Genomic DNA, 1,061,867 nt, shown 5'->3' with positions numbered 1-1,061,867 from the left:
CACAGAACTGCATTTTATTTTATTGAACTACCCCTTAAGGAATCACGAGTTTATATTACAAGCCCAACCTTCAGTTCAGGAGAGAACTGTGCTCTTTTTGCAGGACTACAGAGTTAAAGAATTTACTGAATGTGAGTATGGATGTTAAGTGTGACATCTCTCCATCAGGCAGTTTGGTCTGGGTTTGAATCCTGCCTCTAGTACTATCTTAGACACATTCTTGTTCCAGATAAACCTCTACTTCTTCATCTGGACTAGACTCTCCCCTAGACTTAATAAATCTCAATCTCCAGGGGTGGAGTCTGGACATGTGTGTTTTTAACAAGATCATAATGATTCTGATTATGATGGCAATACTACTAATAATAACTAACATTTATCAAGTGTTTTCTCGTGTCCTTATAGTTAATCTTTCATTCATATGAGTGGGGTACTGTTGTTATTTCCACTTTACAGATGGGGAAACTGAGATATGGGAAAGTTAACTGTCTTCCTGAAGGTTACTGTCTAGCAAGTGGAGGTTTGAACTTGGGCAGTTGGATACTGGATCCTTCCTTTTGTACACCAAAGGGCATTTGTTTATTTCAAAAGAGGAATAGGATTATAGTATTCAGAATTTCCTCAAACTTATTTGACCATGAACTCTCCCAACCTCCCCTTTAGGAGCATTTCTTGGAGTTCATATTTCAAAGAATACACCTGGAAAAGCATCTTGTCTGATTGAGGCTGAGAGAGAGAGAGAGAGAGAGAGAGTGAGTGTCAGTCAAGAGTTCCCAAGGTTATAAAGCTGCAAGTACTGATAAGAGTCATTAGTTAATCCTTACTTACAAGGAGGTGGTCTGTGACCTTTGGCAAATGCCTGAGTTCCTTTGCTCTGTAGTTAAGCAGCCAGAAAATTAGGTAAAGAGTTACATGTCATTATAAACATGTTTTTGCACACTTATGCTCCCATAAAAAACTGTGCATGGATGTTTATAGCAGCTTTATTTGTAATAGCCAAAACAACCCAGAGTTTTCCAATGGGTGAATGGTTAGAAAAACTGTGGTATATCCATACCATGGAATACTACTCAGCGATTAAAAAAAAGAACAAACTATGGATACATGCAACAACCTAGATAAATTCCAGATAATTAGGCTGAATGAAAAAGCTAATCTGAAAAGGTTTTGTACCATATGATTCAATTTATAAAACATTCTTGAAATGACAAAATTATAGAAATGGAGAGCAGATTAGTGGTTTCCAGGGGTTCAGGAGGGGATTGGTGATGGGGGAGGGAATTGTGTTTGTGGCTATACAAAGGCAACATCAGAAATCCTTGTGAGGATGGAAATGCTCTGTGTCATGACCGTACAGATGTCAGTATCTTGGTTGTGAAATTGTGCAACAGCTTTGCAAGATGTTACCATTGGAGGAAATTGGGTAAAGGGCACAATGGAATCTCTCTGTATCATTTCTTACAGCTGCATGTGAAGCTACAATTATCTCAGAATAAAAATAAGAGTATAATTTTAAAAAGCAAACTTGCGCTGCTGTGTCTGAACTGAAATCTCCTGGACCAAATTATCCATGCTAATTAAAATCATGAATAAAAGTATTTGTGGACACACAGTAATCATCATTCATCACTGAAAAGGAAGTAACTTTAAGTTGTAGATATGTATTTGTATTTTATTGTCTTTTTGGAAGAAGGCCAATGTAGATAATCATTGAGTATTTCTAAATACGAAAAAGCAAGTAACTGAACCAAGCTTGACTTTACCTTAGAAAAAGAATAATTTAAATAAGGTCCAGAGGTGATTAAAGTTGTGTACCAGAATTTAATACATCTCATGGAGAAATGGGAAAGATAGACTTCACTCATAAATATACAACTTAGAGAAGATTCACATATATAATCACCTGCTCCCTTCTCCCTCACTTACTAGTCTCTGCAGATGCTTCCAGGAAAGCCACTGAAACAAATTGTGGTTGGGGTTTATACCCAGGTTTAAAAGTGGAGGAGGGGAAAGTAGGTTTAAGAGCAAGAATGAAGCTTATTCTAAAGTTTTTGCCCCTGGTAGCCTTTGCTAAGCTTCAGAGAGCTGACTTCAAATAGACTATCAAGCATAGATAGTCTGCCTGTTGCTAGGGGTAATATTTATTTCCTCATTCTTCACATTTCCACAGAGTGTAGAGAATTTCCATTCCCCTGTCCAGGAGGGAAAGGCAACCTCCCCCACTCACTCCATCCTGGGGAAAGAGGAGTGACTCATGGGCAAATTTCTTTATATCTGTGTTTCTTTGATTTCAGCCAAATCCTGAGCTTTCTGAGGTAGGCTACAGGAAAGCCTGAAGCTGTCCACCTCTGCCTTGGACTTGGGTAATAAGCAAGTCCATCTAATTTAGAGGTAGGGTATTTGGTAGCCCATTGTGGTCACATACCCTCTAATCCAGCTTTTTGTCAGTAATAAAGCTAATTTTTTTTTGAACCATTATCTGGATTCTATGTCTCTCAGTTCCAAACAGGGGAAGAATCCCCCCAACCAGACTCTAAGGAAACACAAAATACCTTTCTAGAATCCTATAAAGTTAGAACTGAAGAATATATTTCAGATAAGTCCACCACTCTATTTGAAGCACCTCTAGTAAAAAATAAGTTCATTAATGGCCACAAGTTTTTTTTGGGGGGAGGAGGGAGAGTGAAGGGAGGTTATTATGATGTATACTACATATGCAGTAAAGCACAGAAGACATAAATATACAGGTCAATTAATTATCTACAAAGTGAACACCCATGTAACTACCAGCTAGGTTAGGGAGTAGACCACAACAAGCATCCCCAAAGCCCCAGTGTTTTCCTTCACAATCACTATCCTCTTCTTCCCTTACAAAGTTAACAACAAACTGATGTTTTAGCATCTAAGTCTGTACCCTTAAACATTATAGTTTTGTCTGGTTTTTTGAAATTTATATTAAATGGAACTATACAGTATTTTGCTCTATATTAACTGCTTTTATTTTGCTCTATACTGACTGCTTTTGTTCTGTATTATATTTCTGAGATGCATGTCTATTGTTGCATATAGCTGTGCTTTATTCATATCCTTTGCTGTAGAGAATCCCATTGTTTGAATAAACAACTTACCATTCCACTGTCTAAATGGATATTTGCATTGATTCCAGTGTTTTACTATTACAAATAATGCTGCTCTGAACATTCTTGTATATATTTTCTTGGTGTTCATGTGCTTGAATTTCTGTTATTTCTGGAGTGGAATTACTGGTAGTTGTTTAGTGGTATCTCATTGTGGTTTTAACTTGCATTTCCCTGATTACAAATGAAGTTGAGCACCTTTACATACAGTTATTGGTTAATTAAATATCTTCTTGTGTTCAGTACCATTCAAATTTCTTGCCCATTTTTCTAACGTGTTGTTGGAGCATGTATATATTCTTATATTGTTGATATGAATCCTTGTCAGTTCTATGTGTTGCAGATATCTTTCCCCCTCTATGACTTGCCTTTCACTCTCTTAATGGTATCTTTTGATAAACAAAGGATCTTAATCTTAGTGTATTCAAATTTATCATTATTTTCCTTTATGATTGTTGATTTTTTTATATATACCTCAAAGTCATGAAGATATTACCCTATATTAACTTGTAGAAGCGATTGAGTTGTTTTGCCTTTTACGTTTTGTTCTACTGTCCGTGTGGAATTGCCCTGTTGGTTATTAGGTGCGGTGGGTGTAAGTTTCTTACCAGGTGGACATCTAATTGTCGCTTGTGAGACTGTGTTTCCCTCCACTATTCTGCAGTATGCCACCTCTGTTGTAAATTAAGTGTTTGTGTTCCTGTGGGTCTGTTTCTGGGCTTTGTATTCTTTTCCATTGGTGTATTTGTCTGTCTTTGCACCAATAACTCACTGTCTTGTTTACCATCACCTTGATGTTCTTCAAGAATATTTTGGCAATTCTTGATTTTTTGCATTCCCATATAAATTTTAGGGCCAGCTTGTGAAGTTCAAAAACAACAACAAAATACTGGAGAGTTTCAATTTTGCTTAGGATGGAGAAGACTGGAAAGAACATCGTACCCACCCTTACAATAAGAAAAAACTGTATGATCTACAAAATCATAACTTTTAATTAAACTGACCAGAGAACCTAAGTTACAGTGCAACGTAGTAGCCTGAAATGTAAGGAAAGACAGAGCCCTCCAAGGAGAGACAGGATGTAAGGATTTCCCCATCTTTGGCAGAGCACAGACGAAAGACATCAAGCTCCCTACAAACAGGTAAGACAAATTCAGTGAAAAAGTTTTAACACATTGCTAAAAGTTGAGTGTGGATAACAGGAGAATCTAGAACCCCTGGAAGCTACTAACAGAAGGGGAGTTTACACCCCCTTATAGACTTTTCTCTATGGACTTCACTGGGTACCTAAGAGAAGATTTGAGCATGGGGTAGGGTACTGAAAAAAGCTTTTCTTAGTGTATAGGCCTGGAGGAGGAGAGCAGTTGCTTCTGTGAGAAAAACAGAGCCCTGCCTGACCTCCCTTCCCTGTGGAACAAATACTGTAAGTCACTGGGGGAGGGCAGCAAATCTTGTTGTCATCAGATGAAGACCCATTATGACTGGGGAGAGGAAACAGAAGGAATAGGAAGAGAAAGACATCCTGGCCCCAGGGACCATTAAAAATATCCTGTCCTTGGGGAGGAGGAGGACCACTGAGAAAGCCCAATGACCAAGGCTCAGGGACACAGGACTTGCCCAAAGCTGAGGCTGAGCCAGGACAACTAAGAACCCACTGCCCCACAGCAAGCTAGCAAGCACTAAGTATCAAGCAACAGCAGTCTATTATTGGAGGAGGGAGCAAAAATGTGAATAGAGAAGGTCAAAAGCTAAGGGTAGAGCAGGAACAATAAGAAAAAATCCTTTGGCAACTCCATCCTTCAACTTAAGCACAAGGTAATACCAGAGAGATCTGAAGCCAGTGGTGCACTTTAACCATAACAAGAAAACCTAAATAAGATCAACTCCTGATGAAACTGACTCAGTGCTGCACCTTAAGTTTCTAGCAAAATAAGAGGCATGCCCATTTTCAGCTATAAATGCTATTTACCTCAGTCTTTACTGTCCTACTCGTGATAACCAGTATTTAATGAAAGAATTATAAAACATAAAAAGCAAGAAAAATAAACCCCCTACTTGATAGATAAAACATTTAACAGAACCAGACACAGAGATGACTCAGATGTTGGTACTATCAAATAAGGACTTTTAAATGGCCAATTAGTATGTTAAAGGGGCTAATGGAAAAAGTGAACAACAAGCTTAATTAGATGAGGAATTTCACAGAGAGACGGAAACTGTAAGAAGAAATAAAATAGAAATGCTAGAAATTTAAAAACAGGGAAGAAGAATACCTTTGGGCTGGTTAGTAAACTTGACACAAATGAAGGAAGTGTTGATGAACTTGGAAGATAGGTAAACAGGAAGTACCCAAATTGAAGTACGAAGAGTATAAACAGTTTAAAACACGCATACACACAAGTAAGAGCTGGGGATAAATTGTATCTCATAAGGAGAAGAGGAAGAGAGGGACCTTGGGACAGAAAATATATTTAAAGAGATAACTGCTAAGAATTCTCTAAATAAAATAAAATTTATTAAACTAGGGAATTAACAAAACTCAGAAAGTTCCAAGTGGGATTTTAAAAACCTAGATATATCATATTAAAACTGCTGGAAAAACAAGGATGAGAAAATCTCAAAGGCAGTCAGTGAAAACAAGTCACACTTTTTTCAGACAAAAGCTAAGAGAATTCATTAATAGCAGACTTTGCTGCAATAAATGCTATATAGGAAGTTCTTAAAGCAGAAGGAATAGAATACCAGATAGAAATTTTGATCTGTACAAAGAAATGAAGAAGATCTCTGAAAATGGTTAAAAATAAATATAAAAAAATACTTATTGACTTGTTTCTGATCATTTTAAAAGACAGTTGACTGCCTACTACTACTAACATTTTAAAAAATGAGGTTAAATAATAAGCCAGTAGTAGAGATAAAATGGAATCCTAAGTACGTAATCCAAAAGCAAGCAGAAATCGAAGTATAAAAGGAATGAAGAACAGTTAGAATGAATAGAAAACAGCTAGCAAGATGAGGATTTTAATCCAAACATATTGATAATTACAATGAATATAAATGTTCAAAACAGACTAATCAGAGATTGTCAGAGTGGATAGAAGAGCGAGACCCAACTCTATATTGTCTAAAAAAAATTCATTCTAAATATAAAGACACAAATAGATTAAAAGGAGTAGATAGAAAAGATATACAGTGTGAACATTCATCAGAAGAAAGGTGGAGTGGCTATAGTAGTATCAGGTACGGCAGATTTTAGAATAAGGAACGTTACCAGGAATGAAGAAGGATGCTCACTAAAAAAGAAATAACTTTAATGTCATAAATCACCAAAGGAAATGTATGTTGTAGTTGTAAATTGACAAAGTAAACTCCAGTCCCACATGCCATCACTGGCAAAATCTACCCAACATTTAAAGAAGAAATAATGCCAGTTCTACATGAACGCTTCCAAAATATAGAAGAGGAGGGAGCACTTCCCAACTCATTTTTTGAAGCCAGCATTATCCTAATACCCAAACCAGACAAAGACAGTACAAGAAAACCACAAATACTCCTCGTGGGCATAGATACAAAAATCCTCAGCAAAATATTATTGAATTGAATCCAGCATTATATAGAAAGGGTAATGCATTGTGACCAAGGGGGTCATTTTCCTGGGAATGCAGGGTTGGTTCAACATTTGAAAATCAATCAGTGTAAACAGCAGATTAAAGAAAAAAAGAAACTGAAGGACAGACCAAGGAAGAAACACCATATGTTTCTCTAAAAGATGTAGAAAAAGTGTATGACAAAATTCAGCATTTTGGGTAAAAATTCTCAGCAATGTGGGAATAAAAGACAACTTTTTCACTCTTATAGAAGGCATCCACAAAAAATTTGCGCTTAACATCTTAACTAATGGTGAAAGACTGCTTTCCTCCTAAGAAAAGGAACAAGGCAAGGTTCTCCAGGCTCACCACTTTTATTCAGTATTGTACTGGAGGTCATGTCAGTGGAATAGAAAAAGAAATAAAAGCATACATATTGGAAAGGAAGCAATAAAGCTGTGTCTTTTCACAAGTAACATGATTGTCTATGGAGAAAATCTCCCAAAATATACACAAAAGTAACTAGAACTAATAAGTAAATTTAGTAAAGTTGTAGTAAACAAAGTCAATATACAAAAATGAATTTTATTTTTATATATTAGCAGTGAACAATTGGAATTTGAAATGAAAATAGTACAGTTTATAATAGCACAAAACACGTAATATTTAAATATAAATCTAATAAGATATGTGCAAGATCTGCTATGCTGACATACAAAACACTAATGAAAGAAATCAAAGAAAACTTAAATGGTGGGAGATATCATGTTTATTGTTTGGAAGACTCAGTATTGTTAAAATATCTATTCTCCCCAAATTGATCCATATCCAATGCAATCCCAATCAAAATCCCAGGAGACTCATTTGTTGAAACTGACAACTTGATTCTAAAATTTATATGGAACTAAAGAGGGTCTAGGAGAGCCAAAACAGTTTCCAAAAAGGAAAATTAAAGTCAGAGGACTTACAGTACTTGATTTAAGATTTATAAAGCTACAGTAATCAAGACAGTGTGGTATTGGTATAAGATAGATAGATCCATGGAACAGAATAAAGTGTTCAGAAATAGACATATACAGATATGACAACTTGATTTTCAAGAAAAGTACCAAGGCAATTCAATGAGGAATAGATCATCTTTTCAGCAATTGTGGTCAGCTAGACATCTTTTTACAAAGAAATGAACCTTGCCTTGTACCTTACACATCTACAAAAATAAAATCGAAATGGATCATATACCGAAATGTAAAAACTAAAGCTATGGAACTTCTAAAAGGAAAACATAGGAGAAAAATCTTCATGATCTTGAGTTAGGCAAAGACTGCTTAATTAGGGCACAGAAAATCGCTATAAATCTATAAAAGAAAAAGTTAATAAATTGTACTTCAGAAATTTAAAACAGCTGTTGGAAGAACATAATTAAGAAAATTAAAAGGAAATTTACAGACTAGGAGAAAATATTTGTAAAACATATCTGACAAAGAATTTGTATCTAAACTATATAAAGAACTCTTACAACCCATTAATAAGAAGACAAAAACTCCAATTTTAAAATGGGCAGATAATGTGACTAGAGACTTTACCAAAGAAGATATACCATTGAAAAGTAGCATGAAAAATACTCAACACCTTTAGTCATTAGGGAAATGCAAACAAAACAAAATAAAAAACCCACAATGAGATACCACTACACAGCTATAAAAATGGCTACAATGAAAAAGACTGACCACACCAAGGGTCGATGATGATGTGAATCCACTGGAACTTTCATACACTGTTGGTGGGAATGTAAAATAGTACATTTACATTTGGAAGACAGTCTGGCACATTCTTAAAAAGTTAAAGATGCACTTACCATTACAATCGAACTCTTCTGCTCCTAGATATTTATCCAAGAGAAACAAATATATATCCACATGAAGACTTACATACAAATATTCCTAGCGACTTAATTTTATATTTTCCAAATGCTGAAAAGAACTCACATGTCCACCAAGAGGTGAATGGATAAACCAAATTGTCTGTAACTATGCAATAGAATACTTCTTAGCAATAAAGTAGAATGAATTATTAAATCTTAAAATGAATTATTAAATCTTGAGAGTGAATTATTAAAATGAATTATTAGCTCTTAAAATAATAGTGCTGAATGAATGAGGCAGACAAAAAGGGTACAACCTGTGTGATTCTATGTACATACAATTATAGAAAATGCATACTTTACTAGACAAAGTAGATCAGTGGTTGCCTGGAGATGGGTACTGGGAGAGAAAGGGTATGGAGAGAGAGCGAGATTAAAAAGGAAATGAGGAAACTTTGGGAAGTAATGGAATGGTCATTAACTTGATTATGGTGAAGTTTTCACAGGTATATACCTAGATCAAAGCTCATCAAGTTGTGCACTTTAAATATGTTCAGTTTATTGTGCATCAGTTCTACTTCAATAAGGTTAGTAAAAAAAAGAATGATGTATTCATGAATTGATTTCTGATATTGGATTATACTTTCCAGAATAGTATTTTTATAAGAAGATAACCCTTTTTAAATGCCTGAAATGTCACAGTTTCCATGTATAGTTGTTTTCAAATCCCTTTTTCAAAGTCTCTCTTCGTTTTTTTAACTAAAGATACCTTTTTGAACAACTAGATGAGCATTGTCTCTTCCTTGTGCCAGTCTGAATGACTACTGATGTTTGGAGTTCAGATGGAAACTTGAAGCATAATCAGTTCAATAATTTGCTTTCTTTTCTTACTTTTGGCACATCTGCTTGTATGACCTGAAGCAGCAAATTGTTTTCACATTTAAAGCTATTTTTAAATAATTTGGCTTGAAGTCTATATAGAGTATAGTATAGAACTTGGTCATATACCACTTTTCTAATCAGAAACTCTTATTTGAATAACAACATTTAAACCCAATCTTCAGTTTAAAGTATATCAATGCTTTGAAAACCTTGTTAAAGTCTGAAATTAGATGGCCTATATAAATATTGATGTGCCATACTTTCAACTTATTAATTGAAAAGTAGCTGACTTTTATTCCCAGGAATGTCAGGTTTATAACAACCGATAACTTGATTAATACATAAAGGATGTTTAAAACAAAAGAATATCCTTTAATTTAAAAAGAAGACAAAAAGTGGTTGTGTTTTTGAAGATTTTTGCAACCTACTTTCCTAGTCTTTATTATTTTTAATCTTTTGTAGATATTTTAAAGTTCTGTAGTTGTTACTTTTTGTTTTAGCCCATTTATACCCCATGCCTTTAGTAATTTTAATACTATAGGTTAGTTTGGATCTCTACAATAACATCAGTTGTCTTTTACAAATTGAATGTATCAAGCAATAATGATTTTTTTTGTTGTTATTTATTTTGAAATATAAAATAGGAACAATAAATTATCTTTAACTCTGTTTCAAGCATTAAAAAAACATTTTGTAGAATATGGGTGTTGCAGCTGTTGAACTGTTGTTTAAACATTATTTCTCACACTGTGCCTAATGGATTTAATTATGGTTCACACACTTGTTTCTTTATCATCTCTTCAGATGGAAGACTATACAGATACATTGTAAACCACCATGAGAATGTGCTATTAGGCTGTCTTTGTGGATGAAAGTTTCTAAATATGTTGTAAAAGTTCCTTGCAAATAAATTCCATTAACTACTGGCTTTCTCTTGTAGTTCACTAATCTAGTTACTTACCGAGATCAAGTACAAAAGAAAGCCAACGTATTCAAACTAAAAGGCCTTATTGTGACTGGACCCAAAGGTCAACAATAGTGATTAGTCTAAAATCCATTTAACATTGAGAAGAACCAATCAAAAATATTTCTTCAACTGTTTCCCAGCCCATACTTGTCCATAGGGAGCTTCTACTTTAATTGAGGACACTAAACCATCACAAAGTAAATGTTAAAATGAATAAGAGCCGAACTCTAAGTACATTAGTAGTTTTAGGGAAATGGGTTGGAGAAAGAAGATCTGGAATCAGGTTTGAAGAATAGGGGATTAAACAGGAGGAAATAATATGAGCAAAGAAATGGGTGTAAGTGGGCGGAATATAGTGTCTCCTGGGGAGCTGTGGGAAAACTAGCCTACTTAGAGATGTAGTTTCATATTTGGATGCCATGGGTAATAGGATAATAGGATGGGAAAAACTGATCAGATTACAGAGGGCCTTGAATGACATGAAGTGCAGTTCGACCTTGACACAGCAAGCAGTCATAAGATTTTAAAAATATATTTTTATCTATAATACATGCCTTCCAGACAAAATTTTAAAGGTATAAAAAGACATTCCATGAAAAATAATTCTCCCTTTTAACAGAGCCTAACAAACTGATTTCAAAATTTACGTGAAGAGTAAAGATCCAAGAATAGCTAAGAAACTCCTGAAGAAGAAGAAAAATAAGCAGGAAGACAAGGAGGCCAACTTGTCCTACCAGATATCAAGACACTATAAACTGACAGTAATTAACACAGTGTTAATAAAAGGTAGAAAATTGACAAATAGAGAACCTAGAAACAGTGTGTGCATATTTGAATATATGATTTACGACAAAATGAGTATTGCAGATCATTGGGGAAACAGTGCTGAGACAGAAAAAATTGGATCCCTACCTTATGCCATATAAAAATCAATTTTAGGGCTTCCCTGGTGGCGCAGTGGTTGAGAGTCCGCCTGCCGATGCAGGGGACACGGGTTCGTGCCCCGGTCCGCGAAGATCCCACATGCCGTGGAGCAGCTGGGCCCGCGAGCCTTGGACGCTGAGCCTGCACGTCCGGAGCCTGTGCTCCGCAACGGGAGAGGCCACAACAGTGAGAGGCCCGCCTACCGCAAAAAAAAAATCAATTTTAAAAGTAAAAATTTTTAATTTTGCAGAAAATATAGGACTTTGTGACCTTAGGAATGTAGAATCTCTTAAACAAATACAAAAGAAAAGAAAAGATTGATAAATTTGTCATTACGTTAAAATTAAGAATGTCTCTTTGGTAAAGGACATCATATAGAAATTGAGGAGATAAACTGGAAACTGAGAGAACATATTGCAGCGCCTATAACTAGTTATTCCTAAGAATTCAAGAATTCCTACAAATCAGTAAGAAAATTTAAAAAGGATAGCTTAATTGAAAACTAGACAGTAGAAACAAAACAGGCATTTCACAGAAGAGAAAACATGAATGGCCAGTAAACATAAGAGAAGCAGCTCAGTCCCAGTAGTAATCAGGAAAATGCAAATCAAAACCAATGAGAGGCCACTTATATTCACTGGATTGTAAAACTTAAGAAGTCTTATAAACCAAGTATTAGAAGGGACATATCCTAGACATTGGTGGTAAAACGGTAAACAACCACTTTGAAGAACACTTTGTTATAATATTACAGTCACATAACCTACTACTCTGTTCTTGGTATTTCCTAGAGGATTTCTTGCACATGTGCACCAGAAGACATATAAGAGTGTTCATAGCAGCACTGTTCGGAGTAGCAAAAACCTGCAAATAACCCAAATGTCTGGCAATAGAAGAATGGATAAATTCATTGTAGTGTAGTCACACAGTAGAATATTCTGCAGCAGTGATAATGAATGAACTACAACTACTTTTCAAAAATGGATGAATCTTAGAAACATAATGTGCAAAAATGGCAAGTTACAGAAGACTTTACAGTATGGAGATCCTATTTCAGCAACACCTTTGCAAAGACATAAAACTCAAAAACAAGCAAAACCAACTAATTTCTGATTTAGCAATATAAACATATATGATAAAATTTTCTTAGAAACTCATAGGAATGATAAACATTAAAATCAGGGAAGAGTTACTTTTAGGGTGAGAGACAGGGGAGTGAGGCATGAAAGGAACACAAAGGTAAATACAGTGTTGGTAAACTAGTTTGTTTTTTTTAACTTGGGAGGATGGGTGGAGTCACTGATATTGTTTTGTTTCTTGTACATATTCACTTGTACATATTCTTTTGTGTGTATGATGTAACCTTAAAAATATCATTTGTAGAAAAAAATGTATTTCCTCCTTCTACTCAGTCAACCACCCATTTCCCTTCCACAGAGCCTTGTTAAATAAATTGTGGAACATCCCTATAGTGGAGTATCATGCAGCTTATGAAAGAGAATAAAGGCACCTCCATATGTTCTGAAATGGAATGATCCCTGGGTTATGTTGTTAAAAAGTACGTGGAAAGCTACAACCTGCATTAAAACATACACACATGCATACGTGTTTGTGCATGTATGTGTCAGCTATCTCTGTCAGGTAACGAAGAAACTGGCTCTCATAAGTTCTTGACTCTGGAAGTGACTTATGGAAGCCATATTTTTAAAAGGTTGATCCAGCCACATATAGGAAATGAGGGCTGTGGTGATGGGCTGGGGATACGAGGGAGGGGAATTCAGTAACAAAATCTGGGAAAATAGGGAGACCAGCTGGAAAACCATCACAGGAAGAGCTCCCTAAGGGAACCAGGGCTGGAGAAGGGTGATGGAAGAGCATGAGGAAGTGAAATGTGTATTTTGGCTCCGTAAATGATTTAGCAGTTCATTCTGCCTAGTTGCTGTTGCCAAAACCCAACAGTCTAAAAAGTCATGTGAAACTACATTTTTAATCTATTGAATGCAACTTATTTTATTATCCTATTTCTGACCTGTTAAATTCAAGGTGTGGTCATGGAATGTCACAGCCCAAATAGATGGTCTTAAAAAGATTTTGTGGAATCACCTTTTACATTAAAGCCACAGAGGGAGAAATCTCCATAAAGTCTGAAGTTCTTCCTGATTTACTCTGTATAAACTATATTTTGATCTTTCATCCTGAGAAGGACTTAATTGACAAGTCTATGGTGGGATTATACAAATGTTTGCCTACTAATGTGCCCTTTGTAGCAATGGCAAAAATACCCTCCTAACTGGATATTCTAAGAAAAAGTACTTTTAAGGCAGAAAGTATTATATTATTCTCTTGGCACCTATAATTAAATTTAATGAAAATGTTATAAACTTTTTCTTCTACCCAATCACATTGTATGAATTTTTGCGTATGTATCATATGTATCCACAGTTATGAATTGATTTTTCTTAAATTGCCCCATCCATGATTGGCATGCCCATATTTTTACTAATTTTTAGTGGAACCTGCTGGCAATCTAAAATAAAATAGTCCTATCCACTTTTTCTTCTTACCCTCTTCTTATGCTTCTTTTCTTCTGCACTTCTTGCCATCATTACTCTTCTTACACTTGCTGTTTTAGTCAAAATGAAGCCAGGAGCTAGTTGTGTGTAGACATATTGATTGTAGTGTTGTGTGTGTGACTCTCCGCTGTCCTGTTTTCCTGAACCTCGGATGGAGTCATCACTCTCACCAGTACAAATCAATTACTTCTTGTTGAAGTACCTGAGTCTTTGAACATCTGTTGTCCTTTACATCATTGATGGGACTCAGAAGAGATTCACTTGAAGTTTTCTTTCTCTCACACCACAGGGATTTTCTAAAACTTGTGTTATTTTCTGTGGCCCAGAGATTGTTTCATTTTCCTGCAAGAGGAGGAAAAAAAGGGATCTAAGTGCTTCCTGTGATTGCATAAAGTTTATTTTAGGAACAAAAATCTGTGCTCTTTTTTTTCTATTACGCCCAATTTTCCTTGCTGAAGAATTTATAGGGAATGTTGGGTGATGTTTGTTCCTTTTTTGCACCAAGGAAATGTTTCTTTTACTGATTAGAAAGTTTTAAAATAAATATCCTATGACCCTCTAGTTAAAATGTTTTGTGGAGGGAAAAAACATTGTTCTAAGTCTATCTCTTTACTCTTTAATTAGCATTCAGACTATTGCTTGAAACAGTTAGCATTATTTAGTTTCCCTCTGCACTAACCAATTTTTATAAATAGTATGCATAAAATCACCAATAAACAAAAATATCAAAACTTTTTATTAGTTTATGCCTTTTTATGGTGAGGAGAGAGTTTTTACTGTCTTGAATTAGTGAGTAATTGTTTTCTGTTGAACCAGGAGGATTCCTTATCCTTTCTAGGGAGGAATTTTCATATAAACAAGCTTTTTGTATTTATCTAAAGCTTCCAATTAACTACATTTTACAATGAATATAAAAAATGAAGATTCATAATAACCACTTCCTGTTAGTAAAGAATAGGACACAGGAGCTATTTAGTCAAGTTGCCTTTTTATAAAATGAAATATTGAAAGGATGGGAAAATATGCCACCTAAGTGTTTAGGCGGGAACCTGTATAATCCACTTGTATTTCTGAATGATGGCTTTATTGCCATGCTTTTGGGAACGCTTCAGTGTCCTGAGCTTTTAGAAACAAGTGTGTATGTGACTTACTTGTACATTTTCTGAGACCATATTTTCCAAATGTAGAATAGCTGCTGCCACTTCAGTTTTGGTTTCACTTCACAACTCTGTTAATAAAACTCCTTGTTGCAAGCTAATTTTCCTTTACAATTCATAGCAACCCTAACATGCTACTATTTTAAACAATAAATGAAGGAGATATCAGTTCCCATGTAAATAAGAACATTAGTCACCATCTCCAAAACTGGTTTGAGGAAGGAGGAGAGGGTAGATTTCCTGATGATGTGAGAGACCTAACTGTGAGAATAATTCCTTTTGATAGTCAATTTATCTGTGCAGGAAAGTAGCTTACCAACATGAATTTCTTTCCCTTTATTTTTTCATATATTGGTAAGCCTAAGGTACCCATTTCCTCGGATAGAAGAAATAGATAGGTTTGGGAAGTTCAATAAATTTGCCTAGGTAAGATTGTTAAAGAAAAATAAACCCAAAGAAACTCAGGAATCATGATAAGCTTTTATTAGCTGGAACAGTCCATAGTATTAAGTGGATATCAACTGATGGAGGTAAGATTCTACTCGCATTGCCCTACATTACCCATCAGAATTTCTTTGCTTTACCCTCTGGAGTACTAGATATGAATTTGAAGGGAAATTGTAATTGAAACAACTATACCAGATAAATTAGAATAACCGTAAGTGACATTCTTGTTGAATTAAATATTAGTCAAGGTATAATTTTGACTCATTTCTTTTATTCATTTACTGTTACCCTCCTCTGAAAGATTTATTTTAGAGCTTTAAAGAAATATTTGCTTTCTCCCTACTCCATTGCTCTTTTTAAAGAATAAAGATTGGGGGAAGCCCTCGAGAGAGGTACGCATCTGGGAGGAATAAGGAGTTTGCCTCTTGATTTCCCCACTGTGGAGAGTAGCGGGGAGGAAGTGTGGAGTGCTTGAATTGATTAAGTTTGCTAGGCCATCTGGTCATCAGGAAAAGGCTGTGTTTTCAATTTCACAGTGAATGAGGAGTTTATTAAAGAAGGAGAGTGTTTAGTTTAAGAAAGCAAGGAATCATATTTTGTGTCTGCCACTAAGAGCTTCAGCTTGGTTAATGTAAAAAGAAGGGTCACCTGTGGACAACTCTGCTCATCAGTGTGACTCTGTAATGATGCTGTTGTCTGTATTACTAGGGAGAACTTGAAGACAATGGTTTGGGAAGATGAGCAAACATGCAAGGGTGGCCACTTGGAATGGAGTTATTCCAGTCCCCTAAGGTCTCTCCCCACCACCATACAATCTTTATGGAGGGAAGAAAATGAGCCAAAGGGGTGAATTTTTCTCAGGCCAAAGAAAGAAATCAGAGCTCCTGGTTCCTTAAAGTTCACTGCCAGAGTCTCTGATCCAGATATCAGTTGCAAAGCCATGAATCAACTGTAATTGAATAACATCCATCCACTCCTCTATTTATTGAACTACTTTATGCTTTAAAAGTTAAAACGAGGCTCATGTTTTATTTACCACTTTTTAGATAAAGTACTAAGTTCAAGAGAGGCTATAGTGGGGGAAATCAAGAATAGGAAAAGAAATCAAGGCAGAAAGCATGTCTCTGCACTAAACGTTGAGATTCGAAGTCTGGCAATGGGCAAGGGCCTGCAGATAATGAAGAGCTTAGAGGTGAGTCCATCTGTTGCCACCTGTTATCATCTTTGCAAGTAATTAATACAGTTCTCTGATGCTACCTGAATTATCAATAAATCTTGAAAGCTCAAATCCTGGGATGTGATTTGGATTGATCAGCCTGAAAGTTTTTAAAGGATTTGTGGAACTTGCAGTTCCACAGAAAAGTGCAGTTTGTTTCATTCAAGGTACAGCTAATTACTGAGTATAGGAAGAAATTTTCCTGACCTTTTAAGAGACTGTTGCCCAGATGGTCTTGGGTTTATTAGGTGTGCTTGTCAAGGTGAGAATTCTTTTTGATTTCATTTGAAGCTGCCAGTATGAATGGGGTGGGGGGAGGGCGAGGAGTGGATTGCCCTTCCAAGAAGGGCAAGAAGAATGGAATGTGCAAAGGCTTGAAGACTGAGAGTTTAGTCTTCCACACCACGGATGAGAAAGTCAGGGTGGCTGAGGCTGGGCTGGCCCGGGGCTGAGCAGAGGTGAGCCAGCAAGGGGCGAAGGGCCAGGTCATGAAGGGCTTCCTGCCATTCCCTAGAGGTGATAAGGAGCCATTGGAATGTGAGCAGGCAGCCCTCCCTGTCTGCTGGCACCCCGGCTCGCAGTCTTCTCTCTCCATTCTCCCACGCTCATTTAGTGCACTGCCTCAGGGTGCATGTGGGCAGACAGCCCACAGACGCACCTGCACCTCATTCTCTGCCTCCACTCTCCTGACTTTGTTCTCATTCAGATCTGCTCTGCATCTGAACTCTGAAACTCCCCTAACTGTGAATTTAGTAATTTACCATTCTTCCTCTTCCCACGTTCTGTTACCTTTACTGAACTTGGCTCACATGCTGATGGAGGCTGGCAAGTCCAAAATCTGCAGGGTGGGCTGGTAGGCTGGAGACCCATGGAAAACTCTGATGTTGCAGTTCAAGTCCAAAGGCTGTGTATTGGCAGAATTCCTTCTCGCTTGGGGGAGGTCAGTCTTTTGTTCTATTAAGGCCTTCAACTGATTGGCTAAGGCCCACCCACGTTATGGAGGGCAATCTGCTTTACTTAAAGTTTACTGATTTAAATGTTAATCTCATCTGAAAACACCCTCACAGAAACATCCAGAATAACGTTTGACCAAATAAATGGGCACCATGGCTCAGCCAAGTTGAAACAGAAATCACCCTCACACCTTCTTTTCTTCTCCAATCTAGACCTACACAGTAAATGTTCATTTGCTCCTCCCTCACTCCCTTATGTTGTATAACCACTGTACCCTACTTCGTTCATGGCAAAGCTTTTATCACTTCTGCAGTTGGCTCCCTCTCCTGAAGCTGCTCAGCAGCACTGTAGGAAACCACACACTCAAGTGTAAGGCTGCTACACTCAGTGTGTGGTTTCCAGCTTCAACGGGGTCCCCGGGGTTGCTGGGTGCTGCTTGTGTGTCCCTGGTCAACTCCCTTTCCATTCCCACGGAGGCTATTTCAGACATCTACAGTGCTGGGGAATCTCTTACCCATCCCAGTCTCTCTTCCTCCGCAGATGAGCTTACCTGTTACAACACAGTGGAATCGTGGATTTTGAGCATGAACCACCCCAACTTGCTGCTCTGCTCCCTGTCTGAACCACCTGAACGATCTTGGCTTGCCCAATAACAGAATCCTGGGAGCAGGTAAAGACCCCAACAGGCATTCACACTTTGTCCTCAGAATTCATCCAGAGCAGCTCTGCCTCTTCTCACTTTTGACTTTCCTGGTGCTTTGACTCCCTGCCCCACATCTCCACTCTATAACTGTCGTTTTCCAGCTTGTCTCTTTAACCAGTGGCTTAGTTTGAACTCAACTTGCTGGCTTTGACCTTCACACTTCTCAAGGTCACGTGTTCTGGTGGCTGCTGTATTCAGGGAGGAAGGAGGTGGCAGTGGCTGGAGAGGCCTGCATTCAATTCCTGTCCTGAGACTCCGCTAGACAGCATGGTAGCCAGGACTGCAGAGTCTCTCAGGACTTTGGTGGCGCTACATGGAACATGACATCCTGTAGTTCTCACTACTAGTCTCTCAGCAGCCAGCCAATACTTGCAGCAATTATCAGTCTCCAAGGGGACTTCCTGACAGCTTCTGGTGTACCAGTGTACCAAGAAGCCATTGAAAAAAACTATGTCAGTACAGAGGGTCTCTGTGGAAGGGGACATGCAGTTTGGATCTCTTCCAGACACACATGACCCATATAGGCCAGAAATGGTTAGCTCACTACCTAGGACTCTTTGAAGGACAGAGAGCATTACCACCTCCTCCTGACTTCCCCTGCCTCCTCACGGTGGTCCATTCCATCTTTCAACTTGCCTCACCTGCTAAATGTCCACTTTCAACTACTATATCTGACCCAACAACTCAGGGTGGTAAACCAAATAGGATTTAGAAATGGTAGGACATGGTGTCTAGATGTGGTCGGGCAGATGGCACCAGTCATGGAAAGATGGCAGTAGGAAGAGAAACAGGGTATTGTAGGAGGAGGATGGTAACTGGTTTTGGCCATGTTAAGTCTCAGGTGCCTGTGGAGCATGTGTAACCATTGTAACGTCTTGAGGGGTTTTTATTAGGCCTTGAATATACAGCCTGACTTACTCCCTTCCCTCGAGGCTACATGAGTTCACATTTCATCTTACAGGTTGCTAAAGCAAAAGGAACAGTACTGATCACCTAATCCCAGTCATTTAAACGAGGGGATTTATTATGTGTAACTGAAAAACCCTGTTACAGCAGGAATTACATACACACATCAGAGATAGGTCCCAGCTTGTGGCAGTGACAGCCATCTCTCAGTTTTTGTCCTGTAATCTCTCGTCATCTTTGCCCAGCAGTTGGTGGTCTGAGGTTCATCCATAATGAAGAGACTCAGGTGCTAGTGAGCCAATAGTGAAGTATTGGAATACACCTCTGTAGTTACTGACTACCCATTTTATTCTTTGGGTCAAATGCATAGCTTCTGCAGAACTATTAAGGTTTCTCAAAAAGACCTCTGCGTGTATATTCATAAGTTAATCCAAGCAAGTAATAAAATTGCTCCTTCAAATGCTAGCCAGCAAGCGGAGAATGTAGTGAGGACAGCTCCTAACTGCACTGCTGGCATCTGGGAGGATCATAATTGTCATCTGCTATTTGCAACATTGGTTGGCATCAGAAACAGGCATGGAAGAAAACGTTTGCTGATACAGTCTCCTGAGTCTATCTCTAGATGGAGAAGCCAGCTCATTTCCCGTATAAAGGCCCACTCTTAAAAGGCCATTTCATGAATTCATGATGGCAAATGCTGTGTGTGTGTGGGTGTGTGTGTATGTGTGTGAGAAGACCTTGCAGACCTCTTTACCATCAGAATGATAGTGTCAGGAAGGCAGCTCTGTGTCCAGCCTGGAGCTCAGAAGGGAGACTGGGCTTCAGACAGAGCTTTGGGAGTCATTACATACTGGTGGAGGTTGGAGCATTTTTTTCTTTCTTAGGTACCTTTTATATTCTTCAGCTCCCAAATTCCATAATTTCAGTATTAGAAATTTATACTCTCCTTAACTGTGCAAAGATTCAGCAGACATGTGACTCTTTAAGGAGTATTGAGTTTTTCTTCCATTATCACAGTTGTGAACAACCACTGCTGTAGGATATAAGTAACTTTTTTAAGTGGAAAAATAAAGGGAGGGAACAGTGTCAAATTTTAAAAGCGGAATATTTTTATTAATTTCAGAAAGATTAGAGAGGTTTCTAAATGTCTCACAAGACGGAAATCCTTGAAAAGTTTGCAGTCACCAAAAAGAGAGTCAATAGAATGCAGAGAAAAATGGGCAAGTCAATTGTCCTACTTTTTAAATACTAAAGTAAATCTAAAGGCACACCCAAGTACAGAATTACAGAGAACTAAATGAATGACTGAATGGATGAATGTATGAGTCAGTAAGTTCTCCTTGAGAGTAAGTTAAGCTCTTTGGGATGTCTCTTATCTTTCTCAACCTACTTACAAATGAATGGATGTTGCTTCTTTAGTGCCTGAGGGTCTTCCATTACTTCTAATCCCAAAATAAAAAATGATAGGTCCAATATCCCTATTAATTCATTAGTTAATGCTGCATTATTTCATCAGGTACCACCAAGGAACTGCTGTCAGTCACCCAGTTTTCTTTTTTCTTTTTCTCTAATGTATAGAGCTGCTCTAGATAATATATGCTTTTCATCAGATTATACTGATCTGCAAGAGAGGTAGTTTCCCCGGGCCAGGAGACCAAACTTTCAAGGTTGGTGGCAGTAGATCTTACAATGATGAAACCAAATATGTTTTGCTGAGAATATTGATAAAACCATTCATTTTTACTGAGGGCTTTTCACACTGATAGATGGTCAAATACAAGAAGCAAAATAAATGTGGATGATCCTGGCATTACTGCTGCTGGCACTTTTTTATTACTTTAATATTTTTCTGTAGAGTCACTAGGTGTGTATGGGTGCCAAACTGCATTTAATTTTCCTGTGCCTCCCAGAATTGCACTTGTTAGTTTTAGGTACTATATCTTAAAGGAAAAGATATTTTTCTATGTGAAGATGTGGTGCTTCAACTAGATAATGACTGCTGCTTTCTAAATACATTAGTTTAATGAGATAGGCAGATTAATTGAAATTTGGAATTATTGAAACCTTCTTAAACAAAATTTTTATAATTTCCTGCCTTAATAAATTATATTCAGTATAATCTTTTTATTTTCCTTTGATTAATCTGGATTTTTGTCTTGCTTCAGGGTATAAAGGATCATTTATACTTCTATTATACATGTATTATATATATATATGTATGTGTGTGTGTGTGTGTGTGTGTGTGTGTGTGTGTGTGTGTACATACATAGAGGGAGAAGGTAATTTCCCTCTCTTTATTTTCAGGGTCTAGCCCCAGAATTGCATTTAAAACAATAGCTAAAATCCTTCTTTGTCCATTTGTTTTCTTCTGGTTGTCTCTTTAATCCAAGGGCTAACTGAGTACTGCCCCAAATTCAGTTTCAGTGGGAATTTAATTATTTAAAAGGTTTTAAAATCACTGTTGATCCTTTTTTCAAATTTCAGTTGGAAGTCGTACATTTTAATAAGATATGCTTACATTGCTGACAAAGCCAAGCAAATGATTGTCCCCTGAGTTCTAGAAAGCAAGTATTTTAAAGCAAAATCCTAAGTTAGATTACCTTAGATTTGCATTTATCTGCTGGTGGAATGCTATAATCATCTCCAGTCTTTCTCCTAACTCTTCATTCATTGTTCAGGCAATGAATATTTATCGAGTGTCTGCAGCCTGTCAGACAGCATGTGAGATGCTGAGGAACACATAGATGGCAATCCACAATCTTGCTTTCAGTGTACTTATATAAAAGCTAGTGAGACTTCAGGCAGGGATTCTCTCTTCAGCATCACTGGCTGATAGAATCAAGGCTAGATTTCAAGTTGATTGTTCTCAGTCAATAAAACAAAATTTTAGCAGCCTTCCTGAAAATTTCAAATTCTCTGTCTGCAAAAGTTTACGGGAGGCTTCAACAGACGATGGAATGAGATCAATGGTTTTCAAACTCTAGCTTGCCTGGAATTACTGGAGGGTTTGTTAAAACACACATCGCTGGGCCCTACCCCAGAGGTTCTGATTCAGTAGGTCTGGGGTTGGAGGGAGGGGGGTGGTTTGCGTTTCTAAGAAGTCCCCAAGTGATGCAGATGATGCTGGTTTGGGGGCTACACTTTGAGACCCACTGGTCTAAAGTATTTTCTTCCTTAACAGACTATCCTTCTGGTGATGACCTTGACGTTAATAGTAATAAAGATAGAATAGCTCACACTTAGTGAGTTCTTGTGTGTGTCAGGTATTTTGCCCTTTACATCCATCATTACATTCATTTCTCACACAACTTAATGAAATAGTTGTGATCACTACCCTCATTCTATAGATGAGGAAACAAACGTTTGGAAAGGTTAATTAATTTGCCCCATGTCACAGAGCTAGTAAGTGACCAAGGCCAGGATTTGAACTTAAGTCTTTCTGACACACGTCTGTGTTCCAGCCGCCATGCTGTTCTGCCTTCCTGTGATGGCCATCACACCTGGGCAGTGACAGTGCAGTCATAATCTCCTTGGGAGACACCAAAGAGACATCTATCAGACCTGTCTCCACGTGTGCCTGCACCTGGGGGACTCTGAGCAGACGGCTCTGTGAGCTGTCATGGGAAAGAGATAGCAAAACTTCCTTTAGTCATTTATTCTAGTGGCTAATAAGCTTTTTGCAATGGGAAATTTTCTTTTTAACTGGATGCAATGTTTCCATTTTACAGATTTTAAAAGTCTTTAAATCACCAAGAATTAGATGACCGTAGCACAGTAGTACACTCAGTTGAATTGACCACAGCTCTAGGTGAAACAGGATTTGACAGTGAGGGCTAGAACAAGGTTCGCTTTTTCCAGAAAGTCATACACCCCTTTTCCAATCCTCATGCACTTACAACCTTTTTCAAAAGGTGTCTGTGGGGCTTCCCTCGTGGCGCAGTGGTTGAGAGTCCGCCTGCCGATGCAGGGGACGCAGGTTTGTGCCCCGGTCCGGGAAGATCCCACATGCCGCGGAGCGGCTGGGCCCGTGAGCCATGGCCGCTGAGCCTGCACGTCCGGAGCCTGTGCTCCACAACAGGAGAGGGCCACAACAGTGAGAAGCCCGCGTACCGCAAAAAACAAACAAACAAACAAACAAAAATGGTGTCTGTGAAATTAGTTTGAGATTTCCTAACCTGTCTGAGTTAAAGTACTTTTTGCATAGCTCCTGACTTAAAAATAATAATTATCCAGTATTATTAATTAATAGTTCTCTCTAGGAGGGTCCAGTGATATTTCCCACACGGTAAGGAGAATCCATAAATGTGCTGGTGGTTCATCAGCCTACTGGGAAGGGCCACCTTGCTTCCTGCTTGCTTCCCCAACATTGTAGAGGAATTCCCCCCATCTCCTAACCTCGCATCAGGCTCTTCTCCCACCCACAGAGGGTGGAGAGCCCTTTCAGGTGGGCTATTATAATAATAATATGGTATTATTATTATAAAACACAGATACAGAAAACAACATAAAACGATTGTATGACAATTATTCCGAGATGAACATTCTTGTCAAGTCAATAAATAGGACTTTGTCACCCACTGTGATGGTTAATTTTATGTGTCACCTTGACTGGGCTAAGGGATGTCCAGATAGCTGGTAAAACATGATGTATTTCTGAGTGTGTCTATGAGGAGGGTGCCTCTGAAAGAAATTAGTATTTGGATCAGTAGACTGAGTGAAGAAGATTGCCCTTACCAATGCTCATTTTAAAAATCTGATGTGTCTTTAAGTCCTTTTCAACTTACAGATTGCCTTTCTATCCCTTTCTTTTCCTTAAAATTTATGTATTCCAGGCCATATGACCTTTAGAGTTTCCCCCAATCTGGCATCATCCAGTCCATTTAGAGCCTGAATAGAACAAAAAGGTAGAGGAAGGACAACTTTGCTCTCTGCTTAAGCTGAGACACCCATCTTCTCCTGCCCTCAGACGTTGGAGCTCCTGATTCGTAGGCTTTGGGACTCAGACTCGGACTTATACCATCGGTCCCCAGATTCTCAGGCCTTCAGACTCACGCTGGGTTATACCACTGGCTTTTCTGTTCTCCAGCTTGCAGATGGCAGATCGTGGGACTTCTCGGCCTCCACAATCTCGTGAGTCAATTCCTGTAATCAATCTATAGATAGATAGGTAGATAGATTTGTATGTATGTATCTATAAATATCTTGTTGGTTCTGTTTTCTGAAGAACCCTGACTAATACACCCACCCAGAAGTCCCACCTTCCCCACAAAAGTAACCATATCCTGACTTTATTATAATCACTTCGCTGTATTTTTTAGTGTTCTCCTGCATATGTGCATCCTTAGCACTATAGTTTAGTCTTGCTTATTTAAAAAATTCAGTGTGTCTTTAAGTCTCTTTTAACTTATAGATTTCCTCTCTGTCCCTTTCTTTTCCTTAAAATCTGTACACAAGAATTCAGGCCATTTGATCTTTAGAGTTTCCCCAAATCTGGATTGTGCTGATTGCAGTCTCTTGGTGCAGTGCAACATGTTCCCATGTCCTCTGTATTTCCTGAAAATTGGCGACTGGATCCAGACCCTGGATCAGACTCACTTTGGCAAGATTTTAGGTGGTATTTGGTCAGATCATAGAAGGCACGTGATATCTGGTTGTCTCTCTTTTAATGATAGGAACAACTTTGATGCTTAATGTGTACATTCTTTAACTCATTAGATTTGCAAAATGATGCTATTTTAATTCTATGCTTTCTTTCCATTTATTAGTTGGAATACATTTATAAAGAGATTCTTCATTATTATTGATTAATCAATGGTATAGTTCATGTAGGGAAAGAAAGATAAATGTGTGTTTCTTTCCCTTCATTTACTAATTCTCATGAATTAGTTCCCTGTCATACCTCAAAGTTGCCCAATTCATTTTTTAAGAGATCATTTAAGAACTTATGGATTTAAACATAATTATTTGCTTAAATACATTGCATTTATTATTACTGAAACTCAAATTATCACATCTATATCAAATCATCACATTATACCTGGAATTTACCATTTCTCTAATGAGCCCCAGGTTCTTTTAGTGAGAAATTACGTTTTAAAACCATATCTAGTGTTAGGGATGCTCAGTCTTTGTGTCTAGGCCTTTTCAGCAAACACAGCTAGGAAAGGTATGTGTCTGTAGATACATATATACATCTATGCATATATTTGCATCTACTTTCCCCCATTTTTTCATAGTTGCACTTTGTCTACAGTGTTTCTTAGCCCTCACACAGTATTTGTTCCACAGGTAAAATATACTATGTGTAATGTCCACTGTCAGTCCTTATATTAGTGCCATGCTAGCCATCTTGGTTGTCCGAAGCTCATTCTCAGGAAAGGGTCTTAGGAATAGTATTCCTTGAGTCCTTGCATGTTGCCAAGTTTGTCTGTACCGTTTATACTTGAAAATGAGTTTTGCTGGATATTAAATCCTTGATTCATACTTTCTTTCTTTGACTATTTTACTCTACTTCCTTCTGGGAAAAAGCATTGCTGTGGGGAAAAAAAAAAACTAGGGCTTCCCTGGTGGCGCAGTGTTTGAGAGTCCGCCTGCCGATGCAGGGGACACGGGTTCGTGCCCCGGTCCGGGAAGATCCCACATGCCGCGGAGCGGCTAGGCCCGTGAGCCATGGCCGCTGAGCCCGCGCGTCCGGAGCCTGTGCTCCGCAACGGGAGAGGCCACAACAGTGAGAGGCCCGCGTACCGCAAAAAAAAACAAAAACAAAAACTAATGGCAATTTCATTTTCTTTCCCTTATAATTCATGTATTATTTTTTCTAGGTGCCCAAACAATTTTCCCTTCCTGTTCCTCCCCTTCCCTTCCAGATACGGCCTCATATTGGGTTGATCATTTGGGGTTGATATTCTCAGGTACATAGTGTGTTTTTTTCCGTATATATTTCAAATATATGGTTTTTATTTTTTGTTTTTTTAAAATTTATTTTATTGAAGTATAGTTGATTTACAGTGTTGTTTTAATTTCTGCTGTACAGCAGAGTGATTCAGTTATACATATATATATATATATATATATATATATATATATATATATATATATAACATTCTTTTCCATTATGGTTTATCCCAGGATATTGAATATAGTTCCCTGTGCTATACAGTAGGACCTTGCTATTTATCCATTCTATATATAATGTTTTTTTATTTTAGAAGATTTTTTTTCTTGAGTTATAGTTTTTAGTATTTTTTCTTTCAATTTGGCTTCTCTTCTGAAGGGACTCTTACCTATACATTCAAGCTCCCTTGTATATCTTTAATATTTCTCATTTTCTGTTGAACTCTTCAGAGTTTCCCACAATCTGGCATCATCTAGATTCTTTTTGCTTTTTAACATGTTTCTCCTTAGCACATTTTGTTTCTCTTAGGGCATTATTGTGTATTTGTTCTTAGATTCCTTCTAGTTTACTCTTCATTTCTGAAATGATTTTCTCTTTTGTTTCTAATTTGTGTGATTTCTCTCACCTCATTTCTGAGTTTTTCTAACTTTGATTTTTTTTTCAAGTCTTCTATCATCTTCTTAATGTCTTTGAACTCATTTTAAACTCATTTATTAGGTTACAATTTTGTTCTATCAGTATATTGTGGACATGTCTTTCTGGCTTGCTTTCCTTGCCTGTGGGATGCTATTGAGTTCATTATTTTCTTTTTCCTTATGATAATTTGTATGGTATCTACCTTGATATTTTTCTATAGCTCATTTTTAGTGAAATTAGTTTTTCTCAACTTTAGAATGAGGTGGGGGCTCAGCAAAGTGTTTCTTACTTCACAGAGCCCCTCTTTTGTTGATTTTGTGTAGTGTTCAAATATGTAGCAGCTTGTTCTCTCAGCTTTCTTGGCTCGGTTTCCCTCCCCTACTTTGGTCTGAACTTTCTCTTTCCTTTGGCTCTGTTATCCCTATTCTGCTCAATTTTGATTGCACTCCCAGCAGCTCCTCCCTAGTATGGGTCCCGTCCTAGAAGGGAGCCCTGATTTCACAGGGGCCCCTTCTGTCCTTCTTACTTCAGGCCCCTTGCACTCACTTGCTATTAGTGAAGGTAAAACCTCCCAGTTTTAGTTGCTGTTCTCAAATTGGTCCTCCATATTTTCCAGTGATACCTATAGACTATATTGTGGTTTTTCTGTTCTTGGTCAGAAGCCCCATTGCTTCCCTCTTCTTCCTCCTGCACAGATGGGCTACCATGCAGGTCTTACGAGTGTTGGTTTGTCTCCACCCATTTATATTTTGGGGTTCATGGGGATACTTTGTTATCTAGTTTTGTTTTAAATGTTGTCCATGGTTGTTTGGTTTTGCTGTTTTCCAGAATCATGCCCTACCAAGGAGCTCTTGATCAATTTTTCCCCAGTTTCCTTCTCCCTGGGAGCAGGGAGAACCATTTTAACCTCCTTGGTGAAGATATTTGAAAGTGCTTTTGATGGAGGACTCTCTCTTCTCCTCAGCCTGCCCAAGCCCTCTTTATTCTCCCTGGGCAGGTTTTAGCAGGATGGAGGGGAAAACAGGTATGCTTTATAGCTTCACAGTGTGACAGGATACTTGGAACATTTTTCCTGTCTTGCTCTCCATAGGACTGAACCAAAAGGTGACTGAGAGCAGAATGTTTCAGAGATGAAAGCTGTTTCTGTTCCAATTGAAGCTTTAGTGACTCATTCTTAAATAGGAGGAACTCATTTAAAATACAGCTTTTCGGGGGCCGATATTATGCTTCCAGACAGAGCCAGGCACCACTAGGGGAAACCAGCACTGTGGCCAGAGAAGCATTTTTAATGCTTCTATTCACATGGTGAAAATTGGAGAGGTCTACGATTTTAACTCTATTCTGAAGACCAGTTTTGTGAGTATAAAATCTTAGCCGCCCACCCAAGGTGGCTTTCCTCACTCTTGCTTCTGGAAGAAGGCAGGTTGTATGACTATGTCAGCTCTCCTTCCTCCCTGCCTGGCAGGCCCCGTGCCCTCCTTGGGTCAGTGAAGGACCGTCAACTCTCCAGGCTCTGCAGTTTTTCTGTGCAGGTGCTGGGCATCCTTGGAAGTCCAAGCGCTGTCCTGCTTGGGGCCATCGCTCACAGCTAGGGCTCCTTGCGAGTTTCAGACCAGGCAGAGGCCCCCTTTGATTGGCATTTCTTTTATTAGCTGGGAACCTGCAAACAATCAGCCCTTCTACCGCATGCCAGCATTCGATGTTTGGCTGGAAAGTGTCTCTTGGTGACCTTTATTTGCATTGGCCTGCAGATAATGGTAAATTTCCTTAGTGAGCAGGAGGTGGGAGGAGGTAAAGGGCATATGTGAAGCCTAAGTATTAACTATGAGGACTAAGTATAGGATGTGCAGCCTGCACTGGCCACCTCAGTTCCGCTGCCCTTTACGAAGGGGACAGTGACTGTATCATTAACCTCACCCTGGCCAAGCACCACCGCAGGCGTCCTTACAAGTTGAAAGAATTTAGAGATCATACAGCAAGTGTCCTTCAAAGGTCCCTAAATCAGGAGGCCACACCTGGTAACTGTGGAAGAGATAAAGCTTTGCTGTATAGGAGAGGCTGCCAACGGGCAGCCTGCAGATGAGTTTTGTTTGGGCTTCAGAGAATTAAAAAAAATTTTTTTAATTAGTTGTCATCATTTAAATATCAGGAGACTTCATGTTTGTTCGTTTGATTTTTTAAGTCAATTGCTGACTTCTCTTAGAGAAACCAGAGATCTGGCCGCAATTGGCTGGAACTGAGTGGCAGCTGCCCTAACATGGGCCTGGGAGCATCTTGTTGCCATAGTCCCCTCTCTCTCCTCCACCATCGTTTTTGCTCTTTCTTCTGGATTATTCTCATCAGAATACAAACCTAATGTTATCTCTCTGTTTAAAAAGCCTGTTCTTGACTCCGCTTCTCCTGCTGCTGCTCCCTCCCGTTTCTTTCCCCCTCTTTGCAGCACAGACTCCTCAAAAAAGTTGTTCACATTCATACTTTCCATCCCCCGCTCCCATTCCCTCTGCCAAGCTCTGCAGTCAAGCCCTGGGCCCTCAGTCTCCACCACAACGCAGCAAGGTCACCAATGACACCATGTCTCATGTTTCCTCCAAGTCAACCCATGAGCCTCCTGTGATGCTGGCCCTCGGGTCCTCTCTGCCTCCGGTGCTCACTCTGCTCACCTGCCCTCCAGGTTCTACACCCCTTGAACTTTCCTCTCCCTACAGCCTGTTTTCTAGGACAGACTTAGGTCTCTGCCCACGGATCTCACCTGCCTCCACAACCCCCTCATGATTGCCTTCAGCGCCGTAGCTTTAAAAAGCATCTATGTGCTGAGTCCTAAGTGTGTGTCTCCACCTCAGGCCTTGGCCTGAACTGCAGTCGTAGATGCCCTGCCTCCCTGACCCCTTGTCTTGATGTCTCATAGATGTCTCTTACTGGCACATCCACACTGAGTTCTGGTCTTTCTTCTTTGCCAGCTATCTTCCATGCATCTCTCCATGTTCACTCTTCACCTTCCCCCACTCTCTCCTGCTCTCTGCCCTGTGAGAGTGACTTGTATGGCTATTCCATTCTCTGGCTTCAAGTTGGGTTCTGCCAAGGCAATCACAGCAGGAGATCAGGGCAGAGAGTTGAGTGACATTAGGGTGTTTATTCCTCAGGGTCACACAGGGCTGGGTACATCCTTCTATCAAAAGCAAGTGAACACACTAATTCAAAAAGATATAGGCACCCCAGTGTTCACATCATTATTTACAATAGCCAAGATATGGAAGCAGCCTAAATGCCCATAGACAGATGAATGGATAAGGATGTTTTATATATACATATACACATACACACACAATGGAATATTACTCAGCAATAAAAAAGAATGAAATCTCGCCATTGTGACAACATGAGTGGACCTGGAGAGTATTATGCTTAGTGAAGTAAGTCAGACAAAGACAAGTACTATAAGTGTTCACTGTATGTGGCATCTAAAAAACAAAACAAATGAAAAACTATAACAAAACACAAACAGACTCACAGATAACTAGTGGTTACCAGAGGAGAAAGGGGTAGGGGTGGGAAAAACAGGTGAATGGCCTTAAGAGGTACAGACTACCCATTATAAAATAAGTATATCACAGGGATATAATGTACAGCACGGGGAATATAGTTAACATTTTATAATAACTTGGTATGGTATGTAATCTATAAAAATATCAAATCACTCTTTATATACCTGAACCTAATACAATAGTCTAAGACAATATTGTAAGCTAACATTACTTCAGTTTTTAAACTAAGTAATTCAATACAGACATTTCCACATGATTCTGTCCTTTCTGGCTCTGGTAACTGACCCCTTCAGGCCTAGGGCCAGTCACCGCCCCACTGTTTACTAGGCATAGAGCATCATACTCTCACTGTGTTTTCCGTATACCCTTGCCCACACCTTTGTAAACAGTCCCTCCATTAAGCCCTCCGTGAATTACTCTAATTTGAGTATGCCATCTGTTTCCTGCTGGGACCTTGATTGTACCTCCTGTTGTTGCCCTTTTTATTTGAAGACGATGTTATTGAGAGTGACCATCCTTTGTGTGAAGACAGAAAGGCAGACGTGTGTCCGTTATTTTACTTTATTATTTTTTTAACATCGCTATTGGAGTATAATTATTTTACAATGGTGCACTACTTTCTGCTTTATAACAAAGTGAATCAGCTATACATATACATATATCCCCACATCTCCTCCCTCTTGCGTCTCCCTCCCACCCTCACTATCCCACCCCTCTAGGTCATCACAAAGCATTGAACTGATCTCCCTGTGCTATGCAGCTCCTTCCCACTAGCTATCTGTTTTACATTTGGTAGTATATATATGTCCAAGCCACTCTCTCACTTCGTCCCAGCTTACCCTTCCCCCTCCCCGTGTCCTCAAGTCCATTCTCTACATCTGTGTCTTTATTCCTGTCCTGCCCCTAGGTTCTTCAGAACCCTTTTTGTTTTGTTTTGTTTAGATTCCATATATATGTGTTAGCATATGGTATTTGTTTATCTATTTCTGACTTCCTTCACTCTGTATGACAGACTTTAGGTCCATCCACCTCTCTACAAATAACTCAATTTCGTTTCTTTTTATGGCTGAGTAATATTCCATTATATATATGTGCCACATCTTCTTTATCCATTCATCTGTCAATGGACACTTAGGTTGCTTCCATATCCTGGCTGTTGTAAATAGAGCTGCAGTGAATATTGTGGTACATGACTCTCTTTGAATTATGGTTTTCTCAGGGTACATGCCCAGTAGTGGGATTGCTGGGTCATATGGTAGTTCTATTTTTAGTTTTTTAAGGAACATCCATACTGTTCTCCATAGTGGTTGTATCAATTTACATTCCCACCAACAGTGCAAGAGGGTTCCCTTTTCTCCACACCCTCTCCAGCATTTACTATTTGTAGATTTTTTTCATGATGGCCATTCTGACTGGTGTGAGGTGATATCTCATTGTAGTTTTGATTTGCATTTCTCGAATGATTAGTGCTGTTGAGCATCTTTTCATGTGTTTGTTGGCAATCTGTATATCTTCTTTGGAGAAATGTCTATTTAGATCTTCTGCCCATTTTTGAATTGGGTTGTTTGTTTTTCTGATATTGATTGTTTTTTTGATATTAAGCTGCATGAGCTGCTTGTAAGTTTTGGAGATTAATCCTTTGTCAGTTGCTTCATTTACAAATATTTTCTCCCATTCTGAGGGTTGTCTTTTGGTCTTGTTTATGGTTTCCTCTGCTGTACAAAAGCTTTTAAGTTTCATTAGGTCCCATTTGTTTATTTTTTTTTAATTTCCATTTCTCTAGGAGGTGGGTCATAAAGGATCTTGCTGTGATTTATGTCATAGAGTGTTCTGCCTATGTTCTCCTCTAAGAGTTTTATACTGTCTGACCTTACATTTAGGTCTGTACTCCATTTTGAATTTATTTTTGTGTATGGTGTTAGGGAGTGTTGTAATTTCATTCTTTTACATGTAGTGGTCCAGTTTTCCCAGCACCACTTATTGAAAAGGCTCTCTTTTCTCCATTGTATATTCTTGCCTCCTTTATCAAAGATAAGGTGACCATATATGCATGCATTTATCTCTGGGCTTTCTATCCTGTTCCATTGATCTACATTTCTGTTTTTGTGCCAGTACCATACTGTCTTGATTACTGTAGCTTTGTAGTATAATCTGAAGTCCAGGAGCCTGATTGCTCCGGCTCCATTTTTCCTTCTCAAGATTGCTTTGGCTATTCGGGGTCTTTTGTGTTTCCATTCAAATTCTGAAATTTTTTGTTCTAGTTCTGTGAAAAATGCCAGTGGTAGTTTGATAGGGATTGCACTGAATCTGTTGATTGCTTTGGGTAGTAGAGTCATTTTCACAATGTTGAATCTTCCAATCCAAGAACATGGTATATCTCTCCATCTGTTTGTACCATCTTTAATTTCTTTCATCAGTGTTACAGTTTTCTGCATACAGGTCTTTTGTCTCCTTAGGTAGGTTTATTCCTAGGTATTTTATTCTTTTTGTTGCAATGGTAAATGGGAGTGTTTCCTTAACTTCTGTTTCACATTTTTCATCATTAGTGTATAGGAATGCAAGAGATTTCTGTGCATTAATTTTGTATCCTGCTACTTTACCAAATTCATTGATTAGCTCTCCTAGTTTTCTGGTAGCATCTTTAGGATTCTCTATGTGTAGTATGTCATCTGCAAACAGTGACCGTTTTACTTCTTCTTTTCTGATTTGGATTCCTCTTACTTCTTTTTCTTCTCTGATTGCTGTAGCTAAAACTTCCAAAACTATATTGATTAACAGTGGTGAGAGTGGACAACCTTGTCTTGTTCCTGATCTTAGTGGAAATGGTTTCAGTTTTTCACCACTGAGAAAGATGTTGGCTGTGGGTTTGTCATATATGGCCTTTATTATGTTGAGGTTAAGTTCCCTCTATACCTACTTTCTGGAGAGTTTTTATCATAAATGGGTATTGAATTTTGTCGAAAGCTTTCTCTGCATCTCTTGAGATGATCGTATGGTTTTTCTCCTCCAGTTTGTTAATATGGTGTATCACATTGATTAATTTGCATATATTGAAGAATCCTTGCATTCCTGGGATAACCCCAACATGATCATGGTGTATGATCCTTTTAATGTGCTGTTGGATTCTGTTTGCTAGTATTTTGTTGAGGATTTTTGCATCTATGTTCATCAGTGATACTGGCCTGTAGTTTTCTTTCTTTGTGACATCGTTGTCTGGCTTTGGTATCAGGCTGATGGTGGCCTCGTAGAATGAGTTTGGGAGTGTTCTTGCCTCTGCTGTATTTTGGAGGAGTTTGAGAATGATGGATGTTAGCTCTTCTCTAAATGTTTCATAGAAATTTGCCTGTGAAGCCATCTGGTCCTGGACTTTTATATGTTAGAAGATTTTTAATCACCATTTCTATTTCAGTGCTTGTGATTCGTCTGCTTATATTTTCTGTTTCTTCCTGGTTCAGTCTCGGAAGGTTTTGCTTTTCTAAGAATTTGTCCATTTCTAACAGGTTGTCCATTTTATTGGCATAGAGTTGCTTGTAGTAATCTCTCATGATCCTTTGTATTTCTGCAGTGTCAGTTTTTACGTCTCCTTTTTCATTTCTAATTCTATTGAGTTGAGACTTCTCCCTTTTTTTCTTGATGAGTCTGGCTAATGGTTTATCAACTTTGTTTATCTTCTCAGAGAACCAGCTTTTAGTTTTATTGATCTTTGCTTTTTTATTCTTTGTTTCTTTTTCATTTATTTCTGATCTGATCTTTATGATTTCTTTCCGTCTGCTAACTTTGGGGTTTTTTTTTTGTTCTTCTTTCTCTAATTGCTTTAGGTGTAAGGTTAGTTTGTTTATTTGAGATTTTTCTTGTTTCTTGAGGTAGGATTGTATTGCCATAAAGTTCCCTCTTAGAACTGCTTTTGCTGCATCCTGTAGGTTTTGGATCGTCGTGTTTTCATTGTCATTTGTTTCTAGGTATTTTTTGATTTCCTCTTTGATTTCTTCAGAGATCTCTTGGTTATTAAGTAGTGTATTGTTTAGCCTCCATGTGTTTGTATTTTTTCCTGTAAATGATATCTAGTCTCATAGCGTTGTGGTCAGAAAAGATGCTTGATATGATTTCAATTTTCTTAAATTTACCAAGGCTTGATTTGTGACCCAAGATATGATCTATCCTGGAGAGTGTTCCATGAGCACTTGAGAAGAAAGTATATTCTGTTGTTTTTGGACGGAAAGTCCTATAGATATCAATTAAGTCCACCTTGTTTAATGTATTGTTTAAACCTTGTGTTTCCTTATTTATTTTCATTTTGGATGATGTGCCCATTGGTGAAAGTGGGTGTTAAAATCCCCTACTATGGGGCTTCCCTGGCGGCCAGTGGTTGACAGTCCACCTGCCAATTCAGGGGACGTTGGTTCGTGCCCCGGTCCAGGAAGATCCCACATGCTGCGGAGTGGCTGGGCCCATGAGCCATGGCTGCTGAGCCTGCGCGTCCAGAGCCTGTGCTCTGCAATGGGAGAGGCCCATGTACCACAAAAAAAAAAAATCCCCTACTATGATTGTGTTACTGTCGATTTCCCCTTTTAAGGCTGTTAGCATTTTCCTTATGTATTGAGGTGCTCCTATGTTGGGTGCATAAATATTTACAATTGTTATATCTTCTTCTTGGATTGATCCCTTGATCATTATGTAGTGTCCTTCTTTGTCTCTTGTAATAGTCTTTATTTTGAAGTCTGTTTTGTCTGATATGAGAATTGCTCCTCCAGCTTTCTTTTGATTTCCATTTACATGGAATATCTTTTTCCATCCCCTTGCTTTCAGTCTGTATGTGTCCCTACGTCTGAAGTGGGTCTCTTGTATATAGCATATATACAGGTCTTGTATTTGTATCCATTCAGCCAGTGTATGTCTTTTGGTTGGAGCATTTAATCCATTTACATTTAAGGTAATTATCGATATGTATGTTCCTATTACCATTTTCTTAATTGTTTTGGGTTTATTATTGTAGGTCTTTTCCTTCTCTTTTGTTTCCTGCCTAGAGAAGTTCCTTTAGCATTTGTTGTAAAGGTGGTTTGGTGGTGCTGAATTCTCTTAACTTTTACTTGTCTGTAAAGGTTTTAATTTCTACATCGAATCTGAATGAGATCCGGGCTGGGTAGAGTAACCTTAGTTGGAGTTTTTTCCCTTTCATCACGTTAAATATGTCCTGCCACTCCCTTCTGACTTGCAGAGTTTCTGCTGAAAGATCAGCTGTTAACCTTGTGGCGATTCCCTTGTATGTGATTTGTTGTTTTTCCCTTGCCTCTTTTAATATTTTTTCTTTTTGTTTAATTTTTGATAGTTTGATTAATATGTGTGCCTCGGCGTGTTTCTCCTTGGATTTATCCGGTATGGGACTCTCTTTGCCTCCGGGACTTGATTGACTATTTCCTTTCCCATATTAGGGAAGTTTTCAACTATAATCTGTTCAAATATTTTCTCAGTCCCTTTCGTTTTCTCTTCTCCTCAGACCTCTATAATTCGAATGTTGGTGCATTTAATGTTGTCCCAGAGGTCTCTGAGCCTGTCCTCAATTCTTTTCATTCTTTTTTCTTTATTCTGCTCTGTGGTAGTTATTTCCCCTATTTTATCTTCCGAGTCACTTATCCGTTCCTCTCCCTCAGTTATTCTGCTATTGATACCTTCTAGAGAATTTTTAATTTCTTTTATTCTGTTGTTCATCATTGTTTGCTCTTTAGTTCTTTTACGTACTTGTTAAACATTTCCTGTATTTATTCTATTTCCAAGATTTTGGATCATGTTTACCCTCATTAATCTGAATTCTTTTTTCAGGTAGACTGCCTGTTTCCTCTTCATTTGTTTGGTGTGGTGAGTCTTTACCTTGCTCCTTCATCTGCTGTGTGTTTCTCTGTCTTCTCATTTTGCTTAACTTACTGTGTTTGGGGTCTCCTTTCTCAGGCTGCAGATTCGTAGTTCCCTTTGTTTTTGGTGTCTGCCCCCAGTGGCCAAGGTTTGTTCAATGGGTTTTGTAGGATTCCTAGTGGAGGATCTTGTGCCTGTGTTCTGGTGGATGAGGCTGGATCTTATTTTTCTGGTGGGCAGAACCATGTCCGGTTGTGTGTCTTGGGGTGTCTGTGACCTTATCATGATTTTAGGCAGCCTCTGCTGATGGGTGGGGTTGTGGTCCTGACTTGCTAGCTTTTTGGCATAGGGTGTCTAGCACTGTAGCTTGCTGGTAGTTGAGTGGAGCTGGATCTTAGCGTTGAAATGGAGATCTCTGGGAGAGCTTTCACTGTTTGATATTATGTGGAGCCTGGAGGTCTCTGGTGGATCAGTGTCCTGAACTTGGCCCTTCTGCCTCAGAGGCACAGGCCTGACACTCGGCCAGAGCAGGAAGACGCTGTCAGCCACATGGCTCAGAAGAAAAGGGAGAAAAAAAGAAAGAAAAGAAGAAAATAGAATAAAGCTATTAAAATAAAAAGTAGAAACATTATTAAAAATTAAAAAGTAATTTTAAAAAAAGAAAGAAAGAGAGAAGAGAGGGATTTCCCTTGTGGCACAGTGGTTAAGAATCCGCCTGCCAATGCAGGGGACATGGGTTCAAGCCCTGAGCTGGGAAGACCCCACTTGACGCAGAGCAACTAAGCCCGTGCGCCACAACTACTGAAGCCCACGTGCCTAGAGCCCGTGCTCCACTACAAGAGAAGCCACTGCAATGAGAAGCCCACACACCACAACGAAGAGTAGCCCCTGCTTGCTGCAACTAGAGAAAGCCCACCTGCAGCAGCAAAGACCCAACACAACCAAAAATTAAATTAATTAAAAAAAAAAAAAGAAAGAAGAGAGCAACCAAACCAAAAAAACAAATCCACCAATGATAACAAGCACTAAAAACTATACTAAAAATCTAACAAATAAACAAAAAACGAAATGGACAGACAAGAACCCTAGGACAAATGGTAAAAGCAAAGCTATACAGACTAAATCACACAAAGAAGCATACACATACACACTCACAATAAGAGAAAAAGGAAAAAAAAATATATATATATATATCTTTTGGGAAATCTGAGGTCTTCTGCCAGCGTTCAGAAGGTGTTCTGTAGGAGTTGTTCCACATGTAGACGTATTTCTGATGTATTTGTGGGGAGGAAGGTGATCTCCACATCTTACTTCTCCATCTTGAAGGTTGAGTTCATGTCCATTATTTTAATGTTACACTTTGATGGAAGCTTGAGGGGGAAGCAGAGCGACACAGTCATTCCAGTAAATATCTGTGACTTGTCCTTCACCCAAGAGGATAGATAACAATTCAGAAGTAAATGCAAATGAGATAAAAGAGCATTTATCTTAGAAAATGACTCTGCTACACACTCCATGCCAGTTGCAGACTTACATGGTCCATACCATCTGTGAGAATATAAAATTATGATTCATGGAAACCTTCCAGGAAGTCTGAAACCTACATTCCTACACATATCCAAACATTTTGCCAAGATACCATGTAGTGTAGAAATATTGCATCTTCTTGACCTGAAGAGTGGGCATTGATTTAGCTGCTAGAGACAGAGGAAGCTAGAATCATTATTAACTTATCTATAGACACTGACCAAAGCCATTCAATAAACAAGAGTCCAATGCAAGGATTATGTTTTATTGGTGCCATTGTTTACTCTTGGTGTTAATGCTATCTATATGCTCAGCAAAAACTCAAGCAGGCTCCTAGCTTGTTAATGTTTCATGTTCTTTTTGCATCTGATTGAGTATAAAAGGAAGGACTACAGTAGCTCATCTACTGGTGACGGTTGGAACAACAGGAGAAGAGGAGACTTCCCTCGATGTGAAATTCTGAGATAGGCAGAGATCTTATCTCTAATCTCACATCCACTTCCTGTCCCTTTCCCCTCTCTCAGAACTCCTTTTGCCTCTAACTCTCACAGTTTAAATATAGCCCTGTGTTTTCTTTCTGCAAATAAAACAATTTGATAAATATATTAACATGAAGCATTCAGAGAAAAGACGTATGAACTTTTCCGAGTGCATTTTTGTTTTAAAACTACAAGAAAAACAAAAGAAATAGCAAAGGTAAAACATAGATCAAGATGAAATAAGTATCAGTTATTATATCATTTGTGGGATCAACAGCTATTTTTATGGGCCCAGGTAAAGGAAAATGAAAGCAGAAAGGGAAAATAATCAGAGAGGCAAAGATTTCCATACAAGAGGTTGATTCTACAATTATTTATTCTGGTAGAAATGACAAAAATGTGTTACAGTAAAGAATGGTTCAAGTGTGATATATCCAGGTAATAGTTAAATAAATTGTTGTATGCCCATAAGCACCCATCAAATATCATCTTTTCAAAGTATATTTGAATACTGGCAAACTGTTTAAGATGAAATGTAAGGTGAAAAAAGCAACTATATGTTTAGTATTGTTCCTAATTTGATTATATATGTGTGTGTATTATATATATGTACTCCTATAATAATAGATAAAGAACTAGGAGGGAGTATGCCAAAATGCTAGCAGTGATTATCTCTGAATGACAGGATTTATAGATGATCAATATTTAGTTCTTTATAAGTTCTGTATTTTATAGATTTTTTTTGCAGTAAACATATAAATATGTTAATCATATAATTAAAACTGGGAAAGTTACTCTTTAAAGGAGAGGACATTGATTTATAGAAAGGAACGGTGGAATTTCAGGCAGCAAGGAATGGGCATCTTACTGTGTGTGAGAGCCTTCTATTATATCATACATAACAGACAACAATAATTAACAACAGGTTTCATAGAATAATAATGATGAACCTTTATTGTGTACTTACCATTTGCCAGGCACTATGCATTAGCATACCTTATATTCATTGCTTGTCTTTTAAACCTCTTAACAGTACTATGACGGTAGGTACTAGAATTATCCTGAAGAGACAAGTGAGGTTTAGAGGAGTTAAGTATATTGGTTAGAGTATAACAAACAGCTGTAACATAAACCTGAAGCCTCATTGGATTAACAGAAAGGAAGTTGATCCCTTAATCAAGGAAAGGTTATTTCTGAATCATGTAAAATCTCACTGGCAGCCTCAGTTGATCGAGGGTGGGGTGGAGTTCCCACTCCATCCTTGGCTTCCAAGGTTGTCCTGGATATTCATATCAGGCCAGCAGCCAGGGTGATAGAGGCAATGGAGGACTCTGCAGTTTTTGTGGGCTAGAATTTCCACCTACATTTCAGTGGCCAGAACTCAATCACGTGGTCACCTGTAACTGCAAGGAAGGCTAGGAAATTGAGTCTACCTGCATCCCCAGGAGGAAAGGGAAAGGAGTATGGAGAATGGCCCACTAAGTTCTGCCATGTGATGTATCTTCCTGGGGGTCACATACCAAGTAAGTGGCACAGCAGAGTTTGAATACAGTTGATCCCATTCCAAAGCTGACATCTTAACCACAGAGCCATACATTCGTACTACAGAGGACTTGAAGTTTAAATGCAGTCTCCTGTAGGCATAGGCTTTATAGAGCAGTGGAATCACACTGTCTCTGTAAATGAGATATTCAACTTTATATTTTTTACTTACTTTAGGAGATTTTATTTTGCTTTTTAAAAGTTAGACTCAAAATGAAAAGAGAGGTTGAGGTATGGCCAATGTGAAATACCCAAGAGTGTGACAAATATCCAGGAATTATAGATAGGATGAGCTATGTGCAGTACTTTCAATGGCAATAAGGTAGATTTTAAAAGAGTGTAAAGCAAGGAGAACAGATTGTTATAAACTTATGACAAAGGAAATGAAAAATTGCCTAATGCATATTCTATCAAGAACAGTCTTTAAATAAAAAAGAGCAGGACAAACATAATTAAGAGGGCATTGGAACTGAAGTGCAAAACAACAATGACCAGCAGTTCGTTGTTCTATAAAATGAGTCCCAGGACATCTGTTTCATGGAGATGGACAAGGTGCACACATTTGCCTTCCATTACTCCCAAGAACCAACCAAAATGAAAGTACAGATGTACCAAAAAGAATGAACCCATGACAGGGAAGGGAATGGAACCGGGGAAGAGTTGACAGATGAGAGGCAGGGAAAGGTGATGGCTTAGCACCAGTCGCAGGGATGAGGGAGCCATCTGCCCAGTAGAGAAGGCACTAGGTTGAGAGTCAGCAGGTCCTGTGGAAGCAGGTGTAAGCAGTTGGGGGTTGGGGGCAGGAGGTGGTATATCTATTGAAGGTCTATCTATTGAAGAATCTATTCATGTAAAATTCAAAATGTACCTGACACAAGGTAGAATGTGGAAGGGACTAGGAAAGATGGGAAGTCAAGACAGGATGTTAACCTTTATGTAAAAAGAAATAGAGGTTTGAATATTATTTAATGTTACAGTGGTTACCGTTAGAAAAAGTAAAAAAATATAAAGCATTAGAAAGAGAGGAGAGAGATGGGATAGTATAAGTGAAATCCTTATCTTTCATATCAGAGTCAATAAAATTGCTTATTGAGAAAATAAGAAATAGAAATAATTCTTAATTTTATCCAACAAATTATCCAAAAGAGGTAAAATAACTTCCAAAAGAAAAATATTAAGACAGTTTGCCCTTTGGGTAGTGCCACTGGGAGGTGGAAAAGGGAACAGTAGGTTTTAAGGTCTTCTGCACTATTTGACTTATTCATCTATTATCTTCATGGAAAGTAAAAATCTGTTCAACTCTCTAAATTCCCTTGCTTACTCATACGTAATATTTTCCCACAGAGCCTATTAGAATGTAGATTTCTGCTCTGTTTCCAGATACTATAATTTAGCAGGAGGTTCTAATACAGGAGGTCCATGGGTCATACGTTAGCAACCATGGCTCTAGGCTGTGAGAAATTATGTCCAGTGTCCATGCCAAGATCACAGGTATGAGAGCTGAACCAGTATTCTCTGCTCTCCCTTTCACCACACTTCTTGTGAAATGTGGTGTTCACGTCTAGTCACTTACTTCCTGGAGATGAAAGTGTCTTCAGGGAGGGGTTTGCTAATCTGCGCCCACAGATGAGGCTGAGAAGATGGTGACATCTTGGTGACTTCCCACTTGTCTGTGCCCCCCAGAGAGTCCTGCCACTGCACATGACCACAGAGACACTTTAGTCATTTACAATGAGAAGGTGACTACGACTCAGGCTAGATACTCTGGCCTGACCAGCACACTTTCCTCTTATGGAGAAACCATTTACAGAACCAAAATAAATCTAGAAAGTTGCTTGGTAGATGTGGAATCAGAGTGTATTGGATGAGTAGAATGTTTAATAGAATACAACTCTCATGGCCCACCTAGTAGACCAGCACTTCCCAACCCTAGCTGCACATTACATTCACGAAAGGAGCTTTTCAAAGTACCAACACAGGCTCCACCCTAGACCAATGAGTCAGAATCGAAGGTGGGGTCCGGGCATTGATGTTTATGTTAAGCTCCCCAAGAGATTGTAACTACTGCCAGAGTCGAGAATCACGATGCACAAGAGTCACAGAGCATTGCTGCCACGGTGCCTTAGAGCTCCCTTCCCCCTGATCCACATGGGAGACAAACTAACATCTGTTCCAGGGAAAGACCTAAATGCCTGTAGCTCCACTTTGGTGATTTCCCTTTGGTCCATGACTAGTCCCTTAGCATAACAGGTCCAGAAACTCAATATTGTCTGTAATGCAAGTAAAACCTTGCTTTATGTGTGTTAATTCATTTAATCATCATAGCAACCCTCTGAGGTAGGTACTATAATTATCCACATTTCATAGAGGTGGAAACTGAGGAAACAGAGAGGTTAAATAACTTGTCTAAGGTCACAATGTTGTTAGATGGCAGAGCTGGGATGTGAACCCTGGCGGCCTGGCCCACAGTCTGGACTCTTAATCTTTCTATTTCTTTAAAACCCCCAACTAATACGTGCTTCCTGTTTTGGCTGATGGCCTTGATTATCACTTCACTGGGAAAACCAAAGCAATCAGAAGAGGCCTTCCTCCACTTGCTTCTGCCACCACACTTGCCAGCCTACTGCATACATGACTAGCCTCTCCACTTGTGCAGTAGATCCCATCTCCTCTTGCCAACTCAAGGACATGGTTCCAGCACTTAAACCACTCTCTACTTATCATCAATTATTTTTTCAGTTGGATCTTTCTCACTAGCTGTACACATGTTAGCTGCCATACATATGCTGTTACATCTTTCATGGAAAAAAGAAAATCCCTTCCTTGGTTACATAGTTCCCTCCAGCTGCCACCCAATTTTCCTTCTCTCATTTACAGCAGAGCTCCTCAGAAGAGTCTGTATTTGTCTTCACTTCTTCTCCTGTTCTGTTCCAGTCAGACTTTAGAGCCCTCCCCACCCCCAGCACACACACGTACTCATGAGAGCAGTGCTTATCTGGTGGTTTCTACACTGCCATCTCCAGTGGTCCACTCTGAGTCCGATCCTTCCCCACTTATCAGCAGGGTATGTCAGCATTAGTCACCTCACCTGGAAACTTCTAGGCTCCCACTCTGTCTCAGGTCTGCTCCGCGTTATTGACCATCTACTCCTTTTCAGTCTCATTTGCTGATTCCCCTCACCCCTCTGTTTTCTAAAGCACTGGCATGCCCTTGGCCTGTGTCACTCCATAGGTGACCTTATTCAGCACATTGATGATCCTCAGATTTATATTTCTAAACATCTTCATGACCATGGGGTAGGGAAACATTCTTAAACAGAACATAAAATGTGCTAGTCAAAATGGGAAAGTAGATTAAGTCAAACTGTATTAAAATATAGACTGTAAATTAAAAGACACTATTCAGAGAATGAAAAGGAAAGCCACAGAGAGAAAGGTATTTATAATGGATATTATCTGACAAAGGACCTGTATCTACAGTATATGAATAACTATTACAAACAATAAGAAAAGGATAAATAAAGCAGTAGAAAAATGGGCAAAGGCTTGAACAGCCCAGATAGCTCCCCTAAATTCCAAACTTGAGTATACAACTGCATATTCATGATCTCCATTGACCAGGCATCTTAAATTTAACCCATCCAAAACACTTCCTGCTTCCTGCTTCCTCCCCTCCCTCTCAGCCTGCTCCTCCATCAATAAATGGCAACTCCAGGAGCCAGCTGTACAGGGAAAACCTTTGGAGTCATCCTCTATCACTCTCTTTCTCTTCTATCCCATCTCCAATCTGTATTAGTTCTCTATTGCAACGTCATACCTTAATTTTTGAAGGCTGGGAATCTGGGCACAGGTTAGCTAGGTCTCCAGGATCAGAGTCTATAACGAGGCTATAGTCAAGGTGCTGCCAGGGCTGCAGTCATCTCAAGGCTTGACTGCAGAGGCCCAGTTCCAAGCTCACTCCCGTGGCTGTTGGCAGGCCTCCGGTCCTCACTGGCTGTTAGCTGGAGATGACAGTTTCTTGCCACATGGGCCTCTCCAAGGGAAAAGCGCAATATGCATCTGGATTTCCCCAGAGTTAGCCAGAGAGAGAGAGAGTGAGAGAGGGCAGCTGGACAGAAGTCACATTTTGTAACCTAGTCTTGAAACTGACATACCGTCACTTTTGCCATATTCTTTTCATTAGAAGTGAGTCACTAGGTCCAGCCCACACTCAAGGGGAAGTGAGGATCATTGGGGGCTATCATAGAGGCTGCCAACCACACAATCCAACAGCAGGCTCTGCTCTTTCTAATTCCAAATATGTGCAGAATCCAAGTACTTCTCACCACCTCCGTTGCTGGCACCCTGGTCCACCTGGCTTGTTGCAATAGCCTCTTAAATGGTATCTTTCCACCCTAACGCCTACTACACAGAGACTGTTTGACACACAGTAGTGAGAGTGAGCCTTTGAAAAGATAGTGAGATCATGTTAATCCTCTGCTAAAAAAAAATCTCTGATGTTCCATAAGGACCTACATGCTCTGCTCCTGCCCCAACCTTTTCCCCTACTGCTCCCTGCTTCGCTCATTCTGCTCCAGACACACTGGCCTTTTTGATGTTCCTTGAACACACTAAGCGTGTACCACCTTAGACCCTTTGCATGGGTGTGTTTCCTCTTAGATATCTGCAAGGCTTGGTAAATGTCACCTTTCATTTGAGGCCTTCCCCAAACTCCCTGTATAAAATAGCAACACGCATACCTCCCCACTCCTTTACTCCCTATACCCCTTATCCAGCTTTTATTCTATTCCATAGCACTTACCATCAGTCTTGTTTTATTTGTTTGTTTATTTTCTGTCTCCAGTAGAATTTATTGGCATGTAATAGGAACTCAATAAATATTTATTAAATACGTATGTACATACATGCATGCCCTCGATCAGGTTATACCAAATTCTTGCTCTTCCTATAGCTGGTACTGAACACTTTTGTGTATGTGTGGCACCTTACATACAATCTAACATTTGCATAGTTAACCTCATCCCAGTTGTGCTGAATTCATCATTTAACTCTACTACAAGTGGAAGGGGTGAGTAGGAATGGGGAAGAGGGTAGGAGGAGAGATTGGCTGCTACATCCCTAGCCCTCCACAGCCCCTTCCAACCCACTGGTTCTTCATCCTCTTGTAAAAACCCTTCCTCCCCTGAGCCTCATGGTACCTGTTCATACTTCTGCTTTCTTGATGTCATTTCCACATTCTGTGTTCATCTAAGACCCTAGCCCAGCACCTCCATTCAGACCCAGAGCTCTTGCTCTACCTTTGAAATCCTAAACTCTGGAATATCAATGTTTGACCCCAACCTTCTACTTTTTCAGTTTATTCCCCTTCTATTTGCCCTTGAAACACACCGAGACCTCCACCCTACGCTCCTCCATTTTCAGCCAAACAGTTGTCCCCTTTTGGCTTTATGTCCTCTATCCAGCCTAAACATTTGATTCATCACCTCATTCTGTATAAAGAAGGTGGAGTGGAGTGGTGGAAAACATAGGCTCTGGAGATGCAGACATAGGCTCAAAGCCTGGTTTCACCACATGCTAAATCTTGTGATCTTGGGCAAATTAATTAGTATGTCTGAAACTTACTTTCCTTAAATGAGAATAATAGCTTCCTTATAGGGAGGTTGTGAGGGTCGTAAGAGTTTTGAAGAAGCTCCTAGACAGAACAATAAATGGAAACAATGACTATTGATGACCATTTTTAAATAAGTTAATATTTAGAAATGTTTAGAAGAGTGCCTGGCACATAGTAATTACTATTTAGTGTTTGTTAAATTAATATTTATTTCTATTTCTATCCCATATCATTCATTTTCTTACCTTTCCCTCACTCGCAGAGAACTTCCCAGTTTCTGTTGCTCTAACCTGAGTTCTGTTGAGTCATATCGCACACATGGCAAACTGAGAGCAAAGTCCTGGGCTCCAGCCTCAGCTGTGGCCCAGGGTAGCTCCTCAGTCCCTTCACTGTCCCTCAGCAACGCCCTCTCTCCTTTGCTCAGCAGCTACCTCGGCTCTTCTTTCTCAGATCCAGGGCTCTCCCTTACCATGTCTTCTCTCACATTGAATAGATGTTCTTACCTCCTACTGGGCAGGGAAAAATAGAGGTCTGGTGCCAACAACGTCAACTGTTTGACCCCCTCAGCTATAACTCTCCTTTATTTATACTCGTCCTTACCTCTTACCTCCTACCTGAGGGCTCTGTCTTGTCTGGGCTCCTTGGGAACGCCACACACTCTGCATCTTCGACCTTTTCCTCTTCTCTGCCTGGTTGCTCATCCTGTAGGTATGGAGTCAGTAAAGCACAGTGATTATGCGTGTAACCCTGTACCCAGAACACTCAGGTATGGATCCTGGAGTTGCTGTTGTGACCCTGGACAAGTCATTTAAGCTCATCCTTGTTCAGTTTCCTTCTCTGAAAAGCACTGAGAATAATGGTACCTATCACATTAGGTAGTTGAAAGGAATTCATGCATGTGAAACACTTAGAGCAGCGCCTGGCATACAACAACTTCGCAATAATTGTATGCTATTCTAAGTCATTCCAATCTAAAAAAGCACATGAGACTTTCGTATTTATGTCTTCCCCTAGCAACTGCCTTTCCTTTCCTCCCATCACATTGAAGTCTCTTGAAAAAAAAGTAGCCTTCGATATTTTCTCCCTTATTCTATTGCTTACATTTCCCCCTCTGTTAAAATGCATTGCCCAGTTCTCCCACTGAAATGCGTTTGCTTAGGCCTTGCAAAAACCAGTGTGTGTGTGTGTGTGTGTGTGTGTGTGTGTGTGTGCGCGCGCTTATATTGACCAGTATGAGACATCTGACACTAGACCATTTCTCCCTTCTTCCTATCTCTCTCTTGGCCTTCCAAGGCACCATTTTCTTTTCATTCTCTTATCTCTCTGGCCCAATCTTCTCCTTTTTCCATTCTTATCTTATAAATAGTTGTTGTCCCTGGGTCTCTATCATCAGCCCTGCCTCCTTTTCAGGCTACACATTCTTCTGCAATCCTTCTACCTAAGTCTTCAGTGTTCACTTACATGGAAGGACTCTCAAACTGACTTACAAACTCATCTATCCCAAAGCCTCCTTATAATTTTACTTAGTTGTACTATGGGTACTTCTTAAATTTACCATATCCAAACTTGAACTCTTCATCTCCCCTACCAAACACACTCCCCTTTTCCTACTCCATATCTAAGTAAATGGCACCATCATCTACCTGTTGCCAAAGCCAGAAAATGGAGTATCACCCTCGACAACACCCTGATATTAGATGGCCTTATAGTCTCAGAGATTCTGCTTTCTTGTTACTTCTAAAATCTGTCCCCATCACTCCACTCCTGCTTCCTCTTAGCTAATCTCTCAATGTTCAAATTTCTTGCCAGGATTATTGCAATTCCCTCCTGTTGAAGTCTCCCCTCTTTACTCTCTAGCTGTGCCAATCTTCACTTCACAATTCTGCAGAGATGTTTTTTTAACATACAAATCTGCTTATATTATTCCTTTGCTTACAATTTCCAGTAACTCTTATGAGTAAAACTCAGATTGCTTAGCCTGACGTAAGGCTGTCATGAATGTGCCTCTGCCTGCCCTTCTATCTTTACCTCCTAGATTTCCCCTTTGTGAATCTTATGCAGTTCTCTGAACACATCATTCTCTCTCTTCCTTACCTTCCTGGCTTTGCCGAGAATGTCTTTTCCTGGTTCTCATCCTTTAAGATTCATCCAAGCTTTATCTTCTCCTGGAAGCCTTTCCTGACCAGCTCCAGCCTATGTTAAGTATCTCTTTGATTCAATTAGGAATTAATTGTAGCTAACGATCTATTCAGCTAGCTTTAAAAAAGGAAGAGGGGAGGAACAGGTGCTCATAAAATGATTGGAAGGGTTAGAGGAGCAGGCTCTAGGCTGAGTTTCCAGGGGTGACTCCAAAATTATCACTGCAGAACTGGCCCACCAAGGGATCACTGCCTCTGCAAAGATCTATGTCAGCTGGAAGCTGGTACCCAGGAAGCTGGGGACTGCCACTAAAAAATAAAAAAGCCTCCACACCCATGTTTGTTAGTATAAATGATGGCAGCAGTAACAGGTAACCTCTACATCAGGTACACCTGTGTTCCAAGTCGTTCAGTCTTTGCTTTTGTTTGGCAAAGGCTAAGTCCACACAGGAAAATAGAGCAGCAAGGAAACCGGGAGACGTAGTCCTTAGCTTTCCAGTCTCTAATGCACAGTAAGGTGTACTGGAAGGAGGGTGGAATAGAGTAGAGGGAGGCAGCTTGTATATCTGCCTCTCACTCCTTTATGCGCTCATACCATCATGTACACATTCTGTAGACATACTTACTACTCGTGTTCTACTTAACTGACTACCAGTCTGTCTCTGAACAGGCTGTCTGTCACCTTCTTGAAGGCAAAAAACTATTCTCGTTCATCTCTGAATTGTACCCAGCACGTAGTAGGTTCTCAGTAAATGTTTGTTAACTGAATGAGTGAATAAGAAACTTTATCTTTATCTTAGAAGTCTCCTTTAATCCACCAGCGAACAGCTCCTACTAATTCTGTCTCCAAAATGTCCTTCCAACAAGCTCTTGTCATCTCACCCAGTGCAACAACCTCAGTATTAATTTCTGCCACTTTGTTCTGTTCTGTGGTGTAAACTCCCCATCACCATTGTACTTACCTTTCTAAAATGCAGATCTTTTCATATCGCTCCCCAGTCTAAAAGCTTCCAATGGCCTTTCCTTTAGGAAAAGTACAAATTCCTTAGCATAGCATTCAAAGCCTTCCTCCCTCTGTCCACAGTCTGTTTTCTAGCTTTGGTTCACAACACTCCCTTACACACACTCTGTGCTAATCACTCCCTCAGTGCAGCCAGAATGCCAAGCTTCCGTCCTTTGCTCTAGCTGCTCAATCCTGTTCACCCTTCACCATCTAGCTCAGGTGCCACTTACTTTAGGGAAGTTTTCCATTACCTGCTTTTTATACCTTCACCCTCCAGATCTGACCAGCAGATTATATTCAGATTACCTTCTGTGAAGTTCTGGAGCCGTGGTTGTTTACACTGTGTTGCAGAGGGCTCTGGGGCTCCACGGGGTGGGGGTGTTTCTAGGGCCTCTGAAGGGAGCAGAAGGAGGCTGAGCCCTCATCTCACTTCACCCGCAGCAGCTCTGCTCAGTCTGACCCACGTATAGTGTTTCATATAAGACTTTGTTGAGAAAGGGTTTACATTGCTATGGGGAAAAATATCCCCCAAACTTTAAAAGGCAGTTTCTAAAGGACTTTATACTGTGGGTATGGCAGTCATCCTAATGAATTAAGTTTAATTACACGTGTGCCTGACACTGCATCATGCTCATTTCTGAATCCCCTATGTTCTTAACCTGATAGAGGCAGCCAGTAAGACTGAAGAGATAAGGCGTAGAGAAGACATCATGGTGGACGCAACGTCATGCAGAGCTGTAAGGGAGAAGAAGGTTAGACTTCTACTTCCTCAGAAAAACAAAAAGTGAAAACCGAAGGGGAATATCAGAGAGATGGAAGTTTTAGATCTGTATGAATAATTGCCAATTTGACCTAAGCAGCGATGGACTACCTTGCAAAAGCCTCTCTGCCAGGAATGGCGTAGAAGTGCTCTCAGAGTGAGGATGGTCATCCCACTAGAAGACCTTGCAGGCCCCCTTGACTTCTGGGCCTCCATGATCTTCTGTTTTGTGTCCTCGCTGAGAATACAGATGGCTCGGTGTCTGCATTTTTTGAGACTGTAATATCAGCTGTATTTTTTTTTAAGTTGTAAATGAATTGGTTTGACACTTTTATATTATCAAATTGATTGCTGTCTGTTTCTGACTAAAGAAAGTCCCCTAAGGCCATTTTAGAGAGGCAGTCCCGGAACTGGTATCAGGTGGGAGAGCCAATGCTGTGGCTGAAGCAATGCTGTTGGCATCTTCTGGCCACAGATTTGCTAGGGCAGCACATTTAGAGGAAAATTTATAGCTTCTGCTCCTGAGTAGTAAATGGAAATTTACTTGACTGAGGTAATGGATTGTGGGGGTTCTGTAATTGTCTCTGTGGGTGGCCAGCAGCCCTTTGTCAGCAGCATTAGGAGTCAGGGGTTTACTTTGCTGCCTATTTTGCGTTATACTTTTATTGCAGTTTGATTGAGTTTCCCCACTTGGAGGTTGGGTAATGGTACATTTTATTCCCAGAACAACTAACTTTTTACTAGAAAACAAGAAGATTACTTATTATTTCCACGCCTTGAGATCTTTTGTGTGGTGTGTTTTGGAACATATTGGCAAGCGAGACGAACAAAGACCCTGGGACCTCCACGGTTCTTAGAAAATTTTGACACAGAAACTTAGAAACGTTGAAAGAATTTGTTTGCTCACTTAACTGGACCAAATACCTATCGTTTCTAGAAATGTTTTATAAGATGGAAAAGTACTAGATGTAGCTTGATAATTCTGTTTTATTAATATTATTCTAATTAATTCTTGAATCCCTGGCTAATGTCCTCAGGGAAGAACAGTTAGCACAATTAATTAATTGCACTTCTTTTTACCTTTCTATTTCCAGAGGTGGTTGTTTAAGTACAGGCTTATGGCATAATATTTTTCTTTAATAAGGAGAAATGTTTGATTTCATAAATCTCATAAGGAAAGACTCAAAAAATAAGCTTTGAAGAATATATCTTCATATCAAGACAGGATATCCTCCTTGATCAGTTACTCTTGTGAACAGAAGACTAAGCAGAAGTAAAAATTTGTGAATTATATTATAGATATCAGCTGACACTGATATTAATACTAAACAAGGGCTGGCTTACAGCACAGTACAATTTGTGATAATCACCGTATTTCCTTCTGTAGCTATTGATCCTATATCCTTTAGCCTCTTGTACATATATGCACATGCTCCATGCCTGCTTTCTAATTCTGTTGGCACCATGTTACCTCCAGTTGATAATGGGGCAAAGGAGAAATACCCGTATTTGAAATGCTAGCTGCTGACATGCATATTCTCTCACATCAAACCATTGTCCTGTAGCTAAAGATCCTCTTTGAAATTCTGGCAAACTCATAAGGTATCTTATTTTCTTAAATCTGATGCTACATTAGCAAGATAGTTTAGGTATTCATCATTTTCAGCATGGTGAATAAGAAAGGAATTTATATAATTGTCCATGGCTGAAGCTAACAGGATTAAAAACCCAGATAGTTAAGTGTTACAAGCATATGGCCTGTTTTCACGACTAATCACTTGAGATATGTAAATGGTGCCACCGTAGAAGCAATAGAAGGAAATATAAAAATATGTGATAGTAATTCTGATTCAGAGACGGAATAACCAATTATATTACACAGGATCAGCTCTAAAAGGATCAAGAAACTCCTTGTGTATGGCTAAGGATCAAACAGTGCTTTATTTTATGGACTCAAACAAATAAGTTCAGAAACCAAAGTCCAGGATTAAAAGGACTGTCATAAGAGATGCAGAATGCTTAGCACAGACACAATCTTTGAAGCAAATGTCACAGTTCTAAAAATCGCCTGATAGTGCTGGGCAGCCTTTGAAATTTGGTTCATATGTCAAGCTTGTCAGTACATTACCCATTCTGCCAGAGGCTTAAAATTGGTTCTTTTCTTGGTTCACTTGGGGTGGGGGGAGGGAATGCAAAATTTGTTGCTCATTCATTATACATACAAGGCAACATCTGACCCCTGCTCATTTTTTGTCTGCATTTCTGCCTTCAGAGTATGTTAAATAACCATAGAAATGAACTTTGTGGTTGAAACTTGCTAACCCAAAGGTGAAAATAGATAGGTAGCCCCATTACCCAGGCTGATGTTCAGCTGGGATGCACCAGCTGTTAAAACGCTAAACCCTTCCGTGTTGGTTGGTCAATAGCTACAATCCTGACAGCATCCCCTGCAAGTGCTTTCTGCCCTGGCTGCCCCAGCCCCTCCCCTGGGATGCTCTAGGCCTTTCCATAATCCAGCAACGAAAAGGATAATGCCTGGTTCAGCAGGGCCTCCAGGACCTTGCTGGAGCACCACGTTAAAAGTTTTGAGTAGCATCTCTGCATAGTAAGTCTTTGGAAAGCAGATTTTCAATATGAGACTGCAATGTTTCTCCTCCCCCCCCCCCATATTGAGCAATATAACATTATCCAGTGAGGGTCCATTGTCCAGTTAGCAAGAAAGAGATGGCACACCAAATTAAAATAATCTGTTGAGAGTCTATTTATAAGGGAGCTATTTACAGAGATGTGGGTGTGTGTTGGTGCAGGGTGCAGAGGTCGTGTGGTAACCCAGGACTAGAAGCAGCAAAACTGCCCTCACCCTGGGCCCTAATGGGTGGAGGAGGGGTGGCCATAATACAGATAAGAGAAAGGTGCCTTGAAAGAAGTGACCTTAGGTCAGGGACACAGTCAACCTGAAGGGGTCCTGAAGACAGATTCTGATTTGCCAGGGACAGCTTGAACAGGGGCCCATCTCCTGCGAGTTCCCCATTGGCAGAAGCCAACCAGAAGCTGGGAAGCACAAGAGCCCATTGACACGGTCTATAGGTTATGCCTTTGGGGCGACAGTCAGACTGGAGAGGGTGGTGAGTGGATCTGGAGGAAAGACAACCCAGCCCACTGTCAATCACTGTCCTTCTGCGGAATTTCTCAAAATAGTTCTCATCCCACAGCAAGTGCTCTTTACAAGGAGAAAGATTTAGCTTGTTTCTTTAAATTTATTACATTCAATCAGGAAATGTATCTCTTTTTGTTGTTAACTGACTTCATGCTCCATGTTAATGCTTAGTGCCACATCAAAGCCACAACTCTCAGGTGGATTTTTCACAATAGATCAGGTTTACACAAAATTTCAATATTAGAATGATAAAAAGCAAATAGTTGTGTAATTGTTCAGCAGAGATTCTTGAAAATAAAGTGACAGAAACGCTAACAGGTGTAATTGCTCCCGACGTAGGGCAGGTAATTGTTTATTCTCAGTAAGATTCAGCTGAATCCTTGTGATGTCTTCAAGTGTGCAAACACAACTCTCTTAGCAACTCTGTGGGTGAAAACATGCTATCTTTCTTAGAGAGGTCACAGTTATCTCTGAGCAAACTGACTCATGTTCTTTCCCCATGTAAGAACAGATCCATATTATCTACATATTAAAAGATCAAAAGATAGATTATAGGACAAAGAGAAACTGTAATTTTTTTTTTTGCCTTTGTTCCTTTCCAGTTTCACCTCCAGAATGTTGAGTACACAGTGGTCTTGGTAGGAGTTGGATTTGTACTGCCTGCTATATGCTTCCAGGGTACCACTGTTGTTGCCACATCTACCCGCTTGGTACTTTCAGACTTGAGGGAGCATTAAGGTGGTGGAGCACATGCATGATTAGCCAGCGGTGGGAGAAATGACTGCCAAGGTGTGAGACAGCAAAAATCCTACTGCCCTGAGGACATAGTCAACTAGGAAGTGTTACCACTGCCTAATCCATGTGGGACCCCTGGCCACACTGGGTTGCCTGGACCAGCTACTCCCAGGAGTAACGTCCTTATCCCCACAGTTGGTGACACAGAACAGCTGAGTTCTAGATTCCCTTAGGCAAATTGCTTACCCTCTTGCACGATCATATATGACTTCAAAGGACTTTTGTGAGGACCATTCAGCATGGTGGTGGCCTGCCCTGGCCAGAGGAGCCACTGTTCTTTTAGCCAACAACCTGAATGGCCATTTCTACCCCTTTGTCAGCTGTAGCTTCTGCGCTCATGATGATGTCGGCCCGCCTTGGCACTGAATTAAGGAAATTATAATGTCCTCACCTCCTAAGGATATAATCCAATACAACAATATATGAACAGCTTTGTATCTGGAGATGTATTCTATCCAAAGAGGAGTGGAAAGAAAGTGAGTTTTAAAGTGCTCTGAACATTGGAGGTTTTTTGTTTTTGTTTTAAATGATATGATCAAGTAGGCAGCAAGAAACTTGGATAGTGGAAAAAAAAAAAGATAAGTCGAAGTTCATTTATTAAGTGCCTACTGAATGCCCAGCACTGTTCCAGGTGCTGAAACAGTGATAGACTATGTCTACCTTGGCCTCAAGAAGCACATGGTCTGATAGGAGAGTACATTTTGACTTGGGAACACTAGGGGTAGAGAGTACAGAGGGTTTAGCTGCTAGAGGGAGAGTGGAAACAGGGAAGGTGTCTTAGAAGAGGTGACATCTGAGCTGGACTTTGAAGGATAAATTCTAAGCAGAGGAAACAATCTAGGCAAAGGCATGGGGTGTGATCAACAGCATGGTAGGTTTGGAGAAGGCATAGTGGGAGGGTCTGGATGGCTGGAAGGCCAGGTGCCAGGAGCCTGGACTTTATCCAGTACACAATGGGGAGCCATTGTAGGACCTTAAACCAGGCAGGGACATGGTCAGATTGGCATTTTGTAACCATCAGCCTTGTGTGGGTGTGAGGGATGAACTAAATATTTCTGTTCCAGACATCTGTATTGGACCTTAGCATATATTAAGTGGTTTTCTAATTTGCTTTAATTTAAATTAACAATGAAATTAATTGTGTATCAGTCAGGGTCCAGTCAGGAGACAGAAACCACATCTGTTATTTTAAGAGAGAGAATTTTAATATACAGAATTATTAACTAAGTGTTGCAGGACTGAGAAGACCAAGACTACATTAGGGTATCTTGGGGGTGGTCACTGAAGGAAGTAGCTACCAGCCCAAAGTTTAGAGGAACAAGGGAAGAGGTCAGAATTATTAAAACCTAAAAGCTTTCGATGGTGGTGGTCATGCATTATGAGGCTAGTTCTGTGAGTACTGGAAAAACTGCAAGCTAGAATCAACTCCTGCTACTGGAGTGAACTGTCACCGCCAGGGTGAAGAAGTGAGGCTGGGGAGGCGCTGAGAAGTGGGAGGCAGGCAGAAAGCAAACAGGAAAAAGCAGCCTCCTCCCTTCTGCAGCCTTGCCGTCTCCATCTAGCGCACTCCCCATGTGTCCCCTGCCACCTGCAGAGCCTAATAGGGAGCAACAGGCCAGAGGGTCCCATCCCAGAATCACGAGGCAGAGCACCAAAGGTTGAGTTTATAGCACAGTGGCCATTCCCAGAGTAAACCCCAGTGGACACCAAGAAAGAGGGCAGACATCCTAGAAGCTAAAGATTTCCTAAAACATTCGCAGGTCATCAGTCACCTTTCAGGCTTATTTTCATCGTTACCAGTGAGTTCTGTTTGCTGTCTTTGTGACCTAATTCACGTTTTCTTTACTGTCTTAGGATTTTACTTTTCATCGGACATCCCCCACCCTGATTCTATTATCCTGTAGACCGTGGAACTTTAGGGAGAAGGTGTGAGTGGGTCCAGGCCCCTCAGAAGGTGGGCAGTGCAGTCCTGGGCCTACAGCCTCGTGCCCATCTTCTCAGTCATCTTGCATCATCTGAAGCATTTATGTCATTGATAAAAAAAATCATGCTTCCTTTGGTCCCTTCACTAATGTCCCTGAAAGTGCTTTGATCAGGGCCCTGATCTTTGTAGGCATTTATACTCGTTTATAGAATTAGAATCAGGAGTCCTGATCACGTGAATTGTAAGCATTTGATTTTGTACTGCTGGTATTTTTCTCCAATGGATTTCTACGTGTAAGCCTTGCCTTACCCACTAGGTGACAGTATTCTCGAGGGCAGATCTGTGTGTTAGGTGCGCCTGGATTTGGAGTCCACAGAATTAAGTGCACATCCCAGCTCTGACACTTATTAAGTAATTTAAGCAAGTTATTTAATCTCTCTCAACCTTCATTGCCTCTTCTGCAAAATAGGGGATAGTATCTATTCTTACTGGGTTGTAATGGTGAAATGAAGTGGTATCATAACACAGAATCTGGTATTTAATAGATGTTTAATAACACTTCCTTTCGCCTCCCTTTATCTTATATAACTATTTTAACATATCTCATTATGCTAGGAAGGCAGTAACACTGGTGACCTGACTTAACCGAAATAGAGAAGTTGTGGAATCGTTTTAGGAGAGAATCTGAAATATCTTTATACAATTTCCCTCCTTTCCAGGCATCTAGAACATTGGGTATCCCAATAACAATTAAAAATATTTATAATGGCTGGAAGTTATTTCTAGAGACGAAGGTCGTCTTCAGTGTGTATGGATGTGAGCGGCCGGATACAGTGTCAGAACAATAGCTATTCATTGTGTCGGTTTCAAAGCTGGCACCGGCAAGCTAGTATTCTAGTGTTATTCCCACACAAATAAATCTCAAGCAAAATTTCCATGACCCAATGGATTGGTGTAAACAGCTCATTGCAAGAGCTTTTTACGTCTATCCCCATGTCACTCATTTAAACATTCAGTGCTTCTCAGAGAGTCTTGTAAGCACAGCTTACAAATTAATGATTTTTTTTGTTTAAACAAATGTTCATCAACCCCTACCCTCAGGATTGTGTTTTGTTGCTGAGCACACATGGTAAACAGCTTGGTTCCTTCCACCAGAGCTGTCGATGGGAGATTCAGCCATCAGATAACCCAGGCTGAAGGAAAAGTCCTTAAAAGGTGCCGAAGCGATAACAGGCTGACCGAGGCCTGCAGGCGGCCAGAGGTCCTGACTCCTGGGCCAAAGAATAATGACAGGCTTTTTATTTTTAAGTGGTGGTTAGTATTTGATAGCACTTAATATTTGCAGTGACCTTTACAGCTATTGTTATTAGTTATTCCTCCCACTGGCTCTGAACTAAATGACAAAATTATTTTTACTCAAGTCCACCAACCCTCCCTCTCCTTCCACTCCAGTCACAAGACCTGTGTGGTTCTCAGCACGTTGTGCAGACCTTCGTTTAGATGTCAGCTCCATTTCCTCATGAACAACGATCTCAGTGATAAAGAACATTTTGAAGCAGCCTGAAATGCAGTGCATTTTAATATACTCGTGTAAGCCGGAGCATGTCACTTCTCTGCTTTCAACCCCACAGCGGTTCCTCAGGTCACTTGGTATCAAAGCCGACATCTTGACAATGGCCTGGAAGACCTGCCACCCTCCGCCACTGATTGGGCCTCACCTCTTCCCCTCACCCTCTCCCTAACCTGCTCCAGTCATGGGGGTCTCTTTGCAGTTCCTCCAACCAGGCAGGCTCTTGTCCTGGGCTTTTGCATTGGTTGTATCCTCTGCCTCAAATGTTTCTCCTTCAGATACCTACATGGCTGACTCTCTCACCTCCTTCAAGTCTCTGCTTAGATGTCAAAGAGGTCTCCCCTGCCAGCCTAATTTAAAACTGCAACTATGATCAAGTACTTAAAGCCTTTTAATATACTATATAATTTACTCAACTATAATGTTTACTGTTTATTTTCTCTCCCCCCATAAGACTGTAAAATCCACACAGACAGGGATCTTTGTCTATTTAGTTCACTGCTATGTACCAAGCACCTAGAACAATGCACATAGAAGGCATGTAATAAATATTTGGTGAATGAACAAATACTACCCCTCTGAAGGCCATTGTAATGCAATTTGACCTACAGACTTAGAATGCGTCTCAACATGTGGCTTATCTTTATATTCCTTAGCAATAGTTCCTATGCTTATTTCCCACTCATAACAGACAATTCATTTTGATAGCAATTCTGTAGAGATAAATGAAACACACAGATTCTTAAGGTTGCAAGGAGGTGTAAAATCTCAGTGTTGCAACAAGGAAAAGAGTTTATGGGCATTCTAGCCCAAACACTCATCTATTCTAATCCCATCAGCTCCTGTGCCATGCTGTATTACACTCTCTTTCCATCTTTATAAGGGGATAGAAGGATAAAGGGGTTAAAAGGATAGGTAGGCTCTGCGATTGGGAAGCTCTATCGTCTAATTCTTGTTCCATCAACGTCTACTGCGTGAACAAGTTATTTTAGTCCCCCCCACCCAGTCTCCTCATCTGTAAAATGGTGATAAAAAGTAGTCTCCAGGGCTTCCCTGGCGGCGCAATGGTTGAGAGTCCGCCTGCCAATGCAGGGGACATGGGTTCGTGCCCTGGTCTGGGAGGATCCCACATGCCGCGGAGCGGCTGGGCCTGGAGCCATGGCCGCTGAGCCTGCGCATCCGGAGCCTGTGCTCCGCAATGGGAGAGGCCACAACAGCGAGAGGCCAGCGTACCGCAAAAAAAAAAAAAAAAAAAAAGTAGTCTCCATCTCATGGAGTTTTGTGAGGATTAATGAGCTAAGGCATAGAAAGATATTGGCTTATAATAAGCGTTAAATAAATATTAGCTATTGTTATTAATTCTGATTCTTTTTTTAAGATTTATTTTATTATGTATTTACTTATCTAATTTATTTTTGACTGCGTCGGGTCTTATTGCGGCACGCGGGATCTTCGTTGAGGCCTGAGGGATCTTATGTTGCAGTGCACGGGTTCTTCGTTGTAGCATGCGGGCTTCTCTCTAGTTGTGGCTTACAGGCTCCAGGGTGTGTGGGTTCTGTAGTTGTGGTGTGCAAGTTCCAGAGCAGTGGGCTCTGTAGTTTGTAGCACGTGGGCTCCTAGTTGAGGCATGCGAGCTCGGTAGTTCTGGTTTGCGGGCTTAGTTGCCCTGGGATCTTAGTTCCCTGACCAGGGATCGAACCTGCGTCCCCTGCATTGTAAGGTGGATTCTTTACCACTGGACCACCAGGGAGATCCCAATTCTGATTTTTAGAAAGTTCTTAATGTTGAGCTTAATCAAGTTTTATTGAATAAATACAACTGATTTAACCTATTTTACCAGCTTAGCATGGGGATTAAATATAATAGATATATCCTTTCCCCCTGTTAGTTGCCGGAATATCTTCCTGCTCACACCAGTAGGAAGTCCAAAATCTCTCTCTTAACCCCTGCACTTCCTACCTCTTCTAAACATATAAGAACACCAAGAACACCCTTCATTCATTCCACAAGGGTCAGTCCCGGTTCCAAATGCAGGCAGAGAAAAACTTGGGGAGTCTGCATGGTCTGTTGGTGTTGCTGCCTCTCACCAGGCGGTGACAATGAACTCTGGCTATGCACGGTCCAGCACCACTGCCCACTGCTGCGGGCATTCTCTTCTCACCCTAGAGCCTTTGTGTGGTATGTGTGCTTGGGCTCCAAGGTGGCAGGTCTTTTAGTTCATAGTCTCAGTCACTGTTCTCAAGTCGCTCCCACATCAGAAGGGTGTCTAGTTGCAGCCACGGGCTGTGTTGGAACAAGCCCCCCACACCCCTGCAGGAGTTACCCTGCAGCCCTGCTGGTAACCCAAGACCATCAGACTAGACTGCTCCTTTTCTCATGGTGCGTTTCCCTTTGAGATCTTTGGTTCCTTTCCTCTCAAAGGGTTTCTTACAGGGTCTATCCTAACCCATGAGGGAGATCCTAATAACATCTCCTCTCGGGAGGCTCCTGACCTTTGTGCAGTTGCTCCACCTCTCAGAGATCAGCTCTGCATAACAAGGGGTGTTGCTCGAAGGGGCAGGCTTTGTCAGGCCACAGGTAGCTTTACTAGACTCTCCCTCCAGGCCAATGGGGCACTGGCATCTTACAGCATTGAAAATAAGAGTGACCACTTAATGACTCTGCCTGAACCAGGAAAATCTGTATTTACTTTAGCAGAAAGTTAACTGACATTACCTAGCTAACTAATTTCAGGCTGCGCCTTACCAAACGCCCTGTTACACTTATGTTCACTGGGTCTGGTTCTACTTCTTTAAGTCAGTACAAGCCTCCCCCTCGGTCCCTTTGACAGACTTCACCCCCTAGAAAGTAACTAGGATTCTTTTCTTCTCCACTGGTTCCCCAACTTACGGGGTGATTTTAGGCATGTTTTCTTAACAATAATAACTGATCTTTATTGAGCTTACTGTATGCCAAGCACTGTGCTAAGTACTCTGATGTATTAACTAATTTAGTCTTTGAACAATCCCTTGAGGTAGGTATCATACCCCTCTTCTGTAGATGAGGAAATTGAGGCTTAGGGAGACTGAGTAGCGTGCCCAAGGTCACACAGCTGCTAGAATTTGAACCCAGGCTGTCTGGCTCCAGAGTCCACAGTGATGCAGTGCTGCTTCCCTAATTCAACTTCACAGAACTGTGGTTCTACAAAACAGAGATAATGCTCATCTCGGAATATCATGGTAAGGATCAGATGTCATAAGGTATGAAAAAGGGATTAGTGCAGTGGTTCCATTAGTGCTCAAAAGATGTTCATTTGCCACCTTTTCCCTCCAGTCGAACTGAGCATCTCATATCTTAACTACTTCACATTTTTAAAGTGCCTGACACAGAATGGGTGCTCAGTGGGTGGTAACCCCTCCTGCCATTACAGTCTGTGGTTTGAAGCCCCCTCCCTATCCTGAGTGCTCTCCTCTAGCTCATTAAGATCTTAGACTGTGGCACCCAGAACTACACATGATACACCAGGTGGGCTTGGATAAAGCAGAGTGCGAGGGACAGTCTGCTCCCACGGAGAGCGAGGTCCCTATCAGGCGGTCCCTAAATTATGTCGTATTACCTGCAGTTATTACTTTTTTTAGTTCATCATTTACACTGTCAACAAGTATTGAAATTGCTGTCAGTCAGATCCTGGACATCTCTTTACTTAGGCTGTAACTGATCCACACCTCACTTGGCCTGTCCCTGGGTAATTGATTTTTTCTTTTCCAAAAATGTCCTCTTTTTCTTTCTGATTTCTTAACTACTACATGTTTGTTGGGAAAATGCAGAAAATCACAAAGAAGAAAATTAAAGTCACCGTGAATAGCAGAATCCAGAGATAACCACTATTCATTCTTGCATATATATCTTCCCAGCATATGTTCATGTGTGTATTTCTTTTTTACAAAATTAGGGTCATACTATTCAAAATATATTTTCAGTCTGCCACTTCTCACTATTTCCTCCCAACCTAAGCCACCATCGTCTTTTTCTTAAAATACCGCAAACCTGGGGACTTCCCTGGTGATGCAGTGGTTAAGAATCCACCTGCCAATGCAGGGGACACAGGTTCGATCCCTGGTCCAGGAAGATCCCACATGACATGGAGCATCTAAGCCCGTGCGCCACAACTACTGAGCCTGCGCTCTAGAGCCCACAAGCCACAACTGCTGAGCCCGCGTGCCACAACTACTGAAGCCCGCGCACTCCTAGAGCCTGTGCTCTGCAACAAGAGAAGCCACGGCAATGAGAAGCCTGCGCAAGGCAACTTAGAGCAGCCCCTGCTCGCCGCAACTAGAGAAAGCCCACGCACAACAAAGACCCAACGCAGTCAAAAATAAAAAATTAAATTACAAAATTACCACTAGGGGCTTCCCTGGTGGCGTAGTGGTTGAGAGTCCGCCTGCCGATGCAGGGGACACAGGTTCGTGCCCCGGTCCGGGAGGATCCCACATGCCGCGGAGCGGCTGGGCCCGTGAAGCCATGGCCGCTGAGCCTGCGCGTCCGGAGCCTGTGCTCCGCAACGGGAGAGGCCACAACAGTGAGAGGCCCGCGTACTGCAAAACAAAAACAAAAACAAAACAAAAACAAAAAAATTACCACTAAACTATTAAATTATTATTGCCCAAAATAGGTTTCCCTACTTCCTTTCTTACCCCTACAGTCTGTTCTCCAAAAAGTAGCCAATGTGACCCCGTAAAATCTTAACTCTCTCCTGCTCACAATCTCCAGTGGCTTCCCATGTCACATGAAATAAAACCCCAGAGCTTCCTTTGTCTGGAAGGACCCTGCATGGCGAGGCCTCTCCAAGCCCATGTCCTTCTCCTCTCTGCATTGCACACTGTGCTCCAGCCTCACGTGCTTCCTTCCAATCCAAGCCCCTTCCTGCTTCAAGGCCTTTGCTCTTCCCAGGGCTGCATGTGCTCCAGCCTCACGTGCTTCCTTCCAATCCAAGCCCCTTCCTGCTTCAGGGCCTTTGCTCTTCCCAGGGCTGCATGGCTCCAGCCTCTCATTTCAGTCCCTGATTAGTACCATCCCTCAGAGACCACCTTCCCCAAAGAGTACCTTGGCCTCCATCACCTCCTTTCCCTAACCCTGATTCATTTTCTTCATTGCCTTAATTATCCTTCTGTAACATGATGTTCATGGCCATCATATTCCATCATACATATGTACTATCAATTCCCTATTGTTAGACTTTTAGGCTGTTTTCCTTATTTGGCATTAGCATTTATTATTAATATTTTCTCTTTATAGCTTTCATTTTATAAGATTCCACCATTTCAGCCAGACAAGATAGTTGGGCTCTTGATAACTTCTCCAATCAGGTACTGTTCTAAATGCTTTAATACATACTAATTTAATCTACCTCATCTGGTGAGGTTGATAGTTCTTCCCCTCATTTTCCAGAGGGGGGAATTGAGTCAGAGAGTATAAGTAACTCTGTTAACATCACACAGCTAACAAGGGGTGGAACTAGGATCCAAACACAGGCTCTTTGCTCCCTCAGCTGCCCTCTCAACCCCTCTTCCACCCCACCACTGCCTCCTGGTCTTTCTCCCAGCAGATGTCAGCAAACTTCCTTTGTTCTGCAAGCCAAGACCCCTGTCTGTATAGAGAGGCACTGAAGACCAAGTTCTGTGACATTAAAATCCCTCTACGGACAGATGCTAACCTGTTCTCCAGTCCTCTTGGAGGATTATAGTTGAGCCACTCTGAGTTCTTAATTGTACTGTCACAGAGTCTGTACTTTTCTACCTGGTTCACAAAGAGATTGTGAAGCCTTGTTTGTTACCATTTCCTAAGTGGATAATGTCTGTGGCACAGAGTTACCATTTGAGGAACCCTGTGAGAGGGACGAGGTTGGTGCGACCAGCATTCATCTTCCTGGGTCAACACAAGGCACCGAATCTGTGCTAGAATTTTGCTAACAGTCTCTCATACTTATATTGAAACATTTGCCCCTCTGCAAGTTTCTGGAAGTTCTTCCATGCTTCATAAACTCTTACATATTATCATAGTGCCATTTTTCAGATATTATAATCATGAACTCATGTTCTTTGAGCACCCTGGGGCTGTATATCTTGCCGTTCCTGTTGCAGTGCATATTTGGGAGCACTTAGAGATGCTGCCGAGTCAGAATTCATCGGAGCCTGCAGACTTAAATACGGTGGCAGGTACCCTCCTCCTATCTCCTCACTATCTCAGACTTTAATTTCCCCTTGGCCGTGTTTGTGTTCTCCATTCTGGCTCACAGATCATTCTTCTTGATAGAGAAGATGGAAACAAACTAGGAATTGAGTAACTCTGTATTCACTATATTATGCCTAAGTTACTGGTGTCATCTGCCCCAAGCAGTAGGCGAGCCCTTCTATTGTTCTTTTTCTTGTTCTAAGCGTTGCTGTTCTGTGTGCATTAATCCCAAACCCAGCCTTCCACTTCCCTGACTTGATTCTTTCATTTTATGCCATTCCTTTGTGTCTGCTCTTGGCTGCAAATTCCTCCTTCCTGCCTTTGTAAGTGTCCTTGTAAATACAAACTGATTGGAGACATAGTGATTTCTTTGGATAACTCCCTCTCTTCTTCCTCTCCGGAATTAGGTATGAATAGATCATCAGAATTATATTATGTGGAGCCTTCATTCTTTCCAGAATCAAACTCTATATGATTAGAGTCTCTGACCATGGGATCAGAAAGCATCTAGCCTAGTGCCTTACACATAGGAGGCCTGCAAGAGTGGTAACAGCACAGTAATTGTCACCCTTTGAGTGCTTACCATGACTCAGGCACCATGCTTTACATATCTTATCTCATTTAATTCCCAAATTGACATATGAGGTAGGTCTTGTTATTCACGATGATAGTGAGGAACCTGAGCTACGGGGAGGTGACATTTGCACAGCTGTGAGGGCAGAGCCGTGAGCCTGACTCAGGTATGTACAGACTCCTGAGTGTGTACTTTAACCTCCACATTATGCTGCCCTCTGGGTTTGTTCAGTCCATGGAACCACACCTTCTTTTTGCCCGACTTGTGGAGTTCTGTTTTCCTACACTCACAGGAACACTAGCTGCACATATTCCCTTCTTTGGCTCTTACAATCATGTGATGGCAAGGCCCCTTTCTCTCCAAGTGCCAGTCAGCTCCATTCTGTCAGCCATCTCCTTCTCCCTCGTTGGCCAAAAATAGGTCCAAGCAACAGCTCTCGTCACCGTATCTTTGTCTTTCTATGATATGAGCTTGTCAGCAGAGCAAGGCTTGAGTGAATTAAATGCTCTGCTTCTGGCAGAGTGGAGCTCCTAACAGACTTCTGGATGGCTCTTCCATCATCCCTCAGCCTGGAGAGAACAGGCCCTGATGAGGGAGTGACAGGTGTGCCTGGCCAGGTGGGCCTGAGGGGAACTGACCCTGCATCTTGCTGCCTCCTCACTGAACTTTTCATGCTCTGGGAATAGTACATCGGTTTGAAGCGTTTTCTTCAACTATGATTTACATGCCACCTACTCTCAAAAAGAATGTGAAGTGGTTTACAATAAAACATGTCACAAATAGAGTTAAAGCACATTTTTAAAAGTAGAGGCAGTCAGAGAGAGGTCAGAAATCACTCGGTTTGAATCCCTGACAAGAAGTTTTATGGCACATGAATATATTTGATTAATTCCCCATACAACTGTCTAGGTGTGTGGGGATGGGGAAGGAACTCTGCAGATGGGGAAAACCTAGAACCTCAAGGGCCTGTTCTATACACACAGTCAAAATCAAATGGCATCATGCCTAGTGACGTCCATGGATATACTCGTTAATACCACCTCGTCTCAGGAAGCCTCAGGGGAAGGCAGCAGGGGGGCAATTGCATGGGTTAATCCTAAATTTAGAGTAGCTGATCTGCCCAAGGGTCATAGCCAAGATAATTCATCATTGTCATCGACCAAGGACCACAATAAATTTGTCTTTAAATTTTAATACCTAATTCATATATTACACGGATACAGCTCACACTATCTGTTTATCTCTCTGTTATTATCTTTAAGCAGGGAATTGGTATGAAACATAAAGGAACCTTTTAAAATTACCACACTTCTTCAAGGGAAGCTCATGCTATGGCTTATCTGCTGGGCAAGGTTTCCAGTAGAGAATGGATGAGAGAGGAATGAATGAATGAGTGCCCACATGGACCCACAACACCATGAATCAGTCTCATACTGGCTGTGCCACAAAGAGTTCATTCATTAAGGCTGGGCGTGTCCCCTGGCAGCTCTTCCCATTGTGACAGAGGCTGGCACCAGGGGAGTTGTGAATCAGACTGGCGGGCAGCACCATGACTCAGGACATTGTGGGACAGGGCAAGGAGCTCAGGTACCTTGCTGACCCCCTCCAGACACACACCTTCAACCACCTTGATAGTTTTACTGTGATCGAGTTTATTCTACAGCCAGATGGAAACACAGAGAAGGATCATTGGCAGTGGAGGGCAAGTTCATGAATTTCTATGCCATCAGAGGTGTGACAGCACTCAAAGCTACCAAATGAACCTGAGACCCCTGGTGGGCCTTTTCCTTGTCCCCTACAATTCTATAGGGGCATTTCTATAGTTCACTGAATGGAATCAGTGTGCTAAGACAACCTAGAAACTGAGTGCTGGCCAGGTTTGGTTGAAAACCAAAACAGGCTGAACAATGAAATTATCAGGAAACAGATCTAACTAAAACAATTATTTTAGTTCTTTCTGTTTCCCTAATGTGAAGATTCTAAGTATATAGTTATTTATGGGCGAGGTAGTGGTTATTTATTGTTAGCAAATACTGATATTCTCCTGGGTACAGGAAGTCATTACAAATGGGGATAATTAGACAGGGGAAATGACATTGATAAGTCTGGATGTGGCTATGTTTTGTCAGCTTGATGGAATTTGGTGAGTAATAATTTTTAAAAGTATCTTGTAAGGTTGGATGAAAATATATAATGTAAAAACCTTTGGAGTATTATAGCAAAAGCAATCTCCACAAGTGATTATGTAAATTTACTTGATTTACCTAGTGTTCGTTGACTACCTAGTTGTCCATCCATCCATCCATCCATCTATTCATCCACCCATCCTTCCACCATTCACTCATTCAACACTTATAATGGGCTGATTTGTGTCCCCCCAAAATTTATATGTTGAAGTCCTAACCTCCAATATCTCAGAATGTGACTGTATTTGGAGATACGGTCTTTAAAGAGCTAATTAATTTAAAATGAGATTATTAGTGTGGGCCCTAATCTAATATGACCTGTGTCCTTTTAAAAAGAGGAAATTTAGACAGAAATGTACAAAGGGAAGATCACGTGAGGACACAAGGAGAAGGTGGTCATCTGCAGGCAGAGGAGAGAGGCCTCAGAAGAAACCAACCGTGCTGACACCTTGATCTCAGATTTCTAACCTCCAAAATTGTGAGAAAATACATTTCTGTTGTTTAAATCACATATTTCTGTTGTTTAAGTACTACTTTGTGGCACTTGGTTATGGTAACCCTAGCAAACTACTATAAGCATCTATAATATACCGGGGCCCTGTGCTAGACATGAATAAGATACCTTTTCTGCCTTCGAAGAGCTCCCAGCCTGCTGTGTGCAAAACACTGCTAACTGTTAGGGAAACTATAAGGCTACAGTGATGAATCAGATACTTAGTTTTGTGAGATGTTAACGTTCTATAAACCAAAGCTCTTGCTCCCATCGGTCTGACTATTGGGACTACTAATTGGCATGTGCCTTCATTTTATTTTGAATTCTGACAAAAAATTTTCCAGGGTGAGGGGTCAGCTGGGAGTTAAGTGAAATTTATATCAGCCACAGGAACTAAATACCTGCAGAGGTATGGGAGGTTGTTTCTTTTTTTTTTTTTTTAAATTCACTTGGGATCATTTAGGTATAAAACAATCTTCAGACCATTTCTGCTGCTTTAAACATGTCAGAAAGCTCATTTTCACAGTAAAATCCTGTCTTCCCGGCAGATCTGTTTACTCCCAGCTCCCAGGGCTTTAGCTGATCTCCAGAGTAAGCAGAGGCTACAGCAGTGAACCAGCTGGCACCCTGGTTCACTCAGATTCTGTTTGTGCAGTTACTGTTTACATGGAGCCTCTAACTTAGGGAACAAATCATGACTCAGACCAACGTGGCGGACACAGAGCAGGATTTGGAATGGAACACAGTCACACATTTTAACAAACAGCATGAACCAAACTGTAGAAACATGGAGTTTTTAGAGCTTTAAGAACTTTGGATGTTGTCCAGTCTAAAAAAGAAAATTCCTTGTTTTGTAGAATTGGAGAGACACAGGTGAAGTGTTAAGTGACTTACCTACAGTCAAAAGACTAGCTAGTATCAGCAGTCATGACAAAGTAGTATTTAATATGTTCTTGTATTTGTGTATATGTGTGTGTGTGTGTGTGTATATATATATAATTCAAATTTTCTTGAATAAAAGTGCTTAGAAGAAAAAAAAAAAAAAGACTACCTAACAGCAAAAATGGGATGAAAACCCTTGTCTCTTGCTCCAAGCCCAGCTGTCTTTTCTGCTACTGTAGGTTCAGGTTTGGGAAATTATGCTCCACAGCTAATCCCTTCACAGACACCGTGTCTGTGATTCAGGTGCACTGTTGCCGAATAGAGAGCGCTATCTAGTCCTTGGTTTTGGTCTGAGCAGCTGGGAGTCCTGTTGGTGTGGGAAACCGAGTCAGGCAAGTATAGCCCTCTTTTCTATTCAAAAATAGAGCTGTTTTTTCAACATAACAAATGTGAAAGAAATGGGAAGAAGAAACAAAGGCTTATTAGGCACCAACTATGTGGCAGGCCCTATGCCAGCGCTTCACAGCATCCTTGAGGCAGGTATGGTTATCCCCATATTAAGAGCTCACGGTACCAATGGACAGTTCCAGGATTTGTTCTGTTCCACAGCCTGCGATTCTCCCGCTATTCTACACTGCCTTGCTCAGCATGATTAATAAATGTTATAAGGCTAAACTAAGTTATATTAAGATGTAAAGACACACAAACGGAGTAATATCTGTTAACCTTCAGCTTTTCTCAATCAGTTACTGTTACTGCAGCACTGGTTCAAACTCCAAGCTAAAATGGAAACACCATTGAAGCACATTTTGAACTTCCCTTGGCCAGAAATTTGCCCAGAGTTATATAACTTTGGGGCAGCTTTGCATCAAGAGCAGTTGCTGGAAGCTTTCACTTAACGCTTATAAGGGAGGAGATTCACCATCTGCATGGGGCCTCCTCTCTTGCTTAACAGGTCTGGCTTCTTTCTCAGCCGAGATGCAGATGCCTTCTATGAAGATCATTCTTTTAATCCAGAAAAGTCCTTGGGTACCGTGTCCTGCTCTCATGGTCAGAAATCTGACGGCTTAGGTCTACTGTATATTATTTTTTCTTTCATAGACACATGGGAGAAAGGCAGCAGGGATATATAGTGTGTGTCAGTCTGGCTCACTTAGATTCTGTTTATGTAGTGAATGCTGACATCCCAGGCACCATGTGTTCTCCCAGGCACCATATTAAGTCTTTTCTGTAGATGGTCTCCCTTAAGACTCAGAAAATGTTATGTTGCACTGACCTATTTTGCAGAGGTGTAAACTCATTTAGGAAGATAAAACACCCAGCCAGGTTCACACTGCCATCCAGAAGCAGAGCTGAGCTTCGAAACCAGCCTGTCTGTGAAAAGCCTTGAACTTGCTTTTTTTTTTTTTTTAAAACATCTTTATTGGAGTATAATTGCTTTACAATGGTGTATTAGTTTCTGCTTTATAACAAAGTGAATCAGCTATACATATACATATATCCCCATATCTCCTCCCTCTTGCGTCTCCCTCCCACCCTCCCTATCCCACCCTTCTAGGTGGTCATAAAACACCAAGCTGATCTCCCTGTGCTATGCGGCTGCTTCCCTCTAAGCTATCTCTTTTACATTTGATAGTATATATAAGTCCATGCTACTCTCTCACTTTGTCCCAGCTTACCCTTCCCCCTCCCCGTGTCATCAAGTCCATTCTCTACGTCTGCGACTTTATTCCTGTCCTGCCCCTAGGTTCTTCAGAACCTTTTTTTTCCCTTAGATTCCATATATATGTGTTAGCATATGCTATTTATTTTTCGCTTTCTGACTCACTTCACTCTGTATGGCAGTCTCTAGGTCCATCCACCTCACTGCAAATAACTCAATTTCGTTTCTTTTTATGGCTGAGTAATATTCCATTGTATATATGTGCCACATCTTCTTTATCCATTCATCTGTCGATGGACACTTAGATTGCTTCCATATCCTGGCTACTGTAAATAGAGCTGCAGTGAACATTGTGGTACATGACTCTTTTTGAATTATGGTTTTCTCAGGGTATATGCACAGTAGTGGGATTGCTGGGTCATATGGTAGTTCTATTTTTAGTTTTTTAAGGAACCTTCATACTGTTTTCCATAGTGGCTGTTTCAATTTACATTCCCACCAACAGTGCAAGAGGGTTTGGTTCCCTTTTCTTCACACCCTCTCCAACATTTTTTGTTTGTAGATATTTTGATGATGGCCATTCTGACTTGTGTGAGGTGATATCTCATTGTAGTTTTGATTTGCATTTCTCTAATGATCAGTAATGTTGAGCATCCTTTCTTGTGTTTATTGGCAATCTATATATCTTTTTTTGAGAAATGTCTATTTAGGTCTTCTGCCTAGTTTCGGATTGGGTTGTTTGTTTTTTGATATTGAGCTGCATGAGCTGCTCATAAATTTTGGAGATTACTCCTTTGTCAGTTGCCTCATTTGCAAATATTTTCTCCCATTCTGAGGGTTGTCTTTTCATCTTGTTTACAGTTTCCTTGGCTGTGCAAAAGCTTTTAAGTTTCATTAGGTCCCATTTGTTTATTTTTGTTTTTATTTCCATTTCTCTAGGAGGTGGGTCAAAAAGGATCTTGCTGTGATTTATGTCATAGTGTTCTACCTATGTTCTCCTCTAAGAGTTTTATAGTGTCTGGCCTTACATTTAGGTCTTTAATCCATTTTGATTTTATTTTTGTGTATGGTGTTAGGGAGTGTTGTAATTTCATTCTTTTACATGTAGCTGTCTAGATTTCCCAGTACCACTTATTGAAGAGGCTGTCTTTTCTCCACTGTATATTCTTATGTCCTTTATCAAAGATAAGGCGACCATATGTGCATAGGTTTATCTCTGGGCTTTCTATCCTGTTCCGTTGATCTATATTTCTGATTTTGTGCCAGTACCATACTGTCTTGATTACTGTAGCTTTGTAGTATAGTCTGAAGTCAGGGAGTCTGATTCCTCCAGCTCCATTTTTCCTTCTCAAGATTGCTTTGGCTATTCGGGGTCTTTGGTGCTTCCATACAAATTCTGAAATTTTTTGTTCTAGTTCTGTGAAAAATGCCATTGGTAGGTTGATAGGGATTGCATGGAATCTATAGATTGCTTTGGGTAGTATAATCATTATCACAATGTTGATTCTTCCAATCCAAGAACATGGTATATCTGTCCATCTGTTTGTATCACCTTTAATTTCCTACATCAATGTCCTATAGTTTGCTGCATACAGTCTTTTGTCTCCTTACATAGGTTTATTCCTAGATATTTTATTCTTTTTGTTGCAGTGGTAAATGGGAGTGTTTCCTTAATTTCTCTTTCAGATTTTTCATCATTAGTATATAGGAATGCAAGAGATCTCTGTGCATTAATTTTGTATCCTGCTACTTTACCAAATTCATTGATTAGCTCTAGTAGTTTTCTGGTACCATCTTTAGGATTCCCTATGTATAGTATCATGTCATCTGGAAGCAGTGACAGCTTTACTTCTTCTTTTCTGATTTGGATTCCTTTTATTTCTTTTTCTTCTCTGATTGCTGTGGCTAAAACTTCCAAAACTATGTTGAATAATAGTGGTGAGAGTGGACAACCTTGTCTTGTTCCTGATCTTAGTGGAAATGTTTTCAGTTTTTCACCATTGAGAACGATGTTGGCTGTGGATTTGTCATATATGGCCTTTATTATGTTGAGGAAAGTTCCCTCTGTGCCTACTTTCTGGAGGGTTTTTATCATAAATCGGTGTTGAATTTTGTCGAAAGCTTTTCCTGCATCTATTGAGATGATCATATGGTTTTTCTCCTTCAATTTGTTAATATGGTTTATCACACTGATTGATTTGCTTTACTGAAGAATTCTTGCAATCCTGCAAAGCCCTGAACTTTCAAACCACTGTGCATGCTGCCTCCTGACTCTCTGTTTCTTTGCACATTTCTCTAGCCAGGAGATTTTCTCCACCTGACCATTTATTTTCCATAATTCTTGCTCTTGGAACAGATAATTTTCAAGGTCCCTTTGAGTATTGAAATTCCATGACTGATTAAAGTTATAATTTATGCAGCTTGATTCATTTGCAGTAATGCCCAGGTTCATTTATTACATTAATTCCTCTACTGAAGGTTCCAACAGCTTTTCAGTTTACTTACAGATCTCCTGATGCTATAGAACTCATGCTGCTTTTCCCAGAATAACTTTTAAAACCTGAATTTTAAAAATGTAAGGTTTAAAAACATATCCAAAAGGATTTTATCATGCACGCAACATATCGATTTTCCATATGGACCAAAATAGTCATTTTAAGCCCCGTTCTCTTGGTTGTCTTTCCCTAGTCTCACAGATGCAGTGCTAATTGCTTGCAGCTTCGGGCTCTTTTTAACATGAGGTAACAATTTGAGCGTCTTGGGCTTGAGTGCTGCATTTGTTAGACATGCCAGGCCTGGAATTGGCCCTGGCTCGTCAGGCTGCTGAATCTGCACAGAGGTCAACTCCTCTGAACTTCAAGAAGCTTCCTGGAGAACCTCCTGTTGTGCTCCTCTCAGACATGGTATGAGAGCCAGTGGTGTCACTGGTTCTGCAGCTAGGGCATCTCTTATTCGGACCTGGCAGCTTTCGGTGATGGCCCTTTTAGACCAGCTCCAGCATCTAAATCCTTCTAGTCAAGCTGTGCTTGTAGAGAATGTTTCTGGAAGGGGACGTTTATTCACAGACCTACTGGCTGGACTTGCTCCAGTGTCTGAGTGGCTCTTTGCAGCCAAAGGCATACCCCATTTGGGACACATTTAAAATTCATTCTGACTGGATTGAGGAAGCAAGGAAGACGAAAAAGAAAGGAAATGACAGGATTCTACAGTCACATCTGTAATTAGGGAGCATCAGGGCATAACTTGGGAGAATTTCTGCATCTTGTTTTATTTGCATCTTATCTGTAGCTCTGGTCATTGGAGTCAGACAAGCCTGGTTCCAACCAAGCTCTGCTGCTGATGGCTGTGCAATAATGAAGACATCATTTGACCCCCAAGCCTCAGTTTCCTCATCTGTAAATTGGGATGATCGTACCTCCCCCGTGTGTATGTTGTGAGGACAACATGTAATGATGCTGCTAAAGCTCCCAGGCACCCTGTGCTCCACTGTGCAGCCAGTGCACAGGCAGCAACTACATGACGCTGTTTTTACTCCCCTCCTCCCCTCCCCTACACAGGACACATGCTAGAAAAATAAGGTTCATGCATACTAGCATTTTAGGAGCACTTACACAGGTGTGTGCCATGCGGTGCATGTGTGCTTGATGAGGTTTCCGTAAATCTAACTTTAAGATCATATTTTAGATATACTTAGGGAGTTACAGAAAGGTACCCCAGGGTGGGCTGCTTTAGAAAGACAATAATAACTTTATGAATTAATTTAGGCTTTTTACATATCGTATTTTCACCAAATTAGACAACCCCCTCCCCACCTCACAGTTCCCTAGAGGAACAAAAGCAATGAACAAACAGTGCATGCCTCCTGGGGATGCACAGTCCCTCCTTCTGGGGTTTTCTCCTAAAGGTCACCCCATTCAATGAAGCTGTCAGGGGCTTGCTACTCTTCCCTTATGATAAAGAGACGTAGACCCAGGTCCTAGGCTGGCTAAGACTTGAGCAAGAATGTTGAAGTTGGAGAGTCAAGATGAGTCTGTGTCGGAGGCTTAGCAGAGGGCAAGGAAGCTGCCTGAGGCCACCTGACTCAGGATGGTCCTCGCCTTGCCCCACAGATCATATTCCTAGTAAATCCATGTGAAGATTAGAACTGTAGCCGGCACAAAGTAAGTGATGCTTGTTAACCGTCATTATTACTGCTCCTATTACTATTATAGTGCTTGTTACGAGGCTCTCAGGGATTTGGCTTGGGTTGTCTTTCCGAAATTGTCTTCTGTCTTACAGAATCGAGGGGTGGATTTGGAACCAATAGTTTCACAGCATATGCAGGAGCAATTTGACAGCCTTGGGATTGATTCCACAAGTCATGTGAGACCCTCTGCATCCTCCTTACTCTCCCTAAATAGCCAGGACTAGCTGAGCCCTGGCTGGGTTGTTCAGGTTTACCTGCACGATTGCCGTTTCCTGAGCTGGGTGGAAGTGATGCGCACCTCATTGTGTATTCATCGGATGGGCTGATGGAAATGGGATGCAGCCAGACTGCTAAGACCACACTGTCCTGCATTTAGGCCTCAGAAATCTGATTCCAAGAATGTACATCTTGGTTGGCCTCGGATAGCTGGTTCCCCGCCATCCCCACCGGTGGGCCGCCGCCCGTGTCCCCCGGGGCATGGCGCAGCGCGCCCCGCCGCGCGCTGGGACCGGGGTCCGGTGCTGAGAGCCCTTCATCCTGGGATATGGGGTGCGGCCGGAAAGGCGGCCGCCCCCTCGCCCGTCCGCACGTTCGTGGAGAACCTGGTGCTAAACCATTTGTAGACGACCTGCTTCTGGGTCAGGGTTTCGTAAGTAGCAGAGCAGCTCCCTCACTGCGATCTATTGAAAGTCAGCCCTCGACAGGAGGGTTTGAAAAAAGAGGAAAAATTTTTAAAAAAAAAGAAAAAACAAGAATGTACATCTTGCATTGCAATCTAGATGTCCAGAGGAAAGTTTTGGACAAAATAACCCAGACCCAAGTCTTGATAATTTAAAGCCTGGGTGATATGGGGCACAAAGAGCCCAGAGGAGCTGGCTGGGGAGATGTGGAAGATTCGAGGTGCCAGACGGTTGGCTTCTCTCCAAATGTTTACCACCCTGGTGCCATGGGGCTGTGGGTAGCCCATGTGCTCATTCTCTCCCCTTCTCTCCCCCTCCCTCCTTCTCTCCCCCTCTCTCCTTTTCTCTCCCCTCCTCCTCAGATTTTCCATAGGTTGGAGAAACTTAGGAACCTACTGACCCAGAGCGAGGGTGATGAGACAAATGAAACAGAGGAATCAGACTGACCCTTCCTTGGCTGAGGATACCATGAGGTTTAAGGGCTGGCCCTGGACTTTGAACCCCAGCCTCACCCACCTCTACCTGGGTGTGCCTTTCTTCCCTGGAAGCCTTGGTCCTCTGGATAGAGAATAGCGTGAGGCCTGGGGCCAAATCTCCAGGAAGCAGGAAGACTGTGGCTGCCACTGATTCAGACAGAGCCCACGAGAACAAGGGCTGCTCTTTCCTCTTGGGCTCATGCCCCACCCCCACCCTGCCCTGTGGTACCCAGGCTGCCTGTACTGCTTGGATGCCACAGACTTGCCGGGGGCCTCCTAAGAGACCTCAGAGGCTTGCAGCTGGTGGGACCGTTAGTCAGCGTGTCTCTGAGTTCACCTCCCAGAGGAGAAAGCATATGCTGCTGGGGCCAACGGTGCTCCTCACTGATGTGTCCGCTGCCTAGGCAGTAGTTATTCGGTCTGGCATTGCTTTCTCTTCTTCCTAAAGCATAATATCACGTGGAGTCCTGAGCCCTGAGCCCAGTCTAGCCTCTGGGACACAAGAATTTGTGCTTTTGTAAACCCACAATACTGCAGGTACTGCACAGGGAAGTGATTCTCCAATTCCTACCCTCCCCCAACAACTATGCATCAAACCAGAGGAATGACCTTACAGTGAAAGGAGGGTGTCTTGTGACTGTCACTGCTCCACTTCCTGGGGCCAGCAGCCTGTGGATGGATGGCACCAGAGGCCAAGAGGGTGGCGAGCTGCAGACGTGGGCACCAGTCATGTGGGGCAGGGGGGTGGGCACAGACTGGCACTGCTTGGGCACACCCTCAAAGCCCCGACTTCTCTCCTGTGTCCCCCGACCCACCCCAGCACGCTGCTACCGGGCTCCCAGATGCTGGCCAACCCCCATGGCTCAGTTGCCCCCAGCCACACTTAGGACCCCTTTCCAGGGGTCCTCTTGAACCTATTCCAGGGGCACATGGCAAAGGAAGGCCTTTCATCCAGGGATCTCACACTAACCAAAGGCTTCAAATTTGGATTTAAAAATTTTATCTTCAAAGATATGCTAATAGGACTAAAAGAAGGAAATGATCATCGGCTTTAAACTTCTGCCAGACTTTGGTACCATGCCCATGAATTTTAAAAATAAATTCTGCTATTATATTATGAGTAGGATGATCACACTGCCTTGTGAGTGTGTTTTAAATTTTACACGTGTCACAAGCCTTCATTTATTAAATGTAAATTTCTAAAATATATCACAGTTGTTGAAACCCTATTTGGACATGTCTTTGTTTTCACATGCCTGGAGCCTCAGAGGATGAAAGCATCCTGGGCCTCTCTTGACCATCATCCACTCTCCTCTTGGGGGATTGTGGGAAAAGCTGTCCCCTTTCCACATTTTCATTTTAACCTCAGAAAATCTAAGGTGCATCTCCCTGTTTCATTACAGCAGCTGACCTATAATGGAAGAGGCCTTCAAGCTTTAGGCATGTACAGTTCAGCCCCTTTCTCACTCCATTTTAAACACTGTTTTCTTCCGTACGGTAAGGCTGCCTTACTCACCTGCTTACCAGCTCTGGGGGAATGGCTGGTAATCTTGAATCCCTTAGACAATGGGGTTCAACCATGGCTGCACATTGGAATCAAGGCTGGGGGAATTCAAAAAACTGATGCCTGAGTCCCACCCCTAGAGATTCTGATTTACTTGACATTGGATGTGATCTGGGCATTGGAAATTTTAAATCCTCCCCAGGTGATTTTAATATGTTGCCAAGTTTCAGAAACACTACCCTAAGACCTGCAAGTATTAGCATGCATGAATAACGTGGAGGGGGGTTTGTTAAAAATCAGGTTGCTAGATCCCATCCCCACAGTTTCTGAATCAGTTTCTGGATTGTGCCTGATAGTTTGCATTTCTAACAAGTTCCCAGGTGAAGCGATGCTGCTAGTTCAAGGACTGCATTTTGAGAACCACTATCCTAAAAGAAAGCAAGCCAGGGAGATGGGCTGGGAGGGAAATGCGAGTGAATGCACAAAGATCCAGCTCTTTCTTATTCTCACACTCTGCTGTTGGCTTCAGAGGCAGGAAACCCTAAGCACCATAGCTGCTGCTGTGCAGAAAACCCATGTGGGGTTGAGCTGAGTCCAGAAAGCCAGGGTCTCGGTTGGATAAAGCATGGACCTGCAACAGAGAGTCTGGAGGTCTGGATCAGCTCTGTCCAATGAGAATATCGTGCAAGCCACAAATGTGAGTCACATACATACTTTCATATTTTCTACCCACATTAAAAAGTTAGATATGAACTTTAACTATGTATTTAACCTAATTATCCAAAATCTTGTCATTTTGACATGTCATCAACATAATTATTAGTGAGATAATTTACATTCTTTTTTTCACGCCAAGTCTTTGGCAGGTATGTGTTTTACAGGAGCACATCGCAGTTCGAACTAGCCACCTTTCAGTGGCCACACGTGGACAGTGCAGGTCTGGATACACCAAGTACTGGGGCCATCAGCTTCTGAAGAAGGGCTGATGCATGGGGGTCAGCAGGCGGACCCCTCCTTCCCGCCCCTCCTAGAGCCCCTGGAATCTGTCCTCCGCATCTGAGAATCTTCCTGTGTTCACCATCAGTGCTTCTGGAGAGCGTGAGAGGTGAAGAGGGCCACATCTGGTTTGCAGGGCTTGTTTCTTCATGTCTGTATGTCTGAGGTCAGACTCTAAGAGGCTTTCACAGCCACCTCTCCCCGTTTCCAGACTTAAGCATCGACAGAACGAGCAGAGCCCCTGGGTGTTGGTGGGAGAAGCTGAGGCTTTGGTTAGGGAGAAATGGGTGTCTGAATTAGACTGAGGAAGAGAGCGAAGGGAGAGCTGTGGTTGGCCTGAACAGCCATGAGTGTTCGTTTGAATGCTGCAAGTAGGCGTGAGCTGACACTTCCAGTGCTTTCACTGGCCAGGGAGCCCAGAGCACTGTGGGTTTTTACAGCACTGGGTCGACAGCCATTGTGCTCTTCCCATGGCATGCCGCCCTCTGTCCAGTTGCAGTCATTAACCATGCTGGTACTGAGTGCCTACCGCATGTGCCAGTATACCAGGAAGCCAGTAGACTGTAGTTATTGGGATCACATGCTTTGGAGTCAGGCAGGCCTGAGTTCAAATCCCCACTTTTGCAGTATGATCTTAGGAAGTTTTTTAATCTCTAAACCATAGTTTCTTCATTTGCAAAATGGGGATAATAACACCTATACCTGAGAAATCTTGTGAGGATAAAGTGAGGTGATATATGTCATTTCTGAGCTCAGATCCCAGCTCACAGGCACTCAGTGAACGCCGGGCGGCGGCCGGGACAAGGTGAAGTGAGCAAGGTGCACCGTGTGGAGCTCTCATCACCATCACCATTGTGGCTCTTGAGTTATTACACCATAGTAGGTGCCCCAAGAATTACCAAGCTGCACAAGGCCTGGTCCTTTCTCACCAGGGGCAGAGGGTCCATAAGGGGAGAGAAGATGTACAGATGTGTCGAAGATGAGCTGGGTGTGATGAGTGCCTTAAGAGAGGAAGGAGGAATCACTTCCACCCAAGGGATTTAGAGACTGTGCCCTTGAAGAATGGACGAGAAGTCTACTGGCAGAGATTGAGGGGGAGGACAGTTTATGGAGAGAATGGCTTGATCAAAAGCCCCAGAGGTGAAGGACTGTGCTCAGGGAGTACTGAATGGTTGTGACACTGGTGCACAGAGACAGCTAAAAGGGGTTTGTAAGAGGCTGCTTGCAGCCCATTTGTACGGGACTTATGTGCCAGGCTAAGGAGTTTGGACTGTGTTTGGTAAAAAATAGAAAGCCATAGACAGCAGCCCAGGAGGAAATGACAAAAGTAATGATGAATACTTTTTTCTTTTGAAACAGAGGGGTTTTGAGAGTCAGAGTTTACTGACACTGCCCCGTCAAAATTGAACACAAACTTTCATGCCTTGAGACACAGGTAACTTGTCAATCATGTTATCCATTACCACCCCTTCCCAATCCCACTCCCCAAAGGAACCCTTGTTACCAATGTGGCGGGTAGCCTTCCAGACTTTCCTCTGTACAAAGACAACATATTTTAACCAGAATTGGAGCACAGTGTACTTACTGTTCTGCCATTTACTTTTTTATTGTAACTAACTGCCCATTCCCCCTCCTCCAGCCTCTAGTAACCACCACTCTTCTTCCTATTTTTACAACTTTGGCCACTCTAGGTACCTCATATAGAAGGAATCATACATTATGTGTCCTTTTGTGACTGGCTTATGTCATTTAACATAATGTCTTCAAGGTTCCTCTATGTTATACTATAGAATGTGTCAGAATTTCCTTCCTTTTTAAGGCTGAATAATGTCCCATTGCATGTATATACTACTTTTTGTTTGTCCATTCATCCATTATTGAACACTTAGGTTGCTTTCATCTTCTGGCTCTTGTCTGCTATGGACTTTTAAAATAATATATTGTCGGCATGTTTCCCTGTGAGTTCCTGTAGAGCCAGCTCATTCTTCATGGCTGCCTAATATTCCATTGTATGGAAGTGACTAGTCTAGAATCACACAATCAGCTAGTGGTGTAGTGGGGATTTGAAAACAGTTCTTTTTGGCTCCAAAGGCTGAGCACTTTTCACCACTCCAGGAGACATGATGGATGTGTATGTTTTGAGCCACCGTGTGGCCTGCATGGTGTTAGGCAAGTATAAAATAATGTGGTACCATTTGATTGAGTTCTGAGAGGCTTCTGACAAATGAAGTGATGGGAGTGGGTAGAGGCCAGATCTAGCCCTGAATTAGGAGTCTTCCCACGACAGAGTTATGGCCAATGACACTCAGATTGATTTTCTATTGCTGGAAGGAAGAGAAGGAAGTAAAAGTGATGAGAGAACATAAATAACTTTTAATAAAGCCAGGCAAGACTCTGTGTCTTCCCACGACACAATTACGACCAATTCTCCATGAACGCTGACTTGGGCCCCTCTCAGAGTGGCTCTGGAACAGTAACAAATAGTAGCACATTTAAGCCAGAAGGGGCCTTGCAGTTCATCTGGCCCAACCCTTTGTTCTAGGAGAGGAGGAAACTGGAGCCTGAGAGATGGGCCCCACTACATGCCTGCACCTCAAGGTTGTGGCTGCTGGCTAAGCAAAGTGGTAAGATGCTCCAGAGTGTGTCCCAGCCCAGTTTTATTGACTCATACTCACCCTGTTGATGCTGGAAACTTGTGCATTATTTTTGTTGTTCATTTCTCCCATACACATGCAGCCTGCCAGGCTTTATTAAAAGTTATTTATGTTCTCTGATCACTTCTACTTCCTTCTCTTCCTTCCAGCAATGGAAAATCAATCCGAGTGTCATTAAGAGGATATTCCCTGAAGAAGATTGCTGGGGACAGTGGGTCTGTCACCCAACTTACTTCTTTTCACCGAGCAACTGGAATTTCTTCCACAGGGGATGATCCCCAGTGTTATTTCACTGTCAATTCAGGCAGGCCTCGCGCTGACTTACCAAGTTTTCATCCCGTTGTCTCACTGTCCCTGGCTGATCTGGTCTCTGCACTGATTAATTAGTTTCAAATCCCTTCATATTGGTCTAGTAAAATTGGCTGGTTTAATTCGTGATGGGAAATCCTGAGAATGTTTCATTTCGACTCTGATGAGGGGCACCTTTTTATAATGTCCTGTTGGAGACATCCCTTGGGAGAGAGACATTGTCCTCCATACACTCTCCTGAATTACACAGCAGATGCCGAAACGGTGGTGAGACTCTCCCTGCTGCCAGGTCTGGGTGCTTTTACAACAAGCACTTCTGCCTGTTAATGGGGCAGTTTATCGTGTCCTCTCACCACATGCACCTTGGACCACCATCTTTCCTCTAGAGGTTGTCTGAGCTGCTTCTAAGCATCAACACCTAGCCTGTCCGGGCGGGGCCTGCTTGCTGTCCACCCCTGCTGTCCGGGGCCAGAACAGAGCCACGGTGGCTTCACCAGCCCCAGTGGCATGCTGCTTGATTTATAAATACCTTCTTTTTTTCTACTGGCTGTGATTCCCCCCAGGAGAGGTTGGAGTAAAAGTCCCAAAGTTGAATATTTTCTGTTCTGTCACAAAGAGAAATGGATGAGCAGATATAAGTGGCCTTAAAGGGGAGAAGAGAATTCAGCTAAGAGCCAACCCCATCCTGGATGCAGGACTGATTCATGGCACTCAGCAAGATGCCTTCCGTGGTGTGGTCACTCACTGGCTGGAATTAAATTCTAATAGCTGCTTTCACAATCAGCACCCACGAGGATGCAGGGAGCTTGTTTATTTAACACGATCAGACCACTGTGTCCAGCTAATCTCTACTTGCCTATCTCCCCTAAGATAGCTTTCACAAAGATGTGTAAGCACATTCTAATAATCTTCTTGAAGTCCCTTAAAACCCCCCTGTGAGGCCTGCCCCCACTGGCCAGGCAGTGGATGAGTCGCCCCGTGGTGGGAGGGTTCTCATACATCTCCGTTAGGCAAGGCAAGAGCGGGGCAGCCCAGCCAGAAATGAGCTTCCCCCACAAAGCAGCCTCCCTGTGAGGCAGGGCCCTGGGAGCTGCTGTGCAAGCTGCAGCATTTGGCCCATTCATTTGTCTTCATTAATGTTGCTTATAGCGAGGCCTTTGTCACATATACGATTATGGGAGATTGAATCCTCCTGAATGTGTAAACACAGAGCACCAGTGAGAGGCTCCAGGCAGGCAGCAGCCTGAAAAGGAGCTTTTCTGCTGTTGGACAGATGACATATGCTTTCGGTCCCTAGGGATGGGGGCCACACTGGAGGACCGGGTCTTAAATATCGGGGACTGGCTCTTGTTCCTCGGTCCTTGGCCCCGGGGGCCCACCTCTGCCCACCAGTCACCTCGCGTGACCTCATGTCCTTATCCATTCCTCCCTCCCCTCAGCCACATTCACCAAGTCCACTCAGGTTTCTGCCTTAACATCTCTTAACTCAATCCCTTCCTCTTTCCTCCTCCAGGGTCCTGTCCTCATCTAAGGCCACCATCATCTCGTGGCTGGATTCCTGCGACAGCCTCTTAATCATACTGCCTACCTCTAATCTTGTACCACTCCTCCATTCTCACCCTGCTGCTGTCCTCATCTTTCTGAAATGCAAATCAGTTTGGGTCACTCTCCTTCTCTGGGAGAAGGCCAAACTGCTTCACCTATTCTGCAAGGCTCTTCAGAACAAGGCCCCTGGAAACTTCCAGGCTTCAACCCCATCCCCTTTTTGGGCTATACTTTGTTCCAAGTTTCCTAAACAATTCTACCTTAAGCCTGATATCTTCAGGCTTTTACCTAAAGCAATTTTTTAGTTTTTCAAAAAAAATATTTTTATTAAGGTATAATTGACATATAACATTAGCTTCAGGTGTACAACCTAATGATTCAATATTTGTATACACTGTTAAATAATCACCACAGTAAGTCTAGTTAAGATCTGTCACCATACAAAGTTACAAAAAAGATTTTTCTTGCGGTGAGAACTTTGAAGATTTAGTCTCTTAGCAGCCTTCAAATATGCAGTACAATATTATTGACTGTAATCACCAGGCTATACGTTACATCAACATGACTTACTTATTTTTAGCTTTTAATTCACTTACTCTGCCATTTCTCAGATTAAGCCAGGAGAACATGGGGAGGTGGATTAAATAAAATATCCAAATCACTGCTTTACTAAGTATCATTCTTCTCCAGGGATTGATGTTTCTGTTCTGAGCTGTCATACTCAGGCCACTTTAGGTGCAAGAAAGAGAACAGTCAAGTTACCAGAGGAAAAAAGGGGGAATTTATTAAAGGATATCCCTGAGGGAACCCAGCGAAATCTGGCTTCGGGAAGGGTAGAAACAAGACAGCCCTATGGCCCTGCCAGTCTTTCCCTGTCTCTCTGTCTCTCTGTGTGTCTGTCTCTCTTTCTGTCTTTCTCATCAGCGTCACCTCTCTCCATTCTCTTTACTTTCTCTTGACCAGCTTCCTCTGCACTCATCTTGTACATAACCCAAAATGGCAGCCACATGCCAGGGTCTCCGTGGGCTTCCAGCTTTAGCACCCACCACCCACTACAACTTCCTTTTGTTGGAGAGGGCACGGGCTGGTCCTGAGTCATCTCCCTGAGCCGGGCTGCAGCGGTCCTGGGTCCTGGTGAGCCTGGGGATTGGTTGTCCTTGGCTCAGAACTCTTTCCCGCAATTCTTCCCCGTAGCTTTGACCCAGGGCAGGAGGTTACAAGGGTATCCTGCTTTCTCTGTCAGGGGCAGGGAGCAGAGGCAGATTATCAATGGGAGGCTGTATTAATTTATTACATTAACTGTATTACTAACAAAGTACCATAACAAAGTAATAAAGGAGGCTGTGTTAGTAACAAAGTACCACAAACTGGGTGGCTTAAACAATAGAAATCTGTTGTCTCAGTTCTGGAGGCTCGAAGTCTGAGATCAAGGAGTTGGTAGTGTTGGTTCCTTCTGTGAGGGAAGGATCTGTTCCATGCTATTCTCCTAGTTTCTGGTAGCCTTGAGCATCCCTGGCTTGTATATTGCATTCTCCCTGTGTCTTCACATCATCTGCCTTCTGTACATGTCTGTCTCTGTGTCTTAAGTCTTCCCTTTTATAAGGACACGAGTCATATTGGATTAGGGTCCACCCTAATGACCTCATCTTAATTTGACCTTCTACAAAGACCCTATTTCCAAATAAGGTCACATTCACAGGTACTGGGGGTTAGGACTTCAGCATCTTTTGGGGGGCATAATTCAACCCATAACAGAGGCTAAGGTCAGGGCCAAGAAATATCTCTACTGTTCCTCTCATGGGTCCCCTCAGGAGCTCCCTGGTGAGCCCACTTTGCCAGTCTTCCAGATACAACTAGACACTGCAGTAGAGAGAGACATTAGGTGCAAATTGAGGCCCACACTACAGATAGGAAAAGCCTTGTAAACCCCAAGTAAACACCTTCTACAGGTAAACAATGCCCCACTGAACCCTGGTCAGGAATATAGCTTTTTGGTTTTGTAAGACCTATAAGGAAAGATTATTTATAACCTGGATAGGTCAGTAGCTCTGATGGCAACTGTTAACCTGGCCAATAATAACTACAACAGTAATGCTAATACTGTACACCATGTGTGGTGCCTTAGAATTGTCAAAGTGTTTTCATATCCATTATTTTATTTGTTCCTCACAACAGCTGTGTGAAGTAGGAAGAAGCAGGTTTTCTTTTGTTTCATTTTATTTTACTTTTTTATTGAGGAATAATTGACATATAAAAGTATATTCGTTTCAGGTGTACAAGATGATTTGATATTTGTATATACTGTGAAATGATCACCACCATGGGTCTAGTTAACACCCATCACCATACTTAGTTACAAAAATGTTTTTCTTGTGATGAGAACTTTTAAGATCTACTCTCTTAGCAACTTTCAAATATGCAATACAGTATTATTAACTATGGTCTCCACGCTGTACGTCCCCGTGAATTATTTATTTTACAACCGTAGGTTGGTACTTTTTGACCCCTTTTACCCATTTTGCCCACCGCCAGCCTCTGTCTCTGGCAACCACCAATCTGTTCTCTGTATCTGTGAGCTTCTTTTTTTCTTAAAGATCATATGGTATTTATCTTTCTCTCCTGAATTCTTTAACTTAGCATAATGCCCCCAAAGTTCATCCATGTTGTTGCAAACGGCAAGATTTCATTCTTTTTATGGCTGGATAATATTCTGTTCTGAGTAAATCACATTGTATTTATCCATTTACCCACTGATGGACACTTAGGTTGTTTCCATATCTTGGCTATTGTGAATAATGCTTCAATGAACATGAGGTTGCATAAATCTTTTTGAGTTAATGTTTTCATTTTCTTCAGATAAATACCCAGGAGTGGAAGCGTTGGATTTATATGGTAGTTCTATTTTTAATTTTTGAGGAATCTCCATACTGTTTTCCATAGTGGCTGCCCCAACTTACATTCCCACCAGCAGTGCACAAGAATTCCCTTTTCTCTACATCCTTGCCCACACTTGTTACCTTTTGTCTTTTTGATGATACCCGTTCTGACAGGTGTGAGGTGATAGCTCATTGTGGTTTTGATTTGCATTTCCCTGATTATTAGTGATGTTGAGCATCTTTTTATGTACCAGTGCAGATTTTGGTTATATTATTTCTTTGTGCCTCAGTTTCCTCCTCTGTGAAATGAAGATAGCAATAGCTGCTCAAAGGATCATTGCAAGAGTTAAGTGCATTAATAAATTTGAGCACTGGTACCCTGTAAACGTGATATAATGGATGATGTTTTCATCACCATCATTCATATCACAGTCAGAGAAAGGAGACATGGAGGGTAAGAGTCTCAGCTAAGACTCTCAAACCCACAACCAAGCCAGGGCTGTCCCTCACAGCTCAGGGGCAAGAGGATCAAATGGGTACCTCTGTTAACCCAGAAAGAAGATGCCCCTCCATTCCCACCACCTCTTTCCATCATACCCTAGAGTTACTTTGCTAGAGGCTCATATAATGTCACTTCTTTAAACTGTATTTTCATTTATTTTATTTCCTGTCAGAGCTGTTTTGTTGTTACCAAAATTAAGAAAGCATAAAGAAAATATATTTTAGGTTAAAATAACATGCAACTCTTTAGTTATGCCTATAATATCCAAAGGGCATACAGTGCAATTTTTTGACAGAAAGAGAAAGGGGAAAGGAAAATCATACACCACATGTACGCACACACACACATATTAGAAGACATGTGGGATCTGGAAGATTGTACAAAATTTTTCTTTAGTTTCGGTCTAAAAACTGTCTAGCCCTTTCTATCAAGCCCTCCTCTCTCATTTCCCTCCATCCACATCTCCGGGTCCCAACTGTTGGAGACTTGTTTTTCTCTCTCTCCCCTTTTTGCAGCCTCTTGGCTTCGTCCTGGGATGTCTTAAGTTGGGCTCCTCAGAGGCTGCTGCTGAGATAAGGATCATGTGAAAGAGATTTATTAGGAAGCATTCCCAGGAAAAATTGGCAGGGAGGTTGATCAGGAAGGGAGGTATAGGAAAATATCAAGCGAAGTCCCACAGAGCTGCTCTTGGAGAGAGAGGAGGTCATACTTCAGAGTTGTCTTCATCAGGAAGGGATGGGCAAGGAGCTGGAATATTTTCCACCTAATCAACAGTCATTGGTTGTTAAGTCCTACCCCTCCCCCTTTCCCTCCCCAGGACAGAAATTCCCCATCACTTCCAGCTGTCTGTGTGCAGGCCTGAGGGTGGGCCTTTACATGAGAAGCAGGTGCTGGCTGTTGGGAATGAAGGCACAGCTGAAGCTGGTGTGTATGAAGGTGATAGAGAGATCTGAGGGGAAAGGGGGCAGCTCCATTGGGCGGTTCCTGCCTCCATCCTGTAAGAGGCTGCATGAAGTCCCTTGTGAGCCGGGCTGAGGCAGCTGTAAATCCTTGAGTGGAAAGTCTGCAAAACGATCACCTTTCTGTTGCTTGTGTGCACTGTCTCTTTGGACAAAGCTTTGATGTTTCATGCTACACAGGGTCTGGTTTTTTATTTATTTTACTAAACTCAGTGAAGGGAAAGAAATGCCATGAGTGAAGGTGGGAGAAAATCCCACCAGTCCGCAAACGTGTTTTAGTTCCATGTTACTGATTTTTAAACGAAAATAAGAGACCTCGTGGCCCTGAGGTCTCAGCTGTCCTTGGACGTGTTCCTGATTCAATGTCAGGTGCCCCCTGTAATCGAAGACTCACTCCACATCTTTTTTTTTTCTTTGTCTTCCTCACTCTTCCCTTTCTGTCCAAAATTGGGCTTGGTTTCTTTATTTCCTTCTCCTTTTTTTCTTCTTTGAAAGCTATGGCTTTGCTAGTAAGGGGGGAGATGCTGAGAAAGGTGGGTTGAACCCCCAGCCTAGATCCTTTTCGGGATCAGAGTTTTGAGGTGAGAGGAGAGTTGTGAGATAACCCTCCGTGGCACGGATTAAAGGAAACAGGGAGGAACTTAAGAGAGCGTGCTGTCCGAACTCCACGTGTCAGAGGTAATTTCAGAAAAGACATTCTCCCTAATGAGGGAAGTTGGGTTTCTGGCCTACAGGTGGAGGGTGAGGTGCTTGGCTGGGGCAGGGGGAGTGGGGGCTGCTGGCAGCTGGCGCCTGAGGCAGGGAACTGGGCCACTCACCTCCAGTGCCTCTTGGCAGAAAGGCAAGGTACTTCCTAATGGAAACTGATGAAGCCGGAACTCTGAGAGATAATGAACTGAAACAGTATTCCTCGCTGAAATGAAAGTCAGGGCTGGCGATAATAAATGCAGCTGTCTCTATTGAGCCTAGAAGCTGCACTCTGCGTGGAACTATGTGAAATGAGGCCTTCCTTGTAGAACAACAGATTGTGAGGGGCGGACTCTATGTTTAAATTGCTGTTAAACTGAGCTAAGCAAAGTCAAGCCATAGCCTTCCAACTCAACAGATTTGTCCTGCAAGCAAGGTGCTTGGAAATGTCTAAGAGGCCTGAAGCCTTCTCAAATCTCCTGGCAACCTTTTAAAGGAAACAGTTATAAAATTCCTCCTGCCAGGTAGGATCTTAAGCATCTCAAGGGCAACCTGCAACTATTGTCCAAGGTTGTTTCTCTGAATGGAGGAACATCCTCAAGTCGGAAATTTGTGATATTATGGGTAAACAAAAGAAGACAGAACCCTCAGCTGCAAGAACTTTGGAAGTCTAGAGAGACATTTTTCTGGGCTGGGAAGTATCAACAAAATATCCCAGACTTTAGGACACAGTAAAGAAGGAACTGAAGGAATGTTTGTTCCATAACAAGGTCGGATAACAAGTCTACTGATCCTGAACTCCCAGTATGACTCCCAACATCACTAGCTTTTCTGCTGTGCTGAATGGAAAGAGTTGGGCCTGGATCAGACAGATGTGCTCTTGAGGTAGGATATTTTATTGATTTTTACTCTGATATTTATCTGTATAACACTTGATATTTGCATCGTCGTTCACTAAGTTTTTAACTCCTGCCCTACGTGACTGCCAATAGTATGTGGTCTGTACTTCAGGAAATTTTGTGTAGGTTGGATTTTTTAACTCAATCATAATTTTGATGGTTTAAGGCTATAATAACACCATACATCTCTAAATCACTTCTACAGTTTACAGAGCATTTTAGTATATTTGGTATCAACCGCCACAACATCTTTGTGAGGAAGTGTTGTCATCTCCATTTTCCAGATGCAGGAGCTAAGATTCATGAGGGTGCAGGGGCACACTCAACCTTCCAGGGCTTCCTGGCTTGTGTTCAGAAGTCAGTTCTCCTTACTGCAAATCTTATATTCTTTTTTAAAATTCAGTACTCATTAATTAAATGAATTCCCTTGTAGAATAAGTGCTCATTATGCCAGGTTAATTTTTCTGTTTAATATGTATGTCAACAAATATTTCTTTTTATCATATTATTGTAATGTGAGGTAGACCTATAGTGTATCAGCATTGATACACGGTCAGCATTGAATGAGTATCAACTAAGACTGAAAGAAGGATTATTTTCCCCATGTTATGGGTAAGAGAATGAAACAATAGTAAGGTTAAGTGAATTTCCTAAAGTCTTGGTGAAATGGTAGTATCAGTACTGAGTGTTTCAAGTCTCCTGGTTAGCCCATAAAACACCCCTATCTTTTCTATTCTTGCTTTGATAGACCGGTTATTTGCAATACCCGTAAGAACACTTCCAGTAGAAGCATAATATGTGACCTTACACAAGACTCAAGGGAAGATCCATATGTCTGTGCTTTGAAGGTTACACAGTTTAACAGAACAATTTTAAGAAAAAGAATACAAAATTAGTAAGGGACTCTGAAGATTAAGCTTCATGAGCTTCACAGTAAATCCACCTCTGCCAATAGCTGGCGGGAATGCTCCAGGCTCTCACCACACTCCACCTCCCAGAATTATACTATCCCCATGAGCAGGCATGAATTGATTTTTATCTCCCTTCATTGGTGAGGACACATCCTAGAAAGATGAGGTAAAGCCCCCCACTGAGGACAAAGATATTGAGAGCAGCTGGCCATTTGAAATGCATTCAGGTCTCCAAGGCCAGATAAATTACTTTCCAGGGAACCAAAACAATTGAAATATGTGATTAAGGAACAACTTTTTAACAGTTTTTGAGCAAGTTACCAAGGAATGAATAGCCACAGGTCAGAGGGAGAAATTGGTATCCCCCAAATTTCAGAGGTGGACTCTGCAAACTGCAGCCTAGTGATCTTAACATTAGCCACTGGCAAATTTCTAGAATGGGTTATCTAACAAATAGTTTGTTAAAATGTAGACAGGGGAGACATGATTACCAGGTACTAAGATGGATTTAGCAAAAAGAAATCATCACAAATCAAGTTCATTAACACTTTTTAAACTGAAATATTAAACCCAAAGATCAGGGGAATATGTTTGGGTTTTAGAAGGCTTTTTGGCAGACTTTTTCATGATAGTTTTTCAAACAAGTTGGAGAAATGTGGATTGAACTATGAAATAGTTAAATAGATTGGTTTAGTTGACTGATAGAGTGAGATGAATCAGTGCTGAAGTGAAAGAATTGCCCATTTCTTTTCAGCTCTTGTTCAATGGGGATACAAAGATGAATAAGACAGGGCTACTGCCTTCAAGACTTCAGCAGAGGAAAATGATATATAAGCAACTAGCTATGGTCATTCTGGAGAGGGCTGTACCAAGGATATATATACAGGAAATGGGATGACTGAAGTAGAATCACTGGGGTGGTGGGTGGGAGAGCTTTATGGCAGTTAGCAATGTCAACTGATACAGAGACCATCTTGCAAATTAGTGAGGATTTCAACTGGAGAGGAGATAACTTGGGGAAGGTCATTGAACCAAACGACTTTCAGGTTCTCTTCAAAGGCTAAGCTTCTGAGTTTGTTCATGGTTAAATCACAACAGCTGGTCTCAGCACAGCCAAGCCTGGCCAAAGCTCTGAGCTTACATCTCCACAGCCAGACTGTGGGGCAGGGGAAGCAGAGCTGCTGAGGTAGGTACCAGAGTCAGCTCGGAAACCACATTTATGCTAGGAGCAAAGGACGGGGAAAGAAAGCTTGTTAGCTTGTTCAGATTATTGGGATCCTCCTGAAAGGGAACATATTTGTCTATCTAAAAAATTACAAGCTAAAGGGTCCGGGAATTAAAGGAGGCTTGTGGTCTAGCAAACGAAAGCTGGCGATAGCGGGGGGGAAACCCTCCACTCAGAGAGATTGAATTTATGCTAAAGAGTGCGGAAAACCTCCACATTCTCCTCATTTCAAAGCTTTTTCATGCCACTGAAAAGACTGATTCTGCTTTTCGAAAGAACAGTGTGGGTTATTTATTAATGTTCATAAGAAATATTTCTGTAATGCTACCTCAGGGTTTGAAACCAATCTGGCTGGATGAGGCACATCTAAAGTCTAAAAATCCTAGTAATGTCAGCCTTGTTTCCTGTGCAGAGCATGGTTTAAAATGAAATATTAAGTCATTGAGTCATCTAAGTACCTGGAAACGATTCACATCCGACTGGGAAGAATTTATTAGAAAAACACATCCCAGTCCCCCAGCACAGGAGCCCACAGCTCACCATGCACAGTTGTCAACAGCAGAGTTCTGTTAGGTTCTCTCACTGGCAGCTGTCGTGGCCTAAATCTAAACTCTGACCAGGAATCTTCTCCACACCCCAAAGTCACCGTAACAAGATAGCCACCCCTCCTCAAAATCGTTTATAAATGTCTCTCCCTAGGGGCTCACCCTTTCTCAGATTGACACCCTCCTCTAAGGACAAAAACTGGGCATGTGGTGTGAGCGAAGCCCTTTTCACCAGGCGGTCCCTAATTACGCACGGCCTTTCTCCAGCGCATTCAGCGGCAAAGACCAGCCAGACAATGAACCCATGTTCAGGGCCCTGGATAATGCCGGGCATTTAATGCGGTTGAATATTGCAGCCAGGGCCTTCCTGTTTCCAAACCAGTCAATAGAGGTGCGGGGCCCTGAGTGTGTTTCCCAGCCTTTTGCCATCCCGTGGAAAACAAAGAGGAGTTTGATGTCTGTGCCCTGAATACTTAGCACAAGATGCTGAGGTCCAGCCTTCCCTCTGCACGGCAGTGGAAGGCTGTGGTGCTTGGACAGATCGGGGTAGAGCTCAGTTTGCTAGGCAGCACCACGCGCTGTACTCACAGGTCCACAGAGGGGATGGTCTCAATGTGACTGAAAGGATCTTTGGTCACAAAATAGTTATCTATTTTCCCACATAAATATACAAACATTATACTTCTTTCAGGAACAAAAATATTAGTTGAATTTACCCGTCCATTTTCATACCCTGGCATTCCGTGTTTTATTGGTAAAAACCACCAGTGTTCTTTGAAAATTTAATGAAACAATATTAAATAAATAATCCAGAAGTAGCATAATAAAATGCCAGTACATCCAGGCTGTGACTCTGTTCTGAGAGATGGGTGACGTGTAAATCTTGCTTTCTTTCTATTCAAGGAACTACCCTGCTAGTCTGAACATGTGAAAATCTAGCTGGGATGGGCCTTAGACCTTTGGCTCTTGGTAATAGAAAGAGAATACAGATTTGTACATAGGCAGTCTCTTCATTGTATCCATAATAGCTTGGCAGTCAGATCATTCCCACATTTCGGATGAAAACGGAATGCTATGAATAGCAATAGACTGCGTGAAACCAATGGGCTGGAGTGTGCCGTAAGAGAGAGCTCAATCCATCCCTCTCCCATCCCCCTTCCCCCCACCTTCCATTTGTAAGAAACACTATCCCAAACATCTCAGGCAGCTAAGAATGAAGAGCCACAGAGATGCTATAAAATATGTATGCTTGTGCACCTCCCCAGACCACATCTAGCAAGTACAAAGGACTTGTGTGTTCTTGGCTAGGAATATATAGATGGATGGATAGAATCGATAGATCAGTAGATACAGACAGATAATTACATTATCATTTAATAACTATTTATGGCATGGAGGCCCTTTAAGTAAATAGAGGAAAGCCAAGGTGACAATCCTAGAAATGATCAAGCTATGTTAAATCTTTCAGTTCTTTGAAAATACTCTTCTTTCATTCTCCCTAGCACCCATAACCAGCTAACTCAAGGTCTTATTTTAAGAAACACCAAAGATGTGAAGCATTCCATGATCTCCCAAGCCTAGAAGAAGAGTTGCCCTCGTTCTGTACCCCGTAGCATGCTATTCTCTCCCCGTCAGAGGGTCTTCATTGCCAGTCCGTGTTGTAACTGCTTGTTTAACTATGTTTCCCACTGGCCTATTAGTTCCCCATCTTTCTCACACTTTGATCTCCAGCGCAGATCGTGACACACAGTAGGTTTTCAATAGGCATTTGTTGAATGAATGATCTCACTGTAATTCAAGGTCACCCTACTTTGTAGGGCCAACAAGTATGAATTGTGCCCCTTTTATGTGTGAACACCATGCTCTGTCCTGGTTCTCCTGAGGTCATTGAAGGATATGAGCAGTGGACCTGCTGTCAAATCCTTTGCAGATGAGCCAGACAAATGAGACAATCAGAAGCTCATCAAGAGCCTCTTTGAGCTGCTGATTTCAGCTGAAATTCAGAGAAGCGAGAGAGCATGGGGGCCTAGGAAGTCCTGTGAGGCAAGGAGTGAAGGGGACTGCAGCTGGGCTGGAAGGAGGGGGGGGAACTTGATTAGGCAGAGAGGGTGAGGCGGGCACTGCGGAAAGGAGGAATAAGAAATGGAGGTGGGGATGAGTCTGGCATGAACAGGGAACAGGGAGGAGGCTGGCTTAGCTGGAACAGAAGGTCCAGATTCTCCACGACCTGTAGAAGCTGGAGCTGGATCCTGGAGGATTTGGAAAGCCAGGCAGAGGGGTCTGGGCTCTAGACACTGCATGACAGGATATTGATGTAAAACTTGGAGTGGGAATTTCGTGATAAAAAAAAAGTCGTGAAGGAAGAAAGTCTTATGGTCATGGCAAGGAAAACCTGAAGGGGAGAGAACTGTGCTGAGAAGGCCACACTGTAGCCATTGCAATTACCCAAGAATGAGATGACATGGCCTGGGCTAGGGTGATGCAGGAATATGGGAAGAGAGGAAAAAGAAAACATTTTGGAGAAAGGAATGGCAGGCCGGCCTCAGCTAGAGGCATGTTATGCTTTTCAAAAGCCACAGGTCTGATTCTTCTGAAGGTACAAGTGGCTGCACCCTGGGAACCAGTGGCCAGGGACTGGATGGCCGATGAGGAGGAAGGAGATGGCTTTGGAGGTCATCCTGCTGTCCTGGCGCCCCTCATGGAGGTTGCCGGCCAACCTTCCCTTCCCCAGGGCGGTGCTCCTGTACAGCTTTTACTCACTCCCCTGGCAAGCACAGGGGGGTGACCTTCTCCCGATGGCACCACGCTTCTGTCTTCCAGGCGGCCGTTCAAGGACAGCTACCTTGCAGAGCTTCGAGTGCCTCCAGGACAGAGAACCCAAGCTGTGCTGAAGGCTTAGCTGAGGGCAGGACTGTACCAGGGGTTGCTGGGGAAGAATTCATTTTTAAAAATATGCCAGCCTTTGACTGCCTTCTCTAAGGCCTCAGGGTTCTGCTTTCACACTTCCCTCTAACGGCTTTTCATCGTGGTCTTGACAACCGTCACATGAACGTATTACGTGAAAAGGAAAGGTGCCACTTTTCCAGAATGTGCTCAGGAGGAATAGCCGTTTCCCTTGTGTCCCCGTTCGCAGCTAAGCTCTTGGTCTGGAGAGAACTCGCGGCCTGGTTGCCATGATTTATCATCCTGGTGTCTTTCCCGGACAGCCTGCCTGCTCCCCCAGTTCAGCTTTTCATCATCATTTCGGGGCTGTTTGCTCAGCCTTCACTATTGCTGTTGCAGTTGTGTTTTGGACCTGACCTCCTGGCAAGCCGTGGGCTTGGCTGAGGGAGCTGGCAGAGGCTGAGCCCAAGCTTCTGACGGTGGGAGGAGACAGACACAGGTGTGTGTTTTCTGAGCCAAGAAGGGGATTCACTGAGCAACCAGCTTTGGTGCTTTTCTGGAGCATTCTCCGGTGACCAGGGTCCTCTGTGGTGTGGCTCCCTGCTTCATCTCTCCTTAATTCCAGCTCCCCCTTCAGACTCCCATGCTTTTGTCACCTCCCAAAAAGATGATTATAATTCTCTCCAAATGGTGCTTCGTTTGAAATAAACTCAAAAGCAGCCCTGAGGGCAGGACATAGCTGCCTGCTTCCATTTAGGAGCCAGGGCCCTGGGAGCCAGAGTCCACTCGATCTCCTCCCCGCCGCCCCCTTCACCCCTGGCCTGAGCCTACAGGCTGGGAGGCAGCAGAGAGATGGAGAAGGGGAAAGAGCTTTGGCCTGGATGTCTGGACATCCCGGAGTCCAGAACCATCTCTAACCACCTTCTCCTGTGCTGCCTACTTTATAAGAACAAAACCACCAGCCTCTGTCTTGACCTAGGAGGGATGGATTTAGCTTTACTGATCGTGTATTATGTGTCAAGCTATTTACATACCCTGTTAATCCTCAGGACAGCCCTTAAGAAGTAAATAGTTGTATCCTAAATTTATGGTTGCTCAGAGAGTGAAAATGACTACCTAAGGCTGCACAGCTATTAAGTGCTAAAGCTGGCATCGAGGTCTTCCTAACTTCTCTTATTCCACACTGCCTCTGAGAATGGGTGGGCCAGCCTGTACACTGGCTCTTTCTGACCCGTACTCAAGCATGCTGTTATTGACATAAAAAAAATATGTATATATATATATATATATATATTTATATATATATATACCTTTTGAGTCCCTTCAATGTAAAGCAAGAAAATGCTTCTAGCTTCTCAGAGGAAAAATGCCATAGAAAACTCAACTTAGGTTCATAGTGGTTCTTGACCACCTCTCTTCAGGGCTATTTTGATGACCTTATGCTATGAACCATTGGGCATCATGTTTTCTACTGTCAGCTCAGACAAGTCTTGAACCAGAAGAGCCTGACGGCTGGTCCCAGCTGTCTCCTGTGTGTCAGAGAACTCATCATGCAGGCCTGTCTGGGTTCCAGTTCCTCCACCTCAAAGGAGAAACTGAAACCCATGCCCTACAGAGCTTTGCTGTGAAGATAGCTGCAAACATTTCAGGTTTACAAAGGTGCTACTGACAAGCAAAAAGCTATACCCAGGTACTTTTCTGTTGTCCCCTCCTGGGAAGACAGGAAAAAGATTTTTCCTTTACCAGCTTCCCTTTACTTCTGAAACAAATCCATCCTTCATTGTCCCCGTGTCACCCCTAACCCAGGAGGAGAAGCAGTTTGCTCCATCAGATTGTATAACACTAGCATTTTACACATGGGCAGGCGATCTTGGGGTACAAGCAGCTTATAGCACAGGCATGTCTTCTGTGCAGACTCAATTATTCATGGGGCCTGGTGCAGAATTAATGCTGTCTCCTTCCTCCTTCAATAAACTGGCTGCTCTTCCGGACTCATGCTTTGGGATAACAGACTTTGCCAGGTGATTTGACTTCTTAGCTTAGCCTCTTGGGCCTCTTGGAAAACAGGACCTTTTTCTGTCTGGGTCTCGGATCCAGCCCCAGGACATTCCTTGAGTTAGGCTGAGACTGTTCTACACGCACCCAACAACCTACATAGAAGGCTTGAGCCACACCACGGATCTCAGCCGTCTGTTGGGGCTCCTCCCGGGCCCCGTTCTCGTCTTCCTTAAATGACCTCACACTCTTTCACCGCCCTGTCCTACCTACGCTCCAGCTCAGCCATAACTAATGGCTTATATTATGTCTATCAACACCAACCACCCAGTAATGACCGCATGAAATACAGCGTTGACAAGGATTCTGAAGTTAAGCCTCAGTTTGGTGGGAAAAAATAGCCTAGACTTGATTAGCAGTGTCTGTCACGGGCACGGGAGGAAGGGGGTCAACATGCATGTGAGGTGCTTGCTGTCTCTGCACCAGCATTTTAAGAGCTTGTTTCCCTAGCCTCACATCAAGTGTTTTTGTTCTGTTTTGTTTTATTCTTTATTCAGCTCACATATTTTTCCCTTGGATGTGCAGTACCATTTTCTCCCCTGATAAGAGTAGCGTATTTAAAAGCACACATTTACATTTTATCATAATTGCCCTCCTCAATGCAGTGATTCTTGGAGAAAGCTTACTCTTTTTGCCATTGAGTTCTGTAGAAAACTTTGCTACTAGTAGTTCCCTCCTATTTCCTTGAGAAGTTAGAAAAAAAAATGGGAACATATATTTCATGGAGACAGATACTAGAGATTTATTCACTCACTAAATAAGTCTTTATTGAGTGGTTATTATGTGCCAGAACTTCTAGGCACTAGGATACAGAAAGGAAAATGACACCGACTCTCTCTGCAAGAAGCTCACATTCTGGCCTGGAAAAGCCACATGTTAACAACTGACTATAAACAGATCACAAAGCCTTGCCACCTCTTCTAAGGGAAGCCGCCATGATGTTCCTGGAACTGGAGAATTGTTCTCACCAACTTTCATTTTCTAAACAGGTTAAGCTGTTGAAGGAAGGAAGTTCAGAAGGAAGAACTAACCTCCTCCACGTTGTTATCTATCAGTGAGTCAGTTCCCAGTGTCAAAGTTCCCGTGGTGCCTTTAAAACACTCTCAGGCAAAAACTGCTGAACTGGGCTAATAAATCTGACTGAGGTAGCAACCAGCTATTTGGCAATAGTCCTCAGAACCACCCTGTTCAGCCTGCACAGATTCCGATGCTCAGGAGTTGGCTGCCCATCCTGCATCCTGAGTCAGCTCCGCCCTGGGCTTGAGATCTTCTGGCTGTGCCTCGCACTCCCAGTGTAACCTCACAACCCGGGGCTTCAGATTTCAGGCCTCTTCCTAAAACAGCACTTGTTATTTCCTCACGTGAAGTCCCGTGGCTGACGCCACTGCCCATCTTCAGTGCTGCCTTTTCAGACCAAGCCTGACCTCCTGTCGCTGACTTGGCATGCCCCAAATTCCATTTCCGCTAAGAGTCATTGCACCAGAATGGGTCACCCATGTAGCTGCTAAATGGTGCTAGAGCATGGGATAGGCCTGAATTAGTTTGGCGATATCCAGGTATTTCACATTTGCTTTCATTGTGATTCTGGGCTGAATTTCAGAGCTCATCAACATGTTTGGCAATCCAGAGACTCAGCCTTGGCCTGGAGAAGGCTGAAGCCATCTGTTCTTTTAAGTGATAGAAAGGATGAGACTGAATTAGTTAGAACCAGGGTAACACAGGGAATGCTTTCTGAAGAGCATGACCGGGTAGACATTTTGCTTTGTGTGCTTACGCAGAAATACATAAAACTGTGGGACGCAATTATCAGAAAACTGTTGTCAGAGACAGAAACTGAGTTAGTGGTTGCCAGGGGTTGAGGGATAGAGGATAGGGAAGAATGGCTAACGGTTACAGAGTTTTGGGGAGAGGTGGTAAAAATGTTCTCAAATTAGATAGTGGTAATAATTGCACAATTCTGTGAATACACTAAAACCCACTTACTTGTATACTTTAAAAGGGTGAATTCATGGTTTGTGAAGTATATCTCAATAAAGTTGTTATTTAAAAAAAGAAATCTGTGATGTGTAGCAAAGACAACAACCAATAACCTGGGATACATTTAACAAACACTTGCTCAGCATCTACTATATGCATCAAGCTTTGTCTGAAGCGTGAGAGGCATTCAGAAATGAGACAAACAAGGAGTTTGTAGCTACAAGCAGCCCACAGATGCAATTGAAACTCCTCCTTGCCCACATCTAGGGCTCACCTGGATATTGGTAGCCTAGAGTCAGGTGTAGATACCCGTCCAGCCACAGTGGTCACCTTTGGACTTTCTAACAAGGAAAGACTGCCTGTCTTGGCAACCCTGAAGCCCTTTCATCTCCAAGGAGTGTTGCACTGATGAGCTGGACTAACAAATCTCACTCATTTGTTAGTAATCACAGGAATGGAACAGTTTGTAATGAATTTTTACCTTTCCCTATGCTTGTAGGAGTCATCCAGGCCTTTTTCTAGGGCTCCATAATCAGAGCCCCAGAGCTAATACAAGAAGGAGAATGCTAATACAAGACGTCCTCCCAAGTGGGTGCACTCCTGCAAGGTGGGATTGCCTGGCAGTTCCAAGTCCTTAGTAGGCCACTGTCACCAATTTTCATCCTCACCTTGAGAGGCTAAGTCCGTGGAGTGGCAGTCACGCTCCTGGACAAAGATGAGGCCCTACCTCCACTTCCTCTCTGGGAGACCATGTCTGCCTTGGCAGGGACAGTATGTTATTTATGTGAGATCATTCTCAGCCATGGTACCCAACCACACCTCCATCCACAACCAAAATTAAAAGAGCTTGGAAGCAATCTTCCTGTCCTCCACAGCTTACATTTTCTAACTTCCAGAAATGTCCAACATCTGGCCCTCAGCCTTCCGTCCAAACCAGAGCAAGGCCAGGCCTTGACTGACCCCGCCCCCACCCACCCCCATACCAAATACAACCCACTGTCCAACACCCACCTCTTTCCTGTGGAGCAAAACCAATTATAACCAGATGAGGATTTCCATTTGTGCCGGTGAGCTCTCAGACAGGAGAAGAAAGGGACAACTTTAGAAAGATGTCATCTAGTATGGAGACAGTTACGAGTTCACATCCTGGGAGCCAACTGGCTGTAAACTGAGCCTAGACTCCTGCTCTGAGATACATGTGTACATCCCTCAGGGATGGGAAAGCTATGCAGACAAGCACAGCCCTAGTGGTGTACTTGGAAACTCTAGGAACAGAGAGGAGGGGGGCTGTGGGAGGACAGAAGGACTCAGGGCATCTAGAAACTAGACACTTCCAGTTTGGGGGCTGTCTGGGGAGTTGGGTGGGGCTCATTGCTTCTTCTTTAAGGACTTGGGCTAGGTGGGAAAGCTTACGTGGCAGAGGAGATAGAAATACGAAAGTTCATTTTTATTTTCGATGAAGTGAAACTTCAGCTTAAAAAAATTCTGTCATGACCGTGACCGGAGCCCTTCTCACAGATAAACACAGAAAAGCACCGTTGGCTGTTGCCATCTACCCTCAGGAACTGTGCCTTCAAAACACACTAAGGGGCATTTTGAAGGTCATGAACAGGTCAGGTCCCGTCCAGCTGTCTCATAGGAGAAGAAAACAGGAGAGCAGAATGGGAAGAGTTTAAAATAAGGGGACTCTTAAATAGAGCTATAAAACTGGGTGGCAAACCTAGTCCAAGGGTTAAAAACAAGCTTTTCCTCCAAAGTTTCTATGGCAACTAGATAAAAATCTACAGCAAGAGTGTACTTAATGAAATATTTCTTCTAGATCAACATGTAGCAATAGCTAGTGAAGGCCGACTTTGTGCAGGGATCTAACACAGGTTACATTTTTAGCTGCTTCTGTTTTTTTCCGGCAAGAATTAGGTATGGAGTTTGGTGAGACTCCATTTACTATACACCCTGATATCTCTTTCTCACAGCACAGAGTCTAGAAAGCGGGGGCAGATATGCTGGTGTGGATCCAAATCACCTGGACTGGAGAGAAACCTTCTCCCTCCCTCCTTCCCTGCCCCCACCAACAGTTTGGATTCCTTTGACACACACTCACAGTGTTAATTTGGACATTTAGCATAAATGCTCGTGACTGACTAATTTTATCTGTACATAAAGAATAAACACAATCTGGTGAGGTTAGTTGGGGGCTACTTATGTTTTACGTGATGAAGAAGCAATGAGAATGCTTGGACTTGGAGGCCTTGAAATGGTATTTTAACCTGGTCAGTTATTAGCAGCGGGACTTTGGGCAAATTATTTACCGCGTCCCAATCTCCCATAAAATGGACCTGAGGGAAGTGCCCACCCAAAAGCTGGTTTGAGGATTAAAAGAGGTTAAAATGTATAAACGTGCCTAGCAGCAACTGGTATAGAGTAGGTTTTCAATAACAGCTTATTGAATCTAATTAAATTTCTTTGGCTACAAATCAGTTTCGGGTTCCAGAGGAACTCCACTATGTTTCTCACCAAAAAGATTGAATCCTATATCCTTTCTATTAAGGTGGCTTCTCAGAGAACAATTTTAAGATATGAGATTATTCTAAAAATGGAACACATAATTGGATAATAATAAAAGTGGCTAACACTATTGACACTTATTTTGTGTTAGGCATTGTTCAAAGCGTGGTATATGCATTTGCTTGCAATCCTCACAGAACACTATGTGGTAGGCAATAGTATTATCTGTTTAACCGATGAGGAAATCGAGGCACAGAGAAGTTAAATTCTGGATAATGTCATAGATTATTTAAGTTACCACCACTACCACCATCACTGTCAACACTAACATCTCATGAGCCTGACATTGTGCCAAACACTTTATGTGTATTATTTCATCACATCCTCATAACTTGGTATGACCACCTTACAGATGAGGACAATAAGCCTGTTATACTAAGTAATTAGTCCAAGATCACAAAGATAGTATGTGTTGTAGTCACCATTCAACATCAGCAATCATGCCATCTGTAAATAAAGACAGTGTTGTTTTTTCTTTTCAGATCTTTATGCTTTCTGTTTCTTTTTCTTGCTTTATTGCACTGGTTATGACTTCTTTGTTCAACGATGACTAGAAATGGTAGGAGTGGACACTTTACCTTGTTCCCATCTTAGGGGGAAAGCAGCCAATATTTCACTGCTAAGTATATTTGCTGTAGGTTTTTATAGATGCTGTTTATCACACTCTGGAAAATTCCCTTCTAGTTCTCATTTTTTGAGAATTTTTACCACAAATGAATGTGGGATGTCAAATGCTTTTGTTCCTCTATTAAGATGGTGATATGGCTTTTCTCTTTTATTCTGTTAAAATGATGAATTTCAATGACTGATTTTCAAATATTATGCTAACTTTCAATCTGCAATAAACCCCACTTGGTCATGATGTATTATCCTTTTTGTATTGCTGCGTTTGATTTGCTAGCATTTTATTATGAAGTTTTGTGTCTATAATTCATGAGCTATATTAGTCTGTAATTTTCTTTTCCTGCATGTTATTGTCAAGTATTAGTATCAAGGTTCTTCTGGCCTCAAAAAGGAGTTGAGGAGTATATGCATTAGGGTTCCAGCAGAAAAGAATCTAGTTGGGTAAATATATGTGTATATACATATGTATGTGTGAGTGTGTATGTGAGAGGTAAGAAAGAAAGAAAGAAAGGAAGAAAGAAAAAGAAAAAGAAAGAGGAAGGAAGGAAAGAAAGAAAGAGAAAGAAAGAAAGGAAGGAAGGAAGGAAGGAAGAAAGAAAGAAAGAAAAGAAGGAAGAAAGAAAGATGGCTATATTGCAAGTATTGGCTTATACTTATTGGGTGCTGGGTAGTCAAGTCCAAAATTTGTAGGACAGGCCATAAAGAAGGGCAGTGGGCAGGAGTTGAAGTTTCAGTCCACAGGTAGAATTTTTTCTTCTTCAGGGAAACCTCAGTTCTGCTCTTAAGGTCTTTGTAGCTGATTGGGTCAGGCCTGTCCAAATTAGTGAGGATAATCTCCTTAAAGTCAGCTGATCAGTAGCTGTTGATCACATCTACAAAATACCTTCAGAGTAACACCTAGATTACTGTTTGATTGAATAACTGGGGACTATTGCCTAGTAGAGTTCACATAAAACAGATCATCACAGTCTATCCCTTATCAATGTGACGCTCATATATATCTCCTTAAACTATACTTAATTTCCAAATAAAGACAATAACAAAGCCCTACTTTTGCCTAACATGATACAACTATCCTGTATATAACCAAAAACGCACTGATCCTTTCTCCAAAAGAGGATGAAAAGGTCTTGGGTGATGTTCACTCTTCTCTTCTCCCTGATATCCTATAATTTAAATACTGTTATGTAAAGTTCACTATTAATATATCTATGTTAGATGATATGGTGATAAGAGAGGGGAGAAAACAAACAAAAATATATATATACATAAACATGTTTAATAAAATAAGCAAGAAATACTCATAGCAATTATAGTCCTCATTTCTGTAACTGGTCACATGGTTATAGCTGGTATTTATAATTAGCTTCTTATACTACATTTCCATATTCCTTTTGTTTGCAGCAAGCACCTTAGCTGATTGTGGTTCCTTGCCTCATAGTGTGATCCAGACCTTCATTCCTGAAGGGTCTGTCTGGACCATTAGCAGTTCTGCTTGAATTGGATTGTTCTAGTTTTCCACTGACTTCAATCATATAGCATGGTAGTACTAAGAGACACCCTGAGGGATTCTTATATTCCAGACATTCTCTTCCTTATATCCATTGTGTAGTACCAGCCCAGTTTCCCCTTGATAATCAGGATCAATAACTCTAGCCAGTATAGTAACCCTCTTCTTTGCCTGTTGACTCAGAGGCATGAGGAGTCCAAAGTGGCTGAATGGCAGTTATACCTTCCAGTTCAATAGAATCATTGTTGTGTCTCCTGGTCAAAGCATTTCTCCCTTTGGGACAAAGATCAACAGACCAACAAAGCATTAAATCACAGGGATGGGAAGCAAACATTTTACTGGTGGATCACTAGAGGTAATAGTGAGTGGTGCTACTCCCATTTCCACCCCTTGGTTCTTAGACTCGTGAATTCTGACTGTGGGAGAAACAGCACCACATACTGTATGCTGATTTAAAGCATACATAGCCTCTTGGAGGATATTGCCATAGTCCTGCAAGGTATTGCCACCTAGCCGGCACTGTGACTAAGTTTTCAAAAGGCCATTCCACCACTCTGTCAAGGCAGCTGCTTCAGGATGATGAGGAACATAGTTTGACCAGTGAAATCCATGAGTATGGGCCCATTGCCACATAGCCCATCACTGTGAAGTGAGTCGCTTGATCAGGAGCAATGCGGTGCGGAATACCATGATGATGGATAAGACATCCCGTAAGTCCATGGATGGTGGTTTTGGCAGAAGCATTGCACAGAGGTAAAGCAAATCCATTTCCAGAGTAAGCGTCTATTCCAGTAAGAACAAAGAACTGCCCCTTCCATGATGGAGGTGGTTCATTGTAATCAACTTGCCATCAGATAACCAGCTAATTAGCCTGGGGAATGGTGCCATATCAAGAACTCAGCGCTGCTGCTGGCCGATTGGGTCTTCAACAGTAATTGTATTCAGGTGGGCCTTGGTGAATGGACGTTCATGTTGCTGATCCCATGCATAATCTCCTTCATTGCTACCGTAGCCACTTTATTCATGGCAGGAGTGGCTGGAAAAAGAGGATGACATGTATTGCAGAAAGGGTTATTCTATCCCCTTGGTTATTAAAAAATCCTCCTCACTTAGGTCACCCTTTGGTGAGCATTCACATGGAACACAAATATATTCACTTTATTTGCCCATTCAGAGAAGTCTATCTACATACCTCTTTCTCAGACTTTATTGTCACCAATTTTCCATTCATGTTACTTTCAAGTCCTTACCCATGCAGCCAAACCATTGGCCACAGAACATGAATTACCGTAGACTTGTACCTCTGACCATTTTTCCTTCCAAACAAAATGAGCAACAAAGTGCACTGCTTGAAGTTCTGCCCACTGGAAGGATTTCCCTTCACCACTGTCCCTCGGGGATATCCCAGAAAGGGGCTGTAGTGTTGCAACTATCCACTTTTGAGTGACACATGCATATAGTGCAGAACTATCTGTAAACTAGGCATGAGTCTTCTCTTTCTCAGCCAACTTATTGTAGGGAACTCCCCATGAAGTCATAGGTATGGGCTAGGGGAGAGAAGGTAATGTGGCAGGAGTGGGAACCATGAGTATTTGTGCCACTTCTTCATATAAATTACTTGTGCCTTCAGGATCTACTCAAACCCAATCTTGTATATACCACTTCCATTTGATAATGGAGTGCTTCTGTGCAAACCCAACCTTGGTAGGTCAGACAACACCCAGTTCATGATGGGAAGCTCAGATTGCATAGTAACTTGGTGGTCCATAGTAAGGCCAGTGTGATGTCTTCTGGAAGGGAAAGGTGATCAAGGTACTGTGGACTAAATTAACAGGACTGGAGAGTTGCTATACCACTGAGGTAGGGCAGTGAAGATGTATTGCTGGCTTTGCCCCTGAAAGCCAACTGTTTCTGGTGTTCTTTACTTAACAGGCTTTGAGAAACAGGCATTTGCCAGATCAATAGCTGCATATCAGGTGCCAGGGGGAGTGTTACATTTGCTCAAACAATGAAACTACATCTGGAACAGCAGATGCAATTGGAGTCAGCACTTGGTTAACTTTACAATAATCAATTGTCATTCTCTAAGATCCATTTGGGGGTTATACCTCCTGCTCTGTTCTTTTTCCACAGGATTGCTTTGGCAATTCTGGGCCTTTTATTATACCATATAAATTTTAGGATTATTTGTTCTAGTTATGTGAAAAATCTCATGGGTAGTTTGATAGGGATTGCATTAAATCTGTAGATTGCTTTAGGTAGTATGGCCATTTTAACAATATTAATTCTTCCAATCCAAGAGCATAGAATATCTTTCCATTTCTTTGAATCATCTCCAAATTCCTTTATCAATGTTTTATAGTTCTCAACATATAAGTCTTTGACATCCTTGGTCAGGTTTATTCCTAAGTATTTTTTAATGTGATTTTAAAAGGGATTGTTTTGTTACTTTCCCTTTCTGATATTTCATTGTTAGTGTAAAGAAATGCAACTGATTTCTGTATGTTAATCTTGTATCCTGCTATTTTGCTGAATTCGTTTATCAGTTCTAGTAGTTTTTATGTGAGTCTTTAGGGTGTTCTATGTATGGTATCATGTCATCTGTATATAATGACAATTTTAGCTCTTCTCTTCCAATTTGGATACCTTATATTTCTTTTTCTTGTCTGATTTCTTGTCCTAGCTGTAGCTAGGACCTCCAATACTCCATATGCTCTTGAAGAGAGAGTGTATTCTCAGTTGTTGAGTGTGGTGTTTTCTAAATGGCAACTGCATCTAGTTAGTTGATAATCTTGTTTAAATCTTCCTTGTCCACTCTGATTTTTTAAATTGTTTTATCAGTTGCTGAGAGAAGGGTATCAAAATCCCCAACTATGACTGTCTATTTCTCCCTTTAGTTCTGCCAGTTCTTATTCATAAGTTCTGTAATTAGGTAAGTACACATTTAGAATTTTTATGTCTTCCTGATTTCTCCTTAAGAAATATCCTTTTAAAAAATCTGTGATAATACTCTTTACTTTGTCTGATATTAATGAATCACAGCAGTTTTCTTTTGCTTACTGTTTACATCGTATATATTTTTCCAACCTTTCACTTTAAGTTATCTCTGTGTTTATATATATCAAGTGGATCTCTTCTTGACAGTATTTAGTTGGGTCTCACTTTATAATCTCTCCTTTTTAATTGGAATATTAGTTCATTTATATTAATACGATTATTAGTTTCAAGTATATCATCTCATTTTTTTTTCTAGTTGCCAAATCTGTTTTTTGTTCCCCCTTTCCTGACTTCTTTTGGATTAAAGAAATACTTTTTAGTATGTTAGACCACATGATTGTCGCATAGATCACTGAGTTTTGTTCATTTTTTAACCTATCTTTTATCTCCAGAATGGTTAATTTCTATTTGTCTTTCTTCAAGTTTACTAATAATTTTCATTTCATATATTTGTACTTGTCAGTTTTAGAATTTCCGTTTTATTCTTTTCTGTATTTTTCATCTCTGCAGAGATTTCCCATCTGTGCACTCATTTTAACCATCTTTTAAGTCCTTTGACATATTTGTAGTAGCTCTTTTAAAGTACTTGTCTAATAATTCCAACATCTGGAATATCTTGGTTGTTTTTTTTCTTTTTTTCCCTCCATTTCTTTAGTTTAGGTCATATTTATCTTTTTCTTTGCATGCCTGGTAAATTTTTGTTGTAGCCTGGACATTATGGATGATACATTATAGAGACTCTGGATTATGTGTTGAGTGTTGGGCGTAAAGAGTATTGAGTTTTGTTCTTATGGGTAGTTAAGTCACTGGTAGATACTTTTTGGTTCTGTCAGACTCAGTTTTGTTTTTTGTAAGGGGAGGACTGTTTTGCTTTTGAAGTTAGTCCTTACTCTATGATATGATTCTTACTCTTAAAGTTCTTATTTCTCAAGTAGGAAATGTAATCCTAAAACACAGTCTTTCTCAGGTCTCAACTGAATTCTACTACAGCCCCACCCATACCAAGAACCCATGGTGAATCCCCACACAGACTTTTGGGACCTCCCTTTGCACAGGTTCTTCTCTAGCATCTGCTCTCACGCACTAAATGTTTCAGCAGCCTGGAACTGTAAGCTCTGCCTTCTCTGCTCATTCTGCTTTGTCTCCATCTCCTCATATTATGGCAGAAGTATGCCCAGGGCAGAAAACTGGGGCAATTCTGGGGTTCATTTCATGCTTCCCTTCTCTCGAGAATTGCAGAATTACAAGAATTATAGTCCTATGCTCCCTATTGTTCTTTGCCTGAAAACAGTTGCCTCATATGTCTTGTTCATTGTTATAGTTTATTGCAGTAGGAAGACAAGCCAGGTATCAGTTACTCTGTCATTGTGGGACGCTGAAGTCTCTGAACACATCATCTTAAAACCATTTTGAAATATGGAATGCTCGTATGTGATGTTTGCCAATGAGAAGACCAAGCTTCTGTAAAGAAAAATATGGCTATTTTCTATCTCTTTTAAATGAATATTCATACATCCAATGGCTTAGAAGTATTTACACTTTTTACTTGGTGTGTACCAAATAAAAGATAAAATCAGTTCAACCAATATTTTTGCTAACCCACATATAGGGCCCTGAGAGGCGGAAGAAAAAAAAACCAGAGCCCTAATGTCAAGAAACTTTTAATGTACTAGGAAAGTCAAGTTAAATATGAAGACAAGGCTGAATACAATTACATACTAAGACTTGTTGGAACAAATAGGTGAGACAAGTCTGATTTAACTTCCCCTTCTAGCTGCAGGAGCACCTCAGCATCACACATGCTTCCTCCCCCACAACTAACCTAAGGGTATCAATCTACAGATAATGCTTCGCCAGTGAGATTTCCCTCTAAGGATTTGAATTAAGAGACTCAGCCACTGCAGTCAAATGGTGCTCTGTGAAACTCTATGGAATTATGTTTACTTTCACTCCATCCTGGCTGATCCTCAAGTGGGTATTTTACGCCTCTAAGATGTAGAATCATCTAAGGTAGCACGAGAGCTAAATGAAAATCAGAATACTAGGTTTGAATTCCAGCTTAGCTAATTCCCTTGTGGCCTCCCAGCACCTTGCCTCGCTCTCCCTGTCTGTATAGAGAATGAATATTGAAGGTCTTAGTCCTTGTTTCATATCAGACTATCGTTATAAGAATTAATGAGATCATGTTCATAAGAGGATTTAATATCTGCATTGTGGTAAAATATCAGATTGTAAACCTACCCAGCAATTGTTGCCATAATAATTATAGTAAGCAATAGAGAATCTAAAGAGAGAAGTGGTTTTCTACTTTTGCTGTAATCGTGAGGAAGATTGGGAACTGAGAAGGAGGGGGTAGAGAGATAAAAGCTAGCCTCACTTTGACTTGGATGGCATCTGACTCTCCCTTGGAGGTAGATGGAGATAAGAAGAGTCTCAAGAGGAGTAATTTCCTAATCCTTTACTCTGCATCACCACAGCCTTCTCACTGTCCTCTTTGAGAGAGCTGAAAACATCTCTGTCCTTAATTAAAGCTTTCCTATTTGTTGGGATGAATGGTGACATTTGGTGTAACGGTAGCGCAGGTCAGGTTGAATAATTGCTTTGCTGTAAAGGGATCCTGCAGTAGAAGGATAGACCTGTAAGGATAGTAGAAGGTAGAGCTGTAAGAAACGCAAGACAGGAACAGTATTAAATTTGCAATGGCCAATGAAATGAGGGCTCATTTTGCATGTCTTGGATGATTCGTGTTAATGTACAGGCAGCATTCTGACATACATTGGCAGAAGTATCAGGCAAGCCTGCGTGAGGTGATAATGTTCCCCATGAAGGAAAAAGTAGAGGCCAGAAGGCAACCAACTATCATAAAAGTAATTAATTGTTTTACTTCATAATGGTCTGGCAAGATTGCCTTTAAAAAGATGAATCATACAAATGGGACCATGACGTCACACAGGCTGTCCATTGAGACACAAGAAACTAGTTCCTGCTATAAATTATGACAATGAATTAGTTTTTAAAATGTTTTATGAGGTTAAGAAGTGCAACGTCAAATTATTTTTCCTCCATATCTCATTGCTTTGAATGCCTTTCAGAAGACAGAGGGTAACATTTCCTCTCAAAAATTCTTTCCAAGTTTACTGGCTGTTGCTTTACCAATCAGGTCTTTCTCCAAGGATGGTTTTAGTGCATGATTTTCATGACTCAGCTTAAAATGAACAAGACCCCATTGTTGGCTTTCTTGTTTTTGCACCAGCATTATTGACAAGATCTGCATAACTCTTGGGAAAAGGTCTGTTGTCTAACCAAGCTACTATGGAAACCTGATCCAGGCCATTTAGAAGCCTAATGCCTTTTCCTCTTGAATTGGTGAAAAATTTTGAGGCTGGTAAAACTTCACTCAGAAAATATTCATCAGGGCAGAGGGGTACAGCTTGTTCATTACACTTTGCTTTTCATCTTAAATCAGCTTTGCAAATAGACTGACTGGCCCAGGGTGAGAGACGGGCAGCGCTGCCCAAAGGGTCATTGTAAAAAAGCATGCAGCTTTCACTTATATTATTCCTTACGTTCTGACTGGGCAGGAGCAGAGAGAAGCAAGGGCTTGGCTTCTTTTTTTTTTTTTTTTAAAGCACACCTACATAATTGATAGCTGGAAAAAAATTGTAGATACCTATTTTATATCAATAATTAGCTCTATATGTAAGAAAAAGAGTTGAAACTTTACCTTAAACTTCCAGGTTCTAAAGAGGAGCCCAGAAATGTAGTCTATATTCTGCTCTCTCAGGAGAATCTTCCTCTTCCCACCCCCTTTCTCTAGGTATCACCTGAGAAGGGAAAGAACACACTGGAAGCCAACACCAGGAGTGCCCCAGCTGTGGCTGGTCAAGGACTTTCCTTAATAAATTCTTCAGGCCATTTCCTTTCCCTGTTTATTGCTGAGTATCCTGAGGCCTTAAAAGGGTGGAGGGAGGCTTTACTTTCAGTATCTTTAGGTATAAATCCCATCTCTGTGCAACAAGCCTTGCAAAATTTATAATGTGGTTATTCGTCATTATTTATGATTCATATACACTTAAACTTTATGACAACTCTGACCACAGTCATCTCTCCTGGAACATGGGCCAGAGGGAGAGAGCCATGGGGACGTTTCATGTGAACACTAACAGGATTCCTCACAACGTGACAACCGGGAACCGAGTATCTGTGAGTAACCGTCTCCTTCTTGGGATGTGAGATGCAGGATGAGCCCATGCTGTGCCGGGCAGGATACAGAACCTGAGGAGATCAGAGCCATTTCATATTCTCCTTTCATCCTCCTCAGAGGTGATAATATAATCGCACCATTATCTGAGGTAATTGGGATAACTCAATGCACAGAGTCTACCCCTAATTCTTGCCAATATTTCAAGCTCTTTTTCCTGCCAGATCTTTTATACAGGCTGGAAATTCAGTGCTATTGAGGTTTATGTTTCCCCTACCCTTTTGCTCAAGTTCTGTGATCTTATCAATAATGCTGGTGCACAAACAAAGTGAGGGAAAGAAAAAAAAGCAGGAGTTTGAACAGTCCAATGCTGGATTATCTGCCCTCGGTGAGGTCATTCCTGGCCCAGGGGGTATAGCTGAAGCTGGGGTGTGGTTTGGGCTCCCTCAGATTCCCCTGGGGAGTGTTTCTCCCACAGTTTCCTTTATAGAATCTAAGATACTGGCACAGAGACTTCAAGAAGGTGGTCAGCTTCCTGGCAGATTCAGTGAGAGCTAGATTCTGAGTTGGGTGGAAAGACTATTGGATTATGACATATTAGATTATTAATTGATTCAATCAAAAAATTTTATTGAGTACCTACTATGGGCTGGCCACTGTTCCAGATGCTTAGAATACATTGCTGAACAAAAAAGACAAAAATTCCTGCCCCCATGGAGCTTACATTCTAGTGGAAATAAAACCAATAAAAATAGGCAGAATCAATCATCTTTAATGATAAAGATAAGGGGGACTGGAAGCATTGAAGGGTGCAGTTCTGATTTTAAACAGTATTAGTTAATTAGAGTGACCAGGATAGATCTCATTGAGAAGTGAGGTTTTGAGGAGAGTTGAAGGTGGGGAGGGAGTTCTCCATGGGGCTATATCAGAAGGAAGAGCATCCAGATGGAAGGGACAGATCAGGGGAAGGCCCTTAGGCCTGTTGCAACCTGTTGGTGCATTTGAGGACAGCAAAAGGCCTTGTAGCTGGAGCAGAGTAAGCAAGGGGGAGAGGAGTAGGAGAAAAGGTCAAAAGCAGTGGGGTGGGGCAGAGCAAGTAGCCACTTGCAGGCCATTGGAAGGACTTTGGCTTTTACTCTGCATAAGATGGGCAGCCACTGGACAGTCTGAGCAGAAGAGTGATATAATCTGACCTTGTGCAAGGATAACGCTGGTTACTGTACTAAGCACAGGCTATAGGAGAACGAAGGAGGAAGCAGAGACTGTTGCAGTCATCAAGGTGAGAGATGATGGTGGTTCAGCCCAAAGCGCTAGGAATGGCAGAGTGAAAAGAGAGAGAAAGGGAGGATTCTGGATATATTTGGCTATGAAGGTAAAGCCAGAAAGACCTCCTAATGGGTAGGAGAGTGAGTGAGTGGCTTCTAGTTCTAGGAATAAGTACTATGATAAACATGAGCAGAAGAAAAATCTCAGCGCCCGGTGAGAGTCCCCCAAGACTTGGTTGGCCCTGGGAGCAGCAGTAGTAGTAACAGCAACAGCTCGTGGCTGGGCTGGCTCTGCTTGGTCCTGAGCCCTCTTGGACTTCTGGCCTGTCTTTTCCCTCTTTTATTGGCTACTCCACCCCAGACACCTTCAGGGTAATGTGCCAAAATGATATTAAATGTGCACTCTGCAGTTTATTCAAGTATTTATCCTGCAAATACATATTCAGCACCTGTTCTGTGCCAATTACTGTACCAGATGCTGAGGATAAGAGACTCACAGTCGTGCCTTGGTTTACTCAGCCAGACTGGGATCTCAGCTCAGTGCCTGCTCATCCAATTCCTCCCAAAGATCCTTTGGGATAAGGACTGTTTTTGTCTCTGTTTTACAGATAAGGAAAGTGGAGCTTAGAAAGGTTAAATAACTTTCCAAGGTCACAAAGCTAGTTAGGGGTGAGCTATTATTTGACCTAGGTGTGTCTGACTTAGATGGTTACTTTTAGCCTCTATGTTCTAAAACAGAAGTTGGCAAACTTTTTCTGTAAAGGGCCAGAAAATATTTTAGGCTTTGTGGATCATGTTGTCTTTGTCACAACTACTCTGCCATTGTAGTGAGAAAGCAGCCAAAGACAGTATGTAAACTAGCGGTCCCCAAACTTTTTGACACCAGGGACCGGTTTCGTGGAAGACAGTTTTTCCATGGGGACGGCAGGGGGATGGTTCAGGCAGTAACGTGAGCGATGGGGAGAGATGGGGAGCAGCAGATGAAGCTTCCCTCGTGCTGTGCGGCCCGGCTCCTAACAGGCACTAGTCCTTGGCCCTGATGTAAATGATCGAGCATGGCTGTGTTAGATAAAACTTTACTTATGGACGCTGAAATCTGAATTTCATGTCATGAAATATTATTATTCTGTTGATTTTTTTCCAACCGTTTGAAAATGTAAACCCCATTCTTAGCTCACAGGTCATTAAAAAACAGGCAGCAAGCTGGATTTGGCCCATGGACCATAGTTGTCAACTCATACTCTGAAAGAGAAAGTCTCCTAAAATTGTGGAATTTTCCACACACAATGTGTCCATTAGATTTTGATCCTCATAATTCTGAGATTCAGAGCAGGGGAAACTGAGGCCCAAAGGGGCTATTACTTGCTGAGGGCCACAGAGCAGTGGTGACTGGCCCTGGGCCTGCTGAATGCATTCATGGGCTTCTGTAAGGGTCACTGTCCCGTTGTTTATGGCTGCCTGCTTTCCGTAGAATGCTGAGGGCAACAGTCTCCCAGGAACATCATCAGGGTCCATGCAGGCCTCAGTCTACTTAGCTTAGGGTTCTCAGTAGTAAAATCTTGAGATCAGAAAGGAAAACAAATCCTGGGCTTGACAAGAGACTTAAAGAGGACATGAGAGAGATTAATTACACACCTTTTAAGAGCTTAGCCTCCATCATCTGAGCCAGACAGAATGATTGTCACCTGCCAGTCCCTTTGCTGTGAATTTAGTTGTCTCAGTTTGTTCCCTCTCCAAGTTCAAGCAGTCCTCCCTACTGGTAAGAGAAGCAAACTCCCTAATACAGCATTTCTGGTCTCTGCCCAGGACCTGCCACACAGGCTGCCCTTGTCAGATCTAGAATCTGCCCAAGGCAAAAAAAAAAAAGCTGTGTGACTTTTGATTCCACATGAACTGCAACGTCTTTAACACATGTCATGATTTTTAAGACATTTTTGGGTAAAACTAACTGATTAAAAATCAATCAAAAAATTGAAATGAACCTCCTACTGCCTTTAAAGGGGAATGTAGGAGATAAAAGAGCATTCTTGGAGAAGGAGGAGGATAGAATTTGGGAGGTCAATGGCCTGATCCTTCTAGAAGCTGTCCCTCAAGTGATTTCTGCTGAAATCAGAAATCTGCATCACATCGTAGGTGAGTGGAGCTGGGGAGGGCATTGGCTTATGCCAATGAGCATTGACTCAACCAGTAGAAAAGCCAGAGACTTAGGAACTATTGACCTGGCTTGAAAAGATGATCTGAGATCATCGGACTCCTCTATGGGTAAACTGTGACCGAGAGAGTTGATGGAGGTAAGGCAGTAAACTCAGACCCGGAGCTGTCACGTAGCCCAGTACAAGCCGAAGAGATGAGGAAATCAGGAATCTCCGAGGAGGGGAGAAGTGAAGCGTGGTCGTGTTGGAGTGCTGGAGTCAAGGTCTTCCCAGCCCTGCCATTGAGGTCCTGGCCACCCGCTCCAGTTCTTGCCTCCAGGACACCCAGCCCCAACAAGTAACCTACCAACATTCCTATTGTTGGGTTTTTGTAAGACTCCTTCTTATTAAGGCAAATCCCCTTTACTTGAGATTGCTTGAGTGAGTGTCTGTTCCTATCAACCAGAGGGGTGATACCCAAAACACATGTTCATCTATTTGCTCATTCACTCAATCAATATTTATTTTTAAGTTCTGGGGATCCAGCAGTGAGCAAGACGAAGCTGCTGCTCCTGTGGGCTCGTGTTCTAGTCGGGGTCAGGGAGGGATAAAAGAGGCTAAACAGATAAACAAGTGAATATACTATATCAGATGCTGGTAATTACAACGGAAGAATGTGGAGGAAATGACAGAAGTCCTCACTGAGAAGGTAACATCTGAGTGGAGACCTTAGGAGGTGGGAGAGCCAGTCCCACAAATACCTGGGGGGAGCATTCCAGGCCCAGAGTACAGTGAATGCAAAGGAAGCACATGTTTGGTGTGTCTGAGTATCAGCCACGGGACTCGAGTGGCTGGACTGAGTGAGTGAGGGTGAGAGCCGCAGAAAATGGATCAGAGTTTCCAATTATTATTATTCATTCAATAACCTTTGTTGAACTCTGCTATGTGCTAGGTCTCTTGAAAGTTCTAGAATTAGGAATTAGGGTACAAATGTCTTTTGTCTTCAAAGGCTCCCAGTTTCACTCCAGCCATCTGACACTAAAACAATCTGCAGCTTGTATTTTCCATACTCGAAAACGAAACAAATATATTAGGAGAGATAAAGCGGTCAAGTAATTTGCTTACTTCCTCGGACGAGTATAACGCACGGAAAAAGGTACAGAACTGCAGGGTTGAAACAAGGCTTTAAAGTTTTATTCATCTACTTCTGCCCCTGCCTCCACGGCAGGGGGGGGCGGGTGTGCTCCCAAGTTGCCCCAGAAATGCAGCCCCCTCTCCTGAGCTTTGGAGAGATTCCAATGAGGACTTTCCAAAGCTGTCTTTGGAAATGCCTTCTACAAACCCGACACTGAACTTGTGCTGTGCTGCATAAAAACATAAAGGCTTTCCCCACAAGGTACTGCTGCTACCAAAAATGTTACCAGGTGACCCAATTCCTTCATTCAAATGTTATTTTTAGTGAATGTCAGATAAAGGAAGAGTATCATTATGAAGCCGAGGACAAATCCCCTGCACATGCCTCCTCTTTTCATCTGTACCACCCATGGAGGACAAGAGTGACACCTGGCCAGTCTCTCTCTCTCTCTCTCTCAAGATGATATCTGACCAGATCCCAAAGTAGTCATGCTTCAGCCGAAAGATGAGTCTGCCTTTTCTCTTCCAAAGAAAATCAAAACTGTCCCCCATTTAAGTTCCTAAATGCATAATAACTCTGCTAAGTAACAGACTTGAATATAATTTACCATTTCCCAGAGACAGAAATAACATTAATAACTACCATTTGGATACATCTGCTCCTCAGATTTACAATCAATCTAAAAGATTGTATATTTGTTTCTGTGTCTTCTATGAAAAGTCTAAATGTTGACCTGTGCTCCCTTAAAGAAAATGCATGAAAATGAAGTATTACTAAATCTCCCATCCTGCTCTCATTATAGACAAATCACTATCACTCTTGTGTTTGCTGTACTGCTGTTGGTGGCTCTGTGTGTGTGTGCATGTGTGTGTATGTATATATTTGTGTGTGCAGTTGTGTGTGTGTGTGTGTGATGGTGTATGTGTGTAGGGTTTGGACAATCCACATTAGAAATCTGCTTTCTGTTTGTCCCAGTGAATTTCCATTTTCTGTTCCTTCTTGCAAGCCAAGAAAGGCAAAAAAGAAAGTTTGCTCAATTGTCAGAAACACAGATTCTTGCCATCTGTTTACTAGGGTACAAAAAATGGAATTGCTGAAGATAACACTTAGGATTTGATGAGGGCAACTGGTTTCTTTGGATGAAGTGCAGTGCTAACGTGACCAGGGCACAGGTTCAATCCCTTATGGACCACCTCGAGTCACACACAGATGAGACCTGGCTTCATAGTGTTTCTACCTCCTGAACCTTGACCAGTTGTCCTTTCAGTGTTCACTGTTGCCCACAAATAGGAAACCACATGCAGTGAGTAGAGCTCCATGAAAATTACTACAGAGGAAATAGCTCAAAGAACTGGCCCTGCCAATGGGAAATACCATCTATATGACATAATGACTAAATGACAGAATATTGCCAACACTTGGTGCTTATGTAAATGTAAGGAGCTCAACATCTGTACACTGATATCTTTTTTTTCAGTATGATTAATTTCTTTATAAAACCAGTAAAGCCTAATGATTAAGATCTTGAGGTCCAGAGTCAGAGAACTTTTTTTTTTTGCATTTTTTTAAAATTTAGTTTTTTATTTTATGTTGGGGTATAGTTGATTTACAATGTTGTGTTAGTTTCAGGTGTACAGCAGAGTGACTCAGTTATGCATATACATGTATTCATTCTTTTTCAGAGTCTTTTCCCATATAGGTTATTACAGAAAATTGAATAGAGTTCCCTGTGCTATACAGTAGGTCCTTGTTGATTATGTATTTTATATATAGTAGTGTGTCTGTGTTAATCTCAAACTCTTAGTTTATCCCTTCCCCCAACCTTTCCTTTTTGGTAACCATAAGTTTGTTTCTGAAGTCTGTAAGTCTGTTTCTGTTTTATAAATAAGTTCATTTGTACCATTCTTTTTAGATTCCACATATAAGTGATATATGATTTTTGTCTTTCTCTGACTTACTTCACTTAGTATGATAATCTCTAGGTCCATCCATGTTGCTGCAAATGGCATTTTTAATTCAAAATCCTTCTTCACCTTTTACTAGCTGTGTCATCTTGGACAAATTACTGAACCTCTCTAAGCCTCAATTTCCTATCTGTTAACTAGAGGTTAAATAGTAGCCAGCTCATTATTAACAGGATTATACGAGATGCATGTAATACACTTGGCATACTGTCCCCCACAATCAGCATTCAGGAGCTGTTAGCTGTTGTTATTCAGTGTTATTTGCGTCTGCAGATAATAATGATAGTGCCTACTGCATCAGGCTATTGCAAGCATTAAATGAGATAATCCAGGTGAAGAGCTTAGCACAGTGCCTAAGTCATAGTAAGGGCTCAATAAATGGAGGCCTCCATAATAGTGATAATGATGACAAGGACCAGAGAGGTGAAGTGACTATCTCAAATTCACATAGTTGGTTAGTGGGTGAGTGGGAAATAGAATCTGAGTGCAGTGTCAGTTCTGTACTATGCCTCTATATTAAAATGTGAGCTAAGGGGACTTCCCTGGTGGTCCAGTGGCTAAGGCTCCACACTCCCAATGCAGGGGGCCCAAGTTCGATCCCTGGTCAGGGAACTAGATCCCACATGACGCAACTAAGAGATCGCATGCCACAACTAAGAGTCCACATGCCGCAACTAAGAGTCCACATGCCACAGTGACGATCCCACGTGCCGCAACTAAGACCTGGTGCAGCTAAATAAATAAATAAATAGATACTTTTTTTTTTTATGTGAGCTAAGAACTGGTAATGAATATAATTCTTCCTGAACCTTAATTTCTGTCACCTTAGCACCAGTAGACAGCTTCTTAATATTTGAAAAGTTTGTTTCTCTTCACTTTGGGGAATCCACATTTTTCTAGAACCACATTTCAAACAAAAGTCTCTTGTCCCATTTTTCATATGCTGAAGTAATCAGCTTTTCAATTTTCAATAAATTCAATGGCCATTTTTCATAGACAAAGAGTTTATCACTTCTGGAGAACAGTAGAGAACAACAGAGTCAGGCTAAGATGAGATTCAAAATGACAAATTCCTAAGTATCATAGAAATCCAGAGTCACTTGCAAATAGCAGAAATGGCACATTGTAAACATGCCAGTGTGACATCCTCAAATGCCAAGGGTCTACCCTCCCCATTCATTTCCCAAGATACTGTTCTAGGAAAAATCTTTGGAGAATTTGGAGAAAAGCCTGAAATAGTTTCAAAGAACATTAGCTTTAAACTGTCTCTTGGTATGCAAGTTTCTTACAAGTTCAGATTTAATCAAACTCATTTTTAAAAATTTAAATAAAAAGATATGATAAAGAACACTTATTGTCATAGTTGGTGGTAGAGAAAGAGTTGTTTTAGTCTCACTAATCCATCATGATAGTTGAGATAGTTGCAGCTGGGAAAAGCACATTTCTTCAGTGACCTGAAAGGTTTTTCTTTTCTTCAACAAATCTCATTTGGAATTTTAGACTTCATCATAATTTCTTATATTTAATTATTATTACTTTAGATTCAGACCAATTAATTATTACTTCAGATTCAAGCATTTTTCAAAAGCTATTCTACCTATACTAAGCTGGGTCTTATAGGAGGGCAAGAATAGATTTCATAGGTGGTAAATTTGGGCCTAAATGTCTCTGAGTATTATGGGAATAGACACACTTCTCATTTTGTTGTCCTCAGAACCTTTCTCTCATATTTCATGATAATGAAAATTATTCAAGACATTATAAAGAATGGGAGAGGAGGATAATGGGAAGGGTTGAATGAGAAATCAAGACTTGAGTGGTATCAGATACCAATGAAGTATGTAGCCCGATGGTTGTTTCTTACTATGATTAGATGCCATGGGAGATCAAAATGAAACCCATTCCTCATGTGCACGGTGCACCCCACACTATCCAAACTTTCCTAGAGTTTGGGTAGAAGGGGTGGGAGGTGACACCCCTGCTCTTGATTCCTGCTTCCAGTGGAGTAGTTTATGGGTCATCTGAGCACCTACGTGTGTATTTCTTACTCACTTGGTACTTTCCCACACATGAAACTCAGCACCTTTCACTGCTTAGCACAAAGCAAGTAAAACAACAAAAAGGCCTCACTTGTGACCCTTGTGTGTACAGCAGACTTTATATAAATATGGGGAGATGAAGGGATTTTATAACCCTGAAACATAACTTCAAATTGAATTTAATACACCCCTGAGCTTAAACATCTCTGCTCCTGCCTCCTGAAATGTTTAACCCTCTCCTCTTACCTTTCTCTCCCCTCTTAAAAGCTAATTTCTTCCATTTGCTTATGTATAACCATTTAGCTTTTCCTTTGTTCTGCCTTGCCCTTCCAGATGCTGTATTTAGTCTGTGTAAATGGTCCATCAATGTTTTTTATGCATTCATTTTTTTCCAACAAATATTTATTGAGCACCTATTATGTGCCCACCACTGAGCTAGGCACTGGGTATCCAAAGAGAAGTAAAAGAGATATAGTTCCTATCCTCATGGAACTTAGCAGTCAGTTCTCTACACAAAAGGAATTCTGGTAGCAAAGGTTCTGATAGTAATTCTTTTTAAATCTCACTACATTATAAATTGGCATCTAAGCTTCCTAATTCATCATGTCATCCAATATTCTGTCATCGTGATCATAATTTGGAAATGTGTTAAATCCTCGTGGGAACATGGCAGTGGGCTATTCATGTCCCAAGTAAGTTTTAGTACTTTAAAGTCAACAAAAGGCGAACAGGTCCACAGAGATATTTAAGATGCTAAATCCACTCCTCCACTCCTCCTCTTTCTCCTCATCACCTCGTCCGGTCTCTGCGCTCCCGCTCCGGAACCCACAGCCTTCCCCAGACCATGCCGGGGACTCGGACCCCGCACCCTGAGAGTCTTTCTTAATGGATGTGGTGGCTCGAAGCACCACGACCCGGAGGAGCAGGTTGAAAAACTCCGATAGCAGCACCACTCTGACAAGCTTCATCCTCAGACAGGAGGAAGACAAAATGTAAAAAGCCAACGTCTGCTTCCGGGTCAGCTGAGGGCCGAACACCGGAGAGGAGGTGCACCAGCCCTGAGTGACAGGTGGAGCCCCAACGACGTTGGAACAGCCCTGGGGCTGAGTGGAGGTGAACAACAGGCTCAGGGAGATTTGGGCTGTGCCTGGGTTCACAACCAGCAAGTGCCCGAGGCATCACTTCATCGAGTTCTTCTAACTTTAAACCCTTCTGCTCTCGCAAGTGTCGGATGCCTGCCACAGCCATGTGGCAGACAGGGTCTTAGTGCTACGGCCGGGTGTCAGGCTTGAGCCTCTGAGGTGGGAGATCCAAGTTCAGGACATTGGACCACCAGAGACCTCCACGCCCCATGTAATATCAATTGGCAAGAGCTCTACCAGAGATCTCCATCTCAACACTAAGATCCAGCTCCACTCAATGAGCAGCGAGCTCCATTGCTGGACACCCCATGCCAAACAACTAGCAAGACAGGAACACAACCCCACCCATTAGCAAAGAGGCTGCCTAAAAGCATAATAAGGTCACAGACACCCCAAAACACACCACTGGACACGGTCCTGCCCACTAGAAAGACATGATCCAGCCTTATCCAACAAAACACAGGCACCAGTCCCGTCCACCAGGAAGCCTACACAACCCATTGAACCAACCTTACCCACTGGGGACAGATACCAAAACAACGGGAACTACGAACCTGCAGCCTGCAAAAAGGAGACCCCAAACACAGTAAATTAAGCAAAATTAGAAGACAGAGAAATATGCAGCAGATGAAGGAGCAAGGGAAAAACATTCTCCAGGATAGATTATATCTTGGGTCACAAATCAAGCCTTGGTAAATTTAAGAAGATTGAAATCGTATCAAGTATCTTTTCTGACCACAATGCTATGAGACTAGATATCAATTACAGGATAAAAACTGTGAAAAATACAAATACATGGAGGCTAAACAATATGCTACTAAATAACCAAGAGATCACTGAAGAAATCAAAGAGGAAATCAAAAAATACCTAGAAACAAATGACAATGAAAACACAATGACCCAAAACCCATGGGATGCAGCAAAAGCAGTTCTAACAGAGAAGTTTATAGCAATACAATCCTACCTCAAGAAACAAGAAAAATCTCAAATAATCAACCTAACCTTACACCTAAAGCAATTAGAGAAAGAAGACCAAAACAACCCCTAAGTTAACAGAAGTAAAGAAAACATAAAGATCAGATCAGAAGTAAATGAGAAAGAAATGATGGCAAAGATCAATATAACTAAAAGCTGGTACTTTGAGAAGATAAACAAAATTGATAAACCATCAGCCAGAATCATCAAGAGAAAAAAAGGGAGAAGACTTGGGCTTCCCTGGTGGCGCAGTGGTTGAGAGTCCACCTGCCGATGCAGGGGACATGGGTTCATGCCCCAGTCCGGGAAGATCCAACATGCTGTGGAGCGGCTGGGCCCGTGAGCCATGGCCGCTGAGCCTGTGCGTCTGGAGCCTGTGCTCCGCAACGGGAGAGGCCACAACAGTGAGAGGCCCACATATCGCAAATAAAAAAAAAGGGGGGAGAAGACTCAAATCAACAGAATAAGAAGTGAAAAAAGAGAAGTAACAACTGACACTGCAGAAATACAAAGGACCATGAGAGATTACTACAAGGAACTATATGCCAATAAAATGGACAACCTGGAAGAAATGGACAAATTCTTAGAAAAGCACAACCTTCCAACACTGAACCAGGAAGAAATAGAAAATATAAACAGACCAATCACAAGCATTGAAATTGCAACTGTGATTAAAAATCTTCCAACATACAAAAGCCCAGGACCAGATGGATTCACAGGTAAATTCTATCAAACATTTAGAGAAGAGCTAACACTTATCCTTCTCAAACTCTTTCTAAATATAGCAGAGGGAGGAACACTCCCAAACTCATTCTACGAGGCCACCATCACCCTGATACCAAGACCAGCCAAAGATGTCACAAAGAAAGAAAACTACAGGCCAATATCTCTGTCACAAAGAAAGAAAACTACAGGCATAGATGCAAAAATCCTCAACAAAATACTAGCAAACAGAATCCAGCAGCACATTAAAAGGGTCATACACCATGATCAAATGGGGTTTATCCCAGGAATGCAAGGATTCTTCAATATACACAAATCAATCAATGTAATATACCATATTAACACACCGAAGGATAAAAACCATACGATCATCTCAATAGATGCAGAAAAAGCTTTCAAAAAATTCAACACCCATGTATGATAAAAACACTCCAGAAAGTAGGCATAGAGGGAACTAACCTCAACATAATAAAGGCCATATATGACAAACCCACAGCCAATATCATTCTCAATGGAAAAACTAAAACCATTTGCACTAAGATCAGGAACAAGACAAGGTTGCCTACTCTCACCATTATTATTCAACATAATGGAATATGTTTTAGCCACAGCAATCAGAGATGAAAAAGAAATAAAAGGAATCCAAATTGGAAAAGAAGAAGTAAAGCTGTCACTGTTTGCAGATGACATGATACTATACATAGAGAATCCTAAAGATGCTACCAGAAAACTACTAGAGCTAATCAATGAATTTGGTAAAGTACCAGGATACAAAATTAATGCACAGAAGTCTCTGGCATTCCTGTACACTAATGATGAAGAATCTGAAACAGAAATTAGGGAAACACTCCCATTTACCACTGAAACCAAAAGAATAAAATACCTAGGATAAACCTACATAAAGAGACTAAAGGCCTGTATGCAGAAAACTATAAGACATTGATGAAAGAAATTAAAGATGATGCAAACAGATGGAGAGATATACTATGTACTTGGATTGGAAGTATCAACATTGTGATAATGACTATACTACCCAAAGCATTCTACAGATTCAATGCAATCCCTATCACATTACCAATGGCATTTTTCACAGAACTAGAACAAAAAATTTCAGAATTTGTATGGAAACACAAAAGACCCTGAATAGCCAAAGCAATCTTGAGAACAAAAAATGGAGCTGGAGGAATCAGGCTCCCTGACTTCAGACTATACTACAAAGCTACAGTAATCAAGACAGTATGGTACTGGCACAAAGTCAGAAATATAGATCAATGGAACAGGATAGAAAGCCCAGAGATAAACCCATGCACATATGGTTACCTTATCTTTGATAAAGAATGCCAGAATATCCAATGGAGAAAGACAGCCTCTTCAGTAAGTGGTGCTGGGAAAACTGGACAGCTACATGTAAAAGAATGAAATTACAACACTCCCTAACACCATACACAAAAATAAACTCAAAATGGATTAAAGACCTTAATGTAAGGCCAGACAATGTAAAACTCTTAGAGGAAAACATAGGCAGAACACTCTATGACATAAATCACAGCAAGATCCTTTTTTACCCACCTCCTAGAGAAATGGAAATAAAAACAAAAATAAACAAATGGGACCTAATGAAACTTAAAAGCTTTTGCACAGCAAAGGAAACCATAAACAAGACAAAAAGACAACCCTCAGAATGGAAGAAAGTATTTGTAAATGAAGCAACTGACAAAGGATTAATCTCCAAAATATACAAGCAGCTCATGCAGCTCAATATCAAACAACCCAATTCAAAAATGGGTGGAAGACCTAAATAGACATTTTTCTAAAGTAGACATAAAAATTGCCAACACACACATGAAAAGATGCTCAACATCACTAATTATTAGAGAAATGAAAATCAAAACTACAATGAGGTATCACCTCACACCAGTCAGAATGGCCATCATCAAAAAATTTACAAACCTTAAATGCTGGAGAGGGTGTGGAGAAAAGGGAACCCTCTTGCACTGTTGGTGGGAATGTAAATTGATACAGCCACTATGGAGAACAGTATAGATGTTCCTTAAAAAACTAAAAATAGGACTACCATATGACCCAGGGGTCCCACTACTGGGCATATACCCTGAGAAAACCATAATTCAAGAAGAGTCATGTACCTTAATGTTCACTGCTGCACTGTTTACAATAGCCAGGACATGGAAGCAACCTAAATGTCCATTGACAGATGAATGGATAAAGAAGATGTGACACATATATACAATGGAATATTACTCAGCCATAAAAAGGAATGAAATTGAGTTATTTGTAATGAGGTGGATGGACCTAGTGTCGGTCATACAGAGTGAAGTAAGTCAGAAAGAGAGAAACCAATACCAGATGCTAACGCACATATATGGAATCTAAAAAAATGGTACTGATGCACCTAGTGGCAGGGCAGGAAAAAAGACACAGACGTAGAGAATGGACTTGAGGGCACAGTGGAGGAAGGGGAAGCTGGGACGAAGTGAGAGTGTAGCACTGACATGTATACACCACCAAATGTAAAATGGATGGCTAGTGAGAAGTTGCTGCATAGCACAGGGAGATCAGCTCGGTCCTTTGTGAAAACCTAGAGGGGTGGGATAGAGAAGGTGGGAAGGAGGCTCAAGAGGGACGGGATATGGGGATATATGTATACAAACAGCTGATTCACTTTGTTATACAGCAGAAACTAACACAACATTGTAAAGCAATTATACTCCAATAAAGATATTTTTAAATAAGTTAAAAAAAAATAAAAGATGCTAGATCCAGAGGAGATTATTATGAACCTTCCCTGATGGCGTGGACACAGGCATAGCTGACCTCAGAGCCATCATGAAGATGGAGCAGGAGAAGGAGCCCTGTCATCACCGCCTGCCTTTTTCTATGGAAAAAAAAATACAAGAGAAGTACCCAGGATGTTCCTAGGAATATGGGTCAAAATAAACAATGGATTGTGGACGCATGAAAACAGCATTCTTTAAACATGTTTAGTCCTCAAATTAGAGATCCCTGGGACGTATGAGAGTGCAACAAGTGTGAGGGCCAAGAGTTTGAATTAGCTCAAGGGAGCCCTTTTTCTTCTCTTACAAGTGCCATGCAGGTGCAACTGAAAGCATCCAACTGGGGACAGCTAGAGACATGCAAAATCAGAGTCTAAGCCAGGAGACTCTGGTACTTGGGGCTGGAAAGAAGGGCAGCAGTCAATGGGCAGATTGTGCTGCCTTCTTATCAGGCCCCAGAAGCTAAATAGTGCAGGACTTGTCCAATATGCAGATGGTGAAAGAGCAGATTCTTGTTTTCTACCAATGGCCTCATAACTACCATCAAGTGAAAAGCAATAGCAACAGGCAGACGGTCGGGATTTATTTAGAGCAAGAGGGGTGGAATGGCTCATTTGGGGCCAGGCATCACACAACCAGCCCATACAGCAGCATGCCTGGGTCAGCCCCGCCCAAAAGAACCCAGCTGCTGGCCAGCCTCGGGACACGGATGTGGTAGGTAGTTTTGTTAAATACAGCAGCTTGTGCTTCTCAAATGTTTCTGCTCAGGCATCCTACTTGCCAGAGCACAGACATGCTACTCCCTGGAAGCCTGGCATTGAGCAAACTACTCATGGACGTTGGAAGAGTTTGTTTCACTCTCTCCTTTTATGTTAAAATTATATTAGAATATTATACTCAATATATTGCTTTTTTAAAATATAAAACTATTTAAATTACTAGTTAAGTTGCTTTACGTGTCCCAACCCCCAGATCTTTGGGGAAAACATTTGTATTCTGGGAAGATGGATTTGTTTATCCCTTGGCTACCAGTACCAGGCACATGGCTACCTATTTCCCGGAAGGAGGAAGGTGTATATTCTGGTTTGAGAAATAGAGCATAGTGGAAATGAGTAGCAATGCTGCATATGCTGAGAGAGGGATGAAACTGCTTAAAGGTCATCCCTCCGCACTGCCACCACCACCCCTGCTCCTCCTTTCCGTCCTATGTTCTCATGTTGGTGTCATTTGAAAGTCAGTTCCTGCCAATTCTCAGTCATTTAAGTATGATAAACAACCAAATAGCCACCTCCTTAAGAGACTGAAAAGCTATGCATTATTTAAGCCCACTTGTCTCGGTCTTTCACAGACAGAATCAACACAGCGTCTGTCCTCTCTGGATAAACCTATAAGAAATGTTCTGAGACAGATGATCAAAAATGTTTGGTCATTAACTTCTTCCTTTTTCATTTGGAGTAGAAATAATGGGCATAAAAGAAGATGTGTAATTTCCATCTTTCCTAAAATAGGATGGAAACTGAGATGAAAGTAAAGTAAAATCTAATCCCTTCTCAACTTCATAATATGGCCACTTTGGCACAGGTTATCCACGTGAGAGAGAATTGAGAGATTCCAGTTCTACCTAAAAATACAGGTCTCCAAAGTAAAACAGAATGTGGAGGTAAGTATGCTGGTAAAATTCTAGCCTGTTCCTCAATTAATCTAGATTCAGACACAAGGGAGATTTTGCCTGAACTGCCCATGGCAATTGAGATTGTAAGAGGTTGCCCCAAAACAAGAATGTGAATACAACTGTTTGAGACATATCAAGGCCAGAAGAATAATTGACCGATTCCTTGAAAAACTTGGTTGCAGAAGAAAGGAATCATGACTGTGTTCCTTATTCCATTACTTTTCTCCTCTCTAGTTGGCAATGCCACTTGATCCACCCAGCAAAATCTGGGAGACATTCCACTAAGAGAGAGAGACTACATCTGCATGTGGTAAACGTCCCAAGGAAATCACAATATCTGCTAAAGCTGACGAAAAATGGCTGTTCTTTAACCTAGAGATTTGTCTGCAGCTGAGTGCTAGGCTCTCTCACTTTTTTAAATGAAGCGAGAGATCTCATGGCTCAGGATGGGATTATTTCAGTTTGAAATGTGTCCCACCAAGGGTGGGGCTAGCAGATGAAAATGGTGTCATGAATAGCTGACTTGCCAAAATCCACAGAAAATGAGAACCGGGCAATCAAACTTGAAATCACTTCTGAAATTCCAGCCTTAAAACCGAGAAGGGAGAGTTCATACCCTGTGTTTTGGAAGTTGCCAATGGGACACTGTATTATCAGGAATTGGAGGTATAAAGGAGGCTCCCAGCCCATGCAGCCTCTTCAGGACAGAGTGGGTAGGGGGCTAGTAACACTTAACACTGTAAAGGTAGCTCTACCAACCCTCACCCAAAAGGTAGCTGGGCAGGTATCAACTTTCCTTTTTCCCTTTTGAAACCAAGCGTTTACTTTCAGAGAGAATTTCCAAGGTAACCAAAGAGATTCTACTCACCTAATTTGACATCATACCCAGGAAAACTCTGGGCTGAAAACCTAGAGCTGCAGATCAAGATTGTGAGGGGTCTGTTCTGAGAGCAGCGCTGTTCTGAGTGTGTGTGCAAGAGGTGTGCCAGCCCAGCAGGCCAGTGAGTCAAAAGAAGTTATGGAGTCTTAAAAACCACTGGCAAATATTATATGATATTGCTTATATGTAGGATCTAAAAAAAAAAAAAGATACAAATGAGCTTGTATACAAAACAGAAATAGATCTACAGACATAGGAAAAAAAAAGTTATGGTTACCAAGGGGGGAAGGAGGGAGGGATAAATTAGGAGTTTGGGATTAATATATGCACACTACATATGTAAAATAGATAACCAACAAGGACCTACTGTATAGCACAGGGAACTCTACTCAATATGAAAAAGAATATATGTATAACTGAATGACTTTGCTGTACACCTGAAACTAACACAACATTGTAAATCACCTATACTTCAATTAAAACGAATAAAAAAAACCCACTGGCTGGACCAAGGAGAGAAGACTGGGCTGCCCGCTCCAGCTCGCATCCTCTTAGACGGGGCTTGGGCAGCATTGTGAATGGAAGAGCTCCCGCTGCCCCCAGCCCCGCTTCCAGAGGGAGTCATATGATGAACAAATTCCCACCGGCTTGTTAATGATTCAGTATGTGGTTTGTTGTCTTCTCCCAGGAGACAAGGGCAAGGAATCTCTAATGATGGAATTCCACAGATGCTGGAAGGGCATGTTGGCTGGGGATGGGGCCTTTTCCTCTCCCCTTGGTCCCCACCGCCTTCTCTGAGTATGGGGTCAGCCCACACTCTAAGCTGCAACCTTCTGTTCTGACTTGGGGTTGGCCGTCTGTTTCCCTGACCCCAGGGGATGCCAGTCTTGCCTGCTGAGTGAGTGTCTGTCCTGTATGAAAGAATCCTGTGAGTCTTTGCAAAGGTAAACAGTTACGTAAGGAAAGATAGACTTACTTTAGTCCTAGATCTTATTGAGTGGAGCCTGCAATACCACATGGGGTATTAAAAAATAATGTGGGGATTTGTGCCGTCTCTTCTCTGTTTGTTCTTCTGAGTCATGCTCTAGTTTAAGCAGCAAGAAAGATGATGACCTTTCTCTTCACTCTAAATTAAAGAGCAACTGATGCCTAATGGAAAATTTTGAGAAAGTTGTCATTATGAAACAATTAAATGGCCAGAGAATTTCCTGCAAGGCTTGTTTTTTTTGAGGCGGGGGAGAAAGAGAATTTCAGGGTGAGACACCTGGTGTGGGAGGATGAATCAGGAGGTCCGGGGAAGTGTTAGAACCACAGGGGGACCAACAACAAGCTCCCCTTCTGGCTGTGGTTCTCGGAAATTCCTTGAGATTTTTCTGGACTTTTACCTTGAAGACATGAAGGATACTTTGGACTGTGGGCAGGGCAAGGAAGTTCAAGTTCAGACACTGGAGATTTTTCCTGGCTGTGCTGATAACTTGCTGGGGAACGGCACATTCCGGTTTCTTCCCTCATGTGGAGGTGATAATTCGTGCCCTATATGAGTCTTATAAAACTGTTTGGAAGAGTATGTGGTCAGTTTTGGGGTGATAATCTAGGCTAAACGGTAAAGAGATATGCAGTTAATTCCCAATCTGAAATTGTTTTATTGTGATTCTCTTCCCTGTGCCTGGTTCATGATGCTGTGCACGAGGATGTGTCAGGAAAAGGCAGCAGAAGCAGGTCTCATTGTCTATTTAGTTATTGTTCAAAGCCTTCCTGGGAGGAGGGGGTGGAGACGGCTAATGAATAACCTAAGAGTAGAGAGTATCAAGGAATGTACTGTACAGAAGATGGGTGCTAATCAGTCTCCTCCGCTGAAGCTGCAGAGAGGGAAAAGGAAACTTGTATTAAAGCAAGAGAGATACAGGTTAGACATAATGAAGAACTTGCTGTTAATGAGTATTTTAAGTTGCTGAGCAGGGCAAGTAAAACCATGATCTTGGCCTTGGCCAATATAGAAAACAACGAAGGGACTTCCTGACGGCCCAGTGGTTAGGACTCTGTGCTTTCACTGCTGAAAAAAAGGCAATGAAGTGGGCCAGATTTCCCACAAGGAAAGAGCTCATATCTGAACTATCTGAATAAGTTAAGTCTGCTTTCTGGCATAAGCAGGCTTCCTTTCCTCACAAAGAGCGCTCTAACCCGTGGGCTTGGCAATTTTAGGGTCTCTCCCTTTTTGGAAATGAGAGCCTTTCTCATCACTGTGAAAGTGAACTTACAGTTTCAGGAAAACTGTAGATTTCTTAACTGGGAGAGTTTTTTTCCTCCCTCCCTCTTTCTTTCTTGCTATCTTAAATGTTTTATTCAGTCCATTATACCACCACAGACACAGACTCTTCCCAGGGGGCTATTTCTGCCTCCCATTTATGGAGACTACCAGGTCATATCACTTGTTTTCCATTAACTCAGAGCTCTCAGAAGCTGCTATTAGGCCATTAACTGCTTTACTAGATGCCAACTCCCAAGCCTTCCTCCTCTTCCCTCCAGTCTGGCTACTTCACTGCACTTCCTTCCTCCTATATGCTCCACTGTCCTTCCTGCTTCCCTACATCCTCCTTTTTTTTTACCCTTTCTCTCTCCTCCTGAGAGCAAGCGAGCTTCTTTCTTTCTTTCTTCCTTTCTTTCTTTCTTTCTTCTTTCCTTCTTTCTTTTTTCTTTCTTTCTTTCTTCTTTCTTTCTTTCTTTCTTTCTTTCTTTCCTTCTTTCTCTCTTTTCTTTCTTTCTTTGTTTTCCTCCCTTTCTTCCCTTCTTCCTTTCTTCCTTTCCCCTTCTAAAACATGCTTACTGTACCTTCCAGAGTCATGATTGGAAAAACTAGATTGCTTCTGGAATCTACAATAGGAAGCTTGGCTGAAAATCACTCCTGTGAGGTCCAGGAAAGCCAGAACAGGCATTCAGATTTGTTTATTCATTCAACAGATATTTACTGAGCAGCTACTATGTGCCACATCCCTGAGATTAAAGCTCTCGGCAATCTTTAAACTGAGAGATAGCCTTGCTCATCTGACACATAGGCTTAATCGAAGATTAGAAGATGGACTAAAAAGCCCTTGTGTTATTCCCCAGCTCTGTGTTCATAATCAGTGATTATTGCTACAAAAAAAGGGCAACCAGAGCCTTTTACAAATGTTGCAAACATCCCAATGGCCATACTGGTTTTCCTTGGAATGTCACTAGGATTATGTGTGGTAATTAGTTTCCTTCTTCCCAGCCAAAGCCCCCTTCAGCATAGCAGTGTCTGGCCCTTTCAAACCCTTTGAGCAACCAGTTTCTAGATCATTGTAACCAATTGTTTCCTATGGGCAAACCCTTCTCGACAATGAGCTCATCCTCCTATCAGGGGAAAATACAGCAGCACAATTAATATGTGGGGATAAAAATCGATTACTGTTTTCTGAGTAATGAGCCCTGAGTCCTGGTTTAAAGCTGAATATGCAGTGCAAGAACAAAATATAATTCTTTTCATGAGAACCGACAGACTTTACTTCAAACCAACTATACTTCATTAAAGCTCTGATAAGAGTCTGCAAAGCAGCACAGAAATGTTGCAGCTGTGGGATCTCGGAGAGAAGGAAAGAATCCTTATATTGTTCAAGTATGACACAATGAGTTTGTTATGGAGTCACTCCATCCCAGATATATTCGGATTCAATGCATTAATTCTCCTCGCCTGCCACCAGGGTTCACTTAATGGTGAAAGGGAGGCAGCATCCAATTCTCTTACTTGCTTTAGACTGTAAGGCATTGAGCAACAGAGTTGGAGCTGGGGGGAGGTGCAGAAGCATAAGAAGGATAAACTCCCTCTGAATAAGCGTGCGGGACTAGGAACAACAGTTTGGGCCAATCACATCCAGCCAAGATATGGAGGAGGAAAAGGGACTGGAGGCTGGACAGACCTCCATAGAGGTGGAGGAGGTGACCACCCTTTGTGACTGCATTAGTGACGCTGCCTCTGGACTAGGAATTGGGGGTCAGAGGCTGCTCAGAGACCATCTCCTCCAGGAAGTCTTCTGTAATTCCTCAGGCCAAGTTAGGTGACTCCACTGTGCTCCCCAGGTATCGTAGACAAACTGCTTTATAGTTCTTGCTATCTTCTACCGCAATTGTCTACATTTTCACAGTGGTTGCACCATGGACTTTGGAGAAAGGCTGTTTGGCTCTTTCACCGATTAGCTGTGTGACGTTGGGCAAGTCACTTAACCTACCTGATGCTTGGCTTCCTCGTGCATAAGGATTAGAGGTAATAACACTTCATAGGGAAGATGTAGTAAGTTAGTAAAGGACCTGGCATATACTAATCATTATCACCATTATCATTAATAATATCATCTTTCTCACTTTATCAGAAGTTTCATGTTCAGGGTTTGTATACTAAGAGCTCAGCACATAGGACACTCTCAGTAAAAATCTGTTTGATGGATTTCACAGCAATCTGCCAGCATCCAGTAAGAGGCTAGATGTGCCTCTCATGGGATGGTGATTAAGCCTGGAGAGAACTAAGAGTCAGCAGTGACACAGAGGGGGTCACTTGCTGTTCTATATCTTCGCAGTGGTCAACGAGAAGTGATAGGAATGGCCTTTGCAATGAGGGTTAGGATAGGAAGGACTTCCTGCTGAGGAGATGGTATGCTAAATCCAGAGAATCTTGCACCAGGTACAAGCTCTCTGCCACACCTCAGGTGTGTCCATTTAGAAGGGAGTGACTATTGGAGCATGTGTCCCAGGAAAAGGTCCTTAATAAAGAGCCCAGCATCATGCATGTAGGAAATGGAGCTGTGGGTAACTTTGTACCCTTCTCTGTCTGCACTGCCTTTTATGGGCCTCCAAGGGCAGTGGGGGTCCTCTGGTCCCCTTTGCTGTCCACAGTGTGCCTGTGTGTGGTGTGTACTCCTACAGGGTTGACACTTAGCAAGAATTACTGAAGGGCATTCCCAAGGGAGGAGTCCTCTGTATAAACAGTCAGATTTGATTACATCTGGGATGTACGGGTGTGATCATGTCTAAGGTGAACAAACTAGATAACTAGTTTGCAGCCCTTTGGGTACAGGAAATAATCTGTGTATATGTGCGTGCGTGCGTGTTTGTGTGTGTGTGAGAGAGAGAGAGACAGAGACAGACACAGAGAGATAGAGAGACAAGCGGGTAAGAGGCAAAGAAGAGAAAATCATGGCATTTCTAACCAAATTGTTTCTACAATATTTTCTCCCTTAAATTAGCATAGCTAGTGAAATGAGGAGGTGCTGCTGACTTGGAGATATTTCAGACAGCAGTGTTTCCACCAATTAATCAGAGATGTCATTAAGAAAGAGAATGACTAAAATCTGGTGGTATAATTACTGCTTTCAGCAGCCTTTTTCGAAGAGAGGGACTGGCTCACCTCTGGAATAGGGGACTTCAAAATTAAAGGGGGAGATGTTCATGTGACACGGTGACAAAAGTACAGCTAAGGAGAGGGCATGATAACTGAGCAGGGAATAGAGGGGAAGAACGTCTAATGGGAGTTAGGACATCTGGGTCCTAGTCCAGAATCTGCTACTAACTAATGTGTGATCTTGGGCAAGTCACTTCATTTCTTCAGACTTCAGTTTTTAAATGTGATGGGTCTCTTCCAGTCCTAACGTTCTAACTTATTAAAGCACGAGTATGTACATGTGAAATAGCAAATAAGACAGAGCTCTACTCTTTATATATTCTTGCATATTGGAATTCTGATGCTGCGTTAGTCCATGTTTATCAATGTCTAGACAAACATTCAAATGGGTTATATATTGATTCTCTTTCAGTTTCTTATAATGAAAATTGCTCTATCATCAAAAAGAAGTACAGCTCCCCAGCTCATGGCATTATTTCAAGTAATTACTTCTACGTTTAATTCTTTCATCCAGTTATTTAATAAGCCTTTTTAACACCAACTGTGTGCCTGATGCTGTCCAAAGGAAGATGACACCAAGATTCCTGCACTTAAGAAGCCACCACAAAGTGACAGCCCAGTAAAACATTAGCAGCATCTTGGAATATGTCTCAGGACCTGACCTGCCCACAAATTTTGAAGTGATTATTTACATGAGTATTTCAGCTGAAGACAGCTAATCCAGGGTGTGCCTACCTGCAGCATCAATACTGTGTCAGCCAGGTTTGCATTGACTAAGTATGCCACTTCCTTTGTCCAAGGAACGATGGAAACGTAATGGGGAAGTTCCCACCCAAAGTCTGAGAAGACAGGGTCTGGGATCCTGATAACTTTACAGGGGATGATGGACTTTCCCTTGATCTGGGCTCATCCAGAGTTCCAGCTCCTGACAGGTGGCGATAGTGGGTGATGACTGGAGCCCTGGCATGGAGGATGTCCACTGCACGTTTTCCTGTAAACACTTCTCTACTTCCCTGAGGCTTTTATCAGGCTTCGTGGTCTCTGTGTATTGCAGAAGAGCTCAAATATTTTAACTCAAGGGGTACCAAAAACCAATAAGGAAGTGATCAGCAAAGGGAACACGATGACAGAGGATGCTATGCAGGTACAAGCTTTGTAAATATTTAATAGGAGTTTTTCTTTAACGGCTTCCAACTTAAACCTTTAAATCACTAACCTGATAGTGTGTGTGTAGGAGATGTTTGCTCTGTTCTCCTTTCCTAAGGATTAGGGAGCCCTAAGGGATGGGCAAGAGCTAAGGGTCAGATATGACTCGTGAGAGGAATTGGGCAAATAGTATCTCCCAGCCCTCAGTAGTCCTGGTTTACAAGAATCTTCAGGAACCTCCTAGGCAAAGAATTTGAACTGAGTCCTTTAGCAAACTGCAGGAAAGGGATTTGGAAGAGACAGACGTATCAAATACTGAAGTGCAAGAGCTGTACAGTCCCTGGGAGAAAACTTCTCCTTAGGGGAAGAAAAATTCTGGCACAGCAAGCTGGACTTAGCAAGAGAACTTAAGGATCGAAGAGTAATGAGTCTTGGTTGAGCACAGAGGCCATTATTTGAAGCCACCCTGGCCCAATTATCTCAGTGTTGTATGCTAGCCCTAGAGAGAAGAATAAATAAAACTGGAAAAGCAGTGTCACCGAAGTGTAACACCACAGAGCCCAGACAACTCCACTGCAGCGTGAGGCCTCTCCCCCAACAGAGCTTAACACAAGGAAGAACACCATCTCCCTTCTGTGTGGCCAGGGCACTTGGCAGTGCTCTGCCAGGGCTGTTAGCCTGCAGCGGCAGTGGCTGCCAAAGTTGGGACGGGATGCAAACAGAGGTGTGGTCGTCACAGTGAGCAGTGCCCGATGGAGTCTCAAACACATCCGAGACATTCCCCAGATTCCCAAGAACACCTACAGGGTGAGGGGCTGTGGAGAGGGAATAATGCAGATGGAGTCCTACACAAGCTAGTAAAATTCCATATTAGGGACAAAATTGGTTCATTGATTCCTATAGCCTGGAAACAGTTGGGTCACACTTCTTTGGAAATGTGCTTTTGAGGGGTGTATCAAACACGTCAGGTTCTACTTCAGTTATTCTCAGCCTCACCTGCTTGTTCCAGCTGCTTCAGAAGTAGCCAGCTCTGCGTGGACTCCAATGGGCTTCACACAGCTGCCACCTGACACTGTCTACCCTCATGACTGCATTGTAAGCTGTTCACCTTCCTGGTGCTTCCCTATTGACACAAAGGTGTGGGACCCCCACCCCCCAGGTGCCCATGCATGAGCAACAACCTAGAAGTGCAAGAGAGTTAACAATCCCATGGGTCATACCCTTTGACCAGTGGGAAATGGGAGTTCTCCACCAACGGTGGAGAAATTCTTCCGTCTTTCTCTCCCATCCCAGCACAACATACAATCTTTGAGGTGCAGTTTATGCACGTTCTTGGAGGATGGTCCTATCAGATGGAGCAAGGAGGTGTGGAGAAGAGACACATAGCTTGGCCTATGTGACTGGGCACAAAGTGTGCAGATCTTTGTGTCTCATATTAATGATCACCAAAGAGTATCCACCACAGAGGAGGATTTCAATAACCAGGAGGACCGCTGATTTATCCTGTGGAAATAAGCCAGTGTCTCTCGTCAGCTACCCAGTGCTTGAGCAGTGATCCTGTAAACAGTGTGGCCAAGGTAGCAAGGAGCCTATGCATGGGCCCAAAGTATGGGCTCCCCCTTACCAAGGCTGCTCAAGGCTTCTTGGCAGAAACAGAGACCAGTGTTGATTCCTTGCTATGACACCATTCTTCAGTGAGGCAGCTGGCTACGTCATGGCAGGGCAATCATATTGGTCCCTTCTACCCTGATGGGCAGCACTTCAGGGCTGATACCTACTCTGCATATGGGTTTGTTTTCCCTTCCCATAGTGCCTCCACCGATAGAACCATCTGAGGCCTTTCAGAATGCCTGATACATTGATGTAGTAGCCCTTACAACATTGCATAAGACCAAGAGACCCATTTTACAGCAACAGCAAAAGAGGTGTGACAGTAGGCTCCTAACTACAGGGTCTATCATGTACCCTGTCATCCAGAGGCAGCCAGTCTCATAGAATAGTGGAATAGGCTAGTAAAGTCTCAGCTAAGTTGTCACCTTGGAGAAAACACCCTGCAAAGTTGGAGCACTTTCCTCTGGGCATATAATATATGTGTTGAACCAGCAGCCAATATATGGTGTTATGTTCCCAGTAGTTAGAACACATGGGTCTGGGAAGGAGGCATGGCCTGTCTTATCAGTTCCAGAAACCTTCTTAGTGAATCTATTTTACGTTCCCACAAACAGAATTGTCCAAGTTTAGAGACCCTGGTATTCAGAGGTTTCCCTTGAACTTGAACGGCAACTACAACTGGCTCACTTTGGGTTCCTTATGCTGGTGGATCAGCAAGCAAAGGAAGAGGAGCTGTGGTGGTTCTGTGCAGTGTGAACAGGGGAGAGTACTTCTGAAACCCACAGGATTCATGAAGATGTATTTTGTTGCATCCATAGAAAATGGGTAATGACAGCAATCACAGCCCAAGGGCAAAGCAATAAAAACCTCAGATCCCTTGGGAGTGTAGATCTTGATTATGCTACTAGGCAAGCAATGCAGATCAGTGGCAAAGTGCTGGCCAATGTGATAGAAATCTAAAACGGGAGGTGGAAGAGGGGGATGGTGAATGTCAATTATAGCCTTAGGACCAGCTGCAACTGTAGTACTACATCTTATATCATTAACCCTCTTGCTTTAGAGCTTTTTGAAAATTTCAGCTGCCACCACCTTGAGGGAAATTCTGTGACTGATTAGATTTAGACCTCCCCTTCAGGGAAAAAAAGTGAGAGCATCTTGCTCTTAGGAAAATAGAGGTTCCAGAGTAAACTAAGTGAGCCAGATGACAGAGGGCACAGCAGGCTGCTTGGTACAGGGGTGGGCTGTACTAGACCGTTCTTATCCACCACTTTAGATCTCTCAGTTCCAGCTGTCAAGCAGTGTCACAAAGGCACAACCTGACAACACTTTGCCTCACGTGCGTGCTGTACACCATTTGCCTGTTACTCTGGGACTTCTTTGATACCAAGACATAGACATAGAAATTCACAGCAACCCTCACACTTGTACACCTGGGTGTGCAGGAGAATTAACTCTATGGAGTGAAACTCTTGACCAATGGACCGTGAGAGCAGGGGATAAATTCTTCCCCTACTCTTCCCTAGAGGTACATTGCTGAGACATTGTTTACATGGCTCCATGGAAGATGGTCCTGTGATATCAAACAATCAGTTGTGCTCAGTGGTCGTCAGCTCAGTACACAGCTGGTCTGTGTACTTTTATGCTGTGTACTTCCTTGTATGGGTTCTATCTCCTTTTCTGCCTTACTTCCCTTGTCCTTCACTCCTGATCCTTGGTGTACCCTCCCTAACAATATAGTAGCACATGAACCCTTGCCTCAGGCTCTGCTTTCTAAAGAAACCAGGCTAAGAAAATGTATCTGATGATAGAAAAATAGATAAATATACAAAAGAAATCATCCTCTTCCATGGAGGAAAGATAAGTCAAAATTTAAGCCCAACCATAGATGAACAGTCCACTGTACCAAGTGTCCCCAGTGGGGCTGAGATTTAGACTTGAGTCCTTGGTGTCAGGTAGCAAGAGCTATAGAAGGGCAGTTTATAAGCCTTTTTAAATTGCCATGGGGTACTTCCATTGGAGTTTCAGGATATTTTTATATAGAATTCAAGAGCAGCAAACACTAGTATCAGATTTGGGTTGGCCCAGGGTAACCTTCTAAGAAGGTGAAATTGATCTTTAATGCCTCTGCAGATATATTTTCAGCATCTTGCACTCATGTCCTAAAACCTTCAGTGCTTATGTTTTCTTTTCTTTCTCCCTTATCCCAACATTTTTAGCTACATATTATTTGGAGGTGGTCACTTAAGATTTGCAGTTGAGGGGCTTCCCTGGTGGCGCAGTGGTTGTGAGTCCGCCTGCCGATGCAGGGGACACGGGTTCGTGCCCCGGTCTGGGAGGATCCCACATGCCGCGGAGCGGCTGGTCCCGTGAGCCATGGCTGCTGAGCCTGCGCGTCCGGAGCCTGTGCTCCGCAACGGGAGAGGCCACAACAGTGAGAGGCCCGCGTACCGCCAAAAAAAAAAAAAAAAAGATTTGCAGTTGAATGTTAATAACTAATAGAGTTTAATCTGGTAGTCCTCCTAGCACCCCAGGAGGTTTATATAGAACAATCCCTAAACTCAGAAGACCATGTTTGTAATGGTAGAATTTCTGGCATCAATACTTGGCTGCTATAGGTAGATCTGAGGGTTCCTTAAAAAAATCACATATACAATTCTTACTTTTCATTATGTCTAGGACTTAGTCCAAGCTATTTTCTTTCTGTGTCCTTTCAGATAATGATCTTTAACTATTAGAAGAAAGGGCAAGAAAAGTTAAAAAGCAAAGCAAAACCTTGACTCAGTTTTTTACCACAATATTATTATAAACTGTTTAATAATAAAGTTGAAAGTTAAAAAAATTTTACATGAACGTGCTTATACCTACCACCTAGATTTCTTCCATTAATATTTCACTATACTTGCCTTATGACGTGTCTACATATCTATCCATCCCTCTATCCAACCCAATAATCCATTTTAGTTTTTGATGCATTTCAAAGTAAATTGCAGGCACTCTTCCCCCTAAATACTTCCCTGGCTTGATTTCCTTCTTAAATAGTCTGCAGGTCAGGACAAAGCAAAGAATTCAGCAACTGCTGCTTAAAAACTCATTCATTACTTTGGGAATCAAGGCAAAGTGATACACGTGGATGGAATGAATTCAGTTCCTCCTCCTATTGTCTTTCTAGCAAGGAGGTGACTAAAGCCCTGAATGTGCGTCTCCTGGAAACTTAAAGTCCTGACTTGTCATCTTTGTAGTAAGAAAGAGCCATCAAACATTTCTTACGTAGCCACATGCCATAGTAAAACCAGCTCTCAACTGTTTATTTTAAAGACTCAAGTCATTTTGCAGTGTCTTTGTGTTTATAGGTAAAAGTGTTTGAAGCTATAAATCAGACCTTGAACTAAGTACAAAGTTTGAGTCAGACCAACATAAGTTGTCTGATTGCATTCCTGACCCACACAGATACCCTTTGTGGATAAAAACAAGTCGCCCCGTCTCAATCCTTTCTAACTTCATCTTCCTGACATGGCACCAGCCACTGGGTTGGTGGCTTCTCCACAAAGTGTTCCTTTACAGCTTCAGGAGCAGGGCTCTCCCATGGCCACCTGGCACAGCTCTACTTATTACCACACAGTTGAGCACTTAACTGTTTAACTATCAGTTGTTTAACTATGGGATGATCGTGTCTCACTTCCTGTGTCTAAGTTCTTGGAAGATAAGAAACCTGTCTTCTGAATCTTCTACATTCCTAGGGGGCTTGGCATAGTGCTAGGCACACACCTAGGACTATGGATCTTAAAGTCTTCAGATAGATATATAGATTTTTTTTTTCCTCTCATTAAACTCAATGCATAGTAGACTGTTTGGCCTACTTGCTTCCAAAAAACTGGCTCTGAGTACTTTCCAAGTGCTTCCCTGGGATACATGATCACGGCAATTAATATCAGCAAGAATATTTTCCAGCAAGTCCACAGGCAGTCAGCATGAGCAGGGACTTAGAGACAGGGTTTTTCTGTTTTGGAGCCAGAATTCAGAAATGCTCTGCTTTTCTTGTTTAAAAGAGACCCAGGGTTTTTCTTTTCAACACCCATTTGCACTGACCTCTTTTTCTGGCTTCTCAGTAAAAGGATTAAGGACTCAGGAAGCACTGGAGGCGGGGAGCAAATGGCTTGTTTAGCTGGAGAGGGGGCTTAGGCAAGTCTGACAGTGTGGAGTGGAAAAGCCATGAAGGAGCTTCCTCTATGTCTGGCAGTTCTACAAGCCCAGGTCCCTGTCCAGCTCTGGGTCATCCCAAGATGTGCATGGCAGTACGTCTGTTACGTGTACATTGCATCAAACTATTCCCTCAAGTAAGCACATCCTGGGAGTTAGCAGGACACAGGGTGCTGAAGCACTGGGGCAATTCATCAACTCGTACCTTAACAACCTAAACCATTTATGTTGGCTTCCAGAGGGTCCAGTATCTTCTAAGAATGTAGCCTATGGCAATGTGTTGATCCTTACACATAACACCTTGTGGGTTTAGCTAAAAAACAAATACCCCCATATGCTTAAAAAATGAAAACAGATTCCAGCAATAGATGAATGTGCTTTTCTTTCTTCTAAATTTCCCCAGAGAAACTTCCTTCTCATTCTGACTTTTATGTGATAGAAAAATCATCTATAAATGTACTGGAAATATTGAAAATAATTTCACTGAGGCCCCATGATAAGTGACAGAAACTGAGTCTTACGGCTTGTTCCTGACCTGAGCTGGATTTAATCCCAGAACGCAGGTGGGCTACAAAGTGACCCACTTTTCATTATCCTTGCTTTTACTGTGATTTTGCAGTACTTTCAGCGATGTACAGACTGAAAGAAATCCTTAGGGGCTTATCGTCAAAGTTGGATATAGAAACAGAGATATAAGGCACCCAGCAAGAAACTGATTATCTAGAGAAGAGTGAGTCCCAGAGCTTCTACTTCTGTATTTCTTCCTTCCTCTGTCATTCTACAATATCATTGCCTTCAATGTTTTTCACAATAGTCTTCCCAGGAGTGGTCTGGAAAACAAGGAAGCGTGGAGAACAAACTTTGCCAGAAGAAACATAACCGCACTGAGGGAGAAGAGGTGGGGCAGCTTTATAGTGATCTTGGCAAAGAAGCACCATGTGATATTCAGAGGCCGCTCAGTTCTCCCCCCATGTCCACACATGTGGTGGTCTTGAATTCCCATCAGAGCCTACATGCCATGGTGCCTAAAGATTGCAGAGACCCCTAGGCCACCTCAGACACAGCCTGTGAGTTGCCAGATTGGGACCCCTGCAACTTATTAAGGTGTTTGCATGCAGTGGCCAGCCCTGCAGGAGCCAGGAGGGCCTGTGTATTTTACAGCTCCATCTTGCTCAGATGAAGTAGAGTAATGGGTTAATAACTCCCCCTCCCCAATTAAACCCTAATTCCCTCACAGGAGGCTGTTATCAAGCCCACAGTCAATTTAAGAGAGCTCCCAGAGAGGATTCAAGAAAGTCAGTCTCAGACTGTCAGGAGGGACTCTCCTAAAAGATTTCCACCAGAGGAGGAAGCAGTACATGGTGAACAAAGCCAGAAGAACAGCTGGAGGCAGAGATGGTAGGGCTTAAACCCTGGATTAAATAGTGACAGTATTAGATGGAATTGTTCAGTAGATAGTAACAGAAAATCCACTATGAGAATGTCTATTGTTTACTTAAGAAAACCTTGAGCTAAGCTTTCCAGGTTTGTGTCAGCATCTTCAGAATTCAAGGGTTCTGAGTCATAGTCTTTGCAATTCTCTTGACCTTCCCCTCAGGATCACAAAATGGCTGCCGTAACGCCAGGCATTGTGACCTCACAAAGCCACTTCCAAAGGCAGCTATTAGCACAGATGTTCTTCGTGTGCCTTCTATTGTTTATTAATTATAATCATAACTAACATTTTTAAACGTTTACTATATTTCAGGGACTAGCCTAAGTAATTTCTATGTGTTAACTCCTTTAATTCTACAGCAGATAAGAAAAACCAAAGCAAACCAAACCAAAGCACAGGAAAAACCAAAGAGAGTACAATTAACTTTATCAGGGTCACACAGATAAGAAGTAGTAGAGCTGGGACTCACCCTCTGACAGTTTGTCTCCAGAGCCCTTACAGTGTCAAACTAGCTCCCAATTAGGGAAGAAGAGATTTTCCAGAATCCCCTCAGCAGCCTTACCTTATGCTCCATGGTTTAGATCTGGGTCACATGACCACCCTGGCTGCAAGGGAGGCTGGGAATACAAGTATCTGCCTACTTCAACCCATAGCAAGATAGGGGCTGTGAAAGTCAGTTACATGGCCAACCAAAAGTGTCTGCCGTGGTTGCAAAAGGAACAATGGCCTTTGTCATAGGGGAAAGGTCCTAGTGCACTAAGGGCGTAGGTAAAAGTCTGAGGTCACAGGGTCATTTGGCTTACTGCCGCTGGGGAAGAAAAACAAGCTTCTGGACAAGACCAGCCAGAAATAACAAAAATGCCAGCAGCCTGGTAGTCTTATCTTTCAACCAATCACTGGAGTGTCTATGCATGAGCAGTTCTTATTAAATTATTCATCCTGATTTAATGGGGAGGAAATCAGATGCAACAGGTATGGCTCTTCCTGCTTGTTAAATGGCTTTAAAACAAACTTCCAGATATTGGTCGCCTTGGGGGAAAGCAGCAGGAGGACAAATCAGCTGTATTTTAAGCTAATTACCAAAATGCTACACTAGTACCTGTCAAAGAAGGACATTTGTTCTGGTGTCAGTGGTCATAAAATAAAAATCTGGAAAGAAAAAGAGAATATTACACAAGCAATATGCTTTACATGTACTTTAAAAAAGCCTCTCAAATGCAAGATATAGTCACATCCCAAGTGTTATTGTACCTGCTTGTAAACTCGAGTAGAATCTCATTTTAATAAGCTTAGAGAGACTTCCAAATTGCTACATTAGATCCAAATCTCATTAAACTTGAACCCTATTGTTATAATATACTAAAATATACTGTATTGTTTCCTGGATTTAAAATTCACTTGCACAAAGCAAATGTTAGGTATACAATTCATTTGCAAATGACATGTGGGGGTGAGGTGGAAGAGATGGGTGCCAAAGGACTTGATTGCCTTGTGCCAACGCGTTAGAGCCAGAGAAGGTAAATGATGGTACATCTTTCTGCAATGACTGAAGTTGAATGCAGCACAACATTTTAATGAAATATGACATGTGTTTCAAATGTTAGGTGGTTATGTTTCACAGTTTTATAAATTGTGGTTGTTAGGTTTTGCCCCAATTTCTCTTTCTCCTTTTTGGTCATGAGCTCATTGTATTGGTACTAACAGCTAAAAAAGGATGTAAAATGAGCAAGGTTTTGAAGTGCCGTTATCTATTCAGAAAATAATTAGAGGTTCACTAAAGACAGTCTGTAACTGGAAGATGCTGAGAGCTCACAAAGCAAACCTACCCAGATCCACTCTTGTTTCTCCCTGGCCCTGCAGAGAACCATCACCTCCACTGTCCCTCATCTCCCTGAGCCTCAGTTTTCTCATCTGCAAAATAGGGAACTGGACTCAGTGATCTCTTGGGTTTTTGAAATGCTGAGGTTGTAAAGTTCTATGATTCTGCACACCCTGGGTCAAGATTTAACAGAGACCCCAAATTTGATAAATATCACTAAGCCACAACTGACATGCTTTTTCATATGCTGCTAAGAATATTTAACCGAGTAATAAGGGATACAGTCAATCACACCGTAATAATTTTATATGGTGACAGATGGTTACCAGCCTTGTTGTGATGATCATTTCATAATGTATTTGATTGTCAGATCGCTATGTTGTACACCTGAAGCTAACATAATATTGTATATTAACTATACTTCAATAAAAAGAATGTTTAACAATGCAAACAAAATACTATGTGAAAAGGAAATATCTTCATTCCAAAAATAGATGATTAAGAGGATACATATTTCTAAATGCTTTGTTGCACTGGGATTTTTTCCTCCACACCATTCCCTGTAGGCACACTGACAAATAATGCTAATGCACAAAGCACACTTAAGGCATGGAAATAGCCTTGTTCAGTTGGATGTTAAAATGGCATTCTCCTTACATTTTGCTTTATGAATGGAAGGTTAATGAAATTGTGCATGTTTCAGTTTTCACTCTGCATGTTATTTTGTAATAAGGATGAGACTGTCTTGCCTTTAATCTGGTGTTTTATTAAATTAAATTCATTTCAAAGGAAGGGCTGTTTTATTCTGCTATTCTGTCTTATATTCACAAGCAAGAGGGCATGCTAAATGCTTTCTCTGTTGGTTCTTTTAGGAGTCTCCTGTTTCCAGTGAATGTGATATAAGCCCATATTTAGCACATAGAAGAAAAGTAATATTAATTTCTTTAAATCAAAGGTCTTTAAACTGAGGCAGGAGCTTCCTTTTGGATTTTTATGATTTGTTCTCATCTCACCTAAAAAAAAGAAGACTTAAACATAGGAATCGTTGGGACTTCCCTGGTGGCGCAATGGTCAAGTATCCGCCTGCCAATGCAGGGGACACGGGTTTGCTCCCTGGTCCGGGAAGATCCCACATGCTGCGGAGCAACTGGGCCCGTATGCCACAGCTGCTGAGCCTGTGCTCTGGAGCCCACGAGCCACAACTGCTGAGCCCACGTGCCACAACTACTGAAGCCTGCGCACCCTGGAGCCCGTGCTCTGCAACAGAAGCCACCGCAGTGAGAAGCCCACGCACCGCAGCGAAGAGTAACCCCCGCTCGCCACAACTAGAGAAAGCCTGCGTGCAGCAATGAAGACCCAATGCAACCAAAAATAAATAAATAAATAAAAATAAGAAACATATGAATGGTTAACTCAATGGTTCTCAACTAAGGGCTTAACATATCCTTTAACTCAGTGGTTCTCAGCTGCAGCGTTATTATTGTTGGTGGAACAATATTCGATTTTCATGACTGACCAAGCATTGCAAGGTATCTGGCATTCCTGTCTCCCACTCACTAAATGCCAGAAGCACCCTCCCACCATTTCGACAACCATACTTGCCCCACACACATTACCAAATGCCAACTCCTCTGAAACAGTCCAACGTAGAAATGTCCCTCTGCAGAAAGGAGGTCTGGTAATGAGAGGTTAGTTTTCAAAAGCCCAGAGAGGGTCTGTGTCCACATGTGGAGAATGAGACATTTCATCATTTCAGTCCTCGTCTCCAGTTGACGTACCTTGGTGACTTCATTGCTCCCCAGATGATGACACATATATTAAGAGAAAAAGCATAAGAGAGGATGTTTGAGAATCATATGACTTATAAAACATCGTACACTTTTCCTGGATCTTAAATAAGAATCGAAGCTGGCAACATGTAACTTTATAGGAGATGTAGACTTATTTCTCTTTCATACTCTATGAAGTAGACTGCATGTGGTCCACCATAAAATAACCCTTGAGAAGTAAAGATCCTGCATAATGAGAAACACACCAAGAGAATGAGTGGATTTTGTTTCCATATTCCAGATCCCTCTGTGGTGTCAGCGTTTTGAATTCCAACAAAATTCAACATTTCTGGGTATTGCGTGCTAAATGAGAAGGATTCTCTCTTGGGCCCTGGGAATGTAAAAGATGAATCAGACATGTTCTCTGCTTTTGAGGCTCACAGCTGTGCCTGGGAGACTGACTCTTGGAAAACCAGGATGTAAAATAATAAACACCACCATAGAGGTGTGTTTACGTGCTATCGGAATCAGGAAAAGGGGTAGCTGATTTCACCCAGGCATAGGGGTATGGTGGTGGTGAGAGAAGGCAGAGACTGGCAGCTCCAGGGAAAGCTTCAGAGAAAAGGGGTCAGGTGAGTGGGCCTTAAGGAGAAATGGGCATTTGCCAGGTGGTGATGAGGTGGGGAACAGAATTCCTAGCAGAGAACAGCATATACGTGGTCACAAAAGTGTGAAAGAGAATGGAGAAAATCCAGCGTGTTGAGACCTTAGTGGAAGGATGGTGGAGGGGATGGTATCAGCATCTAGAAGGCCTGATATACCAGGCTAAAAAGTTGGAGCTTAACTCATAGGTAGAAAGAAAGCAATTTAGATTTTTAAGCAGGAAAGTAAAATAATCAGATTTATATGGGGACAGAACTCTAGTGGCAGTATGGAAGATGGATAAATGTAGACAAACTTCAACCAGGGATACCAGTTAAGTGAATTGACTGAATACTTCACTATGAAGCATTCATTCATAAGATTTGAGAAACCAAGTTAATCCACAGCAAATTGAAGGCAGATAATACATTTGAAGATTTTCACCAGGGAAAATGTTCATGATTTGTCCTATTTTCATACTCTGAGTGCTGGCTCCAACCACAGTTTCTTCCTTTCTATACAAGGAAGCATGAAACATTTTCTTACACCAGGACACCATGTTTGTATGATATATTCCCACTGCCAAAGACATAGATGATTGAGTCAGAGATTCACTGTAGGCACCATAAAGAGCCATTGATAGCCTAGGTGGACGGGCTCTGGGTTCTGACCAGTGATGGGTGCCCTTTATTGGGTAAGGGCTACCCAACAGATCCTCTCAGGGTGTCTGAACACAGACATAGACAGAGGCTTGCAGAAAACACAATGGTAAAGAAGCCAAGATACATAGAGAACAGCTCGCACAAGTAGTGAGGAAGAAGAAACCAGGAGGTGCTGAGAAGAACAGAGAGACCATCAGAAGCAGCAGGAAAGAAAGATGCGGGACCAGTGAGGAGGTGAGTCTTGTGGGTGGGGCAGCCAAAGTCCCTCCTGAGAGGTACTCCTGAGCTTCCAGGAATACTGCCCCCAATTCGAGTCCTTTTCATCACCTATGTGATGTTCTAGCTCAGGTTTTTTTCCTGCTGTTTCTTGTTTCCTTGTATCTCTTTAAAAAATTCAAATTAACTGAAAAAACTTGCATATGTCTCTGTTTCTTTCAAACCGAAGGAAACTTTCACATCTCACTGAGTGAGATGGTGGCATTTCTTCACAGTTGATGATGCGAACACCGTTTGCTGATGGCTCACTAAGTGCTGGGCACTGTGACGGGAGCTGTGCGTGCGTGATCTTGCTCGAACCCCACGACAAATCTGTGAGACAGATTCTTCCATTATACCCATTTTACAGAGGAGGAAAGCATCTCAAAAGTGACATAACGTGCCCCTGTCTACATGGCTAGTGAGTGGTAGAACTGGGGTCTGGATTCAGGTCCGTTGGGCTCTAGAACTGGCATTCTTGACAACTGTACCTTTGTGGCAGAGATGGCTGGCTGCTCCCGCCAATTTATATTCCACATTTCCTAACCTCCTTGTCCGGGGGCGGGAGCCATGTGACTCGTTCTTGCCAGTGGAGTATGAACTTTGGTTTTGAGTGTCACCTGTGGGCAGAGAGAGCCTTCTGCACACTCTCCTCTTCTGCCAGCTAAATGCAGATGACAGACGGGGCTCCAGGGAACAACAGAGCCACGGTGTGGAAGAGCCCAGGTCCCTAAGTCATAATATGGAAGAAAATTGCTGAACTGAAACCCTTGTATTGTATTACTGCATAAGCAGGAAATAAACGGAGACTTTGGGGTCTGTTTGTTTCCACAGTCTAACAGCCACACTGCCTCGCCTTCTTGCCTTAGGGGTCAAGAGCAGGGCAGTAAGCTTAAAGCTTGAACCTCTCGTGCCCTGGTAGGTTACCCAGCGTTGCTAAAGGAGCATGGTAACCACCTCAGATTGCACTGCTTTCCCACACCAAGAGTAGCTCCCTCTTTTTATTCAGCATAACAGGAAAACCAGAAGGTGTCAAAAACACGGAGTATGTTTTTAAACACATTGTTCTTACGACTTCTCAAAATCCTTGAAAACTCAGGAAGAAAAAAACAACAGGGCTTTGAGCCTTGGAGCACCTCTCATCTTTCAGAGGCCTCCACTCTAGTCCAACTTATATTTAGATGTCACTCCCTCTTTTACACTTCCACCTGCTAGATCGCAGCCACCTTTGGTGTGAAACCTGGCACCTGTTTGATGGGCTCACAAGAGACGACACAGCTCTTTTCGATAGTAAGCAAAAGAGTACCGGACCTTGGGGACTTCCCTGGTGGCATGGTGGTTAAGAATCCGCCTGCCAATGTAGGGGACACAGGCTCGAGCCCTGGTCAGGGAAGATCCCACATGCCGCAGAGAAACTAATGCCATGCGCCACAACTACTGAGCCAGCGCTCTAGAGCCCACGAGCCATGAGTACTGAAGCCCACGCACCTAGAGACCATGCTCCGCAACAAGAGAAGCCACCGCAATGAGAAGCCTGCGCACCACAACGAAGAGTAGCCCCCGCTCGTCGCAACTAGAAAAAGCCCACGTGCAGCAATGAAGACCCAATGCAGCCAAAAATAAATAAATTAATTAATTAAAGAAAAAAAGAGTAACACACCTGGGAAGAGGCAGCATGACTAGAAAGGAGGAAAGCTAGGAATGTGGAGAGTTCGCCTGTACTCCTATCCAGTTGTGGGCTATGCCACTGATACGGGCGCCTGGGATCCACCCCACAGGGACACTCAAGGGAGACATACAGACCGCACCTCAGAGTTATCTGCCTGGGCGGGTAGAAAGGGAAAGCACTTACCCATGAGTGACCATCCCCCATTGGTCAAGGGTTGCTCAGTGGGGTGTTAATCCCTGAGAACTTCCAGGTTACACATTCCTGGGGGCCAGTTCCAATAGGTATACAACGCTCAGGTGTCAAAAGCAGCCCCACTGAGAGAAGAGAGGCTATGAGGTGGGGCACCAGCAATGTCTGATACAGACCTCAGTGTTAGATAATGCAGGTGGGATTTGAATCCAATACCTTCTAATTCCAGAGTACACTGTCACTGCCCACACACTGGCCTAGGGGAGAGAATACAGGCCTGGAACTTGGAACATCTGCTTCTAGCTCTGGAATTGCTGCTCCTGGCTACTTCACTTAGGCAAACCCTTTAATATCTAGACCTCAGTTTCTTTACCTCTAAAATAGGGATACTGAACTAATTCATTATTTCCCAAAGTGTGTTCAGTGTTACAATAATGTTGCAGAATATTAATTAACAAGTATAGTTGAGAAGAGGGGGTTTTGCGGCCAAATAAGATTGGTAAATGGAGCCAAAGTTATGCAAATTTCTTCCCCAAAGGCTATTTCAGAGTCTTTACAATATATATTATACAAGCTTCTTTATTTGAGAAACATTTCGGAGAACTAGGTTGGTTTTTATGCTGATATTTATTGAGTACTTACTGTTTGCCAGGAATCATGCCAAGAACTTCTCTTGTATTCTTCCAGCCATTCATTTCTTCAGAACAACGTTGGCGAGCTCCTGCTATGTGACCACATTGTTCCTGGCATTGGTGATACCTCCATGAACAAGATAAAGTCCCTGATTTTTACTTGGGAGTAAGGTAAAGAGAAGACAGAGAAGAAACAGGTAAACAAATACGTGAACAAAAAAATCAGCATGCCTCATCTCATATTCTCAACTAGTGCAACAGGGACTATTTTTATCATGTCCATTTTATAAATAATGAGACCAAGGATTAGAGAAGGTCACATTTAAAATCATAGGGGTGGAAATACCAGAACTAGGACTATATGTGCATTAAAGTCTGCTTTAAAAATGTTGTTGGCATCAGGTGAACAGCACTGGATTAATCAGTATCCTGAGTCCAATACACTCCTTGTCATAATCCACATATAGCTCATGCCCATACCCACCGAGGTTGCCACCACTGTGCTGTGTGGTCTTGTCCACCATCCTGAAGGTCAGTGTTCTGCAAAACACCATTGAGAAACAATGCACCAGATAGTCTGGAAGGAGAACCTGTGGCCCTAAAGAGATGAGAAGCAGCAAAAGATTTTGCTCATATACCCAAGTAGAGATCTGGAACTCAAGTGAATGAGAAGTGACAGTTTTGCAAACTACTGCATAGTGTCTTGTGAGTTATGTCTTTCAACAGTTCTGAATAGACTTACATTATTATTCTCTTCTTACCATAACACATTTTTTCTCTATAAGAAATAAATGATGTTTGTGGAAGTTCTTGCAACTTTAATAATCTGAGGAGTGACTTGTCAGTGATAAGCTGATTTTAAAAGCATGTACTTTCTCTTGACACTTTCCTCTGAAGAAAATAAAAAATCCAGGGCCCGATTAATGATCCTTTGGTCTGTGATATCACTATCAGAAAAAATAAAATAGGGAAAGGGGGATTATATTTTCTGTGCATGGCCTACTGAAATGGTCAGGATTGTTGAATGTTAGATACAATGAAATATCCTTTGAAGATATGAACTGTTTATATGTAGATAACATTTCCTTAAATGCTTTGCTATTTTTACCATTGAAAGACCCCTCTTAAAGCTCAATCTAGATCTAATCTGACTTTAAAACTTCCCATATGAAAAGGGCTTGAGAGAGTTATAATTTGTATAAGATCCCCTCAGTAGATGGAAACATCACGTATACACAGCATTATGTTTAAACAATTAAGTGACCAGATTTGAAAAATGAAAAAAGGAAACATTGTTCTTCCTGGAGATTTGCACAGTAAAGAGTTACAAACATAAAAACAACACAGGATAATCTTAGAATGATGAGACCTCAGTCATCTGAGGCCTTTAGGCCACATCCCCACTGGATCTGAAAACTGTAGCAAAATAGTTTCCTCTGCTTGCACTGGTTGACATTCAGCTGGGCCATTTTCTTTGGATGTGCATTAGGGAAAAGAACGGGAACAGGAAAAGGTACAAGAGAGTCAATGCAGTGATCATTCACCATATAGCATGTGGTTTTAAAAGTATATCATCTTGGGCTTCCCTGGTGGCGCAGTGGTTGAGGGTCCGCCTGCCGATGCAGGGGACGCGGGTTTGTGCCCCGGTCCGGGAGGATCCCATATGCTGCGGAGCGGCTGGTCCCGTGGGCCATGGCTGCTGGGCCTGCGCGTCCGGAGCCTGTGCTCCGCAACGGGAGAGGCCACAACAGTGAGAGGCCCGCGTACCGCAAAAAAAAAAAGTATATCATCTTATTTTTAACAGGGTTGAGGCAGGGATCACAGATCTTTGACTTCTGACAGAGACACAGTGAAGGTGACTTAGAATGGGTTTGAGGCCGTGCTGGGAGAATGTCAAAAGCCCCAACATTTTTATGTTGGGGCAAGCCTCAAAACTTAGTTCTCCACTGCCCTATAAGAAAACGTGGTCATCTGTGTCCAACCTTCCTAGAATAACCAAGGTTTCATCAAATGTGAAGTAATGATATAATATTCAAGTAGAAGATGAAGGGAAATGCATCCACTATTCTAAACAGGTCGTAGCAGAAAACTAATTACAGATGATTGAGAAAAGAAAAGGGCAGGGTGTGTGGATAATGAGGCAGAAAAACACATTACAAAGCAAAGTCCATCTCATCTGGTCTTTGAAATTTGATTCAGGATTCCTGAGTCCTCGTTAAGAGGAAGTAAGTGTTAAAGCTGTAATTCTCATCTTGCACAGAAGGAGTCCATTTGCCACCTCTACAAGAATTCTTTGGATACTCATGCAAAGTCAGAAAGAAGAGGACAAACGTTTGCAAAGGAAACACTTGCCTATCTTACTAGAATAAAATCAGAATTAGAACTGCTTTCTAGCAATGACTGGGATAGTAAAGTTCTGGTGTTCTCTGTTTTAGAGGGGATTTAGCCCAACTAGTCCCCCTGAGCTTTGATCCTTTCTACCTCATCATCACCAAACTTAGATACCCCCAGGATCAGAAACCTACCTCTGGTCTGACACAGCCTACATTTTTATGAGGATGACACAAACAGAACACCACCTACTCTGAAAGTCCAAAGGTGGTCATTAGAAGGAACTACTCATGATAGGTATGGGTGGCTAATTTTTTCCCTTCATTAATTCATCAAACCTATGCTGAGCAATTTCCATGTCTCTACTAGGCCTTGGGAACACCAAAGCGAATTACACCTTGTTTTTTGAGAGCTTTCAGTTTAGTGTGTGTGTGTGTGTGTGTGTGTGTGTGTGTGTGTGTGTGTGTGTGAGATAGCTAGGTTAGATCAGTCGCAGGAAACTACAGTATGGTAGTTAATGGGGGAGATACATGGTCTAGGAACACAGAGAAGAGGTGCTTAAGAAAACCTTGGGAAGTTAGTGACACCTTCTACAAGTTGGCAAACAATAACCATTAAAAGAGGATTATGAAAATTGAGTAAAAAATTCCCATATGCGTGCTCTTCTCTTGGTATCCAAGCACACAGAAACCCCTTTTATTTTTTAAAATTTTATTGAAGTATAGTTGATTTTCAATGTTGTGTTTAATTTCTGCTGTACAGAAAAATGACTCAGTTATACATATATATATTCTTTTTCATATTCTTTTCCATTATGGTTTATCATAGGATATTGAATATAGTTCCCTGTGCCATACAGTAGGACCTTGTTTATCCATCCTATATATGGTAGTTTACATCTGCTAATCCCACACTCCCAATCCTTCCCTCCCCTAGCTGACCATCCCTTGGCAACCACAAGTCTGTTCTCTATGTTTGTAAGTCTGTTTTTCTTTTTAATAAATTTATTAATTTTATTTATTTATCTTTGGCTGTGTTGGGTCTTTGTTGCTGTGCTCGGGCTTTCTCTAGTTGCAGCAAGCAGGGGCTACTCTTCGTTGCAGTGCGAGGGCTTCTCGTTGTGGTGGCTTCTCTTGTTGCGGAGCACGGGCTAAAAAACGCGCAGGCTTCAGCAGTTGTGGCTCGTGGGCTCTGGAGCACAGGCTCAGTAGTTGTGGTGCTTGGGTTTAGCTGCTCCTTGGCATGTGGGATCTTCCTGGACCAGGGCTTGAATCCGTGTCCCCTGCATCGGCAGGCAGATTCTTAACCATTGCGCCACCAGGGAAGCCCTGTGAGTCTGTTTTTTGTTTGGTAAGTATGTTCATTTGTGTCATATTTTAGATTCCACATATAAGTGATATCATATAGTATTTGTCTTTCTGACTTAACGTCACTTAGTATTATAAGCTCTATTATAGGTCCATCCATGTTGCTGCAAATGGCATTATTTCATTCTTTTTATGGCTGAGTAATATTCCATTGTGAATATATATACCACATCTTCTTTATGCATTCATCTGTCAATGGACATTTAGATTGATTCCATGTCTTGGCTATTGTAAATAGTGCTGTTGTGAACATAGGGGTGAATGTATCTTTTCAAAGTATAGTTTTGTCTGGGTATATGCCCAGGAGTGGGATTGCTGGACCATATGACAGCTCTAGTTTTAGTTTTTTGAGGAACCTCCATACTGTTTTCCATAGTGGTTGCACCAGTTTACATTCCCAGCAACAGTGTAGGAGGGTTCCCTTTTCTCCACACCCTCTCCAGCATTTATTATTTGTACTTTTTAATGATGGCCATTCTGACTGGTGTGAGGTGGTACCTCATTGCTGTTTTGATTTGCATTTCTCTAATAATTAACCGTGATGAGCGTTTTTTCATGTACCTACTGGCCATCTCTATGTCTTCTTTGGAGAAATGTCTATTTAGGTCTTCTGCCCATTTTTTGATTGGATTGTTTGTTTTTTGTTATCGAATTGTAGGAGCTGTTTGTATATTTTAGAAATTAAGCTCTTGTTGGTTGCATCATTTGCAAATATTTTCTCCCAGTCCATAGCTTCTCTTTTCATTTTCTTTATGCTTTCCTTTGCTATGCAAAAGCTTATAAGTTGATTAGGTCCCATTTGTTTATTTTTGCTTTTATTCCTATTGCCTTGGGAGATGAAACCACTTTCAGGAGTCTACCATATTTCTTTTCCCTGAATGGTGTCACCTTGTGCTGTGGTGGGTTGAACAGCTCTGAGGACCTATTGGTGCCCTGTTAATAGAATGAATGTTTGTGTTCCCTCAAAATTTATATGTTGAAGCTGCACCCCACATTGTGATGGTACTAGGAGGTGGGGCCTTTGGAAGGCTATTAGGATTAGATGAGGTCCTAAGGATGGAGCTTTCATGAATGGGATTAGTGCCCTTAGAAGAGTCATAAGAGAGACGGCTTCGTCTACTCTCGGCCATGGGAGGATACCACGAGAAGGTAGCTGTCTGCAACATGGAAGAGATTTCTCACGAGAATCTGACCATGCCCACACCCTGATCCTGGACTTGCAGCTTCCAGAACAGTGAGAAATAAATTTCTGTTGTGTATAAGTCCCCCAGTCTATGGTATTTTGTTATAGCAGCCTGAGCTGAATATGACATGGCCCCTTGCTTACCTTCATTTAGTCTTACAGGTCACATTGGTCACATGCTGTCTGAATCCTTTTCCAGGCTTGGTACAAAGGCAGTGCTGGGCACAGGTCCAGATAAAGAGCTTGGCCTTCATCATTGTATTTTAACCAAAGCACAGTGTCAGCTTTGTCTCTTTTATTATGCTGATAGCCTGCACTAATCAAATTTAACATTTTGCCCTTCTATTCATTTTCTATAGCTATCATTCCTTTGATACTTCATTACTTACTTTTTCACAGGAAATAGTTTTTGTCCAATGTGGCAGGGGTATGCTGGAGAAGAAGCTGATTGCAAAAGATTTATCTAAGTAGAGAGTCACATAAAATCAGTTACTATCAGTTCAATAAAAATTTGTGTCTGTTATGTGCCAAGTATAGGCAACTTAAATTTGGGGTATATAACTTGTTATATATGCAAATAAATTAGTGGATGGATCGATGGATGGATGGATGGATATGGTTGGAAGAACAGTCAAACTGATAAGGCAGGTGCCTCTGTCCCCTAGAATATCACCAAAAGGAAAACAGTTCACACTCCTAGTGGGATATATGCCATAATTACAGTTGCCATGCTGTCTAAACCAAGACTGCCAAGTGCTGGCATCCTTGTGTAGATAAACTGACAGACTATTTGAAACTGAGATTGCCAGAGAGCTAGAACTTAAGTTCACTCTACGTATAACACAAGACAAAAATAAAATCTTAAAAGAACAAGTCAGTTCTGACCAGGAAAAGAGGGATGTTTACACAAAGGAGTTGATATATGGGTTGGCTGTGAGGGGCGAGCAGGGTTATTCCATCAGGTAACCAAGAAAGGCAAAGTACTGAGGCAAAAAGAACACGTTGCAAAGGGCACAGGGCTGGGTAAGCTGTTATCCAGTGGGCCCAGAGGGTTGGGGTTCTGCCCTGAGGTGCTGGGAGATGGAGCCTGAGAGAAGAACTAGGGTTGCTGGTGAAGGGATTTTTTGCTCCACAGGAAATGAGGAGACAGAGATGAAGTGACACTTTAAACCTAAAATGGGAAGGAGGGCAAGGGAGTCTGACCATGCATCTTGAGCTCCAGGAGGCCAAAAACCATGTCTCCTACCTAGTTCAACAGAATTCCACCAGTAAACATTAGAGCTTAAAGGAAGATTAGAAGTGTCCATCGACAGATGAATGGATAAAGATGTGGCACATATATACAATGGAATATTACTCAGCCATAAAAAGGAACGAAATTGAGCTATTTGTAGTGAGGTGGATGGACCTAGAGTCTGTCATACAGAGTAAAGTAAGTCAGAAAGAGAAAAATAAGTACCATATGCTAACACATATATGTGGAACCTAAGAAAAAAAAGGTTCTGAAGAACCTAGGGGCAGGACAGGAATAAAGACACAGATGTAGAGAACGGACATGAGGACACGGGAAAGGGAAAGGGTAAGCTGAGACAAAGTGAGAGAGTGGCATGGACATATATATATACTACCAAATGTAAAATAGATAGCTAGTATGGAGCAGACACATAGCACAGGGAGATCAGCTCGGTGCTTTGTGTGCACCTAGAGGGGTGAGAGGGAGGTTGGGAGAGAGACACAAGAGGGAGGAGATATGGGTATATATGTATATGTATAGCTGATTCACTTTGTTATAAAGCAGAAACTAACACACTATTGTAAAGCAATTATACTCCAATAAAGATGTTAAAAAAATAAAATAAAATAAAATAGTGAATCAAAAAAAGGAAGATTAGAAGAGCTCTGGCATCTAGTCTACCAGCCCTCATCTCCAAATGAGAAAACCCAATGACTTAAATGACTCACGTAACTACTCAAATGACTGATTTACTACTTAGTGATAAAATCAAGTTTCTGCTTTGCCCTTACTATATCTCTGGCTTTAGGCAAATTACTTAACCTTTCCAAGTCTTAGTTTCCCCACCCATAAATGCATGGTTGTTGTGATGATTCAGTGATAATATAAGTGCTTAGTGACATGCCTGATATGTAGGAAGAACTCAATATTAACAGAAATTATTATGAACAACAAAAATAATAACTACGGTATTATCGAAGTTCCCTGATTCTGTCCAATGCTCATTGGCCAGTAGGGCCCAGTGCTGGCTGATCATCTTAATCACCTGGGGTGTTTTAGACAGTTATAAAGTTTCTGGCCTACCCCAAGCCTACTGAATATGAATCTTGAGATGGTTGGGGTACCTGAGCTTTTGAAAATCTCCCTAAATGTTCCTGAAAATAAGACTAGGATTAGAAACAATTGTCCATATTTACTGCTGTTCAAATACTGCTTTATTTTCTTAGTCTTCAGATAAGAACATGGAATTATCTTTCATAGTTCAGTCCTTTAAAGGTAGGTGTAGGAGCAGGGGGTTAGGGGAGGGGTATTGCACATAATGCTGTGTTCCCAGGAGGTCTCTGCTCCCAAGAAAGGAGGGATTGGACCACAAGATTGGAAATGGGACATTTATCACTGGTGGAAATGATTAATTATGCCCAGTTTTGCACATACATTAGCATGCCTCCTAATATAACATATGCAAATACAACTTTAATAGCATGACTTGTTTGCCAATGTTGAATGCTAACCATAAATAATTTCTATTTTTTGTAGTGTTTAGGAAACTTCAATATGGCACTTGCTGGCAGACAGTTGCTGTCTCCTGGATTTAGCAACATATTAAGTAATCATTACAGAAACATTTTTTCACTTACTACTAACAAAAGAAGTCTAGACAATTTGTGGTTGTCTATGGAAACAGAAGATAGGTAAAGCAGAAATAATTTAAATTTGTGAAAAAAATTTAAAATATGGCCTATAGTTTCCATTTATTTTTTCCTTACTAAGTTTTGGCTAGTACAGAGCAAAATAGGCCTTAGACATTTCACCCCTTCTTTTAGGATCCTAGTTAGTTTTTCTGATGTCATCAACAGCCAACATAAGGTGGGCAATAGAATAGAGAGAGAAAATACCCAGGCGCCCTACTAGCCAGTACCTGGAAATATTAATCCCTGAATAACTACCTATTAATGTCCCCCTCTCCCTGACTTCCTCTCCCCCATGCCATCCCCCAACACCCAGTGTATTGTTCTTAGTCTGTATAGGAATCATAGAAACTCTTGTTTGACCTGCGGATTCCTGGGACCCCACTTTCAGAGTTTTTGATACAGTATATCTAGGGGGTGGGCCTAGAAATCTGCAATAATAACAATACCCTCCCTCCCCAACCAGCCCTGTGATTTTGATGTAGATGGTCCTCAGGACATACTTTGATAAGCACTTCCCTGGGTAATGTAGAGCCTTGAAACTCAGTAGTTCCTGGGCCAGTAGCGTTAACATCACCTGGGAGTTCATTAGAAATGATGAATCTCTGGACCCAGTCCAGGCCTACTCAATCAGAATCTGCATTTCAACAAGATCCCAAGGTGATTCATAGGCACATTTAAGTTTAAAAAGCATTGGTCTAGAGGAGGCATCTTCTTCCTTCTTTGTATGTATGAACCTATTTTTTTACTGAGTCTTCCTCTCCTAAATTACCTGGGATTGCTGGGTTCTCAAGGTGGATCCCCAGACCTACTGAGTCAGAAACTCTGCGGGGAGGGCCCAGCAGCATGTGTCCTAGCAAGCCCTCTGGCCGAGGTCCAGGTAATTTTGATGCATGCCAAAGTTCAAGAACCACTGGCATAGTTGATATTATTGGTCTACATTTTAAAATGAAGTTCACTGGAATACACAGTGTCTTCAGTCGTGTATAACAAATAGGCCAGTGTCACCTGAGGTAGAGCACATCTCACAGACTTTTGCTTTGCATTGTGAATACCCCAGAATCAGTCAATCCTGCAGTGTCTCCTACCTCCTGCTTCACTGGTGAAGAGGATGCTTCAACTAACACAAGTGTTGGAGGCAATCATCTCCTGCAGTAATTAGTGAAATGCCAGGATCTGCGAGCACCCTGGGCAGCTAAGCAGTATTATGGTATCAGGGGATGAGTGGCTCAGACTGTTTGAGTTTCAAATGAAAAATAACTCCCTGATCCAAATACCTTAGCGATTACAAATTAGTATTCTCCATTTTCTGGTGACTGACCCAACTAGAACAACCTGAGTAAAAATACCAAGGTTAGTTGATGCTCAAAATAGAGCCCCTGAACGTGACGTGGGGGCATGATGTGGAGGAAAGGTCAGGGATAATATGATTGGACCACGGAGCAAGTCAATTTAAGCTGAATACATCTACCTTCCTTTCACTCTTGTTTGGACTTTCCAACAGGTTATTATACTCAATGCCTAACCTAATATCAACTAGCTCTGAATTAGAGGCTTTTGTTTCTCTCTCAGGTTCTCGCTCTATGTCATCTGTCTTGGGCTCTCTCTCTGTCTCTTTCCGTGTCTCTGGGTCTCTTCCTCTGTCTGTATCTCTTCATCACACTCTCTTTCTTTCTGTCTCTGACTCTCGCTACCTTCCCATCTCAATCTCTTTAATGAAAAGATGGAGCACACCTCCCAGGGGATTGTGGGAGGGGGAGGGAATTTCAATATGAGCAAAAGCAAAGAGGCTGCCAATAGGTTTTTGTTGGTACTGTTGATTATTTTTTCTGATGTTGGAGAGCTGCATGTTATCCTGATATCTCTGCTCCTTTTTTTTTTTTAATTTGCAAGTGTTTGCTATAGATTATTATCATGTTATTTCTCCATGGGACTAGAGTACTAGTTTATCAAAATGTCAGCATAAAGACCAAAAGTCAAGCAAATTTGCTGCAGTAAGGAGAGGCTGTAAATTTGCTGTCAGTTAAGAAATCCTCTCAAATTCAAAGTGCAAGTCTAGCTGAAAGCATTTTTTAGTAATTGTGACTGAAAGAATGTGAGGTTAACCCAGTGTGTGTGCACTTTGATCTTGTGCCTTGTTAAATTTCTCAGTTTTAATAATAGGGGCCATTATTTATGCTATGATTCCAGGAGCTATGCTATCAGGGAATGCCAAAAATATAAAATCAGGTTCATTTTGCTAATTCATTTGTTGAAACTCCTATCTATCCCCCTTTTATTCTTTTTGAATGTTAATAATGATGCACCCAGGAATAACTTTCTTCTTCAAGTCTTAATTACAGTTTGAGTGAAATAGTGAACCATTTTAACATTGAAAATATTTGGCAAATAAGCCTGATAAGAGAAATCTTTATAAAATTTCTCATTGTGGCCTGGATATAAGCACAAAGAGATGAAGCATGTGGAGAAAGACCTTTACCTCCTTGGAATTTTAAGTCTTTCTGTAATACACAAAGCAGTCATAGAATAGCAGTCCCCAACCTTTTTGGCACGAGGGACCAGTTTCACGGAAGACAATTTTTCCAGGGACGGGGGTGGTGTGGAGTTCAGGCGTTAATGCGAGCCGTGGGGAGTGACGGGGAGCGGCAGATGAAGCCTTGCTGCACGGCCCGGTTCGTAACAGGCCATGGACTGGTACTGGTCTGCAGCCCAGGGGTTGGAGACCCCTGTCGTAGAAGACGAAATAAAAAGACTTCCTCAAATCTAATTATCAAAAAGCAATTCATCTTGCTTGAGTGTTTCAATGAACACATCCCTGAAACCACTTTCTCAGTTTGCTCTCCTGTCTGATGTGTGGATTTGTGTGTGTGTGTGTGTGTGTGCGTGTGCGTGTGTGTGTGTGTGTGATCATTTGGAGAAACCTCAGCATATGGTGGAAAAAATGCTGTTTTGTTAATTTTATGTTTTATTTCTTAATAGCTTACTTCTCTGCAGCAGCTTTAGTAGAATGGTTTAAGCTCGGTCTGACTTTTTTGAGAGTCATCTACTCTGTGACAGTGACTCAGCTGGGTTAGAGCCCAGATGTTTACATGATTGAGGTGTGCACATCGGCTTCAGCTTTTGCCGCTTTTGCAGAGAGCTTACAAACTGTAGGCGCTCAGAATAAGTGGCATCATTTGTGGGCACAAAATGCCCTAAGGGTATGGGAGTGATTTAGAACTCTAGGATTCAGTGGAGAGAAAGTAGGCTAGGGGCTCAGGTGTCTGAGGGAACTGGACCCAGTAGTAGTGCTGAAGTGTGACCCTGGTTGTATCACTTGACCTTAATCCTTTACCTTTAAAATAAGGTGAATACATGCATTTTTCCTTTTCTTGAAATGCTGCAAGTTATCAGGGCAGTATTTGTCAAGCACAAGGAAGTCTTTTCACTTTAAGACAATTATTTTAGGTAATGATTTACAAAAGATTACTTAACACAGGCAGCTTTCATCTAAGATTCTGTGAAAATTGCATGTGTCACAGTGGACATCAGCTCATAACCAAAGGGGTCATTGGCAGAATAACTATTTCATTTCCCTCAAAAGGGAGAGATGAGCTGGGCTCTTTGGAAATTTGGTCTTTTGAAACAAAAGTTGGAATTGTATAAATAACTGAATCAACCATTATTTTGTAGCCGAGGTCAGACGATCATGCCTACATTAGTATTCCCATCAAATGTGCGTACCCTTGGTAAATCAATAAAGCAAAACATAAGTGCTCAACTGAATTTTTCCTATGTAATCACTGTGTTACGCACTGCTGGGTTTCCAGAACCTTAGCTATAGTCCTTACCCTCCAAAGGTTTAGATTTCAGACCTGCACTCTTTAATAGAACTTTCCGTGATGATGGAAATGCTCTCTACCTTTTTGGATGGGCATTTTAATCAAAGACAAAATTAATGCCCATAAAATCATCAGTGACCACCCATAAGGAGGTTTATAAAAAATGTTGTCTTGGACGGAGGGAAACTTGAGCTGAGCCTTGTTGGCTAGGGTAAGACAGAGATGGAAAAGAGAAGAGCGGATGTTCTGGACTAAAGGGATAATAAATCAGTGACCTAGAAACAAGAAGAGCCTGGCGTTGTTACTGAATAGTTAGGAGATCACCTGGACGGGAGCTGGAGGTTCCTGCTAGAGCTGAAGGGGAAAGAACACTGGAAGGGGTGGGAGAGAGGGCACAGAGGGAACGCCTATTCTGTACTAGGCACTTTACACGTGTAATATAATTTAATCCGCACAACCAACTGATGAATAGTTGCTGCTATTATCCTAATTTAATGTCAGGGAAAAGACTCAGGGAAGTTAAACAATTTCCCCCAAGATCCCCAGCTACAGTAGTGAGCCAAGCTTCAGAACCCAGGCAGCTTTCCTCCAGATGCCATACTTTTTAACCGCCTCACTCCACTGCAGTGATTGAGAATTTGAGCTCTGGGATCATCACACTTCTTTCTCTATTAGCGTGTGACAATGGGCATCTATAAAATGGGACAGAAAAAGCGTATCATTTAAGATTGTTGTGCTAGGATTACATAAGATATTTCATGTAGAGCACCTAGCAGTTCCTGGCATATAATAAAGGCTCAATAAACCTTTGCCCAATCTTATTATGTCAGCAATAGACTCGAAAGGCAGCAAAGAAATTAGGGCTTGCTTGAGTAGGCATTAGGCAACCATTGCATCTTCTTGAACTGAGTGTTGACATATTGAAACTATTATAAAAGACAAAGGACAGAAGGAAGGAGGACTGGAATGAAGGAGGCCTCCAAGAGGCAGTTGCAGTCAACTAGATCTGGAGGCTCACATTCAACAGATGAAAGGAATGCAATTTTATTCTTTCCCTAGAAACAAAAATAATATATATTTATTGGGGATAATTTAAACATTTTAGAGGACAAGAAAGAAAATTAAAATCACCCATAATACCACATCTAAGAGATAACCACCATCAATATTTTGGCATATATCCTTCCAGGTTTTTATGTTTGTGCTTGTATGTGTTAATTCATTTTTTAAGTTTGCCATATTCACCTACAGTAAAATTCACACTTTTGGTGTAATGTGGAGTTTTGACAGACACACGCTGTCCTGTTACCACCAGCACAATTAAATTACAAAACAGTTCTAACAACCTCAAAAAAATTCCTTTTGTTGCCCTTATAGTCAACCTCTCCTCTTACTCCCGTCCCCAGCCCCTGGTGACCACTGATCTGTTTTCTCTTCCTATAATTTTGCCTTTTCTGGAATGTCATATAAGCAGGCTTGTACAAGATGTAGTCTTTTGAGTCTGGCTTCTTTCACTTAGCATAAGGCATTTGAGCTTCATCCATGTCGTGTGCATGAACAGTTCATTTCTTTTTATTATTGAGTAAGATTTTATTGTATAGATAGATGTACCACATTTTTTTCCCACTCACCAGAGGTACCTTTGAGTTGTCTCCAGTTTTCAGCAATTTGAATAAAGCCAATTGGAAATAAGTTTTCATTTCTCTTGCATGAATACCTAAGAATGGGGTTGCTAGATCATATGTTAGGTAAAGGTTTAACTTTATAAGAAAATACCAAACTGTTTTCCAGACTTGGGATGAGAAATTTCCAGTCCACACGATTTAACTCTTCTAATTAGCTGATAACCTTTGAAAAGGTCTGTTTGCATCTTTGATGAAATATGAAGAGAAAACTGCTGTAAGTTTTGAAAGCCATTATAAATGCTGAGGCAAAGGAATGGTCATAGACTCCTGAAGTCAAGCTACTCCTCAGGAATCTGGGGAATCGAAAATCTCTATCTTATGATAGTAACTGTAAATAACTTTAACATACAATAGAGTTCTCTGATGTTTGTAAAGAAAGTTCTCTTTCTTCCATTAAAAAATACTTGTGTAGATAGCTATAGATGCAGATTTACACATGCATATACATAGGTTTGAGAAGAGAGAGTCAACAACCTTTTGATAAATTTTATTCTGAAGCATTTTTTATTTTATTTTGAGATGATTTTTCCCTGGATAAGTAAGTTTTCCATTAAAAAAAATAGAAATGTGAGTGTTTTCGACCCTAGAAACATGCATTCAAGAGTAATACACACTAAGTACCCACTTTAGTCTTATTTTTAGAACTCCAAGAATCTGCTTTTCTTCCAAGTTTTATTTTAGAAAACGCAATCTAGTTACTCTTCAGATGCTCATAAAAAAAACGTCATTCATTGCTTTATTTTATAATTGAGTCAGAGCTCAAGATAATGGTAAATCTTGCCCGAAGGCCTCAGGGATACTAAGCATGAAGTTTGGGAGGAGTTTGGTTTTGTTGGTGTCCTTCTTTCCCAGTCTGGGGTTCAGATGAGTCTGTGTCTTTCAAAGTGTTTGCACGAGAGGATGAACTTCAATGTTTGCATCATTTCCCCTGTTTTACACTCTCCTCGCATAGACCACAGCTGAGAGTTTTAGAGAAAAGGCGCTTTCGGCAAGTGCAAAGTGGGATTGTCATGTTGCTACTGGAGCTGTCTGTGAGAGCCAAGAAAATAGGACAGAATAAAAAGGAAGTAAAATAAGTCATAGTGAAACCCTCTCCCTCAGAGGAAGGAAAGCAAACGTTGAAATATTGCTTTTTCCTGGCTGCTTATTAAAGGGGAAATTTGCCTACTGTGTTGGAAGAGTCCTTTATTCATCGTTCTGTTGATGTGAAGCTTCCAACTTGAGGTTTGTTTTTGTATGCACAGCCCATTCTGTTTCTTAAGGTGAACTCTACTGACAGTGAGTATTGAACAGATTCAACGTTTCTCTGATTACAAAAGATGTTGCTTTGTTTTCATCCTTCAATAATTTAAACTGAAACAGTTCAGTTTAAACATGTTTGTGGCAAAGTCCCTTCAAATTTCTGAAATATATGAAGTCATTATTTATATGAGAGTGGAAGTCTTGTTTTTAATATGGATCAGTTTGTTTGAAATAAATGCTATTTGGATAGCTTGTGAAACTTACATAATTTTGTCACTTTCAGAAATGTTTAGGTACAGGGTATTGTAAATTAATTAATATAAAACCCCGAGTTTATAGATATAGAATTGTATATTATGCAATTAATTGCAATTATGCAATTAAATACCCAATGTTCTATTTTCATAAGTCCAAGGTCATTGGTCTAAAATACAATTATATAATTTCTGTTATGATTGCTGGTGATTGGTATAATTCAACTAATTATTGCCTAAACAATGGAAGTTGGCTGGGACTCAAACTGCAACAAATGCTTTTTTATATGAGAAGCACAAGGAAACTTAATACTTTTTCCTTTTATCATTCATTATGTTAGGCTGAAATTAATCATAAATATTGTACTGGGGGGTGTAGAAAGCTTTCCTTATTTTCCAGGATCATCTTTCTTGAATGGGATGGAAGGTAACCCTCCAGAGAAAAATAAATGATTATGTTTAGGGAAACATCACATTGACTGACTAATTGGAAGGATAGCGGAAAAATCCCACAGGAAACGGTCCGAAGCCTGTGACTTTTACAGTCAATGCTCTTCTTAGACAGAGCAAACATTCCTTTTAATGGCATAAAAGTCCATTTAAATTGAAAGTACCATCTGCCCAACCTTATTATCTGACCACAGGGTCAAGAGTAACCATTGCCAGATAAGGAAGTAATAAAATAATAAAATGTCATGAAATATGGAATGAACTTGGGTCTAAATAATAAGAGTACGATTACAAATTAGGGGGCTGCCTTTTGAAAAGGCGCTTGTACTTTGGGGCAACTTAATGTATTACATCATTTATTAAAACCTTCTTAGCCTTTCCAACCTTTCCAGTAGTTTCTTTGTCTATTTTGACCACAAACTTTGAATGAATTGGTGATGAGAGAACTTGGTCATTGTCACTTTCCAGAGGCATAGAGATTTGTGTGAGTACAGATGACACAGAACCGCCACAGCTGAGAATAGAAAAGCTAGGGAAGAAAATAGTGTGCACGATTTAGCTGTGCACCCAAAGATGTTGGGATTTGCACAGGGTTCTTGGAATTCCTTAGCATCTCTACTAGAGCTGAGGAACCCCCTGGTCCCTAGAGGCGAGGGGTATACATACTGTAAAAAGTCTACTGCTGAGGAGGCACTGTGGGGACATCCCAGGGGCCCAGGGTGGGCAACAAGTTTTTTCCACGAACCTCAAGGCAATGAGGTTTTCCCAGTCAAAGTGACAGGATTGAGAATTCCATCTGTCTTATGGTCACTTCCCACAAATTCTAGGTAGAGAGTTGCCCCTTCTTCCCCAACCCCTTGCAAAGAGCTTTATAACTTGGAATATGTTCACAGAGGCTGTTAATGCCATTTCCCCACTTGTTGTATCCTCAATGTCAGAAAATTCCTATTGAAAAGAATGATAGATTGGATAGGGTAAATCTTCCATGCTAGTATCACATTCTAAAATTAATGGTATGCCTTCTGAAGTACTGAATGAAATAAAGTGCCTTTAGTACAGCACAATGCAGCACAAATAAAAACGTTAAGTTCCTTATTTAAATCTCATTTGAATGTTTTATGCTGCTCACCTCAGAGATTGTCTCATCTCGTGGGCAACTAAGGACAAGTAGGCAGAGACAAGCTGACCGTTGTGGAGCTGGACCTTCTGGAAACAAAAGAGGCCTTCTGGAAGGCCATATAGCACACCATTTAAACATGTCAGACCTGGAACCCAGTTGCCTGGGTTAAATTCTTGTTCTGCCACTACCAGCTATGAATCCTCAAGCAAGTTGCTTAACTTCTGTGGATCTCAGTTTCCTCATTTGTGAAATGGAATATATAATTATACCTACCTCAAAGGATTACTGTGAGGATTAACCAAAATCATTCATGTCAAACACTTATAAATTTTAGCTGCCATTATTATGAATTCATTTCTTCTACCTCGATATTCCTTCGTCTGGCATTTCACACACCAGGATTATTCAGAATTATTATTGAGAATGCTTTAGCCTACCAAAATTTTAAATGCCTAAACAACAATCCTAGAGAAAGTTATTTATTCTTTAGATACGGTATAGACACATTTCCAAAAAGGCCTGCTCTCTGGGTTTCCTCAGCACTGATAGAATATCCTTAGACCACAGTTATACCCAAAGTTATTTAAGTGAGCCCAGAACCTCTAAAAAATTAGGCAAATGAAAAATTTGCAGGCCAAGTAGCATTCCAATGATTCTGAACATGATTATAGAAGTTTCTGATCCACTGGGGGCACACTCTTCTCATTTGTCTCAGTAGCGAGAGCTCTGTAGTTCCACCACCCCCTCTTTAGCTCACAGAACTATTCCTTCATTTTTGAAGATGCAGTAAAATGTGAAGGCGGAAGGTGCTTGAGCACCTACGTAGCCTGGTGCCCACCTGGTCTTTGATGGTTTGTCAGGGGTTTGGTTCTGGAGTTCATATTTTGGGTTATGTGTGGATTAGAGGTTATTGGCTGGAATTTTTTCTAAGCCGGAAAAAATAGTTACTTCGGTTTTTTAGGTCATAGCAGTCATGAATGTCGTTAAAGATTAGTATGGAGTATAAAAAATTGTTTTCCTTAGAATTCTTGATCTAAAAAAGTAAGCTTTTCATTTTAACCTCTGAGCTTACCTTGCAATACAAGTAAATAGACTGCAGCAATATTATACTCCTTAGCTACAGCAGCAAACATTTCATCTTTCTAGGACGCTGCAAAATCATGAACTGAAGAAGTCAAAGTCAATTTATGAACTCTCCAAGATCTTATTAAGGAAAGAGCTAGAAAATAGACAGAAAATGTATATTTATCCTTATGGTACATGTAAAATAATCTCAGTACACTTCCCTAAGTGCCTCTACTGTGCTATGTAGGCTATGTAAGATTATGAATGCATTGAGTTTCCTTAATATGAGGCTTTTGGGAATGTGGTATAATTGAAAGCTTCAGAGATAAAACTAGCATCAATTGAGTTGAAAAGTTCCTTTTTAAATAAGAGCTGTTAAATTATACTGCAAAATGCTGGAGAAAATATTACACACTATCTAAATGTGAAATTAATGTCTCCCTTAACATTGCTATAAGTAGCGCATCTCAACTTGGTTCATAATTGAGAGAATTGTTTCCTTTGTTTCTGGTGATTCAGATTTCCCACGTAATAATATATCTTTTCCTTGTCTCTTTCTGTAACCAAATTCTGCTGCTAGAGTAGTCTGTTTGAACAAGAAAATTAGTGCCTTAGAAAGGTGTTAAGAAGTCACAGAGCTGAGAGGACTATTTCAAGGTAAATATATGACACAATTTTCTGAAAGTGAGCAAGTTTGCTTCATGGTTTTCCTCACTGACTTAGAACCATAGCTCTTTCACCGCGGTCTTCCTTCTCTTTTGTAACTTGTGGTTTCATTTGTGTGACTCATTTCACTTGTTAGGTTTATCTCCATGGATACTAACCATCCAATCAGCCATACTTTGGACATTTAAAAGCAAGATATAAATCAGCAATTCTCAACCTGTGTTTTCAATATCCAAGGGTGTGTTGATGTAAATCAAGGGTTATCTTTAGTTCTTTAAAAGCTAACTCAAAATAGCTTTGGACTTCAAGATGCTACTGAAAACTAGAATGAATGATTGTGCAACAGCTTGTTTTCTAAGATTTGAAATCCAGTTGACCCTCAAACAACATAGGGGTTTGGGGCCCCATTCTCTGCTCAGTGGAAAATCCTCCTATAACTTTACAGTTGACCCTCCGTGTCTGTGGATCTGTATCCAGAGATTCAGCTGTGGATCATTTAGTACTACAGTAGTTACTATTGAAAAAGTCCACATATAAGTGGACTGGCACAGTTCTAACTCATGTTGTTCAAGGGTCTACTGTATATATACTTAAAGAATTCTTAGTATAGCTGTAACTACTTGATTGAAGAAATCAGTTGCTAAGCAAACAACTGAATGGTCTTAAAAATATAACTTGTACTTGCTTCCATTTTTGGATTCCCATTCCCTTCCCTCAAATCCATAATATTTGGAGGCACTGTGTTGATATTATAAAATTTATAGAGAAACTAGACTCTGCTTATTAGATTTCACCATTGAAATGGTTAGGCTCTAGAGGTCATTATCATTTTAAAAATTGGCTTTCTTCAGCCAAATAAAATCATAGATGCCTGATCTTAGAAACTCCTCATTTGTAAAGGAGCAAAGGCCCACAACATTCAAAGGAATTGTTTGAGTTTACCCAACTAGTTAGCAACAGAGTTCTACCCAGCACCTAGGACCCTTCCCACCAGTATTTTATTTTTTTCCCAATATACCAGACTACTATCTCATTGGCACATATCCATACATTTTAGAATAAAGAGAGTGACAAGGCAAGGGAATAAGAAATTGAGAATTAGAAATTTGGTGTAGGGTCTATGACATCGTGTCTCAAAGTATAATCTGATGATCACCTGTATTAATTACTTGGATGCCTGTTTAAAATGTAGATTCCTGGACCCTACCCCAGACCTACTGAATTTCAATCTTCCAGGGGTGGAACCCAGGAATATGCAACTTAAACAAGCTCTCTAGGTAATTTTTCCATGCCCTAATGATATCCTACATGTTTCACTAGAATGTTATTTAAAACATTTTAAAGTGTCATAATAACATAATAGATTCCCGTTTGAGAAATGTGTAAAATTTTGCAGTGGATTCTCAGGAGTGGTGCAGAGGAGACAGGGTGAAAGGGAAGGGCCTTGAGTTTGGGTTTCAGTCCAGGCTCTTCCACTTTTCTGTGTGAGCCTGGTCAGGGCACTTAACTCTCTGAGTCTCCAATTTTTCTTCTTTAAAATAAGAATAACGCCACCCTTGCAGGATTGCTGAGAGAAAATGGATAGAAAATACCTGGCAGGCACTGGGCCTAGCATAGTAGAGGCATGCAGCTATTAATTACTGTCATTACCTAAGCTAATATAACTATTTTTTCCCATGCCTCTTCCCGTCCCATGCAAAGTAGAAATATATTGAATTCTACATTGTTTTAGACTTAGCTACCATCTGTGAGTTATTTCTGCCCTTCACTCCTCCTCCTGTCCTCTGTGGCTCCCTGCCTATCTCTTGGCCATTTCACTGTCCATTAGTCACCTCCACCAGGAGGAAATGGAAAAAAAGAAATTCAATTCAAAACACCTATTTTCCTCATATGTTATTACTTTTACTAAAAGGTTTGGTTTGAGAGAAAGAGGCTGAATCACTGACAAAAATAACAGTTTTTAGTTTTTTTGAGAATTGAGTTTATCTATTTTTTAAATAGTTTCTGTTCCTGCTCTTGTAATGGAAAAGTGGTAGTCATCTACTTGACATGTCCTCATTTGAAAACAGTGATTTTAGTCAAAATTGCATGATAAAGGGATATTTCTAAGTGAATCATCTGAATCTTGTTTCCTTCCTTACATTTTAGGGAAACTGAGAAGATGTGGTTTAGTGAAACTCATTAAGATCCTACTGAGAAGGAACCCGAGTATGAAGCAGGTCAAATTCAATCTCCCAGTCATGCCCTTCAGGCACTGCTGACATGAGTCTCTAGCGTGGCAGAGATGGATTGCATGTGGATGGATTCCTAGATTGCAGAGCTGCTCAGTCAGTATAGCTCACACCTAATGAGAAGGTGCCTGCACAGGGCTGGCAGCCAAGAGCCTAGAGTTTCATGTAAAATGTCCTCGGTTCCTTCAGATCTTCAGGTTTTTCCTCATGAAAAGTTCTTGGTGATAGGCATCTGTTGGTTGGAAAGGAGAGCCACAATCTCAGCTGCAAGAACTGTGAACCTCCAGAGGTGGTAAAACCCAAAGCATCACACAAAGGTGAGTGTAGCAATACGGAATATTTTTCTTAACCATGCTGGTGTGTAGTCAGACTCTGGCAGGAGGGTGGGGGTGGGGTGTGGCTGTCTGGAGCCCTGGTCTTTTCTTCTTCCCACTCTTTACCTATTGCCAGTCCTGGGTCCTGACAGGGTGTCTGATACTGGCCCTCAGGTGGACCAGTGATATGGTTGACATGTGTAGCATGAGTGGTCCACTAGAATAGCATCTTCTTGAGGGTAGGTATTTTTTTGTTTTGTTTTGTTTTTTGTTTTTAATTAGTTTCTTTTTTTAACTTTATTCTAGTAAAGTTGATTTACAGTGTTGTGTTAGTTTCAGGTATACAGCAAAGTGATTCACTTATACAAATATATATATTCTTTTCCATTATGCTTAACCACAGGATATTGAATATAGTTCCTTGTGCTATATGTAGGACCTTGTTGTTTATCCACCCTATATATAATAGTTTGCATCTGCTAATCCCAAATTCTCAACCCATCCTCCCCACGCCCCCTTCCCCCTGGCAACCACAAGTCTGTTCTCTATGTCTGTGAGCCTGTTTCTGTTTCATAGGTAAATTCATTTGTATCATATTTCAGATTCCACATATAAGTGATATCATATAGTATTTTTATAGTATTTTTCTGACTTACTTCAGTTAGTATGATAATCTCTAAGTCCATCCATGTTGCTGCAAATGACTTCATTTCATTCTTTTTTATGCCTGAGTAGTATTCCATTGTATATATGTACTGCTTTTCTTTATCCACTCATCTATTGATGGACATTTAGATTGTTTCTGTGTTGTGGCTTATTGAGGGTAGGTATTTTTGACTGCTTTTTTCACTGCTCTAATCCCAGCACCTAGAACCAGGTCTGGCATAGAGTAGGCACTTAATAAATATTAATTAAATAAATGCATGAATTAATCATCAGGGTTAATAAATGTTGAAGGAAAAGAATGGGGGTGGAGGGGCCTTCAAGATGGTGGAGGAGTAAGAAATGGAGATCACCTTCCTCCCCACAAATACATCAAAAATACATCTACATGTGGAACAACTCCTACAGAACACCTACTGAACACTGGCAGAAGACCTCAGACCTCCCAAAAGGCAAGAAAATCCCCACGTACCTGGGTAGGGCAAAAGAAAAAAGAATAAACAGAGACAAAATAAGAGGGATGGGGACCTGCACCTCTGGGAGTGAGCTGTGAAGGAGAAAAAGTTTCCACAGACTAGGAAGCCCCTTCACTGGGGGTGGGGGTGGGGCAGCTTCAGACCCATGGAGGAGAGAACAGCCACAGGGGTGCAGAGAGCAAAGCGGAGAGATTCCCACACAGAGGATCAGTGCCAACCAGCACTCACCAGCCCGAGAGGCTTGTCTGCTCACCCATTGGGGCAGGGGGATGCTGGGAGCTGAGGCTAGGGCTTCGGAGTTCAGATCGCAGGGAGAGGACTGGGGTTGACTACATGAACACAGCCTGAAGGGGGCTAATGCACCACAGCTAACAGGGAGGGAGTCTGGGAAAAACTCTGGACCTGCCTAAGAAGCAAGAGACCATTGTTTCGGGGTGCATGAGGAGAGGGGATTCAGAGCACCCCCTAAACGAGCTCCAGAGACAAGTGCAAGCTGCAGCTATCTACTTGGACCCCAGAGACAGGCATGAAATGCTAAGGCTGCTGCTGTAGCCACCAAGAAGCCTGTGTGCAAGTGCAGGTCACTATCCACACACCTGCCCCAAGAACCTATGCAGCCCGCCACTGCCAGGGTCCTGTGACCCAGGGACAACTTCCCCAGGAGAACACACAGCTTGCAATGTCACGCCAGCCTCTGCCGCCACAGGCTCGCCCCACATTCCCATTATAACTACCGTACCCCTCCTTCCCCCTGGCCTGAGTGAGCCAGAGCCCCCTAATCAACCACTGCTTTAACCCCGTCCTGCCTGGGAAGGAAGAGAAGCCTGCGGGCAACCTACACACAAAGATGGGGCCAAAACCAAAGCTGAACCCCAGGGGCTGTGCGAACAAAGAAGAGAAAGGGAAATTTCTCCATGCAGCCTCAGGAGCAGCAGATTAAATCCCCATGATAAACTTGAGGTATGCTGCATCTGTGGAATACCTGAATAGACAACGAATCCACCCATAATTAAGGCTGTGGAATTTGTGAGCAACTGTAGACTTGGAGTTTGCTGTCAGAAGCTGACTTGTTTCTGCTTCTTGTTTTCTTAGTATAGTTTTTAGTGCTTGTTATGATTGGTGGATTTGTTTATTGGTTTGGTTGCTCTCTTCTTTTTCTTATTACTTTTTAATTTTAATATTGTTTTAATTTTAATTATTTTATTTTACTTTTTAATTTTTTTCTTTCTTTTTTCTCACTTTTCTTCTGAGCCATGTGGCTGACAGGGTCTTGGTGCTCTGGCCTGGTGTCAGGCCTGAGCCTCTGAGGTAGGAGAGATGAGTTCAGGACATTGGAAAACCAGAGACCTCCCAGGCCCATGTAATATCAATCAGTGAGAACTCTCCCAGAGATCTCCATCTCAACGCTAAGACCCAGATCCACCCAACAGCCAGCAAACTCCAGTGCTGGATGCCCCATGCTAAACAACTAGCAAGATAGGAACACAACACCACCAATTAGCACAGAAGCTGCCTAAAATCATAATAAGTTCACAGACACCCCAAAACACACCACCACATGGAGCCCTGCCCACCAGAAAGACAAGATCCAGCCCCACCAACCAGCACACAAGCACCAGTCCCCTTCACCAGGAAGCCTACACAAGTCACTGAATCAACCTTACCCACTGGGGGCAGACACCAAAAACAAGGGGAACTACAAAACTGCAGCCTGCGAAAATGAGACCCCAAACATGGTAAGTTAAGCAAAATGAGAAGACACAGAAATATGCGGCAGATGAAGGAGCAAGGTAAAAACCCACCAGACCAAACAAGTGAAGAGGAAATAGGCAGTCTACCTGAAAAAGAATTCAGAGTAATGATAGTAAAGATGATCCAAAATCTTGGAAATAGAATAGAGAAAGTACAAAAAAGGCTTAACAAGGACCTAGAAGAAATAAAGAGCAAACAAACAATGATGAACAACACAATAAATGTGATTAAAAATACTCTAGAAGGAATCAATGGCAGAATAAGTGAAGCAGAATGGATAAGTGACCTGGAAGATAAAACAGTAGAAATAACTACTGCAGAGCAGAATAAAGAAAAAAGAATGAAAAGAATTGAGGACAGACTCAGAGACCTCTGGGACAACATTAAATGCACCAACGTTTGAATTATAGGGGTCCCAGAAGAAGAAGAGAAAATGAAAGGGTCTGAGAATATATTTGAAGAGATTATAGTCGAAAAGTTCCCTAACATGGGAAAAGAAATAATCAAGTCCAGGAAGCACAGAGAGCCCCATATAGGATAAATCCAAGGAGAAACATGCCAAGACACATATTAATCAAACTATCAAAACTTAAATACAAATAAAAAATATTAAAAGCAGTAAGAGAAAAGCAACAAATAACATACACGGGAATCCCCATAAGGTTAACAGCTGATCTTTCAGCAGAAACTCTGCAAGCCAGAAGGGAGTGGCAGGACATATTTAAAGTGATGAAAGGGAAAAACCTACAGTCAAGATTGCTCCACCCAGCAAGGATCTAATTCAGATTTGACAGAGAAATTAAAACCTTTACAGACAAGCAAAAGTTAAGAGAATTCAGCACCACCAAACCAGCTTTACAACAAATGCTAAAGGAACTTCTCTAGGCAAGAAACACAAGAGAAGGAAAAGACCTACAATAACAAACCCAAAACAATTAAGAAAATGGTAATAGGAACATACATATCAATAATTACCTTAAATGTAAATGGATTAAATGTTCCAACCAAAAGACATAGACCAGCTGAATAGATACAAAAACAAGACCCATATACAGGCTGTCTAAAAGCGACCTACTTCAGACCTAGGGATACATACAGACTGAAGGTGAGGGGATACAAAAAGATATTCCATGCAAATGGAAATCAAAAGAAAGATGGACTAGCAATTCTCATATCAGACAAAACTGACTTTAAAATAAAGACTATTACAAGAGACAAAGAAGGACACTACATAATGATCAAGGGATCAACCAAGAAGAAGATATAACAATTGTAAATATTTATGCACCCAAGGTAGGAGCACCTCAATACATAAGGTAAATGGTAATAGCCATAAAAGGGGAAATCAACAGTAAGACAATCATAGTAGGGGACTTTAACACCCCACTTTCACCAATGGACAGATCATCCAAAATGAAAATTAAATAAGGAAACACAAGCTTTAAATGACACATTAAACAAGATGGACTTTATTGATATTTGTAGGACATTCCATCCCCAAACAACAGAATACACTTTCTACTAAAGTGCTCATGGAACATTCTCCAGGCTAGATTATATCTTGGGTCACAAATCAAGCCTTGGTAAATGTAAGAAAATTGAAATCATATCAAGTATCTTTTCTGACCACGACGCTCTTAGACTAGGTATCAATTACAGGGAAAAAACTGTAAAAAAAATACAAACACGTGGAGGCTAAACAATATGCTACTAAATAAGCAAGATATCACTGAAGAAGTCAAAGAGGAAATCAAAAAACACCTAGAAACAAATGACAATGAAAACACGATGACCCAAGACCTATGGGATGCAGCAAAAGCAGTTCTAAGAGGGAAGTTTATAGCAATACAGTCCTACCTCAAGAAACAAGAAAAAGCTCAAATAAACAACCTAACCTTACACCTAAAGCAATTAGAGAAAGAAGAGCAAAAAACCCCCAAAGTTAGCAGAAGGAAAGAAGTCATAAAGATCAGATCAGAAATAAATGAAAAAGAAATGAGGGAAATGATGGCAAATATCAATAAAACTAAAAGCTGATTCTTTGAGAAGATAAACAAAATTGATAAACCATTAGCCAGACTCATCAAGATAGAAAGGGAGAAGGCTCAAATCAACAGAATTAGAAATGAAAAAGAAGTAACAACTGACCCTGCAGAAATACAAAGGATCATGAGAGATTACTACAAGCAACTATATGCCAATAAAATGGAAAACCTGGAAGAAATGGACAAATTCGTAGAAAAGCACAACCTTCCAAGACTGAACCAGGAAGAAATAGAAAATATAAACAGACCAATCACAAGTACTGAAATTGAGACTGTGATTAAAAATCTTCCAACAAACAAAAGCCCAGGAGCAGATGGATTCACAGGCAAATTCTATCAAACATTTAAAGAAGGGCTACACCCATCCTTCTCAAACTCTTCCAAAATATAAGAGTGAGGAACACTCCCAAACTCATTCTATGAGGCCACCATCACCCTGATGCCAAAACCAGACAAAGATATCACAAAAAAGGAAAACTATAGGCCAGTATCACTGATGAACATAGATGCAAAAATCTTCAACAAAATACTAGCAAACAGAATCCAACAGCACATTAAAAGGATCATACACCATGACCAAGTGGGGTTTATCCCAGGAATGCAAGGATTCTTCAATATACATAAATCAATCAGGGTCATATACCATATTAACAAACCGAAGGGTAAAAACCATATGATCATCTCAATAGAGGCAGAGAAAGCTTTCGACAAAATTCAACACCGATTTATGATAAAAACCCTGCAGAAGGTAAGCATAGAGGGAACTTTTCTCACATAATAAAGGCCATATATAACAAACCTACAGCCAACATCATTCTCAATGGTGAAAAACTGAAGCCATTTCCTCTAAAATCAGGAACAAGACAAGGAAGTCTGCTCTCAGCAATATTACTATGCAACATAGTTTTGGAAGTTTTAGCCACAGCAATCAGAGAAGAAAAAGAAATAAAAGGAATCCAAATTGGAAAAGAAGAAGTAAAGCTGTCACTGTTTGCAGGTGACATGATACTATATATAGAGAATCCTAAAGATGCTACCAGAAAACTACTAGATCTAATCAATGAAATTGGTAAAGTATCAGGATACAAAATTAATGCACAGAGATCTCTTGCATTCCTATACACTAATGATGAAAAATCTGAAACAGAAATTAAGGAAACACTCCCATTTACCATTGCAATAAAAAGAATATAATAGCTAAGAATAAACCTATGTAAGGAGACAAAAGACTGTATGCAGAAAACTATAGGACACTGATGTAAGAAATTAAAGGTGATACAAACAGATGGACAGATATACTATGTTCTTGGATTGGAAGAATCAACATTGTGATAATGATTATACTGCCCTAAGCAATCTATGGATTCAATGCAATCCCTATCAAACTACCAATGGCATTTTTCACAGAACTAGAACAAAAAATTTCAGAATTTGTATGGAAACACAAAAGACCCCGAATAGCCAAAGCAATCTTTAGAACGAAAAACGGAGCTGGAGGAATCAGGCTCCCAGACTTCAGACTATACTACAAAGCTACAGTAATCAAGACAGTATGGTACTGGCACAAAATCAGAAATATTGATCAATGGAACAGGATAGAAAGCCCAGAGATAACCCTATGCACATATGGTCACCTTATCTTTGATAAAGGATGCAAGAATATACAATGGAGAAAAGACAGCCTCTTCAGTGAGTGGTACTGGGAAATCTAGACCGCTACATGTAAAAGAATGAAATTATAACACTCCCTAACACCATACATAAAAATAAACTCAAAATGGATTAAAGACCTAAATGTAAGGCCAGACACTATAAAACTCTTAGAGGAGAACATAGGCAGAACACTCTATGACATAAATCACAGCAAGATCCTTTTTGACCCACCTCCTAGAGAAATGGAAATAAAAACAAAAATAAACAAATGGGACCTAATGAAACTTAAAAGGTTTTGCACAGCCAAGGAAACTGTAAACAAGATGAAAAGACAACCCTCAGAATGGGAGAAAATATTTTCAAATGAAGCAACTGCCAAAGGATTAATCTCCAAAATATGCAAGCAGCTCATGCAGCTCAATGTCAAAAAAAACCAAACACCCCTACAGATGAACCGGTTTGCAGTGCAGAAATAGAGACACAGATGTATAGAACAAACATATGGACACCAAGGCGGGAAAGTGGTGTGAGGGGGAGGGTGGTGGTGGTGGTGTGATGAATTGGGAGATTGGGATTGACATATATACACTAATATGTAAATTGATAACTAATAAGAACCTGCTGTATAAAAAAATTACTTTAATTTAATTTAAAAAATAAAAGCAACCCAATCCAAAAATGGTCAGAAGACCTAAATAGACATTTCTCCAAAGTAGACATACAGATTGCCAACAAACACATGAAAAGATGCTCAACATCACTAATCATTAGAGAAATGCAAATAAAAACTACAATGAGGTATCACCTCACACCAGTCAGAATGGCCATCATCAAAATATCTACAATCAATAAATGCTGGAGAGGGTGTGGAGAAATGGGAACCCTCTTGCACTGCTGGTGGGAATGTAAATTGATACAGCCACTATGGAGAACAGTATGGAAGTTCCTTAAAAAACTAAAGGTAGAACTACCATACGACCCAGCCATCCCACTACTGAGCATATACCCTGAGAAAACCATAATTCAAAAAGTCATGTACCACAATATTCATTGCAGCACTATTTACAATAGTCAGGACATGGAAGCAACCTAAGTGTCCATCAACAGATGAAAGAATAAAGAAGTTGTGGCACATATGTACAATGGAATATTACTCAACCATAAAAAGAAACAAAATTGAGTTATTTGTAGTGAGGTGGATGTACCTAGAGTCTGTCATACAGAGTGAAGCAAATCAGAAAGAGGAAAACAAATACCGTATGCTAACACAAATATATGGAATCTAAAAAAAGATTTTAAAATGGTTCTGATGAACTTAGGGGCAGGACAGGAATAGACACAGATGTAGAGAATGGACTTGAGGACATGGGGACAGGGAAGGGTAAGCTGGGATGACGTTAGAGAGTATCATTGACATATATACACTACCAAATGTAAAGTAGATAGCTAGTGGGAAGCAGCCGCATAGCACAGGGAGATCAGCTCGGTGCTCTGTGACCCCCTAGAGGGATGGGATAAGGAGGATGGGAGGGATACATAAGAAGGAGGGGATATGGGGATATATGTATGCATATAGCTGATTCACTTTGTTATACAGCAGAAACTAACACAACATTGTAATGCAATTATACTCCAATAATGATGTTAAAAAAATAAATAAATAAAAGTAAAATATATGTTAAAAAAAAGAAGAAGAAGGTGGAAAAATGGGAGGAGGAAATTATGAGGTGATGATTGGCCTGGTTGAGTCAATCTGATCATCTAAAGAGTGTCCTTTGCAGAAAAAAGAAGATACTTCTTTGGTCAAAGGCCCATGAGATTCCTGCTACTGCTAGATCCTCCAAAGTTTTAGGGTCTACCCCTGATAGTATTAATGCTGATGACTGTGTGAATTAGAAAAATAATGATTATAATGATGATGAATAACAACAGCAGCAACTGACGTTATATAGCACTTACACCATGTGGATTATATTTCCCAATCCATTTGTAAACTTAGTGAATGATAGTAAAAGTATAATGGCGTTTTGCCACAGCAGTGTGAGAGCTTACTATAATATGGTATCAAGTCCATTTAGTCACTGGAATGCAATGTTACAAACAGGTCCTAAGGGCAGCAGGCAAGCCTAGTTTCTGTAAAAAGACACTTTGTGTGTGTATGTATGTGTGGGTGGGTGCATGCATATATGTGCATCTAAATACACAAAGCCTACTCAAAATCATTTTAGTGATAACCTTGATTCTGGAAGTTGGGTTGCTAGGTAAAGCTAAGTATAATTTTTACCTTAAGGCCACATCCTTTTATTCAGAGGATGGTTTTCTGGGAAGTTTCCAAAACCACAAATGCAAATGACAGAAGCATCTCTAGAAATTTCCCTTTTAGGTGAATGGCAGTATGCCCACAAACGTAATGTACAGAGTGTACTTTTTTTTTTTTTTTTTTGCGGTTCACGGGCCTCTCACTGTTGTGGCCTCTCCCGTTGCGGAGCATAGGCTCCGGATGCGCAGGCTCAGCGGCCATGGCTCATGGGCCCAGCCCCCCCGCGGCATGCCGGATGCTCCCGGACCGGGGCACGAACCCGTGTCCCCTGCATCGGCAGGCGGACTCTCAACCACTGCGCCACCAGGAAGCTCCAGAGCGTACTTTTAAAAGGAGCCCCTAACCTGGTCTGTATTTTATAGATCTGCTCTGTGATCTTTATTTTGTCATCTTTGTTTGCTGCTTTAACACTTTGGCTCTCAAAGGTACTTTAGTTAAATTCAGTGAAGGCAAACCGAAATGAATGGAATCATTAAATAGATTGTAGTGTCCTTCAGCGTGTCCTTTGTGAAAGGCCATAGGCTTTGGAAGAAGACAGGCTTGGGTGGTTTGGATTCCAGCTCCGCCAGTGGTCACTTGAATGATGTTAGGTAGCTTTCTTAATAATCAGAGTTCTCCACAAAATAGAGAAAGAAATAACCTCTGAGGGTTGTTGTGAGGATCAAGTGAATAATACATACAATAACATCGCATGTGTAAGGCGTATATATACTTACTTCCCTTATTACCTGCTCTTATCAACCCCCTCAGCATCCTGCACAGTGTTGGCTGCTTGGATACCTAAACGTCCACAGAACTAGAGTAAATTAAGAAAAAACCCAGTTTTTCCTCCTGTGTCTTTCTCCTTTATGTTCACACAGAACACTTCACTTCTGGTCACCAAAATGGTCACCAAATGCATGGAGTGTTTTCCCCCACAACAAGGAATTCTCTGTGACACTCAATTCTGGCCCTGTCTTCCTGGAGATAGTGTCATATCCCACAGGTTAAGGGCTCAGTTCCACAAGACAGCTCTCATCTCATTTCAGATGCCAATCGCAAATAGTCGGTCCCCAACTTCTGTGGGGCTTGGCTACGAATCAGAGGTTCCCACTACTTCCATCTTGGCTTTGATTAATTGGCTAGAGCAGCTCACAGAACTCAGGGAAACACTTACTTACATTTACCAGTTTATTAAAGGATACAGATGAACAGCCAGATGGAGAGATATATAGGGCGAGGTCTGGGAGTGTCCCAGATGCAGGAGCTTCTGTGCCTGTGTAGCTGGGGTGCATCACCCTCCTAGCATGGATGTGTTTGCCAACCTGAAAGCTCTCTGAACCTCATACTATTGGGATTTTATGGAGGCTTCCTCATGTAGGCCTGATCAATCATTAACTCCACTTCCAGTCCCTCTCCCCTCTCTAGAGAAGTGGAGGAAGGAGCAGGGCTAAAAATTCCATTTCTAATCATGGCTTGGTCTTTCTGGTGATCAGCCCCCATCCAGGAGTCCACCTGGAGTCACCTCATTAGATCAAAAGACGCTCCTAGTTCTCTTATCACTTAAGAATTTATAAAGGTTTTAGGAGCTCTGTGTCAGAGACTGGGGATGAACGCCAAATATATATTTCTTATTGTAAATCACAGTATCACATGGAGCCTCAGGGCAACCCCTTCTTTCTCTCATAGACTGTTGCAGTTACAGCTAGACATTGTACTTCCAGCCCATTCTCTGCATTGCCACAAGCATTATCTTAAACACACACACACACACACACAATCTTATTCTACTTCCTTCTTAGTTTTCTGCTGCCTTCAGAATGGAGCCTAAGCTCCTTGTTGAAGCATGCAAACCCTCCTCTTCTAGCTGTAGGTCTGTTGACTCATTTCTTGCAGATCCTGAACTGTTTCTTCAACCTTTCCATGCCCTTTTACAACTCTGTGTCTTTGCATATTTTTTTTTCCGGCCTAAAATGCCCTTCCACTCTTCTCTACACAGTGAATATCCACTATGTCTTCTTTAAAGGTAGAGCTCAAATGTTATCTCCTCTATAAATCCTCTCTGGACTGCCTGAAGCCAAGTCGGTCACTCCCCTTTATGCCTTTCTGACTTTAGGTATATCTTTAGGTATATCTTTATTTAGGTATATCTTTATTTTAGCAGTGTCATGCAGTAATTAAAATTCAAACACACTTAGCAATGCCACTTTCTGGATGTGTGACTGGGGGCTCTATTAGCCTTGTTGTTTTCGTTTGCACAATGGAGACAATATTAGTACCTATCAGACAGAATTATTGTTAAGTATTAAATGAGATAATCCATGTTAACCACATAGTACGATGCCTAGAACATGGTCTTTACAGGGCTATCCTTGTTAGGCTGTGAGCTACTTCATTTTTGTATCCCCAGTACCTAGCACAAAGTCTGGATCACAGTAGGTATTTAATATATGTTTGTTGGAAGAAAAGGAGGAAGCAAACAAGCTACATTTCATCTCTATTAACAAAAAACAGAAAGTGTTAAACTGTATTTATGAGGAAGGCTCATTAGCTCTTCTTTCTTTCAACCTTCAGTCAATACTCGGATTTTCAGTTTTACCAGCTATAAAATGCCTACTTCCTGCTCTCCCCCAGAAAGCTTACAGAATATAATATGTAAAAATTACACAGCCTTAATTAAGTCTTCTAGGTACATCTTAGCTATAGAAACTGCTCCAATACTGTCCCCAAAAAGGGAAGAGAAATTAAGAATGCATTTAAACTGTGAAATTAAGGAAACTTGGTAAAATGGAGGTCAGATAAGCCATTCAGTAGCATTTCTAGAGTCCTCCATTTTCTGTATATAGTGTCAACACTTTTGTTTTCAGAAAACTTCACTCTCCCAATTATCAATCCTTTTAAAATTAATTGTTAATAAAATGATACTGTTGTCTTCCTTTACTTAAAATTCGAAACATAATTGTTAAAAACAAATGCCAATTGAGGACGCGGGGAGGGTGAAGGGTAAGCTGGGATGAAGTGAGAGAGTGGCATGGACTTATGTACACTACCAAATGTAAAATAGATAGCTAGTGGGAAGCAGCTGCATAGCACAGGGAGATCAGCTCGGTGCTTTGTGACCACCTAGAGGGGTGGGATAGGGAGGGTGGGAGGGAGGGAGATGCAAGAGGGAAGAGATATGGGAACATATGTATATGTATAACTGATTCACTTTGTTATAAAGCAGAAACTAACACACCAATGTAAAGAAATTATACTCCAATAAAGGTGTTAAAAAAAAAAAAGCCAAGTTTCACCATAATAGCATATTACGGTATAGCAGCCCATTTCCTTCTGTCTGTCTAAAAGTGAGCTTTGGCAGTGGATGGCAAGATTTTGGGGTTCTAGTTCAGGGACAGGTATTAACAAGTGAGTTAATCCAGCCAAGTTTATAATTTACTATCTTAACAGCACTGCTGGTTATTTCTTAGATGCTTTGAAATTTTTAACATTGTTTAATTTTTCTGCAATTCAAGTTCCTCGTTTGCAAAAAGAAAGTAAAAATACCTATGGGAAGATATGAAGGTTAAATGAATAATGTAGATAAAACATCTAACATGGTTCTTTGCATGTAGTAGATGCCTGATAAATGTTATTTTCTTTTTTGTCAGGATTTTGTTTACAGCACCACATTTTATTCAGACTAACCCGCTTAACATACGGTTTACCTCATTATACTGCAAATTCATTCGTGGCAGGAATTATGTTATACTCATCTTTGGATTCCTAGCACCCAGCACACTACTTAACACATAAGAGGTGTTGAATACATAATTATGGAAGGCAGGAAGGAAGGATGGGGGGAAAAAAAGAAAGAAGAAAGGGAGGAGAAGGTGAGAGATGGAGGGAACTAAATACTAGGTAGAGTTGAGTACCATGGAACAAAACCCCCTATATAATTATTCAAGTTATTGTGTTTTAAATATTTGTTTTATCATACTAATTGTAATGTCTAAGAAATTACCAGCACTATAAAAAATAGTTGAATGCTACTTCATACTTTTGAAATGAAAAAAATATATATATATATCTCCTTTTGTTTTTGTTTTTTTGTTTTTTTTGTGGTACGCGGGCCTCTCACTGTTGTGGCCTCTCCTGTTGCGGAGCACAGGCTCCGGACACACAGGCTCAGCGGCCATGGCTCACGGGCTCAGCCGCTCCGCAGCATGTGGGATCTTCCCGGACCGGGGCACGAACCCGTGTCCCCTGCACTGGCAGGCGGACTCTCAACCACTGTGCCACCAGGGAAGCCCCTCCTTTTGTTTTATGCCAATGTTCATGAACAAGCATTACTGAATGAAAATTGATTGTCAAAAATGTAACAAATGTGAGGTGGGCTGTGATTTTGATGGCACGTGTCACTTAGGCCAGCAAAATAAGAGAAGTGTCACCATGTTTCAGGGCTCTTATGTGGCACTTAGAAAACTGCAGGCTGTGACCTAGTCAAGGTGATTTATCACAGGTAAAAAGCATATGTTTTGTGCCTTTTTAGTGATGTGCTTGGCACATATTAAGAAATGATACAATCTGTAGAGTATAAAGTTGCAGTGCATACCAATCAGAGATGTTATGCTTCGGGCTTACATAATTCACTGTTTGAAAATACCTTATCTGAAGAAAACAAAAGAACAAGAATCTGCTACCAAGGTAGTTTTCAGTCTTCTTAAATAGACTTCTAGTACCCCTTCTCTAGTGTGTGCTATGGCCCCTAACCTTCTTTATTTTAGACTTTTTGTTGCTATTCTTTTCTCTTGGTTGACAGTTGATACATACTGTTTTCTTTTTAATTTTGTAAAAAGTTTTAATCATAAAATGTAAACAACATAAAAGTGTAAGTAACAAATTCCTCTTTGCCGTGTCCTTACCCCCCTTCCCTTGCATTCCATCCACTTTCTTCCACAGGTATGCATCTTTCCAAATCTTTACCGTATATTAAATGTATAGATATATGTACATATACGTACACATATACTTTTCACACAAATGGGATCCAGCCATACGTATGTATGTGTGTGTGTGTGTGTGTGTGTGTGTGTGTATATATATATATATATATATATATATATATATAAAATTAAGTGACATGCTTTTTTCATTTAATATCTTAAGACACCTTTTCATGTTAGTACATATAAATACATCTCATTCTAATGGCTGCATAGTATTCCATGCCATGGTTCTAACAAAATTGATTTATCTATTCTTCTTTTAATCAAAATACATCTGTTTTCCCTCTTTTGCAATATAAATAGTATAGCAATTGACATTCTTGTCTATTTATCTTTCCATAGGGTAGAGTCCTAGAAGTAGAATTGCTGTGTTAAAGGGCACACCATTTTTCTGAGTGCCACTTAGAACAGTCTATTGCAACATTTAGTAACCATTGCTATTTGTTTTTTCTTTCCTGTTTTATAGAGGTTGGAAATCTACTCTGGTTTAACCGATCCTTCAAATACATTGAGATGTCAGCATAAAGAAGCTTTTGCTTCTTAAAAAGAAGGGGGAAAGGAAAGATTGTGCCTCTTATGTTAATTTAATCAGGAAGCTTTAATGATGTCTTAATGTTTGGGTTTTCACCATAACAAAGTTTCTTTTAAAGTTGAGTTCAGTTCGTTTTACCTTATTGTTTTATCTTATGCCACATCCAAGAGGAGTTTAACCATTTAAATTGGTAGTCACTTAAAAAAGTTATCTCCCCACAGCATGGATTTGAGCGGGGCAGGCAAATATGGAGTGAAGTGCTTCTCATTAGATTATACGATTGCAATCCAGTTCTACTGAAGCCCTGCAAAATTATTGCTGCCAAATTTAATGTACATTTTCTGTTTTTTGGTTTTGGGGGAACAAATGCTTTCATTATTTCTTTTGTATTGCAGAAAGGGAAGAATCTAAGAATTCTGAAATTTTAAGTGTTGAAAATGAGCAATGTAAGCTACAGCTATACGGATCATGTTTTGAGCTATCTTTTTAAAACGTTATGGAGATTTCTAAGAATGGGGTTATATCACAGCCCCTCAAATGGGAAGTTATGAATAACACTCATAGAGGACTGAGGAACTAGGGCCATAGAGTTCTGGGAAACTATTGGATGATGGTGTTTTGGGGCTGTTTGATCATACCTCCTGGACTCCCTCCTAGAATCTCCTGGTACCCTCCTCCACCTATCCTGACTGCTGTGATCACAAGTGAAATGATTTTCTTTATCATCTTATTGTTAAGCTTCTGCTACAGCTTCAAAAATCAGAAAATTTTAAAGTGGAAAAGGAGTCCTTGGAGACCACTAACTTCTTTCTCTTGTCCTGAAGTAATAAAATTGAGCTGCATTCTAGTGTAATCACAAGTCATCTGTCTTTCCAAATGATTCCTATTGAATTTCTTTCACTTATTTTTTAACTAAAAAAAAAAGTGATGACTAATAAGAACAGAATGAGCAAATCAAACATCTCCCTCTCCATGCCCTCAGCACATGTGCCCATTCCTTGGCCTTTCCCTACTCTGTTCAACATTGCAGTTCCTCCTCTTTATACAGACTCTGGCTGGTTATCACTTCCTTGGTGATGGAAGCCATCCTTTGTATACCCTCACTCCCAGTGGAGAGCATTCTTCTAACATGCTTATCACTATAATCTGATATTTTTCTCCTGTTTGTCTCTCCCATTAAACAGTGAGAATAGATTTGTCTTTATCTTTGTATCTCCAGCACCAAGCACAACATCCAGCACTCAGTATATGTTGGTTAAATGAATGGACGAATTAACAACTGACTGAATAAACCAATTGGATAAACAGTCCTTTCTTAGATGTCATAAATATTTTTCAATCTAGAGGAAGAAGGATGGATTAGAGTTCCCTCTCTACTTTCTGAGTCCGTAAAAGCCATAGTCATTTTACTTAGACGCTTTAAAATATTTGAGTATGGATGATAATCACCTACTTTGGAGAATGACTAGTGCATGATTTGGTGTTTGTTAATGTGCCAGAAGGCATTATGACAGCAATTGTTCATCCATCATTTGGTAATTTGCTGGATTCTTACTTAGCCCATGGAAAGGATTCCAGAGCTTTGTTGTAGAGACCTCTGATCGTCTGGACTGGGCCAAACTGATTCATAAAAATCTGAAATTTTCAGGGCCATATGTACCAAGAAACATTCCAAAATTTGTGTGTGATTGTGTTTAGATTAGATTGCCTTTTTTAAATTTGTCAGATGATGGCCAAAGTGACAAGACCTGTATCAAAACAAAATACGCTGTGAAAACTGCTAAACAGTGGCATTCGGGAAACATGGTTAAGTGTGTGTGCTTTTGTAAAAGTGATTAAAGTGAATCAGGATTAGCAAAAGTTTAGGGTTCAAGATTAGCATAGAAATTAGTTTCTGAACAAGCAGGTTGTCTTGTTTCATTTCATTGCTTCCTGTGTGATTATGTAAAGCTGAAATTAATTTCTGAGCTGTTTTTTAGCCACGAAACCATGCTAGTATTTCTCAACTTTTTATTTGTGTCTGTATCTAGATTCCCATTTTGTGTCCTCCCATCATGCAGTGGCTAACCAAGGGCCTAGCTATACGCTTGTGAATTTCTGACTAGTTGCTTCTGACCCTACCTATCTCATGTAGCACTTTTCAGTTTGTATCTGAACCATTCCTTAATCAGTGTGTTTTTGAGGAAGATCTTTATCCTGCCAAGAACCTGGGAAAGCTTCATGAAGAGATTTCTCAGCAGCCTAGAATTTGCAAGTGCTTAATCAGGGTACAAAGCTTGCTTAAGGTTGGAGAGTTAGTTCCCATGAATGCGTCTATACCCACACAGCAGAGTGACTCTGAAGGGGGCCAACCCCTAACAGGGGCCTGCAGTGTGGACCAGCCATCCTACTTTATTCAGGAATGAGAAGGATAAAAAGAAGGAAGAGTTGTGGTGACAAAAGTCTTAATGCCATACTCCTTAGCTCTATAGAAGTTTTCTGGGTTTAAGGTCCTTCTGTTTTAGGCTCTATTCTTCTCCTTTTCACTGCCAGCTAAACCGCTGCAACTTTATCATGCTTATTTTGACATGGCCTCTTAGATTCTTACTCAATATAATTTTTTATACCTGGGTGAAACGTAAACATACTAAATCCTCTTTAAACTGGTACTGGTTTGTTCTGGACAGTAGTTCTATTGCCCTAAGTTAAAAGCTACTCTTCTTCCCAGTACATTAGGTGCTTAGTTACTCTTAAAACACTGGCTATCCCAAGTTTCTTGGAGTAGAAATCTCTTTATTTCTAGGCTCCCAGTATTTTAAAATAAAAATATTTCCTGTAATTAGGCTTTAAAATGATGGAGCAGTTATGAATAAAATTATTTCTGTGACTACCTAAAATATCCACTAAAAGTTCAAAACGATTAAGAAGAGGATGTGTGCTTGGCACTTAAATATCATATGTTTGTGTATAAAGTCATATTAGTTTTGTACATATACTCACTTCAGGAAAAAACATGGTCAGAAGAGTAAAATAGGGCTTCCCTGGTGGCACAGTGGTTGAGAATCCGTCTACCAATGCAGGGGACATGGGTTTGAGCCCTGGCCCGGGGAAGATCCCACATGCTGCGAAGAAACTGAGCCCGTGTGCCACAACTACTGAGCCTGTGCTCTAGAGCGTGCGAGCCACAACTACCGAAGCCGGTGTGCCTACAGCCCGTGCTCCGCAACAAGAAAAGCCACCCCAATGAGAAGCCCATGCACCACAACAAAGAGTAGCCCCCGCTCACCACAACTAGAGAAAGCCCTCATGCAGCAAGGAAGACCCAACACAGCCAAAAATAAATTAATTAATTTAAAAAAAGAAAAGTAAAATAAATGTTAAAGATAATGCTACAATCACATTATTGAAGAAAAGTGAACATTAAATAGATCTATAAACATTAAAATTAGATTTGATATTTTAAAATTAAAAGGTATTATCATTTGTTGAAATTTACTAGGAACAGCACTTAACAATTTCACTAACTCATTCGCTCTCAAAATTTTCCTGAAATGCTATTTACATAAGCAATAGTAATATTAATATTAAACATTTTATGGTATAGTTCAACTTCAACATTTAAAAAGCATACACAAACCCTGATAGAGTAGCTTCATAGTCTATTAATCAATTACAATCAAATAGCACAAACCAGAAAAATACTGAGTTAATAGTCATCAGCAATTAGGATAGTAATAGTTTTGGAGAAGAAAATTTCCTACAGTGATTATTTCCATAACTTACTCATTGCTGTGAGGAGAGCATTAACACATACTTTTAGCATTCTTTGCAGAAATTATCTTCTAAAGACAGCTCTGTTCTAAACTATGTCACTGACATACTATGTGATTCTTTGGACAGACTTCAATGTTTCCATCTATAATACATGGATAAATATGTTGAAACCTAATTTTGAAGATCCACTGACTAAATGGAATATAAAAAATAAAGCAATGTTTGAAAATAGGCATGCTGCATATTTTTAATGGGTTTACTGAACACAAATGTGCAGGAATATTGAGAAATTTTTGGTGAGAACAACTTCCCTAGCATGAAAAGCATATTAATATTGCCACATGTTGACATTTACAGCCACATATGACATTTAAATCCAGTTGCATATGGTTGCTAAATCAAGGATCTGATATAATCAAAGTTTTAAAGCTCAAAGGATTCTTAAAGAGCAGCTAGTCCAAGCTCCTTATTTTATAGATGAGGAAATTATGTTCAGAATGGAAAACGCATTTGTTCATGTTTTCATGGAGTGACTGCCCATCCAGATCTCCTCAGTTTCAGTTGTTATTTCCCTCAGAGGGCTGACTTTTGTTGGGACCTTTGAAGGTGCATACCAGTGTCTGGAAACTTAACATATAGTGTCCCACAGGTACAATTTTTCAAATGTACATAAATGCTACTGGGATTAACAAAATACATTCATTTTTAAATAATAGGAAAATTCATGATAGTTGTTATTTTTGCTGTTGTCATTTTGTATCTGTCTCATCAATAGATTCTCAAAATACAAAATATCACATGGAAGCCACTGAAAAATTTTGAAGAGAATATGAAAAGTTTGGGAACCATGACACAGTATCCCTTCTCCTATCTATTTATTAAAATTTTGAATGGCTGGAAAGGATAATGATTTATTCATTTGTTATGATGATGATGATGATGACGATGATGATGATGAACTGGGGGAACAGAGGCCCAGATATACTGATGCAAAGATGAGCCTGAAACCAAGGGCTCAGGTAAGCATGCTGATATTGGTATGTACCCTGTGCCACTGGAGCATTATTTACCATGCACTCACACCAAGTGAAAGGCAACCTCCTTATTTTATAGGCATGTTAAGACACACAGAACATTTGATTTTAATGGCATTTTTCACTTGACACTAGTAGTATCATAGTAATATCCACCTAGTCCTTTATCCTGACTTACTAGCAATACTCCTGATTCTGGTTTTCAAGCAACTCTGGAGAAGCCCGAAAACCCCTAAGGTACCTAGCAGTGTCAGGTCTTCCTTCTTTTTAACCTTATGGCAGTGTAAGCTCATTCCCTTTTGTTCATTCTTCACTGCTTCATTTATATGCTTAAAAATAGTTTTCCTTTTCTCAAGCAAAGGAATTCAAGTTACTTCAGCTCTTATGGAGTTTATTTTCCATAAATTAGGGCACTCAGAAGTACTCGTATTAAACTGTGCTCTGTTGAGGAGACAGTGAGTAGCACATCACTAGAGCAAAACACTGCCATGCGTCTGCACACAAGCAGGGTTCAGGAAAACATTCTGAGGCTTTCCCAGAAGAAAGGAGGATCCAGAACACGACCCTTATTACAATTCCACAAACCAACTGAGCATTTGTAGTCAGAACATTCTCAGAGTCTCCTCTATTATATTCTCTGCGTTCCATGTTTGTTTTGATGTATGCACCTCATCCCCATTAACTTTAATGAGTTTTACCTGCAATCAAGAGACTGACCCTTGTATGCGGGGAGCTACCATTCTCTGTATTTCTCAGGAAACAAGACGCCACAGGGGTAGTCTTACATGGGAAGATAACCAAGGTCTTCCTTAAGGCCTCCTTTCCATAGCAGAATCTGTCTCTCTTTGCATTTAAGTGCTCGGAGTCTAAATACACTTTTGCATTTAAAAGAATAACTAAGATTTTTAGGTTAAAAGTTTGGCAACCCAGAAAAACCTAGTTTTTGTTTAAACAATTTGAGAAATAACACACATTGCTAAAGAATTGTGACTATTATTTGTGTTGAATCAACTAATACATGTACAAAATGTTGATATTTTTAATTCTTGGATTTTCAAAATTTATTTAAAAGGGTTAATGTTTAATTATGTTTATTATTTTTCTATACAACTATTACTACTGCTCTTGCTGCTACTACTATTAATATTACCAAGAGGACTTGCTGAATAAGAATTCTGTGTTTTGCTTGTCTTAAAACATCTCCTTTTATCACTTTTCTTGGAATGTCCTGCTAAAAGTTTAGTTACACTGAAGGAAATGGAAACAGTATACGAAGGAGGGATGGCTTTTATGAAATGGAATTTGCGGAATGCCCTCATTTTGGATGAGTTGCAGACTCAAATTCCACAGAAACCCAAATAAAAACAGTTATATGCCAGTTAAAACAAGACTTCACTTGGTCTTGGAATGGTCTCTCTGTCATTTGGTGGTATGGCACTAACCTAAAAACTGCAAAAAAAAAAAAAAAAAGCCATGAGACTACAAATTTGACAGTAGAAGAGAAAAAATGAGTTAGAGTACCTCTAATGATCAGAATCTGAAAATACCATAATTGCAAAAGTAATTTGAACAAGTTAGTTGTTTAGTTAGATTAAGGAGAAATTATTGTCCATTCAAACTTGTCATTCTATAGATGGTTTTATCTATCTTTTTATCTATCTATCTATCAATCTATTTATCTGTCTATGCTTGTCATGTTTAAAAGGACAAATTGTAAATGATGAAGTTATTATAGAATAACAAATTGAAAGACTTGTTTGATCTTCACAGATGTAATATATGGACCTAGTTCTCAGTAAAGATCCAACCCTAGGACATGAAAATGAGTTCATTGCAGGCAGGGGCCATGCCTTTCATGTTTATATTTCTGGTTTGAGCAGAGTCTTTGGCACATAGTTGGTACAAATTGATAGTTGTTGAATGAGAGAGTATATCAAAATAATATTCCAAAGAGATGGTCTTCTTGTTTCAAAACTCTTGTTGATTGTATTCTGTCTGCCAGACAGTGTAATTTTAAGGAATGTTGTGAATGAGAAGACATGATTAGTATGTGCAGCATTAAAAAAGAATCCTCTTCTTAAAAAGTCCAATAAAGTATATGGATAGATAAGAAAGTATATAAGATGATTATGCAAGAAGTATATATGTTAAGTATATTTTTTAGAAAATTACCCAGAGATAGCCACTGTTCATATTTTTATATATTTCCTTTCAGGCTATTTAAGTATTCATATGATTTTTATATTTGAACAAACTTGGAATCATATTGAATTTCCAAAATATGTCAAACTCCACATATATCTCATATATAAAATAATCCAGAGTAAACTAAAAATAATTACCCTATAACCAGCTTACACTTAATATATATCACTTTCAAACAATGAATTCTCAACAAATTTAAACTAAAAGCAAAAACTAAATAAGATTTGAACCAATGTAACAGGACTAGGGGGACTGAGGAGATTTCTAGTTGTCAGCACTCCTAGAGTGTTTCCCCTTTGTATGAAGACTTTCCATTTTCAAATGAGGGCATTTTACTTTAGCAGCTTATACAGTATTTATTCTCAATATCTTAGCAGAGTTTGATAGGCAAGCATTCCCTCTAAGCTGCAGGTGTACATAGTGACATCTGATTTCTGAAAACACCTTGGCAAATACCTATTATTGTGATGATTTAGCTAAAAATACTTATCTGAAAGGTGGGCTGTGGTAGCCAATTACAGCAAGTTAACTGATGAGATGACTGGGCAGGGTGAAGAGTTTTATCCTCAGGTAAATTCAAAGAATTGTCAGCAGCCTGTTCCAATACCAGGTGAACATACAGAATGCTGTCAAAGCCAGAGCTCTTTTACTAGTATTAGGGTGACACTTGGGATGCTTACCACAGTAGCATGAACCCACAGGCCACACTGCAGATGTACACGTAGTAAATCAGAAGAGAGTATCCAAACTGCAGTAGCCTCTTTTCTTTCTAATCCCTAAATTGCCGTGGCACATGATTTCTTTGAGGCCAAGAAGTTGCCTTACACTGCAAAATATTAAAAGGCATGGCAGTATTTCAAGGTATCAAATGAAAAGATCACTTTGAAGTGTTTTAAAATTGTATTCCCTTGGCTTAAAAGAGTTAACTCACTTTCAAAAACACTTACAACTATATACCCTGAGAAAACCATAATTCAAAAAGAGTCATGTACCAAAATGTTCATTGCAGCTCTATTTACAATAGCCCGGAGATGGAAACAACCTAAGTGCCCATCATCGGATGAATGGATAAAGAAGATGTGGCACATATATACAATGGAATATTACTCAGCCATAAAAAGAAACGAAATTGAGCTATTTGTAATGAGGTGGATAGACCTAGAGTCTGTCTTACAAAGTGAAGTAAGTCAGAAAGAGAAAGACAAATACCGTATGCTAACACATATATATGGAATCTAAAAAAAAAAAGAAAGAAAATGGTCAGAAGAACCTAGGGGCAAGATGGGAATAAAGACACAGACCTGCTAGAGAATGGACTTGAGGATACGGGGAGGGGGACGGGTAAGCTGTGACAAAGCGAGAGAGAGGCATGGACATATATACACTACCAAACGTAAGGTAGATAGCTAGTGGGAAGCAGCTGCATAGCACAGGGATATCAGCTCGGTGCTTTGTGACTGCTTGGAGGGGTGGGATAGGGAGGGTGGGAGGGAGGGAGATGCAAGAAGGAAGAGATATGGGAACATATGTATATGTATAACTGATTCACTTTGTTATAAAGCAGAAACTAACACACCATTGTAAAGCAATTATACCCCAATAAAGATGTTAAAAAACAAAACAAAACAAAACAAAACACTTACAACTGAAAGTGAATTAGGCACCAAGGAGAAGAAGGTTAGTTGTAGTAACTCACTTTTTTTTTTTTTTTGCGGTATGCGGGCCTCTCACTGTTGTGGCCTCTCCCGTCGCGGAGCACAGGCTCCGGACGCGCAGGCCCAGCGGCCATGGCTCACGGGCCCAGCCGCTCCACGGCACGCGGGATCCTCCCGGACCGGGGCACGAACCCACGTCCCCTGCATCGGCAGGCGGACTCTCAACCACTGCGCCACCAGGGAAGCCCATAGTAACTCACTTTTGATCAAAATGCCTCAAAAGTTCTGCCCAAGGCTCATGCTATTGAGATAGAGACCCCAATTGCCATGGATCAGGGAGCGTATGACTCAGAGTTTAATAGTCGTTCACCCAGATTTTCTGATAGAATGTGTGTACTGTTTCTATAACAAAATCAAATAGGATAACTGGCATGAAGCCATCCTGTTTAAACAATAAGGAAGGGGAAGGAAAGTAAACAACAGCTATGTATTGCCAATTAAGCAAACTGATTGTAAGAATACCCTAGAAGATAAAATATTTTACTCAATGGTATTGTATTTTTTTACAACATTTTGCAAGCTGGGAGAAAGAAGCATTACAAACATGCAAGGAAGTATTGGGAAATATTAATAAAGTCATTGTTGCATTAAGAAAAAGTCTTAAGGATATTTCTGGGGAAAATTCAATCAGAGAATTTAAGATCCAGGGAGGCCCAACTCAATTATAAGGCTCACAACCCGATTTTAAAATAAGCAAAAGATTTTAATAGATATCTTATCAGAGAAGAGATACCAATGGCTAAAAAGCACATAAATAGATGTTCAACATCATTTGTCATTAGGGAAATGTGAATTCAAATTAGAATAAGATACTATTTCTTACCCATTAGAATGGCTATAATAAAAATGACAGACAATAACAGGTATTGGCCAGATTGTGGAGAAACTAGAACCCTCATACACTGCTGACAGAAATGTAAAATGGTACAACCACTTTGGAAAATATTTGGCATTTTCTTATAACATTAAACATAAATTTATTATATGACCCATCAATTTTACCCATAGGTATCTACCAAAGAGGAATGGAAACATATATCCATGCCAACATTTGTGTGTTCATAGCAGCATTATCCATGGTAGCCAAAAAAGTGCAAACAATCTAAATGCTAACTAACTGGTGAATAGATAAATAAATGTGATATATCCATACAACAGACTACTATTCAGCAATGAAGAGGAAAGGACTACTGATGCGTGCTAAAATATGAATGAACTTCAAAAATATTATAAGTCAAAGAAGCCAGATACATGAGACCACATATTGTATGATTCCATTTATATTAAATGTCCAGAATAGGCAAATCCTTAGAGGTAAAAAGAAGATTAGTGGTTGTCTGGGGCTGAATGTGGAAGCAAGACTGATTGTAAATGGACACAAGGGAGAAAAAACATAGTGAGACCATGAGCAACTGAATAGATTACTAAATAGGATTGTGAGGACCCAGCATTGGCTACTGGATGCCCAGGATGGTACTGCTGATTGGGGGGTGGGGGACAGAGTGATGAATAAATTGTGGGAGTATAAAGAACTGTAAGCTTAGAAACTACAAAGCAACCTTTTGTCAAAGAAGGTTCGGAGAAGCTGACCTAATAACAGGGATGTGGCTGGCTTGTTCTAGGAAACCGGAGGTCCAAACCTAATGAAATAGATTTTAGAGATGGGTTTTGGAGGAATGTAATTAATTTAATTTCATCAGGATGAAGTTTTTTTTTTTGTTTTTTGTTTTGTTTTTCTCTTTGTGGGGAGGGATGAGGTATGGGACCCAGACAAAACCCGCAGGGAAGCTGAGAGTAACAACTTTGTCCTGGGTGTGATGGTGGGTGTAAATTAAGTGTGAAACAGGAAGAAGTGAAGCCTGGTCTATAGGCTAATCCTGCAAAATAATTTCAAACTCAATAATGTTAAAGTGGCAAAGGGACAATTTTATGGATATGGAAACTTCAGAGAGATTCAGTGACTTCTGAAGGTCACACAGAAAGCAGAACCTGAGATAACAAATTCAAGTCTCCTCATCCCCAGTTTGGTGGCCTTTCCACTACAGACTAATTTGTGCCCCAGCATTCCTTTGTACTATAGTTAAGACCATCTTTACCTTTCCTTTAAACTGGTAATCGATTGTACTGTGCTGAGGATATAGTGGAGGAGGAACTCTGCAAGATAAATGTCTGACTTAGAAAAGCAACCCTCATTTCCTTAGGGGTGATAGGAAGAAAAGGTAGCCTAAATGTCAGCAAAGCCACATGGGAAACCATCCAAATGGAACACATTTTATCATAAACCTTGTGGTCCAAAGGGAAATACCAGAGCATGTGGAAAGATCAGTTCGGCTTTATCAGCATTAGAGAAGCTACCTATTGTCTATACCTGAAAGCTTTTCAGCAGAGTCTTAGTGTAGAAACAGAGCTTAAAATCTGTGCCATGAGACCATCAACAATAGAGGCATTGGTATTGGCAGATTTACATAATTTAAAATAAGTCATTAGGGACTTCTCTGGTGGTGCAATGGTTAAGAATCCACCTGCCAATGCAGGGGACATGGGTTTGAACCCTGGTCCAGGAAGATCCCACATGCCGTGGAGCAACTAAGCCCATGCACCACAACTACTGAGCCTGCACTCTAGAGCCCACGAGCCACAACTACTGAGCCCGTGTGCCACAACGACTGAAGCCAGAGCACCCAGAACCCATGTTCTGCAACAAGAGAAACCACCACAATGAGAAGCCTGCAACGAAGAGTAGCCCCTGCTCACCTCAACTAGAGAACGCCTGCGTGCAGCAATGAAGACCCAATGCAGCCAAAAATAAATAAATAATTTAAAAAATAATAATAAAAAAATAAGTCATTAAATATAATAAAATGTATGTTCTTTGCTTGATTTGGTCTGTAAGAACTTTAAAAAAAATTCATCAAAGACAATACAATCTAGTGGTGGAAATAATAGGTTTGCCTAGACCATTTCATTCCCTTACATCAGAGGCTGCTGCAGACAGAAAGAGACAATGCCCAAGGTGGCTTGTAAAAGGCCCAAGAGAAAGTTAAGGGAGAAGGAAAAGAAGATGGAGAATCAAAAAATAAAAAGAAAGGAAGAAGGAGGAAACATCTAAAGTAAGAGTAAGAGGGGGAAAAGAGTGAAGAAAAGAAAAGGGAAGAATAAAAAATAATAAGTAGCTATATATAGTAGGCAGTTCAATTGCTTCAAGACAGTTTACCTTATTCTGCTTTGTACATTGCCTTTTTCTCAATTTTCAACACCAGTATAATCCAAACTTTTATTGCACAAGAAATAATAGGTTCATTTTTTAAAGTTTTAATTGCAGAAAAAGCAAAAAGAATAAAATAAACATTAGCTGTAATATCACCATGTAGATTAAATCTCTAGTAACATGTTAGTCAATAATATCACCATCTTTTCAAAACATTTTCTTTTTTATAAAAATAGAGCTGTGCTTCCTTTCTCACTTTGTAGCCTGATTTTTTCACAGAAAATAAATGAATATCTTTCTACCTCAATAAATACATACTTTCAAAGTATTTTAGGGCTTCCCTGGCAGTCCAGTGGTTAAGATTGCATACTCCCAATGCACGGGGCATGGGTTCGATTCCTGGTCTGGGGAAGATTCCACAAGCCACACAGCGTGGCCAAAATAAATAAATAAATAAAGGGTGTCAAAAATATTTTAAATATTTGCCTCCATTTAAATTTAATTTTAAAGAATTTGATTTATAGGACACATAGAGCTTTTACAAATTTATGAATTATTGCTTTTACTTTTTTATCATGTTTGTAAAATCTCAGAATTCTTTTTTTTTTTTTTTACTTTTTATTCTTCGTTTCTGTGCGTGGGCTTTCTTCTAGTTGCAGCGAGCGGGGGCCACTCTTCATCGCAGTGCGCGGGCCTTTCACTGTCGCGGCCTCTCTTGCTGCGGAGCACAAGCTCCAGACGTGCAGGCTCAGTAGTTGTGGCTCACGGGCCTAGTTGCTCTGCGGCATGTGGGATCTTCCAAGACCAGGGCTCAAACCCGTGTCTCCTGCATTGGCAGGCAGATTCTCAACCACTGCGCCACCAGGGAAACCCTCAGAATTCTTAATGTAAACACTTTTGGGGGAAAGAATAGAAAAGAGTTACTTAACGTCTACTTCTAAGAGAACCAAAGCTAGAAATAATAAAGTATATGCTAGAACCCTGTGCCGGGCTCTGCTGAAGAGAGATGGGAAGACTATTTGGGGAAAGATGAGTATTGTTATTCCTCACTGTGTAATAGGTGTGTATGAAAGAAGCTGTGCATCCATCAGAAAAATCACATTGTTATTTGTGAAGCTTTTTGAAGAAAATGCAGTAGCATGGATTGGTGAGACAAACATTTGCCATCTATTGCAGTTTACAATAACAGAGGAAAATGACAAAGCCTTAATTGTGAAATGATTATACACCTTATCATTGATTTCAGAAACTGCTAGTTGCATTTCTTTAGAATGTTCTCTGATGTTTCGGATCCATGGTTACTTGTCGCTAGTAACTCACATTTACCTACCAGAGAGATGTAATATGGAGAAATGTGGGTTGTGCTTAGGGAAGGACATCTAACTCAACTTTCACAGGCTAATTCATCAATTTCTTTAAATGATTTGTATTTTCCAAAGTGACTATCTCAGCTGTATTTCAAAATATAATCCAAAGCCTTCTGTTGGTAATAAATCCACAGAAATCCATAAAACCTAGAGTGTTTCATATTATTATTATCAAACATTTATTGAGCTTTCTACTAGTTGTATTCTAGTTATTGTATAGGGCCAAACATTCATTTGTGATCCCTACCTAGAGGGGCTCGCAATCTAAATTTGGCCTAAAGAGAGTGGGGATAAGGGATATTCACAAAAATTATGTGTATGGTTAAATAGTCAAGCAATACAAGTTCCTGTTTCCCATTGTAATGATTTACAAATTACAATGGCAACAATCTCAAAGAGAGAATTCAGTTAGCAACCTTTGCAGTTATTTTTTATCTTTATGGGGTTAACCTTACAGGGGTTGATTAAATTCAAGCTGCGATCTTTCATGAAAACTCAATGGAGGGTCCAGATGGTCCAACATTACCTCCTTTTGTGAGAGGAAATAACTTGAAGATTTTTGTCTAATTAAAGTATTTGTGCTGGTTATTCCTTTAAAAGGAGTCTGCATTACAAATAATCTTTATAAAATACTAATTAGTCAAAACTAGAGCTCTGATTTCACTCTTTCAGTTATGTCTGAGAACCAGAGCAGCATGAACATGACATTTTGAAACTAGACTGTGATACCATCTTTGGGATTTCAGTCTGAAAATACAATTCTGAAAAGTCAACAGAACAAGGTTCTGTGGAACAAAATGCCAGGAAGGTCAATGCATTACTTTCCTACTGTTCCAGTCCCATGCTCACAATTACCTTAACTCTTGTCAAAATATTTTCTATGGTAACAGCCAAGACATAATTAGCACCTTTTCTTCATGCTGAAAATATCATTCGTAGCCATAAAACAAATTTGGAGAAAGCTTTTCAGCACCTCAACTCGGCAAATGGCTACTATGGTTATATTGTGGTCATTAGTTATTGGTATTTGCTTGCTAGCGGGAGAAACACTCCATCTTATTCTGCCTTCCCTCCTTCTAATAGCCCTAACTGTATGAGATACAGAGAAAGAGAAAAGTCTAGGGAGAAGGTGGGGATTAGGTGGGGTATGGAAATGAGTTGTGACATTCTATAGGAAATTAGGCAAGAAACAACATTACCATGCTTTGGTTATTTAGTTATTTGCCTTTGTTATTCTCCAACTTCTTTGGGTATTTTGTCTGTAATCAGGTTGATATTCTGAGATAGTTTGTTCTCCAAAAGCCTGTCTTATGTCAGACAGGCAAAAAGTATGGGTCAATTTTGTTATGAATGGAAAGGCCCTTTATTTGGCTTTTCCTATGTTCTTGGTTCAGCCTACAAAAGCCAAAGTAGTTATGATCAGAGATTTCCAGCAGGGGGTGTACCTGCTTCTATAGGGTAAGTTCATTGAAGCCAAATGACATCAAACATCTCAATATGGTATGTAGTGTTACCACTGATGGTAGAAGGTGGAATTTTGATAACATTTTTTATGGCTGTCATCTCTTTTGATCCTAAAAAGACCATGCATATTAATACTTTATTAGGATGTGTTAAAGAACTAGAAACTTGTGGAGAATACTTAAACTAAAAACCTAAAATGCCTGACTGAAATCTTATTCTGCTAATTTTTAAAAAGTAAATGAAGAACAAAGCTTCAGGTGAATTTAATTATCCAGTACAGCAGAACAAGTGCTTAAATTTTTTTTAAGATAAGAAGAGTAGTTGATCTGAGAGGGGTTGGTAATATTTTCTCTCTCTCTCTCTCTCTCTCTCTCTCTTTCTCGCGCGCGCACGTGTGTGTGTGTGTGTGTGTGTGTGTGTGTGTGTAAATGATAAATTACTTATTTTCTCAAAGTTTTTGTTTTGGGTGGGGACCATTGGTGTTTAAAGCAATTTCTCTGAAGGCATGGTTCCTGATCAGTTTTAAAACATGCCATGTTGTCCTTGGGTTTTATTTTCTGCTGTTTATTGCCTTTTATTTGTATATATGTAAGCATTTTTAACCCTAGAACTTTTGCCCCCAATTCCTATTTTCAGATTTTTATGTGTACAGAAAACTGTATGCTTTCTTTTTTGAGAGGAGGCAGGTACTAACATAAAAATGATACAAATTTGTTAGTTATTAAGCAGTTTACCAGTATATTAGTATTAATAAGGAGCAAAGTTGTAAAGTTCCAGACCCCTTAAATCAAGGTGGATGATGCAGGAGGACTAAGAAGTAAAAACAATGCCAGCTATGAAAATTATCTTTTGAAAACCATGACATTTTTCCCCCTACACTTTCTGGTGTCTTCGTTATGAGAAAATGAGATTTCAAAAGTCCTTTTTTTCCTCCAGTATTATGTCCTGACTCTTCAGTATCATGTCCTGTTTTAAAGAAAACAGTATTATGTAAAGAAAGTAACACCTTTAAAAGCCCTGATTTGACTTTGGTTTATATTGATACATGTCCATGGTTATGAAATTTCTGATTATTTAGGAAATAATTTAAAAAGTATCTTTAGGACACCCTATAGTACTTAACATTTCAACCTCAAAATTATGGCTTTGAATTGGCTTCTTGTACTTTTAAGGACTTTTAGTACAAAGGTCAAAAAATGCATTTAAATGCATGAACTTTCCAACCTATACAAGTGGTGTGGCTATGTAAGGCATTAGTACCATGTTTTGATGGATCCACTCTCCGAAATTTCCTCCTCTCCTCTTTTTTCTTCCTTTTCTCTGTATTTTCTTTCATTGCAAGTTTTCTTGAGTGTCCTTTTTCCCCTGCCTATAGTTTGTAACTGAAAGAAATAAGTACCTATGTACCTTACTTATCTGGTACCATTCAGATGCGAGGGAGTGACTGGAGTAATTTTAGTCACACCTTTTTAAACTTAGGGAGCAAGAGACATATAGAGAAATTAAACATCCCTTCTGTTTTTGTCTATTAAGTTTACCTTAGAGAAATATGGAGAATAGAGGGGCAGGGGTGTGGAAGAAATGCACAGAATTTCTGCTGGGATATTGTGACAGATTTACTGACAAATATTTTCTAACAGGTTTTTACCAAAAGGCAGTTTTTGTTTTCCTTTACTGACAGACCGGAAACGTACTTCCGGTTGGAAGCAGCTGCATCATTGTAACACTAAAAAGCAACCTTGGCTAACTTCAGCCCCTTATGTAACATAAGCAATACAGAATAATTTGAATTTCAAAGACTTTTTTTTTATATGTTAACTTTATTGACGACGAACTGTTTTCAAGGCAGGAAATCTATCCCCAAAGAGAAATTCTCCCCCACATTACTTCTTTCTTTTAAACTTAACAAATTGGGGTAGATTTATGTTTTCGCTCATTCATTCTTTCATCTGCTGGCAGCTATTTTAAGACCTCTGTGTAAGACGGATTCTGATGACCTTGGGAAAAATCACAAGACCTCAGTTTCTTCAATGGTAAAAGAAAAGGCATTCTTCCACCGTCCTTTCTCCGCCATTCAATGCCAATGCCCAGATGAGAGATACACCGAAAGCTCAGTGTACCCCCAAACTTGTGAGATTTCCACAAGTCTCAAAAAATATTGAATATACTTAAGGCAGTGTAATAAAAGCCGGGTGGCCGATGGTTCCTAAGGTTGGGCTGGTAGTGGTGTGAACAGGGGTCTTCTGGGCCACCCCAAAATCCGCCCCATGTCTTGGCATCTCGCTCAACTTCCACAAGAACGGACTAAACCGAGGGCCTGCCTCCGTCCTTGTGCGGTGTCGACGGCGAAATGGATTCTTCTTGCTCCCATGGAGTTTTGCTTTTTGGGTGAGTATGGCACCAGGTCCCGGGCGGGTGATGTCTGTAGTTGGCCAGCGATCCCAGGCAGAAAACTGGCTGCACACACAGGAGCATACAGGCAAGTATGTCCCTGAGAACGAGCTTGGGCGCATATTTTCATCTCTTGAATTCTTTAACGCTCTGAGACCGTAGGCTGATTTATCGAGAATCATTCAGTGCCCATGCGATGTTTTGCGGCTAACACAATATCAGGTTCCTTTTCAGTATTGTGGTTTGCTCTCAGTTACGGCCAGAAACCGGAACAGAAGGAAAGGGAGAAAGCAGGAAAGGTTTGGAGACGACCGTGCTCAGGGCGGCATGGTCTGCAGCTTCTAAAGCGTGGAGGATGGGACGGAGGAGGAGCAGAATACGGAGAAAGGGGAAAGCAGAGGAAAAACACTCACGCCAATGGGTAAAAGGGAAAAGGTGAGAAGGAATGGAGTAAGAGAGGGAACCAATGGGTGGGAGGGGCGGAGGAAGAAGGGGGAGGGGCAGAAGCCAATGGGGGAGCCGGGACGCGAGCGAGGACGCGGCCCCGCGCGCTCGCTCCCTCCCTCCTTCTCGGGAGCTCGCGCCTTCCCAGGCTCCCAGGAGACGAGGGCAGGGGCGGGGCCCAGCCGGGCTCGCGGCGCGGGAGGCGTCGCGAGGTGAGGGCGGCGGGGGCGGGGGATTGTGGGGAGGGCCCTGTGGCTGCGCGCGCGCGCGCCCCGTCGAGGCTGCGCCGCCGCTCCGCCCCCGGCCGGGTGTGTGGCAGCGCGCGCGCGCGCGTGCGTTCCGGCGGTGCGCGCCGGGAGAGATGCTGAGGTAAAGTTCGGGAGAGAGGGAGAGATCCGTCAGCGCGAGGGAGCCCGAGTGGCCGCCATTACTGAGCCCGGCGCGGCGGCGGGCGCAGGGGAAGGGGGGAGGGACGGGGCCGCCGCTGGTGGCGGGGAGGGAGGGAGGGTGGGTTACCCGGCCGCGGGAGCCGTAGGGCTTGAGGTTTCGGGGCGTGTGTGTTGGGGAGGGCGGGGGGAGGTGGCTGAAGGGACGCGGCGCACGGTGAGCGCGCCGGGGAAGAGAGACGAGCAGAGAGTGGAGGAGGAGGCGGCGGCGGGAGCGCTCCCCAGGAATGTCGCTGCCGCCGCCACCGCCGGGGCCGCTGCCGTTGAGGAGGAGATGGAGGAGACCGACGGTGTTAGGTAGGACCTTGCGACTCCCCGCTCCTTCGGGCCTGCCGGCTCGCCCCCTCCCCGCCGGGGACCCTTCAGCCGCCCGCTGCCCTCTGTCCCGCTCGGTCGCCGCCGCCGGTTGTAACCAGTTCAAGGGGCTGGGGCCCCGCAGCCGCCGAGGGGAGCCTGGCGCCGCGCTCGGTCCTTGCAGGCCGGGGCGGGGAGCGGCTGCCGCGGGGAGGATACGGGCGGCGTGAAGGGCAGAGAGGCCGTGGGGGTGGGGGGCGCTTTCTCCACAGGTGACGGGGCAGGGGTCGGCGGAGGCCTGGTGGCGGCCGGGGATCGCGCGGGCCCCGCCGGGTGTAGAATCTCGCCCGCCGCCCTCACTTGCTCTGGTCTCGGATGGTGCGTGGGGGAGGAACGTGGCCGTGTCTGTTGCCCGGGTGGCTGCTGTTAACGAGTTCCACCTGGAAGGGGGAGATGGGGTGGGCGCATATTCGCGGAGACACAGTCCTCGTTGCAAACTTGAGCGTCTTTCTGGGGGATCGGCCCTTTCACTTTTTTCCCCTAGCTCCCCCACTTCTCCCTGGGTTCTGTTCACCAATTTCCCGTCTGCTTCTAAAGCTCAGGGTAGGATATGAGAAGTTGCGCTGCGCAACCAAAACACAAGAGTCCTAAGGGTTGATTGCGACTGGGTGAGCCTTTGATACTGAGTTCTCGCTAGAATAACCTCTAGATTCTCCCTGTTTCCACTAAAGAAAAGTATCGGGGTGGGGGTGGGGAGCTGCGCGGGAGCGCGCGCGCACTTATCCACACATAAATACACTCACTCCTTCACACCCTCCCTCTCCAGCGTTACTAGAAATGCAAGTGAGGTGGACGCTCTGGGTGCAGCTGAGGCTGAAAGGTGCTCGGAATTCAAGGCAAACTATCAGGACGTTTAGTAAAATTTCGAGAAAGTTGTAGGGGAGAAGCTCCAGTCTGGGCCCATGCTGAATATATGAGAATTTAAATGTTCTAAATTTAGGCCAAAATAGGCATGCAGATGGTGTGTACGCGCGTTTTTAACTTTAAATTCCCAACGATAATTTGCTTTTGCCTTTGTGATTGGTAGGAAACGACATCATTCTTTAAAAAGTGTTCAGGTATAAAACAGTGAAATACATCGCTATATTTACTGATTTTTGCTTATGCTGTCTTCTACAGGTGTTGGGGGGGCGGGGTTTGTCGACTCCATTTAAATCCAAAACCAGTATTCAATTTGAATAGTATATTAGGGAGTGTTTATTTACATTGATGTTCTCCTTCATTTCAGGGCATATTTCTCTAAGTCTCCATTTAAGATGGTTCTTTTAACAAAAATGTGATCTAGATTCAACTCTTAAGAAAAATATTTAGTTAAGTAAGATACGTTAATAAAATGTGTTTGGAAGTGTTTTGCTGTCAATTCCAGTTTATTTGACTTTAATGTGATAAAACTATACTCTTACTTAGTATTTTTAGATAGATATACTGACCATATAGGTAACCTGCTAGACAGTTTCCAGATTAAGGTTTTGCTTCCATTTTAAATTGCTTTCTCATTTTTGGCTTTTTCATGTGTTCTTTGTAATTGACTCACATTTCTTGTATCTGTGTAGTATCAATAGATCCGAGGAAGAGACTGGTAAATGCAGATCACCAAAAACTTTTATAGGCCTTGGAGCATATGACTAAACATACATGACCGAAAAGCTGGGAATACCTGTGCATTTAACTTTCAAGAAATAGCACTATTGATCAGATGGACTTAAAGCAAAAATTAGAGCAATACAGGTGACTAGATAACAATCGATTTGGTTGTCATGTGTAGGCTACATTTTTTTTTTAACACACCTCAGCATGTCTTATTTTACCATTCTTTGTACGTTAATTGTAAGAGCACTGGGGAATGGGGTGTGTTACACTTTGATATGAGAAAGAATTGTCACAGAATCTGATATCTTTATCAATTTTTTAGCACTCCTCCCCCACATTTAAATTAGCCATTTAGAAATTGTATTGCAAAATTAATATCTTACTTCTGTCACATGGTACTTATCCTAAATGTTTTCAAACCGTGCCCCTACCCCCATCTTTTTATGTTTGAAAGGCAGATTTAAATCTGCACACTTGCTCTTTCGGAGAAAATTATTTTGACCTTGAAAGTTAAGATTTTTTAAGGAATAAAATACTGTACTTGCATTCTTTTTTTGGAATTGAAGTTGTGGCACAGCTTAGAATAATAGTTTTGTAACTCACTTTTAAATTGAAAAAATTATTTCTCAAGAAGAGCTTACTAAACTTTTACTTTTTCATCATTAGCAGAACTTAAGGTAAGTGTTGCCTTTCGTATTCACTTCTTAAATATGAAATGGCATAATAGAGATTTTCTTGATAGCTACAGAATGTTTTAATTTTCACAACTTCAGTTTCCATAGACATTATTTTTAAAACTGTTTATTTGGGCTAATTGTTTCTTTGCCCACTAAGGAAGGATACAGGTAATATAGTTCACTCAAGACGCGCTGTATAGTGTTCTGTTTTAGTAATGTCTTATGTTCCTAAAGGATGTTTGTAAAATACATTTGAAGTACACCAAGGGAATTCGGCTTTTTAAAGAACTGTGAAGAAACTTTATAAAGTGATCCATTATTTGGTGACTTGAGTAATCAAGCTCCTATTTGTTTACATGAAGGTTGTTGATAATTTTCTCAAACTCGGAAAATTAAGAAAAAATAGTTCAGTACTAAGAATTTTAAGTATGAACTTTAATTGGTTTTCAAATTCTGTTCCTTGGATGCCTTATGGATTTTTGCTGGATGTCTTGAGACTTCCTCTGATACCCCACGCTTCAAAACCAGGCAGCCTTTATTTTTGTCTATTAAATGTGTTGTATCAATACTTAAATATAAAAATTCCTTTGAAAAAAGAAATCATCTGCATTAGGAATTTTTTGAAAGCCTCCAATTTGTATTCATTAGTTCAGATTATCTTTTTTGGCACTTACTATATGCCTGGCCTTGGGGGTACCAAGATAAGTTAGTAGTAACTTTACCAGGAGTAAATAGTTACAAGTACTAAGAGATGCGGAAAAGAGAACCACTGTTTCTGTCAGGGCCTCTTTGGGAAACGTTTACAGAAGAAGCATTTGAATTTGGATGTTTTGACTGCAAATAGGAGTTTGAATGTAAGAGAGACAAAAAAGGTTTTTGTTTTTTCATTGTATTTTGGAGGTTGACTGTCCACAATTCCTTAGATTTGCAGTCAGATAAAGTAGGTTGTTAATATTTGGTCATGTCTGTGTGTTTTACTCCTTAGAATTAGACTGTTGGGAAAAAATTATGCATAACTTTGTAATTTTAGGGTTAAAATATGACTGGTATGTTCCATTTGGTTAGATTCTCAAGCTTTTCATCATGAAGAGTTAATGGAAAGGTGAATTTTTATTTTTCTAGGTTCGTATTAGATTTAGTCTATTTTATTATCCCTGACCAGTATTTTATTGAGCAACGAGGCACTGTGAGTGATACAAGGAAATATAAAATATTGCTCCCTTAAAAGAGCTTACAGCTTTGGTGGGGAGTGAGCTTGACAATGTAGGAATAGTTAAATGCCAGTTAGAAGTAGAGTAGAAGAGCCATATACAAGGTAGTACCTATTGATTTAAAAATTGGTGTAAAGGAATTTAGATAAAGGAGATGTCATTTGCAAGTTGCCTAGGATTGGAATGAGTGAGAAAAAAAGACATTTAAGTTAATGACACTGTGGACCCAAAGCATAGGGGAAGTGTGGATAAATTGACAGGTGAGGAGAAAATATAAGGTAAAAATGTAAGAGCATCAGTTTGTATGTTGTGAGCCAAATTGAAGGATTGGGGAAAAGTGTTAACACAAGGTTAATAGGAGGAGTAATCGGGAAATAAACAAATTACATCTTCATTACTGTCCTTGTTATTATATTTGGCATTGTCAAACAGCCTTGGAAAACTCATTCTTTGGCTTCTGTTAAGGTATATAGTTTGTTCTTTTTCTTCCTAGTGATCCAGTATTGTCATCCAGTACTTTATGTTTCTTTCTATACTTGCCTTTCCAGAGTCAGGATAATGTATCTCTTTTTATTTGCTCCTTTATTTTTATTTTGGTTGATTACTAAAGAGAAGGTAGAAAATTAACATTCCTATGATCTGGGAAACAGGTCCAGATTTCTACTCTTCTCTGTAAGTTTGTAACTCTTTGGATGCTTGTTAAAAAGAGTATTAAATAAAATGGTCTCTTAAATAATTTTCTAAAGTTTATGATCTTGAAATTGATGTTACTGATCTTGACTTTGCCTCATTTCATTTCTGTATTTTCATTTGTCTTGGTAATACTGTTACCTGAAACTCAAGTGATAGCACCATCTGTTGCTGAGACTGATTAGTTTTTCTTTAAGAAACATTGACTCATTTGTTTTTATTTCTTTTATCTAGCAGCCAGTCACCAAGATCTTTGTCTTGGACTGCTGTTTTCAGTTCTGTGATAGTTCAGGTGCTTTCAAGCCTCTAGTATATATACATCTCTTGGGCATTGTGCCCTACCAAATCCAGTTTTGTATTCTACGTCTAATCTGGAATGGCTTCTTATTGCTCATTACAAAGTCTAACTCATGTTTGCCCTTGAAGACCTTCCATAGATCTTATATCTTCAGAAATAAATAAGAAATAAGTTTCTACTTTCCAACATGGCAGCTGTGCTCAACCACTCCACCCTAATCACACACCAGGAAGGACTTCTTTTTAAAATCCAAATCCAGTCTGTTTTCAGAGTTTACTCAGATCCTTTAATCTGTTGCAGGGGTCTGCAGATTATAGCCTCTGGGCCAAATCCAGCCTGCTGCCTGTTTTCATTTAATGGCTTTTTACATCTTGAAATGGTTGAGGAAATAGTTAAAAGAATAATATTTTGATATATGTGAAAATTATATGGAATTCAAATTTCATTGTCCATAAATAACCAGTGATCATTTTTGTAAGTATTGTCTATGGCTGTAATATTTACTGTCTGGCCTTTTACAGAAAAAGTTTTCCAAGCCCTAACCTATACCAATATGTACTGATTTTTCATTTCTTTGAAATCCTGTTACATTTATCAGTTCCATAGTATAACACACTGCCTGTGACTCCTCAGCTATGGTACTATATATAAAGCTTCTTAAAAATAGTGGGGAAAGTGTTTTTCAACCTTTAAAAAAAAAATCCATACCTCCTTTTTAGTCTATACCCCTTTTTGAGATTCTTATTTGACCACCTAATGTTCCCATAATTAAGAATATTGTTAAACTTAATACAGTTTGTTTTCCCTCCTGTGTAGCATTATAATAACAAACGTTAAATTATGCCCTTTCCCCCTGCTTTTCAGTTCTTCAAAGTGAGAAGAAAGGACTCAGACCCTGGAAGGGAGCATATTCATAGCCTGGCTTAGTGGACTTCCCTATACATACCTTTGTACCCTCAAAACTTCTGACATAAAGCTAAGCAAATAGTAGCTAAGCACAGTATGTACTTAATGGGTTGCTTACATAGGTTGATGTAAATGAGGTTACTGTTGGTTCTTCTGTTTTCATCACAGAATAAGGAAATGGACTAGGAAGAGTTTAGAATAACTTTGACACCACGTCCTCAGAGACAACATGTTGTTAGAGGGAAGTGTGGATTAAAAACAGGATAGGCAGTTAATCTATCTAGGGAGTAGTTTATATCATTGCTTTTCAAATATTTTCTGCAATGAAACTTTTTCAAACAATAAATCCTTGAAATATCAAAAGGTAAAAATGGATAAAAGCAGAATTACATTTGCTGAGTAGGTTTTGGGGAGATCTCAGAGTACTGCCTACTGAGACCCTTCTGGAAGGTACCCTTCAGGCTTAATGTTTATAAACCCATAATTTGTTAATGAGCAGACTAAAGATCTTGGAAAAAATACTGGACTTTTTATATTAGAATATTCTGCTGTGCTAAACCTTATGGACCCATAATAGTGTGTGATTTTGTTAATTGTGACTGCGAATATGACTTCAAGATTGTCCAGTGGTTTAGGATCTGAGTCTGGAGATTGATTCATTCAGTCATCAAATACTTGAGCACCCACTGTGTGTCAGGCACTGATCTGAGTGCTAGGAATATGGTAAAAAACAAAACAAAATCTCCATCCTAACAGTTTATCCTGAATCTTACCAAGATATGCTTCAATAAAGACTAATTCGTAGGAATGATGACTTTAGCATTCCTTTCACCCTTAAGATAGTGTGCTTATGTGGTACAGACCTTGGTCAAAGAAAACATGGAATATGATTGACTCTCCTACAGGTGTTAACATTGTTTACTTAGCTATCTTTTATATGTTAAAATGACTTTTCCATTTCCTCTTCTAATTTTTATGGCATATATTTGTCATTGAGAATTAGCAACATTAAGAAAAGTGTATTTTAAGGCAATATTATGCCATATTCATCTTTTAGTATACAGTTGATGTTTTTATTCTCAAACTGTTCTCGATAAGTTTACCTAAGATTGTGGAATATATGATCACCTTTGGGCTTGGATCTGCTTCTGTCTTGAATATTTGTTTATTTAAGGGATATTTTCTCTATTTGACTTAAAGAAGATGGAGCACATAATTACAGAGCTGCTTCTGAATAATTAGGTCTTTGAAATGTTTTCTGTAGTAAATAGTTGTGATTTAAAAAAATTTTTAGGTGTCAAAAATAAAAGTTAGATGATTATTCTGGCTGAATACAGGCATACATTTTATTACGCTTCACAGATACTGTGTTTTTGCTCATTCAAGGTTTTTGGCAACCCTGTGTAGAGCAAGTCTATAGACACCATTTTTCTAACAGCATTATTTTTTAGTTAAGGTATGTACATTGTTTTTTTAGACATAATGGTACTGAACACTTAGTAGACTACAGTATAGTGTAAACATAACTTTCATGTGCACTGAGAAACCAAAAAATTCATGTGACTTATGTTATTGTGATACTTGCTTTCTTGTGGTGGTACGTTATTGTGATACTTGCTTTCTTGTGGTGGTCTGCAACCAAACCTGCAATATCTCCGAGGTATGCCTGTACAGTATTATAGATTATAGTTAGTCTTTATTCTGATGGCTTAATTTTTGACAAAAAATTTTGGGACCTTGAATATATGTATATTTTCTCCATAAGTAGCTTTAGAAAATCTTTTAGATTAGTAAATCATGGCACCTATTTATTAAACCTAACATGCTTTACTTTTTTTTTTTTAACCGAAGATTTAAGAACATTTGATTTTAATATTTATTAGCGTTCATGCATTTGTTGAATAGCTACTAGGTGGGAAGGACTGTTCTGGGCTCTTGGGAGCCCAGATGATGGAATGAACAGATTTGTGCCTTTGTGCATCTTTATTAAACCTGGAGTGGGGCAGGGAGAGGGATAGAGTTAATGACAGATAATAAAGAAGTAAGTTGTATAGTAAGTTAGGAGGGTAAGCAAAGGGGAATTTGGGGAGTATTAGGAAAATAAGTGCAAAGGTAGGAACATGTTTGGCTTGTTGAGCGACAGTTCAGGGTTTCTCACTGTGACTGGAATAGAATGAGAATGGAGAGAATAGTATGAGAGTAGGTCAGAGAGTAAGATAGGGCTGGAGAAGGTAGATCTTGTAGAAAGCCATTGAAGGGACTTGGCTTTTATTTTTAGGAGCCACTGGAGAGTTTTGAGCAAAAGAAAGGAAGGATCTGACTTATGTTTTAAAAGAATTACTCTGGCTGCTCTATGAACAGACTGGGGAAGGGGAGCAGGAGTGGAAGCAGAGAAATTAGTATAGAAGGCTTTGGAATAATCCAGAGCCAGAGATGACAGTGGAATGAGATCAGAGTTATAGCAGTAAAAGGTAGTGAAACGCAATAAATTCTGGATGTATTTTGAAGATAGGGCCAGCAAGAATTTCCTGACACAGTATGGTAACTTAAACGTGTAAAATAGTTTTTAAAATATACTTTTTATTGATTAATGAGTGCAACAGTTCTGTGAAAAGGTACAAAACAAAATTTAGTTTAAGTCCAGAATTTATAAGAATCTTTTCAGTTTCCTAGATCCCTTATAGAACTTAAAAACATTTATTTTGCAGAAAACCACTTCATGTTATTAAAACTTCATTAAAAGGAGCATGTTACGTTTGAATGGCTTAAAATTGCTCAGAAAACTTAGTTGTAGAGGTAGCTTCATTGCAGCAGACAACTGTAGGACAGTTCCACTCAAAAATTGTACATTGTCATTAATTTCTGTAAGGATGCTTAATCTAAACATTTCCTTGAAGTGAAAGTTTATAGGATAATCTTAAAGGCAGGATGAGAAACTGATTGCAAACTATTAAAAGCAGCACTACTGCTTAAGAAAGTAGATTGGTCATCAAGAGACTCATCTTAACCCTCTAACTTTGAGTAGGTCATTGTTTTTATCTTGGTTTTTTCATGAGCAAAAATCAGCATGATAGTAGATGTTAGAGAGAACAAGGTATTTTTAGTTATATGAAAATAGTTATGTCAAAAATAGAAAAGAGGGGCTTCCCTGGTGGCGCAGTGGTTGAGAGTCCGTCTGCCGATGCAGGGGACACGGGTTCGTGCCCCGGTCCGGGAAGATCCCACATGCCGCGGAGCCTGTGCGTCCGGAGCCTGTGCTCCGCAATGGGAGAGGCCACAACAGTGAGAGGCCCGCGTACTGCCAAAAAAAAAAAAAAATAGAAAAGATACGTCTGGATTGACATAGTCAAATATTACCATTAAAAATATTTGAAAGGAATTTTCAAATTAAATCAAACAGGCTGCCTATAGACATTGGCCGTTAGCTTATTAGTGGGAACTCAAAACAAAAAAAACCAGAAGGCATTCTTCTTTTCTCAGCACAGCAGAAAAATTACCTTGGTTAGTTAATGAGGGCAGTTTTGACTTGGATAGTGAGGGCCAGTGGATAATTCATGTATGTATAAACTATCCAAGTGTCTGAAAGTAAATTTCTTTATAACCTATTACAGGCAATCTCATGAGAGCTGTCTTTCTCCCTTGGGGTGGTAATAGCGTACTCACTCAAACAAATGGCAAAATCTTTTTGAGGGCAGGATGGCAACAATTTTTTTTTTTCTGGTCTAGGATTTCTGAAACATTTTAAAGATCTGAAAACACTTTTATAAACTTCAGTTTCTGAGTTAAGTAAACCTGTAAATCAAATAAAGAAGACACTGCTCTGATGAAGAGTTGGAGAGAGCAACTATTTATTTGCCCAGTGTTCTTTCCCACCTCTAGATGAAAGAATTTTCCCACCAGAATTTGAAAATCACTATATGGCGACTCATGACATAAACTCTGGATCTGACTTCAGAATACCAGCAGGTAGCCTGCCTGAGAGCATCGTTAGAAAAAAGAATATGGATGTTCCTCACTGTGTCTAATTGGTAGTTTACTGTAAATTTGGTTTGTTAACCATAAATGTCACACAAAGCTACCTTATTTTTAATTTAAACTTCAGTATTTGTAATTCAGAGACTGCCACTAACAAATTAATTAGGATGTGTTGAAGCCTTAGTATTAAAAATTATCCTCAGTATATTAGAGGGGCCTCCCTGGTGGCGCAGTGGTTGGGAGTCCGCCTGCCGATGCAGGGGACACGGGTTCGTGCCCCGGTCCGGGAAGATCCCACATGCCACGGAGCGGCTGGGCCCGTGAGCCATGGCCGATGAGCCTGTGCGTCCGGAGCCTGTGCTCCGCAACGGGAGAGCCCACAGCGGTGAGAGGCCTTCGCACCGCAAAAAAAAAAAAAACAAACACGTAATAGAGGGGTTTTTTTTGTTTGTTAGATAAAAAGCCTTCCAGTTTTCAATGACTGATGAAAGCGTGAAGACTTCATGCCTCCACTCATCTTCATTTACTTTTAAGGCCTATTTCTTTCTGAAACTTTAAAAGTTGATTTTGTGATAGTGTTTTTATTTCTACTCTTATACTGTATAACTTTAGATAGAAAAGATCTCAGTCTTTTGAGGTTTATGCTCTAGGAGAGCATGAATGATTCTTTTCATGTGTTTCGATAAGTATATGTAAAAAATATTAACAAAGATGTGACCGTTATGACAAGGATTAGATTTGTAGTTGAAATTTTTCTGCAATATTCAGTTCCATATGATGTTGTATTGTTACCTTTCTATTAACAGCTTTGTGTCTCTTAAGCTGGAAAGCAGGGGATAGTCTTAAACTTCTTTGAATTGCTCTTAGTTTTCAGAATAGATGTTTGTCTACCAAAGAGTTAATAAAGAGCTATGTGTAGTTCCAGTGTTTGTACTGTTTAATGTAAAAATTCCCCAGAGTAATCACTGGTTATGTTTTCTTTTGATGTACATTTAAAAGGATATCTTCTGCAATTTTTTGCTTGCTTAGTAAGAAAGAAGGATAGACCTTGTATTCCACTGTGTTTTCAATTTTTTTTCTTGTTAGTTATGAATCACTATGCTATTTTCACAAACTAATTTCCCTTTTTATCACTGTTTGTAACTTTGTTATCCAGTTAGTTCACTGTTGTCTTTTCAGTAAATATCCATTAAGTAGCCCAGTTGTTCTTTTATGCAGTTTAGGTAAAGAATGTTAAACTTGGTGCTAAGTGCAAATATTCAGTTTGATCACATTAAGATTTGTAAAAATTTTTACTTAATGAAAGAGAGTTAAGAGCATTGGGTGGGACTGCCCTAATTTCTTATACTGCTAGTTATTGTATATACTGCTACCAGATAAATATTTGTAAGTCACCAGTCTGATCACATCATTTTTAATAAATCTTCAGTAGCTTCCTTGGTTCTAAGAATCAAATTTTAAAAACAGAACTTAGTATTTGTTAAGCATTTTTTTTCTTTGCTAGGCACTTAACATTAAAGAAAAAATTAGTTCTTAAATTTATATAGATAGGCAGCCCTATTTCATAGATGGGGGAACCATGTCTCGAGGTTTAGGGCTTTACTATTGTCATAAAGTAGTAAATACTAGGAGTTGAATTTGAAATCAATTCTATTTACTCATGGTGTTCTGCTACTTATGTTGCTCCTTCAACATGACAATATTTTATTTATTACCGAATTGAAGATAATAAACATTTTGCTTGAATATCAGGTGGCTGATATTGTTAAAATTAATATTTGGTTGAGGCTGATAGGATAAACTTAGAGAATACAAGAATAAATCTGAAATTTTATTTTAAAATATTGTACTAGAAATATTAGAATTTAAATTTCAAGAATAATTTCTCTTTACCATTAGTTGTTAGTATAGCAGATGTGCAGCACAACCTAAATAGATGTTTACTTGCAATTTTGAGGGTAGTGGAGAAGCCACGTATTGGGGGCAGGTAGTGGTTCTTTTCTTACCTTTATTTTTTTCCTCATGGTCTTTTTATTCTTTTATTTTGTCTGGATTGAAGATAATTTTCACATATGTTGATGTACATGACTGGATATTTTCCTTGTGAAATTTTGATGTGGTAGAAATGATGTATTGCTTTTCCTTCAACCTCAAAAGAATGTGAAGAATCTCCAAATAATACCTTCGTAAGAGACTGATTCATTGCTTCCACACAAATAACCTAAATTAAATTACATGCAATTCTTAAAGTTTATTTGATGTTGTTGGTATATCAAATAATTCTAAAAGATTTTCTCAAATATATAATCGTAAAATTCTTTAGCTTTGTGCTACTCAAAATGTGATCTCTTTGTAAATACTCAGAGGGAATAAGTACAGAAATCAAAAACATTTAGAAACAATTTGACAGTAATTTTGTATCTCTTGAATCTAATAAGAAACTGGGACCTAGATTTTTTAAACATTTCATTCATTGTATTTTTAAAAATTGACTTACAGATATGAAATAAAAGGTCCTTAGATCGTTTGAGAAGCATTGATCTAGTTAAATGCTGTCATTATTTGTATTAACTGTTCATTTATATTTCCTTGTTTAAGTATATGAATATCCTTAATTGGTTTTAGGTATAAAATTTGATAGATTTCACAGGAGTATGTTGAAACTTCTTGAAAATTTTTTTCTAAAATTTTGCTAAATTCATATGAAATTCCATTTTAGGGAATAAGTTTTGAGGAACCATGTTACAGAAAGCAGATAGTTTTTTAAAGTTGTGAGAGAGTTGTTCACGCAACTAGTATGTTTTAGTTATCGTCAAACATAGCCAGCCTGCAGTCAGAAAAGGCAGGAAAATTGAGGGAGAGGAAAAGACTAGTTGTTTCCTCAAACTCATAGGAAGAAGTAGAAACAAAATGCACATTTTGTTAAGAGGGTTTTATTTTAAAGTTTGTAAGATCACATTAAAATTTGTATTTAGTTTTTTTTGTTGTTAGATTTGTCTTAAATTTTGAGGTCATCTTGCAATTATAACAGTAAATCATAAACTGTCTTTGGTGATTTCTTAAAATACATGTAACATTGTTAACTTGCCTGATACTTTGTTATGAACATCTTTAATATGTATATAATTCGACATGTGTAATTCATGATTAAGATTTGTCCTTTTTCTCTTTCTAGGAAGATGATCCATATGATCTTGAAGACCTTTCTGCACAGAAATGAGGGAAATACAAAGAACCAAATATCGTTCTGAAATTCGGGATCTGTATTTTGAGATGATTTTATTTTCAGAATGAGAAGTATATCTGGTTATCTTTATGAATGTAGAGACATGACAAGAGAGTTATGATGGCAAAAAACAAAGAGCCTCGCCCCCCATCCTATACCATCAGTGTAGTTGGACTCTCTGGGACTGAAAAAGACAAAGGTAACTGTGGAGTTGGAAAGTCTTGTTTGTGCAATAGATATGTACGCTCAAAAGCAGATGAATATTATCCAGAGCATACTTCTGTGCTTAGCACCATTGACTTTGGAGGACGAGTAGTAAACAATGATCATTTTTTGTACTGGGGTGACATAACACAAAGTGGTGAAGATGGAGTAGAATGCAAAATTCATGTCATTGAACAAACTGAGTTCATTGATGACCAGACTTTCTTGCCTCATCGGAGTACGAATTTGCAACCATATATAAAACGTGCAGCTGCCTCTAAATTGCAGTCAGCAGAAAAACTGATGTACATTTGCACTGATCAACTAGGCTTGGAGCAAGACTTTGAACAGAAGCAAATGCCTGAAGGGAAGCTCAATGTAGATGGATTTTTATTGTGCATTGACGTAAGTCAGGGATGCAATAGGAAGTTTGATGATCAACTTAAATTTGTAAATAACCTTTTTGTCCAACTATCAAAATCAAAAAAACCTGTAATAATAGCAGCAACTAAATGTGATGAATGTGTGGATCATTATCTTAGAGAAGTTCAGGCATTTGCTTCAAACAAAAAGAACCTTCTTGTAGTGGAAACATCTGCACGATTTAATGTCAACATTGAGACATGTTTCACTGCACTGGTACAAATGCTGGATAAAACTCGTGGCAAGCCTAAAATTATTCCCTATCTGGATGCTTATAAAACGCAGAGACAACTTGTTGTCACAGCAACAGATAAGTTTGAAAAACTTGTGCAGACTGTGAGAGATTATCATGCAACTTGGAAAACTGTTAGTAACAAATTGAAAAATCATCCTGATTATGAGGAATACATCAACTTAGAGGGAACAAGAAAGGCCAGAAATACATTCTCAAAACATATAGAACAACTTAAACAGGAACATATAAGAAAAAGAAGAGAAGAATATATAAATACTTTACCAAGAGCTTTTAACACTCTTTTGCCAAACCTAGAAGAGATTGAACATTTGAATTGGTCAGAAGCTTTGAAGGTAATGGAAAAGAGAGCAGATTTTCAGTTATGTTTTGTGGTGCTAGAAAAAACACCTTGGGATGAAACTGACCATATAGACAAAATTAATGATAGACGGATCCCATTTGACCTCCTGAGCACTTTAGAAGCTGAAAAAGTCTATCAGAACCATGTACAACATCTAATATCAGAGAAGAGGAGAGTAGAAATGAAGGAAAAATTCAAGAAGACTTTGGAAAAAATTCAGTTTATTTCACCTGGGCAGCCATGGGAGGAAGTTATGTGCTTTGTTATGGAGGATGAAGCCTTCAAATATATCACTGAGGCTGATAGCAAAGAGGTGTATGGTAGGCATCAGCGAGAAATAGTTGAAAAAGCCAAAGAAGAGTTTCAGGAAATGCTTTTTGAACATTCTGAACTTTTTTATGATTTAGATCTTAATGCAACACCTAGTTCAGATAAAATGAGTGAAATTCATACAGTTTTGAGTGAAGAACCTAGATACAAAGCTTTACAGAAACTTGCACCTGATAGGGAGTCTCTTCTACTTAAGCATATAGGATTTGTTTATCATCCCACTAAAGAAACATGTCTTAGTGGCCAAAACTGTACAGACATTAAAGTAGAGCAGTTACTTGCCAGCAGTCTTTTGCAGTTGGATCATGGCCGCTTACGGTTGTATCATGATAGTACCAATATAGATAAAGTTAACCTTTTCATTTTAGGGAAGGATGGTCTTTCCCAAGAACTAGCAAATGAGATAAGGACACAATCCACTGATGATGAGTATGCCTTAGATGGAAAAATTTATGAACTTGATCTTCGGCCTGTTGATGCCAAGTCGCCTTACTTTTTGAGTCAGTTATGGACTGCTGCCTTTAAACCACATGGGTGCTTCTGTGTATTTAATTCCATTGAGTCACTGAATTTTATTGGGGAATTTATTGGAAAAATAAGAACGGAAGCTTCTCAGATCAGAAAAGATAAGTATATGGCTAACCTTCCATTTACATTAATTCTGGCTAATCAGAGAGATTCTATTAGTAAGAATCTACCAATTCTCAGGCACCAAGGGCAACAGTTGGCAAACAAGTTACAATGTCCTTTTGTAGATGTACCTGCTGGTACATATCCTCGTAAATTTAATGAAACCCAAATAAAGCAAGCTCTAAGAGGAGTATTAGAATCAGTTAAACATAATTTAGATGTGGTGAGCCCGGTTCCCACCAATAAGGATGTATCAGAAGCTGACTTGAGAATTGTCATGTGTGCCATGTGTGGTGATCCATTTAGTGTGGATCTTATTCTTTCACCCTTCCTTGATTCTCATTCTTGCAGTGCTGCTCAAGCTGGACAGAATAATTCCCTAATGCTTGATAAAATCATTGGTGAAAAAAGGAGGCGAATACAGATCACAATATTATCATACCATTCCTCAATTGGAGTAAGGAAAGATGAACTGGTTCATGGGTATATATTAGTTTATTCTGCCAAACGAAAAGCATCAATGGGAATGCTTCGAGCGTTTCTGTCAGAAGTTCAGGACACCATTCCTGTACAGCTGGTGGCAGTTACTGACAGCCAAGCAGACTTTTTTGAAAATGAAGCCATCAAAGAGTTAATGACTGAAGGAGAACACATTGCAACTGAGATCACTGCTAAATTTACAGCACTGTATTCTTTATCTCAGTATCATCGGCAAACTGAGGTGTTTACACTGTTTTTCAGTGATGTTCTAGAGAAAAAAAATATGATAGAAAATTCCTATTTATCTGATAATACAAGGGAATCAACCCATCAAAGTGAAGATGTTTTCCTGCCATCTCCCAGAGACTGTTTTCCCTATAACAACTACCCTGATTCAGATGATGATACAGAAGCACCACCTCCTTATAGTCCAATTGGGGATGATGTACAGTTGCTTCCAACGCCTAGTGACCGTTCCAGATATAGATTAGATTTGGAAGGAAATGAATATCCTATTCACAGCACACCAAACTGTCATGACCATGAACGCAACCATAAAGTGCCTCCACCTATTAAACCTAAACCAGTTGTACCTAAGACAAATGTGAAAAAGTTGGATCCAAACCTTTTAAAAACAATTGAAGCTGGTATTGGTAAAAATCCAAGAAAACAGACCTCCCGGGTGCCTTTGGCACATCCTGAAGATATGGATCCTTCAGATAACTATTCAGAACCCATTGACACAATTTTCAAACAGAAGGGCTATTCTGATGAGATATATGTTGTCCCAGATGATAGTCAGAATCGCATTATTAAAATTCGAAACTCATTTGTGAATAACACCCAAGGAGATGAGGAAAATGGATTTTCTGATAGAATCTCAAAAAGTCATGGGGAACGGAGACCTTCAAAATACAAATACAAATCTAAAACCCTATTTAGTAAAGCCAAGTCATACTACAGAAGAACGCATTCAGATGCAAGTGATGATGAAGCTTTCACCACTTCTAAAACAAAAAGAAAAGGAAGACATCGTGGAAGTGAAGAAGATCCACTTCTTTCTCCTGTTGAAACTTGGAAAGGTGGTATTGATAATCCTGCAATCACTTCAGACCAGGAGTTAGATGATAAGAAAATGAAGAAGAAAACCCACAAAGTAAAAGAAGATAAAAAGGTAAGTTTAATTTATGGTTCATAATGTTTCTAAAGATGTTTGCTTTTGACTTTTAAAAATCATTTTTTAAGAGAATGGATTTGACATCAGTGAGAACTTAGGCTGCCTGTGTCATTCAGTAAATATAATTGACAGCTCTTTTAAATTTTCTGAGTATTTTGTGAGGGCAGATTATTTTTTGTTACCTATTTTATTTACTTGAGCTTTATCTTATTTGGGGTGGAAGTTTGATTTCATATTCTTCAGCATAAAAGTTCTAGCTGAATATGTGTGTTCTCTCTGCAGAAACTCAGATATAAAGTGATTTTGTTCATTTTTTTTCTGTTTGTCTGTAAGCATCCCATTTGTCTGTTTTTCCCTTTTGATCTACCATTTTGCAATATTAATTTGATACATTGACATAGCTTGTTTTATTGTGCTTTGCTTTTTGCGCTTCTCAGGTACTGCATTTTTTTACAAATTGAAGGTTTCTAGCAACCCTGCAACAAGCAAGTCTTCATCAGCACCATTTTTCCAATAGCATTTGCTTACTTACTTGCTTCCATGTTACATTTTGGTAATTCTTGCAATATTCCAAACTCTTAGATTATTATATTTGTTACGGTGATCAGTGATCTTTGATGTTGCTGTTGCAAAAAGATTATAGCTCACTGTCGGCGGCTCAGATGATGGTTAACATTTTTTAGACTAGAAAACTATAGACAAAGATCTGGCAAGATTGATCAGATAAAAAGAGAAGGCATAAATCCTGAGAATGAAAAGGGGAATATAATTACAGATAGATCAGATTAATAAGATAGTAGAGAATACTATCAACAATTTTATGTCAACAAATTTGAAAGTTTAAACAAAGTTAAACTCCTTGACAAGAAAGCTTAGAATAATCCTGTAACTATTAAATAAATCATGAAGTATAGTTACATCTTGCCACAAAAATACCAGGCCCAGGTAATTTTACAGGAGACTTTTTAGGGAACAGATCATTCCAGTGTTCTACAAATCCAGGAAATAGAATAGGAGAATACATTCTTTAATTTATTATCTGGGGGCTTCCCTGGTGGCGCAGTGGTTGAGAGTCCGCCTGCCGATGCAGGGGACACGGGTTCGTGCCCCAGTCCGGGAAGATCCCACATGCCGCGGAGCGGCTGGGCCCGTGAGCAATGGCCACTGGGCCTGCGCGTCTGGAGCCTGTGCTCCGCAACGGGAGAGGCCACAACAGTGAGAGGCCCGCGTACTGCAAAAAAAAAAAAAAAAAAAAATTTATTATCTGAAGTTATCTATTCTTAATTCCAGAACCAGTCACGGGTAATATTAGAAAAGAAAATTATAGTCCCATTTTACTTATGAGTGCACATGCAAAAATTCTAAATAAAGTTCAGATCTACAGACCCTTAACTGCAATTTTGAAATCCAGTAACCTCTGAAAACCAAAAGTTTGTTTAGAACTTGGCAGCGTAATCTGATTTACCCTGTTCTTGGTGGGAAAACCTGACTTGAACTAATGTGTGAGGCTACATATAAGCATTGTCTTATTTAGGGTGAATATCCATATAGTTCACTGCAAGTGTATTAATGTATTTGAATACAGGTACTGACCCACAGTTTGTTGGGGTTGTTACCTAATACACGTTTTTTGTACTGTACAGTAGGGATGATGACTAAAATTTTCTGAATTCTAAAATATCTTACCCTAAGGGTTTTACATAGGGATTGTGAATGTATAATACCAAAAAAAAAAAAAAAAACCAACAATATATATAAAAAGCACTTGATAAAATTTAATTCATGAGAAAGCTACTAAATCATGAACAGATGAGAACTTACTTGAGAAAAGGTATCTATAAATATGCAAACAAGTGAAATCTACAATAAGCATCATCCTAATTAGGGAAATGGATTCCCTTTTCAACCAGGAACAAGACAGAATGTACACACCATCACCACTTCCAGTTGGTATTATACAGAGATCCTAGTTAAAGCAGTAAGATAAGAAAAAAAATTAAAAGGATGAGTATTGGAAAGGAAGAAACAAAATTGTCACTCTTGGCTGATGATATGATTGCCTATGTGAAAGCCAAAAGGGATCTACAGATAAATTATTAGTATTAATAAAAGAGCAAAACAGCTCCATATAAGATCAGTAATCGTCCGTTGCATATCTATACATCAGCAGTAAACAACTAGAAAAAATAATCAGAGGAGACACCGTTTTTAAAAGCATGGCAGATTATCAAGTGCCTGGGAGTAATTGTAACATCATGTGCAAACCTCCGTGTGGTGGTTTTTTTTTTCCGTGTGGAAAAGTATAAAATTTTATTGTAAGACATTAAAGAAGATCTAAGTAAATGGGGTCACTATTGCCTTCCTATCCATGAATATGGCTTATCATAAAGAAGTTATTGCTGTTCAGACTTATCTCTAGATTCAGTGTTGTTTCATTCAAAGTGTCAAAGATTTTTCAAGAAATTCTGCACTGATTCTAATACAAATATGGAAGAGTAAATAGTAAAACCAAATATTGAATAGCCAGGACACTTCTGAAGAAGAAAGGCAGAGGTAGAGTGGTGATGATATATGTGCTTATTCTATCAGATAACGTAAAACTTTAGTATTTAACATAATGTGTTATTGGCTCAGAGACAGGCACATTTACCAGTAAAACAGAACAGAGTGCTCCCAAATACACAGACCTCTGACTTGGAGCTGTCCTTCCAAGCCATGTGAGGCTGTTGAACACTTGAAATGTGGCTAATCTGAATTGGGATATACTGGTCTACAGGGTGAATAAAGGCTTCCCTGAGACTTGTCATTTTGTCAGATCTGATAGATGAATTGGACTTAAGTAGGGGAGTGGTTTGGTGGATGGAAGAATATTTAATGCTGAATGAATAGAATGTGCATATTCTTGAAGGAGGTCACTGTGGCTAGTCATTGATCTAAAGCCGTCATTGGCAAACTTTCTGTAAAGAGCAAGATAATAAATATTTGAGACTTTGAAGGTAATACCTCCTGTATTATAATCGCTCAGATCTGCTGTAAAAAAAAGCAGGCATGGACAACATGTAAGTGAATGAGTATGGCTTCTTTTTATTTATTTATTTTTGGCTGCATTGGGTCTTTGTTGCTGCTTGCGGGCTTTTCTCTAGTTGTGAGCGAGGGCTTCTCTTGTTGCGGAGCACGGGCTCTAGGCACACGGGCTCTAGAGTGCAGGCTCAGTGGTTGTGGCACAGAGGCTTAGTTGCTCCTCAGGATGTGGGATCTTCCCAGGCCAGGGCACGAACCCATGTCCCCTGCATCTGCAGGCGGATTCTTAGCCACTGCGCCACCAGGGAAGCCCAGTATGGCTATTTTTAAAAACAGGCAGCAGGGTGGATTGGTCCCCTAGGCCATAATTTGCTGATACCTGATCTATGGGAGAGAATAATACAAGGAGAGATTTGAGGCTAGGGACTAGATGCAGACCTTTTTAGCACTGTTAGGAATTTTTGTTATTTAGCCTAAGAGTAAATTGAAATTAACAGAGTTAGTGGATCTGAAATCACTGGGTTTCTGTATGGAGTATGGGTTGAGTGATACAGAAGACCAGTAGGCATTTACAGTAGTCTAAGCGAATCGTGATAAAAGCTTTGAATAGTTGGAGTGGGGAGGGAGAGTGGTTTCAATGGATAGAATGGGATGGATTTGAGAAATACTTAAAATATATAAGATTTGGTAATGTATTGCATATGTGGGGGAAGAGTAAAGACGATGAAAGAGATAGGAAAGATATCTCCTTGGTTTCTAGCTTGTGCAGCTTAATCAGTGATGATGCTGTTCCTGACGGAGAGCATTGGAAATTTGCCAGGTTTGGAGTGGAGGGATGGAAATGAAAACTTTTAGAGTTCAAGTGGAGATATCAAATAGGCAGTTAGATATATAGGTCCTCAGAGAAGAGGTCTGAGTTGGAGATATGCATTTAGGAGACAATGAAGTAGAGATGGCAGTAGATGAAATGACCTAGGGAGTGAATGCAGAGGAGTGCCTAACACAGCCTAGACCAATGTTGAATGGCCAAGGATCAGAGAGGATCCTTAAAGGTAGGGAGAGTAAAAATAGACCACTTACCCTTTCTTAGCTCATTCCCTCACCTGTAAATTAGGAATGATAATGTTTCGCTTGGAATTGTGGTAGAAATTGGAACTGTGTGTCTCAAGTGCCTGACATACAGCAGTGTTCAATAAATGCTATTATAGTGTGCTTCAGGCCTGAAATATCCCAGTATACTCTGTCTGTATTTCAGAATAGTCCTTTGACCCATTTGCTGGATTAGTCTCCTGACTCATTTTTAAATTAAATACTCCTGTGATTTCTGATCCTGAATTTATGTACTTCTTCTTCTTCTTCTTCTTTTTTTTTTTTCTAAGAGAAAGTTCATTCTCTTTACCTTCATTCTTTGATTCCAACATGGCAGCTATAGTCTAGGAATATTTTCTCAGGTTCCTTGACGTTGGAAAATTATAACTTTTGGGCATTAGTGGCATCTAAGGAAGGCTCAAAGATCTGTTTCTCTTAATGTGGGCTTTAGTTGTCATTCCTGCCAAGCAGAGAAGGCTTTATGCTTAATTATCTTTTGTTCTATACCCCAAAATGAGTTTAGTGTTAGTTGTGGGAACAAAACCTCTAAGATATTTCTTGATTTGCAAGGATTTTCTTAAGTCATAACCCGTTATAGACATAAATATTTCTATGTAAAGGAAATCTTGCAAAACAATACCTACTTTATAAGTTATTTTGATTTTCTAGTCTATTGCAGTGAAAAAAGGGGTGCTGGTTGTGACCTACTGAATTGACTTTAACTTAACAGGTGCTTGAAAAATAGTGCTTAAGAGAATGAACTGAATGAGAAAATTTGAGTTGTATTGATAAAATTGCCAGTTTTTAACATCCATTCAATGCGATATACTTGTGTTTAAACTAGTTTGTTTTTTCTTCAGTATCCATTTCAGTGCTGTCAGCTTGATTCAGATAGTAAATAGTAGAATACTTTGTGAATTTTGTGGTGCATTAGAATAAGCTGGTATTCTAATGATTTTTTTTGAGCTTTTCTTTAAAATTGTTTTCCTGTCTTATTTCCAGGTCATGAATCTTTTCATCCTCTTATTTATATTAGCAACTACCAACTCCTATTTTACTCTCAAATGTTCCATCCAGTCCTTATTATTTTCTCTGTTTTATTGGTCCCTTCTTATTGAACCCCTCTATCAAATAGTATCTTAGAAGATTCTGCTGCTTTAGCCATTATACTAGGGTTTGGAGCCTGTTTAGGGAAGAATACCAAAATAGGTATGTTTTCTTCAAAAAACTGAAGAGATATCTATATGTATATATTGAGTCGAAGATGTTAATTTAGTATTAGTAGATAGTGAACTGATACCAAGCTATTAATAGGGTAGATCCTTTAGAGTATAGTAAATCTTAAGTTTAGAATTATTTGACTTCTGACTTCTAGAACCTACAGTCTTTATTAAGTAAAATACCTTTTGAAAACACTGTCAACCAAACAGTGGTGACCAGAATTTTCTCTTGATTTATAGATTGTTCATTCCAGATATAAAAGTAATGAAGTATATGAAAGTATGTCTGTGGTGAACTGCTGTTTGTCTGTATCAAAATGTATAAGTTGTAGGGTAAGTTTGCTTTTTATTTTTAGTGTATATCACTTAACCTCTTGACAGTCACTTAACTGACTGTCAGTGTTCACATCTGAGGTTCTTGGAAGAGTTATAATTAAGGCTAAATAAAAATTGGATGGGGCTTCCCTGGTGGCGCAGTGGTTGAGAGTCCGCCTGCCTATGCAGGGGACACGGGTTTGTGCCCGGTCTGGGAAAATACCACATGCCGCGGAGCGGCTGGGCCCGTGAGCCATGGCCGCTGAGCCTGCACATCCTGAGCCTGTGCTCCGCAACGGGAGAGGCCACAACAGTGAGAGGCCTGCGTACCGCAAAAAAAAAAAAAAAAAAAAAAAAAAAAAAAAAAAATTGGATGATTAAAGAGCTTACTGTAGGAAGAGCAGTACTTACAGATCAGATACAGATAGAGTAGTTTGCACTTTGTTTAATGAGCTAAGTCATTTAACAAAGTCTTGAACTGCTCGACAGTTTCAGGTTTTCTATTTTTCACCTATTTTTTGGGGAGTACCTTGGTTAGATTTCTGGGCAGTTGATAATAGGGTGCCCATTATATATGTTATTACTTTGCAGACACTTCCTTAGGGGAGAGAGTGAGGGTCACTTTTATAAAGGAAGTATGATCAGAAGAATGAGAAAACTGCTTTCCCAGATTCCTCAGCCAGCATCTTTTCCAGCCTCATTGCCATGAGTTGGGTCTTATATCCATTCCTGACCAGTAAAGTCTGGCCAGAGTTGGAGAATTATGCTGTTGAATGTAGGCCTGAGCCTTTAGAGCTCTTGGCGAGGTTGGCTTCCCCCAAATTAGGGTAATTTCTAAGGGATGAAAACTGCAGTGTCTAATGCAGGCTAGATTTATATGTTGTTTATAGTTGATCTCCATGGCCTAGCATAGTATGTTGTACTATGATCAGTTGAAGTCAGTAGGAGTATATAGGTTTGTTTTTGTAGTGGTAATGAAAGAACCATTTATGGGTTTTTAAAAATAATTACATTTATTTTGACTCAAGGAAACTGTTGTTTTATTCAACAAGCATCTTACTGAATGCCTTCTATGCCTGAACACTGTCCAAAGCTAAGGATACAGGGATGACTTGGTCATGGGCTCTGCTCTCAGGCATTCAGTCTAGTACATTTGATTTTGGTGAAAATTAAACATATTTTATATTTTCATCAAGGTTAGTAAAACTTCTGGTTCTTTCATATCTCTCATTTCATTTGGAAAGCATTTACTTAGGAGTCTTAGTAACGATTTTTATTGCTTTCATATTGGCTAAATATGTTCTACATCTGACTGATTAGTTCTAAGGTGTTTCTGAAATTTCTCATAAAGTTAAAATTGGTTTCTTTAGTAGCATTTCTGGTGCTGGCGACATCAATTTATGGTATGATGTAAGTGTGGATATATAATGTGAATATTTCTGCCTACATTTCACTATTTGCTGTTTCTTTGAATTTGTTCTGTGCTGTTGGGTTGACCATGATCTGTTACTCTTCAAATTCAGAATGAAATGTAACGAGATGGTTAGTTTTTAAAGTATATTTTGACTGATGTGTTCTAATAAGACTCAGTTTAAATGATTGTGTCAGTGGTATGCTTGTTTTCACTAATTTAAAAGCAAACGTAAATGTCTTCAGTGTGGCTTTCTATTCAAACTTTGTGTTTTTACTTAGTTTTCATAACAGCATGTTGAATGTTTAGCAAAAACTGGCATAGCACAAATTATTGAAATTACTCTTCTGCAGCACATTCATTATATTAATTGTTAGACTATATTTAGTTAATATATCAAGGAGGTACTTTACCTCTATAACATAGAATACTGCGTTCTTACTATAATTTTATATCAATGGGCAATTGTTACTATTCCAAGACTTATAAGTGAGTTTATAGGGTTGTCAATTTTATGTGCTCCAAAAATTTATATACTACAAATCATCCCACTCAAACCTAGAAGAGTTATTTCCACAGTAGGTATAGTTTTATGATTTTCAGCTCTGTAATGTGTTCTTGTCATCTCAGCTGATGTGTTGAAAGAGTCCTCAACAGGGCTTAATCTATGACTGTGTTAAGAGAAACCTCAGCGGAAGGAGGACTGCTTTTTAAAAGTAGTAATATCTGATGTTTACAGTTCTTACAACAGGATATAAGGGTGTGACAAAAGTGATCTTGAGTTAGTATCTAACTTTGTCCATATAAAGGTACACCTTGCATATGTTTGTGTATGTGTGTGTAGTTGTTTTGAGCTTTTTGGAAATTGTTCTTAGCCTTTGAAAATCTGAGGAAAGGTTTGGATATTTTAACTGGAAAAATGCACGTTCACAAAATTTTAGTGGCATTTTAAGGGTGTCATATATACTTTCTAAAGTATATATGGACTCTAGAACCTCTGTTGATATAAGAGAAGAGAAGAACACACTTGAATTTGTCTCATTCTTTACTGATGCTCTGATTTGCAATCTTCAGAGTGACAGAAAGAACCTAACAGATGACATGGGAAGCAAAGGGAGAAATAATGGTTTTAAGAATGAAATGCTGGGTATAATATAAAACTTATTTTGATTTGAATACACTTGAAAAAATATTTTTAGGGAAGTTGGGAAGAAATCACTCATCATTAACTTGAATAGCTAGATGTTTTGCTAGGACCCTCTCCAGGTGACTCCAGGTCTAATTTTTTGTTAGTAAAGTTGTTAATGGCATTAATAAAATGCCTGCCAGGTAGATAATATATGTTGAAATGCTTTATAGGAAGGTGTCATCTTAGAGATGAATCAGTGCAAGAACCAGTTTGTCTGATACATGTATACAAGAACCCAGACCACATTTATTTGCCCTCAGTTATTTTCTCTTCCCTCTTTTCACCTAGTGTTAGGTTAAAGGGTCTGAAAGAGCATTCACAACATCCAGCACCTAACAGCTTTTAGAGAATTAAAAAAAAAAAAAAAAGGATTAAGTAGACCTTCATGGAGTACTGGCACTAAAGACTTCTTTTTTATGTTGATGTGTTATGCTATGGTGTAATACTTATTCTTCCCACATAAAGTAATCACTTTCTAGTAGTTTTATTGCTTTGTAGTTTAATAAGTTTTGTTTTTCTTACTACATTGTAAGCTTTTTGAAGGCAGTTATGATTATCATTCATCTTTGTGTACCGTACAGTAGTGATTCTCTGTCTTGAATTATGTATTGACTTTTTTTTTTTTTAAGTTAAAGTCTCAGACTTCCCAGGGCTATATCTGTAGCCATCTCCCAAACTTGAGTTCTTAGTCCTTGATTTTATTAGCCTAGCGCAATGGTTCTCAACCAGGGTCAGTTTTGACCTGCAGGGAGCATCTGGCAATACCTGGAGACATTTTTGGCTGTCACAACTCAGGTGGGGAATTGCCACTGGTATCTGTTAGATTGAGGCCAAGGATGCTGCTAAACACCCTGCAATTCAAAATGTCAATAATACTGAAGTTGAGAAACCCTGTGTAGCCAAATGTGGTCTTTAATGAAATTCCTGTGAGATTCTAGAAGTCAGTCATACAAGGCTTGTTTGTACTTGCTCATTAGGAAAGGCAGGTTTTTCCTCACAGGTCATAGATATTTCTTCCCTATCCTCACCATGATTGGGTAAGGATGCATTTTCAGGAAGGAGGTACTGTGGGTCAAAGCCACATGCTCTTGCTATTTAACTTGTCTGATCTTTATTCTGCTGCGAAACATGTTGTTTCCATTGTCACAGTCTTAGTTGAGGTTATCATAACTTCTTACTTGGATTATTGCAATGACCTTTTTTTTAAAAAAATCTTTTTAATTTGAGGTAATTGTAGATGGACATACCATTGTAAGAAATGATGCAGAGAGATTCCATGCACCCTTTGCCCAGTTTCCCGCAAAGGTAACATCTTGCAAAACTAGTAAAATATCACAAACAGGGTATTGACATTAATGTGACCTGCAGATACTTTAGTCCCCCAGGTTTGCTTGTACTTGTGACTGTGTGCACGCATGCGTGTGTGTGTGTGTGTGTGTGTGTGTGTACTCTATGCAGATTTTCACACGTGTAGCTTTGTGTATCATATCCTGCACAATACCTAGCATGATGTTATTATGCACATGGTAAATGCTCAGTTCTTACACACTGTTGAAAGTACATTACCTTATATCCAAATGAATTCACATAGAGTTGGCTATTTAATCCTTCTTGTAGTTTTATGATAAGAATCATTATTTTGTATGAATCCTGATTTTATTAGGTTCAGATGCTTAAGCTTAGATACATCTATATAATGACTCCCGTAGTAAAAAAAAAAATTAGGTATAATGAAACTGTTTGCATAACTGGTAAATAAACTAACAGTATTTTGTATGTTTATTAACAGAAATCTTATATGGTAAAGGCTTTCTCTGGTTCTTGTTTATAATTTTGTTTGCTGCTGTTAGTGTTGACTGAGCACCCACCATGTGCCAAGTTATAGGTACTAAAAAGGAAAAGTGGACAGTTTCTAGAGTATTTTGGAAGTCATACCAACAGAGCTTCTTATGCATTCGCTGTGGAGAGTAAGGGAAAATCAAGGCTGATTCATAAATTTATGGTTTAAGCAACTGGGTAGATTTAGATTTACTGAGATAGTGAAGAAGGTTAAGGGTGAAAGGTTTCAGACCAGAGAGACTCAAGACATCTGTTTTGTGCTTTTTATATTATGTTTAAAATATCTATGTTGACATCCCAGTGGAAGTATAAAAGTTAGATTATGAATCTGGTATTCAGAGGAAGACTTATCAGGTTATAAAAGGATTGAAAGTTATGAGTTTAGATAAATTCACGTAAGGACAGAGAATAGCTAGAGAAGAAGGGAGGGGCTCAGAAGTGAGTTTGGGTAGACCAGGAAGACTTGTTGGCAGGTGAAACCAATCCCACTACTGGGCATATACCCTGAGAAAACCATAATTCAAAAAGAATCATGTACCACAACGTTTATTGCAGCTCTATTTACAATAGCCAGGACATGGGAGCAACCTAAGTATCCATCGACACATGAATGGATAAAGAAGATGTGGCACATATATACGATGGAATATTACTCAGCCATAAAAAGAAACGAAATTGGGTTATTTGTAGTGAGGTGGATGGACTGGAAACTCATACAGAGTGAAGTAAGCCAGAAAGAGAAAAACAAATACTGTATGCTAACACACATATATGGAATCTTTAAAAAAAACAAACCAAAAAAAGGGTTATGAAGAACCTAGGGGCAGGACGACAGGAATAAAGATGCAGACATAGAGAATGGACTTGAGGACACGGGGAGGGGGAAGGGTAAGCTGGGATGAAGTGAGAGAGTGGCATGGACTTATATATACTACCAGATGTAAAATAGTGGGAAGCAGCTGCATAGCACAGGGAGATCAGCTCTGTGCTTTGTGACCATCTAGAGGGGTGGGATAGGGAGGATGGGAGGGAGACACAAGAGGGAGGAGATACGGATACGGGGATATATATGTATAGCTGATTCACTTTGTTACAAAGCAGAAACTAACATACCATTGTAAAGCAATTATGCTCCAATGAAGATGTTAAAAAAAAAAGAAAGAAAGAAAGAAAAATGAATCCCTGGTGAGAAAAAGGAAAAACTGGTAAAGAGTAGTGACATGGGAGCCAAGAGAGCAAGTGTTTAAGGAGGAAGTGATCAAGAAAGAATGCTGCTGAGAGCTCAAGAGGAATGAAAAGTTTCTTTTTGATTTGATAGTGTGGAAGTATCTGATCTTGACAAGCAGTTTAGTGGAATGGGAGAGAAAGCCAGATGGAAGCAGGGTGAAGAATGAATGGGATGTGAAAAGTAGAGATAGATGTAGATGACACCTTCAAGAAGTGTTTCTATGAAAGGGAGCAAGATTTGGGTCAGTAGCTAGAGTTCAATAATGGGATCAAAAAAGGGTTTTGTTTTCATGTTTGTTTTTAAAAATGAGAGATATTATATTTGTATATTCATAAGAATGACCCAGGAGAGGGACAGGTTGATGCTATGAAAGAAGAGGCGAGGGGATATTGGCTTGTATGAACAGGGGATACTACAGTCATAGGAAGGAAAACATGAATCAGGGTAGAGATACATAGGTGGGTTGGTTGTAGGTATAAATGAAGAAAAGGGAATTCCTATTTGTCTTTTCCAATGAAATGTGAGTTGAGGACATTAGGAAGAGAGAGGGTAGGTAGTGCTTGTAGTTACATGAGTTTCTTTAATTGTACAACTTCTCAGAATTTTTTAGCATGCTGTGATATGTTGAGAATCTCTTGAGTGTGGGACAGAATATATAGGGCGGGACCAGAGAAAACTCAAATTGGAAGCCATTGGGGAGAAATTTGATTTCCTATTTCTTTCCATTTTGAAAAGAGGATTAAAGTTCATATATCATAGACATAAATTTTTAAATTAATCTGTTTTTGGCTGTGTTGGGTCTTCGTTGCTGCGTGCAGGCTTTCTCTAGTTGTGGCAAGCTGGGACTACTCTTCGTTGTGGTGCGTGGGCTTCTCATTGTGGTGGCTTCTCTTGTTGTGGAGCATGGGCTCTAAGCACACGAGCTTCAGTAGCTATGGCACACAGTCTCAGTAGTTGTAGCTTGCGGGCTCCAGAGCGCAGGCTCAGTAGTTGTGGTGCATGGGCTTAGTTGCTCCACGGCATGTGGGATCTTCCTGGACCAGGGTTCAAACCCATGTCCCCTGCATTGGCAGGTGGATTCTTAACCACTGTGCCACCAGGGAAGTCCCGCATAGACACAATTTTTTAAATCTTGATTTTTTTCTGGTTACACAAGTGATCTTTATCTTTTCAAAAAGTACTTCCTTTACAAAAGGAAATGTACAATTTACAGTGAAAATTCTGTATAACCTCCCCCCAGTCTTTTCTTTCTCTTTCCTTCTATACCCAGCTCTAAATTTAAGGGTATCGTTGTCAATAGTTTGGTATTCGTTTTTAAATTTTTGCTATAATATCAACATAAATGATTTATTTTGATGGAATGGAATTATACTATTTATCCTGTTCTTAAACTGTAACATATATCAGTATATGTAAATCTGTTAAAATCAGCCTTCTTAATTCATCTTTATTATCATTAATTTTGGTGTACTAGATCTTGACAAGGACTAAAGGAGATCATTTAAAATTTCTTATTCTGTTTCCATAGAGGTACATATTTCTGCTATACTTTGTTTCTGCTACTTGGTGGATTGAATTCTAGGTAATTGTAAGTGAGTCTCTTTTGTGTAGTTCAAAGCTTTTTGCTTAGAAGACAGCTGCAATGTTAACCTTGCTCTTGTAAAAACAAAAAAAATCATTATTTTCTCATCATTTTGTTTTCAGTTTTTAGCAGTCTGTTTAAATGGCATGTGGTTAGTTAGTCACGTTTAGTTTTTTGTGTTTTTTTAAATGAATTTATTTATTTGTTTGTTTGTTTTTGGCTGCATTGGATTTTCAATGCTGCGCGAGGGCTTTCTCTAGTTGTGGCAAGCGGGGGCTCCTCTTTGTTGCGGTGCACGAGCTTCTCATTGCGGCGGCTTCTCTTGTTGCGGAGCACAGGCTCTAGGCGCATGGGCTTCAGTAGTTGTGGCACACGGGCTTACTTGGTCTGTGGCATTTGGGACCTTCCCGGACCAGGGTTCGAACCCGTGTCCCCTGCATTGGCAGGCAGATTCTTAACGACTGTGCCACCAGGGAGGTTCTCCTGTTTAGTTTTGTACCAAGTCTGAGAGTCTTTTATAGCTGATCTGATCTTAATCCATTTACATTTATTTTTTAATTTGCTTTTTTCTTGTTATCTATTTTCTTCATCAGCAAAAAGAGAGAGAGAAATAAAGGAACTAATAGTTATTCTTTTTCAGATTCTTTTCCCTTGTAGATTATTACCAAACATTGAGTATAGTTCCCTGTGCTATAAAGTAGGTCCTTGTTGGTTATCTATTTTATATACAGTAGTGTGTATATGTTGATCCCAAGCTCCTAATTTATCCCTCCATGCCCTGTCTCCGCCCGATGATGTTTCATTATGTGTTTAGGATTTCTAGGGCAGTTCGAGAGTGCTATAATTTAAATATTAACTATTACATATTTGAGAACTTAAAAAAAGCTGTAGTTGCTTGTTACACACATTTGGATGACATACTGGCTAAATAAAGAATCTTTGACAAATCTTTTTCCCATGAACATTCACATAGAAGAGTCTTCTGACTTCCCAAGTTTTCGTGAGAACTTTGAGGCTAGCCTGATATTTTCCCTCCTTTGTTGGTCATTGGTTTCTTCTGCCTAGATGCTTTTAAGATTTTTGAAGCTTACTGAGTTCAGCAGCATATGTCTGTAACTTGATGGTTTACTCCTATTTGTGGTGATCATTCAATCTACAAATTAAATTCATTATTTCAGAAGAGACCTCGACTATCTTTGCACTTTTCTCTTTCTCACAAGCAGAATTCCAGAGCATTGGAGTATGTTAATGAACAAAGCAGATAAAAATCCGTGCCCTTGTGTGGAGCTTAAATTGTAGCAAGCGTACACCAAAATAATAATGATGATGATGATATATGAGAAAATTTATATAGTGTTGTGGGTAGGAAAAGCAGTGTAAGAGGGATTAGAAGTACTGGGCAGTAGTTAGAGGAAGACAGGCCATAGATCACAATTTTTAATAGTCCATGTAGGCCTTATTGAGAAGGTAAAGGGAACAGCCAATGCAAAAGTCCTAAGTTAGGAGCATGTGTCACATGCTAAAAAAGCAAGTAAGCTGTGTAACTTACTTGCACAAGGAAGTAAGGAAAGGGAGTAAAATGATGGAGAAAGTAGAGGAAAATGAGGTCAGAATATATAGAAGCCGAGTTCAAAGCACGCTAGATTATATATGGCTTTGAAGGCTGTTATTTGTGGGTCACTGTCATTCTGGGTGCTTTATTGAGAACGGTATGTAGAGAATGGTGGTAGAAGCTGGGAGGATTGATTGAGCAGTCAACGCAGTAATCTACATATGTGAAATGGTGATAGCTGTATGGACCAGGGAATTAGCAGTGAAGATGGTTAAGATCTCATAGATTTGGAAGTAAGGCATGAGAAAATAAGAGGGATCAAAAGTGACTCCAAGATTTTAGCCTGGCAGCTGAAAGGATGGAATTACCAGCAACTGAGATGTAGAAGGCTGAAGGTGGAGCTCATTTTAAGGAAATCATCAGGAGTTCAGTTTTGCATGTTAAGAAAGAAATATCTCTTATACATTCAAGTGAAGAGTCAGGTAGAAGGTTTCAAATGAGTCTGGAGTTCAGGAGAAAGAGCTGAGCTCTTGGGTTAGCAGCATATGGATGACATTACCAAGAGGGTGATTATAGATATTGAGAAAAAAAGGCAGGGACTGAGGCCTGGGGTATTCACAGTATTACAAGGTTGCCGAGGAGGGCCAAGCTAAGGAGACTAATAAGGGGAGAACAAGTGAGATAATAGAGACTAATAAGGGGAGAACAAGTGAGATAATAGAGGTCGTCTCCTAAAGAGAGTGACTGCTGAAAAGTTAAGTAAGATGAGAGCTGAGAACTCACTATTGCAAAACAGTCATTCGTGAACTTAGTAAGAGCAGATTTAGTGGAGTGATGAGAGTGATAAACTAATATAAGTACATATAAGAGGGAATGGAAGGAGAGGAATTGGAGACAGCTAGTATAGATGATTTATATAGAGTTTGTTCTACAAAAGGGAGTAGAATTCTGGAGCAGTAGCTAGCAGAGAGAAGAAGATTAAGACTTCTTTTAAAAATGGGAGCAAAAGTATTTTTTGGCGTGTGTCAAAGAAATGATGCAGTAGAAAAGAGAACTCTGATGATCTTTTCCACTTTTTTCTGATCTTTTCAATCATATTGGTTCTTTTACTAAAGAGGTATTCATTTCTTTAATGGGTTTTTTTCTTCACTTTCTTTACATTTTGCCTCTGGTTGTCTCATTTCTTCTTTAATCTTTTATTTCAAGAATCCCATAATAATTTAAGAGAATAGAGAAGTCCAAAATTTCTTGTTTCCTGGATTTATTCTTTGAAAGCGTCCTCAACTGTTTTTTGCTACTTAAGTTTTCTGCAGTTTGTTGGTTACATATGAAGCAATTGAGGTATTGTTTTTTTCAGTGTTATTGATTGTATCGACAGTATTTATTGAATATTTGAGGATGTTGCTTAGATGCTCTCTTTTGTTGTGTTGCTGATATTGCTGAAGTGGAAGAGCAGATTCTGTAAAGAGCTATTTATATGCCTTTTCCTGGTCCTGTTTACTTATACTAATGATAGTTTTTAATATCCACTGGACACTTAACTGATAACATTGTTTATATTATTTGTGAAATACAGTGTTTATTTTACTGGATATGCTTTTGCAGACATGAGATTTGCCTAAGTGGCCAGGAAGAAAAGACCATGGGTATTTGCATTTAAGCAGAAACTAAGATTTGTATGAATGTAGTAATGAATCAAAAGTTGGATTATCATAAATCAGATCCTGTTTTCCTGCTGGCATAATTATTTATTGGGACCTGCCATTTCTGACTATTGGCTCATCAAAAGCTATAGATATAAATGACCAAATAACCATATGCCTCATCTTTTTCTTGCATTTCAGAGAACCTTGATGGGATTTTATAGCAGTTGTAATCATCTAGCCTTAGTTTAATTTATGAAATAGATTTTAAATTATATAAGTTAATTTGAATTGGTATAAATTTGTAGCTATAGATTAGCAACTCTTAAGTAAGGGTTGTATGTTAGAATAATGTAGAGTTTTTCAAAATTCACATTTCTAAAGAACTCCCTGAAGTGATTCTTATGCTTAAGAACTATCACTTGTAGAAAAAAAGTTATATATGTTTTTATTCATCATAAAAGCTAATATAGGAATGTCTAATTCAAAACTATTTTCCTACATAGAGTTTTCTTTTGCACCACTGTAAATTAGTAGAAAAATTGGTAAAGTCACATAAGCTTTTTATGCTTTTTTTCCCCATATATGTGAACTATAACTTGACTGTCAGGGCAGTTGTATGTTAGTAAATTATCCCTTTATACTTTGCCAGAAATTCCATGCTATAAGCCACTTAGCATTTCATTGCCTCAGATTACTGGTGTAATCTGATCTTGGAGTAACTGCAGAATTAAATAACTGGCCCTTGTAACTTTATGGACTTTGAGGGATGGATATTCCCTGAGCATAAGCCAGAGAAATCTACCCCCAATTTTAGTGAAATATTCAGAGTTTAGTTTGGTTCCTAAAGGGTAATATAAAAAGAGAATTTCTTAAGAGTTGATTGGAACAGTTAGGACTAGCTAGCTTACTTTTCTTACAACTTTGTTTTTTAGGTGTCATTGCAGATTAAGATCTTTTATTCCTGTTGCTCTTGCCATAGGTTAGGCATTTGCTGTTTTCATTAATTTGCTTAAGTGTAATCTTTTTCACCACTGTATTATCTCTCTAAACAAAAACATCCATCTTTGGCTCAGTTTTCACTTTTGTAATCAAATGGTGCAGCTAATAGTTTGCAGGCTGGAAAGCACCTTAGTGCTCCTGAGAAAGAAGAGGACCCAGTCGCTATATCCCTACCTCAGCTTTGAAATTACAATCTCTTCATTTCTACTTTCTTGCACATTGTTCTGTTTTGGTGGTGGTGGTAGTGGAAGGATTGTTTAAGGAGTAAGGAAGGATCCACACTACTTGACTTGGTGGGCTAGGTCTTGAGCCATACCAAGTATTCCAATGCTTTGTTGGTAACATTTCAGACAACTAGTTATATTGTATGTAATCTGTACCTACCAGAGTTTATGTAATCTGTATCATCAGAGTGATAATAGTATATGAAGACTTAGAAGTTGGATTTCATGAGATCTGGAAGTTTGCTAGGTAGAGCAGCCTGAAATTGAAATGAAGAAAGGACTTGATTGATTATGCAGGGTATCAGTTGCATAACTTGGAACTTGGAAGAACACATTGAAAGATCAATCCATCCAAAGGAGAGACTCCTCTGGAAATTAAAATGAGGACTGTTGCTTTAAGCATTGAAAGCTCTGCCTGTGTTCCCTCCCCTGCCCCACACACACTTTTCTGATTAGAAATGGTATGTTTTTATGTGATTTGTAAGTCAGTAACAATACTTACGACAAATATAAATACACCCTACTTAAGGAAGACTGACTCAGAATCTCCTTAAGGGTTGAATTCCAGGCAGTATCTCCTTAGGTTTTTGAAATGTTCGCTCCCTGGTTAAGAACCCATTTTCTCCCAATGCAATATTGAGATTAAACTTTGAAAATTCTTATGTAATTTTGTTTATTATTGTGAAAATGTTTTGTCCATTACTTATAAAAATTATCTTTTTGGGGGTGCTTAATAAAACATTTTTAATAGACTAAATTAACATCTCCTTTCCCACTAGGATGTTATTTTCTTTTATAAAAATTATCTTAATATTTAAGAAATAGAGTCAATAGATAGGAAGAAAATGGGGTAATGATGGGGTTAAAACTCATGGAGTTGCATAGCTTCATTGTATAATCAATAATTAAAGCTATGTTATATTCTTACTAGTATAGCTATGCACAAAAATCTCACTTGGAACTTCCCCAAAGACCAAATAACAAATGCACCAATCAACAGACCACACTGAAACTGTGAATTGAGCATTGCTTACTCCTAGTTTCTCCTTTTCACGTGGCATTGAAAAATGATCTTTTCTAATTTCCTTACCTATCCAGTTTTCTAGTATTTTACAAAGGGAAAAGTTTCTTCTATTCAGTCATTTTTTTGTCTGTTCACTTTTGTCTCTTTCTTTTGGTCACGTTGCTGCTTCTAGCAGAATTTTTTAAATGAACCCAGTATTAATGGACGTTTAGGTTGGATATGGCTTTTAAATATATCTTTTGATACAAAATGTTTATTTACATTGCTTAATACTAATGTTTTTCTGAAGGAAATTAATTTTAATAGTTTTAACTTGAATATGTTTTCTTATAGCAAAAAAAGAAAACTAAGAACTTCAATCCACCAACACGTAGAAATTGGGAAAGTAATTACTTTGGGATGCCCCTCCAGGATCTGGTTACAGCTGAGAAGCCCATACCACTATTTGTTGAAAAATGTGTGGAATTTATTGAAGATACAGGTAGGATAGAAGTATCATTGCAAGAGGTTTGATATAAAATTTCACTTTTGCTACACCAATAGTTTGTCAAATGTTCCTGATTCAAGCTAAAATTTGAAAGAGGTGTATCGTTCTCATTAGGATTGATTATCTTGAGTATTAATTCTAGATGTAACCATCTGATATTTGAAAGCAGTTTTGTTGTTAGCCAGTCATGCTTTTGTTGGACTTCTCTTTATTAAATGGCTAAGTCAAATACTAAAATGTTAAACTTACCTTTTTCTGGAATTTAGAATAACTCAGTTATTAAATTATGCTACTGTTTAATCATAGTTATGATTTAAATCAGTAATTTGAATGTTTGCAACATTTTAAGTCTAATACTATTTTTTAACTCATTTTACACGTGAATTTTTCTTTTAAAAATTCATAGCAATATTTGTGAATGTGCAAGAGGTAGCTTGTGATGTTACTATTTATTCAGCAGCGCTAGCTTAATATGGTTTGTATGGTTTGAGTTGTATTTGTAAGGAGTGTGTAGATATCCTCACTGTTTTAAAAACAAGCCTGCTGTTATGTTTACTTTGATGAAACTATTCAGAAAGTAGTCAGAGTTGGGTTATAAAGGCAGAACATTATGTTTATGTGCATTTAAAATGAATACAAGTTAACCATGAAGCTTCAGTGATTTGAATAGACTCCAAAATGTAATGGTTTGAAAACGTGAGCTAATTTCATTTTAGCTTTATTTATTCTTAATGACCTCTTTTGATAAACAAGTATTGTTTAAAGAATAAACAAGCTAGGATGCCCATGTCCTATCTAAAAAATCAAGCTATTTTTACTTAGGTGTATGTACGCCATACCATTTAATCTTGACTGTCAGCTATGTTCTATACGTACATATTAGGTTGTCCGGTGAGAAGTGCTAACTTTCAGTTTTAATAACGATTGGAATATGGGGCAATACCTGTTATCCACTGGTATTAGAGTTGAAATAGCCTATCTTCTCCCTTAAGTTAATAAATTTTAATTTATAGAGCCTGTATTTGTATATGCCTTTAATCATTTGTTTTTTCCTTCAACAGAAGTATTAGGCAAATTTCTTTATGTATTTCTGTCCATCTTTAGCATAGTAGAAATGCAGAGGTTCTTATAATATTAGCTATCTGCTTTGAGGTAAAAGAAATCTCATTTTCTCTAGTAATATAATTAGGCCTTGTGGATATGACTGAGCAATTCAAAAAGACTTTTCTTTAGTGATTAGAAAATAATAAATTAATAATGGATTGCATTTTGTACATTTATTTTTATAATTAAAAAGTCCCACTTCTTGAATATTTTCATGGTAGTCGAGTGATTTGGCTTGAGGAAAATAAATTCCAAGTGTAAGATAAAATGAAAATTCTAGTTCAATTCTTAGCAACATTTGAATTAGTTCAGTCAACTGGCAGGTAATTTATATATTTAAGTGCTTTGTTAGAAGTATACTTAGGTACCATAAAACCATAAGAATACTTATATAAAGATTAAAGCTAGTTCTTTTGTTGATGTAGTAGTATGTATTATTTTGTTACTGATTAATGCTAATCCATTTTAGCAGAAATTCTCAGTTGTTTAAGAATTGAATATCAGATTCTCATTATGGACTGGAGCAGCCATCTCCATATTTAAGGTTTAACTTGTAATGTAAATATAATCAACACCCTTGTTTAGAGGACTAACCTTCTTTTAAACAACCCTGAAGAAAATATGGTGGAAGTTTTTAAAATCAGCTTTACTGTCATAACTTACATGCAATAAAATTTGCCAATTTTAATTATACAGTATGAGTTTTAATAACTCTGTAGTCATATAAGCACCACTGCAATCAAGAGTTAGAACATTTTTATCACCTCAGAAAGCATCTAGTCTTTTGTCAGGTATGATGTTAGCTCTCAGTTTTTTGTAGATATTCTTTATCAGGTTGAAAAGTATCCTTCTATTTTTTTAAAGAAAGCACTGGCTCTTTTATTTTATTTATTTTTTAAGATTTTTATTTATTTTTTTTCAGTCTGTCGGGTCTTAGTTGCGGCACGTGGGGTCTTCGTTGAGGCACGCGGGATCTTTCTCGTTGCGGTGCTCGGGCTCTTCGTTGTGGTGCTTGGGCTTCTCTCTAGTTGTGGCGTGTAGGTTTTCTCTTCTCTAGTTGTGGCCTGCGGGTTCCAGAGCGCCAGGACTCTTCAGTTTGCAGCACGCTGGCTCTAGTTGAGGCACATGAGCTCAGTAGTTGTGGCATGTGGGCTTTAGTTGCCCTGCAACATCTGGGATCTTAGTTCCCTGACCGGGGATTGAACCCACGTTCCCTGCATTGGAAGGTGGATTCTTTACCATTGGACCACCAGGAAAGTCCCAATCCTTCTATTCTTAGTTTGCTGCATTTTTATCCAAAATGGATGTTGATTTTGTCATGTGGCTTTTCTGCTTCTGTTGATATGATCCTAGAGTTCTTATTAAAGTCTGTTTATGTGGTGAATTATATTAATTGATTTTATTTTTGAGGGTTTTTTTTTTTTTTTTTTTTTGCTGTGGGATCTTCATTGGGTCTTTGTTGCTGTGCAACGGGCTTCTCTTATTGTGGAGCACAGGCTCTAGGCACTCAGGCTTCAGTAGTTGTGACTCATGGGCTCTAGAGCGCAGGCTCAGTAGTTGTGGTGCATGGGCTTAGTTGATCCGCGGCATGTGGGATATTCCTGGGCCAGGGCATGAACCCGTGTCCCCTGTATTGGCAGGTAGAATCTTAAGCACTGTGCCACCAGGGAAACCCCATTAATTGATTTTTAAATGTTGATTTTTAAACTAACCTTGCGTTCCTGGGTTAGTCATACACCATTTGGTCATAATGTTTTATCGCTGGATCCAGTTTGCTAAAATGTTAAGGGTTTCTGTATTCTGAGAAATATTGGTCTATAGTTTTCTTTTCTTGCAGTGTCTTTGTCTGGTTTTGCTATCAGGGTAAACCTGGCATCATAGACTGAGTCTATTTTCTGGAAAAGTTTGTATAGAATGGTAATATTTTTAAATTAAATTTCTGTAGAATTCACCCAGGAAACTATTTGGACCTGGAATCTTGTTTGTGAGGAGGCTTTTAACTATACGTTAAATTCCTTTAATAGATACAGGGCTGTACAGATTTTCAGTTTCTTCAGTAAGCATTGATTGTGTCTTTCAAGGAGTTTGTCCATTTCATTCAAGTTGGCAGAGGTGGTTTATAAAATTCCTTATCATACTTTTAATGTCTGTAGCATCTGTCTTCTCTTTTGTTTTTGGCATTACTGATTTCTTTTTTTTGTCCTCTTGAGAGAGGTTTATCAATTTTCTTGATCTTTCAAAGAACCAACTTTTGGTTTTATTGATTTTCCTCTCTTGTCCATTTCTAAATTCACTGAATTATACTTTTTTTTCTGTTTTCCTTCTTTCTGCTTTCATTTTGTTTCTTTATAGTTTCTTAAAATGGAAGCTAGATAATGATTTTGACCAGTCTTCTACTATAATGTTAAATGTTTTAAAATTTCCTGTAAACATTATTTTAGCTGTGTGCCACTGATCTTGATATGTTGTTTCCATTTTCATTCAGTTCAAAGTACTTTGTAATTTCCCTTTTGACTTTTTAATTTAACTCATTGATTATTAAGAGTGTTTTATTTCTAAATGTTTTCCAGATATCTTTCTGTTATTCATTTCTAGTTTAATTCTGTTGTAGTTGGAAAACAGTTTGATTTCAGTGTAAGTTTATTGAGACTTGTTATTTATAGCCCAGAATGTGGTCTGTTTTGAAGAATGTTCCATGGAGCCTTCAACAGAGTGTTTTTTAAGCTGTTGGGTGAAGGGTTCTATAAATGTCAGGTCAAGTTCTTGAGAGTATTCGTCAAGTCTTGTCTATCCTTACTGATTTTCTTGTTGACTTGTTTTTTTAATCGAATACTATTGAAATCTGAAATCATGATTGAGATTTGTCTGTTTCTCCTTTCAGTTGTGTTAGTTTTTGCTTCATGTGTTTTGAAATTCTTTTAGTTGCACATACATTTAGGATTATGTCTTTTTTTATGAACTGACCTATTATCATTATGAAGCATTCTCCTTGTTCTGAAGCCTCATTTGTCTAAAATTAACATAGCCAATGGTATTTTCTTTTGAGTAGTGTCTATGTGGTATATCTTTTTTCATCCTTTCATTTGTATCTTTATATTTAACATAGTTTCTTGTGGATAGCATATCTGAATCTGACAATCCACTTCTTTTAAGCAGAGCGTTTATTTGATCATTGGCTTTTCATGTAATAATCAGTATAACTGGTTTTAAATCTGCCATCTTGTTTTTATTTTTCTTTTTGTCTCATGTGAACATTATTCCTTTTCTTTTCTTTTCCTGCCTTCTTTTGGATTAACTGAATATTTTTTATTCTATTTTAACTCCAATGCCAGGGATATTAGTTATATTTACCTGTTAGGATTTTTTAGTGGTGCTCTAGAATTTGAAATAATAAAAAGTTCAGAAAGTTAAAAAGGCATCAGTTATCACTTTTATACCATCCTAGTGACTTTGGTTTTTAAATGAATGGACAATGATGTACAGTTTTTACTATGTGGCCACTGGTTTAAAAGATGCTGACTTTATTTTTTCATTCATTTTTGCGGGAAAAGGGGACTTGTGCATAAGGTCAGTCCTGCTCCCTCAGAATCATGTTAAATGTGGCTAACAGTGTGGTACAGAACTGTAGTTAGTTGTGCATTTGTGATTTTTATCACTCTGTTTGTTTAATCACAGTTCATCTTCAGGCAACATTATACCACCATGATATGTAGCTTAAGAACCTTGGACCAGTTCATTTAACCCTCCTATCCCTTGTTCTTTTGTTGTACATTTTAATTTTCCAATATGTTTTAAACATCACAATATATGTTCATAAGTTTTGCTTTAAACAGATAATTATCCTTATTTTTGAAAGATATCACATACTCTACAATTCACCCATTTAAATTGTACAATCCAGTGGTATATTTGTATATTCACAGAGTTGTGTAGCCATCGGCACTTTCAATTTTAGAGCATTTTCATCACTCCCAAAATAAACCCCACCCATTAAGCAGTCACTCCCTCTTCTCCACACCCACCCCCCCTTAACTTTCTGTCTCTATAGATTTACCTGTTCTGGTCTTTTATGACTGGCTTCTTTGATTTAACATAGTGTTTTTTTTTTTTTTTTTTTTTTTTTTCAGTATGCGGGCCTCTCACTGTTGCGGCCTCTCCCGCTGCGGAGCACAGGCTCAGCGGCCATGGCTCACGGGCCCAGCCGCTCCGCGGCACATGGGATCCTCCCAGACCAGGGCACGAACCCGTGTCCCCTGCATCGGCAGGCAGACTCTTAACCACTGCGCCACCAAGGAAGCCCTAACATAGTGTTTTTTAACATCAGTGTTAGCATCTATCAGTACTTCATTCATTTTTATTGTTGAATAATTTTCCATTGATGAACATTTGTGTTGTTTGCCACTTTTTGACTATTGTGAATATTGCTGCTGTGAACCCTCCTGTAAAAGTTTTGTGTGGACACGTTTTTCACTTCTTTTGAGTATATATACCTAAGAGTGGAATTTCTAGATCATATGGTAGCTCTGTGTTTAACCGTTTGAGGAATTTACCAGACAGTCTTCCAAAGTGGCTGCACCATTTTACATTCCCACCAGCAATATGCAAGAGTTCCAGTTTCTCCACATCTTTGCTAACACTTATTTTCTGATTTTTTGATTATAGCCATCCTAGTGGGTATGAAATGCTATCTCATATGGTTTCGATTTGCATTTCCCTGATGACAAATGATGTTGAACATATTTTCAGGTGTTTATTGGCCATTTGTATATCGTCTTTGGAGAAGTATATATTCAGATACTTTACCTTTTTTTTTTTTTTTTTTCCGGTACGCGGGCCTCTCACTGTTGTGGCCTCTCCCGTTGTGGAGCACAGGCTCTGGACAGACGCGCAGGCTCAGCTGCCATGGCTCACGGGCCTAGCCGCTCCGCGGCATGTGGGATCTTCCCAGATCGGGGCACAAACCCGTGTCCCCTGCATCGGCAGGCAGATTCTCAACCACTGCACCACCAGGGAAGCCCCTGGATACTTTACCATTTTTAAATTGAGTTGTTTGTCTTACTGTTGAGTTTAAGAGCTCTTTATATATCCTGGATACAAGTTGCTTTCAATATGACTTGCAAAATTTTTTTCCCCAGATTCCTTATTGGTATCGTTTGAAGCACAAAAGTTGAAAATTTTGATGAAATCCAGTTTTTAAAAAAATTTTGTTACTGTGCACATGGTATCATATCTAAGAAGGTTTTACCAAACCCAAGATCACAAAGATTTATTCCTATATGTTCTTCTAAGAGTTTTTTTGGTTTTAGCTCTTTCATTGAGGTCTATGATCCATTTTGAGTTAATTTTTGTGTATGGCACAAGGAAGGATTCCAGCTTGATTCGTTTGCTTCTTTTTTTTTTTTTTTTTTTTTTGCGATACGCAGGCCTCTCACTGTTGTGGCCTCTCCCATTGCGGAGCACAGGCTCCGGATGCGCAGGCTCAGCGGCCATGGCTCACGGGCCCAGCTGCTCCGCAGCATGTGGGATCTTCCCGGACCGGGGCACGAACCCGTGTCCCCTGCGTCGGCAGGCAGACTCTCAACCACTGCGCCACCAGGGAAGCCCCGATTCGTTTGCTTCTATGTATCCATTGTCCAAGCACCATTTATTGAATTGCCTTGGCATTCTTTTTGAAAATCAATTGACTGTAAATATGAGTACTTCTGCACTTCCACGTATATTCCATTTATCTATATGCCTATCCATTTTTTTAAAATATATTTATTTGGTTGCACTGGGTCTTAGTTGTGGCAGGTGGGCTCCTTAGTTGTGGCTCATTGGCTCCTCAGTTGTGGCATGTGAACTCTTAGTTGCAGCATGTATGTGGGATCTAGTTCCCTGACCTAGAATTGAACCTGGGCCCCCTGCATTGGGAACATGGAGTCTTAACCACTGCACCACCAGGGAAGTCCCTATGCCTATCCTTTTTTGCCAGTACCACTTTGTTTTCATTATTTTAGCTTTCTAGTAAGTTTTGAAATCGAGAAGTGTAGTCTTTCAACTTTGTTCTTCTGATAGTTCTAGGCTGTTGATGGATTTCTTTTTTCTTTTCAGCTTTTTTTAAAAAATATTATTTATTTTTGGCTGCGTTAGGTCTAAGTTGCTATGTGTGGGCTTTCTCTAGTTGTGGCAAGCGGGGGCTACTCTTCATTGCGGTGTGCGAGCTTCTCATTGCAGTGGCTTCTCTTGTTGCGGATCACGGGCTCTAGACACGCGGGCTTCAGTAATTGTGGCACATGGGCTCAGTAGTTGTGGCTTGTGGGCTCTAGAGTGCAGGCTCAGTAGTTGTGGCACACGGGCTTAATTGCTCTGCAGCATGTGGGATCTTCCTGGACCAGGGTGCGAACCTGTATCCCCTGCATTGGCAGGCGGGTAACCACTGCGCCACCAGGGAAGCTCTTCTTTTCAGCTTTTTAAAGACTGCTTCTTGTCTTCTGCATGATATTTAAAAGGAAATCTGCTGCTATTCTTAGCAGTATTCCTCTGTATATGATGTGTTCCCCTTTCTCCCTCGATTCCCAGCTGCTTTTAACATTGTTCTCTCTAGTTTTTAGCAATATTATTAAAAATGTATTTTAGTGTGTGCTTTAAAAAAAAAAACACTTCTGCTTGAGGTTTCTGGAGCTTCTTAGATGTCATGGTTTATAATTTTCAAATTTGCGGCCATTATTGAAATATTTTTTCCTGTTCTGTTTCCCAGTTATGGACTCCAGTTACATGGTATTAGACATCTTAAAATTGTTCCGCAGATTACTGAGACTGTTCATTTTTTTAAACCTTTTTTTCTTTCTGTGTTTCATTTCACCTAGGCTGTGTATCTATTGCTATATCTTCTAGTTCACTGATTTTTTTTTTTTTTTTCCCCTGTATGGTCAAATCTAGAAGTTCCATTTTAAGTCTCTTTTTTATCATTTATCAATATCATGTTGATATTTTCTTTTACATCTTTAAATATACTTATAAAATTTATAATAGCTGTTTTAAGGCCCTTGTTTTATGGATTCTGTCATATTTTATTTCTCGGTCTGTTTATGTTTCTGTTGGCTTTTCCCCTGATTACGGGTTGTGTTTTTCTGCTTCTTTGACTGGCGGTTTTGATTTGACATCAGACATTTTGAATTTTTCATTTTGCGTGGTGAATTTTCTAGTGTTCCTTTAAAGAGTGTTGGATTTGTTTTGTCATGTGTTAAGCCTTTTGTGTATCAGTCTGGTCCTTTCTAGGCTTGCTTGTAAGTTTATTTTGGCAGATCCATGGCAGCTTTTATTCTAGTATTTATTTAGACCTACTTTAAGGTATGAAGACTTCACTTACTGCCCTGCATATTAGAAGGTCTTAAAATCAGCTCTACTTCAATTAAAAAAAAAGTCTTTTGAGAATAGAACTTGGACTAGTCTCAGCCCCTGTCCTCAGAAAGTTTCCTCTCACACACTTGCAGTATTCAACCAAAGACTCCAGTGTCTTTTCTGCATATCTCTGAGGCTTTCTCTATATATCTCTCCCTCTTTTTTTGGTACTCTACCTCACAAATTCTAGACATCTCATCCTTTCTGAACTCCTGTCTCCATATTTTCAACTCTGGTAGGCCAATATGATTCCACCTCTCTGCACTGCTATCTAGTATCTGTTTCCAGGCACTAAATCGGGGCATTCAGACATTTTAATTTATTTGCTGCTTTTTCCTTACAGATCAGTTTTGAGCTGCCTATAGTTCAGTGTCTGAAAACTGTTGTTTCATATAAATTTTACAGTTTTTAGTTGAAGTTGTGATAAGTTCCATTTAGGAAATGACCCTTGAAATATTAGTATAAGTTTTAAGTAGACAGAAAGTGTGGTGGAGAGAGATTGAAAAGAAAGAGTAATAGTCCTCTCTAAGAAACTATTTAGGATAGATAAGGAGTTGAAAGAGGTCTCAAAAATGCCTCTCAGATTCTATATTAGGGTGACCATAGGTGGTACACCATTAATGAAAACAGGAATTATGGTATGAAAAGCAGATTTGACAGTTTGATAATAGATTCATATTATGTACATCTTAAATCTTAAGGTGCCTGTAGGGCAGTGGTCCCCAACTTTTTTGGCCCCAGGGATCGGTTTTGTAGAAGACAATTTTTCCACAGACGGGCAGGGGCACGGTGTCGGGGGGGTGGTTTCAGGATGATTCAAGCACATTACATTTATTGTGCACTTTATTTCTGTTAATATTACATTGTAATATATAATGAAATAATCATACAACTCACCATAATGCAGAATCGGTGGGAGCCCTGAGCTTGTTTTCCTGTAACTAGATGGTCCCACCTGGGGGTATTGGGAGACAGTGACAGCCGAAGTGTGTTGCTTATGGTCCAGTCTACTATGTAAGATGCAGCTTAATGGTCACTTGCCACTCACTGATAGGGTTTTGATATGTTTCTGCAAGCAGCTGATTTATTATGGTCTCTGTGCAGTCAAACCTCTCTGCCGGTGAAAATCTGTATTTGCAGCCGCTCTCCAGCACTGCAGTGGGGAACAGCTGTAAATACAGATGAAGCTTCCCTCACTCGCCCACTGCTCACCTCCTGCTGTGTGGCCTGGTTCTTTAAAAGTTCAAGATTCAATTGAATGTATGGCTGTGGATCTTTGGAAAGTTATTTGGTCTTTTTTTTTTTTTTTTTGCGGTACACGGGCCTCTCACTGTTGTGGCCTCTCCCGTTGCGGAGCACAGGCTCCGGACGCACAAGCTCAGCGGCCATGGGTCACCGGCCTAGCCGCTCCGCGGCATGTGGGATCTTCCCGGACCGGGGCACGAGCCCGTGTCCCCTGCATTGGCAGGCGGACTCTCAACCACTGCACCACCAGGGAAGCCCAGTTATTTGGTCTTAAAATGAGATTTGGGTAATTGTCACTGTATAGATATTAATGTAAACTATGTGCTGATGAAATTCAGGGTGAGCGTAGAGACTGAGAAGAAAAGATCACATTGCAAATAGGCTGTACAAAAGAATGGAGCCCTAAAACACTAAGAAGAAAATTTTTAATAAGAAGGAAGCATGGTTATCAGCTTTGAAGTTACAGGGGTTAGATGACTTAGAATACTTTTTTTTTTTACATTTTTATTCAGGTGAAGTTCATATATTATAAAATTAACCTTTTTTCTTTTTTCTTTGGTACGCGGGCCTCTCACCGCTGCGGCCTCTCCAGCCGCGGAGCACAGGCTCTGGACGCGCAGGCCCAGCAGCCGTGGCCCATGGGCCCAGCCACTCCGCGACACGCGGGATCCTCCCGGACCGGGGCACGAACCCGCGTCCCCCGCATCGGCAGGCGGACTCTCAACCACTGCGCCACCAGGGAAGCCCTAAAATTAACCATTTTAAGGTGTACAGTTCAGTGACATGTAGTACATTTACCATGTTGTACAACCACCGCTTCATCTAGTTCCAAAGATTTTCATCACCCCAAAGAAAACTATACCAATTAAGTGGTTATTCCCTTCCCTTTTCCCCCCTTGCTCCATCCTCTGCCACCATAAACCTACTTTCTGTATTTATGGATTTACTTATTCTGGATCGTTCATATAAATGGAATCACACAATGTGTGACCTTTTGTCTGGCTTCTGTCATTTCGCATAATGTTTTTGAGATTCATCTGTTGTAGCATGTGTCATTGTATGGATATATACTGCATTTTGTTTATTTGTTCACTTGGTGAGCATTTGGTTTGTTTCCACCGTTTCGCTGTTGTGAACAGTGCAGCAGTGAACATTCATGTACAAATATTTGTTTGAATACCTGTTTTCAGTTCTTTTGGGTACATACTTAGGCGTGAAATGGTGGGTTGTATGGTAATTCTATATTTAACTTTTTGAGGAAATGTCAAACTGTTTTCTGCATTTTACATTTCCATCAGTAATGTATAAGGGTTCAAGTTTGTCCACATCCTCCTCAACACATGTTATATTCTGTGTATGTGTTTTATTTATTTTTATTTTTTTATACAGCAGGTTCTTATTAGTTATCTATTTTATACATATTAGTGTATATATGTCAATCCCAATCTCCCAATTCATCCCACCACCACCACTCCCCCACTTTCCCCCCTTGGTGTCTATACATTTGTTCTCTACATCTGTGTCTCTATTTCTGCCTTGCCTTGTTCATCTGTACCATTTTTCTAGATTCCACATATATGTGTTAATATACGATATTTGTTTTTCTGTTTCTGATTCACTTCACTCTGTATGACAGTCTCTAGGTCCATCCACATCTCTACAAATGACCCAATTTCATTCCTTTTTATGGCTGAGTAATATTCCATTGTATATATGTACCACATCTTCTTTATCCATTCATCTGTCGATGGGCATTTAGGTTGGTTCCATGACCTGGCTATTGTAAATAGTGCTGCAGTGAACATTGGGGTGCATGTGTCTTTTTGAATTATGGTTTTCTCTGGGTATATGCCCAGTAGTGGGATTGCTGGGCTCATGTGGTAATTCTATTTTTAATTTTTTAAGGAACCTCCATACTGTTCTCCATAGTGGCTGTATCAATTTACATTCCCACCAACAGTGCAGGAGGGTTCCCTTTTCTCCACACTGTCTCCAGCATTTATTGTTTCTAGATTTTTTGATGATGGCCATTCTGACCGGTATGCGGTGATACCTCATTGTAGTTTTGATTTGCATTTCTCTAATAATTAGTGATGTTGAGCAGCTTTTCATGTGCCTGTTGGCCATCTATATGTCTTCTTTGGAGAAATGTCTATTTAGGTCTTCTGCCCATTTTTGGATTGGGTTGTTTGTTTTTTTAATATTGAGCTGAATGAGCTGTTTATATATTTTGGAGATTAATCCTTTGTCCATTGATTCATTTGCAGATATTTTCTCCCACCCATTCTGAGGGTTGTCTTTTTGTTTTGTTTATAGTTTCCTTTGCTGTACAAAAACTTTTTAAGTTTCACTAGGTCCTGTTTATTTTTGTTTTCATTTCCCTTACTCTAGGAGGTGGGTTAAAAAGGATCTTGCTGTGATTTATGTCAGAGTTTTCTTCCTGTGTTTTCCTCTAAGAGTTTTATAGTGTCCAGTCTTACACTTAGGTCTTTAATCCATTTTGAACTTATTTTTGTGTATGGTGTTAGGGAGTGTTCTAATTTCTTTCTTTTACATGTAGCTGTCCTGTGTGTGTGTGTTTTAATTCTAGCCATCCTATTATTCCTTTTTGATAGGGATTGCATTTTGATCTGTAGATGACTTTGGTAATATTTCCATCTTAACAGTATTAAGTCTTCCAATCCATGAACACTAGATGTTTTTCCATTTATTTAGGTCTTCTTTAATTTCTCTCAACACTGTTTTATAGTTTTCATTGTACAAGTCTTGCATTTCCTTGGCTAAATTTATTCCTAGGTATTTTATTCTTTTGGATGCTGTTATAAACAGAATTATTTTCTTAATTTCATGTTCGGAATGTTTGTTTCTACTATATAGAACTGATTTTCGTGTGATTATCTTTTATCCTGCAACTTTGCTGAAGTTTTTTTTATTAGCTTATTAGTTTTTTGGTGTGTGGGTGTATTTGGGATTTTGTCTGTATATAAGGTCATATCCATTTGTGAATAGGGATAGCTTTACTTCTTCCTTTGAAATTTGGTTGCATTTTATCTCTTTGTCTTGCTCTGGCTTGAACTTCCAGTATAATGTTGAAAAGCTGTGGTGAAAGTAGGCATTGCTGGTATTCCTTACTTTAGAGAAAAACTTTCATTCTTTCACCATTATGTTAGCTCTGAGTTTTTCATAAATGCTCTTTATCGCATCGCAGAAGTTCCCTTCTGTATTAGTTTCCTGGAGTTGCCATAATGAAGTCCCACAGACTGAGTAGCTTAAAACAACAGAAATTTATTTGCCAACAGTCTAAAGGCTGGAAATCTGAAATCAAGATGTCAGCTGGGTCACACTTCATCTGAGACTCTGGGTAGAATCTTTCCTTGCCTCTTTCTGGCTTCTGGTGGTGGCTGTCAATCCTTGGTGTTCTTGGCTTGCAGCAGTGTTAACTCCATTCTTCCTGTGTCTGTCTTCTAAGAAAGACACTAGTCATTGTATTAAGGACTCGCTCTGCTCCAGTATGACGTCATCTTATCTTAGCTAATTACATCTGTGACGACCCTGTTTCCAAATAAGTTCCCCTTCTGAGGTTTTGGGGGGTTGTGACATCAGCGTATCTTTTGGGGAGACAGAGTCAACCCATAAAACCTTTTATTCCTAGTTGAATATTTTTTATCATGAAAAGGATTTTGTGAAATGGTTTTTCTTTCTCAATGGAGTTATCATGTGGGTTTTTTTCTTTCATTCTATTGATGTGGTGAGTTGTATTGATTGTTTTTTTCTTATGTTGAACCACTTTTGCATTCCTGTGATAAGTCCCACTTGCTCATGGTATATAATCTTTTTAATGCTGTTGCGTTCAGTTTACTAGTGTTTTGTTAAAGTTTTTTGCATCTGTATTCATAAAGGATATTGGTCCATAGTTTTTTTTTTTGGTGTCTGTCTGGCTTTAGTATCGGGGTAATACCTCATACAATGAGCTAGGAAGTGTTTCTTCCTTTATCCTTTTATCCTTTAGAATGATATTTTAATGAAAGTTTTCTCTGGTATTAAAAACGTGCTATCTTCAGAATCTTTTGAAGCATTCCTATGTTAGAGACTTTCTAAATTTTTTTCTAGATTTTATAGTTTTTCAATTTCCTGCTTTGTTGTCAGTGTACCTCCTGCTGCTTATAATCTTATTTACTTTTCCAGTTTGCAACTTCTAATCTGCTGTGAGTGAGGAAAACATATGGCAGAGTTAGTTTAAGTTGTGTTTTTGGTTACGTTAAATAGAATCTGGAAAAACAGGAGGTATTCCTCCTATAAAGGAAATAATATATTTTAGTGCAAGGGCTTTGTACATCTTTTTGGCTATTTATAATCCTTTTTGTTTCCATTTTTTCAATTATGACAGGTTAGGTGATCAGATGACCAAGTTCCAGATAGGGGAAGAATTTCTTCACCTATGTATCCTAAAATTTATATTTGCATGTAGATGTAGTTAATCTGGAATGCCCCCACTATTACAAATGGATTATAAAGAAATAAACTATCTGTATAGCCTAGAGGTTATTTTTCTGCTAAAACTCTGTTAGAAGGATGAATGTCTCGGTAAGTTTCTTTAAATATTGGCCTAAAAATTATGTTGTTCCAACACACCAAAATGGATGAAATAAATGAGGTTAAATGGGTAAAACAAATCTTTGTTTTATTGCTAAAATAAAGGTCAGTATAACTTTCTTTTTATTTAAATATATAACTTCCTTTTTATTTGATTGATTTATTTTATTTAAAAGCATTCCCATTTGCTTTTTTGAAGAACTCCTACTAATTTTCATTATTCTGACACTTTTTCACTAAATGTCATTACCTAATGTCTTCTGTACTTCCTTGTCCTACCTATATATATCTCAATCCATTCTTATATTCACTCCTTTGCATACCTCCTCAACCCTGACCATGTTACTCTCTTGGCAAACCTCAACTTTGGTTAAACTAACTCCCTGTCTACTCTGTGGTTGGACCAGAAAGTAGATTATAGCTGTAGAAAAACAAAAAACATGCATTTCGTGTTAAATATGCGACCACAAATCTGAAGTAACCATCCCATATTTTCTTTATTTCTTCACATTTTGAAAACTTTTGAACGTTCAGAAATGTTGCAAGAATAGTATGATTGAGCATCCATATATCTTTCATCTAGATATACCAGTTTGGATGGGGGGCTGGGTTGCCACATTTCTCCCCAGCTTTTTTTTTTTCCCCAAACCATTTGAAAGTTACAGACATCATGGCACTTTGCTCTTAAATCTTTTTGGCATGTGTCTCTTAAGAACAAGGACATTTCCTCCACATAACCACAGTATAAATACCACCTTCAGGAAATGTAACATTGATAAAATACTGTTATTTAATATTTTACTTATAATCAAATTTCCTTCATTGTCCCAATAATGCCCTCTTACAATTTTTTTATTCTTTCACTTTAGGATCCAGTCAAGGCTCGTGCATTGCATTTCTTGTTATGTTTCTTTAGTTTTCTTTAATCTAGAATAGTTCCCTAGCCTTACGTATGTTTTCCTGACACATTCTTTGAAAATTTTAAGTCACTTTTTTGCAGAATGTTCCTGAAGTTTGTCTGATTCCTGGTCAGAGTCAACGTAAACATTTTTGGCTGGAATTCTACACAGGGCTGTTGTGTCTTTCTTTTTTTTTTTTTTTTTTGCGTTACGCGGGCCTCTCACTGCTGCGGCCTCTCCCGCTGCGGAGTGCAGGCTCAGCGGCCATGGCCCACGGGCCCAGCCGCTCCCGCTCCGCGGCACGTGGGATCCTTCCGGACCGGGGCACGAAACCGTGTCCCCTGCATCGGCAGGCGGACTCTCAACCACTGCGCCACCAGGGAAGCCCTGTTGTGTCTTTCTTAATGCATCACACTAGGAGACATATTATTTCCTAAAGGGCTTTTTATGTTGCTTTTGAAATTCTAGGCTTTTAATAACCTTATCCGTGTCAGATAATGCTAAAAGTTGGTATCATTGGCATCTGAATTTAATAATTCAAGTGTGACTTGTTTATTCTTGATCTAGCAAAGAGGAATTATAAATTAGACCTTAAAGCCTTTCTTTAGATAATTTTAGTATGCCTATATCTAGCAGAAATTCCTTAAGGCTTTTTAGTATGTTAATATGTTACCTTTTGTGTTTTCTAGTTTTGAAATAAATTTTTATCTGTTAGCAAGAACATTTTCTTCTTTGAAGTAGTTGGTCATTGGGTTACAGCCAATGCTTTGTTTTGTTTTGTTTTTTAAACACCACAGCCATTAGACCATAATCTCTAAGAGAGGAGGGACCCGCAGCTCCTAAAACTAGGAGGACATGTGAATAAATCCTTTTTTAATAAATGTTTAGAAAATGAACCCTACTTAATTTTAATAATCCTAAGTGTGTGTCCTTGTGCCATTAGTTATACATGAATGATATCTCTTTAAGTCTTTATTTAACAAACTAGAATTAGCATTTATTATTTTTTCCTACAAAAATGCATGACCTTTGCAAAAGATGAGAGAATGGAGGCATGTGTGCTACAGTGTGACTTTTATAATTTACATTTATATCAATTGACTAATTTGTATTGTGCTGAGCTGTTATATCATTAAAAACCCAGGTTTTACATTGTAATAATAGTGGATGATGAAGGTGATACACAATATGCAAGATGCTCTGTGGTTATTCTCAGGAGAAAGCTATGTCAAATACTTTGTTTGTAAGTTAGATTGAAACATACGGAATCGTCATTTTTTTTGTTATTGACAACCAGGTGATTATACCTGTAGCTCTTTTGTTTTTTTAATGGTGAAATTCCAGCAGGAAAATGAATGTGGTGCAAGTCTGAAGAAACACTCTAGCCCTTATCCTTTTTATCCCCAAGGTGAAATAATTAGTAATGTATTCAGCTTTTACTGAATGCTTGCTATTTGTATAGTAAACTTTCGGTATGCTATAAAATAAGTGTGTTGTTTTTTCATTTAATTTTTTAAAAGTATTTATTTATTTATTTAGCCGTGCCCTGTGGCTTATGGGATCTTAGTTCCCCAACCAGGGATTGATCCCTTGCCCCTGCAGTGGAAGCATGGAGCTCTAACCACAGGAATGCCAGGGAATTCCCTGTAGTTTATTCATTTAATTTTCACACCTCTATGGCGTGTGTGTGCATTTACTATCTCTGTTTTACAGAGCAAGAAACTGAGGCCCAGAGAAATTAAGTAATTTGTCTGAGGTCACACATTTAGATTCTAGCCCAGGCTCCACTACGATTATCGCTTACAAGTGATATTTGATAGCCAGGGGTTTTTTTGTTTGTTTGTTTTGATTTGTTTTAAGGAAAGGAACTATCTATTTCGTTACAGCAGGAAAAAAAGTACAGATGAGTCCATAAGGAATAGAACTGAAAAAATCACCTGTGATTTCATGAGTAAGAGATAAGTTTTTCTTCTTCTAAATGTTTACACATTTAAACATATAGCTTTTTCAAAAGGGGAAAATTCAACATGGTTTTGTAATATTTTTAATACATGAGTAAAACTTCATTCCATTTGATAAGATACTTTAGAATTACTTTTTATGACCTATATTTCGTATCTAACATCTTGATAATTATGGTTTATTCAGTAATTCCGTATTTCTGGACATGTCTTGAAACAGTCAATAATGGCACTTATCCTTTTGTTTACATCTATGCTCGCGTTTTTATTTTCTAGGAAACGTGACTAGACATGAAATTGCTATGCCCAACCCCAGTGATAGAAATCATGCAGAGAGAGGAAATCACCTAGCATAAAACAAATGGGGTAGCATGTCAAAAATATTTCCTTTTATATATTGAATGAGACAAACTAATGACCCTGGCTTGCCCAGTTTCTGATTTTAGCAAGTCACTTCACTTTTCTAAGTTTGTTTCCTTATCATTAACGTAAGGCCTCTTGTCTGTTATTTTGAAAATGGAATGAAAACAATGTATGTCATGTTCACGTTATGTATTTTTAAGCATTATATGTAAAGAAAGTAACAAAATGAAAGTTTGGAACACTGTTGTTGCTTTTTCTTGGATATTAAAGAGATACATATATATATATATCTTTAATATAGCTTCCCCCCCATTTTTAAAAATACTGTTTCTGATTGAGGAAAAAAAAATACTGCCTTTAGCCGCCTTATTTCTGTAACATTCTTGTCCCTGAAGTGTCACTTATCATTGCTAAAAGACTCTCGCTCCATTGATGTTACTTCATCCTTATAAGCTTTGATGTATCTATATATGTCTAAATCTTTTTTTTTTTTTTTTTTTTCCTTTTTTTGCGGTTCGCGGGCCTCACTGTTGTGGCCTCTCCCGTTGCGGAGCACGGGCTCCGGACGCGCAGGCTCAGCGGCCATGGCCCACGAGCCCAGCCGCTCTGCGGCATGTGGGATCTTCCCGGACCGGGGCACGAACCTGTGTCCCCTGCATCGGCAGGCAGACTCTCAACCACTGCGCCACCAGGGAAGCCCTATATCTTTTTTTTTTTTTAAAGAAGTTTTAGGTTTATAACAAAATCAAGAGGGAGGTTTAGAGATTTCCCATATACCCCCTATCCCCCCACACATGAAACCCTCCTCACCCCCAATTACCAACATCACTCACCAGAATAGTACGTTTTTTGCCGAGGATGAACCTGCATTGACACATGATAATCACCCAAAGTTCCTAGTGTACATTAGTGTTCACTCTTGATGTTGTACATTCTGTTGGTTTGGACATATGTATAGTGACATATCCATCATTATAATAGCATACAGAGTATTTTCACTGCCCTAAAAATCTTCTGTGCTCTGCCTATTCATCTCTCCCCACCTCCCTCACCCCTGGCAACCATTGATCTTTTTATTGTTTTCATAGTTTTACCTTTTCCACAATGTCATATAGTTGTAATAATCATACAGTATGTACCCTTTTCAGATTGGCTTCTTTCATTTAGTAATACGCATTTGTTTCCTCCATGTCTTCTCATGGTTTAATAACTCATTTCTTTTTTGGCATTGAGTAATATTCCATTGTCTGGATGTACCACAGTTAAATTATCCATTCACCTCCTGAAGAACAGCCTGTATGCTTCCAAGTTTGGGCAGTTATGCAGTAAACATAGCTATAGCTATAAAATAAATGTTATAAACATCTGTGTGCAGATTCTTGTGTAGATATGTTTCCACTTCCTTTGGGTAAAATAACAGGATGATTGCTGGATGGTATGGTAAGAGTACATTTAGTTTTGTTTTTTGGGGTTTTTTTGGGGGTGTTTTTTTTTTTTTTTTGTCCACACTGCACAGCTTGTGGGATCGAACCCAGTCCCCTGGCAGTAGAAGTGTGGAGAGGACATTTAGTTTTGTTAAGAAACTACCAAGCTGTCTTCCAAAGTGTCTGTAGCATTTTGCTTTCCCACCAGCATTGAATGAGAGTTCCTGTTCTCCACATCCTTGTCAGCAATTGGTGTTGTCAGTGTTCTAGATTTTGGCCATTCTAATAGTGGTATCTCATTGTTGTTTTAACTTGCAATTCCCTAGTCACGTGTGATGTGGAGCATCTTTTTATGTTTATTTGCCATCTATAGATCTTCTTTGATAAGGTATCTGTTAAGGTCTTTGCCCCATTTTACAATGGAGTTGTTTTTTTGTTTTTTTTTTTTTTTGTGGTATGCAGGCCTCTCACTGTTGTGGCCTCTCCCTTTGCGGAGCACAGGCTCCGGACACGCAGGCTCAGAGGCCATGGCTCACGGGCCTAGCCGCTCCACGGCATGTGGGATCTTCCCAGACCGGGGCATGAACCCCTGTCCCCTGCATCGGCAGGTGGACTCTCAACCACTGAGCCACCAGGGAAGCCCTGGAGTTTTCTTATTACTGAGTTTTAAGAGTTCTTGGTATATTTTGGATAACAGTCCTTTACCAGATGTGTGTTTTGTAAATATTTACTCCCAGTCTGTGACTAGTCTTCTAATTCTCTTGATGTTGTCTTTCACAGAGCAGAAGTTTTTAATTTTAACGAAGTCCAGCTTATCAATATTTTTTTCACAGATTGTGTCTTTATCTAAAAAGGCATCACCGTAGCCAAGGTCATCTAGGCTTTTTACTATGTTGTCTTCTAGGAATTTTATAGTTCTCCATTTTACATTTAAGTTTGTGATCCATTTTGAGTTCATTTTATGTATATATATATATTTATATATATATATAAAATTGGCTGCGTCGGGTCTTAGTTGCAGCACGCAGGATCTTTTCATTGTGGCATGCATGCTCGCTCTTCGTTGTGGCGTGCAGGCTTCTCTCTAGTTGTGGCACACAGGCTCCAGAGTGCGCGGGCTCAGTAGTTGCGGTGTGTGGGCTTAGTTACCCCACGGTGTGTGGGATCTTAGTTCCCCAACCAGGGATCAAACCCACGTCCCCTGCATTGGAAGGCAGATTCTTAACCACTAGACCACCAGGGAAGTCCCCAGTTTGCGTTCATTTTGTCAAGGGTGAAGGTCTGTGTCTAGATTCATTCTTTTGCATATGAATGTCCTATTTTTCTAGCACCGTTTGTTGAAGAGACTGTTTTTGCTCTGTTCTTATTGCGTTTGCTCCTGTGTCAAAGATTAGTTGACTGTTAATGGGTGTTTATTTCTGGGCTCTCTACTCTGTTCCATTGATCTATTGAATATTTGCCTCTTTTTTCCTCAATACCATATTGTCTTGATTACTGTAGCTTTATAGTAAATCTTAAAGTCATGTAACGTCAATCCTCCAACTTTGTTCTCTTTAAATATTGTCTTGGCTTTAAGTCTTATCCTCTCTATATAAACTCTAGAATCAGTTTGTTGATAACCATAGAATAATTTTCTGGGAATTTGATTGGGGTTGCATTGAATCTGTAGATCAGGTTGGGAAGAACTGACAACCTGACTATTTTGTCTTCCTTTCCATGAACATGTTATATCTCTCCATTTACAGTTAGTTGACCCTTGAACAATGTGGGTTTGAACTGCGTGGGTCCACTTATACCTGGATATTTTTCAATAGTAAATACTATAGTACTACACAATCCATGGTTGGTTGAATCCGTGGATGTGGAGCAACAGTGGATACAGAGGGCCAACTATAAGTTATACATGGATGAACTACTGCATTGTTCAAGGGTCAGTTGCATTTAGTTCTTTGATTTCATTCATCAGTTTTGTAGTTTTTCTTATATAGATCTTGTACATCTTTGTTAGAAAATTCTCATTTTGGGACATGCTAATGTAAGTGGTATTGTGTTTTTAATTTCAAGGTCCATTTATTCCTTGGTATATAAGGGAAGAAGTTGATTTTTGTATCCTGCAACCTTGCTATAATCACTTACTAGTTCAAGGATTTTTTTGGCAGATAGATTTTCTACATAGACAATCATGTCATCTGTGAAAAATGATAGTTTTATGTCTTCTTTCCCAATTTGTATACCTTTGATTTCCTTTTATTGCTTTAGCAAGTACAAGAACTTCCAGTACTTTCAACCAGATGTTGAAAGGTATGGTGAGAGGGGACATCCTAGCCTTGTACCTGATCGTAGTGGGAAAGCTTTGAGTTTCTTTGGGTACTAGACCCTTATCAGATAAATGATTTGCAAATATTTTCTCCCATCTTATAGGTTGTCTTTCTTGATAATGTCCTTTGATGCACAAAAGTTTTCAATATTGTTGAAATCCAATTTATCTTTATTTTGTTTCTCATGTGTTGGTGCTGTATCTAAGAATCCATTGCCAAACCCATTGACATGAAAATGTACTCCTGTGTTTTTTTCTAAGAGTTTTATGGTGTCAGTTCTTACATTTAGTAAGTATTTTCATCAGCAATTAGGACTAATTTTATTTAATTTTTTTATGCTTTGGATTCCTTTTATTTCTTTTTCTTGCCTAATCTAGCTAGAACTCCAGTACAGTGTTTATTAGAAGTAATGAAAGCAAACATCTTTGTTGATCTCTCTGTTTTTCTACCTTTTTATTTTTGTATGCTACTTTTTATTTTGTTTATATCCATTTTACTTTTTATTATTTCCTTTGTCCTATGTAGGTCTCTTTGAGTTTATCCTGTTTTCAGTTCATTGAACTTCAGGTATAGATTTGTAGGTTTCTTTTTCATATTTGGAAGTTTTCAGCCATTATTTTTTCAGATATTCTTCTTTCTCCTTTTCCCCTCTGGGAAAGTTTTTATGCTAGTGTTGGTACGCTTGATGGAGTCCCAGAAGTCTCTTTGGCTCTGTTCATTTTTCTTCATTCTTTCCTCTTTCTGCTCCCTAGACTGGATGATCTCAATTAACCAGTCTTTAAGTTCATTGTTTCTTCTGCCTGCTAAAATCTGCTGTTAAACCTCTATAGTTTATTTTTCATTTTAGTTATTATACTTTTCAGCTCCAGATTTTCTCTTTAGTTCTTTTAATAATTTCTGTGTGTTTATTGATATTCTTCATTTGTTAAGTCATCATTCTCTTGGTTTTCTTTAGTTCTTTGTTCATGGTTTCCTGTAGCTTTTTGTGCACCTTTAAAGATTGATTTAAAGTCTTTGTCTAGTAAGTGCAGTGACTGGGTTTCCTCATGGACAGTTTCTATTAATTTCTTTTTTTTCTACAATGGGCCATACTGGCTTCTTTGCATGCCTCTTAATTTTTTTGTTGAAAATAAGACGTTTTGAATATTTTAACATAGTGAAACATAGGCAAGCCCTTGTGCTCTTTCTTCTGGGAGCCACCAGACAGGTCAAAATATGCAACTACAGTTCTTTGAGAATAAGATCTGTGTTGCTCCCTCTGGCACTTGAAACCTAAACCCAGAGTGCAGGCTGCCTTCCTTATGGTCGTTGCCCGTCTAGAGTGGCAACGGGAATGGTAGGTGGGCAGCTTAAATCTTCTTTCTTCAGCAAGCCTTCTAATGGTGGTTGTAATTTTTTTACTAGATTCCAGAGGTTCTGCAGAAGTTGATTCTGATACTTTTTGGCTGCTCATTAGTTGGTTTTATGGGGGAACCAAGCCCCAAAATTGCTTTCTCTATCTCTTTTGCTGATGTTACTTCCCATGGACATATTAATCTAATTTGTGGATTATCTACACACCTTACTTCCTCTTTACCATTTGTAATCTGTTTTATGACTTCAGTGAAACTCTTGTATCTGTTAGCAACTCAAAGAGAACTTAGACCATTTTAGAACTTAAGATATCAAGAGTTCTGTGTAGTGTAAGGATTAGTTACCTTTCTAATGAAAGAAAAAGGGGTGATGATACTTGGTTCAAACATATTTTAAATTTAGTTTTGGAATATTGGTATAGATTTTTAATACCTATATATTACTTGGAGGCCCAGGATAGATACTTTGGGTGATTTAAGTTAAACTTGTATAATTCACATCTAGATAATTGAGTTGGCTGCTGCTGCTTTTTTTTTTTTAAAGTCACTCATTTATTAGTGAATGGAAGGCAAGATTTTTTATCATGGATGATTAAGCACCTTATAATTTTCATTTAGCAAATAAATGCTTATCACTATGTCAGGGTTTCTCAACCTCAGCATTATTGACATTTTGGGCATTTTTAATTCTTTATTAGGCAGACACTTCAGGAGCCAATCTGTGTGCACTGCTTTTAGTAATCATGTCTTTTTTAACACCTTTAGTTTGGGAGAGTTGCTCAGCTTCTTTTGTTTTTCTTGACTTTGAGACTATCAGACTTTCAGCCACTAGTTTTAGCTTCCGTTGATAATTTTTTTTTAGTCTCTCATTTTTTGTATGTTTATTGGTTGACATTTTACTGTACAAATGAACTTTTTCTTTCTCCTTAATTTGAGGTTACTGTTTCCTCACTATTAGATTCAAATTATGCATTTTTGTTAGAAATACCACCAAAGTAATGTTGTATCCTTCTAAGTGCATCATATCTGTTGGGATAGGATGTTATTTTGTCCCACTGTAGATGATAATAATTTTGGTTATTTGGTGGTGTCTGCCATGCTTCACTGAAGTTAAAACTTTGGATTTAATAACTTTGACACTTTTATCAGTGGATTTTTGCTACCTTTATGACCATGAATTTCTGAATATAAAAAATTAGAATTAACATATTGTCCCATACAAGCACCTTGACATTTGTCCAGGAATAAATTTGACAAATTCTACGTTTCTGGTGATTCTTTTTTTCTCCTTGGGATCAGAACAATACAATGCCTTATCAGATGGAGTCTCTTTCAGAAGTGCTTTCAGAAACTTCCCATTGAACATAGAGATAGGTTTTCGGCTGATGACACAAATATTAGATCTTTTGTTATTGTCACACAAATCCCTGAGGCTCATCATTTTTTTTTTAGTCTAATTTCTTTATGTTCTTTAGATTGGGTAATTTCTACCGATTTGTGTTCAAGTTCATTTATTCATTATCATTACTCTGTCATCACTTTTCTATTATTGATCTCATTCAGTGAATTTGTTGTTTCTGTTACTGTATTTCTAGTTCTAAAATTTCCAGTTAGTTCCTCCTTATATTTCTGTTTCTTTGCTCAAACTTTCTATTGGGAAGTTTGTTTCAAGTGTGTTTATAATTGTTCACTGAAGTGTTTTATGATGCTTTAAAATCCTTGTCAGATAATTCCACAACTGATATCTTTGTATTGGTGTCTGTTAATTGTTTTTTCTCATTCAGGTTGAGACTTTCTTGGTTCTTGGAATGATGAATGATTTTAGTTTTATTATTATTGTATTCTAGACATTTTGGATAGTATGCTGTGAAACCTTGGATCTTATTTAAATCTATTTTAGCAGGCCTCCTCTGACACTGCACCAGCAGGGGAGGTACAGCTGCCTCATTACTACACAGTGGGGCTGGAAGATTGGACTCCCCTCCCCACTTGATCTCTACCAGCCTCTGTTGACTACCATGGTGAAGAGGGGAGGGTACCTCTTACCTCAAGGTGGTAGTAGAAGTTCAGACTTGCCATTCAGTCCTTGCTGACACTCTATAGAGGGGAAGGGGCACCTTTGTTACTGCTGGCAGTGGTAGAATTCTAGTCTCCCTACTTGGTTCCACTGATGTGGATGAGGAGGAGTGGATTCCATGGTGTTTGGCTGGAGTAGGGCAGTAACAGTAAAAAATGTTTTTGCTTCCTAGTCTGCACCTTTCCCAATCCTTTCACTAGAGAGAACTGGCTTTTCTTGTTGGTTTTCTGAGTGGTGTTTTGTTTTTATTTTTATTTTTTTGCCTGTGCTCATTGGTACTTCTGGGTTGCAGGCTTCTCTGTTGCCTGATCTAAGATACGTAAGAAGCAAAAGGAAAACCCAGAGAACTCACTGTGTTGTTGTTCTTCAAATTCTGTGGTTGCTATTCAAATTCACTTTCTCTCCACCTTTCAGAGTCTTTTGACGTTTTTAATATATTGCACTCAGGAATTTTAGCTGTGTTTAGTGGACTAGGAAGAAATGTATCTTATTTTACATGGAACTGGGTAGCCTAAATGGTTTAAAATTAAGGTAGTCCATTAAGAACTTACTTTAAATGAAATGCTCAAGAATATTTTATTCTTAAAAATATTTTACCACCATATTTTCTAAGTCACTAAGATGTACATAAGGTTAAGTATATTCTTTGTTATAGCTATATATTTATGTGTAAAAGTCTATTTATTTCTTTATTCTTTTAGGATTATGTACTGAAGGACTGTACCGTGTTAGTGGGAACAAAACTGATCAAGACAATATTCAAAAGCAGTTTGATCAAGGTAAGAAGATAATTATAGATATATTTATGTATATATTTGATCAAGGTAAGAAGATAATTATAGAAGATAAAATCATTGTTTTATTATTTCCCTCATTGAAATTTCATATGAAAACCTCCTAAGAATATGGATGTTTAGGGGAGAAAGTTTTGAAGTAGTATTGGAAGTATTTAATGGAACAGATACCACAGTCAACAAATGGGAGAGCTATAAATCCATTACCAGAATTAGAGAAGCAATAAATTGAGTTATGATGCATCATCATCTTTGTATATCACAGATTGCACCTATTTAAAGTTGTGATTTAAAAGGTTTTTTTTTTTCCTTCATGATACTGGGCCAACTAACCATAAGGAAGTTTTAAAAAGCTGAATTTCCTACTCATATTAAAGGAAATCTGTATGAGATCAAAGGTTTAAATGCAAAAAATGAAAACTAAGTTCTAGGGAGAAAAACGAGTGAATATATTTATAATCTTGGAGTAAGGAGAGGCCTAAACTTGACATGAAACCTAGAAAGCATGAACAAGATGATAAACTAGACTGCCTAAAAATGTAAAACTTCTGTATGAAATAGTGTATAAAGCAAACAGAATCAGGAGACAAACTGTAAACTTGGTGTGGCTATGGAATTTCTTTGCTAGATTAAGCAATTCATATCAGAAGAAAGCAACCAACAAATATATGAAAATATGCTCAGCTCTGTCAGTTATAAAGAAATAAAAACTAAAACAAAAAGGTTGTATTTATTTTATTATGTGAGTGGAAAAGATTGTTGGTAGGGTGTAGGCAAGCAGGTGTGTTGTATGCTGTTGGTTATGGGTGCTTCAGGTAGCTTTGCTGGAGAAATTCTATTTGTAAATACTTATGTTACAAAAGTCTTTGTGTAAGCATACCAAGATATTTATTGCAGCATTGTTTGTATTTTGTTTTAAAGGTAGGGGGACCAGTCCTGTTTACAAGTAGAATACTAGATAGCCGTATAAAATAATGAAGATTATATGTGTTGAAATGGTAAAATGTTGAGTGGTAAATGGTAAAGTTGAGTGGTGGGTGGGGTGTTTGTGTGTGTGCCTTGCTTTGAAAGACTGGTATTTCATTATTGCATGGTATTTCAAATACCATACATTATTGCATGATATTTCATTTAAAAAAATTGTTAGAAGAACTGTTTAGACTTTAGCAAATTGGTACAATTTCACTTCAGGTAATGAAGGAAGAGTAGTCGTCAGTACCAGGGCCTCTTGAATTAGAGTTTCTGGTTTTGTTTTCTGGTTCTGCCACTTACTGTCTTTGTGGCCTAGTGAGGTTAACTTTTCTAAATCTCAGCTTTTTCATATCTAGAATGGGAGTGATAAGAGTAACTGAGGAATAATGAGATAATGCATATAATGAGTTTTCTGTGCCAGGCACCATGTTAAATGTTCACTGGGTAGCTGTTATTACAAGGAATATAGCCTGCCTAAGGACCTAAGCTTTAGTACATAAAAGTTGTTATCATAACATCTTTATAATATTTTTAAATGAAATAAATCTAAATGTTCAGTAATAGAATATTATGTAAATTTTTATATCTGGGAGAATGTTTTGTAGCCATTAGAATTGCTTATGTAGGGCAGAATGTAAGGATTGGTGATTCTTGGTTAAGGATATATGTGAGTTCTTTGTATTTTTATTATTCTTGCAAATTTTCTGCAAGTTTGAAATTACAATGAAATGTTACCTGCCCCCTCAAAAAGTTTTTAAAAGTTGCTTGTGAAATTTTATTAACCTTGGATAATGCCTTAAAAATTAAATCTAATATAAAATCTATCTATCTATATATTTTTTTTTAATGAGCAGAAAAGGGCTGAAAGGAAACATGCTAAATTATAAACAGTGATTATCTCTTGGTTATGGGAGTAATTTTTTTATTTATCATAAATATTCATTGTATTTATAATAAGGAAAATGTTACTTTTTTAATAGCAAATTAACCTTATGATATACCTTTAATATGTTACATTCTTATTTTTTAAGTCAGAACTTCACTGATAAGTGTTTTATATTAAAATTTTTTAAGTATAAGTTCCCCACCAGGGAACTAGTAGATTTACACTGTAGATTACAATTTATATTGGCTTGCAGTATAATATTGTAGAAAAAACACACAAAAGTGGTCCTGCGATGTGAGAATAATAATGTATATTGAAACAATAAAATAGTGTTCGCCTTTTACCCCTTTTATGTCCAATTAAGCATACTCCATGAGGTATAGTGATTTTGTTTTTTCTTCCAGTTTTATTGAGATATAATTGACATACAGTACTGTATAAGGTGTACAACATAATGATTTGACTTATATATATCATGAAATGATTACCACAGTAAGTTTAGTGAACATCCATCATCCATCAAAACTTGAATTTATATGCATGATTCCTATCTTTTGTCTTTCTGCTTCCTTATGGCCTCTTTTAAATAGCTTATGTGAACAAAATGTTTCAAAAGAAGAGAGATGTCTCATATACTGACAAGCCTAATAGCATTTTTTTATTGTCACAGAAAGTGCTTCTTACTTGGTTTTCTCTTTCCTTATCTATAGTTTGTCAGGCAAACTTATATTAAAACAATGGGGGAGGGATGAATCAGCCTGTGAAGAAAGGTGGTCCATGAGAAGACTTAAATGTCTTTGGATCTACAAGTATCCATTTAACTTACTTCTCCTGTAATAAATTTAAATTTATTATAGTTTTTAATTTTTATTTTTGTCTTATAGATCATAATATCAGTCTAGTATCAATGGAAGTAACAGTAAATGCTGTAGCTGGAGCTCTTAAAGCTTTCTTTGCAGATCTACCAGATCCTTTAATTCCATATTCTCTTCATCCAGAGCTATTGGAAGCAGCAAGTAAGTAAAAGCCTCCTTTTTTTTTTTTTGAGAGGGATGATGATAGTGGGGTTTGTACATTGATTGCTTTGTGTTAAGATCAGTCATGCACTAGAATATGTAGCTAATAAAAATTTAGCTTCTAGAACTGTTTATTAAAGCTCTTTCCCTTTAAATAAATAGTTTTAGCTAGGCTCCTAGATGACTTGGTGCTCTTAGAAGTTAGACCATTATACTAGAAGTTTGAGATTTGTGTTTTTAATTCAAACTCAAAGGCATTGTAAGAAAAAGAAATTAAGTCTTGGGCTTCCCTGCTGGCACAGTGGTTGAGAGTCCGCCTGCCGATGCAGGGGACACGGGTTCGTGCCCCTGTCCGGGAAGATCCCACATGCTGCGGAGCGGCTGGGCCCATGAGCCATGGCCGCTGAGCCTGCGCGTCCAGAGCCTGTGCTCCACAACGGGAGAGGTCACAACAGTGAGAGGCCCACGTACCGCAAAAAAAAAAAAAAAAAGAAATTAAGTCTTCAAATGAATGTATCTGTAATGTATTTTAGTAACATATTAACCTGTGTATGGTCTGTACACGTGTATATAAATATTTTTTAAGTCAAAGAAATTAACTTTGGCCTCATGTCTTAATTCAGTTTTTGAAAAAGTAAGACAGGAAAATGGGTACTCATTCAGTATTGATTCCTACTTGGCATCATCATTCATCCAGATGTTTCTATGAAGCAAATACTCATTTGTTATCTGGAAAATGAGACCAAAGGTCTATTTGAGTATCAGGTAACCTAGTGCTTAATCAACATTGTGTTCTCAATGGCTAAATTTAATGTAGTTTCTAAATATTTCTCTTTAATATTTCCTTTTGATTACAAGTCTTCAAGCTCTGTAGCGTGAGACTACTTATAATACTTATTGTTAAAGTTCTCAGTTAATTTTCTTTTCACTGAAATCCACTTTAGTATATTGTCATAAGATACAGTTGCCTTATACATTCTCTCATATGAAAACTAGGAAAATAGTCCAATTGATAGCTTAGATTTTCTTACGTTTTGGCTATGAACAATAGCCTCAGAACTTCCCTACTTAGGAAATATTGAGGGCTGATTTAGAAATAATATGTGGCAAATGAGAAATTTGTTAGTACTTGGTGTACTACCATGAGTTGGTTGGCAGACTGGCCTCCTCCAGAGGAATCCATTGTTATTTTTGAAGAATGAACTGAATGAGGAAGAGCAGAGCAGTAAGGCACTCTGTCCTCTCCCATTTACAGCAGAGCCACATTTCAGTTATCCTGTTTCATAATTTGTGTAAATTTGCAAAGTAACTGAGCTAAATACTTGTACTGCTTGTGCTACTTGTGAAGAACAATGTTTTATAAGCTAAGTGGATTATAAATAAGTATAATGCTTTAAATCAGGTGTTGGCAAACTGGCCTGTGGGCCAAATTTAGCGTGCCATCAGTTTTCAGAAGGCTTGCAAGCTAAGAATGTTTTTTTACATTTTTAAATGGTTGAAAAAATATTAAAAGAAAATTTTACGAAATATTAAAATTATATGAATTCAGATTTTTAAAGTTCTATTGGATCACAGCCACTCTTGTTACATATTGTCTGTGGCCGCTTTTGTACCACTGCAGAGTTGAGTAGTTTCACCCACAAAGCCTAAAATATTTACTATCTGTAGCATGAATATTAAGACCCTAACAGATTTGTAAGTAATTAGTTAATTCTAAATCAGTATCTAGTTATATAAGTTGCTTAGAGAAATTACTAATATACCATTTCCTATTTTACCACCCCCAGGTTACTTTGATCTTCAGTTATTAGCTTTACTTGTGAAAAGGCTATTGTAAATAGATGGTAGTCTGTTTATTAGCAGGTTCTTTACAACATTTTCTTTGTTTTTGTTTCCCTCTCTTGATATGCTTTATATACATTCTTGATTATCTCATACAATAGGCATAGCAGGAAGCTTTATCAATATTTTTTAATGTTTGTGTTTCACACAAATTCCTCGCTACTTTAATTTTACAGAAATCCCGGATAAAACAGAACGTCTTCATGCACTGAAAGAAATTGTTAAGAAATTTCATCCCGTTAACTATGATGTATTCAGATATGTAATAACACATCTAAACAGGTATTTTTATTTTTCGTTTTTGCAAATAAAATGCACTACAGATTTCAAACACGTAACTTTATAAATTGGGTAATCATAAAATAGAGAAAGATTAATTTAAACATGCAGTTCAATTTTGGTTCTCTAAATTATTTTTTCTGTATTTTTAAAATAGATTTTTCATCAACTTGTTTAAAGAAAGGTATATGACCCTTTTAGTATCTAACATGATTATATAAATAATAAGTGTGGTGAGTACTTTTTTTTTTGTCATTGCTGTTCTTTAACAATTCTCTTCTATAGAATCTTAGAATTTTAGTTATGAAATGACACTTAGATAATTAACCAGATCAACTTGTTTGAAGTTGGAAAGGTTGAGGTTTAAAGAGAGAAATCATATGCTCAAGTGACACATCTTATAACTAGAATCCAAGTTTTATTAAGTGGTTTAATTGCCTCTTCTTTTGTATTGTGTCTCTTTTGTGTATCTTGCTTGTTTTGTTTGGATATTCTTCATAGTGGAATTTTATTAGAAACTTGAATTCATATCACTATCCACCTTGACTGTTACTGAAATGCAGGACATTAATCCTATATCAAAAGCCTTAAATATGTTAAGCTTCAAGTTTATACTTTTTTCTATAAAGATACTCTTCCCAACACCATTTCTTAAATGAAAGGCAATATTAATATTGTATAATAGCGTAAAGCTCAAGACTGTGGAATTAAATAGGCTTGGTTTTGAAACATTTTTAGTTCTGTGGCTTTGGACAAATACTTCACCCTGCCTAAGTCTTGATTTTTCTCAACTATAAGAATGAGAAGAATAATAGCTCACAAAGTTGTTATTGAGACTGAATAGAATCATTAGTATTTGTACTACTTTTTTCAAAAGTCTACTCTTCACAGTATTTTCTACTAACATTTTAACGAACTGAGGTTTGGTTTTTTTAACTAATAATGTCAGTGTCCAAAACAAATACATTTTAGTCTGTACCTCTTAAAAGAGAGTATTAAGCAGTGTTTAAAGTTTTTTTGTTGTTATTAATGTAGCATAAAATTATATTAGCACTTGTAGTAACTCTTCTCTGGGGTCTCCCTCTGTGAGAAAATACCAACATACATAGTATTGCAGTATAATTAGTGGAATTTCCTCTTGAAAATTACCATGCAACGTGGTTCATGATTTAACAGATGTGTACAGGGTACTACAGGAGACCTTACCCAATATGGAATGTAGGGATGGTATATGAACATATTATTGTATTGCCTGATTAAAGTGCTGAAACAAGAATTGGACTTTATTAAAAACAATAGGGAAAAGAGAGAAAGGGAAGAGCATATGCAAAGAATCACAGTGCTAGCCCACCATCAATGTTATATTAAGACACTTAACTGTGTTTGACTCCAGTGATACAACAGTTAATGACAGGCATATTTGGCATGTTGAGGAACAGCAAAAAGGTCTGTGTGGTTTGAGCAGAGTGAAGGATAGGGCAGTACTACCCAGAGTTTAGCCTATTGATTAGCTTTAGTCCTCAAAATATTTTACTGACAAGGAGGTTGCTTTCATGTCTATCACTAAGTGCACTGTTGAGTTCAGCTGACATTTGTGGGCGGGGGGGGGGGGGGGGAGCAAGACTTTGTCAATGAAAAACGCATTGCATGATTGTTACTCTGAATGGTATGGGGAGCCACTAGAGAGTAGAACAGAGAAATAGTATCATCAGACTTAAATTTTAGAACAAACACTCAACTAGTGATTATAATGGATGTACTCTTTGTGCCAGGTACTCTTGTAAATGCTATACAGACATAGCAGTAAATAAAATAATCACATTTCATGGAGCTTTACATTCCAGTATAGGAAATAAACGATAAATATATGTTGGGTGATTGACAGATTGCAAAAATTAATCCATGGAGCTGTTCTTTGGATGTATTTTCTCTCACCTTCCATATTCAGTGAGTTATTGTGTCAAATTAGTTTTTTCTCCTGATTAGTTTTCCTTTTCATTCCTCTGCCACTGCTTTAGTTTAAATTTTATCATTTCTCATTTAGGAAACTCTAGTTTGTCATTGAGCTCTCTTTCTGCCTATTTTTCTTCTTGATTCTCCCTTGATCCTGATGCCAGAATGATCCTTCTAAAAGCTCTTTGTGTAAAGATCACTTACATCCTAAAGGAAAAAAATCTAAATTGTTTATCATTAAGTGGCCTAGTTCTAACTTACTCTGTTAAATCTCCTTTCCTTTTCCACCGTGCAACACCAAGTGCCACTGTATTAATATTAAACTAATAGGACTTAACTGAAAGTATCAATTTGTGCCTGGTCCCTTATCACATCTTAACATGACTGCCTCAGTCTTTCTCAAAATTCAGTCCTCAAAGCAGCAGCATCAGCATCACCTGGGAACTTGTTAGGAATGCCAATTATCAGGCCCCACCCCAGACATAATTATCAATCTGTGTTTTAACAGGCCCTCCAGGAGGTTCTGATACACACTGAGAATCACTGGGGGCGGGGGTTGGTTTGTTTGTTTTTTATGGAAGTATGGTTGATTTACAATGTCATATTAGTTTTCAGGTGTACAGCAAAGTGATTCAGTTATATATATTCTTTTTTTAGATTCTTTTCCATTATAGGTTATTAAAAGCTATTGAATATATTTCCTGTGCTATACAGTATTGTTTATCTATTTTATATATAGTAGTGTTTATCTGTTAATCCCAAACTCCTCATTTATCCCCCACACACCCTTTCACTTTTGGTAACCATAGGTTTGTTTTTTGTGTCTGTGAGAATCTGTTTCTGTTTTGTAAATAAGTTCATTTGTATCTTTTTTTTTTTTTTTTAGATTCCACATATAAGTGATATCATATGGTATTTATCTTTCTCTTTCTGCCTTACTTTGCTTAAAATGATAATCTCTAGGTCCATCCATGTAGCTGCAAATGGCATTATTTCATTCTTTTTTGTGGCTGAGCAATATACCATTGTGTGTGTGTGTGTGTGTGTGTGTGTGTGTGTGTGTGTGTGTGTATGTATATATACCATATCTTCCATATACCACATCTTGTAAGTAGTGCTTCTGTGAACATTGGGGTGCATATATCATTTCAAATTAGAGCTTTCATCTTTTCTGGATATATGCCCAGGAGTGGGATTGCTGGATCATATGGCAACTCTATTTTTCGTTTTTTAAGAAACCACCATACTGTTCTCCATAGTGGCTGCACCAATTTACATTCCCAACAACAGTGTAGGAGGGTTCCCTTTTCTCCACAGCCTCTGCAGCATTTATTATTTGTAGACTTTTTGATGGTGGCCATTCTGAGCAGTCTGTGATGGTATCTCGTTATAGTTTTGATTTGCATTTCTCTAATAACTAGTGATGTTGAATATCTTTTCATGTGCCTGTTGACCATCTATATGTCATCTTTGGAGAAATGTCTATTTAGGTCTTCTGCCCATTTTTTGATTAGGTTGTTTGTTTTTTGATACTGAGCTGTTTGTGTATTCGGAAATTAACCCCTTGTCAGTCACATCCTTTGCAAATATTTTCTCTCCGTAGGTTGTCTTTTCATTTTGTTTATGGTTTCCTTTGCTATGCAAAAGCTTATAAGTTTGATTTGGTCCCAGTTGTTTATTTTTGCTTTTATTTTTGTTGCCTTGGGAGACTGACCTGAGAAAACATTGCTACGATTTATGTCAGAGAATGTTTTCCCTATGTTCGTTAGGGGTTTTATGGTGTCATGTCTTATATTTAAATTTTTAAGCCATTTCGAATTTATTTTTGTATACGATGTGAGAGTGTTCTAACTTCATTGATTTACATACTGCTGTCCAACTTTTCCAACATCATTTGCTGAAGGGACTGTGTTTTCTCCATTGTATATTCTTGCCTCCTTTGTCAAAGATTAATTGACCATAGGTGTGTGGGTTTGTTTCTGGGCGCTCTCTTGTGTTCCAGTGATCCATATGTCTGATTTTGTGCCAGTACCACGCTGTTTTGATTACTATAGCTTTGTAGTATTTGAGAACCACTGTTTTGACTAAATTACTCTTTCTTCCTACTGTTTTACTAACACCCATCACCCTTGGCTCAACTCAGACATTACCTCTTTAAGGACCCTGACCACTGTCATCTAACTGATTTGCTACCTTTCCTTTGTACTTTTTGACTCAACAATTAGATTTGATGTCCATATTCATGTCTTTCAAATCTATGGGTATTTTCAGAACCTATACTTGACTACCACATAGACACACCGGACTGGGCCCCTCTCTATACACTATATTTTAACAGAGGTTGACTTTATTCTGAATATTCTAATTTAGTCTCTTAACAAATGGTAATAACTTTTACCACAGAACACATGTTTTTAGAGCACTTATTTTACCTCAGATGAGCAACTCCTGTGTTTGGGGGTGTGGGTCCTTTGGTTTAGATTTTTAATTTTTTGATATACAAATTCAAATAAAAAATTTTCCTGCTACCTTGCATATTGGGCTGTTTCTTCATGTGTGAATGAGAGGATTGGATAAAATACCTAAAATTTCCTCCCAATTTAATAATTTTGAGTTAAAATTCAAGATTTGCTTCTTATGTTTCTTGCTTATTACAGACAATGGTAGTAGTGCTTGCTCACATATTTAAAAGACTGGATGCAAAATAGTTAACATATGGTCATTTGTAAATTATTTATTGTCAGATCAAAAGAATTTTAAGGTAGAATTTGCTCTGTGAACTGTTGTCATTGAAATTAAATTTGTAACGATGTACAAGTTAGTTAATGATTAAAAAGATTGTTTTTTGGAATACTAGAAACTTGAGTTTTTTGAAAGTTGAAAAGTCTCCCAGTTGGAGGATATGATAGTTTTTCCAAAGTAAAAACCATCTTTGGTTCTCATAAGGAATGGATTTTACTGCTTTTTTCTGTTATTAGAATGTAGTTGAACATGGAATGCACAAGCAGGAAAATGTTTTAAATTTGAAGTTAAGATTTTTAAAAAAGGTAAAACCAAATCATCTGAAATAATATCCAGCTCTCAGATTCTTTAATTGCATTGAGTTTTGACTGGTTTCTAATTGTTTTTTTCCTATCATAATTTCAGGGTCAGTCAGCATAATAAAGTCAACCTAATGACAGCAGACAACTTATCCATCTGTTTTTGGCCAACTTTGATGAGACCTGATTTTGAAAATCGAGAGTTTCTGTCTACCACCAAGATCCATCAATCTGTTGTTGAAACATTCATTCAACAGTGTCAATTTTTCTTTTACAATGGAGAAATTGTGGAAACTGCGAACACTGTGGCTCCTCCACCACCTTCAAACCCAGGACAGTTGGTGGAACCAATGGTACCGCTTCAGTTACCACCACCATTGCAACCTCAGCTGATACAACCACAGTTACAGACGGATCCTCTTGGTATTATATAAGTAGGAAGTGATTGCAGACAGCCTGAAATTGGACAAAAGCAAATCTAGGCATGCATGTTTCAGGGTTCAGTAGTATACTTCATGTTTCTTACAGATAATTCACATTCAAAATAATGAAACATTTTCTCTTTGAACTATATGGTATTCCTTATTCATTTATATTACAAATCTAAGACCATGTGATAAGCATGACTGGAGAGGTTTAATTTTTATAAACAAAAATAGCTATAAAATACAAAGCTGCTGTTGCATGCAACCTTATTGCAATCAGTATATCATTCCTGTGGCATTTTCTGTCACATTATATTGTGAATAAAATTTTTCTATAGAAATTAAATGATTTAAAAACTCACGTATATGAAACATTTAATGCTTTCCAGCCTGCTTTATGGCTGGTTTTGTTATTTGATGTGCTAATTTGAGCAACTTAATTTACTTTTATCAGTCTGTATAGATAACTAAAAGCCCAGTTAAGTATTTTATAATTTCAGGCTACTTATGCCATGCTTGGGATGTTGTTTGAAAGAAAGAAAAGTACACTTAACATATTTCTGCACCTTCATCTTCTAAGTAAACCTGTGGATGATCTGATGGGGGTAAATGGATATATTTCTTGTACACACATACCAAGGACATGCTTGTGGCTAAAGTGAGTTGATAATGTTGTGCAAAGGATAGTTGTCACCAACTCATTTCTTTATAGTCCATGATGAAACAAACATCTTGTATACTGTTAATTCTGTAAACAGATGCATGTTCAAAAGATCTATTATGGTCTTGTAATCTTAATCTAATATATTTTAGATATTTTAATTTTTTCCCTCTTGGGAAATACATTTAGTATAGTGTAGAAAATACTTCATGACATTTTCATATAAGGTTATATAACTTTTCATACATAAACATGAAATTTGTTGTAGAAAATTCTTTAAACCAAACATTTTAATCTAGGACTTCAATTTAAATCTGTCCCTTGAATCTATTTTTATGTGGCCCTTAAAAACATATCCAAAAATCCATTGCTAATATAGCAATAAAAATACTTTGGGTACTGACAGCCTCTTTGGAGTATGTATATATAAAGTTGCATACTTGTATTCATATTCTTTTCTGTGATATGTTGTACTAAAATCCAAAGTGGCTTTTGCACCATTTTTTAAACCAATTTTTTCCTTTGATGTTGGTACCAGATTTGCTGTAAATGACTGCTGCTTTGGAGGTTAAACATTTCGTTAGTGAAGTTACAACCAGAACACGAAATTATGGATAACATTTTCAGAATAAGTGGCATAGGTAAATTTTGTTAGGCTTTATTCAAAATTTGTTCATTATCAAATGATGCCGGTTTTTTCCCCAGAAAGGGAAAAAATGGTTTTTTTTGTTGCTAGGTTATATTTTGTGTAGTAAAGAAAAAATTCTTTGGTCCACATTGTAATCTTCATACTGCAATTTTAAGGTTGTCTTATGTGTACTGTAGTAAATAGATGATTTTGAGATTTGAGGCTCCTAAGAGTTTGATTTACTCCATTTTTTCCTAAAATAAATATTGTCTTTCCCAACTGTTATGTCCTAGGTATTGTACTTCTAATTTTAACTTCAGAATCAAGATGTTGACATGAACCAGGCTGCTGTTGAAGTACATGTATATTATAAATTATCTTATTTGTGTTATACTCTTACATGTTATTATCTTTTCTAAGAAAACAAAGTCCCTATTATTCCTATTGCAAAGCACACAGGAATTAAGAAAGTACAGTAATTTTTAAAAAGAAAAATCTGGTAAATGTAGTATTCTTAACTTGTTCTATATTACTTATACCTATTGTCTATATAGCTTTAATTTATAGCTGTCAGTTTAACATCGGCATGTCTGGCAAAGAAAATTAAACTTTAAGAGTTTTATAAACTGTTTCTAGGTTGCTAAAGAATTTATTTTTCTACTATATATGGTATAGACAAAGCTCAAAACTATGTACAGGAAAAAAGCCTGACTATTTCTTTTGGAAGTAGGCTGAAAAGAGAATTTTCAGAACTGTTCATGTCTTCAGTTCATTTGGTCATAACTTTGCTATTGTAATATGTGAATCCCAGTTTATTTAAGCTATTCTCTTTTATACTGTGTTAATTTAACTTTCATGTGCATTTAGTACAACTTTTGTTATTGAAACTAGCATTTACCATTTTCCACATTTACTACCTTACACCTTCCCAAAAATTTATCTCCACTTTTCTATGCATTCTATAATTGATTTGAAAAGCTTCATAGTGGGTCATTTAAAATTCTACTTTTGGTTCACTTAACAGATAGGTTACAGTTAATCGAAAATTAAAATACGGTTTAAAGCTCAGTCTGTTACACTGAATTGATTGCGTTTGTTTTTGCCAAGGGTTTAGATATGTTTTTAAATATTAGAAAAATAATGCTAAAAACAAAATAATATGATTAAACTTTTTTCTGGTAAGTTACTGGAAGGTTTCACTGTTTAGGGAACTATCATATATGAAACTTCTTAAAGGATGAAAAGAATATTAGGTAGTCTCGTAATTATGCGTAAACATTAAGGCATTATATTTTACAGTTTTAAATAAAATTCCATCTACACACATGTTGCCATCGTTTCATTTAAGCTTCAGTGCTTGTAATTATTACAGTATTGTACTTAACAGTATCTAGATTAGCAATATAAAGAAGCGTAGTGGAATTCTCAAATTTTCAGTAGATATATGGGAAGTCAAATTCTATTCAACAAACACTTATTAGGATATACAATTAATTTTAGAACAAAATTCCAGGCACAACATATTTTCATTTGAAATGGTATTTGTTAGTACTGCTTATTTTTCCAACATTTACAATGTAAATAATGTAGGTAGCAGCAATCTAACTTAGCCAAAAAGCAGCTTTTATTTTCCATACTGTATGTAAATAATGTAGACTTTTTTTTTGAGGTACTGCAGTTTAATTTCTAATATCTCTTAGATAGGAACAAAAAGGAACAATTGGAATAAGAACTTAGGCCTTAGCTTCCATGTGATTTTTAGTTTTTTATACAGTAATAATTGTGATGCTATTTGTCAACTGGATATAAATATATATATATAATTTTAAAAAGTCAAAAGTGCTTTGTTTCTTCGTTTATAATTAATGTAATTTTGTGCTTCACCAACAGGATGCTGCAGTAAATTAAATATCAGTGAAGCTTCTTCTGTATGAAGAATGCTGTGAATAAAACATTAAGAAGCTGTGTAATTTTAAGTTATAGTTGCCTCTAATTTTACCATTTTATTAGTAAAAATCAACTAATATTTTTTCATAAAATAGGAAAATGTTTTTAAAATTGTGATGAAAATTTTATTAGGGAAGTGTATTATTGAGCTTTTACTGTACCCATGAGAGGAGATCTAAAATTTATTCTGGATGTATACATACAGATGAAAATTAATTTTTAAACGTTTAGGAAAACAGGATTGCACAGATTTCTAAGACTCAAATGTTACCTGGAATTTCGAGCTGTGGCTAGACATATTTTGAGCCACTGAAAATATTTTGAAGGCTATTCTAGTTTATAGCAGAGGTGCTAACGTTGAACAACAATATTTTTATTTTCTTCATGGTTTATGAATATTAAGTCAAACTTCTATAGGTATATGTTGTCAGATTCTATGGATCTGGTGAGGTCAGTTTGACCTGAATCATTGTATTTGTTTATCTTGAGTTTAATCCTTTTAATTAAGTTCCTTAATTCTTAGGCTGAACAATTTCTGATTTGTTTCAGAACTTTATGGGACACTTAAAATTTTTTATTGTGTCTGAACTGTTAAAGTTCTTAGCATTTTCAATTTATCAAATGTCTGAAAATAAAATTTTCTAAGGTTTAATAAGGGAAGGAACTACTCTTCAAAATTGATTTGTTATGGTAGGATTTGTGTGTAGTTGAGAAGACTGTACAAGCATTAATGACATCTCATATCCAATATCCAGTCATTAGATGTGATCTTTAAAGCAGTTAAAAATCTACTAACTAAGGAACTTTGGGAATATCCACTATTCAGTTGGTCCTCATCATCATCCTATAAGCATGAGTCCATTTTTTTTTCCCTTACAATATTAGTTTTAACTCTTGGGGTGTGTTTGGGGGGTGGCACTGGGTGGGAAGGATCCACAGTTCTCACATTGTTTAAGTCTTAAAATGTTCAATATTAGTCTGTAGAAATTTTGCAGGCAGTAGGAATGATTTTGAAAAGCTAATCAATGGTAGTCAAAGGTAGGATTTCAGTTATAACTAAGTTTAATGTATAAAATTATAAACCTTGAAATTAATGCAGTGCTGGCAGTTCTGGTTTATTTTTTACTCATCATTAGAAGAGTGCCAAGACCTGCAGTATACGCACTTCTGCTGTAAGTAGTTGTCAAGGAATTTGTACTTTAGAAACGACCTAATACTTGTTTATTCCCACAGTATAGTTTTTCTATTCAGCTTTATTTGCCTCATAAAAATTCATAAATTTATTATGGACTATTTAATAATGGCTTTCTTGTTCTAATAGTTTATCTGATACTTAGTTAAGATTCCCTTAGTGTTAAAACCTATTTTTTCAACTTTCTATTTTGTGTTAAATCTTATTCCAGCACAAGTGATGTTGGATTAGCAATTGATATATTTACTAATTGCTTTACTAATTCATCAAACTTAGTTATGTATCTGTATTCACCAGATCATTTTCTTTTTTTTCTGTCATCTATTTTATACATAGTATCAGTAATGTATATATTATTGATATATATATATACACACACACCCAGATCATTTTCTTATGACCTTGAACTAAATGTTCTGTCCTAACTATTTAGTATTTTTTAGGTCCTTACCAGTTTTTTTTTTTTTTTTTTTTTTGTTGGTACGCGGGCCTTTCACTGTTGTGGCCTCTCCCATTGCGGAGCACAGGCTCCGGACGCGCAGGCTCAGTGGCCATGGCTCACGGGCCCAGCCACTCTGCGGCATGTGGGATCTTCCCGGACCGGGGCACAAACCCGTGTCCCCTGCATCGGCAGGCAGACTCTCAACCACTGCACCACCAGGGAAGCCCCCCCTTACCAGTTTTTAAACTATCTTATCAGTTTCAAATTTGGAGCTCTTAGTTTCCCTTATCTCTAGATTCTTGGTATTTCATTTTATCCAAATAAATGTCTTTGTAGGCTTAGTTGCTCCACGGCATGTGGTATCTTCCCGGACCAGGGCTTGAAACGTGTCCTCTGCATTGGCAGGCGGATTCTTAATCACTGCGTCACCAGGCAAGTCACTATCCAATTCTTCATTGCAAAATGACTTGTAAGTTACTTTAAAATCCACTTAGATAATTATGATCATGGTGAGCAAACTTTTTGGTGAAAGGACAGACAGTAGATGTCTTAGACTTTGTAGGTCATGCAGTCTCTGGCACTACTCAACTCTGCTGTGGTGCAAAAATAACCAGAACAATATAGAAATAAATTAACATGACTGCCTTCTAATAAAACTGTGTTTATAAAAAAAAAAGGCAACAGGCTGGATTTGGTCCACAGAGCTGAGTTGATTGATCCCTGCCTCAGATGGTTAGTAGAATTAGGATCTTCCAAGTTTTATCCATGTGGAATAATGTATGATAGAGTAACACAAAGTAATGTAGGTCAAAGTAAAATTCTATGAAGGATGATGACAGTTGCCCGCTGTTCATGCTGCCTTTTTTCCCAAAGGGGATCATCTTTTTTTAGTCGTAAGTAATGAGAGCTATGTGGAATAGTTTTTTGAAAGATCATAATAAATTATTAAAACGTTGCATCTAGAAGGTAGGAATGATGATATAATTTTATACATCAGAACTGAATTGCTTTCATAGCTTTATTTCTCTTCTTAAGGATAAAGCAATATTTTTGAGGGCAGTAATTGCCATCTCCACACACTATATATTAATCATATATAATCATACATATAATAAATATGTCAATAAGTTGTTACATAGGTTAATGAAGTGGTTAATATTTTTAAACTGCTAACCCTAAAATAAAATCATGTCCATATGGATCTAGAAGTATGTGACCATCATTTAATGGATCATCTCTTCAAACTGTAGATCTCTACTTCTGAAATCTTTTTGGTTGTTTTTAGTCTATATTTAAGTGCTATATGAAGCTTATAATGGCAAATCGTAATAGATTCATACTTAAATTCAAACAAGTTCCTTCAGGTAAAAATAACCTTTCTCAAGTTTTAAGAATGTGCTGGCCTTTGAGTGTTTTTCTGTTTATAGCAATGGTTTCCATACATCAGAATCACTTGTGGGAGCTTTTTAAGAATCAGGCTATCCAGAAGCTAGCCAACTATACAAATCTCTGAAGTGCAAGTGTAACAGATTTATTCCCGGTCATGTGCTTTTGTATTCCATCTAGGGAGGACAAAATGGAGTTTCCAGAAGAAAAATTTCATATGGTAAGGGTTAATTACATAGAAAAAGCCTTGGTATTCAAATTTAAACTCATAACTATATCATGTAGGCTTGATAGTTACTGAGCAATTTTATAATCATCCATTGTAATAATCTAGTTAAAACTAAGCTTTTTAATGGCAGAGATCTGGGCTTGTTAGTAAGGAAATTTTAATGTTATTTCCTAGAAAATTCAAGTATTTACAATTCCTTCTTCCCCTTTTTGTGAATAAAAGGGTTCTATCAAAGAAATAGAGAGGAAAATGATAATAAAGGGAATAGGGCAAGGAATTGGAGGAAAAAGAGTAATTTGTACTATAGAACGTTTTTTAGTGTTCTAACTTTATACATCCTGAATTTTCCAAAGTCGTCATTTTCATTTTTATACCACTTTAATATTTGCCTTACAAACGATGTAGAGGTTCTATTTTCAATGGGATGTAGTAGGTCACAGCAGGTAAAACTACACCATCTAACATATAAAAAAGCAAGATAATTTTCGAAGGCCATATTTTTAAAGGCATCAGTGTGATATGGAAATGACTGACTCTAAAATAGACTTCAGTCTGACAGAGGGGAGAACTATTCAGAGGTTAGTGGAAGATCAAAAACCTTTTTTTTTTTTTTTTTATCTCCCTGATTTCCTTTGCAGTATCAGGGCATAGTCTGGGGATCTGGATTTGGCCCAGGCAGAGGGCCATGTTAAGGGAAAAAGAAACCAGCTATGCTTTTAATGATTGCATAGGGCTGGAGTTACAAAATTGGAGGTTTGAAAGAATAGCCAGTCTTCCTGTCAAGATATTAAATATTGTAGCTTAGAAAGGCTAAAAAAGCTAAGCGGAACATTTCTGACAGGCAGAGCTGAATCCCTTGCAGATTTCTGTACCTCAGAAATGTAATAAGTGGGTTTTTTTGAGAATTCTTTAGGAGGTAGCTGAGCAGCTGAGCAATACTTCTGATGGCCTCCTGTAGGCATAGGTGGGTTTTGAGTTTGGGGGTAATTTACACAGCAATAGCACATCAAAGCACAATTGCACATCAAAGTTCAGAGTGGGGGTATACTTTATGAATGCAGTGATTGTGCATTTCCTTCACTTCCAAGTCACAGTTCCAAGTGTAACAAAATTCACACAGAGTGATATCATATATGTGTACTGAGTGAGAAAGCACTAAGTGCTAGAGTAAATCTCAGTAAATGTCAGAAAACTCCCTGTAATGAAAAATTATATTTGTACCAGATAAGAGAGAGCCTTTGTAAAGAAATCTTTAAAATACATGTCAGAGAACCTGTACTAGACAGAAATTGTATGAGTGTGCTGACTGTGGTAGCTCCTTTAGGAAATATCACAGAAGCAGTGGAATCCAGTGGCTGCTGGACTCAAAAGGGAAAGAAACTGTGTGAGAAACTCTGTGTGTGTGTGTGTGTGTGTGTGTGTGTGTGTGAAGGCTTTTCCAAACAGTGTTTGAATATGACCAGAGTAGTCATGCTTAAGTCACCGTTAATGCAGTGACGGTGGGAAGGGCCTTGGAATGAGTTATAGTGTATATCAATTTATAACTGAAAGAAAATCTGTTTCTTCAAAGTGAGAAAGTCTTACAGAATCAGATGAAATTGCACATTACAGATTTTATATAGCCTAGAAACTATATAAATATATTTGTGAGAGGAACTCTGAGGAGAACAAAATGAAGAAGGATGCATTGAGGAAAGGGCATCTCATTTCACTTAAGTAATAATTCATAATGAGGGAAAACCTACCAGTTTGAAGTATTAGGGTGTGGACCAGCAAACTTATAAAGGGCCAGATGGTAAATATTTTCAGCTTTGTAGTCCAAGAGGGCAAAACCAAAAATATTATATAGACACTTAAGAGAAAACAAATGTCCACAGTATTTCTACTGACAAAAATTAACGTCATTGCATCGCAAATCATTTCCAATTGAAGTTTGGAAGTTCCACAATTGCACAAATATATTTTTAGATATAGAAATTTCCCTTGCAATTTCATCAAGGTCCGAAAAATCCTGCTGGAATTATAGTGTAAGTTTGGAAAGTACATCCAGTGCAAATTTGGAAATGAAGGATTCACTTCTTGTTTTAACTTCTGATAGTACTGAAAGTGTATAAAGCAGCTTGACATTACTTTTGATTCAAACAATGCTAATTGTCATCGAGATGACTTTACTGCAGCATAGATTTTGCATGTAAGAGCTATTTTGCCACCCTCCACAAAAGAAAGAAAAGCATTTTATGTGAACATAACACTCAAGTGGAATTTAAAGGAAAAAAAAAAAGTTACACAAGTTTGTTTCGTTTTGTTTTACCACAGTTCCCACATATCTTCACCCTTATCAAGCCACCTTTTTTCTTACAAAAAGTCAGGTTCCTATATAGTTAGAATATAAATGGCTTCAGTAACAAGAAGGGATTTCCATTTATAATAATGCCAGGTAAGGTCATTTGGACCAACTCTTCAACTTAGGACACTTAGAAAGAAAAAAATGGACAAAATTATTTCAGAAAAATCAATTTGAAGTCCATCAAGAAACTAATAGTGAAGTGAAGATTTGCAGCTAATAGTGAAGATTTGCAGCCAGGAGTTTGGAAAGAAAAGATGCCTAGCTGATAAACCTGTGTTTGGAATCACTTCCCCCTTGGGTTTTTTTGAGAATTCTGTGGGAGGTAGCTGAGCAACTGAGCAACACTTCTGATGGCCTCCTGTAGGCATAGGTGGGCAGAATTTGGAGTTCAAGACCTCAAGTTTGGTGTCCATTACAAAATAAGGCATGTGTGGAGTTAAGGCAACATGTATTAAAAGTAACAGAAACACAAAATTTAAAATATGCTAACTGAGCCCAAGGAGAGAAAAGTCAAGATGGAGATTGCAGCAGATAACTGGGAAAGTACAGAAAAGTACCAAATGGAAGTTAGAGAGCCAAAAAATATATTAATTGAATTTAAGAACGCAAAGGATGGGCTTATAGCAGATTAGACACAGCTGATGATAGAATTCGTGAAAGACTGGTCAGAAGAAAATAGAATAAAATGAGAACTGAAAGAATAAAAATACAGAGAAGAGAGTTTTGTGATAAATTTAATGAACTTCCCAGAAAGAGAAAGAGGTAGAAGGATTATATGAATGGATAATGGCTGAGATCTTTGCACAGCTATCTGAGAGCAAGCAACTGATTCAAAGTTTGTGAATTAACCCCATGCAAGAAAGAAAAAGAAATCCATACTTAAGCATATCATAATAAAGCTGCTGAAAACTGGACAAAAAATTATAAAAGCAACCAGAGAAAAAGAATCACCTTTGAAAGAGTACTGCTTAGACTAAAATCTGCTTTCTTAATCAAAATATTAGAAGCCAAACAACAGTGAAATTATCTTTACCTAAAATTCAGTAACAAAAAATTGAGCCTTTAAGGAATCTCCAGTGGAATGCTGATATGTAGGAAAGAGTGAGAAGAATGAAAAGCAATGAAAAATACCTTGGTAAATCTAATGTTAACAATAATAGTAAAAAAGAGTCTAACATCAAAGTCAATAGAAGGGGGAAAATAAATACTTAATAAAAAGGGGAGAAAAAGAAGAAAGAATAAAGGCAAATAGAACACAAATGTATTATGGTACATTTAGACCCAAATATATTAATAAGTACATTGAATTAAAAAAAATGTTCTAAATGATACGAGAATCAGACTGGATTAAAAAATGATAAAATTGCAAGCATTTACAAGGGCCCCACCAAAAGTCATAAGGATCAGAAATATTAAAAGGAAAAATATTATAAACAACTGATATCTATTAAAATGAATCTGTAACTTCAAAGTTCATGACACACATAGGCCTACGTGGCTTTGCTGGTGAATTTCACCAAATAAGGGAGAAATAACACAAATCTTATATAAAGTCTTTAGTAGAACTGAAAAGGAGGAAATACTTTAACTGATTTTATGAGGCCAACATAATCTTGATAATTAAATTCAACAAGGACATAATTATGGGGCAATCTCATGAATATAAATGCAAAAATCTTAAGTATTTGTATTTAGCAAGATACTAAGAGGGAGAAATAGAGTTGGTTCAACTTTCAAAACTCAGTGACTAATTTGCATTTATGGAATAAGAAAAATATATGATTGTGTCAAAAGATAAAAAGGCATTTTATAAAAATATATCATGCAAATACTCATAGCTGGTATTGCCACGCTATTATCAGACAGTAAAATATAACGCAAAAAGCATTACTAGAGAGAGAACATTTAATAATGATGAAGGGTTTATTCAGCAAGAAGAGATAGCAATTCTAAATTTGGAAGCACCTAATAACATAGCATTAAAATAAATAAAGCAAAAAAGAAATACAAGGAGAGAGAAAAGTTTACAATCCAAGTAGGAGATTAGCACCTCTCTTTCATAGCTGATGGAACAAGCAAATAAAATATCTGAAGGTATCAAAGATTTGAACATGGTAAGCAAACATGACATAATGGACCTATATTACACATGGCACCTAATAATTGTAGATATTTACATGAAATTGTTACAAAATTGGGGCTTCCCTGGTGGCGCAGTGGTTGAGAGTCCGCCTGCCAATGCAGGGGACACGGGTTCATGCCCCGGTCTGGGAAGATCCCACATGCTGCGGAGTGGCTGGGCCTGTGAGCCATGGCCGCTGAGCCTGCGCGTCCGGAGCCTGTGCTCCACAACGGGAGAGGCCACAACAGTGAGAGGCCTGCATACTGCAAAAAAAAAAAAAAAAAATTGCTAACAAAATTGAATATACACTGAACCACAAAGGAAATCTCAATAAATTTCAAAGGATTAAAATCACACAGAGTTTGTTCTCCAGTTACATTAGAATTAAGGTAAAAATCATTAATAATAAGATAAGAAAGTCTCCAAATGTTTGGAAATTAAGCATATACTTCTAAAAGTTCATAGGTGAGAAAGAAATTGAAATGAAACATATTTTGAACTAAAAGATAACGAAAGTAACATCAAATCTCATGGGATGTTAATTGTGGGAGGCTGCTTAGGGCCGTGCTTAGAGGGAGATTTATGGCTTTGAATGCGTTTATTATAAACAGGATTTATAGCTTTCAATGCATGTATTAGGAAACCTAAATTATCAGTACAGAAAAAGAGTAAAAAGTAATGAAGTAGAAAACACACAGAGTAAAGCCACAACTCATATCTTTGTTTGCTTTTTGTTTTTTAATCTTTCCCCAATGTGAAATTTTTTAAATTTTATTTTATTGAAGTATAGTTGATTTACAGTGTTGTGTTAGTTTCAGGTATACAGCAAAGTGATTCATATATATATATATATAAAATCTTTTTCAGATTCTTTTATAAGTTATTACAAAATATTGAGTATAGTTCCCTATGCTATACAGTAGGTCCTTGTTGGTTAACTATTTTATATACAGTAGTGTGTATATGTTAACCACAACTCATATCTTTGAAAAGACAAATAAGCAGAGTTACCTGTATTTTTAGGTATGTGATGGGAAAAGACAGCATGTGGCATTTATGGTATCATTCCCCAACAGAAGTATCACAACAGAGTTTCTTAGGATTTTGAAGCAATCCATGTCATCTGCAACAGAGAACTGCATACTTTTTAGAAAGCTCCTGGCATGCTTATGGGCCATGGAAAAGACAGAAAGCATGATCATGGACTATTAAGTGACCATGTGGCCAGAACTATTTAAGATGAGGTAGGTTCTGTCAAATCCATGAAGTCATCCTGAGGTCAGATGGACCCAGCAGCAATCTATCATAAGATGGAAGAGGCACATCTGTGATTGGGCCTTAGTGGGTCTGGAGGACCCAATTAAGTTGCACAAGCAAGTCATTGTGATCCCCATCTCATCAACTTGTGTTGCCCTAGTGCCTGCTTCTCAGTTCAAAACCATGTGCATATGGTAGCCATGGAAGTACACTGCTCAAATCTTTCAAGAATTGCCTCTAGGATTGCACTCAGCTGACAGTCCTAAGCTGCAGCACTTTCAGAATCCACTGCAGCATTTAAATTCAAGACATACTATCTCTGGGTACCTATAGCCAATGACCAAGTACTGGTGGGATTGGACAGATATTAGGATCTAAATATTTCTGCATTCACCAAGATCCTGTGACTTTGCATTCATCAAGACCATCAGGAATGTTCTTGTGAGAGGGGCACCAAGTATCACTAAAGAGTGTAGTGGTGACTCCTCTCATCTACAGGCTGGAGATGATGGTAGGAAAGGTAGTCACAGAACTGAGCTAATTAATAGCAACAGGAATGATGGCATCCCAAAGCAGGTGGCACACTAAACTGCAAGAAGTCACAAGGCCATAATTACAATGACCTGCAAGGTTGGAGGGGTAATCTCAGAGGCTTGACTAGGGAATTGTGGAGAAGGCTAATAGAACATTTCATCTCTGGGGGCAAAAGAGATGGGCATTCAATAAGGATGCTATTTAACATCTAAAAAACATTTTTTTAACCAAGTATGGAGAAACAAGTGGCCAAAGGCAGCCAGTCCAAAAAAGTTGAAATCCCTTGCTTAGTTCCCTGACCTGTATTCACAACCAGAACCAACTGACTAAAAAGGCGAACAGGTCTCCAGGAGGAAAGATCCTACAACATCTCAGTATATATTATAAGATTTCCTGTCTTTTCCCAAAACGACTGAGGCCCTTTACTCAGGTGATTGTATACTGGAGAAAGAGGAGAACCTTGCATTTCAAAGAATATTAGACACAGGGTCTGAGTTGACCTTTGATACCTAGAGACCCAAAGCATCATCACCACCCCTTCGTTGGAAATTCACTAGTCTGTCCTCTGAAGAAACCAGATGGATCCTGGAGAATGACTGTAGACTATCATAAATTCAACCAAAGGGTGTTATGTAACATTACATAACAGATGTAATGTTAGGCATGATATCATTGATAGAGTATGTTAATAATATACATGTCATGTGGCCATTGATTTGGCAAGTATAAGAATATATTCCAATTGGGAAAGAGAATCAGAAACAGTTTGCTTTCATGAGGAGCAGATGATGTTGATTTAAGTTTTACCTCAGAACTCTGTCAATTCTCTTAACATCTGTTACAATACATTGTGAAGAGATGAAAGTGTCTGGGCATCCCATGATCCATTAGACTGATGTCACACTGATTACGCAGGTGGAGTCCTTGATGAGACGATGCACTCCAGAAGAGGGAGATAAGCCCTTTAAAGATCAGCGAGCTGTCACTTCAGTAGAATTTTTAGGGGTCCAGCGGTCAGGCACGTGCCAGTATATTCCCTCCAAAGTAAGAGAAATTTGCTCCATCTTGCATCCCCTTCTACAAATAGGGAAGTACAGCACCTGGTAGGCCTCTTCTGGCTCTGAATGCAACACATTCTACAGCAGGGTTTTTCAACCTTGGCACTATTAGCACTTTGGACCAATTAATTCTTTGTGTGGGGAGCTATGTTGTGCATTGCAGGCTGTTTAGCAGTATCCCTGGCTTCTACCCAAGTTGATGCCAATAGCACTCCCCCTACTCCAGTCATGAAAATAAAAAGTGGCTCCAGACTTAGCAAATGTTCCCTGGGGAGCAAAATCATCTCTGATTTAGAACCATTGTTATATACCTAGGAATTCTGCTGTCCTATGTACCAAGTGACAGGGAAAGCTGCCAGATTTCAGGGTGGTCCAGAATACAAAACAGCCCAGCAGAAAGTACAAGGTTTGGTATAAGCAAATATACTATACTATCCAGTAGACCCTCTGGTCTTGGAGGGGACAATAGTGGAAATGTAGCGTTTGTTGAAAGTCCTAAAGGGACAATTACAGTGCAGACCCTTGGGGTTCTGGAGCAAGGCCATGCCATCTACAGTGGAAATTCCTGTATCTTTTGAAACAGCTTTTGGCACATTCCTGGGCTCTGGTGGAGAAAGGAATATTTGACTGTGGACACCAAGTGTCCACACTCTGTTGTAGGGAGGAAGGTAGGACACTAAGGGAGATGCTGGATCATTATATGACAAAGGAGGAAGAAACCTTAAAGAACCTCAACATTTCACCATTGAGGAAGCTGAGTCCAGAGACATAACTTTGCCTAAAGTCATCACGAGGTTAGTGGAAACCAAGTTAGGAGTCTTCTACTCCATGTAAGTGAGTATCTCACTTCATAAATTGAAAATGATTGCATTTTCCCTGTGGAATATTCTTACACACAATTCTTGGGTTGTTTAGTACTGTGGCTACAGTGCATTATAGGTTAAAGAGAATTTTGTGGGCCAGTTTGATGTCTTTCTCTTACAGAATGCATTCTGAGTCCCCAAAAACTGACTTACAAAACAAACTTGAACACTGGGAACTTCTTGGTATGTGTGTGAGGTATGGGCTCTCAGGTTTTAGAACAATAAGAGGGAATCCTCCCCCATACTCCTGCCCCTGCCCCATATACTGGGCAACAAACCTTTCTGCCAGGTTACATGGAGCAGCAGTTTTCAATTCTCATTTTGACCAAGACCCAGAGTAAGAGATATTTTTGACATCATGACCCACTGTGTGTATGTGCACACATACACACTCACACATACAACACAGATATGAAAGTTTCCCAAATAGAACTTGCCCTTACCATATGTAATGCTTTCAAATATTTCCTCTATTTTTTTAGTATTGATCGTAACCAACTAATCATAGCTACAATCCTCCTGAGCAGGTAATTTCACAGCCCATTAATAGGCTAGGTCCCAAAGTTAAAACAAAAACAAAACACCAGTGTTGAGAGTTGTAGGCCTAAAAATTCTAGACTCTAAATATAACTTGATAATAATATGTACTCAAAGATTAATTTTTCAGGATTTCCCTGGTGGCACAGTGGTTAGGATTCCACAATCCCAATGCAGGGGGTCCAGGTTCAATCACTGGTCAGGGAACTAGATCCCACATGCATGCCCACCTAAGAGTTCGCATGCCACAACTAAGGCCCAGTGCAACAAAATAAAAAAAAAAAAAGATTAATTTGTAAAATATGAACACTTATTGGAAGTTGGCTGTTTGGATGGAGAATACATTTCACGTTGGGAAATATATCTTTTAAGGTATAAAGCAGGCCAGTCCACAAAACTTTCTTTCCATAAATGTATACACAGGAATAGGACACCAATTGGGCAGCATCTTGGGGTGGGCAGTCAGCCACTTCACTGATGCCCTTATGTTTTCTTCTACAGCCATTTCAAAAACAGGACATTCTCTTTTATAATATAACAGACAAAAAAAATGCTAACCAGCCCCTTGGAAATTATGATAACCCAAAATGCAAAATTTCTTGAAATGGAATTTTTTGGTCCACACAATAGGATTATTAAGTATGTGATGTTTAGAACTTCCTAAACCAGATTCTAGGAGAAGCATTTTCATTGTGTATGAGTTATACCTACTTAGAAACATGTTATCCCTAACACTGAGTAGGAACAGGAACAAGAACTACATAATAGAGCACCTAGAGGCTCTACAATAAACACTTTCTATACAACACTTTCTGTACTGGGCTTAGTAATTCTATGAACAATATTTTTATCCTGCAGCTGAGGAAACTGAGATGCAGATATTTTAAATGTAATTTTCTGAAGACCATGCAAGCTTTATGGTGGATTTGAACCCTGGTTGTTCTGACTACAAAGCCCATGTTCTGCACAGTCTCATCTGCTTCTTAGTCATTTGATTTGTTGATTGGGAAGAAGTGGCCATCCTTTGACAGTCGATCCTTTGAAGAAGTCCATAGTGCTATGAGTTCTTACTGCACCAGGAAGTGTCAGGTAAGCCTGAAAAGCTGACTTTGCTCCAGTTTTGATCAAGATGGAAAAAACTGAACTCCAAAGTCAGTGATGTATCACCTGAAACGTGAATTTCTGAGATTGGACATAATAATATAAAGAAAATTAGGGAATTCCCTGGTGGTCCAGCATGCTTTCACTGCTGTGGGCCCAGGTTTGATCCCTGATGGGAGAACTAAGATCCTGTAGGCTGCGTGGTGCAGCCAAAAAAATAAATAAAAATAAATAAAAATAAGGTCAGAATTCTAAAAAGATATTTTTTATTTTTTATTTTTTTAAGATATTTTTTAAAAAAAGAAAATTAACAATGGTTTCAATAAACTCTAACATAATTTCATACCTTGCATGGTCTTCCACTGTTGATAGGGTACTGATGTTTAGGCCTTTCCCACCCCACTCCCACCCCCAAGTAATATTTCATATGTCTTTCACTATACCATCAGAGGCTTAGCATGAAATATGAGAGTTCAGACAATCCTTCCTTTTCTGGTCAGGAGGAATCCAAACAATCTTGGGAGGATCATCTAAAAGATCACCTCTCTTTGGTGTGAGCCTGAAATTTTTTAGTGAATTTTCAATTTGCACCAGTCCATAACCACATCAATCTGATATGATTGACAATATTTTTCTACGAATTTGTCTCATTCATCTAAACTTTCAAATTTATTGACACTAGTTGTTCATGTTTATTACCCTTTTAATTCCTGCTGTTATCTGTAATATCCCTTCCTCTACATTTTAAACATTGCTTATTTGTACCTCTTCTCTTTTTGTATTGATTAGTCTTGCCAAAGTTTGTTAATTTCATTAGGTTTTTTCCAAAAAATCAAGTTTTTGCTTTATTGGTTCTTTCAAAAATAGGGTCTTTATTTTTTATTTCATTAAATTTTGCTTTTATCGTTATCATTTTCTTCTGGGTTTATTGTGTTGTTTTTATAATTTCTCTGGTTACCTAGATCATTAGTTTTGGAGTTTTTTCATTCCTTTAATGTACATTTAAAGCTATAGGTTTTCCTATATGTAGTACATTAACTGTATTCTACAAATTTTGATACAGAGTTTTTATCATTGTTTATTTTGAAATATTTCCTAATTTCTGTGTATTAGAAGCATTTTTAATATTTTATATACAGAAGATTTATAGTTATGTTTTTGTATGATTTCTAATTTAATTGAAGTTTTTAGAGATCATAGTGTTTCTAAAATTTTTCTTGTCTTGCCATAAAATATGAATTTATTTCATCATAATCAAAGTCAACAAATTGTCCTCTGATTTTTTTAACTAAGAGAAAAGGTTGATGAAAAGAACTTCAGTTGGGGCAGTTCAAAATAGGGATTTCAGCTGGTGCAGCTCACACATGGTAGAATCCTAGAAATCATAATCTTTCTAAAAACACTTTGAAATTAGTTGAGATCTATTTTATGGAAAGTACGTGATCAGTTTTCTTTCCATAGACACTTGGAGAGAAAAGGTGAAGTCTCTACTTCTTGGGTACAATTCGTGTTCTATACCTGTCCTAAATTACACTAAGCTTAGTAAATTGTTGTGCTTTCGATCCTTAATGTTTTTATTGATTTTTTTGTCTATTGCTCTCAATTACTAAGATAAGTGTGTTAAAATCTTTCATATGATGTAGAATTTGCCAGTTTTTCCTTACTTTCTGTCAATTCTTGCTTTAGATAATGTGAAGTTCTTTTTTATGTTCATAAATATTCATGATTATTAAACTTTCTTGGTGAATAATATCATCATTGTATAATGTCTCTTTTATCCCTGTTTATGCTTTTTGCCTTAACATCTATTTTGTTCATTATTAATACAGCTCTGCTGCTTTCTTTGTGTTAGCATTTACTGAGTATGTCTTTTTTTGATCCTTTACTTTCAATCATTGTGTTGAAACTTCATCTCAAACTTTAAATATTTCTCCTGTAAATGGCATAGGGATGGACTTCTTTTTTTTTTTTACCAATTAAATAACATGCTTAGCTTCACTTTCAGCCTTAATTTCTACTACACTTTTTTTTTTTTCCTCCGGTACGCAGGCCTCTCACTGCTGTGGCCTCTCCCACCGCGGAGCACAGACTCCGGATGCAAAGGCCCAGAGGCCGTGGCTCACGGACCCAGCTGCTCTGCAGCATGTGGGATCCTCCTGGACTAGGGCACGAACCCGCGTCCCCTGCATCGGCAGGCGGACCCTCAACCACTGCACCACCAGGGAAGCCCTCTACTACACTTTTTAGCAAGGATGATTGATTTTTTAAAATTAATTATATTTATTTTTTGGCTGCATTGGGTCTTTGTTGCTGCGTGTGGACTTTCTCTAGCTGCGGCGAGCAGGGGCTACTCTTTGTTGCAGTGCGTGGGCTTCTCATTGTTGTGGCTTCTCTTGTTGTGGAGCACGGGCTCTAGGTGCACAGGCTTCAGTAGTTGTAGCACATGGGATCAGTAGTTGTGGCACACGGGCTTAGTTTCTCTGCAGCATGTGGGATCTTCCTGGACCAGGGCTCAAACCCGTGTCCCCTGCCTTGGCAGGCGGATTCTTAACCACTGCACCACCAGGGAAATCCCAGGGATGGACTTCTTTTTAACTTAGGGCAACAGTTTTGTATTTCAGTTGGAAGTTCTATATACTTTTTGTAATCATTTATATACTCAAATTTCTTTTTGTCATCTTATTTTGTGCTTTCCATCTGTTCCACTTTCTCTCCCTCCTTTGTTTCTTGCCTTCTTTTGGCTTTGACTATTTTTGTTTATTCCTTCTCCTCTACTAATTGGAAAATTTTACACTCTATGTCTGTTCTTTCAGCTTTACTCTTAAAATTTTAATATGCTTTCTTTTTTAAAAATATTTAGACTGCCCTGGGTCTTAGTTGCAGCACACAGGATCTTTGTTGTGGCATGGGGGATCTTTACTTATGGCATGCAGGCTTCTTAGTTGTGGCATGCATGTGGGATCTAGTTCCCTGACCAGGGATCGAACCCAGGCCCCCTGCATTGCGAGCATGGAGTCTCAGCCACTGAACCACCAGGGAATTCCCTTAGTTTGCTTTCTTAAATTTTAAAGTTAGTCAATACATTTATTTTTTTCTTGATCATTACAGGAGCTTTTTAACTCTGACCACCCCCACCCACCTATATGTTATTATTTTCTAGTATTTTTTAAAAATTTATAACCATATAAATTAATTCCCATTATTATTTAGCATAGTAAATATTTGTTTTTATTTAATCACATATTTACTATTTTCTTTGCTCACAATTCCTCCTTTTAACTCAGATCTTGTTTCTGGATTTATTTTCATTCTTTCTGGAATATATTCTGTATGACTTCTTTTAGTGAGGATTCTAAGTTTTGGTGTTGGAAAAATATCTTTATTTTGCACTTTTTATTAAAAAATAGTTTTACTAGCTATGCATTTCTAAGTTCACAGTTGATTTTGAAGATATTATTATTCCATTATCTTTTTACTTTCATTGAAGCTGGTGATAAATCTGCTGTCAGTCTAGTAGAGGTTCCTTTGTAGATAATTTGTGTTCTCTGTCTTCCCCTAAGATTATTTTTGTCTTTGGTATTCTGTAGTTTCAATATGATATGTCTAAGTGTGTATTTCTTTTCATTTATACTGCTTGGATTTTTAAAATTTATTGAACATCAGTTCTAAATGTTCTCAATCATTATGTCTTTGAATATTATCTCTTTCCTGTTCTATCTAGTCTTGCCTATTGTTATGGACTTAATGTGTCCCACCAATATCCATATATTGAAACCCTAACCCTCAATGTGGTTATATTTGGAGATAGGGCCTTTATAGAGGTAATTAAGTTTAAATGAGGTCATAAGGGTGAGGTCTTAATCCAGTGGTGTCCTTATAAGAAGCGGAAGAGAGACCAGAACTCACTCTCTCTCTCTACACATACATAGAAGAAAAGCCTTGTGGGGACACAGAGAGAAGGCAGCTATGTACAAGCCAAGAAGAAAGACCCCACAGAAACCAGCCCTGAGAACAACACCTTGATCTTGGACTTCAAGCTTCTAGAACTTTACATATGTTTTAATATCTGTATTAGCATTCTCCAGATAATGACCAATATCCTCCATTTATTTATTTACCTCTACATATGTAACCATTTACAAATCTGGAGAAAGAAAGAGAGAGAGAGAGAGAGAGAGGAGAGAGAAGAGATTTATTGTGAGGAATTGGCTGACATGATCATGTGGGCTAAGAAGTTCCACAATCTGTTGTCTGCAATTAGAGATCCAGGAAAGTGGGTGGTGTAATTCTAGCCTGAGTCTGAAAGCCTAAGAACCAGGGGAGTCAATGGTGTAAATGCCAGTCCAAGATCAGAAGACCAATGTCTCAGTGCAAACAGGCAGGCAGGAAAGGGATAAATCCTCTCTTCTGCTTTTTGTTCTATTCAGTCCCTCACCAGATTGGTTGCTGCCCACCCACATGGGGAGAGCAGTCCACTTTACTGAGACCATTGATTTAAATGCTAATCTCATCTAGGAACACCCTCACAGACACACTCAGAAATAACATTTAATCTGGGCACTCTGTGGTCCAGTTAATTTGACACATAAGATTGACCATCACAATATCTTTGTGCTATTTTCTGATTTTTAGCTCTATCTTCCATTTTAGTTAATTCTCTCTTTAATTATAAACAGTCTGATATCTAACCTGATCATTGAGTTTCTTATCTTAGTTTCATTTTTCATTTTTAGATGTTATGTTTGATTTTTTTTTTTTTTCCGGATCTACCTGATATTTTGATGGTCTCTTTTTCCTTGGGCCTACTCTTAATACTCTCTTGTTTTTTAAAACATAGTCACTACAATCTGGCACCACTTTTTTTTTTTAATGGTCACCACTATGTATTCCTTTGTTTTTTTAATACATTTATTTATTTATTTTATTTTTGGCTGTGTTGGGTCTTCGTTGCTGCTCACGGGCTTTCTCTGGTTGCGCTGAGCAGGGGATACTCTTTGTTGCAGTGCGTAGGCTTCTCACTATGGTGGCTTCTCTTATTGAGCAGCCCGGGCTCTAGGCTCACAGGCTTCAGTAGTTGCAGCACCCAGGCTCAGTAGTTGTGGCTCGTGGGCTCTAGAGCGCAGGCTCATTAGTTGTGGCGCATGGGCTTAGTTGCTCCATGGCATGTGGGATCTTCCCAGACCAGGGCTCAAACCCGTGTCACCTGCATTGGCAGGCAGATTCTTAACCATTGTGCTAGCAGGGAAGTCCCTCTTTTTTTAAAAAAAAATATTTATTTATTTATTTGGTTGCACTGGGTCTTAGTTGCAGCAGGCAGGCTACTTAGTTGCAGTTCTCCAGCTTCTTATTTGTGGCACATGGTCTCCTTATTTGTGGCTTGCAAACTCTCAGTTGTGGCATGCATGTGGGATCTAGCTCCCTGACTAGGGATTGAACTCGGGCCCCCTGCATTGGGAGCTTGGAGTCTTATCCACTGTGCCACCCGGGAAGTCCCATAGCATCACTTTACACTAAACTTTCAGCTTAATATAAATTCTTGCCTGTAACCCAGATGAAGGCAGACTTGTGATTAGGAAATCTTTAGAGAACATTTTCCCAACTCTATTCAGAAATAAGATTGAGACTGGCATATTTCCTAACTATCTTCCTCTATGTGATGGGGTTTTGCCCAAGTTTATCCTTCCATTAGAATGACACCTCTCAAAGTCCCAGCTTTATGCCAGTATCTTATTTTGAATTGCCATTTTATATATGTGTTCCAATTAAACTTTATATATGGACACTGCGATTTGAATTTTATACAACTTTCATGTGTCATAAAATACTATTCTTCTTTGATTTTTTTTCAACTATTAAAAAATGTAAAAATTATTCTTAGGTCATGGGACATATAAAAATAGGTGGTAGGTTGGATTTGGCCCATTGGGTTATAGTTTGACAATCCCTGTTCTATAAGAATGTTTTTAGCAGCAAAATAATCGATACAACCTAAGTATTCTTTATGCAAGAGTGAATAAACTAAAAAACAGTGACATATCAAGGAAAGGAATACTACCCAATAGCTACATGTATTAGCATGGTTAAACATAAAAAATATAATTTCAAGCCAAAACAAAGCAAAAAGTTGCAGAAGGACATTCTAATATGATACAATTTAAATAAAGTTTTAAAATCTGCCAAAGAAGACTATATATTACTTATGGATACATATATATGTGTGTACGGAAAATTATTTTTTAAACTCATGAAAATTGGAATTTAGAGAGAGAGGAAGAATGGCAGCTGAGAGAGATACACAGTGGGTCTAAGATATATCTGTAATGTATTGTTATTTTTGAAAAGTTTGAAGTACGTTGGGCAAATAAGATTTTATATATAGGGTTTTCTTAAATTATTCTCAATACTTGTGTATATGTTTGAAATATTTCATAATTTTAAAAATAATCTAAGATTTCATCTTAAAATTTGTATGGAGACACAAAAGATCCCGAATAGTCAAAGCAGTCTTGAGGGAAAAAAACAGAGCTGGAGGAATCAGACTCCCTGACTTCAGACTATACTACAAAGCTACAGTAATCAAGACAGTATGGTACTGGCACAAAAACAGAAATATAGATCAATGGAACAGGATAGAAAGCCCAGGGATAAACTCACATACCTATGGTCAACTAATCTATGACAAAGGATGCAAGGATATACGATGGAGAAAAGACAGTCTCTTCAATAAGTGGTGCTGGAAACCTGGATAGCTACATGTAAAAGAATGAAATTAGAACACTCCCTAACACCATACACAAAAATAAACTCAAAGTGGGTTAGGGACCTAAATATAAGACCAGACACTATAAATCTCTTAGAGGAAGACATAGGAAGAATACTCTTTGGCATAAATCACAGCAAGATCTTTTATGATCCACCTCCCAGAGTAATGGAAATAAAAACAAAAATAAACAAATAGGGCCCAATGAAACTTCAAAGCTTTTGCACAGCAAAGGAAACCATAACCAAGACAAAAAGACAAGCCTCAGAATGGGAGAAAATATTTTCAAATGAAGCAACTGACAAAGGATTAATCTCCAAAATTACAAGCAGCTCATGCAGCTCAATATCAAAAAAACAAACAGGCCAATCCGAATATGGGCAGAAGACCTAAATAGACATTTCTTCAAAGAAGACATACAGATGGCCAAGAAACACATGAAAAGCTGCTCAACATCGTTACTTATTAGAGAAATGCAAATCAAAACTACAATGAGGTATCACCTCACAGCAGTTAGAACAGGCATCATCAGAAAAATCTACAAACAACAAATGCTGGAGGGGGCGTGGAGAAAATGGAACCGTCTTTCACTGTTGGTGGGAATGTAAATTGATACAGCCACTGTGGAGAACAGTATGGAGGTTCCTTAAAAAACTAAAAATAGACTTACCATATGACCCAGCAATCCCACTACTGGGCATACACCCAGAGAAAACCATAATTCAAAAAGACACATGCACCCCAATATTCATTGCAGCATTATTTACAATAGCCAGGTCACGGTAGCAACCTAAATGCCCATCGACAGACGAATGGATAAAGAAGATGTTGTACATATATACAATGGAATATTACTCAGCCATAAAAGGGAACGAAATTGGGTCATTTGTAGAGATGTGGATGGGTCTAGAGACTGTCATACAGAGTGAAGTATGTCAGAGAAAAACAAATATTGTATATTAACGCATATATGTGCAACCTAGAAAAATGGTACAGATGAACCGGTTTGCAGGGCAGAAATAGAGACATAGATGTAGAGAACAAACATATGGACACCAACGAGGGAAAGTGACATGGGGGTGGTGGTGTGATGAATTGGGAGATTGAGATTGACATATATACACTAATATGTATAAAATGCATAATAAGAACCTGCTGTATAAAAAAATAAATAAAAGACCCTTGCCTTATTCACCACCTGAAAAAAAAATGATCTAAGATTTCATTAGTTTTTATAATATTAACATGGTGTAAAATGCACATCTTGGTTTGGAAGAAAGTTTGGAGAAATGAAAAGAACACTAAACAACTTAGGACAACTTAGTCCTAAGCACTAGACTCTATCAGGAACTAGCCTCAGACAAGAATGTGACCTCAAACAAGTCTTTTCATATCTTTGGGTCCAATAGAAGAAGTTCTATCTGATGAACAGTGTGCCACCTGTTTGAAAACAGTGATATGAAACACCCTAAAAATGCAAGAAGATACATATTTTTTGTTTGTTTGAGACACACACACACACACACACACACACACACACACCCCCCTCATTTTAAGCCTTGTCCATTGTGAAATTTAACACACATACATAAAAAGTGCATAAAATAGTAATGTATACCTTAATCATCATAAAGTCAAACCATGTAGCCACTACTCAGATCCAGAATACTGGCAGCTCCCAGAAAACCCCTGAATGCTCCCCACCCCTCCACCTATGATAATTGCTTCCTGCTTTCCTTTTCAAGGTAATTGTTAGTCTTTTTTTTTTTTTGGCAGCCCCACACAGGGCGATTTCAGTTCCCCAAGCAGCAGTGAAAGCTCTGAGTCCTAACCACTGGACCACCAGGGAACTCCCCTTCAAGGTAATATTTTTATTTGTTTGTTTCAAGATATTATCCTTGATGAAATTTACTGTGACCAGAATTCTTACAGTATTTTGACTCAAAGGTCTTTGGAATGTCTGTGGGCTCAGAGAGAAGGGGACTGGGAAATTCTTTACTAGATTGTTGTTGAGAACTCTCCTTTCTCCTGAAAGGGAAACTCAGGCTTAGGCTGTGCCTTGAATGGCAATATCAGCTGCCCAGATGCCCCACCTCTAGCCTGTACTGTGTGGTGGGCGCTGTTTTGGGCATTGTATATATTTACATCATTTCATCCTTGAAACAGACTTGTGAGAAAACTGAAGTAGTCTCTAAGGTCAAAGAGCCAAAGAGAAAGATAAAGGAAAGAAAAGTTGCACTTAATTCCTAAATATTCAAGACTATTAATTTATTTACATTTTTTCCCAAGGTAAAATGTACAAGGCATAGCCCCAAGTGGCTGATTTGAATTTGCCTCTTTAAAGTATTTGCATAATTGCCATTTACTTTATCTGTGGAGAACTTGAAAAAATAAATTTCCGTGGATCAAAGCATTTTGAACACATTTAGGGCTCACCAAAATTCTTATGAATTATTAAAAATGTATCATGTGTACCTATAGTCAGCTGTACTGTAAATTGCAGCTAATCGATGTTTAGTTGACAAAAGGTGGAATAGTTTGGCTGATTTACTCCTTGGGCTCCTCCTGTTTCACTGGAAAACTCATCTAAACATGTATGTCACAAACTAATTTCAAGACAAAAGCAAAGCCTCAGCTGAATGGTGAAAACAGATAGCCCCGTCCAAAATAGATAGCCCACCTTCCCAGGTAAGACTGGGAAGACTGCCTGTCTGAAGGAAACGGCCATCAATCTAAGTGAATGCTCCAGAAAGACACTTCTAAAAATAAAAGCAGCCTCTCTACAGGAGAAAAGAAATATCACTAGACATTTTGACCGTGGTTTTATCTCATTAAATTGCTGAGTGTAAGCTGAGTTACAAGAAGTAAGATTCAATATATAGTTTCCAAGTGCCTCCTCTGTTTAAGGCACTGTGTGGTGGGCGCCAGAGGACGCAAAAAGGAATGATCTGCCATCCTCACTATTGAGGAGGTTATAATCTAAGGAGAGGTAAACAGCAAGATAACATTATATGAGCAATGTGTGATAAGGCTTATGAGAAAGAAGCAGAGGGGAAATGAACCAAGTTATTTGAGTACCTTTCATAGGCCAGGCATGTTTCATACATCATCTTATTTTAATCTTACAATAAGGTAATGAGGTTGATATTATTCCCAATTCGAGGAACTGTGGGAAAGTACAACCAAACAACTAACCCAGGATCACACTAGTAAATGGCACAGCTGAGATTCAAATCCAGATATGCCTGCCTCAAAACTTGTGTTCCTAACAAGCCCACAGGCCTTAACCATGTGATGGATAGAAAAGAGGTCCTTACTGGCCATGACTCTCAGAATTAGAAAGGAGCCAGGAGGATAAAACATATTAGGGTGACTTCAGACACCATTTATGTGTGCCCTCCAATACATGATTGTATGACTTGGCCTTGTTTTCTTAGCCTAGAATGTAAAACACTTCGGATAGAAGACATGGAGTGAGATTTGATCACAGGCGTTCTTCTGTCTCTGCCATCAACCTCACTCTGCTCAAAAAGATAAAACGAATTGAATTTTATTATTTATTCATGTGAATACTAACACTGTGGATATATTTTCATAAAATAAGAAAAAAAACCCCTCAGCCTCACCATATAAATTGTAGGAATCCATTTTCACTCTTATTACTATTACTATTTATCATTTTGATTCTTAATTGTCCTTTGTTCAGGTGACTATGCAGCCCCAGTTGTCCTTCTCTTTAATTGCTTGCTTTCGCTTGAATACCTGCTTCATGGTTTCTCAAGAGCTATCATCATCGTTATCATCATTATTTTGAAAGGTGAATGAACATAAATGTCGATTTTCATCATGTGTAGACTCCACTGACAATCAGCAAAAGTTTTTCTTTCATATGAATTGTGTAGCTAGAAGATTAGCCCCAAATGGAAAGTTCAGCACTCTCTGGTTTAATTTCAGTTCTGCCAGTGAGCCACTGGGCAGACCACACTGCCCTTTGGCATGGTCTCTGTTTCTAAGCAGGTGACATTAAAGATGCTTGTCACCCATTGTTTTCCCTGAAGTGCTAATAGGGTTTACTAATGAAAGAAAACACCATTTCTCAAAATGATACAAAGCATCATAGAAACTAAAATTACAGGAAATAATTTCACCCACATTTTGGCTTGCACAGGCCTACCTGACTTTGGGAAAGTTGTTTTTAGGACAAGGGTTGATCTACCGTAGTTGAGACTAATACAATTTTAGCTTTTCATCAATGTCAAACAAAGCTAAAACACCAATAGCTAGAATCTCTTTCTGTTCCTCCACTGATGAGAACCAAAATAAACTTTAAGACATCAAGAGCAACAATACTATGGTGTGGTAACAGATGCTTAAACTGGTGAAATCCTGTGGCTCAACTGCATGACTCTAGAACAATTCCAGTGAACTAGTTGCTAAGACTTTAGAGTCTGAAACTTTTATTCCCTATACCGTACATGTTATATGAATGAGGGCTTGGTATGTAGTATGATTTTCATGGGTCATTTCAAGCCAGTAGGTTTTAGAAATCCCCAGTCACTTACTAGTATACCTTCTTAAATATTCAAGCCTTGAGGAGAAAGTGGGAGTTTCCAGTGAAACTGAGGGATGATAGTGGATCTTAACAGTGTGGTGTTCTTTACTTAAATGCACAGTCCATATGCTTTTAATTTATGTGTAATGATTTGGTGAATTGTCAATCTGTCCTTTTTTAAGAGTGTGTGAGAAAATGTACATAAATGTGCACCAGTGAAATAGGCCTTCATGTTCTCATGTTTTGAAAATGTGTTTTCTTCATAGAGTGAGAGCAAAAGTATTTGAGAATTGATATTTGAAATCATAACAGAGCTAAATGTGACATGCAGTTTGACAGGCAAATATGTGATTCACACACCCTGCCTCAGAAATGAGTAAAATGTGGTCAAATATTTCATTTTCCTCATTGCATTTATCACCATCTGAAATTACCCCATTTATTTATTTGAATACTTTTAAAATCTCTGTCTCTTCCACACTCAAGTGAAACTCCATGGTCACTGCTCTATCCCTGGTTCCTAGAACATTACCTGCCACACAATAAGTGCTCAATAACTATTTATTAAATAAAGGAATTAATGTAAGTTGAAAGATATTTAGTGCACTACTTTAGAAGTATATTTATCTATTTCTTTTTTTAAAAAATATTTATTTATTTTTGGCTGTGTTGGGTCTTGCTTGCTGCATATGGGCTTTCTCTAATAGTTGCAGTGAGCAGGGGCTACTCTTTGTTGTGGTGCACGGGCTTCTCATTGTGGTGGCTTTGTTTGTTGCGGAGCATGGGCTCTAGGTGCGCGGGCTTCAGTAGTTGTGGTACACGGGCTCTAGAGCGCAGGCTCAGTAGTTGTGGCGCATGGGTTTAGTCACTTCTTGGCATGTGGGATCTTCCTGGACGAGGGTTCAAACTTGTATCTCCTGCATTCGCAAATGGATTCTTAACCACTGTGCCACCAGGGAAGTGCCGAAAGTATACCTATTAATTCATCTTGATGAAGCCTCCACAAAGGCAGTATCTACCAACTTTACTAAGTGCCTTGTTATTAGATGGGATCAATATATGTCTAGTAAGGGAGTATAGATAAAGTTCCAGGAACACTGGTTAAAAACAGCAAACCCTTCGGCATTAGATTTCAGCAACAATTCTTTTGTTCTTGCTGCTTTCTTCTTTTTTATGGAAGCATGCTTTTTTATTGCAGTATAATTGATAATGGTGAGATGCACACATTTCATGTATATATAGTTGATATGTTTTGACAAATGTATACACCCATATAACCCACATACTGATCAAGATATAGAACTTTACATCATTTCAGAAAGTTCCCCTGTACCACATTCAGTCCATTCCCCATTTCCCTCTCCCCCCTAAGCAATGGCTGTTCTGATTTCTATGACTATTAGGTTAGCATTGCTTGTTCTTAAACTTTATATGAAAGAAGTCATACAAATGTATTCTTTTATGTTTGGCTTCTTTTGTACAGTTTACCTGTAAAATTCATCCAGGCTGCTATGCATATCAGTGATATGATCCTTTTTATTGCTGAGTAGTATTCCATTGTATTAATGTACTACAATTTATCCAGTTTCCTGTTGATGGAAAACATTTGGGCTGTTTCCATTTTGGAACTATTATGAGTAAAGCAGTTGCAAACTTTCTTATACAAATCTTTGTGGACATATGTCTTAATTTCTCACGGACAAATACATGGAAGTGGAATTGATGGTTCACAGTGTCAGTGTATGTTTATCTTTATATGAAACTGCCAAGCAGTTCTTTGAACGTTGTATCATTTTATACTCCCACCAACAATGTATGAGAGTTCTTAGTTGCTCCACATAATTGCCAATATTTGGTATTATCAATCTTTTACATTTTAGCCATTCTAATAGGTATGAAATAGTATTCATTGTGTATTAACTAACAGTTTGCTGATGATTAATGATGTTGAGCATCTTTTTATTTGCTAATTAGCCATTTGTATATCTTTTTTTGTGAAGTGTCTGTTTAAGTCTTTTGGCCACATTTTATTTGGGTTGTTCTTTTTATTGTTGAGTTGTAAGAGTTCCTGATTTATTCTATATACATGTCCTTTTCTGGATATCTCATTGTTAAATATTCCTGAATATTTTCTCCCAGCCTCTAGATTACCTGTTTTTTTTTTAATGGTGTCTTTTTATGAGCAAAAATTTTTAATTTTGATGAAGTCCAGTTATCAACTTTTTAATGGTTTCTGCTTTCTGTGTCCTATCTTAGAAAGCTTTGCTAACCCTAAGGTTGCAAAACTATTTTCCTATTTCCTTTAGAATCTCCATCTCTAATTAATTTTTGTGTATTTAAAAAAAAAAACAAACCTGCGTTTTACCTACCTTTTTAGGAGCTCTCAGAAATGCTAGAACTCTGTGTGACTCTACTGAGGTTCATTAATGAAAACTATTTGATTAAAACAAAAGCTTACTACCTAAAACAGAAAGCTGATTTTAGTTGATAAAACATGCATTCAAATAATTGAGTTATTATTTATTTTATTCAATTATTTTTCGAAAACTGAATTTTATTTTATTTTGCTTAATTTTTTTTAAAGAACTGACCACTAAAGGCAATTCTGAATCACTTGTTTTAATGGAGGACAACATGGGCATAAATCCTGGCTTGGGCCATTTTATTATTGTTTTTTATGGTCACAGGCTTTTTTTTCTTCTGTTTTTTTTTTTCTTGACCACAACAATTATATTACCTTTAATTCACAAGTTATCTTCAGTGGTCTAAAAAACATAACCCAGAACATTTTGGAAGATAAAAATAAGCTGTTGAGACAATTTTTTTCCTTCCTAAGCTAGAAACAGAACACCTAGAGTTGACTGAAGTTTTTCCTCTTATTATGATCTACGTATTGATTGCCCAAGAATTTTTAAATAGTTTATAAAGATTTTCCTGGTTAAAGCTATATTAGGATTCCTCTAATGTTAAATAAAATTATAGAATAAGAAGGAGCGTGGATTTGGATTCTGAGGAAACTGAATTTGAATTCTGGCTTCCCCCAGTCCAATATTATTACCCATATGAATTTACCCAAGGTACATAATTCCTTTGAGCATCAATTTCCTCAGCTGTAGAATGGGATAATACCTACCCCTCAGAATAATTGCAAACATTAAATGCAATCTTGTATGTAAAATGCCTACCAAGTAGTTGGTGCTCAATAACTATGACCCCCTCCTTTTCTATTTCTAATTCTTGAGTTGTCCTCTCAAGAAAAGGACACATATAAAGCTACACAAACTCCAGAAAGTAGATTTTTCTATATCAGCCTATACAGTGTTTCTCAAACTAGGATCTAGAACCTCTTGGAGACTTCAGACAGATTCTCAGGGGTCAGAGGCTTTTCTACAGGATTTTCAAAAGAAACTGTTTATATTTGGATGATTATCCTAAAATATTAAAATAAGCAGAGTCTGAAACTTCTGAATAAGTTATCTTTAGCTTATAACTAAGCATTGCCATAAGATTTCAATATGAATTTGCATTTGCCTTTGCCATTTCAGCTTACTGAACTAAGGGACCATCAATGTGTCAGTGCTGTTTGGTTGGCATGTCCTACTATCTAAATGGCAGCAATGGCCAGTGTCTGCTATTACACTCATGTAGTAATAACGTACATACAAATAACATTTTCAATGATGAAGACTTTAGTTTCTTGTTTTTTTAATAAATCAATACTTTTTCTCATCAAGAAAATGACACGCCACTGAGTATTTACTATTTTGTAGAGGCTAATGAGAAATGAACAGAGGTAGACTGAATAATATTAATGATGCACTTGCACCAAGAGAAAGCCAAATGCTTTCAGGACATTCTATACAAATAAAGATTTAATGGTAATTTGAATATTCTAAATTGAAAACAGAGTGGAAGCAATCATAATAAAATCTGACTTATGATCAATTTTGAAATGGTGTAAATGAGGCATTTTCAGTATCTAACTGCCTCTGTGAAATTCTGCACTCTCAAGCCTCATTCGTGGTAAACATGGCGCTGAGCCTGTTGAAAACCCACGAGGCTTGTGATGCCTGTGTCAGACTTGTTTCTCTGTAGGAACCTGTCTGCCTTGTTTTGGGGGTGAGAGGGTAATTTTGATTATACAGCCTCTTTGTTAATCCTTTTCTCTCTTGCCAACAATTGTTGAAATATTGTCCAAATGGAGTCCCAAGCAGATATAAACAAAACACTGTGAGAAACCTAGTTCCTTCTTTGCCTTCAACAGTCTGTGAGCTCAGGACTGAAATTGAAAAAAAAAAGTTTAAAAAGTATTTCTAGGAGTTTAAAACTAACTTCACATAATCTTGTTCTAAATTTCAGCAAAATTTGATTATGCATTTAGTGCTGATTTCAATTATACTGTTATGCCAACTCCATGTTGAAATAAGTAATACAGCTTTACAGAGTCATCAAGCAAGTATTGCTCACTGCAGAATGTTAATTAGGAGGCCTAATTTTCCGAAACTACCTTATTTCATAGAGTCTCAGCTCCCATCTATTGTGTGCTGTATCCTGATTTCAAAAATGCTACAATATCAAAAAAGTATGTTCCAGTATCTATATAATTTGGTAGTAAACAAAGGTTCAGTTTTTTCAGAACATACTTATGGGAACTAGCATTCTCTGCATTAGTCAAAACACAAAAACAAATTAAGTATAGAACTGAACCTGAGGCTACATCTTTCCACTATCAAATCCAACAGTGGTTATTCAGTTTCAGCCAAACACATTATCATTATCACTGCAATAAATTTGAATTGTATTGATTTGCAGTTGTGTGTTTAATTTGTAAATCTGCTTTGGTTTTAGAGTATGTAACAGCTATAAGCATGAGTTTATACCCAGTTTTATGTTTACACATATTTAAATAACAGTATAATAGAAGTAATTTGGGAATACTGGGAGCCTAGAGAGAATTTATTTTTTTAAAGGGGGTCATGCATATATCACCTGTGAGAAATTCTGCTCTAGTTCTTTAACAGCTCATTGTTCAAAAGTGCCATGACTCTAAAAACATGCGTTTTTGCTATTTCTGTACACATCTGATAATTTAAAGCCATTATAAAGATTTTTCAAATCTTTTTTCAAATCTTTTTTTCTGTCTGTGGTAAACATTTTTCCTCTTTTCAGAATATAAACATTTTTCCTTTTCCTGGCTTAAACATGGTCATCCAGAAGTGTAGCTGACTGAAGGAGCTTACAACTTGTTAGAGACATCAAGCTCATGTCCCAGGAACTCTGACCATCCTTCCAACTATAGATTCCTCTAATCATGTATCCTTTAACAAACTGGTTGTAAGGTTTCTAAAGAGAGTAAGAACATGAAGGGGTTTTGATATATTTCTTCAAATCATAAAATTGAACATCAATTTACTATTTCTTAATAGCTTTGAAGTCAGAAATGCTTATTGGAAAGACAGGCTATTGGAAGAAATACATCAAAGCATATTTTATTTGTAATTGGGAAACTTAACCGGCTGTCATTTTTTGCCTAATTTGGGGGGGGAGAACAGTATATTTTATTACTTTTCAAAAGCTGTGAAAGTAAAGAATTATAACTATAAACACTGAGAAAGAAAGGTTGAGCAATAAATAATCCCTATAGGCTTTCTGTTCCTTTCTCTATTTTTGTTTCAGCAATACCAGAAACTCTTACATGGTTTCACACTACTTTCTTTTTGTACATCATAAAACTGGATACCAATTTTAAAACTTCTCAAAATTACTTATCTTTCACAGGTTTTTACTTCAAACTATTATGTTGTGGAAAGGATAGGACGACCATAGGAAGGAGAAAAAAGAAACAAAACTTCACTTATTCTATAAATATGCCATATTCCTTGTTGAGGGTGCCATTTTAACACAACGCAGGCAAACCTGTGCCCTTCACTTCAATATATGAAGGCTTTCACCTTTGGCCCTCAGTTCACTACGTGTAAGGCTGTAACTTGAGCAGCAGTTAATATCAGAATGTTTTAACACTAACATTCCAGTATTTCTTGCAGGTAGATCTGTCCTGCATGTTTGTAGCATAATAGGGCTAGGGTTAGGGTGTGGGGAAGTATACTTAAGTACAAGAATGATTCTCCAGTTCAGCTCTAACAGTTTAATTCTTCGAATCCATCTCTCAGGCCGAACAGGTGCGCTTCAGCGTGTTCCAGTGGGTTGGAGGCCAGGCTAGAAGGCGGCCTAAGGGATGACACCTGTGAAGGGCGTGGTCACCCATGCTGGCTCCACCCCCCCATCCCAATGACGCCTGCGCAGAATGGACTCAGGTCGAGACACTTGAGCTAATACTCGAAGAGCCCAGGGCGTCCTAGAGTGTGGTGCTGACCGTCATATCTGAGTGGTCAGTCGTTGGGAGGAATCTCCCGGAGAGCTGGACGGTGGGCTTCGCCATTTCAACAAAGCCTCTGGAACTGGCACAAGGCTCCTATGTCATGGGTGAAATATCGGTGACACGTTCCATATTTTGCTGGGAGGACCCGAGCTCGATCCAGAACCCTAGTGACCCAGCGTCCTGGTTGGTGGCCCAGCAAGACAACCGATTCGCAAACCTTAGAGAGATTTGGGAGAGGCGCCGCTTGTTCCAGGCAGGCCGCCAGGGCCGCCTCAATCGCGCCAGCCTGGTGGCCCACTCCGCATCGCGGTCGCCTCAGAGAGCGCGTGTCCAGCTCGCTGGCCGGGTCTTCGAGAGCGCCGCGCTCGCCACTCCCGGCATGCTCCGCGAGCCGAGCGCCTCCGCGGGAGGGCCCACAGCCCGGGACCTGGGGCCCGCGACGGGGCTTCTTACCCAAGGTGCCCCGGGCGCTCATTTGCATGTCCCTCGGAAAGGTAAACCCAACAGGCCTCGCGGTTTAGCTGTCATAGCACCAAATGTGCGAGCCTGCTCGGTGGTTGCGAGACATCAGATTTCCCTAAACGTTCGGCGGTGGCTGGGAATACGCGCATTTCAGTCACCGTAAGCGTAGGAAGCAAGGAACTCCCGTGCCTTATATAGGCTGTAGGGGTAAGGCTGTACTGTGCTCGCTTCGGCAGCACATATACTAAAATTGGAACGATACAGAGAAGATTAGCATGGCCCCTGCGCAAGGATGACACGCAAATTCGTGAAGCGTTCCATATTTTGTGCCCTTCCCCACCATCTGGACACCCTTTGTTCATCAGCTCGTAAAGGAAAAGCTATGGGCCAGAAGCACAACGTCTGGCACTTAATGCTGAAATTAAGTGATTTTCACTGTAGTGATTTTTCACTATGAAAATAATCGTGTAAGGCAATGTATGAAATGTGAATGACGCCGAGTTGTACACCTGGGAATTTACGTGTAAATATGTCGTTTCTACGTATCTTGGAAATGAGAAAATGTCAACTTGCATTTCCTTCATAGAACTTGAAAGTTCTGAAATCGCCTTACTTATGGTCTGTCTCCCTTAACAACACAAACTCCAGAGGCCCAGCTCTTATTCACTATAGACTGACACATGAATCGCTCGATGAGTCCATACCAAATCATTTCTAAATTATTAAATCACTGAATTATTGCGAAGTTAATGAATCCTTGCTAAAGGAAGTAAGCAACAGCAGTGCACAAATCTTGGGCCTACTTTGTGACATTCGTTTGTCGTTTTAGACCGGAGTTCGTACGCTCTCAGACTGAGCTACACAAAAGCAGGGACTGTTAGCAAGGAGTGGTTATACTGGATGAGATCAATATTGGCCGGTGCCTGTGGATCCTAGAGCTCCAGCACCAGTTGAAAACTGGCTAGAAGCAGCAAGCCCATTCTGATCTGCTTTCCTAAGAAGTCATTTTTATCTGATCATTTTATCACTCAAAATGCCGCTTTACCTAAATCGGGTGGATTCTGTGATGGGAAATTTAAGAGAAAAGTTAATTGCCCAAACCAAAAGCAGATTTTAACCAATAGTAACAAGCATTCGACTGCGGACAGCAAGATTATCTAGGCAGTTTAATAATAGAAATGAGACAGGTCGGGCGGCCATCGAGATAGAATCGACCCTGGGAGGAAAAAGTATCCGGTGGCAGAGCCATGCAGGAGGCCTCAGAGCGGTCTTCCAGAGCTGCCTCTCAAAACCCGTTTTTTGTGTTAATCAGCACCGGGGTCGGGACGGTGGGAAAGGGCACAAAATATGGAACGCTTCACGAATTTGCGTGTCATCCTTGCGCAGGGGCCATGCTAATCTTCTCTGTATCGTTCCAATTTTAGTATATGTGCTGCCGAAGCGAGCACAACATAGCTCTTACCCACAGCGTATATAAAGCACGGTGACTCTCGACTCTTTAAGTTACGGTGACTGAACTGAGAGTCTTCCTGGCGATCGCCGAACGTTTAGGAAATTTGATGTCGAGCCCCACTCATGAGGCTCGCACATTTGGTGCTGTAGTCGCTAGACTGCGACGATCTGTCTGGTTCATCTTTCGGAGCGACATGCAAATGAGGGCCCGGGGCACCTTGGGTAAGTGGCTCCGTCGCGGGTCCCAAGTCCGGGGCGTTGGGTCCTCTCGCCGGGGCGCTCGGCCCGCGGAGCATGCCGGGAGTGGCGAGCGCGGAGGCCTGCCCTGCGGGCGGCGGCGTGCCCTGCGCGCGGCGCCCTCAAGGACGCGGCGAACGAGCGGGACCCTCGCGGTGCGTGAGGCTGCCGTGGTGCGGAGTGAGCCGCCTGGGTTGGTGCAGCACTTCAGAGCACGTCGTTTCCCACTTAAAGTTCCTTTGATGAGTACTTGGGAAAAAAAAAAAAAAGTAAACACCCAGCCATAATCACACCTCGAAGAGTTAAGGTAATTCCTTAATGTCACCTAATATTCACTCTACGTTCCAATTTCCTTGTTTTAAAGATGCCTTTTATTGGTGGTTTGTCGTAAGGATCCAAACGAGGTTCAGTGCTCCCACATGGTGTTTGGTTGCTATGCCTCTTAGGTTTCTATTAATCTCCTAAAGCCCCCTCTCCACTCCCGCCCTCCCCCCACCGCCATTTCTCTTCACGCTCTTGATTTGTTGGGGAAACCGGATACTTGCACCATGAAACGTCACATTTCTTTCATTTGGCTTATGTATTACTGACGATGACGTTTAACTTGTTTCTCTATCCTCCATGTTTCTTGAAAGTTTGTAGTTAGATCTAAAGCCATAATTAGGTCCTGGTTTAATTTATTTCTTAAGCTTTAGAGGCCCATTGGTAGGGCGTATCCTTCCTATTGCATCTCAACATAAGGCAGGTAATGTCCGGCTGCACCAGTGGGTTCAGGTGAGGTCAGTAGCCTGATCCCTCCATTATCAAGTTTCTCATACATCTTTCACTTAATGATTTTAGAATACGCTGATGAACGTTGCCCAGGTAGTGGGTCTGGCGGTCTGTTTGTTGGTTTGTTTTTAACCCTTGGCTCATGAGCTATAAGGATGTAAACCCAAGGCCCTTGATGTCCAACTTCTGTACCCCAAGGAAGAAATTGAGAGGAAAAGACCAGGAAAAGAAATGAAGGAAGAGTGTCATTGGTCGTTCAGTCCTTTCCGTGATTTGGTTACATGAGCTAACAAATTGCCTTTCTTGCTTAGGCTGGATTGGAGCCCAGTTTCTGTCTCCTCACTGCTAAGAGGCTCTTATGGAGCCAGCAACGGGTCTCCAGACACCACCTCCCTCACACAGTCTCCTTTTCTTTAGCTACACTTTTCTTGTGTAGAATCAATTGGATAAGAAAAATAGCCCCACCCACCCATATCACTATTTGAAGGCAGGCTGTTTCTTTTCTGGATATTTTCTGAATGTTTTCTGTCAGGCTATACATTTATTGAAGGCCTCACCTAGGAGGACAGTTGCTGGAGGTGTTCAAATTAACATCTTAGATTTCCTTACTCTGTTCTCTCCTTTCTGTTACACAGTTGTCTTTTTTTTCCCCCCAAAACTCTTGTGTTCTCCTACTCTTCTCCTCCTATTTCTTCTTTCTCTATCCTGTCCCTCCTCCCAGCTACATCGAATACCTCACTAACTGAGCATATTTACCCAGTTCACCTTATGCCTTTGTAATCACCCTCATGTTTTCACACTACACATTTGCAGCATTGAAACCCTATTGGCTTCTGCCAAACTACAAAATATTTAAGATCCCATATTTAGATTTTGAAGAAAACAATTCTTGTTCTTATCACCGGTTAAGTATGTGTAAGTCTCCAATTGCTTTTTTACGGGGAGATAGTGATCTTTAAACACATCTTTTGGAAGTCATATAGGAATGTTCTGAGGAAGGTGGCTTTTTAGTTAGATAATCTTTTGCATCTTAAGATCTCACATGAGGAGTCTCACTAGGCATTTTTTAATAAACAGACTTTAGAAAAGGTTGATTTAAAGGATTTTTCTCAACTTATCCGATTTTTTAACAAAAAAAGCGTTTTATTTTTATATACTGGAACATTTGGAGTCTGTTACCATAAATGCTGTCATCATAATAATTCTAACTATTTACATTAGCAGTGGAATAAAACAATCATCTATGTTTTCTTAGTGGTATGTAAAACTGTGGTGCCTCTTACAATCAGTGGCATTATAGATCCAAAGAGATGGAAAATCTCATTTCTGAGAGAAGGAAACTGAGGCTGAGGTAAGTGTGTGGTGATTTCCCTGGGCAGTACTGGCACTGGTCCTACCATCTTCTGAGGCCAAATTCACTTCTCTTTCTACTTTGCAGTATTACTAGGTCATACTTTTTGCAATAGCTTAGAAAAGAATAAAGACTTCAAGCCTGTCATTTTACAGCCACATTTCTGAGTCCTGCTCATTTTACTGCAACAACAGGATAGCACACACTGATAAGTGGAAAATCTACCTTATTCTTTTTCTTTTTATTCACCGAAAGGGAACATTCAGTGATGTGACTCAGTTGAAACAGGCAAAACCCACAAGTCATTTCCTCTTTAGGAATTTTGCTCTAATTAAAAAGAAGAGGAAGCTCAACCAAAATGCTCACATCCTCTTGAACAGGGAACAGATGAGTCACTTAGAACCACAGTATCAGTGACCAGCTTTACCTGGTGTGAAATTGGTGAACTTCAGCTGGGGAACAGAGGTTAGCACCCTGGGCTGCAGTTTGTAATCACCATGAGAGCTTTTTAAAATATAAGTGCCAGAGCCCTCCCCTGAAGGTTCTGATTTAATTGTTCTCCATTTCTCTGAGTCTTTCTACTGAAGAAGCTCATTGGAGTTCCCCACTAGGAACCCTTCCTTTGCTATTCCTTCCCTTTTATGGCCATTCCTCCTTCCCTCATGTTGCACCCATTGACTCCCCAGGACACCTCCTAAATATCCCACCTAGAAAGAACTCCAAGGACCTTTCAGAACTTACTAGTCCTGGGTTTCATCTTTTCAGGGCTTTTCTGGCTAACTCCATAAACTAAAAGGTGATAGAGCAGGGTTTCCCAAACTTGCCGAGAGATAGATTCCCAGAGGATTGGCCAGTGCCAAGGCAAAGGATGATACAGCATATCTCCCAGATGACCTATCTGTGGCTTAAAGGCTACTTTTACTGAAATGAGAAAGTCACTGTGGTAAGGCTGGTGTGAGGTATTTTTGTGCATGGAACCCTTTCATAGCAACCAGCTCCTTTAATTTGTAGTAGCAGATAAATCTCATGTTTTGTTTTATGGGGGGAGTGGGAAGGGGGAAGAGGGGAAAGCATGCACAAGAGACTTATCAGAGATGAGCTTCCTTAATTTCTTGTCCTTATTACAGATTTACTTATATTCACATACATCCCTGTTTCTTCTGTTTTCATGGGAGAGGTGTCTCTTGTATGGGAAAAATTTGTGCCCAAGTGGACAGCTGCATTATCTAGAATCTAGACAATCTCCCAGGGTTATCTGATTAGGGTTATCTGATTCCAAATCTATGGAAACTATCTTAAAACTCTGTAAATTGTAGATAACTGATAGCAATACAAAATAATTCTTGTTTATAGACATGCAAAATCTATCCTTACCAGTAGAGGTTCAGTTGACTTCTCTCTACCACTGTGGAAGAAGCTTGTTTTGCTTCCATTTGCAGATTCATTTCAACATTCCTTTACTCTATATAAGTTTGTGGTTTTTGATTTCTCCTTTGAGCTGGTTACAATGTCTACCTTGTTTCTTCATTGATTAATACATTCAATACAATCTTTAACACATTTTCATTTTATATCTGTATGAGAGGCATGATTTTTACCTTTTTTTTCCCCCAAATGTCTTTTAACAGTTTGGAGGTCTTCTACTGAGTTGCCCAATGGATTCACCTAACAAAACTAGGTATAGTTCTGACCAGAGGAATGCAGCTCATGGGTTGCTTAATGCCCAGACACATCTTTTTTTTGGCTCTCAAAATGACAACTTTACTTTGCTCTGTTTTTCTAGTTTTAATATTGTTCTCTATTAATTTTGTGGTTTGTCTTTGTTGTGCTTACAGCAATGTCATTGCCCACTCTTGGTAGCAACGATTAGGAATTTGGTGTTATGTTCTGACCAGAACATGTGAACGGATTAATGATTTGTAGAGATCTTTTCTCTGTTGGGTGAGAGACAACAGAGAAACTAGTTTGTTAGTCTTGTTTGTTTGCTTATTCATTTATTTGGGCTCCAATAAGTTAAGAATGTTGTATTCCACCAAGAAGGAGAACAGCTCTTTGATATCTGAACCAGTAAATTTTTTGTGCTTCTGTGTTTACTATTGACTCATGACTGAAATTTTAAAATTGAAATCACAAACTCTGTGTCTGTATGTCTATATGTCTGTAATTCCAAAAGGTCTTTACGTCTCGTTGTATGGATGTGTAACGCTTTCCTGAATCCAGATGGTATTATTAGATTATAAAATTTCCTAAATTAAAGAAGTCCTGTTCTGATTGACTTATGAGATAAATAAGTGCTTATTTAAATATAATATTCTTGTAATTCTCAGAAAATAAGGAAGTTGAATTTCTGAGATTTAAAATGTGCCAGATTTAAAAACTATTTTAAAAGAAATCAGCTCAGAATCATTTAAAGAATTCAAGTTCACATAATTTAGGTAAATCCTTGGCAAAGTAGACTTTTTTAATGGTAAGATCCTTGAGGCAGTGCATCAGGATGGGCTTCAGACATTCTTTAACAGAAAGAAGGTCAGGCTCCTCTTCTGAGAGCAGAGCAGGAAGAAACAAGGATGAGAGCAGATGCAGGTGTGCTTTCAGGGGTGTGTATGGAATGGGAATACACAGGGAGATGCTTGATGGATTTCAAGTCTGATGGATTCTCTTTTTAAGAATCTAGGAGGTGAGGGAGCCTGCTGAGGATGAAGGGCTAGGTTTGGGTAGAAGGCCTGGGGAGGGTAGCAAAGGCTTAAGAAAGTATTTCACAAAGTGGAGGAGCTAAGTCACTGATGTACTTTGAGGCGATTTTCGTGGGTACATAGGCAGAGTTGTTTTTTAAAAGTTTAATAGTTTATTTTAATGCAGAGGGTGTTTTTTCATTTTAATAGTTTTGTTTTTAAATGTGTATTGGAAATAAACAATTAGCACATCAAACCTAATATTTTATGGATATTACTTATAAAGCAAAAGTACTGTTTAAAAATTAAGTTAGGGCTTCCCTGGTGGCGAAGTGGTTGAGAGTCCACCTGCCGATGCAGGGGACACGGGTTCATACCCTGGTCTGGGAAGATCCCACATGCCGCGGAGTGGCTGGGCCTGTGAGCCATGGCTGCTGAACCTGCACGTCTGGAGCCTGTGCTCTGCAACGGGAGAGGCCACAACAGTGAGAGGCCCACGTACCGCAAAAAAAAAAAAAATAATAATAATTAAGTTAATTTGAAGAAAGGGATTCAGTTACTATTACCTCAGGGGCTACTTTGATATGGCAAAAATCCCAAAGGTGTACTCAAAAATTTGGGAAAGTTTGATTTAAATAAGATATCCAATAGGGCACTTGGGAAAAGAGGAACAATGTGGGTAAAAAGACTGGTGAGTGGTGCTGAGACCATAGCCACCTGAAATCACAGCTTTTAGCACTGGCTCAGACCATAATTCTTCCCTGAAAAGCCCTCATGCTTTCATGGGGATGTTGCCAGTAACCGCTGAAAAAATAGGATTTGTCAGAATCAAGATAAGCAACATAAACTGAAGAGTAAAACAGTACATTTTTTTTTCTTTTTGGTTTAAAACAACAAATTTGGATTAAGAGCTCTGGTTAAAGGAGCTCCAGAGATGGGCGCAAGCCATGGCTAACAGTGCATACCACACAGATGGACATGAGACGCTAAGGCTGCTGCTGCCACCACCAAGAAGCCTGTGTGCAAGCACAGGTCACTTTCCACACCTCCCCTCCTGGGAGCCTGTGCAGCCCACCACTGCCAGGGTCCCAGGATCCAGGGACAACTTCCCCGGGAGAACACACGGCGCACCTCACGCTGGTGCAATGTCCCGCTGGCCTCTTCCGCCACAGGCTCGCCCCGCACCCCATGCCCCTCCCTCCCCCCAGCCTGAGTGAACCAGAGCCCCTAAATCAGCGGCTCCTTTAACCCCATCCTGTCTGAGAGAAGAACAGACGCCCTCCGGTGACCTACATGCAGGAGCGGGTCCAAATAGAAAGCTGAACCCCGGGAGCTGTGCAAACTAAGAAGAGAAAGGGAAATCTCTCCCAGCAGCCTCAGGAGCAGTGGATTAAATCCCCACAATCAACTTGATATACCCTGCATCAGTGCAATACCTGAATAGACAATGAATCATCCCAAATTGAGGAGGTGGACTTTGAGAGCAAGATTAATTATTTTGTCCCCTTTTCCTCTTTCTTTGAGTGTCTATGTGTATGCTTCTGTGTGAGATTTTGTTTGTATAGCTTTGCTTTCACCATTTCTCCTAGGGTTCTGTCTGTCCAGTTTTTTTTTTTTTTACTTAAAATTTTTTTTCTTAATAATTTTTTATTTTTCATTTTAATAACTTTATTTTATTTTATCTTACTTTATTTTATTTTCTTTTATCCTCTTTCTTTCTTTCTTTCTACTTTTTCTCCTTTTAATTCTGAGCCGTGTGGATGAAAACTCTTGGTGCTGCAGCCAGCAGTCAGTGCTGTGCCTCTGAGGTGGGAGAGCCAACTTCAGGACACTGGTCCACAAGAGACCTCCCAGCTCCACGTAATATCAAATGGCGAAAATCTCCCAGAGATCTCCATCTCAACACCAACACCCAGCTTCACTAAACGACCAGCAAGCTACAGTGCTGGACACCCTATGCCAAGCAGCTAGCAAGACAGGAACACAACCCCACCCATTAGCAGAGAGGCTGCCTAAAATCATAATAAGACCACAGACACCCCAAAACACACCAGCAGATGTGGACCTGCCGACCAGAAAGACAAGATCCAGCCTCATCCACCATAACACAGGCACCAGTACCCTCCACCAGGAAGCCTACACAACCCACTGAACCAACTTTAGCCATTGGGGACAGACACCAAAAACAACGGGAAATACGAACCTGAAACCTGCAAAAAGGAGACTCCAAACACAGTAAGACAAGCAAAATGAGAAGACAGAAAAACACACAGCAGATGAAGGAGCAAGAAAAAAACCCACCAGACCTAAAAAATGAAGAGGAAATAGGCAGTCTACTTGAAAAAGAATTCAGAATAGTGATAGTAAAGATGATCCAAAATCTTGGAAATAGAATAGGGAAAATGCAAGAAACATTTAAGAAGGACCTAGAAGAACTAAAGAGGAAACAAGCAACGATGAACAGCACAATAAATGAAATAAAAAATACTCTAGAAGGGATCAATAGCAGAATAACTGAGGCAGAACGACGGACAAGTGACCTGGAAGATAAAATAGTGGAAATAACTACTGCAGGGCAGAATAAAGAAAAAAGAATGAAAAGAACTGAGGAAGTCTCAGAGACTGCTGGAACAACATTAAACACACCAACATTTGAATTATAGGGGTCCCAGAAGAAGAAGAAAAAAAGAAAGGGACTGAGAAAATATTTTAAGAGATTATAGTTGAAAACTTCCCTAATATGGGAAAGGAAATAGTTAATCAAGTCTAGGAAGCACAGAGAGTCCCATACAGGATAAATCCAAGGAAAAACACGCCAAGACACATATTAATCAAACTGTCAAAAATTAAATACAAAGAAAACATATTAAAAGCAGCAAGGGAAAAACAACAAATAAGACACGAGGGAATCCCCATAAGGTTAACAGCTGATCTTTCAGCAGAAACTCTGCAAGCCAGAAGGGAGTGGCAGGACATATTTAAAGTGATGAAGGAGAAAAACCTACAAACAAGATTACTCTATCCAGCAGGGATTTCATTCAGATTTTTTTTTTTTTTCGGTATGTGGGCCTCTCAGTGTTGTGACCTCTCCCGTTGCGGAGCACAGGCTCTGGACGCGCAGGCTCAGCGGCCATGGCTCACAGGCCCAGTGGCTCCACAGCATGTGGGATCTTCCTAGACCGGGGCACGAACCCATGTCCCCTGCATCAGCAGGCGGACTCTCAACCACTGTGCACCAGGGAAGCCCTCTCATTCAGATTTGATGGAGAAATTAAAACCTCTACAGACAAGCAAAAGCTGAGAGAGTTCAGCACCACCAAACCAGCTTTACAACAAATGCTAAAGGAACTTCTCTAGGCAAGAAACACAAGAGAAGGAAAAGACCTACAATAACAAACCCAAAACAATTAAGAAAATGGGAATAGGAACATACATATTGATAATTACCTTAAATGTAAATGGATTAAATGCTCCCACCAAAAGATACAGACTGGCTGAATGGATACAAAAACAAGACCCATATATATGCTGTATACAAGAGACCCACTTCAGACCTAGAGACACATATAGACTGAAAGTGAGGGGATGAGAAAAGATATTCCATTCAAATGGAAATCAAAAGAAAGCAGGAGTGGCAATTCTCATATCAGACAAAATAGACTTTAAAAAAGACTATTACAAGAGACAAAGAAGGACAGTACATAATGATCAAGGGATCAATCGAAGAAAAAGATATAACAATTGTAAATATTTATGCACCCAACATAGGAGCACCTCAATACATAAGGCAAATACTAACAGCCATAAAAGGGGAAATCAACAGTAACACATTCACAGTAGGGGACATTAACACCCCACTTTCACCAATGGACAGATCATCCAAAATGAAAATAAATAAGGAAACACAAGCTTTAAATGATACATTAAACAAGATGGACTTCATTGATATTTATAGGACATTCCATCCAAAAACATAGAATACACATTTTTCTCAAGTGCTCATGGAACAATATCCAGGATAGATCATATCTTGGGTCACAAATCAAGCCTTGGTAAATTTAAGAAAATTGAAATTGTATCAAGTATCTTTCCCGACCACAATGCTGTCAGACCAGATATCAATTACAGGAAAAGATCTGTAAAAAATACAAACACGTGGAGTCTAAACAATACACTACTTAATAATGAAGTGATCACTGAAAAATTCAAAGAGGAAATCAAAAAATACCTAGAAACAAATGACAATGGAGACACGACAACCCAAAACCTATGGGATGCAGCAAAAGCAGTTCTAAGAAGGAAGTTTATAGTAATACAATCCTACCTTAAGAAGCAGGAAACATCTCGAATAAACAACCTAAACTTGTACCTAAAGCAATTAGAGAAAGAAGAATAAAAAAACCCCAAAGTTAGCAGAAGGAAAGAAATCATAAAGATCAGATCAGAAATAAATGAAAAAGAAATGAAGGAAATGATAGCAAAGATCAATAAAACTAAAGGCTGGTTCTTTGAGAAGATAAACAAAATTGATAAACCATTAGCCAGACTCATCAAGAAAAAATGGGAGAAGACTCAAATCAATAGAATTAGAAAGGAAAAAGGAGAAGTAACAACTGACACTGCAGAAATACAAAAGATCATGAGAGATTACTACAAGCAACTCTATGCCAATAAAATGGACAACCTGGAAGAAATGGACAAATTCTTAGAAATGCACAACCTGCCAAGACTGAATGAGGAAGAAATAGAAAATACTAACAGACCAATCACAAGCACTGAAATTGAAACTGTGATTAAAAATCTTCCAACAACAACAACAACAAAAAAATCTTCCAACAAACAAAAGCCCAGTATCAAATGGCTTCACAGGAGAATTCTATCAAACATTTAGAGAAGATCTAACACCTATCCTTCTCAAACTCTTCCAAAATATAGCAGAGGGAGGAACACTCCCAAACTCATTCTACGAGGCCACCATCACCCTGATACCAAAACCAGACAAGGATGTCACAAAGAAAGAAAGCTACAGGCCAATATCACTGATGAACATAGATGCAAAAATCCTCCACAAAATACTAGCAAAGAGAATCCAACAGCACAGTAAAAGGATCATACACCATGATCAAGTGGGGTTTATTCCAGGAATGCAAGGATTCTTCAATATATGCAAATCAAACAACGTGATACACCATATTAACAAATTGAAGGAGAAAAACCATATGATCATCTCAATAGATGCAGAGAAAGCTTTCAACAAAGTCAACACCCATTTATGATAAAAACCCTGCAGAAAGTAGGCATAGAGGGAACTTTCCTCAACATAATAAAGGCCATATATGACAAACCCACAGCCAACATTGTCCTCAATGGTGAAAAACTGAAAGCATTTCCACTAAGATCAGGAGCAAGACAAGGTTGCCCACTCTCACCACTCTTGTTCAACATAGTTTTGGAAGTTTTAGCCACTGCAATCAGAGAAGAAAAGGAACTAAAAGGAATCCAAATTGGAAAAGAAGAAGTAAAGCTGTCACTGTTTGCAGATGACATGATGCTATACATAGAAAATCCTAAAGATGCTAACAGAAAACTACTAGAGCTAATTAATGAATTTTGTAAAGTAGCAGGATACAAAATTAATGCACAGAAATCTCTGACATTCCTATACACTAATGAAGAAAAATCTGAAAGTGAAATTAAGAAAACACTCCCATTTACCATTGCAACAAAAAGAATAAAATACCTAGGAATAAACCTACCTAAGGAGACAAAAGACCTGTATGCAGAAAACTATAAGACACTGATGAAAGAAATTAAAGATGATACAAATAGATGGAGAGATATACCATGTTCTTGGATGGGAAGAATCAACATTGTGAAAATGACTCTACTCCCCAAAGCAATCTACAGATTCAATGCAATCTCTATCAAACTACCACTGGTATTTTTCACAGAACTAGAACAAAAAATTTCACAATTTGTATGGAAACACAAAAGACCCCGAATAGCCAAAGCAATCTTGAGAACGAAAAATGGAGCTGGAGGAATCAGGCTCCCTGACTTCATACTATACTACAAAGCTACAGTAATAGAGACAGTATGATACTGGCACAAAAACAGAAAGATAGTTCAATGGAACAGGATAGAAAGCCCAGAGATAAACCCATGCACATATGGTCACCTTATCTTTGATAAAGGAGGCAGGAATGTACAGTGGAGAAAGGATAGCCTTTCAATAAGTGGTGCTGGGAAAACTGGACAGGGACATGTAAAAGTATGAGATTAGAACACTCCCTAACACCATCCACAAAAATAAGCTGAAAATGGGTTATAGACCTAAATGTAAGGCCAGAAACTATCAAAGTCTTAGAGGCAAACATAGGCAGAACACTGTGTGACATAAATGACAGCAAGATCCTTTTTGACCCACCTCCTAGAGAAATGGAAATAAAAACAAAAATAAACAAATGGGACCTAATGAAACTTCAAAGCTTTTGCACAGCAAAGGAAACCATAAACAAGACCAAAAGACAACCCTCCGAATGGGAGAAAATATTTGCAAATAAAGCAACTGACAAAGGATTAATCTCCAAAATTTATAAGCAGCTCATGCAGCTCAATATCAAAAAAACAAACAACCCAATCCAAAAATGGGGAGAAGACCTAAATAGACATTTCTCCAAAGAAGATATACAGATTGCCAACAAACACATGAAAGAATGCTCAACATCATTTATCATTAGAGAAATGCAAATCAAAACTACAATGAGATATCATCTCACAACGGTCAGAATGGCCATCATCAAAAAATCTAGAAACAATAAATGCTGGAGAGGGTGTGGAGAAAAGGGAACACTCTTCCACTGTTGGTGGGAATGTCAATTGATACAGCCACTATGGAGAACAGTATGGAGGTTCCTTAAAAAACTACAAATAGAACTACCATATGACCCAGCAATCCCACTACTGGGCATATACCCTGAGAAAACCATAATTCAAAAAGAGTCATGTACCAAAATGTTCATTGCAGCTCTATTTGCAATAGCCAGGAGATGGAAGCAAACTAAGTGTTCATCATTGGATGAATGGATAAAGAAGATGTGGCACATATATACAATGGAATATTACTCAGTCATAAAAAGAAAAGAAATTCAGTTATTTGTAGTGAGGTGGATGGACGTAGAGTTTGTAAAACAGAGTGAAGTAAGTCAGAAAGAGAAAGACAAATACCATATGCTAACCCATATATATTGAATCTAAGGAAAAAAATGTCATGAAGAACTTAGGGGTAGGATGGGAATAAAGACACAGACCTACTAGAGAATGGACTTGAGGATTTGGGGAGGGGGAAGGGTAAGCTGTGACAAAGTGAGAGAGTGGCATGGACATATATACACTACCAAACGTAAAGTAGATAGCTAGTGGGAAGCAGCCACATAGCACAGGGAGTACAGCTCGGTGCTTTGTGACCACCTAGAGGGGTGGGATAGGGAGGGTGGGAGGGAGAGAGACGCAAGAGGGAAGAGATAGGGGAACATATGTATATGTATAACTGATTCACTTTGTTATAAAGCAGAAACTAACACACCATTGTAAAGCAATTATATTCCAATAAAGATGTAAAAAAAATAAAAACAACAAATTTTTTATTCTGCAATTCGGGAGGTCATCAGAAGTCTGACATGGATCTCACTGAGCTAAATCTGTTGGCATGGCTGAATTCTTTTCTGGAAGTTCTAGGGAAGAAGAATCTGTTTCTTCACCTTTTCAGCTTCTAGAGGTCACCTGCATTTTGTGGCCTGTGGCCCCATCCATCATCAAAGCCAGCAATGCCATCTGAGTCCTTCTGCTGCCTTCTCTCTGATTCTCTCCTGCCTCCTTATTCTCCCAGTTGATTCTTGAATTCAGAAATTCCTGCCGATGTTGTTGGGCTTAATGCATATGGGGGAGGAGAGGACAACATATATCACTATGATAGGTCATAGCACAGTCGTAAACTCTTGCTATGGAAACAGGTGAGAGTTGCTAACCAGTAGAGCTAGAGAAGATACTTTTGAGGTGACATTTCACCCGGTGGGCAGGGTTGATGAGAAGCCAAGGGAAGTCACACCATAAAAGCTCAGAGGTGTGGAAGGGCATGATGAGTAGAGGGTGTATGAGATGATCCAAAAGGCCTAACTCAGATGAACTCTTCCTAGCCTTGATGGCTGAATGTTCTTCTAGTCACTAGAGCACTGCATTTTTACTCAAATTATAAAACATTCTTTTTAAACTGTGATACCCTTTCTAGGAGGGCTAAGGCAGGAAGCTGTTATCATTGCTTGGGTTTATTTTTAACCCAATCTGTGAGTTAAAAATAACTGTGAGTGTGGGTCCAGAATAGAGGAGGGAACTTGCCATAAGAGCAGCCAAGTATCTGGAACCTGTGGTTGCCTGTGTGGAGTGTTCTAAGGGGATGTCCTGGGAAAGCAGAGGCCACTGATTAATTAGGGAGGGAAATGAGCGGTTTCTCAGACAGGCTGACTCAATGAGGACCATTCACATATTCATTCATTAAATATCTGTGTCTAGTCTCATGAATGTAGGAAATTCATTTAGTGGTCTACCTAATCCTTTACTTTCTAGGTCTAATAAATTTCAGAAGTCATCAGTGGAAGATGATGATGATGTTTTCATTGAACCTGTACAGCTTCCCAACCTTCTGCACTAGTGGTAGCTGATCAAAGCACCATAACATTTATATCATCAAAAAATTAGGAGCTGCAATGAAATGATTCCACAATTCTTCCTTCCTCAGAAGAATTGGCTTCTCAGAAGGGACGTGTGAGACAATTGTCGTTGGTGATGAAGAGGACATGGAAACAAATCAAGGGCAAGAGAAAAATTCCTCCAATTTTATTGAATGGCGATCTCCTGAAACTAAAACTAGAACCCATGATGTGGATTTCTCCACTTCCAGTTTTTCAAGAAGACCAAGACTGCAGTAGGACCTTTTAATCCTGGTAGAATGGATGTGGCAGGAGACTATTTCAAAATGTAGATTCTGCAGCTCATCATAAACCTGATTCTTGGATCTCCCAGTCAGCATCATTTCCCTGTAATCAGAATCAGCCAAGGGTAGTCTTCAGCAGCCTTGCTTCCTAAACAGATTTTCCAGTCTTCTGCACATTAAACCAGTTTAAGTCTCTTGCGCAAACTGCAAAAAAAGAAGGGATAGATTAATAAAAATAGCTATGTCTTCTCTGATTTATCAGTATTACATATAATGCAAGTATACATTTTTTTTATACTTGGGTATGTTTTTTCTAAACTTATACATGTTTACAGGTCAAGTAAGCTAGCATTACTTCCATTTAATGCTTTGCTTATGAAAAATATAAATTTGTGTTTGACCAAATTAAATCTTTATTCTGATGTACTTTGTTTAATTAGTAATTATATCAGCTTAAAGATAAATTTCCAAGATCTAGGTAAGTTAAATCTTGGATTGGCATTAGATTGGGTTAATTAATGGAAAATCATTGGATACCTAGATCATTTGCAAGTAAGATCGAACACTAAATTATTAAGCATAATTTAAATTTTATATACCTTAGCTTCTTACTTTTATATACTACAGAAAAACCATATCTTTGGTTCATATTAATGAACACGTTCATTTCTACCATTTTGAGAAGTTGTATATGGAATATTCGTGACTGTAGAAAGTTGTGTTATGTGAATTCTTGAGCTCTGCTAGTCTGATAAAATGCTGGGGTGTGACAGTTCACATTATCCACGCCCCCAGTCTTCTATGCAAAATAGAAGTTATTTTGGTTTAAAGTTATAATTATTATCAATGGTTGAGACTACACTGAGAAGCAATATTTTCAGAGAATTATAACTGTGTACATGCTTCTGTGTTTTCAGGAAAAGACTAGTTTTGTCCTAAAGCAGCAGCATGACGTTTTTCATAATATTACCTTGTTTTTCTTTTAATCTCTCTAGTATCTGTAATGAGGTCTCCTCTTTTGTTCCTGATGTTGGTAACTTGTGTTTTCTCTCCTATTTTCTTGATTTGTCTGGCTAGAATTTTATTAATTTTGTTGTATTTTGCCAAAAACTCCCACCAGTTTTGGTTTCTTTTTTTTTTTCTATTGCTTGTTCATTTCTATGTTAATTTCTACTCTTTATTTCCTTCCTTATATTTACTTTAGCTTTAATATACTCTTCTTTCTCTTGTTTCTTATAGTGGAAATTTGGATTATTAATTTTAGACCTTATTTTCTAATAGAAGCATTTAAATTTGCTTCTAGGCAATTTTAGCTGCTGTAGCTGTACCCCACACATTTTTAAAAAAAAAATTTTAAGTATGGTTGATTTACGATGTTGTGTTAATTTCTGCCGTAGAGCAAAGTGACTCAGTTATACACATATATATTCTTTTTCATATTCTTTTCCATTATGGTTTATCACAGGGTATTGTATATAGTTCCCTGTGTTATACAGTAGTGTATATCTATACGCTATACAAGTGTATGGATAATCCATACAAGTTATTGTAATCCATACAAGTTATTGTTTATCCATCCTATATATACTAGTTTGCATCTGCTAATCCCAAACTCCCAATCCTTCCCTTCCCCACTCCCCTCCTCCTCCCCCTTGGCAACCATAAGTCTGTTCTCTTTGTCTGTGGGTCTGTTTCTGTTTCATGGATTTGTTCATTTGTGTTGTATTTTAGATTCTACATATAAGTGATATCATATGCTATTTGTCTTTCTCTTTCTGACTTACTTCGTTTAGTATGATAATCTCTAGGTCTATCCATGTTGCTGAAAATGGCATTATTTCATTCTTTTTTATGGCTAATAGCCCATTGTATATATACACCATCTTTATCCATTCATCTGTCGGTGGACATTTTGGTTGTTTCTGTGTCTTGGCTATTGTAAATAGTGTTTCTGTGAACATAGCAGTGCATTTATCTTTTTGATTTATAGTTTTGTCTGGGTATATGTGCAGGAGTGGGATTGCTGGATCATATGGCAACTCTATTTTTAGCTTTTTGAGGAACCTCCATACTGTTTTCCATAATGGCTGCATCAATTTACATTCCACTAACAGTGTAAGAGGGTTCCCTTTTCTCCACACCCTCTCCACCATTTATTATTTGTAGACTTTTTGGTGATGGCCATTCTGATTGGTGTGAGGTGATACCTCACTGTAGTTTTCTTTTTTTTTTTTTTGGCGGTACGCGGGCCTCTCACTGTTGTGGCCTCTCCTGTTGCGGAGCACAGGCTCCGGATGCGCAGGCTCAGCGGCCATGGCTCACGGGCCCAGCTGCTCCGCGGCATGTGGGATCTTCCCGGACCGGGGCACGAATCCCTGTCCCTTGCATCGGCAGGCGGACTCTCAACCACTGCGCCACCAGAGAAGCCCTCACTGTAGTTTTAATTTGCATTCCTCTAATAATTAGTGATGATGAACATCTTTTCATGTACCTCTTGGCCATCTGTATGTCTTCTTTGGAACAGTGTCTATTTAGGTATTCTGCCCATTTTTTGATTGGGTTGTTTGTTTTTTTGTTATTGAGTTGTTTGAGCCGTTTGTATATTTTGGAAATTAAGCCCTATCAGTTGCATTGTTTGCAGATCTTTTCTTCCATTCTGTAGGTTGTCTTTTCATTTTGTTTATGGTTTCTTTTGCTGTGCAAGAGCTTGTAAGTTTGATTAGGTCCCAGTTGTTTTTTTTCGCTTTTATTTCTATTGCTTTGGGAGACTGACCTGAGAAAACATTGCTACGATTTATGTCAGAGAATGTTGTGCCTATGTTTTCTTCTAGGTGCATTTATCTTTTTGAATTATAGTTTTGTGTCTATAAGACACATACAGTGTCTTATAGACACTATATAGAAGACATATGGTATCATGTCATATTTAAGTCTTTAAGCCATTTTGAGTTCATTTTTTTGTATGATTTGAGTGTCATAACTTCATTGATTTACATGTGGCTGTCCAACTTTTCCAACACCACTTGCTGAAGAGACTGTCTTTTCCCCATTGTATATTCTTGCCTCCTTTGTTGAAGACTAATTGACCATGGGTGTGTGGATTTATTTCTGGGCTGTCTATTCTGTTCCATTGATACCACACTGTTTTGGTTACTGTAGCTTTCTAGTATTGTCTAAAGTCTGGGAGGGTTTTGCCTCCTGCTTTGTTCTTTTCCCTCAAGGATTGCTTTGGCAATTCTGGGTCTTTTATGGTTCCATATAAATTTTAAGATTATTTGTTCTAGGTCTATGAAAAATATCATGTGTAATTTGATAGGGATCACATTAAATCTTTAGGTTGCTTTGGGTAGTATGGCCATTATAGCAATATTAATTCTTCCAATCCAAGAGTATGTTTACCCCACACATTTTAATGTGCTGTGTTTATATTTTCATTTAGTTAAAAATATTTACTTTACTTTTTATCCTTTTTTTCTTTGTCACATGGATCATTTAGATGCTTACTTTTAGTTTCCAAATATTTGGGGGATTTTCTAGATATCTTTGTATTATTTTTAAATTTAACTCCCTTGAGGTATGGTTTCAATTATTTTAAATTTATTGAGACTTGTTCTACAGCCCAGGTTCTATGCCTAGTGAATGTTCCATGTGGGCAGAAAAAGAATGTGCAGTTGTTGGCTGGAGTGTTCTATAAATGTTAATAGGTCAAGTTAGTTGATAATGTTGTTCAAATCATGTATATCCTTGGGACTTCCCTGGTGGCACAGTGGTTAAGAATCTGCCTGCCAATGCAGTGGACACGGTTTCGAGCCCCGGTCCAGGAAGATCCCACGTGCTGAGGGGCAGCTAAGCCTGTGTGCCACAACTACTGAGCCCACATGCCACAACTACTGAAGCCCATGCGTCTAGAGCCCGTGCTATGCAACAAGAGAAGCCACTGCAATGAGAAGCCCGCACAGCACAACAAAGAGTAGCCCTTACTCACCACAACTAGAGAAAGCCTGCGTACAGCAATGAAGACCGAACACAACCAAAAATAAATAAATAAATGAATTAATTTTAAAAATGCTTTATAAAAAAAGAATCATGTATATCCTTACTGATTTTTTGTACTTCTTCCATCAATTATTGAGTGAGGACTGTTGAAGTCTCTAGCTATAATTATGGAGTTTTCTATTTGGTCTTTCAGTTCCAACAGTTTTTGCTTCATATATTTTGAAGCAAATGTTGTTGTTAGCTATATACACATTTAGGATTGCTATGTCTTCCTGAGGAATTGGTCCTGTTATCATTATGAAATGTTCCTCAGTGATCACAACTAGTAAAATTAATCTAGTGGATTTTTGTTGATTTATAGAAACATTTAAAATGGACACACAACTTGTGTTTGGTGAAAGCTACATCCCCTGTATCCTGCTTCAGTTTTTTCCATGGCATCTGTGTCCATCACACAATTTATTTGTTTTTTTTTTTCTATCTTCCCCCACTAGAATAGAACTTCCAAAGAGTAGGACTTCATTTGTTTTGCTCACTGCTGTATCCCAACTACCTGTCACAAAGTCTGACCTCAATAAATACTTTCTGAATGAATTAATGTTTAAAAAAGCTGCAATAGCTATGAGCAGATAATATTCCCATGACGACTCTATCCCATTTACTCCATGGTAAGAAGCCCTCTGCTCACACAGGGCCTATTTCAGAAATAACTTCTACACTCCAGTGTGCTCTCACACTGCCCTTCAGCACAACTAGTGCCACAAAACAGTGTTGCTTTGGGTTCTTAGGGTCTCAGGGAGACGTTAGTAAGATAATTCTTTGTTTTAATTTGCTCTTTGTATCTTTAGTCCTGAATCATTCCAGAATGGTGATTCCAGAATGACAGACACCCAGACTCTGCCCCCCACACCCTGGACCTGTATTATGTGCCTCCAGTCACTCCTTCAGGAGGCTATTCAGGCCCTCATGTAAGGTGGACTTTTGGGCTAGCCTCACTGCTTCCAGGAGTGGCTCTATATATCCCTGGATTGTAGGGTAAGAGTTTGGTTCTTATACCAAGACCCCAACTGTATAAAGCATTTACATTTCACATCTCCTTAGCCACACTGTGGTTTCACTTCCCCCACCAACTCTGTTCCTTCATGCAGCTGAAGGGTTTTGTTTTCCCAGGAAATTTAGCCTTCAAATTCACCAGGAAAACTGAGCCTACCCTGATTGAAATATTTGATAATGTAAACTGCAGATAAAACATCAATCAAGTATTCCTCTCATATTTACTTTTGAAGAGAAAAAAAACCTTTTTAAATTAATTGTGTGTTTCATGTATCATAAAAAGATCCCTGAGCCTGACGGTCAGAGTTCAAATCCCTGCTCCATCCCTTGGACATACACCTTCCTGTGAAGGGAGAAAATAATAGTGTCTGCTCTGCTGGCCTCTGAGGGTTGATGGAAGAATCTATGAGAAATGCTTGGGAAAGTGCCTTGTGCATTGCAAAGCTCTGCAGGTGTGTAAATTGCTGTCGTTGCCATGAGAAGCTTTTTTCAACTTTAAGGTTTGCAGTGATTGAATATTTTTTGCTCATTAATTCAAGAAGAGCATTTGGGTATTTGGATCAGAGGCCTTCACTACATCCTGAACTGCACCTGCCTGCAACTCTTAAACTGGGAGGAATACAACCCAATATCCATTGGCTGTTACCTTGGAAACTAGGACAATTTAAAAACACTGGAAAGGAAATACTGTAACTGGGAGGAAAAGCACACTTGGGGCCAATCACCTTTTTTCTTCCAAAGCTTACAATATTAGACACCTGTGTAAACATTTCTTAATCATTTTTTTAAACCCATAAGTTATTGTTAAATACATGATGAAAATGAGAGAGGGCATAAGATCTTTTCTTACTTTGGGGAAGTTAAGACTTAAAAGTCCTACTACTTGTATCTACTGTATACCTACTATTAGCCTATTGGTTTTCCTTACTGTCTAGGATGCTATCAGCAGGCTCAAGCTGTATTCTTGGTCAGCTGTAGGAGTCCCAATGTAATTATCTAGAACTACAGAGGAAAAAGAAAAACATCCAAGCACCTAATAGAACTTTCTCCACAAACTCCCTCATTCTTGTGATAATGTATAATTCTGGTTCCTGCTAAGCTCACAAACTCCTTTCTTTCTGTATCCTTCGTTGGCTACTCTTTGTGACCCATAACTGTTGAGACACCCCCCCCCCACCGCCTCCTTCCCCCAATGCTTTAGTGCTTGGATCCTGCTTGGATCCTAAGCTCAGCCACTTGAAGTTTGGTCTACAGGGTATACATATCTTATTTCTGGTTCAATGGGGGACACTCCAGTGCCCTCAGTACCTCCCTCCTCTAAATTCATTTAATCCAGATTCCTGGGATTGTGGTTCAGTAGGTCTGGAGGGGAGCCCTGAAATCTGCATTTTAATAGGCACACAGGGGATTCTGATGCAGAGCTCTAAGGGCTACTGTTTGAGTATCACTGTATTCAAATGCTGGCCTGATTTTTATCTTTGATCTTTATCTTTCATCTTAAATTTAATGAGCCTAAAACTAACCTCCACGAATAGATACAGGTTTCTTTTGCCTGTCATCATGCCTGCACCAGTTTTGTAAATGTAATCAGTGTAATCTTTGTTCTTCCATCTTCCCTTCTTTCCTCCTCCCTCCTCCTCCTTCCTTTTTTTCTCAATATTCCAGTCCTTCCCTGTCTGGTTGGCTCCTCCTCCCCAGTCTTCATTCACATTAAATCTCATTCTTAGGGCCATTCCTCTAAATCCCCACCCTCATCAACTCACGCATGGACTACCCAGGTCTTCTAGCCTCTCTCTTTCTGCTCTAATCCTTCTTTCACGTTTTCACCATGTCACTTAGCTATTCAAGAATAAGTAGTATTGCCTGTTTGCCATGTCAGAACTGAACTTCTCTCCCTAGTATTTAATGTTTTCCTTGTTACTCCGAAATTATGTATTTTTATTTTCTGAACTAGTGCCTCAGTCCATTATTTAGACACAATTTCTTTTCTCTTGCCTTTGAATGTGTAGTCTCAAAATATATTCATTGCAAACTTCCATGGACATAGAATTTATTTGTTAGAGAGGAATTTTGATATACAGACTACATTATTATAAATTCCTTCCCATAGGCGAGGTCTAGAGAGGAAACCAAGTGGACTGGTGGACTGATTGAATGAGAACGTTACATTCCTCTATTTTACGGCAGAGTTAAATTTCATTTTTGTGGTTTCCTTAGATTAAATGAATTTCTCTTTGAACTTTGAACTTTTAGAGGGAGTAGATTACCTTTTAATAGGTTGTCTATTGGTAAAATTTTCCTAAAGCTGTTCAGCCAAGATTTTAAGTCAATATATAGATTGTTTTGTACGCCTTAAAAACTATTTTCTGTCCTGAGCAGCTGTACATTTAGTTAAACTGAATCTACTAAGACAAAACTCTGACATGTTTTGAAAATTAGAAACAAGTACTCAGAAAATCAGGAGAGGTAGCTGGTCACTCTCATAACAGGTTTTTTTGTTCTTATTCCAGTGCTTTGATGTCTCTGGTACCCATGCAGTAGCTTATGTTGGAAACGGTTTAAGCACTTGATAAATCACAAATGTTTCTTTTCAGGGCGCTTATCATTGAGGTTGGCTACTGTCCAACACCTTGAGAAAGACTTAACAGTTCTCAACCTCTTTTTACCACAACATAACATCCCTAAGCGATCCCCCTCTTTCTGACAGTAACAGAGGTGTACTGAATTAGTTCTCAGAAGATCTCTCCTTTTCTCCTCTCTGGGTAATGTATTATTTGAAAAAGTTCCTCAGGTGGTTCTGAAACCCCCACCCATTCTGCATTGGGAGTCACAGCTTTCAGATCTCCTAATTGCTCCTTCTTTAATATAACTAAAATTTATTGGCTTGATTTATCAGTTTCTGAAAGATGCATGCTGAAATTTGCCTCTGAATTTATAGTTGTGAAGAAGTTTTCATTGTAGTTCTATCACATTTGCTTTATATAATTAGGTGCTTACAAGTTCAAGATTGTTTCATCTTCCTGGGGTGTTTTCTTTTTCTCCTTATGTAGTATACTACTTTATCCCTGTTAATGTTGACGCATTACCTTTTATATTGTCTGATATTAATATTGCTATGTGTTCTTTCTTTTGGTTAGTATTTGCTTGACATATCTTTATCCATTTCCTTATTTGCAAACCTTTGGTGAGATTTTTAAAAAGTATGTTTTCTGGTAAATAGCATTATTTGAATCTTTAAAAATTGACTTGCTCTCAGGCTTCCCTGGTGGCGCAGTGGTTGAGAGTCCGCCTGCCGATGCAGGGGACACGGGGTTCATGCCCCGGACCGGGAAGATCCCACATGTCGCGGAGCGGCTGGGCCCGTGAGCCGTGGCCGCTGAGCCTGCGCGTCCAGAGCCTGTGCTCCACAACGGGAGAGGCCACAACAGTGAGAGGCCCGCATACAGAAAAAAAAAAAAAAAAAAAAAAAAAAAATTGACTTGGTCTCATCCTATTTTTTAATAAATGGGTTTAATTCAGAGGTCAGCAATCTTTTCCTAGAAAGGACCAGACAGTAAATATTTTTGGCTCTGTGACCCATATAGTCTCTGCTGTAACTACTCAGAAATAGCCACTGACAATACATAAATCAATGCACAGGGCCAGATTTGTCCTGCCAGCTGTAGTTTGCCAACCCTCGGGCTTAGTCCATTTACATTTTTGTGATTGATAATATACCTACATTATTTCTGTCAAATTATTTTATGTTTTCTGTTTACCATCTGTATTACTTAGGGTAGTGCCAGCTGAGGTTACAGATGAACCTGGAAACCTCAGTGGCTTAACATAATAGAAGTATGTATTTTGTTATATAAAAATCCAATCAGTGGCACAGAGGGTATGGTCTGCCCCACACAGTCATTCAGGAATCAAGGTTTCTTCCATCTTGCGGTGCTGCCACTCCCAACATGTAGGTTCCAAGATCACCCTAGAAAGGGAAAGAAAGGGTTAGGCTGCTTCTTAACCACATCAGCCTGAAAGTTATTTATATCACTACTGCTCACATTTTGTTGATGAGAACTAGTCATATGGTTCTACCTAGAAGCAATAGGGGCCTGGGAAATGTAGTTCTTGGCCTGACAGCCACTTCCCAGCAGCAGTTCCTCACTATGGTAGAGGATCACAAATCTTTGGCAGACATCTGGACACTTCTGCTGTAGCCACGCTTTTTCTTTGCTGCTTTTTTTTTTTTCTTTTCTGCTTTCTGTGTGGTTGATTTTTTTTTTCTATTTTCCATTATTCCCTTTGTTGCTTGCAATATATATGATGCATTACTTTTATTTTAGTGGTTGTCCTTAAAGTTTTAACATATATACATAATTTTAAAAATTTCTATAAAGCCTATGTTTATTCAGTATATCTCGTCTCTTCTAGATAAGAAACTAATTTCTTTGTTCCTCTCTTCCTCCTATACCTACACTGCACATATCTTTCTTCATATTGCTGTCTAGGGTTTTATTTAAACCTAACCCTCCCACCCAAATAGTTATTATTTTTATGGGTAAGGATTAAATATACAGTTATTATATTTTTATCAGTTTCTATACGCATTCTTCAGTTTTTTGTTTGTTTCTTTCAGTGAGTCTCTGGGTAGTAAGCACCCCTAGTCTATTAGTTTTTTAAGGAACCTCCATACTGTTCTCCACAGTGGCTGTATCAATTTACATTCCCACCAACAGTGCAAAAGGGTTCTCTTTTCTCCACACCCTCTCCAGCATTTATTGTTTCTAGATTTTTGATGATGGCCATTCTGACTGCTGTGAGGTGATACCTCATTGTAGTTTTGATTTGCATTTCTCTAATGATTAGTGATGTTGAGCATCCTTTCATGTGTTTGTTGGCAATATGTATATCTTCTTTGGAGAAATGTCTATTTAGGTCTTCTGCCCATATTTGGATTGGGTTGTTTGTTTTTTTGATATTGAGCTGCATGAGCTGCTTGTAATTTTGGAGATTAATTCTTTGTCATTTGCTTCATTTGAAAATATTTTCTCCCATTCTCAGGGTTGTCTTTTGGTCTTGTTTATGGTTTCCTTTGCTGTGCAAAAGGTTTTAAGTTTCATTAGGTGCCATTTGTTTATTTTTGTTTTTATTTCCATTTCTCTAGGAGGTGGGTCAAAAAGGATCTTGCTGTGATGTATGTCATAGAGTATTCTGCCTATGCTTTCCTCTAAGACGTGTATAGTGTCTGGCCATACATTTAGGTTTTTGATCCATTTTGAGTTTATTTTTGTGTACAGTGTTAGGGAGTGTTCTAATTGCATTCTTTTACATGTAGCTATCCAGTTTTCCCAGCACCACTTATTGAAAGGCTGTCTTTTCTCCACTGTATTCTTGCCTCCTTTATCAAAAATAAGGTGACCATATGTGTGTGGGTTTATCTCTGGGCTTTCTATCCTGTTCCATTGATCTATATTTCTGATTTTGTGCCAGTACCATACTGTCTTGATTACTGTAGCTTTGTAGTATAGTCTGAAGTCCGGGAGCCTGATTCCTCCAGCTCCATTTTTCTTTCTCAAGATTGCTTTGGATATTCGGGGTCTCCTGTGTTTCCATACAAATTGTGAAATTTTTTGGTCTAGTTCTGTGAAAAATGCCATTGGTAGTTTGATAGGGATTGCATTGAATCTGTAGATTGCTTTGGGTAGTAGAGTCATTTTCACAATGTTGATTCTTCCCATCCAAGAACAATGGTATATCTCTCCATCTGTTTGTATCATCTTTAATTTCTTTCATCAGTGTCTTATAGTTTTCTGCATACAGGTCTTTTGTCTCCTTAGGTAGGTTTATTCCTAGGTATTTTATTCTCTTTGTTGCAATGGTAAATGGCAGTGTTTCCTTAATTGCTACTTTACCAAATTCATTGATTAGCTCTACTAGTTTTCTGGTAGCATATTTAGGATAGTCTATGTATATAGTACCATGTAATCTGCAAAAAGTGACATTTTTACTTCTTCCTTTCTGATTTGGATTCCTTTTATTTCTTTTTCGTCTCTGACTGCTGTGGCTAAAACTTCCAAAACTATGTTGAACAATAGTGGTGAGACTGGACAACCTTGTCTTGTTTCTGATTTTAGAGGAAATGGTTTCAGTTTTTCACCATTGAGAATGATGCTGGCTGTGGGTTTGTCATATATGGCCTTTATTATGTTGAGGTGAGTTCCCTCTATGCCTACTTTCTGGAGGGTTTTTATCATAAATGGGTGTTGAATTTTGTCGAAAGCTTTTTCTGCATCTATTGAGATGATCATACGGTTTTTCTTCTTCAATCTGTCAATCTGGTTTATCACATTGACTGATTTGCGTATATTGAAGGATCCTTGCATTCCTGGGATAAGCCCCACTTGATCATAGTGTGTGATCCTTTTAATGTGCTGTTGGATCCTGTTTGATAGTATTTTGTGGAGGATTTTTGCATCTATGTTCATCAGTGATATTGGTCTGTAGTTTTTTTGTGACATCTTTGTCTGCTTTTTGTATCAGGGTGATGGTGGCCCTGTAGAATGAGTTTGAGAGTGTTCCTCCCTCTGCTATATTTTGGAAGAGTTTGAGAAGGATAGGTGTTAGCTGTTCTCTAAATATTTGATAGAATTCGCCTGTGAAGCCATCTGGTCCTGGACTTTGGTTTGTTGGAAGATTTTTAATCAGAGCCTCAATTTCAGTGCTTGTGATTTGTCTGTTTATATTTTTTATTTCTTCCTGGTTCAGTCTTGGAAGGTTGTGCTTTTCTACAGATTTGTCCATTTCTTCCAGGTTGTCCATTTTATTGGCATATAGAAGCTTGTACTAATCTCTCATGATCCTTCATATTTCTGCAGTGTAAGTTGTTACTTCTCCTTTTTCATTTCTATTGATATGAGTCTTCTCCCTATTTTTCTTGATGAGTCTGGCTAATGGTTTATCAATTTTGTTTATCTTCTCAAAGAACCAGCTTTTAGTTTTATTGATGTTTGCTATCATTTCCTTCATTTCTTTTTCATTTATTTCTGATCTGATCTTTATGATTTCTTTCCTTCTGCTAATTTTGTTTTTTTTAATTCTTCTTTCTCTAATTGCTTTAGGTGTAAGTTTAGGTTGTTTATTTGAGATGTTTCTTGAGGAAGGACTGTATTGCTATAAACTTCCCTCTTAGAACTGCTTTTGCTGCATGCCATAGGTTTTGGGTCGTTGTGTCTCCATTGTCATTTGTTTCTAGGTATTTTTTGATTTCCTCTTTGAGTTCTTCAGTAATCTCTTGGTTATTAAGTAGTGTATTGTTTAGCTTCTATGTGTTTGTGTTTTTTAGAAATTTTTCCCTGTAATTGATATCTGGTTTCATAGCATTGTGGTCGGAAAAGATACTTGATATGATTTCAGTTTTCTTAAATTTACCAAGGCTTGATTTGTGACCCAAGATATGATCTAGCCTGGAGAATGTTCCATGAGCAGTTGAGAAGAAAGTGTATTCTGTTGTTTTTGGATGGAATGTCCTATACGTATCAGTTAAGTCCATCTTGTTTAATGTATCATTTAAAGCTTGTATTTCCTTATTTATTTTCATTTTGGATGATCTGTCCATTGGTGAAAGTGGGGTGTTAAAGTCTCCTACTATGATTGTGTTACTGTCGATTTCCCCTTTTATGGTGGTTAGTATTTGCCTTATGTATTGAGGTGCTCCTACATTGGGTGCATAAATATTTCCAATTCTTATATCTTCTTCTTGGATTGTCCCTTGATCATTATGTACTGTCCTTCTTTGTCTCTTGTAATAGTCTTTGTTTTGACGTCTATTTTGTCTGATAGGAGAATTGCTCCTCCAGCTTTCTTTTGATTTCCATTTGCATGGAATATCTTTTTGCATCCCCTCACTTTCAGTCTGTATGTGTCCCTAGGTCTGCAGTGGGTCTCTTGTAGACAGCATATATGTGGGTCTTGTTTTTGTATCCATTCAGGCAGTCTGTGTCTTTTGGTGGAAGCATTTAATCCATTTACATTTAAGGTAATTATTGATATGTGTGTTCCTATTACTATTTTCTTAATTGTTTTGGGTTTGTTATTGTAGGTCTTTTCCTTCTCTTGTGTTTCCTGCCTAGAGAAGTTCCTTTAGCATTTGTTGTACAACTGGTTTGGTGGTGCTGAATTCTCTTAGCTTTTGCTTGTCTGTAAAGGTTTTAATTTCTCCATTGAATCTGAATGAGATCCTTGCTGGGTAATCTTGGTTGTCGGTTTTTCCCTTTCATCACTTTAAATATGTCTTGCCACTCCCTTCTGGCTTGCAGAGTTTCTGCTGAAAGATCAGCTGTTAACCTTATGGGGATTCTCTTGTATGTTATTTGTTATTTTTTCCTTGCTGCTCTTAATATTTTTCCTTTGTATTTACTTTTTGATAGTTTGATTAATATGTGTCTTGGCATGTTTCTCCTTGGATTTATCCTGTATGGGACTCTCTGTGCTTCCTGAACTTGATTGACTACTTCCTTTTCCATATTAGGGAAGTTTTCTACCATAATCTCTTCAAATATTTTCTCAGTCCTTTTCTCTTTTTCTTCTTCTTCTGGGACCCCTATAATTCTAATGTTGGTGCGTTTAATGTTGTCCCAGAGGTCTCTAAGACTGTTCACACTTCTTTTCATTCTTTTTTCTTTTTTTTGCTCTGCAGTAGTTATTTCCACTATATTATCTTCCCGGTCACTTATCCATTCTTCTGTCTTTATTCTGCTATTGATTACTTCTAAAGAATTTTTAATTTCATTTATTGTGTTGTTCATCATTGTTTGTTTGCTCTTTAGTTCTTCTAGGTCCTTGTTAAATGTTTTTCGTGTTTTCTCCATTGTATTTCCAAGATTTTGGATCATATTTACTATCATTACTCTGAATTCTTTTTCAGGTAGACTGTGTATTTCTTCTTCATTTGTTTGGTCTGGTGGGTTTTTACCTTGCTCCTTCATCTGCTTTGTGTTTCTCTGTCTTCTTATTTTGCTTAACTTACTGTGTTTGGGGTCTCCTTTTCGCAGGCTTCAAGTTTGTAGTTCCCGTTGCTTTTGGTATCTTCCCCCAGTCGCTAAGGTTGGTTCAGTGGGTTGTGTAGGCTTCGTTATGGAGGGGACTAGTGCCTGTGTTCTGTTGGATGAGGCTGGATATTGTGTTTCTGGTGGGCAGGACTGTGTCCGGTGGTGTGTTTTGGGGTGCCTGTGACCTTATTATGATTTTAGGCAGTCATTCTGCTAATGGCTGGGGTTGTGTTCCTTTCTTGCTAGTTGTTTGGCATAGGGTCCAGCACTGTAGCTTGCTGGTCTTTGAGTGCAGCTGGGTGTTAGCGTTGAGATCGAGATCTGTGGGAGAGCTTTCGCTATTTGATATTACGTCAAGCTGGGAGGTGTCTGGTGGACCAATGTCCTGAACTCAGCTCTCCCACCTCAGAGGTACAGGCCTGACACCTGGCTGGAGCACCTAGACCCTGTCAGCCACGTGGCTCAGAAGTAAAGGGAGAAAAAAAGAAAGAAAGAAAGAAAAAATAAATAAAAAGAGATAAAGTTATTAAAATAAAAAAAACATTAAAAAGTAATAGAAAAGAAAGGAAAAGAAAGAAGGGAGAGAGCAACCGAACTAAAAAACAAATCCACCAATGATAACAAGCACTAAAAACTATATTAAAAAAAAAACAAAAACGGACAGACAGAACACTAGGACAAATGGTAAAAGCAAAGATATACAAAATCACAGAAAGACGCATACACATATGCACTCACAAAAAGAGAAAAAGGAAAATATATATATGTATATATATATATAAAAGGAAGAGAGCAAGCAAATCAGTAAACAAATCTACCAATGATAATAAACTCTAAACACTAAACTAAGATAAATGTAAAACCCGAAACCAGTCAGTCGCATGCAGCAAACCCCAAGTCTACAGTTGCTCCCAAAGTCCACTGCCTCAATTTTGGGATGATTTGTTGTCTATTCAGGTATTCCACAGATGCAGGGTACATCAAGTTGATTGTGGGTTTTTAATCCACTGCTCCTGAGGCTGCTGGGAGAGATTTCCTTTTCTCTTCCTTGTTTGCACAGCTCCTGGGGTTCAGCTTTGGATTTGGACCCGCCTCTGCGTGTAGGTTGCCTGAGGGCATCTGGTCTTCACTCAGACAGGACGGGGTTAAAGGAGCAGCTAATTTGGCGGCTCCGGCTCACTCAGTATGGGGTGAAGGAGGTTTACAGAATTCGGGGCGAGCCTGTGGTGGTAGAGACTGGCGTGACATTGCACCAGCCTGAGGTGAGCCTTGTGTTCTCCCCGGGAAGCTGTCCCTGGATCACGGGACCCTGGCAGTGGTGGGCTGCACAGGCTCCCGGGAGGGGAGGTGGGGATAGTGACCTGTACTCGCAGACAGGCTTCTTGGTGGCTGCAGCAGCAGCCTTAGCGTCTCGTGCCCGTCTCTGGGGTCTGCACTGATAGCCACAGCTCGCGCCCGTCTCTGGAGCTCTTTTAAGTAGCGCTCTTAATCCCCTCTCCTCGCGCACCAGGAAACAAAGAGGCAAGAAAAAGTCTCTTGCCTGTTCGGCAGCTCCAGACCTTTTCCCGGACTCACTCCTGGCTAGCCGTGGTGCACTAGCCCCCTTCAGGCTGTGTTCACGCCGCCAGTCCTCTCCCTGCATCAGACCAAAGCCCGAGCCTCAGCTCCCAGCCCCGCCCGCCCCAGCGGGTGAGCAGACAATCCTCTTGGTCCGGTGAGTGCCAGTCGGCCTTCATCCTCTGTGCGGGAATCTCTCCGCTTTCCCCCCCGCCCCCGCACCTCTGTTGCTGTGCTCTCCTCCGTGGCTCCGAAGCTTCCCCTCTCCACCACCCGCAGTCTCTGCCCGCGAAGGGACTTCCTAGTGTGTGGAAACCTTTCCTCCTTCACAGCTCCCTCCCACTGGTGCAGGTCCCGACCCTATTCTTTGTCTCTGTTTTTTCTTTTTTCTTTTGCCCTACCCAGGTACGTGGGGAGTTTCTTGCCTTTTGGGAGGTCTGAGGTCTTCTGTCAGCGTTCAGTAGGTGTTCTGTAGGAGTTGTTCCACGTGTAGATGTATTTCTGATGTATCTGTGGGGAGAAAGGTGATCTCCACGTCTTACTCCTCCGCCATCATGATGGTTGCCCCTTAATACATTCTTTTTATATTTTATCTGTTGCTTTATGTTTGGAGTAGTGGTGAGAGGGTTGTGGTCCAATTCTTCTTCTTTTAGGAACCAATCTCCCCTATTTGAGACCTTTCCCCTATTCCTTTTGATTCCTTCATCGTGATAATACTGCTTTGTCCATTTTCTGTACCTCACATCACTGTTGGATCCCCAAATGCACTCATAGCAAGCAGGCATGCATTGTTCTAGATAATTTTCCTCAGAGACAGGTGGTGGTGAGTGAGCCTGATGACGGGAGTGGGTTGGGTCTCAGTGGCTGTGTCAGAATGAGGTTAGGACATGGCTGGCTTGAGTGTACGTCCTGGTAGGGCCACCATGTTTCTGTCACCCTTGCTCCTCCTAACATCTCTGTCCTTAGCTAGCCTGGCACAGACTGTTGCCCCAACATGCAGAAGGGTGTGAGAAGGCTGACCCAGACATGACACCTGCCATCTTTTCTGTCACTCTGCCTTGAACCTAATTATTTCTAACCCCTGAGCTATGGAATGGGACTGCTCTGTGTTGCTATGCGTTGTGCACTGTACCTGAGCACAAATCATGCCCATGTTTCACCCAAGCTATGCACCCACAGGTCTCTATCTACTCACAGTGAGGGAGGGCCTTCTCATTTACACAAAGATGTCAGTTAGACTATGTTGGCCATACAAGGACTCTTGTATAGTCTCTCTCTGGGCTTCTTGTCATCACCTCAGATAAGATGGTCAGGCTCTAAACTCCTTGTTTATCACCCTTATAGACAAGAGTATTGCTGAACCCCATCCTGGGGATGCTTTCCTACTAGTATGGTGAAGGGAGGGCCAGAGCCTGATACCAAGTTGTTGTGGCACCTGGCTGGCAGCTGGAAGAAACTCCAGAGGCTGGGCTTTTGTCTCGTATTTCAGTATAGACCTGGCAGGTGAGGTACCAGCTTCCCCTTTTATCTGGGTTAGACCTCATTTTTTCCAACAAGTGACACCCTCAGGCTGCCAAGGGGCCAAGGGAGTTCTTGGCCTTTGTTTCCTCCAGGGGCCAGCTTTTTGTGCACACTGCCACTGACCCCCTGGGCCTGGATCTAATCCTGTCTCCCTCTGCACCCTGCCCTCCCTCGCCACAGTTGGGCAGTAGTTTCTGGCCATAAAGCTATTAGAAATTGGCACCAGCAAATGGGTCGCTGGAAACCCAGCCCTTGGTACAAGGAAAGCCATGGTAAACATCACTTTGCAGTGCTGCTGAGATACTCAATATTAAGTAATGTTACAGCCTGACTCCTTTTCAAGGGACCCTTCTGCGCTAGTGCCTAAGGTAGCATAAAAGCATTTGTTTTCCAGAGCCAAAAGCCTGCTTCCTTTAGCTTTTTTGGGTTTTGCTTGCTTTAGCATTCTTGCTACTTTTGCCAGAACTTACTAAGAAATTCCTTCAGGGAAGTTTAGGAGATGACAGAAGGAAGGAGAGGTTCATTTGTAATAGGAGGAAGAACAGTAATTATGAAAAGCACAGAGGAAGCTAGAGAAAGAAAATCAAGGAAAAGAGACTGGGAACAGTCCAATCCGAGGGATTCATGTTGTGGTTGGTAGATTTGGGTTGGGAGTCTCTTTTACAGGAGTGCCTTATGCCAGCCACTGTCCCTGAACCCAGTTTGTAGGGACAAGGGAACAGGATTCAGGGACCATGAAGAATGTGTCTTATAACCAGGGTGCAGGAGCATGGTAGTCAGCCTAGCAAAGCTAACATTTAGAATTATGGAAGCTTTTGATGCACTTTTCTTCTAGGAAGCATTTTACTAGGCCAGACAGTTTACCAATGCAGGGGACAGGAGAGCTGCATTGCTGTTTGGAGGAGGACAGTTCTTCCTTGTGTCCCCTTGTGTGGGACACTGTTTTCAGCTAGGCAGTGAGAGCATTTGAAAGTCTATAGATGTCGTCCGTGATTGTTACGAAGAAAATACCAACCATGGACCCTTGAATACAACAGAGCAGTTGTAGGTACAATTCCTAGAGAATTAAATGGACATGGGTTCCAACATCAATGGAATTTATCAAGTTATCTGTAAAGCAGAATCTCAGGTGGCTGTTTCCACTCAGACCAGAGAAATCAAAGGTAGAGCTATGAATGTCTTTGGTACCATGGGAGAGATGTAGGAATTACACATAAGAAACTAGGAAGCAAAAAAAAAAAAAAAAGAAACTAAGGAGCAGAGAATGTGTTCTTATGATGGCAGCATTCAGAGCGCAGGAAGGGGAAGTTTGTAGGTAGATTATAGACTGTAATGAGGATGGAACTTGAGACCCACCAGAAAACTTTGTTCCCATGAGTGTGGCCATTTGGGATGCTGAGAAGGCAGAGTCTGGGAGAACTTTCTCACATTATGCTCATGCTTTATTCCACATCTGTTTCACTTTCCTATCTACTTATACATTCATTCCTTCTGTCCTACCCCTACCATTTTACCATGTATTCACAGTAATCTTTCCTATCATCATCAAGAGAGCTTCGGCAGTGCTGCCTTCTCTAAGGCATCTTTCTCACCCACTGGAAAAAATAGCGTTCCTGTAATGTGCTGGGGTTTGTGCAGTTCGCATGCATCATCTCATTTCATGGTCCCAGCAAATCCATGAAGTAGTTATAAGAGAACTTTCTGGAAATCTCCAAATGGGGTTTAAGATCCCTGGGTCTGACTATGTAAAGGTGTTTCCATCCCACAGGCACAGAGGGTATTAGTGAATTGTGAGCACTATTTTTTTTTGTGTGTGTGAGCACTATTTTTAAACCATATTGACAAGTGTTGCTACAAGACGATTTTACAAAATCTTCTTTCGCTAGGGGAAAATGAGTAACACATGCTTTATTTAGGCTCCTTTTAGTAAGCAAACATGTCTGGGAGTCAGGTTTGAATCAATGAGTGTCAATAGCAAGTCAGGGAATGTTGGTACCTTTCTAGGCAGGTGTAATGAAATAACATTCCTTGCCAAGGAGGAGCAGGAGTTGAGATTGTTGTAGTATTGAATCCACTGAACAACATACACTGGCTCAGGAGAGACATGAAAGGCTGAGCAATTGATTTCTCAGTAGTGGACCTGAGCTGGCCAATTTGTAGCAAACTTGGTTATTCAAAATATATTTTCCAGCTAAAGACAGATGGACCCTTTGATATGAGATGTTTTGCTGTGCTCAGAGAGCTCATAGCCAAGGCACAGCCAGGCACTGTGAGCAGAGTCAGTTCATTTACCAGAAATCACCCTGATGAAGTGATGGAATCCAGAGCATATGGATTACAGGGAAAGATGGGGGCAGTAAGGGAGCATAGAGATCCTAGGCCTTCTGTTAGGGGTGTTAGAAGATAACTAGTGGGATGTGGGAATAGGAGATGGAGTTGAACATTTGATGCCCTTCATGTGGGGATTATTGGAGAAAGAAATTCTCCCTGACCAAATGATTAAGCCATAGATTCATAGAGCTTGAGTGATAGGTGGAGCTTAAGCAAATAAGCCTCTCATTATGCAGTTGCGAAGCTGAGTCCCCAAGAGATTTGTCCAAGGCCACACAGCCAGGAACGAATAGAATGGGATTCCAATCCATGTCTTCAGACTCTAACTTTACATCCTGTTATATAGAGTTAATTTATTTTTTTAAGGTTCCTGATTCAGTCTGATATGGCCAAATGAGTCTCTTGCTTCTTTTTATGAAGACAGAGACTATAGATCTGCTATTATTTCCTTATTAGCAGCAATGTCAGAAGCTCATAAGAAGTTTACACCCCAGATAATAAACTCCCACTCATGGTCTGAGAGAAAGATTGAAAAAAATTACACAAAAAATATCAAAATCCCAAACTCATTAATGGATCCAATTCTTACTAACATTCCTTTTCCCTCCTACTTCTTTTTATTTTTATGATGGTTTTGGGCTTCCAGGAGTGAATGATGATTTATCTTGAACAAAATAGAATTTGTTCTTGAATCCTGCTGGTGTAAATGCTAAGCTAAATAAATGGAAATAGATAGAAGTCTCAGGAATAAATCAGACTCCTTGCTTAAAAAGCAAGATGTAATTCAGCCCTTTCTTTTTGGTAGGTAAGAAAAAGCCATAGGACTAGAAGTCCATCTCCTTGTCCATATGTAGGCCCTCACTCAAGTTTTTGTTCATTTATCCATTTGTAGCAATACAGGGTTTTCTTCCTCCCTTGCTTCCTTCTTTCCTTGTCTCCATTATCACTCATTTTTGGGAGGGGTCTTTGGAAAGTCAGAAAAAAAATAGAGACTTTGTCAGCACAAAAGTCATGCTATGAAAGGTTGTGAATATTAGCAAGGAAGGATATGTTAGAAGTGGTGTTCCTCTGAGACTCTGAAGGACTTAAAATAATCAGAACTCACAGGACACCGAGAGGCTGACTCACACTCCCCACCCCAGGGGTAGAGCCAGGACTCATGAAGGAAAAACAGGGATGGAAGAAATAAGGGAAACATGGGCAAAGAGATAAAACGGGAGACCAGAGAAAAAAGGACCTCACAAAGTCCACCAAAGACAGGCTCGGCAAGGACTGAGGAGTGACTTGGTTGAAAAAATAAAGGGCCCCATGTGTATTTGTGATCATCTAATCAATGGAAAACATTCATTTTGGTGACAGACTATATACCTAAAGTAAAATATAATTTGCTGTCCAAACTGATACTCTTTAGCAAGTAAAAGGGGCCATTACTTATTATGCGGATACAACAGGTATAATCTGGGATTATCAGGCAAATCAGGACATATGGTTACAGACTTTACCTCTACCCCTTCCAGACCTCATGGGCATAGAGCTAAGAAGTTAGACTTTCACTCATTCAAAGCACAATTATTAAGCCCTGATGTGTCCGGCATCACGCTTGGCACTGAGGGTACAAAGTTGAGCTCTTCTGCTTCTGCAACAGATGAGTAGTTCTTTCTGTGGCTGAGACTTTCATGACTAAAGATCAAGGCAAAACCTTCACAGTCCAGTTAACCAGTCATGACACTTCTCAGCGGGGCTTGTGTATGTGGCTCCCACCTGGTCTCCGGCGTGTTGACGGCTGCACACCCTGAAGCGTGGAGTGAGTGGTGTGGTTTTGCTCTACCTCTGCCCTGCATATGCTGCTTTTAATCAGATGAGCGCTTAATCCTGTAGCGAGTCTTATTACGCCCTTTGCCCTTTCCCATTCCATCTGTTACATGTCTCATTGTCTATCCTCCAAATGGAATAAGCTATATTTTTTCTCAGTCTTATTTTCTTTCCATGTTTGATGTCTTTCAGAAATAGGCCTGGAGCCAAGAATTACGATCAAGCTGAAGTGGGTCTGACTGAGGATTTTAAGTACCTTGAGTTACCTTCCCTAATGCTCCACTTCTCTTACCAGCAAAGCCTCCAATTTTGATGGCTTTTAATGCAGGGTACTGGGGAGCTCTGCAGTTGGTTTCACAGATCTTCCTCTTAGGACTGCCATTACTGTCTCCCCAGGGTGTAAAAGCCTCTTGGGGCACACAGTTATGGTGGCATCCAGTTGGATCGGTAGGTCTGTGTCCCAGCCATGCTGCAGAGCCCAGATATATGCTGATGGATGGATCATAATCTTGTCTCAGTGGGCCTTTCTAATCCTTTTGATCTCTTTGGCTATTTGCTATCTTACTGACCAAATCATTCATACACATCAAAACCAGCTCAACTTGGAAATAGACCTCAGGGCCTCTGTCCTGGGATTAGTAAAAGAATATAGACAAATCTTCCTCAAGGAGCATATTTCTGTTTATTGTAGTTTCTCTCCTTCGCAGATATGATAAGGTTTTACTCTGGAAAAATGAAAAATATTTAAAAGTTGTTGATGGTATGGCAAGTTCCAAATTTGGTTCTCTTTCAGCAAGCACAGCCCCATACACCTGGGCTCTGTCTCTCTTTTGTATTATTTATTTTTGTGTCTGTGTGTTTCCTCCAATTTTAAGGTCATTTGAGGGGAGGCTTCTTGTCTCTCATCTTTCAAGCCCTTCTTCACCCTACCCTACTCCATCCTAGTGCTAAATCCTTTGTTTTCCATATGGAAGGCAATTGATAAATGTTTCCAAACTCAATAAATATTTCTGGCTTGTAAGTCAGTAATTTCCTTATTGATACTTCTTTAGACTGAAAGACTTACTGATAGGTTCTTAGATGGAATGCAGGGGTTAATGTCCTTTGAGTGATAAGGCCAGACCAGAGATGTGGAAAATATGAAAGTCACTCCACGTGCAGTCCTATGGGGGAGATTTTGCTATGCCAGATGCAGAATCTTCAGAGTTCTAGGGATGCAAATAAAACATGAGGTTGATGCCGCATCCAATCTTTTATGACTCTCTTGTTTACTGCTGTTGCTGTCTGACAAACACTCAAACTTACTTTGCAATAGATGGAAGGAAAGGTGTTTTAGACCTAGGAACACAGGTAAACTAAGGCCCAGGACCTGCCTTAAAAGTAGCATCCAGAATCCTTGGTTGGTTCCCAGACCAAATTAGGCTAGTACACGCCCCACCTTGAACTAGACAGGAATCAATCCAGCCTAAAAAACCAAAAGGAATAAGACATAGGGCAAATGGCCACTTGGTTCTCTACATTCTGTTCCTAATTATTGAGTGTTTCAACCCAGGTATAGCATGCTCCCTATCCTATTTGACACTTTCTTGTTGCTTCTCTCTATTAATAGTCATTCGGCTTCTGGTCAGCCAAGGATAATTATGCTCCATTACCACCCCTGGGTAAAACTCTGGTTGCCAGAAATTCTCTTTGTGTTGTATTTGAGAACAATCCAAGTTTCTGCCTCATCGAGGGGGGTGGAGGGGTGGGTCAGGATCGGCCATTATGAACAAATGATGAAAGTTTAAGGCACTAGGAATCTTCACATGAGTTTCCAAGTAGAGAAGTATGGAAGATGTATTATAGTAACTTTCTGTGTTTTGAAAGTAGACCCCCTCTTGTTCAGGGGTGGGTGGTGAGAAACCTGAGATAGTATCTCCCATTTATGTAGTGATAGCCATGAATTTGGAAGGCAGAGAGGTGCCATCCAGGACCAACCACACATGGACATGCAGTGCATGCCCTGCACAAAGCCTGCCTCCAGTCAGTCAGGAGGAGGGTGTGACTTTTTGGTCATTTGTCTGCCCACAGAGGGGATGCCTTTTTGAAATTCTAGTAATACTAAGCCTTCTAGTCATCTACCCACCAAGAAGAAGGAAAACTATCACTAAGATTATGTTTCCATCATAAAATCATATTCTAGCTCGGCAGAGACATAGGATATAGTCTTTTGCTTTTAGATAGTGTTCTTTGCCTAGCTCCATCATTTTGCTGTGTGTGTGCTCAGGGGCAATCCAAAAGGCTATCTATTAAATTTCTTCAGGATGGCTCTTCTCTCTACTCCTTTCCTGAGCTCCAGTATTTTAAACTTAAAACTCCAGTCCTGACTGATGCAACACCACACATAGCTACTAAATGCTGGACTTCAGGCTCCTGGGAAACCCTGGTGATCGATGCCAATTAGTTTGCCATAAGCCACAGCTGAAAAAGCCAACAGGAACTTCGAGCTTTCTAATCTAGGCATAAACAGCCGGGTAGTGCTTCTTTGAAGTTCAGAAATTGGGAGATGGTATGTGGGCCCTGGATTGGGAGAGAAGGGGGTGAAATATTCTGGTAAAAGTAAATATAGGCACAAGCCAGTTGTGTCACGAACAGATAGTTTCTTAGCGTGCCTTGAACTTAAGTTCGAGGAAAGGAACTATATTTCAGGAACTTGAACTTTTTTTTTTTTGCGGTACGCGGGCCTCTCACTGTTGTGGCCTCTCCCGTTGTGGAGCACAGGCTCCGGACGCGCAGGCTCAGCGGCCATGGCTCACGGGCCCGGCCGCTCCGCGGCATGTGGGATCGTCCCGGACCGGGTCACGAATCTGTGTCTCCTGCATCGGCAGGCGGTCGCTCAACCACTGCGCCACCAGGGAAGCCCAGGAACTTGAACTTTAAAACTCAGGGTTAAGAGAAGCAATGAGATTGCAAGTTCCATAGGCATGGGTTATGCCTTACTTATTAAGTGTCTTTGCAGCTGCTAAGGTAGTATTTTACCCTTGGTGGGCACTCAATAAATGTTTATTTAATTGGATTGAGTTTTCTGCAGATAAGGAGGAAATTGGTTGACAATCCTGATTTGGGTATTTTTCAGTCCGTTTTCTCTGTACAATTCTGTGATTCTAGGAAGGCCAGCAGGCAAGAGAACAGCAGGTGTGAAGGTCTGGAAGAGATTCTGTGGGGCTGGAACATGAAATGTGAAGGAATTCTGGTGAGAGATGCGGCTGGAGAGGTATGTGGAGACCAAGTTACGCAGGATATCTTCAGTTGGTTAAGACATTTGGACTTCATCCTAAAAGCAGAATGGAGCTACAGGAGGATTTTTAGTGAAAAGCATGACATGCTTAGATATACATATTAGAAAGATCACTGGGTTCCGCATAAGGATTGGAAGAGTTCAAGTAGGGTCAGGAGACCGGTTGGGAGACTTATCTCAACTTTGGGAAATAATGATTTTTACCTGAACTAGGCTGGTGGTTGTGAGAGTGGAGAAAAGTGGATGGATTCAAGAGAGGATGATGACAGTGTTTGACACTGATTGGATGTGAGGGACCTTGGGTGGGGAGGAGCAAGGAGTGAAGGGTGAGTCCTAGGTCTCTTATATGGGCAATGATAGAAGATGGTGCCATCAACAAGAGAAGAGAGAAAGAGAAATGGCTGTGAGGAGGTGGTAGAGAGAGAAGATGATGAGTTCAGTTTTCTACAGATTGAGTTTGAGGTGCTTGTGGGAGTTTGGTAGTTTCATGAATGGGTCTGAAGTTCTGAAGAGAGATATCAGTTGAGGTACAGGTTTGGGAATATATGCTGTGCCCATGGGAATAGATGAGTTTGTTCAGGGAAATACCAACATTTAGGGCTTGGCAGAAGGAGAGGGATACATAAAGCAACCTAACCGTGAGTGGTCAGAGAGGTAGGCGGCAAACACAGAGAGGTGTACATAGGGGAAAAGAGAATTTAAAGAAAGAGGAAAGGTCCAGCTTCCTTACCTTTAAGTCATCCAATCTCTAGGTTCCCAAATATTTCAAACTACTTTTGGCCAATAGGCCCTAGATTAGAAAAAATGCATATCCAACCACTCCTATGTGAATGATATAGCCTAAGGTCATTGGTCTATTTTATTTAAATATATCTAGGTTCTGTTCCGTCTGAGGATTTTACCTAATGCTAAAGAGAAAGAGAAGAAGTCCTCATCATACAGTGTACAACCACACTAAAGGTAGCCAGCAGGGAAACTGACCTATAAGTACTCTGAGCACATTAAGGTAAGGACATTTTTAAAAACGGTATGTCTTTTGATTATGGTCTAATGTGATGATTGGTGGAACTGGAACTGAAGAGTGACAGGAAATATTAATGGAAGATAACACACAGGCTTTTGGCCTTAGAAAGAGCAATGGGCTATATCTGTTCCCAGAGGGAAAGTTTGATGAGTAATGATCCTGATATACGTTTTAAACATTCTGATGATGACATAATGGGTACTGCTTTTACTCTTTGGACAGCAGATTCTCCTTTGCTGTAGTCGGGTCTATTACTTCAAGTCTGTTTAGAGGGCCACCTGAGGGTACACTGGAAGCATCACGACACCTATATACTTGTTCTAGACAGTGGGTGCTGTAAAACGCATGCTATAAGATAAGTGGGTGCTGTCACATCAGGGCTTGCTTTCCCTACAGAGGGAAGAGCGCCAATCCAAAGGTCTCGCAGGCGTGCTTTCCCAAAACTTCCCACCCCCCAGGTTGCTGATTAAGAGCTGATGATTCACATTTAGATGTCCTTGCACCTCCACTCCCTTCCTAACCATACAAAATTTGAGTCAAGCTTGAACCTTGCTAAGAAAACAGATTTGCCCTTTTTAGTCTTAGCAGCACTGAAGTCTAAAGAGAGACTATGTGGGAAGGCAGATCCTTAGTTCCCTCTTCTCCAGGCTGTTGGAGGAATTTCAGACCTCTGCTTGCCAAAGCACTTTTATGGAGCTCAGATTTTTAAATTTTTTTTTTGTGGGGTGAGGGAATGCCTTCAGTGACTCACTCCCCTCCCCTCTCTGAGCCTCAGTTTTTTCCTCCTAACAGGGGGGTCTGGATTAGGGGATCCTAGAGGGCCCCAAGGCCTAGCCTGTGTCCCCGCCAGCTGGCCCCGCCAGCAGAGAGCTTGTTCTCAGAGAGGCCCTTTCCTGGTGAGCTAAACTGGCCTGAAAGGACTGCTCTATATTTGGACAAGGCAAGTCACAATATGTCAGTTTGCAGAAAGGGAGCTTGTTTGGAGTCGGAACTCCATGGGAAGAGGCTTCTAAGTTGAAAATGCACACACCCTGTGGGATGGGGGGAAGACAGAGAACCCCAGTTGCTCTAAGGGGTCTAGAAATCAGAATGGTTAGAGTTTGCTTGGCCCTGCCAGTGCTTTGCTTGATTCCCTGGCCTCTTCATTTTGTGTTCACCTGCGAAGAGGCCCCTGGCTGAGAGAAGGGTGTCGGAGGTAGATGAACCTAGCTCTGTCCCTTAGTCGTTGTATGATGGTGAGTTGTTGGACTTTCTGCACCTTATTTTCTTTATCTGTTAAATGAGGATGCTTTATAGACCTGGATGAGGAATAAATGAGAAAACATACATAAAACAGCCGTACAGAGTCTGGCATGGGGGGCAGTTACCTCCTTCCGTCCCCAGTCCTCTTCTTCTTTTACCTTTGCTCACATTATTCCCCCCACCTGGACCATTCTCTCCACCTCTCCAAATTTGACTCACTTTCAGTGCTCAGCAAGATCTTTCTGCCTGTCCGAGTGCTCGAGTTCTCCTGCTGCTCCAATCACGTATTACCTGACTTCACATTCTGGTAACTGCCTTCTTTCTTGATACTGTTTTGCTGATTTTTCCCATCTAAACTGCTGCTCCCTGAGGGAAGAAATTTGTCAAATAACAGTTATCTTTCTATAATATCTGGTAAGATGTTGGGGACATAAGCAATATTTGAATGAATGAATACAGAAAGAACTAAGTTACAGGGAGAATGCGGTAGGGGGCAGTATGTACTGTGGTTAAGGTCTGGATGCTGGAATTAGCCTGCCTAGGTTTGAATCCTGGTGTTGCCAGTTATGAGCTTTGCAACTTTAAGAGTTGTTGCATCCGTCTGTCAGTTTTCTCCCTGTATAAACGTAGTGGCAAATACAGTATTTCTCTCCTAGGGTTGTTGTAAAGGTTAAGGTTAGACTTGGAGAGTATTTAGATCAGCGCCTGGCACGTGGTACTATATAAGAACCACCATTATTATTTTAAAGAACATGAGTTTAGGATTAGACAGGCCTGAGTTCAAAGACTGCTGTACTGCTTACTAATTATGTGACCTTGGACAGAAGTTATTCAGTTTCTCTGTGCTCCAATTTCCTTATCTGTAAAATAGGGATGATACGCCTGCCTAATAAGTTGTTGTGAAGACAAAATTAAGAGCCTAGAACACAGTATATGCCTGAGAACTGGTGGCTACTAGAAGCCTGCTTCAGTCTTCTAGAAGCAAGAGTTTGAGGTGACTGCATGAAGAGTCATTGCGGTGGCCTGGGCCCCATTTAGGAAACTGAAAACCTGGGGCTTGCCTTGACTGGGAAGGATTGAGAGAAGAGTCGAAACAGGGGTTGTGGGTACATTGTAGGAAGGAATAGGGAAGCTACTTTGTGCTGGTTGCTAAGCTGTATCACCAAAATCCTGACCAAATTAGGTCATTAGAGATACATTTGGAAGGAGCTAGAGACTTTTGCCTGAGTGAAATTCCGATACAAGTCCATGCATGTCACCTTTCTGCATATCTTTGATTATGTAAGGTGTTTCTCGTGTTTTGTCCTTACGTAGCCAGCTGTGTTACTGTCATGGTGATGCCACAGGCGTGGGTGAGTGGAGACGCGCCGTCCTCTGCTGGCCAAGCGGATCTGTGATTCTTGTTGTCCGGGAAGGTAAAATTTGCCACTTCAGAGCTTGTGTAACTGAGGGGTACCATTTAGCCTCTTCTGACCCCAAGTTGGGACTCTGAGAGTCCTAATTTCTACAGTTTAGTCTATTGATTCTCAGTCCCCAGATCTTATTTGGTGTGCTGAGTGATGGTTTAGGGCCTTAGGAAGTCTATCTCCCCTTAACTTCTGCCAGCAGTAAGAGGCTGACTGTTCTGTACTGTTCAGGGCAGAGGGATCTGAGTGGTTTCAGTCAGGAACCCCACTAGGTCCACTGGCCTTGAAGGGAGGTGTGGGAGAGGAAAAAAAGCAAAGAAGAGGTGGGCAGGGAGGCCTTGGCATTGCTGGCTTCTTCCCCAGATGGCGATGCTGTGTTCACACCATAGGACTAAGGGTTTGAACCTCTCTTCCAGCACCATCTGGATATAAGTTTAGACTTTTCACGATGCAGGCTTCTCACATCCCTTTCTTCTCTGTCCCTCTGTTGCTTCTTTGTTTGAATTTAATGCTGAATTCTGCAATGCAATAAATCCTTTGGTAAGGAGATGTAACACATTTATACCTCAGAATTACAGATTTGCTACATATTTGCTATATTATCTCACCATCTCATCAACATCTTGTGGCTTCGTTGTTAGCAGTGCCAACAACTGGTTTCAAATATCAAGATAAAAGTACCCACTTCCTTTTTTTTCATTACCTCAAAGTTCTTTATGATTACAGTCTTGTTTTTACTCTATTCCGGTGGGAGGACTCTCGATTAACTTCATTGTGCAGAATAAAATTCAGATATGGGGAAGTTCAAAGAAGGCAGTTAATTACATTCAGGTGGTGGGCCTGGCTACCCCAGCTCAGTGGTACTCAAGCTGGCCGTACACCTGAGGATTTTAAAAAGGTACTCTGCTCTGGACCAACCCCAAGCTGATTAAGAATGATAGTCCATTGAGGCGGGAAGGATGGTTTAATCTTTTCAGGTGAATCTAATGGGTAAGCGTGGTTGAGATCTCTGCTGAATTTACTAAGGAAGCAAGACTTTCACAGTTTGGATTAGGAGATCACAGGAATGACTTGTAGCTGAAAATGTTAAGTTAAAACTTGCTTATGCTATTACTTTTCAAACTAGTTAGCATTTTGCATATGAAGGTTTTTGGTTAACTGTAGATTCAAGGCTCTGTCTTTGGGTTTTTCATTTTAAAGAGTAAAACTTCAGGGTAGGACTGGAGGTACTCACGCATTGTTCATCAGTACCTTAAATCATGAATATGTTGGTGTCACCCACCTGTGTTCTCTCTTTGCTTTATGATCGTGTTAAATAACCTAAGTGATTTCCAATGAGGTTAAGCAGAGTCCCTTCAGGGGGCTCTCCAGTCACTTTTTCAGAGTATGCGTTTTCAAACTATACCCCGCGTCTCATCCCCCAGCCTCCTCATTCTGATCTGTTCCCTGCGGTAGACAGCCTTGGTAACTAATGGGAGTATATCTTTTGGGTATGTGAGGGCAGAAGTTAGGTTAAGGGCTACTTTCTTAGAAGTTTCCCCAGCACTCTATTAAGTATGGTATATTTATCCTCGTCTTTAGAGCTTTATGTGGAAATGTCAAGCTAGTTATTGCAAAAGACCTGGTACTGGAAATTCCTTGCATTTAATGTGAAAGTGTGATGCAGCTGTAGTTGGGATGGTGTGTTTTTTAGGGATGGAGTTCAGAGCAAAAGGAAAATGTTCTGTGTAAGACTTGCCCTAAAAAGGCACCTCTGACTGGCTGAGTCCCTCTTGAACCACTTTGGGATCCTTCAAGTTTCTAGCTTGGCTGGGTTGCTTTTGGAGCCAAGGAGAGTTCTAATCATTAGCATTAGTGAATTGTTGCTCATTAGCATTTGTGTGGAGTACCCAAATCACTGCAACAAAAGTGTGAAACCCCAGCTGGTGGTGGGGGGAGGGTGAGCGGGATTGTTTCTTCTTGGATTAATACCAGAGTTATTTCCCTTGGTGCAGATCCATTCTTCCCTGTGTGGGAATGTTTAACATTCATACTGTTAGGTGAGAGTCTCAGTCAGAGAACTTTAAAAAAATACCCATTTTTCTCAATTTATCTTAAAAAACCCACAAACCCAACGAAAGTATACTTCCTCTGTACGATGACTTGTTCAGAAATTTGAAAAGACCTTCTGCTGCGTGAGAGAGCTTTTCCTGCAATGCAGGTCCACCAGTTATTCAAGCAAAGAGTTAACCGAGGTCAGGGAGGCCTCTCTGGCAGCCTGCAAGCTTTGTGCAATAACCAAGCTGGGGGCTGAGAGAGACTGATATTCATTTGTTTGTGTATGAAGCTTTCATTCCCAAAGTCTTAGACATCACATACCAGGAAAGATGACTGTGAAAAGCACGGACAAGCTCAAGTGTTTCCTGGCTGTTCTGGTTGCCTTTGATACATCTAATTCTGCCTGACAGTGTTTGCCGCTTGGTTGTCCAAACAGAATTGTCTTCTTCAGTGGTGACTGAGAATTAATTATTCACATCCAGTCGTCATCATAAATACTCTTATGTGAACCTGTGTCCCTAAATGAGTCTTACAGTAAAATCTTTAGTTTGGAAATCTTCAGTCCTCCCATTTTATTGTACCATGTGTAAGCTTCACCCTGGAATTGCATAGTTTGATGAGGTGTAATGGTCTTTGGTTCTGAGAAACTGTGCAGCGTGGTTGTGCAGAGAGGCCCAGCTAGGAATGTCTCCCAGGAGTTTGAGAGCTCTGTCACTTCCTTTTCCTCCATGGCTCCAAGTTCCTTGGGCCTGGATATAGCAACAGCACCCTCTAGTGTGTGATAGGGTGAGGATGGGCTCCTGTTTAACAAGGTGAGGTGCTTTGGCTTCACTGAGTGAGGTGTGGGAAACAAGGGGCTTGGCATTTATTGAACAGTACAGCTCAGCCTAAATATGCAAAAGCAGCATGTCTTCTAGGTTTTGACAGCTGAGAAAGGAAGATAGAGACAGCAGGAAGATAGGGTTTTAGATTATTTTACAGAGATGTGAAAGCTAAGGAGAGCCAAAGGAGGGAATCCGGAGGTCATTGGGGAAAGGAACTGTTCCTATGAACAGTTTGCTGTTCTTCCAAAGAATTCAAAGCTTGGCCATATGCACGGGGAGGAGGATGGATAGGGCCTGGCCACAGAGACCTTCCATTGCTGACTAAGACTGGGCCTGCATCGGGGCCAGAGCTTTTTTTAGAAAACTGAAATTCCAAACACTCCAAGCAGTGGTTTAAAGGCTACTAAAATGTAAATGACTGTTAGGTATTACCTGACAACAGAGTTTTGATGAAAGGAACTAGACTTAAGTATAACAGGGAGCAAAAAGTGGGTAGAGATGGATTGAGTATAGAGAGAATGGAAGAGGGATGCTTCCATCCTTCATTTTGTTCATCTAGCAAATATTTACTGATGAACTGCTATTCAGTGACAGCTTCTGTTGTAGGTACTGGGTGTGAATTCACACTAGGTGTAAATAAAAGAGAGTCCCTGCCCTCATGGAGTTTATGTTCTTTACAGTTGCCAAGGGGTTCCAGGGCTCAGTCCTCCATGCTTACATTTTTATAATGTGGTCTGTTTACAGGCAGAATGTCATTTGAGGACCTGGAAAGTACCCACTGCTCAAAATTGTGTCTGCTCCAACTGGTCTCTCCTGCAATTTCCAAACCCAAACCCCTTGTTCAACAAAGACATGTTTTCTGAGAGAAGTAACCACGAAGTCAGACACTTTGTCCCCACGCTTGTCGTCTGGTGAAAATGAACAATCTGATGAGACCTGGAGGGATGGGGGTAACTCTGGCACCAGAAAATTGTGGCCTGGGGGAGTGTATTTTTCAGAGCCAGGGTTTCCTCATCAGTGGAAGCAGCTGTATTAATTCCTCTGTCAGATCCTTTCTGGATCTAACATTCTATTTTGCACGGCAGGTAGCATCCTGGAAAGCACAGAGTGTGGTACATCCCTGGGAACACTGGGTAATTGTTTGGGGGTGGGGGCAGGACCGGATTAGACACTGTAAAAAAAAAAAAAAAAAAAGAGGAGAGCATGGAGAAGGAGCATGATTTGACAACCAAATTAAGGCTATTTAAAAATGTTTCTAGGACATATATTCCTGGGTCCAATTTCTGACTAGAAGGTGCCTGCAAGGGAGGGTGGTAGTGTAGGTATGGTTGTTGCAGATTTTTTGGAAGCTCAATTACTGGTACTTTTGAGGATGCTAATGAGTTTTGAAAATTATCTAGAAAACTCATGGCCATAGATCTGACCCCTGAGCTGCAGCTGCTGCTATAAAGAGCTTTATGGTGAAGATGTTCTTGTGGTGTGGAGTGCTTTCCTTTTAACTGCAGATGGAGTACCACAAGCTGATATTCTTTGAATCCTAGAGAGCAAGTGACCTACTTACTTACTATTGTGTCTGAAATATTCAGTTAGAGTATATTTTAGGAAAAACTTTTTCAGTTTGGAACATGGTTTTGCTTTTGTGAAAACACACACCCATAGAGACATAAGATTAGTTTTCTTGGCTGTTCTGACCCACTGTGTCAGGAGTAACTTTGGATACTGTATGACTTCTCTCATTGGAAAGAGGCAATGTAAAATCCATGGGCTTCTTTAGTAAAGACTATTCATAACTATACCTTTATAGGCTCATGTGATGAAGATTAATGAAAGCTTTCGGTTTAGAATGAAAAAATGCACGAGTTATTTGCTAGGCTCTCTAACATCTCGAAGATGTTGATCCTAGTCTTTGCAGTTTATTGGTCAGGCTTTCTTTACCTTGTGGCTTTTCCCTTTGCAAAGAGTTTCAGCCTCTCTGTGGAGTACAGTGTAAATAGGTTTCAAGGTGGAGTGTGGGTGGGACTTTTTTTGCAAACTTTCTTCTTTCAAGACTTTTAAAGAAATCATACACGGGACCAATTGAGAGGCAGAAACCTTGGGTGGCTTTGGAGTTTTCTATGTGTGTGTTCTGCCATCTGCTGGAAAAGGATCACCAAGCTTGGAAAGCTGACCGGCAGTGTGGAAGAGGGTGTGCACTCCTGGTGCCTCCATCCCTCTCTCAGGGCTGGGCAGAGTACACAGCAAAGCTTCTAAAATGCCATGATGTACTTGGTTTTCTGTTGGATCACCTTAACTCACAACCAGAGTTATCTCACAGGGATTTCCCTACCAGTCTGCTGAGCTCAGGTCCAAGTTGCTTTGGGAACCTGCATCACAGTATCCTCTGGCCTCATTCTTCTGGGTATACAGTATGTTGATTGGGATTGCCTTGAAGTACTTTTCATCGGTTTAAAGTGGAAATAAAACAAAACATTCAATCCAAGTCGGGGGTGGGGGCAAGGTGGCTGCCTTCGTAGTGATGTTAGTATAAGAGGGCTAACTGAGCTATTCAGGAAAGATCAGCCCTTTTTCTCTGAGATCATAATCTCCCTCCTTTTTGGTGTTAAAATGCCCTTTTACAAAATGATAGTAATAGATGAGAGTGATCATGTTAAGCATATATTTGCACGGCAAAAGTAAAAGTTAGCAACTGTGAGTCAGTTTCCTAATTCTTTTAAAAAACATTTTCGTGTCTGTGAAATCCCAAAGTCTGGGTTTGCTACTCCCTGTGGTCTCACCTTTTCCTTCATGTGACAACTCGAGTAGAAAAGTAGGGTCAACAATCCTCAGTTGTAGCTTCCATATTTTCCCTGACAAATCCTCCGTGGATTTTTCTGTGCTATGACCCACATAGAAACACAAAAATAATAGTCTGGTAGAATGATGATAACGTCTCCTTACTAACTGGGTCACTGCTTTATAGATGGATTTTGGTCTGTAGTAAATGCTTGGCCTGGTTTCGCACCCCTCTGCATCATTTTCTTCCTCTGGAGTTCTTGATGGAATGTGACCTTCCTGTCTGGATGTGTCTGTGGGACTCCCATGGGGAAGACTTAAGATTTTTGGCAGCCGGATCCTCAAGGCAACTGGGACAGGATGTAAAAGGCCAGCATCCTTGTTTCTTCTTAAAATTTCTCAGAGGCTTATAATCCTTTCGAAAGATTTTAAAATGGTAATATGACATTTTGATATCTAAGATTAGTTAAAGGTTCTAGTAACTGAAGTAATGAAACTGACTTTCTTCTTTATTAAGGGTTATACTTACAGAAACATATGATTTTTTTCCCCAAATGTTTTAAGGCCTAATTCAAATAAAATTATAAAGATTAAAGATAAAAATACAACTGGAGTTACTCTGATTGAGGTAGGTTTGGTATTTGGCTCTGTGGAACCTGAATTGAAAATTGCTATTGTATAAAAACTGAATTGAAATTTATTTCTGAGAAGCTATTTAGCTAAGAGGGCAGATATTTGAGATCTGAGTAGGTGGAGGCTGGGAAAATAAGTTTGTACTGAAGCCAGAGCACATGGTGTCTTCGTTGGAAATATCAATAGATGTTCCCAGAGAATAAACGTTTTTGTATATTTATCTAGAGATAACAAGTGCTTCTGAACGAGCAAGGACATTCAAGATTGCAGGGTATAAGTTTCATATGGGCACACACAGAGGCTTGTGACCTAAAGGCCATGTGAAGAAGGTGGAAAAATCCTCCCCAGTTAAATTTTCATGGGCCAGATTGTTAGAAACATGTCCAAGAAGTGATTTCATAAAACTTTTGAAACTTGGCTTAAAACCCTGGCAGATCTGTATCATCTGGTAAATATTTAGGACTTTGTGTATATTATTTTCAAGGAACGGCAATAAACTATACAAAAAAACTTTCTTCAGCAAAAACAAAACACTGCAGGAATGTTAGCGTTTGAATCAGAATTTTGTTTTTTTTTTCCCAAGGGTAGCTGTGGGGTGGGGGAGAGGGAAAGAGGTCTTATTTCTGATAGAATTAGGTCAATTTAAATTCTCTTTCATTGAAGGTGACTATCAAAGTTTACTATGATTTTCTTGTGAACTTAGCAACACTGGGCATATCATAGCTTCATTTTTTATCACCTGGTAGTTTTTTGCTTTTATTTTTAAAAATTTTCTTGCCTGAAAGAGCTTATGAGATTTCACCATTACCTGCACCTTAAAATCTCAGTATGTAACTCAACAGCAATTGAAAATGTGAATTTTCCTATATAGTAGGAGAATTAAAAAGCAGGAAGGTAGAGTTCAGGAATAATACTCCCAAAAGGGAACAATCAAACATCGAGGCCATGTTCTAGTTTCCTCAGGTCATAGCCTTCTGTTAATGATACCATCTTATATTTCTTTTCCAATGGGATTCACATCTGTTTGTCTTTCACATATCTCCTAAGGCAAATGGCTATAATAATCATGCCCCTATTATATAATTTGGGAAACAGAGTCATAGATGAGGAATTACTTTCCTGTCTCTCTTTTCCTCAATACATTGTTCTATTGTAGTGAGGAAAACACAGATGTCAACCAGTTATATATGCCAAGCACTTTACATGTATTATCTCATTATTTCCTATGAGGTAGGTGTATTTCTATTTTTTTTCTTTCAGATGAGGAAATAGTGGCTTATAGAGATTGAAAAACTTGCTAGAATTTATATAGCTAGTACGTGGCAGAATGGGGAACAGAAACCATTACACCATACTGCCTCTCCAGTAATATGCTACAGAGAAAGCAGCTTCCATAGCCCAATTGAACCCAGCTGTCTATTCCCAGGCTCCCAGCCTGGTACCTTTCTTCATGTCCAGCATTCAGTGAACCAAGGAGTTGATTTAGACCTCCCAGGAAAGGGGTCTGGAGAGGCAACAATGTCCTGCTCTCTAGCTTAGAGTTAGCTGTCACTGATAAGACCTCTCTAAGATGCTTTAAAACAGCATGATAAAAACGTAGTAAATGAATATATGTTCTATGCAAAGGCTCATGAAATAGCAGCTCAGCAATTGCCCAAGGCCTAAGCAGGCAAGCAGGAGGCCTCAAACTGGACATGCCTCCCCAGTGTGTAGGCAGACATCTTCTCACAGGCTGTATTCCCATCCTGGCCTCTTCCCTTTTCTGTTGACTTGGGCAGAGTCCCAACTTTTCCTTACAAAAGATCAAAACTAAGACTTCTTGGCTGTCCAGATCAGATCGTCACTAAGGTTTGGCCGTCTCTCAGAAAAGACAGGCTGGGTTGGCCTGAACTTTCCTCACTTGGCATTTTAGGGAGTTCATACTCCACTGAAGGACCTTAAAACCAACAACTGTCTCCTTCATACTGTAGTAATGGCTTTGACTCAAAAACTGAATGTAGCTGATGCCAAATAAATGGCAACTCAGACGATGCTATCCAGACTCGGCAGCTTTTAACCCATTTATCTTTAGAAACCTAACCCTTCTCTCTCAGACCCAGGCCTGTACAAATGAAATTCTATTTGGGTATAAAGTTTATTCTAAAACTAGCTTTTTGGACTGCTACTGATTTTGAATACTAATGGCCATCTTTGTTACTTTTTTGATTATGAATTTTCTAGAAGGAATAATTTTGTAGAGCACAAGTACTCTGGACCCTGTTTGTGCAGAATTCACTTTAAGGGAATGCCTGACTGTACACTATGTTAGAAGGAGAAAAGACATCTAAGCACTACATTTGTTCCTTTTTTCTTAGTTCTGTGAGCCTGTGAGACTTAGCTCTTCAGTTTCTCCCATGCCTCAAAAATTCAAATCTCAGGGACTTCCCTGGTGGTCCAGTGGTTAAGAATCCACCTTCCAATGCAGGGGACACGGGTTTGATCCCTGGTTGGGAAACTAAGATCCCACATGCCATGGGGCAACTAAGCCTGTGTGCTGTAACTACTGAGCCTGCATGCTCTGGAGCCCGTGTGCCACAACTAGAGAGCCTGTGTGCCGCAACTACTGAGCCCGCGTGCTCTGGAGCCAGCGTGCCACAAGAAGAGAGCCCACGTGCTGCAACGACTGAGCCCATGCGCTCTGGAGCCCACGTGCCACAACTAGAAAGAGGCCCGTGCGTCACAACCAGAGGAGCCCGTGGGCTACAACAAAAGATCCCACATGCCGCAACAAAGATCCTGCGTGCCGCAACTAAGACCCGATGCAGCCAAAATAAATAAAATAAGTTAAAAACAAAAAAGAAAGCAAGCACTAAAATTTCTTTAAAAAAAAAAATTCAAATATCTAAGCTACCCACCACAACAAAATATCACAAGTGCTTTGAGAATTTCAGAGGAGGAAGGGTGTGGTCAGAATGCTGCCTTCTTTTTCCTAGCACAGTCAGACAGCATCTGCTCACTTTCTAATTCACTACAGAAAAACTGACCTTTCATTTTAGCCTCTGCATATTAAGAACATGATTCCTAACATTCCATTCATTACAACAGAAGCCCATTATTGTAAATATCTGGTCTCAGATGTTCATTATAATGCTGTGTTTCCTCTTCTGCTTTCAGAGAGGGAGGTAGTGTCACTTACATCTGGCATATGGGAAAGGGTTAAATAAACAGGGACTCATCAACCAGTTCAGCCCTGGCCCCAAGCAGCAGGTGGTTCTTTTGCTCTTCTCACTAAACTGGGACTTATACAGGAAACAGCCATTGAGGAAGGCAGGTTAAGTAACGTAGCAGTTTTGTAAGGAACATGCATGTAAACCAGAGGATAATCCTTTCATGCCCCAAACATCTTATAAAATAGTGGTGGAACCAGATGTACGGGGTATCCCAAACATGCAGTTTCTGCACTGCAAACATTATCCAGTCATGAGCTGTAGAAGTGTAGCTGGTGATGCCTTGCTTATGTCTTAAACTGAAGAGAATGAGGGGCTCTGCATTTAACAGGTTACATATGCTATCAAAGAAAGCTGTACCCCTTGGCAAAGTGCATCTTCTTTGGGGATCAGGACCTCTAACCCTACAGAGCCGAGAGTGATAAGGATGGGAAACACAGTGACCCCCCGTGGGTCCTTGAGAATGATGGTAAGGTGGGGCCACTCCTGCTTCCATGTCTTGGTTCGCAGACTCATGAATTCTTCCTACTGGGACACAGCACCATATAGATTCAATACTTACACTACATCCTTGGAAGATGGCACTCCATCCTTGCAGAGAATTGCTTCCAAGCTGGTATTTCAGCTATACCTTCAACAGGGCATTCCAATGCTCTGTCATGCCAGTGACTTCTGTCTGGTGCGGTGTGTGATATGACCAGTATATTCCATGGTCATGGGCCTGCTGCACATGTCCTTCATTGTGCAATGGGTTCCTGGTCATATACTGTGTTTTGTGGCCTTCCACGTCTGTGGGATAGGCACACTGTGATTCCTGATAGCGGTGCTGCTTGAGACTCTGCAGATAGTAAAGGCAACCCCATACTCAGAATAGGTGTCTACTCCTGTAAGAATGAGTCATTGGCCCTTGAAGGAGTATAGTCAGCTTGCTGCCAAGTGGCTAGTTGTTCTCCTCAAGGAATAGTGCTATATAGGATGCTCAGCTTTCATCTCTGAGGTTGAAAATTCAGAGATGGCAGTAGCCAGATTGGCCTTGATAAGTGGGGATCATGTTGTTGGGCCCAGGTATACTCTGCCATTGTGGGCCTGTGCCCATCTTGGTAGTTCAGCATGATTGATGGCAAAGGCTGACTCATGTCAGCTGGCCGAGTCATTTTGCCTATTTAATTGCTCAGTGCCTATTCCATGGTGGCACTTACGGCATTAACATGATACAAAAATCTTCACACTTCATTCTCACAATTACATGTCCATTTACATGTATATTTTTGTTTCTGATCTTCTGGTATCTTTTCCTTTCAGGTCCCTGACCAGTCAGCTGTCCCTCTAGCCTTGCCAGTCACTGCAATAATTTTGTTCTCCTGGCTTCTGTGCTGCCACCAGGGCTCAATTGCTTTGGGGCCCCATCAACCCCATCACTGTCAATAAGCCAAGCTTTGTGACTGCCTCTCTTACCATAGGCTCTGGCTTGCAGAGTAGAGCCACTACTGAAGTTCTTAGTGAAGCTGGCTCTCCTCTCCCTAGCAAATTCCTGATGGCCTTGGTCCATGAAGCATCCTCTTGGCTCTCCTAAGAAATACCATCCTCTGGTGAGTCTGTGGTATCACATAATGCATCCATTCCAGTATGCCAGCTTCCCCCAGCCTCTTTATCCCTTCTTCTACTGCTTGCTGTGGCCACGCAAGCATTTCCACTTTCTTTACAATAGGCTATAGTTTTCTCCAGGCTTCTAGGAGCCCCCTAACCGCAAGTTTGCTCCTTTGCTGGTGTCCTTGCCAGGATGTTAAATCCCATGTCCCAAGAGAATGCCCCAAGGCAATTTATTCTTGCTTACACAGTCTTATACTCCTCCTCCTTTGATTAAGCACCCTTAAAATCCAGCCACAGAGGTCCTTCCCCAGACTGTCGGGACATGCTAATTCTGGCAGGTCTTTGCTCTTATCAGCCTTAGCACGTCACCACAGATTATGCCGGAATTTATCTCTAGTTATCAGTTTGGCAGGCAGGGGACAAGTGGGACTACTCCTGAAGGTGGCATGTACTTCTTGTGGCAGAGAGGCCTCTGTAGTGTCTTCCTTCATGGGGGATGTGCTAGCTTCTAACACTGAGTGGTAGGCTCTGCAGGCTCTGAGGGTTTAGGAGAGCATGTAGAGCCATAAGCCTCTGGGGCTTTAACCCAGGTTCCCCTATATGGGTCTCAGGTTTTTCTAATTAGGATTTTTGTGTAATAGACCTGCCTTGGCTAAGCATTTAAATGTTTCTGGAGCTTTGGACTATTCAGCCCTGTGTTTGCTCCTCAGTTGTGTCTATTCTCTCATTATGGGAGAGAAGGGTCTCTTTGTAAACTACCAAAAAGGTTTTCTGATTGTTATACTCAACTGTACTTATACTTTGTTAGAAGGTGCTCTCAAGTTGTTCATTATCCCTCTGCAGGACAATACAATTTAGTAATAGCCAACTGACTCTACTGTCCTTTTATACATTGTTCCCCCCTTACCTTTCAAATGCCTGCTTCTTCTCGGCAAGGGCATTCCCCTCCAATGGGATGTGTTCCCACATCACTACCAGTAACATCTTCAGCAGCTGGCCCACCACCTTGTGCCAGGGACTATCTGTGCCCCACAAACCACCTGGGGTATGCTCTTCTTTAGATGAGGGGTGGTTGATCCAGTCTAAAACTCTCGTCTTACTGCCTGCTTTCTCAGCCCACTCCTGCTACCGATTGTGTCAGTTCATGTTCTCTGGATGTAGATGCCAAAATGGAATTAGAAGTGCAAGGGATTTATAGAGGGAGACACCTGTGAAGGATAAAGGGGTGTAAGAGCCAGAGTAGAAGGGAGAGCCTTTGGATGGCACTGTAAATCTGAAACCAGTGACAGAAGGGAGGGAAGAAAGGAGGAAAGGTTAGGAAGAGCCTGAGACTCAGCACAGCTCTGAGATAGTCTTAGGGGGCAGGTAAGGAACCAGAGTAAAGATTGCCCTTAGAGGCATCCTGCCCGGGCTGGAGTGGGCCTGCCCTAGTGCCCTGCTGTGCACAGTCACTGGCTGAGAGCAGTTCAGGCAGTCTGTGGCCTTGGCTTGAATGCTGGCTCAAAGCCTGGAGGTGCATCTGCTGGAGACTGGCAGCTAACCACATGCCACACAGCAGGGAGATTTGAACAGTGCACCTCATGGCTGCCATCTCCACTTCTCTGTCTGTAGTCTTCCCTATCTTCATGGCAACATATCCTGTTCTTAGGCCAAAATCATGGACTTATGCTTTATTCTTTTCTCTTTTACGTTCTCCACAATCTGTCAGGATAACCTGTGGCCAGACCTTCATATCTTAACTAGAATCTGACCACCTCTCATTACCTTCACTGCTCTCATTGATATGAAGAGACACAGGGAGAAGACAGCTGTCCACAAGCCAAGGGACACCTGAAGCTACCACAAGCTAAGAGCGAGGCCTGGAACAGATCCCTGCCTAGGCCCTTCAGAGGGAGCATGGCCCTGCCAACACCTTGATCCCAGACTTCTGGCCTCCATAACTATGAGACAATGAATTTCTGTTGGTTAAACCACCCAGTTAGTGGTACTATGTTTGTGGCAGCCCTAACAAACGAATACAAATACCATCTCTCATTTGGATTACTGCAAGAGCCTTCCTGTTGATCTGTTTGCTTCAGTCTCTTTTAACAGAGTAGTAAGAAGGATCTCACTTAATGTAAATCAGATTATGTCACTCCTCAGTTCAGAAATCATCCGGAGGATTTCTGTTTTAGAGTAAAAGCCAAAGTCTTTACACAGGCCCACATTACATGTGCTTCCCCTTGCCCACTCTGCTCTAGGTACCTACCTTTAGTTTTCAAGTAGGCCAGGCTCTCCCACATAAAGGCCTTTGCTAAAGCTGTTTCCTCAGACTGCCCTTCCTGCAAAGGACAAGGCTCATTCTCTCACTTCTTCCAAGTCTTTGTTCAGCTGTCACCTTCTTTACCTTGACCACATTGCTTAAAATCACAATCACTCCCTCTGTACACCTGATCCCCTTTAACCTGCTCTATTTTGTTCTTTTTCCATAGCACTTATCAACTAACATAGGATATTGATTATTTCAATTATTTATTACCTGTCTCCCTCCACTAGAATGTAGGCTATGAGGGAAAGGAATTTTTGTTTGTATCCCAAGCAAAATAACAGTGCCTGGTTCCTGGAAGATGCTTAATGTTTGCTGGATAAAGAAATGGGCTTTCCAGGATAGGAAACAGAATAAAATATTATACCGGATAGCCTGGTAGCACAACAAATCCCTCCACAATTTAATACCTGGCTTGCGTCTTGTACCGAGAACTGACCTACCTTCATCCACCTAAGACGTATCAAAAGCATCCTGTGTCAGGCGCAAGATCAAAAAGGAGTAATGTTTGGTCTGTGCCTTCAAGGACTCAGGAGTCTAGTGGCTGGAGGCAAGCAAATGTGTGCCCTAGATTATCTTTTTGTCATCTCTCTTCTCTTTTTTCTTTTTTAAAATATATAGTAGAAGTAAGGCAAGGGGTACTAGTGAGTGATGACAGCCTGGTAGATTTACTTTGCTTCATATAGTCCAAGCAGGCTTTCTTTGAGGGGAACTTGAACCTTATTTCAGGTATCACAGTAGCATTAAAATCTTCCCTCTCCCACCCTGTGTCTAATAAAACAGTATAGGTTTCACATAAAAAGATGTCATTATCTGGACTATAATGATTAACCTATTTTAAAATACAGAGACATTTCTATTAATGAAAAATTATGATCATTATGCAAGTTTCTGACTAATCCTAATTGCTTCCAGGCCAATTTCATGAAAACTTGTAAATGAAAAGTGCCGCTGGCACCGTTATGCAAAAAGAAGCCTTTAAACATGATTTATTTAAGTCTGGTGAATGCAGTGAAAGATAAAAATAAATTAATAATCTGTTCATAATCTTAGGTAAAAAAATAGGTACTTATAGTCCTATTCAAAACTTTTTTTTTTTTAAAGAAGATGTTGGGGGTAGGAGTTTATTAATTAATTTATTTATTTTTGCTGTGTTGGGTCTTCATTTCTGTGTGAGGGCTTTCTCTAGTTGTCGCAAGCGGGGGCCACTCTTCATTGCGGTGCGCGGGCCTCTCACTGTCGTGGCCTCTCTTGTTGCGGAGCACAGGCTCCAGACGCGCAAGCTCAGTAGCTGTGGCTCACGGGCCTACTTGCTCCGCGGCATGTGGGATCCTCCCAGACCAGGGCTTGAACTCATGTCCCCTGAATTAGCAGGCAGATTCTCAACCACTGCGCCACCAGGGAAGCCCCTGTTCAAAACTTTAATTCTCTGAAATGTCTTTCCATAATCTGTCAAAAGATAAAATATTTAAAAACTGTATTTCATTTATTATTATTTATTTACTTTTTTATTGAGGTATAGTTGATTTATAGTATTATATTAGTTTCATGTATATAACCTAGTGATTCAAAATTTTAAAGAATTTTTAAGAAGCAAAAATTTGAGAAGCTTTGCATTTTAATTGAATTATTTTTCTTGAAAGAATATTTTTAGTAGTTCTCGATGTCTTGTCTTTGATGTGACTTAGAAGTCTTGAGTGATTACTCAAGGAAAAAGCAGTGTTTTTGTGTGTGTGTATATTTTTCTGTTTGTCATTTCCTCCTTTATTCAGTGTTTCTTGAGTGACTACTAATATAAAGAATTGTCTACTTTGTATTAATTGCAGTGACTTTAAAGGAAATAGTTTTTGTATCTCTTTTGGCTTAAAATTCTTAGTCTGCAAGAGGGAAAAAGCCTTGTATGTAATTGAATGAGGAAAAGAGTAAACAATGTCAAGAGTTCAAGGTTTAAGAAAAACACCTATATTTCCACCTCTAAATGACAATTACTATTTGATTTAAACTATCAATTTCTCTATTTGTATTCATTCCTATTTTTTTCCCAAAAGAAGAATTGCTACTTTCTTCCTTAATGTGAAAATTTTCATTGATGTTCTTTCCCTCTCTTCAAGATAATTTCTGAAAATATTTTCTTCACGTATATTTCCTTCTCTTATTTTGTGACATTTCCATGTTTTCTATTTTCTAATTAGCCTTTTTATGTGCAAACTATATTTGTTCACTTTTAAATTGTTTATTACCTATATAGTTATTTTCATTTTTCAACTGCTATACCTTTTTTTTTAACCTGAGAAAATAGTTTGGGTTTACTGATTTGGGATGCAATACATTACAATTTTTTCATTAAAATGAATGGAAAAAGTTTTTAAACTTAATGGCTTTTCAGTTTGCAGTCTGTTTTTTAGGAATGAACAGAAGTTCCTAATAGGTATCAGTGTATCAATTTGTGGATCAACCTAAAGCATGTCTGTGGAGTAGATTTGGCCAGCAGGATGCTAGTTAGTGACATTCAATGAAGAATGGCTGCAAAAGTACTGTAAATATGTTAGCGTGCTGAACAAGCTATGGGGGTTATTATTCTAGGCCTTTCAGGGTGCAGGGTGGAGGGTGGTGCTTTTTTCTTTTTAACATCTTTATTGGAGTGTAATTGCTGTACAATGTGGTGTTAAAATCCTCAACAAAATACTAGCAAACAGAATCCAACAGCACATTAAAAGGATCATACACCATGATCAAGTGGGGTTTATCCCAGGAATGCAAAGATTCTTCAATATACACAAATCAATCAATGTGATATACCATATTAACAAATTGAAGGATAAAAACCATATGATAATTGTAATAGATGCAGAAAAAGCTTGTGACAAAATTCAACACCCATTTATGATAAAAACTCTCCAGAAAGTGGGCCTCACATAATAAAGGCCATATATGACGAACCCACAGCCAACGTCATTCTCAATGGTGAAACACTGAAACCATTTCCTCTAAGACAGGAACAAGACAAGGGTGCCCACTGTCACCACTATTATTCAACATAGTTTTGGAAGTTTTAGCCACGGCAGTCAGAGAAGAAAGAGAAATAAAAGGAATCCAGATCGGAAAAGAAGAAAAGCTGTCACTGTTTTTAGATGACATGATACTATACATAGAGAATCCTAAAGATGCTACCAGAAAACTACTAGAGTTAATGAATGAATTTGGTAATGTAGCAGGATACAAAATTAATGCACAGAAATCTCTTGCATTCCTATACAATATTGACAAAAAATCTGAAAGAGAAATTAGGGAAACACTGCCATTTACCATCGCAACAAAAAGAATAAAATACCTAGGAATAAACCTACCTAAGAAGATAAAAGACTTGTATGCAGAAAACTATAAGACATTGATGAAAGAGATTAAAGACAATACAAACAGATGGAGAGATACACCATGTTCTTGGATTGGAAGAATCAACATTGTGAAAATGACTCTACTACCCAAAGCAATCTACAGGTGCAATCCCTTTCAAACTACCAATGGCATTTTTCACAGATCTAACTAGCTTTTAAAAAGCTCTAGAAACTCACCTCAAAATCCCTTGAGTAAATCAAGTTATTCTCAGATTATTGCCCTGGTCCCTTGCCTTTTTTTTTTTTCTTCTTTGGCCTTTTTCTTCAAAGATATCATCCTATTTTTATTTCTCTTTCTTCTGAAATATAGTTAACCTACTTCTTTTTGAAAATTTCTGGATCTCATTGAATTTCTGGATTTGAGGAGTCTTTTAATAGATTTCAGAGTGCTGTCTCATTCATATTATGAGTCTAAGAAAGGTATTCTTTACTCTAAGAAACTTTCTTCTTTCACATTTCTGGATGTTTCCTTTATTTCAGTTCCATCTTGTTTTCCCTTCACTTTTTTGTCTTCTTCCTGGAAGACACAAAAACTTCCTCTTACTGAATTATCATTGGTTTATTTGTAGAGTGATTCCAAGACAAAATGTCAGATTTTTCCTTTCATGTTAGGGAGATACTCCCAACATCTCTTCCTCTCTGGGCCTCTGGTAGGTTCATTTTCATAAATGCCATTTTCTAGTTTTCCTTTAAGAGTATATAAACAGTCACTTCTGTGATTTTCCAGAGTTCGCCTTATCTCTTAAGGGCACCAGATGGCTTACTCCATATTCGCATGTTAGGCTCACTTACTTATGTACCATATTCAAAATGTCAAAACCAAGTGATCTTGGATTGTTTACTTTTGTTATTTTAATTTGTCTGAATTAGACAACTTACCTCCTTCCAGTTAAACTCAAACTCTTAGGCTTCCCTGAATGTTTAATTAAAATTTTTTCTCCAGGTCCTTTTCCAACCTTTTAGCACATCAAGACATTACAATTATGTTTCTGGAATTCTCTTCTCTAGCTAAGTTGAGGGCTTTGGTGGTGTCTCTTTTCCGTGAAAGGCTAGTCCAGTCTCAGACTCCTCAGTTTCAACTTTAATAAAAATTGTTCCAGGGCACTCCCCTGGTGGTCCAGTGGTAAAGAATCCACCTTCCAATTCAGCGGACACAGGTTCGATCCCTGGTCAGGGAACTAAGATGGGGCAACTAAGCCCGCGTGCCACAACTACTGAGCTCACGTGCCTCATCAAGAGAGCCAGCGTGCCACAAACTACAGAGCCCATGCACCCTGGAGCCTGCGCGCCACAGCTAGAGAGAGAAAACCCGTACACTGCAACTAGAGAGAAACCTGAGCAGACTGCACGCTGTAACGAAAACGATCCCACATGCCTCAACAGATATCCTATGTGCCGCAACTAAGACCCGATGCAGCCGAAAGAAAAAAAAAAGAAAAAAAGGAAAATAAATAAAATAACTAAATATTAAAAAAAGAATTGTTCCAAAACACAAATGCTACCCCCCTTCCTCTCCCCTTTCTGTTTGTTAAATTCAGGAGTTGTCTACTCATTCTGACACCGTTTGATTGAAAAACCAGTTCTTGGGAATAAAAGTTTTTATTCACCGTAATGTTTAGGGGTCAAATTATCAGTCAAAATGTGACCAAAAAACATAATGCTCCATCTTCTCATGTTCTTAGCCTTTTCCTTCTTTATAGGATTTATCCTTTAGTATGCTTTTTATTCCTGAAAACTGGCTTGAGAGTCCCTCAGAAAAAAGGATTCATCTTATTATTTTTTGAATTGTGAATCAACTTGTTCTCATTTCAAAAGGATCTTTTCTCCTCACTTTGAGTGATAAAGGTTCAAAAAAATAATTTCTCTGCACACTAAAAATTCGTCTTTAGAATGTAAACGAAAACCACGGTGAGATTCCACTTCATACCCACGGGGATGGCCCAGGCTGGTGGGGAGGGTATAATGGGTATGAGGCTTCTTTTGGGGATCTGAAAATATTCTCAAACTGTGGTGATGGTTGTGTGTATCTGAATATATTAAAAACCATTGAAGTGTGTATTTTAAATGAGTGTATTGTATGGTATATGAATTATATCCCAATAAAATTATTAAAAGAAAAAAATTTTAAACACATTTACTTTTCAGTGATCGATACCACTTTCTCATGAAATGCTTACATATGAGAAATGTTCCTGTGTCTTCTCACCTTAAATTGTTCTCTTTTGCTTAGAAGTCCTGCTCATTCCTCTGGCTAATAATTGCATCTGACAGAATCCCGTCAGTGTTTTTGCTTCTTCCTTTATTAGGCAGACTACTTCCAGTTTAAAGAAAATTTTGCCCTCAACAACCACTAGGGTTCCCTAAGGTATGGTTCATAAAGGAAAGGCAGGACAGGTGCTTGATTCTTTCTTTCTATTTATCAGCTTTACAGATAGTAAGTGGTTCCCTAGCGTGCAACAATGACCAGTGCTTTTTAGGGTCATTATGAACTTAGGGATTTAAACGCATGTGATATATTCTAATCCATTGCAGGTATTATTATCCTTATTGGTGCTTAAATTTTCCCATATTTGCCCAGTAGGAGCATTCACGTTGACTCCTGGGTCTTCTAGATACAACTCCAGTAATGTTTGATGACTTCTTTATTTTCTGGTGTAAAAAATTGCTCTTGGCTCCTCTTTTACATTTTCTGTTCCAGACATGAATTTACCATTTCTCCAAGAAGCCCTGGGGTATTTTAGAGACCACTACCTGGATGCTATGGGTGCTTATTGCTTCTGGTTTCGTCATTATTTCTAGGTCTTTTCAGTAGACAGATACAAGAAATATTTTTTAACATAAGATAAATTATGAATTCATACTGATACTTCTAATTCAAAAAAGAGGGTTTTTACTTAATTTCATTGATCTTAATCCGTACCTTTCTTCTACATCGAAATCTCTTCTTAACACCAATTACTCATTTTCCTTATCCCCCACTAAACACACAGTAGTCCAAGTGTAGCATTATTAATGCTACTCTAACAATGTGATTAGTTGAAAATGTTAGAATTGTTTGAAGTTCTTTTTTGTAATGAGGGTATATGCCAAAATAATGAATAACCAGACACATTACTGTGTTTTCAAGTCACTTGGCATGATTTGTTTCTGGTGGTTATACCACCAACTAGACACACATTTAGGTTCTTTTTTTTTTTTTTTTTTATTTTATTAAGGATATTTTATACTTCTTTTTAATAAGGTATAATGTATATACTGTACAATTTATCCTCTTTAATGTATAGTTCTGCATATTTTGACGAAAGCATAAAATCATGTACCCTGCACTAAAACCAAGATACGGAACAGTCTTATCATCCCCCCGAATTGCCCCAAGCTCCATTACCGTCAACCCCCACTCCAGTTCCCAGCAATTTGAATCTGTTTTTTTGTCCATGTAGTTTTGCTTTTATTCAGAATGTCATATGAATGGAGTCATATAGTATATAGCTTTTTGAGTGTGGATTCAGGATAAAAGTATTGCTTTTTAAAATTTAATTTTTTTTATAATGACATAAAATATTTACATGATTCCACAGTTTAATCAACAGAAGTATATGTAAAGAAATTTGGCTTATTATCCTGTCCTCTTCACTTTATGCCTTTCCTCCCTCTATAGATAGCCATTTTTTTAACATAAATTTATTTATTTATTTATGGCTGTGTTGGGTCTTCATCGTTGGGTCTTCATCATCGGGTCTTCGTTGCTGCATGTGGGCTTTCTCTAGTTGCAGCGAGTGGGGGCTACTCATAGTTGTGGTGTGCAGGCTTATTGTGGTGGCTTCTCTTTGTTGTGGAGCATGGGCTCTAGGTGCACAGGCTTCAGTAGTTGTGGCACGCAGGCTCAGTAGTTGTGGCTCGCGGGCTCTAGAGCACAGGCTCAGTAGTTGTGGTGTATGGGCTTAGTTGATCCACGGTATGTGGGATCTTCTTGGACCAGGGATCGAATCCATGTCCCCTGCATTGGCAGGCGGATTCTTAACCACTGTGCCACCAGGGAAGTCCCTAGATAGCCATTTTTTATTTTTTGATATCTATCTGTCTACCAATCTCATATTTCCCTCTCTCTTCTTAAACAGTTAACATAATATGCACACTTTGCTCAGGTGGGGCATTTTAGTTTAAATTAATTTCAAGGACTCAGAATTAAAAGGGCTTAAGGTTAATAATATATTTGACTAGTCTCTAGTTTTAAATTGGAATTGTATTATAGGTTTGATAAAAAGTAGTAAATCACCCTTTTTTTTTCTTTCTTCCCTCCCTTATTTACCCCCAAATTTTGTTAGGGCCAGTGATGTGTCTGCTGCTGTGGACTTGGAGGGTGGTATTTGTGCTGCAGTTTAGGGTTGGCTAGGATTTCCTGAGCCCTCTATGTCAAAGTGAGCCTTGTGCAAGCTTATGCAGCAAAGAGCAACAGTTATTACTGAGTAGCTACTTGTGCCAGGCATATTCTAGACCTGGGGGATAAGGCTGGAAACAAGTCACTTTCTCTGGCCTATGATCTTACAGTCCTCTGAGAAAGGAAGACAAAGGATGAGGAATGTTTGCCCTATATAAGAGATGGGAGAAGCTGGGGGTTCCTATCTCCTGTGGGGTGGCCAAAGCTTGTCACAAGAGTAGCCAGATGAGGCAGCCATCTACCTTAAGGCCCTCTTTTGCCTTCAAATACCTCACTACCAGGCCTGATCAAAATTTCCATATCTGCAAAACTCATTCCTTGGGGCTACCATTATCTTCAGAAACTTTTGTTTCAATGTAAAAGGAAGGGGCAGCACAGTAATATATTAGATCTCCTTCCATTCTTGCCTAGGGTGTTTAATAGATTTCTAGAAGGTGGAAGGACCCTGAGGAGTATAAATAGAAAGGGTATGGGGAGGACAGCCAGGCGTTAGATTGTAATGAAGCTTAGTTAGCTAACATACAGAATGACAGATAAAAAGATCTCGATAGGTTGGGAGGATGGGCCAGGTATCAACAAGATAAAGTAATATATGGATAAAAGTATATTTCGAATTTTTCATTACAGAGCTAAACATACACACCTGGCCCAGGAGTTGGAGAAGCTGGGGAAGATCCAGGGGAAAGTAGAGCAAGTTGCAGGCCCAGCTGCTGCCGCATGCAAACGAGGTGAGTGAGCAAAGATAAGCAGCAACCTGTGTGAGCTGCAAAATGGTTGCTGCATCATTTCTGCCCAGCAAATCTCCCACAAGAATATTTCTTGTGCTGACCCTCATCAGAAATATATAGGAAAGGGAATTCTGGAAAATGTGGTTCAGCTTAGTTAAGTTGACACATTAAAAAGACACCACAGATAGGTACTATTGTGATTCTGTGGTGGCAAGTAGCAGACTCCAGTCAAGATTAGCTAAGGAAAAAATAACTTGCAAAATACCAGGAGTGACTCATGTAACGCGGAGCAAGAATGTAGCCAGGCCTCTGGAGGGCCTAGGATCAGGTGTGTCTTGCCATAGGCCTGTTTCCTCTGCCCCTTTGACCTTTGGCAAGTACAATATGGTCAGCCTACAGGTTCTAAGCTGTGTCATGGTAACTGGATGAGGCATCCCAAGAGGCTCAGCCTGTTTCTCTGTCTCTCCCTTCTTCCTTCTTCACTATTTCAATTCAGATATTGGTAAATGGACTTTGATTGGTCCAGCTTAGACTTCATGCCTATTCTTGGTCCAATCAGGATAACAGAGTCACACTATACAAAGTGGCTTCAGGACCAGGACCTGCCACTGTGAGGGAAGCAGACAGTTAAGGCGAGTTCACTCATCAGCTAAATTCGTTCTAAAATTTGTCCCTAAGCAAGGTGTTATACCACAGGAGATGCCTAGAGCTCCCTGTGGTTCTGGGTAGTGCCGTGCATCTTTGTTTTCCCCCTTTCTAGTCTTTTCCCTTTTCCCCCTTGCACCACTCAGAGCTCTGATACCCCAGTCCCTCCAGGCCTAGGAAAGCAATCAATGTGTGACCTCCTCACTCCCATTCTGAACTAGAACTATATGCATTTTTAGAGAAATAGGAAAGGGCAATGTAGTATTTAACCTAAGGGAATTAAGGGTAATGCCTGGACCCAAAACAACAACAACAACAGAACCCAGCCAACCAAACAAAACTCCGAAAACCTTTTTAGTAACTAGCCACTTACTTTGATTCTGAGTCAGACAAGCCTTGGATTTTGGAGAAACCAAAGGGGCAACAAGGCATGGAGACTGGGCCAGCAAGAAATCAGCATTGTCATTTGGTTTAGTCCAGATGGCAGTCCTGAAAAGGGTCCTAACATTGAGGCAAATACAAAGATACTATTCACCCTCATCACCACCAAATACTGCTTGTTAAGCAGTTCATTGTTTTGTCTTTACTGAGCGATTGCGTGGAATGATGAACAGCTAGAACCGTTATGACCACTGGTTGGAAACCACCTGAGGAGTAACAAAATAAATTCTGTTCCTCTCTGTGAGTTGTGGAAAGACCAGGGTGAAAAGAACCAATTGTATTGTCTGGACACTAATTCTTACTGATAATTCTTAGTGATAATTGTACTGCTAGTGTTTTCTGGCCTGTTTCTACAGGCCAGATATGCCTATTAAAGCGTTAACAACATGAGCAAGCTGTGAAGTAGATGAATTTTGCAGTCTGTGTCCTATGCCTCCAAACCCAACTCACTCAAGTAAGTTAAGTGCCTCCTATATGGTAAGCATTGTACTACTTTCTAAAACTCTCACTTAAAAACTAAACCCATAAATCCTTAGATTTAGATGGGATTTTAGAAGAGAATGAGACCCACTCTGTCTGGGACTCTCTTCCAGTGACATCAAGTGCTGTACATTCAAAGGCAACACCCTCCATCAGTGATCATCTCTGAATGATAAAAAGCTCTTCCATATATTGTGATGAAGCTTGATTCCTGTTTCTACCCATGGATTATAATCTGTCCCATAGAGAACAGTCTCATTCCCACTTACACATCCCAGCCTCTTAAGGTTTGTAGACTTCCTTCAAGTCTCCTCTAAGGTGAGCATCCTCAGGGTTCTTGGCTGTTTCTTTGATATCACGTGAATGCTCTAGTTGCAACTGTTCCTCTTTGAACGTGATGCTGAGAACAGGACATGGCAATCCGTAAGTGACAAGTTCAGTAGGAGTGTTACACTGGGCTAGTAACATGCTCTGCATTTGTTTTACTAATTATTTTGAACATACTGCGTTTGAGTTAACTAAAACTCCAGGGGGAAGCCAGAGCTCTCCTACTCTACTCCTGCCATTGATTTCTTGAGTTCAAGTGTATTAGCATTATAGTCAAAGAGGGCTCTATTAATTTCTTATTACTGCTTATTAGCACAAATTTGTTATCTCACGGTTCCGTAGGTCACATGTCTCACCTGAGTCTCACTTGGCTAAAATTAAGATGTTAGCAGGGCTTCTTTGCCTTCTGGAGGCTCTCATGGAGAATCCATTTCTCTACCTTTCCAGAGCTAGAGACTGCTCACTTTCCTTGGACTCTGGCCCCCTTCCTCCATCTTCAAAGTCATCAATGTTGCATCTCTGTGCCTTTATTCCATAGTCACATCTCCCTTCAACTCGCCTCTTCTGCCTCCCTCTTTCATTTCTAAGAACTCTTGGAATTACATTGGGCCCACCTGGATAAACCAGGATAATCTATTTTAAGGGTTAGCAATTTTAACTCTATCTGCAACCTTAGTTCCCCTTTGCCATGTAACCTAACATATTTACAGGTTCTGAGGATTAGGATATGGACATATTTGGCGGGCATTATCCTGCCTACCATAAGGGCTACAGCAGCTCCAGAAACCATCTTCCAGCAAAACAACATCCAAAGATATGAGAAGGGTCATCTCTTTTGCATGTCCCCTTTTAAGAAGGAGGGGGGGAAATTTCCTAAAACCTCTTTGCACCCAACACATTTCCCTCATCAACTGGCCAGAATTATGTCACATGGCCATTCCTAACCCAATCACCGGGAAGGAAAATAACTGACCATGATTGGCTTGGGCTACTCAAGATGCATCCTCTGGGGCCGAGGAAGGCCCAGCCTCCCAGGAGGCAAGCAGGCCTCTGACGCCTGAATCAAATTGGGTTTCTGCTAACAAGAAAGAGATGGAAAATGGTTTTTGGGTATTCTTTATCCTATAATGTCACCATGTAATGGCTTTTAGTTATGACCTAGTTAACTGAAGGGGAGAGAGAGAGAGAGAGAGAGAGGGAGAGATGTTTTAAAATTATTTTTGCCTTTTCCCTTCTATGTTGAAGAGAGCACAGAGATGTGAGATATCCAGAGAAAAGCAAGAAAAGTATCAACATATTAAGTATATGGGTGTGTATCTGTAAGGGTTCGTCAGATATATATACCCCCAGCTCCCACAATAATATAAGGTCTCATACCTGTAACAAATCCCTTCATATATGTACATATATATATGTACACATACAGACACACAGGGATTTATTGTAGGGGTGTGACCTTATGTAACTGTGGGAGCTGGTCAGGCAGTCTCTATAATGCTGTCGTCTTCACATTTGAAGTTGGAGCTTGTGGACACAGAGCAGGCAGGGAAGGGAAGATGGCTGTAAAGTAGCCAGTGCAGGAGAGCAAGAGCAAACTGGAACCATAAGCACAAGTGGGATCCCACGAGGATGGACTGAACCCATTTGAATTGATTGTCTCCTTCTTTAACATGGACTGAATCTTACTTGGATTCCAGTATTTCATCTACTCAGGATTTGTTGCTCCTCCTGACTTTTCTTCCCTACATTTGAACTTTTTCCCATTTAGGAACACTGGCAAATTTAAACATTGGAATAGGTAATGTGCATCGATTAGAGGCCTGTATTTTAAGGGCTTTGTTTTCTGGCAGCAGAAAGGGGAAAAGGGTAGTATATTTCAGGTATTATGTCAGTTGGTTCCCTTTGTTTTACCTTTCCTTTGCTGTGCTTATGAGTGATTTAAAAACAAACTCTCTGAGACATTTGTTTCTCTTCAATAAGCAGGAGCCATATATTATACTTTAACAATCCTGGTTACAGTTCATTTTAGGTTTGGCATTTCTTTTTGGTCACTGGATTGAAAGATTAGAGAGGAGTTTTGATATCCTCAGTATAAATTCTCTTGGTAAATGTCAATTATAGTATTTAAGGCTAAGTGGCTATATACTTAACTAGCAGTAATGGTCTCATGAGATAAATACTAGTAAAAAATGTAAAATTATGTTTTATAACTTTATTAACTGTTGATATTTGTTTATTAATAACAGTACCATGTATAGCTTAGGAAGAATTTTGCATAAATTATTCATGTTTGAATTAAAGGGAAGATAATCAAATTTACTGAATCCTCAGAATTTGTCTGGTGCATGCACATGTTCTCATCTCACTAATTCACATTACAGCCCTGTGGAGTAACTCCATGTACAGTGGAGGAAACTGTGCCTTAGAGTGGTCATTTATTTGTCTCGAGTTCTCTGAATTGTAAATGGTGGAGCCAGGATTTGAACAGTTTTATGTGATTCTGAAGCCCATTTTTGTTGTTGTTGTTTAATTAAAAAATTAAGACTGATCTAGTAAGCTTAGGTTTCCTTCGTAAAGTTTGTTATTAATATACCGTAAGATATACACTTGAACACACTGATTTAAAATTACATGAAACAGCAGGATGTCTGTATGTGTGTATATACACACACATATGCACATGTGCACTCATGATCATACACTTTCCTGTTAGGTAGAGTGATTATCTAATCTGACTCTACACTAAGAATAATAATTCTAAAAAAAAAAAAAAATGAATAATAATTCTACGTTAAAAGGGCATGGTGAGGGCTTCCCTGGTGGCGCAGTGGTTGAGAGTCCGCCTGCCGATGCAGGGGACACGGGTTCGTGCCCCGGTCCGGGAAGATCCCACATGCCGCGGAGCGGCTGGGCCTGTGAGCCATGGCCGCTGGGCCTGCGCGTCCGGAGCCTGTGCTCTGCAACAGGAGAGGCCACAACAGTGAGAGGCCCACATACCACAAAAAAAAAAAAAAAAAAGGGCATGGTGAAAAAACGGTGCTTTTCTTTCTTTTTTCCTTTTTCCTTTTTTAAAAGGGAATTACTTATAAGGTGTGTATTTACATACATGAACTATTATATTGGCATTTTATGGTGATATTGTCTGATGATGGCATTATTGCAACCATTATTATCAGCATTCTCATATAATTCTTTTTTTTTAATTAACTTATTTTACTTATATATATTATTTGTTTTTGGCTGCATTGGGTCTTCATCGCTGCACGTGGGCTTTCTGTAGTTGCAGTGAGTGGGAGCTACTCTTCGTAGTGGTGCACAGGCTTCTCATTACAGTGGCTTCTCTTGTTGCGGAGCACAGGCTCTAGGCATGCGGGCTTCAGTAGTTGTGGCGCGTGGGCTCAGTAGTTGTGGCTCGCAGGCTCTAGAGAGCAAGCTCAGTAGTTGCGGCACATGGGCTTAGTTGCCCTGTGGTATGTGGGATCTTCCTGGACCAGGGATCGAACGCATGTCCCCAGCATTGGCAGGTGGATTCTTAACCACTGCACCACCAGGCAAGTCCCAGCATTCTCGTATAATTCTTATTTCAACTCTTTGTATTATATTTAGAATCTGAGAATGAAGAAAAGAACTGACTACCCAAATCATCTTTTTCAAAATTAATCTATTCACTCTTGGAAGTTTCCTTTCCTTGTCCTTCTCTTTGATTTTTTGTTCTGTTGTCTTCAATTACACAGACCTTTGATACAATCAGTAGTCATTAATTTTGAATCACACTTAACAAAATTTACCTTGTAGATAGAAGTAAATATTTTAAGGCCATATGAATTCATATTGCTATTTTTCAAACATGTCCATAAAACATGTTACTTTATTCTGTTTCCCTCTAATTCAGACACAAGCTAGCACTTTTTATATTCTACAAAGACTGAAACATGTTTAGATGAGAATGGACATGCCCATTTCTTCTTCCCTTTTGACATTTGTCTCCAGTGACGTCAAAAGCTCCCATGCCGACCTCTGTTAGTCACACACACCAATTTGGGATTGAATTCAGGCTAGTGTGTATTGGGGAGTGGGGTTCAACAGTGACTTAGGAAAGTGAAGATACAGACCTGCTTCATTGTTTATGGAGGAAGGGAAGTTGGGGAGACAGAAAGAGATGGATTTTATGTGAGTTGCAGAATTGTGACCCCAAAAGCAGCAGTTTGAGGGTAACTCTTTTGGTTTCTCTTCTCCATCTGTTACATGCAAGGACAGAGGTACCATTGATACCCCAATCCAGTGTTCAGGGCAGGGACATCTAGCATCTACTTAAGAGAAGTGTGTGTCAGGCCAGGGACTTTCCTCACTCCCACCCCTTCATGCCATGAGGACTGTGGCACTGGATATTAGACTCTTTCCTTATAGACCCTGTTTCATTTCTAGTCTCCAAACTACCCAGGACTGACTTTCTTGTAGAAACATGAAGAGATTCAAGATTTTTACTTTAAAAGAAGTTAATGTTGTACAACTGTGTGTAATTTCCAGGATCGGAAATTGAATGTAAAATTGTTCAAATGACTTGTCTGTTCACAGCTTTGTCTATCTTCGGTGAATTCTTTGCCAACTATTTCCATAGCCACACTCCTAGATTTTGAAAACAGTTAATTTATCTAGGCAGGAACTTTTCTGGTAGCTTTGTTTCATGGCCAAATCATTCAAACAACTCGACTTAAATATGTTTTGGAAGCTTATTTATAATGAACAACAACACAAAAAAAGTTACAACTTGGCAATGTCTATTAAAATCTACTAAAATAAAAAATATATATAGAAAAGTAGAATATCTAGTAATCACTATGTCAGGAATTTATTCTACTAAAATACTCTGAAAAGTATGCAGTGATACTACTCAGTAAAAGATTGGTGAAATAAAGGCATAAACTTAAAATGGAGCACTATTTAGCTGTTAAAGCAAATGAGATAGATCTATCTCAGCAACTGGAACTACAGCAACTGGAAAAAAGTAAGAGGCAAAGAGTGTATAATATGATCAAATTTTCATCTTAAATATCTACATTTATGTACAAATAGTGCACAGGTATCTTTGTATGTCTATAAGAAAGCTAAATAAAAACACTAAATTGTTATCCTCTGGGGAGATAGGTTTATGGGCCACATTTTCTTTTATATTTCAAAACTGTTTCAATTTTTAATAATTATCACGTGTTCCTTTTGAAATAGAAAACATACTTTAAAAATACCCTGTTTCTTTCCTCTTCACCCCTTTAAAACAAGTCAGGGGGCCCAGTCCTGGCAAGTATTGGGGTCTGTGATCCTAAGAGATCTGATGTATGAAGACTTGGGCCTCCTTTCTCAGTATGATGTTTTGTCTCAAGAGTCTTATCCTGACTGAACCATCAAGCCTAATTAAAAATGGAAAATTCATGGGAGGAGAGGCCTCCCTGCACACCCCAGGGGAGCCATTCTTTCCTGGCTCCCTCTGGATCCTTCCAGTTCATTAGCTAAGAAGGAGTTAGAGGAGATGTCTCTGGCCACAGCTGCTGCCTTCTCGAGTGTCACTCTGATCCGGTGAGCAAAACCCCCCGTGGGAAGCAGCAGGCTCTCAGCAGCCTGCCAGCCCAGCCCGCTGGCTGCCTCCGAAGCAGGCCTGCTGGCTAGGCCTGCCCTCCCTCCGTCTACCCCCTCCTTCCTCTTTAAGCCACTGTGGTACAGATAATCATTAGGAAACAAGGGAATTGAGGGGCTTTATTCTTCCAGGTGGGTGTGCCAGGAGTGAGGCACCCAGACCTTGGGGATTTACTGTGGATATCCCAGGCCTGAGATCTTGGAGATGACCAGAGCCAGTGGCCCTATTTGGGTGAGGAACACTGTGTGCCCCCTGGCAACTGTACTCTACTCTGAGGGGTGTTTAGGAAAGAGAACCATTCTTTGCTGCTCTTCCCTGTGAACATGAGGCCCCCTTTGTGGGGATGCTCTCGCCCTCCCTGTGGCCCAGGAGAAACCCAAGGAAGGACACAAGACTGAGAACAAGAATCTCATTAATTTGAAGGTGGCAGGCAGGATGAGTCACATAGCAGATAATGACATCAGGAACATCTGGAGCCGGTTCTGCTGTGGCGGCAGCCCGCCTGACAATGGAAATGGAGTAGGAAGATAGCGAGAGTCTAGCAGAAGACAGAAAGTTCTGCCCAGAAGGGTCCTTCTCTGCTCCTTAATTCCAGAAGTATGTTTCCATAGATCACGTTCCATCAAAGAAAATCGCAGTTTGGTCATTTCCTGACCATTTACACTAGAGTTTCTGTAGTCTTGGTTCTCTGCCCCCTCTCCTCTCCCCCTTTTACTGATATGATTATATTGACCACAGGGCAGGCAAAACCAAACTAGTTCTATGGAAATAGCCCCTTTTTCCATCTGAGGCCTAATCATTCGACTTTTTTATATCCTAGTAAATTTTTTGCTTTCATATTTTAATAAGAAATCTTGCATATCTTGATTACTTAGATAACTGAAGTGCTTTTCTTGTGTCATTGTAAAATGAAGTATTTTCAAATCATATCTGTGTGTAGCTAATTCAGGTAGGGCAATCTCTGTATTTAGATAGAGATAAATTACACTAAAGAAATTACTGTCAGATTTTTTATTTTCTTTCAAGTCCAGGAATTTGCTGCTTGTGGTAGAGCCCACTGGAACTCACTAATAAATGTGTTCTTTCCTTCCTGGGCACAAAGCTAGACCTCATTTCTCAACCTCTTGTGCTCCTCTTCCAGGCCTGACCCATAAAAGTCTCCTATCACCAAGTCCTACTCTCTTCTCCATTTGTCTGCTGAATGGAGAGATTCAAAGACTAAAGATCAGAATTACAAGATGGAAGAACCTGAATAACTTTGTGGAGCAGAGTCCCTCTAATGACCCACATTGGACTGCGCTCTGAACAAAAAGTAAACTTTTAATGTTCTAAGCCACTGAGTTGTTTTTTTTTTTTTTTTTGCTACAGCAATGTCTCTTCTAATATCTTATTTAAATGAGCTACTTTAAAAAGAGTTCAGAGGTGCTTTCTGTCTACTTTAACTTATTTCCGTGATAGGAAATACTGCAGGAGTATTAATATTCTATGTTGTTAGGTCTCCATTTATAGGCAGAGCTAGTTCATGGCATCAGTAACTCTTTAAAGCAAATTTTGTTTCTTTTTTTAAATAGCAATATCCTATGAAATATTTATGGGCAAGCCCTCAGGCACTGTTTACATTGAGTGCTGTTAGTTTCAAGGACAAAAAGTTGACTTTCCATGTAGCAAGAGTAAACACAAATTAAAATACTCACTTTCTTCAACTGCAACATAGTGGCTGGAGGTAAGGGAGCATTGTTATTACCTCATTTCTAAGATGCCTTCCAGATACAATGTTCTGATCCTCTAAGTTTGCTTGTAACAGAAACTGACTAACTTTTAGTAAAAGAAAAAAAATTTATTGAATAGATTTGCCTAGCTCACACAATAACAAAAAATAAGATCTCACAAGTATAGAAGCCATGGGATCTCAGTTGGAGTAGCTCATGCAAAGTCTCTTTAGCGGCCATCAGAATGATTCAGCTCCATTTATCTTCTATCCAGTATTCCATTTCCTGGCGGAGAGGGTCAGATGTAGATTGTTTACATGCCTACCTCTCAGCCAGGATAGGGTGTCAAGACTGAGAGACCCAGGAGTACCACAAGGAGGGTCAAAGGAGAGCACACCCAAATGAAAAGCAGGACTCCGAGATACCCCTTTAGAAACACAAAAGGTGGTAGCAGGAAAAGTAGAAGCAAGGTTAGATGGCTGTCACTCTCTTTTGCCTGATTGTGTCCTCTGAAGGATCTGGGTCCTCTTTCTTGTCTAATAAATATCTGAAAAGATGATACCAGGTCAACATATAGAACTTTTACAACTGAAGGCATTATTTTTGTAACTAGATGATTGAGTTACCAATCATTAGAATAGTAGTAGGCATTTATCACCTAAAGCCTAAAATATTTTACTTTATTTAGTTGCTTATAATATGAATGAGACTCTTGGGCATCTATTCTGAAAATGTGAGGTATAATCATTGTAAGCACGTGGCACTGTGGGTAATGGCAGTTTTTAATACTATGCTTAAATTAGCGACATTAACAGGGTACAGCCAAATTGAATATTGTATCTTCAGATTGACAGCAACTTTTAAAGTAATTACTTCATTTTAGTAAGAAGCAACATTTGGGCTCATTAGCATCTGAGGTCAAAAGTACAGTGAGTAAATCATGTGAAGCTTGGTTATTGATTCTTGAATCACTGGGCTCTTAATCCATAGTATCGCTAGCTCCTTGTCTGGGTTACATGTGCTCTGTGAAATGCAGTTACATTCATTTTAAAAATTCTATTTGGAAATAATGTTAGACTTACAGAAGAATTTCAATGATAGTACAGAGAGTTCCCATATACCCTTCACCTAGCTTCCTCTAATGTTAACACTTTATGTGTCCATAGTTACAGTCATTATTTGTGGTTAAACATGAACACAGTTATTTAGACTTAACAGAGACAGATTGATGCATTTAAAAACATGGGGTTTTGGATTCTAACAAACTTGGATTTAGGTGCTATATCACACTTACTAGCTACTAGACAATGTCAGACAAGTTACTTGTCTGTAAAAATGGGGTGCCTTCTTTCTTACAAGGTCCTTGTGGGCATAAAAATGGAATCATAAAGTTTTAGTACATGGTAGATCCTTAATAAATGTTCATTTCTTCCTGCACCTCTCATCAATCTTTTTGCCCCTCTCTAAACCTTCCTTCTCCTCCTTCTTTGTTCATATCATTGGATAATGTTACTTGTTTTCTGCTTTTGTGTCTGTCCCCAACCAGGCTGCCTTCCCAATCCTCCAGTTCTGGCATTTTCTGGTGCTGGGGGAGGAGATGGCCTTTTGACCTTAGATGGCCTTTTTGACCTTTTGACCTTAGTATTGCCCAGCCTCTTGCCGATTTAGCTTTAACACTCACCAAGCTGAATTCGAAGTACAAAATGTTTCCACATCACTAACAAGGACATGGAGAAATTATAAGGAAAAAAATGAAACCAACTTTCTGTTACAAAATGTTTGTGAATGTATTGTGTGTGTGTGTGAGTGTATATAGGTGTGTAGGGGGGCAATCAGACAATCAGACAACAATATAAACTCTGAAAAACAACTCAAACTCCCCTTCACTTTAACACTAGAAGGGATGCCTAGTATGTGAAGTTCAACACTCTGGATCCAAATAATCCATTTTAGCCAAGTGGGACTCAGATTCTTAAAGGGCTAATCTACTCTCTAGTCATTTACTCTGATGAATGCCCACAGGGAAGGGAAACAGTACAACACTGGCACCATTTCACCTCTCAAAAAAACCTGCTTAAAACCAGATGCTTGGTAGCCATATGACAGACGCTCCACCCTGAGGAGGGGGCTCCCCTCAGGGACCCAGGAGAGGCACGGGTGATTATGCTGTATGCTTGCTTCTAAGCCTAATGGGCAGGCTGGGAGGGAGAGATGGAGCCCTTAACATCTTGGAGGTGACACCCTCTGAGCCATAAGTGCTCCAAACAGGATTTAGTCTCAGCTCAGCAGCTGTCCCATGGCTGCAGCCTTTTTTTGCCATATGGGGGAGCCGTATTTGGCATGGAATCGGGATCCTCAGGCTGGTGGAAACCCCATTATCTGTGTGAGAGTGTGGGTCAGAGGCCTAATTTGAGAGTGAGGGAGAGAGAGGAGAATAGGCACTGTCACTCTCTAGTTGCCTCTCTTTTTTTTTTTTTTGCCTCTCTTTTTTAAAAAAATTTTTAAAATTTTAATTCCAGGGCTGTTGTTTTGGTCTCCAACCCACAATAGGAGAGGGGCATGAGTGTTCCTTTGTCACCATCAGGGACTATAATAAGGAAAAAACAATAATTAGGGTTGGGCTGGCAAGGAGTTTCTCCAAGAGGAAATGCTTGCCCATGGTGGGTTTTTTCGGAAGTCTAGCATGGGTCATTGGAAGGATCACAAAGTGAAAACATGACCATTTGGTAAAGCAAATGGAAGCCAGATGTGAGGCAAGTAGCATTTCCATAGCAGCTACACACTGGGATTTGTAGCAGTGCAGGAAGCTCAAAGGCTGAGGTCCGGCAGTGTTCTTGCTTGTGGCGGCTGTGGCTGGGATATAGGACCAGGGGCGCCTTCTTTTCCTGAGTGATGTGGGGAGGGCGTGGACAGAAGAGGGATGATCAGTGGCCTAATTTGTTATGGTTAAGGATTGAATCATTAGCAAAAAACGTATTGGATAGTTGAGCTTTGCAGAGGTAGCAGAAACATAATCATTTTGACTAAGAGCTCAGTGTTAGGAATATTCAAGTTTGTGGAAATATGATATGCAGTCTTTCAGAAGAAAAACACTAACATGTCATATCAGTACAACTATATGACCTAGTAGAAAAGTGGTTGACAAATAAGAAACCTGATTTATCGTCTAGGTTCTTTGGCTGATTTGCTTGTTTCTTTTATGTATCAATGGGAATGATAATAATGGTTAACACCTTATAATGATTAGCCAGGTACTTTCTAAACACATATAGGTACTGTTAATGTCCTCTTCATTTTATCATGAAGGAGCTGTGACCTGAGTTAAAGAACATAGCTAGTATCACAGAGTCACCATTTTGATCCTGACTCCAGAGCCTATATGTACAACTCACACACCATACTGTCTACTCTATTTACCCCATAGGGTTTGGCAGTGATGAAATTAGGTAATTGAAAGGAACAGACTAGTTTTGAGATGGCTGACAGAATGGAAAAAGCCTACACTTTGGAGCCTGGTAAAAGTGGATTTGAATCCTCTTATCACCTTGTGACTAGCTGCAAATTACTTAATCTTAATTTTTGGTTCTGTCATTTTAATTGGGAATGGTAATGACTGTTTTGCTGATTGTTGGAAGGTTAGAGATGATGTATATAAAGTGTTCAATTTGTAGTAGGAACTCAAAACTTGGTAACTATCATCATTTGCTCCTACTTTTATATATTAGTCTTGAGAACCAGGACCATGCACATATCTTTACATCCTGCTTTTGTTATAATGGGACTGAGAACAAAGCTGTCACTCAGCTATCAATAACAAAGGCTTATGTTTACTTGGGGCTTACCATGGGCTAGGTGCTGTTCTAGGTTCTCTACATATATTAACTGATGTCACCACCACAAGGTGAAGAAGTTACTCTTAGTGCCCTAATTTTGCAGATGAGGAAGTAACTTGTTCAGAGTCACACAGTTTGTAAGCGACAGAGTTGGGTTTTGAAACCAGGAGTCTGGTTCTTAATTACTATGCTATTAGTCATGGCTTCATAAGATCTCTCATAAGAACTCTATGTTGGAGGAAGAGATAGAGGTTTTATAGTTCAACCTTATGCCCCACAGTGTGAATTACTTGCTTGATATTTCTGAGAGATGCTTATTCAGCCTCTGCTTGTTTATCTTCAGTAATAAGGTGCTCCAGGGCCCAAGGAGGCAACCCTTTCATTTGCTGGGCAACTCTTTGTGAACGTTTTGTAACGTTAAACTGAAAGCAGCTTTGCCTTTTCTTTCTCCATTGATCTTCTAGTTTTTGAGTACCAGAACAAGGTTAGCTCACTCTTCAGCATGACACCTCTTTGCTATTTGAAAACCACTATGTCCTCTTTTGCAAGCCAGCAACTTCAGTTTCCCTCAGTGGTGACTCATTGGCTAACTCGTCCTAGTTGGCCCTCTGACTGTTTCTTTTTATGTGTGGTAGAATAAAACATGACAGTTGCTGTCTGTCAACCGTACATTATTATTTTCTTAAGTAAAGATTGCGTTAGCTTTTTGCACAACCTTATCACACGGTTTGTTCCTACTGGCTTTAGGTAACTGTAACCTCCTGTTTATTAGTCTGCTCAGGCTGCCATAACAAAATATCATAGACTAGGTGGCTTAAACAACAGAAATTTATTTTCTTATGATTCTGGGGGCTAGAAGTTCAAGATAAACGTTCTGGCTGATTTGGTTTCTGGCGAGAACTCTTTTCCTGGCTTGTAGACAGACGCCTTCTCACTGTGTCTTTACATGGCCTTTCCTTGGTGCTTGTGTGTGTGGGGAGAGAGCAAGAGCTTGATGTCTCTACCTCTTTTATAAGTCCCATCGGATTAGGACCCACCCTTATGACCTCATTTAACCTTTGTTACCTCCTGATAGGCCCTAACTCCAAATGCAGTCATATTGGGGAGGGGGGTGATTAGGGCTTCAACATACAGATTTTGGGGGACACAGTTCAGTCCATAGCATCCTATGACCACAGGGTGTAGCTGCGTGCTGGAGACCTGTGATGGAGAACTGAAGGGAAGGGCCATGGCCACTCAATCTTGGCTGCAGGGCAGTGTGGAAAGAGTCAAAACTGCCCTTCTGTCTTCAGGGCTTGTACTCTCTGTCTCTGTAATTCCACTGAGCCACTGAGGTTTCATTTTCTTGGTTTTGAGTAGCTGTGATATGACAAAGTGGTAAAAGAAAGGGAGACAGCTGAAATCTGTTATTGCATCAATAACTCTGAGCTTCAAGCCCAGGGATTTCCCCATCTATCTCATATTGGGCATTTTGCTTTCCTGCCATAGGAAACAGATGCAGAGAGGGCAGGTTGTAAGCCGGAGCCCTTAATCATAGGTCAAAGGGAGCTCTCTCAGGACCTTCGTTGCTGGTAGAATGACTGTGGAGACCTGCCAGAGAAATTCCAGCAGCCTTATAGAGAGGCTTAAGGTAGGGAGACCTACTGCTCCTGGGACTCAGCCTACTTCAGCCTGGAGGAGAGTAAGGACAGGGGAAGCAGGGCATGTCCATTAGGATTCTCTAGATTGCAAGCACTAGAAAAGCCAACCTAAAGTGCCTTAAGTAAGATGAGAATGTATTGCTTCACATAAAGTACACGGGCAGGCTGAGCTTCCAGTGTGGTCTGATCCAGTGCTCACATATTATCACCATGATCAGTCTCTAGGCTTGCTTCGTTTGGGTGTCAGCTTTACTGGCTCACTTTGTGGTTTTATATGCTCTCACTACCAATTCCAGAGGAAGACTAAACATGTTTCCTTGGCTCTGACTGGTTGATGTGCCATTCTGGAAGTAATCAGTGTAGCCACAGGGATGGGATACGTTGTTCTTTAAAGCCAGTCTGGGACTCCCCTGCAGCTAGGGTTGGATTCAATTCCACATGACTGGAGAATAGTGGAGGGTGGTTTCCAAAGGTAATTTTGGATCCTCTTTTCCAAAGGAAAATAAGCTTAAGAGACAAAAACTTTGGATATCTCAGAACTTTTGGAAATGGCTGTTGGGTAGAAACAACAGCTGTTTATTAGAGAGCATTTCTGACATGGTCCCCAAAACAAATCTTCACTCAGTTTTACTGGAATGTCCCTGAGAATTGTAATAAAGTGTCACTTTTTCTTCATACTCTTATTACAGCAACTTTATGTTTTTATATGCTGGAGGTTAGGACTATAGTCCTTTCAAACTTTCTCCCATTTATTTTTTATTATTATTTTTAACATCTTTATTGGAGTATAATTGCTTTACAATGGTGTGTTAGTTTCTGCTTTATAACAAAGTAAATCAGTTATACATATACATATGTTCCCCTATCTCTTCCCTCTTGCGTCTCCCTCCCTCCCACCCTCCCTACCCCACCCCTCTAGGTGGTCACAAAGCACCGAGCTGATCTCTCTGTGCTATGTGGCTGCTTCCCACTAGCTATCTATTTTACATTTGGTAGTGTATATATGTCCATGCCACTCTCTCACTTCGTCCCAGCTTACCCTTCCCCCTCCCCCTATCCTCAAGTCCATGTTCTAGTAGGTCTGTGTCTTTATTCCTGTCTTGCCCCTAGTTTCTTCATGACCTGTTTTTTTTTTTCTTAGATTCCATATATACGTGTTAGCATACGGTATTTGTTTTTCTCTTTCTGACTTACTTCACTCTGTATGACAGACTCTAGGTCCATCCATCTCACTACAAATAACTCAATTTCGTTTCTTTTTATGGCTGAGTAATATTCCATTGTATATATGTGCCACATCTTCTTTATCTATTCATCGGTTGATGGACACTTAGGTTGCTTGCATGTCCTGGCTATTATAAAGAGAGCTGCAATGAAAATTGTGGTACATGACTCTTTTTGAATTATGCTTTTCTCAGGGTATATGCCCAGTAGTGGGATTGCTGGGTCACAAGGTAGTTCTAGTTTTAGTTTTTTAAGGAACCTCCATACTGTTCTCCATAGTGGCTGTATCAATTTACATTCCCACCAACAGTGCAAGAAGTTTCCCTTTTCTCCACACCTTCTCCAGTGTTTTTTTTTTTTTTTTTTTTTTGCGGTACGCAGGCCTCTCACTGTTGTGGCCTCTCCTGATGCGGAGCACAGGCTCTGGATGTGCAGGCTCAGCGGCCATGGCTCAAGGGGCCCAGCCGCTCTACAGCATGTGGGATTTTCCAGGACCGGGGCACGAACCCATGTCCCCTGCATCGGCAGGCAGACTCTCAACCACTGCACCACCAGGGAAGCCCTCCAGCATTTATTGTTTGTAGATTTTCTGATGATGGCCATTCTGACTGCTGTGAGGTGATACCTCATTGTAGTTTTGATTTACATTTCTCTAATGATTAATGATGTTGAGCATTCTTTCATGTGTTTGTTGGTAATCTGTATATTTTCTTTGGAGAAACATCTATATAGGTTTTCTGCCCATTTTTGGATTGGGTTGTTTGTTTTTTTGACATTGATCTGCATGAGCTGCTTGTAAATTTTGGAGATTAATCCTTTGTCATTTGCTTCATTTGCAAATATTTTCTCCCATTCTGAGGGTTGTCTTTTGGTCTTGTTTATGGTTTCCTTTGCTGTGCAAAAGCTTTTATGTTTCATTAGGTCCCATTCGGTTATTTTTGTTTTTATTTCCATTTCTCTAGGAGGTGGGTCAAAAAGGATCTGGCTATGATTTGTGTCATAAAGTGTTCTGCCTATGTTTTCCTCTAAGAGTTTGATAGTGTCTGGCGTTACATTTAGGCCTTTAATCCATTTTGAGTTTATTTTTGTGTATGGTGTTAGGGAATGATCTAATTTCATACTTTTACATGTACCTGTCTAGTTTTCCCAGCACCACTTATTGAAAGGCTGTCTTTTCTCCACTGTATATTCTTGCCTCCTTATCAAAGATAAGGTGACCATATGTGCATGAGTTTATCTCTGGGCTTTCTATCCTGTTCCATTGATCTATATTTCTGGTTTTGTGCCAGTACCATACTGTCTTGATTACTGTAGCTTTGTAGTATAGTCTGAAGTCAGGGAGCCTGATACCTCCAGCTCCATTTCTCATTCTCAAGATTGCTTTGGCTATTCGGGGTCTTTTGTGTTTCCATGCAAATTGTGAAATTTTTTGTTCTAGTTCTGTGAAAAATGCCAGTGGTAGTTTGATAGGGATTGCATTGAATCTGTAGATTGCTTTGGGTAGTAGAGTCATTTTCACAATGTTGATTCTTCAATCCAATAACATGGTATATCTCTGCATCGATTTGTATCATCTTTAATTTCTTTCATCACTGTCTTATAATTTTCTGCATACAGGTCTTTTGTCTCCTTAGGTAGGTTTATTCCTATATATTTTATTCTTTTTGTTGCAATGGTAAATGGGAGTGTTTTCTTAATTTCACTTTCATATTTTTCATCATTAGTGTATAGGAATGCCAGAGATTTCTGTGCATTAATTTTGTATCCTGCTACTTTACCAAATTCATTTATTAGCTCTGTAGTTTTCTGGTAGCATCTTTAGGATTCTCTGTGTATAGTATCATATCATCTGCAGACAGTGACAGCTTTACTTCTTCTTTTCCAATTTGGATTCCTTTTATTTCTTTTTCTTCTCTGATTGCTGTGGCTAAAAATTCCAAAACTATGTTGAATAAGAGTGGTGAGAGTGGGCAACCTTGTCTTGTTCCTGATCTTAGTGGAAATGGTTTCAGTTTTTCACCATTGAGGATGATGTTGGCTATGGGTTTGTCATATATGGCCTTTATTATGTTGAGGTAAGTTCCCGCTATGCGTACCTTCTGCAGGGTTTTTTTATCATAAATGGATGTTGAATTTTGTCAAAAGCTTTCTCTGCATCTATTGAGATGATCATATGGTATTTCTCCTTCAGTTTGTTAATATGGTGTATCACATTGTTTGATTTGCGTATATTGAAGAATCCTTGCATTCCTGGGATAAACCCCACTTGATCATGGTGTATGATCCTTTTAATGGGCTGTTGGATTCTGTTTGCTAGTATTTTGTTGAGGATTTTTGCATCTATGTTTATCAGTGATATTGGCCTGTAGTTTTCTTTCTTTGTGACATCTTTGTCTGGTTTTGGTATCAGGGTGATGGTGGCCTCGTAGAATGAGTTTGGGAGTGTTCCTCCCTGTGCTATATTTTGGAAGAGTTTGAGAAGGATAGGTGTTAGCTCTTCTCTAAATATTTGATAGAATTCGCCTGTGAAGCCATCTGGCCCTGGGCTTTTGTTTGTTGGAAGATGTTTCATCACAGTTTCAATTTCAGTGCTTCTGATTGGTCTGTTCGTATTTTCTATTTCTTCCTGGTTCAGTCTCACAAGGTTGTGCATTTCTAAGAATTTGTCCATTTCTTCCGGGTTGTCCATTTTATTGGCATAGAGTTGCTTGTAGTAATCTCTCATGATCCTTTGTATTTCTGCAGTGTCAGTTGTTACTTCTCCTTTTTCATTTCTAATTCTATTGATTTGCGTCTTCTCCCTTTTTTTCTTGATAAGTCTGGCTAATGGTTTATCAATTTTGTTTATCTTCTCAAAGAACCAGCTTTTAGTTTTATTGATCTTTGCTATCGTTTCCTTCATTTCTTTTTCAATTACTTCTGATCTGATCTTTATGATTTCTTTCCTTATGCTAACTTTGGGGTTTTTCTGTTCTTCTTTCTCTAATTGTTTTAGGTGTAAGTTTAGGTTGTGTATTTGAGATGTTTCTTGTTTCTTGCAGAAGGACTGTATTGCTATAAAGTTCCCTCTTAGAACTGCTTTTGCTGCATCCCATAGGTTTTGGGTCATCCTGTTTTCATTGTCATTTGTTTCTAGGTATTTTTTGATTTCCTCTTTGATTTCTTCAGTGATCTCTTGGTTATTAAGTAGTTTATTGTTTAGCCTCCATGTGTTTGTGTTTTTTAGATTTTTTCCTGTAATTGATATCTAGTCTCATAGCATTGTGGTAGGAAAGGTACTTGATAAGATTTCAATTTTCTTATATTTACCGAGGCTTGATTTGTGACCCAAGATATGATCTAACCTGGAGAATGTTCCATGAGCAGTTGAGAAAAAAGTGTATTCTCTTATTTGGTGATGGAAAGTCCTATAGATATCAATTAAGTCTACCTTGTTTAATGTATCATTTAAAGCTTGTGTTTCCTTATTTATTTTCATTTTGGATGATCTGTCCATTGGTGAAAGTAGGATGTTAAAGTCCCCTACTATGATTGTGTTACTGTCAATTTCCCCTTTTATGGCTGTTAGTATTTGCCTTATGTATTGAGGTGCTCCTATGTTGGGTGCATAAATATTTACAATTGTTATATCTTCTTCTTGGATTGATCCCTTGATCATTATGTAGTGTCCTTCTTTGTCTCTTGTAATAGTCTTTATTTTAAAGTCAATTTTGTCTGATATGAGAATTGCTACTCCAGCTTTCTTTTGGTTTCCATTTGCATGGAATATCTTTTTCTATCCCCTTACTTTCAGTCTGTATGTGTCTCTAGGTCTGAAGTGGGTCTCTTGTCGACCCACTTCATATATACGGGTTTTGTTTTTCTATGCATTCAGCCAGTCTATGTCTTTTGGTTGGAGCATTTAATACATTTACATTTAAGCTGTTTATCGATATGTATGTTCTTATTACCATTTTCTTAATTGTTTTGGGTTTGTTACTATAGGTCTTTTCCTTCTCTTGTGTTTCGTGCCTAGAGAAGTTCCTTTAGCATTTGTTGTAAAGCTGCTTTGGTGTTGCTGATTTCTCTTAGCTTTTGCTTGTCTGTAAAGGTTTTAATTTCTCCATCAAATCTGAATGAGATCCTTGCTGAGTAGAGTAATCTTGGTTGTAGGTTTTTCTCCTTCATCACATTAAATATGTCCTGCCACTCCCTTCTGGCTTGCAGAGTTTCTGCTGAAAGATCAGCTCTTAACCTTATGGGGATTCCCTTGTGTCTTATTTGTTGTTTTTCCCTTGCTGCTTTTTTTTTTTTTTTAAACATCTTTATTGGGGTATAATTGCTTTACAATGGTGTGTTAGTTTCTGCTTTATAACAAAGTGAATCAGGTATACATATACATATGTTCCCATATGTCTTCCCTCTTGCGTTTCCCTCCCTCCCACTCTCCCCATCCCACCCCTCCAGGCTGTCACAAAGCACCGAGTCCCTTGCTGCTTTTAATATTTTTTCTTTGTATTTAAGTTTTGATAGTTTGATTAATATGTGTCTTGGCGTGTTTCTGCTTGAAATTGTCCTGTATGGGACTCTCTGTGCTTCCTGGACTTGATTAACTATTTCCTTTCCCATATTAGGGAAGTTTTCAACTATCATCTCTTCAAATATTTTCTCAGTCCCTTTCTTTTTCTCTTCTTTTCTGGGACCCTGTAATTCAAATGTTGATGCGTTTCATGTTGTCCCAGATGTCTCTGAGCCTGTCCTCAGTTTTTTTCATTCTTTTTTCTTTATTCTTCTCTGCAGTAGTTATTTCCACTATTTTATCTTCCAGGTCACTTATCCGTTCTTCTGCCTCAGTTATTCTGCTATTGATCCCTTCTAGAGAATTTTAAAATTTCATTTCTTGTGTTGTTCGTCATTGTTTGTTTGCTCTTTAGTTCTTGTAGGTCCTTGTTAAACGTTTCTTGTATTTTCTCCTTTCTATTTCCAAGATTCTGGATCATCTTTAGTATCATTATTCTGAATTTTTTTCAGGTAGACTGCCTATTTCCTCTTCATTTGTTAGGTCTGGTGGGTTTTTGTCTTGCTTCTTCATCTTCTGTGTGTTTTTCTCTCTTCTCGTTTTGCTTACGTTACTGTGTTTGGGGTCTCCTTTTTGCAGGCTGCAGGTTCGTAGTTCTTGTTGTTTTTGGTGTCTGTCCCCAGTGGCTAAGGTTGGTTCAGCGAGTGGTGTAGGCTTCCTGGTCTAGGATACTGGTGCCTGTGTTATGGTGGATGAGGCTGGATCTTGACTTTCTGGTGGGCACGTCCACATCTGATGGTGTGTTTTGGGGTGTCTGTGGCCTTATTATGATTTTAGGCAGCCTCTCTACTAATGGAAGGGGTTTTGTTCCTGTCTTTCTAGTTGTTTGGCATACGGTGTCCAGCACTGTAGCTTGCTGGTTGTTGAGTGAAGCTGGGTCTTAGTGCTGAGATGGAGATCTCTGGGAGATTTTCGCTGTTTGATATTACATGGAGCTGGGAGGTGTCTTATGGACCAATGTCCTGAACTTGGCTCTCCCACCTCAGAGGCACAGCCCTGACGCCTGGCTGGAACACGAAGAGCCTTTCATCCACACGGCTCAGAATAAAAGGGAGAAAAAATAGAAAAGGAAGGAAGGAAGGAGGGAGGGAGGGAGGGAGGGAGGGAGGGAGGGAGGGAGGGAGGGAGGGAGGGAGGGAAGGAAGGAAGGAAGGAAGGAAGGAAGGAAGGAGATAAAGTAAAATAAAGTAAAATATAGTTATTAAAATAAAATCTAAAAAATAATAATTATGTTTTTAACAACGTTATTGGAGTATAATTGCTTTACAATGGTGTGTTAGTTTCTGCTTTATAACAAAATGAATCAGTTATACATATACATATGTTCCCATATCTCTTCCCTCTTGCGTCTCCCTCCCTCCCACCCTCCCTACCCCACCCCTCTAGGTGGTCATAAAGCACTGAGCTGATCTCCCTGTGCTATGCGGCAGCTTCCCACTAGCTCTCTACCTTACATATGGTAATGTATATATGTCCATGCCCCTCTGTCACTTCCTCCCAGCTTACCCTTCCCCCACTGCATATCCTCAAGTCCATTCTCTAGTAGGTCTTTGTCTTTATTCCCATCTTGCCCCTAGGTTCTTCATGACTTTTTTTTTTCCTTAGATTCCATATATATGTGTTAGCATATGGTATTTGTTTTTCTCTTTCTGACTTACTTCACTCGTATGACAGACTCTAGGCCCATCCATCTCACTACAAATAATTCAATTTCATTTCTTTTTATGGCTGAGTAATATTCCACTGTTATATATGTGCCACATCTTCTTTATCCATTCATCTGTCAATGGACACTTAGGTTGCTTCCATGTCCTGACTATTGTAAATAGAGCTGCAATGAACATTTTGGTACATGACTCTTTTTGAATTATGGTTTTCTCAGGGTATATGCCCAGTAGTGGGATTGCTGGTTCGTATGGTAGTTCTATTTGTAGTTTTTTAAGGAACCTCCGTACTGTTTTCCATAGTGGCTGTATCAATTTATATTCCCACCAGCAGTGCAAGAGTGTTCCCTTTTCTCCACACCCTCTCCAGCATAAGTAAAAAACAAAATAAAACAAAAACGGACAGAGAGAACCCTAGGGGAAGTGGTAAAAGCAAAGCTATACAGACAAAATCAAACACAGAAGCATACACATACACACTCACAAAAGAGAAAAAGGGATAAAAGTATATATATCTTTGTTCCCAAAGTACACCTCCTCAATTTGGGATGATTCGTTGTCTATTCAGTTATTCCACAGATGCAGGGTACATCAAGTTGATGGTGGAGATTTAATCCGCTGCTCCTGAGGCTGCTGGGAGAGATTTCCCTTTCTCTTCTTTGTTCGCACAGCTCCCGGGATTCAGCTTTGTATTTGGACCTTCGCTCAGACAGGACGGGGTTAAAGGAGCAGCTGATTCGGGAGTTCTGGCTCACTCAGGCTGGGGACAGGGAGGGGTACCGATGTGGGGCGAGCCTGTGGTGCCAGAGGCCGGAGTGATGTTGCACCAGCCTGCGGCTCGCCGTGCGTTCTCCCGGTGAAGTTGTCCCTGGATCCCGGGACCCTGGCAGTGGCAGGCTGCACAGGCTCCCAGGAGCGGAGGTGGGCATAGTGACCTGTACTCGCACACAGGCTTCTTGGTGGCGGCAGCAACAGCCTTAGCGTTCCATGCCCGTCTCTGGGGTCCGTGCTGATAACTGTGGCTCGCGCGCATCTCTGGAGCTCGTTTAAGCGGTGCACTTAATCCCCTCTCCTTGCGCACCAGGAAACAAAGAGGCAAGAAAAAGTCTCTTGCCTCTTCGGCAGCACCAGACCTTTTCCTGGACTCCCTCCCGGCTACGTGGTGCACTGACCCCTTCAGGCTGTGTTCACGCTGCCAGTCCTCTCCCTGCGATCCGACCTCGAAAGCCAAAGCCTCAGCTCCCAGGTGAGCAGACAAGCCTCTCGGGCTGGTGAGTGCTGGTTGGCACCGATCCTCTGTGCGGGAATCTCTCCACTTTGCCCTCAGCACTCCTGTTGCTGCGTTCTCCTCCGTGGCTCCAAAGCTCCCCCGCTCCGCCACCCGCAGTCTCCGCCTGAGAAGGGGCTTCCCAGTGTGTGGAAACCTTTCCTCCTTCACAGCTCCCTCCCACTGGTGCAGGTCTTGTCCCTATCCTTTTGTCTCTGTTTTTTCTTTTTTATTTGCCCTACCCAGGTACGTGGGGAGTTTCTTGGCTTTTGGGAGGTCTGAGGTCTTCTGCCAGCATTCAGTAGGTGTTCTGTAGGAGTTGTTCCACGTGTAGATGTATTTCTGATGTATCTGTGGGGAGGAAGGTGATCTCCACGTCTTACTCTTCCACCATATTGAAGCTCATGCCTCTCCCATTTATTTTTGAGATTTCCCCCATGGTACTGTCATTTGTGCCTATCCATTTAAAAACAAATACTTGTGGAGTGTCTGTGTGTGGAGTGTCTGTATGCCAAGGGATGCTAGATGCTGGGGATGTTGCAGTGAACAAGAGAGAGATGGTTGCTGCCCTCATGGGGCTTTCAGTCTAGTGTTCCAGTCTCCTCATCAAGCCTGTCCATTGCATTATGTGGTATAAGCATCTCTTATCTCCCTGAGGCCATGGCTGCCTTCACTACCACACTAGCTGTGCCCTATTCTTGGGTACAAAGATCAGGATCTCCCCTTAATTCTGCACAGCATGGGAGAGACTGCTGAATGCTGTCATATGTATAAGATGGCACTTGTTACAATTGTCATGAATTATCTTCATATTTATTTGTTTAATATCTTCCAGTCTAGACTAATTATAAAGGTAGTGTCTGTGTCTACCTTATTTGTCATTGTTTTCCCTTGCCTAGCACAGTTTACAGAGCATATTAGGCATTCAAATACCTTGAGAGATCTGTTAGACTGTCAGGTTTAATAGGACTATTTAAGGTGAAGGAATAATGAAACAAACAAACAAAAAATACAAAAAGTATCCTAAAAGTTACTAGGTATGTGTCTTGGTTGGCTCAGGCTGCCATAACAATATATCATAGATTTAGTGGCTTAAACAACAGAAATTTGTTTTCTCACAGTTCTGGAGGCTAAATCCAAGATCAACATGCTGACCAATTCAGTTCCTGATGAGACCTCTCTTCCTGACTTGTAGATGGCTGCCTTCTTGCTATGTCCTCACATGGCAGAGAGAGAGAGAGAGAGAGAGAGAGAGAGAGAGAGAGAGAAAACGTGCTTGCGCTCTCTGGTTTTTCTTCTTATAAGGACACTAATCCTGTTTGATTAGGGTCACACCCTATGACTTCATTTAACTATAATTACCTCCTTATAGGCCCTATCTGCAAATATAATCACATCGAGGGTTAAGGCTTCAACATGGATTTTTGGAGGGGACACAGTTCAATTCATAGCAGTGTTGTTATCTTCAAAGCACATAGCTCCAGAGTACCTTCAGGGACCTTTTAGTGTATACCTGCCTAGTTTTCTGGATGCTTCTATGTGGCAGAGGCCAGCTAACCATACACTGGAGCGCTCTACTTGTAAGAATCTAAGCATACTTCTCCCAAGACCCAAAAAGAGAACAAAGTTCCTCCCCTCCCAGTCTATGGTTGGCTTTCTCTGTCCCTATTTTTTGTCCAAGTCTCTGTCTCATCCTAGTATTGGGAATATCCACTCCCTTTAGGTGAGCCTTTTTTTTCAGTCCATAGCTCCCTTATGAAAAAAAGGAAAAAGAATTTCTAAAGTCTGCTCAAGCTCAACCTAAAGTGAAAACCTTCTCTACCAAAAAGAATACTTATGTTGTAAATTTAAAACACCTACATTTAGGTTATTTCACATTGTTCTCCAAGGAAAATTGGTAGATGTAACCAAGGTACATTTAGATGTTTTTTTCAAAATGAAGGTTCTACCCACTCTGAAGGGAATTCAGGTCCCTGTATCTGGGCAAATAGAAGTGTTTCCAGCACTTAGATGGCAGCCTCTCTTCCACTACCTCTTCCCTTCAGATTTTACCCATCAAGGCTTGGAAAACCTCAGGAGTGGCCAGAAGTCTCATTATACTTACATTGAGTCTGGTACTAAATCACACAGTGCAATATTTTAGTCTTTGAAGCTAGACTTCTGTATCTCTGAACCTTGACGGCTGGAGTAAAGGAAAACTCCTATTCTAAAACTTCCAGAAATGCGTTTTCTCTGTATGTAATGGGTGGAAGTAGGAATAATATATGGAGCATAGTTCTTCTTTTTTCTGAAAGTCCTCTAGGTCAGATAGCTGTAATTAAAAAACCAACTCCTGGTTGCATGAAATAGCCTTGGTTACTGGTAAAGTCAACCAGGTTGACCCTGGAACAATGAGGTGGTTAGAGGCACTGACCCTAAGCACTTGAAAATCTACTATAACTATAGTCGGTCCTCCATATCTGCAGTTCCACATCCATGGATTCAGCCAACTATGGATCATGCAGTACTAAAGTACATATTTAGTGGAAAAAAATCTGCGTGTAAGTGGGCCTGTTTAGTTCAAACCCATGTTGTTCATGGGTCCACTGTACTTCAGGCTGAGTGATGTTTTCTTTAATAACAGAAAATAATGTTTCTTGAAGAAAAGGACAAATTTTTGAAAGTGTGTTTTTCTTTTTCACTGCTATCCTCATTGATTGATTTATCTAGAATTTCTGCGGAGAATACTTGACATGACTAATAAGTGCTCTAAATTAAGAAATCACCTAGGGGCTTTCATGGTGGCGCAGTGGTTAAGAATCTGCTTGCTAATGCAGGGGACACGGGTCTGAGCCCTGGTCCAGGAAGATCCCACATACCGTGGAAGAACTAAACCCGTGCGCCACAACTACTGAGCCTGCGCTCTAGAGCCTACGAGCCACAACTACTGAAGCCCGCGTGCCTGGAGCCCATGCTCCGCAACAAGAGAAGCCACTGCAATGAGAAGCCCTCGCACTGCAATGAAGAGTAGCCCCCTGCTCGCGACAACTAGAGAAAGCCTGCAGCAACGGAAGACCCAACGCAGCCAAAAAAAAAATAAATAAAATCTATTAAAAAAAAAAAAAAGAAACCACCTAGACCATTAACAGCTTAAAAACAAGAAATAAGAGTAAAATATAATTTTCAAATGGTGGAGTTCTGGATATTATCTTTTTGGTAATAATAGTAAAGATAACATTTATATAGTGCTTTAGAGTTTATAAAACATTTGCTAGGTTACCATTAGGTCTGTTTTAGGGCTGAGCACTCTGCTTAAGCCCAAGCTGGTAACCCTGAATCTCATCGTTCAAATAACTAGTGGGTATTTGTGGTGGGGGTGGGAGCATAGTTTTGGTTTTTCCCACCTCCAGCGCTGCCTCTGCTTGTGCTAGGTCACTCCATTCTCTCTGCCCTGCCATTACCTGCCCCAAGCATTTCTAGAGCTTCTGCTGCCTCTGGGACCAAAAAAAGATGAGGGAGTCTTTGCCACCAATGAAGAAAGAGCTGACCATGAGATAACAATGTTACTTGACTGAACGCAAAATTATTAGCTCAGTCCTTGTACTTCTGTATCCATCCTGGCTCACCATCAGCCACTTGGTGGATATTTGCTAGTACACACCCATTTGATGCCACCAGATTCTGTATTTTTCCATTACCTAGCCGAAGGCCGCTGTTGGCAAATGCTGAGCTTGGCAAGTTAGGAATCTGGAGTCAGGAAATCCGTTCCTGGGTGAGCCAAGGGAAATTTCAAGACCTGTAAGCCCTGACCAGCCTTGGAGATGCGGTGATGAGATAGGTGATGGATTTTAAACCATGGACACTTTCTTCCAGTACCATTCCTGGAATTACTGCCCACATGCATCCCCTGCAGAGCAGAAGAGAACCTAAGCTTTCTACCCCTTGGGCTCTCTGCTCAGAAAGCTCTGAGCAAAATTGCTTCTCCGCTTGGGATTCAGCCAAATGGAACCTTCTTTGTGACCTCTGATTTCCTATCACTGAGGAAAGAGGAAAGTGCTGGGTTATGGAGAGCTCATTAGGCCTCTACAGAAAAAGGCTCCTGACTTGTTTGTTCCCAAAGGGCAGATTGTTGCCCTTCATTCCCACGTTGATAAAAATACTGTCTAGTAGTGGTAAGTGAGAGTCTTCCTAATATATCTTATTTTAATTCCTTTGAGTTATTCCATTAGGTTGTTTATTTCTTGTTGTGTTGTCATTTTGATGTGCTGTGTTTCTTTGGCTGTACCGAGTCTGTATACGTGTATTTGGATAGGTGTGCTGATGTCTTCATACATGTATTTGCTAACCAGAGAATGTGTTTTCCCCTTTGGAATTGCTCTTATTGGAAGGATGTTTCTTTATATGTGGTTCATGGTCAAGCTTTGCCCGCTTTTGGCTCTTTGTAATTGTTTTCTTTTTAAATATATACCAGGTATATAGTATTATTATTATTATTTTTTGCTGTACGCGGGCCTCTCACTGCCGTGGCCTCTCCCGTTGCGGAGCACAGGCTCCGGACTCGCAGGCCCAGCAGCCATGGCCCACAAGCCCAGCTGCTCCGCGGCATGTGGGATCCTCCCGGACCGGGGCACGAACCCGCGCCGCCTGCATCGGCAGGCGGACTCTCAACCACCGCGCCACCAGGGAAGCCCCCAGGTATATATTATTAAATAAACTTCCTCCCCCATGTTCCCCAAGGGAATCCATGCATTAAAAACAAGGGCAAAAAGGAGGGAATTCCAATGCATCTATGCTTTTGTTACTTTATCAAACAATAATTAAAATCTTCACCACAAAAAGAAAACCTAGATTGTGAGGATAGATGGGAGAATCCATCTGGTGTTTTAAGTTTATTTTCTTGGCTTCACTGTGGTCGCTCTCCCAACCTCTTCGTCCTTTTCCCCAAAGTACCTGGGACAGACTTGGGCCTCTCTTTCAGGTAGTTATCTAAGCCTTTCTGCTCATTCCCTGACACCCGAAAAACTGACTTCGAATCTGCAGGACTGGAGCCTCTTAAGATGTTGGGGTTTTGAGAGTCAGAGAAGAAGTTTCTAACCAAGGCTGAAGTTTGAGAGCACAGGTGCCTAGGATTCTTTCTCTTGAAGTATTGAATGAATCAGGCTCACCACTGTTCAGAATTCTCCCAGCTTCTTTCTTTAGCATCTTCCCCATTTAACGGTAGCATTGAGTTGCTGCATCTGATAACAGATGACAATTTACAGGACTGGTATGATGAAACCTGTATTTAACATCCATTAGCATTTGAGCTTCCTCAGCTTGCAGGGTTTGCTTAATTTCTTTTGACTTGATGCCTATAAATCAGTGCTTATTTGCATGAGAGACTTTATCTTCTTAGTATGGGGATAGATGATCCACAGTAGAAGAAGGCATAGGCTGGGATAGCATTGCAGTGATTACTGCACTTATTGCTGCCCTTACTACTATTGCTCTGTTATTGTTGCTGCTACCTGCTGCTCTAACAGTGATCCAGCTGATGCTGCTGTGGCTGATTTTGCTCCTACTAGATTGCTTCTTCTGCTGCTGCTACTAGTCACCGTTCACATATTCAGTTCTATGCCAGAAGCTGTAGGGATTTTTAAAAATTCATTATCAAAGCCTTGAAGATGTTTATAGTCTACGTAAGACTAACCTGAGAAAGAATGGCTGGCAAACAAGCACAATATTTACCATTTATTTAGCACTAATATGTGCCAGATGCTTTCTATAATTAACTCATTTCGTTACTTTGACTATTCTAAGAGATAGGTCTTACTGTTAACCCTTTTCAACAAATGAGAACATTATGTTTAGAGAGGGCAAGTAACTTGCCCATGATCACACAGTTAGTGAATGACAGACCTGGGATTTAAACCTAGGTCTGTTGGGCTCTAAAACCTTTGCCATTTTCACTGGGCTGGCCTGTAGACTTTAAATACAGAAAGCACATTCCCCATTATTATCTCAGGGAATCTCACAATAGCCCCCAGAAATGGCAGGGTATGTATCGTGACAAAAACTGAAACACAGAGAAGATGAATGACCCTCAGAGCTAGTTACCAGGACTGAGACTCAAGGCTCTCAATTCCCAGCCCTGTGTTCTGCTTCCCTCTGGAGCCACGGTGTGTTTTACTGACTCTTTTTTTTTTTATAAAGCAACCCTTCAAATTAGCACGGACCCAAAGCCTGAAAATTAGGCCAGGGAAACAAGAGTTCTAGCAGTTATTGAGCTCGTACATCCTTGTAGCCTTGCCATGCCATGCACCTCGTGCAGCCACACTCTTTGATCAGTAGCGTTGTCTTTAAGCACCTTGGTTCCTTGAGCAGCATAGGCACTATAATGTGGAAATAAATGCCTGGGCTGTTCATATTTTCTATTTCTTCAGTCTTGGGAGCTTGTGTCTTTCTAAGAATTTGTTCATTTCTTCTAGGGGGTCCATTTTGTTGGCATATATATATGTTTGTTGTAGTAGTCTCTTATGATCCTTTGTATTTCTGTGGTGTCCATTGTAACTTCTCCTTTTTCATTTCTAATTTTATTCATTTGCACCCTCTCCCTTTTTTTCGTGATGAGTCTGGCTAACGGTTTATCAATTTTATCTTTTCGAAGAACCAGCTTTTAGTTTCATTGATCCTTTCTATTGTTTTCTTCATCTCTATTTCATTTATTTCTGATCTTATCTTTATGCTTTCTTTCCTTGTACTAACTTTGAGTTTTGTTTGTACTTCTTTCTCTAGTTGCTTTAGGTGTAAGGTTAGGTTGCTAATTTGAGATTTTTCTTGTTTCCTGAGGTAAGATTGTATTTCTGTAAACTTCTCTCTTAGAACTGCTTTTGTTGCATCCCATAGGTTTTGGATTGTTGTACTTTATTTTCATTTGTTTCCAGGTAATTTTTGATTCCATCTCGATTTCTTCAGTAGTCCATTGGTTGTTTAATATCATATTGTTTAGCCTCCACATGTTTGTATATTTTACAGTTTTTTTTCTTGTTGTTGATTTCTAATCTCATAGTGTTGTGGTTGGAATAGATGCTTGATATGATTTCAATTTTCTTAAATTTACCGACACTCACTTTGTGGTCCAGCACGTGATCTATCCTGAAGAATGTTCCATGTGCACTTGAGAAGAATGTGTATTCTGCTGCTTTTGGATGGAATGCTTTATAAATATCAATTAAGTCCATCTGCTCCAATGTGTCATTTAAGGCCTGTGTTTCCTTATTGATTTTCTGTCTGGATGATCTGTCCATTGATGAAAGTGGAGTGTTAAAGTCCCCTGCTATTATTGTGTTACTGTCAATTTCCCCTTTTATGGCTGTTAGCATTTGCTTTATGTATTGAGGTGCTCCTGTGTTGGGTGCATATATATTTATGATTGCTATATCTTCTTGGATTGATCTGTTGATCATTATGTAGTATTCTTCTTTGTCTCTTGTAACAGTCTTTATTTTAAAGTCTATTTTGTCTGATGTGAGTATTGCTACTCCAGCTTTCTTTTGAGGTCCATTTGCATGGAATAACTTTTTCCATCCCCTCACTTTCAGTCTGTATGTGTCACTAGATCTGAAGTGTGTCTCTTGTAGACAGCATATATATGGGTCTTGTTTTTGTATCCATTCAGCCCACTTGTGTCTTTTGGTTGGGGCATTTAATCTGTTTATGTTTAAGGTAATTATCAATCTGTATGTTCTTATTGCCATTTTGTTAATTGTTTTGGATTTGTTTTTGTAGGTCTTTTTTCTTAAAAAATAAAATTAGTATCTTACCGTATACCAAATAGGGTATTTGACTAATAATCAGTGACAATATAAATGTCCATCAACAGGAAAATGGATAAATGAATTTTGGGCTTCTCATGAAATGAAATACTTTACAGCAGTTAAAATGAATGTCCTAGAGCTATTTCTGTCTACCTGGATAGATATAAAAAATTTAATGTTGAGCAAAAAACCGCAACTTTATGCAGGACCACCATTACATAAACTTTAAAACCAAATTTACAATACTGCATAATGTATATGGATGCATCAATATCTAGTAAACTTGTGGAAACATGCATAGGAATAATAAAAACTGAGTTTGTAATAGAAAAATGCCTGAGCTAGTGGCTGAATAGTTTAGATCTGGGTATTGCTTTGATCAACAAGAATTTATTGAAAACTTAATACATGCCCATTAGCGTCAGATTATACCAACAAAGTTTTGTTAGGCAAGACTTTTGCAATTGGTAGCCTCTAAAATGTGAGGGGCCAATTGGAAGCTTTTTAAGGCATAGTCTCCTCTTCATGATTTATACACAGCTAATTTATATTGTGGATTATTGGAGTGAGCATGGTCTCTCTTTTCCACTGCTGACTGAATTCTGGGTTGCTGCTGGGGAACCAAGTGGTCAAGGCAAGATGCCTGGAAAGGTCTTTTAATGAGGGAGTGTCTGTGTTCCAGAGATAAATATAAACATTTGGGGGATTATATTCAATATGCTGTGTCTTGGAGGTTAAGAGTACAGGCTCTGTCCAAAATATACGAACAGCTTATACAACTCAATAACAAAAAAGCAAACAACCCAATCAGAAAAGAGGCAGAAGACCTAAATAGACATTTCTCCAAAGAAGACATACAGATGGCCAATAGGCACATGAAAAAATGCTCAACATCGCTAATTATTAGAGAAATGCAAATCATAACTACAATTAGGTACCACCTTACACCAGTTAGAATGGCCATGATCAAAAATCTACGAAAAAAAAAAAATCTACAAATAACAAGTGCTGGAGAGGGTGTGGAGAAAAGGGAACCCTCCTACACTGTTGATGGCAATGTAAATTGGTATAGCCACTATGGAGAACAGCATGGAGGTTCCTCAAAAAACTAAAAATAGAGTTGCCATCTGATCCAGCAATCCTCTCCTGGGCATATATCCAGAGAAAAATAATTATATTATTTTCATATAATTTGAAAAGATACATGCACTCCAGTGTTCACAGCAGCGCTATTTACAATAGCCAAGACATGGAAGTAACCTAAATGTCCATTGACGGGTGAATGCATAAAGAAGATGTGGTATATATACACAATGGAATATTACTCAGCCATAAAGAAGAATAAAATAATGCCATTTGCAGCAACATGGATGGACCTAGAGATAAATATACTAAGTGAAGTAAGTCAGAAAGAGAAAGACAAATACCATATGATATTACATATATGTGGAATCTAAAATATGATGCAGATGAACTTCTTTATGAATAGAAACAGACTCACAGATATAGAAAACAAACTTACGGTTACCGGGCTTCCCTGGTGGCGCAGTGGTTGAGAGTCCGCCTGCCGATGCAGGGGACACGGGTTCGTGCCCCGGTCCGGGAGGATCCCACATGCCGCGTGGGCCCGTGAGCCATGGCCGCTGGGCCTGCGCCTCCGGAGCCTGTGCTCTGCAACGGGAGAGGCCACAACAGTGAGAGGCCCGCGTACCGCAAAGAAAAAAAAAAAAAAACTTACGGTTACCAAAGAGGAAAGGGGAAGGAGAGGGATAAATTGGGAGTATGGGATTAACAGATACATATAATATAAGTAAAATCAGTAAACGATAAGGATTTACTGTGAAGCACAGGGAACTATACTCAATATCCTGTAATAAACCATAATGTAAAAGAATATGAAAAAAATACATATATATATGTATAACTGAATCACTTTGCTGTATGCCAGAAACTAACACAACATTGTAAATCAACTATACTTTAATTAAAAGAAAAAATAGTACAGGCTCTGTAGTCAGTCCACCCACCTGGATTTAAATCCTGGTTCTTCCACTTATAGCAGCAAGATCTTGAGCAACTCTTGGCGCCTCTGTTCCTTATCTGCAAAATGAGACTCAGTACCTTTCTCACAGGATTATTTAATGATTAAATGAATTAATACCTACCCTAACCGTGCCTCTCACATAGTTAGCTATTATAAGAATTATTATAATTTTTCTCTCATTTATTCTTTCTTATTTCTCAAAAAGTAACTCATATTTGACTAAAATATTTGAATCCCTTACTCTGTATACCTTTGCTGTATATATGTCTCCTTAGTAATTTAAGCTGAGAGTATATTTTTATTTATTTATTAAATATTTATTTATTTGGCTGCGCTAGGTCTTAGCTGTAGCATGTGGGAACTTTGTTGCCACGTGCGGGATCTTCGTTGTGTCATGTGGGATCTTCAGTTGTGGCACGTGAACTCTTAGTTGCAGCATGTAGGATCTAGTTCCTCTACCAGGGATCAAACCCAGGCTCCCTGCATTGGGACCGCGGAGTCTTAGCCACTGGACCACCAGGGAAGTCCGAGAGTGTATTTTTAAAAGATAGCTTTTAGATACAAAAAAAAAGGGAGAACTATACCAATTTAGAGATTAATAGAAGAGCCTGTTTCTAGGAATTCCAGATGAGGACATATTATAAAACTCTTAGAAAGATAGCCTTTAGAATATGCCTCTTCCTAGTTTAAAATTCTGAGTGGCTCCACATCCCCCTCACCCCCTAGACTGAGCCCTCTTTAAGGCACATTCAAGATCCTTTCATTCTACTTCTCTTATCTTGCATACTCCCCCTCACCTTCTGTAAGTCAAGTGAACAAGTAAAGTGTGGATCAGAACAAATATGTCACCCTTAGTAGAAAAACTCCGAAGTTCCTGTTCTAGCCACAGGAAGTGCATAGCGATCCTTCATGTACATTAATTATATACTTATACTTCACACAATGCAGCAAAGTTACTCTTAATTATTCACATATGAATTTTTTAGTTCAGCAGTTCTCAATCCTGACTGATCATTAGAATAACCTAGGGGGCTTTGAAAAATACATGTAACATCTCAAATATTATAGTAGTATTTTTCTCCTCATTTAACAGTCCACAGTGGGTGTTTCGGTCGAAGAGCAGTTTTCTTCAACTGATGCTGCAGGGTGGTGCATCCTGGGCACGCAGGGGTTCCACCTCAGTCTCTCTCCCTGGTACCATCTGGTTTGCCAGAACTTTCTTCCCTTCCTCAGCAGAGTTTACCTCTTCTAAGTTCCATTTCTCCATAGAAATAGAATCTGGCTAATCTGATTAATTTGAGCTAATAATAATATTTTACATTTTATAAACACCATACATTGTTAGTATCAATGAAAATGTTAATTAACATCTACTGAGTGTCTGGTATATGCCAAGTACCATGCTAGACACTTCGATTCACACTAGAATGTCAGCTCCCCAAAGACAGAGATTCTGGTCTGTTTGTTGACTGATGCATGCCAAACACCTAGAATGGTGCTCACTAAATATTGGTTGAAAAAATGAATAGATAATCTTAATAATAACATTGAAAGGCAGAATTATTATCCCCATTTCCCAGAGGAAAAATGTGAAGCTTTTGCCCAAGGACATACACTTAAGTGGGAGCAGAGCCTAGAAGAATTCAGGCTCCAAAACCTACATTCCTTCACACCTTTTCCCTTCCTCTGTGCCCCTTTCCCTTCCTGTTGCTTCTCCCCTTCCACTTTCCCCCATTTCCCTTGCTCTTTTCCTCCCCTCTTTTTTCATTCCTCCTTCCCTTTTCCCTGCCCTTTTTTCTCTTCCTCATTCCCCTGTCCCTTTACTTACCTCTCTTCCTCTTTCTTTTCCTCTTTTTCTTCCTTCTCTTTTCCCTTCCAACATTTTCTTTTTCCCTTTACTCAGTTCCTCCTTTCCCTCTTCCTTTCTTATAACACTTACAAATGCGGCATTTGCTACTAGATTCTCATGGCACTGTTAGGTAAGCAGAGCAGTTACTCCTCATTTTACAGTTGGGGACTCTGAGAGAGGTTAATGCCTTGCCCGATTTCCCGTGGCTGTTAGTGGTGGGGCTTCAACCTATTTGTCTTCCCACTCGTCTGCTTAGTGCCTGTCCCACAGCACGCACTGCCTTGCGGGTATCAGTGGCTGCGATGGCAGATGGTGACACCTCTCCTCCAAAACATTCATTAGCTTCCAACTGAGTGGAGTGGATTCTGAGGTAATTTAGGAACCAAAGCAGGTTTGTGAGGGAGACCATGGGGCAGGTGGGGCTTAGACTCTCCTCAGGTCCCACCGTCTGCATGACAGTTACTCATAAGGCTGTCTCCTATGAAGGAGACTCCAAAGCTGATTTCTAAGCCCACCAATACATGGGAGCCCACACAGCATCAGAAACAGTGCCTCAGAATGGTGCCACTTTGGCGGGGGGTGGGGGAGTGGGGTGGTGGTATTTACTTATTTTAAATCAGCACTTGGAGTCCCAGATAGATAAATGGTGCTGGCTCATTTTTACTGTGACACATCATCTTTTTGTTCAGTCTAACTCATCTCTTGTACTATTCGTGATACTCTACAGCACACGACTAACATTTTAAAACCTGAATGGCACATTATTAAAGTGCTGACCAACTACAGCAGGTACTATCTACAGTTATGCCACACTTCTTGGGTGTTTTAAGACATTAAGCCAAGGGCCAGCACACCAACTAAAACAGGTCCTGAAGTATTTTGATCTTTTATTAGTTAGGAAACATACAAGATCTGGGTGTCTTTTTTCTTGTTGGCTAAATTCCGTACAAGATCCGGGTGTCTATTTTCTTGTTGTTGTTATTTTCTCCCTCTATCCCCCAGCTTTATCAAGGTATAGTTGACAAATAAAATTGTAATATATTTAATTTGTACAATGTGATGATTTGCTATACATATACATTGTGAAATGATCACCACAATCAACTTAATTAACACATCTGTCGCTTCACATGGTCACTGGGTTTTTGTTTTTTGGTTTCTTTGGTGACAATGCATAAGGTCTATTGATACACTCTCAGCAGATTTCAAATATACAATACAGAATTATCAACTATAGTCACCATGCTGTACATTACATCCTCAGAACTTACTCATCTTATAATTGAAAGTGTGTACCCTTTGATCAATATCTTCCCCAAGGCCCTGGCAACCACCATTCTATTCTCTATGAGTTAAAAAATTTTTTTTTCAGATTCCATTTATACCATACAGTATTTGTCTCTTTCTCAGGCTTATTACATTTAGCATGATGCCCTCCAGGTTCATCTATGTTGTTACAAATGGCAGTATTTCCTTCCTTTTTATGGCTGAATGTATTTTATGTATACACACACACACACACACACACACACACACACACACACTCATATATGGAATGGGAGATATAAATCCCATATATAGATATCTTCCATAGATTATATATGTCTTCCACATTTTCTTTATCCTTTCATCTTTTGATGGACACTTAGGTTGTTTGTATATTTTGGCTATTGTGAGTAATGCTGAAATGAACATTGGAGGGCAGATATCTCTTTGAGATAGTGATTTCATTTCCTTCGGATATATACCCAGAAGTAGGATTTATGGATCATACGGTAGTTCTATTTTTAATTTTTTGAAGAACCTCCATACTGTTTTCCAGAGTGGCAGTACCAGTTTACATTCCCACGAACAGTGTATAAGGGCTCCCTTTTCTCCACATTCTGGACAATATTTGTTATCTATTGTCTTTTTGATAACAGACATCCTAGTAGGTGTGAAGTGATATCTCATTGTGGTTTTGATTTACATTTTCCTGTTTAGTAAGGTTGAACATCTTTCATATACCTTTTGGCCATTTGTATGTCTTCTTTGGAAAAGTGTCTATTCAGATCCTTTGCCCATTTTTAAATTGGATTGTTGTTTTGCTATGAGTTGTAAGAATTCTTTTATATTTTGGATATTAAACCTTTATTGGATATATGGTTTGCAAATATTTTCTTCTTTCTTGTTTCCTTTGCTATGCAGAAACTTTTTAGTTTGATGTAGTCTCATTTATTTTTGCTTTTGTTGTCTGTACTTTTGATATTGTATCCAGAAAATTACCGCCAAGACCAATATCAAGGAGCTTTTCCCCTATATTTTCTTCTGAGAATTTATGGTTTCAGGTCTTTTCCTTAAGTCTTCAATCCATTTTGAATTTATTTTTGTGTATGATGTAAGATAAGGGCACAATTTCATTCTTCTGCATGTGGATATCCAGTTTTCCCAGCTCCACTTACTGAAGAGGCTATCTTTTCCCATTTTGTGTTCTTGGTGCCTTTGTTGAAAGTTAGTTGACCACATATGCATGGGCTTGTTTTGGGTCTCTCTATTCTGTTCCATTGATCTATGTGTTTTATTTTTATGCCAGTACCACACTGTTTTGCTTTCTATAGCCTTGTATGATAGTTTGAAATCAGGAAGTGTGATGCCTCCAGCTTTGTTCTTCTTGCTCAAGATTGCTTTAGTTATTTGTGATCTTTTTTGGTTCCATGCAAATTTTAGGGTTGTTTTTCTATTTCTGTAAAAAATGCACTGGCATTTTGATAGAGATTAAATTGAATATGAAAATTGCTTTGAGTATTACGGACATTTTAACAATGTTATTTATTCTAATCCATGAATATGGGCTACCTTTCCATTTATGTGTGTCTTCATTAATTCCTTTCATCAATCAGTGTTTTATAATTTTCAGTGTACTTATCTCTCACCTTCCTGGGTTAAATTTACTACTAAGTATTTTATTCTTTTTGACTCCATTGTAAATAGGATTGTTTTCTTAATTTTTCTTTTGTTGTAGGTATATAGAAACACAACTTAGTTTTGAGGAGCTGGAATCTTAATCTGTTTGGGCTGCTATAACAGAAATACCATAGACTGGGTAGTTTATAAAAAACAGACATTAATTTCACATAGTTGTGGAGTCTGGGAAGTCCAAGATCAAGGGGCTGGAAGATTCTGTGTTTGGTGAGAACCCACTTCCTGGTTCATAGACAATGCTCTTTGCTTTGTCCTCACATGGTAAAAGGGGTCAAGGGAGCTTTTTGGGGCCTCTTTTGTAAGGGCGCTAATCCCATTTATGAGCGATCCACCTTCATCACCTGGTCACTTCTCAAAAGTTCCATTTCCTGATACCATTACCTTGGGGGTTAGGATTTCAGCATGAGAATTCTGGAGGGATACACATATTCAGTCCATAGCACCGAGCAAGCACTATAAACATAGAGCTAGGTAAAGCAATGCTTTTATTACTTGACTTTATTGTTTTGTATGTTACCTCAGTGTATTTATTATGGTATATGTTCTTTTTGTGATATGTATACTTATGAATATTTTAGATTTACTTTTATGTTTGTGTCTGTGTAATCTGTTTCAAAAGAATTCCATGAAGCAATAATATGTTGTATTATGGTGAAATGTTTTACAATAAATACATTTTGATAGAGTGTTTAGGCCAGCAGTAAATTAGTACATTTGAAAGTAAAATATTATCACTGGCTAGAGTAAGAGGGAAATATTGGTATTATGTGCAAAAACTCATTCTCACCTATGTTTTCAAGTCAATATGTGTATGTGTTTATATGCATGTATATTTATGATTGACTGGTGGTTTGGGAGTTTCTAATTGCATGTCTTTAGCTGGCCAGGATCAAGTCTCTGAGTTTGACAAACTCATGTAAAGAAGCATTTACTAGGCAATGTACACGACAAGTGTTTGCTACACAACCTACTCTGCTCTGGAAGACTTAGTCTTTGCCTTGAAGATGCTTGAAGTTGTTTCCATGACAGACATGCGTCCAGTTAATGGAATATAAGGCAGCCTGATATAACGACTCAGATGTAAAGCAAAATGGATACTTGTAATTGGCTGAACATTTCAGCTCTCTTGTTTGTTTCATAGCACTCTAGCAAATGAAGATAACTTTACCAATGGTGTGTAACTCTGTACTTTATATAGAGCTGATTTTTAAGAGTACATTTACTAAATTGGATTATTCACTAAAAAAAATGTTTGTACCTTGTAAAACAATCTCTTTTATCAGAGCTACTTGTAACTTTGATTTAGTGAGCCCTTTAACATATTATTTACTGTAGGAATTTTACATATGAAGGTATGATGTAATTTGTTTCTTTTCCATAGAAAAGAATCACTTTTTCTAACTAAAGTTATCTCAGGAAACTCCATATTTCTAGAATGCATTATGCTTATACTGGGTTAGTTATTTTAATGTAAATGAGGGTTAGTTATTTTATTCATGATTTTTCTCAGGTAAGGGGAGGAATCTAGTTTTTTAAAAGACCGTGTGGGCTGAAAATGCTATGTTAATTAAAAGACTCAGTCGTAAATAACTTGAAACAGGTATCATGATCACTATTCCTTCTGTCTCTGATGACACATATTAAATGTTTGTTTGCTGGCTTGTGTTATCATTTTTGGTCAGATTTTCTTAGTAGCAAATTACTTTTTGTTATTTTAGGCAGCAAAAGGAAGGGGAAAAGATTTACACATGTAAGCCTTAGTAAAATCTTATAACATTTCAAACTCTGCTGTGATAAGGAGAAAGCTGTTAGGAAATTTTTCTTTGCCTGGAATGGAAACAATGTTACTTTAACAAAAAAGAAATTAAGAATGACTTGTTAGGGGATTACTTATGCCTAGGAGTGCACTAAAGGTTATGGGGGAATCAAAAGTAGCGGAAGACATTCGTAGTACCCTAAAGAGCTGTTTACTTGAGTAGATAAGATTAAGACCTATGAAAAAATTGAGTACTACAACAGGAAAGCCCCAGAAATGCCAGTGCAAAGTTTAAACAGCACATAAACCCTCATCATATGTTGGTCCTGATATATATATAGGTATTTCCTTTACCTATATAACTCAGCACAACTGGACTTCCACCAGCACATTAAAACCACTTGGTTTTATGTCGAATGCTTTTGTTTGGCATTAAATCTAGTGAAGCAGCAAACCATATTAACTCTAAAGTCGGGCAAGAGAAAATCTTAAATTCAGAAGATGACAGGGAGACCTTTGAAAAGGTTGGGGCCAGTTTCTTTGGCGAAAATCACCCCAAGGTTTGCTTCAGGTTCCAAATTGAGGTGTTCAGTCAGGAGCTAATCCATCCTCCCTGGGCTTTTGGAGGCTTTTTGGCCTTTGCTGATGGGAATTTTGCCTGGGAAAGGACAGAGGAATGGGGCTTAAGCTGATTGGAGTATGTAGTCACTGTCAAGTCCGGGAATGTCCAGGAGAAAAGATGAATAATGCATTGTGCCTTCCTTGTGAGGGGGTCTTGCCAGCTCTGGCCCTGACCCTAACCCTTTGAGGGGTCTCACTGTTCAGTCTCATGCACCACTCCAGAGCCCAAGCTTTTTTTTTTTCTTCCAAGTATGCTTCATGCTAATGGTGCCAATTTATGCCTTACACAGTTTCTTCAATGATTGGATCAGTTAGGACTCTGTTTACTGTGACTGAAACCCCAAAACATACTGGCTGAAGCAGAAAAGGAGCTTTTTGGCTCTTATAACCTACAGAGTCAGAGTAGGGTTGATTTCTGGCCCAAGCAATGTCATCAGAACTCAGTTTCTTTTCTCTCAACTTATCTCAGCCCTCCCTCTGTTGGCTTAGACAGATTCTTCACTCATGAATACAAAATGGATGAGCTACTTCAGATTTGACACCCTTTCAAAACCAGGAGCCAACAGTGATTTCTTTAAAATGTCTCACTGTATCTTATTGGCTTCAGTGGGGTCTCATATCATCTCTGAACTAATTTCTGTATGTCTGGGGATGGAACAAGCTTATTGGCTTAAGACTGAGAGGCATTCTGCATTCCTTGGTTGGATTCCCACCCAAAGCATATAAGTTAGAATGTGGACGAGGTAATGTCTGAGAGGAAATAATAAATCCAAACATTAGCTAACTACAATAATAACTGAGCTTATTATTAATATTATGGTTGCAAATTCTATTCTGATCACCCATGATTAATAATAATATCTGTGTGGTTATCTAAAAAAAGTAGAAGGGATGGTGTGCATTTGACAACAGTAAGAGCCACAAATGACCACTGTAATTTGGTGTCCAAATATTTTTGGCCAACAAATGTTCTCAGAAAGTATATAGTGTACTGATTAAAACAACATCTACAGCCAGCATGGGTATATGGTCATGTAGGCCTGTGGTTAGAGTGCTAGAGTATTTGTATATTTTGTGAATGAAGGTCAATTTTGAAGCCAGAATTCCATAATTGGGCATTGGTGGTAAAGGATTAACTAAACCCCTTCTCCTTCTGCATAAGATTTCAACCTTTGGTTAATTCTGTAGCTCTGTTCTCCTGGAAACCTGAAAATAATAAAATGTCAACAGTATAGCCAAGTAACATTGCTTAGGGTAGAAATGACCCTTGGCTAGTAAGAATGGCCACCTGGAAGTAGGAGAGTTTCCTTGGTAAGGCCCTGACTCTGTTCTCCAAGAGGAGGTGTTTATCCATTCTGCCCATGGCCCTGGCTCTGTCCTCTGGGAGGACCCCTTGTCAAAGTGAGTAGTGAGGGGTAAGCCCGCATTGGTAGCTGTGCAGACCTTGTAAGCCATTTCCTAACCATCTTATTCCAGAGTCCAGAATCTTACTGGACCTACAGGCGAGAGCTAAATAGCCTCCCCTGACTGGGGTGAGTGGGCTGTTAACGACAATATTAACAAAGGTTCCGCTTTTGGTTTCCAAATGCTTTTATAAACATTAGTGCATGCAATCCTCAAAACAACACCACAAATTGAGGATTTGGAGGTAGTGAGAAAGGCCATTAGGAAATTCAAGGTGAATTACTACAGCCCCATTCACACAGCAAGAAAATACTTCATGACTTGCTTCTGCTTTATGGGTCCACTTTTTATTAGGCCATTTTGGGGGCCAGTAATTCAGCCACTTCAGGTTGTTAAAAGTCTGACTTGGCCTCAGAATTGATGAGACATCCATCTCTTCCCACCAAACCAATGACATTTTTCTGGCAAAGGAAACTCATACTGAGAAGCCATATTCAAGTCTGGAACACCTGATCCCACCCTCTTCTCTCCCTTTTATAGAACCATAGATTTCAGTTATGGAAAGGCTTATAATATTGTTATACCGCCATGACTTTCACTCCATCTTCCCCAGTGGCTGAGGGTTTCATCAGAGTGCCTTCAGAGGTCAGATCATAGCAGGTGAGATGGGGCATGGGGTTGAGAAGAGCTCATCAAACTTGGCTCTGGGCTTCTTATCCCCTCTCACCCAGGGCAGCCCAGCTTTGGTCTGTATCATTAGAAGATAGGGTTCCACGACTAACAAAAAACTTGAAAACCATGGTTATTAGCTAAATCCATCATCTCTGCAGGTGAAAAACTTGAGGCCCAGAGAGGTTAATTGATTGACCTGATGTTACACAGATGCTCACTGGAGGAACTGGCATTAACACTTGGGTTTCCTGAATCCCAGATCAGTGCTCTTTACACTGGAGTGGCTGCCTGTTACTTCCCTTGGTGTGGCATGTGGCCTAAGATAAAGGGTGGGAGTCAGGCTCTGCGCATGACTGAGAGCATGGATGACTTGGGCAGGCAGCTTCACATCTTGCTCTTGGCCTCCCAATTCCTCATTAGGTGAAGCAAGAATAATCCTGGCTTTGCATCAGGGAGGGGATGCTCTGTGCATAGCTGATGGTGCACCCTGCTAGGATCTTGGCGTCTTTCAGGCATTTTATCAGCCCCCATTTACCAAGCCACTGCCTGAATTCCTTCTGCTATTTCATCTCCCCATCCCCCATGCTGCTGGTTAACAATGCCATTTAAAATCTCAAGTAGGAGGGGACGACATAATTGTCTCATTAGATTTGGGGGTTTTAGAATGTTGTTCTTCCCCAGAGTTATGCAGATAGTGTGGATGTATGTAGGTCAGCTTGATTCTCTCTCTATCCGCGGTCTGAGAGTATTAAATATGCAAGAGATGGCTGCTTTGTCCATGTCTCCTTCTCCCCAGTTCGCATCACATAATGTTTGTTTCTGCTCAGGAGTGGAAAGAAATGATTGCTTTAGATTTGCTTTTCTTTTACGAACTACAGAAATACCTCACTATGTCTTATCTAAATGTGGCTTTTCACAGTTTCAGCTTTTGTGGGGGGAGGGCTGTGAGTAATTTCCTCCTGTGTGTCTCATTGCCCCATAGAGAGGAAAACAGAACCCCAATGTTTGGAATGCCAGTGATTTGGGAGTTTCTAGCAGGTCTGCCATTTGTTCCAACTACCAGGTTTGGTCCCAGAAAAAGACTCTTGCATTTTGGCTCTGAGTGGTAGGGGTTCTCTGCATGTCAAAGGAAGGGGCCCGAGAAGTTGAAGGTGATGTGGTGTGCCCCCTAGATTCTAAACCTCCTTCCATGTGCCTATCCAATGCTCAAGTGAGAGCTGGGGCTAGTCTGCATGAGAAGGTTCTGTGTCACGTGTCATGTGTCTGGGTTGGTGTCCATCAGTGGAAATGATTAGGACAGACTTTGTTGGTAGGAGTTTGTCCATATTCTGAGAATTAAACCCTATTTTCTTTAGAATTAGAGTCACTTTCTCAGCTGTTTAGATTCCATTTTTAATTTTTTTTCTGTTCCTTGCTTTGTTCTTTTCATCTTTGACAAATGAGAAAAATTCTTTTTAATAACTTTTTAAAAAAGTAATTGAAATGCTGTCCAGAGAGGAAAAAGTAATCAAATTGCCTAACAGAGAAACATTGTCCATTTGAGTTTTTATTTGTTTTAGCACTAAATCTAATTCCCCCCTCCCCTTTTTCTAAGTGTGTAACAACAAAGTAGGAGGTTATTTTTATTTTTTCCAAAATGACTTCAGGGAAATCCCTTTTAAACCTATGGATTTTAGCCCAATGAGGGATCCTCTTCCTTTGATCTAAATTTTGCATATTGTCTGTTTCTTACAGGGCTTCCGTATTGTCTCAGGCTCCACTGGAAATGCAGCAAGGATTCCTAGCACATCCCAGTTGCCATAGCAACAGCAGTCTTTCCCATAATGAGCTGCATCATCTGAACTGATGTCACAGCATCATGCAGCAGGTCAAACAAGGCATCTCCTAGTATTGCATCCTACAGATGTGCTGTAAACATCAAAAGAAGGCGGTGGGAGCAGGAGATGGTGAGTGTTAAATGTCTGGGCCTTAATTTTATGGCTGTTTTCTTGGTTAGTCGGTGTCTGCTAAGGCGGTGATGGGGGGATGTTGTCTGCTTAAAATGGACTAGGGAAAGAAGGGCTGTTTTACCTAAATCTGTTTTCAGGCTGCTGGGTTAAGACAAAGGCCTATAAGAGTCATAGAGGGATCAAAATATGTGGAATTATTCTTGTTCTATCTCTGCCTGTTATTTTTAGTGTTCTCATGGAATTTTTCATAAACATAAGATATTTTTCTATTGCAAAACCCCAAATAGGCTCTAAATTGAGCAGTTCACAGTATTTAAAGATTGTAAAGATACCTATTTCTTTTTTATGGGGAGAGCTCATTGGTCCCCTATTTGTTCTTGTGATTTATGAAATATTAAGTGATTTACAGTAGGAAATTCAGTATTTACCTCGGTTGGGTTTCAGTTTCTTCATGGCAAGGAACGAATGCTGAATAAGCATTTGACATAGCCCTGATGTGAAAGGGGATCTCTTGAATGTTCAAGACAGAATTTTTTAAAAACATAGAGACCCAAACAAAATGAAATTACTTGAGCCTATTGATTTACATCGTAGTCCTTCGACCCGTGTCCTTCATAGTTAGTTGAAAGACTGCCACAATATTTTTTCATCTCTAGCTAATCCTCAAAATAGCTGGAGTTATCTGCAGGCTGACTTGTAACAAGTCTCCTCTCTGCGGCAGTTGCAGTGAAGGGTAACCCTATGGAGAGCCTCTGCAAGTGGCAATGGTGTTGCTACCTCTTGCTTAACTTTAACTAGAATCTGATAAGATGAATAAATAGCAGAGTCCTCAGTGATTGTGGCGAATACAGATCTCTGGGCTCAGTCATAACCTCAACTCAATTCTGAAACTCTATGTAAACACGTATGGTGCTTATTTCAACTCCTAGCTCTGTCTTTAGGCCTCTTCATTATTATTTTTTTTTTTCTAAAAATTATGACCTGACATTATCAGATAAGGAGCAGTGAGTTGTCTTTTGTTTTGGGCAATGGATTTCCCCGGTGCAGCTGATTGCTACTAAGGGAAGGAAAGGAGGAGGTGCATGTCAGTCCAATGGATCAGTGTGTCCACTTGGGATCAGGGAGTGGTCTTTGGCTCACTGCTGCCAAGCTGATAGTTTTTATTTGAAAAGTCGTACAGGAATGAATGGCAACCCTTGAGTTCCTCTTCTTTGAGGCTGTTTATTGAGCCTAAAAGAGATGTATCACAGGAAGCAGGAAAAGCAATACCTCTTGCTAGCTTGGAGTGATTTGTTTTTTTTGTTGTTTTGTGGGTTTTTTTTGCACAGAGTCGAGCCTATTGGTCCCATTAGGCGCTAGCTGGGATGAAAGATCTTGGACTTAATTAGTTTGTTTATACACATCACACACATGCTGCTCTTGGTCCTTTAAGTTTATGTGCCTGACATGCAGCTGTTTGGGATGGGAGGTCAGCTCAGCCTGGCTTTATCGCAGGCACTTAGGAGCATGGGTTCATTGCCTGCTTTTTTTATGTCGTAAAATGTGAACAGAAAGCTCTGCTGGGACTTCTGGGTGTGAATACAGCTAAGTCAGAAGCTCTAAGGTGACAGGGAGGAGTGCTAGATGGTGATGGGGGAGGGGAAAGTGCGTCTAGTGGCTAGATTATGGGTCTGGAAAAAATCACTCAGTGGCCATTGGAATTCATTTAAAGTATTACCTGCAAGGAAAAGCAATGAAGAAAGACTTGCTTTGGTAACATAAATTGCTAGGAATAAAAATAACCAAAGGTAGCATTTTAAGGAGTTTCCTATTTGCTTAATTTTTGTTTCTTTTGTCTAACAGTGCTCTCAGCTGCTTCATCATGGGTGATTTGTACCATTACTGGAAGTCGCAGAAGCCAGATTCCTTAAAGGCAATGATAGGAAAAGTGGAGTCATGCTTTGAGGGTGGGGAAGGCGCTGGAGGGTGTGGGCTGACGCAGTTATCTGGTAGAATCTTCTTCCAGTTTAGAGGAGCCTGTGATCTCTCCTCACCTCTGCAAATGTTCAAAATGCTTTTGTAGTTCCCCAACTTTATGCTTTTGTGCTCTTTTTGCTCTAGGAGAACAAAGCCCTAGTAACGGGAGCTGTCATCCTGGGTGCTCGTTTTCTTTGCAGAGGGCCACAGCCTGTGCTGCTCTCTGATTAGCTGTGTGTCTTAATTACTGGCTAAGGCTATTTCAGTTGTCTTAGTTTAATATATCCCCAAGGGGTGAATGGGGTGTGTGTGTGTATGGGGGAAGGGAGAGATTGCTCTATGGCTGCATTTTGTGGTGTTTCACTGAAACTTTCTAGAATTTAGAGAATTTTGTTTCACAGTGATTAGTGAAAGATCATTAAGATCATATTTATTGTGTGGCCAAGTTTAGACCATGGAAGCCTGACAAGAAACTAACTTCTTCCATGCTTTTGGTTATGGCTTTCTTCACTGAATTACAAAGGTACAAAGAAGTTAATTCTTTGTAGATAACTAGGCCATGGTGGGGTGATAAAAAGAAAAATCATAGTAACAACCACAGCTCTTATTTATTCAATTCTTATTATGTAGTGGCACTGGGCTAAACATTGTATGTAACTTATTCAGCCCTTATAATGACATTATGAGATAGAGAGTAACAATCTCATTTTATAGGAGGATTAAGTTATTATTATTTACATTTTACAGAAACTAAGTTTTAGCCAGGTTACCAAATATGGCTAAGGTCATATAGTTAATAAGTTATTGGACCAGGATTCCAAATCAATGTGATTTGACTGTGATGCCCACCTGCTTACCCACAGTCATCTTAGTTTTAGAACATCTTAACTGTGTATACCATAAGAGCAGTCGTCTTTACTCTATCAAACTCACCCCACCCTTCTCATTGTAATTGGAAAATCAGATTTCACACGTAGAATGAAATCTCATTTACAGCACTAAGATCCATTTTACTACAGGGATGAGCATGGATCTTGGTCAGATCCTACTCTGATCCCGGAGATTAAAGTAATGCAGACTTGATGCTCAGACCTTTTGCCAGTACCCTTGCTTGACATATCTTTCTAGCAGGATCTGAGGATGGGAAACGCTACACGAATGAGTGTGGGCATGATGGAGTTGTAATAAAAGCAGGTCTTACCTGAGTCAGTAATGATTCAAGTTTGTTGTACCTGTCTTACCAGCTACATATGTAGTGCTCTGCTAACTTTAAGACATTTAAATTCCTTGCCAACACCAGCAAGGAATAGAAGAGTAGACTTCTCTTACAGTCAGGAAGGTGTAATCCATCTCATGGGTTAGGAAGATAAAAGAGAGTTATTTTGCTGAGTATTATCAGTGGCTGAATCTAAATGCTGCCTACCTCTGACAAAGTACAAGAATGACCGTCTCTGCAACATCCTGGAAGCCTTGTGTTTGAGGAGAGCTGCTATAGTCATCTCTGCATCATCTTGCCCATCCCCAGCTATCCACGCCCAGTGTCATTATTGGGCCATAAGGGCTGTTCTTTGTTTGACTGTGGGGCTAATGCACACACTGACAGCACATTGATATTGATTCCGGTATGATGAATACTTAGAAATATTATTCCACAGAGCTCATTAGCCATTACTAGGTTCTGGGAAGAAGTTAATCTTTGTCCCAGCCTGTTTCAATGAGGCCCGAGCTCGTGTCTGCATGAGCTACAGGAATTAGAGGCTGACCAGAAAGCAACGGAGTTGCTGGGTGCAGTGACCACAGGAGTTAGGCTCTATTTAGGGAATAAAAAAGACAGTGGAATTTAGGGAAGTTGGTAGTCCTGCTACATGTCTCATGTTTCCTTCTATTTCCAATCCTAGAAACAGGGAATGATAACTTGTTTTGATCCTATGTATTCAATTCAATTTAACACCTATTTATTGAGTATCTACTATGTGCCAGGCAATGTTAGGAACATAGCAGTGGGACAAGACAGATGCAGATCTCTTACCCCACTGCATTCTAGCGGCAGGGGTGGAGGTGCGGAGATAAAAGTAAACAGATAAATTTACAGTGGAATAATTTATTCTCTTTGATGCTGTAATGCTATTTCCATTTACTTCTATTCCAGAGATACACCCATTATCTCTGCACATATGCATATATGGTCTACATGTGGAGGTAAAATTGCTGCATTGAATAATAGGTTTGGTTTTTCTCTTACTTTTTTATATAACATTCATTTTTATTTAACAGCTGCCTTCATTAGATATTCATTGAAAAGAGGTTTACTGTAAGCAATAGGTGCGGGAAAGAGGTTGAGCATCTAGAATTGTTTTATATCAAACTTTCAATACAAATTAAAAAATAAAAATTATTTTGTTCCAGTCAGCAAAGAAAAATAAACTGTGGGCACATCAGACTAGGAAAGAGGAAATGCAATGTTAAGTGAAAAAAAAAGGGGAGCAGTGTGAACTAGCAGAATAGTTCAGTCCAAACTTTTTAAAGATCCTGGAGTTGTTTTCATTTTTCTACCTTGACAGGCTTAAGTCCTGTGATTTTTGCTTGATTTCCATAGAGCACCTCCATCACTTTGGCTTTGGTGGAGCCAAGTAGCTTTGGTTTTTTCTTCTTGAGTTTGGATTCGAATCTTGCTGGGTGTGAACAAAGCCAATTTGGTGACTAGCATTTTGTTTGTATTAAGCTATTCTGAAAAGTATAATTGTAATTAAACAAAAAGCACATGTCTGTCTCAATTGACATAAACCTGACGTATGGAAATATGAAATGTATATGACAGATCAGTTTAAGGGTTTATTTTCATTTTTATGAAAGATATTTTTAATCTTTAAAAACTGTCCAGTAAGCCCTGTAAATGGAACATTCCAGCTAGCATGCTGGTGGAGGTATGTGCCAGTCACCTCCAGCTACAAGCAGCCTATTTATTCACCCTAGTATGCCTTACAAACGTCACTTTAAATGGGAAGCATTTGTCTAAACAATCATATTAACTAATGTATTCAAAACTATGATTGTGGGACTTCCCTGGTGGTCCAGTGGTAGAGTCTGTCTTACAATGGAGAGGATGTGGATTCGATCCCTGGTCGGGGAACTAAGATCCCACATGTTGTGGGGCAACTAAGCCCGTGAACTGCAACTACAGAGGCCACGTGCTCTGGAGCCTGTGCGCCACAACTAGAGAGAAGCCCATGTGCCACAATGAAGACCTGACATAGCCAAAAAATTAAATAAATAAATAAACATGAACAAAAAACAAAACTATGATTATATTTTTAAAAATGTTATTTATTTATTTTCCTTATTTGTTTTTGCTTTTGTTTTCTGGCTGCCTTGTGTCTTAGTTGCAGCACTCGGGATCTTTGTTGAGACGTGCGGGATCTTTTTGTTACAGAGCGCGGTCTGCTCAGGCTTTTCTCTAGTTGTGGCGTGTGGGTTTTCTTTCTGTAGTTGTGGCGCGTGGGCTCCAGGGCATGTGGGCTCTGTAGTTTGTGGCACGCGGGCTTAGTTACCCTGCAGCATGTGGGATCTTAGTTCCCCGACCAGGGATCAAACCTGCGTCTCCTGCATTGGAAGATGGATTCTTTACCGCTGGACCACCAGGGAAGCCCCTCAAAACTATGACGCGTGTGTGAAGGATGTCTGACTTGTGACAGTCACTTGTGGATTGACTGTTCCTCTTTGATGGCAATTGCACATACCCAACTCTATAGATGGGCCACGAATGGGAAGGTTTTTCAGGGGAGTATCACTTTTTATAGGACTTTGGCTATAGCAACAGACTTTTAGGTATTTTGAATTAATAGGGCTGAAGATTTCATTTCCACAAGCACATACCTATCAACACTGAATCCCCCAGTTGGTTTTAAGACTTGGTGAAGACAAAGGAGAGACTTCTTCCCTTGTAAGCCACCAGCCATGTTTTTCTCTGTTCTTTAGCTGTAGGGCATGCTCCAAACTCTTCCAGCCATCTTGCATTTGTTTGCTTTGAGTCACAAGGGGAAGTGGGAAGAGAATGTAGAACCTTTAGAGCAGGGTCTCAAACTGGGTGATTCCTGAGCTTGTTTTGTATAGCTGCAGGGCAGGCTTCATGGGCTGGCAACCTATGTCGCAGCATAGGGCCCTGCGCTGAGAGGGGTCCACACCTTTGCCAGCTTGCAATTCTTAGTAATTTTTGAGCAAGGGGTTCTTCATTTTTATTTTACACTGGACCCTGCAAGTTACCTAGGCAGTTTTGTATGGCCCTTTTGATATAAAAAATTGACACACAAATCTGAGTTTTAAGCTTCTCTTTAAGAATTAGATCATGTGGCTCACTTGGCAAGAGTTGACTGCCTTAGATGGAGCAGTATTCTCCAGTTCATCACGGTCTCCCCGCTACTCCCATCCATTTACCCCCACTGCTGCTGCTTGAACCCTGTGGGTATTTGAGTTTGAGACTTCTATTCCGGAATAATTCAAATGGCAATTGTAGAGCTTAAAAAAAACAGAAGGACCATTGTCAAACAACCCAGAGAAAAGATGCCATGCATAGTAATTTAGAAGCAACCATGGTAATTCACCACCATGCACAGTAGTTCAGTGGCATTTCTTTTATAGGCAATGGGGGGGACATATTACATTGTACCTGAAGATATTTGATAGGTCAGGATTATTTGTCACCATCACTGCTTTCAGGGGAGAAATCAAATGTTCTTTGCAAAGCAAGCTAATTAACCGTCCTGTTGGTTCATTGTTTGTATTAATTTTCCCGCCCTTTGTTTACTACTTGATTACTTTTATCCCCTGCTTTGTTTAACTTTATTTAAATTACACAACATTTTTACGCTGGCTGGGTATTCTTTTAGCGCTGTTTTTTTCCCTCTATTCTTTCTTTCCAGGAGGCTAGGGGCCTATAATTTGAGATTATATTACTGTAGGAAGAGTTCACTTTTTTTTAGCTAAAAAGGGAATTGCAGTCAATATTTATAATGAACCCTTCTCCAGCAAGGGAGCTCCAGCCATGCTAATGTTAATGTTCGTAAGTCCAGATCTGCCATTACTATTTATAATAATGAGATGCTGGTGACAGACTCCTGGACCTTATAGTAGGTGAAGCATTCTCACCCATCATGTCACAGTGAAAAGATACTGTATTAATCTACAGATGTGCAGAGAAATGTTAGAGAATTAACATGAATGATGGTATTTGCTGCACTGGAAAAAGGTTAATTTTTTGGCCGTGTGACAGTAAACAAGGACCTGACAAATCCATGAGGGGCTTTTGTCACATCTTAGAGATGGAGTCTTCTCTAAGGATCAAGCCCTAAGGACTCACAGCTTTACTCTGTACCCTGTAACAATCCTAATGCCCACCATGTCCACCACTGTACAAGCTGTAAAGCCAGCTGTTTCAGATAATTTCATCAGCAGTCAACAATCAACAGATGTGTCAAATGTCTTACCATGTGCAAGACCATGTGCTGAAGAAACACTTTACCAATTAGGACAACCAAAGGCAAGCACATGCATATTACTTGGAGAGCTTGTCATAGATTTAACACTGTGTTTTCTGGGCTCTGCTTATAGACAATTCTGATTAGTTCTCCCCTTGCTCTAGAGGTACTCTGAGATGGGGCTCCAGGTATATCTGGGGCTGCCATCTCATCTTCTATTCTTTTCATTCAATTCCTTGATTTAAATGTTTTTTTCTTAAATAACTCATTACGTTTTCTGGCCCACTCAGAATCTTTGTTTCCCACCCACTCTCAGCTTTTTCAATTTTTAGTGCTCATCCTTTGTTTCTATCCCATCAGTCTCCAATCACTGTAACCTTCTGGGATAGCTGTGAATCCACGAAAATCCTCCCCACCAGCAGCCCCCCAGGCCCCCATCTTCCCTGCTACTGTTTATTCCCATTATATTAGCATAAAAATAGCCCATCTAAAACCAAATGCCACTTCACCTCCCCTTCTGAAGTAATCTGCTTACATTTAGCTTTAAATATTTAATTCAAATATTGCACTGTATTTAACCTGTTTTTTGTTTTGCTGTGAATTAAAAGAGAATGAGTCTAAAACGCATATTAGTCACTCTTCCAGGCAATCTATGTGGGGCATCAACTAGAAATTACCAGAATAGCAGGGCCTTATGTGGTAGTAGACTACATGCAAAATTAAAACAGGTGTACAAATGTAGTTAAAAATTTTTGTCCTTCAGTGTTATTACTACATTGCATTTTCAATTAAAAATAAATAAAAATGGGGGGAGGGGATGGTGAGAAGGTAGGCATCACAGCAAGCCTCCAGAGAGAAACACATTTCTTCAGCCTTGGCTAGGAGTGGCACGCAGCTTATAGAACACTGAGAATATCTGTCTCAGAAGAGCAGCTGCTTGAAAAGAAAGAACAGACCTAAAAATAATGGTAAAAAATAAAAACAACCACAAAACAGGCATGATTGCTCAGAGAACTAATAAAGAATCAGATTGGTAAATTAAAATATTAGAGTTTTCACTAATTTAGTATTAAATAATTTATAACATGATTTTTAAGCATTTGAATTTTGACTAAACTGAAAATGAATATGCTAAGAGACAGAGGACCAAGAAAAAGGTAATGTAACCAGCTTAAGAAGAGACATGTTTCACCATGTTATTTTTTACTTAGAGAGTTTTTCCTTTTGGTCCTTGCTCTGGTTAGTATTATTAGGTTTATTTGTTGTGAAGGTGAATAAACCCATATATTTTGTTTTAATTAAAAAATATATTTTCTTTAAGAAAATAACAAAAATCATGGTCTCTGGCATGATGTTTTTTTCTGGTTCTCAGATGCTAGATCTTAACTCCATCCTTTTATAATTACTACTTACGCTTAATACCCAAACACGAAGTAGTAAAATGAGTGCTGTCAACCATTCTGAGGGGAAAACAAAATGCTCCTTTTCAGAGATACTCTAGAATCTCAGGTAGTGGTGGAAAGGCCACGTTACCAAATTTAAAGTGAATTTTTGCAATGGCTTGTACCAAATGAGAGATCTCTATTCTGGAGTTTGGAATCCTAAAATCCAACAATTTACACATATGTATGTAGACTGATATTCTCTGTGCAGGAGATTAGTGGTGGGGGAGTTGGGTGGGGGGTGGGGGTGGGGGGGGTGGTCCCAAGAAGGAAGCAATAGCTTGCTTCCCTTTTGACTCGTTTGATCTCCTGACACCCTAAACCTAAACAGTAAACAAGAACAGAGCCTGGCAGGGTGGGTTTTGGAGCCGGGCATATTTACATTTGAATCAGCTCTAACATAAGATGATAAGATCTGTGATTTCGAGTTTTTTAGAGTGTCATTTTCCCCATATGTAAAATGAGGAGAATATCCATTTTACAGAATGACATGAAGTAAGTATTTTTATGTAAAGTTACTAGCACAGAGCAGGCATTTGATAAATAAAAGTTATTATTGTTTCGCTATTCACAAGTAGTGGGGTAAGATTATTACTCCCCCAAGAAGAAATTTAATTTCTCAACTTCAACCCTGAAACCAGTGAAATACTTTTCAGAGCTTTTATTAATGGAAAGAAAACCCCTTTAATATATTTTAAATGCTATAATATATTTTAAAGGCACATATATTATCTCACATAATTTCTTTTTCCTGCTTAATTTTTCTCCATGGCATTTATCACCATCTGCAAACTACACATTTTACCATATTGTTTGCTTCCCCTTAGTACAAAGCAAGTTGCACGAGGGCAGAGATTTTTGTCTAATTTTTTTTTAACATCTTTATTGGAGTATAATTGCTTTACAATGGTGTGTTAGTTTCTGCTTTATAACAAAGTGAATCAGTTATACATATACATATGTTCCCATATCTCTTCCCTCTTAGGTCTCCCTCCCTCCCACCCTCCCTATCCCACCCCTCTAGGTGGTCAGAAAGCACCAAGCTGATCTCCCTGTGCTATGAGGCTGCTTCCCTCTAGCTATCTATTTTACATTTGGTAGTGTATATATGTCCATGCCACTCTCTCACTTTGTCACAGCTTACCCTTCCCCCTCCCCCATCCTCAAGTCCATTCTCTAGTAGGTCTGTGTCTTTATTCCCGTCTTGCCCCTAGTTTCTTCATGACCTTTTTTTTTTTCTTAGATTCCACATATATGTGTTAGCATACGGTGTTTGTTTTTCTCTTTCTGACTTACTTCACTCGTATGACAGACTCTAGATCCATCCACCTCACTACAAATATCTCAATTTCGTTTCTTTTTATGGCTGAGTAATATTCCATTGTATATATGTGCCACATCTTCTTTATCCATTCATCCGTTGATGGACACTTAGGTTGCTTCCATGTCCTGGCTATTGTAAATAGAGCTGCAATGAACATTTTGGTACATGACTCTTTTTGAATTACAGTTTTCTCAGGGTATATGCACAGTAGTGAGATTGCTGGGTCGTGTATGGTAGTTCTATTTTTAGTTTTTTAAGGAACCTCCATACTGTTCTCCATAGTGGCTGTATCAATTTACATTCCCACCAACAGTGTAAGAGTGTTCCCTTTTCTCCACACCCTCTCCAGCATTAATTGTTTCTAGATTTTTTGATGATGGCCATTCTGACTGGTATGAGGTGATACCTCATTGTAGTTTTGATTTGCATTTCTCTAATGATTACTGATGTTGAGCATTCTTTCATGTGTTTGTTCACAATCTGTATATCTTCTTTGGAGAAATGTCTATTTAGGTCTTCTGGTCATTTTTGGATTGGGTTGTTTGTTTTTTTTGATATTGAGCTGCATGAGCTGCTTGTAAATTTTTGAGATTAATCCTTTGTCAGTTGCTTCATTTGCAAATATTTTCTCCCATTCTGAGGGTTGTCTTTTGGTCTTGTTTATGGTTTCCTTTGCTGTGCAAAAGCTTTGAAGTTTCATTAGGTCCCATTTGTTTATTTTTGTTTTTATTTCCATTTCTCTAGGAGGTGGGTCAAAAAGGATCTTGCTGTGATTTATATCATGGAGTGTTCTGCCTATGTTTTCCTCTAAGAGTTTGATAGTGTCTGGCCTTACATTTAGGTCTTTAATCCATTTTGAGTTTATTTTTGTGTATGGTGTTAGGGAGTGTTCTAATTTCATTCTTTTACATGTAGCTGTCCAGTTTTCCCAGCACCACTTATTGAAGAGGCTGTCCTTTCTCCACTGTATATTCTTGCCTCCTTTCTATTTTGTTCATTGATGTTTCCTTAGCTCCTAGAATAGTGTCTGGCATGTGGTGGTGCTCGGTAAATTCTTGTTGCACGAATGAACGAATCCACATAACCCTGTGAGAGAGGCAACTTGATTGTATTCAGTATGTAGAAAATGAATTCTCTTTTTCAGTGATGGTTTTCAAGGTTCTGAACACCTTTGAGTGATTCTTGCTATTCCAGATAGCATGTCAGGAAGCCCTTCTGGCTGATGGTTAAGCCATCATACACCATCCAGTATTCTAAATTCTTCCATTGAAAGCAGGGATATTGACCAGGCAGCTCTGATGGGCTTCTCCTCTCCATGGGGTTTCTAAGAGGGAGCTGGAGTTTCCTTGGTCATTTGAAAGATACATCGATTCTTCTACCAGTGGTTGTCTCTTTCTATCTCTTTAGTGAATTTGAGACTCCTTCAGGATCACTTATTTATTCTCCTTGAAATCATGAATTCTGAGCTGTAAATTTCAGATTGATTGATGGATTGGTGGCTTTCAAAGGAATCTTCAAGGAAAGCAAGAGATAGGGAGAATAAGCCATGGCAGTCAACCCTTTCCTATTGCTATAAAAATGCTCTAATGAGAAATAAAGCAAAGCACAGGCACATAACAATACGCTTGCTTGGTCAGAAGAACATACCACTTCATAAATGAAGGAAATAATTAAGATAGCCGATTTCTGCTATATATTTTGAATTAGAGGCAAACTATCTTTTAACAGTGGATATCTATAGCTGAATTTTGTACCAAAGACATATTCTAAATGTCATGCTTTTGAACTATTTCTCAGCCAACAGGTGTGAGATTTTTGTCTTGAAATTCAAACCATTTTGACAGCATCCTATTTTTAGAATGCCTTCCTCTTTTAAAAGGCAAAACAACATCCAAAAGCAATTAGAAAAACATCTTGAGAGAAGGCAGTGTTCTTGTTATACCATAATAATAATGGGCTGAATAAGAAAATGTAATGCTGTTAAATTTATAGTTCACAATGTTTTCATTAATTTTATTTTTAAAAATTTTATTTATTTTTGGCTGCATTGGGTCTTTGTTGCTGCGAGTGGGGGCTCCTCTTCGTTGTGGTGCGCAGGCTTCTCATTGCAGTGGCTTCTCCTGTTGTGGAGCATGGGCTCTAGGTGTGTGGACTTCAGTAGTTGTGGCACATGGGATCGGTAGTTGTGGCTTGCAGGCTCTAGAGTGCAGGCTCAGTAGTTGTGGCACACGGGCTTAGTTGCTCCAAGGCATGTGGGATCTTCCTGGACCAGGACTTGAACCCGTGTTTCCTGCATCGGCAGGCGGTTTCTTAACCTCTGCGCCACCAGGGAAGTCCTATATAGTGTTTTTATTTTATGGTTATGAAACATTTTTAATATATTTACTTTTAGCAACCTCATCATGCTATAGGATAAAAATTATGCCTTATGAAAGTTTCCTTACAGCTGTAATACATGCCATGGCCAGTTGCAGTACACAAGGACATTACTGTGTTCAAATAGCATGCTATTTTGATCTATTTCAAAGAGCCCTGGACTGGAAGTCAGGAACCTGAGTTTTAATTCCTGCTAATATAATCTTTCTGAATTGTAGTTTCCTCCACAGTAAAACAAAAGGTTAAAATAACTGATTTCTGGTTCCTTTTATCTCTAATATTTTATGCCTCACTTAAAGGGTTCTCCCTGTCTTTCAATTGTTCAGCTTTGTCATTTTTCCAAAATGATATTCCATTAGAATATTTTAAACTTGCTTAATTCCCTCATATAGATGAAAACATATTTTAGTTTATACACCATTTAAATTTCACACTTGTGTGTTTCATTAGCTTGTGTTTCACAGTACTCTTGGTGGTTAACCTATAGTCGATACATAAGTTTTCACTTAAACTAACAAATTACTGTCTTTCACAACAAACTTAAAAATTTTTTTTCCAGTTTTATTGAGAAATAATTGACATACATCTCTGTATTAGTTTAAGACATAGAACATGATGGTTTGATTTGTATATATTGTGAAATAATCACTACAGTAGATTCAGCTAACATCTGTCTTCTCATATAGATACAATAAAAAAAGAAGAAGAAAGGAAAAAAATTTTCTCCTTGTGATGAGAACTCCTAGGATTTACTCTCTTAACTTTCCTATATATCATACAGCAATGTTGGCTATAGTTGTCATGCTGTACATTACATCCCTGGTACTTATTTGTCTAATAACTGGACATTTGTACCTTTTGACCACCCTCCTCCAATTCCCTCTCTTCTTACCCCCCTCACAACAAACTTTTATACAGTTCCCTTATCTTGCAAATTCAAATATTTTCTATTTATTCTTTCTCCCTTTTAGCCATAACATGTATTTTCTGTTAATGAGTTGAGTGAAATATTTGGTGCTCCTCTACCCTTTCTATTGGGTGTGGAATTTCTTTAGAAACTCACACTGCTGCTCCAGACATTTCCCCCAAATACCTGTGTATGTGCTTTTATAAGGTCAAACCATGTGGAATTCCCATTTTCGTAGGTCAAAAATGGCCAGATATTTGCAATTTCATGTGGTTCAACCTAATAATTTGTTATTATCATAACAATATCTTTACTATCTTTATAATGCAGTGATGAAGTCAGTCCCTAAATGAGTTAGGGAAGTAGCACAAAGAGCACACCGCAGGGGCTTTAATGAAAGACACATCAGGGATTGAATTCTGCTTTTCTGCTACCAACGATGTGCCTTGGTCAAGTTGCTCAACTTTGCTGAGCTTCCATTTCATTTGTGAAATGGAAATGCTGATGCCTGCCTCATGGGCTTGCTGAGCAGAACGCTCATGGCTCCTAGAATGGTGCCTGATACACGCTTCAAACTCAGTAATGGTCACGATGTTGTTACTAGTAACCATCGTTGTACTCCCGCAATGATAAATATCTAAACGTTTAGCTAGAAAAACAAACAAATTGACCTAAATAGATTAAATGAGAAATGGTTACAAGAAGGAGCAGATTCCTGGGAAGAAGAGTCCTATCTTCTAGGGCCATGTAGACTTTTAACAAGATTCCCGAGGGACATTTTAGGGGAGAATGGGAAGGTTGTCTTTCATGTCATCCTCAAATAACTATTTCTGGAGCAATAATGCCATAATTCATCTGGCATCTGCAAATTTACTTCAAATGTTTTCCTTTTTATATTTTGGTTTTTGAGAGTAACAGTAACAAAGTTCTCTTATGAAAACTATGGACTGTAAAATTGTATTTATTTATAACAAATAGATTTAAAATTTTATTTGTAAAATTCTTTGAGCCAAAAAAAGTCACAGAGTTTAAATGTTCACTAGTATTACATATGTTTTAATGCCCACTAGGTAAGTGAGTTTACTGTTTTATTTAGCCTAAAACAGCTCCCATGAGACGGTGAGTCTGGTCCCAGAGCAGAAGGGACAATCTTTAACTCTCCTCCTTTCCTCTGAATGATCCTGTGCTTGTCGACGGCTTCTCCTGTAGCCATGTGCTGATGACTCATGAATTCAGATTTTTACCCTCTGATTATTTTCCCTGAGATTCAGATTTATATTTCTCCTGCCTTCTGTTTGTGTCCTCCCAAATCTTCCTTGAGTACCTTCACTCTGCACATCTAAAATCTCATTCTCTTCCCCATTCCAAACTTGTTGCTCTTTCTGAATTCCTTGTCTAGAATAAAGCCCCATCAATCCCATCCCTCAGGGCAGAGACTGGGTGTCATCCTTAGCCTTCTGTTTCACCTCTCCCCTCACCCAAGTTCTGCCGAGTCACCAAGTCCTGTAGAGTTTCTAACTCTATGGAATTTGGTGAAAATGAGCTTAGGGTCACCCTAAATAATTTTTTATTGTCTAATAGACTTAGGTCATGCTTCCCCTTTTCTAAACTATAGACCTGATAATTTTAGACTTTCTTTCATGGAAGGCCCTTCCATCCCCATGATCTTTCTAGCTGTGCTCTGAACCTTTTCCAGCTCTGTGAAAGCCTGTGTCCAGGACAACCTCAGGTATCCAGTGTGGCTGGTGTGCTGTGGTGAAGAGGGGGAGAAAATGCACAGTGTCAGCACTGGATGGGGACTCTAACAAATAAGAAATGTGTTATCCTAGATGGAAAAAGTGTGTTATTTTTTTTTCACTTTGAAATAAAAATTTATCTGATCAGAGAGTTCCAAAAGTTGATACATAAAGTTACTACATCTTGGCTCAAGAGGATTACACACTGCTGACTTCAGCACCAGAATGTATTTCTGTTTTGCAGGCTGATTCTCATTTGTCTTTTGAATTAATTCCAATGGACAGGAGCCAGTTTTTTTTTTTTAATTTTTTTCTTATTAGTCATCCATTTTATACACATCAGTGTATACATGTCCATCCCAATCTCCCAGTTCATCACACCCCCCCCCCACCCCCTGCCGCTTTCCCGTCTTGGTGTTCATACGTTTGTTCTCTACTTCTGTGTCTCAATTTTTGCTTCACTTCACTCTGTATGACAATCTCTAGATGCATCCACATCTCTACAAATGACCCAATTTTGTTCCTTTTATGGCTGAGTAATATTCCATTGTATATATTTACCACATCTTCTTTATCCATTCGTCCATTAATGGGCATTTAGGTTGCTTCCGTGTCCTGGCTATTGTAAATAGTGCTGCAGTGAACATTGGGGTGCATGTGTCTTTCTTTTGTCTGTTTGTTTTTGGGTTTTTTTTGCAGTACATGGGCCTCTCACTGTTGTGGCCTCTCCTGTTGCGGAGCACAGGCTCCGGACGCGCAGGCTCAGCGGCCGTGGCTCACTGGCCCAGCCGCTCTGCGGCATGTGGGATCTTCCTGGACCGGGGCACGAGCCCGCGTCCCCTGCATCAGCAGGCGGACTCTCAACCACTGCGCCACCAGGGAGCCCTAATATTAGTTCTTTAAGGAACCTCCATACTGTTCTCCATAGTGGCTGTATCAACTTACATTCCCACCAAAGTGCAAGAGGGTTCCCTTTTCTCCACCTTCTCCAGGAGCCAGTTTTAACTCTGTGGCTCACAACACTGGCATTGTTCACAGTAATATTCAAAAGAGAGCAAATCAGCAACCATTCTTCCCATTGAAGACAACTAGTTCCCTTGAGGAAGGCAGGTGGCATGTTGGTGAGCTGTGATTGGGGTCAGTTAGATCTTCTGAGTTCAGATCCCAGTCACATACTAGCTCTGTACCTAAGGAAAGTTGCCCTTCTGGGCTTTGCTTTTCTTCATAGTACCTGCCTTGTCAAGTATTGTATAGTTCAGGCACAAAGCACCTAGCACAGTGTGTGAGATACTGAAAACTCTCAGGAGTGTTTAGTGGGGGCTGGAGCTATTCATAATGTAAAAACATGACTAACTGGTGGCCAGCCTTGCTGCCTGACCTTGTTTTAGGAGAATTTCTGTTCCAGTCCCAGACCTGTGAGATTTCAGTGGTCAAAGGAGTCTTGTATCAGCATCTTATCCAACTACCCTGCGTCTTCCCTAAATTGGACAGGAACAACCATATCATATGACTGATATTTATACAGATAGTCCTCAGCTTATGATGGGGTTACCCATTGTAAGTTGAAAATATTGTAAATCAAAAAAGCATTTAATACATGTAACCTACTGAACATCATAGCTTGGCCTAGCCTACCTTAAATGTGCTCAGAATACTTACATTAGCCAACAGTTGGGCAAAATCTTCTAACACAAAGCCCATTTTATAATCAAGTGTTGAATATATCATGCAATTTATTGAATACTGTACTGAAAAGCAGAATGGTTGACTGAGTATAGAATGGTTTTAAGTTTATCAGTTGTTTATCCTCTTGCTAGTGTGATGACAAAGCTGCCGCTGCTCACCATCAGAGAGTGTCATACTGCATATCACCAGCCCAGGAAAAGATCAAAATTCAAAATTTGAGGTATAGTTTCTACTGAATGCGCATGCTTTTGCACCATTATAAAGTTGAAAAATCATAAGTTGAACCATCATAACTTGGGGACAGTCTGTATATCAAATTTTATTTTCCTTATGCTTCCTTTCTACACTAATTTGGGGAAAATGTTTCCATAGAAAATTGTTTTGGGCCCAGTGAATAATAACATTTACTGTTAAACTCTCATAATCTTGTCAAGGGAAATTCCACACTTTAAAATGTGCATTTACTTTTCTAATACAGATTCAGTTCACACAATCTTTTGCACCCTCAGGTATTAAAATACTCTAAATAATATTAAATGTTGATTTCACATTTTTCCCACAGACATTGAATAAGTAAGCAGACAAAGAGGTTATGCATCCACTCTCAGGGGACACGATTGCCTAGAGAGGTTTTCCCAGTACAGGTAAAGCTTTGCCTTGGAAATGATTATATGATTTAGCAGTGAGGGGTTAATATTCCTTACACTGTCAGATGTGGTGTAGGCTGGAGCCTCTCAGCTTGAGTTGCCTCCATCACTGAGCTCCAGACATGTCTGGGCATGTCCGCTGAATGTCTGCCCTATGTTGCTGATGATTTAGTGGTCTGTTCTATCAGTAGACAGAGTGTATTGGCACTAGGGTCAGAAGAGATTTCTGAAGAGAACTCATCCTAAGAGAAATGGAGTCTGCCATGATAAGCTCTAATTGCCAAAGGGTGAAGTGACTCTGAGCCCAGTTTGAGGTGGTCACTCCCTGGACTCAGGGCTGAGATCTGTAAAAACTGGGGAGGGGCAAGTGTAGTGTACATAAGAGCTATTCAACTAAAGAATCTGTATCTGATTTGAGCACAAGACCACTGCTTCAGCAGCCTTAGGCAGAGTATATTGTGCAAGAGGGAGAAAAGTGTGTTCCCATCTATCTACAGATGCTCTAACCAGAGGTTTCCAAATTCTCTTGTCAGCCTTATGTGTTAAAAAAAATGTCTAAGCTCTCACTTGTATTAATATATTATTTTATAAAACATACACAAAAGTAAAAATTAAAAAGGATGAAACAAAAATTAAGCAGAAATCTTAACTTTTCTTCATATTCCCAAAGGTTTGTCTTGCATCTCCCATGGGGTGAGCCCCCAACCTGTAGATTATTGCCCAGAGCGTCAGTGAGAGGGGCCTGCTAGTGCCTGGAAATATCAGCTCTTCCTGGCAAAGGTGCCCATGCTGTAATGAGTGTACACACACATTTCATGCTGAAACATCGTGAAATTCTACCCAGTGCTCTTTTTTCAGGGAACTAGACTCTGGTGAGGCAGGTAAGAGAAAGAAACTGGTAAATGTAAGACATTACCAATAATGTGACTCCATCTGTACCCCTGAGCTGGCCAGCCCTGGGGAATCTTGGGTTGTACAGATCAAAAACCCTTCTGAGACAGTATGTCTGTACTGGATTTTAGAGTTTACAGTCAGCTTTTTACACGTAACTCCTCAACAACTCTGTAGGATATGAAGGATGGAAATTGAGAATTTCCTTAAACCAATTTGATCACACCCAATTCTCAGGTTCTTTTTGGAAATCATAGTAGCTACCTAAGAAGTTTGAACTGATAATTAACTACTCTTCCACAACCTTTACCAAGTTGTAATGACTGCAAGCCTCAGACCAAAATTTACCACGCATACAGGTATTTATTAGACAAACATTTATTAACAAAGTAGGCACAAAATATTTCATACAATCCGTTTGATAGGATTAATGAAGTTCCAGCTCTATTTCCTTTTAGGTGCTTCAACTGTATAGTAAAAGCTTTACTTGAGGTAGGATTCTGTGCCCTTTAGTAAGCATCACACAGTCAGAAATTCTTCTGAACCAGTGGTTGAAGACAAAGAGAGATTAGGGATTGAGCCTCAGACAACATCACTAAGGGGCACATCTGAGGATTCTTATTCTTTTCTTCCCGGAAGTGTTTCTACAGTATTTTAACTAACTCACATGTCTTGAATACCTTTAGTTTTTCCAAGGAAAATCCATTTCTAACTTTCAGCTTTCTAAATGACAAAGCAGTGATTGTTGATTGATGTAGGAGTGAGGCTACCCCCTTTTTGATATAATGCTGGCTGGCACGTACCCCCCACCCTCGACTATATTTACCAGATATTACTTTAGCTAAGTCTAGAAATGAAGCTTAAGTTAATTGCCATATGTATATCACACAGATTATACTGAAGTATTTTAAAGTAAATTATAGATTTTGTTAACACTGGGTTACCATCTTACGTTGAAGCTTATAGTCTATGATTTGCTTGAAGTCTCTTTGCTGGTGAGGGGTGGGTCGGAAACTGAACCCAGGTGTAAATGATTCTCAATCCTGCTCTCTCTTTGTAATACCAATGCATCTGACTGTGTGCACTTCCAGTGCTGGCCTCCTGGGATTGAAGCCTTCTGCTCCTTGGCTACTTTTCAGTAAAGTCTAAAGATTAGTTAATAGTAATAACCCAATGTTAGAAAGTAAGGAATTGCTTCTTCTGCTGACCTGGTCCCTCCTGTACTTCCTGAGGAGGGGAAAGATAATCCCCACCAGAATTATGAGGCTTTGCTTCCATTCCCAAAAGGTGGCTTTGGTTGCTCTGGTTCATATAACTCTTTTCCTCAAGGATATTGGGATATGCTTTCCGGGGCCTGGAGGACATTTGTGTGAAGCCACATGGTGGCTGAGGGCCATGACCCAAGGGCAGGGGCTGCTCTGGACAGTGAGATAGAGATGGACTGAGCAGGTTAAGGACCTGGAAGAGACAGCTGGGCGGGATCATGTTGGGAGCAAAAGCAAGAAGTTCAAGGTAGGCCAGACCAGAAGTATTCTAGACGGGAGCCAGGGGATTTTACAGGTTGCAGCCTATGATAGGGATCAATTAGCCTTGCTCAGAAGAATATAGACCTGGGTTAGACCAAAAAAAAAAAAATTAGTACATTCTGAGATACCAAGAGCAAAAAGCAGTTGCCCAAAAGCTAACAGAAACCCAGAATGTTTAGGAAGAAGATCGTGGATGCTGAAAAACTGAGAAGAGTTTTGTCATGTTGGGAAACTTCTGCTTCTTTTTATCTCCTAGCATTCCTCCTGCAGTGCTTTTACCCTGCACTCTATGAGGCTTCTGATGTATCCTAAAGCAGGGTGAATTTTCCACAGTACTTCCCACCCAGCAACTCTGCAGGGCCCAGGTAATGCCCTGAAAGGTGCGAGTGACCCTATATTTTTTAATCATTCCTATTCCTGTGTCCTGAGCCTGCCCATTGGTCCCAGGGTCCTCCCACAGATCCTCCCAGGATCTGTGTCTCCCAGGACACCTCTCTGATTCTCATGACCAGAGGATACCTAGTGGCCACTCTGACTGGCCAGAGTACTTAAGGTAGAGGTTCCCTTTAAGTCACCCCCTTAGAACTCTTGCTATTGGTTATTTAATTCATAAAAGGGACTCTCTAGTACCTATTGCTCAATAAGAATGATGGCATTTGTGGTTTGACACAACAGGAATTGTTTGAAGGGGTTTTTACAGATCTGTTGGACAATAGCCATTTCCATTCCAATGACATTGCAGCATTTCTAAACAACAGTTATTTGGGGCAGGAATTCAGAACTGCACTCTATAGATCCAAAGTGAGTTTGACTTGTATATGGGAGTGATTCTTTTTTAAATGCCCTTGAAATGTTTCATTTAAACTTAAAAATTAAGGGACATCTTTTTCCACAGAAGTCTTTCGATTTTATGGCTCTGTGTAGATGCTAGGATAGGAAAGAAAAAAAGTTTTATGGTCAAAGAATGTAGAATCCTGGGCCAGGGGTGGAGGAATGTCTATTTCTTGGCCTTATGTGTTCCTGAGCCTCAGAAATATAGAAAGATTGGTAGGCCTATTGGGGCTTGATATAATGACTAATGGGATATAATTTTAGTTTAGGATTTGGAAGTTCCAAATTTGTTAAAAATGTACATAATAGTAATAATAATAATAACAATGACAATAATGGCTTTCTTCTGTTTATTGGGTGCTAATTATGTGTCAGGCTCTATGTTAAGAAGTGCTTCACATATGCTAACTTATTAAATCTTCAACAGATTTATTAAAAGGTAGTTGAAGGGACACATTCCGTGCCCAGAGCTTGGTTTCTAAACACCCTTCTTCAATAAAAAGAATAATTTTCTAAGGCTAGGACAGGGATGAGTGTAAACATCATGTAGTATGAGAAAGTAAGGAAGTGCTCACGAAACAAAAGCAAAAGGATGGGGCATGTCAAAGGGGCGCAGGAGGCAAGCTGCAAGAGCGTCTTTTTTTGGGTCCAGCCGCACAGCTTGCAGGATCTTAGTTCCCTCATCAGGGGTTGAACCGGGGCCCCCGGCAGTGAAAGCACCGAGTTCTAACCACCGGACCATCAGGGAATTCCCGAAAGAGCTTCTAATAGCCAAATTTGGAACACTCTGAGCAATAAAATAAACAAATCAGATAGTATTGAGTTATAATCCAAAGTATAAAATAAATATACATGAATGTATGTTAATATAAATAAACAAACGTGAAAAGAGGCACGTCTTCCTTACTGAAGAATTCAAAATAATGTACATTAGTACTCCTATCTCTAGGAATAAGAGCTTAACCCCCCCACCCCCCACCCCCCACCCCCCCGCCACTTAGGGTGGCCTAGACTTGATGGCTCACTTCCAAGGAACAGTACAGAAAAAGAAAATTATGAAGTAAATTTACAGGGGAGAAGTCTGGCAAACACCACTATAGGCAAGTGATGAAGTAACCTTTGCCAGTGATATCATGCCAAAGTCATGTACCCCCGATACTGATGTGATGATAAGGGCACTTCATCTCCATGATAGTCTATCCAAAAACCCATAACCCCATTCTAATCATGAGAGAAACATCAGACAACCCAGATTGGGGGACATTCTATGGAGCAGCTGGCCTGTCTTCTTCAAGACTGTCAAGATCATGAAAAACAAGGAAAGCCTAAGAAACTGTTACAGACCAGAGGAGACCAAGGAGATATGACAACTAAATGCAGTGTGGTACTCTAGATTGGGTCCTGGAACAGAAGAGGACGTTAACGGAAAAACTGGTGAAATCCAAATAAAGTCTGGATTTTAATTAATAGTAATGTACCAAGATCAGCTTTATAGTTTTTACACACGTCCCTTGATAATGTCAGATGTTAAGAAAGGAGGAAACAGTGTGTGGTTGTTGTGGGAACTCTCTGTACTATCTTTGCAGCTTTTCTGTAAATCTAAAATTTTTCCAAAATAAAAAGTTTACTAAGATAGATAAATGAATGAATAAATAGGTGAATAAATAGTCAAAAGTTTAAAGAAATACAGGCTTATTTTTTTTTAAAATCAGAGTATTGTAGAAAATGAAAAGTAAAAATTCCTCTCCTCTCTGAGTAGGAACTCCAAGCCCACCCCATTGCAATCCCAGAGGTAAATATAGTTTAACAATTTGGTATAAATTTTTCCAGATGTCTGCTATGATCTATATGTGCGTACTTTAAAAATGTGTAACTGGAATCTTGCTTTTCATTCTGTCCCATGATTTATTTTTTCTCTACTAAATACGAAACCATGGAATTAGCTTCAAGACAGAATGTAATGATTTTCCAGGTGACTTTTAAATATTCATGAGAGTATTGCTTCCACAGAGGCATTAGCTATCAAGTCTACATCTTACCTAATTTTTAAGCCTTTTAGATGTACTTCTTGTAGATATCTTAGGCCTTTCTAAATTTTAGTTATACTACCCAAGATTATTACCTGCTCTGCTCTAAAAATAGTATTTGGTAATCATGGACTTTTAAGAAACAAAGACTAAGAAAATAAAGTTATTAATGATTTTAAAAAATAGAAATAGGAAAGATGTTGCTAGTTGACCACATTTATGTCATAACTGTAGATGCATGCTAACTGAAGTTGTTAATGATAGAAATTGAATATATTTCTGTATATATGTGTGTGTGTATGTATGTATATGTATATGTGTGTGTATAATTTTAAAGCATTACTTTACTGCTGCCTCAGGTAGGATAAGAATAATAATCTCTGAGCTCAGAGCCAGAGAAATTACTGATCTGAATAAGATTTTCTTTATTTTTACCCTTCTTTTTAACGCAGCCAGAGCTGGGACTTGAACATGGTTCTGTCTTAGCATCTTGCTGCTCTGCCTCCACCCCCACTGGGTAGACTTGCTGTAGAAGCTGTAGAGGGTTACACAGCCATGGGCAGTGGCTCCTGTGCAACCTTGGGGAACTGTGTGTGTGTGTGTGTGTGTGTGTGTGGTGTAGGGGAGTCTTCAGTATGCTCCTCAGGCCTTTTCCTATCATATGTCTGTCCCATTTCCAGCCCACATTGTAACAATCCTTCACTGGTCAGCCTCACTGTGCCATTCCCAACCTCCCATTTCTCAACTAATGGCTGCTATATCCTGCAGAGAAAAGAGAAGATTAATGATAGGAATCTCTCCCATGTCCTACCTGCTTAATACAAATCTATAAGCTGGTACACCCCCTTTTACCTACCTTCTCTTCCTGCTTTTACAGGAAGAGGCAAAATACTGTTAAAAGCATGGATTTTGGAGTCAGAAAGAAATCTACCTGTTCTCTGCTCTGCCACTGTAGCTGTGTGACCTTGAGCACTTTACTTAAAACTTTCCACACTCAATTCCCCATTCTCTGAAATGGGCATAATTACAGTACCCATTTGGTAGTATTAGAAGATAATGCAGGAGAAGCCTCTTTAGCCTGGTGTCTGGCACAGTAAGTACCTGGCGTGGTAAATGGCAATAGTAACTTCTTTCTCTTCAGAAGAAATCCATCTTCCAGGGCTCACCCAGATCTTAAACTGCCCCTATTGCTCCGACTCCTTCCTCTATCTAGAAATATGGTCAAGTCGCGTCTAGGTTAAAAGTAAACAAGAACCAAAAAACCCCTCCTTTGATCCTGCTTTTATTTTCTACTGTTGTTCTGTTTCCCTTTTCTCACTGCCATGCTTTTTAACAGAGACGGATACCCTGCTTCACTTTACATCGGCTCCTGGCCTAAAGTAATCTGGATCCCATGCCCCTTACACAGAAACTGTTCTCACTCAGGTCACCAGTGAGACCCCTGGAAGTGGACATCGGCTTTTGCTCACCTTGCGTGCTTTCCCCTTCTGGTACTGGTGTGCCATCTTGGGAACTGCCTTCCTCTGTGGACCTTGGTGTAACTGTCAGTTCAGGTGCCCTGCTCTCTCGCAGCCCGAGGGGTGGACACAAGACCCCAAGCCAGGCCAAACGGATAAGCACGTCAGGGGAATTGTAGACAGTGGCATTTCCTTTCTGCTACCCCGATCCCCCTGGACATTCTTGTTCCCTGTCTTTTCTATGGACAAATTCTTCAGTTTTTCCTTGGAGTCTGTGATCTTCCTCATATTCTTTCAATGCATTTCTTTTTGCTGACATGAGATAGTTGGTTCTATTTCTTACAGCAAAATAACCCAAACTGACCACAGGTTCTTTGAAGCATCTTTGATACCTCACATGTAGTTAATGCCTCCCACCTCCTTTCGTCCTTGAACCTAGCATATGTCCCCAGTAAAGTTCATATTACTTTACTAGTTTGGAATACATGATTTACAATCATGTATCCATATATTTCTCTTTTCCACTAACATGTGAAGTTCTTGAGGAAAAGGGCCCTATTATATTCGTTTATGTATTTCCAGATCCTAGCATTGTAAGAGCTCTTAGCATATAGTCATTGTTCCCAACAAATATATGTTGACATATGTAGTGTTACTAAAAAAATAAAAATACCACTATGTGATTCACCCAAGGAGTAAGTTTGTTTTAGGGGATGAGAGCAAATTAAGGAGTCTCTCGCATTATAAATTTAGGACAAAATTTTAGCCTCACTTTGAAACATAATTGGACCTCTCTAGTGGAGAAACTAGGTCACAGTACAGTTGTAGTGCTGGGAAAGTGAAATTTATAGGCATTTAAAAAGCTGGTATGAGTTTCTGTATATAAAAGCTCAGCCAACCATGTCTGTTTTAGGATACTATTTTAGCTATATATATTATTATTTTGTATGAAATTGTTCTTTTTCCCCATATCTATAAATGTTTATCTGAGTTGAGGTTAGATTTACTGCAAGTGAAAACTCTTAGAGAAATAGCCAGAAAGTCAGAAATATTTGTGAGTCCTTACTGTGGACTGGTGTTTTAAGAATTTAGAGACAGAGTTACTGGTTGGAGAACAGTCTTACAGCATGAAATAAAATCATAGCTGCTGCTAGCCCATATGGCACCTTTATGCAATTTAGAAAAAGATATCCCTTCCTCAAAACACTTCACTTCCACGTTTAGGGAACTGTCATCATATAGTGATTTTTATGGAATAGGGTGCTTTCCTGCCATCTTCCGGAAAACCACACTAATAAATATGCAAATCTTGATATTTATGATGTGAAGGGCCCCCCTAGAAGTGGTGCCCTTGTTTAATGCGCAGCCTGCATTGTGGTATATATAGCAGCCTTAGCTATGGGATTGTATTTAGCAGTTTCTCCTTGTATGCAGTTTTGCTACCAATTACTTATTGTTCAAACGATGGTGAAAGTTTGCAGATGAAAAACAAAAAGTCTCAGCTACACTGAGGGGGAGAAGAAGCTGACTTTGGGCATAGCCAGGTGACTCTCAGACCATTCATTTTCTCCTACAGAACTGAATCAGAGCACCGAAGAGTGTTATGTTTAGACTGTTGCTTACCTGGCTTGAAAAGTATCATAGCCTCAAGGGTTCCAAAACATCCTGTGCATTAGCTATGGCTCCACAAAAGGTATGCCTTCAGTTGCCAACTTCCTGTTCTAGAACTCTGAGACAGATTTCCAAGTATAAATTTTAGGTTTACGGTAAAACATCACAAATTATGGCCACCATTTGATCTTTGCCACTTCTTACACTCCCTTGCTGTAGAATTTAGAATTCCTGTTCTTAGGCAAATCCTGCAGTTAATGCTCAACATATGAAGCCAGGGAACTATTTGTTCCTTGAATAAAAATGAACATTTGCTTATTTTCTCATAAAGAATGAAGTTTTGGATCTAAAATAATTTGGATATACTTTGCATCCTGTGTTTTTTCCCTCTAGGTTTGTTCTCTGACATGTGTTTTGGGAAGGGGCCTGGGATGCAGTGAACCACAGCAGTTTACTTTAGGTATATTCTGGCTTTTAACCTCCCAAGAGGACCAGCATAACAGGAGAACCATGGTCCCAATAAAGCTGGGAGGTGAACAGAACATTTTGAGGATAGGTACAGGCTGTAGGAGAGCCTGTTTACTTTGGAGCTGGAGTGATGGGTGGGGTTCCCCAGGGGACAGTGGAAAGGGAGAAAAGCTGTGAGATGTGAGTGAGATGGGGAGATGCCTGGGCCAGTTTGTAAAGCCCACTGGGTAAGGATCAATGATCATACAGGCTGTATTTTCAGTGGTGACCAGGGTTGGTAGAGATTTGAATTGGCCTGGGACTGATTGGTCTCAGAGCTCTGCTTTAACATTGCATCAGAGCAGACACCTGCTGAGGCCCCAGGTGCAGAGAAGGTCTAGAAAAACAGCAGCTGGCAGGCCAGCCCTGAAGGTAGGGTTGGCTCAGGGACTGTCCCTGTATGGATGGAGGCTTCCTTCCTGCCAGTAGCTCCGCTGACACTCACTGGATTCTAAGTGCTGGGTAAGATTAAAAGGGCCCTTGCCTCCATAGAGCTGCTAAGAGGAGAGACACATAACAACTATAATAAAAGGAAGAATAAACTGAATGCTGCAACAGAGTCTCTGAACAGACAAAATCCTAAAGGAATGCAGCATAAGGAGCAATTTACCCTCCTGAGAGGAGCTTTCTCCAAGAAGGTGGCCTTACATTTTTTTTTTTTTTTTTTCACCACGCCATGCAGCATGTGGGATCTTAGTTCCCCAGCCAGGGATCGAACCCATGCCCCCTGAGTTGGAAGCACGGAATCTTAACCACTGGACCGCCAGGGAAGTCCAAGAAGGTGGTTGTTAAAAATGAACATCTTTCTGTTTGTTTCTGATTTTTCAAGGAAAATATACTTATTTTAGAAAAATGGAAGTATAAAATACATACAAGAATCAGAAAAAGAAAAGGTGTACTTTAAAAAACTTTTTATTTTGAAATAAACCTAGATTTATAAGAGTAGCAAAGATAGTATGAATGTCCCCATATAACTTTTACCCAGCTTCCTCCAGTGTTACCCTCTGACATAACCATGATATATTTATCAAGACCAAGAAATTAGCATTGATACACTACTATTAACCAAACACTTCCTTTCCTCCAGATTTTCCTGTTTTTTCCATAAATGCCCCTTTTCTGTTCCAGGATCTGATCCAAGACCCCACATTGCATTAAGTCATCACATCTCTTTAGTCTCCTCTAGTCTGTGACAGTTTCTTTGTCTTTGCTTGTCTTATGTGACCTTGATACTTTTGAAGACTAGTCAGGTATTTTCTAAAATGCCCCTCAGTTTTAGTCTGGCTGGTGTTTTCACCTGAATAAAACTAAGATTATGAATTTGGGGGGGAACACCACGGAAGTGATGTCCCCTTCTCATCATGTAAATCAGATTATCAGGTTATCTCATGGTAACTGCACAATTGATTGCTGGTGATTTTAACTTTGATCACGTGGTTAAGGTCGTGGTTGCCAGTAAAGTTACTGTTTCTTCCTTTCCATGCACTATGCCTCAGAAGCAAGTCTCTAAGTTCAGCCACACTCAAGGTGAAGGGACTTGAGCTTCATCTCTTGGAGGGAGGTCTGTCAAAGGATCTGTGGGCATCTGTTAAAAGCATCACAGTCATTAGTAAATTTGGGAGGTGCTATTTTGAGGCTGTGCTAATATCGTTTTTCTCCTGAACAGTTTTCCCCAATGATTTTAGCATTCATCAATGGATCTTGCCTGTAGCAATTATTACTGTGGTATTATAATGGTGATTTTCTATTTCCCTACATTTATTAATTGGAATTTTTGGTAAGGAATATCACTCTTGCCTTTATTTCATTATTCAAGCATTTATTTATATCAGTATAGACTCATAGATGTTTATTTTATACTTTAGGTTGTAATTCAATACTATGGTTATTTGTTACATTGCTCAAATTGTTTCAGCTTTGGCCATTGAATATATATTTTTGAGAAGCTGGGGAAGGTCATCGCAGGCTGAGAACAGTGTGAGTAATGATCTGGTAGGGAAAGAACCTGGTGGGATCAGGGAATGGAGGTTAGGCTCTGCTATACATGGCAGAGGATGAAGGGAATCAGGGTGAGAAACGCCAGCCAGGAGGCCAGTGAGGCCAGCACTGGAAAGAAGGCAGGAAACAGACTAGTTGGCAGCTATTTCAAAGTACAGTAACTAATGAATCGCTGGACCTTTGAAAGGGACGCCATCTAGAGTTTTGTTTTGGATTCTGCTGGGTAAAGTGTGATGTGAGGGACTAATTAGAGTTTTCTTCATTGCTTCTGAAATCTTTCCCCTTCCTGTAGGGGATATTTCCAACTGCAGTTGTAATAAGGATTGGGTTCTTATTGGTTTTTATTAAGTTTTACACTATATATGGCTCAATCTCAGCAGAGACCAGGGCTCACTTAAGCTACAGGGAAAAGCATTTGATTTCTGCTTGTTCATGTGTATCTTTGATGGCTCCTTCCCATTCATTAGGGCCAGTGGGGCGCTGCTGTGCTTCAATGCTTAAAAAAGTTTGATTCCTTTTGGCCAGGCTTGTCTTTGAATTTCACGTCAGTAGGGGGCTTTGCTGTTGGCTGGCTGCAGGAACTTGGGAAAGTCTTTTTCTATCCGAGGTTGCCTTTCTTCAGCACTGAAAGGGAAATAATTTACTTACCTTACAGGTTTGTTGTGAGAGATAGATAAGATGCTTGATTTAAAAAAAAAATCACCAGCATAGTGCTTGGCCTGTTTTTACTCAGTAAATGCTCTGAGAATCAGACTAGAATTGAGAGGGTCCTTGAGGGATTATCTAGTCCATCCTTCTGCCTGGGGACCAGTGTGTGCCCCCAGCATTCAGGTTAAAGTTTCGTATTTTCTTTTCTAATATTTCTAGACATGCGGACTCTACAGTCATCTTCAGCAGTGGTGAAAACATTTATTAATAACCTCCTATATGTTGTATTATATGGTGTGTGTGCATTACAAAGATGAATTAGATAGGTCTTGGGCTCCAACAAGTTACAATATTGTAGGGGACACAGCTGTGTAGACAGTATTAAAATTCAGTACATTAAGTGCTATACTAGGGGTATGAACAAAGTAATGTGTGGGTGCAGTGTGAGAGAAACGAATGAATTCTGGCAGACTTGAGAAAAGCTTCGGGGAGAAGTTGATATTTGAGCTGGGCTTCTATCCAAAATAGGAACTTGCCAGGAAAAGGTATGTGTGTGCACATGCCTCTGTGTGTGTGTGTGTGTGTGTGTGTGTGTGTGTTTGGGGAAGAGAGGGAATAGACAGGTGATGGTGGTGTTCCAGGTAGGGTGGAGAGCACATGCAAAGGCATGGAAGCAGGAACAAACACGGCATGTACCAGTTTAATGTGACCCAAGCGTAAAGTGAGTAGATGGCTGGTTGGGGCAGGTCAATCACAGAGAGGTAGGAAATGGGACTGGAGAGGTGAGTTGGAACCATGCTAAGGAATTGACTTTATCCTATTGAATAGAGAAGTTAGACCTGTGTTTTAGAAAATCACTTTTGCAACAACTTGAAAGGTCAGTCAGTGGTGGGAGGGCTGAAAGTGATGAGCAGGTTGCTGTCATAGGCCAGGTAAGAAAAGACAAGGGCTGGGATGAGGCTGTGACCATGGGGTTGCAGAGCAGAAAAGGGGAAGCCAGTGACTCAGAAGTATATGCCAGGACTTCGGTGGAGTAGGGGAAGAGAGAAAAGGATGAACCAAAGGTGATCCTGAGGTTTGCAGTGTGAATGGCTGAATGGATGGAATATTATCTGAGGTATGGACTGTATAACAGTTTTATTTGTTTACTGCTAGATGCCATGCTCTTCTGGGCACTGGAGTTACCGAGAGAAAACATCATCCCCTGTCTTGAATAATTTACCATCCTAGTGAATAGACAAAAGCACAAAAATCACCAACCAACCAACCAACCAAACCCTACTAGTAACAGGTTGATTATGTACTATGTGCTGTGCGAACACAGGAAAACAAGCATTTAAGTCTACCTAGGGGAGTAGAGAAAGATTTCACAAGGGAGGTACCATTTGAGCTTCCACTAAAAAGATGAATAGATGGTTGCTAGGACGATAAGAGGGAGGAACATCTGGTAGGTAAAAAATAATGAGAGAGGATTGTAGAGGAAACAGCTGGCTTGCCCGTTAGACTGTAAGTGGGGTGAGGGCAGGGGCCATGTCCCTTTTGCTCAGCATCCTATCTCGAATCTGAGTGGTAGAGAGAATAGGAACTGGAGGAAGGGTGGTAGCAGGAGGTCTCTTTACCATGGGGTGAGGATGTAGAGGAAATGAATCTGGATTGTTCTTTGGGAAAAAAAGCTGAGGAGGAAAAGGAAGGTGTGAGAAAGAAGGTGGCAAGTTTTGAGAGAAACTGATGTGGAGAAATGAAGTCGATTTGGACCAGTTTAGTTCAGTCCTCTCTAGGATTCTTCTAGATATCGATGCAGAGAGGCCTTCATTGTAAGCTCCCTTTGCACCCCTTGCTTCTTAACACAACAAGGGCCCTCGGAAAATCTGATTGGATTGTAGGCTATGGATGCTGCCTGGTGGGCAGGGCAGAGTGGTGTACCCCATCTGCTGAAGGGCGGGTGATGGGGGTGGTGGGGAGGAGTGGGATTGTCTAAGTAACTGCTTGTCTCTTTGGCTAAGGTAAGTAGCCATAATTTCTTCTGATCTTTCACACGGGAGGTATTTTCAACTTTTTATTCATTTGGACCATGTCGCCTGCTCTCCATTCCAATACTTCCCATTTTCTGTCTTACCCCCACCTCCCAATGAAGTATAGAAATTTCAAGGGAAAAGAGCTAAGATTTTCAGGGCTTCCCTGGTGGCGCGGTGGTTGGGGGTCTGCCTGCCGATGCGGGGGACGGGGGTTCATGCCCCGGTCCGGGAAGATCCCGCGTGCCGCGGAGCGGCTGGGCCCGTGAGCCATGGCCGCTGGGCCTGCGCGTCCGGAGCCTCTGCTCCACGGCGGGAGAGGCCACAGCAGTGAGAGGCCCGCGTACTGAAAAAAAAAAAAAAGAGAGATAAGATTTCACTTCAAAGAAAGAGTGAAAAGGGGACTTTTTGAATCATTTCCCTCAATTTATATTTCAGAAATCCCAATTGGGAAAACTTTTCTAGATGATAATCAATGACACAAACAGCAAATTATGACAGGCACATTGGCGTCCCAGATTGTTTCCCATTCATTTGTTGCTAAGTGGTAGATTTAGGTTGCCAGAGATGCTTGGACTCTGGCATCAGGTGTTTAAATTATAAGTAGAATTAATGATAGAATGATAAGGAATAATAGAACCAGGGAACAGCTTAGAAATCATCTAGATTCTGGGACAGACTCCATACTTCACAGATGCAGACACTCAGAATGTCCAAGTCACGCGCTCCCGTTATCGCAGGAACCCAGCTAGGCTTGCCTCAAGTCTCCGGGCTGGACTCCCTGCCTGCCTGGCATGTGGCTCTGCTGCGGGTGACTGGATGCAGCTGCATTCCCCTTCCCTGATTGCTTCCAGCTGCTCTGATCTCTCCCTTGATTGTGGAAGCTACAAGGTGGCAGTACCTCTGTCAAATGAGTCATCTCAGGATGGTAGAGTGGGTTATCTAATGATGAAGTCATGGGACAGTAGGGAGAGAGGTTCTCTAGGTCCTAGTCTTCTGCAGCTCAGTAGGCATTTCTATGCTGCTTCTTCATCCTGGGACCTAGTCTTTCCCTTTTGTAGAGCACTCACATGAACACTGCCATCAAGAGGGTCTAATGTCTCACCAGGACTTACTGATGACCCCAGTGAGCCTTCTTTTGAAACCAACCATATAAAGTGCACCTTGTATGGTCAGTTAACCCTCTTGACTACTGATTCCAGTCCTTTCCCACCTCCTCTGAACAGCTTCCTCCAGCTGCCCTGGCCCCCATGGACTCTACTCTCTTCTGTGATCTCCCGTGGGGGCTACTCCTGGGACACCTGTACCCAGGCCAACTGTCAGGAGGGCCTCTGGGCCATAAGTAATCCTCCTGGTCAGCCTTTCCCCTGTCTTCTCAGAACCAGTCCAAACTTTTGCCTCATGCCCCTCAACTTCACCAAGAAGTGGTTGATCATTGGGTAAGAACTCCTCAGCTTCCACACCCAGGCTTGCCTACCACTATTTGCACTCACTGTTTCCTCCTTCCTCAGGGGAGAGGTGTCCCTGCCCTGTCTGCAGTTAGTCTACCCCTCCCCCCTTCCCAGGGCCCTTGCCCACTGATCACCCCCTGTCTATTTCCTCTATCTTCAAACCTCTCTTTCTTTGTTGACTCTTCCCCTCAGGACAACAGTCCCCAACCTTTTTGGCACCAGGGACCAGTTTTGTGAAAGACACTTTTTCCACAGACCGGGGGGAGGGGGAAGTGGTTTCGGGATGATTCAAGCACATTACACTTACTGTGCACTTTATTTCTATTATTATTACATTGTAATATATAATGAAATAATTCGACAGCTCACCGTAATGCAGATCAGTGGGAACCCTGAGCTTGTTTACCTGCAACTAGATGGTCCCACCTGGGGGTACTGGGAGACAGTGACAGCCGAAGTGTGTTGCTTATGGTCCAGTCTACTATGTAAGATGCAGCTTAATGGTCACTTGCCACTCACTGATAGGGTTTTGATATGTTTCTGCAAGCAGCTGATTTATTATGGTCTCTGTGCAGTCAGACCTCTCTGCCGGTGAAAATCTGTATTTGCAGCCGCTCCCCCGTGCCAGCATCACTGCCTCAGCTCCCCCTCAGGTCATCAGGCATTGGATTCTCACAAGGAGTGTGCGACCAAATCTCTTGCGTGCGCAGTTCACAGCAGGGTTCATGCTCCTGTGAGAATCTAATGCCGCCGCTGATCTGACAGGAGGCGGAGCTCAGGTGGTAATGTGAGCGATGAGGGGCGGCTGTAAATACAGATGAAGCTTGGCTCGCTCACCCGCCACTCACCTCCTGTGCGGCCTGGTTCCTAACAGGCTACGGACTGGTACCGGTGGGTTGCGGACCCCTGCCTTAGGATATAAATACCCTCAAAGTCTCTCCCATTAAAAGAAACAGACATGAGCAAAGCCACCCACAACAAACAACGATCCATTGGTCCTGGCCTCCCTCTGCCATCCTACCCTTCCTTGGTTGCCCCCCTCCATGAAGAGCTACCTCTGCTCAGCCCTTATGCCATCACCCCACATCCTGCTTCTGCCATTTGCAGTGGCCTGATGACTGACCACCAGACTTCATTATTTTTTTTGCTAACAAGTCTTTCTTCAGTTAGAACACAGCGCTTGAACTAACCTTGATGCCAGGGGTCCCCAGGAGTTAATTCTTCGTGGGGCAGTCCCTTCTGGGGTCAGAATCCTCTCTGGATGCGTTGTCAGACTGTGGGCTGATAGTCTGTGGCCGATTGTGACTGTGGGTGGAGTAGGGGGATGGCTGTGATCCTTGGCAGATACTCTCTGACTTCAGTCCAAGGTCTTTAGAAAACCATTGTGAGAGCAAGACAATCTGTCCTGAGAATGAAGCCCTTTAATTTTTAGAATGTTGACTTTAACCGGCATTGCATATTATATCTCTTGCTCTGTTTCTTTTCTAACTAGAGAGTGATATCTTTCTCTCTTTACATTTGGATTAGAAAATGCTGTGTGTGTGGGGGTGGTGGTTCTGGGGAGTAGTGGTGGCAAAACTGTAGCAAGCATTTCTATTTACATTTAGTCTGTTTAGTCAAAATGTTAATTATGAACATCGAGGTGTTTAAATCTCAAATTTGTCCCCTAGGAGAAAGAAAGGCTTGTGCAAGGTCATAGCGCAACTCAGAGGAGGCCAAGGGAAAGAAGTTCCAAGGCACACACCAGGGTGCTTTACAAACCAGCCTGACCTCCCTGAGTTCCGGAATAGGTCCTTGAAATGGGCCTGCGTGGTAGCCAAACATAAGGGCATTCTAAAATTCCCTGCAGTGGGCTGCTCCAACTCAAACCATGAATAATTCAGATCTTTTGGAAGCCCTCCTGGGAACAGCGGTCCCACTCCCCTGGGACAGGCTCTTTTGAATGAGAAGGCCTAGCTACTTCTTCTTTCAGCTGGGAATTTCTTTCCTGTCCCACTAAGTCCACAGATCAACAGGGCCTCCAAAACGGAGATCAGTGTCATCAGTTTGTCACCTGGAGTCTTATCTTAGAGTCTGATAAGACATGCATGTTTACACCAGTGACTTGAAGGTTGGGTTAAGGATATGAAGTGGTCAAAAGTATTATGTTCATGGAATTAAGTGGTCGAAAACTCCATCTCCTTGCTTGTTTGTTTTTAAAATTATTAATTACTCAGGAGCTATGAACACAAGTGTTATTAGTTATTATTTATTATGAAGATCAGATCTTTCTTTCTCTTTACCTTGAACTAAAGTGAACAGCTTTTTCTTGTGTTTATTAAAAGTTGACTGCTGATTCCAATATCTTCTTGTATATTTTTGTTGTATTTTTAAACAGGAATGGATTACCATCAACCATTTAATTTTCTCCTCAATGACTGTACTGTTAGTATCCTGCTCTTTAAACCTTGCTTCTTATGCTACTTGAGCAAGCCTGTTTTTCTTCACAGGTGTGTAGAGGGGGACAGGGATGAATTCCCAGCCAGCTGAGTGAGGTATGCATAGGAGTCTTTTGGGGACTTCCCTTCTAATCTGACCAACCTGCTTTAGCTACTTCAATCTCTACTATTTTTTTCTTTGCTACTTATGACTAAAAATAATCTAGTCCAATCTCACACCCCCGCCAAGTCACAATTTGCCTATGAGGAATGCCTCACGGACAACACATTTATTTTCAGGTAGCTTTGACTGCTAAAAAAGCCCAAGCCTCTTGTCCTCTAATTCCTTTCATTGATCCTAGCAGGGCCATACGAAACATGTTTAATATTTCTTCTAGAAATGTGAAGGCAGTTCTCATTTCTTTGTTTCCTCTTTCCCTCTCTTTTCTAGGCTGAACTGTCTCAGTTTCTGTGTTGTAGTCTGTTAACGTCCCTGATTGCTTTCCTCTGAGCAGGCAGGGGCTATGTTTGTATTAACAAATAGTATGCAGGACTAAACCTCACCCACTGCAGTGTGAGGCAGGACTGTCATCCCATTTTATCTTTATACTGTATGTTTAAGATCACATTAGCTTATTTTCACTAATTCAACTGTAATTTATTAGCTGCCTCCCATGTGGTAGACATTGTATTAGGTGCCTGGGTGCTGAGAATATGTATAAATGCTATCCGGAAGCAAACAGACTAGGAAAGAAGGAGAGAGGGAGAGAGCAAGCAAAAATACTTAACTGGAAAGTAAATATGATGAGTATTAGCTTAGGAGAAGTACAGAGTGGTGTGGGCATAAATAATTGGGGGACATTTCGTAACTAGAGGGTTAGGGAGGGCCTCCTAGAGGAAAGACTTTAAAGCAGGGCCCTAAAGGAATTGGGCTAGAGATTAGGGGGAAGAGAGAGGTAGAGCTGTCGGAAGGAGGGGAATGTACCAAGCAGAAGGAAGAACATATGCAAAGGCCTAGAGGTGAGAAGGAACTGAAAGTAGTAAAATCTGAATGAAGGTTAGACTATAAAGAAGAGAAGGCAGAGCTGAAGTGGGAGATAGAGGTAATGCCCACACTGTAGGTTCCTTAAAAGCTAATCAGTCAGCACATGTTTGAGTATATACTATGTGCCAGGCACTTTTCTGATCCCTGGAGTCATGGCAGTAAAGAAAACAGACCAAAAAAAAAAAAATCCCTTCCCTCATGGTATGTACAGTTTAGTGGTATTAAGAAGTTGAAAAGCCTTATCAAAGAATCTGGACTTTAAGGGCAAGGGGAAGCCACTGAAAGGGTTAAGTGGAGGAGTGATGTGGTTAGAATTATGCTGTTTTAAAGATAGGCATATGATTTCACCCACTGGGGGGCACTTTTGAGAGTGAAAGTAATTATTAATAATTATGATAGAACAATAGGTGTAAACTGGGCAAAGCAAGCAAGAAAGATAGGCACCCTTTTAAAATATGGGCAAAAGACCAGAGAGAAGCAAGATTAAAGGCAGAGATTGGCTATTGCAGGGACCAAGGTGAAAGATAGCCAGGACTGGTACCAAGATGTGCAGTGAGGTGGAAGGAAGTGCATGGGTGAGAAGCACTTAGAGGGAGAGACCTGTTGTCCAAAACAGGCAAAGCACAGGAAATGCAGGGTGGCACCAAAAGCCTTCTTCCAAACTGATTAGAACTCAGAAACCAGTAACCATTAGATAAGGTAATTAGATCTGTTACTGATCTCCTGTTGTCCTGTTATCTTGTCTACATCTTGACCAACTGAGTCAAAATTCTTGATGGAATCTATATAGGTATACACATCTATTATGTTTTTCTGAACTGTTTGTCCAGTAAAACTGTTTAAAAACAAATAATTTTAGGGACGGTTAGCCTCATAGAACTTGTTCATAGTGAATGGCCTCTTGATCCTGAGATTGTTGCTTCCTTTTGTTTCAAGTGTTAGCTTATAGTTAGTGCACTAAGTTAATCAGGGTTCTCCAAAGAAACAGAACTGATAGGAGGTGTGTGTGTGTATACACACACACACACACACACACACACACACACACATATACATACATATAAATATACATATATAGATATACATACCTATATATAGATAACTCTTACAGGAATTGGCTCACACAGCTACAGAAGCTGGGAAGTCCCACGATCCGGTGTGTACAAGCAGGAGGAATAGGAAGGCTCATGGTGTGACTCCGTCTAGATCCTAAGGCTTGAGAATTGGGCATTCAGTGGTATAAGGGGCAGTCTGAGTCCAAATGTCCTTGAAACAGGAGCACTGATGTCTGAGGGCAGGAGAAGATGAATGTCCTAGCTCAAGCAGAGAGAGCAGTTTCGCCCTCCCTCTACCTTTTTGTTCTATTCAGTCCCTCAACAGATTGGATGATGTCCACCCATATTGCTAAGGACAATTTTTTTTACTCGGTCTACTGATTCAAATGCTAATATCTTCCAGATACACCGTCACAGATATACCTGGAAAAAATGTTTTACTAGCTATCTGGGCATTCCTTAGCCCAGTCAAGTTGACACATAAAATTAACCATCCCATGCATAATACATGTATAAGATTAAATTAAAGGATCTTTTCCTTGATAAGTGAGGGAGAGAACAATCCATTTTAAGCACCGAGTTTATCTGTTTAGTGGTTGACTTGCTCCAACTATAAATAACAATTCTTTTAGTTGTTCTCAATCCCTTTTTTCTTTTTCTTTAGGTGTGTAAGTTCCCTTTAAATCATAACTCCCTAGAGCAGCTTAACATCAGGCCATTACATGACCATTATTTCTAAGCCAGTATGTTTTGCTCCACTTTGGCCACAGAGAATGTGATGCATGGCATTTTCAGGACAGGGTCAGAAGTTCTGAAATATTGCTATCCATCAAGAGAGGAACTAGTAAAAGACTGAAGGACTGTGGAAAAATCAGCACAAACCAGAAACTGCTGTTAGAGAAGCAAGTTGATACTTAACCTCAGGGAGAAGCATCACTTTCATGCAGAAGGGAGGGACTTTCTTGGTTCCTGACCACCATAACTTTGTGGCTTATAAAGATGATACTGTTGATCTGGTGGTGGTGTTCTAGGTTCTTATGAGGAATGCTTATAAAAATTGTTGCCGAACGTGCTAGATATGCAAAATGCTATTTAAATGCTTAATTACTAGAAGTGAACCCAAATAATGACTGAGTTTGCTTTCCTGCAGACTAGAACTGCTGCTCCCAATACATGACCATTAGCAGAGTTCTGCAGTGTCTCTAATTGCACAGTCCTGAGGCTTAGCCATAAATAACTTACTGATTGATCAGGGAGGAAACCACAAGCCCTATTAGTGCTGGTGAAATGGAAGGTCTAACTTGCGTGAAAGAAATCTTTTACTTTACTGTTAAATGATGGGGAGAAAGGAAGACAGTCTCTTAAAGCTAAAATATATTACTCTTGTAAAGGCTCTCAAAATGTAAACAAACGAGTAAGTGGTTAAAGGTCTGTTTGGGGTTTGTATTTTCTAGGTTTACTGGCATGCAGAGACTGGGGCAGGTTTTATTACCGGAGGGACCTGCTTCATTCTCTGTGTGCAATCCATTTCGTGATTGCATCCCTTTTCTTTGTGCAAGAGGAGGAGGAGTGACTCATGATGACTCCTGGTTTTAGTTTCAGTGAATTCCTGAAGGTGCAAAACTGAGTCAACAAATCTTCTCATTTAACTTCACTCTGGTTTATTTCTTTTGAGGGGATATATTTGCTAGTTTAAATATTAATATTGAAAAGTAGATTATACATTAAACTATGGCAAGAGAACTCCAGAAACATGAAAATTAACTAAGTCCTAGGAAAAAATGCTCATCTTGTTTTCTAGGACCTAAAAGATGTCATAAGCAAGACACATGAGCCATAATCCCTGCCTCTCCTTCCTTCCTGTCAACACAGTGTTTACTGAGCACTGACTTCATTCCTGGCACTATAGTATGTCCTGGGGATAGAGAATCCACCCCCCCACCCCCCTTGTTGTTGCCTCTCCTTGAAGGGGTGACTAACAAACAAATTGCCTTAAGGGAGGATGCGTGTGTGCCTGAGGTGGCCAGCATGCTGGGGGAGCGGCTAACAGCCTGGGAAACAGGGGAGGCTTGTTATGCAAATTAAAATTGTCAGCATTTTGTAAATGCTGTTTGTTAACATTTTTCTTTTACTTTTGATGGGTCCTTTGTGGATTCCTATGATGGTAGAGGAGTTCTGAGTCACTGTTGAAGATTTCTGTAAAGAAATACAGCATTGCCAGGCAGAGGAGGGGGAGTTTTAAATTCAGTGAACCTTTGCACAGGACAAATTTAGTGGATCAGACGGAGTGTTTGTAGTGGGTAAACAGTACTAGTCATCCAAATCAAATGCCATCACAGTGAACCCAGAAACTGTCACATTCTTTTCACTAGAGTAAAACTTCTTTATAATAAATGCATTTGTTAAAAATCATGTTTTTGGTTTTTGGACACTAGAGACAAAGTAGAGGAAATGGCAAGACTCAGATTTTTGGAATCAAGCATTTACTTGTTAAATTGACAAGAATTTTCCTGAGCACAGTGGAAGGAGGGGTTAGGCATGCCCCAAACAAGATTTTGTGTAGTTTGGAGGCTGTTTCTTATGAGAACACAGAGTGATTAGAGGGAAGTGGAATGAGAGGTTGACGTGTTATTACTAATGGTTGCCTGTTACGTTTTAGGGGAAGATAAGAATGTTAGATGGAAACTTTGGTAAAAATTCTGAGGGACTTTTCAGTGTTTCTGTGTCTGATGGTTCTAGTTCTTTATCATACAAAATTTCATTTAAACCTTAAGGGTTTGTTGTTGTTAGCACTTCTAGAAACAGACCAAGCATCAGCTAGTTGTAAGTGTGCTTCTCCTCTCTTGCATGTTGATGTAAAAGTCTTTATAGGAAGAAAAAAAACCTTATTCCTTAATTATAGAAAATAGACTTGAAATGTGTGCAACCCATCTGGATTAAGATAGAACAACTATATATCCTGGTATCATAGTTATTCCTGGTTAAAGATGAGGGGTGATGAGAACAACTGTTTAATGGAACAGAGGACAGAGAGATTGCTACTGAGTGAGGTGAAAGGCTGAGAGAGAGCAATTTACAACTTTGTATAAGAAGTAGCACACTTCTTAGATTGGTGCTCAGTTTAACTCAGAGACGTGTTTTGAGGGCCTATGCTGTTGGGACATGTGTTGGGACTATGCTGGGTATCATGTATACAAAGATTGAGAGACACAGTCCATCAGGAAGCTCCTAGTATGGGTAGGAAAAACACCAACCACAGCTCAACAGTAACTTATTAATACAGCCATCAGTTAATTTTGTCCAGGAGGTCACCTGAGAGGAGATGCTTGTGCTAAGAACAATTAGACATTTTCTAGTTAGAGAAATAATGGAAGGGTCTTCCAGACAAAGAGAAAAGGATGATAAAACCTTGGCCACAGAAGAGTCTATAAGGCATTAGGCCCTTTGACTCATTTGTCTAGAACATAAGGTACAAATCAGGGGGAAGAATGGGAGGCTGGAGTGGTAGATAGGTGCCCAACTGTGATGGGCCCACCTAAGATGTTTGGATGCTATCCTCTAGATCAGGGGTCCCCAATCCCCAGGCTGTGGACGGGTACTGGTCAGCGGCCTGTTAGGAGCCGGGCCGCACAGCAGGAGGTGAGCGTCAGGTAAGAGCGCAGCTTCATCTGCCTCTCCCCACCGCTCCCCATTGCTCGCATCACCACCTGAACCATTCCCCCACCTCGCCAACCAAGTCTGTGGAAAACTTGTCTTCCATGAAACCGGTTCCTGGTGCCAAAAATGTTGGGGACCACTGCAGATGACAGGGAGCCTTCATGATCCTCTGGCCACCAACATTTTATTATGAACAGTTTTAAGACATACAGCAAAGTTGAAAGAATTCTACAATGAGCACTTGTATAACTATCATTCAGATTGGTACTATAAACATTTTACTATACTTGTTTAATCACCTATCTATCCAACCATCCATCCCTTTGTAATCCATCAATCCATTTTATTTTTATGCATTTCAAAACAAATTACAGATTTCAGTACATTCCTCTCTGAATATTTCAACATGAATATCACTAACTAGAATTTGTTATTTAAGGCATTTAATGTAAAATTATATTCTTTATAGGTTTTAAAGTATGAGAATAAGATAATCGACTTTGTTTTTATGAAATATAATGTGAAGAATCAATTGGAAGAGGGAAACAAATTAGAAACCTGCTTCAAAAATCTAAATGAGAGATGCTAAGAATGTAATGAAAGCCTGTAGTAGAAATGGAGAGGTACCAGTTAATTCAAGAATCAGTCCAGAAGTGGCGTCAATGGATCACTTGACCAACTGAATGTAGGGAGGGGAGGAGTGGAGGGCAAAGGCTGGGTTGGGGAAGTATAAAAAGTGAAAGATGGATCCAAGGTTTTCTAGTTTGGATAACTGGGTGTTTGATGATGGGATATGTAATACAGAGGGGAAAAGAGGTTTGGAAGTAGAACAAAAGATAAGTTGAGGCCATCTCTCAAAGAGAGCATTCAGAATAAGTAGAGAACAGGGGCTAAGGTGACCGCTCTGGGGAAAGCCAATATTTAAGGAACAAGAGGAAAATGCTGAGCCCACACGAGAGGCAGAGAGGAATAGTCAAAAGGCTAGGAAGGAAATCAAGCCTCAGATAGACAGACAGACAGACAAAGGTTTATTATGTGTTTACTATATTCCAGGGTTCCTAAGTGGGTTATATTCATGGACTCATTGAATCCTCATAACAACCCTATTTTATAGATGAGGAAATAGGGGAACTCAGGGACAGAAATGTCAAGTAATTTGCTGAAGGTTTTGCAGTTAGTAAGTGGCAGAGCCAGTTTTGAACCTAAGTCATTCAGATTTGTCTTATCATCGTGGCCAAGGAAAGAGGGTATTTCCAGGAGAGTGTAGTCAGAGGGTCCCGGTCCTCCATGATCTGAACCCTAACCTACATTTCCAACTTTGTCTTCTAATTACTCTTCACTTACTCGAGACTGGTCAACTTGAAATGCTCCATGTCTTTACACAAGCTCAAACTCTTCTAGAGCTTCCCAAAGTGTTTTGTAGGCCACTAGTTCCATGAGATGCTCTGTGAAAAAAAGTGTCTTGTGGTCAAATAAGTTTGAGAAATGCTGTCAACTTTATTATCTCGGAAATTTGCGAGTTATGTTAGCCCATCAAAGGTATTGGGAAGTCCTGCTGTAAAGAACCTATTCTAACTTTGTCTATCAGTGCCTCCCAAACGTATTTGAACTTATTTGACCTTGGGACCCATCCCTCTTTTCCTCATAGAAAATCTATAAACTCCCCTCAGAACTAGAATTCTGAAACCCTCCTAGTGAATCAAGACTTTACTTTTCCTCAGGTGGTTTTAAGTGAGATACATGACGTAGCTTTATCTGCTTCTCACTCTTGATGGCCATGGAACACATTCTCCCCTGAAACATCATTGTTTGTGCCCTGCACTCCTCCCAGTGCCCCAGGAGAATGGTGTCCTGGTCTGTTTCATCTTAGGATCTTACATGGGACCTAGCACAGTGCCTTTCATACAGTCATTGTTCCATCAAAATCTATTTGTGGATAAATAAAATGCGCAAAGCACAGAGGAAATTAGTACTTTTTTTCTTAAAATAAAAGTTTTCTTTTAAAAGGACTTTTCTGTTCAAAACATGGATGCAAATTTGGACTCAAACCAGGCTTTTCTTTGAGAATAAGGAGAATGTATGTTTCGAGTTTCAGTTTTCATTTGAACTGTTTGCTCTTGGGTTCAGTTGAGGATTAAACTGAGGAAAGTAACATTTTGCTCATTTCTGTCCTAACTGCATAATGGGATATACTGCGAGGTCTTGGAAACATCACTTTTCTTGAGCAGTATCTGGTCTTGTCAGACTTGGATTTCTTAGTTAAATCAGTGTGTACCTGTACCCTTTGAACTTCCTTACTACTTTGATGTAATTATTTCTCTTGCTCATTCTGACTTACTGTTGGCAACAGACCCACTGGTTTCATTGTTTCATTTGTGAGTCCTTATATATGGACCTTAATCAAGTGTGATGTTGTGTCTGACCTTCCTCCTTTGAATTGTATAACACATTCAGCTATGCCCTGCTCTGTTTTCCCTGTGGGGATAGAAGAGAGACTTTTCTGATGCCCTCCCACTCTCTTTTCTGCATCATACAGCTCACAACTCCCACATGTGGTGAAGTCATTTAGAAGTGTGTGTGTGTGTGTGTGTGTGTGTGTGTGTGTGTGTCAGAGAGAAAGAGAGAGAGAGAGAGAGGGCGGATGTGTGTGTACAAGCCAGGGGAGTCATGCGGAGTGAGACAGACCAGTCATGAGCGTAGGCAGTCACGGGAGCACGGAGATCCCTAGGAAGGGCCTGAGCATTAGGGTAAAATGGCTGCTTTCCTCCTACACATCAACCATGCCTGCATGCAAGTTTTGTTTGCTTATTCCTTAGCTGGATGTCCTACCCCTGGAGCAGGACACCAGAATCCTTGTGAGTTTAGAGGGCTCCGTAGGAGTTTTATTAGCTCACATGCTTGTTTAAGAGCCCCTGATAATCATAATTATTGTTTTAGAATGGGTCTGAGATTTTTTTTATGGAGAAGACAAACCCTTTTTATGGAGTATATTTTTATTTTCAGAGTCTCTTTAACGCCACAAAGAGCACGTTTTTTGAATTTGCATATGTTCGTGTGGTGATGGTACCTTGATAATCATCATTCAGAGAAACAACAGGCCTGGTGGCCACTTTACAGAAAGTTCTAAATTTATTATAGTAAATGATTTGAAATTTAGGAGAGGAAGAGAGACCCAAGAATCAGATCTGGCTCTGTATGGTAAAAGAACATTGTGCTATCAAGAATAATTCTCATCATTTTCCATAGTGATATTATGGTATGCAATTAAAATGGCAATATTTTACATAGAGTGACAAAATTGTATTGTCATGACCACCATATCATAGAGAGAGAAAACATTTAGCATCACTGTTACTAATACTGAAATATTAAGGTCAAGCTTTAGAACGTTTTTAAAGAATGAACAACTATTATGATGTCATCAAAATGGAAAGTGTTGCAAAGGGAAGAAAACACACTTTTGGCTGAATGCACAGGGGATGCTGATGGTATTCATTAAGCATGAAATAATAAGAGGAACAGAATTTCCATCTCCATCCCCTTCCCTATGATATATCTTCTGTGTTTTCAGTGCTCCCTTTGAAGTCAATATATCTTTGCTTTAATCCATTTTTAAAGCTTCCTTTGAAATCAGTGGGAGCTCATGCCTGGAAGAGAGGGAAGTGGCTGAGGATTGGATGCCTGCTGCGGAAGAGGGACCAGCCTAATCGTCACTGGAAAATAATATTTATTGACTGTCCTCATGTGCATGGTCTGTTAGGCTCCACACTAAAGTGACTTTGAAACTGGTCTGATTCATTTCTAATATTACAAAACTAATAAGATGACTGAAAACAGTTGCTTCTTTTTAGGGCAGGGTTTTTGTTTCAAATGACTGGAGAAAAGTGAATATTTTAAATGGAAATAATTCTTTTATCTTGACACTCTCACAAACACTGTTTCACCTAAGTGAATTTTCCAGATAACTGAAACTAATAATTGTCTAATAGACTAATTCCTTCAAGGACAATTGAAGAGTGTAGGATTATTTTCTCCTCTATGCAATTACTTCAGACTGCTTGGCTTTAAAAAGAATTCTCGTTAAAAACTTTGGAGCAACGTAAAAGTAATTTATTTCTCATTCTTCCTGCCTCTTCCTTTACTGCTGCCAGTTGTCCTCTGTAATATAGGTCATGTGTTCTCCGTTTCTATTAGGCTGTCTTACTTTTACATGCAGTTTCCTGAAGAAGGGCCCAGAGGCCTGAAGTAGCTCTATACCTTTCCTACAGGGTGAAACATAAAGATGGTCCCTTCTCTCATTTCCTTTTTCTCTCCCCTTGTCTTTTCCTGCTCTTCATTTTCTGTCCCTCCTCTCCTTGGACCACCTGCCTCTTTTCCTTTCCCTTGTGCTCCACCCCCATGATGTCAGCCCCATCTATGAGCGGGGCGGGGGGGGGGGGGCGGGAGCAGGGGGCCTCTGTCAATGTCTGGCCTGTGAACTTTGGTCACAGGCTTGAGCTTTGCATCTCCGATTGGATCTTGACCTGGATGCCTCTTGGGGCCTCAAACTCAATACTTCAAAGCTGAGCTCAGCAACTCCTGCCAAGATCTTCATTTTCAGTCTCTGTGAGTGGTATCACCTTCCAGCTAGCCTCCATCTAGCCTGAAAATCTGTCAATTGCCCTTGACATTGTCTCCTCCCTATCACTCCACCTCTAATCATTTAGCAAATCCTGTCCTGTCTGCCTTGGGAGTCCAGAATCTGCTCCTTTCCACTCCTCCCTGCCACTATCTCATCTGGTCCCTCAACACATCTTGCCAATGACAGCAGCTGCCTTCTCTCTGGTCACTTTCTTATGCAAACTTGTCTTCACAAGGTTGCAACTTTTCTTCCTAAAGTTGGATGCTGGCCATGTCATTCTCAGACTTAAGAACCACCCCCCGCCCCTTTGCCTCAGCTGAGCATGTAAAGTCTTTTGTAATCTGTCCTGACTCTCTAGCTCCTTTTCTATGTAGTAAGCCCATTGCTCCTGCCACTGAAAATGCTTCTTGATTCACTTGGCAAATGTCTGCATATCCTTCAAGAGTAGGTGGAGTGTCTTTTCTATGAAGCCTTCCCCAGTGTCTTCAGACAGTCTCTTCCCCCTTCTTTGGGTTCCCACCCTCTCTTCTTTCGAGGTGACCTGTGATGGTCTGTTTCTATGTATCTCCTGCACCAGAATGAAAGTTCCTGGAGAGTGCAGTTTATACTTTGTTTCTCTGTCAATTCTCATCCCAATGCCTACCTCAGATCAGGTAAATCAATAAATACTTGGTGAGTGAAGATTCTGAGAAGTCTTTTTCACTTACCTTTGGGCTTGAAGTTATTTTATGCTATTGGAGATGCTTGTTCAGACATTAAAATAATAAAACATTTTAACAGATTCTCCCTTCAGGAGGCATATGTTAGAGAATATATAAATTTTTTTATCTCTTAGAAGGGAAGACAGTGCCCATACACTGAGGATGGTCCAGCAGAAGGACAGAAAGTTCCAGTCCATAGGGATGTCCTTAAACCCTTGTACCATCTCCAGAATAACCTGTTGCTGGAGTCCTTGTTACATGAGAAAAGTAAGCCTCTATCATTAAAACCACTTTTAGTCAGGTATAGAGAGAAGTCATCTGCTTCAGAGTTTCCACTCTCAAGATTTCTGAGAAGATTTCAGCTAAGAGCCTCTAGTGAGAGAGTTTTTTATTGGTGTTTTCAGCAAGACCTATAAATCAAACACACAAATCCTCAAAATCTTATTTTAAAAAAATGATAGTACAGTGGGAGAAACATCCAGCCAAAGTACCTAACTTATGGTAAAAATGAGAAACCTTTTTTTCTTTTAAAGAAATGTAGAAAATATAAATAAGGTCCCCTTACTTGGAGAAATTTGGTTTTAATTTCAGCGATGTTTCTGAGCAATGGTAGAGATAGAAAATTGTCTAATTTAACAATTGAGTGAGAGCATCTGACTTTATTAAATAAATATATAAAGTAGAAGTCTGTTTCAGTTTCATTGTTTGGGCAATTAAAGGAGAGGGAAAATAGGTAAGAGTGATCTGGGGGCAGAGCACAGCCTGCATTAGAGGAAAGGCTGGGAGGGCAGAGCGAGTCCAAGAGAAGAGGAGGTTGTTCCCCTGGTTCCCCCCGGTAACCTTCTCTTTGAGGTCTCTACTTCATCGTCCCTCCCTCCTTTCTAACTTACCTCATCTGGCCCAGACCATCCTCCAACGGCATGTCTATCCAAGGCACTTCAAGTTCTTCTCTCACTGCTTTCTGATTACTCTCTTTCCCCAGCCTCTGCCTCCACACCCTTACCTGCCCAGCGTCTATGGTCCCGCTTAGCTGTGGGATCTCATCTCCTCCCTCCTCTCCCTAGGTGGATGAAATTTCTGCCTGCTCATCTGCAGCTCAGCAGGGTCCTAACTTACCTTTTGGTGTGCTATTTAACCCTCTGGGCCTCAGTATCCTCATCTGTGAAAAGGGGATTACTAACACATACCTCACAAGATTGTGAGTTGCCCAGCAGGTCCTCAACAAACATTCATTTCCCTTCCCTTCTTTGCTTTTTGCTGCTCTTCCCACTTTTTGCTGCTTCACTTCTGCTCTGCTGATACCAGTGCTTTCCTTTCTTCTCACCAACTAAGCCATCAGCTGGGAATTTGTCTCTGGAATTCTGCCTGGAGTCTATGCCTATGTCTGAGAGTAAGGGTTTCAGAGGGAGGCTCTGAGGTACGGACATCTCTGCACCAGCTGCGGAGTCAGACATCAGATTCAGGTCCTTGTCCCACCATGTACTACTGTATGAGCTTTGGGAAGGTTGCATATTCTCTTGGTGGCCTAGTTTCCTCATTTGTAATTTGGGGATAATATTTCTGTTTCTAGGGTTATAGGAAGGATTAAATGAGCTACTTCATGAAAAGTGTTCAGTGTAATACTCAGCACATTGTAAGTGCTTACTAAATAATATAGGTAACAGCAATGTAGAAAATTGTACTGTGCCTTGTGACCAATGGCATGATGTCCTCAATGCTTCAGCTTCATTATCTCATCTCAGAAGGAAAGCATGGCAGGATCCAAGTGGCAGTTACCAGGGCACATCCAGAGCAGGCCCTTGGTAGATGCTTGATGGGGTCCACTGTCTGTGGTGGGTGTGGGAGTGTGTACCAGCTTTGTTTTGTATGGGAAGGAAGCTGTATCAACAGGGAAGCAACTTCTGCATGGATTCTGACCTAAAGCCTCCTTCACTACACAGAACTCACCACCTCTCTGGGCTACAAGCAGCAAGTGTCCATATATTGCTGACGGGAATCACCTGTTGGGGGTGGAGATTACTTTTAACCCATTTCTGGGTGAGCTTAATCAGCATAAATTAGTATTCATGCCTGAAAGACTTCATCATGAATCTTATGCCCAAATATAGCTCAGCAAGTTTACTAGCTTTCTGATCATCAGCTGTGTTGCTCTGCTCATGCCGTCTGTGAGTGTGCAAGAGAGGGAGAGAGAGGAAGGAGAGGTAGAAAGGAGAACTGTGGGGGTGGGCAGGATGAGGGCAAGGGGATGGGGCTGGGGGAGAGGTTGAGAGAGAATATTTATTTGCAGGTTTCACCTTCTGCTGGATTACATTCATATATAATTGGGGAGTTGGGCCCATAATTCAACAATGTCACTGAAAATGAAGATGATACATTTCAACTGCATTTTAAAAGACAGAAATATATATGCTAGACTTTTAGATATACCACAGGAGGAATTTGGCTATATTCCAGAATGTCATTAAAGAGCAGAAAATCTCTCTAGAATTCTAGCATCAGAGCTGGAAAAGATCTCAGTTTAGCTTTTCATTTCCCAGAATCAGAAACTGAAGTAAAATGATGCTAAGAGACTTTGCCAGAGCTCACCAGCTGATCAGAGGCAGAGCAGGGACTAGACACAATTCTGCTGACTGGTATTCTGAGGGCTTCCTGCTGCACCCCGGACAAGTGTGCATACATAAAATGCCAGAAAACTAACAATACCTGAGAGCCTACAGAAAAAAAAAGGATTGGTTGGAATTGAGTTGGAAGCGAAGGCAGGAGAGGCTGCCCTGTTCTGCAGTAGGAACAAGACTGAGGTGAAGATTTTGAGGGAGGGGGGGCCCCCTCAGGTAGCCTGTGATGGAGCAGGGTAGAGTCTTAGTCAAGCGGAGGACTCTGGAGAGAAGAGATACTATCTTCTGCAGAGAAGAGACCTTTGTGGTGACCAAAGGAGTGGTAAGTGAACATGGCTGATATCCTTCATATCTTGACTCATCTGGCTAATGGGAGAGAGAGAGCTGGAGAACACCAGGCATCTCGATGAGGGTGGTTGAAGGAACTGCAGAGAAAGGAAATGCTGGAGGTGCCTGAGATTTATCATTTTGACTCTCCAGTCTTACCTAGTGTTAGTCCTTTGCTTGCTAGCTGTATGTAGATTTTTAGGGCAGTTATATTTTTAGGGCAGCAGCTTCCACACAGACTTTAATGGGGATGTTGTCATTGATTGACACCAGCAAAAGTATGATTCACAAAGTAAAATGCACCCATGTTACAGACTTAAGAACAACCTATGTAAATATTTGCAGAAAGTACTTCCTGGCATCTGTTCTATGCATATTTACATTTACAAACACACATTTATTTTTATACAAATGTGATCAGACTGTACATCTTGTTTTGTAGTTTGCTTTTTTAATGTTTTAAATCATTTTTATTGAATCTACAGATTGAAGAGACAGGTGAAAATCCTGCTTCAAACTTAAACTTTACTTTTATTTTTTTTAAATCAACTTTATTGAAGTATAATTTACATAAATAAAATACATTCATTTAAAATATACAGTTCAGTGAGTTTTGATAAATATAAAGAACTCTTACAATTCAATAATAAGAAAACAAACAACCCAATAAAAATGGGCAAAGAAAGGACACTTTATAAAAGAAGATATTTCTCCATTTAATTCCATCAATTTTGGCTTCTCATAAATTGAAACTCTGTTAGGAGTTTGAAATTGTACAGAATTGTTATATCATCTTCATGAATTGACTCCTTTTTCATTATCATAGTCCCTTTTGCTCCTTGGCATTATTCCTTGTTCTGAAGTCCACTTTGATATTGAAATAGACTCTATTAATTTCTTGTGGTATATCTTTTCCATTCTTTTGATTTTAGCCTGTTTCTATGTTTTATTTTGACAGTATGTAGTTGGGTCTTGGTTTTTAATCTTTGAATTTTAATTGGAATGTTTACCCAATTTATATTCACTGTAATTATTAATATGGTTGTATTTAAGGTTTCTATCTTCATACTTGTTTTTATATTTTTCAGTTTGAAACAAGATTTAAACATTTTTTTTTTTTTTTTGCGGTACGCGGGCCTCTCACTGTTGTGGCCTCTCCTGTTGTGGAGCACAGGCTCCGGACGCGCAAGCTCAGCGGCCGTGGCTCACGGGACCAGCCGCTCTGCGGCATGTGGGATCTTCCCGGACCGGGGCACGAACCCATGTCCCCTGCATCGGCAGGTGGACTCTCAACCACTGCACCACCAGGGAAGCCCGAATTTTTTTTCTTTTTAAACATCTTTATTGGAGTATAATTGCTTCACAATGGTGTGTTAGTTTCTGCTTTATAACAAAGTGAACCAGCTATACATATATATACATCCCCATATCCCCTCCCTCTTGCTTCTCCCTCCCCTCCTCCCTATCCTACCCCTCTAGGTGGTCACAAAACACCGAGCTGTTCTCCCTGTGCTATGCGGCTGCTTCCCACTAGCTATCTATTTTACAATTGGTAGTATATATTGGTCCATGCCACTCTCTCACTTTGTCCCAGCTTACCCTTCCCCCCACCCCGTGTCCTCAAGTCCATCCTCTATGTCTGCGTCTTTATTCCTGTCCTGTCCCTAGGTTCTTCAGAACCTTTTTTTTTTTTTTTACTTTCCATATATGTGTTAGCATAAAGTATTTGCTTTTCTCTTTCTGACCTACTTCACTCTGCATGACAGACTCTAAGCCCATCCATCTCACTACAAATAACTCAATTTCATTTCTTTTTATGGCTGAGAAATATCCCATTGTATATATGTGCCACATCTTCTTTATCCATTCGTCTGTCAATGGACACTTAGGTTGCTTCCATGTCCTGGCTATTGTAAATAGAGCTGCAGTGAACATTGTGGTACATGACTCTTTTTGCATTATGGTATTCTCAGGGTATATGCCCAGTAGTGGGATTGCTGGGTCGTATGGTAGTTCTATTTTTAGTTTTTTAAGGAACCTCCATACTTTTCTCCATAGTGGCTGTATCAACTTACATTCCCACGAACAGTGCAAGAGGGTTCCCTTTTCTTCACACCCTCTCCATCATTTATTGTTTGTAGATTTTTTGATGATGGCCATTCTGACTGCTGTGAAGTGATACCTCATTGTAGTTTTGATTTCCATTTCTCTAATGGTTAGTGATGTTAAGCTTTCTTTCATGTGTTTGTTGGCTATCTGTATATCTTCTTTGGAGAAATGTCTATTTAGGTCTTCTGGCCATTTTTGGATTGGGCTGTTTGTTTTTTTGATATTGATCTGCATGAGCTGCTTGTAAATTTTGGAGATTAATCCTTTGTCAGTTGCTACTTTTGTGAATACTTTCTCACATTCTAAGGGTTGTCTTTTCGTCTTGTTTATGGTTTCCTTTGCTGTGCAAAAGGTTTTAAGTTTCATTAGGTCCCATTTGTTTATTTTTGTTTTTGTTTCCATTTCTCTAGGTGGTGGGTGAGAAAGGATCTTGCTGTTATTTATGTCATAGAGTGTTCTGCCTATGTTTTCCTCTAAGAGTTTTATAGTGTCTGGCCTTACATTTAGGTCTTTAATCCATTTTGAGGTTATTTTTGTGCATGGTGTTAGGGAGTGTTCTAAATTCATTCTTTTACATGTAGCTGTCCAGTTTTCCCAGCACCACTTATTGAAGAGGCTGTCTTTTCTCCATTGTATATTCTTGCCTCCTTTATCAAAAATAAGGTGACTATATGTGTGTGGGTTTATCTCTGGGCTTTCTATACTGTTCCATTGATCTATATTTCTGTTTTTTTTGCCAGTACCATACTGTCTTGATTAATTTAGCTTTGTAGTATAGTCTGAAGTCAGGGAACCTGATTCCTCCAATTCGATTTTTCTTTCTCAAGATTGCTTTGGCTATTCAGGGTCTTCTGTGTTTCCATACAAATTGTGAATTTTTTTGTTCTAGTTCTGTGAAGAATGCCATTGGTAGTTTGATAGGAACTGCACTGAATATGTAGATTGCTTTGGGTAGTAGAGTCATTTTCACAATGTTGATTCTTCCAATCCAAGAACATGGTATATCTCTCCATCTGTTTGTATCAACTTTAATTTCTTTCATCAGTGTCTTATAGTTTTCTGCATACAGGTCTTTTGTCTCCTTAGGTAGGTTTATTCCCAGCTATTTTATTCTTTTTGTTGTAATGGTAAATGGGACTGTTTCCTTAATTTCACTTCCAGATTTTTCATCATTAGTGTATAGGAATGCAAGAGATTTCTGTGCATTAATTTTGTACCCTGATACTTTACCAAATTCATTGATTAGCACTAGTAGTTTTCTGGTAGTGTCTTTAGGATTTTCTATGTATACTATCATATTATCTGCAAACAGTGACAGCTTTACTTCTTCTTTTCCAATTTGGATTCCTTTTATTTCTTTTTCTTCTCTGATTGCTGTGGCTAAAACTTCCAAAACTATGTTGAATAATAGTGGTGATAGTGGACAGCCTTCTCTTGTACCTGATCTTAGTGGAAATGATTTCAGTTTTTCACCATTGAGGATGATGTTGGCTTTGGGTTTGTCATATATGGCCTTTATTATGTTGAGGTAAGTTCCCTCTATGCCTACTTTCTGGAGGTTTTTTTTTTATCATAAATGGGTGTTGAATTTTGTCACAAGTTTTTTCTGCATTTGTTGAGATGATCATATGGTTCTTCTCCTTCAGTTTGTTAATATGGTGTATCACATTGATGGATTTGCATATATTGAAGAATCCTTGCATTCCTGGGATAAACCCCACTTGATCATGGTGTATGATCCTTTTAATGTGCTTTTGGATTCTGTTTGCTAGTATTTTGTAGAGGATTTTTGCATCTATGTTTATCAGCGATATTGGCCTTTAGTTTTCTTTCTTCGTGACATCTTTGTTTGGTTTTGGTATCAGGGTGATGGTGGCCTCGTAGAATGAGTTTGGGAGTTTTCCTCCCTCTACTATATTTTGGAAGAGTTTGAGAAGGATAGATGTTAGCCCTTCTCTAAATGTTTGATAGAATTCGCCTGTGAAGCCATCTGATACTGGGCTTTTGATCGTTGGAAAATTTTTAATCACAGTCTCAATTACAGTGCTTCTTTTTGGTCTGTTTATATTTTCTGTTTCTTCCTGGTTCAGTATTGGAAGCTTGTGCTTTTCTAAGAATTTGTCCATTTCTTCCAAGTTGTCCATTTTATTGGCATATTGTTGCTTGTAGTGATCTCTCTTGTTCCTTTGTATTTCTGTAGTGTCAGTTGTTAGTTTTCCTTTTTCATTTCTAATTCTCTTGATCTGAGTCTTCTCCGTTTTTTTCTTGATGATTCTGGCTAATGGTTTATCAATTTTGTTTATCTTCTCAAAGAACCAGCTTTTAGTTTTAGTGATCTTTGCTATTGTTCCCTTCATTTCTTTTTCATTTATTTCTGATCTGATCTTTATGCTTTCTTTCCTTCTGCTAACTTTGGGGTTTTTTCTTCTTCTTTCTCTAATCGCTTTAGGTGTAAGGTTAGGTTATTTATTTGAGACATTTCTTGTTTCTTGAGGTAGGATTGTATAGCTATACACTTCCCTCTTAGAACTGCTTTTGCTGCATTCCATAGGTTTTGGGTCGTCGTGTTGTCATTGTCATTTGTTTCTAGGTATTTTTTTGATTTCCGTTCTGATTTCTTCAGTGATCTCTTGCTTATTAAGTAGTGTACTGTTTAGCCTCCATGTATTTGTATTTTTTACAGTTTTTTTTCCCTGTAACTGATATCTAGTCTATAGTGTTGTGCTCAGAAAAGATACTTGATACAATTTCAATTTTCCTTAATTTACCAAGGCTTGATTTGTGACCCAAGATATGATCTTTCCTGGAGAATGTTCCATGAGCACTTGAGATGAAAGTGTATTCTGTTGTTTTTGGATGGAATGTCCTATCAATATCAGTAAAGTCCATCTTGTTTAATGTGTCATTTAAAGCTTGTGTTTCCGTATTTATTTTCATTTTGGATGATCTGTCCATTGGTGAAAGTGGGGTGTTAAATTCCCCTACCATTATTGTGTTGCTGTCAGTTTCCCCTTTTATGGCTGTTAGTATTTGCCTTATGTATTGAGGTGCTCCTATGTTGGCTGCATAAATATCTACAATTGTTATATCTTCTTCCTGGATTGATCCCTTGATCACTATTTAGTGTCCTTCTTTGTCTCTTGTAATAGTCTTTATTTTAAAGTCTATTTTGTCTGATATGAGAATTGCTACTCCAGCTTTCTTTTGATTTACATTTACATGGAATATCTTTTTCCATCCCCTCACTTTCAGTCTCTTTGTGTTCCTAGGTCTGACGTGGGTCTCTTGTAGAAACATATATATGGGTCTTGTTTTTGCATCCATTCAGCCAGTCCATGTCTTTTGTTTGGAGTATTTAATCCATTTACATTTAAAGTATTTATCAGTATATATGTTCCTATTCCCATTTTCTTAATTGTTTTGGGTTTGTTATTATAGGTCTTTTCCTTCTCTTGTGTTTCGTGCTTAGAGAAGTTCTTTTAGCATTTGTTGTAAAGCTGGTTTGGTGTTGCTGAATTCTCTTAGCCTTTGCTTGTCTGTAAAGGTTTTAATTTCTGCCTCAAATCTGAATGAGATCCTTGCTGGGTAGAGTAATCTTGGTTGTAGCTTTTTCCCTTTCATCACTTTAAATATGTCCTGCCAGTCCCTTCTGGCTTGCAGAGTTTCTGCTGAAAGATCAGCTGTTAGCTTTATGGGGATTCCCTTGTATGTTATTTTTCCCTTGCTGCTTTTAATATTTTTTCTTTGTATTTAATTTTTGATAGTTTGATTAATATGTGTCTTGGCATGTTTCTCCTTGGATTTATCCTGTATGGGACTCTCTGTGCCTCCTGGACTTGACTAAACTATTTCCTTTCCCATATTAGGGATGTTTTCAACTGTACTCTCTTCAAATATTTTTTCAGACCCTTTCTTTTTCTTCTGGGACCCCTATAATTTGAATGTCGGTGCGTTTAATGTTTGTCCAGAGGTCTCTGAGACTGTCCTCATTTCTTTTCCTTCTTTTTTCTTTATTCTGCTCTGCGATAGTTATTTCCACTGTTTTATCTTCCAGGTCACTTCTCCGTTTTTCTGCCTCAGTTATTCTGCTATTGATTCTTTCTAGAGAATTTTTAATTTCATGTATTGTGTTGTTCAGCATTGTTTGTTTTATCTTTAGTTCTTCTAGGTCCTTGTTAAACGTTTCTTGTATTTTCTCCTTTCTATTTCCAAGATTTTGGATCATCTGTTCCATCATTACTCTGACTTCTTTTTCAAGTAGATTGCCTATTTCCTCTTCACTTGTTTGGTCTGGTGGGTTTTTACCATGCTCATTCATCTGCTGTGTGTTTCTCTGTGTTCTCATTTTGCTTAACTTTCTGTGTTTGGGGTCTCCTTTTTGCAGGCTGCAGGTTCATAGTTCCCGTTGCTTTTGTTGTTTGACACTAGTGGCTAAGGTTGGTTCAGTGGGTTGTGCAGGCTTCCTGGTGGTGGGGACTGGTTCCTGTGTTCTGGAGGAGGAGGCTGGATCTTGTCTTTCTGGTGGGCAGGATCCCATCCGATGGTGTGTTTTGGGGGTGTCTGTGACCTTATTATGAGTTTAGGCAGCCTCTCTGCTAATGGGTGGGGTTATGTTCCTGTCTTTCTAGTTGTTTGGCATAGGGTGTTCTGCACTGTAGCTTGCTAGTCGTTGAGTGGAGCTGGGTCTTAGCGTTGAGGTGGAGATCTCTGGGAGAGCTTTCACCATTTAATATTATGTGGAGCCGGGAGGTGTCTGGTAGACCAGTGTCCTGAACTTGCCTCTCCCACGTCAGAGGCACAGGCCTGAAGCCCGGCTGGAGCACCAAGACCCTGTCAGCCACATGGCTCAGAAGAGAAGGGAGAAAAAAAGAGAGAAAGTAAAAGATAAAAGAAAATAAAGTTATTAAAATAAAAAGTAATAAATAATAAAATATTAATAATAAAAAAATTTTTAATTTAAATTAAAAAATTTAAATTTAATTTAAATATTTAAATTAAAATAATAAAAAAATTTAAATTTAAATAATAAAAAAATAATAAAAATTTAAAATTTAAATTTTTTATTAAATAATAAAAAAATTTAATAATAAAAAAATTTAAAAAAATTTAAATTTAAAAATAATAAAAAAATTTAAAATTAAAAAAAGAAAAAAAAAGGAAAGAAAGAAAGAAGAGAGAAACAAAGAAATCCACCAATGATAACCAGCACTAAAAACTAACTATACTTAAAAAAAAAAAACCAAACAAATTGACAGACAGAACCCTAGGACTAATGGTAAAAGCAAAGCTATACAGACAAAATCACACAAGGAAGTATATACATACACTCATAAAAAGAGAAAAAGGAAAAAAATATATATCGTTTCTCCCAAAGTCCATCATCTCAGTTTGGGATGATTCGTTGTCTATTCAGTTATTCCACAGATGCAGGGTACATCAAGTTGATGGTGGAGATTTAATCCGCTGCTCCTGAGGCTGCTGGGAGAGATTTACCTTTCTCTTCTTTGTTCGCAAAACTCCTGGGGTTCAGCTTTGGATTTGGCCCCGCCTCTGCGTGTAGGTCACCTGAGGGCATCTGTTCTCGCACAGACAGGACAGGGTTAAAGGAGCAGCTGATTAGGGGGCTCTGGCTCACTCAGGCCGGGGGAGGGAGGGGTAAGGATGTGGGGTGAGCTTGCGGAGGCCGGCACGACAGTGCAACAACCTGAGGCGCACCGTGTGTTCTCCCGGGGAAGTTGTCCCTGGATCCCGGGACCCTGGCAGTGGTGGGCTGCACAGGCTCCCGGGAGGGGAGGTGTGGATAGTGACCTGTGCTTGCACACAAGCTTCTTGGTGGCGGCAGCAGCAGCCTTAGCGTTTCACGCCCGTCTCTGGTGTCCATGCTGATAGCCATGGCTCGCTCCCATCTCTGGAGCTCGTTTAGGCGGTGCTGTGAATCCCCTCTCCTCGGCACCCGGAAAAAATGTTCTCTTTCCTCTTAGGCAGGTCCAGACTTTTTCCTGGACTCCCTCCTGGCTAGCTGTGGTGCACTAGCCCCCTTTAGGCTGTGTTCACGCACCCAACCGCAGTCCTCTCCCTGGGGTCTGACCTCCGAAGCCTGAGCCTCAGCTCCCAGCCCCGCCCGTCCCGGCGGCTGAGCAGACAAGCCTCTCGGGCTGAGTGAGTGCTGGTCGGCACTGATCCTCCGTGCGGAAATCTCTCCACTTTGCCCTCCGCACCCCTGTTACTGTGCTCTCCTCCGTGGCTCCTAAGCTTCTCCCCACCATCCCCCTGTCTCTGCCAGTGAAAGGGCTTCTGGTGTGTGGAAAACTTTCCTCCTTCACAGCTCCCTCCCGCTGGTGCGGGAGGTACCATCCCTATTCTTTTGTCTCTTTTTTCTTTTGCCCTACTCAGGTACATGGGGAGTTTCTTGCCTTTTGGGAAGTCTGAGGTCTTCTGCCAGCATTCAGTAGGTGTTCTGTAGGAGTTGTTCCATGTGTAGATGTATTTCTGATGTATTTGTGAGGAGGAAGGTGATCTCCACGTCTCAATCCTCCCCCCATCTTGGAGGTCTCCGTATTTATTTTTCTATTTGCTATAATTATTCTTTTTTAAATGGAAATATAGTTGTCATACGGTATTGTGTTAGTTTCAAGTGTACTGTGTAGTGATTTGACATTTGTGTGCATTATGAAATGATCACCATGATAAGTCTATGTTCTATCCTTTGTTACCTTTTCCCTATTTTCCTGCCTTCTTTTGGGTAGAGTATTTATTATTTTAATATTATTATTTAATGTTACTTAGGAGTGAATATTTATTATTTTACCACCTCTATTTATCTCTTCTATGTTTGCTGTACTGCTTTATTGCTCTAAAGTTTACAATATACATCTTTAACTTACCACAGTTTATCTTCAAAAAATATTATAGTAGTTAATGTGTAATTTAAGATTCTAACAACCTTCAGTTTCTCCCCTCTGACCTTTATGCTATTGTTCTTATACATGTTGCTTCTGTATATGTTGTAAATCCCCAAATACATTGTTATTATTTTTCTTTAAGCAGTCAATTATTTCTTAAAGACGTTTTTTAAATGGGAAAAATATCTTCTATATATATATATATGTGTATATATATATACACATATATACACACATATTTGCTATTTTTAATACTCTGTTTCTTTGTATAGATCCACATTTCTATTGAGTTATTTACCGTTCACCTAAAGAACTTCCTTTAACATTTCTTATAGTACAAGTTTGCTGGTGATAAATTTTCTCAGCTTTTATTTGTCTAAAAAAAATTTTTTAATACCAGTAAAAAAATTTTACTTTTGAAAGATATTTTCACTGGTTGTAGAATTCTGGGTTGACGATGTTCTTTTACACACTAAAAGTGTTATTTAGCTGTCTTCTGCCTTGCAGATTTCTTATAAGAAGACTATGATCATTTTTTGTTTCTTATTTTATAAAGTATCTTTCTTTCCTCTGATTGATTTTAAGATTATTGTTAAAATCCATGTATACATGGATTTTCATCAATTTGATTATGATGTGCCTTTGTGTTTATCCTGCTTGGAGTTCATTGAGTATTTGGGATTTGTGGGTATATATTTTCTGTAAGAGAGAGAAAATTTTCACGATGTCATTATTTTTGATTGTGTTCCAGTCATTATGAAATTTATGTTGTGTGTGCTGGATTTTTTTGTATTCTTTAAAGAGTGTTGAACTTTTTCTAGAAGACGTTAGAGGATTTGCAAATCATTTCAACATTTTAGAGTTTTATTCATAAGCTATTATAGTGCTGGTCTAGAACAGCCTTTACCAAATAGGTAGTTTAGTCCTATTACCAGGGTATGACTCTTATGGAACCTCCCGAATGCCCTGTATGTTCAAGAAAGTTTCTGTACTCTGGCTAGTGGAAGATAGAATAATTCGCAGTTCTATGTGAGCTTTGGGAATTGTTCAGCTTACATCTCTCTTTAATTGCTGTTTCCTAGGAAGTTGACTGACCTTGTGGGGTTTCATCCTATGCATACACAGATTGCATTCAACTAAAAACTCAGAGAGTTCCTATTCGTATTTCTGGAGCTCTTTCTCCTTGTAGTTTTCTCTTCTTTTGTATTCTGCCCTACCAATTTAAGCTTCCATGTCCTCTCCAAACCCCCATTTCTGTCTCCTTAATTCAGTGAGAGACCATCAGCTCTCTTTGGGTTCCCTCTCCCTGCAGTTTTGTCTGGAATTTGCTCCCAGGCAGAAATCTGGGCTTACGGTAGGGCTGATTATCATTTATTTCCCTTTTTCCAAGAGGCAGAGTCATGTTGATGCTTGCAGGCCAATGGCTAAAAACCAGGGCTGAGATGAGGTTGAGTAAAGGTACCAAGGGTACAGAATTTAAGAAGGTACTCTCAGGGCCATGAAAGTGCCTCCTTAAATTTTGAACCCTAAGCATCTTTCCTGCCTCACTCTAGTCCCAGCCCTGATGAGAACAGTTGTCTTATATATTTTATCCAGTTTTCTTGTTATGTATGCTGGGAAAGTGATTCTGAGCTCTGCCAATCCCTCATTGCCCAAAGTGCAAGTCTCCTGTTATCTGCATATTTAACTCAACAATGTGTCATGGACATCATTTTACATCAGAGAATTTAGATATTTACCGCCCTTTAAAATGATTGCCTTGTATTTCATTGTGTAGATAGATTTGAGAAATTATGGAGATTAAAACTCATTTCTTAAGAAGTCTCCTCATATCGATGTGACATTAATGTATTGCTGAAAATAAAATATGTGGGTATACATAGTTTTTTTCATTTAGAAATATGCTTTGTATTGAGTCTGTTAACTAAGAAGCAAGAATAACAGATGGTTTTTCTGTCCACCTCTTGATTTGTTACCTGGATGTGTTGTTAATTCACAGTAGTGGCCTGGAATAAAACGTTTCACTGTAGCAATGTTCAGCATTACATTCTGGAGTGTGGGGTAACCTTAATGATGAATCAAAACCACAGTTTTAAGAGATTGATAAGACATATAAAAATTACTATCTTTAGGATGTCACTCAGCTGTTTTTCTTTCTCATTTAAAAAAATTTTATCAGAGGTAAAGGTGAAATAAAAACACTAAGGTCTATCTAGTATTTAAAACAAATATAAACGGAGACTAGACTGTCTGATATATATTGTCCTCTTTTCAGATTAACAACAAACTAGGTATCCAAAAATCATAGTTTGTTCTAACAACTATAAAAGAAATATAGTTTCCTTTAACTGTCATTTGTAGCTTTCATGGTGCCTTTTAATTTTTGAACCAGATATAGAAATTTTATCATTATCATAATTATTAGAAATTATGTAAAACCAATAAAAAATACCAGAAGGCTATACAGGGAAATGATAAAACATTGATTTGTTTAGATGGTAGGATTTGGGCTGGTATTTCTTTTCTATTTTATTCATTGTTTTTTAATGTAGTTTCCACACTTTCAGAGTAGAAAAGTACATTTCTATATCAAAATTCAATGCAAAACAAAATGGTAGCAAGTTGAATCCAACAATATATAAGAAGGATTATACACCATGACCAAATGGGATTTATCTCAGGTATGCATGGCCAGTTCAACATTTGAAAATCAATTAATGTAGTCCATCACACTAACAGGCTAAAGAAGAAAAATCATATCATATGATTTTTCTTAATAGATGATCATATTAATAGATGCAGAATAAGTATCTGACAAAATGCAACACTCATTTATGATATTAAAAACTCTCGGTGAACTAGGAATAGAGGAGAACTTCCTCAATTTGATAAAGAAAATCTACAAAAACCCTATACCCACATTGTAATGGTGATGGACTAGAAGCCTTCCTGCTAAGATCAGGAACAAGACAAGGATGTCTCCTCTTATCACTCCTTTTCAACATTGTAGTAGAAGTCCTAGCTAATGCAATAACGCAAGCAAAGGATAGAAGAGGCATGCTGAAAGGGAAGTAAGAAATAAAGTAGTCTTTGTTTGTGAGTACTGTGATTATCTATGTAGAAAATCTGAAATGATTTCTTGGAGCTAATAAGTGATTATAGCAAGGTTGCAAAATACAAGATTAATATACAAATGTCCATAAATTTCTTATATACCAGCAGTGAACAAGTGGAATTTGAAAATAAAAATACAATATTGTTTATATTAAGCACCCCCCAAATGAAATTATTACACATAACTCTAACAAAATATGTACAAGATCTGTATGAGAACAAAGAAAAACTAAAAAAATGGAGAGGTCCCATGTACATGGATAGGAAGACCCAATTTTGTCAAGATGTCAGTTCTTCCCAACTTGATCTGTATATACAGTGCAATCCCAATCAGAATCCCAGCAAGTTATTTTCTAGATATTAAAAAACTGATTCTAAAGTTTATATGGAGAGACAAAAGACCCAGAATAGCCAAAACAATATTGAAGGAGAACAAAAGAGAACTGACACTACCTGACTTCAAGACTTACTAAAAAGACCTACTGTAATCAGAACAGTGTGACATTGGTGAAAGAACAGACAAATGGATCAATGGAACAGATAGAGAGTCCAGAAACAGACCCACACAAATATAGTCAACTGATCTTTGACAGAGGAGCAAAGGCAATACAATGGAGCAAAGATATTCTTTTCAACAAATGGTGCTGAAACAACTGGACATCCACATGCAAAAAAAATGAATCGAAACACAGAACTTACACTTTTCACAAAGGTTAACTCAAAAATGGATCTTAGACCTGAGAGGTGGCTTCTGGTGCAACTCAGAATAAACTTCGCCCAGAGCTTTAAAAAAAAGAAAGATCATAGACCTAAAAGTAAAATGTGAAACTATAAAACTCCTAGAAGGTAGCATAGGAGGAAACCTAAATGACCTTGGGTATGGGGATGATTTTTTAGATACAACACTGAAGGTACAGTTCATGAAAGAATTGATAAGCTGAACTTTATTATAATTAAAAACTTCTGCTCTACAAGAGACACTGTCAAGAGAATGAGAAGATAAACTACAGTCTAGGAAAAATATTCACAAAAGACATTTCTGATAAAGGACTGTTATCTAAAATATACAAAGAACTCTTAAAACTCAACAATAAGAAATGAATGACAAAGTGAGAGAGTGGCATGGACATATATACACTACCAAACGTAAAATAGATAGCTAGTGGGAAGCAGCCGCATAGCACAGGGAGATCAGCCCGGTGCTTTGTGACCAACTAGAGGGGTGGGATGGGGAGGGTGGGAGGGAGGGAGACGCAAGAGGGAAGAGATATGGGAATATATGTATATGTATAACTGATTTACTTTGTTATAAAGCAGAAACTAACACACCATTGTAAAGCAATTATACTCCAATAAAGATGTTAAAAAAAAAAAGAAATGAATAACCCAATTTAAAAATGGACAAAAGACTTGAATAGACATGTCACAAAAGAAAATATACAGGTGGCAAATAAGCATATGAAAAGATGCCCAACATCATCATATGTAACCAGGGAACTGCAAATTAAAACAATAGTAAGATATCACTACGTACCTGTTAGAATGGCCAAAATCCAGAATGCTGACAACACTACTAAATACTGATGAAGATATGGAGCAACAGGAACTCTCATTTGTTGCTGGTGGGAATGCAAAATGGTACAGCCACTTTGGAAAACAGTTTGGCAGTTTTTTAGAAAACTAAACTTACTCTTACCATATGATCTAGCAATTGGCTCCTTGATACTTACTAAAAAGAGTTGACAACTTATATCCACCCAAAAACTGGCATATGGATGTATATAGCAGCTTTATTAGTAAGTGACAAAACTTGGAAGCAAACAAAATGTCCTTTAGTAGATGAATGGATAAATAAACTATGATACATACAGACAGTGGATTATTCAGTGCTAAAAAGAAATGAGCTATCAAGCCATGAAAAAATATGAAGAACCTTAAATGCATATTACTAAGTGAAATAAGCCAATCATATGATTCCAACTATATGACATTCTAGAAAAGGCAAAACTGAAAGGATCTCAGTGGTTGCCAAGGGTTAGTGGGGAAGAAGGTATGTATAGGTGGAGCATAGAGGATTTTTAGGACAGTGAAACTATACTGTATGATAGTATAATTGTGGATACATGTCATTATACATTTGTCAAGCTGGTAGAGTGTACATAACTAAGAGTAAAGCTTAATGTAAACTATGGACTTTGGCTGATAAAGATGTAACAGTGTAGCTTCATTGGTAGTAACAAATGTACCACTCTGGTGCAAGATTTTGATACTTGAGGAGATTGTATATATGTGGGAAATCTCTACCTTTAGCTCAATTTTGCTGTGAACCTAAAACCTAAAGTCTATTAAAAATTCAGTGTAACACTGCATAAAATTTCTAAGTATTATAAGGCTAAGTATAAGAGTCTTTGCTTAGTTTTTCTAGAAAGCAGAGCCTAAAACAAGAATTTAAGTGCTTTATGTGACGGTGCAAACCCAGGTGGTGAGGATTGAGAGTGAAAGGGAAATGAAGGAAGGAAAAATGCCAAGCCGTGTGAAGCAAAGCATTGTTGTATTGGCTAGCACTTGGCTAACAGTGAGGAACAGGTCACTCAGCAGGCAGGTGTCCTTAAAGACTTCTCCAGAAGAGATGCAAGAAAGACCTGACCCTTCAAGTATTCCATTGAATCTGAAAGTGAAGGAGCAACCCAGTGCCACTAACCAAGAGAAAGAAAAAAGGAGGTGGTTAAGGGAATATGGAGACATGCAAGTTTCGAGTATATTTGCCAATGCATTAAGCAAGAAAGAATGAGGAAAATGCAGGAAGAAATGGCATCAAAAAGTCAGGAAGGGCAGTAGGCAACTGTTTCAAGGATGCATGATGGAACAGGACATTAATGCTGGAGTTACACCTGGATTTAAATCCATATTCCATCATGTAACAGTTGTGCGATCCAGGGGGAAATTTGATCACCTTTCTAAACATGTTTTCTTCATCTCTGAAAATGAAGTGAATTATCACTTCATAGGGTAGTTTTAAGAAATAAATATATTAACTTAATGAAATTGCTTGGCACTTAATATACATTACTTTCCTCTATTCCAATTCTGTTATTTCATTTCACAAAAGTCCATCATGCCAGTTTTTCCCCAGAATTTGTTTCTAGGGAGATTGGGGCATTAGAGACGGAAGGACTCAATGTTGTTCCCCAACTTTATTGGGAAATGACCCAATAAATTTGAATTCTCCATAGCTTCTTTTGTCCTCAGCCTGGCTAATGCCAAGGGGAAGCTTTCTAATTTTACCGTATCATTGGAAAAAAAGACCAACATGCCTCCTCTTGAAAAGTGAGTCATTTATTCTCAGATTATTTTCTTTAGGTCCAATGTTACAGTCTCTTGACAAAATGTTTTTTATTTTTGGGGGGGGCGCTTATATTGAAAAGGTAACTTAATTAGCTTGTTTGTTAGCTTTTCTCTGGTAGTAAGCCATGAGTAACATAGCTAAATATGGTTCAAAGCTAGAACATTTGGTGTTTTACTGCCTTTGGAAAGTGCAGCTGCAGTTTTATCATCAGTGAAGATAGTTTTCTTTAGTAGTTCAGCATGAGGTTCAGCATTGTCAAAGACAGCTAACTTTACTAGGTGGCCGTTTCTAACTGCTGTGGAGTCTTATTAGTGCATAAAATCTATTTTCATTTATTCCTAATTTATACCTGAATTATAGTTTAGTTTTTACTTTCGGTGGTTAGTTATTTGCTTTACTTATGCTTTTTCTCTTATTTGATGCTCAGTAGTTTGACACCCATTTGGTTCTCAAGTCTTTTCATTTTCATTTTGGAGATGGAAGAATTGTATATACAGGAAAACGGCATCATGGAGGATCTTAGAGCCTACATTCTCAATAGAGGCACTATGACACCCCTGCCCCAGGGGGCGAAAATTGGTTCTTGAAGGGTAAAAATAAAATCGTATTCTTTGGATATTTAAAGCACAGATATACCTAGAGTACATGTAGAGTATATCTGTGGTAGTAAAATTTTATGAGGGGTGATTACAAAAATATGTCTAAAACAGCACCTGAGGGGTGTTGATAATGAAAAACAGGTTGAGAAACACTGATCTAGAGCCAGAAAAGATAATTTTTAAGAGATAAAACTGTGGTATGAACTGAGGGATTCAGAAAAACTGCCTCTGTTAACACTGTGTTATCTATGTTAGTGATCATCACACCATGGAAAAAGCTGACCATGTGAAAATTTGGTTATTATTTACATCTTTCCTTTTACTTTCTAACCTGTTAATGTTTCTTTTGTTTTTGTTTTCTTTCTAGCCTATTAGTTCTTGTAGCTATTCATTATTTTCCAGTGATGATTAAATTATATAAAAAGATCAGAGTTGGGATCCATTGAGTTGTTGGGTAAAGTTTGGAGTTTAGAATCGTCTGTTATGTTACATTCCAACACAAATGAGTGCTTTCTCCTTTTCTCTTATTTCTCAGGCCTATAATATTTCATTAGTTAAAAAAAAAAATTAGAACCATTGGTAACCATCTGGTGTGTCTTTAACCATTCTTTTGAACAGGACTCTCTCATTCTGAATCTCCAGTGCACTTTTTACATCACTTTACTGTCATATGGCCTCGCTTTATAGCCTTTTCCTTAGTGCTATATTACTGTATTTCTTAGCTTCCTAGCTGTATTGTCTTAAGTCCATAGTAACTGGCATTTGGAAGGTGCTCAACAAATATTCAATAATACTTCATTAATTTACCAGAGAGTTAAAATATAACACAAAAGAGAGATACTAGAAATGATGACATAATTTAACATTTATGTGGAATATTTTTCTAGGTGAGATGCTTTACTGTAGGTGAGTGAGGAGCAATTCTGTGCAGTAAAAGGAGGAGCCCTGCCAGGTTTAGGTATGCTTATCTCTGCAACTGGTATTTTTAGAAACGTTTTCCTCTAGGAAATATTAGTTCAGATATTCCAGAATTTGAACAAGCTGTCATATAATTTTCCTCCATCCTTCTGGAGAAAATTTCATCCCCCAAACAAAAGACTTAAACCGTAATCTCTATGAACTGATGTAGAATGGTTTCCTTGGTATAATAAGTGAAAAAAGCAAAGTGTAAATGACCATCTATAGTATGGTACCTTTCATGTAAGAAAGACAGGCAAAAAAGAAAATATTCATTTGTGAAAGAAGAAACACAGGGTGGATAAACCAGAAACAAATGAAACTGGTTATATAGAGAGTGGGGAAGGGAAAAAGTATGTGTGTTTTGGGAGGCATAGGGAGGATGGAAATGGAGTAGATGAAGTGGGTAGTGACTTCTCTGAATATACCTTTTTCTATAGTTCTGACTCTTAGAACCATGTTAATGTTTTATTTACTCAAAAAATCATACAGGATGTGGGGAAACTCAAAATAGAATATAATAATAACAAACAAACCTAACGATTACACATGAATAATGTAACCAGAGTGAATGGGATGGAGAAGGAGAGAATTAATCTAAGCAACTCTGGAAAACCGGTTTTGACTATACATTGTAAGGTGACAGACTAAAAGAACTGCACACAAATAATGCTCTCGGTTAACAGCTTATTTTTTCACAGGGGTGCAGGTTAGCAATTTTAAATCATCAATGGATGCTAAAACTAGTAGACAGAAGTATTTGCATAATCTCAAAGTATATCTCCACGAAATACTTATTAATTTCAAAGAGAAAAATAGTAGCTTTATAATGGAGAAACCCAGTAGACACCCTTTAACCAAATGATCAAAGTTAACATCATCAATAATTGTTGACATATTGACATCATGTCTCCTACTATCATACATTGAGAAAGGTACAATATCAAATCTATGGTATTCTTGCCAAAAATGCATAGCCTGAATTTAATAATGAGCAAACATCGAACAAACCCAAATTGAGGGGCATTCTGCAGAATAACAGGCCAATACTCTTCAAAATTGTCATGGTCATAAAAGAAAAAGACTTAAGAACCAACCGCTCCAGGTTGGAGGAGACTCAGGAGACATGACAGATAAATGCATTGTATGATCTTGAAATGGACCTAGACTGGAAAAAGGACATCAGTGGGGCAAATGGCAAAATTTGAATCAGGTTAATTGATTAGTTAATAAAATTTTATCAATGTTTATTTTCTGATTTTGACAATTGTACTGTGGTTATATAAGATGTTAACATTTGGGGAAATGAAGGGAAGAGTTTACTGGAATTCCTTGTACTATTTTGCAACTCTTTTGTAAATTAAAGTTAAAGTCAAAATGTTTTAAATTTAAATTTAAAAAACTAAAGAAAATTGTAGCAAGGAGAGACTTAAGGACAAATATGGTTTTTAGTTCTCTTCTTGGCTATTGTTATTTCTGGGTATGACTAATAATGATAAAAAGGAAGAAAGTGCTCTTTAAAAATAAGGTACATTCATAAACACTTGAGATTTGTCATATATTTAAAATTTTAACTGGCAGAATGGAATATATGAATAAATAATAGAATGAGGTGTGGAAATTAAGTGGAAAGGACATTTTTTAAAGAGAAAAGAAATCCTGTAGGAAATATCTACCTTTAACCAGGTTCCTCAGGTTTCAATTACTGCATATTTAAAATCAATAATAACCACCAAGCACTCTCATCTACAGTCATGTTAAATGATTATACTTAACACAGGTGCATGAATTCTGCTTATTCAAGTATGAAACTGACAGTTGGTGGTGTAACATTTATTAAAGTGATCTTTGAGCAGTAGATGAAATTGAAAGCCGTTTGATAGTGGAATTTCAGCAGTATTTCTGATGCTCTTCTTCTGAGATCATTTTCTATTATCATCAAGAAAGTTTACTGAGCATTCATGTTGTGTTGTGTGCCACCCACAAGGGATACACTCTTTGCTTGCTTGAGGCAAATATTCTAAACTTCCAAAGATTTAGGAGTCCAAAGGAGTCTGGCAAATATGTTATAACATTAGGGAGATAAAGGTCCAAAACTGGGACCATGGGGTGGTCTTATAGTTCTACAGAGTGAGATGGAACATCAGAGTCAGAGTTTCAAAAAGAATAAAATAAAAAATGTTGTAGGACAGGAAATGTGGGGTCACTGATGCATGATAGCAAACAGACTAAAAAGCAATCAAGGTGACCTACTCTTGGAGAATTTATATTCACATCACACAGTAGTTCTCTTTCCTTCTCTCTTCTCTACACCTGAATGCAAACACATACACATACACACAGATACCCTTGAACTTGGCTGCACCATATTTATTTGTTGCATGTGTCTCTTTTTGCCGGGGTGACTTTTGGTTCTAGTCAACTGAAACATGCAGTTTTCTTAATTTGTATTCTGCTGTTTAGTTGGAGAAGCAATTCCTTTAGATATGGCTTTATTTTTATTTAAAGTGTCTATATTTGCCATTCTTAGAAACTAAAGAAAAAGGAGGAAAAAGACCCCTGTCTCTGAAAAATTGTGAGGCAAAGCAAATCGCACATGTGAAAAATCAGGTGTCTGCTGGATAGCATCATTCATTATAGAGTGGACCCTGGTACAAGTTAGGGTCACCTTAGTTTCTTTTCCATAGCCTTGGTTACCACAAGTTAGGAGTTGACTTAAGGAATTAAGTAGTAACGGCATTAACCTAGAGCTGCTCTCCTCACCTTTTCCAAGCAGGCACTCAGACAGATCCCATTCATATCTACTATATACAACCATAGGAAACCCAGGCATATGTTCTGTCCCCATTAGGCTAAATATAACTCTATTCCCTTTCTTCTCCACCTCTGAAAGCACATGTAAAATGATAGTAATAGGCTTATAGTGATAACGGTGAACCTGCTCTCATTTATTAAGTGGTGAATCATTTGCATATTCTAGTATTTTATTATTAGTAGCAAGTTACTTTCAAAATATCTCAAAACAGTTGTGTTTTGAGCCTCCACACTGAAGTGGAGCATTCTGCCCTGTGCAGGTCTGCTGCTTTGTTTTACAGATGAAATGCTGTGTTATCTCTGTTGACTTATAAGCGTTGGCCAGAAACAACTTTTTTCCCCTTATTTATCTTTCAGAACCTTCCCGGAGTATCACTTCCATCCTTCATATGTCAGGTGGATTTCATTGCTTTGGTGTGTAGTAGTACATTTACAGTGTGGGCACATGTCTATCCACTGCATCCTGCATTGTGTTCATTTGTTCACATATCTGTCTCTCCATTTCACTGTGGGTCCTAGAGATGAGGACCCACCCTCATTGTATCCCCTTTGCTTAACACTGTGCCTGACTTAGAGTTGCTGCTCTAAGTAATGTCTAGTAAGCTATGGAAATAGCTCCAGGTTACATTATTTGTGAGTCAGGTATGTCATTAATTATCTATTGATACAATGTGTATTCCTATCACATTGGGGAAATGGCCAGAAGACCTCAGCTATGTTATAGAGAATTGTATTATTAGGGGTAGGAGAAGAAACAAAAAGCAAATAGTTTCTGTTTTTCACTCAGCTCCTGAGTTTGCCTGTGGGATTTGATAAATTTCCCTCCAGACTAATTACCATTCAATGCTAAGGGCTGGAGTTTGTGGTCTTGGCTTGCCAGCCTCATGATATTTAGCTTTAACTGCCATGTCGAGAACAGATAATTTCCCTTGCTAAGAGGATGTTCTTGGAAATGAGTTGACACCTATCAGTCATTCCTCCTTTCTCCTCCCTAGCTGAACCCTGATTTCTTTTTGACATCCACCCTCTACAGGGGGGTGGGGGGAGCTGACCCTACCCTCAGACGCAGTAATGGGCCTGATTGGTCAATCCTATCCTTCCTGCCAGTAATTGGTTCAGGAATGACTTCATGTTGCAGTTCAGATCCGTGATGAAAGAGAAGAAAGGTGTGTTGGAGACTTCTGGGAAAGCTTTCCCTCACTCTTTTGGGAGTTGCCAGAGGTGAGCCCTCTCTCTTCCACGAGAGGCTTTTGTGTGCCGATGTGAGACTGGGCTGCCACGCCATCTCATTGGCAACCTCAGAGGAGGGCAGAATTAATAGAGTTCTAGGGAAACCAGGCCAGGGCTGGTGGGTTAGATCAACCAGGGAATCTGCCCTATGTTAGTTTTCCAGTTACATGAGCCAATAAATGTTCTCATTGTTTAAGCTAGTTTGATAAGTGTCTGCTGTGACTTGCAGCCAAAAGTGTTATAACTTGTTAACAAAACAAAACAAAAATTCTCTAGTTTTGAAAAGGTGGAAAGTGTAAACAATGCAAGACAGTTTGGCAGGGAGGAGCTTTAAAAAAGTAGTTCCTTTAGACCAGTGATTCTCAAACTTGACCATACATTAGAATCACCTGAAGAACTTGTTAAAACTTCTGCGATTTAGCCCCAGAACTTCTGATTCCTTAGCTCTGGGTGAAGCCTGAGGATTTTCATTTCTAACAAGTTCCCCAGGGGTGCTGATGCTTCTAGTTCAGTGACCACACTTAGAGAATCACTACCTTAGATTTCCAAGTATTCTGCCTTTTCTGCCAGGATATCCAAGAGTCGGGGACAGGGCCATGGTGCCAAGAAATGAGCTCCAGCTGTTTCCGAGGGAGCCACCAAGTGCCTCAAAGCAGGTAAACCCACATAATGGGACAACTTACAATTGTAGTTGTCTTTTCACCTGTTTTTTTTCTTCCAGTTTTATTGAGATATAATTGACATACAGCACTGTATAAGTTTAAGGTACAGCATAATGATTTGACTTACATACATCATGAAATGATTATCACAATAACTTTAGTTAACAGCGTTCATCTCATATAGGTACAAAATTAAAGAAATAGAAAAATATATTTTTCCTTGTGATGAGATGATTGTCTTCCTAAATGAACCATATACTTCATGTGGAGAGGGTTTATGACTTAAATATCTTTGTTCCCCAGAGGATTTAACACACAGCTCTAAACAGGCTGTAGGCACTCACTAACGCTTGATTAACTTACTGGAAGGAAAGCGCTATCTGCCAAGTGTTTGTGGTTTGATGTTTTAAGAGGAGAGTATGTGCAATACAAGGCTAAAACTAACCCAGGATAATGATTATGTAAATAAGAGCTCACCTAGTTGCTAAGAAACTAGCAACTTGTCCTTTAGGGAAACGGCAGCTCTGAGGTCTCCTCTTTGAAGCCTTGGGCTTCTGAACAGGAAATCTAATCACCTGTCACTTTCTACTTTTCACACTAACTACAGAATAAATGTCGGATACTGCTCTACTAGTTTAGCAGCGTTTCTTGTGCCTTCAAATATTTACTCCCTCTGTAGACACATCTACTCCCAGTTTATAATAAAGGAGACCTTTGTGTTGCAGACAGATAACAAACTGACTTTCTAAGAGAAGAAAACCTTCCTGCTCTTTCCGTAGCTTGCCTTCAAATAACTGTTTCTTAAATAAGGAACATAATTGGTGATTGTGCAAGGGCCAGGAGTACTTCTCTGCTTTCTTTCCAAGCAGCAAACGGTGGTCCCAAATGCAGTGAGGCTCTGCCTCTCTCCTGTGATGGAAGGGAATCTGCTGTGGGCAGGTGTGAAACCTTCTCCCTGGCAGGGAGGGAGTCGCTCCTTCCTCCAAGCCTCTGTTTAAAACAGGTGTTTGTTTTCCCTGAGGCAGGGTCAGGCAAGGGCTTCTTGGCTTTAAGTAGCCTTTTGCGGTTCTTTTGGCGTCAGGTTTTGCCAAGTGATTCACACATTCTGGAGATGCACGGAGGAATGTGAAGGAGACGCCTTTCCCTTAGCCAGAAATGGATTAAGACAGAAACATCAAATTTGATGAACATGGTTTGACGCAAACCCTGTGCTTTCCAGCTATCCACTTGATATATACAGGCCTCTCCCATGGTTTCAGGCTTCTGCTAGGCCTGGCCAGCACAAGGGGTGTGGCAGTCTTTGTGAGTAAGTAAGTTTATGATGATTACTAAACTGCAGGCCTTCACAACAGTGTTTCTCCAACACTGGAATTGAATTTGTATTTGGTACAGATTGATGGTACTCTGCAACTTGCATTTTTCCCTTTTTATATTTCTACAAGTTATCAGAAATAAATTTTAAAAGAAATTCTCCTCATTTAGGGAGTCAGAGAAAAAGGCTATAAGTTTGATAAAGAAGACTCACTCTGATAAAAAGAGGTTTGAGTTTAATATGGTACTTTCTGAAATGTTTGCCTTTGTTGTGAAATGCCATAAATATAAATATTAAGCTCTAAGTTTAAACTCTGATAAAGAAGTTCTGCAGAGCAAGGATTTCACAAAGCTTTTCATCAAACATTCCCTCCATATTCTCACAAACATCATTACCAATCATTTAACTACTGCTCAGCTTCTCACCCTGTTACAGCAGGGGACAAGGATAAATCTCTCCATGTTGTGGTAGGCATAGGCATTGGATACCATTTTGGTGATTTTGGTGATTCCTTGCTTAGATCCTCAAATTACAAAATGCTTTATGGGGTGATGAGATTAACCTTAAGCTTCCCTAGCTTCTCTGACAACTTCTATTGCAACCCAGGATGATTTCTGAACGAGGTCATACATTTCTTGTTAAGAATGATAAGAGGTTGGAAATTTCCCTATTATATATCTTTTTCAAATCTGCTTGGTTCTTTTATTTTTTGATAGTATCTTTCTCCTTTCTCATATTTTTAAGTCTTTCTTGACTTCTAAAAATAATTTAAAACCTCCTGTCCTGATAATTCTATTACGTGAAGTTCATATTTGTTCTTTCTGCTGACTTTCAGCCATGGTGACATGTTCCTTCAGGTTTTGTGATTTAGGATTGTGAGCTCTTGTCTGGGAGAACCCCGTGTGACCTGAGATGAGAATGTGTCTTTTTAAAGAGGCTTCCTGTTTTCTTCAGCCAGGACCTCAGGGACAGTGACAATCTGGAAACCAATTTTTATGTTACTTTCTCTGCCTGGGATTTATCATCCTTGCAGGTAGTGTAAACCCATACCTCAAACCCACATGAGGGCAGACCTGTTGTTACAAATTATCAGGGGAGATTTTTTTTTTCCCCTTACAGGTCTGCCTGAGGTAGAGGAGGTTCCTTCTCCTCCCTCTGTAGATAGATCTGTTTTTTAGTCCACCTGTTCTCAGAGAGTATAGCCCTTCTAGGGTCCTGGCTCAACATAAGAATCTTAGTTCTATCACCCCATCTTGTGGCCTCCTCATGTATCATTTACATACAAGCCGCTTTGTCCTTGAGAATGGCAATGACCTCTATCTAGAGTAACAAACTTGAGTACCTGTTTTTCAGATTTCTCTTTATTTTGGGACTTTGGGGGTTTCCTCTCCATTCCTGAGAGAAAAAAGTATCTGTTGTATTTCTGGGCCACCTTTTCAGGCTTGGTTGACTCTGGACTCTAAGAAGCAGTTAGGAACCCTCCTCAGGGAAGCCTCACAACCTGGAAATTCCTTACAATTCCAGGACCCAAGAAAGACTGTAGATTTGAGGATATTTCTCTGGTCAATCTTCATTTAAATGTGAATATCAAGGAGTTTAGAGCCTCCCTAGAATATAGAGGTATGGACTTGGGCAGCCTCTATCTTTCAGCTCTGGCATAATGGAATGAAAACTAGATTTTTTTTTTTTTTTTTTACATCTTTATTGGAGTATAATTGGTTTACAATGGTGTGTTAGTTTCTGCTTTATAACAAAATGAATCAGTTATACATATACATATGTTCCCATATCTCTTCCCTCTTGTGTCTCCCTCCCTCCAACCCTCCCTATCCCACCCCTCCAGGCAGTCACAAAGCACTGAGCTGATCTCCCTGTACTATGCGGCTGCTTCCCATTAGCTATCTACCTTACGTATGGTAGTGTATATATGTCCATGCCTCTCTCTCGCTTTGTCACAGCTCACACTTCCCCCTCCCCATATCCTCAAGTCCATTCTCTAATAGGTCTGTGTCTTTATTCCTGTCTTACCCCTAGGTTCTTCATGACAGTTTTTTCCCCTTAGATTCCATATATATGTATTAGCACATGGTATTTGTCTATCTCTTTCTGACTTACTTCACTCTGTATGACAGACTCTAGGTCTATACACCTCATTACAAATAGCTCAATTTCGTTTCTTTTTATGGCTGAGTAATATTCCATTGTATATATGTGCCACATCTTCTTCATCCATTCATCCGATGATGGACACTTAGGTTGTTTCCATCTCCGGGCTATTGTAAATAGAGCTGTGGTGAACATTTTGGTACATGACTCTTTTTGAATTAGGGTTTTCTCAGGGTATATGCCCAGTAATGGGATAGCTGGGTCATATGGTAGTTCTATTTGTAGTTTTTTAAGGAACCTCCATACTGTTCACCACAGTGGCTGTATGAATTTACATTCCCACCAACAGTGCAAGAGGGTTCCCTTTTCTCCACACCCTCTCCAGCATTTATTGTTTCTAGGTTTTTTGATAATGGCCATTCTGACTTGTGTGAGATGATATCTCATTGTAGTTTTGATTTGCATTTATCTAATGATTAATGAAGTTGAGCATTCGTTCATATGTTTGTTGGAAGTCTGTATATCTTCTTTGGAGAAATGTCTATTTAGGTCTTCTGCCCATTTTTGGATTGGGTTGTTTGTTTTTTTGTTATTTAGCTACATGAGCTGCTTATAAATCTTGGAGATTAATTCTTTGTCAGTTTCTTCATATGCAAATATTTTCTCCCATTCTGAGGGTTGTCTTTTGGTCTTGTTTATGGTTTCTTTTGCTGTGCAAAAGCTTTTAAGTTTCATTAGGTCCCATTTGTTTATTTTTGTTTTTATTTCCATTTCTCTAGGAGGTGGGTCAAAAAGGATCTTGCTGTGATTTATGTCATAGAGTGTTCTGCCTATGTTTTCCTCTAAGAGTTTGATAGTTTCTGGCCTTACATTTAGGTCTTTAATCCATTTTGAGCTTATTTTTGTGTATGGTGTTAGGGAGTGATCTAATCTCATACTTTTACATGTACCTGTCCAATTTTGCCAGCACCACTTATTGAAGAGGCTGTCCTTTCTCCACTGTACATTCCTGCCTCCTTTATCAAAGATAAGGTGACCATATGTGCGTGGATTTATCTCTGGGCTTTCTATCCTGTTCAATTGATCTGTTTTTCTGTTTTTGTGCCAGTACCATACTGTCTTGATTACTGTAGCTTTGTAGTATAGTCAGAAGTCAGGGAGCCTGATTCCTCCAGCTCCGTTTTTCGTTCTCAAGATTGCTTTGGCTATTCGGGGTCTTTTGTGTTTCCATACAAATTGTGAAATTTTTTGTTCTAGTTCTGTGAAAAATACCAGTGGTAGTTTGATAGGGATTGCATTGAATATGTAGATTGCTTTGGGTAGTATAGTCATTTTCACAATGTTGATTCTTCCCATCCAAGAACATGGTATATCTCTCCATCTGTTTGTATCACCTTTAATTTCTTTCATCAGTGTCTTATAATTTTATGCATACAGGTCTTTTGTCTCCTTAGGTAGGTTTATTCCTAGATATATTATTCCTCTTGTTGCAGTGGTAAGTGGGATTTTTTTCTTGATTTCACTTTCAGATTTTTCATTATTAGTGTATAGGAATGCCAGAGATTTCTGTGCATTAATTTTGTATCCTGCTACTTTACCAAATTCATTGATTAGCTCTAGTAGTTTTCTGGTAGCATGTTTAGGATTCCCTATGTATAGTATCATGTCATCTGCAAACAGTGACAGCTTTACTTCTTTTCCGATTTGGATTCCTTTTATTTCCTTTTCTTCTCTGATTTCTGTGGCTAAAACTTCCAAAACTATGTTGAATAAGAGTGGTGAGAGTGGGCAACCTTGTTTTGTTTCTGATCTTAGTGGAAATGCTTTCAGTTTTTCACCATTGAGGACAGTGTTGGCTGTGGGTTTGTCATATATGGCCTTTATTATGTTGAGGAAAGTTCCCTCGAGGCCTACTTTCTGCAGGGTTTTTATCATAAATGGGTTTTGAATTTTGTCAGAAGCTTTCTCTGCATCTATTGAGAGGATCATATGGTTTTTCTCCTTCACTTTGTTAATATGGTTTATCACATTGATTGTTTAGCGTATATTGAAGAATCCTTGCATTCCTGGAATAAACCCCACTTGATCATGGTGTATGATTCTTTTAATGTGCTGTTGGATTCTGTTTGCTAGTATTTTGTGGAGGATTTTTGCATCTATGTTCATCAGTGATATTGGCCTGTAGTTTTCTTTCTTTGTGACATCCTTGTCTGGTTTTGGTATCAAGGTGATGATGGCCTCATAAGAATGAGTTTGGGAGTGTTCCTCCCTCTGCTGTATTTTGGAAGAGTTTGAGAAGGATAGGTATTAGCTCTTCTCTAAATGTTTGATAGAATTCACCTGTGAAGCCGTCTGGTCCTGAGCATTTGTTTGTTGGAAGATTTTTAATCAAGGTTTCAGTTTCAGTGCTTCTGATGGGTCTGCTCATATTTTCTATTTCTTCCTGATTCAGTCTTGGCAGGTTGTGCATTTTTAAGAATCTGTCCATTTCTTCCAGGTTGTCCATTTTATTGGCATAGAGTTGCTTGTAGTAATCTCTCATGATCTTTTGTATTTCTGCAGTGTCAGTAGTTACTTCTCCTTTTTCATTTCTAATACTATTGATTTGAGTCTTCTCCCTTTTTTTCTTGATCAATCTGGCTAATGGTTTATCAATTTTGTTTATCTTCTCAAAGAAACAGCTTTAATTTTATTGATCTTTGCTATCGTTTCCTTCATTTCTTTTTCATTTATTTCTGATCTGATTTTTATGATTTCTTTCCTTCTGCTAACTTTGGGGATTTTTTTTTTGCTCTTTTTTCTCTAATTGCTTTAGGTGCAAGGTTAGGTTGTTTATTCGAGATGTTTCCTGTTTCTTAAGGTAGGATTGTATTGCTATAAACTTCCCTCTTAGAACTGCTTTTGCTGCATCCCATAGATTTTGGGTTGTCGTGTCTCCATTGTCATTTCTTTCTAGGTATTTTTTTATCTCCTCTTTGATTTCTTCAGTGATTACTTTGTTATTAATTAGTGTATTGTTTAGCCTCCATGTGTTTGTATTTTTTACAGAACTTTTCCTGTAATTGATATCTAGTCTCATAGTGTTGTGGTCAGAAAATATACTTGAAACAATTTCAATTTTCTTAAATTTACCAAGGCTTCACTTGTGACCCACGATATGATCTATCATGGAGAATGTTCCATGAGCACTTGAGAAAATGTGTATTCTGTCGTTTTTGGATGGAATGTCCTATAAATATCAACTAAGTCCATCTTGTTTAATATATCATTTAAAGCTTGTGTTTCCTTATTTATTTGCATTTTGGATGATGTGTCCAATGGTGAAAGTGGGGTGTTAAAGTCCCCTACTATGAATGTGTCACTGTCAATTTCCCCTTTTATGGCTGTTAGTATTTGCCTTATGTATTGAGGTGCTCCTATGTTGGGTGCATAAATATTTACAATTGTTATATCTTCTTCTTGGATCGATCCCTTGATCATTATGTAGTGTCCTCCTTTGTCTCTTCTAATAGTCTTTATTTTAAAGTCTATTTTGTCTGATATGAGAATTGCTACTCCAGCTTTCTTTTGGTTTCCATTTGTATGAAATATCTTTTTCCATCCCCTTACTTTCAGTCTGTATGTGTCTCTAGGTCTGAAGTGGGTCTCTTGTAGACAGCAAATATATGGGTCTTGTTTTTGTATCCATTCAGCCAATCTGTGTCTTTTGGTGGGAGCATTTAGTCCATTTACATTTAAGGTAAGTATTGATATGTATGTTCCTATTCATATTTTCTCAATTTTTGGGGGTTCCTTATTGTATGTCTTTTCCTTCTCTTGTTTCTTGCCTAGAGAAGGTCCTTTAGCATTTGTTGTAAAGCTGGTTTGGTGGTGTTGAACTCTCTCAGCTTTTGCTTGTCTGTAAAGGTTTTAATTTTTCCATCAAATCTGAATGCGATCCTTGCTGTGTAGAGTAATCTTGGTTGCAGGTTCTTCTCCTTCATCACTTTCAATATGTCCTGCCAGTCCCTTCTGGCTTGTAGAGTTTCTGCTACAAGATCAGCTGTTAACCTTATAGGGATTCCCTCGTGTGTTATTTGTTGTTTTTCCCTTGCTGCTTTTAATATGTTTTCTTTGTATTTAATTTTTGATAGTTTGATTAATGTGTCTTGGCGTATTTCTCCTTGGATTTATCCTGTATGGGACTCTCTGTGCTTCCTGGACTTGATTAACTATTTGCTTTCCCATATTGGGGAAGTTTTCAACTCTAATCTCTTAAAATATTTTCTTAGTCCCTTTCTTTTTCTCTTCTTCTGGAACCCCTCTAATTCGATTGTTGGTGCGTTTCATGTTGTCCCAGAGGTCTCTGAGACTGCCCTCAGTTCTTTTCATTCTTTTTTCTTTATTCTGCTCTGCAGTAGTTATTTTCACTATTTTATCTTCCAGGTCACTTATCCGTTCTTCTGCCTCAGTTATTCTGCTATTGATCCCTTCTAGATGTGTTGTTCATCATTGTTTGTTTCATCTTTAGTTCTTCTAGGTCCTTGTTAAATGTTTCTTGCCTTTTGTCTATTCTATTTCCAAGATTTTGGATCATCTTTGCTATCATTATTCTGAATTCTTTTTCAGGTAGACTGCCTATTTCCTCCTCATTTGTTAGATCTGGTGGGTTTTTATCTTGCTCCTTCATCTGCTGTGTGTTTTTCTGTCTTCTCATTTTGCTTATCTTACTGTGTTTGGGGTCTCCTTTTTGCAGGCTGCAGGTTCATAGTTCCCGTTGTTTTTGGTGTCTGTCCCCAGTGGCTAAGGTTGGTTCTTTGGGTTGTGTAGGCTTCCTGGTGGAGGGGACTAGTGCCTGTGTTCTGGTGGATGAGGCTGGATCTTGTCTTTCTGGTGGGCAGGTCCACGTCTGGTGGTGTGTTTTGGGGACTTATTATGATTTTAGGCAGCCTCTCTGCTAATGGGTGGGGTTGTGTTCCCATCTTGCTAGTTGTTTGGCATAGGATGTCCAGCACTGTAGCTTGCTGGTCGTTGAGTGAAGCTGGGTGCTGGTGATGAGATGGAGATCTCTGGGAGATTTTTGCCATTTGATGTTATGTGGAGCTGGGAGGTCTCTTGTGAACCAGTGTCCTGAAGTTGGCTCTCCCACTTCAGAAGCACAGCAGTGACTCCTGGCTGCAGCACCAAGAACCTTTCATCCACATGGCTCAGAATAAAAGGGAGAAGAAGTAGAAAGAAAGAATTAGTAGAAGAAAGAAAGAAAGAAAGAAAGAAAGAAAGAAAGAAAGAAAGAAAGAAAGAAAGAAAGAGGAAGGAAGGAAGGAAGGAAGGAAGGGAAAGAAAGAAAGGGAAGGAGGGAGGGAGAGAGGAAAGAAGGAAGGAAGGAGGGAAGGAAGGAAAAAAAGAAGATAAAGTAAAATACAATAAGATTAAATATAATAAAGTTATTAAAATAAAAAAATAATTATTAAGAAAAAAAGAAAAAATATTAAAAAAACAAACAACAAAAAATCAGACCAATAGAACCCTAGGACAAATGGTGGAAGCAAAGCTATACAGACAAAATCTCACACAGAAGCATACACACTCAGAAAAAGAGGAAAAGGGGAAAAAATCATAAATCTTGCTCTCAAAGTCCACCTCCTCAATTTTGGATGATTCGTTGTCTATTCATTTATTCCACAGATGCAGGGTACATCAAGTTGATTGTGGAGCTTTAATCTGCTGCTTCTGAGGCTGCTGGGAGAGATTTCCCTTTCTCTTCTTTGTTCTCACATCTCCCAGGGCCTCAGCTTTGGATTTGGCCCCGCCTCTGCGTGTAGGTCGCCGGAGGGCTTCTGTTGTTCGCTCAGACAAGACGGGGTTAAAGGAGCCGCTGATTCGGGGGCTCTGGCTCACTCAGGCCGGGGGGAGGGAGGGGCACGGAGTGCGGGGCGGGCCTGCGGCGGCAGAGGCCGGTGTGACGTTGCATCAGCCTGAGGCGTGCTGTGCGTTCTCCTGGGGAAGTTGTCCCTGGATCCCGGGACCCTGGCAGTGGTGGGCTGCACAAGCTACCCGGAAGCGGGGTGTAGATAGTGACTTGTGCTTGCACACAGGCTTCTTGATGGCGGCAGCAGCAGCCTTAGCGTCTCATGCCCGTCTCTGGGGTCCGTGCTGATAGCCGCGGCCTGCACATGTCTCTGGAGCTCCTTCAAGCGTTGCTCTTAATCCCCTCTCCTCACGCACCAGGAAACAAAGAGGGAAGAAAAAGTCTCTTGCCTCTTCGGCAGGTCCAGACTTTTCCCCGACTCCCTCCTGGCTAGCCATGGTGTACTAACCCCCTGCAGGCTGCGTTCATGCCGCCAACCCCAGTCCTCTTCTGGTGCTCCGACCAAAGCCTGAGTCTCAACCCCCAGCCCCGCCCTCCCCGGCGGGTGAGCAGACAAGCCTCTTGGGCTGGTGAGTGCCGGTCGGCCCTAATCCTCTGTGCGGAAATCTCTCCACTTTGCTGTCCGCACTTGCTGTGCTCTCCTCCGCGGCTCTGAAGCTTCCCCCTCCGCCATCCGCAGTCTCCGCCCATGAAGGGGTTCCTAGTGTGTGGAAACCTTTCCGCCTTCACAGCTCCCTCCCGCTGGTGCAGGTCCTGTCCCTATTCTTTTGTCTCTGTTTATTCTTTTTTCTTTTGCCCTACGCAGGTACGTGGGGGAGTTTCTTGCCTTTTGGGAGGTCTGAGGTCTTATGCCAGCGTTCAGTAGGTGCAGGAGTTGTTCCACGTGTAGGTGTATTTCTGGTGTATCTGTGGGGAGGAAGGTGATCTTCACGTCTTACTCTTCCGCCATCTTCCCGGAAGCCCCTGAAAATGAGATTTAGAATCAGAAGACCTAAGCTCAGATCTTGACTTTGCTATGTAAAATTGGTTGAGTTAACTTAAATTTCCTGAGCTTCCATTTCTCCATCTGTAAAATGGAGACAGTAATACCTGACAGAGATGCTGTGTAGAGTTAAAGGGTATAGTGAAGGTAAAAAAAAGTTGGAATGGAGCAAGCATTCACAAATACTAGTTGAATATAAGTCTTTGGTCATCTTAATGGTTGTGGTCTGCCTCAGTTGCTGATCCCTCCACCAGTGTCCTGGTCATTGTGGTTGGGAATCAAATACCCGTTCTACTGTAGTCTAAACCGGTGGTTCACAAACTTAGGTGCATCTGAATCACCTGGAATTCTTGTTAAAACACAGATTGCTGTACCCCAGCTCAGGAGATTCTGATTCAGTAAGTCTGAAGCTAGTCCTAATAGTTGCCTAATAGTTGCATCCTTCCCAGGTACCACTGATGGTCTGGGGACTGCACTTTGACAACCACTCACGGTAATCCTGTTCTTCCCACTGGTGCTTGGTTTAGGAAGGGGCACGTGATCTAAATCTGCTGGAAGAGATGTAAGGGGAAGTCAGCCTCAAGCTTCCAGGAAAGATTCCCTCAGTCCTGAGAAAAAGACACAGGAAAGGCTGGTCCTGTTTTTCCTCTGGCCACTGTGTCAGGACATGATATCTAGAATTACTATAGGCATCTTGCTTTCATCCTGAGGATGAAGCCAATCTAGGGTAGAGGGCAGAGCCAAGAGAATCCCAGGGCAGCAGAGCTGGAATCCTGATAGCTCCTCCTTGGCTAGGTACTACCCTGCTTCTGTTATTTATTATGTAAGGTATTGTATAAATGGAAAAAACTTTAAAAATTTAAATACAGTTTGAGTCAGAGTTTTCTGGTTGTTTACAACACCAAATATTCTAAGTGATGTAGCCATTGTATTAGTTTGTTAGTTCTTATTCTTGCTACCCCCAGTTACAGAGTGTCAAATATGAGTTTATTTAAAATTATGCTTTCAGTTCTTTTTTTTCATCTACTAGTTTTCTGTGATACTTTCTTCTCCACTTTACCTCACCCTCCCACCCTCCAATTTTATCCAGTCCTCTGGGGATATACTGTAACACTGTCAAAACTATGAATCTCTTGAAAGGAGGCAACTGCTCCAAACCTGCATCTCCTTTGCACATGTAGGACTGCGGTATCCATTTGTGGTTGAATGCACGATGACAGTTTTACTGGATGTCTTCTTCCTTGTATTCTATTTCTATACATTGTTATTTTTTGGCAAGCCTAGGTAATTAGTAACTTAACCTGTTTCCTTTCAGACATTTTTCTAGTTTCTAGAATTCCCCAATCAAGTCAACATTGATTCTACCAGAATTTCAATTATACCCTGTCCTTCTGTGTGGAATTTTTGCTGGAAAGAATTGCAGCCAGAATCAAGGCCATGTGATGCAAATTCCTGAATCCTGAATCCTGACCAGGGTTGCAAAGAAAAGAAAAAGGGAGCTCTCTAGGGAGCTGAGTCAGTTCAGCACCTCCACATGGCGTCTGAGAAAAGGAACAGTAATTTTTTTCCCCCTTCTTTTTTCTTTTTTTCTTTTTTTTTTTTTTTGTATCTGACTTCTTTCATTCAGAATAATGTTTTTGAAGTTCGTCCGTGTTGTTGCACATATCAGTAGTACCTAACTTTTTTTTTTTTTTTTAAACATCTTTATTGGGGTATAATTGCTTCACAATGGTGTGTTAGTTTCTGCCCTACAACAAAGTGAATCAGCTATACACATACATATGTTCCCACATGTCTTCCCTCTTGCGTCTCCCTACCTCCCACTCTCCCCATCCCACCCTTCCAGGCTGTCACAAAGCACCGAGCTAATATCCCTGTGCCTTGCGGCTGCTTCCCCCTAGCTATCTACCTTACTACGTTTGTTAGTGTGTATATGTCCATGACTCTCTCTCGCCCTGTCAAAGCTCACCCTTCCCCCTCCCCATATCCTTAAGTCCGTTCTCCAGTAGGTCTGTGTCTTTATTCCTATCTTACCCCTAGGTTCTTCATGACATTTTTTTCCCTTAAATTCCATATATATGTGTTAGCATACGGTATTTGTCTTTTTCTTTCTGACTTACTTCACTCTGTATGACAGATTCTAGGTCTATCCATCTCATTACAAATAGCTCAATTGCATTTCTTTTTAAGGCTGAGTAATATTCCATTGTGTATATGTGCCACATCTTCTTTATCCATTCATCCGATGATGGGCGCTTAGGTTGTTTCCATGTCCTGGCTATTGTAAATAGAGCTGCAATGAACATTTTGGTACATGACTCACTTTGAATTTTGGTTTTCTCAGGGTATATGCCAAGTAGTGGGATTGCTGGGTCATATGGTAATTCTATTTGTAGTTTTTTAAGGAACCTCCATACTGTTCTCCACAGTGGCTGAACCAATTCACATTCCCACCAGCAGTGCAAGAGTGTCCCCTTTTCTCCACACCCTCTCCAGCATTTATTGTTTCTAGATTTTTTGATGATGGCCATTCTGACTGGTGTGAGATGATATCTCATTGTAGTTTTGATTTGCATTTCTCTAATGATTAATGATGTTGAGCATTCTTTCATGTGTTTGTTGGCATTCTGTATATCTTCTTTGGAGAAATGTCTATTTAGGTCTTCTGCCCATTTTTGGATGGGGTTGTTTGTTTTTTTGTTATTGAGCTGCATGAGCTGCTTGTAAATTTTTGAGATTAATCCTTTGTCAGTTGCTTCATTTGCAAATGTTTTCTCCCATTCTGAGGGTTGTCTTTTGGTCTTGGTTATGGTTTCCTTTGCTGTGCAAAAGCTTTGAAGTTTCATTAGGTCCCATTTGTTTATTTTTGTTTTTATTTCCATTACTCTAGGAGGTGGGTCAGAAAGGATCTTGCTGTGATTTATGTCATAGAGTGTTCTTCCTATGTTTTCCTCTAAGAGTTTGATAGTTTCTGGCCTTACATTTAGGTCTTTAATCCATTTTGAGCTTATTTTTGTGTATGGTGTTAGGGAGTGATCTAATCTCATACTTTTACATGTACCTGTCCAGTTTTCCCAGCACCATTTATTGAAGAGGCTGTCCTTTCTCCACTGTACATTCCTGCCTCCTTTATCAAAGATAAGGTGTCCATATGTGCGTGGGTTTATCTCTGGGCTTTCTATCCTGTTCCACTGATCTATCTTTCTGTTTTTGTGCCAGTACCATACTGTCTTGATTACTGTTGCTTTGTAATATAGTCTGAAGTCAGGGAGCCTTATTCCTCCAGCTCCTTTTTTCGTTCTAAAGATTGCTTTGGCTATTCGGGGTCTTTTGTGTTTCCATACAAATTGCGAAATTTTTTGTTCTAGTTCTGTGAAAAATGCCAGTGGTAGTTTGATAGGGATTGCATTGAATCTGTAGATTGCTTTGGGTAGTATAGTCATTTTCACAATGTTGATTCTTCCCATCCAAGAACATGGTATATCTCTCCATCTATTTGTATCATCTTTAATTTCTTTCATCAGTGTCTTATAATTTTCTGCATACAGGTCTTTCGTATCCTTAGGTAGGTTTATTCCTAGATATTTTATTCTTTTTGTTGCAATGGTAAATGGGAGTGTTTTCTTGATTTCACTTTCAGATTTTTCATCATTAGTATATAGGAATGCCAGAGATTTCTGTGCATTAATTTTGTATCCTGCTACTTTACCAAATTCATTGATTAGCTCTAGTAGTTTTCTGGTAGCATCTTTAGGATTCTCTATGTATAGTATCATGTCATCTGCAAACAGTGACAGCTTTACTTCTTCTTTTCCGATTTGGATTCCTTTTATGTCCTTTTCTTCTCTGATTGCTGTGGCTAAAACTTCCAAAACTATGTTGAATAAGAGTGGTGAGAGTGGGCAACCTTGTCTTGTTCCTGATCTTAGTGGAAATGCTTTCAGTTTTTCACCATTGAGGATGATGTTTGCTGTGGGCTTGTCATATATGGCTTTTATTATGTTTAGGAAAGTTCCCTCTATGCCTACTTTCTGGAGGGTTTTTATCATAAATGGGTGTTGAATTTTGTCGAAAGCTTTCTCTGCATCTATTGAGATGATCATATGGTTTTTCTCCTTCAATTTGTTAATATGGTTTATCACATTGATAGATTTGCGTATATTGAAGAATCCTTGCATTCCTGGAAAAAACCCCACTTGATCATGGTGTATGATCCTTTTAATGTGCTGTTGGATTCTGTTTGCTAGTATTTTGTTGAGGATTTTTGCATCTATGTTCATCAGTGATATTGGCCTGTAGTTTTCTTTCTTTGTGACATCCTTGTCTGGTTTTGGTATCAAGGTGATGGTGGCTTCGTAGAAGGAATTTGGGAGTGTTCCTCCCTCTGCTATATTTTGGAAGAGTTTGAGAAGGATAGGTGTTAGCTCTTCTCTAAACGTTTGATAGAATTCACCTGTGAAGCCATCTGGTCCTGGGCTTTTGTTTGTTGGAAGGTTTTTAATCACAGTTTCAATTTCAGTGCTTGTGATTGGTCTGTTCATATTTTCTATTTCTTCCTGATTCAGTCTTGGCAGGTTGTGCATTTCTAAGAATTTGTCCATTTCTTCCAGATTGTCCATTTTATTGGCATAGAGTTGCTTGTAGTAATCTCTCATGATTTTTTTTATTTCTGCAGTGTCAGTTGTTACTTCTCCTTTTTCATTTCTAATTCTATTGATTTGAGTCTTCTCCCTTTTTTTCTTGATGAGTCTGGCTAGTGGTTTATCTATTTTGTTTATCTTCTCAAAGAACCAGCTTTTAGTTTTATTGATCTTTGCTATTGTTTCCTTCATTTCTTTTTCATTTATTTCTGATCTGATTTTTATGATTTCTTTCCTTCTGCTAGCTTTGGGGTTTTTTTGTTCTTCTTTCTCTAATTGCTTGAGGTGCAAGGTTAGGTTGTTTATTCGAGATGTTTCCTGCTTCTTAAGGTGGGCTTGTATTGCTATAAACTTCCTCCTTAGAACTGCTTTTGCTGCATCCCATAGGTTTTGGGTCGTTGTGTCTCCATTGTCATTTGTTTCTAGGTATTTTTTTATTTCCTCTTTGATTTCTTCAATGATCACTTCATTATTAAGTAGTGTATTGTTTAGCCTCCATGTGTTTGTATTTTTTACAGATCTTTTCCTGTAATTGATATCTAGTCTCATGGCGTTGGTGTCGGAAAAGATACTTGATACAATTTCAGTTTTCTTAAATTTACCAAGGCTTGATTTGTGACCCAAGATATGATCTATCCTGGAGAATGTTCCATGAGCACTTGAGAAAAATGTGTATTCTGTTGTTTTTGGATGGAGTGTCCTATAAATATCAATTAAGTCCATCTTGTTTAATGTATCATTTAAAGCTTGTGTTTCCTTATTTATTTTCATTTTGGATGATCTGTCCATGGGTGAAAGTGGGGTGTTTAAGTCCCCTACTATGAATGTGTTACTGTTGATCTCCCCTTTTATGGTTGTTAGTATTTGCCTTATGTATTGAGGTGCTCCTATGTTGGGTGCATAAATATTTACAATTGTTATATCTTCTTCTTGGATCGATCCCTTGATCATTATGTAGTGTCCTTCTTTGTCCCTTTTAATAGTCCTTATTTTAAAGTCTATTTTGTCTGATATGAGAATTGCTACTCCAGCTTTCTTTTGGTTTCCATTTGCATGGAATATCTTTTTCCATCCCCTTACTTTCAGTCTGTATGTGTCTCTAGTTCTGAAGTGGGTCTCTTGTAGACAGCATATATAAGGGTCTTGTTTTTGTATCCATTCAGCCAATCTGTGTCTTTTGGTGGGAGCATTTAGTCCATTTACATTTAAGGTAATTATTGATATGTATGTTCCTATTTCCATTTTATATATTGTTTGGGGTTCGCTACTATAGGTCATTTCCTTCTCTTGTGTTTCGTGTCTAGAGAAGTTCCTTTAGCATTTGTTGTAAAGCTGGTTTGGTGGTGCTGAACTCTCTCAGCTTTTGCTTCTCTGTAAAGGTTTTAATTTCTCCATCAAATGTGAATGAGATCCTTGCTGGGTAGAGTAGTCTTGGTTTCAGGCTATTCTCCTTCATCACTTTCAGTACGTCCTGCCACTCCCTTCTGGCTTGTAGGGTTTCTGCTGAGAGATCAGCTGTTAACCTTATGGGGATTCCCTTGTGTGTTATTTGTTGTTTTTCCCTTGCTGCTTTTAATATGCTTTCTTTGTATTTAATTTTTGACAGTTTGATTAATATGTGTCTTGGCGTGTTTCTCCTTGTATTTATCCTGTATGGGACCCTCTGTGCTTCCTGGACTTGATTAACTATTTCCTTTCCCATATTAGGGAAGTTTTCAACTATAATCTCTTCAAATATTTTCTCAGTCCCTTTCTTTCTTTCTTCTTCTTCTGGAACCCCTATAATTCGAATGTTGGTGCGTTTCATGTTGTCCCAGAGGTCTCTGAGACTGTCCTCAGTTCTTTTCATTCTTTTTTCTTTATTCTGCTCTGCAGTAGTTATTTCCACTACTTTATCTTCCAGGTCACTTATCCGTTCTTCTGCCTCAGTTATTCTGCTATTGATCCTATCTAGAGTGATTTTGATTTCATTTATTGCATTGTTCATCGTTGCTTGTTTCATCTTTAGTTCTTGTAGGTCCTTGTTAACTGTTTCTTGCATTTTGTCCATTCTACTTCCAAGATTTCGGATCATCCTTACTATCGTTATTCTGAATTCTTTTTCAGGTAGATTGCCTATTTCCTCTTCATTTGTTAGGTCTGGTGGGTTTTTATCTTGCTCCTTCATCTGCTGTGTGTTTTTCTGTCTTCTCATTTTGCTTATCTTACTGTGTTTGGGGTCTCCTTTTTGCAGGCTGCAGGTTCGTAGTTCCCGTTGTTTTTGATGTCTGTCTCCAGTGGCTAAGGTTGTTTCAGTGGGTTGTGTAGGCTTCCTGGTGGAGGGGACTAGTGCCTGTGTTGTGCTGGATGAGGCTGGATCTTGTCTCTCTAGTGGGCAGGTTCACGTCTAGTGGTGTGTTTTGGGATGTCTGTGGCCTTATTATGATTTTAGGCAGCCTCTCTGCTAATGGGTGGGGTTGTGTTCCTGTTTTGCTAGTTGTTTGGCATAGGTTGTCCAGCACTGTGGCTTGCTGGTCGTTGAGTGAAGCTGGGTGCTGGTGTTAAGATGGAGGTCTCTGGGATATTTCCACCGTTTAATATTATGTGGAGCTGGGAGGTCTCTTGTTGACCAGTGTCCTGAAGTTGGCTCTCCTACCTCAGAGGCAGAGCCCTGACTCCTGGCTGGAGCACCAAGAGCCTTTCATCCACACAGCTCAGAATAAAAGGGAGAAAAAGTAGGGAGAATTAGTAGAAGTATGAGTAAAGAAAGAGGGAAAGGAGGAAAGGAAGGAAGGAAGAAAGAAGCAAAGAAGGAAAGAAAGGAGGGAGGGAGGGAGGGAGGGAGGAAGGAAGGAAGGAGGCAAAGAAGGAAAAAAAGACAGAAAGAAAGATGATACAGTAAAAATAAAATAAAGTATAATATAGTTATTGAATTAAAAAATATTTAGAAAAAAAAAAAAGGGACGGATAGAACCTTAGGACAAATGTTGGAAGCAAAGCTATACAGAGAAAATCTTACACAGAAGCATACACATACACCTTCACAAAAAGAGGTAAAGGGGGAAAAATCATAAATCCTGCTCCCTGAGACCACCTCCTCAATTTGGGGTGATTCGTTGTCTAAAGGAGGGAGGGAAGGAAGGAAAGAAAGAAAGAACGAAGGTAAAGTATAATAAAGTTATTACAATTAAACTTAATTATTAAGAAAAAGAATTTTTAAAAAAAAAGTCATGGACGGATAGAGCCCTAGGACAAATGGTGGAAGCTAGAGTATACAGACTAGATGTCACACAGAAGCATACACGTACACATTCACAAAAAGAGGAAAAGGGAAAAAAATCATAGATCTCGCTCCTAAATTCCACCTTTCAATTTGGGATCATTCCTTGCCTATTCAGGTATTCCACAGATGCAGGGTATATCAAGTTGATTGTGGAGCTTTAATCCGCTGCTTCTGTGGCTGCTGGGAGAGATTTCCCTTTCTCTTCTTTGTTCTCACAGCTCACAGGAGCTCAGCTTTGGATTTGGCCCTGCCTCTGCGTGTAGGTCGCTGGAGGGCGTCTGTTTTTTCGCTCAGACAGGACGGGGTTAAAGGAGCCGCTGATTCGGGGCCTCCGGCTCACTCAGGCCGGGGGTTGGGGGATGGGGGAAGGAGGGGCACTGCGTGCGGGGCGGGCCTGCGGCGGCCGAGGCAGCGTGACATTGCGGCAGAGGCCGGCGTGACGTTGCACCAGCCTGAGGCCCGCCGTGCGCTGTCCCGTGGAAGTTGTCCCTGGATCCCGGGAACCTGGCAGTGGCGGGCTGCACAGGCTCCGCGGAAGAGGGGTGTGGAGAGTGACCTGTGCTCGCACACAGGCCCCTTGGTGGCGGCAGCAGCAGCCTTAGCGTCTCCCGCCCGTCTCTGGGGTCCGCGGTTTTAGCCGCGGCTCGCGCCCGTCTCGGGGGTTTGCGCTTTCAGCCGCGGCTCGCGCCCGTCTCTGGAGTTCCTTTAAGCAGCGCTCTTAAACCCCTCTCCTCGCGCACCAGGAAACAAAGAGGGAAGAAAAAGTCTCTTGCCTCTTCGGCCGGTGCAGGCTTTTCCCCGAACTCCCTCCCGGCTAGTCGTGGTGCACTAACCCCTTCAGGCTATGTTCAAGCCGCCAACCCCAGTCCTCTCCCTGAGCTCCGTCCAAAACCAAAACCCGAGCCTCAGCTCGCAGCCCCGCCCGCCCGGGTTGGTGAGTGCTGGTCGGCACCGATCGTCTGTGCAGGAATCGCCCCGCTTTGCCCTCCGCACCCGTCGCTGTGCACTACTCCGCGGTCCCGAAACTCCCCCCTCTGCCTCCCGCAGTCTCCGCCCGCGGAGGGGCTTCCTAGTGTGTGGAAACTTTTCCTCCTTCACAGCTCCCTCCCACTGGTGCAGGTGCCGTCCTTATTCTTTTGTCTCTGTTTTTTCTTTTGCCCTACCCAGTTACGTGGGGAGTTTCTTGCCTTTTGGGAGGTCTGAGGTCTTCTGCCAGCCTTCAGTAGGAGTTCTGTAGGAGTTGTTCCACGTGTGGATGTATTTCTGGTGTATCCGTGGGGAGGAAGGCGATCTCCGCGTCTTACTCTTCCGCCATCTTCAAGGTCCCCCCTCCCCCTTCTTTTTAATCCTAGTTTGGACAGCTTCTTTATTCAGAACATCAAGGGCTGTTCAAGTTGAATGAAAAGAGTAGGGGCTCCTGGGATTGCTAATGAGTTAGAAAGCCACCTCAGAATCAAAATAAATTGCTATCTGTTGGCTTCTCTGGCCACAAGGGGATGAGTTAAGAGCTGCAAGCCAATTTCTGTTGACAAATGTCCTTATCCTAGTAAACAGTGTGGTGCACCGTCTACTTGGCTTCTGAGAGGAAAGGCCAAGGGCTGCCAGTTGTGTGCTGTCCTCCCAGCAGATAGCTGGGCCGAGGTGAGCACATTGGTACTAATGTGGCAGGAAGCACAGTATCTGGTAGGAGAATGAGGTTCTTAACAATTATAGCTAAAACATAATATTTCTCATAAAAGTAATTTTCTTAGCCTACAAATTCAAGCAAGAGTTAAAAGGAAGAATTCTATTATTTTCTGATATCAAATGCCATTTCTTATTTCCTCTCCAGTCATAATCATTTCTCTAGACCACATCATATTCCAAGTCTTCTTTTAAAGCCTTGCCTGACAACCCAGGCTAGAAGTAATATTCTTTCTTCTGAGTCCCTAGAGAAGTAATGACCATACTCTTATCCTGTCTTATTTTGCAAATTTGACTATGCAGCTCTTTGAAGACAAGGGTATAGAATGTCTTTTCTTATATTCTCCACGCAAGATTCAGCACAGTGCTTTGAAAGTAGAAGTCACCCAATAAATATTGGTTTATTGGTTGATTCTTTTTTTAAAAAAATGAATTATACAGCAATGTAGACATAGAATTCATCTAAGAAGAGAGTTTTCTCACCTAGGGTCTATGGATGGGCATCAGGGCTTCTGCAAACTCCCTGAAATGGAATGCAAGGTAAATGTTTTCTGGGGAGAGGGATCATAGCTGTCAACAGATTCACAAAGGGGTTCTTGATTCCCTCCTAAATAATGAGAATTACTGAACTAGTTTATTCATTTTCTTTTCTCCTGACAAAACTAGGTCCTAATGTCATGTCTATGACTTCACAAATGTTATGGTAGTAAGAGTTCTCTTGGGATACCTCAGTTCCCATTTTTAGTTGTTGTTCCTGAAAGAGAAGTAGAAATTAAATGGAATTCATGTACTGTGATAAAATGATTTTATTTTTTTTGCGGTACGCGGGCCTCTCACTGCTGTGTTCTCTCCTGTTGCGGAGCACAGGCTCTGGACACGCAGGCTTAGTGGCCATGGCTCACGGGCCCAGCCACTCCACGGCATGTGGGATCTTCCTGGACCAGGGCACGAACCCGTGTCCCCTGCATCGGCAGGCGGACTCTCAACCACTGCGCCACCAGGGAAGCCCTGATTTTATTTTTTTTAATTGCACACCAATAAAACGACTGTTTTCCCAAGTTCTAGTGGAGATGGTATGTCTTGGTGGTTAGATGTATGGGCGCTAAGCCAGATGGCCTACACTTGAATCCCAGCTCTGTCACTTACTAGCTGTGTCATCTTGGACAAATCACTTAAACTCTCTGAAGCTCAGTTTCTTCATCCGTAAAATGGGAATAGTGATAGTGATCTAATTCCTGGGATTGCTTTGAAGATTAAATGAGTGAATGCACGTAAAACATTTAAAACAGTGCCTTGCACACATAGTAAGCACGATGTATTAGATGTTTTTATTGCTATTGTTGCTGTTGTTCAACTCTACCTCTCATTTTCATCGATTCAGATTAGTTATGGTAATTGTATCTTCAGTGGCCCTCTCCACCACCAGATTCTCTCCTGAGTAATCACGTTAAAGTCAGATCAGATTGATGAATTGCTTTGCAGAAATCATGTTTTACTCTTTACTAGGTAGAATTCTGTTTTCTTGCTTGAGTTTGCTTGGCACCCTGAGGTCAAGTCCTCACACTGTGAGAGTATTTCAGTCATTGTAAACATTACAAGGCAGATAATAGAGATCCTTTGAATTTCAATGAATGTGCCTTTTCTCCCATAAAATTGTTTTGAAAATTATTAACAAAAGTGTTCCTCATTCTAAGAAAAACTTAGAGTAGAGTCTTTTAGTCATGATTTTAAGTGCTGTTAACTTAGAAATGGATGAAATGAAATGCAGAGGATGTGGACAGATTAAAGTCAGTGCTGCCTGGAATTAATTCTTCCCAATAGCTTTAAGATTAGCCCTTTTAAAATGATGAAAGGTTTTGATTAATCCCAGAATGTATAAATTTAATTTTTAGAGGTGGTATGAGTGGTGAGCTCTTAGTTCCCACTGTTGGGAAAAGCAGAAAAATAATAAAGTGATTTTTGTGGAGGGAGGAGTTGTGCTAAATGAGGCAATTTGTCCAGTGTTATTTTTATGAGGTGACTGGAAAATATTTGAGAAGGGAGGTGATATATAGAGGCTGTGCTGCAGCGATTCCTCAGCTAAGTGCACATCTACTTTTCCCTGAATAGTGAAACTGTAATTAAACAACTGATATCAACTACTCCATTCCCAGGATCCTAAGACCCTATGGAATTAGAATATACATAGTTAAGGAGGAGAAAAATTTCCATTTGAGGTCTAGGATAATGAAGAATTGTGATGGAAATTGGGGTTATAAGGAGTAAGAGTACATATTAGTTAGGGTCTTAGCAGGAAATAGGTGATTTCTACAAACGGGGTAATTTTCAGAGAGTTTAAATAAAACTAAATTTATAAAGGCATGGACAGGGTATAGGGAAATGACAAGGGATAGTCTAGTATCCTCAGGCTACTAAGGGATGAGAGCAGTGCCTGTCCACCCCTGGGTCTGAATTGATGAGATGAGCAGGTAATAATCATAATCCAGAGGGAAGGAGAGGGAGAGGGAGAGAATGAGTGGTCGAGGAGGGGAGAGAGAATGACTTTGGCCAAAGCCAAAGGATGGTGGGAATGTAAACTGGTGTAGCCATTATGGAAAACAGTATGGAGATTCCTTAAAAAAAACTAAAGAGAGAACTTCCATGTGATCCAGCAGTCCCACTTCTGATATATATCTGAAGGAAATGACATCACTATAGCTGTACCCCTATGTCATTGCAGCGTTATTTACAATAGCCAAGATATGGAAAGAGACTAAATGGCCATCTATGGATGAATGGATAAAGAAATGTGGTATATTGGAATACTATACAACGGATTATTATCCAGCCATGAAAAAGAAGGAAATCCTGTCATTTGCGACAACCTGGATGATTCTAGAGGACATTATACTAAGTGAAGTAAGCCAGACACAGATAGACAAATACCGTATAATCTTACTTGTATGAGGTATCTAAAAAAACCTAACTCAGAAAAAGAGTAGAACTGTGGTTGTCAGGGCCAGGGAGGTAGGGAAATGGGGAGATGTTGGTCAAATATATAGTACTAAGTTTCAGTTATGCAAGCTGAATAAGTTCTCGAGATCTGATGTGAAGCATGGTGACTATAGTTAATACTGTATCATATACTTGAGAGTTGCTAAGAGAATAGGTCTTAAGTGTTCACACACACACACACACACACACACACACACACACACAAAGTAAATATGTAAGGTGATGGGTAGGTAAATTCGCTTGATTGGGGAAATCATTTCACAACGTATATATATTTCAAAACAGCATGTTGTGCACCTTCAATATATACAATGCTTATTTGTCAATCACATTTCAATACAGCTTGGGAAAAAAGTTAAAGGATGTTGCCAGACTGGGGCAAGCCTGCAAGGAAGGGAATTGATGAATGCCCAAATCTTGCTCTTCTGCTTTCCTAATCCCCACCAGTGGTCCTGTACGAACCCACTCAGAAGCCAGAGAGCAAGGGAGACTGTTTATGTGCTCCAAAGAGGTAATGGTGTACCTAGCATTTTTGACACCCAGAACAGATAATTTTAAATACCCTTATCCTTGCCCATATAGGACAAAAATTATTTTCATTAATAATCATGCAAATAATCAGTCATAATTATCATTTCATTGATTCACCCTTACATTTTATGAGACGTATAGTTAACAATTAAAAAGAATAAATTACAATTTAAAGTCATTTAAATTCAGTAAAATAGTTCATGTATGATCTTAAGTTTGCATTTATCAAACAAAACATTACAGTTGCACTCTGTTTTACTGCTTTGAATTTTAAACATGAATTAAAAATTCCATGTGACCACACAGAACGGTAGAATCGATGTAACTCAAGTTTTGGTTTTCCTCTCAACAATCACTTTTTCTAATCTACTGTTTGAACAAGAGGTATGTAGTACTCTGGGGGCTAGAGGCAAGAATGCTCTTGTAGCATACACCACTGATTCTAGACCCCTAGAATTTAACTCTGGAAAGAAGTGCCTGTAGCTGGGTCTCTGTATGTCGAGGCTGATGGTATGACTGGAAGCTAATTGAATTAGCTTCCATGTTGAGTACGATGTTTAGTAAAGTCAGAGAGAGAGAGAGAAATAGAGAAAGGGGGGGAAAGGGAGAGGAAATTTGAGGCCTATATACATATTATTAAAACTGTAGCAATTCTTGGTTTTAGATATTTAGCCATGTGTTAATAAAATGCTGATTGACTTTTGGTTGGTTTATTTCTTATTTTCAAATTCTCCAATTCTCCACCAACAATTCACCCCCTTATTGCCTATACCGGGGAGCAGGATAGGAAGTGGATCCAGAGTGGCAGTAGGAACATGTGTCTTGCCCAGGACATTAAGCTATGAATCGAGAGCTTTCTAAGCCAGAGGTAGTGAGCCCTTACATCCATGCTGTTTCTCTCTGATTGGTTTTCTATTCCTTGTGTGTCTACATGAGATTGTCAGGTGTGTTAGCCTCCTATCACAGATTTTGTGACAGCTGTGTATTTGAGGTGAGTGGCTGAGTGGAGTGATTATAACAAAATGGAGGAAGGACCCGATCTCAGGTGGCCTTGGCCTGCAGTGGCTTGAAGCAGGGTTTCAGTTCCTGGCCAGTGATTGAGGTTGGGTCGTGTCAGTGAGAGCACCGAATCCTAGCCACTAGACAAGTGGTCAGTGACAAGGCTCTGGCCCTACAGCTTTGCAGAAAAAGAATTCCCACAAAGATGGAAAGTAGTAAAACAAGTAAAGTATTTATTAGGAGAAAAAAAGAGTACGATACATGTGGATAGACACACGGGCGGGCTCAGAGAGAGTTGTGACCTCGTGGCAGTTTGAATCACTTTTATGGGGCATTTCTTCTGGGTTTCCTTTGGCCAGTCATTTGATTTGCCTGGTATTTGGTATATCTCAGATCTTCCCATGTGTGCACACGCATCTCTTAACCAAGATGGATTCCACAGAAGAGACCTATGGTGGTTAGCATCGCTTAGCTATCACTCTCCTTTTGACCTCCAAGGAGCCTTTCTGTGCATGTGTAGTCGGGGAGATCTCCTGACTTCAAGAATGAGAAATATGTGATCTCTTAGGGCCCAGCCTCCTCTCTCAGTTGTCCTGCTGTTCTCATCTGGGAGTATCCATCCACAGGGAATGAATCTCTAATTGCTTTACCCTGGGGGCACCCATCTACTTCCTGCCTCAGACCCATTATTCTGTATAACAAATAAAAACCTTAGGAACTCTTCTCTTTTTGCTGCAAGACTGCTTCCAAGAGCTTTTGGAAGATGCTTTTCTGGGCTTTGTATGATCGTATCTGCATATTCTTCTCTGGGAGTCTCCATCCCTCACCCAAGTGCCTCCCATTTATCTGCCTTCCTCTTCTTCCTGCTTCTGCAGATTGCTGTTTCCATTCGCTCTCTTGGCTTTCTTCTCCCCACTCCCTTCTTGGCTACCTCTATTTCCTAATTCTTTCTTCACTGGACCAGACCTGAATTTGTCCTGGGAACTTTTAGTAATCTATGGAAAGCTTGTAAAAGGCTTCATGTCTGATGTTCAGTTGCTTAGTAACTCAGAGAACCTCCTGCCAAGTTTATGTTCAGAGAATTAGACAAACCGTCCAGCCCCCGCTGTTTTCGGGCCTGGGCAGCATCAGTTCACCAGCTCAGCTATGTGTGAGGAGATCACCACACAGGCACAGAGAAGAACCTCAGCCACCACAGAGCGTAGAGGGTAGGAGCAGAGGTTGAGCCCACCTTGCCAGGCCTGAAGAGGCGCCTGGGGAGGCTAACACGCACAGAGGTGTGGGCAATGTTGTAGAGTAAGAAAAACTAAATAATCACTGCATGTCGGGGAGGTGGTTTGAGATTCAGAGTTTCTCTACTTCTTCTTTTATTCTACTTTATAATCTATCATTCTCATTTTACTTCCTAGTAGTTTTCAGGAAGCCCATAGTTTTAGATTTAGAGACCCTCTAATAAATGGTGCCAGGTAACCTCAGAGCAATGGCAACCTCCATAGAAACACAAAAACCAAACAAACAAAATCTCCTAGGATTCTGGGTTGTGAGGTACCAACCTGGAGGAAACAAAGCTTCCATAGTGGTAGGTAGGATGAATCTGGGTAAAATATTTGGTTTAATGCCTGTTAGGAGCTGAGGCACCAGCAACACCCCCAGGTCCTAACAAGAATTCCTTGCTGGACTGCAGGTGATACCTACTGTCTGATGATGTGCAGAAAAGTGCTAGAAGAGTGGGCTTCCTCTGGCTGGTGTCAGGAACCTCTGCTACCTGCGTAAATCATTGGCCTTGTAACTCCCCCAAACTGTAACACAGAGGAGGAAGTAAAGCTTCTCAGAAGAGAGCAGCTGCCACAGCATGAGTAAAAAGTAGTATCTGGCACACCATGGTTAGCTGCGGAGTAGGGGAGCAGACTGGCTGGCCGGGACCCAGGATTAATCAAGTGGATGTGAACAGGGAAGGAGGGGGAAAGAACAAAAGTCGACTGAAAGGTACAATCAAAATTTTAATGAGTCTTCAACTGTTGCATTATCTTGTAAAAGTCATTGCATCATTTGCAAATTTAACTTTGAAATGATTGACTTGAATTGGGCTGGAGATATAAAAATTTACAGAAAAGGAAATGGTCTCAGATTAGCAAAATTATTTATAGTAAAATGTTTTCAGCATTCAGGGAAACAGATAGGATGGATTTTGGTGATGGTTTTAACTGTTGGGAGCTCATTGGATTTTCACTTAGGTGAATGAGAAGTCTCTCTAAAGATAAGAATGAGAACTTGGGTGTCTGCTGTACAGTTTTTCCTAAGATTACAAGTAAATTGAGTGTGACAATTTTAGCCTCTTTCGTAATCAGGGATATTAATTATACTCTGCTATAGTTTAAGGTATCTCCAAATAGGTGTATGTAGGGGAGGAAGATGACATTTGTGCCTTTACTCCCATGGCCTTAGAGTAGGAATAAGGATCACTCCTTGGTGAATGGATATTGGTGAAGGGTAGAGGCTCATGTCCATGGAGAGAGGATGATGCTGGTGAAAGGCTGCATGATTAGTTGATATAACCAATCTTACACAAAGAGTCCTTCCCTTTTTTTTTTGAGGTATGCGGGCCTCTCACTGTTGTGGCCTCTCCTGTTGCGGAGCACAGGCTCCGGACGCGCAGGCTCAGCGGCCATGGCTCACGGTCCCAGCCGCTCCGCGGCATGTGGGATCTTTCCGGACCGGGGCACGAACCCGCGTCCCCTGCATCGGCAGGCGGACTCTCAACCACTGCGCCACCAGGGAAGCCCGAGTCCTTCCCTTTTGAAAATGCTAACTACCTAGGTGACTTTGGGTGTGTTTGAAAGGAGTTAGGTACAGGTGGGAAGGGTTTTGGTGGCATGGGTGCACTGTCAGATGTCTTAGGAAGCTTGTTCTACTTCATTTCCTGACACTGCTGAGGCTTAGGGATATTTGGGGGCTTCAAAATACATGGATGAGGGAGGAGCCCAAAACTTTTGAACTGAAACTGATGAATTAGAGAGAAAAATACTTTTTTCTTTAAAGGTTAGACCTTTAAAAGAAGGTTATAAAAGTAGATTTGGGTAGCTTTCTCATTGATTCACAACTGAACCATCTTCTTAAAAAAACAGCAGCCCTTTATGCTTGATCATGTTCCTGGAATCTTGATGTGGTGATTCTTTCCTGGGATAAGACGTTGACAGATGGCTCCCGAGGTTCCTTTCTACTTCAAAATTGTATGGTTCTCATAAAAGCGTTTTTCTTTCTTTTTTAAAAAAGTGTATTTTATTGAAGAATAGTTGATTTACACTGTTGTGTTAATTTCTGCTGTCCAGCAAAGTGATTCAGTTATACTGTACCTATATATATACATTCTAAAAGGATTTTTCTTACATGCAGTGTACTTCACATATTTATATAGCGTAATAGCAAAGGTTTTATTCCCCTTTTAATTTGAAACTGACATTAAAAGTAGTTAACAATGTGAAAGGTAATAACATTCCACATGTTTAAACTGATATTAGATGCACATCTCTTAAAGGTGGCCAGAACCTCAGAGTTATCCTCAGGAGAATTCACCTGATTTACTCACCACTCTTGATCATCATGTATGATGAGATTTTTAGATGATGATGATGATGATTAAGCTAATAAATGTTCCTTGAGTGAGAAAGAACAGACTGTTTAGAATTTTGTAAAATAAACCTCAGTTCATCTCTCATCGACAGATAATATTAATAGTTTTTGTTTTTAATTTTTAAATGTTGGGGGGAGGGATACATTTAACTTTAGATGGTGTTTTTTAGAAAGTGTTTTTACGTTTAGGTCTTATAAAGAACAAAATAATTTTAGTTGAGAAGAATCAAACTACACTATGCTTCCTAAATGGTTAATTAATTCAAACACAGATTACAAGAGTGTCTATATTCACCCATACATAATTTCAAAATATTTAAGAAGGTGATTTGAAGCTCTGGGTATGTGGGAGGGGCATGTCAACTGTGAGTCTCAGTTAAGGCAGTGATTCTCCACCAGGAGTGATTTTGCTCCTAGGAAACATTTGGCACTATCTAAAGACATTTTGATTGTCATCACCGGAGAGGTGGGAGTGCTATTGACATCTGGTGGTGAACATCCTACAATGCACAGTTCAGCTCTTTTTTTTGGCTGCGTTGAGTCTTCATTGCTGTGTGCGGGCTTTTCTATAGTTGCGGCACGCGGGCCCTAGAGCGTGTGGGCTTCAGTAGCAGCGCATGGGCTCAGGATTTGTGGCACACAGACTCTAGGGTGCACAGGCTTCAGTAGTTGTGGCGCGTGGGCTCAATAGTTGTGGCACACGGGCTTAGTTGCTCCACAGCATGTGGGATCTTCCTGGACCAGGCATTGAACCCATGTCCCCTGCATTGGCGGCAGATTTTTAACCACTGCCACCAGGGAAGTCCCAGGTCAGCTCTTTATAATAAAGAATTATCTGTCCCCAAATGTCAATAGTATCAAGGTTGAAAAATCATGCTACAGGGTGATATGAGCCGTTTACTGATGGAATATCCTCCCTCAACAATATCTTTCAGTCTTTCCTTTGGATCTCATCAGATTCCAACCTCCTGACTAGAGGGTTAAGGCCATGCTGATAGCATTCTGGGATCTGAGTGGAAGAATAGATGAGATCTAAACATTAAATAAGTATATGTTGACCTAATTCTTCAGCGTAGGGTATGGTACCTCTGCCTTCAATTGTGTTTGTATCCTGTAGTCCAGAGACTCTTCATTTTACTGTCTCTAGAGAGAGGCAGACTCCCAACAGAGGGAATCTGGGGTTCTAGCAGCGTCTTAAATGGCAAGTAGGATTGATTGCCTTGTTTACAATGAAAGCCTCCAGATTCAAGATTAAGACAAACAAAAGCGCATTGTCTACACCTACTCTCAGCCCATCCTACCATCTTTTCTCTTTAATCAAAGGCATTTGTATTCGTTAAGATATACAGGACCAGACTAAGTAAGGCAGGTTGCCATTTTATACACAGTGTCTCCTGGATTTCTACTGTGGAGGCTATCTAGAGGGCCTTAGGATTGAATATACTGCTTTAAATTGCCTGTCTTTCTTTTTAACAGCTTCTTGTCCTGATCACCCAAAGGTACCATGTAAGGATAGCATTAAGCAAGTAAGGGGTAGTCATAGGGACAAAATAAAAGTTTCAGGGAAAACCATTCTTAAATCTTGTAATTATACAGCCATAGGATGGGGAAATTTCATAGTTATTGAACCACAAATTTCTCTCTTGCCTTCTGCTCCAACTCATCCCCAAACATAACTCAAAGTGAAGTGCCCTGCCAATGTGCTTTCTGCTGAATTTGTCACAGCTCTTGATGACAGAAGAAGCTCTTCAAGTGTTTCCTCATTGACTGATGGGTGAATCCAAGCTGCATGAAACATTGTTGGATTTCTGTGTCTTTATGGAGCATATTCTCATTGTCACAGTTTGGGGTTTGCCTTTATTGAATCTGTCACAGGCAGAAGGATGAGTCCAAAGTAGAAACCTAAATTGACAGGTATCTGCAGAGGATCAAAGGGAAACCTAGACACTGAGCATAAAAAAATGCCAGAAGTTAGTCATAGATTTGGCTAACCAGAATCTAGAATGTCAGATTAAGGGTCCCGGTCTGAAACTAAGAAAATATCAAAAGAGACATACACCTATCAAATGCAGAATGAGAGATTCAAGTTGAAATTAAAAGATAAATAAAATAGAAAACTAAGCAGGACTTGTAGTCTTTTCTTCTTTTAATACTGGTAGATTGCAGTTGGGTCAGGCTGGGCAGGCAGAGGAAGGGACTGCTGAAGTCAAAAGACAAAAGACTTCTTGCTTTTGACTACACGAGGTCTGGAATCCACACTCTTTGTATATAAAGAATACTTGAAGTTTTCCAGAGTAGTGTTCCCCAAAGTGTGTCCCAAGGAGCACAAGTTCTGTTAATGCAGAAAAATGTTTGGAAAATACTGGATTAAACAAAATTAAGTTTCTTTCCGAAGACTCCCAGGGGCTAACGTGTGCTGTGCATCTCCCCTAGGGGAAGTGTGTAAACAGTGTTTCCCAGATGTATTCAACCTCTGAACCCTTTCTTACAAGGACTTTACAGGACCAGTATTATGTAGACCATGTTTTGGGAAATCATGCTCTGGTCACTATCTATGTTCATATAGAATCTCTATGTCTTCTGTTCAGAACATTTGTTCTGCTGGCTGTCAGAGCTTACCTTGTCAAATTTTGCAGCTGAATGAATATATTGATATATTTTATCCCTATTCTCTAGGCATTGTTTATGAAGATGACACAAAGCATTGAGGAAAAATTTGAAGGCCTTTTACTTTATAGCCAAGTTACAAATGAGAGTGACAAAATGAACTTCTGGTAGTTTAGGTCTCTAATTAATCTTACTCCAGGGAGCAGATGACCTTGAATAACTTACCAGACTAATCCACTCACTATGTTAAACTTGCCTCTGTTCAGATAATTAAATTTGGATTATGTTGAGTTTGTAAAAGAAGTAATTATTTTATGTATTTTTTTTTTTTTTTTTGTGGTACGCAGGCCTCTCACTGTTATGGCCTCTCCAGTTGCAGAGCACAAGCTCTGGACGCGCAGGCCCAGCGTCCATGACTCACGGGCCCAGCCGCTCCGCGGCACGCGGGATCCTCCCGGACCGGGGCACGAACCCGCGTCCCCTGCATCAGCAGGCAGACTCCCAACCACTGCGCCACCAGGGAAGCCCAATTTTATGTATTTTTAACCCCTCTCCCCAGTTGAATTTTGAATGGAGGTAATTGATCCAATTACACCCTAAGAATGAGATTTTAAGATATTTTTATCTGTAAATATTTCATGGACACAGAAATATCTGGTGATACTGGAAAAAGAAATAACGACAAGAAGACAAAGGGGTTCAATCTGCATGATGTTGAATTCTTTGGGAGGTGTAATGCAATACATGGGTGTAGAAGACTCTATTAGCCATCGGATGATGTCATCCTACAGTGTTATTGTATGCAATACACATGCATTTCCTAAGGTTTTTAAGGTGATTTTTTTGCACATGTGCTTACCGCAGTGCCTTAACTGAGCAGATACTCAAGTGTTTAAGAATTACCATTGTTATTTTAAGACTTTTGATTACTTTTAGAATAATAAAAAACAATGTTATTTAATTCAAATGACTGCTGCATAGCGTGGTCCCAAGATGCTATTTTAAAATGTTCTGCCCTCATAAAGATAATTATTTTAAATTTCATGGTAAAAGTATGCATGATCACAGAGATCATGTTATACTATAAACCTTGTTATATTTAAATATATATATATAAATCTTGTTATAGTAAAAGAAGGTTAAATATATAAGTGTAAATGTAAAAGGTTATGAGAACCCTGGTAATGATAGTCAGCTTTTTTTTTTTTTTTTTGTACTATAGTCTCAGAAACTTAGTTTAAAAGTATAGTGGGGGCTTCCCTGGTGGCGCAGTGATTGAGAGTCCGCCTGCCAATGCAGGGGACACGGGTTCATGCCCCAGTCCGGGAAGATCCCACATGCTGTGGAGCGGCTGGGCCCGTGAGCCATGGCCACTGAGCCTGCACGTCCGGAGCCTGTGCTCCGCAACAGGAGAGACCACAACAGTGAGAGGTACGCGTACCGCAAAAAAAAAAAAAAAAAGTATAGGGGAGAGACACAAGAGGGAGGGGATATGGGGATATACGTATGCATATAGCTGATTCACTTTGTTATACAGCAGAAACTAACACAACACTGTAAAGCAAATTATATTCCAATAAAGATGTTAACAAAAAAAAAAAAAAGTACAGAGATGTGACCAGGCAGAAGATACTCTCATCTGTGCCCTGAAGATCCTGAAAGGGCCTTAGACTAGGCATTAGTCCCTTGCCAGCCACAATCCATGAGCAGGCCTGTTGGCATAGGGACCAGGCAGGAGAAACTCTCATCTGCATCCCAGGAGAACCTGAAAGGGCCTTATATGTGGCTTTAGCTTCCTCACAGCCACAGTCTGCCAGTCTGCCAACAGTCCTGAGGCTGTAGGGTCCCTGCAGGAGACACTCCCATTTGTGCCCTCAGAGATCCTGAAAGGGCCCTTTACTCCAGTCCCTTCACAGCCTCAGTCTGCTAGCAGTTTTGTTGGCACAGAGACCAGGCAGCAGACACTGCTGTCTGAACTCTTGGAGATCCTGAAAGGGCCCTATACTTGGTTCCAGGCCCTCCCAGCCGCAGTCCATGAGCAGTTACGCTGGCTCAGGGACCAGGTGGGAGACATGTCTGTGCTTCAGGAGATCCTGAAAGGCCCTACACTTGGCTTTAGCCCCTCTAGTCACAGTCAGGGACCAGTCCAGCCTGCTCAGGGACCTGGTGGGAGACACACTGATCCATGCCTCCAGAGGCAGGTCTGCAGACTTCAGTCTTGGCTGTGGAAACTGAAACAGCCCTGGGGCTTGCTTTCAGCCTCTCTCAGCCATGGTCCAGGGTCAGTCTTGCCCACACAGGGACCCATCCAGTGACCAGGCAGCAATCGTCCCGGACACTATACCTGCCACACATCTGGTAATAGATCCACTGTCTGAAGACCCCACTGTGGACCCTGAAGTGGACACTTATCCCAGCACCACCTTACTGAATAAGGTACTAGAGGCAGTTCTAGCCACCTGGGCACCAGGCATGATCCATATCCACCTGAGACCCTGATAACAAGCCTGCCAACCATAGGTCTCACCGCATACCCAGCAACAACCTCATAACCAGCTCCAACCCAGCATAACTGTGATTCTATAGGTAATCCTATCAACCCAAGGAACAGACAGGAGAAGGTATTTTCTTGCTGGAACCAGTCTGTAAAGCCTGGAAGAGGTGTTCAATCCTTTAAATGCACAAAAAACAATGCAAAGCTACGTGGATCATGAAGAGTCAGGCAATATGACACCACCAAAGGAAACCAAAAAAGCTCCAACCACAGGGAAATGAAGATCTATAATTTGCCTGACAAATAATTGAAAATAATCATCTTAAAAAACAATGAAATGCAGGAGAACACAAATAGACAACTAAACAATCTCAGGAAAACAATGCATGAACAAAATGAGCTTAATAAAGAAATAGAGACCATAGAAAAGAATGAAACAGGAATCCTAGAGCTGAACAATGCAATGACAGAACTGAAAAATTCAATGAGAGCTTCAGCAGCAGACTTGATTGTGCAGAAGAAAGAATCAGTGAACTAGAAGACAGGTCATTTAAAATTAGCCAGTTAGAAAACTTTTGTTTCACTTATATATGTATACATATTAGATAAGTGTGTGTTTGTTGGATTGTGATATAAAATGTATTTTATATACATTTTATATCAAATATATTTTATATTTGATATAAAATATATAAAATATATTTTATATCAAAAAAGTTTTCAGGCCATTGTAGTTAAGTTATACTAGCAAATAAAAGCACAAATTAACCTCAAAAAAATTAGCCAGTTAGAGGAACAAAAAGGATAAAAGATGAAAAAGACTGAAGAAAATCTACCTGAATTATGGACATCATCAAACAAATGAACATTCTCATCATGGGAGTCCCAGAAGAAAAAGAGAGAAAGGTCAGAAAGATTAAAGAAAGACATAATAGCTGAAAATTTTCCAAATCTTAGGAAAGATATGAACACTCAGTTACAGGAAGCTCCAAGGATCCCAAATGAGATCCACCCAAAGATTACTTTGAGACACATTACAATTGAATGTTAAAAGTCAAAGAAAGGAGAGGATTTTGAAAGCAGCAAGAGAAAAATGACTTGTCACATACAAGGGAAACCCCATAAGGTTATCAGTGGATTTCTCTGCAGTACTGTGCATTTCAGGAGTGAGTGAGATGATATATTCAAAGTGCTAAAAGAAAAAAATCCTGCCAACCAAGAATACTATATCCCTTTTGCCTTGTAGGCAAAAACTGTCCTTCAGAAATGAAGGAGAAATAAAGACATTCCTCAACAATCAAAAGCTAAGGGAGTTCATCACCACTAGACCTGCTTACAAGAGATGCTAAAGGGAGTTCTTCAAGCTGAAATGAAAGGGCACTAAATAGCAACATGAAAATGTATAAAACTCACTGATGAAGTTAAATATATAGTCAAATTCAGAATACCCTATTAATGTGATGGTGGTGTGTGAAACACTTTTATGTCTCTAGTATAAAAGTTAAAAAACAATAACATTAAAGATAACTATAGCTACAATAATTTGGTAATGGATGTACAACATAAAAAGATGTAAAGTGTGACGTCAGTAGCATGTCTGGCTAAAGGTTTATCAATTTTGTTTATCCTTTCATAGAATAAGATCTTAGTTTCATTGGTCTTTTCTATTGTTTTTTTAGTTTCTATTTTATTCATTTCCACTATCTTTATTATTTCTTTCCATCTACTAACTCTGGGTTTTCTTTATTCTTTTTCTAATTCCTTTAGGTGTAAGGTTAGATTTTTTATTTGAGATTTTCCTTGTTTCCTGATGTAGGCTTGTGTTGTTATAAACTTCCCTCTTAGCTTTTGCTGAGTCCCAAGATTTTGGGTTGTTGTGTTTCCATTTTGACTTTTCTCCAGGTATTTTTTGATTTTCTTCTTTGATTTCCATTGGTTGTTTAGTAACATGTTCTTTAGCCTCCACTTGTTTCCGGTTTTGCAGTCTTTTCTTCCAGTTCATTTCTAGTCTCATATTATCATGGTTGGAAAAAATGCTTGATATGATTTCAATCTTCTTAAACTTACTGAGACTTGTTTTGTGGCCTAGCATGTTATTTGAAAAGAATGTGTATTCTGCTGTTTTGGATAAAGTGTTCTGTATATATTTATTAATTACATCCAGTCTAATGTATCATTTAAGGCTAGTGTTTCCTTATTGATTTTCTATCTGGATGATTTGTCCATCAATTTAAGTGGGGTATTAAAGTCCCCTACTATCATTGTATTACTGTCAGTTTCTCCCTTTATGTTGTGAATATTTGCTTTATGTATTTAGGTACTATGTTGGGTGCATATATATTTATAATTGCTATATCTTCCTGATGTTTGATTCCTTTATTATTATGTAATGTCTTTCTTTGTCTCTTTTTACAAAGTCTTAGACTTTGTTTTAAAGTCTATTTTGTCTTATATATGTATTGTTACCCCAGCTTTCTATTCCTTTCCATTTGCATGGAATACCTTTTCTATCCCCTCACTTTCAGTCTGTGTGTTTCTTTAGATCTGAAGTGAGTCTTTTATAGGCAACATATATATGGGTTTTGTTTTTTTATCCATTCAGCCACTCTGTCATTTACATTTAAAGTAATTATTGATGATTATGTGCTTCCTGTTATTTTATTAATTGATTTCTGGTTATTTTTGTAGTTCTTTTTGTTCCTTTCTTCTTCTTTTGGTGTCTTCCCTTGTGATTTGATGTCTTAATTGTATGCTTGGATTCCTTTCTCTTTTGTGTTGTGTGTGTGTGTGTGTGTGTGTGTGTGTGTGTGTGTGTATTATAGGTTTTTGGTTTGTGGTTACCATGAGGTTCATATATATGATTATTTAAAATTGATGATCTTTTAAGTTTGAGCACATTCTAACCACCCTACAGTTTTACTACCATCTCCATGTTTAATGTTTTTGACATCATATTTTATGTCTTTTTGTTGTGTGTATGCCTTAGCTACTTACTGTGGATATAGTGATTTTACTATTTTTGTGTTTTAACCTTTCTACTAGCTTTATAACTGGTTGATCTAGTACTTTTACTGTATGTTTGCCTTTACCAGTGAGATTTTTCCTTTCACAATATTCTTTTCTTTTCCATTTAGAGAAGTCCCTTTAACATTTCTTGTAAAGCCAGGTTAGTGGTGCTAAACCCTTTTGGCTTTTGCTTTTCTGTAAAACTCTTTATATTTTCTTCAAATCTGAATGATAAGCTTGCCAGGTAGGTTTTAGGTTTTTTCCTTTCATTTTGAATATATTGTACCACTTCCTTCTGGCCTGCAAAGTTTTTGCTGAAAAGCCAGGTGATAATATTATGGAAGTTTCATTGTGTATAGCTAGTTGCATTTCTCTTGCTACTTTCAAGATTCTTTCTTTATCTTTAATTTTTGCCATTTTAATTAGAATGTGTCTTGGTGTGGACCTCTTTGGGTTGATCTTGTTTGGGACTCTGTATGCTTCCTGGACCTGGATGTCTGTTTTCCTTCCCAGGTTAGGGAAGTTTTCAGCTATTTCTTTAAAGAAGTTCTCTGCCCCTTTCTTTCTCTTTTCTCCTTCTGGGACCCCTATGATATGAATGTTAGTATGTTTGATGCTGTCCCAGAGGTCTCTTAAACTATCCTCATTTTTTGAAATTCCTTTTGCATTTTTCTGTTTAGCTTGGGTGGTTTCCACTATCCTGTCTTCCAGATTGCTGATCTGTTCCTCTTTATCATCTAATCTATTGTTGATTTCTTTTAGTGTATATTTTTATTTCAGTTATTGTATTCTTCAGCACTGTTCTTTATATTTTCTAACTCTTTGTTGAAATTCTCACTTGTTCATCTGTTCTTCTCCCAAGTTTGGAAAACATCTTTATATGATCATTACCTTGCACACTTTTTTGGATAGATTGCTTATCTCCACTTTGTTTAGTTCTTTTTCTGAGGTTATGTCTCATTTCTTTGTTTGGAACATAGTCCTCTGTCTCCTCATTTTGCTCAGTTCTCTGTGTTTATTTCAATGTGTTAGGTAAGTTGGTTACATTTCTCAATCTTGGAGAAGTGGCCTCAAGTAGGAGATGTCCTATAGGGCCCAGAAGCACTCCCCTCTGGTCACCAGAGCTATACACTATAGTGTTGCCCTCAATGTGGGATGAGTTTGCCTTTCTATTGTGTTGGGGCTGATTACTGTGGGTGCACTGGTAGGCCAAGCTCTCCCCTGGCCTGATTGGCTGTAAGGTCATGCCTCATGTGGTGGCTTTAGGGTAGGCTTCCTGTGCAGTGGGCTGTGTGGCTTGGCGGTGGGTGAGGCTGGGTCCCCCTGTGGCTGTCTGTGCAGCCCAGAGGGACTAGGGCCTGGTGTTGGCCTGCTGGAGGTTGGGGCTAGGTCCTGCTGCAGCTATATGCATGGCCTTGGGGGCTAGGGGCTGGTGCTTGCTCACTGGAGGTCAGACTTGAGTCCCCATGTGGCTGTCTGCACAGCCTTGGAGGGGGGCCAAGTTTGGGGCTGGTGCTAGTTCACTGGTGAGTTGAGTTATGTCCCTGGTGCTATAGGCTAGAGAGAGGATTCCAAAATGGCACTTGCCAGTGCTGGTGTTATTGTGGTAGAACAGACTCCCCAGAATGGCTGCTCTAAGTGTCTCTGTCTTAAGCGGGGAGTCCCAGTTGCCTCCTGCCTCTCCAGAGGGCTCTCCAAGATCAGCAAGTGGATTGACCCAGACTCTTTTCAAACTATTGCCTCTGTGATGGGACTCAGAGCATGTGAGGTATTGTGTGTGCCCTTTAAGAGTGGAGTCTTTGTTTCCTGTAGCCCTCTTGCTTTCCCAAACAAATCCCGCTGGTTTTCAAAGCTAGATGTCCTGGCTTTGTCTTCCCAGTGCAGGAGCCCTGGCTTGGGGAGCCTGATGTGAGGTTTGGGCCTCTGCATGAGGACTCACTGGGGGTCTCTACAGTTATGATGTTCCTCCCATTTGTGGATAGCTGACCCAGGTATCTGAGTCCTGGCTATACTGTGTCTGCTACCCATCTTATGCTTCCTTCTTTATGTCTTTGGTTGTAGAAGATCTTTTCTGCTAGTCTTCAGGTTGTTCTCATAGTTGCTTTATAAGTAGCTGTGATTTTGGTGTGTCTGTGGAAGGAGGTGAGTTCAGGGTCTTCCTACTCTACCATCTTGGCCACCTCTCTAATATTACTAAAATGTCCATATTACTCAAAGCCATATATAGATTTAATGTGGTCTCTATTAAAATTCCAATGGTATTTTTCACAAAAAATAGAAAAAAAAACTATCCTAAAATTTGTGTGGAACCACAAAAGGCTCTGAATAGTCAAAGCAATCTTGAGAAAGAACAAAAAAGCTGGAGGCATCACAGGTCCTATTTTCAAACTATACTACAAAGATATAGTAATCAAAACAGCATGGTACTGTCATAAAAACAGGCACATAGACCAATGGAATAGAGCATAGAGCTTACAAATAAAACCATGCATGTATGGTCAACTCATATTTGACAAAGGAGCCAGGAATACTCAATTGTGAAGAGAGAGTTTTTGCAGTGTATGGAATGGGAGAAAATATTTGCAAACCATACATTAGATAAGGAGTTAACATCCAAAATATGTAAGAAACTTATACAACTTGATAACAACCCACCCCCTGCAAATAGTCCAATTTAAAAAATGGGCAGAGGACCTGAATAGAGGTTTTTCCAAAGAGATATACAAATGGCCAACGGGTACAAGAAAAGTTGCTCAATGTTACTAATCATCAGGGAAATACAAATCAGAACCACAGTGAGGTATCACTTCACACTTATTAGAATAACTATTCTCAAAGAGACAAGTGGCAACAGGTGCTGGTAAGGATGTGGAGAAAAGGGAACTCTTGTGCACTGTTGATGGGAATATAAATTGATGTAGCTACTATGGAAAACAGTATGAAGGTTCCTCAAAAAATTAAAAATAGAACTACCATATGATCCAGCAATCCTGCTTCTGGGTATATATCTAAAGAAAATGAAATCACAATCTGGAAGAGATATCTCTACCCCCGTGTTTATTGAAACACTGTTCACAATAGCCAGGATATGAGAAAAATCTGTGTTTATCAACAGACAAATGGGTAAATAAAAGGTGGTATATATATATATATATATATATATTCATTCCATGAAAAAGGAAATACTGCCATTTGTGACATGGATGGACCTGAGGGCTAAAAGTCAGACAGGAAAGGCAAATACTGTATGATTTTACTTGTATGTGGAATCTAAAATAAAGCCAAGCTCATAGAAATGGAAAGTAGAATAGTGGTTGTTAGAGAGAAAATCTTCCAGTTATAAGATGATTAGGTCCTGGGAATCTATTGGACAGCCTTGTGACTATAGTTAATAATACTATATCTTAAGTGATCTCACCACAGACACACAAAATCATAATTATGTGAGTTGATGGATGTAACTAACCTTATGTGGTAATCATTTTGCAATATTTCTGTGTATCAAATCATCACATGCACTTAATTGTACACAATTTTATATATCAATTATATCTCAATAAAGCTGGTAAAAAAAGGAAAAAATGGAAAAAAAGTACAGACTTATTCTTTATGTTCAAGATCAGTTTTTCTCCAACCTATTTCTCTTTATAGTTCAGTTGACAAGTAAGTACACACAGAAGCTGCTAGTTCTTCCTTTTTTTTTTTGCAGTACACAGGCCTCTCACTGTTGTGGCCTCTCCCGTTGCGGAGCACAGGCTCCAGACGCGCAGGCTCAGCGGCCATAGCTCACGGGCCTAGCCACTCCACGACATGTGGGATCTTCCTAGACTGGGGCACGAACCCGTGTCCCCTGCATTGGCAGGCAGACTCTCAACCACTGTGCCACCAGGGAAGCCCTGCTAGTTCTTCCTTTCCTAGACCTGAAGTTCCTGGAAGGTGGATGGTAAACAAGTGTTGACTCACTTGTTTTCCATAGCACCAGGAAAGTGTCAAAGTGAGATGCTCATTAAATTCCTTTTTTCTTTAAACTGTGGTATACATAAAACTGTCAGGCCATTATATTCCTCTGCTTCCTTATAAAGCCGTCTAAATCTGTTTTCTTCATGTTATTTTGAGCATTATGGTGGAAGCAAAGAAAAACCATATTCTCTCAGCTGCTTGTGTTACATTATTTAAAAAAATGAAACAAAACTCTCACCTTGTAGACTCCAGTTTAATTAAAGGGTCATTCCAAATACTCTTATTTTGAAAATTGTCGGCTACATATTGAAGAAATATTCTCGATTGTTCATTTCCAAGCGTATGAAGTAACATCTCTTGTTGAAGAAATTCATTCAAAAGACGTTTAATATCCAGATCAAGGAATCATATGGAACTATTAACAATGAGAGGATCAGGGCAAAGGGCACAATGAATAGAAGCTATGACAAGCAGAAGTTGTCTGAGGTTCTTTTGTATTTGGCTGCAAATGACTAAGTAAGACCCAAAATATCTGTGTCATGTGATGTATGATATGATTGTGAAGCATTAACTGAAAAATTATAAACATGCTTTTCTGAGACTATTGGAGAAGGAACTACTGTTTCTGAGTGTCATATCAATTTTAACTATTGGTAAGGAAGATATGAAAAATTAAAATAAAAATCTTAGTCAGTTTTAATGCATCTGAATCACTCTTGGATGACTGCCAGGTACTCATGTGCTCGATGATAAAGTCTTATCCAAGACTTACCTAAGGAGAGCAAGAAGTGAAAGCCTCAGAAATGATGACCTCTCTGGGAAACTGCTGCTCCCTTCCCACACCACAGCTAGACTAGGTTGGTGGTAAGTGATAAAATCTAATGGCTGGAGGGTTTTTGATTTCAACTTAAGCTTTAGCTGTGTTACAGAGGGGAGAGAGTATGGGTTGATCTGTTATAGTATTCATCATTTTGTCCCTTTTACCCCTATGATTTAGAGGAGCCACCTAAATTAAAAAAATAAAATATTTTTTTCTATATGCTGAAAGGAAGATCTGTCAAAACATCTGGTAATATTCAATCTAACAATTTTTAGGGTTGGTGAAGGATCTGCTAGGTTTTTAGGCTTTTAGAGGCTTTTAAGTCATTAGCTCTTACTCAGCACTTTCTATTATTGCTATTTATTTTCTTAGGCAAGAGAATCAATAATTTATTAAGAAAAAGACAAAATTAAATGAATGTGAATTTATGCTAAGCTAGTTCATGCCCCATGCTTTTATTGTCTACCAGCATATACAGAACACTAAATAAATATGGGCTTGTACTATGTATCTGCTTTTCATTAGAAAATATATATTTTATTTTTCCTTGAAGATCCATGATGTAGAATTTTTATTTGTTATAGGAATTATTTTTTAAAACACCAATTCATGTTGGAGCAAGTCATACTTTATCAGACACCCACCTTCAAGTTAGATGACTACATGGGCAGAAACGCTTGACAGTATCTAATGAATTTGATACAAAAATTTTAAAGCAAAATGATGGTAAAATATTTGAAATAAATAGATTCTACCATGCTGAAATTGTTTCTTTGAAAAGTAAATATAGTACCAGACCTTTAATTATTCTTTCTGTAGTAAAGAGCATTCAGAGGGAGGATCTCTGATCACATCAGACCTTTGGATATTAAGAACCTTTGCTGTCTCCATTAGTATTTTTAAATCTGACATCAGAATCTTCTAAAGAAAATCTTTTTTTGCATGTCTGGGAGGTTAGGGTGAGTAGGAAATAACAGTGGATAGGAAATAATGCTTTTGAAAATCCTGGTCTTTATGAGGGTTCATCACCCATAAAATGCTTTCTGTTTATGAAAGAACAGCAGTGTGGGTAGTTATTTGAAGTGTTCTCAAGTTGCAGCATGAGTAGCACAAACAAATGTAATATTAGTTGAAAGATTTGGCTTAAGTTCATTATTTTGTATTTCAGTCTGATTCAGTTGTCTTCAGAAATAAAAGTTATTCACTCCAGAACAAATCTACTCATGGGACAAATAATGAAATAACCTGTAAACTCAGTCACTTAATCACCTGTGGCTTTCATCATGATATCAGATTTAGTTCATAGGAAGACTTATTTCTTAAAGGAATTATTGGACTGACACAAATACAACCTTATTATTGAACTGAATCACAGTAAGCATTTTGTATTTAAAAATATAGTGTTTAAACAAGTGGGTAGGTACAAGTTTAAATTTAGCATTTTAACTGAGTGCCCCATCCAGTCTGGTGACATTCTCTACCCAAAACAAAACAAAACAAAAATAATCATTTTCATAGTCAAATAAGTTTGGGAACTAAGGCACCAAATATTCCTACCCCTTATTTGGAGATTCTCAATATATCAGAGAGTATTAAAGCCCTGTCCCTCAATTAAGAAACACTTTCATTTTTTAATCTAGATATTTTAAAGTTATGTGTTTATACACAAATAGTTGAGAGTCAAGTAGTTTTGGGATTTTAGACAAACAGCAGCCCTTAGACCTTCTTTTCCATTTCCCATTCTCCAGAGGCAACCATTTTTCATCTGTTAGCTGATTCTTTCGTAACTACCTTCATCTTAAAACAACAGAATGGTATGGCTACCTCCTGAGTATTTTTTCTATTTTTTTAATCTATTGAGTTCTCACTATGAAAGATGGGAGTTTATTTAGCTTGTTCCCTGATCCCATCCCTCTCTCTCTCTTACTTTTCTCTCACAGGGGCACACGTGCACATGTGTGCACACACACAATTCTTACCCCCCCAGTTCTTCCTGTAAAATTATGTTGTGATTTGGATTATACCAACATTTAGTGTTTATATTAAGAATATGTAAACGCAATTTTTAGCTAAACCTCATAGAATAATATAATTCCTATTCTATTTTTGTATACCTTTTAACTTTTTTCTAGAGTTTATTGTTGTTGTTTGCTTAGTTTTCTATGTGTTTAATTCAACCCCAATTCTCCACTAGATCAATAAATCTGTTCTTGGTATGTTCATTTGCATCAGGTTTTCTTTCAGTGTCATCTGTTTCTAGAAGTCTTTCTGAGAGCCTTGTGACCTGTTCCAATCTGTGCTGGATGCCTTCCTTGCCCAGGTGTATGGCTGGCATCCTTAGAGTTCTCTTCCTCACCACCCTGGGGTGCTAGATCTCCTGTTTGCTGTGTCTCCTGACTTCCTCTTTCTTGGTTTACTCTTTTTTTTTGGTAGAGTATCTACCAAAGAGACTGGTATCTCTTGAGAAAATGTCTGGAAAATAGTCTCTTATTCTATCCTCACATTTGATTTTTATCAAACTGTATTATTCTCAGTATACAATTATATGCTAGAGTTCTTTTTCCTTCCTTTTTAAAAATTAAAAAAAAATTTTTTTGGCCGTACCTTGCGGCATGCAGGGTTCTTACTTCCTTCATCAGGGATCGAACCCATGCCCTCTGCAGTGGGAAGACTGCCAGGGAAGTCCCCTCTTTTTCCTTCTCGAGGAAAACAATTGTCTTTTAGCTTCCAATGTTGCTCTTATGGAAGGTCACACTCCTGTGTGTCTCTTCCGCTCTCAGTACTGTTCTTCACTTTTGGCATTTCTGATCACCAAATGTGTGGTGGTTTTTCCCACACCAAGCGACTCAGTGATACCAGCTTGGTGTCCTATAATTTAACTGTCTGCCTGAAAATAGTGTCAGATCCCACCTGTTAAGGGCTCAGTCCCACAGGACATCCCCCCTCTCCCTACCCACTTCAGGTACCAATTGCAAATCCAGATTGTTTCCTGTGGATATGACTGACTGGCTGTAAATCACCCCCCTCCTCAGGTTCCCATGACCCCTCCTTAGGTTCGATTAATTTATTAGAGCTACTCACAGAACTGAGGAGAACAGGTTACTTACTAGATTACCAGTTTGTTACAAAGGATATTAAAGAATATGAATGAATAATCAGATAAAGAGGTATATAGGGCAGTGTCTAGAAGGGTCCCGAGCATAGAAGCTTCTGTCTGTGGAGTTTGGGGCATACCACCTACCCAGCATGTGGATGCATTCTCGTTCACCAATCTTGTGGCTCTCCACAGCCTGTCCTTTTGGGCTTTTATGGGGGCTTTATTGCACAGGCATGATTAATTAAATCATTGGCATTGGTGACTGATTCAACCTCCAGCCTCACTCTTCTCCCCAGAGGTTGGGGGGTGGGACCAACAGTTCCAACCTCCTAATCAGGGTTGATTTCCCTGGCAATCAGCCCCCATCCCTTCTGAAAGTCACCTCATTAACATAAACTCAGGTGTGGTTGAAAGGGACTTATAAGAATAACAAGACTCCTTTCACCATTATGGCTCTGGAGCTATTTCAGGAACTGAGGACAAAAGAACAAATACTATAACAAAAGATGCTCTCCTTGCTTTTGTGCTTTGGACTTTCCAAGAGCTTTAGGCGCTGTGTGCCAGAAATGGGGACAAAGACCAAATATATATTTTTATTATAAATCACAGTATCACAGGTGCTGTTGAGAAATCCAAAGCAATCTAAATTATAATTCTTTGTATATACCTCTACCTCTAACCCAAATCTTATTTTCCTAATATTCTGGGATTTCAATAAAGTGCCTTAGTGTGAGTCTATTTTCATACACTAGATGGGTCTTTTTAATGTAGAGACTCACGTCCTTCACTTCTCAAAAGATTTTATTAATGATATTTTCCTTTCTCTTCCCTTTTGCCTTCAGGGACTCCTGTTCTTCAGGTGTTAGACCTCCTGGATTGGTCACTAATTATCTTTCTCTCCTAATTTTTGTCTATTTATCTTTTTCTTTGCTTTCTGTGAGATTTCCTCAACTTTATTTTCAGCCATTGTATTGAGATTTCCCTTTTTGCAATCATGTTTTTATTTTGCCAAATTATTTTTGTTCTATAAATATTTCTTTTAAAAAATAAAATTCTGTTCTTGTTTCATGGATACAATAGCTTATCTCTGATCATTTTTCTTTTTCACCAAAATCATCTTCTCCTTGCATAATCTTTCCTCTAGGTTGAGGTTTTTTGTTTGCTTCCTTTGGGCCTGTTATCCAACTTAGAGTTTTCCCTTCATCTCTGCTAATCCTTGACTGCCTGATCATATTTAAGAGTAGGAGACTAGAAAGCTGATTGAATGCTCTCAGTGCGTGGGTAGGCCTATTGACTGAATGTCATTGTAGGGTGATCTGGATGTGCCAATTTTCATTATCATGTCTTCTTGGACTGATCAGATCTTCTTGGGGGGGTGGTCTCTAGTCTGCTAACTGGAGGATAAAGGCTTAGGAGAGTCAAGTTGTGGAAGGGGACTGGGGATGGTCTCAGCACTCAGAATGCCTATGTTAACTTAATTCACCTATTTTCAAGGTAACTCTATACTCAACTGCCCAGAGTCCCTTAGTCCAGAGACCCTTTGATTGATTCTTTCTGGAGAATAAAGCTCTAGAATTGGAGTGGTACACCTACCCAGCAACACAGAGTAAGGAAAGACCTAGAATTCTAACTGCTTCTAAACATTTTTAAATCAGAATTAATCTTCTCAATGTGTCATTGCCCCTTTACCCAGAGTTAGGCCGAACTTGAGGTTAAGGGTACAGTTCTCCAAGACTGTCTAGTTTGCCCAAGACTTCTGACACCAGCTGCAGGTTCAGGGGTCTCCAGGGCTGTCCTCACATGAGACTAGCTAATGATAAATTTGGAGGTTCTCACAGATTCCTTCAGATTTGATAATTTGATAAATCAACTCACAGAGCTCAGGAAAGTGCTATACTTATAATTATAGTTTTATTATACCAAAAGGGTACAAATCAGAACCAGCCAAAGGAAGAAACACATAGGGTGGAATCTGGGACTGAGAAGTTTCCCAACACAAAGCTTCCATGTCCTTAGGGATGCACTACCTCTTGCCCTTGGTGTGTGACAATACTCATGGGGTATTGCCAACTTTGGAAGTTTGCTTGAGCTTCAGTGTCCTAGTTCTTATTGGGGCTTCATTACTTAGACATGAATGATTGAATCTTTGCCCATGTGGTTGCTCAAAGCCCCAACCCTCTAATTACATGAATGATCTTTCTGTCTGGCTAGCCCCTATCATGCATCACCTTGTTAGTATAGACTATTAGGTGTCATCTGAGGGGCCCACCATGAACAACAAAAATAATCCTATCACTCAGGAAATTCTGAAAGTTTAGAGGTTACCTCTTAGGAGTTGGAACAAAGGCCAGACTTTTTTTTGGGTAAAGTTAATTTTTCACTACATACTTTTCCATCTCCAGTTCCAGAGGTATCTGGTTCCAGCAATTTCAAAATACTTAAAGAATTATGAAGTAAAATCAGGTTGGTTCTTTCCTCTCTGTGCCATTAGTTTAGGATTTTGTTTTCTTGGGTTGGCTAAGGCATTTATCACTCGTTCATCTGATTTTCAGCTTCCAAAACTATTACTATTTTTCCTCCCATTCTTGAGTGTTTATACTTAAAAAAAAACAAAAACAAATTTCAAACTAAAACCACTCTGCAGTAGTGTTAGTGAGGTTTCTGGAGGGAGCCAAATTAGACACATATATTCAGTTGGCTGTCTCTTCCCAGAAGTTGTCTAGCACTCTCAATTTATTTGTCAGGGGCAACTTTTTGTAGAGTACTTATTAATACCTGGTAAATAAACACTGCATTAGCAAACACTTCTATATTGCTTCATTAGTAGAGATAACCAACAAATTTAGGCTTCAGAATCTTTAAAGACAACTTTTCTTTTAGGGCTCATTTCCTTTCTACTTTACATATTGAGGGCACAAAAGCTAAATAGCCCCTTATCATTTATTGACTGGGGATGAGAATATTGGGATAGAGGAGGATCTTTTAACTTCAGTGTTATCTATTTTTACAATGTTTGACTTAATATATATTACTTTTTAATTAATTAAAACTTTTTAGATTAAGAAAAAACATTGCATAAAATGATCCTAAAATTTTTTCCACTTCAAATCTATGATGCTAGGGTTAATGGAGAGCTAAAAATGGAGAACTCTTTTTATATTTAATGGAGTAGGTAGAACAGAGCACAGAACTCCTTTAATCACTCTGATCTAAAAGTCAGACTTCTAGATCTGAATCAGTCTCTCTTTCTGTTTTTGTATGGGCTATAAAGAAGTTTTTAACCTTACATTTTATATTGATGAAGTCTGCCTGGAAAAGAAGATGTTGATTCTCTCATAATGCTGATTTCTCATTTCATTTTCTTGGTAAATAAGAGTTTGTATATTGATTTTTCTGTCTCATTCTAGCAAACAACTGTAATTTTATTTCTCTTCTTTTGCAATCTTTTTAGAGTTCCTGATCCCTGTGAGACTCATTCCAACCTCCATAGTTTGGTGTTCAAAGCCCTCTTATAACATGGCTGCAATTTACCTTATAGCCTTATCTGTTTCCGGTTCCCAGTTCCCATCAAGCTCCCAATTCCTCTCAACACTGAATTATTTGCTGATTCTCCCAACTTCTTGGTATCTTTGTCCATGTATTTCTCCCAGCCTGGAATTCTTTCCCCATCTCCCTTCTCTTTCTGCCCATCTAAATCGTAGCCATTTTTTTGTTTTGTTTTGTTTTTGGCGGTACGCGGGCCTCTCACTATTGTGGCCTCTCCTGTTGCGGAGCACAGGCTCCGGACGCGCAGGCTCAGCGGCCATGGCTCACGGGCCCAGCCGCTCCGCGGCACGCGGGATCTTCCTGGACCGGGGCACGAACCCGTGTCCCCTGCATCGGCAGGTGGACTCTCAACCACTGTGCCACCAGGGAAGCCCAATCATAGCCATTTTTACAAGCTCATCTCAAATATTTCCTTCTTCGGTGAAGGTTCTTCCTTATGTTTCCTCCATCCCGGATTAATGCCATTCCACTGGGGCCTCACAAGGCTTTGCCCACATCCTGCCTATGTAATAGGTTATCAGTAGATGTGTGTGTGTGTGTGTGTGTGTGTGTGTTAGGGGAGAGTGGAGGGAGGGAAATTGTCCCCATTAAATTATAATTTCCTTGAAAGTAAATCTGATGAGTCATAGATATACATAATGCCTTATATATAGTTGATTCTCAGTAATGTCAGTTGATTTGAAATGAATCTTGTTTCATTTTCTTTGTATCAATAGCATTGATAAAAGTAACAACTGTATAAATTATGTATTATTTTTACAAATCCACCCCAAGTGGGGTGATGCAGCCAAATGAATCTCTGAGTGACAGCAGCTGACCACTGTAGTGGTGGAAGGAAGACATGGGAGGTGTGATGACTAACTGAGTCAATCTGGGTGTCCACGCCACAGGAGAAGGATCTGAATAATGCAGGGTGGGGGCGCGTAGTAGGAGGACGGATGGCTTGAGCAAGGAAGATGATTGATGAAGTGTGTTATGGGTGACAGAAGACCCTATGCTCTGGGCAAGGGAGTTAGCAGTGATTGAGGAGAGACCCAGGAGAGGGTGCATGGTCTCTGTGTGATTAACCAGATGTAATCAGCCATTTGCCTGAGGGGACAGCCATACAAAAGGATATAGTAAAGGGGAAAAGTGTTGGGGGGAACATCAGTGATAACACCAAGGTCTTTTAAATTGTAGAAATCTGTCTGGGCCCCTGTATTTACGTGCTGTGTTCACTCCCTTTCCTGCTCCCCAAGCCTGTGCACTTAAAGCTTGAGATTTTTCTTCTCACTGACATCCACTTGCAGGCTGCTCTGTTATGGCAGGAGGATTAGAAAGTGAGCCTAATCTGGGGTTACCACAGATCTCACTTATCAGTGTTACTCCAGATGAGTGCTGGAGGGTGTGGGGCTGGGAGGAGAAGAGGGCCAAGGAGAAGGAGGAATCAGTGATTATGGAAACTTCCTTAGAGCATCTTACAAAAGCCACTCACTCTTTTTTCCCTTAAGTAGATTTAACTTAATATTTTGTAGGAATTCTTCAGCTCTCCTCTTAAAAAGCTTAAAGCCATTTAAAGTTTCCCAACCCTTGACCTCACAAGAGGCCAGAGAGTAAGACAGGCAGCAAGATTTAAAACTAGGTGTTGAATTAGAGCCTCATTCATCTGGGTAGACTGCGACATTTAATTAAGCAATTTATTAAGCTTGTTTTTGTGGGGTTTTTTTTGTAGAGCCCGATTCTAGAGTCCTGGAATCGGATATAGGGTTCACCTCTTGAGTTCATTTATTTTTCCTTAATGCAGTCAAAGCATGAGAGCTAGCCAGAGACAAAATTCAAAACATTCCAGTGGAACTTTTCTTTCCCTTTCAAAATTCAGTCTCTGTGAATAGGTTCTGTGAAGAATGATTATGAGAATATGAAAGAAAAAAAAGAAGCAAGAGAAAAAAGCACACTTAGTGATGCCTAACTTAATTTTCTCTACCCCAGTTTTGTAACATGTCCTTTGTAGCAAGCAGATTCACTAATTTGGCCTGAATTATGCTTTAGTCTCTCATTTTGGGGGGCAGTAAGCAGAGCACAGAAAGATTGAGAGTAAGTATTTAGGTTTGGGGGTGATTTACATGATGATAAGACTACCTCTCAAACTATACACGTGAAGATGCTCTTGTTTGGAAAGAACAGTTTCTTCCTAAGAAAAGAGAGAGGGCTTGAATGCATTTAGCTCAGATTGACTTTGTCAGCTGGTTATGTTACTATAGTACTATTAATTTATTTATACATTTTAAAATTTATCCTGCTTTAGGATTTGCTCAGTCTTGGGGTATACAGTCTTGGTTCTTCTGAACCGTGCCTGACTGTGCTTTGTCTACCCAAATACTCTTTTCCATAGTGATCCTTGTTTTGGCAACTGTCTCCTTTTTCTCAACTCACTTATCACTGCTGCAAAAGCCCAGCCTATAACCTTACAAGCCTGGAGCTTATAGATTAGCTTCCAAATAGGGACAGTGTAGTAGCCCTCTCTTTGCAAGAGATTTAGGCCACTAAGGGCATTTGAAGCTGGTGCCTTACAGACTCACCAGTGTCCTGCTGGCATGAAGCAGCCCTGATACCGGCCTTTATCTTGTTTGGCTACAAGAAGAGAACCCGAGGGGGCAGGAGGAGGAGGAGCCAGGCGCTTAATCCTGAAGGACCTTTAGGGACAAAAGCATTTACAGTGAGTACAGTCAGCTGATTTCCAGCTTTTCTGTCCTTTTATTTAAGAGAGACAATCACAAGAGAAGGGAGAAAGAGGTGGGCAGTTTTGATGGGTGTGTAGCTGCATTTTTTGCTTCCTAGTTTGGTCGAAGAACACGCTCCTGATTTAAATGTCTTATTCAAATTGAATATATTCTGCTAACATCAGGTTTCGACTGAAAATTTGTGGACTGTCAGGGAGGTAGCAGCACCAGTCCTTGGTTAGTAAGCAAGCCATGGTATGTTTCTTCTGTTTCTGTAGGATGATAGAGTGTGGTGAGAAAAGCCTTAGCACAAATTTTTTTTAAAAAACCTTTAAAATCTTTACTGCTTTTGGATTTTGCACCTTAAATGTTGAATCTTCTTTGGGTTTGTGGAAAGGAAAGGATTTGATCTGTGTTATTTTTAACAGCAGCTGGGTTCAAGGTGGTATTATCTCTAATGCTGGAAACGTGGCCACAGATAAGCATTTGATGGGGGCAGAGGGGTGGGTGGAGAATAGGAGGTCATTGGGTTCCAAAAAGCTGGTTGATCCCTCCTCTCATGCAGCTTTGCAGCCAGAGATATAACTGCATGGGTATCTGTATGTACTTGAATCAGTGCTTCATTTGCATGGTCAGAAGTTGTTGTCTACTGGCTTTTTTCTTTTTTTTTCAAATTTCTCTGTGACTAGAAAGGAATCTTATTGCATGGATCCTTGCATAAAAAAAAATAGAAAACTTAGAATTTAGAAGAATATATAGAGTTGTGTTGAATTTCCTACTATTTGTTTGCATTCAAATGGAGTAATTAATTTGATGGGAAAGCAAGCTTGAATAGTCATGATAAGGACAGGAAAAATACACACAAAGATTGTTATTGTAGATCTCTACAATATGAGGCAGTTTTCCTTTAAAGTATAAATTTATCTTGGAAATCAGATGTGCTTTTGTGAAAATCAGAAATACAGGTTGGTTATCCATGGGTGGTACATCTAAATGTGAACTATTGGAATTGAAAATTAAATGTTTATAGTAATTAGTTTCCATGAAAATGGGTAATTAATCAATTGTATGCCACTTCCTGGGCTTGCTATGCTGTTATGACACATACGGTATTCCTTCCCCAGGGACAAAGCTGTATATGAAGGAAAGTAAATAGAAGTTGAAATAAAACTTGAGTAAAGTGTTGCTTTGCTTCACTGTTTCGGGTTATGGAAATTCTCTTGTTTATAGTCTGATCAGCTAAATATGGAAACATCACATGCAGGTTGAAATTTTGTAGATGCAGGTAACTTTTGCCTTGGCAGCTTGAATATAAGGTTTTCTTGCCCTTTACTCATGTGTGATGCACACCAGCTACATTTTTTTTTTTTTTTTTTTTGTGGTACGCGGGCCTCTCAGTGCTATGGCCTCTCCCGTTGCGGAGCACAGGCTCCGGACGCGCAGGCTCAGAGGCCATGGCTCACGGGCCCAGCCGCTCCGCGGCACGTGGGATCTTCCCAGACCGGGGCACGGACCCGTGTCCCCTGCATCAGCAGGCAGACTCCCAACCACTGCGCCACCAGGGAAGCCCCCAGCTACATTTTTGTTTAATGTTTTTATTTTATTCTATTTGTCCTTTGCATATATAACCACATCTGTCTTATCAGTCTTAAGTGCACACTCCCAGAGGGAAGAATCTCCCATATTTATTCCTCTGGAAAGAATTAGCAACATATAATGTGTAAATAATGATTTACAAAATGTGTTTGCATGGTAATAATTTATTTCTTTCCATTCTTTCCATTGAAGCCGTTTGCCTGCTTTGGTGAAATGGAGGTCCATCATTTAGTATCTACATAGCTCTCAGTATAGGTAGGATGCTTCTAATAGCTTAGAAATCTCTGGATAAATAACCCTAGAGCTTAGAAATCTCTGGATAAATAGCCCTAGGTAATTACAGATTCTCATGGTCAGATGGAATCTTATTGATCATTTAGTCCAATTTTGTCATTTTACAGATGAGAAAACTGAGACCCGCAAATGTGGAGCATCTTGTTCCAAACCACACAAAACTGCACTGTGCCTGCCTGGTGCATGGCCTGATAGTATATATAGAAATGTATGTTGGGATATAAATTACATTGAGCCAATTCTTTGGTATGTTCTTTAGTTTACAGTAAGATATGTATTTCAGAGGAGGCCTTGCCTCGATTTAGGGGTTTCAGAGAAAACGCAATGACCAAGCATTGTTTTTCAGTTGTACAGGGCTCTTAGGTAGGGGCTTGGAGCTGAGTGAGTGTGTGGGTGAAGGTGAAACAGTTCATTTCACACTGGCCTGGCACTTAGTTTTCTGGTTTGCTTGAGTCTGGTTTCTTAGAAGAGGGAACCACTGTGACACCAGTGACTTCTTCATTACTAGTTCTTTGACCTTGCACTAAAAACCTTTATTAACCTTTGTGTATCAGATTCCTTCTCTGGGACAGTGATTGTAAATAGTGATTCACCACCCCAGAAGGCAGTGAATTGATTAAAATTTTTAAAGTGCTTTTGGAAATCAGAATCAGAGACTGAGACTAGGGTATGGTTTATTAAGAAGTAGTGTGGTAGCTCACTCTTCCTGGAGTTTCATCCCTCCCAGTGAAATTTTGATATCTTCTAATTGGTTTCAAAAAATAGTCAAGTCTAGTATTATTGTTATTTTAAAGATTGTATGCAAGGGTGGTTAAAAATGTGGGGCATGGATTTCTCCCTCTTGCAATCAGGTGTGGAAAGCTGTTGAAGCCTAAAACCATTCTCTAAGGCAGGTACCAAAGTGATAAACTTACCTTATGACATAATATTTTGGTCTTTGCAAATAACTTTGTTTTCAAAAATTCATCTGTAAACCCCCTTATCATTTAATTTAAAAATAAAATGCTCAAGAAATTGGGGGAGAGGCAGTATGCTACAGCATTAGAAGGCTTCTGAAATAATATATCATGAGAATAACTTATTCTTAAGGCTTTTGTCAATTCAACAAGTCTTTTTATTCCCTGTGCTCATTCCTGTGTGGAAGGTTACATATTCCTAGTCAAACTGGGAGCTTTCTTGACTTTTCCCTTCCACTTTTGTAGGTAAAATAATTTTGCTTTTGTTATTAAGTTAATCTCAAGAATATAAAGAAATATAGCTACTTTCTGACAATCACATTTAATTTCATATTTTGATCAACCGCCTTTCATCTTTGGAGGAATGGGGTTATAAACTAACTTGAATGTATAGAACTAGAAAAAGACTTAGAAAAGGAAAAGAAACCCATTGCCTTGAAGAACTTTCTCTTGAAACTAAAAAGAATGTCTATTTAATGTGTTCAAAGTACAAGATCTTAAAAGTTGTTATTTTATATCAGACTGGTTACAGAAGAAAGATAAATTACATAGCTAGATCATTAGTAAACTAGTCAACTTTATCTTAAAAAGAAACCGTACACTTCATTGGTCAGAACTTAGCCACATGACCACAGTGAGCTCCGATGGAGATAGGGAATGTAGTTTTAAATTCTTGGCAGGAATATGCACAACTGAAAATCAGGAATTTGTTATTAAGGAATGAGGCGAGAATGGATGTTGGGATAGGCAGTACCACACCGTTTTGTGTTCCTATTGAACCAATATAGGAAGGACGCTTCCAATAGCTTAGAAGTCGCTGGATAAATGCTGGGTCTTGGGTCTAGTTGGTAGAAACTCAAAACACCTCTTTCTGTTTTTGTTATGAGCTATGGTTTCTTAATTTAGAAACTTGGCTTAATTTAGAAATCTTGCTTCTTCTGTGAAGTACCATTCCTTTATTTGGGAATCTTGTCTGACTTTTGCTCTCTTTTTTCCTTTTGCCTTTCAGCTGTTTTGGAAAGAAGTAAGGCTTAGACTTCTCCATGTTAACCATGAGCGTGACACTTTCCCCTCTGAGGTCACAGGACCTGGATCCCATGGCTACTGATGCTTCACCCATGGCCATCAACTTGACACCCACTGTGGAGCAGGGTGAGGGAGAAGAGGCGATGAAAGACATGGATTCTGACCAGCAGTACGAAAAGCCACCCCCACTGCATACAGGGGCCGACTGGAAGATTGTCCTCCACTTACCTGAAATTGAGACCTGGCTCCGGATGACCTCAGAGAGGGTCCGAGACCTAACCTATTCAGTCCAGCAGGACTCGGACAGCAAGCATGTGGATGTGCATCTAGTTCAACTAAAGGTAAGGAAGGTCTCTGGGCTCAGGTCCATTCCAGACAGAAGTCTGAAGGTGGCTGTAGTGCCTAGAGCCTGAGTTCTGTAATTCTCAAGGAGAAAGCATCCAAGAAGAAAAACAGAATAACAGGTTTGAAACCATTATTTCTGTAGATAAACATGGGTGGAATTCTTTCCTCGTTTTACTTTGTGGGCTAAACATCTAGAATAAAACTGATCTCAGGGGATAATGCGGAGAAGCGAGGAAAAATGGGGGGTGGCATTTTTGTGCAATGTCATAGAAATCAGTAGTAAAGAATAAAAATATTACAAAAGGTTTAACAAAGACTCTCATAGGTAAAAAATCAAACTGAGCAGTGATTGTATATGTATGTGATTACTAACTTCTGTTGAAGTTGATGCTGCCTTTGTGGCAAACAGTGGGTTCTCGCATGATGGAGAAGGGCGGTGTTCTCCTTTAGAATGAGTACATTCTAAAAGGTACAATACATCATGCAGAACAAAGGTGCTTTTATAACAGCTCATCTAAAGTTTAGACATTAAAAAAATGTGTGTGACTTTTAGAGAGCCGTTAAAAAGCCTGACCGTTGATACTAATGAGACGGAGATGCTAGTAAGGCGTGCTATTAATAGAGATTTTGGCCTAGGAACCCCAAAATACCGTGAATCTTGCCCTGCCATAGCCACTCCTCTCTTCCGGGTCCCCGAGGGAAATACATGCTCAGGTCAATGGTGGGCAAAGCAGGGCAGATTTATAACCAATTAGGACATTGGCCCCAAACCCCAATGTTAATTTCTAGTCAGTTAGATGAGATACTAAGGAGAATTCCTCTACCTCAGCTGGTTCATTTTAAATGATCTGAAACCAAAGACCAGACAGATTCTTGCATCTTAATACTTAAATGACATAAGATGCAGCCATCAGCGTGAGAGGAAAGGACAATTAAGAGAGCGTTATGTGCCCCAAAGCCTAGAGCAGAGCTGGCTTAGCCTTCCCAGGCTGGTTCAGCAGATCCTGGGCCCAGCTGCCCCATGAGAGAGAGTGCCCAAAAAAGGGAAGGAGGGGGTTGAAGAGAGAGAGAAAAAACAAAAGGGCCAGAATGCCAAGGTGGCTGGGCTTCTCCCAGGTTAAGCAGGCCTGGGTGGCCTTCTTTCTTCGGGTTCTTGGGAAGGAGCAAGCATGAAAGGTACTGGAGGTGGCTAGGAGCCCGCTTTAACGGACAGAGCTTTAACGGAATGCCAGCCCGACTGGTTTCCCCACCGTGGCAGCAGGGAGCGGCGTCTCGCAGTTGCTGCAGCACAGTCCCTTTAATCAGAGGAGCAGCTCCCCAGCTCCTCCGGGTTGCAGTGAGATGGGAGTCAGGGGGCTCCGCAGCACCCCACCCCCTCCTCCATTCCCTCTAATGTTGCACTTACTTATGTGGCTCCCTAAAAGAAATACAGGATTGGGTTTGCAAGGAAAGATGACTGTTGCTCTCTAAAATCTTTCAGATCTACACAGAAAAGGTGATAAATGATAAAGGAGAATGGGGGGAATGGAAATATCTTTAGAAGATTCCACTAAAAATGCTAAGGGCACCTGAAAGCAGGGTGTCAACTAACTTCATTTAATTGCATCAATATAGTACTTAAGTGAAAACTTAATTTTAATTCCAAATAGGAATGTAAAAGTTTTTGTACAGTCAACCAGGATTATGTTTAGTGTTGAGAAATCCCCTGTGGGGCAATTTGCTTCTTTTTCTCATTGGAACTGCCTGTCACCTTCTCACCTCACTCAAAAGGCATCTCACTGCCTCCGTTCAGCTCTGTCGCACAGTGTGGTCTGTCTCCCCTGCTGAGAAAGGAGCCCCAGGAGGGCAGGAAGTCAGCACAGTAGTCACATAGTAGTTCATCAATAGCAGCTAAAGGGAAGAAGTGAAATTGTCTTATGTTAATTTAATTCTAGGATTTCTATCATTCCTTTTTTGATGCTTATTTCATCAAGTGACTTAATCAACGTCCTCTGAATGTTCTAGAATATTCTATAATAATAGAGCCCTTCCACATTGAGGCCAAAGTCGACAAACTCTGGTCAGTGAGCTATGGCCTTGTTAACACAAGGGCTTAGTTTTGGTCTCCTAATCTGCTTATTTAAGTTTTCCCTTTATTTGCATAACATTTTTTAATTTAACCAAATAAGCACTTTGATACATTAAAAAAAAAGATTTTAAATACATGTCAGTTCTTCAGATTTCCACACTGATCCACAAGAATAAAGGGGAACTGGGTTACAGAATTTTATATGTGGAATCAAAACAACAGCAAAACAACCTTGTAGAAGCAGCTCTTAAGTTAGGTGTATGGCAAAGCAGAGGGGCAGGCCCAGCCGGGGAAAGGCTAACTATCTCCTATGGGGCATCCCTGCTTGGCTCCATGCCTTGGTGAATTATTCAGTTTATTAATTTACTATGAAAAATAACCATCGCAGGGATGGGAATGCCATGGCTTTAAGGACCATCTAGGCGCACATAATTTCTAAATTTATATATCCATCCCAGTGTTCTCCCAGGAGCCCCAACTGCCTAAGAGACATCTTGTATCTCTAGTGAGCATCTCAAACTGATATGCCCATTGAAAAGCCCTGAATGCCTCCCCGACCCCGTCTTCCCAATTTCGGTAAAAGGCACCACTTTTTTGCCAAGCCAAAGTGTGATTCCATGCCCCACATATATGTCTATTAACAAGTCCTGGGGATCCATCTCCACAATATGCCCTAAATCCATTCACTTCTCCCCTATGCTACTGCTGCCACCCTAGTCAAGCCACATCACTGCTTGCCTGGGCTACTTTTAGAGCTTCTTCTACTACCCTGCAGTTTATTCTCTACACAGCAGCCAGTGGGATCTTTTAAAAATGTAAATCCAGTCATGTAACTCCCTTGCTTCCTGTTGGCTTACAATAAAACCCAAACCTCTTCCTGTGGTTCTGCCCCTGCCTGCTTCTCCTGCCGTGTCTCCTGTTACTTTCCCCTTGTTTATAAAGCTACAAGCGGATTGAAAGTTCAAAAGAAATGTTAGTCTAGTTCTTGCCCCACAGCTTTTCCTGTTTCCTCTGCCTAGCTCTAGCTTTGCCTCGCAGATTCTGGATCCTCATCAAGCCGTCGGCCAGTGGCACAGCCAAGTTCTAATATCTGGATGCACAAACCTGGGAGAAGGTTGAGCAGGGGTTGGGAGCGAGGAGGGGCCTGTGCTCTGCTCCGTGAAAGGCAAGCACAAAAAAGGAGCTACCCTCACCTAACTCGTCTACACGCCTCAGACTCCCTTTCACATTGCTTGTTCTAAATCTTGTCATTACAGTTTTCTCTGCCATCCTGTTGATGTATAACTTAAAAAAAATTAGTTGAGAAATGCTTTGGGAAAATGCTCAGGGTGGGCTCCCCCTCTGGTTTTATATTTAATGTCACTTTCTCAAAGAAGCTATTCCTAACCCCTATGCTTAAAACACCCATCACCTAGTCCATTATTCAGCTCAGTTAATGGCAAAAATTCTTCAGTGCTATTACCATATTTGAAAAAAGGTCTGTCAGTTACTCAAAAGTTAAACATATATATTCCATAAGCTCAGAAATTCCATTCCTAGGTATTTACCCAAGAAAAAGGAAGCATATGTTCATAGAGACTTGTTTAAGAATTTTCATATCAGCTTTATAAATAATAGCAAAAAACTGTCTGAAGCTCAGGTATCCATCAAGAGGAAAATAAATAAGAAAGTTGTGTTATATTTGTACAGATGGATTGCTATTTAGTAATAAAACAGCACGAACTGCAGATATCTGCAACAACATGGGTGAAACTCAAAACAAAAAATATGCAAAAGAGTACATACATCCTGTATCATTCCATTTATGTCAGGTTCTAGAACAGGGAAAACTAATCTGAGGTTAAAAAGAACCAGAACAGTGTGATGAGAGCAAGGAAAAGCAACATAAAAGAATTTGGGGGAGGTGACAGAAATATTTTATGCTTTGATAGATTTTTTTTTTTAATTTTTATTTATTTTTTATATAGCAGGTTCTTATTTATTATCTATTTTATACATATTAGTGTATATATGTCAACCCCAATCTCCCAGTTCTTCCCCCCATCCCCCGCTTTCCCCCCTTGGTGTCCATACGTTTGTTCTCTACATCTGTGTCTTTGTTTCTGCCTTGCAAACTGATTCATCTGTACCATTTTTCTGGATTCCACATACATGCGTTAATATACGATATTTGTTTTTCTCTTTCTGACTTACTTCACTCTGTATGACAGTCTCTAGGTCCATGTCTCTACAAATGACCCAATTTCGTTCCTTTCTGTGGCTGAGTAATATTCCATTGTATATATGTACCACAACTTCTTTATCCATTCATCTGTCGATGGGCATTTAGGTTGCTTCCATGACCTGGCTATTGTAAATAGTGCTGCAATGAACATTGGGGTGCATGTGTCTTTTTGAATTATGGTTTTCTCTGGGTATATGCCCAGTAGTGGGACTGCTGGGTCATATGGTAATTCTATTTTTAGTTCTTTAAGGAACCTCCATACTGTTCTCCATAGTGGCTGTATCAATTTGCAGCCCCACCAACAGTGCAAGAGGGTTCCCTTTCCTCCACACCCTCTCCAGCATTTGTTGTTTGTAGATTTTCTGATGATGCCCATTCTGACTGGTGTGAGGTGATACCTCATTGTAGTTTTGATTTGCATTTCTCTAATAATTAGTGATGTTGAGTAGCTTTTCATGTGCCTCTTGGCCATCTGTATGTCTTCTTTGGAGAAATGTCTATTTAGGTCTTCTGCCCATTTTTGAATTGGGTTGTTTGTTTTTTTAATATTCAGCTGCATGAGCTGTTTATATATTTTTGAGATTAATCCTTTGTCTGTTGATTCGTTTGCAAATATTTTTTCCCATTCTGAGGGTTGTCTTTTTGTCTTGTTTATAGTTTCCTTTACTGTAATGGTTCTTATCACTAGCTTTAATTTCCTTATTTATTTGTATTAGCTCCAAGGACCTCAAATGTCTGATTCTCCACTGTATCCCTGTTGCCTAGGGCAAGGGCTTGGCATTTGATGGAAACCAGTTCATATCTGTGGTTGGATAGATGAGTCCAAATCTGTATGGTCAGTGCCTTCTCTCCCCATAGGCAGGCTTGCACTGGAATTCACAGGAGGAAGCCTTCGTGGTGAGGATTGAATTAGGACAATGGTGTCGGATGAATCAGGCCCAAGTGCATTTGGGACATTACTCTCCCGTCAGGGAGAGTCTGTGAGTGATTCAGAATCTTGGACATCTTGTCTGGGGAGTCTGCCTGGGAGAGTCTATTCTGCCTAGGTAGCTGTGCTGGTCTTCCTCCCATCCCACTTTCTGTTTGACTCCTTCTTTGGCAAGGATTTTGGTCCATGAGCTAGAGGGCCTGGAACTGCTCTTTTTCTTTAAAGGTAACTTTGCTTATCTTCTGGTCATTGTGTTGATCTTAAAGTTTGTTTATCAGAGACTATTCTTACCAACCTTATTTCAAAGTTCTTAGGGGAAGTTTTATTGTAACCCCCAGGGTGAACTACAAACCACTATTATAAAGTTCCCAAAATTGGGGTGGGGGTTGGTGATTGTTCTAGAAAGTGAATAAATAAAAACATCTCAGTTTAAGATTAAAATATGGAAACAATGCGATATATTACACTGTGTAGTTTTTTCCATTATTTTTTAAATAGAAAATGTAATCCACATATTTTGCTTCTTAGCTTCCAGATATTCTTTAGGAGTAAGTATGAGAAGCCAGCTGAACCATTTTTAGAAACTTTCCTTCTCCTCCCCCTTGCCCTTTGGATTCAGAGGCTGTGCTGTGCAGGAAAACCAGACCAAGAACCTAAAAGGGTTTGACTTTAACTGCAACTTCTGGTCTGGATGAATATATCTGGGTGCTAAATAGGCAAATTAGATACCCATGCTTCCTGATTAACAGTCTTCTTAGAGAGAACATTATTTGTATTCCTGGAAACATGATAGCAGGAAAGAGGCAAGGCTTAGACCAGAAGATGTGGCTGGATGCCAGATAGAAGTCTTGAAGTGACTTTGCTGGAATCAGCTCCCCAAATAACCCCCTTGAGATAAATTTCACTCTCCAGGTGAAATTTGTGTCTGTATCTTCGATTTGCGCCTGATTCTCAAAGATAGAACGTTGAACGGAGACTCTGTTTACAAGACGTTCTGACTGGGCTGTACCCAGACTGAGATGTGCCTAACATCTGGAGTTAAATCCAGATACCCAGTGACTCACATGGGGTCTGAAGGGCTTCCTGGGGAAAAGGCTTGAATCCTCTCTACAGTTGGGGTTGTCACATCAGATATGCCTGAAGGACTGAGGACTATGGAAGTCCTGGGATGATGGAGCTCTTGAAAGAGGGTTCACCTTCATCCTGGGGCAAGGAGACTGCCACAGAGCAGAGGGGAGGGGAGTAGTGGTGTGTGATAAAGAGTGTTCCCAGTTCTGGAACCCATCCTGAGCAGCCACCTGGGCAGTGTGGGTACCCAGTGAAGGGAAAGGGCTGTGGGTGTAATGCGGGGGACCTGTCTCAGCTGACTCTCTGCCTGGACTTCTCCCTTGTTCCATAGGTGTAGGAGGGAAAGAATTCTCTGTCTCCCACTGCTGGAGCATAACAAGCTCTGCCTGCTGTGGCAGAGGAGGTACCAAAGTGGCAACTGTAGAGTCCAGGGTCTGGCTGGCTGTGACAGTGAGCGAGAGCTGGGGTTGATCCTTGGGTACATCCAAAACTCACCCTAGGAGTTTCAGAAATTCTTGGTAGTGGGGACTCTGAGTGGAACTAAACTTCTGACATCAACAGTTTGGGGCTTGGAGGATCTGATCTTAATGTTAATAAACTGTGTGTTAAAGCCTGAAACGTTCAATTTATAACATCTTTGAGTAGTTTTCAATTTGTAACGTATCTTAGGTTAAATAAGTACCAGTTTAAGATCAAATACCATTGTTTCTGGGAAAGAGTAAATATTTTCCTCTTTGCTCTTTAGATGGCTGTTTTTCAAGAAGTAGCTCTCAGTGGTTAGTGGTTAGTTGTGAAATCAATATGATGAACTAAAGAGCTAAAACAGTGAAATAGAATTACCTGAAGTAATGATAAATACTATTTTGTGAAACTTGGTTTTAGTTTTATATATATATATGATTCATCATGATGTAAAATTTATGTCTTTCTCTTCTGAGTCAAGCCAGAACATTTTGATAGTTACTGCTTTAGACCGCTCTCAACTTTCCTCAATATCTTTGATATGTATTTTAATTTTGGAACGTCCTATGCAAGTAAGTGTAACTTGGTCCAGTTTTTGCAATGTGATTATTTTGTATTTTTATGGGATCACATGACAAACCCCCACAGTATATTCCAAATCCCAGAAAACTGGAAAATGAAGCCGATTTCTCTGTTGGTGGGTATGAGGATGGTAAATTTTTTTATTTTCCCAAAGCCCAGATTTGTGGCTGGAATCTCTTTTTTGGCTGATGTGTCTTCCTCAGGGTGTATCTTCTCAGGGAATCTGAATACTAGTTGTTAAGTGTCCTGGGAGTATGGGTCAGTACGGTGATTAACAGTGGAAAAGTTTTTCCTATTATTAATGTCTAGGCTGTGTAAGAATATTTGGTATCATGGACCAATAAAAATGGATGAAATAAAAAGAATGTTTAATGTTTGGAAGGCTAATTTTAGATATGTAAGCGACACAATTATGTGAAAAAAATCGATCTTAATTATTGAGTAATAATCTCTCCACCCCTCCCCCTCCCCCCCCACTCCAACTGCTAAATAAATACTTTTTGATTGTTGAATGATTAATATATTTTCATTATGATTTTGGGAGATGATCTAAAAATCTCAGATCAGGCACATGTTTAAAAATATTTATGTGTGAATACTCTTGGTTAAGACTTGGGAAGGGTGACATGGAAAAAATAACTTTGGTAGTTTATGACACATATTATGGAAGATCTTTGGGTATGCATGAACCTTAGCCACATGTGCTAATGTATTTAGAGCTCAGGATGGGAGCATTAATTTACAAGGTGGCCCAACTAGTCTACTAGGTTGTCCAGCTGTGTAATTTTTAAATAGCAATAATAGCATGGAAAATGAGGATTATCATAGACATCACAATTTGAAGGAAACCATGAACACAGGGTATAGAGAAAAAAAATAATATTATTAAAGAATTTGAAAATGAGTTCAATGAGAAAAGTCTGAAGAAAACAGCATTTTGATTAGAGAATTAGATGCTTTTAGACACAGCATCCAATTTGAGTTATTACTACTTTAGTTGTTATGAGGAATCCTGTTTTATTCTATTCCATGACTATGTATCTCTGATGATACATTTGTGTGACTTTGAAATCAGGACAGAAGAAAATAATCAGCATAAAATACATTTCCTCTGATTATTTTGTTGATCGAATACAACCCGATAAACTTAGACTTGTGAATAATTAGCAGATCTTCCTCAGGGAAAGTTAGTCCACACTTATGCTGGAAATCTGAGAGCATGCATATTTCTATGTCTGCCACAAGACCATAAATAAGAATAAGTATTTCATAACTGTTTCATGCGGTTACCCTAAAGTTCAATACATTTTTTTTAACATCTTAATTGGAGTATAATTGCTTTACATTGTTGTGTTAGTTTCTGCTGTATAACAAAGTGAATCAACTATATGTATACATATATCCCCCTCCCTCTTAAGTCTCCCTCCCACACTCCCTATCCCACCCCTCTAGGTGTTCACAAAGTACCGAGCTGATCTCCCTGTGCTATGTGGCTCCTTCCCACTAGCTATCTATTTTACATTTGGTAGTTTATATATGTCCATGCCACTCTTTCACTTCGTCCCAGCTTACCTTTCCCCTCTTTGTCCTTTGTCCCCACTTTGTCCTCAGGTCCCTTCTCTACGTCTGCGTCTTTATTCCTGTCCTGCCCCTAGGTTCTTCAGACCATTTGTTTTTTTTTTTTTTAGATTCCATATATATGTGTTAGCATACGGTATTTGTTTTTCTCTTTCTGACTTGCTTCACTCTGTATGACAGACTCTAGGTCCATCCACCTCACTACAAATAACTCAATTTCTTTTCTTTTTATGACAGAGTAATATTCTATTGTATATATGTGCCACATCTTCTTTATCCATTCATCTGTCGATGGACACTTAGGTTGCTTCCATGTCCTGGCTATTGTAAATAGGGCTGCAGTGAACATTGTGGTACATAACTCTTTTTGAGTTATGGTTTTCTCAGGGTATATGCCCAGTAGTGGGATTGCTGGGTCATATGCTAATTCTATTTTTAGTTTCTTAAGGAACCTCCATACTGTTCTCCATAGTGGCTGTATCAATTTGCAATCCCACCAACAGTGCAAGAGGGTTCCCTTTTCTACACAACCTCTCCAGCATTTGTTGTTTGTAGATATTTTGATGATGGCCATTCTGACTGGTGTGAGGTGATACCTCATTGTAGTGTTGATTTGCATTTCTCTAATAATTACTGATGTTGAGAATCCTTTCATGTGTTTGATGGCAATCTGTATATCTTCTTTGGAAAAATGTCTATTTAGGTCTTCTGGCCATTTTTGAATTGGGTTGTATGTTTTTTGGATACTGAGCTGCATTAGCTGCTTGTATACTTTGGAGATTAATCCTTTGTCAGTTGCTTCGTTTGCAAATATTTTCTCCCATTCTGAGGATTGTCTTTTCGTCTTGTTTATGGTTTCCTTTGCTGTGCAAAAGCTTTTAAATTTCATTAGGTCCCATTTGTTTATTTTTGTCTTTATTTCTATTTCTCTAGGAGGTGGGTCAAAGAGGATCTTGCTGTGATTTATGTCAAAGAGTCTTCTACCTATGTTTTCCTCTAAGAGTTTTATACTGTCTGGCCTTATATTTAGGTCCTTAATCCATTTTGAGTTTATTTTTGTGCATGGTGTTAGGGAGTGTTCTTATTTCATTCTTTTATATGTAGCTGTCCAGTTTTCCCAGCACCACTTATTGAAGAGGCTGTCTTTTTTCCATTGTATATTCTTGCCTCCTTTATCAAAGATAAGGTGACCATATGTGCATGGGTTTATCTCTGGGCTTTCTATACTGTTCCATTGATTTATATTTCTGATTTTGTGCCAGTACCATACTGTCTTGATTACCGTGGCTTTGTAGTATAGTCTGAAGTCAGGGAGCCTGATTCTTCCAGCTCCATCTTTCTTTCTCAAGATTGCTTTGGCTGTTTGGGGTCTTTTGTATTTCTATACAAATTGTGAAATTTTTTGTTCTAGTTCTGTGAAAAATGCCATCGGCAGTTTGATAGGGATTGCATTGAATCTGTAGATTGCTTTGGGTAGTATAGTCATTTTCACAATGTTGATTCTTCCAATCCAAGAACATGGTATATCTCTCCATCTGTTTGTATCGTCTTTTATTTCTTTTATCAATGTCTTATAGTTTTCTACATACAGGTCTTTTGTCTCCTTAGGTGGATTTATTCCTAGGTATTTTATTCTTTTTGTTGCAGTGGTAAATGGCAGTGTTTCCTTAATTTCTCTTTCAAATTTTTCATCATTAGTGTATAGGAATGCAAGAGATTTCTGTGCATTGATGTTGTATCCTGCTACTTTACTAAATTCATTGAATACCTCTATTAGTTTTCTGGTAGCATCTTTAGGATTCTCTATGTATAGTATCAAGTTATCTGTAAACATGACAGTTTTACTTCTTCTTTTCTGACTTGGATTCCTTTTATTTCTTTTTCTTCTCTGATTGCTGTGGCTAAAAATTCCAAAACTATGTTGAATAATATTGGTGACAGTGGGCAACTTTGTCTTTTTCCTGATCTTAGTGGAAATAGTTCCAGTTTTTCACCATTGAGGACGATGTTGGCTGTGGGTTTGTCATATATGGCCTTTATTATGTTGAGGTAAGTTTCCTCTATGCCTGCTTTCTGGAGAGTTTTTATCATTAGTGGGTGTTGAATTTTGTCAAAAGCTTTTTCTGCATCTATTAAGATGATCATATGGTTTTTATCCTTCAATTTGTTAATATGGTGTATCACTCTGATTGATTTGCATATATTGAAGAATCCTTGAATTCCTGCAATAAATCCCACTTGATCATGGTGTATGATCCTTTTAATGTGCTGTTGGATTGTTTGCTAGTATTTTGTTGAGGATTTTTGCATCTATGTTCATCAGTGATATTGGCCTGTAGTTTTCTTTCTTTGTTACATCCTTGTCTGCTTTTTGTATCAGGGTGATGGTGGCCCTGTAGAATGAGTTAGGGAGTGTTCCTCCCTCTGCTATATTTTGGAAGAGTTTGAGAAGGATAGGTGTTAGCTCTTCTCTAAATGTTTGATAGCATTGGCCTGTGAAACCATCTGCTCCTGGGCTTTAGTTTGTTGAAAGACTTAATCACAGTTTCAATTTCAGTGCTTGTGATAGGTCTGTTCATATTTTCTATTTCTTCCTGGTTCAGTCTCAGAAGGTTGTGCTTTTCTGAGAATTTGTCCATTCCAAGTTGTCCATTTTATTGGCATATAGTTGCTTGTAGTAATCTCTCATGATCCTTGTATTTCTGCAGTGTCCGTTGTTACTTCTCCTTTTTCATTTCTAATTCTGTTGATTCGAGTCTTCTCCCTTTTTTTCTTGATGAGTCTGGCTAATGGTTTATCTATTTTGTTTATCTTCTTAAAGAACCAGCTTTTAGTTTTATTGATCTTTGCTATCGTTTCCTTCATTTCTTTTTCATTTATTTCTGATATGATCTTTATGTTTTCTTTCCTTCTGCTAACTTTGGGGTTTTTTTGTTTGTCTTTCTGTAATTGCTTTAGGTGTAAGGTTAAGTTGTTTATTTGAGATTTTTCTTGTTTCTTGAGTAGGACTGTATTATTATAAACGTCCCTCTTAGAACTTCTTTTGCTGCATCCCATAGGTTTTGGGCCGTTATATTTTCATTTTCATTTGTTTCTAGGTATTTTTCGAATTACTCTTTGATTTCTTCAGTGATCTCTTGGTTATTAAGTAGCGTATTGTTTAGCCTCCATGTGTTTGTATTTTTTTACAGTGTTTTTCCTGTAATTGATATCTAGTCTATAGCATTGTGGTCGAAAAGATACTTGATACGATTTCAATTTTCTTAAATTTACCAAGGCTTGATTTGTGACCCAGGATATGATGTATCCTTGAGGATTTTCCATGAGCACTTGAGAAGAAAGTGTATTCTGTTGTTTTTGGATGGAATGTCCTATAAATTCAATTAAGTCCATCTTGTTTAATGTATCATTTAAAGCTTGTGTTTCTTTATTTATTTTCATTTTGGTTGATTTGTCCATTGGTGAAAGTGGGTGTTAAAGTCCCCTACTATTCTTGTGTTACTGTTGACTTCCCCGTGTATATTAGCATGTGCCTTATGTATTGAGGTGCTCCTATGTTGGGTGCATAAATATTTACAATTGTTATATCTTCTTGAATTGATCCCTTGATCGTTATGTAGTGTCCTTCTTTGTCTCTTGTAATAGTCTTTATTTTAAAGTCTATTTTGTCTGATATGAGAATTGCTACTCCAGCTTTCTTTTGCTTTCCTTTTACATGGAATATCTTTTTCCATCCCCTCACTTTCAATCTGCGTGTGTCCCTAGGTCTGAAGTGGGTCTCTTTTAGAGGGCACATATATGGGTCTTGTTTTTGTATCCAGTCAGCCAGTCTATGTCTTTGTTTAGAGCATTTAATCCATTTACATTTAAGGTAATTATCAATATGTGTGTTCCCATTACCATTTCCTTAATTGTTTTGGGTTTGTTATTGGAGGTCTTTTCCTTCTCTTGTGCTTCCTGCCTAGAGAAGTTCCTTTAGCATTTTTTGTAAAGCTGGTTTGGTGGTGCTGAATTCTCTTAGCTTTTGCTTGTCTGTAAAGGTTTTAATTTCTCCATCAAATCTGAATGAGATCCTTGCTGGGTAGAGTAATCTTGGTTGTAGTTTCTTCCATTTCATCACTTTAAATATGTCCTGCCACTCCCTTCTGGTTTTCAGAGTTTCTGCTGAAATATCAGCTGTTAACCTCATGGGGATTCCCTTGTATGTTATTTTTCCCTTGCTGCTTTTAATATTTTTTCTTTGTATTTAATTTTTGATACTTTTATTGATATGTGTCTTGGTGTGTTTTTCCTTGGATTTATCCTGTATGGTACTCTCTGTGCTTCCTGGGCTTGATTGAATATTTCCTTTGCCATATTAGGGAAGTTTTCAACTATAATGTCTTCAAATATTTTCCAAGTCCCTTTCTTTTTCTCTTCTTCTTCTGGGACCCCTATAATTTGAATGTTGGTACATTTAATGTTGTCCCAGAGGTCTCTGTGATTGTCCTCAATTCTCTTCCTTATTTTTTCTTTATTCTGCTCTGCGATAGTTATTTCCTCTGTCTTATCTTCCAGGTCACTTCTCCATTCTTCTGCCTTAGTTAATCTGCTATTGATTTCTTCTAGAGAATTTTTAATTTCATTTATTGTGTTGTTCATCCTTGTTTGTTTGCTGTTTAGTTCTTCTAGGTCCTTGTTAAATGTTTTTTGTATTGTTTCTATTCTATTTCCAAGATTTTGGATCATCTTTACTATCATTACTCTGAATTAGTTTTCAGGTAGACTGCCTATTTTCTCTTCATTTGTTTGGTCTGGTGGGTTTTTACCTTGCTCCTTCATTTGCTGTGTATTTCTGTGTCTTCTCATTTTGCTTAACTTACTGTGTTTGGGGTCTCCTTTTTGCTGGCTGTAGGTTCATAGTTCCTGTTGTTTTTGGTGTCTGTCCCCAGTGGGTAAGGTTGGTTCATTGGGTTGTTTAGGCTTCCTGGTGGAGGGGACTGGTGCCTGTGTTCTGGTTGATGAGGCTGGATTTTGTGTTTCTGGTGGGCAGGACTGCATCCGGTGGTGTGTTTTGTGGTGTCTGTGAACTTTTTATGATTTTAGGCAGCCTCTCTTCTAATGGGTGGGGTTGTGTTCCTGTCTTGCTAGTTATTTGGTATGGGGTATCTATCCCTGGAGTGCTGGTCGTTGAGTGGAGGTGGGTCTTAGTGTTGAGACGGAGGTCTCTGGGAGAACTCTTGCCGATTGATATTACGTGGGGCCGGGAGGTCTCTGGTGGTCCAGCGTCCTGAACTTGGCTCTCCCACCTCAGAGGCTCAGGCCTGACACCCGGCCGGAGCACCAAGCCTCTGTCAGACACACGGCTGTGACAAGTTTCATGAGCCATTAGAAGGGATTTTCCATCCTCTGCAATATCTTGCTAGTACTCCACTTGGTGCTCTGTGGCATAATCAGGAGAAAACTCTGAGTTCCTGGCTTCTCCCTGGGGAGGGAAAGAAAAGACTGAAGTATTCATGCAACTTTCAGACTTTTGGCGGAGGTACGCAGAGGGCTCAATACATGTTTTAAAATGCAATTCCATAAATGTGTTGCAGGTTTCCAGAAGAAATGTATTGAAGCTTAAAGCACAAGGCTTAATAAAGAGTATGTATTTATTTAATAGAATTTTATGGTCTCTGCTTTAATTTTATAAATCAAATGTGGTAATTTTTATTTATCATCAAACTTAGGTTCTATTGTTTGTTTTATTTTGATTTTTATAGATTTATTAGTCAAAGATTGTAAAAAAAAATCTTATTCCAAGCTGAATCTATTTAAGAAGATGAGTATGTTTTCCTTATATCATAACCCCAGCTAGACATTACAGCACAAATTCTAGACTCATAACTATTCTCATTCACAACTAACTTAAAACCAGTGATCCAAAGCCTAGCACACATCTCCTGTCTCAGCTGTAAAGCCTTCCTGGATGCTCTCAGCCCTCCCTGCTCTCTTGCTCCATGATTTAGCACCAGTGTTTGCTATCTTGCGTTCTTATTTGCTTTTTCATATGTTGTTCTCTAATATTCTCAAACAAGTTTAAAAGCTTTTGCCCCCTTTTTATTTTATTAAAAAAATTTTTTTTACAGTAGGTCCTTGTTGGTTATCTGTTTTAAATATAGCAGTGTATACATGTCAATCCCAAACTCCCAATCTACCCCCCCCCCCGCAAAAAAAAGCTTTTTAAGGGAAAGTTCTCCCACTTTTTTGTATAAAAATGCAAACATTTTTGGTCAGCTGATTGACTGAATCCTCATATTATCATTTTAAACTTTCCCTACTCTCTGAGTGGCATTAGCATGCCAGGGAAAAACACAACTTCCTGAGGATATTTCAGTGAAATAGTAAAATGTATTTGTAAGCATTTTAAAATTAGTATAATTGTTCACAGTAGTTTTGGGGTTAGGTCTTGGCCAAGAACAAGCACAATTTTGTTGGAATTAACTCAGAGCAAACTTTGACATTTTCCTTAATAAGAATGAGGTGATGAGAAACCTTAATTAAATCCCCTTGAAAGACAAGATATTCTGGTTAATAAAACCCAAAGTTTGGGCCAAATTAAATTTGTTAAGTCCTACTCAAGTCCTTTACCAGTTCAGTTCTTCTAAATCTCCAGTGTAACACGTATTCATGTTTGAAAGGAAGTGGAATTATGAACCAATTTCATCTTTGACTACTTGGCAGTTTAATGTTCCTTTACACCCATTCTGTGTCCAGGTGAAAGCTGGTATGGAAATATGCTCGCTCGTGACATTCTCTCTAACAGTTCCTAGTGGGAATCTTGGTTTCAAAGGTTAAAATAGGTACAATGACATATTTAAATCCATCAGAAATCTACCCATGCACACTGCTTTTTCTGTAGCAAGGAGAGCAGAGGGGGAAGAACTAGAATCGAAATGCAGACATCTTGATTAATGATGCCCAGGACCAAAGGTCCTCTTGCAAGGGAGGAAAAACATCTGTAAATCAGGTGAAGCTGAGTGGTTTTGTTTGTAGTTGGATAACAGTATCTCAGTGGCAGCTTCTGTTTGTTCTTGGCTGCCTGGAGTAGGACCAAAATCCAGTGTTCAAGTTCTGTCTCTAACCTTATGATATGGCAACACCTCTCTTTTCTGGGTCTCATCTTCTTCATTTATAAAATGAGGGAACCATAGGGCTCCTTCCAGCCATAACATTTTGCAAGGATAACTAGGTATACCCTAAGCAAACTGTAAATTCTGCCAAGTTTGTGGCTTTGATCCTCAGTCTCCTCCTTCTGCATCTGGATAAGAAAACTTCCTTCCTCTTAAATTTCCTCTAATCATTTTCTCTGCTAGTAATAATACTAACCAGCTACCTAGCATTTATGCTTTGCTTTCCTCAAAGTGATTTGTATGTATTTTCTCAGTTAATCCTTACAATAATACTTGGACTTCTGGTGAGGGATGTGAGGTACAGAGAGGTTAATTGACTTGCCTAAGGTCACACAGCTAGAAAGTGGTAGAGCTAGGAATAAAAACTAGGTCTTTCCAATTCTAAAGTCTGTGTTAACCTTTTTTAGATTAGTAATTTCTTTGAGAATGTGCTGAAAACTATAAATCATCTTCACAAGGCATTGCACACACATGCCCATAATATTTTGCATACTATTTCAAGACACCTTTGAAACCCATTCATTGGGACTCCAAGTTAATTCCTGTAGTATACTATATAATGCTGCTTTTTCAGTTCACTTTTTCCTAATTTCAAAATGGGAAGATTCTGAAAGAGAAAGAGATATATTGAAAATGCATACTTGATTCCACAGTCTTATGTTTAGTGGAAAAGAGTCACCTGGATTCTCCTTTGCATTAGGTTTTTGTTTTTTTTTTAAACATACGTGAACATCAGGAGCTTTGAGGGAGCTGCCCAGTCCCAGGTATATGGTAAGATTGCAGGAGAGATCTTCACCTTGAAAAATCAACTTCCCAGTATATTCTTTAATGCCTGAATTCCCTCTGTCCTCCACAAAGGCTTCCTTTCCATAATTGGAGATAAAGCATTAAAAATAAATGTCATTGGGATAAATAATGTTTGGGCTTACATTCACATCAAGAATACCTACCAGAGGCTTTCTTAGAAATGTTTTTTGATGGAGGAGAGGGCTCTGGGCCCGTGAACGGTAGATGGAAGGAAAAGGCTTCCGAAAGAGGCCCTGTTGAAAACTGCCAGTTTTTACCTCAAGTCATATGAATTCAAGCAGAAGAAACTAGATTCTAAACATATTGGTCATAACTACTAAAATGGTTGAAGGTATTCTTAAAGCTGGGTTGAAGCTGTCTTCTAGAGTATATAGGGCATATTGGAATGTCTCAGTCCTTTTTTTTTGGTGGTGGCTCCTTTAGTTTAAGCAGCCTCAAAGATTTCAGAAGCACATAGGGAGTAATGAACACTTGATGCCCCACTGGTATAAACCAGCTTATAATGTTGGAATGGGAGTTCTTCAAATCAGTGACAGTCAGTTGTCATCCCTGCCCTCATGCCTACCCACTTTCTGCTGGCTCAGGGCTGGCGGGAAGTGAGGCTGAGTGGAAAGCCCCCGGGATCTGGAGATGGCAAACCTGGCTCTTAGCCTGTCCCTGCTCCTCACTAGAAGTTAGACACCAAGCGGTTCAGTAATGCCTATGAACCTTATTTTCTTGGATGTAAATATTTATCTCTAAAGGCTAAAGATCAAGTAAGATCATTCTTTAGAAGAACATGGACGTCTCTCAGGTGCTATATAAATGTCCCTAGTCCTGATTATAATTTTGCAGTTCAAACTCTGCTTGCTGCTTTTGTGGCTACGGCAGGGTGAGCTGGCAAGTGTGCGTATGTGTATGTGTGTGAGATTTGTGGCAACTGTGTATACTGCCAATTACAATACACTTTTCTATTATTTGCTTTTTGTCATTAAAGCACAATAAAATATAGCTTTTTTTTTGAGATAAAGCATAGTTTTATTCTTTTACCTGTTGAGGAAGAACATGATCTCTGAGCCTTGTTTTCAAATTATACTATTATTTTACACCCAAATATATTGAAAAAGTATAAAAAAAAAACAAAAATTAAGGGCTTCCCTGGTGGCACAATGGTTGAGCGTCTGCCTGCCGATGCAGGGGACACAGGTTCGTGCCCCAGTTTGGGAAGATCCCACATGCCGCGGAGCGGCTAGGCCCGTGAGCCATGGCCGCTGAGCCTGCGTGTCCGGAGCCTGTGCTCTGCAACGGGAGAGGCCACAACAGTGAGAGGCCCGCGTACCGCAAAAAAAAAAAAAAAAAATTAAGTAAATATAGCCTTTAAAAAAATAAAATATAGCTTTAAGTAACAAGGGCTGCAAGGGGCAGGACATATTTCATTTGACATTCCTAGTTAACAGAATGAAATAAAGAACAAATACTAAAAAAATTTTTTACTGTGTATTAGTACACTGTCTCCCCAAATTTCAAGTGTATAGTACTGAACATACCTAAATCTTTCTCAGAATTAAGGATACTGAAGCTTTTGAGGTAATCATTGGAACATCATTTTCACCAAATAGAGTAATGTAGATTTAGACATAGTAAGAGGTGTATGCTGAACATTTCCTTCTTCCTTCAATATCCTTTTTGGGATTATTTTTTTTCTCCTAAAAAGTAGAATAAGGGGAAGATCCAATTAATTGAGGACCTTAATTAGTTATAGTTTTATTGTTAAGAATGCTACAATTTGGGCCAATTTGTTCTTTAAGAAGGCTTTTTAAAACCCCAAATGTAGGGGAAAAAAAAAGCCTTCTACATGAATATGTTTATTATAGCTTATTTATAATAGCAGAATATTAAGAAAAACACAAATCGGGCAAGTGGTTTCATTATTATATTTCATCTACCTAATAACCTGGTAGTGGAAAAAATTAATTGACTTGAGGGAAAATGTTGCTTTAGTTTGCAAATAGACTGGAATTTGGAAACACCTGTGAATGAACAAACATCCTTCCCGCTTCATGCAGGTCTTAAAAGTCAAGTTAGCCTTTAGCTAGTTTGCATGATTCCCTAAGACTAAGCTTTTTACTGGCTGGCATTTGAGAAAATAAGGTATTTTGTTGCTTCATTACATTTCGATATAATCAAAACTTGTAAGTAGAAGGCATGAGCTTCCTAATCACTACAGATCTATTCAGTGAGTTGAATAATTTATCATCCTTTCAAAAATCTGGCCTTGCTTTCAATGCTCCAGCTTTTATTTTCTGCAGTCTTCCATTTATCACTCTTTCTTTCTGGTCTATTCACCAGAGCTAGCACAAAGGATATAGCTTTCTTGGCATAAAGCTATTTATTTGCTGGTATGTGAAGTATCTAGGAAACTTGCCAAAGTAGCACATTCATGCCCAGGTTTGGAAACCATGCATATAAAACATGGATTGGGATCTCACTCTGCAGGAAGAGCAGCTCCTTTGATAAACCTGCTGTGAACTAATTTATTCCTGTATCTTCTGGTTGTCTCTTAAGTACAGGTTGGTTGATTTGTTGTTGCTATTGATGTTTAAACAAAACATTTAATATTTTTTCTGATTATAAAGCAACACACAGTCATAAAATAAATACCAATGTCTGCTGTGCTGTCTCAATCAATAGCGACTAGCCAAATATGGATATTTAAACTTAAATTAATTAAAATCAAATAAAACTTTTAAAAATTCAGTTCCTTAGCCACACTTTAAGTGTAGTTGGTGGCAACTATATTTGACAGCACAGACGAACATTTCCATAATTGCAGAAGTTCTATTGGACAGTGCTGATTGATGTTTTAACCTCTACTTCCTCCACTCCTTGTCTTTAATTCATGGGTAAGTTGTGGCCTTATTTCCATGTAATTAACTGTATAGCTCTTTGCAATCTTGTTTAATGTTGTGTAGTAATCCACTGCCTGGATGTGCCTTAACTTATTTGCCTAGTCTGCTCTTGATGTACGTATACGTTGCTTCAATTTTTTCACTGTTACAAAAAGTGTTGTGATTATTATCTTTGAGCATATATCTTTTTGTACTCATGTAAAAAAATATTTAAGATTGGTCCATATTGCAGAGCTGCCCTCCAGAGACTGCATTAATAAGTATTCCCTTGGTTGATTATGAGAGAGGCATTCATATCTACTGGGGCAAGTCACTGAACCTCTTAAGTCTCATTTAATTTTTCTATCCAAGATATGAATAATAATACTTACCACTAAACTCACTAGATAGGTTTTAGAAATGAAATAATATTTATGAATACTTTAAACAAATAAAAGGAAAGTGCTACTGTCATGTATGATATTCGTATTATTAAAACATCTGTTGGTTGTAAGGATGGAAGTCAAGAGACCCTTAATCCTCTACAATCTAGTTTAACACCTAAAGTAAGGACTAATGATGGTGGTAGTGGTGGAGAGAACATGACTTGGAATACTTCATCATGGGAAAGGGACCCCTGGCTTCAGAAACATTTTTTTTTATTGTAGGCATAAATACAAAGGTCAGATTTTCTATATAAGGACATTTAGAGAAGTGGGTCTTTTTATGAGATGAAAAGATGCAGATAATACACATTTTTAGATGTTTAAGGAGTTGTTTTTATTTCACATTTCTTTTTTACAATATAATTAAAAAGGCATATAATTATAGATTTGGAATGATAGAGTTATTTTCCCCAACATAAATCCTTTCTTGTATTAAATTGTTTTCTTTCTTTTATTCATTTAAAAATTTGGTCATGTGTTTTTCTTGAATATACAGCAAATGGATGGTGTGTTTTTCTTGAACATGTAGCAGCTGAATGATGTTAATATGAGAATTATCCATTGGAAGAGGGTCTCAGTGTGTTTGCCAAGTTGTCATCGGACATGGTTTACTCAAAGTCCCCAGAAGTACTTCCTTGACAATAAATTTCCTTCTCCTCCCCTTTTTATTGAAGCAAAATTTGTTCACTCCAAAATCTTCTTTTGTGATATTGATGCTGGGAAAAAACAATGATGAGCCTTATAATCCCTGTCGCTTTTATCTCCTTTAGAGTGACTCTGGTCTGTTTTTATCAGTGCTGTCCTATTTTTAAATTACATGACATTTGTAACTTGCCCCAAACCTACTTTGGAAGTACATGAAGTATAAATCCCAGAGATTGAGTTACTGTCCATCTGCCTATAAAAAATGGGTCAGTGGGGGAAGGTGATTGATCAAAGCAGGACAGTCTGGAGCAGCCACATTGATGAGAGGAAGGGATTTTGTTGTTGCCTTTGCCTCATCATTTTTTAAGGGCTGAAGTTTTGTGGGGTTTTGGTTTGTTTTTTTAAGTGGTGGAACAGCATATGTAGAAAAGGGCACAAATACATGCATTTCAAAAATTTACAAGGGGGTAAGGATTAACTTTTTTTTCTTTTTTTTCCCGATACACGGGCGTCTCACTGTTGTGGCCTCTCCCGTTGCGGAGCACAGGCTCCGGACATGCAGGCCCAGTGGCCATGGCTCATGGGCCCAGCCGCTCCGGGGCATGTGGGATCTTCCCGGACCGGGGCACGAACCCGTGTCCCCTGCTTCGGCAGGCGGACTCTCAACCACTGCGCCACCAGGGAAGCCCGGATTAACATTCTTTTAAGATGTGATAAATGCATGAGACTATTTGATTATAAAGCAGGTACAATAATAGTGCTAAGGACAATAGGATCCATGGAAATTGGTCTAGATATTATCACAATGCCTTATATGAAAAGCAGCATTCAGTGGTTTCATTTTAATTCTGAGCAATCTTTGAATGGCATAGTATTTAATTTAGCAAATCTTTCAAAATGAAGAAAAAAGCAGAAATATTGTCTTCACAGAAATGTAGTTCAGTTTTGACTTTAGAAAGAACAGAAAGCAGAGATCAAAATTCTTTTTACAAAAACCAAAACCCAAAATACAGAGTAAAAAACTATCATACTGTGTAAGCAAATCACCAAATACAACTTTCAAGATTTTTTTGTTTCATTATCGAACAACAAAAATAAGTAGCTGGTAGCAATACTTATAAAATAATGTTCTCAAATTGAAACAAATAATTTTGATAGATGTGAAATCTAAATCAACCAAGATTATATTATAGTTAAAAATGGCTTGTCATATGGCTGAGTCAAGATATCTATTTCAAGGGACTTCCCTGGTCCCTATGCTCCCAATGCTGGGGGCCCGGGTTCAGTCCCTGGTCAGGAACTAGATCCCAAAAGCATGCCTCAACTGAGAGTCCGCATGCCACAACTAAAGATCCCGCAGGCCACAACGAAGATCCTGCGTGCCGCAACTAAGAGTCGGTGCAGCCTAAATAAATTTAAAAAAGAAAAAAGAAATCTATTTCAAAATAGGTACCTTAAATTGTCATGTATTTGCCGGTGGCAGACAGGGCTGGTCATGACCAGAGTTAGAGAACTGGATCATGCCCATGGACCTCAAATATAACTCTTAATGGACTTGCTACTTCTTTAGTGCTAATAATTATATGCATTTTAAGCAAAGAAAGATATTGTCTTACCCAAGAGGAGGGAGTATTACATATTAGGAGAAATAATTTTAATATGAAATAAATCAATGATCTTTAACCTATGCTATTGAAAAAAATGATAGTCTTCAAACTACTTTGGAAACTTCAAAAAACCTAATAGATATTATACATTTATCCATGATATGGTTTCAGAAACTGACATTTGTTTTACTGCTTTCTGTCTGAAGTTCTATTAAGCCCATGAGGTAACTAACATCTCTTATCTCATATTGGTCAGGGAGCTCTGAGAAGCAGTTGTATTTGTCATTGAATAAATGGAAAAATAATTTCTAAATAAATTTAATTTTTCCAACAGGCACAGTCTTTCAGAACATGGGGTTTATGGTGGGAAAGGATTGGCTATAGTGAGATAGCTAACAGAAGAGGTTTCTTGGTGAAGACAGGGTTGAGGAACCATTGAATTAATCTACAGAATAGGGCCTTATCATCTACTGAGTAGGACCTGAGGAAATGTAATATAGAATATGCAGGTTTTGATCAAGTGGGGGAGGGGATGGGCCTGAAACTTCCCTGCCAATGAGCATTTTTAGCAATATCAGATGAAGTCATGAAGATTCCAGACTTCATCTGCTTCACATTTTGGCCCTCAAATGGCCTTGGTGTAGAGTGGAGGCAGCTCGAAATTCGAAAGTTGTCTATACTGCAAATATGGTAAAATACCCCTTCCCCTCATTCTTAGCACTAGGCCAGGGCAGGCAAAACTCCAAAATCCCAAACTACTTATTAATCTAGGATCAACTTCAGGACTTCAGCACAGTGCTAGATGAGAGTGAAACCAAACAGAAAGATACTTGTGTGATGACCACACTGGAAATTCTTTCCTGTGTGCTGCAGGGGCTGACATTCTGATAAAGTTCAGATGCCTGGTGAAGCTACAAAGACAGGGCCCGGTCTCTGGACCACATGCTTCTTGTCTACATCATAAACATGCATTTCTGAATTGTTCCTGTTGGCATTTTCATCTCTGTTCGGAGACCATAAACCTTAATTATATAATGGGACCCAAATTATGACAAAATAGAAAATTTAAATGTTTCCCTTATGTTCAGTTGCCTGAAACCTTCCTTTCCCAACTTTTCAAGGCTGACCTGGTCATTATTTTAGCAAATCACAATAATTTACTTTGCGAGGTAGGGATTCCACCCATTTTGCTACAGATATTCACCAGTGATCTAAGTCACATCTTGTTCAATCTGCCTCCTTGATAGCAAGTTAGTGTGAATGAAAACCCTTGGCAAATATATGTTAGTGTATAAAAGAAAGTTAACATGTTCAAGACAATTCTTTTACTACCCTAAAGCTGTATTAACAGTTAAAAGTGTATCAAATTTGTTTTCGTTTTCTAAAAGGAATCCAAAGCAGAGAAAAGTCTACTTAGAAAAGACAGTTCTTCAGATTAGGATAACGAATCTTCATTTCAGTTATGTACATCTTCGTATATAGGTTGATAATTAGGAGCTTAGAGTTGTAATATTGCCCTACTGTTAACTTGAAGCTTATAAATTCCAGGTGTATCACTTTCTTCTTCAGTAAAATAAGGATAAACACTGACTTCATAAAATTCATAGACAATAGTAATGTTAACTACCCTCCACAGTTGATGGAAGCTGTATAATTATCTGTGTTGCTGACGACATACCTAGTTTTGTATACTCTTGGATTAGGACGTTTTCCTATATTATATGTAATTGCAAATGCCCTTAAAAGTATTATTAGTAGCCACAATAGTAATAAAGAAAATGAGCAACAGAAAAGGTTGATTACCATACAAAATTATTATTAAAAAAAGAGAGATGAAGGAGCAGAAAACAAAACAAAGGAACAGATATAACAAAACAGATAACAGAGAACAAGCTAGTGGTTGCCAGAGTGGGGGTGGGGATGGGCAAAATTGGTGAAGGGGATTAGGAGGTACAAACTACCAGTTATAAAATAAATAAGTCACAGGAGTATAATGTATAGCACAGGGAATATAGTCAATAATATAATAATAACTTTGTATGGTGAGCAATCTGTAGAAATATCGAATCACTATGTTGTACATCTGAAACAAATATAATATTGTAAGTCAACTATACTTCAATTAAAAAAAAAAGATAGGAGAATAAGGAGCAGAATAACATCTTTGCTGACAATGAAAGCATGCCAGAAAGATATGCCCACAAAACATGAAAATGATACCTAATATTTCCAACTGAGCCAAAAGCAATTAAGAAAATAATAGAAGCTATGAAGTAAAAACATGAATCAGAATTACAAAACTCAGAAGTATGACTGTTGAAGAGAAGGAAGATTTTAACAGAGGTAAAAAACTCAGGAAAGAATTAGAAATAAAGGAAAAATAATTTTGGGAATAAAGACTTTAAAGAAGGAACACAAGGGCAAATAAACACAACAGCTAATACCTTAAGAAATATGGAATATGGAAAGGAGGAAAGACATTCCTAATAGCCCCGAAACGGAAGTAGCCCAAATACCCATTAACTGGTGAATAAAGAAATTTTCATTTATCCAGAAAGAAATAGTACTTAACAATAAAAAAATGAACTAATTGTACATGTATCAACATGAGTAAATCTCAAAAGTATTACGCTACGTGAAATAAGTCAGACACAAAAAAGACTACATGCTGTGCAATTCCATTTAAATGACATTCTAGAAAAGCCAAAATATAGGGAGTGAAAACAGATCAGTGGTTTGGGAGTTTATGTATGTGGGGAAGGGGGAAGTGATTGACTGCAAAGAGGCATGAGAAAACTTTTGGGGAGATGGGAATGTTCTATATGTTGGAAATGCTCCTAGTTACATTTGCCAAAGCTTGCCAAACTGTATATATAGCTGGCCTTGAACAACATGGGTTTGAACTGAGCAGGTCCACTTATATGCCGATATTTTTCACTAGTAAATGCTCCAGTACTACACCTTCCATGGTTGGTTGAATCCGAGAATGCAGAGGAACTGAGGTTATGGAGGGCTGACTGTAAGTTTTAACCCCCTTGTAGTTCAAGGGTCAACTGTCCTTAAAAAAGATTAATGCAATTGTATGTAAATTACATCTCAGCAAAAATAAAGAAATAAAGAGTTAAAAAGGATTTGAGAAAGAGTAATAGATACAGGTAGATTGCCAAGCAGATTAAACATGCACAGTAAGAATCTCCAAGGAAGAAAATCAAAACATTAGAATAGAATGAATATTAACATCTCTATTTCATGAAAACTTTCTTGAAATAAATTTTAAAATGATTTAAAATTATGTATTGGAAAGGAACTACACATATGAGGGGAAAGAACTCTACCTAGAAAATGAAAAACCTTTGGACTATAAGAAGGAGGAAAAAAATCCTATGGTCATCCAGGCTAAACAACCAAGTCATTAATATGGGAAAGAATGTGATTGTCACTAGATTTTTATCAGCTGATTAAAAAAATTTTTTTTGCCAGAAGACAGTGGAGTAACATGTCTAGGATACTTGGGGAAAGAAGGATTCAGCCAAACAGAACTTCAAGTATAAAGACCACAGATAAATTTGCAAGAAATCAGGGTATGTTGTTTCCTGAGTAGTTACTAAGGAATCTACTGGAGAATATGTGTTAGGTAATCAGAATGACTGGACAAAGGTCCATATAAGAACTGCTGGCAGTAATTTTCACTGGCTGATAAAAGTCACAAAACGAAAGACAACCATATGTAACTCTCTACAAAACTGTACAATACCATCCATAAATTAGTCTTGCCAAAAGAAGAAAAAAGAAAAAGAAAGAAAAAGAAACCTGAATATGATCAAGACTTTAGATCTGACTGTCAATTTCCAGGAAACATGGGGAATAGGGGGATGTGTTAAATAATACCATGGGGTTGCAATCAGCAAAACCCAGACTATGTGAAATGTGAAGCTCTACAGGACAGACAATGCTACTTCTTCAACAGAATTTCCAAGACAGGGAGAGAGATGGAGAGAGAAAACCTATAGATTAATAGAGATGTTAGAGCCATATTAACCAATCAGTGTTGGAACTTGCTTGGATCCTGATTCAAAATTCAAGGTATACAAACAAGATATATACAGGACAATTGAGGAAATATGGACACTGATTGGATACTTTATAATATTAAGGAATTAATTTTTAGGGGTAAAATTATGGTGTGGTAGTTAGGTTTAAAAAGAGGGGTCCTTGTCTTTTAGCAATAAAAGGCAGTCCTCATGAGGTAGGAACCCAAACAATAGCATTTAGAATCTAGGAAGACATGATTTTTCTATTCAGCCACTAATATGAGAGGAACTCTGGTGCCTTGAACAAAGTAGGCACCCCATTAATATTTACAGATGATGTCAATGAAGAGGAAATGAAATGACATACTCAGAAGAGTTAGTTTCATGACAAAAATATTTCCTACTCTGTGCCTTTTGAGGGGTTGGACTCAGTTTTCATCCCTGTCTGCCGTGCTTTCCATATCTAGGCAACGAATACGTCAGAGACTTGTCAGACAATGCCTTGCCCTTTTGTGGACTGAAGGTCAGTCTACCCCATCAGTGTAGCACAGAAACACTAGACTGGGCATTCCTCGAGGGCAGGGACTTCGCTGATTCAAGTTTACATCTGTGTGCTTAGGCACCCTGTAATTATGGGCTGTTGCAGGGTGTCATCGCTCTTGTTCGGATCAAGGTCTCTGCTAGGTCACACAGCTGTGCTACCGTGACTTAAGGCAAAACTGCAGAACAGGACTTTTGTTTATGGTATGTTTTGTTGTCCTACCATCTCTCATCTTTGTTGCTCCATTCTGTCTTCATGGTACTCCACACCCTCATGTTGTTTCCCCCCACCCCCATCAAAGCCCTCGCATAATCACAACAACCTCTAGAGACTTGCCAATCCCCAAGTGCTGGGCATTCTGACTGGACTTGCCCTCTGCTCTAAGAATCCTAAAGCACCTTCATCAACATCATTATTTCTAGGATACTGATCTGAGATTTGTTTAAAGTGACTTGTAATAAGATGTGAATAATAGGCAGGTTTAGTACAAATTAATCTCTGTTTAGTGGAATGTGTAAAACAGATTGTCCTAAACTCTATAGTACTGCTGCTGGAAGAGGTATTAGTTAAGCCTTCTACTAGAAAATTTGCTGATCCCTCCAAAGTACTGCTTTGTCACTCCTTCCTGACTCTTGGGGTTTACCATGAGAACTGATGCAGCTTTGGGGAAGTACTTTCCTGTTCTACCATGAGACCTAGTGCCTGGAAATCATTTTTAGCCATTGTCTGGTAAAGTTCATCAACTTTCTTTGAAGCAGGCCTATGAAACGAATCCAGGAAATCAATAGAGGGTTTTGTGTTGCCCTTAAACATCTCTAAGGGAAGAGATTTTCACAACTTCCTTTGTATGCCAATGTATCACAAACTTTGTGACCACTAAGATTCTCTCATGTAATTTAAGAACAATTAAAAAACATATGCATACAAATGTTCATAAATATTAGGTTATGTGACATATTAAACTATCAGTAGATTGCTATAGTGTTTCCTAGAAGTAGAAAACTTTTGAAACATGTCCATTTATCTCTATAATAAGCTCAGGATCAATTTTGAACTCGATCTGTAAGAAAGTAAGCAAGATTTAATGATAAATCATTAAGAATTGAATCCTGGCAGGGGAAGGTATTTGCTGTACATTTACCGTTTACTTGTATTATAGCACCACCTAGTGTCAACAGAGAAACCAGTTCTCTGCAGCTTTTCAAGCTTTCCTTGCCTTGCTATTTAGCAGAAACAGATGCCTAAAGCATACTCTTGGTCTGTCAGCCAAAGAAATGCTGCTCAAAGATGTCTCTGAGTTATGAAATACAGATTGCGTTGTATGGTTCTGAAATGAAGGATTATGCCTTCAGTTACCTAATGATCAGAATGGACATATTTACTGACATGCATATATGACATTTTAACTCCTTTAAGCCTAATGTCTGTCTTTTTATTTCCTAAGAAAATAGCCTGTAGATGTTGGGAAATTATTGAGTTGCTTTAACTTCAGTTGCTCTTTCAACAAACAAATCTTTAAATAGTGCAACATCAATTCCTGCAAATATATTAATACCATATTAGGTCCAGGGTTAGTACTTTGCGCCGCCACTCCCTTCCTGCTACTCCTGACACAATCTTCACCACTAAAAAGGCTACAGAACATCAGCTGGAGTACTGACGTTTAGAGCTTTGCTACCCAAAGTGTGGTCTGTGGACTGGAAGCTTAGTCAGTGCCTGGGAACCTGCTAGACGTGCAGAATCTCTCCTCCTGCCCCAGACCTACTGAATCAGAGCCTGCAGCTTGGCAAGATCCCCAAGTGACCCATATGCCCTTTAAAAACTGAGAAGCACTGTTTTAGAGACTTAACTCCCACCTGCCCCCACCCCCCACCCCATGAGAGATTGTGAATCAAGCCAAGACTAAGGACTTTCATTATAGTTTTGGATTTACAATATTTTGTTTTTGGAGAAAGTTACATGATTTTCTTATCTGACTCATGATTTATTCCATAGAAATTGTATCATTGCTGTTGTTGGGACTCACATCAGCAACTGAACAAAGAAGGCATAGTTCTTTCCTACCAAATTCATCAGCTTCATCTCTTGGGAAACATAATTAGGGAGCCATTTAAAGCAGCTGAGAGGAAAATTGCCATCTCTGAAATTGGAGGGCATGTAAAAGCTAACAAAATATTTAAGTTTGCTGTGATAGAGAGATTCATAGTTTGAACAGACAGTAGGAGGTGAGGCTTAAATAATTGCTGACAATTGAGGTAGAAAGGAATGCTTAGAAATTGCATTATTAAAGTTGAAAATTTTAAAGCTTGATTTTTCTTAAGCGTTTAAATAGTGCAACGTCAATTCCTGTATCAATTCCAACTATCAAGTAATTTGATACTGGAAACTTATCTAGTAAGTTGAATATAAAAATAAGATAACTTTTTGGTTAATGTTCAATTAGCTCTTAAGTTTAACAAATTATATCATTCACAAATTCAGTTAAATTTCCTAAAACATCTTACCCTATCAATCTGACACCTTAAATGAATACTAGCATAGACTTAGAAGCTTAACTAAGCCAATCTTTCTATGCACTTAGGCAAATTAGAAAATATAATAAACCAAAATTATAACCATAATAAACTAGATCCTTTTATATTAAAAATTAATCAAGTTTTAAATTTTATTAAAATCACAGCAGGTATGAAACATTTCAAATTAAAAGCTTAAGGCAATATTATATTTCAGATTCTTTAAAAGATTTCAAAAACTTTAAATAATGAACAGATATTATCTCAATAATTACAAAACTTAGTACTAAATCTAGCACAAAGTACCATGACTTACGTTATCATCTCTATACTCATTTCTACATTTTCCTAGTGTTTCGTAGTCACACACATAAAGGAAGCAGAAGTTACTTGATCCATGACCAGTTCTTCAATCCAGTTATGGACATGTATAGTACAGTAACACACTGGCCCAGAATGCAAACCTTGGGGGCTACTTTGGAAACCATAGATTAGCATGCTGAACCTTCTCATACATAGTTTAAATCTTCCCTGCCAGTGGGGCAATCCAAGTCCATGGCCATCAGCTGGGATTTAGTTTCACAAGCCAGTGCATCACTTGTCCCTGAGGTATATTTCTATCTTTATTCAATTTTTCTTGTAAACTCTTTCAACATCCTCTCACCCAGTTGGGGTAGATAGAATTGTGTACCCCCTACCAGGGCTGCAGCTAACATCCTTATTGCACAATTAACGTTAATCGAAACCTGCACCCCCATCCAGGGTACAAACTGTCTTTATAGCTTCTTATCTGTTTCATCTGCCTCCGTTTTACCGTGGTTCTGTTGACGTTGCTGACTGGAGTTTGGCCAAGAATGAAACACTGGACATTGCCTTGCTGGACTCCACTGAGCAAGTACGTGTGTCATGCATTCTGGGTTATGACTTGTGTGCTGGCACAATTATTGTGAATAAACCAAGAAAAATAGTCCTAATGAGATTTCTTTCAGACTTCAATATGTGGAGGCTAAGTGGGTTGTTCCTTAAAAGAAACCTGAGGTTTGAGAATGTACTTGTCCTAGTAGGTTGGGTTCCTAGGAAGCAGATTCTGAGGCTCTGAGATTTGCATGTTGGAGGCTTATTGGAATGAACCATTGGGAAAACACCTGAGAGAGGTCAAATCAAGCAGAGGGAGGAGGTGAACCTCAGTGCAGCTGCAATAGAGGCCCTAGTCATTCCTGTGGGGAACTCCATAGAACTGTACCCACTCCTTCCCTGCCACGCTTTATACCTCCCTCCACAGAGCAGACATTGGATGTGGAAAGCTCCCAGGGAAGGGTGTGACCTTGGGTGAGGCAGCTGAGGGCAGTTCCCAGAGAGGGTCTCAGCTGAAAGCAATAAGCAGCCAATGCTGCTTACAGTTGGGGGCATAAGTTTCTTAATCAGAAGTGGTGGGGGAGTATAAATGCTTCCCACAGCTTTTCTCTGTTGTTGTTGTTGTTGTTATTATTAAAGGGCTTGGCCCAGAAAAGATCATGGTCTTTAGCCATGGAACTTAATTCTGGGAGAGGCAATGTAACAGCAGACTGATCTCCGTAATGCAAATGAAAATGCCCCCCTTTGCTGAGAGGCATTGTGGGGAACTCATGAAAACATGGCAGTGATGTTGGCAGGGAGACGGCAACGAAGTTCTCTGAACCAACTGTCTCCTGCAGCTGTGAAAAGACACACAGCCTGGCTGCCAACTGTTGGGCTCATTGTGCTTTGGCTGAATTTAGTTCCTTCTTATGTGAACTTGCAATTCTGTGTTGAAGAAAATTGGTCTGGTCTGCCACCATCTTCATCTCTTAGCAACTGAGAGAGGTTGAAACAACAGCTGGGTAATTTGATACTGGAAACTTAAGGGTTGTGAAATGGAATATAATGGCTGTTGTATTAAAGGGAAAAAAAGAGAGAAAATGATGTAACTCTAATGCATAGAAATGTTGGGAATGCCACATGGGCTACAAAGAGTGAAAATCTAGTTTAAACTGGTTGGACTATTCCTCTCTCAGAATGATTAAAGTTGAGTCCAGAAGCACTCCCAAACACCTATATTTGCCTAAATAGAAATTCCTGTGAAATGTTGGAACTGCAATGTGAAAAACAGTTTCTATGTTCTGCATTTATTTTCTCTAAGGTTGACCTATTGCTTTTTTTACCACAAGTTTTGAAACAATATTTCCAATATAACATAGGTGACAGTTTAGAATTATGTCTTATTTTGCTTTTGGTGGGCAGTGGGTTGAGGACCAGGTGGAGATGGCAGATAATAAGGGTAATAAGGGGTAGTGCTCAGAGGCAGTGATGTGCTGGAAGCCTGCTTTATAGACGGTTCACACTGTCTCCAGGGCGCACACATAACAGGTAATAATGGAATTATGAGTTTGAAAACTAGAAAATGAAAAGCCAAGCGCAATTGTTGATAACAAGTTGTTTTCCCTCTTCCCTGGGGCCAGTAAAGAGACCATCTGATTTTCAAATTAGTAAAGCCAGAATATACAGTGTTTGCTCTCAGAATAAGTCCAATGTCATACTTAATGAAAATTCCGAAGCAGAAAGAGAGAAAGCAAGGGAATGGGGGAAGAAGAGATTGAAATCCCTCATTAATGGGGCAATCTACTTTCTGCTTATGTTCCTATAGGTTCATAATTCAAGCATTTTGCCATTGTTTAGTAAACCTGCCTGGACAAGGTTCATTGAAGGGGTGTGTATTATAGATGAGGGGACTGAAAATCTAGCGCTCTACATGGGAGGTATCTGCCTGGTCTTGTTTCTCAGAATAACTTGTTCATCCACCGCATGTGCAGCTTTCATCCCAGCGCAGGGGGCAGAAAGTCATTGTTTTCTTTGCTTGCTAGTGGTTTACTTCTTTGTTACCTTCTCGTACAGTTGGGTCATGGGTCTACTGCTGCTGGCAATGTGAGCAGCCTTGTCTTTTTTCATCACCACTAAAAGAATTTAATTCCTTCCACGGGAAGTGGTTCCAGTTCCTCAACAAGTGTTTGGTTTTGTGATACAACAACTTTGAAAAGGTGAAGTAAAAATTCGTTGAGAAATACATCCCTTCTTCTTATCCATCCACTTCCTTACCTCCCAGCTCCCCCAAAAGCGCATCCATCCAGTTTACAACAAATGAAGCAGAACCATATGAAATTGCTTTTTTTGTAGGGCATAGGCAGTTAAATATAGGTAATTTCACATGTTTCAACTTCTTTCAACTTGCATATACAAACAAGTTCTCTGGTTAAAAATATACTGACTGTGAATATCGTCCTTAGAATTCTCTGAGGAGAGAAAAACCGCTTCAAGGTAAACAAACTGACAGACAAACTTATTTGTAAAGAACTAAATTCCAGATGGGGCTGGCTTCTAGTTCACAAACAGAAAAGAAATAGGGATTGCATCTTGCAGGAAACGTGCTTCTCCCTGAGGGAGATGAGGATCGAAGTTCTCTATGAGGGATATGTTTCCAGTTTACTTGGTCTTGCATTTAGCTTAAAAATTCTGCTTGGTATTTGCATGTTACTCATTTTCCAAAATTTGTTCTGATTCCAGATCTCTGTTACTTTTCTATAAATTTGTTTATATGTTCTTTGATTTGGAAGATAGGAAGTATATTGGTTCTTTTAGATGAAAATTAACTTTCCATTCATTTGGGAAAGAATTGTGCATTTGTTCACTTCCACAGCTCTGGAACATGCATTCTCAACTTTATATTTTTATTCGAGACATAGGAAGTATATTTGTTTAAATTTTCTCTCGGAAAATGAAGCCAGAGCTACAGCCTGTTGAACATTATACAAAGGAATAGAGATCTCAGTGTAGTACTCTTTTATACTTTACTTTTAATGGTCCATGAATGTATAATTCATCATAGTGAACTTTTATTCAGCACTTACTATATGTCAGATACTATGCATGTACTATCACATTTAATCCTCATCCTATGACATGAGTCCTGGTCCTAACTTAACAAATGAGGGAACTGAGGCATCAAGGTTAAGTTTCTCTCCCAAGGAATCGAAATTGTTAATAGCAATGCTAAGACTGACTTTCAGGCTATCTCTAGACCTACTCTGTTAATTTACTATACCATTCTGCCCTCACACTGACTGCACTGATTCAGACATCCCCCCAAGTCATCATTTTTAGTGAATATTTTTGATGTTGGTTTGTATTTTGAAGGTGACATTTGGGCAAGGTGTCTTGAAGGACTGATGGCAGGTGCATATTGACTCTTCTTTGAGGAGCAAAGCTTCAAAAGAAGCATCTTGTGAATTTCCTCAGTGGGAGATTCAAGGAAAACCAGCTTCTGTTTGCTTAAAACCACTTGCTCGCCTGAATCCTTACCTCATAGTCTGTGAGCCGAGTCTGCAGCCAGAAATCATTTTTAGCTCTTTCACCTAGCCATAAAAATGTTTTAAGCCCACTTTTAACTGCACGGTCTTGTAATTATTATCTACTTTGTGCCTTTAGATTGTACTATTTCTATGCCGAAACAAAAGTTCAATATATTGTTCTTAAACATATTTATATGCCATATTTCCTGGTATCTTATATGATATTTATCAATTCAATAAATACTGCGAGCCTACCACATTTTTCTTGGCATAACAATGAACAAAACTTGACAAAAATTCTGACCTCGAACACTTAACATTCTTGCAGTGATCGTTTTTAAAAGGGTTATCAACAGAAGGCGAGGGAAGGAGGGTAGATCTATAGAATCAACAACTCCTTAGATAGGGTTGAGAGGTCTGGGGAAAAATGCATGGCGCCTCCTTATTCAGGAGCCCCTAAAACCTGCTCAGATTCTACTCAGACAAGAGCAAACAGCAAAATGGGGGCTGGAAGAGGTTTCAGTTGAGCTTCCCTTGTGTAAATTACCTCAAAGATGCATTGTATTAAGCTACTTGCATAGCAGTCTAAGTCTCCTACTGGATTTTAGCCTTATTTCCCACACATAGAATTTAATCTAGCCATACCTTAATTGTGCAGATAAAGATTAAAACCCTTAGATGTTGGACCCCAAGCTGAGGATCATTCTGAATCACAGAGTTAGAAATAATAAAGAGAGAGAAAAAATATTCCATAAGTAGAAGCAGCTGAAAAAGGAAGTTGAGGGTGGGGTTCACAGTTCTCCCGAGGAGTGGCTGAGGCTGGCTGGTTGAAGCTCAGCTCCAAGGCAACTTGGCTTCCATATGTGTGTGAGTGTCTGTCCTGACAAACTAATTTAGTGCCACAATTCAAGACAAGTGTGTATCACAGACTTGCAAGAATGCCTTGTGGCATATTTACTACTTTGGTTCCCAAACTCAGAATTTAGCCAGATCTTTTCAGTAATGAAGCATTTTTATTTATAGAGCTCTTGCTACATATGAAAGGCCATTTAGAGTGGTGGTTAAGGAAGTTGATTCTTGGAGCCCAACTGTCTGGGTTCAAATTCCAGCCCCACCTCTTACACAGCTACAAAAGGCAGTTCACTGTGCCTCATTTTTCTTTTCTGATGGTCATAATAATAGCATCTACCTCATAAGACTGTGATGAATATAAATTAAATAGTATCTGTGAAATGCTTAGAATGATGCCTGGCCATTATAAGCACCATGTAAATGTAGCTGTATGATGAGAGTCTTAGATTTTTCAGTCAATAGGCATGCCTGGCTGGGGTTTAGCATCCACAGTGAATCTTTCACATAGCTGGGCATGACAGATCTAGTGGGCATCAGCCCTAAAAGCCAGAAGCAAACACTGAGACTCAGAGCAAAGACATTTACTGAGCATTGCCATGTATGGAGTTTTGAGTTTTCATATTTAATGATTAAGAGCCAACATCAGTGAATGTTGTTGCCAAGAAGCATCACACACACACACACACACACACACACACACACACACACACACACACACACCCATGTGCCTGCAAGCCAAGTTCCTATGTGATTGCTATCAAATGTGCCAAGAAGACATCACACTCAGATCTCTGAAACCAAGGGATAGGTGTCAGGAAGATGAAGGTCCTTCTGCTAAACAGATGGCTGAACGGTTAAGTAAGTGAATTGTGAGGAGGAAAATTCCAGCCCCCACATGGAGTCAAGACATGAAGCAGCAGCAGCTAAGCTAATAGACCATGGCGACAAGGATTAAAGATGAACTCAATGTCCTCAGAGGGAAAGCCAAGTGAGATAGAAGACACATCAGAGGAGACCTCTGCCATCAGGAAACACAAAAATGTAATTTGATGCCAGAAAGAGATAATTAGCACGTGGAAAACCAGATTTAGCCTGAAGTATATGTCTGCTCAAGGTGCAGGTCAGGGAAAGAAAATGAACATCTCAGGGTAGGTTTTATGGGGAGCTCCCAGGACACACAAACTCCACTGTGATGACTGTGTATGAAGAAAGATGATTATGGCTCTTTTAGAGAGAGAATAATTGGATTAAGATAGAGAATGAGATAGCAGCGTGAACAAGTCTCATTGGTACTAATGGAATTCACCATTCACCATAAGAATTCCTGATTTCTACTATGTTGTCTTTGGTTCAGAATAAAATTAGTATACAGGAAGAAGGAACTAGTCTCAAGTTAGAGAGCATTGAGGAAAATATATTGGGAGGAGAGGATGGGGCTGCCTGCTCCTATTTCCATGAGAATTTGACATGTTAAAGGGTGCCCCAAGGACATGGGGAAAATGCCTTCTGAGAAAGAATTCCATTGGGTTTAGATTTAGGAACATGTAGCTTATATCAGGCAAACATCCACTTCCCACTTTGATTTATTTTTAGCATCACATACAGTTGCTTTTAAAAATCACTTCTATTGGAGCTTCCCTGGTGGTGCAGTGGTTGAGAGTCCGCCTGCCGTTGCAGGGGACGCGGGTTCGTGCCCCGCTCCGGGAGGATCCCATATGCCGCGGAGCAGCTGGGCCCGTGAGCCATGGCCGCTGAGCTTGTGCTCTGCAAGGGGAGAGGCCACAACAGTGAGAGGCCCACGTACTGCGCAAAAAAAAAAAAAAAAAAATCACTTCTGTTATTTCCCCCTGATTATATGAATAATACATATTCTTATAAAAATGAGAAGAAAATAAAAATCATTGTTTCTTTAACTTAATATTATATCCTGAACATTTTCTGTATCATATAGATGGGCCCATATGTTTATCTTTTCTCACAACTCTTGTGCTCAGGAGTTTCTAGAGTTCTTTACCTTCCTCGTGCTGGCACTGTGGCCATTTAGGCCTTGTGAGGCCAATTTGGGATTTGCAGGGTGTCTTGAGCTGTGAGAGGAAAAAGCAATCTTTCTGCAAATGCAAGAGAATTGGACCTTGGTGTTGGGGTTTGTGTCTCTTAACAGTCTTCCTTTGAGGAGCATATTCTGACTAAATGTATATTCACATTTCAACAAATTCAGACAAGTGATGGGCAGCTGTTGGTTGAGAGAAATATTGGTCACTATATCAGAGGTTTAAAAGAAGGAAGCAGTTGATCATAGCCCTAACTAAGAGAACATTGGAGTCATCTTTTAAGAGGACAAAATTCACAACTGACCTGATAGTAAATTCTCCTGTGTGGGCTCTTGCATTAATGAAAGATCTGTATTAAGCCCTGAAGTCTTGTGATTGAAATAATAGCACAATATGCAGAATCCAAAGGGCTCTCTTCTTAAACATTTGTGTCCTGTTCATAGTCAAGGTGCCCATTCATAGTTGGTCATGCTTTCTGACATTGGATTTCTTTCCATGATTTGTAGATATTTGTGTGAAGTGACTCATATCTATTATGAAGGAAGGAAGAAATGGTTTCATGATTTAGTATAAACCAGTGTGGAGCCCAGATATTTTTAAAAATCTATTTTCATTTATCATTTGTTTGAATTTAGGTGTCACTGTGGTAGGCATGGTTTGGTATGTAAAGCAATGCAAGACATGCTCTCAGGAGCCAGAGTTTAGTATGCTTTTACTCAATCAGCCCAGGTCTAATTCTTCTTATTCTGCCTCAGCCCCTACCCCATCTGCTCATGCCTGAAGACCCCAGTGACCCAGGAAAGTATCTAGTTGGTCTTCTTGTTGCTTCAGCACACAGAAGATTAATTCATATTTATAGATGCCTATATGGTAAAGATAGTTTTAAAATATGAAAAATATATGTTTCCTGATATACAAGATTGTTGTAAAAAAATAAAACAGATAAGTGAGAATTCTCCTTTCATATTTATTTGAGATAACCTCTGGTGACAACTTGGTATATATTTTTCTCTAGACTTTTAGTCCATATTTATATTCGTACTTATATAATTTTTAAAAACATACTGGTTACTATTATTTAACCAACTCTCTTACCTCACAAAATATTTTAGGATCTCTTTCTGTGTCAATATTATAAATATCTACTTTATTGTTCCATTTTGTTTATTGATTGATTTGTGATTAGGTAATGCATGCAAAGGTACAAAATGGTAAACACTGATGCCTCTCTCCTACCCTTATTATCTGGCCTTAAGGTTCTCCTCTTCAGGGGCAATCATTGCTATCAATTTAATATAGATTCTTCCAAAACAAATATAAGCTGCATTAGTCTCTTCAGTACACAAACAAGCAGTAACATAGCACAGCCTGAAACAGGAAGAACTCTTCCTTGACTTGTACATTCCCTTTCAGCTACTACCTCATTTCTTTGCTCGCCTTACAGCAGTAATCCTTAAAAAATTGTCTTCAATTACTGTCTCCAATTCCTCTTCTCCAGTCCTTTGATAAACTCACTGAAATCTCCATTTTCATGCTACATTTAAGCTATGTGGGGCTATAACGGCCTGCCCGCCCCCCCGCCCCCCGCCATTTCCCTACTTGGGACAATTTGAAGAGCATTCTCAGTTTCAGAGTTCCATTTGGGGTGGACTGATCCATGAGTTGAGATTGCTTTACAGCCCAACTTGCCCAACCCCTGCCTCCCTCCTTCCCCTTCCTCAAGCGTTCATCCCAAGAGCACTCCCTAGAAAACTTCCTGGATACTAATCTTCGTTGTGGAATCTGCTTCCCAGCACACCATCCTGTAACACTCTCCAGTGGTTTTCCATCTCAGAATAAAAGCCCTAAGTCCTCGCAATGGCAACCTGTGTCCTTCCCTCCACACCACCAACCTTTCTGGCTACATCTCCTACACTCTCCCCCTTGTTCAGGTCTAATTAGTTTTTCCCTAGATACACTAAGCATACTTAGCACTCCTAAACCTTTGCACTTGCTCTTCTGACTTCTTGGGATGCACTTCCCCCAGATGCCCTCCTGTCTCAACCCTCGTTTCCTTGATGTCTCTGTTCAAATATCACTTTATCAGAAAGTCTTTCCTGACCACTCTATATAAAGCAGTGTCCCCACTACCACCTAAGTGCTCTCTATTCCCCCTATTTTGTTTTTCCCTTCCTTCAAAGCACTTACTACTAACACATACACTATATAGTTTTTCTTATTGTCTGTCTTTTTCTGGTTTGTCCTCTGATATTTTCCAAGGGCCTAGAAAAGTGCTTGGCACAGAAAATATGTTCAAGTAATATTTATGGATGAATGAATTATTCATTTTCTTTTTCATGCAAATGTTGCAACCTTTACAAAAGTGTTTTGCACGTATGAGAACAATACATATCTTGGAGAACCTTCCAAATCAGAATAACGCCTGCATAGTTTTGCACTATATGTATAAACAATTTATTTAATCAGTCCTCTATTAATGGACATTTATGTTATTTGCAGTACTGAAATGAATATCTTCATAATGTCATCTTCTATTATGTGAGTATATCTGCTGGAAAAGAATCTCTAGAATTATAATTTGCTGGTCAAAGGGTATAAAATTTATATTGGTAATTTTGATAGATAGTGCCAAATCATTTTCTATAAATCTTATACAAATTTATATTCTCACCAGCAAGATATGAGCATGCCTCTCTCAACCCATACTAACTCTTTCATATTGCTAATCTGATAAATGAAAATGGTATTTCACTGTAGCTTTAATTTTCCATTCCCTTATAATGAGTGAGGTTGAATATCTTTTTACATATTTAAAAGACAATTGTATTTCTTTTCATATAATCTTTCTACTAATACCTTTTCTGTAAACTTTGTTGATCTTTTATTTGTTGATTTATAGATAATGTGAATATTTGTGAATACTCTTCTTGGTTTTCCATTTATCTTTTTAAAAATTATTTATTTATTTATTTGGCTGCATCAGGTCTTAGTTGTGGCACATGGGATCTTCGTTGAGGCATACAGGATCTTTCATTGCAGCGTGTGAGTTTCTCTCTAGTTGGGGCATGCAGGTTTTCTCTCTCTAGTTGTGGTGCATGGACTCCAGAGCCCGTGGGCTCTGTAGTTTGCAGCGTGTGGGCTCTCTCCTTGAGGTGCATGATCTCAGTAGTTGTGGCACACGGGCTTAATTGCTCCCCATCATGTGGGATTTTAGTTCCCCGAGCAGGGATCAAACCTGCGTCCCCTGCATTGGAATTTACCACTGGACCACCAGGGATGTCCCTTCCGTTTATCTTTTAACTTTGTTTATAGTGTTTTATTTTCATATAGAAGTATGATTTCTTTTTATAGTGGAATATATCAAATTTTTTCTCTTATAGGTTTTGTGTCATATTTAAGTCTTCCTCACTTTGAGACTGTAAATAATTTTTCCATGTATTTTCCTCCAATACTTTTAAATTTTGATTTTTTAAATTTTAAATCTTTATTCTTTGAGAATTTATATTGACGTACATCTTAAAAACAGGGGCATAAAAGTTTTTTTAACCAAAGATCAAAGGTTACCTTGGGGCACTAAGGTAACCTTTGATTATTTGTTGAATAAATGATCTTTTCCCCACTTACACCATCTTCATCACATTTCTGGTTCTAGCTTTATATTTCCATTCATCTATTTATTCATGTATAAGTACTACATTGCTTTATATAGTATAGTTTTATGTTTCATTAGTTATCTGGTTGTTTTTGTCTCTACCTCCAACTAAAAGAAAAGGTCTGAAAAGAATGATATTTTCAAAAATTTGCTGCCTTTCTAGCTTATTTTTCCACTTAAAATTTATAATCAGCTTGTCTGGTACCAAATAAATTTCTGGTTTTTAAAATTAGGCTTATGTTACATTAGAGGTGAATTTAGGAAGAATTGACATCTTCATAATCTTGAGTCTTCTTATCCAATAACATAGTATCTTCTCATAGTTTCTTTATCCATTCAAGTCTTCCTATATTCCTATCAGTATATATTTCCTTTTTAAAATTGCTGTAGTTATATATATGTGTGTGTGTGTGTGTGTGTATGTATGTTTTTTTTTTTTTTTTTTTTGCGGTACGCGGGCTTCTCACTGTTTTTTTTGGCCTCTCCCGTTGTGGAGCACAGACTCCGGACGTGCAGGCCCAGCGGCCATGGCTCACGGGCCCAGCCACTCCGCGGCATGTGGGACCTTCCCAGACCGGGGCACGAACCTGTGTCCCCTGCATCGGCAGGCAGACTCTCAACCACTGCGCCACCAGGGAAGCCCGTGTATGTATGTTTTTGATTTGAAAAACTCTAAAGCAAACATTTGACTTATTACTACCTAGCTTAAACAACAAAAGTAGAACTTTGCCAGGAACATAGAAACATCCCACATACTCCCTCTGACCTCAGCCCCTTCATCCCTTCAGAAGTAACCAGCATTCTGACTTTATGATAGTCATTTCATTGCTTTATAGTTTTGCTGCCATGTAAGCATCTCTAAGTAATATAGTTTAGTTTTGCCTGCTTTTGAGCTTAAAATAAATATAATCATGCTAGATATATTCTTTTGTATCTAACTTCCTTTGCTCAAAATATGTCTATGAGATTTATCCATGAATGTTGCATTTTTAGTGAATTTTTTTTCCTGAATTGAGATCTTTATGTTATTTTTTTAAATTTCTTTTTCAAACATTAAAGCAACATTGCTTTCCTGGACTGAATCAAACTTGGTCATGATATATTATTCTTTTTTATGTATTGCTGGATTCATTGGTGAGGACTGGCCTATTCCTGATTTACTGTACTCCTCCAGAGTGGTCCTTTAGAGGTTGCCCCTGAAAGCCTGATTTTTGTGTTTGTTTTGGTGTTTTTTTTTTTAACCAGGGCTCCTTCTCCTTGCTGCATTCTGAGCTCCAGTTTTTGTCCCTCCAGCACTGAAAACTGCTAGAAGTTCAGCCTACCTTCTCAACCTGTTAGCTCTGCTTACAACTCTGCAAAGGGCTTTAAGGGGAAAATGGTGCCAGATATCTTCTCTCTCTGAATTTCCATTCTCTGTGGGATCTTAGTTTCTCAAATCCCTGTTGCCTTGGTAATTCTCTTATGCCTTCAAACTGATACTTTTTTGTTCAGCTTATCTAGTTATTCTCAGTGAGATGGTTGGTCTACATAAGCTAGTCTGCCACAACTAGAAGTAGAAATCAAGAAATGATAAAAATGGAAGTTTAAGATACAAAGTATAATGGTATTATCAGGGAATGGTAATTATGATTTATGTCCATGCCTCTGGGAGCCACAAAAGTAGTATGAACTAGCTCAAATACCAAGAATATCATTTAGTGTCCCATGGGATGTGAAGGTGATCTGGCTGTGACATCTGTCACTCCACTGATCTCAGGCTCATTCTGCTCATCTCAAGGCTAGGTGACATCTCCTTTCTGAATAAATAATTCATGTGCATCCCATTAGATACCTCCTCCTGATTTACTCAGTTACCAATGCCAGGAAACAAGGATTTACCCATGCTCAATATCTCTGCTTCTTTACCCACAATGTCCAACTGGTTACCAAATAATGTCGATTATATCTCTCTATTGTTTCTATAATATGTTCACTCTTTTTCATCCCCACTGCCTTTGCTTAGGTCCAACTATCATAATTCTTTGTCTGAGTTATTGAAAAGACCTCTATTCTCACTCCCCTTTTGAAATAAGGAGTGATCCTTCTAAAATACAAATCTCACCCAAGCTTTTGCTGCTATGTTTAAAATCCAACAATAGCTCTCTGTAACCCATAAGATAAAATTATATGTATTATACTTATCCTCCCCCCGCCTCCCCACTACAGCAAATACTGAAAGCAGGGACTGTGTGCTGTAGGATACTCATAGATCTCTGTCATTATACAGGGGCTGCCCCTTTCTAGCATATGACTGAAACAAGTGACAACCTCTCTGGACCATGGTTTCCTCCTCTACAATAAGAGGAAATTGAACCAGAAGATTTCCAACCCCAATGATTTTGTGATTCTGAATCATTGCTTTAAAATGTACTATGTGTGTTTTTAAAAATGAAGCTTATGTTTATAGCTACATCCATATTTAGGTTGTAAATACTACATAAAGAGTAAGATCAAACATCACTCACGCAATTTTTATGTAACAACAATTGATTTTATCTACATGGATTCATGACTCAAATGGGAAACTCAATCATGACTTAATTGAATTGTTTTAATTGAAGTCCTCTACCACAAAAGGCTCGCAGAAGCCCCTCAGGATTAAGGTGCACTGCAAGCCATTATCCTAGACATCCCTGCCTCTGGGCTGGCCTGCAGTGTGACAAATTATCTTATCCTCTGGTTCGATCTCTTGCCTCTCTGCTCACTCCCACCCTCACATGCTGGGCTCTTCTCATACTGACATGTTTTCAGCTCCCTCAACAAAAGTACCTCATACTCTGCTGCTTCCAGGTCTTCTCATAGGATGCTTTCTTTCCTTGAATGCTTCCCCACAAAATCCATGTCTGACTCTCTCTTACTTGTTCTTTGGGAAAAAGCTTTACCTCACCGCTTTTTTTTTTTTTTAAGATTTATTTTTTATTTATTTTTGGCTGGGTCGGGTCTTAGTTGCGGCATGCGGGATCCTTCATTGCAGCGCGCGAGCTCTTTGTCGTGGTGCGCAGGCTTCTCTCTAGCTGTGGCATGCAGGTTTTCTCTCTCTAGTTGTGGTGTGCGGGTTCCAGAGTGTGTGGGCTCTGTAGTTTGCGGCACGCTGGCTCTAGTTGAGGCACGTGAGCTCGGTAGTTGTGGTGTGTGGGCTTAGCTGCCCCACGGCATGTTGGATCTTAGTTCCCTGACCAGGGATCGAACCCGCGTCCCCTGAATTGGAAAGTGGATTCTTTACCACTGGACCACAAGGGAAGTCCCCTTACCTCTTTTTCTTTTTTAGAAGGTACAATATTTTGTTTTATTCATTTATTTAAAATTTTTTTTCCATTAAAAAATATTTTATATTAGAGTATAGCTGATTAACAATGTTGTGTTAGTTTCAAGTGTACAGCAGAGTGATTCAGTTATACATATACATGTATCTATTCTTTTTCAAATTCTTTTCCCATTTAGGTTATTACAGGGTATTGAGCAGAGTTCCCTGTACTATACAGTAGGTCCTTATTGGTTATCTATTTTAAATATAGAGGTATGTAGATGTCAGTCCCAAACTTCCAATCAATCCCTTCCCCGCCCCCCATAACCATAAGTTTGTTCTCTAAGTCTGTGAGTCTGTTTCTGTTTTGTAAATAAGTTCATTTGTATCATTTTTTTTTTAGATTCTGCACATAAGTGATCTCATATGATATTTGTCTTTCTCTGTCTGACGTACTTCACTTAGTATGATAATCTCCAGGTCCATCCATTTTGCTGCAAATGGCATTATTTTATTATTCTTTATGGCTGAATAGTATGCTATTGTATATATATACCACATCTTCTCTATCCATTCATCCATCAATGGACATTTAGGTTGCTTCCATGTCTTGGCTATTGTAAACACTGCTTCAGTGAACATTGGGGTGCATGTATCTTTCTGAATTATGGTTTTCTCCAGATATATGCCCAGGAGTGGGATTGGTGGATCATATGGTAGCTCTATTTTTTGTTTTTCAAGGAACCCCCGTACTGTTTTCCATAGTGACTGTACCAATTTATATTCCCACCAACAGTACGGAAGGGTTCCCTTTTCTCCACACTTTCTTCAGCATTTATTGTTTGTAGACCTTTTGATGATGGCCATTCTGACTGCTGTGTGGTGATATCTCATTGTAGTTTTGATTTGCATTATTTGTATTTCTCTAACAATTAGCAATGTTGAGCATCTTTTCATGTGCCTCTTGGCCATCTGTATGTCTTCTTTGGAGAAGTGTCTATTTAGGTCTTCTGCCCATTTTTGGATTGGGTTGTTTGTGTTTTTGATATTGAGCTGCATGACGTGTTTGTAAATTTTGGAGATTAATCCCTTGTCAGTTGCATCGTTTGCAAATATTTTTTCCCATTCTGTGGGTTGTCTTTTCATTTTGTTTATGGTTTCCTTTGCTGTGCAAAACTTTTGAGTTTAATTAGGTCCCATTTGTTTATTTTGGTTTTTGTTTCCATTACTTTAGGAGACGGATCCAAAAAATATTGCTGCAATTTATGTCAAAGATCATCCTGCCTATATTTTCCTCTATGGGTTTTATAGTATCTGGTCTTACACTTAGGTCTTTAATCCATTTTGAGTTTATCTTTGTGTATGGTGTTAAAGAATGTTCTAATTTCATTTTTTTACACGTAGCTGTCCAGTTTTCCCAGCAACATTTATTAAAGAGACTATCTTTTCTCCATTGTATATTATTGCCTCCTTTGTCATAGATTAATTGACAATAGGTGTGTGGGTTTATTTCTGGGTTTTCTATCCTGTTCCATTGATCTTTATTTCTGTTTTTGTGCCAGTGCCATACTGTTTTGATTACTGTAGCTTTGTAGTAGTCTACAAAGGAAGTCATAGTATAGTCTACAAAGGAGGAAGTCAGGGAGCCTGATTCCTCCAGCCCTGCTTTTCTTTCTCAAGATTGCTTTAGCTATTTGGGGTCTTTTGTGTCTCCATACAAATTTTAAGATTTTTTTGTTCTAATTCTGTGAAAAATGCCCTTGGTAATTTGATAGGGGTTGCATTGAATCTGTAGATTGCCTTGGGTAGTATAGTCATTTTGACAATATTGATTTTTCTGATCTAAGAACATGGTATCCCTTTCCATCTGTTTGTGTCATCTTCGATTTCTTTCACCAGTGTCTTATACTTTTTTGAGTACAGGCCTTTTCCCCTCTTAGGGAGGTTTATTCCTAGGTATTTTATTCTTTTTGATGTGATGATAAATGGAACTGTTACTTTAATTTCTCTTTCTGAACTTTTGTTGTTAGTGTATAGAAATGCAACAGATTTCTTTGTATTTATTTTGTATCCTGCAACTTTAAAGGTACGATATTTTAAATTAACTTCATGAGATATATTTTTAAAATACTCTGTCTTTATTTTGGTTTTCTAATCAGTAACTAAAAAGTAGTCTGTTAAAGTCTTCACTACTATACTGTTTCTGCCCATCTTTTCTTCATATATTTCCAATTGTCACTTTTTATAATTTGAAGCAGTATTTCATTTACTTAAATGCTTTTTCTTTTTTGGTTTGTTAATTAATGTATTTATTTTAGTTTTTGAATTTTATTTTATTTAATTTTTTATACAGCAGTTTCTTATTAGTCATTAATTTTATACACATCAGTGTATACATGTCAATCCTAATCACCCAATTCATCACACCACCCCCCAAAACTCCCGCCGCTTTCCCCCCTTGGTGTCCATACGTTTGTTCTCTACATCTCTGTCTCAAGTTCTGCCCTGCACACTGGTTCATCTGTACCATTTTTCCAGGTCCCACATATACACATTAATATACGATATTTGTTTTTCTCTTTCTGACTTACTTCACTCTGTATGACACTCTCTAGATCCATACACGTCTCAACAAATGACCCAATTTCGTTCCTTTTTATGGCTGAGTAATATTCCATTGCCTATATGTACCACATCTTCTTTATCCATTCATCTGTCGATGGGCATTTAAGTTGCTTCCATGACCTGGCTATTGTAAATAGTGCTGCAATGAACACTGAGATGCATGTGTCTTTTTGAATTATGGTTTTCTCTGGGTATATGCCCAGTAGTGGGACTGCTGGATCATATGGTAATTCTACTTTTAGTTTTTTAAGGAACCTCTGTACTGTTCTCCATAGTGGCTGTATTAATTTACATTCCCACCAACAGTGCAAGAGGGTTGCCTTTTCTCCACACCCTCTCCAGCATTTGTTGTTTGGAGATTTTCTGATGATGCCCATTCTAACTGGTGTGTGGTGATACCTCATTGTAGTTTTGATTTGCATTTCTCTGATAATTAACGATGTTGAGCAGCTTTTCATGTGCTTCTTGGCCATCTGTATGTCTTCTTCGGAGAAACGTCTATTTAGGTCTTCTGCCCATTTTTGGATTGGGTTGTTTGTTTTTTTAATATTCAGCTGCATGAGCTGATTATATTTTTTTGAGATTAATCCTTTGTCTGTTGCATAATCTGCAAATATTTTCTCCCATTCTGAGGGTTGTCTTTTTGTCTTGTTTATGGTTTCCCTTGCTGTGCAAAGCTTTGAAGTTCCATTAGGTCCCATTTGTTTACTTTTGTTTTTATTTCCATTACTCTAGGAGGTGGATCAAAAAAGATCTTTCTGTGATTTATGCCAAAGAGTGTTCTTCCTATATTTTCCTCTAAGAGTTTTATAGTGTCTGATCTTACATTTAGGTCTCTAATCCATTTTGAGTTTATTTTTGTGTATGGTGTTAGGGAGTGTTCTAATTTCATTCTTTTACATGTAGCTGTCCAGTTTTCCCAGCACCACTTATTGAAGAGACTTTCTTTTCTCCATTGTATATCCTTGCCTCCTTTGTCATAGATTAGGTGACCATAGGTGCGTGGGTTTATATCTGGACTTTCTATCCTCTTCCATTGATCTGTATTTCTGTTTTTGTGCCAGTACCATATTGTCTTGATTACTGTAGCTTTGTAGTATAGTCTGAAGTCAGGGAGTCTGATTCCTCCAACTCCGTTTTTTTCCCTTAAGACTGCTTTGGCTATTCGGGGTCTTTTGTGTCTCCATACAAATTTTAAGATTTTTTGTTCTAGTTCCGTAAAAAATACCATTGCTGGTTGATGGGGATTGCATTGAATCTGTAGATTGCTTTGGGTAGTATAGTCATTTTCACAATATTGATTCTTCCAAACCAAGAACATGGTATATCTCTCCATCTATTTGTATCACCTTTTATTTCTTTCACCAGTGTCTTATAGTTTTCTGCATACAGGTCTTTTGTCTCCTTAGGTAGGTTTATTCCTAGGTATTTTATTCTTTTTGTTGGAACAGTAAATGGCAGTGTTTCCTTAATTTCTCTTTCAGATTTTTCTTCATTAGTGTATAGGAATGCAAGAGATTTCTGTGCATTAATTTTGTATCCTGCTAGTTCACCGAATTCATTGATTAACTCTAGTAGTTTTCTGGTGGCATCTTTAGGATTCTCTATGTATAGTCTTATGTCATCTTCAAACAGTGACAGTTTTACTTCTTCTTTTCCAATTTTTATTCCTTTTATTTCTTTTTCTTCTCTGATTGCCATGGCTAAGACTTCCAAAACAATGTTGAATAATCGTGGTGAGAGTGGACATCCTTGTCTTGTTCCTGATCCTAGAGGAAATGCTTTCAGTTTTTCACCAGTGAGAATGATGTTTGCTGTAGGTTTGTCATATATGGTCTTTATTATGTTGAGGTAGATTCCCTCTATGCCCACTTTCTGGAGAGTTTTTATCATAAATGGGTGTTGAATTTTGTCAAAAGCCTTTTCTGCATCTATTGAGATGATCATATGGTTTTTCTTCTTCAGTTTGTTAATATGGTGTATCACATTGATTGATTTGCATATATTGAAGAATCTTTGCATCCCTGGGATAAATCCCACTTGGTCATGGTGTATGATCCTTTTAATGTGTTGTTGGATTCTGTTTGCTAGTATTTTGTTGAGGATTTTTGCATCTATATTCATCAGTGATATTGGTCTTTAATTTTCTTTTTTTGTAGTATCTTTGTCTGGTTTTGGTATCAGGGTGATGGTGGCCTCATAGAATAAGTTTGGGAGTGTTCCTTCCTCTGCAATTTTTTGGAAGAGTTGAGAAGAATGGGTGTTAGCTCTTCTCTAAATGTTTGATAGAATTCACCTGTGAAGCCATCTGGTCCTGGACTTTGTTTGTTGGAACATTTTTAATCACAATTTCCATTTCATTACTTGTGATTGGTCTGTTCATATTTTCTATTTTTTCCTGGTTCAGTCTTGGAAGGTTACCCCTTTCTAACAATTTGTCCATTTCTCCCAGGTTTTCCATTTTATTGGCATAGAGTTGCTTGTAGTAGTCTCTTAGGATGCTTTGTATTTCTGCTGTGTCTGTTGTAACATCTCCTTTTTCATTCCTAATTTTATTGATTAGAGTCCTCTCCCTCTTTTTCTTGATGACTCTGGCTAATGGTTTATCAATTTTGTTGATCTTCTCAAAGATCCAGCCTTTAGTTTTATTGATCTTTGCTATTGTGTTCTTTGTTTCTATTTTATTTATTTCTGCTTTGTTCTTTATGATTTCTTTTCTTCTGCTAACTTTGGGTATTGTTTGTTCTTCTTTCTCTAGTTCCTTTAGGTGTAAGGTTAAATTGTTTACTTGAGATTTTTCTTTTTTCTTGAGGTAAGCTTGTATAGCTATAAAGTTCCCTGTTAGAACTGCTTTTGCTGCATCCCAGAGGTTTTGGATCGTCATGTTTTCATGGTCATTTTTCTCTAGACATTTTTTAATTTCCTCTTTGATTTCTTCAGTGATCTCTTGGTTATTTAGTAACGTATTGTTTAGCCTCCATGTGTTTGGGTTTTTTACATTTTTTTCCCCTGTAATTCATTTCTAGTCTCTTAGCCTTGTGGTCAGAAAAGATGATTGATATGATTTCAATTTTCTTAAATTTACTGAGGCTTGATTTGTGACCCAAGATATGATCTATCCTGGCAAATAATCCATGTGCACTTGAGAAGAAAGTGTAATCTGCTGTTTTTGCATGGAATGTCCTATAAATATCAATTAAATCTATCTTGTCTGTTGTGTCATTTAAAGCTTCTGTTTCCTTATTTGTTTTCATTTTGGATGATCTGTCCGTTGGTGTAAGTGAAGTGTTAAAGTCCCCCACTATTATTGTGTTACTGTCGATTTCCTGTTTTATAGCTGTTAGCAGTTGCCTTATGTATTAAAGTGCTCGTATGTTGGGTGCATATATATTTATAATTGTTAGATCTTCTTGGATTGATCCCTTGATCATTATGTAGTGTCCTTCGTTGTCTCTTTTAACATTCTTTATTTTAAAGTCTATTTTATCTGATATGAGTATTGCTACTCCAGCTTTCTTTTGATTTCCATTTGCATGGAATATCTTTTTCCATCCCCTCACTTTCAGTCTGTATGTGTCCCTAGGTCTGAAGTGGGTCTCTTGTAAACAGCATATATATGGATCTTGTTTTTGTATCCATTCAGCATGCCTGTGTCTTTTGGTTGGAGCATTTAATCCATTCACTTTTAAGGTAATTATCGATATGTATGTTCCTTTGACCATTTTCTTAATTCTTTTGGGTTTGTCTTTGTAGGTCCTTGTCTTCCCTTCTGTTTCCCACTTAGAGAAGTTCCTTTAGCATTTGTTGTAGAGCTGGTTTGGTGGTGCTGAGTACTCTTAGCTTTTGCTTGTCTGTAAAGCATTTGAATTCTCCTTTGTATCTGAATGAGATCCTTGCCGGGTAGAGTAATCTTGGTTTTAGGTTCTTCCCTTTCATCACTTTAAGTATATCATGCCACTCCCTTTGGCTTGCAGAGTTTCTGCTGAGAAATCAGCTGTTAACCTTATGGGAGTTCCCTTGTATGTAATTTGTCGTTTTTCCCTTGCTGCTTTCAATAATTTTTCTGTCTTTAATTTTTGCCAGTTTGATTACTATGTGTCTTGGTGTGTTTCTCCTTGGATTTATCCTGTATGGGGCTCTCTGCCCTTCCTGGACTTGGGTGGCTATTTCCTTTCCCATGTTAGGGAAGTTTTTGATTATTATCTCTTCAAATATTTTCTGTGGTCCTTTCTCTCTCTCTTCTCCTTCTGGGACCCCCTATAATTCAAATATTGTTGTGTTTAATGCTGTCCCAGAGGTCTCTTAGGCTGTCTTCATTTCTTTTCATTCTTTTTTCTTTATTCTGTTCCACAGCAGTGAATTCCACCATTCTGTCTTCCAGGTCACTTATCCGTTCTTCTGCCTCAGTTATTCTGCTATTGGTTCCTTCTAGTGTAGTTTTCATTTCAGTTATTATATTGTTCATCTCTGTTTGTTTGTTCTTTAATTATTCTAGGTCTTTGTGAAACACTTCTTGCATCTTCTCGATCTTTGTCTCCATTCTTTTTCCGTTGTCCTGGATCATCTTCACTATCATTATTCTGAATTCTTTTTCTGGAAGGTTACCTATCTCCACTTCATTTAGTTGTTTTTCTTGTGTTTTATCTTGTTCCTTTATCTGGTACATAACCCTCTGCCTTTTCATCTTGTCTATCTTTCTGTGAATGTGGTTTTAGTTCCACAGCCTGCAGGATTGTAGTTCTTCTTGCTTCTGCTGTCTGCCCTCTGGTGGATGAGGCTATCTAAGAGGCTTGTGTAAGTTTCCTGATGGGAGGGACTGGTGGTGGGTAGAGCTGACTGTTGCTCTGGTGGGCAGAGGTCAGTAAAACTTTAATCCATTTGACTGCTGATGGGTGGGGCTGGATTCTCTCCCTGTTGCTCTTTTGCCCTGAGGCAACCCAACACTGGAGCGTACCTGGGCTCTTTGGTGGGGCTAATGGCAGACTCTGGGAGGGCTCACACCAAGGAGTACTTCCCAGAACTTCTACTGCCAGTGTCCTTGTCCCCACGGTAAACCACAGCCACCCCCTGCCTCTGCAGGAGACCCTCCAACACTAGCAGGTAGGTCTGGTTCAGTCTCCCCTCGGGTCACTGCTCCTTCCCCTGGGTCCCAGTGCACATACTACTTTGTGTGTGCCCTCCAAGAGTGGAGTCTCTGTTTCCCCCAGGCCTGTTGAAATCCTGCAATCAAATCCCACTATCCTTCAAAGTCTGATTCTCTAGGAATTCCTCCTCCCGTTGCCGGAACCCCAGGTTGGGAAGCCTGACGTGGGGCTCAGAACCTTCATTCCAGTGGGTGGACTTCTTTGGTATGAGTGTTTTCCAGTCTGTGAGTCACCCACCCAGCAGTTATGGGATTTGATTTTACTGTGATTGTGCCCCTCCTACTGTCTCATTGTGGCTTCTCCTTTGTCTTTCGATGTGGGGTATCTTTTTTGGTGAGCTCCAGTGTCTTCCTGTCGATGATTGTCCAGCAGCTAGTTGTGATTCTGGTGTTTTTGCAAGAAGGAGTGAGAGCATGTCCTTCTACTCTGCCATCTTGGTTCAGCCCCTCACCTCTATCTTCTCTGTCTTTTTCTGACTATGGTACCCCTCCTCACCTTCCTGTTCTCATGACACCCTCTGCAGATACTATTTCTGTGCTTCTCAAACAACATTGTGATTATTTACTTATCTATTTCTCTAAATTCTAAGTTCAATGAGGATAGAGGCCATGTTCTTTTCGTTTTTAAATTTCTGAGAACTGAGCACAGAACTTAATATATAATGTATATTGAACAAACTAATTTATATTTAAATGAATGAATATATTTCTCAATGAAAGCCATTAAAGAGATACATTTCCCTTATCTCATTTTAGAAGAATCTCTTTTTTTATAGCTTTGTTGAATGTCTCTATTGGATGATCTATCTTTCTATCTATCTATCTATCTATCTATAACTTGTGTTGTGTGCTAGACTTATGGAAAGTTATGTATGGATGCTTCTTAAACTCGCTGAGAAGTATGTAAATTCTCAGATAAGTATAGATTTCCAGACCAATATTAATACTTGGTTCTGGTCAGAAAATCTTGTCTTGATTTTGTCATCTTTCTTCTTTTGTGCGGGCAAGAGCTGACAGCTATTTAAATGAGAATTAAAAATAGGACCCTGTGAAGTACATGTTCTTTTTCTACTGCCAGGATATAACTGACCACAGAACTGGGGTTATATCTCTCTCTCTCTTAAAAAAAAAAATGCCACAGGCTATGCTATCAAGTTCTAGAAAAAAATCAGCGATGAAAAAATAACTCCTAAGAGATATTCCAGTGGTACAAATACTTTTCATTACTCCTAATAGAAAATATGTTTTTTCCTCATTCTTGAAAGATATTCAAAGAATTTGAAGATTAAAGTGCCACCAGTTTGTAGCCATTATAGTCTGTGATTCATCCACGTTGTGAGTTGGCTTTGACTGCTGGATGTGTCTTCCCTTTCTGTGTCATCATCACAAATGGAAGACTTCAGATTGTGGGAAGTTTGAGCTGGGGTGTTAGAGAAAAAAGGGTAATTTCATGTCAGAGAGGGAACGGTGTGAAAGCCTTTTGGCTTTGGGAAGGTGGATTCTTATTTATCATTGGCACTAACTGACTAGAGCAGGCCTGGCTTAAGCCTGGAAGTGGGAAAGGGCTCTAAGAACACTTTTCCTAAAGATGTGATGTGTGGTTTATTTACTTGTTTGCTCCTTCATCAAATAGTCATCCGGTTTTATAGCGAAGTCTGTGAGACATCTATTGTGTCACCTCAGAGCTGCTGGTCACCCTGAGCTAACAATATCTCAGGAGAGTGGGAATACAGTAGGAATGGCCTGTTGAACCCAGAAGCAGGCCTTGTGTGCTCCAGTGATTCTAGAACATCCCCCAATTTGTTCATTCAGCAGACATTCTTTGACATCTGCTAAGGGCCCAGTGCTGATTTAAGCCTGCTCTGCAAAGGTGAACATGGCACATCGACTGCCAAGTAGAGTTCCCTGTTTGGGGTGCTAGGAAGAGGTAACAAGACCATTAAAGAAAGCACTGATTAGGGGGCATTAAGCTAGCTAAGGGGAGTCATGTAGCTTCCAGAGGAGATGACCACTGAGCTGACTATCAAGAAGTTTGAGGGAGCAGTAACCAAGGAAAGAGATGAGACCTTTAGACTTTACCCATTTTGTTGCTCTCTCTTTAGGGAGGCCATGGCTAGCCATTTCTAACAGATTTATCAACCCTTTTATTTAAACTTCTCTTAGAATGAGGTTTGACTCATTCTTTCCACAAGTAGTTCTCAGCATATCTCCAACTCAGGAAATTCTTCCTTATGTCTAATTTATATCCACCCCTTCCTGGGAGTTCAAGTTCTCTCTTTGAGTTCTGACTTTTGTGGAAACCATGAGAAGGGTGTTGATGAGGAAGTTGAAATGTTTGTGAATTTATCCCATGTTCCCCTGCGAGTCAGAATGTTCAGTGCTGCATGGAGGGACTCACTGGTAAGGTGCACAGTGCAGTTTCCTGCTACTGTTTTCTTATTTCGGTTATTTCTCCCATGAGACAGTGTCTGCAAAACAGTCATATTAGCCAGTAGGTGGAGTACCTTATTAGAAATAGTAGGACCTAGTAGATATGTATTAGTTTGTAGAGGGGAACTAACTTTAATAATTATGAGAAATGTTTATAGAGTATTTTGTATTTCTAGCTTTCTCTCTGAGAGCCTGGAAGGGAATCAATAATCTTGATTAGATTCTGGGTAGTTTACTTTTACTGAGACTTCCTGTGGAATGATACACCATGTGACTAAATACTGAGGGTCAGAACTTAAAACTGTTTCATAAAAAAGCTGCCCAAGTCGCTTGCATGCCTCTGTTGAATTATTATTATTCATGATGGGTCTAAGCTCTCTGTGGGTATTAAATATAGGTGTATAATTTCGGTGTTTCTCCTCAGCTAAAGTCAAAATACATGTAGTGGGGTGTTGAGGAAGCGCTGCACACAGATTGTGAGCTTCTCGAATGAGCTTTCTATTGTAACCAAGCAGCTTGACACATTAGACTCCCCTTCGCCATCAGCTTACATTCTCTGAGAACTTAGGTCAGTGCCTAAAATAACCCTGCTAATTGTGAGGGGCACATGTGGACTGAAATTCCAGTTAGCAGTCTGGGAGCTGGGGACTGACGGGACTGAGGATTTGAAAGCTTACTATAGTTAACAGTTCAAAACACGCCTCTAGGCAGTTAGGCCCAAAGCATGTAAGTGTTCAGGTATGGAAAGAAAGTTATATGATGTGTTTTATACTCTCAGTTTGTAAAGCTGGTTGCCAGTGACAGCTGGTTAAAGACCAAGCCTAGAGTTATAAGATCTGGGCTTTCAGTGCCCTGCTTTCAATCTGTTGGTTGGTGGTGGAGTAACTGACAGAAGCGGATTCCTTGGCTGAGGGACATGAAACTTCCGCAGCCTGTGTAGGACCCCACGGTGCTTTGGATCTCTTCTTGCAGTGCAGTTCAGGTAGGCTGTTGTTTACATGGAATTTTTTTATCAGTTGGACAGAGATCATAAAACTGTTGAGTTCCAGAGTTGGACATGGGATCTCAAATGCCTCTTTTGCACACAGTGTGTCTGTATTGGTGGGCACTTTATTTCAGTCCCTTCCTTGACATTTTGCAAATGAAAGTCTTTATTTTCTTACTCAGGTGCCTGAAAATTCTAGGACATAAGGGAGACTGATGGAGTTCAGACAAAGTACAATTTATCTGGCATGTGGTGAAATGCCTCTTTAAAATTTACCTCCCTCTTTTCTGTTTTATTTCTCTTATCCTAGCTCCAAAAGACAGGCTTTATATTTGTGAGAAACAATGGGAGAAAATGTTAAGCCTCTTAGTGTAGTTTTCATATATTTAAAAAACCACTTAAGAGGGTCTAGGTTTTTATCTTTAGACTAAGATGAAAATCAACACTACTTTTATCCAAATAACCTCACTTAGCCTTCTGTCTGTGCTCTGTATCAGTGTAACTAACATAAAATGCTGCAGTATTTTCTCTTCTTGCTCCAATGTTGACCTATATTATAAAGTATCGAATTTAGTTTTGACTTCCAGATATCTGGCACATAAAATAAGTATGTAAATGCTGTAAGTGATGCTTTGGAACTTCTGCCTGGGTGGGTTATTTAATCCAGCACTTATTCAGATTTAAATGTATACCTCATATCATATGACAGACGTATTTCTGAAACATATGTGCAAACAGGGTTCTGTAATTGGAATAATTTAACACATACTTCAAAAGCTGATCATTTTTAAGGAATCTATGTATAAAATGAATAAGAAGTTATAACAAACTATGTTTAGATGGGTCTTCTTGTGCATCAGGTTCATAAACTGAGATACACTGATATTGCATGAACTCGGATAAATTTCTCAGGAGCAAAAACTGTCCTTTCATTATCAAGGAACATATAGGTGTATATATATGATCACATGAAGCCTTTTGGGTATCCCTAGAAGGATGTCTGTGGGGTTGGATTTGGGGGTGGCCTATATTGGATATATTGGATATTAAATTGTAACCTTGGTGGGTAAAGATTTTCTAGAGACAAGGGTCATGGTCTGAGACTTAAGAAATTAAAAAAATAATAGTTGTAAAGAGTATTATCCTGCTTTTTTGTGCATTATGTCTATTTAATAACTTGAGAAGCTGCAGTATTATTGCTTTTCTAACATTTATATCTATTGTAGTCTCAGGAATTATTAGCTTGAACAATATGTAATTGCCAATATTTGATAATTTTGGACCTGTAAAAATGGCACTTTTGTGTGGCTTATTCTAAGTGATTTATGAACATTAACTCATTTTAATGAAAGTTTAGCCTTAAATCCCCAACAATAGTAGCAAGAGTGAAATATTGTCCTGAAGTATGAGAGCTATCTCGTTAAAAACATGCTCATCAAGTTACTTCCTGTGAATACATCCAGTATGTCTGTGTTATATCCTTCTTTCAATTCTTAACTTCTTTGTTTGGTCTTCTAAAAAGAACTTACTGTTTCTGCTAAGTGCTGCGTGCGGTGTCTGTCAAGCCTGGTGACTGTGGGCATACATCCTCAGTGGCTGAGAGTTGATATTTAGCAGGGATGTCTTTGAGAAGGTTCATCCTTGGTAGCTTATCAATGACCAAATGTATATTATAGATTTAGGGTTTCTCTACGTATACTATCTCAGTGCTCTTCTTTTTCTGACTTCCTATGGTGGAATCTGAGGTCATTGATTTGAGTCTTTTCTTCAGTTTTCATATAGGTGTTTAGTGCTATAAATTTTCTCCTAAGTACTACTTTAGCAGCAGCATAAGAATTTTTATAGGTTGTATATTTATTTTTATCCATTTAAAAATGCTTTCTAATTTACTTTTTGATTTCTTCTTTGACTCATGAATTATTTAGAAGTGTATTATTTATTTCCCAAATATATAGGGATTTTCCAGAGGTCTTTTTGTTACTGTTTTTAGTATTCTAATTTAATTTCATTGTAGCCAAAGAGCATAATTTTTATGGCTTGAATCTTTTAAAACTTATTGAGACTTGTTTTATAATTAAATAAATTTTATATATAAAATTGTTTTATATATAAATTGAGACTTGTTTTATAATTAAATAAATGTATAATTAAATAAATCTACCTTGGTAAACATTCTATGGGCACTTGAAAAGAATGTGTTTCCTGCTCTTGTTTGAGAAAGATTTGTAAAATGTCAATTCTGTCAAGTTGGTTGCTAGTGTTGTTCAAATCTTCTCTGTGTATGTATCCTTACTGATTTTATGTCTATTGGTTCTATCAATTATTGAGAGAGGGGTATTGAAATATCCAGTTATAACTGTGATCTATTGCTCTTTGCAGTTTTATCAATTTTTGCTTTATGTATTTTGAGGTACTCTCATTAGATGCATTGACATTTAGGATTGTTATGTCCACTTGATGAACTTATACCTTTATCATTATGACCCTTTATCTCTGGTAATATTCTTTGCTCTGAAATTTACTTTTTCTGATATTAATATAGTGACTCCAGCTTTGTTTTAAGGGCTTTTCTCTTTTAGGGACTTTCTATCTAAGGTATTTATGCAAAAATAAACAGTATAACTATTTTATTTATTAATATATTTATTTTATTAATTAAGGTATAAGTAGAATTCACTAACAGCTTTCAGATGTCCTTCTACAATTCCGTTTTCACAGTAGCAGGGTTTCTAAAGCCATCCCTCCTCCACTGTTATGTGACTGTCATTTTACAGTAAGTAGCCTTCTTTCTGTATGATGCATGATATTCATATGTTTAACATGTACCATAAAATGAGCACTGGCCAATCATAACTGATGTCAGCTATAAGCTATAAGCAAACTAAGGTGTGGCCTTAGTGCTGGATGCTGCCTGAATATCAGTCCTGAATAGATAACAACTGATGACCCTTGAATTAGGTGCTAGAATCATTTTTCCAGTCATGCCTATAATATTCTACCTTCTATTTTTTTAAACATTTTTATTGGAGTATAATTGCTTTACAATGGTGTGTTAGTTTCTGCTATATAGCAAACTGAATCAACCCCATATCTCTTCCCTCTTGCATCTCCCTCCCTCCCACCCTCCCTACACCACCCCTCTAGGTGGGCACAAAGCACCGAGCTGATCTCCCTGTGCTATGCGGCTGCTTCCCACTAGCTATCGGTTTTACGTTTGGTAGTGTATATATGTCCATGCCACTCTCTCACTTTGTCCCAGCTTACCCTTCCCCCTCCCCCTCCCCATGTCCTCAAGTCCATTCTCTTGTAGGTCTGCGTCTTTATTCCCGTCCTGCCCCTAGGTTCTTCATGACCTTTTTTTTTTTTGTTTTAGATTCCATATATATGTGTTAGCATACGATATTTGTTTTTCTCTTTCTGACTTACTTCACTCTGTATGACAGCCTCTAGGTCCATCCACCTCACTACAAATAACTCAATTTCGTATCTTTTTATGGCTGAGTAATATTCTATTGTATATATGTGCCATGTCTTCTTTATCCATTCATCTGTTGAAAGACAACTTAGGTGCTTGCATGTCCTGGCTATTGTAAATAGAGTTGAGACAAAGATGTCACAAAAAAAGAAAACTACAGGCCAATATCACTGATGAACATAGATGCAAAAATCCTCAACAAAATACTAGCAAACAGAATCCAACAGCACATTAAAAGGATCATACACCATGATCAAGTGAGGTTTATCCCAGAAATTCAAGGATTCTTCAGTATATGCAAATCAATCAACATGATGCACCACATTAGCAAATTGAAGAACAAAAACCATATGATCATCTCAATAGATGCAGAAGGGCTTCCCTGGTGGCACAGTGGTTGAGAATCTGCCTGCTAATGCAGGGGACACGGGTTCGAGCCCTGGTCTGGGAAGATCCCACATGCCGTGGAGCAACTAGGCCCGTGAGCCACAACTACTGAGCCTGCACGTCTGGAGCCTGTGCTCCGCAACAAGAGAGGCCACGACAGTGAGAGGCCTGCGCACCGCGATGAAGAGTGGCCCCGCTCGCCACAACTAGAGAAAGCCCTCGCACAGAAACGAAGACCCAACACAGCCAGAAAAAAAAAAAAAAAAAAAGATGCACAAAAAGCTGTTGACAAAATTCAACACCCATTTATGATAAAACCCTCCAGAAAGTAGACATAGATGAAACTTACCTCAACATAATAAAGGCCATATATGACAAACCCACAGCAAACATCGTCCTCAATGGTGAAAAACTGAAACCATTTCCACTAAGATCAAGAACAAGACAAGGTTGCCCACTCTCACCACTATTATTCAACATTGTTTTGAAGGTTTTAGCCACAGCAATCAGAGAATAAAAAGAAATAAAAGGAGTCCAAATCGGAAAAGAAGAAGTAAAGCTGTCACTGTTTGCATATCACATGATACTATACATAGAGAATCCTAAAGATGCTACCAGAAAACTACTAGAGCTAATCAATGAATCTGGTAAAGGAGCAGGATACAAAATTAATGCACAGAAATCTCTTGCATTCCTGTACACTAATGATGAAAAATATGAAAGTGAAATGAAGGAAACACTCCCATTTACCATTGCAACAAAAAGAATAAAATACCTAGGAATAAACCTACCTAAAGAGACAAAAGACCTGTATGCAGAAAACTATAAGACACTGATGAAAGAAATTAAAGATGATACAAATAGATGGAGAGATATACCATGTTCTTGGATTGGAAGAATCAACACTGTGAAAATAACTATACTACCCAAAGCAATCTACAGATTCAATGCAATCCCTATCAAACTACCACTGACATTTTTCACAGAACTAGAACAAAAAATTTCACAATTTGTATGGAAACACAAAAGACCCCGAATAGCCAAAGCAATCTTGAGGAAGAACAACGGAGCTGGAGGAATCAGGCTCCCTGACTTCAGACTATACTACAAAGCTACAATAATCAAGACAGTATGGTACTGCCAGAAAAACAGAAATATAGATCAATGAAACAGGATAGAAAGACCAGAGATAAACACACTCACATATGGTCACCTTATTTTTGATAAAGGAGGCAAGGATATACAATGGGGAAAAGACAGCCTCTTCAATAAGTGGTGCTGGAAAAACTAGACAGCTACATGTAAAAGAATGAAATTAGAACACTTCCTAACACCATACACAAAAATAAACTCAAAATGGATTAAAGACCTAAATTTAAGGCCACACAATATAAAAGTCTTAGAGGAAAACATAGGCAGAACACTGTATGACATAAATCACAGCAAGATACTTTTTGACCCACCTCCTAAAGAAATAGAAATATTCTACCTTCTGTAGGTACTTTTTGTTTGTTTGGTTTTGTTTTTTTGACCTTACTGTGCAGCTCGTAGGATCTTAGTTCCCCAACCAGGGATTGAAGCCATGGTCTTGGCAGTGAAAACGTGGAGTTCTAACCACTGGACTGCCAGGGAATTCCCTGTAGATACTTTTTATTAAAAAAGAATCTTTTTTCTGTTTAGAATCCCTAGAGCTATTCAGTAATCAAGTTAACATGTATATCAACATATTAAGGCATAACTTCTTTATATAAGGGAAAATTCCATAGGGGAACTTTTTTTTAAAACTTTTATTTTAGATTTTAGCTTAAGTTTCAGGTAGCAAATACTTGTTCATTAATTTACCACTTATTGAGGCCCTCCCATATGTCAGCCAATGGGAATTGGAGGATGAATGACACTACGTGGTCCCTGCCCTCAAGAAGCTAGTGCAGTCAGGAAGAGAGCCCTATTGCATGTTCTAGCACACCTAGGCTGTGGTGCAGCAGCGTGTGGCCAGTGGAGTGTTAGAGGGCACCCTCTGGCCTCATAGGATCACTTAGGATAGAAGAGCCCAAAATAAATTAATTCACCTATTTCCAAAGAGGTAGCAACTATTTTATAATATATATCCTACTTCCTTCTTCCAGAGATTTTTACCATTTACCTTGTAATCAGTGTATCTTCAATGATTACTTTTTTTGTCCACGTCTGGGTTTTTACTAGAGCTCTTACTCTGCTTACTATGCTCCATGTCACATATATTACCTAATGGAGTGCCTTACACAGTCTTGGAGCTCAATGAATATTTGTTGAATGAATGAGTATTTACCTATGTGTATGGAAGATATAGGAAGAAATTGGAGCTTTTGTTCAGCGCTGTCATGAGCTGGGTGTTACCTAAAGGAAGTGATTATCACCAGAAGGCACTCCACGGCAGCACTTGGCGAGGAAGGTGTCTTCAGGGACCAGGAATGAGCTATCATGATATGCCTATAGGACTGAAATCAGAGCAACAAAATGATTTTGTGTGTAGAGCTGTTAGTGTACTGAGGACAGAGTTCAGAGAAAAGCAGCTTACAGCAGCTCAGACCCCAGGTGGGATTTACCTCTGTTCCTTTCTATACAGTATATATAGCATCTGCAATTTGGCCATGGGAATAAATTAGCTTCAGTCACCATCTAGGCCAGGGCAGCTCCAAGGCCCTGGGGTCAGGAGGTCAGCCTGGTTTGGTTGTATTACCAGCAAAGATGTTTAGAGGCTCTGAACTACCAAGTGAATAATAGTTGGTAGTTAAATAGTTCTACATATCTTCCCTCCTTTTCTTTTTTTGTCAAAACATTTTGGAAACTGTTAAACCCAGTTTATAAATGAGAAAAATTTCTAAAGCTGGGTGATGGGCACATGAGTGTTCGTTTTATTATTATTCTTTATACTTTACATATAAATTATATATTCTATTTTTAGAACGTTTCTTGTGATAGAAAACATACAGGATAGGAAAAAATCTTTTAAACTTAATGTTATATGAAAAAAGCAAAATGAGAATATACACTGTATGATTACATTTATATAAAAATCAGAAACAGGATAAACTAAACTGTTTATTTAGGTGCCCATACTAACTAGGTAAAATGATAAAAAAAAGAAGGAAGAAGTGGTTAACATAAAGTAATAGGCTTAATCACCTCTAGACAAAGGGTATATGAGGAGCATCTTGGCTGTTAGCAATGTTCAGTTTCTTCAGCACAGTGATGGTTACACATGTATTCACTTTGTGATTATTAGTTAAAATTTAAATTTATGATATGGTTTATAAATTTTATCTTTGCAAGCTGTATTTCACAACACAAAAGTTTAAAACACTTGAGAAAAATAAAACTTAGTGCAACAAAAGGAGAGAGAGAGAAGGAATTTTCATTCTTAATCACTCATTTAGGCCTCTCATTCTTTTTTTTTTTTTTAACATCTTTATTGGGGTATAATTGCTTTACAATGGTGTGTTAGTTTCTGCTTTATAACAAAGTGAATCAGTTATACATATACATATGTTCCCATATGTCTTCCCTCTTGCGTCTCCCTCCCTCCCACTCTCCCTATCCCACCCCTCCAGGCTGTCACAAAGCACCGAGCTAATATCCCTGTGCCATGCGGCTGCCTCCCACTAGCTATCTACCTTACTACGTTTGTTAGTGTGTATATGTCCATGACTCTCTCTCGCCCTGTCAAAGCTCACCTTTCCCCCTCCCCATATCCTCAAGTCCGTTCTCCAGTAGGTCTGCGTCTTTATTCCTGTCTTACCCCTAGGTTCTTCATGACATTTTTTTTCCCTTAAATTCCATATATATGTGTTAGCATACGGTATTTGTCTTTTTCTTTCTGACTTACTTCACTCTGTATGACAGACTCTAGGTCTATCCATCTCATTACAAATAGCTCAATTTCGTTTCTTTTTAAGGCTGAGTAATATTCCATTGTATATATGTGCCACATCTTCTTTACCCATTCATCCAATGATGGGCACTTAGGTTGTTTCCACCTCCAGGCTATTGTAAATAGAGCTGCAATGAACATTTTGGTACATGACTCTTTTTGAATTTTGGTTTTCTCAGGGTATATGCCCAGTAGTGGGATTGCTGGGTCATATGGTAATTCTATTTGTAGTTTTTTAAGGAACCTCCATACTGTTCTCCATAGTGGCTGAACCAATTCACATTCCCGCCAGCAGTGCAAGAGTGTTCCTTTTTCTCCACACCCTCTCCAGCATTTATTGTTTCTAGATTTTTTGATGATGGCCATTCTGACTGGTGTGAGATGATACCTCATTGTAGTTTTGATTTGCATTTCTCTAATGATTAATGATGTTGAGCATTCTTTCATGTGTTTGTTGGTATTCTGTATATCTTCTTTGGAGAAATGTCTATTTAGGTCTTCTGCCCATTTTTGGATTGGGTTTTTTGTTATTGAGCTGCATGAGCTACTTGTAAATTTTGGAGATTAATCCTTTGTCAGTTGCTTCATTTGCAAATATTTTCTCCCATTCTGAGGGTTGTCTTTTGGTCTTGTTTATGGTTTCCTTTGCTGTGCAAAAGCTTTGAAGTTTCATTAGGTCCCATTTGTTTATTTTTGTTTTTATTTCCATTACTCTAGGAGGTGGGTCAGAAAGGATCTTGCTGTGATTTATGTCATAGAGTGTTCTGCCTATGTTTTCCTCTAAGAGTTTGATAGTTTTACATTTAGGCTTTACATTTAGGTCTTTAATCCATTTTGAGCTTATTTTTGTGTATGGTGTTAGGGAGTGATCTAATCTCATACTTTTACATGTACCTGTCCAGTTTTCCCAGCACCATTTATTGGAGAGGCTGTCCTTTCTCCACTGTACATTCCTGCCACCTTTATCAAAGATAAGGTGTCCATATGTGCGGGGGTTTATCTCTGGGCTTTCTATCCTGTTTCATTGATCTATATTTCTGTTTTTGTGCCAGTACCATACTGTCTCTATTACTGTAGCTTTGTAGTATAGTCTGAAGTCAGGGAGCCTGATTCCTCCAGCTCCTTTTTCGTTCTCAAGATTGCTTTGGCTATTCGGGGTCTTTTGTGTTTCCATACAAATTGTGAAATTTTTTGTTCTAGTTCTGTGAAAAATGCCAGTGGTAGTTTGATAGGGATTGCATTGAATCTGTAGATTGCTTTGGGTAGTAGAGTCATTTTCACAATGTTGATTCTTCCCATCCAAGAACATGGTATATCTCTCCATCTATTTGTATCATCTTTAATTTCTTTCATCAGTGTCTTATAATTTTCTGCATATAGGTCTTTTGTCTCCTTAGGTAGGTTTATTCCTAGATATTTTATTCTTTTTGTTGCAATGGTAAATGGGAGTGTTTTCTTGATTTCACTTTCAGATTTTTCATCATTAGTATATAGGAATGCCAGAGATTTCTGTGCATTAATTTTGTATCCTGCTACTTTACCAAATTCATTGATTAGCTCTAGTAGTTTTCTGGTAGCATCTTTAGGATTCTCTATGTATAGTATCATGTCATCTGCAAACAGTGACAGCTTTACTTCTTCTTTTCCTATTTGGATTCCTTTTATTTCCTTTTCTTCTCTGATTGCTGTGGCTAAAACTTCCAAAACTATGTTGAATAATAGTGGTGAGAGTGGGCAACCTTGTCTTGTTCTTGATCTTAGTGGAAATGGTTTCAGTTTTTCACCATTGAGGATGATGTTTGCTGTGGGCTTGTCATATATGGCCTTTATTATGTTGAGGAAAGTTCCCTCTATGCCTACTTTCTGCAGGGTTTTTATCATAAATGGGTGTTGAATTTTGTCGAAAGCTTTCTCTGCGGACTCTCATTCTTTATACAATTAGGAAGCTGCCCCTTGCTCAGCTTTTAGATGATGTTTGATTTTGATCTTACACACTCAGGTCTGTGTATATTATAATGTGACCTGTTTAGAAGATGAATGTGGTAGATAATGCAAAGCCTTGATATTGATGCTTAGAATAGAACTTGGATAACATTTTTGATACAGTAGTAGTAATATTAAATAAATATCACTATTAATATATTACATGAAGCTTGAGATATTACTATATATTTATTATCATTTTTAATTATATATTTGATATTATCACATATTTATTATCAAACTAAAAATGGCATTGAGTTTTACATATTTCAAATGTTAAAGTTTTTTAAGCATTAATCAAAAAGAGAGACTAGACACAGTCTTTGTTACATGGATTTTAATCTGAAAAATCTCACAGTTGCAGTTAATTAATCCTCACTCATACCAAATACCTATTACTAAAAGTAGAACTTATTGAAGAAATTTATATGTTCATGATAAAAAATTAAAGCTTTTCAGTAAGAATTTGTATGGACTGAAACAGTGTATCTATATATAGGTATTATTTATAACAGTTTAACTGTAATTGACATGTCCAAGAAGTACCTGAGGCTCTGATTTTGTTCCCTTTCTTTAGTACCTTTGTGCTTCGTTCACTTATAAAAGATCTTTATGTTCAAAAAGAAAGAGACAAAAAGAGGGAGGGAAAAAGTCACTAACGTGGTTTATCAGCTTGATCTGTGGAATTATCAACAGGAAATATAAACAGATTATTCTTAGCAATGATCGTGCTTACAAAAGACTTGTGTGGGCTTTGTGAAGAAGTAGTCACCCACATACATCCTATGACCTGACCGTTTGGCAGATTGCTACAAAGCATTTACTTGGTAAGATTTTTTGTTGTTATTATGTGAAAATGAATATTGCAATATATCTGAAGGAAAGGAGGAAAATATCATACTCAACCAGTTGCTGTTTCCTGCACTTGTGACACTGAACATACTTCTCTCAAGCCTCTGGTAGGAAGGAGAGCATGCTCAGCATCCAGGGTGCACAGGTGCCGATGGTTAAAATTGCATTCCTGTAATGTATCTACTCAGGATTGGTATGGTGGTGTCATTGTGGGGTGCCTGTACTAGTTAGAATGGTGAAGCTTTGGATGGGCAAATAGAACTGAGCAGTTCTGTACTTTAGTGCTGATCACCACCTGTGTGGAGAAGTCTCTATATCCCCCATCTTTTATCCCTTTCTCTACCAGCTTTGCCAAATGTTTTCCAGAGTCTGAATGTATGATGGTCATAACCACATCATCTCATAAGATACTCTTCCTCAATCCCTTTTACCCTTGGTGTAAACAAATCTCTTTCCTTTAGCTCAGCTGGAGCAGGTATGCATACAGGGGACATAGGTTGAACTCCCAAAGGAACAAAGATTGAGCCCTGCAGTTTCTTCTTGCAAAAGCATTCTGGACTGGTGATGGCACAGCACTGTAGTGGAGCAGTTCTGCTCTTTGCAGTCATTCAGGGATCAAGACTCCTAACATCTGGAGCAGCGTTGTCCAATAAAAATATAATGTGAGCCACAAATGTGAATCATGTATGTGATATTAAATTTTCTAGTAGCCACATTTAAAAAATAGGCAAAATAAATTTTAATAATATTATTTTATTTAACCCAGTTTGTCCAAAATATGATTCTAACATGCAATCATTATAAAAATTATTAATAAGCTATTTAAAACTTCTTTATTCTAAGTCTTCAAAATCTGGCATATATTTTATATTTACAGTACATCTCAATTTGGAGTATCCACATTTCAAGTGCTACCATATTGGACAGTGCAGTTCTTGAGACTCTGCCATTTTTCTATGACCTCAGATTTCTCCACTGGATCTTTTGAATCCAGCCAAAAGACAAGGAAGAGAGAGTTCCTAGAGTATCCCAAAGGAGGTTTTGGGGATTAGGCCTGGCAACAAAGTATCACTTCCACCCACATTCCATTGGCCAGTACTCAGTCATATGACCCCACCTAACTTCCTGGGGCACCTGGGAAATAAGCCCTGTGCCCAAGAGGAAAAGGAAATGGGTTTAGTGAGCATGTAGCAGAGTGTCTACCATAGCAAATAGGGTGTTATTATCCACATTTTACAAATCAGGAAACTGATGTCCAAGCAGACTAAATGATGGGCTAGTTAATGAGGAAATATAAGTAGAATGCAGGTCCCTAGAGTGATGTTTCTTCAATCAGACTGCCCAACCTTCATTTATTTATCCCTCAACCTACTCTTTAATTCTGTCCATGTAGATACAGTTCTTGCAGAAAACCTGATGTCTTCAATATTTTCTCTCATCAGTTCTCCTAGGCTGCTCTATGACATAATGACAGTATCCTATTACTGCTGTTTTGTTAGATGACAGGCACCCCAGTATATGAAGCAAATATGCCTTATTACTGAATGGTTCAACTAATAGTACTATTCTGAGCACCACATTATCTTTTTTTTTGCAGTACACGGGCCTCTCACTGTTGTGGCCTCTCCCGTTGCGGAGCACAGGCTTTGGATGCGCAGGCTCAGCGGCCATGGCTCACGGGCCCAGCCACTCCGTGGCATGGGGGATCTTCCAGGACCGGGGCACGAACCTGTGTCCCCTGCATTGGCAGGTGGACTCTCAACCACTGTGCCACCAGGGAAGCCCTGCATTATCATTTTGAGTGGGCCTTTTCCTTCAGCATACTGAAGTTCCTCATTCAAAGCATAGGATTATTAAGGTCCTCATCAAGTTGTTTCAATCAATGTATAAATTGCATTTTATGTTATAATGAGCAGTCTGTTCAATTGAAGTTTTCAGCTTTTTAGAAGTGCTTAGAAGAATAGTAACAGAAGTGCTCTTAATGGTGAAACTGTTGAATTGAAGTGCTTGAATAAGCCGCTTTATTTCTTAGATGGAAGGGGATATTTTAGATGAAGAAAAGAGATAATATTCCTCAAAACAGACTAGTAGTAAAGAGTGATGGCTCTCCATGGACTACTGATTATAGCACGAGTCTCTTAGGTAAGGTTTTATTGAAGATAATATAATTAGACCACTGACTGCCCTTTAGCTTTAAATTACCTATAGCAAACTAGTTTGGAGTTTTTGGTGTTGTCTTAAATTTTTGAATATGAAATACATTCACAGGCTTCAAAATTTTTTAAATATTAAAATATATATATTGCAAGGTGCCCCTTCCATCCTCCAAAGCAGAGGGTTGGCCCTTCTGCCAAGCTTCTCTCTTCCCTACCCCAGCCAGGTAGGTACTCATTCTTATCTGTTTCTTATAGATCCTTCCTGAGTTTGTATATGCATTTATAAGCAAATATGAATATATATTCTTTCTTCTGTGTTATTCTGTACACACTATTCCAAACCTTGATTTTTAAACTTAATGGAGGTCTTTCTGTGTCAGAATATAGAGATCCTTTTTATCATCACCATTCTTTTTTTTATAGCTGTGTAGTATTCTACTGGATGAATGTACCATAATTTACTTAACTAGTCACCTATTAATGGACACTTAGTCTGTTTCTGATATTTTGATATTATAAATTGTATTATAATAAATAGGCTTGAACGTGAGTCATTTCACAAAAAGTGTAAATATATTAGAGACGTAAATTCTTAGAAATAGGATTCTAAGTCAATGTGTGTATGCATTTGGAATTTGATAGAAATAGCCAAAGAACTCTCTACAGTGGTTGCAGTAATTTACCCTCTAACCAGGAATGTGTAAGAGTGTCTATTTCCTACACCTTTGCTAATAGTTTGTGTTATCAAATTTTTGAATTTTTGCCTTGTATCTGAGAAATGATATTTTGGTGTAGTTTAAATTTATATTTCTCTTACTCTGAAAAAGGTTGAGCAGCTTTTCATATGTTTAGGACCATTTGTATTACTTTTTCTATGAACTGTGCTCATTTTCTTTGCTTATGTTTCAGCTGTGTTGTTGGTCTTTTCTTTATTGATTTGTAGGAGCTCTGTGTTGATTGGGGTATAAGCCCTGGGTTATGAGCCACAATATTTTTTTTCTAGTTTGTCATTTGTCATTGACTATTCTTCAGGTATACTTTTTCACCATTATGCAGAACCTTTCTTTTTTCATTTTAGACAAGTTCATCTTTCTTTTAATAGCTCTGGATTTTGAATCCAGAAGGGCTTACTCATTCCAAGGTTATAAGTAATTTAGCTATTTTTTCCTAGTAATTTTTACATTTTTATTTCTTTACATTTAAATCTTTGATACATTTGGGATTTATTCAGGCATATGGTGGATCCAGCTTAATCTTTTTAGATATTTATCTAGTTGTTACTTTTTTCCTCACTTTTTTGAGATGCCCCATTTATCACATGCTCAAATACTCATGTGTATTTGGGTCTACTCCTGGACTTGTTTTTTCCATTTCTATGTGACAGTATTACACAGCTTTAATTACTGAGACTTTATAACATATTTTGATATTTGTTAGACTAGTCTGCCCTTATTGTGGTTTTTTTAGGTTTTCTCTAGTTATTCCTGTTTATCCAGTTTTATGTTAGAATCACGGGTTGGGTTTTCAACACCAACCTTTAACTCCTCCCCACAATAAAAAGGGCAATCTGTTGTTATTTGTATTGGGACTTGTATCACATTTATAAAATAACTTAGAGAGGGCTGCTATTTAATGATGTGGAATCCAAGGACATATTTTGTTGTTCCACTTTTTATCTTTTTTAAAAAAAATCTTCATTAGTGTTTTAAAGTTTCCTTCATTTAGGCCTTCTACATTTTTCTTAAGTTCATTACAAGGCACTTTATCTTCATTGTTGCTATATTGTTAATGAAATCTTCAGTTATAGCTTCCAAGAGCTTACTGTTTGCAAATATGATAGCTATTGACTTCTAGGTATTAGTTTTTTACTCTACTCACTGATTGAATTTTCTTGTTTGTTGCAACTTTCCAAGTATGTAATCATATCATCTTTGAATAGTAGTAGGCTTACCTTCTCCTTCCCAATAGTCACTTCCCTGGTTCTGTTGGCTTTCTCCAAGTTATTTTGTGGCAAGAAACAACTCTCAGATCTTTTTTTATAAGTATAGTTGATTTACAATATTATATTAATTTCAGGTGTATAGCATAGTGATTCAGTATTTTTACAAATTATGCTCCATTAAAAGTTATTACAAGATAATTGCTATAATTCCCTATGCTATACAGTATATTCCTGTTGCTTATCTATTTTTACATAGTAGTTGTATCTCTTAATCCCATACCCCTGATTTGCCCCTCCCCATTTCCTTCCCTTTTGGTAACCACTAGTTTGTTTTCTACATATGTCAGTCTGTTTCTGTTTTACATATATACTAATTTGTATTATTTATTAGATTCTACACATAAGTAATATCATGGAGCATTTGCTTTTCTCTGTCTGACTCATTTTACTAAGCATAATATTCTCTAGGTCCATCCATGTTGCTGCAAATGGCAGAATTTCATTCTTTTTTTTATGGTTGAGTAATAAACCACTGTATATATATACCACATCTACTTTATTCATTCGTCTGTTGATGGGCATTTGGGTTGCTTCCATATCTTGGCTATTGTAAATCAACTCCCAGGTCTTCATGGTTTACAACAACGTGTGAACTCACATTACATGTCCATCATTACATGTCCATTGCAGACTGGGCTTCAGCTCTGCTTCATGTCTTTATCATCTGAGATCAGGCTGAAGGAGTGGCTCTTTTGGTGATATTCAGGTCTCCTGAAATCAGAAAGGAAAGAGTGATGAGAGAGTCACTCTATGGTTATTAAAATTCTAACTATTTCATTTTGGCTCACATTTCATTGGCCAAAACAAAAGTCATATGGCCAAGCCTGCAGTGGGGTGAGGAAGTATAATCCTTTTACAGAGAAGAGCATTAACTATTAGAAATCAGTAATACAATCTACTATAACTTCTCATTTATTTTTCCAGATAAGCAGTGAACTTTGAACAATATAATCATAACTCTTAGAGTCTACTAGCCCCAAATACTTAATCTGTATAGACCTATAATTGTCATTGCTGTATCAGCTCTTGCTGCATGAGAAGCCACTCCACAATTCAGTGCCATATGGCAGCAAGCATTTATCTAGCTCATGTGTCTGTTGATTGGCTGGTGGTGGCCAATGTAGGCCTGGCTTAGCATGGGAGTTTCTGTCATCTTCCTTAGCCAGTAGGTTAGCCAAAGCAGAGCTGAGATTAGTGTGAGACAAGTGAGGGAATTGCCTCAGGCACAAAATTTCAGAGGGTGGCAAAGAAACTTAGTAATCAAGATAAATAATATTTTAATGAAATATGTTAAATAACCAAAATCAATGTAGACAAATCATGATGAACAAAATATCAAAATTTTAAATAAAGATGTGATCAATAACACTGCTGTGTCAATAACGCTGATCCTGTACTTAGGAACAGTTATTGAAAAAGTATATTAATTGAGTATTATGTACAAGGCATTCTGATACATGCGTAATGTATATGCATCTCTTATTTATGAGTTATATGTAAATATGAATGATTCCATTTAGTTTCTCAATCATAAGGAATTTGTATCAAATGTACTTATTTTCACAATCATAGTCCAATAATATGCACAGTAGTTTGAAAATCCATTTTTTGGAATCTCCTTTAGAGACATCTGCATACTTCTTTGAAAGTCCTTAGTGGTGTCCAGTTCTCAAACTTTTTATAGTAAATTTGATTTTTGAAAACAGGCAAAAGTTATTTAGGGCCAAGCGTAGGGTGAGTAAGCCGGGTTACTAAGCTGGGTATTATTGGTCAAAATAAGAAATGAATGTGAAGACATGACATTCATTTTACTGTGCAATTTGTGAACTTGTCCTGAAGGCTGTTCTTAAAGTAGAATTCTAGAAATTTCTATTTTAACTGTACTGTTGAAAAAGGCAGATAGCTCCACAGAGTGATGACTTTGAGAGAAAACATTACTTTTGGATGTATAAACTCTAGCATTAATCCTCCTCCATATCAATGACTTGAAGGAATGTCCTAAAGTCCTGATGAATGGAAGGGAATATAATTGTCGGAAACTTAGTAGAATTATCCTAAGAACATTGAATCAGCTTTGTAGATGGAGTGTAAAACAAAAGTCATAGTTCTATTTGTTCTGCCACGGTGTAGAAAGTGAAAATAAAAATAGTCTGCAAAGATTATGGTAAATGCTCTACTATGAAGATACCAGCTCCTACCACATCCACATAACCTGCACTCTCTCCCCCAACCCCTCCAGAATTTCAGTCATCCCATGGCTGTAAGATCTGGCCTTGATTTTGTGTGCATATGTGGGTATCTAGACATATGTACATTTGTTGGCCAATAGGGGGAGATGGTCCATTCACGCATCAATAAATCTGTGAATGGATCAATTATCCAGTCTCTGATTCAGAAATACATAAAGAGACAGTAGATCCCAAACTTGTGTATCAATATGTCAATAATAAATAACAGTTTTATGGCATATGTAACGGCCATATATGTATATCTCATTTTAATTCTTCAGTCTAAAGGAAGTTCCCTATCTCTTTTCCTGTGTTCATATATCATTATACACACAGCCCCCACACACATACTTCTTAGGAAGACCTTAAGGAAAAGAAAAAAGATGTCTATGTATTGTGCCTAAAAAGCAGTACTTCCCCTGAGTTATGGTATTGGTATAAGAATAGACAGTTGTGACTCAAATAAGGTAAATTAACTGTATTACAGGGTTTTGTTTGTTCTTTGGCATAATAGTAACTATAGTAAAATTTTTTGACCATCTTCTTTCCATCTTGGTCGGTATTGTGTTTATCTATCCAGTAATTGCTCATTACTTGTCAAAAATATGAATCAGTTAGGGGATCATACCATAGCAAATCTCAATTTGGGCCTTTGCAGAATTACTTATAGAAAAGTAATCAGATTTTTTCCAAAATTTGTAGTATAATGCTTTGCACAAGGCACTATTGTGAATACTAAAATAAGTAAGGCACAGTTTTTCCCCTCAAAGGTCTTACCATCCAGTGCCTCAAAGTATAAAAAATAATCTTGCCTTGAAGCTGGAAGGCTTTTGCAGAAATCAGCAAACCAGAAACACTGGCCTTAAATTAAGTTCCACATTTAAAATAAGGAAGGGTGAAAGGAAGCATCAAGATGTAATGCCTGGGCGGCTGTGCTTATTAAGTGGCCTGCTCCAGCATCAGAATGTATTTGCCTGTCTCAACACATTGTATGGTGTTTTTTCCATTTCCACCATTCTTTTCCTTCTTACACATGCAGTAAGCTACTTCACTCAGCTGTGAAATATTTCCCATTGCAAGGCAATGTATAATTAAGTGCTGGAATGAGTGGGGCAGGCACGTGCTATTCTAGATCAGAGGACTAAGAATTGAGCTTGGCCTGGGAAAAGAATTGTGGAGGAGGCAGGACTTGAACTGGGCCTTGAAAAAGATTAGATCAGGCACAGAAGCCAGACAGGAGGACAGTTTAGGCAATAGTAATGCTCTGAGCAAAAGGCAAGAGCCAGGCGAGTCATGCTTATTTCGGGACAGTCTGAAAACTGTCTCCTCTGAAATGAGGATCTGGGTAGGAGATGAAGCTGGCAAGGTAGACTGGGACACAGCTGACGTGGCCTTAAGGAACGAGCCGTGGCCTGCAGGCCAAAGACCTGGGTTCTACCACTGGCCAGCCATGTGTCCTTGGCAGGTCATTGAAACTTGTAAGCTTCAGTTACCTCATATGTGAAATGATGGTTTCAGACTGAAAAATCTCTATGGTAGATTCCCATTTTTAAAGTATTCTGTGATTATTTTATGGCGGTCCTTGATAAACTAGAATAAAGACTTTTGAGTTTATCCTTGCATTGCAGAGACTAAGGTTGCTCTGAGCAAGGGAACCACATGATGAAAGGGGGAATTCATCACATAATTAAAGGGGCATGTATTGGTATTTAACTCAGTAAAGGAATGAGGGAACGTGCCTTAGGAAAGGTGGTTAGACATATTAGAAAAAGGAAACCAGCTTGAGGGCTTTGCCAGTGGTTCAGACAGGAGCAGGGCCATTGAAATAGGAATCAAAGAAAGAGGACAGACAAGTGTCATTGCTTATTCATTCTTTATTGATCTTTAGAAACTGTACTAGGTTCTGGAGATCCAGTGACAAGACAGGAAAGGTTCCTATTCTCATGGAACTTAATATTCTACCAAAAGGAAAAATCGGAATTTAGTGATTGACCAATAGGATATTTGTGCCGTTAAGAGAATGACACTCCAAGGCCAACATCCAGCTACAAAGGATTGATTCAAACAATACTGTTTTCATAAAATGGAATACTGTGAAGCCATAAATAATTATGAAACATATTTATTGACATGAAAGAATATTCATGTTATGCCACTGAGTGAAAAACAGCACAAAAATAGAATACAATCTAGAAAGTTATGCACTACTTTGTATGAAGAGTAGATTATTGGAGATTTATTTAATTATTCTTCATTCAGTGATTATTTACTTATTGAGAGCCTACTATGTGCCAGGCATTGTTTTGGGATCTAGGGATAAATGGTAAGTGAGACAGACATGGTCCCTAATTAATTTTTTTGTCTTAGCTTTTCTAACTTTTTTGCAGTAACCCTCTGTTGAACAATAATTTTTTTTTAAAGCTTTTAAAAATCCTTTAATTGGCCATTTGTGTGGTATATAAGTGTATTTTATGACTTCTCCTTGGCTGTATAAGTGAAGTGCAGGTTATGCTGTTATAAATGACACTGTCCTGGCCTGTGTCTCATCGAGGCACTTACACAAGAGGGGAGGTGGCTCCAGGACACCAGCCTCTTGCTTGGGCTGGATCAGGGCACTGCCTGCTCGTCGGTGGCTGGAGTGGTCACAACTCCCAGACTCAGTCTGGCTCCAAGGCAACTAGAGTCCTGCTGATGAGATGTGCAACTCTGCTGGCTTTTTATAGTCAGTCTGAGGGCTGGTCATTCCAGCCTTGGTGTCAGTTTACACTTGCTGTATGTTACTTGACACTCTTATTCTCACTGAGGTTGCCTCTCCCGGAAATCTTTGTCATTCCATAAGCCCTAGCAGCTGACCTCCCACAGTTTGAAAAACAAGATGTATTCTGGCTACATTTAAAGGAAGTTTTAGGGTGAGTTCATGGGTCAGGACTTGGCTGTAATATCTTTGTGGGCAGAGCACCTTAAGGGGGATCTGGCACTGGTCATCACCTAGGTTCCGGGGCCCTTACACAAAAGGCTTTGTGTTGTTTTTTCCCTCCTTCTGCCCAGCTCTTTTTTCATTACTACTGCTAACCATGTCTTTCTGCTGCAGTGCACTTATTGCCTCCTATTTTTAAAAGACAGGATCTTTGTGTATATGCTGAAGAACAAACAAGCAGGCAAAAAGACCACCAAATGATTATTTTTTGAAAAATATTCCATGTTCCTTATGCTAAATGGTAATATATAAATAAACATATGGATACATATAAAGAAAAAATTACCTCCAATCCTGTTTCCCAGAGATATTTTGATACTTATTTTACATTCTACTCACATAGTTGTTGTCAGCTTTTGTTCTGCCACTTTCATAGACTATTTATAGATCTTAAGCTGTATCCATGCTAATATTTTCCACCTAAGTGACCTGTTCTATGGAGAACGAATGCTATTATAATTAGGTGCTTAGCTGCTTTTTCCAACATCTAGATGGCCTCTTTGCTCTCATCATATGATGACAGAATGTTTGTCAATTTCAGGGAGGCATCTGTTTATTTTCTCATGTCAGCCCCGGATGAAGGAAATCACTGGAGTCAAGCTGACCAGTCAAATCCTCATTCTTTGTTGCTCTGTGATGAAACCCCAGGGGCATTTTGATACAGAGGGCTCCTCGGGGGTCACTGGTGATCTTGACCTTTGTACTAACCTGCGGGAGAAAGGAGGAAAAGAGATCCCTCTGGATCAGATCTTCTTGCACATACCTTCTACCCTCTGCTTGGAGTGTGAGAACCTTCTTGATGTTTGTGTGAGCAAACCTGGAGAACAAATCCTCTATAGAGTATAAGCAGACAAACACCATGGACAAAGTTTAATTACAGAATCTGCTTTTCACTAGTTCCAGAGATAAATTTTCCTTAGGAATTTCCTTGTTGTCAATGTTCTCCCTCTGATTTCAATTCAGCCATTTCCAGTCTAGGTAGGCCTCTCTGCACCTGACTTTCTCAGTTGAAACTTTGGTTCTGTTTTCCACTCAAAATCTGAATTATTGCCAAGAAGATGTCGTGCAATTCCAAAGGAGCAGGATCTTCCATGTGTGGTTGTTCCAGGTCCTTAGTTCACCCCAGTCACAGAAACCATCTACTGCCACCCTCTTGTGTTAACTATTGATAATTCCTTTAAGTCTCAAATTTCTCACACCAGGTCTTTTTCTTCAGCCAACCACTTCTGGTCACACATCTTCTCCTCCTTCCGTAGAGCAGAACTGAGTGCTTGAATGCAGCAACTATATCATTTTAAGTGTCTTATTTATCTTTCTCCCTCCTGTCCTTTTTCAGACTTTAACAGTAAACTTTTCTATTTGTAAGCTGCCTTCCTCTCTCCCCCTTTTTTGGGCAAAGGTAAGATCTAAATCATGGAGAAACAATCTAAGTTACCTTATCCTTGTAAATCTCTCTTATCGTCTTTCCTTACTCTTATTTTCTGATCTCCAAGTCATTTGCTCCTTTTAGTTTATTTCTTTAATTTTATTACTCATTATTAATTTACTTGTACACACCAGAATTTTCACTAGACATTCACAAGACAGTTTCTGTCCGCAATTAAATATGGGTAGAGGGGCTTAAGAGTTAGGATACTATAGGGAGGAGCTTATTAATCATGGATTAAATGTTGAAAGGAGTAACCTGAAGTTTGCTGGGTCTTTGTGCTTGCTCAGAGCTCATTTACTGGTCCTGCTTTTCCTTTTGTGTGCTTTGTGCTCCTTGTGAGATATGAATAGGATTCTGTGTGTGTAGTCAGAAAACAGAACGTTCTTCCTCACTAAGTTTACAGTCAAACTAAGTAAGCAGTGAGGTTAAAATGATTTTATAGGTAAAATTAGTCTGGAAGTTTGGAAAGTACAATTGAAATTGAATTTATTTTGCAGTTGATTGCTGATTTCAAAAGTAAAGTACAATGTCCTTTGAGGAGCCTGAATCAGTGTTATAAGACTATTTGAATGGATCCTTCGTCTTTCATTTTGGTGTGTCATTGGGACATTAATAGTGGATGGTTTCTGTACTTGGTGGTCAGATATGTTATTTTGATCCATTTTTATTTCCCAAAGGGGCCTCTGGAAAAGGGCAATGAGGGTAGATTTTAAACCACATTATTGGAATTCAGTAACTTTCGTCTTGCTTTGTATGTCTAGTTCTTGCTGAAGAGTAGTTCTGATACAGAGTCAGTCAAGCACGACGGAGCAGGCAAAATACCAAAATGGATTTTCTTAACTAAGATATAAGCTGAATTCTATGTTTTCATTTAGGCTTTGATGCTCAGCATTAAATTTTTCAGAGAATGTGCTAGATGTGTGCTTTTTGCTCTTTGTGGTTCTGTGGATGAAGGGATGAACATAGGAACAAAACAAATCCGCCAGTACAAGTTATTTGCATTTATGGAAGTAAACAAAAGTTTATATAAATTGGTCAGCAAAAATTGTGTATTTCAATAATTCCTAAGCAATTGTGAAGAACTGTTACTTTAGTTATGTAAAGTATACCCCCAAGGGAGTGCTGAGTTCTGTTTAAGATGTCTTCACTTCTCCAGTAATTACTCAAAGGCTGTAGTAGCTTGAAAGTGGAAGATTCTGAATCCTAGGATATTGAGGTCACTCCTGGAGATAAACAAGGTCTTACTTTGTCAAGTAATGGAATCTTTCCCCAGAAACATCCCTCCCTTATGGGATTATATGAAAATATAGAAGAGGGTTAATGATCTATGCAGTCATGCTCTGGGACAAATCAATCAATCAAATTAGAAGGGAAAGAGGATGAGTAATACATACATTCTCACTCATTTCAGGTGATTAATGTCTTTCCCTCACCTGTATCTTTATATCAATTCTGTTGAACTTTAAAAAAGGCAATCAAAATGAAAACAGAGCTGAAAGTCTTAATAACCACTGATTAATGTTATTTATCTGTTAGTACTTGGCTAGTAGCACCTGGCCATCTGACATAGAGCCCTAAGAGAATGCTGGTAGGATATCTGTGAATGAAGTGACAGGTCTATCCCTACAGAAAAAGAATGCCAGGAGTCTGGGATCCTGTTGCTCTGACATTGATCTTCTTCAGTAAATGATTTTGATTCTGTTGATACTGTACTCTACATATTACTTACTCTGCATAACTGTGCATTCCTTGACATGTTGCCATAGAAACTAACTTCATTGTTGTTTACTTTTTACTTATTTTTTTCACAAAAGAAATGAATCTCTAGTGGAGAAAAACAGTACATTAAAAATCATTTACAATGCTGCCACCTAGAGGATATACTATGAACAGCTTTAACATATTTTTCAGTTCTTTCCCTATGAGTATACATAACTATAATTTTTAATAGAACTCTTATATAACCTAGTTTTTCTCAATTAACAATATATCTTGAACATCCAACACGCATATTATAGTATCTGTCTATTTTTTCATTGTATGGAACACCACATCATGTTAAACCAATCTCCTCTCTTTTGATCTTTTGGTTGTTAGATTTTTTTCACAATTAAAAAAACAGCTCTGTGATAGCACTTCAGTAGGTAAATGCATTACTGCCTTAGGAGAGTTTCCTGGAAATGAAATTATTGGGTCCATGGGAGGCAGTGGGAGTTTTTCAGAAGGTTAATTGATGACCTGCATTCCCATCTACCTTACATAAAAGGGTAGTATTGGCTTCAGAATATGGATTTGTTGTTATCTCATTCACAGGGTGTTAACCATGGCCTCTAAAATTAGTTTTTCACAGTACTCTAATCCTATGAGGTTCCATTTCCTGTTCCGGACTCTCAGATGTGAGATCTAAAATGTTAACTTCTAACAGGCATGCTGTAGGTGTTTAAATACAAATCAACAGCCAAGCTAGTTGCTGTGGATATATTTATGTGGGGGAGGAAGACATAGAAACACACCCTTAGAAGCTGTGCCATGTTCTTAGTGATCTAAATATATAAAGAGTGCATCTAAGAAAGAGGTTGACTTTTCCAAGGTCGCAGCATGAGTCAGCAATGAAATGCCAAATAGGACTTTCATCCTCTTAACTTCTTTCTCCCAGTATGAAGAGTATTTATGAATAGGTCAAGAGAAGGCATTTGTAGATGAATTTATAAGACCATTTATAACTTGAAGTGCTCCAAAATTTCAAGAGTTACTAGAAAATTTCCATCTCAGGTAAATAAATCTAAATTGCTAAAAATTTTGATAAATTTTTAGAAAATAAAATCTTAAGTGACTGGAATGAAGAGGTAGTAGTGGGTGGTATAGGCAGATGGGAATGAGCCTCAAAGGAATATGTGTACATGCACAGGCGTGTGTGTGTGTGTGTGTGTGTGTGTGTGTGTGTATGTATGTGTGTGTGTGTGTGTTTGCAGGAATGGGGGAATAGGAAAGTGGAAGAATAATGGCCTGAGTCTATCATGGTGACTAAGGAAAACACAACCAAAGGGGCTCCTCAGGACCTTTAACCCTGGGGTGGAAGTGTAGGGGTCTTAGCTCTCTTGTTTTTTTTTGTAATTCTATATTTATTTTTTAATTAAAAAATTTTTTTAACATCTTTATTGGGGTATAATTGCTTTACAATGGTGTGTTTGTTTCTGTTTTATAACAAAGTGAATCAGTTATACATATACATATGTTCCCATATCTCTTCCCTCTTGCGTCTCCCTCGCTCCCACCCTCCCTATCCCACCCCTCCAGGCGGTCACAAAGCACCGAGCTGATCTCCCTGTTTAGCTCTCATTTTGAATGAATCATAGATCTTTCCTCCTCAGCCTGCTGGTATGGATCAGTGCTGTTATTTCAAATCTTATGGGAGGGTCACCTGCAGAACCCAGAGAGATACTTTTCAATGTCCCCAGGACTGGAACTCAGGTCTCCTGATTCCTAGTCTAGTGCTCGTTCTACTACTAGAAGGAAGTAGCAGTCATGTTACAAGGATTTTCAGAGATACACAAAAACTTCTGGGTAATGAAAATTCAGGCTATGTATTATGGGAGGGCTACACAAAATAAAAGAAAAAGAAAACAAAAGAAAATTTTAGAGCTTGGTGGTGGATGGAACACCATCCAGCTTGGTGGATGGTATTCCATCTACCACTTTATTGCAGATGAGAAAACTGAGACTCAGTGATCTACTGGGACAAGGATAACCAGGACACAGCAAGACCAAGAACTAAGACCTTCTAATATTCATCCTGGTGCAGAGTAATCTAGATACATATTATGATTCATTTATTCTTTCTCATGATCATCTTACACGCTCCTATTTCATGGTTCATGAATTAAGGATCACTAACATCAGCATGTATTAAGAATCTATTTGCTTGTGGTACTATACTCTATAAAGCAAAATAGACAAATGCAGTGCTTGCCACACAAGAATTTTCTAAGGCAGACAGACCTCATAGAAATAGACAGAAATGACCTATAGATCACTGAACAAACAAAGCAAATATGTGAAGTGCACAACTTTGGCCATGTGAGATGGAAAATGAAGAGATTTCACAGTCCATGGCTTAAAGAGAAGATCCATCTTCATCTCTGGTCAGCCCTAAACTAATAAGAATCACCCTATGCTCTGTAGGTGTTATACTGGAAAGGAAAAGAAAGAGTGCTTTATCTGGCAAACCCAGCACTCAAGTTCATGTAATGGTGCAGTTTCTTTGGAATACTGTTGATTACTACTTTCATTGATTTTTGTCCTTTTGCATATTCTGTGTTGATCTGCAAAGATTAGAAGGGTCTGCTGAGGCAGGAAGTCTCTTAAGGCATGCCTTCTAAAAGCAAAGTCTTTTCCCTCCTTGTAGGAAAACTAATGGTCATGTGGTTATATTTTTATTGAGGCTTTTTTCCCCTTCGAAAAGGACCTTGGTTAATGTGGGAACCTACAAAACCTGCAAATGTTTAAACTGTGTAATATGAACAGTCATGAATGTGAGACTAGGGTATAAATTCCGTTCTCTCAAAGACCAGTTAAAGACAAACCAAAGGTGACCCAGCTCTCTTCTGTGGTAACAAAAGCCACGTTGACCAGATCTTTTACGTGCCTATCGTAGTCATTTGCTTCAGGGCCAGTATTAATAGTAGTATTAGCATTAGTATTCTGAAACTGTCATATGTATAATGTGAGATAAAACAAATGAGTAATTACAGGATTCTCTAATTCTATCACCCCCTGTGTTCACGAGAATCAGAATTCTTGGTGTGGAAGAAAGGAGATAGAGATGTCATATAGAAGATATTAGGTTAAAACCCTGTGGTCATGAATTTGAATTGGAAATATCAGTTATGAACTCATAAAGTGTTTTTTTAAAAAAATACATATCTACTAGCTCTGTTAATTAAAAAAAAAAAAGCATAGAAACAATCACTAACCTAGAAGTAATGAGCATCCCTACTGTCCAGATGGTAGTCTGAAAAAACTTTTCTCATTAAAGGAAACCAAGGCTTATTAGAAAAATGGCAGATTTCAGGTATGGAAATATATAAGATGAGCAAGGAAGCTATCAAAGTCTACTTAGAATAGCCAACCTGGAATCAAATTGAAGGGGATACCACTGGCCAAAGATGGACAGTTTGCCCTTCAATAAGGTTGAGAATTGCTATGGATCAAAATCCATCGAACATGTTTAAATCCATGAGTACAACATGATATTAAAAACTGACTGGTTGGTTACCTTCTGAATGTAACAGAGAACCAATTCATTGTCTTGAAAACCAATTCATTATCTTGAAAACTGATGAAAAGGAAAGAATCAAGCATATATCTTGACTTTCCTTTATGAATTATATCACTGTAACCAAATTTTCCATAAAGAGAAGCATCTTCTATCCCAGCTAGTAAATGAAAACAAATTGATAGAATATCATCATTTTACAATCCCCAATACATTAACAGTTTTAGGTACAGAGCATCAACTGTCAAAATAGTCGATAGCATCAACTATCAAAAAAGAGCAAAAACCAAAGTTAAATTCCTCTTGATGAAAGAACACAATACTACTGATGGTTTAGTCAAAGGCATTGTACCTTAAACTAATCAGGCCTTAGGATCCAGCTGCCAGTTTGTAGGAAGAGGACCAACACACTGACTGTTTTCACATGGCTGCAACCAACAAATCCAAGTTATGGGAAACTCTGCAAGTCTAATGCCCTAGGACTTTCAACAGGTGAATTGTATGAAAAAACCCAAAAGGAATAGAGATGGACTCTGTAGATTTAAAAAGACTTACAGACATAGCAAGTGAACATATGGGCAACAGTAAATTATAGTACCAGGCGTGCATACTTGGGTGATAAAACCATAAAGAGATGCAGGAAAGTGATTGCTCTTCAAGTCAGGATAGTGATCACTTTTTTGAGGCTTGGAGGGTCTGTGATGGGGAGGGGGCACATGGGGGCACTTCTGGGGTGACTGGCAAAGTTCTAATTTTTGACCTGGTTAGTTGTTTGCCTTATCATAATTCACTAAGCTATATATTTTTATGGGTGATATTTTTTTTTTTTTTTTTTTTTTTTGTGGTACGCAGACCTCTCACTGTTGTGGCCTCTCCCGCCGCGGAGCACAGGCTCCGGACGCACAGGCCCAGAGGCCATGGCTCACGGGCCCAGCCGCTCCACGGCATGTGGGATCCTCCCGGACCGGGGCACGAACCCGTGTCCCCTGCATCGGCAGGCGGACTCTCAACCACTGCGCCACCAGGGAAGCCCTATGGGTGATATTTTGTATCTGTTTTATTATATTTAAAAAGTGTAAAAAATCAGAAAAAAAAATAAAGCATGTTAGAAAAACCTGCAGACCTGATGCTACCCTAGAGATTATCACAACACTGTAAGCAGTAGATAAATAAGGTTGTGGAAAATTGTGTTCTGGAACACAAAGAATGTAAATTCTCCGGTAGAGACATCTGTGTAATGTCAGTGGCAGACTGCCTTTCAAGTAGCTGGGTTTTGTTCTTAGGGTTGTGTAGCAACAGGCTTGCCGGTAGCTCCTGTTTCTAGGCAGATGACCCACCTCTGGCTCAGTGTTTTTCAATTGTGGTTGGTGCTTAGAACACGGGCATAATGACCACTGCATGCTTAAGAAAATGCAGATTTCTTCATCCCCTCTCTCTTCAAAAGGAGCAGCCCTGGAATCTGCATGATTAACACACTATTATACTACACACTTCGGTATAAAAACCACCACTGACTTCTCTGTCAATTTCTACCTGAAATCAGTTCTATGAAGATGTCCTGGGGAAAGTACAGACCTTCCGAGCAATTTCCAGATGAGCTATTGAGGCCATAGCTGTGATTTTCACTAGTGGATGAACTTACATTGAACCTTTATCTAGAGCACTGACTATGAATGTTACTAAGTGTAGCTCAGTTAGAAAACAATGGTTCTTCCAGTGTGCAATAGCAGTTGTCAATTTTCCTCTTGTCTTTTTGCTCAGGATTTTTTCCCTCTCGAATAAGTCAGAGCCTGGGATTAAGAATTTAAAGTGGAATCTTCATCAGTGAACTCTCTGACGCTTTTAAAATAACAATTTTAAACCAAAAGAATTTCAGTAATGGAAAGCAGAACAATCCTGATTTGGATATGGCCAGGCATGGCCAGGCAGAACTTTTAATTGGTTCTTTCTCAATTTAAGGCAAAGGGGGCTTTCAGAGCATGGAAGCGGAAGTGTGCAGGCTTCCAAGTCTGTATTAAGCATCTTCGTCCTCCTCTTTCTACAATCTCCTTCACTCTCCCAAATCCATGTGCTTTCTTCATCACCTCTCCTAATCAAAACAGGAGATGATGTCAGTTAATTACATTTGCAGATTGCATACTGATGAGTGTGGATGTACTTGGGAGAGGAAGCTAAACTAGTACTTGCTTTTTAAGGATTTTACGTTGATTTGTGAAATACAGTATTTTATCCAATTGTTTTTGTTTTTGTTTCTTGCGGTACGCGGGCCTCTCACCATTGTGGCCTCTCCCACTGCAGAGCACAGGCTCCGGACGCGCAGGCTCAGCGGCCATGGCTCAGCTGCTCCGTGGCATGTGGGATCTTCCTGGACCAGGGCACGAACCTGTGTCCCCTGCATCGGCAGGCGGACTCTCAACCACTGCGCCACCAGGGAAGCCCTATTTTATCCAATTGAATCCAATTCCTCAGGCATCCTTTGGACACTGCCCACATGAATGGCGGTGTCCTAGCAGTGCAGATGAGTAAGATACATTTCCTGCTTCCAGAAAGGTGCAATCTAGTGAGGGAGGTGGATGAGTACCAGCTAACGATAACAGAAAAATCACTTCTGCACAAATAATCTCATTTCAGTCCTCATACTTGCAGAATTTTAGTAATTAAAAGGATAACCACTCTTTATAATCATAAAGTTCTTCAAACTTTGGAGAGAAGTACTATGATGATCATAAAAGTCTCAGCATCCCTCCTACCAGTCTTCATCACAGTCATTCTCAATATGACAAAGAAGAAACTAGGACCATTAGAAAGTGAAGAGGAATAGGGCTTCCCTGGTGGTCCAGTGGTAAAGAGCCCACCTTCAATGCAGGGGACGTGGGTTTGATCCCTGGTCAGGGAACTAAGATCCCACGGGGCAACTAAGCCCATGCGCCACAACTACTGAGCCCACATGCCTCAACTAGAGAGCCCACGTACGGCAAACTACAGAGCCCACGTGCTCTGGAGCCTGTGTGCCACAACTAGAGAGAGAAAACCTGCACGCTGCAACTAGAGAGAAGTCCATGTGCTGCAACGAAGAGCCCACGCGCCACAACAAAAAGATCTTGCATGCTGCAATGAAGATCCCGCATGCCACAATAAAGACCTGTCGCAACCAAAAATAAAAATAAGTAAATAAAATATTTTAAAAATACAGCTATAATTTTAAAAAAAAGAAAAGTGTAGAGGAAGGGAAAAAAGAGAGGGTAGTCTACTTTTGTGGAAATAAAAATACCTTGTCATAGGAACATCTATTAATCTGTCTTTTGGAGAAGGTACAGTTTTGCAAGTCAACTGAAGGTGACATTCATACTCTGCAATATTTTTTATATGAGGTTGCAAGTTTTAGTTCACATGGTTCACTTGCAAGTTTTTTTAAACAAGTAACTGCTATTCCCTTGATCTGTATTTTAAAATACAAAGTACATGTATTAGGTAAGAATCTCTTTTCAGCTTTTTCTAATGAACACACACATATGGTGAGCATATGGGTAAAAGACACTTTAATCATTCATTTCTACAATTGCTAGTAAACAAAATGAGCAGTCATGATGACATGGCATTTTGCAGTAAGACTAAATTATGTACACAAAATACATCTTATATTTACTTATCTCTTGCTTACTGACTTTAGAACATAAAAACTCTTTATTTTAAATGTAATGGTATCCTCTGGATAAGATGAGGGCTCAAGGTTTTTGAAACTCTGATAGGGAAAAAGATGGAAGTGGGAGTGAGGAGACGTATCCTTTAAAAGTAGACTTTAATTCATGTTTGTTTTAGAAAAACCATCTCAATGTGCCCTGCAGTTATACAAATGTAACTCAAGAGTGTTTTGAGAGAAACAGTGAAATTATTTGGGGGAAGAGAAAGAAACATTATTTGGGTAGTAGAAGAATGCAGAAATGACTGTTGATTACTGTTTGTCCCTAGGGAGAGGCAGGTTGTAGGTACTGGAGGGATTTGCTATGTTTTCTCATTTGGGGATTGCACGTAGGGAAGCAAGAAACAAGAGAGAAGTGGGAGCGGCTGCATTTGTGGGACTTGGTGAAACTGGGGTGCCCAGTGTTGCTTTAGGACCTGGGTGAGAAAGTTGCTGGAAGGGCAGGTTTCCCTCCACATTCTCATGGAGCCCTTGGAGACTGGCAATTTGGGGCATTTTGGCAGAATGTTGATCCACAGACACTTGTAATTTAATGAGGAAACCTTCAAGATGTTTTGAGAATGGTTGGAAATGGGCGTGGTGGCCTAATGATGAGGCAGCAAACAGATCCCCTCCCAGGGACAGTTAGCAGGAGCTGGGGCAGTCATACTTAGTTATTAGAGTAAGCAGTCAGAACACTCACAGGAAGGACACCCTCACTTCTATCTCACTCTGGTGAAAACTGGACATACTGGTTAAATACATAACAGGTATCTTAAAAGCCCTATATCTGTCTAGAAGAAATAAGATACAACTGGAAAACACATATACAACAATCTTACCAAAAAAAGACACCTCTCTCACCTAAACGTACAACTAAATTAAAGGAAAAATACTGACCCAACCAGCTGGAGTTTATTTGTAAACAGTCTCAGGTCCTCGGTGTTTGTGTCAGCTACTAGGTAACCGGAGAAGAGTCCTGTTTCAGTGACAGGCAGCAGCAGCTGCAATTTTGAGACCGCAAGGTGTCATGAAGGTTGAGTGAAGTGGGCAGTTGGCAACATAATGTATTCAGTGCATTTTGTGCTGTGAGTAATACTGAATGCCACAGGGGCTACTGTGCTGTATGTGAATTAAACAAGAAAATAACATCACTTTCCCACATCAATGCAGTAATACCTATGGACAAAATTTTCATGCAACTTTTGAATATACATTGTTTCCACTGTCATTTGCCTTAATTCACTTTGAGATGGGCTCCAGATGAGCCTCACTTTCTTTTATACTTGCCAGAAACTAATGTGGAAGCTACAGAATCAGAGATGATGATAGTAGTGCCATGACCTTAAGGGCTGTGCTAGTTGTCATTTCCAAGAATATGAAGGGAACGTGTGACCCCAAATTAATTTTTACATGCATTTTACTAAGAGAATATAAACTGGCTTCCTTTTGTTTCATTAGTTTTAAAATTATCATACAGCAAAATTGTGGGGGGTTTTGGTGTACTGTTCTACGAGTTTTCACCCATGTGTAGATTTCTATTACCTTCTCCGTAATCAGAATTCAGAACAGTTCCATCAGCCCAAAAAATGCCCTCATGCTATCAGTCGATAGTCATGCCCTCCCCACCCCCAATCCCTGGCAACCACTGATATATTCTTTATTACTATAGCTTTGTCTTTTGAGAATGTTGTATAAATGGACTTATACAGTGTATACCCTTTTGAGACTAGCTTCTTTCAATTAGCATACTGCTTTTGAAGTTTATCCAAATTGTTGCCTGTATCAATAGTTCTTCTTTTCCCTGATGGCTGTGTGTTGTATAGATGTACTGTACTTTGTTTATCCATTTCTCCACTGAAGGACATTTAGGTTTTGGTTTTTATGAATAGAGCGTCTTTTCATTTTTGTGTGTACCTGAGTCATCATTTCTCTAGGATAAACACCCAGGAGTGGGATTGCTGGGTCAGATTGTAAGTGTATGTCTAACTTCATAAGAAACTGCTCAACTGTTTTCAAGTATGACTGTACCATTTTGCATTCTCATCATCAGTGTAGGAGAGTTCCAACTGCTCTGGAACTCCTCAGCACTTGGTATTGTCAGCAATTTTTTATTCCAATCGGTCTAATAAGTATAAACTGGTATCTCACTATGGTTTTAATTTGCATTTCCCTAATGACTAACGAGGCTGAAGATTGTTTCATGTGCTTATTTACCATCATTATGTCCACTTAGGTAAAGTGTTTGTTCAAGTCTTTTGCCTATTTTAGAATTGGGTTGGTTGTTTTCTTACTGTTGAGTTTTGAGAATTCTCTGTATGTTCTGGATAGAAATCCTTTGTTGGGTAAGTAATTTGCAAATATTTTTCTCAGTCTGTAGTTTATCTTTTCCTTTTCTTAAAAATATCTTTCATGAGCAAAAGTTTTAAATTTTGATGAAGTCAAAATTTGTTCTTTTATGGATGGTGTGTAATATGCTGTGCCTAAGAAATTGGTGCTAAACCCCAGGTCCACAGTTATGGAGACAACACTGACACCTGCTACTTCCTGGAATGTTCTTCTCTATCTCATCCTCCTGGTTGTCTTCTTCAAGACCCAAACTTTACTTCCTTTGAAAAGCACTTGTGCCCCTTTCCTCTTTGCCCCTGTGGACACAATCATTTCCTCCTCATCTGTGTACCCTTTGTGAACACTTATTTTCCTGACTATAATTTCTCATTATATGCCCCCTCCCACCAGGCAGGGAACTCCAGGGGACCAAACCCTGGCATTATTCACCTTTGTTTCCCCAGCACATGGGTTAGTGCATAGTAGGTACTCAATACATTCACTGAAGAAAACAGAAGTAATTAATTCCTAAAGACATTATCCTTCTATCCTTAATTGTGCTGGGGACATTTGAGTAGCTATAAAAAATGTTATTGCTTTAAGGACATTTAAAGACTATCTTCAGTTTAAAATTAAAGTTTGTTATTCTTTGAGATATCTGTTGATTTAGTCATTTAAATGAGCTTGCTGGAGAACATCTTTTCTCAGAGGAAAGGTTATAAGAGAATGAATGAAATTCATGTTAGAATTATGGGAGATTTTAAGTAGCTAAAGCAGTTGATACCAATTGATGATATTGAAAGATAAGCTAAGCAATTTTATCTACTGAAATTAAGTTTTTGTTCATTATTAGTCTGTTAAAGTAAGATCCATGTCATCAAAATTCTTGACTGCCCAATTTAATGGTAGCCACTAATTATACAAAGAGGTCCTGAGGAACCAGTCCTCTACTTGGGGAAAACATTCACATGCTGAAATAAATCCTCTGGGAATGAAGCTACCGTCTGACGATATAAAATCTTCATTAATTATGTGAAACAGCCTCCTGTTGCCACATATTCATAGGAAGTTAGATTTTTAGCTTTCCTTTGTCTATAACAGAACAAGGTAATGGGACCAACTCCAGGTGAGCTTCTGAAGGTTAACAGTTTGTCTTGGTATCCTTGGCCCCTCTCTCTGGATCTGCCTTTCCTCCACCTCTACATTCTCAGAGTCCTCCAGCTCTCTGTTTGTGGACTTGGTTTACAAGGAGTGCGAGCTGCCTTTAAGGGAGATAGACTGAACCTAGAGTCTTAAGAGTGTGAGGAGTCTGGGCTGGTGGATCTGTCCATGGTTGCATCATTCTAGATGATGCATACTTGGGAATCAGGAGAGGAGTCTAGAAGTCAGAGAAGAAAGGTCTAACACAGACAACATTGGGGAGAGGGGCTGGAACTGATGGAAATAGTGACCAGAATTAGGCGTGAACAGGAGAAATGGGATAATTTCAGGCTACGACTATGAAATCAGAGCCTGGAATAAATTGCTTTATAGAAGATGGACCAGTGGACCTAACCATTTTTCTCATGGTTGCTGGAAAGGACTCCTTGGCTGTCACTCATAGAATCTTTAGCATCCTCATCCCTTTCTTGACCTTACCTCTTCTGTAGACATTCAATTTTCTGCCTACTAACACCCTCTATCAAAATAGAAAAGAATCTGAAATCAAACACTAACACTTTTTGGGCAATTATACTTCACTATGGATTTTAGTCACTGTATCAGCATAACTAGTCATTGCCATGTTAAGCGTTTTAAACCTCCAACTATGAATGAAAGATTTTATTTCCTGTTAATACTCTTAGTAAAGAGATGGGGAGAAATATTTTTTCTTATAGGTTCTTCAGATATATATTATGTATCTCCAGTCCCAAAGGGATTGTTTCTTTTCATATTCCTAAAAAACTGTGAATTTCTTCTAAAGTTACCACTTTGTTTCCACCAAGTAGCACTGCAGTGCTCGAAAGTTTGTTATACACTGAGCAGTTCATCCATGTGAGTTGAGTCCAGTTTCCAGTTGTTATCTGCTTAAGTTAAACACCTGGTAGAAGCTGAAAAGCCAGTGATTCCTTACATGCATCAGTTGGGCTCCAATCCAACTCCACACCCAAGCTTCTACTTCATCTTATTAATCTAGTGCCCACAGGGCCTCCAACAAGTCAGATCTCTCAGTGCCTTTTAATTCCAAACAATCTCTGCTGGGAGGAAGCCATTCAGCAAATCAGTTTTTAAAGTTTCTGATACCTGGTTATCTGACTGAATGTCCATAATCTTCAACTTGTTTCATATAACATCCAACAAACTGGCAGTAGTTAAGGGCCAAAGCACCAGAAGCTTCATGCTGAATATTTTTTTAAATATTTGTTTGACATTTATATAGAGGGACAGGGAAAAGCAGATCTTCTGTTATTAAAACCTAGATGTAGATTCAGAATTAGCTACCTTTCTCTAAACAAACATCTCATCAAGTGTTCAAAGCATAGTCCCCGTTCAGAGGGAGAAGGAGTATATACACTCACACACTCGAATATACAACCTACACATTTATCTGTAGTTCTTGTTCTATAATTTGTGCGTGCATGTAATTTTGTCAAGCCAGACAACCAATGGCAAAGTAGAGGGCATAAAAGTAATTAAATAAATAGACTCCAGAAAATTGCACCATGCTATGCATTATTTAGTTTTAGAATTTCAGCAGATCCTTCGTGTGCATATTGCCAAAATACTCAACAGAGTGAGGTCAGCACTTGTGGGGAAGGTGTTTCTTTCTCCTCAGGGCCCATCTGCTTCTGTGGGAACAGGGCTAATTCACGTTTCACAGTTACTAAGGAGGAGGGTATGAAAACCTGAGTTAACTGGCACCATTGATGCTTTAGTGCCCCTTACACATAGTTTCCCCTGGATGGTTGCCTGACATCTTGACCCATAAACTGGCTCTGACTAGATTCCTGCATCCATTATGAAGGAGCCAAATGTGTGTAAATAGAGTGGATGACATGTGCTTTGGCATGAAGTTTTCATGGTACCAAGGCTATACATATAACCTTCTGTATTGGGAGATGAGCGTAGGATGGTGTAGAAATGCCTATTTAGCTCTTCTGAGCAGGTGGCAGAAGGGTTACTCAAACCTTTTTCTGTCTCAGGTATGTCATTTTTCTGCATCTCTAGATTGCAGTGGGGCCTAAGAGACAGAGACTCACGAATTCTGAGTCATGGAATCAAGAGTGCGAGGAAGTTGAGCACACTGCCGAGAGAGTGGTTGAAGTGTAACCACTGTGGAAGCTGTGCTAGGAGACAGGGGGTATATGAGGAAAGCGGCTGGAGGGGATGGTGGCCTGGAGGGGGTTGAAAAGCACCTGTAGTGGGGGAATGGGAGTAAAAAAGTCTGTCAAAGAGAGGTTGGGGGCACAAGGGACTTTCTGATGTTGTTCCCCAGGTGAAGTGACGACCAGGTCCAGAGTCGTCCGGTAGAATGGCATGAAGGTCTTAGGAGTAGTGAAGTAAAGGAAATCCGAGGCTAGAGCGTTGGCTGGCTCCTCAGTGTGAACGCTGAAATTACCTAAGACAATGGTGTGCTTAGGATAGAGAGGAAAACCGTGAACCAGATGCATTCTTCCGTGCAGTGGAGTGAGAGAGAAGAATGTAGGTAGCAGTAGTAAGGGAGGATGACGGGAAGGTTTAGCAGACAGTAGGCACCTACGAAGAAAGAAGGCAAAAGAGTAATGATCAGAAAGTGACAAAAAAGCACTGAGGTCTGCCCTTCCCCCCATCAGGCCCCTCCTTCCTCCACCCTTCCCAATCTCTCAGCTGAGGCCTGGGAGAATGAGCTGCTTCCCCTGGGAGAGCAGTGGAGGAAGCAGAAGCCTTGGGCAAGGTCAGGTTTGGGTAGGAACAGGAGGTAGAGGTAGCATTTGTGAAGAGGTTAAGGCACGTTTTTACAATGGATTGCGGATATTAGCCAGGAGAGTCCTGAGAATTTGGAAGAGGTCAGCAGTGGGAGGAAGGGCATTTTCCAAGCCAACACAGTACTACATAGAAATGAGCATCCTAATAGGACAGAGCATGCAGGGCATTTGCTTTGGGGTGGTGGTTGAGGTATCAGGAATAAAATGCGTGGGGTAAATGGAGTAGATGTCCAAACAAGCATCAGCTAAGACCCCAGGCTACATGGACTATCTGATGATAGTTAGAGGCCTGCTCTTTTCTGCTGAAGGTAAGCAGAGACTACCTAATCTGGCCGTGATTAGTTCTTATGTACTGGTTGATAGGGTATTATAATTTTTGCCCCAAGTCTCTATTGGACCGCATAAGCCCATGGGCCATATTTTTTTCTAAGAAATTTACCTAATCAGAACTCCAAAGTCTATTTAGTTTAAACTTTTAATCTGTTTCAAGTTATTATCACCAATTTATTACCAGTTAGGTCTTGGATTTCAAGAACTAATGTTGGAGCATGTATTGGAATTGTACAATAATTTTTGTTCAGAATTCAGCACAACTTTCTATCATTATTCAATAGTTTTTTTGGCTTACTATTACACATTGTCAAATACAGGTTACATTTTAGTTTTCTTTGAAAACAAGTAATTGAATTGTATGAAATCAGAAGGTTATATTTCCAGCATAGAATGACTGTTTTGATATTCAATATGGGGCTCAGAACTCAAAGGCTGTCTTAAAATTTTAGCTTTAACAAAAATCATAAATAAAAGCTGCACTTAAAAGAAATCATTGATACATAACTAAAAGTGAGTAACTGAGCATTTTTTGCTGACATGTGCATCATTTTGATGCTTAATGGACTCCAGTTGCTCAAGTAGGTATTACCAGTGATGCTGCCCATTTCATGCTGCTGGCCTCTGACAGCACCTTGAAAATGTGGGAACTTGTAAGGACAAGTGACACATCAGATAAAATCTGCCTACCTAATAGTATGTGAGGAGGACATTGAAACTTTGATATAGTAATGGTTTTATTTTAAATGTCTGAGTCTTAAAAACAAAACCAAACTGTATTTTGTTTTTCTTCACTCTTGGGGTTTCTCTTTCCTTCCTAAGAGTGATTTTGTTTGCAAAGTGTGGATACCCATTAAGAAGTTAAATATTAAATTGTGTCCCTGTGGGAAAGTGACAATTATCCCTTACCTTGAAGATCCCATGGCTCACTGAGAATGGCTAGGAGTTCCAATGCAGCACACATTCTAGCCCATTTTTCTTCATGCTACATGTCTGGAGGATGCTTCTATCCTGAGATACTATGTGTTCGGTGGAGCTCACCAGTAGCAAAGAGAAGAGCTGTTGGCTCCCTTACCTAAATCCCAAACTAACAGTAAATAAAGAGAACAGAGAGCGGATTTGTGAGGTAACCTCTCACCCTGGATGAACTTTCAATGTGAGTACCTGAAAAATAGTAGAATTTTCGTGGCTTAGAAAGAGATCAACTTACCTGTGTGCACTGAAGGCCCAGTGCCCAGGAATATGGCCTGTGACTCTATCTGAACTGAAACAAAGGCCAGCGATCCAACATGTGCTCACCTGACCTGTTGGCCCTGATCATTGGTGTCAGGTGAAGGAGTGACCTTTCTACCATCCCCATCCCAGGTTAAGGCAAAGGAGTCATCGTATATTTGCTTTTCTGTATTGCAGGACATTTGTGAAGATATTTCCGATCATGTTGAGCAAATCCATGCCCTCCTTGAAACAGAGTTCTCCCTGAAGCTGCTCTCCTACTCCGTCAACGTGATTGTGGACATCCACGCGGTGCAACTCCTCTGGCACCAGCTCCGCGTCTCAGTGCTGGTTCTGCGGGAGCGCATTCTGCAAGGTCTGCAGGACGCCAATGGCAACTACACCAGACAGACGGACATTCTGCAAGCTTTCTCCGAAGAGACGCAGGAGGTGGGTGTTTTCCTTGAAGCCAAATAGTGCATTGTCATGTGTCATTATTTGAGGATGTTTTCAGTTCAGAGGTGTGGGATAGGAATTCTTTATAGGTAAATAAGCAGGTCCTAAGCCCGGTGTTGAATCTAGGTATAGTGACTAGAGGCTAGGGCACTTCTAATGTGAATGAAGCTAAAAACCAGAGTTCATTCACAGCCGGTAGTTTGCACAGACACCACCCGTAGCTGTTGGTGCTAACCTGGCTTCCTGTTCCTCGTTCAATTATTTGATAAATATTCATTGAGTGCTTATATGGGCCAGGCACTAGGTGCTAAGAGTGTAATAGTGATCAAAACATGGCCTTTGCTTTCAAAGAGCTGAGACTAGTGGGGAGTGGAGGCAAGTGGACAGACATTAAGACCAGACTGTGATCTGCGTGATCTACAGGCAGATACAATGGTCTACATGATGCCACTGGAGGAGAGAGAAGGGGCACCTAATTCAGACAGGGAAGCCTTTACAGGAGAAGTGAGTCTAACCTGAGACCTGAAGGAGAAGCAGGATTAGACTGATGAACAGAGGTAGAAACTGTTCTAGACAGAAGGAATGGCATGATCAAGGATCCAGAGGTAAGAGAGAGAATGACAGCCTCAGAGAGGAAAAAGTTCAAGGGACCAGGAAGCAGGATTTGAAGTAATATGTAAGCAGAGGTCAGATCATGAAGATGAAAAGCCGTATTAAAAAGTCATGTTAAGAGAAGTGGACTTTATTTTGAGGATAACAGAAGAGTTTGTTCAGGGAATTGATGTGATTCAATTCACGGTTTAGAAAATCATTCTGGTTGCAGTGAGTCATATGGACTTTAGAATTTTGCACAACCAGTATATTTAGATTTTTTTGTACTCATAGTAAACATAGTTTAAAGAGTTTGCTGCTGTTAATCTTGATTCATAGCTTAAGAATGAACACTGTAAAGTTAAATCCAAGTGAACTCTCCTATTCCCAAATAAAACTGACATATATGTCAGAACGAGAGAGAAAGAGAGAGAGAGGGAGAGGCATTGTGCTAGCTAAGTAGGGGCTATATATACGTGTGTGTGGATGGATGGATGGATAGATAAATAGATGGATGGATAGATGGACGGATGGATAGGTAGGTAGGTAGGTAGATAGATAGATAGATACCATGTATAGATACATAGAGTGTGTGTGTATGTATATAGTCCCTTGACTCTTGAAACCCAGTTTAGTGCTCTACTGTTGATTTTGTGGAAAATATGTATTATACAAGTTTAGAAGGCATTAATATAAATGTGTATTAAAAGGCCTTATAAAGAGTGTTGCATCTCATTAAGTTATTAATGTTTCAGTGGCTCCAACATTATCAACAACACAAAACAAATCTGGACTTCTTCTCATAAATGATTTCTATTTGTTGATTATTGTTTTTGTAATAATGATGCTCTTGCTGTGGCAAATTCCCTGCAGGCCCTGGAAGTTTCTGGGAATGAAAATCTACTGGGCTCACCTCTAACTTTAGGTCACAGTCTTTGTTTTCATTTAGCTTTTCCTCATATTGTGGCAATGAGGGAGGTGATACAGACTTCCGTAGAGTTCCTTTTAAAATCGTAGAATGAATATGTAGGTGTGTGAGATAGTCCTCAGATGCCATCCATCCCAAGTGGGATCCCTAGAAGGTTCCTGATTGGGACCCTTGTGGTTATGGGAAACAACAAAGAATCCCGAACTAGTCAACTCTGCCCTAAGTCTGGTGTTCAGGAGGAGGTGTATGCTAATGAGGTGGGAGATCAGAGATGGGGAAGGTTTGTCTAAACTCTGAAGAGACAGTACTTTAGATATCTACCTGGTATCTCCAATCTGTACATTCTGCTTTTGCTTCTGCCCATGTGTTTTCCTGGCTCTGTCCAGAATCCAGTATTGATCAGCCATCAGATCTGCCCACTTTCAACCACTTAGAGGGGGCCTTAGAAATCATTGAGTCAAACCAACTCATATTACCTATTTATTTATTCATTCAATAAACATTTACTGACCACACCTCTGATTAGAGCTGGGGATATGAAAGTGCTCTAGGGTTTATTGTTGCTGTTGTTATTGGTGTTTTGTGGAATATGTTCATCATGTGTTTATTTGAACTTGTATTATTCACAAAGTGGTAGCCCAAGAAAGATGAAAAGCCACTGAGACTATCTAGTTGTTACTGGCCACTATTTTCACAGCTATGTAGTGAGTTTATATTAAGTAGTACCCATCATGGGTCTCACAATGTGAGCTCAACAATTATTTACAGATTCGATTGAAAGCAATTCAGTGCATTTTCATGTTTGAAGTCAGTCTTTAGTCCTGTTGTAGAGATGCAGGAATACGTTGTATGAGGGGTAAAGGAACAGTGGATTCTCAGCCATCTGCTTTGTGGACATTTCTCTGTGAATTGAAACACTGTCTCCATTACCGTCTTTCCTGAAGCAATGGATTCCTGATCTTATTTGTTAGTTGTATTTGTTTCTGTCAGCACACTGGAACTGTGGAAAATAGGAAGAGAATTAGGATAAAATTCTCAGCTTTATCAGAATAAATTCAGCTGTGAAAGATTTATAGAATGAAGAGGGAGATGGCGTAAAACATGCGGATAAACTAGAATAGTAAATGTCCTTCCAGTGAAGGTAAATTCATTTTTCTCTTTTTGGAAATCAGTTGAGTTTCATAGCCCATTAAAGAATAGGTTTGGGGCTTCCCTGGTGGCACAGTGGTTGAGAGTCCGCCTGCCGATGCGGGGGAGGCGGGTTCGTGCCCCGGTCCGGGAAGATCGCACGTGCCGTGGAGCGGCTGGGGCCGTGAGCCCTGGCCGCTGAGCCTGCGTGTCTGGAGCCTGTGCTCCGCAACGGGAGAGGCCACAACAGTGAGAGGCCCGCGTACCGCAAAAAAAAAAAAAAAAAAAATAGGTTTGAAAGTCAAGAAAGTGGCAAGTTCTCTTTCTGTCCGTACAAAAACAAAGTGAGTTTTATTCCTTTATTTAAATATGGAGCAGACCATATCTTGTAAACAAATTGGCAAATGCCTTACTGAAACAAAACCAGCTGAACAAACAAAAAATACTTTAGGGAAAAGCTCCCATTGTGTAAAAAATGTGTTATACCGAAATTTTCTATATTTCAGATACTGTGATAAGCAATTTATATTTCTTGTTTCATTTAGTAAGGAGGGCAATGTGTATTAAAAGTAGTTCCATTTCAATATTACTCCATATTACATCCATAAAAAAGAATGAAAGATTGCCATTTGCAGCAACATGGATGGACCTAGAGATTATCATACTAAGTGAAGTAAGTCAGACAGAGAAGGACAAATACTATATGATTATCACTTATATGTGGAATCTAAAAAATAATATAAATGAATTTACTCACAAAACAGAAACAGACTCAGAGACATAGAAAACAAACTTATGGTTACCAAAGGGGAAAGGGAGGGAGGAGGGATGAATTAGGAGTATGGGATTAACAGATACAAACCACTGTATATAAATTAGATAAAACAAGGATTTACTGTATAGCACAGGGAAGTATATTCAGTATCTTGTAATAGTCTATAATGGAAAAGAAACTGAAAAAAATATATATGTAACTGAATCACTTTGCTGTACACCTGAAAATAACACAATATTGTAAATCAGCTATACGTCAATTTAAAAAAATAGTTCCATTTTATAGATGGAAAAATTGAGTTTAAGAGAGGCTAAGCGAATGCTTAAGGGCATAAACCTAAGAATAATTAAATAAAACAAGCAAAACTAGCTCTTAACTGATCTCTTGGTAAAAATAATAATAATTATTTCCTTCTTCCCTTCCTTCCTACTTTCCTTTCTACCTCCCCTAAATATTTATTGATTTCTTACTCTTTATAAGGCACTAGGCATTCAAAGATGAATAACACATGCTATTAAATGTTAGGAATCACCGTCATACTTTTGTTAGATCCTCAAACAGTTCTGGGAAGTTAGCAGGGCAAGTGCTATTATCCTTATTTTACAGATGATATTATTGTATCCATCTTACAGATAAGAAGACTGAGGCTGAGAGAGGTAGTCACACAGGTAGTGATAACTGTTAATAGTAGTAACACAATAGCGAACATTGATTAAGAACTTACCATATGCCAGATGGTGTGGTAAGCACTTTACCTAAATGATACTCCCCCTCTCAGTGGGAACACATTGGTCTTTCCAGAGCACTCACATCATTGCACTTTGTGTGTTCTTCCATGAGCACTTATCACAGGGCAATTTATATTACGACAAAGTGCGTGCTAGATTTGAACTTCGTGATTGTTGGCACCAGATCATAATCATCTCTGTGTCTCCCCCAGCACCTAGTTCGTGTCGCTGTATATAAAAGTCGATGAGTTGAACTGAAGTAAATAATGCAGATAATAACTGCTTTAAGTGTGGAAGAGGGAGATATCACTGTAGGTTGGTTGACTGGGATTGATCATGGAGATTAGCCATTTGACTCATAAATTCAGCCTGTAGAAAATGGAAATTGTCAAGAATTATTACTATAGTATAAATAAAAATATTGAAAGACTTTGTCTATTTTTCCTTTTCCCATCAGAAACTAAACTTTGCCTTGCTTCCCATTTCCCTATCATTGCTTATTCCTCTTCGTCCACTGCTGCTCTCTGCAAGGCAGTCAGAATCAGAGCACCAATGTGGGAGAGCTGAAAGGAATCTGAGCAAGGGTCTGGACCCTGTGGTCTGAGGACTCTGGGGAGCTGTCGCCTTCTTGTAAGAGGTCCATGAATTTATATGTTAGTAATTGAAGCATAACAAACACCATGTAGTGAAATTAAGGGAGGAAGGGTAGAGAGAGGCATACAAAATTTTTTGCCGTAACCATAATTGAAACAGTGAAATTCTGTTTTCAACTCTTCTGAGTAAGGTCACTAAATCAGGGCACAAAGTCAACTCTGAAATGGCAATGGACACTAATATAAACCTTGGGGGCATTTTAGTAGGGAGATCTTCAAATCTCTAAATTATAAGTATCAAATCTCATGTTCAGCTGGTGACAGAATTCACGGTTAAACAAAGAAAGATCTGAGAAGGCATTTGGACTTAGAACTTCAAACTTATTTATGGGTAAGGAACAAAGCAAAATTTCTTGTTTCAAATTCGGGAGGAAAAAGGGTTTCCTCGATGTCTGAGACAATATTGAAGCCAGCAGCAAAGTGAATAAATTGCTCATCAATAAAGTGAATAAGATACCATCTCCGTAGAACATAACCTTCATCTGAGAAACTGCTTCATAACATATTAGATGGGGGTCTGTTTGGACATTGCTAGGCTGCCATGACACAGCTAAAAGCACTACAAAATAAAATGTGGTATTTCTAAAATAAAAAGGCCAGTAAAAACAATATGCACTCTTCCCCTACCTCCATATCCACCTGAGACTTTATTACTTACATGCATTAGAGAACTATCTGGGAAGGTGGTCCAGTAGAAAGCAGTGGGACTAAAATATTAGTATTACTAAGCAATGTTTTAAGAAGTGAAACTCATTATTTATCTGCTGTGAGAAACTTCAGAGAACTTTATTTTTTTAAAATTGCCTCTGCACTGTGAAATGTCGAAAAATACTTTTGAGGAATGCTCTTAAATAATAGCCAACTGTGTTAAAATATATGGGTAGATGCTTGCCACTTGGTCTTTAGGATGTGAAATGCATATGCTATGTGCTGTTTTTTTGTTTTGTTTTTCAGGGAGAGATTTTTCTTTTCACATTAAAAAATGCAGTATGAATTAAAACTAGTTACCCCTGAATGACAATCAGCCATGCACAGCAGTAGTTGGCCTGATTGGCAACAGGATGGGAGAGGGCTCCCTTTGGAGCATTAAGTGGTTTTTTTTTGTTTTTTTGTTTTTTTGCGGTACGCAGGCCTCTCACTGCTGTGGCCTCTCCCGTTGTGGAGCACAGGCTCCGGATGCGCAGGCTCAGAGGCCATGGCTCACGGGCCCAGCCGCTCCGCGGCATGCGGGATCCTCCCAGACCGGGGCACGAATCCGCGTCCCCCGCACCGGCAGGTGGACTCCCAACCACTGTGCCACCAGGGAAGCCCCATTAAGTGTTTTTGAGTATGGTATTTTCTTTTCCAAACGAAGGACTGGCTAGGGAAGGGATCTTCAGGGGAAGACTTAGGAAAAGGCAGCCATACCCTATTATCTAGATGTCTCATGCCATATGTTCAGCTAACATCATTACCTGTTATTTTTGAACAAGACAGTATCCCCTGGTCTTAACGTTCTGTGACCACCAAAATTGGGATCAAATACTTTCCCATGGTTATGGTATTCCTTGCCTGTCCAGAAGCGGGTAGCTGACATTTTCATGGGTCTAATTTTTACCTGAACTCTCACATCTCTTTTTTTCTGTTCATCATAGGAACATGTTTCCTTAATGCCTCTTTGACCTCACTTAAGTAGATGCAGTGCTGTAACTTTGTGATAAAAATGATTAAAAATAATGTAAATTTCAACTAGTTAATAATTTAAATACTAACTTATGGGATAGCTTTGGAGCTTAATCGCTATTTATAGTACTATTTTTGTAAAGGAGTAAGTTCTAAACATTGAACAACCAAATAAAAAAACTTTTAGTAAATGCAACCAGCTTTTAAATTGGAGTTTCCTCTATTATTCTCTTGAAAGTTGCATGAACTGTGACTTTTGTTTGACTGGCTCATTCCTTGGTGTTTTGGGCTTCTGACTTCTTTCTTTAAAGATCCTGCTCCAGATATGAAGCATAAAAGCCGAACAATTCCAGTTAGACCATTTTTGTTGAGATTGGCAGTTAATATGGTTTCTTACTTTGTGCAGTATAATTTAGCATAGGGACACTTCTCATTTTGATGAAACTTCCCCCCTTGGTATGTTTGATTAGTAAAAAAATATATAATAGGGCTTCCCTGGTGGCGCAGTGGTTGAGAGTCCGCCTGCCGATGCAGGGGACACAGATTCGTGCCCCGGTCCGGGAGGATCCCACATGCCGCGGAGCAGCTGGGCCCATGAGCCATGGCCGCTGAGCCTGCGCGTCCGGAGCCTGTGCTCCAGAACGGGAGAGGCCACAACAGTGAGAGGCCCGCGTACTGCAAAAAAAAAAAAAAAATATATATATATATATATACACACACACATATATAATAAGTAATAAGAGTAAGCATTCATTGAGAACCTATCCATGTGCCAGACTTGTGTCTTACATCTGTCTTCTTTAAGGCGCACAACAGCCCTATGCATGGCTTATTGTTTCATTTTTACAGATGAGGGAAATGAGGCTTAGTGATATCAAACTACTGGTTCCTGATCACATGAATAATTAGTGCTTGAGCTAGAATTTAACTCTGAGGTTTGGGCTTTTAGTTACTAGAATCAACGAAAACTACATAATCAGAGGAATAAACTTCATGAAGGCATAGAGATACATTCCAAAATGTCTTCATTCATTCATTCATTCAACAGATGTATCTTTGAATTCTGTGTAGCTCACTGTGCTAAGTGTTGCAGGTATCCTGGAAAGTCAGCCATTTTCTATGTGATTTATACTCTGTGGTGCTTACAAACTAGTGGGATAAACAGATTAATCAAATAATCACAATAATATGTATTTAAAGCTTGAGATAAATATTTAAAGGACAAACAACATAGTTTTATGAGTGCTTATAAGAAAAGATTCTGACTTAGGTGGGTGTTTAGAATCTTGCAGAAGTGAAGCTTGATCTGAGGTCTGAGGGGTGAGTAAAAATTAACTAGTTAAGAGTTTTACAGGTGGGAAGCTTTCTTGGCAGAGGAAATAGCATGTGCAAAGGCTCTGGGGCAGGAGGAACACATTCAAAAACTGGAGGGATGATACCGTAGCTGGGTGCAGCCAGGGAGGGGAGAGTGGCTTGAGAGAGGCCTCTTCATGTCTGTTCTTAAAGGGTTTGGGTTTTAACCTAGCAGCAGGAAGTTAATAAAGGATTTTAAGCAGAGAAGTAATAGCATCAAGACTTGAAATTTGTAAAGGTTACTCTGGTGGCAATGTGCAGGACAAACTGGAGGAGGGGGTATGTCCGTTTAAAATAACATCCAGTGAATCAGAGAAAATTATGGCACAGGGGTCAAATTATGGGTCAGACAGCCTTTGTTTAAGGCTTAGCTCAGCCTTAGTCCCGAGGCTGTGTGCTAGTTATGCACCTTCTTTTGGCTCAGCTCCACTTACGTAAAACAGGGACAATCATACAGACCCCAGAAGAAAATTGTTTTGAGGATTAAATGAAAAAGTAGTAGTGGCAATCAACCACCCCCATTTATAAGATGAGGACATTGAGGCCTAGAAAGGTAAAATGAGGTTTTTCGTCATTATTATTTATCTGGATGTTGTGGAATAAGAGTGAAGGGAGTGGGCTTCCCTGGTGGCGCAGTGATTGAGAGTCCGCCTGCCGATGCAGGGGACACGGGTTCGTGTCCCGGTCCGGGAAGATCCCACATGCTGTGGAGCGGCTGGGCCCATGAGCCATGGCTGCTGAGCCTGCGTGTCTGGAGCCTGTGCTCCACAACGGGAGAGGCCACAGCAGTGAGAGGCCCGTGTACCGCAAAAAAAAAAAAAAAAAAAAAGAGTGAAGGGAGTAGGAGGTAAAGGCAAGGTAAAGGTCTGAAGGGAGAGAACAAAGCAAAACAAACAAATGGCCCCTAAAACTTGATGTAAGGTCCTCGAAAGGCCAGATCTTGGGATAACGTGGTTGAAATGATACAGGGTCCTGCTCACCCCATCCCTCCTCCAGGAGAACAGAGATCTGGGGATATAGCCACCCTTTACTTTTCAGTTTTCTTCCTTCATCTCCTAAGGGGCTAGATTAGACCAGCTATCCTTCAGCCTGGTAGGCATGTAGGATTCCAGGGGTCCTTCTGCCCCGAACAAATCATCAAGTAAAAGTCTCCCCATTTGTTGTGTGATAACAGCAACTGCGTTAGTAATGAGAAAAGAACCTGAATTATACAACTAAAGATTAAAAAATTAAAAACATTTACTTATAATACTATTTTTTAGCATAGGGGAATTTCACATCAGCTTACCTTGAAGGAAGGTGGGCACTTGGTATCTAGCACACACAAATGGAAATGGGGATGGGGGTGGAGGGTAGGGGAGAGTGCACACAGAGGGCGGGGGATGGGGGCTAAGATGATACACTTTTGACTCATTAATTTTCTCCAGGATTTCCTGTGTTTACCTTTAAAAGGTGGGGACAAACAGAAGTTGGCCTTGAACTATTTTTGTTATGTATGCAAATTCAGTAGTTCATCTTCTTGTGATTTGTGAATATATATTTAACACAACAGACTTACTATAATTAATTATTCTACTTTAAAATATTTACTGAGCATCTACTATGAGCTCGCCACTGTGGTAGGTGATGGGGTGATAAGCAAAAGAGACATCCATGGAGATTTCACTCTCATGTTATTTTGTTTTCAGAAATGTTATTACTTAAGGCATCACTTAAGAAATGCTTACTAAATGAAAAATACACTATTTTAAAATAGAAAGTTAGGGTAAGAATGGTTATTTTTGGCTTGGCCTTGACCATTTCTATCAAGGCTCTGTTCTCCAAATTAAAGAAAAATCCTTAAATATTTAAGAACAGGATACTATATAAAGCAATATGATAATGAATATGCCTTTTTATATCTCAAACCAGAAGCAATTGAGATTGAAGCAATTTTTTTTTTTTTTTTTGCGATACGCGGGCCTCTCACCGTTGTGGCCTCTCCCACTGCGGAGCACAGGCTCCGGACAAACAGGCTCAGCAGCCATGGCTCACAGGCCCAGCTGCTCCGCGGCACGTGGGGTCCTCCCGGACTGCGGCACGAACCCGCCTCCCCTGCATCGGCAGGCGGACTCTCAACCACTGCGCCACCAGGGAAGTCCCAATTGAAGCATTTTTGACCTTTATAGTGGCCTCTGCTGAGATTTCATGTGAGCAGCAGTTGAATATAATGTTGCCTTTACTGAAACTGTTTCCGTTGTCTGTTTCAGGACCGGCTTGATGCTCTAACAGAAGTGGATGACTCAGGACAGTTAACTATCAAATGCTCTCAGAATTACTTGTCTCTGGATTGTGGCATTACTGCTTTCGAACTGTCTGACTACAGTCCAAGTGAGGATTTGCTCAGTGGCCTGGGTGATATGACCTCTAGCCAGGTCAAAACCAAACCCTTTGACTCTTGGAGCTACAGTGAAATGGAAAAGGAGTTCCCTGAGCTTATCCGAAGCGTTGGGTTACTTACGGTGGCTCCTGACGCGGTCCCTTCCAACTGCAGCGAAGCAGTTAGTGCGGAGGCGTCTCAGGTGTCTCTTTCAGCAGGTGACAGAGGTGGATGTGAGGAAGACAGTGCGGCCACAGCGGAGGAGCAGCCAGGCTTGACGCAGGGGCTATCATCTTCAGGGGAAGCTCTGACAAATGCTGGACAAACCTCTTTGGAGACTGTGAAGCAAGAATCTGATTCCTCTTCCCAACTTGGGGCAAAGAATCAACAGTCTCTTCCTTGTGAAAATGCAACCCCCAAGCGATCCATCAGAGATTGCTTTAATTATAACGAGGACTCTCCCACACAGCCCACGTTGCCAAAAAGAGGGCTTTTCCTTAAAGAGGAGACTTTTAATAATAATCTGAAAGGCGCTGGTGGCAAGAAGCAGGTGGTTGATCTCAAGCCTGAGATGAGCAGGAGCGCGCCTTCCCTGGCGGACCCTCTTGACAGAGCTAAACTTTGCCTGGTGTTACAGTCGTCTCACCCCAACAGACCTTGTGCCGCCAGCTACTCACATGAGTGTTTGCACAAGGTGGGGGATGGGAATCTTGAAAACACCGTCACAAGTCACATTAAGGAGATCTCCTCCAGCCTGGGGAGGTTGAATGACGGCCATAAAGAGAAACTTCGACTTAAAAAGCCTCACAAGACCGTAGAAGAGGTGCCTTCATGCCAGACACCTAAACAGGACCCCAGTTCAGGCAAGCAAGCCCAAAGCACTAGGAGCTCAGTAGTGCCGAATGGAATTCCTTCTAGCACTTCCAAGGCCATAGAGGGGCCAGAAACAGATTCTGCTTCCACATCCTCACTTGAGCCGTATAACCAGAGTAGTTGGAATGCCAAATTGCCGGTGCAGTCAGAAACATCCAGTTCACCACCTTTTAGTCCAAGCAGTGAGTCCTCTGCTGGCTCAGACAACGTCACGTCTGTGGTACCCCTTCTTTCAGAACACAAAAGCAAAAAAAGCTACACCTCCTCCCCAAGTCACGTCACCAGGAACGGTCAGGTTGTGGAGGCCTGGTATGGCTCTGATGAGTACCTAGCACTGCCCTCTCACCTTAAGCAGACAGAAGTATTAGCTTTGAAGTTGGAAAACCTAACAAAGCTTCTGCCTCAGAAACCCAGGGGAGAAACCATTCAGAATATTGATGACTGGGAACTGTCTGAAATGAATTCAGATTCTGAGATCTATCCAACATACCATGTCAAGAAGAAGCATACAAGGCTAGGCAGGGTGTCTCCAAGCTCATCCAGTGATATAGCCTCTTCGCTCGGGGAGAGCATTGAATCTGGCCCCCTTAGTGACCTTCCTTCCGACGAGGAGTTGTGTGTGCCTCTCTCTGGCGTGAAAAAATACATTGATGAGAAGTCAGAGAGAGCTTCATCCTCTGAGAAAAATGAGAGCCATTCCACTACAAAGTCTGCTTTAATTCAGAAACTGATGCAAGATATTCAACACCAAGACAACTATGAAGCCATATGGGAAAAAATAGAGGTAAGGGTGGTCTTCTTAATCGGAATGATTTCTTACCTGATTTTTGGAAGTATTGCTGGGAAAAGGTGAGCTCTTCCCCACCCCATGATAAAAGGTGTTGCTATTTTTGATAAACATAACCGATTCCCTAAAGGAAGAAAAAAAAAAAAAACACGATGATCACTGAGTTGTAACAGTGGCATCACTAGGAACTGCCCTTGTCTGTGCATTAGCTTGATGTGTCCCTGCTGATATACATCTCTCTGTTGATACTGCTCAAACCTAGCATGGCTCCTGATGAGTGGTGGACCCCATTGAACGGAATACAAAATAAGGTAGAACAGTAGCTGTGCACACGCCAGTACCTCAGGAACACATGAATGGAAAGTTCCAGTTACCCTCAGTGCTTTTTTGATTTGTTGGTTCTAACCCCAGAATAGCTCTCACATCTCCAATATTAACTTCTTGTAGAAAAAGACCAGGTATTTCTAATTTATCAGGAATTTTTTTCTTCAGTCTTCCTCCTCTGGCTAATAACCATGCTACCTATACTCTGTACCATCCATGGGCTCTGAGATTGGGGAGTTGATATTTTGGGTAAATCTGTACTTTGAGAACAAATTGTTATGTGATGGAATCTTTAAGGACAGACATCAAAATTCTCAGAATTCAGCTCCTTAATGTAAGCTGTGATTTAAGATAGTGGATAAAAGTATAGTACATATGGGTACATAAAACAAAGAGGGTAAAGCGAACAGCAATATATAATAATCGTAACATATATTAAGAATTGTTTATTAAGTATTTATGTGTCCAACCCTCACAACAACCCTAATATTAACCCCATTTTACGTAGAGGAGACTGAGGCTGAGAGAGACCAGGCAGTCTGCTCTAGAACCCATACTATTAACTAAATGCTCCCATGCCTCTCCATTAGGAAGTGACTAGTATGTACTACATGTAAATACTGTAGTATTGTAGAGAAGAAATAATATCAGTAGAGCTAGGATTTGCCCGGGAAGTTCTTGTGAAATAATAAACCTTCACCGGGGCTTTGAAGGATGTGCCAGGATTTAGAGAGAAGGAAGGTGGGCATTTCAGGTAGAAGGAGCAAAAACCAAAACGCAAAGGTGGGTATTGGGAATGAGCATGGTATTGGGGTCCACAGCTGTCTTGACTGGAAGGTCAGTGAGCAGAGAGCAATAAAAGTTTCCATACATTTAATACACCTGGTAGCTGCAAGGCCCTGATGGCCAGACCAAGGCAATTAGGATTTGTTTACCAGGCATCCATGGTAACTTCTCTGAAAGGGACTGAGAATAGTTATACAACTAACAATAACTCATGCTCCTTGGGCTCTTATTTTGTGCTGGTTCTGTGCTAAGGGCTTTACATGCCTTATTCTACTTAAGTCCTGGGAGGTAAGAACTTTTCAGATGAAGATGCTAAGGCAGATTATGGTTAGGAAACTCGCTCAAGGCCTCACAGCTAGTGAGTGCAGAGCCAGAATTTGAACCCAGAGCCGGCACACTTAAAGCAGTGTGTGCCATGGCCTCCAATAGCCTTTCTGGAGGGCCTAATTGGCAATAACAGGAAAGACGGTCATGGCAGCCATGGCAGTGACCAGTGCAGAGATGCCTGTGGCAGCCAGTGTTAGGGGCTGCTGTGATGGAGGATGGGCGAATGGGGGGCGCTGTTGATAAAGTGAACGGGATCCAGGAAACTGGTTCCAGCCCTTGCACAATCATTAAAGCCAGGAGTGGCCCACAGCTAATGCTGCTCCATTCTGGGCCTCGTTTCTTTTTTGTAAATAGAGGATGTTTTAAGCAGATGATGGCTATTATAGCAACTTCCAATGGAAGCATCCCTTTATTCCATAGGTCTCCAGAGATGAAGCTAAGTTTTCAGTCTCTAGGGACTGGTGTAGTTTTAATAGAAGGAAACATTTGGATGGGTAGCCTCTTGAGGTGGAGGTGAGGCAGGTAATTTTTAAAAATACATGCACTGATATTGAGTCTATGATGAAACTTTTAAGAGGAAATGTAGGCCGTTGGAAATACTGTCTTGGAATTGGGATATGAAGTGAAATCTGAAAGGGGATTAAGCCCCTTCCTCAGCCCAACTTCCTTTCAATGCTTCAGGCAGGGGTGACTACAAATCCCCATGTCAGTTGACCTTGGGTATCACATTCTAGCTTTGACCTCCTCCATATAGTGACCCAGAAAACGTATTCAACCAGGAAAATATAATAAGAGAGGGTATAATTTAACATCTTCCTTGTATCAGGCAAATACTTGGCACTTGATCTGAAGTAGTGCTCTCATAAGATTCTCAAAACAGCCGTACAAGGTAGGTTTTATTCTCTTACATTGACCACTTCTCTTCCTCTCCAGTACTCCCACTCTGGTCCTAGCCACCATCACCTCCTGCCTGGATTACTGAGGTAGCCTCCTAACTGGTTTCCCTGCTTCCATTCTGCTCCCCTTACAGTCTATTCCCAACAAAGCAGCCAGAGTGATCCTTTTAAAACATAAATCAGGGATTTCCCTGGTGGTCCAGTGGTTAAGAATCCACCTTCCAATGCAGGGAATGCAGGTTCGATCTCTGTTCGGCTTGGGGGGGGCGACTAAGACCCCACATGCTGCGGGACAGCTAAGCCCGCGCGCCACAACCACTGAGTCTGCGTGCTTCGATTAGAGAGCCCTCATGCCGCAAACTACAGAGCCCACACATTCTGGAGCCCGTGCATCACAACTAAGACCCAACACAGCCAGAAAAACCAAAAACATAAATCAGATCATGTCACCCCTCTGCTCAAAACTCTGCAACAGCTCCCATGGCATTCAGAGACCCTACATGGACTGGTCCCCTGATTTCCTTTCTGACTCATTTCCAACTGCTCTTCCCCATGCTCACTTCACTCCATTCCCACTGGACCCTTTGCCGTTCCCGGAACAAGCTGGGTACACCCCTGCCTTTCAGACCTTTGTCAGCTCCCTCTGGCTGCACATTCTCTGTCAGATGCATTTTTTTCCTAATTCCTCCACCTCCTGAGACTTGGTCAAATAATAATTTCTTAGGGAAGGTTACCCTGACCACCTTTTAAAAAGTGTGACCTGACTTCTTTTTCTTTTCTTCTACAGCTCTCACCATATTCTGTAATTTTATATCATTCTCTTATTTAGCATGTGTATTATTATTAATTTTTGTCTCCCCCTGCTAGACTGGGAGATCTGTGAAGGCAGACATTTTTATCTGTGTAGCTTGCTAGTGAATCTCATGTACCTAGAACATTGCCTGCTACGTAGTAGGTGCTCAATAAAGGTTGTTGGATGAAAGGATGAATGAGTCCCCATTTTAGAGTGGAGGAGAGGAGTTCAGAGAGATGAAATCACCTCTCCTAAGCTTCACAGCTAGTAGGTCATAGAGCCATGCTTCAAGCCCTATCTGCTTTGCTCTTCCCACTAGATAAAGTCTTGGGAATAGAAGAATTCCCTGAGAGACTGAGGACAGATGGAGAAGAGAAGAGGAGGACAACTGACTTTCAAGTTTTAGCCCAGTTACGAGGCAGGAGTAAGGAAGAGGCCTAGTTGTGGGGACCAGGAAGGAACAGGATTCTCGGGTATTAAGTAAATGAAGGGAGAAGAGATGTGTAGTATGATGAACACTAGCTTCATTCTTTGCAAAATGGAGATCAAGAAGAATAAGGATAAAGAAAAAAAAAATAACCTTCAACCTTTAGATTTGTTTTAAAGAGTCAATGAGGACCTTAGAACTCGTCCTGAAAGACATGACTCCATTAGGTTGGACTCATTGGTACCAAGTTAATGGATGCATGACGTAGCTGATTCCTTTTCTCCCCAGAGATATAAATGTCTTCAAATGCTAGATTATGGTGTCCCAGCTATAGTTCAATGACTCAGCTGTTTGTTAGCATTTTATCTCAGAGACATCTATAACCCAATTTAAAAACCCAATCTTTGGTGCCAGCTAAGAATGTCCTTGCACATAAATTATTTCAGATTCAGTGCAGCAAATATTTGTCTGAGTGCTTGATCTTTGTAACTAGGCTATGTAAAATTGCAGTCTAGTCTGTGGTAGCAGCACAAAGACAGTCACCCTTGCTGCTGCCTAGAGGTAGAGCTGGGATGTGGTCAGTAATACCAGGTTAATGGGAATATAGAAGAGGTTTGGTCCTGGGATTAACTTGGCACTGATTTCTGCATTTCTTTTTCCAAGAGGTAAAATGGTCCAGATAGGATCCATCCTATCTTTCACCCTCATTTCGACCATATGTTGACACATCAATGATACCACACTGATGATGGCAGTCATTAAAGAAATATCATGTTGTCCTGTGTTCTCTTTTCCTTCTTCTTCCATTGTGGTAAAAAACATAACATAAAATTTGTCTTCCTAACCATTTTTAAGTGTACAGTTCAGTAGTAAGTGTATTCATATTGTGAAACAGATCTCCAGAACTTTTTCATCTTGCAAATCTGAAACTCCATAACAATTAAACAACTGCCCTTTCCCCCTCTCCTCCAGCCCTTGGTGGGCACAGTTCTACTTTTTGTTTCTATGAATTTGACTACTTTAGATGCCTCACATAATTGGAATCATATAATATTTGTCTTTTTGTGACTGGTTTGTTTCACTTAGCATAATGTCCTCAAGATTCATCCATGTTGCAACATATGACAGGATTTCCTTCCTTTTTAAGGGTGAATAATTCCATTGTATGTATATACCACGTTTTGTTTACCCATTCATCTGTGGAGGGATATTTGACTTGCTTCCACTTCTTGGCTATTGTGAATAATGCTGTTATGAACATAGGTGTGCAAGTACCTCTTCAAGACCCTGATTTCAATTCTGTGGGTATGTACCCATAAATTGGATAGGATTGCTGCTGGACCATATGGTAGTTTTACTTTTAATTTTTTGAGAAATCACCATACCATTTTCCGTCATGGTTGCTCCATTTTACAATCCCAACAACAGTGCACAAGAGTTTCAGTTTCTCCATATCCTCATCAACAATTGTTATTTTCTGGGGGTTTTTTTTGGTTTTTTTTAAAGATAGCAACCATCCTAATGGGTGTGAGGTAATATCTCATTATGATTTTTTAAACATCTTTATTGGATTATAATTGCTTTACAATGGTGTGTTAGTTTCTGCTGTATAACAAAGTGAATCAGCTATACGTATACATATATCCCCATATCCCCTCCCTCTTGCATTTCCCTCCCACCCTCCCTATCCCACCCCTCCAGGCGGTCACAGAGCACGGAGCTGATCTCCCTGTGCTGTGCGGCTGCTTCCCACTAGCTATTTTACATTTGGATTTGGTAGTGTACATATGTCAATGCTGCTCTCTCACTTTGTCCCAGCTTACACTTTCCCCGTCCCGTGTCCTCAAGTCCATTCTCTATGTCTGAGTCTTTATTCCTGTCCTTCCCCTAGGTTCTTCAGAACCACTTTCTTTTTTAGATTCCATATATATGTGTTAGCATATGGTATTTGTTTTTCTCTTTCTGACTTACTTTTTCTTTACTTCACTCTGTATGACTTACTTTTTCTTTACTTTTTCTTTACTTTCTTTACTTTTTCTTTACTTTTTCTTCACTCTGTATGACTTACTTTTTCTTTACTTTTTCTTTACTTTCTTTACTTACTTTTTCTTTACTTCACTCTGTATGACAGTCTCTAGGTCCGTCCACCTCACTACAAATAACTCAATTTCGTTTCCTCTTATGGCTGAGTAATATTCCATTGTATGTATGTGCCACATCTTCTTATCCATTCATCTGTCGATGGACACTTAGGTAGCTTCCACGTCCTGGCTATTGTCAGTAGAGCTGCAGTGAACATTGTGACACATCACTCTTTTGAATTATCTCATTATGATTTTGATTTGCGTTTCTCTGATGATTAGTGATGTTGAACATCTTTACATATGCTTGTTGGCCATTTGTATATCCTCTTTGGAAGAATGTCTATTCAAGTATGTTGTCCACTTTTTAAATTGGGTTATTTGATTTTTTTGTTGTTGAGTTGTAGGAGTTCTTTATATTCTGGATCTTAACCTTTTATTATATATTTGATTTGCAAACATTTTCTCCCATTCCTTTTCACTCTGTTGATTGGGCCCTTTGATGCACAAAATTTTTAAAGGATGATGTGGCCCCATTTGTCTCTTTTTGCTTTTGTTGGCTGTGCTTTTGGTGTCATATCCAAGAAATCATTGCCAAGACCCATGTCATGAGGCTTTTATTTTATGTTTTCTTTTAGGAGTTTTACAGTTTAAGTCTTGGGTTTAAGTCTTTGAGTTATTTTGTATTTTATCTCAGTGTGATTACCTCTCATACTTTAAAGATCTCACCCCTAGCTTTTTTGCATGGTAGGACACAACTTCAAGAGACAAGATTCGTCTTTAGAAAAACACTTGGGAGTCACTCTGTTTAAAAAGTCCTGTCTGCCATTCTTTACTTGATTTGAAACACAGCTGTATTTTTCTTTATTTGTCCCCAGAGTAACTTATAATCAAGGTCTGCTGTAAATTTAATTCTCACCTGCCTTTGATGTTTCTTCTATACCAACCACATAGCAATTTTCCTAGAGTTGGTGGAGTGGTAGTCTGCACTTTGGTGTTTATAATGATCTCTTAAGAGCATCCTATCAGATAGGAAGCATTTTAAGGTTATTGGATTCCACTGTTCTTCACTGGCATTTCGTTTCGTATGTGCCTTTCCCTTATGCTAACCTTTTCCCTCACAGTTGCTAGTCTTCCTCCTGTATCTGAATTCTCTCTCTTCCTTATATCTTCTCTCCTATTCTTTTTCTTTACTATTCTTCTGGAATATATAGTTTTCACTCTCTGGCACCTATTTTCCCTTTTAATTTCCTTCCCCAAGAGTATCTTCTACTTTCTTTCTCTGATGTTATCCTAGAGATTCTCAGATTCCGAATATGAGAGGAGACTATGAGTTGGCTCTTCATCACCATTCGAGCATGAACCCTTGATCTTCTCAGTACATTTCTTAGTCTTAGAAATATGTATCCAGAGGGTTGAGGAACTGTTTAGATGCAAGAATAAACAATTCAGTTTAAATATCAAGGAAGAAGCTACATTTTTAAAGAGTTGGGAAGGCTCAGCTTTGTGATTAAAATTGGAAGATTCAGGAGTCCTAAAAGATCACAAATTGAACATAAATTGATAGTACAGATTACTATTCAACAAGCGGTGTTAGTAGCAGAATGCTGTAGGAACTCTGAACATTCTTCTTTATGCTATGCACAATCTAAAATTTTGTTTTAAATTCTGGACTTAGAATTTGAAAGGGATAGGACAACATAATTCTAGGCTCTGTTTATTAAATAAGATAATATTTGATAAGTCTCAAGTGGAAAGTTACACAATGGGAGAGCAGAGGAAGGAAGATAACAAGTGTACCTGGACCAAGCATCACAGAAGGTGGACTACTTGAGCTGGACCTTGAATAATGAGTAGAATTTAGGAGAGATGAGAAGGCAGAATGTTAGTGACAGAAGCTTTGGTATAAGCTAAGGTTGAGGGCAAGAATATTTAAGGTATATTTGGGAAATAGTAAAGGGTGTAGGCTAAACTGCTATAAACAAAGGGATCCCCAGATACATAACAAGAGGTAGGCAGACAATCCAGGGAAGATAGGGGCCATCTAGGGATCCAGATGCTTTCTCCCTGTTGCTACTATGGTGCACCAATGCTGTATCTGTGTTCCATCTCACCAGAAGGGGAACGTGGAGAGCACCCAGCGTTCTTCTCACAGACAGGACTTGGAAGTTGTACACATTTCTTCCGTTCACATCCCATTGGTCCAGACTTTGTCATATGGCATCACCTAACTGCAAAGGAGTTTGGGAAGTTAGCCTCTAGGCTATGAACTTTAGGAGGGAGTTGTTCTCTTAAACCAATTGCTGGTTAGAATAGAGTTAGTTGAAGGGAAGGGGACTATAAAGTTAGAAAGAAAAGACCAAAATATGAACTTTGAATTCCAAGTGTTTACATAGCACAGACACAAAATAAATACCTGTCTAATGAATGCATGAATAAGTGAGTGAGTGAATGTATCATTCAGATTGAACTTTTTCCTTGAGACCAGGAGTTACAAACTAAAATGACTCTAAGAGGGGTGGACAGATAATATAAATGAGTCATACAGCCGGGTGGACGTGGGGAGTGAAAGAGACTGAGTAACGGAGGGTAAGTGCCATGTCTAGAGGGCAGCCAACTGCTCCGTTCCAAGTGATTGTTGCATGGGAGTGTGGGCCCTGTGTGGCAAGATCTTGCAATTTTTAAAAAGAAGTAGCAAATCTGGGTTTTATGTGACACCTCCCAATTTGTTAAGTTTTGGTCTGAACAATTTAAAAACGGGCCAAATAAAACACATCCATAGGATAGGTTTAGCCTTCAAGTCACTAATTTGCAATCTTTCTGAAGAGGAGACATTACTTAAACTTTTTGGCTCAGATGGTTGGTAGTTTAAGGTTAATCTGGCCATGGTGTGCTGGATACAGCTCTAGCGAAGTGGTTCTTGGTTGTGGCTGCACATTTTAATCACCGGGGTGCTTTGAAAAAAAATTCCAACTTCAGCCTCCACCCAGAGCTATTAAATCAGACTCTTGAGGGATAGGTATTTTTTAAAGCTCCTTCATGCATTTCTGACATCCAGTCAAGGTTGGTAGCTAATGCTCTAAGACTAATTTTGAAGGTTATTGCTAAAAGGGTCTGAAAGGGTTTTGGAAGCCAACTAAGGAAAATAAAGAAACAGAGGTGGGAGATGTTATAAAAGACAAATCAGTACAATTTTGTGGCTTTTAAAAAATGAGATAGTAGAGGAAGGAGGTCAAAAGAGTTGAGACTTCAAGCTGAGGTTTGGGGCAGGGAGATGTAAGGACTTTAATAAATGGTTCCAAGGGACATAAGAGATTAAGATACACAGTTGATGAACGGAGCAAAGGTAAATGTTATCTTATATGCAAATGCTGTGGCCAAATCCAAGTTGAGAATTCTCAATTAATAACATTAAAAAATAAAGCTACACAGTTCTTTTTAAGGGTAATATTGTATGTATTTGTGTATAATTTATTTGTTGCAATGCCAGGAAAAAAACTAAATTAACATTACTAATGGATTTGTTAGGACAGTATGTCAAGGTCATTGCTCAAGGTTGCTGGAGAAGAACCATAGGGATCCAAAGCAAATACCTTCCTGGTTAACCCAGTAGGAATGTTTCAGTCCTGCGTCAGTTTGGTTTCTGCAGAGCTTAGCTGGGTCTCGAGCCTTTATCAGTCATGATTTAGCACCACCGTGAGGCTGCATCCAGTCAGTGCGTCTCATTTTTACCTTCTGAAATGTATATGGAAGGTGCAGTTTTTTGTTTGCAGTTTTAAACATTAGGATGAAAATAGTTCTTTGTTATTTTCTTGGTGTGAAAAAGCTATGATTAAATTGCATTTTGTTGTGTCAAGATGATGAAAGTTCCTAACTGCATTTGACAGCAAATATTTCTATGATGATGAAAATCAAGAGAGGAATAAATTCAGTGTTGCATTTTTAAATTTAACTAAAATTATTATTAGGATATTAGTGAATTCTTCTTTATCCTTAAGCCTAAAGTAATGACTCTGTATTAGCCGTAGGATGTTTTAGAAAGGTAGCAATTAAAAGAACAAATAAAACCTTGACATATATTGCCTACTTATAACATGTCAGGCAAGATGCTAAGAGTTTTATTCATTTAACACATTTAATTCTCAAGAAAAAAAAATCCTCCTTTGATGAAGACACTTCTATTATATCCTTATTTTACCAATGAGGACAGAGATATTATACATAGAGAAGTTAGTAATTTACTTAAAGGTACAAGACTTAAAAGCAGGAACTTTGGGCTCAATTCACAGCCCCCTACTGTTTAATTATGAAAACTTGAATAAGTTGCTGAAAATTTACTGTTTAAATCTCCTAGTCTTTAAAATGGGATATTAATTATGTTTGTTACGCCATTGCACAGATTATTGTATGAAATTACAAAGAGCAACAGTTCGTTGTCAACTCTAAAGGCTACATAAATACTAGTCTTATCATTATTGTGACTTTTCCTATGAATTCAGGGAATAGCATCAACAATAACAGAAAGAACTAGAATAAGAATCTTAATTCTGCCCCTATGTAGCATTGTGACCTTGGAAACTTAACTCCCAAGCCTCAGTTTCGAAAAATAAACATTAGTAAAGAAATTGAATTGGCTGACCTCTTAAGATACTTCTCAGTTCTGAAATTTTATAAGAGACTAAGAGGCATAACTAAGAGATGCAGCCAGTTCTCTGCAAAATATTCACTGGAACATATCACTTCAACACGGAATTTCTTTCTGTTCCATGGAATTCTGGGTGAATCTCCCTTAGAAGACCGTAGTGGTAAGTGAGTGTGAGGCTCTGGCATTGGTGAGCCTGGAGGTATGCAGCTGTTCATGCTGCATTCCCAGTACTGTAATGTGAGAAGAACCAGACATCCTAGAGGAATTTGGGGCCTGGCTAGTGTTTGCTAGATGGCAAGAGACCAGGGACAATGGTGAACAGCACACAAGTGAGTAACCCAGTAAGAATTAGATATGGATTGGCCCGAATTTATAGCAAGTAAGGTCAGCTAAATGGAGCAGATTGGAAACATTCATCTTGGCAGATTTGCTGTTGTGATGTCTTAAAATTAACTGTCAGCACTGCTGTTTGTGCTCTCTTCTGACAGTATGGGGGCAGATCGTTCCAAGAGTGTGGGTTCTGTGTCCGGCTCACTCATGATGTCAGATCATGTCTGAGGCTCTTGATATCATTCTATAAAGATGATTGGCCTGAGATTTGCATGGTGAATAAGCAACTTTACCCAGGAAAGGTGCTGCCTGTATGCTGAGGCCCAGGTGCTTTCCATCTGTCAGGTAGATGAGGTTCTGTGTATTATCACCTATGTTACCTTGAGCAAGTGACTTGATCTCTCTTGCCCCAGTTTCCTCCCTTGCAAAATAGGGTTAAAAGTGTATCTTCCACATAGAGTTTTTTTTTTTTTTTTGGACCATTAAATGTGTAAAGAGCTTAGAATAGTACCTGGCATGTAGTAAGCATTCAATAAATGTTAGCTCTTGTGGTTGTTATTGTTGTTATTATTACTATTATGGGAGGGGAGGGGTGAGGCCTCAGCAGCTCCTTGTATGTAGATGGCTCTGGCCTTTTGGGATCAAATGCTACCACCCTATTTTCTTCTCCTACCTTCAGGCGTCTTGGTCATTATGAAGCTTCAACCTCCTACTCACCCCCAACCCACAATGGTTAAGGCCGCCTGTCCTCCTTCCTGGGACCTGTGATAGTCACCCTAGACCCTGCACCCCTCTTCCCTGTGAGACTCTGGGCCTTCTGCCTTGACAGATGATTCTTATGTTGTGTTAGAGATAATTCTCCTTTAACTGGCCCAATAATTTTAGTTAATGCACTTCTCTGACATCTTAGAAAGTTTATGTAGGGGAATTTATGCTATGAATGTGTGTTCAGATAAACACAAACAACCTTCTAGTTTATAATATTGTCACACAACAACTTATAAATAATATGTACTTATTTATGTATAATTTGTATTTATACATATTTATAATATGTATTTATAATTATGTACTTATAAATAGTAGTTCCCACAGCACTCTAACCAGAGGAATCTCATTACAATGTATTATGGGAAGAAAAAGGAAGGGACTACAATAAGTTTACAATTGCCCCTGAGACCCCTGACTGCTAAAGATAGAAAAATTAAGCAAGTGTGTTGAAAAGGTAGCACTAGGTTGGGATCATTTGCTGGGAGACGAGCATTGAAGCTGCGTCTTGAAGGATAGATATGGTGAGAGGAGTAGAAGACATTGGGAAGGTATGTGGAAGTCACCAAAGATCAGTTCCCTGTGTAACTAAAAGAGAACAGGTAAATCATCTGAACATCCCTGGCTTTGAAGGAGGCTCTATATGCAAGAACCACAGATGGTAACAGTAAGAAAGGTATGAGAAATTGTCCAACTTAATTCCCTCATTTTACAGCTAGAACATGCCTCTCTCAGGAGTGCTTCCTATTAGCACATGCTATTTTCTGGTTATACCAGATTTTGCAAAAAGCTTGTCACAAAGGGGCAGCAAGTAATTTTTTTGTTTGTTTTTTCAAGATCAACATAAATATGTTCCTAGCACGCCTCAGCTGTTGGCTTTTTATCTTTGTTGCCCTGATGGACTTTGAAGCAGATTTCCCTTCTCTGAATTTGGTATATGTTTCACAGTTTAATTTAGGGACATAACCGGTGTCGAGGACCACTGAGACAGACACAGAATGAGGGACTGGGGTGAATAAAATTGAGTGCATTGCACTGTGGGGCCTCAATCTGTAGAAGACACAGCGGATATGCCCCTACACACTGTTCCTAGGTTCTCTCCATGCCCATGGTCTCCAGCACCACCTGTATGTTGCTTTCTCCAACCTGGATCTTGCTCCACACCTCAGAAGCCAAACTCATGCTATCTAATTCCATGTTTATCATATACCTGCAAATTACTTCTTCCTTCTGAATATCTTATTGCTTCTTTCAGAGAATAGTACCTCCAACGAAAATTGAAAGCTGGCAGTCATCTCAGATTGTAACAAATTTCTCAAGTTTTTGAATCCATCACATTCAACTGGTCCTGTCCACTTTAACTTCTGTCTCTCTCTGCAGTCTTGCATGTTCCCTCCATGTCCACTGCTGCTACTCAGTCTAGCCCTCATCGACTTTTTCATGCAGTAGTGTAGCAGCCTTTTTACTGGCTTTTCTGATCTCAGCCTAACACCTGGCAATCCACTCTCCACACTGCAGTCAGAGCAAGTCTTCTCAGATGCTAATCAGATTATCCCTCTCTTCTGCTTCAGACCTGCAGTGACCACCCCCATCGTTCTTAGGATAAAGTCCTAACTCCGGAGCGAGGTGTAGGTGCCTGGCCCTTGGCCAGACTCTCCAACCTCATTTCTCAGTTTCCCTATTTGCCTCCAGAGCGTTAGACATCGGCTACTTAGATTTCTCAGAATGAACTGTTCTCTACTGGATTTTATCTCCCAAGAATGTTCTCTGTTCCTCTCAGTGCCCTCTATTCTTTTTCAGCTGGTCCAATGCCACCCAATCTAGATACTATACCCAATTAGGTAAACCAACAGTACTCTGGAATTTTACATTATTCTTTAAAACTCTAATTCTGTCCTTTTTTTTGAACTCTAGAAATTTTTCTCAAAAGATGTCCACAAAAACTTTAAAGTGAACAATTAGAGTTCTATACTTAAGGACACAGCACCTGCATTCTTCTGCCTCAGCTACCAACTGGCTGCCTGTTACCAATCAAGTAGTTAACCTTTCTGAGCCTCGGTTTCCTCACCTGTAAGATGGGGGCATTGAACTAGATGGGATGTAAGGGCCTTTTGAAGATCAGGGCTGTGCTTCTAATCTGCATGGGAATGCTCCTCCTTTTCAAGCAGATGTATTTTAAACGCTGTTTTCTATCTTCTTGGCTCCAATGACAGTGCAGTGGCTGAGTTGTTACCCTTTGCTGACTCACCGCCCTGAACTTCTCTGGTAGAAAGTTGGTTATTTTTTTGCTCATTCAATGTGATAAAATCTCCACATTGAGTTCCATTTTTTTCTAAAAGTATAACTTTGTTATTACTGAAGAACTGTATGTCCCCTAGAGAAAATTTAGCATATTTAGGTAAATAAGACTCAACAATCACAAGTGATCTTTTTAATAATTTTAGTATCTACAAACACTCCCATCTTGCTACATGCATTCTTGTTCCAGTTATTAGATTTACAAGGAGGCTTTACTAATCAGGAAAGTATTTATATCTAAACACAAGATTATAACAACATTTCAGCTCTGTACTTCAGTGTCAAGGAGACAGCCCTTTTCATTAAAACTGTATGGACATGTGAGGAAATGTTGTTTGTTAAAAGTGATTGATTAGCTCCAATAATCAATTGTTGGGGGAGACTTTGAGCTATAGAAAAAAGAGAGAAGGAAGAGGAGAGGAAGGGAGGGGAGTGAAAGAAAGGAGAGAGGAGGGAAGAACAAGGGAGTGAAGGGACGAGGGGGAGAGGAAGGAGAAGGAAAAGGCAAAAGAGAACAAGTAGTCAAGAAAGAAAGGAGAAAAGGAAGATGGAAGAGAGCACAGAGCAGGGAGAATTACCTAAAACACAGGTGGCAGTGATGGGAACGTTGAAGTCGTGTGGCACAGGCTGGGCTTCTCACAGAGGCTTGGGAAGTAAGAATGGACAACAGTGGATGTTTCTGTCCTTTGTTTTTCTCTGTGAACCTCTCAGGGTGAGTCTGCTTAGAAAGACGGTGTGGTGTAGCAGTTCAGAGCTTGAGCCCTGGAGCAAAACTACTTAAGAGCTATTTAATGGCTTTATGACCTTGAATAAATTGTATAACTCTTCTATGTTTCAGCCTCTTCCTCTGTACAGTAGAGAAATTTGTGAAGATTAAAGGACTACATAAATTATCAGAAGAATAGTTGGTAGACAGTCAGCACCCAGATATTTAGTACTGTTATTTATAATACTGGATAGAAAATACCTATAAGTGAACTATTAAATGATCATAATCCTAAACTCTAAAGTGTGAGCACCTTAGGTCCTTGTTTGGGATTTAGAGGCAGATAAAGACGATCTGATATGCTCATCCAGTGCCTCTGGAGGATTGGGGGTGCTTGAAACAAGGTCTTACACAGAGCCAGTGAGCAAAGCTATGTGGGAGAATCCCCAGCTTCACTGCTGACAGCTGTTAAGTATTTGAGCTTGTCTGTGCTTCCGTTTTCTCCTCTGTAAAATGGAGAGTGTGGGATTCTTACAGCATAGGGTAGTTGTAAGTATAAAATAAGTGCCTGGCATATCATTGGTACTCAGTTAATATTATTATTAGTTCCAGTTTATTCCCAATTCTTTTATTCATTCCTATTTTTATTAGACTTTGATGATATGCATTCTAAACTTGTTTTTCCCTTAAAATTGTCGATTATTTCTTCTTAGAAATCAATAGGGAGCAACTGAAGTCAAAGCCTCTGGATTTGTTGGAGGGAACCCTTTCCCATTATGAGAGTCAGGGATCTTTCTGGGCTCTTCTTTTCCCAGCTGAAACCACTGTCATTAGTGTTTGATGAAATTGGGGATTCAGCTCAATTTATCCCTTCCACATGATACTGAGTTCAGAATAGAACTTCCTACCTGGTCAGTTTTAGATAATACCACTCGATGCCTTTTTTATTCTCTCTTTCCAACTGGCAGCCTTTATTCTGGGATAATTTTATCAGAAATATTTTAAAATTCTAAAACATTCCATTCAACCTTTAGAAGAGAAGCTAAATATTTCATAAAACATTTCAGTATTTGAGTTTTCTTGTGGCAACAGGGTTAAAACTGCCTTAAACCATTTCATCTTCTCTTCAGTCTTTCTTCTAAGAGTACACACCATACCCTCCCTTCTGTCAATTACTTGTACTGCATTGCATTTTATAGGTAAGGATGTGGGTAAGTGTGTGAGTTGGTTGAGTCCAAAGTACCACTTTTAACTCGCTTTGATTTTACCTTGAGCCTCTGTGTCTTGGTGGCACATTAAGTACATTGATATGCGGTTAGGAAAGGTGAATTACACTTGAGCACTATTGTGTAAAAAGCTTAATTAGTCATTTCATATAGGAATTCGGTGTATAAGAATTAAGCAAAAATGGAAGATGAAATATATATGTTGGTAGATGTACATATAAAATCTCAATGCACAAGTTTGCTTCTAAGGGGAGTTCTAATTTTACCAGCTGTCAGAGCCTAAATTAAGCTTCCTTGTGGGTAGAGTGAGAGGATTGCGATTACTCACTGGTAACCATTACTAATGTAAAGACTGGCTCCAAAGCATGTGTCCCGTTTTGAAAAATTAAGCCAGATTATTCTTAAACTTGTAGTTGTTTAATAGAGAAATGTGATCCCCTTCGGGCTTGCTGGTGGAATAAGGAGGTAGGGAAATCTTTGCTAACCTCCAGGTTCAGATGCTGCCCCTGCCACACCGCCTCATGTGATGATCTGAGACAGAAGTCATGACTCCCTCCTCTGCACCCCTAGAGTGGTTGGTGCCACCTCTCATATCGTGGCTGTGAGAAGACTTTTCTCTCCATCTTTCCTGGACACCTAGCAGAGTGCTGTATGCTTAGAGAATAACCAAAAATTTTGAGTGAATGACATAAAAGATCACATTGGAACCTGTTAATTAGGAATGGTTTTTAAAAATCATTTATCAAGCCAGGCTTTAAAATATAATTTCTCTTGAAATCCTCACATAAACCCCAAATGGATATCCCTGTCCCTGTCTTATAGATGAAGAAACTGAAGTTCAGAGACATCAAGTAGCTCATTTAGTTTATACTGTTAGTAAGAGGTGAATGGAGCCTGGAATCAGATTCAGTTTCGTCTGGTTGTAGCAGCTATTCTCTTATCATTATCCACACTGGTTGATGATAAGCATGTTTTTTTCTCTTTTACTATATCCTCTTCTGCTGCCACAATTAATCCTCATTTAAATGTTTTTCAAGTTCTAATTTCTGCCAGGAACTTAGACAAATTATTAGATCAGCTGGCCCAACTAGATCATTTGAGTCTCTTAAAGACCCTGTGAGGTGGGTACTACTGTCACCCCATTTTACAGATGAGAAGACTGAGGCCCTGAGAAGTAAGGAGACATGCCCAATGCCATGTGCCCAATACCTGGCACATAGTGAATGTTGTATGAGGATTACTTATTGTTTCAGCTAGCATTGTTCAGATGAGGTCATTCACTGAATCCTTTAATCTTGGAATACTAAGAAAGGGGTAAATACTTGTTTTGAATGGTTTAAAAAGTTCAACAGCAGAGGCTGCCCTTCTTTATTTTCAAAAATACAGTGAAAATAGTTCACTTCCTGATAATTTTCAGCAGGTCCCTCTCTGAAGGCAGCTGACTTGATCTGGACTAGGTCAGATTTCACACTTGATTTCTCTGTCCACTGAGAAATGTACATCCTTCTGGGGGTGAACACACACATGTTCACACACACATCCAAACAACAAATACTGAGAGGACATTAGCAGTTGAGCCCATTGGCTAAACTATCTCCTGATAGTTGATGAACCAGGGGCCATCTCCTCTGTGATTAAACTGAGTCAGACTCATCTGTAATTAAGGCACTGTTAGAATGGGCTCACTTAAGCATGTAACTGCCTTAAAGTTTTGGTTTAAATTTTCTATAAATTAGAAATGAAATTTACAGTGATTTTTGCTTGCTTTAAAAAAAAAGTTTTTTGTTGTGTCTAACCTCATCACCCATCCCCTTTCAGAAAAATTAACAGAAAATAGTGAATGTGAAGGGAGAAGGACTTAGAACGTAGAGAGTTTTATCTCAGCGGTAAGAATGTGGGAGTGGCAAGAAATGTTTCTTCACCCTCATCTGGGTCAGATAATGTGTCTCTAGGAGTGCTGTTTCTAGAGGGCACCGTGGTACCCTGAGAGGAATAGACTTTGGAATGAGATATGGGTTCAGGTCCCAACCCTGCCAGTGGGCTAGTCACCTTCTTTGACCCTCAGTTTTCTCATCTGTAAAATGACCATAATCAGCACCACTTCATAGAATTGTGTTGACAAGTGTCTACTTCCTGTTGTACACTTCCCCTTTTAGAGAAATAGTTTTCAATTTCAATTTGTTCTAAAAATCATGTAATTCTATAAAAAAATTACCCCTGGGCTTTTAACTCCGTAAGGCGGGGACCATGTCTTGTTTCCTACTATGTCACTGTTTCCTGGTTCCATGTCTGATATAAGGAAGGCCCTCCTTTTTGTCCCAGCTGCACATGACAGCTTTGTCAAAGGGCAACAGTAATCACCCACACAGTTTCTAGTTAACCAGACTAGGTTTGTCATAGAAGAGAAATAGTTAGGAAAATAAAAGAAATAATGAGTATTCTTCTTTAAATTGAAGCATAGTTGATTTACAACATTGTGTTAGTTTCAGGTGTACAACAAAGTGATTCAGTTACGTATATATTTTTTTCAGATTATTTTCCATTATAGGATATTACCGGATATTGAATATAGTTCCTTGTGCTATACAGTAAATCCTTATTGTTTATTTTATATATGGTAGTGTGCATCTGTTAATCCTGTACTCTTAAGTTATCCCTCCCCCCCAATTTGTGCCTCCCCCCCTTTCCCCTTTGGTAACTATAAGTTTGTTTCCTATGTCTGTGAATCTGTTTTGTACATAGATTCATTTGTGCTATTTTTTAGATTCCATATATAAGTGATATAATATTTGTCCTTGTCTGGTTTACTTCACTTACTATGATTATCTCTAGGTCCATCCATGTTGCTGCAAATGGCAATATTTCATTCTTTTTTGTGGCTGAGTAGTATTCCACTGTGTGTGTGTGTGTGTGTGTGTGTGTGTGTATGTGTGTGTGTGTGTGTGTGTGTGTGTATACCACTTCCTTATCCATTCATCTGTCATTGGACACTTAGGTTGCTTCCATGTCTTTGTAAGTAATGCTGCTATGAGCATTGGGGTGCATACATCTTTTCGAATTAGAGTTCTCTTTTTTTTTGGATATATGCCCAGGAGTGGGATTGCTGGATCGTATTGGTATTTTTAGCTCTTTTTTTAGTTTTTAAAAGGACCTCCCTACTGGTTTCCATAATGGCTGCACCAGTTTACATTCCCACCGATAGCGCAGGAGGGTTCAGTAATGGGTACTTAACCTGTTATGAGAGTGTAGCTGTTTGCAAGACTAACCTTATATTTTCCTTGCAAATATAATCTTCAAATGTATGTTAACCAGCTGAGGGCTCTAGCAAATTATTTTTCACAAACCTGAAAGTGTAACTTTACATACACTTGCACTGTGCTTCTTAGTCTTTAAAGAGATTGATGCTCTAGAAAGTTTAAGAGTAAGATTTTTTAAAAGCACCTCATTAAGGAATTTTCAAAATGCAAATGATTTGATTCCTCCAGCAAATGATTTGGAAGTGGGAAGTGTGCTGTCAACCGATGGTAGTAACAGGCTAACGGCTGTTCCATTTTCTCCCAAGTTGGATGACCGAGGTTTCTTCCAGGGGTTGAATCCTGGCTTGGCTCCAATCATCAGGCTCTCAGAACATGTATCAAATATGAGTATGGCAAGGGGCCCACCGAGGAGGAAACAATTAAGGGGGTAGCCCAAGAGGACTGGGACCTGTGGACTGGTCACCCTCAGTGTGCCCCTGGAGAGCTCTGCAGGGAGTCAGAGAAAGGTAATGGAAGAGGGGCAAAAAGGGACAAGAAGGACACCAGTGGTAGAAAGTGACAGGAGAGAGACTGAACAGATGAGATACAGGAGTCTGAGTGACGAAGGCTAAAATGTGGCCTTTCAAAGGTTTGTAATTCAGCCTGTAGCAGTGAGTTGAACGTGTGTAAAACGTGCTTTTTATGTAGTGCAACATTGGATTGTGCCGTGAAGAAAATGTGATTTTTATAGTTGTCTTTGACTCTCCAGGTAAGTACATGGGAACTCAGAATATTAGAGAAACAGACAGGTCAAATACTAAAAATAGAAACAAATTTGGGTATAGACAATTCTGATATGGACAGAGTACATTTCACAGGAAAATCCGGGAGCGTGTCCCAACTCTTTATTGCTTGTAAAACTTTTTCTAATGATTAAAATTACCTGAATTCAGTAGGCCAGTGCTTAGACATGCTTTATTTCAGCTGAAATTTTTACTTCAGTGATATTTATCATTTTATTCCCAGTAATGTCCAACAGTGTGCTTTACACAGAGTAGGTGCTTAATAAATATTTGTTAAAAGAATGAATGAGTGACCAATATATCTCTTGTACTAGGATTTGATTTATATTACAAAATAAGTAAAATTTTGTATTTTTTTCTCATTTTCCTATGTTGTTACTTATGTCAGCCTCATTTTCCTTCATTCACACCACAAAGCCTTTAGCAGAGCTTCTGAAAATGAGCATCAGATATTCGTTGTCTGCATCCAAATGTGAATTCTCCTGCACATTGCATAGTTCGGTATATAGAGTGGAGACTACTTGGTTTCTCTAAGAATAACCGTCATGATATGGGGATAGTAGTCAGTACACCGTCCACTACACAGAACACTGGTGACAGTACACACAGAAAGGGGCTGGGAGAGGTGGAGAAATAGCAGGTGACAAAGGTATCAAGAATCGGATGGACTACTGTTTCATTTGCTTTCATGATTTCTGTTTATATTTTTGTGGCTACACATGTAAGCAGGAGGGGAGGTGGAAAGCTAAGATTCCCCCTGATAGGGAGGAGTGTTTAGGTTTTTATTACAAGTTAACTCACAAGTTGAGCATTAAAATATTAATCAAAATTAATCAAAAGGTAAATCTGAAAAATGGGTTAAGTTCAATAGGGAAATAGTTCTCAAGCCATCTCAATGAGTTCACATGTAGAAGCCTGTCCTTTCTCCTTTCGACCTCCAGGTGGTGCTGTTTACCCAGCCATGGCAAGCAGGTGCCCAGCCCCGTTTCCTTCCCCTAAGGTTCACAGCTGGGCTTTCATTTTTTCAAAATATTTTCAGTTTCCACAGATGTGTTCTTTTAAATGGTCAATAAATTTTTATAACCACTATTTGAAAACTTGCAAGATTATTGTGAATTGTGCTTCTTAACCAAGAATATTTTTTTTTATGTCCAGGACACACCCAGAGTTAGGTGTTTACATTTGTTCATTGGTCCTCTACCTTTCCTTGCTTCTTAGAACCCAGATTCAGTAACAGACATTTGGGCTGTTAGTAGAACTCATCACTCATCCAAGTCCCTTTAAACACTTTTGTAATTTAAAAATAGATTTCTAGTTCAGTTAAGACACCTCAACTCCATGGGCTTCTGAGTAAAGAACACCATCTTTATAGGAGTACTTTTATCCCCCAAAGCCAATGAGTGTTCCTAGCAGACCTGACCTGATTTTTTGGTGAGGGGGCGCTTGCCAGACACCCAGAAATGTTTTGATGATTTGAGGTCACCTTTCCAATGACACCCTGCAGTCCAATCCAAATTCCTCAAAAAAAAGTGTTCCTAGGAAAAAACTAAGAGGGAGTCATGGACAATTTCTTTCCATTTTAATAGATTTCAGTGGCAAGAATGGTGGGAATTTTGTTGTACGACGTGGAAATAGGATGGGAGTGCAATGGTATCAATTTTACCATCGACAAGGTTTGGAATTTTTAAGATTGGCTTTAAAAAATAACCAGTTAACATGCTTTTCTTGTCCTATTTTCCTCTTTTCTGTCACAAGGGGTTTGTAAGCAAGCTGGATGAATTTATTCAATGGTTGAACGAAGCCATGGAAACCACTGAGAATTGGACACCTCCCAAAGCAGAGACGGATGGCCTTAAACTGTACCTGGAGACGCACTTGGTAGGCAAGATTATGCTGCTCTTGCTGTTAGTTAGGGAAGGATTTTAATGTGCTACTTGTTTGTTTATGGAGAATATCAGTTTTACTTATCAGAAGTTATTATATGCTAATAAACCAAGTTTTAATGGGGTAAACTGCAGAAGCTGAAAATTTATAGGTATTTTAAGTAATACTATGAAATCTAAATCCTCCATATTTCAAGCTATTTTTTCAAAACTTTTTCCATAAAGGTAAGTAATTATTTAAAAATATACCTTAGAAAATTGTACTAGACCTTTGCTCTCTAAAGTGACAATTGAAAGTTTTCCTCTTCTTAAAAAGAAAAAATGAAAGAGGTAATTTTGATGACCATTCTAAGTTTTCTAGAATTCTTGTAAAATTAATGAACCTCTCATTATCAAGAGAGTCTACTTTATCTGTTCTACATTGGGTTATTTTAATAAAATATTTAAAACGATGATCTCCATCATTTTTGCTGCTATGTGGATTTTTCAGCATATAATTAATACAACTGTCATTACACTGGTCCCTGTGCACAGGGAAATCCATGGAGAGGAAGTAGAAAACACTTGGATGAATATGCTTCTGAATATGTTAGAAGCAAGAATTATAGACTGGGGGACATTTGATGAACCTCATGAGGTTTTTACTGAATGCTTCAAATGGCCGATATCAATTATGAAGGGGTGGAAACCAAGTAGTGGAGTGTGATAAAGCATGAAGAAAAAGCACGTTGTCATAGGAAATGAAAATTCAAGCTTTAAGGATCTCATCTTTATTCCTTTCACTGAAAGCATAAAATCGACAAAGGCAATGAACACGAATCCTTGGGTACCCAACTGTGGGGCTGATTTTCTGCCCCTCTTACATACTCAGAATTTGGATTGAGTAAACAGTGTGTGGGAGTCCTGCATGTATGTTAGTTCACAGGGTTCCAGAACGGTTCCCTGTGATATTAAATGAGAGAAGGAGAGAGAGGGAGAAGAGAGAAGGAGAGAAGAGGGGGAAGACAGAGAGGATGTTTTAGTTTTTTGCTGCTTGTGTTTTGCAGTGTATTTTATATCATTGCAAGAAAAACAGCCTCAAAATCCTATTGCTGCATGCAGATAGTCTTGTGAAAGATTAAAAAAAAATCACAAAACTGGTAGAAGATGCTTCTGTTTTTAGAGACCTGGGTTGATGGTGTGTAAAAATGCCAGTGACCCTAACCACCTCTCTTGTACGTGGGTTTTTAAATACTGCCCTTAGTATTCAATTCCCTGTTGAGTAGAGCCCTGATTTTTTTTTTTAAAGAGGGCATTTCATAATAGCAAGATAAAGATATTCAGTGCTTTATAAAGTAAATTGTATTAATTAGAATGTCAACTTTTCACTGGCATTGTTCTGACAGAAATTCTAATCTGTGTTTAAACAGGAGTATATGAACTTTATTTCACATTAAGTGTGCTGTCTTAATTTATCTTGATTTAATATTTTATGGAAAACACACATTTTGTTTTTGAGGTCCCAGAGGGCATGGGGACCCAAAGGGCACTTTAACGCTAGACTATTTATTGAAATGAAAGCCAGGCTAGGAGAATATGAACCAAGGTCTCTCCTCTCTTTGGGAGTTGAGTGACACAACCTCTTTGTAACCAACGTGCACTCCTGGTCTCAAATCCGTACTACACAGTTCTTTACTTAGAATCCCTGTGTTGGCCTCTGTCTCATTCTAGCCCAACAGTATCCATTAGAACTTTCTGTGATGATGGAATATTCTATATTGCACATCCAGTGTGCAATAACTAACCACACCTATCTACTGAGCACTTGAAATGTGGCTAGAGCAACTGAGGAAATGCATTTTCTAACTGTAATTAACTTACGTTTGCATTTAAATTGCCACAGTGTCTTGTGATGACTGTATTCTAGTCCTGTAAATTGTGGAACTCTTTACAGATGTAATGAATGGCAAGTATCCAGTACCTGCCTCATAATGGCATTCTCGGCCAAAATGTGAAAATCATTATCCCCTTTGCTGTGGATCTCTACCTCAGATCCACAACAAACAGCCCTTCTTAAAATGTTTATCTCTTAAAGAATAACCTTGTTCCCGCCTAATGGTCAACACTTTCTTGAATGAATTTTCTCCACCATCATGTCTGTATTAGTTGGGCTAGAGATAACATGGGAACATCTTTATCTCTGCTTTGTGAATAGTGAGGGACTGTAATCTCCAGATTTGTTCATGGTTGTTAACTCACAATCTCAGGGGCTGAAATTATGAATAATACTCTTTAACAGTTACTGAAGACCTACTGTGTGTGGATTGCCATTGAATGATACTTAAAGACAATTACTGAGTCACTGTTTTACTGCATGCTGTGTCTGCTAGTCTAGATACAGCCTGTTGTTTAAACATCTTTCAAACAAACTCTGAGTTACTGTCTATCTGAGCACAGTGTCTATCTACATATCTCCTGAGCAATATTGTCATTTATATATTTTATTGTATTTCCTTACTGTGGTGCTGAGTTAATATTAAGTTATTCTTCTCCAAAGAAGGCAAAAAATATCTACCTTTCCATAAAGAAAGTATACAACTAAGTCTAGAGATTTATATTTCTTAGTTCACACTGCATAAGTCATTACTGCTCCTTAATGAGTGGGCAAGAGGTATTTATTTGCAAGATTATCTAATATGTAGACTTAGGTACATGAATTTCATTAAACATCTCTATAGAGTCTATAATTTAAACATTAAACCAACAGATGTACAAGCCTCTGAGTCTGGTGTCTCCCCTGAGTTAATAATGTGTTAGAATAGTTGGCACCCTGCAATATTTATTATAAACAAAAGCAAATAAACAATAACAAAATTTGTACATTTATATTTTGATACTTAATTCAATTCTTTTCCATAACAGTAACCAAGGGTTTTCACCAACACAAATCAATTAAACCTTCACAATACCTTTATGAGAGATATGAAGGAGCTTTATTCTAACTGTAAGAAATACTGTGAAATTGTGATGATACATCAATGATTTTCCATGATAATTAATCATCTGCTTGCAACCTGGCTGCTCCTTCAAAAATACAATTCCTATCTTTTTATAAAATGACATTTGCAGGAAAATGTTTGAATTTTGCAAGTACTGAGCATATTGAACATTGCTCTTTGAAAACCACTTTTAAAATAGCATTGTATACATATGTTCTTGAATGGATTCCCTTCTTCTTCACCTCTGTCCACTTTTTTTTAACAGTTTCATTGAGGTATAGTTGGCATACTAAATTGTATATACTTAATGTAAACAATTTTGCAAGTTTTGACAAATTGACCAATGTATACACCCATGAAACCGTCACCACAGTCAAGGTGGTGAACATATCCATCACCTCCAAAAGCCTCTTCATGACCCTTTGTAATTGCTCCCTCCCTTCCCTCTCAGCTTTTCCTTCATCCCTAAGTAATCAAGGGTCTACTTTCTGTCACTGTTAGATTGTACTTTCTAGAATTTTGCATAAATGGAATCAAACAACATGTTCTCTTTCTCTCTCTATTTTTTTCTTCTTTGGTCTGGTTTCTTTCACCCAGCATACTTATTTTGATGTTGTATGTTCCAATTGTTCATTCATTTTTATTGCTGAATAGTATTCCATTGCATAGTTATAGCACAATTTGATTACCCATTCAACTGATGGTGGACACTAAGGTTGTTTCCCTCACCACCATTTTTATTGGCTAAAGAAGCAAAAGTCACCAAAAATTACATGTAAGTAGAAGCATCATAAATAGTTCTTTGCGGACTATTTAGATTTTTTTCCTTTGAAAGAATTTATATTATCTTCAGAGTTAGACTGCTGAAGACTAAAGCAGCAGAGCATGACAGCAACTTCTCCCTCAAGAGATTACATTTCATGTCCGTTTGCTTCTGAAAAGATAACTGTCATCTCCCAAATAGTTTTTATCCATGCCTAATTCACAAAATAGTACCACATCATATGCAATCAATTGCAGGAAAACAAAGCAGAAGTTTTTTAAAAAATCTGTAGCCAATCAGAGTATCTAGTAGGAGAAAGCAAAGTCAAACTGACACCAGACATCTGTGCGATAATTAGGAAAAAGAGCCAAGCATAAAGGCCTGGCTTAAACTTGGGAGATAAATTTGCATAGGTAGCACCATGTCATGTTGGGCAAACATTAACCAACCACATAGAAATAGCCTTGGAAAAACAACATTCTTAATTCAATTTGATAAATGAGAAAACATGGGGGAAATGGTGATGATGAGTTCATATATGTTAAGCACCTGCGAGTGCCAGGCAGTTGTTTATGTGTTAGAAATACATGATGAATGAGTTTCGCTTCTTTCTTCTAGGGATTTGCAATCTAAGGGAGATGACCATAGAATAAACGTAGTCATCTTTGGACCCATAAATGACGAATGTAATATAATTTTGAGCAGTAAACTTCTTGTAGGATAAGCAAAGTACTGTTTAGAGCACAGAACAAAGTTTTATTGGTTCTTCCTCAGAGTAGGGAAGGCTCAGAGAGGTAATTTGATGTAGACCTCACAGGCCATATATGATTTGTTGGATAAAGAGGGGAGGAGAAGAGATGGGAGGATATTTTATGGGCAAGTAAGGGAGGTGGGGTGAGCCATCTGGTGTGGCTGAGGCTACGTTGTGTCCTCCAGGTTAGGGCTGGGTGGTAAAAGAGATTGAATGTCCTTTTAATGGATTGAACTTTTCTCTGAGGGCAAAGGGGACTCATTGAAGGTTTGATTTTATTTTAAAACAGGAGAGTGACAAGAATCAACTGTAAATTCCATGGGGGAAGGGTCAGCTTGCCATAGATTAACTGGATAAGTCCATGGCTTAAATGAGAGAATAACAATGGGCATAATGGAAAATGGATTGGAGTATAACAGTCTGCCCTTGAAGGGTCTGAAATTTTTTCCTCATTCCTTATTGTGTCATTACTCTAAGTACTTATAAAAACAGACTGAATTAAACTAATAATATGACTGGCTAACAAAAGCTCAGTACAGATGTTTTCCTGCCATCTATATTTAGGTATTTATATCATTTTTTAAAAAATAGCTTTCATTTGTATCATAAGAAAAACAATGTACTTCTCACAAAGTTTTTAGTCATACCAGAAAATTTCCCAAAATACATTCAGCTGCGTTTCTTTTGCTTGCCCTTCTGTGTCTACCTGTGTTCCATTTCTCATTGCTTGAAGTGAAGAGATGACAGGCTCTCCATTTTCCCACTTTCCGATGCCCACCTCTCCCTGCCTACCCTCCTCTGCTGAGAGGACAGGCAGCTCTGGCCCAAGAAAGCTGAGCTTCACAACACGAGCAGCTACCACATGCCTGTACTCTTCAGTTAACAACAGACACTCGATCACGCTTCAAAAGCCTAAGCTGTCTCAATTTGGCTGCCACCTCCCCTCAGCCTTGCTGAGTAGGGCTGGTGGCCTCATAGGAGCTTTGCAGTTCCATTTGCTTGTCACCCTTGATTCCTGTCAGTTTAAGGTGAGTAGCTGAGAGTTTATCAGGGAGAAGCATTACTTCTGTTTGAGGGATTTGAGATACTCGACTCCCAGCCTTGAGTTACTTACTTTGGTAGCTTGTGGATGGAAAGATCTGCTGGAAATTTATAGCACTTAGGCATTTTGAGGTTGATGCCTGGGGAGAGGAGGCTCATCTTGGACATGTGAAAGTCCTGGACCACATTCTTTTGCTCATATAACTTATTCTGTGCATCTAGGAGACAAATAGTGTTGTCTTCCCTTTTCAGTTAAAAAGGATCCCTGAACTGTTCCAAGCACCTGGGAACATACTTTTTGCCTGACTCAATTTCGAGACTCTTGTTCCCATCATTTTAAAAATTGCTGTCGGAGATTGGATCAAGGTGGTGGAGTAGAAGGATGTGCGCTAACTCCCTCTTTCGAGAGCACCAGAATCACAACTAACAGCTGAACAATCATCGACAGAAAGACAGTGGAACTCACCAAAAAAGATATCCCACATCCAAAGACAAAGGAGAAACCACAATGGGACGGTAGGAGGGGCGCAATCACAATAAAATAAAATCCTATAACTGCTGGGTGGGTGACTCACAAACTGGAGAACACTTATGCCACAGAAGTCCACCCACTGGAGTGAAGGTTCTGAGCCCCACATCTGGCTTCCCAACCTGGGGGTCCGGCAACAGGAGGAAGAATTCCTAGAGAATCAGACTTTGAAGGATAGTGGGATTTGATTACAGGACTTCTACAGGACTGGGGGAAACAGAGACTCCACTCTTGGAGGGCACACACAAAGTAGTGTGTGCACTGGGACCCAGGGGAAGGAGCAGAGACCCCAGAGGAGACTGAACCAGCCCTACCTGCTAGTGTTGGAGGGTCTCCTGCAGAGGCGGCGGGTGGCTGTGGCTCACTGTGAGGACAAGGATACTGGCAACGGAAGTTCTGGGAAGTACTCCTTGGCATGAGCCCTCCCAGAGTCTGCCATTAGCCCCACCAAAGAGCTGGGTAGCCTCCAGCGTTGGGTGGCCTCAGGCCAAACAAGTAACATGGAGGGAACCCAGCCCCACCCATCAGCAGAGAAGCAGATTAAAGTTTTACTGAGCTCTGCCCACCAGAGCAACACCAGCTCTACCCACCAGTCCCTTCCATCAGGAAACTTGCACAAGCCTCTTAGATAGCCTCATCCACCAGAGGGCAGACAGCAGAAGCAAGAAGAACTACAATCTTGCAACCTGTGGAACAAAAACCACATTCACAGAAAGATAGACAAGATGAAAAGGCAGAGGGCTACGTACCAGATGAAGGAACAAGATAAAACCCCAGAAAAACAACTAAATGAAGTGGAGATAGGCAACCTTCCAGAAAAAGAATTCAGAATAATGATAGTGAAAATGATCCAGGACCTCGGAAAAAGAATGGAAGCAAAGATCCAGAAGGTGCAAGAAATGTTTAACACAGACCTAGAAGAATTAAAAAAGAAACACTAGAAGAATTAAAGAACAAACAAACAGAGATGAACAGTACAGTAACTGAAATGAAAATTACAGTAGAACAAATTAATAGCAGAATAACTGAGGCAGAAGAACGGATAAGTGACCTGGAGGACAGAATGGTGGAATTCACTGCCGCAGAACAGAATAAAGAAAAAAGAATGAAAAGAAATGAAGACAGCCTAAGAGACTTCTGGGGCACAAATAAATGCAACAACATTCGCATTATAGGGGTCCCAGAAGGAGAAGAGAGAGAGAAAGGACCAGAGAAAATATGTGAAGAGATTATGGTCGAAAACTTCCCAAACAAGGAAAGGGAAATAGCCACCCAAGTCCAGGAAGCACAGAGAGTCCCAGGCAGGATAAATCCAAGGAGAAACATGCCGAGACACATAGTAATCAAACTGACAAAAATTAAAGACAAGGAAAAATTAATGAAAACAACAAGGGTAAAATGACGAATAACATACAAGGGAACTCCCATAAGGTTAACAGCTGATTTCTCAGCAGAAACTCTACAAGCCAGAAGAGAGAGGCATGATATATTTGAAGTGAAGAAAGGGAAGAACCTACAACCAAGATCACTCTGCCCGGCAAGGATCTCATTGAGATTTGACAGAGAAATCAAAAGCTTTACAGACAAGCAAAAGCTATGAGATTTCAGCAACACCAAACCAACTCTACAACAAATGCTAAAGGAACTTCTCTAAGTGGGAAACACAAAAAAAGAAAAGGACCTACAAAAACAAACGCAAAGCAAGTAAGAAAATGATAATAGGAGCATACATATCAATAATTACCTTAAATACGAACGGATTAAATGCTCCAACCAAAAGACACAGGCTTGCTGGATGGATACAAAAACAAGACCCATATATATGCTGTCTACAAGGGACCCACTTCAGACCTAGGGACACATACAGACTGAAGGTGAGGGGGTGGAAAAAGTTATTCCATGCAAATGGAAATCAAGGGAAAGCTGGAGTAGCAATATTCATATCAGATAAAACAGACTTTAAAATAAAGAATGTTACAAGAGACAAGGAAGGACACTACATAATGATCAAGGGATCAGTCTAAGAAGAAGATATAACAATTACATATGCACCCAACATAGGAACACCTCAATATGTAAGGCAACTGCTAACAGCTATAAAAGAGGAAATCGACAGTAACACAACAACAGTGGAGGACTTTAACAGCTCACTTACACCAATGGACAGATCGTCCAGACAGAAAATTAATAAGGAAGCACAAGCTTTAAATGACACATTAAACAAGATGGACTTTATTGATATTTATAGGACATTCCATCTAAAAACAGAAGATTAATCTTTCTTCTCAAGTGCAAACAGAACATTCTCCAGGATAGATCACATCTTGGGTCACAAATCAAGCCCTAGTAAATTTAAGAAAATTGAAATCATATCAAGCATCTTTTCTGACCACAACGCTATGAGATTAGAAATCAATTACAGGGAAAAAAACGTAAAAAACACAAACACATGGAGGCTAAACAATATCTTATTACATAACCAAGAGATTGCTGAAGAAATCAAAGAGGAAATAAAAAAATGTCTAGAGACAAATGACAATGAAAACATGACGATCCAAAACCTATGGAATGCAGCCATAGCAGTTCTAAGAGGGAAGTTTATAGCAATGCAAGCCTACCTCAAGAAACAAGAAAAATCTCAAATAAACAATCTAACCTTACACCTAAAGGAACTTGAGAAAGAAGAACTAACTAAATGCAAAGTTAGTAGAAGGAAAGAAATCATAAAGATCAGAGCAGAAATAAATGAAATAGAAAACAATAGCAAAGAAAATAAAACAAAAAGCTGGTTCTTTGAGAAGATAAACAAAATTGATAAACCATTAGCCAGAGTCATCAAGAAAAAGAGGGAGAGGACTCAAATCAATAAAATTAGGAATAAAAAAGGAGACGTTACAACAGACACAGCAGAAATACAAAGCATCCTAAGAGACTACTACAAGCAACTCTATGCCAATAAAATGGACAACCTGGAAGAAATGGACAAATTGTTAGAAAGGGGGAACCTTCCAAGACTGAACCAGGAAGAAATAGAAAACATGAAGAGACCAATCACAAGTAATTAAATGGAAACTGTGATTAAAAATCTTCCAACAAACAAAAGTCCAGGACCAGATGGCTTCACAGGTGAATTCTATCAAACATTTAGAGAAGAGCTAACACCCATCCTTCTCAAACTCTTCCAAAAAATTGTAGAGGAAGGAACACTCCCAAACTTATTCTATGAGGCCACCATCACCCTGATACCAAAACCAGACAAAGATACTACAAAAAAAGAAAATTAAAGACCAATATCACTGATGAATATAGATACAAAAATCCTCAACAAAATAGTAGCAAACAGAATCCAATAACACATTAAAAGAATCATACACCATGATCAAGTGGGATTTATCCTAGGGATGCAAGGATTCTTCAATACACACAATTCACTTAATGTGATAAACCATATTAACAATTTGATCATCTCAATAGGTGCAGAAAGACCTTTTGACAAAATTCAATACCCATTTATGATTAAAACTCTTCAGAAAGTGGGCATACAGAGAACCTACCTCAACATAATAAAGGCCATATACGACAAACTCACAGCAAACATCATTCTCAATGGTGAAAAACTGAAACCATTTCCTCTAAGATCAGGAATCAGACAAGGATGTCTACTCTCACCACTGTTATGCAACATAGTTTTGGAAGTCCTAGCCACAGCAATCAGAGAAGAAAAACAAATAAAAGTATAGAAATTGGAAAAGAAGAAGTGAAACTGTCACTGTTTGCAGATGACATGATACTATACATAGAGAATCCTAAAGATGCTACCAGAAAACTACTAGAGCTAATCAATGAATTTGGTGAACTAGCAGGATACAAAATTAATGCACAGAAATCTCTTGCATTCCTATACACTAATGATGAAAAATCTGAAAGAGAAATTAAGGAAACACTGCCATTTACTGTTGCAACAAAAAGAATAAAATACTTGGGAATAAACCTACCTAAGGAGACAAAAGACCTGTATGCAGAAAACTATAAGACACTAGTGAAAGAAATTAAAGATGATAGAAACAGATGGAGAGGTATACCATGTTCTTGGATTGGAAGAATCAATATTGTGAAAATGACTATATTACCCAAAGCAGTCTACAGATTCAATGCAATCCCTATCAAATTACCAATGACATTTTTCACAGAACTAGAACAAAAAATCTTGAAGTTTGTATGGAGACACAAAAGACCCTGAATAGCCAAAGCTGTTTTTAGGGAAAAAAACGGAGCTGGAAGAATCAGACTCCCTGACTTCAGACTATACTACAAAGCTACAGTAATCAAGACAATATGGTACTGGTACAAAAACAGAAATATAGATCAATGGAACAGGATAGAAAGTCCAGATATAAACCCACGCACCTATGGTCACCTAATCTATGACAAAGGAGGCAAGGATATACAATGGAGAAAAGATAGTCTCTTCAATAAGTGGTGCTGGGAAACCTGGACAGCTACATGTAAAAGAATGAAATTAGAACACTCCCTAACACCATACACAAAAGTAAACTCAAAATGGATTCAAGACCTAAATGTAAGACTGGACACTATAAAACACTTAGGGGACAACACAGTAAGAACACTCTTTGACATAAATCACAGCAAGATCTTTTTCAGTCCACCTCCTAGAGTAATGGGAATAAAAACAAAAATAAACCAATGAGACCTAATGAAACTTAAAAGCTTTTGCAAAGCAAAGGAAACTACAAACAAGACAAAAAGACAACCCTCAGAATGGGAGAAAATATTTACAAATGTATCAACCGACAAAGGTTTAATCTCCAAAATATATAAACAGCTCATGCAGCTCAATATTAAAAAAACAAACAACCCAATGAAAAAATGGGCAGAAGACATAAGTAGACATTTCTTCAAAGAAGACAAACAGGTAGCCAAGAAGCACATGAAAACGTGCTCAACATCACTAATTATTAGAGAAATGCTAATCAAAACTACAGTGAGGTATCAGCTCACACCAGTTAGAATGGGCATCATCAGAAAACCTACAAACAACAAATGCTGGAGAGGGTGTGGAGAAAAGGGAACCCTCTTGCACTGTTGGTGGGAATGTAAATTGATACAGCCACCATGGAGAACAGTGTGGAGGTTCCTTAAAAAACTAAAAATAGATTTAGCTTATGACCCAGCAATCCCACTCCTGGGCATATACTCTGAGAAAACCATAATTCAAAAAGACACATTAACCCCAATGTTCATTGCAGCACTATTTACAGTAGCCAGGTCATGGAAGCAACCTAAATGCCCATCGACAGACAAATGGATAAAGAAGATGTGGTTCATACATACAATTGAATATTACGTAGCCATAAAAAGGAACGAAATTGGGTCATTTGTAGAGACGTGGATAGATCTAGGGACTGTCGTACGGAGTGAAGTAAGTCAGAAAGAGAAATACAAATATCGTATATTAACGCACATATGTGGAGCCTAGAAAAATGATACAGATGAACCAGTTTGCAGGGCAGAAATAGAGACACCAATGTAGAGGACAAACGTATGGACACCAAAGGGGGAAAGTGGTGGTAAGAGGGGTGGTGTGATGAATTGGGAGATTGGGATTGACATGTATACACTAATATGCATAAAGTGGATAACTAATAAGAACCTGCTGTATAAAAATATAAATTAACTAAAATAATTTTAAAAAGATAAAAATTGCTGTCACCCAGACATTTTACCGATTTATTACTTTATTCTTTTTCTTTAGAATGTGATGACTGTTTTAAAGTAGAATGACAGAGAAATACTGGATTTATTGAGCACTTGCTATTTAGGGTCATGGTATGCTAAGCACTGAAGAGGCAGTTTGCAGACTGCCTTGTGCTATGAGGGTTTATGCACTATCGGAGGACACCATGTATGGACAAGAGCCAGTGTGTGACCTAACTCACTTGAGCCAGGTTGCTGTCACCCACTCTCTGTCTCCCTGTGTAGACCCATGTGCAGATCTTACTTATCTACCGTGTTACATGGAATTTTGGAATCTTGAAGCAATTCACCTGGCACAAATGATATTAAGATAAAAGTTTCAGGCCTGAAACAGATCTTTACTCTAGCCAGAAAAATGCCTGTCGTATCTACTGAAGGTTGTTGTGAAGATCGCATAAACCTGTTGTAAGTGAGGATGCTTTGTTCATTTTGGGGGAGTTGTGCGCACCCCTCGGAGACCCTGAGAACAGGTGGTGTGAGAATCTCGGGTGTTCCTAGAGAGGTGAATCTCTCCCCACCTACCCTGCCCTAATGATTCACCTGTGACTGTCACCTCCTTGAGGGACTGCTTGTGTCTTTTTGGTGTCTGCTCTGACACCCTACCCTGCACATGCATAAAAAGTACTAAACAAATCTGTTAAATGAATAAATGAGCACTTGTGAAAACAGTGTTACAGCCATTACAGCAGCAAATTATAACTAATAGTATAAATCATCAAACAATAACTGAGAATGTCTGCAAGGTAAATTATTTCCTCTACAGTTTCCAAATCAAAATGGACTCTGGTCACAGAGCTTTCTGGGTATTGTCTGGTATATTTGTGACAAGAAAAACACCTATGAGGGAGAAAATAGGATAGTTTCTTCTGCTTTCAGGGTGTAATTCATCCCCTTTGGCAAAAAACACAAGGAAAATAAAATGTTAACTCAGGTATTAGAAAGGTTAAAATTCCACAGGTTAACATTACTATTTCAAAAGATGAAGACTGTATGACTACACAGGATGTTAATGACTTGACATTACGAAATTTATTAAATTTATTTTTAAAGCAATTTGGTTCCCCCTCTCAAATGCATGAAGCATCTGGGAGTTGGAATAGATCTTCCCCAGGCTGCCAAACAAATTTTTAATGAAACTGGAGTCCTTCAGGGATTGTCCTAAATCCACATAATATTCTTAGGTCTTGGTGTTTGCACTGGGACCTGTATATTAACAGATGTACGTGTGAATAATATACTTATATCCATCCATCACCTTGGTGACTCCACATCTGTAGGGGCTGCTGCACATCAATTATTCCACCGCAAGAGGTAGAGAGATATTTGGGCCAGCATTGACCTCTTTTTCAATTAGGGCCTCAGAGCAGTGTGTTCTGGAAGTGACATGGTCCCTTTAGACAGAACCTCCGCAAATCCATTTGGCCTAATGTGACCACGCTGGGAAGTCAATGTGATTACCTGTGCCAGGTGTGGAGGTAGCATGCAGAAAAGCAAATGAAAATTTGGTCACTAAGAGACACCGTCAACATTCAGAATCTCTCCCATCTGTCTAATCCTTGAATAAGATATTAGCAAGTCTATCAAAAAAAGAATGCCAGCCTTAGTAAAACATATTTACCTTCCACAAAAAAATGCAACTGCTTGTTTGAAAGAAATTGTGATTTGGTTGAGGAGCTAAATTCACTTTCGAATGCTTGGAAATGTTTTTATTATCTGCGGTTTCAGGAAAAAAATGTTTCCTCAGGAAGAACAAGGATTTTTGTCTTTATATCTTAGTGCCTTTTTTAAAAAAGGAAAACAGTGTTTTTATAATGCTTATCTTTTTGTTCATGAACTTGGAACATCTTTCTCAAGCGTACATAGTGCTTTCAATTTTTTAAAGCTTCTGATATTATACGTGGTGGTGTGTTGCATATTGTCGTAACCAATAAATCAATGACAAATGTAGCCACTTCATTTTGTTGGGGAGATATATAATTGTGGTGGTGGCTGACCATTTATTTAATTATGTGGTAAGTACCATATGATGAGAGGGTAAAGTTAAATTGATGATTTGGGCTATCTCAGCCAGGGTACAGTTTACATGGCAATTACACCGGGATCATCTAAGTGTAATTGGCAAGTAATTTTGTAAGCGAAGGAACATGACAGCTCATTTACATGGCGTTCAATGAGTAAAATTTGGGGACATTTATCAACCACCTCCAAGTGAAGAGTGATTGCACCAGTATAGCCCAAAATACTATAGGCAGCATTTTGAAAGCTTCGTGGAAGGTTTTTGGTACGAATCTTCATTCATTTGCTCCTTGAACATTTATTAGGTGTGTGCTATATGCCAGGCACTGTCCTAGGCATTGAAGATACAAGCACAAATGAAAAGTGAAGTTCTACTTTCAACTCATGGGTGGGAAGTAGACCCATCATCAATAGTTATACAACAGTGTAGTAAGTAGAGGTTCGAGCTCTGCAGTTACTGTGGATGCTGAGGAGGGGAAACCAGGAGGCTGGAAGATGGTCAGGGAAAACTTGCTAGCAAGGGTAACACCTGAGATGAATTTTAAAGGATGAGCAGGGCCGAGCCAGGGGAGGGGAAAAAGGACTTTTCAGGCAGAGGTGCAAGCAAGAGCAGAATCTTAGACGACCAAGATGACTGATGTGAGCTGGTACATTTCAAGGCAGACCTGGGACCCAAGAGGCAGACTTGAGTGGGATCCCAGAGACTCTGTAGGTCATGCTGGAGGCTGGACCTTATCCTGCAACCTGGGGAAGACATCGGAGGCATTTAACAAGAGTTGTTTTGTAGACAGAACATTCTGTGTAATAAAATGTTTTTATTGAGCTATTACAATATGCCAGGCTCTGTTCTACAGGTATCAAGGCATTTCATCCTCACAGCAACCCCATGAGATAGGCACTGACATATCCCCCTTTTTACCTTTGAAGAAACTGAATACAAAGAGATTGCCCCGAGCTACACAGGGGGTGATGGAGGAGCCAGGATTTGAACCCAGGCTTGTCCAACTCCAGAGCCCATGCTTGTCCCCAGCACCCACACCATGTCATTAGTCCCCTTGATATAATCAACTACAACCCCCTGTTTTTAAGATACACATTCCCCACCTCCTGTCCCCGCCAATAGACTGTGAGCTCTATGAGGCCAGGAACTATATTTATCTTGCTCACAGCCATATCCCTCAAGCTTAGGATGATTGCCTGCACCTTCATAGGCATGCCACAAATAAAGAAAAAAATGTAGTTTTGAGGGGGTCATGACTGGAGGCTGTTGAAGTCAGCCTGGCAAGGGATGATGATGAGGGCCTGAATCTAAGGCAGTGTTAGTTGATACAGAGAGGTGAGGATAGAGAAATAAATTGTCAGGGCTTGGTGATTGACTGGACGTGTGGATTTTGTTGGCATATCCTCACAGTGTTTCTGATCTCCAACTCCTATGCTGGAGAGATGACTTGGCAAAAGAATCCGAAGCTGAGGGAAGCTTGTGCTCCTATTCACAGAGCTCTCAAATTCCTGAGAAGAAACGTTGCGGACTCAGGATGAGAAGTTAGAAGAAATTTCCCTGGAGATAGTTAAAAATAGAATGAACACATCTGCCTGGGATGTGGAGGGACAGAGCTGCCTTAGGGTAGATGAATAGTTAGACGGCCTTTGGGATTTTTCCCGCTTTGAAAATTTTCTGCTTTAGAATAAAAATTCTCCTGAGCCACCTGTGCTTAACTGTGTGGCTTAAAGATAAAATCGAAATGTCCAAGAAATGGAAAATATTGAGTCCAAATGCCTGGATTGTAGGTAAAGAAACAGAAGCCCAGAAGGGTTAGATGACTTGTCCAAGGGCACACAAAAGGAAGACTCAGATAACTGGTCTCTCAGTCCCCTGCTCTCTGGACTCTCAGAGAGCAGCATCTGTGTTTGGGTGCCCCCCTGTGCTGGGTGGTGGCCCAAAAGCAAAGAGAACCTGGTATCTGTACTTGAGTTCAGAGAGCCTCAACAGTAAGTGCCACTTGTCACCTAAAAATGCCATAAAGTACCACTTGCTACACAGAACATTTGGAAAATAGAGAAAATGAATTTAAAAAGTCTATAATGATTTTTCTTTAGCCCCACTCATTGCCAAGCACTGCTTCAATGCTTTACAATCATTATCTCTAATTCTTACAACTTGGAAGTTAGATTGTATTACTTGTCATTTTATGTTTCAGAAAGCTAAAGCGCTGAGAATTCATTCCATTAAGACCAGGCTATGTTAACTCTAAGTCCTACCCTGCACAAGTGGTGTTAACATTTTGTTGCATTTCCCTATAGTCTTTTTCTACACACTGGGACTATCCATTTACATAGTTACAGTTTAATCATGGATACAATTTGAACTTTCATTTTTTGACTTGTAATGTGTTCTATCTATTTTTCATGTGATTTCATAGTCTTCATTTTAATGGCTGTATAATGTCTTAGCAAGTTTTTCGGAGGTTCTTAAACAAAAATATTTACTCATGAAAATCTTTCCATTTTTGGCACATGTGGCATTTGGAAGGTATATTTTATATTTTGAGGACCATCTGACCATCCTCTATGGATGGCACTGGGCAGAGCAGGAGAGAAACTGCCAGGCTGTGCACAGAGGATCATGACTTTCTTCCCCACCAAGAGCCCCTCTGGGAATGCAGGATGGTGCTGGGCACAGCTCAGATGGAGCCCGGGTGGAGACGGCCTAAGGCAGATAGCAGGTGACTTTTCAAGCCTCTGCTTTTCTGACTGAACACACATTCCTCCTCCTGCCCTTGTGAAAAAGCAAGTTTTCATTTTCTTAGGGTAGTAAAAATCTTTTGTGTGAAGAAAATGTGTCATCAAGTGTCTTATTCATCAGCATATATAGCATCTCTTTAAAATGACAGTGGGAGTAAAAGTTCATCAGTTCAATATGTCTTTCACATTTGGAGACTCCTGACTAATAAACCTCTGGTATTTATCATCAGAACAGCCAAAGAACTGAAATCTGGCACATGCTGTTCTCACGCACTGAGAAAAACTTAAAAAGACAGAAGATTTTCTCCATTTTTCCTTCTTCCATTCATTTAGAAGAAAAAACATACCTTTTTTTAATTAAAAAAAAATATGAGCATACAGAAACATCTGGCGTCCATTACCATAGCAGCCTCCTAAATGGCCTCCTTGTCTGCCCTTCTAAAGTCAACTCTATAAAAGCCAGAAAGATGTTTCTAGAACACAGAACTGTACCGCTCACCCTCCCATGTTGTTGACCTCTTCTTCCATGACTCTTATGGCTCTTGGAGTTAAATACCATGTGTAGCTGCAGCTCCCACATCCCCTGCTTCCACCTTGTCCCAGCCATACCAAGCTGCTTCTGGCTCCTCTATTCCTGCTGCAGTAGAGCGTGTCTCCAGCCCCACATGCAAATCAATCCTTTCTTCCCAAGCTCCCTGCCAGCCTCTGCAGAACCTGGTTCCCAGCTTGAGCTCCCATAGCAGCTATCTAGCACTATCACACTCATACGGAATGTAGCCTACAATCTTATTTTTACTTGGCCTGCATGATACTTTAATTTTAAAAAATTAAATCTCATTGGGCATGCATATCACTGTTCAGTTTAAGGCCCTGCCACTGTCTGTTATACATCAAACCCCAATTACATATTTATTCTGTGCTGGGTCATATAAGGCTACTTGCTTTTGATCTGTTTTACCCAACAGACTATAAGTGGTGTGTGCTGGAATTGGGTATTGTTAATTTTTGTGTCTATAGGCCTGGCAGAGACTGCTCAATAAATATCTGTTGTATTAATTTATGCTTTTTTTAAAAGCATATATTATGTCGGGAGAGATGCAGTAACTCTTTTTGGCCTCTCTGTTCACAAACATTATAAAATTCATGGACCTCAGTGGACCTGGCAGACACTAACAGTATTCCATGGGGATGACAGAAAGTCTATGTTCATGATGTGATTCTGCTCAAACCTAGACATTTTGGATCTTTAAGCTTCTGAATGTGATTGTGGCCTTCCCACTACTTCCTGTACCAGTAAATTCATATCAATTCTTATGATCCCTCATGAGTAACTATCTTCATGTTTGTCATAGTTTTGTGCATCAAGGTGTGCATTTCCTTGGTTTCATTTCATATCCACATGATCTCCATACTTCCATCAAACTGGGATCTTCAGAAATTTGAATGGAATAGGATAAGATGTAGTTTTTTATCTACTTAGTAAGGTGTGATCATGATTAAAGTACAATCAGTGTGCTTACCTGAATTTGGATCCTGACAAGGAGTAATGCACCCATGTCTATAGATGCTGGTGAGGCTAGGAATACCCATTGGTCAACCTGTGACGTATCATCTTTTTGATAATCTAGTCCTTTGTCTCAGCCACTGTATTTTTCATTTCCTTAGTTATTCTCATCTAGATGTTCAGTTTCATGCTGCTGTAAAGACACAAAAAAGATGGGGTGTCTCACAGGTCCCAGATTACTCATATTTATGGAATTTCACATAATTATCAATGATGTAGATCTGTGGTACCTGTCTATGGCCATGTTGTTGCCGTAAATTAAATCTCCAGAGAATGCCCTGCATTTTCAGGGAGTGCTATGGATGTTGCAAAGGGACTATATACCATAAGGCATTGCTGAGGAAACATGTTAGTAGCACAAGAATGGAAATGTGTCCAGGTATCAAGTTCAAAAAAAAAGAAAAGAAAAGAAAAAACTCTTTCACCTAAGCTTCCTTCCCTAGGGAAGAAGTGGGGGCAGAATGGGGAGAGTTTATTACAGAATCCTTTAGCAGCCAGAAATTTCATTGACAATGTTGTTAATGTGCCTGCTTGCCTGCCTTCTCAGAGGCCCATTGTGAATTCCTTACTTGATATTATTAATGGTTAATGGATGCACTGGAAAATTAAGCAATATTGTACCATTTGGGTAATAGTTATATTAAATGGTTCTTTCCTATAGCATAAAGCTTATCTTTTTTTAATAATGAATACTTCATCTTTTCCAATGTCCTAATCAAATGCTTCCACATCATCTTGAGGCAGAAGCAGATCCAGCTGCATCTATTCTATGCTATTGGCTTCAATTATGTCAAATTGTCCAACCTACCCACAGGTCCTAAGGTTCTCTTTTGCTGAGACGTAGGCCTGATGCACGTCTTCAGAAGCTCATGATTACCAACCATTCAGCACTAGTCTGTTGCAAGTAAACAGAGAATCAAAGAGAACACTAGGCTAATTTTACAGTTATGAGGAAATCTCTAGAATAGATTTCTTCCTCAATGTTGGCATTCTCGGGTTGATCTCAAGTATTTTTCTTTTCCATGTCCATTTTTCCCTGAAACACAAACATGTACCTCAATCTGCATGGCATTCCTTCAGAGTTGATGATTTCCACTGCAGTGGCAAAAAGTAAATTACAGTCGTGTTTTGGCTATAAATAATAGTTATTTAATTTTTAATAGTTATTATATCATTCGGATTGACCAGAAGCAGCAGGCTTCTGATATATTGCCATACTTTATTTTATTCAACCAAATACCTGTAGCTGAAAGAGGGCAATACAAGAAATAGTGAACAAAAAAAAAAAAAAGAAATAGTGAACAACCCTTGGGGAAACCAGTAAGTCTCTTTCTGCCATATTATGCTGAAACTTTACTGTTTCTTATGCTTCTAGTAAGATGAAATGATTCATCATTTCGGAGTCATTTTTTTAGTCAAGATTCTTATCTTTATACTTCAAGTGCTGATCTGCCTGTCCCTATCTCCTTCATTTTCAGCTTATTTTGACTGTTGTGCTTTTTCTTTTGAGCTTTAAAAGACCCCTTTTATCCACTAAGAAAAAGTCTCACCAATGAACATCCAAGGTGATGGAGGATGCCCTTTGATGTGCAGGGGCCATGCCTTATACCCCTTAAATTGCTATTACCCTGTCCAGTGTACAGAATAGGCATAATACATGGTTTCTGAATGAATGAATGAGTGAAAGAATGGAAAAATTAATATCTAATTTCATAAGTTATGGTTGTTTAACCTCCTTCATCCAAATTACATTCCAACTGAGACTATCATCTTGAATTTCTGTCAAATATTCTTAATACTAAGTTCAGTGTATAGTACATGCAGCCATTGCTCAGTGAGTGTTTAGTCAGAGCAAAGTATATTGTATACTTTGGAGCCCTATTATGGAGAAGCCAAAATGTGGCACATAGTCTTTCAAAATCCATACTTTTTCATATTAAGTCAAGGAATGGATTTTCACCCTGAAGACTAACCATTGATTCAACAGATTGGTCACTATGATTACTCTCCATTGGACCTCCTGTGTTTGGAACACCTTATAACATTCCAGAGACAGAAAAATCTTTGGAAAACCATCTGTGTTTCTTGAAATATTTAAATGGAAGCCTTCCCCTTGAGAGAGTCCTATTGATCCAGTTCAGCAGATATCCACTATTCCTGCAAACATTTATTGAACACCTCGTATGTGACATGAGTTGGAAATAAATGTGAAGCTGGCGATTCTTTCAATTGTAGTTCTTTCTTGCTTATAGGTGGGTAGGCAAGTATAGGAATAAAACAGAATTCAGTATGATAAATTCTACAATAGAAGCAGGTATAAGGAGCAGAGGACGCCGAGAGAGGGGAGTAATTAATTCTGTGTAAGGCATTAGGGAAGGCTTCCTGAAAGAAATGGCTCTGAGTTGGAATTCATCCATAACCGTCTTTGTCTTTTGGATGACTATCATGAGTGAAAAATGCCCCTGATGTACTCGACGTATTCATTTATAACTCAGTGTCATATTGTAAGGAATAAACTTAAAATTCAAACATTTGAAAACCATTGGACTCCTCACTACAGCACCTGAATCCACCTCGATATCCTGTGGTTTGTGTGATATCTGAGAAACAGCTGAATCAAACCCCACTATATTAATGGATTTATGTATGTGCACATAAGGCTAATATAATTTATGTTGCCAACTTTTTTATGGTTTCATAAATAGTGCTATCAGTAACATTTCTAAAAGTGACGAAATGAGCTCATATGTGCTGGTAGAAATTCAGTATATTTTATAGAACACTGCTACTCTTGATATAGCCCACGGGATGTGACTTTTCATAAAAACCTAATGAATTTCTAGATTTGTCAGCTGTTTCCAAACAGATGCACTCTGCTGACCTAATGGAAACATTCTGAGCCCAGATCCCAGATATCAATAGGTTTTAGTATTGCCAATTAGTTTGTCTATTGAGTAAATTGGACTGTGTGGCTCTTGATAAAAAGTAGCAAGTAATTTTCTATGGATGTTTTAACTGCCTTGCCGGGCTTTGATGCTCGTATTTTTCCTTGCAGAGTTTTAAGTTGAATGTAGACAGTCATTGTGCTCTCAAGGAAGCTGTGGAGGAGGAAGGACTCCAACTTCTCGAGCTTATTGCATCTCACAAAGCAGGTAAATCCTCCTGAAATATTGCAAGTCTTTATGTCTCCAGACTATTAAGAATGAAGAAGCATTGCTGTAAATTACTGCATATATTCACTTCCTTATGTATTATTAATATTTACATTATCAGATTGACCTTCAAGATTTATAAATGTTTCATATACTGCACACAATGCTGTGATACTTGTAAGATGAAATACTGCCTCCAAATGGTCTGTTCATTTGGGGCTTGGTGTTCGCCTGAGTTTCAGTTGAAATCACATTCCTGAAAACTTCACTGACATGCTTTTTGATGTAGGTGCTCTGGAAATAACATTAAGATAATGAAGGAGAATTGTGCATGTAGTTATAACGCATACGCATTCAGGTACTTATAGATATCATTACACATATAAGGCAGGCAGTCTAGAGATACCTGATTATTTCCCTGCCAATTCACACACGTGAACGTTTTGCATGTTCTTTGCTGGTCATTGCATTAGCAGAGTTTTGGCCTTAGACCAATTCTTACTCCAGTATTAATGTATTTATGAGGAACAGATTATAAATAAAAAATAGTTTTGTCATTTGGTTATACTTATCCTGGTAGTAAAAGACCATAAGACAGGATGAATTACAGTTTGGCACTTGTTTTGAGCTTACCACAGCTAAATAAGAAAAGAGCAGCATTAATCTGATGTGCTAATACTAAAGACTGCTGTCTTAAATCTGGCCCATTTACTATAGTTCGGGTTGAATTAACTTTACCTATTTCCATACATTTTCTGATCATTATAAAGTCTCCACACGGATCCACACAGGGCCTTTTATTTGGAATGTGAAGCTGTGGTGTTAATAATTTTTATGTATCGTGATTTTTTGTTCCATATACATTTCTTTAGTCAATATATTAAACCTAAGTCGATTCCAAACCATGCATCTATGTGGTTATCCCATTTTTGTGTCCTCATGCCTTCTGTCAAGTCAGAAATCCCCAACCTCTGTTCTGAGTGGCAGGTGATGGTAATGGTTGCTTAAAATTATGTTTATTTTTAGAAATATCCATCTAATTTGCTAAATGAAAAACAATAATGGGTAAAAATGCAGTTGAGTTCGTAACTTGTGCTTTCCCCTCCTTTTGGAGAAGGACTAAAGGACATGCTGCGGATGATAGCAAGTCAATGGAAGGAGCTACAGAGGCAAATCAAACGGCAACACAGCTGGATTCTCAGGGCTCTGGATACCATCAAAGCTGCGATTCTGGCTACTGATGTGTCTGTGGAGGGTGAGGAAGGGACGGGAAGCCCCAAGGTAAGTGGCTTGAAGTTTGTCTTATTTCCTCTTACTTCTGTCTTCTTTTGAACTAGGCACCACTGAAGTTTTCTTTCTACTCCTAAGGCTTTTCGTTTTTACTGGGTAAACTTTATATATCTCTCTGTGTATAGGTATATATAAACAAAATGAAATGGTTAAGTTTAAAACAATAAAAAAGCCTACAACTTTCAAGTTTTCCAGGAAGGGGTCTTTTTGTGAAAAGTGGCAAAGTAGGAGGGGGAAAGTACTTTAGGGGTAGGAGAAAGGGGGACATAAAACATTTAGTAAACAAAACATAAAGCATCTTTAACATGAATAATCCGAATGGTTTTAAATTGTTTTGTTGCAACTATAAATCACTATAATCAGTGCAATCACTCAGCTCTGACATCCATTAGCCGCTTGGTTACAGCAAATTAACAAAGAAGAGAGAAAGTGATTCATTATCTCATTCCTGTTAATGACTATCAGATGCATTGCCTAATTAGGGGATGGTCATTGTAGTGAGAAGAAGGTCATATGCTTTGCTACAAATCTTTTTGCTCTGAGTGTAAGTTCTCCATAATGGTGCATGCACCGAATACAAGTACTTTAAGAATGAATATTGACATGTTTTGGCTATCTACTTTAGATTTACAAAATAATCCGTAAAGCATATGCAGTTAAATTTTAAATGAGGCACCTTCTGACACAGTGCACCCCTGTGAACATAAAGGTGTCTTTGGGCTCATGACGTAGAAGATAATGGACTCATGAAGTAGAAGATAATTTTATTAATTTGATATTTTCTTGCAATCTCTCTTTTCTTTTGTATTTGTTCTTTTGTGAAAGTTGATGCAGAAAACCAGTCTCAGAATAGACTAAGCATGGAAACATACTGTAACATGGGGGGAACAGATTTAAGAGTTCATGGCTTCTATTCCTGGCATGGACAGAGTAATTAAATCATCATCAGGTCACATTTATTCAGTCCCCATGTGGATTGGCATTGGGCTAAATGTATACAGAGCAAGTTAAACAAACCCTCTGCCCTCTGAGCCTCACATTCTCAAGTGCAGGCAAGGAGAAACCCAATCTGCCCTGCAGTGGTGGGGCCACGCAGCCAGTGAAAAACTTAGGTGGTTTATAGCTTTGGAATCTCGAGCAACAACCTTGAACTTATTTGTTGGAAACAGAGGATGGAGTGATGAGCTCAGTTCCCTTTAAAGAAGGTTCCGTGGAGGAGGTCACATTTCAGGAAATACTTGAAGGAAGGAAGAGAGGTGGCTTGGCACATGCACACATATTTTAGGAAGTGACGTGATGAAAGGATCAAAGCTGGAACTAATCATAGGGAATGGAGAGTGTCTTCAGCAGACTTCTCAGGGCAGAAGTGGAGCCCTTTCAAGGAGCAGACTGCAGGAAGAAGTTGATTGGGCTAATACTTTGGCTGGGATAGGGGACAGTGATGATGAGAAAGGACTCGACTAAAAACTTTGTTGTGTTTTATTTATTTAACAAAAATAAACGGAGTGCTTACTTTTTAAAAGCTATCCTGTATTGGATGCATTCCCCATGTCAGACACTGTTCTACAGTACTTCTGTGTATTTTATCATTTAATTCTCACAACAAACTATTTAAACCTTATAAATAAGGCAGTCCTATTCTAATTTCCAATGGAAAAAATGGAGGCACAGAGAAGTTAAGTAACTGGCTTAAGGTCACACAGGTAGTAGGTAGCAGAGCTAGGATTTGAATCTGAGCCCTTTGGCCCCCGAGCCCATTTTCAACACCACCGAGAGCACTGCCTGTTACTGGCACTGCTCAAGGTGGGGCATGGTGGTGGACAATCAGCCTCAGTACCTGTCTCACGGAGCTTGTGGTGAAGTGGGGTGACAGACTTCAATCTAACAACCATGCTTTTAGAAACCATGATGGGCTGTGAAAGAAAAGAAAAGGAAGCAACCGGAGGTTGGACTGGGAGAAGCGATTTAGATCAGGGCATCAGGGAGCGCTTCTTTGAGGAAGTGGCATTCTGTGAGCAGGCTGTGCAGCTAGAGGGGAGGTGGGGAGTGTGCAAGGGAAGCTGAGTGGCTGTGGGCACAAAGGGGAGGGTTTGGGAGTGAGCAGGGAAACGACAGCATTGATTCGCAGCCTAAAAACCTGTCCTTGGCTTTGGTGTGGAGCGTGGGTGGGTGAGTGCGGTGAGTCTGGGTGAGGGTGGGGAGGCACCAAAGTGGAGCTGCAGAGATGGTGCAATCACCTGTGTTAATAGAAGACCTGTGTTGAAAACGAGTGGCTCTATTCACCAGGGCCAGTTTGAACTGGACACTTTTAAATGAGCTCATTTTGTCGGGAGATGCTGAGATGAAGTAAAGAGGATAACCGAGCAAATGGGGAGAAAGTATTATTAAATGAGAGGCAATGTCAACATTTCTCAAAAAGAGGACCACCTTCCCCAGGCCCCGCCTCAAATGAGTCAGAGTCTCCTGGGAAGGGCCCCAGAATCTGCATTCCACAAACTCCCAGAATACCGCTGTCATAGGCTCTAAGAAGACCCTTTTCCTACGGTGCTATACGATCCTCGATCCTCACATAACGGGGATCCTCACACAATATGAAAGAATGTCTGTCCTGTTGTTACTTATAATACCAAACAATTGGTATCAACCAAAACGTTTAAAACAGGGGCTGTTTAATTAAATTATGCTACATCTTATCCTAATGAAAGGTTACATAACCATTAAAAGTAATGTTTTAGAAGAGAATTTTTAAACATTGGAAGAGATCTGTAAGATGCAATTATATATTTTAAACTATCTTTGAATTTTCTAAGTCTCTACAATGAGTAAGAATTATTTTAACCAGAAAAATAAAGAATATATGTAAAATGCAAGAATTACAAAGTGATTTAAAAGGTAGAATATATGCCATTGATCTGAAGGGACTTGAGATGTGAATTTAGATATTAGGAGGAAAAATAGATACATCTGATTCTTAATGATTTGGGTGTCTCAGTTCTGAACAAAACAAAACAACAACAGCAACGAAAACCCTCTCTCTTTGAATCATCTCCCAAGTGAAAATGTCTTTCTTGAGTCACATCAGTCCACAAAGAATAGCATAAGTAGTTTTTCTGGTTAATAGTATTACTATTCCAAAGCATTTTCACATCACACTATGTGCACAGTGTGGTGTATCTGAAAGCGGCTACGAGGAGAGGCTTCTGTGGGCATCTACAGATGTAGAACCTGAGGGAGGTGTGAGAGTCTAAGACTTGGATGTGACAGAGCTGGCCACACCCCAGGCCTTCGCCGCCCAGCTAGTTCTCTCTTCCCCAGTTTGGGTTGAATTTTCTTAGGACAGATGAACTCATCCATAGTCAAGGGTGAAGGTAAAATCAACTTAAGACAAAAAAAATATATTTCTAAATTTAAGCTTAGGAAACTGAGGAGAAATCAGAATGGTCATTCCTTCTATTTGCTTAATGTTTATGAACTGCCTTCCTTAGTCCCTTGGGCAAGCACGAGGAGTAACAGGAGGGGCTCAGACTATGAAGTCAGACTGTCTGAGCTCAACTCCTGACACTTAACTAGCAATGACTTAACTTCTCTGTGCCTCAGCCTGGCACATAGTAAGTCTGAGATGAGGGTAAACGTGCAAGACTTCATACTCTAGTGGTGGAGACAACAGACAAATAATTCTAATAGAATCTGACAAATACTCTAGCAGAGGTAGGTACAAAGTTCTATGAGTACAAGGAGAAGGAAATAACTACCCCCAAGTGGGAGTATCAAGGAGAGACTTGCAGGGGGGTTGATGTTCTAAATGGAGGGTGGAGGGAAGGATTTCTGCCTGGGTGAAGTTGATGGGCACAGAGAACAGACCTGGGATCTTCTGGGGCACGATTAGGCCAGCTTGCCGCAATCTACCCAAGGCTCACGATGTGACAAAAAATGACCCTTAATGATCAGTGATGTGAGCAGTAATTCCTCGTATGTCTCTAACTGACACTATCCAAGCCGAGTGAGGTCCTTAAACAGAATGTATCTAATCTGTCCTGTTTAAACAGAAATTTTTCTTTCCATATTGCACCAAATAGAGCAAGCTTAAACCCTGGAGTTCACCAAGACTAAAAGCTGGATTCAACCTTTTATCTATCATGTCGGCCCTCTTTCTGTGACGTGACCTTGAGCAGGTCATGTACAAATTGTGCCATGAAATGCATCTCCTAGCACAGCAGTTATGATCATCTATTTCATCTTAGTCCTAAAAGAGGAACTAAAATTAAAACATAATAAAAAAATAACTCCAGAATTCATCTTAGCTTTACTTCAGAAGCTACTGGGAACTTGAGAAGCATAATAGAAAATCTAAGGAATATATCTAGGGGGTATTTTTCTTTTTTACCTTGTTTGAGAGACTGCAGAAAACGACTTGGTCTTAGAAATCTTGTAAAGAAGGAGGATAGGAGGAAATTCAAAGACTCTGGGAAACTTCTCCCCCAGGACTCGGCAGCATACCTTATTTGTTGTATTTCATTTTAAAAAAAGTATTTTCCCAGGATTGTGAGATCTTTTATACATGGAAATAGAAAACAAAATTCACTCATTCTAGAAATAGAGATTCGGCATGCATATCCAAGAATTGAAAGTATGCTTGTAATTATATATTTTATTTTAAGATAGATTGGTGAAAGTTTATCAACTTAAACTAGGCTTTTTCAGTATGTTAAACTTATGAATGGTGTATAGCTGGAGGGATTTCAAAACACAGTGAATATCTAACTCCTAACAAAGGGTGCATTCTTTTTTTGACCTCTCAAGGCAAAAACCAAAAATCCTGAAAGGAAAAAAGCATTCTTAAATTTTGCACATTGCCTCCTTTAAACTGTACTTATCCTCTGTTTTTACTTTTTACCTATAGAGCTTGCCATCATTACAGATGTCTTAGAATCAAGGCCAGGATTTCCCCACATGACATCTTGAACTTTGCATCATAGAAAGCACATAACAATGGTTGTTTTGTCCTCTTTAAGGAAATATATACATTTCCAAAATAAAGAATATTTGAAGACTTTATTGTAAATTCAGAGAACTTTATAGCTACTAGAAGGGTGACCTAGCCTGGGTTCCAACCAAGATCTTCACTTCCTTAGTGAAAGGAGATAGAGGGTTTAGCTGCTTTGAACTCTAGGGTTGTGCTTATTTTATCTGGCTTCTTTGAGGTTCTTAGATTGAAGTTGTCATCCCTTTGGAAATGGATATCAGACTGTGAAGGTCATCAGTGTTATCTATTCAACAGTAGCACAAGAACAACGGATTCACTTTGTTGTAAAGCAGAAACTAACACACCATTGTAAAGCAATTACACTCCAATAAAGATGTTTAAAAAAAAAAAAAGAACAAGGTTAAGGACATTTCTTAAATATGTTTGCTCAGGCCTACGAATGACAGTTTCAGATATTGGCTGAGAAGGGACGTTTGTGGGTACTCTAACTTGGGTATGTCACTGACCACCTAGCCTTTCATTGAATGTCAAGAGTGGGCAAGTCTAATACTAACACATATTTTCTGTTTGTTTACCAGACACCCAAGTCTTAACCTAGTATTTATGCTAATGAGTTATGGGTAACTTTCTTTAACTGAAGGGAGAGAAAGAGACTGATTTAGGGAGGACTCTATATGATAATTTTCTCTGTGTTATATAGTATCTCTTGGGTAATAGTGCAGCTGGATATTATTATCCTGGAACGGAATTTGATCCTGATTCTTCCAAAGCATTGGTGAGACAAAGCATTGTCTCTGCATTCTTTTCTTTTCTGGCTCAAATGCTTTTGTAGTTGCATGTTGTTTAATATAGAATCTTCAGAAACAGCTTTAAGATATTGAATGGGAATTGCATTTATATATGGTTAGTCCCACATACACTTGGCACTGACATATATGAAGAATTACTTAAGATACTTTTCTCTTTTCCTCATGCAAAAAAAGGGAGCACAGGTATATGTTGTCAAAGGAACCAGAAATGATATCATAAGGTTAAACTGGGCCTAAAGTAGTAGAAACAAAGACAACAGGCAAAGGCCTGGCCATTATTTATTGAGTGCTGACAGAGGGCTCTGCCCAGTGCCAGGTCAGACATGAGGGAAGACACGCTTTTCTGCTCAGTGGGCTTATCATCTCAGTGTAAGCACACAGTGTAACATCTTGTCTAATGTAGATTGGGCTATCTTAGATCTAGAATAATAGATCACCTAAGATTTAGATCATCTTAATTAGGATGTTGGCAGATTGAAATGGAATGGAGTTCTTGATGCAAGCAAATGAGTAGTAAATGCATTACCAATTCCACCTCTTCCTTGCAGAATTCTTCCTAAAAGCCAGTATCCAGTTCCTTTCCTGCTAAACTATATAAACAGTACTGAAATGCAGTACCTAAGGAGAGCTCTTTCTTCTACTGTGGATTCTTCAGTAGTCCTTTTTTTGTTAATAGAAGGGCAACTTTTCTTCAGAAATGTTTGTGAAAGACAGAAACAAAAGTGAGTTATTTTTTTGAAGATCAGTTGTGGTTACTAAATTTGTGATGGAATCGAATAAAAGATAGTTCTTCTAATCTCCTTGAGGCACTTAAATTTGCATATTATCAGATGTGTGGGTGGGCCCAAGATGAGGAATTTTTTTAGTAGTCTGCCACTGTAACTAGGTGACTGAAAAAATGATTGAGATGATATAACGCATATTAAGTCAAAGGACAGCTAATGGTCAGCCCTATCATGGTCTATATGATGTATAAAACCATAGCTTATCTTGATTTTTCGTACTGTGTTTCCATTGCTGGATGATTCTGGGAGTGAAATTCTTTGGTGTCTCTAATCAACACAGGGAAATGTCACTGGCAAGAGTAGGTAGCCTATTTTTTTTTCCCTATTTAGTCAAAGAGTGCCTAATCTCTGAATCCGTAACAACTAGGGTTGCAGAGATGCATGGTATTAGATGCAAAGTTACATTCTGCAGAAAGCAACACTCTTTTACTGGCAGAACTCACATTTTGTAACTCAGCCTGATCTATTCTGAAGATAATATATAGTTAAACACCTTAGGGGTACTTTTTGATATATAGTGGAGGTCAACATTTTTTTAAAAATCTATAAGTATTTAAGCACAAAAAAGAAGGCAAGATACAGAATTGCTTCAAAAAACCACTTTAAAATTAATAAGTAAATTATTTGAAAGTGTGGAACAATTACCTCAGTGTGTGATTTACACTTTTTCCCCGGAATGTGTTGTTTCTGGCAGGGGAGCATCTGAGCTGGGAGAGCCCTGCTAAAGGGATTACTTTGCTCTGGCTCTTGTGTTTACTGAGTCACCTAGGACTTCTTATAAAACAGCAGTTTTCAAATGTACACACACCTGCACTCAACACCCTGAATACTCCAAAAGTTTGTTTAACTGTTCTCACACCCAGAGTATCTCTCCCATCCAGTGAGGTCAAAAAGCATTGAGATGTCCACATTCTGGTTTTTCCTTCTCCTCGGAAATTACTTGGAATATAGCCATTTATGTGGTTCTGATGCTAACAGAGACAGAGATATTTTTTCAGTGTACTGTAGTGCTCTTTGCCACCAGGCCTCACAGAACATCACCAGTCTTACCTCCCACTGTGCCAAAATGAAGGTTAACGTTTCTCAGCAAACATTAACTAGATTAGACGTCCTGCTGGGCCAGAGTCCAGGGATCCATCTCACTGCGGCTTCCAGGCCATTTTGCGTTGGGTGGGAGTGGTGACTTCTCATCTTTGTACTTATCTGGCCTGCAGAGGCCAACACTGGTTTAGCATTGCCCCCTGCAGGGCTAAGCAAGGCCATGGATCTTTCTGTGTGAGAAAGGGGAGAGGGAAAAAGGAAGCCTAAAGCAAGAGGCTAAGACAAAGGAAAAGAGAGAGGGAAAGAAAAGAGAGAGAAGGAACAGAAAGAGAAAGATAAAAGAAGGAAGTATGTATCCAGTGAAGTTCATCTGCCTGAGTCGCTTCATGAACATTAATGCTTTCGTGTCTCTTGCTCTTTCTATCTTATTCTTTCCTTTCTCTAGCTGTGGAACTCAAAGCCAGAAAAACTGTCTTTACTTTTGACATCTTAGACATTATTGTATAACCATTGTGTGTGTGTGTGTGTGTGTGTGTGTGTGTCTAACATACTCTATTAATGGGGTTAGCGTAGTTAGCAGGCTTACTATGGTCTAGGTTTGTATCAAGCCTTTTACCTGGATCGTCTCATTCATTCTTCCCAACAGTATAGCAGTTGTAGCTTCTGTTGTCATTTTTACTTTACTGATAAAGAACTTAGGCTCCAAACACATATTAGGTACTCAGGCTTATTCAAAGTCTTTTTGAAATCTGTATGTGACAGCGTAAAGGTCAAATTCCTTACCCTGTCATGGGACTCCACCTGCTTAGTCAAGATTCATGTCACTGTTTCATTTCGTTAATGTTCTAGTTAATTCACCATCTTCCAAATGCCTTTTCCCTTTGCTTTTGCCCAGGGCTTTTCCCGTTCTCTCTACTTACACTGCTCTTATCCATCCTTAAAATCGATAAATATTGAATACGTAACTACATTGTGATGTCATAGCTCTGGACAGGACACTGTTCCTCTCCGTGCTCACTGCCCAGCAGTAGAGAAAGACACACACATATAATTCTAAATTAAGGCAGACTGTGTGATGAATACTATAATAAGAGTTAGGAACATAAGAAATAGGGAAATTGGGGGAAGGGACATTATTTCAATCTGATTGTGCCTGGGAAAGCTCTTTGCTCTAAGAGAAGATGGATTTTTGTGGAGGTCTCTAATATTCTGACAAATTGTTAGTAGGAAGATATTGAAGGGAGAGCATTCCAGGTAGAGGAAATAACATGGTAAAAAGCATGGAAAAAAGGAAGATATGAGGGACATCTAGAGAATGGTGAACAGCGAATAGTTTGGCTCTTTTGAACATAGAGTGTCCATGTGTTTATGGGAAGGAATGAGGACCTAGTGGAAAATAAAGCCTGAAAAGCTTTGAGCTATGTACTGGAGAGGTCTGAATATCAGCTGAAGAGTTTGTGTTTTGTTAGTATGCCTTTAGCGTTTTTAATCAGCGGTCCCCAACATTTTGGCACCAGGGACCGGTTTCGTGGAAGACAATTTTTCCACAGACGGTGGGGGGGGGATGGTTCAGGCAGTACTGTGAGCGAGGGTTCAGTTGGTAATGAGAGTGATGGGGAGTGATGGGGAGCTGCAGATGGAGCTTCTGTGTGGCCCGGCTCCTAACAGGCCACGGACTGGTACTGGTCCATGGCCCGGGGGTTTAGCTATTAGTGTTTTAATGATTGGATTTAGCCACAGAAAACAGATGGCAAAAATAGGATGAGAGCAGAAGGACTGACAATGAATTAGGAAACTAGTATAATAACTAAAGGCAGAGAAAGTCAAGCAGTGGCCATGATAATAGAAGGAAAAAAGTAGAAGCAATATTACAGAAGAAATATTAGGATTTGGCATCGAGGGAATGGAGGTCAGAGGGAATAGTTAATGATGATTCAAAGGAATTGAGCATGAACAGTTAGGAGAATGGTGTTACTATTAACTGAGGTAGGACAGATGTCTAATTAATAAGAATATCTGGATGTATAACCTGGGCAGAGATATTTTGTAACCTCTGCAGGTGATTCCAAAGTGCAGGCAAGTTTGAGAACAATGATTTAGAGATGGGAGAAGCCAAAAAATTATCTGTGTAGTTATGTGCAACACTCAGTTGAAAATGTAAGCCCGAAGCTTGGAGCAGGGATCAATGCTGAGGTTGCAGGTTTGACAGTACACATAGATTTTTAAAAAAATTTTTTATTGGAATATAGCTGATTTACAATGTTGTGTTAGTTTCAGGTGTACAGCAAAGTGAGTCAGTTATACATAAACATATATCCACTCTTTTTTAGATTCTATTCCCAGGCAGGTCATTACAGAGTATTGAGTAGAGTTCCCTGTGTTATTCAGTAGGTTCTTATTAGTTATCTATTTTATATATAGTAGTGTGTATATGTCAATCCCAATTTCCCAATTTATCCCTCCCCTGCCTTTACCCCCTTAAGTTTGTTTTCCATATCTGTGACTTAAGTTTGTTTTCCATATCTGTGGAAAACAGATATGGAACCTTAAGATTGTTTTTCATATCTGTGACTCTATTTCTGTTTTGTAAATAGGTTCATTTGTACCATTTTTTTAGATTCCATCTATAGGCGATATAGATGTCTTTCTTTGTCTCACTTACTTTGTCTTGCCTTGTCTGACTTACTTCACTCAGTATGACAATCTCTAGGTCCATCCATGTTGCTGCAAATGACATTATTTCGTTCCTTTTTATGGCTGAGTAATATTCCATTGTATTGATGGACATCTAGGTTGCTTCCATGTCCTGGCTATTGTAAATTGTGCTGCAGTGAACACTGGATTGCATGTATCTTTTCAAATTATGGTTTTCTCTGGCTATATGCCCAGGAATGGGATTGCTGGGTCATATGGTAGTTCTATTTTTAGTTTTTTAAGGAACCTCTATAGTGTTCTCCATAGTGGCTGTACCAATTTCCATTCCCACCAACAGTGTAAGAGGGGTCCCTTTTCTCCACATCCTCTCCAGCATTTGTTGTTTGTAGATTTTTTGATGATGGCCATTCTGACTGGTGTGAGCTGATACCTTGCTGTAGTTTTGATTAGCATTTCTCTAATAATTAGTGATGTTGACCATCTTTTCATGTGCTTTTTGGCCATCTATGTCTTCCTTGGAGAAATGTCTATTTAGGTCTTCTGACCATTTTTTGATTGGGTTTTTTGTTTTTTTGATATTGAGCTGCATAAGCTGTTTGTGTATTTTGGAGATTAAGCCCTTGTCAGTTGCTTCATTTGTAAATATTTTCCCATTCTGAGGATTGTCTTTTCCTTTTGTTTATGGTTTCCTTTGCTGTGCAAAAGCTTTTAAGCTTCATTAGGTCCCATTTGTTCATTTTTGTTTTTATTTTCATTACTCTAGGAGGTGAATCAAAAAAGATCTTGCTGTGATTTATGTCAAAGAGTGTTCTGCCTAGGTTTTCCTCCAAGAGTTTTATAGTATCCAGCCTTACATTTAGGTCTTTAATCCACTTTGTTTATTTTTGTGTATGGTATTAGGGAGTGTTCTAATTTCATTCTTTTACATGTAGCTGTCCAGGTTTCTCAGCACCACTTATTGAAGAGACTGTCTTTTCTCCATTGTATATTCTTGCCACCTTTGTCATAGATTAGGTGACCATAGGTGCGTGGGTTTATCTCTGGACTTTCTATCCTGTTGCATTGATCTATATTTCTGTTTTTGTGCCAGTACCATATTGTCTTGATTACTGTAGCTTTGTAGTATAGTCTGAAGTCAGGGAGCCTGATTCCTCCAGCTCTATTTTTCTTTCTCAGTATTGCTTTAGCTATTTGGGGTCTTTTGTGTTTCCATACAAATTGTAAGATTTTTTTGTTCTAATATTCTGTGAAAAATGCCACTGGTAATTTGATAGGGAAGTCCAGGTAGATTTAATAGCTGTAGCCTTGGAAGTTGATGTTGACAAGAAAAGCCTATTGTGTGAGAATGAAGGAGAAGTATGATAGAGCCTTGAGGAATGTCTAGGGTAACTGAGAGCAAGGACGTCATATTACAACTGGGGATTAAGTGAGACTATACATGCTCAATAGTGAAACTCCCAGCTCTCGCCTCCCAGAATGCTGTTAACCAGGGGATAGTAGGAATGTAGTTAAAAGGAAATTTTCATGGGGTAGGGGTGACCTTAGCATGTTTATAGGTTAGAGAATAGCAATAGTTAAAAAGGGATGGTTGAAGAAGATAGTTGCAAGAAGGATGAGAAAGAAGATGAATTGGCACAATGATTCAGATGTTGGATAGGAAGTGAGTCAGGTGGAGCTGTGAATTTCAGGAAGGGAGGGTATGTCTTATGAGATAGGAGAGAAAGAAAGAATATTGAGTGGTAAGCAATGGTAAAGAGGGAAGGAAGCCAAAGGATTTAGAACAAAGGCAAAGTCAATGTGATTAGTCAGTCAGGCAATTATATGAATAGAGAGAGGGTTGAGAGTGAGGAGGGACTGGAGAACAAGAGTGAGATTCAAATCCCACCTTCTCAATAGAGATTTCCTGCAACTTTCCAGTCCTAGGTGATTGCTATTCCTTCTAAACTATATTGTATTTACTATTTGTACCATACATTTGGTGATTAATCACACACAGCCTTGTGACCCATTTCCATTGTTGTCTTGAGCTCTCGTTTATACCTTTTGTAAGCTAACTTTTAAGGTGACTACACTCCATGACTAAAAAGTCCTCAGGGCAGCGACTACGTCCTAAACTTCTAAACAAAGTCCAAAACTTCTTTGTTTTGCTCACTTTAAACTTTATTTGAGCTAAAAGTATATATATTTAAAAATTTTTAATTCGTCGATATAATATTATTATTAAAGTTAAAGACAGCACTCCACTTTATCTTATCTTTTTATCTTAGCTGTGTAAATAATGGCACAATCCTATCTTACCATCTGATCTTCCTCTCTACAGTTCTCTCCCATTTCCTTTGCCTCTTGCTTTTTACTGTAAATAAAACAATCTTTAAAAGAGCTGTTTTACCTCTTTCTCCCCAAATAACTAGTAATTTATATGATAAAGAAGAAGTGTGATTTTATTTACTTACCTTTTTTTTTTTTTGTATTTCCTTGAATCACTTAGTTAATTGTTTTAATAGGCTGTTAGTTTTTTGGTTTTTTTTTTTTTTTGGTTTCTATTTAAACAGACTTGCTGAAAAAATATATTCTGAGTTGCTTTGAAAAAGATTAAAAGCATCTAATGTGACTTAGCAGCTGACCAGCACACTGGTTGATGAAATATATAGTCTTTGCTCGAAAGCTCTCTAACAAGATTAGGTGAGATTGAACCTGAGAAGGTAAAGGTTTCTAAATTGACATAAACTCAAAGGACAGAACTAAATCATACTACTATTTGAATCTCTAACAAAGCCTAATCTTTGACATATTATATTTGGTACACTATAATCTGTGTACATACACATCCTTCTAGTAAATGATGAATGAGGTTTAGCTAACATAATGTAGTTTATTATATTCTTTTATACTCTTCTAGACCTTTGTAGGAAATTTAAGGTTGGGGAGGTCTGCTTTGTAAAATGTCCCAGATCACTTCACTGGAACAGAGTCTCTATAGAACACACATGCATGCGTTTTTCCAAAACAGCTTGGTCAAATGTATTTCCCTACTGTCATTCATTTGATGCCTTGTCTGGCTGCCACTGGATAGTTCCGTCTGGCTAAAACCGGTAAAACCAATACTTTCTGATGGGAATTTTTGGTCCAGTTGTGAAACCAGAAAGAAATTAGTAAAGTTTCATCAGCATATTTGACCTTCAGTATTTATCTGAACCTTCTCAGATTCATCCATAATTTGAGGGCTATGCTTTTTGAATTATGTAGAATTTTGAAAAACTCTGTCTCAGATTTTTTCTCCTTTTCAGTCCCTCATCCCCAAAGCTTTTATTTCTTTCCTATCTGAAAGTAACTAATAACCACATGATGTAAACTTGCGATTCCAATGCTGAGCAGGTTCAATAGTATCAGTGAAATTGACTCTTGTAGGACGATGCCGACCAGCTTAATGTGTTGGAATTTTTCCCGTTACTTAAGACTTCAGGGGTTCCAGAACCTGGCCTGTTGTATATAACAAGTGCTTTATACTGACCCCCTTTTCTGGTCACACACTGTTTCTCCTCTTTGCAAACTCTTCTGAGAATTACATATTTATAAAATAGCATCTTTCTGGACCCCACTGCCCATTCTCATTAATGAAGTTCTTGTGTCAGGGGTTTTTTCTTTCAAGTAAATTAGATTAACATGACAACAGAAAACAAAATGTATTTTTTCAGATTATCATTAAATAGTGCTAATAATAATGTTGCATTTTGGAATGAAATGAAATCATCTCATTTCCGAATAATTGAGAATTTTATAACTGTTACTGTAAATCAGTAATTGAAAATTTCCCCCCTTTTTTATTTTGGTTGAAGGCTAAGAATTATTAACCGTGTAATATAGAACAAAGAGAACAGTGACATGAACAAAGATATCACTGGATAAAGGTAAACTTGATGTTCTGAGTGTCTTTTCTTCCCTTGTAATTACTTTTGTATTTTATCCAATTGTGAAGTAGTTTTCAGTTGTATTACTGCTTCAGACCTTTGACAAATATCATCTTCTGTTGTTATCTGCAGATTTCTTTTAGTCTCAGTTGTACACAAAAAGCTTAATGACTATTCTCCTTTGGCTAATGCACAAAAAGGAGATCAGGTAAAAGAGTTTGAAGATAGAATTTCTTTGGAAATCTTGCATTTTAAGCAGCTGCTGTCTTACAACAGCTTCTTTCAGTGAATGCCTGGAAATTGAAACTCCTGTTGTGTGTACTTTTCCTAGGCAATCAGTAGTTCTCTCTCTTCCTGTAAATGGGAAAATTGGATATTAGGGAGTATAGGCACACTTCTCCTCCTAAAAGGGAAGTGGGTTGGGGATGTTGCACTAATGATACAATCATCATCAGCAGCATCAAACAACGGTTATTAAAGTCATCAAACAGTGACTACGTGATGACTTTAGCCACAGTCACTTTATTGAAATTATCCTCATCGGTGTTCACTCATGACTTCTTGGTTATCAAATAAAACAGTCTCTGAGCCTCAGCTCCCTAATTTATAAACAAAACATTTGATCCTGATTAGTGGTTTTAATTGATAAATTATTAGCCAATAATTTTTTTCAAAATAAATGTTATTCATAATCCCAATATAGAAAACAAACCAAAGTGAAATTTCTTGGTTGACTCAGAACCTGGAGACTTTGTCCCCTGCTTGCTACCACCTGGACCTTCTATAGCCCTACCTGTCCCCAACCTCTGCAGAGCTCGCAGGTTCCATAGGACGAAGTTCTGAAACTAGCCTCCCAATTTGACCTTCTTGTCTGTGCCTCTTTTTCATTTGCACCGTGACTCTCCTACGCAGGATGCTTCAGTGGTTTTCCATTGCCTGCCTATAAAGTTCCTTCCTTTTGAGCATTGTTCCTTTGAGTCTCTTGTCTTCCTTTGCAACATGCGCCTACTTCTAGCCTCCAGAACTGCTCAACTTGTCCTTTTTTCTATGCTCTTCTCATTCTGCTCCTTGTATCTTTGCCCATCTCTAACTGTTCAGTCCTTTTCACTCTCACCCGATACCCATCTAAGTCAAATGACTCTCAATTTTCTCAACGTTCCTAAAGCATTTGTACCTCAATTATAGCACATATCACATTCTGTCTTTGAATTTTGTATTAAAGATGTCCCTCAGGCTGTTTGCTGTCTGAAGGTAGGGAACTATTTCTTGTTAATCGTTCTGTACACTGCAGTGCTCAACATATGTCCCTTAAAGTCTACTTTCAAAAATGCTTGTCAGTAAACAAAACACTTACAACAGAAATCAAAGTCCTTCAATTATGTGGGTATTCTTTAGATTATTTATTTCTGTTAGTCCCTTATTCTGTTAGTCTGTTAGTCCCAGTTTTGTAAACTGGTCTATATTCTCTGAGGTTATGTAGATTACAATGATTAAATTTAATTGATATGATGGAATCTAGGCCAGTTATATAAGACTAAAGTGAAGTATCTTTTTAATGCAAAATGTTTTATAGCTTTGCATTTCATAATAAAAAGAAAAAGGAAAAACAAAGCAACCTACTATGTGTTTGGAAATTTAACTTTTCTTGACTTTTTTTTCCTTGATATTTTAAATAGGGTTAGTTATGAGTTAGTTAGCTCACTGACATCCTAGACATACCAGTTATATATTAATAAGTGTGGCATCTGTACTAACACTATAATTTTTAATTTTCATTTAAATAGTTGTTATTGAGCTCCCAGGGAGGACAATGAAATGTGTAATTTCAATAAAGTATATCTCTTTTTGTATTTATTTTTCTGTTTCCTGTAAGTTCTATAAGATTATCATCCCTTAATAGAATATGTCTGAGAATTCAATTAAGTTTAATGAAAGTTACAAAAGCTGGTAAAGGAGAGAACGTACTACTGTACAACTATTTAGTTTCTATTACCTCATTTTAGTTACTTAGTGCTTCATAATTTTATTAATAGTTTTGGGATAAGGAAAGGTATGCTGATTTGGTAAACTTTATATTGATATTTCAAACAAACTGTAATAAGAATATGTCCTATGATATAGTAGTGATAATATAGTGATTAATATGCTTTGGAGGAAAAAGCCCAAATAAATTTAGTAGGTTTTTTTCCCCAAGACTAATATTATCAATTATTTTCATAACTGGGGAAGAACTGACATTGAGACTAGAAATAATGATAGAGACAAATAGATGTATTTCAGAATTAGAAATCTGAGGGCTTGAAATAAGTCCATATATCCATAAACCACAGACAAATGGAAGGTACTTTCCCCAGGGATCATTAAGTCAGAGAATCCCTTCTCTGCACCTGTGTGATCATCTGCAAAGGAGGAGTGATAATGCTACCTCCCTCCCTCACAAGCTTGTTGATGAGATCAGATGATATATATGGAAGTACTGTCAGAGTTGGATGGTTGACTAATTCATACGTGGTAGCTAAGAAGACCAGAGACATTTTGTACACTTCTAGACTCTCATAGCTGCAGCCAGGGTAGGAGTTTGACTCCCTGTTCTCTTGCAATGGTGGGTATGTGGGACTGGGGCCTCACTGGGTTACAGTGAGGAGCTTTGAGTGGGACATAGAATGGAGGAGAGTCACCTCAATCAGCGACGAGGTGAACAAGTAAACCAAAGACAGTCGTAAGCAAGGACTAAATCCACAAGTGGAGTCAGAAGGAATGGACGTGAAAAGGAAAACAGGAAGTCAAACCTGAAAATAGCCACTTTGAGGCACCAATACTCAGAGCCAGATGCTTCACAATAGGGACCCTGGGTGGTACCAGAGGCAGTGGTGGTGGGAGCTGTTAAGGTGCCAGAAAAATCAGTCCTAGCACAGGCCGTGCCTTCCACACACCGTCCCGTGATTCCTGGAATTTCTCTTCAGTGCAGAAATACCAGCCTTATAGACCCCACAGATTCAGTGTGTGACATCTTCATACTTTTGAACTCTAGCATAATACCCTTAGGTGACTAAATCCTGAGATTTAGTGATCCAGGATCTGAACTCTTGAATTATGATTTTATGTTTGTTATTGGAAATAATTAGTATGATATCTTGTCAAGAGTCTTCGATGTTAAGATTATATTAATATGTATCTAGAGCTCTACAGTAAATTGCTTCTATGACTTATATTCATTATGTACTTTTGGTAGGTCTAGTACTCATAGGGTAACATTTAAAACATGCCAACTGGCATTGAGCACTAATTTAGCTGCTGGTCCCTTTCCGCTTCCCACATCCCCTGACTCTTTGCCTATTAATTCTGTGGGACTCAGTTTAAACCAGGAAAGGAAAAAGTGTTGCGTAAAATGAGTGTAGTCAGGGAGAGGCTCTGGTTCTTATGGCTTTGCCCTTAGGAGCCTCAGTAAATTCCTTTCTGCGAAGTATTTGACTCTTGCGGCTTAACTACCAGTGGTGCCTCAGCGGGGTTAGCCCCTGGAGATGAGAGAACGATGACCACAGATGCAGACAGAGAAGACTCAAAAGAGGGTTAGATACGGAAGTTATTTCCAAGTAGCTTCACCTGTTTCAGCATATATGGCCTGGTCTTTAAACTCCAACCCAAAAAGCAGTATTTCCTGTCCTAATAATTTTCATATCTTGGTCTCCTAACAAACATGGAGCGGAAAGTGGGCTTCACTGTCTGTCTGCATCTGACTGCCCCGACTGTGTTAATCATCATCTGCTCGTAGAAGCATGGAAACCCTGGGAGATTAGTGCTTGGCAGAGTCAGTAAATTGGTCGGTTTGTGCAAAATTTTGGGAGAAGAGAGTGGAGTGGCAAAGTGAGTTGACTTTGGAAATCTGAGTAGAAGTGGTGCTGTAAGCACAGAGGGACGGCCTCCTACCTCATTGTATTGTGCTTTTAAAAAAAAAATTGAGGTATAGTTGATGTACATAATCGTTTTGTGATTTTGGATAAAAAGATCTTTAAGTACAAGCTATTTTAGTTCTTTTCAGGGCTAGTAGGAAGCTATTTCATCTAGTGTGAATGAAAAGCAAGTCTTTGGGTTTATGAGTCCAGGGCCCCATACAATTGCAGAGAGTATTGGAAGATACTTGTGTTAGGTGGCCATAAATGACGACAAAGCACAGGACCAATGGGACAGATGAAAATACGCTGTTCAAGAAAAATAGGCTCCTTTTCATAAAATACATGACATTCCTGCATCCTGCATCTACCATAATATAAGGACCCCATTAACAGAAAAGAAATGAAAAATAAGGAGTCAGCATGCTTGTTACCTAAACCCAGCATAACATTTTAAAATGCTTAAATTGTCGTTCCTAAAAAGAAATTATAGCCACCAAGTGGCCGTTTTGGCTACTTGGCAAGATCTGTAATTCAAATGGTTCAGGACTTAATTCTTAGGGAATTTTGTTCACTTTTCCTATGTAAAAGGGTCACAGCATTTTATATATTACAGAAAACTATGAGATGAGTAAGGCCGGGAAAATTAAGAAAACATACCTCTTTCTCTGTTTCGTAAAACTGTGGTAGGGTACTAAGTAAGACAAACAACCTTATAATTAGAAAGAAAATTATAAGAAGTTATTTTTATTCTAAAAAGCACATTAATGGCTTTATCTGCAGCACAGTTATTACCAATTGCCATTAACTTGTCGGCACAAACAAGCTTAAAATTTATTTCATATTCTGTAGTCCTAATAATTTCTTTGAAAAAGGGTGGCATTCAAATGGTGTAACTAAAACAAGTAGAATAATAAACATATTTTTATGACGGGTTGTATATATGTATTTGTTTTAAGTTGAACAGGTAATTTCTAGTGCTTTTGTGAGTCATACAGTGAATAATTAAAATAAATTTAAATACTAACATTTCGATTTCCAATTTGGTGAACATAAGCAAATTATTTATAAGTTTGTTTTCGATTCCTGCAAAGCTTATTAAAATTAACTTTTCCTCCATCTAAGTAAACTTCCTTCCTACTGTGAAACAGTTTCATTTATTGCTATTTGTAAACTGCCTAGGATAGATGCAGAGTGGATTGGGCTTGAAACTCCTTGAACAGTTTCTTTTGAAATAACACTACATACGTTAAGCTCAATTACACATCCAAACAGCCACAGCTCACTTTTGGTAATTTATTCATTGATTTAACATAGTACCCAGAAGAGCCATGCCTGCTGTCATTTTTGTAATATATTATGTTTTAAATATACTCATGCTCACCCATGCACACCATTAAGGTGTGCATAAACCTGTGTTTTTCTCTCTTGACAGCTATAAATGTTTGTTATTATTACACAAAACATATGTTCATGTTGTTTTTGTCTAAATTATTCTATCTGGGGCTATAAAGTTTTAATGTTATTAGTTGCCCTTAGAATTTTAATGTTTCACTGCTGTAACCTTCTTAGGATTTCTGTGCAATTAAATAGAAACTATCTCACTGCAGCCTGGAAGAACAATATATTTTCCAAAACAAAAAAACCTTCTTGTGTGTAGTAAAAATGTTTGGTTGACAGTTTTTCTTTTTGCTCTATGGAAGCCTCACCTGTGATCATACCTGAGCCCCAGCTGCATGCAGAACATAGACCATTGCTTGTCCTGCTCCTGGCATCTGCTGGAAAGACATGAGTTAAGCACTGTTTCAACCAAAGGGACAATATTTCACCAGCCCTTCCGGAGTCATTCCAGGTGTTATTTAGTTTGGCCTGGCTCCACTTGGGCCTGGCTTTGGTCTAACATGTACAGAGACCAATAGGGATGAAATGAGAAGTCCGTTATAATACCAGGTATGTGTCTAACTTGGTTTGTTTCACCAGCTTGGATCAAGGAGCATTTTATTTACAAATCAGTGGAGACACTCACGTTCGGTTGAGCCATTGAGATGCTTTTCTGTTATGTCTCATCTCCTTTCTATCCCCAATCACTATACTTGGTCTAGGCCTCGTTTTCCAGCCAAACTGATCTTGAAATCTAATTTCCCACAGACAGAATCAGTGAATTGCAAGTAATTTGTATTTTACAGATGAGGTTCTAAGGGTATCCTGACTGTTTGCCTGTAATTCTATGGTATTAACTTGGTGGTGCCCAACCCACTCCAAGTCTCCCCACCCAGTGCTGGGGATGAGTAATGTCACTGACTTTTAATTGACTCTGAGCCTCAGTTTTATGTCTGTGTACCAGTCATTGTACTTCTGTTGTCTTCTTCCTAAAATACATGTTGGATCACATCAAACTTCAGCTCAAAAGCCTTGCCATGTGTAAATCTGAACTCCTTAACAAGGCATTCAGAATTGTCCTTGATCCAGCACCAAATCACTTCTCCAGGCTCATTGGCCCTTAGTTCTGTTGCATAGCCCATACCTCAGCCCTGCTTTTCCAGCACCACACTCAACCATAGGTGCAAGACTGTTTCCTTGGAGTGTTCTTCTTTGCTTTCTGTCCATTCAGACTCTATTTCTCCAAAGTTCAGCTCAAATACTGCTCCATCCGTTAGGCTCTTCCTAATTTTCCCCCAGTCAAAATTAATCGCATCTGCTACATTTCTTCAGCATGTTGCTTCTGTGTGATTTCTTATGTATTCCATTCTGTCTTATTATTGTTCACTAGATTATAAACTCCTTGAGGGCAGGAACTATGCCTCTTTCATCTTTGTTTTCTTACCAATACCTTGCACAGTATATAATAGGTACTGCTTTGTTGGTGAATGGAGGAACAATATTTCTTTTTTCTTTTCTTTTTTTTTTTACCCTGAACTAATTGGAAATCGCTGAACGATTAGGCTGATATTAACTGAAGTTTTATTCAATTTCCCTGCCTTTGTTCAGGCTTTATAGGCATGAATATAGACCTAAAGTCTGACAGACTTGTAGACAAAGGGATTATATATCTCCTCAGAGCGACACATTACATTAGCAGAAAAATCCTTGTTAATAAATTCTTTTGCTTACATCTGAAAGTACCATCAGATGCTTAGTTCATCTTGTATCTGTCCTCTGAGGAATCAAAGATTACCTGGCCGTCATTCTTTGAATAATCTGCTGCAGTAAAAAACTCAGTGCAAAAGTCAGAGAAACACAATACATGAACTTTGAACAAGGGGTATCATATATATCAGCACTACTTGACTTCAATTTGAAGTCCAGTTTGACTTGGAATAAAATTAGTTATTTAGTACTCTGTATTTGGTACTATTTTAGTTTTCTAGTTTGTGAGTTTGAGTTGCCACAAAAATTGGATTTGTTTTCTACCAACTTGATCCGTTCTTAATTAAGGTATAAAATTTCAGAGCATTATAAGGAGCTTATTATTTTTCCTTAAACAGTGACCCTAAAATAACTTACATTGTGGAATGAGAATTTCTCAATGTTCTCAGGAGCTGAACCTAGTAGGACGTTATTTTAACAGAAAATTGGGTTAGTGTCCCTTCTCTTTCTTCTCTGGCACTAGCCCCTGGTTAATGGCGGTCTCTGGAAGAAGGAAAACAGGAAGTGAAGTTCTTCAAGGATTTGTGGAAGTCTCTCTTGTTAAATCACCCTTTTGGACTTTTCTTCTTTTTTATCTCCCACATTTCCCAGTTTAACACCGTTCGCAAAGCCCAGTTGGAAAGAGACTTAGAAAGCCACATTTAACTGCTTTGTAAGTCTTCATTTTTTTTCTTCTTTAGAGTGATCTCAAATCGTAGAGATTAAGGTTCTTAACAGGCAGCAATCACTGCTCACGAATAGTAGACCTACTCTAACTTACACCATTTTAATTACATTTGAAGTTTTTACCAATTATATGGTGAACCTCTGCAGGGCAAAGGGAGGTGGACGGATTGGTGTGGAGCCTGAGCGACTTTCTCTTTTAGAAACAGAAACACCTGTAATGGAAAAACACAACATTTGTCAAAGAATGGAGATAGGCTAAGTCAAGGTGCTTGGTTACACAATAATCCCCCATAGAGGGCTCATCACTGCTAAGTCCCTGACTGTGTTACCAGAAGGTTTCTCAGTGAGGAAAGGATCAGGAGGTCAGTTATCTGGTGGGTATTAAGAGGGTATTAATGCTACTAAGAATAGAACTCTATCTTTTTATTGAAGTTTTTAGTTAAATGATATTAACTTCAAGTTTTAACTGAGGTGCAACCATCCAAATTCTACAGCCAGGCTCCACGAAGTAATGAACATAAATTACATGTTCTTCTGATAGGTTGATGGGTCTTTATTAGAATTTCAAAGACCTCCACAGAGCTGTTATTAGACACAAACTGCTCTAAAGTCTTCTATGAGAATTAGGGCTGGCTGATTGATTCCAGGAAATAATTTCAACCTGGACCACTGCAAGGAAAAAAAAGCAGGGGGAGGGAATGATATAAGGAAAGAAGTGTTTTGTTTGTTTTTGCCTTTTTTTTTTTAATTGAAAGGGTCTATTTATATGGCTAGGTGTGGATGCATTTGCCAAGCCTTTAAAACACAATACACATCTCCCTTCTTTCCTCTCTTTATTTTTTCCTTCTGTTTCTCCCTTTATCTCCAACTAAATGGGAATAAAAACCGCCCCCGCAACGGAGTTTTTTTTTCCTTCAAATTTTAAGGAAAGCTCATCTCTCTTGAGAATTCCATACATCTGTGTGTCACTGGTTCTATCAGGGTAGCAGTACCTGTAAGAAGTCAGAATAAAATAAACACTTTATTAAAATATTTAAGTTGAGACAAACAAAAGTGAAAATGAATGCCAGAACTTTGCCATCCGTGATTTATAAATAAGCTGTCTTCTAAATAAAAACCTCAACTACCTGCAGTTCAGATCTCATGGAGAAATGGGAGGGATGTGCAGTTTGAGGAGGAAATCTGCTATTACTCCTTCTCTAGGAACAAAAGAGAGAGATGGCAATTTCAAGGTTTATAATTTTACCTCTTTGAGCCAAGAAGGAAAGAGCTATGGGTAGTGAACAATTTCATAAACAAAATCATCCATACCTAAAGCCCTTTGTTTCGTTGTAATCATAAACTTTGTGAAGATTTGGTATTAAGTTGGTTGGCTGCCATTTTACAGCGAAGAAATTTGCGAAAGGAACTGATAATAGCCTTTTCTTCCTTTGGAAAGGATTTAAAGTACTTTACATTTTTGGTAGATAGCCAGCGTTGTGTCATTTAGACATGTCGCATTACTATGAAAGCACCATGCGTCATAACACAGCATAACTATGTGGTTTGCTGAAGTGCTAGTTTCTTGAAAAAAAAAAGAAAAAGAGAGAGAAAGAAATGAAAAAAGACAGGCATATATATATTTATATAGTTTATATAATATATAAATGTAATGTATTATATATATATATTTTTTTTTTCATTGTGAAAGCCATACAGCATAATTTTTCCCCAGGAGCCAGTAGAAGTAAGCTCTTTTTAAAAATTTTTATTTTTTTAATTAATTTTTATTAAAGTATAGTTGATTTACAATGTTGTGTTAGTTTCTGCTGTACAGCAAAATGAATCAGTTATACATACACATATATCCCTTCTTTTTTAGATTCTTTTCCCATATAGGTCATTACAGAGTATTGAGTAGAGTACCAAAAATGTAAAGTAATTTAAATCCTTTCCAAAGGAAGATAAGGCTATTATCAATTCCTTTACCAAATTTCTTTGCTGTGAAATGGTAGCCAAGCAACTTAATACCAAATCCTTGCCTACCTATACAGTAGGTTCTTATTAGTTATCTATTTTATATATAGTAGTGTGTGTATGTCAATCCCAATCTCCCAGTTTATCCCCACCCCCACTTACCCCCTGGTAACCATAAATTTGTTTTCTACATCTGTGACTCTATTTCTGTTTTGTAAATAAGTTTATTTGTACGTTTTTTTTTTTAGATTCCACATATAAACGGTATCATGTGATATTTGTCTTTCTCTGTCTGACTTACTAGAAGTAAACTCTGAAACTAGTCCCATGTCTCTGGATGCCCAGGTGTAAGTGAGCTTCTTTTGTAAATATGAGAAGGCAATCTTAAGCTTTTTTTCTAATCAGAGAACATTCATGTAAGGTTATGACACGTTCCAGTGTAGCTGGTTGCCTGTGAGCATTCATTTACCAGGAAGCTGGAAGGGCTAGGCCCCAGATTTTTAAACACAACCAAACTTCTTAAGTGACTTGAAATTATGTCTTTTTAAAAATGGTAATACTCTGCCATATTACACTGAACAATCACAGTATTAGTTTGGAATGACCTCTACGTGAGAGGGAAAGAAAACTGCTTTCCGATAGCTAGGTGATTATGACCATTTCATTGTGATTCCTGGAGACTTATTATTCTAATATGTGGATTTTTCTTCTCCAGTGTGTAAACCGAGGCTATAGTTCTCATCTGCCTCCTCTGTCTCCATTAAATAAAGTTGTCAAAATATAACAAGTAAATTTTTTGTTTTTTTCTTTGGTATGCGGGCCTCTCACTGTTGTGGAGCACAGGCTCCGGACGCGCAGGCTCAGCGACCATGGCTCACGGGCCTAGCCGCTCCGCGGCATGTGGGATCCTCCTGGACCGGGGCATGAACCCGTGTCCCCTGCATCGACAGGCAGACTCTCAACCACTGCGCCACCAGGGAAGCCCCACAAGTAAATTTTTTACTTGAAGATCTCATCTCATTTTAAACTTGGGTTTTGAGAAGATCTTGTTTCATAGGCCCATTTAATTTATTTCAAACCATCTTTAAACTGAAATTAGAAATAAGATTCCAGATGAGAATATAAGCAAGCAGCTTATTGTATTGTTCAACATTTAGGAAATGAAAGATTTTTTTTTCAACTCTGAAAAGAATATAATGGAAATTACCTCATGTTGCTACTATGGAGAAGAAAAGCAATATAATGCATTACTTGTAGAATTTGATGAAAAACCTGTAAATGCAATGGAGTTGGGTATCAGCACTGATTTTATTTTCCAAGACATATTTGTAATAATTTAGTTCAGGGAAAAAGGCTAGATGGTTTTGGACCAGAGAGAAAATATTCCTATCAAAGCAAATGTGTTACCTGCTAGGACTCAGATGCAAGCAATAACCCCAACAGAAGTGAAATTATAACCTGATTAAAGTAAAAGGTAAGCCCTTCTATGTAGAATGCATAAAGCCTGCTTAACAGTATAACCCTTTCTTGATTCAAAGGGGCTATTTCTTTAAATGTTCTAGACAATTTATTATTCCTTCTGATATTAATAGTAATAGATGTTCATTGAAGAAAACATGGAAACTACAATAAACAATAAAAAAGATATAAAGTGATAACTACCTTACCATTGAATTGTAAGGATGGCTAACATTTTTACATATAATATTTCCTTCTAGTCTTTTCTCTATTTCCAGAAATTTTGGTGAATTTTTTAAAATTCACAGATTATATAGAGATTTAAATTAGATCAAGAGGGGCTTCCGTGGTCACCCAGTGGTTAAGAATCTGCCTGCCAAGGCAGGGGACGTGGGTTCGAGCCCTGGTCCAGGAAGATCCCACAAGCCACGGAGCAACTAAGCCTGTGCACCACAACTCCTGAGCCTGTGCTCTAGAGCCCATGAGCCACAACTACTGAGCCCTTGTGCCACAACTACAGAAGCCTGTGTGCCTAGAGCCCATGCTCCACAAGAGAAGCCGCCACAATGAGAAGCCTGCCCACCACGACAAAGAGTAGCCCCTGCTCACTGCAACTAGAGAAAGCCTGCGTGCAGCAATGAAGACCCAACGCAGCCAAAAATAAATAAAAATTAAAAAAAAAATAAATTAGATCAAGATATTTTATACTTCATGTTAAGAAACACGGTTTCCATGACTCATTTTCCACAAATGGCACTTCATTTTGTTTGAGAGGTCTGTTCTCATATCTATTTTACTAAAATCTCACATTGTGCATGAAATACCCCAGCTATTGTTTACCATGATATTTTTAGAAAATTATTCTTTGTGCACCCTATGTTTGTGCATAAGATTAGGATGAGCACCACTTCCGTGCTTATGCAAATGAACTCATGACGTTATAATGACAGGTTTTATATTTACCAATTTTCCACTTTTCAGAATGCCTTCTTGGATAGTTTATGATTTCATGATTGATTAGTTTATGATTTTTTAAGATTGAGATTGGTTAGATTTTAAATAGGTTTTACAAATGTAGCAAAACAGAGTCAGTAAACACTATATATTACAGTTATGCAGTTGTACGAAACTAGGACAATAGGGCTTCCCTGGTGGCGCAGTGGTTGAGAGTCCGCCTGCCGATGCAGGGGACACGGGTTCGTGCCCCGGTCCGGGAAGATCCCACATGCCGCGGAGCAGCTGGGCCCGTGAGCCATGCCCACTGGGCCTGCGCGTCCGGAACCTGTGCTCCGCAATGGGAGAGGCCACAACAGTGAGAGGCCTGCGTACCGCAAAAAAAAAAAAAAAGTAGGAGAATACATTTATTGATCTCCTGAGAGCAGTAATTGCACCAAGAAGAGATGGGATCCTGTTCATATTTTTCCAGTGTTTCAAAGTTTGTAGCTGTGATTGAAGCCAGCCCTCCAGCATTTCACAATAAGATGCAACTCAAGACTATTTGAGCTACTGTATAGAAAGTAACCTTAGAATAAGCAGTTGAAGTTGCCACATAAATGAGATGTTTCAAATGATTTAAAAATTTACAGCAGCATTCTGATTGTCCATTTAGGTAAAGGTCTTTAGAAAGCAAATATAATATACTCTAGATGCGGTTATGCTGTGAGTGGTCAATGTTTTTTTATAAACATGGTTACATGTAATAGCTCATTATAATACAAAAGAAGGCTTCTTAGACCTTGATGACATTCTAATAACATTCTGTAGACGATGGGGAGTGAGGCAACTTTCTCTTCCTAACGTTAGAATTTTCAGCGTTATATTCATTCCTCCCCTCCCCCCCAACCTGCATGCCCAGGACCTAAAAAGGGTTGTTTAAAAAAATAGGGGGAGGATGGGAAGTGACGTGATGGGACATCTGTTTTGCTATGAACTATGGACTATACTTTTTCCTCCTTGTCCTGGTAAACAACGATAAATAATTATTGAGCATCTTAGGCAAAAAATATATTGAATTCTCTTTAAATCCCTTTAAATAAAAGTTCAGGAGCTTTTGCTATGTAAGAGAAGCTTAACTGCTAGAATGATCAATCGATTTACTTTTCCATTTACAAATATTTATTAAGTACTTAATATCTACTGCACATCCCAATATGTTGTCTTCTCTAGACTTTCAAATTGCATGTTCTGGGAAAACTTGGGCTCCCCTTAAAAGATTTGGTAGGATTTGCAAGAAAGGAGAGAGACAGACCATTTTCTAATGGAATGTCAGGCAAAATTGATCTTTAATGGGAATGTTCTGGTATCAGCACACTTTATGCTCAGGTGAAGTGATGAATTTGCAGAGACATGCATCTCTGTTTAAGAATTCAAACAGGAAAGCTTGATGTGCAGCTAGGAAGGGGAATTAAAGAACCAGGCTTCGAACCAGGTAAACAGTGACCTTTTGGAATCACCTTGGAAGCTATAAATGATCAGTGGGGACAAGAGACTTGACTGGGAAAACCAAATAGTGTAAAGCTAAGGTTCAGATTTAAGTTTTATAGGTTTAAAAAATTCCAAAAAAAGGTTTGGAAATAACTCATTCTAAGAATATCATGATATCATTTTTATTTGATTTAATGATCTGCATGTTTGGGGTGACTTGTTTATTCAAGTCAAACTTGTTTAGTTTGACTTGAATAAAAATTCAACTGAGTAAATTTAAAGGTCAAATTGGTTTATTAAGTAATGTATTTAATAAATTGGGCAGCATGCTATCTAGCAAACAGAAAGGAGCCCCACCAAGGTATAGAAAAGAAAAGGTCTTTAAGAGTGGAAAGGGGGTAAAAAAAGAAAATATTAGCAAAGAATGCATTGCTTCAGGGAAGGTTGCCCTCCTACGTGGTACAGCAAGGCCTATTGGGTGGATTACCTCACTAGTGCTGACCAGATAATTCCTGCCTGACTGGTTAAAGGTTACATTCCTGGGGGGGAGTTGAAACGGCAGTTAGGTTAGGTATTAAGTCTTGGTTTGCTGACGTGGGGTTTAGCACAAGTGACTCCATTTTGGGCCTGCAGTCTCCTTTTTAACAGCACCAAAATGTATTTAGGTTAGTTCATTTTTAACTATCACTCATTTGCATCACATATATTTTGTACACAACTGGAATCATTTATTAAGTCAGCAGCCTCAGAGTCAATAGGTAGAATCATCTTAATTATAATGCCATCTAGGATAGAGAATCAAGACAGTATAGACATGTTAACTGGGTCCTTTCTCTGTTTACCTTTCTAATTTAATTTAGTTGTAATGAGACAGAGTATAAAGGATTCATATCCACCCCATAAATTCATATAAACTGTCTTTGATTCATTTTTCAGTCTTTGACAGATTTTAGGCACGGGATGATAAAATCATACAGCATAAGACTTTTACATCAGCAAATATGGAAATAGAACAGCAGTTGTTCTCCTTAGAACAGAGCCCTCTATCTGGGGAGAACAAGAGATTTCACCTCCTTCTGTGAAGTTTACTCATTTCAGCCTGTTGCTTTAATTTACAGCGACAGCATCTGTAAAGAGCACAGGCTTCCTCTGGTAGATTGCATTATTGTTCCCACGATTCACTCCCCTTTCCTGTAAGAGGATTATACACCCTGCCTTCTACCATGTGACTTGCAGGCCTCCTGTGGAGGAGGATGCACCCCTGCCCCATCGACATTGAGCTTGAGCTTGGTTGTGTGACTTGCCTTTGACAAAGGTAAGTGAGCAGATGTTTTAAGAGCCATTGCATGTCTTCGTCAGCTCTCTGGCTCTTTTCCTCTGCCACAAGAATAGCATGTCCAAATAGGGGCTGCTCTTTCAGCCTGGATCCAGGAATGAAAAAGACAGATGGGGAAAACTCACAACTCACTCACAGCCATCCTTAGCAGACATGTAACTTAAGTGAGAAGTAAACATTTGTTTTTGTAAGCCCCAAACATTTGGTGGTTGTTACTAAAGCAAAGCTTACCAAATACAATTACCAAAGGCCTAACCAAGTGTTTCTCCATCCTCATCAAACCAGTCCTCATGTCTCTGCAACTCTAAGCCTTCCGCCAGCACTGCTGTCTTGCTCACAGACCTTCCATGGCTCCTTATTTCAAATTCAAACTTTTCTATTTCTAAGGCAGCCTACAATCTAATTCATATATCAAACATTTTCTGCATTTACTCCACATAGCCTCCATCACTAGTTGGGTCAGTTTCTTCATTGTCCCCCAACCTCCACACATATGTTTAGGGCACTAGAGTTTAGGGCACCCACCATCGACTGACTGGGTAACCTTAAACAGATACTCAGGCTATCTAAGTTTCAACTTCCTTATCTACAAAGTGGGGACAATCAAAGTACCCAACTCGTGGGGCTGTAGAAATAGCAATGTTAAGCTTGTAAAGTGCTCACTGTGGTCCCTGTCACATAGTAAATGCCCAATAAATGTTAACTGGCTTTATGTAGTTTCCTTCACCTGGAATGCTTTTCTGACTTTTCATTTACCTCAGTCACTTCTAACCAAACTTCAGGTTTGAGTTCAAAGCCTACTTTCTCTATGAAGTCTTCCCTGACAGATTTTTTTTGGTACTGTCTTTTACTTGCTCACTATTGTTTCTTCCTGGTTTTAAGCTTTTTGAAAATAGTGATGAGTTAAACCTGCTTTGAATCATTCTATAGGCTGAGGACATCGTGGCTGTCCAACTTAATTGATTGATAGTAATTCCCTTGAGGTTATTCATCTTGACAGCTAGTTATTTGGAGGTGAGGTGGGGGGTAGAGTCAGTATAGCAATGGCCATAGCTTTAATGCATTACTACTTTCAGACCATTCTGAAAATGGTTGACATCTGGCATATCATCCAGTTCTCTTCCTAAATACACCCAAACTTGAAAGAGTCATGTAGCCATAGCAATAGGTTTGGTGTTGAGATAAAAACATGTCAAGAATTCAGAGCTAAAAGAAGTAAGACCCAGGCACTAGGGTTAGTTTTCAATATAGAGCTCAAGAGTGACCTCAACACTACTGAATTTAATCAGAGGAGTTTTGAAAGGGAAGATCATTTCTAGCTCAATGAAGTGTATGTCTGCCAAGGTTAAGTTGTCTTGTATTATTTGGGACTCACTGCCGAGTGCTTTATTTATTGTTTTCAGGTTGGAAAATCAAGTTACAGCCTTTCCAGGAAACTCTAGGAGCCGATTTATTTTAGTGGGGGAATAGGGGCATGGAAAACTAGCTTGCCGATTCTATACAACTGTGAAGAACAAGGAATTATAGAAAGCTTGCTGTATGAGTCGTGATCGGCGTAAAAGGCTTTGCTGTAAGGCTTAAAGTATGTATAAAGTTATATACAAAAATAAGTAACCGGGGCTCTGTGTTTGGATGTTTTATTGTCCACTTTAATTTGTATCATTCACTACAAAAAAAATCACATAAAGCAAGTACATCCTCAGTCCATCTCTAATTATTAAATTGAAAGTAATTTTAGAAAGTACTACCCTCAACTCTATTATTAATATAGCTGGGGCTAAGAAACTGTTTTGAAGCTGGGAGCTAGTGTTATAGCTAAGCTAGATGAATGAATTAGAACAGAATAGGATTGAAGGACACTGGTAGAAATAGACAAGGGTTACATTCACGGTATTGATAATTATAGTGGGGGAAAAGAATGTCAGGCGTTTTTATGGGAAAATGATTTTGTTTCACTGGGCATATTTTACTAAGCACATAAAAAATGTTAAAAGTTAATGATTAATTACAGTAGTTAATTTTTTTAAAGTGTGGATACATATGTGAAGGTTGTAGGAAAATATATGTTAAGCCAAATAAAGGTAGAAGAGGAGATTACTTCAAAAAACAGGGTGTTATGAAGCCATGTTTATTAGCTTTTGTGAGAACAATGTGGAACCATTCAATTTATTCATTGCTTTATGTTAGATAGTTCTCAAGAGATCTGGAATCTACTACTAAGCTTAACTGATTTACATGCAAATAGTGTTCTTCTAGCTCAATTGTATACGTATAGACTAGTGTTTGTAAGGACTTCGCACTTACTTTAAAAATTATTTAAAATAAAGGTGTCCTGGTATCTGTTAGACATTTTAACCAAAAAATCTATATACCTTTAAAAATAACAGACTTTGAAATGTAGTAAATGGTACATGTGCTGAAATATCTACACACATATGACATAATTGCTGGCAATCAAATGACTTGCCCATCAAAACAAGCACATGATACCTGTTTTACTCTAAATTCATGGATGCTGTCTTCATTGGGAGTGTGAATTTATCAAAACATCATTTGTTGCACTTGGAAAATGATAAAACAAATTTCCTTAGGTGTATGACAGATTTTGAAAAACATTCTTTCGGTGTATGAGTTCAGATCAGGACAGCTAAATTAGAAAGAAGATATTGAGAAGTAAATATTTGAGTTCCTCTGTATTGATAGGCACTGTGAGTGGCACTGGTGGTTCAAAGCTGAGAAAATCACAGTCCTGCTAGCCCTGCAGGAGATCATAGTTGAGTATGGGAGTGACACGTAAGTGTGCTGTGAGTGTAATACAATAAGTCACGGTGATGGAGCAGGGCATCTACACCAGGCATCACAAAGACTTTCTGGGTGGACTGTGCTGAGTTTTAAAGAATGAATAAAAATGAATCTGATGAAAGTGTACTTCAGGGAGTGGCCACAGTGTGACTCTGTCAGGGAAAAATAAGTGATTCCACCTGGGTATGGGAAGAGGAGGAATGGCATGAGTAGGGTGCCAGGGAGGCTGGCCAGGGGCAGACTGTGAGCAGACTTGTGGGATAAGTGTGACCCCTGAGCCTTAGTCTGACAGTTAAGGGGCAGCTGTGCAGGTATTTAAGCAAGGGGGCATCACTGCTATATTTAAAACAGATAACCAACAAGGACCTCCTGTATAGCACAGGGAACGCTGTGTAATACTGTGTAATAACCTAAATGGGAAAAGAACTTGAAAAAGAATAGATACATGTATATGTATAACTGAATCACTTCGCTGTACACAAAAAAACACAACATTGTTAATCAACTGTACTCCAATATAAAATAAAAAATTTTTTAAAAAGCCAGGGGGTGACATGATCAGCTGCGAAATTTAGAGGGGTCTCTAGCAGCAGTGGAGAGCATGGATGGAAGACACACAATGGAGCCAGGGAAAGTACTGAGGAGGGGAGCTTCTTGATGAGCTGGAACAAGGCAGTATCAGTGGGGAAAGAGAGGAAAGGATGGATCCAAGAGATGTTAAGGAGGTAGAAGGATGTTGGCTTAGCCTACCATCTCTAGTTGTTTCCATCTCTATAAAATGGGAATAATGGTAGTACTGTGTACTCCATAGCATTCTTGTGAGGAGTAAATGTAAAGCACTTAGCACAGGCCCTGGCACATAGCATAAGTTCATTGAATGTTAGCTTATGACACATCATAATACATCAGCATGATTTGGTAACTGATGGGAGGGAAGGGGGAGCATAGCAACTGCTGGCTTTTGATGAGGCAATGGGTGAAGAGCAGTGTAGTCTGAGATAGATAATTGTGGAAGAGGCACCGCTTCTGAAGGACAGAAGCCAGATTACACTGGGTTCAAGAACAAATTCAAGGTGAAGAAATGTAGAGGAGACTACTCTAACAAGATATTTGGGAGGGGAAAGAAAAAAACAAGATCATAGCCAAAGGGAGATGTTATATAAAGATTTCTTTTGTTGTTTTATGTTTTGGGGGAGTTATTTGTAACATGTACAAATATGTCCAATTGAGTCAAGAGTCAGGAAATAGTGGTAAGGGAATGACTGATATAATGATTAGGTTGGAAAAAAAAAACAGGAAGATGAAAGAGAACTGATATATGGGCATGGATTAGAGTTATTTAAGACATGTTTGGAAAAAGTAAATGCATTAACAGTTGAGGGTGAGAGGGGAGGGGAGAGAGAAAGCACTAGGAGAATCAGAGAGATTGTGGTCAGAGAGTGGAACATGGGAGTTTACATTCACATCCTAGAAATGGCAAGAATATGGTTATGGGAGTGGATTGCAGAATGGTTAGGTTATCAGAATGAAGAAAGCCAAGGAACTGGACTATGGGAAGAGTTGCCCTCACAGACATTGGAATTGTCCGAAGCAGCTGGAGATGGTGGGGAAATAAAGATCCTGAGCCTGGTGCCACAATCCTCAACCAAAGGGTGGGAAAAATCCAGGAGTAATGAGCCACCCAGAGAGATTCAGGATGAGTCTCCAGGGACATTTTTAAATTAGGGTAAAGGAGCAGTGATCTGGAAAAGGCTGTGGGGAATAGGAAGACTGTCCTGTGCACATTGTGGTTAGTGGAACTGGGAAGCTGAGCAGCCCCCACTGAGGAAAAGGCTGGTGGGGACGTCAAGAGGAAAATGAGTTGGGGGCAGAATTGGGGTAAGAGGGGTAAGTGAAAAGACAGAAAAGGAGTCTCTCCTTTGAGTAAAGAAACGTGGTAGGATCCACTTGTCCCAAACTTCCATTCTGACACAGGCAGAGGCACTGGAGGGTGGGCTCCAGTGTGTTCAACTCTATGTTTTATAGCCTCTGCTTTGTTTCCTTTTCTCTTCTGCATCCAACATTTTGACTATTTCACTGTGTATTAATGTTTTAGCCAGATAATTGAAGGAGAGGGCTAGTGAGAAGGAATGAAAACCTAATCACAGATGATGGCATATTGTGATGAAACCTTAACAATTGCTGAGTTTTTTGTGAAATAACTGCTGCAAATAGTTGATATTATCTAATGGCCTGACCCAAGCAAAATGGTATCATCAATGGAAAGACCACCATTTGTATCCATCTCCTTTTTCCCCCTCTCTTTTCCTCTTCTCTCTCTCTTTAATTTTTTTTCTCCTCCCTCCATTTAAAACATATGTATTGTGTTTTAACTAGGAAAGCACTGTGCTTGGTTGTTGGTTGGATAAAGTGTTGGAGGTGTCATACCATGAACAAAACTTGGTTTCTACTCCTAAGGTCATTATAGGTGAGGAAAGGGACTGACAATATACAAAATTATAGCTATAATACCAGCAAAAAACATGGACTAAAATCAGAGAATGCATGATACCTTATGGAAGTGTAGAGGAAGGAGCAATAAAGAATATGAAATGCTTTGTGAATTTATGTGCCTCACTGGGAATTTTGGTCCTGATACAGCAATAACACTGTCTAAATTTCAAAGTCTAGATGGTTTCATATATATAGGATTTACTTTGGTTCTCTGCCATCAGCATGGATAACTGACATACATGCAATATATAATAGTATTTAAATGCTATTGCCATTGAACGGTTCAAAATAAATTAATGTTATGATCCATTGAGGCTTACCAGTAAGCCCTGAAGATGATTAAAGGGACTGTTGGTGACCCAGAAATATCTAAGTTGTTTTTGCGTGTGTATACATGATCTTATGACTTGTGGCTAATCATTTTTGTGCTCATAGAAAGAGATATTTACTCTTGGAGAAAAGGTTTCAAGTATATATCAAAGTTTTACAGAGAGGATGCTGCATCCATCTTCATTTATCTCAAGAGTAGAACTAATGTCTATACAACAATAACCATTCCAATAAAAAGTGAAAATCACTCATTCATTCACTTGCCAAATGTTCATTGAGTGCCTTCCATGTGCTAGAAATCACACTAAGTTTTGGGGAAAACGATAGTGAGCAAAACCAGATAGGATTTGTCCCCTCATGAGGCTTGAGGAAGATGAGATGTAGTCAAATATCTGCAGAGATAAAAATAAAATTGCACCTGTGAAAAAAATAGCACAAGGGAGAAGTCTAGAGTGTTAGGAGAACTTGCAGTTGTTTTGATCTAGTCAGGGAGGTTGGACACGTGTTCACCAAGGTAGCAAAATGGACTTGAGATCTAATTAATGATTAGATACTAAATAGGTAAAGGTGTGGTGGAGTGAGAAACTGAAAATCTTTTATGGCTGAGAGAGTATTGGTGATTATGCTCCGTAGTGGCTGGAGCAGAGAGTGCAAAGAAGGCCATGGTGTGTGTATGTTGGTGAGGGTGGGGGACTGGGGGTGGGATTTGAGAGGGAAGGAGCAGCCAGACTGCTCAGGGCCTTGTAGTTCTTCTTTGCTGTGAAGGCAAAAGATACAGCAAGTAAATTTAATTTTATTCATGTCATTTACCTTAATGTAGATATATCTCAAGGCAAATGTCTTTTCTAAGAATAAAGTGGAGAAGACATTATTGTCATGAGAGAATATTTTAATAAAATGTAAAGGCAGTAATAGTCTATTTTTTCTTTCCAGTAAAGACAAGATAGCTTACCTTTTCTTCACTCAAAATTAATGTATAAATAAGAGGAAAAATAAGATCTCTAGCTCCTATCTTGTTTATCCTAATCAGGATTAGCTTTATCCTAATCAACAATCTTATATTCAACCTTAATGATATTTCATTAGCTTCTCAGAACCACCTTTCCTGTCTAGGTCTAATTATATCTAATGTAATGTATCTCAACTCACTATATTAAATCATTTTTTAAAAAACATTTTAAAATCACTCCAGAGCTTTGATTTCGGCCTTAGGGAGGAATGAACCCTCTTATTTCTTTTTGGGGGTCCATGACCTTCCAGTTTTCTCCTCAACATATCTTCTTTATTATCCTCATATCTAATCTAGGGAGATGAAAAGAAATAATTTTATTTTTAATAATTCATAAATGTCTACATAAATAAAATGCAAACATAAGCATATGTTCTAATCAATCCTTAAAATTAATGAGTTTTTCTGTATGCTTCACATGGTGAATAGAGAGCAACTATCTCTTACCTATGCTCACATCAGCCCTCACAGATAACCTTTGATTGATTCAGAGTCTTAAACACATCTAGTGGTATATTTTAATATCCTATCATTCCCCAAAGAGATCAGAGTTCTAAAACATGAATGCTAAGCTTCAAAGAATGTGATTTAGAAACAACACAGAAATACTACCTCAGAGAATCTGTGTAGTAATGGCATGGGACTCTTTGTTACAGACAAATACCAACAAAAAAATGTACAAACAAAAGTATGCAAACAAAAATGTAGAAACAAGCAGAAGTGCACAAACAGAAATCTAAAGATGTGAAATAGGAAGGGATCATTAGCTGCTGCCATTTTCCTTTGATGACTTTTTGGTGACATGTTTCCATGAACTATTGCCACTGGATGTTTCACCCAGAGAATCCTCAGCTTTCTTTTAAGTCATGTGGCAGATACCATTTTTAGTGGGGATGCAGGAGAAATAGATTACTGCTCTTCTACTCCCTGCGAGGTCCTTTTGAATTTGTCCTTCACTAAAAATAATATTTTGAGACTAGTAAAGAAAAATACGCCCATCTCCTCTCTGTGATGGTAATGAGTAATCAGGTAATATAATTTGATTAAATCTGGCATCCTCCGTGTATAGAAGGGTAGATCTGAGTGCAAAAAGAATACAAATTATATAAATGGAAGAAGTGGAAGATATAATAATATACTCTACAATGAAGAAAATCTGAAAGCTAGGATGTTCAGGCAAAGAGAAAGAGAACTTCTGTCTTTTGGGTGAAAAACTAAAGGACTTATATTAACCAAGCCTGCTCGACTTGAACTTTGGGGTTATTTCTAAGATTAATGGACAAAAACGATGGCCTCCACAGGACAAACCTCAAAGACTCCTGATGGAGATTGGTTAAATTCAGTGTGGTCCCTACATTTCACTCTGTGAGAAATAACAGAGAGCTACAATTAGAACTTGAGTAGAGGGGAATTTATTTAAGGAGACTAAAAATGGTATAATCCATAGGTTCATGCTTGATAAAATTGTAAATAACAGGGTGCAAGGGTTCCATTAAAGAAAGCGGGGAACATTTTGTTTTTAGGGTATTGCATTTTAACCTGGCAAGAAAGAGAAAAAAAAAATCCAGCGTCTTATGCTGAAAGTTGTTTTTGAAAATGTTCTTAGTAGCTGAAGATTTGGAAATGGCAAATCAGCAAATGAATGAAGGTATCTTTAAGGAGAAAGACTGTTAACATTGTTTTTCCAGAAATGCAATATCATTTACTGAGAGGAACAGAAATGATTAATATAGTCTTTTTGTTCAGGGAAGCTATTCCACAAGATAAAAGGCTAGTAATCTAATAACTAGCATATCAGTATTATTTTATTTGCTTTTTCCTGTTTGCAAAATAACTTCGGTGCTATCTTGTTATTGCTGTTATACTTGGCTAGTTATACATCTCCGATAAGAGAACATAATTAATGTGAAAAATTATACTGAAGTGGCTGTGTTTATTTTGTGTCACTTTAGCAATGCCCCCTTCAGGAGTGCTATTCTTATATTCCACTTGCATTCAATAATAGGCTTGCAGCCAGTGGCATAGTAGTTACACAGTTTTTGTCAAAACAATTTTATCGCTAATAGATTTTTATCTACATTGACTGAAAACTTCTGTTTCTGTTTAAAACTTTAATGTAATTTCTTGCATATCTATTTCAGGCAATAGAAAAACTTTTGAACTTATATATACTTGGCAGCTCTACATGTTTTCTTTCACAAAGTTGATTTATTTTTTTAAATAGGGGGAAAATGTCCTTAAAATTAGGCATCTCATTTTTCAATGGGCTTTGAGGAAAGCAACAAATTTTAACATAGTTTATTCTATTCATTCACCACAGACAGAAGCATTTAAGAATTACTCCAAATGCTGTGACCTTCAAATGATTAGAGCTGGTTACAAATATAAATGAATTCCCCACAAACGTTAAATGAACCCCCAAGAAGCCTTATTTGAGAATATGTAGAGATGTATTTTCATTTCAATGCACAAGGATTTACATGTGTGGCTCCCTATTAGCATTACTCAGGTAAATCCCATTAAAAAATTCATACGCCTCTGTGTGTATAAATTTATACATGAAGCACAGTTAAAGTATATCAGTGTTAATACTGTACCATGGGAATACAATATGACGAGGAAATTGGAAATACAATTAAAGTTCACATAGTATTAGAATTTTTTCACTAGGATAAAAAAGTTTTTATGACAATATAAGAGGATAAATCGAGACTTACTAGTACAACTAGAACCAATGTGTACATTTCAGTATAACTCTGAAAAACATATAATAAGGAAGATTAATGCTCTGAATCTCTTGAAAGGGACTATCTTATTAATGTGTTACCCTAATGACTGTTCAGTAATCTTCTAACCCTGAAAGGAGAAAGTAGGAACCAGTGGTGAAACCCACCTACAAGGATGCATATTATGTAAAGAAAGGTGTGTCCTGTTTGCCTCCCTCCCTCCTTAGTTATTTTTTCGTTCTTCATTTTCTTTCTACATTCTCTTTTGATCTCCTGCTCTTCTTCTCCCCCCCCCCTTCTTTTTCTCCTCCTGATTTATGAGCCTGAGAATGTTTCCTTTTTTTAAAAACATTTTTGCTGTTGAAGAAAGGTTACAGTGTTGCCTTTTGCCAGCTATGTGTCATGGGGGGGAAACATAAAGGCAAGAGACATGTCCTTTAAGTAAATGGACATTTGAGCTGTAATGGACTTGGTACTTAGTCTTGATTCTCTGCCCAGACTAAAGCCATCTGAAGTAGAAATGAAAAATGCATGTTTCTTCATCTTCAGTTAGGATTCAATATGTAGGCTTAAATATACTCATAATGCTGACTTTGGTTATTTGCCTCTTTCCTCTATTTCTCATAGATATATTCACCTGACATATTGAAATATTAATGAACCCTACATTAATAGATGTTCATATATGTACACATATATAGAGAGCACACAGTTTCGACTTATGAAAGGTACTCAGTTGCAGACCCTTGAGGATGTGACATTTGCTAGAGTAGATCATTTCCAACAGATCATTTGATGTTAAATGGTCTGATTTAGTTTGGTGACCTATTTGCCACAGAAGGATAACAGAGGCATTGTAAGCCCAACATCTACATAGATCTTAGTGCAGATGGAGTTGGGATTGCACTTCAGCAATTTGAAAAGGTGGTAGGGATGGTAAGTTGCTACCCTCCAAAGCCTGTCAAATAATGTCCAGAGAAGTGGCTTTCTCTGTGAGGGTCATTTCTTCCTCCTATCAAGTGTTTCGGAGCCAACATCACAGAGGAAAGCTCTCGGTAATTTGTAACCTGGCTGGGTTTTATCTGGTGACCTTGGAGCGAAGAAACTCTAAGGTAGCGCTGGTTTCTGGAGACATTCATTTGATCTCTCTGTAAATACTGCCCAAGGGGTTTTGTTTCCAGGATGTTCCCAAGAGTTCTACTGGCCTAGGAGCTAAAAAGGGTTTTAAATACTTGAACTATTTTTCTACTTTTCTATAAAGTGACACAAAGTCTATATAACAAAGCCTTGGATTGCTTTTAAGTTCCCTATAGTATTTTGGGAACCAAGATTTTTTTAATCCCATAGCTTCTCTATGCCTCTTTTTCCTTTGCTCCATTCTTTATACTCACCAACTCTCACATACTGAAACATTCGTATTTCTCCACACATATAAATTCTTTTTTAGCCTTCTCACTTAATCGCTCCAATTTCTTCCACAAAGAGTGCAGGAGTTCTTCATATGATTACTCAATAAAATTCCCTTTTGTTTTTGTCAAGAGAGGGCTACTTTTTTTAAAAGAAAAACTGCCATGTCGTGATTCTTCTGGTCTTTGACTAACAGGTGTGTTTACTGTAATCAGTGGATCATTCATGCACAAGAGTTACAAACCAGCCACCTCTAAGTTACAGGTTTATTTCTGTGACAAACCTAAATCTTTGTTATCATCTTTGCTGTGAAACATGCTTCGGTATGTTGTTTAGGATGGTGCTATTATCCAGCTAAAGACATAGTATTTATATTTGATAGTGACCTAATCTCAAAAGGTTAGGCTCTACTCAAATTCTGACTCTGTGCATAGAAAACTTGTCATTAAATAAAATCCCACTTTTTTTTTTTTAGCAGTACACGGGCCTCTCACTGCTGTGGCCTCTCCCGTTGTGGAGCACAGGCTCCGGACGCGCTGGCTCAGCGGCCATGGCTCATGGGCCCCACCGCTCCGCGGCATGTGGGATCTTCCCGGACCGGGGCATGAACCCGTGTCCCCTGCATCGGCAAGCGGACGCTCAACCACTTCACCACCAGGGAAACCCAAATCCCACTTATTTATTTGTAGGTATAGTATCAGAGAAAACTATTTCATTCTAAAAGGTGCACACTTAAAAGAGCAAGGTAGCACTGAGGAATTTTTCAACCTTGAATATTTTATTTAAATTCCATTAAGCTGGGGCTTCCCTGGTGGCGCAGTGGTTGAGAGTCCGCCTGCCGATGCAGGGGACGTGGGTTCGTGCCCCGGTCAGCGAAGATCCCACATGCCGCGGAGCGGCTGGGCCCGTGAGCCATGGCTGCTGAGCCTGCGCGTCCGGAGCCTGTGCTCCACAAAGGGAGAGGCCACAGCAGTGAGAGGCCCGCGTACTGCAAAAAAAAAAAAAAAAAAAATTCCATTAAGCTATCAGGAATGTTTGCTGCATTTCCTTTCCCATCATTGCAGATTGCTAGTATATTCGTGGGTAAGCAGACAATCTTTTTTGTAACTGGTCTTCTCCTACCTTGTGTGCTTCTTGATGGCAGTCTAGTGCGGGTGACAAAGAAGCTCACTCCTGTGTTGCTGAGCTCCCAAGCCTCAAACAGGGCTGTGCTGAATTCAAGTTAATCTGGCAAGAGATGCAGGAGGATGGTAAGGGAAGCAGACACTGTTTATGTATAATTCTTGGGAACCTGGCAGGAGGATCAGAGCATGGCAGGGAAAAGGAGTCTTCAAAAAATATCACACAAGGCTCAATAACACTTTTTAATGGGAAATTCCTGTTTTGGTTCTAATTTTATGCTTAGATGCTTTTAATTTGATCCACATTTAATTTTCCATTCCTTGGAGAAGGCATTGATTATACAAGAAGCTATCTGCTCTACTGCTAACAAAAGAGGATTGGTTTCAGGGGCTACCACGATGGCATTGTATTTTAATTGTGTCCGCTTGGAAACGTTGATGCACACATCTTTGGAATCGCTCTATCAACCCTAGGCCCACTCTTCTGGTTGTGATGGCCTGAAAGCTTTGTTAAAGTCACAGTTCTAAAGAAAAATGGGTCAAGATGTGTCTTGAAAAAGCAGAAAAAAAGCCAAGATTGGACATTTGAGTTATAAATCATTGTAAAGGATCATAAAGAGCTAAATGGCAGTTGTACATCTGAGAACACATATAATAGATATATTTATATGTATTGGGATTTCCCAAAACCCAATCACTTTGACACTGTAATGTGTCAATGATGGCATCCACTGCTGGTATGACAAGTTCCAGAGAAATTCAGATAGAGATTCTGGGTTTAGGCTAAGCAACTGCATGGTAGCATTTATTTTTGTTAGAAATCTGAAGCTGCATATAAAATCTACTATAAGCATTGTTTCAGAAAATTCAAGTCTTCTACTTTTTAAAAATTAGGCTGCCATTATTTCTGAAATTCTAATGGCTGAACTGACAACAGTAAAGATGTCCAGGTTTCAATGAAATATATTTCATAAATTAGCTTATTATTGCACTGATTTAGCATGCCTAGCAGGTGAGAGACAAAAACATGTGTTATCTTCCCTAGGGAACCTTCAGTGAATGTCATTCTGGCTTCATATGTCTTTCTTCTCTCCCCTTCTTGAACTGATATAAAATTCTAATGTGTGCCCCCTAGTTCCATCTTCACTGAAATCTAGCAAAACCGCTGAAGGTAAGATAGTGGCAATGGTGCATGAAAAGAGGGAAAAGGAATGCAGTGATTCATAGCATATTTGAAGAAAGTTGCAATTGTTAACAGCACTACTTTTGTATGTAGACAGGTTAAAATATGTCATATTAATGATGCAAATAAAGTTATTCATCTTGGCCAGTTCTTAAAGTTCATGGGAAAGACACTAAAACTATATTGGCCACTTGAAAATATTTCTGTATGTGTCTGAGGGCATACCAAGTCACCCTCTCCCAAAACAGTAGTCAAAAAAGTAGGCGTACCTGCTAGGATTATCAGTAATCTTGACAAGTGGTTGTTGTTTAAATACCAGAAATGGTAGGTGTTATGAAAAACCCTGCTCCTATTATTATGAAAATGAAACATGACACTTTTCAAGTATAGTAGCTCAGGCTGACATCTCTTCTCTCTCTGTCTTTGTTCTTCTGTGCAAATTGAACCACTGATACAGTTATCATTTTACAAGTGATATTCATTGGTCTTTACATCTGCAGATGCCAGGGCTTTCATGAAGGCATAATCCTTTTCCTTAGGCATTATTCCCATTTGCTAGAAGAGAAAACTGAGGTATAAGACCAAATATGTTTCCTTTTACTGGTAAGGAAAATAGGCTCTTGGAATCCTGCTTACTTTCACTTTTTCTAGTCCTCTTTTTTAATGAAAATGTATAAACCTTTTTCCTTATCTTTTGCTTAGGAAGCCTGAGCAGACTTTAAATATCATCCTTAGTTTTTAAAAATTATTATTATTTTACTGAAGTGTAGTTGCTGTACAATATTATGTTACAGGTGTGCAGTAGAGTGATTCACAGTTTTTAAAGGTTAAACTCCATTTATAGTTATTATAAAATATTGGCTGTATCCCCCATGTTATACAATATATACCTGTAGCTTATTTTATATCGAATAGTTTGTACCTCTTACTCCCCTACTCCTCTATTGCCCCTCCCCACTGGTAACCACTAGTTTGTTCTCTATATCTGTGAGTCTGCTTCTTTTTGGTTACATTCACTAGTTCTGTTTTTTAGATTCCACATGTAAATGATATCATAGAGTATTTATCTTTATCTATCTGATTTATTTCACCTCACATAATGCACTCCAAGTCCATCCATGTTGCTGCAAATGGCAAAACTTCATTCTTTTTTATGGCTGAGTAATATTCCATTGTATACATACCATATCTTCTTTATCCATTCATCTGTTGATGGACACTTAGGTTGCTTCCATGTCTTGGCTGTTGTAAATAATGCTGCTATGAACGTTGGGGTGCATGTATCTTTTTGAATTAGTGTTTTTGTGTTTTTCAGATAAATAGCCAGGAGTGGAATTGCTGGGCCATATGGTAGTTCTATTTTTAGTTTTTTCAGAAACCTCTTCCTGTTTTCCACAGTGGCTGCACCAATTTACATTCCTATCAATAGTGTATGAGGGTTCCCTTTTCTCCAAATCCACGCCAACACTTGTTATTTGTGTTCTTTTTGATGATAGCCATTCTCACAGGTGTGGGGTGGTATCTCTTTGTGGTTTTGATTTGCATTTCCCTGGTGATTAGCAATGTTGAGCATAGTTTCACGTGCTTGTTGGCCGTCTGCATTTCCTCTTTGGAAAAATGTCTATTCAGTTCTTCTGCCCATTTTTTAATCAGGTTGTTTGGTTTTTTGATGTTGAGTTGTATGAGCTATTTATATATGTTGGATATTAACCCCTTACCTGTCGTATCATTTGCAAATATTTTCTCTCATTCAGTAAGTTGAATGAAGCCGTCTGGTAGAAGCTTTAGCCAAGATTTTGTTCTGATAATAAGACAGAATGAAGATATATCAATGACTTGTAACAGTCTTTGAGAGAATCCACACAGTTTAAATTAGACTGCTAACATCTAGCTAATAGATGTTGGCACCACTAGTATAATTTAGGTATATGAGTGCTAAAAGTTACTATTCTTTTTAGTAATTGAAGCGCTGAACTTCATGTCAGTGGAGCATTAGCCACCACCATCTACTCTGCCCAGCTCTATGAAATATGCCTTTTTATTCAGAGCACAAACATATTCAAAAGCCCTTCTGGAATTAATTGAAGAATTAAAAGAATTATATTATCAGTATGACTATACTTGCCTTTTTCCATCAAAAGAGAAACTATGCAAGTATGCCCTGAGAAGATATACCTGTAAGCTATAAAATAAATTTTAAAAAAGCACCCAAATAGTGATATATGAAAGTGCGCCAAAATGGGAATTCATCTAGAGTCTTTAGATCACTATTTCTCCGTTTACTGTCTTTCCATTTAAAATAATGCAAATGGCTACTTCAGTTCTTGAAGCTTCAGCAGTCATGAACGTGAGAATTGCATGTGTTCTCATTTCTGTGACCTCAGCAAGCCAGGACTATGCGTTAAGTCCCAAACTTAGCTAGAGGAGAATTTAGGAAGAGTTGTTTAAAAGGCAGACATTTTAGAAAATATGTTGATTTGAGCTGGTTTTGGTTTAAAAGCTACAACAAAATATCTATCTTGAGTAAGATTTGGTTTCCATTAGTTACTTCTTTGGTTGTGGTTTTCTTATGAATTACTATTCACCTATGTAGAAATTAGTTTTTTAGCACTGTTTCATAAATAATAATGGTGATCATTTTTAGAATTGCCTTTTTGAGGAACAGATAGGAGTACATTTCCTTTTGGTCAAGTGCCTTAAGCAAGAAGGATTGGGCCTTCCTTTCCTGTTTATTACGCTTCCCACTTTGTCATTATCAGGTCTGATGTTTAGCAAAAACGGTTTCCAGTTGCCTGGGTGTGCTTTGACAGAACTGACAGTAGAAACTGTATCTTAACGTACTTGAATCAGTGCTGTAGAAAAGCACCCAAGCATGCTGAAGACAGCTTTTATGAGGTACATTTTGTCAGTGTAAACACTGTGAAATCCAGCACATTTGGAAGAGCATACTCTGTATTTGTTAGAATGAATGAATCACTAATGGATTAAAGAGCACAGCCAAATAAACCTAGCCTAGTCATAAGCATATGTGGCCTAATATTCAAATGTAGGAAATCCAATTAAGCTCCAGCTCGCCTTAGTTTTTCATTCATGAGGCAGTATCTCTACCAAAAAAAGCGAATAACTAAAAAGTTTCTTTTACCAAAAAAAAAGGCATTGCATTTTTAAAATATAAGTTTGAAGTTAGTCTTCCACAGATAGCCAATTTAATTATGCTAAAAATGACATTTTTAATTAAACACCAAGGTAAGCATAAATGGATTTCAAAATAATTAATCAAACATCAAAAAATTGAAACCTTTTTCTGCTTGAGCAGCAGAAATGAAAGAACCAGTCTTTGGGTCTCATAGAGATTCAATCTAATTTAATTCTCTGTCTTCTCTAAATAAACATTCCTAAAACCTTTTTTTCATCTGGGGGAATAAGGATGAGAGGGGTAATCAATATTTCTAGCATTTTAATTAAAACCGTTAGTGGAATAAATCCATTTAATTATCAGTTAATGAAATACAAGGTCATTTACCTGACAGGAACTTTGAGGGTGGATTACTAGCTGGAATAAAGCAGAAGAACCCAATGTCACAGCCATTTAACTTCTGCCAAATTTAAGGTTAAAATCCTTTTAGACTGTTTAACCTATTCTGTACCATTTTTCTATTACATATGCCAATTGGCAGGAGAAATGCTTGTTAAAACTTATTTTACATTTAATTGTGCTGAAGTTTTCATTAAATTTCTACAAATATCTTTATATTTCTAAGGCATTAACTGAAAGGCGACAATAGAGTCCAGTGTAATTTTATTTTTATTTTGTGCTTATCACTTATAAAGTTAAGGAGACATGTTTTTTCCTACTACAAGTCAGGTATTCTGCTTTTTTATAAATATGAGATAATTAAATATAAGTTTTAGCAGTCTGAAAATTTAGGATGCAAATACAGAACAAATATGCAATAGTAAACAAATCACTTTAAATAAGTTATGGTAAATTTTATACAACACCTTTTTAAAGGGAGTTATTTATTTATCTATTTTTGGCTGCATTTGGTCTTCGTTGCTGTGCGCGGGCTTTTCTCTGGTTGCAGTGAGCAGGGGTACTCTTCCTTGCGCTGCACGGGCTTCTCATTGCTGTGGCTTCTCTTGTTGCGGAGCATGGGCTCTAGGCGCACGGGCTTCAGTAGTTGTGGCATGTGGGCTCAGTAGTTGTGGCTTGGGGGCTCTAGAGCGCAGGCTCAGTAGTTGTGGCACACGGGCTTAGTTGCTCCACGGCCTGTGGGATCTTCCTGGACCAGGCATCAAACCCATGTCCCCTGCATTGGCAGGCGGATTCTTAACCACTGCGCCACCAGGGAAGCCCACAACACCTTTCTGAAGTGACCTGGATGTCATAAGAATGATATAAAAAGGTAAGAGTTGGTTGGTCACTAAGCTAGTTTTGCAGAATGGTTTGGTAAATGATTTTCAGCTGGTTTAACAAATGAAGAGAAGGCAGAAGATGTGTTGTAGAGAAAACTTCCTGGTCTTTGATGGAGACACAGGGTTTCTCTAAGCGGCACACAGTGCTCACATTGTATATAGATCACTTTTAAAAATAGGCCTTAAGAGGGCCTCTTGTTCTCTCTTACTTTAACATAGATGCTGAACTAATTATCTAGGGTTTGGGATTTTATTTGAATTTTGTAGATCTGAGTTTGTCTCATAACCATAAATTTCAGAGTTAGAGTTTAAAAAGATAACTTATTATTGGTGTCTCATTCTTCTTTTCTCAAATGAAACTCCCTAAATGTTAAAGTCGTGTGCAATGCAAACAAGTATAAGCAGTTTACTCTGTGGTAGTTCGTCCTGAGGCAGCTTAGCTGTGTACTGTGCAGGAAGCCCAACATGATTTAGAGTAGTTTGCCTTTTAAGGACATACCGGTGATCTATTCTAACTTCTAAATGCTACATGTCACATGTTTGGCCTCAATTTAGGTATTCTACCATTGAAAATGTAATTACCATGTTTGGCCATTTTTTTCCCCTCCTCTTTCTTTTGTTAATCTATAAATATGGCTTGTGTATCAATTACCTCATCTATGTAATGGGAATGATGACATTTATCTTTAAGAACATAATGAAATCGTTGAGTAGGCAGTAACAGGTATGTATTTGTTCATTTGCTCTTTCTGGTCTCTGTGTTAGCAAAACTAGAGCAAATGAGAGATTGCCTCATTTTTTGGTTTGTGGTCATGATATGTTCAACAGAAAAATGCAAGAATTGATTTCTATCATTTCATGTTCATGCAAGTTGAATGAGTGGCAGCGTACAGGTTTCTGACCATTAAAAACCTGTGCAGACTCATAGTAACAAATTAGAAGACCCATGTCTTGGGCCATTTGGGTTCTTCTGCCATGTGCACAATTCTAATTGGAAACCATTGTACCTTAAACTCTTACTAATTGCTCAAACTTAAAGTCATTATTTCAGACCATTATTAAAAATCAGATTTTTCCCTATAAAATGCCCATCATTTTTAGCAGCTATATATCTGCTATGTAATTTCCTCTTTTAAATAATGTCACGCTCAATTTAATATTGGTATGTCATTTGCAAGTGACTGGGGGACTTTGCAAGGCCATTACAAACTCTAGTTTCACACAAGTTGGACTCTGAAGCCTGCACCACTGACATTCTGGGTTTGTTTTCCTGACACTGTCTACACTACAGCATATTTTTCATACCCTAAAGGCTCCCCTAGGGGATGTTCTGTCATGGAATGAAATGGCTTTGACTAAAATGAGAATTTTCTCCTCTATGAGAAAGTGAATTAGGAAGAACCCAACCACAAATGCAACAAACCAATTAAATCAAAACAAAACACACAATTTTGTGGGCTTATTACTTAAGAGTGAGACATATCACACTATAGTATTTTAGGAAGTTGCCTTGTACACAGTTAGAAATATTATTAAGTACCTATTTTTATACAATAAAAAAGGATACAAAAGAATCATATTCTAAGGACTTCTATAAATTTACTAAATAACGTGTAGCACTTGCAGCCTCAATCTTATTTATTACTTAAATTTTGGTTGTAAAATATTTTGATGATGAAAATGCAAACTGAGAGTTGAATTCAGGGCTTCCCTGGTGGTGCAGTGGTTAAGAATCCACCTGCCAATGCAGGGGACACAGGTTCGAACCCTGGTCCAGGAAGATCCCACATGCCACGGAGCAACTAAGCCCGTGCGCCACAACTACTGAGCCTGAGCTCTAGAGCCCATGAGCCACAACTACTGAAGCCTACACACGCCTGGAGCCCATGCTCTGCAACAAGAGAAACCACCACAATGAGAAGTCTGCGCACTGCAATGAAGAGTAGCCCTGCTCACCGCAGCTAGAGAAAGCCAGTGTGCAGCAACAAAGACCCAACTCAGCCAAAAATAAATAAATTTATTTATTTATTTTTTAAAAAGAGTTGAATTCAGAAAAATTCATCATCACAAATACTGTATGTATCAATGGGTAAAATTGATTATCGAAATAGAAATAACTATCAGGAAAAGCATGAATATGCAGCAGATTAAGAAACAGTTAACTGTCAGAGATTTCTGTCTCATCAGAAAATGAGTTTTATTGGAATGCTTTAATTTGAATTAAGATATAAAGTCCATTTTTGTAATAAAATATTTTATAAATTGGTAAACATAAAAATCACTATGGTTTTACCATAAAGCTTAATTTTAATGTTCAATTAAGAACAGAATTCAAGTTTTAATTCATTTTATATATTGTAAAATATTCACCTATGATTCTTCTTGATTTTTAGGAGATCCCTACAAATTCCTCGAAGGGACAGAGTATCCCACTGATTCTGCCATGTTTTGCCACAGAAACACATACTCTTTATCTGAATGATGTTATTCATTCTCTTAGGCGAGAGAAAGGGAGAGAGAGGGCGGAAAGGAGAGAGAGAGTTAGTGGTTATGAAACCAAGCTACTCAGATTGGGAATTGAACCCATGGTCTTTTGAGATCACACAGCTGGTCTTATGACTTAGTGAAGCTCAGTTTCTTGATGCCTAGGGGCAGAAAGAATTCAGTGAGAGACCAAGTGCTGAGTAAGAAGTGGATTTATTTAGAGGGAAACACACTCCACAGACAGAGTGTGGGCCATCTCAGAAGGCGAGAGGCCCTGAAATATGGGATGGTTAGTTTTTATGGACTGGGTAATTTCATAGGCTAATGAGTGGGAGGATTATTCCAACTATTTTGGGGAAGGGGTGGAGATTTCTAGGAATTGGGCCACCACCCACTTTTTGATCTTTGATGGTTGGCCTTGGAACTGTCATGGCGCTGGTGGGTATGTCACTTAGCATGCTAATGTATTACAATGAGCATATCATGAGGCTCAAGGTCCACTGGAAGTCAAATCTTCCACCATCTTGGACCTAGGTGGTTCTAACCAGTTTTTGTCATGTCCTATGTCTATGTCATTCTTTTAAAGGTTGTACCCTGCTCCAGTTTCAGTTATAATTGGGTGGGATCCTTTATTATCACCCTTTCTTTTCTCATCAATTACCTTCTACCCTGATGATACTATTCAATTCAATGGTAATGCCTATTCATTCATATATTTTCATTTTTGAGAGGAAAGGGAAAAGATGGGAGAGAAGAAGAAAGAGAAAGGAAAGGAAAAAAAGGAAAATAGTCAGTAAAACTAAAAATTGTTCCCTAATGTAATTGTCTATCATTCAGAAATATGTGGGGGATAAATACAAAGTAATATATAGTTTTAAAAGCCAGGGTGATGCTGCTATGTTAATTTATGCCGTGTGGATGGATGGATGTCAGAAGTAATCACACTTTGTATTTTCAGTGTCTTTACTGTTTGTCTTTCACTTATCTCTAGTTTAGACAATATTGATATTTCTGGGTTACTTTTAAGGAATGGTAGATAGAGTTGACACTTTGAGGATTGTATACAACTGTATATCTGTATACCTTCTACTCAGTAAGATACTACAGATTGCAACTGTGGGAGAGCAGAATATGCCACCACAGTGTGCCACTTTGGCATGTGGATTGTTTTGAGCAGAAGGCCATTAAGACCCAACAGACTCAGAAAAAACTTCTTCTCCCTTATCTGCCTGAAAGAATTTAGAAGGAGGCCAGTACCAGGAAGCCAGCTCTTACCAGAGATAACTTTTTATACAGAAAGACTTGTCTGCATGGCATGGTAAACACTTGTTTATCAAACATTTGATCTCATCTTCCTGTGAGTTGTCTTCCTCCCCCTTTGAAGCCCCAAGACCCTACCCCCTTCTTACCTCAGGATGGTATTTAAGCCTCAATGCCTGACTGCCTTTGAGTCTCATGTCTTTGTGGGGCTCCTGTATGTACATAATTAAATTTGTTTTCCTCCTGTTAATCTGTCTTATGTCAATTTAATTATTAGGCCAACCAAAGAACCTAGAAAGAGAAAAGGGAAAATTTTCCTCCCCAACACAATAAACACATCATTACTGTTCAGTGTTAGGGGTAGACAGTAAAACGCTTTTACACTTTTGTGTAGTTTTCCTCAATAGTAGCTATTATTCTGAAACTATTTTTCAGAAATTGAGTATTATAAAAAAGTTGAAGTCAACTCCAACTGTACCAGCCTATGATGCTGCTAATTTAACTTCTTTCACCTCAGTACTTACCTAGTCACTAACATTCTATTATTCTTCTTCTACCTTGGTGACATCTGTGACCTATATGAATCTATATTTGGTTCTCATGTGGATTTTGGGTGAAAAATGTTAACTATAACTCAAACTAAAGGATAAACCCTATACCGTATTTGAATAATATATTATTGTATCTTTTTGTAAATCTTTTTATTATTCATTTATTTGATTTTAAGGTATTCTTTATTTTTCTAGATTTATTCAGATATAATTGACATACAAAATTGTATAAGTTTAAGGTGTACAACATAATGTTTTCATATATGTACATATTGCAAAATGATTACCACAATAATATTAGTTAACATCCATCACCTTACATGGTTACAAAGGTTTTTTTCTTTGTGATAAGATTGTTAAAGACCTACTCCTTTAGCAACTTTCAAATATACAGTACAGTATTGTTAACCATAGCCATCATGTTGTACATCACATTTCCAGGACTCAGTCTTTTAAAATGTTGATAACAAGCTTTCAGGTAACTCTGATGTGTGAGGCAAGGTTCTAAGAGCTTTGGGAGATTCCTTGACTATAAGAAGGTTGTGATTTAATTGGGAAAAGAAGACTTACACACCTGAGCAAATAGATCTTTACCAGAGCAGGGTGGCCAGTGATACATAATGGAAGAATAGAGGCACAAGATTTGGAATTGGGGAGGTGTTAGTGTTGGCCCTTTGAGGACTTTTTTTTTTTTTTTAAGATTTTTTTGATGTGGACCATTTTTAAAGGCTTTATTAAATTTGTTACAATGCTGCTTCTGCTCTATGTTTGGTTTTCTGGCCACGAGGTATGTGGGATCTTAGCTCCCTGACCAGGGATCAAACCCGCACCCCCTGCATTGGAACATGAAGTCTTAACCACTGGACCGCCAGGGAAGTCGCAGAGGACTTTTTGGTTTTATCTAAGTGAGAGAGAAGACTAAAGAAAGTGTTTCATGGAAGAGAAATGTTGCTTGCAAAGACTCAGGAGTAGAAAGCTTCTCGTTAGGAGCCATGATGAATAGACAAATGGCCTGGGGAAGAAGACTGTGTAGAAGGTAATGGGAGATAAGATTGAAAAAGGAGATTAGGGTCAAAATGGGGAAAACCTTTTCTGCCCTCCTAACCTTTTTGTCTAGGAGGGTGAGTTGAACCTATTTTCCCAGATTTGTGGTGATCATGTCTTACGGAGTATAATCAGAAATCTAAAGAAAGTCAATGTATGTTAAATCTATCTCTTTTAAGATTAGTCTGTTTCTCTCAAGATAAACCTCTTTTAATTGTTTCCGTGAAAATCATGAGGAGTTGGTTGATATGAAACATGATAAAGATTCAGCCTTCTGTTGGTGAAGTAAACATAATAAAAGTAGAGTGGAGCTAACTTTGATTTTTTATTTTTTAAGAAATGTATTTGAAAACTCCATGCTTAAAATGTGTTTATGAAGCAATATTTATATCTACAGCAGAGATGACTATAAAAATATATTCAAAGTGAACATAAATATTTCTATTTTTATGTGACTTTTATTATCTGCCCATCAAATTTTGTAAATTGTCAAAAGTGACTCAGTTTTAACAAATCTTTCCCCTAAAAACTTATTTTTTTCTTCCACATTAATCTGTACGGAAGTTACGCAGCTAGATATGGACTATTTTGCTTATTTTCAGGACCATCTCCTGTAATATGATAAGTAGGGGACTGTGGTTTCTCTCTCTCAGAGGTTCTCCAGATTTACTCTGAGTAAGCATTACCTGGATGCGCTGGTTAAAAATGACCCACCCCCAGAAACTAGGATTCATTTCCTCCCAACTGGGCCTCAGAATCTGCATTTTAGTGAGCCCACAGGCTGATTTTGAAGATGGTGGTCTAAGAAACATTACTTCAGAGTGAGGAAGAGAAAGAATCGATTCAGTGGAGAGTGAATTTTCGCTGTTAGGCCTTTGTCTTAAATGTTGATATGCAGTTAAACAAATGGCTCAGTGCTGGATACAATGGGTCCGCTCTTGGAACACTGGAGGACTTCTCTAGGAAAGACCTCGGAACTTAAAACCAGGAGGGATGTTTGTGAAGATCTGTTACACATTTCTAAATCAGGGTTCTGTGCTTATGTCTCTCCTGCTTGTACCCTTCCTGCCTGAAAGCCCAAGTGAATTTAATGGGAAGAGCATAGGTACTACTGATATATGGCCACCCTATATAAGGAATTTTGTCATAATCTCCAGAACAGAGGAAGAATTTGATAAAGGCTTTTCAAATTCACTTAAACAGAATTGAGAGGTGCCCTTGCACCTGTTTCCAGGCACTGCCCTCAGCACCGATCCAGGGAGGACACCCGGCTCCTGCATGGTCTCCCGGGAGCCCAGATCCTGATTTGCCATAGGAGAAGGGGCCAAGGAATTCACTGTAACAGCTTGGAGAACCCAAGAAACATTCACTGCCCAATTTGTCAGCTGAAAAGGAGCTCAGAGAGTGAAGGGTAAAAATGCTGACACTGTGTAGTAGGCTGTGGTGAAGTGGCCGATGGTGGGAACAGACCCAACTCTCTCTGAAGTCTCTGGGAACAAGCAATTTCAACGTTAGTAACTGCTTGAGACAGCAGATGAGCCTACAAATCTAATCGTGGAGGCCGCTGCTTTTTCTCTCATTGCACCAACTTTTACCACAATGGCTGTGATTTCTGGTATTTTCAGTTTCAGATTTGAATGTAAGCTCATGAGGGACACTTTTGTCATGGTCACTTGGGTTTTTCTGTCTAAAATACTGCCTTACACACAGTAGGAGATCAGTGGGGACTTAGTTATTTTAATTTTGTGCAATATTATGAATGTTTTTCTTAATGCTTAATCAGGATATGATTGCTTTTTCTGTAAATGTGGGTTTTAAAAGGCTTGTAATGTTTTTACTATAATTTTAGTATGTCTTGGGACAAAAGAATACAATGTTTCACATGAGTACCATTTATTCCATATAAAGCTGAAGCTGTTTTCATTAAAATGATAAAAAAGTAGGTAATGTAGAATATTAACAATATTAGTAGTACTTGAAAATTTGCACATCTACTTGATCATAGTAAAGAAATAACATGAAAGTCAGTTTTGTGTTTTACAAAAATACGTTCTTAGTAAGTAATTATTGGTGGTTCAGTACATGGTAGTTGACAATAAAGAACTATTCCAATGCATGTGGCTCTTTAAGATAAAACAAGGCAAGATAGGTTGTTTTAAAAATGAAACTTTTGCTAGTTTGAAACCTTAGGTATTAAACGACATTGCACCTGATGCTTTCTTTGGTCCCTGGAAAGGATAAGAAGCGGTTAGGAGGTAGTCACATTGTTAACTCTATTATAGTCATTTGTTTATTTCATATAAGGAAGATAACAGTCTATGGGGATTCTTTTAAGTCAAAGTCTTCTGCCCTCCAAATGATCATTGAAAGATTATAATGTAATTCATGTTTCAAATGTGAATGCTGTTGGCTCTATATTTTCTAAAGAACATTCTTTTTCATTTTGATAGAGTTTTCACTCATTGTATATATCTCCCTGTTTAATATTTTAAATTTGGTGTGTACTTCAAAAGTGATTGCTGTTTTGTGATTTACAGCCTTGGAGAAAAATAACATAGTAGTCATAACTTTGCAGTTTTTTGTGATACACGAAGATCAGATTTTTTAATGTTGGTTAATGCTTTGCTAATTGAAGTGTGCATGTTAATTAAAGCAGAGGCTAATGTTAATTACCTATATTAATGGAATCTCATGTAGCACCTGCCTGAAGCAATGGGTTCAGTTTTCAAAATATCTCAATTAAGGCTGAAACTTTTGATTTGCATCTAGTAGGGTTTCAATTAACTACATTGAAAACTTAAATAACACTCTTAGGAGTGCAAAATGTCAGTGATTATATGAAGTACAGTGGAGTTTGGTAGGTTCATTTCTGAAGGCTCTTTTTAGCCTAACTGTATTTATTTCTTGTCTGCTGGTCAAAATTCTGTTCATCCATTAAGACCCAGTGGAAATACCATCTCTTCCATGTATTTCCAATGTACTATTAGCTCCTTTTCGTTGCTCTTCTTTCCTTTATGCCATTCTGCCTTGCATTATAATTACCTGTGACAATCTGTGTCTTTTGCTAACTAACTAGAAGCTCCTTAAAGACCTTATCTCCATCCCTTACAAGGCCCAGCACACCTGATAAGATGCTAGGATGTTTTCTAAATTGAAGATACTCTTTAAGTGTTTGCAAAACAACTAAATACCTTTATTGACTGAAGTGGGAATGAGTGAATTTTTAACTTTCAGCCAGACAATTGCACTGTTGCTACATGTGTGACTGCTTCAGGTAAAGCATGAAGTTGCTGTTTGGGATCTTATTGCTTTGTCAAATAAAAGATCGATGGCTTTGTTAATTTCAGTTAAATATGAGCTGCAATGGGGAAGAGGCTTCTTGTTCAATATAAAATAGTCAGTGTTATGAGATCAGAGGACTTGTGTTTATGCTGGCAGGGATGATGTGAACACCCTCTTTTAGTCCCAGGTTTATAATCTGACCATTTTGCGTGCAGATCTGGCTTGCGACCCCATAAGCACAAATATTGAATACTTTAAATAAACTATAAATTTAAGAGAGCCATAGAGGGCTTGTTTTATCTTGGAAGATAACATGTTATCATGTAGTGGGCCGAAATTTTAAATTAATGAATTAAAAATATAGATAGATGTCTGCAGACAAGTACATTGTAATTAGTATGCATGTCATTTCTCCGAAACTTAGTGTTATGTTTGCTGGAGTCCCAGTCACAACCATTCCCATTGGGTCTTGGGAAAGGATTATGAGCTAATGGTGCTAACCTTTTTGACATCTAGTATAATCATGGTTTCAGAAAAGTAGTTTCCATTACTCTACATAATTGAAGGGAGCAGTAATCTCCTCAAGAAGTATACACAAATAGATCCCACACTGATTTACAGGCTCTGGAAATAAGCACCAGTTACTGCTGTTCCTGGGCAGACTTTGACTCTAACTGACTGTCGATCTCAGAGGACCAGGATTTGTCTTCATTCAGCTGTGGAGAATATCAAATGAGCATAAGATTTCCATGTGTAAGGTATAACCAGAAAGGTGACAAAAAGGCACGTAACTGCTTACCGTCCTGCTGATTTAAAAAATAATTTTTTTTTTTTTTTTGCGGTACGCGGGCCTCTCACTGTTGTGGCCTCGCCCGTTGCGGAGCACAGGCTCTGGACGCGCAGGCTCAGCGGCCATGGCTCACGGGCCCAGGCGCTCCGCGGCATGTGGGATCTTCCAGGACCGGGGCATGAACCCATGTCCCCTGCATCGGCAGGCGGACTCTCAACCACTGTGCCACCAGGGAAGCCTAAAAATAAAAAATTTTTAAGGAAAAACTAATAGTACTTTTTGGGCAAGAAGATGTCAGGTGTCGTCTTGATGGCAGGACATATGATTGCTGGAAATGAGAAGTGAATGTGTCCATTAAGAGTGATACAGGCTTAGAGGTGATAGTGAGTGCTTACATACTTCATGTCACAAGTGGCTCAATGTTGGTTAGTTAGCAGCTGAGATAAATACAACAACTATTTGGAGAAATGTGACAACTGTGCAGATCAGATTTCTCATGATGAGGCAATGGGCCAGGTCTTTACAAGTCTAAAAGTAAAGTCACCAAAGCATCTAATCTCCATTGTGGCACCATTAAGGTGGCAGATGGCAGAGCATTAGCAGAAAGACATTGGGAACAGCTGGAAAACATCTGGTAGGAAGTGACAACCTGAAGGGTATACTGGGCTTTTCCTAATTGTGAGGTGATCACTCAAAAAGCCTGGAAAGAAATGTCAGTGTTTTGGTGGTGGGAGAAAGGAGTTGGCTGGAAGACTACCTTCCAGCCCAGGGGTTTGAGGGAATTCTGAAAATAAGTGATTTTAGCGCCTGGCAAAATGCTTACAGGGAAAAAAAAAGATTATAGAAAATTAACCTGCTTTTCCTCAAGTGCTAAATAAGAACAAACTTTTTAGAGGTGTCAGTGAGGCTTACATGAACCTGGAATCCACTTTAGGAAGATAGTTGATCCATCACCACCTTGTGAATAATATTTAAAACATACAATTTTGAGGGTATATGGAAAGGTTATGTGTTCGCAGAGAATGTGGAAACACTAATTAAACTGGAGTGAGGAAGGTGAACTATTTAATGACTCAATTCACCATACATCTTTCTTAATTTACTATCTCATGATTTTTCTAGAACGTACATGAAATATAAAAAGGCTTTTGGGCTATTTCTGTCACTGTATTTCTTCTTTTTTTTTTTCACTCTAGCCATTTGTCCTTGACTGTCTATGTCTCAATGCTCACTCTCCCACTTTCTCACAAAGATCACCTAACTTTTCATAATTGCTAGCTTTCAAGACTCACCATAAAACAATAAATGCTGGAGAGGGTGTGGAGAAAAGGGAACCCTCTTGCACTGTTGATGGGAATGTAAATTGATACAGCCACTATGGAGAACAGCATGGAGGTTTCTTAAAAAACTAAAAATAGAACTACCATACGACCCAGCAATCCCACTACTGGGCATATACCCTGAGAATACCATAATTCAGAAAGAGTCATGTACCACAATGTTCATTGCAACTCTATTAACAATAGCCAGGACATGCAACCAACCTAAGTGTCCACTGACAGATGAATGGATAAAGAAGATGTGGCACATATATGCAATGGAATATTACTCGGCCATAAAAAGAAACGAAATTGAGTTATTTGTAGTGAGGTGGATGAACCTAGAGATTGTCATACAGAGTGAAGTAAGTCAGAAAGAGAAAAACAAATACCGTATGCTAACACATGTATATGGAATCTAAAAGAAAATATAAAAAGGTTCTGAAGAACCTAGGGGCAAGACAGGAATAAAGACACAGATGTAGAGAATGGACTTGAGGACATGGGGAGGGGAAGGGTAAGCTGGGATGAAGGGAGAGGGTGGCATGGACATATATACACTACCAAATGTAAAATAGATAGCTGGTGGGAAGCAGCCACATAGCACAGGGAGATCAGCTCCGTGCTTTGTGACCACCTAGAGGGGTGGAATAGGGAGGGTGGGAGGGAGGCTCAAGAGGGAGGGGGGCTTCCGTGGTGGCGCAGTGGTTGAGAGTCCGCCTGCCGATGCAGGGGACACGGGTTTGTGCCCTGGTCTGGGAAGATCCCACGTGCCGCAGAGGGGCTGGGCCCATGAGCCATGGCCGCTGAGCCTGCGCATCTGGAGCCTGTGCTCCGCAACGGGAAAGGCCACAACAGTGAGAGGCCCGCGTACCGAAAAAAAAAAAAAAAAAAGACAAGGTAACAAATGCTGGTATAGATGTGGAGAAAAGGGAACCCCTGTGCACTGTTGGTGGGATTGTAAATTGGTACAGCCACTATGGAGAACAGTATGGAGGAGCCTCAAAAAGTTAAATATATAACTACTATCATGTGATCTAGCAATCCCACTTCTGGGAATATATCCAGAGGAAATGAAAACACCAACTTGAAAAGGTACCTGCACGCCCATGTTCATAGCAGCATTATTTACAATAGTCAAAACATGGGAACAACCTAAGTGTCTATCAATGGATGAATGGATAAAGAAGTTCTACAAAATAGAGTATTATTCAGCCATAAAAAAGAGGAAATTCTACCATTTGTGACAAAATGGATGGACATTAAAGGCATTATGCTAAGGGAAATAAGTCAGAGAGAGAAAGACAAATACTGTATTATCTTACTTATATGTGTAATAAAAAAAAACTCATAAAAAAAGAGATCAGACATGTGGTTCCAGAGGCAGAGGGTGGGGGGAGGGGGAATTGGAGGAAGGTGGTCAAAAAGGTACAAGTTTTCAGTTATAAGATACATAAGAACTAGGGACATAATGTACAACATGATGACTGTAGTTAATACGGCTGTATGATATATAGAGAAGTTGTTACGAGAGTGACTCCTGAGAGTCTCATCACAAGGAAAGGTTTTTTTCTTTTTTTTCTTTTTTCTTTTATTTTTATTGTATCTATAGGAGATGATGGATGTTGGCTGAACCTATTGCAATAATCGTTTCACAGTATGTATGTAAATCAAACCATCATGTTATACTCCTTAAACTTATACTGTGGTGGAAGTCAATTATTTCTCAATAAAACTGGAAAAACAACTCCACTCAAATTGAAGTCCCAGAAGCCTTTAAATACCAATTTGAAGGAACAGGTGAATCATTATGTGAAATGTTTTATGTTCTAGATTTGTCTGATTACTTCCTCATGGTGTCTGGCAACCTTTCCCCCTAGCCCCTATTTCCTATAACCTATAAATCTGGTCCAGAGGTTTCCTTGGATTCAGGTTAAATGGTTTTGGCATGTATACTTCATATGGCATCTAATCAGGTTGTGTTGTCCACTCTCTGTGATGCTAAAGTGGTGACAGCCAAATATCTTCTTCATAGACATCAGATTGTCCTTATAATTAGCAGGTAATCTGTAGGACAGTGTTTTGACATCATGTGAATATTTATTTCTCCATCAAAGCTTTGCTTAATGGTTTTAGAATCCATTGATGATTCTTGTTGGAATCAATGATTTCTTTGGGGATTGTGAAATGCTGGTTTTCTAATTCTGTTATTTCCTAACACTTTTTTTTTTTTTTTTTTTTTGCGGTACGTGGGCCTCTCACTGTTGCGGCCTCTCCTGTTGCGGAGCACAGGCTCCGGATGCACAGGCTGAGCGGCCATGGCTCACAGGCCCAGCCGCTCCGCGGCATGTGGGATCTTCCCGGACTGGGGCACGAACCCGTGTCCCCTGCATCGGCAGGTGGACTCTCAACCACTGTGCCACCAGGGAAGCCCTCCTTCCATCTTTTTAACTGGCATTCCTTTTCTGTAGAGCTTCCTCATATCAACCTCAGATGAACTAGTTTCTCTTTTAAAAAGCAAGTGAAATACCTTATTTTTTCTTTTTACTTACCAATTTTGTGGTAATAGTCATCTTAAGTAGTGACACTTTTTTTTCCTCTTAGTTCAACTAAGTATTTTATCTCAGGGTTAAAGTATCATAAGACCTGCTAAAATTAAGCATCATCACTTTAAATTAAAATGTGTAACACAGAGGCTTCATTGCTCCCACAAGTTTTCTTGTTAGCAATTCTTAAACAATCCCCATTTATTTTAAACTGAAGGAATCTCAGGAGATTTTGGTCAAAGCATCACCTTTAAGGATATTCATCCTGCCACAGCTCAGGAAGTCTTTAAATGCCACCATTTATATCTTACCACTCAGATTGGCAACCAGAGGTGTTTGCAGCACTGGCCAAGGATCTCTGCTTTCTACCAGGACGTTGCCTCTCCTTCAAGCTTCCTTGAAGGATTGTTCATGGGCCTTCACTCAACAACCCATTCATTTATTCATTCATTCATTCAATCAACACACAATTTTCTGACACTGAGGGTACAATTATGAAGAGGAAAGATAAGGTCTCTGCCCTGTGGAATTTACATTTCATTGGGATATGGATCAGAAAAAGCAAGTGTGTAAATAAGCAAAAAAAAAATCATTTAGTCCAATAACTATAATTGTAAGATATAGTAAATTTAGGAAGAAAATAAATACGACCTGAGAAAGAGAATAATAGGAGATACTTATCTGCAGTGAGATGATCAGGGAATGAAGTAATATTTAAACAGAACTAAAGGATATGAAGGTGATAGCCATATGAAGAAGGAAGGAGGAAAGTTCTAGGGAGAGGGGACAGCATGGGAAGGAGCTAGTGTTCATTCAAGGAATTGAAAGAAGCCTAGTATAGCTGGAATGTGTGGGCGAGCGTGAGAGCAGCTTGGAAGGAATGACAGACAGCAAAGGCCAGAAACAGCAGGCCCCTGAAAACTCTGATACCTAAGGGAAAGTATGTCAGCACCACACTGGTTGAGGCTAGGTCAGATTTTTCCTTTAAATAGATTTTGAGCATAATATCTAATATCTACTATTGTGTTATTGATAATGGGGAAATACAGAATAATGGAAATATAAAATAATAATGGAGCAGTCTGTTGTAATTTGTCAGCCGTGGACAGAGCCATGTTTAGAAATTCTTTTTATAACTAGTCTTTTGGCTTAGGAGATAGCAATAGTTCATTTTTTTCACTCTGGTCCTAATATAGTGATCAGAAAAAGAGTTAAGCAAAAGGGAGGAGAAAGAAGGAGGATATAATTTTGCTTAATTTATCCCTTACTTAGAACAGCAGTATGCCTGATGGGTAGGAATCAAGCCTTCGAAGAGGAAATAAAAATGTGTATTTGTATTTTTTTCAGTCTCTTCCAGATATAATAGCAATAAGCTAGTGAGTATTTTCAGAAACAACTAAGCAACAAGCCCACCTTTATAAGCTGTAAGCAGCAGTGGTGATCAATCTATATAGTAAAAAAGATGATATAAATGCATGGGAGCTACTATTGCAAAGATTTGTGCAAGTGTGTGTGTGTGTATGTGCATGTGAGTGTGTGGCTCTGCCACAGATTTACCAGAAAATAGCCCCAGTAGCTCTTTTTAATACTTGGTGAACTTGTAGAAAGGAGGGAAGAATTATTGGATATTGTCTTAGTCTGTTTGGACTTCTGTAACAGAATGCCGTAGACTGGGTGGCTTCTAAACATCAGAAATTTATTTCTCACGGTTTTGGAGGCTGGAAAGTCCAAGATCAAGGTGCTGGCAGATTCAGGGTCTGGTAAGGGCCCAGTTCCTTGTTCACTGTGGCTCACATGTCAGAAGGGTGAGAGAGCTCTCTGGGGTTTCTTTTATAAGGACACTAATCCAATTCATGAGGACTCCACCCTCATGACTTAATCACCTACCAAAGGCCCCACCTCCTAACACCAGCACCTTGAGGGTTAGGTTTCAACATATGAATTTGTGGGGGGACACAAATACTTTAGTCTATAACAAATACGTTTTGAGTTTAATTTGGGTTCTAGAGTTTCATTTTTAAGCATATTACAACTTCAGCCTGTGAAAGAATTTTGTTTAAGTCAAGATTTTATTTAAGAACATTCCATTTTGGGTTTGTAATAACCATTCTTCACACTCATCATACACACTTGCTTTTTTCCCTTGCTCTTCCACTTGCCTTTATTCTCCTCATACTACTTTCCTCCTGTTGGGTCTCCTTCCGTGTTGACAAGATAAGCTAATTTCTGAGGCTCTGAGGTCTTTTCTGGCTGTGCAAATTGGGGCCCCAAAGGAAACCCAGCTTCACGTGATTTCCTCCTGACTGATACCCAGACCCCTGGGAGCAAGGCCAGGATGAGTCTTAGGTGGAGATGAGGGAGGTGGACACTCAAGACTTGGGGGTCTTTTGCAGGCTCTCCTCACCGCTGCTGTGAAAATTTCCATCCATTAACCTTTCTTAAAATTATCTTGTAGATCAATGTATTTCAGTCTTTAAGTGAAGAATATTGAAATTCATGAACTTAGAGATGGGTACTATGTTAATGTTAATGCCTGTGAATATTTGATATGTACTAGTACATCAGATATCTTTCTAATTCAATAGCTAACAAGAGTAGGGATGGGGATCATGGACAAAAGTAGTGAGAGTTTTTTTATGGAGGCTCTTTTTCTTTTTAACATCTTTATTGGAATATAATTGCTTTACAATGGTGTGTTAGTTTCTGCTTTATAACAAAGTGAATCAGTTATACATATACATATGTCCCCATATCTCTTCCCTCTTGCGTCTCCCTCCCTCCCACCCCTCTAGGTGGTCACAAACCACCAAGCTGATCTCCCTGTGCTATGTGGCTGCTTCCCACTAGCTACCTATTTTACGTTTGGTAGTGTATATATGTCCATGCCACTCTCTCACTTTGTCACAGCTTACCCTTCCCCCTCCCCATATCCTCAAGTCCATTCTCCAGTAGTTCTGTGTCTTTATTCCCGTCTTACACCTAGGTTTTTCATGACCTTTTTTTTTTTTCTTAGATTCAATATGTATGTGTTAGCATACAGTATTTCTTTTTCTCTTTCTGACTTACTTCACTCTGTATGACAGACTCTAGGTCCATCCACTTCACTACAAATAACTCAATTTCATTTTCTTTTATGGCTGAGTAATATTCCATTGTGTATATGTGCCACATCTTCTTTATCCATTCATCCAATGATGGACACTTAGGTTGCTTTCATGTCTGGGCTATTGTAAATAGAGCTGCAATGAACATTTTGGTACATGATTCTTTTTGAATTATGGTTTTCTCAGGATATATGCCCAGTAGTGGGATTGCTGTGTCATATGGTAGCTCTATTTTTAGTTTTTTAAGGAACCTCCATACAGTTCTCCATAGTGGCTGTATCAATTTACATTCCCACCAACAGTGCAAGAGTGTTCCCTTTTCTCCACACCCTCTCCAGCATTTATTGTTTCTAGATTTTTTGAAGATGGCCATTCTGACCGGTGTGAGATGATATCTCATTGTAGTTTTGATTTGCATTTCTCTAATGATTACTGATGTTGAGCATTCTTTCATGTGTTTGTTGGCAATCTGTATATCTTCTTTGGAGAAATGTCTGTTTCAGTCTTCTGCCCATTTTTGGATTGGGTTGTTTGTTTTTTTGTTATTGAGCTGCATGAGCTGCTTGTAAATTTTGGAGATTAATTCTTTGTCAGTTGCTTCATTTGCAAAGATTTTCTCCCATTCTGAGGGTTGTCTTTTGGTCTTGTTTATAGTTTCATTTGCTGTGCAAAAGCTTTTAAGTTTCATTAGGTCCCATTTGTTTCTTTTTGTTTTTATTTCCATTCCTAGGAGGAGGGTCAAAAAGAATCTTGCTGTGATTTATGTCAGAGTGTTCTGCCTATGTTTTCCTCTAAGAGTTTGAGAGTGTCTGGCCTTACATTTAGGTCTTTAATCCATTTTGAGTTTATTTTTGTGTATGGTGTTAGGGAGTGTTCGAATTTCATACCTTTACATGTGCCTGTCCAGTTTTCCCAGCACCACTTATTGAAGAGGCTTTCTTTTCACCACTGTATATTCTTGCCTCCTTTATCAAAGATAAGGTGACCATATGTGCATGGGTTTATCTCTGGGCTTTCTATCCTGTTCCATTGATCTATATTTCTGTTTTTGTGCCAGTACCATACTGTCTTGATTACTGTAGCTTTGTAGTATAGTCTGAAGTCAGGGAGCCTGATACCTCCAGCTCCATTTCTCATTCTCAAGATTGCTTTGGCTATTCGGGGTCTTTTGTGTTTCCATGCAAATTGTGAAAATTTTTCTTCTAGTTCTGTGAAAAATGCCAGTGGTAGTTTCTAGGGATTGCACTGAATCTGTAGATTGCTTTGGGTAGTAGAATCATTTTCACAATGTTGATTCTTCCAATCCAAGAACATGGTATATCTCTCCATGTCTTTGTATCATCTTTAATTCCTTTCATCAGTGTCTTATAATTTTCTGCATGCAGGTCTTTTGTCTCCTTAGGTAGGTTTATTCCTAGATATTTTATTCTTTTTGTTGCAATGGTAAATGGGAGTGTTTTCTTAATTTCACTTTCAGATTTTTCATCATTAGTGTATAGGAATGCAAGAGATTTCTGAGCATTTATGTTGTATCCTGCTACTTTATGAAATTCATTGATTAGCTTTAGTAGTTTTCTGGTAGCATCTTTAGGATTCTCTATGTATAGTATCATGTCATCTGCAAACAGTGACAGCTTTACTTCTGCTTTTCCGATTTGGATTCCTTTTATTTCCTTTTCTTCTCTGATTGCTGTGGCTAAAAATTCCAAAACTATGTTGAATAAGAGTGGTGAGAGTGGGCAACCTTGTCTTGTTCCTGATCTTCGTGGAAATGTTTTCAGTTTTTCACCATTGAGGACGATGTTGGCTATGGGTTTGTCATATATGGCCTTTATTATGTTGAGGAAAGTTCCCTCTGTGCCTACTTTCTGCAGGGTTTTTATCATAAATAGTTGTTGAAATTTGTTGAAAGCTTTCTCTGCATCTATTGAGATGATCATATGGTTTTTCTCCTTCAATTTGTTAATATGGTGTATCACGTTGATTGATTTGCATATATTGAAGAATCCTTGCATTCTTGGAATAAACCCCACTTGATCATGGTGTATGATCCTTTTAATGTGCTGTTGGATTCTGTTTGCTAGTATTTTGTTGAGGATTTTTGCATCTATGTTCATCAGTGATATTGGCCTGTAGTTTTCTTTCTTGGTGACATCTTTGTCTGGTTTTGGTATCAGGGTGATGGTGGCCTCGTAGAATGAGTTGGGGAGTGTTCCTCCCTCTGCTATATTTTGGAAGAGTTTGAGAAGGATAGGTGTTAGCTCTTCTCTAAATGTTTGTTAGAATTCGCCTGTGAAGCCATCTGGTCCTGGACTTTTGTTTGTTGGAAGATTTTTAATCACAGTTTGTGATTGTCTGTTGTGATTTGTCTGTTCATATTTTCTATTTCTTCTTGATTCAGTCTTAGCAGGTTGTGCATTTCTAAGAGTTTGTGCATTTCTTCCAGGTTGTCCATTTTATTGGCATAGAGTTGTTTGTAGTAATCTCTCATGATCTTTTGTATTTCTGCAGTGTCAGTTGTTACTTCTCCTTTTTCATTTCTAATTCTATTGATTTGAGTCTTCTCCCTTTTTTTCTTGATGAGTCTGGCTAATGGTTTATCAATTTTGTTTATCTTCTCAAAAAACTAGCTTTTAGTTTTATTGATCTTTGCTATCCTTCCCTTCATTGCTTTTTCATTTATTTCTGATCTGATCTTTATGGTTTCTTTCCTTCTGCTAACTTTGGGTTTTTTTCGTTCTTCTTTTTCTAGTTGCTTTAGGTGCAAGGTTAGGTTGTTTGAGATGTTTACTGTTTCTTAAGGTAGGATTGTATTGCTATAAACTTCCCTCTTAGAACTGCTTTTGCTGCATCCCATAGATTTTGGGTCGTCATGTCTCCATTGTCATTTGTTTCTAGGTATTTTTTGATTTCTTCAGTGATCACTTGGTTATTAAGTAGTGTATTGTTTGGCCTCCATGTGTTTGTATTTTTTACAGATCTTTTCCTGTAATTGATACCTAGTCTCATAGCGTTGTGGTCAGAAAAGATACTTGATGCGAGTTTAATTTTCTTAAATTTACCGAGGCTTGATTTGTGACCGAAGATATGGTCTAACCTGGAGAATGTTCAATGAGCACTTGCAAAAAATGTGTATTCTGTCGTTTTTGGGTGGAATGTCCTATAAATATCAATTAAGTCCATCTTGTTTAATGTATCATTTAAAGCTTGTGTTTCCTTATTTATTTTCCTTTTGAATGATCTGTCCATTGGTGAAAGTGGGGTGTTAAAGTCCCCTACTATGATTGTGTTACTGTCGATTTCCCCTTTTATGGCTGTTAGTATTTGCCTTATGTATTGAGGTGTTCCTATGTTGGGTGCATAAATATTTACAATTGTTATATCTTCTTCTTGGATCGATCCCTTGATCATTACGTAGTGTCCTTCCTTGTCTCTTGTAATAGTCTCTATTTTAAAGTCTATTTTATCTGATATGAGTATTGCTACTCCAGCTTTCTTTTGATTTCCATTTGTATGGAATATCTTTTTCCATCCCCTCACTTTCAGTCTGTATGTGTCCCTAGGTCTGAAGTGGGTCTCTTGTAGACAGCATATATACGTGTCTTGTTTTTGTATCCATTCAGCCAGTCTGTGTCTTTTGGTGGGAGCATTTAATCCATTTACATTTAAGGTAATTATGGATATGTATGTTCCTATTCCCATTTTCTTAAATGTTTTGGGTTAGTTACTGTAGGTGTTTTCCTTCTCTTGTGTTTCTTGCCTAGAGAAGTTCCTTTATCATTTGTTGTAAAGCTGGTTTGGTGGTGCTGAACTCTCTCAGTTTTTGCTTGTCTGTAAAGGTTTTAATTTCTCCATCAAGTCTGAATGAGATCCTTGCTGGGTAATCTTTGTTGTAGGTTTTTCTCCTTCATCACTTTAAATATGTCCTGCCACTCCCTTCTGGCTTGCAGAGTTTCTGCTGAAAGATCAGCTGTTAACCTTATGGGGATTCCCTTGTGTGTTATTTGTTGTTTTTCCCTTGCTGCTTTTAATATGTTTTCTTTATATTTAATTTTTGATAGTTTGATTAATATGTGTCTTGGCGTGTTTCTCCTTGGATTTATCCTGTATGGGACTGTCTGTGTTTCCTGGACTTGATTAACTATTTCCTTTCCCATATTAGGGAAGTTTTCAACTATCATCTCTTCAAATATTTTCTCAGTCCCTTTCTTTTTCTCTTCTTCTTCTGGGACCCCTATAATTCAAATGTTGGTGCATTTAATGTTGTCCCAGAGGTCTCTGAGACTGCCCTCAGTTCTTTTCATTCTTTTCTCTTTATTCTGCTCTGCAGTAGTTATTTCCACTATTTTATCGTCCAGGTCACTTATCCGTTCTTCTGCCTCAGTTATTCTGCTATTGATCCCTTCTAGAGTATTTTTAATTGCATTTATTGTGTTGTTCATCATTGCTTGTTTCCTCTTTAGTTCTTCTAGGTCCTTGTTAAATGTTTCTTGCATTTTCTCTATTCTATTTCCAAGATTTTGGATCATCTTTACTATCATTATTCTGAATTCTTTTTTAGGTAGACTGCCTATTTCCTCTTCATTTGTTAGGTCTGGTGTGTTTTTACCTTGCTACTTCATCTGCTGTGTGTTTTTCTGTCTTCTCATTTTGCTTATCTTACTGTGTTTGGGGTCTCCTTTTTGCAGGCTGCAGGTTTGTAGTTCCCGTTGTTTTTGGTGTCTGTCCCAAGTGGCTAAGGTTGGTTCAGTGGGTTGTGTAGGCTTCCTAGTGGAGGGGACTAGTGCCTGTGTTCTGGTGGATGAAGCTGGATATTGTCTTTATGGTGGGCAGGTCCACGTCTGGTGGTGTGTTTTGGGGTGTCTGTGGCCTTATTGTGATTTTAGGCAGCCTCTCTTCTAATGGATGGGGCTGTGTTCCTGTCTTGCTAGTTGTTTGGCATAGGGTGTCCTGCACTGTAGCTTGCTGGTCATTGAGTGAAGCTGGGTGCTGGTGTTGAGATGGAGATCTCTGGGAGATTTTCCCCATTGGTATTGCATGGAGCTGGCAGGTCTCTTGTGGACTAATGTCCTGAAGTTGGCTCTCCCACCTCAGAGGCACAATACTGACTCCTGGCTGGAGAACCAAGAGCCTTTCATCCACACGGCTCAGAATAAAAGAGAGGAAAAATAGAAAGAAAGAAAAAAAGAGGATAAAATAAAATAAGATAAAATAAAGTTATTAAAATAAAAAAATAATTAAGAAGAAAAATTTTTTAAGTAAATAAATAAATAGACAGAACCCTAGGACAAATGGTGAAAGCAAAGCTATACAGACAAAATCTTACACAGAAGCATACACATACATACTCACACAAAGAGGAAAAGGGGGAAAAATAATATATCTTGCTCCCAAAGTCCACCTCCTCAATTTGGGATGATTCGTTGTCTATTCATTTATTCCACAGATGCAGGGTACATCAAGTTGATTGTGGAACTTTAATCTGCTGCTTCTGAGGCTGCTGGGAGAAATTTCCCTTTCTCTTCTTTGATCACACAGTTCCTGGGGTTTAGCTTTGGATCTGGACCCGCCTCTGCGTGTAGGTCACCGGAGGGTGTCTGTTCTTCGCTCAAACAGGATGGACTTAAAGGAGCAGCTGATTCGGAGGCTCTGGCTCACTCAGGCCGGGGTAAGGGAGGGGCACGGAGTGCAGGGCGAGCCTGCGGCGGCAGAGGCTGGCGTGACTTTGCACCAGCCTGATGCGTCCTGTGCGTTCTCCCGGGGAAGTTGTCCCTAGATCCCAGGACCCTGGCAGTGGCGGGCTGCACAGGCTCCCGGGAGGGGAGGTGTGGATAGTGACCTGTACTCGCACACAGGATTTTTGGGGGCTGCAGCAGCAGACTTAGCGTCTCATGCCCGTCTCTGGAGTCCGTGCTGATAGCCACGGCTTGCGCCCGTCTCTGGAGCTCCTTTAGGCAGCGGTCTTAATCCCCTCTCCTCGTACACCAGGAAACAAAGAGGCAAGAAAATGTCTCTTGCCTCTTTAGCAGGTCCCGACTCTTTCCCAGACTCCCTCCCGGCTAGCGGTGGTCCACTAACCCCTTCAGGCTGTGTTCACGCAGCCAACCCCAGTCCTCTCCTTGCGATCAGACCGAAGCCTGAGCCTCAGCTCCCAGACCCCGCCCGTTCCGGCGGGTGAACAGACAAGCCTCTTGGGCTGGTGACTGCTGGCCGGCACCTATCTTCTGTGTGGGAATCTCTCCGTTTTGCCCTCCGTGGCCCTGTTGCTGCACTCTCCTCTGTGGCTCCGAAGCTTCCCCCTCCACCACCCACAGTCTCCGCCTGCGAAGGGGCTTCTTAATGTGTGGAAACCTTTCCTCCTTCACAGCTCCCTCCCACTGGTGCAGGTCCCGTCCCTATTCTTTTGTCTCTGTTTTTTCTTTTGCCCTACCCAGGTACGTGGGGAGTTTCTTGCCTTTTGTGAGGTCTGAGGTCTTCTGCCAGCGTTCAGTAGGTGTTCTGTAGAAGTTTTTCCACGTGTAGATATATTTCTGATGTATCTGTGGGGAGGAAGGTGATCTCCGCGTCTTACTCTTCCACCATCTTCTTCCCTTCCCTTTATGGAGGCTCTTAAATATGGTTTTGAGATATACTCCAATGTTCTTATTCAGCATTTGGGGTCCTTGCCTTACTCATGGTAAGCATCCTCTGCTTTCATTAGAATTTCCTAATTAAACACTATTATCTGTCTTTACATTTTTATTATGACTTTAGTAAATTAATTAATAACCAATATATTGAAAAGCAAAGCATTTCCCCTAGAAAATTATTTTTATATTTCCTACAAATATGGTTTTAAATAAAATATCTAAGTTTTTTAATGACTTTTGATTTTCTTTCCTTTCTTCATCTTCAAATATTTCTCATTTATCAGTGAATCACATCTCAGTATAATATCTAGATAAAATGTGTTTTCTCTCCTTTTAAATACTTTTATATTCTCATCTGTTTTTATGGCATGTTACTGCATGTCTCCAGAGGCACACAGCATTTTTATTTTCAAGTAAATTTATATTAGTTACAGTCTCCAGCTGTTTTAGATATAGGATCATTTCCTGTCGGTGCTGTTTCCAGGACAATTCTTTTTTTCCCTCACAAAAATGAAAAATGTAATTTAACAAAGACATCCTATAATTGCCTTCATATCTAGCAAGGTATCTAGCAATCTAAATACTTATTTTATTTAAAACATCTGTCTACATAATATCTAGTGATTGTCCAGGGCTAGATCATCCTTGGGAAAAGCAGCTGCTGCCATTTTTATTTAATTTATAAGGCACCACCAAAAATGTCTCCTTAATATTGAATCTTCTGCCACTATGTCATATGTGAGATTTTTTAAAAAATGAGAATAGCTTACCTTTTTGGTGTTTGCAGTTAGTCTTTTTCAAATTAGGAAAGACTATTCTTTTAAAAATCACTATGGAAACATTCTGCAAGAATAGTAAGCTTTTGTTACATATATCAAGATATCATAATAAAAATGGTGACATGCTACTCTACTCATATAACTAGACTTACATTGGATTCACATTTTATTTATTATTTATTTATTTTTAAGATTTTTTTGATGTGGACCATTTTTAAAGTCTTTATTGACTTTGTTACAGTATTGCTTCTGTTTTATGTTTTGTTTCTTTGGCCGCGAGCCATGTGGGATCTTAGCTCCCCAACCAGGGATCGAACTTGCACCCCCTGCTTTGGAAGGCAAAGTCTTAACCACTGGACCGCCACAGAAGTCTCTGGAATCACATTTTAATTGTCAAGTTTTTTTAGACTTATTTGTCTGTAGTGCATTTTCTTTTTATTTATGATGAGAATGTAAAGTCTTTTTTATTGTGAAGTCGGTCTGCTGATTAGAGCTATTAGTCAATGTGTTCTTGTTATTTTTCAGAAAATGCATGAGAAAGATGACAGCTTCTATAAAAGTTCTTTGTCTTAGGGGTGATACTGAATATTACTTGTAGAGGAACCAATTGGAAACTCTATTTATTGTGCAAGATCCTTGGAGCCTAAGATAAAGTGTTTAACTTTTAATAGATTGTATCAATTGAGGCTCAACCAAATGCCAAAACCAACAGACACCCAGGCTCACAATAGTGTGTCTAAATGAGAAAGTTTACCTTTTCCAGGGATGTAATCAAAATATTCCTTTTTGGAACACTAAGAGTATGAAAGGGAAATGATTATGGTTCCCTACTGACATACTGTTATGATTGACAGGAAAAACCAACATGCATGCCACCTGAGACATCTTGTTCAGGAACTTTCTGGAGGGTAGTAAATTGGTGTTGGCACAAACACAAAAAAATAAAATGACTTGATTCAGCACTTTTCAATTCTAAATCCCCAAACACTAAAGAAAGAAGTAAATATTCATCAAATGATCAAAATTTATATTGATTTTTATTCTACATTAGCAGCTCAAAGTCAAGACTCTTGACAGGGTGGATGTCGGTTTGAATGATTCTCTTTGAAATGAGGATACAGGCACTGAGCTGAGTGCTACCGTGCATTCCTGAACCATAGGCCCTGATTATTAGAACCCTAGGAGGCTAAATTTTTAAGAGAACAGTATAAAGGCAGACTTGTTCAGTTTTGTTTTGATAGCTAAATTGTTATTATTAGTATGTAAAGTAATTCTTGTTGTTCCTGCTTCATTCCTTCCTTTCTATCACCATCTAAGGACAACTATTTTATAGAATTTCAAAGGAGCTGGAGTGCACATTGTAGTCATAGAGTTAATAGCAGCATTTGCCAACATAATTGTACTTGGGAAGGAACTGCCAGTCCTGCAGGGCAAGAGAAACTAAGATTGTATCTTCACATTATACATCTTTAATTTTTAGTTTCTGCCAGAAAGTACATAAGGATTTGCTATAGTGGAATTTGGAAGATGGGAATAAGGATACAGCTGAAGAATATAAACACAGACTTGATGCCTGTGTCATCGTGCAGAGATTTGTTAAGGAAACAGTAATGGAGAAACATCGAAATTCTGATCATCCCCTCCAGTCCACACAGTGTAATCACACTCCCTTCCCACCCTAGCTCATGACATAAGATGCTGAATTTTTAATCGCTTTAACTACTTCCATTGCAAAGAGGAGGAGGGTGGTGGAGGATAAGGCTATCCACAAATGTGATTGTGTGATATATTTGTTCTTTATGTTTGTTAGGTGGAGGCATTATTATGGCTGTTTTTACTAAACATCTCATCTATCATTAACATGGAGGAAGGAAACATTTTTCTTTACACACAAATGCAGAAGAAATAATGAAAATAGCATTCATGTTAATTTTTCTGCTTTGTTTAAATGCTTACCATTTAACAAATATCATTAAGGACATAGCTTTAAAATTGAATTTCTTAAACATTACAGTGAATGGTTTTAATGGTTTGCAAATAGCACCAAGTCAATAGAAATAAAGATGACATTTTAATGATATAATATTTTTTACTTAAATCAGTTATCTTTTGCAGTTGTCCTGAGTTAATTATCCATGAATATAAATATAAGTAAACCTTGGGAACCTAAGGCTAGTTTTTCTGGGGCTGCCAATATGGTCAGAGAAGTTTTATATCCTAATGTACAGATTAGTATATACAGTAATCTTTGCTAAGTATAATATTGAAATAGCTTTGAGATTCTTGTTAAATTTTTAATGTATATTTAACTTTAAATGGGAAAATGTTTATATATTTAAATACTTTTATAACTTTCTTATCCATTGATAAAAAGAATATTCTAACGAACTTACTGTTTCTTTGACAACATTTTCAAAGTGTAATATTGGTCATATCCTTGAATAAATATTTTAGCTCCTATTATGTAACATAATTTTCTGTAATTCTAGGTTTAGGTTCCCTAAGGACAGGCACCATGTCTGACCCAGATTTGTATCTTGTACAATGTCTTACATATAAGAGACTCCCAAAATATGTTTGTCAAATGAAGAAATGAAGACTTTTAATCAGCTTTACTCCAAAGAGACACATTGCTCCTTAGTCCTATGACTCCCTGCTCCAACTCTGTAGGAGAAGGAGGCTTTGTTACTCCATTCAGTTGTGCACACAGGGCTGAAGAGAGACTCTCATCCTTTATAATGCCAAATATTCTTTGTACTTAGTTAGAATGTAGCTAATCATGGATGTGTGATAAATGTCTTCAGAGAGTTCATTTCTAGACAAAAGAAATGCACTTTGAATTCAATTCCAAAGATGAGTTATTTCAGGAAACCATGAACCTCCAACAGTGATGGGAAAAGCAACAACGCACAAAATAACTGGGATCTTGGGCGAAAGAAATACTGTAGAGGTGACAACGCTAAATCCTGGAGTGAGTATGAGGAATTCTGCCAAACAAAAGCATGGAGATTTCCAAGTGTAGATTGTAATCAACCCTGAAAGTCCTTGTCAGAACCTGTGGGGGTCTAGAGACTGAAGGTGTTTCCAGAAGAATGAAGCAAGTTGGGCTAGTTGCGTGAGAAGGATACTATGGGGAGGCGAGAGGGGAGGCATAGTAAATATTTGTTTAAGGAATAAGAGAAAAAGGCATGTGATTAGAGACAGTGCATCAAAGGGTAAAAACAACAACAACAACAACAAAAACTAGTAAAAGTAGGAAGATTTTCCCAAATGACAAAATTATTGTCGGAAAAAGTACAGTTCCCCTCCATTGTATTGATGGATCCCCATGGTCTTCCTGAATTGGTGTGGATTCTTCCAAAGTGTGACATTGCTAATGTTTCTTCCAAAAGCTCAAATGACTCTTTTTTAATGGGCAATCAGATTTTATTAAGCTAAAACAAGTTCTTACCCAGAAGACTTAAAACTTCGTTTTGAAATGGATTGCAGCTTACTGCATGATGACAATAGCTGAAATTTTCATTCTATAAGTGTGAGACCATCGTGGTTAGTTTCTAATATAATACGTGAAGTATAGGATCACTCTATTAGCTGAATAAAATATTACCAAATGACTCGAAATAAAGAAGCTTTTCTTCTTCCTTTTTTTCCTAGATAAAAGTAAATAAGTTGTATATTACAATAATTTTCTGTCAAAGAAAAAAATAGTCTCCTTTCTAAAAGAAAATGAGCCAACTATTTTAAAAGTCAAGCTGAGGCTACAGCCTTCAAACTATCTGTTTTATTTCTTTGTAGACTTTAAACCATTTTAGATTTTCAAACTCAGTAAGTCTATTCAGCTAATTTGTATAGAGTGCCTATCACATACTGTGTGCTGTGCTGGGTGCTGGAGATGCAGCAGTGAATATATAGATAAAAGTCCCTGTCCTCACGTGGCTTTCAGTCCACTGGGGGAAGATGGACAATACAAAATAAGTTACATATTTTAGCTACACATGGTGAATATGTATAAAGGATGATAAGGATTGCTGGGGGTGGGGGTCGGTTGAAGTATTAAGTAGAAGATCAAATAAGACCTGAATAAGAAGATGACATTTTCAGACAAGACCTGAGGGAGGTTAGGGACCAAGCTAGCTTGCAAACAAGACCAAATGCCCCTAGAGTATGCCCACAAGCCATGCTGGAGCATGTCCGGATAGGTTGAAGACTGAGGACTCAACTGGGGAATTTGGACAACAGCCTAGTTGGAATGTATTCAAGAGAAAATAGGAGAGGGATTGGACATAGTGAGTATAGATAATACATGTAAAAGTGACTTTGCTGTAATGGAGAACAGAGAAATGGGGCTTTAGCCAGAGGGTAGATTGGTATCAACTGATGTCTAGAGATTATTTTTCCTTTTTTCTTTTTTTTTAACATGGGAGAAACAGCATCTGGGGGTGGGGTGGTAATGTGCTAATGAGAATAATTATAGTAGAGAGGAAAAACTTGATAGGGGAGAAGGGTGGTTTGCTGCTGGGGTGATAATCTGCGTAGATAAGAGGGGGTCTAGTGCCTAAGTAGAGGGAATTGGCCTTGGATAGAAATACGGACTGTTTCCACAGAAAAAGGAGAGAAAGCAGAGGATGTGAACCCAGATGCAAGTGGGTGCGTAGATGTGGTGGGAAGCTATGAAGTACAATATGAATGAGCAGGCAGACCTACAATGGCATGAGTTAAGAAAGAGTAAAATTAATTATTTAACATTCTCAGGATACTTAACCCAACAAAGGATGCTGTGACGTGCAGTGATAATGAAATAATTGATATTTCTTAACTAAATCAGTGCTTTTTAGGGCAAGGATAAGGCATATGTCTATATGTGATTATAAAAGTATGTGTTTCATCCTTAAAGACTGTTAGAATAACTGAAACTTACCTCCCCACCACCAAATTTTTCATGGGCTAACTATTTTGTCATTAGACGCAATATCAGAGGAAGGTAGATGGTTGAGTAATTATTCAGGCCCTGGAGAAGATCGTTGAATTTGGATCACCACATAGCAAGCCAAATTTAAATAAAATATTTTAGAACACTGTCTTGTGTTCTGATTATATTATTAATTTGTAGTCTAAATTTGAAGGAGTATCTGTAGTGATTTAAACTATAGGTGCATACAAAATAAAAGGGGAAAACATACTAGCAATGATAAGCGGCAAAGCAATTGTATTAAACCTCAGAAGAGAAGGCAGTGTTTCTAACTTTATTATGTGTATTAGTCTGCTAGGATGGCGATAACAAACTACCACAGACTAGGTGGCTTAAACAACAGATTTATTTATTTATTTCTTACAGTTCTGGAGGCTGGAAGTCCCAGATCAACATGTTGGGAGGTTTGGCAGGTTGGATTTCTGGTGAAGCCTCTCTCCTCGCTTATAAATGACTGGCTACCTTCTCATTGTGTCCTCACATGGCCTTTTCTCTGTGGGAGCGCTCTGCATCTTCTTATAAGGACACCAGTCCTGTTGGATTAGGGCCATATCCTTGTGATCTGTTTAACCTTAATTACCTCTTTAAAGACCCTGTCTCCAAATACAGTCACATTGGGGTTTAAGGCTTCAACATACAAATTGAAAAGTTATGACATTATGTGTCCTGAGTCTATAACATTATGTTTAAAGGTTTACTAGAGAGATATGAGTTAGTAGAATCTCTTAGGCATTCCCCCTGTTTGGGATGCTGGGCTTCTGGCCTCTTGGAAGCTGTTGATTCCCTTCTCAATGCAATGTTCTCAAAGTACACCAGGAGGTAGGAACTTTATGAGCATATTTGGACTCATCCATCAGACACCTATGTTCCCATGACAGAAAAAGGGAGATGGAGGAAGATAATGCCATCACAGAAACAATGTCATCTTTTGTTGGCAGGTCATTGGATAGGGTTCCGACTCCCTAACCTGACATCCTCCATAGCCTATCCCCTTCTACTTTAGCCTCTTCATCCAAATGCCTCCCAAACTGCAGCTACCATTCTCTGAACATGCCACATCCTTTCATAACTCTGGGCCTCTGAACAAAATGAGGTACTCTGCCTATAAAGATATTCATCTGCTTCTTTACTTGACAAAGTCATAGCCATGCTCCCAGATCTGGCTCAAATGCCACCTCTGTCAAGCCTTTACTGCCTACTCCTCACCTTCAGGCAATTAGTTCTTTTATTTCCCATCTTCCCCCACAATCATTTCACTTGGCACACTTGTAGGTATCTGTTGGCATGGCTCTTTCCTCCACTACACTGCAGTCCCTTGGGAAAAGGGGCTATGTTTTGTTCTTTTTTGTACCCACAGTCCCTGGTACAGTTCCTGACACATGATAAAGGCTCAGTGAATATATGAGTAATAAATTATTTACTGAGCCCCTATCATGTTCCAGATACTGCCAAGGTGCTGGGAATACAAAATGGCTGAGGAGACAGACAGACAGTGTCCCTGTATGGAGCTTAGAGTCTGGAGACAGAGACAGAAAAAGTGTAAGCCAGCAAATGTAAGAATTTTTTTTTTTTTTTTGCGGTACGTGGGCCTCTCACTGTTGTGGCCTCTCCCGTTGTGGACGCGCAGGCTCAGCATTGTGGACGCACAGGCCCATGGCTCACGGGCCCAGCAACTCCGCAGCATGTGGGACCTTCCCGGACCAGGGCATGAACCCGTGTCCCCTGCATCGGCAGGCGGACTCTCAACCACTGTGCCACTAGGGAAGCCCCAAATGTAAGAATTTTAAGTTGTGATATGTGCTGTGAAGGAAATTAACAATTCTGAAATGGAGAAAGATAGAGTGGATCTACTTTTGATAGGGTGGTCAGGGAAGGCCTCTCTGAGAAGTAACATGTCAGCTGAGAGCTAAAGGATGAGAAGATATTACCAAGAGAATGTTCCAGAGAAAGGGAACAGTATATGCAGAGGTCCTGAGACAGGGAAGAGCTGTTTACAGAACTGGGAGAAGGCAAGCATGACGGTGCATAGTGATCAAGAGGGAGACAAGTAGGAAATGAGGTCTGAGACAGGCAGGAACCAAATCTAATGAGTCGTGGAAGAAGTTTGTGTTTTAGATCTGAATGCAGTATGAAACCAACTCAGTTTTATAGAGACCACTCTGGTCCTGTAAGGGAAGAGATTAGAGGGGCAGGAATGGGTGAGGGGAGATACATATTAGAAGATAATTGCTGTACTACAGGGGAGAGATGATGAAGGCTTGGACCAATCTGGCAGCAATGTAGACTGTGAAGACAGACTGGAGAGACATTTTGAAAGAGGAATCAACAGAATTTAGGGAGTAACTGGCTGTGGAAAATGAAGAAGAGGAGTCATGGAAGACTCTCAAGTTTCTGACCTAAGCAACAGATGGTGCCATTGATTTAACGGGAAAGTCCTAAGAACAAAGTTTCGGGGCGCACGTTAAGAATGAGAATGGAGAGTGTTTTAAACAGTGATGCCTAAAGTAAATTCAGTTAGCAATGTCAGGTGATTGATTGGGTAGGTAGCTATGGCACTCAGAGGAGAGAACAGGAGGCCATTACTACATAGATGGCATTGAAATCCATGGAAGAGAGTATAAATAAAGAAAAGAAATCCAGAATTAAGCCCTGAAATACCAACAACCAGTGATCCCAGATGTGATTCAAAAAGATCAATGAACTATCTATAAAATAGATTTGGGGATGGTGGAGAAAGAGGAGGGAGAGTGCTTGAGAATCCATCGCATTAGGTCAGCTAAGGTGTAATGCAGGCCTAGATTAGAATAAGTGAGAACTGATTCTTTTTCTCTTCTCATCATACACCATCTCCCATGGCAGTCTTATTTCCTTTCCTAATGTCAACCATTGCCTCTGGGTTTATATTTCAGTCTTAATATTTCCACTTGCTGCACATCTCATTTGGGGAATCACACCAGTACCTCAAACCAAAAGACTCAATTCCAGCTCATTTGTTCCATTCACCTGTACTGCTGTTTTTATATTCCTACTCCCATTAACGACAGCTACCAGGAAGTGAGAGGTGGATCTGTCGCTGAGTCTGTTCCCTTTTGTTCCTTTTTATTTTCCTTAATAGGTTGCTAAATCCCATTGATTACTATCAATCCCATTGATTGATTAGTAGGATCAGTAATATTATTTAATGTCTTAGTTTCCATTTGTAAAATGTAATCACTTTTAAAAGTATCCACAATTGTAATAGATGCTAAGAAATGAAATTCTTTTAATCAAAGATTCAGTGTTACTATTTTTTTAAGAACTATAGTTTCTTCAAATCTTTTTCTTAAAAATTTACCTTTGGGGCTTCCCTGGTGGCGCAGTGGTTGAGAGTCCGCCTGCCGATGCAGGGGACACGGGTTCGTGCCCTGGTCCGGGAAGATCCCACATGCCATGGAGCGACTGGGCCCGTGAGCCATGGCCGCTGAGCCTGCGCGTCTGGAGCCTGTGCTCCACGACGGGAGAGGCCATAACAGCGAGATGCCCGTGTACCGAAAAAAAAAAAAAATTTACCTTTGGACTAAGATACAGTATGAGAAAAAGTTAAGACAGTTTGCAGAGAGATTTAGACTGGCAAAGTCATTCAACCTTAGCAGAAGAAGCAACTTTGGTTCTATTTTTATCATCACGTTTAGGAATGAATCACTGAAAGCAGAGATAGAAATAGAGGTGGATAGAAAAGACCTGGGCCATCTAATTCATCTCCTTGTTAGCACAGGGAAGTTTCCTATGTCAAATGCCTTTGAGATATTGTGCAATAAAAGTCTTAGATTAACAACATTTCAATCACTTTTGTAAGGTGACTAATTATTTTTCAAGTTGCTCTCAGCAACTTGTCTCTCTCTGAGCTCCTTTCCATGTACCCCTGTCATGAGAGGTGTTTCCCTCTGTGCACAGAAATGGCCTAGGATCTCAAAGGGATGAACTTCAATTATTCTTCTATAGTAGTGATGAGTCTATATTAAGTTGGCCTCCCTCTTAATGATGCTTTTTGTGACCAGTGACACACATTTGTGAAATCTTTACCCAGAACAAGCAGTGGTCTAATTTGCTACCTTAGGGTGGTTAAAAATTAATGGGAACCTGTAGGGATCAGACATGCCCCTTGGCATCTAATGGTGCAGATTCAATATTTTAATGGGGTTACCAATAGAATACTTTGTGTGGGATGTCCTCCTCAGTATCCCTATAGCATTAAGGAGGGGAGGGGTGGGGGGGTAGCATTTGGAAAGATTGTTTTTAAGTTCTTTTTTAAAATTATTATTACTGTTATTTTACTGAAGTAGAGTTGATTTACCATGTTGTGGCAATCTCTGCTGTACAGCAAAGTGACTCAGTTATGCACACACAGACATTCTTTTTTTATATTCTTTTCCATTATGGTTCAGGATATTGAATATAGTTCCCTGTGCTATACAGTAGGACCTTGTTGTTTATCCATTCTAAATGTAATAGTTTGCATCTACTAACCCCAAACTCCCAGTCCATCCCTCTCCCTCCCCCACCCCCCTTGGCAACCACAAGTCTCTTCTCTATGTCTATGAGTCTGTTTCCGTTTTGTAGATAGGTTCATTGTGCCATATTTTAGTGATATCATATGGTATTTTTCTTTCTCTTTCTGACTTACTTCACTTAGTATGATAATCTCTAGTTGCATTAAATTCTTTGACTATTGTTCAGTATCTCTCAGTTATCACATATTTAGTTACTTAGGAATATTGTATGCTCTTTTGAAAGATATATTCTGTTGTTTTTTTCTAATCATTGACTCCCTCTATTCAGTTTCATGTACCTCCCCCCAACTGTTAAAAAATATTCTTAGGTCTGTAGGTATCATTTCTCCAAATTCTATGATATCTGCAAAGCTCTGAGTTGGCACTTTTCTGTGTTGCCATTAATATACTCCATACCTTCTCTTTCACTATCTATTAATAAATATGCTGAATAACACTAAATCTAGTATTTCCTTTGTGCTTTTCCATCAGCCATACCCCTCTTCCCATACTGAATGTACTCCATGTAACATTATCCTTTGTTTATACTGTTTGACGTAATTCTTAATCCAGTTGAGTCTATTCTTATTCAAGCCAATGCGTTTGGGCAGGAAGAGCGTACATGAACCAATACATAGATTGCAGTTCTTAATTGATTTCTGAAACTTCAGTTATATGAGTATAGTAATTTTAGCATTTTTAAAGTTCTTCCTCAGTATCTAGAACATTCATAAGTAGCTGCTTGTGGAAAGCAACAAAATGCGAACTCTAGAGTGGTTTGAGATCTTACATTTCATAAGCTACCCATTTCCTTTACAGAGTCCTGATTTGCCCTTTTAAGCAGCTGCTACTTTGCAACTCTCTCTCTTTCTTTCCATGGTTGAGTCTGTAAAACCAGAGACCAGGCAAAAGGCCTTGGTTGGCACTGGATGCAAAGAGTAGGAGGTCATGTCTGACTTTGCTTTTCCTGCATGTTATAGAATTCTGGCAACCACCCAACAGCTGACCCAGACCTGTTTTTTTGTAGGAGAATATATAATTAAATTATAAAGAAGCAGAAGTGTTAAGGCTATTGAGAAATGTTAACGGACGTGTTGGATTTAGTGAAGTGCGCCAAAAGAAAATAAGAGCTCCTTTGGTCCACAGTGCACATAACTCATCATTGCCCTTTCCCCTTCACCATAGGCAAGCATGCCACCGAGAAGACTTCATTCCCCGTCTCATCTGGTGTTCTAGGGAACTCTAAAGCCACAGGGATCACAACAGCTGCAATAAATAAAGCATCTATTCAATGCTATTCCATGCCAAATATTATTCAGCATTCTTTTGGCCTTGGTTTGATAGAAAACAGCATGATGAACTTACTACCTCTCCCTGTACTACAGTGAGCCCCAAGTATCTATGAAAGATTTAACAATTCAAGCCTGCATATAAGCAAAATCACTGTTCTCTCTATTTTAACATTATTAAGACAAAATCCAGAGAACCAAAAAAAAAAATGTAATACAGGAAGTCCGTTGTCACTATTGGAAAGGTATTGAATTAATACTAGGCTTTTTTATTCTCCTCGGGGAAGATAATGAGAAGCATTCAGAGTATGTGTCCATGCAAATGTATGGGTCGGAGGGGGAATCTTTAAAAAAATAAATGTTACATATGTGGCAATACGAGGAGGAATATTATTAAGGAATTTCACAGAATTTTTCTGTAAAGTCTCATCATACAGTATTATGATCTCAGGGATATTTTGTGATATTTACTGAGTCTTCTGAGAATTCATTTATTCAGGTCATATTTTAAGGAGGAACTTATAAGATTCAAATCTAAAATATAATTCTGTAATATGCCCAGCTGATCCCATTAAATCCAACCTGAAAAGGAGCAGTATAATGATGTGAACAATTCCCATTCTTTGAGTTGTTACACCTCACTTGAAATGCATTCCTTCTGGATTAAAACAGCAATTCCTCTTTTTTCCTCTCTCCAGGCTGAGGTTCAGCTATGCTACCTGGAAGCACAAAGAGATGCTGTTGAGCAGATGTCCCTCAAGCTGTACAGCGAGCAGTATACCAGCAGCAGCAAGAGGAAAGAAGAGTTTGCTGATATGTCAAAAGTTCATTCAGTAGGAGGCAATGGGTAGGGAACATTCTTTTTGTTGTTTTATTCTCACTAATCTCTACTTTTTCAATGATGTTCCACTGGTAGGTGTTAGGCAGGCATTTCGTCCCTAGATAACAAGAGAAGCGCGATAGACGAGGCATTTATGTTCTTTTCCATTCACTTCAGAATTGAAGACTGTGGATTTTATCAGTGTGTCATCTCACCCAGAACTTCCTAACTTTGTTATTATTGTTTTCAAAACAGCCTTGTGGTTTTATGAGTGTTTCTGTCACTACACTATACCTGTAACTCTTTTCAGTGTGTTTCCCCCTCTTTAAACTTCACCGTTTATTTTAAAGTCTATAGAAGCAACTTTTAAATACCAGAACCTCACTGTAAACTTGGTAGAACATAATTTTTATGAAAAATATAGATATTTAATAATTGTTTAGGGGCTATGAGCTAACCGGTTTGTCACACAAAGTCAACTGGAATAATGGACTAGTGCTTATTGTCTATGGTATGTGAAAAGACCCAGCAACTTCAGTGACCCACCAACAGTTTCATTCAGCCTGAGACTAATGGACTAATGGCTGTCTTTATATTGTACTAACTACCCATGCTATTGAATAGTTAAGTCACGCATTCAAATATTTCCAAATTACTTTAAAGTTATGCAAACATTGTGTGTGTATATATAAATATGTATGTATATATAATACATGTATAGAATTTTTTAAAAACGTATATTTAAAAAAATTTTTTCTGGCTCCATTTGAATATTTAGTAGGTGAATATTAAAGAGTAAAAGAGTGTAATGAAATTTAATTATTTCATAGTTTAATGACTTGATAATAATTATACTCATAAAAATGGAAACAGTGACCTATTTCGCTCTTATACTTGAGCCGGACAACGCGGCGGAGAAACTGTTCCCCCAAGTTCTATTAGATGTTAATAGCACAGTATAAATCTATGGGGTGTAACTCTAGCCAAAATATTCCTTGAAAAGGCAGGAGGAAAGAAGTAAGTGCTTATGGTTCTGACGTGACTTAAAATCCAAATTCAAATTTGGGGGATAAATTAATAACACAGGTTACAAATCCTGTCTTGTGATATAACCCAAGGTCTAAGAATGCAAGAAAAGAATCAGAGTCATAATTCTTTTTTAGGAAATGGGAAAGGACTTTTCAAATTTTGAAATTTACCTATCCATATAATTTGTTGCTCTATTAAGATATTTGTTATATATAGACATGTTATACATATATTTGATTCATCTTATATGATTCAGAAGACATTTATTCGCAAGAGGACAAGCATAGCAGCAAATAAGAAAGAAAAGGTTAAATCTTGGAGCATGAACAATAAGCTGTTTTGAGGCCTTAACGTGCTTTAATTTTTCTAAATGCCTAAATAGTCTCTGGTGTACCCACAACCACAAACTTTAGGTCACATTTTCATGTTTTCTAAAAGTGCTGGGGGTTGAGCGAGCACCATGTGCTTCTGACCTTGGATTCCAAGGGCCCAACCTGAGTACTTACTCTGGGCTCCACAAATCATAAATCTGCCCTGGGAATTGCTTAGTTAACAGCAAGCATTGTTCTGTAAAGTGGGAGTACGTGAACTTGCCTGATATCCTTTGTTTATGCTCCTTAGGGTGCTGAGGGCTGTGCATTGTGTAGAAATTTAACAGTATGCTAAAGAAAAGGCAGCTATTCAATACTAAGGACAAAAAGCATATACTCCTTTCTATTTTCTGTTTATATACAGAAAACCATTGTTTGAGAAATGTATGTGGGTGAGGTTATCTGGGGTGTCCTGCCCCTAAGACTCTTTGCTCCCACAGTTGAATCCTTAATTCTGAAGCCTTAAGAACACAGCCTTGTAAAATTATCTGCTCCGATGATACATAAACTTCATTAACCGTTCATTTTGTTACATAGAATGAGCATTGTTTCCGATAAGCAATTGTGGGAATAGTGTGGGATTTCTAGGGTCTTCATTCCATATGCAGATAGATATCCAATCTACTAAAGAGAACATTAAGTTAGTGATACAATTTGTATATTTTCATTTCCTCCCCGTGCCTACATGCATGCGAAGAAGAGTATGTAGTTAAAAAATGTATAAGATTACTCCAGGGAAGACTCAGCTGCTAGACTGAATGGAGATCTTAAATTTCTAAGAATTTTGCATAACCAAAGTATTGTTTAGAAATGAGTTTATAACCTTTCTGGCTTGACGAAAAGGTGTGCATCAAGGTGATTTAACACAGCTTATATACAACTGTGAAATGTGTGTTTAGCAGTCATGAATATGTGCAGTGGGAAGATTTCCCCAAAAGTATGTGAACGTGTGTGAGCTGTAGTAACAGAGTGTGCCCCTCTGTGGGGGACTCTGGGCACTGGCTTCTGCATCACAAAGTGGGAAACCATGGCTTCCTGTAGAGACATACAATGCTTGAATCACTGGTGATTCTCAGTGGGAGCAGGTTGGTACTTTTGATTCCGGCTGATTTAAATGAAACCTTATAGATTGTTTTGTGTCTTTCATCTAGTAAGTATCCACTGAAGGCCTACTAAGTGCATGGCATGATGTTCTGAGCAGAGTTTGTCAAGAACACTTATAATTTGTGTACTTTGTAAAGTTTAACCATCTCTTTCTGTAACACCTCTTTCTATCAAGGAGTTATCTGATTTCATTTTTCTAATGAATTTCAAAATCTTGTTTAATTCATTAAGTAGCATCCATGTCAAGACTTAGTGTAGATTAAAAACCATGTCTTTTGTTCAGCTTATAAATGATAGAACTGAGAGGCAGAAAGACAGGGTGACTGGCTTGTCCAGGACCTCAACTCAGAGTCCTGGGTCATGATGCAGTGGACAACCCATAAAGTTACACTTTGCCCTCTCTCTGAGAATTTCATTCAGACCCTTGATAAACATTTTTCCCCCTAAAACACATGTTATGCATATTCCATACTGTATAAAATTTAAATTATTGTATCTTCCTACTATGGAAAAATGGAAGAGTCTTAAGGCAATTTCATTAAAGCCACAAGGAAGTTTGGGCAAAAACATTGCAAAGCAGGTGGTAAGTGAAAACAGAATTGACTTCATTCATTAATTTGATGAATATTATTAAATACTTCCTATATGAAGTGCAGAGATGAAATGGTCCCTGCCCTTGAGGGACTCACAGTTTGGTAGGAGGAGCCAGATCTGTAAACAACATGTAGTAAAGGATCACAAGTGCTGAGTTAGAAATCTGCTTGGAGTCAGGATCAGGGCTTATGGAAGGCGAAGCTCAATGCTGACTGCAGTAGGGGGAGTTGGAGCAGGTCAGGAAAGACAGCAGAAAGAGAGGACTCTGGAGATGATTTTCAAAAGAAGCCTAGGTCAGGGGAAGAGTTTTGCAATTTAATCTGAACAAACATTTATTGAGCACTTACAAAGACAGACCGTAGTCCCTACCTTCATGAAACAGTCTAGCAAGAGAGTGCAGCATTAAGCCAGTATTTGCCTGTGCAATGAGGAAGAAGGGGAAGCAGAGGGTGCCAGAGAAGCTCAGAGCGAACAGTGTAGACTCCATGCGGCAGGGTTGTGCCTGTCATGTTCACCACACTCAGCCCTGCACCCTGGAATGTGCTAGGTGCTCGGTGAATGCATTGATGCATAAATGAATAACTAAAACAGATCTGGGGGTCTGAGAGAGGGAGCAAAGGTCTGGAATCATTAGATTACCTGCTGTTCCATATGACTGGAGAGGAGGGTAGAAAGTTGGAGGGGGGTGGTGAAAAATAAGGCTTAGGAAGAAAGTGAAGTCCAGATCCTAGAGTTAATCACTGAGTTCATGGTTCTTAACCAGGATAGTGCATCAGGATTACCTATGCAGCTTTTAAGCCAAAAAATGCCTGCCCGTCTCACCTCCCTAAAACTTCTGACTCAGTAGGCAGGAGTGGCCCAAGATGTATTTGATGCCCACTTCCAGTTGAGAACCATTGCTTTAGTGGTTTTCAAAGTCTGGACCAACAGCATTAGTATCTCCTGGGAATTTGTTAGACATGCAAATTCTGGGTCCCACTCCACGTGTACTAACTTGGAAAGTCTGGGGGCGGAGACCAGTAATGGAAAAAGTGGAGACAGGATTGGAGGCTAAAGCCAGAAAGAGTCGATAAACCTTGGCTGAGGGGAATGAGGGAGAAAAAGGAACCACTCTGATGCTCCAGTTGCTGGCTCAAGGGGGAGAAGGAAACTAGGAGGATTTGGATTCAAATGATTTTCGTGTCATTCAACACTTAATAACTCTTGAGCAACTAGGAAGTGCAGACTCTACTAGGCACTGGGGATGTAGAGACAGTGGGACCCAAAGGGTGGCAGGAGCATGTCAATCAGGAACGCCTGCTAGGAGAAGTGTCATGGAGGATGGCCCGGGTCAGAAGTGACAGCCAGAGTGTCTCCCACAAAGGAGACAGTGTGTACACACAGCTGGAACCAGCCAAGGATCCCAGCAAGACTGGACTGGCAATTTTCAAACAGTATTCTGTCAGCAGTCGGGAGAATACATTGCCATGGGCAATACTAGACAGCGATCGGTTAAGAGGCTATTCCAGTTATCCATGTGAGAAATAGTTAGAGCCTGAGCTAATAAGACAGCAGGAATGGAAACTGAAAGAAGGACGTTGAAGACAGGCCCTGGTCACTGAGTGGATGGGGGGCATTTAAGACATCTCCTCCCCTGAAAGGGAGGAGCAGGGGGGCGGGGAGAAGCTGAGTGTTTGGGACATAGTTCTTTTTATGATCTGCGTAACATCTAAGTAGAAATGCCCAGGAAGCAGGTCTGGAGCTCAGGAGTGTCTTGGGCTCCTCAACCATCAACAAGGACAGTATGGTAACTATGAGGTGGTAGAGGCTAAGAAAGCTAGGAGCTTACCTTGTGGTAGTCTATCCCATAAAATCTACCCCAGGTAGACATAACAGTATCTCTAAGAATGCTCGTTTTAAAAGGTATGGCTAATAGGAACGTATTTCTTTCAGTTAGACTCTTTCAGGCTCTATCATAGAAGTCTTCTAAAATAAAAACTACACCATTGAAAATTCCATGTGATATCTTGATTAGCAGGAATTGAGGACTACAGTTGACTATTATTTTCTGTCTTAAAGCTGCAGGCAACATGTCCTGATCCTAGATATTAGAATGCATTAGGTCTGCTCTGATTGCTTCCAAATGCACAATAACATTTATTTTTAGGGACGGTCATACATTCATTCTAGTCTAATTTCTTAAAGGAGGAGAGCATACATGATTAAAAATTAAAGATTGGGATTCAAGTTGGCACTCTGCTACTTTTTAGCTGTGTGACCTTGATTGAGACACTTAACCTCCTCAGTATGCAACATCTCAGTCTGTAAAATAGTAATATTTTATTATTCCTATTATTATTTTATTATTCCTATTATTAAGTAGACTGATTATTATCCCAGTCTACTTCCCATGCTTTTTGCAGCATAGAACTACAATAATCAATAAGAAAATTTCTAAAATACCTGGAATGTAATAGATATGTGAAAAATCAGTTAATGAAATATGCATCAGAGCAACTACTATGTTGCAAGGAGTTGTATAAGGTGCTAGGAATGGAAAAAATACATATGACTTGATCTCTACTGTCTAGTGAGGGAGAAAGACAGAGACACTCAGATACAACCTTATGAAATGATGGTCAAAATTCCAGATAGACGGTATTATGGGGATACTTAGGAGGCTTGCCTAATCCAGCCTGGCTAGAAGGGGTCAGGGAGGTTTATGGGAGGAGGGAACATCTGAGCTGTCTTAAAAGATGCATAGATACTAGCCATTAGGAAAAGGTCAGGTAGAATGAGGGTGAGGATTTCAGGTGTGTATGTAGGGGTGTGTGTGTGCGTGTGTGAGCGTGCACGCACGCACGTATTAAGGGTTACCATAAATAATAATTTGAAGCAGAAGGGCATGGAGATATTTCCTGACTCTGCTTCCTGGGATCAGGAGGGAATCCCAAGGGAGCTCTTAGAGACTTCTGTTCTTGTGGTAAAGTTCTAGAAGATACCTCAGTCTTAGTCATATGCCAGGCTTCCTCTGGTTGTAGGGGAATTTGGGCAATGTCTACAGATGGATATGTAGTTAAGGTTTATGCTCTGTGTGTAAGAATACAGGAGTATTCACCCTGTAAGGTTTTAGTGTAAATTTTACTTCCAAATACAAACAGTATATATAGGTTATTTCCAAGCACAACAGGCTGAACTCAGTGAATTTTAATTAGACAAAAGGCTAAACGTTCATCAGGAAAGATGAGTCCATTTTCCTTTAGGAAGAGAAGTATCCCTGGATCAGTGTGAAAACATACACAGATTTTATATATATATATATATATATATATATATATATATATATATATACACCATATATAAAAAACACTCCCAAAGAGGAATGATACTGACAGATGAAAACAAATATATCACTATTTAAAACATTGCTTGATTAAAGATCAAATTTGACTCTAAATTAATTAAGCAATAAGATACACTGAATGACTGTAACTACCTGAGAAGCGATATAATCACCCCTGGATTTCACTGCAGCAGGGTGATCGTTCTAGTTTTCTGTTGAGCAAAAGGCCAAAAATATCTCTGTGCAGTGGGATGAACATTCATGCTCACTCATATTCTCTCTCTCTCTCTCTCTCTCACATGCACACACAAAGACACACACAAAAAAAACGACAATTTGGAATTTCTGCTCAATGGATGTTTTTGGAACATTGCTACATAAAATGTTTTCTTTTTGGTACACACCAGCCATAAAATGAAGTACTATCTCTTACGTGTGCCAATGTTGAGAACACTTTTGCAGATATATCACTAGACAGCCCAAAGAGATCTTATTTCCACCCTGCATTTCTATTTTCTTCCCCTGATTCTTCCCCTGTCTTAAACGAATGAACTGCTGCTCAGTGTTCAGTTCCGGTTCTTTTTGCACCTTCTCTTGTGCTGTGGTGTTATTGAACAGTAAGATCTCAACACAGCCTGCAGTCAAAGGAGCCAAAAGTGCCTGACTACCTTCTGAAAAACTGACATTCTAGGCACTATGTGATTATTAAAATAGGTCTTTCTGGGCTGAAAAAAAAATCTCACCAGTATAAATGTATTCATTTGGGATCATGATATTATATCCTTCTAATGTGCAAATACATTGAACTAATTTTAGACCTAGACAGTCTTCCACTTCAGTAATCTAATGCCATCCATGCCAGGAGCCAACAAAGGGTAAACCAGAGAGGTAGTGGCATAATTTCTGGGGAAGTATTATTTCAAAGTTAACAACGGTAAAGTCAACAATTTTATATATATATATATATATATATATATATCCTTTCCATCTTAATAATGTTCAAACAATTTCTGTACTGCTTTGGAGAGTTTATGGGGTCTGTTGAAGAAGGACAGAGGTATGAGGGAACCTAAGACAAATCTAATCTACCTCATTTTAATGTGCAGAGCTTAATTCTTTTCTTTAAAATTTATTCCTTTATGCATTCCCCCATGTCTTTCACAAAGGATTTAAGTCAACTTACAAAAATATTTACAATAAAATAGAATAAATATTTGACTGAAGTAAGTTAAGCAAAAGTAAAACATGTGTAAGAAAACAAACAAATGCATATTCTATGCATGTCCTCAAGAAGGGCAATGATTTGGCTCTAAGCTTTCCACATCCAAAGAAAAGAGTGAAATCTCATCCATCAGAAAATTCATAGTGTCCTAAGATTAAAAATAATATATAAAGCTGCGGAAACAGCTGCTTATGCCATTGAGTCCTGAGAGGAATTTCTCCTGTAGTTCTTCAAGGAGAAGATAGGCATCTGTGATACTACATCCCTATAAGAGAAAACAAATTCCCAAGGCAGTTTTTTGATGTAAGCTGCAGAAGTGATGGCAAAGCACAATTCACTGAGAGCCGTTCTACAAGTAACCAGAACCTGTAGTCTGAGCATAGCACTCTGTGGCCAGGGTCAGCCTTGATGGAGGAGATAGACAAAGTCATTTTGGGAGAGGACTCCATATTAAGTCTGCCACCAGGTTTTTGTTAGGGATTGGGTGGCCGAGAGTTATTTCTAGGTTATTTACCTCCTACCCTAACCCTGAGGGTAAATATTCTCTGTTGCTTCTTAAATCTTTGAAAAACAGGGAGGCCTAGGGTGGAGTAGACCTTTTACCAAAGGCTGAGCTGCCCAATGCTCACCAGTGTGCCAGTAGCAAGTCTGGATCCAGCCCCGTCTAACACACAGACAATGACATAGGAAGGTTTATATCTTTTTTTTTTTTAAACATCATCTCTTGCTTTGTCTTTGGACGTATAGGTTCTCCCATTTGTGTTAGAATCACTACTGATTCTAAATTCTTCAGAATGTTTTCAAGCTTTTTGGCTAGAACTTAGTCCAGTGTATTATCTGAAAATTTAGAGAAAGATTTGACTTCCTGACAGCCTAACAGAATCCTCTAAATACGTCTAGAAATTTACATTAATATTTCTAATTTTATGGCTAATCCTGGAGGTTAGAATTTTTTTGCTTTATGGCTTTTATTTTAATAGCAAGTGTTTATGGACAGACTGTCCATGAGACCATGAAAAAGTGGGGCCAGTCATTAACAAATCTGTAGGGTTGATCTTACTTTTCTTAGACATTTTCATATGTACATGGGTATATATGAGAATTGAGAAAATTACTGCTGGAAAGAACTCCATATTCCTTTTTATTTATTAATGGCAAAGGCAGGCTGCTTTTCTCATGAGGAAGTGGCTCATGAATTTTCATTCAAAATTGTAAATTAGTGTCCACACTTTAATATGTTTAGAGTGGAAAGGGATTCTACATGCAACTGTGCATATCAGATATCATGTCTGGAAAGCTAAATTTTATTCTTTAATGATATTATGATTGGGCTAGGTGCCACTCTTGTATCTCCCTTCTGTGCTTACGTGACACATGGAATAGAGGATAATAGGAAATTCTAATCTATTATTAGTATTTTACTTCAGTAATATTCTTAAACTATTTTTTTTACAAGATTTTGTTACCATTACCTTTAGTGTCATTTTTGAAAACCAGAGGCAAACTTCCTTGAGCAAATAAAATGAACAGTGAACACTTAGTGAATATTTGGGGAAAGAATCAATATGCTAAAGACGCTAGGAAAATTGGATCATTTAACAGAAGTTCCAACATAGACAAGCTGGTATCTCAGGAACCTATCTTGTGTTTTTGGATGTGTTGGTGTGAAATGAACCATTCAGTTTACAAAAGATGGATTCTTACATGCTCCAAAATATGTATTACTCAGCCTTAGGTAGAAAAACTTCCAGGGCTTTTTAGTATTATTTTTTCTTCAACTAATAGTTGCTCTATTTTGATGATTTCTTCATTTGGTGTCTGGTTTAATCAAAATTCCTTAGTGGACCAAGCTGGAACCTCATATATTCACACACACCTCCCATTGATTTCACTTGGGTGAAACTTTATCTTTTAAGCAAAGTTTAAGTTGAAATGTTGAGTTAATGATGCTCACTTTAAATACCAAAGGCTGAATGCATTTATGTATTCAAACACTTAGCTGGTCAAACATAACTCCCACCAGGGTTTAGAGGAAGGATCATTTCTTAGACTGTGCCGGCCTCACAAATAATATATTGCTATCCAATCTGCAGAAAAATGATACTGAACAGGCTTGTTAGTATTTTATTTCTATGGTGAAAGGCCCTGGAATCTTTTTTTAACCTTAAAAATACAGAGAAAATGGTGAACAAGATGTTGGGAAATACTTTTGGCAATTACCATAGTAGTTAGCCCAAATTTAGAAATAAACTCTAAAGAAAAAATTGCATATTTATTTTTCCATAGTCTTGTCTCTGTCTCTATTAGAATTTCAGACCATGAAATAAACACATAATTCTGTATTTGTCTAACAAAAACTGACATTGATTTAGAAGGCTTTCTCCTCATACCATGATGAAGCTTTTAAAGCCCCGAAACTGGTTATATCATACCTACAATAGAATGTCCAGCTCTTTTGTTGTGAATCCTTCAGGTATGTGGCAACTTAAAGGGGAAATATCCGGAAGAATAGCATTTTGGTCATGTGTATGATTTATAACACCTTCTTAGAGTATTATACAAGTCTGCCTCGTAACATTTTCATAGAGAGTATAACATATTCATAGAGTACTGAAAAGGTGTGCTTTGAGACCTTTTAACATCTAGGAGATTATATATTTGAGTGAATGAGTTGACATGAACCCAAGCACATTTACAAAGAAAATTTTATAAGGAAAATCCCTCCAAAAGAGTAGTTCCTGTACTTGTAGCCTTTATAAGATTCTGAACTACTTGCCACAATTTCAGTCACCTCTCTCTCCCTTTTAAAAAGAGAGCATTTGTCACCGGGACTTCAACGAAAAGTACCTGGTTCTGAATTCAGCTGATTGAATCAGCATATTCTTCAAAGAGATGTAGAACTGTTAACTAGTTCTATGCTACCCCTGATAAATTTACTCATCTATGATCTATTTTGTTTTCCTGTATAGTAGCTGGCATTTTCCCTGGAAAACATCTTTTATAAAATCACTAGTATACAGCACACCTTTGCAGGTAATATAAACATAAGATAGTAAGCTACTTCCTTACCCAAGGATTTTCCTAATATAATAAGCACGTTAAATTGTAGTCATTTCAGAAGGTTTCAAAAAAACCAACAAAGAAATTCTAGTAATTTATTTCTGATTTGCTACAAAGTTATGTATTTGATTTCACTAATTTTGGAAAACTGTCAGGTTTTTTTCTAAGCTGTGAATTAACACATGGCAAAGAATCTGAAATCAGGCACAAATGCTTAAAAAATGTTTTTGTCGGGCTTCCCTGGTGGTGCAGTGGTTGAGAGTCTGCCTGCCGAAGCAGGGAACACGGGTTCGTGCCCTGGTCCGGGAAGATCCCACATGCTGCAGAGTGGCTGGGCCTGTGAGCCATGGCCGCTGAGCCTGCGCGTCCGGAGCCTGCACTCTGCAACGGGAGAGGCAACAACAGTGAGAGGCCTGCGTACCACAAAAAAAAAAGTTTTTGGCTTCAGTATTAGGACCTTATGAGAATTTGTTGTTTAGAAAACACTAGCGCCGATTCTACACTTAATGAAACAAACTATAGTACCAAAACATTTACCATATTTAACAAACTCAAGCCTAAATATTCTCAGCTAGGATGAAAATAGAATAGACTGGAGGAAGTGTATCTGTGTTAGGTTCATTCACCACTCACTGGTCTCCAGTGTAGACCATCTGAGAACGAGCCAAAGGTACATTTAACTAGAAGAAATGGCTTTTGTTCCAAGTCCTTTGATAGGGAGAATAATAGGAGGGAACAGCTCAATGGATATAAAGACATGTTAAAGAGCTAGTAAAAAAAATTCCATGATTGTGAACATTTTATCATCCCATATGCAGTTTTCATCTATTTAAAATCTACTCATAAACCTCCTTTAATTTTTAATATAGAAGCAGGATGTGAGAGGAATGGGAAGGCAACTCACATTAATTGAGAATGTACTGCATATAATCATTTCAAGTAAGCAAATGTACCATTGTACACTGAAGGCAAAATCTCACCTTCAGAACCAATGAAGTCTGTCTATATTGCACTGGTTGGTATTGGCATTTGGGGATGAGATATTATCTCTATCACATACTGCTCTTCTGAAGTCATTCTGGTCCTACTAAAAGTTTTTGATTTCATTATCTACATTCATTCATCATCATTTACCAGGTACTATCCTGGGCATTAGGGATACAAAGATAAACTCATACCTCGCCCTTGAATTGTTTAGTCATAATCAAAGTTTCTTTTTAAATCATACACGTATAGAAAAGAAAACAGGCTCCCTTATCATCTCTTACTGATTGATAATTTATGAGACTTCCTAAATACATACTTCCCTGGTACAGCAAGGGAAAAAAACCTGGTTTTAAGATCAGAGTTCAGGCTCTTACACAAAATGCTTGTAGCCTCTCCTAACAAATTAACCTTCTCTTTAGGGAACAACCTCTTAGGATAAATGCTGTTTTTCAGATTTCCTATTCCTCTCCCTTCTTTTGTGCAGGATGACATCTGAGCATATAGCGGGCTTACATGACCTTGTGATTCTGAGGTACAGTGAGGCCCCCTGGCTTAATGTGGCCCCTGGGTGCAGGCTGGCTGTGTTCAGTGAAATGGGTCTTGCCCCCGACATTATGAGGTTGCTCCCGACAGAGGGCTGTGGCTGTGTTGTTATCTCTTGGCTTGGTCAGGAGGTATTTCCTGCTGACTAAGTCTCATCTCAGCCTTCACTGGCCCAGCCAACTCCCTGAGGTCTGGCTTCAGAGGCCCCCCTGGCTCTCCTTGCAGGGGTGGGGGGTGGGGGTGGGGTCATTGTGTCTCTGTTGCCATGGCAACACCTCTGTCAAGTTCACCAGCTAAACTCCAAGAAACCTCATGGAAGGATGAGAGAACAGTCTCCTCATGGGGGATGAGAGAACAGGGTAGCAAAGGGAGTCCTGACCACAGCTCTCTGACTACAACATCCCCACTTCAGGTTATTGTGAGGACATTGTTTAAGGCAATCTCCCAGACTTCCTAGCAGGAAACAGAGCTGACATCCTGGTGCTTTTGGCTTTCCCTTTAGGTCTTAGGCCAAGACAGGGGCAGACACACATTTGAGCACCTGCTCCTCTTACCTTTATTTTGTTCTTAGTTTCCAAATCCACTGAGATGGAAGGGGTGAGCTTTTTCTTTCCTTTACCCTTTGCTTTTATTATTCCCCTGGATATTCTCTCCTGTATGCAAGTATTAGGATCATACTCTCCTAATTTGGGGGATAGCATTCCACCTTTCCCCTGTCTTTACGGTCAAAATGTGGGAGGTGCCAGGAGAGAAAAACAATGAACATAATTCAGGATGTATTTCTAAATGACTGTGCCCGTCGTGTGAGCAAATGCTTATTAGTCATTCCTTATTAGTCACTCACAGAATGAATAAAGAAAGGCTGATGGTTTATTTGTCCCTGTTGCAGTGGTTTTGGCTTGTTTGGTACTATTTTGAAATGGGATACTATTTCAGATTTCACACGTATGCTGTAAGTCCTTGCGACTCCAAGTGAGACCCAGGACCAGCAGCGTTGTTAGTTGCCAACACTCATTAGAAATACAGAATCTCAGCCCCACCCTAGAAGTACTGAGTCAGTATCTGCATTTCAACAAGCTCCTCAGCTCTGCCATATGCACATTAGAGTTTGAAAAGCACTGCTCTAGCCTTACTAAAGGTTTCGGCTACATCACCTATACCCATCATTGGCATTAGTAAACATTTATTAATTAATTCTATGTGTTAGCCAATGATAATCCTTGTCCTGGGCACTTATGGTTCTAATCAAGAAGCTTTATAATTATGGTAAAGTAATTAAAATAAACTAGACAATTCTAGATCTAGTCTCCTTCATCACCAGACACACCTTAATTTTTTTTGACAAATCTATTAAGATTAAATTGTAAGTTATGAAAAGTGGATGTTCATTTTCTTGGAAAGCAGTCATTTCGTGTATAGAGACAGGAACAAGGTGGTAATAAAATGCTCACTTGATAAATTCAGATTCATACCTGAGGCTGCTGCTTCATTAGTACTGATAGGGTTTTGCTCAGTTAGAGTTTGACAAGACTCTAGGATTTCTTTTAGGGGGATGATTTTGGGGAGAAGGACACAGTCATAGTTTTTCATTCTGCGCTTTCATTTTCTGATCACAGTGTTTTAGAAGAATCTGAGCTTTACTTATTCACCAAGCTTTCAAGAGAGAATCACATTAATCCTTTTAAGCTCCTTATTCTAATGATTTATTTTGTTGAAAACCACAGTGATCCTCCTTTGAATTTTAATGATTGCTGGCTATTCAGATATTCATTGTTTTGACTTCCTGTCCTTACCTTTGTTTCCTACATGTCTGTGGGGAACACCTGTCTCATACTGGATCTGCCCCTGGTTCTCACTGGCTTACCAGAGTCACTCAAGCCTATCCCTGAGTGTTAAGCTGAAATGCTGGCTACTCATCCATGACAATATATGTAGGACATATGTTTGCAGAGATAGGCAGATAGACAGCGGAGGGACAGATAAATGATTGAGTCACTTCCCAGAGAAAATAATATTTTGGATATGATAGTATATTGTGATCATTTTAGAGAAGTTAGTTGAATTAGTATTCTTAATCATGAAGGTATTGCGATGCAATACCTATGGAAAATCTAGTCATAGAGAAAGGGGTTTGAATGTTTAGAGTGCTGTTTTTACCCCAAGTTCTTGACTGTGTAACCTTCACAAGGCACTGACCCTCCATTTCTCATTCTGTTAAATATGGCAATGCTCTTTCTCAAGGACATAGTAGTAATAATTTTGTTCAAATGCTGCAAGTCCTCAGAAAGGGTGAACAAATGGAAATAGCCATGATATGTCTCAGGTATGAGCATCAGAATTACAGGTTATGTTTTCAAAATCTAAGCAATGGCTATGTCACAAGCTTGAGTTCCTGTTTTGCTCTCTGTTTAACCACACAGAGAATTTTTCCTTCTCTTTTTACAGGTATCACCTAGGAACATCACAGGTTTTCAAGAATATATTATTGTAATATGAGATTTGAACAACTACACTGTATTTATGCATAATACATTCTGTGCCTTATCTTCAGGCTTCTGGACTTTGATTCAGAATATCAGGAGCTCTGGGATTGGCTGATTGACATGGAGTCCCTCGTGATGGACAGTCACGACCTGATGATGTCAGAGGAGCAGCAGCGGCATCTTTACAAGGTCAGAGCTACCCTTCTTGCCTTTACCTTGCTGTGGAAGATCTGATTAGCCTGACAAGTCTTTCTCTCAGGATATCTTTTGCGTTCATTGTATGTATCATGGTGTCTATTAGAATTCCCTTCCCTGTCCCCAAACTCATTTCCATCCCTTGTGTGCTGACAGGCTGCATGGACATCATAATTGCAAGAAAGTTCCCTTTATCACATTCTATTTGGTGTAATTCTATAGAAGGACAAAGGTTTATCTTCAAGATGAATAGCAATAAATGAAACTGCATTAATAAGTAGACTGAAACAAAATGAAGGATAAATGGGTTGGTAACATTTAACAAAATGTGTTTTGATTGGAGTACTCAGGTGGAGTCTATCCACCCCTCAGATCTTTCCAGAGATAAAAGAAATTTGCCTTCTGTTTGGCTTGCTGCTTCCGGGGTACAGGCCTTGTCCAATTTAATGTTTATTGGTGTTACGTAGCGCAGACATTGTCAAATTAAGTCAATGCATTTGCATGTGATTTAAGAAAACTGGCTTTGTACTCAACGTATTGATTGTAGGCAATCCATCTAATAACTATCTGTATTGTTTTCCATGTCTGTTAATTCACCCCTAGCTTAATGTGTTTTACCAATTCTATTTAAATAGTCTTAGAAGTTCTTACAAAACAACCGTGAGATTTTGACTGAAAAAAATGGTTGTAAGATTCAGTGTCTGAAAAAGCAGTTGGGGAGGGTAGAGGGACTTTTCACTGAAATATCAGACTGCAGTAAATCTTCCTCATTTAGGCAATTTTTATTGGAGTAATTCTGACAGTTGTCATCCTTGAATTGCTTTGAGCATATGGCATATTTCAAAGAGCAGATTGTGAATCATAAAAAATAAAATTAATAACTAACCACAGAATCAGCAACAGTATAATGACAAGAAACAGCTACCCTCTAGCTTTTTAAAATTTCTTATAGAATAAGAAGTACATTCAAGGTCAAATAAAAGTTGTCTTCTTTCTTCTCCAATTTTTATCATTTTAAGTTACCTTTCCTTAATATATTATTTTAAATTTTACCTCCTCTAAAGAGAGAGATTTATTTTCAAGGGTCTGGTAGACTTTAATTAGTGTCCTTCGGGGATCATCTTAGTTAAGAGGAGATATAAGCCCCCTAGGGACTCAGCAAAAGGTGATATTTTACTCCCTAAAGAATTCTGTCCAACATTAATTATGTTTGTTGACTACTACCTGTTTCCTATATGGATAGCTGTCCACATTACCCACAAAGCTACCATCTTCTGGCCTCACATATTGTTAGAGTAACAATTTCAACCTAATGTAACCAAAGCCAGGTGATTTCGCATTTCATGCCGGGATCAAGAATTATGTGTGAAAAGTGCCTATAAATCTATATTAATTTAATGGTACAAAAATATTTGTTTCATTCCTAAGACTTAAGCATTAAAAGTCCAGCCAAAAAAGAAAAAAAAATACAAAAGTTATTTAATCATAAGCCATTATCTCAGATTTTATTTCACCCATGATGCTAAATAACATTTCTTGATGCATTTTGTATTTTGCACATAAACCACTATTTTTTTTTAGAAACAGTGCTATTCTTTGTCAAAATCACATTCATATAATTTACATCACAATTAATAAGAAGACATTGAACAAAAAGTGCACTCTTCCTTTACTTGTGGTTTCCTTGTAAGTGCTCTGCCTGAGAATTCCCATTCTGGCATACTGAAGGCCATTATTCCACCCAGTCAGTACTTCTGGATTATAGTATTTTTCCAAACATTTATTTTTTTATTTATTTTTTCCGGTATGCAGGCCTCTCACCATTGTGGCCTCTCCCGCTGCAGAGCACAGGTTCCGGAAGCACAGGCCCAGCGGCCATGGCTCACGGGCCCAGCCGCTCTGCTGCATGTGAGTTCTTCCCGGACCGGGGCACGAACCCGTGTCCGCTGCATCGACAGGTGGACTCTCAACCGCTGTGCCACCAGGGAAGCCCTCCAAACATTTTTATACTGGGGCTCTTCATTTGTGACTCATGTCCTCTGTTTCTTCTTTCAGATGCTCAGCATATCTAAGCTCACTAGACTAGCACTGATTTTGCATTAGGCTTGTAGACAAATTAAAGATTATGTTAGAAACCAAGGACAGTGCTATAGGTTTGTAGAGGGTCTCTCTTTATATAAGCTCCCAAATTATTCCAGACGTTTAGAAACCTCCAAAGCAATCCTGAGGATATTGATGAAGGAGTCATTTAGAACTTGGGGTGGCTCCTGAATTAGAAAAACTGAGGGAAGAAAATTAATCTCAGGTCTTTGCCAAGAATCCCCAGGGATTCTTAGGTTAGGTCAACATTTTCAGTGTCCCATTTCTCTGTTCTAATCTGCTTTTCTAGGAATCAACAAAACTAATGCCTTGGGCGAAGGAGGTTTGGAGCCGGTTGATCAGAGACCCCTAAAGGACTAAAGCTTTTCAGTTGGTCCCCGGCCTTTCTAGGCTTTCAACACCATTTGAGTCTACCTTAATCATCTTTAATCTTAAAATTTGTTGGCCCTAAAAGTTACCAATGCTTCATCAGCATTTTTCACCAAGGGTACCATTGACATTTGGGACAAAACAGTTTTTTATTAGTTTGTGCAACCGTTCCTTCCACTACAGGACATTTGTTATTCATGTTCCTCTAGTCATTGTGACAACTCAGTTGGACACCCAACTCATTTCATAGCATTTTCAATCTACCTCAACTTATCTACATCATCTTCATTTCTTTTTCTTTTTTTTTTTTTTTTTTTTTTTGCCTTACACGGGCCTCTCACTGTTGTGGCCTCTCCCATTGCGGAGCAGAGGCTCCGGACGCGCAGGCTCAGCAGCCACGGCTCACGGGCCCAGCTGCTCCGTGGCACGTGGGATCTTCCCGGACCGGGGCACGAACCCATGTCCCCTGTATCAGCAGGCGGACTCTCAACCACTGCGCCACCAGGGAAGACCCATCTTCATTTCTTAAAATGCTTGTATAACAGCAAGAAAATTGCTTTGCCCTTGTATGCTTTGTTATTAAGCAAAGAACCTTACATGGTTGATATTGAACTAATAGTTGTTGAGTTAAAACAATTAAGGATGGGATTGAAGCTCATGATCCCTGCTATTAATGTAAACAATGAGGGTGAAAAACTTTTAAGAGAGACCTTCAACTGAGTGATGGTAAAATTCCAGGAACTGTAGATCAGAACAGAATCATTATTCCTGTTATCGTAGAATCTGAAACTTTTGTTCTCCTTTCCCTGGGGTGGGGCTCTCTCTGTTTCATCTTTCAGCTGATTTCCTGGTATGCATAGGCATGCCCAGACCCCAATTCTGCATTACTTAGTCCTAGGTTGATGCCTGAAAATCACCTTTGGAGATGTTAGGTTAGAGAAAAGATAGTAAGATGGTTGTCAGTGAGTGTGAAGATTTTTTAGCATTTTCAACGTTAGACACCACCTTTCCTGACTTTACCTGTTTATTTTCTATTCTTGTCTCTGCTAGAAAATCATGTGACCGTAACTCCTAGATATGGAACTTCTGATAAAGACCCCAGACTATTCATTCAGCAGACCTCCTGAGCGGAGCACCTGTTATGATATCTTGGTTACCCCAAACCAGCAAAATATTCAAGGAACTTTTAAAGGAAGAGAATTAGGTTTAACAGGCAAAGAATACATAGATACAACCTCACATAATTTAGAACCTTAATATTACAGTGGGCTGTAAAGTGGATTATCTGTTTAAGACATTTCTTGTTATTTTCAGATTGTTAGAAATTTAAGATCATTTTCTTTCTGATTCGTTTTAAACTGCAGGGCCATTAGAACAACCTGATTCTTATTAAAAAGTAACCACTCCCTTAATATGTTTTCTTCTTTGTTTGGAGACAGTGAGACATACTGCCAATGTCTTTCCTTCCCCCTTTTCGGTCTGGCTCAGCCTCAGAATGGGGACCTTCTGAAGCTATTTTCTAATAAACATTGGCAGTATCAGCTTAGAAAACACAAATGTAGTCTTTTCTCGTCTTTTTCTTCCTCAATCTGAGAATCAGCTCCAAGGAGAATTTACTCCCACTCTCTCATTTTCTTTCTCTTCATTCCTGCTACCTTCCTAAGTAGGACAATTTAATTTGTCAAAAGTAACACCATGATTTTGAAAGTTCAGCTCCTATTTGGACTAGCGTTACGAAGCCAGAATTCATAATCACAGGGAGCTGTCTGCATGTGCATTAACTATTAATGGAGAAATATTTAAAACCCACTTGCAAAGGAAAAGCTTCATTTTTTCATATCTGCAGATCAAAGGTGGCATTATTCTTGGGTTCAGGGAAGCTCAAGACACCTCCTCCCCCATCCTATATATTTTATAGACTGAGTGGCCTGGAAGCATCTCCATGATGGGAGAGCTGGAGGCCAGGCAGCGGCTGTTGCTGCCGCCTTGCCCTCTGCAGCAGGCGCAGCTGGTTCTGGAGTGCCGTGAGGCTGTGCCCTGTCATGGGCTTCTTTCCTTGCCACAGGGCACTGCTGTTCTCTGCCTCCTGCAGAGCACAGGTGACAGAGCCCCTAGCCGTCCTGGATTGGTGTGGGGTTTCAAGGGTTAAGTTCAAGGGCCCAATTCAGAAGTTGTAGGCTGGTGATTATTGTTATAATTAAACAAGAGCTGTTCTCAGGTAGTGTGAAGCTCACTAAAACACCACATTTATAGATTTGTTCCTTGAGTGAATGGCTTAGCTGTTGCTCATCAATAAAATATTAGATTATATTACTTCTCAGGGGTTAAAAATAACCCTTCCAGCTTAAAAAAAAATAACAATATTAACACTCACTTCAACCAAGACCTGTATACTTTCAGGGAATTTACACTGAAGATGCTATACTTAATTTAGAGGGTTGGTTACTCATGGTTTCTGCTTTTATGGGAAAAATGCAAGTGTCCTCTATCTTTCTCCATTGGCATATCTGTAAAAATATATCCTGTGTGAGAAAGGAAAAGAACCATTCATTCTATATAATACAATGCTCACTAAACATATTAATTGCATTTTTATTTTGTTATTGGTTTGAGGTTGTAAGAACTTATAAAAATTCACAGGGGAATAATAAAAATATTTTTAATATATAAGTACAAATCAGAACTGGGAAAATATATGTAAGCTGGATTCTACTTCTGTGAGAAGAGTTAATGTGTAGGCACATAGACTATAAGGTCCTACACAATTACTAAAGATGATCCTAAAAGTTTATTCTGGGTTTCCTGGTAGTGAAAGCAAAGAAGGAAATGTGGTCAAATGCTAAATTTACATTTTCCATGAGAAAAAACATTATACTTCCTTTGGAGAAATTGTTTATTTTGATACTTAGAAATGAAGATATTTTCTTTTAGGATTTTTTTATATAAGGGGTTAGAATGGTATAGTAGAGAAATGCCTAACCACAATATTTCTTACAAGTAGATTTCTGAACTTAATACTTCTGGCAAATGAGTTAGTTATTTTTTCTCGGACTCTATTGCCAGGTAATGGTTAGAGATTTTTAGCACAGCTCTCGCCCATAGGTAGCTCCTTTCAATGGTAGTGTGACCAGATGGAATTAATGAAAGGACATCGTTATTATATATTGGAAAAGAAGAGGTTATTAGTAAAATGAGAAAGAAATATAAACGTTAAAGAGATGGAAAAGCAGTTGAAATTAGTTAATTCAAAGTTAACCAAAGAAAGAAAAGAATAAAGGAGTAAATTAAAATCATGGGTAGATGAATGAATAAATAAGAAAATGCTAAAAAATCAAATACAAACAAATTTTTAAAACCAAAACATTGAAAGAAGAATTGTTTCAGGAAGAAAAGCCAGATTCAAGAAAGGGCTAAATTTTAAAGGAGAAAATGTTACTTTAGAGAATTTGGGTGTATATTATAAGACAAGCATTATGACTTTTAAAAGAAACATGTATGGAATGAGATAAGAAATTCTGGGGGATAAGAAATACAGTGTAAAAGAAGAAAAATGGGACATAGTTGACTTGTTATTTTATAACTGTTGATGCCAAAATGATGCCAAATGATGCCATAGCTATGAACCAATCATAGAAAACAGATTAATCATGCTATCCCTATATTTTATAAATTCAACCCTCTACAATAGTTCTCTTTCATTTTGTTCTGGACTACATTGATCTAAATAATTTCAGATGTGGCTTGATACCTTTATGACTGAACTTGAGCTCTTAAAAATGTAATGGTAGGCTGGTTCATAGTCCAGGTCATAGTAGCTAGGATTAAAATAGAAGAAAATCCATGAACTTATTAAAAAAATTTACAAGAATAGAAGTACACGTCAAAAAATTAAATTCTGTTAATTAGGCCTTATATTGGAATTTCAGTACTTAAATTTTCTACCTTGATTGTTCAAAATGAAGCAAATTACTAGTTATTGAAGCCGTCAAGGTAAAAATGTACCAGATATATCAGGCACAAGAACCTAATGATAATTTTTTACCTCTTTCCCAGTAGATTATTTGTAGAGCTTAATTGTATGTTAGATTAAAACTCTATTAAGATAAGAAGAATATGCTTAAAATCATTATAATATTTCAAAAAACATTATCTAATCTTTTTTAAAGTGATCGGAATGGAAAACCCTAGACCACCTCCACTGCTATCTAGAAGTGAATTTGTTGTTCCATTTTTATTAAAGTTCAAAAAGTTCTTAGATTAGTTGTCATATTAACTTGAGCTTTGATTAATCAGTGTTTGCTCTGAATACTTGAATATATGTATATGGTTTTTTTCTTTCCTTTTCTTTTCTTTTTTGAGAAAGGGCAAAACTTATCCTGAAAATGTTTAGAAGAAAAAGTAGATGGATGTGGTTTCTGAACAATATATGAAACACTATTTATGCTGGAGCTTATAATACCTATTTTCATTGCTTTTTTAAAAGGAAAAAAAAAGAAGGATGTTAAGAGAATAGTATGCCAAGAAGTAGCTGGCTCTGTGTGCAGAGGGGCAAGGAAGGGAAGCCCCGCCAGCAGTTTTTGTCTCTGGCGGGTGAGCCACTGGCCGGAAGGTGCGTTGGCTCTCTGGGCAGCCTCTGCTGTATTGTGCTTCTCCCTCTCTCCCTGGCCTGGCCTGCTCTGGCCTAGAGTGGATCAAACAAGCCGTGGGGAAAGTTCCCCTCATTTGCATCACTTCTAGACAGCCCTGTCTTACTCTTTGCTGACAGGAAATCACTGTCTTTGTCACCTTTTCTCAGGGCCCTCCTTTTGGCAGAGATGGGCCATGTGACCACGCTTAATCACAACAACAGGGCTGGCTCAGGACTCAATGACATGTTTTCCTCAGCACTTCAGTAAATGGGGTAGAGGAGTCAGTAGGAAATGACTACATTAATTTTAGAGTGAAAAGATAATTAACACTTGAAGGACTAATGCTACAACCTATGGAATTATTATTCAAATTGAAGTTAATTCATCAAAAACTTGTGAAAACTATCTTTCCTAATGCAACTGTTTAAAAAAATAAACCTTGAATAGTAAGATTTGGGCATGTTGGAGGGAGAGTGGGAAGAAGGCGGGGAGAGAGGGGCTTTGGGTGGAGAGTGGAGAGAGAAGCGGGGATAAAGGGAGAGGAAAGTCATAGCAGGCATTAGCTATGTTTGAAAAAGCAACTTAAATGGGCTAAAACTTCAACATTTGGGACTGCAGGCTGGAGCATATAAAACGCTTACTTAGATGATATGAATAGGACACTGGCAAACAAAAGCAGCAGTGTGCTCCTAGAAAACTGTGCTTAAAGGAGTTTCCTTGGCAACAGAAATGCAGTTCCAAAAGTAGACAGAACTTTCCTCAGAAAACATACTATTAATAACAACCTTCCGGAACAACTTGGAGCAATTTGACAACTTGGCAATAATAATGCCAAGTGTTCTGCAAATTAATCTAACACATAACTGTTATGTTTCCCTTGCCCATAGTTTTGCTGGACTCTACCTAGAACTCATTGCTTTTCAGTGGCACAAGTGTGAAAATTATTTCTAAATGTTGTCATGGAAAAAAGAAAACCAAAAGAAGTGCTAGTGGCCAACAGTGGCCAGTGATTGTGTTCAGCCTTTTGGAACCTACCAGAGAACTTGGTTTAATGAGATGAGTTTATTCCAATTAAAGCTATTATATTTAATATCTCATTCCAACAAAGATACTTTCACAAACAAAACTTGGTAAAGGGTTAACAGCCTGAGATTTGCTGTGATGTGAAGCACATCTTGAGGCCATTGGTTATATAAATGTAACACTTCACTAGATACGTGCTGGGTGTTATTTTTAAAAGCATCATCATTTCTTGTCAGCCCAGAGAATGAACTAATCTTGGATCTACTTGGCCAATGGGAATCATTTGAATTCTCCTGAAGGCTATACATTTGCCAGCCAAGAAAGAAGAATGTTCCCCTATTATACCTTTCTTGAATCCTTGGATCTAAAGGTTAGAAGTAATCAATATCTCATTGTGCTACTTGGTTTCACGGTAATAAGTAATAACCCGTCATATTAAAATCCAAATGATTACAGATAGCACTTAAATGAGTTGACCTGTTTGGAAGAGTTTATTAATTGCAATCAGGATAATCATTAGAGTTTGCTAATAAAAATTTGGATTAAATTGTGAAAATTTCAGCCCTTTAGCTTTTGAAAAATGACTTTTATTAATTAGATGTGAATGTTGCAGTGTTCCCCCCCCCCCGCCCCATGTTAAGCTGAGATATTTGGCTTTAACTCTACATATTTGTAGATTTCTTTCTGGTTTTTATAAAATAAATTAGAGGAACATTTAAGTTTCTTATAAGAAAGGGCGTTTGGTTCACTGCCACCTTTGGCTCCTGAACCGCTCAACACTATATAGATATGTTTCAGATCAGTGACTTAATGGAAATGTCCCTCACCTACTTTTTAGCATTTCCTATTTTTAAATTACTTATTTGTAGCGGTTATATTCATATGTAAGCTAATCTGGTTTGAAGCTAGAAAAAAAGTTATATGATGTGTGATTAAACTTTACAGACAGCCATGGTAAGAACTGGGGGTTATTTATTTTGTCAAAAATAAGTACCAGAGTTTAAAGATGAAAACCAAGTATTGTCATTGACAAAGCGGTCTTAATATAAAAGGATAAATGTTAGGTTTAATGTTTCATGTAATTACATCAGGAAGACATTGGTTATCGTAACTGTAACTACAAGGAAGTGCATAAGATATATATGCTATTGAATCCAAATATTTCGTCTTTATTATCATTCTAGTTTTTACAGCTTGTTAGGATTTCATGCATATATTCCTAAAGCAGGGAGGTGGAGCTAGAAGGGTACATAAATAATGTTTTAGTTATTTCAAAGGAAGTCCAGGTACCTGTTCAGAATAGGCTGGTGAGCCTTGGCTGGGGATGGGGCAGGGGGCAGGCAAAGCTCAATCATAGTGCTTTTACAGATAAACTCACTAACCTCCTTCCTTTCTGTCCTTGTTTTACTACTATGTCTAACTTTAAATCCCATCCTTAAGATTCATTTCTTTGTGGTAAAAAAGAGTGTACTCTACTGGATGCAGATAATCTATGGGGAGGGGGAGAATAATATTGAATTAAATGCCAATTTTAACATCTAGTTTAAATGGGAAGACACTGAGAAGGGAAGATAGAGTGGGGAGTGGGTAGAGGGAAGAAATCCAGAAAAGGGACCAAGGACGCAGATGTTATCTACTTCACCATTTGATAAGAAGGGAAGTATGTGTGTGTGTGTGTGTGTGTGTGTGTGTGTGTGTGTGTTATGAGACAGAAGTAGGATAGAGGGACAAAAAAACTAATATTGGTCAAATCTTACTATTTGACTATGTCAGTGCCCTATGTACATTATTGTATTTAATGCTCACAATGATCATGGATTATGTTCCCCATTTCATGTACTCTGAGCCTGAAATACAGTTAAGTGGCTAGCCTGAAAGACACAGAACTAGTTTCTCAGTCAGGTTAGGCTAGGGTTTGCTGAGATAACAAACAACCGCCAAATCTCAAAGGTTTAAACCTGCAAAGATTTATTTCTCATGTATTTATACTACATGTCCGTCACAAGTTGGCTATGAGCTATCCTTTACATTGCTATTACTCCAGGAATCACACTCATGGACCAGCCACCCTCTTAAATATTCCCTCAATGTGGCAAAGAGAAGAGAGACTTCTGGAGGGTCTCACTCTAGTCACTAAATCTACTTGGAAGAAACACATGTCACTTCCTCTCAATCACTGGCCCAAACGAATCGCATGGCTCCACCTTACTCCGAACTGAATGGGGAAATGCATTCCTACTATATGCTGGAAGGCAGAAAACTAGAAATATTTGTTGAGCTGCACCAATAACTACCACAAGAAATAAGTAAATAAGTCAGCGTTTGATCCTTGCCTGCTCAGTGTTGCCCCATATCCTCTTCTCTACAATAGGTAAAATTCTTGCAAGAACATTATTTCCGCCCTCTTCATGAACTTTTTGTGCTAAGATAGAAAGAAGAAAGTCCTAAATATTTAGATGGTACATCTGCAGAGAAAACATGATGGGTTTGGGCTGGTTCTTTAGCCGTTCATCAGCCTTTCTTAAGCACCTCAGCACCCTGGGGAAGTGTTGCCATAACAGGAGCCTCCTGTTATATTCTGTCAGATTCAGGAAAGCCAAGGCTGAAAATATTTATGTCATTTTGGGAGATGCACTAAAGGCAGCATTGCCCAAGGAAGATTCAACCTCATGGATTCTGTTATTGCCAAAGGGAGTCATTGAAGAAGTGTCCCCATGGAGAGATGCTCTAGAGGAATATCATTTACAGAAAAACCACCTTCCAGTCCTGTCAAGGAAGCAAATGCATTTCTCAGAAACAAGGGCATTCCAAGCATATTTTTAATAAAGTGGGCATTTGTGAAGCTCATACTTTCTTAAAATAGGCACTTCTGTGACACTGTATCCCTAATGAGGCACACTGGGAAGCTAAGAGGGAAGAGTGGTCTTGCTGCTGAACCTTGATTCATTTACCTAAGACACAATACACACACACACACATTTTCTTTCTCTAAAGCTAGGAAAGAGTCAAGCAGACTAAAATCCTTATTGCTTTTGGGGTTGATTTCAAATTTTCTTCCAATCTTTCTCAGACCACAACTTTCTCCAATAGGATATCTATACACCCCTGAAACTCGTCTGAATTTACTACTTCGGCTGCTTCTTAAGTGGTTGATTCCATATGCTCATAGATATTTGCATAAAGCTTTGTGATTTGTGATATTCCCCTTGTCACCTCATTTTAGCCATTGAAAACTAGGAAGTCTGTGGAAGAGGTACACACATTTATGCATACATTTATGTGTGTTTACACATATGCACACATATACAAAGTATTAACATGTTGAATTAAAAGAATCTTTCATCAGGATTGAATCTGGATGAAGTCAGACTCCTTGGACCAGACATGCTGGCTGTCCCAAGACATTTAAATCATGCATATATAAATAACTATACAAACTCTTTTCATATCTGCCAAGTTTCAGTCTGGAGCTCATTTCTATGTTATAAAATTTGGCATACTGGATTTTGCTACCTTCATTACAATAGAATTATCCCTTTCAGTACTCACAGGTGCCTCCCTGAGAGAACCCTCCTTGAGAATAATTTAGCCATGAGTACTTTGTTATTAATAAAATGCATATTTTTAAATAATATGATAGATTTAAACTTTGTGGACTAAATTTGAGAATGAATGATGATAATTTTTGTTAGATTTCACATTCCAAGGGCAGGATTCATGTCTGTGTTGTTTATTGATATAGCTCCAGTGCTTAGCACAGTACCTGGCACAGAATAGAAACTCAATAAATATATGGTGAGAAACATTTTTCCAATAAGGCTTATTTAATAATCTATTAATTAGATCCTATACATCAGAGCTATGCTATCAACTCGTTACTTTTTCAAGAAAACAATCCTATTTTCATGCTGTGGTAATTGAGTCTAAAACTTCATGGCTTCCTCTTATATTATATATAAAAAGAAAAACAAAAATTTCTCTCCTTGAAAAACCAATGTGCCTTAAGGATAGTTCTTAATACTCAGAGTACCCAGATTTGGCCAGGTTGATATCAGGGGAAAAAACATGGTGATAGGGAAAAAAAGAGGGAGGGAGGAAGGGAAGGACAGTGACATCCATGTCTGAGGCAAATGGTACAAAAATGTACAACTAATCACCATAATTCTATGGCTAGTTTCCAACCTTTCAAACTGTAGTATTCACTGTTGTATTCTTGATTATGTAGACAATCTCAGTACAAGTGTTTATACATGTGAGGATAATATGAACCATGCAAATGTGAAGCCTAATAATAGAATAATAAGTATAGGTAAACATGAACAGTCATTTGAAATGTGAAGTATATCACCACAATTTGTTCTTGTACCACAGTTACCAGGAGATTTTACTGACACTTTCATTGTAGAAAATCTGGTTTGACTTCAGAAGAGTGTGTGTCTAAAAATTTAATCATGAAGGGGTGAGAAAAATAGGAGATTTGGACTTTGGCTGGCTCTTTAATCCAAGTCTGTCATGATGAGAGTGAAGAGGGGCGAGAGTCTAAAAGACTGACTCATCTTTCCAAAGCTATAGCAAGCCAATTCAGAATATGAAACTTAAAAAACTAAATTTCACTTCTATAATGTCAAGAAAAAGCTGAAATGTAATTCCGAAACTTACTCCCACTCTTGTATTTAAAAATTTTATACTCTTCATTATTTAAAAAAATAATCCTCATATATGGTCATTTATACTTTTAGTGATTAATTGTAAGCTTTAATGATTTTAAGCAATAAAGAAAAGGTTAAAAGATGTGCCATTTAAAATTAGAATTTGATAAAGATTTGTGATAAATTCACTTCTTGCCCCTCTTTGTGTCTACTTTGGCATCCTTTTGGGTTTCCTGTCTTCCCACTGAACTTTGTCCTTCCTCCTCAGCTGGGACATGCTGAGATTTGAAAATAAACCTGAGGAGAAGCCATACTTCTCTCTGTATGGTTGTTCTCTCTTCTTCACTCTCTTCAGCCTGGTGATACTAAAGACCCATTCCTTGAATCTCTGGTTTTCTTATAAGCCACGAACAAAAATCCTCACGTTCCTGAAGACTTCAATATAAATGAATCTCTAGAGTTGAGCTCATTGAATTTTTTCTCTACAACAAGGGAGTATAGCACAAGAGCCCAGATTTGGCTAGCATTTTATAACCAGTGTTTTGATGATACTTTAAGAGGCTCCATCCATCCAAGTTTGGGCTAGAAAAGGAAATAGAGTATAGAAACACTGTCAGAGCCTTTTCTGTTTACAAAAAGATCTGGGGATACCATGAATAATGCCAGAAATTTCATGTGACAGCCAGCTCTTGCAGGATTTTTGAGGTCACCAAGTTCAGGAAATAGTTACAGAAAGCTGACTGGAGCTCAAAGATTTTTTAAAAAAATTAACTGAAATAAATAATTGTGTTCCCTGTCCATTGTCCACACTGCTGCTCAGACATGTGCCCTCCTGGGGTGGACGTCTCCCCAGAGTTAGGTAATATTTGACACTCAATAAATACTTTCTGAATTGAATCACCTGCTTAACAAGTGTTTTCTCCTGAATCTTCCAAAGTGAATCCCTTAGAGGTTTTGTACAGTTATTTACCCATGGGAAGGGAGAATTTTACCTGGAGTTTCAGGACTGCAAGTGACCTCAAAACGACCTTCATTTCATTTCCTCTCTTTCAGAGATTGTTTTTTATCCATTCCAGATAGGAGAGAATTTGTCCTCCATTAAAGACCTTTCCAGAGGGAATTCACAACCTTCCATTAAAATGTTTAACAATTCTCACTGCCCTGAAAGTCTTCTTATATCTAATATAAATCCCTTCTGTTGTTAGGTTTAATTGTCAAATCAGCCAGAATCCATGTTCCATAATTAAATCTTTTCTATTTTCCAGTATAGTCACATATCTGAATCTTTTGCAGTTTTCTTTTCAAGTTAAAAAATCTTTTAAAAATCCTTTATTTCAGTTTTGTCTACACTCCATCTAAATGAAACCACTTCAATCCTATTTTGTAGGAGAAAATATGCTAATATTGAGAGACTGCTGGTAAATCCATGTATTTGAGGGGCCTTAGTGAGCTCTGTGGATTTCTGCATCAGGTTTTTCAACTTTCTCTTATTAACAGTTAATAAAATAGTTCATGGTTAGTTTTGAAGAGGAATGTGGTCTGAGATGGTATGACTTACAGTGTATACCTGGGGAAAAAAAGAGTTTAAAAAGAAAAAGAAAATAAGATAAAAATGGACCAAAAGAATCCTCTTGCCACATAGGGACAGAGCTGCTTCTTCTCCCAGTGGATGCCTAATATATTATTTATGTAAGAGTGAGCATCATGTTTTTGGCTCACATTCCATTTGGAACATATATGGTATGACAGTTTCTTTGGCTTATTGTTGTATATGTGGCTATCTATTTTTAATACATTGCTTTTGTTTTTTTTCTGTGCTTGCTTGCATCTGTTGTTATGAAAACTGACATAAAGCTTTTAAACATAAAAGAAGTGATGGAGAAAGAGATGGTAAGAGACAACATTTCAAGAGAACGTGAGGTGGAGAAACAGGAGCAAAGTCATCATGGGGGGAAACCAAAAGCAGCCTCTGCAGGATGAATGAGAGGGAGGGTCAGAACAGGTGTCCGCAATCACAGAGAAAAATGGTCAGGAGGCTACATAAAGCATTTCTAAGTTAGAGGGAGCAGAGTACATTATACACCAAATTATTTAAACTTTTTTTTAATAGTCAGCACAGCACCTGACATTTTTAAAATTATTAATTAATTAATTAATTTATGGCTGTGTTGGGTCTTTTGTTTCTGTGCGAGGGCTTTCTCTAGTTGTGGCAAGCGGGAGCCACTCTTCATGGTGGTGCGCGGACCTCTCACCATCGCGGCCTGTCTTGTTGCGGAACACAGGCTCCAGACGCGCAGGCTCAGTAATTATGGCTCATGGGCCCCGATTGCTCCGCGGCATGTGGGATCTTCCCAGACCAGGGCTCGAACTCGCGTCCCCTGCATTGGCAGGCAGATTCCCAACCACTGTGCCACCAGCGAAGCCCCTATTTAAACTTTTTAAGCTGCAGTTTTTAAACCTGTGAAATGGGGATAGCACCTACCCTGAAAGGTTGTTAGGACTCATTGAGGTATGTAAGGGGTTCAGCCCTGTGCTTATAGTAAATAGTACGTGCTCAATACATAGTACAGAATCAGGGGTTGACAAACTACAGCCTGAAGGTCAAATCCAGATGATAGCCTGGTTTTTTTCAAATAAAGTTTTATTGGAACACAGCCAGGCACATTCATTATGAATTGTTTGTGGCTGTTTTTACACTAAGAAAGCAGAATTGAGTAGTTTCAGCAGTGACTATATGTTTAGGCTCACAGGCCTAAACTGTTTACAGTTGACCCTTGGACAGTGTGGGTTTGAACTGCATGGGTCTACTTATACATAGATGTTTTTCAGTACATATGTACTACAGTACTACATGATCCACAGTTGGTTGAATTCATAGTTGCTGAATCTCAGGTGGAGAGGGTCCACTGTAAAGTTAGACTTGGAATTTTGACTGTGTGTGTGTCGGTGCCCCTAACCCCCGAGTTGTTCAAGGGTCACCTCTACTATCTGGCTCTTCACAGAAAAAGTTTGCCAGTCCCTGGTATAAATAATAACTATTATGGCAACATTTTAGGAATATACGTTATTCTACAGACGAATGATTTTCCAGTTCAATTTTCTCTCTGTTGTATTGCAATAATACATGTTGACTATCAGTTTTTTGCTCAAGGTTCTAGTTTTTCTTTTTTAACAAGCCCAAATCTGCCTATTTTGCTTGCTTTTCAATGTAATATTAAATGGTTAATTGGTTCATTTCACCACCAGGTGGCCTCCTATACTCTAGCGTGCTTGTGGGACCCAAAGGAAAGCAGAGAATGGCTCTAGCACACTTCTTTCAACTTTGGCTGTTATTCTGCTTTTATTAGCTTTTCTCTGGTGGCTGGACTGCTCTGAAATCATTCTATGAACCCTAAATTTCGTGTCTGGCCCCGAAACAGAAATTTACACTGACCGTTTTAGACAACGAATTATCAGTCAGACTTCGAAACAGTAAAACCAAAATAAAATATTTAGCTGTACACTCACGTACACACGCACAGCAAAGTGGAGTTTAAAGAAAAGTTTGACTATTAGTCTAAGAGCTTTAGCACAACTCAGCCACACTCTCATATGCATGCTATCAGGATTAACTGATCTCGAGGCTTCCTCAGGAAAAGGCAAAGGCCACTGTCACTCAGATCTCCACATATTAAATTCTCTTGAGGATGTGAATGGACTTCATTTCAGTGCCTCAGTTTCTGTACGTTATTTTATAATCTAGATCCTCTTTGGAGTGTTCTTTGATCTTATTTTTAAGCTTCACTAAAGACCAGTGATAGGAAAAAAAAGATTGGAAAGCCCTGTGATAAAGCACAAGGAGGCCGGATTCTCCCTAGGCACTGACACTCATGCTCTCGGGTTTCATTTTCTTCATCTGTAAAGTGAGGGGGATGGACTAGGTAGCTCCAAGGTGTGTTCCAACTTCAATATTCTCTCTTTGGTGAAAAAACAAAGATTGTTCTAATTAGTAATTGATTTTGCCTATAGGCAATCTGGCAAAAATCAGGATTTTAGGAACAATTTCAAAGCTAAGGAAACAATATATAATTTGAATTAATATAATTTTTTTTGGAAAACTACCATAACAGGGATAATTTCTAATTTTTAAAAAATAAATTTATTTTATTTATTTATTTATTTTTGGCTGCGCTGGGTCTTCGTTGCTGTGAGTGGGCTTTCTCTAGTTGCAGTGAGCGGGGTTATTCTTCGTTGTGGTGCACAGGCTTCTCGTTGCGGTGACTTGTTGCGGAGCTCGGGCTCTAGGCGTGTGGGCTTCAGTAGTTGTGGCTTGCGGGCTCTAAGAGCACAGGCTCAGTAGTTGTGGTGCACGGGCCTAGTTGCTCCACGGCATGTGGGGTCTTCCCAAACCAGCGCTTGAACCCATGTCCCCTGCATTGGCAGGCGGATTCTTAACCACTGCGCCACTAGGGTAGCCCAACAGTGGTAATTTCTAAATGCCATGTTATTTTTAGTTCATCTCAGATAGTAGTCATAAATACATATTTTATGAGCCTTCTTGGACCCTTTCCTTTCCATTTTACTTTTGTTCAATAGTAGATAACTATTCTTTTTTTTCAAATTTATATAAAATTTCATTTGTTTTTAAATGAATTTTTATTGGAGTAGAGTTGATTTACAATGTTGCGTTAGTTTCTGCTTACAGCAAATTGAATCAGTTATACATATACATATATCCACTCTTTTTTACATAGCTATTCAATCAGGTTCTCAACAGTGTCCTTTGCTAAATCTGTCATGGAAGTTCAGCTTTCTCTTTGACATCTTATTTTCCACATATTTTAATTTTCCTACCGTTTTCTTTAGGCAGAGTTACCAAATGTTCCTCAGATTTCTTGACAGCGTAGAATAGATATATTTATTTATATTTCCATTGAAAATGGGTCACTTCACATCGTATGAACAACCTGTTCTTACCTTCTGCTTGTGTTACGGTATGTACACCCCTGGTTTGTATTTCATTCGTCACATTGGATGTCATGGCAAATATGGCTAAAGGCGTTTAGCTGTCTATGACAAAAAGACCAGAATGGTCTCTAGGGTATTTTGGTAGAGAATAGGCTCACATTTGAATTCAAAGTCAGCCCTGGGAGACCTAGTGACAGACGATCACACTAATTCCAAATTCCCTACTGGGACTACTTCTCTGGAGAGCTATCTGGTTAAAGGTGGATTCATATTTACTTGGGGAAACATTGATTTCAAGTTTTTTTCTACTTTCCAAACTGTACTAATTAGTATCAAGCCCCACTAATAATTTATGAAATTTGTATCACTTTCTGTGTGCCTACACACAATGATATTTCCTACCTTAATTCTCCTTTCTCACATATATTTTAAAAATTAAATATGTCCATATGTTCTAATACATGTATTAGGAATTAATGGTTGAATAATTCCACCCTTACTTTAAAAAGTAAGGAAGAGTAAGGAATGATGCTGTCAGACTATGAAGATGAGGTAATAAGCATTTGTTAGGTATTACTATATTCTATGGAGAACAAACTAAAAGGAAGGTTATCCTTTTCCATAGTAATTTATAATCCATTTAGAAAAATAATGAAACATGAAATTTTCATGTTTCATGAAAAATGAAATGAAACAAAAAACATGAAATTACAGCCAAGTTAACACATTTGTGTGGTATAAAAAAAGTGCTGGGCTTCCCTGGTGGCGCAGTGGTTGAGAGTCCGCCTGCCGATGCAGGGGACATGGATTCGTGCCCCGGTCCGGGAGGATCCCACATGCCGTGGGGCGGCTGGGCCCGTGAGCCATGGCTGCTGAGCCTGCGCGTCCGGAGCCTGTGCTCCGCAACGGGAGAGGCCACAACAGTGAGAGGCCCGCGTACCGCAAACAAACAAACAGAAAAAAACATGCTGGTCTTAGAACACCTTTGTAGAAGAAATGAAATTTGAACTGGACCTTGCCAGATAGAATTTTAATAAGTTGAATGGAGACAGGTGCATTGCAGAAGAATGCAATATGGGAAAACCCCTCAGATTTGGGAATTAGTTTGACATGCTCCTAGGCCTTTACCAAAATCAGGAAGACACACTGGGGAAGAGTAACAAACCAATGGCAAATCACAATAGCTTTCAGCCATGTGTTCAGTGGAAGTCAATAAAAGGCAAGGTTTTTTTCCTACTGAATTTTGATTCCTAGATTCAGTGTTTTATTTAGTGAAGGGAAGTTTTACATAAATATACAAACTAGGGGCATAAAAGAGAGGAGAAAAGTTATGCCACAGGTTATTTTTTTTAGCGTGCAGCATTTGGATCAAGTGTGAACAAACACTTGAATATAGTGCTTATTATGTAATAGGAATTGTCTAGGACATTGCATATATTAGCACATCCAGTCCTCAGAACAACCTTATGAAAGAAGTATTAATACTATCCCCCGATGAGCAACTAAGGCGTAGAGAATTACACAGCTAGTAAGCAATGCAAGCAGAGTTTAAAAATGGGCAATCTGATTCCAGGTGTATATTTTCTTTTTTTTTTTTTGGCCTAACTCTTTGAAACTCATTAGTTCACAAATTAAAATGTTTGGCATGGGTCCTTTTCTGTTTCCATGTTTATAGAACTTGGTTATTAAATGGTCATGTGTGTATAGATTTTGAGAAGTAGTATTACTGGGTAATATCAACATGTTCCCTCCTCCCTTCATTAAGGGTAGAGAAAAATAGTAATGCTTTGTTGATATATTTTCTAAAAGATCAGGGGAAAAAAAAATATATATAGTACCTTTTCAATGACTCCCCTCCAGTGTGACTTGTTTTACTCTCTAATGTAGACAATAGTTATAGTACCTTATTTCTAAGACATATAAGAAAAATGAATGGGAAATTTGCATTCTTACTTGCAAATGGGTAACAGACCAAAAAAATCTTATTACAAAAGTCATGTTATTAAAAGTAGAGACTTTTTTTTTAATGATGCCTTTTCCACAGAGATTTGAAATTTTGTAGAAACATGACCTATTTACTTCTTAAAATATATCTGTGCTGGGTAAGTGGTGAGTATATCATTGTCCCTGTCTTAAATGGAACAGATTTTACACAGAAATATGAAATGGCATCCCTTGGACCATGTAGCAAGCCACCAATATAGCAAAGGCAGAATTAACAGTCACGGGGAAGATGGTGCCCAGTGAAGGGGCTCCCTATTGATGGTGCTTAGAGAAAATCCTCAAAATCACAAATTTTAGTACCTATTTATTCTTGAAAAGTTATCCTTTATTATGGATGTAAGCTGTACTAAATGGCCACATCCTGGTACTTCTGCCTCTTTTTGTTCTCATCTCCTCTTAGTGAATTTTTGTAGCCCTTACACAATTTTTTAAGCCATCATTATCATATTCTTTCATTTGATGATTTCAGGGAAGTTATTCACTGAAGACCTTCTCTCCAGCTGTGATTTTCTTCCTCTTCTGCAATACTTTTATTTTTATGTAGTTGTTGTGGTTTATTCTCTGCAGACTAGTTATTGTTTCCCCTATCTGTTTAAACCTTTGTAATTTTCCCTATTTACTTATTACTTTCTCTCCATCCATCTATGCATTTCCTTCATTTTGTTCTCTAAATCTTCTCTCCATCCTCTTCCTTACTTTTATCACTTGTGTGATTGGATACACATACATACACATACACACAAACACAGTATGTTTCTCTTTGATGCGCTGTTTTAGTAAACTTGAATGTTTATGGTAGACTCCCTTACATAACTGGAAAAATGGTTAAAAGCAGTTGTCACAACAAAGGTTTGCTCTTTATAGTCTTAGTTTATACTAATAAATTTTTACCTGTACCCCAGAGCTCCTGGATGACAGGTATGACTAACAGTGAGAACTCTCCTATCTGCCCTTTTAGCCTCAGCCTCATGCTGTTGAAGATGTATGGAGGTTTGGAAGATGAGCCTACACCAAAGTGAATCTGGCTGTACAAGCTATAAGGGTGGGGTTCTTAACTGTGTTTTGACTACTCTAAAGTCACTTTGGATGGCATTCTTGACTTTATTTACATTATACTCCCAGGGCCCACCAATTTTCCTCAGATTTCTGGACTGATATCTAAAGACGCATTTTCAAGAATAACAGAATGGCCTAGCAAACTAAGCTGAAATTCTTCCAGAAAATTCTGTTTCTGCCTTTTAGCATGGTCTTATTGACCTTGGGCAAGTCACCTAACGTCTGTGTATCAATTTTTAACCCGTAAGACAGAAGTGATATTCCTAACTTTCCCCATGGGTTTGCCGCGTAGGAGAACAAAAAAGAGAAAAATCCATTGAAATGACAGTCAAGCTTTTTGAAGCTGAAGCAAGACACAGTACTTAAAGCTTAAAGTCTAAAATCTTTAAAGTTTATTTTCTTAAAAGCTCTGTCTGGTAAATATGGACATGTACCCCAAAGAAACAAAGAAGAGAGGCTAGAACAGAAGGGTTTTTAAGTCTATAGCAGTCTCGTGTTAGAACTAGAAATTGGAGCCAGCCTCTTGCATTCTGATCAAATATTATTGCTGTGAGAAAACACTGAACTCATAAAAGGTGTCCTTAAATATTTAAAGAGCTGCTGTCACCTTCCTCTTTTCTTTGATACATTTTATAGGAGCTTTTCTTATATTAACCATTCCTGGCCATGGGAAACAATTAAATTTGTTCACTGTTTCTAAACATTCTATACAGGATGCTTTAACCAAATAAGTTTTACTGAGCATTAAATTCAAAGAGAAATAAGGCAATCACCTGCTACTCATTTCTGTGTACTATATAATTTTACCTGGCATATATTTCAACAGCCTGATACAGGCTCACCTGATCTTTTAGGAGAAATTCAAATGAATAAATATTTTCCAACTACCTTCTATATCTAAGCCATAATGCTTAGAGTTACAGCAGATAGAGGGTCAACAAAACATGGTCCCTGACCTTATATACTCCATTGCAGGAGCTTATATCCTAATTCTGAAACAACATTCATCCTCATCTGATGTGAAGACACCCAGAGTACTCTCAAAAAGTGGCCTAAGAGATCAAATATTTTATTATACATGGATTCAGGCAGTCACCAAGAAGAACCCCATGGCATTATGGATCTATTAAGATTATAGATGTTAAAACCCTTTGAAAGGTTAAAAACACCCTACCAAAGAAAAGTCATGATGTGGATACATAAAGGTATGAGGGCATTTCTCTTGTGTTTTCAGAGCAGACAACCCTGGAAATGTTTTGATTGGCTCTGTCTTAACACCTTCATGGTGAGTTCTAGACATGCTTCTCAGTGCTGCAGTCCATGGCCCCTAGGGAATGCCCATATGCACTAAACTTGAAAAGATTGTTTTTGATGATGACAGTATGGGGGACAGTGCTTTCAGCCTTCATTTAGGCCACTGATTTTCACAGATTTTCAAAGTTACCACGTTCGGCAATAATATCTTTTTGATACACTACAATGGCTACAGTGTTCTACTTCTCATTTTTCTTGTCATCCTCAAAGAGAAAGCAGGATACTCTCTTTGGAGAAACATTATCAACAGAGTTAACGTAAGAAATATATAGTTTCTTCCTTATGAGATTAATTTGGCATTATTTTTGAGGTGAGCAACATCTTGGCAACTGCTTTGGTTTAAAACTCTATGTGATTTGGGAAAAGCACGTTTCAGAATGTTTAATTCAGTGATACAAAAGGCACTAATGAAATATGCATGTATGAATTTTATATCATATTAGTTCCCTCTTTCTTGAAATCTGAATAAAAGCCAAACATCTGGATTACGTTTGAAAAGCCTGAATTTCCAATTTTCAGAGAGATTCAATCTATTTTGACATTGCACACTTAGCCTTAACATTTACAGTGTGTTATTAACATTACTTGCAATTGTAAAAAAAAAAAGTCCAGATTTAAACAAACTTCGTCCCTCCTAATGCTAAAAATATATCTGTATTTGAAATGGCTGCTGTTGCACAAGTGTGCACATCCATGCTTTAGGCTTCGTCAGCATTTCTATTATAAATGCATTGAACAGGCCTGTAATTCAGCTATAAAGATATGGGGTAAGCTTTGATATATAAATTCTCCCATGATTGTATGTTAAAACAACAAAAAGCAGTTCATGTATCACTTAGTTTGAGAATTCATTGACTCAGTGTTTTCTGAAGGCCTCAAATGTTCAAGATACTCCATGGTTGACCAAAAAGGCATGCCCTCATCCTTTGAGAGTTTATTCTTCAAATTTATGACAAATGACAAGATTTCTATTTTTGTAGATATTTGGGTATATTTTGGCAGCTGGACTAAAGGCAAGTGAATACTTATGGTCATAATTTAGAGAAGTAAATATGGATGCTAATGCTTTATCTCATTTCATTATCTTAGTTTCTTTTAAGACAGAGCTGGTCAATTGAGTTTTAGGAGATGAGGCAAGAAATTCTATGTGCAACAAGAGATCAAGGGCAACAGAAGAATGTGACGTTGTATTTGAAGTTTGCATAATAGTAAGCCTCAGTGGGCTTTAATTTATTACACTTAAATTTTTACTGGATTTCTTGTCGCATATATTAGGTGAATCTTATTCTTTTGTGACATACAGAGAACAGCTTACAGTCAAGGACTTCCCTTTTCTCTTCTTATTTTGCTTTATTAAAAAAATCAGTCCATTAAATTATATAGTAGTATCCAATTAAACAAAAATAAATGTGATTGAAGGCATTTGTTTAGGTTGGGAGATGGGAAACAAAAGAAATGGTATTTTAAATCAGAAACTTTTTTAAAGGAGAAGACTGAGTTTCATTACATTAACTGCTGCTCCTCATGTCTTTTTTCTTTTTTTTTTCCATTCTACACTGCATACTCTAACAGATATTACATAATTGCATAACTATTCTTACTGTGTGCTGACATGACATTACAACAGCCCTGATAGGGTATATCATAATGAAACTGTAATTAGAACAGTCATGATGTATTATGGCAATGATCCACATCGTCACTGAAGTGCATTGGAATGAACAGAAAACCCATTGAGATGTGCAGATTTTCGACATAATACAGCAGAACCATGAAGTTTCATAGCATGTAGGAGAAATTGCCATTGTGCCCACACTGCTGGCAGCAAGAGTTATAACACGTTTCCTAGATATCTGCTAGAGAAAGTTCTGATATATATCAATGGAAGAAAATTTTTGAGAGTGGTATTTGTGAAGTTTGTCTTTAAAATATCTACAGGAAGGACTTCTTGAAATATGGGCCTAACTGCATAAATTGTATAGTAGAAGTTTCCTATATCCTAAAAATATTTAGTTAAAAACAGGACCCAAAAGGTTTCCTTAAGTTCAGGAATTCATCAAATATGCCTCTAAAGTAGGACAGATTGAAGATGATTTGAGAATATTTCAGTCAACCTTGCCTTTTCTTTTTGTTCTCTGTATTTGAGCTTAACTGTATAGCTTACATTTTATGTGGTTGTGTCTTTGCTCCACTGTTGGTCTCCTGGATTTCTCTGCATGAGTATCTTATAGCTGAGTCTCTTTCCAGCAAGTGACAGCTTCTCCTTAACTTGCTGTTTTTCAGTCTTGGCATTTCTTCTGCACATAATAATGTGATTGTTATGGCTGATCTGGTAAATGTGGGCCCAAGGAAGCTCAACTTTCTAAAATAGAGAGGAATTCTAGACTATCTTCTAGACCAATCCTCATTCAGTGCCTCATTATCCCATAAAATATCCCAACTAGGTAGACTTCTGGTCTCTGCCTAAGTAAGTCTGGTGAGTGTGAACTCACTATCGCCCAAGCTTTCTTTCTTCTTGTGCTTCAGTCTTTGATCCCAGGCTTGACCTCTGAGGTCAGATGAAACAAATTAATGTTTTCTATTTACTCCTCTAAGTATTCCAAATCTGCTAACATGTTTTTCCCTCTCTTCTGTCATATTCAACTCTTATTTATCTCTTGGCTGAATATCTATCTCCGGCTTCTTCAACAGCCTGCTCCCTGGAGAAGTGTTGAATCTTCTCCCTTCCTTAAGTGCTCTCCTTTGGATATTTAATACATTGCTTAGGTCCCTCTCGGAACATGGAACCCAATGAGAACAAGGACTACAGGTTTGGGCCTAGTAAACCACAGTCAAGCTGACCTGTCTGCTACCTTTCTTTTTTTTTTTTTTGACCCTGGGTTTGTCTCAGTTCAGCCCTGAATATATTTCTTTTTTTTTTTTTTTTTTTTTACATTCCTTCCACTGTCTGTTGACTCATTGAACCTAAAGACAATTGAAACCTAGTCACCTCCATTCTTTGTGCAGTTTCTGTATTTCTATTATTTTTGTGAGGGGAGGGGATGGTTATTAACACCGTCTGGCTTGATATTTGTCCTATCTCCTTCTTCAGTTTCATCTACTATGCCAGCATGTTGTGTTCTCTTTGGAGTCTAGTATCATCGTCTAAAATAGACACTGCAAAATAGTTGCCTGCAAATTCAGATCTAACTCAGAGACGTAGGTTGACGTGTACAGTGTTAAAATATTTAAATTCAACATATAAAAATTATAAGATTTCACATAAAAATATACATTCTATCTTCTCTTCAGATGTGTACCTGGCCATACAGAAGCCGTATGGAAGCCATATTCCCACACAGGAACAGTTGGCAGAGCTGAGTAGAGAAACTTGTGCTCTCCTATCCTCCATAATCCACACTACTTCCTCTTATTTCCCCTTGACTAGAATCAAATGTTAGTAATCATCACATTTATGCATTTTCTTTTAGTAGAGAAAAATATCAATAGTTCTCTTTTTCTATGACCCTAGCAATAGTTAGAGTATGAAAGATAGAAGATGACTTATCTATACTCAACTCCTGTGCATTAGATGCCAGGTAGTGGGCTGCTGGATCTGGTTAGTTCTAGCTTTTGAGAGCTGATTGTCAAATATTCAGGAATTTTGCCAGCAGTAGCAACCATTGGTAGCTTGGAATCCACCATGATGGGAATATTTACACCAGGGAAATCACTCCCCCAGGGAGCCAGCTTACTAGTATATCACTACCTGTAGGTGCTTGAGTTTATGATATCTGAGCTAAAATATTTATTCTTCTTTATTCATAAATGAGATTAGTATAATCTGGCAATCTAATCAACATGCCATATACAAATATGTTCACTAATAAAAATACTGAATAAGACTAAACCAAAAAAAGGGCCCTATGGCATGACATATCTATTAAGCAGTGATCTTTACAAATGGCTTTCAACAGGTTCTTAGCAAAATTCCTTGTACTTCTGTACTTCTAAATGATTGCATCCTTCTGCTCACTTTATGCTTATGAAAATCTAATAGAAGCATATATACCTGATCCAGGGATCCACATCCTTGCTGTAGGGATTTAAGTCATTAGATTTGGGGTGTATGTTCTTAGCAATTTAATTATGTTTAAAGTCTGGTTAGTAAATAACTGGTATTGCTCCAAAATTGCATCGAGAAGGTAATAGGATTGAATTTCTGCACAAGTTGACACTCAATTAAAATTTCTGTATATCCAATGAGTTAGCCAGTCCTTGGCTGGGGAGCTAGAACAAATGCCTTCCTCCTTAAGCCGATCACTTCAAAACAGCAAAATTTACAATAAAGTCAAATCAAGACTCAGTGCATCAACTAAAATTTAAGTTTGGCTTATCAAATATGGATCAAAAGCAAGGAAGAGACTAGAGAGCCTTCACGATATTTCTTTCTTAAATTCTTCTATTTTTTTATTGACACTGGAGGAAAAATAACACATTAAAACCTCCTTACTGAATTACTGTCCTAAACCAATAGATCCATGGGGCTTGTTCAGCTAAAAGCCACAACAGACTTTGTAATGCAATGATGTAATCTTGGCTTTGTGTCATTTATATTCAACCTAAAAAAACCAATTTTCCTGAATAGACAGGCTGACAACAATATTGTTCGGTGTGGGTTTTTATTTGGATTCTTTCCAAATGGTTCACATGCCTTCACCGTAACACATCATGCCTGCTTACATTTTTTTTTTTTTTTTTTTCGCCTGAATTCCAAAGTTTTCCCCTTTTACTAGCTCTCAATTTTTCTTTTAAGGTCTCAGTTATGTTTGTAAAACTAACCAGCTCCACCACAAAATTAGGATGTATCTTGCAGAGTGCATTCATTTTACTTTTTGCATATTTTTCCCGAGGTCATGTCAAGGTTAGTTTGAATTCCATCCTACATTAAGACTTCTTTCACAGCTATTTAGCTCGGCAGCCCACTCCCCGCTGGGGTCTGCCCCTTGGGCACGTCAAAGCTTCAGACCTGACAAATCACACACAGATGAAGCTGTACAGTTTTTTAAACAGTTTCATCAGTAACTTTTTTTCCTTTTTCACTATCCTTATTCATGTTGAGATTTTTTTTTTCTCTGAATTACCATTTCAGGAATGTCGATTTCTATTTGAGACGGTTTGTTTTTACATCAGACTTTCAAACAAGCAATATCAGTTATTTTACAGTAAATCATACCAATAGCCTTCTATTCACCGAGACTGCAGACCGAAAGACCTACAGACCATTCTTGACTAGTATAACTGTAATTCCATTATTAAAATCTATTTGTAGCAGGAAGCTTAGTGTTGTGAAATGTGGCTGTATCACAGAGTCTACTGGAATCAGAAAAAAATGTCAACCATAAAAATGCATCCAGTTTATAACATATTATGGGTTGAGCCTGGAAATGTTTCTCAAATGGTTAGCAATATGCTCTTATCAGTATTTTAGCAAATTGTGGCTAACGGTGCAACTCCATTTCCTGTTTAATTGATGAACTTAAAATGCTTGGTTGCTAATGAGTGTATTAGCAAACAATGTTCCCTTCACAGGCTTAAATAGATCAGGATTTTTTAAAAGCAGCTTACTGTCCTTATTTTCATATAAAGAAAAATATTGACTGCCACAGAATTGCTAGATCAACTGAAGAAGTGGTGTAATTATTGCTGTGTAGTCATTTTGGCAATGTCAAACAACCAGATTATAGTTTTCTAGTTCTCATGCTAGAAAATAGTTATTTTCTTTTGTAAACCATGGGCTTTTCATTACACTTTTATTCAGGACAGACAACACCTGAAGATCTTAACTGCAGACCAAGTAGAAAACTTAGAAGTAAGAGGGAAAATATATATATTTGAATGATTCTCCTCTACTCGGTCCTGTTTTACACTTAGCTCAGTATGAAAGTACCCATCGAAGGGTCTATAAAAGGTGGCTGGTTGAAACTAATTAAAGACAGGTCTAAATAGAAGAAGAAAAGGAAGGGGGATCAAAGGAATTACATTAGGTGTCAGTACGTTGTTTGTAGATATTTCATTTAGATTTTTGTAATTATATTCAGGGAAAAAGCTAAATTCTAAAAATATCCATTTTGTGCCATAATTTCATATTTACGTTATTTTTGCAATAAGATACATGTCAACAGGCAAACATCTTGAAATCATTTCGGCATTGGCGCATTAACACATTTCGGTGAAAAGAGAGGCTTGTGCTTTTCACGCAGTGCATTTCAGTCTTCAATTAATGTGAAAGCACTACAATGCCTATGCAACTTCTCTTGCCTAGTGGTGTACCATTTATCATTGCAGTTTTACATTGACCTTGACACCCACTTCATTAGAATAAAGATTGTCTACCATTTAGGTTACATTGTTCCTCTGCACAGAGACCCCATGCAAATTTCTGTTCAGATAGAAGAGCTGCGAGGCTGTCAGAGGTCATCTGCATTAAATGATTGCAGCTATTTTCCAACTGCTTCTTTTCATTCTACTCAATTCAGGCTAGGAGGATCAATCAAGTCCTCTGCCTGAAACAGTGGGACTGCTGGGAATATAACTGTTTTTGGTAGTAGTGGATATGCCCTAAACAGTATTAAATATTTAATATAAACTCATTAAAGGCCATGCAGGGACTTCAGAAAGACGTCAAATTTATAGAAAAATCTAAGGGGCTAGAGGACCTTTTAAGAAATAAATAGAAGAAGAATAATCAATTTTATAATTTCAGAGTATGATTACAATAGCTCTTAAACTTAATAAATCTTTTCTGTAGGAGACTTTTTCCTCACCCTAGACCTGGGTAGGGAAGGGACAAGACAGGCAGATTTGGTGTTCTTATGCAGTATTTTACTTAAAATTGGCATTGAAAAGTTTTCAGTCATGGTTGTTTTTTATTTTTGTTCTATAACAGTGAATTTTGCTCTGGGTATTTATTAAAAAAGCCTTAGGTATTTGTTATGTAAAAGGAATGATTGGAGAAATAAGTTGCCAGGTTTCCTACTTAAGTTTTCTGAGTGATATAATTGGAATTAAATTATTAATGGGGGATACTTTAAAAAAGATTGTTTTATGATCTTCTATTAGGGAATTTGCAATTCATTTTAATATTTGTAGTTTGATTTATATTAAAGATAATGCAATCTATATCCAATTAACAATACATGGCCAATGTAATGTGATTTCCAGATCATGCAAATGAAATAAGCTAGAAGAGGGGGGAAAACTCAATTCTTAACCTGAGAGGTAATTTGCTGTGTGAGTTCTGGCAATTTTAAGTGACATTGCACTTTTTAATTTTTCCAAAGGCTCAGATTTATCCCAATCAAGAAAGCCTGTTAGCAATTTACGAGGACAATTATAGGAGTCGTTATAATTTCTCTGTGCAGTTATTCGCCATAAATCACTAATGGTAAAATACAAGGAGTTTGCAAGAAATAAAGACTTTTGACAAAACAATAAGACAAACTTATTGTTTGTCTTGGGCTTGAACCCTCTTCTTCAATCTTGAACATCTTCCCTAAGTGTTGGTGATATTGGCTCCATGTGAAACATCACATGCATTGTGAGATGCTGGACACTGGTGCTCTGAAAAAGGGGGCAGTGCAAGAACTGCTGCAAAGGGGACACTGGCCTCTAGCAGATTCCTGCACTCAGCATGTACAGCTGAGCTGTGGACCCTGGACTTTCATATAAAAAGACTCTTTGTTCACCACTGAATGGCATTAGGCATGGACTTGCTGAGGGGCCACCATGAAGCCTCGCATGAGGAGGGCAAACACTAGCCGGAAAACACAATACGGGAGTCATAGACGGACACATCCCTGCATTTTTGTGCAAAAATGCATATTTTCACGCATAATTTTACCAGTGGTTTGGCGTTTTGGTGTGTTCCTAGCATAAGCTTTCTTGTTGATAGACTATAATACATTTTATTTTCTCAGTGTATTTTCTCTACCTGTTGTGTGTTTATGGGAAAGGGGATTATGCTGGATATACAGGTGTTTATGGTATTACTTTGCACTGGGAAAGATAATCAAACTGTAATTATAATAACTAGATCATTTTCCTTGCTTTTACTCTTCCTCATATAAAATCACATGAAGCCCAGTTAAAGAACAGTGTAAGATGTAAATACTCAAACCCTGAAGATACAGCATCTGACAGCCCTATTCTAATAATCAAGAAAATTCTTTGGTTTAATTCTTGTGTTTTTCGTAGCCAAAACTTCACTCTCCGCTCAGCAATGTCTGGTCTCTTTTCAGCATAACCAACAGAAGCACCATACAAAAGTCTTACAATGGATGTCTTAATCTCTCTGTGTGCTTTTTAGAGCATTATTTTGAATTCCATCATGCTGCCTTTTTTCTTTCCTCTTCTGAAGTTTTATTACAACAGCAGAATTCCCAGGGAGCTTTGGGGGCAAGGTTCACATAATATAGCCCTGAAGTTTTGCTTAGGTGGAATCCATCCCCCAATCCTGGCCATCTTTTGATGATCTTTGTATTTCAAAAAGATTCACTGGGTAGAGTCTTGTAGCATTAGCTGTATGTAGTTTATTTTTTATTTTTTTACTTACTAGACGGTGAGCATCGACATCCCTTTCATGACGCTTTCTTTCTCTGACCTCACAGTGACAAGGCATCTTGTTCTTTAACATTGAGGGAGGCAGAAAAATGCTTGAGTTGCTCAATGTGTGCCTTCTATACCAGTTTCAAAATGGCTTATTCTTCTGGTTTCCATGGTGACAATTAACACTGTTTCAAGGCATTGTTCCAGTCTCCATTTGGGCAGAATTTTCGGTGTGATTTTTAACAAAAAAAAAAAAAAGGAAAAAAAAAGGTTTGGGGGGAAAAATCCCTTTAGCATAACTGTCAAAAAAGTTATCTCAATCAAGTCTTCATGCATTTCTAATTTTATTTACTTCAGAAGTCCTGTTTTGGCTGACTTTGTTTTATAATTCAATTTTAGTATTTGTGCTTTTAAAAAGGAAGCACTGAATAAGAATTTTCTAACAACTTCTTTAATTCTTAGCTTTAAAAATGAGCTAGTGTTTGTGGTTATTTTTAATTCGGTTTTTAAAGGTTTCTTTATATATCTCTATATACACACAGGAGTGGCATTTAGAATAGGAGTGACCTGTGTCTTTAATTTAGATCATTCACATATCTATTAGGAGGCTTCATTAGTCAAAATTGAATTGGCCAAGCAAATACACTTAATAATGTAAATACGCCCTTTCAATAGAATATATTTTATTTTTGACTATACAGGCCCACCGCAGGTGCTGTGGGGAAATTAGATACTGGATGCTTATTTACCTTAGCACTCAAGAAAAGCCATCTGACTTTAACTTTGTTAATCTCATTTTTGACTATTGAAGAGTAGTCTATATCATAACATCCCTAGACTACAGGGCACAATGGGGCAACCTCTGCTCGCTTACTGCTGTGGACGGAATGAATATGAAGACTAAATTATTTTCTCACCACAGGCTAAAGTAGCCCTACTTGATAGAATGACCGAGAACTAATAGAGCTGACAGTTGATTGTCCCTCTCTAATGCTTCTGAAAATGTTGGAGAGAGAAAAGCGAAAACATACTAACATCAACAAAAATATAACCCTCTGGCATGATGACATATACAGTTGAGGCCCTAAATTATATCAGATTCAACCTTCAGAGTGCTTCAAACATTAAAATAAATATTTTCATCTTAAATTACATGACATTCTATTACCTCTCACGCACATACCAATACATCTAACAATTAGCTGTATTCTCTTAGCTTTTATAGTTTGAAGGCATTGTCCATCAATCACATCTTTCATCAGTCTGTTTATACAGTAGGTTACATGGTGACAAAGACAGAGAGCATACTTAAAGACAAGTTTTTAAATGTAATAACCTTTTATAATAGCTCTTGCAGTGACTACCGGTACTAGATTTCATAGAGAAAATTATTTTATTATGTCTAAAATTAAATTAATTGTTTTTTATATTTTTATTATTACAAGACTATGATGTTTATGGGACACATCTAAACTGTTGTCTTTCTTGACTGATCTGCTGGGGAGGAGCTGTTCAAAGTTGGGGTAACGAGAGGAGGTGAGCTTGTTACAAGTGGAAGTGGTAACTGGTCGAGGCTGATCCCGGGTGGCACAGCTGGAGGACTCCCTCTGTCAATTAATGCACATGGCATAGGCAAAAGATTTGAATAGGATTCTTCTGCTTGCTTGAAATGCTAGTTCCCCCAATATTATGTCAAAGAAGTCTTACCAAATTAATTATGTAAATGTTTGTCAGCCATATCATCTTTAGATGGGACTCTGCTTACATAAAGCAGATTGCCCTGTCCTCCAATCATTACTCTGATAAATAAAACACTATTTAGGTTTCTAGAATACTTGTTGAGTGTTGAGTCCAGAAAACTCGAGTGGACAGTGTGTTTTATAAGTGTTGTAGTAATGTGGTCTTGGTAATTGCCTGCCATTAGAAAATACAATCAGAATTCCCATGTATTACAGGCCAAATTCTGGAAGAGCTCTAAAGCAACCCTTGATTCTTTTCGTTATGCATATTCATGTAATTTTGGATACTCTGACACCCTGATCAACATTCATTAATACTACGAAATGCTTTAAATCACCTCATTTAAAACATTTTGTTCTGTGATCCACAAATGACTAACATTTGGAGAAGTTTACATAATACAAATGATGTGCATGTTTAGTGTAAATGAAAGATTAAAATATGAAACTAAAAATATGCAAACATATGCAGGAAAATGCTGAGGACCTATTAACCGAAACAGGGATTTTACACCTTCTTTTCCTTTAAGCTGCTTCCAATTGTATTTTAGTTTGGGATCTTACACAGTATCATGTTTTCAAGTTGAATAAAATCACCCAAGTGCTTGGGCATGTTTCGAATGTGCTGATTTCCTACTTTGCCCAGACAAAAGCATTTCTTATTAGATCTGGTAAGGTGCTCATCTTAGCTCTGTTAGGACAATGGTGTATTATTACCAAGGACCCCAGTAACCTAACTTTTATGCATTGAAGAAGGAAGTTTAGGGATTGCCAGTATACATTTGGAAATGTGCTAAAGTTGTAAAATATGTTTAATACTCTAACCAGAATCCAGTTTTTCTATTCAGAGTTGTTTTTAGGTGCATATTTAAAAAATGCATCCATAGTCAATTATAGTTGTCCTATAATATAGGATTTTCTAACTATGAAGTTATCCAAATAGAGTTATTTGAAGAGAATCACCCTAGTTAACTGTCACATTAAATAGCACTTATTATCACCAGCAAAACATCCTTTAGGAGACACCCACTTGGCAGTTTGTTAGAATACAATGTATATTGCGGGAAGAGAGTTCTGTCATCGTGATGTTTGGGACATTTTACAGCAATCAATAAAGAAGTGTAGATTTGTAACCATTCTCAAAACACTGTTCTTTTGTTTTTTGTTTTCTCCTCTCTATATGTACCTCTTCTCCAAGCCCACACAGAATTTTTAAGTAAATGAAAAAAAAAAGTTATCAGAATTTAGGGGACTTATAGAATAAGGAGGAAGTTACACACTTTTTAGGGATCATTTTATTTGTACCACTCTGAGACTAGTCCTTTGGGAGGCAGAGATGAGTGATGGGCAGTACTCTGGAGCCAAATGTTGGCCAAAACTAATTTTGATATTAAATCCCTCTAGACCAGGTATGTTCCTATTTGGAGTATTTTAAGATAAAGATCAAATGTGTGTACAAACTTTAGTTAGGAAAGACATAAATCGTAGTCTACTAAATGGAATACCTTGGATGTTTGTGTATATGTGAGAAATTTGTATATTTTGAACTGTTTTCAGCAATTTTTCTCAACTACTCAAGTTTCTTAGTTTAGCCTCCCCATTAATTTTATTGGAAACACAAACTTTTAACACCCATGAGCCTCACTAACTCTGTGCTCAAAGATTTTCTAAGAACACCTCTTTCCCTAATGGTATCTTTTTTTCTCTTCCCGTTTTAGCGATACAGTGTGGAAATGTCCATCAGGGACCTGAAAAAGACGGAGCTGCTTAGTAAGGTTGAAGCTTTGAAGAAAGGTGGCGTTTTACTACCAAATGATCTCCTTGAAAAAGTGGATTCAATTAATGAAAAATGGGAACTGCTTGGGGTATTTGCATTTTTATTACTGTTTGTAGGTTATGTGTACATTTTTTGTGAAGCACCCTGTCTGATTTCTAATTTGAGGCACAAATATCTCTCTCTTTCAATTCACTACCTACATTTCAAACAAGCTATTCATGCTATTATGGGGGAAAAACACAGCTTTTCGTTTTCTGTTGATTTTTTTTTTTTTTTTTACTCTGAACTTGTCTTCTCTCAGATTTTTAATAATTTTGGTTCTTTAATACGTAAAAAAGTAAGTAAAATTTGCCATGTATTATGGGCATGCACCAAGTCAACTATAATACAGTATATCCTGATATACACTGACTGTCATGCTTGAATGAATGTTAATAGAATTTATTCTGAAGGTACATGTTAGAGACATCCACTGTTTAACTATTTACTGTACCCTTCAGATGAAAAGTGGAGTTGTCACTATAGCTTTCAAGTCACACTAAAGCCACAAAAACAAAGATGCAAACTTGACCCAAATCTGAATTGCAGAATTAAATCAGCCTCTGTTTTGTGCCTCAATTTCCAGCTCACTTTTAACAAAAGCCAAAAAAAAAAAAAATTTTCATGTAATTCATTTCACGCAATGATGGACTGGGTCTCAGCCAAAGACTGAGATGCAAGAATCTGGCAAAAAGGCAATATAGAGATTCTGTTACCCAGAGACCAGGATGGCACTGTGCAGGAGACAGTACTGTCCTTTTGTAGGAAGACAGCTGAGAGAGAGAGGTTAAACTGTATTTTTTCATCAACTTCTCTCCTAAATTGCCTTCACTTCAAATCAAGGGTAAGCTAAATTTGTCAATTACTTAAATGATTAATTATAACAGCTAAGTATGGGTGGTGTCAGTTATGGAGCATGATTTTGCATGCCTTCCCTTTCCTGCCTTTTAATTTTTAAAGAAATAATACTCCAAAAATATTTTGAATAAAAAGCTCTCCATGTACCTTGATGACTTGGAGGAATGCCAGTGTTCAGTTTATGCCATGCTTAATCTAGGTGATTAAAAAACTGCAAGTTTAAATCCTTGCTTTCTCATTTAAATTCACCACACTCTGCAATCGTGCAAAGTAACTTAAAACGTTAAAAGTTTTTACTCTGACCTATTGTTACATTACTTTTCAATAGTAATTAATGGCTTTCATTTTATAATATGGTGATTTAAATCAGAACCTACTAAATTCTACAGAATTCATTGATCTCATTCAGGAGAAATGCGGTTAGTGTCTGACATTTTAAAAGACTGTTTACTAAATAGATGAGAGCAGCAACTTTATATGCTTGATAGATAAAGCAATAGTCTGCCTATGCTGTATTTTCACATATCTATTTCTAATTTGATAAATAATTAACAATAATCTTTTTGGAAAATTGTTTGAAGCATGTCATGTATATAGCTCCCTAAACAAAAATTTTAAATCAAGATAACATTAAAAAAAGAAACAGAATATTTAGCTATCCTTTATGAGCCAGATACCTTAAAAATGGTTGTCATTTTAACAGAAATATCATTCGAATGCAGTACGCAGAGTTTTGTAATGATTTCTGGGGAGAGAAGGGTGCTGGGAAGATTTTAACAAAACCTGTGCTACACTACCACCACCAGGCATACTGCTTTAATTGGCATGATTACATTTTAATTGGCATGAAAAAAATTTAAAGACAAGGATTTTAACTTCTAACAATAGTAAAATAGAGGGATATGGGTTCTAATATTACTTTCATCTAAGGTGAACAGTGTGGAATGGAAATACATTAGAATGAAATGTCAGTGGTGCGTACAGTTTAATCTGTGAAATTTCGTCCCCTGTGCCGCATATTACTCTGTCTCAATTGCATATTAAACAACCCTATCGAGGCAGGCATTGGCATCTGCTGTGCTGACACAAATTGTGAATTAAATGAAATTGATGTCCTCTGTCGTATATTTATGAAGATGGACCATTCTCTGAAGTATTCTGTTTATGGAGAATTTATGATTGCAAACTGTTCCAGAACAAAAAAGTGGCAATAAATTCTTTTCTGTGACCCTACCCTCCAAGGGCATTGATTTCACCTCCTGCTGCTACTTTTGTTACAGCATAAAAACGATAGCTAAATCTGGATTCCACTGAGAGTCTTCAAATTATCAATATTTGCACCATGAAAATACAAGGGTGTTACCACGAAAGGCGATTTTTCTCCTAAAGATACTATTTACGGAACACTACACAGCAGATGAATGTTTGTTGACTTAATTTTATTTGTGTTTTAAAGCCTATTTTTGTAGCTTTAATTCATCATTATAGATTAACTCGTCCTGATTCTCCAGAGTGTTTTCCACCAAAAAAAAAAAAAAAAAGCCTTTCCTGACTGTACCTTCATGCCATAGTGGTTCATCTAAGCAGGCTTCTAGCATAGTGGATTGGGGCTTATATTAACACATATTTTAGAAAGTCTAGCATCCACAAATGCAAAGTGGGAAGAATTGAAGGGTTGAACAATTTCTAGGTCAGGTAAAATCAACAGCACCAAGGAGGCTATCCCTTCTTACTGTCCTGTGTCATAAGGTTTAGGGAATTGTACCCCACAAAACAAAAACAAAAAAAAAAAAAGGAAAAAAAAAGGAATTTAATTCTCCATGCACAGTCTACTCTTGGCCTCTTTAGTATATTGATTAAACGCAAACTTCTATCTCCTGAAAATTTTTTGCAGAGAATTTTTACTGTAAACTCCTGTCATGAGAATTGAAATGAGTTTTTATCAGTGACCATGGTGAACTTTTGGGTCAAAGCTCCTTTCTGTTAGAGGAAATTAGAAGTGAATGACGTCTTCGTAAGCCTCTAGTGGTAGTCAGAACAACATCCATGGCTCGAGAATCGAATCCTAAATGGAACATTGAGCTAATCTGAACTGAATGTCAGTTGTGAGGTGGGAGATGCAGCAGACACCTTCCAGGTGGCTCTTGTCACCAGCCAAACTGTGATACGTATTTGGTACCTACGCTAATCAATGTTTTTGTTTTTTGCTGTTGGTGTTTTTGTTTTTGTTTTTAATCTGATGCATTAGAAAACCCTAGGAGAGAAGATCCAGGACACAATGGCAGGGCACAGTGGGTCGGGTGCACGTGACCTGCTCTCTCCCGAAAGCGGAAGCCTGGTAAGGCAGCTGGAGGTCAGGATCAAAGAACTGAAAGGGTGGCTAAGAGATACAGAGCTTTTCATCTTCAATTCCTGTCTGAGACAAGAAAAGGAAGGAACAATGAATGCTGAGAAACAACTGCAATACTTTAAGGTAATAAAAAACAATCAAAGTTTATAAAAAGCTTTCTTTATGGTAGGGATAAAATATTTATCAAGTACGTAAAATATTATACCCATGTATCTATGTATCACTGTGCTCTTAAATGTTTCCTTGAATTTATAGGCACCCTCCACATTTCTTATATGCCAGCGTCTGTGTGTGTATAAAGATGATCATTAAGCGTATCAAATACACATTGTATAGGGGAAATCTCTGCTGCTTGTGTGTTTTGTGCAATGCCTGTTGAAGGAGGGCTTTGATAAATTAAAAGCAGACCAGCAAACACTAAAGATTACTGAGGACTTTGAAAGGCAGACCTAAATGTTCTATAAATAATGTGGCTAAAAATACTTCCATAAATTGATATGATAAAAACACATGATTTAAGATAAGACCATTAATGCTAACAAAAGGAAACATAATTTTTACACATGAAAGAATCAACTATTTATGGAAGGAAGAAATAAAGTAAAAGTGTTTCCTACATTAGAGGCATTTTCCACTCTAGAAAAATGTCAAACTTAGCCACATGGCTGTGTACATGTTCGTTGTATGTCCATGAAGAAGAAGTGTTCCCTTCGTTTGTTCCCATGGTTTACACAATATCTATTCAAAAGCAGTTTAAAGTTGAAATCTTTGTTCTCGTTAGCCACACTGGCCTGTACTGCTTGAACCCTCCTGTAACTGCAGTGATTATTCGAACTCTGGCTGGTGTCAGCCTAAGGCTTTGGGGTTGCAAACATGAATTTGCTGGCTTAACAGGTCTGAAAGAGGAGAAAGAGGAAAATCAAGAAGGAAAGAACTTCTTGAGACCAAGCAACTATTTCTTCTCAAAGCCTTCTAGGACCAGGTTTTAGTCATCTCACATTCTGCTCTGCAGTCTTCCAGCAATCTACATATCAGAGAATGTAGTCACATGTAGTTCACCTTCCCTCTGCCAGACAGACAGGCCCCCTTTGCTCACCTGTATAACCCAAGAGGAGGCCCCCTCCAAGGTAAGACCACAGTACTTCTCAGTAAACTGTCTGCATTACACATCTACACATTGTTTTACTTGAACTCCTTGTCTGCCACTGAGTTGAAGTTAAAACCAGAAGTTAAAAAGTCTCTTGCCAAGGCAAATGGGTTTCACTATCTAAAATCTAACATCCAGATGATTTGTTACTTGACCTCCGCTTGTTTCACTCTAACCCCCCATTGCAGGGAGATGGAGTCTTCAGATATTTCCCTCTGTGTTGTTTGAACTTAACAGGTACCATATAAAACATCCCGGTCATCAGTAGGCTAGATGTTGTGTAATTTATTTTCTCTCTATAGTATCTATATTGCAGCTTTAGTGAACTGGTTAATGGCCCCAGTCAGTTGTGTGACCTTGGTCATATTTCTTGTATGATCCCTGGTGCCTCAGTTTCTTCATCTATAAAATGGGATGCTGGTAATATTTATCTTATGCGGTTATGAGTTCATACATGTAAATCATTATTTCTACTTTTTGTGATGGTGCATTCATAAAGGATAGAAATCTCAACATTATAAGCCCAAAGATGTTACATAATAATTGGGTGCTGCCAAATGACACTAGTTTTATGCTTTAGGCTTATACAGTGTCATCAACATTACCTTCAGCTAGGTCCTTGTAACAAATTTAAAAGAGATTAAGAGACACAGAGAGAGACAGAGAGAGAAATCTCTAGGCTTCCAAATCATTGAATAATTCCTAAGAGTTCTAGTCATTTGCTAACAAATACTTTGTAGCCACTAGGGAATATTCACTACCCCTAATTCATTATTTACCATGTGCATCTTAGTGCCTGAAAATAATCATAGAATTTTTCTTTCAAAAGTACCAGAGATTATCATATGCTTTTTGCTCTTTTATTTCTTCAAATCATGTTTATGTTTTCAGTATCACCATTCATTAAACTCACTACATTTATGCCCGACTCTTATTTATTTAGCTATTTTTAAAATAAGATAATAAATAGAGACTTTCCTACTGCAAAGAACAGGCAGGATCTTGATGGTGATGTACACCTCATCATGTGTTTTTCCCAGCCCTATTCCATCCCCTGCCATCCTTACACCTAAGATAATCATGATCCTGAATCCCATGTTCTTTATTTCCTTGCTTTCCTCTAGTAAGAAAGAATATTTTGAATTTTAGTTGTTTTTAAACTTAGTAAAAGGTAATCATGCTGTATGTTATCTTTTAGGACTTCTTTTTCATTTAACATTATAATGCCAAGATTCATTCATCTCATTGAATATGGCTGTAATTCACTTACTTTGACATTGTGTAATATTCCTTTGTGAGTATATACATATAAAGCTAACAGCAACTTATGAGGTTGGTATTAGGATCCCGATTTTGCAGATATGGAAACAGGCACATGGAGGTTAAGTTTTGTGTGTCCAAGGCCACATATAATGAGTGGTAGAATTAGGTTTTAAATCCAGAACTGTCTGACTCTAAAGCCCATTCTCTGAACTACTATGCAAAATTGGTATTTATTGGTATTTACTGGATGCCCTTACATGCCAGGTGACTCAATGGGAAGAGCAGGACAGAACTAAATATCATTGTTTCTTTGTGGAAGGTTTATTAGTCACAATCTTCAGCAATTTAGCCAGAATAGCAAATGGCTGTAGCTATTAAAGATCTGGGGAGGTGAAAATATTTGTGTTTTCATTTTACATTTTTGTACAATATCAGTGTAAATTTCTTTGCCATGTGTCACTTTTTATTTTATTATTTTATTTTTTTAACATCTTTATTGGAGTATAATTGCTTTACAGTGGTGTGTTATGTGTCACTTTTTAAATTGAAACTTTTAAAACTTTTTGAGAATATGGAGCCCTGATGATTTTTCTGTATGACCTGAAACTCTAGTCCCTTCTAAAGTTTTGACCTTGAGGAGTTTGATTGGATAAGCTAAGTGGATCTAGCATGACAGCACTTTTTTTTTTTTTTTTAAAGAAAGCTTTCTGTGTGTCAGTTGGAGTAAACGTCTTTCCTAGCCAGAATTATGAATATTTCTGAGCTGTTTACTCTTTAGTGCTCAGTATATTAGTTAAGTGTTCTGTATATTACCACATTCATTGGAAGAATGAAACCAAACGTTTGTAACAGAATAATATTTTAATATAATGTTTAAAACCTGTCAAAAATCATAATTGGTAATAGGCATATGCAGAATAAAAACTTTTTACTTACCACAAATCCAGAAAACAGATAACCTCTGCCTTTCTAAGTGATAAAACCACTCAAATAAGAGAGTTATTAAAGAACCTTTATGTGTCAGAAACTCTTTGCCATGTTCTGCCTCTTCTTGTGGGTTCCCAAATGTCTTCTGCTGTCATTGGTCACACAGAACACAGAAGACAGGCTTTATCCACAGGGTTTAGTTTTATGATTCTCCATTCTCTAAAATCTGAGGCTTTTCACAGAATGAATTTCTTTATATGACACCCAGAGTAATGATAGCTAAGCCACAGTGCACTACCCAGGAGAACAGGGAGGGAGGGTGCTGCGTATAAAAGGAAAATCTGTCGCTTTATAGACACAACTGTTTCCTTCTCAGAGTTTGGTCTGGGATGAGAGAAAGGATCAGGATCTTAAGGTTTCAGAAAAAGAGAAAAAGCAATTGTGGAAAATATTCTTTTTCTCTAAGACAGTAATTGATAAATGTGGGATTAGACCTGAGGCAAAATTCTACCTAAGAAAGAGTTAAAGCCCAGGATGGGAGAAACACGAAGGTGTGAACCTAAAAGCCCTGGGACAGAAATGCAAAAGTGTCCAAGAGTGAACACACCATGACAACAACACTCAGAGAGCACATCAGATATTTAATGAGGCCAGCTGGCAAAGGGCCCCTTAGAGCTGTGTACGGGCAGCTTCAATGCCATTGGCTGGAAAGCTTTACTTTTTAATGATGATCCTTCAGAGAGAAAAGAAAATAATTACTTAATCATATGTTCCTTGTATCCCATAACAAAATTCATTATTCTGAAGACTCAAATTGGGGAGAAATTATCGGTTACCAGCTAAAGGAGACTGCGGCACTGGACTGGGCCCAGAACCAGCCTGGGAAGGACAAGTTTAGACCAGCCAAGAGGCTCTGTCATAAGAAGAATGAATGGGATAGATTTGGTAACCTTCACAATGACTAATGTCCCAAATTTGCTTACCAATTTAAATTTGACCAAGCACTGATTGGTTCAAAATGACAGAGTAGAAGGACGTGCACTCACTCCCTCTTGTGAGAGCACTGGAATCACAACAAACTGATGAACAATCATTGACAGGAAGACACTGGAACTCACCAAAAAAATTACCCCACATCCGAAGACAAAGGAGAAGTCTCAATGAGATGGTAGGAGTGGTGCAATCACAATAAAATCAAACCCCATAACCGCTGGGTGGGTGACTCACAAACTGGAGAACAATTATACCACAGAAGTCCACCCACTGGAATGAAGGTTCTGAGCCCCACACCAGGCTTCCCAACCTGGGGGCCTGGCAACAGAAGGGGGAATTCCCAAAGAATCAGACTTTGAAGGCTAGTGGGATTTGATTGCAGGACTTCAACAGGACTGGGGGAAACAGAGACTCCACTCTTGGAGGGCACACACAAAGTGTGTGCGCATTGAGACCCAGGGGAAGGAGCAGCAACCCCCCCCCCAGGAGACTGAGCCAGGCCTACCTGCTAGTGTTGGAGGGTCTCCTGCAGAGGTGGGGGGTGGCTGTGGCTCACCGTGGGGGCAAGGACACTGGCAATGGGAGTTCTGGGAAGGACTCCTTGGCGTGAGCCCTCCTGGAGTCCACCATTAGCCTCACCAAAGAGCCTGTAGCCTCCAGTGCTGGGTCGCCTCAGACCAAATAACCAACAGGGAGGGAACTCAGTGCCACCCATCAGCAGACAAGCAGATTAAAGTTTTACTGAGCTCTGCCCACCAGAGCAATACCCAGCTCTACCCACCACCAGTCCCTCCCATCCGGAAGTTTGCACAAACTTTTTAGATAGCTTCATCCACCAGAGAGCAGACAGCAAAAGCAAGAAGAACTATGTTCCTGCAGTCTGTATAATGAAAACCATATTCACAGAAAGACAGACAAAATGAAAAGGCAGAGGACTATGTACCAGATGAAGGAACAAGACAAAACCCAAGAAAAACAACTAAATGAAGTGGAGACAGGCAAACTTCCAGAAAAAGAATTCAGAATAATGATAGTGAAGATGATCCAGGACCTCAGAAAAACAATGGAGGCAAAGATTGAGAAGATGCAAGAAATGTTTAACAAAGACCTGGAAGAATTAAAGAACAAACAAACAGAGATGAATAATACAATAACTGAAATGAAAAATACACTAGAAGGAATCAATAGCAGAATAACTGAGGCAGAAGAACAGATAAGTGACCTGGAAGACAGAATGGTGCAATTCACTGCCACGGAACAGAATAAAGAAAAAAGAATAAAAAGAAATGAAGACAGCCTAAGAGACCTCTGGAGCAACATTAAACAAACCAACATTCGCATTATAGGGGTCCCAGAAGGAGAAGAGAGAGCGAAAGGACCCAAGAAAATATTTGAAGAGATTATAATCCAAAACTTCCCTAACATGGGAAAGGAAATAGCCACCCAAGTCCAGGAAACGCAGAGAGTCCCAGGCAGGATAAACCCAAGGACAAACATGCCGAGACACATAGTAATCAAATTGACAAAAAAAAAAAAAAGACAAAGAAAAATTATTAAAAGCAACAAGGGAAAAATGACAAAGAACATACAATGGAACTCCCATAAGGTTAACAGCTGATTTCTCAGCAGAAACTCTACAAGCCAGAAAGGAGTGGCATGATATATTTAAAGTGATGCAAAGGAAGAACCTACAACCAAGATTATTCTACCCAGCCAGCATCTTATTCAGATTTGACGGAGAAATCAAAAGTTTTACAGACAAGCAAAAGCCAAGAGAATTCAGCACCACCAAACCAGCTCTACAGAAAATGCTAAAGGAACTTCTCTAAGTGGGAAACACAAGAGAAGAAAAGGACCTACAAAAACAAACCCAAAACAATTAAGAAAATGGTAATAGGAACATACATATCGACAATTACCTTAAATGTGAATGGACTAAATGCTCCAACCAAAAGACACAGGCTCACTAAATGGATACAAACACAAGATCCATATATATGCTGTCTACAAGAGACCCACTTCAGACCTAGGGACACATACAGACTGAAAGTGAGGGGATGGGAGAAGATAATCCATGCAAATGGAAATCAAAAGAAAGCTGGAGTAGCAATACTCATATCAGATAAAATAGACTTTAAAATAAAAAATGTTACAAGAGACAAGGAAGGACACTACATAATGATCAAGGGCTAAATCCAAGAAGAAGACATAACAATTATAAATATATGCACCCAACATAGGAACACCTCAATACATAAGGCAACTGCTAACAGTTATAAGAGAGGAAATTGACAGTAACACAATAATAGTGAGGGACTTTAACACCTCACTTACACCAATGGACAGATCATCCAGACAGAAAATTAATAAGGAAACACAAGCTTTAAATGACACGATAGACCAGATAGATTTAATTGATATTTATAGGAAATTCCATCCGAAAACAGCAGATTACACTTTCCTCTCATATACACACAGAACATTCTCCAGGATAGATCACATCATGGGTCACAAATCAAGCCTCGGTAAACTTAAGAAAATTGAAATCATATCAAGCAAATTTTCTGACCCCAACGCTATGAAATTGGATATCAATTACAGGGCAAAATACATAAAAAACACAAATGCATGGAAGCTAAACAATACGTTACTAAATAACCAAGCGATCACTGAAGAAATCAAAGAGGAAATCAAAAAATACCTAGAGACCAATAACAATGAATAGATGACGATCCAAAGCCTATGGGATGCAGCAAAAGCAGTTCTAAGAGGGAAGTTTATAGCAATACAATCCTACCTCAAGAAACAAGAAAAATCTCAAATAAACAATCTAACCTTACACCTAAAGGAACTAGAGAAAGAAGAACAAACAAAACCCAAAGTTAGTAGAAGGAAAGAAATCATAAAGACCAGAGCAGAAATAAATGAAATAGAAACAAAGAAAACAATAGCAAAGATCAATAAAAGTAAAAGTTGGTTCTTTGAGAAGATAAACAAAATTGATAAACCTTTAGCCCGACTCATCAAGAAAAAGAGGGAGAGGACTCAAATCAATAATATTAGAAATGAAAAAGAAGTAACAACAGACACTGCAGAAATACAAAGCATCATAAGAGACTACTACAAGCAACTCTATGCCAATAAAATGGACAACCTGGAAGAAATGGACAAATTCTTAGAAAGGTATAACGTTCCAAGACTGAACCAAGAAGAAATAGAAAATATGAACAGACCATTCACAAGTAATGAAATGGAAACTGTGATTTAAAATGTTCCAACAAACAAAAGTCCAGGACCAGCTGGCTTCACAGGTGAATTCTATCAAACATTTAGAGAGGAGCTAACACCGATCCTTCTCAAACTCTTCCAAAAATTGCAGAGGAAGGAACACTCCCAGACTCATTCTATGAGGCCACCATCACCCTGATACCAAAACCAGACAAGATACTACAAAAAAAGAAAATTACAGACCAATATCACTGATGAATATAAATGCAAAAATCCTCAACAAAATACTAGCAAACAGAATCCAACAACACATTAAAAGGATCATACGTCATGATCAAGTGGGATTTATCCCAGGGATGCAAGGATTCTTCAATATACACAAATCAATCAATGTGATACACCATATTAACAAATTGAAGAATAAAAACCATGTGATCATTTCAGTAGATGCAGAAAAAGCTTTTGGCAAAATTCAACAGCGATTTATGAGAAAAACTCTCCAGAAAGTGGGCATAGAGGGAACCTACCTCAACATAATAAAGGCCATATACGACACACCCACAGCCAACATCATTCTCAATGGTGAAAAACTGAAAAAATTTCCTTTATGAACAAGACAAGGGTGTCCACTCTCGCCATGATTATTCAACATAGTTTTGGAAGTCCTAGCCATGGCAATCAGAGAAGAAAAAGAAATAAAAGGAATACAAACTGTAAAAGAAGAAGTGAAACTGTCACAGTTTGCAGATGACATGATACTAGACATAGAGAATGATAAAGATGCCACCAGAAAACTACTAGAGCTAATCAATGAATTAGGTGAACTAGCAGGAAACAAAATTAATGCACAGAAATCTCTTGCATTCCTATACACTAACAATGAAAGATCAGAAAGAGAAATTAAGGAAACAATCCCATGCATCATTACAACAAAAAGAATAAAATACCTAGGTATAAACCTCCCTAAGGAGGTAAAGGACCTGTACCCAGAAGACGATGAGACACTGATAAAAGAAATCAGAGATGACAGAAACAGATGGAGAGATATACCATGTTCTTGCATTGAAAGAATCAATATTGTGAAATTGAATATATAACCCAAAGCAATTTACAGATTCATTGCAATCCCTATCAAATTACCAATGGCATTTTTTTACAGAACTGGGACAAAAAATCTTAAAATTTGTATGGAGACACGAAAGACCCTGAATAGCGAAAGCAATCTTGAGGGAAAAACACAGAGATGGAGGAATCAGACTTCCTGACTTCAGACTGTACTACAAAGCTACAGTAATCAAGACAATATGGTACTGACACAAAAACAGAAATATAGATTAGTGGAACAGGATAGACAGCCCAGAGATAAACCCACACACCTATGGTCAACTAATCTATGACAAAGGAGGCAAGGATATACAATGGAGAAAAGACAGTCTCTTCAATAAGTGGTGCTGGCAAAACTGGACAGCTACATGTAAAAGAATGAAATTAGAACACTTCCTAACACCATACACAAAAATAAACTCAAAATGGATTAAAGACCTACATGTAAACCGAACACTATACAACTCTTAGAGGAAAACATAGGAAGAACAAACACTCTTTGACATAAATCACAGCAAGATCTTTTTTGACCCACCTCCTAGAGTAATGGAAATGAAAACAAAAATAAACAAATGGGACCTAATGAAACTAAAAGCTTTTGCACAGCAAAGGAAACCATAAACAAGATGAAAAGACAACACTCAGAATGGGAGAAAATATTTGCAAATGAATTCAATGGACAAAGGATTCATCTCCAAAATATATAAACAGCACTTGCAGCTCAATATTTAAAAAATAAACAATCCAATCAAAAATTGGGCAGAAGACCTAAATAGACATTTATCCAAAGACATACAGATGGCGAAGAGGCACATGAAAAGCTTCTCGACATCACTAATTAGTAGAAAAATGCAAATCAAAACTCCAATGGGGTATCACCTCACACCGGTCAGAATGGGCATAATCAAAAAATCTACAAACAACAAATACCGGAGAGGATGTGGAGAAAAGGGAACCCTCCTGTACTGTTGGTGGGAATGTAAATTCATACAGCCACTATGGAGAACAGTATGGAGGTTCCTTCAAAAACTAAAAATAGAATTACCACATGACCCAGCAATCCCACTACTGGGCATATACCCAGAGAAAACCATAATTCAAAAGGACACATGCACCCCAATGTTCATTGCAGCACTATTTACAATAGCCAGGTCATGGAAACAACCTAAATGCCCATCAACAGATGAATGGATAAAGAAGATGTCGTATATATATATACAATGGCATATTACTCAGCCATAAAAAGGAATGATATTGGGTCATTTGTAGACACATGGATGGACCAAGAGATGGTTATACAGAGTGAAGTAAATCAGAAAAAGAAAAACGAATATCATATATTAATGCATATATGTGAAATCTAGAAAAATGGTACAGATGAACCAGTTAGCAAGGCAGAAATAGAGCCACAGATGTGGCTATGGACAAACTATGGACACCAAGGGGGGAAAGCGGGGGGTGGGGCATGGGGATGAATTGGGAGATTGGGGTTGACATATATGCATTAATATGTATAATATAGATAACTAGTAAGAACCTGCTATATTTTAAAAAATTAAATTAAAAAAAAGGAATTTGACCAAGCACTTTTATGCATGTTATTATATTTAAACCTTACCCTAATTATATAAGTTGAAAATTGTGGTCACCTTCTTATGTGTGTTTTTATTTATTTTCATGAATGAAGAACTTGAGATATGGAAAGTTAATGTGACTTGTTTGAATTCGCACAGCAACCAGCAGCAGAGACAAAGCAAAAGCCATGGTCTTCGGGTTCAAATTTTAGTATTCTCCCATTCTGTCATTTGCTGACCCTTCAGTAAACATTGAAACCTTGTTTTACTCTAAATCAAGGGTTAGCAAACATTTTCTATAAAAAGCAGGTAATATAATCTCTGTCGCAGTTATTCAGCTCTGCTGTTATAGTGTAAAAGCAGCCATAGAGAATATGTAAATGAATATTGTGTGTTTAATAAAACTTATTTACAAAACTATTTACAAGAGCCGGCAGTGGCTAGCAGACCTTAGTTTTCTGACCCTGCTCTAGATTACAAAAATTATCATAAACATGGGAATGGGTACCATCTGCATCTCCTTTAAGGAAAGGAGGCCACGCAATAATTGCATCAGGAGGAAGAAAACATTCTTTTAATAATTGTAATAGTGACAACCAGTACTTATAGAGTGCTCATTAGATGTGAGTCACAGTTTCTAAGTTTCTCCATTCACTTATTTAATCCTCATCACCATCTTGAGGCAGCTGGTTTATTATCCCCTACTTATGGATGAGAAAACTGAGGCAGGGAAAATTGAAGTTAATGAAGTTCATACAGTTAATAAGTGATAGAGCCAATAGTCAGGTCTAGAAAGTCTTCCAGAATCTGCCGCTACTTTGTAGACTCAGTAGTCCTTGGGTCAAAGATCTATTTTCTGGAAAGAGAAAAAGATGTTAACTCATAACTTACTCTATTGTTCCTCATCCCTTTTCTGATTCCTTGGATAGCCATCTAGAGGATGTTAGGTTGTAACCTCCTCAGCAGCTTCCCAGATATAACCTGAAACCAACTGCCACAAACAGAGGGCAGGAAGAGACTGAAGAAAGAGGCAGACCACTCCAGATTGGTAGGTGGCAGGTTTAATAGGAAAGGGAACTTAGGAGGCTTGTCATGGGCAGCCACAAGACAAGAAATTTCCCCACCTCCAGAATCTTAAATGTTTATATAGAGGCCTGAACTGGGTTCAGTCATGTACACAGTCCAGATAGTCTCACCACCACACTGTTACCTCAAGGCTGTATCCTTGGGGCAGCTTCTGAGGGCAGGGAAGGCAAGCAGAACACACATTCCGAGGACAGGGGAGGAGAAGAGGAGTCCAGTTGCCTGGGTTCAGCTTGAAGGTCAAACGATAGTCACGTCTTCTTGATGACCACCACCCCGCCTCAATAGAGGAAGTCAGCAAGTCAATGTTTTAAACCTTGGACATTAAAAATTTTAGAGTAGGGTCTTTAACAGGATTTCAAGTTAACTATGAGGTATGCAGCATTACTAAGTAATTACTCTGAAAGGGAATATCGCTGATGTACTTTTGCAAAATAGATAAATAAAAGAGCTAAACACAGTTCACATGCTTTAAGAAGTATTTTCCCAAATCTCGCTGTGTAATTTCCAGAAATAAAAATAGAACCAATCTAGCCAAGACATTTAGAGGGAATTTCCCATGTCCACTATAATCAATCTCAAATGGCACCATAAATAATCACATGTCCTATGTCCTTCAAAACCTGCATTTTTAAGGAGATAAGGTTGAAAGACAGAAGAGAATATGTTGTAAGTTTTGAGATTTGAGAGAGGAGGCCATGGTTCCTACAGGTCCAGGATCATCTCTGCTGCTGTGTCCTGGAGCCATACAAACTTGGTAATGATGCTGTTGGCAAAGCTGCAAACAAAGAATTACAGTAATTCAATCTGGCTGTAACAAAAGCGTATAAAATGCTTTCAAAATCAACAGATAACAGACAGGATTTAATCCTTTCTATGTGTCTTAAATACATTTTTTTAAAAAGCTATTATATTAACCATGTATGTTCATCAAAAAGTAAGTACTGAAATCAGCTTTTATTAGATATTTTCCCCACTGTATATAAAAAAATCCATTGCCTAACACTGCTTTGGAAGTAATTTTGAGTAATTGGATACAATATAGAGCTGCCTTGTAAAGAAAAAAACATTGGCTAGGTTAAGGTTGAAATTCAAAGATAGATTTAAATAAATGTTATTCACACTACCATCTGGGGGTAGTGGGAAGACCCACAGGAAATTTTTATAGGCAATCCCATTGTAAGCCTTCTAAAGTAAAAGAAAATGGAGTAACAAAGGCCTAATTCTTTCTGAGTACACCTTTTTCTAGAAGATGCTGAATGATTCCTGAAGTGGGGCAATCTGCCCCTGAATTGAGGATTCATAGAGGTAGCCATAGACTCATGTCATATGTGTCGTTTGTATTACTGCTCTCAGGTAAACCAGATTCATGGAAGTTAAAGGCTGCACTGTTAATCTAGAAAGATGACAGAAAGATGTCACCCATCCTTACTTCACTGCTGCCTCAAAAACCAGACAGAACTGCATTTAGGCTCTGAAACCACAGTGATGAATATTTCTATTCTTACTTGATTTCTTAACATTATTTAAATGTTATTTTAATTGATAATAAACTCAAATTATGAAGAAACCGGGAGTACAGAATTTCAAAGATGTCTCCATGCTCTTCATGTAGATAAGATTGAAGCAGTGAATCTGATCCACCATAATGTAGAAGCTTAAGCCTGTGGGTTCAAGACGCATGAGTTTATCCTGTCTCTACCTATTTCTAATCCGTGATTTTTCTTAAAGCCCCAGGTTTCTCATCATAAAAATAGACATAGTAATAACACTTACCTCATAGAATGGCTATGAGTATTAAATGAGATAATATATACGAAAACTCCTTAAAATGGAGCCTACCTAGTGAGAACTCAGCATTATAATGCTATCAGCATTATAATTACTATAGCATAAGCTTGTCCTTTTTAAAAAGCATTTATTTGTAATACAGTAGGGCAAATGGATAAAGTAAATGGTAAATAGTAATCAGGGAAAATTCCATGGGTTTCAATTACTTCAGGATTAGTTGTAGGATCTTTAAGAACTGAATTATCTGTTAGTTGGATCATTGGCCTATTACTGCCTAGGTCAGACCACAAGAGAATTGTTTTCCTCTCAAGACTAGAAAAAAAGGAGATAGTCAGTAGACCTCCTAAGTTTGCCCTTTGACCTGTGGACTGGACAGCTTTTCTGGGGTGCAGAAAACTAGGTCCCAGATTATCAAAGGTGGGTCTCCACATTAGGCTGCTTTACAGCTTTTGAGCAAGGTGGTAACACTTGGAGGACATTTTCTTCCCTACTTTCTGTCTCCCTGACCCTCTTTTGTAAACACCCCTTTATAGCTTCATCATATTTCTCACAGATTATTGCTCTATACAGATACACGTATACCACACACACACACACACACACGCACACGCACACACACACAAAATTAGACCTTAAATTAAGGAAACAAACCTTTTTTTTCAGTGTTCATATTGAATTGTCAGTTATTTTTCTGTAATTTTACCACATCATTCTTTTATATTTAACCAATTAATGGTATTTATTGAATATCTCTCACTAGGTTCTGTTAGTTGGCAACATTATGATCTAGGATTTTCAGCTGTGTAATCTCAGCAAATAATTTCTCTTCTCTTTGCCTGATACTTTTTATTTGTAAATTTAGACTCTTGGATTGAAAGAATTCAACTCTAGCATTCTGTGATTCTGTACTAGCCATCTTTTTCTATCAGTAAATTTATTCAATTGTAGATGCCGTTTAATTCCTCTAAACAATACTTTTGGTTTGGCACAAAATTTCTGGTATATAATCAACTTTATATGCGAGGATTCATGTTTACTTCATTGAAAATGATGCTTCAGAAGGACAAAGGCATCTTTTGAACCAAAGTTGCAATGTTGTTGCCTTTGGCACCATGATAGCTTTCGCTTCATACCCATTTCCTTTCTAACATTATAGTGTCTTTATAATTTGAATAGAGATGTTGTATAAAATGTAAATGAAAAGGTCTTCCTAGTTATGAATTTCAGTCAGGATGGTGGCACAGGTAACATGTTTTGTTTCATCAGGACTTGGTTGATTTAAAAGTAGAAAGAAATAATGCCTGTTAATTATTGGTGCAGCTAATTATTATTATTTTATAAATATAATCACATTCTTTCTCATACTTTCAATAGTTTCTTTTGACATTTACATTTATTTTATAAGAATATGAAAAATAATTCAGTTAATTCTTTATACATTTTTTATTCCTCAACATAATTTTTTATACCATGGTTTTCCACTTTAAAAAATTATTCTTAGTACTGACTATTGGATTGTCTTCTAATAATTTTTATAGAAAAAGTACTTTCCTGGTATATTCTCCAAACCATTGCATGTCTGAAAATGTATTTTTCTTGACCTCACATATAAACAATAGCTTGCTGAACAGAAAACTTTGTTATCTGTTTGCCATCAAAACTGCTAATGATTCTGTTGGCATTTGGAGATGCCAAAAAAGGAGAAGTCTAATTTTTGTTGCCACATAGAACTTTATTTTTCATTTGTGTGTGACTGGGTGTTGGTTTCTTTATTTCTTTTGCTGGGAACTTGGTGAGTCCTAATTGATTTTGAGAACTTAAACCCTGCTTTAGATCAGGAAAGTTTTACCTACTATTTGATTATCATAAGTTCTTTATATGTTTAGTTCCCTCCTTTTGAAAGTCCTATTCAATGCATATTGATGAGCCTATATTGACACATCATACACCCAGCATCCATAGTTTATGTTACTGTTCACTCTTGGTTTGTACATTCTATGGGTTTGGACAAATGTATAATGACGCGTCCATCATCATGCCTAGTATTTCACTGACCTAAAAATCCTCTGTACTCTGCCTATTCATTCATCATCCCGCACTCACCACCCCAACCCCTGGCAACCTCTGGTCTTTTTACTCCCCATAGTTTTGCCTTTTCCACAATGTCATGCGTTTGGAATTATAGTATGTAGCCCTTTCAGATTGGCTTCTATCAGTTAGTAATATGCATTTAAGATTCCTCCACATCTTTTCATGGTTTAATAAGTCATTTCTTTTTAGCACTGAGTAATATTCCACTGTCTGGAGGTACCACAGTTTACTAATTCATTCACCTACTAAAAGACATCTTGGTTGCTTCCAAGTTTTGGTAATTATGAATAAAGCTGCTATAAATATCCATGTGCAGGTTCTTGTGTGAACATAACTTTTCAGCTCCTTTGGGTAAATACCAAGGAGTGTGATTGCTGGATTATATAGTAAGAGTGTGTTCAGTTTTGTAAGAAATTCCCAAACTGTCTCCCAAAGTGTTGGTACCATTTTGCATTCCTACCAGCAATGAATGAGACCTCCTGTTTCTCCCTAACCTTGCCAGCATTTGGTGTTGTGTGTTCCAAATTTTGGCCATTCTAATAGGTGCATGGTGGTATTTCATTGTTATTTTAAGTATATAAACTTGTTAAGAGTAGGAACTATATTTTTTAAAAAAAATTTTATTGAAGTATAGTTGATTTACAATGCTGTTCTAATTTCAGGTGTACAGCAAAGTGACTCAGTTATATGTGTATATATATATAGTATATATATATTCTTTTTCAGATTCTTTTCCCTTATAGGCTATTACAAAATATTGAATATAGTTCCCTGTGCCATACAGTGGGCCCTTGTTGGTTATCTATTTTATATATAGTAGTGTGTATCTGTTAATCCCAAACTCCTAATTTATCCCTCCCCCCATTTCCCCTTTGGTAACCATAAGATTGTTTTCTATGTTTGTGAGTGTTTCTGTTTTGTAAATAAGTTCATTAGTATCATTTTTTTAGATTCCATATATAAGCGATATCATATGAGATTTGTCTTTGGCTTACTTCACTTAGTATGACAATCTCTAGGTCCATCCAGGAGTAGGAACTATCTTGAAGTTGTCATCTTTTGCTTGCCCTTCACAGTAATGAAGACAATGCCTTAGAGTTGCTAGATACTAAAGAAGTACTTAGCACATTGTAGAATTTCATCACAAGATGGTATTTGAGGTCATTTGGCTATCTCAACCTCCTTATTCCAAAGAAGAGAAAACCAAGTATCTGATAAATTAAGTGACTCACCCAGGACCGTACAACCAGAGCCAGGTGGCAGCCCATATCTCCTGAATCCTAACCCAGGCTATAGTCCAATAATACCAAACCAATGACTTTATGTGAGTCATCATTGATGCCTTTGCAATTTTCACATCTTGATTTTTCCTCTACAAAATAGAGATAATAAGCCTATTATTTGATGAATAGAAATTAAAAATGATCATCACAAGGGACATTGTGATTGATAGGAAATGTAGAAATGCTTACTAATACTATGAAGTGCTATTTTAAACAGTATTAAAAATAGATATGACAACAAACCAAGGCTTTTCTGGCATTGGAACTCAGAGTCTACCCATCCTGACCCTGCATCTTCTCATTTCAGGGGTTTTACTCTCAGGAGTTCAACTCAGTATGGAGTTTGCTATCATTTTTCACCTTGTGTTTATGTTGTACCTCCATATGAGGAGCTTAAGGAGCTTTACAGACATTAGCTCATTAATCCTCCCAAAAACTTCTCTAAGATAGGGCAGGGGCAAAAATTATTATTTCTATCTGGAAAAAAAATGGCCTAACTTATCTCTCTTAATTTTACTGGTACTCTAAACCATTGATTAAATCCTAACTTATACCCTGTACACTTAAAATATAATATTTTCTTCCCCAAGGATATTTTTCTTTCTTTTTCAATGTAATGTCATGAAGATAAGTGTGAAACCAGAATGACAGGTCTGGTGTTACAAGCTCATTTGCAAAGCATAGGATAGGCGATAGGTTCCTCCTTCCCTCTATGCTCTCCTCATTTTCTAAAAAATATCCTTTATTGCCCCTCAGTCATGACAGGAGAAGTGACTTTTAGGATTTGGAGGGATGTTTCGAGACCAACTCACTCCTTTATCTGTAAGCCAAGACCACCAGCAAGAGAACCAATGGATCCATTCAACCATGCCATACTAACTCTCTATAAAACACTGGTGCAACAGACTTCAAAGCTTTGCAAAAGCAGCAATAGAACTTAAATTTTCAGTCTTGTGTGCTTTGCTTAGGCATGTGGTTCTCACTATAAAGGTATTTGGAGTCAGACTTTGAGGATGTTGGAACATGACCAAGACATGAGAAGAATCTGAGGCCAAGCAAGGTTGTTTCATGTAAACGATTGCAACAACACACTTGCCCATTTAGAGCGGTTGCCCACAGTTCAGGCCAATGAAAAGGAAAATGAATAAGAATGATAAAGACAAAGTGAAACTAGTACCCTATCACCCCTCAAAGTTTATCAGAGCGGGTAAGAATCATCTTGCAACTGATTTGAGAGATATTCCATGTTTTATTATTATCTTTTAAAAGACCATCTCAGACCGCCATATGATATTTTTCCTGTCTCATAACAAAATAAAGTTATGTAATAATCTGATGCCAGAAGATGGTAAAGGCTAAAGAATCATTGCATTTTAGGGAAGGGGTATTGAGGGCACATAAAAGTTACATCATTTACTTGAGATCACGTAAATAATTATTGCCAAACTAGGTGAAGGCCCTAAGTTGTGTTTCTTTCCCTCCCTCAATCCAAGTTGCTTCTCAAATGTTCAACTAAAATACCTTTATGCTTAGATGACTTAATGTTCTACCTTGCTGCCTGATGAAGGGGTTTAATGAGAGGACTTCCCCCCAGTGTATTTAATCTTGTTTTGGGGAACAGGCAGGAGAGGGGTGCGGCATCTTTTCTCAGAAGAAAACATGTTCTTCTAAAAGGAAAATTAGCTTTTTCAAGAAACTGCTCTTAAAAATTTCTCCTGGACCTCTGCTTTGTTTAAGCTATGGGAGTGTTTAAAGAATGAAGTTCTTATTACATTTCCTTTTCACAAGGTTGTGGAATATTGCTTTGAGCTAAGTAATCATCAGAGCAATTTACCAGTTGGCTAATATTTAGTCAGCGTCTCTCTACTACCTGATATAACAGTTAAAGAGTGTTTTGCCGTTATATATTAGTTAAACTTCTAAGAGAAGTTTACTAACCTGAGAGTGTGGTTAGTATTACTGCACATCTGGGAATACTGAAAACTAGCAAAAAAGGAGTTGAATTGCCCGGGGCTTCCTCCACAAAAGCAAAGGAAAGAGCTAAGAAGCAAATTCCCAATGGTCCAGACCCACGGGAAAATGTCCTATTTATTTTAGGTGCTATGAAAATAACATCAGAAATATGAAGTTTATAGAGCTGGCTATACCTCAGCCTCTTCCAGGTCAGGGAGGAATAAATGAAAAAAAATAGAAGGGTCTTTCTTATATTGACTTTTTGTCCTTAGTATCATTTTCCTCTTTTTTAGTGGTGTTATTCCCCACAGCCTAACTTTCTTCCTGCATTCTTGCTGTGTCCCTAGAGTTCTTGAATTCATTTACTTCCCATCTGTAGGATTCTTGAATAACAGTAATACTTCCCTAAAATACCAATTCCTAGCTGTTATACTTCAAGTAACACTCTGAGCTTTGTGATGAGTTCCAGGAGTGGCTTCATAGGAAATAACAAATAAGTTAGCCAGAGATAAGTCTGGAAAAATACGGTTTGCTCGAGGAGGCGGGTGAAGAATAGTCAACTGTGTATGGATGAGAGAGTTAGAAAACAGCACGCAGCAGAGTTGAGTGATTCATGAAACAAATTAGTCCAACAATCTGTCCTGTCCTCTGTGTTCCACATTATCCCTGGGAATTCCTTTTGTGTGCTCCCGTGTTCTCTTGCTTTCCTTCTTAATGCTATTTCGTCCCCCAGGTGTGGTCTTTATGATGGTTCTTTTTTCATCTGAACTCACAGATGAGTTCAGGTAGTTGGGATCCACAAATAATCCAGAGAAGCAAATCACCTTCATCCATTCTCCAGAATTACTTGTTTTTTAAAAATATTTATTTATTTTATTTTTGGCTGCATTGGGTTTTAGCTGCGGCATGTGGGCTCTTTCATTGTGGCGTGCGGTGGTCTTCGTTGTGGCACGCAGTCTTCTCTCTCTAGTTGTGGCGTGTGGGCTCAGTAGTTGCCGTGCGCCGGCTTAGCTGCCCTGTGGTGGCATGTGGGATCTTAGTTTCCCAGACAGGGATTGAACCTGCGTGCCCTGCACTGGAAGGTGATTCTTAACCACTGGACCACCAGGGAAGTCCCCTCCAGAATTACTTTGAGTGGAATCAGTAAGAGTTAAAAAGCACAGTGGGTATTGTAAAAAGATTTCAAAATATAATGTAAAAATAAAAGGCAATTAGTGCCTCATCTGCTTATGAAAAGAGAGTGGGATTTTAAGAAAAGGTATAGTATAATGGCTAAGTTGCATTTATATCCAGCACCCTTTCCCCCTTATTGCTAGAAGTTACCTTTCTGTAATTGCAGACTAGTTTAGCATCTTAACAATAATGGACATGTTTTTAAAGTGCATTCTTTATTCCAGGGAGACTCTGTAATAGATACCAGCATTTTAGTAATGATACAAGCAATCTGTAAGCTATTACAGTTTTCTTTAGAGTAACGTAATCTTCATATTGTTTTGTATGTCTGGAATTTTAATAGTGTTTTAATTTAGAAAAGGAAGTATATAACATATTACTAATTACATGTGAATATGAACTAAGCACACGACCACTGAGCTTGATTCTTAAAAACAAACATGTTTAAAAGTACTTAACCTAGTGTAGAGTAAGTCACAAAGAAATTAAAGAATGCCACACAGGGCTAACAGCAGCTTTCATGGAATAACACAGTGAGGGTCTTCATTTTTAGAATGGTTATTAATTTTGGTCTACAGCTAAAAAGTACCTAAGAGGTATAGAAATACTCCTTTCCAAATATAATTAATGTTTTTTGAACAGATGAAGGTACAAAAGAATTAAAACATAAATATGAGTGTATTAAAAGAATGTTTAGTTTTTCCCTTGATGACACCATTCATTGAAGGGTGTCCAAGAATTTGTAGTATTAATAGTCCTGGTGGCCCTTAATGATTCAACTTAATTGGTGAGGATACTAGATTGCAAGAACAAGTAAGATCTTTTTCTAGGTCAAAGGTCAGGCTAATTAGGCCTGGAGGTAAAGATGACACCTCACTTATCTGCTGCCTAGGTGAACAGAGGGTAGATGATTTTTCTTAAAAATGAAAGTGTTCGCTGAAACTATTTTGATTTTAAATGGTTAAAATAAATCATTTAGTGTTAGAATCTAGACTTATACTGTTATGTACAATTTAAAAAGTATTTTGGCACACATCCCAGACCTTCTTCAAGGAGCTGATAGAGATGTGCTTGGTGAATCAATTCAGGGGCCTTTACTGCTATTTTTAAAATCCAGCTTTTACATTAAATAAACCAGTTTGTTATTTTGCAAGAAGTTATAATCTACTTAGAACTGTCATTCTCTGTTTCTGACTTGCAGTTAGATGGTATTTCCAAAATGTCAGACCTAGATTCTGCTTCTACCGTCACCATAATACAATGTGACAGCCAAGATATTATATCAGTACCTTTTCCATAATTAGCAATAAGGATCCTGCCAAGGGTTAACTAGAAAAGTTTCATAAATGTTTTTCTACAAATGGTCCTGAAGGCAGTATTACGCTTTTAAAATCTGCTAATGTAGCAAAGACTCATGACAACCAGGAGACAAATCTATGAGCAAAACTGTTCGGAGAGAATAGTTTTGTACTGTATGATATATGGTATGTAAATGAGCTTATTAGGACTCTCATCTATTTTATTATTGGTGACCAATTTGATAGAGGCATTTAAAAAACAATATTTCTGCCTGACTCCTAGAAATGAAGAAGATACATTGATATAATTGAGAGCAAATGATTGCATGTCGTGCCATTTAATCATGTCATTTTTCAATTGCTAGTTTTTGCACTTCACTGCATGCTTATAGAATATTTAGCTCCAATATAGATTAAGTCCCAGAGTTTGCAACTGAGCTGAGTTCCTATATTGGCTGACATCTTTTAAGTTTGGAATCAGGTAAAATATGAAGATGTCTTTTGTCCATATTTTCTTTAAAATATGCAAGTTGTCATTCATACCTCACTTGAGGTGTTTTAATTTTTTTGGCTGTTTTGAATTACTCCTGTACAATTCCAGGTTGGAAATTCTTTTTCCTTTCATATTTTTTTAAGTTTTATTTTTATTTTATTTATTTATTTTTTGGCCATGCCGCGTGGCTCATGGGGTCTTAGTTCCCCAACCGGAGATTGAACCATGCGCCCTCAGCAGTGGACGCATGGAGTCCTAACCACTGGACCACCAGGGAATTCCCTAAAGTTCTTTTTTTTTTTTTTCTTTTTTTGCGGTACGCGGGCCTCTCACTGTTGTGGCCTCTCCCGTTGCGGAGCACAGGCTCCGGACACGCAGGCTCAGCAGCCATGGCTCACGGGCCCAGCCGCTCTGCGGCATGTGGGATCCTCCCGGACCGGGGCACGAACCCGTGTCCCCTGCCTCGGCAGGCGGACTCTCAACCACTGTGCCACCAGAGAAGCCCTAAAGTTCATTTTTAATAGAATCATTTTTCTGATATTCACTTCCATTTTGGTTTGGAGCTAGATTTATTTCTTTTTCTCTTTTTTTTTTGACTAGATTTATTTCTGACATCATGTCTGTTAAAATCATGTTTGCCAAAAGAGCCAAAGCTGCCTGCTCAGCCCATTTCTTATCTGTGATGGCCACCATCTCCTCTACCAGAACAAGATGGCTCACACAGGTCAATACACAACAGGTTGCTCACTATTCTTTTCAGTGGGGTTTTCAGGATAATATAGATATGGGTGTGCATATTTAGAAAAAGGGTATCTTGCTTTAATACTTCCAATTTCTTTTCCCTGTTTCCTTTTTTTTCTCTTCCTATCAAAACTGTTAATCTTGCTAGGTCAGTTTATTTTTTTTAATTTATTTTTATTTTTTCTTATTTGTAACATACACTGTACACTAGGTACAGTTAAGTTAAGCACATAATTGGCTCAAGAATGGAGATGTCAGGACCAAATCTGCTGACCCCTTGCTGGAAACTTTGATAATCATTTGCCCTAATGAATGTTTCTTACTTTTGTTAAATCTCTTTATTATTTATATGATTTACATCTTTCTCAGAAAAGAGATTATCTCCCACTGTCTACTAGAATATGAGGTCCTTGAGGGTAGAAAGTTTTGTCTGTTTTGTTCACTGATGTATCTCAAACACTGAGAACAGTGCCCATTATAAAGGTGTTTAATAAATATTTGTTCAATTAATTAATTAGCATTTTTTCCACCTCTGCTATCATTAACTACCCTGGGCTTAAGAATTGCATAGGTTATAAATTCTTATCATATTTGCAGACTTAGGAATGGGTATAAGATAGACCCCTGACAGGTATATGGAAGAAGTTGTTGGCTCTCTGATCAACAGTAACTTTATGGCTGTGGTCACTTCTGGTTAGAACTCAGGGGCAGAGATGGTTTGAAAATGTCGAAATTTTCGAAGCTTCTTCAGCTCTCTTATGAAAGGCAGGGTAGCATAGTGTTTTCATGAACTGGCTCTGCGTTCAGGTGGCATGGGTTAAAATCCTTTGCTCCTTATTTGCTGTTACTTAACCTCTCTGTGTCTCCATTATCTCACTTGTAAAATAGGTAGATGACAGCAATGTATGTCTCAGAGTGCTGTTGTGAGGATTAAATGAGTCCATACATATAAAGTACCTAAAAAATGCATAGCACACAGAAATACACAAAAAACATTTGTCATTAGTGTAGGAGATTAGTGAAAAATAACTAAGAAAATACTACTAAGAAAAGAGCTCTAGCAATTTATGGCTCAGTGATTGTTGGTTATTATTTTGCATTCAAGTAAATCTTGATTATTTGAAGCAAACACAGCATTATTTTTATTTTGTTTTGGTTCAGATCCATATAGTCAACTCAGAATCATCTTTGGTAAAGTATATGAAGTCTATCTGACATGTCAGGTCTCTCATTCTTGTACAGATACTAACACAATAGACTACAATTTCATAAGATGTATCTAAATATATATGAAACTCATCACTGCAATAATTACACTTAACTAACATTCTTCAACTCCCACATTTTCTTCAACTCCTTTTCCAGGCATGCTCTTATATATATACTTTTCTGTTATGTTTTATGATGTCTCTAGAAGTTAGGACAGCTATATTAAAAAAGGAACTGTATTTTTTTTTATCATATAGCAGAATGTTTTATCTGTTGACTGAGATTTATAGGTCTGTAGTTGTAACTGTATCCCGGGAAATTTTATAGCCATTACTTTTAAAAAAATAAATAAAAGTTCTACATTTGCATTTGTAAGTGTATTAATCAGTGTATTGATCCATGGTTGCAGAACCATGGTGACTGACTGGATGGTATTGGTAATATCGAGTCTGTTGTCATAACACACTCTAAAGGAATGGAAAATTATCTGATTATATCATCAGTTTTGTGGTTGACAATATATACCTGCCCTTAACTGAGAGATTTTTAAAAATAACAACTTTATTGAGATATAATTCATATACCATAACATCTAATTTCAAAATGTTTTTACTGCCCTGAAAAGAAACCGTTTACCTCTCAGCAGTCACTCCCTATATCCCCCGACTGCAGCCCCTGGCACCTACTAATATACTTTCTGTTTCTATGCACTTGCCTATTCTGGCCATTTCATGTAAATGAACTCATACAACACGTGGCCTTTTGTGTCCAGCTTATTATACTTAGCATAATGTTTTCATCCATGCTGTGGTATGTATCAGTACTTCATTCCTTTTTATTGCCAAAAAATATCCCATTGTATGGATATAGTGTTTTTTTTTAATCTATTTATCTATTAATGGATGTTTGGGTCATTTGCACCTTTTGGCTATCATGAATCATGTGGTTATGAATTTGTCTACAGGTTTTTGTGTGGTCATATGTTCTCAGTTCTTTTGGGTATATACCTAGGAGAGAAACTCCTGGACCATATGGTAATTCTGTTTAACTTTTTGAGGAAATGTACTGGTTTCCAAAGTGAGTACGTCATTTTGAAATTCCACCAGCAACAGATGAGGGTTCCAGTTTCTCTGTCTCCTCACCAACATATATTGATGTTTTCTGGTATATTTTTTTATGTTTTATTTCCAGCCTCACACCACTGCCACCCCCCAAGACACAGGCAAATTTGCATATAAGTTCCATGAGAGCAGAAATCTTGTTGCCCACCGTTATATCCCTACCAGTGAGAACGGTGCCTGGAATATAGGAGGCACTCAAGTACATTTAGATGGATAGGTGGATAATTGAATTATTATTAACATCACATTCCACTTGAAATTCCATGCTTTTTAAAATGTTGCAAAAGTTATGGTTTCTTGGGCATTCCCTGGTGGTCCAGTTGTTAGGACCGTGCACTTTCACTGCTGAGGGCATGAGTTTGATCCCGCAAACCGAGTGGCGCGGCCAAAAAAAAAAAAAAAAAATCTGTAGTTTCTTGACATTTTCTTATGTGAATCCCCCAGCTATAATGCCTGTCCTTCTTCCCCTCCACTTTTTCGAACTTCAGCAACTTTCATGGCCTAGTTCTAGTCCTATGGATCTTTATCTACTCCAGCTGGTAATGATCTTTCTCATCTCCAAAGTCAATGCCCGTAATTTAGCATGTATATCAATTTCACATTACTTTTGGGTCACAGCCTCACTAGTCATGTGGCACATTCACTTCACTTACCTCATTTAAAACCTACAGGGCTTCCCTGGTGGCGCAGTGGTTGAGAATGTGCCTGCCGATGCTGGGGACACGGGTTCGTGCCCCGGTCCGGGAGGATCCCACGTGCCGCCGAGCGGCTGGGCCCGTGAGCCATGGCCGCTGGGCCTGCGCGTCCGGAGCGTGTGCTCCACAACGGGAGAGGCCACAACAGTGAGAGGCCCGCGTACCGCAAAAAAAAAAAAGAAACCTACCACAACCTGATGGGTTAGGTCTTATCAAAAACCTTTGCCTTGCATTGATAGCTCTCATTTTGAGTAGCCAGAGGCTTCTCTTCACAGCCAGATTACAAGCCCTTAAGATCAGGTACCACATCATATTATATGCCTCTTATCCACCAATGCCATTCCTGTAATGAAAATTATGGTGTTTGGCACATAATTGATACCCAATAAATGTTTATTGCTATAAGAAATATCATTCGTGTGATCTTTGCCAACCTTGCCCCCAAATTATGATTCCAAACCAACCAGTCAAAAGCATCTTCTGGAGAATCATAGAGGTACCAGTATAGCCTCTCATTTTTCCCACCTGCTATACATTCTTCTCAGACCATGGCTGTAGGCAGTAGCATTACCTGATGCCTTGTACCTTCCAAACAGTCATCAAGGTTTGATTACTATGTAAACTCTATGAGAGCAAAGCTTCTATCTAATTTAGCACAACGCCAAATATGTTAGAGTCATTAATTAGTAAATGACTTACTTGATAAAAATAACCAAAAGGAGTAAAATCCCCAAATACAGTACTCAAACAATCAGCATTCTTTTTTTAATTTAATTTTATTTTTATATACAGCAGGTTCTTATTAATTATCTATTTTATACATATCAGGGTATATATGTCAATCCCAATCTCACAGTTCATCCCACCACCACCCCCCCTCCACTTTCCCCCATTGGTGTCCATACGTTTGTTCTCTACATCTGTGTCTCTATTTCTGCCCTGCAAGTCGGTTCATCTGTACCATTTTTCTAGGTTCCACACATATGCATTAATATACGATATTTGTTTTTCTCTTGCTGACTTACTTCACTCTGTATGACAGTCTCTAGATCCATTCACGTCTCTACAAATGACCCAATTTCATTCCTTTTTATGGCTGAGTAATATTCCCTTGTATATATGTACCACATCTTCTTTATCCATTCATCAGTCGATGGGCATTTAGGTTGCTTCCATGACCTGGCTATTGTAAATAGTGCTGCAATGAACATTGGGGTGCATGTGTTTTTTTGAAGTATGGTTTTCTCTGGGTGTATGCCCAGTAGTGGGATTGCTGGGTCATAAGGTCATTCTATTTTTAGTTTTTTAAGGAATTTCCATACTGTTCTCCATAGTGGCTGTATCAATTTACATTCCCACCAACAGTGCAAGAGGGTTCCCTTTTCTCCACACCCTCTCCAGCATTTGTTGTTTGTAGATTTTCTGATGATGCCCATTATGACTGGTGTGAGGAGATACCTCATTGTAGTTTTGATTTGCATTTCTCTAATAATTAGTGATGTTAAGCATCTTTTCATGTGTTTGTTGGCCATCTGTATGTCTTCTTTGGAGAAATGTCTATTTAGGTCTTCTGCCCATTTTTTGATTGGGTTGTTTGTTTTTTTTGATGGAGCTGCATGAGCTCAGTATTCTTAATTATATTAAAATTCTGGAGATCATCAAGCAAATACTAATAATATAAAGTTATCACTGGCTGAAAAGATCTATTCGTTGATTCATTAGTTTTTTTAGCCATTCAATAGCAATTAAAAAATAATTGGGGGTGGGAGGAATTGGGAGATTGGGATTGACACATGTACACTATTGATACTATGTATAAAATAGATAACTAATGAGAACATACTGTACAGCACAGGGAACTCTACTTAATGCACTGTGGTGACCTAAATGGGAAGGAAATCCAAAAAAGAGGGGATATATGTATATGTATAGCTGATTCATTTTGCTGTATAGTAGAAACTAACATAACATTGTAAAGCAACTGTATTCCAATAAAAATTAATTAAAAAAAAATTGATCACCAATGGGTGTGGTCTTTAGGCTCTTGGCTACAAGTGTGACTCCAGAATCAGAACTTACACCTTCTATTTTTATACTTCTAAAAAACTACTAAACTAGATTAATTTTCTTATCTGAAAAACTAAGTTCCTCTGTTTTCTGTAGAGCAATGTTCTCAAACTTTAACATGCATTGTAATCACCTGTAGGGCTGGTTAAACCATGCCTCATTGGGGCCCACCCCAGAGTTGCTGATTCACAAGATATGGAGTGGCACCAGGGAATTCTTGTTTCTAACAAGTTTCCAGATGATACTAATACTGCTTGGCCCAGGGAACACACTGAGAAATTTTGCTCTAGAAAATTTGGTCACAGGTAGAAGACTAAGAGAAGACAATTGCTCACCTCATGTAATTAGAATGGTAAAATACAGAAAATGCAAAAAAGAAGAAAAGCACATGAAAAAGTGTAGAAAACCCTTGCAACAAAGAGATGGAGCTGTCTGCTTTTGTATGATCCTATTTAAACTAGAAGAATGTGCCTATCTTTTCACTTCTCTCTTTTCTCTCTGTATATTTCCTCACGCCAACTATGTTGAAGGCAGGTACACATCATATACATATACAGATTGACGTTTCTTTGTTGTGCTTGCCACATAGAAGGCATATTCAATAGATAGTGTTTAAACAATTGATTCATCTAGAAGGTAAAGTCATGTTTGACTTTATAAATGGAATTGCTTCATAAATAATTTTTTAATTTGACACATTACCTAAAGTCCCACCACTTTGTTTCTGTTGACCTACCTAATGATGTTACATTAACTGCTAAATAAAATTATGTAAGAGATATGGAGACAAATTTCTTTGGAGTTTCTCAGCTAGATTTAATGGTTTTCTCTCTGTGTTTACCATATACTTGGTTTTGGTATTTTTTGAATTTCATTTTCCTCCTCATGTCTTTTTTCTCTATTTAGTTCTTACATTTTATTTATTGTGCATTTTGGTTCTTGGTCTAATTGTTCTTAAATTGTAGGCTTATTTATATCCTTTTGTAATAGGAGATGACGGTATTATTTAATGTCAAGAATATGGGTGTAGATTTGACTCTTGAACAACATGTGTTTGAACTGTACAGGTCCACTTATATTCGGATTTTTTTTCAACAGTAAATACTACTGTACTCTATGATGAGTGCGTTGGTTGAATTTGCAGATGTGGAACCCTGGATACAGAGGAACCCTGGGCTGGACATAAATTATAATCAGATTTTTGATTGTGCTGGGGGTTGGTACCCCTAACCCCGGCATTGTTTAAGGGTCAACTGTACAAGTAAATATAATCATTCTATGCAATATGTGTGCATAAATACATAAATTTAATGTATAATGAAGAATAAATTACCAATATTGGAAGCCTTACGTTCAGTGGTGTTAAACTGAAGCCAGTGGCAGGAATGATGTTACATCACGTTTGGCTCCATAATATGAGTGGTTTCAACAGTCAGAGAAGTTCATAAAGCAAGTCAGGAGAGGAGACAAGCCCTACATAAACCAAAAACACCCCTTTGTATCACCACTGGTGAATTGAAAATCGGATTGATCGTTTATAAGTATAAAAATCTTCCGTCTGTTGGCAGCTCTCTTATAACATGTCCAAAAAGATATGTTTAAAGGGTTGGAGATTTGTAAAGGAAAAAACAAATTAGAAATTTTGATTTTCACTTTTATATACTTCTCAACTTTTATAGCAAATATGCTTTTTGAGAAATATGAGGAAGTTGAGTAGAAGTGTAAAATAACCAAATTAAATAGAGACTTAAAAGTAGAACACCAACCTATATTCCAACAGTTGGATTCTGAAGTGATACTAAGACAATGACCTCCATACTAACAGAGATAGCTTTGTAGGAAAAAGTTCCTAAAGATTACCAAATAATAATGATACTAAATACATAACTAAGTACAAAAATAATGATAATTAAATACATAACTAAATACAAAAGCATTTGGAATATCTTTCTCTTAGATATATTGATAATTAGTTCTTCTTTCTTTTTACATTTTCTTTCCCACTTCTTTTCTTTCTACTTTTCTGGGAAGGCAATATGACTGTCCTTGGGAACCAACATGATTTCATTGGATATCAAGGACAATGCTTCAAAACTGGCAAAAATGAAAAACCTTGTAAACTTTTCTGTTCCTTACTTCCTTTTCCATCTGCTTTACTCTCTCTTTTCTCCAACACACTGGGTACTCCCAGGGTCCCAGGCTACTTGCTACTGGACCTTCTGTCCTTATAACCACAGCCACCCAACTTGGACCATCTGGCTCACATTGTTTACCTGAAGATTTCACGACTCCTCCGATAGCAACCTGCACAAACTTCTGTTGGCACCTACCTCTCTGTATTATTCTTGGTACTGTATAGTCCACCTCCAATAGACTCTCAGCTCCTTGAGAGAGGGAGCAGTAACTTGCTCCTTTTTGAAGCCTCCATGCCTGAAACAGTGCCTGGCAGATGCAAGGTGCAATACACATTTGAGGAGGTCTGGAAGGCAGGGATGAGTCTGTCTTATTTCTGTGCCTTATTTAGATTGCTTAGCTTGGGTTTCTGTTCTGTTCTCTGAAAATGTAAGCCAAAAATAGTTATAATAATCATTTTGTTCCTATGTAGTTATATTTAACATTTCTCTACGCATAGTGTACCATGGAAATAATGTGAACTCTACTGATTCTAAGAAACATTACCAGCAAGTGCACTGATTTTATTTAGTATGTGTTTGTGATTATAAATAAGCATGTACATTTTAATGGTTGTCATGGAAACACATTTATGTAAAAGAATGTTATCAGTTATATCACTTAGATGTAAAAAAGTACTGAAAAGTATGTTGGCCATGTAAAATTCTCTATGTTCCTCTCCTTTTAAAAGTAGTGTTATTTCCAAAGTGTGCATATAGAATAAATTAATCTAGAATGTACACTAAGGTCCTTGAATATTTAAAACTTTTTAAACTGAAGAATTATGGAGATCTGAAGATCAGATATTGAGTGTTTACAGTGTCAACAGTTTTTAAAAACAGCTAACACAGTTTTAAAACCCATAGAATGTCATTAAGATGTGGGGTGGGGATCATCTGGATACTTAAATACTGGATACATTCTAGATACTAATAAAAAGTTATGGCCAATCACCTTTATGAAAATTTCCCCTAGCAACCTCACATGTCCTGTTTCAGAACTTTGAAAATGCCTGTGAGATGAATGAAGCCCATTTGGGCTGCTTTGTGAATATCACCTAATGTGGCTATGCTAAGTCCACACATACCTTTAGTGTCATCCATGGCAAACTCTCATTTAGCTAAGAAACATAGGGACTTTTAGTTGGCTGGAGAAATGCAGTCATTATTTTAGTCAACTTAAAATGGAGTTTTGCAAGATCCAGTTTTGTGGCATGGAAACATCTCTTGATTTTTCTAGCCCTTTATTTTTAACAGTTTAATGACAAAACACAGACAAAAAAACAAAATCTTCAACATGTGTGTATATTCATAGAACTCATCTGAATCAATCCCAGTTGGCTATATTATTATCTTGAAGTGTTTAATATTGGGCCAAAAAATGGCAGATATTAAGTGGGCTTGATAGTTTGACTTGCTCAACAGTTGTTCTAGAGCAAGAGAGCAAATTATTGAAGGGAGTGTGTGTGCATGTGTGTGTGTGTGTGTGTGTGTGTGTGTGAGAGAGAGAGAGAGAGAGAGAGAAATAGAGAGAAGGAGAGAGAGAGAGAATGCATGTGGGGAGGGTCAGTTAGCAGGATTGGGAGAGGTAATGGAAACAATGCTTATTGCTTTGGTAGACCCTCAAGTTTTATCTTTGAATGTGTAGGGGTTTCTCCTCATTCAGCATTGAACTAATGAATAGCATCAGTAAAGAAATTTGTCAGATCTGGTCATTCTATCAGGAGTTATATAGGAAAATAGTAATGATCCCTAGGAAAATAAATAAGGGTAAGTTCAAGAAACATAACAAAAAATGTTGTACTGGTATAAACTGAATAATAAAATTCCTAGTCATATTTTGCTGTAAATAGTGGTATGGGAATTTGTCATTCACCTTATTTAAAATTCAAAAATATTAAAGGTACAGGGTTCTCTCATTACAGAAATAAGAGAGTTCCAGCTATTACTGAGTTAGGGTTGTTTGAATGGCTATAGCATGTATTATATCAATAAGTGGAACATCTGTATGAGACGTCCACCTGCTGGTCTACTACCACTCTGCACATTTCAATGAACTGCACTTAATCATTTTAAGACTTCTTCTAATGAAGACTTATCTAGATTAACATTTTAAGCACAAATACTTTTAGGCATTAAAACTCTAGCACTAAATGAAATTGCATTGTCTTGTGTATCCTTGTTGATTAATAAGCAATCTGTTAACTGTTAGAACAGTCCAATTGTGGCAGTAGAAGGAGATTAGTAATTCAGTGATGTTTGTGGATATAATCAGTTTCTCCCAAAGGCTTTGAATTAGAGTATCACTTACACACTGTCCGTAGGCAAAGAAGAGATATAATACTTTTAGACATGTGTACTCACTATTTTGCTTGAATCGTTCCGCTTAGGGTCACTGCAGCAATACAAATGCTTCTGGGGGCAAAATCTTACTTTGATGCATGCATATCCTTAAATAGTGTGAATGTCTATTAAAAGAAACACGCAACTAACAAATAATGCATTAATAATCCAGTACCCTAATTTCTGTTTTCAGAACATTATTGCTTTGTTAATCAAGTTTCGGAAGAGAAATGTTGCTTATCATTTTTTTCAAACAATAGCTGTTATATATCAATTTTTTTGCAATCTTATTTAACTTATTTTCCAGCCTAGAAAAGTAAACTTTTGGCTCCAGAGAATCTAGGAGTAAATTTGGAAATACTCCATTTCCTTTTGGAGGACTTTTTTGTCTTTTGTGTTTCCTATGACCTTGAATCAAAGCATGTCAACCTGTTTGGCATAAATGCTTTATTTCATTAAGTTAATCACCTAGATATCAAGGTGGGACCCAACATTTTAGATGTAGAAATCAGTTTAAAAAAAAAAAAAGGGAAGAGGAATGAGATACAGCTAAATTCATTGGCATCAGTTGGGTGTCTGTAGAAGATCTCTAATCCAAAGGCAACTCCAGAGTCCTTCTTGTCCTATTGTTCGCAGCTGAGCGTATCACTACAATTTAAAATTATGGTGGAAGAGGGTGTTTTATGTTTTAGGGAAATGGGCCCTAGAAACACTAATGGATCGGTCCCTCTTTCTGTTGCAGTCCCTCTGTTGTGAAATAAAGCAGCGACGTCGTGGAGTGGCCTCCATCCTGCGATTATGCCAACATCTTCTGGATGACCGGGAGACCTGCAATCTGAACGCGGACCACCAGCCCATGCAGTTGATCATTGTAAATCTTGAAAGAAGGTGGGAAGCCATTGTCATGCAAGCCGTCCAGTGGCAAACACGGCTACAAAAGAAGATGGGAAAGGAACCTGTGAGTGATGATTTCTTTTTTAAAGCATAATGCTCTCTCATTTTTCTTAAAAAAAAAGAAATTCTTTCAGGGCTTGGAAAATGTGTTCATCTTACAAGTGGTTTTGCTAGCTAAATCTCTAACCGCTAAAAGAAACTGCTTTTATCATACAACAGAGATTCATTTGCCTACCGATAAGATGCATTTTAGTCTCATTGTCTTTTAAAAAATTCATATGGAGACTTTGCTTAACCTTACCAAACTAAGGTTTGGTAAACCTCACCAACAATATCATTAATCATACAATACCCCATGAAGATTTTGCTAGGAGGTGGTTTACCACTCTCAGAGCATATGGAGCAGTGTGTATGCTTTACAGACAAGGCAACAAAGTATACAGTTTACCTTTTCTTTACATGATATGAATTAACACCATCCACGTGTAAAACAATCTCCATTGCTCCTGCTTAGAGCTCCTTCCAATACAGTTGCGTTGCTGAGAACTAGCAAGTTTCCTCTGAGAGTTTTAATGCAGTGCTCAAGGTAGAAGAGGTCGGGACCCCTTTTAAGAATTTTCCAAATTGACTGTAAATGCAAGCTGTTGCTAGATGAAGGAAATATATATATATAACTAGAGTTGTTTTATTATAATGTAGAATACACACTTGTCCAGAAAACCTTAAGGGAGAGGATTTATTGATAAAAAGATTACCTTCTCCAAATGACCTTGAAGTTAGTGTCTGTTAGTTGAAGGCCTAATTCTCATGTTTGACTCACATAAATGAAATACACACACACATACATACATACATACATACAATGGAAATTTTTTCTTGAGTATTTATATTATCAGTTCTATGTCTTTGGAAAGTTCAAGATTCAAAATTGTAAAATCAAGTATAATAATCCTGCCACTGAAAAACAGGCTTCTCCTATGAATTCTAATTTTAACAATACCTAAATATTTAGGTTATCTGATGTGTTTGGCATTGGGGACTGGGAACAGAAGGGACAATGAAGCAGTAAGCCTTCTCACTCTTTTTGCATCTGTAGTTATGTTGAGTCTAGGGGGTGATTTTATCCTCAATAGTTCACTTTAATTGTTTTGCGCTGAAGTCATTAAATTTCTTAAGACTTCCAAGTTATTACCAGTAATCAGATTCTATATAATTGGATGTCTTTTCTTGAAATGACCTATTTGTTGTGAAGCTATTTAGCTAGAGTGTTTTCTTTTCTTTTCTTTCTTTCTTCCTTTCTTTCTTTTTCTTTCTTTTCTTTCTTTCTTTCTTTCTTTCTTTCTTTCTTTCTTTCTTTCTTTCTTTTTCTTCCTTCCTTCCTTCCTTTCTTTCTTTCTCTCTTTCTTTCTTTCCTTCTTTCTTTTTCTCTGAGTGTTTGAAAGCATAGAAGAGGTTATTTTTTATTCTATAGTTTGAAACATCTAAGCATAGTAGTGGTGATAATAAAATTTACCCAAAAACCAACTGCACCTGGAGAAGCTCTTAACATTTTGGAAGCATTCAAGCTTTGGAGGAAACAAAACTGGGTTTCTTTGGAGATTTATTTGAAATCGTATGATGAGGGATGCAGGACTGGATCTCTGCAGACTAGCTGTAGACATTTTTATCCTACTTCTGTGGTAAAGGGGTAAGCTTTAGCTTTGAAACCCTGGCTGCTTCTTAGAGGCTCAAACTACTACAGAGAGGTAGATAAAAATTGCAGATGGACAAAACACCCCCTTTTCTTTAGGTTGGCTGCTGAATGTTAGGTTTTCTGGAATGATGAGGTAGCAAATAAGGTCCTCTGTGCTAAACAAGATTGAAAATCACTCGAGAAAGGGATAGAAGAGTATCGAGTGGCACTAATGCCAGCAATACAATGAACACCATGTACCTCATTACATTGGAGATATTTCTTGCTCTGATCTCTGTTGGTTGGGTAAAGAGTCCAAGTTGCTTTGATGGGCAAACAAGTATTTTACCAATGTGGGACACTGCCTTTGTAGAGACTCAGAAGCCTCTAAGTGGTCTGTTTGCTTTTTTATCCTATGTCCCCACCCCTATGCCATCCCCTTCTTGTGTACAGGGACTTTCACTGCTATATTTCCAGGGCCTGGCACATTCCTGCATATAGTAGATGTTTAATAGACATTTGCTAAATGAATGAATACAAGCTTTCAATTGATAAATTTTGTTTCATTCTGGCATTTGGTTTGGAGTTACTATTTCTATATTAATTCTCAATGTTCATATCCTCACAAAATGGCTTTGAGTGTTATGTTCCTATGTGAATATTTCACCTTTGTGAGATCACCAAGGAGATACCTTTTAACCTTTATTCTTGCCTGGTAGGGTCAGTTTTTCCAAGTTTTAAAGTATGATATGAAGTTCCCCAGGGTACACTCTCTTTTCTTCAAATTATATCTGAAGGAAATTCTCTATGAGGTATTGAATAAAGTCATTCTGAAAGTGTGGGCTATGTTCTGGCACTTAGAATTAGAAGCTCTAATTCTATCTCTGTGTTGTAAAATTTCCTTAGTCACTTTGGAAATAGCCTGTATAAGAGATGTCACCTAATCATCTATCCAATGCTCCTCATTTTTCATGTTACATCTGTTTGTGTGATGATTTAATTACTGTTGGTCTTCTCCACTAGTCTGAAGAAGGCAGCCACACGCCAGTTTCTGCTCACCTTTACATTCCTAAAAGCCCTACATAGTATGCAGGACTTAACAGGTACTCCATAGTATTTGTTAAATAAGTGAATTTTCTCTAAGTGATGCTCTATAGTAATCAGTGTTAGAGATTTAAAGGTAAACAAAATATCCTCCTTCTCCTCAAAAAGTATAGTTAATACAAATATGCAAATAACTATGATGCTAGGTCTATTGAGGTAATTATGCGCTTCAAGCTTACAGTTAATACTGACAAAAATATGGAAACTCTTTCCATAGTATTCAGGAGAATTCAGATAAATGTACAAATGTCAATTAAGCAAGCTTCTCTGTTTCTCCTTACTAGGTAAATAATGAGTCTCTCTCTCTCTCTTTTTTAACTGGAAGAAAGCAAGAGATCTTATATTAAATTCTGGAAGTTAAAACAGACAAAACCCAAAAGCATCTTTCTCCCTTATCATCAAGATTTGAAATTGCATAATTATTTGACACTACACCTTGTTCTTTCTACGTTCAAGCTCTTTTCCCAGACTTATTTGGTTTATTTCTGTTACCTGTAAAAAATGATCTCTGTCTATACTTTTTACTCTTTAATTCTAATTTTCATTTGAATCATATGTTATTATTTCTAGTCTCCTGCCTTCTTTCTATGATTCAGGCTCCACATTTTGGCTAGCAATACCATGTGCCTGAGTTACCTTAGATCATCCCACTTGCCAAAATAGCGTTCTGAATTTGTGATGTGTTAGTTATAGAGAATCAGGATTTTTTCTGTTAAAAGTTTGAATCTCATTTCCTACAATAGATGCTAATTAAAATATATGAGACAACCATGGAAACACCAAGAATCCATACCAATAATTCATACATCTACTCATATTAATCATTAGCAAAGAGAAGATAACTTATTGATGAAGGCCATAGGCCTTCTTCCTCTAAAAATGCATGGGCAGACTTCCACTTCCAGCCAGGATTGAGTAAAGGACCAGGACCCTTCTACCTGAAACAATTTAAAAGCTGGGAAAAATCACAATTTTAAGACCTTGGATACCAGGCAATGAAGAGATGTGAAATGATTGAAGTGATACTATGATTACTCAAATTTCTGCCTAGACAGAGTTTTCAGGTCACGGTGTGCAAAGAGGAAATCCATGCAGAGCCTAGCATTATCCCTGGGTTGAGGGGACAGGTCTGGGAGTCTGAGGAGGACAAGGCAGCTAAAGTTGCTACAAGGCATAGTACCAGAGAGGAGAGAGCTGCACAGAGAGATGACTCTAGAGCTATGCAGAGGGATCCTTTTAAATCTTCAGCAGAAGAAACCACCTGAAAAAATTATAGGGAACAATCCTTGGAGCTGACACACAGCTGGGAATAGTTCCTTTTCCCATCAGTCACAGTAGAATCCTTATTATTCACAGGGCATGTGACACAGTATCAAGAACAGTTTTACCTTAGTAATGGGGCAAAATTAGATTAAATGCTACTCTAGTCTTGCCCAAAAAGCTTAAAAGGAAGACCTGAAAGGATCAAACTCTTTCAAAGTTATTTAACTATATCCCAGTTACAAAACTCAAGAATGATTATAAGCATCTAAGTATCCAGCATCCAGCAAGGTAAAATTTATAGTGTCTGGCATCCAGTCCAAAGCTTCCAGTGTACAAAGAAGAAGTATAATATCTTTGAAAATGAGGAGAAAATTCAATTAATAGAAACAAATCCAGAAATGACATATTATAGATTTAATAGACAAGAACGTTAAAAGTTATTTTTTTTACATTCCATACATTCAAGAAACTAGAACATATATTGAGCTTATTTAGTAGAGACATTGAAGATATCTGTCTAAAATCAAACTTCTACAGATGAAAACTATAATAACTGAGATAAAAAATACCCTGGCTGGTATTAACAACCAAGTAGACAGTGTGGAAGCAACAATTCATAAACCTGTAAACATAGTGATAGAAACTGTCAAAAATGAAACAAAGAGGAAAAAAAAGACAAAAACAAAAGCATAGCATTTGTGAGATAACTTCAAGCAGACTAATGTATATGTAATTGGAATCCCTGAAAAAAGGGCAGAGGGAGAAACAATTTTTGAAGAAATAATGGCCCCAATTTTCCAAATTTGATGAAAACTATAAACCCACAGATCCAGAATGTCAACAAACCTTAAGCACAAGAAACATGAAAAAAACTACACCAAGGGGTATTCTGTTCAAATTGATTAAAACCAGTGATAAGAGTATCTTCAAAGTATCTAGAGGAAAAAGGTACATTATATACAGAAGAATAAGAAGGAAGAGTTATAGCATATTTTTTTCAGAAATAATACAAGTCAGAAGATAGTGGAACAACATCTTTAAAGTATTGGAAGAAAACAACCCAGAATTCTATACACAGAGAAAATACTATTCAAAAAGGAAAACAAAAATAAATGGTTTTCAGATATCAAAACTTTAAAAAAAATCAGCAGCAGCAGAACTGCAAGAAATGTTAAGGGAAACCCTTACAGGAAAAAAGAAAATGGTATTAGTGGAGGCCTGAGTCTGCACAGAGAAATGAAAAGCACTAGAAATACTTACTGTGTGGGTTAATATGAAATGTCTTTTTTCATCTTATTTAAATCTCTTTAAATGATTAATAGGTTATTTAAAGCAAGATAATAACAATGTATTATGGGATTTATAACATATGTAGAAGTAGAACATATGACAAAAATATCACAAAGGCCAGGAAATGGAACTATACAATTGTATGGTTCGTATATTAAGTATAGTATCACTTAAAAATATATAGTATCACTTAAAGATGGATAAGTGGTATAGAATGGTATAGAATCACTTAAAGATAAATAAGATAAAAATACATACTATGATTCTTTAAAAACACAAGAAGCTATAACAAATAGGCCAACAAAGGAAAGAAAAGGAAATCATTTTAAAATATCACACACAATGCAGAAAAAGAGGAAAAATAGGAATAAAGAACAGATGTAATAGATAGAAAACTGAACCAAATGCATCAATAATTCTGTTAAACATAAATGGACTAAAACCCCCAATTAAAAGGCAGTAATTAACAGATTGCATTAAAAAAGCAAGACTGAACTATATGTTGCCATTTTAATTATAAAGAAAAATTAAGTTAAAAGTAAAAGGATAGAAAAATATATATTAAGCTAATGCAATCAAAAGAGAGTTGGAGTGTCCATATTAATATTAAACAAATTAGAGTTCAGAGCAAAGAATATTACAAGGTGTAAAGAAAGATATTTCTTAGTGATAAAGTGCTAATCAATCAAGAGGACACACCATTACTAAATGTTTGTGCTGTAGTAACAAAACTTACAAATTCATAAATCAAGTACTGATACAATTACAGAAAGATAAGAATATACAATTTGGGGCAGAGATTCCAATACTTTTCTCAATAATCGATAGTACAAGTAGACAGAAAATCAGTAAGGATATAAAAAACTTGAATCACACCGTAAATCAACTTGACCTAATTGACATTTAAAACACTCCATCCAACAATAGGAGAATATACATCCTTTTCAAGTGTTGACAGAACATCTACCAAAATTGACTCTCTTCTGAGCCACAGAGCAAATCTCAAATTTAAAAAACATTCTTATTACACCCTGTTCTCTGACTATGACGGAATTAGTTTAGAAATAAATACTAGAAATATATTGGAAAAGTCCTCAAATATAAGGAAACTAAATAACACACTTATCTACAACTCCTGGGACCAAGAAGAAATGAAAAAGGGAAATTAGAGATTATTTTGAACTGAATAGAAATAGAAAAAATATTAAAATTTGTACCAACGAAAATTTGCCACCAAAATAATAATCTTAGTTTTCACATTTATGCAACTAGAGAAAGAAAAATTAATCACAAAGTAAGTAGAAGAAAGTAAATAATAAAGTTTACAGCAGAAGTCATTGAAATTTAAAACAGAAAAAAGTTAATGAGGAAGAAAGCTGGGTGTTTTTTGTTTTGAGATCAATGAAACTAATAAAGCTCTAGCAAGACCGATCAGGGAAAAAGGAGAAAAGAAACAAATTATCATTATCAGGAATAAGAGATAGACATCACTACAGATTCTACTAATATAAAAGAATATAAAGGAAATACTATGAATAATTTTATGCCATTAAATTCAATTATTTAAATAAAATATACAAATTCCTTAAAAGTTGCAAACAGTAGACATTTACTCAAAAGGAAATACACAACCTGAATAGCTCCATATCTGCTAAATAAATTAAACCATTAGCTTAAAATTTCCCTACAAAGAAAACTCCAGGCCTAGACAGCTTTATGGGTAAAGTCTCCCAAATAGTTAAGGAAGAAATTATACTAATTTTATGCAAAACCTTCCAGAAAATTGAAAAGGAAGAAATACTTCCCAACTCAGCATTACTCAAAGACATTACAAGAAAACTACTGACCAGTATCCCTCATGAATATAGATAAAGAGATTCTTAATAAATTTTTATCAAATAATCAATGTTATATAAAATAGATAACACATTATGACCATGTGAGGTCTAGAAATGCAAAATTAGTTAGAAAAAAAATAAGTGTGATTCACCACAAAGAGAAAGGGAAACTACATTCCAGGGTATGCAGAAAAAGCATTTGCCAAAATCCAACATCCTTCCTGATAAAAGCTACATCATACTTAGTGATAAAACACTGAACACTTTTCTTCTAACGTAAGAGGAACATGGTAAGAAGGATGTCCATTTTCACCATTTCTATTCAGCATTGCACTGGAAGTTTTAGTTAGTGAAATAAAGCAAGAAAAAGGAATTAAAGACATGCTGCTTGGAAATTAAGGAGCACAGTTATCTTACTCATAAACTCTATGGTCATCTATGTAGAAAATGCTATGGAATCTCCAAAAAAGATCCTAGAGCTAATAAAGGATTTAACAAGGCTGTAAGATACAAGATCAATATATAAATATCAGTTGTATTTTTTATATACTATCAATTAACAATCAGAAATTGAAACTAAAAACAATATCATTTACAATAGCAGCAAAAATATGAAATGTTTAGGGATATATCTAATAAAAATATGGAAGACCTATATGCTGAAAACAAAATATTGCTACAAAATATTACTGAGAGAAATTATATAAGTGAGTGATGAACACTATACTATACACTATATGCTATACTATGTTCATGGATCAGAAAGCACAATATTATTATTATTATTTGTTTTAATTTTATTGGAGTATAGTTGCTTTACAGCGCTGTGTTAGTTTCAGGTTTACAGCAAAGTGATTCAGTTATACGTACACATATATTCATTCTTTTTTAGATTCTTTTCTCATATAGGTTATCACAGAATATTGAGTAGAGTTCCCTGTGCTATACAGTAGGTCCTTTTTGGTTATCTGTCTTATATATAGTAGTGTATGTACGTTCATCCCAACTCCTGATTTATCCCTCCTCCACCACGTTTCGCCTCTGGTAAGCATAACTTTGTTTTCGATATCTGTAAGTCTGTTTCTGTTTTGTAAATAAGTTCATTTGTATCATTTTTAAAATTAGATTCCACATATGAGTGATATCATATGATATTTATCTTTGTCTGACTTACTTCACTTAGTATGATAATCTCTAGGTCTACCCATGTTGCTGCAAATGACATTATTTCATTCTTTTTTATGGCTAATATTCCACTGTATATATGTACCACATCTTTATCCATTCGGTGGACATTCAGCTTGCTTCCATGTCTTGGCTATTGTAAATAGTGCTACAGTGAACACTGGGGTGCATTATCTTTTTGGATTATGGTTTTCTCCAGATATATGCCCAGGAGTGGGATTGCTGGATCATATGGTAGTTCTATTTTTAGTTTTTTAAGGAACCTCCATACTGTTCTCCATAATGGTTGTACCAATTTACATTCACACCAACAGTGTAGGAGGGTTCCCTTTTTTCCACACCCTCTCCAGCATTTATTTTTTGTGGACTTTTTGGTGATGGCCATTCTGACCAGTTTGAGATAATACCTCATTGTAGTTTCGATTGCATATCTCTGATAATTAGTGAGGTGGACATCTTGTCATGTGCTCTTTGGCCATCTGTATGTCTTCTTTGGAGAAATGTCTATTTAGATCTTCTGCCCATTTTTTGATTGGGTTGGGTTTTTTTTTTGACATAGAGCTGCATGAGCTGTTTGTATATTTTGAAGATTAATCCCTTGTCAGTCACTTCATTTGCACTTTCTCCCATTCTGTGGGTTGTCTTTTCATTTTGCTTGTGGTTTCCTTTGCTGTGCAGAAGGTTTTAAGTTTAATTAGGTCCCATTTATTTATTTTTGTTTTTATTTTCATTACTCTAGTAGGTGGATCAAAAAAGATATTGCTGCAATTTATGTCAAAGAATGTCCTGCCTATGTTTTCCTCTAAGAGTTTTATAGTGTCTGGCCTTACATTTAGGTCTTTAATCCATTTTGTATTTATTTTTGTGTATGGTTTTAGAGAATGTTCTAATCTCATTTTTTTACATGTAGCTGTCCCGTTTTCCCAGCACCACTTATTGAAGAGACTGTCTTTTCTCCATTGTATATGCTTGCCTTCTTTGTCATAGATTAATTGACCATAGGTGCATGGGTTTATTTCTGGGCTTTCTATCCTGTTCCATTGATCAGTGTTTCAGTGTTTGTGCCAGTACCATACTGTTTTGATTACTGTAGCTTTGTAGTATAGTCTGAAGTTAGGGAATCTGATTCCTCCAGCAACGTTTTTCTTTCTCAGAATTGCTTTGGCTATTTGGGATCTTTTGTATTTACAAATAGATTTAATTTTTTTTTTTTTTTGCTCTAGTTCTGTGAAAAATGCCACTGGTAATTTGATAGGGATTGCATTGAATCTGTAGATTGCCTTGGGTAGTATAGTCATTTTGACAATATTGATTCTTCCAATCCACGAACATATTATATCTTTCCATCTGTACATGTCATCTTCAATTTCTTTCATCAGTGTATAAGAGTATAGGTCTTTTGTCTCCTTAGGTAGGTTTAGTCCTAGGTATTTTATTCTTTATGATGTGATGGTAAATAGAATTGTTTCCTTAAGCACAATACTATTCAGATATCAATTCTCCTCAGATTTATCTATAAAGTCAACTTAATACAAATGAAAATCCCAGTTATGTTTTTGGTAGAAATTTATAAGCTGATTCTAAAATTCACATGGAAATGCAAAGAAACGGGAATAGCCAAAACAGTTTTATTTTATTTTATTTTATTTAAAATTTTTATTTTATATTGGAGCATAGTGGATTAACAATGTTGTGTTAGTTTCAGGTGTACAGCAAAGTGATTCAGTTATACATATACTTGTATCTATTCTTTTTCAAATTCTTCACCCATTTAGGTTATTACAGAATATTGAGCAGAGTTCCCTGTGCTATACACTTGGTCCTTGTTGGTTATCTATTTTAAATGTAGTAGTCCCAAAAAGTTTTTTAAAAAATGAATAAATTTGGAGGACTTACAGCTCCTAATTTCAAGACTTACAATAAAGCTATAGTAGTCAAGAGAATATGGCATTAGTGTCAAAGCCAAGAAATAGATCAGGATAGATATTTCAGAACTAGAGCTCCACATAAATGGTTAATTGGTTTTTGACAAAGGTGCAAAGACAATTCCAAGGATAGTCTTTCAACAAATAATCCTGGACTAACTGAATATCTGTATGCACATATATGAAATTGAACAATATATTGCACCATATACAAAAATGAGTCAAAATGGATCATAAACCTATATGTAAGATGTAAAAATTTAGAAAAAATATTATAGGGTAAAATCTTTCTGACCACTGGAAGAATCATAAAACGTAGAGGAAGCTTTTTGGAGTAATAGATATATCCATGATCTTGATAGTATGGTGGTTTTGTGCATGTATTCATATGTCAAAACATATAAAATTGTACATTGTACATGTCATGCAGTTTATTTTATGCCACTTATTTCTCAATAAAATGTTTTAAAAAACACATGGGCAGATACAGAATTTTACATGTAATTACAAATGGGTGGATAGATTACCTCGAAGCCCGACAGTGAGAATCCTTCCCTGGGAGTAAGTAAATAAAAATAAGCAATCATTTTCTGAAGAACCAAAATAATAATAATAGTAGTAATTATAATAGCTAACACAGCACTTAATATGTGTCAGGCACTTTTCTAAGTGATTTACATTTTAAGTCATTTAAAAGTTTTGATAACCGTATGATATATGTAGTATTATTCTCTTAATTTTACACACTGAGGCAAAGAAGGTTTCAGCAACTTGTCCAAAGTAACCCAGCTAGTTTGTAACTGATCTGGCATTCAGATATAGGCATTTTGGCATTTTCACTCCAGGGTCAGTGTCCTGAATCAACATCCTAAATTGTCTCTCTAAGATGAAGCCTTCTTTAATGATAAGGGTGGTGTGTATGCCACCACTTTTCTTTTCAAATCAAGTATAATAATAGGACTTTCATAAATACAAATTGAGCCTAGTGGATTTTGAAATTAAGTAATCCCATTTTTCCAATACAGTTTAGGAAATCATGGATCAAATTTCTTCATTATCATAGGTGATATCTAAAGAAGTTTTCATTGCCAAAAATCAATCATATCTAACTGGGCTAGGAAAAGCAGTACTTTTAAAAAATAAGAACCTTAAGAAAGCAGAGTAAATAAGCATTTTCCCATTCAAAGTACTAGAAAAACTAGAAAAGAATTTGGGCTGCCATGTGTGTTGGTTGACCACTGATAACTCATTAACACTTATTTAAGCATTTCCTCTAGGTATTTGAGCTTCTTATTAAATTTACACATTCTTCACAGAAACTCCTGACATTCATGGAATTTGTCTCAAGAAAGCCAGTTTTCCAGAAGTGATTTGTATGTATCACAAATCAAATTTCTTTATTCAAGTGCTGTCTCAATAAAACTTCTATCTACCAGACAGGTTCAGTCTAATATAGATCCGTTCCCTCAGGGGAATTCACAAAGTTGGTAACACAAGAAAGTTTTGTATATCTTAAGGAAATGTATTTCTCAGTTTATTTTATTTTCTCGTGTTAATTTTGTTTGTTTGATTGTCTGGCAAAGATCCCTCTAAAAAACTAAGTAGTATAAGGATTACTCACTATGAGGACAGGACTGTTTGTTATTTGCTAGCAGTATTGAACGTGTACCATGTCCTGGTCACTGGGTTACCATTTTTCATACATTATCTCATTTAATATTCATAACAACTTGAAGAAACTAAATTTTTGAAAGATTAAGTAAATTGTGCAAGGTCATAGAGCTAGTAAGTGGAGGAAGAAGATCTGGATCCATGCATACCTGATTCTAGGCCTTTCAGCTCTTTCAGCTCTTAAAGGGTCTATCGATATAATTCTTTATTGAAGTATAGTTCATTTACAATATTGTGTTAGTTCCAGGTGTACATCAAAGTGATTCAGGTATCCATCTGTACATCAGGTGATTCAGGTAGATTCTTTTTCAGATTCTTTTCCCTGTTAGGTTATTACAAAATGTTGAGTACAGTTCCCTGAGTTCCCTGTGCTATACAGTAGGTGCTCGTTGGTTATCTGTTTTATATATAGTAGTATGTACATGTTAATCCCAACTTCCTAATTTATCCCCCTCACCACATTTCCCTTTGGTAACCATAAATTTGTTATGGTCAATAGTTTTTACTCCAAAAATACTTCTAAAAGTAATAGAATGATTTTATGTAAAACTCTTTTGAGTTTGCTGTTGAATCCAAAGATAAAAATGAAGGGAAAAATGACCTGACATTAATACATGTATGAGGCTTAGATGGTAAAGTATTTTCAAAGTGTTGCAAATATAAGGCTCTTTGGGTGTTGATTTGGCAGTGAAGTTTGGGATTCTGTCATAAATATACCTGTCCTGCCAGTCTTTAAAAGATCTTTGTACAGTACAACTCCTCCTTTTACCAACTCAGTTTCTTCTATCATCTGTCTGCAGCATATGGATGGATGCTGTACCTATTTGAAAATACTCAAAATAAATCAAGACATAAATTAATAAGTGAAAGGATAGAAGATGTTCTTTGGTTTTCAGAAATCTGAGAGTGTGATTATTTTTTTGAAAAAAGAAAACCTGGTGAAGATACAGAGATCATTCTCAGCAAATGAAACTCGTTTGACGAAGTGTCAAAGTGTATTTATTGATGATGTCCCCAAATAATGTCCTAATTCACTCCTGGATTTATTGTGGAGAAATATCCAGGAGTCATTCATAATACCTGAGGACACCACTAGCATTAAATGGGTAGATGTGGGATGACAACAGCTAGGCATAGAGCAATCTATGTCTTGTCTCCCACAAACACCAGTAGTGTCCCATTAGGAAACATTATATGATGTAACCATTTCAGGGTGCTCTTACCGTCACCTTCATGCTGGGGACAGATCTCTGTAAAATACTATTGTGCTTATATTGTATGTCTGTAAAGTACACAGTATAGCTCTGCTTAGCTCTTTTCAAAACCCAAACCTTTATCTAAAGAGGAAGAAAACTTTTGTCTTTTCTATCTCAGTTTCCTCTCCTGTCTAACTCATCATATAAGGCCTCTGAATGGTCCCATCAGTATTTTCTTACCTAGAAGAAGTAGTTATCAATAGCAAATAAATCATTCTTGCTTTCCATACAAGTGTTTTAAAAAGAAGTAACCTGTATTCCTTTGAAATACCTTTATTTCAGCAAGGGTGCCTTTGAATCCTTAGTGTATTTAGGGTTTTAAGTTTTTATTCTTCACAAAAATATTTTTTTCCTTTTGCCCTGTCACTCCAGAGCTCTAGCATTGAAAACACAACCTTGTGTTCAGAAAACCCCTGCATATTTATTGGCCTTGAAAGTATGCAACACATCTAGCCACATAATTGAAAATAATAAGGCCACGATAAATGGGATGGCCCCAGGGTAAAACACCCAAGGGATTCAATTGGTGTCGCTTTGCATCAATGTCCATGCATCATGGTAATTGAGGTAACATAACCAATTACCACATTTTAATTAGAGTTCTAAGAACTTGAGAAAATTTGCAATGATGAGACAGCTCACTTTAAAAAGAAAAAAAAGCAAAGAAAGAAAGAATGAAAGAAAATTGGGGGGGAGAATCCCACATATTTTGTTACCCAAGCTTGTTTCTTGCAAGGATGGGTTACATAACATGATGTTTTGTGAGTCTTCTTTATTTCTAAAGCTTTTTCTCTCTCTCAATCTTATTATTTGGTGATGCATTTTGAGATACCAAGTATTTTAAAATGCCATTTTGTGACTAAAGCAATAGCATTCTCACCCTATTATGACTGATGATTTTAGAAACTTATGACCAAAGAAATTCCCTAGAATATGCCTTGGCTTATTATTTCATTTCCCATCTAAGTGTTTCTCACCATCATAATTTAGGGATTTATTCTAAGTTTTAAGTCAGTGTCTGAACACAGTGACACATTATTAAATTACATATTTCTCTGGCTCTGGTTGCTAAACAAAAATAGACCTAGATTCCACCCCCCTCAAAATTAAAAGCAGAAAGAATTACAGCATTTAGAAAATAATTTTGACTTGTGGCAATTATTTTTATAACGGTAGAGTTTAAGTGAAAAACCTCCTGTAAAATTTTAGTGCTGCTACATAATCAAGTAATTATGTAATTACTTATACTTAATTACTTACAAGAGAGATGGTTGTTAAAAAATCTTTATACATGTCAAAAACAACTTTCTTCCTTTAGAGTATTTCTAGCCAAGCTTCAAATACCAAATCTCTTTTAAAAGTAGTTTCCAATAGATTTATTTTTCTTTCATATATCCCTTACCATTTTTCTTCGATGTATGAAAGTGCATTATATACAGCTCTACATGTCCTCTCTCCTGTTTCCACTCATAATAGCCAAGAAAAAGGAAGGAAGGCAGGGAAAGAGGGGCAGAGGGAGGGTGGAAAGGGAAAGGGGGAAAGGAAGAAAGAAGGAAAGAAACAATTTTAAATTACAGTTGAAGATCTTGAGGTTAAATATAAGAAACGTGTCCTTAATGTGAGCATTTCCAGTAGACAGAGTAAATTTTCAAGAGAAGTTGAGGAATTTTCTTTCCTTGAGTATTACAATAGAATGTGGTGACTAAGAGCTTGGGCCAGACTTTGCCACTTAGTTTCTATGTGATTGTGGCAAATTATTTAACTTTTTATGCCTCATCTTCTTCATATGTGAGATGGAGATAACAGTAATACCTACCTTGGGTTTGATAAGGTTTAAATGAATTAATAGGTGAAAAGTTCTTTGAACAACTGCTGCCACAGGGTCAGTAAATGTTAGCTGCTATTATTGTTTATGTTATTGTAGGAACCAAGTCTTATTTATCTTTTAGTTATCTAGAAATTAATACATTGTGTGGCATACTGGACAATTAATATATTTTTGCTTAATAAACACATGAACAAATGACAGAGAAGTGAGTAGTTGAGGAAATCCTAAATTAAGTGATAGATTCCATGGTTGGCATAACCACTCATGCTTATCTTCCTCCTTTTCATTCAGAATTGGCCAAAGCATTATTTTGTTCTTTTTTATGGCTGAGTAATATTCCATTGTGTATATATACCACATCCTCTTTATCCATTCCTCCCTCAATGGACTTTTAGGTTGCTCCCATGTCTGGCTACTGTAAATAATGCTGCCATTTGCAGCAACATGGATGGGCCTAGAGACTGTCATACTGAGTGAAGTAAGTCAGAAAGACAGATATCATATGATATCACTTATCTGTGGAATCTAAAAAAATGGTACAGATGAACCTATTTACAAAACAGAAATAGAGTCACAGATGTAAAAAACAAACTATGGTTACCAAGGGGAAAAGTGGTGGGAGGGATAAATTGGGAGATTGGGATTGACATGTCCACACTACTATACATAAAATAGGTAACTAATACAAACCTACTGTATAGCACAGGGAACTACTCAATATTCTGTAATGACCTATATGGAAAAAGAATCTAAAAAAGAGTGGGTATATGTATATGTATAACTGATTCACTTTGCTGTACAGCAGAAACTAACACAACATGTAAATCAGCTGTACTCCAATAAAAAATAATTAAAAGAAAAAGAATTGGCCAAAGCTAAACCAGTTGAATTAATTAGCCACACTCCTCTCAGCACTGGTTGATTTAGTTGATTTTCTCTGTTATTCTGTTTTCAATTTCATTGATTTTTGTTCTAATTTTTACTATTTCTTTTTTCCTGCTTGTTTTAGAGTTAAATTGCTTTTTTTTCTCAGTTTCCTAAAGTAGGAGCTTAGGTTACTGATTTTTAGATCTTTCTTCTTTTCTAATATAGGCATTTAATGCTATAAATTTCCCTCTAAGCACTACTTTTGCTGCGTCTCAGAAATCTTGATAAATTACATTTTCATTTTTATTTAGTTTAAAATATTTTAAGGGACTTCCCTAGTGGTGCAGTGGTTAAGACTTCACCTTCCAATGCAGGGGTGTGGGTTCAACCCCTGGTCGTGGAGCTAAGATCCCACATGACTTGTGGCCAAAAAACCAAAACATAAAACAGAAGCAATATTGTAACAAATTCAATAGAGACTTTAAAAAATGGTCCACATCAAAAATAAAATCTTTAAAAAAAGAAATTAAAAAAATATTTTAAACTTTCTCTTGATATTTCTTTAACTGTGTTATTTAGAAGTTTGTTGTTTAATCTCCAACTATTTGGGAATTTTTCAGCTTTCTGTTATTGATTTCTAGTTTAATTCCATTGTGGTCTGAGAACAATACATTGTGTGATTTCTATTCTTTTAAATTTGTTAAGGTGTGTTTTGTGGCTCAGAATGTGGTCTGTCTTGGTAAATGTTCCATGTGAGTTTGAGAAGAATATGTATTCTGCTGCTAAAATATTCTACAAATGTCAATTAAGATCAAGTTGATTAAAGTGAGAGAGTGACATGGACATATATACACTACCAAATGTAAAATCATTAGTTAGTGGGAAGCAGCCACATAGCACAGGGAGATCAGCTCAGTGCTTTGTGACCACCTAGAGGGGTGGGATAGGGAGGGTGGGAGGGAGGGAGACACAAGAGAGAAGAGATATGGGGATATAAGTATATGTATAGCTGATTCACTTTGTTATAAAGCAGAAACTAACACACCATTGTAAAGCAATTATACTCCAGTAAAGATGTTAAAAAAAAAAAAAGATCAAGTTGATTGATAGTGTTATTCAAGTCAACTATTTCCTTACTAGTTTTCTGCCTGATTGATATATCACTTACTGTAAGAATGTTGATTAATCTATCAGTTACCGAAAGAGCTAAGATCAGAAGTCCTCAGCACTAGTTGAAATCCAGCCATAATAATGGATTTTCTGTTTCTCCTTGCAGTTCTGTCAGTTTTTGTCTCATGTATTTTGATATCCTCTTGTTGGATGCATACATGTTTAGGATTATTGTCTTCTTGAAGAATTGCTCCCTTTATTATTATACTGCCCCTTTTTATCCCTGATAATTTTCCTTGTTTTTTGAGTCTACTTTGTCTGAAATATATATAGCTACTCCAGCTTTCTTTTTTGTTGTTGTTGTTGTGTTGGAAGTCATTTCAATTTTTTAAAATTTTATTTTAAAATTTTTATTTCAGCTTTCTTTTGATTAATGTTAGTATGGTATATCTTTATCCATTCTTTTAATCGTTCTGAGTCTTTGCATTTAAAGTGAGATTCTATGGACAACATATAGTTGGATCTTATTCTTTTATCTATGCTGAAAATCTCTAGCTTTTAATTGCATTATTTAGATCATCCACATTTAAAGTGATTATTAATATAGTTGGATTAATATCTATCATGTTTGTTTTTTTCCCTTTGTATTCCTAGAAATGCCTGAATTCTATAATTGAAACTGTTATTGGTATTGATTTCATTGTATATATAATTACATGTTATATACATATTATATAATATAATGTTATATATGTTATAGTGTATATAACAAATATATGTTATATTATTTTGCTGTAATTAATGATAATATTCAACAAGTGTTTAAAATTTGAATTTCCAACAAATATTTACAAGATAGCCATAAGCTAACTTTTGTTAAAAATCTCCTTCCAAGTCTCTAAGGCTGTCTTTTCTTCTGCCCTCTTAAATACTACAGGTAATGACTGGTTGAGGACAGCATAAATTTATATCATTTCTTTTAAGGAATAGTAAATTATCCAAAAATGGGAATGAAATAATGCTTACAAATTATTTGTATCCCATATATAAAGATAGAACACAATATAGAACACAAAATCAAAATGTATATCATGATAAACATAAAGATTCTAAAAGAATTTTGTTGAAGTATAGAAGTAATTCATTTGTTAACAGAAGTCATAATTGTTTTTTATTCAAACAGAAAGTCACAAAAATTATATTCATCCTCATCAGTTCACTCAGTCCCATGTAATTAATATTTTTTTCATCTTGATCTTTTGTTAGCACTTTTATGAATTCATCAGTTTTCCATTAGAGTTCTGAAAATGCTTATTCATTCAGTTCAACGGTATAGTCAGTTACCAGAAACCTGTGCTTGTCAGAGTCTTTTCCATGAATTCCTTGAAGATCAAACCCTTTTATAGGAACATTTTTGCAAAAGCATCAGAGTGCACCCAGAACTGTCTGTAAATGACAAAAGACTTAAAAATGACCACAGTTAAAGATTTGATGACAGTTCATAATAAGGCAATTGACAAGGAAATTTAGTTATTTCTGAGATGAACATTTTAAAATAAAAATAAGAATTATGACTTATAACATTATACCAGAACATATAATATTTTTCGGAATTTCATGTCATGTCTGAAACATTTATATTAACATATTTCCATACAAATAACCCACAGAAAGTTTAGTATTAGTTGTTTTTTTAAAAATTTTAATTTAATTTAATTTATTTTTTTATACAGCAGGTTCTTATTAGTCATCAATTTTATACACATCAGTGTATACATGTCAATCCCAATTGCCCAATTCATCACACCACCATCGCCACCCCCCCCACAGCTTTCTCCCCTTGGTGTCCATATGTTCTCTACATCTGTGTCTCAACTTCTGCCCTGCAAACCGGTTCATCTGTACCATTTTTCCAGGTTCACATACATGGGTTAATATACGATATTTGTTTTTCTCTTGCTGACTTACCTCGCTCCGTATGACAGTCTCTAGATCGATCCACGTCTCTACAAATGACCCAATTTAATTCCTTTTTATGGCTGAGTAACATTCCATTGTATATATGTACCTCAACTTCTTTATCCATTCGTCTGTCTATGGGCATTTAGGTTGCTTCCATGAGCTGACTATTGTAAATAGTGCTGCAATGAACATTGGGGTGCATGCATCTTTTTTAAGTATGGTTTTCTCAGGGTATATGCCCAGTAGTGGGATTGCTGGATCATATGGTAATTCTATTTTTAGTTTTTAAAGGAATTTCCATACTGTTCTCAATAGTGGCTGTATCAATTTACATTCTCACCAACAGTGCAAGAGGGTTCCCTTTTCTCCACACCCTCTCCAGCATTTGTTGTTTGTAGAGTTTCTGATTATGCCCATTCTAATTGGTGTGAGGTGATAACTTATTGTAGTTTTGTTTTGCATTTCTCTAATAATTAGTGATGTTGAGCAGCTTTTCATGTGCTTCTCGGCCATCTGTATGTGTTCTTTGGAGAAATGTCTATTTAGGTCTTCTGCCCATTTCTGGATTGGGTTGTTTGTTTCTTTAATATTGAGCTGCATGAGCTGTTTATATATTTTGGAGATTAATCCTTTGTCCACTGATTCGTTTGCAAATATTTTCTCCAATTCTGAGCATTGTCTTTTCGTCTTGTTTATGGTTTCCTTTGCTGTGGAAAAGCTTTGAAGTTTCATTAGGTCCCATTTGTTTATTTTTGTTTTTATTTCTGTTACTCTAGGAGGTGGGTCAAAAAAGATATTGCTGTGATTTATGTCAAAGAGTGTTCTTCCTATGTTTTCCTCTAAGAGTTTTATACTGTCTGGTCTTACATTTAGGTCTCGAATCCATTTTGATTTATTTTTGTGTATGGTGTTAGGGAGTGTTCTAATTTCATTCTTTTATATGTAGCTGTCCAGTTTTGCCAGCACCACTTATTGAAGAGATTGTCTTTTCTCCATTGTATATCCTTGCCTCCTTTGTCATAGATTAGTTGACCATAGGTGCGTGGGTTTATCTCTGGGCTCTCTATCTTGTTCCATTGATCTGTGATTCTGTTTTTGTACCAGTACCATATTATCTTGATTACTCTAGCTTTGTAGTAATCAAGATAATATGCTCTGAAGTCAGGGAGTCTGATTCCCCCCGCTCAATTTTTTTCCCTCAAGACTGCTTTGGCTATTTGGGGTCTTTTGTGTCTCCATACAAATTTTAAGATTTTTTGTTCTAGTTCCAAAAAACTGCCATTGGTAATTTGATAGGGATTGCATTGAATCTGTAGATTGCTTTGGGTAGTATAGTCATTTTCACAATATTGATTGTTCCAATCCAAGAACATGGTATATTTCTCCATCTCTTGGTATCATCTTTAATTTCTTTCATCAGTGTCTTATACTTTTCTGCATACAGGTCTTTTGTCTCCCTAGGTAGGTTTATTCCTAGGTATTTTATTCTTTTTGTTACAATGCTAAATGGGAGTGTTTCCTTAATTTTTCTTTCAGATTTTTCATCATTAGTGTATAGGAATGCAAGAGCTTTCTGTGCATAAATTTTGTACCCTGCAACTTTACCTAATTCATTGATTAGCTCTAGTAGTTTCCTGGTGGCATTTTTAGGATTCTCTATAGTATCATGTCATCTGCAAACAGTGGCAGTTTTACTTCCTCTTTTCCAATTTGTATTCCTTTTATTTCTTTTTCTTCTCTGATTGCCGTGGCTAAGACTTCCAAAACTATGTTGAATAATCATGGCGAGAGTGGATACCCTTGTCTTTTTCCTGATCTTAGAGGAAATGCTTTCAGGTTGTCACCATTGAGAATGATATTTGCTGTGGGTTTGTTGTATATGACCTCTATTATGTTGAGGTAGGTTCCCTCTATGCCCACTTTCTGGAGAGTTTTTATCATAAATGGGTGTTGAATTTTGTCAAAAGCTTTTTCGGCATCTATTGAGATGATCATATGGTTTTTCTTCTTCAATTTGTTAATATGGTGTATCCCACTCATTGATTTGCATATATTGAAGAATCCTTTCATCCCTGAGATAAATCCCACTTGATCATGGCGTATGATCCTTTTAATGTGTTGTTGGATTCTGTTTGCTAGTATTTTGTTGAGGATTTTTGCATCTATATTCATCAGTGATATTGGTCTTTAATTTTCTTTTTTTGTAGTATCTTTGTCTGGTTTTTGTATCAGGGTGATGGTGGCCTTGTAGAATGAGTTTGGGAGTATTCCTTCCTCTGAAATTTTTTGGAAGAGTTTGAGAAGGATGGGTGTTAGCTCTTCTCTAAATGTTTGATAGAATTCACCTGTGAAGCCATCTGGTCCTGGACTTTTGTTTGTTGTAACATTTTAAATCACAGTTTCAATTTCATTACTTGTGGTTGGTCTGTTCATATTTTCTGTTTCTTCCTGGTTCAGCCTTCAAAGGTTATACCTTTCTAAGAATTTGTCCATTTCTTCCAGGTTGTCCATTTTATTGGCATAGAGTTGCTTGTAGTATTCTCTTAGGATGCTTTGTATTTCTGCGGTGTCTGTTGTAACTTCTCCTTTTTCATTTCAATTTTATTGATTTGAGTCCTCTCCCTCTTTCTCTTGATGACTCTGGCTAATGGTTTATCAATTTTGTTTATCTTTTCAAAGAACCAGCTTTTAGTTTTATTGATCTTTGCTATTGTTTTGTTTCTATTTCATTTATTTCTGCTCTGATCTTTATGATTTCTTTCCTTCTGCTAACTTTGGGTTTTGTTTGTTCTTCTTTCTCTAGTTCCTTTAGGTGTAAGGTTAGATTGTTTATTTGAGATTTTTCTTGTTTCCTGAGGTAGGCTTGTATAGCTATAAACTTCCCTCTTAGAACTGCTTTTGCTGCATCCTGTAGGTTTTGGATCATCGTGTTTTCATTGTCATTTTTCTCTAGGTATTTTTTGATTTCCTCTTTGATTTCTTCAGGGATCTCTTGGTTATTTAGTAACATATTGTTTAGCCTCCATGTGTTTGGGTTTTTTACGTGTTTTTCCCTATAATTCATTTCTAATCTCATAGTGTTGTGGTCAGAGGAGATGCTTGATATGATTTCAATTTTCTTAAATTTACTGAGGCTTTATCTGTGACCCAAGATGTGATGTGTCCTGGAGAATGTTCCATGCACACTTGAGAAGAAAGTGTAATCTGCTGTTTTTGGATGAAATGTCCTATAAATATCAATTAAATCTATCTGGTCTATTGTGTCATTTAAAGCTTCTGTTTCCTATTTATTTACATTTTGGATGATTTGTCCATTGGTGTAAGTGAGGTGTTAAAGTCCCCCACTATTATTGTGTTACTGTCGATTTCCTCTCTTATAGCTGTTAGCAGTTGCCTTATGTATTGAGGTGTTCCTATGTTGGATGCATATATATTTATAATCGTTATATCTACTTCTTGGATTGATCCCTTGATCATTATGTAGTGTCCTTCCTTGTCTCTTGTAACATTATTTGTTTTAAAGTTTATTTTATCTGATATGACTATTGCTACTCCAGCTTTCTTTTGATTTCCATTTGCATCGAATATCTTTTTCCATCCCCTTACTTTCAGTCTGTATGTGTCCCTAGGTCTGAAGTGGATCTCTTGTAGACAGCATATATATGGGTCTTGTTTTTGTATCTATTCAGCAAGCCTGTGTCTTTTGGTTGGTGCATTTAATCCATTCACGTTTAAGGTAATTATCGATATGCATGTTCCTGTTACCATTTTCTTAATTGTTTTGGGTTTGTTTTTGTAGGTCCTTTTCTTCTCTTGTGTTTCCCACTTAGAGAAGTTCCTGTAGCATTTGTTGTAGAGCTGGTTTGGTGGTGCTGAATTCTCTTAGCTTTTGCTTGTCTGTAAAGCTTTTAATTTCTCCATTGAATCTGAATGAGATCCTTGCCGGGTAGAGTAATCTTGGTTGTAGGTTCTTCCCTTTCATCACTTTAAGTATATCATGCCACTCCCTTCTGGCTTATAGAGTTTCTGCTGAGAAATCAGCTGTTGACCTTATGGGAGTTCCCTTGTATGTAATTTGTCATTTTTCCCTTGCTGCTTTCAATAATTTTTATTTGTCTTTAATTTTTGCCAATTACTATGTGTTATTGGCAAAATAACTATGTTACTATGTGTCTTGGCATGTTTCTCCTTGTGTTTATCCTGTATGGGACTTGCTGCAGTTCCTGGATTTGGGTGACTATTTCCTTTCCCATATTAGGGAAGATTTTTTTGTTTGTTTGTTTGTTTTTTGTGGTATGCGGGCCTCTCACTGCTGTGGCCTCTCCCGTTGCGGAGCACAGGCTCCAGATGCACAGGCTCAGCGGCCATGGCCCACGGGCCCAGCCACTCCCCGGCATGTGGATCCTCCTGGACCGGGGCACGAACCCACGTCCCCTGCATCGGCAGGCAGACTCTCAACCACTGCGCCACCAGGGAAGCCCCCATGTTAGGGAAGTTTTTGACTATAATCTTGGGTCCTCTCTCTCTCTTCTCCTTCTGGGACCCCTATAATGTGAATGTTGTTGTGTTTAATGTTGTCCCAGAGGTCTCTTAGGCTGTCTTCATTTCTTTTCATTCTTTTTTCTTTATTCTGTTCCGCAGCAGTGAATTCCACCATTCTGTCTTCCAGGTCACTTATCCATTCTTCTGCCTCAGTTATTCTGCTGTTGATTCCTTCTAGTGTAGTTTTCATTTCAGTTATTGTATTGTTCATCTCTGTTTGTTTGTTCTTTAATTCTTCTAGGTCTTTGTTAAACATTTCTTGCATCTTCTCGATCTTTGCCTCCATTGTTTTTCCGAGGTCCTGGATCATCTTCACTATCATTATTCTGAATCCTGTTTCTGGAAGTTTGCCTGTCTCCACTTCATTTAGTTGTTTTTCTTGGGTTTTGTCTTGTTCCTTCATCTGGTACATAGTCCTCTGCCTTTTCATTTTGTCCATCTTTGTATGAATGTGGTTTTCATTACACAGGCTGCAGGAGTGTAGTTCTTCTTGCTGTTGCTGTCTGCTCTCTGGTGGATGAAGCTATCTAAAAAGCTTCTGCAAACTTCCTGATGGGAGGGACTGGTGGTGGGTAGAGCTGGGTGTTGTTCTGGTGGGAAGAGCTCAGTAAAACTTTAATCTGCTTGACTGCTGATGGTTGGGGCTGGATTCCCTCCCTGTTGGTTGTTTGGCGTGAGGCAACCCAACACTGGAGCCTACCTGGGCTCCTTGGTGGGGCTACTGACAGACTCTGGGAGGGCTCACGCCAAGGAGTACTTCCCAGAACTTCTGCTGCCAGTGTCCTTGTTCCCATGGTGAGCCACAGCCACCCCCTGCCTCTGTAGGAGACCCTCCAACACTAGCTGTAGGTTTGGTTCAGTCTCCCCTGGGGTCACTGCTCTTTCCTCTGGGTCCTGAAGCGCACACTACTTTATGTGTGCCCTCCAAGAGTGGAGTCTCTGTTTCCCCCAGTCCTGTTGAAGAGCTGCAATCAAATCCCACTAGTCTTCAAAGTCTGATTCTCTAGGAATTCCTCCTCCCGTTGCCGGACCCCCAGGTTGGGATGTAAGATTTTATTTTACCTTTAATTTTTCCTTCTTCAATGCTTTTTCCTTTATACAGATACAAGTTTCTTACCAATATTTTTGTCCTTCTTCCTGAAGAACTTCTTTCAGTATTTCTTGCAGGGCAGGTCTGCTGACAACGAATCCCTCCGTTTTTGTTTATCTGAGAAAGTCTTTATTTCTCCTTCACTTTTGAAGAAGTTTTGGGATATAGAATTATAGGTTAGTGATTTTTGTCTTTTGATAATTTATATATTTCACTACAATTTATTCTTGCTTACATGGTTTCTGATGAGAAGTCTGCTGTAATTCTTGTCATTGTTCCCTTATAAGGGAGATTTTTACCCACTCTGACTTCTCTCAAGATTTTCTTTCTCTTTGGTTTTTCTGCAGTATGAATATGATACACCTAGGTGTATATTTTTTAGTGTTTATCCTGCTTCCTGGCTCATTGTTTTAGTGTCTCATTAATTTGGGAGTATTCTTAGCCTACTTCAAATATTCTTGGCCTCCATTCTCTCTGTCTTCTCTTTCTGGTATTCCAATTACGCATATATTGTACCCTTTGAAATTGTCCCAAAGTTCTTGAATGTCTGATTCTTATCACTTTTTCTCTTTGCATTTCAGTTTGGAATTTTTTGTTGACTTATCTTCAAGTCTACCAAAGGCATTCTTCACTTTTCTTTTACAGTTTTTTAAATATCTAACATTAAATTTTTATTCACTCTTAGAGTTTCTATCTCTCCGCTTACATTACCCATGTATTCCTACATGTTGTTTCCTTTTTCCATTAGAGCCCTTAATATTTGAAACATAGTTATTAAAAATTTTCTGTCCATTAGTCCCCAAATATGTGTCATATCTTTCTGATTCTAATGCTTGTTTTGTCTCTTCATATTTGTTCTTTTACTTTCCTTTCAGCATGCCTTGTAATTTTGTTGTTGTTGTTAAAGCTAGACATGACATATCAGGTGATAGAAATTGAAGTTAGTAAGGTTGAGGTTTTATGTTAATCTGGCTAGGAGTTGAAGTGTATTTCATGTTTCCCATAGCTGTAATTCTTTTATGCTGAGCTTCAAATTCCTTTGGTGTCCTTGTTTTTGTCTCCTGTATTGCCTTTGAGTTTTCCTATGAATTCTTCCTCAGACATCTTGCAGCTCTTTTAGCTCTGATCTGCTATTATTGTACTGGAACCCTTGTATAGTGATAATGATTGGGGGAGGAAAAGTGTTCTATAATTTTAGGGTTATCACTGAGTTTTAGTGGGCCTATGCCCTTGGGCTGTGACCTTCATAAATGTTTCTTAGCTTCCTCACCTTCTTAGGTGAGACAGGAAGGCTACAGGGAGTGAAGTCAGAGAGGTACCCTTCCCTCAGTTGGGATAAGGCTCTGGTAAAGATCTTTTTCCCAGCAAAGTAAGCCTTTGTTAGGAGAATGTTTTGGATATATTTCACAATGGTTACTCTTCCGCTCCCCCTGTCAGAACCACAAGGGAATCATTCTTGGCTCATTACTGTGAGAACCTGCTGGGGTTCCTGGAGGTAAAACGCATGAAAATGTGTCCCACCCCAACCCCCCAAGACTATGGTCCCTAGGAGTTTTTCACTCTCAAGCTGACCACATGCAGCCTTCAGCAAGTCACTGAAATTACTATTTAATAGTTGCTACCAATTTATGGCTCCAGTGACTTCAGCTCCAGATGATCAGATCTTATCTATGATTCTCTAGATTCACCTGTGTCTACAGATTTCAGGGTAACAGTTTGCCCTGCAACCTCAGTTCTCTGATGGGTCCAAGAAAAGTCACTGAGTTTCAATTTGCTTAGCTTTTCCTTCTTTTGAAGACAGGAGTGACAACTTCCAAAGCTCTTTACCTGTAGGAGCTAAAATAGAAGTCCTCAGCACTGGTGGAAATGAAGGGTTCTAGTCCAAGCTAGGACTTTAAAGCCTAATCCAAGGCTGCAGGATGTAAATCCAGGAGAGATCTAAGATACAGGATCAGGGTCAAGCAGGGCTAAGAATCCAGTTCTTAGAAAGCATCAATCCAAAAGGGCCTGGGCAAGAGGTTGAAACTCAGATTGAAGCAGAGGGACTGCAAGCAGAGAGGGCCCAAGGGCAATGAGAATGATTCCCAAAGGAGTGAAGACCTTTTCAACTGAGAATCTGAAGAAACAGAACTGTTAATGGTGGAAGTGGGTTTGAGCTGGAATGTAAACTCCCATTTACCTTAGTAGTTTTTGTGTGACAAAATTGATGAAATGACACACTCTCCGTTTTTTGTTCTCTCTACCGTAACGCTAATCTACTCCTATTGCCACAGCCTAGTGGCTAGAGTAGACTCCTTGCTGGTGTGCTTACTTCCAAGTAGCCCCTCCATTCTACACAATGTACCACTGTCGGGCTTCAGTGACTGAAAGGCTGTTATAATGATGTTATTCCACTGAATAAGGATATGTTGTAGCTCCATTTTGCTTGTAACTCAAAGTTCATAATCTTCCAAGACTACATAGGCTGGTCCCACTCTGACTACTGCCAACCTAAATAAGGAGGTAAACTGAGGCAAGCTTGAATTACTAGAAATTGAGTTTATTTGTGAATAGCAGAGAGATTGCAATTCAGGAAAGGCATGCTGTAGCAAGCTACAGGCAAGTCCATTGAGGGTTTGGGGCAGGCTCTATTTATGTGCAGGGAGCCAGAGTCCAAGCAGTAAGTCCATTGGCTTGAGGACGGGGAGAAAGTCTTGGTGGATATTCATTGGTCAGGAGGTAAGTCTCAATCCTCTGTAAATTGGGCATTTACAGGGAACTTAGTCTCTCAGTTATTAAGTTCTGTTCTTCTGAAGGACTGTGCATGAGATTTTCCCTTTTATATCCTCCAGTTCCATTTTAGATTGAAGTCCTTTCACACTACATAAACCTTTGCCCCAATAATTGTCCATCCAGTTAGTTTTAAATATCAAAAAAGAAAAAAGGTGGGCAAAGGGCGTGATTAAGTGATTCACAAAGTAATAAATACAAATGGTTACTAAACCATTGAATAGATAACCAATCTAAGTAGTAATGAAAGAAATGCAAAGTAACACAGTTTGTCAGTTGTTATTTTTTCACCCATCAGAAAGAGGGAAAATTTATGACAAATTCCCCTGGTAGAGAGGTGAGAATGGGTTGCCAACTGGCATAATCTTTAGCTATTTATCAATATCCTAAAAAGTGTTCATGCCCTTTGGCCTAGTTTTTATCCTTCTCGAATTTGCTTTCAGAAGATAATCTGAGCTCTCTATCAGAACATGCCTATCATGTTTTATTGACAAAACCAAACATAGTGGGAAACAATGGGGATTTTGAATAATATATATTTTAAGTAAGCATTTTAGTAAATTGATGGAATATTTAAAACCATTAAAAAATCATGATTTTTCAGAAATTTTTTCATGGCTTATTGGTCTTTCTTTCTAAATGGCTCTAAAGTCCATCCAGTTTTCCCTAACTGTATACCACCTTAGTCCAAGCTACTAGCCTCTCTCATAAAGTGTTTAGGATACTGTTACCTGGCACAGAGAAAGTGTTCAATAAGTGTTAGCTGTTATTATTCTTATTCTACCTGTATCACTGCAGTAGCCTCAACCATTGCTTTCCGCATACCAACTTTTGCCCCCTTTCCAGTTCGTTCACTACACTGTAGCCTGTGTAATCTTTTAAAAATGCTAATCTGATGCTACCTTGCCTGCTTCTCCAGAACAGTCACATATCCTCTCCCTGTAGACCAGACCCACTTTCTGCCGTCAGGCCCTCAAATACAGCATGCTCCCCCCTGCCTAAGTGCCTTGTTCCTTCCGCCTTCACCACTCACCCATACCAGGAGTTCCCTCCCAGAAAATTTGTATTATCCTTCAGAAAACAGCTCAAGAACCACTTCCTCAGGCAACTTTTTCTTGACCTCCTAGAGTAGATCAAGACCAACACTTCTATTTTTTTTTTTGGTCTGTTTGTCATTTGTTTTGGTTTCTTTTTTTTTTTTTGCAGTACGCGGGCCTCTTACTGTTGTGGCCTCTCCCGTTGCGGAGCACAGGCTCCGGATGCGCAGGCTCAGCGGCCATGGCTCACGGGCCCAGCCGCTCCGCGGCATGTGGGATCTTCCCAGACCGGGGCACGAACCCGCGTCCCCTGCATCGGCAGGCGGACTCTCAACCACTGCGCCACCAGGGAAGCCCCAACACTTCTATTTTAGCATAGATTGTGATCTCACTCACTAGGTCTGAAAACTAAATCTTGTCTGTCTTATTCAGTACCGAGCATTCAGTAAATATGTGTTGACTAAATTTGCTGAATACATATTTATTGGATGAATGAATGAAGTTGTTGAAAAAGTTCATGATAACTTGCTTTAGTATGCTTATTTTTTTTCTTTCTACACTAGTCAGCCATTAATTCAGTCTTCATTTACCTACCTCTCTGCCTTCTCATATGTTTATGGCTTTCTTAACCAGAAAAACCTCTAATTATATTTATCCTCATGTATAACTGCCCTTCCATGTATGCTGAATCAGTTAGAGATGAATTAAAATATTGAAATCCTTATCCCTCCTGGTGTGGGGAGGAGGGCAGGGTAGGGCCTGGGAGGAGTTCAAGCCATTTATTTGCCTTTTGCAGTGAGCAACCTCTCCTTCCTTCCCAGTATGTAAGTCTATATTAGTATTTTCTATATGTCATATCTTGAAAAAGATTGGGAAGCACAGGTCTAGAAATAATAGGTATTAAGCCTCAATACCAACCTGCTGATCATGAAGCAATAGTCACATTTAAATTTTGATTGAAGAGAAAACATCTAAGTGGAAATGCCACTGGGGTAAAATAATTTTCTTATCCCACTATAGAAAGATCATATTTACTCTAATTTTCTTTTTTATATAGGGCTAATATTTTAGGTCTGTTGTTTCACTTGAATTATGCTTATGATTTTTTTAACATATAAATGACTAAGTTTGCTGAATATCAAAGAAAAGGTTCTATGTTATTTATCCAGGGGGTTAAAATTGAAACACCAATATTGAAAAAGCTAATTTTTGCATAGAGGAGTGTAGTAGTGCAAAATAGTACGAGCAGGCCCATAGGCCTAAAGTCAGAGTACCTAACGCTGTTTTAATATAGATTAAATATTTTCCCAAGCCATAATACCATCAGTGTATCACTCCTGATTATGCAAGTTTTGGATTCTGAATATTTAACCTATTTGCCAAGATGGTTTGTTGTCTGATTCCATTGGGTCATAGTATTGGAAGGAGCTGAACCTATTGGCAGATAATGATCAAGTGCCCCTCGAGTACCTGCTCTGTGCTCAGCATTGTTCTGAGATTTGTCTATACAGAAGTAGTTCAGGACATGACCTTCAGTCTCAAGGAGTTTGCAAGCTATATGGAATGATATAGTAAGATAATATTGACATAGATGAGACAATAATTATTCCAAGCTGTGTTTGGGCTGAAAATGACAGTACCAGTTAGAAAACTAAATGCAAAGCTGCAAGATACTTGAGAGGTGAGTCTGTGCTCAGTTCACTTTTATATCTGTTCAGTGCTTGGGCCGTACTATGTAGTAAGTATTTAATGAACATTTGTTGAACAAATAAACAAATGTTAAAACTAAATTGTGTGGTTCTATTACTAGTGTAAGAATCAAAGGAGAGGGAAATCACTGAGGGCTGAGTATTCAGAGGAACCTTTTTTTTTTTTTTTTTTTTTTTGTGGTACGCGGGCCTCTCACTGCCGCGGCCTCTCCCGTTGCGGAGCACAGGCTCCGGACGCGCAGGCTCAGCGGCCATGGCTCACGGGCCCAGCCGCTCCGCGGCATGAGGGATTCTCCCGGACCGGGGCACGAACCCGTGTCCCCTGCATCGGCAGGCGGACTCTCAACCACTGCGCCACCAGGGAAGCCCTCAGAGGAACCTTTATAGAAGAGTTTCAGCCTGAATTTTGAGATATTTGGTGAGGGCAATAGAAACCACATTCTTTCATTCAATCAAAAAATATTTATTGAATACCTACTATGAACATAGGCATGGTAACATACATGAACAGTGAATATTCTTGAGGCAGTAACTATAGTGAAGGTCAGCTTTGGAGGAACATTAAATTAAATCTCAGTCATTTTTATATGACCAGATTAAGGAATGCCTTAGAAGTCAGTCAGGGGACTTCCCTGGCGGTGCAGTGGTTAAGACTGCGTTTCCAATGCAGGGGGCACGGGTTCGATCCCTGGTTGGGGAATTAAGATCCTGCATGCCATGCAGAGCAGCCAAAAATAAATAAATAAATAAAGGTCAGAATAATTTGAAGAGAAAATGACCATTGCAAGTTGTTTGTTTATTTGTTTTGTTTTGTTTTAGTGAGAGGAGTAATGCAATGAGAGGATTTATTTTAGGAAGCTTGGTTTGAAAGTGGTATGTAGGATCATCCTGAACATGTTGTTGCTTCTTCTGTTTTTAAAAATGTCTAGGGATAGATTTTTCGCAAACTGTCATGGGAGTCTATGAGAATGTTCTGTTGCCCTTTTAATAAAAAATCCTTTTGGTATATCTTACCTACTTTTTCCTGTTGCAATGTAATTCCATTTCTTGCGTTTGGAATTCTGGAAATAGAGAATTTTTTCATTGTTCAAGTCATAGTAACTTCCGAAGTGCTATAGAAAATAAGTCCCAATGTAGCCTTTTCCTCACCTGGTAAAATAACTCCAGCTTCCTTGACTGTTCTGAAATGGTTTGTTTCTTCAGCGTTAAAACACATTCCTTGACTGTTAAACTCTAATGATATCTAACTAGATTCTCTCACATGGCCCTGATTTCTCCCTTTGTTTTTACGCTTAGGCAAGAGTAGGGGTAGTGACAATTACTTCTAAAAATTAAAGAGCTAGACGCTCCTAAAATAATCCCATTTCAAGAGCAGTTTTTGCAGGTAAAGAAAAGTCAACCCTGTCCAATGCAGAATAAAGAATTTTTTATTTGGTGGAAGCTCAAATATTTTACATTCTTTTTATTCCTTACCATATCACCATCATCATTTGTTATGTTACTTTCTTAGCTCTTTATATAGCTCTTGTCATCCCCAAGGACTAGAAAAAGACTTACAGCAATAAACATCCAGAGAGATGTCCTTTCTTCCTTGGGACACCTGTACATCTAGATATGGACGAGAAGGGTCAACTGACACGCAAGAAGAAAGACAAGTTAGCTGAGAACTCTAGGCAAGTCCTGTCCATTGGATGGTGTATCCTGATGGAGCTTTAATGGGCCCAAATGGCCTGCTGGACCTCTCTAACCAAGGATTCCATTCATGGAACTTAAACTGTCAGTTAAGGAGCACAGTGCTCAACTGAAATTGTCAAGTGTGGAGAAAAGGCTAGATAGGAATTCAGGTGTCTTTGTATATTAAAGGTTGTTCTTGTGAGATCACTAACCCACCTCGTCCAAATTGATGCACATGAAAATGGGTTTGTTATGAAACAAAAGGACAGAATATTAGGGGATCCAAAATAACACACGCCCTTCTGCTCTTTTCTTGTTTTACAGTCTGAAAGAACCCACTTCAAATAAGGAAGGGAGTCCAATTTTCAAAAAGCAATTCTTCCTTTTTTTTTTTTTCTTTCTGAGTGACACTCATACAGTAGCAGTGGTAAAATAAACAACAATGTGTTGGATTTTGTTTCTCTTTATCTATATGACATTTGTGTCATCACCGTAGCTCTAATCCATATTCAGGTCTTCATGTTTGGTGTGCAGTAATATGTAAATTATCTCGCCAGCTGCATGGAGCAGTGTTTGTTTATTCTATTTCTTTTGGCACTGCACAGAACTGAATTTCTGCCAAAATGGGGCTGCTTCAGGGAGCATTAATGCTCCAGGAGGAAGTTTTGAAAGGAAACGCACATCATAAGTCTTCACTCTGTGAAGCAGCAAAATCAAAACAAACTTTCTGTTTACTAAAATATCGGTATTATGAATATAAAATAATGTGTTTGTTAAAATATAATGAGCACACTGCCTATCTCCAGGACGCCTGGTGTACGTGGGCTTTGGAAATGAGGACACAATGCTGAGAAAGCTAGTGTATTTTTATTCTTGGAAAGGAAGTAGGTGAAATGAAATAGACAGAGACAACACCTAGAAGTTTAAGGCGAAAGAAATATTTTAACATGCATATTAATCTCTGGAAACACATGGCATTTACATGCATTTAAATGTGGACAGCTGTGGCGTTTTAAGTGTTAAAAAATTTCATTAATGATGCATAGAGCTATCTACTTCTGTTGGCAGGCCTTTCAGTCTTCAATCTGACACTTCCTTTTTTATCCAGCAAGCTAATTTCCCCTCTTTTGTGAGGAGTAACTGTTTTCACACTACTGCTTACCCAGCAAGCCTCCTTATTGTTTCATGGTTAATTATCTTCTCCAGCTTCACCTTCCCCAGCAAAGGAAGCAGGGCTATGCCTCCCCAGCACTAATGAAAGCTGGGTTTTATGGGCACACTGTGTAAATAAACGCAAGGTCTGATCAGACAACATAATAAACGAGTTCCTAAAGTTTATGGAGTCAGAGCTCATCTAGTGGTTTTACTGAATAATGAGGGAAAATGGTTAATTTTGTGGGAGGGGGGACTTTAATTTTGGAGAAAAAAACCAAACTCTTTGTTACCTTAGTATAGAACCTATCTGTAGATAAACATAAGGGATCTCTGTTTATCTAAGTGTTCCCCATTCTTCCTAATAACAGCAATGATATCTGCCAGGAGAATGTCTTGCACGGAGTAGGCCTTTGAAAAACATTGTTGACTTGGTAGGAGGTGGAGGTCACCTGGCTTTATATTTTCCTGATTACTTGCCATTTATTAAGAAAAAAAGTAGCCAAGCTTTCTGTAGTCAAAGTATGACTCAGTCTGCACTGACTGCAAGCAAAGCAGAGATGTCACAAATGCTACCATGGTCGCATGCTTGCAGTAGTAAATTGAGCAGGTCTGGCCCAGGTAATTAGCTCCACTGGCCATCAGTGTCTTGCCTCTCTGGACTATAAGCTTAGTATATTCTCTTAGTTGCCAGCTCAAGGGCCCGTATCTGAAGAGTTCGGGGTTTGAAATTATTTTTGGTTATTTGTTACATTGAAAAAGGATTTTAAGGGATTAAGGTGACCCTAAGCCTCTAATATTCTTTTTTTATTTTTTAATTTACAAAATGAATTAATGTTTTGAGATCATTTTTCCTCTAGAATGAAATTGTTTTAACATCTTTATTGGAGTATAATTGCTTTACGTTGTTGTGTTAGTTGCTGCTGTATAACGAAGTGAAACAGCTATACGTATACATATATCCCCATATCCTCTTGCATCTCCCTCCCACCCTCCCTATCCCACCCCTCTAGGTAGACACAAAGCACTGAGCTGATCTCCCTGTGCTATGCAGCTGCTTCCCACTAGCTATTTTACATTTGGTAATGTATATATGTCAATGCTACTCTCTCACTTCGTCCCAGCTTACCCTTCCCCCTCCCCGTGTCCTCAAGTCCATTCTCTATGTCCGTATCTTTATTCCTGTCCTGCCCCTACGTTCTTCAGAACCATTTTTTCTTCTTTTTTTAGATTCATATATATGTGTTAGCATACAGTATTTGTTTTTCTCTTTCTGACTTACTTCACTCTGTATGACAGACTCTAGGTCCATCCACCTCACTACAAATAATTCAATTTCATTTCTTTTTATGGCTGAGTAATATTCCGTTGTATATATGTGCCACATCTTCTTTATCCACTCATCTGTCGATGGACACTTAGGTTGCTTCCATGTCCTGGCTATTATAAATAGAGCTGCGGTGAACATTGTGGTACATGACTCTTTTTGGATTATGGTTTTCTCAGGGTATATCCCCAGTAGTGGGATTGCTGGGTCATATGGTAGTTCTATTTTTAGTTTTTTGAGGAACCTCCATATTGTTCTCCATAGTGGGTGTATCAATTTACATTCCCACCAACAGTGCAAGAGGGTTCCTTTTTCTCCACACCCTCTCTAGCACTTACTGTTTGTAGATTTTTTGATGACGGCCAATCTGACTGGTGTGAGGTGATACCTCATTGTAGTTATGATTTGCATTTCTCTAATGATTAGTGATGTTGAGCATCCCTTCATGTGTTTGTCTGTAATCTGTATATCTTCTTTGGAGAAATGTCTTTTTAAGTCTTCTGCCCATTTTTGGATTGGAGTGTTTGCTTTTTTGATATTGAGCTGCATGAGCTGCTTGTATATTATGGAGATTAATCCTTTATCAGTTGCTTCATTTACAAATATTTTCTCCCACAGAATGAAATTTACATTTCTTTGATTTGGGTTACAGTTTGAATTAAGGTCCCACCATTTAAAACTCTCAAGAGCCTCCTTCATGACAGCCCAGGACCAGAGCTTCTATTCCAATGAAGACTGAGTTTTTAAATCTAATCGGAGCTCAGAATCATTACTATTTTTCCCTTGAAATCTCAAAAAAAGAAAATCCCCCAGGGATTCTACATTTTTAAAAAATAAATGTATTTATTTCATTTATTATTTATTTTTGGCTGTGTTGGGTCTTCATTGCTGTGCACAGGCTTTCTCTAGTTGCAGCGAGTGGGGCTACTCTTTGTTGCGGTGCACGGGCTTCTTATTGCAGTGGCTTCTCTTGTTGCGGAGCACAGGCTCTAGGTGCATGGGCTTCAGTAGTTGTGGCATGCGGGCTCAGTAGTGGTGGCTCATGGGCTCTAGAGCACAGGCTCAGTAGTTGTGGCACACAGGCTTTGTTGCTCCGCAGCATGTGGGATCCTCCAGGACCAGGGCTCGAACCCGTGTCCCCCCACACCGGCAGGTGGACTCCCAACCACTGTGCCACCAGGGAAGCCCAGGGATTCTACATTTTTAACATGTCTAAGGACTCTAGGAATCAGAAGTATAAAATCTCTTGGAAACTTACTTCAAATACATTTACTACCTTCTAGGAAAATTCATCCTGAAATTTCAAGCAAATTTTCTAGCCTAAAGTGTAACTTGTATATTCTCCAGTCATTTATATAGAAGGAACAATATAGCTCTAGGGAGCTATTCTAGCAGAGGTTTTTCAGCTCTCCTTAAGTCTAAAAGCAGTTGTCTTTAAAGGAGGCTATTAAAACAAAAATGTAAATCAAATCAAGTCAGATGTATAAACAAAGGTTAAGCCATTTAAGAAAACAAATCATAACTGACTTCCTTGTTAATCATGTTAACATTGGGCCAATCAGATAATAAACTGGGAAAAGCAAGAAACAAGTTTGGTTGACTGGCACAAATAAGATGGAAAAGAGATTAAAATGATATGTACCATTTTTGGTCATTCCAACATTTTTCTTGTTTTTTTTCTCTGAATGGTGAGTTGTAATCACACTATTAGAATTGAATGGAAACAAACAAAATGAATCCCATACCCCTATTTATCTGAGAAGAGCAAACCATTAAAAACAGCAGTAGTTGGGACTTCCCTGGTGGAGCAGTGGTTAAGAATCTGCCTGCCAATGCAGGGAACATGGGTTCAAGCCCTGGTCTGGGAAGATCCCACATGCTGCAGAACAACTAAGCCTGTGCACCGCAACTATTGAGCCTGCGCTCTAGAGCCTGCGAGCCACAACTACTGAGCCCACGCACCACAGCTACTGAAGCCCGCCCGCTCAGAGCCTGTGCTCCACAACAAGAGAAGCCACCACAATGAGAAGACTGTGCATTGCAACAAACAGTAGCCCCCATTCGCTGCAACTAGAGAAAGCCTGCGCACAGCAACAAAGACCCAACACAGCCAAAAAAATAAATTAAATAAATAAATAATAAATTTTAAAAAAGAAAACAGTAATAGCACAATGTTGGTTCTTAATGTGGACCTTTAGAGAGTGAAAAGACACAACAATTCTCTCAACTACTGGATTGGCCAAAAAGTTCGTTCGGGTTTTTCCACAAAATGGTACCAAAAATCCAAACGAACTTTTTGGCCAACCCAATGATATGTACTTCACAAAGGACACTGATCCTGGACGTGAGTGAACTTTGTCAGCTGATATTTGGCTTTGCAGGCAGACTTCAGCGTGTTGGCAAAGCTCTCCTTGTACATGAAGCTACCTCAGAATCATGCCACAAATCTGTGTTCTTAAAATTCAGTCTGAAAGTTGGGAAACTAAGTCTATGTCAGTAAAACTTCACTTGTTTACAAGACTGTTCTCCTCCTCTTTACTACAAATATACTTTGTAGGTTTTATTAATGGGAGCCCCTTATCATAAAGGGAGGAACAAGAGTATACTAAGGCAAAGGTGAGGCAAAAATTACATCCCAAGGCACAAAACTCAAATGTTATGTCAACTTTTGACAGTCAAAAGGCAAACACCAAACAGAATAATGACAGAAGAATGGGGCCAGATGTTATCATTAGGGGAAAAAATCGTTTATGCAACTTGGCATGTGGGTCTGTTGTCATTCAAATAGTTTTACTATGTGGTAGAATGTAGAAAATGCCACCATTTTACTACGGTTGGATTTTTTACAACCTTATTGAGTTTATTTTTCTTTTGTACTTCATTTTATTGGTTTCAGTTCTACACAGTACTGAAGAGGTCAGATAAAGAAATCGCTTTTTTTAAAAAATCTCTTCCCAAATTGTTTTTTTAAATTCATTTTTAAATAATCCTAAATGTAGATACTTTCTTGAAACTCTGGGGAAAATTTTCTGGAAAACAGAAGAGTGACTAAAAACAGAAAAATAAGCCAATTTTCCTATTCAGTCTGTTCTGAATACAATAAAAATTCAATGTTTGCACATAAAGCAATATTTAAGATAAAATAATTTATTTTCCAGTGGAAGTAGATTATTTTTCTAGTTATAATAGTTTTAATGAAACATTCAGAGTTAGGTGGGAAAACAACTTTTTCCTACAGTGGATGCTTAACGAATAATGATTTATACAATAATTAATTTGTTTAAAAAATAGCTTGATGCAAGAAATTCATCTTTGCCACCTAGCTTTAATATACCGACACTGAGGTTACTACACCTAAGAGTTATTTAGACATTTTTGACAGTAATTAAATTTATTTAATTTATTGGCACAAACATGTTGCCTTTTAGTCAAAATAGTACTGTGACACTGAAGTTACAGAAAGGGCAGAAAGAAGTGCTTATAATTTGTGTTTCCTTCTTTCTTCTATGGAATTCCTCCTTACAGCCTCACAATCACCCTGTTTATAGAACCTTAAATTTCTTGGCAACCTGTTCTTCACACAAAAAAATCAAACTTAAAAAGTATTAAATAGGGGCTTCCCTGGTGGAGCAGTGGTTGAGAGTCCGCCTGCCAATGCAGGGGACACGGGTTCGTGCCCCTGTCCGGGAAGATCCCACATGCCGCGGAGCGGCGGGGGCCGTGAGCCATGGCTACTGAGCCTGCGTATACAGAGCCTGTGCTCCGCAATGGGAGGGGCCACAACAGTGAGAGGCCCGTGTACCGAAAGAAAAAAAAAAAGTATTAAATAGGATTTTTTTGGTTTTTTGTTTTCAAATGGATGCAGAGTCAGGATGGGTTACTGTGTCTGAAGTTGAGGGAAGAGATGTTAGAACAACTGAAGAGTTTCCTGTACATTCTGTGGCCTCCACGGTTTCTCCATTTGTGCTCTCCTTCCACGACTGGTGCTAGAAGGCAAGAAAGGTGGTGAATAGCACCTGGTAGGACCAGGCTCCCAATTTCAACCGCAGCTTTACTGTGGAACCTGGATTCCTTCAGGTTACTCTCAAGCACATCCTGTGCTCCTTTCCTCACCCGCCAGCCTCTAGGACCTGCCCTTTCCAAGGCAACAAATGACTTTCTTCTTGCTAATTCACTGGCTTTCCCTCACCTCCCATTCATCTTATCTTCTCTGCTTCTATAACACTCTTAACCACCTGCTACTTTAAAAGGATTCTTCTCTCAGTTCCCAGAATTTCATACCAGTCCTACTTGGATATTCTTCCTGTGTTTCTTTTGCTGGTTGCTCATCATCCTTCCCTTGAAGGTACCCACAAGGCTCTGTCCCATCTGCCTTTGCTTCTTACTCTTCCCTCTTCTTGCAGTGTCCCCCTCCTCCAACCCTTTCTCTGAATGCCTTTCTCCTCAGTGTAGCCTATACCACCCTCAAAATAATAGACAATCAGGCCTCATGTGGCTAAACCTATGATAGGAGAGTCTGTAGGGTGAAAAGAAGCCAAACAGAACTGTGGGACACACTATCATTTAACAGTCGGCTTGAGTGGATTTTACAAGGAGGCTTAGCATCAAGGTAATCAAAGGAGGAGAAAATATCAAGAAAAATGGAGTCAAATGCTGTGGAGGAATCAAGTAAAATAAGGGCAAAGGAGAATCAGTTGGACTGGGCTGTCAGAAGGTCACTGTTGACCCTGCCAGAGGGTTCAGCAAATGAGGGCTCTGGTAATCACACTCCTTCTCTCTCCTCAAGAGACTGTTGCATCGAAATGAGTGAAGTTGAACTAAGAGAATTATTATACACAGGACAGTCTTTCCTTCAGCATTTCTGGGAATGATGGGCATGCATTCAGACCAAACGAAGAAGCCTGTAATAAAAAATTATCTTTATTGATAATATATGTACAGTGATGTAAATGAGTTCAGAAATATCTGTTGTAATATTTTTGTAAGCAAGTTCCTCAACAGAGCGATGATGTCCTGTTATGTTTGATGATCTTACAGGTTCAGAAACAGTAAGACTGAGGACTACTATTTGCTTGGGTTTTGGGGGGTTTTTTGTTTTTTGGCTTTTTTTGAGGTGAAATTAACATAACATAAAATTAATCGTTTAAAGTGAGCAATTCAGTGGCATTTAGTACATTCACAATGTTACATAACCGTCACCTCTATCTAATTCCAAAACATTATCTAATTCCAAAACATTTTCATCTCCCCAAAAGGAAACCCCGCACCCATTAAGGAATAGCTCCCCATTCTCCCCTCCCACAAGTCTCTGGCAACCACCAATTTTTTTTTTTTTTTTTTTTTTTTTTTTTTGTGGTACGCGGGCCTCTCACTGTTGTGGCCTCTCCCGTTGCGGAGCACAGGCTCCGGACGCGCAGGCTCAGCGGCCATGGCTCACGGGCCCAGCAGCTCCGCGGCATCTTCCCGGACCGGGGCACAGAACCCGCGTCCCCTGCATCGGCAGGTGGACTCTCAACCACTGCGCCACCAGGGAAGCCCTAGCAACCACCAATTTCGCTTCTGTCTCTATGAATTTACCTAGTCTGGCTATTTTACATAAATGGAATTACACAGTACATGGCTTTTGGTGTCTGACTTCTTTCACCTAGCATAATGTTTTTGAGGCTGCTCGCTCTTATAACTGAGCAGTAGCACCAGTTATACAGTCAAAAATTCTCCATGTGGTTTTGTCATGGCAAAAAAACCACAGAACCTTTCCCCAGAGTTCTTCAACAATTCATGAGACCACAGACAAGTCTTTCTTTGCTCATTAAATAATTTTTTGAGAACCTGCTCCCTGCCAGGCATGGTTTTAGTTGCCAGGGCGCTAGTGGAGACAGGACAGAGGAGCCCCTGCCCTCATAAAGTTTATAACTGGGAGGAAAAACCCCTGATTCTCAACACTGAACTCTCTTTGGTCCCTGGTTCCTGTTGAAAACTAAGGCAATTTTTGCTATTGTAAAACTTACTTTAAAACAACATCTAATGGATTTTTCATTTTCAGCTAATTCAGAAATATCTCTGTAGCCAGACTAGGAAATATGTCCATGTCAGTACTCATTTTAGTGAGATTTGTGAGATGACTTTGGGTTTTCCTTGTCTGTTTTGAGTTTCTGATCAGCTTTGTTATTGAAAAAGAGCATTCACTAGAACAGTTTTTGATCATTAGTGTGAGACAGAATTTCAAAGCTTTTTCTGAGCTGAGACAAGTTACTTTAACATTATTGTCAATCTGATAGATAGTGAGCAGGATTTGATTGCTCTAATGTGTCAGTTGTGATAGAATTTCACAGACAATAGACCTGCCTTTTGAAAAAAAAGATTATTTTCAGGAAATAGAAAGTCCTTGAGCTATGGTCCCTGCTGAGGGCTGGACAGGCTTCTTTTCTCATCTGGCTTTTCCTAAGGGAGAAGCCCAGTGAGGACATGCAAAGCCAAACCCGCACCCCATTTGCAGTGCAATGGGAGTGAGTTAGGGGCCTAACTGGTGTTGATTTCACTGGATTCCATGCATGTGGTTGCACTAAAGAGCTTAGTCAACAAACCACCAGTCTTAACGCAAACCTTGAGAAGGTTATTTAACAGTCAGCTGCACTACCTTCCTTCTCTTTACAGGCAGTATATGCTGATAGCTGCAGTCCTTGTACCACTACTGTGTGTCAGGCCCTTCCCATAGGACTTTACAGACATCTTATCATTTAAAGCTCCCAACAGTCTCTAAGATAGACACAGTGTGCTCTGATTATCTTGAATAGATAAATGGTGGAACTGAGGCACACAGATGTTAAATAACTCGTCCAGGATCATACCGCTAACCTGTGAAGGGGGGGATATCCAGGATTCAAACCCAGATCTGTTTGCCCCAAATCCCAAAATGTTTGATAAACAGTGAACATTTTTGCTTTTTAGCCTATTTCTCTTTTCGTCTATATTTTTTCTTGCTAACTCTGAATCTGTTCTCTGCCCAACAAGCGACAAAGTACTACAAACTCTGAATTCTCATAAAAGCCGTCTTTCTATTTATTAAGGACTAGCTCTTTCTTATGGTTGTTGATGTTGTTTTTAAAAAGTTTCTACCTCAGTCTAATTCAGCAAAATAATTATGCATCTAATGATCAGACACTTTGGTTTTTGCATTTGGAGGGGTGGGAAAATATTGCATCAAAAAAGCAGAGTGAGTATATGAAGGGGTGGAATATCCCCTCATTTAAATGGATTCCCCCACCCTGATCTATATATTATTTTCTCCCTGTTTCCATCGCCGCCTCAGGCTTCCCTGTGTTCTGCTTTTTGCCCTAGGGTAAATATGCTTATTTTTATTCAATTACAGTTAATGCTGTTTATGTTTTTGTTATTTTTATTTATTGTATGTTTCTGTTGTATTCTACTTTTCCGCAGATAAATCTTTCCTCCCAGGGCTTTGCAAGTGGTGTTGCTTAATAAATTCCTGGATCTAGAATAAACAGGGGAACACAGATTGCAAGACCTCCTAATGGTTTTGGCCATTCTGAGCACCAGAAGTTTGACTGGAACGTTCAGTTCATCCTAGTCTTTTCGAGATACTTTAGTTTTTCAAAAGTTACAACTTCTTAAAGGAAATTAAAGGAATTCAGAGGTAGCTATATCAGAACTCTGTTGGGTTTTTGTTTTATAGAATGTCAGGTTCCTTCGTCTCCACTCTTTAGCTGATAATGTGTTTCTCATTGCTTATAAAAATCTACCATAACCTAAAATATTATGAAAATACTAGAAATGCAATCCTGGGATACCTAACTCAAAGTCATGCAAGTACAGAAGGAAATTAATTTAGATATGTATTAATTGCTGCAACTGGAATATTGGTTCTTTTATCATCATCATCATCATATTTCTCCAGCCACTTTTTAGTTACTTTCTCTGTATATATTACACTAATATAAATAACCTGCCTCCAAGAATAAAAAATAAAGTAACACCAATTAATTCCACTTGGTCTTGAGCAGATCTGTAAAGATGTGTGTGTGTGTGTGTGTGTGTGTGTGTGTGTGTGTGTGTGTTTGTAATTCTTTATATAGAGCCCTCGGTTTAGGCCAAAATTCTGCACCAGTGAAACAAGTTTGTAAATGAAAGGACTTGGCACAAATGAATTTAATTCAGAATTATCTCTGGAAAGCCAGACTCTCTATTGGAACCTCGTGTACTACTCACCATCCTTTTGGCTTCACAAATATTCTTAGATTTTTTTCTAAATCCATGCTTGATTTATCACTTTATCAAAGAAAGGAACATTTGTGACTTTTTTAAAAGTACCAGACAATTCCTCTAGAGAAAAAACAACAACAAAAAATGCTTAACTAGCTTGAGGATTATTGGCTATTTTGGGCTATCATCAAAGAGAGCATTTGACCAAATAATTTTACAGCCAGTTAACATCACTCTGTACATATGTCTTTTTTTTTTTCAAAGACAACTTTTTCTGTTATATAAATATTGTAATATCCTTCCTCTTGGAAACTTTTCCTATTTTTTGCCCCCAAGGTATGTTTTATGTTTGAAGTTAAATCTTGAAGAAATGGAGATTTTATTGAAAATATTGACAGAATTTCATTCACGACAGAAAAAAAGTGAATGAGGGCAGAGCGAGTAGCACTTCTTTGATATGTAAAATTTAAAGTCTAAATTGAATGATTTTCTAATGGATCTTGTCAGATATTCCCCGCAGTTGACATAAAAAATTTTTTGGAAGTTACAATAAATTTAAGAGATTTATAGGAAGAAAGAATTAAGAAGGGTAAAGGACAATATTACATACAAAAGTTTAAACTTCTCCTATGGAAATTTTCCACTCTCACTACATTATTGAGCAAAAGATCTGTTCTTTCAGATGCTGCTGCAAGTATTATACTTTTGTAGGCTTGCATTTGTAAAGCCATAAAGGCTTTGGTCAGAAAATGACTGTCATGGAAGGCAAGTCCGAATTACAGGCATCACTTGGGCTAAGCTCCCAGTGCACATCTAGATGGCAAGGTTCCTGCAGCTAGTGTGAGCCCCCAGGTTTGGGACTCTCACGGAAAATCTGTGCTTCTAAATGTTAACGTCAACCGGAAGGTTACAGAGAGAACTCCTTTGAAAGATGAGTTCAGTTATTTACTAGCATTCTCAGAGTACAGTGTCCAAGATAGTATTTGAAATTAATACACTATTTGATGAGACTGATTGATTGTTTCTACAGCTGAAGATGTTAACCTTCATTAGCCGTACTAACTGGTCATTAGTACTTCCTTTATCAGCAAGCAAAGAATAAACAGAAATTCTAATAAAAATTCATCACGGTGAACATACTCCATACCTAAGCGAGCGTGGTGACGGCCAGTGTACTAGATTAACTGCTATAACGTTGGCAGGGAAGATTGTGTTATAACGTTTAAGAATATCCCTTAATTAATGTTTACTTTGTATCTGGACTCTTTTAAACTTAAGTAAGCTATACAGATAATCTCTTACATAACCAGTACAATAAAGTGCTAATGGTTATTTTATACTTAATATGTTTGTGTGGTATCCTTCAACTATTCGTTTCAGGAAGGACTGAGGACTTCTTAGGAAAGTTCTGTGAATGTGCTGCTGGTAAAGCCTTTTTCCCACTCCTGAGGAAGAAAAGCATCATGGCCTGTTTTTCAACCAGACTGTTAAAATAATTCTGAATTGTAAAGCAAATATGCTCACCTGTTAATACTGTGGGACACCCCTCTCTACCTACCATGTCATGAATCCCTTGTGGTTTTTATAATTTTTAAAAAATTTATTTATTTATTTTTGGCTGCGTTGGGTCTTTGTTGCTGTGTGCAGGCTTTCTCTAGTTGTGGTGAGCGGGGGCTACCCTTCGTTGTGGTGCGTGGGCTTCAGTAGTTGTGGCTCGCGGGCTCTAGAGCACAGGCTCAGTAGTTGTGGCACACGGGCTCAGTAGTTGTGGCTCGCGGGCTCTAGAGCACAGGCTCAGTAGTTGTGGCACACGGGCTTAGTTGCTCCGCAGCATGTGGGATCTTCCCGGACCAGGGCTCAAACCCGTGTTCCCCACACCGGCAGGCAGATTCTCAACCACTGAGCCACGAGGAAAGCCCTCCCTTGTGATTTTAAGAGCAAATTGAAAGGAATGATGAGAAGGGTTCTCCCTTCATGAATTAAGGCCACTCTAGAGCAATTCTCCATATGCACTGAGAATTATAGCTGCTTTATACTGACTGCTTCCTCAGCCCTTCACAAGCATCAGCCCATTTAGTACTCAGAATTATCTCCAAAGATAGATAATGCTCACCCCCTTGAAAAAGTGACACGAGGAGACTGCTGCTTGGAAAGGTTAAGCAACTTGCCCGAGGCCATGCAGCTGGTTAGCAGCAGGTCAGCACTTGAGCCGCTCTGCATCGTTTAGAATCCTGTTCGTCCACCTGGTTACCCTGCATAAGCATAAGCTGAACCGCAGGGTTCCGTTTGTTTCTGTTTGTAGGTGAGCCTGTCAGGGCCTGCAGTACCTATATCACCTCTCTTGGCTCTAGCATGAATCCAGACAGCTGGCCAGCAAGTGAGGATGGTGGAGGAATACAGAGTCCAGGAGCCCATTCAGCTTCTATGTCCCAGAATGTGTCAAGCTCCACCAAGCAGGGTTAAAATCAAGAAGTCCAAGGAAAGATCAAGGTCCCAACTGTGCAGGCAGAGAGCAGCATAAGAGAATCTGGGCTGCTTCATCCTTGGAGTCAGGAAGTCCTCAGATAGTTGTTATTGTAGGGCTGCAGGTGGGCTGGAGCGGGAGGTTAGTGCCTGTTAGAAATAAGGAGGCAATAGTGAGAGAAGTTAACAAGGATCAAAGTGGAATCTCTGTCATAGAGAGGGACTGGGGAAGAGAGGGACTGAGAGAACTGTGATTAAGAAGCTGCCCTGCAGCACTGGGGGCCCGAGACGCAAGGTCCAGAAAGATGTAGGTACGGAAACCAGTCGGAGGTTGCTCATCTTGGGTCTGATTGGGAACAGAGCCAAATTCTGAAGAAGAAGAATGCTGAAAGGGAAGACAGTGGAAAAGATAGACACGTGAGAGCCTCTGGCCTGTGAATGGCTCTACAGGTAGATACAACTCTATTCTCTTTTCCCAGGCAGAAGCTGCTTCAAGTGGAGAGCCCAGGAATAGAAGCAGGAGGGGGTTCACCATATGTGGCTGAAGATAGTACTCCATTATGAACTCCAGAACTGAGATAATATCAGAGTGAATATTCCCTAAAAGATGTCATAAGCTATACTCTTTTTACCTTTATTTACCTGACAGTTTTATCTTCACCCAATCCAAGGTTAAAAATGTATTGATAGAAGAATCCATGGGAAATGGCTAATTCCATATATTACAATTTGACTGTAATAATCTTACATTTTAATCTATGCTGTTGCCCTCAGTGAAAAATTACTGTTGATAGAAAAGCATTTTTCAATAATTTTGGATGTTATTCCAGAGAGGAGTAGAGCTGATAATTATGCTATCTTTCAAATTCATGCTTGGGGCAAATTTCTTTCCTGACTCTTCCAAGAGATTTTGAATGGATAAAATTTTCATGCTTGTGTTCCCTAATTCTTCTTTTTTTTCACTTCTCCTACACAGGAGACTTTGAATGTGATTGATCCTGGCTTGATGGACCTAAATGGGACAAGTGAGGATGCCCTGGAATGGGATGAAACTGACATAAGTAACAAGTTAATTAGTTTGAATGAAGAATCGAATGACCTTGATCAAGAATCCCAACCTGTCTTGCCTTCCTTAAAGCTTGAAGAGACAGGTAGTGAGGACCCTGGTTATGAAGAAGAGGCAGGTGACCACGGGGCATCTCAGTGTACATCGAGTGTCACTGCCCCGTCCAGTCCACACATTTACCAAGTATACAGCCTCCACAATGTTGAGCTCTATGAAGACAACCACATCCCATTCCTGAAAAACAGTCCGACCTTCACTAGCATGACACAGTCTAGTGTTTTAACTAAGAGTCTCAGTAAAGACTCTTCATTTTCATCTGCCAAATCTTTGCCGGATCTTCTAGGGGGTTCCAATTTGGTGAAGCCCTGCCCATGCCACGGAGGAGACATGAGTCAGAATTCAGGCAGTGAGAGTGGAATTGTCAGTGAAGGAGACACTGAAACCACTACCAACTCTGAAATGTGCTTGCACAATGTGGTGGATGGGTCCCCAAGTCACCCTGAAACTGAACATCTGGACCCACAAATGGGAGATGCAGTTAACGTGTTAAAGCAAAAGTTTAAAGATGAGGAGGAACAAATTCAGCTTCCAAATAGCTCTCAGTTATCCATTTCACCAGGCGGTTGTGTAAATGGAAAAGTTGGAGATTTAAACAGTGTTACCAAACATACCCCTGATTGTTTGGGAGAAGAATTACAAGGAAAACATGATGTGTTTACATTTTATGATTACTCATACCTCCAAGGCTCAAAACTCAAATTACCAATGATAATGAAACAGTCACAAAGTGAAAAAGCACATGTGGAGGATCCCCTGCTTCATGGTTTTTATTTTGATAAAAAATCCTGCAAATCTAAACATCAGGCTACAGAGTTACAACCAGATGCACCTCCCCATGAAAGGATTTTGGCAAGTGCATCTCATGAAATGGATCGCAATTCATATAAAAGTGGTGATGTAGAGAAGACCTTCAGTGGCATGCAGAATGCCAAACAGCTCTCCCTTTTATCTCATAGTTCCTCTATTGAGTCTCTTTCTCCAGGGGGTGATTTATTCGCATTGGGCATCTTTAAAAATGGCAGTGACAGCCTCCAGCGAAGCACTTCTTTAGAAAGTTGGTTGACATCCTATAAAAGCAATGAAGATCTTTTTAGCTGTCACAGCTCTGGGGACATAAGCGTGAGCAGTGGCTCAGTTGGTGAACTGAGTAAAAGAACATTAGATCTCCTGAATCGTTTGGAGAATATCCAGAGCCCTTCGGAGCAAAAGATAAAGCGAAGTGTTTCCGATATCACTCTTCATAGCTGTTCCCAAAAGATGTCTTTTCCTGGCCAACTGTCATTGGACATAGCATCTTCTATCAATGAAGACTCGCCAGCATCTCTTACAGAACTTAGCAGCAGTGATGAGCTCTCTCTTTGCTCAGAGGATATCGTGTTACACAAGAGCAAGATCCCGGAATCAAATGCATCATTCAGGAAGCGCCTGCCTCGTTCAGTGGCCGATGAAAGTGATGTCAATGTCAGCATGATCGTGAATGTCTCTTGCACCTCTGCCTGCACTGATGATGAAGATGATAGTGACCTCCTCTCCAGCTCGACGCTCACCTTGACAGAAGAAGAACTGTGCATCAAAGATGAGGATGACGACTCCAGTATTGCAACAGATGATGAAATTTATGAAGAGTGCAACTTGATGTCAGGGCTGGACTATATAAAGAATGAGCTGCAGACCTGGATTAGACCGAAGTTTTCCTTGACAAGAGATAAGAGAAGGTGTAATCTCAGTGATGAAATAAAGGGCAGTAAGGATGTAAGTAGTAGTGAGATGAACAATTCCTCTGACACCCTGAACATTGAGGCCCTTCTTAATGGCTCCATAAAACATCTCTCCGAAAATAATGGAAATAGTAAGAATTTACCCCACACCTGTGAGTTAGGGACAAAGGGTGAAAATAAGAAAAATATTTTCGAAGTTAATAAAGATCCATATGTGGCAGACATGGAAAATGGCAATATTGAAAGTATTCCAGAAAGGCAGAAGGACAAACTGAATGAGATTTCAAAGGAATCAGAAAATCTTGGTTCAACCGGGAAAAGGATTTCAGAGAGTGAGCAGTGTAAGTGCAGAGCATTTATGGATAGCTCAGATGATTCAAATATTGCTGGAAAGGAATTTGTTCCCCAGATGGTTAGACATGTTCCAAAGAAATGTCAAAATCACCACCATTTTGAAAATCAAAGTGCTGCTTCTACTCCCACTGAGAAGTCTTGTCCAGAACTGCCTTCAGAAACCGGTGTTATCAATAGACAGGACTCTGAGGTACTGAAATCTTCATCTAATGATGCACCAAATATGGCTGGAAAATCTGCTCGTTGCTGCCTAGCACTTGAACAAAGCGAAACAGAGGAAACCGTTTCTATCAGTGACAACGTTTCCTGTTGCAACTGTGACCCAGATGTTTTCCATCAAAAAGATGCTGAAGATTGTTCAGTGCACGACTTTGTTAAGGAAATCATTGACATGGCTTCAACAGCCCTAAAATGTAAATCTCAACCTGAAAATGAGGCAGCTGCTCCTACTTCATTAAGTCAAATCAAGGAGAAGGTGTTGGAACATTCTCACCGGCCCATCCAGCTGAGAAAGGGGGACTTTTATTCATACTTATCTCTCTCATCTCATGACAGTGATTGCGGGGAGGTCACCAATTACATAGAAGAGAAGAGCAACACTCCACTGCCACCGGACATGACCGACTCTGGCTCAGAAGACAAGGAAGACACCGAATGCTTCTTCGAGGCCTGTGTTGAGGAGGACCCTGATGAATACCAGTCCTGTTTCTCCAGTGCTCTTCCAAATGAACCTGCAGTTCCCAGTGAAGCTCCGGTGCCACTGCAAGCAGCAGCAGGCTCTTCCAAGTTCAGTGATGCTTCTCTCCTCGTCGATGCTGCAGACGTGATGGCTCTTTCAGGTCCTCCCCCTCCAAAAAGAGGTGATGTAGGAAAGGAAGTGGATGGTTTACCCCAAGCTTCTAATGTCTATGGAGAAAGCTCAGAGTTAACTACTCCTTCAAGGCTGAGCAGTGAAAAGGAGAGTTCAGAAAACTCAGGTGAGTCTGGAAGGCCAGAAGAACATGACGCTTCTTCAGCCCAGTCTAGAGTTCCTGGATTCTCCTCGAAGGCAAAGCAGCCAAAAGACACGGCTGCATTGCATCCCAACCCCAAAACTTTAACCTGTGAAGAAAATCTTCTGAACCTTCATGAAGAACGACATAGAAACATGCATAGGTAGAATGTAACCCTCTCCAAGCATGAAAATCATCTCATTGAAAGGTGCGTATAGTCCTCATGTTTTAATATATATATATATGATCTATTTTAACATATATTTAATATATACATACTTAAAATGTGAATTTTAATCAACAAAGCTATGATAGGAGAAAAGACTAGTCAGGATAGCTGTTCATGGCAGATATTTACCTGAATAAGACATTTAGATGAAAGAAATACTCCCAACAATGCAAGTAACTATGAAGCAAAAGGGGGAGAAAACAGTCACAATTGACATTTTTAGCAACATTACCTTTATTACATCGTTATGGCAAGAAGAATAAAAAATTTGAGGAAGTAAAATAATGTAGGGCCTCAAATTCTTCCATTAAGGGAGGAAAAAAGGTTCTGAAAATTGCAATTATACCCTCTGATCAGAATGCATGCACGGTGACAGTGCTCCCCGCTTCAGCTTCCGTGCACAGAGATGCCCGCTTCCTTCAGTGCCTGGAGATGAACAATGATTAGGTTAAAGGCTGCATCTCCTGATCTGAGCCTTCCTTTTACGCTTCTGTCTAATGTAACTATCATCACATTTGCTTCCCCGGTGGAAGGCTGTGCTGTCACAGCTCCTAATCATGACCAAGTCTGAGGATTCAAATAGGAGGGGAAAGTTGATGTTAAAGAAGAGGCTTTTATTTATCCACACAGAGACTGAGAACGGGCTCAGAAAGCAAATGCGGAGAGAATACGTGACAAGTTAATGGTGTTTTGATAAGAACAGAATTTTTGAATTTTGCCTGAAGGTGACAGGCTGATTTCCATCCAATTTTTTTGAGAAAGTCATTCTACTCTTCATGTTTAAGAAGACAGCTATTGATTGATAATTCTGATATGATGATACAGCTCTAAAAGTGACACAAAAATTCTGTTACTTCCCGTTTCTAAGCCCCAATGATGAATATACTTTCTCAATCAAGTTTAAAGAAGAAGATTTCAGTTTTTGAATGTGAGAGTTGTATTTCACCGAAGTGTGAGGTACTGAATGCCGTCTCCACCCGTACTCCAGAAGCTTAATGCAGTAACCTAAACTCGTGCTATAGGAAATGAATTACAGAAGCAATCTACCCTAATTTGTTAACTTATTCAAATAACAGTTATTACACTTAACTATGCTAAAGATTATCTTTTTTGTGGCAGATTGTTTATTTTTTGATGAGCCTAATTACTGATTTTCTAAAAGTAATTTACATTTATTACAAATACATCTTTTAAAATGTGACAGATAAATGTTGTTCCCATAATGTATTATGAAAAAAGTTACTATTTAAAAACACATTATTTAATTTGAAAGATGAATGGCAAACATCATTACTTTTTTTCCTGTAACACCTGTGCCCTCAGCTCATTAAAATGTGTGATTCTGTGTAGAGCTGCTAGAAATGGGGAGTGAGGGGGGGAATCTATACCATATATATACCCTAAAAATAAACTCAGTATGCAAAATTGAAGAAAAGCATCCTACTTACTAATATAGCTCAACTAATCTGCTGTGTTTCAGACTCTATTTACAATTGGTTGCAAGGGAGAACAAAAGTAGGAGAGAGAGAAATGTATTTTCTGTGAAACATGTCCACCCTATAACCACATTCTCTATCAGTATGCTGTAAAACTGACCATTAAGGAAGAACAGCTCCGATTCCATAAGCTGCTTCAAAACAAGTTCTATTAGAACCAATTGTACCGCCGGCTCTGCTAACCTCCGCAAAAGGGCCGGTAGAGCCTGGCTGATTTCTGTTTTCTGAAAGGGGATCAAGGCTTGAAAGCAACACCACTCTGAGCACGACATCATGTGACTGGGACCCTCAAGTCACCAGTCATGCTGAGATCTGGTCTCAAGAAGCTCTGGCACTGGAGAAGCCTATGGGGTGCACTCCTCCCTTTTTGATGCTCCGGGGATTTCTTCTCTCCCCTACACAGATATAGAATTGGAATGAAATGTAATGACTCACAGCTCCATCTTTAGACTCAGGGATGGGAATATGCCGATGGATCTGTGTAATCCTCACATTTTACAGGCATGCACAGTGTAAAACTATAAGCCAGCCCACTTTCCATTTAGCAATATTTTGTGGGACCCTGTGGTTCGATGCCTGGCTGATCTCAGGCAATAGGAGAAGCAGCCTGATTTTACTTCTGCAGAACTCACATCGCCCCCCAGTGACTTGTTATCAGCCTAAGGCCATTTAGGTAGCCATATTTACTGGGCCTATTCAGTTTTTCCAGTATCATGTAGACAAACATCTGGATGCCTAAACTTTTCACCAGTCATTAACACTGGGTACCTGGTGTAAATATTTACATATTGTTAAAATACTACCAACCAGGACAAGTTATTTTATCTCAAAATGCTGACATGCCTTCTGTGTTAAATGTCAGGAATACATAGTAAAATTATTTGGTAAATAAGAGGTTTCATGTCTATAAAAGCTTAACTGTTGTCATTGTTCTTCCTATAAGAAAAAGCTCTACTTTTTTAAGCCATTTGAAAACCATCAGTTGGGGTGCTCTTTTTATCAGGAAAATAACGTTCACCAAATTCAGTTTGCTTTTTTTCCCCAGAAATAAGTTCTCAGATGATGAAATTATTGCAATGCCTTCTAGAAGAGCTATAACTTAGAATAGCAGTTACAGTCTGCAACAGTAACAAACTTTTTTTTTCAAAATTTTTGGAACACGTTTTTCATTTACTGTGTTCTAATTAAAAACCCACTGAAACTGAGAAATTTTAACACGATCTAACACAGTATGCATTTGCACTGCTTTCCGGGTACACTGCTGTGCTTTTCACTATTTTCATATATGTGTCATGTTTCTACAAAAATAGGTCAGTTACAGCAAATCACATCAAAGGAAAGGTAACTGGATACATCCAGATATTTCTGCCTAATTTTGAGGAAGCATATAATGTTTTTCTGGGGAGCCTCCTAGGACCTGCCTAAGAGATGTACTTTGCACTCATCTTTTTGCTGTATTCTGATAGTTATTTCTTCATAATCCTCATCATAAGCCTCTGATCTTTGGTGAATGATTTAACCGTAAACTTCAGGCTGGATAAATCCTGTGGTACAAAAATTGAACTCATCACATTCAGCCAGTGTATACACTGTTTTTCCTTTCGGTTTGCTCTGCTCTTCGGGCTTGTTTTAGTGTGTGGGGGTACTGTATTTACTTAGGATGTATATAGTTCCTTCAGAACTTCTTAGCTCTATTGCCTTTCCTACTTTATTGGTCTGCAAAGAGTTGGCCTATAGATTTTAGATTTTAGGCAATCACTTGTATTCGTACATGCTCACATACACAGTAAAAAGTGCTGCCGCTCAGTTTTTACAAACTGGGAAAGCTGTAAAAGCAAACGTTTCTCACGTACACAACACATTCTTATTCTATTAATTGGATTGACATTAAGTGTTTAACGTGACCCAAAGCTGACCAAGCAAGTTTAAGAAACTACTCTTGGTGATAGAGTATTAATTTTTCACTAAACAACATAGGTGTAATCTTAGCATATTTACCTTTAAAATCACTTTAATAAATCAAGGTCTTGGTGGATGTGAAGTGTTTTCTAATTATCTAGCACTTCTGAATAATGAGCCCTGCCATGCCAAATAACAAAGATTTTATTGGGCATCACCCATCTCTCTCTCTCTCTCACACACACACACGGGCACACACACACGTGGGCACACACACACATGGGCACACGCGTGCGCGCGCACACACACACACAGCCCAGATCTTTGTCTCAACCAGTTTGTCCTGCCCCTTTCCACGTGGGCCAAGTTGAAAGTCTTGATTATGCAGAGGAATTTAAATACCATCATTTAGTGAGACCGTATTTGCCTCACCTAAGGATTTCCTACTCAGTGGCCAGATTTCAAATGAGTCGTGTCCTCAGCATTTGAACAATGCACCATGCTTTCTTGAGTTACTGCGTCATTTTACTGTACCAAATTTCGTCCCATCTGTTCCTGTCTGTCTCCCTGTTTTTGATAATTTGCCTACTCTCCCCAACATCCTGTGGCTCCAGCCAAACCACATTTGCTCAAGTTTTTCGGGCTCTTAAACGGGTCGCAAGATTATAGAGAAAGAGACAGCAAGACAGAAAGAATGAGAACATTTACTTCTAGAAGGACAGTAAAGCAACCTGACATCAGACATCAGACTTCAGAACTCAGTTTAAACCCATACAAGCAAAAGCCTTGCTATATTTGAGAGCTGGTCAGAGGACCTAACGTAATTGTACCCTGCATTGCCTAAACCTGGAATTTAATTGTTCCTCACACTCGACAGGTTGCTTTTAGCTACTCAGAAATATGAAGAACCAATTGAGTTTGTAACAAATTTGTATCTGAGCCATCAGATGTACAGAAATAATTGAATCATTCTCATTTGCACAATGCTGTCTGTGCTTTAAATGAAATGCATTCCTATTTGAGCTAGAAGCCCCAGTTGAATCCTTTTATAGGCAAGAGACTGAAGCATTTGGGATTATCACAGTTATGAATATTTCCACATTATAAAATAATGGAATTGTTCAATTCCACTGTCACACATATAGTGATTGAAGGAAAGGTTAAACCCGAGGGTCAAGGCTCCCAGTTTGTGAATCACTGTTGATACTTTTCTGCATCACTTGGCATTGGCAGCCTCACATTTTCATATTGATTTGAGGCTTCTTGAGTGTTCAAAACTGAGTTCACAAGCAAAAGAATAGGTGAGATCCAGAGAAAAGATCAAACTTGATGATTTTTCTTTTCTTTAAAACTATGTCTTTTTAAAATATATATATATATTTCACATTGATTCTGAAACATTTGGGCTATTAAAATCACTAAAATCAGTATATTTTATGTATCCTTTTATTTCAGAACATTAGCAAGTAGCTCTAAATGGCAGCCTTCATTGTTCTTCAAAGGGGCTCAGTTTTGCAAATGAAACAGACACTTCTGAAATCTTTTCTTGTCACTTTTGTGTTTCTTGTAGGTAAGCCTGGCTGCAACTCAGGGGTGGCCTCATATTTCCGCCCTGGGCTGGTCTCTGGTTCCATCGTGTCACTGCCATTTGTTACATTGACCTCTCCCAAGATGAATCTTTCTTCCGAATGCGGTTGTCCACATGAGCCTTGTGATCTGGATGTGTGCACTGGTTCTCTTTAGGTGGCTGTCTTTGAAGTTCAGCAAAGCTGCTTGTACTCCCATGGATTCCTGTCCCAAGCTACCTCTACCGGCCCCACCTCTCCAGAGAGACTTTTCAGTTTGCCTTCTCCCCTCCCCATCTACTCTCTAAAATTCTGGAGTTCACCAAATTGATGGTCCATTAAATTCACCTGTCTGGAATGACCCCCCCCCCACCCCCCGCTGGTACTTGACCAATTTCACATTTCAGTCTGGATTTTTTTATGGTATGATGCCTATGTTCATGGAAAGAGGTTTATGTAAAAGGCCAACATTTGATTTGATTGCAGCATAGGGAAGAAACACTGGCCCTTCTTTCAAAATTAAGCAACTTTTAAAAGCACCATTTTATTTATTTCCTTTTAAAAATAATAATCTATGCAGCACTTCAGGAAACAACTATATGGTGTTGTATATTATAAACTGGTGACATTCTACTATTAAATTATGTACAACATTTTTGTTTTTTATGCTTCTTGAGGTGGCAATGAGAAAAAAGTTTTTTAAAAAAGTGTGCCTTGCTGTATTTCTTATACCATTTATTAAAAAGCTGCTTTCACGGTAAAATTATGTTGGTTTGAAAGGAGGAAATAGCAAGGTTAAGATGTGTGAATAATTTCTGTATATATGTATAACCAAGTACAAACACTGATGTATAATGACAGTATAAAATGCTTTCATTTTTGTGATGTCTAGTGATGTGGAAAATATAAGCCTTAAATCCATTAGATTGCATGGTAATTAAAATTGGCATAATAAACATAGTTTATTGGGGGAAAAGGAAAATTAGTGATCTCTTCTACCTGTGTTCTTTACCAAATTATTGCATCTGGTTCTGGAAAAATGTGACATGTAGCAGCTTCCAAAATATCCATATTGTATAAGAGACTTAAAATTACTTAAACTACACATGATCCTGTCACAATTTCCAAAATCTTTCTGGTAACTATAAAGATCTTGGAACGCAAATGATTAAATGCCGGTTCCCCTAAGCCAATAAAAATTTATCCTAGATATTTTATTTCTACTTATCATTAATGGTTTAGTGTTGGGTTTCAGGATACCTAGTATATCTTGTATTTATTTTATATAATTATTTTGAATGGGTTTGATGGAAAGATGGTAGAGAAGTATAAAAAAGTTGATTATTTTTTGATTTAGACTATAAATTTCAGGTGTATTTATTTTGTGTAAAAGAAATTAGCTAAGAAATATTCCATTTAGTCTTTATTGCTCTTGTTAAATGTAGTTTTGAATTTATATCCTAATACCTACTAAAGTGCCTGACACATAGTAGGTACTGAATAAACATTTGCTGAATTGAAGTATTGAATTAGGTAATATGGATGACATTTATCTATTCATTTTGAGAAACCTACACTAAAACACTTATAAACAATTAGAAAAATGATGAAACGCAATATAAAACCATACAATATATCATCAGTTTATATCAAATTTCAAAAAGAAACAATGTAGATTCAGAGAGTCACAGTAATGACAATCATTCATTCAACTGATAATTCATTAACATCTTTTACCTGCAAGGCATTGTTCTAGATGCAGGGGATGCAATGATGAACAAACAAAAGCCCTGCCCTCAGGAGGCTTACCTACATTATGGACGGGGTGAACACGCAGTGAGATTCAGTAGTTGTCCTGTACATGAGGAAGAGAAGAAAGCAGTGAAAGAGGCACAAAGACAGAAACAGCGATGAAGGACGAGGAAAAAAAGGGTTAAAAGAGAGCCGGAAGTTTGACAGTAGAAAATAGTGCAGCTTTATTGCAGGGATAGAAGGAGAAACAGTAAATTGTGAGACTTAATGAAAGGTCTTTTAAAATGTTAGGTTGGAGCTTTTGTATGTAATATGCTAAGTAGTAAGGAAACTTTGTATCGTCTTTGTTTTGCACCTGATTTTACTTATTATTAGAACTTTAATAGTACCACACCAAGAACATTTAAAAAATAATAGCCTATAGTTCTGCCACTTAATAACTATTTGTATTGTTATGCCTCTTCTAATCTTTTCCATACATATTTCTAAATTGATGAATCATTCTAGGCTTTTTAATGGGTAGCAATTTGTTCAAAAGGGGTTTTAGGCAGACATCTAGCTGCAGTATTCAACACAGGGGAAAGAGATTAGAGGTAAATGCCTCGTTAGGGGGCAGCTGTAGAAAATAAGCTAGGCTCGAGATTGTCACAGAGTACACAGGGTTAGCAGCCAGACCATAGAGAAGGAACAAATCCTGGAGTCTCTGAAATACCTAAGAGCATTCTGGAGCTCCGTTGAGGTACGGTATTACTTTACATACTGAGACAACCTAAATTTTCCTTGCGTAGTAATTAGCAATGCCAAGTTTAAGTCTATTGGTAAAACATTTGAAGAGCAAACTGACCGAGATGTTCTGTTTACCTGTTGTGTGCTCATTGAAGACTTTGAGGTATGGGAAATATGTGTTTTTTAATTATCTGCTTAGTATTGACACCAAATTTGTAGCATGACTTTCCGGTTTATTGAACAGTGCTTTTTCAGGCTGGAAGTGATGGAATAGCCTCACTCCTTCACTCTAGGTAGGCACGACACCCCTGCCCCCCACCAGGCAGCCTTGAAAACGGTCGTACCAACTCTGCCTACACACTTTCAGTGACAGTGGTTCATTGTCTGTCAAGGCAAGCTGTCCCGCCGTTGGATGCGTCTCTTTGTTAGAAAGTTATTTCTTAGGTTGCTAAAATCTGCATAGTTCTGCTTTCCCCTCGCCTTTAGTTTTGCTCAATGGTCCTAGTTCTGTCCTGATGAGCCGCTCAGAGTATTTCTGCTCCTTTTTCCTGGCTACCCTGAAGAGAGAGACCGGTTAGTCATCCTCTCCCAGCTGCTGTGATTTCTGTTCTTCGGTTCCCTCCACCACCCTTCATTTGTCATGATTTTCAGATCCATTTAAACCTGACTGAATGTTAAGAGACAGTATCCTTGAAACTGAGGAACTGTCTTGCCCATCATACATGTAGAAAAATATCCGGACATTTAAGTGGTAAGTTTTCTCTCAAAATATATCCAAGATATATGTTTATTCTATTATTGTAAATTTCAATAAATAAATAAATAAGTAAATAAATAAGAATTCATTACTTCCTTCAGTGGCCCAGTCCAGTGCCGGAGTCATGATGAATCCTTTCCTTACGTCAAATCTGAACCTAACCTGTTTCCATATAAAGCAGGGTCCCCCCACTCCATTTATTCATCCAGTCATTCAACAACATTCATTCATTGACTGGCTACGTGTGTGAGGCAATGTGTTTGGCGTTAGAGATACAAAGGCAACTAACACACGGTTTCTGCCTACAAAGGGTTTACAGTTTTTTTGTGAAAGTACCTTTCATGTCCTCGAATAGGGTAATTTCTCCAAATTAAAAGAGGACTCATTTTTTTTGTTTCCTATGTTTCCCTACATTTTCAAAAATCTAGTGAGCAAACAATATGCAGAATTACCTGGATTTGACTACTAGAAGTGGTTTTTGTATTTGTAAGTTTTAATTGCAGAAAAAATATATTTCAGATTTCTGGTCACTGAATAAATATGCATTTTATGCAACAACAGAACAATCTAATTTCAGGGCTTTTGAGAAGCTTAGTTTAATAACTTTGTTGTGTTTGATTAGCCCAACTCAGGTTTTACCCATGCTGTAATTTTCCTGGGAACAAATTAGATGAAAATATCAGAACACACTGAAATGATCCAGCTGTTTCTTATAAGTCAGATTGTTTTAATTTCTAAATGGAATTGGTATTATTTTTAGAATTTTAACAAATACTTAATTTTTCAAGTACCATATAATTCTTATCTTTCAAATTTTTCTAACTTGAACCAACTAAATTTACAGCCGTCTCTTTTTTCTATATATTCTTTGTCCAATTTTTATTTTGAATATTTTCAGGCCTATAAAAGTTGAATGAGTAATACAGTAATATTTGCATACTCATCACTCAGATTTATTTAATCCTAATATTTTACCACATTTGTTTCATCTCCACACACACACACACACACACACACACACACACACACACACACACTTTTGTGTGATCAAACCATTTGAAATTAAATTGCAGACCTGTAAATGCTGCGGCACGTATCACCTAAGAGCAGGGCATTATTCTACAAGTCCACAACACCATTCTCACACCCAAGAAACTTAACATTGATACAATAATACCTGATAATACATACTCAAATGAATTTCTCCAAATGCCCCAATAGTGTCCTTTTACAGTTGTTTTTTTGCTTTAACCCAGGATCCAAGCAAAGGTCACACATTGCTTTTAGTTTTCCTATCTTTTTAATCTTGAACAGTTTCCCTGTGCTTTTATTCTTTCTTTCTTTGGTTGTTCATAACTGACATTTCTGAAGAACCCAGTCCAGTTTTATAGAATGACCCACAGTCTGGATGTGTTCAGTTTTCTCATTCAACTCAGGGTAAACTTTTTTGTCAAGGAGAGTACATAGGTGATGTTATGTTCAATAGCTACTCTTTATTGAAGGGCGAATGATCCACTGACATTCTTCATGTGTCTGGAAGTTCCCTGCCTACTCTTACAGCTCATGCTTCATTAGGCTAAGACAGGGGTCAGCAAACTACGGTTTGTGAGCTAAATCTGGCCCACTGCCTGTTTGTTTGGCCTATGAGCTAAGAATGGTTTTTAAATTTTTAAATGGTTGAAAAATATCAAAAGTGTTTCATAATATGTGAAAATTACATGAAATACAAATTTTAGTGTCCATGAATAAAGTTTTATTGGAACACAACCACACATATTTGTTTACATATTGTCTATGGCTGCTTTTGCACTATAATTTCAGAATTAAGTAGTTGTGATGGAGACCATATGGCCTGCAAAGCCTAAGATATTTACTATTTGGCCCGTTACAGAAAAAGTTTTCTCATCCCTGGTCTACAGTACCCTAAATTCTGACACCATTTTCTTAGAGGTAGATAGATTTTCATTTGCAAAATCAATGTAAGTTATTAGCACCTGCAATAGTTATTTTTTGCTTTCTAGATTTTATTGAGTTCTCGATTTCAGTTTCATGTGTCCTTAGTAAAATGAAGTGTGCTTTGTTTCATAAACTTAAAGATTGTTCTACATCCATAGTTGGTTTAAGGATTTAAATTTGGTTCACTTATTACAGGCTGGGTTTGATTTAAAGGGTTACTCAGTTACAGACTAAGTCATTAAGTTCAATCAAAACCATCAGGAAAATTGACACAACCTAAACTCACTTCGATTCACCAGTAAACTGGAATCCCTTTTCTGAATGTTTTTCTAAAGTAGTCCAAAGAAATTTAAAACCAATCCATTTCAGAGTCAGGATTTTCAAATTTATTTTTCAACCCAAACAAAGGTGAAACCATGATCAAAGACTGTTTAAGATACACTTGCATTTCCTAGGGGCTGGTCATAAATAACAATCTGAATTTACTAAGGAAATAATTACTCACCACACACCCTGCTGTGGTCATACGTAACGACACTCTTATTGAATAGATGTTCAAAGGTAACAGTCTTTCTTTACCATTTTTTTTTAAAGAACATCCTTTTTTTAAAAAATTTTTTATAAACATTTATTTTTGGATGCATGGCGTCTTCATTGCTGTGCTCGGGCTTTCTCTAGTTGTGGCGAGCGAGGGCTACTCTTCCTTGCGCTGCGCGGGCTTCTCATTGCTGTGGCTTCTCTTGTTGTGGAGCACAGGCTCTAGGCACGTGGGCTTCAGTAGTTGCGGCACGTGGGCTCAGTAGTTGTGGCTCACGGGCTCTAGAGCGCAGGCTCGGTAGTTGTGGTACACGGGTTTAGTTGCTCCACGGCATGTGGGATCTTCCTGGACCAGGGCTCGAACCCGTGTCCCCTACATTGGCAGGTGGATTCTTAACCACTGCGCCCCCAGGGAAGTCCCTTTACTTTTTTTCTTAATTCACTTTTGACAGCACTGCCATCTACCTAGAGAGGGGACACTCAAAGACAGTGGTCTTTTAGCCACTTTCTCTTTCTTAAAAAGCAACCACTGCCTTGCATATAGCAACAGCCTCTTAATTTGAGACTTGTCATGTATTTGCATTTCCAGAGTAAAATAACAAGTGACAGATGCAAGTCAGGCCCACAATGTTAAGGTTTCTCTGGCCAAGGCCTTTTGGCCAATGCCTCGAGACCATTCTGATCCTTGACTAATGGGCCCTCACCAAAGCAGAAAACATGAGGACTGTTTGTACTTGTGTTTTGAAGTAAGCCAGGGCATGCGACTTCAAAGCAACTTTTCTCAGTCTCTCTTCTGTTGCAACACACACAACATGGGAGGTGTTCCCACGTGTGAGACACTTCCAACTTTTGCCAAGCATTGATTAGCAACTTCCAGTCAGGAAAGGCCGTGCCCTCTTCTCCCCAACTCATGAAGGGGATCTTAATGCAGCTGAGTGGGGTGACATTAGTCTATGTATAGTTAATTCTTTGAAGACAATCTAATTCATACTTAAACAAAAAGTGATTCCTAAATATTGGTACTTTGTTATTGGTTACAAATCCCTTGTGACGTCATGTTTACGAACCACTGATACGGAGGCTTGCACTCTCTTGCTTGAAAGGAAGTACCCCCAAACCTGGGAAAGGACTTCCAAAGAACAAGAGAATCAACACCCCTGTGTGTGGATGTACAGCCCCAGATGCTCCGCAGCCACAAAGAACTTGTGCTTTCTGGTGAGTACGTTCTTCAAAAAATGTGGATTTAAGAGAAGTAGATGTAAAATGCAACAAAACTTGGCCTCAAACTTACATTGGTGAAATGGCTCATTTTGATGATTTAGCCTAAGTAACTTCACTCCTTGTTAACTACAGAGGCATAAGATATGGAACATCAAGATTTTCCAGATGCTCACAAAACATTTTGTGTCTCTACCACATAAGCTGCCATGTTCATCAACTTTATAGACTGTGGCATTGTTCTTTCTCCTTCTTGACCTATTTTATGTGGGAAATTTGGACTAGTATCACCAGATGTAAAATCTGGTATTTTTTCCACACCACCAAGACACATAATAATGGATTTTATTAATTTAATAAAAAGTATTGCTAATTAATTACATGATTTAATAACAACTATACTAAAGTTCTTAAAACACTTATTTGTCCTTGCACTTAACCTTCCATTAAAAAAAAATCCCACCTCCCTATAAAAAAATGGGCCATTACTGGCATAAAACAAATATTATTCCGCAAAATTTATCCAAGGACTAAAATGATTAGGAACATTAGGTTTAGGAACATAATGCATCAGGAACATAAAAATGCATAAGATCCTCTTTAAATCCCTATATTCCCTAACCACTGGTTTATAAAAGAATACTCTAAGGTTTATAGAATTAGTCTGGATCTATTAGTTGATCAAGTTACTTCCACCGTCAGCAATTCAAAACAAATAATTCCCTCTGTGTGTGCATGTTTGCTTGCTTGCAAGTATGTTTCATTTATTTTAAAGTGTCTTTTTATATAGAAATCCAAGTTGCTGAATTTTATCTTGTCATTAAAATGGTGTGAAAATCAAATCAGTCTTCATACAGGTTCTCTCATCCTTGCCAATCTCAAATGACTGATGATGCTTACAGCAAGGTTTTGTAAAATACAAGCTCCTTGACTTTTCAGGAACAGGTCCTTTTTAACATGTATACCATTTGCCCCTCTTCTAGTACTTTGTTCAGTGTTCTAAGTCTAGGATTATTCTCTTATAATATACTAATGATACAAACTATATGGAAAACTATTTTACAGAATGTAAAATTACTAATTATGTAAAGGCTAAGAGGCATTGTTCAACGTGAATGAAATATTTAATTGCTATATTTAAAAAATAAAAGATTACAGATTCTGATTGGTTCAGAATGATTGAACATCAGAATATTCTTCTTCTTAACTTAAGGGTCTGATTGTTTAAGTTACGTATGACTTCCTGGCAACTTAACCATTTTTTTAAAAAATGTAACCTTTGATGATTCAGCAGCATAATGATTACCAATTATTGTCCAGTATGGTAAATGTGTAAATTATAGGAAATCAGACTAAGTCAGTAAACACACTCTGGATATTATTTTTTAAATCAATCTAAATAATAACAAAATAAATCATTATTACTTGAGTGCCCACTATGTGCCAGGCACTGTGCTAATTTTATGCCTGTTTTACAATAAGGAAATTGAGGACTGGAGAGGTAGGTGAGGGGCTGTACCCTGCAGACCTGCAAGCCCTGTACTTGCCCAGCCTCAAGACCAAGGGAAGAGCCCGGCGTCAGTGACAGAGACATAAATGGTTTAATGGATGGGGGAGCTTACACATCTAAAGCAAAATCCTGTAGCAACACCCCACTGCGTGCAGCAGGCGGTGGGCAGGATATGGCAGTAATCTTCACTACCAGGGGAAGAGGGAGAGTACCAGTTATAGGGAGCAATGACATCAAGTTGGCCCATCGGTTGCCAGGGAAACCCCAGAGGGGCGCACCCCTCACAGCCCCTTTGATAAACCAACATAGTGGAGATAGTCCTGATCTAAAAATTAGAATAATTGCTAGCTGGGGCCAAGGGCAAGTACACAGGCATTTCCTGATTAGGCTCTACGATTGAGAAGGAAGGTCAGTCAGGTGAGTAAGGTATAGGTGAGGGACTGGTCGAGCAGGGGATGTACAGAGAGCAAAGAGAACGGCCACCTTGGGTGTCCTGACCATACAGCAGGCTAGTTATTACTTGTTTCCTTTTCATAAAAGCAGAGTGTGTGTGGAGGAAAAACGCTGTTTCAGAAACTCATTTCCCATCTAGATAAATAAGGATTTATTTTACAGAGTTTACTTAACATCCATATGTATATTACTAAATTTCCTGTCTATATTATATATTGAACATATAACTCATGCCAAAACTGAAGAAAGGACTTTTCATTTTTAAAAGTATTTCTTACAAAAATTCGATATGAAGAAATGATAGCTAAATTAGCACTTGAAAAAGGCAAAAGAAAATTATATACTGTATATAATTATGCCTCATTATGACCTCTGTACATTTTCTGGAAAAGTTAGGCATTAAAAACACACACAACAGGAACACCTTAAAGGTCAGAGCCTGATGAAAGAAAAATGCAATAGTTAATTATGAAGGATGAGATTAATGTTCTAGTAGGAACGTACATTTTTGCTTGGGAACACTTAAAATATGCAATTTCCCTTTCATGTATTTTGTTTCATATCTGAAAGAGGTGATGGAGAGAGAAAATTCAAAGTATAAGTATAAATTAAATTTTAATTTAATGAAATGAAAATGTGGGCTTTTTATCTGATTTTTCTTCACTTAGGTCTTTTTGCCCCTAAACGTAATAGTTTTAAGAGTAAATACTGAGGTCTCAATTTGTAAAAAATTTATCTCAAAATTTCTCATTATCTTCGAAAGATATTTTCTAAGATGGCAGAATTCCTGGATCATATTTGCTGAGTTTCACACTGGCAACACACCTAACTATACACATTTTCCCCCCACATGTTTATTGGAGTATAATCGCTTTACAATATTCTGTTAGTTTCTGCTGTACAACAAAGTGAATCAGCTATATGTGTACATATATCCCCATATCCCCTCCATCTTGAGCCTCCCTCCCACCCTCCCTATCCCATCCCTCCAGGTCATCACAAAGCATCGAATTGATCTCCCTGTGCTATGCAGCAGCTTCCCACTAGCCATCCATTTTACATTTGGTGGTGTATATATGTCAATGCTATTCTCTCACTTCATCCCACTTTCCCCTTCCCCCACTGAGTCCTCAAGTCCGTTCTCTACGTCTGCATCTTTATTCCTATCCTGCCACTAGGTTCATCAGTTCCGCTCTTTCAGATTCTATATATATGCGTTAGCATACGGTATTTGTTTTTCTCTTTCTGACTTACTTGACTCTGTATGACAGACTCTAGGTCCATCCACCTCACTACAAATAAATCAATTTCATTCCTTTTTATGGTTGAGTAATATTCCATTGTATATATGTGCCATATCTTCTTTATCCATTCATCTGTCGATGGACACTTGGGTTGCTTCCATGTCCTAGCTATTGTAAATAGTGCTGCAATGAACATTGCGGTACATGACTCTTTTTGAATTATGGTTTTCTCTGGGTATATGCCCAGTAGTGGGATTGCTAGATCATATGGTAATTCTATTTTTCATTTTTTAAGGAACCTCCATACTGTTCTTCATAGTGGTTGTATCAATTTACATTCCTACCATATTGCAGGAGGGTTCCCTTTTCTACACACCTTCTCCAGAATTTATTGTTTCTAGATTTTTTGATTTTGGCCATTCTAACTGGTGGGAGGTGATACCTCACTGTGGTTTTGATTTGCATTTTTCTAATGATTAGTGATGTTGAGTATCCTTTCATGTATTTGTTGGCCATCTTGTATGTCTTCTTTGGAGAAATGTCTATTTAGGTCTTCCACGCATTTTTGTTTGTTTTTTTGATATTGAGCTGCATGAGTTGCTTGTATGTTTTGGAGATTAATCCTTTGTCAGTTGCTTCATTTGCAAATATTTTCTCCCATTCTGAGAGTTGTCTTTTCATCTTGTTTATGGTTTCCTTTACTGTGCCAAAGATTTTAAGTTTCATTAGGTCCCATTTGTTTATTGTTTTTATTTCCATTCCTCTAGGAGGTGGGTCAGAAAGGATTTGCTGTGACTTATGTCATAGAGTGTTCTGCCTGTGTTTTCCTCTAAGAGTTTTATAGTGTCTGGCCTTACATTTAGGTCTTTAATCCATTTTGAGTTTACTTCTGTGTATGGTGTTAGGGAGTGTTCTAATTTCATTCTTTTACATGTAGCTGTCCAGTTTTCCCAGCACCACTTATTGAAGAGGCTGTCTTTTCTCCATTGTATATTCTTGCCTCCTTTGTCAAAGATAAGGTGACCATATGTGCATGGGTTTATCTCTGGGCTTTCTATCCTGTTCCATTGATCTATATTTCTGTTTTTGTGCCAGTACCATACTGTCTTGATTACTGTAGCTTTCTAGTATAGTCTGAAGTCAGGGAGTCTGATTCTTCCAGCTCCATTTTTCTTTCTCAAGATTGCTTTGGCTGTTCGGGGTCTTTTGTGTTTCCATACAAATTGTAAAATTTCTTGTTCTAGTTCTGTGAAAAATGCCATTGGTAGTTTGATAGGGATTGTATTGAACCTGTAGATTGCTTTGGGTAGTATAGTCATTTTCATAATATTGATTCTTCTAATCCAGGAGCATGGTATATCTCTCCATCTGTCATCTTTGATTTCTTTCATCAGTGTTTTATGGTTTTCTGAGTACAGGTCTTTTGTCTCCTTAAGTAGGTTTAATCCTTGGTATTTTATTCTTTTTGTTGTGATGGTAAATGGGATTGTTTCCTTAATTTCTCTTTCTGATCTTTTGTTGTTAGTGTATAGGAATGCAAGAGATTTCTGTGCAAAGGGATATTTGTATCCTGCAACCTTACCAAATACACTGATTAGTTCTAGTAGCTTTCTGGTGGCATCTTTAGGATTTTCTATGTATAGGACCATGTCATCTGCAAACAGTGACAGTTTTACTTCTTCTTTTCCAATTTGTTTTCCTTTTATTTATTTTTCTTCTCTGATTGCCGTGGCTATGTCTTCCAATACTATGTTGAATAATAGTGGCAAGGGTGGACCTCATTGTCTTGTTTCTGATTTTAGAAAATACTTTCAGTTTTTCACCACTGAGAATGATTATTATGTTGAATAATAGTGGCAAGGGTGGACCTCATTGTCTTGTTTCTGATTTTAGAAAATACTTTCAGTTTTTCACCACTGAGAATGATTGCTGTGGGTTTGTCATATATGACTTTTATTATGTTGAAGTAGGTTCCCTCTGTGCCCACTTTCTTAAGAGTTTTTATAATAAATGGGTGTTGAATTTTGTCAAAAGCTTTTGCTGCATCTATTGTGATGATCATATGGTTTCTATTCTTTAATTTGTTAATATAGTGTATCACATTGATTGTTTTGCATATATTGAAGAATCTTTACATCCCTGGGATAAATACCAGTTGATCATGGTGTATGATCTTTTAAATGTGTCGTTGGATTCTGCTTGCTAGTATTTTGTTGAGGATTTTTGCATCTATGTTTATCAGTGATATTGTTCTGTAATTTTCTTTCTTTGTGATATCCTTTAACTGGTTTTGGTATCAGGATGATGGTGACCTCATAGAATGAGTTTGGGAGTATTCCTCCCTCTGCAATTTTTTGGAAGAGTTTGAGGATGATAGATGTTAACTCTTCTCTAATTGTTTGACAGAATTCACCTGTGAAGCCTTCTGGTCCTGGACTTTTGTTTGTTGGAAGATTTTAAATTACAATTTCAATTTCATTACCTGTGATTCATCTGCTTATATTTTCTAATTCTTCCTGGTTCAATCTTAGAAAGTTGTACCTTTCCAAGAATTTGTCCATTTCCTCTGGGTTGTCAATTTTATTGGCATATAGTTGTTTGTAGTAGTCTCTTATGATCCTTTGTGTTTCTGCAGTGTCAGTTGTGATTTCTCCTTTTTCATTTCTAATTCTAGTGATTTGTGTCCTCTCCCTTTTTTTCTTGATGTGTCTGGCTAAGGGTTTATCGATTTTGTTTATCTTCTCATAGAACCAGCTTTTAGTTTCATTGATCTTTGCTACTGTTTTCTTTGTTTCTATTTCATTTATTACTGCTCTGATCTTTACGACTTCTTTCCTTCTACTAACTTTGGGGTTTTGTTCTTTTTCTAGTTGCTTTAGGTGCAAGGTTAGATTGTTTGAGACTTTTCTTGCTTCTTGATGTGAGTTTGAATTGCTATAAACATCCCTCTTAGAACTGCTTTTGCTGCATCCCATATGTTTTGGATCATCTTGTTTTTGTTGTCATTTGTTTCTAGGTATTTTTAAAAATTTTCTTCTTTGATTTCTTCAGTGATCTCTTGGTTATTTAGAAGCACAGTCTTTAGCCTCCATGTATTTGCTTTTTTTTTTACAGTTTTTTTCCTGTGATTGATTTCTAATCTCATAGAGCTTTGGTTGGAAAAGATGCTTGAAAAGATTTCAATTTTCTTAAATTTTACAAGGCTTGATTTGAGACCCAAGATGTGATGTATTCTGAAGAATGTTCCATGTGCACTTGAGAAGAAAGTGTATTCTTCTGCTTTCGGGTGGAATATCCTAAAAATATCAATTAGGTCTATCTGGTCTATTGTGTCATTTAAAGATTGTGTTTATTTATTTTCTGTCTGGATGATCTGTCTGTTGGTATAAGTAGGGTGTTAAAGTCCCCCACTATTATTGTGTTACTGTCAATTTCTCCTTTATGGCTGTTAGCAGTTGCCTTATGTATTGAGGTGCTCCTATGTAGAGTGCACAAATATTTATAATTGTTATGTTTTCTTCTTGGATTGATCCATTGATCATTATGTAGAGTCCTTCCTTATCTTTTGTAACAGTCTTTACTCTGAAGTCTATTTTATCTGATATGAGTATTGCTACTCCAGCTTTCTTGTGATTCCATTTGCATGGAATATCTTTTTCCATCCCCTCACTTTAAGTTTGTATGTGTCCCTAGGTCTGAAGTGGGCTTCCTGTAGACAGCGTATATAAGGGTCTTGTTTTTGTATCCATTCAGCCAGTCTGTGTCTTTTGGTTGGAGGATTTAATCCATTCACATTCAAGGTGATTATTGATATGTATGTTCCTATTACCATTTTCGTAATTGTTTTGGGTTTGTTTTTCTGGGTCTTTTTCTTCTCTTGTGTTTCATGCTTAGAGAAGTTCCTTTAGCACTTGTTGTAAAGCTGGTTTGGTGGTACTGAATTCTCTTAGCTTTTGTTTGTCTGTAAAACTTTTGATTTCTCTGTGGAATCTAAATGAGATCCTTTCTGGGTAGAGTAATCTTGGTTGTAGGTTTTTCCCTTTCATCACTTTAAGTATATCATGCCACTCCCTTCTGGCTTGTAGAGTTTCTGCTGAGAAATCAGCTGATAACTTTATGGGGATTCCCTTGTATGTTATTTTTTGCTTTTCCCTTGCTGCTTTTAATATTTTTTTCTTTGAATTTATTTTTTGTTCATTTGATTAATATGTGTCTTGGTGTCTTTCTCCGAGGGTTTAGCCTGTATGGGACTCTGCAGTTCCTAGACTTAAGTGGCTCTTTCCTTTCCCATGTTAGGGAAGTTTTCAACTATAATCTCTTCAAATATTTTCTCAGACACTTTCTTTTTCTCTTCTTCTTCTGGTAGCCCTATAATTCGAATGTTGGTACATTTAATGTTGTCCCAGAGGTCTCTGAGACTGTCCTCAAATCTTTTCATTCTTTTCTCTTTATCCTGCTCCATGACAGTTATTTCCACCATTTTATCTTCCAGCTAACTTATCTGTTCTTCTGCCTCAGTTATTCTGCTATTGATTCCTTCTAGAGTATTTTTAATTTCAGTTATTTTTTTTTTCATCACTGTTTGTTTGCTCTTTAGTTCTTCTAGTCCTTGTTAAATGTTTCTTGTATTTTCTCCATTCTGTTTCTGAGGTTTTGGATCATCTTTACTATCATTACTCTGAATTCTTTTGCAGTAGGTTGCCTATTTCATCTTCATTTATTTGGTCTTGTAGGTTTTTACCTTGCTCCTTCGTCTGTAACATATTTTTTTGTCATTTCATTATTTTTTGATGGGTGAGGCTGTATTCCTGTCTTACTTGTTGTTTGGCCTGAGGCATCCAGCACTGGAATTTGCAGGCAATTAGGTAGAGCCAGGTCTTGGTGCCAAGATGAGGACCTCCGAGAGGCCTCACTCTGATTAATATTCCCTGAGGTTCTCTGTTAGCCCAGTGGTTTGAACTCAGTGCTCCCACCACAGGAGCTCAGGCCTGACCCCCAGCCTGGGAACCAAGATCCCACAAGCTGTGTGATGTGGCAAAAGAAAAGAAAAAATGTAGCAGTACAATAACAAAACATAAAAAATAAAATTAGAAAGATAAATAATATATTAGAAAAAATATATATAATTGAAACAACTGAAACAAGGTAAAACAAAACCACAACAGAAAAAAGAAAGAAGAAAAACAAAAAGAGAACAAGCCAAAAGGAGCAGAACAATAACAAAGTATAAAATAAAATTAGAAAAATAAAAGATTTATTAGAAAAAATAAAAATATAAATGAATCAACAACAACAAGGTAAAACAGAACCCCAACCTAAAAGAAGAAAAAAAAAAAAGGCCAGAAAAGCCTTAGCTATGGGGGTGGAGCTTAGACAGGGGTGGAACTTAGGTTTAGGGTGGGGTGGGGTCTATGTGAGGTTATGTTCAAGTGTGGGGCGGGGCCTAGGCTTAGGATCTGCATGGAAGGGGAGAGGCAGCATGTCCAGAGGGGGACCTCCAGAGTGTGGAGTTTAGAGTTTAAAGGTAAGGCCCTGGATGAGGGTGTGTGGGTGGGGTTTAGGCCCCGCGTGGTTGGAGGGCTTCTCCCAGTGCCGCATGTAGAGGTGGGGCCCTGGGTGAGGGTGTAGGGGTGGGGTTTGTGTTCTGCACAGCAGGAGGGAGGCTCTAGGGGCAGAGGATTAGGCTGGGGATCCCAACAGACTCCATGGTGCCCAAGAGGGCAGGGAAAGTGCTGACCATGCTCCCTTCCATTCCTCTGCGCCCCCCCAACCCAGGGTCTCCCCCATCACTGCTGGACCCCTAACCATGGGTCCCGCTGGGTGTAGGAACTCCTCCCCTCCCCCAGCTGCCCCTCAGGGGTGCCAGTCCTGTAGGTCCAGCCTTTACTTTTGCTCCCCCTTCCCTCCCTCCCATTCCATCAGAACCCATGCAGCTGGAGGGGGCCTCAGTGGTAGAGGATGAGGCATAGGATCTCAGCAGGCTCCCTATGGCCCAAGTAGGCAGGGGAAATGGTGGCCATGCTCACCTTTGATCCTATGCCCTCCCAGTGGTCCCCCTTTTCCCCCTACATGACATGGGACCCCTTCCCCTCCCCCAGCCACCCCTCAGGGATGCCAGTCCTGTAGGTCCAGCCTTTACTTTTGCTCCCCCTTCCAGCCCTCCCATTCCATCAGGACCCACGCAACTGGAGGGGGCCTCAGTGGTAGAGGATCAGGCACAGGATCTCAGCAGGCTCCCTGTGGCCCAAGTAGGCAGGGGGAATGCTGGCCATGCTCCCTTTTGATCCTCTGCCCTCCCAGAAGTCCCCCCTTTCCCCCTGCATGGCGTGGGACTCCTTCCCCTCCCCCAGCCACCCATCAGGGGTGCCAGTCCTGTCCCACCTCCACTTCTCCTCCCCACTCACTCCCCCACACGTCCTACCCAGTCGCTGGGGGTTCCTCCCATCCCCTTAGGTGCCCATGGTCCCCCACCCGTGCCTGGTAGGTGCCCTAGTTGTGCAGAGACACGAATTCGACATCTCCTAGTCTGCCATCTTGACTACACCCCTATCCACATTTAAAATAACAACAAATGACAACTTTTAAAGTTTTATTAGGAAATAAGTTCAGATTTACAAATTATTACAAAAATAAAAATAGTGTAATAGTGTACTTATTGTTAATATAGGTACACTACATTGTTAATAGTGTACTTATTGTTAATATCTCAGCCCATTTGCTTTATCTTTCTACCTACCCAACCATATGGCTTTTTTTCTGAGCCATTTGAAAATAAATTATATACATCATGACCTTTCATCCCTAAATATTTTATTATATATTTCTTTATAAGGGTATAGGTGTGTTCTCTTAAATAACCATAGTGCAGTTGTCAACCTGATAAATTTACATTGATATATTTATGGATATAAATGTAAAATATATGAAGTCTATTTATTTGATCTACCTTTCACATTCCAATTTTGTAAATTTCCTTAATAATACCCCTTATTGCACTTTTCCCCTCTTCAGTACACAATTTAAGTCTTGAATTTAGTTGTCATGTCTCTTTAATCTCCTTCAATCTGGAAACATTTCCCCAGCCTTTCTTTGTCTTTTTATGACACTGGAGATTTTGAAGAATTAATTCCCCCTTTTTAAAATAGATTATTCTGGGACCTCTCTGGCAGTCCAGTGGTTAAGACTTCACCTTCTAATGCAGGGGGTGCAGGTTTGATCCCTGGTCAGGGAGTTAGGATCCCACATACCTCGTGGCCAAAAAACCAAAACATAAAGCAGAAGCAATGTTGTAACAAATTCAATAAAGACTTTAAAAAAAATGGTCCACATCAAAAAACTCTTTAAAAAAAATATAATATAAAATAGATTATTCCTCATTTTGTGTTTGATCTTTCCTTGTGATTGGATTAAAGTTATGCATTCTCAACAATATTGCATAGGTGATTTTCTGTCCTTCTCAGGATATCATATGTAGAAACACACAGTGTTCATCTGCCCCCCATTAGTGATGTTAATTTTGGTCATTTTATGGAGAAACACTTTAAAACCATGCAAATATCCTGCACCTCCTCAAAAATTTCCCTTTATTTAGCATCCATTGATAATTCTTGTCTGGTCCAATACTTACCAAGATGGTTGCAAAATTGTGATTTTCCAACTCTACCACTCTCTTCACACTTACCAGGTGGCCCTTGGTATTTCACCACAATAAGATCTCTCCTTTCTCCCCTACTTATCTATTTATCATAAGTATGAATTCATGACTTTCTTTTTTCCCAATTATTTATAATTCATTACTATACTCCGATTATTTTGGTATAGAAATTGTCCCAGGTTTGGCTAGTGGGAGCCTCTTCAATCTAGCTCTTCAATTCTTATGACATCTTTTAAACAATCCCTTACTTTCTGGTATAATAAGGTGTTCCAGTATTACCTTGTACCTACCTGCCCAAATTCTTTATCAACCATTTCTCTGCAGAGCCTTGGTTCTTTTTAGTAGGGGTTGGCATTAGAGACCAAGATATAGAGTGGTAGGTGTGCTTAGGGCTACTGAGGTGTTCTTGCTTTTTTGACTCTTTGGCCAACAAAGATAGGAAATACACAAGTGTGTATATACATATATGTACACGTATATGTGCAAAGGCATATTCATATGTACAGATGTATACATGCACATACAAACAGGCATATGCATATACATAGACTTATTTTAGAAATCAGGAGTTTGTACCAGTTCCTCCAATTTCAATCCATCCCACAGATTCTTTCTTGACTTCTCCCATTCCATATTTGTATTTCCCTTCTTCCACCATGACAACCCTGGATACCCACAACATTAACACATTTACTCATTTGCTGGATAGTATAATACATTTTAAATGGTTTCAGAATTGCATCAGAACTGTTATAATAAACAAATCTGCTAAAAAGAGTTCAGAATTCATTTGCAGTTTCCCCATCCCCACATTCTCTTTCCCAACTCTGCTCAAGACTGAGGGTGTATGGTCAAATACTGTGTTCTAAAGTTACGTTGTTACTAAGTTATCGGTTCCTTTCTCATCCTCCCTTCCTGCCTCCTTTCGTTTCTTCCTTCTTTCTTTCTCTTCTTTCTTTATTATTTCCCTTCCATTATGACATTCATTTAGAACAAAATTAAGTTCATTGTTTCCATTTTCTTTCCTTTTAGATTATTTTCTTCTTCCCTCCAATTCTTATTACCTTAATTGTATTTTTATATATGTAGTATATTAACATGCTTTCCAAAGTCAAAACTACACAAAAGGTATATTCAAACAGTGTCACTCCTTCCTCTAGCTCATCAACCTCGATTCCCCACAGGCCTTGTAAGTCCAAAGTTCCAGTGTCTTCTGGCTTATTTTTCCTCTGCTTCTTTCTGTAGTAATAAGCAGATATACTAATATGTTTTTATTTTCCTTTCTTTCTAGCACAAAAGGTGGCATACCACCTGTGTCTTTTGCCTTTGATTTTTTTTTCATTTAATAATATCCTCTAGAAGTCACTCCATATCAATTCTTGAGATCTTCCTCATTCTTGTTTTTTAACTATATGGCACTCACTGAAGTCACAACTTTTTTGAAGCTCTTTTGTAAATGTAAAAGGAGATTTGGAGTCCATTCCATGTCCATATTGTGTGAAAGGATTAATGATGAGAAATTTTTTTTAAATAAGGTGTTGGCATATTTAAGAGCATTCTAAGAGCAACTGTGGTTTGAGTCCATGTTCTCACGCTTCCCTTGATTTTCCCCTAGCAGTTATCTTTATCCTCCTCTCTTGGCTACACTCCATGCCATCCTTACCCCCACCAACAAATGGTGGCTTTATCAAGTCCTAGAAACATTCTTAAATATGTGCTGTTATCAAAAACTTTCTCTCAAAGAGTGTCACCTCTGTTTGTACACTGCACAAAAAGGGGTCAGTCAGGATGAAATCATCCAATATTCTGCTGGCCAAGTCACGCCAGCACACACGTGGGAATATGTCTACCCAGAGAAAGTGTCAAATTGTCCTAATTTTTCAAAAAGCACCTTAGAGTCTAACAGCAGCTTCCTCCTCAATCCTTCTTCCTGATCATGTGACCATCATATCTCTCCATCCTACACTATCTGAATTCTAGTTTTATGCTAGTCTGCCCCTCCCATTTGTTCTCCCTCTGCAGTCTTATTTCTGCCCTGTCCACTCTACTGAAATGGCTAAACTACAATTCCTCGGGAAATTATAATCCTACCAGACAGCAAAGGAGCATCTGGCAGTTGAAACCTTTCTTAAAAGCCATTTTTCTTTTGACTTCTGAAGCCCACAATTCTCTCTTCTACCTCCTACATTTTGACACGTGTCTCTTTCCTCCATTCTCACTGGAGGTCTTTCTCCAGGTTTCCTTCTTAGCCTATCTTTCTTTTCACTCTATAGTTCCACTCTATCATGGAAGTAGAGGGTGCAACCTCTACTTCCATGATTTCAACTCACCTCTAGGTGTAACATTCCAGCATTTCATCACTGAGCTTGGCTTTTCTCAGGAACTCTAGATCTAGGTCCATTTATCCAACTGTCTTTTCACCTAATAGTTTTCTTAGGACCTCATACTTTAAAACCCAAACTTGTAATATTTTACTCTTTTATATGATTGTCTATCTCACATAATGACATTAACTTTGCCCACTTGCCCAACATTCAGATTCTGGAATCTCTCTCTCTCTCTTTAACGCCCCCAAATGTGACTAGAAAAGACCTGGTGTTCCTTCTTCCCCACATTTTGAAATTTTGTTTAAATACTTTCCATTCCCACTGCCACCCTGTTGCCAAGACTCCCCATGATTCACACATAGCAATAATTTTCCAATTCCTTTTTCATTCTTGGTTCAGGCCTAGGGCTTATCACTTTGCCTCACACATTTCATTTAATCAAGTCTTTTATGAATATCTAAATTTGTGTCTTACTAGAGCTGTAGACAATGCTTGTGAAATATAAGATGTATCCTTCTTCTGAAGGAAAGTTAGTAACTTTGTAATTCTCAATCTTTAGTCTGTAGAAGACTCACTGGAGAAGCTTGTGAAAATGAAAATTCCCAGTCCCCACATTTATTCTGATCCAGTAGACCTGGGGTAAAGCCTAAGTGTCTGTATAACACAGGCATCAGGTTATTCTTCTGCAGGTATTACATTGACCACGCTTTCTTAGTCACTCCTCCAAACAATCCCTAACTCACTACCCAATCTATGTTTCATATGTATTTATACACTGCCTACTTTCAAAAGTGATGTGTGATATGAGGCAGTTTACAATAAAATCACAATTAAGTGGAAAATCATTAATATAATAAAAGACATGAGCCAAGAAATAAAAATAGTGAGGGAATAATTACTTGAAAATCCAGACTAAGGGAAAGTACTGAATCTAAGCATAAAAATTTACTCTGAGCTTTTCAGCAATCAAAGTAAACAATAAAATGTGACCAATGAGAGTGTTCCTTATCTAATAAAAGGAAGTAACTTTTTTCCTGCACCCGAGCTTTGGGAGGAGGAATTTGCCCAATGAGTCTTTATTTGGGGACCATTGAATAACACAATAGATACTATAAGTCTACTTTTTAAAAAAAGAAGTCTGCATAGAGCTATTTCTTACAATAAGCTTAGATGAAAACTGAGGGCACAACATGGTTGTATTTTGGAGAATCTTGAAAATGCCTGATTGGTGGATCCCTTTGGCAATTCCACCTAAGTATCAATAGTCTCAGCCAGGCTTTTGACAGAGGATGAATAATACACAATTCAAATTTGAGATTACTATCTTGTTCTACTCACAGATAGTCCACATTTCTGACTGAAAAAATGATCGGATGTGTAGATGACAAAGATGTTGTTGCCCTGTGAAAATAAAAAGGTTTGTCTGATATTTTTATCTTAATGGAGAGTCACTTCACCTCTGTACAACAGAGAGCCAAATGAGCGCTTTCAAACAGATCAAGGGCAATTCTCACAAAGCAATTCAGTGTCTGCACAAATTGATAGAAACGTCAGAACTCTGTACCATAAGGCACAAAGGAGATAGCCTGTCTTAGAAGGTTTTGAGGATAACAGAAGATCCTTAACATGACCCCTGTAAAAGACCAACTGCATACCAAGGGTTAACCAGGTAAATCACAAATTTGATCCTTAGGAGTTATGTATGGCAGTCGGTTGAGCAGACTAGTTTAATATTATCCATTTAGATGTCAAAGCATGCCTGCCATAATTGATCATTTTGGTTTTAGGAGAATTAATATTTAGAAGCTTCTCCTGACATAAGTTGGCCAATAGGCTGAACTGCTTGTCAAAGCCACTTCTGTAACCATAGAGGAAGGCATGTCATCAACATATGAGAAGTACTTGTCTTGCTGTGGCCGGGTCATCTAAAGACAACCAATTTGTTCAGTTATAAAATTAAAAAGAGGGCACTTGGGATCCAGCCCTGTTTTATGCCATTTAAAATGGACATTTCATCTGTCAAAAAGAAGGCTCATCCTAGCCACGTTAATTTGTGCCATACTGTCCAGCAGTAATGGCCCTGAGAGAGAATTATAAGCCTTGAATCTATGTTGAGATCATACACTTAGGCCTCTTTATGGATTCAGTGACCAGTGATAAATCAATAAGTTCCATGAAAAGTCTTAAAATACTCCTAATTGAAAGACTGCATTTTACCTTCAGAAATATATGCTGCATGCTGATTTCTCATCTCCCTTTCCGTTGTCCTGAACTATTTTCCCAACTTACCCTCATAATTCTTCTTATACACTCCCTTATATAATAGTTATTTTAACATTTGTCTCATAGCCCCAATTAGCTTTCTGTTTTATTGGGTCATCTAAAGTTTTGAACTGTCATTCTCTAAATTTATAAATGCTCTGTGTCTTTGCTAAATAAAAGAATGAATGACTGGTGGGTGAATGACTAAATGGGTCATATTTCCTACTCTGGTTATGATCAAATACAAAGTTCCCAAGCATAAAATTTGGTGACACAGAAGTAAGAGACAAAGAGTCAAAGAACACGATGAATGTGATCTGTGTCCTTTAGCTCAAGCGGTTGTTTTGGCTTTCTGCCAAGGAAATTTGGAATTGTATCACTCCAGATTTTCAAAGTACAGATTATTGGAAATGGATGGGCTCTATCAGCACTTGTCATGAAGTGACAGATCTTGTCACATTGGCCAAGTCATTGTAATGTTCCAGTTGGATTCCTCTAATGTTCTTTTCGTAAGGAAAATCCAAGGAACACCTAAACAGTCTGAATAATGAAGACTGTAAATTCCTTAATTTTCTCATTTCTGTCCTGGCTCCTCCTATGTGTTCACAAGCTTGTATTTAGCCTCCAAAAGGTTTTCAGTTGATTGATAACATTTGTGTGTAGATGCCAGCTCTTTTTCAGACCATCACACAACCAAGTCATTATTTCCTATATTTTTCACCTCATGGCACATACGAAGTGATGACATCCTGCTCTGGAGTAAATAGAGGAGGTTGTCCGTGGTGATGGGCCACCATGGGGGCTGAGAGGGCCCAACCTCAGACAACAGTGACACCACAGGCTGGTGTCGGACAGAACTGAGTTTGGAAAGCTCTGGTCTTCAGTATACAAAATTAAATCTTGGAGTAGTATATGGTTATCAGGTCCAGCTTTTCATTCCTAGGAATTAGATTTAATTACGCTAAACATCCAAGATAGTGATTATTTATCTTATGTTTGAAGATTTCTAGAGGTTGTTGAGAGACTGTCCTGCGGTGGGAACGTCCATCGTTGTGGACAGAAGTCCTTATGTTGTCCACTTTGCTGTCTACTATCTACAGTCAGCTCCCTTATCTTCTCATATATGAAAATAACACTCTCATAAAAGCTATCCTTCAGAACCTTGACCAAATAACTTATCAGTCTCTTTTCAGGTAAATAAGGCCAATCCTTTCTATCTTTTATCCCAGGGTTGGTTTCCTATTTCCTCACTCAGTGTTTTATTTTACTCTTCATTCTCTAAATTCACTGTGATTTCTCCACATATTTTTAAAAATACAGAAATCAAAACTTGGCAAATTATTCTATAAAAATCTGGCCATCCCTGCCTGTGTGCCTATGGGCTTACTCACCTCTTACTGTGGTCCACTGGCATTCTCCTGCATTATTCCTGTTAGTCCACTGATAGCATTTACACTTGTTCTTAACAAACAAATGAGAGAATGTGGACAAGGGGCTCAAATAATAAAACTCTAAATATTAATATTAATCATAACTATTATTGAGTTAAGCACTGTAGTTAGTAGTGCTTGACAAATGTTAACTTATTTGGTTCTCACAGTAACCTAACTAGTAGATATATTAGCATTCCTATTTTATAGATGAAGAAACTGAGGTTCAGGAACATTAAGTAACTTGTCTAGGGTTGGTCTTGGATTCAAGCAGTTTGGTTGTCTGACTATGGCCACTTAAGAACAGTAGTTTAGAATAATATTGAGCAAACCAATTTTACCTGTGTACATTATTTTGGTTCTTTTGTAGTTACCCTGATGCAGAAGCCAATTCACACTAAAAGGTGACTTCTATTGTACCTTCAAGTTTTATCAATTCCCTACTTAGGAGGAGCAAGCACAACTTTAAAAGACTTAATGCTCCTCAAAATATGCTTCTAAATGTGTTTTTCCTAATCCATTATGATAATTTTTTATTAAGGTACACCTGACATATAACATTATACTAGTTTCAGGTGTGCAAAATAATGATTCAACATTTGTATATATTGTGAAATGATCACCACAGTAAGTCTAGTTCACATCTGTCACTGTGCATACCACACTATTTGGGCACAATTTTTTTTCTTTATGAAATGTTTAAGATCTACTTTCTTAGCAACTTTCACATGTGCAATACAATATTAGCTATAGTCACCATGCTGTACATTACATCCCCATGACTTATTTATTTTATAACTGGAAGTTTGTACCTTTTGACCCCCTTTATTCTTTCTGCCCATGCCCATCCCTTGCTGCTTCCCCTGGCAATCACCAATCTGTTTTCTGTATCTATGAGCTAGTTTTTGTTTTTGTTTGGTTTTAGATTACACAACCACATATAAGTGACATCAGACAATATTTGTCTTTCTCTGACTTATTTCTCTTTCATTTCACTTTCTTTTTTATGGCTGAATAATATTCCAGTGTGTGTGTGTGTGTGTGTGTGTGTGTGTGTGTGTGTGTATCACGTTTATCTATTCATCTATCAATAGACACTTAGGTTATTTCCATATCATGGCTATTGTAAATAATGCTGCAGTGAGCATGGGGGTACAGATATCTTTCCAAGTTAGTGTTTTTGTTTTTCTTCAGATAAATATGCAGAAGTGGAATTGCTAGATCATATGGTAGTTCTATATATTTTTTTTTTTTTTTTTGAGGAACCTCCATACTATTTTTCATAGTGGCTGCATCAATGTACATTCCCATCAACAGTGCACAAGTGTTCCCCTTTCCTCACATTCTTGCCCTTTGCTATTTCTTGTCTTTTTGATAATAGACATTCTAGGAGGTATGAGGTAATAGATAATCATGTTGCTTCAAGAAAAGACATCTTATTTATTAAGCAGATAGTTATATAGCACTCACTATGTGTCCACATACTCGTCTAGGAGCTTTACAAATATAACACATGTAAGTCTATGAAGTAGATACTACTTTAAATACGGAGAAGCTGAGAACAGAGAAGTTAAATAATTGCCCAAAGTCCCAGAAATAGTACGGAAGTAGAACTGGGATCTGAACCACACGGCACCAAGCACTGAATCACTCTACAGTCCTCTATTGTTTGCTGAGTGATGTGTTATTTATAGGATGTATGATGACTGTTCTAACTCTATTACTGAATTTAAAACCATCAAGTGTGTGTTTGTTGGTAGGTGTGTGTAGGTGATCATATGCATACTGATATGCCTTTAGGGAGGGAGACGCAAGAGCGAAGAGATATGGGAACATATGTGTACGTATAACTGATTCACTTTGTTATAAAGCAGAAACTAACACACCATTGTAAAGCAATTATACTCCAATAAAGATGTTAAAAAAAATCTAAATGGAAATGAAAACAAGCCCTCTTATCTCGAGATAGCTTTATTTTTGGTAACATAGTTCAAGAAACTTATGGTCAAATACACATACAAAGCTCAAGTTTCAAAGCTTCTGATGCTGTGACATAGACGGGAAGTCACCAAATTTCCTCCCCGAGTTTGGTATACCGAGGTTTCCAGTGGGTCCAGAGCCCAGACAGGACTGAGAGCCCTGCCAATTATCCTGGACGTCCCCATCCTCAAGACAAACTGAGGGGCCTCGAAAATATTTCAACCTTGTACCCATGGGAGCCTCAAGTCTGACTTTTTTTTTTATCATTGGAGAGGATATTATTCAACTATGACATATCTGTCAATTTTTAATGACATAAATACATTGCATAAATACGTCACAATTATTTTACATCATCAGATGTTGGTCATTGCATGTCTCATAAAGGCTGTTCAATTCGATTTAAACAAGGAATTTTATCACCTGACACCCTCTACCTGGTTAATTTTAAATAATGTAATTTGGAAGATATTTGGGAGTTCTTTTTAATCTAATTTCCCTATAAGGGGCTTGGGCCATTTTGACCTTTGTTGAAATCAGCATATATTTCAATTTGGGGAAAGAAAAGAAAGAATGTCCCTTCTTATAGCTTATGTTTGATGTGTACAATTGCACCTGAAAAAAGACCCTAACAGATACTAACTAGAATTTTAAAAGATACTGTATATGAATATAGGTATTACATAAGCAAGCAGTAAAACCTATAGGCAACACTGCTAGCTAGGAGAGAAGTTTGATGTGCTTTGGATGCACACCAACCACAGTAGAAGAAGAACTTTGGGCTTTGGGCTCACAGGGCCTCAGTTCGAATCCCAGCTCTGTCACCCACTATCTATGTCTTTAGGCAAATTACTTATCCTTTCGGAGCCTCAGATCCCTCAACTGTATAATGAGGATGCAAATAATTGGCAAGGTTGCTTTGAATACGAGAGATAATGTATCAATTAGCCCAGTTCCTGGCTCTTGGCTCTTTGTAGGTGTATATATATATGTATATATATATATATATATATATATATATATATATATATATATATATAAATGATGTTCTTTATTACAAAGATCTATACTCATTTAAAATTTTGACATGAGAATTTAACAGAAGAAATAAATGCTTTTGGCATCATCAAAATGGCAAAAAGAAGGTTTTGGCTCCCTTTTGGGGCCTCAAAAGCTGGACGCTCTGTTGTGAAATGTCTAATATTGGGTGACCAACCCATACTAATCCAACATACTGCATGCAGTGATGCTGGACCAAATGTTTGCTCTATCACCCTGGTTTATTGTGAGATACTTTATTTGAAACAAAAACATAAAAAAAACCACAGCTTCAATTACTAACTAGGTTTCCATGATGCAGACAAACTTATTCAAGTAGGACCATTTTGCACAGACTTAGAGCTCTACAAAGTGCCACAGGCAGCATATATAGTCGACATACACTTTCCCAGATGCAGCAAACTGTGACAAATTATATCTCGACAAAGAAACTAGTCTTACTCAAAGCAAGTTTGGAAACAATATTCCAGGGGTCTAACCCTTCTTTAATCATATGCTTTGATGGAAGAATGTTCTTACGCACATCAGCTCAGCTCAATTCCTTCCAGAAGGACTGACATCTTAAACTGCACTAAACAATGAATCACCTTGTCAAATAAAGTGCAAAATGGAAAACCTGTTCCCAAACTCATCTGATATAATGACATTTACAACAACATGTTTGAGGTGATAAACCGACAATAATAATTATATTTCCTTTAGACTTTGATTGTACTCTGAAAGTTCGATGCAATCATACTTTCTTCCTTCAGGAAAATTTTACACCCCGACATTTAATTTCTGAAACTTCAAACCTTCTATGAACATGCAAATCACAGTTGGCATTAAAAGAAGCACTCTCCGCTCTCCTTCAGGAGCCTGGAATAATGATGATGACGATGATGCAAACAATAGCTAAGTATAGGAGACTCTTCCTGTAATTCAAGGTTGATGGAAGCATTTCAGTTCAGAAATGACAAATAGAGCACTTTCCTCTCCCTAACAACAAGATTTTGCTGGTTGACTTTCTTGAGGAGAATAAAAGCAGAAACAAGGTCATGCAAAACACCAGATTGCAACTGCATACATGGAGCTTTTGCATACAGTAGACACTTAATTACGATTAAATGAATAACCATTTCTGGAAATTTTTCATATAATATTCTGAGCACTCAGAAGACTGGGTCACTCCTCTAAGGGTGAGGTTTTAATTACCCTCACAGAGCAGGCCGGGTCTGGGAGCGTAGAGCCTTACAGACTACTCCTGGCTCCCACTGCTGCCCTATAACCCTGCTTGGTGAACGGACTTCCCCACCAGCTCCTGGGCAAACGCCTCTCTTCCCTCTGGCGGGGTGGCCAAGCATTGGATCCTCTCGTACATTCCTAAATTCTCATTGTGGTCGGGTTCAAAGCCTCTGGGCTCATGGTCACTAGCAGACTCCATCTACTTTGCTATTTGTCAGTAGCTCTGGCCAAAGGTTCAGTAGGAAAAATATTAAAACTTTGGACTAAAGTGAGATTTGATATACTGTTTGCAGATACCAGTTATCCATGCTCTAGCTGTCTCGGAGCTCCCCAGAGAATCAGGCACAGGCTGTAATCTTTTCTCAGAATATTTGTGATTAGAAAGTCTATTTATGACCCAACAGTTTAAAGATTAAGAGAAAAAAAAAAACTAAATCACATGTACAAAAATGGGACTTTTATTTCTAGACATAACTGTTTTAGGTCCTCTACTGAACATATAAATTGTATATTTTATATGTCTAGGAAGTTTTAATCTTACATAAGTGTTAACATATGCATACGTTAACATATAAGTACGTTATATACATCTTTTTTCTCTACGATCCCTCAGATTCTATATGGCTTCCCATGATAGAGACAATAAACTCTAAGACTCCAGACCTAAATTACCTAAATTATAAATATGTTTATTAGGTTACTTGTTTGAAATACTTTGTCTACACCTGCGTCAATTATTAGATTGCAAACTCCCAGTGGTCTGTGTCTTGTTCTAATGCTAGCATCATGCTTTCCAAAACAGTAGCACCCAACAAGTTGGTTAATATTGAAATGAATATAGATATTTAAATAAAGGATACCCTGGATTTTTTTTAATACCAAAATGCAGGGAGATTTCTAAGGCAGCTGGACTCACACCAGACCCAGCACATAATAATTTCACAGCTCATATTTGTTAAATGAATAAGTGAGGAATGACAGGGGGATGTTGAATATACGGAATATGAGACAGTCTCACAATATAGAACTCAAGGGAAGACGATCCTATTGATAAATGAACAAATCGGGGTGCTCTGAGGGTTTAGGCAGCAACAATGACAGCTATGATCAGTCATGACAGGAACTTCATGTATATCTCTAATGCATACACTCTCTCTAATGCTTTGCAAGATGTTTATTATGAAACCCATGGCACAGAAGATGATCAGCAACTTTCCTGAGGTCAAACAGCCACGATGGGGCTGAGCCACGATTTGAAGGCAGGCCAGTCCCTTCTGAGACCTATTGTTTTCCCACGCCCCTGTGCTGTCCTGTTATCACCTAAAGTCCACAGAACCAAAGAGAGTGGGGGCAGGGCAGGTGGGGAAAGGATATCAAGCTTACAGCCTTTCAGACTCATTACAGGGGATGGAGACTTGATGTAGTGAGGTTAGTGAGGAGAGGATACTACGATTCTGTTGATTCTAAAAATGAAACTTTCCTGCATAGACACACATATGACTCTAACCATTAAAAAAAAAATTATTTTGACCCAAAGTGTAGAAGAACATTTGCTCATTCGTTGAAAACAGTAAGAGGTGATTGGTGGCCACATGCTGAAATGGTTATCTTCTCTCTGCTCTACACATCATTATTCGTGAAATCATTGAGAGGGGAAAATGGTAGACTCCATGTTGTGCAGGATACTGCTGCATTCAAATAGCTTTGTCCCTTTCTTAAGAAATCAGGCAGGAAAACTGGCTAACTGGAGAACCAGCAAGTCCATGAAGTCCACATAATGAATTCCAGGGGGAAGGACACATCCGGGCTCACAATCTAGTAAATGACTATGGCAGTGAAGAAATCAGGAGGTTGTCTTCTCATGCGCTATGTCCGCCCGAGGAAGAGCCTCATGTAGTCTGCCAACGTCACCCGCGTAGAGTCTGGGCTAATGTCTGTATTAATTTAACTTTTCGCTGGAATTGCTGTTCAGCTTTTTCCTTTGGAATGAATCACTGCTTTACAAAATGAAAAATCTATAAAATGCAGCAAGGGCTCAAAGACAATTAGTGCCTGTGCTCTTTTTTAATCCTCTTTTGGAAGCAGAATTTTTCATGGTTCAGATACTGCTCCAATAATTAATTTGAAAATTTGCCATATTTTTCTGAATTAGTGTTCTTCATTTTCCTCCAGGGTAAAAAATGAGGAACTGCAAAGCCTTAGAGCAACCTGGTTGAAACCACAAGTTAAATGATAGCAATCGTAATCATACTTTTCTGTGTCTCTCTCCGGGCCAGTAAAGTTCAACAAGCTGCCCCTCAGCAGCCTCTGCTTGTGGAGTTCAGCCACTGGGAAGTGATGTGACCATCAGGTGTCAGCAGTGGGCACGAATTTGGGAAAAATCATGTCCAGAATGCTCACAGGTGCTTGTCAATTTCATAACTGCTAATTGAATCTATCGAAGTCCAAGCTCAAGTCAATTCACTAATATAACAAACATTCTTGAGGCACCTGCTATGTGTTAGGCTGAATGCTAAACACTGAAGATACAAAAATTTCTCAATTCAGAACACTGGAAGTCAACCCTGCTTAATAATTTGCCCTCATCTACTACTATTCAACCCTTTGTCTGGTGCTATTTATTCTGTGTACAAAAAATCTATTACTTTCCAAATTTCTTTTGCAAGGGTTGAGCCACCATCATCTCTTGCCTCTACTACTGTATATTGTCCATTCATCCACCCAGCAAGCATTCATTGGACTCACGCTATGCACCAGGCACTTTTGGGTGCAGGGAACATACCATTGAACGAGACAAACAGAATCCCTATTCTCATGGAGCAGCATTCCAAAGAAGGGATACAGATAATTTTTAAAAAGAAGGAAAAACCAGTTAGTGATTAATATACTACTACTAATAAGACAGGGTTCTCTTTTGGAGGCAATGGTGGTAAGCAGAGATGCATTCAATTTTTGTTTGGGTCTTCATATTCAGACAAAATCTGCTATTTGTCTTTGACCTCAGCCTTTGGATGGCAAAATACCCAAATGCCAATTTCGAGGTCATTTTTGGCATCCCTAAACTTGTCAATAATTAATGATTGGTTAATCATGTAGGTTTCCAGCATTGCTAATGAAAATGACATTAGTAATAAAAATGAAATATATCATTAAGATTCATTGTTAATATCTGAGTATTTATTTTCAACTATAGATAAGCATTATAGACATAATTTGGAATGAAATCTACTTTATGCTTTAAATTCTACAAAGACTCAGTTGAAATAAAAATTTATATTTATTATCACTGTAACTGTAGAGTAGCTGCTACGCTATATGATGATTACAAAAGCTGAGAATTTTACTTATGTACAAATGCAGTTGTGAGGAACTTTTAACCCGTTAAATAAATAAGGAAATAGATTGGCAGATAAACAAACAAACAAAACCCTTTAAGATGTATATTTAACTTTCAGTTATCAAACTCCATTTAGGCTATAATTTTGAGAAAATATCCTCCTTGGGAATCATTTGCATCTTGTTAAGATGAATTAAAAGCAGAATGCCAAATTTTATACCTCAACATTTCCTAATGAGGCGCAACTTAAAAAGCATGTTTTACTACACCCATGGTAAACCACTGTGTCTGTTCATACTGCAGACTACAGAGAGCATGAAAACAAGACGAGGCTGCCAGAGAAAAAGCAGGAAACCCAAACTATCTTCTCCTCTACTGAAGTTAATAGGCGGTAGCATTACAGTGACTGCGTGAGCTGTCAAGTGGTTGATGGTGCTGAGAAATAGTTTCTGTCCTTCAGTTTCAAACTTTCAAAATCCACTATTAAAACTTTCCATGACAAGATTGTAGAAATAATTACATTTATTTATTCAAATATTAGACTTATTTTTTAAATCAGGCATCCTTTTTTTAAACATCTTTATTGGAGTATAATTGCTTTACAATGGTGTGTTAGTTTCTGCTTTATAACAAAGTGAATCAGTTATACGTATACATATGTTCCTATATCTCTTCTGTCTTGCATCTCCGTCCCTCCCACACTCCCCATCCCACCCCTCTAGGTGGTCACAAAGCACCAAGCTGATCTCCCTGTGCTACGCAGCTGCTCCCTACTAGCTATCTATTTTACTTTTGGTAGTGTGTATGTGTCCATGCCACTCTCTCACTTTGTCACAACTTACCCTTCCCCCTCCTCATATCCTCAAGTCCATTCTCTACTAGGTCTGTGTCTTTATTCCCATCTTACCCCTAGGTTCTTCATGACCTTCTTTTTTTCTTAGATTCCTTATATATGTGTTAGCATACGGTATTTGTCTTTCTCTTTCTGACTTATTTCACTCTGTATGACAGACTCTAGGTCCATCCACCTCACTACAAATAACTCGATTTCGTTTCTTTTTATGGCTGAGTAATATTCCATTGTATATATGTGCCACATCTTCTTTATCCATGCATCCGATGATGGACACTTAGGTTGCTTCCATCTCCTGGCTATTGTAAATAGAGCAGCAATGAACATTTTGGTACATGACTCTTTTTGAATGATGGTTTTCTCAGGGTATATGCCCAGTAGTGGGATTCCTGGGTCATATGGTAGTTTTGTTTGTAGTTTTTTTAAGGAACCTCCATACTGTTCTCCATAGTGGCTGTACCAATTCACATTCCTACCAGCAGTGCAAGAGTGTTCCCTTTTCTCCACACCCTCTCCAGCATTTATTGTTTCTAGATTTTTTGATGATGGCCATTCTGAGCAGTGTGAGATGATATCTCATTGTAGTTTTGATTTGCATTTCTCTAATGATTAATGATGTTGAGCATTCTTGCATGTGTTTGTTAGCAATCTGTATATCTTCTTTAGAGAAATGTCTAGTTAGGTCTTCTGCCCATTTTTGGATTGGGTTATTTGTTTTTGTTATTGAGCTACATGAGCTGCTTGTAAATTTTTGAGATTAATCCTTTGTCAGTTGCTTCATTTGCAAATGTTTTCTCCCATTCTGAGGGTTGTCTTTTGGTCTTGTTTATGGTTTCCTTTGCTGTGCAAAAGCTTTTAAGTTTCATTAGGTCCCATTTGTTTATTTTTGTTTTATTTCCATTTCTCTAGGAGGTGGGTCAAAAAGGATCTTGCTGTGATTTATGTCATAGAGTGTTCTGCCTATGTTTTCCTCTAAGAATTTGATAGTTTCTGGCCTTACGTTTAGGTTTTTAATCCAGTTTGAGCTTATTTTTGTGTATGGTGTTAGGGAGTGATCTAATCTCATACTTTTACATGTACCTGTCCAGTTTTCCCAGCACCACTTATTGAAGAGGCTGTCCTTTCTCCACTGTACATTCCTGCCTCCTTTATCAAAGATAAGGTGACCATATGTGCGTGGGTTTATCTCTGGGCTTTCTATCCTGTTCCATTGATCTATCTTTCTGTTTTTGTGCCAGTATCATACTGTCTTGATTACTGTAGCTTTGTAGTATACTCTGAAGTCAGGGAGCCTGATTCCTACAGCTCCATTTTTCATTCTCAAGATTGCTTTGGCTATCCAGGGTCTTTTGTGTTTCCATACAAATTGTGAAAAATTTTTTTCTAGTTCTGTGAAAAATGCCAGTAGTAATTTGATAGAGATTACACTGAATCTGTAGATTGCTGTGGGTAGTAGAGTCATTTGTACAATGTTGATTCTTCCAATCCAAGAACATGGTATATCTCTCCATCTGTTCATATCATCTTTAATTTCTTTCATCAGGGTCTTATAATTTTCTGCATACAGGTCTTTTGTCTCCTTAGGTAGGTTTATTCCTAGATATTTTATTATTTTTGTTGCAGTGGTAAATGGGAGTGTTTTCTTAATTTCACTTTCAGATTTTTCATCATTAGTGTATAGGAATGCTAGAGATTTCTGTGCATTAATTTTGTATCCTGATACTTTACCAAATTCATTGATTAGCTCTAGTAGTTTTCTGGTAGCATCTTTAGGATTCACTATGTATAGTATCATGTCATCTGCAAACAGTGACAACTTTACCTCTTCTTTTCTGATTTGGATTCCTTTTATTTCCTTTTCTTCTCTGATTGCTGTGGCTAAAACTTCCAAAACAATGTTGAATAAGAGTGTTGGGAGTGGGCAACCTTGTCTTGTTCCTGATCTTAGTGGAAATGCTTTCAGTTTTTCACCATTGAGGATGATGTTGGCTGTGGGTTTGTCATATATGACCTTTATTATGTTGAGGAAAGTTCCCTCTATGCTTACTTTCTGAAAGGTTTTTATCATAAATGGGTGTTGAATTTTGTTGAAAGCTTTCTCTGCATGTATTGAGATGATCATATGGTTTTTCTCCTTCAATTTGTTAATATGGTATATCACGTTGATTGATTTGCATATATTGAAGAATCCTTGCATTCCTGGAATAAACCCCACTTGATCATGATGTATGATCCTTTTAATGTGCTGTTGGATTCTGTTTGCTAGTATTTTGTTGAGGATTTTTCCATCTATGTTCATCAGTGATATTGGCCTGTAATTTTCTTTCTTTGTGACATCTTTGTCTGATGTTCGTATCAGGGTGATGGTGGCCTCGTAAAATGAGTTTGGGAGTGTTCCTCCCTCTGCTATATTTTGGAAGAGTTTGAGAAGGATAGGTGTTAGCTCTTCTCTAAATGTTTGATAGAATTCGCCTGTGAATCCATCTGGTCCTGGGCTTTTGTTTGTTGGAAGATTTTTAATCACAGTTTCAATTTCAGTGCTTGTGATTGGTCTGTTAGTATTTTCTATTTCTTCCTGATTCAGTCTTGGCAGTTTGTGCATTTCTAAGAATTTGTCCATTTCTTCCAGGTTTTCCATTTTATTGGCATAGAGTTGTTTGTAGTAATCTCTCATGATCATTTGTATTTCTGCATTGTCAATTGTCATTTCTCCTTTTTCATTTCTAATTCTATTGATTTGAGTCTTCTCCCTTTTTTTCTTGATGAATCTGGCTAATGGTTTATCAATTTTGTTTATCTTCTCAAAGAACCAGCTTTTAGTTTTATTGATCTTTGCTATCATTTCCTTCATTTCTTTTTCATTTATTTCTGGTATGATCTTTATGATTTGTTTCCTTCTGCTAACTTTGGGGTTTTTTTGTTTTTCTTTCTCTAATTGCTTTAGGTGCAAGGTTAGGTTGTTTATTCGAGATGTTTCCGTTTCTTAAGGTAGGATTGTATTGCTATAAACTTCCCTCTTGGAACTGCTTTTGCTGCTTCCCATAGGGTCGTCATGTCTCCATTGTCATTTGTTTCTAGGTATTTTTTGATTTCCTCTTTGATTTCTTCAGTGATCACTTGGTTATTAAGTAGTGGATTGTTTAGCCTCCATGTGTTTGTTTTTTTCTTTTTACAGATCTTTTCCTGTAATTGATATCTAGCCTCATAGTGTTGTGGTGGGAAAAGATACTTGATACAATTTCAATTTTCTTAAATTTACCAAGGCTTGATTTGTGACCCAAGATTTGATCTATCCTGGAGAGGCATCCTTTTTATAATGAACTTAATATTGAATTTGACACTTAACAATTCAGCATTGATCCATAAAGGTTATTAGGTGTGCATCCAGCAAGAAGTAAGAAAGGCCTCTCTGAGAAGGGGACTATGCACTGTGACCCAAAATACAAGACTGAGCCATTCAGACAGTGATCTGAGTGAGGAGCATTCCAGGTAGAGAAAATAAATGGTGCAAAAGCCCAGCTTATTACAGAGAGAGGAAGAAAGAAGTGGCTGAAGAACAGGAGGCAAAACACATTTTAAACACAATATTTTATACTCCAATAAAAATTAAGAAAAGCAAAAAAAAGGACCAGGAGGCAGTAGGGAAAGGAGCACAGCTGAGGACTGAGAGAGGCAGGCAGGATCCAGATGTTGGAGGTTCTCTTCCACTTTTGTCCCCTCCTCTACTGTCTCGACTCCCAGGCCCCATTCATTCCACCCTCAACGTCCTGCAGAATGGTCTTTTTGTGGCGTAGTTGTGTGCTATCACTCTGCTTAGCATCTTGCCATGATTTTCCACAGCATTCGGAATGCTGCCCAAACTCCTTGCGAAGCCTCCAAGACCTGGCCCGTGCAGACTTTTCTAGGCAGATCTCAGGACTGTATCCCTTTTGCTCATTAGTTTCCAAACCCCTTCTCTCTGCTCATCCACCTACCAATCTATGTTAAATCTGGCCTGTTGCCCATGCTATTCCACTTGCCAGGATGCCCTTTTCTTCAGCTCTTTGCATGATGTGCAGCTCCTTTCTCAGGCCTTCTCTAACAACAACCACCAAAATTGGGTCTCCCTCTCCTCATCTCATGCTGATATCCCCCATTAGCTACTTTCCCCCTTAAATTTCTTTTCTTGTTTATTGACTCTCTTCCGCATGGGACTGAAAGCTACTTGAGGGTTGGTGCCATGTTTATTTTCTTTGCCATTGTAGCATCTGCACCCACCATGATTCCTGGCAATGGTAGTCCTTCAATTAATGTCCATTGAATAGGCAAAATAAAAATAACAGTGATCCTTTAAGTTACAACACAGTAGGGGAATTTTAAAAACACAAAACAAACAAACATAACAGTAACACATGAAATGAATATCTCTCACTACTAACTATTCACTATATGCCACACATATAGTGTGCTCAATGATTTTATTTTTCATTTATTACCCACAGCAAATTTATGAGCAAGATATTACTCTCCCTGTGTATTTCCTTACCCAAAGTCATAGCTGGTAAATTGTGGAACCAAGGCCGATCATGGAAGGCCTTGAATTCCATTCTCAGAAAGACTATTTGATTGGCATCTGGGAGGCACTGAAAGGGTTGTGAGCAAAGTAAAATAAATCTTAAAATATTTTATTAGTGGGAGTATTCATTCCCTGAATTATACTAGACCATCGTACTTTTAATGCTCTGAAAACTAAAGGGAGATGGTGTTCCATTTTGCTCCCTGGCTTTGCCTGAGGACTCAATTTCTGATTCCATTCCTTCAATTAAAGAGAACTGAGGTAACTTTTAGAATGGGAAATGCTCCTCTGACACACAAATAACCACAAGGACAATTAAAATGATAAAATCTTAGACCAAATGTGAAATAAAGTGAAACATTTCTTCTGAGTGTTTATAATTATTTTTAGACATAAAATCATGTACTGTGCAAAGATTCATGAATTCTAACTTTCAAGAAAGAAAATAGCACAATCACAATAAGCCCTACCTAAATGTGTTTTTAAATACATTATTATTTATACCGACTTTTTTATATGAAATATTTTCAGTGTGCCTGGTTTGGGTCAATCCTGTTAAACAAAACAAAAACCATGTAAAATTTATTTTTCCATGTGGCTAGGTAAATTCCCAGGTCTTGAAGAAACAGATTATGTACTTATGTTCTTCTTTCTTCGAAACTATGAATGGAAAGTCAGGGACAAAAAAAATGTATCCTTGGGCAACACAATAATTTGCAAAAGGCTACACCATGAAACAAGCATTTTTCCAAGAGTTAAAAAAATAATAAGGGAGCACACAAGCACAAAAAAAATTAAATTTCAAGCTGTAAGGGCTGATTTGAAAATTTTAAAGAAAGGTACAATTCAGATATAGTTATATGACTTTTTTCCCTTAAAAATCCACTTGGTTATTTTCATATGTCATTAAATATTGTTCACATTTTGTATAATTTATAATTCTTCAACAAGAAGTTATGTAGTATTTCTTTAGCAAAACATTTTTGTAGCAAAACTTTTTTGAAGATTTTTTTTTAGTATTTCAGCTTCAGTAATGTAAAAAAATAACTCACTGGGATGAAAATCTTTTTTGATAATTAGCTTTATTAAGGTATAATGTACTTAAAATAATCCATTTAAAGTTTATATGTCAAGGAGTTTTGAAAAATGTATGTGTGCAACTAGTATTACAATTAAGGTATAGAATACTTCAAAGAGAATGTCCTTTTATGTCCCTCACTTCCCTGGCCTGGGCAACATTTGATCTGTCACTATAGATATGTTGTGCCTATTCTAGAGTTTCAGATAATAGAATCACACAGTAAGTATACTTTTAGATCTGGCTTTTATCATTCAGTGTAATGTTTTTGATATCTATCCATGTTGCTTTTGTGACAGAAGTTCTTTGCTTTTTATTGCTGAGGAGTATTCTATTGTATGGATTAACTACAATTTGTTTTTCTTTCTCCCACTGAGATGTTTGGCTTGCTTTAGATTATGGCTAGTTTGAAGAAAACTGCTATGAACACTTGTGTTCAAGTTTTCCTGTGAAGATGCTTTCATTTCTCTTGACCAAATACCTAAGTGTGGGATATCTGGGTTACACGATAAGTGAATGCTTAACTTTTAAAGAAACTTTTAAAGTTAACTTTTAACTTTTAATGCAAACTCTTTTTCCAAAGTGGTACCCCACTGAACATTCCCACCAACAGTGTTAGCAGTGTTCCACTTGATTCAAATCCTTGCCAACACTTGGTATGGCCAATCTTTTTAATATTAGCCATACTAATGTGTATGTAGTGGCATCGCACTGTGGTTTTAGTTTGCATCGTCCTACTGACTCATGATATTGAGCTTTTTCATACGCTTATTTGCCATCTGTATATCTTCTTTCGTGAAGTGTCTCTTCCAATCTTTTGTCTAATTTTTAAATGTATTGTTTACCATCTTCTCATTGAGATTTGAAACTTTATAAATCCCAAATAAAAGCCCTTTTATCAGATATAGTTAATACAAATATTTTCTTCCAATTTGTGTCCTTACATTTCTTAATCGTGTATTTTGAATGTCAAAAGTATTTTAATTACTGAAATTTAATTTATGATTTTTTTCTTTTATGACTTGTGCTTTTTGTGTCTTGGGAAATTTCTTGGGAAATTCCTTGGGAAATTTTCCAACAAACAGCATTTCAATAAACTTTGCTAACTTACTAAATGAAAATAAATAATATGTTGTTATTTTCCTGAGATTAAGTTATACTTAAACTCTATTACTTCATAAGGCTGTGTGGGGATAAATGAGATCCACATAAAGCAATTAGTCCAGTGGCTCTGGATGTTATTGTTCAAACATGTTAGTTTTTATCATCATTGTGTTTACCAGAAACCTGCCTTTCTTCTCTTATAAATTCCTTTGCACACAAAATTTTAAGAACTTTATAATCAGGGAACAAACTTTTTCCATTTTCATTGCCAAATTTTTTCCCACATAGTACCTTTTTAACTTTTTTATTTTTCTCATTACATTCCTTCTGCGATTTTTTTTTTTTTTTTTCAGTACGTGGGCCTCTCATTGTTGTGGCCTCTCCCGTTGCGGAGCACAGGCTCCGGCCGCGCAGGCTCAGCGGCCATGGCTCATGGGGCCAGCCGCTCCGTGGCATGTGGCATCTTCCCGAACCGGGGCACGAACCCGTGTCCCCTGCATTGGCAGGCGGACTCTCAACCACTGTGCCACCAGGGAAGCCCTCTTCTGCGATTTTTTTCCCCCACTGGTTTTCAGATCTGAAAAGTTCTTCATCATCCAGAATACATTCTGGATATAAAAATTTAACATATGGTACAACTGGCACCACAATATGATTGGGGAAAAGAAATCAATAAGTTATTTGGGGAATACTTATACTTTAAAATTTAGAAATTCATATCACATCATAATTCAAAATAAATTCTAGGTGAAGTAAAGATCTAATTTTAACAATGGGGCAAAAGTGAAATAAGCAGGAACATGGCATCTATCACCTTTGCCACATTCTATTGGCTAGAAGCATGTCACAGGTCCCAGCCACACTGGGGCCAAAAAGGGTGTGGCTCCATGTGGGGATCAAATTAGGGCATGTCCACCACCACTATTCATACATGTTACAAAAAGAATGAATCTCAAAATCATTATGCTGAGTCAAAGAGTGAAAAAAACAGACAAAAAGAGAGCACATCCTTTGATTATATTTACATAAATTACAGAATATGCAAACTAATCTATAGTGATATGTTCCTCCCCAAGTAATACAACACAGAAATTCAGGGGAGTTTACACCTTGTGGAAAGAATCTTTGGCCAACAGGTGATGGAATCACTGGATAAATGCAACTCCTTTTCATCTTGCATCACTCCACTCGAACCTCACCTCTGCTCCCGAGGATTGTACCTCTATTTTTACTGAGGTATAGTTGATTTATAATATTATATTAATTTCAGGCATACAACATAGTGATTCAAAATTTTTATAGGTTATACTCCATTTAAAGTTATTATAAAATAATGGCTATATTCCCTGTGCTGTACAATATATCCTTGTAGTTTTTTTATTTTATACATAGTAGTTTGTACCTCTTAATCCCCTGTTCCTCTCTTGCCCCTACCCACTTCCCTCTCCCCACTGGAAACCACTAGTTTGTTCTCTGTCTGTGAGTCTGTTTCTGTTTTATTGTATTCATTCATTTGTTTTATTCTTAGCTTCCACACATAAGTGATAATATATAGTATTTTTCTTTGTCTGACTTATTTCACTAAGCATAATACCCTCCAGGTCCATCCATGTTTGCAAATGACAAAATTTCATTCTTTTAAATGACTGAGTAGTATTCCATTGTATATATGTACCATATCTTCTTTATCCATTCCTCTGTTGCTGGACACTTATGTTGCTTCCATATCTTGGGTGTTGTAAATAGTGCTGCTATGAACATTAGGATGCATGTATATTTTTGCATTAGTGGTTTTTTTTTCATTGTATATATGCCCAGGAGTGGAATTGCTAGGTCATATGGTAGTTCTATTTTTAGCTTTTTGAGGAACTTCCATACTGTTTTCTACAGTGACTGCACAAATTTACATTCCAAACAACAGTGTATGAGAGTTCCCTTTTCTTCATATTCTTGCCAACATTTGTTATTTGTGCTTTTTTTTCATGATAGCCATTCTGACAAGTGTGAGATGATATCTCATTGTGGTTTTGAGTTGCATTTCTCTGATAATTAGCAATGTTGAGTACTTTTTCTTGTTCCTGTTGGCCATCTACGTGACTTCCATGGAAAAAATGTCTTTTTGGGTCTTCAGAGCTTTTTTTAATTGGGGTGTACTTTTTTTTTATTGAGTTGTATGAGCTGTTTATATGTTTTGGATATTAACCCTTTATCAGTCATATCATTTGCAAATATTTTCTTCAGTTCAGTAGGTTGTCTTTTCATTTTGTCAGTGGTTTCCTTTGCTGTGCAAAAGCTTTTAAGTTTAATTAACTCCCATTTTTTAATTTTTGTTTTGTTTCCTTTGTCTTAGGAGATAGACCCAAAACAATATTACTACAGTTTATGTCAAAGAGTGTTCTGCCTATATTTTCTTCTAGGATTTTTATGGTTCTCAGTCTTACATTTAGGTCTTTAGTCCATTTTGAGTTTATTTTTGTACATGGTGTGAGGGAATGTTCTAATCTCATTCTTTTACGTGTAGCTGTCCAGCACCACTTGTTGAAGAGAATGTGTTTTCCCCATTGCACAATCTGGTCTCCTTTGTCATAGATTAGTTGACCATAAGTGTGTGGGTTTGTTTCTGGGCTCTCTTCTGTTCCATTCATCTATGTGTCTGTTTTTGTGCTAGTAACATAATGATTCGACTACTGTAGCTTTGTAGTATAGTCTGAAGTCAGGGAGCATGATACCTCCAGCTCTGTTCTTTCTCAATGTTGTTTTGGCTATTTAGGATCTTTTGTGTTGCGATATAAATTTTAAAATTACTTGTTCTAGGGCTTCCCTGGTGGCACAGTGGTTGAGAGTCTGCCTGCCGATGCAGGGGACACAGGTTCATGCCCCGTTCTGGGAAGATCCCACATGCCGCAAAGTGGCTAGGCCCGTGAGCCATGGCCATTGAGCCTGTGCGTCTGAAGCTTGTGCTCCACGTGTCCAGAGTCTGTGCTCCGCACATCCAGAGTCTGTGCTCCGTGCGTCCGGAGCGGAGCCTGTGCTCCGCAACAGGAGAGGCCACACAGTGAGAGGCCCGTGTACCACAAAAAACAAAACAAAAATTACTTGTTCTAGTTCTGTGAAAAAAATGCCTCTGGTGTTTTGATAGGGATTGCATCGAATCTGTAGATTGACTTGGGTAGTATGCTCATTTTAACATATGAATTCTTCTGATCCAAGAACACAGTATACCTTTCCATCTGTTTGTGTTGTCTTCAATTTCTTTCATCAGTGTCTTATAGTTTTCAGAGTACAGGTTTTTTGCCTCATTAGGTAGGTTTATTCCTAGGTATTTTATGGTTTTTGGGGAATGGTAAATGGGATAGTTTCCTTAATTTCTCTTTCTGATACTTCATTGTTAGTGTATAAAAATGTAACTGATTTCTGTATTTTAATTTTGTATCCTGCAACTTTACCAAATTCATTGATGAACTCTAGTAGTTTTCTGGTGGCATCGTTAGGCTTTCCTATGTATAGCATCATGTCACCCACAAACAGTGACAATTCTACTTCTTCCTTTTCAATTTGGATTCTTTTTCTTGTCTGATTGCTATGGCTAGGACTTCCAATTATATGTTAAATAAAGTGGTGAGAATGGGTATTATTGTCTTATTCCTGATCTTAGAGGAAATGCTTTTAGCTTTTCACTGTTGAATATGACATTAGCTGGGCATATCAGATATGACTTTTGTGTGTGTGTGTGCATATGGTCTTAGATTTTGAGTATATTGGAAATATTTTACAGACACAGCAACACTCAAGTCTAAGAGAAGGAGTAAGATAGAAAATTATCGTAAGCCATTCTGTAGCATAAAATTACATGTTTCAAAAGTTCTGCCATCAAACGTAGGTATTGGAAAAGAATTACAATAGAGAAGAAACAAAGATAAATTATACTATACTTCATTACAGTTCTGTTTGTCTAGCCACACTTGGGACTAGCACACAAAGAACATGGTCAACACCACCAAGTTCTGCCAAATTAAAAGGTAAATTTCGAATGTAATAACACTTAATGAATGTAATAGACATTCATTGCATTGCACTTGGAATTTTACAGTATGGGAAATAAAGGAAAAATGTTTTATTCAATAGATTATTTTTCAAATAATTCTATTATGCTTGGTAAGATCCTTAGAATTTTTTTCCTATGCATTTTTAATTGTTATTTAACATCTTTATTAGAGTATAATTGCTTTACAATGGTGTGTTAGTTTCTGCTTTATAACAAAGTGAATCAGCTACACATATTCATACATCCCCATATCGACTGCCTCTTGCATCTCCCTCCCATCCTCCCTATCCCACCCCTCTATGTAGTCACAAAGCTCCGAGCTGATATCCCTGTGCTATGTGGCTATTTCCCACTAGCTATCTATTTTACATTTGGAAGTGGTGTATATATGTCCATGTCACTCTCTCACTTCGTCAGCTTACCATTCCCCCTCCCCGTGTCCTCAAGTCCATTTTCTATGTCTGTATCTTTATTCCTGTCCTGTCCCTAGGTTCTTCAGAACATTTTTTTATTTTTTAGATTCCATACATATGTGTTAGCATACGGTATTTGTTTTTCTCTTTCTGACTTACTTCACTCTGTATAACAGACTCTAGGTCCAACCACCTCATTAAAAATAACCCAATTTCATTTCTTTATACGGCTGAGTAATATTCCATTGTGTATATGTGCCACATCTTTATCCATTCATCTGTCGATGGACAATTAGGTTGCTTCCATGGGCTGGCTATTGTAAATAGAGCTGTAGTGAATATTGTGGTACATGACTCTTTTTGAATTATGGTTTTCTGAGGGTATATGGCCAGCAGTGGGATTGCTGGATCATATGGTAGTTCTATTTTTATTTTTTTAAGGAACTTCCATACTGTTCTCCATAGTGGCTGTATCAATTTACATTCCCACCAACAGTGCAAGAGGGTTCCCTTTTATACACACCCTCTCCAGCATTTATAGTTTGTAGATTTTTTTTTGATGGTCATTCTGAATGGCGTGAGAGGATATCTCATTGTAGTTTTGATTTGCAATTCTCTAATGATTAGTGATGTTGAGCATGCTTTCATGTGTTTTTTGGCAATCTGTATATCTTTGGAGAAATGTCTATTTAGGTCTTCAGCCCATTTTTGGATTGAGTTGTTTGTTTTTTTAGATATTGAGCTGCATGAGCTGCTTGTATACTTTGGAGATTAATCTTTTGTCAGTTGCTTCATTTGCAAATATTTTCTCCCATTCTAAGGGTTGTCTTTTCGTCTTTATGGTTTCCTTAGCTGTGAAGTTTCATTAGGTCTCATGTGTTTATTTTTGTTTATATTTCCATTTCTCTAGGAGGTGGGTCAAAAAGGATCTTGCTGTGATTTATGTCATAGAGTGTTCTGCCTATGTTTTCCTCTAAGAGGTTTATAGTATCTGGCCTTACATTTAGGTCTTTAATCCATTTTGAGTTTATTTTTGTGTATGGTGTTAGGGAGTACCTGTACCTGTCCACCTTTCCCAGCACCACTTACTGAAGAGGCTGTCTTTTCTCCATTGTATGTTCTTGCCTCCTTTATCAAATTAAGGTGACCATATGTGCATAGGTTTATCTCTGGGCTTTCTATCCTGTTCCATTGATCTATATTTCTTTTTTTGTGCCAGTACCATACTGTCTTGATTATTGTAGCTTTGTAGTACATTCTGAAATCTGGGAGCTTGATTCCTCCAGCTCCATTTTTCTTTCTCAAGATTGCTTTGCTATTCAGGGTCTTTTGTGTTTCCATACAAATTGTGAAATTTTTGTTCTAGTTCTGTGGAAAATGCCATTGGTAGTTTGACAGGGATTGCAATGAATCGATAGATTGCTTTGGGTAGTATAGTCATTTGTACAATGTTGATTTTTCCAATCCAAGTACATGGTATATCTCTCCATCTGTTTGTATCATCTTTAATTTCTTTCATCAGTGTCTTATAACTTTCTGCATACAGGTCTTTTGTCTGCTTTGGTAGGTTTATTCATAGGTATTTTATTCTTATTGTTTCAGTGGTAAATGGCAGTGTTTCCTTAATTTCTCTTTCAGATTTTTCATCATTGGTGTATAGGAAAGCAAGAGATTTCTGTGCATTAATTTTGTATGCTGCTACTTTACCAAATTCATTGATTAGCTCTAGTAGTTTTTTGGTAGCATCTTTAGGATTCTCTACGTATAGTATCATGTCACCTGAAAACAGTGACAGCTCTACTTCTTCTTTTCCAATTTGGATCCCTTTTATTTCTTTTTCTTGTCTGATTGCTGTGGCTAAAACTTCCAAATCTATGTAGAATAATAATAGTGGTGAGAGTGGGCAAACTTGTCTTGTTCCTGATCTTAGAGGAAATGGTTTCAATTTTTCACCATTGAGGACAATGTTGGCTGTGGATTTGTCATATGGCCTTTATCACGTTGAGGTAAGTTCCTTCTGTGTCTACTTTCTGGAGGGTTTTTTATCATAAATGGTGTTAAATTTTGTCAAAAGCTTTCCCTGCATCTCTTGAAATGATCATATGGTTTTTCTCCTTCAATTTGTTAGTATGGTATATCACGTTGATTGATTTGCGTATATTGAAGAATCCTTGCATTCCTGGGATAAATCCCACTTGATCATGGTGTATGATCCTTTAAATGTACTTTTGGGTTCTTTTTACTATTATTTTGTTGAGGATTTTTGCATCTATGTTCATCAGTGATATTGGCCTGTAGTTTTCTTTCTTTGTGACATCTTTGTCTGGTGTTGGTATCAGGGTGATGGAGTCCTCATAGAATGAGTTTGGGAGTGTTCCTCCCTGTGCTATATTTTGGAGGAGTTTGAAAATGATAGGTTTTAGCTCGTCTATAAATGTTTGATTGATTCGCCTGTGAATCAATCTGGTCCTGGGCTTTCGTTTGTTGGAAGATTTTTAATCACAGTTTCAATTTCAGTGCTTGTGATTGGTCTGCTTATATTTTCTATTGCTTCTTGGTTCAGTCTCAGAAGGTTGTACTTTTCTATGAATTTGTCCATTTATTCCAGGTTGTCCATTCTATTGGCATATAGTTGATTGTAGTAGTCTCTCATGATCCTTTGTATTTCTGCAGTGTCAGTTGTTGCTTCTCCTTTTTCATTTCTAATTCTAGATTTGAGTCTTCCACTTTATTTCTTGATGAGTCTGGCTAATGGTTTATCAATTTTGTTTATCTTCTCAAAGAACCAGCTTTTAGTTCTATTGACCTTTGCTATTGTTTACTTCATTTCTTTTTCATTTATTTCTGATCTGATACTTATGATTTCTTTCCTTCTACTAACTCTGAGGGGTTTTGCTCTTCTTTCTCTAATTGCGTTAAGTGTAAGTTTAGGTTGTTTATTTTAGATGTTTCTTGAGGTAGGATTGTATTGTTATAAACTTCCCTCTTAGAGCTGCTTTTGCTGCATCCCATAGGTTTTGGGTCGTGGTGTTTCATTGTCATTTGTTTCTAGGTATTTTTTGATTTCCTCTTTGATTTCTTAAGTGATCTCTTGGTTATCTAGTAGTGTATTGTTTAGCCTCCATGTGTTTGTATTTTTTACAGATTTTTTCCTGTAATTGATATCTAGTCTCATAGCATTGTGGTCAGAAAAGATACTTGTTATGATTTCAAATGTTTTAAATTTACCAAGTCTTGATTTGTGACCTAAGGTATGATCTATCCTGGAGAATGTTCCATGAGTCTTGAGAAGAAAGTTTATTCTGCTGTTTTTGGATGGAATGTCCTATAAATATCAATTAAGTCCACCTTGTTTAAAGTATCATTTAAAGTTTGTTTTTCCTTATTTACTTTCATTTTGAATGATCTGTCCATTGGTGAAAGTGGGGTGTTAAAGTGCCCTGCTATGATTGTGTTACTGTTGATTTCCCCTCTTATGGCTGTTAACATTTGCCTTATGTATTGAGGTGCTCCTGTGTTGGTTGCATAAATATTTACAATTGTTTTATCTTCTTCTTGGATTGATCCCTCGTTCATTATGTAGCGTCCTTCTTTGTCTCTTGTAATAGTCTTTATTTTAAAGTCTATTTTGTCTGATATGAGAATTGCTACTCCAGCTTTCTTTTGATTTCCATTTGCATGGAATATCTTTTTCCATCCCCTCACTTTCAGTCTGTATGTGTCCCTAGGTCTGAAGTGGGTCTCTTGTAAATAGCATATATACAGGTCCTGTTTTTGTATCCATTCAGCCAGTCTGTGTCTTTTGGTTGGAGCATTTAATCCATTTACATTTAAGGTAATTATAGATATGTATGTTCCTATTACCATTTTCTTCATTGTTTTGGGTTTGTTATTGTAGGTCTTTTTCTTTCTTGTGTTTCCTCCCTAGAGAAGTTCTTTTAGCATTTGTTGTAAAGCTCGTTTAGTGGTGCTGAATTATCTTAGCTTTTGCTTATCTGTAAAGGTTTTAATTTCTCTGTCAAATCTGAATGAGATCGTGGCTGGGTAGGGTAATCTCGGTGGTAGGTTTTTCCCTTTCCTCACTTTAAATATGTCTTGCCACTCCTTTCTGGCTTGCAGAGTTTCTACTGAAAGGTCAGCTGTTGGGCTACCCTGTGGCGCAGACGTTGAGAGTCTGCCTGCCAATGCAGGGGGCATGCGTTCGTGCCCTGGTCTGGGAAGATCCCACATGCCACGGAACGGCTGGGCCCGTCAGCCATGGCCACTGAGCCTGCGCGTCCAGAGCCTGTGCTTCGCAATGGGAGAGGTCGCAACAGTGAGAGACCTGCGTACCGCAAAAAAAAAAAAAAAAAGAAGATCAGCTGTTAACCTTATGGAGATTCCCTTGTATGTTATTTGTTGTTTTTCCCTTACTGCTTTTAATATTTTTTCTTTGTATTTAATTTTTGATAGTTTGATTAATATGTGTCTTGGCTTGTTTCTCCTTGGATTTATCCTGTATGGGACTCTCTGTGCTTCCTGGGCTTGATTGACTATTTCCTTTCCCATATTAGGGAAGTTTTCAACTATAATCTCTTCAAATATTTTCTCAGTCCCTTTCTTTTTCTCTCCTTCTTCTGGGACCCCTATAATTCAAATGTTACTGTGTTTAATGTTGTCCCAGAGGTCTCTGAGACTGTCCTCAATTCTCTTCATTCTTTTTTCTTCATTCTGTTCTGCAGTAGTTAGTTCTACTCTTTTATCTTCCAGATCACTTATCCGTTCTTCTGCGTCAGTTATTCTGCTATTGATTCCTTCTAGAGAATTTTAAATTTCAGTTATTGTATTGTTCATCATTGTTTGTTTGCTCTTTATTTCTTTGAGGTCCTAGTTAAACATTTCTTGTATTTTCTCCATTCTCTTTCCAAGATTTTGGATCATCTTTACTATCATTACTCTGAATTCTTTCTCAGGTAGACTACCTATTTCCTCTTCGTTTGTTTAGTGTGGTCAGTTTTTACATTGCTCCTTCATCTGCTATGTGTTTCTCTGTCTCTTCATTTTGCTTAACTTAATGTGTTTGGGGTCTCCTTTTTACAGGCTACAGGTTTGTAGTTCCTGTTGTTTGGTGTGTATACCCCCAGTGGCTAAGGATGGTTCAGTCGGTTGAGTAGGCTTCCTTATTGAGAGGACTGGTGCCTGTGTTCTGGTGGATGAGGCTGGGTCTTGTCTTTCTGGTGGGCAGGTCCACGTCTGGTGGTGTGTTTTGGTGTGATTGTGAACTTATTATGATTTTAGGCAGCCTCTCTGTTAATGCGTGGTGTTGTGTTCCTGTCTTGCTAGTTGTTTGGCATAGGGTGTCCAGCACTGTGGCTTGCTGGTCGTCATGTGGAGCTGGGTCTTAGCATTGAGATGGAGCTCTCTGGGAGCACTTTCATCATTTGATATTACATGGAGCGGAGGCCACTGGTGGCCCAATGTCCTGAACTTGGCTCTCACACCTCAGAGGTACAGGCCTGACACCTAGCGGGAACACCAAGACCCTGTCAGCAACATGGCTCAGAAGCAAAGGGAGAAAAAAATTAATAAATATATTAATTAATTAAATAATATAAAAAGTTATTAAAATAAAAATTTAAAAATTATTAAAAATAAAACTAATTTAAAAAAGAACTGACAGACAGAACCCTAGGACAAATGATAAAAGCAAAGCTATGCAGACAAAATCACACAAAGAAGAATACACATACACACTCACAAAAAGAGAAAAAGGAATAAAAAATATATATATATATATTACAAAAAAATGGAAGAGAGCAACAAAATCAATCAACTAATATACCAATGATAATAAACTCTAAATACTTAAGTAAGGTAAATGTAAAACCAGATGCAGAAAGTGATCCCCAAGTCCACAGTTGCTCCCAAAGTCTACCACCTCAATTTTGGGATCATTTGTTGCCTGTTCAGGTATTTCAGAGATGCAGGGTACATCAAGTTGACTGTGGAGATTTAATCCGCTGCTCCTCAGGCTGCTGGGAGAGCTTTCCCTTTCTCTCCTTTGTTCGCACAGCTCCTGGTGTTCAGCTTTGGATTTGGCCCCGTCTCTTCGTGTAGCTTGCCTGAGGGCGTCTGTTCCCGCACAGAGAGGACAGGGTTAAAGGAGCAGCTGATTAGGGGGATCTGGCTCCCTCAGACCAGGGGGAGGGAGGGTATGGAATGCAGGGCGAGCCTGCGTCGGTGGAGGCTGGCGTGACATTGCAACAGCCTGGGGCGTGCCGTGTGTTCTCCCGGGGAAGTTTGCCCTGGATCATGGGACCCTGGCAGTGGTGGGCTGCACAGGCTTCTGGGAGGTGGGGTGTGGATAGTGACCTGTGCTTGCACACAGGCTTCTTGGTGGCTGTAGCAGCAGCCTTAGCGTCTCATGCCCATCTCTGGAGCTCATTTAGGCAGTTCTCTGAATCCCCTCTCCTGGCGCACCCCAAAGCAATGATCTCTTGCCTCTTAGGCAGTTCAAGTCTTTTTCCCCGACTCCCTCCTGGCAAGGCTAGCTGTGGTGCACTAGCCCCCTTCAGGCTGTGTTCACGCAGCCAACCCCAGTCCTCTCCCTGGGGTCTGATCTGTGAAGCTGGAGCCTCAGGTTCCAGCCCCCACCCATCCCTGTGGGTGAGCAGACAAGCCTCTCAGGCTGGTGAGTACTAGTCGGTCCTGGTCCTCTGTGTGGGAATCTCTCCGTTTTGCCCTCTGCACCCCTGTTGCTCCACTCTCCTCCATATCTCTGAAGCTTCCCCCCCTGCCAGCCCCCATCTCTGCCAGTGAAGGGGCTTCCTAGTGTGTGGAAACTTTTCCTCCTTCACAGCCCCCTCCCAGAGGTGCTGGTCCTGTCCCTATTCTTTTGTCTCTGTTTTTTCTTTTGTCTCTGTTTTTTCTTTTGTCTTTTGCCCTACCCAGGTACGTGGGGAGTTTCTTGCCTTTTGGGAAATCTGAGGTCTTCTGTCAGCATTCAGTAGGTGTTCTGTAGGAGTTGTTCCACATGTAGATATATTTCTGATATATTTGTGGGGAGGAAGGTGATCTCCATGTCTTATTCCTCAGCCATCTTGAAGGTCTCTCCAGATATGACCTTTATTACATTGAGGTATGTTCCCTCTGCTCCTACTTTGTTGAGAGTTTTTATAATAAATGAATGTTGAATTTCGTCAAAAGCTTTTTCTGCATCTATTGAAATGATTATATCATTTAAAAAATTTTCAATTTGTTAATCTTGAGTATTACGTCGATTGATTTGTGGATATTGAACTATCCTTGCATCCCTGGGATAAATCCAACCTGATCATGGTGTATGCTCCTTGTTGAATTTGATTTGCTAAAATTTTGTTGAGGATGATTACATCTACCTTACCAGTGATATTGGCTGGTAATTTTCTTTTTTAGTGATGTCTTTGTCTGATTTTGTTATCAGAGTGATGGTGGCCTTGTAGAATGAGTTCAGAAGCATTACTTCCTCTTCAATTTTTTGGAGTAGTTTGAGAAGGATAGGTTTTAACTGTTCTCTAAATGTTTGGTAGAATTCACTTGTGAAGCCATCCTGTCCTGGACTTTTGTTTGTTGGGATGTTTTGAAATTACTGATTCAATTTCACTAGTGGTAATTGGTCTGTTCATATTTTTTATTTCTTCCTTGTTCAGTTTTGGGAGATTGTACATTTCTAGGAATTTGTACATTTCTACTAGGTTGTCTCTTTTATTGGCATATTGTTGTTTGTAGTAATTTCTCATGATCCTTTATATTTCTGTGGTGTTGGTTGTAACTTCTTTTTTCATTTCTGATTTTATTGATTTGGGTCCTCTCTCTTTTTTTCCTGCTGATTCTGGCTAAAGGTTTTTCAATTTTGTTATCTTTTCAAAGAACCAACTCAATTTCATTGATCTTTTCTATGTCTCGTCTATATTTCATTTATTTCTGCTCTGATCTTTTTTTACTTCATTCCTTCTACTAAAGGAAAAGTGTTTGTTCTTTTTTCTAGTTTCTTTAGATATAAGATTAGGTTGTTTACTTGAAACTTTTCTTGTTTCCTGAGGTAGACTTGAATTGCTAGAAACTTTCCTTTTAGAACTGCTTTGGTTATGTCCCATAGATTTTGGATCATTGTGTTTTCATTTTCATTTGTCTCCAGGTGTTTCTTGGTTTCTTCTTTGATTTCTTCAGTGACCCATTTGTTGTTTAGTAGCATATTGTTTAGCCTCCATGTGTTTGTGTTTTCTGCAGTTTTTTTCCTTGTAGTTGATTTCTAGTCTCATGGCATTGTAGTTAGAAAAGATGCTTGATATGATTTCATTTTTCTTAAATTTATTGAGACTTGTTTTTTGGCCTAGCATGTGATCTCTCTTGGACACTGTTCCATGTGCACTTGAAAATAATGTGTATTCTGCTGCTTTTGGATTGGATGGTCTATATATATTTATTAAGGCCATTTTGTCTACTGTGTCATTTATAGCCAGTGTTTCCTTATTTATTTTCTGTCTGGATGATCTGTCTATTGATGTAAGTCAGTGTTAATGTTCCCTATTATTATGTGGTACTGTCAATTTCTCCCTTTATATCCCTTTATATCTGTTAGTATTTGCTTCATGTATTTAGATGCTCCTGTGTTGAGTGCACATATATTTACAGTTGTTATATCTTCTTGGATTAATCCCTTGATCATTATGTAGTGTCCTTGTTTGTCTCTTTTTTGTTGTTGTTTTTTCCATTCACATGGAATCATTTTTTTCTATCCTCTCATTTTCAGTTGTGTATGCCTTTAAATTTGAAGTGAGTCTTTTGTAGGCAGCATGTATATGTGTCTTTTTTTGTGTCTATTCAGCCATTCTATGTCTTTTGGTTGGAGCATTCAGTCCATTTACATTTAGAGAAATTATTGATAGGTATGTATTTATTGCCATTTTGCTAATGGTTTTGGGGTTGTTTTTGTAGTGCATTTGTGTTCATTACTTCTTTTGCTCTCTTCCCTTTGATTTGGTTGCTATCTTTAGTGTTATGTTTGGATTCCTTTCTCTTTTGTGTGTATGTGTATATTATAGATTTTTGATTTGTGGTTACCATGAGGTTTATATATAGCAATATAAATATATAATTATTATACCTTGTTTATCCCTTAAGTCTGAATACAATTTAACAACACTGCATATTTACTCCCCATCCCAAAAACGTTTAATGCTTTTGACATCATATTTTACATATTTTTGTTTTGCGTATTCCTTAACTACTTATTGTTGAAAAGGATGATTTTACTACTTTTGTATTTTCACCTTCTTAGTAACTTTATATGTGGTTGACCTACTACATTTACTGTATATTTTCCTTTACCAATGAGATTTTTCTTTTTGCAATTTTCATGTTTATAGGTGTAACCTTTTCTTTACCACTTAGGAAAGTCCCTCTCACATTTCTTGTAAAGCCGGTTTCATGGTGCTGAACTATTTTCGCTTTTGCTTGTCTGTAAAACTCTTCATCTCTCCTTTAAATCTGAATGGTAGCCTTGCTGGGTAGAGTATTCTTGGTTGTAGGTTTTCCCTTTCAATTTTAATTATATCATGCCACTCCCTTCTGGCCTGCAGAGTTTTTGCTAAAAGTTCAGCTGAGGGTCTTATGTGGGTTCCCTTGTATGTAACTAGTTGCTTTTCCTCTCTGCTTTTGATATTCTCTCTGTATATTTAATTTTTGCCATTTTATTTACTATGTGTCTTTGGTGTGGACCTCTTTAAGTTGATCCTAGTTGGGACTCTTTGTGCTTCATGGACCTGGATGTCTTTTTCCTTTCCTAGGTTAGGGAAGTTTTCAGCTATTACATCTTAAATATGTTTTCTGACCCCTCTTTTCATTCAAGGACCCCTATAATGTGAATGTTAGTACACTTGATATTGTCCCAGAGCTCTCTTAAACTGCCCTCATTTTTTTTTATTCTTGTTTTCTTTTTTCTGTTCATCTTCAGTAATTTCCAATACTCTGTCCTCTGGCTCACTGATTCGTTCCTCTGGATCATTTTATCTACTGTTGATTCCTTCTAGTATATTTTTAATTTCAGTGATTGTATTCTTTAGCTCTGTTTGGTTCTTCTTTATATTTTCTAACTCTTTGTTAAAACTTCTAACTTCTCATACTGTTCATCCATTCTTTTGCCAAGTTTTTTGATCATCTTTGTGATCATTACCTTGCACTCTTTATCAGGTAGGTTGCCTATCAACTTTACACTTAGTTCTTCTGGGGTTTTATCTGGTTCTTTTGTTTGGAAAATGTTCCACCGTCTCCTCATCTTGCCTAATTTTCTGTTTTTATTTCTATGTGTCTCATCAGTTGGTTATGTTTCCTTGGAGTGTGTTCTTATGTAGGAGACGTCCTATGCATCCCAGCACCATGCTCCCCTCTGATCACTAGAGCTACTTGCCCCCTATGTGGTCTGCATAGATTCTTCAGTTGTGGCGGGCTGACTACTCTGGGTGGTCTGGTAGGTGTGGCTGGCCCCTGGTCCAGTTGATTGCCAGATCCTGCCCTGTGTGGAGCTTGCTAGCCACTGGTTGGTGGGACCAGGTCACAATGTGCCTGACTGTTGAACCACATAGGGTCCTATGGCTTGTGCTGGCTCACTGGTGGGCAAGCCAGGTTCTGGGGTGTGTTGTGGGGTTGCAGTTTCCTAGGTTGGCCTGATGGTTAAAGCTCATTCCTGACTCAGCTGGCTGGGGTTCCAGGATGTCCCAAAGTGGGTACTGGTCCATTGGTAAGGGGTTTGGATCCCAGGGAAGCTGTCTGAGGAGTTTAAGGTATTTTAGAGCTGGTGTTGGCATGATAGTGGGCAGGGCCAGGGCCCAGTGTGTCCCAGGGTTAGCGCCAGCTCACTGGTGATGGAGCTGGGTCTGGGGTCTCTGGTTGTATGGCTTTAGGGGTACTTTCTGAAGCTCATGTCAGCCTGCTGGTGGGTGAGGCTGCATCCTAGGTCCACCCTCTGACAGGCCCAAAGTCTCCCAGAGATGAAATTGGCCACTGGTGGTCAGGGCCAGAGCCTGGAGAGTCCCACGGCTGGTGCCAGCCTGCTGGTGTTGGCTGGGTCCTGCCACAGCAGGCTACAGGGCTGCTGTGGTCCTTGGGCTGGTGTCTGCTCACTGGTGGGCAGGGCTGGGGCCCGCCCAGGGTCTCTGTATGTAGTGCACTGCGATACTAGGGTCTGGCACCCATGCACTGATGTTTGGGGCTGGGTCCTTGGCCCTCTGGTGGATGGAGCCATGTCCAGGGGTGACTTCAGGCTCTGGGGGTCTGAAGCCAGCCTGCTTGCTGGTGAGTGTGGTTGTGTCCCTGCCTGGCTAATTGCTTGGCCAAAGGGATCCCGGTACTGGTGTCTACAGGCTGGTGGGATGGGCCAAGGCTGGGTCCCAAGGCTAGTAAGGTACAGGGAGGATTCCAAAATGGCAGCAGTGTCTGTGTCCCCAGGATGACATCCAGTTGCTTCCTGCTTCTCTGGGAAACTCTCCAAGATCAGGTGGGTCTGACCCAGGCTCCTTTCAAATTACTGCTTCTTCCCTGAGTCCCAGAGCATGTGAGATTTTGTGTACTTCCTTTAAGAGTGGAGTCCCTATTTCACACAGTCCTTTGGCTCTCGAGAAAGTAAACCCTGCTGGCCTTCAAAGCCAAACATCCTGGGGGCTTGTCTTCCTGGTGTAGGTCCCCTGGACTTAGGAGCTCAATGTGGGACTCAGACCCCTTATTCCTCAGGGAGAACCTCCAAAATTTTAATTATTCTCCCATTTGTGGGTCACCAACCTGAAGTTATATATCTTGACTATACCATGTGACTCTGCCCCTCTTACCCATCTCGTTTGGTTCCTTCTTTATAGCTTTAGCTGTAGAAGAGCTTTTCTAATAGATTCCAATCTTTCTCACCAATAATTACTCTTGAAGTAGTTGTAATTTTGGTGGGCCCATGAGAGGAGGTGACCCCAGGGTCTTCCTACTCCACCATCTTTCCAAGAGTCAGGATTGTACTTTTTAATAAAGGATTTGTACATAGGCGTTCTGCCTGGGGTTCTACTTTCTGGGGTACCCAGGTTAAGACACAATTACAAAGAGAATGTCTTCATGCTATTACTATCCATATGAAGACATTCTTAAACTGTTCTGTTATTACTGGCAGATCTTAATAAGCTAGAAGTTGACATAGTCTCCAGTCACCCCTCTCTGGCTACTTGGAGAATGGTGGGAAATAAGTAGAGGAGCATGAGAAAAAATATCAAGGTAAAATCTGATGCTGGCATAATCTTTCCTTAGTTGGCATCACCTTTCAGGTGTAGCCACCACTGTGTGTATATTTTCTTCAATCCTTTATTCTTTCTTATCTCGTTTTCATAAAACAAACAAAAAATAAGCTAAAACTAAAATGCTTTTGTTAAGACATAGTAACATCTTCCTCAATGTCTTAGGATATCACAAAACCACAGATCCTCAGGTCACTATATTTGGCTTCCTTTCTTGCTGATGCCTAAAGGACATGGAAAATATTTGAGGATTAAAAATACTCAGCCAGGGCTTCCCTGGTGGTGCAGTGGTTGGGGGTCCGCCTGCCAATGCAGGGGACGTGGGTTCGTGTCCCGGTCCGGGGGGATTCCACGTGCCGCGGAGCGGCTGGGCCTGTGGACCATGGCCGCTGGGCCTGCGCGTCTGGAGCCTGTGCTTTGCAATGGGACAGGCTGCGGTGGTGAGAGGCCCGCGTACCGCAAAAAACCACAAAAAAAAACAAAAAAAACTCAGCCAACTACATATGACAATTGAGCCCAAATGCCAGTCTCCAGAAGCAGCAAACATAATGGTGTGGTGTCACGAAGATTAGAGACAAACCTCCATCTTCATTAGAATCAGCCAAACTAAAACTCTGAGAATAGATTACAGTTCAGTAGCAACACCCTAAAAATATTGGAAGCTTCCTGCATGCTGGGACTGGAGTCATCAAAATCTGTTTGTCCTCTAAACTCTATTTCACTGACTTGCTAAGTTTCTTGAAATTCTCTGGGGTTGCTTCTTCAGTTTAATACAGATCTGCAGAAGACCTTGTTAAAATTGCAATGTGTTATCTTGTAGTGCTCAAACCTTAATCCAGACCCACTTGTTGATCATATTAGAATAGATTTGTTTACCAGTTTATGAGAGAACTTAACTCTAAAGAAATAGTATACAGGGAAAGAAAATTTTCTGGGAAAAAGATTTGATAAAGATTCCAGAAAATCTGGAAAGTGAGATGGCAGTGAGTATATTAGAATAGGCTAGACTGGTGTAACAGATAGACCCCCAAAGCTTAGCAGCATCAGAACAAAGAGATTCCTTGCTTACAAAATAGTTCACATTGCTCTACAGTCTTCCAGGGTCCTGGGCTAACAGTGGCAATGACAGCTTTACCCTGTGGCTTCAGAGGTTAACCCTGAGGGTTGCATCCCAATTGGGCAGAAAAGGAAAATAGCAGAGGGAAACACACTTGGGAGGGTCATGATCCAGGTTTTAAGTTATACTACTTCCTACCCTCACTGGGCAGAAGCTAATCACATGGCTCCACCCAACCTCAGGGAGGCTGGACACTGTGGTCTAGCAGATCGCTTAGGACGTTGAGGAAAATAGGTTTTGGTGAACAGTTAACAACCTACAAGGAGACAGGCCTGAGTGGGGATTGGTTTCCAAGGTTAGGTGTTTTTGAGGTAACTAGAGTAACCTGGGGAAATTGGATGGAAAGTATGGAAGTTGAATATTAGCTATCTATTGTTCTGTAACAAATTACTACAAAACGTAAAGCCTCAAAACAATCGTAAAATTTGTTTATTGTTTCTGTGGATCAGGAATTCTGGCCCCACTTGGCTAAGTAGTTCTGGGTTAAGGTTTCCCATGAGGTTCATTCAGAAGTTTATTGGGGCCATAGTCATCTGCAGGCTCAGCTGGGATTGGAGGATCCACTTCCAAGGTGGCTCACCCGCATGGCTGCCAAGTTGGTGCTGGCTGTTGGTGGGAGGATTCAGTTCCTCTTCACAGGAGCCTCTCCATAGGGCTCATTGATTGTCTTCATGATATCAGCACAGGCTTCCTCCAGAAAGAATGAGCTAAAAGAACATTGCCTTTCATGACCTAGCCTAGGAAGTCACCTCTGCCATATTCTTTTGGTCACACAGACCACTCACGATTCAATATGGGAGGATATGCATAAAAGCACGGATATTGGGAGGTAAAGATCTTAGGGGGCAATGTTGGAGGCTGGCAAATATCAGCTTGAAATAATCCACAGTCAACTAGCCTATCCATTAATTAGCACCTCATTGATGAACTGTATATATTAACTGCACACACTAAAAGCAGACTAAGTCAATCTGATTCATAGCTTGTATATTCACATTTCTTTGGTATCAATCACTTGACACCTGAAACAAATCCCGTAGCAGTCTTTGAAGTAAGCATCAGGAAAGGTTTACCTTGCTCTCTGTTTTAAGTTCTCATTCTCACTCTCCAACGAACTTACTACACCATCATAGCTCTCCTACGTGTCCCTAACCACTTACCCAGAAACATACTTCTTAGATTCTAATCTGGAAGCCTCATATTTGTAATGCCCAGGATTCTTTCTCCTGTAATCCCCATATATCATTAAGAACTTAAACTAAGAAATGAAGGAAATAGAGAGCAAGTCTTGTCTTTCTGTTTTCTCCCTGGAGTTTTATTATGAAAAATCTGGACTTTCTAAGAGGAAAACTGACACCTGAGAAGCTGGTTTACCCTGACTGTGGTCAGGTGCTGGATTTTCTAACAATCTGGCTTTGTTGTATTTAGTGTTGGTTATACCCCTTGCATGTAGAGTGATTAACTAGGAATAAATAAGATCCACCATTGGCATGGTGCCCAGTGACAGTAACTCAATCTAGTACCATATAGGATATATCCAGTCACAAACAAGCTCAAAAACAGTCTGCCAAGAACAAAAATACACTTTATGCATCTCAAAATGCTAATTTGTAGCTGATAACCTGAACTTTCTGAATCTCTGGATGCACTGAAACTTTTTTTTTATCTCTGGACCTACATATGGGGAGGTGGTTTAAAACCAGTGGTACCTGGATAAATTAATGAAGCAGGAAGAATTTTATCCTCTTTCCACCAACTGAGCCACCTTAGCAAGATAATGTTTCCCAGAATTCAGTAAATTGAAGCTATGAAAGCATAACTCTGTGTAAACAAAAGAGTAATCCATAAACAAAGCATGGACAATAGGAGAAACCGCTATGACATGAAACCTGACAGGCTTAGCTGCCAGGCAGGCCACTGAGGCCTTTGGGAGATTGCCTTTTCTGCCCCTTTCTGGACATGGATGTGGACATGAGTGTCTGTGGGTGGCATCTCCTGAGTCTTTCAGACACTTGGTGGTGGCAACTTATTATCGTTGCCCTAATACCATTTTCACAGTGGAAAATACTCTCGGTGTTATTTATATTGCTTGGGTAGAAAAAAGGGAATATTTCTGAAACTATAAGTGATGACCACACAACGTGACAGTGATGAATGTGTAGTGCAGAAAGGGATGCTTCTCTCAGAGGCCTCTGCGCCTGAACTTCAGAAAATGGAAACCGCCTAAAGAGAAATTCAGATTGTCATCTTTTTTTTTTTTTTTTGCTGATGAGAAGAAAAATATTATCAAATCTGGATCAAATTAAAGTTGTTGTGTCTTCAAAGAAAACACTGAGTCAAAATACTTAGGTTTCCCTTTTGAGTTTAGGATTATTTGCTAAGAATAATGTCTCCATCATAACCTTTCCTTCAAGGATAAAAATGATGTTTCCTGAAAGCTACAAGGTCTTTTCTTTAGTGCTTACCTCCAGCATGATTTTCTTTTCTGGTCATTTCTAATTGAATAGAACTCACATAAATATTTCTTTAGAATTTCCTAGTGTTGTTCATATGTAAATATATGTAAATTTGATTTATATGCTCTCGAAAATGTATTTAGCAGATGGTAAAGGAAACCAAATTTTAAGACATTAGATTCCTCCTGAAACTAAAAATTAAGATTTACATTTCCTTGACAAACTGGACTATAGCAATGTTTAACTGTTTAACTATTACCATTGTATAATTTCAGCAATTTCTTTAGGAGTATATTTGGAAAATGGCAGGGTAGACAATAGTAAATGTAAATTTGATACCCTCCCTTGAAAGTTTTTTTTTTTTTACCCCAACATTTAGCCACCAGCATACTGTAAATTGGTTTAAAAACACTTCTTTGGAATAAGGTAAATCCTTATTCCAAAGTTTTGGAATTTTGTAATTGGGTAATTGCAGGATGTCTGATTCCTTCTAGTCCTTGACTATTAAGACAAAAGAATGGGAGTAGTTTCCTTGATGTACTCAGGATAAAGTTTCAAAACAAAGAGCAACAGAATCTGTCAGAAACAATTCTCTCTCTTATCTCTGTAGACTGTAAAAGATACCTGAATCAGACTTATGATGTCTAAATCACAGAAAGAACCCCTGTACTTTTCCAAACGTGCTACCCTATCTCTCAATTTTCTCATCTTTTCCTTTGCACATGTAACTCTTCCCTTGCCTAGAACACAGAGGCTCTGCTGGTTTCTATGGTTAGCTACTGCTGGTCCTATCAAACTAGATGGTATCTCCCCTGAGTGGTTTATACACTTGCACACCACTTAGCATATGTCTCCATGACAGTAATTATCCTTTGGGGTTTTCTTTGTTTTCATGGTCTTCCCCACAAGACTGAAAGATCACTGAGGGCAGGAATTGTCAGCAGAGAATTTTGAGTGCCCAAGCTCAACTCAGCACAGCAGGTAGCATGTAATCAATACCACTGGATGAAGAAATAAATAGACACATTTTATATTCTCCAAGTGTGCTTTATTAGGTTACCCCTGTTCAAGAAAAAAGACCGTATTTTGGAATTTTATAAGAGTTTCTTCATATATTGCTTTTTTTTCTTTCTTCCAGTTTTATTGAGATATAATTGACATATAGCACTCTATATAAGTTTAAGGTGTACAGAATAATAATTTGACTTACAAGTATCATGAAATAATTACCACAGTAAGTTTACTGAATGTCCATCATCTCATATAGATAAAAAATTAAAGAAATAGAAAAAATTTTTTCCCTTGTGTTGAGAACTCTTAGGATTTAACCTCTTAACAATTTTCATATATAACATACAGCAGTGTTAATTACATTTATCATGTTGTATATTATATTCCAAGTATTTATTTCTCTTATAACTGGAAGTTTATAACTTTTGACTACTTTCATCAAATTCCCCATCTCCCCACCCCCTTCCTCTGGTAACCGGAAAGCTGATCTCTTTTTCGATGAGTTTGTTTTTTGGTTTTGTAGTATAATCGACAGCATTATGTTAGTTCCTGGTGCAGAACAGAGTGATTTTAAATTTCTATACATTTCAAAATGATCACCACAGTAAGTCTAGTTACCATCTGTCAGCATACCAAGATATTACATAATTATTGACTAAATTTCCCACACTGAACATTTCACCTGTGAGTAATTTATTTTGTAACTGGAAGTTTAAAACTCAAAATCTCCCTCACCTACTTTTCTTCTCCCTTTAAACCCCCTCCCCTCTGGCAACCACTTGTTTGTTCTCTGTATCTATAACTCTGTTTTTGTTTTGTTATGTTTATTCATTTGTTTTGTTTTCCAGATTACACATATAAGTGAAATCATATGGTATTTGTCTATCTCTCTCTGATTTATTTCACTTAGCATAACACCCTCTAGGTCGATCCATGTCATTGCAAATGGCAAGATTTCATTCCTTTATATGACTGAGTAGTATTCCATTGTATATGTGTACCACATCTTTATCCATTCATTTGTTGATGGGCACTTATGTCAGTTCCATACCTTGGCTATTGTAAATAATGCTGCAATGAACACAGGGGTGCATATATGTTTTCTAATTAATGTTTTCATTTTCTTCAGATAAATACCCAAGAGTGGAACTGCTGGATCATATTGTAGTTCTATCTTTAGTTTTTTGAGGAAGCTCCATACTGTTTTCCATAGAGACTGTACCAATTTATATTCCTACCAACAAGGTACAGGTGTTCCCTTTTCCATACATCCTCACCAACATTTGTTATTTGTTGTCTTTTTGATGATAGCCATTCTGACAGGTGTGAGGTAATATCTCATTGTGATTTGGTTTGCATTTCCCTGATGATTAGTGATGTTGAACATCTTTTCATGTGCCTGTTGATCATCTGTTTGTCTTCTTTGGAAAAATATCTATTCAGGATCTCTGCCCATTTAAAAATTTTTTAATCAGGTTGGTTTTTTTGTTGTTGTTGAGTTGTATGAGTTCTTTATATATTTTGGATATTGACACTTCATTGCATTTATTGTTGACAAATATCTTGTCCCATTCAGTAAGCAGCCTTTCCATTTTGTTTATGGTTTCCTTCATGGTGCAAAACTTTTAAGTTTGATATAGACCCTTTCTTTATTTTGCTTTTGTTTCCCTTGTACCCAAGGAGACTTATAAAAAATGTTGGTAAGACCAGTATCAAAGAACATACTGACTATGTTTTCTTCTATAAGTTTTATGGTTTAAGGTCTTGCATTTAAGTCTAAGCCATTTTGAGTTTACTTTTGTATATGGTGTGAGAAACTAATCCAATTTGATTCTTTTGCATGTAGCAGTCCAGCTGTCCAATACCATTCATCGAAGAGGCTGTTTGTTTTTTGCCTCCTTTGTCCTAGATTATTTGCCCATATAAGTGTGGATTCATTTCTGGGCTCTATTCTGTTCCATTGATCTATGTGTCTGTTTTTGTGCCAGTACCATACACACTGTTTTCATTACTGTAGCTTTGTAGTATTGTCTGAAGTCAGGAAGCATGATTCCTCCAGCTGTGTTCCTCTTTCTCAAGGTTGTTTTTGCTATTCGGGTTCTTTTGGTTTTCCATGCAAAATTTAAAATTATTCGTTCTAGTCCTATGAAAAATGCCATTGGAATTTTGATAGGGATTACATTGGATCTATAGATCGCCTTGGGTAGTATCGTCATTTTAACAATGTTAATTCTTCTAATCCATGAGCATGGTATGTCTTTCCATTTGTTTATGTCATCTTCAACTTCTTTCACCTATGTCTTACAGTTTTCTAAGTACAGGTTTTCCCTCCTTAGATTTATTCCTAGATATTTACTCTTTTTGATACAATTATAAGTGGGATTGTTTTCTTAATTTCTCTTTCTGATAGTATGTTGTTAGTGTATAGAAATTCAACAGATTTCTGTATATTAATTTTGTATCCAGCAACTTTACCAAATTCATTGATGAGTTCTACTATTATTTTTGGTGGTGTCTTAAGGATTTTCTATGTACAGTATCACGTCATTTGCAAAGAGTGACAGTTTTACTTCTTCCTTTCCAATTTGGTTTCCTTTTATTTCTTTTCCTTGTCTGATTGCTGTGGCTAGGACTTCCAATAATATGTTAAATAAAAGTGGTACGAGTGGACATCCCTGTCTTGTTCCTGATCTTAGGGGAAATGCTTTAAAATTTTCACTGTTGAGAATGATGTTAGCTGTGGGCTTGTCATATATAACCTTTATTATGTTATGATATGTTCCCTCTATACCCACTTTGGACAGTTTTAATCATAAGTGGATGTTGAATTTTGTCAAAAGCTTTTTCTGCCTCTACTGAGATGATCATATGACTTTTATCTTCAATGTGTTCATGTGGAGTATCACATTGCTCAACTTGTAGATGTTGAACCATCCTTGCTTCTCCAGGGTAAATCCCACTTGATCATGGTGTATGATCCTGTTAATGTACTGTTGAATTCAATTTGCTAATATTTTGTTGAGGATTATTTTATCTAAATTCATTAGTGATATTGGCCTATAATTTTCTTTTTTTATGATATCTTTGTCTGATTTTGGTATCAGAGTCATGCTTGCCACATCAACTGAGATTGGAAGTATTCTTTCCTCTGCAATTTTTGGGAATAGTTTCAGAATGATAGGTGTTAACTCTTCTCTAAATGTTTGATAGAATTTACCTGTGAAGCCATCTGGTCCTGGACTTTTGTTTCTTGGGAGTTGGTTTGTTTGTTTTTGTTGTTGTTGTTTTAACTAATCAATTTCATTACTAGTAATTTGTCTGTTCATATTTTCTGTTTCTTCCTGATTCAGTCTTGGGAGATTGTACATTTCTAACTATTTAACTATTTGTCCATTTCTTCAAGGATATATGTTTTATTGACGTATAACTGTTCATAGTAATAGCTTATGATCCTTTATATTTCTGTGGTGTCAATTCTTAACTTCTTTTTCATTTCTGGTTTTATTTATCTTTTATTTTTTCCTTGATGAGTCTGGTTAAATTTTATGAATTTTGTATATCTGTTCAAAGAACCAGCTCTTAGTTTCGTTGCTCTTTTTTTTTTCATTGCTGTTTTTTAGGTGGTTTTTTTTTTTTTTTTTTTTTAGTTTCTCTATTTATTTATGTGCTCTGATCTTTATTATTTCTTTCCTTCTACTAATTTTAGGTCTTGTTTGTTATTCTGTTTCTAGTTCTTTTAGGTGCGAAGTCGGGTTTTTAGTTTAATTTTTTCTTGTTTCCTTAGGTAGACTTGTATTACAATGAACTTTCCTCTTAGAACTGCTTTTGCTGTGTCCCATGGATTTTGGATAGTTGTGTTTCATTTTCATTTGTCTCCAGGTATTCCTTGATTATTTTTATATTTCTTCAGTAACCCATTGATTGTTTAGTAGCACATTGTTTACCCTCCATGTGTTTCTTTGCTGTATTTTTTTTCCTTTTAGTTTGTTTCTACTCTCATAGCACTATAGTTGGAAAAGATGCTTGATATGACTTGTCTTCTGATCTTTTTATGTATTTATCTTTTAACAACTTTATTGCAGTATAATTGCTTTACAATGGTGTGTTAGTTTCGGCTTTATAACAAACTGAATCAGCTATACATATACATATACCCCCATATCTCCTCCCTTTTGCATGTCCCTCCCACCCACCCTCCTTATCCCACCCCTCTGGGTGGTCACAAAGCACCAAGCTGATCTCCCTGTGCTATGCAGCTGCTTCCCACTAGTTATCTATTTTACATTTGGTAGTATATATAAGTCCATGCCACTCTCACAATTCGTCCCAGCTTACCCTTCCACCTCCCTGTATCCTCAAGTCCATTCCTTATGTCTGCATCCTTTTTCCTGTCCTGCCCATAGGTTCTTCAGAACTTTCTTTTTTTTTCTTAGATTCCATGTATATGTGTTAGCATACGGTATTTCGTTTTCTCTTTCTGACATACTTCACTCCGTATGACAGACTCTAGGTCCATCCACCTCACTACAAATTACTCAGTTTTGTTTCTTTTTATGGCGGAGTAATGTTCCATTATATATATGTGCCACATCTACTTTATCCATTCATCTGTTGATGGACACTTAGGTTGCTTCCATGTCCTGGCTACTGTAAATAGAGCTGCAATGAACATTATGGTACATGACTTTTTTTTTTTTTGCCGGTACGCGGACCTCTCTCTGTTGTGGCCTCTCTCATTGTGGAGCACAGGCTCCGGACGTGCAGGCTCAGCGGCCATGGCTCACGGGCCTAGCCACTCTGCAGTATGTGGGCTCTTACTGGACTGGGACACGAACCTGTGTCCCTTGCATCGGCAGGCAGACACATGACTTTTTGAATTATGGTTTTCTCAGGGTATATGACCAGTAGTGGGATTGTTGTGTCTTATGGTAGTTCTCCATAGTGGTTGTATCAATTTACATTCCCGCCATAGTGCAGGAGGATTCCCTTTTCGATGCACCCTCTCCAGCATTTATAGTTTGTAGATTTTTTGATGATGGCCATTCTGACTGGTGGGAGGTGAAACCTCACTGTGCTTTTGAATTGCATTTCTCTAATGATTAGTGACGTTGAGTATCTTTTCATGTATTTGTTGGCTTCTTGCATATCTTCTTTGGAGAAATGTCTATTTAGGTCTTCCACTCATTTCTGTTTGTTTTTTTGATATTGAGCTGCATGAGCAGCTTGTATATTTTGGAGATTAATCCTTTGTCAGTTGCTTCATCTGCAAATATTTTCTCCCATTCTAAGGGTTGTCGTTTCCTCTTGTTTATAGTTTCCTTTACTGGGCAAAATCTTTTGCTGTGCAAAAGCATTTATGTTTCATTATGTCCCATTTGTTTATTTTTATTTCCATTTCTCTAGGAGGTGGGTCAAAAGGATCTTGCTGTGATTCATGTCATAGAGTGTTCTGCCTATGTTTTCCTCTAAGAGTTTTATAGTGTCTGGCCTTACTTTTAGGTCTTTAATCCATTTTCAGTTTACTTTTGTGTATGGTGTTAAGGAGTGTTCTAATATCATTCTTTTACATGTAACTGTCCGGTTTTCCCAGCACCACTTATGGAAGAGGCTGTCTTCTCCATTGTATATTCTTGCCTCCTTTATCACATTAAGGTGACCATATGTGAATGGGTTTATCTCTGGGCTTTCAATCCAGTTCCATAGATCTATATTTCTGTTTTTGTATCAGTACCATACTGTCTTGATTACTGTAGCTTTGTAGTACAGTCTGAAGTCTGGAAGCCTGATTCCTCTAGCTCCGTTTTTCTTTCACAAGATTGCTTTGGCTATTCGGGGTCTTTTGTTTTTCCATACAAATTGTAAAATTTTTAGTTCTAGTTCTATGAAAAATGCCATTGGTAGTTTGATAGGGATTGCACTGAATCTGTATATTGCTTTGAATAATATAGTCTTTTTCACAATGTTGATTCTTCTAATCCAAGCACATGGTATATCTCTCCATCTGTTTGTATCATTAATTTCTTTCATCAGTTTCTTATAGTTTTCTGCATACAGGTCTTTTGTCTCCTTAGGTAGGTTTATTCCTAGGTATTTTATTCTTTTTGTTGCAACAGTAAATGGCAGTGTTTCCTTAATTTCTCTTTCAGATTTTTCATCATTAGTGTATAGGAATGCAAGAGATTTCTGTGAATTATTTTTATCCTGCTACTTTACCAAATTCATTGATTAGCTCTACTAGTTTTCTGGTAACATCTTTAGGATTCTCTTTGTATAGTATCATGTCATCTGCAAAAGTGACAGCTTTACTTCTGCTTTTCCCATTTGGATTCCTTTTATTTCTTTTTCTTCTCTGATTGCTGTGGCTAAAACTATGTGGAATAATAGTGATGAGAGTAGGTGACCTTGTCTTGTTCCTGATCTTAGTGGAAACGGTTTCAGTTTTTCACCATTGAGAACATTGTTGGCTGTGGGTTTGTCATATATGACCTTTATTATGTTGAGGTAAGTTCCCTCTATGCCTACTCTCTGGAGGGTTTTTATTATAAATGGGTGTTGAATTTTGGCAAAAGTTTTTCTTCATCTACTGAGATGATCATATGGTTTTTATCCTTCAATTTGTTAATATGGTGTATCACGTTGGTTGATTTGCGTATATTGAAGAGTCCTTGCATTCCTGGAATAAACCCCACTTGATCAAGTTGTATGATCTTTTTAATGTGCTGTTGGATTCTGTTTGCTAGTATTTTGTTGAGGATTTTTGCATCTATGTTCATCAGTGAATTTGGCCTGCAGTTTTCTTTCTTTGTGACATCTTTTTCTGGTTTTGGTATCAGGGTGATGGTGACCTCGTAGAATGAGTTTGGGAGTGTGTCTCCCTCTTCTATATTTTGGAAGAGTTTGAGAAGGATAAGTGTTATCTTCTCTAAATATTTGATAGAATTCGCCTGTGAATCCATCTGGTCCTGGGCTTTTGTTTGTTGGAAGATTTTTAATCACAGTCTCAATTTCAGTGCTTGTGAGTTGTCTGTTTATATTTTCTATTTCTTCCTGGTTCAGCCTTGTAAGGTTGTGCTTTTCTAAGATTTTGTCCATTTCTTCCAGGTTGTCCATTTTGTTGGCATATAGTTGATTGTAGTAGTCTCTCATGATCCTTTGTCTTTATGCAGTGTCAGTTGTTACTTCTCCTTTTTCATTTCTAATTCTGTTGATTTGAGTCTTCTCCCTTTCTTTCTTGATGAGTCTGGCTACTGGTTTATCAATTTTGTTTATCTTCTCAGAGAACAACCTTTTAGTTTTATTGATCTTTGCTATTGTTTCCTTCATTTCTTTTTCATTTATTTCTGATCTGATCTTTGTATTTCATTCCTTCTGCTAACTTTCGGGGGGGGGGTTGTTCCTCTTTCTCTAATTGCTTTACGTGTAAGCTTAGGTTGTTTATTTGAGATATTTCTTGAAGTACAATTGTATTGCTATAAATTTCCCTCTTAGAACTGCTTTTGGTACATTCCATAGGTTTGGGGTTGTACTGTTTTCATTGTCATTTGTTTCTAGGTATTTTTTGATTTCCTCTTTGATTTCTTCAGTGATCTCTTGGTTATTAAGTAGTGTATTGTTTAGCCTTCATGTGTTTGTATGTTTTATAGTTTTCTTCCTGTAATTGATATCTGGGCTCATAGCATTGTAGTCAGAAAAAATACTTGATGCAATCTCATTTTCTTACATTTACCAAGGCTTGATTTGTGACCCAAGATGTGATCTATCCTGGAGAATGTTCTATGAGCACTTGAGAAGAAAGTGTATTCTGCTGTTTTTGGATGGAATGTCCTATAAGCATCAATTAAGTCTACCTTGTTTAATGTATCATTTAAAGCTTGTGTTCCCTTATTAATATTCATTTTGGATGATCTGTCCATTGGTGAAAGTGGGGTGTTAAATTTCTCTACTATGATTCTGTTACTGTCGATTTCTCCTTTTATGGCTATTAGATTTTGCCTTATGTATTGAGGTGCTCCTATGTTGGTGCATAAATATTTACAATTGTTATATCTTCTTCTTGGATTAATTTCTTGATCATAATGTAGTGTACTTCTTTGTTTCTTGTAATAGTCTTTATTTTAACGTCTATTTTGTCTGATATGAGAATTGCTATTCCAGCTTTCTTTTGATTTCTATTTGCATGGAATATCTTTTTCCATCCCCTCACTTTAAGTCTGTATGTGTCCCTAGGTCTGAAGTGGGTCTCTTGTAGACAGTACATATACAGGTCTTGTTTTTGTATCCATTCAGCCAGTCTGTGTCTTTTGGTTGGAGCATTTAATCCATTTACATTTAAGGTAATTATAGATATGTATGTTCCTATTACCATTTTCTTCATTGTTTTGAGTTTGTTATTGTAGGTCTTTTCCTTCTCTTGTGTTTCCTGCTTAGAGAAGTTCTTTTAGCATTTGTTGTAAAGCTGGTTTAGTGGTGCAGAATTCTCTTAGCTTTTGGTTGTCTGTAAAGGTTTTAATTCCTCTGTCGAATCTGAATGAGGTCCTTTCTGGGTAATCTTGGTGGTAGGTTTTTCCCTTTCATCATTTTAAATATGTCTTGCCACTCCCTTCTGGCTTGCAGAGTTTCTGCTGAAAGATCAGCTGTTAACCTTATGGGGATTCCCTTGTATGTTATTTGTTGTTTTTCCCTTGCTGCTCTTAATAATTTTTTTTGGTAGTTAATTTTTGATAGTTTGATTAATATGCATCTTGGTGTGTTTCTCCTTGGATTTATCCTGTATGGGACTGTCTGCACTTCCTGGACTTGCTTAACTATTTCCTTTCCCATATTGGGGAAGTTTTCAACTGTACTCTCTTCAAATATCTTCTCAGACTCTTTCTTTTTCTCTTCTTCTTCTGGGACCCCTATAACTAGAATGTTGTTGCATTTAATGTCCCAGAGGTCTCTGAAACTGTCCTCAGTTTTCTTTTCATTCTTTTTTCTCTATTCTGCTCTGCAGTAGTTATTTCCACTATTTTATTTTCCAGGTCACTTATCTGTTCTTCTGCCTCCATTAATCTGCCTTTGATTCCATCTAGAGAATTTTTAATTTCATTTATTGTGCTGTTCATCATTGTTTGTTTGCTCTTTAGTTCTTCTAGTTCCCTGTTAAACGTTTCTGTTATTTTCTCCATTCTATTTCTAAGATTTTGGATCATCTTTACTATCATTACTCTGAATTCTTTTTCAGGTAGACTGCCTATTTCCTCTTCATTTGTTTGGTCTGGTGGGTTATTACCTTGCTCCTTCATCTGCTGCATACTTCTCTATCCTCACATTTTTTTTTACCTTACTGTGTTTGGGGTCTCCTTTTTGCAGGCTGCAGTTTGTAGTTCCCATTGTTTTTGGTGTCTGCTGCCAGTGGATGAGGTTTGTTCATTGGCTTGTGTAGGCTTTCTGCTGGAGGGGACTGGTACGTGTGTTCTGGTGGGTGGGGCTGGATCTTGTCTTTCTGGTGGGCAGGGCCACGTCCAGTGGTGTGTTTTGGTGTGTCTGTGAACTTAGTATGATTTTAGACAGACTCTCTGCTAATGGGTTTAGTTGTGTTCCTGTCTTGCTAGTTGTTTGGCATGGGGCGTCCAGCACTGGAGCTTGCTGGCCGTTGGGTGGAGCTGGGTCTTAGCATTGAGGTGGAGATCTCCGGGAGAGCTTTCTCTGATTGATATTACGTGGGGTCAGGAGGTCTCTGGTGGTCCAATGTCCTGAACTCGACTCTCCCACCTTAGAGGCTCAGGCCCAACACCCACGTGGAGCACCAAGACCCTGTCAGCCACAGGTCTCAGAAGAAAAGGGAGAAAAAAAGAAAGAAAAAAAAATAATAAATAAATTATTAAAGTAAAAAAATTAAAAGAAAAAAAAGAAGAGAGAGCAACCAAAGCAATAAACAAATCCACCAATGATACCAAGTGCTAAAAACTAAACTAAGATAAATATAAAAATCAGAAACAAATCAGTCTCAGACAGCAAACTCCAAGACTACAGTTGCTCCCAAAGTCTACCACCTCAATTTTGGGATGATTTGTTGTCTATTCAGGTATTCCACAGATGCAGGGTACATCAAGTTGATGGTGGGAATTTAATCCGCTGCTCCTGAGGCTGCACGGAGAAATTTCCCTTTCTCTTGTTTGTTCACACAGCTCCTGGAGTTCAGCTTTGCTTTTGGCCCCACCTTTCTGTGTAGGTACACCTCAGACATTTGTTCCCACCCAGATGGGAGGGGGTTAAAGCAGCGGCTGATTAGTGGGCTCTTGCTCATTCAGGCTTGGGGGACGGAGGGGATACAGTAGTTATAATTGGAATGTGGGGTTAGCCTGTGGCTGCAGAGGCTGGGGTGACATTACAACAGCCTGAGGCATACCCTGTGTTCTCCTGGGGAACTTGTCCCTGGATCACAGGACCCTGGGAGTGGAGGGCTGCACAGGCTCCCGGGGGGTTGTGGATAGTGACCTGTGCTTGCACACAGGACTCTTGGTGTCTGCAGCAGCAACCTTAGCATTTCATGTCCATCTCTGGGGTCTGTGCTGGTAGCTGTGACTCGCACCTATCTCTGGGGCTCGTTTAGGTGGTGTTCTGCCTTCTGTGGGCAGGCAGGGAAGGAATCCCCTCTCTTCGAGCACCCCGAAACAATGGTCTCTTGTCTGTTAGGCAGGTCCAGACTTTTTCCCGGACTCCCTCCTGGCTAGCTGTGGCACACTAGCCCCCTTCAGGCTGTGTTCACACACCCAACCCCAGTCCTCTCCCTGGGATCTGACCTCCGAAGCCCGAGCCTCAGCTCTCAGCCCCCACCCACCCCAGTGGGTGAGCAGACAAGCCTCTCAGGCTGGTGAGTGCTGGTTGTCACCAATCCTCTGTCGGGAAATCTCTGCGCTTTGCCCTCTGCACCCCTGTTGCTGAACTCTCCTCCGTGGCTCCGAAGCTTCCCCGCCGTCTCTGCCAGTGAAGGGGCTTCCTAGTGTGTGAAGACTTTTCCTCCTTCACAGCTCCCTCCCAGAGATGCAGGTCCTGTCCCTATTCTTTTGTCTCTGTTTTTTCTTTTTTCTTTTGCCCTACCTAGGTACATGGGGATTTTCTTGCCTTTTGGGAAGTCTGAGGTCTTCTGCCAGCATTCAGTAGGTGTTCTGTAGCAGTTGTTCCACATGTAGATGTATGTATGTATGTATTTATTTATTTATTTTGTGGTACACGGGCCTCTCACCGTTGCTGCCTCTCCCGTTGCGGAGCACAGGCTCCGGACACGCAGGCTCAGCAGCCATGACTCACGGGCCCAGCCGCTCCGCGGCATGTGGCATCCTCCTGGACCGGGGCACGAACCCATGTCCCCTGCATGGGCAGGCGGACTCTCAACCACTGCGCCACCAGAGAAGCCCATGTAGATGTATTTTTGATGTATTTGTGGGGAGAAATGTGATCTTCACGTCTTATTCCTCTGCCATCTTGAAGTTTTCCCCCTGGAATTATTTTGCAGGCTGCTACCTGCAAGCTCCAGTTATTCAATTTAATAATCAATTAAGGTCACAGGGCTTGGAAAGGAAACTGACAAGAGAAAAATGGGAATAGATCATTTAAAGTTGACTTTTTTCATAAAAATCATGGTAGTTCTGGGAAGTGAAGAAATGACTTTTTAAAAAATAACATGGTATCTTTAAAAGAGAGCAGAGGGCTCAAGGGAAAAACTAAGGAAAATAACTTTAAAAGAATAGATGTTCAAAATATTTGTTTATTTTGTTATATAAACAGTTAAAAAATTCTTCAGAAAATATAAACTTGTACCTAGAATTTCATTAAAACCACAACACTAATAGACTATAGGTATTTGAAGTGAATTTGTGCTTAGATTAGATTGAGATGCATAGAGTCATTTATAAACACTTTAATTTGTAGAAATGAACACATATTACCTAAGATTTTTCTAGTTGAACCATACTCTTGAGGAATGACAAAGTTAGGATCCATTTTACTTCATTAAGAAAAACAAGCTTCTACTTCATATCTTTCTTTTGAAAGCTACCTGCTGTCAGCCATATCCTTGTGTAGGCAAAAATTTCTTATTTGTAAAATTCAGGCTTTCCATAAATTTAACCAAAAAGGAATAAAATAATTATATCACATTGTTTATTTGATTCATTAAAAATATGGATAGCCAGAAAGATGGCTAGTCAGACAGATTATTATACTGGCTGAATCCTTAAGGAATGTAAGATTAAGAACATGACCAGAAAGCACTAGGGAGGTATATACCAGAGAGCAGGAGACAGTTAAAGGAAAAGAGAATATACTGCATTGTTGGGCTCAGAATGGAAAGGGCTGGCTTTTTACAGGCTATTCCATTGCTAGAAAGCTCTTGCAGCAAAGGAAACTTAAAAATGTATTATCCAGTACAACCTGCATCTTGAAGAAAGTGATTAATGCAATTTGGTGAGTCTATAACAGAGCCATAATATAGTGTTGAAAGGGGCCTGCTGAGGCAAGATGTAGTGTTGAAAATGTGCTGTTTCTTAGTAGTAATAGAGGTTACCAAAGTGAGCCTTAAAAAAAGTAGTCCTGGCCAGTGATTAAGCTAACATTAACACCTTTTCCTACTTGCAAAGACTCCAATTTTCCCCAAGAGCCTCTAGTTCTTTAAGCTTTTTCTTCTTGTTTTTTTTGCTTGGTTTGGATATTTCATTTTCTGCTAGGATTTTGGAGACAAGGATGAAGGAGGGAAGAAAATCTTGCGGGAAACAGAGGCAGGAAGTTGGATTTTTTTCTTTCAGTAATCATTTCTCCTTCTTCTTTAAACTGGAAATATCCTGTATATCATATCTTATCATGTGTCGTATTTCAGGATAGGGCAGACATGGCACAGTTAATGTCTGTAGAATGGGGCAGACTAGGAGGAAAAGGACTTTGGAATTAGACTGCCCATTTGGGACATGCGGTTCTGGAGGAGAACTCTGCTGCATGTGTAGGTAACGAGTTAGCCTGGCCAGTGGAGCAGGTTTCCAAAAGTTTAGGCAACAAATAGGTGGTAATTCCAGTAAGAAGTTGGTGTTGGAGGGGGCATTCAGTATGAAGCCTGTTGGAAGCCTGGTAAAAATGAGACAATGGGAAATCCTGAATGCCAGTTTGGAAACTCATATGGTAGATGGTGGGAAGCCTCTTAGTAGGGAGTGGCAGTGCCCCAGACACTGGCCTGAGGATAAAGAACATGAGTCAAGCCCATGGTAGAGAAACTTGCATGAAATGACCCTTGCCCCGAGGGATTTTATTTTCCTGGCACTGATAAGATTCCTGTTTGGATAGTGGCTGAGTTGTTAACAGAGAAGAAGAACAAGGAAATGCACGAATTGTGGATTCTTCCAAAGTAGGTAGCAAAAACAGCAGTCGCAGGTTGACACTGCAAACTCTCATCTCTAACGTAACAGCACACAATTCCCTTGACAAGAGACAAAGCAACTGCTAGGTTTAATGTGTCTTTACATGAGCAAATGATCTCGCATAGTAATACTGCACCGTGCTGACAATCCTTATGAATACAGCAGTGTAACGCCACAGTTAGCTAACAACAGAGCTGCCTGCCCAGATAGAAGGTTTGGAAGTACATGGGAGGCACATATTCAGCTCAAGGTAATTCTGGGAAAATGTGGAAAGGCTGACATCTGGACTGTCATGCAAAGCAGATACATTTTGAAGCATAGGAGAAATACCATCTGAGAGGTCCTAGTGAGGCTTCCAAATTGTCATCAAGAGCTTGTTAAATTTTCATAATTTTAATGTGGAAGCAAAAAAGATTGCTTTAGAGAAGTAGTGGGAGGGACCAGTACTTGAGATGGATACATTTATTCATTTACTGAATATTTCTTGACTACTTTCTGTAGTCCAAATACTGTGCTAGGTGGCAGAGATATGGACATGAATAAGACAGTCCCTGACCACAAGAGAGTTATTATCTAAATTTGGAGGGGGAAATAAGCCAACAATTACAGTGTGCTGTGGCAATAAGTAGGAATTAAGTAAAGTTTGCTATGGGAGCTGAGTTAAAGAGCATCTAACTCTGTATGCATGTGTATGCATGTGTGTATATACATGTATGAAGGGTGGTATTGGTCAAAGAAAGTTTCCAAGAGAAGGGGATATTTGAATTAGGTATTATAGGGTAAGTAAGGATGTGTCAGAGGAATGGGTGAGTGGGTGGATAGGTGAGCATTCCTGTTGGAGGTAAGGATATATACAAAAGCTCAGATTCATAAAAGGGACATTTATGGAGTACATGGTGTACATTGTGCTGGGAGATATGGTGGAGACATGGAAGTCAAGAACTGCCAAATGCCTTATTCAGTAGCACCTTTTTGGGGTCTTTGTAAAGGTTTTCTTTCATGGCAAGACAGAATCAGCTTATATATCAAGTGTTTCCTGATACAAAACTGATTAGACCTTAGAGGAAGTTGTAGGAGAAGATTAAGAGATTTCCTTCTCTGAAAGATGTGGTGTAGAAAGTAAGGAAACTAATAAAGAGTTCTTTCATCTCTGGGATTTCTCTTTGTTTCCAAAACTGACTAAAAGGGGTTGGGAAAGATTAATGAAGGGGAAGGACACTGCATGGAATGCAACTGCAAAATGGTGCAAACACTGTGGGATCTTATATAGGGGTGCTTCAATATCAAGATGATGATTGTGGCATAATGGACTAAGATTATGTAATAACCCTAAAGCATCTAAACTACTTACAGTAAACTCTAACATGCTATCCTTGCAACTTTTAGAAACAGGATGCACTCGGTTCCGGAAACTGCACTGAAGAAAGCCCAGATCATTACGGACATTTGGTTGGTCTTCAGCAATGTGTCTTGATTTCCAGTACTCCCCCCCTTATAGATTGTCTTCTGCCACTTGTGATCTGGAGGGCTCTGGTCCAGCCTGTGTATAGTAGCCCATTTATTAGTGGTGTCCAGGTTCATGTCTGGTTCTCTGTTAAACCCAACTACTTGTGTGCTAACTTTATCAAGTTTTTACTTTGACATTTACATCCTACAAATTACATGCAAACTGTAGCAGATATTTTGAGATATAAATGTATATCATGTTTGGTTTTCAAAGCACATTTCTCCATCTCTTCTTTACTTGTCATATTCCATTGATAATAAGAGAACCAGTACTACCAGAGACGACAGCAGGGCTGGCTCAAATGAGAATGCCATTCAAAGTCATCCCCATCTGGAAACATGGGAAAACATAGGTAATTTCATAGAATTATCAAATGCTGGAGTTAGTAAAGACATTGAAAATCATCCGGTTCCTCATCTTCAGTTGGCAGATAGGGAAACTGAGGTCCTTGCTCAGAGCCCTGCAATAATAATGGACTAGAGTTTTAAATCCTAGGCCAACACTTCCTTCTCAGCTGTACCGTTTTCCCTTTCATCCTTATGAATACTTCTTTTCTATTATGGGTCAGCTATTTTAGAAAACATTTTGAAAATATAAATGCCATAAAAATGTGTTATTTAAAAAAATGTGTATAAGTTACATTGAATTAGGACTGCAAACCTTACACTTATTAAAACCTCACATATTTGGTTACATTTTTCACACAAAGCTCCCAAAGTCCAACAGCCTCTGCATATGGAGTTTTTTTTCACCTCACATGATCCCATGTGAAAGCTAGCAACGTGGCTGGCAACTCTTCATGATAACTTGGTTGGCAAAGGCAATCGAGCAAATCTGTGTCATTACTTAATTAAACACGTCGCTTATTACAGAGTGATCCCATCTATTTCTTGCTTTGCCCATGTAACGGCCTTAAGAGGCACACAGGAAAGTATTAATCTTCCCATCATAGAGATGAGAAAGCAACATCTTAGAATAATTGATTTGTTCAGTTATGGAGCTGGTCTATAGCAGAGCTGAGCCACTACCCAGGCTTTCTCACTTTTGGTTGTGTACTCCTTTTACCCTATCAAATCATTGTCATCATTACGACCATCATCATTGCCACCACCACCAGCATCAACACCATCATCATCACATTTCTTTCTCCGACGATAGTAACTTTTCTAAGATCAGCAGATCTCGATATATAATAGCATCTCTCTTACAGTACCATTGCCCCAAACTTGCCTCTTGGTTGCCTAGGAGGTTGTAGGGAAGATGACCACACCTAACTATGTTTTAGGGACCCCATCCTACCATTAACTCCTCAATAGCAGTTAACAGTAGGATTGACATTTAGTGTCCCCAAACCATACTTCCTAAAACATCTGAAGAAATTGCTGACATTTTGTGATCGCAAGTACCGCAGTGAAAATTTTGATGGCAAAATTAGCAACTCAAAATAATTGGTCTTAAGCAACACTAGTCCTGCCTTTGGTGTTTCTTCAAGGAGTTCCATCCCTCACTCCTTGATCCTATATCTCCTAGTCCCTCTACACTTCTGTGCAGCTTCCCAGCCACTGAGCTTGCCCACTTTTTGTGGCATACCTTTGGGCTCTCTGCTTCTCATTTTACAACTAACTAATTAGTACTCATGCTTTTATCATTTTCCCCATTAGTGACTCCAGTGACAGGGAAATACATAGGGGTAGACAGAAACTTGTGTACTCTTCATATCACCAGTATCCACTGAATATCTTTTTCCATCCCCTCACTTTCAGTCTGTATGTGTCCCTAGGTCTGAAGTGGGTCACTTGTAGACAGCATATATACGGGTCTTGTTTTTGTATCCATTCAGCCAGTCTCTGTCTTTTGTTTGGAGCGTTTAATCCATTTACATTTAAGTTAATTGTTGATATGTATGTTCCTATTACCATTTTCTTAATTGTTTTTGGTTTGTTACTGTAAGTCTTTTCCTTCTCCTGTGTTTCCTGCCTAGAGTTTCCTTTGGCATTTGTTGTAAAGATGGTTTAGTGGTGCTGAATTATCTTAGCTTTTGCTTCTCTGTAAAGGTTTTAATTTCTCCGTCAAATCTGAATGAGATCCTTGCTGGGTAGAGCAATCTTGGTTGTAGGTTTTTCCCTTTCCTCACTTTAAATATGTCTTGCCACTCCTTTCTGGCTTGCAGAGTTTCTACTGAAAGATCAGCTGTTAACCTTATGGGGATTCCCTTGTCTGTTATTTGTTGTTTTTCCCTTACTGCTTTTAATATTTTTTCTTTGTATTTAATTTTTGATAGTTTGATTAATATGTGTCTTGGCATGTTTCTCCTTGGATTTATCCTGCATGGGACCCTCTGTGCTTCCTGGACTTGATTAACTATTTCCCTTCCCATATTAGGGAAGTTTTCAACTATAATCTCTTCAAATATTTTCTCAGTCCCTTTCTTTTTCTCTTCTTCTGGGAACCCTATAATTCGAATGTTGGTGCGTTTAATGTTGTCCCAGAGGTCTCTGAGACTGTCCTCAATTCTTTTCATTCTTTTATCTTCATTCTTCTCTACAGTAGTTAGTTCCACTATTTTATCTTCCAGGTCACTTATCAGTTCTTCTGCCTCAGTTATTCTGCTATTGATTCCTTCTAGAGAACTTTTTATTTCATGTATTGTGTTGTTTATCATTGTTCATTTGCTCTTTAGTTCTTCTAGGTCCTTGTTAAATGTTTCTTGTATTTTCTCCATTCTCTTTCCAAGATTTTGGATCATCTTTACTATCATTACTCTGAATTTTTTTCAGGTAGATTGATTATTTCCTCTTCATTTGTTTTGGTCTGGGTTTTTACCTTTTTCCTTCATCTGCTGTGTGTTTCTCTGTCTTTTCATTTTGCTTAACTTACTGTGTTTGGGGTCTCCTTTTCACAGGCTGCAGGTTTGTAGTTCCCTTTGTTTTTGGTGTCTGCCCCCAGTGGCTAAGGATGGTTCAGTGGGTTGTGTAGGCTTCCTGGTGGAGGGGACTAGTGCCTGTGTTCTGGTGGATGAGGCTGGATGTTGTCTTTCTGGTGGGCAGGTCTATGTCTGGTGGTATGTTTTGTGGTGTCTGTGACCTTGTTATGATTTTAGGCAGCCTCTCTGCTAATGGGTGCAGTTGTGCTCCTGTTTTGCTAGTTTTTTGACATAAGGTGTCCAACACTGTATCTTGCTATTCATTGAGTGGAGCTGTGTCTTAGTGTTGAGATGGAGCTCTCTAGGAGAGCTTTTGCTATTTGATATTATATGGAGCTGGGAGGTCTCTGTTGGACCAATGTCCTGAACTTAGCCCCCCCACCTCAGAGGCAAAGGCCTGACACCCAGCTGGAGCACCAAGACTCTGTCAGCCACACGTCTCAGAAGAAAAGGGATGAAGAAAGAAAGAAAGAAAGAAAGGAAGAAAGAAAGGAAGGAAGGAAGGAAGGAAGGAAAGAAAAGAAAGTAATTAAAATAAAAAATAATTATTAAAAATTATAAAGTAATTTTAAAAAGAAATCAAGAAAGGAAGAAGAGAGCAACCAAACCAAAAAACAAATCCACCAATGATAACAAGCTCTAAAAACTATACTAAAAAAACAAAAAATGGACAGACAGAACTCTAGGACAAATGGTAAAAGCAAAGCTCTACAGAGAAAATCACACAAACAAGCATACACACACATACTCACAAAAAGAAAAAAAGGAAAAAAATATATATATCACTGCTCCCAAAGTCCACCACCTCAATTTTGGGATGATTTGTTGTCTCTTCAGGTATTCCACAGATGCAGGGTACATCAAGTTGATTGTGTAGATTTAATCCACTGCTCCTGAGGCTGCTGGGAGAGATTTCCCTTTCTCTTCTTTGTTTGCACAGCCTCTGGGGTTCAGCTTTGGATTTGGCCCCGCCTCTTCATGTAGGTCGCCTGAGGGCGTCTGTTCTTCGCTCACACAGGACAGGGTTAAAGGAGCAGCTGATTAAGGGACTCTGGCTCACTCAGGCCAGGACGATGGAGGAGTACAGAATGCGGGGCGAGCCTGTGGCTGCAGAGGCTGGCATGACGTTGCACCAGCCTGAGGTGCACCATGTGTTCTCCCGGGGAAGCTGTCCCTGGATCACGGGACCCTGGCAGTGACGGGCTGCACAGGTTCCTGGGAGGGGAGGTGTGGATAGTGACCTGTGCTTGCACACAGACTTCTTGGTGGCTGCAGCAGCAGCCTTAGCATCTCATGCCCGTCTCTGGGTCTGCGGTGTCCCCCCCCCCACTCTGGAGCTCAATTAGGCAGTGCTCTGAATCCCCTCTCCTTGCGCACCCCAAAACAATGGTCTCTTGTCTCTTAGGCAGTTCCAGACTTTTTCCTGGACTCCCTCCCAGCTAGCTCTGGTGCACTAGCCCCCTTCAGGCTGTGTTCACACAGACAACCCCAGTCCTCTCCCTGGAATCTGAACACCGAAGCTGGAGCCTCAGCTCCCAGCCCCCACCCATCCCAACAGGTGAGCAGGCAAGCCTCTCAAGCTGGTGAGTGCTGGTCGGCACCGATCCTCTATGCGGGAATCTCTCCGCTTTGCCCTCTGCATCCCTGTTGCTGCACTCTCCTCCGTGGCTCCGAAGCTCCCCCTCCCACCACCCACTGTCTCCGCCAGTGAAGGGGCTTCCTAGTGTGTGGAAACTTTTCCTCCTTCACAGCCCCCTCTCACTGGTGTAGATCCCATCTCTATTCTTTTGTCTCTGTTTTTTCTTTTGCAATACCCAGGTACATGGGGAGTTTCTTGCCTTTTGGGAGGGCTGAAGTCTTCTGCCAGCGTTCAGTAGGTGTTTTGTAGGAGTTGTTCCACATGTAGATGTATTTCTGATGTATTTGTGGGGAGGAAGCTGATCTCCACATCTTACTCTTCCGCCATCTTGAAGGTCTCCCCCGTTCTGCTCTTTTTGGATGGAATGTTCTATATATATCTATTAAGTAAATCTGATCCAATGTGTCATTTAAGGCCAGTGTTTCCCCGTCGATTTTTTAAAATTAAATTTATTTATTATTTATTTATTTGTTTTTGGCTGTGTTGGGTCTTTGTTGCTGCGTGTGGGCTTTCTCTAGTTGTGGCAAGCGGGGTTACTCTTCACTGCAGTGCACATGCTTCTCATTGTGGTGGTTTCTCTTGTTGCGGAGCACAGGCTGTTTGTGCACAGGCTTCCATAGTTCTGGCACTTGGGCTCGGTAGTTTGGCTCACAGGCTCTAGAGTTCAGGCTCAGTAGTTGTGGTGCATGGGCTTAGTTGCTCTGCAGCACGTGGGACCTTCCTGGACCAAGGCTTGAACCCATATCCCCTGCATTGGCAGGCAGATTCTTAACCATTGCACCACCAGGGAAGCCCCTCCCCATCAATTTTTGTCTGGATAATCTGCCCATTGATGTAAGTGTGTAAAGTCCCCTACTATTACTGGGGACTTTACTGTCAGTTTCTCCCTTTATGTCTGTTAATATTTGCTTTATATTTAGGTGCTACTATGTTTTGTACATATATATTACAATTGTTATATCTTCTTGGATTAATCCCTTGTTAATTCTGTAATGTCCTTTTTTCTCTCTTATTACAGTCTTTGTTTTAATGTCTATTTTTCTGATATAATTATTGCTACCTTGGCTTTCTTTTGATTTCCATTTGCAATGAATACTTTTTTCCAGCCCCTCACTTTCAGTCTAGGTGTGTCTTTATATCAGAAGTGAATGTCATATAGGCAGCACATATATGGGTCTTATTTTAGTATCCATTTCAGACACTCTGTGTCTTTTGATTGGAGCATTTAATCCATTTACATTTAAAGTAATTGTTGATAGGCATGTTTTTATTGCCATTTTGTTAATGGTTTTCAGTTTTGTAGATCTTTTTTGTTCATTTCTTCTTCTTTTGCTCTCTTCCCTTTGATTTGATGACTATCTTTAATGTTATATTTGGATTCATTTCTCTTTTGTGTGTGTGTATTTACTATAGATTTTTGGTTTGTGGTTACCATGATACATACATACATACACACACAGACACACACACACACACACACACAATTATTTTAAGTTGCTGATATCTTAAATTCAAATGCATTTTAACAACTCTACATTTTTACTCCCTTCCCCCATACTTAATGTTTTTGACATCATATTTTAAATCTTTTTGTTTTAACTACTATTTATATAGATGATTTTACTACTTTTGTGTTTTCACATTCCTAGTAGCTTTATAAGTAGTTGATCTACTACCTTTACTTTATATTTCCACTGAGATTTTTTTCCTTTTGTAATTTTCATATTTCTAGTTGTGACCTTTTCTCTTCCATTTAGAAAAGTTCCTTAAACATTCCTTGTAAAGCTGATTTCATAATACTGAATTGTTTTAGCTTTTGCTTGTCTGTAAAACTCTTGATATCTTCTTCAGGCCTAAATTATAGTCTTGCCAGGTAGAGTATTCTTGGTTGTAAGTTGTTTCCTTCTATAACTTTAATTATATCATCCCACTCTCTTCTGGCCTGCAGTTTCTGCTGAAAAGTCAGCGGAGACTCTTATGGGGGTTCCCTTTTATGTAACTAGTTACTTTTCCCTTGCTGCTTTTAATATTCTTTCTTTATCATTAATTTTTGCCATTTTAATTACAACATGTCTTGGTGTGGACCTCTTTGGTTTGATCCTGTTTGGGACTCCATGCCTCCTGGACCTGGATGTCTGTTTACTTTCCCAGGTTAAGGAACTTTTCAGCAATTATTTCTTCAAATATGATCTCTCCCCACTCCCTCTCCTTCTGTGTCACTTTTAATGCAAACTTGATGTCCCAGAGGCCTTTTAAACTGTTCTCATTTCTGTTCTTTATTCTGTTCAGCTTCAGTGATTTCCTCTACACTGTCTTCAAGTTTGCTGATCTCTTCCTCTTTATCATCTAATTTACTGTTGATTCCTTCTAGTGTGTTTTTCATTTGTTAATGTATTCTTTTAGCTCTGTTTGGTTCTTTATATTCTAACTCTATTTGAAACTTCTAGCTTCTCATTGTGTTCATTCATTCTTCTCCCAACTTTGTTGAGCTTCTTTATGACTGTTACCTTGAACTCTTTAGCAGGTTGATCACTTATCTCCACTTCACTTAGTTGTTCTTCTGGAGTTTTATCTTGTTTTTTTGTTTGGAACTTATTCTGCTGTTGACTCATTTTGCCCAATTTTCTGGTTTTATTTCCACATATTTGGTAAGTTGGTTATGTTTTTTGATCTTGGAGAATTGGCCTTTTGTAGGAGACATCCTATGGGGCCCAGCAGTGCACTTCCCTCTGGTCACCAGAACTATATATGCTCTAGGCGTGCCCTCTATCTGGGCTGCATGGGCCCTTCTGTTGTGGTGGGCTGACTGCTGTGGGCACACTGGTAATTGTGGCTTGTCCCTAGCCTGGTTGGTTGCCAGGCCCTGCCTAGTATTGAGGCTGCTGGCTGCTGGTGGCCAGGCCTGAGTCACAAGGTGGCTGACTTCAGTGCCTTGCAGGGTCCCAGGGCTTGTGATAGCCCACTGGTAGGTGGAGCCACGTTCCAAGCTGGCCTCTCATGGGCCTGGGTGGGGGGGGGGGTCCCATAACTAGTTCCAACTTTGAAATGAATCATAGAATAAAATGTAAGGACTAACTACACAAATTCTATACAAAAACAGAAGAAAAATATTAGTGGCTTTGACTTATGCAAAGGTTTCTTAAATAAGACATAAAGAGTAAGAAATATAAAAGAAAACATGATAAAATGAACTTCATGAAATTTAAAAGCCTTTGCTCTTTGAAAGATAGTTAAGAAAACTAAGGTAAGTCATAGACTAAGAGAAAATATTTGCAATATATATCTGATGTAAAAAGTTGTATTCAGAATATATAAAGAACTTCTGACAACTAAGAAACAAGAAAACCTAATTTAAAGAGGAGAGGGTTGTGAAGGTGCAAAAGACTTAAATAGATACTTCACAAGAGAAGATATACAGATGCAAATAAGTACATGTAAAGGTTTGTTAGGCATCAGGAAAATACAAATTAAAACGACCACTTCACAATCACTATAATTGCTAAAATTAAAAGGTCTGACAATACCAAATACTGGCAAAGGTGTAGAATAACTGGAACTCTCACATATTACTGGTGAAAATATAAAATATTTGGCAAGTTCTTAAACAGACATCCACCTCATAGCCAAATATTTCTACTTCTAATTATCTGCCCAAGATAAATGAAAATATTTTTTCCACAAAATGACTTTTTTTTAACAGCTTTACTTATAATAAACAAGTCTGAAAACAACCTAGATATTCAACAGGAAAATGGAAAAACAAATTGTATAGTAATACAATAAAATAGTATATATTAAAAAGAAGTGAAATATTCACACACACACATCATGAAGAAACTCAAACACATGTTTAGTGAAATAAATCAGATATAAAAGAGAACAGATTTTATGATTCCATTTATGTGAAGTTAAAGATTAACCAAAACTGTTTTATGGTGATAAATATCTAGAGGAGCCATTGCTCCTGGTGGGTTCAGAATTGAGGGCTAAGAGGGATAGGGAACATTTTCAAGATGATGGAAGTGTTCTTCTGATGGACATGGAGATATGCTGCCCCTTCAAGAATGACCTTGTTGCCTTAGCAGCTGGGAGTGTTGTCAATGAAGATTGTTCAGCTGTCAGCCCTTTATAGGATTGCTTCAGCTGTAGAGACCCACTCACCACAGGTCATTCCCTTCTGGGGATGATCCACAACCAATGATTAATCAAAACAGAAATTAAATGTCTGGCCCTGTGGTCCAACATGAAACAACTCCGTTGGGCCATCCCAGCTTCACAGCTCCCCATAGGGTGGTCTGAGGCTGTTGGCTCTGCTTTGCAGCAGCAAAACAGTATGGTGTGGTTGCATTATTTTTGAAAATGACTATCCTTTCCCCATTGAATTGTCTTGATACCTTTGTCAAAAATCAACTAAACATACACTTAAGAGTTCATTTCTGTACTCTCAATTCTATTCCATTTATCAATGTATCTATCCTTATGCCAGTGTTGTACTGTTTTGATTATGGTAGTTTTGTAGTAAGGTTTGAAACCACTGTGAGACTTCCAATATTTTTCTTCTCTTTCAAGATTGCTTTTGGTGATTAGTGTTTTGCATTTTATACAAATTTTAATGTCATTGCCAATTTCTCAAAAAGTAATATGTGGCTGAGATTTTGACTGAGATTACATTGAATCCATAGGTAAATTTGGGGAATATTGCTATCTTAAGAGTATTGTCTTCCAATCTGTGAACATGGATGTCTTTCCATTTATTTAGGTTTTCTTTCAATATTTCATAGTTTTCAATGTATACATCTTGTACTTTTTCTGTTAAATTAATTTCTAAATATCTTACTCTTCTTGATGTTATTGTAAATTGAATTGTTTTCTTAATTTAGTTTTCAAATTTTATTGCCAATATATAGAAATATTGATTTTTATATATTGATCTCATATTCTACAACTTTGCTGAATTCTCTTATTAGTTCTAACAGTTTGTGTGTGTGTGTATTCTTTGGGATTTTCTATATGCAAGGTCATGACATCTCTGAATAGAGCTTGTTTTACTTCTTCCTTTTTAATCTGTATGTTATTCCTTTCTCCTTCCCTCCCTCCCTTCCTTCCTTCCTCCCCTCCTTCCTTCTTTCCTTTCTTTCTTGACTAATTTTCCTGGCTAGGACTTCCAGTAAAATGTTGAATAGAAGTAACAAGAGCAGACATTTTTGTCTTGTTTTTGATTTTAGGAGAAAGCATTCAATCTTTCACCATTAAGTATGATGTTATCTGTGGATTTTATTTTATTTATTTTTTTGATGTGGACCATTTTTAAAGTCTTTATTGAATTTGTTACAATATTCCTTCTGCTCTTTATGTTTTGGTTTTTTGGCTGTGAGGCATGTGAAATCTCAGCTCCCTGACCAGGGATCGAACCTGCATCCCCTGCATTAGAAGGTGAAGTCTTAACCACTGGACCACCAGGGAAGTCCCCATTTACTTGCTTTTTTTTAAAAATTAATTAATTAATTTATTTGGTTGCGCCAGGTCTTAGTTGCAGCAGGAGGGCTCCTTAGTTGCAGCTCCAGGCTCCTTAGTTGCGACTCATGAGCTCCTTAGTTGCAGCACACGGACTCCTTAGTTGTGGCATGAGAACTCTTAGTTGAGGCAGGCATGTCAGCTCTAGTTCCCTCACCAGGGATCGTACCTGGGCCCCCTGCATTGGGAGCGCAGAGTCTTATCCACTGTGCCACCAGGGAAGTCCCCTGAGGATTTTTAACAGATGGCCTTTGTCAGGCTGAGGAAGTTCCCTTCTATTCTTATTTTGTTGAATTTTTTATCATGAAAGGGAGTTGGATTTTGTCAAATGCCAATAATGAATTTATTGAGATGATCTTATGATTTTTGCCCATGATTCTATTAATATGATGTATTATATTGATTGATATATGTTAAAGCAACCTTGCATTTCTGGGATAAATCCCACTTGACTATGGTGTATAATCCTTTTATACACTGCTGAGTTCAGTTTGCTAGTATTTTTCTGAAGATTTTTGCATTTATATCCATAAGGAATATTGGTCTACAGTTTTCATTTCTTATGATGTCTTTGTCTAGTTTTGGTATCAGGGTAATGCTGGTCTCAGAATGAGTTGGGAAGTATTCCCTCCTACTCAATTTTTTGGAAGACTTTGTGAAGGGTTTGTCTTAATTCTTCCCTATGTTTGGAGGAATTCACAGTGAAGCTATCTGAGCCTTCTCTGTGGGAAGTTTTATTATTATTACTAATTTAATCTCTTGCTACAGTTCTATTGAAAGTTTCTATTCTTGAGTCAGTTTTGGTAGTTTGTATCTTTCTAGGAATTTGTTCATTTCATCTGGATTACATAATTTGTTGGCATACAATTGTTCATATTATTCCCTATAATTCTTTTTATTTTTATAAGTTTCATAGTGATGTATCCTCTTTCATTCTTGTATTTAGTAATTTCACTCTTCTCTCTTTTTAGTCTTGCCAAACCAAATATTAATCAAAAAAGCAAAGTGAATAATGATTCACAAATACTATGCTATCAATGTTAAATTTAAAACCACACAACTATTATAAAAACTTTATGAATAATATTTATAGTAAAAGTCTTAAAATCTTCAGGATACTGGTTTCCTCTGTGGAAGGAAGGGGAGGAATAGGAGATTCAAATATATCTATAGTTTAGACCTTTAAAAAGATACTTTTAACCTTTATTAAATAAAGATGGTAGATAAAGTAAAATTATCTTATTCTCTGTGTCATTATGTATATTAGACTTATTTTATAATTAATTTTAAAATTGGATCATGTTAGTCCCTTGCTTAAGACTTTCCAGGGGCTTCCCATGCCACTTAATACAATTCAGACTCCCTACCTCAAGTCTTCCATGACCAGACTCTTACCTCTAACACCCTGCCTCATGTTGTGCTCCTCTTCGCTTGTTAAGGCACAGCCAGCCTGGCTGGCCATACTTTTTCAACTCAGGATTCCTAAGCCTCCCTCTTTTCTGGGCACTTCTGTCTCATTCAGCTTAAATGTCATCTTAATGCGGCCATTTCTGCATATTTACCATCCCTGCACATTTCTTCTCTTTTTGTTACAGAATCATTCTCATTCCATTTCTTGTCCGTCTTCCTCACTGTGCTGTAAGCTCTAGCCGGGAACTAGTTTGCACAGTACTCTGTTCTGAGCCTCTAGCATGATGACTGTCATATACATGTGCTCACTGGATATGGTCCGGTGTAATATAAAGATTGTGAATCTGTAACCATAACTTTAGTGTCTTAGATATGTCATATATCTTCATTTTCTTTAACTCAAATTAAACTCAACCTTAAGGTCAAACCCTGCATGGATGGTGGGAAATGCAGCATTAATCAACATAGACGGTTGGATGGGGGGAGGGTATGCTTACCAGCATTCTCTGCTTTGGGATCCCCAAGTCACCACTTGCAGCCCCACTCCACTCTCGTGTAAGGTCTTCTACATCCTTTGGCCCCAAACAATGCTCATGTTTGCAGGCACTGCCATCTCTTACCTTCCACTCTAGGACACCTAAAATAATTTCTTCAGTGATAAGAAACTTTTGCAAAAGACAGTAAGAGAGTTCACTTCAAATTCTTCCCTGAGGCAAGGGTAGTTACATAATGATGAGAGAGAAATAAATGTAAGAGGGAAAAACATAAATTAATATCTCGGTGAACTGTTTTTCCATTGGGAAAAAGAAATGACTAAATAAATGAATGAGTGTAACATCATTGCTAAAGCTAATAGTTTACTATTATTGCAGCCGTTGGTTGTCTCCATCACCATTACATTTACATATCTACTTTTCCCATGATCTTTCAAAGGCTTCCTATTGCTCTTAGTTTTAAAGACCAAAAACCTTAACAAGGCATGCAATGTACTCTGTGATCTAATCCCGAGCTTTTTCTCCAGCTGCACTCCCCCCAACTCTACGGCAATAGTTCTGAATTCCAGCTATGCATTAGAATCACCTGGGGAACTTTAAAAAATATATACCATAGGTCACTCTCATCCCAGAATGATTGGATCTAAATCTCTGAGGTGGTGTCCAAGCCCTGGTATATTTTTAAAGCTCCCCAAGTAAGGGTTGGTACTCAGAGCTGGGAACCATTCCAACATTCTCTAGCTACAGTGGCCTTTTTTCTACTTACTGCAAAATAAAATTATTCTTCCCAATTTTTCAAACTAGGTTGGCAAAATGGCATTCATGTCTAGCTTTTTCCATCATGGATGACTGACCAGTAATCTTCATACCTCAATCCAGCTATTTTCCTCAGGGAAGTCTTCCCTGAGCCACCAAATGAGGTCAGACCCCCTGTTCTATGCTCTCATTGCACCCAATGCATTTGCTTTAGAGCACTTATCATGGTTTGTAATTATTCTTTTGTGTGACTTTCAAAAAATTAATGTCTGTCTCCCATGTTAGATTGTAAGCCTCATGAGGGCAGAGAATACTGTGGAATTTCTTCATAATTCTATCCAGAGCTTAGGGCATCTTAAGGAAGTAAAAATTTGTGGAATGAGCACTTGAATGAACATAGAGATCTGTGAACATTATACTTGGAGTATATGATCAAGTATATAGTATATAATAAAGACAAGAAATGACAATCTTTTTTCTTTTCTTTTTTTCTTTCTTTTTTTTGATAAAGTTTGGAAGATCTTGAAAATACTTCCATAGATGATAAGTTAACAGGCCTAGTTTTAAAATAGCTTGTTTGTGATTTTTAACATCTACACCAAACAGCATTAGTGAATAGTTTCAGAATTAATGAGAAATAGTTGATATTTTAATTATTTTAATTTAATTTTCCAACTTGAATAAAGAAAACTGAGTCTTGTGAAAAAAACAAAACAGAATATCTTGGCATGGCACTGAATGAAGAAACAAATAACTTCCAAAGCCTTACAGACTACAATATTTGTAGCTAGGTGCAAAAGTCATCTCTACAACACCAAAAACATGTCAAAACAAAATTAGAGCATCCTCTCCAGGAATTTTTTAGGAGATAGGAACAGATTCTGGATTCTATAACATCTTGTTTTGGTCATTTATTTACTCAAAAACAAGCAAACAAACAAACCCTCAGTTCAGATGCACTGTGGGTTTTCAGTGAAGTCCTGCTTAATTTGAGGCATTTCTTTTAAAATTTTATAGACTTGTCCCAAAAAATTCTTGATTAAAAAAACTATAGAATTTTACACCAATAACTTTTTTCATCTTTCTTTAAAATGTGTTAGTATTAAAGGACTATAGTTTATCATTTAAACTCTAAGTATGAAAGATATTTAGTTTTACTTCTCAAAGTTTAAGAAACTGCTTAGATGATAAAATCATAATTTATAGGTTGAGTCATTATTTAGTTCTTAGGATGCTTTTTTATCTTTAGCCATACAATTGCCTTCATATGTGACTTCCCTAATTGTAATGCCTCTGGTGGTTATATTAGAATATATAAGATACTACTTTGGTTTCTTTTAAAGATTATGTCTGGGTATCTCTGCTCTATCCTGTGCAGATGTAAGTATATATGTCACTATTTCACATTCAAGGATAAGTAATAGTCACAAAGTCCTTAAGCAGCTGTTTCTAATGTTCTGCTCTGTGAGTTGTGTAGATTAGTGGCACCCAGCTCAGAAGGAAGGCAAAGGCTCTCACGGAGCTCAAAACACTTGCCTCCATCATGCAGGCTCTTGATAACATTTCTTAAACTATCATGACCGATTTCCCCCTTCAGCTGACTGTAGAAATGGTTGACCTGTTTGCATTTATAGAGGACTTTTTTTTTTTTTTGCGGTACGCGGGCCTCTCACTGTTGTGGCCTCTCCCGTTGCGGAGCACAGGCTCCGGACGCGCAGGCTCAGCGGCCATGGCTCATGGGCCCAGCCGCTCCGCGGCATGCGGGATCCTACCAGACCGGGGCACGAACCTGCGTCCCCTGCACCGGCAGGCGGACTCTCAACCACTGCGCCACCAGGGAAGCCCCTATAGAGGATCTTTAAAGCAATATTTATGAAGCAAATGTCATGAGTATCTGCCCTATGCCGGACACCACGTGGAGCCCTGGAAACACAAAGGTAAATTAATGCATCCAACAAATCCTGTTTACAGCAAAGAAAAAGAATAGTTGCATCACTTAACTGTTGGGATTTTTGTTGTCAAGGAGTTTGTCTTTACCTACATGGCCCCTTTTTAATAGAAGGAAGATAATTACGTTTGTTGGCCACCCACTAAGTGCCAGGTATTTCATATACATTAACAAATTCAATTCTAAACCTCAGAACAAGTCTCTGGGATAAGAGTTATTTTAGCTTCATTTTTCAGATGGAAAAACAGAGGCTCAAGGTTTTAATCACTTGCCTGTGAATGAGTGGCAGAACGTTACCTTGCTAACTGGGGAAAAGTCTCTGGAAACTAAGAACTCAGTGGAAATGGCAGAAGATGGGTCTACATCTCTCTTGCGGAAGGGTTGCTCACTAGAGGATCAAAGCAAGATGTCACTAAGAATATTAGAGGGAGGGAGATGGGAAGAGCAGCACAAGGGGAGAAATAGATGCTTTTGCAAATGGCGGTGGGGTAAGCTTGAAAATGAGACCACCCTTCTCAGGTGCTACACATTAGCGAATTGCTCTCCACCCTCCCCTGTGAGTCTGCGAGCTTTAACACCAGCAGTTCTTTTGTATTAAAAGCATGACACCCATTTTTCTGCTATCTGTACAGAGTCACTTAACAATGAAGTGATGCAAATATTTGTATCCAGGTGCTAGGCACACTGTATTTCAATCTATGACCGGAGGGTAGTAGCTTATGAGGTACCTTTAATGGTACCGAGCATGTTTCCCCAATCTATATTCACATCAGTTCCATTTTCAAATGAGTCAAATGGGAAGCTGAAGTTAGCCAGTCAGAGCTTAACACCTCTGATTTATGGTCAGAAGTATCTTAATAGGATCATTCATTTTCCTTTGCTCGTTCAGAACATCTGATGTTACAAGTTTCTAGAAATGTTCGTGTATACTCTGGTTCTGCAAAAATATAATCTTTATCTCCAAAAGTGACCTTCAAATGAGCAGGAAATGAAAGCCAGCCGTTCTTTCTCAGTCACCTTGCCTTGCTTTATTGATGTGTCATAATGGAAATCTTGAGAGCCAGAAATCTCAGAATTATTATGATATTTAATCTTTTTAGGGTAAGTGTAAATGTGAAGGTGTAGGGCAGAAAGCATTAGTTTAGGCCTGGCTTTATGAAGTATCTCTTTCTTGCCCTTTTTCTCCTTGTTCAGTTGCCTTAGAGAGGATGTCTCTTCTGCAATCTGCAGTGTCTGGGCTTTTGTGAACTTGGTCTTCTACTTTTTATATCTTCATAAGTGACTTGATTTATGAAATTGGTTGGAACAACTCTGAGCATCCGACCCCGACCCACACTCCCCTTCCCTTTGCTGTCCCCTCCCCCTCCCCTCCTTCCTCATCTGAGCAGCTCAGCACTGGTTCCTTTGTTTCTACTGCATATTTTACAAATATTTGTAAACAAACCTAACTGCAGTCTGTTATTAGTTTCCGTTCTCTCAGAAAAATGTCTAAACACATGCTGTATTTAGTGTGAGGCTGCACGTGTCAGGACACAGAGTTCTAAGCCCAGAGCATTCAACTTTCTAAGTAGCAGGGACTCGTCAATCAAAGATCTTGCTCCAAAGCTAAAATCTTGCTGTTATTCTACGTCTTGAACGTGAGCTCCCAATGCCAAACCATCAGAATCACATATCCCTAGAATTGGTACTCTAAAATATTCTTTTGTTGAGATGAACTCTTTGTAATGGATCAGTTGCTTACCTGGGGTAATCATTTATTCTCCTGAAGCGGAAATGATCGCTAACTACTTGATCTAAATGCATCTCAAGGGTAACAAAAAATTAGGGTGAATTGGTGAATTTACAGTGCTGTTCTAGTCAATATAAAAATAACCCTTCTCACATCATGATTTCTGTCTTAGCCCCAAGATCACCCCAAAACACTTGCTTTTAACTGCGCACTGAACTTGTCTGAGACTACCAGATATATATATATTTTTTAATGTATCAATCACCTCAAACATACTTTAGAAAAAAACACTGTGTTGACTTTATGTTAGTTGCTAAATTACTAAATTCTCATTGCAAAAAAATCAAATATAGTAATGTACAAAATGAAAAGTAAAAGCTGCTTCTTAGGGTTTAATTTGTGTCTTTCCAAGTCTTTTATAGAAAAGTAGATGTACAGATATGATATTCAAATATATTTAGTAAATATATAACAAAGCTATATTTCTATCCTAATATTTGTAATATGTCCTCAGCTTTATAGTTTCCAACCCTTTCCTGAAGGCTGTAGACTGTGGCTAAAACACCAGAGGCCTGTCTTGAAACTGGGGAGCTGACATCTTAGCTATACAATTGGTCCAAACTGAATGGATTGAACATCTGACACATTACATTTTAAGGTCTCAGGGAGATATTTCATGATCACATTGAACAGACCACATATTCTTTCCTTTAGGGAGGCCATAAAATTCCCAGATTGTGGGAGCAGATCTTGTGCTCAAGTATGCAATTCTCTATTTTAAGCTTGATTTTTCTTTTATTAAGATCTGTCAATGGTACTTTGGTTAAGTTCCCTCCTGTGGCCAAAGACTCCTTCCCTACATATTTGTTTTTAGAATCATGTGGTTTTTAAGAAGATGGACTTGCCATCTAAGAGATTGTAATAAGAGGCATTCTTTTGTTGCTGAAAAGATCTAGCTGAGTTAATGACATTGTTAACATAAACAGATGAGGCCAAAATGTTTGTGATAGCTCAAAAATAATCATAAAGCCAATGGGAAGTTTCTACAGAGTAGAAAAATACCTCTTCTAAGTCATAATAAACTGAAAAGAAAAGACTCTGGTTCAGTATTTTACTGACAAACAAGGGAAGAAGGTAGGGGAGGTAGAATCCCTCATACACTAGTATGGTATAAAAGTCAAGTCCAAGAGGAAGAACAAATTCTGGATTTTTTTTTTTTTTCAGATAAATTTTTCCAACTGAAAGGTGAGTCATGAATGAAAATGTTTGAGTTTTATTTTCTACTGGCAGCCCCTTTAGGTTAGATGTTTTGTCCCACAAAGTAGGATTTCAAAATCTTTGTTCCTCTGAGAACAAAGCTGTTCCATCCAGCTCGCTCTGTCAGTCTCTTTTGCTGGTTAGAAACCTGCGGTACAAAGTAGCCACACTACAGCTTTTTTTTTTTTTTGTCTCTTTTCCATTTAATTTCTATCAACGGGCATCAGAATCATCTGCTTGCCTTTCCATTGTTAATGTCCACTAGAATTGGTCAAGTTCCTCGCTTTCCCATAAATAGGGACATAACAGGAATCCAGTCTAGTTTCGCTTTCTCTTTTCTTCTCTCTTCAGAATCAAAGTCAAGAGTCAGCAGTTTGCGCTCACATAAATCTTGTTATTGTTTATACCAACTCACCCTTTCTAATGCTATTAGAACCACAGTGGACAGAGACCCCAGAGATTTGCTCATCTTAAAGCTTTAAAACTACACCACTTTTATGACAACAGTAAAGCCTTGAGCTGTCACTTTACCCCTACGACTGTTACTCACCGTGATTACTGGCATTTCTTTCTTGCTCATTCCCTCCTGCTCCCATCCCCCGCTTGATTGTTTGGAAAAAGGTATTTGGAACAAATAAGGTAAAGGACTAATGAATAGCAATTCTTAGTTGAGCTGTATAAAACTCTGTGGCTGCCTAGAGAGAACTTGCATCTGTTGTATATACATATACGTTCCTGAGAACTCAGCCCATTTTTCTGATGGATTTTTTTTTTATGTTGCTGATTTATTTAACACCTTTATTGGAGTTTGATTGCTTTACAATGGTGTGTTAGTTTCTGCTTTATAAGAAAGTGAGTCAGCTATACATATACATATATATCCCCGTATCTCCTCCCTCTTGCGTCTCCCTCCCACCCTCCCTATCCCACCCCTTTAGGTGGTCACAAAGCACCGAGCTGATATCCATGTGCTATGTGGCTGTTTCCCACCAGCCATCTATTCTACATTTGGTAGTGTATATGTGTCCATGCCACTCTCTCACTTTGTCCCAGCTTACCCTTCCCCCTACCCTTGTCCTCAAGTCCATTCTCTACATCTGCATCTTTATTCCTGTCCTGTCCCTCTGTTCCTCAGAACATTTTTTTTGGATTCCACATATATGTATTAGCATACGGTATTTGTTTTTCTCTTTCTGACTTACTTCACTTTGTATGACAGACTCTAATTCCATCCACCTCACTACAAATAACTCAGTTTCGTTCTTTTTTATGGCTGAGTAATATTCCATTGTATATATGTGCCACATCTTTATCCATTCATCTGTCGATGGACACTTAGCTTGCTTCCATGTCCTGGCTATTGTAAATAGAGCTGCAGTGAACATTGTGGTACACACCACTTTTTGAATTATGGTTTTCTCAGGGTATGCAAATCAAAACTACGGTGAGGTATCACCTCACACCAGTCAGAATGGCCATCATCAAAGAATCTACAAACAATAAATGCTGGAGAAGGTGTGGAGAAAAGGAAACCCTCTTGCACTGTTGGTGGGAATGTAAATTGATACAGCCCCTATGGAGAACAGTATGGAGGTTCCTTAAAAAACTAAAATTAGAACTACCATTCGACCCAGCAATCCCACTACTGGGCATATACCCTTTCTGGTGGGTTTTAAGGGAGCTCTGAGAACAAGAGGGATAAAGAAAAATATGGCCTTCTTCACCTTAATGAGGAACTGGCTGTGTCCAGCCATGATCCTGCTAGGGCCACATGGCAGTTCAAGGCTGAACTCTGCTGAACTCAACTGCTTCCAGGCCGGGAGGTTCAGGCAAAGTATTAGCTTCTTTGGCATTCAGTTTCCTCCCTGGAAACATTACATCTGCCCCACAGAGCTGCTGTGAGGATCAAATGAAATGATGTATGTGGACGGGTATTATAAACTTGTGATCATACCATAAATACTCAAGCTTATAAACTTATTGATTAAAGGAAAGGGAAAGAAAGGTTTGGATGTGCAAAAGAACTAGAATTCACCTGCTCAGGGATTTAAAATTCACAGTCAAATGGCCCATCAGTTTTTGAATTACAAAATTGGAACTTTAATTTTCTTTCTTTCTTTTTTTTTTTTTGGTTTTCACAGTTTTATAGAGTCATAAGGTATTGTTATCCTCATTTTACAAATGAGGACATTGGTACAGAAAAGTTATGTCACTTGCCCCAGGCCCCTTCTTACTCGGAATCAAAAGCTTTCTGATTTTGACAGCCTAGATATTTGTCTCACAGCCTCCAGAGAAAGAAGATTTATGTGGGAAATTCATCCTCAGAAAGGTTACATGTTCTCTAATGTATGTTCATTTTGCATTAACACTTTGCTCCATCACAGAACTGTATTAAATGTATCTTACATTTTATTCTGCATTTCTCTAATAATATAAATCTGTTTTTAAAAATCTCATTGCAAAAATGCACTGAGAAGCACCGTTAATAAATAGAGAAAATAGGGCAGAGAAACTTCCTAAGTGCCTAAGTCAGCCACATATCTTCATGCTGAAAGCTCCCTCTTTCCATTTTCTTTTTCTTCTCTACAAGCATAAAATGTGCAAAACACATAGAGGTTTATTTGAACTCTGTGGGATGGTGAAGGTGGTGTTAGAACTGATCCTTTCCATTGAATCATGGAAGAATGGAGAGTTAAAATCTACTGCCTTGCTTACCCAGAAGGATTTTTTTTTAATGTTCATATTTAAAAATGCACTTGGATCAGTGCTTTGGCTCATTCTTTGACAAGTAAGTTTATGTATGAACAAAATAACAGTGTGCAGGATGAAATGAATAATCTGTAAAGTGGATATGTCTGGAAATTTCTAGGCATTTTGGTCTCTGAACCTTTTGAGGAAATTACTTAGCCTAACTTCAGTTTCTCAACCAATATGGCAAACAATGGACCACGGAAGAATAATCCCAGAAGCTCCCAATTTACGAGTGGGTTAGAGCTAAGAGTTAGTACACAAGTCAATTGTTTGAAATTTACTTTTTTCCTGGTAGTATTTCTTTGAAACACAATTTGGTTCCCCAGCTAGTCTGCAAAAACTTCACCCATAGTGAATCAGGGAACTCTAGTGTCATTCCAGGAGCAAAAATCACTCTCACCTCTCACACATCTCCCTGTCCTGGTGGCATCAGAATCAAAGGAAACAGATTCAAAGGATGATGACTGCTTCACAGAACAGGTGGATGGAGATTTCTGAGGTCTAGAGACTTCTGTCTTGCTTTGTCTGTCAGACAAAGTATTCCTCTAAATAAATTGCTCCCCAGACAGGGGAACGAAGGGGTGGTGCCCTTAAGAACTATGGGTTTGTGTTGTGCTTCCTCCAAAACTTTTCCTGCATGTATATTTCCTTTTTTTAAAAAAAAAATTTATTGAAGTATAGTTGATTTACAATGTTGTGTTTAATATCTGCTGTACAGCAAAGTGACTCAGTTATACATGCATATATATTTTTCATGTTCTTTTCCATTATGGCTTGTCATTGGATATTGAATATAGCTTCCTGTGCTATACAGTAGGACCTTGTTGTTTATCCACCCTGTATATACTAGTTTGAATCTGCTAACCCCAAACTCCCAATCTGCATGTATAATAGATTTCTTAAGTCTAGAATTTTTTTTTTTTTTTTTGCGGTACGCGGGCCTCTCACTGCTGTGGCTTCTCCCGTTGCGGAGCACAGGCTCCGGACGCGCAGGCTCAGCGGCCATGGCTCACGGGCCCAGCTGTTCCGCGGCATGTGGGATCTTCCCGGACCAGGGCACGAACCCGTGTTCCCTGCATCGGCAGGCGGACTCTCAACCACTGCGCCACCAGGGAAGCCCCTAGAATTTATTACTTGAGGAATCACTGCTGGGATGCCTAATCCCCTTGCACCCAGGGCATGTGTGTGCAAGTGAACGTGTTGAAGACTCATCTGCACAAAACCTGTCTCGGTGATTTTGTCCCTCACAAAGTTATTATTTCCAAAACAGAAATAATGTCTTAGGACTTAAAAATGGTCATTAAAAAGCTATTTGTAAGCTATACAATCAAAAAAGCATCAAATTTGAGTTGGGAAATAAACTTTCCTCTTTCATTTTAGATAGAAAAATTATACCATGTAGTATCTTCTAGAAACTTCTTTGTATTTAAAGAAAGGTAAACATAGTCACAATTTAACTTAGATGTTATGAAGATTTACATTCAGCAGATGGTTCTTAAGAGAGGACAAATTAAAATTTGCTGGTCTCCAAATGGATATGTAAAGTTAAACATTGGTTTCATGTAACCTTTTAGTAAAAAACTAAAACTTTAAGGACCAGCCCAAATATCTGAGTGAAAGTAAAACCTTACATTCAACCCTAACAGCCTCTTTTGATCAAAGACCATGGGTATGATATCCTAAACTAAGAAGGAAATTAATGCGTATGGCAATAATAGCAGAATGAGGGAATCCTATTATTAGGTGATTAACCCACGCTAGACTTGGAATATATGCCATTACATCTCTGTTATCTTCCCTCTTAGCTTGCTAGCAAGTGCAGGCTGGGCTCTTCTCAGTCTCTGGGATGACTTTGGGGAGGTGGGGGAGGGAGAGCGCACATGGCCACATATGAAGTGATCTTATCCCAGCCTTCCGATCTTTGTGCTTCAGAGTATTAACCAGATTACAGGTCATAATCTGTAAAAGCTCCCCTGCTAGTGCCCTGCTTGACTTCCTTCCAGATGAAATCGCTTCAAACAAATCCTGGATCACAAAGAATACTCTATTTTGTGTCTGGAGCCAAAGAGGAAAATAAAATGCATATAGAAAGACAAGTATCTGCCAAGGGTAAAGAGCTAGATTGATGAGGTTCTGTATTTATCACCTCTGGAAAAAAAATTGTTCCTGTAAAAGAAGCCAACTGCAACATTTAGGATGAAGTAATTCATCTAGTGATTCTTCTTCCATCTGAACTTTTCATTTCCTTGTGGTTTTTTATGGATGCCCAGTTTAAATGTGTCTAGATAAGGACATGACTTATTTATTGACACTAAGAGCTTTTTATAAATTTAATATAATTTATGGATTTTTAATAATCCCTCTAATAGTTTCTTTACATGAGTTACTACTTTTTTAAAAGCCAAATTTCATTTGCTTTATGACAGAAAATGAGTGAAAGAGAAAATTAAAGTTTAAATAAAAAGTTATCCCACTTGGCAGTCCAAACCCATCCTTCGGCTCATAAAACACTACTGATGGGGACACCCTATTATTTTTAAGGGTTCATGAAGTAGACAGAATTCAGTTGTTCTCATTTGTTCTCTCAGCATACAGACAGGATATTTATGAGAAAGCACTCTCAAAACAAACAAACAAACAACAAAACCCCATCCTCCCCTTAAAAAACAAACAAATCTTCTCACTGGGAAGGTCTGGGTAAAGCAGTTATAATCAAGCTTGTTTGCTAAATGCCCTCAATTTTTCAGGAGCAATTTCCCCTATCTTTTACAAAGCCTTTCCCCCCCATGCCCCCAGAGGATAACTTTCTAATTCAATAGATGTTTAGTAACCTTTAGTTTTTCATTTGTAAGCTGTTTAGAACTTGTTTCTCAGGCAAATAACCTGGCGACATCTTTAAAATAATTCTAACAGGACTAGCCTACGACAAAAGGCCATTGGTCTCTAGATAAATATTCCCTAGACTAGGAAGTGTATTCTTCCTTCCCTGTACATCTCGCAGCTGCACACCACAGATGCCCACATGGGGATGCTTCTCTGTGTGTTAACTCTCATCTGTCACAGCCCTTCCTTGTCCCTACCTCCTATGTCGATACATTCCTATCAGTGAGATAATTCAGAAGACCTCATTCCTCCCTTAGTCACCTTTAGGTAGAGCTTTGAGCCTCATCTGGCTCTGATCACTTGTGGCACTGAAGCCAGCAAGCACCATAAATGAGGGCGAGTGAGGAAGCTACCACTCTATAATGAGATTCCCTCTCCCTCCGATTAGAACTCCCAGGTCCTTCCCTTGCTGGGACCTGCCTGCATCTCCAGGCCGAAGACAGTTTCCCCAAGCCTTCAGTACATGACTCCTTAGAACTGTTCTTTGGGTTCTACCTCCCCTGCTCTGATAAAATCTGTGCCGTGTAAAGTTAACTTTTTAATAATAGTTTTATTGAGGCATAGTTTACATACAGTACAATTCACTCATGTGAAGTGTACAGCTTGATAAGCGTTGGTATATATGCAGTCATGTAACCTCCACCAAGATATAGAATAATTCCATCACTCTAAAAAGTTCTCTTGTGCCTCTTTGTAGGAGAGGCCTCCTTATGCCCAGCCCTAGGCAACTACTGACTACTTTCTGTCATTATAGTTTTGTCTTTTCTAGAGTCTCGTATAGGAATTATACAGTATGCACTCTATTGTGTTTGAATATCTCACTTAGCCTAATGCTTTTTAGATTGATCAGTATAGCTAAATGTTGTTAATATTTCCTTCCAAATTTTCACTATCTACCACCATATATTTATCTATTTTTTAAATAAATTTATTTATTTTTGGCTGCACTGGGTCTTCGTTGCTGTGCGCGGGCTTTCTCTAGTTGCGGCGAGTGGGGGCTACTCTTCGTTGCGGTGCATGTGCTTCTCATTGCAGTGGCTTCTGTTGTTGCAGACAAAGGCTCCAGGGCACATGGGCTTCAGTAGTTGTGGTGCATGGGCTCAGTAGTTGTGGATCGCGGGCTCTAGAGCGCAGGCGCAGTAGTTGTGGCGCATGGGCTTAGTTGCTCCATGGCATGTGGGATCTTCCCGGACCAGGGCTCGAACCTGTGTCCCCCGCATTGGCTGGCGGACTCTCAACCACTGCGCCACCAGGGAAGTCCCTATATTTATCTATTGACCAGTTGAGAGATTCATATAGATTTTGCTTCACATCTTCCAGCTCTCCTGAAACTGATTTGGAAGTGAATTTCTTGAGTTTCAAGGTGTCTGCTTCAAAAACTTGACTTAAACATATATGCCTTTAAATATAATAGAAAAGGTCCAAAGAAGCAGAGGGAAGAATATTTCATTGTACCAACAGTCTGTGGGAAATGAGGAATTATTCCAGTGTGGGAGATTAATGCCATATTGGAAAGGTGGAAAGTTGCTTCAACATCTGAAAGAACAAAAACACTGAATAGTCATGTCTCTCCTGTTGTCTGTCCTGATTCCCACGTCTGTTTGAGATAAAGTTACTTAATTTTCCCCTCCTGACTTATCTGTTTCTTCTAATGGCCACTTAGATTACAGGTAAAACACTATCGATAAGGAACTTCCACAGTTATTTAAACATGTTAAGTCCCATGACAGTTCTTTCACACGTGGCCTTAGTATTTACTCCTTTTTCTATCTACATCAGTGTTGACATTTAAAACTCTGATGAAAAATTGTTTGAAAAGAATTGCAATTTGACTGAGCTCACAAGTCAATCTGATAAAAACTGGTTGATCTGAGTTGATATAATCAAAAGTTATGACTTCTGTAGTGTTTTTCAAAATTTAATGTGCATAAAATCACCAGAGGTAACTTGACAAACACGAGGTTCCTCAGCCTCACCTTTCTGGATGCTGATTAAGAAGCTTGGGGTACGCAGTTTAGCAATCTGCGTTTTCTAAGCATTCCAGATGGTTCTGAAGCAAATGGTATGTAGGTCTCCTTTGACATGTGCTAGAATGCAACAGGCTGACATAAAAGGCTGGTCAGACTGGTTATTTGGCAAGCTACACATGTTAGTAAGGATTCTTTCAGTTGCAAGTGACAGGAACCTAAATCAAACTGACTTAAACCAAGCAGATGTATATTGACTCATATAATTGGAAAGTATGGGAGTAGAACAGGCTTCATTCAGTAAAGATCTGTCTCTCTTCTGGCTTTCAAAGGATGTCATCAGAATTTGAGTTCTTTCTTCATCTTTTGGATTTGTTTTCCTTTTGTTGTTTCCTTCAGAAAGAACCTTTGTAAAAGTTGGCGAGATGGCCACCAATAGTTCTGTGCTTATACGTCATCTCAGTAACTTCATTGGAAAGACAAAAGTCCCATGACTGAGTCTCACTGGAAAGTTTTATCACATTCCCAACTCCAAAACATTCAGAATGTTCTAAATGGCCAGGCCAGAGTCAGGTGCTCCTCTCCCCTTCCCAAATGAGTGAGTGTATGTGTGTGTAAGCACATGTTTGTGTGTTAGGAGATGGAGGGCATGGATCAGCTGCAATTAAATCCCATGGACTGACTGTGGGGTAGGGGTGATTCCCTCCTCCACCAACCAAAAAATCAATGTGTCAGCTATAGAAAGCAGCCCAAGTCTGCTATATTACACATTTCACATAAACAGATGCCAGTAAAATACTATCTTTTTATCTGACTAGCTGTGTATATAGATAATCTTAGATTTAAACTCCTAGGGACAGAGTATAAAAACCAACTTCTTTGATATGGGGCTTAGTAAGCACATGCCAATACATGCTTAACAGATACATTTTCATGGCTAATATCAGCATTGTTATAACCAGTTAGCTTTGGAAGAGCCTACTATTCAGGAAAGGAGGGAGGGTACCCCAACAAGACTGTTTCTGTGGATTAGAGTCTCTTGGATGGTTAGGACGACGTTTTTTGAAATGTGCTTTGAAATCCATCACTTAAACTGCCATTACTAACTCTGATGATGGGGTGAAGAATTATATTTGAGAAAAAGACCTGTTAAAACTACCTCATCATTGAGAGGTGAGACGTAAAGTAGGAGGAATTAAAAAACAAATAGCAGAAATAATTGACAAAACTTGGATAAAGAAGAGGAATTTTAAAAGCTGTGTATACGAATGCAGCCATGGCTATAAGAGTGAGATGATTCTCATGTGCAAAAATGTGGGCAGGGAAGAGGAGAGGTATGGTCCAATTGGGTAATCAAAACTTGGCTCTGCATTAGAAAGACCAGACCTAGAATAGCTATGGGCAAGAGACCTACAAACGTAAGCACTTTTATCAGTAATGTTACATTGTGAAATAATTCCACAAAGGGTCATCTGTGAAGAAATTTAAGGCTAGGGTGAGCAGTACACAAAAGAAAAAACAAAACAAAACAGTGACATAAAAGAGCGGCAGGAAATGGGGAGCCCATGACCTGAAAGGTCTCTTTTGATCTCACTTTTCTATGATTCCAAAACAAATGTGTCTCCTTTATGAATTCTTTCTAAGCAATAACAATTCGAGGTTCAGTTGAAAGTCAAACATGTCGGCCGCTCTCCTGGGCCTGCCGTCTGATACAGGGCTGGTGAATCCTTATGGCTTGTGACTCAGCAGGTTCAGGAAGTTACAACAGATGTCTTTTCTCTGTTTGTTATAACTCATGACCAATGTCTCTTATAACCTAGAATTTTAACCCGAAATGTCTAAAAATGACGAACCTCAGCTCAGAATAGACAAAATATTTTATGATTTATTCGTTCAAATTTCAAAAGTTCAAGGAATATGGCAAAATTTGGTGGTAATATGGCAAAAAATTTCTCCAGGAATCTAGCAGTCTATCAGAATTGTGTGTGTAATTTTTTAAAATTACCCAATTATATATACATATATATATTTTTAACTTTCCCTAATGGACAGTACATGATATTATTGTGTATGGAAATAGTTTGTTTCTTGACATTTTCTCTGAGATGAATTGATCATGTATCCTACTTAGAGAAAAGCAAGTTCAATGAAGCTATAGTAACTTAGCCACCACGAAGAAGACAAAAGACATGAATGTGAGTTGAAGTGACTTTAAGGGCTAGATATAGGATGACATCAGCATGTTGGCAAGAAACAGAGATACACAGCAAGGCTAGACTGTCTGATCTATCCAGGGTGGAACAAATGAAGAGGAAGACAAATGCAAAGCTACAGAAATAAATACAGCTGTCTAAAATATGCCCCTTGTGGTTATTAGTATATTTATTTTCTAGCAAAGAGGAAATTAACATATGTGATTCATATGTCACCTCCCTTTTTTCTTTACATGCTTTCGTCTCTATCAACTCTCTCCAGCTCTGATCTGCCACCCATTCCAAGAGGATCCTTTGGAAACTTGTGTACTGTAATAAACTCCTCCTGCGTCTTTCAGGGCTCCTTCCTCCTCACCTAACTGAAACTTGACCTTTACGTGACCATGAAACCTTTCTTACTGTCTACTTAATGTCTTCTACTTTCAGATAAGGGTCTTAGGTTAATCCAGGAACTCAGGTCTGCAACAAGGGCTTGCATTCAGTTAGTATATTTGAAGAAGCAACCCCAGGAAACAGGATGGGGAACCTGGAGGAGTGAACCCAGGAAGGAGGGAAAGTCAGTCCAAAGATGTGTTATCAGACCTGTCACTGCTGTGGACAACAGGAGGCCAATCCATCTGGGATGCTCTGAGGAGACTTCTGGAAATCACCTCAGAATTATTTGCCTGACAGATGGAAGAGGGGAGCATGTATCTACCAGAGAAGTGTTGGACAAGTACTGTCCATATCGGTGTTAACTCCCTCTGTTTTAGATTGCACGTATGTGAAGGCCTCATTGTATTGTCAGGCCCTGGGCTAGAAGGTAAGAGCTGAGTGTGTTCTAGAGCTGAGGTGCTGTCAGGTCACCTGTGTGTGCTGTAACCAGTGACCAAAGTGGACATGAAAAGATACACGTGACATTTTTTATGCAAGAGGCAACCAATTCCTTAATCACTGCTGCATCTAGTTCATTATCCTCCTAACTTTACCCAGTCAACAGTCCTCTTCCGGAATCCATGACCTCTCCCCAAACCTCTCTCTCCCTCACCTCAGCTTCTGGTCACCCAGATGCTGCCCAATCTCCCCAATGATAGTGGCACTGAAGCCTCACCATCCTCTAAAACCCGTGTCTGTCACCATTTTTCTTGGCTTCAGTGCAGATGGTGATGACCCAGTAACTCCCTGGCCTCACAAACCCTCATCTTCAGGCATCACTCAACTTCAGCTGGTCCTGGCACAGCCTCATCTGTGGCTACACTATCACCGAAACCCTCCACACTTGTACACCTTGAATTAATTACAGGAATTTTAAAAAATACGAAACCTATTCACTTCCTCATTCCTTCTGCTCTTCTCTTTGTTCTCACTGTGTCCTCAAATTCTTCCCTTCTTCCAGCCCATATCTAGGCGATTCTGGTTTTATCTGCTTCCTTACCCAGGGTGGACTTCTTGAAAAGAACAATCCTGTCAATAACACATGAGATGTCACCTTAAAATCCTATGCCTCTTTTACCTACTGTCGCCTTTCTTGGTTCTGCATCCTTGGTTCTTATCAAAGTTTGCTGGAGGAAATTCTCAGGGCCATGATAACAGACTCAGCTACAAATTCACACTATTTCATCTCTGCTTAAATAGCAATCTTATGCTTGAGGTTTCAACCTTGGGAAGTGTTCAGGACCTCTGTAATCAAGCTTCTCACATGCCCACACATGCCTCAGTCGTTTCCCTAACGTAGGAGGAGTCTGTTACTTAGAATATCTTTCTGCTTCCTTTGGACTGTCCCCATTCTACTCATTCTCTACACATTACATTGGTGTGTGTTACGCTTTCCTTTCTCTAGATACCTATTGTATATGTAATCAGCAGTGTATTTGGTTATACACTGTTTTTATTATTTTTAATTATTTCTCTTCTGTTTGGGACTTTAACGAGGGAGTATGCTCCTTAAGAGCAAGGACTTTATCTGATACATCTATTGTCCCAGCAATGGTGACCACCCATTAAGCACTTACTACAAATACCCATGGACTTCATTTCAGTGAGTCAGAGATTTTCACTGGAAAAAGGAACCTACATGTGCTCACTTGAATCTCAAATAGTATAAATTAGCTCTTCAAAATTCATAATCAAAATGAATTGGCATAATTAGGATCATCCTTTTATTTTTCTCTGAATATTGGTTGCGAATGACCTAGCTTCATGGGTAAATTGGACCGTGGGAATCATCCCTCAGTTTATAGTTCCAACTAAGCACAATGCCAAAGTGTTGATCTAAAACTATGTGGATGATGAAATATAAATGTAGCTTGTGTCTATGCATCATAAACACTTACATTAAAATATGAAAATATAAAAATCTGGAAACATAAAGGTTTGACTGTTTTTTAAATGTTTTTGAAGAGATGTTGACAGCAATAATTTTGGAATTTAAATAATTGTTTGGAATTTGTACAAATCAGAGCTAAAACATAAGATTTTAACTCACAGGTTTTGTTTGTGAATGTTGAGGAGTCATTAGAATAAAAAATAATTTAAGCAAATAACACTGCAAGTCTCTCTTACAAACACATTTGATAAGCGTTGATCTAGCCCAGCCTCCAGCCCCATGCCGGAATTCTCTCTAACATCCGTGTCAACCTACGCTTCAACGATAGGAAGTGTAGGTTGATAGGAAGCTCAACAGCCCTTAAGGCAACCCACTCCATTTGGAGACAGATTTCATTTTTTCAGAATTTCTTCATCCTTTTATTTTAAAGAAGTCACACAAGTTCAGATATCTAGGGGCCAGGCACATGCATAAATGAGTATGGCAGACCAGGTGTGTTAATAGGGAGCGGTGGGGACTGTGGTGAGTGGAAGGCACTGCCCAGCTCTTGCTGGATGCTGCTAGAGGAGTGCGGGGCCAATGCTGCCAGATCTTCCTGTGATTCAAAAGATGCTGAAAATCCAGATATATATATGAAGTCTTGTGGCTTTTCAACACAAGTAACTAAGTAAAAATGTTAGATAAAATACTCTGGAGGAGGGTGGTAAATTAAAAAAATATATTTGTGGGCTAAACCTGGCTTGAAGCCCTTCAGTTTTTTAACTTCTAAGTCCTGTCTTACATTTTCACCTCTGGAAAAAATGTATTAAATTTCTACTCTTTTACTTTAAAAAAGAAAAAAGTAAATCAGATATTTAAGACCAACTATTGTTCTCTATACTTACCCCCGTCTTTTTAAAATTCCTTGAGTCTTTTGAACCCAAAACACATTTAGGTTGAAAAATAAATTACATGTATCTTTATTGAGAGAGTCATGATTTAGAGGGTTCCTTAATGCAAAATATTGATTTCTATTATGATTGTTTTCCTTAGTTTTGGTCCATCAGTAAATTTCCATTTGTAAACCAGGCCTAGTATCCTCTAGGCCTCCCAGCTTTATGTCATAAGCAAATTAGATAAGCATAGTTTCTCAGTCCTCATTTAGAGCATTGATTAAAACTAAGTTTAGCTTTCCTGGACCAAGACAACTGTCCCATGATAGGCCACTAGTCCCACTGCCCTGATCCCCAACCAGCTGGCATACATCACTCAATAATCTCTAAATCTCTGGAAAATATAACCACCCTTTTCAAGATGTCAAGGTGGAGTTTAACAAATATTCTGCTAAAATTTAAAAATACGTTGCATACATTATCTTCCTTATTTGCCAACTCAAATTCCACTTAAAAAGGAGCCTAGATCAGTACCATTGTGTCACACAACTCAGGGGGATTCGTTCATAAAAAAAAAGATACTAATGAACTTATTTACAAAACAGAAACAGACTCACAGACATAGGAAACAAATTTATGGTTACCAAAGGGGAAAGGTTGGGGGGAGGGATAAATTAGGAGTTTTGGGTTTAACATATACACACTATTATATATAAAATAGATAATCAACAAGGACCTACTGTATAACACAGGGAACTCTACTCAGTATTCTGTAGTAACCTATATCAGAAAAGAATCTGAAAAAGAATAGATATATGTATAATTAAATCACTTTTCTGTACACCTGAAACTAACACAACGTTGTTAATCAACTATACTCCAATATAAAATTAAAAAAAAAAAGACAACTCTAAGCGTAACTCATAGAACACAATGTGGCTGGTGCCCCCTGGAGTTGTGCATCCACCATAGCCCTCAATGAGGTTAATTTGGTAATAAATCCCTGTGGCATCTGCGCATATATGATAGCTCTTGATAGTCATGTTCATGGCCCAGGCTTTAAACAATAACAGAAACAAGGATTACAAAAACCTGACTAACAATTTGCTGGCATCAGACATACTTCAGTATACTTTCCTTTGATAAATATTTTGGTAACATTTGAACTTATACAAGAAATTATAATTTGGTCACATAATCAATTTTTAATCTTAGTAAATGCTATGTAATCCAGAGAAAATCTAAATATCTCTGGCATTCCATATATATTATTCACTTACACTTATAAAACATATCTATTGTAGTCAAGATTACCTATTAGAGCAGAGATGGATGAATAGTTTTGTAAAGGGCCAGATAGTAAATATTTTAGGCAGTGCAGGGCATGTACAGTCTCTGTCACGTATTCATTTTTTTCTAGCAGTTACAAATGTTTTAATAGCTGGTAATTTAATAAATAGTAAGTATTGCATCACTGCTTTATTTTGGCTTTTTTTCTTCTGTTTATTTTTGGTACTATTTCCATACACTGCCCTAAGAAGTTCTAGCTATTTAGTAGTTTTTAGATGCTTACAATAACCCACGGAAATAGGCTTTACTATTGTCTCTGTGGTTTAGCTTGGGAAATCAAAACATAGCAGGGGTTAAGTAACTTGCCCAAGTTTTCAAAGTGATTTTGCTCTTACAAAGAAATTCTTAAAATTGTATCTTACATACATTCAAGGGTGGAAATAAGTACAAAATGTATATAGGGAATTGTGATTTATTTCTATATAAGGTAAAGTGGCCTCAGCCTTTTCCATTTTTTTCCTTTACACCACAGAGTGCAACTGCAGATGTGCGTGTTTCCACTATATTTTGGAATGATAAACTGATATGAAAATATTTTAAATAGCATGCCAAAAATGTCTTCCCTGTGCACAAAATGGACAAAGTCCAAATGTTAGTTTAAATTTCATATTATCTACCAATCTTCCCAGAAGAATCTGAAAGCTTTTATTGTTTAAGTCACGTAGTTCTTCTGAATCATCTTTCCTTTGTAAACAGTTGGCAATGCAAACTCTGGATTTTTCCACTTCATGTTCAAAGGAAGCTCATTTTTAAGATCAGTTTTAGTCAGAGTATCTGTCACCTTTTTTTTTTTTTTTTTTTTTGCGGTACGCGGACCTCTCACTGCTGTGGCCTCTCCCGTTGCGGAGCAACAGGCTCCGGATGCGCAGGCCCAGCAGCCATGGCTCACGGGCCCAGCCGCTCCGCGGCACGTGGGATCTTCCCGGACCGGGGCACGAACCCGTGTCCCCTGCATCGGCAGGCGGACTCTCAACCACTGCGCCACCAGGGAAGCCCTGTCACCTTCCTTTTTAACCTTTATTTTGCCATTGCTTTCTGGTGCTGGTCATTATTGGACTTGCAGCTTTAAACTGCTATTCATTTTCTTCTTTAACACTGCAGTTTTCTATTCACCAAGATTTGCGTTCCCTCCATGTTTTTTCTAAAACCAAAAATTCGTGGTCTTTTTAAAATAAAAGCTATAATTTTTACATGAACCTTGTTTCTTCTTTTAATTGGTGTTCTTTTTTTTCTTTTTAATTTATCTGTATTTGTTACAACTTTTAAAGCAGAATGTGACTTGAGCACTACGTCTCCATTCACAAAACTTGCTCTGAGTCACTTTTCAAACAGCTTTACAACATGCCTAGATAGGCTTATAATTCTGCTACTCTCAACACTACTTTTCTGTGGAAAACAAGCCCTATGGTGTTCTTCTTTTAATTGGACAATGGTGGAGGGCTGGTGATGGGTGTTATTTATTTTGAGAATCCTGCTTCAGTGAAGCTGTTGTGAAGTAAAAGCTTGAAATGAAAACACTCCTGAAGGCCTCTGACAGGGGTGAGTAAGAAGAAAGGAGATGGAGAAGGAAGAGGAAGAAACATGGGAGGGAGCGGGGATAGCACTGGAATGTCCTCATCAAGTCAGAAATTAGAATCCAGTCAGGAGCAGGTGACCAAAGGGTTTCTTCAAGTTTAAATACAAAGCCATGTTCAGGTGCATAGAGATCCAAGTTGCTAAAAATTCTTCCCTCCAGCCCCCACCAGCCCAGCTAAATAACAGAATGTTTCCTTCAACAGGTGTATGATGCACATTCAAGAGGAAAACCCACAGCTAAGCTAAAGTGATCATGTTGAAACCCCTTTCAGACAAACAAGTAAGTATTCACATTTCTTATCATTTTCTGGTTTTCCTCTCAGCTAATATGTAGCTACCTCTGTCATCATTAATTGTCCACTGTTCTTTTTTTTATTGCTATAATTTTAAAAATTGTAGTTTAGTTGACTTACAACTATACTTCAGGTGTACACAAAGTTATTCAGCTATATATATACATATAAACGCACACACACACATATATATTCTTTTTCATATTATTTTACATTATAGGTTATTACAAGATATTGACTATAGTTCCCTGTGCTATACAGTACGCCCTTGTTGTTTATATATTTTATGTATAGTAGTTTGTTAATTGCAAACTCCTAATTTATCCCTCCCCCTTTCCCCTTTGGTAACTGTAAGTTTGTTTTCTATATCTGTGAGTCTGTTTCTGTTTTGCAAATAAATTTATTTGTATATTTTAGATTCCACATATAAGTGATATCATATGATATTTGTCTTTCTCTGTCTGACTTACTTCACTTAGTATGATAATCTCTAGGTCCATCCATGTTGCTGCAAATGCATTATTTCATTCTTTTTGATGGCTGAGTAATATTCCATTGTATATATACCATATCTTCTTTATTGCTCCACCTGTCGATGGACGTTTAGATTGCTTCCATGTCTTGGCTATGTAAATAGTGATGCTATGAACACTGGGGTCCATGTATCTTTTTGAATTAGAGTTTTTGTCTTTTCTGGATACATGCCCAAGAAAGGGATTGCTGGATCATCTTGAATGCATTGTAGTTAAATTATCTCCTGCAAGAAACTTAAAATGATGCTTTGAAGGAGAGTTCCCTTACCTAGAGATGGTTTGTAAATATAAAGTAGTATAAGGAAAGAAATTATATGGGATTTAAAACCTAAGTTCTTTTTTTTTTAATTTGGACAAAGAAAATGGGCTAGAGAATTAGAAGATTTAGGTACTATTATATTCAATCCACAAAGTTTAATTTACTTAACATGTTTTAATCATTCTTTCAAGCTTGACAAACAGCAGTTCCAATCTTAGTTCTCTAATTTTACGCAAACCACAGCTGGAAAAAAAGATACTAAATATCTCTGAAAATTTCAATTAAAAGGCTTAAATTTTTTTTGCATCACCACAAATATCCAGTATTTGAAACTGTCACAAGTTTTCCAACATTTCCCCCCCCCCCAATTTCCATGGATTTAAACCTCTGACACTGTTACATTTTTTAATTACCTAATTTTTAGTATTGGTTTTCCTGCCGCAATGTTTCAGTTAATAAAACTGTGTTAATTTTAGCATAGCTATCTAATTAATAGGACATACTTTTACCAGATTATAGTAATTAGAAAGCATCATTTAGAGAAGAATCATCATTAATTTTCTATAGTGTAATACATCATGATGAAAATAGAATAAAGTATACAAGGAGATCAGACCATGGGATATTTTTATATGGTGTTTTCAAATCAACTCTTTTATAAAAATGATTTACTTGCCAATTCATTCAAGAACCTAGTTGGTTATGGTTTTTATGCTTTTATTTTCAGGGACAAATATTTTATGTCCCCTTAGATGGTATTTATTCAGAAAGTTTCATATGCCGGGCCCTGAGCAGAGTGTTCTCAAAGAGTTCACTGGAAATGCTGTATGGAGTTGAGCACTTGTGCACTAGGAAACACTGCTGGTCACAACCATTGGGGAAAAACCCAGATGCTCTTCCACATCACAGCAAACCATTTATTGTAGAGAAAAGAGTGACCTAGTCAGAAAGACATGCTGTTGTAGAGATGTAGACAGATATTTAGAAGGTAAATAAATACATAGGTATATTGAGAAGTAAATATTTGCATATAGAGGATGTTAATAACTGCTGGGTAGTGGAAGAGTTTTAAAACTCTTATCGAAGTACAGTGTGCATGCAAAAACTGTAGGCGTAGAACTCCTACAATTTTTTACAAATGATACGTGTATAATCCACATCCAGATCAAGGGACAGACTATCACCAGCATTCCTTAAACTATTCATCTTCTACCTTGAGGGTAACCCCTTCCTATTTTCTAACAGCATGGAGTAGTTTTGCCTGCTTTGGAATTTTATATAAATTGAAATACTCTGTATGTACTATTTTGTGTCTGACTTCTTTTGCTCAGCCTTTTGTTGGTGATATTTAGCCACATTGTATGTAGCTGTAGTTCTTTCATCCTCATTCTATCTTTGCATATGCCTTGATTTATTTATCCATTCTGTTATTGATGGGTTTTGGGAAAATTTCTAGTTTAGGGTTCTGTTTTGGAAAAACCTATGGTTCTCCTCCTGTATCTTTTTCTTTCACTTCTGACACATGTGGTCACCAGATGTGTGGGATTTTTCTCCACACCAATCAGCTCCCTATGACACCAGCTGGATATCCTGCAATTAAACTCAATTCTGGCACTGTCTACCTGGAGATAGTGAGAGATCCCACAGGTGAAGGGCTCTGTCCCTTAATACTGCCCCTCACTTCAGATGCCAATCACAAGTACTAGGTCCCCATAGCTTTTGTCCAACTTGCCTGCAAATCGGAGGTTCTCATCACTTCCTTCCCCTGGGATTTGATTATTTGCTAGAATAGCTCACAGAACTCAGGAAAACACTTACCAGGTTATTAAAAGATATGACAAAAGATACAGATAAAAAGCCAACTGAAGAGATATATAGGACGAGATCTAGGAAGGTCCCAAGAACAGGAGCTTCTGTCCCCAGGGAGTTGGGGTATATCACTCTCCCTATTAGTATAGACATGTTCACCCACCTGAAAGCTCTCCAAAACCTGTATTATTGGGATTTTTATGGAGGCTTCATCACACAGTTAATGTTCAATCATTAACTCCATTTCCAGCCCCTCTGCCCTCTTTAGAGAAGAGGAGGACAGGGCTGAAAACTCCAAGCTTCTAATCATGGCCTGGTCTTTCTGGTGACCAGCTCCCATCCAGAAGCCATCAAGGAGCCCACCCTGAGTGCCTCACTAAAACACAAGATGTTCCTAGTGCTCTTATAACTCGAGAAATTACAAGGGTTTTAGGAGCTCTGTGTCAAGAACCAGGGGCAAAGACCAATAAATATATTTTCTATTATCTCACAGGTTCATATGAGTAATGCTGCATAAACATGCTTGTGCATGACTTTTGGTTAATAGATGTGTTTCTATTGGGTACTTGCTTGAGGCAGAGATGCTTAGTCACAGGGTGCGTGTGTTCTTTGGACAGTGCTGGTCTTCCAAGATGGTTGAGCTGTCTACAATCCCACTGGCAGCAGTTGAGATCTGTCGCACAGAGCTGCTGATCTTACCTGTCCTTTACATTTTAACCGTTCCAGAGAATATGTAGTAACATCACACTGTTTTGCGTTTTCCTGATGACCACTGTGATAAATGTAAAAGCACATTGCCACAATAATCAAATCCTCATAACAATTTGTACTGATGAGGAAACTGGGCTTCAGCGGATTTGTGATTTACTCAAGTTCACTCAGATTGGATGTGGTGAACCAGGATTAAAAGACTAGGTTTTGCTCATTAGTGAAGCACATAATAATAGGCTTTTAGAGTCAGACGGGAGTTTTGAGATTATCCTATCCAAAAGTTTTTCACAGATGAAGGAATTGAGGTCCAGAGGGTTGGCTCTGTTCATTACTTCAGATACCATATTACATTTGGGGGTTTTGTCTGGTGGGGGACAATGGCCTAGAGGTCTGAATTCAATTCACTACCTACCAGCTGTGTGGCTGAGACAAGTCACCTGCTTTCTCTAGGCATCTATTTTTTTTCAAATTTTTATTGGAGTAAAGTTGATTTACAACGTTGTATTAGTTTCAAGTGTACAGTAGAGAGTCAGTTATACATATACATATATCCACTCTTTTTTAGAATCTTTTCCCATATAGGTCATTACAGAGTATTGAGTAGAGTTCCCTATGCTATACAGTAGGTTCTTATTAGCTATTTATTTTATATATCTTAGTATGTATATGTCAATCCCAATCTCCCAGTTTATCCCCCCCCACTTCTCCCCTGGTACCCATAAGTTTGTTTTCTACATATGTGACTCTATTTCTGTTTTGTAAACATGTTCATTTGTGCCACTTTTTTTAGATTCCTCATATCAGTGATGACATATGATATTTTTCTTTCTCTGACTTACATCACTCAGTATGACAATCTCTAGGTCCATCTATGTTGCTGCAAATGGCATTATTTCATTCTTTTTTATAGCTGAGTAATATTCTATTGTATATATGTACCACATCTTCTTTATTCACTCCTCTGTCGATGGACATTTTGGTTGCTTCCATGTCTTGGCTATTGTAAATAGTGCTGCAATGAACACTGGGGTGCAAGTACCCTTTTGAATTATGGTTTTCTCCAGATATATGCCCAGGAGTGGTATTGCTAGATCATATGTTAACTCTATTTTTAGTCTTTTAAGGAACCCCCATACTGTTCTCCATAATGGTTGTACCAATTTACATTCCCACCAACACTGTAGGAGGGTTCCCTTTCTCCACACCCTCGCCAACATATATTGTTTGTAGGTTTTTTGATGATAGCCATTCTGACCAGTGTGAGGTGATACCTCATTGTAGCTTTGATTTGCATTTCTCTAATAATAATTAGTGATGTTGAGCATCTTCTCATGTGCTTTCTGGCCATCTGTATGACTTTGGAGAAATGTCTATTTAGAACTTCTGCCCAATTTTTGATTGGGTTGTTTGTTTTTTTTTGATATTGAGCTGCATGGGCTGTTTGTATAATTTGGAGATTAATCCCTTGCTGGTCACTTCATTTGCAAATATTTTCTCCCATATTGTGGCTTGTGTTTTCATTTTGTTTATGGTTTCCTTTGCTGGGCAAAAGCTTTTAAGTTTAATTAGGTTGCACTTGTTTATTTTTGTTTTTATTTTCATTACTCTAGGAGGTGGATCAAAAAAGGTATTGCTGTGATTTATGTCAGAGAGTGTTCTGCCCATGTTTTCAGAGTTTTATTGTATCCAACCTTACATTTAGGTCTTTAATCCAGTTTGAATTTATTTTTGTGTATGGTGTTAGAGTGTTCTAATTTCATTTTTTTACATGTAGTTGTCCAGTTTTCCCAGCACCACTTATTGAAGAGACTGTCTTTTCTCCATTGTATAGTCTTACCTCCTTTGTCATAGATTAGTTGACCATGGGTGTGTGGGCTTATCTCTAGACTTTCTACCCTGTTCCATTGATCTATATTTCTGTTTTTGTGCCAGTACCAAACTGTTTTGATTACTTTAGCTTTGTAGTATAGTCTGAAGTCAGGGAGTCTGATTCCTCCAGCTTCATTTTTCTTTCTCAAGATTGGTTTGTCCATTTGGAGTCCCTTGTGTTTCCATACAAATTGTAAAATTTTTTGTTCTAATTTTGTGAAAAATGCCATTGGTAATTTGATTACTGTTTAGCCTCCATGTCTCTGTGGGGGTTTTTTACAGTGTTTTTCCTGTAATTTATTTCTAATCTCATTGTGTTGTGGTTGGAAAAGATGCTTGATTGATTTCAATTTTCTTAAATTTACCGAGGTTTTCTTTGTGGTCCAAGATGTTATCTATCCTGGAGAATGTTCCATGTACATTTGAGAAGAAAGTGTATTCTGCTGCTTTTCAATGACCTATAAATATCAGTTAAGTTCATCTGGTCATTTAAGGCTTGTGTTTCCTTATTAATTTTGTGTCTGGATGATCTGTTCATTGGTGTAAGTGGGGAGTTAAAGTCCCCCACTATTATTGTGTTACTATTTCCCCTTTTATGGCTGTTAGCATTTGCCTTATATATTGAAGTTCTCCTATTTTAGGTGCATATATATTTATATATATATATATATATATATTTTTTTTTTATATCTTCTTGGATTGATCTCTTGATCATTATGTTCTGTCCTTCCTTGTCACTTGTAATAGTTTTTATTTTAAAGTCTATTTTTTCTGATATGAGTAGTGCTACTCCAGCTTTCTTTTAATTTCCATTTTCATGGAATATCTTTTTCCACCCCCTCACTTTCAGTCTGTACATGTCCCTAGGTCTGACGTGGGTATGTTGTAGACAGCATGTAAGTGGGTCTTGTTTTTGTATCCATTCATCCAGTCCATGTCTATTGGTTGGAGCATTTAATCCATTTACATTTAAGGTAATTACTGATAGGTATATTCCTATTGCCATTTTCTTAATTGTTTTGGATTTGTTTTCGTCAGGCTTATTTCTTCCATTCTTCTTTCGTTCTCTTTTCTTGTGGTTTGTTGCCTATATTTAGGGTTGTGTTTGGGTTGGTTTTCTTTTTTGTGTGTGTATCTATTGTAATTTTTTGGTTTGAAGTTCCCATGATGTTTTGACATAGTGGTCTATATTATGTACCAAGTTGTTTTAAGTTGCTGGTCTCTTAATTTCAAATGCAGTTCACATTTCCTGCAATTGTCCTCTCTTCATGCTTGTGGTGTTGATATAATATTTATATGTAGATGATTTCCTACTATAACTTTATTTTTTAATTATTTTAAACATCTTTATTGGAGTATAATTGCTTTACAATGGTGTGTTAGTTTCTGCTTTATAACAAAATTAATCAGCTATACATATACATATATCCCCATATCTCCTCCCTCTTGTGTCTCTCTCCCAACTTCCCTCTCACCCCTCTAGGTGCACACAAAGCACCGAGCTGATCTCCCTGTGCTATGTGTCTGCTTCCTACTAGCTATCTATTTTACATTTGGTAGTATATATATATGTCCATGCCACTCTCTCACTTTGTCTCAGCTTACCCTTTCCCTTTCCCGTGTCCTCATGTCCGTTCTCTACATCTGTGTCTTTATTCCTGTCCTGCCCCTAGGTTCTTCAGAACCTTTTTTTTCTTAGATTCCATATATATGTGTTAGCATATGGTATTTTTTTTTCTCTTTCTGACTTACTTCACTCTGTATGACAGACTCTAGGTCCATCCACCTCACTACAAATAACTCAATTTCTTTTTATGGCTGAGTAATATTCCATTGTATGTATGTGCCACATCTTTTTTATCCATTCATCTGTCGATAGACAGTTAGGTTGCTTCCATGTACTGGCTATTGTAAATATAGCTGCAATGACCATTGTGGTACATGACTCTTTTTGAATTATGGTTTTCTCCAGGTATATGCCCAGTAGTGGGATTGCTGGGTCGTACGGTAGTTCTATTTTTAGTTTTTTAAGGAACCTCCATACTGTTCTCCATAGCGGCTGTATCAATTTTCATTCCCACCAACAGTGCAAGAGGGTTCCCTTTTCTCCATAACCTCTCCAGCATTTATTGTTTGTAGATTTTTTGATTATGGCCATTCTGACTGCTGTGAGGTGATACCTCATTGTAGTTTTTATTTGCATTTCTCTAATGATTAGTGGTGTTGAATATTCTTTCATGTGTTTGTTGACAATCTGTATATCTTCTTTGGAGAAATGTCTATTTAGGTCTTCTGCCTATCTTTGGATTGGGTTGCTTGTTTTTTTTGATATTGAGCTGCATTAGCTGCTTGTATATTTTGGAGATTAATCTTTGTCAGCTGTTTTGTTTGAAAATATTTTCTCCCATTCTGAGAGTTGTCTTTTCATCTTGTTTATGGTTTCCTCTGCTGTGCAAAACTTTTAAGTTTCATTAGGTCCCATATGTTTATTTTTGTTTTTATTTCCACTTCTCTAGGAGGTGGGTCAAAAAGGATCTTGCTGTGATTTATGTCATAGAGTGTTCTGCCTGTGTTTTCCTCTAAGACTTTTATAGTGTCTGGCCTTACATTTAGGTCTTTAATCTTTGAGTTTATTTTTGTGTATGGTGTTAAGGAGTGTTCTAATTTCATTCTTTTACATGTACCTGTCCAGTTTTCCCAGCATCACTTATTGAAGAGGCTGTCTTTTTTCCATTGTATATTCTTGCCTCCTTTATCAAAAATAAGGTGACCATATGTGCGTGGGTTTATCTCTGGGCTTTCTATCCTGTTTCATTGATCTATATTTCTGTTTTTGTGTCAGTACCATACTGTCTTGATTATTGTAGCTTTGTAGTATAGTCTGAAATCAGGGAGCCTGATTCCTCCAGCTCCCTACTATTACTTTATATTTGAATTTACTGGTTAGCTTTCCCATTTGGGATTTTCTTTTTTCCAGTTGTGGCCCTTTTCCCCCTCTGTCTAGAGAAGTTCCTTTAGCATTTGTTGTAAATATGGTTTTTTTGGTGCTGAATTCTCTTAGCTTTTGCTTGTCTGTAAAGCTTTTGATTTCTCCATCAAATCTGAATGAAAGCTTTGCTGGGTAGTGTATACTTGGTTGTAGATTTTTTCCCTTTCATCACTTTAAATATATAGTGCCACTCTCTTCTGGCCTGCAGATTTTCTGCTGAAAATTAGCTGATAAGCTTACGGGGATTCCCTAGTACATTATTTGTTGCTTTTCATATTTTTTCTTTGTCTTCAGTTTTTGTCAGTTTGATTAATATATGTCTCATCATGTTCCTCCTTGGGTTTATCGTGCCTGGAACTCTCTGCACTTCCTTGACTCGAGTGACTGTTTCCTTTCCCATGTTAGGGAAGTTTTCAGCTATAATTTCTTGAAATATTTTCTCAGGCCCTTTCCCTTCCTCTTCTTCTTCTGGGGCCTCTATAATGCAAATGATGGTTCATTTAATGTTGTCCCAGCAATATCTGAGACTGTCCTCATTTCTTTTCTTTTTTCTTTATTCTGTTATGTGACAGTGATTTCCACCACTGTGTCTTTCGGCTCACTTCTTCATTCTTCTGCCTCCGTTATTCTGCTATTGATTCTTTCTAGTTTATTTTTCATTTTAGTTATTGTGTTGTTCATCTTTGTTCTTTAAATCTTCTACATCTTTGTTAAACGTTTATTGTATCTTCTTGGTCTGTGCCTCCATTCTTTTTCTGAGATTTTGAATCATCCTTACTATCATTACTTTGAATTCTTTTTTGAACAGATTGCCTATCTCCTCATCATTTAGTTGTTCTTGTGGGTTTTTATCTTGTTCTTAGTCTGCAACATATTTCTCTGTCATCTCACTTTGTCAAACTTTCTGCATTGTGGTCTCCTTTATGCAGGCTGCAGGATCATAGCTCTTCTTGATTCTGGTGTCTGCACCCTGGTGGGTGAGGTTGGAACAGGGACTTGTATAGGCTTCCTGGTTGGAGGGACTGGTGCCTCTGTTGGGTAGAGCTGGGTCTTGTCCCTCTGGTGGACAGGGCCATGTCAAGGGGTGTGTATTGATGTGGCTCTGAGCTCTGTATGACTTTAGGCAGCCTGTCTCCTGATGGGTGTGTCTGTGTTCCTGTCTTTTTGGTTGTTTGTCCTGAGGCTTTCCAACACTGGAGCCTCCAGGTTGTTGGGTGGGGCCGGGTCTTGGTGCTGAAATGGGGACCTCTGGGAGAGCTCATGCTAAGCAGTATTCCCTGGAGCCTCCACTACTGGTGTCTTTGCTCCCACAGTGAGCTATAGCCAACCTTTGCCTCTTCAGAAGACCCTCCAAGAACCCTAGGTAGGTCTAGCCCATGTTCCTATGGAAGTACAGCTTTTTGCTGGGTTCCAGTGCACATGAGACCTTGTGTGCATTCTCCAAGAGTGGAGTCTCTGTTTCTCCCAGCCCTGTGGAGCTCCTGCACTCAGGCCCCACTGGTATTCAAGGCTAAATGCTCTCGGGGTTCTTCCTACTGATGCCAGACACTTAGACTGTCTTGGAGGGCTATTTTTATGTGGGAATGTCCCTCTGTAGCCTGTGTGGGTTTAATATCTTTTGGTGCAAGTGCTGTTTTTAGTACAGATGTCTGCCACCTCTTTCCTCAGTGTATGCTGACCAATATCCTCTTGATAGGATGTGTGACTGATACTATGGTGACAAGAGCCTGTACTGGATACTAAGCAAGATATTTGCTCTGTGGTTGTCACTGCCCTGTCAGAGACAGTGTCTGCTCCCTAGTTGTTGGAGTAGAGGCCCCCAGCTCTGTTTTTTCGCTGTGTTTCTTATCTGTCATGTGAAGTATGTGGGATTGGAGCACTCCCAATGGGAGAGAAGCCACTGAGTATTCCTCCTGTGGAGCTGTTCATCTGTGGGTTACTCTGTTGTGTCCCCTTTCACCTATTTTGTGGGCTCACAAATTACACTGTTTTTGGCACTGCTCTTGGCCTCACCTTAACTGTGGGTATGCCAGCAATTGGCCCAGGTGTCTCTCAGGCATTGTTTTCACCAGCCTCTCTCCCCATGCACTGGTCCCTGCCTCCCTGGGCAATAGGAAAGTCTCCTGCCCCATCCCTGTCAGGGTGGGCTCTCCCTTCCCTGGCCACTGCCACCTCCTCCACACCCTCTCCCCGCTTGGATGAGCTCATATGCTTCAGGGCAGCCTCAAGAGCAGACACCTGTGGGTGGCCCACATGCAGAGGTGGGTCTGAAACCACAGCTGAGCCCCAGGGGTCATGCAACTAAGGAGGAAGAGCTGAAATCTCTCCTCACAGCTGTGCAAACCATGGATTTACACCCCTGTGACCAACATTGTAAACTGAGCACACGCAGAACATCTGAATGGACAGTGCATGCTCCTGCAGCTGAGATGGATCTAGCTTTAGCAGCTGTGGTCTTTGTGGGCATGTACATGTGGAGGCTGGGCCAGGCCAGAGTCTGAACTGCCTCCATAGTGCCCACAAGGGGTCCAGTTCCATGATTACTGCAATCCAGGAACCTGACCTCAGTGGATCTACACTAGTGGCATGGTGTAAACAATGCCTGAGAGTCACCTGGGCCAACTGCCGGCATACCCACAGTTAAGGTAGGGCTGAGAGCAGTGCCAACAACAGTGTAATTTGTGAGCCCACACACGGCAAAAGGGGACACAACAGAGCACACCCACAAATGAACAGCTCCACATCCTCCTACTCCTCCGCCATCTTGATTCCCCTCCAACTGTTCTTTAATGAGGGCTCTGTGGGCTCAAAAATGTTTTTATAATTTAATTTTTATCTTATAGTTGATTTCCAATGTTGTGTTAGTTTCAGGTGTACAGCAAAGTGATTCAGTTATACATATACATATATCTATTCTTTTTCAGATTCTTTTCCCATCTATATGCAGAATATTTAAAAAAATTTTTTTAGTGAATAATCTTTTTTACAAAATTTTTAAAATTTATTTATTCATTTATTTATTTTGGACTGCATTGGGTCTTCGTTGCTGTGTACGGGCTTTCTCTCGTTGTGGCAAGTGGGGGCTGCTCTTTGTTGCGGTGTGTGGGCTTCTCTTGTTGAGGAGCATGGGCTCTAGGCGAGCAGGCTTCAGTAGCTGTGACACGTGGGCTCAGTAGTTGTGGCTCGTAGGCTCTAGAGCACAGGCTCAGTAGTTGTGGTGCATGGGCTTAGTTGCTCCATGGCATGTGAGATCTTCCCGGACCAGGGTTTGAAACCGTGTTCCCTGCATTGGCAGGCGGATTCTTAACCACTGCACCACCAGGGAAGCCCTATATGCAGAATATTGAATAGAGTTTCCTGTGCTACACAGTAGGTCCTTGTTGGTTAATCTATTTTATATATAGTAGTGTGTATATGTTCAAAAATGTTTTCTTGTGTGTTTATAGCCACCCAGAAGACAATTATGATAAAAACCTCAATTTCTTGTGGTTACAGCTGGCATGGACTTGAATAGTCCTCAAGCAGCCTGTCCTCCCTCTGTGCCATGATTGCTTGTCCTTAACTGGGCTCAGCTGTCCTCAGTTTTTGACCAATATTCCAGTGGTTTACTGGGTAGCTCCACCTGGATACCTACAGGCACCTCAACATGTCCCAACCCAAACATGTCCCCGCCTCTGCTCCACCAACCCCTGTCTCCAGTCCTATTTGTAAGCCTGTTTCTTTTCCCTGTTTCCTCCTTTATTTGAAATTAATGTCACTGACCTCCACCTTTCATCTAAGCTACATTCCTTTCTCCTTTACTCCACTGCATTATCCCCAGTTCAAGGGCTCATCACCATGCCTCTTTCTATTGGAACAATTTTTCCAAAAGGGTCCATAGCTCCCGTATCTTTTTCCACTAATGCACCCTCCACAATCTTGCAGACTTTATCTTTCTGTATTATGATATAATTATGCTATAATCTTGCTAAAATAAAATAAAAACGTCTTTAGTGACTCTCTATGAACAATGAGGTAAAATCCAAATTCCATGGCTTGGCCTTCAAGGTCTTTAAAATCTGGCACCTGCCTACTTTGTACACCTGAGTGTAATTTCTTGTTGCTCATTTTGCTTAGCTGCTTCACCTACATGCCCCACTGCAGACCCTGTCTGCTCTATAACCACGCTCCACTCCTGGCCTGAAACATGCATGTTCCATTTCATCTACTAGAAACTGCTGACCTGGAATGCCCTTTCTTCTACACCTGTTAAATTTCTACTGATTTCCTCATCTGTGAGGCTTCTTTTTTATATCTTTATTGGAGTATACTTGCTTTACAATGGTGTGTTAGTTTCTGCTTTATAACAAAGTGAATCAGTTATACATATACATATGTTCCCATATCTCTTCCCTCTTGTGTCTCCCTCCCTCCCACCCTCCCTATCCCACCCCTCTAGGTGGTCACAAAGCACCGAGCTGATCTCCCTGTGCTATGGGGTTGCTTCCCACTAGCTACCTATTTTACGTTTGGTAGTGTATATATGTCCATGCCACTCTCTCACTTTGTCACAGCTTACCCTTCCCCCTCCCCATATCCTCAAGTCCATTCTCTAGTAGGTCTGTGTCTTTATTCCCGTCTTACCCCTAGGTTCTTCATGATATTTTTTTTCTTTCTTTCTTAGATTCCTTATATATGTGTTAGCATACGGTATTTGTTTTTCTCTTTCTGACTTACTTCACTCTGTATGACAGACTCTAGGTCCATCCACCTCACTACAAATAACTCAATTTCGTTTCTTTTTATGGCTGAGTAATATTCCATTGTATATATGTGCCACATCTTCTTTATCCATTCATCTGTCAATGGACAGTTAGGTTGCTTCCACGTCCTGGCTATCGTAAATAGAGCTGCAATGAACATTTTGGAACGTGACTCTTTTTGAATTATGGTTTTCTCCAGGTATATGCCCAGTAGTGGGATTGCTGGGTCATATGGTAATTCTTTAGTTTTTTAAGGAACCTCCATACTGTTCTCCATAGTGGCTGTATCAATTTACATTCCCACCAACAGTGCAAGAGTGTTCCCTTTTCTTCATACCCTCTCCAGCATTTATTGTTTCAAGATTTTTTGATGATGGCCATTCTGACCGGTGTGAGATGATATCTCATTGTAGTTTTGATTTACATTTCTCTAATGATTAGTGATGTTGAGCATCTTTTCATGTGTTTGTTGGCAATCTGTATATCTTCTTTGGAGAAATGTCTGTTTAGGTCTTCTGCCCATTTTTGGTTTGGGTTGTTTGTTTTTTTGTTATTAAGCTGCATAAGCTGCTTATAAATTTTTGAGATTAATCCTTTGTCAGTTGCTTCATTTGCAAATATTTTCTTCCATTCTGAGGGTTGTCTTTTGGTCTTGTTTATGGTTTCCTTTGCTGTGCAAAAGCTTTTAAGTTTCATTAGGTCCCATGTGTTTATTTTTGTTTTTATTTCCATTTCTCTAGGAGGTGGGTCAGAAAGGATCTTGCTGTGATTTATATCATAGAGTGTTCTGCCTATGTTTTCCTCTAAGACTTTTATAGTGTCTGGGCTTACATCTAGGTCTTTAATCCATTTTGAGTTTATTTTTGTGTATAGTGTTAGGGAGTGTTCTAATTTCATACTTTTACATGTACCTGTCCAATTTTCCCAGCACCACTTATTGAAGAGGCTGTCTTTTCTCCACTGTGTATTCTTGTCTGTGAGGCTTCTTTTATCTTACCTTTCCTTTGCTTAGGCCACCTTCATCTTCTCATCTCTGCTTTCACCTCAGTCATCATAAAGCTCTACTGCAGCACTTCTCACATGGTACCCTAGTCATTTGTTTCTGTCTCTAACTTCCCTACTTTTTGGAGATCCTCAAGCATCAGGGTTGGGTCCATCCATCTCCATATCTCCAGTGCTGAATGAACATAGATGCTCAGTGAATATGACTTGAGTGTACTAATGAATTTACTGAATCTGAGGAGGCAAAACAACAGACTTTCCTTAGTAGCAAACTACCAAGATACAACTTTCCTCCTTTCTCATTAATATGCTCAAGTTTCATTTCTTTGCTTTTCTCGTCATCAATATTTTGTTAACTAGGGGTTTGCAAGGATGGCGCTTTTACGTGCACTTTAAGTGCATCTGTTTGCAGTTAGGGCATCTCGAATCTGAAGATTTGCATGGGGCTCCTTGAGGCTTTAAATTGAATATTATAGATGAAATTTCTGAAATCAAATTTATCTTAAAAAATAGAAGCCCAGAGAGTTGCCAAGTGGAGTGTGTATAACGGAGTGCGCTCTCTTCAAATGTGGTCTGCTCCTCTCTGTTTCCATTTTGCGGAGTGTAACACTGATCCACTAAGCTAATTACATGATGGGGAGCATGTGATCAAGCATAATGTTGTTTTTAGAAAAATCTGGGACATATGAAAAAAAATCCAAACACATTTTAAAATTAAAATAATATAATGCCTAGGTAAAACAAATAAAAACCTACAAATAAATCTCTGAAATAGAAAGCCCCAGATTTGTTTATAAGCCCTTTTCTAGAAAATAAAAAAATTATAAAAGAATCAGTTACTCATAAATGTAGAAATGCTTCACCTTTTCCTTAAGGTATTTTATGTAGACATGATCATCACTCAAAAGTTTAGCTTTTAATTTAACCTTTAAAACCTAAGAATGCTGATTTTTTAAAATGCTGCTATAAGAATACATTATCATAACGAGGAAGTGGCACTGTCAAGACAAAAGTCTCCATGATGTTCTTTGCAATAATTAGGTAAATAACAATGCAGTAGAAAAAGTTCATTTGAATTTTCCAAAATGGTTTTCCTCTTACAACATTCCAGATTTTTAACAAGTTCTAAATAAGTTTTAAAAGACAGAAATGTGCTGAAAGGAGAATTTTCAGGCCAATCACAAAAGGAAAAATTAATAAGGATTAAACATTTCTCACACTTGGTTCAAAAGTGTGTACTTTGGGGCTTCCCTGGTGGCGCAGTGGTTGGGAGTCTGCCTGCCGATGCAGGGGACGCGGGTTCGTGCCCCGGTCCGGGAGGATCCCGCATGCCATGGAGCGACTGGGCCCGTGAGCCATGGCCACTGGGCCTGCACGTTCGGAGCCTGTGCTCCGCAACGGGAGAGGCCACAGCAGTGAGAGGCCCGCGTACCGCAAAAAAAAAAAAAAAAAAGTGTGTATTTTGATTTTGTTCTCACTTAAGTAGTGCTAAATTATAATATGAAGCCCATGCTTGTAACTACTCTTCAATAGCCGCATTATCCAGGATTACTGGCATTAAATACTAAATTAGCAGTGGCTGTTATTATTTATAAATTAATTTTTTTCCTCTTTCTCTGAGTTCTATGAATTACACTGTGTAACCTCCCTTTTCTGAAGGGATATAGGTTGTCACAGTGTAAATAATTGTGGCCTAGAAACTGAAGACTTAGAGTCAACACGTGATTTGCCACCAAGTGGTTCTGTGACCTCTGATGAGTCACTCAGCTTTTGCTGACATTGGATTGGATTGGAACCAGACTGCGTGAGGTTGTTTCTAATTCTTATATTAAATGATCCTTCTTGGGCCCATATTAAAGAGGATTATGCCTTAAAACATATCACAGTTCAGTCCTTTCTCTACCATTTTTGTATTAAGACTCATCTAGTTGAAAGTGACTAAATCCATCTCAAACAGCCTGAAGCCAAAGAGACAATTTATTGGTTCATAAAACTGAAAAGTCTAGGAGTGGATCTAGGTCTCAAAGTCTGGGGGGGCTCCAAGGGCTCCAAATGTGTCATCACAATCCAGTTTCTCAAATTCTTCTTCTCAGCTCTGCTTTCCTTTGCCTTGGCTTCCCTCTTGGTTAGGCTGTCTTCATGAGGTATTCTCTGGCAACTCCAGACTTACCGCATCTTTACAGCAAGCAATACCAATGGGGAAAAAAAGCATATTTTCAACAAAGTTCCCGAGTGGCCAAGTCTGAGTCTTGCCCTCTCTTGGAAGTGATGGGGGTCGGTGAAGATGGGGATGGTGGGGCATTTCCACATCAACAGAGAGGGTTGATTCCTCAGAGGAAAACTGGTGTAAAGTTTGCATAAAAAGGGAAAGGGATGCTGAACAGACAAAAATAACAGGTGTCCCCTGGCAACCTTGCAACTTGGGCCACTTCTTTGTGCTGTGCATGGCTTTCCCTTTTTCTACACTGCCAGCTCCTTGGATAGCAAGAACCATATTTATTCACTCTGTGTTTCCTATCAAACCTACCACTATTCTTTGAAATGAGAAGTGTTTGTTAATAAAATAACTGTGGCAGCTATGGAAGTGGGACTCAGAGTGCAATGAGCTGACAGCCAGCCTCCAGTTGCAATGGCTTGAGGATCTACCGCAGCATTTGTGCCTAGGCCAGGCTGGGACTGGGTGACCCTTTGCAATGACCAAACATGGCAGGGTCTGGGGCCTGGCCATTTCTGTCCGATGCTGTACTCCTCTATGGGTGATTTTTTATTTGGAGCTTCCCACTGGGTTGGCCAATGCTTTGTTAGGTCTGTATGGCAGTCTGAGGTTCTTCCAGTTTGCTTCCTCCCACTTTCCTTTCATATATTCAGACCTGCAACTCGTCTAAAGGTTTTCTCTGTCCAATCTTGCTTCCTTCCCCTTTACCTTTCCCAGGTGTTACCTCTCCCAGTAGACCTTATGCATTCCTAACTCTGCCTCAGCAGCTGTCTTCTGGGGGACCCAAACTGATGATGAAATAGGCTTTGGGCCTGGATTATTCAGCCCTCCTCTGGCAATGAGGACCCCCATCTTGGTGGTAAGCAGAGCACACATAGTCCCTGTCACAAGGTGGTGATTCCATTGCTAAAAACTTCACAGGTGTTGCTGTGGAGGGGGACACCCTGATTGCAACAATGATTGAGGACTTTGAAAAGTGCTGCGCGGGAGATGGGTGGAGAATAACGTATATAAGGGCAATGTATTTGGCTGCTGTTACTAGATTGAATTGAAACACTAGAGAAAAATAATGAAAAGCTAATGGCAATTAACAGATCAAAAATCAAGTGAGAAGTCCTGGGGACCTCGTTAGCAGCTTCAAAAGCAGTCTTTATCTTCTGCAGGAGGTAAGCAGAAAAAGCCAATAACCAACTCCAGACTTAGAATCATTGAGCTTCAGATGATTGAATGCTCAGTGGAGACAGACCTAATGAGCAGGGCACTAACTGGGAGAATCAGCAAATTTGACATATGGGATAGGGAAGCATCAGGGTAGATAACCCTAAAGCTTTTGGCTCCCCAGATCCCTCTGAACATTCAGAGCCTGCGTAGGGCGCCTGGTCATCCTTATGTGGGAAGACACTGCTGGGGCTTCTTTGCAGGAAGGCAATGGGGGCTTCCCCTCAAGATCTACCTCTACCACTTCTGGCTGCCATGTTGGTAACTGGATCAAGTCTCAGTGTAACACAGCTAGAGATGTGCTGAGCCTGAGAATTGAGAAATCATATCCTAAATTAGCCAGCATATTCCAGCAGAAGCTGGGGAAGTGGCCCTGGGGATTAGATTTTGAAGGTGCTTGACAAAGGAGGCCAGAACATAGTACTGGATAAAGGAGACTTTATTGACTTAGAAGTACTCTGGAATATAGGAGTTCACCTTGGCAAGGACCTCAGTACATGATATGCAGCCTTTGATTTGGCAAATGTGTTTGTTACTTTCCATCCTAATCAAGAAAAGTGAACAGAAATAGTTCTCTTTGGTCCACATGGTATAGACAACAGTATATATTCACAGTTTTGCCCCAGGGCTATGTAAACTGTCATAATATAGTCCTAAGAGATCTGGACCATTCAATATCCTTCAGAATATCACATTTGTCCATTGCATTGATCATATTATGTAAATCTGGCAGGTTGAGTAAGAGGTGGCTAGCATACTGAAAGCCTTGGTAAGATACATGTCCTCCAGAGGACAGGAAATAAACCATATGAAGATTCAGGGGCCTGTCATATCAGTAAAATTTTAGGGACTCAGCAATCATAGAATCATAGACATGCCGGGACATCCCCTCCAAAGTAAAAAAAAAAAAAAACCAAAAATATCCCCAAAACCCAAATTGCTGCATCTTGTAAATCTTACAACAAAGAAAGAAGCACAATGCCTGGGAAGTTTCTTGGGGTTCTGGAAGCAACACATTCCACACTTAGGAATACTACTTCAGCCCAAATACCAGGGGCAGGGCTCTGTGGCAGCTCCAGGCTGCATGAACAAGCCCCGCTGCTTGGACTATATGATCAGGCATATTTTATGATTTTGAAGATGTCAGTGTGGAAAAGATACAGTGGAATTTATGGAATACCCCAGTTGGAGAATCTCAATGCATGCCCCTGGGGTTCTGAAAGAAGTCCCAGCTATCTGTGGCAGAGAGAAACACGCTTTTGAAAAACCATGAGGAGCAGTTGGGGTGATGACTGAGGGCAAGGGAAGTTTAGAGTGAGAGTGGGAAGAAGGGCAGTGAGGCACACCAGCTGCAAGAAGGGCTGTAGTTCTTCTCTGGAAGAAAGACCCACTGGAGTCCTGGAGGGCTGCTCCTGGTTGCAGACATGGATCCCTATGGCACAGGAGTGGCCTGTGGGCACCACAGACGTGTGCCGCTTGGATCCCCCTTCAGGAAAGAACTTGCCATTCAGCTGTGAGATGGCCGACAGCCTCCAGGGGCAATGCTTGCATAGAATGTCACAGCTTTTGAGCCAAGACCACACTCTTCCCTGGTGGTCCTCAGAGTGACTGAGCACGGTAGGCCTGCCAGGGCCTGACCTCTTCTGCCCAATGTGGAATTCCTCTGACACACAACTGACTCCCCAGGGTTTCACAATCTGAGACACTCCCTGCCCAATTCTTCCTCCCACTTTCTTTTCACAAATCTCAGATTTATATCCTAGTCTAAAGACTTTGCCAAATCCTGCTTCCTCTTTCTTTATCTTTCCTGGGCATTATGACCCATCGCCATCCAACACACAACTTCTAAAACCTCTTGCACTCCTTTCTTCATCTTTGCATTTCATTCCTAGTTGCAATATCTAAATAACTTGATTCTGATTTTGGCTAAAGTCTACATTGCCCACCTGCTTCAGGAGCACTTGAACTTTCTTTCAACTTAATTCATGGAAACCGTTCACCTGTGCCCTGTTACACCAGAAATTCTGCTACAATCACTGTCACGTTAGCCTCATTTCTCAAAACTATAGTGCAAGCCATAGCTTTGTGACCAACGGACTGGGGTAATGATTTAAACTTCAGGAGTCCTTTCTTTACTACTTTTTACATTTGAATGAAAATAAAATTTAGGTCTTCGCTACATACCTGTTATATCCTGCAACAGGTCTCTGTCAAAGGAGTTTTTGATTAGATGGTGAGGAGGGCATCCATACCACAGGAGGGCATGTGTACATGTGAGAAATATGAATACTTTGAATGCCAAGCATAGTTTTCCGTTCTTATATCATGTGTTTTCCATGCTATTCTCGAGTTAAAGTCTCCAAACTTATTTGGAATTATTTGTTGGTCTTTTCCGTCTCAGCAGTACCTCTGGAAGAACTTTGAAGATGTTTTATTTCACTGATATTTAAGGAACACTGATCTTAGAAAGGATCTGGTTTCCTTTTTCTTACCCTCTTATTTTTCCCCCACGGGTTTTAGACTTCTCCATAACTTTTATTAAGCTATCTTTGAGTTCAGAAGGCTGCGAGAATTTTTCTTTTAAAAAGGAAAGCTTGCCTACCAGCCAGTTTTATATTTTTCCCCAAGCACTCAACAGTCTAATCTTTTTCCCACTTAAAATGAGAAAGAGTTTAGCAAGAAATTGACTTGATGTTAGGACAGGAGCTTTGGGAAGCTTTAATCTCTATGACAGCTTTAACAAACCAATCCCGCTCGCCGACCTCCTACATTTTGAATAGGACCTGCTCCTGCCAGCCCTCCAGGTAGGATAGTAAGCCTCTAAAGCGCGTTTGTGAGGGCTCTGTATTCACTCTTTCTTTCGGTTTTCTCTTCCGTACTTTCAGGATCTTGAGTCTTTGCAACATATTCCCTAGTCCTTTAAAAGTAGAACTTAGAAAGGAAATGAGACTTTGGTTTGCCTTTGAAATATTTGCTCAAGTTTCGCTATCTGCACAGCCCCCAAAATGGTGATTTGGGGAAATGTTTGGAAATGCTGAGTCTTTAAAGGAATGCTTTGTTTTCTATTTTCACATAAAGAAACAAATGACATAAATTTTTTATGCTAAGGAGAGATACTTTTGCCTCAGAAAAAGATAACTTTATAATGATCTGTAATATTGTTTATTGGTTACCAATAATTATCCATGCCAGTGGTCCTCAAACTTTAAGGACATCATAGTCACCTGGGGGGCATAGGCCCCACTCCCAGAATTTTTTATTCAATAGGTGAGAATCAAAAATTTGCATTTCTATCCGGTTCCCATGATGATGCTGCTGGTCTGGGGACCATACACTGAGAACCGTTGATCTATACCATTGCTCTCATTACCCAATAGGAAAAAAAATCCCTAAAATTTCTATGAGCATTCCTAATTGAACTAGAGTATTATGACCATTTTATATCATTACTGAATGAATTTAGAAGGGGAAGTAAAAAAAATTCTGATTTATTTTAGGACAATTAATTATTAAAATATAAAAACTGTCAGTTATCTTCTCTGATTGGTGGTATTTCATTCCTTTGTTTCTTACGTGAAAAATATATACAGCCAATAATATATACTTGTAAAACAATAATGCCGCTAAAAAATATAAGCTATTTTCATTGTCTTTATTTTTCTTTAGTTGTTCCAAGTATTTACTGGAGTCTGTTGTAATTAATGAATTTTTTCCATCTATTAATGTGGGGCTAATAGTATGTACTTTTTAGGGTTGTTATGAGGTTTAAAGAAGAGAGTGTGTATAAAATGTCTTGTACATAGTACCTGACTACTAACAGATGACCAAGAAACATCAATTTTTAATTTTCATTTCTTTACCCATTTTAACACTGCTAATTGTTTGTGGGTACTTTAAAATACATGTATTCTACCCTGAAAAATCAGAGAAATAAGAGAAGAGAGGTACAAATTATTTTAATGTGGGATTATTTTCCATTAGATATTACAGGCTTTTTTCATTTGTTTGTTTTCAAAATAGGAATAACTGCTTCCATGCAGACTAGGTATGTTATTTTAGACTATTAATGCAAACTCAATTTTTTTGATTTATACCATTCCTAAACCCATATAACACCATCAATAATAGCTTCCACCTAGAATTGTGTTTGCACGTCAGTACTAGGCTAAACACTTTATATTGCTTACTTTATTTCATCCTTATAACAACCCTATTAAGTTGTCGTTTCTGACTTTTACAGATGTTAGTTCATTGCTATCTCCTCTTACCTATAGTGAAACCTCCACATAAGCAGCGGCTTTGTTTTAGGTCCTGCTGTAGCCCTGCTGCTTAAAAGAGTACTTGGCATATAATAGGTGTTCAAGGATTATTGGTTGAAATAAATCCATGCATCATTAAAAGGAAATGAATGAAAGGAACTCTTCCCTGAGAGGCTAAGTAATTTGTCTCAAGTCCCTGGCCAGGTTAAAATCCAGGCACTGGATTTCAAGTTTTCCCTTTCCTGACCCCTAACATACAACGTAGAATAGGAGTTTCCTAAACTATTATTAAACCATCTGAGCTTCTCTATAATTTTCAAATGGTAACAACAGTGCATGTAATATTGAAATGCACTTGAAAAGAAACCTGGAGTTACAAGTTTAAAAGAAGCTCAAGTTGAAGGTAAGAGAGTCATTGGTAGAGAATGGTTGAGGGAGCAAGTTATTCTATGGATATAACTTGTCTCTGCAGAACCAGATTGAAAATGTTAAGTCACCCAAGATCACCAATAGAAGGATGTCTCATTCTCAAACTGCTGAATGCCTGCAGCCATTCCTTCAGTGAAAGTGGTGGTTGAGGTTTTCTAGAGTCCATGTTCCCACTATAAGCAATCTTGATTCTTTGTTTTTGTTTTTTACGGTACACGGGCCTCTCACTGTTGTGACCTCTCCCATTGCAGAGCACAGGCTCCGGACACGCAGGCTCAGCGGCCATGGCTCACAGGCCCAGCTGCTCCACGGCATGTGGGGTCTTCCTGGATCAGGGCACGAACCCGTGTCCCCTGCATCGGCAGGTGGACTCTCAACCACTGCGCCACCAGGGAAGCCCAGCAATCTTGATTCTTGATACTTCTCCCTCATATTCTGAATATGGGTCAAAGGAACAATAGTTGACCACATTAGTATTGAGTAAATAATATCTGCAGGTTTCGCTGGGTTTAGTTCTATGTTATAAATACTTTTAAAATTATAGCGCACAATACAAGATTTCTTATTGCACTGAAATTCCAAAAAATTTGTCTTCTTCCTTTAAGAAAAAAAAAAAAAAAAGAAAGAATGTGATCACATTTTACTCATATATCCCAAACATTTACATGAGAGGGAAATAAACTATTTTATCTCAGCAGTTATTAATTTGGGTTGTTGTTACACAAAGCTGAAGTGATTTCATATACGGTATATTTTACTTTGGTAAGTTCAATATTTCGTTTTATAAAAAGTTAAAAATAAAAAGTCATAATAGGGACTTCCCTGGTGGCTCAGTGGTTAAGAATCTGCCTGCCAACGCAGGGGACACGGGGACACCTGGTCCATGAAGATCCCACATGCCGTGGAGCAACTAAGCCCGTGCGCCACTACTACTGAGCCTGTGCTACTGAGCCTGCATGCCACAACTACTGAGCCCGCACGCCTAGAGCCTGTGCTCCGCAACCAGAGAAGCCACCACAATGAGGAGCCCGTGCACCACAACGAAGAGAAGTCCCCACTGGTGGCAACTAGAGAAAGTCCATGTGCAGCAACAAAGACCCAATGTAGCCAAAAATAAAAATAAATGAAATTTAGAAAGTCATAATAAACCAAGATCTTTGACATCAAGGCACTTTCCAAGTGAAAATGCTTCTTATCATTCTCCAAAATAAAACAAAATAAGATTGGCAAAACTTTGAAATTTGGTTTAGATTTCCCCTCATATATAATAACTTATAATTCTCAATGAATCTTCCTCAAGTTTATAGTTTTCTTTGACTATGACTACACAAATCACTTTTTAAGAGGGATCATTTCTCAGTCAAAATAAGTAAAATTAAAACAGAGTTTTGTTGGTATCTTCCCTTTGTGCAAAGATACATGGATGACATTTCTCTGATACATGTCCTTTCTTGATTCCCCTGAGACAAAAACACTGAAAAGCTGTCTCTGTAAATAAGTCAGCCAAGAAGCTTCTTCTTCTACAACTTCCATCAAATATGTATCTCACAGTTGAGATATAATTCTTGAGCCAGATTATTTTAAATTCCATAATAAATGATTAATTCTTCAGTAGTTTATCATCTCTTTGAGATATGCCTTTGATTATGAATACTAATAACAAGTAGTGATTTAACTTCAAAAGATTGTTACTCTCCTCCTATTTGGTCTGCGTCTTGAGCAGCTGTCCAGGGTACTTAAACAAAATTAATTAGTATAAATACTTAAATTACAGATCTTTCCATTTTTCTTGTGGTTTGTGGGTTTTGAGACACTGAAGATGCTTTGCACAATAACTCAGTTTGTTTTTCCATTTTGAACAAGATTTTAAAATCCTCCAGCCTAAGAATAATGATAAATGATATAGAAAATATTTGTGATTGCCTGTGAAGCTGTGTTAGAAAGATTGTACAACACTTCTTTGAAAATGGTGTTATGGTATTTTGCTTATGGAATAGAGATAATATGATTAAATATTATGTCTACATTGAATATGAACTTAAAGGTCACTGACTCCAGCTCTTTATCTGAATTCCTAGAAGGTAGTCATTTTGTTCCAAGTTAGGGAGGCTCAGCACCTCCAGAGGTGGCCCTCTTCAGGTTCTGAACAATGGAAAACCTCTTTCTGCTATGGAACTTAATCTAGCTCTTTCTGAGTTTCATCTTTCCATCCTTCTGAAGTATCATTCTGATTTCTGTATTCCCATCTTTTTCTTGGAGAACAGAGGGAAAATTGAGTTACTGGTCCCAGATCTTCAACATTAAGTGCTGGAATTGCTTTGTTAGAAGCTATACCCACTTCCTGGATAACGATATAAGAAAACAAAGCATCTATTTCTGAGTTCTATATGAAATCAAAATCCCAAGTACAACATTCATAATAATCTATTCATGATTTGATAGCAAACCGACACATAATTGCAAAGTGTATTTTCACTCTTTAAAAAAATACAGCAAAAAGGAAGTTTAAACTTTTCCTCTTACTTATTGGTCATAATAATAACTTAGACACATACTCTTAAGACAGCAGTTCTCGAAGTGTGGGTTGAGGATGTTTTCAGGGTGTCCATGAAGTCAAAACTATTTTAATATACTATAGTAATGCTAATAATATAATAATATTAAAACATTATTTGCCTTTTTCATTGTGGATGTTTCACTGTGGATGCTGATGGTACAAAAGCAATGGTGAGTAAAACTGCTTGGGCATCAGCATGAATCAAGGCAGTAGCAGCAAACTACACTAGTAGTCACTGTATTCTCCCCTGCCACACATTCACAGTAAAAAGCTGCCAGGTTCATTTGAGAACAGCCTTGATGAAGCAGTAAGAATTATTAAATTTATTACATCTGGACCCTTGAACACGTATCTTTAAATATCCTTTGTGGTGAAATGGGAAGTACTCATAAAACACTTTTGCTACATATGTGTAAGTATCTGAAAAAAATACTCTTGCCATTGTTTTTGTTGCAAGCTGAACTAGCCACTTTTTTCATGGAACACTACTTGAAAGAGTAACTGACAAACTATGGGTATTCAGATGTGAGTATTTGACAGACATTTTCTTGAAAATGAATGAAGTGTGTCTGTCACTTTGAAGATCCAACTGACGGTATTTAGCTACCAATAATAATATTTGAGATTCCAAGCGATAATTAGAATTTTAGGAAACTTGTACCTGTCATTGTGAGCTTGACAGCTTCCCAGTATGTAGAGACTTTACTGAACAGAGTGGTAGAGATACTAGCAATTGTGATTTTTACTGATATTGTATAATAAAATGTGTTAACCTTTGGAAGACCTGCGTAATCCAGTTAGTTAATGTTTTAAAAATTATCATTGCATATGATATAAAGCCATGTATGGGCAAAAAATCTACAGGCCAATGGATTTCAGTGATTAGAGTGTGAAAACTTTCTTAATATCATTCCAGATTCCACATTACAGCTAACTTTTAAGAAATTACTACTTACGAGTATTGGTATAATAACAGCAAAGAAGAATATCTACAATTATATGTAAAGGCTATTAAAATTTAACTTAACTCTTTTCTAACCTTGTATCTATGTGAACCTAGATTTTCTTCACCAAGACAACTTATTGTAACAGACAGAAAAGATATGGGAATCTTGTTGTCTTCTATTAAGCCAGATATTAAAGAAAGCAAAAAAAAATAAAACAATATCACTATTTCTTATTTGTTTGGAAAAAATAGTGTTAAAATAGTTTACAAAATAGTGTTTAAAATAAAAAGTGTTATTATGTTAACATGTAATGAGTTTGTTATTTTTAAAATGAACTAATAAGAAATTTTGCATATATATGTTACTTTTGACTACATTAAATATTTATAGATGTGATGTACATAACTCAAAGCTCTTTGAATGGCCTCCAAATGTTTAAGAGTTAAAGGAGACTTGAGACAAAAATGTTTGTGAATCATTGTGCCAAGGAATACTCTGGTAAAAGATTCAGTTATCCTTACCCTCATTAACTTCAAAAGATTGGAAATAAAACCCATATATTTGTTTCCAGTAATAACCAATACAATAGTGGATCTGTTATCTACTATTTTATTTTATGCCTCTACATATCTATTTAAAAATCTTTACTATATTTAATTTTCTTTAATCAAAGATTGTTTATAATATGAAGGTTGATAACAATACCAACCAGATATATTTCTTATAACAAGGATGATGGGATACTGCATTGCACACCTTTTTTTTCAGTTTTCTTTACAAATATATTTTTAAATTTTATAATGGAGTATAGTCGATTTACAATGTTGTGTTAGTTTCACATGTACAGTTAAGGTATTCAGTTATACATATACATACCCCTTTTCTTTTTCATATTCTTTTCCTATATGTTATTATAAAGTATTGAGTAGAGTTCCCTGTGCTATACAGAAGGTCCTTGCTGCTTATCTATTTTATACATAGTAGTGTGTTTATATTAATCCCAACCTCCTAATTTTTCCCTCCCCCAACACCTTTCCCCTTTGGTAACCATAGGTTTGTTTTCTAAGTCTGTGAGTCTGTTTCTGTTTTGTAATTAAGTTCATTTGTATCATATTTTAGAATCCACATATGTGATATCATATGATATATGTCTTTGTCTGTCTGACTTACTTCACTTAGTATGATAATCTCTAGGTCTTATACATCTTGTATATGATTAATGTCAGAAGTTTACTGCCCTTTGTGTAAAGCTGAACTTCAAGCCTCTAGAAAAGTGCACCGGACTTTAGGAAACACTTGCAGTAATTTTATCTGGTGTCTTTCTTAACTTTGATCAACAAAGTTAGTCACTTAGAACTGTAGGTGTATTGTTGTAGAATTTAAAATAAATAACTTTAGAGTTGTCAACATTCATAAATAGAGCATGTAAATATTTCATATCTTATCTGGGTAACCATCAAGACCTTTCCCATCTCCAAGGAAGAGAACTTGGGAGAGAACTTAAGAGACTGTCCTCATGGTGATGACTACCTTTCATTGAGTAATTAACATGAGTCAGGCACTATACTAAGTACGTTACACACCTTATATCACTTAAACCCTACAGCAATCCTTTGAGAACTACATATATTACTAGTGTTACAAAGAAAGGAACAGAGGCTTGGTGAAAATAAATAAATTGCTTGAAGTCACCCAGCTTGTAAATGGTAGAACTGTAGTCAAACCCTGAGTGCATGATTCTTACCCCAAGCTCCTGACCACATTTTATTTCTCTTCTCATCTGGTTCAAACCCCAACCTCCCATGCCACTTTTGTACTTTTTTGTAAATCTGTTGTTGCCCTTAGGACACTTTATTGCAATTGCAATAATTGCAATTGCAATTTCTTTATATATTTACTTCTGCTTATAAACCCTTGACTCCCTGAAGGAAGGAACTGTGCCCGAATCCCCATCAGGCAGGGCAAATCCATTTTTGCTGACCCGAATTAATACCAGGTTCAGTTGCGGAAGCTGAGAGAGCTTAAAGAACTTGCCCTTGACCACTCAATCAGTGTGTAGCAAAGTTGGGATCTGAATCTAGACTTCCCAACTCAACCCTCTATCTTAAACACTGCAGGTCAGTGGTTCTCAAATATGGTGCCTGGACAAATGGCATCAGTATCATCTAGCAATTTGTTAGAAATGCAGCTTATTAGCCCCACCCCAGACCTACTGAATAAGATCTTGTAAAGGTAAGACTCAGAAATTTGTGCTTTAATAAGCCCTTCTTGTGATCTGATGCATGCCAAAGTTTGAGAATCACTCCTCTAGGTGAAAAGACAAAACAGTTTAATAAAAACAGAATGTTTGACACAGCATGGAGTGTAATAAAACTGTTTGATTTGCTATGTGATTAGGTTTATAAAATATCCCATCCTACTGAAAATGAAAAATTCAAGTAAAAACTCATCTAGTATGGTTGTTTTCATTTTGAAAAACATCAGTCCAAAGCAATGTCACTCCTTCAATCAAGCATGCACTGAATTAATAATTTTACAATTAATAAGAAAATTAAGTGAAGAAAAGAGTCCATTGGCTATTTAAGTATGCCTACTTGGAGGAATCCAGCCAAACAGAAATAAAATTTCCAGTGAGCACTAGGTATAATTTTCACTGAAACAAAAAGTAGCGTGGGCTGCTGGATCTGAGGTGCAAGTCACAACTCACATCTTAGTGGGTCTTTCCAAGTTCTAATTATGCTGACAGTCATAGAAGAAGCAAACTGGAACCAACATTTGGGGACTCCTTTATCATCACAGGTAGATTTAAAATTGTCTCCTAAAAATTAGAGATATTTCAACCCCAAAATCAAATTCTCTATCATGAAAAAATAGGCAAGAGCAATTTTTGAGATTGCTGTTTAAAGACAAATTAGTCTTTTAAATATGTTAAGACAATTTAGTTTTTTTGCATGTAAGTCTAAGTTTAGCTTTAGTTAGATTCTATTGATTTGCACATGCTTTGGAATAATATTACATGATGTGTGAATATTTTAACTAAAAAAAATAAAACCGTATGGATCTGAGACCCTTCCCCACTCACTAATTATTTTTTTAAACAATTCCTCCTCTCCTACAGCCTGCTGCTGATTTTAGAAAATAGCTAAAAGATTTTCTTCTCTTTTAACTAAACCTCTTCTGTTTCTAGCTATATATTTATAAAGTCCTCTGAGAATTAGTTTAGCATAATAGCTTGAGATATTCAGTATTTGATATAGATAGTAGTAATATGAAAAAATCCTCAGTACTCTCCTTATATATTATAAATGGACATACATATATTATAAATAATGATTTATTAGGTATTCTCTCTTAATTCCTTAGTTTCTCTTCTGGAATATTGAGAAAGACATTATTGTGACGTTCACGTCATTTTTTTCTACCCTGACATTGTAGCTTTGCTTTTGAATGGACTAGGAGACATATTAATCACATGGCAAAGTTAGTAGTAAGAGCTTGAATTCAATTTGGATTAAGGAGCAAAGATGGAAAATTGTTTAAATCAAATATTAAACCCCTCTACAGAATGTAAAATCTCCTTCCCATGATATGCAGGGACCTTAATTTTAGCTCATGGCTTTTCCTACAATGAAGACTCATCTCTCAGATTATTGTAAATGATCTCACATGTTTTCTTTTTTGTGTGTGGGGGGGCGCTGTGTTGGGTTTTCATTGCTGTGCGTGGGCTTTCTGTAGTTGCAGTGAACTGGGGCTACTCTTCGTTGCAGTGCGTGGGCTTCTAATTGAGGTGGCTTCTCTTGTTGAGCAGCACAGGCTCTAGAGTGTGTGGGCTTCAGTAGCTGTGGCACGTGGGCTCAGTAGTTGTGGCTCGCCGGCTCTAGAGGACAGGCTCAGTAGTTGTGGCTCGTGGGCCGTAGAGCACAGGCTCAGTAGTTGTGGTGCATGGGCTTAGTTGCTCCACGGCATGTGGGATCTTCCCGGACCAGTGCTTGAACCCGTGTTCCCTACATTGGCAGGCGGATTCTTAACCACTGTGCCACCAGGAAAGTCCTCACATGGGTGTTTTTTAATGGAAAAAAAACCCTCTCATTGAAGCATGATCCCTTCAATAAAACACTCAACTTTTCAGAGTAAAGCATATCTTACCTTATTCATTACATATAGTATTTTCATTCTGTTTATTTTGTTTTGCTTTATCTTTTTCTGATCTCTGTGTACTATTTTATTTTCCTCTTAATACCTGACCAAAGTAAAGCAAAAATTAGATACAATAAAGCTTTGTAGCTTCTGTCTCCTACCTGTCACTGGCAGCTTCTGACAGCCAATCATGAAAATTCAAAGTCAAACCATTTAACTCTAAGTCAATGGAAATGAATTTCCAGAGAATAGATATTTATATCATATGAGCAAAAGGCACAGTTGTACAATGACACCAAGGATAAAGATGTAAATATATAATTGTGGTGGCTGTGTGTGTATCATATGTATGTTTTCAGAGTTATGACATCATAAAATCCTTTTCTATATCTCTACATAACCTAATATGTAGATTTTAGGTGGCGGGAGAAGGATATACAACGAGAAAGTATACAGTTTAATGTTAACTGGAGCCCTTTTGGTTGGATGAGTGCCAAAGCAACTTTCAAAATATTTCAAAACGGCTGCCAGCATGTAAAGATTTTAACTGAAAGAGTAGAGTAATGAAATCTGAATTACTAATGAGGGAATAAACTTATATTTTGCTTAAGGTCCTTAATGAACATGGAGATAAGAAGATGCAATAAGGAATTTGTCTGTCATGCATGCAAACCAAACTTCCAAATTTTTACATGTAAAGACAAAATACTGAAACAGACTTATCACATACATTCTAAGGTAAACCACTGTGCAAGTCTTCTTTGAGTAGTCTGTTTATTTCTATTTTAGAAAAGAAAGTTTCTGGAGGGCAGGAGCCATATTAATTCTCTTAAATATGGACAGTTGAAAGCTTGGAACTTTGAAGTTGAATGTGCTCATTAAACTCTATTTTAATAGTATCAAGTATAATTGAAGTAGCTTAAGCATATCTAGTTTCAAATATCTAACAGCAGACCTCACATCTTCTTTCGAGTGGGATAGGTTTGCCCTTTGGGCTTCCAAGAAAAACTTGCCCTCCGAAAAAGAAGAGAAGCAGGATCACATATTTCCAGACCAACTAGTCTGTAAAATAAGTAGTCAATAAAACATAATAGCTGGTCTTTTCTATTCATAGAATCAATATTAAAACAGTTAAAGAAGAAGGGTGATACTGTCTATAAATGTAACTCGTGGATTGTGCAGAAAATACTCTAAAAGGAAAAATAATTTTCTAAAAATCCTTTTCTTGGCAAAAGAGCATTTTATCTGCCTCTGGTATCATTTAGCATATGAGGGACTGCCTCTGGATCCACCAGATCTAATCTGAAACATGGCATTACATATTGGAGTCAAAGTACACATGGAAGAAGCAGCCACTTGCTGGAAACCTCCACCAACTGGTTGACCTAGATATCAAATGCCAGGCGCAGGCACCAGCCCACAACGGGCCAATAATTCAGACATGCTATTTTATAGAAATCCACTGTCTGCATATATGTTCATTTTAAGCCTCATTGGTCAGCCGTTAACTGGGCTTCCTTTGGCCAACAGTACTGCTGGCCTTGACCTATGCAGTCAGAGAAGGAGAACTTTTCCCAACCCCTAGAACATTCCTGACCTGGCTATAATTAGCACAAACTCCCATTTCTTTCTACAGGAAAGCTTGCAGAGCCAAGAGTTGGTATTTAAGATCTCTTCAGACTCAGCCCTGAGGATGAGAGGTGGGGAGGGGAGAGCTCTGAGACCTGAGTCAAACCGCAAGGCCTGGCCTGGCCACATCTGTGACCTGATCCCTCCACGGTGTCTTTCCACTTAACCACGTGCCCCTACCCTCGCCGGTTCAGTGACTTTGCGTTTGGCCACTGAACAAGTATTAATATCTCTTAGTGAAATGCCTTTGAACTGGAAAAAGACCCCTTCCTGGGAAGGAGGCAGTCAGGACCTCAGTTAGATCTTCAACTAACTCGTGGGATCCCTAGCACATGCCACAGATGCTCATTACGATTCTTTTTACGTGCAACATGTGGGGGACGAAGCAGTTTCATATCTCCTGGTATTATCTGCCGTCCAAAGCATTTTCTTTGAGAGGAAAATGGAAACGCAGCTGCGCCGTGGGCCCGGCCAGCCAGAGCTGGGGCTCCCTCCCTCTGGCTCCCTGCGGCTGCCGGGCGCGGGCGGCTTCTCCGGAAACTGACTCGGGTTAGGGGAGCGCAGAGGTTGCTCAGCCAGAGCGGGACGCCGCCGGGGCGCGGACCGGCCTTTGTGCGGCTTGGCTGTTTTCCGGGAGCCACGAGGGTGAAAGGGGACGCCCAGTTCTGCGGCGAGGGTAGGCGTCTGGCCCCCAGACCTTGTGCCGGGACGCCTGGCTGGGCAGTCTCTATCGCTCTCGTCCTCGGCAACTTCTGGCCAATCGGCCCTGCCTCTCTGGGTCCCAGCGGCCGGCTGCGCCCCAGGCTCAAAGGGTTAAGCAGGTGCCTCGTCCGGCGAGGCGCTATTGGCAGAGGGTCGAGCGGCGCGGCCGCGGCCACCACGCTCCGCCGAGCCCAAGTTGGTTTCGCGCGGCGGGCGCGGCGGCCAGTTGTCCCCCAGCTGCCAGGCCCGGGCCTCTGCGCGCGGGGAGAGGAAGAGACGAGAGAGCGAGATGGGGAAACCAACAGGAGCACCAGCCAAGCTTGTTGGGGGCGGTGGCGCGCAAAAGGAGGGGAGCCCGAGCCCCGCGTCGCGTAAGGGCTGCACCGTCCTCCCGGCAACTCAGGTCCAGTGTCGCCACCCGGAAGAAAGAGGGAGGAAGTGGGGCCACTGGAGGTCCTGGGCAGGGGGTAGGGGTAATCATTCACTCCCATTGGCCCCACCCATTATGCAGGCTATAAGGAGTGCAAGTTGTCAGTGAAAGGGCGCGCCCAAACCACAGCATCCCTCCTCATCCCCTAAAGAAACACCGATGTAACAATATGGAGAAGTAACTGGAAGACACGAGGAAATAAATGCACGTGTTTTCTCTTTTTGTTTCCCTGGTGGTTGGAATTTGCAGAGTTCGCCCCAGTTGTGGCTGCTAATTTATTCGTTTCGTCGTTCGAAAGGGGCGTATAGAGATGGGTCATCAGGGGCACACCCGAATCCCTCCAGCTGGACCTGCAGTCCCCACCTCACAAGTTTGTCCAAGACCAACATGCCAGACCACCAGAAGCTAGGAGAGTCCCTTCTTATAAAGGGAACAAACTCTCCATTGCACAAAAGCGCCTCCCCCCGCACCTTCTCCTTTGCACACCATCCCTCCTCGATAAGCATCAAGTTCTCCAGTAGTCCAACTTGCAGTTGGCAACCCTCGCGCTGCCTAGTGTACAGAAGACGGGCAGAGAGGGGTCCCGGCCCGGAGGGGAGGCTCTGCGCCCCCATTCCTGCACACGCGGGCTAGAGTCCAGGTTACAGGGAGCCGCGGGAGGCGCGAGCCTGCTTGGATGGTGGTTATTTCTCTTGAGAAAAGAGGGGAGAGAGCGCGCCTGTCTTACACTTGGAGTCGGAAGTGCGCGGTGTGTGTGTGCGTGTTTGTGTTGAGGGGGCGGGAAAGAAAGGCACCCTCCGCTGCCCGTCATCCCCTTGCACCAGCCAAGTCCTCTCTAAGCCTCCCGGTGCATCCTTCCTCCGCCACCCCCTCCCCTTCTTCCCTCAGCTGGGCTCGCGCAGCGCAGTCGGAGCAGCCAGTGAGAGCAACATCCTGGAAAGAGGGGGGAGCACCACCGCCCCCCAAAAGGGAAAAAAGGACCCACCCTGACACGTTTTGCTGTTTGCAAGTCCCTCGCACGCCCCCCCCCCGCACCTCCTCCTTGCGCTTGCGGCCCCCCCAGCCCGCTGCGCGCACATCAAAGCGCCTCTCCGCCGCGCACAGTGGCCGCGGCTCACTAATGGGATTGCAGGCTAGCGCCTGGCTCCGCTGCTGCCGCCGCCGCTGCTCGCGCTGCTGCTGCTGCCGCCGCTGCCCGAGCCCCAGCCCGAGCCCCCGCCAGCCCGAGCCCAGAGCCGCCGCGCCCGGGGGCCGAAGCCGCGGCGATGATCCGAATCTTTCCGGATTTCAGCGTGCAGGTGACGGCCGCGGCAGCCGGCGGGGCGGCCGCGGGGGTGCCGGCCGGCGCGGGCATGGGGAGGGCCGGCGCCGCGGCCAACGGCACCCCGCAGAACGTCCAGGGCATCACCTCCTACCAGCAGCGGTGAGTAGTCCCGCCTGGGCTGGGATAGTGCCCCCGCTCCGGGGTGCTGGGGTGGGACTCACTTTGCCTCCTGTTTTATGCGTTACAACACACATGCACATCGCCAGGGCTCACTTTGCTTGCCCCTCGTTCTACAGATAAGACAGGAAAAAATAATTCACAATTCGGATTGAGAGGCACTCCAGTGTACTGGCGAAGTCAAATCAACCTTTGCCTTCTGCCTGGCCCCAAATCTAGAGTCTCAGCCCCGCGTAGCCAAGGAGTTACAGCGAAGTCTGAGGCACAGAACAAGGTGCTTTTGCAAAGTTTGGGATTCTCGTCCCTTTCAGCGGAATTTTCTCTATGCTTCTGCCGGGTGCGGACTCGCGCTGACGGGCGGCCAGGGGGGCAATTGATCACCTGAGGCTGATTGATCATTTGTTTCCAAACAGAATGGGAACAGTTTTCACGTGTAGCCGTGCACTTGCAATTCTACATAATAGTGTTATCATGTCACCTGTTACTACAGGGAAATACAGCATGAAATCCGAGGCTCCTCGGCGCTGTTAAGTATTCATCTTAAACGTATTATAATGCAAATGTGTAAGATTCAGAGATGCAAGTTAGGAAGCAAATTTTACAAAGTTAGGTTAGGTGGGAAGAAGGAAGTTTTAAAGTATTTATTGTTTGCATTTCCTCCAAACATTTATGGATTTAAAAAAATATGGTTGTGACTTTGAAATAGTAAACATTCTTTGATTCAGTTAGGAAAGAAAGGGGAAAAAAATTACCACCACCACAAACAGCCCTAGAACCCTGAAGTTTTTCCTTAAGGACAACTTGAGATGTTGCAAGATTTTATCAAAAATGTAATCCACAAAAATGTGCTGAGAAATACTAACGATGTAGTATGAAAGGTAAGCTTCCCACTTGTGGGGCTCAGTTTTATAGAAGATGGGAGGAAAAAAAGAACACATGAAAGTGTGAAATTAAATATTTGTGTTTCCCAGATTGCATACGATTAAACATCTGAGAGCTTTGCCAATGGCATTTAACTTAAAATATACACAATGCACAATTCAAATAACAGCTCCTATTCTTACCTTGTATTTCAAACTTCATTGATTTGAGAACCTTTGATTTGAACCAACAGTGTTTAAACTGAAAAGGTTAAGATAATCTATCACTGCCATATTTTGTGCCTTCTAACCAGTGGCTCAGCAACCAGAGCAGGTTTTGCATAACACACTGAATGTTTTCCAAGTTGATGGCCAGTATTGCAGATATTCTGTAGAAGACTTCATTATATGCTCTGAGTATTGTCAGAAGTTTAAAACAAAGAGTCTTGAAAATAAGTCAAAAAGAGGCTATTCCTTGTCAAAGAGATTTTTTATTTAAATTATTTTAGTCTTGTTTTACTTCAGTGATTACAATAACCTTTAATACAAAAGATCTGGGAATCTTGCAAACATAAAGGACCAGGAAAGAATTAGATTTTTCCTTTTCATGGTTCAGGTATGGTTTTATGGGGTTTTTTTTTTTTGTCCCTTATAAAACATTTAAATGACAATAGAATCCAGTGATCACTTTAACTAGGAAGTGTAGGCAATAGTCACAATAGTGTGATCTCTGAAGTAGGGAGTCAAGGGTCAGAAATGTCAGATGGCCTTTGGATGATTTCAGGGACCTCCAGGGAACTTCAACTAACCCTTAAGATATGAATTGGGCATAAGAAGTAGTCATGAAATTTCAGCCTTTATGTTTACTCTCTGAGTGTTGGTGTCTTTCATCATAAAGATCTTCCCAGGGCCAATTTCCCTGCAAGTCAGGAGCATGCAGGGGTAATCCTCCATGGTCCCGCACTCAAACGCCGAAAGCTGTACCGATGCTTCCACCTTCATCTTTGAATTTGGGCCACTTTATCAAGTCTGAATCCCACTGCAGTTCTAAAGTCTAAAGCTTTAAAAATAATCAACTCTAAACTCTAGGCTTTGGGATGTATTGTTCCCTTCTTCTCTTTTTATGTTCTGTCATATTGACAGAAGAAAAGGTGCTAGTTGTGAAAAATGTAGCTCTTGGTTTCGTTACTCAGATATGATGACACCTGTTACTGCCTTTAATTTTAGTTAATTTGGGGACAGGGGAGCGAGTCATGTGGGGCAAGAAGATTATTGGCAGGGTCTGAGTCATAAGTCCCCTGTCCTCTGGAATTTTATTGGGAGTGTGGGCCACCTACTTGTTAGGCTGAAGGGGCTGTGAAGGGCAGACTTAGTTTCCACCTCGAGACCTGGATCTGTCAGAGTGAATGGCGACAACATTCCCCCCACCGCCAAAATTTGTTTTTGCATTAACTTATTTTGGGGAGTCTGATGAGGGAGTGACAGGGGTGGAGGGTTTTCAAGCAAAGAGTGGCCTGTTGGAAGAACACAAGCTTCTCTCATTTGTCATCTTTGGGTAGAAATGCCCTAAGCTGGCCGTCCTGGAGCCAAAACTTCCAGCAGGCAACTTTTTCCCCTCCCTTCCAGCCCCTGTCTATCTTGTACTCAACACTCTCCACTTCATTTTTCAATCACTCTCATCTTCTCCTACCTGTAGAGTGTACTCCAAAGACAACTCAAACACCATCATGCAGATTAAACACGTCTGTCACGAAAAACACTTATGTTTCCAAGTTTCTAACTCTCAGCCCCACTGTACTGGAATGGTAGAACTGAATGGGACCCCTTTGCAGGTCTATTTTTTTCTTAAGTTTAAAGTAAAATGCAAAGCCTCTCACAGGATTGATGTTTTTCGTCTGGCTCTTTCATTTATTCAAAGTGGGAATGCTTTGAGAGTCCTTTCTACTTTCCTGGGTGACACATGACTGACCCAAGTCTCTGCCTAAAAAGCTGCCCACACCCAGCTGAGCGGTTTAGTGGAGAAGACGCTCTGACCAGGGGCTCCCCAGGCAATAGGATTCCAGCACTGGCCCTGCACTGAGTGGCCCTTTCCCTAGGCCTCGCTGAGCTGTAAAATAAGGAGGCGACTGGGCTGGATCCCCGAGGCCCGCAGTCCGGTCGGGTCTCAGGTCCTATAAGCCAAGTCGAGAGAAGCGTTTTATCTAACTGCGTTTAAACTCCTGGGAATTCACTTGTGAACCCCGGGGTCTGAAGACTTGCAAGTGCGTGAATAATGCAGCTGCTCCGGCTTTGCAACGCTGCTGAGCGCTCGAGCCACAAGGTGCCTGTGCTGCCGCTGCACCCGCTCACGGGGCCCTCGGGGCCGCTACGCCCGCACACCCCCACGCGCTGTCCCCGGAGGCGCGTCCCGGACGCCGTCCTGTGAAGCCCGCTCCCGTGGCCTCACAGCTCCTCTCTCTGTTGGTCTTTCCTCCTGGCCGCGATACTCCAGAGAAGGGAAGTGTTCGAAACTGCAACTGAGTGGCGTTGTTGCGCCGGCAGCGGAGCTTCCCAGTCCCCGAACGCGCGCGCGAGAGAGAGAGCGAGAGAGCGAGAGCGAGCGAGCGAGAGAGAGAGAGAGACGGAGGGAGAGAGACAGAGAAACAGAGAGAGACGGGGAGAGAGGAGAGAGAGAGAAAGATGGAGAGAGAGAGAGGGAGAGGGAGAGGGAGGGGGGAGACACGGAGGGAGAGAGACGGAAGGAGAGGGAGAGAGAGAGAGGGGGGAGAGAAGGGGGGAGGGGGGGAGAGAGAGAGAGAGAAGAGGAGAGGGAGAGAGAAAGGGGGGTGTCTGTGTGCGAGAGAGCGCTCTGGAGCAAAGCAGCTGGAAAATGCCCAGAAATACTTTCACAGCGGTCAAGCTGGAAACCCCCTGCGCGTCCTCCCCGTCCCCGCCCCTCCCGACCTAGGTCCCCCCATGCCCCCCGCCGGGAGGGTGTGTACCCCACCTGCCACCGGGCCAGCTCTGGGTGGCGGTGGTGGGGTGACTGCGGGGGGTGTGGCGGCGCGCGAGGCGAGAACCCGGAGGCGGCGGGGCCCTGGGCCTGGCTGCCCGCGGGGCCGCGCGGCCGCCTCCCCCCCCCCCGCGCCGCCGCCTCCCCCTCCTCCGCCGCCGCCGCCGGTCGCCTGTCTCCGCGCTGGGCATGTCTCGGGAGCCGGAGCGGCCCGGGCCGCGGAGGCTCTGCGGCGCATGGACGGCGGCGGCGCCCGGAGAGCAGGGGGAGGAGAAGGCGCAAGCGGCGGAGGAGGCGGCGACCTGCGGCGAGAGGCACCGGCGGCGCGAGGGGACGGCCGGCCGCCGGCGAGGCTCCGGCCCCACTACTTTTCCGTAGCCTCCCGGCCTCAGCAGCACGGCCGCCGCCGCCGCCGCCGCCGCCGCCGCCACGGCCAAGGCCACGGCCGCCGCCCGCCTGGCCGCCGCTGAGCGCCGCGCACGCCCGCACTCACTCCCGCCACCCCACGCACACGCACAACCCCCTCCCGCCCTCCCCACGCCCCCCGCCCCAGGAGGGGGAGAGAGGCAAAAAGTAAGAGAGGAAAAAAAATAGCAGGAAGATGGCGCCCACCAAGCCCAGCTTTCAGCAGGATCCTTCCAGGCGAGAACGGTAACACTTTTCTGTTTATTGAACCTGCCGCCGGGGCGGCTGCTGCTGCTGCTGCCGCTGCCGCCGCCGCCGCCGCCGCCTCCTCCTCCGCCGCCGCCGCCGCCGCCAAGGTGGCGGGGCCCGCTCCGCAGCCCGCCTCTTGGGCCGCGAGCCCGCGGGGACCTGGTCGGCGGGCTGGCGGCTCCGCGCTCGCCCGCGGTCCCCGCGCGCATTGTCCGCCCGCGGCGGCTGCGGCAGCGGCGGCGGCGCCAGGCTCTCCGAGCGGTCGCACCTCCTCGGCTCGGCGAATGGCGTGACTCGCTGACAGAAAAAAAAAGAAAAAAAAAAAGAAAGAATGAAAAAGCAAAAAAGAAAAGAAAAAGAAAGAGAAACAAACAGAAAAGAAGGGGCTGCTGTGTGAGTGGGAGCAGCGGAGCGGGTGGGGGGGCCGGGGGATCCCCGGGGCCGCCGCAGGTCCCTTGGCAGCTGCTCTCTAGGAAGGAATGAGGCTGGGGAGGGGGAGGGAAGGCAGGCGAGAAGGGGGAGGAGGAGAGGAGAGGAGGAGGAGGCCGGGGGCGGGGAGCGCGGAGCTCGCGCCAGGCCCGGACGGTGTCGCCGAGGGGCTGTCTCCGCGCGGAGCAGCTAGGCCGGGCCGGGCGGAGAGAGGCGCGCGGCCGCCGCCTCCCTGCAGCCCAGGCTGCATCCCCAGCCTCGGCAACTTCTGGGTCTCCTGCTTTGCCCTCTGTTCTCCTCTCCTGCCCTCCTCTCCACTCCCTTGCCCCCCAGAGAAAATAAGGAAAAGAAAGAAGAAAATCCTTCAATCCGAATCAGCAAGCCAACAGCGAGATCCAAAATGTGCCAACAGTTGGAGCATCTCTGCCCCGTTAGTTACTGTTTGGGGATCTGTGTTTAAAAAAGTTCCTGGTGAGAATTGCCTAGCTAGGCAAGGAGCTCAGCCGAGCATGTCTGTTTGAAGTTAGTTAAACCAAAGCCAAAGGGAAAGGGAGTTTGTATTCAAAATTTCCTTAACCGTCCTACGTGGATGGCATTGTTAGATTTCGGAGTAACTAAGCACCCCTCCGCCCCACGTGGTTTTCCCTCCTGCTGTCCACCCAGCCTACTTTGTTTGGAATCCTATTTGCTATTAATTGGCAGCGTTAATGACATTAATTGCATATAGCATATTGGTTTGAGCAAAGTGAATCTCTTTCTCTGTCTCCAAGGAGAAAATGCTCAGTAGGAAGTATGAAATGTTACCCACTGAATCGTGAGGAAAACAAATGCGGTTAGATATATGCACCCCCTGTCCCCCCCCTTCCCGCCCCCAAGCAGCGATGTTTACTTTCCTCACAGGCTTAAGTGAACTTGAAAAGAAGATGAAGGCAGTCCGCAGTAGCAAGACTTAATTATTATTACGTGGGCAGTTTTATTTTTGGTACAACGTAGCATTTAACCTATAGTTTACATCAAGAGGCGGTAGGGAGATATTATTAAACAAGCTATTCCTTTAAAAAGCTTCAGTTGCACTGTTGCTTGTTTCCTCCATACAGTAGGGACCGCAGAATTGTCAGGATTAAGGAAATAATTTTAAGTTGGTACTTAAGTGACTCATTCTAAACTCTAGCTAATTTCTATATAAATCATGTACCTGAGAATAAATCATACACAGTCCAGTTTTTAAAGATGTTAAAAGTGAGTAGCATTAACTATCTGACAACTCAAAGCTAAAACGAACATTTAGTCCTAGTGTTTTATGAGAATTCACGTATTAAGTACTTTACTCTTGTAGGTAGAAAAATTATGTCTCCGATCATCGTGCAAGGCTTTTAATAATTACTTCTTATTTAACATGGTGATGAATACTTTTTGAAATCAGAAGTTTGTAATTGATTTCCTCCGTTCTTTCCTTCCTCTTTGCCTCCTTCATTCCCAGTTCTGCTGGTAGTAAGTGTATTTACTGGGGTGGCCCCAGTAATCTCTCTAGCAGAGGCCTATTTGTGTGCCATTTTGGGAATTTCTCTGAGATGGGAATCTTGAAGATAGAATTAATTTCTAGAGGAAACTTCATAGCCTGTGCATGAGCGCGTTCTTTATCACCTGTCTCCATTTGGCATTCGAAGAAGGTAAATCAAAGTGCGCGATTTGTTATTCTGCTCCACTTGAGAGCTGAACTAAATAACACTTGGTCTGAAATTCTGATTGAAGTTGCAGGAGGGTATACTGTATTTAATTTAATGCCCTTTAATAGCATCTTCTTGTTCAGCTCAGATGCTGTCATTTTAAAGGTTGGATCTGAGGAGGTTTAACCTGTAGGGAGAGGGAGTAGTACTAAGGAGGTAGGGGCAGAAGGAGCGATATAGAGGGAAGGAAGGAAGGACTTATAAAACTAAATGTTTTCAAACAGTAATAACCACAAACTTGGCCCGTTATCCAAACAGTTGTTTTATGCCCCAAGGGTTCACTTTGTTATTAGGGTTTTAAATGTTCTTAACACTTTAAGTGTAAACATTACACGTTAGTTGATTTGGTTTTGTAATGAGAAATGGGAAGTCAGATGGTTGGTTCAGGAGGGGTGTTTTTCATAGTTACTTGCTTCAGCTAAGTAGTCATTTTACCTTTGTGTGCACTTTGTGCCTGAACTTACTGGTTAGTAGTATGATTTCTCTGTAACGGTTGAACACAAATATGTTTATAAGAG

The 1,061,867-nt window shown here is 39.1% G+C and overlaps 2 protein-coding genes and 2 non-coding genes across 4 annotated transcripts; 3 read left to right on the top strand and 1 right to left on the bottom strand.

Moving 5' to 3' along the window:
* The first annotated feature begins 212,798 nt into the window (after positions 1-212,798).
* ARHGAP5 (Rho GTPase activating protein 5) lies at positions 212,799-271,283 on the top strand. The gene is made up of 6 exons (XM_065872191.1): positions 212,799-216,518; positions 235,194-235,341; positions 260,768-260,845; positions 263,603-263,734; positions 265,753-265,858; positions 270,956-271,283. Exons 1-6 carry the CDS (start codon positions 212,799-212,801, stop codon positions 271,281-271,283), a joined length of 4,512 nt encoding a protein of 1,503 aa, XP_065728263.1.
* Positions 271,284-305,951: 34,668 nt separating this feature from the next.
* Positions 305,952-306,058, top strand: LOC136119733 (U6 spliceosomal RNA). The gene has a single exon (XR_010655694.1). It is a non-coding gene; the product is annotated as a U6 spliceosomal RNA (small nuclear RNA).
* Positions 306,059-307,072: 1,014 nt separating this feature from the next.
* On the bottom strand, positions 307,073-307,179 carry LOC136119722 (U6 spliceosomal RNA). Its single transcript, XR_010655683.1, has one exon. It is a non-coding gene; the product is annotated as a U6 spliceosomal RNA (small nuclear RNA).
* A 108,582-nt stretch (positions 307,180-415,761) lies between these two features.
* Positions 415,762-912,555, top strand: AKAP6 (A-kinase anchoring protein 6). The gene is made up of 14 exons (XM_065872063.1): positions 415,762-415,824; positions 540,574-540,931; positions 634,204-634,455; positions 644,529-646,295; positions 667,700-667,822; positions 689,042-689,138; positions 690,256-690,419; positions 772,248-772,396; positions 787,153-787,273; positions 821,413-821,559; positions 824,617-824,841; positions 857,209-857,424; positions 903,291-906,712; positions 911,699-912,555. Exons 2-13 carry the CDS (start codon positions 540,608-540,610, stop codon positions 906,669-906,671), a joined length of 6,966 nt encoding a protein of 2,321 aa, XP_065728135.1. The 5' UTR covers positions 415,762-415,824; positions 540,574-540,607; the 3' UTR covers positions 906,672-906,712; positions 911,699-912,555.
* The last annotated feature ends 149,312 nt before the right edge of the window (positions 912,556-1,061,867 follow it).

This window comes from Phocoena phocoena, chromosome 2, assembly GCF_963924675.1.
Source record: "Phocoena phocoena chromosome 2, mPhoPho1.1, whole genome shotgun sequence".
Taxonomy (NCBI): domain Eukaryota; kingdom Metazoa; phylum Chordata; class Mammalia; order Artiodactyla; family Phocoenidae; genus Phocoena; species Phocoena phocoena.
Note: the sequence above shows the minus strand (reverse complement) of the source record. Positions and strands in the feature narration are given on the sequence as shown.

Bases quoted from the DNA above. Each gene is read 5' to 3' on its own strand.
- ARHGAP5 (XM_065872191.1), top strand. From the start codon at position 212,799: ATGATGGCAAAAAACAAAGAGCCTCGCCCCCCATCCTATACCATCAGT. The intron at 216,519-235,193 runs GTAAGTTTAATT...GTTTTCTTATAG, and splicing joins AAGTAAAAGAAGATAAAAAG to CAAAAAAAGAAAACTAAGAA. The intron at 265,859-270,955 runs GTATTTTTATTT...TCATAATTTCAG, and splicing joins GTAATAACACATCTAAACAG to GGTCAGTCAGCATAATAAAG.
- AKAP6 (XM_065872063.1), top strand. From the start codon at position 540,608: ATGTTAACCATGAGCGTGACACTTTCCCCTCTGAGGTCACAGGACCTG. The intron at 540,932-634,203 runs GTAAGGAAGGTC...TCTGTATTGCAG, and splicing joins TGCATCTAGTTCAACTAAAG to GACATTTGTGAAGATATTTC. The intron at 690,420-772,247 runs GTAAGTGGCTTG...TCCTCTCTCCAG, and splicing joins AAGGGACGGGAAGCCCCAAG to GCTGAGGTTCAGCTATGCTA.